Source organism: Rhinatrema bivittatum, chromosome 2, assembly GCF_901001135.1.
Source record: "Rhinatrema bivittatum chromosome 2, aRhiBiv1.1, whole genome shotgun sequence".
NCBI classification, from domain to species: Eukaryota; Metazoa; Chordata; class Amphibia; order Gymnophiona; family Rhinatrematidae; genus Rhinatrema; species Rhinatrema bivittatum.
Window position 1 is genome coordinate 647056126 of NC_042616.1, and position 1153433 is coordinate 648209558.

At 44.1% G+C, this 1153433-nt stretch overlaps 1 protein-coding gene and 1 long non-coding RNA gene across 9 annotated transcripts; one reads left to right on the forward strand and one right to left on the reverse strand.

The window, feature by feature from the left end:
• The first annotated feature begins 233559 nt into the window (after positions 1 to 233559).
• Positions 233560 to 743178, forward strand: CHD7 (chromodomain helicase DNA binding protein 7). 8 transcript variants are annotated; one of them, XM_029591355.1, is made up of 38 exons: positions 233560 to 233767; positions 338960 to 340775; positions 460055 to 460470; positions 507460 to 507604; positions 515433 to 515570; positions 560129 to 560194; positions 575066 to 575121; positions 576942 to 577056; positions 578392 to 578475; positions 579272 to 579409; positions 579507 to 579628; positions 579944 to 580187; positions 605026 to 605202; positions 609158 to 609301; positions 647285 to 647540; positions 649043 to 649253; positions 650533 to 650728; positions 651299 to 651466; positions 652581 to 652760; positions 661352 to 661462; positions 661562 to 661767; positions 662927 to 663126; positions 663925 to 664084; positions 665588 to 665677; positions 666283 to 666386; positions 669969 to 670098; positions 670307 to 670379; positions 670564 to 670621; positions 676663 to 676888; positions 677121 to 677329; positions 677453 to 678145; positions 679488 to 679645; positions 681849 to 682076; positions 714278 to 714721; positions 732649 to 732870; positions 738728 to 738868; positions 739417 to 739521; positions 741269 to 743178. In XM_029591355.1, the coding sequence occupies exons 2-38, from the start codon at positions 339141 to 339143 to the stop codon at positions 742178 to 742180; spliced, it is 8961 nt and encodes a 2986-aa protein (XP_029447215.1). In that variant the 5' UTR covers positions 233560 to 233767; positions 338960 to 339140; the 3' UTR covers positions 742181 to 743178. The 8 variants fall into 8 exon arrangements, with proteins under 8 accessions (XP_029447215.1, XP_029447223.1, XP_029447217.1 ...); XM_029591363.1 differs by having other exon boundaries at positions 507472 to 507604; XM_029591357.1 differs by having other exon boundaries at positions 233560 to 233763.
• On the reverse strand, positions 487993 to 491290 carry LOC115085390. Its single transcript, XR_003854820.1, has 3 exons — positions 490951 to 491290; positions 488476 to 488599; positions 487993 to 488386 (listed from the first exon to the last, which is right to left on the reverse strand). It is a non-coding gene; the product is annotated as an uncharacterized LOC115085390 (long non-coding RNA).
• Positions 743179 to 1153433: the final 410255 nt, after the last annotated feature.

A 1153433-nucleotide genomic window follows, 5' to 3' on the forward strand; every position in this document is an offset into this window, starting at 1 on the left:
GATGATTTCAATGATAGTTTACAAATTTTTACTAATAATTCTGAAATTTCATTTTTAGTTCTTTCAGAATCCTGGGGTGTATACCATCTGGACCAGGTGATTTACTACAATTCAGTTTGTCAATCCGGCCTACCACATCTTCCAGACTCACCTTGATTTGGTTCAGTTGATCAGAATCATCACCCATGAAAACCTTCTCCAGAACAGGTATCTCTCCCAACATCCTCTTCACTAAACACTGAAGCAAATAAATCATTTAATCTTTCCACAATCTTTAATCCCTTGATCATCCAGCGGTCCAACCAACTCCCTTCCAGGCTTTCTACTTCGGATATATTTTTTAAAGTTTTTATTGTGAGTTTTTGTCTCTATGGCCAACTTCTTTTCAAATTTTCTCTTGGCCTTGATTATCAATGTGTTACATTTAACTTGCCAATGCTTATGCTTTATCCTATTTTCTTCTGAAGGATCTTTCTTCCAATTTTTGAATGAAGATATTTTGGCTAAAATAGCCTCTTTCACCTCACCTTTTAACCATGCTGATAATCATTTTGCCTTCCATCCACCTTTCTTAATGCATGGAATTTATCTGGTCTGTGCTTCTAGGATGGTATTTTTAAACAATGTCCACACCTGTTGCACACTTTTTACCTTTGTAACTGCACCTTTCAGTATTTTTCTAACTATTTTTCTCATTTTATCAAAGTTTCCCTTTTGAAATTTTAGCACTAGAGCCTTGGATTTACATATTGTCCCCCTTCCAGTCATTAATTCGAATTTGATCATATTGGGGCAGATTTTTAAAAAGTACGCCCGTGCATACTTTTGTTTGTGCGACCAGTGCAAACAAGAGTACGCCGGATTTTAATAGATACGTGCGTAGCCGCGCATATCTTTTAAAATCCGGGGTCAGCGCGCGCAAGGCTGTGCAAAATTGGCAGCCTGCGCGAGCCGAGTCACGCAGCCTGCCTCCGTGACCGCTCCACCTTCCCCTGCACCTTCCCCTCCCTTCCCCTACCTAACCCACCCCGCAGCCCTATCTAAACCCCCGCACCTTTGTTTGAAAAGTTATGCCTGCCTGAGGCAGGAGTAACACATGCGCGCCGGCCAGCTCGCCAGCGCTTGATTCCCCGGCTCGGGAGCAGTTTCGGAGGCCTTGGCCATGCCCCTGAAATGCCCCCAGGCCGGAACCACACCTGTGGCCCTGCCCCCGGATGACGTGCCACTGTGACACGCCCCCCCAGGAAAGCCCCGGGACTTTCATGCGTCCCAGGGCTTGTGCGCGCCACCATGCCTATTCAACATAGGCTCGGCGCGTGCAGGGGAAGCTTGGGGCAGGTTTTTGGGGGATACGCGCGTATCCCTTTGAAAATCTGCCCCATTATGATCACTATTGCCAAGCGGCCCCACTACCATTACCTTTCTCACCAAATCCTGTGCTCCACTGAGAATTAGATCTAAAATTGTTCCCTCTCTAGTTGGTTCCTGAACCAAATGCTCCATAAAACTTTTATTTCATCCAGGAATTTTATCTCTCTAGCATGCCCTAATGTAGAACTAGGGGGTCACGATTTGAAACTCCAGGGAGGAAGACTCAGAACCAATGTCAGGAAGTATTTCTTCATGGACAGGGTGGTGGATGCCTGGAATGCTCTTCCGGAGGAAGTGGTGAAGACTAAAACTATGAAGGATTTCAAAGGGGCATGGGATAAACACTGTGGATCCATAAAGGCTAGAGGATGGGAATGAAGAGGAGAGCCATGGAGGTGGCTTGCTGGAATGGAGGCTACTATCTGGTGATTACTACACTTACTCAATAAGCCTTCACACAGTTAATGCAACTCCAACATTGCTCTCTGCTTAAATGGCAAGGGGAAATGTGGAAAAGAGGATTTATATTCAGACAACAACCAACAAGGACTGAAATACACAATCTGGGTAAACAAATAAGCATGGGGGTAGCTTACTTATTGTGGCAGTTACTACCCTAAACCAATTAAGCCTGATACACCACTTTGAATGTATATACAGTGTTGCTCTCTGCTTCAATGGCAGGGGGAAATGTGGAAAAGAGGATTTGCATTCAGACAACAACCAACAAAGACTGAACTACACAGTCTGCGTAAACAAATAAGCATGGGAGTAGCTTGCTTATTGTGGCGGTTACTACCCCAAAACAATTAAGCCTTATATTTCACTTTGAATGCATATACAGCGTTGTTCTCTGCTTCAATGGCAGGGAGAAATGTGGAAAAGAGGATTTACATTCAGACAACATCCAACAAGGCATTGATCTGTGCAGTCTGGGTAAACAAGCATCAGGGTAACTTGCTTGATGCAGCGGTTACTACCTTTAACCATTAAACCTTATGCTCACCTTTGATGCAACTCCAACATTACTCTCTAAATCAGAGCTTTCCAAACTTTTCATGTTGGTGACACACTTTTTAGACAAACAGAATTTCGGGACACAGTAATTCAGTCTACTAGCAAACAAGAGGTTAAAGGTTAAACGAACAAAATGTATTTCGACAATTTATGTATGTTTCCTTAAATATATACATAATAAAATGTTTCACAACACAACCTATCTAGTGAAAACCTTTCATTTATATTAAAAATATATAATATTCCAAGATTAATGTTATTGTTATAATTTATGAGTAACAATAATAAAACAGTTATTGTATTATTCAATTTACCTCTTTAATGAGATATATGAGCTTGATGGGATGAACACAGCTTTTGAATATTTGGTGTTAATAAGAAAGTCCAAAGGGTCTTCTGCATAATTTTAAAAAGCTGGCCAGTTTCACACTATATAATTACTTGATAGCCTCATTCAACTAATTCTATATGGCTATGAGAGTGAAGTCTGGAATTTATAGGAAGGGACAGAATGTCAAAATAAATCCTGCACCTCCAGTTCTGTAACTCTGTGCATCCACTGAAATTCCCCCAAACAATGGAGCTTGAATGTTTCCCTTACAGATCATCATACTAAAAGATATTTTCAAATTCTGGTGTCACCTCACAGTAACAGCAGCACAAACACCTTCCACTGCCAGGCACATTGTGAACGAAAATAAAACCTCGCAAAAAAAAAGACACTCAAAATCTATACTGCAATCCCATTGTAACATAACAGTAATAACACCAAGGACTCAAACAACAATAACCCTACCTGTGAAAAAGCAAGGGTAAATATTAAACTGGGTCCTAGAATACCAATACACCACCTACTGAGGAAACAAAACAAACCCGATTGCTATAGATCCCTATGCTAGCGAATTTCTCATCATGGTCACACACACAGAGCAGAGACAGACCCTCACCAAATTCAGAATACAAAATAAAGGAGCACAAATTAGACAAAAACTGAAATGGAAACCCCAAGAAGCCAGACTCTGTGTATCAATAATGGAAAAACAGAAGCACCATTCCTCATAAAACAAATAAAATCAAGAAACATAAAGCATCAGTTATAATAGTAAAACCATACTAATAAAAGAATATTTTAAAACTACTGATAAATAGAATTTCTATTCATTAAAATCATATACATTTTTTACAATTTCCCAAACACCAATAAAATATTTCAAAACAGCACATATATCAAATAACACCCAATAATTAAAACTAATAAGGATTTTAAAAAGCCCCTGCTGTCCATACGTGGGAGCTCTTGATTTCCAGTCACCCTGATATTGTCAAGGATTAGGAGGTTATCCTCTCTCTCTCACACACATACTCACATTTCCATTGTCTCTCACACATAGGTTCCCCAGTTCCTTACAAAACTGAATCCCTGTTCCTTGCACCATCATCTCATCCATGCATTGAGACTCCAGAGTTCTGCCTGCCTCTGAGGACCTGCGCGTGGAATAGGGAGCTTTTCAGAGAATGCTACCCTGGTGGGTCTGGATGTCAGCTTTCTACCTGAGCCTAAATTTGACTTCCAGAACCTCCCTCCCATATTTTTTTATGTCGTTGGTGCCCACATGTACCATGACAGCCGGCTCCTCCCAGCACTTTCTAGGTTAAGCTTGACTATTACCCACTTTTACCTCCCTCCTTATTTCCCTAAGCTGGATTCAAACTGGCAGTCCTTGGCACTCAGAGAGCCAACACCTCACTGCCCAAGCCACTGGTATACATGCCAGTGTTTATGCTGCTTCCTGTTTTCTTCATTTGAATCCCTTTTCCATTTTTTGAAATATGTTCTTTTGACTAGAATGGCCTCTCTCATCTCATCTTTTAACATTGCCTGCAGTCATTTGGCCTTCTTTCCACCTTTTTTAATATGGGGAATACATCTGCTCAAGGCTTCCAAGATGGTATAGTCCATACCCAATGTAAGTTCTTGACCTTTTCAGCTGATCCTTTAAGTTTTTCCTAACCATTTTTCACATTTTCTCCATAGTCTCCCTTTTCAAAGTTAAATGTTATCGCAGTAGATTTCCTTAGTGAACTCCCACTAGTTATCAAGTCAAATTTGATCATGTTATGATTACTATCCCACTGTCGCTCCCTGTGACCTTGGGCAAGTCACTTTACCCTCCATTGCCTCAGATACAAACTTAGGGGGTCATTTATCAAAATGCGCTAAGGCGTTTCCGCATACATTAAGGGCTTCTCGCATGCGATAGGCCCTTACTGCATGCAAAAACGTCTTTAATGCATGTGATAGCACCATATTGTATGGTGCGATGCAAATTTGAAAAAGAGGAGGAGCTAGGGGCTGCCAATTGCTATCGCACAGACTTAACTACACCTTTTTCAGTAGCGTTAAGCTGTGCGATAGCTTGTGTTATGGGGCAGTAAGGTTTTTGTGCAATGTCTCCTGAAAGGCCTGTTTTAGTAGATGTGAAGCTCCTGGAGAGAGAGAGAGAGAGAGTCTAGCCATAATGTCCTCTCCCTAGATAGGTATTTGTATCCCTATGGGTGGCCCACCTCGAGGTGAGGTTTAGGTATTAGTGTAGGGGGTTAGGGGCCACTTTGACATTCAACGTGAGAATTACGATCAGAACAATGGTCTCTTGTGAAGATTTGATGAACTACGGAGAGAGGAAACTATCCGTAGTTCTCTCCACCTAGCTTGATGTTCTCTCCACCTAGCTTGATGTTACCCAGGTAGAGAGTCCATCAAGCTAGGTTGAGAGAACCTTGCACAAATATCATCTTGGAGTGAATTTCCTCACTCCGAAGGTCATGAAATCTTCACAAGAGACCGTACGTCTCACATTAAATGTCAATGTGGTCCCTAACCCCCTACATTAATACCTAAACCTCATCTCCAGTTACTAAGTGGGCCACCCATAGGGATACAAATACCTATCTAAGGAGAGGACATTATGACTAGTCTCTCCCTCTCTCTGTCTCTCTCTCTCTCTCTCCCCCCACCTCCCCCCCAGGGACCATTGAATGCAGGAAATGCAACAGGTATGGCACCTATCACAAAGTCTGAAAATGTTGTCACAATTTATAAGAACATAAGAAATTGCCAAGCTGGGTCAGACCAAGGGTCCATCAAGCCCAGCATCCTGTTTCCAACAGAGGCCAAAACCAGGCCACAAGAACCTGGCAAGTACCCAGACACTAAGAAGATCCCATGCTACTGATGCAATTAATAGCAGTGGCTATTCCCTAAGTAAAATTGATTAATAGCCATTAATGGACTTCTCCTCCAAGAACTTATCCAAACCTTTTTTGAACCCAGCTACACTAACTGCACTAACCACATCCTCTGGCAACAAATTCCAGAGCTTTATTGTGATTTGAGTGAAAAAGAATTTTCTCCGATTAGTCTTAAATGTGTTACTTGCTAACTTCATGGAATGCCCCCTAGTCCTTCTATTATTCAAATGTGTAAATAACCGAGTCACATCTACTCGTTCAAGACCTCTCATGATCTTAAAGACCTCTATCATATCCGCCCTCAGCCGTCTCTTCTCCAAGCTGAACAGCCCTAACCTCTTCAGCCTTTCCTCATAGGGGAGCTGTTCCATCCCCTTTATCATTTTGGTTGCCCTTCTCTGTACCTTCTCCATCGCAACTATATCTTTTTTGAAATGCGGCGACCAGAATTGTACACAGTATTCAAGGTACGGTCTCACCATGGAGCGATATAGAGGCATTATGACATTTTCTGTTCTATTAACCATTCCCTTCCTAATAATTGTTAACATTCTATTTGCTTTTTTGACTGCTGCAGCACACTGAGCCGACGATTTTAAAGTATTATCCACTATGATGCCTAGATCTTTTTCCTGGGTGGTAGCTCCTAATATGGAACCTAACATTGTGTAACTACAGCAAGGGTTATTTTTCCCTATATGCAACACCTTGCACTTGTCCACATTAAATTTCATCTGCCATTTGGATGCCCAATCTTCCAGTCTTGCAAGGTCCTCCTGTAATTTATCACAGTCTGCTTGTGATTTAACTACTCTGAATAATTTTGTATCATCCGCAAATTTGATAACCTCACTCGTAGTATTCCTTTCCAGATCATTTATATATATATATTGAAAAGCACTGGTCCAAGTACAGATCCCTGAGGCACTCCACTGTTTACGCTTTTCCACTGAGAAAATTGACCATTTAATCCTACTCTCTGTTTCCTGTCTTTTAACCAGTTTGTAATCCACGAAAGGACATCGCCTCCTATCCCATGACTTTTTAGTTTTCGTAGAAGCCTCTCATGAACGACTTTGTCAAACTCCTTCTGAAAATCCAAATACACTACATCTACTGGTTCACTTTTATCCACATGTTTATTAACCCCTTCAAAAAATGAAGCAGATTTGTTAGGCAAGACTTCCCTTCGGTAAATCCATGTTGACTGTGTCCCATTAAATCATGTCTTTCTATATGCTCTACGATTTTGATCTTGAGAATAGTTTCCACTATTTTTCCTGGCACTGAAGTCAGGCTCACTGGTCTATAGTTACCCGGATCGCCCCTGGATCCTTTTTTAAATATTGGGGTTACATTGGCCACCCTCCAGTCTTCAGGTACAATGGATGATTTTAATGATAGGTTACACATTTTAACTAATAGATCAGAAATTTCATTTTTTAGTTCCTTCAGAACCCTAGGATGCATACCATCTGGTCCAGGTGATTTGCTACTCTTTAGTTTGTCAATCTGGCCTACTACATCTTCCAGATTCACAGTGATTTCGTTCAGTTCATCTGACTCATCACCCCTGAAAACCATCTCCGGAACTGGTATCTCCCCAACATCCTCATTAGTAAACATGGAGGCAAAGAATTCATTTAGTCTTTCTGCAATGGCCTTATCTTCCCTAAGAGCCCCTTTAACCCCTCTGTCATCTAATGGTTCAACCGACTCCCTCACAGGTTTCTTGCTTTGGATATATTTGAAAAAGTTTTTATTATGAGTTTTTGCCTCTATGTCCAACTTCATTTCAAATTCTCTCTTCGCCTGTCTTATCAATGTTTTACACTTACCTTGATAATGCTTATGTTTTATCCTATTTTCTTCAGATGGATCCTTCTTCCAATTTTTAAAGGATTTGTTTTGGCTAAATAGCATCTTTCACCTCACCTTTTAACCATGATGGTAATCGTTTTGCCTTCCTTCCACCTTTCTTAATGCATGGAATACATATGGACTGCGCCTCTAGGATTGTATTTTTAAACAATGTCCAAGCCTGTTGAACACTTTTAACCTTTGCAACTGCACCTTTCAGTTTTTTTCTAACTATTTTCCTCATTTTATCAAAGTTTCCCTTTTTAAAATTTAGTGTTAGAGCTGCAGATTTACTTATTGTCCCCCTTCCAGTTATTAGTTTAAATTTGATCATGTTATGATCACTGTTGCCAAGTGGCCCCACCACCGTTATTTCTCTCACCAAATCTTGCATTCCACTAAGAATTAAATCTAAAATAGCTCCCTCTCTTGTTGGTTCTTGAACCAATTGCTCCATGAAGCAATCATTTATTACATCCAGGAACTTTATGTCTCTAGCCAGTCCTAATGTTACATTTACCCAGTCAATATTGGGGTACCGTATTTTTCGGACTATAAGGCGCACATAAAAACCTACGATTTTCTCAGAAATCGGAAGTGCGCCTTATAATCCCGTGCGGCTTATATATGAATTTTTTTCTGCTGCCACTCCTTTTATATTGTCTTTTTTTCTGTTTCTTTTCTCTCCATCTTCTTCCCTCAAACACACAGGTTCTCATTCTCACATGCATTCTCTCCTCACACACACACACAGGCTCTCACTGTCCACATGCTGTGTCTCATACAATCATTCATACACTCAGTCTCTCACTCCAAATGCTGTCTTGCTCAAGCACAGGCTCTCACTCACCTCTAGGCCTCCTCTTCACGGGTCGCCGCAGGATGGCTCTGCAGTGGCCCTGCTACCGGGCCTCTTCTTCTTCTCGGGCCGCCTGCAACTTGAGATTCACAGCGGTCCATAAACGCAAGTGCTGCTCCACGTCTGCACGCGCTGATGCTTCCCCTCCTTCCTGCCCTCGCGGATCCGGCAACGTTTACTTCCGGGGACGCACAGACAGGAAGGAGGAGGAGCATCATCGCGTTTAAACGCAATTTTTTTCTTGGCGGCCGCCCACCCCTCGCTACACCACTGCTGCGCCTTATAATCTGGCGCGGCTTAGATATGAACCAGGACGCATTAGCAGGCGCTTATTGATAATGCGCCTTATAATCCGGTGCGCCTTATAGTCCGAAAAATACGGTAATTGAAATCTCCCATTATTATTGCACTGCCAACTTAGCTCTCCCATTATTATTGCACTGCTAACTTAGCTCTTTACATAGGTAATTAGCACAAATTGCAATAAACTGTATATTAGCATAAAACACACCCCTTTTACTATCGCATGTGATACTTATCGCATTTTGATAAATCCAGGCCTTAGATTGTAAGCCCTCTGGGGACAGGGAAATACCCTCAGTACCTGAATATAATCCACTTTGAAGCACTGAAAGTGCGAAAAGCGTAATATAAAAAAATCTAAATAAAAAAAATATATATATTGCCAAGTGCCCTTAATACCATTATCTCTTGCACCAAATCATGCATTCCACTAAGGATTAGGTCTAAAATAGTTCCCCTGCTTGTATGTTCTTGTACCAGTTGCTGTGTGAAGCAATCATTTATTTCATCTAGAACTTTTACCTTCTTAGTACATCCTGATGTGACTTTACCCAATCAATGCTGGGGTAATTGAAATCACCCATTATTACTGTTTTGCTAATTTTGTTAGCTTCACTAATTCAATCATTTTTTCATTCTGACCAGATGGACGGTGGTACACCCCTACTGTTCTATTCCCTTCCTCATATGAAATTTCTATCCATATAGATTCTACAGTGCATTTTGTTTCATATAGACCTTTTTTTCTGTTTGGCTCTATGCCATCTTTAACATGTTATGCCACATCTCCACTAATTTGATCCATCCTATTGTGATATAATTTGTACCCTGGTACCATAGTGTCCCATTGGTTATCCGAACAGGTCTCTGAGATGCTAATTATATCTATCTCTTCATTCAGTAGTATGCATTCTAACTCTCCCATCTTATCTTTTAGACTTCTAGCATTTGTATGCAGACATTTCAAAGAATGTTTTTTGTTTGTATTAACAACCCTCTTATCAGTTGATAGGGTTCATTTGGAATCTTTCTGCTATGTCTGCTCTTTACTTAAAGGCATCTGGACTACCCTAGCATTTATTGCAATATCTCTTTGGGGATACCTAAATTCCCTGTTTTGTAAATATCTTTCAAAGATACATCATTCTCACCCATACACTTCTAAAAGACTGTCGACTTTCCCTCATCATCTTTTTTAAATGCTGCTCTAATTCCTTTTTAAAGGTGAATGCCAACAGCCTGGTTCTCTCTTCCCCAGAACGTTCCCAGTTCCTAACAAATTAAAAACCCTCTTCCCTGCAGTATCGCCTCATCCACGTATTGAGACTCTGGAAATAAGCCTGCCTCTGGGGTACTGCATGTGGAATTGGAAGCATTTCGGAGAATGCAAACCTGGAGGTTCTGAATTTCAGTTTCCTACTAAGAGCCTAAATTTAGCCTCTAGAACTTCCCTCCTGCATCTTTCTATGTCATTGGTATCCACATGTGCCACAACAGTTGGTTCCCGCCCCCAGCACACTCTAAAATTTTATCTAGGTGGCACGTGAGGTCTGATATCTTTGCACCAGGCAGACAAGTTAACAATCCTCATGCTCACCAGCCACCTAGCTATCTACATTTCTAATGATTAAATCACCCACTATAATAGCCCTCCTAACCCTTCCCTCCTGGGCACATAGCCCTAAGAACATAAGAAATTACCATGCTGGGTCAAACCAAGGGTCCATCAAGCCCAGCATCCTGTTTCCAACAGAGGCCAAACCAGGCCACAAGAACCTGGCAATTACCCAAACACTAAGAAGATCCCATGGAGGCGGAATAGCCTAATGGTTAGAGCAATGGGCTTTGAACTAGGAGACCAGGGTTCGAGTCCCGCTGTTACTCCTTGTGACCTGGGGCAAGTCACTTTACTCTCCCCATTGCCTCAGGTACAAACTTTATCAAAATGCTGTAAGTATCGCAAGTGATAGCAAAAGGGGTGTGGTTTATGCAAATATTCATGTTATCGCAATTTGCGGTAGTTACCTATGCGGAGTGAGGGACTCTTTACCTGGGTAACATCAAGCTAGGTTGAGAGAACATTGTCCAAATCTCATCTTGGAGTGAGTTTCCTCACTCCGAGGGTCATCAAATCTTCACAAGAGACCACTGTTCTGTTTGTACATCTAACATTGAATGTCAAAGGGACCCCTAACCCCCTACACTGATACCTAACCTCACCTCGAGTTACTAGGTGGGCCTACCATAGGGATACAAATACCTTTCTAGGGAGATGACATTATGGCCAGTCTCTCTCTCTTTCCCCCTCCCCCCCCCCCCCCAAGGCTAGGTGGATACTCTGGGAGCTTCAATTCATGTAAATAAGCCTTGCGGGAGACATCATGCAATGGCATTACGGCTTGAAAGTGACTGTAAGAGATTTAAGAAAGGCTAAAGACATGGCTCTTTGAGCAATCCTATGTATCCAACACATAATTGTAGCTTTTAATTACTTTTATTGGTTTCTTAGAGTATTTATTATGATTGTATCTTTAGTTTATGATGTTTGAAATTACTGTGTCTTAGATACGATATTGCTGTGTTTTAGATATGATATTGCTGTTTTTTAGATACGATATTGTGAACCGTTGTGATGTAACTACGAACGACGGTATACAAAATCTTTTAAATAAATAAATAAATAAATAAGGCGATAAAACCTTACCGCCCGGTCACGGCAGCAATCGCACAGCCTGACACAATTCAAAAAGGTGTTAAAATCAGCGTTAAGTCTGTGTGATAGCTCTTCACAGCCAGGCAAACCCAGCCCACTCCCCACTCCTAACTCCTCCTATTTTCCATATTTGCATCGCACCATACGATATGGTGCTATCGCATGCGTTAAACACGTTTTCACATGCGGTAAGGGCCTATCGCATGCGTTATCGGGGCTTTTCGCATGCGCTAAGCCCTTAACGCATGCGAAAAAGCCTTAGCGCATTTTGATAAATGACTCCCTTAGACTGCAAGTCCTGTGGGGATAGGGAAATACCTACAGTACCTGAATGTAAACCGATGTGATATCTCAGATCAAATGTCGGTATATAAAAATAAATAAATCAGAGGAACCAATTTGGGAACTCAGTTTGATGGGGACACAATGGCTAAATGCTTTTGGTATAAGCCCTGCATCATTTTGGATGCCTTCCTCTGGACCGTCTATCTTTATTAAGGTTTAAACTAAAAGGTAATCCAATATTGACCTCAGCAAACATTTTCTTCCATGTGAACACAGAGATGAAAAATATCTTTCTAAGACTATTAAAAAATCTTACCAAGAGTCAGTATTTAAAGAGTTTGCATCAAGTAATTGCATAAACTATGTGAAGAAAATGTCTACCAATAAAGTGATTTTAAAAGAGCTTAAACAGCCAGAAAATTATAAATTAATTCCATAATGTGTGATTGTGATAGGCACTTCATTAGAGCAGAGTAAAATATTTCCATAACAAAATATATTCACAACCATACACTTTACTGAGTACAAAGATTCTGAAGAGCAGAAACTTTCATGGACATCTCTAATGCTAGGTTATGAAGCCAGAGCTCATGTCGAGACTCATGTAGGGCCAGATGTATTTAAGGGATTTTTTCCATTTTTAGCCTAATTCAAAAAGGTATTTTCCCATCAATACTGAATGCAAGAAAAGTCCTAAAGGTGAATTTTAAAGCCCGACACTCGCATTAATTAGGAGATGCGCGAATATGTTGACCTCGCATGCGCTGAACGGATTTTAAAAGCTGCCTAGATATGTGTGTAAATGCTGCAGTGCCCACATCTTGGAAGTTTTCAAAAAGGGGCGGGGAATGAAGCTGAGATGTAAGCATCAATACTTACACAATACAGCACTTACCCCCTGTCATATAACATTACTTCTGCTATGAATGCCATCTAAATTATAAATAAAGATAAATAGGCAGATCTGCAGGGTTTTAAGAGTTGAGAATAACTGGGGGGAGTGAAGGCTATTAAACTAGGGAGTTTGGAGGATCTCTCTCTTAAGTGGGAAAACTGAAGATGAACTGGTAAAATTGGAAATGATATTGGCATGGGATACCTTTTCAAATCCCCCAATTTATAAGGTAGAAGTAGCATTTGTGCACACTTGTGTGCACCCACTTACAATCTGACACACATATGTGTGTGGCCAGGCTATTATATAAATGTGCACAAGTTATAAAACAGCTGCATCGCCAAAACTGCCTGTCAGCACTCCTGACTGACTACCAGCTTGCCACCGGCTGAGAGGAGGTTTTCCTGCTGCTTTTCTTTCTTTTTTTTTTTTATTGCATTTTAAATTTATTACACAAATAAACCATTGTGATTGAAAAATTAGATGGTTTACATTGAAATTATTTCACAAGATAAATGATAAATTCAATAATAATACACCTTAAACCATTCAATTTATAAGAAATATGTAGAGAGTGGATACTAACAAATCTTAGGAGCGAACAAATCTTAGGCAAAATAGAAAAAAGAAAAGATGGTGGCCGAGTGAACTTGCCTACTACTACTTGCCTACTACATGCCATCTGTACTGTCTAAGTCACATTTTGGTGTGAGTCCAAAAAGAAGCAAAGTTGTGACGGCTCAAAAACGTATACTGAATCACAATATTTAACTACACATTTACATGGGTAGGGAAGAACAAATTTTAAACAGACAACTAGAGCTTCCGTTCTCATTTCTATAAATTTTCTTTCTCCTTTCCTGCGTTGACCGGTAATATCGGCAAATAGCTATACATTTTGGCCATAATACTTTTCAGATCTATTGCGAAAAAACATTCTCAATACGTTGTTTTTCTCAGTAATAAACGCGAAGGTCACAAATAAAACTCCTCTGTTAGAAATAGTATCCTCTATAAGATAACTCCAATAACTCGGATATATTCAGCTGAACTCGAGGTTCCAAATTCTCTTGGCCTTCTTCCCTTTTTTTTTTGTGGCAATTAACGGTAAAGCTTTCACTGAAATTTGGGTTATGACCAGAAAATTAAGAACCCTTATATTTAAACTGCAGCGTGAGTTCTCAATATTTTCTATTTTTTTATTTAACACTGTCTCATGTTGGATAGCATGTTGTTGGTATCCCTCCACCATTTTAATTTTCTTTTCCATTTCTTGCAGTTTCTTATCCTGAGTATCCATTCTTTTCACATTCTCAGTACTTCGTTTAATTGATTCCATGCATGTTTTTGATAAATTGATAACAGCTGCTTCAATTGCGGCCAATGATTCCCATATCGAATCCATAGTTATTACCACTGGTTTTACAAGAAAGGAGGTTAACTCTTGTACTGACTCACCCCCTCCTGTGGCTTCAGTAACAGTGTCCCATTCAGCATCAGAGTTGTAGAACTGGTGTCTCTCAGCATCGATGGTAAATATCCTCCCAGCTGAGGTATTCTGCCTAGTTTAGCCTCTTTCAGGCCTCCAGGCTCCATGGGGTTCTCCGAAGGACTTATTGGTGTTGTCTTCCATTTCTCTCTCTCATGCTGGAGTGGGAACAGAGTCTCTGGCACGTCGGGACTCAGCGAGATTTCCTCTGCCAAGGACTAAGACATTCGCTTCCTGTTGCTTTTCATTGCAGCAGCCTCATTGGAATTTCCCCGTGTCTCTGCTCAGCCTCACCTACCTGTGACATCTTCCAGCACTGAGCTTTGTCAACGAGACACGGGTGCCAGTGGCACTTATGCCATGGTGCACATACCTCTGTCGTACACACAAAGGAGCATGGCAAAGGAGCTTGCCCCTTTGTGCGCAGAAATGAACCTTCTCTTCTCATTTATTTAGATTTATATTCCGCTTTTCACACTTTTTTTCAGAGCTTCAAAGTGGATTACATTCAGGTACTGTAGGTATTTCCCTATTCCCGGAGGGTTTACGATTGCAGACCTTAGAAAATCCAGCAGTAACGGGGGGGTGGGGGGCGAAGTGGGGGGAGGGCCTGCAAAAGCTGGCAGCCATCGCACCAAGCGAAACTGGCGGCAATAAGAGTCCTTACCTTTCGCCACCAGCGATGTGTTCGCAGCGTCGGCCCAGGTGCCGCCCTGACTCCTCCTCTTCCGAGGCAGACTCTGCCCCCATTTAGTGATATCACACGCGAAAAGTTGTGAGATTTGCTGAAATAAATAAAAAACAGAACAATGAATTGCTTGTCTGTCCAGAGCACTTGTAGAACATGGAGAGTATGCTTATTTATTTTTTTTTATTTATTTGAGATATAGATAACCTGCTGTTCCATAAATCAAGTTCACAGCAGATAACAATATTATAAACATAAAAACTGTTAATTCTAGGATTTGTAGTTTGAGAGTCAAGGGGATTTATGCTTTCCTATGTGTCACGCTCTGTCAAGAACTACAAGTCCCAGAGTCTCTTGTGTATACAGAGAAGGGAGAGATATTGATTCCAGATTCTCAGGGACAGTGGAAACTACCAGTGTTGTGGTATAATTTACAGGCTCAAAAGCGAGTAATGAGTTAGGTCTAGTGGTGTACACATTGTACAGAGAAAAACAGAAACAGGAATAGGGAATGGTGCCTGAAAGAAAAGGACATTACTTCTCTCTATCGCACACACACACAAACACACACACATACTACTTACCTTTCAGGCTATAAATACTAGGGATGTGCAGAGCAAAATTTTATGTTCATATTTTTTATGTCCGAAAGGGGGTCCCACTTGCGGCCAATATGGACATAAAAAAAATCCAATGAGTTGGGTATATGTACATATGTGCAAAAAAAAAATTTAAACCCCCTCACCCTCCTTAATCCCCCCCCCAGACTTACCACAACTCCCTGGTGATCGAGCGAGGAGTGAGGACGTCATTTCTGCAATCCTTGGCGAGAAGCATGTGACGTCGGTGGCACGTCGAGTGACGCGGCGTCACGTGATTCCCGGCTCGTTCGCGCCGGACGGCTCGTTCGGCCCAAAAGAACTTTTGGCCAGCTTGGGGGGGCCTCCTGACCCCCTCAAGCTGGCCAAAAGTTCTTTTTGGGCCGAACGAGCCGTCCGGCGCGAACGAGCCGGGAATCACTTGACGCCGGCGTCACTCGACGTGCCGCCGACGTCACATGCTTCTCGCCAAGGATTGCAGAAATGGCGTCCTCACTCCTCGCTCCATCACCAGGGAGTTGTGGTAAGTCGGGGGGGGGGGATTAAGGAGGGTGAGGGGGTTTATATTTTTATTTTGGCTCAACAATCGCGATTTCCCACATATCGAACATATCTATGTTCGATATGTGGGAAATCCGATCGTTTATGTCGAATCAATTTTTTAAGTAAAAAAAAAATATGAGTTGCGTTTTACTAATGCGGTCAATCCGAATGCACACCCCTAATAAATACAAATCAGGCAAGTAAAAGGAAGGGAACTAAAAGAAGTTAAAGGATATCAATCAATCCTCCAGTTATTCAAAACAGACAAGGCCTTTCTGCATTCTGGCTTATACTCACTAGGGAAGTAAATGAGCACAAGCAAGATGAAAATGATTTTAATATGGAAACTCTGCAGTAATTGATGATGAAGGAAAGCTGCCAGATGCATCGCCTGCCTCCGATCTAATGCTTTCAAAATATCATCGGGTAATAACATCATTTGCACCCCTATGTTCAGCAGAAGGCTTGCAAAAGCACGAGACAGTTGTACCACACTATCTGATTCACGCTTTTTCCAAGCTCAAGGCTTGTGGCCTAAACTGATTTTATTCATCAAAAAGCTATTCTATCTGGTGTCCTGACATCTGAAGAAATGTGGAAGCCAAAAACGTCCGTTCCAAAAGGTACTTGTAAGCATACATTTCCTGAATGTCTTCTCAAAGGTAAGACTCCCAGTGGAGAACAGATACTAAGAGACTGGTGTGTTTGAAGTCCCATATCAATTATAAAGGGAGATAAAAACAGCGCAGTATACTAGCAAAAAAATGTGGAATATTCACCAAATGTGACAAAATGGCATGAGCTATATAATAAATTTCCTGAACATGAAAAGAGCATTGAAGTCTATATTCAAAAGGGTTTGTGAGGTTAAGTTTAAATGTAGGCAGACAAATTACCATTTTTAAATATCCCACAGTAACATTTACTTTTATTTATTTATTTAAATTATTTCTAGACTGCCTATAATGGCACATGCTAAGCAGATTACAAGCATAATAAAACAAAATATATTTTAAAAACATACAATTATGACATTATTACATTCTCTCCAAAACATACTCCTTACAAATTACATATTCAACTCATAGTAATCATAATAATTATGTCATTCCATTATAACAGAAAAAGCTTCCCCAAAGAGATCAGCTTTTAATTTTTTCCTAAAAGGTATTATATCTTTTATGGACCTGATTTCATCCGGAGGGTATTCCATAATTTTGGTCCAATACTAATGATGGCAGAAAAAGAACCAAATGGTCCATGCAGTCTGCCCAGCAAGCTTCTTATGGTAGTAACTGCCGCTCTGTGCAGGTTACCCCCAAGCCTTATGTTAAGGGTAATAATATTAGCAATCAAAACCAAGCAACTATCAAACCCGTAACCAAATTACTGCTAGCAACATTTTTACAGGGTGAGGAGCCTTCCTGATAATGCATACAGTGCTGCTGCTTGAACGTGCTCTGTCACAGAAGCAGTCCTGCACTTTTTCCCTAATGTCTGCATATCAGTACCCTAGACCAGAGATGGCGAACCCCAATCCTCGAGTGCCACAAACAGGCCAGGTTTTCAAGTTATCCACAATGAATATGCACTCGAGGATTGGAGTTCGCCATCACTGCCCTAGACCATAAAAGTCAGGGCCCAGTTGTTATGTTTTGGTATGGATGTGAACCCTAGGCCGGAGTGAGAGGTGTCACCGCCCACAGGGAGGAGCCCCGTGGGCCTCACTGCCAGTAGATATGGTCTCAGTAGCTAGGACATAGCTGTAGTATAGACTTTATTATGGAAGAAAGAGAGAGCATAACCCGTGGAGCGGGGAATGCGGTAAAGGTGCGGTATTGAGCAGAACCCGTGGAGCGGGCACTGCAAAGTACAGTTCTCAGCTGAGGGGCGAATCCAGGAAGGTACCTCAGATGAGACAATTCAGTAGTGGTCCGCAGCACTGGGTAAGCCAGACAGTCTTCCCAATAGAGTGGTAAATACCTCTTGAGTGCAGATCCGGTAGTGGCCCGCAGCACGGGGAACGCCGAGGATGACTATACGAGGCAGATGGTGTAGGGAAGGTCTGAGGTCCTGAAGCCCAGAAGTACTTGAAGAGGAAATGGCAATCTTCCTGCGGCGCAGGGTACATGTAGTAAAGCCTGCTGGAGAGAAGCAGTAGTGGCCCGAGGCTCGAGGTACACCGCAGAGGGAATTCCAGCAAGGCTTGGTAGAGATGAAGCGAGGTGAACTCACAAGGCTTGGTTCCAGCAGGACAAGGCAACGAAGGCCCTCCGAGGAGCGGATAGCCTAGGAACCCAGAAGAGTCATTAGGTTACTTCTCCCTTATGAGGTTCTCATAGCCCTCCACAATTTAAGTTCCCTGCTTTCGCCCAAGCCTTGTTTACCCATGATCCTATACCTGCTTTCACCCAAGTTATGTTATCCAGGTTTTTTTCTACCTTGTTCAATGTAAGACAAGACCTTGTCACTGTTGTTTTTTTGCTGGTTGTAATGTAAACCGAAGTGATAATTAATCCTGTTAATTGAACTTCAGTATATAAAAGTTATAAATAAATAAATAAATAAGAGTCCCCGAGGAGTGGGTACTCAGAGCGTTCCCCACAAGACAGGAACAGGAAGTCCAAGGAGAAGCAGATTCAGCAACGAGGAGAACTCTTTGCTAACTCATCTGAAAGTTGGGCCAGTTAGCTTAAATACAGCAAGGCAGTGACGTCATGCGGAGGTGACACCCCTGAGGTTCCCAGCATGACATGTACTAAAGATGGCCTGTGTGCACACACGCTCTAGGTGACTCCAGGAACAAGATGGCGGTCGGCATTGCCCTCGCCGTCCCGGGGATGCCAGGGAGGTTGCGCTCGCTGGCGGAGGCCGCCTTTCTTCCGAGGATTGACGAAGTAGCAAGAAAAGAGGTGAGCATGAGAGATCGCAGCCGTCTGCGACTGACGGGCACAACAGTACCCCCATTCTTAGGGTTTTGGTTTCCTAGGATGGGAAACGTGGAACTGCTGAATCAACTCCTTGTCTTGGATGTTACATGCAGGCTCCCAACTGTTTTCCTCCGGTCCAAATCCTTCCCAGGATATGAGGTACTCCCAGCGCCTTCCGTGTTTTTGAACATCCAGTATATTTTCTACCTGATAGGTGATGTCCTCTTCCGCAGTAAGAGGTTGTGGTTCGGGTGTCTTTTTTGAGAATTCTGAAAGGATGAGCAGTTTTAGAAGAGAGATGTGGAAGGCGTTGTGGATGCGCAATGAAGAAGGTAACTGTAGACTGTAGGTGACAGGACCCAGGCAGTGACGGCCAGCAAAGGGTCAGATGTATCTAGGTGCAAATCGAGCAGAGGGCAGTTTTAGGCGGATGAAGTGGGTACTGAGCCATACCTTTCTCCTGGTTGTAACTGTGGAGCTGCTCGATGGTGTGCATCATAGAATATTTTTGCCTTTCGTCCAGCTTTTTTGCAAAAGGTCCTTGGTGTGTTGCCAGAGTTGATGCAGTTCTTGCACTGACGTCTGGGCTGCTGGAGACGATACTGACAATGGCACCGGTTGAGGAGGTAGAGGCTGACGTCCATAGATGAGTTGAAAGGATGATGACCCTGTAGAAGCTGATGGATGAGAATTTAATACAAATTCAGCCCATGGAAGTAATTCGGCCCAATCGCTTTGCCTGGATTTCACATAGGCACGAAGGAATTGTTTTAGCGTGCGATTCGTTCTTTCAGTTTGTCCATTTGCCTGAGGGTGGTAAGCGCTGGTGAAATCCAAGGAGATGTCGAGTTTCTTGCATAACACTTTCCAAAACTTTGCGGTGAACTGAACCCCTCTGTTAGAAAGGATATGTCTGGGTAAGCCATGGAGGTGGAAGATATGCCGTATGAATAGCTTAGTCAGTTCTGGAGCTGAGGATAGCCCCGGTAGCACCATGAAATGGACCATTTTGGAAAAACAGTCGTGACCCAGATGGTGTTGTTGCCGTCGGACTTAGATAGGTTTATGATGAAGTCCGTCGCTATATGTGTCCATGGTTCACTTGGAGCGGATAGTGGCTGAAGAAGACCCCATGGATGGCCAGGTAGTGGTTTCTGTCTCGACAAGTGGGGCACGACTCCATGTAGGCCTAAACATATTTTTTCATGGAGGGCCACCAGTAGTACCTTTGTAGGGTAGCAAAGGTACGGGACTGCCCCAGATGACCTGCAAGCAGAAAGTCATGGGCCCACCGGAGTATCTTCTTCCAAAGGGTCTGTGGAACTACTGTTTTCCCAGCTGGAACCATGTGGGTAGCAGATAGAAGTACCCTAGCTGGGTCAATGATGTGGCGCAACGTGTCAGGGATATCTTCTGTGGAAAAAGAACAGGATAATGCATCTGCGTGGGTGTTCTTGTGCGCTGGGCGATACATCAGGAGGAAGTCAAAATGATTAAAAAATAATGACCAACGGGCCTGTCTGTGGTTCAGATGCTGTGCTTGACGCAAGTATTCGAGGTTTTTATGATCAGTGTAAAACGTGATTTGGTGTTGAGCACCTTCGAGCCAGGGGGCGCCATTCTTCAAACGCCAACTTAATTGCTAGTAGCTCCTTGTCCCCTATCCCGTAGTTTCGTTCGGCTGGAGAGAAATGCTGTGAGAAGAAGAAACATGGATATAAGATGTGGCTATCAGCATGTTGGCTAAAGACTGCTCCAACCCCGACGTCCGAGGCATCGACCTCGACAAAAGGTCATCAGGGATCTGGGTGGCATAGAAGAGGCTCCTGAAGGAACGCCTTCTTAAGTTGTTGGAAGGCACTCCCGGCTTCTGGTGACCATTGAGAAGAGTTAGCTCTTTTTCGCGTCATGGCTGTAAGAGGCATGGTCAAGGTGGAATAGTGATGAATGAATGATCTGTAGTAGTTGGTGAATCCAAGGAATCTCCTCAGAGCCTTAAGTCCAGTAGGTTGAGGCCAATCACAAATGCTCTTGGTCTTCTGTGGGTCCATCTGAAAACCCCAACTGGACACCACGTAACCCAAAAAGGGAATGGATTCTTGATGGAAGGAGCATTTCTCCAATTTGGCATATAAGTGATGGTCTCACAATCTCTGGAAAACCTTGATGACATCCAGTTGATGGTCTTGAAGGTTCTGGGAAAAGACTAGTATATCGTCAAGATAAACTACTACGCAGGTGTAAAGTAGGTCCCTGAAGATTTCATTCATCATGTTTTGAAACACAGCCGGGGCATTGCAAAGACCAAAGGGCATAACTAAATATTCAAAATGGCCATCGCGGGTATTAAACACAGTCTTCCATTCATCACCCCGGTGGATACGGACCAAATTGTATGCTCCTCTGAGGTCCAATTTTGTGAATATTTTGGCTCCTTGAAGCCGGGCGGTCCGCACGCGTAAGGGTGTGGCCAATGCCATGGAGGGAGCCGAACTCCGACGTGAGGCCTGGTGCACAGTAGAAGGCCCAGTGACCACCACCCGCAGGACACGGAGGCCTGGAAGAGCTTGCAGCTGCCACTAGGGAGGCCGAACCGGGACCTGCTGTGGAACCAGAGAGGTGAGCAGACCCGTGCGCGGGCCGGACGTGGACGGGGTGCATAACAACCGAGGAGGGCTTTAAACTAGAATCATCTGGGATGGGTGAACAAAACCCTAAGGTAAGTAAAATACATACTCATATAGAAGTCGGAAATATGGGAAAAAAGGCAATATTTGGAAAGCTATGTACACTAATAATCATAGTATGGGGAATAAAATCCCAGGCAGTCATGGAAGAAGCTGATTTAGATATAGTAGCTGTCATGGAGACCTGGTTTACAGAAAATCATGATTGGGATATAGTTATACAATCTATTCAGGAAGGACTGGGTTTGAAGGAAAGGAAGCGGCGTAGCATTCTTTATAAAGAACAGTATTAGGGAAACAGCATTGCTGGGTTTATGAGGTAAGGAGGAGGCATTATGGGTTAATCTGAAAAGAGGAAATGGAACATCTATTTATATTGGTGTAGTATGCAGACCTCCATCACAGACAGAGGAGATGGATAGACATTTAATGGAGGATTCACAGGATTGCTGTGAAAGGGGAGGTGCTGCTGCAAGGGGATTTTAATCTTCCAGATATTGATTGGGACATCCCAACTGCAGTATCTTCAAGAAGCAGGGAGATCCTGGATTGTTTGCAAGGAGAACTAGTCTGTCAATTGGAGATGAAATCCACATGGGAGGGGGTGATATTGGACCTGATGTTTACCAATGGGGACAGTATTTCTGATGTTATAGTGGATGATTATGTGGGAATGAGTGACCATCGGATGGTGTGGTTTAATATTAGGACACGGTGAAATTCTATTTTTTTTTCAAACTCTGTTTATTTGAGTCATATGGAACCATATAATGTTACATTGAAATATTCAGTGCAGTAGAATGATAAACATAACATCTCGGTTACATATGCTCAATTTAACAATTTTTTCCTTATCTCAGTTTATACCCCCAGATACACAGGACATTTAAAACCCATTACCACATCTACTCAACCCAGAGACTTGTAATCAGAAAAGTTTTACCCAATACAGGCTACTGATTACAACAATAACATAATGGTTCCCCACCTAGAATTACTACGCTTTATAAGCATTAAGCCACAAGTGGTAATATCCCTTCAGTTTCACAGCCTGATGACGGTTAGTGACATCTTTAATTTTCTGTATCTCATACAAAAGACGTCTGTTGCATCAATCCTTTCCAAGCTTCAAATCAAGGGAGCTCCACCCAAGATAATAGGATATTTTTCTTAGCTAGTGTGATAGAAATAGACAGAAATTTTAATTCTCCACTTGGCAATCACATATTTTTATCCAGTAAGCGTAAATATATAAGCATACCTGACCACTTAATATTACAGTCTAATATTCTTTCAAGCAAATTACACATTTTTTGCCAAAACCTCTGCAGTCTCATGCAAACAGTAAACATGTGGCATAGCGTGCCAATTTCAGTATTGCATAGAGGTGAAATTATTCTAAGCATAAAGGAGGAGCAGGATCTGGGGTTAATTGTATCTAATGATCTTAAGATGAGCAAGCAAGTGGATACAATGATGGTAAAAGCCAGAAAGATGCTTGGCTGCATAGAGAGAGGAATGGTCAGCAGAAAAAGGGAGATGATATTGCCGCTGTATAGGTCCCTGGTGAGACCTCACTTGGAATACTGTGTACAATTCTGGAGACTGCAGCTTCAAAAGGATATAAACAGGATGGAATAGGTCCAGAGGATGGCTACTAAAATAGTCACTGGTGTTCATTCTAAAGCACATGTGGATTGACGTAAAGATCTAAACATGTACACCCTAAAGGAAAAGTGAGATAGGGGAGATATGATAGCTTCATTCATATATCTCACAGGTTTCCATACACAGGAGGTGAGCCTTTTAAGAATGGAAAGGAGACTCTTGAATGAGGGCTCATGATACGAGGGTGAAAAGGATGAAAGGGGTAATCTTAGGGCTCATGAAAGGGGTAATCTTAGGGCTCATGAAATGATGGTGAAAGGGGTAATCTTAGGAAATGGTGGAGAGAAAACCAGTATCTGAATTCAAGAAAGCATGGGATAAATACAGGGGCTCTCTAAGGAAGTGATGGAAATTATAATGCTAAATTAATTGGATGGTTGAGCAGACTGGATGGGCCATATGGTCTTTTTCTGCCATCATGTTTCAATGTTTCTATGTTATGTTAACTTAGGGGAGGAGGGATGGGATCATCCCCACTCAGCCACAATTATTTAGAGATATCCAGGGAGAAGAAAGAGAGTTCCAGGGCTCAGCTGCAAAATGTCTGAAAGACATTTGGGGGGGGGGGGGGGGGGGGGGGGGGGGGGGAGAAGGGGGAGGCCCTTGATGCTCAGTTGCAATTTTTTGAGATATTCAGTAAGCTGGCGATCGGCTGAAGTTACACAAATAACTTTTCCCGGATAACTTTAGCCAAATATATTCAATGGGAAAATTTTTATCCTCACCAGCTTATTGAATAAAATATGAGTCTCCTAGACTACACCTACTGGATGTAATTACAGCAGTTCCTGCCCTGTGAACATAGAGGGAGTAATTTTCATAAGGATTTATGTGCACAGACCCTAGTTTTATGCACATAAATGGCTTTTAAAAGTTGCTTGGGGACTGTGCATGTATGTCAGCACTGGTTACACGCACACTTTCACATATTCAAAGTAGATTTATGCACATAAATCCACTTTGAAAATTCTGGCTAAAGTCTGCAGGTAAAAAATACCTGCAGAATTTAGCCTATGCTGGCTGTTTGATAATTACCTTCAGAATGGACAGCGAGGTTTAAAAATAAATGCTAACAGAAATGAAAAGGTGGAAGGAAATATTGGAAACATTGTTGGATTCTACCTTATAACTTAATTCATTTAACTTTATTTATATTCTGCTTTTTCAGGCACTTCAAAGCAGATTGCATCAAGATATTTAGTATTGCAAGAAGGCCATAATCTGACAGCTGACCCATATAATCACAACTTTCTTAGAACTCTTGAGTTAATCGCTCATTATGACATCATTCATGAAGCAAAGAGATGGCAAAATAATGCAAGGGCAAGTTCATTGCCTGTCATGGAAGAGTCAGAATATGTTTATTGAATTATTATGAGGTAAAGGTGTGCAGAAAGGTGTCCTGTCAGAGACAGAAAAGGGCATTTCTTATTCTATCATATGTGATGCTAATGCTCATGTCTCTCACCAAGAACAACAGTTGTTAATATTCAGATTTGCAGTTCACATCAAAGATACTGATACATTTAACATTAAAGATACGTTTCTATTTTGATTTCAAAAAGTAAAACATATAGCTTAAATGTTAATTACTAGCTTGATGTGTCATAACTTTCCTTTTGATAACTGTAGATTGGATGCAGCTCCATCACTGCTCTCTACATTAATGGTGGGGGTGAAAGGGAAATAGAACCAAAGGTTACTAAGAGCCAAGAGAAACAGATAAGTATGAGAAAAAAAGAAGTGTGAAGCTTGCTGGGCAGACTGGATGGGCCGATTGGTCTTCTTCTGCCGTCATTTCTATGTTTCTATATATGTTTCTATGTCAAGGTTTTGATAATGGCTCTAAAATGTCAGGGAAAATAAAAAATGTTAAGGCCTGCATTAGGTCAAAAAATGAACTTGCTGTGTATTCTCCTTGTGCTTCCTATTCATGGGGACGGTAACTTTTAAAAGGCCATGCAGGCGCACATGTACGTACGTATGCTGGCTCGTGCTAATGGATATGGCCATTTTATAAAAGACGCTCATATGTGCATGCATGGCATAAAATAGGCTGTACGCGCATTCATAATGCATACAATTTTATGTGACGCGTGCATTTGTCCACAAATGCTGCCTCTACCATGTAAAGTGGGGGGATTTTAAGAGACCTGCAAACCGACGCAATTACCACTTTCCCCAGTTTGTTCCCAGTTTGCCCAGGTAAAGGATAGGATTTCCTACCCCCATGGCTAAATAGCCTCCCTTTTACCCTGTTAGCTCCAACCGTCCAAACACCGCTGACTAACCTAGATTTTTTTTATTTTACTACTTACATGCCAACCATAGCAGAAGTAAAGTTACAAAGTAGGGGACCACAGTGTAGGTATTTCTGCGCAGATTTGATTAAAAAATCCTGGAACGCCCATGCCTCACCCAGACCACTCCCACGCTCTGCCCCTTTTATGAGAAAAAAATGTTTGTGTGTACTGGGAGATAACACGTGTACTTGCATGCCTTTTAAAATCCATGTAGCGCATTTCTCCTGGCTGTGGTGTGCATAGGGCTTTTAAAACTCAACTTTTAAGCTTGTAGGCGTTCAAGTTGCCACAGCAAGTCTTGAAACATTAATATTTTTTGGTTGTATGCAGCAACTTTTTGTGTCTTTCAGCATTATGCATATAAGATGGAAGATTAGAATATATATAAGATATACTAATCACTCCACTCTCAGTCAGACATACATTGCAGTGCATATGCTGATGTTGCCTGTACACATACAAAGCATCTTCCAGGTATTCTGGATTCATTGGAATGTGCTCTTGAATTGAACTTGGAACACAAAGCTCAATCACAGCTGGAAGCACTGAAAAGGTACTTCTGCTCATTTTCATGTCTTTTGTTGGCTAGTTGCTGGAACAAGGCTCTTTTAAATATTTTACAAGCCAAGGGAAATCTTTCTTGAATCATAGGCAGTTCTCAATTCTGATATTATTGAATAAGTAAAGCAACTTGGAAATAAGTTCTACAGAAAGCAAGTCTTGTAGCATAAAGCATGAACATTTTCCACAATTTTCCAAAGAGAGGTAAGAAGCAGAAAAGATTTCATGATAATATAGCTGAGGAATCATGTTCTACCATCTCTAAAAATGATCCAGAATCTTTATTCATAAGGAATGTTTTTGATGCAACTTTGTACAAAGTTATCTGTGAATTAGAGCACCCACAGATTCAAAGCAACCAATAACATTTGTTTTACATTCCCTGCAGTCCTAAAAGATATGACACTAGAGCCTGAGGAACTAGAGAAAGCTTCTAAATGTCTGCTTCAAAAGTATACTACAGATCTTGGCAACTAATTTTCTAGGCTAATCAACACCCCAAAAAGGTGTGTGTGGCGGGGGGGGGGGGGGGGAGTGTGTATGGGGTGAGGATGAGGGTATGGGCATGGGTGTGGGTGGGGTGTGGGTGTAATGTGACAGATTATCAGCCCAGGGGAGGTTATCTCCAATGATGTGGTCAGCTGGCCTGTCCTATTCTAATGACATAGCTATGCAAGAGCTTACATTTGCAGCTGCTGAATGATAATGGTTGCAGCAGAATTACATCCCCCCCCCCCCACCACCACCACCACCACACACACACACACACACACACACACACAGGTCTGATGCTGTGGGTAGTGTCACTCATGTTACCTGCTTCTTCCTACAGCCCTGTTCTTATGGACGTTTTGCACACTGCCAGTGACTGTAGCTGAAAATGAAAGAATTTTCAGCAGAAAACTGTACACATTATAATATGGAACAAGAATGATTAAGCCACTTTGCTATTTTGTCTATCAAGTGTGAATTAGCTAGAAAAACTAATTTTGGGAAGATAATTCATGATTTTCTAATGAAAAAAAGCAAGAAACATAGAAATATAGAAATGATGGCAGAAAAGGACCAAACAGTCCATCCAGTCTGTCCAGCAAGCTTATGGTAGCATCTGCTGCACCATACAAGTCACCCCCATAATTAGTTTTCCAAACCGTCAAAGTCAAGGCGTTTGACAGTTGCTGTCTAAGTCCAACTCCCTGCCACTTCCTGCCTTTGAAGCAGAGAGCAATGTTGGAGTTGCATCAACAGTATCCGACTTATCGGTTAAGGCTGCATCAGCTAGTTACCCCCATTCTTATTTGTTTCCCATACTATAAAATTCAATGTCCTTGTGGATTGCTTTCTGTATCTAATTCCCTTTTACACCAACAATATGAAAGCCCATTGGTTAAGGGTAATAATCACCACACCAGCAAGTTACCCCCATGCATTATTTTCTTCATTTCATTCTCTAGCCTATATGAAACCACAATGTTTATTCCATGCCCCTTTGAAATCTTTCACTGTTTTTGTCTTCACCACCTCCTCCGGAAGGGCAATCCAGGCATCTACCACCCTCTTTGTGAAGAAATATTTCCTGATGTTGGTTCTAAGTCATCCTCCCTGGAATCTCATTTCGTGACCCCTAGTTCTACTGATTTCTTTCCAACGGAGAAGGTTTGTTGATTGTGCATCATTAAAACCTTTCAGGTATCTGAAGGTCTGTATCATATCTCCCCTGTACCTTCTCTCCTCCAGGGTATACATATTTAGGTCCTTCAACCTCTCCTCATAAGTTATTTGATAGAGACCCCACACCATTTTTGTCACCCGTCTCTGGACCGCCTCCATCCTGTCTCTGACCCTTATGAGATGCGGCCTCCAGAACTAAACACAATACTCCAGGGGAGGCTTCACCAAGGATCTGTACAAGGGGATTATCACCTCCTTTTTCTTACTGGTTATTCCTCTTTCTATGCAGCCCAGCATTCTTCTAGCTTTAGCTATCGCATTGTCACATTGCTTTTCCATTTTCAGATCGCTAGACACTATCACCCCAAGGACCCTCTCTTGCTCTGTGCACAACAGCCCTTTACCCCCCATCATATGTAGCTCTTTTGGATTATCACACCCCCAGATGCATCACTCTGCATGTCTTGGCATTGAATCCTAGCTGCCATATCTTCGACCACCATTCAAGCTTCCTTAAATCATGTCTCATTCTCTCTACTCCTTCCAGCATGTTCACTCTGTTGCAGATCTCAGTATCATCCACAAATAGACAAACTTTACCTTCTATCCCTTCTGCAATGTGGCTCACAAATATATTGAGCAGAACCAATCCTTGTGGTACTCCACTTAACACTGTTCTCTCTTCAGAGTAAGTTCTATTTACTATTAAATGTTGTCTTCTGTCCGTCAACTAGTTTTTAATCCACGCCACTACCTTGGTGCTCATTCCCAAGCTTCTCATTTTATTCACAAGCCTCCTATGCGGAACCGTATCAAAAGCTTTGCTTAAATCCAAGTAAATCACATTGAGCATTCTTCCTTGATCCAATTCATTAGTAACCCAACCAAAAAAATCAATCAGATTTGTCTGACAGGACCTTCCCCTGGTGAATCCATGTTGCCTCGGGTCCAGCAATCCTCTTGACTGTAGATAGTTCACAATCCTTTCCTTCAACAGAGTCTCCATTAATTTTCTCACCAAAGAGAGTTTCTAGCCTCCTCTCTGCTCCCACTCTTGTGAAGCAGGACCACCACCGTTCTTCTTCAGTCACTCATATTTCCAGGGATCTGTTGAAGAGGTCATGCAGTGGATCTGCCAGCACATCTCTGAACTCCCTCAGTATCCTTGGATGAACCTCATCAGGCCCCACTGCTTTGTCCACTTTCAGTTTTCCTAGCTCTTCCCATACATTTTCTTCTGTAAAAAGAGTTTCGACTACTCCACTCCCATCCACAATCTTGTTAACTAGCGATGGTCCTTCTCCATGGTCTTCTTTAGTGAACACCGACCTGAAGTATTAGATTAATATTTCTACCATTTCTTCGTTTCTCTCCACACATTGATCCTTGTCACCTTTCAATTTCACTATACCACTTTGGACCTTTCTCCTTTCTCTTCTGTATCTGAAAAATGTTTTGTCACATTGCTTTACCTCTTTGGAAATAATTTCTTCCACTTGGCTTTTTGCTTCCTTGATTTCTTTCTTAGTCTCCCTCAGTTTCACCAGATATTCTTCCCTGTATTCCTCTTTTTGGGATCCTTTATATTTTATGAACGCTGTTCTTTTGGCTTTTATTTTAACAGCCACCTCTTTTGAGAACCAGATCGGTTTCTTATTTCTCTTACCTTTGTTTACTTTTCAAACATATAGATTTGTTGCCTTTGTAATTGCTCCTTTTAGTTTGGCCCACTGTTGTTCCACCTCTCTCCCAGACATCTGGTTGTACCTCTAGGTACATCTCCATTTCGACAAAGTCCTTATTTTTGAAATTCTAAACTCGGGTCTTTGTGTGACTTCTCCATATTCTATTTGCAATATCAAACCATACCATTTGATGATCACTGGTGCTGAGGTGGGCACCCATCTAGACATTAGAGTCATTATCCCCATTAGTGAGCACAGGGTCCAGTATAGCTCCCTCCCTTGTGGGTTTCATTACCATTTGTTTGAGCGGAGCCTCTTGCAGAGGATCCACTATCTCTCTACTTCTGGTAGATTCCACAGAAGGGATTCTCTAGAAAAATACAAGCTTTATAGTAAATTGTTATATTTATAAACAATTTACAGCCATGTTAGTCCATTAGAACAAAAAAGTCAAAACATATTTCATAACTCATGAGATTGTATGTATATGGGATGGTGTGTGAGAAGGCCACCTTACAAGTTTATACCAGACTGAAAGAAATGATGCTTGGGCCCTGGTTATCACAAGTCATTCTGGTGTAAATTCAAATTTTGCAAACAAAATTGTTTTCTATCTTTTTCCACAGTCAAGGAGGAGAAGACATGGAAACACACAGACACCAATATGCACACACATGTGATTTAAATCTCATATGTGGAAAAGGGATGCCTCCCATAGTAAAGCAATGGAGATTTTTTGAGAGGGTCCATTCTCCAAAAATACTGACCAGACATTGCTGGATTTCAAGCTAAGATGAAATATTCCCATTTTCTTTCAATAAACCAAATTTGGTGACTTTTTCTCCCCTTCTTAGAGAGTTGTTTTCCCCCAGATGAATGGGTGCATGGACAGATACGAAACACCTTATATATAATCCTAATATTCCATATATTAGAAAACATAAAGGGTATTATATTTTCAGACTAACACAGTTACAATAGTCTGCCGTGTACTACTCTCCAGGATTCTTTAATATTAAATGTACCGAATGGCTAATAGACACCTCCCACTCTCAGCCCACAAAATCTTCATTAGGAAAAGTTCTTTAAATAATTTTTATTCACTGACTAAATTGATTTTTATAAACATGCATGAAATATAATGAGGTAGACCTCACAGACAAAATTTTGAGCCCTAAGTCATAATTAAAATAGATTAACATTTCTATGGCACTCCATTTGATGCATGCACTCTGTGTCAAACGTGAAATGCCTGGATGCAACTGTTACATCAGGCATGTTCTACAGTCCTAAAATAACCCTTCCTGTAGTTCAAGATCTGATGGGTAAACAGCAAAGAAATAAACCATTCTACCCTGGAAATTATGGCTTTAATTAGCTGGAATGTTGTCAGAAAATCAACCTAATAGATACACAAATACACTACACCACAGATACATACAGCCAAGAAGAGCCTTCCTGAGTGTTGAATTATTATTAGATTAAATTAGCCTAGGAAGTGTCATAGGTTTCTGCATTGCAATTAACTCATTATTTAGTCTTGAGAGAGTGTTCTGTTTGTTTTGGTTTTGTTTTTATTTATTTACTGCAAATATTTTTGGCTAGCTTCCTTTGACTCCCAAGCAAAGACTGATCTACCTCTCATGTGCACCTAGGCTTAAGACCTACGGTACCTTCATCACAATAGCGGGAAGAAGAGGAGCGAGGATCATGCAGGGGGAGGCAGATGATTACACACAGCACCCTATGCAGTGCAGATGTCTTTAAGCATATGCCTACTAGACAAAATAATGACAGCAGAAAAGGATCAAATGGTCCATCCAGTCTGCCCAGCAAGCTTATTATGGGAGTACTATCTGCTGTGCCGAGCAGGTTACTCCCATATTCTCTTAAGGGTAGTAACTGCCCTTCCATGCAGTTATTCCCCAAGCTGTATGATAATCCATAAAAAATTTCTGTTAGCAACATTTTTAATGTGTGATGAGTCTTCTTGAAAATTCACACAGTGCTGCTTGACATGCTTTGTTTATGGACTTTACTATAGAAGCAGTCCTGTGTTTTTTTCTCTTATGTCTGCGTATCAGTACCCCAGATCATAAAAGTCAGAGCCTGTGTTGGTTTTAATCTGACTCTAATTCCCCTCCTTCCACCATTGAAGTGGAATTCAATGCTGAGGTTGAGTCAAAAGCATCAAGGCTTATTGGTTAAGTGTAATAATCCCATTCCTTCTGTTAAGGTTAATAACTGCAGCTCCATGCAGGTTACCCCCATGCTTATCAGTACCCCAGACCGTACATGTCAGGACCCTTATTTGTTGGTGTCTGAATCCAATTCCCCTTCCCCTGCCATCAAAACAGAGAGCAATGTTGCTGTTGCATCAAAAGCTTTAAGACTTATTAGTTAAGGGTACTGTTGTGTTTGGTGACTTGTGGCCTCCCATGAGCCACCACACTCACCTCCTAGTCCAGCCAGGCCCCAACGCTTCCAGACGCTGGGGCAGAACCCTAAAGCAGCATGACTCCGCTCCACACTCCACTGATGATGCAGGCTTAGTTCCTCTTTCTGCTGCATGGCAGGCTGCCATGTGTGCTCTTCTTCCAAGGGCGCAGCCTGCCATACTCCCTGCTTCTTAAAGCACGCACACACCAATGGCATGCCTTTTAAAGGGCTGATGGCGGGAACCCTATAGAGAAACCTCCTCATAACCTCACAGCTTCCTTCCTATTTAAGGCTTCCTTGGACGCTGTTCCAGTGCCTCAGCAATAGGTCCACTACCTTCTGGAAGTCTGACTTGCCTCCACTCCTAGTCCTGGTTCCTGATATGTTCCAGTGCCTTGCCTTCATGTTCCTGGTTTCTTCCTGTGTCTTTGGAGTTCCTGCATTCCATCTTGTGGTCCCTCGTCTGTCTTCAGTGTTCCATCCTACTGTTCCATCTGGCCTTGTCCCCTTGGTTTGACTTCCCTGCTTTGACCTCTGTTTGGATCCCTGGTTTGTCTTTGTTGGGTTCCTGGCTTGAGTTTGGACTGCTCCTCGATGACTTCTGCCTGCCTTGTGACCATTGCCTGTACACCGACTTTGATTGATCTTTGCTTGCCTCTGACCACTGCATGGATACAGACCTTGATTGATCTCCACCTGCCTCCAACCACTTGTTGCGTTGGAGGTGGACCCTTGGGCTGAGGTGGGGTTGACGCAACCCATAGGTGAGAACCTATGGGTCCCCACCATTGGCAGGTGGAGTAAGCTGAAGGTAGAGGCCACTGGAGCTTCACCTATACCAACCCTCGTTCCCCGCGGGCTGAGCCTTTGGGTGCTGGGGCCGGCAGATGGGCCTCAAGGTTGGTTTGCGAGAGCAGTTGGTTCAGCCCAGAGACAGCAGTCAATAGATGGTGTAGTCCTACCCTGGACTGGATACGGTATTGGAACTTGGACGCCAATGGAACGAAGAGTAGCTGAAGGTGCTCGAGCAAAGATAGGCCAAAGCCTGATAAGTCCACCTCAAGGGAGTAGACTAGGAGAGGCATCATTGACAGGCTTGGATCAGGGTCGACGGCAAGTGGAGGTCGTGGCAAGCAACGTAGAATTCTGAACATGGAGAAGTCTATAGCGTAGTCAATCAAGGCGATGGTCTGATCACGGAGATGTCAGGTGTGTTCAGGCATAGCAGAGGTCTGGGTCTGGAGATAGCTAATAGAGTAGTAAGGCGTAGCAGAGGTCTTGGTCCGGAGATAGGCAGTAGGGTAGTCAGGCATAGCAGAGGTCTGGGTCTGGAATTAGACTGTAGCATAGTCAGGCGTATCGGAGGTCTGGGTCTGGAAATAGGCTGTAGCATAGTCAAACAAAGCAAAGTCGATATCCGTAGAGTCAGTCCAACACATAGACAGGGCAGGAATGATGAAGACAGGAACTGGGAACAACGAACAAGGGAACAAGGAATAGAGAGGATTTTCTATCAGGAACGAGTACTCGGAGTACAAGGAGACCTGTTGCAAAGGCAACGCTATGAAGCGAGGCCTGAGCTTAAATACACTGGAGAGTCTGACGTCATCATTCGGGGCCGCAGCCAGGTTCCCGCCACGGGCCTTTCAAAAGGATTAGTGATGCGCGCGCGCACGCCTGGCGGCATCTCTCCGCAGACCATGCAGAGAGGCCCAACAAGCAATGGCATCTTGACTGGTAGCACTGGGGACCATGGCAGAGCCGGAGGCACCGGAGGCGGCCTGAGATCGGAGCCAGCAGCCCACTGCTGCCAGCAAGGAGGAGCCAGGAGCTGGAGTCCATGTAAGAAGGTGAGGGGGCCGTGCCGTGGGTCTGCTGCGGACGGCACATGTAACAGTACACCCCTTTACGCCCCCCTCTTGGAGTTCGAGGTTTGCCAGGATGGGCACGATGGTAATTCAGGAGGAGAGTTTTGTCCAGTATATTCTGAGCTGGTTCTCATGAATTCTCTTCAGGTACGTAACCCTCCCAGGAAAGGAGGTATTCCCACCGGCGGCCCCTATGGTGGACATCTAGGACTTCGTGGACCTTGTATGTCCTATCAGTTTCTGCCACCAATGGAGGTGGCTCAGGGGCTTTCTGGGCAGGCCAATATAAAACCACAGGTTTTAAGAGCAATACATGGAATGTGCTATGCATTCTCAGTATAGGAGGCAGCCGAAGCTGGGATGTAACAGGTCCAATGCATCGGGTAACAGAGAAGGGACTAATATATCTAGGAGAGAATCTCTGAGATGGAATTCAAAGTCGGATATACCGAGTACTTAACCAGACTTTCTGGCCAGGGAGGAATTCAGGAGCAGAGTGACGTCGACTGTCAGCAGTTCTCTTGGCCCAGGAAGTGGCCTGATGCAAGCAGAGATTTGTCTGTTCCCATAACGTCTTAAGGGCATCCGCAGTAGCCTGTGCCGCAGGGGACGGCACTGATAGAGGTATGGGCAAGGGTGGTCGTGGTTGTTTTCCATAGACAACTGAGAATGGTGATGTTCCAGTAGCAGTGGTGATGTGAGAGTTGTGAGAAAACTCTGCCCAGGATAGGAGATCTGACCAATTATCTTGTCGGTCATTGATGTAAGTGCGCAGGAAGACCTTCAAGGAGCGATTCATTCGTTCAGCTTGCCCATTGGCTTGGGGATGATAGGCAGTCGTTTAGCTGATGTTAATACCGAATTAATTTTTGGCAGAGGGAGCGCCAGTACCTGGCAACGAATTGAGGACCTCACTCTGAAACAATATCCTTGTGTAAGCCATGCAGTCTAAAAATATGGTGGAAGAATAAACGTGCTAGCTCTGGAGCAGATGGTAGGCCTGGTAGGGGGAAGAAATGGGCCATTTTTTTAAATCGGTCTATGGTGACCCATATTACGGTGTAACCCTTTGAAGGCTCCACAATGAAATCCATAGACAAGTGAGTCCACGGTTCTTCGGGTGCTGGAAGTGGTTGTAAAAGACCCCAAGGTCGACCGACCGGGGGTTTTTGCTGCGCACAGATGTTACAGGATTTGACGTATGTTTTCTCGTCAGAGACCATGGTGGGCCACCAGAAGAACTGCTGGAGCAGTGCCAAGGTTTGTGCTCGTCCTGGGTGACCTCTGAATTTGGAATCGTGTGCCCAGCAGAGAACTCTTTCTCTGAGTCGCCAGGGCAGGAATGTCTTTCCAGCAGGAACTGGATAAGTGGCAGATAAGCAAATACAGGCCGGATCTATTATATGAGTAGGTTCTTGCGGAGTGTCTTTGGGCTTGAAGGATCATGATAGGGCATCTGCCCGGAGATTTTTGGCGGCTGGGCGGTAGCGGAGTTCGAAATCGAATCTGGAGAAAAACAAGGCCCATCAAGCTTGCCGAGCATTGAGACGTTGTTCTTGACTGAAGTGTTCCAAATTCTTATGATCAGTGAATACAGCAAATTTGTGTTGGGCACCCTCTAGCCACGGGCGCCATTCTTCGAGAGCCAATTTTATGGCGAGCGGCTCACGATCCCCTATGCTGTAATTTTGCTCTGCAGATGAAAATTTACAATAAAAGGAACAGGGAACTGTGGTACCAGAGGTGGTGTGTTGACTCAGGACTGCCCCAGGCCCAATGGCAGAGGTGTCAACTTCAACCAGGAACGGGCGATTTGGGTCAGGATGATGCAGACAGGACCCTTTCTGGAAGGCTTCCTTCAGACGATGGAAGGTTGTGATGGCCTCAGGAGGCCAATTTCGTGTATCTTGACCTTTAAGATTCAAGGCTGTCAACGGGGCAGCTAGGGTAGAATAGTGTGGGATGAAATGACGATAATAGTTGAGGAATCCCAAGAAGCGCTGGAGCGCCTTAAGGCCCACTGTCTGTGGCCAATCCCAGATTCCCTTTAGTTTGGCTGGAGCCATGGAGAACTCTTGTCAAGAGATTATATAACCAAGAAAAGGTAGGCTGGATTTTTCGAACAGGCATTTGTCCAATTTTGCAAACAGATGGTTTTCACGAAGGAGCTGGAGAACGGTTCGAGCCTTAGCGCGATGAGTGTCAAGGTCTTTGGAAAAGACCAGGATATCGTCCAGGTAAGCCACGACTTTGGTATACAGTAGATCTCTGAAGATTTCATTCATCATTCGTTGGAATACTGTGGGCTTGTTACAGAGACCAAAGGGCATCACCAAGAATTCATAGTGCCCATCCCGGGTGTTAAAGGCAGTTTTCCAAATGTCATCAGGACGGATTCTTACCAGGTTATATGCCCCACGTAAGTCCAGTTTCGTAAATATGGAGGCACCCGGGAGGCAATCAAATAATTTGGAAATTAATGGCAAGGGATATTTATCCTTATGGGTGATGGCGTTTAGGCCACGGTAGTCAATACACGGTCTAAGTGACCCGTCTTTCTTGGTTACAAAAAAGAATCCTGCCCCAGCGGGAGATGTAGACGGGCGAATGAATCCCTTCGCAAGATTCTCCTGGATATATTCCATCATAGCCTTCTCGGGCAGAGACAGAGGGTAGGTGCATCATCGAGGAGGCGTGGTTCCTGGAAGGAGGTTTATTGGACAATCAAACCTTCGGTGAGGCGGAAGGAGGTCAGACTTTTGCTTGGAGAACACATCCTCAAAGGCTGCATACGGAGCAAGTATGCCAGAGGACGTAGTATCCAGAGGGACCACTGGTGGCAGTATCCCTTTCTGGAGACAGGACTGGTGGCAGGTGGGACCCCACTCCACCAGTTGCAACGAACCCCAGTTGAATTGGGGGGAATGCTTCTATAGCCAATGGAGTCCAAGAACTATGGGATGGATGGATTTCTTCAACACTAGTAACTTGAGTTCCATAACTGGAACAGGTTCCGTAGTCAAGGAAATTCAGCTGGGTAATGGCTCTCCATAGCTAGAAGCAATACATAGCGATGTTTCAAGCAAGCGGGTCTTTATGCCTAAAAGGTGAACAAGGTCCTTGAGAATGAAATTACCTCCTGCTCCGGAGTCAACCAGAGCAAGAACCAGAAAGGACCGGGAATCCCAGATCAGGGTAACTGGTACAGATAACTGAGGGGCCAGATAAATTGCACCCATGTTCAGGACCCCTACTGAACTCGAGCCAAGGAGTTTCCCGGATGGATAGGACAAGTCTGTAGATGGTGGCCAGGTGCTCCACAATACAGACACAGACCAGTTTGCCTCTGCCTGAGGCACTCTTCCGGTGTCAGCCACCCACGACACAATTGCATAGGCTCTTCCGTCTTAGCCACCCTAGTATCACTGCCGAGAGCAGGGTTGGTAAGAGGTGGTGAACGGGAACAAACCCGCGAAGGCTTCTTGAGCATCCGATTTTCCCGTTGATGCTCTTGGAGACGATGGTCAATTCGGCCTGCCAAATCTATAAGGTCCTCCAGAGAGGAAGGGAGCTCCCGTGCAGCCAGCTCATCTTTCAGCTGCGGGGAGAGTCCATCCAGGTAGATAGCTCGGAGGCAGTCTTCCTGCCAAGCAAACTCAGTAGCCAAAGTCTGAAACTCAATGGCATAGTCAAAAAGACTTCTTTGACCTTGAAGGAGAACTGGTAAGCTGGTGCTTGCCATGGCTAGTCGCCAAGGATCATCAAAGGTCTGTCTGAATACAGCCACAAACTGAGCTAATTCTTTCAACATGGAGTCCGAGCATTCCCACAGGGGGGAAGCCCAAGCCAGCGCCTTCCCTTCAAGGCGGGATAGAATGAAGGTGACTTTCATCAACTCAACCTGGAAGACAGAGGGCTGCAGAGTGAATTGCATATAACATTGGTTAATAAACTCTGCAGAGTCTGGAGTCTCCATTGAAGCATGGGAGCACTAGAAGTGCCAACAAGGCTTTAGGCATCGATGGAGGTGGCTGTGGATGAGGAGGAGCCGGAAGAGGAGCCGGATTATTGGTAAGGGCATCAAGCCGGGCATGAAGACGATCCATGAAGGAGGCCAGTGCCTAAAGAAACTGCTGTTGTTCTTGTACTTTTGAGGCCAGGCCTGGGATGGCCTGGAGGGCACGTGGCTCCACCGAGTCCATGGCCTTTGCAACCTGTTTTGTTGGATGTGAACCCTTGGGCCGAGGTGGGGTTGATGCAACCCATAGCTGAGAACCTATGGGTCCCCACCATCGGCAGGTGAAGTGGACTGAAGGTAGAGGTCGCTGGAGCTTCTTATGCCAACCCTCGTTCCCTGTGGGTTGAGCCTTTAGGTGCCAGGGCCGGCAGGACTTAGGTGGGCCTCGAGGTTGGTTTGCGAGAGCAGTTGGTTCAGCCCAGAGACAGCATTAGATAGATGGCGTAGTCCTACCCTGGACTGGGTACGGTACTGGAACTCGGATGCCAATGGAATGGAGAGTAGCTGATGGCACTCGAGCAAAGATAGGCCAAAGCCTGATAAGTCCACAACCAGGGAATAGGCTAGGAGAGGCGTCAATGACAGACTTGGATGAGGGCCAGCAGCAAGCGGAGGTCGTGGCAAGCAATGTAGAATTCTGAACACGGAGAAGTCTATAGCGTAGTCAATCAAGGCGATGGTCTGATCACCGAGATGTCAGGCGTGTTCAGGCATAGCAGAGGTCTAGATCTGGAGATAGGCAGTAGGGTAGTCAGGCGTAGCAGTGGTCTGGGTCTGGATATAGGCGGTAGAGTAGTCAGGCATAGCAGAAGTCTGGGTCTGGAGATAGGCAGTAGGGTAGTCAGGCGAAGCAGTGGTCTGGGTCTGGAGATAGACCGTAGTGTAGCCAGGCGTAGCAGAGATATGAGTCTGGAAATAGGCATAGTCAAACAAAGCAAGGTCGATATCCATAGAGTCAGTCCAACACATAGACAGGGCAGGAACGATGAAGACAGGAACTGGGAACAATGAAGGTCAGGAACAAGGAATAGAGAGGATTCTCTACCAGCAACGAGTTCTCGGAGTACAAGGAGACCTGTTGCAAAGGCAACGTTATGAAGCGAGGCCTGAGCTTAAATACACTGGAGAGTCTGATGTCATCATCCAGGGCCGCAGCCAGGTTTCCACCACGGGCCCTTCAAAAGGATTAGCGATGCACGCGCCTAGGAAGGGGCGCAGCAAAGGTGGCGGCATCTCTCCGCAGACCACGCGGAGAGGCCCGACGAGAAATGGCATCTTGACTGGCAACACTAGGGACCATGGCAGAGCCGAAGGCAGCGGAGGCGGCCCGAGGTCGGAGCCGGCGGCCCACCGCTGCCAGCAAGGAGGAACCAGGAGCTGGAGTCCATGTAAGAAGGTGAGGGGGCCACGCCACGGGTCTGCCGTGGACGGCACACATAACACCACTGCCTGGAGACCAACCTTGATTGATCTCCACCTGCCTCCAACTACGGCCTGAACTCTGGTCTCAATTGTCCTCAGCCTGAATCTGGCCTGGTTCCTTTCTGTTTCCTCGTTGCTTTGGCTTGTAACACTTTCCTCCTTCATGGATCTTCACCACCTTAGAGGCATAAGACCAGCCAGCCCTTGCACCCAAGGGCTCAGTCTAAGGGGAAAATGGGATGTAGTGGCGAAGCTCCAGTTGGGCCACTGCTCCTGCCAATGGTGGGGACCTGTGGGGCTCCTCCTCACAGGTAGCACCAATTCCTTCTCAGTCTAAGGGTCCACATCTTAAACAGGTAGTAATTTCCATGCCTTCTGTTAAGGAACTAACTGCCACACCAACAAGTTACCCCCATGCACCCTTTTCTTCAATTCTGTCACCTAGCTTTCAGGGATCAACAGTGTTTATCCCATGCCTCTTTGAATTCTTTGACTGTTTTCATCTTCACCACCATCTCCAGAAGAGCTTTTTAAAGGTATGTGCTTTTAATTGAAATGAAAACAGAAAAAAGCCACAGGTACCTGTTATATATTGCAAAAGACAAAGTACTCACAAGGGTTTAAAGTGAACCACATGTTTCAGCTGCAAGTTGCGTGCATCCCTTGCGTGCAGCGTGTGGCCTTGTGCACACCTCTGCGCGCGCCAAGCACTGGCTTGCGTATCTGCACGCACGCCTATGGAAATACGAAAGCGGGACTTCCTGTTCCTCTTCATTGCATGCGTGTAAGATGGTTGTGAGGGGGAGACAGCCAAATTTCACCACCAGGGACGTTGCTCTTCTCGCATCCCTGGTGGTGGCGGCAGATAAGCACAACCTGTTTCCCATTCATGGCAGAAGGACCCATTACCATGTCCTGCAGAAGGCCTGGTCCAAGCTATAGCAAAAATTCAAGGAACAAGCCTCCCACTGTCGTGGTGTAAGTTGAATGTCTTTACTGTTATATAAGCTACCACATATGGGTGCACTGGGGGCATGTGTGAATGACAGGTAATGCCAGTGGCCACCATAGATTTTTATATAATATGGTTATGTATGTATATGATATAGTTAACACCTAGGATTATTATAATGGATGATCATAGCTACAATGAGGTTATAATAGGTAACTAAGACAGCAGGCCACATTTACATGGAATGGTTGAAGTCTTACTGCTATAACTTTATAAATGCTGTAAGGAAGAGATGGTAGGTACTGTCTCATGGAATATAAAATGGTTTCCTGCTGTTATTAGGTATGTGAATCATTTTTTGACGATTTAAATTATCGTCCGATATTTTTAAAATTGTCATTAATCATTAAAGAGTACGAAACAATAGAAATTCCCCCGATTTATCGTAAAAAAATCGTTAATCGTCTTAGTGCGCACTAACGGGAGTTAGTGTGCGCTAACAGGAAGTTAGTGCGCACTACCCATTGTTAGTGCGCACTAACAGAAAAGGATACAATTTGACAATTTTCAGGTCAGTTAAGGTCAGTTAGGAATGAATATGTATTCCTATTGGCTGCCCTCTTATTTATTGATGTTACCAAGGTTCCCACTGAGGTGATGGTTTAATATATGGGGGATGGGAAATGGAAACGGTTGGTAGCTTGACAAAAAAAGTAATGTGATGATCATCACTCATGGGACTAGAACTTGTTTGTTTATTATTTTTGTTACCAGGCACTGGCACGTGAAATACCACTGCTGGTATATGGGAGAGAGAAGGGGAGGGAAGGGAAAGGGGGAGGTGAAGGGCCAAGCAGTCCCACTCCCTGATCTCTGAAGGACAGATCTCTTCAGAAAATCAGAGCCTCTGAATGCAGGGGCTGTCTCCCCCTTCACATCCCTCTCCCCCTCCCCCCACTGCTGGTATATGGGAGAGAGAAGGGGAACGGAAGGGAAAGGGGGAGGTGAAGGGCCAAGCAGTCCCACTCCCTGGTCTCTGAAGGACAGATCTCTTCAGAAAATCAGAGCTGCTGAATGCAGGGGCTGTCTCCCCCTTCACATCCCTCTCCCCCTCCCCCACTGCTGGTATATGGGAGAGAGAAGGGGAAGGGAAGGGAAAGGGGGAGGTGAAGGGCAAAGCAGTCCCACTCCCTGGTCTCTGGACAGATCTCTTCAGAAAATCAGAGCTGCTGAATGCAGGGGCTGTCTCCCCTTCACATCCCTCTCTCCCCCCCCCCCCCCCCCCACTGCTGGTATATGGGAGAGAGAAGGGAAAGGGGAGGGAAAGGGGGAGGTGAAGGGCCAAGCAGTCCCACTCTCTGGTCTTTGAAGGACAGATCTCTTCAGAAAATCAGAGCTGCTGAATGCAGGGGCTGTCTCCCCTTCACATCCCTCTCCTCCCCCCCCCCCCCCCCACTGCTGGTATATGGGAGAGGGAAGAGGAAGGGGAGGGAAAGGGGGAGGTGAAGGGCCAAGCAGTCCCACTCCCTGGTCTTTGAAAGACAGATCTCTTCAGAAAAGGTGGTGGCAGCCAATGGAGACGCAGAACGATACCTCTAGCTAACGAACATTTCCTCAAATGTTACTTTTAAACCATTAAGTAACAATTTTTGATAGTGCGCACTAACCTTCCGTTAGTGCGCACTATTCGGAAAAATGATTTTTTTACTAAAAAAATCATGCCGATCAGATTTTTTTCTCCCCAGACGAACCCGATCGTTAAAACGATCGGGCACACGATCACCTTCACCTCAGTGGGAACCTTGGTAACCTTCACCTCAGTGGGAACCTTGGTAACATCAATAAATAAGAGGGCAGCCAATAGGAATACACATTCATTCCTAACTGACCTTAACTGACCTGAAAATTGTCAAATTGTATCCTTTTCTGTTAGTAGCTATCTGTTATGTCCATCAATATGTTGTACCCCTAGGACTAGCTTGCACCAAGGTAGTCAGCTTTTCAGGGTAGGCACAATTACTGTGCATGAGACAGCCATGCCCAGCTGACTATATCCCTTACTCATTAGCATGCATGCTCCTAGATAATAACAAGAAAAACAGCATGCATTTGTGTTGGCCAGTGAGTGACTAGAGAAGCACGGACATTAGGAGAGCTATAATGCATAGGGAAGGCATAAATGAGGGGCAGTTGCAGGACTGATGTTAATGCAGCAGGATATCCCCACAGCTATATGACTATTGAAGCTGAGTATCATGGCTCTTCATGGAAGCGAAATATAGTTATAGCACTCATTGTCACATACCAGAATAGAGGTCCCATTAGTACCTACAGAGCACATTAATGGGAGTCTTCCCATTTCTTTCCTATAGATAGAGGACCTGAAGAAGAAGGCCCGGTAGCTGCGCCTCAAGAAAAGGAGGTGGCTAGAGCAGCTGCGTGCTGAGCGGGCTGGGCCTGGTAGTAAGTGTATCTTCCATGCTAATGGGCAATGTTCTTACGTAGATTACATGTTTTTCCACATTTATGTACTCTTCCTTCTGACCCCTGCTTTTGTTTTAACATGCTCCAGAACCTGAAGAAGATGAAGAAGAAACAGGCCCAGCTCCCACACTAGCAGCAACCGCCACGGGTGGGGAGCTGGATTCTTCCCCTCCCACAGCCATGGGACATCTTGAAATGAAGCCACCTCCAGCTGAAGAGGGGCACCCCGAGCCTCTTCCTATTCCCCCACAAGTAGGGCCTCCTTCCTGTTTTGCCCAGGGAGTTAGGAATGGGGGGGGACACAAATGGGCCAGCCTTTGTTGGCTGATAAAGGCATCCATGGCCCTCTCGTTCCTCTGCGCCCCCCCCCCCCCCTCACATGAGCAGCCCAGAGCCTCATCATCGGCAGCATGTTCTCCCGATGATGAGCCTCTTACTAGGCATGAATTTAGGACTTACATGAGAAGGGGCGAGAGGAGCTGAAGGCTGTGCATGCTTTCAGGAACATGGAGGTGATACTCAGGGCTGTACAGCTGCTGGGTGCTGCTGTAAGGGTCATGGGAAATCGTATGCCAAGGTTCTGAGCATCTTCCCTCATCCCTGCCTCCCTAACTCCCTGTTTTGTTTTGTGTGTGTGTAAATAGTTTTTATCCCTAGTACTCCCCTCCTCAACATTTTTTTTATATTATACATATTTTTTTATTAAGCAAAAAGTTTTACATTTCAAATGGTGTGTTTATTGTATATGTAGTGACAGAGGTGGAGGGGTGTGTGAAGAGGGGGTGAAGACAGGGTTTGGAAGAGGGGATGTGAAGGGGGTGAAGAGGGGATGAAGAGGGGGGTTGAAAGAGGGGTGTGTGAAGAGGGGGATTGAAAGAGGGATGTGTGAAGAGGGGGTGGAAGAGGGGAGGTGAAATGGGGGTTGGAAGGGGAGGTTGGAAGTTGGGGAGTACTTAGGAGAATTCCCCTGCATAAACAAAATGAGGGTGGCCATTTTACAATTGTAGTCATTTATTATGAGATCAGGTTTTTCTTTTTTTCCACCTTCACCAAATCTTCTAATGGTCAAGAAGGAACAACCATCTGCCAAGCCAAGGAGGGGTGGTGCCATCAGCAGCATCTTCACATACAGTTGTGATGTGCGACTTCATGGACATCCAACACATATAGAAACAATTACTAATATTTCCATTGCAATCTTCTTTTCATTATTTAGGGTTGCTAACTTTTTCACAGACCAGGACTGGACACTTGAGGTCCAAGGGGGAGGATGAAGGAAGTATCCCTCATTTGCATACATTTTAGATCCTGCCAGTGTACTGCCTAATAGGGGTGTGCATTCGGATTGACCGCATTAGTAAAACGCAACTCATATTTTTTTTTTACTTAAAAAATTGATTCGACATAAACGATCGGATTTCCCACATATCGAACATAGATATGTTCGATATGTGGGAAATCGCGATTGTTGAGCCAAAATAAAAATATAAACCCCCTCACCCTCCTTAATCCCCCCCCCCGACTTACCACAACTCCCTGGTGATGGAGCGAGGAGTGAGGACGCCATTTCTGCAATCCTTGGCGAGAAGCATGTGACGTCGGCGGCACGTCGAGTGACGCCGGCGTCACGTGATTCCCGGCTCGTTCGCAGCCGGACGGCTCGTTCGGCCCAAAAAGAACTTTTGGCCAGCTTGGGGGGGCCTCCTGACCCCCCCAAGCTGGCCAAAAGTTCTTTTTGGGCCGAACGAGCCGTCCGGCGCGAACGAGCCGGGAATCACGTGGCGCCGCGTCACTCAGACGCGACGTCACGTGATTCCCGGCAAGTTCGCGCCGGACGGCTCGTTCGGCGCGAACAAGCCGGGAATCACGTGACGCCGACGTCACGTGATTCCCGGCAAGTTCACGCCGGACGGCTCGTTCGGCCCAAAAAGAACTTTTGGCCAGCTTGGGGGGGCCTCCTGACCCCAGCTTGGGGGGTCAGGAGGCCCCCCCAAGCTGGCCAAAAGTTCTTTTTGGGCCGAACGAGCCGTCCGGCGCGAACGAGCCGGGAATCACGTGACGCCGCGTCACTCGACGTGCCACCGACGTCACATGCTTCTCGCCAAGGATTGCAGAAATGACGTCCTCACTCCTCGCTCGATCACCAGGGAGTTGTGGTAAGTCTGGGGGGGGGATTAAGGAGGGTGAGGGGGTTTAATTTTTTTTTTTGCACATATGTACATATACCCAACTCATTGGATTTTTTTTATGTCCATATTGGCCGCAAGTGGGACCCCCTTTCGGACATAAAAAATATGAACATAAAATTTTGCTCTGCACATCCCTACTGCCTAAACAGTGCATCCTTGTTTGCACTAAAGGGCAATAGTGAGCTGACAGGCTGCACGCAGGCAACAGTTTCTCTTCCAGCCTCTCAGGGGAAAGAGGGCCCCCTGCCATCCAGCTGCTTCCCATTTCTTATCTCGTGGATCATTAGGGGGTGGTGGTGAGTGGCACAAACCTTTTTCTGTGTTCTTCTGTCATAGACGTTCACATTCATTCTGTCACAAACAAACATACTCACTCATACATGCTCCCTCTCTCTTTCACACATGAGCTCAGAAGGATGCTGTGCAGGAAAGGGGGAAAAGATAGGGGAGCCAGGGCTATCAGAAGGGGCAGGCAACTGCCCAGGGGGCACTAATGCACTTCATCAAGGGGCTGGGGTACAGGCATGGGCAGAAAGGTGAGAAGGAGTCACTACTGTACACATGTTTTTAACACCAGATGCATTCCAAGTTGCTAAGGGACAAGGCATAGATCCAGAGTGAGACCTGAGAGAGGAAGGTACAGGCTACAGAGCAACTTCCCAGACAACTGGTGCTGTCAGCTGGACTGAGTGTGAGACCTTATTATCCATTCACTTCCTCCATGCCCCCCCCCCCCCCACTCTATGTCTCAACCTTTCCATGTTCCCCATCATCTGTCTGGTCTGTCCCCTATGTGTCTCTCTCCTTTCCCCACCCTGTACCTCCATCTTTCTGTTTCTCCACCTTCTCTGTACCTGTATCTGTCTTGGCAGGCTCACTGCAGCCGCTCTCGGGTCCTAGCCCAGCACATTGTGACAGAGGGAGTAGGACCAAGAGGTTGATTGCTACAGAGCTTGGTGGAGCCACTGGGAACTAAGGGCTAACTGTTCCACGCCTCCTCTCCTAATGCCATCCAATCACAGCATGGGAAAGGAGGCAGGGATAAAGCACAGCTCTCCTCCAATAGACTCTGACTCTGCCTTTCTCTTTCTTTAATTAAGAGACTGTGGGAAATAGGAGGAGCTACCTGCAAAACCAGACTTTTAGCATCCGGTTAGTACTTCTGACTGGATGTGGCACAGAATGCCTGAAAACCTGGCTGTCCAGTCCAAAACTGGACAGTTGGCAACCCTATCATTATTTCTGCATAGCTCAGGGACCCAGGGAGCCACTCAGGATTATGTACCAAACTTTTTCTTTTGTAACTCATGTTTACTCTAATATGGCTGTTATGATTTTGGGCTGTAGCCTGGTGTAGTGAACACCACCTGCAGAAGTAACACAGGACAGGAGAATGGGAGCAATAGCAGGTGATCTGATGAGGCTGAGTAGAGTCTCTGGAGCTGGGTGCAGGATAAGAATTCCTGGAGCTGGGTGTCAGTGGAGAAGACCCTCTGGAACTGGGTGCTGGCTGAGAATGGTCTCTGGTGATGGGTGCTGGGTGCTGGCTGAGAAGGGTCTCTGGAGCTGAGAGCGTGGTGGTAAGGGTGAACTTCAGGAATCACTGGATCAGCATGTGGATATGCGTGGATGTGAATGCAGGTAAGCATGAACTGTTACACTAGAACTGAGTGCAGGTATGGGTGAAATCAGAATAGCATGCAGGTAAGCGTGAGACTGGATGCAGGTAAGCGTGAGCTGGAGGAGGGGAACTAGGGCAAAGAAGACAGACAATGACAGGTCTAGACAAACCAGGATGAGGACTACACTGAACATGAAACCACAAAATAACCAAAGGCAGCAAGCCAAGGAAGTCCAAGGAAGAAGGGGGAAGCAGAAGAGCAATAGTACAGCTACAGAAAGGGATTCCGGGACAAGAAGGCAGGCAAGACTAGAATGCCTACAGAGCAAGATCAGCAAAGGCCCAAGGCCACAGAGCAAGGCAGGGAAGCAGGATACCCGAAGGCGCACAAGGCAAGGAACAGAAGATTAAAGCAGGGAGCCCAAAGGAACTTGATGCCGAAGCTCCATGTGCTAGGCGGGGTTAAATAGAGGGTTCTGGACATGGAGCAGGTAGGCAAGGAAGACCGGGCCAGCCAGGGGAGTGTGCTCATGGGGGGCCTCTGGTGGTAAGGAGGCTGCACAGCAGCCATAGTCCTAACAATGGCTAAGAGAAGAAAGATTAAAGACTCACAGGGGGGTAGGAGTATTGCACATAGGGATCATTATTAACACAGGGTGAAGGGGGAACTGAGTACACACATATATTTATGGCGGGTGGGTGCTAGGGATGATGGTTTTTCATCTGCACAACAAAAAGAAAGAGGGGTTTTGAGAGACAGAACGCCATTGTACTTACCAGCCCTATACCTTTTTCCACTGTTACACAGAATACCTAGTCTTCAGTACTCTTGTAGCTCATGCAGTATATACAGAAAGTGAAGAAATATATAGGGGGCAGGCTTAGGCAAAAATATATCTTTAGATCAGAGACTCTTCAAATGTCACAGCACATACATACTATATAATACAAAAAGATTAGTCATTGCTACCTACCAGTTTACCATTCTTTCACATCCATAACTTTAAGCTTGTACATCCATCTACATGCTCATATTTTTTGGACAGGAAAAGCCAAATAATTTTTCTAACATCATACTTTTTATAGAGCTTCAGGTAGCACCCAGCCTTGAAAATAGGCTCTGCTGTACCTGGTATGTAATACAGGTCTCCTCAACCTATCAAAAGGCGTCAGCATGCAAAGCTGTAGAATACAGTTTTACCAGAAGCTATTTTACAGGCAGAGATGCAGGTGATGTGGAAATTTACCCAGCTAGTTCACACTGATAGAGTATTGACCTCACAGAAAAGACCTATGTGAAATCTAACATCTGGCATGTATCCTTTCAGAGTAAAACTACACATAAAACAAAATAGGAGGTACAAACTCTCAATATAAATGTCCCAGAACTGATAAAGATAATAGACATGACCACCTAGGCTTTAATTTCCAACTCATAGTTACCAGAAAGTTTTAGTCCTGTTCCTATAGCAGCTGCATGCAAAACTCCAGTCCAGGTATTGGGCACATAATAACCCTTGTGAAAACTGCAGGATCTGGATTGCAAGGTCACAGAGAAGATCAACCCAATCATGGCCAGGTGATAATCAACCCACTCCCCCACACAGCAAGACAGTCAGGTGTTAATATTTTCCACAATCATAAAGCTTAAGCTTCAAAAGGCTACCTTGGATTACTTAAATGCCAACAGCCATTTCACACAGGATATCATTAGCACTTGAGCCAAGCTGTGTGATGATGAGTGGATGGAGAATCACCATTCTTAAGCCTTGTTCTAATTAACTCATGTAGTTATAATGAATATTCTTTTGATGTGCCGAAATCAAAGAGCATGCACATGTGTGGCATCAATCTTAATTGCAATGTACACAAATCAACAAGCATACATACGTTGGCCATCAAGTATGACTGCTATACGAACAAATTAGCTGGCGCACACATGATCCGCATCAATTTTAATGATCCATATACTTAACTCCTATGTGCGCAGATCGGACCCACCTGTGCGCATTATGTACATGGGGAGGGGCACAAATTATGCTGCCTTCAAAAGTATCTATTGCCCCATTCACTGTCCTACTTGCACCATGCCTCAGGTACATGAAGCGATGATTAGGAAGCCTAAATTCCTAGCAGCTGAGTTAGACACGCTTGTTGAGCATGTCATGCAGTACCAGAATCTGCTAAACAGCCTCGTCCAAGAAGATTGGTGCCTACAGGAAGGAGCAGATCTGGAAGAGGATCAGGAATGCAGTCAACTTAGTGTTCCACCACAACTGTAGCATTGGGGAGCTGATGCACAAGTGGCAGGACCTGAGGAGGCATATCAAGCAGAAGCAGGCCCAGAGGAATGCAGAGGGACAAGGCAGCCACATCAGCTGCACCCCCTCTGAGCAGCTGGTGCTGAGTGCCTTATCTAAAGCAGCTGTGGGTGGAGTTTGGAGCTAGACACCATGCAACGTGTATGGCAGGAAGGTGAACATTATATTTGGCATTCTAAACGTAGGCCATGTATACAGATGTCCATCAGGCACTTCTTTATAAGTGAGACAGTACACCTTATTAAACATAATGGCATAGTAAATTTGCTCATGTATGCTAGGTAAACCATTATTGGCTACATCTCTACCTATCTCTATGTACACAATATAGATCAAATCAGTTTCTGGTCAGCTCATTATTCACCACACAGGACACGTTTTTTCTAAAGTTCTAAAAACATTGCAGGAATACCTGATCTATACAAAAATCTAGACTTAAAGCATTCACCTATTGTCTGCTGCTGCTTTGTTGATTTCACTTATCATGTGAAAGGGTTCAGTGGTCTTTCTGGTGTGTACAAAGATATGCTGTCAGCTATAATACAATGGGGGGTTTTAATGGCAAAATAAAGTTCAGTGTTTAATGTGTTCTGTATATTAAAGAGCATAAGGGATGTTCTTTGTTGGGGCTATCTCCTCTGTCAGTCTCCCCATCAAAGTTCTCTAAGGGATAGCAAACAATTGTGGACACAAAAATAACCTTCTATACCAATGGCAGAGGTAACATCTATTGTGTGTTTTTACCGTGCTTTCCTACAGCTTAAGGGAAAAGGCACCCTTACAAAGGAGCCTGCAAAAACAGGATGTGTGTTTAAAGCATGAGTGTATAACATGTGTGTGCAGGTACAAGCAGGGCCCCAAGATTTAAACAAGTTAGGATGTAATGGTTTTCTATCTCCTAGCCATGTGTTCCTCAAGGCAGGGGCTGTGCAAATATTTAACCTCCATGGTGTGGAGTGGGATCAGCTAACAGTGAATGCATCCCTGACCATAGTAACTGTCCTACACAGTGACTCCAAAGGTCCATCCTAACTGTGTCTTGTGTCCCAGTAGTGGAAATTACATTAGGGGTCTCTTTCTGACTTTCTCTGCTTCTCTTCCCTTTCATTACTCTTCAAAAGACAGGTTCTTGTTTTTGTTTCAGTGGTAACCTGTGATCCAAATATGTAGAGCACACTTAAAATGCTCTGTCTCCTTAGAAATTCATAATGCCCAAGCGCTCTGCAGCCTGGATTAAGCCCTCCTTCTGCCTCAGGGACTGCCACCTGGAGTATAAATCAGGATAGGGGCAATATTGAATGCTATGGCCATTTATAGATCTGTACCAAAGGACCAGTAATTAGTAGGGATGTGAATTGTTTATCTGATGACTGAAAATATCGGACGATATTTTCAATCTCGTCAGATATTGGGGGGTCCCCGAACCCGATAGGAAAACCCCACAAATTTTTTGTGGGGTTTTCTTATCTTTTGGGGGGAGCGGGAGGAAAGGGCACTTAAAAATAAACCCCAAACCCACCCCGACCCTTTAAATTAAATTCTCTCATCCCCCACCCTCCCGACCCCCCCAAAATTTTTAAAGTACCTGGTGGTCCAGTGGGGGTCCCAGGAGCGATCTCCCACTCTCGGGCAGTCGGCTGCCACTAATCAAAATGGTGTCGATGGCCCTTTGCCCTTGCCATGTGACAGGAGCTATCAGTGCCATTGGCCGGCCCCTGTCACATGGTAGGAGCACTGGATGGCCCACGCCATTTTTAAAGATGGCGGGAGGAAAGGGCACTTAAAAATATACCCCAAACCCAGTCTCTAGGATCTGCGGAATAAGAGCCAGGCAAAGGAGATGCACAAATTCTCCATTAATGCAGCTTGCATCACCGCAGCCATCAGGTCAGGTGCTTTTCCTTTCTCTTAGAGATCAGTGCTCTTTCTTATTCAGCATTCTCATGACATACTAAAAACATGTCACACATTGATCAACACAGAGAAATCAAAGAATACACAATACATATAGAGATTTAAAAAAATATTCTAGAATGTAAATATTTAGTCCATACCTTTAAACAATCCTGATTAAAAATAGTAATTATGAAGCTTGTGAGGCTGAGTGGACTTCAAAGCACTAGATGACCTTTATACTTGGAAATAATTCTAATATTATTTATATTTCAACATGCTAAATCCCCTTTAGTCAAATAAAGACAAAGTTTTGAATTATTCACATTACTGAGAATGAAGAGCATACCACAGTCAAAATATGAGCCTGCATATTTAGTTCTGAATCCAAAGTTGTGCCTAAGGTTTGAGCTTCAGAGTCAATGGCAAAAAGTCTCCTTCAAAATTTATTGAAAAGAGGAGGTTGTTTATAGAAACTCTTTTTTTCCATAATACCTGGGATTTGTACAAATTAAACTTCAATTTATTAACATCCATCCACTCTTAAACAAATTTAAACACACATTTAATTTCTCTAGTTTCTATACAATTATTGCCCAACTCACAATAACTCTGTATGTCATTTGCCTCTCTCAGTAAATTTCCCAAAGAATGGACATAAATGTTAAATAATAGCAGGGACAATACTGATCTCTGCTGAACTCCATATTTTAGTCTCCAGGAAGGAGATAGCAAATCTCCAGGCTTTAATCTCTGTGTCCTATTTTCTAAGAAAGAAATGAACCATAATCTTATTTTATTTATTTATTTGTCTTTTTTTATACTGACATTCGATTTGGCATATCACATTGGTTTACAAAACTCATAGTATAATATGACAACGGTGTCATTATTATAATAATTACATTGTAACAGGGAAAAATTAGTTAATACATTGGAACTTAAGTTTGATATACATAGAAACTGTGTAAGTTAATTAATAAATGGAGTTAGATGAACAATCATGATATCAGGGTCCATTGTATCTTAGGTTGCTATTAAATCCAGAAGCATAATCACAGAATACACTTCCTTGTAAAGATTCCTACAAAGGTCGTGTGTCAAGGTTAAAGGTAAGATCTCTGTACTGTAGCTAGCACAGCAAGAAAATCAGATAGACATTGATCGAAATAGTTACATTCTTCTAATATATGTACCAACAGACATGACACTGCCCATTCAATCAGTTTACTTAAAAATGGTAAATTAGAGACTGATTGATAACTTTCTACCAGTAATGAATTTAACTGTGTTTTTTAATTAAAGGATGGATAATGGCTTCCTTTAGTTTTTTCAGGAGATCAATCTCTTGAAGAGAGGCATTAATAATATTTTGTAAAGGCTACATCAATTCTACACCACATTCCTTCACCAGCCATGCTGGGAAGGATCCAGAAAGTAGTTGCTAGGTTTAGCTTCTGCTAAAATGGATTTAACTTCTTCATGGGAGAGAAAAATCAAAGAATGCTGGCAGGGTCTGGTACAAATATCATGCAATAGTCACAAGGTCCTCCTGCAATTTATCACAATCTGCTTGAGATTTAACTACGCTGCATAATTTTGTGTCATCCACAAATTTAAGTACCTCACTCGTGCCCCTTTCCAGATCATTTATAAATATATTAAAAAGCACTGGTCCTAGTATGGATACATGAGGCACTCCTCTATTTATCTTTTTCCACTGTGAAAAAATACCATTTAATCCTATCCTCTGTTTCCTGTCTTTAAACCAGTTTGTAATTCAGAAAAGGGTATCGTCTCCAATCCATGACTCTTTAGTTTTCCTAGAAGTCTCTCAAGAGGGACTTTGTCGAACGCCTTCTGAAAATCCAAATACATCACATCTTTTGGTTCACATGTTTATTTACCCCTTCATAAAAATGCAGATTTATGAGGCAAGGTTTCCCTGGCTGTGTCCAGAATACTGGTAGTGTCCAGAATGTTAGGAATTATTAATAAATGGTTATGAAATGGTTAATAAAATGGAAAATGTCATAATGCCTATATATCGCTCCATGGTGAGACCGCACCTTGAATACTGTTGTGAGACGTTGCACTGGTCTGCAAGCGTCTGTTCCTGGAATCAAATCCCTGGTCGAGCGTCTCTGGATACTCCACAATTCCAAATAACAGTTTATTAGCATTTATCCGGTAAGTCCTCAGGTGGGATGTGCACCCTGTTCCACCTGGCTAGAAGGCAGCTGCCTTCTCTATTGAGCCACCGCTCAGTTCCTGAAGTTTGGTATAAAAGTTCAGCTTTCAAGTTCAGCTTTAACCAATATCCAGTGCAATATTCAATGTTCCAGAGTCTGGCCCTGTTGAGCCTAACTGCCACCACCCACCGTATCCTTCGGGTTAGGTATTTCTCTTCCCAAGGATACAACCACCCGCTAGCAGTTCTCGCAGCAAACGTGTCTATATTGTAAGTCCAGACCAACAAAGTCCCCTTGCTCACCTTCCTTGTGATGGGGTTGGTCGTCCTCCACACGGTCGGGTTGCCTGGTATCAAAGCGTCCTTACAGCAGCCTGATAGTCCGACCTTCCTCCCTCAGTCCCCGGCTGGAGACTGAGACTGCTCTCCTGGTGTGGCCTTTTATCCTCCCTAGACTCCTCCTCCACATGTAGCTGGTTGGCTCTGTACTGCCCCTCCTCGGTTGTCCCCTCCCCTGGGACCCAGGGATTGGTCTCAGCAGCTCCACCCTCCATCTCCCACACCTGCGGCTCCTCTGCACTTACAGCCTCTGGTGGGAGGAACCAAGGGACGTCTTCAGCTGGGAGTTGCCTTATTTTCCTTCCCCCTTTCTCCTGCATCTTTAGTTCCTGGGCTTTTAGATGCCGTTTCTGTTTAGGGATATAGACCCCATCACACACCTCCCCCCGTTTTCCAGGAGTCTGGCCGTCAGGCAAGACTCCTACTATTTCCCTCGACAAGAAGTCAGCGTTCAAGTGTTCTTTTCCCGCCTTGTGTACTACGGAAAAATCAAAGACTTGTAAAGCTAAATACCACCTCATAAGGCGAGCATTAGTGTTCCTCATCACATTCAGCCATTTGAGCGGGGCATGATCTGTAACCAGAGTAAAATGGCGACCTAGTAAATAATATTGTAGAGTGTCCATCGCCCATTTTACCGCCAAACACTCTTTTTCGATAGTCGCATAATTCTGTTCCGCTTTCGATAACTTTCTGCTAAGATACATTACAGGATGTTCATCTATCCCTTCTCCTTGACTTAAAACCGCCCCTATTCCCATTCCGGAAGCATCCGTTTGTAGAACAAATGGAGCTGAAAAATTCACGTTTCTAAGTATTGGGTGTTGACATAGGGCAGCTTTGAGGTTCAGAAAGGCAGACTCCTGTTCTCTCTCCCACACCACCTTGGTGGAACAGTTCTTTTGTAACCGCTCCGTCAAGGGACTAGCAAGATCAGCAAAATGAGGGATAAATCGACGATAGTATCCCACCAGCCCCAAAAATGCTCTAAGCTGTTTTTTTGTTCTAGATGCTGGACAATTTAACACTGCCTCTGCTTTGGAAGGGACAGGTTTCACTTGTCCATTTCCCACTATATGTCCGAGATACTGTACTTCCGCTTTGGCAAGCACACATTTCTTTGGGTTGGCTGTCAGCCCTGCCTGTCGCAATGCCCTACACACCGCATTCAAATGTAGTATGTGATCCCCCCAATTCTGGGAAAAAATCACCACATCGTCTAAATAAGCCGTGGCATACGCCTCATGTGGTTCTAGCACCTGATTGATAATTCTTTGGAATGTAGCAGGTGCCCCATGTAGTCCGAACGGGAGAACTGTAAACTGATATAGTCCCCTGGGAGTTACAAATGCCGTTTTCTTCCTGGATTCCTGGTCTAATGGAATCTGCCAGTACCCTTTAGTGAGATCCAGGGTAGACAGATATTTTGCACTCCCCAACTGTTCTATTATTTCATCAATTCTGGGCATGGGGTACGCATCAAACCGTGATACAGCATTCACTTGTCTAAAGTCAATACAAAATCGTGTCGACCCATCCGGTTTCGGAACCAACACTATGGGACTGGCCCACTCGCTCTGAGACTTTTCTATAACCCCCAACTTTAGCATTTCTTCTACCTCCTGGTTCACCACCTCTCGTTTGGCTTCGGGCAAACGATAGGGTTTTTGTCTGACTACTTTCCCTGCTTCTGTAACAATCCTATGATATCCCCTTCGGGTCCTCCCTGGGTATGCTGAAAATACGTCTGTGAATCGATGTAACAGACACCGAATGTCCTGGTACTGCTGAGGGGTTAACCCTTCTCCTACCTGAACTTCTCCTTGTGTCTTACATTCCTGAATATTAGGGCCCAACTCTTCGGTATCGGGTGTACTTTCTGCCATTAGTGCTTCTCGCTCCAACCATGGTCTCAGTAAATTTACATGGTATACCTGTGTCTTTCTTCCCCCCAACTTCACTTCATACATCATATCTCCTATCTTCCTTTTTACAGTATAGGGACCTCTCCACTTGGCCATTAATTTATTAGCGGAGGATGGAAGTAACACCAATACTTTCTCATTCTCTCGAAAAACTCTAAGTCTAGCATCTTTATCATAATACTCCTTTTGTTTCGTTTGAGCTAGTTTTAGATTTTCTCTGGCCACACTAGCGATTGTTCTCATCTTGTGCCCCAACTGTTGTACATACTCTATAACCGATGTAGTTTGATGCTTTGTTCCCATCCACGTCTCCTGTACCACTGTCAGCATATTCCTGGGTTGTCTCCCATACATCAATTCGAAGGGTGAAAACCCCAAGGATGCTTGTGGAACCTCTCTGACTGCGAATAACACAAGGGGAATGAACGTATCCCAATCCTTCATTCCTTCGCTAAGACACTTTTTAAGCATTGTCTTCAAGGTTTGGTTAAATCTTTCTACCAAGCCATCTGTTTGTGGGTGATATGCAGCTGTTTTTAAGTGTCGTACCCCTAACATCTGCCACAACTCCTTCATCAGGTTACTTGTAAAATTGGTCCCCCGGTCTGTCAAAACTTCTCTGGGAAACCCCACCCCACAGAACAAGTGTACCAGTTCCCTTGCAATCAACCGGGCTGTGGGTATTTTTAAAGGTACTGCCCAGGGAAATCGCGTTGCGTAATCTAAAATTACTAAAATATATTGGTTTCCCCTTGGGGTACGCTCCAATGGACCTACAATATCCATTGCGATTCTGCCCAAGGGCTGATCCACTATTGGTAGGGGAATTAAGGGCCCTTTCTGTGGCATTCGCTGTGGTACTATTTGACATTGGGGACAGGATCTACAGAAATCCCTAACATTCTGGTATACACCCGGCCAAAAGAAACCTCGAAGGAGTCTAGCCCCCGTGCTTGCCTCTCCCATGTATCCTGCTAATGGGTGTGCATGTGCTAGATTCAACAGAGCCTCCCTAAAAGGTTGGGGAATTATCAACTGCCATCTTTCTTCCCCTTCTCTTGGCTCTTCCCTCCGGTATAATAGCTGATCCTCTTTTATTATCACCCTGGTGCCCTGTTGTGTATTCCCCGGACCTTGGGACTTCGCCTGTTCCCATAAAGTACTTAGAGAGGGATCAGCTTGCTGCTCTTGTTTAAACTGTGGAAACTGTTTGATCACCTCCTTTCCTAGGGGTTCCACCAGTGGCGTAGCCAGAATTGATTTTTTGGGTGGGCACAAGGTTAACATGGGTGGGCTGTAGGCATGCAGGTCTACTAGTTGTTTTTTTACTGATAAATAATGCCAAATTATGCAGCATAGCATTCACATCTACGCCTAAGTATGAGGTTTACTTAATGATACAAACATAATTCACGGTGATTTGTGGTACTTTAGCCTTCTTATTATTACGATTTTATACACGGCTCCTACCTGTCCATAAATTTTGAGAGAGCGGTTGTGTTGCTTATATTTAAATTGCTAACATCTCAAAATATAGATATATATTTTTACCTTTGTTGTCTGATCTTTGTATTTTTCTAATCAGTTGGTCCTGGTCTCTTTTTCCCATTTTTTCCCTTATAGCTCATTTCCTAATTCCTTTTCAGTGTCTTTCTTCTATTACTGTCTTCTTCCCTTCCACACACACACACACACACACACGCACACGCTTTCTCTCACAGACTCCCTCTCACACACTCAAACTGTCACTCTCATATCCTCTCCCCCCCCCCCCAGCTCACATTCAAGTTCTCACTTTCTCACCCCTCCCCAGGCTTATATTCTTATGCACACACAGACGCACATCCAGGCACCCATTCTCACCCACACACATAAACCCAGACTCCCAGTCTCACCCACACATATTCAAGCTCCCATTCTCATCCATACATATACACATTTAAGGTACTATTCTCACCCACACATACACACATTCAAGCACCCATTCTTATCCACATATTCAAGCTTCCATTCTCACCCACCCACACAAACCCAGGCTCTCATTCTCACCCATATATACACACATTCAAGCTCCCATTCTCACCCACCCACAAACCCAGGCTCCCATTCTCAACCACACATACACACATTCGAGCTCCCATTCACCCACATATTCAAGCTTCCATTCTCACCCACATACACACCCAGGCTCCAGTTTTCACCCACACACACTCATTCAAGCACGTGCACAGCTTCCGCTTTCTCCCCCAGAGCAGGAAGATCAGCTGCCTCTCCTGCTGCCACCGGCCTCCTGCTATCTTCGGGCGTCGGGCCCTATGGCCCGCCGAACCTCCTGTCGGGGGGGGGGGGGGAGGGAAGCGGAAGCGCAGCGCACAACGTCCGCTTCCTCCCCCCCCCAAGCAGGAAGATCGGCGGGCAGTACGGCCCGACGCCCGAAGATAGCAGGAGTCCGGTGGCAGCAGGAGAGGCAGCTGATCTTCCTGCTTTGGGGGAGAAAGCGGAAGCTGTGTGCGGCGCTTCCGCTCCCCCAAACAGGAAGTTCGGCGGGCCGTTTGGTCCGAAGATAGCCGGAGAACGGGTGGCAGCAGGAGAGGCAGCTGATCTTCCTGCATTGGGGGGAGGAAGCGGAAGCTGCCCGCGGCGCTTCCGCTCCCCCCCCTCAACAGGAAGACCGGTTGGCCATACGGCCGCAGCAGCGCTGCCCCATGTGTGCGGTGATGGCGCGCGAGGCGTGGGTTCTCTTCTTCGCTGTCGCGGGGATGGGATCCCGCGACAGCCTTGCAGTTCCGGTGCCAGTTGGGTGGGCCTGGGTCTAAGTTGGGTGGGCACCTGCCCACCCAGGCCCACCCGTGGCTACGCCACTGGGTTCCACACTTTCCCCTCGAGGGAGGATTTCTTTCCATTTCTCAGCCCTCCGGGTGGCTTTACTTTTCCGGGTTTTCCCCGGTTTTTCTAGTTGGTCTTGGCCCGCAAAAGGAAAAAGATTCTCTAATTTCACCTCCTCCTCCTCATTATCCGAATAATTTTTAGCCCGGGTAGACACCCATGCATCCTTTCCTGGGGATCCCTGTAAAAATAACCAGTCTCTTCCCAAAATTAAGGGATAGGGTAGGGCTTCAATGACTGCAACTTTTAAGGCGTGAGTCTTCCCTTCAACAGTAATCGGTATCTAAAAGGTGAGCTGTTGTCTCGTGTCCCCGTGTACACACCGTACCTCCACCTGTCCGGCAAAATTACCCTTTAACTTGGTTATCTGGAGGGCTCTGGCCAGTACTCCGGCCATAAGGGTTTGGTTACTTCCTGTATCAACCATAGCAGTGAGTACTTTCCCCAAGATCCTGACAGCTTTCTTAATCGGGGCTTTTTCTCCGCTCTCTATTTCCTGCGGGGTGAATCCTGCCCCGCTGAAGTTACATTCCATCAGGGGACATTCTCTCTTAAAGTGTCCTGACTCCCCACACTTAAAACATCGGAGCTGAGTTCTGGACTCCTGAGTGGGTTCCTTCCTGTCCCAGTCAGGGTTTGTGGGGGTCCCTATTCCCCTTTTTAATCCACTTATAGACATTTCCCTCGGGGAGTCACTCCTCTTTCGGTCATCTCTCTTATTCCCTGTGAGTTCTTTCCCATACATAGGGATTTCACTCCTATCTCCCCACCCTTCCTCGGCCTCCATGTACCTTTCGGCTAGCGTAATGGCTTCGGCTAAGTTAGCTGGGCTCTGCCGGGCCATCCATCGTTTTCGGGATGGGGGTTGGATTTCTAGAAATTGTTCGAGTACTATCAACTTAACTATCTCGTTGGCGCTATGTTCAGAGGGTCGAAGCCATCGCGAGGCCCAATCACTTAGTTGTTGAGCAACGGCCCTAGGTCGGTTAGTTTTCCTAAATGTCGCTGACCGAAAACGACGTCGGTAGGCACCTGGTGAAAGTCCCAATCTATCTAGTACGGCGTCCCTTACTGTCCCATAGTCCAGAGCTTGTGTTGGCTCGAGGGCCCTGTAAGCAGCCTGCGCTTCTCCCGATAGATATGGTGCCAATCTAACCGCCCATTGGGTCTTTGGCCACCCTACCGCTTCGGCTACTCGCTCAAAAGTCACTAGAAAGGCCTCCGGATCGTCTTGGGGACCTAACTTTGTAAGACTCAGGCCATGCATATCCCCAATCCGTTTCTCCCCAACAGAGTCTTGCTTTCCTGCTGGACATCCTCCTTTTTCCCAAATATTCACTAACCGGGCAAACCCCTGAGTGAGTCCATCCACCATCTGTAACATCGTGTTCTGTTGTTGCACTTGTTGATCCAACGTGTGTTTCACCAGCTGGGCTGTTGCGGCCTGTTGTGACTGCATTTTCTCCATGGCCCACTTCATTACTTCCTCCGCTGCCATGGTGCCTTCCGGGGCCGCTGGGTCACACTTTGAGCTGGATCTTGGGTATCTGGTCTCCGGTTCGCAGTCACTCCCGTCACCTCTGGCTTTTAGTCTCGGCGCTTGTCAGTGATCCCACTGCTGCCACCACTTGTGAGACGTTGCACTGGTCTGCAAGCGTCTGTTCCTGGAATCAAATCCCTGGTCGAGCGTCTCTGGATACTCCACAATTCCAAATAACAGTTTATTAGCATTTATCCGGTAAGTCCTCAGGTGGGATGTGCACCCTGTTCCACCTGGCTAGAAGGCAGATGCCTTCTCTATTGAGCCACCGCTCAGTTCCTGAAGTTTGGTATAAAAGTTCAGCTTTCAAGTTCAGCTTTAACCAATATCCAGTGCAATATTCAATGTTCCAGAGTCTGGCCCTGTTGAGCCTAACTGCCACCACCCACCGTATCCTTCGGGTTAGGTATTTCTCTTCCCAAGGATACAACCACCCGCTGGCAGTTCTCGCAGCAAACGTGTCTATATTGTAAGTCCAGACCAACAAAGTCCCCTTGCTCACCTTCCTTGTGATGGGGTTGGTCGTCCTCCACACGGTCGGGTTGCCTGGTATCAAAGCGTCCTTACAGCAGCCTGGTAGTCCGACCTTCCTCCCTCAGTCCCCGGCTGGAGACTGAGACTGCTCTCCTGGTGTGGCCTTTTATCCTCCCTAGACTCCTCCTCCACATGTAGCTGGTTGGCTCTGTACTGCCCCTCCTCGGTTGTCCCCTCCCCTGGGACTCAGGGATTGGTCTCAGCAGCTCCACCCTCCATCTCCCACACCTGCGGCTCCTCTGCACTTACAGCCTCTGGTGGGAGGAACCAAGGGACGTCTTCAGCTGGGAGTTGCCTTATTTTCCTTCCCCCTTTCTCCTGCATTAGTTCCTGGGCTTTTAGATGCCGTTTCTGTTTAGGGATATAGACCCCATCACAACTGTGTACAATTCTGGTCACCGTATCTCAAAAAAGATATAGTTGCGAAGGAGAAAGTACAGAGAAGGGCAACCAAAATGATAAAGGGGATGGAACAGCTCCCCTATGAGGAAAGGCTGAAGAGGTTAGGGCTGTTCAGCTTGGAGAAGAGACGGCAGACGGGGGATATGATAGAGGTCTTTGAGATCATGAGAGGTCTTGAACGAGTAGATGTGACTCGGTTATTTACACTTTCGAATAATAGAAGGACTAGGGGGCATTCCATGAAATTAGCAAGAAGCACATTTAAGAGTAATCGGAGAAAATTCTTTCACTCAACGCACAATAAAGCTCGAATTTGTTGCCAGAGGATGTTGTTAGTGCAGTTAGTGTAGCTGGATTCAAAAAAGGTTTGGATAAGTTCTTGGAGGAGACGTCCATTAACGGCTATTAATCAAGTTTACTTAGGGAATAGCCACTGCTATTAATTGCATCAATAGCATGGGATCTTCTTAATGTTTGGGTAATTTCCAGGTTCTTGAGGCCTGGTTTGGCCTCTGTTGGAAACAGTATGCTGGGCTTGATGGACCCTTGGTCTGACCCAGCATGGCAATTTCTTATTTTCTTATTAACCTATGTCTTTCTAAATGTTCTGTGATTTTATTCTTTATAACAGTTTCCACGATTTTTCCCAGCACTGAAGCCAGGCTCATCAGTCTATAGTTTCCTGGATCTCTCCTGAAGCCCTTTTTAAAAATTGGGGTTACATTGCCCACCTTCCAGTCTTCATGTTCAATAGATGATTTTTATGATAGCTTAAAAAATGTTTACTAAATAGGTCTGAAATTTCATTTTTTAGTTCTTTCAGAACCCTGGGGCATATACTATCCGTCCAAGTGATTTACTACTCTTCAGTTTGTTAATGTGGTCTACTACATCTTCCAGGTTCATCATAACTTGGTTCACCCTTGAAAACCATCTCCGGAATGGGTATCTCCCCAACATTCTCTTCGGTAAACACTGAAGCAAAGAATTTGTTTAGTCTTTCTACAATGGCCTTATCTTCCCTAAGTGCCCCTTTAACCCCTCGATCATCTAACGGTCCAACTGACTCCCTCGCAGGCTTTCTGTTTCAGATATATTTTGAAAAGTTTTTATTGTGCGTTTTTGCCTCTACAGCAAACGTCTTTTCAAATTTTCTCTTAGCCTGTCTTATCAATGTCTTACATTTAACTTGCCAATGCTTATGTTTTATCCTATTTTCCTCTGTTGGATCCTTCTTCCAATTTTTGAATGAAGATCTTTTGGATAAAACAGCCTCTCTCATCTCACATTTTAACCAACCCGGCAATTGTTTGGCCTTCCTTTCACCTTTCTTAATGCGTGGAATACATCTGGATTGCACTTCTATTATGGAATTTTTAAAAAGTGTCCATACCTGTTGCATACTCTTTTTTTTTTTTCCAATATATTTATTGCTTTTTACATATTACAGTTATAGATGGGACATTGAACATAAACAGTAACATATAGATGAACTTAACTGAACAAAACTTAGCCTTGCTCCAAAACTGCAATTTCAGATCCCATCCTCCCTTCCCAATCAGTCACCCCTTAATTTGACTTAAATTGACTTAACCTTTGTAGCTGCACCTTTCAGGTTTGTTTGTTTTTTTAACTATTTTTCTCATTTTGTCAGTTTCCCTTTTGAAAATTTAGTGCTAGAGCCATAGATTTACTTACTGTCCCCTTTCCTTGTTGTGAACGCAGGGGTGAGGTCGCTTGCGCTAGAGGGATGTGAGCCCTTGGACCACAGTGTGGCTCAGGGAGGTGCCCCAAGGCACATACCGTGGGAGGTGAGAGTGTCCAAGCACAAGCTGGAACAAGGCTGGACTAGGATCGACGTGGAGTATCATAGGCACTGGAACAAAGCAGGCCCAGACCTCCACTGAATCTGCATGCACAGGTGAGACCCAGTAACGCAATGCTGGTCTCAAGAGTAGCCCTCCAGCCACTCGGTAGTCCTTCTGGACTGCCGCTTGGGAACAATGAGCGCATGAGGCTAGACGGAGGCTGAGGGCAGGAACATGATGAGAGATGGAAGACTCAGATGAGGACTCGAGGAACTTGGAAGACTCAGACGAGGATTCAGATTCAGGCACTAGTACAGGGTGAGTACTGCACCGCAGTGCGCCCTATACAGCCGCCTGTGGCTGGTCATGGACCACACCAGAAGCGAAGCAGATTCCAGATGAGAAGATGAAAATTTGAAGCTGGAAACATAATGAAGATTCAGGAGAGACCTGCACTGAGGCACGCTCTACACAGCCACCTGTAGCTAGTCGCAGATCATGCTGAAGTGGAGCAGGCTTTGGCTTAAGTCTTGGACATGGACGGAAGCAGGAACAAGGAACTCCGAAGACCGAGAACAAGATTCAAGACTCAGGATTCATGAACTCAGATTCGGAACAGACCTCAGCATTAAAAGCAAGGGCCTTCCAGAGATTTGCACTGCAGACAGGCCTTGAGCCACGAAGCACCCTACACAGCCCCCCATGAGCTGGTCACAGACCACAATGGTGGCATGCCAGGAAAGGTGGACGAGAAGGAAACCTGGAAGCAGGACGAAGAGCCGGAGACAGGAACATCAAGACCCGGACTGGAACAGCAAGAACATGGAACGCTGGAAACATGGAACATCAGGAACATGAAACATCAGGAACATGGAACATCAGGAACACAGGACAGGTGACAAGGGAACTCTGACAAAGAACAGGAACATCCACGGAAACCAGGAAATCTAACAAAGAACATCTGGACAAGAGCAGACCACGGAAGATCTTAACGGACAGAAGAAGCATGGACAAACATGAAGATACAATGTGAGGGCCCCAAGGAATGGAAGCTGAGCCCTTTTATAAGGATGGTAAAGGAACAGGCTGATGACATCATCTGATGGGGCTGCAGGGCTTTTCCCGCCACTGGCCCTTTAAATGAAGTACAGAAGTACGCGCCTATGCAGGATCCCAGGGACAGGAGAGGCAGCATCAGCAGCATCCCTGCCACAAGGAAAAATGTCGGTGGCACTCAGGCCACAAAGAGAAAGGAAACAGTGGTGGCTCTCCTGATGCATGAGAGAAGGGCCAGCATCCAGCCGCAAGCAGCAGCAACGGCGGCTCTTCTGCTGCGAAGATGGAGAAACTTGAGGGCGGCTCCAGCTGCTTAAGAAGCAGGAGCCTGCAGCGGGGTAGTCCTGCTGTGAAACACAGTGGCGGCAGCAGCACAGCAGTCCAGGCCACGCAGGAAGCAAGGTCTGGCGGCGACGGTGGCGGCTCCTCAGCCGCAGAGATAGGAGTGGCCTGAGGCAGCATCAGGCCAGGGTGAGTGAGGCTGCTCGCGGTTGGGGCCTGCGAGCAGCAGAGCACAACATTCCTGTCATTAATTCAAATTTGATCATGTTATGATCATTATTGCTAAGCAGCCCCACCACTGTTTCCTCTCTCACCAGATCCTGGTCTCTACTGAGAATTAGATCTAAAATTGCTCCCTCTCTTGTTGGTTCCTGACCCAATTACTCCATATAATTGTCTTTTATTCCATCCAGGAACTTTATCTCTCTAGCATGTCCTGATGTTACATTTACCCAGTCAAAATTGGGGTAACTGAAATCTCCCATTATTACCAATTTGGTTAGCTTCCCTAATTTCTCTTAGCATTTCACTGGTCCATCTCACCATTTTGGCCAGGTGGATGGTAGTATACTTCTATCGCTATATTCTTCCCCAACACAGAAGGGATTTCTACCCATAAAGATTCGATTGTGCATTTGGTTTCTTGCTGGATCATTATCTTGTTGGACTCTATGCCAACCCAAACATAAAGTGCCACCCCACTACCAAGTTGCTCCTCTCTATCATTGCGATATAATTTGTGCAATAGTATAGCATTATCCCATTGGTTATCCTCCTTCCACCATGTCTTTGAGATACCACTTAAGTCTATGTCATCATTCACTGCTATACACCCTAACTCTCCCAACTTTCTTCTTAAACTTCTGGCATTAGCAAACAAACATTTCAAAGTGTGTTTTTTATTTGTATTAACATTCTACTTTTCATTTGTCAGGGATAATTTGGAATCTTTTAGCTCAAGTGATTCTTTACTTATAGGCACATGGATTACTTTTCTTATTATTGTAATCTTTCTGTTGGGATGCCCTAACGCTGCGTTACACTAATGCTTCATTAGCTGGGCAATAGTGATCATAATATGATCAAATTTGAATTAATGACTGGAAGGGGGGCAGTAAGTAAATCCATGGCTCTAGCACTAAACTTTTAAAAGGGAATCTTTGATAAAATGAGAAAAACAGTTAAAAAAAACCAAAACTGAAAGGTGCAGCTTCAAAGGTAAAAAATGTGCAGCAGGTGTGGACATTGTTAAAAAATACCATCCTAGAAGTAGAGTCCAGATGTATTCCACGCATTAAGAAAGCTGGAAGGAAGGTCAAATTATTGCCAGCATGGCTAAAACGTGAGGTGAAAAACTTGAAGAAGGATCCATCAGAAGAAAATAGGATAAACATAAGCTCTGGCAAGTTAAATGTAAGACATTGATAAGACAGGCTAAGAGAGAATTTGAAAAGAAGTTGGCCGTAGAGGCAAAAACTCACAATAAAAACTTTTTGAAATATATCTGAAACTGAAAGCCTGCGAGGGAGTCAGTTGGACCATTAGATGATCGAGGGGTTAAAGGGGTGCTTAGGGAAGATAAGGGCATTGCGGAAAGATTAAATGATTTCTTTGCTTTGGTATTTACTGAAGAGGATGTTGGGGGGAATACCCATTCTGGAGATGGTTTTTAAGGGTGATGATTCAGATGAATCGAACCAAATCACAGTGAACCTGGAAGATGTGGTAGGTCAGATTGACAAACTGAAAAGTAGTAAATCACCTGGACCAGATGGTATACACTAAAAAATCACAGCAACCAACAGTAAAGGTGCAGAATAAATTCAATGTCCACACAAACTTCTTTATGGTATAATATCTTTCATTTCAGACGGCAACTCCACAGTGTATAAATTACAGCATTAAAGATGCAAAAGAGTCCCCCGACACGGACCTGTGTTTTGCTATGAGGCTGCGTCAGGAGGTACAGGCAGAAAAGTTTTGTTGTTCTTAATGCAATTCAAGCAATGGCATCACCGGGAGTGCAGTAGTGCTCCTATTTGCAATTTGGATACACTAAAAAATGAAATTTTAGACCTATTAGTAAAAATTCATAAACTATTATTTAAATCATCTATTGAACCTGAAGACTGGAAGGTGGCTTAGGGAAATGATCATAGTATTGCAAAGCCTTTCCTCTCAAGCCAGGACTGTTACCAGATGTAATGGCGCCCTAGCCAGCTAGTGCTGGGGCTCCCCTTCCAGTGACATGGCCAGTCTCTTGCTGAGATCAGCTGCACAGAACATATTTCCACCACTGGACTAATGCTAGTGGTGCAGTATCACCCTCCCCCTGACCTGATACTCTAGGTGAGAACTCATCTTGCTTGCCTCTTGCAACAGTACTGCCAGTATGTCACCAATTTAATTCCAAATCAATTTAATAGTGACTCAAAATGGAGGCCTATGTGAAATGAGTTGGTGATCTCATTCCAGTCACTGATTTGTGACAAGGACATAAGAATGGACAATTTATGGACCAGCAGACAAAATGGTCTTTTTCTGCTATCATGTTTCTATGACAGGCTGAGTGAGTCTTGATGTTACTTCATTACATCTCATGTGCTTGTAATCTTGCTGTGATAAAGAAATTTGAACTTCAAGTCCATAGATGCAATCAAGACTGGTTCAATTTGTCCTATAACAAAGTGGTTTTCAACCTAGTTCTCGGGGCACACCTAGCCAGTCTGGTTTTCAGGATATCCACAATGAATATATATGAGATAAATTTACACACAATGGAGCAGTGCATGTAAAGCTCTCATTCATATTCATTGTGGATGTCCTGAAAACCAGACTGCCTAAGAGTATCCCGAGGACTGGGTTAAGAACCACTGAAAAAACACATTTATTTATTTGTTTATTTGGTGCTTTTATATACCGACATTCATCAGTGATATCACATCGGTTCACAACAAACGAGTAACTGCGCCAGAAGGTGCGCTTGACAATTAACAAATAGCAGGGTGCGCTTGACAATTAACAAATAACAGGGTAACAGGGTAACATGGAGCTATCTAGCCACCTTACCCATAAGGAACTTTCTAGCCTAAAAATCAACAGCAAAGTAATATAGTCCTAATAAACTTTATCTATGAAATTGCTATGTACAATACATTAAAATCACAATTATTTGTAAACAGTGGGAATATGAAACCTCCAGTACTGAGGTAGCTGCTGCTGATCTTGAAGTGGAAGGCCTCCATTCTATAACAAAGCTAAATTCCCAATCATAGCCAAACAGAAACATAAAAGACATCAGAAGGATGTCTTTTATGTTTCTCAGCCTCTTTTATGTTTATCAGCCTTTTATGTTTATGTTTATCTTTTATGTTTATCTTTTATGTTTATCTTTTATGTTTATCAGCCTCTCCAGCATTCACCCCAGCCTCTCCAGCATTCAGTCAGCCTCTCCAGCATTCACCCAGCATTCAGTCCAGCATTCAGTCCAGCATTCAGTCAGCCTCACCAATACTAAGCGCAGCATCTTCAATATCGCAACATTGTTCCCAACCAACTGAACCACAACAATGCACCTCTGCACCATACCCAAAATCTGGCACAATCTCAGAAAGCACACAAAACCTGCAATTCATCACATCGCACGACAACAAAGGCTTTTACCAATAATGATATCACCTATAACACAAATCCTAGGACTCTCTTTATTTACCTTAACTCTATTCAACGCTCAGTCTCTTTCCAAAAAAATGGACATCCTCAGTGACTATCTCATAGAAGTCAACCCAGATATCTGTGCAATTACAGAGACATAGCTAAAACACACAGATACTGTACTTACAAATCAGCTGCCCATTCAATCTTATGACTTATTTTCTGTCCCCAGACCCAAAAAAAGAGGTGGGGGACTCCTCCTTGCAGCAAAAAAAGGACTTAATATAACCTTACAACTTACCAACGCCTCCACCAAACTAGAATTCTCCCTCTTTAAATCGGATCAAATCCAAATAGCCTTAGTCTACGCCCCACCAGGTACCTTAGAACTGGATCCCTCCCCACTGATCGAACTTATAGCCAAACACATAAACACTGACAAACCTGCTATAATCCTCGGAGACTTTAATTTACATGTAGACGCTACTCCACAATCCATCAACTGCCAAACTTTTCTTTCCTTACTCAACCACTTGGGCTTCGCTCAAATTATCAACAGTCCTACCCACAAGGCAGGCCACACTTTGGACCTCATCTTTATTAACGAACCCTTCAACATTCACACCAACCCCACTTGCTTACCAGTTCCATGGTCTGACCACAGAGTCATCCACACAACCCTTAGGATCAACAACCCACCACCTCAAATCACTACCAAATCCACCATCCAATTCAGGAAACCTTGCTCTCTAGACATACTCAGTGAAAAGATGTCCGAAGCTTTAAATCAACTTGACCTCACAGACGCAACAACTGCTACCACCTCTTGGATCAATATTAACAATAAAATTGCAGATAAAATCTGCCCAACTACAACCAAAACCATACAACCTACATTAGACAATAGAAAACCTTGGTTTACAGCCGAACTTAAATCCCTCAAACAATCTCTTAGAAAAAAAAGAACAAAGCTGGAGAAAAAACTCATCCACTTCGACACAAACCATCTACAAATCCCACCTCAACACCTACAGGAATACTATCCTTAGAACAAAGAAAGAATTCTATGCAAAAAAAATACACAACTTCATTTTCGACTCAAAGGCTCTTTTTTTCTTACATCTCCTCTTTAACCAAACCATCTCCTCCCACTATCCCAGACCACCAAGCGCTCAACAAAGCTAATGAACTAGCCAACTACTTCAAGACAAAAATCACTAACCTTACCCATTCAATTACATCCAATAGCCCCACCTTAACACACCATCTAACAAAAGTACCGCAACAAAACACAAGCTTGGACTCATTCGAGCTCACTTCTTCACTGGAGATTGAAAATACACTCAAAAAACTAAAACCATCCTCACACCCATCAGACCCATTACCAACAAATCTCCTCATTGCCATACCAAACACCATCTCAAAACCAATAGCAGAAATTATCAACACATCCCTGTCTCAAGGCTTAGTTCCTAACCAGTTAAAATTGGCAATCCTGAAACCGTTACTAAAGAAACCAAATGCTTCTCCATCAGACCCAGCTAACTTCCGACCTATTGCAAACTTACCACTCATCGCCAAACTGATGGAAAAAATTGTCAACAAGCAACTGTCAGAATATCTGGAAGATCATAACATTCTATCCCCAGCTCAATATGGCTTCCGAAAACGACTAAACACCGAATCTCTCTTATTATCGCTCACTGATACCATCCTCGTGAACCTGGAGAAAAAACAATCTTACCTGCTGGTTCTACTTGATCTTTCTGCGGCGTTTGATACGGTAAAACATACTACACTTATAGACCAACTAGCTAATATAGGGATCAAAGGCACAGCTCTCAAATGGTTTCACTCCTTCCTAAGCAACAGATTCTACAAAGTAAGGATAAACAACAAAGAATCGCATCCAATCCTTACAGAGCAAGGAGTCCCGCAAGGATCCTCACTTTCTCCCACCCTATTCAATATCTACCTCCTCCCTCTCTGCCACCTACTCTCAAACCTCAAGCTTACCCATTACCTCTATGCAGACGACATTCAAATCCTTCTCCCGATTACAGAATCCCTTCAAAAAACCATCACTTACTGGAACGAATGCCTACAGCCCATTAAGGAATTACTCTCAAGCCTCAACCTAGTATTGAATGCCAATAAAACCGAAATGCTCATTGTCTCTCAGGATCCCCTCACAATCTCTTCTAGCCTCTCTCTACCAAACGCTAATAACATGTTCTCACCAGACGTCAGAGACCTTGGAGCATGGCTTGACAATCATCTTAACCTAAAAAAGTTCGTAAACAATACCACGAAGGACTGCTTTTACAAACTGCAAGTCCTCAAAAAACTTAAACCCCTCCTTTACTTCTCCGACTTCAGGCTAGTACTTCAATCCATTATATTATCTAAGCTCGACTATTGCAACTCCCTGCTACTAGGTCTACCCAACAACACGATCAAACCATTACAGATGGTACAGAATTCTGCTGCCAGAATTCTAACAAGCACTAACAAAAAAGATCACATCACCCCAATCCTTAGTAACCTACATTGGCTTCCCATTAAACAAAGGATACTCTATAAGGTACTCACAATCATCCACAAAGCGACAAACAAAATAGCTCCCATCACGTTAAGCTTTCAACTCCAACCGCACACATCTTCTAGACCAATCAGAAGCGCTTACAAAGGAACACTGCATGCCCAACAAGTAAAATCATCTCTGAGCAAAAGAGCGCTATCCTTAGCAGGCCCCCACCAGTGGAACATGCTCCCCCCAAATCTAAGACTTGAACCCAATCATCAAGAGTTCAAAAAAAGACTAAAGACTCTTCTTTTCCAACAAGCCTTTCCAGACTCACAATCCTACCAAGACGGAAAGTCTTCCCAAATAAGAAGTATCCCCTAATTATGGTCACCATACCAAGTCCTACCTTCAGGTCTCTGCAACTGGACAACAATCTTTGAGTTCTAAAAATTAATCTTATTATTTATATTTTCCTCTGCAACTGGACTACAATTTCTAAGTTCAAAAATTCATTTTATCTTATTATTTATATTTGGCATGGTTAATATGTCACTATATGCAAGTTAAATAGTTAAATTATACAGAGTATATTACATAATTTTATTAATTACAATGTTAAACTATACTATATTATTTATCATCATTATGTTAAATTGTCATCCAGTTATATTGTTCCATATGTGCCACTGTTCTATGTAAAGCCCCTTATCTCTGTTGGGCAGTTTATCGTTATATGTAAACCGGAGTGATTTGTAGTCTCTATAAGAACCTCGGTATATAAAAATTAAAAATAAATAAATAAATAAATAAGAAGGACTAATTAGTACACCCAGTCTATCCATTTGTACGTGCCTAGTAAACTGTCACTGGTCTTATTGATCTGTGTGGATTTCTACCTCCTTCCACCACTAAGGTCCTTTTGGGGTTCATATTCAATTGCTATCCATTTGAACAAGTTAGCCAGATAAACTTATTTGACTAAGAGCCAGATTCATTAAAGGCCCGATTTTAAAAGCACTGCATTTGTAAATACGTGGGCTACGAGCGTGGCTGGGCCTTCCTCGCACCGTTAGCATTTTAGAATGGCCGAGCCACGCACGTAACCCCCGTTATGTGCAGAAGTGTAGGGCCCTGCAAAAGAGGTGGGCCAGGGGGGCATGGTAGGACAGGGGGCGGGCCTGGACAGCACCATTACCTGCTGTCCCGGAAAAGCGCACGCCGGCAGCTGACCAGTGCATAGAGGTTACTTCTACGCCAGAGGAGCAGTAAGTAACGAAACAAAAAAATGTAAGTAGCTAGGAAGGGGTTAGGGGTTGTGGAGGAGAGGAGAGGAGAGGAGAGGAGAGGGGAAATGATAGGGAGTATAGGTAGGGGTATAGGGAAATTCCCTCCCAGTCCGCTTCTTAATTGGAGCGGACTGGGAGGGAACTGGGGAAGTCCTACTCACGTCACCGCATTGCCTTTTAAAATCCCCCCCCCCCCTCACCTCCCGCACATGCGTGGACGGACATTAAAATCCGACACACATGTATGTGCGGGAAATTTATTTTATAACAGCGCGTGCATGTTATGAAATCGGCATGTCTGTGTGCCGTGGCTTTGAAAATCCAGCGTTTAGATTTTTCCCATTTTGTATCTATTGAAAAAATTCTTAGTGAAGAGGTAAGATATTCAACGGTGCAGCCACACCACTGAATATATTTGGCTAACTAATAGCCAAATAAGTTTATCTGGCTAACTTTAGTCCAGCTGAACAGCAGGTCTAACTTATCTGGCGAACACAGAAGAATAGATGCCTGATTCTTTTTCAAAACTTTTAATGATGCAGAGACGTGCCAATTAAAATTGCCGTTGCCACTGGGCTATCAGCACGTTCAAGCCCAGCGGGAATGGCAGCGGTGAAAAAAAAAAAAAAGCTGTGGCATCCGCGGCTGGCCTTTTCTTCTTCCCGCGCCTGCATTTCCCCCCCCCCGGACCCGGAACAGGAAGTGATACGTGGTGCGCGGGAAGAAGAAAGGCCGTGCCGTGTGATAAAGTAGCAGCGGCCGCTGCAGCATCGGCCCCCGAGCAACTGAAGCAGCCGGTAATCGAGAAAGGAGACAGCAGCAGGAGCCTCCCGCGGCCGATGGGATTCTTCTTTCTTGGCCTGCGGGGGCTGGAGGAGGAGGCTGCTGCAGCTACTATTTGTGCTTGGGGGGCGGGGGAGGGGAGAGGAAGTGAGTGAGAGAGAGAGAAGCAGCCAGCCAGCCAGCCTGTGTGTAAGTGAGAGAATGTATTTGATTGAGAGCATGTCTGTGATTGAGAGAAACTGGTCAGAGAGCTCATGTGTGTGTGTATATGTGAGAGACAATGAAAGTGACTGCTCAGAGAGATGACTGATGTGTATGTGAGTGAGAGAGAGAGAGAGAGAAAAAGCATGGAAGTGAGAAATCTGGGTATGTGAGAAAGCATGGGAGTAAGAAGCCTGATTATGTGAGAGAGCATGGGAGTGGGAGGGCTGTGTGTATGTGTGAATGCATGAGAGAGAGACTGGTTGGTAAGGTGACGGTGTGTGAGAGAAAGAGACTGGTGTGTGTGAATGTGAGAGAAAGAATGTGATTCAGGGAATGAGAAGCCTGTGCACGTGGAGAGTAAGCATGGAAATGAGAGAGACTGGTGTGTGTGTGTGTGTGTGTGAGACAGAGAAAGTGATTATGAGCGTGAGAAGCCTGTATATGTACAGTAAGCAGAACATGGGAGTGGGAAGCCTGTGTGTGTATGGCATGAGAGAAACTGTTCAGGAAGGTGTCTGGTGTGTGTGTCAAAGACTGTTTGGGAAATGATTGGTGTGTGAGAGACAGAAACTGGTCATGGGGACATGACTGGTATGGTGTGTGTGTGAGAGACATGGGCACTAAGGAAGAGGACCATGAGTATAGAGCTTAGCCACTACTGCTGCTTCTGGTGTGTTCTACAGCCTGCATGGAAGAGGAATAGGAGAGCTGCTGGAGGGGGTAAGGAAAGGTGGCTTTTTAAGTTTATTTTTCTTGATTGACTGCCATTTTAATTATTTAATATTATGTGATGTGTCTGCTTTTTTAAAATATTTTATTGGTGTTTGGAGAATGTTTAATAGTTTTTATGAGTTTTTAATTGTTGGATGTTATTCTGTTCATAGCTGTTTTGAAACATTTATTCTGCTTATTAGTATAGTTTTACAATTATTTCTGTGTGGGGATCTATAGCTGCTTGCTAGTTCTGTTTTCCTAATAAGAGATGTATTGGTTTTTAGGGCCTGATTTAATATTTGTAGTGTTGCCTTTTCATAGATAGGGTTGCTCCTGTTTGAGTGTAAAATTATTTTTTTTCTTAAAAATATGTATAAAAAAGGGGGGGGGGTCGTCTTATACGCCTAGTCGTCTTATACGCCGGAAAATACGGTATGTGCATTTCTTAGCATTCATACTTATATCTTCTTCTTTGTTTCCACAGCTCTCTGAAGCACCCAGTCCCAGTTGTGAAGCCCCAGCTACCAGTTGCCCCTTTCTCATGGATGCTGAGAAGCAGAGGAGAGAGGACGAGGAGCAGCAGCAGCTACTTATAGTTTATAGTTTATTACTTTTTATATACCAACATATCAGAATTCCATCATATCGGTTTACAATAAATAAACTTAAAACAGTAAAATCACAATCAATAAACACAGTAAAACTATTAAATAAGCAATGTATAGCTCTAAGACAATGCTAAAAATATCAGGACAATATAAGTATAACAATAACAATAATATGTACTAAAATTCATTACTTGCATTAATATGCACTAAAATCAGCATAAAATTAACATGTAACATGCTAACGGGGTTATTTTCTAAAGGCTTATCGCATGCGATACTGCCGTATCGCGTGCGATAGCATGCAAATTCGAGTCGGGGCAGAGTCAGGGCGGGGGGAGGGAGGAGTAGGCAGTGTCTTCGCTGCCGGCGATAACGTTACCAATGTTATCGTTGGCAGTAGCACTCCGAATAGCACCTCCTTTCACGGTGGTGCTATTCGGTGCAAAAGCCGGCAGCGAAGACACTACGGTGGTGCGAAGGCTGCGGGCTTTCGCAGGCCCACCCCCCCCTTCGCCCCCCACCCTCTGTTTTCACTGGATTCATCATTCTGCGATGAATGATGAATCCAGGCCTAAGTTAGAACATAGCATTAAAATATCTTAGCTACAATCGGAGTAAGCACAGTTAAAAAGCCAAGTTTTTAAATCCACTTTGAATTTTTTAATATCTGTTTGGAGTCTCAATTCTACTAGTAAAGAGTTCCAGAGTTTCGGGCCTGCAATCAATACTGCTCTCTTACCTCGGTCAAATGTGCGGATTTTATATTAGGAATTGTCAGCAGGCCCTTGTTTGCTGCTCTGAGATTTCTTTGAGGTACATGTAATCGAATAGTACTATTCAACCATTCTGTTTGTTCAGCATAAAGTATTTTATGCAGGATGCAGGTCGTCTTATATTGGGAGCGATATGTGATCAGCAACCAATGCAAAGAAATCAAGGTTGGTGTTATGTGATTGTGCTTTTTGTTACCTGTCAGGATTCTCACAGCTGCATTTTGTAATACCTGTAATGGTCGGGTTGTGGAAATTGGGAGTCCTAAGAGCAATGCGTTGCAATAATCTGCGTTGGATAAAATGAATGATTGTAAAACAGTTCTAAAATAGCTTTTTTTCAAGTAACAGTTTCAACTTATGTAATGTAATGAGATTGTAATATTCTTCTTTCAGTTTGGCAGCAATATGTTTTTTAAAGCTGAGCTCTGTTTCTAAAGTAATACCAAGGTCTCGGAGAAATGTGGTGGGTGTAATCTTTACATTATTTTCGAGAATTAAAGGGGGAACTGTATCATGTTTTAATTTCCGTTCTAATAACATTACTGCAACTTTTTGGATCACCCATACCCCTTGATACCAGCATCAACCTTTCCAGTCTAATGGAGGGATCTGCCCTGCCATGGGAAGAACATATCAGTAGCCAGCTACCTCCAGTACCCCATGTGTCCTGCAGGATTTTGACCAAGACACTGTGATGAAGTGCAGCCAGCTTTGAGGCAGGAAAACCCGGGTTGAATTAATGCTGGGAGAACCCGGAGCCAAGTTAGGCAGCAGAGGGCCTATTTTCAGACCATACGGAAATTTCCCGGGAGAGGGGCACCAGCCCACTCTCCCAATGAAATAAAAGGCGAACAACTGTGCCCTGCATCTCGCAGGACACACTATGTAGCGAACTCAACTGTGCCCCGCATCCCTTGGGGAACACAGAGAAAAATGGTAGGCAGCAGAGGGCGCCTGGGGCAGAAAAAGGACTACAACTCCCAGATTCACGGAGGCACAGCTGAGCCAATGGGCAAGGGAGGATGCTGATCAGGCCATTGAGCTGAGCTCCATTGACTCAGACACACCTGAACCAATGGTGGTAGAGGAAGAAGGCGTGCCAGAGTGGTTTGTATGGCCAGAAAAGCTGAGCTCCTCGGGGGAGGAGGAGGAGATGGACACCGATTCCCCAGCAGAGGAAGCCACAGACTCCAGCATGGAAACGGAGTGAGTGACACTGCTAAAGGGGTGAATTTTGTATGTTTTGGAATGTTTTTACTTTATTTTGCTGCACCATGTTTTTGTGTTAATGGCCGCACCCTGCTGCACAACTGAGGGGAGTTGGGGCGGGTTGTGCAACTCCCAGGCAGGGCGGTTGTTTGCTGGCTGGAGAAGCCAGACTGTGTTTGTCCTGTGCAGTGGGGAGTTCTGCTTGAACCCACGGGGAGTTTTTGTAGCCCACCTGTGGTCGTCGGTGGGAACTATAGAAAAGGAAAAGACTGATACATTGTGACTACAAACTGTTTTTGTGTTTATTTGCTGGGAGCTTGGCTGGACTGGTTGCCAGGCAGTTCCCCAGAACGAGTGCAGGCTCTGTAGAGGCCTAGAGGCCTACGTCGGGGTCTAGAAAAGAAAAGGGCAGCTGAGCCCAGCAGCGGAGATCCCTGTAGAGGGAGAGATTCGGGGACAGTGTGGCACTGGACTACCCTCCTGTGAGTGACATCATAAGTGACCCACAACAACATCCAGCCAGCTCAGCCCATGAGCCCAGCTATGTCAGCATTGCAGCTGCAGACACCATCTCCACAACCTCGAACCCCACAAGTCCACGACCAGAAGCACCAGCAGTGGATCAACTGTGCAGACCATACTAGACCGCATCGAGAGGAGGCATGTGCTGCAGCTGCACCATATACAGGTAAAGCTGGTCTGCTTGAGGAGGGGTCAGATCAACCACACCTGTGCAGCTTCAAACAGCACTAATATAGGACTTAACCATCATGTCAACTTTGATTAATTATTTGATTACTGCAGTACTACAAGTCATTCAACATTTGCCACAGTCTGCATCCATGCCATTCCCATCTTCACAGGAATCAACTCCGAGAAGCAGTCTCTGACCTTCAGGATGGCCAGAGGAAAAGGCCCATGAAGCAGATTGGTGCCAACCAACCCTTTGAAAATTCTCAAGATAACAGTCACAACCAAGCCAAGCCTATTCTCTGTACAGATGGAAGAAGACTGCTGGGCCCATCCTGTCTACAGAGTTCCTGTGCAGACTAGATGGAAGAAGACTGCTGGGCTTTTCCAGTCTAAGTGTTCCTGTGCCAGCTTGTTGTCTGCCAGTGTTGCCCTGCTGCTTACTTGTTAGGCCCTCCTCTGTGCTCTGCCTATAGTCCTATCTCCTTGATGTGGTCTCCAGTCATGGTCCTGCTTTGTCTTTTCTCATCATACCTCATCTCATCTTGCTGCTGCCTCCATGCTGCGGTCTCATCTCATTATTTATAAGGTCATGGAAGCAAGTATTGAAATAATGTATGCCAATAAGAGAAAGTAACAACATGTAGATCAGAATTTGCTAATAGCTATCTACAGAAGAATAATCATAGGCAGTGCAGGGATGGTAGGGAATATGAAGAAGTCCACCTGGTCCCAAGCAACAGCAGGCCTCATCACTTTCTGCTCTTAGGCAGTGTGGACACTCTATCCTCCACACCAACATGATTCCTCAGTTGTCCACAGCAGGCTACATGAGCTACATAGAAGCTGTTTTCTGGAATGACACTGTGTTCTAGTAGGCTGCTAGTACACTGAAGTCCATATTCATTCAGCTCTGTAGTGGACAAGTGAATTGGCTAAAGTTAGCAGCAGAACCTGTTCCCTATATTCAAAAAGATCAATGTGCCACCTAATCTATTCACCCTAAACTTATGTAGCTACATAAGGCCGGGTAGCAGTAGGTCTAACCGGCCAGCGTGTAAATATGGCAGAGTAAGCCTAAAATAATCTGGCCTCCTGTGGCTGTCTTCTTACTAGGAATTCTTCTACCGATGTGTGGGTAAGTAGTGCTCCATCTAGAAAAACATAACATCAAATAGAGGTTTTGACAGGCCTCCTGCCACCCTCCCTCCTCCAGGTATTATCAACCCACTGGTCAAGACTCTGTGAACATGAGAGTAGATGACACCACATCAGAACTTGTTCTTCCTTCCATCTCCAAAATAAGGAGCAGAGCTGAAAGCTATTGCTTGAATGTGACTTGTCAAACAAGACAAAACACCATTGCTTGGCAAATGGATGGAGAGCCTCAGACTTTGTTCCTAGTAGTTGCCAAATAGCCCTAGCTTCATTTGTGCAATGCAAGCATATAGTGTGGGAGTAGCATACCTGTACCTACAGCTTTCATGGTTGTGTAATGTAGCAGACCTGAAAACACGTCACATCTACTATTGTGTGTGGTATCCTGCTGCTGTGGAATACATTGAATGCATATGATTCTTGCCTGCATCAGAAACAGCTGTGTACATGATTTGTGGGTATACTATACACCACTTCTCTATTCTCCTACATTATATATCCTGAGGTCCATCACCAAAAGCCATTTAGATGGACAACTGTAAAGTTAGCAAGCTAAAAAGACTAATGTGCCATATTCAACCACTTATCTGGCTACATTCTAGCCACATAAGTAATTATATGCCTATAGTTAACATCTCCCTCCCCCCCCCAGCACCTGAGACTCTCCCATCCAGTATCTTTAGTGGGCCTATATGTAACAGTATTGGGTGGTTGGGTGGTTGAAAAGTCATAGGATGCTTGCAGACTCTCTTGGGAAGGTCCATTTACAAGGACAGGAATAAAATAGCCAATGTATGGCCTTGGCCTACGGAAGGTGTACCACAGTGTTTGCAGCTCAGTGCAGGGGTATATCTTCACTGTAGGAGTCCTCCACCACATCTAGGCCTATTAATGGACAGTGGGCCTAATTGAGTATATACTATATTTTTGTGGCTCAAGTCAAGGCATAGGAAACTATCATACCCCCTTCATTCACATTGAATAGTATTGGCTTCCTAATCAAGGAAAAGATATGTATGTATAACTGTTTACATATATACAGGATTGCAGCACATATATATGTTTTGGATATTAAGATCTGGATGTGTATGTCTCGCTCTCTGCCACTCAGGGTGTGTGGAAGTGTGTCTAAAACTGCTTGCTATCTGCATCTGTGGAAATGTGTATATGCTGTTGGACTGCTTTGGGCACCTTCATAATCATCAAAATGGGCCCTTACAGGCATTGTGCGGCTTAATTCTCAAAATGCCTCAGGAACATATGTGTTGTTTTTGGGCGTATCATTAATACATGTCAGCTAATTATAATGCAGCTAAATGGCAAGCCCTTAGGCTATATCTTCATCTTGCATACAGGATTCCATTGACACATACACATGGGCCTACAAGCTGCAAGTAATCACTCAAAAAACATATCCCCCCCCCCCCCCACACACACACACAGACTGATTCAAAAGAGAGGTATGGTGCCCCATCCCTAGCCTGGCTTCCAAGCCAGTGACCCCTCTTGCCCACCCCTTGTAAGGGCCCTGGACCTATCCAATATTCCCTCAACTTTTTGAAAGATTACATTCACAAAATTTTCTTTTTGTACAATTTTTTATAAGCCAAGGACAAATGTGTGCACTATGAGCAGCATAATGTAAATAATATTGCGATTTCTTTGGTGCACAATGTTTTCCTGCACATGCACAGCTTAGAGGGAATGGTGGATCTATCCCAAAGCCAGATCTGTGTAAGTGTATAAGGACAGTTCTACTTTCTGAACACCAAAACCAGTCTGGACTAAAAGAAGCCTGGGTTAAAAGCAATTTGTCAAAGCAGCGAAAGTATATGAAAATACTCCTTTTTTGAGTGCATGGAGCTATTATACAATAATATACACCCCCAGGGAAAAAAGAAGCAACAATGAAAAAACCCCAATAAAACAAAGTATTGTCTTTGCAATTTGAGGACAGTTCCAGGTGCTGAATCTCTGGCTGTGCTCTGATCCCCTATTGGGCTCTAAAGGGAATTACTCATTTAGCACAAGGCCTGATAAGGCCCAGCAGGGATGAGAATGCTGTCAGACAGGGAACAAATAGTATCTGGGGTGTTCAAGCAAAGAAATTACAGAAAAAATTATCAGGCAAGCAGCTCAACAAAACCAGCTCTCCAGGCAGCTGTTTTCAAATGCTGTTTTAACCAACTTGCTGAAATTGAATAATAAATAGTGATGACTGGATTGGACCAGGTTAAGGGTTAATTGTTCCAAATATTGTGTTCATATGACTGGAAAATAATACATTTATAAAGGAAGAAATCAAATGTGCTGGTATTGTAGTAAAATTGTCATATTTAAAATGTGTATATTAATCCAGAATATGAACATGTAATGACTGCATACAAGTTAGTGGACCCCTTTAAAGTTCAGGCAAAATAGCTGATAGTACTACTGCCCTCTTTCTTAAAGTTCCATAGGTATATTAGTAATGTTTTTATTCTGCCATAGCTGTGCTTGCATAAAAATTGGGATTTTATGAAAAAATACAGAAAGATGCAAAAGGAAAGTACAGGGTACTTGGGGGAAGACCTGGGTGAGCTAGGTGGATTTGAGATGGCTGAGTGCATGTCACTTTTGATTTGGATGGTGCATGCACTTTTGTGGCAAAGTTCATTGAAGTCCTGGGGAGGATGATGGGCATCTCTTGACCCATTTGACTATATATTGATCAGCTAGCTCAATTTTGTGTAAGTGCAGCTATCAAATTAGTTTTTGCCTTCAAGAACTCGGCAAAACAAGCCAACTTTAGCTTCAAAGATATTTCCACCCATTCTCCAGGGCTTCTTTTTCTGCAGATAATTAGTTCTATTTGCAGCATGATAAGAATACTTGCAACATGTTTGTTAAACCTTAATATAGCATTCCCACATACATGCAATAAGTTGAAATCTCTTAAACAGGCACTTTGTTGATTATAGGATTTCTCCCTCTGTTTAAGAAGGATTGATGAGGTGTCAGTCCAAAAATATTGTAACCAGGGGTTAAATTGCTAAAATAATAAAAGAAGTATAGGATTTCTGTTTTGCACTTTTGCATGGAAGAAGGGGATAGGGTACTGTACTTTTAAAGGAACACTGAAAGTTATAGCAGTCCCCTTGGTTGTAATTCAGCAGCTCTAGGGGTTTTCTCTACATGGTTGTAGGGGTATTACGGTAGCAGCAGCAAGCAGACCTCATAGTGAAATGGTTCCCTAGGGGAAACTGAAATTAAAGCAGCCATAAGGTTCTGAGGAAACTCTACAGCATGCAGTTTCCACTGGTAGATTATACGGAGACAAAATGGAAGCTAATATTTGTCAGATTAACATTATCAGCCTGAAACTAATGCATAGGGTATTGATGTGTATAGACAGAGACTGAGCACTAGAGACAGAGGCAAGAGCAGCCCATGTGAGGGCGTTGAGAGACAAGATTCTGGGACCCCCCTGAGAGAAAGGAACCATTTGAATGCAGAAGAAAATGGATAAAGGAATGCTGCAAATGCATGTGAGCAGGAGCTAAAGAAACACATGAGTGTGTGAAAAAGGTGTACATTTGCTGCAAACACATGCCCTGTGTCAGATCTGTAAATGACAAAAAGTCTGTGGGGATAAAGCAAGGTAAACAGACTGTGAAAGGACAGAATAAAAGTGAGACTGCCAAGCCTGGGGAGTATGGGACTTGTTCTTGAAGAGAGAAATTAGAGGGTGAAACAGTTTTAAAATTGTATCGGGAAGATCCTGTGAAGAGAAAGTGTTTCAGAGATGTAAATTTCAAAGACAGAGGAGCCTAAAGTAGGTCTAAAAGGAATAAAACCTTAGACCTATAAGTGTTAAGTGCTATGTGAAGTATTGCTCCTGTAAAGTAGGAAAACTGTGCAGTCAGATATTAAATCTTTTATGTGATATTCATAAGAGCAATTGCACTGTGGCCAACTACCTGAAATAAAAAAAAATTTGATTGCTATATGGAGAAACCAGATTTACCTAAAAGATTGGAAGTTCTGTGTGACTTAGTATTGTGTATGTGATAACAAATTACAAAGTTACATAAAAGTTTTGTGTATCAGTGAGACAGAAAGTGAGAGTGCAGTGCTTAACTGCTGCAGCAAATCACCACTAGGGGCCTGTGATTTTATTTTTAATTTTCTAATTTAAAGACTCAGTCACACATTATGGGCTGGATTTTCAAAGGTTTACTTGCGTAAATGGTCATACACGCACTGGGCTATTTTCAAAAGGCCCATCGATGCGCGTAAAGCCCCGGGATGCATGTAAGTCCTAGGGCTTGCAAAAAGGGTCAGGGAGGGGGCCAGAGGCCTCTGCATGGCTGCTGTGCCGGGGATCGCGCACCGGCAGTTGGCTGGCGCGTGCAACTTACTTCAGCCCCTGGGCTGAAGTAAGTTTTGTAACAAAAAAAAAGAAGATGAAAAAGGTAGGGGGGAAATGGCGGGGGAGGTAAGGGAAGGGAAGGTGGGGTGGGGGGTAGGGAAGATCCCTCTGAGGTTGCTCCGATTTTGGAGCGGCCTGGGAGGGAATGGGGGAAGGCAGTGCGGCTCGGTGCACGCAAGGTTCATCCCCTCTGAGTAATGTCACGACATCCTGGTATTTAGCCTGCCCTTCGTTTGCTAACAAACAGCCCGATACAGTAAAGTCCGTGGGAGAGCGGACGAACGCCCGCTCTCCCGGCGCGCGCACCGGCCCCTCGCCGGTGCGAGCGATCCAGTATTTAAATGAGGCGACGCGGTGCAAACGAGGAAAAGGAGGCGCTAGGGACACTAGCGCGTCCCTAGCGCCTCCTTTTTGTCAGGAGCGGCGGCTGTCAGCGGGTTTGACAGCCGACGCTCAATTTTGCCGGCGTCGGTTCTCGAGCCCGCTGACAGCCACGGGCTCGGAAACCGGACGCCGGCAAAATTGAGCGTCCGGTTTTCGGCCCGACAGCCGCGGGCCGAATTCAAAATTTTTTTTTTTTATTTTTTTATTTTTTTACTTTTTTTACTTTTGGGGACCTCCGACTTAATATCGCTATGATATTAAGTCGGAGGGTGCACAGAAAAGCAGTTTTTACTGCTTTTCTGTGCACTTCCCTGGCGCCGGAAGAAATTAGCGCCGACCTTTGGGCAGCGCTAATTTCTTAGAGTAAAATGTGCGGCTTGGTTGCACATTTTACTTACTGGATCGCTCGGGCATACCTAATAGGGCCATCAACATGCATTTGCATGTTGAGGGCGCTATTAGGTGCCGCGGGTGGGCCGCGTGTTTTCCTCCCCTTACTGAATAAGGGGTAAGGGAAAACACGCGTCCAGAGCAGGGTGACAGTGCGCTCCGAAGGAGCACACTTTACTGTATCGACCTGAAACTTAGGGGGGGTCATTTATCAAAATGCGATAAGGTGTTTTCGCATGCGTTAAGGGCTTATCACATGAGAAAAGCCCCGTTAACGCATGTGAAAATGTGTTTAACGCATGCGATCGCACCATATCGTATGGTGCGATGCAAATTCAGAAAATAGGAGGAGTTAGCCTGTCTGTGAAGAGCTATTGCACAGCTGTAATGCTGATTTTAACTACACCTCTTTGAATTGTGTTAGCTGCTGTTATGTAAGGTTTCATTGCCCTTTGTGATGTCTCCCGTAAGGCCTATTTCAGGTGAATTGAAGGGAAAGAGAGAGTGAGAGAGACTGGCCATAATATCATGGCCCATAGGTAGGTATTTGTATCCCTATGGTAGGCCCACCTAGTAACTCGAGGTGGGGTTTAGGTAAGAGTGTAGGGGGTTAGGGGCCACTTTGACATTCTACGTGACACCCACGAACAGAACAGTGGTCTCTTGTGAAGATTTGATGGCCTTCGGAGTGAGGAAACTCACTCCGAAGGCCATGATATTATGATATTAAAGATATTATGATATTATGATATTATGATATCATTATGATATCATGATATTATGATATTAAAGACTGGCCATGATATTATGGCCAGTCTCTCTCTCTCTCTCTCTCATATTAACAATGGTCCCCCAGTAGTTGAATGCAGGAAATACAACAGGTCAGCCCTTATCGCAGAATCTGAAAAGGGTATCGCAATTTGTGCTAACTTAGCTCTTCGCACAGGGAATTAGAGCAAATTGCAATAAATGCTTTATTAGCATAAAACACACCCCTTTTGCTATCGCATGCGGTACTTACTGCATTTTGATAAATCCAGGCCTAAGTTAGCAAGGATTGGAATGCCTCCTGTCTAAGCTGCCCTGCCGCTTCCCAGCTGCCACAGAAAGCTCTCTCTGCTCTTCAGAGTAATTCATCGCTAACCTGGGTACCCGCTCCTCGGGGGCCCTTTGCTCTCTTACAGGTACCTATCTGGGATATCGGGTACTCGCTCCTCAAGGGCCTGCTCTTCCTACTCTGGTACCTATTACTGATATACTTCTGCCTGCCAGGATCTTCATCAATCCAGCTATCTACTTCAGTGAGTAACTAACCCTGTCAGTCTGTCTCATCTTCAGCTTCAGTGCTCAGAGTCTGCATCCGGGACTTTCCTCTACTACCCTGTGCTGTCTACCATCTACTCGAGAGTGGGACTGGCCTCCTCTGCTGAGGACCCCTGGACTACTTCTCCTGGGTTACCTCACTGCTGTCCACTCCCTGGGCAGTACCATCAAGCTGTATAATAAATACCAATTCTCTGTGTCTGTGTGTATAGAGTCTAGCCTAGTACTGCAGTTCCTCATGGGGCTCCTCCCCGTGGGAGTGGCCATCCCTGCAGTACCCAAGAATCCACTCCAACACCTCAAAACCACATCAGCAGGTATCCCTGTCTTGTCCCTCTTGAAAATGTAAATACATTTGAATAGCCTCCATTGACTTTCACATAGGCTTGTGGGTTATCATATAATTTCTGAATCCAGGTAGTGACAAAAGGACCAAAATTAATTTCCCAACGTTTTAAGCAGACAAGCCCAATGTACCATAGCAAAACCTTTTCCCACATATACGGAGAGAAGCACAGTTGGAATGTTCTCTTTTTGCACTCACCAAATAAGATCAATAATCTTTAAACAATTATCAGCACCCATGCTATTGGGTATCAAACCAGCCTGATCCACATGTATCAGGCTAGCAATAACCCTATGCAATTTGTCCACCAACACCTTGGCCAAAATTTTAAGATCAATATTGAGAAGGGAAATAGGCCTGTAAGACCTAGCTTAGCAATGACTGATATCCCCACCAGGTTAAAGCCAGGTAACAGAGAGCCTGCAACTCTAAGATAATTAAACATCTTTATCAAGTGTGTAACTAAACAAGAAGCAAATGTCTTGTAAAATTTAGCAGTAAAACCATCCAAGCTTGGTATCTTATTTACTTTAAAATCTTAGATTATTTGGAGGATCTCAAGTGTTTGAATTTCTTGGTCTTTAAAAATGCCACGGGCCATCCAGTGCTCCTACCATGTGACAGGGGTCAGCCAATGGCATGGATACCCTGTCACATGGTAAGGGCAAAGGGCCATCGGCGCCATTTTGATTAGTGGCAGCCGACGGCCCGGTAGCGGGAGATCGCTCCCGGGACCCCCACTGGACCACCAGGTACCTGTAAAAAGTTTTTGGGGGGGGTCGGGAGGGTGGGGGAAGCTAAGGGATTAGTTTTAAAGGGTCGGGTGGGTTTAGGGGTTATTTTTGTGTGCCGTTTTTCCCACCCTCCCCCAAAATGATAAGAGAACCCCCACGAACAATATTGTGGGGTTTTCCTATCGTTTTGGGGGAGCCCCCGATTTCTGACGATTTTGAAAATATCATACGATATTTTCAATCGTCCGAAGCCCGATTCACATCCCTATAAAATAATATATGGAAAACAAACAAACTGGCTTACTCCATCCATTAAATTGCACGATCCAAAGAGAAACCTAAGATCAGCAAATAAAGGGCTATTAAAGATCCCACCTTCTCGATCCAAACAACTCACCTCAACTCAAAAGAGAGCAATTTCACTCGGAAGCCCCAAACTCTGGAACACCCTCCTAATAGTTCTCAGAACACAAGAAAACTTAAAAACTTTCAAAAAAGAGCTAAAAACATGGATGTTTACTAAAGCCTACCAACTCACCCAATGAATCAAAACTTCGCTCCCATCATATAACACTAAGAAGACAGATGGACCCAACAAACTATTATTATTTCTCAATTCTGTAATATTTGGTTTAGTATACGAACCTAGTTCATAAATGATATATTCTATGTTAACAACCATGTAAACCATTTTCTAGAAACACTGTTAAACACTTAAACATTATAACTTTGTAAACCATTGTGATGGCAAAACCGAATGACGGTATATAAAACTCATTAAATAAATAAATAAAGTTTATGAAGGAACTCTAGGGATTATATTCTATTTGTTGTTATCACTTGAGCTTTCTCTTTTTATTTCTATTGATAGAAAGCCCTGGAGATCAACTTCCCACAAACAATAGCTTTCAAAAAATCCCATGAAAGCATCAGAGAGATATTCTCTGCATCATTAATTTGAAGAAATTCAGAAATTTCTCCCTCTAACTGTGTGCAGTACTCCTCATCAGTCAATAAAGTATCATTTAATAGTGTTTTCCTTTGTCTAATTGAAGGAAAGAGAGATTAATCCAAACCAGAGTATGATCAGTCCAGATGATATTGAACCCATTATTTGGTTAACCAAAGTTTTCTCCACCCAAATGCAATCTATATGGGAATAAGAATTATAAGGTCTGGAGAAGAAAATATAGTTCCTAACTTTGAGATCTGCTACAGCAAATTCCCAGCCAATAAATTGGTTTCCAATCTGTAACCTTCAACTGAGAATCAGATTATTCTCTCTCATTAGCCCCATTCAATATCAATTCCCTGAATTCCCAACCCACTACCCCTCTCCCTCTTTTCCCTTCCCAATCCCCATGTGATCTGCTTTGCCCCCATATGGAGTTCTTTATCCTATGGAGGAGATTGTTTCCCATGAACCCCTCCCCTGCCCCCCAAGAAGCTATATTACTATATGAACCAATACAAGGCTTAAGCTTAATAAATATTATAAAAAATGGTTGCTACCCATGAATAGAGGTTCTAATGAGTACAACCTAAATAAAAAAAATTGCAGCATCACAGTAAATGCATAACTGAAAATGGAGACTTGAGTCCCAATTTTCTCACAACCTCAGGTCACCACATCATTGGAAATTGTTGGTACTCCCCAAGTTCTTCTGAAGTCTCCTTCCTCCCTTTTTAACTCGTTGTCACCTAGGGCAATCACACAGGACCGAGGAAGTGGAAAACGAGGGAGAATCATACTTTATGGGGAAATCTGCTTTTCTAATAGCCAATTCTGCCTCCGAAGCTGATTTTGCTTTTATAGTAGATCCATTGATGGAAGAGCCAACAATACTGTATGCCTTCTCTGCGGAGGTTCGCAGTAATCTCTCTAAGTTCTTGCCATTTACATAATGTTAATGGAGAGAGATCTGTAAAAACTGTAAGAGCATTCTGCTTCCACTGCTATGCATTTGTTCCTTCATGGTGAAGTTATGAAAGCAGACCACAATGTCTTAGTTTATTTCCAATTTGCTTTCCCATGGCTCTATGCACCCTCTCTATTTCAATTTGGGGTTCAGATGTGTGTTCCACTCAATCAGTGGATTCCAAAAGCACCTTATAAATATGCAATATAGTCACTCTGCAGACAGCATACTCTGGGGTCTCTAGCACCTCGCAAAATCTCAAATTATACCAACAGGTTAGATTTTCCAAGTCCTCTAATTTCTCTGAAAGTATAGTATATGCAGCTTGTAGCTCTTTGTGCCTATTGCCAAGAGAGTCAATCAGGCCTGCATGAGAGTCCAGACATTCATCATTTTATTCTCCACGCCTGCCAATATCTGCCATGTCTTCTCTCAGTTACGTATGGCTCCTGCTAATTAGATTTAATATCATCCTGCAATTCATAGAACCATTTGTGTAACTCCCCTCACAAGGAAATACTTCTCTCCATCTGGGATTGAGTTAAGGTAAGAGTTTTGTAACCCACTTCCTGTATAGAGCAGCCCACCATTTCTTTAGCATCTGCACCATCACTGATCACCTCATCCATTTTTACATAAGAGAACTGTTTTAAGTCCATGGTTTTTCTCTTCACAGCCATCCTAGACAATTCTCAAACCAAATCTTCTCAAAAGAGCATTAACAAGCCTTGGATGATCACGATATGCTGCAGATTGGGTTTCTCAAGAATGGGAGCAAGAACTCAGGTGTCTGTTAGGGACGAATATGACATTTCTTCCATGTAGGGGCAATTTGATGCTATTGGGGCTGATCATGGGAAGGATTGGTTTTATATTGTAAATTACTTAGTGAGAAATTGGATTAGGTATAGGTAGTATATTAGGATAACAAAATAAAACAGTATAAATTCAAATACTGTCCACACTATAGCTCCTGTGCAATAGAACTAGATGCTCCAGAATATTCTAGAGAAACCCGATTGATAAGGAGTCCTGTTTTAAAACAGGGCTTGAACCCCAGTGTTCTCTTTGCACTTACATAATAGTTTATAGGACCATTTAAATGTAACAGGCCCCTGCAGATTATGTTAGGGGACCCCCTAGAGGTTCAAGCCAAATAGCTACAGTGAGTCTGCAGAAGGAAGCTGAAAAGTGAACATCTCACATTAAAGCTCCTGAACCAGCTTGGAGAATTTCAGCTAAACAGCCCACTCCTAGTTAGGATTGCTTTCTTCCCCTAGGAGGTTTATTTTAGAACAACCAACAAGATCTCTTCCTTTCCAGGAGTCCTTTCTGGTGTCAGCTTCAAGAGATTATGAGTAGTGTCCTTTCCATTCTGGGAATTGAGAGTGGCAAGATCCCTTTATTTGGGATATCTTAACTATGCTGGGCCTCCAAGTTTACTGGGATGCCCTTGTAACTTGAACCAATTCTGTCAACTCATAGGAGTAGGGACAGTCAATGTTATTGTTATTCTTGAGACACCTATGAGTCTGAACTACTGGTTGGAATGTTCACCCTGAAAAGATTAAGAGTTTGGTTACTGTTTTACACAACTTTCTCAGAGCACCATCAGATGTCATGTACTGTGACATTTTCCTATGGCATGAACATTTATATTTTGTGGTGTTGTAGTGATGGAGACTCCCTCTTGGCCAGTTGGTGGCACTGTTTCTGCCTGCTTCTAAAACACAGGGGCTCTAGTTAAACTTCACTTGGCTGGGGGCTACCAGTAGAGGGAGTGTTGTGGAGCAGGGACTTGGCCTATTGCCTCATCTGTAGCTTCACCATGGCCCTTACAGTTTCCCACTCCAAATGCCTAATCCCGCAGATATGCCTAGGATAGAGTCTCTCATATAGAAAAGAAAGAAAACCAATGTGACAACCAAGCTGTGGTTTAATACAAGATTTTATATTTTCAGAAAGCAAGTTTCTAGGAGTCTAAACAATAACAAATGCACAACAAAACACTATTTGGCTTTGGTCCTAATAATTACTTCTTTCCCATCTTCAAACCAATGCTTACAATATAACCTTTTCCTTAGAGAGCTCTTCTCCCTTCTCACAGTATTTTTTTTTTAATTTAAAGTTTATTAAGATCAAACCAAAACAGAACATATATAATTCTGTATACAGATGCCATCTTAATAATATACAAAATATTGACCAAACTTTTCCATGAGATCTCCCCCCCCCGGTCATCCATCATCTTTTATAAAGTGATAATAAAGAAAGAAATGTCTCAAATATAAGAAAAGAAAAGTAGACAAGTGGTTGTCGGGTATACTTTCTGTAACAATCTGCTAGGATGTCATTTCATCGGTTTCATCACCCAGTCCTCGTAATGAATGCCATATTTTAAAATATTTGTCTCCATAGTATCCAGACATATCACCATCAGCTTAGTTAAATAATAGACAGTGGATAATTTCTGCAATATCTCTGATTTTCCCAGACAGTATTCCTGTTTCCAAGCAGCTGTGATGATGACCAAGCGAGTTGCCAGGATTATCTGAGTTGCAAATGTCTGTTGATGTTTATTAAGGTCCGGAAGAGGAAAAGTTATTAGGCAACATTTAAGATCTTTCGTATCTCTGATATTAACTGAAAGACAGAATCCCAGAGACTAGAGATGGCCAGACACAACCACCATATATGAAGCATTGTACTTTCATGACCACATTTTCTCCAACATAGATTAGAAACATTAGCATATATTTTATGCAATCTATAAGGTCTAAGGTACCATTGATATAGTAGCTTGCAATCATTTTCCATCAGTTCAGAAGATATGGAGCTACGTTTAATAAAAGCACAACACGTTTCCCATTCCTCTTCTTCTAATGTTTCCCCTATATCGGTTTCCCAAGCTCTGATATGAGACGGTGGAGGCTTCAAATTACCTAGTAAGTATAAATATATTTTAGATATTAATTTTTGGCGCTTAGTTAAAAAGGGACTTTTCTAATTGTAGTTGCTGTCTTATGGGAGGAGAGCTCACATAATGGGTTAGCTGTAAATAGGCATAAGTGTCTGTCGCTGCAATATGAAATCTCTCTTGAAGCTTACTAAAAGGTACCATATGATCTCGTTCCCACAACTGTCCCAATACTTGCAGCCCCAATCTGTGCCAGCGAGTGAATGTGCCTAGGGAAAGGGCTGGTATAAATCCCTTGTTATTGCAATTAGGTGTTCCCATTGAGATGGTTTTCACTCCTATAAGTGCCCGTTTACTTCTATCCCATTGTTTAATAGTGTGCCTTGGGGAAATGGTACTTTTGAGGGTTCTAAGATGTCGAGGGAGCCAAATCTGGGCTGCTATGAAATCATTATTTGCCAGGTTCTGCTCTATAACAACCCATTGTTTAACATCCTCTATCACATGCTACTCGACTATGGCATTGAATTGAGCAGCTAAGTAATACTTTTTAATATCTGGGACCCCCAGACCCCCCCTGTGCCTTAGATTGATACAATATCCTCCGTGTGATCCGCGGGGGTCTCCGTCTCCATATGAAGTCAAATATATTCTTTTGGCGCAATTTCAAGTACACATCAGATAGCTCTATAGGTAAAGCTTGGAAGAGGTACAATAACCTGGGAAGAACGTTCATTTTTGTAGTTGCTATCCTTCCCATCCAAGTCAAATTATAATTGGGCCATATATCTAAATCTAGAAAAAGTTTATTTGTTAAAGGTTTATAATTTAGGGAAAATAAATCTGCTCCATTTCCACTCAGGTTCACTCCCAAATATCGAATAGCCCTACTTGCTCATTTAAAAAGAAATTTTTTTTGTAGTTTTTTCTGGTTAGATTTGGAAAGCCATATTGGCATGATTTCGATCTTATCTATGTTTATTTTAAAGCCCAAGACCATACCATATAATCGTAATTCCTCGATTAACAAATGGAGGGTTTGCAGGGGTTCACTTAGGGTAAACAAAATGTCATCCACAAACATAGATATTTTATAAGAGGGCTGTCCCACTTTTATTCCTCTAATCTCCTGAATGTCTCGAATTCTTGTGGAAAATGGTTCCAACACTAGCGTGATTAATAAGGGGGAGAGGGGGCACCCCTGCCTTGTACCTCTCCCCACGGCAAAGGTTTGAGAGTAACCTCCATTTACTTTTATGGTTGCTTCCTGTTGGGTATAAAGTTGGTGTATCCAGCGATTAAAATTGGAACCTAACTGATATTTTTCCAGGACCTGAAACAAAAAAGCCCAGTGTACCCAGTCAAAAGCTTTCTCAGCATCTACAGACATAAGGATAGATGATATTTTATGTGTCCTAGCATGCTGTATTAAGTTGAGCACCTTATGTATGTTATCTGATGCCATGCAACCTAGTATGAAACCAGATTGGTCTACTGGACTAATTTGGGAAGTAGGATTCCCAAGAGTTTAGCTATAATGTTTGCTAACAATTTGAGATCTATATTTAAAAGGGATTTGGGGCGATACGACCCACATTGTGTGATATCATTACCTGGTTTTCGTAATACAGTAATACCTGCAATATTTGTGAGCGGAGCCAGTGAGGTCTTCCCCAAAAGGGCATTGAATGTTTTAGTTAAGGGAAGCAATCTGACTAGCAAATAATTTATAAAATTTGCCTGTAAATCCATCCAAACCTGGGGCCTTGCCCAGTTTCAGCTGCCTGTGGATGTGTCTGTGTGTATATATGTGTGTGTGTGTGCCTGTGGGAGCCTAAATGTCACATACAGGCTTTCACACACATAATGTCTCTGTGAGAGAGAAAGAGCCTGTGTATGTGAGAGAAAGGGAGAGTGTGTGTGAAAGCATATGCATGTATATGGGAGAGGGAGTATATGAGAGAATGAATATGTTACTGGTCTGTGCATGAGAGAAAGAAGATAAAGTTTGGGCTGTCCTACCTTCCCCATTCCACGACAATTTCAGGGTGACTAAAAATCAAAAGATACTAGGTATGGAGTGCAGGAAATTTTTAAATCTTTATTAGTTTTAATTATTTGACATTTCCGCAGTTTTGAAATATTGTATTTTTTTTGGCAAATATTAGAACATCTTTTAATTATTGGATTCTTTATTCATCAGATGTTTTGAAATATTTTATTTGTGCTTGGGAAATTTTGGATAGTCTATTCATTAACTGGTTTGAAATATTTATTCTTATTATGAATATGATTTTACTATTATGATTGATGTTTTATATTTCTTGATTTTATTATTTGTATTGTTAAAAATGGTAATGTTTCTGTTTTTCTATTGTTGCTCTGCATATTGAGGCTGGCCTTTTGTGGGTTCCAGTTTGGTTCTTCTCAGCACATTTCTATTTATACTTTGTGGTCTATTTTGTATTTGGTCAGGGTTTGTCTGTGTTCTGCATATGTGACTGAGGTGAGGTATTTTGCTGGTGTGTAATTTCTGTGTAGGGATCTATAGCAGCCTGGTCTGTTCTGTTTTACTAATAGGGGCTGTTTTGGTGTTCTAGGGTCTGGTGTAATATATACAGTGTTTCCTTTTCATAGATAAGGCTGTGATTGTTTGATTGCTGGCACTTAGGGTTGTTTTGATATGGAAGGTTTACTATTCATGACTTTCTAAAGGCCAAACCCACACCCAACACACATTACAAAAATTCTAATTCCATTGGAGTTCCAAGTGTCTTTCTTGCAGAGTTTTCTGGTTAGCACCACAGCAATGCAAGTAAATATTATATGGATGTTGTAAGTGATATTTTTGCCCCAGAAGACTATACATTTGAATCTGTTATAAAGGCATAATTTAATTGGGTGTATCTGTAAAGGATGTTGAAGTGTGTGTGTGTATGTGTGTGGGAGAGGGGGGTGGCATGTGTGCAAGTCTGTACGGTTTGCCTAGGGTACCTCATACCCTTCCCTTGACCATGGGTTCTATGGAGGGGGAAGGGTATAGCAGTCAAAAATGCAAATAGAATGTTAAGCATGATCTGAAAAGAAACTGAGAATAAAACAGAAAACATAATATTGCCTCTGTATCAATCTATATGATGTGACCACACTGTGAGTATTATGAATAGTTCTGGGCACTCCATCTCAAAAAAGACATAGTGAAACTAGAAAAGGATGACAAAAATGATAAAGGGAATGGAATGGCTCCCCTATGATGGCAAGATACACAAGTTAGGGTTCTACAACTTATAAAAGAAACAGCTGAGAAGGGATGGTATGCATCCCTGGGTTCTGAAGGAACTTAAAAATGAAATTTCAGATCTATTAGTTAAAATTTGTAACCTATCATTAAAATCATCCATTGAACCTGAAGACTGGAGGGTGGCCAATATAACCCCAATATTTAAAAAGGACTCCAGGAGTGATCCAGAAAACTATAGACCAGTGAGCCTGACTTCAGTGCCAGGAAAAATAGTGGAAACTATTGTAAAGATCAAAATCACAGAGCATATAGAAAGATATGGTTTAATGGAACACAGTCAACATGGATTTATCCAAGGGAAGTCTTGCTTCACAAATCTGCTTCATTTTATTGAAGGGGTTAATAAACATGTGGATAAAGGTGAACCGGTAGATGCAGTGTATTTGGATTTTCAGAAGGTGTTTAACAAAGTCTCTCATGAGAGGCTTCTAAGAAAACTAAAAGTGATGGGATAGGAGGTGATGTCCTTGTTGTAATTATGTCTGTTTGTGGATCCTTGGGTGCTGTGAAGGTGACCACACCCACAAGGAGGAGCCCCGTGAGGAGCCACAGCACTGGGCTAGACTCGTACTAAACAAACACAAGAGTTCTTTTATTAAACAGCTTGAAGAGAACCACCAGAGGTGGTAGTAATGAGGCAGCCTCGTAGTTGCTGTCTCAAGGACCTTGGCAGAGGGAGCCCTTCTCTCCTTGATGATGTCAGGAGGTTCCGCAGCTGGTCTTCCCACGAGGAGATACTGTGGATGAGATAGACTGAGAGTTAGAGTACTCACTAGGGGGTAGATTTTCAAAGGGTTACGTGCCTAACCCCCGAAAACCTATCCCAACCCCCCCCCCCCCCCTGCGCACGCAGAGCCTATCTTGCAAAGGCTGCCGACGCGCACAAACCCCGGGAAGCGCATAAGTCCCGGGGCTTTCCTGGGGGGGCGTGTCAGGGGCGGGTCGGGGGTGTGTCATGGCAGCGCGTCATCAGGAGCATGTCGGGGGCTTGTTGCGACTGGCGCATCATCGGGGGCGTTCCAGTGGCGTGGCCGCGGCCTCCGGACCAGCCCCCGGACCGGACCATGGCGCACTGGCAGCCAGCCCGGCGCGCGCAAGTTATGCCTTCCTCGGGCAGGCGTAACTTGTGCAACAAAGGTGGGGGGGGGGGGTTAGATAGGGCTGGGGGGTGGGTTAGGTAGGGAAAGGGAGGGGAAGGTGCGGGGGGTGGAAGGAAAGTTCCCTCCGAGCGGCCTCAGAGGGAACGGAGGCAGGCTGCATGGCTCGGTGCGCACAGGCTGCCGATTTTGGGCAGCCTTGCACGCGCCGACCCCGGATTTTAACAGATACGCGCAGCTACGCGCGTATCTATTGAAATCCGGCGTACTTTTGTTTGCACCTGGTGCGCGAACAAAAGTACGCGTGTGCGTAGTTTTATAAAATCTGCCCCTAGGTGTTTGTTGTTGATATACGATTCCACCAGGTCTTTTGTAGAAGGTAAGAACCTTGGGTCAAACCAAGGGTCCATCAAGCCCAGCTGTTTCCAACAGGGGCCAATCCAGGCCATAAGAACCTGGCAAGTACCCAAAACCTAAGTCTATTCCATGTTACCGTTGCTAGTAATAGCAGTGGCTATTTTCTAAGTCAATTTAATTAATAGCAGGTAATGGGCTTCTCCTCCAAGAACTTATCCAATCCTTTTTTAAACACAGCTATACTAACTGCACTAACCACATCCTCTGGCAACAAATTCCAGAGTTTAATTGTGCATTGAGTAAAAAAGAACTTTCTCCGATTAGTTTTAAATGTGCCCCATGCTAACTTCATGGAGTGCCCCCTAGTCTTTCTACTATCCGAAAGAGTAAATAACCGATTCACATCTACCCGTTCTAGACCTCTCATGATTTTAGACACCTCTATCATATCCCCCCTCAGCCGTCTCTTCTCCAAGCTGAAAAGTACTAACCTCTTTAGTCTTTCCTTATAGGGGAGCTATTCCATTCCCCTTATCATTTTGGTAGGCCTTCTCTGTACCTTCTCCATCACAATTATATCTTTTTTGAGATGCGGCAACCAGAATTGTATACAGTATTCAAGATGCGGTCTCACCATGGAGCGATACAGAGGCATTATGACATTTTCCGTTTTATTCACCATTCCCTTTCTAATAATTCCCAACATTCTGTTTGCTTTTTTGACTGCCGCAGCATACTAGGGATGTGCATCCGTTTTCCACAGATTTGTAATCCCCAACTTATTTTTTGCTATCTGTTAAATACGTGGGGAGGCGAAACGCATCGCGACTCCCCACGTATTAAACAGATTTCTGTTTTATTCGGCCTCCTAAATAAAAATTTAAAACCCCCACCCTCCTGACCCCCCCCAAGACTTACCAAAATTCCCTGGTGGTCCAGCGAGGAGTCCGGGAGCCATTCCTTGCACTCTCACACCCTCGGTGCTGGTTTCATCATGGCGCCGATAGCCTGTGTCACAGGGGCTACTGCTGCCATTGGTCAGCCCCTGTCACATGGTCACCGGCGCCATCTTGTGCTCCTACCATGTGACAGGGGCTGACCAATGGCACCAGTAGCCCCTGTGACATAGTATGGGCAAAGTCTATCGGCGCCATTTTGAGTCCTGGCGTCGGACGGCAGGTCGCTCCGGGACCCCCGTTGGACCCACAGGGACTTTTGGCCAGCTTGGGGGGGGGGCCTCCTGACCCCCACAAGACTTGCCAAAAGTCCAGCGGGGGTCCGGGAGCGACCTCCTTGCACACCGGCCATCCGATGCCAATACTCAAAATGGCCATCCGATGCCAATACTCAAAATGGCGCCGATCGCCGTCATAGTGAGGGCAAAGGCGATCGGCGCCATTTTGAGACTCAAAATCGCCGTCCGATGCCAATACTCAAAATGGCGCCGATCGCCTTTGCCCTCACTATGACGGCGATCGGCGCCATTTTGAGTATTGGCATCGGACGGCGATTTTGAGTCTCAAAATGGCGCCGATCGCCTTTGCCCTCACTATGTGTGTCATAGTGAGGGCAAAGGCGATCGGCGCCATTTTGAGTATTGGCATCGGACAGCCGGTGTGCAAGGAGGTCGCTCCCGGACCCCCGCTGGACTTTTGGCAAGTCTTGTGGGGGTCAGGAGGCCCCCCCCCCCAAGCTGGCCAAAAGTCCCTGTGGGTCCAACGGGGGTCCCGGAGCGACCTGCCATCCGACGCCAGGACTCAAAATGGCGCCGATAGCCTTTGCCCATACTATGTCACAGGGGCTACCGGTGCCATTGGTCAGCCCCTGTCACATGGTAGGAGCACAAGATGGCGCCGGTGACCATGTGACAGGGGCTGACCAATGGCAGCGGTAGCCCCTGTGACACAGGCTATCGGCGCCATGATGAAACCGGCAAACGAGTGCAGCGATGGCTTCCTGACTCCCCGCTGGACCACCAGGGAGTTTTGGTAAGTCTTGGGGGGGTCAGGAGGGTGGGGGGTTGTAGTTAATTTTAATTTTAGCTGGGACAATAATTTAACTCGCCGTAGTAACGTATTTATAGATCGACAACTTATGGAATTCTCCATACTTCCGCATGAAACGGAATTGACCCCCCCACGAATATGTATCACGTATGCAATGAAAACTTTTTCCCTGCACATCCCTACAGCATACTGAACCGACGATTACAATGTGTTATCCACTATGACGCCTAGATCTCTTTCTTGGGTTGTAGCACCTAATATGGAACCTAATATTGTGTAACTATAGCATGAGTTATTTTTCCTTCTACGCATCACCTTGCACTTATCCACATTAAATTTCATCTGCCATTTTGATGCCCAATTTTCCAGTCTCACAAGGTCTCCCTGCAATTTATCACAATCTGCTTGTGATTTAACTACTCTGAACAATTTTGTATCATCTGCAAATTTGATTATCTCACTCATCATATTTAGGACTGTTCATCTTGGAGAAGAGATGGCCGAGGGGGGATATGATAGAGTTCTTTAAAATCACGAGAATGGGTAAATGTGAATCAGTTCTGGAGACCGTATCTCCAAAGGGACAGAGACAGGGTGGAGGTGGTCCAGAGAAGGGCGACCAAAAAGGTACAGGCACTAAGGCAGGGAGAGCAGGCCCTCGAGAGGCGAGTACCTTTTCCCTGAAAGGCACCTGAAATAAAACAGAGGGCCCCCGAGGAGCGGGTAACCAGGTTAGCATATACCCCGAAGGGCAGCAGCACGGAAGTGGCAGAGTAGCATAGACAAGAACGGATTTGACTCCTTCCTAATTCGGGGAGCTAGCAAATGAGTGAAGGTAATATACCCGGATGGCGTGATGTCAGCATAAGGGAACGCCCTCGAAGTTCGCGCCAAGGATGGTACAAAGACGTGGGTTGTGCGTGCGCACACTAGTAGGTACCTGGGAGAAGCAATGGTGGGAGGCTTCACCATAGCCTTCTGGGGACGCCAGAGAGGTCGGCTTGTAGACGCGGCGGTAGCCATCTTGCCCAGGTAAGCGGGAGGAGCCGTGAATAAGGTAAGGCAAATGGGGTGAAGCCGTCGAGGACCAACGGACGCAACAGCCCTTTCATGGATTACAACTGTTTAAAAGACAGGAAACAAAGGGTAGGAATAAATGGTCAATTTGTTGCGGTCCTGGCCGCGAGCACCGAGGCCAGGCCCTTACCTCTTGATTCCTGGACCTGCTCCCGCCTCCGGAGTCCTGGCTTGTGGCCTGCTTGGCGGCGTCCCCACTGGGGCAGCGCCGCCGTGAAGGTTCCGGTGGACTCCCTGTTCCTAGGCGCGCGCACGCGCCATTTGGGCACCTTTGTAGCCCGTTTCCCGCCAGTACAGACTCCGCCCAATTCCTGACATCAGACGCCGCGGCCTTGATAAGCCGGCCGCGGCCATCCAGCCCTTGCCTTGCAATGGGTTAGCATTCTGGTTTCCTGTTGCATTGCGCCCCGGAGTGACCTGCTTGGCTACGTCACTCCGTGCCTGCTACAGTACCTGCTTGGTTCCTGCCTGCTTGCTACAGTACCTGCTTGGTTCCTGCCTGCCTGCTACAGTTCCTGCCTGGTCCCAGTACCTGAGTCCTGCTACAGTTCCTGCCTGGTTCCAGTACCTGAGTCCTGCTACAGTTCCAGCCTGGTTCCAGTACCCGAGTCTTGCTACAGTTCCTGTCTGGTTCCAGAACCCGTACCGTTACAGTATCACTACTGTCCTAGTCTGGTTCCAGTTACCTGTCCTGATCCACAACCCGCCTAAGTCCCAGTGGCCGAGCCCCTACGGGCTCCTCCCGGGGGGGCTTCGGCTTCCAAGGGTGAAGCCACCTAAGTCCCAGTGGTTGGGCTCCTAAGGGCTCCTCCCGGGGGGGAGCACCAGCTTCCAGGGTGAAGAGCATCTACGTCCCGCCTGAACATCTGCCTCCCGGCCCCATGTTCATCAGAGACATTGTCCATCTCTTCCTAGTTTCCAGCAGGTCGGCCCAAGGGTCCACTAAACTGAAACTCCCACAACACAATTATCTCAGTGGAAAAGGGTAAACAGTGGAGTGCCTCAGGGATCTGTACTTCGACCGGTGCTTTTCAATATTTTTATAAATGATTTGGAAAGGAATATGATGAGTGAGGTAATCAAATTTGCAGATGAGACAAAATTATTCAGAGCAGTTAAATCATAAGTGGATTGTGATAAATTGCAGGAGGACCTTGTAAGACTGGAAGATTAGCCATCCAAATGGCAGATGAAAGTTAATGTGGACAAGTGCAAGGTGTTGCATATAGGGAAAAATAAACCATGCTGTAGTTACATGATATTAGGTTCCATGTTAGGAGTACCACCCAGGAAAAAGATCTAGGCATCATAGTAGATAATACATTGAAATCGTTGGCTCAGTGTGCTGCAGCAGTCAAAAAAGCAAACGGAATGTTAGGAATTATTAGGAAGGGAATGGTGAATAAAACAGAAAATATCATAACGCCTCTGTATTGCTCCATGGTAAGACCGCATCTTGAGTACTGTGTACAATTCTGGTCACCGCATCTCAAAAAGATATAGTTTTATTGGAGAAGGTACTGAGAAGGGTGACCAAAATGATAAAGGGGATGGAACAGCTCCCCTATGAGGAAAGGCTAAAAAGGTTAGGGCTGTTCATCTTGGAGAAGAGATGGCCAAGGAGGGATATGATAGAGTTCTTTAAAATCACGAGAGGTCTAGAATGGGTAAATGTGAATCAGTTCTGGAGACCGTACCTCCAAAGAGACAGAGACAGTATGGAGGCAGTCCAGAGAAGGGTGACCAAAAAGGTGGATGGTCTTCATAAAATAATTGATAAGGATAGATTAAAGAACCTAAATATGTACACCCTGGAGGAGAAGAGGAGCAGAGGTGACATGATACAGACTTTCAGATACTTGAAAGGTTTGAATGATTCATGGTCAACAACAAACCTTTTACAATGGAAAAAATCAGTAGAACTAGGGGTCACGATTTGAAACTCCAGGGAGAAAGACTCAGAACCAATGTCAGGAAGTATTTCTTCACGGAAAGGGTAGTGGATGCCTGGAATGCCCTTCCGGAGGAAGTGGTGAAGACTAAAACTGTGAAAGATTTCAAAGCGGCATGGGATAAACACTGTGGATCCATAAAGGCTAGAGGATCCCATGGGGGTGGCTTGCTGGAATGTTAACTACTACCTGGTGATTATTACCCTTACTCAAAAAAATCCCTTGCACGGTTAATGCAACCCCAGCATTTCTCTCTGCTTCAACTTCAAAGGGAAATGTGGAAAAGAGGATATGCATTCAGACTACAACCAAAAAGGACTGAACTTCACAATCTGGGTAAACAAATAAGAATGGGGGTAGCTTGCTTATTACGGCGGTTACTACCCTAACCCAATTAAGCCTGATACATCACTTTGAATGCATATACAGTGCTGCTCTCTGCTTCTACAGCAGGGGAAAAAATGGAAAACAGGATTTACATTCAGGCAACAACCAACAAGGACTGAAATTCACAATCTGGGTAAACAAATAATCGTAGGGGTAGCTGCTTATTAAGGTGGTTAATACCCTAAACCAATTAAGCCTGATACATCACTTTGAAAGCATATACAGCGTTGCTATCTGCATCAACGGTAGGGGGAAGTCAGTCAGCCAGAGTGACTCACTGCTCTCTTGATTAACAAATGTTGGTACCTAATCAAACCAAATCACACTACCTCAACACTTTTCCAAGGTGAGTAACTGAACTGAACTTTTCAACCTTTTTACTTAGGTATACACTGCTCCTAGCTTATTTCTAGCTTCTGGCTACTTTTTTTTTTGTTTTTTTAGTATACAAACACTCTAACTTCTGCTTACTAGCTGCCTTACAGATTTTTAAAAATAAACACACTAACTACTGCTTACTAGCTGCCTTACTGACTGACTGACTGCTGACTGACTATTTAAAAATACAAACAGTCTAATCCTACTGAGGTTAGGATTGATGCAGTCCATAAATTTAAATGGTCTGATTATTCTTTAATTGTTTTTTGTATTGTTTTAACCACAACTACCTCACAGGCCGATACAGTAAGGAAGCGATAGAAAAAGTGCGGCAGTGCCGGGCGCCCGCTCGTTTGCCGCGCGCACAGTCCGGATCACATACCGCTCGATACAGTATTTAAATGGCATGCAAATACAATCCGCGTCCAAATCGTGTCCAAGAAGCGTCCATGAAGCTCAATCCATTTTACTGTATAGGCGCTATACAGCACCTATACTGTATCCTGGGTGCGCTGGAACCTGTCATTTCAAATGTCATTTCAAATGACACCTGTACGTCCAATATGGGCGCTCAAGGCAGCGTAGGTGCATGCACACACGCCGTGACCTGAGCGCCCGGCTGGACGTCGGAGGTCACGGCGTGCGCGTATTCACCTTCGCCGGCGGGGCTGCTGGAAGCCGCCTCGCATGGGAAGCGCCCGATCCGCCCCGGGCTGCTGAAGCCACTCTCTCTCGATGCCCTTCTACTGCTGCTGCTGGGGGCTTGCGTGGCCGCGGCCAGGGAAGGTGAGCGGGGGCTGGGGGAAAGTTTGCCCGGGACTGTGAAATTTCGTCTCTCTCTGCTGGGGCTTGGATTGGGTTGGTTTGGTTTGGATTGGTTTGGGACTGTGAAATTTCGTCTCTCTCTGCTGGGGCTTGGATTGGGTTGGTTTGGTTTGGGACTGTGAAATTTCGTCTCTCTCTGCTGGGGCTTGCCTGACGCTTGGATTGGGTTGGTTTGGTTTGGGACTGTGAAATTTCGTCTCTCTCTGCTGGGGCTTGCCTGACTCTTGGATTGGGTTGGTTTGGATAGGGACTGGGTGGCTAAATTCACCACACTAACGCCAGGGTCAGGGTAGGCGGTAAATTAGCAGGTAAAAGACGCAGCAAGATAGCAGGTTAAAAAGGAGATAGTCGGGGCGCATGTTACTGTATGGGAGGGAATAGCTAATCGGATCGTTTACATACATATACATGCCGCAGGCAGAAAGGGATATGCATCGAGTAAAAGAAGCGGTAAGGATTGGTAAAAACAGATAGTGAATCGCGGGTTAGACTTACGCGGCCAAATTGTGAGTACACAGCGGGTTAGAAATGGGGTAACTGTGGCCGCGCTTTACTGTATCGGCCGGTCAATTTGCAGTACTGCTACAACTAAGCAATGCTGCCCTGTGTTAGATTTAAATTGTTTTAGTCAAGAGTTGTGTCCAAAGGCAAGATTATATTTGTCTCATCCTTCAACAAGTACTTTATCAACACAATCCTTAGTTGAAGCCTGGAATGCTTCTTTATCAGATAGTTATAATGCTTTATGTCCAGTTAAAACTGTCCCTGTGTGATGCCCTTTTAAAGAAGCTGCTTGGTATTCTATCTAAAGCATTAGTATCTCAGAAAAGAAACCTGCAGGTCTTGGAGAGAAAATGGAGGCAAACAGAAGAGAGTTCCTCTGAGCAACTTTTAGGGAGCATTTGATGGATTATAAAAAGAATTGTCAAATAAAAAAATATGCATTTTATCCAAAAAAAAAAATTGAAAAATCATTGAATCATCCAAAATAACTTTTTCCTGATGTGAAACGTTTAATGATTCATCTGCTGTTATATCCAGACAGTGAGGTTTTGACCTGTTATTTCACAGATAAAATAAAAGAAAGAGCTCACCAGGCTCTACAATGTTTTCCAGCAGTGTCATCAGGAGATAATACAATGCAAGTTGTTAAGTAATAATAACTACTAACATACCCTCTCTTCCAGGGTATGTTAGTAGTTATTATTCACAAGTTGATCTATGATACGCATCACTGCATTACACGTGAAATAATATCAAATATTGTCCAAGTAAAAGGTTGCAATCTGCAGATTCTCCGCTATTTACTAATCCATCTTGGCGCAGTTCTCCTACATTGGGCCGTTATTGCGGAATGGTTTACCCCTAGAGGGAACACAAGATTTGGAGCCACTTGGCAATAGTGATCACAACATTATCTAATTTGACTTAATAACTGGAGGGCGTGCAAAAAAATAATATCTAACAGAACATCTTTCAAGAAACGGAAAATGGATCCAAATGAAGAAAACAGGAAAGAGCATAAGCATTAGCAAGTCAGATGCAAAGTATTGACAAGGAAGGCAAAGAGAGAATTTCAAAAAAGAAGCTTGCCGTGGAAGCAAAAACTCATAATAAAAACTTTTTCAGGTACATTTGAGGTAAAAACCTGCTGTTGAAGCAGGGAGCAATATTTCAGTTGCATTTAAAGCATCAAGGCTTACTGGTTAAGGGTAGTAATCTCCATGCTTTCTGCTAAAGATAGTAACAGCTGCACCAGCAAGTTATCTCCATGCACGCTTTCTTCGTTTCCTTTAGGACTTGGACTCAGAAGCAGTCCTGTGCTTTTTCCCTTATGTCTTTTTATCATATCCCAGACAGAAGTTGAGGCCTCAGTTGTTCTCTGAATCTTATTCCTCTTTATCCCCTGCCGTCTAAGTGGGGAGCATCTGTTAAGGATAATAACTGCTAAACCAGTAAGTTACCTCCCTGCAAGCTATTCTTCATTTCCGTGCTCTAGCCATCTAAACGGGAGCAATGTTGCAATTGCATTCAGCAAGGTCATTCCTTTGCCAACTTGCGCTGGACCATTCTTGAGCAGGTTTGAATCCCCCCTAGAGGGAAGGATTTAAATGCAATTTTAACCAGATGTGAGCAGTTTGGGATTTTTTTATTTTAATTCAGTAGCTCCAAATGGACTAAAGGAAAAAATTGAATGGCATTCTTTGTAATTCTGGTGATTTACCATTTGACTATGACTCATTTCGTATATATCCTATACTTTATCTTCCTCCTTGCTAAACGGACTTTGATTGACAAGATATTTCCCATGCATGTATCTTTAAAATGGTGCTTAACAGTGGCTGTTTAGCTTGTCAAAGAACTCCATAGGAGTGAGTGCTGTTCACTTGTGATTTAAACCATGTCTTGATTTTGTAGTAAGCTCTTAAATCTGTTCAAGGGTTTTTCACAGATTCATTTCTGTGAATGCACTTTTTTAATTATCAAGAATGCACAATATGTTAGAAGTGTTTTAGAAGTTTTCTCTGTCCATTTTTATACAGCAATGTTTGCCGATGTTCTTATCTTTTCCTCCAGGAAGTATTTTTTGAGCATATGTCTTCTGCCTATCCATCGGGTGCTAACCTTGACCCCTGAAGAAGATTTAAATTCGAAACGCCACAGCATTGGGTTTATGTTGAGTTAAGCAGATCATTCAAAAGACAGCGCTTAAGTATGATACCAGTGCACTGTAGAGGATAATCATCAAATTAATTTCCTTATTGGAGCTTTAAGATAAGTTCTTTTGTTACTTTGCATCTATATGTATTTTAATTGCATTATAAAACATCTCTAAAAAGTATATTTGGGACTCATCAGATTGGACTCTACTTGGGCCAATGATTATAAATACAATGTAGGCACCTGTTCAGCGTATAAGACATAGGACATCATTTCTAATGGTGCAGTCTCAGTGCCTTTTTCTATGAGGTCCAGTTAAGCAAAGTATTTCTATATTTATTTGCATTGCATATTAGGGTGCAATCACTTTTTTTGTATTTGTTTCTTTTTTCACTAAGTGGGTTGGCATTACAAGCATCGAGGCTTATTGATTAAAGGTAGTAATCTCCATGCTTTCTACTAAGGGTAGTAATGTTTTTAGTCCACAGAAATAAGCTATGGTGGAGATATTTTCTGTTGCGCAAAATGCATCGATAAAACAATGAAATGATAAAATAATTAGTTTTTCATCTAACAGCTTTTGAAAGACAGAGTTAAGAAAAAAAGCACAATATTTGGAGTTGAATCTTACCGGAAACCTATCTAGTGATAAAAAAAAAGATCAGAAATTGCATCTAGCAAAATTGATTCATACTGATTTAAAAAAAAAAAAAAAAGGTACAACATTTTCTAAAAAACAAGCCCCTGATGCAAACGCTGTGTGAAACTCGTCCAGAGTTGAGCTTTGTTTAAATATATGTGCCAATAAATATATTCAAGCTAAGGCAGCTGGTCTGTCTTCCTTCTGTTTGCCCTTTGAATTCTTTGACAATTTCCATTTTCATTACGTCCTCTGGAAGGGCATTCCAAGCATCCACCACTCATTCTGTGAAGAAATACTTCCTTACGTTGGTTCTGAATCGTCTCCCCCTGGAGTTTCATTTCGTGACCCCTAGTTCTATTGTTTTCTTTCCAATGGAAAAGGTTCAAAGTTCATGCATCATTAAAACTTTTCATGTATCTAAAGGTCTATATCATATCTCCCCTGCACCTCCTCTCTTCCAGGGTATACATATTCAGATCTTTCAGCCTCTCCTCATAGGTGTTGCGATACAGACCCCACACCATTTTAGTCACCCTCCTATGGACTGACTCCAAACTGTCTCTAACCATCTTGAAATATGGACTCCAGAACTGAACACAGTACTCCAGGTGAGACCTCACCAAGGACCTGTACAAGGGTATTATCACCTCCATTTTTTACTGGTTATTCCTCTCTCTATGCAGTTCAACATTCTTTTGGCTTTAGCTATATCCTTGTCACATTGTTTCGCCATCTTCAGATCACTCCATAATCCCTCTCTCTGTCCTTGCACATCAGTCTTTCACCTCCCTTCATATACAGTTCTTTTGGATTGCCTCACTCCAGATGCATGAATCTGCACTTCTTGGCATTGAATCCCAGCTGCCAAATCTTTGACCACTCTTCAAGCTTTCTTTATTCACTTTTCTCTACTCACATTGTCTTTACTCCTTGAGGAGTGTCCACTCTGTTGCAGATCTTAGTATCATCCACAAAAAGACAAAGTTTACCTTCTATCCCTTCCACAATATCACTCACAAAGATACTGAACAGAATCGGTCCCAACACGAATCCCTGTGGCACATCATTTAACACCGATCTTGCTTCAGAGTAGGTTCCATTTACCATTACACACTGTCTCCAATCACTCAACCAGTTTGTAATCCACGCCACCACCTTGGTGCTTATTCCCAAGCTTCTTATTTTATTCACAAGTCTCCTATGCAGGACTATATAAAAAGTTTTGCTGAAATCCAAGCAGATAAGAATATAAGAACATAAGAAATTGCCATGCTGGGTCAGACCAAGGGTCCATCAAGCCCAGCATCCTGTTTCCAACAGAGGCCAAAACCAGGCCACAAGAACCTGGCAATTACCCAAACACTAAGAAGAACCCATACTACTGATGCAATTAATAGTAGTGGCTATTCCCTAAGTATAATTGATTAAAAGCCATTAATGGACTTCTCCTCCAAGAACTTATCCAAACCTTTTTTGAACCCAGCTACACTAACTGCACTAACCACATCCTCTGGCAACAAATTCCAGAGCTTTATTGTGCGTTGAGTGAAAAAGAATTTTCTCCGATTAGTCTTAAATGTGTTACTTGCTAACTTCATGGAATGCCCCCTAGTCCTTCTATTATTCGAAAGTGTAAATAACCGAGTCACATCTACTCGTTCAAGACCTATCATGATCTTAAAGACCTCTATCATATCCCCCCTCAGCCATCTCTTCTCCAAGCTGAACAACGCTAACCTCTTCAGCCTTTCCTCATAGGGGAGCTGTTCCATCCCTTTTATCATTTTGGTTGCCCTTCTCTGTACCTTCTCCATCGCAACTATATCTTTTTTCAGAAGCGGCGACCAGAATTGTAAACAGTATTCAAGGTGCGATCTCACCATGGAGCGATACAGAGGCATTATGACATTTTCCGTTCTAATAACCATTCCCTTCCTAATAATTCCTAACATTCTATTTGCTTTTTTGACTGCTGCAGCACACTGAGCCGACGATTTTAAAGTATTATCCACTATGATGCCTAGATCTTTTTCCTGGGTGGTAGCTCCTAATAAGGAACCTAACATTGTCCACATTAAATTTCATCTGCTATTTGGATGCCCAATCTTCCAGTCTTGCAAGGTCCTCCTGTAACGTATCACAGTCTGCTTGTGATTTAACTACTCTGAATAATTTTGTATCATCCGCAAATCTGATAACCTCACTCGTCGTATTCCTTTCCAGATCATTTATATATATATTGAAAAGCACCAGTCCAAGTACAGATCCCTGAGGCACTCCACTGTTTACCCTTTTCCACTGAGAAAATTGACCGTTTAATCCTACTCTCTGTTTCCTGTCTTTTAACCAGTTTGTAATCCACGAAAGGACATCGCCTCCTATCCCATGACTTTTTAGTTTTTGTAGAAGCCTCTCATGAGGGACTTTGTCAAACGCCTTCTGAAAATCCAAATACACTACATCTACCGGTTCACCTTTATCCACATGTTTATTAACCCCTTCAAAAAAATGAAGCAGATTTGTTAGGCAAGACTTCCCTTGGATAAATCCATGTTGACTGTGTCCCATTAAATCATGTCTTTCTATATGCTCTACGATTTTGATCTTGAGAATAGTTTCCATTATTTTTCCCGGCACTGAAGTCAGGCTCACTGGTCTATAGTTACCCGGATCGCCCCTGGAGCCTTTTTTAAATATTGGGGTTACAATGGCCACCCTCCAGTCTTCAGGTACAATGGATGATTTTAATGATAGGTTACACATTTTAACTAATAGATCAGAAATTTCATTTTTTTTTTTTTTTAATTTGTAAAATTTTTATTAAAACGAAAGACCAGGTTTAACAGACCATATGGAACAGCAACAGAACAGCAAAACTCAGTCCTCTATGGTCATAAAAAAAAGAAAACAGACATACGTTGTCATACATTAGAAACTGCGCCAGAGAAACAAATCAATAGTCTATACAGCAAAGATAGAAACCTGAGACAATAACAATGCTATAGTTTAACATACCCACCCTCCCCCCCCCCCCCCCCCATGCCTCAATGATGCGCAATTTAGGAAAAGGTAGGGAGAATCACATCACAAAGGGACAGATAAATATGCTTAAACAGAAATGGGGTCACTACGGTCCCGGTAAAGCAGAGGTCATGGACGAATGCCACCGTTGGTAGGGGCGCCAGATCATATCAAATCGTGAAGTCTGATTGTGCTTAAATGCTGTGATTTTTGATAATAAAAAAATGGTATGCACCCTATGTTGTACGGCTGCTTTTGTGGGAACAGTGGGGGATCTCCACAGCCGCGCAATTTCACAACGGCTAGCAGTGAATACGAACTGAGCCAGCTTATTTTGGTCCGCAGAAAGCCCTTGGAGTTTAGCACCCAATAACGCCTGCGCAGCCGTGGGCATGGGCATCCCTGGCAGAATATCGCCCAGCCAGTGGAATATGGTGCGCCATAGCGTCTGTAATTTAGGACAATCCCACCACATATGATAATAACTACCCACAATGGAACATAACCGCCAACAGAGATCTGGGTACAAAGGCGTAAACCTATGTAATCGTACTGGAGTCATATACCACCGATACAGTACTTTATAAGAGTTCTCTATGAGCGAGGCGGCTATGTAGCCTTTACCCATGGTTTGAAAGAGAGTTTTCCAAATCTGTGGGGACCATGTTACCTGCAGGTCCCGTTCCCACAATAATTGGAACTTGTAGTTAGGTATGGATTGGGGCAACAGCATGTGGTAGATCTGAGACAGGGGCCGTGAACAAGTATTCGCCCTTTCACAGAGCTTTTCAAAGGCAGATTGTTCAGAGTTAAGATGCACCGCCAGCATATGAGTCTTCGCAAAATGGGTTAATTGAAAATATGAATATATTGCAGAATCAGGCAGGGAGTAAGCCTGCTGTAAGTCAGGGAAAGGACGTATAAAAGTGGAACCCCAAATGTGCCCCCAATGATGAATACCCCATCTCCGCCAAACGCTAAAAGCGGAACTCTCAAAACCAGGGCGAAAAGCCTTGTTAACGTATAAATTGGTACTGGAATGGTATTCCCTGTTACCCACCAAAGTAGAGCGATACCTATGCCATAATTGTAGTAACATGTAAGTGGTGGGGGGAAGGAGCCCAGCCGGGTCAATTAACCAAGTAGACTTAGGTTGCCAGAGAAAGCTTTGGATAGGGGTAGACCCTAACAATGCTTGAGCAAATAAAACCCATGATTTGGGGCGTCGGGTCATGTGCAAGTCCACTAACTTTTTGAACTGAGCTGCCCAAAAATAGCGGGAAAGGTCCGGCACACCAAGCCCCCCACTCAATTTGGAGCGCATAAGCACCTCTCTGGCAACCCTCGGTCTTCTGCCCGCCCATATGAAAGCCATGCATCTCGTTTGCCACTGCCGAAGCAAGGAAGGGGGGACCAGAACTGGGAGGGTCTGAAAGAAATAGAGAAGCTTTGGCAGAACATGCATTTTAAAAACTGCCATTCTGCCCAGCCAGGAGATGTGATATCTGCTCCATTCTTCCAGATCCTTGTCTAGCTGTTTCCATAAAGTTGCATAATTAATGACCAGTAGATCCTGAGTAACGCTCAACTGAATCCCCAAATATTTGATTTGGGAGGGAGCCCATTTAAAGGGAAACAAGTGCTGTAAATGCCGGACTAGCCTGGGGGAGAGGGAGAGGTTAAGAATCTCAGACTTGTCCCAATTAACCTTAAAGCCGGAGACGCCACTGAAACAATCCATGTCGCCCATAAGCCCCTCCAAGGAAGTTTCCGGATCTGTGAGTGTGAATAAGATGTCATCAGCATAAAGGGATACCTTAATAGAGGTAGCACCCAACTCGACGCCAGTGATACTGGGGTTGCGGCGGACATTAATGGCAAAGGGTTCAAGAAAAAGGGCAAAAAGTAGTGGGGATAAGGGACATCCTTGCCTAGTTCCCCTTTGGACAGGGAAAGGCGTGGAATAACCCCCATTAACCTTCAAACAGGCTCTGGGAGAATCATACAGTTGGTGGAGCCAGGTCAAAAAGAAAGCACCAAATCCCATGCCCTCTAGCGTTTGAAAAAGAAAAGGCCAATGTACCATATCGAACGCCTTCTCAGCGTCGATGGATAAGGCTAAGGCTGGGATGTGGTGCCTCTGTACGGCCCAGATGGCATCTAAAATTCTATGGACATTGTCCGCAGTGGTTCTTCCGGGAATGAACCCCGCCAGATCTACATGTACCAGTTGAGCAATAAAACAATTCAGGCGGTTAGCTAAGATTTTAGCTAGTAACTTAACATCGATATTTAAAAGGGAGATTGGTCTGTACGACCCACAAACTGTGGGGTCACGCCCGGGCTTCGCCAAGAGCGTGATCCCCGCTGTATTTGCTAAGGCGGATAAGGGAGCCCCTGCCCGTAAAGAGTTAAAATACCTTAGTAGTAGGGGCGACAACGCCGTGGCAAATTTCTTATAAAACCTCGGGGTATAGCCATCGAGCCCCGGAGATTTTCCCAGCTTAAGAGAATGAATAGCCTCCTCCAGCTCGAAGGCGGTGATATCCTTATCCAGAAACTGCCTTTGGGCAGACGTTAAAGTAGGAAGTGGAGTTTGGGATAGATAGGCTGCAATGGTACCCGCCTGTATAGTGGGATCACAACTATATAATTGAGAGTAGAACTGGTGAAAGCGCTGTCTAATGGAGGAGTCATCGGTAAGCATCTGCCCCGTGTGAGTTTTTAGTTTAGAGATAAAGGCCTGGGAGCGTTTGCGTTTAAGTGTTTGGGCAAGGTATCTACCGGCTTTATTTCCGCCTTCAAAAAATTTTTGTTTAGCAAGCTCCAACTGATGAGCGATTTTGGCCGAATCCAGAGCCATTATACGATCTTTAAGCTCCTGAATAGACCCTTTCAAGGTAGAGGAAGCTGTACCACGCATATGCGTCCGTTCTAGCTTCCGCAGGGTAGTCAGTAGCGTCTGGCGCTCCCCCTCCCTCTGTTTTTTAACATAAGTCGCTCTGGCTATTAGGGATCCCCTAAGAACACATTTCAGACATTCCCATAATGTCCCCGGGGTAACGTCCCCTACATCATTGAGCCTGGTATATTCCTGTATCTCGGACACCAATTGTTTGTGAAATGCACTATCTTCTAAAAGCGAGTCATTAAGACGCCAGTACTTATGACCGGGATCATGTTGTTGCAAACGCAACCTGAACCAAATAGGAGCATGGTCAGACCACACGATAGGTTCAATATCCACCTCCCGCACAGCCATGATTCTCGCTTTATCGATTATAAACATATCAATACGGGAGTAGGTGTTGTGTGGAGTTGAGTAATAAGAATAGCAGCGAGAATTGGGAAAGCGGGCACGCCAAATATCTACCCCCGCAATCAAGGTGAGAATGTGTTTAAGAGCTTTCCGAGACTGGGTGGAATCAGAGCTAGTTCCAGTAGAATTATCTGCCTGCGGGTTGAGTGTTAAATTGAAATCGCCCCCCAATATGACACTGCCCTCCGCTTTGTCTTGCAAAACTGAATATAGTGTGTCATAGAACTCCGCTTTGTGAGAGGTCGGGCCATATACAGAGCAAAAGGCAAAAGCTTCCCCCCCCTAGGAGCACGTTAAGCAGGAGATAACGACCTTGGGGATCCGAATATGAGCCACGAAGCTCAAAAGGTACCGAGCCACGTATGAGTATTCCCACCCCAGCATATTTGGAAGCGGGCGTTGCCGCGGCCCAATATTGGTTAGGGAAAGCAGTAGAGCGTAAAAGACCCTCATAGCGCTGCCTAAGATGAGTTTCTTGCAGGAAAATCACATCAGCTGATAACCTCCCCATCTCCTGGAACAGAAGCCGACGCTTGCGCCCCGAATTTAATCCTTTCACATTAAGTGAGGCAAATGTCACTGTAGTCATGGTTAGTGTAACCTACCACCCACCAGAACATATACCTAACCCCTACTAACCAGGGAGTGAGCCCCCAAAAAGATCCGCCCCCCCCCCACCAGACCTAATAGCAAGACACATATAATTGAGGCAAAACACCCCTCCCCCCTCCCCCATCATCCCCGAAGCCACCCAGGAAGGAATTACTCGTTCCTGGAAATAATGGGAGGAAGTCACCATACCGGGTGAAGGATCCTCCCCTCCCCAGAGCCTGAAAAAGAAAGTTAGAAACAAGTGCTAACATGGCTATAACAGAGATTACCCACGGAACAATATAACCAAGGAACCCGAGGAGCTAAAGTACTCCCGCATGTCCCTGCCAGAGTGCAAAAACAAAACTGGATCATCACTAAGAACAGCACAGTCCAGGAATTCAGGTAAGAGAGTCAGACCGCAGGTCTCCGCTGATGTTTCTGCGCAGTCTGTGGCCACCTTTAGCAACCCTTTGCCAACGAGGAGCTGCAGGCTTGGAGGTCGTGGCAACAGCAGTTTTTAAGCCAGAAAGGTCCACCGTTAGGCCTGCCTCTTTCAAGGCCTGTGCCGCGGCTTCCAGAGTGCGTACTTTAAAGGAACGGCCTTCAACTTGGAACCATAAGCTGAAAGGAAATAGCCACCGGTAACGAATGGATGCGCTGATAATGCTGAGGTGATGGGCCGGAACTCGAACCGCTTCCGTAAGGTGCTGGAGGCCAGGTCTGCATAGACAGAAATTTCATGATCATTCCAGGACCAGGTGCGGTGTTTTCTTGCTGCAGTAGCAATTTGTTCTTTATAGGTAAAGGAGTGAAAGCAAACAACGATATCCCGTGGCTGGTTGCCAGTCCGGGGTCCCAAGGTCCGATGAGCTCGGTCAATCCGGGAGTCCGGAGGAGAAGATCCGCCAGTACCGCCAGCTGCTCCAGCCTCGCCAAGAATCAGAGTACAAATTTGCTGTATAATCAGAGGACAGTCAGAGTATTCAGCAGTGTCAGGGATGCCCTTGAAGCGCAGATTGCACCTCCGGGACCTGTTTTCCAGGTCTTCCAGTTTATCCTCGAGCTCCCCCTGTGAGGATTTGAGAGCGGCCACCTCCTTATGCTGGTGAGTCCAACGCTCCTCATGGTCATCCAACCGGGTGTCCGCCTCGTCTATCCTGCGGCACAGGTCCGCATGGTCGTCCCTCATCTCTTGCAGGGTGACAGCAATTTCCTTTTTAAAAGATTTTATGTCGTGCCTTATTTCCATGAACCATGAGCGCATTTCGGAGCGAGATGGCAGCGATGAGTCCAGGGTGTCCGAGGGCCCCTCTTCACCCCCGGAGCTCGCCGAATCACGTGCGTCCGCCATTTTGGGATCCTGCGGTGCCGACACTTCTCCCCCTTTAGTATAGGAAAACTTCTGGAAGTCAATCGGTTTTTTTTTACCCGTCATGTGCCCGCTTGCTTCCACTGCCAGGATCGGGTAAAAACGCTCAGTTTCGCGTGGGCAATCGCGGCGAAAAGGGGCTAAATCGCTCCGGGGAACGGGAGCTCCGTTAAGAGGCAGCCGGCATGGGAAGTGACGTCACTTCCTCCCAGAAATTTCATTTTTTAGTTCCTTCAGAACCCTAGGATGCATACCATCCAGTCCAAGTGATTTGCTACTCTTTAGTTTGTCAATCTGGCCTACTACATCTTCCAGGTTCACAGTGATTTTGTTCAGTTCGTCTGACTCATCACCCCTGAAAACCATCTCCAGAACTGGTATCTCCCCAACATCCTCATTAGTAAACATGGAGGCAAAGAATTCATTTAGTCTTTCTGCAATGGCCTTATCTTCCCTAAGAGCCCCTTTAACCCCTCTGTCATCTAATGGTCCAACCGACTCCCTCACAGGTTTCTTGCTTTGGATATATTTTTAAAAGTTTTTATTATGAGTTTTTGCCTCTATGGCCAACTTCATTTCAAATTCTCTCTTCGCCTGTCTTATCAATGTTTTACACTTACCTTGACAATGCTTATGTTTTATCCTATTTTCTTCAGATGGATCCTTCTTCCAATTTTTGAAGGATTTTTTTTGGCTAAAATAGCCTCTTTCACCTCACCTTTTAACCATGACGGTAATCGTTTTGCCTTCCTTCCACCTTTCTTAATGCGCCTCTAGGATTGTATTTTTAAACAATGTCCAAGCCTGTTGAACACTTTTAACCTTTGCAGCTGCACCTTTCAGTTTTTTTCTAACTATTTTCCTCATTTTATCAAAGTTTCCCTTTTTAAAATTTAGTGTTAGAGCTGCAGATTTACTTATTGTCCCCCTTCCAGTTATTAGTTTAAATTTGATCATGTTATGATCACTGTTGCCAAGTGGCCCCACCACCATTACTTCTTTCACCAAATCTTGCTTTCCACTAAGAATTAAATCTAAAATAGCTCCCTCTCTTGTTGGTTCCTGAACCAATTGCTCCATGAAGCAATCATTTATTACATCCAGGAACTTTATGTCTCTAGCAAGTCTTGATGTTACATTTACCCAGTCAATATTGGGGTAATTGAAATCTCCCATTATTATTGCACTGCCAAATTGGTTTGCTTCCCTGATTTCTCTTAGCATTTCATCATCTGTCTGACCATTTTGTCCAGGTGGACGGTAGTATACTCCTATCACTATACTCTTACCCAACACACATGGGATTTCTACCCATATAGATTCTACTGAGCATTTACTCTCTTGTATGATCTTTATCCTGTTGGACTTTATACCCTCCCGGACATAAAGTGCCACACCCCCACCAAGTTGATCCTCCCTATCATTGCGATATAATTTGTACCCTGATATAGCACTGTCCTCCTTCCACCAAGTCTCTGTGATGCCAATTATGTCAATCTCATCATTTCCTGCTATACATTCTAACTCTCCCATCTTACTTCTTAAACCTCTGGCATTGGCATACAGACATTTCAAAGTGTGGTTTTTGCTTGTTTTAACAACCTGTTTTTCAGTTGTTTGGGATAATTCGGAAATCATTAGCTTTGGTGATTTTTTACATATAGGCATATGAACTATGTTTGCTTTTGATGGAACCTCTCTGTTCGGATGCCCTAACTCTCCTGTTTCATTAGTATCACATCACAGTGCTCTTCTTTGATCCAATTCTCTAGTCACCCAATCAAAAAAATAAATCGATTTGTCTGATAGGACCTTCCCCTAATGAATCCATGCTGCCTCAGATCCAGCAACCCACCGGATTGTAGATAGTTCACTATCCTTTCCTAAAGTAGAGTCTCCATTAATTTTCCCACCACCAAGGTGAGGCTAGTTTCCAGCCTCCTCTCTGCTACTACTCTTGTGGGTCCACCACCACTCTTCCCCAGTTCTGCAGCACCACTCCCGTTTCCAGGGATCTATTGAACAGGGCCTTCAGCGAACCCGCCAGCACATTAATGAGCTCCCTTAGTATCTGGGGTGTATCTCATCAGGCCCTATGGTCTTGTCCACTTTCAGTTTGCCTAACTCCTCCCATACAGTTTATTTTGTAAACAGAGTTTGTCTTTTCCATCCCCATCTACAGTCTTGTTAACCAGCAACGGTCCTTCTCCAGGGTCTTTTTTAGTGAATACTGAACTGAAGTATTTGCTTAATATTTCTGCCATTTCTTCATTACTCTCCACACATTATTCCTCATCACCTTTCAATTTCACTATACCACTTCAGCCTCCCTTCTTTCACTGATATATCTGAACAATGTTTTGTCTACTCGCTTTACTTCTTTGGCCATCCTTTCTTCTGTTTGACCTTTTGCTTTCCTTAATTCTTTCTTCGTCTCCCTCAGTTTTAACAGATATTCTTCCCTGTGTTCCTTGTTTTGGGATCCTTTATACTTCTTGAATGCTGTTCTTTTTGCCTTTATTTTTTCAGCCACCTCCTTAGAGAACCAGATCAGTTTCTTTTTCCTCTTACTTTTGTTTACTTTTCTAATATATAGATTTGTTGCCTTTGTAATAGATCCTTTTAACTTGGATTGCAAACTGGTTGACGGACAGAAGACAATGTGTGATGGTAAATGGAACTCTCTCTGAAGAGAGAGCGATTTTAAGCGGTGTACCGCAGGGATCGGTGTTGGGACCGGTCCTTTTCAATATCTTTGTGAGCGACATTGCGGAAGGGATAGAAGGTAAGGTATGTCTTTTTGCGGACGACACTAAGATCTGCAACAGAGTGGACACGCCGGAAGGAGTGGAGAGAATGAGACGGGATTTAAGGAAGCTGGAAGAGTGGTCGAAGATATGGCAGCTGAGATTCAATGCCAAGAAGTGCAGAGTCATGCATATGGGGAGTGGAAATCCGAATGAACTGTATTCGATGGGGGGAGAAAGGCTGATGTGCACGGAGCAGGAGAGAGACCTTGGGGTGATGGTGTCTAATGATCTGAAGTCGGCGAAACAATGTGACAAGGCGATAGCTAAAGCCAGAAGAATGCTGGGCTGCATAGAGAGAGGAATATCAAGTTAGAAAAGGGAAGTGATTATCCCCTTGTACAGGTCCTTGGTGAGACCTCACTTGGAGTATTGTGTTCAGTTCTGGAGACCGTATCTCCGAAGAGACAGAGACAAGATGGAGGCGGTCCAGAGAAGGGCGACCAAAAAGGTGGAAGGTCTTCATCAAATGACTTATGAGGAGAGATTGAAGAATCTAAATATGTACACCCTGGAGGAAAGGAGGAGCAGAGGTGATATGATACAGACTTTCAGATACTTGAAAGGTTTTAATGATCCAAAGACAACGACAAACCTTTTCCGTAGGAAAAAAATCAGCAGAACCAGGGGTCACGATTTGAAGCTCCAGGGAGGAAGTTTCAGAACCAATGTCAGGAAGTATTTCTTCACGGAGAGGGTGGTGGATGCCTGGAATGCCCTTCTGGAGGAAGTAGTGAAGATCAGAACTGTGAAGGAATTCAAAGGGGCGTGGGATAAACCCTGTGGATCCATAAAGTCAAGAGGCCGTCAATGAAGAGTGGGTGGCTCGCCAGAATGACGGCTACTGCCTGGAGATAATACCCTTATTCAATAAACATGCACATGGTTACTGTGACTCCAACATCGCTCTAAGCTTCAACAGCAAGAGAAAATGTGGAAAAAAGGATTTGCACTCACAAAGCGGGGAGTAGCTGGCTTGTTACAGCGGTTACTACCCCAAACCAAATAAGCCTGATACTTCACTTTCAATGCATATCCAGCATAGCTCTCTGCTTCAACGGCAGGGGAGAAGAAAAACCGATACTTCACGCATATCCAGCATAGCTCTCTGCTTAAACGGCAGGGGAGAAGAAAAACTGATACTTCACGCATATCCAGCATAGCTCTCTGCTTCAACGGCAGGGGAGAAGAAAAACTGATACTTCACGCATATCCAGCATAGCTCTCTGCTTCAACGGCAGGGGAGAAGAAAAACTGATACTTCACGCATATCCAGCATAGCTCTCTGCTTCAACGGCAGGGGAGAAGAAAAATTGATACTTCACGCATATCCAACATAGCTCTCTGCTTCAACGGCAGGGGAGAAGAAAAACTGATACTTCACGCATATCCAGAATAGCTCTCTGCTTCAACGGCAGGGGAGAAGAAAAACAACCAATAAGGGCTCAATAACATAGTCTGGGTAAAACAAATAAGCATGGGTGTAGCTTGCTTATTGCGGCGGTTACTACCCCTACTACCCCTAACTAATCAAGCTTGATATTTCACTCGGATGCAGCTCCATCACTGCTCTCTACATTAATGGCGGGGGTGGAAGGGAAATAGAACCAAAGAGCTAAGAGAAACAGATAAGTATGAGAAAAACATGTGTGAAGCTTGCTGGGCAGGCTGGATGGGCCGTTTGGTCTTCTTCTGCCGTCATTTCTATGTTTCTATGGCCCACTGTTGTTCCATCTCACCCATTTTCTCCCAATCTTCCAGTTCTTCCTTCAGGTACATTTGCATGTTGACAAAGTCTGTATTTTTTAAATTCAAAAGTCAGGTCTTTGTGTGACTTCTCTGTATCCTATTTGCAAAATTGAACCATACCATATGATGATCACTGGTGACCAGGTGAGCCCCTATCGAACATTAAAGACATTATCTCCATTAGTGCACACTAGATCGAGTATCATACCCTCTCTCATGGGTTCCATTACCATTTTCTTGAGCAGAGCCCCTTGAAGGGCATCCTCTATCTCTCTACTTCTTGTTATGCCCATCAGTCACAGATGGCTGTGACCACTAATGCTCACCTCATTTTTTGCTGCATTATCATCCTTTGGGAGAATGGCGACCTCCGCCAAACACCACCGACCAGCCTGGCATTCCTGGGATTTTGTGGGCGCAGCCGACTGCCATCTTGCTCCAGGAATTACTTAGGCGCGCGCGCATGGGCCACCTTTGTACACGTCATGGCGGGAACCTTGGGGGCGTCTCCTCCAGATGATGTCACCCATTCATTGTACTTAAGCTAGCTGGTCCTTCGCTTAGACGAGTTAGCAAAGATTTCCCCCTTGCTGAATTCCACTCCTTGGACTTCCGGTTCCAGATTCAACATTTGGCGTGAGACACTCTGGGTACCCGCTCCTCAGGGGTCCTCCTTCGTCTCTGGTCATCCGCTCCTCGGAGGACCTTCTGCCTTGGACTGCTTTCTGTCCCGCTCCCCGGGACCTCTCCTGGAACTACCTACTGTGAGTACCTATCCAAGGACTTCAACTTCCTAACCTCATTGTGGGATCCTCTATGGTGTATCCCATGCCTCGGTCCACTACCGCTTCATCCCAGAAGGAACCACTTCGGTATACCCTGCCTGCAAGTCATTACTGCACCACCGCTACAGGAACCTCATCGGGGTTCCTGCACCTCGGACCTTTTCACTACCATCACTGAGACACACCTCCGGCGTACCTCGCTCCACGGGCCACTACCGGATCTGCACGTCTGAGGTGTTACTCCACTACTGCAAGACTTCCTGGTGTACCCCGCTCCGCGGGCCACTACCGGATCTGCACGTCTGAGGTGTTACTCCACTACTGCAAGACTTCCCGGTGTACCCCGCTCCACGGGTCACTACTGGATCTTCACATCTGAGGTATCGCCTGTGGGTATACCCCTCTGACCAAGACTGCACTTTACTGTATTTCCCGCTCTGCGGGTTGTGCCTTTCTCTTCCTTCAATAAAGACTCTATTTACAGCTGTGTCTGATGTCGCTGAGGTTGCATCTACCAACTGTGAGACTCACAGGGCTCCTCCCTGAGGGCGGAGACACCTCTCACCTCGGCCCAGGGGTTCACACTTTACAAAACATAACACTTCTCATAGATTCCACAGAAGGGATACTCCATTTCAGATCTGGTAGATTAGAATCTCTGAGCAACTCTTCTCCATTCTTTCCCACCTTTTGGATGTTTTCGATGAGTTCTCTGTCCAGTTCTTGTGTTTGAGTCGGTGGCCTGTAGATCACACCTGCAGAAGAATCTTTTTTTTCTCTCTCTCTCTCATTTTTATTGGAGATTATCTTTCAACAGGTTCAAACATAACAACCCCACATTCAAAGTGGGAACAGAACTAGGCAAATACAATGAACATGAAAAATACACTAAGAATACACAGTACCTCTTGAATTACAACATGAAATGCAACATGAAATACAGTACGTGGTGGCTCCAGAAACCCACTTTAGCGGAAATGGTCCCGGCCATCGCTGTTGACAAGTACCACATACATCAAGCGCTTCTGACATTTCCCAGTTTATTTCAGGCCTGCAAAGTTACCAAATGTCTGTTGTAAATCCAATAGTAGAGGGAGGGATAGAAAGGTGCGGGTGAGAAAGATTAAAATATAGTTTGCGAAGGCCGCTACTTTAAAAGAATTGGGCTCTTGGGAAAAGCCAGTAATCGGCTCAACGAGTATTATCTTCCTTATCAAGGGGTCTATGGACAAGATATATAGTAGGGGAGATAGTGGGCAACCCTGCTGAATCCCACGCTTTATTACGACTGGGTGTGATTTATATCCGTATGCCACTTATAATCGAAAACAGAAATTTCTGTATGCAGTAGAGACAAATTAAACATTCATTTCCCATATTTTTGTTTTATATTTCTACCATCCTCCCCCCTTAAGTCCCTCCATACCCCCCCCTCAATCGTTAGTTAAAGCCTTTAATACATATTCTGGCATTCCTTATCTGTATATCATCATGAACTGGGTAATTAACCAGGGCCCAAAGCTCGATCTCCATAAGGAAAGATGGAATAGGGGCCACTCTCTCCACCGCACATAGAGGGAACTAATCCCTTCTGCTGGGATATCATCTAGAAGGGCTCAGTGAATTGAGGAGATGGAAGGTTTCTGGCCACCCTTGGATGAGTCTAAAATGATCCTCCGGAGGAGTTGCATCGAAGAAGTCTGCTGGATCACATCACTCCTTTGGTCAATAAAATGTCTTATCTGTAGGTAGGCATAGAAATGTTTAGGTATATTAAATGTTTCTTGAAGGTTCTGAAAACTTAGCAATTGATGGGTAGGAGGAGAAAACAATTGATAAAAATATATCAGCCCTTTCAATCTCCAGCTGTTAAAAACCGATCTTTCCATACCCAGGGGAAATAATGGGTTACTACTAATCTGCAGAAGCGGCTATATAGTGAAGAGCTGACCAACTTGTGTACATAAATAACACCACGTCTTTCTGCCGGCATCTATTAAAACCTGGGATTTTAAATTGACTGGGATATCTTGTGGTGGGGATTGGATGGTGTTGTTGAGGGAGACAGTTCCATATCAGTGTGTACGCTGGGTAAGGGGCAAGAAATCAGACGAGTCACTAATGAGGCCCCGTATCCAGCGCATCATGCAAGCCAAGTTATATTGTCTGATATTCGGGCACCCCAGGCCTCCTTGGGCCAGAGGCCTAACTAGTACCTGTAACAGAAATTGGGCCCGCTTACCTTTCCACAAAAATGCTCTAAGGAGTTTATCAAGGGCCATGAGGTTTTTTTTTTTAGATCCACAGTGGGACCATTTGGAGGACATAAAACCATTTGGGAATTATCATCATTTGATATAAGTAAATTTTCCCCCATAAAGATAATGGTAGGTGGCTCCACTTAGACAAAGTTTGTGCTGTGGTATTTATAAGAGGGGTGATGTTCATGGCATATAGACTATCCAAGGAAGTCGGTATACAGATTCCTAAATATTTCATGGCTCCAGAAACCCACTTTAGCGGAAATGGTCCCGGCCATCGCTGTTGACAAGTACCACATACATCAAGCGCTTCTGACGTTTCCCAGTTTATTTTCAGGCCTGCAAAGTTACCAAATGTCTGTTGTAAATCCAATAGTAGAGGGAGGGATAGAAAGGGGCGGGTGAGAAAGATTAAAATATAGTCTGCGAAGGCCACTACTTTAAAAGAATTGGGCTTTTGGGAAAAGCCAGTAATCGGCTCAACGAGTATTATCTTCCTTATCAAGGGGTCTATGGACAAGATATATAGTAGGGGAGATAGTGGGCAACCCTGCCGAACCCCATGCTTTATTACGACTGGGTGTGATTTATATCCGTTTGCTATAATATGAGAGAGTAGGTGCTGGTAGAGTAAAGCATTAAAGGACAGGATATTTCCCTGGAAATCAAATTGTCACAGGACTGAAAATAGATATTACCAAGAGACCCTGTCAAAGGCTTTTTCTGAGTCAAATCCTATCGCTATTGCAGGAATACGGTGTTTTTGACAGGACTGCGTAGCTGCAAGCAAGGAGATAATGTGGGAGCTTGCTGCCCTCCCTTTAACAAAACCTTTTTGCAGGCTAGATATAAGACCGTCTAGGATAGAACTCAGCCTATTAGCCAGGGCTTTAGCTATTATTTTACAATCACAATTAAGTAACGAGATGGGGTGGTATGATGCTGGGTTTTGGGGGTCCTTTCCGGGTTTAGCCAGAATGGTAATATGTGCGGTATTAAAACTTGCTGGGAAGGAACCCAAGGTTAGGGCACTAGTGAAAAAGTCTGTCAGAGGGACTGTAGCAAGGAATTTTATAATAATCATACGAGAACCTATCTGGTCCTGGAGACTTTCCCGGTTTGCTCTCAGAGATAACGTTCAGTATCTCAAACGTATGCAACAGGCGGTTCAAAAAAGCAATTGGTATCTGACATTGTTGGTAATGTCAAGTTTGTAAAAAACATCTTCCTCCCAGGCCCCACCTGCTGTATCGTCAGTATATAATGTGTCATAAAACTGTTTGAAGATGTCACAGATTTCTGCATAGGAGAATATGAGATTACCCGAGGGCAACTTCAAGCAATCAATAGTAGTTTTTCCCTCGTGCTACATATGTACTGCATTTGCAAGGAATTTCCCTGCCTTGTTACCATATTTTAAAAAATTATGTTCGGATACTTGTAGGGCGTATTGAGCTCTGTGGTGAAGGTAAGCATTAAGACCTTCCAATACCGATGTATATTTCTGCTTATTTTCTTGAGTAGGGGAGCAGATTAGATGGCACGTAAAGTGGATTCTAAATGGAGAATGGTTTTGTTAAGGCATTTTTTCCTCCTGCTTACAAAAGCAATGATTTCACCTCTCATCACCACTTTTCCAGTCTCCCATAATAACTGAGAACTGGAGGCATGCTGCTGGTTATGAAACATAAAGGTTTCCCATTAATCTTTCAAAAAGGTTTGAAATTCAGGGTCAGTGCTCAAATAGCTTGGAAATCTCCATGGATTGTAAGAACCGCCCCTAGGATCTTTGTGACTCAGCTCAATCCAGATAGGGGAATGATCAAAAATTATTTGTTGCCCAATTTCAGCACGTGAGATATTGGGGAAAATATATTGAAAACCCAGGATATACCGGTAGTCAATTCTGGATAACGAGGCATAGGCTCTAGAAACATGGGTGAAGTCCCGTTCATCTGGGTGGAGAACCCTCCACACATCAAGTAAACCTAACTGTTGGCTAAGAAAAATGGAACCTTTCTGCTTGAGGGTGTTCCCCCTCACTCTGGGTGGGCACTTGTCCATAGAGGGATCTGTCGGCCAATTGAAATCTCCCATCAAGAATAAATCCCCTTGGGTATTAGAAATTAAAAAATTAGAAAGCTGTGAGAAAAAGATATGGGAGTACTCATTGGGGGCATATATGTTGCAAATAGACAGCTCCTGTCCATTCAATAAACACTTAATGAAAATATAGCGGCCTTCTTGGTCAGGGGAAACCTGAACTATTTTAAAATTAATTTTTTTATGCACTAGAATAAGTGTTCCTCCCTTCTTGTCCTTGGCTGGCAAAAAGTGACAGGAGCCCACCCAGTCACAATGCAGTTTAGCACTTTCCACTGTTGAGAGGTGAGTCTCCTGGAGGCAGGCTATATATGTGTGCAAGATTTTTTTCCTTTTTATGGGAGTCCCCAACCCATTGACATTCCAGGAAAAAAAAACATATTTTATCCATATTCTATAACAAAAGGGGTCTGCAAGAGAACCAGTACCCTGTCTCTATGAAGCAATGGAGCCCCCAGCTGGCTCCACTGTGTACGCTGGCATAGAAACGTATATAAGGCCTTGAACCGAATTGTGGCACGTTGCATAATACACTGCCATATGGAGATCTTCCCTTTAACAGTCTGGTGGTAGATTGATATACATAAGGCAAATAACATATAGATTATTTACAGAATATGTAAAACCCTCAAAATTGCACCACCCTCCCCCAACCCCTCCCCCCCCATCCCAACAACTCTGCCAAACCATAGTGCCCCCAAAAATATATAGGGGAATGGAGTCGTGTGATTACTGTGGTCGGGTGCCACACCCCACCTGTATAAGTGTGGATGAATTATATTGTCGTTTACCCTCCCTCGGTCGTCAACAGGTAACCCTTACAGCGAACAGATCTTGTTGCCCACGAGGTTTTGTAAGACAGAAATTTGATACAGGCCTTTCCAGAACGCGACCACCGTTCCTACAGGTCGAGCTGTAAGGCGCATCTAGGCCTGCATGAAGCTCTGGCCCGAGTCTTTGGCCTTCCCATATATGATCAGCCCCCCCAAACGGCAAAAATCAACATTTCCATTATAGAATACAATAAAAATTATAGCAAAAACACTATCAGAGCCCATAGCTTTAAATACTTAAGTATCTCTTTGGGTTTGCGTCTCAAATCAGTTGAAGATGGGTGTCTCCAAAAGAAACAACTCTTTTGCCGCTGTGCCAGGGGATTCTCTTCAAGAATGGAAGTGTAATAGAAAAGAAGCCTGCTCGGGGTAGGCGACATAACATTGTAGTCCTGGTGGGAACCAGGTCAGCCGACTCATAAGGCATTGTCCTGTCTCAATCTCACATTCAAACGAAGATGAATCCATTCTCATTCCGAGGTTCCTCGCAAACTGCGGGGCTGAAAGGAGTGTCATGTCAGCTCAAGGTCCTTCTGCAGGCAGCGCATCTAAATAAGCCTGCGCGTCCCCTGGCTGCTCAAAAATTTTCGTTTGCTCCTCATGCCATATCTGCAATTTTGCAGGATAGGTGAGGGCAAATTTTATCTGTCACTTGAATAGGTGAGAGCATACTGGGGAGAATGTTTTCCTGAGTGCTTCTGTTTTTGCCGAATAATCTTGCATAATCCATATGCGGTGATTTTGATAAGCCAGGTCTGGGAATTTTGCCACTTGTGTAATTTTTGCTTTGTGGGCATAACTTAGAAGCTTCGCAATAACAATGCATGGTTTCATGTCTGTAGCTCGTTTCACACCGAGACGATGTGCCCGCTCAATATGCAGTTGGTTATGAAGCTCGGGAAGGTGAAGCGCTTCGGGAATCCAAGTTTCTAAAACTTCGCCCAATTTGTAATCCTCAATCGTTTCCGGAAAGCCGAGGAATCTTAAATTGGATCGCCTCAATCTATTCTCAAGGTCTTCTAGTTTCAATACTTGATCCTCCACTATTTTTTCAAGTGCCGCCATTTTCCTTGCGGCGTAAAGGAAATCATCTTCTGGCACCGACACACGGCCCTCCACCTGGTCTACTCGGGGTCTGACCTCATCTAGTGCGGATTTCACCTCAGCTAGTTGTGTAGCTATTCCCGCTAATTTCTCATCCAATGCTGATAATTTCCTTGATTTCAAGCAGCATGATTTCAGAGGGTGGCTGGTCTGTGACTCGTTCCTGTTGTGTTTGATGCACTGTGGACCCTTGGTCACAATGGAGATGACTCCGCCCATGGGGAGGAGCCCCGTGGGGAACCACTGTGATAGGCTGAACTCAGATAGCAGACACAGTATGGATAGAGGCTTTATGTACTGCTGTAGATAGATGGTAAAAGCAGGAAGGTAAGGCACTGATCCACGAAGTGCCAGTATGTTCAATAGGCTCAGATATATAGTCTTACCCAGATGTTCATGATAGGTGGGAGCCCACAGTGTGGGTAACGCTGCAGCTGGTGGGTGGAGCTGGAGCACTGGATCATAGAGGTACTCACAGGAATGAAGGCGTCTTCCTGATGGTAGAATGGTGGGACCTAAGGTCCGAGGTGCAGGATATAATGGCTGGTAGGCCCTCGAGGAGCGAGTACCCGATAGTCGATACCCTGAAATGTAGAGAAAGACCCCGAGGAGCGGTTGTCTTAGTTAGTGAGGACCCCAAAGGGTAGTTGGAAGTGAGAGACTCCCAAGGAGCGGGTGTCTAGAGCTTCTACTGGAGCGAGGCCCTTGGAGTGAAAGCGGCATCTAAGCGTGCAGCTTAGAGCGGTCAGAGTAGCTAAACCGAAGTCTTTGCTAACTCAAGGTGGTAGTGGAAGCAGAGGCTTGTTATACCCGGAGGTTATACATACTCGAAGTGGGATCATGCGGTGGGATCGCCCCCGAGGTTCCCGCCATGTCGTGTATTTGAGCGTAACAGATGTGCGTGCTCGTGCCCTAGGAGGCCATGGGAGTGAGCATGGCGGACTGGGATGCCCATGCTAGTTTGGAAACGCCGAGACCCTTGACACTCGGCACCAGAGGCAGCCATCTTGCCCAAGGAGAGTGAAAGAGAAGAAAAAGAGGTAAGGCACAGCGGTCGCAGCCATCTGCGACCGACGGACACAACAAGTGAGACGGTTTAGGAGGATGGAGTGATTAACGGTATCAAATGTGGAAGAGATATCAAGTAGAGCGAGTATGTATGATTGGCCTATATCTAATCCCTTGAGGAGAGTATCCATGAGAGAAATTAGGATGGTTTCTGTATTTAGGAATTTACGGAAACCAAATTGTGAGGGGTAAAGAATATTGTGTTTGTCGAGATACTCGGTGAGTTGGGTGTTGACTAATCTTTCCAGGAGTTTAGAAATAAACGGCAAGTTTGAAATAGGTCAGAAGTTAGATGGGTCCCCTGGGTCAAGATTAGGTTTCTTCAAGATGGGTTTAAGAATGGCCTGTTTCAGTACATTGGGGATTATTCCATGAGAGAGGGAGCAATTGATGATATTGGCCAGGGGTTTGGCGATTATCTTTGGTATGGTAAGGAGTAGTTTTGTAGGGATGGGGTCAGATGGGTGTGAGGATGGTTTCATATTCTTTAGGAGGGATTCGATTTCTAGGGAGGATGTGTATTCAAAAGAGTCGAGGATAGCTCTTGGGTTGAAGGGGGTGGTGTAAGGGGTTGAGGGGGTGATGTTGAATTGTGACAAGAGCTTGGAGATTTTTTTCTGGAAGAAGGTTGCAAGTTCTTCATATTTATTTAGGGCTTCGTTGTTGGGGATGGTAGGCATAGAAGTTTTTGTTAGTTCTGAAACATAAGAGAAGAGAGCCTTTGTGTCATATTGGAAGTTGTGAATTTTGAGGGCGTAGAAATCTCTTTTTGTTCGGAGGATCATTGTCCTGTAGTTGTGCAGGGATGATTTATAAGCATTCAAGAGGTTAGGGGAGGGATCTTTACGCCAGATCTTTTCTTTGTGTCTTAGCTCTTGTTTTAGTATTTTTAGTTCTGAGGAATACCAGGGTTTTTTGGTGTTGTGGGCAGGGTTGAGTTCTTTCACCAGTAGAGGGCATATTTTGTCGGCGATGATGTTGGTGATATTTAACCAGGAGGTTAGGGCCACGTCTGCATTAAAGAGGTCTAGATTTTGTAAGTCGTTGGAGAGGTGGGAACTAAGGTCTTCCATGGAGCATGCTTTTCTATAGTGAAACGTAGTCTTATGGGCGAGAGAGGGTGTCGATTTTTCTTGTACGGCAAGATTGGCGTTTATCATTGAGTGGTCTGACCAGGGAACCAGGGTACAGGTGGGGGGTATTGCATAGGTGATAAGGGAGTTTATAAAAATTAAATCGAGAGTGTGGCCTGCAGTTAGGGGATAAAGGTACTGTGTCAACATGGAGGTTGAAGTCCCCCAATATAATAGCTGGGATGTCGTTGTTTATGTGTTCCATAATAAATTCTATGAGGGGGAGGCATTGTTGTCCAGTAGGCCTGGTGGGGTGTAAACTACGCAGGCTTGTAGTTGGGTGGATTTAAAGAGGCCGATTTCAAATTTAGGGGAGGTCTTGACAGACTGAGGGATTGGTTTTAACTCTTTTTTGGCAGCTAGTAATAGACCACCACCTCTTTTTTTGTGTCTGGGTAGAGAGATGATATCATAAAGTTGAGTAGGGAGTTGGTCGATGAGAGCTATATCAGTAAGTTTAAACCAAGTTTCTGTTATAGCACAGATATCAGGTTGCTTGTCTAGAAGAAGGTCATTGAGGATCGAGGGGTTTTTTGACTAGTGATTGTGAATTAAAGAGAATGAGGGAGAGGGCAGAGAGGCTGAGGAATTGAGTGAGAGGGGAGATCATGATTGGCACTAGTGATCTTGTTTTGGGAGGGTGTATGGTTGTATATTGTTTTTTGGGGTGCTGGTAGCGGGGTTTGTCTTGGTATTTGAGGGTGGGAATAGGAAAGATTAGCATGTCTGAAGGGTGTGAGCTGGAATTGTAGTTGGAGGTGCTTGAGGATGTTTTGCCAGTGAGAGAAGAAGAGGGTGTAATGTCAGAGACCGTTAAATAAAGAGCAGCGTTACTAGAGTGGAGGAGGGGGAAAAGGCGGGGACAGGATTTAAATCGTGTTGGTGGAGTGGGATGTGAGAGAGGAGGAGGAAGGGATAGATGGCCAGTAATGGAAGGGGGTAAGGCGGGAGCGGGTGCAGGGGGGGATCAGGCCTGGCGCAAAATGGGAGCAATAAACTGAGACACTAGATAGACGGCTAAATAATAAAAGCGATATAAGATACACTCAGTGGTAGGTGGAGGGCCAAAATTGTAGAAGCAGTAAGATGATACAATGGTGGTAGGAAAAATTAAGAGTGCAATAAAAATGGAAGACTGGGTAGTCGGCAGCAGATATGCAAGTAATAAGGAAACACTAGATGGTAGGTAAAGTGGGAGGAGAGATTGCACAAAGAAGAGGAGTAGAGCTTTAAATAGCGGTTTGGTGGGAGGAGAGAGTACCAGGGGTGGTGGTGGGGGGGGGGGGGGGGGGAAGTATGGTAATGCTGTTAAGGGTCGGCGCTAAGGGGCGCACCAAGGGGCAAGCTCCTTGGTTGCGCTCCCTCATTGCACGAAGCCTGGCACGCAGCGCCTACGGCTAGACAGAGCGGCCTTTAAATGATCTGTCCCTCGGTGCTTCGCTGACGTGGAGGTAGGCGGAGTCCGGGGCAGGCTCGGGCCGGTCGGTGCGGTGGGGGTCCGTCGAGGTCATTAAGGCATCGGTCAGGTCAGCTCCTCATGGGCGCGGTGGGGAGCATGGGCCAAAAGGAGACCTCGGGGGCGCTCAGGTGTGCGTGGAGCAGGCCTGGTGCAAGAAGAGGAAGGAATCCGCTCACTAGGTTTCTTTAAACGATCTGTCCATCGGCGCTTCACTGACGTGGAGGTAGGCGGAGTCCGGGTCAGGCTCAGGCCGGTCAGCGCGGTGGGGGTCCATTGAGGTTGCTAAGGTGTCGGTCATGTCAGCTCCTCGTGGTCGCGGTGGGGAGCATGGGCAAAACGGAGACCTCGGGGGCGCTCGGGTGTGCGTGGAGCAGGCCTGGTGCAAGAAGAGGAAGGAATCCGTTCACTAGGGTCCTTTAAACGATCTGTCCCTTGGCGTTTCGCTGACGTTGAGGTAGGCGGAGTCCGGGGCAGGATCGAGCCGGTCGGTGCGGTGGGGGTCTGTCGAGGTCACTAAAGCGTCGGTCAGGTCAGCTCCTCATGGTCATGGTGGGGAGCATGGGCCATCGGAGTCCTCGGGGGCACTCGGGTGCGCGTGGAGAGGGCCTGGCGCAAGAAGAGGAAGGAATACGCTCACCAGGGTCCTTTAAACGATCTGTCCCTCGGAGCTTCTAGCAACAGTAGCATGAGATAGACTTAGTTTTTGGGTACTTGCCAGGTTCTTATGGCCTGGATTGGCCACTGTTGGAAACAGGATGCTGGTCTTGATGGACCCTTGGTCTGACCCAGTATGGCATGTTCTTATGTTCTTATCTGTCCTTTGGGTTTCTACCAGTTCGAGCGGATGATCCAAGGAGTTACAGGAGCTCTGAGTATATTCCAGTGACTTTCGGAAAAAAAATTGTAAGAGATATGAATCTCCTGAAAGTGCTGGTGTATCTTGATGACCTCATTGTCTTTGGAAAGACATTAATAGAGTATAATGCCGGGCTGATGAAGATCCTGGATTGACTGGAAGCTCAGGGGCTCAAATTGTCTCTGGGCAAGTGTCAATTCTGCCTGCCTCAGGTGAAATATGTGGAGCATATTGTGTTAGAGCAGGGAATCACTATTGGCCTGACAAGACTGCAGCAGTGGCTATGTGGTCGAGGCCTACTGATATGAAGGCCCTGAGATCCTTTTTAGGATGATGTGGTTACTACAGGAGATTCATTCAGAACTATTCCTCAATAATACAACCCTTGACAAATCTCATAAAGGGTTATCCCCAAGAAAAAAAAGATAAGACCAAGGACCGGGTCTTAGGCATGAAATATTTCAAGCCCTTTGAACTTTTCTGTGGATGGACGATGGACTGCAAAGAGGCTTTCAGACAAATCATTTATTGACTAACACACACCACTGTGTTGGCTTTTGCTGACAACCATCTGCCATATATCCTGCATACTGATGCTAGCCTGGAGGGGCTAGATGCAGTACTCTAATTGCAAGAGTACTCTAATTGCATGTGGCCTGTTGCTTTTGGTAGTAGGAAACTGACTGAATTTGAGAAAAAGTGCCCAGTGCATCAGCTTGAATTCTTAGCATTAAAATGGGCTACAATATACAAATCCCATGATTACCTATATGGTCCCAAGTTTACTCTGTGCACAGACAATAATTCATTCATCTATGTACTCACCACTGCTTACCTCAATGCAACAGGGAACAATCGATGCCTGCCTGCTTTAGCCACATATGACTTTGACTTAAAATATCAATAGACTAATATTGATGTTGATGCTCTGTCATGAAGGGCTACAGTAAGGAAGGCTCAGACCAATGGATAAAGGTGCCAGAGGATGGCGTAAAAGCCTTGTGTCAACCCCAGATGAGAGTTATACATGTAACTCCGAATTTTAGAAAATCTGACCATTCACGCCTCATTTGCTAGTTCTAAAGAGGAGCAAGTCTGGAGATCTCAAGTTTTAGGGATTTTCAAGACTGCTGAACTAGAAGAGAGAGAGAGCGTGCACACTGTAGGGGAAACAATATCACAGAGTCCAGGAACAGGCCAACAGTCAGGGTGGGCAGCAGGTAAAAACATAAACAAGGTTTACAACTAGGGTCATCACTAGGCGGTAAGCTGGAACAAAACTGTCCAAGGCTGAGGTCAGAACTGGATAGGTAGGACAAGACAGATAAGAGACAAAGGACAAGATAGGACTAAATAGATGTGGCAAGACAAGATTCTAAGGGCAAGGCCTTAAATACCCAGACACTGGATGTCATCAGGAGGCACTGGCCAGATGATTTCCTGCTGCGGGCCCCTTAAAGGCAGCACACCAGTGCTGCCTTTAAGGGGAAAGATTAAATGATTTCTTTGCTTGGGTATTTACTGAAGAGGATGTTGGGCAGGTACCCGTAATGGAGAAGGTTTTCATGGGCAATGATTCAGATGGACTGAATCAAATCACGGTGAACCTAGAAGATGTGGTAGGCCTGATTGACAAACTGAAGAGTAGCAAATCACCTGGACCGGATGGTATACACCCCAGAGTTCTGAAGGAACTAAAAAATGAAATTTCAGACCTATTAGTAAAAATTTGTAACTTATCATTAAAATCATCCATTGTACCTGAAGACTGGAGGATAGCAAATGTAACCCCAATATTTAAAAAGGGCTCCAGGGACGATTCGGGAAACTACAGACCAGTTAGCCTGACTTCAGTGCCAGGAAAAATGGTGGAAAGTGTTCTAAACATCAAAATCACAGAACATATAGAAAGTCATGGTTTAATGGAACAAAGTCAGCATGGCTTTACCCAGGGCAAGTCTTGCCTCACAAATCTGCTTCACTTTTTTGAAGGAGTTAATAAACATGTGGATAAAGGTGAACCAGTAGATACAGTATACTTGGATTTTCAGAAGGCGTTTGACAAAGTTCCTCATGAGAGGCTTCTAGGAAAAGTAAAAAGTCATGGGATAGGTGGCGATGTCCTTTCGTGGATTGCAAACTGGCTAAAAGACAGGAAACAGAGAGTAGGATTAAATGGGCAATTTTCTCAGTGGAAGGGAGTGGACAGTGGAGTGCCTCAGGGATCTGTATTGGGACCCTTACTTTTCAATATATTTATAAATGATCTGGAAAGAAATACGACGAGTGAGATAATCAAATTTGCAGATGACACAAAATTGTTCAGAGTACTTAAATCACAAGCAGATTGTGATAAATTGCAGGAAGACCTTGTGAGACTGGAAAATTGGGCATCCAAATGGCAGATGAAATTTAATGTGGATAAGTGCAAGGTGATGCATATAGGGAAAAATAACCCGTGCTATAATTACATAATGTTGGGTTCCATATTAGGTGCTACCACCCAAGAAAGAGATCTAGGTGTCATAGTGGATAACACATTGAAATCGTCGGTTCAGTGTGCTGCGGCAGTCAAAAAAGCAAACAGAATGTTGGGAATTATTAGAAAGGGAATGGTGAATAAAACAGAAAATTTCATAATGCCTCTGTATCGCTCCATGGTGAGACCGCACCTTGAATACTGTGTACAATTCTGGTCGCCACATCTCAAAAAAGATATAATTGCAATGGAGAAGGTACAGAGAAGGGCTACCAAAATGATAAGGGGAATGGAACAGCTCCCCTATGAGGAAAGACTAAAGAGGTTAGGACTTTTCAGCTTGGAGAAGAGACGACTAAGGGGGATATGATAGAGGTGTTTAAAATCATGAGAGGTCTAGAACGGGTAGATGTGAATCGGTTATTTACTCTTTCGGATAGTAGAAAGACTAGGGGGCACTCCATGAAGTTAGCATGGGGCACATTTAAAACTAATCGGAGAAAGTTCTTTTTTACTCAACGCACAATTAAACTCTGGAATTTGTTGCCAGAGGATGTGGTTAGTGCAGTTGGTATAGCTGTGTTTAAAAAGGGATTGGATAAGTTCTTGAAGGAGAAGTCCATTACCTGCTATTAAGTTCACTTAGGGGCGGATTTTCAGCGCCCTGCTCGCCTAAATCCGCCCAAAACCGGGCGGATTTAGGCGAGCAGGGCCCTGCGCGCCGGTAAGCCTATTTTACATAGGCCTACCGGCGCGCGCAGACCCCGGGACTCGCGTACGTCCCGGGGTTTTCGGAGGGGGGCGTGTCGGGGGCGTGTCGGGGAGCGGGCCCGGTCGACGCGGCGTTTCGGGGGCGTGTCGGCCGCGTTTTGGGGGCAGGTACGGGGCGTGGCTATGGCCCGGGGGCGTGGCCGCGCCCTCCGTACCCGCCCCCAGGTCGCGGCCCGGCGCGCAGCAGGCCCGCTGGCGCGCGGGGATTTACGTCTCCCTCCGGGAGGCGTAACTCCCCCGACAACGGTAAGGGGGGGGTGTAGACAGGGCCGGGTGGGTGGGTTAGGTAGGGGAAGGGAGGGTAAGGTGAGGGGAGGGCAAAGGAAAGTTCCCTCCGAGGCCGCTCCGATTTCGGAGCGGCCTTGGAGGGAACGGGGGGAGGTAGCGCGGCTCGGCGCGCGCAGGCTATACAAAATCGATAGCCTTGCGCGCGCCGATCCAGGATTTTAGTGGATACGCGCGGCTCCGCGCGTATCTACTAAAATCCAGCGTACTTTTGCTTGAGTCTGATGCGCAAGCAAAAGTAGGCTGTTCGCGCGCCTCTTAAAATCTACCCCTTAGAGAATAGCCACTGCCATTAGCAATGGTAACATGGAATAGACTTAGTTTTTGGGTAATTGCCGGGTTCTTATGGCCTGGATTGGCCACTGTTGGAGGCAGGATGCTGGGCTTGATGGACCCTTGGTCTGACCCAGTATGGCATTTTCTTATGTTCTTATGTTCTTATGCTCACCTAAGGGAAGGTCCACAGGATGCAGTGTTGGCAATATTCTGCCATTACAGAAGAGGTCTTGGCGACCTGGGGTGAATGAAGCCGGTTGCAGCAGCCCACCATGACTGAATGTAACAGTTTCCCCCTCCTTGGCCCAACCCCACCTTCGGCTTATGGGGAGAATATCGACTATATATCTTTACTATCTGGGCACCTGGGAGATTTGAGTGAGTTCCAGTGAGGGTTTCGGGAATTCTTTGATTTTAGGAGAGCATAAAAAAATACCCACGGGCTGATTTTCTTCTGCCGGAGAGAATCCTTTGGGGAGATTAGAGCATGACTCGTGGGTCCTTGGATCGTCATTTTGAATGAGGACAGCCTCTGTTGACTTGACAGACTTTTACCTCCATGATGAAGAACTTCATGGCATCTGAGCAATCAGCAGAATTGCAAGGCGACAAGGCTCTAGGTCAGTGATGGTGATCTCCAGTCCACAAGTACCACAAATAGGCCAGGTTTTCAGGATATCTACAGGATATTGTACCTTTTCTACCTTAAACGGTCTCCCAGCATTCCTTTGGCTTCCTCTTCTACTGGCAATGTAGTGCTATTCTCTGGGCAGGCTAAATAGTACAGCCCTTTTCCCAACTTGTTAACACTGTGAGTGCTGGATGCTGGTTCTAGCAGAACATTTGTCATTCACAGGAGAGAAAACACGGGTTTTTGTGATATATTTTTATATTCCTTCATCTTGGCTACAGTGGCTTGCAGTCTCTGCAGGGTTGCATACCTTTTCACAGATCCAAAACACATCACTCAGATCCAGACATAGCTCAATCCACATTGTAAGGCTCCAATACATATGCTCATGGCAGCAGGAACCTGGTTTATAGCAGTTTGCTACACTAGAAATAAAAACGGTTTCCCCAACCTTTTAAAAAGTCCACAGCCGTGGAACCCAAGAAGGCAAACAACCCAGAGAAAGAACAAATGACATAGAGGGGTGGATACAAAATCTGGATAAGAATGTCCTGGAAAGGAAAGGGGAAAATAATGGGGCAAGGAGGTAAAATAAAGCAGGGGAAAAGAAGAGGGATGATGGGGAAAGAAGACTGAACAACAGGTTAATGTGGAAGAAGTTTGTTGATCTGGTAGAGGGTCTTCCATTGACTCCATGCCATCAAATGATCAACTGACTGAAGTTAGGAAGGAGTAAATGTATTTATCCCAAAGGCACTTGATCTGGCCTGTATTTAGGCACAGGCAACATAGGCAACTGCCTCCAGCACCAAATTTTAATAGGTACCAGGCCAGAGGATTGTCTGCTTCCATGCCTCCATCTGGACCTGCATCTAAGCCATGACACCCCTCCTCTCCTGCTCCTGCAGTAGCAGCATTTCTTTACAAAGGAAATATTGCAAAGGGCCTCCAGCCTTGAATCACACTCTCAAGGCACTGCAATGCTCCACCCCCCTCTCATGGGTTTCTATAGTAACCGGAAGCCCATATGGATGAAAGGGTTGGGGCATCAATTGAGGAAACTCGTTCCTTTCAGTTCCCTTGTTATGGGGACTTTGCCACCCGCACCTGGCTTGATAACAGAAACTGTTCTCTAAGATAAAGTCCCCTTCTGAATGTCTTTATCTCTTTATTAGGCACATGACGAAGTCCTGGCCTGCAATTCCAACTCCAGACCTAGAACTGTGAGTCTGTATTCAGGTTGTAACTCCAAAATCAATTCCCAGCTTCGATGGGCTGCTATGCTTCTCTTCTGTTGCTGCACAGCTCTCTCTTGGCCACTAACTCCCCAGAAAAGCTAGGGCAGTAGAAAACAAAAACATTCTTTTTTTTTCTCTCTTTCATCATGATAGGTATAACAGCTCTCTCTATATCAGTGGTTCCCAAACCTATCCTAGAAGACCCCCAGCCACTTGGGTTTTCAGGATATCCACAATGAATATAAATTAGATACATTTGCATACACTGTCTCCATAGCATAATTTTTATCTCATGCATATTTATTGTAGATATCCTGAAAACCTGATTGGCTGGGGGGTCCCGCAAGACAGGTTTGAGAGAGCTATCATAGGCTCACCAATGTTAGGTGGTCTCTTTATGCTGTAAGTTGTCTGATTAACCATATTTATTTTTTTTTTTTTATTTATTTTTTTATATACCAACATTCATCTCAATTGAGATATCACACCGGTTTACATTCAGGTACTGTAGGTATTTCTCTATCCCCAGAGGGCTTACAATCTGTTTTTTTGTACCTGAGGCAATGGAGGGTAAAGTGACTTGCCCAAGGTCACAAGGAGTGATAGTGGGACTTGAACCTTGGTCTCCTGGTCCACAGTCCAGTGCTCTAACCACTAGGCTATTCCTCCTCCCTGCTGGTTCTACAGAGGCATAAGCTTCATGCAAAGGCAAGCAAGTCCTGTCTAACATAGAGACAGTTCTTTTGGCACTTCTCTTTTTGCAGCAAGGGACAGCTAGTGTGCTGGGCAGTGGTTAAAGTCCCTTTGGAAGGTCTGAGACATAGTTTTAGCAATTCAGTCTGAAATATTTTCCCAATGCAGGATGCCAATATAGTGTAAGCTCATGGAGAAAAGGACCCCATGTTGTGCATCCCGGCTGCGTCCACTCCACGGCTGGCCCTGCTCACCTCGCTATCCCGTCCACGAGCTCCGGGCACTCCTCCTCCTCCCCTGCTTCCCCGCTCGCAGTCTCCCGTGCAGGCCTCAAAGCGGAGCTCCCGTTGGGGCTCCGCGTCGTCGGCATCCTCGGCCCCGCCCCTAGGTGCACGTGCGGCCGACCTGAAGCCCTTTAAAGGGCCAACAGCGGGAAAACCCACAGGGGCACCTCCCGATGATGTCATGTAGGCCGAATACTTAAGGCGAGGTCCTGCTTCCTGTTCCTCGCCATGGCAATCGGGTCATACACTCCGGTGTAGTTTGTTTGCCTGTTCCAGTGTCTCCTGTTCCAGCGTCTCCTGTTCCAGCATCTCTCCATTCCTGGTAGTACCCTTCGGACTGATCTCACGTTACTGACCTTTGCTTGCTCCTGACCTCATCTGACTGCTGCCTGGAACCGACCTCTGCCTGTCCACTGACCATGTTTGACCGCTGCCTGGAACCGACCTCTGCTTGTCCACTGACCATATCTGATCGCCACCTGGAACCGACCTCTGCTTGTCTACCGACCACATCTGATCACTGCCTGGAACTTGACCTTTGCCTGACCTGACTACTCCCGGACTGACTACAGGTACTGACCCCTGCTTCAGCTGACCATTCTGGACTGATACTCTGGCCTTGATTCTCACTATCCACTCGGACACTATATTCTGGCCTCCAGCAACCTCTGGACATTCTTGCTTGCACATTGACCGCGCACCCTTGTTCGTGGTGGGCACTCCCCTGCACTTCCTCTCTAGGAGACCCTGAGAGGCCCACCTAAGACCAGACGGCCCGGATATCCAAGGGAACAACCTGTGGAAACCTCGAGTTGCTATTGGCGAAGGTCCAGCTAGCCTCTGTCTCCTCCTGTGCTCTGCCTCCTGGTGGCAGGCGCTCTCTGGGTCCGACCAGAGGGCCATACCAATCCTGCACCAGGTCAGGGGTCCACCTCCAACGCAACACCCTAATTATGAAACCTGCCACACAAAAGAAACACTTTTTCATAGATAGGGTGTTGGTGATATAGAACAGCCTCCCAGTGGAGATGGTGGAGACCAGAGCAGTGACAGAAGTTAAGAAAGCTGTGAAACTAGGAAGAATACTTAAATACAACAATGTGAGGATAAAGTCTGAGATCAGATAGACTCTGTCATGTTGCATGAGGAATGGGCAGATTAGACAGGCCTGTTGGTCCTTATTTTCTGTCAATTTTTGTGTTTGTATGATATGTATATAGGGGTCTTTCAAGAAGCCCCCCCTCTGTTATCCAAAACAAATATACCAGCAATATACTGCATACAAATAAAGGCAAATATCTTTTTTTTCTAGAATAAGAAAAAATTACAAGCAGTAAATATCTGCAGATACTCATTCATTTACAGAACTCCAGACTTTCCCAGACTGTTAGCGCCACCGGCACTAACTGTTACGAGCGCGCGCAGGCGCGGTCGTCTCGAGCTGGGGGTGAGCCCTTGGGCCATGGCGAAAGCTAGGGAGGAGCCCCAGCCACACCGTGGGAGGTGAGCTGGGCAGGCATGGTGAGCCAGGCGGGTACAGAAGCAGGCACAGAGTCTGACCCTCAGCCGGACCTGCACGCCCATGGTAGCCAACACTGGGAAGTTGACTGATGAACGGTCCTCCGACTGTTCCCGGCCCTTTCGGACCTGCCGCTGGGAACGGCAATGGGCAGCAGGCCGGACAGAGGCGAGGGCAGACAGAGTCCTTTACACAGAAGACGTCAGACGGGGGCTGAAGCAGACATCCAAGACAGGCTGAAGCAAGACGTTGGAGACATCAGGGCAAGGCTGAAGCGAGACATCGTAGCAGAGGGCAGGAAGGAAGACACGGGCACTGTCCATCAGGGCGCCCTACTCAGCCCACCCGTGGGACTGAGTCGCAGACCACCCCGTCCCAGATGCGCCCTACACAGCCCAGGAAGGCTGGTCGCGGACCACGCTGGGAACAGGAGAGCGTAGGAAAGGTCCAGGCAAGCAGGAACTCCGATGCTGGGATACTGACATCCGAAGCCCCTTCGGCTGGCAGGAACAGAAGCTCAAGAGCCCGGGGGACGAATCCCTCCTGTTGGCCACTCCAGGGCCCAACAGGACAGAAGGCTCAGGAACCAGACGAAGACACAGGGCAGAACAACCGGAACTGGAACAGGAACAGGATCAGGCAGCTTCAGGAACAGACATCAAAGCAAGGTCAGGAACAGACATCAAGGCAAGGTCAGGAACAGACATCAAGGCAAGGCAGACCACGGTAGACCTGGATCGGCAAGGTTACAGACAACTGTAGAGCCCGATCCGGAGGCCTGGACTGGAACAGACATCAAAACAGGACAAGGCACCATCAACACAGGCAAGACCACGGATGACCTGGATCGAGGAGAAGGTTACAGGCAACTGTAATGCTCAATCCGCAGGCCTGGACTGGAACAGACATCAAAACAGGACAAGGCACCATCAACACAGGCAAGACCATGGTAGACCTGGATCAGGAGAGGTTACAGGCAACTGTAGAGCCCGATCCGAAGGCCAGTTGCAAATGACAAGGAAGTCCTTATATACTGGAGGTAGAAGGCAACTCCCTAGGAGGAGCTTGCCAGGACCGCCCACCGCTGGCCCTATAAGTGGTGAGAGAGCTGCGGGCCGGCCCCTGGGAGAAGGGCGTCGCCAAACAGGAAGTCCAAACACAGAGGCATGCAAGCCACAGGCAGGCCACAGGAACAGCTAGGCTTCTCAGGCCCTGGAGCAAGTCCCGGATGGTGCACAGGAGAGGCCATGGCTTCGAAGCGGCCTCCGGGAGGAAGGTAAGAGACCACCTGTAGCACAGCAACAGGGGGGATTGCAACACTAACGGGCCGCAGGCCCAGTGACTCACCCGCGGTTCAGTCGCTTGGGCCTCTCCCATGCACCGCACCACGGCGGAAGACTGTTGCCGTCACTCCCCGGGCCTTCCTGAGTGCAGGAGGAGCAGGGACGCCACCGACCCCGATCTCCCCGAGCCCTCCCTAGCTCATGCGCATCGAGGCTCCGCCTCTTAAAGGAGCCATGGCAGGAAATCCTGGCCCGGCCCCCAGCTGACATCAGGCTTCACCGGATACTTAAGGAGGCTTCCCTGGACATCCTACGACTTGGCAACGAGTTTGCTTCACTTGTGGAGTCTTCTGAGCTGCGTGCCTTGTTCCTGCCTTCTGAGCCCTGTTCCTGCTTCAGCTCCCATCCTTAGTCCTGACGGACGGATCTTCTGGCTTCAACTTTGAACTGGCTTACAGTGATTCTTCTGGCTTCGACCTCGGACTGGCTTACGGTGATTCTTCTGGCTTCGACCTCAGACTGGCTATCAACAACTCGCTGGCTTCTGATCCTGGACTGACTTCAGACGACCCTTTCATCTGTGAATCCACCATCTTCGCAGGGGCCCAGCTAAGACCAGCCGGCCCTACTCACACAAAGGCTCAACCCGTGGGGAATGGGGCTGGTATTGGTGAAGCTCCAGCCTGCTCCTGCGTCAGCTCGGCCTCTCCTGCCGACGGTAGGGGCCTGCGGGGGTTCGCCCTCTCAGGTAGCGCCAACTCCTCCTCGGGCAAAGGGTCCACATTCTTGGCCATCAGCCTCAACACAGACTCAAGGCATTTCTAAAAATGAATCACAGAACCATAGAAAGCTAGGGCCAAAGGGTTATCCTTACCATCCTTTTTTTCAGATGGAATCTATCATACAGAAACTATCTATAACAACTTATTTCCAACATCCCCAGTTTTCTCATGGGTAGATTCTGCAGCAAGGTTAAAAAAATTATGTTGCATAGTTTGTTTGTTTATTCTGTGGCATATTTGTATTAATTAGTGTATCTTTTATATTGCTTAGTATGCACAAAAATATGACTGCTCCCTCTTCTTCTCAATGCCCTCTTTCTCCCCTCCTAGCTCCTCTATTCTCCTTTTCTGTCTTCCCCCTTTCTCCACTGTCCCTTCTTCTTTCCCCTCGCTCTTCCATACATCTTCTCCTCTCTTCCCCCACCCTCCATGCATATCGGTTCCTCCTCACTACTCTTTTCACCCTGCTGGTGCTGTGGGGCTCTGCATTGCATAATGCCAAGAGTATTTTCTGTACTGGGAAAAAAAAATTGTGTCAAACTGCACAGTGACAGTCAACTGAGCAGTGCTGCCAGAAGCTGGCAATGGGTAGCCGCAGCAGCAATGGGAATAGCGGCACAATCAGAGAACCCAGAATGGCAGCAAAGAAGGCACTGAGAGCAGCAGCTGGCAGCAGAGGAAAGGGCAAACAGCTGAAGGACCAGTTACTCTGATTTAGCAGTGAGGGGGAAATTCCCCAATTGTGCAGTTGCCATGGCTGCAGAATTGTGGGAATCCTGGGGGGCCTTACTTATTTATCTCTTTGCCAGCAGACACAAAGAACTAAAGGTCCACAAAAAAGTTGTAGGTGATGCCTTTTTATTGAACTAAGAATACTTTTCTGATTAGCTTCCAAAACCTACACTCCCTCCATTTAAAAAGCTCAGCAGAAATGTATTAAGTCGGTCCAAAAAAAAGATATCACCTACAGCTTTTCTGTTGACCTTTCTTTATATATATCCATGTGGACTAACACAGCAACCACACCACTTTATCACAATAGACAGAGGAAACTTCACAACATGTAGTTTAACAAAACAATTATTTGTTTAGTTACACTTTTCCTGCTGCCAGATCAGTCTGTCCCTGCTGCTTCTCTGACTGTGGGACAGGTTTATCTTCCCATAACCCTCTGACTGCACAGAAACTTCCTGTGTGACTAAGGATTAATTATAGCAACAGATCCACATAGATTTTGCAAATGCTAGAATAAACCAGGCAGATGCTTGTCTAATCTGCTCCTTAAAACCTCCAATGACAGAGACCCACAAACTCCTTGGTAGCTTGACCCAGTACTTAATACCATTATGAGTCCTTCCTAATGTCTACACTGAAAATCTAATGTAAGCTTCTTACTTCTTGTCCTATCTCTAGCTGAGAAAATCCAAAGGAGAAGCCTGTGTTTCCATAACTGTCCCTAGTTTGGAGACTTCCAAATTGTATTTGCTTGTTTTTCTTATCAGATTCACTTCTTAACCCTCTCAATTTCTGCTCATGGAAAAAAATGGATTCTTCAGTTCATGATCAGATTGACCTACTGATGTCATCTCAGGGCAGAGAGGGTGGGAGCTGGGACACCACTTAAATGGAAGAGCCCATATTCACTGAGCAGAAACTATTTGAGGGTAGAAAGAGCATCCTGTCTGGGAAACTGAGCAGATATGAGTGGAAGCCATGCAACATGGAACTCAAGTGTACCATTTTAAGAAGGTGAACAGCATAAAGATGTTTAAAAAAAACATAATTAGTGATAGAAAAGGAAGGATTTTTTTAAATCTAGAGTTAGATTTTGTAACAGCTCGCATGATTTTTTAAATCAAAGGTATGGATATTTTACACCAATTTCAAAGTGAATAAGCATGTGCGTGTTTCTTTTGTAAATTCTCCTATCAAAACCACCAGTGCAAAATTACACCTGCTAATTTGTACACAGATTTTTTTTTCAAGGAATATTTACATACTTTTGCATTTTCAAAATTATGTAAGCACATAATAAATACAAGCCCCTTCCCGAGAATGCTTCTGCTCAGTTTGGGACATGCACATTACTCCTGGGGGAATTCTGCGCAAAACAATTTAAAATTCTGCGCACATAAACTTAAAATTCTTCAAAATTCTGCAAACACAATTTACATGACAGTCTTTAAATAATTACATTTTAAATTAATACAGAAAAAAGTTATTACTTAAAGATGCAGAATTTTAAATATTTTGAGCAGAATTTCCCTAGAAATTCACTGTAAGAGTGTCCCTTCCACTCGCTCTCCCTACTCCCCTGGCCACTTTGCCCTCTCAGGCCCCTCCTCCACCTGCCAGTATCTCTTCCCTCCACCTCTAGGCTCAACCCCTTCCACTCAATCACCACTCCCAGAGTTTGACCCCGTTCTCAGGACTGCCCCTCACACAGGCTCCCTCTGTCCCTCCCTCTCTCACACACATGCTCCCTCTCTCTAGTACACACACACATCCCCTCATACAGGGCCCTCTCTCTTGATTACACACCCACACAAGCTCCCTTTCCCTCTCACACATACATCCTCACTCAGGCTACCTACGTCTCTCTCACGCACCCCTTCACACAGGTTCTGTCTCACACATACACAATCCCTTCACACAGGCTAGCACCCTCACATATACACGATCCCTTTTTCATGCACACGAGCTCCCAATTTCTCACACAAATACACACTCGTTCACAATCTCCTCATATAGGCTCCCTCTCTCTGAAACCCACACTCAAGCATCCCCCCCTTACCTCCCACACACCCTCTCTCTCTCCTCTCACACCCCTCTCCCTCTCCTCACACACACACACACACACACACACACACATACTCTCTCACCGGGGCCTTTATCTTCGCAGCGAGCACAGCACACTCCATTCGCGGCACAGGGGGCCTTCCATTTTCGCCACAAACGGCGCACCTGGGCCTTCATCTTCGCAGAGAGCAGAGTGCGTCCCGCAGCACACGCGGGCCTTCGTCTTAGCACGCTCCATTCGCGGCATGCTGGGGTCTTTCTGCTATTTTCTGCACAGAATTTGGCAATTCTATGCAGAAAATGGCAATTCTGCGCGGGGGTGGGGGGTAATTCTGCACAAATTCTCCGCTCCTCAGTAGCGCAAAATTACTCAGGACTAACATATACACGATCCCTTTTTCATACACACGAGTTCCAATCTCTCATACACATACACACTCCTTCACAATCTCCTCATATAGGCTCCCTCTCTCTGGCACCCACACTCAAGCACCCCCCCCCCCCCCACGCTTTCTCTCACCCTCCTGCTAAACCCCCGCTCTCACTCCACTGCTCTCTCTCACCCTCCCCTCCCTGCTCTCTCACCCTCCCCTCTCCTCCCTCCCCTCCCCCACACCCTGTCCACTCCCCCTCTCACACCCCCTCCCTTTCTCACACCCCTCTCCCTCTCCTCTAACAGACACACATTCACTGTCACCGGGGCCTTCATCTTCGCCGCGAGCGGAGCACACTCCGTTCGCGGCAAATGGGGGCCTTTCATCTTCGCCGCAAACGGCGCACCAGGGACTTCATCTTTGCCACGAGTGGAGCACATCCCGCAACACACGTGGTCCATCATCTTTGCGCGCTCCGTTCGCGGCATGCCAGGGTCTTTTCTGCCATTTTCTGCGTAGAAAATGGCAATTCTGCGCAGCAGGAGAATTCTGTGCTACTGCCGCCGGGGCGCACGACCCGGGAACAGCTGCTGGTCCTAGGTCAAGCCTTGTGAGGTGGCTGAGGCGCACGCTGTCCGCATCTGCTACCAGGGGCGGATTGACCTATCGGGGGATCGGGCTTCCCCCGGTGGGCCGGTCACTCCTGTCACGTGATTTTTTTTTTTTCTTAAATTATAGTTTCCAGCCAAAGTATTAGGGGGCGCCACGAGCAGTGGTATCCCGAGGGGAGCCAATGCCCCCGGGCGCAGGGAGGCTCATGCGGCCGCAGTGACACGCATGTAGCAGGCAGATCGGCAGGGCCGTGGTGGAGCTCACGTCACCACGGCCCGAAGAAAAAGATTGCGTTTAAACACGCTGATGCTCTCCTCCTTCCTGCCCGCGCGGTCCCGGAAGTAAACTTTGCTGGAGCCGCATGGGCAGGAAAGAGAAGCATCAGCGCGTGTAGAAAAGGAGCAGCACTTGCGCTTACGGGCCGGCACGAATCATCTCAGCGCCCGGAGAAGAGGAAGAGGCCCAGTAGCAGGGTCGCTGCGGCCCAAGAAGAGGAAGAGGCCCGGTAGCAGGGCCGCTGCGGCCCGAGAAGAGGAAGAGGCCCGGTAGCAGGGCTGCTGCGGCCTGAGAAGAGGAAGAGGCTCAGTAGCAGAGCTGCTGCGGCCCGAGAAGAGGAAGAGGCCCGGTAGCAGGGCCGCTGCGGCCCGAGAAGAGGAAGAGGCCCGGTAGCAGGGCTGCTGCGGCCTGAGAAGAGGAAGAGGCTCAGTAGCAGGGCTGCTGCGGCCAGAGAAGAGACAGAGGCCCAGTAGCAGGGCCACTGCAGAGCCCATCCTGCGGCGACCTGCGAAGAGGAGGCCCAGAGGTGAGAGAGAGGCTGAGGGTCTGTAGTGTGTATGTGTGCGTGATTGAGATAAGTTGAGAGACTGTGTGTGGGAGAGAGGACCTGAATGTTTGCAGAGACAGCATGTAAGAGCCTCTATGTTTGTGAGAGAGACAGCATGTGACAGGGAGAGCCTGTGCTTGAGCAAGACAGCATGTGGGAGTGAGAGAAAGCCTGTGTGTGTGTATGTGAGAGAGACAGCATGTGAGAGCCTCTGTGTGTGTGAGAGAGACAGCATGTGACAGTGAGAGCCTGTGTGTATGAATGATTGTATGAGAGAGAGCATGTGACAGTTAGAGCTTGTGCTTGAGCAAGACAGCATGTGGGAGTGAGAGACTGTGTGTATGAATGATTGTATGAGAGAGAGCATGTGACAGTGAGAGCTTGTGCTTGAGCAAGACAGCATGTGGGAGTGAGAGACTGTGTGTATGATGATTGTATGAGAGAGAGCATGTGACAGTGAGAGCCTGTGTGTGTGTGAGAGAAATACATGTGAGAATGAGAACCTGACTGTGTGTTTGAGGGAAGAAGATGGAGAGAAAAAAAGATAATATACAAGGAATTGGAAAAAAAATAAGAAAGGGAAGGTGGAAAAAAAAAGCCTGTGACCAACCGATTAGAAAACTAAGATCAGCCAGCAAAGGTAAAATAAAAAAATTAATTACTTTTTAGTGATTGGCACATGCAATCTTTGGAAATGTGCAAGAATAGCACTTTCTCTATGCGGATCTCACAATGTACGAGATCAGCATGGAGAAAGTGGAAGCCCACGGGCCCTGCACAGAGGAGGCAGCAGGATGGGCTTCAGTGTCAGTAGCAGCAATCGGCGCCTCCCCAATAGCCATGTGGCAGCAGTGACAGTGGCAGCAGAGGAATGAGAGAGGTTCTGAGGTTGCTGGCAAAAGAAAGAGAGGGGGATCTGCCTTTACTGTGTGCATGTGTATGAATGGGACTCTGCCTGGGAGTGTATGTGTGTGAATGCATGGGTGCCTGCCTGGGAGTCTGTGTGTGTGAGAATGAATGTGTGCATGCCTGGGGGATGGGGAGGGAGTGTGAGAAAATGAATGGGAGCCTGCCTGGGGGTGTGTGTGTGTTTGTGTGTGTGAGTCAGTGAGTGTGAGAGCATGAGTGTGTGTGAGAAAATCCAAGGGAGTAAGAGTTTGTGTGTGGGGGTGTGTGTGTGTGGAGGGGGAGAGAGTGTCTTAGAGCTTGTCAGTGAGAGTGAGAGGTTATGGTGGATATAAGAGCATGAATCTGTATGTATGTGACAGTGTATGTGTGAGAGAGAATGTACATGTGAGTATGTGTGTGAGAGAGGATAACCTCCTAATCCTTGACAATATCAGGGTGACTAGAAATCAAGAGCTCCCACAGAAGGGGACAGCAGGGGCTTTTTAAAATCCTTATTAGTTTTAATTATTGAATGTTATTTGATATATGTGCTGTTTTGAAATATTTTATTAGTGTTTGGGATATTGTAAAAAATGTATATGATTTTAATTAATAGAAATCCTATTTATCAGTAGTTTTAAAATATTATTTTATTATGGTTTTACTATTATAACCGATGCTTTGTTTCTTGATTTTATTTGTTTTATAAGGAATGGTGGTTCTATTTTTCTATTGTTAATACACGGAGTCTGGCTTCTTGGAGTTTCCATTTCAGTTTTTGTCATTTGTGCTCCTTCATTTTGTATTCTGTATTTGGTGAGAGTTTGTGTTCTGCATGCAAAGACTGAGAGGAAGCATTCTTTTAGCATGTGGTTTCTCTGTAGGGATCTGTGTAGTAGCTTGGCCTGTTCTGTTTTCCTGATAGGAGGTGTATTGATATTTTACATTCTGGTGTAATATTTGTGATATTCTTTTTCATAGGTGGGGTTGTTATTCTTTGAGTGTTGGCAAATAGTACTGTGTTGACACGGGAGGACCATGCCGAAATATAGGGGTGTGTACATATATATGTAAATTATATATGTAAATTATATTGTATATGTAATTGGGTACCCATGGGCCAGTATGGAGAAAAATCCCCTGGGCCACTATTTTCCCTCAATCCGCCCCTGTCTGCTACTGCTTCTCCCCTCCCTATATCAGGCCGATACAGTAAAGTGGGGCCGTGGTTACCCCGCTCCTAACCCGCTTTTTACTCACTTTCCGGCCACGTTAGCCCTTCCTGCGATACACTATCCCCTTTAACCTACTCTTACCGCCTCTTTAAGTCACCGGGTAACCCCTTCGCACGCGGCATGTATATTAGATGTAAACCATCGAATTAGCTATTCCCTCCCATACAGTAACGCGCGCCCCGACTATCACCTTTTTAACCTGGAGTTTAGCCGCACGTTTAACCTGCTCATTTACCGCCTACCCCTACCCCTGCGTTAGAGGCAGGGGTAAGGGTAGACAGCAAACTTTCCCTCAAAAAGAAACCTAAAAACCTAAAATCCCCTCGTCCCGAAGCTACTCGACATGTTATCAACTTACTTTTTGTTGCTTTCAGCCCCTTCAGCCTTCTCTGCTGTCCTCTGGAGGGGGCAGCCAGCGGCGAAAGCAGCTTGCAGCGGCCCCCTCGGTCCCGGTTCTCCTGGCTCTCGACGATGTTCCCGCAGGTACTCCAGCTCGACTTCTGGCTGACAGCTACCCCCCCAAAAAAAGACTGCTGAGTTACGGCCTTGGAAGCGAACTTTCATGGGCTTGAGCGTCCAAATTGACGGGCGCTCAAGCCAATGAAAGCACAGGGACGGCCGTGACGTCACGCCCGCCCGTCCCTGTGCTTTCATTGGCTTGAGCGCCCGTCAATTTGGACGCTCATGCCAATGAAAGCACAGGGTCGGGCGGGCGTGATGTCGTGACGTCATGCCCACCCGTTCCTGTGCTTTCATTGGCTTGAGCGCCCGTCAATTTGGACGCTCAAGCCAATGAAAGCACAGGGACGGGCGGGCGTGACGTCTTTTTTTTTCCCCTTGCCTGCACCCGCGCTTTTCTTTTAATTTCTTGGCCGCTGGTGACGTGAGCGCTGGAGGCAGCCCGCTGTCTCCTTTTATTTCCTGCTGCCGCCTATCTGGGGTTCAGTTGTGGGCCATGGTCTCCTTTCCCTTTCTTTGGCTGGCACCGGCCTGGGCTACGGAAGGAACCCGTAGTCTGTCACGTCACGGCCGTCCCTGTGCTTTCATTGGCTTGAGCGCCCGTCAAATTGGACGCTCAAGCCAATGAAAGCACAGGGACGGGCGGGCGTGGCGGCACTCAAGCCCAGGAAAGTATGCTTTGCTTCGGTTTCAAGGCCGTAACTCAGCAGTCTTGGGGGAGGGGGAGAGGGTAGCTGTCAGCCAGAGGTCGAGCTGGAGTACCTGCTAGAACATCATCGAGAGCCAGGAGAACCGGGACCGGGGGGAGGGCACCGCTGCAAGCCGATTTCGCCGCCGGCTGCCCCCCCTCCGGAGGACGGCAGAGAGGACGGCAGAGAAGGCTGAAAGGGCTGAAAAACAACAAAAGGTAAGTTGGCACATGTCGAGCCGTTTCGGGAGGAGGGGATTTTAGGTTTTTAGGTTTTCATGGGTTAAAGTTGGGATCCACTTCCTGGTGCCTGTCATTTCAAATGTCATTTGAAATGACAGGTACCAGCGCACCCAGGATACTGTATAGGCGCTGTATAAAGCGCCTATACAGTAAAATCGGTTGTGCGGGCCTAACGCTTCCCCTAACGCTTCGCAGACGCGGCTTGCATTTGCATGCCATTTCAATAGAGTATCGAGCGGTATGTGATCAGAACAGTGCGTGGGGCAAACGAGGGTGCGCCCGGCACTGCCGCACTCTTTCTAACGCGTCCTTACTGTATCGACCCGTATGTGAGTGGGTGGTTATAGCCGATGATGGGGGAGGGAGAGAGCGATGGTTCTGAGGAAGGTGCAGGTATGATCTGCAGGGAGGGGAGGGTGAGAGAGCAGGGAGAGGGTGTGAGAGAGGGAAGGGTGAGAGTACTAGAAGATATAGGTTTGCTTGTGTTTCAGTTGGACAATTTTGTAAAAGGCCTTTTCTGTGGGTAATACCTTTGAAATACCTTTGAAAATTACCTTCTTTTGAGTGAAATGTAACAACCCACATAAATTGGATGGCAAAAAATGCACATAAGTTACACCAATTTTCAAACTGAACTTATGTGTGCAAGTTTGCTTTGACAAGTATATGCCACAAAAAACAACTTACAATTACACTTGCTATTATTTGTGCTGAAAGTTTTCATAAAATTTCACATGCACACTCTTAAAAATATAATCCCTTCCCCAAATTCCACCACGGGAACACCTGTGCTCAGTGTGGGTAAACTTATCCTTGTATATCCTGTATGTGCATGTTTACCCATATATCAGGTGATCAATTTTATAGCAAGCCATTTTGTTGGTAAAGCACTGATTTACTTGCAGAAATGCCTTTGAAAATTCCCCTAAAAATATACTGTAATAACAGTGAAAATGTCCTGATTTTTTTTAATCAAATAATGGGGTGTTTTCCTCTAAAAGAGAGTGAGCAAAAAATTCTCTTCTGCACCTGGGGACTTGAATTGCAATTGGACCAGCATTTGGCTTCAGAACCCAAAGTACATGATCAGGATGACCAAAATGGTTATTCTCAAGAAACTATTGATTGTATAGAGAAAGGAATAATCATTTAAGACTGAGTGTGGAAACCTTATATCACTTATTAAAATACTTTGGCACTTGCTTTCTTTTAATTATTTTCTTCATTTTTAAAAACAAAGTACCATAATTTACTGGCAAATGTGTTTGATGAAATAAAATTAAGATTATTTGTATTACTCCAAAGTCCAGCAAACAAGTAATACTGTGTTAGATACTTGGGTTTATGAAATAACTGTACTTTCCCGCATGAGGCAATTCACCAGTGCCTTCTTTGGCAGCAGGGTCACTTAAATATGCATTTCAGAGTATTTTCTCCATGCTTCGCCTTTCTTAAATGCATTTACTGCTCCGTACGCACGACAGTAGAAAGGAGACGGATGAGCAAGCGCGCTGTCCCTTTAAGAAGTATGTTCTCCGGATTGATAATTAGCGGCTGCAGCAGAGATCTGGAGCGGGAAGAGAGGAGCAAAGTGACATCCAGGCACCCGGGGCGGCCCCGGCCCTGCAGAAGCAGGATTGGCTCTGCGCCCCCTCGGCGTCTATAAATCAGAACTGTCACTCCTAATAATTATACATTTCATTGGTCATCTGCAGGAGGAGTAATTACCGCCCCCTCCCTGCAGATCGTCCCTTCCTCAGAGCCATCGCTCTCCCCCTCCCCCATCATCGGGCTTTAACCTCCCACTCACATGTATAGGGAGCCGGAGGGGGAGGGGAGAAGCAGTAGCAGATGCGGACAGCGTGCGCCGCAACCACCTCACAAGCTCGGCCTAGGACCAGCAGCTGTTCCAGGGGCGTGCGCCCCCGGCGGCAGGAATGCAATAGCAACGGGGGACAGAGTCGTTAAAAGAAAGCAGAGGCGGGGCTTGGGGCTTGCGAGCTCTTTCAATTGGTGGAATGTCGGGCCAACCGGAGGTTGCGGGGAAGAACTTTAAAGTGGAACGAAGGTTCGTCTCTAGGGCTTAGAGCTTGTTGTGTGGCACGGCGTCGTGGATCCTGACAACGGGCGGGCTGCCTTCTTTCTTTAAGCAGTCGTTTTTTCCAAATTGTTCTCGGGCTAGCGACCCTGGTTGCCATTGTTCGTTTTATCAAATGTTAGAGGACGGTTTTTTCCAACTTCTGTTTTCACATACCCTCCGAAAAACGTAATAACAACGTTACCCTACGTTCCAACGAAACGTTATGCTGGTGTTGTATTAAAAATATCGTCTCATGATGTCTCAGTTTACAAAAAACAAACACACACACACGTGAATGAGCTATTTATTTTTAGTCTTTTTTTTTTTTAATGCACTTAAACAAATATGGGGAGCTAGATAGTTTGTTTTATAGCGTCTTAATTCGTTTTTGGAAGCTCGTCCTGTATACCGAACGTCTTGAAGCAGTGAGATTCATTTTCAGTCAATTACGGAAAAATCAACTGAACCGTTTGTATTACTTACGTGCTGATTTATATTAGTTAAAAGTACTTGCACGACTATAACTGTGAGTGTGATTTTCAATAAACTGTTTCCTGAGGGCCATAAATATGACGGACCTTGTGGTTCTAAGCATATGCATCTTTTTCCCAGGGTCAATATGACAAACATTCACTTTATGAAATCAGTAGAATAGTTAATGGTAGTTGTGTTCTGTAGAGTCTAAGCTGGAAAATATGTTGCATAAAATATGAAACATTTTTTCAAAATATACATTCTGCACAATTAGAAACTAGAACATTCTTAAATGTTATGGGATGGAGCCAGGGCCATATCTTGCAATTTTACACTAAATGCCTTGAAAATTAATTCAAGCACTATGGAACACAAAAATGGTATTAAAAAGTATTAAATTCCCAATTCTTTTTAGAACATTACTGTAGGGTCTTAAAGCAGCCATGTCTTGAGCAGTATTTTACAGTATATGAAATGATGACTCCTGTTGTAAATACTGTGACAAGTGTAATATCTGGCATATGCTAAGCATGAAAAAAGAAACTATCAACTCAAGGAGACAAATACAATATAATGAACATATTATCAGTAACTTATATATTCCTTACAAACAATTCATATGTATTTCAGTGCAAAATTTCTTTCCAGTATGTACCCGGATCAGTCCAGACAGTGGGTTGAGCCTCCTTTCCAGCAGGTGGAGACAGACTAAAACTTGAAGGGTGCCCTATATCAGGACAGAGCCTATCCTCTAACCCAGACCTGGGCAAGGGGCGGCCCGCGGGCTGAATCCGGCCCGCCTACGGTCTGTGACCGGCCCGCCCACTGCTGAGAGCAGACGGAGAATGAGGCACGCTGCCTTCCCTCTGCAAGGGAAGGCAGCGTGCCTCATTCTCCGCTCCCTCGCTCCCCGATTGGCCGGAGAATAAACTGTTTTTTTTACAGCGTTCGGTGGGGGGGGGGAGGGAGTGACTCGAGCGAAGACACGCTGCCCGATTGGCCGGTGCTGGGCAAGCCTTGCCCAGCACCGGCCAATCGGGCAGCGTGTCTTCGCTCGAGTTTCTTTCCTACCTACCTACCAGTTCCGCCTTTCGTGGTCTTTTTCAGGGGTCCCCAACCACCGGTCCGCGGGAGTTTTTTGCCGGTCCGCGGCGCGCGCTCCTGGTCTCTCCCGCTGTCGTTGCCGCTGGGCTGTCAGCACGTTCAAGCCCAGTGGGAACGGCAGCAGTGTTAGAAGCTGTGGTACCCGCGGCTGGCCTTTTCTTCTTCCCGCGCCTGCACCCCCCCTCCCGTGACCCGGAACAGGAAGTGATACACGGAGCGGTGCGCGGGAAGGAGAAAGAGCCGTGCCGCGTCGGCTGCAGTGTCGGTCCCCGAGCAATTGAAGCAGCCAGTAATCGAGAAAGGAGTCAGCAGCATGAGCCTCCCGCAGCCGATGGGATTCTTCTTTCTTGGCCTTCGGGGGCTGCTGCAGCTCCCATTTGTGCTCCGGTGGGGGGGAGAGGAAGTGAGAAAGAGAGAGAAGCAGCCAGCCAGCCTGTGTGTGATTGACTGGTCAGATAGCTGATGTGTGTGTGTGTATGTGAGAGACAATGAAAGTGATTGCTCAGGGAGATGACTGATGTGTATGTGAGAGTGTGAGACATTAGTCAGGGAGGTGACTGATGTGTGTGTGTGTGAGAGAGAAAAAGCATGGAAGTGAGAAGTCTGGGTATGTGGGAAAGCATGAGCGTAAGAAGCCTGGTGTTGTGGGAGTGAGAAACCTGGGTGAGTGTGCATGCATGAGAGAGAGAGACTGCTTGGTAAGGTGACGGTGTGTGTGATAGAAAAAGACTGGTGTGTGTGAATGTGAGAGAACGTGATTCAGGGAATGAGAAGCCTGTGCACGTGGAGAGTGAGCATGGAAATGAGAGAGACTGGTGTGTGTGTAACAGAGAGAAAGTGATTATGGGAATGAGAAGCCTGTGCATGTGAAGAGAGTGAGCATGAGAGTGAGAAACCTGGGTGTGTGTGAGACAGCATGGGAGTGGGAAGCCTGTGTGTGTGTGTGTGCATGCATGAGAGCGAGAGACTGGTTGGTAAGGTGACTGTGTGTGTGAGAGAAAGAGACTGGTGTGTGTGAATGTGAGAGAACGTGATTCAGGGAATGAGAAGCCTGTGCAGTGGAGAGCGAGCATGGAAATGAGAGAGAGACTGGTGTGTGTGTAACAGAGAGAAAGTGATTATGGGAATGAGAAGCCTGTGCATGTGAAGAGAGTGAGCATGAGAGTGAGAAACCTGGGTGTGTGTGAGACAGCATGGGAGGGAGAAGCCTGTATATCTGAAAGAGAACTTGGGAGTGGGAAGCCTGTGTGTGTGTGTGTATGCATGAGTGAGATCAGGTGACTGGTGTGTGTGTGTGAGAGAGAGAGAGAAATAAAGTGATTATGGGAATGAGAAGCCTGTGCATGTGAAGAGTGAGCATGGGAGTGAGAAACCTGGGTGTGTGTGAGACACATCATGGGAGGGAGAAGCCTGTATATCTGAAAGAGAACATGGGAGTGAGAGACTGGTGAGTGTGTGTGTGTGTGTGTGTGAGAGAGAAAGAAAGTGATTATGGGAATGAGAAGCCTGTGCATGTGGAGAGAACAAGCATGGGAGTGAGAGACTGGTGAGTGAGTGTGTGGGTGTGTGGGTGAGAGAGAGAGAGACAGAGAAAGTGATTATGAGAGTGAGAAGCCCATATATGTAAGAAGAACACGGGAGTGGGAAGCCTGTGTGTGTGTGTGTATGGCATGAGAGAAACTGTTCAGGAAGGTGACTGGTGTGTGTGCCAAAGACTGTTTGGGAGATGATTGGTGTGTGAGAGACAGAAACTGGTCATGGGGGCATGACTGGTATGGTGTGTGTGTGAGAGACATGGGTACTAAGTAAGAGGACCATAAGTATAGAGCTTAGCTTCTACTGCTGCTTCTGGTGTGTGCCACGGCCTGCAGGGAAGGGGAGTAGGAGAGCTGCTGGAGGGGGTAAGTAAAGATGGCTTTAAGTTTATTTTTCTTGACTGCCATTTTAATTGTGTGATGTCTGCTTTTTTGAAATATTTTATTGGTGTTTGGAGAATGTTTAATAGTTTTTATGAGTTTTTAATTGTTGGATGTTATTCTGTTCATAGCTGTTTTGAAACATTTATTCTGCTTATTAGTATAGTTTTACAATTATTTCTGTGTGGGGATCTATAGCTGCTTGCTATTCTGTTTCCTAATAAGAGGTGTATTGGTTTTTAGGGCCTGATTTAATATTTGTAGTGTTGCCTTTTCATAGATAGGGTTGCTCCTGTTTGAGTGTATTCCATAATACAGGTGTAACTGTGTGCGGATTAGTTTATGTGCATTACTACAGATCCTGGGAGTATGTTAGGTCGGTTCTGTGTCTGTTACCGAGATGAGATATTTTGCTAGCATGTAAGCGTTTGTATCGGTCTTATTTGTTGTGTTTTCTCAGAGGACATGCATTGGTGGTAAACTGCTGTCTTTTCATAAGTAGGGCTATTGAGAACTGAGTTAATTATATTAGTCCGGCCCTCTAAAACCATCCCAATTTCTCATGCGGCCCCATGGGAAAATTAATTGCCCACCCCTGCTCTAACCCTTCAGTATTCGTCTGTCTCCAGCAGGTGCAGCATCTCCCCTTCTGTTCTCTGCTGTAGGCTAGTCAGCCTTTTTCTTTTTTCTTTTGCTAGACTCAAGCAAGTATTTCTTGTCAAAAAAAAAATAGAAGGGAATTTTGCCTTCTTTTTAGTGATTTTTCCTGTTTCTGTGTGGGAGATGGTGCCGTCTCCCAGCTCTTGCCCGGCTCAGGGGGGCTTTGCCCCTTTTGCAGGAGGGGGTTCCCTGCATAGCCTGAGTCCGTGGACGCTTCCAGGTGTGGGGACCGACGCTCTCTGGGCCTCGTTCCCCACCCCATCTGGCTGCCGAGAGGGTTTTGAACCCGCTGCTGCGCTCAGTAAAAAAAACAAAAAAAAACCCATTAGTTTCAAACTTTAAATAAGTTGCAGGTACTCACCTACCTCTAACTTATTGGCAGCAGTTGACCAGCTTTTTTCCTTTTTTTCTGGTCAGAGTAGGCCTAGAACCGGCAGCCAGACAAGCAGAAGGCAGCAGGTTTCCCTCCTGCTCTCTCCTGCTGTGCAGGCTGTCAATCAGGCTTTTTTTCAGCTCTTTTTTCTTCAGCCGCGGCTTAGCTATGTCCCGGTAGGCAGCCTGCCTTTCTGGTGGGCTGCCTTCTTCGCGTTTTTCGCATCAGGGCCTCTGCAATGCTTGCCTGCCGGGTGGGGAAGGTCCCTCCTTGGCAGGACAAGCAAATTTAGCCCGAGGCTCCACTCCTCCCGGCATGGCCAGGCCTTTCCCGGGTCGGCAGAGCCCGGGAACGGCCGCCATCTTGGATTTTTCATCGGGGCCAATTTCAGTGCTCCCTGGGGCTGGGGGCCAGATGTTTTTTATTTTACCCCCGATTTGGCCCCCGCGGGTTCCCAGGAGGGGCGTCCTGATCTTCCCTCGCCCCCCTCCCCCCCGGCAAAATCCAGGGTCCCTTTTTCAGCGGATTTCGTCCTCCTCATGCACAAATCTTACTTAGCTAGCTTGCATAAGCAGGACGAAAGCCCCCCCCACCAAAAATCCCTCGCTCAGTGCCATTGACCGCTGGACAGGCTGCGGAGCCCCAGGGACCAGTTCGGGTGCGGGTGGTCCCGGGGGTGCCCCCCTCCTCCCCCCCGGTGTCTCCCGGGTCCTCGGACCCCGCTGCTTCCTCGGATTCAGCGGATGCCCCCCCCTTAGAGGGGGATGACCCCAGAGCCCTTCGTCTTTTTCGTAAGGAGGAATTAGAGCCCCTCCTTCCCTTTGTGTTGCAGGAGCTGGGTCTGGAAAGTCCATCCGTGGATAATCTCATGGCCTCGCTCCCTAAGGATATGAACCCGGTTTCTGGGGGGGCTCCGGGCTCTGGCCTCGGCCTTTCCCTTCCACCCCATGCTCAAGCTCCTTATCCTTCGGGAATGGGAGGCTCCTGAGGGTTCGCTCCGAGTGGGGCGTGCGATGGATAAGCTCTATCCCCTCCCGGAAGAGGGCTTGGAGCTGCTGCGATATCCCTCGGTAGATTCCTATGTCTCTGCAGTGGCCAAGCACACCACGATCCCGGTGGAAGGTTCCACAAGATCGTAAGTTGGAGGCTCACCTGAAGCACATCTTCGACGTTCTGGCCCTCGGGGTCCGAGCGTCTTGCTGTAGCAGCCTCATGATGCGGGCGGGCCTTCAGTGGGTTCAACAGTTACTCTGCGCCCGGGATCTTCCGCCAGGTGAGGCAGAACAAGCCGAACGTCTGGAGGCGGTAACCGCCTACGTATCGGACACCCTCTACGATCTGGTCCGTGTGCAGGCGAAGGCGATGGTTTCGGCAGTCGGAGGCTCCTTTGGCTACGCCACTGGTCGGTTGATCAGTCCTCGAAGACTCTGCTGGGCACGCTGCCCTTCAAAGGTAAGATGATCTTTGGCGAGGATCTCGAGAAGCTTATGGACTCCTTGGCTGACAACAAGGTCCATAAGCTTCCAGAGGACTGCCCTAAGTCTTCCCGATACTTCGCATCCTCCTGCTCTCGCTTCAGGGACCAGCGTCGCTTTGCTTCTCGGGGGCTGTTCTGCAAGGGGGTCTGCTCGTGCTCAGTCCTGGTCGCAGTCCTTTCGTGGCAGGCGGCCCTTTCGCGAGGGCCAGCCCATGCGTGCCACCACCAAACCTGCCACACAATGAAGTTCAGCTGACCCATTCCTCGGTCCTTTACCTCGGCGGCCGCCTCTCCCTGTTCTTCGAGGAATGGGTCAAGATCACGTCGGATCAGTAGGTCCTCGACATCATCAAAGATGGGTACACTTTCGAGCTCGTCAGGGAACTGCCTGATCTCTTTCTTTTTTCGCCTTGCGGACGGGCCAAGAGGGACGAGATGGTCCAGACTCTCCAAGCTTCTGGATCTGGGGGCGGTGGTCCCAGTCCCGGAGAGGGAGCGTGGCACCGGCCAGTATTCTATTTACTTCACCGTGCCCAAAAAGGACGGGTCCTTCCGCCCCATCCTGGACCTCAAGAGGGTCAACCGGGCCCTCAAGATCCCCCACTTCCGCATTGAAACCCTGCGGGCGGTCATTGCGGCGGTCCGTCCCGTAGAGTTCCTTGCTTCCCTCGATCTCGCAGAAGCATATTTTCATATTCCCATTCACCGCGACTACCAGAAGTATCTCCGGTTCCACATTCTCAACCAGGACTTCCAGTTTCGAGCTCTCCCCTTCGGCCTCACGACCGCTCCTCGCACCTTCACGAAGGTCATGGTAGTAGCCCTGCGCCGGGAGGGGATTCTCGTCCATCCCTATCTGGACGATTGGCTCATTCGGGCCAAGTCGGAGACCTCTTGCCAGTGGGCGGTGAATCGCGTCTTGGGGCTCCTGGCTTCCCTCGGGTGGATAGTGAACTTTTCCAAGAGCAAGCTTCAGCCCTCCCAGGAGTTGGAATTTCTGGGAGCTCACTTCGACACCCGAGTAGGCAAGGTTTTCTTGCCATGGGCGCGCGCCCTCAAGCTGATCGATCAGGTCCGGAATCTGATTGCGCTACCTTCTCCTACAGCCTGGGATTATCTCCAAGTCCTGGGATCCATGGCTTCTACCATCGACCTTGTCCCCTGGGCCTTTGCTCATATGCGTCCGTTGCAGAAAGCTTTGCTGTCCCGTTGGCAGCCAGTGTCGGAGCAGTTCCACGTGGTCCTTCCGTTCTTGGATTCTACTGCCGACGAATTACAGTGGTGGCTGTCTCTTCCTCATCTTCTGCAAGGGATGCCTCTTCAAGCTCCACAGTGGACGATAGTGACCATGGACGCCAGCCTGTTGGGCTGGGGTGCGGTCTGCCTTTCTCAGTCCACCAAGGGAACATGGTCGCAGACTCAGTCACGCTGGCACATCAGTCGACTGGAAACTTTGGCGGTCCGCCTTGCTCTTCAGGAGTTCTTTCCCCTGGTCCGCGGCAAGGCGGTACGAGTCCTGTCCGACAACTCCACCACAGTCGCCTACATCAATCGCCAAGGGGGCACTCGCAGTCCCCTTGTAGCCTTAGAAGCCAGCCGTCTCCTCGCTTGGGCGGAGCGTCACCTACAGTGCCTTGCGGCCTCTCACATCGCAGGCAAAGACAATGTTCAAGCCGACTTCCTCAGCCGGCAGTCGCTCAATTCGTGAGAGTGGGAACTCTCGGACGCGGCCATGGCTCTGATAGTGGACAGGTGGGGTCCCCCTCACCTCGATCTCATGGCGACTCTGCGCAATGCCAAGGCCAATCGGTTCTTCAGCCGCTGGAGGGAACACAGCGCAGAGGGCGTGGATGCTCTGGCTCTGCCTTGGCCAGTGGTCGTCCTTCTGTACGTGTTTCCCCCGTGGCCTCTGGTGGGGAAAATCCTCAGGAGAATCGAGCTCCACCGGGGTCCGGTGATTCTCGTCGCTCCCGAGTGGCCGCGAAGGCCATGGTTCGCGGATCTCATCAATCTAGCGGTGGACGAGCCCCTGCGCCTCGGTCATCTTCCTCGTCTCCTCCGGCAGGGTCCTGTATATTTCGACCAGGCCGATCGCTTCTGTCTAGTGGCCTGGATTTTGAATGGCGTCGCCTGAGGCGCAAAGGTTATAGGGAGGAGGTCATCTCTACTCTACTGTGAGCCCGGAAGCAGTCGACTTCTCTGGCCTATGTGCACACCTGGAAGGTTTTTGAGTCCGCGTGTACGGAGGTGGGTGTCCCGGCGCACTCCGCCTCGATCCCTTTGGTTCTTTCTTTTCTTCAGAAGGGTCTCTCTAAGGGCCTCTCCTTCAGTTCTCTACGCGTTCAAGTCTCTGCACTCTGCTCTCTCCTGAGTCGGGTGGACGGTCATGCCTTAGTGGCTCACCCGGATGTGATTTGTTTCTTGAGGGGCGTCAGACACCTCCGCCCCCCCTCTCGGGCCACGTGTCCGTCGTGGAGTCTCAACCTGGTCCTTCGTGCTCTCTGTGCGGCTCCCTTTGAGCCTCTTCGCCACGCTATGCTCAAGGATCTTACTCTCAAAGCTGTCTTTCTGGTCTCTATTTCCTCTGCTCGCCGCATTTCCGAGTTTCAGGCGCTGTCCTGTCGGGAGCCCTTCTTGCGTTTCTCGGATTCCGGGGTTTCTCTCAGGACGGTTCCTTCCTTCTTGCCTAAGGGTGTCTCCGCTTTTCATGTCAATCAGTTGGTCGAACTCCCAGCGTTCTCTCCGGAGGAGATTGCGGGTACGGCTGGTGGCGACCTCCGTCGGCTAGATGTAAAACGAGTCTTGCTTCGCTATCTCCAGGTCACCAATGACTTCCGGGTATCGGACCATCTCTTCGTTCTTTGGAGTGGTCCCAACCGGGGTAAACAGGCTTCTAAGACCACGATTGCGCGGTGGTTGAAGGAAGCCATTTCTCGGCGTATCTTCGTCAAGGACGTCCGCTTCCTGAGGGTCTGAAGGCCCATTCTCTGCATTCTCAGGCTACTTGGGCGGAGAGTCAATCTGTCTCCCCACAGGAGATTTGCAGGGCCGCCACTTGGACGTCTCTGCACACTTTTGCTCGGCACTACCGTCTGGATGTACACCCTCCGGTGTTCGGTTCCTTTGGGCGGCAAGTGCTTCGAGCGGGACTGTCTCGGTCCCACCCAGTTTAGGGAAGCTTTGGTACATCCCACTGTCTGGACTAATCTGGGTACGTACAGGAAAGGAAAATTAGTTCTTACCTGTTAATTTTCGTTCCTGTAGTACCACGGATCAGTCCAGACGCCCTTCCCTGTCTGTCTTCTGTCCTCTCAAAGCTTATTTTCTTGCAGGTCTGCAGATTTTCCTAGTTTTTCTTTGTGCAAGATTACTGAGCAATTACACCGGAAGCCTTGGTTGTTTTCTTATACCAAGTCGATGCAAGAGTGTATAGGTATACTATGTTTTTCAACATTATTCCATATTTGCTCCGTTGAACTTTATAGTTACTTGCTTGATCCTATTTTGGGTTTCTTGTTTTATGCTTTGACAAACGTTATACTGAAGGGTTAGAGGATAGGCTCTGTCCTGATATAGGGCATCCTTCAAGTTTTAGTCTGTCTCCACCTGCTGGAAAGGAGGCTCAACCCACTGTCTGGACTGATCCGTGATACTACAGGAACGAAAATTAACAGGTAAGAACTAATTTTCCTATGCTGCTGTATTTATATAGCTTTACAGATTTTCATTGTCACCTAGATAGGATTTTAGACAGTGCTGGGGAAGAGCTAGCTGTCACGGTACATGTGTCACCAAGGACATAGAAAAATGTGGGAGGGAGGTTCTGGAAGCCAAATTTTGGCTCTTAAGTTGCAAGCTTAAATTCAGAACCTCCAGCGTAGCATTCTCTGAAATGCTCCCTGTTCCACGTGCAGGTCCCCAGAGGCAGGCAGAGCTCCAGAATCTCAATGCGTGGATGAGACGATGGTGCAAGGAAGAGGGATTCAGTTTTGTAAGGAACTGGGGAACCTTTTGGGGAAGGGGAGTCTCTTCTGAAGGGATGGGCTCCAGCTTAACCAGGGTGGAACCAGACTGTTGGCGCTAACCTTTAAAAAGGAGATAGAGCAGCTTTTAAACTAGAACAAAGGGGAAAGCCGACAGTCGCTCAGCAGCACATGGTTTGGAGGGAGGTATCTTCAAAGGATACTAATGATGCATTAGAATTCAGGCATCCAGACAGTGAGGTTCCAATAATAAGAAAAGTAGTCCAAATGCCTGTAACTAAAAACTCACCTGAGCTAAAAAATTCTAACATCCCTATCAATTAAAAAGCAGAATGAAAAAAAACAAACTTTGAAATGTTGAGAATTAGAATGTATAGCAGTAAATGATGACATAGACTTAATTTTCATTTCAGAGACATGGAGGAAGGAGGATAACCAATGGGACAGTGCTATACCGGGGTACAAATTATATCGCAATGTCAGAGAGGAGCACCCGGGAGGCGGTGTGGCGCTTTATGTCCGGGATGGCATAGAGTCCAACAGGATAAACATCCTGCAAGAGGCTAAAGGCACAATCGAATCTTTATGGGTAGAAATAATTTCTGTGTTGGGGAAGACTATAGTGATAGGAGTATACTACCGTCCACCTGGTCAAGATGGTGAGACAGACAGTGAAATGCTAAGAGAAATTAGGGAAGCTAACCAAATTGTTAGGGCGGTAATAATGGGAGATTAGCCAGTTTGTAATCCATGAAAGGACATCACCACCTATCCCATGACTTTTTACTTTTCCTAGAAGCCTCTCGTGAGGAACTTTGTCAAACGCCTTCTGAAAATCCAAATATATTACATCTACCAGTTCACCTTTATCAATATGTTTATTAACTCCTTCAAAAAAAGTGAAGATTTGTGAGGCAAGACTTGCCTTGGGTAAGGCCATGCTGACTGTTCCATTAAACCATATCTTTCTATATGTTCTGTGATTCTGATATTTAGAACACTTTCCACTAGAAATGTGAATAGGTACCGGACTCGTTTCCGGTATCGGATTCATAGTATAACCGTGGGAAATCTACGTTCGCGGTTCTGAACGCTTTTTTTTCCGGCTGCCCGGAGCCGAAAAAAAAACCCAAAATAACCCCGAACCTTTAAATCTCATTATGTAGATCCCCCCGACCCCCCCCCCTCCAAAAAAAAACATTTCTAAAGTACCTGGTGGTCCAGCGGGGGTCCCGGGAGCCATCTCCTGCTCTCGGGCCATCGGCTACCACTAATCAAAGTGGCGCTGATGGCCCTTTGCCCTTACTATGTGACAAGGGCTATCGGTGCCATTGGCCGGTCCCTGTCACATGGTAGGAGCAATGGAGCCGATGGCCCCTGTCACATGGTAAGGGCAAAGGGCCATTGGCGCCAATTTGTTTACTGGCAGCCGACGGCCCGAGAGTGGAAGATCGCTCCCGGGACCCCCGCTGGACCACCAGGTACTTTAGAAAAGTTTTGGGGGGGTCGGGAGGGTGGGGGATTCTAATTAATGAGATTTAAAGGGTCGAGGTGGATTTGGGGGTTGTTTTTGTGTGCCCTTTCTTCCTGCCCCCCCCCCCCCAAATGATAAGAGAACCCCTCGAAAATTTCATGGGGTTTTCCTATCGCTTTCGGAGACCCCCCCCCCCCGATTCCTGACGGATGAGAAAATATCGTACGATATTCTCATCCGTCAGAAAAACGATTCACATCCCTACATCCCTACTTTCCACTATTTTTCCTGGCACTGAATTCAGGCTAACTGGTCTGTAGTTTCCCAGATCGCTCCTGGAGCCCTTTTTAAATATTGGGGTTACATTAGCCACCGTCCAATCTTCAGGTACAATGGATGATTTTAATGAAAGTTTACAAATTTTTACTAATAGGTCTGAAATTTCATTTTTTAGTTGCTTCAGAACCCTGGGGTGTATACCACACGGTCCAGGTGATTTACTACTCTTCAGTTTGTCAATCAGGCCTACCATATCTTCTAGGTTCACTGTGATTTGGTTCAGTCCATCTGAATCATTGCCCATGAAAACCTTCTCTGATACTGGTATCTCCCCAACATCCTCTTCAGTAAACACTGAAGCAAAAAAATCATTTAATCTTTCCGCGATGGCCTTATCTTCTCTATTTGCCCCTTTAACCCCTCAATCATCTAACGGTCCAACTGACTACCTCACAGGCTTTCTGTTTCGGATATATTTTATGGTAAATCTGTTTTTATTGTTTTATGTAGAAACTTGGACATCAACAAAGCATAACATATGGTACATAATGTGATCTGTTACATACCATACAGTCATAAGCTTCTAAGATCAGACTTTCCTCCCCCAGTGCCCCCTGTGGGCCATTCCCTCCCCCCCCCCCCTCCCCAGTGCACCTAAAGGGACCCATGCAAACATTCAATACATCAACAATGCAGAGTTACACAGTAACACCGTGAAATCTAAGTGTCAGACATCCATACGATTAAGAAAGAGACTTTTCGAGTTTTGTGGCAGGGTTTGAATGAACGGGCATTTCCGATATATTTTTTAAAGTTTTTACTTTGAGTTTTTGCCTCTATAGCCAACTTCTTTTCAAATTCTCTCTTAGCCTGTCTTATCAATGTCTTACATTTAACTTGCCAACGTTTATGCATTATCCTATTTTCTTCTGTTGGATCTTTCTTCCAATTTTTGAATGAAGAACTTTTGGCTAAAATAGCTTCTTTCACCTCCCCTTTAACCATGCTGGTGATCGTTTTGCCTTCTTTCCACCTTTCTTAATGTGTGGAATACATCTGGACTGTGCTTTTAGGATGATATTTTTTAGCAATGACCTCGCACACTTTTTATCTTTGTAGCTGCTCCTTTCAGTTTTTTTCAGTTTTTCTCATTTTATCAAAGTTTCCCTTTTGAAAGTTTAGCACAAGAGCCGTGGATTTGCTTACTGTCCCCCTTCCAGTCATTAATTCAAATTTGATCATATTATGATCACTATTGCCAAGAGGCAAATCCTGTGCTCCACTGAGAATTAGATCTAAAATTGCTCCCTCTCTTGTCGGTTCCTGAACCAATTGCTCCATAAAGCTGTCATTTATTCCATCCAGGAACATTATCTCTCTACATGTCCCGATGATAGATATACCCAGTCAATATTGGGATAATTGAAAAAAACAGGAAACAGAGAGTAGGATTAAATGGACAATTTTCTCAGTGGAAGGGAATGGGCACTGGAGTGCCTCAGGATCTGTATTGGGACCCTTACTTTTCAATATATTTATAAATGATCTGGAAAGAAATACAAGTGACGTAATCAAATTTGCAGATGATACAAAAATGTTCAGAGTAGTTAAATCACATGCAGATTGTGATAAATTGCAGGAAGACCTTTTGAGACTGGAAAATTGGGCATACAAATGGCAGTTCCCTGTACGTACCAGGATCAGTCCAGGACACCTGGGTTGTGACCCCGCACCAGTAGGTGGAGACAGAGCAAAACTTGTGGGCGGAGCCATATATATGCCCCTGTGCCAGTCACAGCCCCTCAGTCTTACTCTGTCTCCAGTAGGTGGTGCAGGTGCAGTCACAGCCTCTGCCTGCACTGATTTTGGTAGTTAGTCAGGTTTTTGGAATTTTTTTCTCTTTTGAATTTGATTTCTTTTAAATTTGGATTTTTTAAGTGAGTGGAGTCCTGTCCGCCCTGACTCCCAGGGGGGTTGCGAGGTTCTGAGGGGACCACCCCCCCCTGGTTGAGGCCGCTGCTAGGGTCGAGGACCCGGCTTACCAGTAGCAGCGCTAGGGGTAACACCGGGGAGCCCGGTTCACTCACCCCTCTTGCAACAGGGCTCCAGGACCATGGACAGCGACAAGCGGTAGGGGGAAAAAAAAAAAAAAAGGTTTTGAATTTTGTTTCTTGTGCCGGCTCTCTGCTACTTAGCGCTGCCGCTCCAGTTTCGTCGGGGGGGAGGCGCCGGTCGCAGGGGTAGTCGCGGTGCTATTTTACTTTTGGTTCTATTTTATTTTATTTTTCTGTCAGTCCGTTTCGCTTGTGTTTCCCGCGTTTTTCGCCGCTATGCCTCGCGGCTCTGCTTGCCGGGCCTGCGGCTCGGCGCGCGCGCGTCTTTCGAGGGAAGGCCTCTGTTCCTCGTGTATCCCGGGCGAAGAAGGCTTGTCGGGGGCGTCTCGGGGGGCCCGTTCTCAGACCGCGCGTTCGCCGCCGCGCGCCAGTGCTCTGACTGACAAACAGCAAGATCTTTTCCCGCTCAGCGCGGGAGTGGCGGCCATTTTGGCCACAGGCAGGGAAATCGCGCGGGAGCCAGCAGGGAACTCTGCCGTGCCTCCCGTGCTTTCCCCGCAGTCAGGACTTGCGGGGGGGGGGGGTCGCTCCGGTGGGGTCTTGGTCCCGGGAGGGCTCCGGACTCGATTCTTCGGATTCGGGTTCCTTTTCTGAAGACTTTGCGCTTCTCCTGCGCAAAGTTCTTAAGTGTAAGCGCAGGCGTAAAGGGGCCCCTGAGGGGGGCTCTGGCCAGCACGCCCCAAAGAAGAGGAAGACTAGGGAAGTCGACGGGTCCGCCCGACAGCCCCCGCGAGGGAAGCGGCCTCTGCGGGGCGTCCCTCAGGAGTCGGAGTCGGAGTTTTCGTCTGCGACAGACACGGATTCCGCTGAAGAGCCCCTGAAGGGGGCCGAGGAGACGGCGGCGGACGGCTCCTCTCAGCCCGGAGTGAGCAAAGGAGCTCAGGCCGTGGAGGGGGATGATCCCAAAGTGGTCCGCCTCTTTCGTAGAGAGGAGCTGACCCCTTTGATTCCAGCCATTCTTCAGGAGCTAGGAATTGAGGCTCCGCCAGTGGTGGTCCGTCAGGAGGTCAACATGGATCCGGTTCTGCTAGGTCTCACGGGACCGGCAGTGGCTTTTCCTTTTCATTTTTCGTCGACCGATATTTTATTTAGAGAATGGGATACGCCGGAGCTGGGACTGAAGGTTAGTAAGGCCATGGATAAACTGTATCCACTCCCTGAAGATGCGCTGGACCTGCTCAGACTTCCGAAAGTGGACTCAGCAGTCTCGGCGGTGACAAAGAGGTCTACCATCCCGGTTACGGGAGCGACGGCCCTCAGGGATATCCAGGACAGGAAGCTGGAAGTACAGCTTAAGAAGATTTTTGAGGTGTCCACCCTAGGGGTGCGGGCCGCCATCTGCACTAACTTCGCAATGCGGGCTAGCCTGCGCTGGGCCCAGGTACTTCAGGCGAATGCTGGTCTATCCCCGGAGGAGGCGTCTCAGGCTGATCGACTAGAGGCGGCAATAGCGTATGGTGCAGATGCTCTACATGATCTATTGCGAACCTCTGCCAGATCCATGGTGGCGTCGGTTTCGGCACGTCGCCTTTTGTGGTTACGGAACTGGGCAGCGGATGGTTCTTCTAAAGCCCACCTCGGGGCACTGCCATTCAAAGGCAAGTTGCTGTTCGGCAAAGAGTTGGATGACCTGATGGTATCCCTGGGAGAGAACAGGGCGTTTAAATTGCCCGAGGATAGGTACAGAGCGCGGTCCTCGTTCTCCTCCAGGTCACGGTTCCGTTGTTCCAGAAAGTCACGTCCACCACGTTCCTTGGGACCCTCGTATAGGTCTTCTTCCTCCCGGACCCCTCAGTGGCAGCAATCCTTTCGAGGAAAGCGGTTCGGCAAACAGGGAGGAACCTCGGCCGCGGGAGGTCACAAGGGGCTGCAATGAGATGCGGTTGGCCCAATCCTCGCCTCAGCCTCTGCACGTGATCCCAAATGTCGGGGCGCGGTTAACATTGTTTTTCGAGGATTGGGCCAGGGTCACGTCGGACCAGTGGGTCCTCGACGTGATAAGACACGGTTACGCATTAGATTTTGTTCGAATTCCAGTGGACAAGTTCCTAGTCTCTCCTTGCAAAGCTCTGGACAAGAAGGCGGCAGTGCTAGGCACCATCCGGTGCTTGGAAAGCTTGGGAGCTATCGTTCCAGTCCCGATCCATCAGCGCGGCGAAGGCCGTTACTCCATTTACTTCATAGTCCCAAAGAAAGACGGCACGTCAAGGCCGATCTTGGACCTCAAAGGCGTAAACAGATGTCTGCGCGTTCCTCACTTCAAGATGGAGACGATTCGTTCGGTGATTGCTTCGGTAAGGCCGGGCGAATTCTTGGCTTCTCTGGACCTCACGGAGGCGTACCTGCACGTGGGAATTCGGCCGGAATTCCAGAAATTCCTACGGTTCTGCATTCTGGGGCGGCATTTTCAGTTCCGGGCTCTACCGTTTGGTCTCACGACCGCTCCTCGCACGTTCACGAAAGTGATGGTGGTAGTAGTGGCGCAACTACGCCGGGAAGGTCTCCTGGTTCATCCTTACCTGGACGATTGGTTGATTCGCGCAAAGTCCAAGCCTCTGTGTCAGCAAGCAGTGGCCAGAGTCCTCCAGGTGTTACAGTCTCTAGGCTGGGTGGTCAATTTCAGCAAGAGTCAACTGGTACCGACTCAGACCCTAGAATACCTCGGAGCTCTATTCGACACGAGGCACGGCAAAGTGATCCTGTCCCAGGAACGCAGGGGCAAGCTACAGTCTCAGGTGCGGCGCTTGCTCTCTCTTCACAGTCCTCGAGTTTGCGATTATCTGACGGTCCTGGGTTCGATGGCTTCAACACTAGCCCTGGTTCCCTGGGCGTTCGCTCATCTGCGGCCGTTGCAGTCGTCCTTACTATCCCGATGGCGGCCGGTATCGGAGGAGTTTTTTCCTGCCTCTTCCACTCGAGGGCCAAGCGAGATCCAGCCTACACTGGTGGCTCGATTCCAAGCATCTGTCCTGTGGAGTGTCCCTGCTGGTACCCAAATGGACGGTAGTGACCACGGATGCCAGTCTCTCCAGCTGGGGAGCAGTTTGCCTAGGGAGGTCGGTCCAGGGGCTATGGACATCGTCTCAAGCCCAGTGGTCTATCAACCGACTAGAGACCAGAGCGGTCCGTCTAGCTCTCCAAGCCTTTTCCCCGTTAGTAAGGGGAAAGGCGGTCCGAGTACTATCGGACAACGCAACCACCGTAGCCTACATCAATCGGCAAGGAGGGACGCGGAGTCCACAGGTGGCTGCGGAGGCACAGCTCTTAATGACCTGGTCAGAACAAAATCTCAGCAACATTGCAGCCTCTCACATTGCCGGGGTCGACAATGTATAGGCGGATTTTCTAAGTCGTCATCACCTCGATCCCGGAGAGTGGGAGCTGGCGGACAAAGCTTTTCGGCTCATCTGCAGGACGTGGGGAGTTCCCCACATGGATCTGATGGCCACATGGGACAACGCGAAGGCTCCGCGATTCTTCAGTCGGCGTCGAGAACGGGGAGCAGAAGGCGTCAACGCTCTGGTACTTCCGTGGCCGACGGATGTACTTCTTTACGTGTTTCCCTCGTGGCCGATGATAGGCAAGATTCTTCGGCGCATAGAGTTGCACCCGTTCCATGTGATCATGGTAGCACCGGAGTGGCCACGTCGTCCGTGGTTCGCAGATCTCGTGCAGTTGTCGGTGACAACTCCCATTCATCTCCAGGGGTTCGCGGGGCTCCTACGTCAGGGCCCCGTTTGTTTGGAGGATGTGGATCACTTCTGTCTCGCGGCATGGCTTTTGAGAGGAATCGTCTGAAGAAAAAAGGTTACTCAGATGCGGTGATAGCCACGTTGCTGAGGTCCAGGAAACAGTCTACGTCTCTGGCTTATGTCCGGGTCTGGGCGGTTTTTGAGGATTGGTGCGTGCAGCGAAGGGTGGATCCCATTTCCGCTTCGATCTCAGATATTCTAATGTTTCTTCAAGCCGGTCTGGCCAAAGGCTTGGCGTGCAGTTCGCTACGGGTCCAGGTGGCGGCGCTTGGATGTTTGCGGGGTAAGGTCCGGGGAACCTCCCTGGCCCTTCATCCGGATATCTCCCGTTTTCTTCGGGGGGCTAAACATCTCCGTCCTCCATTGCGTTCCCCCTGTCCATCTTGGAACCTTAACTGGGTTCTTTCCGCCCTAGGCTCGGCTCCTTTTGAGCCATTGAAGCGTACAACTACTAAGGACCTTACTTTGAAGACGGTGTTTTTGGTGGCGATTGCCTCGGCTCGGCGTGTCTCGGAATTGCAGGCGCTGTCCTGTAGGGAACCGTTCTTGCGGATTTCCGATTCTGGAGTGTCCTTGCGGACGGTTCCTTCCTTCCTTCCTAAAGTGGTATCGTCTTTTCACGTCAGTCAGTCAGTGGAGTTACCGGCGTTCCGGTTCGGGGAGTCCACTGATCCCCAGTTCAGAGAACTGCGGAAGCTGGACGTGAGAAGGTGTCTTCTTCGTTATTTGGAGGTTACTAATCCGTTCCGGGTAACCGACCATCTGTTCGTTTTGTTCTCGGGGCCAAAGAAAGGGGCTGCTGCATCCCGCACAACGATCGCGCGTTGGCTTAAAGAGGCCATTGGTTCCGCGTACTTGGTAAAGGGTAAGCCGCTTCTGTTGGGTCTTCGGGCTCATTCGACTCGTTCCCAGGCCGCGTCCTGGGCGGAGGCTTCTCAGGTATCGCCTCAGGAGATTTGCAGGGCGGCTACCTGGAAGTCGATGCATACCTTTATCAGGCATTACCGGTTGGATGTCCGGGCTACCGATTCCGGGGGATTTGGAGAGAGGGTACTCCGAGCGGGCCTCTCTGCTTCCCACCCTCGGTAAGTTTTGCTCTGGTACATCCCAGGTGTCCTGGACTGATCCTGGTACGTACAAGGAAAGGAAAATTAGTTTCTTACCTGATAATTTTCGTTCCTGTAGTACCAAGGATCAGTCCAGGATCCCGCCCGCAGGGCTTCGCTACAGTAACGGAGAGTCCGCTCATAATTTTTTTCTTAAGTTCTGCTGTTCGCTTGTTTAGCTCTCCCGGTTGGGGAGTCCGGTTCAAGTAGGAGTTTGGTGTTAGTTTGTAGTTAGAAGTGAATTTTCTAGCCAGTTTTGTTGCTTGGTTGCATTGCTACTTTGACATTACGTATGACTGAGGGGCTGTGACTGGCACAGGGGCATATATATGGCTCCGCCCACAAGTTTTGCTCTGTCTCCATCTACTGGTGCGGGGTCACAACCCAGGTGTCCTGGACTGATCCTTGGTACTACAGGAACGAAAATTATCAGGTAAGAAACTAATTTTCCTATGAAATTTAGGGGCAGATTTTATAAATCTGCGCACACGCGTACTTTTGTTCGCAGGATTTCAATAGATACGCGCGTAGCCACTAAATTCCGGGGTCGGCGCGCAGCCTGCCTCCGTTCCCTCCGAGGCCGCTCCGATTTCGGAGCGGCCTTGGAGGGAACTTTCCTTCGCCCTCCCCCCACCTTCCCCTCCCATCCCCTACCTAACCCACCCCCCCCCCCCGGCCCTATCTAAACCTCCCCCCTACCTCTATCACGAAAGTTACGCCTGCTGGAAGCAGGCGTAACTTTGCGTGCGCCGGGCCGGCTGCCGCGCTCCATGTTCCGGTCCGGGGGCTGGTCCAGGGGCCGCTGTCATGCCCCCGGAACGCCCCCAGACACGCCCCCAAAATGCCGCATCACTCCTGGCACGCCCCCGACATGCAAGCCCTGGGACTTACGCGTGTCCCGGGGCTTGCGCGCGCCGCCGAGCCTATGCAAAATAGGCTCGGCTCATGCAGGTGGGGTAGGTTTTCGGGGGGTACACGCATATCCCTTTGAAAATCTACCCCTTAATGTGGTGATGCATATAGGGAAAAACAACCTATGCTATGGTTACACAATGTAGGTTCCATATTAGGAGCTACCATATTAGGAGCTACCGCACAGGTCGGGGCTCCGACCGCGAGGCTCCCCTCCTCCCTCATGGACCCGCTCGCTCGCACCGACCGACGCACGATTCCGGGACCAGCCCCCCACGTGGGCCCGCCCTCCCGGACAGCTTATCAGCGGCAGCCTTTGAAGGGCTTTAAATCTCTGCTCCTGCCCAGCGCTGTGCGCCGCGCACCAAAGGAGCGCGTCAAAGGGGCAGGCCCCTTTGTGCGCCCCTTCGTGCAACCCCGAAGGGCAACCCGAAAACTTATAATATTTCTCTCTCAAACCCTGGAACGTATACCTGCAAAAGAACTTAGACTCAACTAGTCTAGCATTTATCAAGCATTCATCTCGCAATCATCCTGCCATACAATCAGTCCCATCAACATCCCTCCAGCACCCACCTCCTCCAGAAATTCTTCCAAATTTAATAACAGATTCAACATGTTACAAGCATACCCCATCCCCATTATTTCTGTTCCATTCAGTTACAGACTCAATCGACCCATACTCAATTTTCAACGCTCAAAGAGATCACTGATCCCCATCATGATCTCCCCTTTAACTCAATTCCTGGGTCTCTCTTTAATCTCCCTAACTCTACTCAACTCCCAATCCCTATCAAAAAAATCACACTTGCTCAACGACCACCTCCTGGACTCCCAACCGGATATTTGTGCGTTAACCGAAACATGGCTACAAACAACAGATACAGCTTTAATTAACCAACTACCAATTCAACTCTACGACGTCTTCTCTCTACCTAGACTTAAGAAAAGAGGGGGAGGAATTTTGCTAGCCGCAAAAAAGGAACTCAGACTGCTACACCAAACCTTTAAATCGACGACCAAATTAGAGATTGGATTATTCAAATCCAAATCCAATCAGTTACAAATATGTCTATTATACGCCACACCCCCCCCCCCCCCCCCCCGGGCTCCTAGAAGCTGATCCTTCCACTCTCATAGAGATCATAGCCAAACACATCAACACAGACTCCCCAGCCATCATTTTAGGAGATTTCAACCTCCATGTGGATGCCCCTTCGCCCTCAAGCAACTGTGAAGCCCTCCTATCCTCTTTACACGCCATGGGATTTAAACAAATCATAAACAAATGCACACACAAAGCAGGTCACACTCTAGACCTCATATTCATAAATGAATCCATCTCACTCACCACCCCCCCCTACCTGTACCCCCATCCCTTGGTCTGATCATTCACTGATCTCCTCGGAATTAGCAATAAGAAAAAAACAGACTCCCTCCTCCCCTAAATCTATTATTCAGTTCAGAAAACCCTGTTCCATGGACGCCCTCTCCACCAGCCTCTCCAAAGACCTACCTAATCTGGACCTCTCCAATGCTGACTCTGCTATGAATTCATGGCTAAACATCACTCGCTCAGTAGCAAATAAAATCTGCCCCTTGGTATCGAAAGAAATCAACCCAGCCCGGCCCAACAAAAAACCTTGGTTCACCATAGAACTGAAAAAGCTTAAACAAGACCTGCAACATAAAGAATTACGCTGGCGCAAGGACCCCTCACCAGCAGCCCAGGCCACTTATAAAACCGCTATGAACCTCTATAGGAGCACCATTCTACGTACCAAAAGAGATTTCTATGCCAAAAAAATTCACAGCTATATGTACGACCCCAAAACTCTCTTTTCATATGTAGCATCCCTCACCACCCCGGTTCCTCCTATCATCCCAGAAGAAGCAGCCCAAAACAAAGCTACAGAATTGGCCTTATTCTTCGACAACAAAATCAAGAACCTACTCACAACCATGACCTCATCAAACACCCAGCCTCCACCTCTCCCTAACCAATCCCCAGATACCATTAAACCAACCTTAGATTCTCTCGAACACACTTCCTCCCTGGAGATCGAATCCATAATCAAGAAAATGAAGCCTTCATCACATCCATCAGACCAAATACCTACCAAACTTTTACTTACCATCCCCAACACCATAGCCAAACACCTGGCTGACATCATAAATTGCTCCCTCATGCAAGGATCGGTCCCGGACTCTTTAAAAACAGCCTCACTAAAACCCCTACTAAAAAAACCTAACTTGGATCCAGCCAACCCGGCCAACTTCCGCCCTATTGCCAATTTACCTTTTATCGCCAAGATAATGGAAAAACTTGTCAACAACCGACTCATAGATTACCTTGACTCACACAATATTCTTTACCCCTCTCAGTTCGGCTTCCGGAAGCACTTAAACACGGAATCACTCCTCCTCTCGTTAACTGACAAAATCTTGACAGGTCTTGACAAAGGCCAGTCCTACCTCCTGGCCCTTTTAGACATTTCGGCAGCGTTTGACACTGTCAATCATTCATTACTCATCAATCGTCTGGCAGAAATTGGCATCACAGGATCGGCGCTCATCTGGTTCAAATCATTCCTCAATAACAGACACTACAAAGTCAGGATAAATGATAAAGAATCCCACCCCGTCCAATCCAATCAAGGTGTTCCCCAGGGTTCCTCTTTATCTCCAACTCTGTTTAATATTTATCTGCGACCCCTATGCCAGCTACTAGAAAATCTCAACCTCACCCACTTTGTTTACGCTGACGATGTTCAGATATTAATCCCCATCAAGGACCCCTTCCACAACACCCTAAACTTTTGGAACAACTGCCTTCACTCCATCAACCTTCTACTCTCTAGTCTCAATCTAGTTCTTAATACTTCCAAAACGGAACTCCTTGTCATCTGTCCTAATGACAATAACCCCCTCGCCGGCAACCTATCCTTACCTACAACCAGTCAGGTGAGAGACCTTGGTGCTATTCTGGACAACAGAATGAACCTCAAAAAATTCATCAACAACACCACAAAAGAATGCTTTTATAAGCTACATGTTCTAAAACAGTTAAGACCGCTCCTCCACTTTCAGGACTTCTGCTCAGTCCTTCAAGCCATTCTGTTCTCAAAGATTGACTACTGCAATGCGCTACTGCTCGGCCTCCCTTCCTCCACAACTAAACCCCTACAGATGCTGCAAAACGCAGCAGCCAGGATCCTCACTAATTCACGTCGCAAGGACCATATCACACCAATACTAAAAAACCTACATTGGCTTCCTATCCATTATAGAATACTGTTCAAGACCCTGACCATTATCCACAAATCCATCTACAATCAATCCTCACTACAACTCACCATCCCACTCGAATTCCATAACTCCGATAAGATCTGCATACAAAGGAACTCTCCAGGCACCTCCACACAAATCCTTTATCCACAATTCCTTTCAAAAACGAACACTGTCATCCGGCGGACCACAGCTATGGAACACACTACCTCCAGATCTACACCAGGAACAATGTCTTCTGTCTTTCAGAAAGAAACTGAAAACTTGGCTGTTCTCTCAAGCCTTTCCAGTATGAGACTCTCCCCAACTAGCAATGACTTGCAAACAATTGTTTATAGTTGCCTGTTACGCATTTCCTTAAAAAGCGTTTTCTTAATCTAATTCCTTCTACTTTCAATTGTCCTGAATTATGCTCCCTGTTCATTGTAACTTTCATTTTCATAATTATGGTTTTCCCCTGGTTTGATGTAAACCGGTACGATAAGACATGGTCTTGAGCATCGGTATATTAAAAAGAATTAAATAAATAAATAAAATAAAATAAGAAAGAGATCTAGGCGTCATAGTGGATAACACATTGAAATCATCGGTTCAGTGTGCTGCGGCAGTCAAAAAAGCAAACAGAATATTGGGAATTATTAGAAAGGGAATGGTGAATAAAACAGAAAATGTCATAATGCCTCTGTATCGCTCCATGGTGAGACCACACCTTGAATACTGTGTACAGTTCTGGTCTCAAAAAAAGATATAGTTGCGATGGAGAAGGTACAGAGAAGGGCGACCAAAATGATAAAGGGAATAGAACAGCTCCTCTATGAGGAAAGATGGTTAGGACTTTTCAGCTTGGAGAAGACGGCTGAGGGGGGGGATATTATAGAGGTGTTTAAAATCATGAGAGGTCTAGAACAGGTTAATGTGAATCAGTTATTTACTCTTTCGGATAATAGAAAGACTAAGGGGCACTCTATGAAGTTAGCATGTGGCACATTTAAAACTAATCAGAGAAAGTTATTTTTCACTCAATACACAATTAAACTCTGGAATTTGTTGCCAGAGGATGTGGTTAGTGCAGTTAGTGTAGCTGTGTTTAAAAAAGGATTGGATAAGTTCTTGGAGGAGAAGTCCATTTCCTGCTATTAATTACGTTGACTTAGAAAATAGTCACTGCTATTACTAGCAACAGTAGCATGGAATAGACTTAGTTTTTGGGTACTTGCCAGGTTCTTATGGCCTGGATTGGCCACTGTTGGAAACAGGATGCTGGGCTTGATGGAACCTTGGTCTGACCGAGTATGGCATGTTCTTATGTTCATTTGAGATATTGCTGGTCTCTTCATGAACTTTTAAGTGTGACAGACTAACCTTGATTGCAGGATATGGCATCGTGGAGTATTCCTGTTAGTTGGTGAAGCATTTGAACTTCATTACTCCACACAAAGGCTTAAGAGAGAATACTTTTCACCAACATTTGCCAAAAACAGTTTCAGTATACTGTTTTCAGAATAAATGGTTGTTTCCTTTGTTTTATTTTTATTTTATTTTGTAGATTGAAAGTGGCATAAATCAGGGGAGATGAATGTTTGAATGAAACTTGGAGCAAGAGATACAAACTGCAGTGAAAATTTCAAGATACAATGAATATTGTACATGTATTTCTATAACCTATTGTATTTTTTATCCAGTTATAAATCATGTTCTTGTACATAACCTCTACTCTGTTCTCTTATCATGCATTTAAAATGTTTTCATTAAAATAACCCATTCTGTAACAGGGAAATTACACACTATAAGAAGGATTGAAAATAATGTGGAATTTAGGAAATGTTCATTGGATCAGCCTATTTAATACAAAAGGCTTTAATTTTTATTGGTCATGTTTGTTGGGATTTTGGCTATGACTGCATGGGATGTATTATGTAATTATTATTATTTTATATTTACCTCCAGTCTCAAAAAGGTTTCATATGCCTGAATGCCATAGTCTTTTTCTTTCTTTTTATTTTTTTAACAAAGAAACAGTCTGCCATTCATAACATACAACAATAGCAATTATTTGGCTCTGCAAGACGTTTTCCTTTCACATCTATTGTATAAGTGTAATTTTAGCATGGTCTTAGAGAGAGACTTTTGTTGTGTTGCTTCTGGCAGGCTAGTTGCTCACTCAAATTGGTGATGGTTTGATGTTTCCATCTTTCTTATGGATATACACTCATGTTCAACAAACAGGAGTGTAGTAACTCCTAGGAATACAAAGATTTAGCATGATGTAATAGTTACTTGTGTGAAGGTGTGGATTTACAGATGGGTGTGCAAAATAGTTTCTGAGTATACCAGTACATTTGGGCAGCTGGCTATCCCTATGAACCTGTGAGTCTGGACGATTTCCTAGCTCTGCAGGAGCATTTTGACTTTGAATTTCCCGTGGTCCCTGGCTAGAGGGGAGGAGCCGGAGGGCACTTACAAAATTGGCGTCCTTGCGGCGCGACGTTGCAGCTGGCTATCCCTACTAGCCTGTAAGTCTGGACGATTTCCTTGCTCCGCAGGAGCATTTTGACTTTGAATTTCCCGTGGTCCCTGGCTAGAGGGGAGGAGCCGGAGGGCACTTACAAAATTGGCGTCCTTGCGGCGCGATGTTGCAGCTGGCTACCCCTACGAGCCTGTAAGTCTGGATGATTTCCTCGCTCTGCAGGAGCATTTTGACTTTGAATTTCCCGCGATCCCTGGCTAGAGGGGAGGAGCCAGAGGGCACTTACAAAATTGGCGTCCTTGCGGCGTGACGCCTAAGCCGCACGCGCCCAAGGGGGCGCACGGCTTTGCCTGGCTTAGCCCGGAATTGCCTGGAAGTGACCAGAATTGATTGGGTAACCAGCTGCCAGGAGCCCATTGATGAACAACAACGATTGACAATTCTGCACAGTTGGATTGCAGACATAACTTCTCCATGAGTAATATTTAATAATTATAACCTGGTTTATTGCTTGTCAAGTTATATATTTCCTCTTTGGGATGCCATATACAAAGAGGAAAGCCAAAGTTAAGGCTTTTTCCTCTACACCAAAAGTGGATTCGCATCAATCACGGATAGAGGATTGTTTTGCTCTAACACCATCTTTAGCACCAGTTGGGGTCACAGAAGGAGTCAGCCAGGAGTAGGAGCCGAATCTTCAGACAAGTCTTGGCTTCAAGATCATATGCCACAATTTAATTGGGCCACATTGGAACTGTAGTGGGGACATGACTGCCATGGCCGGTGCCTCGCAGAAGTTTCACCGCTCATTTGCATGGCCACTACACCTTTACCTGGTTTACCTCCACAATACGCCTCCTTCCAGGATGTTTTCTCAAAACAAGCAGCTGATGTACTTCCACCGCTCAGAGTATTCGACTGCGCCATAAATCTGAAGCCTAATTCAGAACCTCCCAGAGGAAGAGTTTACCCTCTTTCAGTAGCTAAGACTCAAGCCATGTCCACCTACATACAAAGAACCTGCAGAAGGGTTTCATTAGACCCTCCAAATCTCCTGCTGGTGCAGGCTTCTTTTTCGTAGGGAAGAAAGATGGCACCTTACGCCTCTGCATTGATTACAGGGGCCTGAATGAGATTACCATCAAGGACAGGTACCCCCTGCCCTTAATTTCGGAACTGCTCGACAGGCTCCAAGGAGCCAAGATATTCTCCAAATTAGACCTTAAAGGAGCTTACAACTTGGTGTGTATTCGTGAAGGAGACGAATGGAAGACTGTTTTTAATACCCGCGATGGACACTTCGAATATCTCGTCATGCCCTTCGGTTTGAGTAACGCACCTGCAGTCTTGCAAAATATGATGAACGACATCTTACGGGACTTACTTTATCAATGCGTAGTATTATATCTCCATTATATATTGATCTTGTCCCAAGATCTGCAAACTCATCAGGAGGATGTCAAGAAAGTTTTAAGATGCCTGCGTTAGTACCTCCTATACGCAAAACTTGAAAAGTGCAAATTCCACAAGGAGTCTGTACCCTTCCTGGGTTACATTGTTTCTAAGAATGGGTTTCAAATGGACCCCAAGAAATTAGAAAGTATCCGGGACTAGCCCCAACCTACAGGCCTGAAAGCACTGCGCCGCTTCTTGGGCTTCACCAATTATTATCATTCCTTTATTAAAAACTACTCATCATTGACAATCCCTCTAACTGCTATGACCAAGAAGGGATATCCTGCCAATTGGTCTCCTGAAGTCATATCAGCCTTTCTGATGCTCAAAGAGGCTTTTCAAAAGAAGCCGTACCTCCGCCATCCTGACCCACATCGTCCATTCATCGTCGAGGTCTATGCATCAGACGTTGGTGTGGGAGCGGTTTTAAGCCAGTATAGCGAATCCAATGTGCTCCATCCTTGCTCCTTCTTCTCAAGGCGGTTCTCGCCTGCCGAAAGAAATTATGGAATCGGAGACAAAGAGTTACTTGCAATCAAGCTGGCTTTGAAGAGTGGCGTCCTTGGATGGAAGGTGCACAACACCAAATAGTAGTGTACACCGATCACAAAAATTTGGAGTACCTCAGACATGCTCAACGACTCAATCACCATCAAGCAAGATGGTCCCTGTTCTTTAACAGATTTGACTTCCTTCTGAAGTATCGTCCGGGAGAGAAGAAAACTCGGGCGGATGCTTTATCATGATCCTTCTCCCCGCAGGATGTGCCAGATGAACCCCGTCACATCATTGACCCCAGAAGAGTGGATCTTGCAGCCACTCATACGGTACCTGCCGGGAAGACGGTGGTGGCCAGAAATGTAAGGAAGAAGCTGTTGAAGTGAATGCACGATTCCCTTCTGGCCGGCCATCTGGGACAGAGTCGCACCCTAGCTATGTTACAGCGGTACTACTGGTGGCCAACCATGAAAAAGAACTTACAAGTTTATGTGGGTTCCTGCGCTGTCTATGCCAAGCAAAAACCACCAGCCAGATGTCCTTGGGGGTTTGTTACAACCTGTACCATCGCCGGATGAACCCTGGACACATATAGCAACCAATATTGTGGTAGACCTGCCATCATCCAATGTAAACAACATCATTTGGGTCACAGTTGACCGCTTCTCCAAAATGGCACATTTTGTAGCATTACCAGGATTACCCTCTGCTACGGAGTTAGCAAAACTCTTTATTAAACACATCTTCTGTCTTCATGCGATGCCTAAGAATATCCTATCCGACAGAGGAGTACAATTTACTGCAAAGCTTTGGAGAGCTTTATGTAAAAAATTTGACATCGCCTTGGACTTAACCTCTGCCTATCATCCTCAGTCTAACAGTCAGACTGAGAGAATGAATAGAATGCTGAAGCAATTTCTGCAATCCTATGTCAATGCAAGGCAGAACGATTGGGCTGAATTACTGCCTTAGGCAGAATTTGCTATCAACTCGCATCCTGCTACCTCTACGGGGTCTTCTCCCTTCCAGCTCATCTACAGATGACAACCACTGCCTCCTCTGCCTATTCCATTATCAGTGGCCTCTCCTGCCACACAGACTACTGCAGCAGAGCTATTTCAAAATTGGAAGCATACGAAGGAGCTACTCCTCAAAGCAGGACAGAAAGCTAAAAGAACCCACGATGCTCATCATCGCAAGGCACCACAGTTTCAGCCTGGAGATAGTCTGGTTAAGTACCTTCGCCTTAAACTTCCTTCAGCACATTTTGCACCTCGCTATGTGGGTCCCTTTGCTATTCTTCGGTGACTAGGAAATCTGATGTACAGTTTGAAACTACTTCCATCAATGAAGATAGACAATGCATTCCATGTTTCTCTGTTAAAACCCTTGATGCTCTCCAAATTCTCCAAAAAGACCCCAGAACCAACGAGTCTGGACATTGAAGATGACATCGAATATGCTGTGGATGACATCTTGGATGTCCGTAAGAGAGGCAAGACATGGGAGTATCTCATCACCTGGGAGAACTATGGATCAGAAGAGAACTCATAGGAACCGCTGGCCAACATCACAGATAAGGAGATGGTATGTCAATTCCACCTGGCACACCCACGAAAACCCAGACCACCTGGAAAAAGTCTTGGAAGGGGCCCTTTGAAGGGGGGTACTGTTGCGTCCATCAGTCATAGACTGCTGCGACCGCTCTACCTTACCTCTTTTCTACCCTTTTCCTCCTCCTTGGGCAAGATGGCTGCCTCCGGTGCCGAGTGCCGAAACCCTCACCATCTCCAATTCAGCATGGGCGTCCCAGTTCTCCATGCTCCTTCCTGTGGCCTCCTAGGGCGCACGTGCGCACACGCGTTGCCTACACCTATGTACACGTCATGGCGGGAACCCAGGGGCGTCCCCACCGACGTCATTACCTCCGGGTATTTAAGCCTCCACTACGCTACCTACTTTGAGTTAGCAAGAACTTCGGTTTAGCTCCTCTGACCACTCTAAGCTGCTCGCTTGGACGCCTCGCTACCCTCTGGGGAATCTCACTCCTGACAAAGCTCTAGGCACCCGTTCCTCAGGGGCCTCTTGCTTCCAACAACCCTTCAGGGTTTCTACTAACTTGACAACTGCTCCTCGGGGGTCTCTCTCTTTATTTCAGGACCTTCTGTACTATCAGATACTCGCTCCTCGAGGGCTTACTAGTTCAGTGTATCCTGCACCACGGACCTTTGGTCCCATCATATTCATTACCAGGAAGACGCTTGCACTATGCTCCAGTGAGTACTTCTATGATCCAGTTCTCCAACTTTCTTAACGTGCGCCCAACTACCACTTCTGGAAACCTGATATTACATAGAAACATAGAAATGACGGCAGAAGAAGACCAAACGGCCCATCCAGTCTGCCCAGCAAGCTTCACCCATTTTTTCTCTCATACTTATCTGTTTCTCTTAGCTCTTAGTTCTATTTCCCTTCCACCCCCACCATCAATGTAGAGAGCGGTGATGGAGCTGCATCCAAGTGAAATATCTAGCTTGATTAGCTAGGGGTAGTAGGGTTAGTAACCGCCGCAATAAGCAAGCTACACCCATGCTTATTTGTTTTTACCCAGACTATGTTATACAGCCCTTATTGGTTGTTTTTCTTCTCCCCTGCCGTTGAAGCAGAGAGCTATGCTGGATATGCATCGAAAGTGAAGTATCAGGCACATTTGGTTTGGGGTAGTAACCGCCGTAACAAGCCAGCTACTCCCCGCTTTGTGAGTGCAAATCCTTTTTTCTTCTCCCCTGCAGTTGAAGCTATGCTGGATATGCGTGAAGTATCAGTTTTTCTTTTCCCCTGCCGTTTAAGCAGAGAGCTATGCTGGAAATTTGTGATGTATCAGTCTTTCTCCCATGCCGTTGAAGCAGAGAGCCATGCTGGATATGCATCGAGAGTGAAGTATCAGGCACATTTGGTTTGGGGTAGTAACTGCCGTAACAAGCCAGCTACTCCCCGCTTTGTGAGTGCGAACCCTTTTTTCTTCTCCCCTGCCGTTGAAGCAGAGAGCTCTGCTGGATGTGTGAAGTAACAGTTTTTCTTCTCCCCTGCCGTTGAAGCAGAGAACTATGCTGGATATGCATTGAAAGTGAAGTATCAGGCTTATTTGGTTTGGGGTAGTAACCGCCGTAACAAGCCAGCTACTCCCGTCTTTGTGAGTGCAAATCCTTTTTTCCACATTTCCTCTTGCTGTTGAAGCTTAGAGTGATGTTGGAGTCACAGTAACCATGTGTATGTTTATTGAATAAGGGTATTGTCTCCTGGCAGTAGCCATCATTCTGGTGAGTCACCCACTCTTCATTAGCGGCCTCTTGACTTTATGGATCCACAGTGTTTATCCCACGCCCCTTTGAAGTCCTTCACAGTTCTGGTCTTCACCACTTCCTCCGGAAGGGCATTCCAGGCATCCACCACCCTCTCCGTGAAGAAATACTTCCTGACATTGGTTCTGAATCTTCCTCCCTGGAGCTTCAAATCGTGACCCCTGGTTCTGCTGATTTTTTTCTTATGGTAAAGGTTTGACGTTGCCTTTGGATCATTAAAACCTTTCAAGTATCTGAAAGTCTGTATCATATCACCTCTGCTCCTCCTTTCCTCCAGGGTGTACATATTTAGATTCTTCAATCTCTCCTCGTACGTCATCCGATGAAGATCCTCCACCTTCCTGGTCGCCCTTCTCTGTACCGCTTCCATCTTGTCTTTGTCTTTTTGTAGATACGGTCTCCAGAACTGAACACAGTACTCCAGGTGAGGCCTCACCAAGGACCTGTACAAGGGAATAATCACTTCCCTTTTCTTACTCGATATTCCTCTCTCTATGCAGCCCAGCATTCTTCTGGCTTTTGCTATCGCCTTGTCGCATTGTTTTGCAGACTTCATATCATTAGACACTATCACCCCAAGGTCCCTCTCCTGCTCGTGCACATCAGCCTTTCCCCCCCCATCGAATACAGTTCATTCAAATTTCCACTCCCCATATGCATGACTTTGCACTTCTTGGCATTGAATCTCAGCTGCCATATCTTCGACCACTCTTCCAGTTTCCTTAGATCCCGTCTCATTCTCTCCACTCCTTCCGGCATGTCCACTCTGTTGCAGATCTTAGTGTCATCCGCAAAAAGACAAACCTTACCTTCTATCCCGTCCGCAATGTCGCTCACAAAGATATTGAACAGGACCGGTCCCAACACCGATCCTTGCGGTACACCACTTAAAACCGCTCTCTCTTCAGAGAAGGTTCCATTTACCATCACACACTGTCTTCTGTCCGTCAACCAATTTGCAATCCAGGTCACCACCTCGGCATTCACTCCTAAGCTTCTCGTTTTATTCACCAGTCTCCTGTGCGGAACCGTATCAAAAGCTTTGCTGAAATCCAAGTATATGATATCGTGCGCTCTTCCTTGATCCAATTCCTTGGTTACCCAGTCAAAAAAGTCAATCAGATTTGTCTGACAGGATCTTCCCCTGGTGAATCCATGTTGCCTCTGGTCCATCAATTCTCCGGACTGTAGATAGTTCACTATTCTCTCTTTCAGCAGTGACTCCATTACTTTTCCCACCACCGAAGTGAGGCTAACCGGTCTGTAGTTGACAGCCTCCTCCCTGTTCCCACTCTTGTGAAGCGGGACCACCACCGCTCTTCTCCAATCACTCGGCACCACTCCCGTTTCTAGGGATCTATTGAACAGGTCACACAGCGGACCCGCCAGAACATCTCTGAGCTCCCTCAATATCCTTGGATGAATTCCATCAGGCCCCATGGCTTTGTCCACTTTCAGGTTCTTTAGCTCTTCCCACACATTTTCTACTGTAAAAGGATTTTCATCTATTCCACTTCCCTCCAGTTTCTTGTTGTGTAGAGATGGTCCTTCTCCAGGGTCTTCTTTAGTGAACACAGAGCTGAAGTATTCGTTTAATATTTCTGCCATTTCTTCGTCTCTCTCCACACATTGATCATTACCACCTTTCAATTTCACTGTACCACTTTGGACCTTTCTCTTTTCGCTGATGTATCTGAAAAATGTTTTGTCACCATTTTTTATCTCTTTGGCAATCCTCTCTTCTGCCGTGCTAAAAAGGACACATCCCTAGCGCCTGTGGTGCCTAGGAGACATGGCTGGGTGCCCATGTCTGACCTACCCAAAGCTCCCTCCCACCTAGGTCTGGCCTCCAATTGGTCCTTTATTTGGTCCTTTTCACTGACAGTGGAAAGGACCAATTGGGAACAGCCCTGGAAGTATAGATAAGCAGTATTTACTGCTTTTCTGTACACTTTTTTTGGCTGCTCAGAAGTTGACACCAGCTCTGTGCTGGCGTTAATTTCTGAGCATACAAATGTGCAAATTGGGTACACATTTTTTTTCTGCATTGAGGGGAATACACAATAGCGCTCATCAAATTCTGATGAGCACTGTTATCTATGCGGGCGGTTGGGTGCATGTTTTGGATGCACTAACCCCTGTTTTGCATTGGGGGTTATGGCGCTGTGTCCAACCTGGAACAAGAGTGTGTAAATGCAATTTTGAATATGGAAGAGTGTTTGAAAATTAGGAATTTGTTAAATCAGTTTTCACATGTTAAAGTAGCAATCCACGTTCTCTGTAAATTTTTACCACAGAGCTGTTCCCTTTGAGTATAATGGAAGGCAAATCAATTTGAAGAGTAGGAGATATTTTGTCTATTTTATGTAAACATTTATTTTTAAAGTCAAAAAAATGTTCTATACTTTGTGGAAAATAGTCTGGTGTTCATTGAAGAAATAATCTTTGATATCCTTCATGGTTCATTTTAGAAATTTACATCCAGTGATTTTTTTTTCCTGTGTGAAGGTAGGTATTTGAATCTGCAATAAAACTACAATATATTTTATTTCAATAAACGAGAATAAAGAGTAGTTCTATGGCCTTTCATACAATGATTATTATATTCTTATGTGGTTTGATTACCAATGGATCAGATTGCCTGGTGAAAGCATTATTTTTCTGAAAGTGTATTCATTTTAATGTCAAAACATGGGAAACATCAAATCAGGTAAATTGTTCCAGTGTTCCATATAAGGTAGATATATTTTTCCTTTTATCATTTATTTTCAGCTTGTCATTTTTAGACATGTATGTATTGCTGGTGATTTCATATGATATATTTCTGTAATATTTACTTTGATATGATATGATAGAGGTCTTTAAGATCATGAGAGGTCTTGAAAGAGTAGATGTGAATCAGTTATTTACACTTTCGAGTAATAGGACTAGGGGGCATTCCATGAAGTTAACAGAGGCTTCAAGGTCAAAATACACAATAAAGAATCCAAACGCTACCCTTCATCTCAAGGAGTCCCTCAAGGATCATCCCTCTCACCCACTCTAACATCTACCTCCTCCCTCTCTGCCAGCTCTTAACCAGCTTGAACCTAAAATACTACCTATACGCCGATGATGTCCAGATTGTGATACCCGTCAAAGAATCCATCAAAAAAACCCTAGATCTATGGGAATCATGCCTCCAAGAAATCAACTCCCTCCTCTCCAGTCTGAATTTAATCCTAAACTCAGCAAAAACTGAACTCCTTCTCTTATCCACTGAGAACAGCCTCACCCCAACAAATCCTTCAGTAAATTTACAAACAGCCCAAGTGAGAGATCTGGGAGCGATCATCGACAATCGGCTAAACCTAAAAGCTTTTATAAACCAAACCACCAAGGACTGCTTTCATAAACTGCATGTCCTAAAAAGAATAAAACCACTGTTCCACAACCAGGACTACAGGACCATCGTACAAGCAATAATCTTCTCCAAGTTAGACTATTGCAACTCCTTATTATTAGGTATCCCATCATCACATACTAAACCTCTTCAAATGGTTCAAAATACGGCAGCCAGAATTCTGACAAATACTCGGAAAAGAAATCACATCACCCCAATTCTCAAAGACCTACACTGGCTGCCGATTCATTATAGAATACTATATAAGTCCATCACCACAATATTCAAAGCCATCCAACAAATCGCTCCGCTCAATCTTCAAATCCCTTTCAAAAAACTCACATCCTCCAGACCCATAAGAGAGCACTATAAAGATTCTCTTCAGGTACCTCAGTCCAAAACCACCCATCACATAACGTTCAGAGACAGAGCATTCTCCACAGCAGGACCTCCTCTTTGGAGTTCTATCCCAACGGAGCTAAGGCAGGAACCTTGCCTCCCAACATTCAGGAAAAGACTCAAAACGTGGCTTTTCAAACAAGCCTTCCCAGACTCAGATTAAATTCATTACTCACCTAACAACCTACCTTCAAGCACTACCAATATCCAGAAAACCATTACTTCTGATCTCTACCCCTATGTAAAAAACTCTACCTTTCTATTTTCCACCATGTTTAAAACTGCAATTACCTCAAATAAACATGTCATTGCAAATCACAAAATGCTTTATTTTGTACCCCGTCATACTTCAGGTTAATACTCGATGTTTAAGTTCCTATTATTTTTTCTCGCTCCTAGTTTTACGCCTCCCTGTTTTATTGTAACTGTAACTTTATTATTGTGTTAGCACCGTTCACTGTTTTCCGTTTATCACCCCACTGTTTATTGTAAACCGGCATGATGTGATACCCTCACGAATGCCGGTATAGAAAAAACTAAAATAAATAAATAAATAAATAAAGTAGCACATTTAAGACTAATCGGAGAAAATTCTTTTTCACTCAACGCACAATAAAGCTCTGGAATTTGTTGCCAGAGGATATGGTTAGTGCAGTTAGTGTAGCTGGGTTCAAAAAAGGTTTGGATGGATTCTTGGAGGAGAAGTCCATTAATGGCTATTAATCAAGTTGACTTAGGGAATAGCCAATTGCATCAATAGCATGGGATCTTTTTAGTGTTTGGGTATTTGCCAGGTTCTTGTGGCCTGATTTGGCCTCTGTTGGAAACAGGATGCTGGGCTTGATGGACCCTTGGTCTGACCCAGCATGGCATGTTCCACCCACCAGGCTCGGCGTATCCCGTACTGCGGGTTCCTATCTACCTTGAACATCTGGGTGAGACTTCTACATCTGAGACTGTCAGAACTTATTGGCACCTTGCCGGACTCCAGTGCCTTTCCTTCCTGCCTCATACCATCTATCTACAGCAGTACAATATAGTTTTCCACCTACAAGTGTCCGCTCTCTGCATTTAGCCTATCGCTGTGGTTCCCCACGGAGCCCCTCCCCATGGGAGGAGTCATCTCCACTGTGACTAAGGGTCCACACAATGCCACAAATACAACAAACTCGGAGCAATAAAGAATGCTATTCACACATTTCATCATATATTACAAAAGAAAGTGTAATGATTCACACAGACAATCAAGCAGCCATGTTTTACAAAAACAATCAAGGAGAGTCCATTTCCTGGATCTTTTACAGAGAGGTGGTAAACATATTGGAATAGACAGAGACATACTCTATCACCCTTCACGTGACCTGCCTATCAGAAATAGCAAATATAGAAGCCGACAGACTCAGCAGAATCTTCCACCCTCATGAAAGGTCCCTCAGTTAACAAGTAGCAAACAACTTATTTCACCGCTGGGGCCTACTATGGATAGACCCGTTCACATCAGAACACAATAGGAAGATGAATAGATTCTGTGCCATTCACCTGACCCCATTCAGAGAATCTCAGGACACATTCCTCCTCTCCTGGTCTGTGGGCCTAGTCTATGCTTATCTTCCAATTCCACTGATTGTACGAACAGTCCAGAAGTTCATTCAAGACAAAGCAAGGATGATTCTATTCGCACCAGCATGGCTAAGACAACCTTAGTATGCCTATTTAGTACAACGTTCAATTTGGGCCCCAATATCCCTAGGGAACAATGCAGATCTCCGAACGCAAAAAGAATGAACTCTACTCCATCCATTACCTTCTTCCCTCCATCTGATGGCAAGGATGTTGAATGGACCTACCATTCTATTCAAAACATTATCATTTCTGCCAGAAAAGGATGTTGAATGGACCACATTCTATTCAAAACATCATTTCTGCCAGAAAACTTTCCATGCACTGAAACTATGTCTTCATTTGGCGCAGATATTCCACTTGGTGTATTGCTAATACCATCGACCCTTTCTCCTATATACCTAAAACATTATCATATCTGCATATGTTATCTGAGTTAGGTTTCTTGACTTCTTCACTAAGAGTGCACCTCAGTACTATTGCAGCATATCACACCAGTTGAGACGGACCTTCCATTTCCACTCACTCACTTATATCCCATTTCAAGAAGGGTCCCCTTCGAATTAAACCACTCATACTTAAACCTCCAATATTTTGGGACATTAATGTTGACTTAGAGAAACATCTGACTTCCCCTTTTGAATTGCTTCTACGGCCAAGTCCATAAGCAAAGCATATCAAGCAACACTGTCTGAATTTTCAATAAAGCTCATCACCCAGTAAAAAATGTTACTAGCTGAAATTTTTATAGATATGCAAGGGAGTATACAAAATACTCCCTCAGACTACTTTAAAACCCCGGCTAAAGCCATCTGCCCTGGTCCACCTTAAGGTGCAGAAGCGCAAAGTATTCTGGGTTCCAGGAAGTTAGTTCCCTGCCTAACACTATAAGGGATCAGGGTGCACAGGGGTTAGGAAGGCCCCAGGGAGCTGCTGTGAGCCCATGGTATGCCTATACTGAATATGTATGAACTGCCTGATGTTTAAAGCGAGGTGAGCTACTTTTGTTTTGCTATTTATTTTGACCTCTGTAAATAAATCCTTGCTCCTGACCAGAACAGCCAAGTCCTGCTGTATTCCTTGGCTGTTCTAGATGCATAGCCAATCCATACACTACACATGGTGGCAGCAGTGGGACCTGGTGGCCTAAAGAAGGAATCACAGGCTATAGCTAGAGTAAAAAAAACAAAAAACTTCAGTGGCTTTTTTTCCCCCATTTCCTGGGGCCTTCCTTGTTTCTCACTTAGTAGCATTACTACCAGGTTAAGGGGGTAGCCCACCTGGGATAGAGAAGGGTTCAAGAAGTGAGAAGTGAGGGAGGGCTGGAAAGGCCAGCAAGGATTTTTTTTTCTCTCCTCTTCCCTGGAGAAGTGTTTGCTGAGCCCCCCCAAAATGCAGGCAAATATAGAGCAAGTCATATAGATTCTGGCTACTGGGCAACAACAGCTGCAAAATGCTTTGCAGGTCCAGATAGACCAGCAACACGCATTGTGGGAGCAAGTGGCTCAACAGAACACCATATTGACTCAAGTGGCACATGTGCTGCAAATGGCAGTAACTAAACCACCTTCCTTGGCCACAATCATACTGAAGATGTCTCCTGGAGAGGACTCCAACAGCTTCTTAAAGAATTTTGATCGGACTGCTAGACTGACCAGCTGGCTAGAGAACAAGTGCGCAACCCTAGCTAGATAACTTACTTATCTAGGTAACAAGCTGGCACAGCCACATACCAGGAAGTTAAGACCACCATTCTTCTTAGAGCCAGGCTCATCCTAGAGACCTATCAACAGTGCTTCCATTCTGACTTCCTGCAGCCTAAGGAGAATCCAAGAAACCTTTTCCATAGACTTCGTGACATCGCCAGGAAGTGGCTGTATCTGGAGGGGAAAACTGGTGAGGTCACCAAGATAATTATCTTGAAGCAATTCCTAGATGACTTTGGAGGGCCCCTGCAGCAGTGGGTCTATGAACAACCGAATCTGACAATGGAAAGTGCCTTAGAAGTGGCCGAGGCCTACTACCAGGCTCACTCTATGCCAGAGATATTGCATTCCACTGAGAAAGTACAGGACAGACATAGAGGCCAACAAGATCCTAAGATTCAGAGGCTCTGGCTGCCAGAAGAACAAGCCTGAAGGCGAGTTGTAAAGTTGTCATTTTGCCCGGGACTGTCCCTACCATGAAGAAGAAGCTATGGACATTAATGCTGTGACTCCACATTATTGTCATTTTGTGAACATTCTCAGTCAAGAGACCGTGACTTTTGTAATCTCAGTCAAAGTAGATGGCATCCTGCGTTGGAGGATGGTTCGAACATGTGTATGGTGGGACTTCAGATCCTTGGAAAAGATCAGTATATTGTCTAGATATACCACCACAAATGAGTATAGTAGGTCCCGGAAGATCTCATTCATCAAGCGCTGAAAGACCGCAGGGGCGTTACAAAGTCCGAAAGGCATCATTACATACTCGTTGTGGCCGTCCCTTGTATTGAAAGCGGTCTTCCAGATATCCTCTGGCTGGATCTGTACAAGATTGTATGCCCCTCAGAGGTCTAGCTTAGTAAAGATCTGGGCACCTTGTAGGCGATCAAAGAGGTCGCTAATGAGTGGCAGAGGGTAGTAGTCCTTGCGAGTCATGGCGTTTAGCCCACGGTAGTCAATGCAAGGACTAAACTGCCATCTTTCTTCTTCATGAAGAAGAATCCGGCTCCTGCCGGGGAATCAGAGGGTCTTATGAATTCTTTTATTGCAACCATCGGTCTACAACGGCTTCGCCCCACCTACCTCACTCTTCTTGCGGCTCCTCCCGCTCACCTTGGACTCCTGGCTACCGCGACGTCTGTCTGCCGACCTCTCCGGCATCCCCGGACCAGCTTTGGTGCTGTTTCCCGCCATGCTCCTCCAAGGTACCATAGGGCACACGTGCTCACGCTGCCCTTATTTTTATTTCCTCATTGGCGCGAACCTCAGGGGCGTCCCCCTGAGTTGACGTCACGCTGCCCAGATATTTAAGCCTACAACTTTGGCTAGCTAATCGAGTTAGTAACCCGGAATTCTACGGATGGGATTCGCTCTCCGTACCGAAGCTACTCTGCCACTCCAGCGTTATCTGGAACTCTTATTGCTAATGTGGTACCCGCTCCTCAGGGGCCTCTTCTGCTTCTTTCAGGTGCTATCAGGAAACCGGTACTCGCTCCTCGAGGGCCCATGTTCCCTGAGTCGCTGCCTGCATCTACAAACCCTTTCTACTTGGAAGACTTCACTAGCAGTTTCCATCTATGAGTACAACTACCATCTATTTCACAGTACTGTTTCCCTGGAACCAGGTACTCGCTCACAGAGGGCCTGCCCTCTGTTCCAGTGCCAGACCTCTCGACTAGTGGAATCTCTGTGTGAGTACAATACCACCAAGTCTCCCTGCTCTAAGGGATCAGGTACTCGCTCCTCGAGGGCCTGCTCTCCCTGTCTCAGAGCTTCTCCTATTCTACCTGGGACTCTGTATGTTTCTCACTGTGTACTCATAACTCTCAGTCTCTTTCCACTACAGCACAGCCAAGCAGAGAATTCGCTGTTCCAGCGTCCTGTGGGATACTTGCCCAGCCGGGCTCAACATCTACTACTCACTACTGCCACCTCTTGTGGTTTTCCAAACTGTTTAAATAAAGATTCAGATCTGTGTTTGTGTGTCCAGAGTCTAGCCTGACCCCGTGGTCCCTCACGGGACTGCCCCCCGTGGGCATGGTCAGCTGCCACAGTGTCCAAGGATCCACCCAAACATCAATAACCATAACACCTTTATTCAGGTTCTCTTTAATATACTCGGACATAGCCTGAGTTTCTGGTAAGAGAGAGGGTAGGTTCTGCCCTTGGGAGGTGTGGTACCTGGTAGAAGTTCAATGGGGCAATTAATTAGTTTGGGGTTAGCTGGCACAACTAATAAACTGGGGCATAAAGACTGTTTTTTTAAAAAAAAGAATTGACCAAAAGGCAAAGACAACTGTCCAGTAGTGCCCTGCTTTACCCAGCTTGTCCCAGGCTAAACTGTTTGACTCCCTCCCACCCTACCCCTCTGCCCACCCACCCCTGGGGCTTGTTTCTAATAAAGACTGCCTAGATTACCATTGGCAGCAAGATAAATTAATACATTGGTTACAGTCAAGGAAATAAAGCCACAAATTACCAAGATGAGGACTATCCAATGTAACTGCTGTGGAGCCTTTATTCTGAGGGAAAGCATCTGGAAACTTAGAGCTTGCCCAATTTGTGCACAACTCTCATCCTTGAAAATGGAGCTGACTGTGATTAAAGATCAATTAGCTTCAATTAAAAGAATTACACCCACATTGCATTACTCAGAAAATAATTCCCCAATACCACAAACAAACCAGGAGTCAAGAAAAGGAGATCCATTAGGCTCAGGTAGGACCCACAGTCACCCATTCTTGACAGAAGAGCAGCCAACAGGTATACCGCCCCACTCAAACAGGTCATCAGGAAATTCTTTAAAAACCAGGAATACAGTTGGCTCTGGTAGAATTAGACCTGTGATGAGGAGACACACAATGTACCAAATGCAATGTACCAAATGCAATGTACCAAATTTCTCTAAAATAAAAACTGAAGAAGTTCTTGAGAAAAGCATTGCAGTATTACCAGAAAAGAGAGAGAAAACACAATGCATGCAGTATGTAAAGATCCATAAGCAAAAAAAAAATCTAATTGAGATGGAAAACTCTGTCAACAGTGGCACTACCGCAAAAAGAAATAGTGAAGTGAATAACAAATCTCAACAATTATCTCACAAGGAGTCCAGGAAATGCAATAACCGTAAAGAGAGTACCTGGAAGGCTATGACCACAAATGCTCATAGTTTGGGAAATAAAATCCCAGATCTGCAGGCCCTAATGGCTGAGGCAGAATTGGACATTGTTGCTATCACAGAAACATGGTTCACAGAATCTCATGAATGGGATACAACAATACCAGGCTACAACTTGTTAAGGAAGGACAGAGAGGATAGAAAAGGGGGAGGTGTGGCTCTTTATGTCAGAAACAACATCCAAGCAACTGAGCTACAAGGAAGTTGGGGTATTGAAGAAGCTCTATGGGTCGACCTAAAAAACGATGACGGAGCATCCATTTATATTGGAGTGGTTTACAGGCCTCCAAACCAAAAGGAAGAGCTGGACAGAGATCTGGTTAAAGACATCCATAAGATAGGTAAGAAGGGAGAAGTGGTGATCGTGGGTGACTTTAATATGCCAGATGTAGACTGGAAAATCCCATCTGCAGAAACTAAAAATAGTAGAGCGATAGTGGATGCCATGCAAGTATCTTTGTTCAAACAAATGGTGTTGGAACCCACGAGAGAAGGAGCTATACTCGACTTAGTGCTCACTAATGCAGATAATGTCTCAGATGTCCAGGTGGGCGCCCACCTCAGCAGCAGTGATCATCAAACGGTATGGTTTAATATCACTAAAATAATAGGGAAAAGAACCACAAAGACCCGAGTTTTACAGTTCAAAAACACAGACTTTGAGGAAATGGGGAACTACCTGGAGGAAGAACTTAAAGGATGGGAGAACGAGAGAGATGTGGATCAGCAGTGGACCAATCTAAAAGGAGCAATCACCAAGGCAACTGCTCTATATGTTAGAAATGTAAAGAAAAGCAAAAGAAAACTGAAACCTATCTGGTTCTCAATGGAGGTGGCTGACAAAATTAAAGCTAAAAGAACAGCATTCAAGAAATATAAAGGATCCCAAAGGGAGGAGCACAAAGAAGAATATTTGTATCAACTGAGGGAGACAAAGAAATTAATCAAGTTGGCAAAGAGTCAAGCGGAAGAGAGGATTGCCAAGGAGATAAAAAATGGTGACAAAACATTTTTCAGATACATCAGCGAAAAGAGAAAGGTCCAAAGTGGTATAGTGAAATTGAAAGGTGGTAATGATCAATGTGTAGAGAGAGACGAAGAAATGGCAGAAATATTAAACGAATACTTCAGCTCTGTGTTCACTAAAGAAGACCCTGGAGAAGGACCATCTCTAAACAACAAGAAACTGGAGGGAAGGGGAATAGATGAAAATCCTTTTACAGTAGAAAATGTGTGGGAAGAACTAAAGAACCTGAAAGTGGACAAAGCCATGGGGCCTGATGGGATTCATCCAAGGATATTGAGGGAGCTCAGAGATGTTCTGGCGGGTCCGCTGTGTGACCTGTTCAATAGATCCCTAGAAATGGGAGTGGTGCCGAGTGATTGGAGAAGAGCGGTGGTGGTCCCGCTTCACAAGAGTGGGAACAGGGAAGAGGCAGGCAACTACAGACCGGTTAGCCTCACTTCGGTGGTGGGAAAAGTAATGGAGTCACTGCTGAAAGAGAGAATAGTCAACTATCTACAGTCTGGAGAATTGATGGACCAGAGGCAGCATGGATTCACCAGGGGAAGATCCTGTCAGACAAATTTGATTGACTTTTTTGACTGGGTAACCAAGGAATTGGATCAAGGAAGAGCACTAGATGTCATCTACTTGGATTTCAGCAAAGCTTTTGATACGGTTCCGCACAGGAGACTGGTGAATAAAACGAGAAGCTTGGGAGTGAGTGCCGATGTGGTGACCTGGATTACAAATTGGTTGACGGACAGAAAACAATGTGTGATGGTAAATGGAGCCTTCTCTGAAGAGAGAGCGGTTTTAAGTGGTGTGCCGCAAGGATCGGTGTTGGGACCGGTCCTGTTCAATATCTTTGTGAGCGACATTGCAGACGGGATAGAAGGTAAGGTTTGTCTTTTTGCGGATGACACTAAGATCTGCAACAGAGTGGACACGCCGGAAGGAGTGGAGAGAATGAGACGGGATCTAAGGAAACTGGAAGAGTGGTCGAAGATATGGCAGCTGAGATTCAATGCCAAGAAGTGCAAAGTCATGCATATGGGGAGTGGAAATCCGAATGAACTGTACTCGATGGGGGGGGAAAGGCTGATGAGCACGGAGCAGGAGAGGGACCTTGGGGTGATAGTGTCTAATGATGTGAAGACAGCGAAACAATGCGACAAGGCGATAGCAAAAGCCAGAAGAATGCTGGGCTGCATAGAGAGAGGAATATCGAGTAAGAAAAGGGAAGTGATTATTCCCTTGTACAGGTCCTTGGTGAGGCCTCACCTGGAGTACTGTGTTCAGTTCTGGAGACCGTATCTACAAAAAGACAAAGACATGATGGAAGCGGTACAGAGAAGGGCGACCAGGAAGGTGGAGGATCTTCATAGGATGACGTACGAGGAGAGATTGAAGAATCTAAATATGTACACCCTGGAGGAGAGGAGGAGCAGAGGTGATATGATACAGACTTTCAGATACTTGAAAGGTTTTAATGATCCAAAAACAACGACAAACCTCTTCCGTAGGAAAATAATCAGCAGAACCAGGGGTCACGATTTGAGGCTCCAGGGAGGAAGATTCAGAACCAATGTCAGGAAGTATTTCTTCACGGAGAGGGTGGTGGATGCCTGGAATGCCCTTCCGGAGGAAGTGGTGAAGACCAGAACTGTGAAAGACTTCAAAGGGGCGTGGGATAAACACTGCGGATCCATAAAGTCAAGAGGCCACCAATGAAGAGTGGGTGACTCGCCAGAATGATGGCTATTGACACAATACCCTTACTAAATAAACATACACATGCTTACTGTGACTCCTACATCGCTCTAAGCTTCAACAGCAAGAGGTAATGGAAAAAAGGATTTGCACTCATAAAGAGGGGAGTAGCTGGCTTGTTACGGCGGTTACTACCCCAAACCAAATATGCCTGATACTTCACTTTCAATGCATATACAGCATAGCTCTCTGCTTCAATGACAGGGGAGAAGAATAACTGATACTTCACACATCCAGCAGAGCTCTCTGCTACAACGGCAAAGGAGAAGAAAAAGGGTTCGCACTCAAAACGCGGGGAGTAGCTGGCTTGTTACGGCAGTTACTACCCCAAACCAAATGTGCCTGATACTTCACTTTCCATGCATATCCAGCATGGTTCTCTCCTGCATCGGCATGGGAGAAAGACTGATACATCACGCATTTCCAGCATAGCTCTCTGCTTCAAGGGCAGGGGGGAAAAAAAAAAAAAAAAACCTGATGCTTCACGCATATCCTGCATAGCTTCAACGACAGGGGTGAAGAAAAAAAAGGATTCACAATCACAAAGCGAGGAGTAGCTGGCTTGTTACGGCGGTTACTACCCCAACCAAATGTGCCTGATACTTCACTTTCAATGCATATCCAGCATGGCTCTCTGCTTCTACAGCAGGGGAGAAGAAAAAAAAAAAAAAAAAAACCAACAAGAGCTGTACAACATAGTCTAGGTAAAACAAATAAGCATGGGTGTAGCTTGCTTATCGCGGCGGTTACTGCCCCTACTACCCCTAACTAATCAAGCTAGATATTTCACTTGCATGCAGCTCCATCACTGCTCTCTACATTAATGGTGGGGGTGGAAGGGGAAATAGAACAAGGAGCTAAGAGTAACAGATAAGATTGAGAGAAAAAATGTGTGAGGCTTGCTGGGCAGACTGGATGGGCCATTCGGTCTTCTTCTGCCGTCATTTCTATGTTTCTATGTTTCTATGTAATTATGTCTTTTAATTATGAATGTTTTATCGTAAACCGCTTAGATGGTCAGGCTACTGTCCTATTCGCAGTATATAAAAGCTTTTAAATACATAAATAGAATTTTGCAGTGGAGGTAGGATGTCCGCATTCTGTTTAGATAAGACATCCTTGAAGTCAGAATATGATCAGGTAACCCGGTAAGGGTTGTTGAGTTCAGAACAGTGATTGCTGGAGACACCGGGCACAGACAGCAGTTCTGGCATTGGGGATCCCACTGGATTAATTGCAGGGATTGCCAGACAAAGTGAGGTCTTTAAAATCATGAGAGATCTTGAACGAGTAGATGTGAATTGGTTAGTTACACTTTCGGATAATAGAAGAACTAGGGGGCACTCCATGAAGTTAGCAAGTAGCACATTTAAACTAATCAGAGAAAATTCTTTTTCACTCAATGCACAATTAAGCTCTGGAATTTGTTGCCAGAGGATGTGATTAGTGCAGTTAGTGTATCTGGGTTTAAAAAATGTTTGAATAAGTTCTTGGAGGAGAAGTCCTTTAACTGCTATTAATCTAGTTGACTTAAGGAATGGCCTCTGCTATTACTGGCATCAGTAGCATTAGATCTTCTTAATGTTTGGGTACTTGCTAGGTTCTTGTGGCCTGGTTTGGCTTCTTTTGGAGACAGGGTGCTGGGCTTGATGGACCCTTGGTCAGACCCAGCATGGCAATTTCTTATATTCTTATATTTGGAGCCAAGGAAGTCCTAGGATTACCGGGTGCATAGAATGCTTCAGGACGTATAGAGATATCTCTTCTTCATGGAGTGTTCCTACGGAGAGGCGGAAGGCTACTGTGCGATGGGTAATGCGTCCAAGAAGATGCTCTCCCTGGATTGATGCAATGCGGAGAGGTATTTCCAGAGGTTGAAGCAAGATCTGCAGTAGTGTGACAATATTGTCCAGAATGAAGTTGCCACTTGCCCCAGTGTCCACCAGTGCAGTGGTTGCAAAGGAGCATGATTCCCTGGAGAGGGACACAGAGAGTAATAATTGGGGGCCAGTAACAGTGGTGCCCAAGCTCGGGACCCCGCCGGGCTCAGGCTCTGCAGTTTCCTGGACGTACTGGGCAAGATTGCAGGAGATGTCCGGAGCCACCGCAGTACAAACAAAGGCCTTCCTTCTTACAGCGAAGGTGCTCTTCAGGAGACAGGCGCCCACGATTGATTTGCATCGGCTCCTCTGGTGATGGAGGAGGTGCCAGTAAGGCCTTCAACTGGGGACTTGTAGCACGGACTAGGCGTGCGGCTGAAGGCCGGGAGACCTTTACTTCCTGGTGTCGCTGACGTAGGCGGTGATCAGTCTTACCCACCAGGGAAATCAGGTCATCTAGAGATGTGGGAATCTCAAGAGCAGCCAGCTCGTCCTTGAGGGCAGGAGACAAGCCGTCTAAATAGATTGCCCATAGGCAGTCCTCTTGCCACCCCAATTCCGTGGCTAATGTCCTGAATTCCACTGTGAATTCGATGAGCGAATGCGAGCCTTGACGAAGGTGGAGAAGCTGGTGACCCGCAACCGCCTGTTGGCCGGGGTCCTCGAAGGTCTGCTTGAAGATGGAGATGAAGTGGGAGAGGTGATGGAGGATGTCATCAGAATGCTCCCAAAGTGGGGAAGTCCATGCCAGGGCTTTCCCCTCAAGGCATGAGAGGATGATCTTGGTGGTTTCATTCGGAAACAACGCAGGCTGTAGTGCAAATTGCATAAAATATTGGTTGAGGAAGCCTTGCCAGAGGCATGGATCCCCATTGAAATGGGGTTGAATTGGAAGAGCCAAGGATGCCTGTGGAGGCAGAATTTGAGCTCAACCCCCTGAGTTGGCCATAACCGAATCCTCGAATTGAGACCGTAGTCTCGCCACGGATGAAGTCAATGTTTCCAAGGCTTGTTGCTGTTCTCGGACATGAGCAGCTAGACCAGGGATAGCCTGCAAGGCGGGAGACTCCACCGAGTCTATGGCCTTGGCACCTGTTGCGCTGGAGGTGGATCCTTGGCCTGGTGCAAGATTGGTACGGCCCTCCGGTCGGACCCAGAGAGCGCCTGCCACCAGGAGGCGGAGCACAGGAGGAGACAAAGGCTAACTGGAGCTTCGCCAATAGCAACCCGGGGTTCCCTCAGGTTGAGCCCTTGGTTACCCGGGCCACCTGGTCTTAGGTGGGCCTCGCAGGGTCTCCTAGAGAGGAAGTGTAGAGGAGTCCCAACCACGAATAAGGGTGCACAGTCGCAGTCAGAGTAAGAATGTCCGGAGGTCGCAGGAGGCCAGAAGAGAGTGTCCGAGTGGATAGCGAGGATCAAGGCCAGAGTAACAGTTAAATGTGGTCAGCCGAAGCAGGGGTCAGTACCTGTAGTCAATCTGGAAGGCAGAGGTCAAGTTCCAGGCAGCGATCACGAGTAGTCAGTGGATAGACAGAGGTCAGGTCCAGGCAGCGATCAAGAGTAGTCGGTGAACAGGCAGAGGTCAGGTCCAGGCAGCAGTCAGGAGTAGTCAGAGAACAGGCAAAGGTCAGTACCATGAGATCAGTCCGAAGGGTACTACCAGGGATGGAGAGAAAAAGGAGCAGGAGATACAGGAGATGCTGGAACAGGAGACATTGGAGATGCTGGAACAGGAAACACTGGAACAAGAGACTCAGGAACAGGCAAACTAGAGACACCGGAGTGTACGACCCAATTGCCAAGGCACCGTTCAGGGGAACAAGCCTTGCTTTTTATACTACAGGGGCGTGATGTCATCAGAGAGTGTTGGGATCGAGTTTCCCGTGCTTGGCCTTTTAAATAGGGTGACCGGCCACATGCGTGCCTAGGGGCGGGGCCGAGGAGCAGGAAGACGCGGAGCTCCTGCAGGCGCTCCGCTGTGAGGCCAACATCAGAGACGGTGAGCAGGGGAGCCAGGGACGCTGCGAACTGACTGCGGCTGCGGCAGAAGGGTCCGATGCTGGTGGATGGGACAGAGAGGTGAGCAGGCCAATAGCGCATCCCTGGCGCCTCCTTAGCAGAGGAAACTACCTTCCCCCGCTGACGAACCAGTTAAGGGAGTTCAATTTTAAGAGCGTTGGTTTTCTGAACCCGCTGACAGCCATGGGTTAGGAAAATGGACACTGGTAAATTGAGCGACCGTTTTCCTAACCTGACTGGCCTGCACATTTTTTTTTTTTAAATCTTTTTGGTTCCTAGTGTTATTAAGTCAGAGGGTGAACAGAAAACCAGTATTTTCTGCTTTTCTGTACACTTTTTCAGGCAGGCGTTAATTTCTGAGCATAAAATATGCAGATTGGCTGCACATTTTTTTCATTATCCTGGGCGAATTCTTAATAGCCTCCAACATGTATTTGCATGTGATGAGCACTATTAGTGACGGGGGGGGGGGGGGGGGGGGGGGCAGGGTGTTGACATGTGTTTGACATGCTAAACCTCTTACTATATAAGGGGTAGTGGACTAGCATCAAAAACACTCGTGCAACTGTGGGTAAAACAGTGCTCTCAGCTGAGCGCACTTTACAGTATCGGTCTGTTTGTGTGCACAAATACATGTGTAACAGCTAATGTCTTGATTAATATTGTATTTGCATGGAGGAGCATTAATTTGTGCACACAGTTTTACTGGAGAAAAACTGTATGAATGAAATGTGTACACAGCCAAGTGTATCTTATTACTTCAGGGCCTCAGTGTGCAGGTGTCAAAGAAGCTTTCTCCTGATTTGTGCGGCTCTCATGCCTAACCTATATCTGTTGGCAGTCATTATGTAGCTTTATCCAGATTTGTGAACTGGGCTAGAAAACAGCATCAGAGCCAAATTACGGTTGGCAAAGTTTCTGGTTACATTAGGAGAGAGAAATGACCTTAGCTCAGACTATCTGAGCAGCTACAGATACTATCTGTTTAAAAGAATTATTCTGTTCCCTTGAGAAGATTCTTTGTATTTTCAGCAGTTCTGAAAATCATTTATGTAGGGATTGCAATAATAATTATCCTTATTTAATAAATAGTTAAAGTTAGATCTGATGTAAGAGGTCTCAGCTTCTACCTGACTTTGTCTCAAGCCTTCTACACTGGGTTGGGTTTTTTTCCTGAAGCAGTTTTTCTCCTCCTCCTCTGGGCTTCCAGCTCTGTTGGAACAGTCCTCCATTGGGCTATATGAACCTTTATTTGCAGCTACTCAAGGGGGTTTCCTCTGTTTTATAATCTCATATCTAGTGCAGCCATTGCCATAACAGGCCTTGATTGGAGGCCACAGACCACAACTTCTTCCAGAATCCGGCACACATATATCTTAGTTCAGTGGATGTCCTTGCTAAGCAAAGGGTGAGACCCCCCTCCCTCTCCCCCAGGGCTGTGAACATTCCCAAAGCATTCCCCCAGTTCCAACCAGCCTGGAGAATAGAAGCTTGTCTTGAAAAGTGACCCTATGTCTTCTGTATGGCAATGCTGATGAGCTGATGGGCCAGCCCGCATTGTGTGCATGAAACAGCAAGTAAGGGCAGTTTATGTATAGAAACAGTAAGATGCCTTTTTTTCTTCCAAGGTTCCACTGAAAGAATATCCAATTGTGTGAATCAAACAGGAAGCATTCTATAGTTGTGTTTGTTGTTTTAACGCAAGAAATCAGTATAAATAACATTGGTATATCAATGTTATTCTTAAACTGTGGCTCAAATAAAACATTGTTCATCAGTATAGGTTTCAGACACAAAACTGGGGCAGGGGAACTTACTTTCTCTTACATGGCTTATCTTAGGTATGGTAAACTTTCTTTTGTGGTCAGTATGAGCCAGAAATGGCATGAAAACATATATGCTCAAGTCCTGATAAATCCACACCTAGCAAGCTGGGGTAGTCTGGTATGACAGAAATACATTTAGCAAAACAGATATGGTACATCATTATTTTCTGTTTATCCTACCACATATTGCACTTTGTAACGGCAAATATTTAAACAATGAGACATAAAAATCACCCCAAACATTAAGCATGTGACAACAAACTGCAATCCTCATGGATTGTAAGCAGACCATCTACATCTGTGCATATGCCCTTTACTTCACACTAGACTGGCTAATAAAAAAAAAAAAAAGCAGTATAGTAATGCATCAGCCCACCACCTGTGCAGATTGCCTGCTGTTTTGAGAAAAACTGATGGGTAGCAGTTAGATGCAGGGATATGGCACATCACCCTTGCTAAAATATTCCTGTGCTTAGAAAGGTCTTCAGTTGTGATTTCTATGGCACGTGTTCCTGGATAGATTGTGACTTTAAATAAAATCCCAATTTCTAACTTTCCCAAGGAAAGATTAAATCATAAAATGGTATAGTCCTGCAGAGTGCAGGGAGAAGGCTATGCATTCCTTTCTGTGTCCAAAAGTAAAATGAAAAGAAATATACTGCTCTTGCAAAAGGGCGTGGGATCTCCTATCACAGTCCAACAATGTCTGTTGTGTCCATATCTATGATCTAGCTGTCGGCTTTTTTTTTTTTTTTTGCAGATGACTAAGCCTCAAGTAACACCGATAAAATTCACTACAGATTTCCACAATAACCTAATCATGAGACACCAGCCGCTATCAAGGAGGTTTCAGCAGTGCATGGAAACATCACAATATGCTGAGGTACAGAGATTCTACCAAAGCAGTTGAAAGCATGGCAAAAAGGTTTAAAGGATGAAATGTTGTTTCCCAGCATTTTTTTAAAAATACATTTTATGGCAATTACAGACTTGAAGATATGCAATAAAGCTATCATCAACAAATCAAAGACTGGCACTGAAAATGTCTTTAATTTTTGAAAGCCCAAGGCATGAAGGAACATGTTAAAGTTAATTTCTAAAGGGCTGAAGGTGCTTGGCTGTTGGTCTTGTAGTTCCCATCACAACTATGTTGTACTGAAATCCTTCCAAGTTGTATATTATTGTCTACTTTCTTAGCATTCAGACAGGTTAATCAACGCCAGTGGGTTATGCACCTCTACCAGCAGATGGAGATGGAGCAAAGCTGACATCATGATATATATTTTATTTATTTTGCATTTACATTATTTGCTTTTTATGCTTTTTATCAGTAATGTATTTTCATTATTATGGATGGCTTTTATGTAAACCGCTATGATATTGCTTTGAATGGCAGTATACAAAAGATTTTAAAATAAAAATTATATATATATAACCCTGCACTGACATCAGCCCATCATTATTCTCATCTCCAGCAGTTGATGGACGTGCATCTCCCTACTGGGCATTGCTTAAAAAAAAATTTGTGGAAAGAAATTAATTTTCCACACTCTCCTGTGGTGATACCTTATGGTCCCTCCCTCAATCAAGTTTTCCTGAGGTGATATCTGTGGATTCCTCCCTCAGATTGAGTGCCTCGGTCCGGTAGCTGGTTTTCTGGTGTGGACTTAGCTGTGTGTAGAGAGACAAATAGTTGAGAGGCTAGCAGGTGCAGGAAGCCAAGCACAGCGGTGAAGGCCTTTACCCTCTCCTTTAAAGCCGGAGACCGAGTCTGTAGTCGGCTGGGACAGGCTGAGCTCAGGTAAAGAGTAATAAAAAGAAAAGAAAGAGAGGAGTGAATTTTAGGGATTCCGTCCCCTGCTGGTCTCGGAGCTCGGTGTTCCAATCCAATGTCCGTTCCTGTCTCTGGGGGAGCTTGGGGAGTCATGGTAGCTTGGCAGGTTGAACAACCTTTTTGGCTAGGCCCCACTCTCAGGCTTGCTTAGTCGCGCATGATAGGTCATGGCGGCGTTCGCATGCTTTTCTGCACACAAGACTGCCGCAAAAGTGTCTGACATTGGTTCGTGCTTGTGCATCCAGGTGTTTGCTTTGGTGGGTGCTCGGGTGAGTGCCTACCTGAACTGTATATTGGGCACCTATATTTTGGGTGACCGTGGTAAGTGCTTACTGTGAGTGCAGCTGGGCGCATATTTAATCGGGCGCTTTTTGGAGCATACTGACAATGAGTGTTTATCCATGGCACCGGTAGCAAAGAAGCCTAAGCGCCTTACCCTTTGTGCTCCTCATCATATTTATTTATTTATTATTTATTTATTTGCAGATTTTTATATACCGGGGTACGTAAGTAACATCACCTCGGTTTACATTCAAACAATAATTCAGCATTTCGCTTTACAATGTAATATATAAACTGAACAAGTATAATACCATGTATAACTTTGTATTAATAGAATGTAAACAATATATGGTAGACTGAGGAAATAAGGAAAAAGAGTAGAGGATTCAGATCATTAATAGTAGGCTTTTTTAAATAGCCAGGTTTTAAGATTTTGTTTAAATTTTTTGTGACAAAGTTCCTGGCGTAATTCGGAGGGCATGGTGTTCCATATTGTTGAACCAGCAATGATAAATGATCGTTCTTTTGTGCTAGAAAGTTTGGTCAGATTGGGTGCTGGGATTTTTAGTTTGGCTAAATGCTGGAATCTCGTTGGGCGGGATGAAGTTTTGAATTGAAGATGATCGGTGAACCAGAGCATATCTCTGTTTTGAATGGCTTTATGTATCAGCGTCATAGATTTATATATTATCCTGGAAGCAACGGGTAGCCAGTGCAAAGACTGAAGAGCTGGAGTAATATGCTCGTGGTGGCTTGTGTCAGTGATAATGCGAGCAGCTGCATTTTGCAACATTTGCAAAGGTTGGATAGTAGCTTTAGGTAGACCCAGTAGCAGAGCATTGCAGTAATCAATCTTGGATAAAATAGTTGCTTGTAAGACTGTGCGGAAATCATATTGGTATAAAAGAGGTTTAATACGTTTAACCGTGTGTAGTTTAAAGAAACCATTTTTAACCGTATCCGCAATGAATTTTTTGAACGTGAGATTGCTGTCAATGATGATACCAAGGCTGCGTACTTGCTGTGACATAGTGGAGATGTCTTGTGTAGTACCAGAATTAATCAGTGTTGTATTTTTAGGAGGTGAAATTATAATAAGCTCAGTTTTATTGGTATTGATAGCCAATTGGTTGTCTGTGAGGATTGTTTTAATTTCTAATAAAGCTGTCTTCCAAGTGCTCAGGGCATTTGTGATAGTGCTGGTAATAGGAATGAGTATCTGAACATCATCTGCGTAGATGAAGTGTTGAAGACCCATTTTTGAAAGTAACCTGCATAATGGAGAAAGGTAGATATTAAATAGTGTGGAGGAGAGAGAGGATCCTTGGGGGACTCCTTGAGAGAGGATTCTTGGCTTGGATTCACTTCGTCCACATCTAACACTGTAAGATCTATTGCTTAGGAATGACTGAAACCATAATAGTGCCGATCCAGAGATACCTATTTCAGAGAGGCGGATAAAGAGGGTGTTGTGATTTACCGTGTCAAACGCAGCAGAAATATCAAGGAGGGCGATGAGATATGATTTACCAGCATCTAAAGTTTTTAGTAGCACCTCTGAAAGTGAAATCAAAAGCGTTTCCGTGCTGTGGTATTTTCTGAACCCAAATTGGGATGGGAAGAGTATTTGATGATCATCTAGATAGTTAGTTGTTGATGATTTTTTCCAAAATTTTTGAAAGGAAGGGTAGGTTTGATACTGGTCGAAAATTTGCTGGATCAGAAGAATCTAGGTTAGATTTTTTTAACATAGGAGTTATGATAGCATGTTTGAGTATGGAGGGAACTATGCCTGTGGTGATGGATTTGTTAAGAATCTTTGCAATAGGTTTTGCTATTGTAGAACGTATTGAGAGAAGAGTCTTAGTAGGCAAGATGTCTGAGGGGTGGAAAGCTGGTTTCATTTTCTTTAGAATTGACTCAACTTCAATACCAGTAGTGATCTCAAGATTAGATAGCTTTGTTTCAAATTTATCTTGAGTGGCCGATGTAGCTTGGTTGGAGTGTGCACAAGTGGGATATGACTTAAATCGCATAAGAATAGAATGTATTTTATTATAAAAGAACGTAGCTAGTTCCTCACATTTAGAATCATCATTGTTGTTTAGACTGTTATGAGCTGGAGTAGAAACAAGGCTTTTGACATATTGGAAGAGTGCTTGAGGGTTGAATTGATATTGGTGAATTCTGGCAGTATAGAAATCTTTTTTCGTTTTATCGGTAGTTTGGCGATATTTGTGTAGTAAAGATTTGAATTTTAATAATGTCGTAGAATTTTGGTTTCTGCGCCATTCTTTTTCTGTTTTACGTAGCTCCTTTTTCAAAGCTTTAAGATCAGGAGTATACCAAGGTTTATTTTTATTATATTTTTCAGAATTGATTTCTTTGGATTGAATGGGACAGAGATTCTTTGCTATGTTATTGGTGATTTTAAACCAAGAAGAGGTAGCTGTTTCTGCGTCTGTGAGATCTAAATTTTTTAGATCTTCTGATATCACATTATTAATTTCATCAGATTGACCTTGTTTTCGGAAGTAGATCGTTTTTTTGCTGTGAACAATAGTTGGTGATTGCTTTATTGTACAGCAGGTGTCAATCCGGAAGTGGTCAGACCAAGGAATAGGAGTGCAGAGGGGAAGTTTTGTATCAATAAGGGAGTTAGTAAAAATGACATCAAGGGTATGACCAGCTTTATGAGTCGGGTTGGTCACGGCTTGTTGAAAGCCTAAAGCATTAAGAGAAGACAATAATGCTTCGCAGGAAGGGGATAGTGGGATGCGATCAAAGTGTAAGTTCAAATCTCCAAGTATAATTGTTGGGAGGTGAGTATCAAAGTTTTTGATAATAAATTCTGTAAGTAGAGATGGGTTATTTTCAAGTATGCTGGGGGGGGGGGGGGGGAGGGAGTAGATCAGGCAAATTTGGAGATCCTTGGATTTGAAAAGGCCAGTCTCAATTTTGGAGGAGGAGAAAGTAGTTTGAACTTTTTTAAGGTTAAATTTCTTTTTGGCAGCCAGGAGAATACCTCCACCTTTCTTTTTGTTCCTTGGAATGGAGAAAACATTGTATGTGTCAGTGGGTAGTTGATTTATTATGGCTGAGTCGGTGTCTTTTAGCCATGATTCGGTGATCGCACATATGTCTGGCTGTTCGTCTGTGAGGATATCGTTTAGTAGGGTGATCTTTTTTAGTAAAGATTGTGTATTTAATAGAAAAATAGAGAAAGTTAATAGACCTAACATTTGAGTGATAGGTGTTACCATAATGGGTGTAAATGTTCTGGTTAATGGTGAGAGTTGGAAAAATCTAGTCGGTTTATGGTTCACGTTGAAATGTTTGATAGTGGGAATGTGGCGAGAAGACATATCCGATTGGTGCATAGTGACAGGCAATTCTGTAGAATTCTTGAATTTAGCAAAGAGGGAGGTTTCTTTTTTTTTTTTTTTTAATGGGACTGTATGAAAGGGCGAGACGCAGGGACACGCCCTTTTATTGCAGTGGGGTCCAGAATTTAAAAGTCTCTAGACTGGAAGGAAGATGTTATTTCTGGGTGGCACTTCCTGGTATTCAAGATTTTGTGAAATTGGGTTTTAAGCTTCTTTTCTTGCTAACTGTAGATTGAAATGGGTGAAAATTAAAGGATATGTGGTCCGTTGTATAATTGGAGTTGAAACAGACAGCAGATTGTACAGTAGGGCTAGATTTTTGTCGCAAGGTAGCACCAACCAGGAAGTCTTGGAAAGCAGTAGGGTCAGAGATGGAAGTCACTGAAGGAAGGAGATGAAAGAGTGGTCTCAAATTTAGCCAGGAAATGAGGAATTAGAGGAAAGACTGTATGAGGTAGGCGCACAAAGGGGCCAGCCCCTTTGTCGCGCTCCTTCGGCGCGCGACGCAGGCGCATGGCGCCTGAGTAGCAGGGAATTTAAAAGTCCCTCTCCGGTTCTGATAGGCCGAGATCAGGTAGGTAGGCGGGACTTAGGGCCGCGGTGATGGACGTCGCGTTTGGTGGATGAAGCAGTGTGATCGGTGGCTGGATTCGCCGGGGGGAAGGGTGAAATGGATTGCCTTACCCCGACGGGTCTGGGCGCCAATCGCGCAGGCCTCCCTCCTCCCGATCACAGCAGCAGCGGCAGCGGCAGCAGAGGAGGTCCAGAGGTGTTAGAAGCGGCGCCTGAGTAGCAGGGAATTTAAAAGTCCCTCTCCGGTTCTGATAGGCCGAGATCAGGTAGGTAGGCGGGACTTAGGGCCGCGGTGATGGACGTCGCGTTTGGTGGATGAAGCAGTGTGATCGGTGGCCGGATTCGCCGGGGGGGGAAGGGTGAAATGGATGGCCTTACCCCGACGGGTCTGGGCGCCGATCGCGCAGGCCTCTCTCCTCCCGATCACGGCAGCAGCGGCAGCAGCAGCAGAGGAGGTCCAGAGGTGTTAGAAGCGGCGCCTGAGTAGCAGGGAATTTAAAAGTCCCTCTCCGGTTCTGATAGGCCGAGATCAGGTAGGTAGGCGGGACTTAGGGCCGCGGTGATGGACGTCGCGTTTGGTGGATGAAGCAGTGTGATCGGTGGCTTATTCATATTCATGCATCACAGCCTAGCATTCCCTCTAACTTGTGTCGGTGCTGCTTGGAGGCTCAAGGACAATTGTCTCCAACTGATTTTGCTAAGACCAGTCCTTCCCAGCATGATACGGGAATGGAAAAGGAGGGGGACCTGCCAGAGGTTTTGCGTGGTTTTGGGGCTCCCTTAACTGGTTCATCAGCAGGGGAAGGTAGTTCAGTGGGCGCAGGCCAACACCCCCTGGTTTTGGTATGGATCCATCTGCTTTTTCTTGGGTGGAATATTTTCAAGGGCTGCAGTCCTTTCTTCAAGCGCAGTCGTTGGCCTTAGCCAAGCCTAACAGTTCAGGATCGCAGACTGTGAATTCACGCATACATGGTGCTGGGAGTAATCGTCGGAGTACGTCTAGACCTGCTTCGGGTCTGATAGGGACCCGGATGGCATAGATGATGAAGCCAATCCTTACTCCCTGGAGAATAGGGAAATTCCTTTCAGATTGGAGCCGTATAGGAGAATGTTGCGTTTCTTTCATGGAGATGAGTTGCTGGCTCTGATTTCCCAGACATTGAAGATCCTGGGGGTTCCGGGTGCTGATTTCATGTCTGAACCAAAGAAAAATCCCATTTTAATGTATTTGTGTAAAGCTTCCTGTTAGTGGAGGAGTAGCCTAGTTGTTAGAGCAGTGGGCTATGATCCAGGAAACCAGGGTTCAAATCCCGCTGTCTCTCCTTTACAAAATTAGATGGTAAGCCCTGTGATGATAGGGAAATACCTATAGTTTCTGAATGTAATTTGCTTTGATGTACACTGTGAAGTGCCAAAAGGCGGAATATACAAATCTAAAATAAATAAATAAATGTTTCTTCCCAATTATAGAGGCTATTCAAGGTTGCGGTCAGTAGAACTCCCACACACACACCTTTTTACTTAATTTGTGTGTTTCTCGTTTTTATTTTTTTATTCTTTCTTTTTTTTTTCTCTCAACAACAAAGAACTAGAGTTAAGTAGTACTTTATCTTATAGCTGAGACAGAGAAAACTGGACATGACCTACAACACCCACCAATTAATACTTATTATGAAACTATGTTATAGTATTTTGATGGCACCTGTTTAATTGTTATAATTTAAGACATTTCTATGTAGCATGTAGTTATGTGCCCTATTGTGAACCGTTGTGATGGCGTCTGCTTAACGACGGTATAGAAAAGATTTTAAAATAAAAAAATAAAATAAATCAAAATCTTGAATGGGGCACCCTGGAAGCTAATTTTAAAGGGGGATGAGCCTTGGAAGGGCTGTACCCCCTGGATCCAGCTGTGAGAGAACAATTGTGCTTTCTGAAAGTGGATGCACTTGTGTGTGCCATCACCAAGCAGACAACTATCCCTGTAGAAGGGGGAGCGGCACTGAAGGATAGGAGAATGGAGGCTATTCTTAAGCAGGCCTTTGAGGCGATGGCAATGAATTTGCAGATAGCCTCTTGTTGCTCCCTGGTGGCTCACTCTTTTTTACTTTTCTCTCAAGAAGTCAATGAATCTAGTGTTAATTCCAGGGCAGTGATGTAACCAGCAGCTGCCTTTTTGGCAGATGTGGGTTGTGATCTGGTCCGCACTTCTGCCAGAGGGGTGGCTTCGGTAATAGTGGCCAGGCATCAGCTATGGCTTAGGAATTGGTTGATAGATACCATTTCATAGTTTAATCTTATGAAATTTCCCTTTAAAGGAACACTCTTGTTTGGGAGTGAGCTGGAAAAAATGGCCAATAAGTGGTATGAATCCCAGGTTTCTCGGTTACCAGAGGATAAGAAGCAGGTGCCATGCTCCTTCGGCACGAGAGGTCATATTAGGGGTTTCAAATGCTTTTGATCCTACAGAGGAGCATCTTTGGGTAGGTCTCAGTCCTTTCATTCCAGGCAGCGGTGCAGGCTTGATTAGAGGTGCACCCCGAATCTCTTAATGAAGGTGTGCCGACCCAACCCTAGGAACAAGAGATAGGGGGTTGTCTCTCTATTTTTTTTTAATGGAGGTGGGTTGAGATCACCTCAGACCAGTGGGTTCTGGAGGTGATAAGAGATGACTATGCTCTGGAGTTTCTCAGTGTCCCTCGGGACGTTTTCATGGTGTCTCTCTGTAGCTCTCTGCAGAAGAGGCAGGTAGTGAAGTGTACATTGTCAAAACTCCTCAGCCTGCAGGCTGTAGTCCCAGTGCCCATGTCACAAGAAAATATGAGCCGATATTCCATTTATTTCATTGTGCCCAAGAAGGAGGGTTCCTTTCGCTCCATCCTAGATCTTAAGGTAGTGAACCGTCATTTGCAGGTGACTCATTTCTGCATGGAAACCTTGCGCTCAGTGATAGGGGAGTTTCTTATTTCTCTGGATTTGTCAGAGGCATACCTATATATTCTCATCCGGCTGCAGCATCAACAGTTTCTGTGTTTTGCTGTTTTGGGATGGCCAGCACGCCCAGACTCTTTCCCAATGTCATGGTGGTGGTAGCAGCAGTGTTGAGAATGGATGGCATTCTGGTCAACCTTTACTTAGATGATTGGCTTATTCGGGACAAGAGTAGGAAAGAGAGCCTTCTGGTCTCACGCACGGTGATCTCCTTGCTACAGGAATAGGGTGGGTGGTGAACTTTGCCAAGAGCAATCTACAGCCATCCCAGACACTGGAGTATCTTGGTGTTCATTTCGACATGAAGCAAGGCAGGAAATACACATTCAGAAGCTGATGGCACAGGTGCGACCATTGACAGAAACATTATGCCCGATGGTGTGGTCTTTTCTACGGATGTTCGGATTGATGGCAGCAACCCTAGAAGTGGTTCTGTTGGCAAGAAAACATATGTGTCCTCTTCAGTGCACACTGTTTGCTTGTTGTCCACAGGACTACTCGATACGGCTTCACTTACCGGTAGAAATCAACATCCAACTGCAATGATGGTTGCAAGCGGATCATCTAAGGAAGGAAGTTTGCTTGTTGTCCACAGGACTACTCGATACTGCTTCACTTACCGGTAGAGATCAGCATCCAACTGCAATGATGGTTGCAAGCAGATCATCTAAGGAAGGAACACATGACTGGCTAGACCTCATGATGGATGCGAGTCTCCAGGGTTGGGGGGGCTCAATGTCATGAGCTGATAGAGCAGGGGTGCTGGAGTACAGAAGAGTCTCTCTGGAGCATCAATCGGCTGGAATTCTGTGCCATTCGGTTTGCATGCTTGCGATTCATTGACCGCTTGCAGGGTTGAGTGGTTTGGATAATGTCAGACAGTGTGATGACAGTGGCTTACATCAATCGCTAGGGAGGAACCAGCAAGTGTTTCAGGAAATAGCCAAACTCATAGAATGAGTGGAAGTACATCTTCAGGAGATTTCAGCCTCACATATTGCAGGAAAAGACAATGTAAGAGTGGACTTTCTCAGCAGACAGAGTCTGGATCCAGGAGAATGGGAATTGCCAAACGAGGTGTTCCAGATCATAGTGGACAACTGGGGCATCACATTTCTAGACTTGCTGGTAATATCTCACAATGCGAAGTTTCCTCACTTCTTCAGTTGCAGGAGCGATCTAAAGTCCTTGGGCATCAATGCCCTCATGCAGGAGTGGCTGGAAGGAAAGCTTCTACATGCTTTTTCCCCATGGCCCACATTGGGCAGAATGATTTGGAGAATCAAGAGTTACACGGGGATGGTGCTTCTGGTGGCACCAGATTAGCCCAGGAGGCTGCAGTATGCAGATCTGTGAAGGCACCTGGTGGAATCTCCTATCCGATTACCAGTCCACAGGGATCTGCTATGACTGGGGCCTGTTCTTCATGAAGATCCAGCTCAATTTTCTCTTACGGTATGGCACTTGAGGGCTTGATTGCTGAAGCATGGATATTCCACTGCTGCTATTGCCACTTTGCTGCGAGCGAGAAAGATCTCCACTTCCTTAGCCTATGTTCGGGTTTGGCAAGTGTTTGAGGCTTGATGTGAGGATCAAAAGGTTCATCCTCATTGGGTTAAGATCCTGCTCATTTTGCAGGATGGATTGATAAAGGGGTTGGCCCTTAATTCATTGAAGGTACAGGTGGTGGCTCTTGCCTGTTTCTGAGGTCAGGTAGCTGGTGGACCCTTGTCGGCCCATTCGGATGTGGCCTGATTCTTAAAAGGGGTTAAGCAACTTCATCCTCCCTTGTGGAGTCTCAATCTGGTTTTGGACTTTTTTGGCGGGTCCCACCTTTCGACCACTGCATAGCCTCTATTTGAGGTTACTTACTTTGAAGACAGTGTTTCTTGTAGCAATTTGTTCTGCATGTACAGTCTCCAAACTACAGGCCTTGTCTTCCTGGGAACCATTTCTGCGAGTGACTCCGGGGGTGATACAGCTGCATACTGATCTATCTTTTTTGCCAAAGGTGGTCTTGGATTTTCACTTAAATCAATCAATTTCCCTGCTGACTCTGGACAGGGAGAGAGATAAGAATGAATATCGCCTCTTATGGACCTTGAATGTCAAAAGGCATATCTTAAGGTATTTGGAGATTTCTAAACTTCTCAGGAAGACAGACTGGCTGTTTATACTCTACGGTGGGAGTAAACAGGGTGAGTCTGCGTTGTGGGCTACACTAGCCTGCTGGATTAAGGAGGTAGTCATGGCCGCATATGTGGATGCTGAGCAGCTGTTGCCTAGTTGGGTTAGCGATCATTCCACTAGGACGCAGTCAGTGATGTGGGTGGAGATTAGATTGCTGTCTCCCATTGAGATTTGCCATGCTGTGACGTGGTCCTTCTTACACACCTTTTCCAAGCATTACCGCCTGGATGTGCAGGCCCTGGAGGACACAGCCTTCAGGCGTGCGGTATTGATCGAACTGAGGGCAGCCTCCTGCCCTGTTTGGGAGTAGCTGTGGTACATCCTACTGGTGTGGATTAACCTGTCTGAATGCTAAGAAAGGAGAAAGTACTACTTATCTGATAATTTCCTTTTCTTTAATGAGGACAGGTTAATCCACCTTGCCGTCCTTGGCTGCCAGATAGTGATGATATTGTCCTCCTGAGTGGCTGTGTTTCTGGGCATTAATGGTAATTTTCAGATCTAGTCCCTCATGAGAGGCTTCTAAGAAAACTAAAAAGTCATGGGATAGGAGGCCATGTCCTTTCGTGGATTACAAACTGGTTAAAAGATAGGAAACGGAGTAGGATTAAATGGTCAATTTTCTCAGGGAAAAGGGTAAACAGTGGAGTGCCTCAGGGATCTGTACTTGGACCGATGCTTTTCAATATATTTATAAATGATCTGGAAAGGAATACGACAAGTGAGGTTATCAAATTTGCAGATGATACAAAATAATTCAAAGTAGTTAAATCACAAGTGGATTGTGATACATTACAGAAGGGCCTTGCGAGACTGGGAGATTGGGCATCCAAATAGCAGACGAAATTTAATGTGGACAAGTGCAAGGTGATGCATATAGGGAAAAATAACCCTTGCTATAGTTAAATGATGTTTGGTTCCGTTTGGACCGTTAGATGATTGAGGAGTTAAAGCGGCACTTAGAGAAGATAAGGCCATCGCGGCAAGATTAAATGATTTCTTTGCTTCGGTGTTTATTTATTTATTTATTTTTAACTTTTATATACCGACATTCCTGTATAGCATACAAATCACACCGGATTACAATGAAATTAACATTGCATGGGAGCATTACATGGAATGAGAGGGAATACAAATAACTGGGATATAAGGACTTCAAAATTGCCCATTGAGATATAAACCTGGGAGACAAAACATAACTCAATAAATACTTAATAGACAAAATTGACAAATTTCTGAACCAGAGGACAAAAGTCAGTTCAAGTAGAAAAAGGGTGGAGTAAAAACTTCCAGTTAACAATGGATCTAAAAAGAAGTGCGAATCTGAAAGCGATCTTAGACAGAAGTCAAGATCAGAAGTCCAGCTCTGAACGCAGAGGCAGTGCATGCAAATGTGTCTCATGCATATTACAGATATTTTGAAAACCCAAGGGGCTGGAGGCCTTCCACCACAGGCTTTGGAACCACTGACCTAGATTTTGAATTAGCTTAGTTGTGAATAGTATGAAAAAGCACTAAACACAAAGTGTAAGACCACATATTGGCAGAAGTGGTTATATAATTTTTCCTCCCAATAAAAGCAGTTCATATTGGGTTATTGAAACCAGAACATATTTCACAACCATATTTATTTAGAAGCTTGGGGGCGGATTTTCAGAGCCCTGCTCGCGTAAATCCGCCCAAAACCGGGCGGATTTACGCGAGCAGGGCCCTGCGCGCCGGTAAGCCTATTTTACATAGGCCTACCGGCGCGCGCAGACCCCGGGACTCGCGTACGTCCCGGGGTTTTCGGAGGGGGGCGTGTCGGGGGCGTGTCGGGGGGGCGGGCCCGGTCGTCGCGGCGTTTCGGGGGCGGTGTCGGGAGCGTTTGGGGGGCGGGTACGGAGGCGTGGCTACGGCCCGGGGCGGTCCGGGGGCGTGGCCGCGCCCTCCGTACCCGCCCCCAGGTCGCGGCCCGGCGCGCAGGAGGCCCGCTGGTGCGCGGGGATTTACGTCTCCCTCCGGGAGGCGTAAATCCCCCGACAAAGGTAAGGGGGGGGGGTTTAGACAGGGCCGGGCGGGTGGGTTAGGTAGGGGAAGGGAGGGGAAGGTGAGGGGAGGGCAAAGGAAAGTTCCCTCCGAGGCCGCTCCGATTTCGGAGCGGCCTTGGAGGGAACGGGTTAGGCAGCGCGGCTCGGCGCGCGCCGGCTATACAAATCAATAGCCTTGCGCGCGCCGATCCAGGGATTTTAGTGGATACGCGCGGCTCCGCGCGTATCTACTAAAATCCAGCGTACTTTTGCTTGAGTCTGATGCGCAAGCAAAAGTAGGCTGATCGCGCTTCTTTTAAAATCTACCCCTTGGTTTATAATAATTTGCATATATGAAAGGTTTATTTTCAACACCACAAAAGAAAAACAAAAAACTACATGGCTGATCTTCTTATCCAAATTCAAGGATCTTCAGGGTACTGGAACACAGAGGTCTTGAACAGTGGCCATAGGTCAAAATCTAGACGTTGTCCTTTTTTGTTTTACTATTTTAACATTAGCTACAGCTGCTTTCTCAGCTTCCACTTTGAACTGAGGCTTCAGTTCAAAGTGTTTACTGAAGAGGATGTTGGGGAGGTACCCGTACTGGAGAAGGTTTTCATGGGTAATGATTCAGAGGGACTGAATCAAATCACGGTGAACCTAGAAGATGTGGTAGTCCTGATTGACAAACTTAGGAGTAGTAAATCACCTAGAGCGGATGGTATACACCTCAGAGTTCTGAAAGAACTAAAAAATGAAATTTCAGACCTATTAGTAAAAATATGTAAACTATCATTAAAATCATCCATTGTACCTGAAGACTGGAGGATAGCTAATGTAACCCCAATATTTAAAAAGGGCTCCAGGGGCGATCCGGGAAACTACAGACCGGTTGCCTGATTTCAGTGCCAGGAAAAATAGTGGAAAGTGTTCTAAACATGAAAATCATGGAACATATAGAAAGACATGGTTTAATGGAACAAAGTCAGCATGGCTTTACCCAAGGCAAGTCTTGCCTCACAAATCTGCTTCACTTTTTTGAAGGAGTTAAGAACATAAGAACATAAGAAATTGCCATGCTGAGTCAGACCAAGTGTCCATCAAGCCCAGCATCCTGTTTCCAACAGAGGCCAAACCAGGCCACAAGAACTTGGCAATTATCCAAATACTAAGAAGATCCCATGCTACTGATGCAATTAATAGCAGTGGCTATTCCCTAAGTAAATTTGATTAATAGCCATTAATGGACTTCTCCTCCAAGAACTTATCCAAACCTTTTTTGAACCCAGCTACACTAACTGCACTAACCACCTTCTCTGGCAACAAATTCCAGAGCTTTATTGTGCGTTGAGTGAAAAAGAATTTTCTCCGATTAGTCATAAATGTGCTACTTGCTAACTTCATGGAATGCCCCCTAGTCTTTCTATTATTCGAAAGTGTAAATAACTGAGTCACATCTACTCGTTCAAGACCTCTCATGATCTTAAAGACCTCTATCATATCACCCCTCAGCCGTCTCTTCTCCAAGCTGAACAGCCCTAACCTCTTCAGCCTTTCCTCATAGGAGAGCTGTTCCATCCCCTTTATCATTTTGGTTGCCCTTCTCTGTACCTTCTCCATCGCAACTATATCTTTTTTGAGATGTGGCGACCAGAATTGTACACAGTATTCAAGGTCTGGTCTCACCATGGAGCGATATAGAGGCATTATGACATTTTCCGTTTTATTAACCATTCCCTTCCTAATAATTCCTAACATTCTGTTTGCTTTTTTGACTGCTGCAGCACACTGAGCTGACGATTTTAAAGTATTATCCACTATGATGCCTAGATCTTTTTCCTGGATGGTAGCTCCTAATATAGAACCTAACATCGTGTAACTACAGCAAGGGTTATTTTTCCCTATATGCAACACCTTGCACTTGTCCACATTAAATTTCATCTGTCATTTGGATGCCCAATCTTCCAGTCTTGCAAGTTCCTCCTGTAATGTATCACAGTCTGCTTGTGATTTAACTACTCTGAATAATTTTGTATCATCTGCAAATTTGATAACCTCACTCATTGTATTCCTTTCCAGATCATTTATATACGAATCCCTGAGGCACTCCACTGTTTACCCTTTTACACTGAGAAAATTGACTATTTAATCCTACTCTCTGTTTCCTGTCTTTTAACCAGTTTGTAATCCAAGAAAGGACATCGCCTCCTATCCCATGACTTTTTAGTTTTCGTAGAAGCCTCTCATGAGGGACTTTGTCAAACGCCTTCAGAAAATATAAATACACTACATCTACCGGTTCACCTTTATCCACATGTTTATTAACTCCTTCAAAAAAATGAAGCAGATTTGTTAGGCATGACTTCCCTTGGGTAAATCCGTGTTGACTGTGTTCCATTAAATCATGAATATGCTCTTCCATTTTGATCTTGAGAATAGTTTCCACTATTTTTCCCGGCACTGAAGTTAGGCTCACTGGTCTATAGTTACCCGGATCGCCCCTGGAACCATGTGGATAAAGGTGAACCGGTAGATGTAGTATATTTGGATTTTCAGAAGGCATTTCACAAATTTCCTCATGAGAGGCTTCTAGGAAAAGTATAAAGTCATGGGATAGGTGGCGATATCCTTTCGTGGATTGCAAACTGGCTAAAAGACAGGAAACAGAGAGTAGGATTAAATGGACAATTTTCTCAGTGGAAGGGAGTGGGGCAGTGGAATGCCTCAGGGATCTGTATTGGGACCCTTACTTTTCAATATATTTATAAATGATCTGGAAAGAAATACAACGAGTGAGATAATCAAATTTGCAGATGACACAAAATTGTTCAGAGTAGTTAAATCACAAGCAGATTGTGATAAATTGCAGGAAGACCTTGTGAGACTGGAAAATTGGGCATCCAAATGGCAGATGAAATTTAATGTGGATAAGTGCAAGGTGATGCATATAGGGAAAAATAACCCATGCTATAATTACACAATGTTGGGTTCCATATTAGGTGCTACAACCCAAGAAAGAGATCTAGGCGTCATAGTGGATAACACGTTGAAATCGTCAGTTCAGTGTGCTGCGGCAGTCAAAAAAGCAAACAGAATGTTGGGAATTATTAGAAAGGGAATGTGAATAAAACGGAAAATGTCATAATGCCTCTGTATCGCTCCATGGTGAGACCGCACCTTGAATACTGTGTACAATTCTGGTTGCCCGCATCTCAAAAAAGGATATAAATTGCGATGGAGAAGGTACAGAGAAGGGCTACCAAAATGATAAGGGGAATGGAACAGCTCCCTATGAGGAAAGACTAAAGAGGTTAGTACTTTTCAGCTTGGAGAAGAGATGGCTGAGGGGGGATATGAATAGAGATGTTTAAAATTATGAAAAGGTCTAGAATGGGTAGATGTGAATCGGTTATTTACTCTTTCGGATAATAGAAAGACTAGGGGGCACTCCATGAAGTTAGAATGGAGCACATTTAAAACTAATCGGAGAAAGTTCTTTTTTACTCAACGCACAATTAAACTCTGGAATTTGTTGCCAGATGATGTGGTTAGTGCAGTTAGTATAGCTGTGTTTAAAAAAGGATTGGATAAGTTCTTGGAGGAGAAGTCCATTACCTGCTATTAAGTTCACTTAGAGAATAGCCACTGCCATTAGCAATGGTAACATGGAATAGACTTAGTTTTTGGGTACTTGTCAGGTTGTTATGGCCTGGATTGGCCACTGTTGGAAACAGGATGCTGGGCTTGATGGACCCTTGGTCTGACCCAGTATGGCATTTTCTTATGTTCTTATGCTCCTTGAGGGCCTACGTCCCTGAATGCTCAGAAGACTCCTTACTGCCTGGAAGCGATCGCAGACGTGAACACTGTGAGTTCTATTGCAGATAGGAATCGGTACTTGCTCCTCGAGGGTCTATGTTCCTAATCTCTGAAGACTCTCTTCTGTCTAAGATGTTATCGCAGGTACGGAGATTGTGAGTTCTTATTCCAGACTGCATATAGGGACCAGTACTCGCCTACAGCTCCTGTTCCTGAATATACTGAAGACTCTCTGTTGTATAGAAGCAATTACAGAGATCTACAATTGTGAGTGTATCATCTGCTACTGGTTATGTATCTTGCATACCCTGTCTACTCACTACCTATTAGAGATGTGAATCGTGTGATCGATCGTCTTAACGATCAATTTCGGCTGGGGGGGGAGGGAATCGGATAAAATATTTTTGTAAATATCGTGTAAATCGTAAATCGGGGGAGGGCGGGAAAACCGGCACACTAAAACATCCCTAAAACCCACCCCGACCCTTTAAAATAAATCCCCCACCCTCCCGAACCCCCCCAAAATGCCTTAAATTACCTGGGGTCCAGAGCGGGGGTCCCGGTGTGATCTTTTACTCTCGGGCCTGCGGTGCGTTGTAGAAATGGCGCCGGCGCCATTTTGTTTTTTGTCCCCCGACGTCAGGAGTGTAGGAGATCGCTCCCGGACCCCCGCTGGACTCCCAGGGAATTTTGGCCAGCTTGGGGGGGGGCCTCCTGACCCCCACAAGACTTGCCAAAAGTCCAGCGGGGGTCCGGGAGCGACCTCCTGCACTCGAATCGTTGTGCTGTACGGCCGGCGCCATTTTGCGCAAAATGGGCACCGGCCGTACGGCAACACGATTCAACTGGCAGGAGGTCATTCCCGGACCCCCAGGGACCCCAGGGACTTTTGGCCAGCTTGGGGGGGCCTCCTGACCCCCACAAGACTTGCCAAAAGTCCAGCGGGTGTCCGGAACGACCTCCTGCAGTCGAATCGTGTTGCCGTACGGCCGGCGCCATTTTGCAGGAAAATGGCGCCGGCCGTACGCAAAACGATTCGACTGCAGGAGGTCGTTCCCGGACCCCCGCTGGACTTTTGGCAAGTCTTGTGGGGGTCAGGAGGCCCCCCCAAGCTGGCCAAAAGTCCCTGGGGGTCCAGCGGGGGTCCGGGAGCGATCTCCTATGCTCCTGACGTCGTTTTGCCGTACAAAATGGTGCCGGCCATAAGCCGTATGGCCGGCGCCATTTTGTACGGCAAAACGATTCAACTGCAGGAGGTCACTCCCGGACCCCCGCTGGACTTTTGGCAAGTCTTGTGTGGGTCAGGAGGCCCCCCCAAGCTGGCCAAAAGTCCCTGGGGGTCCAGCGGGGGTCCGGGAGCGATCTCCTACGCTCCTGACGTCGGGGGACAAAAAACAAAATGGCGCCGGCGCTACCTTTGACCTGTCATATGACAGGGCAAAGGTAGCACCGGCGCCATTTCTACAACGCACCGCAGGCCAGAGAGTAAAAGATCACACCGGGACCCCCGCTCCGGACCCCAGGTAATTTAAGGCATTTTGGGGAGTTCAGGAGGGTGGGGGATTTATTTTATAGGGTCGGGGTGGGTTTTAGGGTTGTTTTAGTGTGCCGGTTTTTCCGCCCTCCCCCTTCCCCTCCCCCTTCCCCCGATTTACGATTTTTGACGATAAATCAGGGGAATTCCTATTGTATCGCGCTTCTAACGATTTTTGACGATTTAAAATATATCGGACGATATTTTAAATCGTCAAAAAACGATTCACATCCCTACTACCTACAGTCTCTCTCTACAGCTCAACATCCCAGAGATTGCAATTCCAGTATCTGAGGGATGTCAGCCCTGCCTTGCACATCAGTTCACTACTGCCACCTCTGGTGGTTCTACTTTCTGTCTAATAAAGAACTATCTGTGTTTGTCTCCATACTCCAGTCTAGCCGGTGATCCCTGTTGGGATATCCTCCTAGGGGCTCAGTCATCTGCCATCGGCCCAGGGATTCACCAATTTACATTAAGTGTTTATTCCTTACACTGCTGAGCGGTATCATACAAACTGCCACTCTGTGGGAGCCAACCCACAACAGATCATTAACTCCACCTATGGAGTATTACAAATTGCTAGCTCCTCCCCTTGGGGAGCAGCATTGAACAGATTGCTAACTCCTCCCCCTGGGGGAACAGCATTGAACATGAACCCATTCTAGGGAGCCCTTTCCTGCACAAAGGAAAGGGAACTCGCCCCGGGGCCAGCCTGTCTTGCCCCTATCAAAACCACAGAGACCTGACTACCTCTGCTCTGCCAGCCTGTCTTCCCCTATCAACTTTCTGCCACTCTGCCTTGCTGCCATACACCAGACAACTCACTCTACTCCTTGTGGTGTTCTTGCCACTATCATGGTTCCTCAGTGTGTTGGTACTAGTCTTTCTGCTGCTTTGTCCCTTTATCGGCACCTTGTGGTTTTTTCTGACACTCTTTCTGCTTGCTATGTTTCCCCCTTCATTGTGCTGTATGATGTTGATGCCACTTGTATTGCCACTTTGCTTGTCATGCTGCCTTTGAGGGTTCATGCAACTGTTATTGGTGCTCTCTTTTGAAGCTGTGGTGTGTTTTTGACACTCTCGCTGCTGCTTTTCACCACTCTTAAAACACTCTTGCCACTCCTGGTACCCCTTTTCCCCTTTACAGTGCCTTAGGCTATTCATGCCACTTTGGTGCCACTTTGCCACAGTCTAAGTACCTTGGAGCTCTTTTCTTGTTCTGATGATTGCTCCCCAGAAGTTTCATCAGAATTGATAAGAAAACCCCAATTCTGCAGCCAAAAATAGACTGCAAATACTTCCCCCACTGACTTTAAAGGGAAAACGGAAAACGAATAAAACTAATTAACGAATTGTTTTTCCCTCCTATGAAACTAATGCAACGAAATTGGTTCCCGGTGAAACGAAAAACAAATTGAAACAAAATTTTTCCTTCTGCACATCCCTAATTACTAACATCTAAAAAAAAGGACTTGTCCCCCTGTTTTACCATATTTGCTATTTTTTCTTCTATTTGAGTTATTGCATTCCTGACTACTTTCCCAGCTTCTCTTAATTTTTCCAGAGATTGTTGCCTGTCTTCCTCGTTCTGCAGTCTCTTGTAGTTTATGAATGCTAACCTTTTCAGCTACTATTTTAGAAAACCATAACGGTCTCTTTTTTTCTTCTTCTTCTTTACATTTCTAACAAAAAGATTAGTTGTCCTTATAATACAGTATTTCCTTTTAGTTTTATCCATTGCCCTTCTACTTCCCCTAGATTTTCCCATCCAGCTAATGACTTCTTCAGGTACTCCCCCATTTTGAGAAAGTTAGTTTTCCTGAAGTCTAGGACCCTCACCTTAGAATGAACCTTCATCTCTTGCATCCTAATATTGAACCACACCATTCAGTGATCACTGGTTCCCAGATCATCCACTACAACAATCAGAAATACTGTCCCATTGATAAAGCACTAGGTCCAGAATTGCCCCCTCCTGTGTGGATTCCGTTACCAGTTGACAGAACAGTTCTCCTTGCTCAGAATCCAGGATCTCCCTGCTTCTAGAAGATACTGGAAGATTAAAAGCGCCTAGCAGCAGCAGCATCTCTTCTTTCACAGCAAACCTGTAAATATCTTCCATTAAATCTCTATCCATATTCGCTGTCTGTAATGGAGGTCTTTATATTACGCCAATATAAATAGATGTTTCATTCCCTCTTTCCAGATTAACCCACAGTGTCTCCTTCTTACCTCGTAAACCCAGCAATGCTATTGCTTTTAATACTGTTCTTTACCTATAGTGCCATGCCGTCTCCTTTCCTTTCCTTCCTACCCAGTCCTTCCTGAATAGATTGTAGCTGGGTATATCTATATCCCAGTTATAATTTTTCATGTACCAGGACTCTGTGACAGCAACTATATCTAAATCAGCTTCTTCCATGACTTTCTCTAGATCTGGGACTTTATTCGCTATACTATGAGCATTAGTGCACATAGCTTTTCAAATGTTCCCTTTTTCCCCCTATTTCCCATTTTTATATGAGTATTTAATGTTTTACTTACCTTAGGGTTTTGTTCATCCATCCCCGATAATTCTAGTTTAAAGCCCTCCTCAGTCGGTTTGCCATTCTGTGTTGAAAGACGCTGTGTCCTTTCTTAAAGTGGATCCCCTGTCTGCTCAGCAATCCTTTAAGAACATAAGAAATTGCCATGCTGGGTCAGACCAAGGGTCCATCAAGCCCAGCATCCTGTTTCCAACAGAGGCCAAAACCAGGCCACAAGAACCTGGCAATTACCCAAACACTAAGAAGATCCCATGCTACTGATGCAATTAATAGCAGTGGCTATTCCCTAAGTAAAATTGATTAATAGCCATTAATGGACTTCTCCTCCAAGAACTTATCCAAACCTTTTTTGAACCCAGCTACACTAACTGCACTAACCACCTCCTCTGGCAACAAATTCCAGAGCTTTATTGTGCGTTGAGTGAAAAAAGAATTTTCTCCGATTAGTCTTAAATGTGTTACTTGCTAACTTCATGGAATGCCCCCTAGTCCTTCTATTATTCGAAAGTGTAAATAACTGAGTCACATCTACTCGTTCAAGACCTCTCATGATCTTAAAGACCTCTATCATATCCCCCCTCAGCCGTCTCTTCTCCAAGCTGAACAGCCCTAACCTCTTCAGCCTTTCCTCATAGGGGAGCTGTTCCATCCCCTTTATCATTTTGGTTGCCCTTCTCTGTACCTTCTCCATCGCAACTATATCTTTTTTGAGATGCGGCGACCAGAATTGTACACAGTATTCAAGGTGTGGTCTCACCATGGAGCGATACAGAGGCATTATGACATTTTCCGTTCTATTAACCATTCCCTTCCTAATAATTCCTAACATTCTATTTGCTTTTTTGACTGCTGCAGCATACTGAGCCGACGATTTTAAAGTATTATCCACTATGATGCCTAGATCTTTTTCCTGGGTGGTAGCTCCTAATATGGAACCTTACATCGTGTAACTACAGCAAGGATTATTTTTCCCTATATGCAACACATTGCACTTCTCCACATTAAATTTCATCTGCCATTTGGATGCCCAATCTTCCAGTCTTGCAAGGTCCTCCTGTAATGTATCACAGTCTGCTTGTGATTTAACTACTCTGAATAATTTTGTATCATCCGCAAATTTGATAACCTCACTCGTTGTATTCCTTTCCAGATCATTTATATATATATTGAAAAGCACAGGTCCAAGTACAGATCCCTGAGGCACTCCACTGTTTACCCTTTTCCACTGAGAAAATTGACCGTTTAATCCTACTCTCTGTTTCCTGTCTTTTAACCAGTTTGTAATCCACGAAAGGACATCGCCTCCTATCCCATGACTTTTTGGTTTTCGTAGAAGCCTCTCATGAGGGATTTTGTCAAACGCCTTCTGAAAATCCAAATACACTACATCTACCGGTTCACCTTTATCCACGTTTATTAACCCCTTCAAAAAAATGAAGCAGATTTGTTAGGCAAGACTTCCCTTGGGTAAATCCATGTTGACTGTGTCCCATTAAATCATGTCTTTCTATATGCTCTACGATTTTGATCTTGAGAATAGTTTCCACTATTTTTCCCGGCACTGAAGTCAGGCTCACTGGTCTATAGTTACCCGGATCGCCCCTGGAGCCTTTTTTAAATATTGGGGTTACATTGGCCACCCTCCAGGTACAATGGATGATTTTGATGATAGGTTACAAATTTTAACTAATAGATCAGAAATTTCATTTTTGAGTTCCTTCAGAACCCTAGGATGCATACCATCTGGTCCAGGTGATTTGCTACTCTTTAGTTTTTCAATCTGGCCTACTACATCTTCCAGGTTCACAGTGATTTCGTTCAGTTCGTCTGAGTCATCACCCTTGAAAACCATCTCTGGAACAGGTATCTCCACAACATCCTCATTAGTAAACACGGAGGCAAAGAATTCATTTAGTCTTTCTGCAATAGCCTTATCTTCCCTAAGAGCCCCTTTAACCCCTCTGTCATCTAATGGTCCAACCGACTCCCTCACAGGTTTCTTGCTTTGGATATATTTTAAAAAGTTTTTATTATGAGTTTTTGCCTCTATGGCCAACTTCATTTCAAATTCTCTCTTTGCCTGTCTTATCAATGTTTTACACACCTTGACAATGCTTATGTTTTATCCTATTTTCTTCAGATGGATCCTTCTTCCAATTTTTGAAGGATGTTTTTTTGGCTAAAATAGCCTCTTTCACCTCACCTTTTAACCATGACGGTAATCGTTTTGCCTTCCTTCCACCTTTCTTAATGCGCGGAATACATATGGACTGCGCCTCTAGGATTGTATTTTTAAACAATGTCCAAGCCTGTTGAATACTTTTAACCTTTGCAGCTGCACCTTTCAGTTTTTTTCTATTTTCCTCATTTTATCAAAGTTTCCCTTTTTAAAATTTAGTGTTAGAGCTGCAGATTTACTTATTGTCCCCCTTCCAGTTATTAGTTTAAATTTGATCATGTTATGATCACTGTTGCCAAGTGGCCCCACCACCATTACTTCTTTCACCAAATCTTGCGTTCCATTAAGAATTAAATCTAAAATAGCTCCCTCTCTTGTTGGTTCCTGAACCAATTGCTCCATGAAGCAATCATTTATTACATCCAGGAACTTTATGTCTCTAGCAAGTCCTGATGTTACATTTCCCCAGTCAATATTAGGGTAATTGAAATCTCCCATTATTATTGCACTGCCAAATTGGTTTGCTTCCCTGATTTCTCTTAGCATTTCATCATCTGACCATTTTGTCCAGGTGGACGGTAGTATACTCCTATCACTATACTCTTACCCAACACACATGGGATTTCTACCCATATAGATTCTACTGAGCATTTACTCTCTTGTATGATCTTTATCCTGTTGGACTCTATACCCTCCCGGACATAAAGTGCCATACCCCCACCAAGTTGATCCTCCCTATCATTGCGATATAATTTGTAACCTGATATAGCACTGTCCCATTGGTTATCCTCCTTCCACCAAGTCTCTGTGATGCCAATTATGTCAATCTCATCATTTGCTGCTATACACTCTAACTCTCCCATCTTACTTCTTAGACTTCTGGCATTGGCATACAGACATTTCAAAGTGTGGTTTTTGCTTGTTTTAACAACCTGCTTTTCATTTGTTTGGGATAATTCGGAAATCATTAGCTTTGGTGATTTTTTACATATAGGCATATGAACTATGTTTGCTTTTGATGGAACCTCTCTGTTGGGATGCCCTAACTCTCCTGTTTCATTAGTATCCTTCAAGGATACATTTCTCCGAACCATGCACTGCTGAGTGACTGTCGGCTTTCCCCCTTGTTCTAGTTTAAAAGCTGCTCTATCTCCTTTTTCAAAGTTAGTGCCAGCAGCTTGGTTCCATTCTGGTTAAGGTGGAGCCCGTCCTTTCGGAAAAGTATCCCTTTTCCCCAAAGGTTTCCCCAGTTCCTTCCAAAGCTGAATCCCTCTTCCCTGCACCATCGTCTCATCCACGCATTGAAACTCTGGAGCTCTGCCTGCCTCTGGGGACCTGCACGTGGAACAGGAAGCATTTCAGAGAATGCCACCCTGGAGGTTCTGGATTTCAGCTTTTTACCTAAAATCCTAAATTTGGCTTCCAGTACCTCTCTCCCACATTTTCCTATGTTGTTGGTGCCCACATGTACCACGACAGCCTGCTCCTCCCCAGCACTGTCTATAATCCTATCTAGGTGACACGTGAGGTCTGCCACCTTCGCACCAGGCAGGCAAGTTACCAGGCGGTCCTCAGCGTCCACCAGCCACCCTGCTATCTACATTTCTAATATTGAATCACCAACTATGATGGCCGGCCTAACCCTTCCCTCCTGGGCAGTAGCCCTGGGAGATTTGGTCCTCAAGTGCGGAGAGGACAATACATCACCTGGAGAGCAGGTCCTTGCTACAGGATCACTTCCTGCTACTCCAGGGTGATGTTCTCCTACTGGAGACCCTTTCTGATCCAAGGCAGTCACTGGGGCTGGCCAGATGGATTTGGGACTTGGCTACTATGTCCCTGAAGGTCTCGTCAATGTACCTCTCTGTCTCCCTCAGCTCCTCCAAGTCTGCTACTCTAGCCTCCAGAGGTCGGACTTGTTCCCTGAGAGCCAGGAGCTCTTTGCACCGAGTGCACACATACAATCTCTCACCGGCGGGTAAAAAATCATCTCATGATCCAGGAAGCCAAACCACTCACATTGACACCTTCTCTGCAGCCATTTATCTCTAGAATGCAAGCTTCCCTATCTGGGCCTTTTATCCTTAACTGGGAGGATTGAAGAGAATACCACTTGTACCCCTATATGCTTTACCCTTTCTCGCAGAGCCATGAAGTCACTTTTGATATGATCTGTGGTTTACCTTGCAGTATCATTTGTGCCAACATGGATAAGCAACATCAGATAGTGTTAGGTAGACTTGAGGATTCTTGGAAATCTCTCCATAATGTCTTGAATTTTGGCACCCAGCAGACAGCACACTTCTCAGGACAACATGTCTGGTTGGCAGATGGATGCCTCTGTGCCCCTTAGAAGTGAGTCACCAATAATCCTCCGCCTCCTAGGTGCAGTGGTTGCTGTGCCCTCAGCTTTTGGGTTTGCATGGCCTGGTTCTTCCCTATCATGGGATGACATCTCCTTCTCCTCTTCCAGGGTTACTAATCAGTTATTCAGTTCAAGGGAAATCAGAGCCATGGTATAGGGTCTAGTCACCATAGTAATCTTGATCCAGCTGTCATCTCATGGTGTCACCTTCCACTCTGCTTGAGTTCTCCATCTTAGATGTCGTGATAGGCATTTCAGCGATGTAGTCCTCTTTCTCCCAGATGCTTCTTAGTCTTGCTACCACCTCTTTGAGTTCTGTCACCTCTTTCCTGAAGGAGTTGATCTGCAGACATCTTTCACACTGAACTAGTTCCTCACTGTGGATCAGTCTGGACAGCAGTAGAATGGGTAACAGCAGCAACAGGTTTGACAATAAGATGTTTCCCGGCCATCCTTCAGTTGCTGGTAGCTTCTGGTACTTGTTGAAAGAAATGAGAAAGACCTTATTAACTTTTGTTTTGAATTAAATTCCTTCTGAATAAAACCTGCAGTAAATTTACAGTAAGGAGTTGTGCAGTGCCTGCGCCATTAGGCCTGCCCTTCCGGTCCTCTTCTACTGCAAGGGGTGCGGAGTCTCTGGAAGCTGGGGCTGTGAAGCCTAAAGCCTGGATTCACCTGTGATGATTTTTTGATACATCGGATATATCAAAAGGTTTTACTCAAAGTTCTCTTTTTCAGATGACAAACAAGGGCTTTTCTTAGGAAAAGTCCAGATAGCAGGGAATACAGCATCTCTCTCATAGCATCTTTTCAGGGTAGGAAGGGTGGCCACAAACTTCCTCTTCAGTAACTCAAAGTAGAAATCTTCACAAAAATGGAAAAATCTGGAATCCTCATACCCCTGATCTAACTCAAAGTTTGTGGGATGGAAAGCAGAGGAATATTCCCTACCTCCTGATCTAAGTTAGCTATTGGACTCGTCGAAATTCTCCAGCCAGGGGTACCAAGGCTGTTGCAGGAAGGTAACCTCAAAAGGATTCAAAAAAAATCTTTGTGCTAGGCCTCATGGCCTAGAACACCACCTAGAATGGAAAGGGGACTTATATCGTCTGGTTCCAGCAAGGGAGCAAAACTCTAACTCAGGAAAACACCTCTACTCCTCTGACCTCTAATTCAAATGTCAAATGTAGCTATGCTGCAGGCTGCTTTTATAAACCCAGGAGGATGGTCATTTCAACAACCTCAGTGGAGGAGCTGTTCCTAAATGGTGGCTACTCTGTAACTCAAAATGACTTAAAGCTAGGGTCCTGCACGTAATGAATCCCAAAAGGTCATTACATAAGAACATAAGAAATGTCAGTGAATCTCAATCTGAAATCCAGTCGACGAACCATTTGTAGTCCTCTTATCACTTCTCCAAGCATACGCCTCCTATAGACTTTGTTTTAAAAAATAGTATTATTTCACCATCCTCACACACACACACACACACCCATTAAGTACAGCCTCTATCATACATGGTTTTGCTGTGTATCAAACTAAACCTTCTCTAATATATATACACACACATACACACCCTCCTCCTTACACTCCCTGCCCAGGCACACAGCCTCCTCCTTACACACATTCTCAAACATACAGTAAATTAATAATGATGAAAGATAAAGACCAAAGGATCCATCCAGTCTGCCCAGCAATTTGCTTATGGTAGTAACTACCACTCCATACTGAGTTACCCCCATGCATTCTGTTAAGGGTAGTAACTGCCGCTCATGCAGGTTGCCCTCATACAGAAATGTTACACCACTCTTTTTCTTCATTTCCAACCTCTAGGGATCACCAGTATTTACCCATGCCCTTTTGAATTCATTTTCTGTTTTCATCTTCACCACCTGTTCTGGGAAGGCATTCTAAGCATCCACCGCCCTCTCTTTGAAGAAATATTTCCTAATATTTGTTCCAAGTTGTCCCCCCTTGGAGTTTCATATTGTGAATCCCTAGTTCTACTGTTTTCTTTCCAATAGAAAAGGTTGGAAGTTTGTGCATCATTAATATGTCAGATATCTAAAGGTCTATATCATATCTCCCCTGCACCTTCTCCATGATATATATATATTTAGATCCTTCAGCCTCTCCTTGTAGGTCTTCTGAAACAGACCCCACACCATTTTAGTTGCCTTCCTCTGGACAGTTTCCATCCTGTCTCTATTCTTTTTCAGATATGGTCTTCAGAACTGAACACAATACTCCAGGTGGGGTCTCACCAAGGGCATTATCACCTTCCTTTTCTGCTGGTTATAACTCTCCCTATGCAGCTAGGATCTTTCTGGCTTTAGCTATTGCCTTGTCATATTGCTTCGCTGCCTTCAGATCACCAGACACAATCACTCCAGGGTCCCTCTCCTGGTCCATGCACAATAGTCTTTCGCTCCCTATCACATACAGGTATATGCCTCTGCCCTTCTTGGCATTGACTCCAGTTGACCACTGTTTCTAGTTTTCTTGAATCCTTTTCATTCTCTCTACTCCTTCAGGCTTGTCCACTCTGTTGCATATTTTGGTATCATCCACAAAAAGGCAAACTTTTCCCTCTAACCCCTCTGCAATGTCGCTTACAAAGATATTGAACAGAACCAGTCCCAAAACAGATCCTTGAGGCACTCAACACCATTCTCTCATCAGAGCAGGTTCCATTTATCATTACACATTGTCTCCTGTCAGTCAACCAGTTTGTAAACCACTCCAGCACCTTGGGGCCAACACCCAAGCTTCTAATTTTATTCACAAGCCTCCTCTGCTGGATTGTATCAAAAGCTTTGCTGAAATCCAAGTAAATCACATTGAGCGCACTTCCTTGATCCAATCCTCTAGTCATCCAATCAAAAAAATCAGATTTGTCTGACAGGATCTTCCCTTGGTGAATCCATGCTGCTTTAAGTCCAAAAATCCACTTGATTGAACATAGTTCACTATCCTATCCTTCAGCAGAACTTTAATTAATTTTCCCAAAACTGAGGTGAGGCTAACCAGTCTGAAGTTTCCCACCTCCTCTATGCTACCATCCTTATGAAGTGGGACCACAACTGTGTTTCTCCAATTTTGTGGCACCACTCCCATTTCCGGGGATCTATCGAATAGCTCTTTCAGTGAATTTGCCAGCACATCTGAGTTCTCTTAGTATCCTGGGATATACCCCATCCGGCCCCATGGCCTTGCCTACTATCGGTTTTCCTGGCTCCTCCCATACAGTCTCTCTTCTGTAAATGAGATTGTGTCTATCCCACTCTCATCCATGCTCTTGTTAACCAGCAACGGTTCTTCTCCAGGGTCTTCTTTAGTGAACACTAAACTGAAGTATTTTTTTAAATTTCTGCTATTTCATCATCTTTCTCCACACATTGATCCTTGTCTCCTTTCAGTTTTACTATACCACCTTGGGTCTTTCTCCTTTCACTAATATATCTGAAAAATGTTTTGTCACCTCACTTTAACTCTTTAGCAATTCTTTCTTCCACTTGACTTTTTGCTTTGTTGATTGCATTCCTTGCTTCTCTCAGCTTCACCAGATATTCTTCCCTATGTTCCTCTTTTTGGAAACCTTGAATGCCATTTTTGTTGCCATTTTTATTTTTATTAGCCAACTCCTTTGAGAATAGAATCGGTTTATTTTTTCTCATACTCTTGTTTACTTTTCTTACATACGGGCCAATACAGTAAAGTGCACTCTGGCGGAGCGCACTGTTAGCCTGCGTTTGGCTGCACCTTTTTGACGTGCTATTTTTACCCCTTATACAGTAAGAGGTAATAGCGCGTCGAAAACGTGTGGCCAAACCCCCCCCCCGAAACTAATAGCGCCCGCAACATGCAAATGCATGTTGATGGGCCTATTAGTCATTCCCGCGCGATCCAGAAAGTAAAATGTGCAGCCAAGCCGTACATTTTAATTTCGGCCGGCACCAGGAAAGTGTACAGAAAAGCAGAAAAAACTGCTTTTCTGTACACCCTCCGACTTAATATCATAGCGATATTAAGTCGGAAGCCCCAAAAATAAAAAAAAAATTTAAATAATAAAAAAAAAAAGTAAAATCTGCCCGTGGCCCGCGGGTTGGAAGACGGGTGCTCAATTTAGTCGGTGTCCGTTTTCCGAACCCGTGGCTGTCAGCGGGTTTGAGAACCGACGCCGGTAAAATTGAACGTCAGCTGTCAAACCCGCTGACAGCCGCCGCTTCTGTCAAAAAGGAGGCGCTAGGGATGTGCTAGTGTCCCTAGCGCCTCCTTTTACCACAGGCCCTCATTTACATAAATTTATTTACTGGATCGCGTGCCCAGGAGAGGTTTGTAGTTCCTGCTCAAGGTACTTCCTCATTTTCTCAAAGTCTGTATTTTTTTAAATTCAAAACTTGGATCTTCATGTGACTTCTCTCCATCCTGGCTGCGATATCAAACCATACTGTCCACTGTTAGCTAAGGCTCAAGTGAGCACCTACTCTGATATTAGAGACATTTTTCCCGTTTGTGAACACTCCCTCCCTTGTGGGTTCTATCACAATTTGTTTTAGCAGACCATCATCAAGGGCATCCACTCTACTTCTTTTCAGCAGTAGGGATACTCCAATCTACATCCGGCAGATTAAAATCTCCAACAAGCAATTTCACCCTTCCTTTCCACACTTTGGATGTCTTTGGCCAGATCTCAGTCGAGGTCTTCAGTTTGAGTAGGCCTGTAGACCACATCATTGTAAGTGGAAGGACTATCTTATTTTTTTAAGATAGCCCATAATGCTTCTTCCCTACCCCACATCCCTTGCATTTCAGTTGCATTGATGTCCTCTCTGCCCTTCCTTAAAATGTTATAGCTCGGGATGGTCTTATTCCAGTCATGAGATCCTATGAAGCAATTACCTGTAATAGCAACAATGTCCAAGTCCACCTCCATTATTAGGGCCTGCAGATCTGGCATTTTGTTGCCCAGACTAGGAGCATCTGTGGCATAACTTTCCACCTTTCCTTCCTTGGTTTGTTGTGCTTCATAGTCAACTTTTCTGCTCTTTTGCTTAAGCGTAGAATGTTGAACTGATTGATTTTGTTATTATCTCCTCTCACTTCCTCTATTGCTTGTGGGTGACATTCCAATTTCATTTGCCACCTTCTGCCACCCCATCCTTTAGTTTAAATGCCTGATGATGATTTTCTTATTCCCATGTCCATGTTTCTCTTTCTCTCCCTTACACAGATTCTTCTCTCTATTTTCCCTGTCTTCCTCCACATCTCCCCTCCACAGATAGCCCAAGATTGGATTACAGGTTCAGGGAGATAGGAGAGAGAAGCAATGAGCATAACACTCCTCACTCCAAATAACAGGACATAAAGTTAAAAAGAATTGACCACCACCCATGCTAGGTGTCAGACATATAAATAGATGAGAGACTGGCCATAATATCATGGCCCATAGGTAGGTATTTGTATCCCTATGGTAGGCCCACCTAGTAACTCGAGGTGGGGATTAGGTAAGAGTGTAGGGGGTTAGGGGCCACTTTGACATTATACGTGATACCTACGAACAGAACAGTGGTCTTTTGTGAAGATTTGCTGGCCTTCTGAGTGAGGAAACTCACTCCAAGGTGAGATTTGGGCAATGTTCTCTCAACCTAGCTTGATGTTACCCAGGTAGAGAGTCCATCAAGCTAGGTTGAGAGAACATTGCCCAAATCTCACCTTGGAGTGAGTTTCCTCACTCCGAAGGCCAGAAAATCTTCACAAGAGACCACTGTTCTGTTCGTAGGTATCACTTAGAATGTCAAAGTGGCCCCTAACCCCCTACACTCTTACCTAATCCCCACCTCGAGTTACTAGGTGGGCCTACCATAGGGACACAAATACCTACCTATGGGCCATGATATTATGGTCGGTTGGTCAGTCGGTCAGTCGGTTGCTCTCTCTCTCTCTCACAGGTCTGGCACTTATCACAGAATCTGAAATGGTATTGCAATTTGCTCTTCACACAGGTAATTAGTGATAAATGCTATATTAGCATAAAACACACCCCTTTTGCTATCACATGTGGTACTTACCGCATTTTGATAAATCCACCCCTTAGTTAGCCGGTTATGTATAACTGGCTGACTTTAGGACAGCCTTTTATCCTGACCAGAGTTAGCCGGAGGTATAAATCAGCAGGCTAACTCTGAATATCGAGTTAACCGGTTAATTTATCTGGCCAATTCGATTCCTCCCCAATCCACCCATTTTTCACCCCTGTCTTAGCTGGCTAAGCCACTTATCTTGTTAAATGGCACCCACTGACCATAGCTGGATAGTTAATGGCACCACTTATAGAAACATAGAAATGACGGCAGAAGAAGACCAAATGGCCCATCCAGTCTGCCCATCAAGCTTCACACATTTTTTCTCTCATACTTATCTATTTCTCTTAGCTCTTGGTTCTATTTCCCTTCCTCCCCCACCATTAATGTAGAGAGCAGTGATGGAGCTGCATCCAAGTGAAATATCTAGCTTGATTAGTTAGGGGTAGTAGGGGTAGTAACCGCCGCAATAAGCAAGCTACACCCATGCTCATTTGTTTTTTCCCAGACTATGTTATACAGCCCTTATTGGTTGTTTTTCTTCTCCCCTGCCGTTGAAGCAGAGAGCTATACTGGATATGCATCGAAAGTGAAGTATCAGGCACATTTGGTTTGGGGTAGTAACCGCCGTAACAAGCCAGCTACTCCCTGCTTTGTGAGTGCGAACCCTTTTTTTTCTTCTCCCCTGCCGTTGAAGCGGAGAGCTCTGCTGGATATGCATTGAACGTGAAGTATCAGGCTTATTTGGTTTGGGGTAGTAACCGCCGTAACAAGCCAGCTACTCCCGTCTTTGTGAGTGCAAATCCTTTTTTCCACATTTCCTCTTGCTGTTGAAGCTTAGAGCGATGTTGGAGTCACAGTAACCATGTGTATGTTTATTGAATAAAGGTATTGTCTCCAGGCAGTAGCCATCATTCTGGCGAGTCACCCACACTTCATTGGCGGCCTCTTGACTTAGCCAGCTAAGTGCCATTTTCAATATTGGGCTCACAGAATATGTATATATATATAATTAATTTGAAAATAAAATTCTTACCTTTACATTTTTTCCAATATCATATTATTCTTGCTCCTCTACTTCCATCATCTGGCTTTCCTTGACTGCTTTCCCAGTTTTCCTGTTCATTTTACTTTTCTATGACTTTCCTCCTTTCTCCAGCTCCCCCCGCGACAGCTGACATTGATTCCCTTTCAGGCCACTTCTATCCATCTCTTTTTGTGACTTTCTTACATCCATCACTTCACATCTCATTCTATTGTATCTCATCTTTTTTTATTTAAATTCACTCCTGTATCTCCTATTTTATTCTCGTCCCTGCCCTCTTTAAGCTTGTTCTCCCTGCTTTCCTTTAATCCCTCCCGCATTTCATCTGTCTCCATTGTGCCCTCTGTCACTCAATATACCCCATCTTTCTCTCTCCTCTCCTTCTTCTATGTTGCCCTCCTGTCTCTAGCCTCAGTGCTCCCCATGTTCTCATCTTTCTATCCCTCCTCTTTCCCCTCCCATCACTCTTCCATCTCTCTCTCCCCAGTTCCCCCTCTTCTCTCTCCATTGTGCTTCTCTCTCTTCCTTACCTTCCATGCCCCCTGTGTTTTCCCCTTCCCCGTATGACTCCCCTCTTTCACTGTACACTTTTGTCTCTCTCTTCACTGTCACCTCATCTCTCTCCCCTTTTTGTCTTTTCCCCATATCCTCTCTATCCTTCCCTTCCACTATATCCTGTTGTCTCTCCTCACCATGTGCATCTTATGTCTGTCTCCCTTCCTCCACTGTATGCTTTTTTTTGTCTCTCCTCTCTCCCTATCCCCGTGCCTCCACCCTCTCTCTTCCCTTCATGCCCCCATTTGTGTCCTTCCCTTCCCTTCCCCTTTTCCCTCTTGTCTCCTCTGCTTAACCTGCACCCTTTTTGCCTGTCTCTCCTGTGGCCCAGCAGCACTATAGGCCCAGAAAAGTCAAGGAGTCAGCTGTTGGAAAACCGTGGTACTCATGAAGAACTATAACTAAGGGCACCACCTCCTGTCCCCATGACATCTAATCACAGCACAGGAAAGGAGGCAGGGACTGGGGACACAGCACATTTCTCTATGGAGAGGTGACAGCCCTTCCTCCCTCCCTGTAATCATGAAGCTGATGGGGAGAGATAGGGCCATCCTATCCACAAGCCTGATCCCCAACACTCCCACATTCTCTCTTCCCAAGCCTGATCCCAGCATTTCTCTTCATCCAATTCATTTATAAATATTTTACTCCCTGGCCAGCCTGGTGGTTCAGGTGGTAAGTGCAGTGCACTGCCATGTGGAAGGTCCCCTGCTCAAACCCTAAGTTGAGTCTTTCACTCAGCAGCTAGCCTAGGAATGCTGTGGTAGCAGCGTTCAGTTCCAAGTGGAAGAAAGGAGTCATGGTCATTGTTTATGGCTGACACCTAGTGTCCAGATTCAAGGCCCATGATTGCAGGCTCCTGGAAGGAGTCCTGATGCATGACCCCTTGGTCCAGGACTGTCACTACAATGATTGGACTAAACACAAGTTGGGAGAATGTAATTGTAATGTAATTGTGAATGAAGGCACCAGATCCCAGCCCTGGTTCCGCCTGAGCTGGAAGTACAAAAGAGCAGGAAGAAAACTGCAAGGTCTTAAAAAGAATCAGCTTCTCCAGTATTCAATCCTCTCATTGTCCCCAGCATTCAACTTCCTTCTCACCTCCCTAATATTTACCTCATCTTGCGCGCCCCCCCCCCCTGTATTTTCCTTTGCACCTTCCCCAGTATTCTCATACCACTCCCAGACATTCTCCTCCTACTTTTACCCTCCTTTCACCTTCCCTCTCTCCCCTGAAAATACTTATAGCAATCACAACTGTGGTTTGGGACTGCTACTGTTCCATTCCCCCCTCTTGAATGACAGGAGGGGTGGGTTATGGAACAGAGTGGTTCTGCTTTGCTCTCCAGGGTCTGCTCTGTCCTCACTCTCTCACACTGAGATAACTTTATTGGTATAACAATTTAAAATGTGTTTCCAAAGTAATGACAGCAGGGGAGGAGCTGGATTAGGGAGGGCGTGGCTTTTATTTTCTCTTCTCTCTATCTGTTCCAGGCTCTCCCCGCCTCTCCTGTTTCCCTGCACCCTGCCTGAGAGGGGAGGAGCTGGAGCAGGAAGCGGCGGACTGTTCTGGCTGCCTGAGCTGCACTGTCCAATAGAGTCCTGTCTGCCCTCCCCCACCCAGCCGCCCTGTACCAGGGTAACTTTCAGCTTCCCGATCAGTAAGCCTGCAACAGAGAATATTGGGGGTGCTCAAGCACCCGCAGCCCTGGTGCCTTTGAAAGTAGGTAAGCGAGTTGTGAGGGAGAGCAGGTTGGTGGGTGCTCGCTGGGGGGCGATGGGTGGATTGGAATACCACGCACAGTAGCCCGACGTTCAGGTTACAGCAGCGCCCAATACACGGAGGGACGGCTCCAGCCGCGCACATGGGTGTGCGACTCTGTACGTACCCAGGAAGCACAACTTGAGACGAGGTGCAGTTGGGAGATTGTTTTGTTTTTTTGCACTTTAACTTTCCAAGGTGTTCTCATTCCCCCTTCCCCTTTAGAGTGATCCTGACTTTCTAAAAAAGTCGCTCTGGGGCGAAGGATTTACCTTGGATATTGAGTTTATAATCTTGGGATTTTTTTTTTTTTTTTTGTTGCTTGTTTGAGAACTCTACTGTGTCTTTTGCTGTGGTTTTCTGTTACCGATGAGCACGAGTTCATAGTAAAAAGAGAGAGGAGGAAAAGAAAGAAACAGGAAAGATGATTTGAGAGTAAAAGAGAGAGAAACAAGTTTGGACTGGGGGAGATGGGGAGGGGGTTGACTCGCGATAGAGCTGGCCGAGAGTCGCGAGAGGGATCTTTCTCTATTCTCGCTGGCCATGCTGGGGCTGAGGATCGCTATAGCCACACAAAGTGCAGCGCTGCCTCCCCTTCCTCCTCGCTTTTTGTTTTCTGGTGCGTTTCTGGTACGAGGGGCTTTCTTGAGCGTGAGTTGTACATATACCTACTGGGTTTTCTGCTGGGGAGGGTCCAAGGGGGGGGAGGGTGGAGAGAGAGCAAATTGTATATTTCGATTTGCTGCCGGAGGAAGTGGGAGAAGTGTTTGTGTGTGCGCCGGGGGAAAGGAGGGGAGGGGGAGGAGGGTGGAAGCAAGAGAGAGAGACACGAGGTGCCTTGTCCTGAGGAGCTGGCTGGAAAGTGCAGAGGCAGCCGGAGGGCAGAGAAAGGTACCAGGGAGAGGAATGGGGGAGGGGGGGCACTAAGGGGCTGTTGGTGCTTGGCAGAGGTGGAAGAAAAAAAGGGGAGGGGGTGCACAGATACAGACATACACATATCAGGACATGGTGGTGGCTTCTGCATAATAGGAGCCTAACCCTATATCAACTCTCTCTGTCCTTTCATCCAGTTTTATATCGCTTAAGGGGAATGGGGGCTTTTTTTTTTAAATTTAGGAGGTGAGGGAGATGGGATCTGTAACACAGGTGGGTTTTAGTTTTCTTGCAATGTGGGCAATTTTGAGGGTGAAAGGAGAAGGTGGTTTGAGGCCAAGCGGTCAGTAGGAGAAAATGGGGGGTGGGAGAGAGGGGGCAGAGAAAGAAGGTTGTTTTTGTCCGATTGACCGTAGTCGAAAGGGTATCTCTGGTGTTTGTTTCCCTCTTATTCGGTGTTGAATCGTGCTGCTGATCTTTGCTGGGAAGCGGCGGGGGCCGATGTGTGTTTTGTGTGTGGTGGGAGCGGAGGGAGGCAGGAGGAGGTTGTTGGTGAGTCTCAGGGAGAAGGAGCCGCAGGCACCGAGCAGCCATCATTACATTGCATTCATTTATCCTGATAGCACTACACACAGGAGGACACCCTTGGTGTGGGAATACACCCCTCCGACGCCCCATCCAAACTCATTTCTGCGTCGTCCTTCAAAGTATTTTCGTTAAAACAGAGACTTTGGGAAAAAAATCGAGCAGACAAACGCTGGCGATCGGACTTGTTTTCCCGAGGTCACTTCTAAAGATCGCTCACGCCTTGCTTTAAACTAGTTTTTTTTCCCTTCTCCTAACAAACAATGGACAAAGGGAAAGTAGCAGTGCATGAGGGGTTTTTGAATTACAGAGACGATTAGATTCACTGTATAACTCTTGGCATACTTTTCATCTCCTTTCAACGTGAGTTATTAAGATGCACTTTTATATTTTAGTCTGTTTTTCTTATTTCGGGTGCATGCATATTAAAATAATTTTCATTGGTGGGGTGGGGGAGAGTTATTGTTGAAAAGTTATGGAAAGGGGCTTGCTGAAAATCTGATGTTGGCTTAAGACTTTTGTGTGTGTTTTTCTTTCCCATTTTATGGGGCGAGAAATGCTCTTGGTCGTGGAGAAACCCTCGGTCGTTTTTCTGTGCTGTTGTTCAGGAGCGGTCCATTGCAATGACAGCAAAAATCCGTAAGGACGGTGACCTTTCCAGTCGGGGAAGCTGATTTATCCTGGTCTGAAAACCCCTTAACTTGGGGGGGTGGGGGGATTATTTGTATTTATGTACAGAAATGGTTCCTTGCATTGTAGATAGGAAATTTTGGCATTTTTTTTTTTAATTTCTTCTTAGACCAGCGAGCATAGGGCATGGGAGAATTAAGGGTGTTTGTCTTGTTAAACAACAGAGGCTCTCCTGTCCTTAACCTAAAATGGCAGCTTTAATTTGACTGGGGCCCATTCATTGACAATGATAATAAAAAAGACTGGAAGCTAACTGTGGCTGGATGCTGGGAGCAGGCTGTAAAACTCTCTTGGTCAGGAAGAGCATCCCTTCCCCAAAGAAAGTTTTTTTTTTTTAATTTTCTTTTCTTTGCATTAAGTTTAACATAATCCTCTTGGACATAACGAAATAAACCAAAGTGAGCAAGTAGTCTGTGTTATGTTACGAAGTAGAAGGGGTATCCTGATGTGTTGCCTGTGGGTTTATGAAGTAATAACGTGTTATCAGGGAATCTAGTACATCACAGTGGATACAGTGTGGGGAAGGCGCCATTAACTTCCGAGGCTTGTAACAGGTGAACAGTGCTGGATTTTTAAACTGCTTTAACATACCAAGAAGACAATTTGCACTGGTTTTGTGGTGGTCTAGTAAAGTTTTAAATGTTGAATGTTAAAATCTTTGCTTATAATGCAACATTACTCTGTTTTGGATGCTGGTTTTTCGTTTTTAACAGTTTTTTTTTTTTTTTTAATCAAACTTGGGGCCTGATTCACTTAAGACATTTCTCCCATTCTGTGTCTGGGGAAAATGCCTGGCTGGATGCTGGGAGCAGGCTGGATGCTGGAAGCAGGCTGCTCTTGGCTAGTAGAGCTTAAGTTGTTGACTCCATGTTTTGACAAGATCTGCTTAGTTTGAATTCTGATTAGCATAAGTTTTTTGCTGCTTGGAAATGACAAGCTTTTCATTTGAAATTATTTATTTTTTAATATCTTGGATTTTTTGACAGTTATTTCTAGTAAAAGTGATGTAAAATGTTAGTTTTGCATCACAAACTGCTGCTGGAAGTTAATAACTGTAAAACTTTTTGGTGCTTATTCAAATTTTTAATATATATGAAAAAAATCTTGCACTGTTTTGTGTTTATATTTTTTAGCACACAGCCAGAAATAGGTGGCATAAAAGAGGTGGGTGTTTTTGTCATAACTTTTGGTGTGGACATAGAAAATTGTTCCTCTAATATTTTGCGGTTTTATAAAGCCACACTAAGAAGCGCTGTTGTACCGCAATAAAAATTTTCATGGAATTTAGTTAAATTTGGTACTTGAGTGCTTGGGGTCAGTCAGCACAGATTTTTTTTTTTTTTAAATTGTGCTGGCTGTGCAGAAGTGAGTTGGGTTTACTCCTGCTTCCACTAAACCACCAGGGTAAGTCTCTAGGGGGGGATTTGTTTGAGGGTGGTCGATGGGAGTGTAGAAGAACTTTCATTAAACTGGGGAAGGGCTTGAGCAGTAAGTGTGTGAGGTGAAACTACAGTAGGAGGGAGGGGGTAGTAGTCCTCTAAAAATGTAGGGCCTGACTAGGGAAGTGAGGGGATAACTTCTAGACCTCCACAGACTTTTGGCTTGGGGGGGGGGGGGGATCTTTTCATGGGGCATGCGGCCCTTTTAAATGCCTATCTCAGGAGAATCACCAGGCTTGTTAACTTTCTTCCAAGGGCATTGCTAGTTTATCTACACCTCCTTGAGGTGTAGGCAACTTTCCAAGTATAAATAACTTGTGAAGTTTAATGCAAGATGCTTTTATTTTGTTTGCGTGCCAGTGACACAGGTCATGTGCATACCCATAGTGCCCCGGGTTTAGGTACTAGGAAATAACACACAAAACTTGCAAATCCCATGTTTCCATTCTTTGCTGCTCTAACCTGTTTTACTGCACATTAAGTACCGATTACCTCATGCAAACATGTTGGCACAGCTTTGTTTAATTCTCGTTTTCAAATTGACACAACAAATAACTGGATTTTTTTTTTTTTTTGTTTAATATTTATTTGAATTTTGGAACATTCATATGTGCGTATCATAGGCACAACTCCTGGTGCTTGAGCACTTCCCCCTGTATTCTCTCCTGCACCCTAACTCTAAGCTACCCAACAGTGACCCTAGAGTTTGAGAGCAGATAGGCAGGACTCCATTGGATGATACCAAATGTCAGGCAGCAGAGAATAGTCCTTTGCTCCCTGGTCTAGCTCCTCTCCTCTCAGGCAGGTTGCAATGAACAGGCGGGAAGGGATGAGCCTGGAGCAAAGAAGAGAAGACGTGCCACTGCATTCTCTAATCTAGCTCATCCCCCTCCTGTCATCCTGGAATAGGAGGGGAGGGAAAAGAATGGAGCAGAAACAGTTCCAGACCACAGCAGTGACTCGTATAAATACTTTTGTGGGAAGGGAAAGGAGGGTAAGAGGAGGTGGTGTGAGCCTGGGTGTGCTGTGAGAAGGAGAAAATGTTGGGAGGTGAAAAGGGGAAAGAATACCTGGGAAGGATTGAGTGGGGTGGTGATGAGAAAGTGAGGTGGGATGAATTCTGTGGGGAGCAGAGACATTTTAGTTTGTTTTTGGACAGTACAGTTTTCCTCTTGCTCCTTTGTTGTTCCAGCTCGGTCAGAATCTGGGATGGAATCTGGCACCAGGAGCCTTTGTATTCACAACTACATAGGGATTATTTTTCTTTGTTTTATATCACCTCCCAATTTATATTTTGTAGTAAGAGTCCTCATTTGGGGATTATGCACCATGGCTCCATCCAGAGCCTTGCAATCATGGGCCCTGAATGAAGCCACTGGGAGTTGCCTTAAGCAATGTCCATTACTCTGCTTCACACCGCCTGCTTTCCTCTTGGGGGGGGGGGGTGGATGGACAACTGTGAATGCTGCCTCCACAGCACCCCCAGCCTAGCAGAATTCAATCAGGGACTTTTCACATGATAGAGCACTTCACTTGCCACCTGCAGTGGACTGACCCTTGTGTGGAATATTTAAATAAAGCTGGGTTGGATTGAATGAAGGAGAAAGTTAGTCAGGGTTGGGCCTCAGAAAGGGGGACAGAGGGAAGGGAAGAGTGCTGGGGTCAGGCTTAGGGAGAGAGAGGCAAAAGTGCTGGACTTGGTAAGAGTGCTGAGATCATCTCCCTGGAGGGGGGAGAGAGGAGGTCAGGGAGGGGAAAGAAAGAGATGAAATGTTTCCTTGTTCTTCCCCCCCCCCCCCTTCCCAGTCTAGTCCAGAGAAATCAATGGCTAGCCCTGGGATTTCTATCTATGGACTTTTGGGATCTTCTCAGGTACTTGTGACCTGAATTGGCCACTGTTGGAAACAGGATACTGGTCTCGATGGACCTTTGGTTTGGCCAAGTATGGCAAATCTTATATTCTTAATCTGTGTGACCAGAACTCAAGTTTCTAGCTATGTGTCTATCTCCTGTGGTCTTTTGATTAGCTAAGGAAATTCTGACCATTAGGTGGCAAGGGGAAGAGGGAGCAGCAGAAGCACAGGAAAAACAATTTCTGCCTAGAGAGGGGAAGAGCAGCAGATAGAGTGAGAAAGGGGGGGAAAAAGGACTGGAAATGGGTGAGAGAAGGTAAGAGGAGTTGTGAGGGGGAAGCTGGGAGGAAGGCAAGGGGAAGTGAAAGGGGTTACTGCATCAGAGGGAGAACATTGTGGGAGGAGCTTGAGAGGAATTAAAAGGGAACGAGGATGGGAAAGGGGGAGACTGCCTGAGTGATGGGGGGATGAGACTGGGAGTAGAGTTGAGTGGGGGCAGAGAAAGGGGATTAGTTACAGGATGAGAAGCTGCGGGGACATGTAAAAAGAGGACATGATCTAGGGGCGGGAAACAAGCTGTGGAAGGGGGAGAGGCTGAGCGATGAAGAGCACTAGGAGAGCATCCTTGTGAGAGGAGATTATGGTAGAAAAGTGTGAAGAGGAGGGAATGAAGAGGCGAAAGGGTAAGGAAGCAGTGGGAGGGAGACTAGAAAAGTAAAAAAGATAAATTGCAGAGAGGCAGACTATGGATTGAGAGAGACAAAGGAAGGAGAACAGAAAGGAGAGGAAAACAGAAAAAGCATTAGAGAATGGATGTGGAGACAAGACCAAGAACAAGCAAAAAAAGGAGAGAAATTGTTTAAGGTTGGTGAAAACTTCTGTGGTTGGGGTTGGGGATGCAGCTGGTATTCTGCCCATCACTCTGCATTCACCAGGGCAAGTAAGTTATTTTAAGGGACAGACATGGGGGAGGGTGGAGGGAGTTGTGGTAGTATATGATACTGAGCGCAGGCTGAAAATCTCTTAAATTTCTCCCTTTTAGCAACTCCAGTATTTAAAAAAAAAAAAAACAGCAAACAAACATCAAAAAACAAAAAGCTGGGGTCAGAGCTGGAATGGAGGGGAATCAAAAAATAATCATTCACTAATTATATCCTATGGGAGGCAGCATTTGGTCCCAAAGAAGTAGCTGGGCGGTACCTGGAAGAGATGGTTTGAGTTTGGGAGGGGGTCAAGAGGTATATTACCTCCAGGCTATAAGCCAGGGGTGGCCAATTCCAGTCCTCCAGAGCCACAAACAGCCAGGTTTTCAGGATATCCAAAATGAATATGCATGAGACAGATTTGCACATGCTGCCTCCATTCTATTCAAATCTTTCATGCATATTCATTGTGGATATCATGAAAACTAGGCCTGTTTTTTGTCTCTTGAGGACTGAAGTTGGCCACCCCTGCTATAAATGATTCTTTGTTAAGCTTCCCTCTTGGCTCAGCTTCCACGTCCTTGCTCCCTCTTTTCTTCCAGCACAACTCTGCAGCTTCCCGCTTGATTCCCGGCTCAGACTGCTTGGATAATGGATGGTTGTAGTTGTGAGTAATGTGTGTGTCCAGTGTATGTAGTCAGTTTGGGAATGAGTGATGTGTTTGCAAGTATGGTGAAGGTTCTCTTTTTGGTTTTAGAAATGTGGCATTGTAATTTTATGTTGAGATTGTAACTTGCCTAAAGTGCTACGGTACTAGATGTGCTATAAAATTAATAACTACTCTCTGGCCATTACAGCATTATCAGGTGGTCTGTAATGCAGTAGGTCAATATGAGTGCATTATTCTGTGTCCAGGATGCTGGTGTATTCCCATCTCTCCCACTCAGCACATTTCTGTGGTTTCCAGGCTGAGGGCAGGATGCACCATGGGCAAGTACAGCTCTAGGTCTGGGCAGCTGCTGACTGCTGAGCTGCCAAGGTTCAGGGTATGCAGGTGGTGAAGGGGCTCATCTGGACGCTGCTGGCTTGGGTCTGCCCCTGGTCTGGACTCTGAGTACCTAGAGAAGTGCTGTAGCGGATAGGGAGGCTGGAAAGGCCCTAGGGAACGTAGATGTGCCTGGGCTCTGAGGAGCTGGAGCTGGGGAAGTTCAAGCCTATGTGGGGGATGGGAGAATCAGAAATTAAGAGTTCAGCTGAGTCTGCTGAGGGGTGGGTGAGCTGAGCCTACAGGGTAGGGGAGCTGGCCAGGGAAGAGGGAAGCAAAATCCTAATAGGGAGAGAAACTGGGACGAGGGCAGGCTAGGTCAGGAGGAAGTAAGGAGCAGAGCAGGTTAAGATGGGGGAAGAGAGTAGGTAGGGGGAGCATTAAGCCCCTTGCTTCCAAATATGTCACTAACTGATATTCAAAGGACTTGTCTGTCTAATTTTGGGGGTTAGGACAATTCTTTCAGGTCCCAATTCTCCTTCTCTCTCACCCACCCCTGCTCCTGAACAGGTACATTTTTTGTGTGGGTGACTTATGCACACAAAGGGGCAGGGCTAGAGGCATTCCAGGGATGTGGTAAACTTTAGTCTGTGTGCATTTACCCAGGAGGCTAAAGTCATGGGTAAGTTTTGTCAGAAAAATACTTGTTTTAAAGTTATCAGGGTATATTCAGCAGCAGACGTAGCTGGGTATGTCCAGTTGGATATTCAGATAAAGTGATTTACTTTGCTTTGATTTTATTTTAGAAATGCAATTAATGTACAATGTTAACTGGAACATAAAACAAATAACAGATATAAACATAGATAATGATAAGCAAGACATACAAACTATGCATGTAAATATCTGAATTACTTACCCGATCACTGTAATTCTGAAAATTAACCTCACTGTGCCTGTACATAGGGAGAAAAATTGGATAAGGGATGAGAAAAAAGGAGTTTGAAAGGTGGGGGTGTGCTGAGGAGGGAAGAGAGACTGTTGAAGACCGGTTGGAAGTGTGGATGGGCTAGATCAGGCTGGAGGTGGGGGGAAGAGTGGAGTGTACAGGAGGGGGATGGGGTTACTAGTGGGATGATTTAGGATTGATGACAGAAGTGTCAGAAAAACTGATGGGACTTTCACTGCTTCTCTAACTCTTCTTTTTGAAGTGTCTGCACTACCTGATTCACTCTGTACATTTAAATACAAATTGGGACAATTGTTCCCTAGACCCTCCATGTGGTTGTGGGTTTTTTTTTTTGTTTTTTTTTTTTTTAATATATCCTTTTTTCGCCCATGGTAACTTGTGTTGAGGTGAACACCCTCAATCATTTTGAAAAGTTGGTTTCTATGTTTAGGGTAGGGGAGCAGTGAACCTCTGAGTGGCATTCTGCCCCAGGCCTCGTACATCCCTAAGAAGACATTAGTGCTTAAAGATTTTGAAAGCTCCACCTCCCTTCTTTGCAGACCTAAGTAAATCGGGGGGCTGCTGTGCTGTCCTCTCATCCAAACCCCAGGCAAATATCAAATTGATATGTAGGGTACCAAATATAGCAAACAGCTGAACAAATTACCCGGGAGATATGTTTTTAAGAATTGGGGGGGGGGGGGGGGGGGGGGGGAGCTTATTTTAATAAAAAGTGAACCTATTTTATAAAAAAAAAAAAAATCAAATATAAAATCTATTTGGATAAAATGAAAAGAAACTTTGCATACGATCAAAATCCATAATTTGAGTGAAGTAGCTAGGATGATTGTGTAATATATATATATTATAGTGCATTATAGCTTAAATAAGGAAAAATAGAATAATTAATAAATGGCATTAATTGAAAGTACACTAAAATAATACCTTTTTGAAGGGAGTGAAATTTTAGCAGGGCGTGTGCTAGAAGTACATGCTGTTTCCAGCCAGCCCCTGCATTGACAGACTTGTAATGTTAAATATAGATATTACAACGGGTTGAATCACAGGGGTGTCAGTTAAATGACAGAATCCCCAACTTTTGGTAAGCAGTAGGTGCGACTGTAAGTCTCATTTCTGAAGGGAGTGTTTAGCAGCGTTCCCTGATACAATTCTCGTAGAGTGGAGGAAGTTTATTTACTTTCAAGTAAAGAATCATAGCAATTCATGATGGACACTGAAGAATATAGAGCTGGCCCCCACTCTGAAAACGTGATTTGGCCATAAAACATTCATGCATATACTACTAATTTAAAAATACAGATGCAATATATTGAGCAAAAAAAAAAAAGTTGCAACCAGGAGGGAACTACATTTTCCAAGTGTCTCCCTCTTTCTTCATTGGAAAAGAAGAAAAAAAAAAGCGGAGCTTTCCTTTCTTCCCCTATAACTGCATGAATGAACTTGGCTCCTCCTACTTGCTGTCAGGGCCCGGATTCTTCAAAAAATGAGGTGGGGGCTCTTAGTGACGACAGAGAAGAGGAAGGAGGAAGATGGAGGAGGGAAGCAGAGCGGCGGGTGGGCAGGTGTCCGTGCGTCAGTCGGTAGATGTGCACGTGCTCCCTCTATGTCCGCCCTGCGCACGCGGAGTTTCGGAGGGGGAACGCTTGGACTGGGTCTTCTGCTGCTGGAGGTGGCCGGAAAAAGGGAGGGGGAGGGGGGGGGGGGGGGCCGTGTGGGTCTCTGCTGTATGCGGGCACACTCAGAACCTGTCAGATTATCATTGAAGCAGGCCAAATTACACAAAGAGCGAGTAAAGCGGACGGACGGGACGCGAGAGACGCACAGCAGGGGGTTAAGGGGGGAAAAAAATAAAAGTGAGAGGAGAGCCTGAATCTGCTGGAGAAACCCGCGGCAGCAGAATGAAGGATTGCCCAAGAAATCCTATGTGAGCTCTGCCTGCCCTTGCGCTTCCCCGGGCTTGACTTGTGTGTACTTTTTTGTCTGCTGTTTTTGGCTTTCATTCCATTTCGGCTCTGGCGAGGCAACCGGCCGACGGAACAAAGTAGGTAAGTGAGGTGGTGAGGGGGGTAGCAGTTGGTGGGTCCTGGGAGTGGGAAAGTGGCGCTCGTGTTAGAGTTGCATTGACACCCCCAAGGCAAGACTGCATCCGAAACACGAGTGTGTAATGTATGGGAAAGAAGCACTACTTCAGATGAAGTGCATTTGTTTTTTTTGTTTTGACTTTTTATTGCACTTTAACTTTTCAAGGTATTCTCATTCCCTCCCACCCACCCCCTCTACCTTTTATAGCCGTTCTGGCTTTTAAGAACTCCTGGGTGAAGGATTTGCCTTAAGTGCCGAGTTTATATTTTGGGGGGGGGGGGGGCGGTTGTTGCATGGTGAAAACAGACTTTTGCTGTGGGTTTTTCTTTCGTTTTTTCCCCACTGAAGAGTACCAGTGTAATGTATAGTGAAAAGATAGATGAAAACAATAAGAACTGGCGAGAAGTTTGGGCTGAGAGATGGGGGGTGTGCTGGTTTGCGATAGAGCTGGCCAGGAGTTGCGACACAGGATCTTTTTTTTTTTTTTTTTAATTATTCTCGCTGGCCACGCTGAGGCTTATGATCTCTGTAGCCACAGAAACTGCAGCACTGCCTCCCTTCCTCCTTGCATTGTTTTCTGTGCTCAGGGGGTTTCTTTAGTGCGAGTTGTCCATGTACTTAACGGGTTTTCTGCTGTAAAAGAAAGGGAGAGGGGTGGAGAATTGTATAATATTTCGACTTGCTGCTGGAGGAAGTGGGAGAAGTGTGTGTGTGTGTTTGTGTGCGCGCCGGGGAGTTCATAGCGAAAAAGAGAGACACGAAGTGCCTTGTCCTGAGAAGCTGGAAAGTGCACGGGCGAGGGGGCACTAAGGAACTGCTGTTGGAAGAAAAAGGTGGAGGGGGGCGTACACAGTTGTACACAGACACACACATCAGGACATGGTGATGGTTTCTGCATAATAGGAGCCTAACCCTATATCAACTCTGTCCTTTCATCCAGTTTTATTTACATCGACTAATGGGAAGTGGGGGCCTTTTTTAATTTAGGAGGTGGGGGAGATGGGATCTGTAACACAGGTGGGTTTTAGTTTTCTTGCAATGTGGGCAATTTTGAGGGTGAAAGGAGAAGGTGGTTTGAGGCCAAGCGGTCAGTAGGAGAAAATGGGGGGTGGGAGAGAGGGGGCAGAGAAAGAAGGTTGTTTTTGTCCGATTGACCGTAGTCGAAAGGGAATCTCTGGTGTTTGTTTCCCTCTTATTCGGTGTTGAATCGTGCTGCTGATCTTTGCTGGGAAGCGGCGGGGGCCGATGTGTGTTTTGTGTGTGGTGGGAGCGGAGGGAGGCAGGAGGAGGTTGTTGGTGAGTCTCGGGGAGAAGGAGCCGCAGGCACCGAGCAGCCATCATTACATTGCATTCATTTATCCTGATAGCACTACACACAGGAGGACACCCTTGGTGTGGGAATACACCCCTCTGACGCCCCATCCAAACTCATTTCTGCGTCGCCCTTCAAAGTATTTTCGTTAAAACAGAGACTTTGGGAAAAAAATCGAGCAGACAAACGCTGGCGATCGGACTTGTTTTCCCGAGGTCACTTCTAAAGATCGCTCACGCCTTGCTTTAAACTAGTTTTTTTTCCCCCTTCTCCTAACAAACAATGGACAAAGGGAAAGTAGCAGTGCATGAGGGGTTTTTGAATTACGGAGACGATTAGATTCACTGTATAACTCTTGGCATACTTTTCATCTCCTTTCAACGTGAATTAAGATAGAAGTCCATTTTCCTTATTTCGGGTGAATGCATATTAAAATGATTTTGTGTGTGTGGGTGGGGGGTGCGCAGTTATTGCTGAAAAGTTATGGCAAGGGGCTTGCTGAAAATCTGATGGCTTTCTTTCCCATTTTATGAGGTGAGAAATGCCCTTGCTCATGGAGACCCCCGTCCTGTTTCTGTGCTGTTCTTCAGGAGCGGTGCATTGCAATGACAGCAAAAAAACCGTAAGGACGGTGACCTTTCCAGTCAGGGGGAGCTGATTTATCCTGGTCAGAAAGCCCCTTAACCTGGGGGAAGAATCTTTGTGTGTGTGTGTGTGTGTGTACAGAAATGTTTCATTGCATTGTAGAAGTGAACTTTGGCAAATTTAATTTGCAAAATTGAATTCTCTTCTTAAACTAGCAAGCATAGGGCATGGGAGACTTAAAAGATGTTTTTGTCTTGCTGTTACACAACAGAGACTCTCCAGTCCTTAACCTAAAATGGCAGCTTTAATTTGACTGGGGCCCATTCATTGACAATGATATAAAAAAAAAAAAAAGACTGAAAGCTAACTGTGTGGCTGGGAGCCGGCTGTAAATCTGTCCTGGCCAGCAAGAGCATCCAAGCCTCTCCCTCCCCCTCCCAAAAAAAGTTTTAAATATTGAATTTGTTAAACTTTTAATGCAAAGAAAAAATGGATCTCTTGAACATAAAGAAAACTATGAGCAAGTTGTCTGTGTTTTTATTTTAGGAAGTAGAAGGGGTATCCTGATGAGTTGCTTGTGGGTTTATGAAGTAATAAGGTGTTATCAGGGAATCTAGTACATCACAGTGGATACAGTGTGGGGAAGGCGCCATTAACTTCCAAGGCTTGTAACAGGTGAACAGTGCTGGATTTTTAAACTGCTTTAACATACCTAGAAGAAAATTTGCACTGATTTTGTGGTTGTCTAGTACATTTTTCAATGATGATGAATGTTACAACCTTGGCTTGTAATGCAACATTTCTTGGTTTTGGATGATGTTTATATGTGTTTAACAATTAGATCTTACTTTTTTTATATCAAAACTGGTTTATAGTGCATACGTTGATTCCATGTTTGATCAAGATCTACTTAGTTTGGATTCTGTATAACAAGGCTTTGCTGCTTGGAAATGACCAGCTTTTCGTTTGAAAACTTTTTTTTTTTTTTTTTAAATACCATGTGAGTTTTTTGATAGTGATTTCTTATAAAGTGGTGTCAAATGTTTGGTTTCACATCACAAACTGCTGCTGAAAGTTAAATGTAAAATTTTTGATCTCTGGTGCTTTCTATTTGGATTTTAAGATACTTGGGGAAATATCTTGTTTAAGAAAAAACACAATTGGAATAAGTTAAGCATAATGAGAATAGTTTGGCATAAAATGATAAACTATATCTTTTTGGTGTAGACAAAATATAAAACATTAAGCTGGGTTTGATTCTAGTTTTCCCAGTATGCATCTAATACCTGGATGTTTTGGTTTAAAATAAGTTTAATTGAATATTGGAATGTTCCAGTAAACTAGTATTTTGCTGTGTATGGACTGCTTCATCTAAAGCAGTTCAGAGAATGGAAATGTTAGGGAAGACTCCTGATTAGTCACTTTTTTGAAAAGTTGCCTGGACACTTTAAGTACCATTTTCGTAGGTTGAGCAAGGACATTCTGGCTTTATGAGATGTCATTTGACCTCCTTCCATCAAACCTGTTACTCTTGCGTGTCATTTTATGTAGTGGCCTCAAATAATTAAAACTACTTAACATTATCGTGTTGCTGTAATTTTTAAAAACATTGTTCTGTTGCCTATGTATTTGCTACCATTCGGGCCGATTCAGTAAAGTCCGCGGGAGAGCTGGCGAACGCCCGCTCTCCCGGCGCGCACACAGGCCACTCGCCTGTGCGCGCGATTCTGTATTTAAATGAGGCCCGGCGGTAGAAACAGGCAAAAGGAGGTGCTAGGGACACTAGCGCATCCCTAGCGCCGCCTTTTGGCCTGGAGCGGCGGCTGTCAGCAGGATTGAGCATCCGGTTTTCGACCCGACAGCCGCGGGCCTACTTCAAATTTTTTTTTTCTTTTTACTTTTTTTTTACCCTTCGGGACCTCCGACTTAATATCGCCATGATATTAAGTCGGAGGGTGCACAGAAAAGCAGTAAAAACTGCTTTTCTGTGCACTTTCCCGGTACCTGAAGAAATTAGCGCCTACCTTTTGGGTAGGCGTTAATTTCCGAAAGCAAAATGTGCGGCTTGGCTGCACATTTTGCTGTGGGAATACCTAATAGGGCCATCAACATGCATTTGCATGTTGAGGGCGCTATTAGGTTCTGCGGGTTGGACGTGCGTTTTTGGCCCCTTACTGAATAAGGGGTAAGGGAAAACACGCGTCCAATGTACTGTATCTGCCCGATAGTGTGTTAGCTGGTAAAATCCTGTTGTCCACAACTGTATGTAGATATTTATTCTTATTTAAAGGAGGAAACATGAAGTTCTTTGTAATTGATCTTTGGTAATAAGCCAGGAACACATACTACCAAAATGCTTAAATGTCTATCAGATGGAAGACAGAATGATGGAGCAATGCTTGTGAACATAGACAAGCCTTAAAACTACCTGTTTAGACAGGAAATGGGGTAGGCCCCTTATTTAGTGCAGTTGAGGGAGACACAGGAAATGGCACTAATGCAACCATAGCTATGCCTAATACTAATTAGGGAAAGTTTGCTAAGGCATTGTTTATCTTTTCTGAAGTGGTGCACAGTCTTGTATTTTTGGTTATGCTTTTGTTAGTTGTGTACCTTGGTTTTGTCATTGGCTCTGAATGGATTTCCTTTTGGTGATGCAGCATTTTTCCAGATCTGCTTCCTCAGCTTGATGTTTCTGCCACCCATGTTGCTAGTTTGTGAATTTTGAAAGGGAAAAATATCCTACACAGAAGTAAATTTCAGAGACAGAGAGATGTCCTCTGAGTCAGCCTACACATCTCTTTTTTGCACCAGGAGAAAAGTTGATGGCTGAACAGCTTAGTGAGTGGCAGTGGTGAGAAAAAACTAACATTATTTACTTTTTTTTTTATTTTTATTTTCCATTCCTTCCAGAATTATTCCTATCATATCACATAATCTTTGTATGAATCCATGGTGCGACCGCACCTTGAGTATTGTATGCGGTTCTAGTCATACCATCTCAAAAATGATTTAGCAGAACTAGAAAAAGAATAGAGCAGGGTGACAAAAAATAGTGGATGGAGAGGCTAAACAAATCAGGACTCTTTTTGACTTGGTAAAGAGGCGACTGCGAGGGGAATTTGATAGTGGCTTATAAAATCTTGACTGGGGTGGAACAGGTAAATAGGAGGCTATCATTTACCCTTTCAAATAGTACTAGGACTTAGGGGAGTCTTTAAGCTAACTGTAGCAATTTAGAAACAAATTAGAGAACTTTTTCACTTAGGGTGCAATCAAGCTATGGAATCTGTTGCAGAGGATGTGGTCAAGACATCTAGCATAAGGTTTGAACTGCTTATCTTTGGGATTGATCAGCAAGAAATGGATCTTACTCTCTGGGATCTGCTGGGTGACTAGAGATATGAATCGGAACCAGAATCTGTTCGGATTTCAGTTCCGATTCACATCTCTGAATGACACAGCTTGACCAATGTTTGGAAGAGGATGCTGGCTTGATGGACCTTTTTGGTCTGATTCAGCATGGCATATCTAGTGTTCTGCATATCTGTTGTGTATGTACATATATGAAGTTCAGCAGAATTCAGACCTATTTATTTAGACTTGTAATGCATATCCAGAATGAAACCCCTACCTTTCACTTGTTTGCTAATCTGTACGAATTAAAACAGCAAAGCCCGTGTTGCATGCTTCTCACATGATTTTTTTTCCGTTTTTACCGTAAACCCCAAATTTTAAAGGGTTTTCTTTCAAATATATTTATTTATTTATTTTTTGTGGGCTTCAGCAGCTGTAAACAGCTTTGCTGTGACTTTTTTCAGAAGGTTGTGGAATGCTTTTCTTGTAGTCAGAATTTGGATTAGAATGAATAATGCATCTTTAGTGGTGAGGTGGACTGAAAGCAGGAAAGGGAAGACTGTTTTCTTATATAAGTTTGTATATTGGATATTTAGAGAGCTTAAAGCAGAAATGTAACACACGAAAAATGGGGGGAGGGGGCAGTGAAGTATTTTGCATGATTTAAGTTCTTAAGTGGTATAGGTAGATGTCATGTGGCCTCTGGACTAGATGCCAACTGGGCTTTGTGAGACTACAAATCTCTTAAAGATGCTCTTAAATCTTCAGAAGCTGATTAGCTTCTAACTGGAACATAGTGTGTTTTAAGCTGTTGAATCCTACCTAGAGCAGGCCAGGTAGGAGCTGGGAGTAGCTCATCCATACTACTGAATCTCTAGCAGTTTGTATTTGTGTTCATTTGAAACATTGCTATGCTTTTGGGCCATAATCAACACTTTTTTTTTTTTTTAAATATTGGAGTGTTTTTTTTAGAATTCTCTTATTCACTTTCAGTGGAATGTATGAATGTGTCCCCCATTTTAACCAAGATCTGTGTGTATGTGTATTATTAGCTTGTGTTTTTTTTTTCTTTAATTATTATTGACTCCTACCAAGCCACCTGTTAAGAGTGCATAGGAGATAACGCTTAAGATGAGAGCTATGAAATGGCCCTATAGATAAATACTTTACCCTCATTTATGAAGTCAGGTCAGGCAAACCTCAGAAGATTTATAAATTGGTGATGGATTCAAAGCTGTCTGGTATTGCCTTGATCATAATTAGGATGAAGGGGATGATGTAAATCTGTGTCTTGACTTATGTATGTGACCTGACTTTCTGTATTGAAATTTGTTCACTTTTTTTTTTTTTAAGCTTTTGTATGATAAAGCAGTGATTCCCTGATAGCATTTTGAGTAGCTGTAACAGTTTTGGATTCATTTAGATGTTTCATTTAAGAACACAGGAAATGCACAGCTTTGCTGGGTCAGACCAGTGGTCCACCAATCCCAGTATCCTGTCTCCAACAATGGCAAATGTGGGTCATGTGGAAACACCCAGCAGATCCCTGATCTAACTGAAGTGTGTGAGCTGTGCAGGGTTTGTCTGACCTTCTTTAGTTCTTGTGAAATATTTACCTCACCGAGAAGTTAATTGTTAGGTTTCTATAGTGTTATGAGTTCAAATTTTGGTAATGGTGACTTTTTTTTTTTTTAAACTAGTCTGTTAACACATTGTTACCTGAATCGTCTTTGGCAGTGGATTCCACTTTCAAGCACTTCTTTTAATAAGATGTTCTTTTCAAAGGTCCTGTATATGCCTTCAGATGGAGAAAATTCACATCAAATAGGGTTAACTAGACCTTGGATGGTGTTGCAAGATCAGTTCATTAAACCTGCAAATTTTGGGGTTATCTTTTTCATGCTTAAGGGTCTGTCTATTGCTTTAACAACTTTGAACATACAGGCCGGCATTTGGACGCACGTTATTGACGTGTTAGCTTTACCCCTTATTCAGTAAGGGGTAATAGCGCGTCAAACGCGCGTCCAACCCCCCCCCCCCTCCCGAGACTAATAGCGCCCGCAACATGCAAATGCATGTTGATGGCCCTATTAGTCATTCTCGCGCAATACAGTAAGTAAAATGTGCAGCCAAGCCGCACATTTTACTTTAAGAAATTAGCGCCTACCCAAAGGTGGGCGTTAATTTCTGCTGGCGCCGGGGAATTGCACAGAAAAGCGATTTTTACTGTATCGGCCTGATAGAGAGAGTCAGTACAGTTAGATCGCAAGTACCTACATGATTGTGTTTTGGTGAAGTACTATTGAACTCTGTAACTTTTTCAGAGTAACATAGTAGCTGCTTCAACCAAATTATTTGTAAGACCTTGTTCTAATCTAAATGATGGATATAGAGCTACAATTTTGGCAACATTGAAACGCTAAGCTAATGGTACGTGACTCGGAGAGAGAGGCTCTGGAAGTCCATTTCTCTAGTCATTGTTCCGGCATGCAGTGAACACATACAGGCTTTTATATATCCCTGAGTGAATGCAGATGACTTTCTACTGGGAAAAAGTTAAAGCAGGACTAGAATCTTTCATTCATTTATTCTGCAATTTATATTGGAAAAGTTTTGTAGGTGAATCTGTTTAAAACCAAGACTTTACATGCAGCCATTGGTGAATTGCCTTGTTCTTTAGCAATTTGACTGTGGTTAGAGGGAGGTAAAAAAAAAAAAAAAATATATTGCTGGCTGCATTTTTTTTTTTTTAGGGGAGGGGAGTAAGGTCATGGAGAGACTAATCTGGTGTCAGTGGATGAGATTCTTTCTTTTGTTACTTGCAAAACAAAAATATAACCATATGTTTTCATGATATATTTATATACTATAAGTACACGTAGAATGGTAACTCTGGCCTTGTTATAGCATTCATTTTTTATGCACAAAGTTGTCCATTTCTGTTTCTCTGGAGAGCAGTGAAAACACTGTGCCAACAATGTAAACAAAAACAACCAAGCAAACACCTTGCTTTAAGGATTAGTGGACAATGCCTCATTTGACCATTTTTCTTTATTTTATAAGTAATGGGCAAAACAATATTTAATTAAAACTGACAATATATGTCATACTTCTGACTTTTGGAAGGCGTGCCATGCATGATTCACAGAGTGCAGTGATGTCTTATGATTTTATTAAATTGGGCTCATCAAGAAGACAAAATTACCCTCTTTGTGCAAGTCCTGAACAAGACAGCAGTAGGAGGTTCTTGCTCCATAGCTCTCACAAACCTTCATGTGCTGGTAGTTTATGAAAGTATATAAGTGGTCAGTATAGCAATATTCAGAGTAGCTACTCTAAAGTGGATAGATGGGGTCGTCATGTTTTTCTACTGTTGGGGTTGCATGGAAGTAGAAATCTAGCACAGAAGAGATTTTCTTCAGACAGCATGGCGTGGCATCTCGAATGCTGTTGTCATAAATTAACATGCAATACATGTGTTTTAACCACATTATTTTCCATTTAGTTGGGGGAAAATTTAAGGGTAAGTACAGGTCTGGTTTTGTCAGACACACTAGGCCTGAGCCTGGGGCATCAGGCTGGCTGAAGAATTGCTGTCTTTCAGCTGTGCTAAATATCACTCAGCAGAGAACAGCCCTCTGTTTCCTGACCCAGGCCCTCCCCCCCTCCAGACAGCATGTAGGGAACAGGAGAGCCTGCAGCAGACAAAGCAAAGCGGGATTATTTTGGGGAGATTAGGAGAGGCTGAGTGGGAAGAGAGGTTGGGAGATGAGGGGGATTGGTTAGAGACTGTATGACTGTGTGAGATAAGGGAACAAGGGTAGGGGGCAGTGTTTATATGAGAGAGAGAATTGATGACAAGTTTGTGTATGTCATATTGAGTAGGATGTTAGACAAGGGATGCAAGGAGGAGCAGGTCTGGAGCATGGTAAGGACATCTCCCTCCTCTCCTCCCAACCCAATGCATTTCAAATTCTTTCTTCCTTGATCTTGAATTCTCTCTTGCAGATCCTAGAACCCACTCCCCAACTCTTCCTGCTTCCTCAAATCGAGAACCTATCTCTCCCTCTTCTGCATACAAGATTCCTAATTTCTCCCCAACCTCCTCATCCCTAATTTTCTCACCCCCCCCCCCCCCCCCCAATTAGTCTTGATGCTTGTGATGCAACTGCAATATCACTCTCTGCTTTGGCAGTGGAAATAGGGTAATTGGATTCAAATGATAGCCAAAATTGGGCCCCAGCTTTTACAGTCCAGTTTACTAATTTGCAGCCATTAAGGATAAAGCCCAGGACATTTTCCTTGGCCAAGTTCAAAAGCAACATTGTCTGAATTATCAAGAAGGCTGCTCACCCTGTAAAAATGTTGCTAGCAGTAATTTTGTTATGGGTTTGACAGTTGCCTGGTTTTGATTAACATTACTACACTTAACATAAGATGTGGGGGTAACTGGCACAGAGCTGCAGTTACTACTCTTAACAAACATGGAGTAACCTGCATGGAGCATCAGTTGCTGGGCAGACTGGATGAACCATTTGATCTTTTTCTGTTGTCATTATGTTAATTATAGTGTCAAACTATATTTTTATAATGTAATATAAAAGATGGAAATGCTTGCCAATTTGCTTCATAATTTTGTAATTTATGCCACAGGGTTTACCCTTGAGCAGCCACAGGAAACTAGGAGGACTGTGCCATAGACCTTGTATTCCCTGTTGTCCAACCTTGGGGGAAGGGAGGTGACAGCACCAACAGTGCTTAGGAGTGCCAGAATCCTAAATATGTCACTGGGTAAGGAGCAAATCATGAAAACCAGTCTCATTGTCAAATTATATTTTTCCCCAGACTGAGTGAGAAATGTGTGTTCCTCTAACTAGCTTTTGCCCTCTACAAATGAACAGTTACGAATTCCTAAATCTGATACCTAAGTAGTCATAGGAACATAAGTTGCCATACTGGGTCAGAGCAAGGGTCCATCAAGCCCAGCATCCTGTTTCAAGCAGTGACCAATGCTTATGCTTTTTCCTCTACAAATGAACAGTTACGAATTCCTAAATCTGATACCTAAGTAGTCATAGGAACATAAGTTGCCATACTGGGTCAGAGCAAGGGTCCATCAAGCCCAGCATCCTGTTTCAAGCAGTGACCAATGCTTATGCTTTTTCCTATTTTTCAGATGGATCCCTCTTCCAATTTTTGAAGAAAGTTCTTTTGGCTAAAATAACCTCTTTGAACCATTCTGACCTTCCTTCCACCTTTCTTAATGCATGGAATACATCTGGAGTACATGTCTAAGATTAGTATTTTTAAACAATATCCACACCTGTTGTACATTCTTAACCCTTTTGTAGCTGCACTTTTTTCATTTTTTTTCTATTTTCCTTACTTTATCAAAGTTTACCTTTTGAAACTTTAGTGCTAGAGCTGTAGATTTTACTTATTGTCCCCCTTCCAGTCATTAATTCAGATTTGATTATGATCACTATTGCCAAGTGGCCCAACCGCCATTAATTCTTTCATCAAATCCTGCATTTCACTAAGAATTAGATTTAAAATATCTCCCGCTCTTTTTGGTTCCTGAACCAATTGCTCCATGAAGCAGTTATTTATTTCATCCAGGAACTTTACTTCTCTAACAGGTCCTGCTGTTACATTTACCCAGTCAATATTGGGATAATTGAAATCTTCCATTATTACTGTGCTGCCAAATTGGTTAGCTTCCCTGATTTCTCTTCTTATTTCATCATTCATCTTATGTTGGCCAGGTGGATGGTAGATTAATCCTATCGCTATACTCTTATTCAACACACATAGGATTTTTACCCATAAAGATTCTACTATGCATTGAGGGGCAGATTTTAAAAGCCCTACGTGTGCCGAGCCTATTTTGCATAGGCCTGGCGACGCACACAAGCCCCGGGGCTTGAAAAAAGGGGCAGGCGGAGACGTGGCCAGATATTAAAATCTGGCCCTGAGTCTCTTGCAGGATCTTTATCCTGTTGGACTCTATGCCATCCTGAACCTAAATTGCCCCCCCCCCCCACCCAAATTGTGATACAATTAATACCCTGGTATAGCACTATCCCATTTGTTGTTTTCAGTTGATAGGGATAATTTGGATTCTTTTAACTCATGTGGTTCTTTACTTATAGGCACATAGACTCCTTTGGCTTTTATTGGAACATCTCTGTTGGGTTGCCCTAACTCTCCTGTTTTATTAGTATCTGAAGATTTCTCCCTCCGAACCATGCGCTGCTGAGTGGCTGTTGGCTTTCCCCCCTTTTCTATTTTAAAAGCTGCTCTGTCTCCGTTTTAAAAGTTGGCCCCATCAGCCTGGTTCCACCTTCCTTTTGGAAAAGTCTCTCCCCCCCCCCCCCCCCTTTCCCCTAAAGATTCCTCAGTTTCTTACAAAACTGAATGCCTCTTCTCTGCACCATCATGTCATCCATGCATTGAGTCTCCGGAGCTCTGTGGACCTGGGTGTGGAACAGGGAGTATTTCAGAGAATGCTGTTCTGGATTTAAGCTTTCTACCTAAGAGCCAAAACTTGACTTCCAGAATGCCCCTCTCGTATGTTCCTATGTCATTGGTGCCCACATGTATCACTACAGCTGGCTGTCCCCCCTGCACTGTCTAAAATCCTATGTAAGTGATGCATGAGGTCCACCACCTTCGCACAAGGCAGGCAAGTTACCAGTTGATCCTTATGTCTGCCAGCCACCCAACTGTGTACATTCCTAATAATCAAATCACCAGTTATGAAGGCCAGCCTAACTCTTTCCTCCTGGGCATTAGCCCTGGGAGACTTATCCTTTGTGGGAGAGGACAGTGCATCACCTGGAGAGCAGGTCCTTTTCTACAGGATCACTTCCTGCTACACCAGAGTGATGGTCTCCAACCAGGTGACTTTCTTCCTCCCAAGGCAGCACAAGGGTTGCTAGACTGGAGTTGGACCTTGGCTCCTATGTCCCTAAAGATCTCCTCTATAATCTATCTATCTCAGCTCCTCCAGGACTTCCACTCTAGCCTCCAGATATCGGACTCAGTGTCTGAGAGCTAGGAGGTCTTTGCACTGGGTGCACACATGCAACATCTCACCTAACGCTTCTTGGACGCTGCTTACATTTGCATGAGATTAGAGTACAGGATCGAGCGGTAGGTGAGCCGGACTGTGCGTGCGGCAACCGCAGGTGCGCCTGGCACTAACGCAGCTCTTCCTACCTGCCCTTACTGGATCGACCTGTTAGTTAGTTAGGGGTAGTAACCGCCGCAATAAGCAAGCTATACCCATGCTTATTTGTTTACCCAGACTATGGAATTCAGTCCTTGTTGGTTGTTGTCTATATATAGATCCACTTTTCTTCATTCCCCCTGCAGTTGAAGCAGAGAGCTATGCTGGATATGCATTGAAAGTGAAGTATCAGGCTTATTTGGTTTGGGGTAGTAACTGCCGTAACAAGCAAGCTCTATCCGCTTTTTTGTAAATGCAAATCCTTTTTTCCACATTTCCTCTTGCCGTTGAAGCTTAGAGCAATGTTGGAGTCACATTAACTGTGTATGTTTATTGAATAAGGATATTATCTCCAGGTAGTAGCCGTCATTCCCGCGAGCCACCCACTCTTCATTCACGTCCTCTAGACTTTATGGATCCACAGTGTTTATCCCACGCCCCTTTGAAGCCCTTCACAGTTCTGGTCTTCACCATTTCCTCCGGAAGGGCATTTCAGGCATCCATCACCCTCTTCGTGAAGAAATACTTCCTGACATTGGTTCTGAGTCTTCCTCCCTGGAGCTTCAAATCGTGACTTCTGGTTCTGTTGATTTTTATCCGGAAAAGGTTTGACGTTGTCTTTGGATCATTAAAACCTTTCAAGTATCTGAAAGTCTATCATATCACCTCTGCTCCTCCTTTCCTCCAGGGTGTACATATTTAGATTCTTCAATCTCTCCTCATAAGTCAATCTATGAAGACCCTCCACCTTTTTGGTCGCCCTTGTCTCTGTCCCTTTGGAGATATGGTCTCCAGAACTGAATACAGTACTCTAGGTGAGGCCTCACCAAGGACCTGTACAAAGGGGATCATTACTTCCTTTCTCTTACTCGATATTCCTCTCTCTATGCAGCTCAGCATTCTTCTGGCTTTAGCTATCGCCTTGTCACATTGTTTCGCCGACTTCAGATCATTAGACACTATCACCCCAAGGTCTCTCTCCTGCTCTGTGCACATCAGCCTTTCTCCCCCCATTGAATACAGTTCATTCGGATTTCCACTCCACATATGCATGATTTCTATCCTTCTGTATTCAAACAATGAATACTTGTTTCCATGTTTAATGCTGTGCCTTTGGATACAGTGCTTCCTGTTTCTTGTCTACAGATGCATTGTCTGCTATTTACACTATTGATACAACTAGAAAATTATAGTTGAGTTCACCTTAAAACAAAAACACCATAAAAGTGTACATTTTTATTTTACTTTTATGCATTTCAAAGCTCCTTTGTGGAGCTGCACCTTCTATGGCTATACATCCTTATTTTTTAAGGTATCCACACTAATTTTTACATTTAGTCTAAGAACCCAGTTTGCATATTTTGATTCTCCTGGATGTAGCCCTCAAGGACAGGTGCCCCCTCATATTGAGTAAAAAGCATCAGTAATCCTATTTTTAGCCAGGTTAGCCTACTTACTTTCTGGGAAAGACCCTTAAAAAAAATCAGTCATCTTGACTGTCTTCATCCCATTCCTTCCCCAAAATAACTTTTGAACTGCTCATCTAATTTCTTCCAGATTTCTGCCACAGATATTAAAGTACCCAGAATTTTCCTAGGAGAGGGTGAGGGCTGCTGCAGGAACTGACCGGGCAAGCCCACAGTCCTGTGTACTGCATGACGTTCTGCTGGTTGTAATTAGCAACCCCTTCACACTTTGTGAGCTGGGGAAGGAAGAAGCAGCAATGTAAATGGTATGATTGTGGAACTGTGAATTGGGTTTATCTTAATACTACATTAAAAAAAAAAAAAAAAAAAAAAGGTGATGAATCCTCTGTGCAAGACATTGGGAACTCATCTGGAGCATTATGTCCAGTTCTGGAGGTCGCACTCCTGAACAGATAATGGCAAAGTACAGTTGAGAGAGAGGTTGCCAAAATTATCCTGTATCTGAATAAAAAAAAAAAAAAGCCCTATGAAATGACTTAAGGACTTTAATATGTATATGCTAGGGGTGGGAGGGGGGTATATAAGATAGCCAAATACCGCCAAATTATTCTTGTGAAGGAAGCAAATGTATATTTTTAATAATAAGGACGCTCTAGAGCAAAAGATCATGATATGACACATGAAGAGTGTAGTCTCAGGAGTAACATGAAGAAATGTTTCTTCATGACCCGGTATGGCAAATTCTAATAAGAATCAACAGAGCAGGCAAGTCATTTGCATACAATAGTAATATGGAATGAACATCTTTAAAAGTACACTTGGAAGAAGGGTTTATAAAAAGGGAGAGTGGTCTGTGATGTAAATAGCATACATATTTTGGAAAGTGCAAAAAAATAGAAAGGAGATTGATTGAATGAGTCCAAATGAAGAGGCTGCAGAGCCAAGAGGTAGAAGCTAAATGTTTAGTTTTACTGCTTTAAGAAGTTTGATGCTGGTCCAGTTTCTTGGCACATCCCTCATAGGAGTGACTCCTAGAAGCCTAATTATAAGGGTGTTGCACTCTCACCGCAGGTTGATCTCAACCAGTGACATAAGTTTAACACCAAGAAGACTGAGATATGCAAGTCTGATGACTGGTTGAAAGGCTTGTACACATGCTGTGGGGATTCAGATCAAAGGTAATGGCCTCATAATGAGATTATCATGGCTGTATTTAAGGAAGATTCATAGTTAATGAACTTCTATATTGGGTATGATTAGATAATAGGGATGGTCCACTTTCTACCATTTGTTCCCATTAGCCAGGTTTTACTGTGATAGTTTTTAAATTTCAATGAAGGCTGGTGATAGCAACTGACAATTGACAGTTACTGAGTGAGATGGTATTTCTAAAACTGTGAACATGCACTAGATTGTTAAGCACAAGAAATAGAAGTTTCGTAGGTTAAACATCTCTTTTTAGAGAGCTATTCTTTCTTGTATTTGTATATACATTTTAATTTTAAAATGTTTGAATGTACAATCATTTCTTTTGTGTATCTGAAATAAAATAAAAACACCTGCTGAACCCAGACCTAAACATTTAAAGGCCCCTAGGCCAGCTGCTCCTTTCCCCAGATACCCCTTAATCCATTATTGGTCTTCAGAGTGCAAATAGAGCCAATACAATCCCCCAATCCCTCCTGCCCTTCTGAGTAAATATTTCAGAGCAGTGTCGGCCAGTTCTGAGGCCAGTCTCATTTTGTTGTACAGATGTACAACAAAATGGTGCTCGCCTCAGGGTCAGCCAGTGCAATTTTGAAACACCAACCTGGTGGAGCAGGAGTGGCTAGGGATCTCTTCTGCCCAGTTGGAGGTTGAAGATCAATGACAGAGAAGAGTCAAGTAGGGTGGGAGGGAGTTGAACAAGGCCCAAGGACTAGGGTGGTTTTTTTTTTTTTTACTTTTGTGGTGGAGCTAGGTACACTGGTTACTGTCTGATGTCTGTACTACTTTAAGGGAAGTGGAAACAGCAGTCCTTGCATGTTGGGTTATAACATAGTCAGTGATTTGGAAAATAAATTGAATTTTGGTTCTTTTGGTGCTCCTTTGCTGATTGATGAGGTATTACATGAAAAGGCAACTTAAAAGAAGTTTTTAAACATAATTCAGCCATTTGAGTAAATGCTTAAACTCCAAGAGAATGCAACCTAACTTAAAAAATCATAAAGTATATATAGAATTGAGTGAAGTTTGCTCAGTTGGGATATAAATGAGGGTGCAGCATTTTAAAGTGAATTTAGTAGAATTCTTTAATGTTCTCTACTGAGTAGTTATAGGAAGAGGGAAGGAGTAAGTGGTGGGTTTTTTTTTTTTTTTTATTTACTTTGGAGGCTAGCTCAGTGAGGAAAATGAAATGAAAAAATTTAGTTCAGATTTTTCAGACAAATTTCATTAACATTTCCTGTTTTTTATTTCAAATTAAAGCACCTCCCTGTACATTATTGCAATTTTGTTGACCTCTTGAAAGGAATTTATACATTTGGTTGGGAGATGTGTGATTGTTAGGGGCTCGTGGCCTCTTGTACTCTGGAAATCAGGATTTTGGTTTAGTGTGTTCTGATGCTTATCTTAATCTGCTGTCTTTTCAAGTATTATTATAAATTCATACAAATAAGTGTATGACGTTAACTTCCCTCAGCTCATTTTTACAAGAATCTACTACATACTAAATCCCTATCTTACCACTTGCTTTGCCTACCCTCACATTGCTGGCCATTTCTTCCCAACCTAACCACATTGGTGAATTTCTCAGTCTGCTACAGTGTGTGTGTGTTAAGTCATGCACTGGGAAGCCTTGAAGCCAGTGGTTTTCTATTAGCTTTTAACCTGAATGTGGTTAAAGAAGCCTATGTAACTCTGTACTTTTTGTATTTTAATTTTTTTTTCTCTGTGCAGCAGTGGTGAAGCCTTTCATGGCTGCAAGTTTTCAGGCTGTGTTGAAATATTGTCTGAGTATTCTGATGGGGGAAACCTTGTTTTATGCCTGTGTTGATGATCAAATGAATTGAGCCCTCATTATGCTGGAAGCCATGAAAACTTTTGGGTTCCTGTTGTGAGAAACTTTGAACGATAAAATGTGTTTTCTCAAGCAAAAATATCTAGAACAGAACAAATCAGTAAAGTGACTTCTAGGCACATATGTATGAACTGAAACATTACTGGAATGGGTATCTTTCCAGGGGAAAATCAAGGATTTGAAAAAGTGTTTATGGATCCCTAACTAGGAAGGAAGGGGTTATGTGTATATTTTATATCTATATATGAGGATATATTTTAAAATCTTCATGCCTTGTTTAATTGTACCATAACTTGAAAAGAAATCCCATTTTCTGCTCTATGAATGCCATAGAACACAATTCAGTGGACGTGCTTCATGAAGCTATTATACCCAGACTTCAACCCTACAAAATAATTCCCTCATTTTAACACTATCATTCGTGCACACAATATTATACATATTATGATGTCTTGATTATATTAGTTTCATGGAGCACGTCCATTGAATTGTGTTCTATGGGCATATGCAGTGCAGAAAACAGGATTTCCTAGCATGCAGCAGATGGACTCAGGACCAATGGGTATAGTGTGCTCCTGATAGCAGTTGGAGACAGTCAGATTTCAATCTGACATCAGCACCAGTACATATACCCGTGCAGGAAGCTCTGATCTTCAGTACTTTCTGTCTCCATAGCAGTTCAGGACTATACACGCTTGCACAGCAGAGTATTCAAACCAAAGAAAGAAAAATTCCAAACAAAGAAGAAATCTTACCTCTCCAGACGAGCCCCGCTCTCCTGTGGTGATAGCCAAGGGTCCCTCCCCCAGTTGAGAATTCCTGAGGTGATTTCCGAGATCCTCCAGAGGTAGTCCTCGGTCCGGTAGCCGATTCCTGGCATGGACTTAGCCCCAGGCAACGGGAGCGGCTGAGAGGCAGCGGGTGCAATACCAAGCGTGGCGGTGAAGGTACTTTTCCCTCTCCCCTCACAACCAGAGATGCCCAGAACGAGACCAGGAAACGCCGAGACAAGGTAAGGTAGAAAACTTTCTCTAGATCTCCGGTCTCCGAGGCTCGGATAGCCACACAGATCGCCAGCCGGGGTCTGTACCATTGGGTTGATCAGCCCAGTCCGGGCTAGACCCCAATCGGATTTGTGGGCCCTCCCACGTGGAGACCCTCCGGGGTGGTCGCCATCTTGCTCGCGAGGTCGCCAACGCCATTTCTCCTTGATCGCTGCTCTGTCCGCCTAACTGAACCATGCGCACAAATTACTTGTGCACACAGCGGCACGCGCATAGGTGCCGGGCGCACAAGTTAAGGCTATGCGCACAGCGGCGTGCGCATTTCAGTGAGCGCACATCCTGGCCTACACGCACATCTTTGGCGCACCCGGAGCGCATAACTAAGCCTCCCGGCACGCCCATTAAATGCACAGACCGAGGTTTCAATGACTTGCGCGCACAAAACCAAGACACAAGCCCTCTGCCCAGCCTGCCACATAAGAGCTGCGCAGGAGCTCTTAAGTGGCAGGCTGGGCAGGAGGAGGCCACGGCCCTGGGTCTACAGTGAGAGGAGACCCATGGAGAACCTGGACAAGGCCCTCCCCAGCCAGTACAAGAATCCGGATCCACCGATAGTACCCCGGACCTCGCTATCCCCAGCACGACCCTCCCTCAAACGGGATCCCTGGGGAATGCAGCGGTTTTCAATCTAGACCCAGGATCCATCTCCTGGGTAGAATTCTTTAAGGGTCTACACACCTTTGTCCACATGCAGCAGTCACAGATGTCACAGACACATCCTCCACCAGAGGACTCTAGGCCTCCCAGAGACATGCCTCCCCCTCCCCCCCCCCCCCCCCCCCCCCCCCCCCCCCCCCCCCCCCCCGGCCAAAAGCCTCACCATAGGGGACACGGACACTTTGGACGAGGATCAAGACTCCATGGAGGAAGGGGAAATACATCCCCAGGAACAGAACCTTACAGAACCATGAGGTGCTTCTCCAAAGACGAGCTACCAGATCTAGTCTCCATCTCAGGCACAAGTGCCACAGGGGAACCAAAGATGAACCCTCTCCTAGAAGGGCTCAGTTTCTCTTTGCTGCAAGCCATACAACAGCTGATCGACTTGGAATGGGATGCTCCGGAGGCCAGTTTCAAAGGGGGGGAGGTGGGCCCTGGAAGCCATATATCCACTGGAACCTTTAGCCAAAGATCTCCTGGTGTTCCCCAAAGTGGACGCTATGGTCTGCACGGTCACAAAGCGCACTACCATTCCAAGGGAGGAGTGGCACTCCAGGATGCCCAGGACAGACGTTGGGAACGCATCCTTAAACAGTCATTCGACATTTCAGCCATGTTGCTGCAGATTGTGGCCTGCTGTGCCGTGGTGATACGCGCCTGCTTATCAATGACCAGGAACGCTACTTCGCCCATCGAAGCACTGGAACTAGCAATATCCTTCCTCACAGACGCAACATCCGACCTGGTGCGCACCTCAGCCAGGGGCGTCTCATCCATAGTGGCAGCCAGAAGGCAACTCTGGCTCCGAAGCTGGTCAGGCGACGCAACTTCTAAGACGAAACTCACGAGAATTCCCTTTAAAGGAGCCCTCCTGTTTGGAAGCGAGCTAGAGAAGTTAGCTGACAAATGGGGCGAATCTCCAGTACCTAGGCTACCGGAGGACAAGAACAAAAGAAGCCAATGCCCCTCTCCCCGATTACCTAAGGGCAGAGGATCACAGCGTTTTAGACCCTACAAGAGTACATATCAAGCACCTCTCCCCGCAGGCAGGGGCCAATCCTTTTGGCACAAACACAAGAGGGGAGCCGATTCTGGCTCAGGCCCCAGCTATACCCCACAATGAGAATCAGCCGACCCATGCACATGAAGAAGCCATAGGGGCAGGCTTGCCCTATTCTTCCAAAGATGGGTCAAGTTAACGGAGAAGTGGGTCCTAACCATCATTCGAGAGGGATACTATCTGGACTTCCACAACATCCATCCGGACAAGTTCGTGAAATCGCCTTGCCATGCACCCTCCAAGAGGACGGCAGTGGAAACCACACTGGCCAAATTGCTTGCCCTAAAGGCCATAAACACCAGTGCCCATGCAACAACAAAATACTGGGCACTATTCCATCTATTTTATCATCCACAAGAAAGAGGGAACGTTCCGGCCCATACTGGACCTAGTCTGTCAACCGCTACCTGAGGGGTACCACAGTTCTGCATGGAAACCCTGTGCTCGGTCATAAGCCAGGAGAATTCCTTACATCCCTGGACCTGTCAGAAGCCTACCTGCACATCCTGGTTCATCACGAACATCAGCGCTTCCTAAGCTTCACAATCCTGGACCACCACTACCAGTTTCGGGCGCTATCCTTCAGGTTAGCCACAGTCCCTCCCCCCGACATTCACCAAAATCATGGTTGTAGTGGTGGCGACGCTGAGGAAAGAAGGAATCCTCATACATCCATATCTGGACGATTGGCTGATCAGGGCAAAATCTCTGGAGGAAAGTCATCAGGTGACCACCAGAGTCAAGGCTCTACTGGACAACCTTGGGTGGGTCGTCAACACAAACGAGCTGTCTGCAGCCCTCCCAATCTCTAGAATACCTGGGAGTCTGGTTTGACAACAAACAAGACAAGGTCATCCTTCCTCCTACAAAGAGAAGAAAACTACTGAACCAATTGCGAAATCTGCTAGGAAGTCTTCGCCAAAAATATGGGACTACCTCCAAGTCCTCGGCCTCATGACATCAACCCTGGAAGTGGTCCCATGGGCAAGAGCTCACATGCGACCGCTACAGTGCTCCCTTCTGTCACGATGGAACCTGATGTCTCAGGACTACTCTGTTCGCCTCTATCTCCCGGAGGAAGTGTGGAACCAGCTCCAATGGTGGCTTCAAGAAGACAATCTAAGCAAGGAAGTAAGGCTAACCCCACCGACCTGGATTTTGCTCACCATGGATGCGAGCCTAGGAGGTTGGGGAGCCCACTGCCAGGAACTGTCAGCCCAGGGGCAATGGGACAAGGAAGAGTCGGGGTGGAACGTCAACCAACTGGACGCCAGGGAGGTCAGACTAGCCTGCCTATGGTTCAGTCACAGTCTCTGGGGCAAATCTGTCAGTCGTGTCAGAAAATGCCACAACAGTTGCCTACATCAACTGCCAGGGAGGAACCAGAAGCCAACAGGTGTCCCTGGAAATAGATCCCCTAATGGCATGGGCAGAAGCAAACCTACAAGAGATCTCATCTTCCCACATCGTGGAAAAAGACAACGTCACTGCGGACTACCTCAGCAGAGAAAGTCTAGACCCAGGGGAATGGATGCTGTCGTCCACAGCCTTCCAATTGATAGTAAACCGCTGGGGAGCCCCAGCCATGGATCTCCTGGCAACCCGGTCCCAACACCCGAGTTACCAACTTCTTCAGTTGCAGACGAAAACCACAATCCCAAGGGATTGATGCCCTTGTCCAGACCTGGCCACAGGAAGACCTGCTATATGCCTCCCCCCACCCCCCGTGGCCACTACTGGGCGAGATCATCCGCAAGATAGAACACCACAGGGGGCTAGTACTTCTAGTGGCCCCGGACTGGAAAAGAAGGCAGTGGTCCGCAGACATGCGAAGACTCTTGACGAGGAGCCCTCTCCCCCTACCTCCACACAGGGATCTTATCTAGCAAGGCCTGATCCTCCACGAATACCCAACTCAATTCTATCTACCGGCTAGCCATTGAGAGGACATGCCTGAAGAAGAGCGGATACTCAAGGGCGGTGATTGACACCTTGCTCCAAGCACGCAAGTTCTCCACATCGCTAACCTACATACGAATATGGAGAAAATTTGAAGCCTGGTGCGAAGACCACGACGTCCTTCCGTGGACAGCCAGCATTCCCACGATCCTGGAATTCCTGCAGGACGGCTTACAGAAGGGGTTGTCCCTCAACTCCATCAAGGTTCAGGTGTCCACGTTAGCCTGTTTCAGAACCAAAGTGGAAGGCATTAGCCTAGCATCTCATCTGGATGTCTCCCGCTTCCTGAGAGGGGTCAAGCAGATCAGACCACCCTTAAAGTGGCCGGTACCCCTATGGAACCTCAATTTAGTACTAGACTTCCTAGCGGGAGCCTCCTTGAGACCTATCCGTGGTCTGTCCCTACGACTCCTAACCTTGAAGACTGCATTTCTAGAGGCAATATGTTCGGCCCGTCACATCTGTGAACTTCAAGCACTATCCTGTCGGGAACATTTTCTCAGATTCACACTGGGATCCATACAGCTACGCACTGTCCCCTCCTTCCTCCCAAAGGTGGTTTCTCACTTCCATCTAAACCAAACCATTTTGCTGCCATCTCCAGACGAGCATAAGGACTCTGAAGAACCTCACTGTCTTAGTCACCTTAACGTCGGCAGACTCCTAGTCCTCTACCTGGAAAGGTTGGAATCCGTACGAAAGATGGATCACCTATTCATCCTTCACAGCGGAAAGAAACAAGGGGAAGCGGCCTCGCGGGCAACCATAGCCCGTTGGATCAAAGAAGTAATCAAGGTGGCCTACATAGAGGCAGGCAAGCCTCCACCGCTACAAGTCAAGGCCCATTCCACTGGAGCCCAGGCAGTGTCCTGGGTGGAAACAAAGATGCTGTCACCCACCGAGATCTGTCATGTGGTGACATGTCTTCCATTTACACCTTCTCCAGGTTCTACCGCCTGGATGTTCAAGTTCGGGAGGACACAGCATTCGCAAGGGCAGTTAGTCCTTTGTCCATCTGCCACACTCTAGGAAATGGAGAAATTTACTTACCTGATAATTTCGTTTTCCTTGGTGTAGACAGATGGACTCAGTATCCCGCCCATGGCTGCCACAATACACAAAAACCTCGGGGACAATTCCCGAGAGCAAGACAAACACGGGTAAGCCACGCCTCCCCTCAGCTAGGTCACCCATAGTTATCTGGTGTCTACATTTCTCGGTTGAGGGCACTGGCCGTCTCCAGCTATGGTCCAAGTCAACCAGTTCAAGTTAATCACGTTTATCACGTTATTTAAGTTAAACAAAGTTAATCAAATTATCCAGACACACACATAATCCACAATTGCTTTTCAAGGAGAATACTGAAGAGCAGAGCTTCCAGCACGGGTATATGTACTGGTGCTGATGTCAGATTGAAATCTGACTCAGTCTCCAACTCCTATCAGGAGCACACTATACCCATTGGTCCTGAGTCCATCTGTCTACACTAAGGAAAAGAAAATTGTCAGGTAAGTAATTTCTCCATTTTTTTTTTTTGGGAGGAGTTATAGTACCATTAATTAGAGCACTATAAGAACAGGCTAAAGAACAATGTATATCTACTTTTGAGACTACCTTGGTGGTTTCTTTACATGAACATAAAATGCACAGGAAGAGGTCATCCTAATAGTTCTGGACTCCACCACAAAATAGTTACAAGCAGCTGGAGTTAGGTGTTCCAAGTATGTTTTATTCTCCCATGACTGAGCAAATCTTTTCACATGGAGTTGTGAAGCTAAAAAACTTCTGTGAGAAGATGATTTGAATGGTTCATATATTCAGGTATACATTTTAAGATAAACTAGTGACTTTCTGAACTATGTACTTCTCCCCATGGAAAGCACTGTAAGCTTTGTAAATAGCTGTATCATATAAGTAACAGGTAGTAGCTTTTAAGCCATATGTTTGTGGCAATCTGTGTTGTGAACCCTGTATTATTGTACCCATTTACCAATACTGACAACAAGGTATGTCAGATTATTCAGCAACGACACATCTCATATGAACGTGTGTGTGACTTGGTTTCAAAGGCCAGAATTGACAAGTTTTAGCCAGATGATCTGTATTCTGATCACATCGACTTGTAGCATGATGTTGCATGCAGTACATTTTCCCGGGGAAAAGTGAGAGTTCATGAAATGGGAAAACCCTAGTTGTGCATTTTAACTTCATGATGAAATATTTTGGACTCCACCACAAAATAGTTACAAGGAGCTGGAGTTAGGTGTTCCAAGCCAAAGATGAAGCTTTTTATCTTGGAGTATTCTCCCACTGGGCCTATTGCTTTTGGACACCAAATTCAAGTGTGATTACTTTTATTTATTTCAGTTGCCCCTTCAGCTGTATATTTCAGAGGTGGGTTTTTTTTTTTTTAAATATATAGACAAGTGTATAGTGCAGGCAAGATTTTTTTGCTTTTAGAAAAATTATATATTTGGTTGTTAGCAAATATATTTGTAGTTGATTTAAATAGTGAACTGCAAGTAAGCACAGTGATGTATGTAGACTGATGTTATGAGACATACCCATTTATTTTTAAAATGCTTTACTTGTGCCAAGAATCATTAAATGTGTTCACTTCAGTGGAAGTGGTGCCTTTTTTTTTTTTTTTTTTTTTTTCTCATGGCCATCCCTGAGTTCCCATGAGCACTGCTTCATGAGCCTCTTCTGTCTTTTTGGCTGCACAGCTGCATAGAAGTTTACCCTTTCTCTTCTTAATCTTTTTTTCTAATTTTGTGGGGTTTTTTTAATATATATTTTTTACCGTGTTCTCTGCCTCACTGCTCCTGCAGTTCCCACAACAGCACGTTTTAGTGCTACTCGTATTTAATTATTTTTTTTTAATTGATCCAAAGTCCAGGATGCCAAGGAAGGGCTCTGATTGTGGCCATATCATGTTCATCTCTGAAGAGCCTGCTGTCTGCTCTGCTGCCTAGTTTCTGACCATGACTCCACCAGTTGCTATCACTGTGGCAAGATGTTGATGAGGGCAAAGAACTGTGCATATAAAATGGATGTTGAACATCAGTACAGCTCTTCCTCCTGCTCTAGCAAGGAATCCTCCTTTCATTCTCCTTTGGGTTCCTCTGGGGCCTTGGAGTCAAGCAAATCAAAGAAGCATGGGGTGCTGGAGCACCCTAGTTCCTTTCCGCATTCCTAGGGCTTCCCAGGTCTCCCACAAGAAGCCCTAGGAACTTTCTCCTCTTCAGAGAAATTTGCCAAGCAAAAGCAATAGGGAGCATCCAGTGCTGTTACTTCATTTGATACCGTTGATGCATCTAGCGCACCCAGCGTTGTCCAGAGCAACACAACCGGCACTGTTAACACACTTGGTGAAAATGAGGCAATTGGCATCTTCAATACCATAAAAGCACTTGTTGCAGTCAGCGCCATCGACACAGTCAGCACGTCCAACCCCTTCCGCTTCACCCTTCTGCTCTCCAGATGGTTCTGGTGACCCAGGTTCTGGGCTAGGAAGTCCATTCAAGTGCCCTTATCCTTCCTGGCTAGGAAGATTCCAATGTCACCCTCTCATCTGTTCTTAGATTCCAGGTCTTCTAGGGCCCCAGAGGATCCTCTCAGCCTCCTGATGCCAGGCTTAATGCACCAGATCAGATTATGTTCCCTTTTTTCTTTCACATCCACCAGGTTGATAGTGACCTAATCTGCCTGGAGCTTCCTGAGAACATCTCAAGAAGATGAACAAATGTTGGTTTTGGAGGAATTTGTTTCCTTCTCAACACAGCCCAAAGATTGCAATATCCCATCGAGCAAATCACCGAGCTGTTGTGGAACTTCATTTCGCTGATGGTCAGTTCTAAGAAGGGCACCTTGCAGCTGCTCTTATCCCAGTTGTTGATACTACAGACAAAGTGAGTCAGAAGTCTTACCCGTGAAAGATACTTGGGCTAGATCTTATAGTACTTCCACTGTGGACACTTTGCTCTCTCCTTCTAGTGGAGGGGCCAGTCCTATTTTGGAAGACATCCAGGTGGATCCGTGATCACCTTTGTTGTTAGGGTGTACACTGATCCAGGACCCCATCTATGACTCTGAGGAGGAAGGCTAGACAGGAATACTAACTGACCCTCATCCGGATCACCTCTGAGCACTTCTTTTCAATCTCCCTCTCTTGCCATGTTTAAATCCCATCTAAGGACCCACCTTTTTTAAACCACTTTTAAAATGCCTGACTGTCTGCTTTTAGTCTTGTTAACTAACTTTCTTTTCTTTTTAACCATTGTCTTGCTTTATACCCCAAGTCTCTTGTCCTGTATGTTTGTCTTATTAGACTGTAAACTCTATAGGGCAGGGACTGCCTTTTTGTATATTTGTATAGTGTTGCATATGCCATGTAGCGCTATAGAAATGTTTAGTAGTAGCAGTAGTCAAAGACTTCACTTATGCTAAATTCCTTCTGAAAATGGGCAAAGCACTTGGGGGGGGGGGGGTCTCTGTCAGGACACAGACCCTGGGACAGACATCTTTGAAGATCCTGGAAATGCCCACGGAACTGGTGGCAATCCCTATCCACAACATCTGCAGGATCTTCAATGAAAGATGTGGGAGCCTTCCTTAACTTGTTTACCAGCCACCAGGATACTTCATCTCAAGTATAGTCTAACAGTCCCTGGGATTTAGTCATTCAACTCCTTCACTAATTGGTGATAGTTGAATCGGCCCTGAAGTGGGCCAAGAAGACCTGTCAGTATTCCATATTCTCCCAGGGTAAGGATCCCATTTGTTGAATATCTTTGAGAGGGTGTTCCACAGCTCTATGTTGCATGTTCAAATGGATGCTCAACAATTATACATGGTGCAATATTTTCCCGATTGTACAGAGAAACTGAGAACTCTAGTTTTCTCCCTGGAGGGGGAAGATGTGTTCTAGACATGAAGGAATATCCGTGCCACCTCATTCACTCTCTGACAAAGTCTGAGATAGTGGTGCAAACCCAGGAAAAACATCCCTGTAGGGATACCAGATCAGCCGACTGTGTCCTAATACTGCTTCTCATACAAGCACCTCTTTTACCCATGATGGCTGTTCCAACTCTGTCCATGATGCAGACCCCTGTCATTCTTCCTTTCCAACAGCTCACAATGAGGGGACACCGATGGGAATGTTGACAGCTGAATCAGCCATAGGGCCCCGCCCCCCCCCCCCCCCAAAAGCCTGGCAACCCCTGGGTCCAGATCCCTCTGTCAGAGGACCATCACCAGGGACCGTTGGGTCCTCAGAATTCTGGAGGGTGGAACCTTTTTCTCACACTCCATTCGTTCTTGTCCAGTCATCCAGTCTACAACCCAGACCCATGTCATGCAGTTCAACTACGCTAGGAAGTGGATTCACTCCTCCTCCTATGGTTGATAGAGCTGGTTCCACCCCAGAAATGTGGCCAGGCATTCTACTACTCATATTTCCTTACCTACAAGAGAGGGGGGGAGAGGTGTGGTGTGTTTTTTTTTTTTTTTTTTTTTTTTTTTTTATGGTGGGGTGGGGGGGGGAGGTATATCCTAGATTTACAGAATCTGAACAAGTGTGTTCTGTGGGAAAACCTCAAAATAAACATTATCATGCTCCATGCCATTCTCATCTTCATTCAGCAGAGGGATTGGATGTATACCCCAAACCTGAAGAACACTTCACACCTACATTCTTATCCATCAGACTTGCTGGAAATATCTTTGTTTTGTGATGAGTGAATTCCACTATCAGTACAAAATCCTTCCATATGCCCTCTCAGCCCAGAGGGTCTATGCAAAGTGTCTAGTGGTGAGGAATTTGTGTCTCCATACCTGGTTTCTAACGGGCTTGTCCAGAGAATTAGTTCTCCAAGCCTGGGACTGACCCATCCAACTTCCTGGGATTTCTCATCAACTTCTCCAAGTCTACTCTGCTTCTGAGTCAGTGAATCAAATTTATCTTTTGATAGACGCCCTGCTGGAGAGAGCAATCCTGCCAGTTGACAGGGCTCTCAGACTGCAATCGCTGGCCTCCAACTTGTCATTCCACTCGCATGCCATGGCTTATGCTATTTTCATTTTTCTTGGTCACATGGCCGCTGCAACACATGCATGCCTTGTGCATCTCCAGATGGAAGTGCCTGCAGTGGGGCTTTCACTGGCAGTGGGATCAGTTGTCTCAACCTCTATGGATCCCAGTCCAGATAACATAGTCGATGAGGTCCTTCCTCAGGTGATGGGTAAACCTGGAGGTTCTGAAGAGGGGAGCCCTGCAGCTGTGACGCTGCCATACTAAGGGAGTGCATATTGGCAGACTGTGCTGATATGGTCCATGTTGGAGTGTCAATTTTACATCAACTTACTGGAATTGAGGACCACTAGAAATGCCCTCAGGGTATTGTCTGCTCTACTTCAAGAGAAAGGGATTCTAACTTGGACAGATGGCCAATTGGCCATGTTCTACATTAACAAATAGGGGCACAGGTTCTTGGATCTTTTGTTGAGAAGCCCTATCAATTTGCAAGTGGGCAGTGGACCACATGGCTTCAATGCAAACAGCCTACATTGTCAGGGTTATGAACATATAAGCAGATCACTTCAGCTGGTTTTCTTAAGAACATGCCATACTGGGTCAGACCAAGGGTCCATCAAGCCCAGCATCCTGTCTCCAACAGTGGCCAATCCAGGCCATAAGAACCTGGCAAGTACCCAAAAACTGTCTATTCCATGTTTCTGTTGCTAGTAAAATCAGTGGCTATTTTCAACTTAATGGACTTCTCCTCCAAGAACTTATCCAATCCTTCTTTTTTTTAAACCCAGCTACACTAACTGCACTAACCACATCCCCTGGCAACAAATTCCAGAGTTTAATTGTGCATTGAGTGAAAAAGAACTTTTCTCAGGCTAGTTTTAAATGTGCCACATGCTAACTTCATGAGTGAGTGCCCCCCTAATCTTTCTATTATCTGAAAGAGTAAATAACCGATTTACATTTACCCATTCTAGACCTCATGATTTTAAAGACCTCTAGCATATCCCCCCTCGGCCGTCTCTTCTCCAAGCTGAAAAGTCCTAACCTCTTTAGTCTTTCCTCATAAGGGAGCTGTTCCATCTCCTTTATGATTTTGGTTGCCCTTCTCTATACCTTCTCCATCACTATATCTTTTTTGAGATGCGGTGACCAGAATTGTACACAGTATTCAAGATGCGGTCTCACCATGGAGCGATAGAGGCATTATGACATTTTCCGTTTTATTCACCATTCCCTTTCTAATTCCTAACATTGTTTACTTTTTTGACTGCTGCAGCACACTGAACAGACTAGTTCAATGTGTCATCCACTGTGACGCCTAGATCTTTCTTGGGTGGTAGCTCCTAATATGAAACCTAACATTGTGTAACTATATAGCATGGATTATTTTTCCCTATATGCAGCACTTGCACTTACCCACATTAAATTTCATCTGCCATTTGGATGCCCAATTTTCCAGTCTCACAAGATCTTCCTGCAATTTATCACAATCCGCTTGTGATTTAACTACGCTGAATAAATTTGTGTCATCTGCAAATTGATTACCTCACTCATCGTATTCCTTTCCAGATCATTTATAAATATATTGAAAAGTATGGGTCCCAATAAAGATCCCTGAGGCACTCAACTGCCCACTCCCTTCCACTGAGAAAATTGTCCATTTAATCCTACTCTCTGTTTCCTGTCTTTTAGCCAGTTTGTAATTCACGAAAGGACATCACCAACTATCCCATTACTTTTTAATTTTCCTAGAAACCTCTCATGAGGAACTTTGTCAAACGCCTTCTGAAAATCCAAACACACATCATCTACCGGTTCACCTTTATCTACATGTTTATTAACTCCTTCAAAAAAGTGAAGCAGATTTGTGAGGCAAGATTTGCCTTGAGAAAAGCCATGTTGACTGTTTCATTAAACTGTCTTTCTATATGTTCTGTGATTTTGAAGTTTAGAATACTTTCCACTATTTTTCCTGGCACTGAAGTCAGGCTAACTGGTCTGTAGTTTCCCAGACCACCCCTGGATCCCTTTTTAAATATTGGTTATATTAGCCACCCTCCAGTCTTCAGATATGATGGATCATTTTAATGATAGGTTACACATTTTTACTAAAAGATCTGATATTTCATTTTTTTTAGTTCTTTCAGAACCCTGGGGTGTATACCATCCAGTCCAGGTGATTTACTACTCTTCACTTTCAGTCAGCCCTACCACATCTTCTAGGTTTACCATGATTTGGTCAGTCCATCTAAATCATTAGCCATGAAAATCTTCTCAAATGGGTATTTCCCCAACATCCTTTTCAGTAAACACCAAAACAAAGAAATTGTTTAATCTTTCTGCGATGGCCTTATCTTTAAGTGCCCCTTTAACCCCTTGATCATCTAACTGTCCAACTGACTCCCTCACAGGCTTTCTGTTTCGGATATATTTAAAAAGGTGTTTACTGTGAGTGTTTGGGCCCAAAAAGCAAAGAGGAAGACGGTCTAAAAAAGCCGTGAGGAATCAAAACAAGGAATAGCCAACAGTCCTTTGAAAATCTGTTTATTAATTGCCCGACTCTAGGCCTGAGTTTCGCCCAACAAGGGGCTGCTTCAGGGGCTATAAAATAAATATAGTACAAAATAATAATTTACATTAAAAAATATTAAAAATATAATTAAAAACAGATGCAAAATCAGCTCAACAAACAATTAAGCATACAGAGAAATAGTAATATCTAATTTTTCAATTATTTTTTATATGTTCAAATTATGAATTAAAAGGTACAGACGTGCTAAAAATAGAGCCTTTATCTTGCTGTAATTTTGTTTCCCTCCTTTTCCTCTTCTTTGTTTCTTAGCACATGTCTGTACCTTTTAATTCATAATTTGAACATATATCTAATTTTTCAATTTTTTATGATTTATTTATTTTATTTAGAGGCATTTATATACCGTTTTATAAAATAAATTGTCAAAACTGTTTACAGAAAATAAAATAAAAATTAAAACAATCAAAATAAAATTAAATTTAAAATATACATAAAATAGTCAATAGCTAGATAGAATACTAGCATAAACAAATCATTTACTAAATAAAATAAAAATATTGTTGCCATGGGACTTACTATTCCTGGGGGAAAGAAGATAAGCGGAAATGGGAAAGGTGGGTATGAAAAGTGGGAGATTGTTGAAATGGCTGGAGGGGGAATGGAGGGAAAGGAAAAGGAGAATGTGATGAAGAAGAGTCAATTTACTGGAAGTGGTACTTGGAATGTAATACGTGGATGCTTATAAATAAATCGGTAAGTGTATGTTAGGTATTAAGTTTGGACTGATTGGGTGGAATATTAAATGCGAGTTGGAAAAGGTAGGTTTTAAGTGATTTTTTTTAAAGTGGGAAGGATTTGATATTAGTCGTAAAGGATTTGGTAGTGAATTCCAAAGTATTGGACTGGCTACCGAGAAAGCTCTCTTTCTGGAAATGTCTAATCTGGCTTGTTTGGGTGAGGGAATATCTAAGAGATTTTGAGTGAGTGATCTTAAGTGTCAAGCAGGTTTGTAGATCCGTAGTAATGAACAGAGCCAGGTAGATGTAGGATTATGAATTAGACCATGGATAATAGAATTTTATATTTTATCCTGAACTTTATGGGTAACCAATGTAACGATTGCAGGGTTGGAGTAATGTGATTGCGTAGAGAAGTTCTGGTTAGTATCCGAGCTGCGCTATTTTGAATCGGTTGAAGAGGGTAGAGTGAAGAGTCTGGTAATCCTAAGTAGAAAGCATTACAATAGTCTAGACCGGAGAAGATTAAAGATTGAAGAATGGTTCTGTAATCACGGTAAAAAAGTAATGGACAGAGATGTTTTAGAAGTCGTAATTTATAAAAGGATTTTTTTGTAAGTGAAGAAATATGCTGTTTCAGAGAGAGGTCTGAATTTATAATTACTCCTAGGTTTGTGGCATAACGTGTTATAGGAATGGTTGTATTATTAGTTATCAAATGTGATGGTGGACCTATTGAAGAATCTGAGATGGAAGATAAATGTATAATTTCAGTTTTTGATGGGCTCAGTTTTAACCGATTATGGGAAAGCCAGGATTTAATGGTGGATAGATAAAGGTTAAACCATGGATAGTGTGGCGGGCCAAGATGTTTTATATGGAACGAAAAATTGGATGATATCTGCGTAAATTTTGAATTGTAGATTAAGGGAAGATAGAATGTTACGTAAAGGAAGAAGATATATATTGAATAGTATGGGAGATAGTGATGAACCTTGAGGGACACCAGAATTGATGATATAAGGAGTGGAAGATTGCTGATTATAATTAACTTTTTGAGGACGGTCAGAAAAATGATGAAAACCAGTTCGTTCCTGTGCCTATAGTTTTAAGGCCTGAAATGAGAATCTGGTGATCAACTGTATCGAATGCTGCTGAGATATCTAAAAAGACTATGATGTAGTCTGTATAGGAATCAAATGCATGGAAAAATGTATCAAAAGAAGATAGAAGTGTTTCTGTGGAATGTCCCTTTCTGAATCCATGTTGGTTGATGTGAAGAATGTTATGTTCAGATATAAAGTCAGATAGTTGGCGCAGTACTACGGATTCTATTAATTTGGCCAAGGAAGTGAGAGTGGCGATCGGTCTGTAATTATTGAGGTCGGCTGTATCTTTTGCTTTTGATTTTAAAATTGGTAGAATGTAAGTCTTTTTCAAAGTATGAGGAAATTCTCCAGTTTCTAAGAACTGGTTAACTAGGAGACACAAGAGCAAGCTTCCTGCTTAAGCGCTTTGAAGAAAGTTCCAGAACATGGGTTGTAGGGAGAGTTAGAAGGTTTGTTTGTTTATAATAGTTAAAATGGAGCTTTCTGATAAAGAGGTAAATTCTGACCATGGGTGACTAGAGTCTTCCTTTCCCTGTGTGGGGTAGGGAAGATTTGAAAATTCTATGGAGATATTGAATACTTTTGTTTCAAAGTGTTTGCCAATTTTATTGCAAAAGTTAGTATCTGAATCAATGGGATTTTCATTTTGAGGAGTAGTTAGGGTTTTTACAATATTGAACAGTGTTGGGATTACCATTGGCTTTAGAGATTGTTTGCGTAGTAGAGTTTTTTTGCTTGACTTACTACTTTGTTATAGCGACGCAATGTACAACGATATGTGTTTTTTGATTCAGTGGTTCTATTACTACGCCATTTTCGCTCTAATTTTCTAAGGAGGGTTTTAAGAGTATGTAAGGATTTTGTATACCGGGGGCATTGTTTTTCTTTCTATTATTGTTACGTTGCATTTGTTTAAAAGGAGCAATAGCGTCTAATGTAGCTGTAATCGCAGAGTTCCAAGATGTTACTGTGTCATTTACATTAGATGATATGGTTGTGGGTAGATTGGGTGTAACTATCTCTACAAATGAGTCTGTTAATGAATTTCCTTTTATATACTGTCTGTTTCTTTGTAGATGTGTGTATACTGTTATTTATATTAAAGGGAGAGAAATTAATTCTATAGTGGTCTGACCAAGGGATGGGGACAGATACAATATTATTCCAATTTGAATGAAGAAGAGGATTAAAGAATACTAAGTCTAGTGTTTGACCTTTGATGTGAGTGGGGGTCTTGATGAGTTGTTCCCAGCCAAGGCCAGTCATGGAGTCAAGGAAGGAATTTGTGATTACGGAGGGACTGGCAATGTATAAATTAAAATCGCCAAGTAATATGGTTTTATTTAAGTCTATAGGAAGAGTAGCAATGGTTTCTAAAAAATTTGAGAGCTCTGAATTAAGACAGCCAGGAGGACATTAAATAATTCCTATGTTTAATATTGTAGTGGAGATCAAAAGTATTTCAAAAGAGCCAGAAAATATTAACTGTCTTTTTACTGGTTTCAGGGAGGATTTAATGATAGCTAATAGACCTCTACCCCTACGGTTTGCTCTAGGTTCTGATATGGTGGTATAGCCTGTAGGAGTTAAGTTGTTTACTATAACTATGTCTGAGGTAGTTAACCATGATTCTGTAATTAGGAAAAAATCGGGTTTGTTAGCGTGAATGAGGTCTCGTAGAATAGGGACTTTTTTTCGTACAGATTGGACATTGCATAAACCAGGAGAGCGTTCTCCATCGCTGGCCCCACCCTCTGGAACTCCCTCCCCACCCTCCTACGCCAAGAGACATCACTCCACAATTTCAAGAAAGGAGTCAAGACATGGCTCTTCCGACAGGCCTACCCTGACACAAACCAAACATAAATTCTTCCCTCCAGCCCCTCCCTGTCTCGACCATCCTCCGGCTGCTCCCCCCCTCCGTCAGACCCACCCCTACCCCTCTTCACTCCTAGTCACCTTCCAATCCTTTGTCTCCCAACCGCCCCCTTCCCCCTTCTACCCCCTACCCCCCGTACACCTTTCAATCTCCCTCAAATAACCTTTCTCCGAATGAACACCTTAGCCCAAGTAATACTGGTGGCTTTCAAGTCCTCATGAGTCCCTCCTTAAGTAAATGAAACCTGTACTTAAGTTACTGATACCTATACTCAAGTTAATGAGACCTGTGCACTCCGTCATCTGTACATAGTTTCCCTCTATTCCTATAGTTTTCATTCCTTTACTTCTCATCTCTCTATCTGCCTTTGTTCTCCTCTCTTCCCCATCCCCACATTGTTAATTGTTATTGCCAGTTATTTATTTACTATCATTATTATCGTTACACTGTATTTTCCACCTGAGTTCATTGTAAACCGGCATGATGTGCTGCACGAATGTCGGTAAATAAAAGTTAATAAATAAATAAATAAAATAAAACTGTCATTTATTCCATCCAGGAACTTTATCTCTCTAGCTTGTCCCAATAATACACTGAGGGCCGGATTTTAAAAGGGTTACACGCATAAGGTACGCGTGTAACCCTTCTAAAACGGCCCTGCGCGCACAGAGCCTATATTGCATAGGCTTCCGGCGCGCACGCGTAAGTCCCGGGGCTTTCTTGGGGTGGGCGTGTCGGGGTGTGTGACATGATTGGCACGTAAAGTCATCCGGGGGCGTGTCGGGGGGGCGTGACACGGTACCGCGGGCATGGGTTCACCCCGGGGGCGTTCCAGCAGCGTGGCCGTGGCCTCCGGACCAACCCCCGGACCAGAACATGGCGCCGGGCAGCCAGTTCGGCGTGCGCAAAGTTACGCCTGCTTCGAGCAGGTGTAACTTCTGCGACAAAGGTAGGGGGTAGATAGGGCCGGGGGGGTGGGGAAGGTGGGGGGAGGCGGAAGGAAAGTTCCTCCGAGGCCTCTCCGATTTCGGAGTGGCCTCGCAGGGAATGGGCAGTGCGCGCAAGCTGCTCAAATGTGCACCCCCTTGCACACACCGACCCCGGATTTTATAAGATAAATGCGGTTACGCGCGTATCTTATAAAATCCGGTGTACTTTTGTTCGCGCCTGGTGCGCGAACAAAAGCACACGCGCTATATTTTAATATGTACCCCTGACTCAGTCAATATTGGGGTAATTGAAATCTCCTATTACTGCACTACCAATTTGGTTAGCTTCCCTAATTTCTTTTAGCATTTCACTGACACTCTCACCATCTTGGCCAGGTGGACGGTAGTATATTCCTATCACTATAGTCTTCCCCAAAACACAAGGGATTTCTACCCATAAACATTTGATTGTGCATTTAGTCTCATGCAGGATGTTTATCCTGTTGGACTTTATGCCATTCTGGACATAAAGCGCCACACCGCCTCCTGGGTGCTCCTTTCTGTCATTGCGATATAATTTGTACCCCGGTAATGCACTGTGCCATTGGTTATCCTCCTTCCACCATGTCTCTCTTTCTTAAACTTCTGGCATTAGCATACAAGCATTTCAAAGTTTGTTTTTTGTTTGTATTTTCATTCTGCTTTTTAATTGATAGGGATAAGTTAGATTTTTTAGCTTGGGTGAATTTTTAGTTACATGCACTTGTTCTATTTGTACTACTTTTCTTATTATTGGAATCTCACTGGATGCCCCAATTTCAATGCGTCATTAGTATCCTTTGAAGATACCTCCCTCTGAACAATGCACTGCTGAGTGACTGCTTTCCCTTTGTTCTAGTTTAAAAAGGAGATACAGCAGCTTTTAAAGGTTAGTGCCAGCAATCTGGTTTCACCCTGGTTAAGGTGGAGCCCATCCCTTTGGAAGAGACTCCCCCTTCCCCAAAAGGTTCCCCAGTTCCTTACAAAACTGAATCCCTCTTCCTCGCACCATTGTCTCATCCAGTCATTGAGACTCCGGAGCTCTGCCTGCCTCTGGGGACCTGTGTGTGAAACAGGGAGCATTTCAGAGAATGCTACCCTGGAGATTCTGGACTTAAGCTTTCTACCTAAGAGCCTAAATTTGGCTTCCAGAACCTTTCTCCCACATTTTCCTATGTCGTTGGTGTCCACATGTTCCACAAGAGCTGGCTCCTGCCCTGCACTATCTCTAAAATCCTATCTAGGTGACGTGTGAGGTCTGCCACCTTTGCACCAGGTAGGCATGTTACCAGGCGATCCTCACGCCCACCAGCCACCCGGCTGTCTACATTCCTAATAATCGAATCACCAGCTATGACAGCCGACCTAACCCTTTCCTCCTGGGCAGTAGCACTTGGAGAGACATCCTTGGTGCAAAAAGACAAGTGGTTGCTGGAGCAGTCAATGGCAGACTATCTGTTCAACCTCTGGAGGAGCCCAGTGATGAATTTCTTTGCCACAGAAGAGAACAGGAAGGTCGAGGATGGATGGAACAGAACTCCAAAACATTTTTGCCTGGCCCCAGACATCTTCCTGGTTCTTTGGTGAGCACAGCTCCTTTATGCTTTTTCTGCCCTTCCCGTTGGAGGTGCTTGAGGACAGGGTTTGTCTCATCCTCATTGTTCCATCTTGGCTCAGACAACCATGGTTATCTTCTCATCAAACTCATTTCAGCCACCAATTCCTCTGGGAGCAGACCCATCATTGCTGATGCAGGAATGCAGACACCGTCACCTCACCCTACTCGCTCTCAATCTGACAGAATGGATGTTGAATGCACAGTATTATCGGGGGGGGTCCCCTCTTTCCAGAGATTGAGGATGTCCTAATTTCATCTAGGAAGCTGATTGCTGATTACTAGGAAAGCGTATGGTTTCATATGGAGGTGTGTTTCTCCCCCTGGTGCGAGATGTATTCACTAGATCCATTCACTTGCTTTCTCAGGGACTTGAACAGCTATGTGATGTACTTGTCGTCTTCTTGTCTCAGCATGTCATAAGGTTTCATCTCCGTGTATCACAGCATACCATATTCAAGTAGATTGCAGACCCATCTCAATTCATCCACTGGTATCCAGATTTTTGACAGCTTTGCTTCATCTAAACCATCCATTTCAAATCCTGCCATTCTATGGAATCTCAATATTATTCTGACATAGCTCATGCAGCCTTCATTCAAGTCTCTGTAGTTATTCCCCTTAAAGTTCCTTACATGGAAAGTGGTTTTCCTTGTGGCCATTACCTCGGCTTGGTGGCTTTGATTTCTTATTCTTCTTACCTTCAGTTTTTCAACAACAAAATGGTACTCTTCCTAAGTTCCTTCGCAAAGTTGTGTTTTTTTTTCTTTTCATATCAACCTGTCCATTGTTTAGTTCATAGTCTTCCCAATGCCCCATTCCCACAAGAGGGAAAAGATTTGTCACACTCTAGACTCAAAAGGGCATTAGTCTGTTACTTGAGAAGAACAAAGGCTCATCAAGCTTCTTAGCTGTTTTGATTTTTATGACCCAAATAGATTGGGCATAGCGGTTGCAAAACGCACCATTTTTAGCTGCCTAGCAGACTGTATAGCATACTGTTATTTGCTAACTGGCCTTCAGATAAGACTTCATCAGTATGAGCCAGATCAGAGCCATGGCTGTTTCAGTTGCTCATCTGGGGGCTGTTTTTATAGAAGACATCTGCACAGCTGCAACTTGGTCATCTCCTGAGTTGACAGTAGCTTTGGGCAAACAGTTTTTCATATCCTGTTTTCTGAATAGTCCACTCTTCATGGGGACCAGGTTGCTTTTCATTCAGTACTACATCCATGCATCCCTTACTTCGGACTTCCTTTGTGTCATGGCTAATTCAGCCCCGTTTGACTGAGAAAAGCATGTTTGCTTACCATAAATGGTGTTCTCCATAGCAGGATGAATTAGCCATGCTTAATACTTGCCCGCATCCATGGAGAGTCGTCGACCTAGCAGAAGATAAACTGAACAGACTGAAGAGGCTCATGTATTTATTTATTTAGAAGATTTATATACCGATGAACGTTGGGAACATCTCATCGGTTTACATTAAACAAAATTATATCTAACCGAGCTTTACATAGAAATTGGAACCAAAATGTAAAAAGGAACAGAATAGATAATAACAAGACAGAATCAACATCTTAACTTATGATATAGAAATAAAATAATAAGGAATTCAATTACAAATTGTAAAGTGCCAGGGGAGGGGTGCAGTTCTCGCGCGGGAACCTCTGTGCATGCTTAGGATCAGAGCTCTTCTGAGATAGAGAAGGGTCTGTTTGGCACTGTTGGGTGATGCCACATCATGTCATAGCTAATCCATCCTGCTGTCTATGGAGAACACAGTTTATCATAAACAAACATGCTTTTTCACTGAGTGAAATGGTGTTGCCAATTTTCTATTCTCGATCAATGCAGTTTGCTTCTTGCACATGGATGGCTCACCCACATCAGCAGCTCTCACATCTGTCTAGGCTAGTTTGAGCAACTGATTGATGGCCATGTGATACAGTGAATAGGGTAGGAAAGAATGAATGGTTGCTAGGCAAAACAGGAAACTGAATAACGCCTAAAATTGTTTAATGTGAATTTGAGGTTTCCTTGTTCCTCCTCTTTGGTAGTATTTTAAAGATTTTTATTTAGCATCTGTAGACGACTGTCTACTTTTACATGTCTTACTGTTCATTCCTTTCATGCAAAGTGCCCCTTTTTAGTTAGTCCTGTCTGAGATTAAAAAAACAAACAAACCCTTTAATTCCATATTTATTTTTAATGCAGCATAATCTTATACATTTCTTGGGCCTCTTTACATTTCAGTTGAAGGCAGATGTCCTCGCTGGTTTTGTGCAGGGCTATAACCCATTCAAATATGATAAGCCAAATAACTTTTACCACTTTGAGAACACAAGTAGCAGACTGAGTCAGACCATTGGTCCATTGAATCCAACATCCTGTCTTCGACAGTGGTTAATCTGGGTCTTTTGGAAGTACCTGGCCAATCTTAATGGGGAGGATCCATTCTCTGTTCATTCCTGAAAGCAAGGAATGTCAATCCCAGGTCTACTTGGCTAATTTGCGAATGGACCTTAACCCCTTAAAAACTTGGCCATACTTTTTTTTTATTTTTTAATTTAGCTATTCTATTGGCCTTGACTGTGTCCTTCAACAGCAAATTCCACAGTTTCGGGCCAATACAGTACAGTGAGCACTGTTAGCCCGGGTTTGGACGCGTGTTTTTGATGCGCTAGCTTTAACCCTTATACAGTAAGGGGTAATAGCGAGTCGAAAATGCGCGTCCAACACCCCCCCCCCCCCCCCCCCCGAAACTAATAGCGCCCGCAACATGCAAATGCATGTTGATGGCCCTATTAGTTATTCCCGCGTGATACAGAAAGTAAAATGTGCAGCCAAGCTGCACATTTTACTTTTAGAAATTAACGCCTGCCCAAAGACTGGCATTAATTTATGCCAGCACCGGGAAAAAAAAAAAAAAAATTTAAATCGGCCAGCAGGTCGGAAGATGGCGCTCAATTATGCCGGCGTCCATTTTCCGAACCCGTAGCTGTCAGCGGGTCCGAGAACAGACGCTGGCAAAATTGAACGTCGGCTGTCAAACCCACTGACAGCCACCACTCTTGTCAAAAAGGAGGTGCTAGGGACGCGCTAGTGTCCCTAGTGCCTCTTTTTACCATGGGCCATCATTAGCATATTCTCCCCCCCCCCCCCCCCGAATCGTGCACACAGGAGAGCGGGCGCTTGCCCGCTCTCCTGCGACTTTTACTGAATCGGCCTGTTTGTGAGGTGAAAAATACTTTTTAAAAAAATGTTTGTTTTTGAATTGGCTATCCATTGCATGGTCTCCCCTAGTTATAGTACTATTTGAAAAGATAGATAACCATTCTCTATTTACCTGTTCTACCCCACTCTTGATTTTATAAGTCTATATCCCTTTTCGGTCATCTCTTTTCTCCCAGCTGAAGAGCCTGAACCTGTTTAGCCTTTTCTCCTAGGACAAGCAGGATGGTAGTCCTCACAGGTGACATCAGATGGAGCTCTGCACAGAAACTTTGACTGGCACACTGAGCATGCCCAGCATGCCACTATCTGTGCGGCCACGCAGGGTCCCTCTTCAGTCTCTTTTTATTTTTTTCTGTGAAGCAGTTGCTTCGTGGTTCTCGGATCTCTCCCCTTAGTTTTTTCAAAAGATTCTTCATCTCAAGTCCCCACCCCCACTTCCGGTATCCTCCGTGCTGGATCCTTCTCCACTGTCTGTCTGTCCCCCACCCCCCACCCCGGTGACTTGGTAGGTGTTTCTTTCGTTTCTTGTGGTTGCATCCCAAGCACGTCTCCTTCCGGTGGCTGCTGGCCATTGACTTGTTCACCAGCTTGTTTTCATGGCATCTTCCGTTTTTTGTAAGTGGCCCCCAGTGCCCGTGGGTCATGTCTCTCTGGATACACATGAGATCTGTATCCTCTGCCTAGAGGCTTCCCACGATGTCCACGGGTGCCCTGACTGTGCCCAGATGACTTTCAAGGGCCGTCGTTCTGTCTGGACAAGATGGAGCAGCTTTTTGGTGCCACGAAGTTAGCTCCATCGACTCCAGCATTGGGGACTTTGACATTGAGGGGCCGTGGAGACCCCTCAGACTCAGTCACCTTCTACGTCCTGTCCGGTTTCTCCTCGTGATGAGAGGGGCTCGTTGACTGGCCCTCTCCATCATCAGACAGCTCCAATTCATCCGGATTATCAGCATCCTCTGTGCTAGAGGAGGACTGGGCACCAAGGGAAACATGGGCACCGGCAGTCGTTGCACGGCGCTGACTCCAGAGGAGCACTGGCCCATGCCGACCTCCTTCGAAGTATCTGGTTCATGCTACCTCCCGTTCTCACCCTCAGCACTTCTGTTGTGCACCTTGGCACGTGGTTAAGTGCTGTGGGTTCTGTTATTGCTGGAGGCAGCCTATAGCTTGGTATTCACCCATCTGTGAGGACTAACATCCTGCTTGTACTAGAAGAACACCTGTTACAGGTACGCATTCTGCTTTTTCAAAGGAAGCTGTTCCATCCCTTTTATCATTTTTGGTGCCCTTTTCTATATCTTTTAGTAGTTCAACTTATGTGTTTTGAAATGGGGTGACCACAACTGCACACAGTACTCAAGGAGTGATCACACTATGAAGAGGCTTATGTGTGTGTATGTACACACACTTACACTTACACTTCAAGGGCAAAAATATCTATGCTCCAGTATCTCCATTGTTCCCTGTATCTCCAAAACCCACCCCATGTTGGTCATAATAGGACAAATTATGTTTAACCATATAGGTTAAACTTTCTATCAGTACCATATCCGGTATTATTTGTTGCCAGAGAGTAATGGATGTTGAAGACTTCCATAGTGCAGCAATAGTAAGCTGACCACATGTATTTATTTTATTTAACTGTATTTTGTATCCCGCGGGTTACAAAGATACCTACATAATGAGAATAAAAAACCCCCAAAACAAGCCATTAACTAAAAATTATAATTTTGACATAACTTTAATGTATTACTTAAAATAGGATAGTGGAAAATTAAAAGAAATTAAACTTAGTAAAAACACTTGACTAAATTAAAGACGTACACAGGTCAGGGAATGCAAGTCAGAAAAGGTAGTCCTTGAGGGCTTTCTTGAAGGCTTTCTTGTTGGCAGTTAGTCGTAAATCTGGAGGAATAGTGTTCCACAAAATAGGACATGCTATGGAAAATGCTAGTTCCCCGGTTGAGACCAATCTAGTAGTTTTTGACGATGGAATTTGTAGGAGTTTGTTTTTTGACCTAAGGTTTTTGCAGGGTGTGTAAATATGTAGGGATGCTGTCATAATCTGCTTCGAGGTGGCCAGCTGTAGAGTCTTCCAGTACCTTAGTAGACAAAGTTGAGGAGTGGTGTCTCTCTGTTTCCAAATCAAGTAACATCTCTACCTTTTTACTTTTTTCCAAAATTATGCAAGGACAGGACTACCGCATATGTAGAAATGTGCCCTCTTGACCGCTTCTTCGCTAACATGACCTTGAAGCTCCAATTCAAAATTTACTGTAGAACAGCAAGTATCTGTAAACCGTGGTGTAAGAGCTTCCCCATCAATTCCTCTCTTACTACCCAATGATACTTAATGATGAGCCATTTTCCAAATACCCTTCCATTCTCTGACACTCGGGTTTAGATGACCTTCCTGATTCCAATTTGGTATGATAGGCCATAAAGGATCCGTTTCTTGTTCCACTGGCTATAGGGAACAGATCCGAGTAATAGTTACTAGTTACTGCACTACGGTAGGATGTGAGTAAAGGGCAGATACCATGCTCTAAACTGAGATGGAATACCAAATTTATTTAAAACCTGAAAGAGAAAAGACCATTGCAGACGATCAAAAGCCTATATATATTTTTGGATAAGACATTACTGTTGTATTTCAAAAATTTAAGTGCTGCATACCATCATGCGAAAGACTGATGTTCACTTCCAGGCCTGGCTGGGGCTGCTGCGGATAAAGCATTCTCGCTGCGAGGCAAAGAAGCAGGACATGCTTTTGAATTCCTGGCCATACACCTGAGCAAGGAGATTGAGAACAGTCTGCGCCTGCACCCCCCCCCCCCCCCAACCCAAAACAGAGGTGAGCCAGCTGATTCTGGCTTGAGGAGGAGACCTGTACTTTACTGGCTGAGGAGGGAGATGAGAATTGCAGACTTAGGGGCTTAAGGACCACTGAGGAATTTATGGGGAACTTGGGAATTGAGGATCAGGATCATAAGGCAGGGAAGGGGGTTGGAGGGAAAGAGCCCCATTCTCTGACTGCCTTCTCCTCTGTGATCCTACATCCCCCAAATCCTAAAGATCCTTTGCCCACTCATTGAGCATGTTAAGTATATGAAGAATGTGTCAGGGTATATGGGTGAGAGAGAATTCACACCCAGCTTTGATCCCACCCCTTTGCACAAGTCACACCTGGCCCTGGCCTCACCCATCTTAACTCTCTTCCATAGTTCCTCCTCCTTTTTGTCTACAAATTAAGCCCTGGGAGTAGCTATAAGTTGTGAGATATGTGAAAAATATTTATTCTCTGTATTCTCTAGCAGGGAGTACAAGTAGATTTCAGTTCTTACCAGTACTTTACTAATCCTAACCTTGTCTCCTGGGGGGACTGGATGGGCCAATTGGCTTTTACCTGCCACCAGTAGCTGTTACTGTAAACGAACACTTTTTATTTACATAGTGCCTGTCATTCAAATTGGATCGCTTAGGATTATCAGATCTATTTACAGTTGGATAATGTATTCAGAGTATATTCATAATAACCAAGCTACACAATTCCTGGAGGGCGTTTTAGGTCAGTCCTAGGTCAATCCTGGTTCTGACAACACCCCTCCTGATGCAGGGCTGATTTCAAATGGTAGAAGCAGGGACTACATTAACACAATGTTTTGAGATGCAAGTTCAAAATCCAGGACTGGTCTAAACTCCCTATAGGATCTGGCATCTCTGCATTTTTATTTTTTCAATTGCTGCTTTAGGTCTCCAACAGCCCGGTGAGCCTGACCTATTTTGACTCTGGTTTCTGAGTTTTGCACAGATTGCTTTGAAACAGGCCTTGAAAAACTAGGATTGGCTCAGCTATTTCTTAGAGCCTGAAGCCAGATGCTTACATACCATAGTTCCTTCCTCCTGGCATTTAAGTGCCTCCCCCTAGCCAAGAAGGTCTGAACTTATGCATTTTTAATTTGCACTTCAAAGCCCTTGAGCCTGAGCAGTGGGGGGAAAAAGTATGACAACTGTGACCACCTTGGACTTGCTGCAGGTAGATAAGATTTGGCTGTAATTTCTGCACTAAATATCTAATCGTACAATTCTCCAATTGCTTCTGTGCAAATGCATTTAAGCATGCAGTAATTCTGGTACTCGGCAACAAATAAAGCTCGGGTTACGTTATACAAGGTTGCAACAGGTAAATTTTACTGTAGCAGTACAGTGAAACTCTGTATAAATTTTAAACATCCATGAATTGGCAATAAATGTTTCTACACAATATAAATTAGAGGACTCTATTTGGATAGAATAATTTTATTAAACATGTAATGGTATGAAAGGACTCAGTTTCTTGAGAGATTTTCCAGTTCAGTATGAGTTATGCAATGTTAGGTTTTGGGTGGACCCTTGGATGCTGGGGCAGATGACCATGCCCACGGGGGGAAGTCCCGTGAGGGGCCACAGGTCAGGCTCAGCTTTAGGACACACAACACAGAATTATCTTTTATTAAACAGTTGAGAAGCCACCAGAGGTGGCAGTTGTGAGTAGAGATGGAGCCCGGCTGGGCTTGTAGTCCCTCAGGACACTGGAACAGCGATCCTTCAATAATTGTGACAGCGTTTTCCCCCGGAAGGTAACACAGAAGCTGGAAAAGAGGCAGGCCCTCGAGGAGAGAGTACCTGTTCCAGGGAAGAGCTCTGAGAGAATATAGATGGTAACTCACTGATGGTGTAGGCAGCGGTTTCTTCCAAAGTAAAGAAGTCTGCCTCCCACTGGGGGATCTAGCATCAGAGGTACGTCTTGCTGACCTGTCACCTCCCTCGCTTCCAGTCAAAAGCCCATAGTCAGGGCTGGCTGGGGCCTAGGTGCTCGCTGTTGACAGGAGCAGCCCCTGGAGCTGGCACAGGGTGTGCGAGTCCGGAGGCAGGGGGATAAAATTTCCAACTCGCAGAACATCTGCCGCTACAGCAATTTCCTGGAGCTTCGCCTGGAAGATTTCCTGACAGAAGACGAAGGGTCTGAAAAACCAGCGGAGAGTTGTTGAAGGGTTTTTGTGGTGCTCCTTCAACTAAGCTACTGCATCTCTGACCTTATCCCCAAACAGGTTTTCAGCTGTACATGGGAGGTCCGCCAACTTCTCCTGCACCTCCGGTTGAAGATCAGAAGCAGAGCCAGGCCATCCTATGGGCGCTGATGCCCACAGGGGCCACCTGGGCTGCTGTTTCAAAACATCATAGATGGATCTCACCTCGTGTTTTCCAGTTTCCGGACCCTGCTGGATAATGGCAGAGAACGACTCCTGTTACTGCTGCTGCAGGCATTCTGCGAGTTCTTGGACCTGTTTACACAGGTTTCGGTTGTACTGAGTCATGTACAACTGGCAGAAAGCGATTTGGGCGATGAGCATAGTGCCCTGAAAAACCTTTCTAACCAAAGCATCCAGTTCCCTATGCTCTCGCCCTGGAGGGGCAGAGGCATGGGTGCAGGAGCGTTTGACCTTTTTGAGGGTGGACTCCACAATTACAGACTGGTGAGGGAGATGATGCCACTCAAAACCTAAGGCGTGCTGTACTAAGTAGGTGGCATCTGCCTTCCTGTTCACTGGAGAGATGGAGATCAGGTGTTCCCACATCAGAAGGAGAAGATCCTTAAAGATGTCATGAATGGGAACATAATATTTATGGCACACATCCTCCTCCATGAGAAGCTGGAAGGGGATATATTCTGCTATGGCATCCTTCGTGTGCAGCAGTTGTAATGTAAGTGCCCCGCCTTCTGCTTCGCTTGTTGGGCCACATGGCAGCCTCAGTACATGTTACCCAGTTAGCCCTCCTTCACATGTGCAGGGTGCATCCCAGGGCCTCGAGACTCGTGTCTCCATCACACAGCCTCTTAGATCTCTCTGTCCTGGTGGGAGAATCTGTCCAATTTAGAGCAGGGGATTCCCTTTCAGGGTAACCTGCCTCAGGTGGTGCTTACCACAGATGCCTCTCTTCAGGGTTTGTCAAGGCCATGTGGACAGCTTCCACACACAAGGTCACTGGACTGCTCAGGAAGCTGTCTGCCAGATAAACTTCTTAGAGCTTCTGGCGATTCGTTATACTCTCTGGGCATTCTGGGACTGGTTGTCCCACAAGACAGGCCTGCTTCGGATTGACAACCAGGTTGCAATGTGGTATATCAACAAGTAAGGAGACACAGGATTGCTCCTCCTCTGTCAGGAAGCGGTACAAATCTGGTCCTGGGCCCTGTTGTAGGGGATATCACTGCGAGCGACGTGCTGGCGGACTGCCTAAGCTGCGCTTTTCAGCCGTACGAGTGGTCCCTGAATCCAGTGATGGAGGCCTGGATCTTTCACCGGTGGGGGAACCCCGGATGTGGATCTCTTCACCTCCCCATACAGCTGCAAGGTTAGCACTTCTTGTTCCCAGTTCGCGTAGGACGGCTGTCCAGCCTCCAACACCTTCTCCCTTCACTGGGGAAAGGTCTTCTGTATGCATAGCCACCTCTCCCGCACCTCTTGAAGACTCTCCTGAAACTTCAGCAGGACCAAGGGACCATGATCCTCGTGGTGCCGTACTAGCCCAGGTAGGTCTGGTTCCCTCTCCTTCGGGATTTGTCAATCAGGGGTCCCATTAGACTGGGGACTGCGCCTGATCTGATAAATCAGAACCAGGGCACCCTATGCCGGGCAGTGACGTGCAGTTCTCTGCACACGTTCGCTGCCCACTACTGTTTGGGTAAGGATGGTCGACAAGACAGTTCCTTCGGCCAATCTGTCCTACGCAATCTCTTCCAGGTATAAGACCCAACTCTTCCTGCCTAGGGCCTCTAACTGGAACCAGGCTGTTCCCCTACTGACCAACAGCACCGCAATTGTTGTACCCATTGGCACCTTGTTCAGTAACTGTTGGTATTGATTATTGCCGGGAGCAGCCTGGAGCTTGGTATTCACTCATCTGTGAGAACTGCCATCCTTTTTGTCCTAGCAGAAAGCGCAGTTGCTTACCTGTAACAGATGTTCTCCTAGGACAGCAGGATATTAGTCCTCAGCAACACTGCCTACCACCCCGTGGAGTTGGGTCATTCTGCATTTTATTGTATTTTTATCTTTGTTACGAGACTGATGTGGATGCGTGGATGGTGGCATGCTGGGCATGCTCAGTGTGCCAGTCAAAACTTCTAGTAACTTTGACAAAAGTTTTCTGTGCCGGGCTCCATCTGATGATGTCACCCATCTGTGAGGACTAACATCCTGTTGTCCTAGAAGAACACCTGTTACAGATAAGCAACTGCACTATCTGAGGAGAAGAGTGAGGCTGGAGAGCACACAACAAAGAACAATTACTCTGCTCCTTCACCAGCCCCCTTCCCTCCTGTTTCCTGCAGGAGGGCCCAACCCTGTCTATACCACTGATACCTGGCTCTACCAGCTTACTTGCAGCACTGCCCTTTATATTTATCTGCAGGGGTAGAAAATCACCTAATGCCAAGTTGCCTGGATGACTAAAAATTGTCCCCTAGTTCAGTAGAAGCCACTGCTGCAAAGCATAGAAGTGAATAGTGCTGTAGGCTAGGAATGGAAGAGAAGCTGGCTAGAAGAGAGCTGCCGCTATTTGCAGTGAGCCTGGCTGGAAGAGAGCCGCTGTGTGTGGTAGCTTGGACCAGTAGAGAACAGCTGCTAGGGCAATGGGTTTAGGCTGGATGAGAGCTGCTGTTGCCAGCAGCAACCCAGACCCCAAGAGTAGCTGCTGCCTGTAGTGGGCCTTGATTAGGAGGAGCCTCTCTGGGCTGCGGCTGCTTCCTGCTATGTAAGAAGAGATACTGGGGGCAGGTGAGAGGCTGTTGGTGATAGAGAAAAAATAAAAAAGCCAATGAGAGAGAGCACACTCCAAAAATGATGCAACAAACCAGCAAAAATGAAGAAACTTTAAAATATAGATGAAATTAGAAAGCAAAACCACAATTTCAAGGAAAAACACATTTTTCCCCTGGCTTCTCGAACTTTTTTTTACTGGTGTCCACGGTTTGTGTGTGTGTTTTTTTTTTCCTCTAAAGTTTACATCTCTATTTTTACCCCTGTTAGAGCAAATGTTTGACCTCTATGAAATGCATCTCCCTCCCCCATCTTATTTTACTTAATCTACTCACTCTTATTGGCGGTACATATTCTCATTTTATGACTTGCCCAAAAAGCAAGATTGGGGTATGGTTTGAGGATATAAATATTCTCCATTCCAAGACTTCTGAGATTTTGGTCTAGGTTCACTGAATCTTTTTATGTGTAGAGTTGCTTATCTGCTTTTTTTCTCTAGCTATACCTCCTGTGGCACCAGGCTTCCCCTCAGCCCTCATCCATCTTTGTCATCTGAAGTGATGCATCATAGGATAGTGCCTCACAGCCCTCAGGCTGCTTATGGGCTTACTATTCATAGCCCTTCCTCTAACCTTGTCTTTCTGTGGTCCTTTTTGTAACGTCTCATAAATGCAGTCCATATGTCTAGGAAATAAATTAGGTCTTAATTTTTAACCATGTAATGAAATGACCTTTTAAATCTGTATATTATATATTTGCCTTTGAAAAATTTGGGTGTCTTTTTTTTTTTTTTTCTTTTAAGCTTACATATTTACCAATCATTGTGAAAAATAAATAAATAAAACGAAAAATCTGGATGACATTGCTTATTTTGAGGGTGACTTTATCCAAGGTCCTTGAGAGTGGATGGAATTTATTCTTGTCTTTCTTTCTACCCTAACGCTATGTCCAGGTGAGACGAGTTTCCTCATAGGTCTGAAATGAAGACTTGTCCAAGATTTGCTGCAAGTGCTGCTTTTGAGTGGTGGAAATGCATGTAATAGCCATACTGTTTTTCTTCCCTCCCTCCCCAGACTCTGGCAGCCCTATTAAAAAGGAGGCTTTTGTGTGTTGTGGTGCTGCTGTCTGAGCCACAGGGCCTGCCTCAGAACTGGGTTCTGAATGGATAGTTGATTAGTTAAGGAGCTGTGGCAATTAAGAGGGATAAAGGCAATAAGATATTAGTGGTAATATTTTTTTTTTAATTGTAAAGGTCAAATGCATGATCTTGGAAAGTATATGGGTTCTGAACAATAGTAGTAACTGTAGAAATTCAGGTTGTTCATCATTAAGTACTTGATTTACAGTGAATAATTATGAACTCTCAATTTCTTAGAGGCTTCTACTTAGCAGATGGGTCTGCAACAGAAGTCAAGCTAAACCAGCACTTCTTAAATGTCTACAGACATTTCATTAACTTATTCCTTAGTCTATTTTTTCCTCCTTTTTGCAGCTGTAATTATAATGAAATCGTACCATTATGTTTCTTTATAGGAGGAGATGTTTACCTTTTAGTATAGTTAAGTGCAAAACATTGTCTACATAGCTTTAAATTCAGTGACATACCTCTGTAGTCTGTTTTGTGACTGTGTTCCTCTTTTGGTCCAATACAGTTATTCTTCCAGGACAAGCAGGATGGTAGTCCTCACATGTGGTTGACGTCACTGGACGGAGCCCTATCACAGGAAAACTTTTCTGTCAAAGTTTCTAGAACTTTTGACTGGCACACTGAGCATGCCCAGCATGCCATAATCCCTGTAGCCACAGGGGTCTCCCTTCAGTTTTTTTTTTTTTTTTCCACGCTGCAGTTTGCCTCGCGGTTAGGAGCTCTGAGAATGTTCTCACTACTTTTCCTCATGACAAAACTTGAAGTTTTCTTCTCAAAAAGTTCCCTCATAGAGGTCTTCCATCGCAACATCGTTTTCCTCAACGCTCGGTGAGTAAATGCCACCGTTTTTCGGTTGGTTCCGGCTAACTTTCCCTCTGTTTTTGCGGCCCTTTTTTCCAACATGGCTACGGGCTTTAGAAAATGCCCAGAGTGTCTGCGTACATTGTCGGTTACAGACTCGCATGATGTCTGTGTGTTGTGCCTTTGCTCAACACACAATGTTCGATGCCCAAGCTGTGCACAAATGACCCCGAAGGGCAGGCATACCTGACTGGACAAAATGGAGACCCTTTTCAAAATAAAGTTAACTCCATCGACATCCACCCAGTCATCACCGGCAGGAGCATCGACAAAGTCCATCGACAAACCTCACTGGGAGCAGCAAGGCAGCGGTGACTGTCCGTCACTGACTAAATCTAAGGCATCGGCACCTTCTTCCTCTGTGCTGGAGAAAGACCGGGCCGAGCACCAAGGGAAACACTGGCACCAGTGCCAGTAGTGCCTAGCCTGCCTCCCCCTGTAGCTGTTACCTATGCCAGCTTCCAGGGAGGAGCTGGACATGCTTGTCCAACAGGCGGTCCTCGATGTCCTCCGGAGCATTCAACCTCCATCGATGCCAACCCCCATACCGGCACAGACACTGGAGCCATCTATCTTCGCACAGATACTCAACCGCCTGGACACACTAATCAGTGCCCTTCCGACCCAGTCTGGGCCATCGGTACCGACACGACCTACTGAGTCTCAAAACCCCCGATACCCATTCCGGGGTCCTCGGAAGACAAAGGCATGGACTCCAGTCCTCTTCCAGTGCTGCTTCCACCGATGCCGGAACCGGTTCCTGGTCCATTGGGGCTCTCAGGATCGAGACGCCCACAATTCCCATTGATGCCGCTGAAATCTTCAACTGTGCCGCCGCATCTGCCATCGAGGGATCCATCGATGCCAACATGTCCAGGAGTTCCAGGTCTTTTTCCTCCCTCTGGCTCTCAGCCAGAGATCCCATATGACCCATGGGAGGATGTTGGCACAGACACTTCTATGAAGGATATTCTTTCAGAACCATCTCCTCCGGAAGAAAGGAGACTGTCTCCCCCAGAGGACCTCTTTGCTAATTTTATAAATGAAATGTCAGACAATCCCCTTTGACCTGGTCACTGAGGAAGACACACATCATAAGACATTGGAAGTCCTCCAATTTGTGGATGCCTCCAAAGAAATTATGGCTATTCCCGTCCACGAAGTACTCCTGGACCTCCAGCATCGCCTGTGGGAGCACCATTGCACTGTCCAACCAGTTAACAGAAAGACAGAGGCAACTTATTTAGTCCAACATGTTCCAGGGTTTCAGAAACAGCTACCCCACCAGTCAGTTGTGGTGGAATCTGCACAGAAGAAAGCCAATAGACTACATCCACAGTCTTCTGCACCCCCTGGAAAGGACCAAAAATTCTTGAACATTCTGGGTTGAAAAGTTTTTCAGGGCTCTATGCTAATGTCATGCATAGTGGCCTATCAATTATACATGACACAATACCAAAGGAACCTGTGGAAACAGGTCCAAGACATAGCTGACTCTCTGCCTCAACAACAAGAAGGTCTCAATACTATCCTTCAGAAAGGCCTTGAGGCAGGAAAGCATGAGTTACGGGCAGCTTATGATTCCTTTTGAGACTGCTTCTCGATTATCAGTGACAGGAATCAGCACCAGAAGATGGGACTGGCTTAAGGTATCTGACTTGCAAGCTGAAGTCCAAGACAAGCTTGCTGCTCTACCATGTACCGGAGAAAATCTATTCAGCGACAAAATACAGGACGCAGTAGCTCAACTGAAAGACCAGCATCAGCTATCCACAGTTACTATGGAGGCTCCCTCCTCTGCAAGAAGAACTGCGAGAAGGGACGCCAGAAGACTGTTTTATCGCTCACGCAAGTACTATCCACTTACATCTCGCGTGGGACCATCCAAGCCACCTCAGAGAGGACATCCACGACAACCCAAGCCATCCAGACCTCAACCAGCTCCACAAGCAGGCCAAGTCTCTGGATTTTGAAATCTATCCAGAGATCAGCAGCCAGTCCACAAATCCAAAACTAGACTTGCCGGTGGGAGGTCTACTTCACCACTTCATAATCAACTGGGTCAGCATTACCACAGACCAATGGGTCATATCCAGTATAACCCAAGGATACCATCTAAACTTACGGTACCCCGGATTCACCACCCAATCCGCTGTGGATCCAAAAAGATCACACACATCTTCTAGAGTCAGAACTCTCCACCCTTCTGAGCGCCAGGGCTGTGGAAGTGGTTCCCTAGGCACAGCAGGGCAGAGGATTCTACTCCCGCTATTTTCTCATTCCAAAGAAATCGGGTGGCCTCCACCCCATCCTAGACCTCCGCAATCTCAACAGATTTTTTCCAGAAAGAAAAATTCAGGATGGTGTACCTGGACACCATGCTTCCCCCCCCTTATGCAAAAAGGAGATTGGCTCTATTCTCTGGATATTCAGGACGCATATGCTCACATTCCAATATCCCCACATCACCGCAAATACCTGTGTTTATAGTGGGACATCAACATTTTCAGTACTGGGTTCTGCCTTTGTCTTGCCTCGGCACCCCATGTATTTACAAAGTGCCTAGCAGTGGCCGTGGCCCATCTATGAAAGAACAGCATACATGTGTTTCCTTACCTGGATGACTGGCTGATCAAAAGCCATTCCAAGCAAGGGGCTCTTGATGCTCTCAAGCTCACTATCAATCTGCTACACTCGTTGGGATTTCTCATCACATACCAAAAATCCCACCTGACTCCATCTCACCTCCTTACTTTCATCGGAGCAGATTTAGACACCACAGTCACATAGGCCTTCCTGCCCAACGACCGTGCAGTCACTCTCTCCAAACTAGCTTTGTCTCTGCGCACAAAAGAAACAGCCTCAGCCCATCAATTCCTAACGTTGCTGGGCCACATGGCTTCCACGGTCCACGTCACGCCTATGGCTAGACTGGCCATGAGAATAACTCAATGGACTTTGAAATTTCAGTGGCTCCAAGCCACTCAACCCCTTTCATCCCAGATTCATGTAACTCACCAGCTACGGTTATTGCTTCTCTGGTGGACCAACAAAGCCAACTTGCTAACAAGTCTACCCTTTCAGCAACCAGTTTCGCAAGTAACCTTAACCACAGACGCATCCAACTTGGGTTGGGGAGCTCATGTGAACAATCTTCAAACTCAAGGTACTTGGACACAGCTCGAAGCAACGTTTCAGATCAACTTCCTAGAGCTTCGAGCTATGTGTTATGCTCTATATGCATTCAAGGACTGCCTTTCACACAAGACTGTTCTCATACAAACAGACAACACAGTTGCAATGTGGTACTTGAACAAGCAAGGCGGCACAGGCTCTTATCTCCTCTGCCAGGAAGCTGCGCAGATCTGGGCTTGGGCCCTTGTACACTTTATGCATCTGCGGGCCACTTATCTGGCAGGCATACAAAACATAGTAGCAGATCGCCTCAGTTGACAGTTCCATCCCCATGAGTGATCTCTGGATCCTGTAGTAACGACCAGAATCTTCCAACACTGGGGTCAACCAACAATAGACCTCTTTGCATCCGAACTGAATCACAAAGTGGACAGATTCTGCTCCCTGTACAGTCAACAGAACACGTTGGCCATGGACGCATTTGCTTGCCTCTGGAACACAGGCCTCCTATATGCGTATCCCCCGATACCACTGATAGCCAAAACTCTCGTGAAGCTACAACAGGACAAAGGGTCAATGATACTCATAGCCCCGTATTGGCTTCGACAAGTATGGTTTCCCATGCTTCTCGACCTCTCGATCAGAGAACCCATTCGCCTGGGCACAGCGCCCACTCTCGTATCTCAGAACCAAGGCATGTTACGCCATCCGAACCTTCAAACCCTATCCCTAACAGCCTGGATGTTGAAAGCTTGATCCTCCAACCCCATAACCTTTCAACTGATGTCTGTCAAGTGCTTGTAGCCTCACGAAAGTCTTCCACACACACAAATCCTATTGTTCCAAGTGGAATAGATTTACCATATGGTGCACGCCAAAAGGTACTGACCCCTTTTCCTGCCCCACTCCATCTCTATTGGACTATCTCTGGCACCTTTCAGACTCTGGTCTCCAGACTTCTTCGGTGAGGGTACACTTGAGTGCCATCTTAACATACCAAAGGAAGTGGGGGATGCACCAATAACAGCGCAACCCCTTGTGAGTAGGTTTATGAGAGGTCTATTACAACAAGCCCCCTCTACGACCACCAGTCACTGAATGGGACCTAAATGTAGTACTTACAAGGCTCATGCGCTCCCCGTTTGAGCCTTTGCACTCCTGCGATGTTAAATTTCTTACATGGAAAGTTCTCTTCGTTGTAGCCATTACATCTGTTCAAAGGGTTAGTGAGTTACAAGCACTTGTCACATTCTCACCCTATACAAGGTTCCTACATGACCGAGTGGTCCTACGTGCTCACCCAAAATTTCTTCCCAAAGTGGTTACTGACTTCCACTTGAATCAGTCTATAGTCTTGCCCACATTTTTCCCAAGGCCTCACTCTCACCAAGGCGAGAGGGATTTACACACCTTAGACTGTAAACGTGCACTTGCATTTTACCTAGACTGCACTGCATTCCATAGGAAATCCACCCAACTCTTTGTTTCTTTCAATAAAAGCAAACTGGGAGTTGCAGTGGGCAAACAAACTCTCTCTCCAGTTGGCTAGCAGACTGTATTGAATTCTGCTATGAGAAAGCAGGCCTTCCTCTCCAGGGATGAGTGAAGGCGCACTCAGTGAGAGCCATGGCATCCTCAGTAGCACACTGTCGTTCAGTACTGATTGCTGAGATCTGTAAAGCTGCAACATGGAGCTCTCGTCACACATTTGCAGCACATTACTATCTGGACAAGGAAGGACGTCAAGACTCTGCCTTTGGCCAATCTGTCTTAAAGAACTTATTTCCAATATAACCCTCAACTCCTTCTACATCCATTGTGCTGTGATTTTCAGGCTGCCTCAATTTTCCCAACAGTACACCAGTTTGTTGTGCCTGTTGCACAAGTTGTATGCTGTTGGTCCAAGTTAAATATGAGTCGGTCTGTAGTTTGCTAATTGCCCACATGTGAGGACTACCATCCTGCTTGTCATGGGAGAAAGCAGAGTTGCTTACCTGTAACAAGTGTTCTCACAGGACAGCAGGATGTAGTCCTCACGAAACCCACCCCACGGAATTGGGTCCAAAATGTTTTATTTAATTTTTCCCCTCGCACCTTTTGCTACAAACGAGACTGAAGAAAGACCCCTGTGGCTACAGGGATTATGGCATGCTCAGTGTGCCAGTCAAATTTCTAGAAACTTTGACAAAGTTTTCCGTGATAGGGCTCCAGCCAGTGACTCACATGTCAGGACTACATCCTGCTGTCCTGGGAGAACACCTGTTACAGGTAAGCAACTCCTGCTTTTTCATAGAATTTCACATTTTAGGGCCTGATTTACTAAGTTTTTTTCCCTCAGAGACACAATGGGAGAAAGAAGGCCTTGGTTACATCAGGCCCTTTATTTAGAATGAAAAAAGGTTTACCCCATGCTGATTCAACTGTTCATAATTTTCTTATCATATACGCACTGGGTATGATTAAGTATAGGTTGGTGATGTAGAAACAGCAATTTATGTGGCACTTTACCTTTCAGTTTATTAATTTTGAAAACCTACATGCAGTGAATGGCCTAATCACACATTTCAAACACTAGAGCTTCATGAAAGCTTCTGAAGATGGAAAATTAGTTCTAAAGTAAGAAACTCTCCCTTTGCAAAAACATTCACATACTGCAATCATGATGCAAAACACAAGCTCAGTATTTGACCTATAGGAATCAGGATGAAGGTTGATAGAACTGGGGAAACCACCTATTTATTTATTAATTTATTTTTTAGACACCCATATTTTGCAGCAGTAAAGTGTTAAGCACCTTTTTTGTGAACTGTCATGAGATGCTTTAAATGTGAAAAAAAAAAAGCAAACTAAGGAAATATTGCCTGTATGTATTTTGAGCGCAGTAATAAGGAGTTCCATTGGCCTGTGTTTTGAGCTGGGATATGGCAGGCTCCAGCAGATACAGTTTTACAGCCTTAATGACTTATAATGAGGGGAAGATGCAATTAGAAATCCTCTCTGCCCTTAGTGAGCATTGAAGACTGTGGAGCAGAGGTTAATTCAAATAATTAATATCTGTCAGTACACATTGTTAATGAAATTCCATGCTTGTTTGGGGCCTGTGCTACTCCTTTTTTTTTTTTTTTTTTTTTTTGAGGGGGAGGGAGGTGTGGTTTGTGCAGAAGGATGAGAGGTAGAAGGTTTTGAAAATGGTGATATTCCACTTGTGATTTGTTCACTGCTTTTAAAGCTGAAAGTCCAATTTGATTATACTTGTGTCCCAACATGAAATTAGTATACCAGAGGGACTTCTGCTGTTAAACATGTGGATTTGCATTTTCAGCATTCAAACATTAATCCTTTGCTATCTTTGGACTTGAAAGTTGCATGTTGCTTTTTACTATGTATACAGTGGTTGTGGGGTGATTTGATACATAAAAAATGTGTATGTGTGTGTATGTATGTATATATATATATAACAGTGGATTATTTGTTGCCCAGGGATTTCCTAGCACACAGTTCAGTACTTTATTGTACCACATTTCCTCTTCATTTAAAAAAATGTAACTTTGGTGTGTAGATATCTGGCATGTTGAGGTCGTTCTTAACTTTAGGTGCACACATTTGGTTAGTGTTAGTCCTTGTTGGCTGGCTGTACTGTGGATGATGTTGGAGGGATAGCATTACTTAAGAAAAATGACTAATGGTGCCCCTTGGATGGGAGAGACTGTGTACTGTACTTTCACCATCTTTCAGGGTGGTAGTTTGCAAAGATGGCATGCTTTTTTTTTTTTCCTTTACTTTTTGTGTGTACTGTTTTGGTTCATTGAAGCATTGCTGAGACTGGTTCAAGGTCATGCACGTGAGACACATTCTGCAACACAAATTTGCAACCTTCAAGAGCTAGGAATTGGAGTCATTCCATCCCCTTAAGTGTCAGAGTGCCATGGTAGTTCTTCATTTTCTTTGTAGATGAGAAAATACGTCACAAAAGTAAAAAAGAATTGGTAAAACAAAATGAATTTTGGCAATGGCCCAAGGAGAAACACTGTGGCTTGGGCTGCCTCCTGCCACTGTTGTATTAAATTAGAGGAAGGGGAATGAATAGCAGTTGCAGGCTAGAGGGGAGGGAGAACAGCTAGTGGGAGGTGGATTAGTGGGAGTCAATACAAGGAAGAAGCTAGAAGGTTGCAAATAAGTGGAGAGAAAGTGTTAGATGGGCAGGAAGAAAAAGAAAAGCAGTGGCGAGGCAGGGAGGACAACAAAAATACAGCAAACACACAATCCTTCCTCCCCCTCACCCCAAAAGGGTTTTGTTTTTTTTGCTTTCATGAATTCCTAAATTTTTATCTATTTAGTAAAAAATAAATACATATATAATCAGGTGTGTAAGATGATTCTTTTACAAAGAACTTGGAACTGAAGTTGAGTGCTTCATGGAAGTGAAACATGGACATAGCAAAGAGCTTATAAAAAAAAAAAAAAAGTACATATGGAAAGTGGCATAGAATTCTGAAGCTGGAGGGAATTTGATTTCAAATAGGTGCAAGAGATGATAGGTGAGGAATTCTGGTAGAGGAACTTCTTAAAAAGAAAATGAGATTTTGGAGAGTTTAGAATCTTAAAGGTTGTCTAAGCCTGGAACTTCTAATTTCTTAGCGTGTAGCAGATGGACTCAGGACCAATGGGTATAGTGTAATCCTGATAGCAGTTGGGAGATGGAGTCAGATTCCAATCTGACATCATTCTACATATTCCTGCACGGGTATATGCAGTTTGGGACACTATACATGCTTGCACAGCGTTAGAAAAACCAAACCAAAAGAAGAAAAAAAATCTTACCTCTACAAGACGAGCCCCACTCTCCTGTGGTGATACCTAAGGGTCCCTCCCCCAGTCTAGAATTCCTGAGGTGATTTCTGAGATCCCTCAGAGGTAAGCCTCGGTCCGATAGCCAGTTCCTGGCATGGACTTAGCCCTCTGAGTGGCTGAGAGGCAGCGGGTGCAATACAGAGCGCGGCGGTGAAGGTATTCCCCTCTTCCCCCGCAGCCGGAGACCGCCTGGCACGAGATGGGGGAAATGGCGAGACAAGGTAAGGTAGAAAACTTTATTTAAGTCTCCGGTCTCTGAGGCTCGGTGAGCCGCACAGATTGACATCCGATCCAGTGCAAGGGTCCTTCCACGTGGAGATCATCTGGGGGTCACCATCTTGCCCGCATGGTCATCTGTGCCATTTCCCCCCCGATCGCCGTATTTTCTGCACATCTCCGCCGCATGCAGGCCTGCGCGCACAGAGTCTGCCAATGTGACTTCAAAGACGAAACTCACGAGAATGCCCTTTAAAGGAGCCCTCCTGTTCAGAAGCGAACTGGAGAAATTAGCCGACAAATGGGGCGAATCCCCAGTACCTCTGTTTCTTTTGTTCCTGTCCTCCGGTAACCAATGCCCCTGTCCCTGAAGATCCAAGGGCAGAGGATCCCAGCGTTCTAGACCATACAAAAACACATACCAAGCACCTCGTCCCGCAGGCAGGGGCCAGCCTTTTCGGAACAGACACAAGAGGGGAGCCGGCTCAGGTCCAGGCCCTAGTCACACCCCACAATGAGAATAAACAGACCCATCCATAGGAAGAAGCCCTAGGGGGCAGGCTTGCCCTAATCTACCAAAGATGGGTCGAGAGAACGTCGGACAAGTGGGTCCTAACCATCATTCGAGAGGGATACTACCTGGTCTTCCACAGTATCCCTCCAGACAAATTTGTGAAAACACCGTGCCACTCCCCCTCCAAGCGGACGGCAGTGGAAACCACACTGACAAAACTACTCGCCCTAAGGGCAATAACACCGGTGCCCACGCACCAACAAAATACTGGGCACTATTCCATCTATTTTATCATCCTCAAGAAAGAGGGAACGTTCCGGCCCATCCTGGACCTCAAGTCCATCAATCGCTACCTGAGGGGTATCACACTTACACATGGAAACCCTACGCTTGGTCATAAGGGCAGTAGAGCCGGGAGAATTTCAGATCTCTCTGGATCTGTCAGAAGCCTATCTCCACATCCCGGTCCATCACGACCATCAGTGCTTTCTGTGCTTTGCTATACTGGACCATCACTACCAGTTCCGGGCGCTACCCTTCGGACTAGCTACTGCCCCTTGGACGTTCACCAAAATCATGGTTGTAGTGGTGGCGACACTGAGGAAAGAAGGAATCCTCGTACATCCATATCTGGACAATTGGCTGATCAGGGCAAAATCTCCAGAGGAAAGTCACCTGGTGACCACCAGAGTCAAGAATCTACTGCAGAATCTTGGGTGGGTCGTCAACACAACCAAGAGCTGCCTGCAGCCCTCCCAATCGCTAGAATACCTGGGAGTCAGGTTCGATACCAAACAAGACAAGGAAGCTGATGGACTATTTGTGAAACCTGTTGACCTGTTTTCGCCCCAAGGTATGGGACTACCTCCAAGTCCTCTGCCTCATGACATCAACACTAGAAGTCGTCCCATGGGCAAGGGCCCCCATGCGACCACTACAACGTTCCCTATTGTCACGATGGAACTTGACGTCCCAGTTGAATCTACTCCGTTCGCCTCCAGCTACCGGCAGAGGTGTGGACCCAGCTCCAATGGTGGCTACAAGAAGACCATCTGAGCAGGGGAGTAAGGCTGTCCCCACTGACCTGGGTCTTGCTCACCACGGATGTGAGCCTACGAAGGTGGGGAGCCCACTGCCAGGAACTGACGGCCCAGGGGCAATGGGACAAGGAAGAGTCGGGATGGAACATCATCAGACTGGAAGCCCGGGCAGTCAGACTAGCCTGCCTTCGACTCAGTCACAGACTCCGGGACGAATCTGTCATGTCGGACAATGGCATGGGTGGAAGCAAACCCACAAGGGATCTCAGCCGCCCACATAGCAGGAAAAGAAAACTTCACTGCGGATTACCTCAGAGAGAGTCTAGACCCAGGGGAATGGATGCTGTTGACCACAGCCTTCCAGTTGATAGTAAACCACTGGGGAACACCAGCCATGGATCTTCTAGCAACCTGGTCCAATGCCCAAGTTTCCAAGTTCTTCAGGCACAGATGAGAACCACAATCCCAGGGAATAGACGCTCTCATCCAGACCTGGCCACAGGAAGACCTGCTGTGCGCTTTTCCCCCATGGCCACTACTGGACGGGATTATCCGCAAGAGAACACCACAGGGGGCTAGTACTTCTAGTGGCCCCGGACTGGCCAAGAAGGCTGTGGTACGCAGACATGCGAAGACTTCTGGCAGGGAACCCTCTGTGTCTAACCCCACACAGGGACATGCTCCAGCAAGGACCGATCCTCCACGAAGACCCAACTCGATTCTCTCTTACGGTCTGGCCATTGAGAGGACTCACCTGAAGAAGAACGGATACTCGAGGGCAGTGATTGACACCTTGCTCTGAGCACACACGTTTTCCACATCTCTAACTTACATCCGAATATGGAGAATATTCGAAGCCTGGTGTGTGAGGACTGACATCCTTCTGCGGACAGTCAAAATCCCCATGATCCTGGAATTTCTGCAGGACGGCTTGAAGAAGGAGTTGTCTCTCAACTCTAAGGTTGAGGTGGCCACACTGGCCTGCCCCAGAGCCAGAGTGGGCAGCATCAGTCTATCATCCCATCCAGACGTTTCCCGTTTCCTGAGAGGGGTCAAGCTAATCCGACCACCACTAAAGTGACCGGGTACCCCTATGGGATCTCAATCTAGTACTAGACTTCCTGGCGGGAGCTTCCTTCAGACTTAAACGTGGTCTGTCATTACGGCTCCTGACCTTTAAGATTGCATTCCTAGAGGCAATATCTTCAGCCCGTTACATCTCCGAACTTCAAGCACTATCCTGTCTGGAACCATTCCTTAGATTCACACAGGGATTCATACAACTTCGCACTATCCCCTCCTTCCTTCCAAAGGTGGTTTCTCATTTCCATCTAAACCAAACCATCTCGCTGCCATCTCCAGATGAGCATAAGAACTCTGAAGACTCACGCCATCTTAATGTCGGAAGACTCCTAGTCTGATGCCTGGAAAGATTGGAATTAGTACAAAAGTTGGACCACCTATTCATCCTTCACAGTGGGAAGAAACAAGGGGAAGCAGCCATAGCCCGCTGGATCAAAGAACTAATCAAGGCGGCCTACGTAGAGGCAGGAAAGCCTCCACCTCTACAAGTCAAGGCCCATTCCACAAGGGCCCAGGCAGTATCCTGGGCAGAAACCAAGATGCTGCCACCTGCGGAGATCTGTCGGGTGGCAAAGTGGTCCTCCATTCACACCTTCTTGAGGTTCTACCGCCTGGCTGTTCAGGCCCGGGAGGACTCGGCATTTGCAAGGGCAGTACTAAGTGGGCCATGGGCAGCCTCCCACCCGGTTCAGGAGTAGCTTTTGTACATCCCATTGGTCCTGAGTCCATCTGTCTATACTAAGGAAAATGAAATTATCAGGTAAGTAATCTCTCCATTAGGTGTTTGTAAGAAGTGAAAATATGAATAAATGTGGGTAAGAATCCTAGCAGACTTCTAGACTTAGTTTTGTTGACTCTTCAGATCTTAAGTCTCACATGATGTTATTGAAAGCTTTGGAAGTTTGTGTTTTGTGTTTTTTTTTTTTTTTGCCACCTTTTGTATTGCTGTTCAAGAAATGAGAGAGTGAAGATAAAAAGAACATATTTTGCTGGTCATGTAATTAGAGGTTCTGGTGGCAAACTAGCTCAATGTTATACATCCAAGTGCTGAAAGAACTGGGAAATGAAATTGCAGACCTACTATTAGTAATCTGTAAACTTGCCATTAAAATTTTGCTGTGATACTTGAAGACTGGAGGGTGGCCAATGTAACGCCAGTTTTTAAAAAGGGTTCTAGGAAAACTATAGGGTTCTAGGAAACTATAGACCAGTAAGCCCGACAGTGCTGGGGAAAAATGGTTGAAACTATTATAAAGAACAAATTGCTGAACATAGTTTTGACCTATTAAATTATGACTAACATGGATTTAGCCAAGGGAAGTCTTTCCTCACCAATCTGCTACTTTTTTTTTTTTTTTTTTTTGAAAGCGTGAATACACATGCGGATAAAAGTGAGCCAGTTGATGTAGTGTAGCTAGACTTTTAGTACCTCCATGAGACTCTTGAGGAAATTAAGTCATGGGATAGGAGACAATATTCTATTGTGGATTGAGAACTGATTAAAAGAAAACAGAGTAGGGCTAAATGGTCTATTTTCTCAGTGGAGAAAGGAGAATAATGGAGTGCCCCAGGGATCTGTTCTTGGACCACTGCTTTTTTAACATATTCATAAATGTATTAGAGATGGAAACGGTGAGTGAGGTGATCAGATTTGCTGAGGATGAAAAATGTAAAGTTGTTAAATCACAAGAGGATTGTGAGAAATTGCAAGAGGACATTGAGAGCCTGGTCCTCCAAATGGCAGGTGACATTTAATGTGGACAAGTACAAAGTGATGCATGTAGGGAAGAGCAACTCAAATTAAAGCTACACAATCAGGGTTCCACATTAGCAATCACTACCTAGGAAAGGGATCTAAGAGTCATGATGGATATATGTTGAAATCTGTTGCTCAGTGTGCTGCAGAAGCCAAGAAAGCAAATAGGATGCTAGGAATTATTAGGAAAAGAATGGAGAATAAAACAGAATATCGTAATGCTTCTGTATTGCACCACATCTTAAAAAAAAGAAAGAAAGCAAAATTAGAAAAGTTACAGAGAAGGGTGACCAAAATAAAGGGTTTGAAATGATTTTCCTATGAGGAAAGATGAAAAAGGTTAGGGCTTGACAGCTTGGAGAAAAGATGGCTGATGAGAGATGATAGAGGTCTATAAAATGAGCAGAATATAACAGGTAAATGTGAATATATTTTTACTCTTTCAAAGACTAGGGGTCATGCAATGAAGTTACTAGGTAGTACATTTAAGACAAATAGAAGAAAATATTTTTTACTCAACTCATAATTGAATGCTGGAATTTGTTGCCAGAGGATGTGATAAAAGCTGTTTAGTGTAGCAGGGTTTAGACAAGTTCCTGAAAGAAAAGTCCATAAAGCATTATTAAGGTAGACGTTGGGAAAACCTTATACTGCTTGGAATTTATCAACCTTTTGGAATCTTCCCAGGTATTTGTGACATGGATTGGCCACTGTTGGAAAAAGGATACTGGGCTTGTTAGATCTTTCGTCTGACCCAATATGGCAAATCTTATGTTTGCTTATTAAAATGCAGTACATGCTGATAGATTGCATTTTTGTCATAGGAAAAAGCTTTAACTTGTGTCCATATGGTTGCTATTAAAGGTTGTTTATAGAATTGAATGAAAGAACTTATAAAGGGCTACTTCCTTTTCTTCCTGCACGACTGGTCCTTACATATGGGATTTTCTCTTTGCACAGCTGATAGAGACAGAGGACACAACTTTTCTATGACCTAACTCTGAGCTACAAGCGAGGCGTGGTCTCGGGCAGTTGCTGGTAGTCTGTCTCTGGCAACTACTGACACGTGAGGACTGGTAGGACAGGCTCCCAGAGCCTAGGTTTGTTCCTGGCCTGGTGGAGCTTTCTTTTTGCTATTGGGTCAACATTCTTTTGGGACTGATTTTTCCCAGTGGAAACATGTCTCCCATGGTTTCCCGATTGAGTTCTGAAGGTGACCACAATATCCTGAGGGGGTCCCTGGGCTTTCCAGAGAAAGATTCCCTCATTTTACTAGGTGAACCAGAGATGCTATTTTGTTTCAATACTTAAGGGGGGTGGGGGGGGGGGGGGCTCTCAAAACCTTTCTCTTTCTTCTTTTCTTCCCCTTAATACACAGCCAGGAAAGGGAGACAAACAACAAAGTTTAAAAAAAAAAAAAAGGGGGGGGGGGGTGGGTGGGGGAGACAGCTACAAATGTGATAGAGGCAGTAGCAGTGCTGCCGTGGGAAGCAATACACATCACACTGAGGAGTGCACAACACTTCCGCAGCAGTGAGCAGTCCCTTTCAGTGCCATGCACAGAGGCGCAGGATATGTATAAGCTGTGGGACAAAACAAGTCCCAAGTGTTGGCAGAATCCTTTTGCCCTATTTGAGAGGGCGATTCAGAACCAGGCTCCCAGAAGGAGGATGGTCCATCAATGAATGAGCCAGCCCTTGAGTGGGCAAATTCCTTTTGGCCCTTCCCTTGGATAAGCATAAGCTATGGCCTATGCTTCCCCTCTGCTGCGGCAGAGGGGAAGCATAGGCTCTAAGACGCCTGCCGAGGATGGCCAACTCCTCAGGAAGTACAGCCTGGGCATACAGGACCCTGCAGAGACCGTTTTCCCCCATAATTTGTAGTACTAATAGATCAGGCATATTGTGCCATACAAAAGCCTGGCTCTGATATCAGAGACCCAGGGATGTATCTACCCCCAGAAGGGGCCTTTACCCACATGAACAAGGGAAGGACTTGACGCTCCCCCCTATTTTTGCATGTCTGCACAGGGTTCCAGGGAAGGATTATGGTGAGGAGAGGAGTCTAATCAGGATACTTCCTGTGGCTTTCAGGCAGAAGAAGAAGACTCAACAATCTGGTTTATTTTGGATAGAGGAGCTTTCAGTCTTCATTTCTAGTTTCCTGCCTGCCTTAAGGATAGTGGACCCCTCAGCAGACCCTATTCTTCAGGGGTTTGTATGGGGCCCTTAGAATGGGATAGCTCCCACGGGGGACTTAAACAGGGAGGGGGGTAGGTCTGAGTAGGATTTACCCCCAACCGTTGGAGGAGAGAAACAATCTCCTTACAATTCCTCAGGGAGATGCTTCGGTCTCAGCAGTGGTGAGTAAGACAATTCCCATAGAGAATTGATCGTCTGGATAAGACTGAATCCATTTTAAAGCAAGCCTTTTCTATAAATTCCATGGCTCTCCAGGCCTCCATTTGTGGAGGTTACATATCCCGAGCAGTCTCAAGCTGTCCTAGCAGATCTGAGAGCATGGAATCAGCCTGCTTAGCCAGCCATATCATTTTTAGCAGGTGCTAATGTTCATCTTGATAAGAATGTCCTCTTGGGCACTAGCCTTTGGAGTAGCAGCCAGGAGGTTCCTATCTATGACTGCAAACTGGGCAGCAAATTTGGCATCCAAATCTCACCTTTGCAAATTGCCCTTTAAAGGGAACCCATTTTTTGAGGAGGATTTAGAAAAATTGGTTAAATATCTGGGAGCTCGAAACCAAAAGATGAAAATCTGTCTGGGGGCACAATAACCTGGGATCTGTGCAGATAAGGCAGTCAGGCAATCCCCTTCATGCACAGCTTGGAGTAAGAGCCATTTCTTTCAAGGAGCCAGAAGAGCCCTTGCCAGCAGCAGATGGCAATGGCACTGCCCAGTGATATGCAGCAAGTCCCTCTGATACTAGTGGATAGCTGCCTGTTGTAGCACTATTTAGAGTGGGCCCAGATTACCAAAGGCTAGTGGTTCCTAGACGTTGTACAAAGGGGATGTGCCCCAGAATTACGAAGCCAGTCCCAAAGACCTTCATTTCCTTGTGCTCTTTACCATTCAAGAGAAGCTATAAAGAAGATTCTGCTAAAGCTACAGTATCTCCAGGCTATAATTCCAGTGCCTCCACAGGAAAAGGAGCAAGGTACTTACTCAATTTATTTTCTGGTGCCAAAAAAGGATGGTTCTTTCCATATGGTCTTGGATCTAAAAGAAGTCGTCAAATGCTCTCATATTCCCCACTGCCAAATGGAAATGCTATGTTTTATCATGGCAGAGGTAAGAAAAGGAGAGTTCTTGGCCTCCCTGGATCTAGCAGAAGAATATTTTCATATTCCTATTTGTCTCCCACCAGAGCATACTATGGTTCTGTATATTGGGCGAGTATTTTTAATTCCAGGTGCTACCTTTTGGACTAGCGACAGCTGCCAGGAACTCTGTCAAGGTCATGATGGTAGTAGCAGCATCCTTGTGCAAACAAGGTACAGTAGTGCATCCTTATCTGGACGATTGGCTCATAAGAACCAAATATGCCAAGGAGAGCTGTAGAAACAGTAGTCCACCTCCTGCAGCAAAGAGCAACCTGGAGTCATCTCGCTCTGGAATTTTTAGGTGCCTAGTTAGATACAGTGTCTCCAAAAGAGAGAAGCCTTTCGTAGGAAGATGTTTTCAGTTTGTGAGCCGGCACGTTGTAATTCAGCACCAATGGAAATCAGGTTGGAAAGAAATTATTTATCATTCAGAAAAAAAGTAAAGGCATGGCTTTATTAAACTGAGAAAGCAAAATGATTTTAATGAATGAGGAGTTTTTAAAATTTAGATCTTCTTTTTTATTTTATTTGATTGATTGTATATGGTTTTATGATGTTGTAAACCACTCTGACTAGTTCTTCTGTTGGGCGGCATAGAAAAGCTGTGAAATAAATAATTGATCAAGTGTTCCACACTGAGTTACTCACAAGAGCAGAAGACTATCTCCAGCTGCTGGGGCTCATGTTGTGTCATTGGACCTGGTTCCTTGGTCCAGAGCCCACATGTGACCATTACAGCAGTCCTTACTGTCACGTTGGTCTCCCTCCTCTCAGGTTTGCCAACTATGCTTCCAGGTGCCTTCGGTGGCAAGAAGGAACCTGGAATGGTACCTACGTCCATCCATACTACAGAAGGGAGTAACTCTGGAACTTCAGAGCTGGATCATTACTATGGATTCTCCTATGGAGCTGGAAGCACATTACAAGGGCCAATTAACCCAGCAGTACTGATCAAAGAAAGAAACATTGTGGTCAACAAATAGATTAGAGACAAGAGCCATCAGACTTGCTCTACGACATTTCCTCCTTTGGATAAAAGGGAAGACAGGCACAGAATTAGACAATTAGGCATTTTGTAAACGAGCAAAGAGGCATCTGCAGCCTCACATTGGCACAAGAAACAGCCCAGTTTTGCAAATAGATGGAAGAAAACATCTTCCTCTCAGCATCCTATGTAGCAGGAAAAGAGAATTTTCAGGCAGATTTCTTTTTCTCAGCAGAAATGGAAGTTGTCCAGATGTCTTCCAAAAGGTAGTGGATTTTTAGGGTCACTTGGGCACAGACTTAATGGTGACTCAGACGAATGCCAAGGTCACGGTGTGGAGGCAGGCTCCAAAAGAATAGATGCCGTCTGTGGTGGCCAAGACGCAGCCTGCTGTATGTCTTTCCACCGTTGCCCCTCATAGGCAGGGTGCTAAAGAGGATAGTAAACCACCTTTTTATGGTCATCCTGGTAGCATTATGGAGGCCTTGATGCACCTATCTAATAAGGTTACTAAACCTGTGCTTACTGTGGGAGCACAGCCTGCTCTGGCAAGGGCTGGTCCCAATGGAAAATCTTTCTCCATTCTCTCTCACCTGTATGGGAGAGGGTACTCTGCAGCAGTAATTTCAACTATGATAAAAGCACTCAAGACCCTTCTTTGGCATGTATCAGGATGTGGCAAGTATTCAAAGAGTTCTGCAGGGATCAAGGAAGTGATAGTTTCAGCTTACTTGCTGACTGGCAGACCAGGTGCTGGTTGCGCTCCGTGCATACTCCACACGGGCACAAGTGTCATCATGGACTTATTTTCAACCTCCCCGGAAGAAATCTGTAAGGTAGCCACTTGATGATCCTTACATTCCTTTGTAAAAATAAAATTACAGATTGAACGATTGGGCCAAGGCAAACTCTGCCTTTTGAAGTGGGAATTCTTAAGACCGCTCTCTTCCTCCTTCCCTGGTAAGGAGCGGCTTAAGTAACTCCCATATGTAAGGGACTGGGGAGGAAAAGGAAGGGGAAATGTATTCTTACCTGATACATTATTTTTCTTTTCTTCATTCCTGCTAGACCAGTCTAGGACCCACCCAGTAACACAGGGTCAGTAAGAAACTATGTCGCATACTAAAGGATATCCTCATTCTTTCTCTCACCTCTTCTCACACTCAGAATGTCTTGTGGACCCTATTACTTATCAGAATCTTTTGTCTATATGGTGGTTTTTCTTTGGTCACTGCTTTTAGGAGAAGATAACTGGCAACTGCCCGAGACCACCATGTGCCTCCCTTATAGCCCTGAATGATGTCACAGAAGAAATGTCCTCTCTGTCTCTGAGATGTGGAAAGGGAAAATCCCATACATAAGGACCAGTCTAGCAGGAATCTAGGAAAGAAACTTTATCAGGCTAGAATAAATTTCATCTTATTTGAAAATCTTTTCCTTGATGTGTATATACAATAAGTGTGTCACTGAAATCTGTTCCCTTGGATTTTGGAAACACGCATTGTAACATGCCTCACCTCCTTTAGTGATTGACAGCAAGGGGCAGGCATGGTTGAGAATTCAGAATGAATGTGGCAAAGGCACAAACCCTTGATGCATACAAAAGTTACATATGGGATGCTGCTGTGGCCAAATAAGTGAGAAAGAACACACCACCTCTTTATAATTTTTTGCTGCTATGCTAAAGAGATGGTGTGAGGAGGATGTGATATCCTGTAGTTGTATCAAGTTATGGGGCATTATTTTCCCAAGGGTTGGCTTCATCCTTTTGGATATGGGGAAAAAAAATGTTGTGATAATGAGGCCGTGTATGACACAGCACACTTAGCATAGGTGCAGAGATTCATGAATGTTACTTAGCTCCTGAAAGGAGAAGTTGGGTACGTTTTAAAAAAAACAGTGCGCGCGCGTACTTTTGTTCGCGCACCAGGCGCAAACAAAAGTACGCCAGATTTTATAAGATACGCGTGTAACCGCGCGTATCTTATAAAATCCGGGGTTGGCACGCGCAAGGGGGTGCACATTTGTGCAACTTGCGCGCGCCAAGCCCTGCGCGCGCTGCCCGCACACTGCCCGTTCCCTCCGCCTCACCCCGCCCCCCAGCCCTACCTAAACCCTCCTACTAATCTTTATCCGCGAAGTTACGCCTGCCTCTGGGCAGTTGCAACTATGCGCGCCGGCTGTCTGCTGCCACGGCAGGCCCCGACACAGGCCACTGTGTCAGGGCACTCGGCCACACCCCCAAGCCGACAGCACGCTCCCGAACACGCCCCGACCGCCCCTTTTTGCAAGCCCCGGGACTTACGTGTGTTCCGGGGCCTGCACGCGCCGCTGAGCCTATGCAAAATAGGCTTGGCGCGCGCAGGGTTTTTTTTTTTTAAGGGTTATGCACATAACTTATGCGCGTAACCCTTTTAAAATCCGGCCCAGTATATATTGGCTTCATGTGCTTTATACATTACCATTCCTTTTGGCTGATGGCTCTCGATGTCACACTTTTTTTTTTTTTGGCTTGAATTAAGTAAATGGCTTTGTCTTTGAACTCTGAAAACATGGAGTTCTTACTGCCCTGTCTTACAGTTTTAGAAGTTGATAGTGAGGTGGCTAGGGGAGAGGAAACTTTCCAGCTGTAGCAGAGGTTACAGTCTAAAGTGGAGTCCTCACTTCCTTTTTTTTTTTTTTCTTCTTTTCTTTACATCTTGTTTATAGGCCAGTGTTCAGTGAGTAAATGACATCCTCTAATACAGGGATCCCCCAAACCTTTCAAGGAAAAGGCCACATAACTTCAAAACAACAAGAGGGGCTGCCCCCCTTGAAGTTTCCTGAGATGTGGGGGAGGCAGCTTGGAGTTTGCCGAGTGAGGGGGTGGCAGGGGCATATCTGGCCCTTGGGATGGCTTGACGTATTGGGAGAGGGATCAAATAGAGCTCCTAGTGGTATGTCAGCTAACAAGCCAGTAGTAGTAGTAATAGATTTCCCAGAAGTTGGCAATCCTGCCACACCCCTGAGAACCCTGCTCCCTGGCTTCAGCTTCTCCTGCATCAGCTGGGGGGAGGGGGTCACTTCCCCTCTTTTTTTTTTTTTTTCTTTTTTCCTCCCCTTTAACTTCCTCACCCAATCCCTCACATCTTTTTTTTTTCTCTCACTTGCTCAACTCCTCTGTTCTCTCCCCTTGCCCAGCTCTCATCCTCCTCATGCCTTCTTTTCCCTCCCCTTTCTCACACCTTCCTTCACACCATTCTCATTCTACTTACCTCCTTTCTCTATCTCAGCCCCTCTCATTCACTCCCTTCCTTTACTTTCCCTCCTTGCCAGTAGCTTTGTTCAGTGCAGCGGGTCCCAGGGTATCTTTTTGTCGCTGGCGGGGTCTTGACACCCTGTCAATAATGTCAATTGATAGGTCCCAGTGCCTCTTTTCCTTACCAGCTGTGGATAAAAAAATAAAAAATTACGGACTTAATCTGGCCGTATGAAAGAAAAGCTTGGCAGACTGGCCAAATGAACTTTGTGATCTGGGTTCACTCTATGGGCCATAGTTTGGAGACACCTACATGGTTTTGAATGAATTTCAGTGCTTTACAACAGATTATATACTAGTGTGAGTCCCTGGCCCAAAGAGCTTTAATCTAAGTGGCTTGCGTGAAGCAGTAAGAAATATTGAGTTGCCCGAAGTTGCAAGAGATATTTGGTAGGAGGAGGAGAATCTGAGCCCTGCTGTCTTGAGTTGTCCTAGCCAATTATTCTAGCCACTAGCCCACATACTTGGAATTTGTTGCCAGTTAGTGTAGCTGGGTTCAAAAAAGGTTTGGATAAGTTCTCCTCTGAGAAGTCCATTAACTGCTATTAATCAAGTTTACTTAGGGAATAGGCACTGCTATTAATTGCATCAGTAGCATGGGATCCTTCTTAGTGTTTGGGTAATTGCCAGGTTCTTGTGGCCTGGTTTTGGCCTCTGTTGGAAACAGGATGCTGGGCTTGATGGACCCTTGGTCTGACCCGGCATGGCAACTTCTTATGTTTTTAACTTGAACCAGTGCATAAAGCCCAAAATCTGAACTACTGGGGAAAGTCATATTGTGAATATACAGGCAAAAAGATTTTTACCTAGGTTTGTAGTTTTATGCTGTATTTCTAAGGATTTTCCTTTTGATGATTAAAATGTGGTGCCCCCAAATTATACCTGTAGAAATATTGTGATCCCTCTCTCCTCCTCCCTACTGCCGCTCAAAGCACCCTTAGTTTAATTTGTGAAACCTGGCATTAATCTCTGAAATGTGAAACTGGACACAACTTGATTCAAAAACTTGTCTGTTGTTCAGTGGCTTAGAGGAGGAAGTGTTGGTGTAGCCTGTAGTATCTCAGTACCCCAATGCCAGCAGACTTGATAACCTGAGCTCATTTTAAAGTGACTTGTCATATTTGTACAAGTCTTGTATCTGGATGCGTTCAGTTCAGTAGCAGACTTGGTTTATGTAAAAGCAAATTGAGACTAAACACTCTCTTGTATTCTGTAAGCGTCAGTACTTCTAGCTACAATCTACAATTTTAGACATTTGTAATATGGTATGGTTTATAAATGTGTAACTTTTTTTCCCCCTCCCCCATTAAAGTAGCAGTATTAACTTAGATTGTTCAAAGTACCAACTAACCGGTTTCTTCCTTAAGACTTTCAAGGACTGAGTTGGATTTCATTTTATTTTGTCTAGATATATTTTAATAAGTTTGTATACTTTTTATCCTCTCTCCTCCCCCCCCCCAAAAAAAAAATACAACCCCAGAGTACTTTTAGACCACACAACCTTGTTTTTTTTTAATTCCTTCACTCTTCTTTTGCTTATGCTACATTCTTTGTTACAGTGGGGTGTCTGTAAGGATCCTTGCAGCTGGCCTCAGTTTACATTAATTTATAATGAGGGGGAAGAGCAACTAAGGAGGAGATTTTCAAAAGCTTTTAACACCAGTATCTGTTAAGAGGAAATACCAAATCGGAATGAAAGGGGGACTTTTTAATAAGTGAGTCAGGGGCTGGAAAATCAGCCCAGCCTCTTGCTCAGAATGCAGGGGTATGGCGAGAGATGCATGTTTCCCCATTAAAACAGACTGATGCTTTCATGAGAAACAAATGATGCCTAAAACTGCTTTAGAGGTGTGTAAACACTGAAAAATAAGCTTGAGCTAGTTTAAACTCATGGAGTGTTTGTGGTTTAGAATCCCTTCCTGCCACCCCAACAAAAAGGTTTGATGCGGGTCCCTCAACTTGGCAAATCTGCATCTGAGTTTCAGAAGGTTCACCCAATTTGCAGGGGGCAGATTCAGTTGGTATTCCTGTGAATCTGTGGCGAGTCGACATTAAATGTGCATGCATTTTCCCCAGATCTGGTGAAAGTGTGACAACATTCAGTCATACTTGGCCAGGCTGGTTTGTATTTAGCCTTAGATTGTCCACAAATCTCTAGCTTTTAAATTGAAAAGATCAAAGTTGAAAGAGGATATACAGTAAAATCACAAACAAGGCAAATTCTCAAGTTTAGCTATTTGTTGCCCCTATTGGTTTTGGGTGGGTTTTGAAATGGAGCTGCCCTGATGTCCGTGAGGAGCTTAAAATCTTGCAGTCCAAAACCTTCTGTTGCTACTCTTAGTTTGATACTGAGTTGGCACTGGAAAAAGTGACTGAATATTTTTGATAACTTTATTGAACCTGCCATTTAACTTGGTGTGTTTCCCTGCTCCTGTGTTCCCTAATCTCTCTGCTTTAGGATTAAAGTGACAACATGGTGTTTCATGCAGTTGGCAGGCTTTCCTCTTCTGTAAAGTCAATATTGCCTTCATCCTAGAGAGAACAGTTGTACCAGCAATTTGTTTATAAAGTGTAGGAGGTTAGAACTGGAGTTCCTGTCAGTTGCACAGAGTTAGTTATTTAATATTTTTGTGCTCTGTTTTTGAAAGTGCATGGCAGAAATTTACTTCAACTTCCCATTTAAGTGGCTTTTATTTCCTACTTTGAAAAAAAATATTCTTTAATCAGAGGTTTTCTTTCTGTCGTTCTCCCTGTCTTTTGATGTTTTTTTTTTTCTCTATACAGGGCTGCCTGTGGTCTTTTTTTTTTTAAATTGGTGTGGCTTATAAAGATGGTGTTTTCATTTTGGTTTGTTAGGTACTGGCATGGATTTGCTGAGTGGAAGACTGTAGGTCTAGCACTGCCCCAGTGCAAGGGGTGGGTTTGAGGGAGCGATCACATATTTCCGTCCTGTGTATCTGAGTGTTTTTGCATGCCAAGGGGGGGGGGGGGGGGAAAACTGGAGAAGGCAGACATGTATTAAGAGCCAGAGCCCCTGTGCAAACCCTCTAGCTTACTGCTGTGACCTCTGCCCTCTTGGATCCTGTGACACTTAGCTTGTCTTTGTGCTCTGACTTATTCATGACGGATACTCCCCACCCCCATCACATATGCTGTGCTCCTGCAAAGGGAACAGATAAATTATTTTCAGCTGTAGTAGTCTAAGGTTGAAGGAGTGAAAAAAAAAAAAAAAGGAAGGTTGTTGGTAGTGTGCATAAGAGGAGCCTGTTTGAACAGGGGCCCCCTCCTCCCCTTCCAAATAACATGGAGAGAACAGGGTGCAATCCTAAACTTCTCATAGAATATGAAAGGGAACTACTTTCAGCCTTTCAGATCCCTTTTTAAATGCAAAAGAACATAGGAAATTGCCAGATCAGTTAGTTAATCAGTGACAACTGTGGTAAGTGTACAAAAAGCACAGGCCTTAAGGAGAGTAATCAGTTGTGCGTGGTGTTTTTTCACTGCCTCAGCGTGGCGCCGCTGGGCCCCACCTCTTGAATCCTCCCATGGTTTAGTGTCGGCTTTGTACGTGAATGTATTGCTGGGAGATCATCGCTTGGAAGTGGATAGGAAGAATATAACTGTCTTCCTTTTTTCCTCTTTTCCTAACCTTAGTTTTTGTGTTTTGGTTTGGTATGACATTACTTAACTCTCTCTCTCTTAGCTTGCCAAATCGGTAGCTTGAAAGGGGCCCTGCAACTGTGTGTGTGTGTGTGTGTGTGTGTGTGTGTGTGTGTAGGAAGAGTCATGAGGGATTTTTTTTTCTTTCTAAATTTAGACTAATACAAATGCCTGTGTCTACTCTAGGCTTTCCCATAAAACATAACATAGTAATGACAGCAGAAAAAGACCAAATGGTCCATCCAGTCTGTCCGGCAAGATTCCCATATAGTAACTGCCACTCTGTGCAAGTTATCCCCAAGCCTTATGTTAAGAGTCCTAATATTTACTTTCAAAACTAAGCGACTGTCAAACTCATAACAAAATTACTGCTAGCAACATTTTTATGGGGTGAAGTAGTCAACTTGTTAATTCAGAAGGTGCTTCTTGAACATGCTTTGCTTTTGGACTTGGCCATAGGAGCAGTTGTGTGCTTTATCCCCAATGTCTGCATATCAGTACCCCAGACTGTAAAAGTTGGGGCCTAGCATTGACTGTCTTCTGAATCCAATCCCCCTTGTTCTCCCTGGAGACAACAATAGAACTGGCATGTTGCAGTGCTTGCAAGATCTGTTTTGTGTAACCGTATCCCTCAAATTATTTGTGGAAGATAAAAGATTTCCACCATTTTAGCAAATATCAAGACACATTTTTACAAGTGCTGTTACTCCTTTAAATGTATTTTTCAACCATCTTGTTTCTGAAATATGAAGAGCCTATGAAGAATTCAGCATGAACAGTAAAAATGTTTTAGGGCCAATGCTAATCAAAAGTGCTATGGAGTATGCCTAGAAGTAAATATATTTGAACATACTGGCAAGCCTTTCACTCAAGATGGAAGCCATTCAACAAAAGCACGGACACCATTCACTCAGGCCGTTGCTTCCCAATCTTGCCAAGCCTAAGGTACCCACATTAACAAAAAGGTGTTGTCGCACTCCAGCCTCTACAGAGGAGACTGTGCAGACACAGAGAGGACTCATAGCACTGACTGTCGTTGGTGTCTGCCATTAGGTGGCAGGGTTGAGAGGTGCAGTAGTGATGGTCTGGGGCTAGGAGGAGCTTCCAGGCTGTAAAAGGGAGGAAAAATATTGATGGGAAAAACAAAAAAATGTGATTTAATCCCTCCCTCAAGATTAAGAAAAAAAAAGTTAAAATAGCTATACAATTTTTTTTTCCTGGCTTTTAAGAATTGTGGCTGGCACCCAAATTTCTTAAATTTTTCCACCCATGCCACAGTGACAGCATACTTGGAGACAGTAATTTGAGGCACTCTTGTGCTGTAAGAACCTAGCATGACTGCCAGTGTCACATGGCTCTGGCATTGGATAACAACAGGCTGTTGAAGAGAGAAAGGGGAGGACTGGTGATTGGAATATTGGGATGGGAGAAAAGGATGGATGACAATGGTGGCAATTTTCTCTGTTTGCTAACTCAGAATATTCTTTTTTTTTTATCTTCTTTCCTTTTTTTTCCATTGCAGTTGGAGTGAAAGGTGGAGGCTGCCACTGGTCCAACCTGGTGGTACTTTACAGAAAAAAAAAAAAATTAGCTCTGGATAAGACTGGTGCAGTGGAAGAGTTGCATCTGGTCAGTGGGGAACAGAGACAAGATAAAAGGATGGGAGGGGAGTAAGAGGATCAAGGGGGGAAAAGAGAACAATTGGTGGATGGTAGGGGGAAGAAAGTGTGTGGAAACGGTTTCTGGAGGAGGAAGAATAGTTAATAGTGAGAGGAAAAAATATTGAAGGAAGGAGAGGAGGGGAAAATAAATGAAGATGCATGCCAGAGATTGACAGACGAGGAAGAGGGTGTGAAGGGAGATGCAGGTTTAGAGTTTGAGGAGAGGGATTAGGAGAAGGAGACAAGCCACTGGAAGAGAGATTTGGGAGGGGAAGAGCAGAGGATAAAACAGCTTATAGGCAGAAGGGTGAGAGAGGGAAAAGTGGGCTGGGTTGAAGTCTAAAAGATTAGTAGAAAACCAAAAGGGTGGGAGTAGAAAGGGGAAAGTACCACTTTTTTCCACTCAATTTGCAATATATGCAAATTAAACTAGTTCTAGATAGAATGTATGGAAACCTTGGTTCTCAGGATATTCCTAATCTTGATGACCAGATTTGAAAACTGCTGCCTTGAGTCAATGCTTGGCCAGGAATTGCCCTGTGGTTTCTGGTTTTCTATGTATCAGTTCTTTCTGAGGTAAAAGGGGAGCTTAATTGATGCATTCATATTGTCTAGGTCACTGTGCCTTCAGATATGATCAAGTGTGCCACCAAAGGTCACCACTGCCCAATGCTCAGATCCAGACCAGCACCTGGACTCTGCACTCGCAGCAACAAGAGACACCAGCAGTGACTCTTGAACATGTAGAAAATCCTTTTTGAGAACCTGTGTAATCATGGATTTTTCTTCTTCCTAGCTACAGCATGAGTCCTGGAGTATGGTAATCAATGAACAGCATGCAGGGCTCTACTTTGTGCAGCATGTGCATTGCACACAGCATCTCCTCATCTTCCCCCTCCTGAGCCTCCTCTTTGAGTCCTTCCATCCCCAGGCTGAGGGAGATGGGGGAAGCATGTACTGAGCACTGGATGTAATTCACTTGGAGTAGTGCTGGAAGCTAGGTTACAGCCAAGGTAACTAAACTGAGCCAACTGCCCACATCATACTAACTTCTCCCTTCTCCTGCACTTGTGTATAGATTAAGCTGGTTCATTGTGATAGGTTCGTATCTTCGCTCCCCTCACCTCCTTTGTTTTAAAATTTAGAAACAGACAGGTGGCGCTTTCTAACTGCTCTTTTGGCTATGAGTCGTCTGTCTGCACTGTCTCCTCTGTAGAGGCTGAAGTGTGACACCACTTTTGTTAATGTAGGTATACCTTGGGCTTGGAAAGATTGGGAAGCACTGGCCTAGGTGAATGGGGTCCGTGCTTTTGTTGAATGGCTTTCATATTGGATGAAATGCTTGCCAGTATGTTCAAATATATTTACTTCTAGGCATTCACTGTAGACACTTTTGATGAACATGGGGAGGTAGTGAAGAGCTGCAGAGTTAAGGCTTTTGTAGATGAGTAAAGAGTTTGAACTGTGTGTGGAAACAGATACGTAATGTGACTTGAAGGGGTTATATAGGTGCAGAGACTTTGGCAAAAGGAAGTTGAGTAGCCTAATTTTGGATAGATTGTAGTGGGGAAAGATGGCTCACTGAGAGACCTGTGAAGAACTGGTTGTGGTAGTCCCAAGTGGAAGGTGATGAGTGGATAAGGATTCTAGTAGTGTGTTCAGAAAGGAAAGGACAAATTTTGTTTATTTTATAGGGAAAGAAACCTGCTTTAACAGTGTTTGGGATATGTGGAGTCAACGATTTTGTGGTTACAGGCTGAGGTGACCGGGAGGAGGACAGTGTTATCCATACAAATAGAGGCAGGTAGAAGAGGGGTTTGGGGAAAATATAAGGAGTTATAGCTTGTCCATATTGCATTTTTAAGATGGCAGTGGAATATCCAGGCAGAAATGTCAAATAGGCTGAGATCTGGGACTGGGTTCCTGATTATACATTTCTGATGTAGAGAAATAGATCTGTGAATAATCTTCATAAGATAGTATTTAAAGCCATGGGAGGAGTCAGAACACCAAATGAATTAGAATAAAACGAGAATAGATGTGGGCTCAGGTCAGAGCCTTGAGGCAAACCACTTGATAGTGGGATGGTGTTAGATGAGTATCCACCAGAAGAGGTACGTGGGATAGAGGTAAGAAGAGAACAAAGACAGGATGGAGCCTCCAAATCTAAATGTGTGGAATATCAAGAAATAGGTGGTGATTAACAGTCAAAAGCAGCAGATAGGTCACAAGTTTTGAGTAAAGGCCTTTGGCTTTAGCTATAAACAAGTCATTGGAGACTTGGCAATGGCTGTTTCTGTGGAACATACAAGGTGAAAATTAAGACCGGAGTGGATCAAAGAATGGCTTGGGATAAGAGTCAAGACAGTGGAGTGAACCACACAGTAATAGTTTGGATGCAAAAGGGAGGAAGGAGAGAGAATAATAGTAAGGTTCCGTGAGGGGGGGGGGGGTGTGGTTGTGTGGTTTTTTTTTTGTTTAGTGGTGTCATCACAGCATATTTGAAGGCAGCAGAAACAATTGCAATGTAAAGTGATTAGATTGAGGATATATCCGCAGGGAGAATACAGCTGAGGAGCTGGGTAGGAATGGTGTCTCAGAGGAACAAGTAGTGAGTTTGGAGGAATGGAGAAGGTGGATGGCTTCCTCCACTGTGCTTTCAGAAAAGGAGGAAAGGATGGCAGCGGTCAGAGAAAACTGATAAGAATGAAGTGGAAGAGATGTGACCTGATTGAACACATGAGACTACTTTTTGTGACAAGGAGTAAGGTAGGGGTGGCCAATTCTAGTCCTCGAGATCCACAAACAGGCCAGGTTTTCAGGATATCCACAATGAATATACATGAGATTTGCATACAATGAGGTAGACATACAACTATCTCATGCATATTCATTGTAGAAAACCTGGCATGTTTGTGGCTCTCGAGGACCAGAGTTGATTACTCCTGGAGTAAGGGAAGATGAGATTTGACTCCAGGAGTCAGAAGATGAGATTTATCAGGTGGTTGATAAATGACAGCTAATGGGAGAGGCAGTGGGGTGAATAAGTGGACAGTGGTCTTCCCGGGAAGAAAAGGGTAGGACTGAGGTGTAAGAAGATGTTTGAAATCTATAAGAGAGGGAGAGCAGCATTCTGATGCCACCACTGTGAGTTAATGTGTGAACTATGGGAGCAAAGAGAACTTCCATGACAGAGAGAAGCAACTGAAGCAGAGTCCTTAAGGGAAAACCAAGTGTCAGTCCAGGCAAGAAGATGAAGAGTATATGAGAGAAGGAGACAAATGTGTGCAATCTTGTTAGAAATGGAGCAGGCATTCCACATGGAACATGGGAATGGAAGAGAAGGAGGGAGGAAAGGGTCAAGGATTCGATTGGAGGGGTGAAAGTTGCTTTGGAGGACCAGGATTGGAATTAATGTGCCCTGTTGAGAGGAGGAGCAGTAGCAGGAGAATACGGAAAAGGGAGATGAAGGTGTAACAGTGATGAGGATGAAATAAATGGCTGGGTGTGAGAGAAGAATGTAGTTGACTAGACAGAAGACCAAAATGCTGGTGAGATGAAGAATGTAAAGAACGGGGATAGTAGACTTGATAGGAATGATTTGCAGCAGGGAATAAAGTTGGGGAGGATTAGCATCATGAAGACTAAATGTAGTGAGGCCATAGGAAATAAAGAGGGGAAATATACTGACCTGAGGTAATGCTATAGCACACACCTCCTGGCCAGCTGGTGGAAGCCCAAGTGAACTCTGAAGCAGCTGGGAGAAGTATGCAGACATATTACAACCACCCCAGTACCTGGCTAGCTGTTCAAGGAGTGTGGGGTGATGGCAGCCCAGGCTTGAGGTAGTTTGTGGTAATTTCCAATTTTGACTACAGAGGAAGCTGGGAAAGGTATGCAGATGTATTGCTGCCTCCCCAGTACTTGTATTACAAACTATGAACATAGTTAAGTGTAGTTTTGGTTGTGCAATATCTTAATTCCAGCCTATACCAAATGGATATGTTAATGGCACATACTGGGATGAGACTCAAACTTTTTTTTTTTTTTTTTTTCTGGGAACATTTAATTCCTCTTCCTTCTCCCTAGGTTGGCATCGCATCTCTGCTGCACCAGTATTGCTACTGTGGAGAGGCATACATCTGTCCCTGTGCTCCTTTGGAGCACACATTTTTATAAGATCAAGCACGTTTGCCACTCTGCTGGTTCTTTTAGCTTGATACATTTCTGATTTTTGGGCATCAGTTGTGCAATTGTTTTCAACTTCAGCCATGGTCCAGTGTATCATGGTTGAGCAAGAGCAGCAGGCTGCTGGTTCTTCAGAAAAGTAGCTTTATTTATTTTTTGCTCCTGCTGCAGGTGTGTGCGCGCGCGAGCTCTCAGGAGTGACTGCCTACCTCAGACGGCTTCTGGGCGGTGTCTGATTTGGGCCACCTCAAGGGTCACTTGGCACTCAGGGCTGGTCTTTTCAGTGGGGGCCTCCTCTTCCTGTTTCCAAGCTTTTAGCCTTCCTGTTGAGTATCTTTAATCTAGGAGCTCCTTTTTCATGGCCAGGCTGTGCAGAAGCAGCAGTTGCCCACTTCATAACAGTGTAGTGAGTTGGGTTTGGAGGGTGAACCCTTCCATCCCTGCAAGTCTTTGGGAACCCAGTATGAGTCTCTGCTGTCAGTGTATGCCTAGCAGCTCTGAAAGTACATTGCAGATGGTAGACTGGTCAGACTCCAGCAGGGAAGATTTTGTTAGATCTGTCTCCCCTAACTCCCAGCAAGTTTTACACCTAGATAGGTGTATCTTCCCAGATGGTAAGTCTAGGCTTGGAAATGTTCTGGGGTTCCTCCCCCCACCCCCCCACCCCCCGGACTCTCACAGGAGTCCAAGAAGAAGAGAGCAGTTAAGGTCCTAGAATCCCTCTACTGTGGGCACTTTGTGAACAGTCAACTTTGGGGCTTTGAAAGCAACAGTATAGCATCTTGCGGCAAGAGGAGCAGTGGTCCTGGTATTACTATCAGCGATATAAGTGGGTGATATTCAAACTATGTCATAGAAATTAAGTCTGGGGAAAACTTTTATGGTACAAACATTTTTAGAATGCAGTCCCTGTCAAAGAAACCAAACATAAGGACTTTTGTGCATTCTAGATCTGTAGGCTGCATATTTCCACATTTCTATAAGTCTGTGCCACCTGAAGCACCTTCTCTTTGTGATAGATGGTTGTCATTGGCAGCAAAGAGCTCTTCTGTTTGGACTGCTTACAGATGCTGGTAATTTTAGCAACACTATGATAACAACAAGATCTTTATGTATTCCTGTCTGGGTGATCAACTGATAAGGGTCACATTTATATTCGTAATAGAGATGAGGCAGAGTTGTAAGATCTCTACAGAGCCATGGCTGGGTTGTCATTTGGGAGATGATGTGCTACCAGTTATCTCAGAATCTGTGCGAGAGATCTGCTACTCTGGTAAAAAAAAAAAAAAAAATGGTAAAACTTCTAGAAAATGAAGTAGTTTGGAATAGGCCAGCAGTATAAGTGTGCAGAAGGTGCTTATGACTCTTAGACATGAAGGGCATTGGCAGTAGGGATGGTGCCATGGTTCAGTATCTTAAATTCTTTGTAGCATCTGTTTCTAAAGCAGAGAGAGCTATATGAGTGGACTTGGCACAGAGTATTCAGTTGTCTCCAGTTCAGACAGTCTGCCTAAGTGAAACAGTCTATCAAGAATATTGCCAAGAAAAATTGAACTGCTCTGTTGGGACTTTCAGCTCAAGGAGTTTGGGCTCGGAAAGCAAAAAATTACATTGAGTACTCTGGAATGAAGAGTGGTGTGAAATGCCTTATTGGCCTTCCAGTACAGGATTGTGCAGAAAGATAACTTAAAATTGGACATTTTTGTAATGGTATTGAATTTGACCAAGTCAAAGAATTCAAGTAAGATGATTGACTCTGAAGACTCTTTTGTGGGTGAGAGAGGATCTCAATGGTCTATATGGCAGGAAAGCTGAACCCCTGAGCAGACACTGCCTGCATGCAGTCTTTTGGCATGAGCGCTCCACACTTTTTTTTTTTTCTGTCCATTTATAAAAGATGGGGTATTCCAGTAATTAACTCTTAATGTCTCATTTGAATGAGAAAATTCCCAGATTTGTCAGAATACAAGACTTGTGGGCAGTGACTATAGATACCAGAAGTGGGACTCTTATGTGCTGTATATATTTCTTTCATGGTCTGATGACAAAGGTGGTGATAGTCAAAAGTTTGTTTCATAAAGCATTTTGCTATATCCAGCATAGCGCTCTGCTTCAACGGCAGGGGAGAAAGTCTGCTACTTCACTTTCAATGCATATCCAGCATAACTCTCTGCTTCAATGGCAAGGGGAATGAAGAAAAGTGGATCTATATACAGACAACAACCAACAAGGACTGAATTACATAGTCTGGGTAAACAAATAAGCATGGGTGTAGCTTGCTTATTGCGGCAGTTACTACCCCTAACTAATTAAGCAAGATATTTCACTTAAGATGCAGTTCCAACACTGCTCTCTACATTAATGGTGGGGGTGGAAGGGAAATAGAACCAAAAGGTTACTAAGAGCCAAGAGAAACAGATAAGTATGAGAAAAGAAAAGTGTGAAGCTTGCTGGGCAGACTGGATGGGCCGTTTGGTCTTCTGCCGTCATTTCTATGTTTCTATGAAAGCTGTGATTTTATTTGGATGTGGCAGAAATTTCTGGTAGAACCTTTTAGGATTCCTTGGTCTGACCCAGCATGGCAATTTCTTATGTTCTTAAGACATAATCCGCCAAGGGCTAGTCCTTAATCCAAAACCAGAATTGCTGTATCTGGCTTGAAGGTTGAGAAGTTGATTTTAGGGGAAGGAGAGACATGGAGTAGCTATTCCCACAATGGAAAGTTTCATCAGAGATTGAGAGGCTTCTATGAATAGAGCTTTAGAAATAGTTTGCTTGCTGTAAATGTTACTGTTCCAAAGCTTCCATAAAGGCTATTTGGCATGCATTTTTAATGAGCTTGATAATGGTGTAAGAGTAGCTATATTTCCTTATCCTCCTGCTAGACCAGTCTTTACACTTAGGATTTCCCTAATCTCCAGCTGTCAGGGGGCACAACCCCTTCGTGACCTTGTTCTTGGCCCTAAAGGGGGAGTGGTCATGGGCCCTTTCTAGTAGTGTGTCTCCTGCAAGCTGCAGACAAGTATAGATGGACTGTACAAGTTCTCTGAGCCAGGGTGCAGCCTCAGCCTGGTACAGCCTTTTTAGCACCTGATGCAACACTCTTTTTGAGCTACCTCACAGGAAAGAGCATAACAGAAGGCATCCTAGGAGGTGAATCTCTGCTTCCCTAGGGATCTGAGGACTCCTCTTAGTGCGGACCCTGCTTCCTTGGAAGAGGTCCTAACCCTATAACATGGGTGGCCAACTCCAGTCCTAGAGAGAGACACAGGCCAAGTTTTCAGGATATCCATAGTGAAAATGCTTGAGATAGATTAGAACATAAGAACATAAGAAAATGCCATACTGGGTCAGACCAAGGGTCCATCAAGCCCAGCATCCTGTTTCCAACAGTGGCCAATCCAGGCCATAAGAACCTGGCAAGTACCCAAAAACTAAGTCTATTCCATGTAACCATTGCTAATGGCAGTGGCTATTCTCTAAGTGAACTTAATAGCAGGTAATGGACTTCTCCTCCAAGAACTTATCCAATCCTTTTTTAAACACAGCTATACTAACTGCACGAACCACATTCTCTGGCAACAAATTCCAGAGTTTAATTGTGCGTTGAGTAAAAAAGAACTTTCTCCGATTAGTTTTAAATGTGCCCCATGCTAACTTCATGGAGTGTCCCCTAGTCCTTCTACTATCCGAAAGAGTAAATAACCGATTCACATCTACCCGTTCTAGACCTCTCATGATTTTAAACACCTCTATCATATCCCCCCTCAGTCGTCTCTTCTCCAAGCTGAAAAGTCCTAACCTCTTTAGTCTTTCCTCATAGGGGAGTTGTTCCATTCCCCTTATCATTTTGGTAGCCCTTCTCTGTACCTTCTCCATCGCAATTATATCTTTTTTGAGATGCGGCGACCAGAATTGTACACAGTATTCAAGGTGCGGTCTCACCATGGAGCGATACAGAGGCATTATGACATTTTCCGTTTTATTCATCATTCCTTTTCTAATAATTCCCAACATTCTGTTTGCTTTTTTGACTGCCGCAGCACACTGAACCGACGATTTCAATGTGTTATCCACTATGACACCTAGATCTCTTTCTTGGGTTGTAGCACCTAATATGGAACCCAACATCGTGTAATTATAGCATGGGTTATTTTTCCCTATATGCATCACCTTGCACTTATCCACATTAAATTTCATCTGCCATTTGGATGCCCAATTTTCCAGTCTCACAAGGTCTTCCTGCAATTTATCACAATCTGCTTGTGATTTAACTACTCTGCACAATTTTGTGTCATCTGCAAATTTGATTATCTCACTCGTCGTATTTCTTTCCAGATCATTTATAAATATATTGAACAGTAAGGGTCCCAATACAGATCCCTGAGGCACTCCACTGTCCACTCCCTTCCACTGAGAAAATTGCCCATTTAATCCTACTCTCTGTTTCCTGTCTTTTAGCCAGTTTGCAATCCACGAAAGGACATCGCCACCTATCCCATGACTTTTTACTTTTCCTAGAAGCCTCTCATGAGGAACTTTGTCAAACGCCTTCTGAAAATCCAAGTATACTATATCTACCGGTTCACCTTTATCCACATGTTTATTAACTCCTTCAAAAAAGTGAAGCAGATTTGTGAGGCAAGACTTGCCCTGGGTAAAGCCATGCTGACTTTGTTCCATTAAACCATGTCTTTCTATATGTTCTGTGATTTTGATGTTTAGAACACTTTTCACTATTTTTCCTGGCACTGAAGTCAGGCTAACCGGTCTGTAGTTTCCCGGATCGCCCCTGGAGCCCTTTTTAAATATTGGGGTTACATTTGCTATCCTCCAGTCTTCAGGTACAATGGATGATTTTAATAAGTTACAAATTTTTACTAATAGGTCTGAAATTTCATTTTTTAGTTCCTTCAGAACTCTGGGGTGTATACCACACGGTCCAGGTGATTTACTACTCTTCAGTTTGTCAATCAGGCCTACCACATCTTCTAGGTTCACCGTGATTTGATTCAGTCCATCTGAATCATTACCTATGAAAACCTTCTCCATTACGGGTACCTCCCCAACATCCTCTTCAGTAAACACCGAAGCAAAGAAATCATTTAATCTTTCCGCAATGGCCTTATCTTCTCTAAGTGCCCCTTTAACCCCTCGATCATCTAACGGTCCAACTGACTCCCTCACAGGCTTTCTGCTTCGGATATATTTAAAAAAAGTTTTTACTGTGAGTTTTTGCCTCTACAGCCTCCATTGTATACAAAATCTATCATGTATATTCACTGTGGATATCCTGAAAACCTGGACTGTTTGTGGCTTTCAAGGCCTGGAGTTGGCCACCCTTGCCCTTTAACAAAAAAATTAAAAGGGGGGGGAGCCTCTTCTTGACTACCCATCCCCCCTCTCTCTCCATCTTACTCTTCTTCTGTTTTCCTCCTCTCGTTTTTTTTTTTCTGCAGAACCTTAGTGCTGCATGGCCACAAGTGCATGGCCGGTGGGTCGAGGAATTTCCCCAGCGTGGCTGGGTAATTTTTCCTGACGTGATGGGGGCTCTCCAGTTAGGCCTTGAGGATATTCCTTGTGTAGGGGAAGGGCCGTGGGCCTAACCCTGGAACTAACTCTCCTCTACCCACTCTGGGTGAGGAAGAGCTGCTGTCTCCAGGCCAGCTAGGTCCAGTAGCATCCCTGATGCAATGGAGCTCCAGGGAAGGTATCAGATTAGTACTTCAGGCCTTTCTAACAGAGCTAAAGAGGAAGGCAGGCAGAGTTTTCTTGGATAGTGCCACGACAATATTTATTTATTTGAAATTCTTATATTCCACCTATATTGATAACTATCATGCTAAGCAGATTATCAACATCAAAATACAATACAGCATCATACAAAAAATACAATAAAGTATGCATGAACAAGCAAGGGAGACTTGCAGCCCTGGGCTTGTGGAAGGAATGAAAAGAATATTGAATTGGGCAGAGAGGAGCCTGACCCAGTTGTCAGCACCTTACATTACAGGAAAGGAAAACATCTAAGAAGTCTTCCTCCTCAGAAACAGGCTGGACCCAGGAGAGTGGGAACTCAGCCAGCAGACTTTCCAGATGATGATGGAAGGATGGAGATATCCAGCTGTTGACTTAATGGCAACTTGAGCCAATACCAAAGCCAGTTGGTACAAGGAATCAGGATCCAGTTTGATGGATGCCTTTATCCGACCCTGGCCAAAAGGCAGGCTCCTGTATGTATCTCCATCTTGGCCCATGGTAGGCAGAGAATTACCCATCAGCGGTGATACTGGTAGCCCTGAATTGGCAGAGGAGGCCTTGGTATGCAGACCTAATAAGACTCCTAGTGGGAACTACCTGCAATTTTCCAGAGAAGGGATTGCTATGATAGGGTGCAGTATCTGTGGAAGATCCATTTCCATTTTCTTACAACCTGGACCATAGGTCATTCCCAGGTAGTCATGATGACCATGCTGAAAGCCCATAAAAGTTCAACCTTGTTAGCTTTATACTGCTGGGAGTATAAAACTTCCCCATTGAAATCTGATACCTCACGAATCCTAATCTTCTTGCAGAAGGGCCTGTATAAAGGTTTAGCTCTCACTGAGGATGCAAGTGGCAGCCAAATCTTGCTATAGGGGTGCATCACATACCCAGACATTTCTTTTAAAAGGGAAGAAGCACATATGACCACCCTTCAGACTGATTTTTTTTCCTCAGTGGGTTCTTAACCTGGTACTTAGAGCACTAATAGGAGCACCCTTCAAACCCTCGAAGCAAGGTTCAATTAAGGATCTGTCATTAAAAGCTACCTTTTTTGGCAGAAATTACTGCCATAAATATTTCAGAATTCAGGGCACTCTCATGTAGAGAACTTTACTTCTTTTCTCCTCATTCTATTACCTTCTGACCAGTGCCCTCATTCCTTCCAAAGGTGGTACCTTTCTTCCACCTGAATCAGGCGGTGTCTCTGACAACTTTTAGAAGAAAGGACAAAAGACTGCCAGCTTCCTCCCTCCCTCCACAGCAATGAGACTCTACAGCAGAGCTTTCCAAACTTTTCATGTTGGTGACACACTTTTTAGACAAACATAATTTTGTGACACAGTAATTCAGTCTACCAGCAAACCAGAAGTTAAAGGTTAAACGAACAAAATGTATTTCAACAATTTATGTATGTTTCCTTAAATATATACATAAATAAAATGTTTCACAACACAACCTATCTCATAAATATTTGCAGGCTTCCACTTCCTCCATGCTGATCTCGTACATTGTGAGATCGGCATAGAGAAAGTACTACTCTTGCACATTCCCAAAGATTACATGTGCCAATCACTAAAAAGTAATTTTTTTTTTTACCTTTGCTGTCTGATCTTAGTTTTCTAATCGGTTGGTCACAGGCTTTTTTTTCCAGCTTTCCTTTCTTGTTGTTTTGCCAATTCCTTTTACAGGGTCTTTTTTTCTATTTCTTTTCTCTCCATCTGTCTTCCCTCAAACACATAATCAGGTTCTCATTCTCACACATTCTCACACACACAGGCTCTCACTCACATGCAATCTCACACATCCACAGCTCTCACTCTCACATGCCTCTCTCTCATATATACATACATACTGTCTCTCTCGTGCACATGCTGTCTCACTCTCACACACACAGGCTCTCTCACTCCTACATGCTCTCTTGCTCAAGCACAGGCTCTCACTGGCACATGCTGTCCCTCTGCATGGGTTGCCGAAGGATGGGCTCTTCAGAGGCCCTGATCTTCCCTGGCCGTGACATGGGATCTGCAGCGGCCCTGCTATCGGGTTTCCTCCTCTTCTCGGGCTGCTGCGACGTGGGATCCGCAGCGGCCCTGCTATTGGGTTTCCTCCTCTTCTCGGGCCGTCGCGACGTGGGATCCGCAACGGCCCATTAATGCTGCTCTTCTTCTGTATGCAGCAGATGCTCCTCCTCCTTCCTGCCCACGCGGCTCCGGCAACGTTTTTCTTCCAGGGCTGCACAGGCAGGAAGGAGGAGGAGTGAACATGACCCTTTTCTTCGGGCCGTGGTGATGTAAGCTCCACCACTGCCCGCCGATCTTCCTGCTATAGTTCCCTGCTTCCGCTGGCCCTGTGGACCGGGCGAGACACCTCCACACTACAGGCGACACACTAATGTGTCCCGACACACACTTTGGAAAGCTCTGCTCTACAGCATAGTCATTTTTTTTTTCTTTCCTTGATTGGGCAGCCAGTGTGCCCTCCTTCTGGATTGTTCAAGTCCCCCTGGGGGGGGGGTTTCCCCACAGTTTGCTCACTCCTGGTATAATGGGCCCGAATCCAGAGATTAGGAGGGTGTGGAGGTGTCCTTAGCTGGATAGAGCTCTTGCCCTCTGTGACCTTATCTGACAGCTGTATTCTTTCTGCTTCCAACCATGCCCCCCAGTAAGGGAAAAATTGGATTCACTCCAAAACATATTCCAACAAACAGAACTTTGTATGTTTTATTTTTTGGTAATATCAGATTATAGTAATAGAAATTCACTGATTAAATCAGGACACATAGGCCTGGTGGTGTCCCTGTGCCTAACTCTCTAGGATAAGATGTACTGCAGATAGTGTGTTGCAAATATCCCTAAGTCTCCAGGATAAGGTATTCCTGCAGGTAGTTCATGTGATTTATTTATTATTTTTTGTTTAAGTTACTTTACTTTTATGTGAATTTAATATTGTGTTAATGGTATAAGATTGTTTTAAGCTTATTTTATTGTTGACTTTTTATGTTTGTTCTTTTACTGTTGTACACCATGCTGATGAGGTTCACTGAGATTGCAGTGTATAAAAAAAATTGGAAATAAATATACTGCTAGGCTGAGGTAACTTCAGTAGATACCAGGAAAATACTCCTATGTATATTGATTCTCCTAACTAAGGGACACATTTCCAAACATTTCCTCCCTTCTCCATCCATCCAGCAGCTCAAAGCACTAAAAGCAAATAAAATTATCATGACTAATATGTGAGTATTCCTCCTCCTTGCTCAGACTATGGATATTGCAATTACAAGATTTTTTCAGTACTCACTGCTTGTTAAAGTATCTCTTCTCCAAGGATCAGGAAACTCTGTTCATTCTTTCTCCCAGCTCCCATCCAGGCAATAGTCATGAACTTCCCCAGAGTCCTGGCTTCATCCTTCTGAGGTTCTCCACTCCACTTCCTAATAGCAGCAGACTTCTCCACTCCATCTCCTGTGACTCAGATCAGATCCCTTCATGGTTTCTCCTTGAAGGAGAGACCATTCTGGCCTCCCCTCTTGAGGGGGAAAACCTCCACTCCTCAGATGGAGTCTCTCCACAGACTTCCTGCCAAACTCCTAGGTCACCCCTTTTATACTGAAGGACAACTTCTACAGTAACTGGGTCCTCAACCTTCCACAGAGAACAGCAACCACTTCCTAATTTATCAGACGGCATGCCATTCAGTGGTCATTTTGTATATTGTACAACAAAGGCGGTGAAAGGGATTCCCATGAAAACAAGAGGGTGGTCAAAGAATGTCAAAGTCAATCTCAGTCCAAAGTCCATAAAAGCATTCAAATTGCAAAGAACAAGATTTATTCACAGCTTTAGAATGGCACTGCAGGTTAAATGAAGAGTATAACCTGGTCCCCCAACACGGAACCAGGTTTCGACAAGCTGCATCAGGAGGAACCTTTAAACTACAGAGGAAAACAAATTTAAATTACAAAGTGGACCCGATAAGCCTGTGACTTCTCTCTATCAATTCAATCATTCACCAATAGCCCTACTCGCATCTCCTATCCCCTCTGTTCTCATCAGATCATTCCATGCAAGGCATTGTATATGCGGTTCTTTGCCCATGCCCTCTGGTATATGTAGGCAAGACCACACGTTCTATACACATTTGTATTTATGAACATTGCTCTTTCATTCGTGCTTTCCTGTCGCCTCATTGATCTGAACAACCTCACTCCCTGGCTCAACTCGGTTGCTCAGCCATCACGGGGTGGTGACTTTTCCCACCTATTTATCCCAACATGAACAAAGGTGGACATATCTTCTCAACACTGTCCCCCCTTGGTCTAAATATCTCCATTGAATGGTCTACCTTTTTTTTTTTTTTCTTTTTTTGAAAAAAATTTGTTTTTTTAATACCTTTTTTAGAAAAATGTTTTTCCCGTATTCTTCATTTGCATTTTTTACATTTTTGATTTCCTTCAGATTCTTTGGCTTTTTTTCACACCCCTTTTTCAAGAGATGTATCCCCATTTTTTCATTTTCAGTCCTTTTTCTCATATTTTTTTTAAATTTCCTTTTTTCATTGGTTTCATTTTTTTTGGATAGACTTATATGCATTTTCTTTTTGTATTTGTACTCAAGTATTTCTCCATATGTGCATTTTTTGTTTCCCTGTCTTTGCAAATCTTTTGTTTTTTGTACAAACTGTTTTTCTGCTTACTATTTCTTTTTTGTTTTCGACATGGTTTTTGATATTTATAGTTTTGATAGTTTGCTCTGGTTGAAATTAAGCATCTGTTTTGGTATTGTATTTTGTTTACATCTATATTGGCGTGCATTTTGCCGATTCAATCCCCGATGCTGAAACTTCTGCTTTGATGTGCCATTCGATATTCTTGAAACCGCTACTGTTTCAAGTGAGTGTGCTGTATCAGGTTATTTGTTTGCTTGCTATTGTTTGTCATTTTTGCCTTATCAGGTCCACTTGTAACTTAAATGTGTTTTCCTCTGTAATTTAAAGGTCCCTCCTGATGCAGCTTGTCAAGACACGGTTCTGTGCTGGGGGACCTTGTAAAACTCTTCATTTAACCTGCAGTGCCATGCTAAAGCTGTTGAATAAATCTTGATTTTTGCAATTTGAATGCTTTTGTGGGCTTTGACATTCTTTGATCACTCCCATTCTGTACATTGCCACATAAATTCAGTTAACATGAAGAAGCAAGGTTTGTTTTTCTGAAGGCAAATCATACACACTATAGAAGCATCCTGGGCAGTCTCCCACAACCAAAATGGCTTCAGGATCTTTTTTTGGTGATTATGGCTCCCTTTATGGGAGACCAGTCACTTTTATGTTTCTAGTATTGCTGGGGAAGTGCTTGGCCTATTGCAACAGTAGAGTGGGTCCTAAGATGGTGTCATGAGAGCGCTTTCCTAAAAATTGGTGTTTTAAGTCAGGTGGTGCAATCTCTTCCATGGTTCAAACTGGCTAAAAGAGTATTAGCAAATAAGAGAGATTCCTGTCTGGGCTAGCACTCTGAAGCATGTTATCAGAGAGAGTGATTCTTTTTTTTAAATTAAATTTGGCAGTAGGCAGCTTTCTTGGGCTCCATGAAAATGTAGAAATGGAAGGATAGTGAAGGATAGGATAATGTGGGAAAACAGTAACTGGAGTAAAGCCAATAAACGGGCCGGTTCATATTTTGGGAAGGAGAGGACTTTTGGCGTGTGCGTTACTCTGTTATATGAAAAGGGTGTTTGAAAAAGACTTGACAATTAGTTTTTTACCATTTCATATATTTTAATGGAGTTTGGGGCACATTGGGCAATTTTACCCACCCCTGAACTGAGATGAACCTTGAGAACTTGTTCCAAGACCATGTGTGCCGACTTCAGGAGAAACAGCTTTGTGTCTCTTCACTATTGTCATCTCTTTTCTAGAAGTTGCAAATAAAATTACACAGTTTCAGCCGTTTTCTGAAAAATCCAGTCCATAATACTGAGACTTCTTGTTTTAAAGAGCAGCAATTCATCTTGGTCTTCATTTAGTTATGCTGCCATCTTTACAGTTAGTTCATCTGCTCCATGATATTGGAGGGAAATTGGAAATGAAAAACTTTAAAAAGCAAAGTAGGGTAGGAATGGGGCACACAAGTGCCCAGAAAAAGCAGTAAGAAAATTCCCATATGAGGCCTTGCACTGTGGTAAGTGCAGCGTTTTCAAAAGCAGCCCTCTGTTTTAAAGCTATTGTTAAGCTGTTTTTTTTGTTGCTCTGCAGCCACAATAGGCAGGATTTGCAATGCCTTGGTGTGTGGGGAGTTTAGTCCTACAAGTATCACTTTGTGCCCTTCTGTAGTTGTCACATTCAGTGGTGGTGGCGGCAGCAGTTCGGCTTGTGGTGCTCCCAACTTTGATGCCCGCCGTTGCTGCTGATTGGATAGTGGCTCATGGGTCATTGGGTCATGTAGATGTTGAGTGACCGAAGGCAGGAGGGCTTTGGGAGCAGAATCAGCAATTTCTAGTGCACACTAATCTTCACAGGCAATAACTTTTATTTAAACTTTATATTTTTGTCTTTTATGGCTGTGAACAATATCTAGTGACAGAGTGCATGGTTAGAGCATTGGACTCTGATTCAGGAGTTATCCTGGGGCACAGGCTCAAGGCTCCCTTTTGTAGGATTGACAACCCCTCTGTCTCATAAATCATGACTCTTTAATCAAAGAGCTTTGGTAAATAAATCATGAACTGCTATTTTTTTTTCTAAGATTCTCTCATCCTCTCTGGGACCCTCTCACCGCCCCCCCCCCCCCCCCCAAAAGAAAAAAAAACCCAACCACTTTTTAATAAGCTGCTGGAACTGGTCCTGGGCCCAAAGGTGGTAGGACAAAGGGCTAAGCCAGTCCCCCTCAACTTCCCTGTTGCCCTGGGACCCAGTATAAAACAAGACGTTTGTCTTAATCTGGCTTTCCCAGTCAGCAAATAATAATAAAAAAAAACCCCAAACCCAGCAGTACTCCCAACAGCGTTTCAACATAACCTACCTGTCTGGTTAACCATGCTGAAATGCTTCTTTTATGTTGCTGTTCAAACATGGTGTCATTTGCTTTAAAAGAAACTCTTGACTGCTGTGTATTGTACCGTAGTTCACGAGGTTTGATGGGCATGGAGTGCTTGTCAGGGCTGGTTGAAAGGGAATGGCTATATGTAGTGCTACAGCAGCAAATGGGCACCAAAGGAAGCAACAGCCCTGGGCTGCTGCTCCTGAGAAGTGACCTACAGAACGGAGCTATCCTGCCGCCCCAGTTTGCAGGATAGCCGCATCACGCAGGACAGTGGAAGTGGAACAAGAGGGTGAAGCAGAGGCAGGAACATGCACAAGAATGTAAATGGAGCTTAAGTTTGGTTTTTTTGTGGGTTTTTTTTTGCCATGACTAGCTCCCTTTTGAAAGCAATTGTATTTGTTTTCCCCTCTGCATTTAAGCAGAGATGCAGTCTGCAGCAGCCGGTTCCACTGAATTCTGCTGAGCCTCCCATTAATCTTTTAAGGCCAGATTTAAGTTTCAGGCAATGGTAAGACAAAAATGAGTTCAGAAACCTGCCGGTCAGTTTACTCGTACTTGAGATGGCATCTCCCTCGCTCTCTCTCTAAGTTGTGGGAAATAAAATCTTTAAGAGGAGGAAAAAAGCCACAAATTAAGCCATGCAAGAACTTGGGAGTGTTGTGGGATTTTTCCCCTCAAAAGGTCTATTTTAAGAATTGGCTAAGATTTTTTCCCAGTGCTCATTTTGCTTAACTTTAAAAAAATTTTTTTTGCAAAAATGTGTGTGTGGCCCCCTTCTGTCTGGATACTGCAGGCAATAAAGTGCTTAGGAAAAAAATATGCCCCATTTCAAAATTGCGCAAGCAAATTGACTTGTAGGTTTTTTTTTTTCCCCCCTATCTTATTTATTTTCCAACTCTGAAATGTAAATCTGGCTCTGAAATTGTAAGTAAACAGTAATTGCACTGAGGTCCACTGGAGATCTCGCTCTTATGAATTTACATCAAACACCATGGAAATCAGAGCAAGGCATTACTAAAACATTAGACAAAAAGTAGAATACTATTGTCCTTTCTCAGAATTCCTTTTGCCATTATACCGACTCTGCTGGTGCCTCTTGAAAAACCGTGAAGGATTTGGGTGGGGGAAGGGACGGTGGTGCCCCCTGCACACACACACACACTTGGAGACTTCTAAGTGCATATGGACTTGTCAGGAAAGGGCTAAATGTAAATTCCAAGGATGTTTGGGATTCCTCCAGCTCTTTCTTGTTAAATGCATTGTTTGTTGGTTCTTCAGCAGGATGGTGAGCTGCTCAGGACTCTTGTGAAAGGCTGGGACATTTGAGTCTGAGGAGACATTAAGCCTCCCAGAAACGCTTCCTTGTTAACCTGGCCATGATCTGCCGGAGAAGCTATGGGCTGCATAAGCGCATTTTAGTGGAGGGAGACTGGTTTTGCTCTTGATATTTCTCCTGCCCTCCCCTCCTGTTATGTTGGGAGTGCATTTATAGGAAGAGTTCTGCACAGCCTCCTCCCGCCCCTCCCCCCCCTCCTTTTTCCGGGAGGAGGGTAGTATATAGTCACAAATGGATCCCGCTACGTCACTGGCCACCACTGTGCCTGAGGGTGAATGATGAACCCGGTGATTGAACTTCCTCTGCCTGCCATCGGCACAGAGAAATACTGGCATGGATTGAGTGTGTTAGCAGACATGGAGCCATGTCGGTGTGAACACACTGGGGTGGCTGTTGCTGTTCTGTGGTGGTTACATTATTTTTGGGTTGTAATTTGAGTTATTTATTTTTAACTTAATTGGACAGTGGGAAGAGAAATAGGTCAAGTCTAATGCTCTCCAGCTTTAATATTTCTCAAATGGAAGTTTAAAATCTAGACTAGCCTCCTTGTTTTGGTAGTATACAGTAATTGTTTTTTAAATTTTCTATTTAATTCAGTCCCAACTCTTTGCTAGTTGAATTTAGTGGCTGTTTAATTTTAATTTTTTTTTTTTCAATGAAAGTGGCATGTGTATTCCTTTCTGATGATTGCACAGTCCTGTAGTCCATTTTAGCTAACTTCAGCTTATCACAACCCCGATGCTGCTGCTGCTGCTTGCTCATCTGATTACACTGCTCAGGGGAATAAGGTTAAGGACAGGCTGTTGGTAACTGGAGCATTTTCAGGGCTTTAGTTCAGCAGATGGGCTGCCTGGCTATATTCATACATCTGTCTGCCTGCTGTGGCAGCTGATGCCTTAGCTGCCTATTGCGTTCTTTTGTTCTGTTCCATCCAAGAATGGAAAGCTTGCAAGGGTAGTGAATGGATTAATATGAGGTTAAGGTTCGTGTTTTGCTCGCCTTCTAAGCAACCTATCATAATAAAGCTTCTGATACAAGGTATAATGAGCCTTTTTATTTAAAGAGAAACTGGGTTTACAGAGAGAACCTAATTTGGAGAAGGGTAGGAGATGAAAAAGATTAGCAGTGTACCTGAAGCAACGTCGTTCAGATTCTTTTTAAATAGTATCTATATCTTATTTCTTGTTACTGTAATAATTTTGCTCCATCCTTAACATTCTTTTTTTTTGTTGTTGTTGTTGTTTCTTTTATAGGACCTGCACCCAGGCTTTCACCTGACACTGCATGGTCCAAAAGAATTAAGAAAAACTGGAATGACATGGAGGAGATTAGCTGAGGATTAAAATCTTTTGAGGACAGACACCTCAGTGAGGTGCAGCACGGACTAAGCTTGTTCTGCTCGCGGCTCTGAAGAGCCGGATGCTGTAGGAAGATATGGCAGATCCAGGAATGATGAGCCTCTTTGGTGAGGATGGGAATATTTTCAGCGAGGGGCTTGAAGGGCTTGGAGAATGTGGTTACCCTGAAAATGCGGTAAATCCCATGGCACAGCAAATGCCCATGGATCAAGGATTTGGTTCTTTACAGTCGCCTCTTCACCACACCCCAACTAATCAAAACCAAGCAAAGCTGACCCACTTTGATCACTATAACCAGTATGAGCCACAGAAGATGCATCTGATGGATCAGCCTAGCAGAATGATGCCGAATGCCCCTGGGAATGGCATAGCGTCTCCGCACTCTCAGTACCACAGCCCGTCCGTTCCCCATGGTGGGGGTCAGATGGGAGTATACCCTGGCTTGCAGAATGAAAGGCATGGGCAACCCTTTGTGGACAGTGGCTCGTTGTGGGGGTCGAGGGCTGTGCAGGTTCCAGACCAGGTGAGGGCACCTTACCAGCAGCAGCCACCGCAGCAGCCACCAGCACCCTCGGGACCTCCGGGTCAGGGCCACCCACAGCATATTCAGCAGATGGGAAGCTACATGGCTCGCGGAGACTTTTCAATGCAGCATGGCCAACCGCAGCAGCAGAGGATGAACCAATTTTCTCAAGGCCAAGAGAGCCTTAATCAGGGAAATCCTTTTCTTGGCACCTCAGGAGCAGGCCACTTGTCTCATGTGCCCCAGCAAAATCCTAGCATGGGACCTTCTTTGCGGCATTCTGTCCAGCAATTTCATCACCACCCCTCCACTGCTCTGCACGGGGAATCTGTTGCCCACAGCCCCAGATTTTCCCCAAATCCTCCTCAGCAGGGTGCTGTTAGGCCACAGACCCTTAATTTTAATTCTCGGACCCAGGCGGTACCCTCACCTACTATGAATAACTCAGGGCAGTATTCTCGGTATCCTTACAGTAACCTGAATCAGGGATTAGTTAACAATACAGGGATGAATCAGAATTTAGGCCTTACTAATAACACTCCAATGAACCCGTCAGTACCTAGATACCCAAATGCTGTAGGGTTTCCATCAAACAGCGGTCAAGGACTAATTCACCAGCAGCCCATGCATCCCAGTGGCTCACTTAACCAAATGAACACACAAACTATGCATCCTTCACAGCCTCAGGGAACTTACGCCTCCCCGCCTCCCATGTCACCCTTGAAAGCAATTAATAATCCAGCAGGCACCCCTCCTCCACAGGTTAGGCCTGGTAGTGCTGGAATACCACTAGAGGTTGGAAATTATCCAAATATACCCCATCCCCCGCCTCCACACCAGCCCCCTGGTAACATGGGAATTGGACAGAGGAATATGGGCCCTAGAAACATGCAGCAGTCTCAGCCTTTTTTAGGCATGTCTTCAACACCAAGGGAGATGGGTGGGCACATGAGACCAAATGGTTGTCCTGGGGTTGGCCATGCAGATCCACAGGCAATCCAAGAGCGACTTCTCCCAGGCCAGCAGCAGCAATCTTTTCAGCAGCAGCTGGCAGCGTGTCCTTCAATGCAGCCTCACCCAGCAATACATCATCAGTCTTCACCGCCACCGCCACATCCCCATCATCAACCATGGACACAGCTTCACCAGTCCCCCCAAAATACGCCTCAGAAAGTGCCTGTCCATCAGGTAAGTTCCTCCAGCTGAAAATGGCACTACATGAATGGCATGTTGAAATGTGGGTATCTTGGCCCTGTGCTTCTCTGACTGTACACGGTCTTTTTTGTTTTCTGTAGTTGTGGCTTTTCTGTCACCCAGTAGCAGCAACTTTCTCAAGAAGCAAACTGTCTGAACTTCCTGCTGTGCACACATAACAGTGATTTTGTAAGATAGACGCTACAGCATATTAAACAGGAAGTTGCATCAGTAGTATGTCTGCAGCATCTGGTGTATGATTCTTGTGGTGAGTTTTGTATATTGGAGTCAGTCTGGTGAGGAAGAAAGGGTAGCTCAACCCAAAACCTCTAAGCAAGTTACTTGGTGCGCACTTGGAAAGCCAATCCATGTCATTTTTAAAGCAAGCCTGAGCAGAAAGTCTTAGTAGAGGAGATTTGGCTTGGAGCATGGTATGGTTACTATGAATTGTTTAATGCTTAAAAAAAAAAAACCAGAAAAGCTACTAAAACTTTTTTGCTTTTTTACTTCATGTTAATAAAATTGAATATTTCTGCAGTAGTTTTATCTCTGAGGTTCATAGCTACAAAACTGCAAGTGACGGATAACTTTCAGGAACCTCATTTTCCATCCCTTATGTATGAAGGGAATGGGTTGTGATGGCAGACACTTACCGCAGTGTAAAAAAACAAAAAACAGGTTGCCAAAGTATTTTCCACGTTTCATATTTAGGCAAATTGGTACATGCAAAGGGTTTTGATCTTGGAAGAAGTATGTTCTTTTTTTATTCCCATATTGTAGCGATTAACACATTTGAATAAATGTGTGAGAACACAAACACATTTATTTTCTTCACCTAAAAGAGAAATATGTAAGATTTTTAAGATGTGTATATCTTCTATATGAAAGTTAGCAAAAGTTAAATACACCTTGACTCAGAGTTGCAGCTCTCTTTTGCTGGTATGTCACATCTGCTCTGTATCCATATCTCAATGTTTCTGAATCTTTTCTTTTCTCTCAATGGCCGCTGTGCTTTAGGAGCCCCTCTTCATTTTGGAAAATTGTGTGTGTGTACAAAATATTGAATAGGAGTAAAAATACCATTAAAAAAATTGGGCTTTGGTTTTAATTTTTTGGATGAAGTTTTATAACAAAAATCCTGTAAATGTGCCCACTTTACAGTTGGTTTTCTCAGTTTTGCAATGTTCAAAACAAAACTTACTAACTTGAGGTCCTCTGAGTAGAAAAATCTATGCTAATAAAAAAAAAAAAAATTCCACTCAACAAATGGCTGGCTATATCAGCAGTAAATTAATATATAAATGACCATCTGATTGAAAAATGCTAACCGCACATATATCTTGTCTAAAGTCATTCCATGCATTTTAAAGTTATAATCATGAGTCAATCAATCTAAGCACATGTATCTCTTCAATTTACTGGGAGATATAGCCAGCCTTTGGAGTGGAATATTTTTTGATTATCAAAATAAAACTTATCTGGTCTTTGCTACGAAGTAGTGATGACAAAAAAGTGAATGTATCTGTTTGCCATTCTGGAGAAAATGACAGTCTGGAAAGCTGTACTAATAAGCAACCTTTTATAGTTTTAGTAATAAACTTTTTTTTCTTTATATGACAGTCTGGATCATTTGCTGTTTCCTGCTCTTTAACACATCTTGTGTGGAAGCTGGGCTTACAAGAGACAGTACTTTGCTTGTGCTATTACTTTAGGACTGTTTCTGCAATCTTGTATATAGGCTGTGGTTATTCAATTTAAAAATTTGAATGTTGTAAAGCATTTTTTTGTTTAAAATATACCTTGGAAACCTGATTTTGTTATCTGGTGGCAGAAGCTTTTCCAAGAGGAGGTTGGTGACTGTCTATAAGCAAAGGTGGGGGGGGGGGGGGTGTGGTATTTTTCAGCCTGGTATCAGACTGAGCCTTACTTAATAATTCTGATTTTGGAGCTATTCACGGGAGATGTGCTTGAGTGAGGTACGAGTAAACTGGTTAATCCCTGTTGAGCAAGGCTCCATGTTGGGGAAACACAGGTCCAGTTAATGGTGAGAAATATGGGATAAATCGCCTATACCTCATCTAAATTGTGGATAGACTGTTGCAGTATTGGTGGGGCTTGAATTAATGCACCTTATCTTTTTTTTTCTTTGCAGGAAATGAAAAAAGATTGGAGGTGTCCATTAGAAAAGCTTAATGCAGAAACACATGTGCATTAGACTGAGGGACAGTTTGTGGTAGTTGCATGCATCCCAGCTGATTTCCCCCAAATATTGGGCGGAGGGGGAAACCATAGGCAGAAGCTGTTCTGCAAAGTTTATAGATGTCGGATTTTTATTGTCCTCTGAACAGTGCCTGAGAGATGTCAGAACAAACGTATGGGGGAAAAAACCCAGTAATCTGTGTGAAGGGAATGGAGAGGGAAATAAAAAAAAAAAAAAAAAAAAAAGTAGCATAAAAAAATTGGACCATGGGAAAGTGGGAAATGAGAGAGAAGAAGCTGAGTGAGTAGGATGGACCAGGAATACAAGACATGTCCAAACCACTTTTTTGTAATGATTTACAATGCAGTTTAAATATTATAACAAGAGCCTGGAACTTTCTGCATGGTAGATTCTGAGGCAGGGTGTGCAGTATCCTCTTCCTCAAATTATAATTGCTGGCAGATTGGCAGCGTGGCTTTAGTGAAAAATCATGGTTTACTATAATTATACATAGTTTTGTAAAGGAAATGCATTTTCTATCCCTGCTGTGGGGGGATAAGGTTATTTAAGATAAATACAAATTCTTAAAAAGAGCAGACTGTGTTGACGTGCACACATTCATTCACTTAAAGGTTAAATACGCTTCCATATTGGGGTCAATTCACTGATTCTTGAAATATTTTTGGCAAAAATGTATCTGTCTTCTGCATCTCAGCAACCCCAATTAAACCAACTTTACATGGGGTTTTACAACTTTCTCCTGTCTCCGCCCTCCCATTCTCTGGTGTGTACCACATTATTGACCTTTATTACAAACAGGCATAAAGTTCACTCTTTTTTTTTCTGAATATGTAAAGTCACTGTCCTGATGCCAGCAACATGTGGAACTGGTCAGAGGGATGTACAAGACGAATGCTTAGAGCATGATGTCAGCATGATGTAATGTGTGGTGGACCAACCATTGTTTGGCCTCCATTAAAATATCCTCTGAAACACTTACTTGGCCTGATTCCATAGGAAATAATGGAAGAGAGATGAACAATAGCAGTACACCTACAACCTGTTTTATTAGAATTAAAAACAAATTAAAAATAAAAGCAAAAAACCCAATAGTTTAAGCTGTACTGCATTATAAGCTGCAGCTTGAAAGAAAAATGCATCCAGCCTCCTAAAACAATCTTTCCATGTATGCTTTTTTTTTTACCTCCTTAATTAAGTACGGTAAGTTTTCTCTTAAAGGTTTAGCACTGGCTCTCGGATGGAAAAGTAGTAATTTGTTACCCACAACCATCAGTAATCAGCCCCTGCAATTATTTCATGGCCTGAGTGCACAATCATATTCAACACACAGTGACATAATCGATGGCTGCAGTTTTAAAGGGAATGGTTTGCTAAGACTTTTCTCCATTCTATGTCTTTGGGGGGTGGAGGCTGGAAGGGAAGCTTAGTAAATCAGGAATAGATAGGGAAGGTCTGTGGGACATGAAACCTTTTCCTCCCCCACCTAATGGCTCTGTAGCACCTAGTCACAGGAGCTCTTATAAGGCATGTCCAACACACTCATACATGGGCTTTGCCACCATAGGTGCTGCTTGTGCTAGTATCCAGGGAACTATCCAAACAATCACCCACAATGGGAACATGAGCCATAGAAGAATTCTCTTCTTGCCATGTGCTTTTTCAAATCTGTAGCACAGTGTTTCCTAACCTTTTCAAGAGCAAATCACACCTACATTAACAAAAAAAAAAAAGTCTCCACAAAGCAGTGTGGCCATGGAGAGGACTCTTATGACCAAAAGGAGAGCTTGGAAAGCACTGAACGTCCCATTAGGCTCTCTTCCAACTTTTAATAGTTGTTAAAGATGCACATGACCCCAGTATGAAGGGACACTCTCTCTATGTATATATGTAGGAGAAGGGAGAAGTTGGTATGGTGAGGACAGCCAGCTCATTCAGTTACCATGCCTGCCAGAGCTCCTTCACTGTTGCTGCTCCCAACACCGTCATTCACGGCCAGTGCTCATTGCTTGTTGTCCCGTTTTACTCAGCCCAACAGCAAAACGGGCTGGAAGGACTCGTCTATGGGGGAAGATAAGGAGGTACCATGCATTGTGTATGCTGCACAAAGTGGATCCCATTTATCCATGCCCTGCATTTGGCCATTAATTGCCATACTCAGGGGCTCATGCTGTAGGCTAGGAAGAAGCGGCATGCATGATTACACATGTTCACAGGAAAGAGTTGCAAGACTGAGCCATTGCTGGGTGTCCCTTGTTGCTGTGAGGTTTTGAGAGCAGAGCCCAAGACCTAGCCTGGATATGAGTATCTGGCAGTGGTGATTGTTTTCCCATAGCACACCAGTATACCATGACACACTGGCTGGGAAAATGCTTCTGTAGAGGGATTCTACATTTTGTCATATTGCAGAAATGGTGGATACGTCTGGAGCCAGAAGAGAAAAGTACAGTCATTCTTCTTGCCTCTTTATAAAGGCTGCTGGTCATTGTGAGAAATAAAACACAGGAAGCTTTTCAGCCCAAGTCAAAACAGATATGGGCCCTTCTTAAATAGCTCTGCTGTGCGCCTAGGCAGTGGCCCAGCACAGTGGAGACCTGTTCATTACCTGTCCACTGCCACTGGACTTGCCTACTGCCTTCCAGTTGATTTACACAGACTAGTGCAGGGGACCATTGTGCCTGTTCCTGACAGGTCCTTCTACCATGTGTTTTACAATATAATTGTTTGCAAAGGTTTGGGCTCTTGCACATTGTTGATAAGTCAAACGTTTGGTGAGAGAGAATACGACCAGTTATAGTGGATATGTATTTTTCTGTAACCTTCTATGGGCTGTGATTTTTATTTAGTGTTTTTTGAACTGACATGGACCCCCATCATCACCCTTTGAGTATAGGGATGGACTGGACTATCTTTAACAAGGAAACAGAATCTGATGGCAAATTAGGAGCCTGAAGCCCACCTAATCTTCCCACTTTTTTCCCCCCTCATACAAAGTGCTAGACACCAGATTATCACTGTTGCTTGGTCATTCCCTTCACATCTTCACCAACTAGAGATCTCCCTCCCTGTTCCCCTGCTTTCTTGAATTCAGTTACTGTTTGTCTCCTCCATTTATTTCTATGTCTTTATCGCATGTTATTCCTGAGTTTACCCCCTCTTGGAGCCTCTTACTTTGATTTCTTATTGTAGAACTTCCTCAAATAACAAAGGTTTGCTACTTTTACGTTATTTATACCTTTCAAGTATTTGAATACCCCCACCCCCCTTCCTTCTATTCTTCTCCTCTAAAGTATTCCTATTTAGGTCCTTATATGATGGGGCTTTTGCTGCAGTCCCTGCACCATTTTTATGGGCTCTTCTAGACTGCCGCCTCATCTTTTTGGAGGTACAGCTTCCAGAACTGGACACACTGTCTTGTATAGATGCATTATCACCACATTCTTTTCTACTGGTTATGCCTCTTCCTAAGCCCAGTGATCATTCCTCCGGCTCTGGCTATTACTTTAGCACTGTGTTAACCTTGATACCTGATGATCTCACCTTGAGGTCTTTTACTTCTTGGTATATACCATTGTATACTGCTCGTAGAGTCATTTTTCCTCAAATTCATGAGTGTGCACTTCTTTGCATTGAAACTTTAATTGCCAAGCCCTCAATATCCAAGCTTCTTAAATTGTTCCTTTTTTTTCTGCCTACTTCCTCCGGGGAGTCACTCTGTTGGAGATCCTAGTGTCAGCAAAAACAAACTTTTTTTTTCCTACTAACCCTTCAGTAATGCTGACAAAAATACTGGACAAAACTAGCCCCCAGGACTGTTCCCTGAGGCACTTGCTAATCTCTGTCCAATCAGTGAATTTATTTTCTACTGTCCTTTGTTAGTCAACTAGTTGCTAATCTATGGGATCCCCCCCCCCCCCCAGGTTAGCAACTGTGGGGATGGTTGTGCAGTTTATTTATGAACCTCCTACGTGAAACACTATTCTGAAATCCAAGTATACTGTATCCAACACTTGTCCCTGGTCTAATTCTTTGGTCACACAAAGAATGAGATCAGATTTATTTGACACAATTTACCTCTGGTAAAACCATACTGTCTAGGATCCTGCAACCTGCTTGTCCTGGTAACCTTATAACCAATTAAGTTTTCAGGATATCCACAATGAATATGCATGAGGTCAATTTTGCGTATGCACATTCATTGTGGATATCCTGTAAAACCTAACTGATTGTAGAGTCACCAGGACAGGTTTGGGAAGCTTTGATAATAGACTATTAGCATTTGTGCTCATAGCTTTCCAGACACTTTTCTTCTTTCTTCTATCATAAGAACATAAGAAATTGCCATGCTGGGTCAGACCAAGGGTCCATCAAGCCCAGCATCCTGTTTCCAACAGAGGCCAAACCATGCCACAAGAACCTGGCAGGGACCCATATTTTCTGTTTACAGGAAGCCTTATGTGTTACACATTTCATTCTTTTTTTTTTTTTCATTATCTTCAACAGTTTGGGGCTGATAGTCTGATTCAGTAGGCTTCCTCAGCCCCCTCTACTCCCAATTTTAAATTATCTGTTGGTGTATATTCTTTGGATACGAGTTCCACTCTGAGGCAGATGCAGGCCATCTTTCTTGTGTAGTTTTTTAAATTCTGCACTCTGATAGGAATACATGGTTCCTTTTTTTTTTTTTTTTTTTTGGATCCATGCATATGCATGGACTCGGGGCTGGCGCTTTTATTAGGCTAACTAGGTGATTGCCTAGAGCACTGCATCTTGGGGGTGGGGGTGCAGTAGAATTGTGGGAAGAAGCCCGGGGCTGCTGGCAGAGCCCATCCTGCAGTCAGACAAAAAGAGCACAGGAGGAGGCCTGGAGCCACTGCCGGGAGGGAGGGAGGGGGTGCAAGGCCAAAGGTTACCTAGGGTGGCTATAATACCCTTGCATTGGTCCTGTATTCACTGGTATATCCTGAAAATTGGGCTGCTTTAGATCTGGATGAATGTTGGCAAACCCCACATTTTCTGAGGCTTGACCTCTGGCAATCAAAAAGACCAGAAATGAATTGCCTTGTACTGAATACACATAACATTTATATTTGTACATGCTTCATTTACTTTTTCTTTCAGGCTTTAAGTTATTGTCTATTTTTTTTTTTCATGGATATTTCACATCGCCTCATCAGAATGATTAGGATTATTTTGTCGGGATCATATATTTACATACTAAACCTGCCTGTGACATATTTAATGCTTGCTGAATTAGTTTTTGCAAGAAACAATTTGTGAAATGTTCTGTCCTATGGCTTTTCACTTGGTTATTAATGTAAAAGTAGTGTTTATTTTCAGTGAAATATTAAAATAAAAATAAAAATTCTGCAGCAGGAAGCAGCCTCCTGCACCAGGGAGTACAGTGCTTATCCACAGAATTACAGAAAATGCAGAAAATATTTAGCTTATTTTTCAATTAATGTGCTTCCTGACCCCTCCCCTAAAACAAACTGGATACCCATCTTTAATACATTTCAAACATTCCGCATGTAGAAATACAAAAAGGGCTTTAGAAAACATAAGCCATCAAGGAGCCTGTTCTTTTAAGTGATGCCTAGATCATTATTTTTTTTTTCTCTTTGGAAAAGCTGGACCATTGAGCTATCAAATGTTACACAGTGCACCCTTTTGGACTGTAGTATGCATAGTGTAGAGACTACGGGACCAGCTCCTCTCCGATCATGCAGCCTTTTCATTTCTTGCATCTGTGCGCCCACCTTTTCCTAGAATACACTTCTACATTTTGTCTCCCTAGGATACGCTTTTTTTCTCACACAAGGAAATTCCCATCGCCTTCCATTCTCCCCCCCCCCAAAAAAAAAAAAAAAAGCCCTGATAGGGGGCAAAGACCACTCAAGTGGCCCTTCCTCTGTTGACTGTACTCGCCTGATTCTCTGTGTGTTTTTGCGAAGATAATAAAGCTTTCCTCTGGCCTTAGAAAGACCACTTGTTTTTGTGTCTGATTTTACTCCATGCAGCTTGCAAGCTTCATCAGTCTATCCTGTGAAGACTGAGTACTGTTTGGGGTTATTGAGTCTCTCCAAGTACTTGTTTTATACACAGACCACCAGACTGATAGTCAAAATGGTAGATGAGACCCAAGTCTCCAAGTGATTTTCAGCAATTACTTTAAGCGGGGTTTGTTTTTTTTTTGTCTAGTGTGTGTAGTGGAAAAGTGTTGGGGGCCAAATCTGAAATACAGCCGATAATGTTTCTTCTCGATAATACCACTTCAGTTACAAACGCAGATCTGTTAGGTACGACAGCTTTAAATCCAAAGATTATTTCTTGGTTAACTAGAAGGTTTTTGGAGCAATTTAATTTTTATCAACTGCTCGATCTGAATTTGAATCTAGCATATATAAGAGCAACTCCAACTGAATCAATCCTCCTCTGAATCAATAGAATTAGAAAATACTGATTGGTCTCCTTATGTACTAGAATAGTCAGATACACTGAATAATGCGCACATTGCTTCAGTACTACATTTGGAAGCAAAAACCCCACACATGAAGTGTGTTGCTGAATCCTTTTTAGGTGTATTTCTTAATGAAGGAAACACACTTAGTCTTTGCTGTTCCAGGTCATGCATATGTATCATGTGCACGTGCCCAAATAGACAGAGACAGGCTCCGGAGGATTATACCTCATGCTGCTATCAGCAGGAAATTGGACATTCTAATTGTGCTGTGCAGCCCAGGGTCCACTTGCCAACTCGTTTGAGTCTTCTCATTAAGGATAGTGTTACATTTTTGGTGGTCCACAGGTCTCCCCTACGAACCACCAAAGATCCCCAGGACAAAGGTGTGGCAGGTTGCCGCATTCCAAACAGGCCCGACGCGACATGAGGGGGATGAGCCACTGGCTTCTCTCATGGCCGTCCCTAGGCACGTGCACTCAACACAGATTTAAAGGGCCTGGGGTGGGAATTTCCCTGTGGTGCCCTCAAATGACATGTTTCTCCCTATAAAAGGCCCTTTCTCCTTGCAAGCCTCGCCTTGGCAACAGATCTCTTTACAGCCTGTGAAGTGCGAGTTATCTCAGTGTTCCCAAGTTCCTGCGTCTTATCTTCAGTTCCTGGTCTTTGTTTGGTTTCCAGCTTCAATGGTGGTGTTTTCATCTCCAATGTCAATGGTTTTGTCTTTGTCTTCAGTTCCTCTTCAGTTCTTGTGGTCAGTTCTTCGGTTATCCTGTGTTCCACATTTTCTCGTCTGCCCACCCGTGCTGCTCCTCACCTCCTTGTCTGTCGTTCTGGCCCACCTTTCCTTGAATGGGTATTGACCTCAGTGTGCTTATTTGGACCTTCCTTGAATGCCTCCTACTGACCACAGTTTGCCTACTGGACCTTCCTTGCATGCCACATGCCTTTGACCTGAGCTTGCCTTCGACTTTGCACTCCCTAGTCTCCTTTACGGATATTCTGACCATCAGCAGAGGACCCCCATCTGCCGGCCTCTGTACCCAAAGGCTGGTTATAGGCGGAGCTCCAGCTGGGCCTCTGCCTCATCTGACTCTGCCAGCTGATGATGGGGACCTGCAGGGCTCCACCCTGCAGGTTGTCTAAACTCCACCTTGGTAGTACAGGTAAGTGGTACCATATAGATAAGGTATTGGAAATAGTTCTTGCTTTTACCATACATTGATGCTTCCAAAAGAGGTAATCAATATAAAATTGTCTGTGTGATTTTTTTATTCTATATCCTGTTTATTTAAATATACTTTTCTTTTTGGAAACCTTGTCTAATTCTAAACATTGTATCAGTCAATAAAGATATGTACCATAAAGTATATGGACTTAGTGGAGCCATCCTACAAAGTAGAGATTTTTTTTTGCTTGTTTGGCAAGATGCATTAGGGACAAGCTGTTGATTCAGACTCCAGATGCCCATATGATTGCTGCCTGTGCTCCGGCAGGCGCTATTTTATAAAAATCAAAAGTATGCGCATACTTTTATTTTATTTTTTACACACCAACAAAAAGACAGTATAGTATATTTACCTCACATCTTTTCATTGTAGTTCGGGGTGAATTATATTCAAGTGCAGTAGGCATTCTGGGGTACGGCCAGCAATTTAATGTGTAAGTTGGTATTTTAAGATAGGTGTGTACGTTTATATGTCTTAATTATCTTGTGTAATTGACATCAGATTTGTTTATTATTGGCTGGGTGGGAGGTCTGGGTGAACTTTGGGGGGGGGGGGGGGGGGGTCAGGCCAAAGAACTAGTAGGGTCTCATTGACCAGGAGGAGGACTGGGCAAACGGGTGGCATAATTGATAAACTGGTTAATTTCAGTTACATGCGCGTGTTTTAAAATATGCTGAATTGCGCATGAAAAACTGGTTTTATGTAAGTCCTGGTTTATTTTCGTATGTAAAATATACACGTGTATATTTTTAAAATAGGAAAAGTACGTGCTTTCAATGCATTGAAATATTCAGTTCATTACATGCATTCACAAATATGTTTCGGGGTAAAGGTACACATTTTATAATACACGCAGCTGATAAAATATTGTAGATCTAAGTACAGCCATATATGCTTGTAATTGTTTGAAAGTTATTATGTCCATGTCAGCTAAGGTAGTATTCCTCAGTGTTCGGGCAGGTTAATCCCAACAAGTGGGTTATGCACCGCCAGCAAAAGGAGACAGCGCAAAAGCTGTTGTCTTGGCTATATAGTCTTGCCCTGACATCAGCCCACCAGTATTCTCCATCTCTAGCAGATGGTGGACATGCATTTCCCTTTCTGGGGATTGCCTGTGAGTTTAAAAATAAATAAATAAATTTGGAAAAGAGATATCTGAAAGACGAGATGTCTATGGCGCCGCTTGCCTCCTGAGGTGATATCTTGTGCCTTCAGTCCAGTAACCTTGACCTGAGTGGACCTAAATTCAAATTGGTGGTTGCAGGCCAAGGGAGGCTTGGTGATGAAGGCTTTAGCTCGCTCCCCCTTTAGCCAGGACCCGTTCCTGCTCTCAGCCATGGAGGGCTGAGCTCAGGTAAAGGTTTTTTACTTAAAAAAAAAAAAAAAACAAAAAAGCCCCCCAAAAACCAGCAAAAAGGAAGAAGGCAGTAGAAGGGTCTGTTTCCTTTGAGTTCAGCTGACCCGCTCACGTCTCTGGGGAGTTCTGTGAGGAGATAGTGCAGGCACAGCGGTTTGAGCGGCTGTTTGGCTACGCCTCACTTCCAGGCTTCTCTCAATTTGGTGCATGGGAGGCTGTGGGGTAGTTTTGCATGTTTTTTGCTGCAGGTCATCGGCGAGCGCCTACGCATCCATGTGTGCATCTGTTCCGTCTGTGCATCCAGTTTGGGTGCTTATGCATCAGTACTGGGAGTCCAATTTGGACATCCAGTTGGACAAGCAGCCTAGACTAGACGCGTTTGCTTGGATGCATGTTTTTGGGTGCAATTTATTCACATGGATATTCTAGGTGCAAGCCTTTAGCGGTCTGCACACTTACAGCATGCACCTGTGGTGAAGAAATCTAAGCGCCTATCTATTTGTGCTGCATCAGGGCCATTCAGCCGGAGCTTTCTTTAAGCCTGTGTCTGCACTGCCTGGATGCTTGGGGAGATTTACCTTCTGATTTTGCCAGTGATGGTCCATCTCCTTGATCTGAGGGGAATGGACAGAGGGAGACATTGAAGGGGTGTCCCATACCTTGATTGATCCACGGGTTGAGTCCTCCGGGGACACTAGATCTTAGGTCTTCACATTCGGGCCTGTGAGGCCTGGAATGGACCTGTCCCTTTCCTGGGTAGAATTCTTCAAGGGATTGCAGACATTTCTATAAGGCCGATCTTCTGAATCGGCAGTTCCTACTAAGGAAGTTCCGTGTGCTCAGAGTGCTGTCTCCACGGTCAAGTGCTGCGGCGAAGTGTGGTCTGGCAGAGCTCGAATGCAGGTGAATCATGATGATACCGATGATGGGGGTGGCCCTTGTGGTGAGGAAGGGGACATTGCTCCAGATTTGGAGCCATATAGAACAGAGAGATGAGTTGCTGGGTTTGATCTCTCAGACTTTGAAGACCCTCGAAGTGACTTTTTGTGGACACTGAAGAAGGATTCTATTTTGGTCATCCTACACAAGGCTGCTTGTTTCTTTCCCCTCCTGGATGCAATCCAGGAGTTGATTGATCTGGAATGAAGTGCTCCAGAGGTGCCTATTAAAGAGGGTCAGTTCTTTGCAGGCTTATACCCCTTAGATCTGCAGGTCAGAGAGCAGTCGTGTTTTCTAGGGTGGATGCCTTGGTTTATTCTATCACGAAACATACCACCATCCCGGTAGAGGGAGGTGTGGCACTGAAGGATGCTCAGGGTAGGATGATTGAGGCTATCCTAAATCAAGTCTCTGAGGCAATGACAATGAACTTAATTGCTTTTTGTTGCATCTTGGTAGCTTGGGCTATCTTGCGTTTTTGACAAGAATCTGGTGGCGCTGGTCTGATCTCGGACCTATGATAGAACCGGGAGCTGCCGCCTTGACTGATGAGGGTTGTGACTTGGTACGCACAGCTGCTAAAGAAGCTGCTGCTTGTTGCGGCCACGCGGCAGCTGTCTGTGCAGCTGGTCTGCGAATACTATTTCAAAATCAAATCTTAAGCTGCCCTTCAAAGGCTCACTTTTGTTTGGCAGTGAATTGGATAAACTGACAAGTAAATGGGGAGAGACCCAGGACCCTCAATTGGCCAGAGGACACGAAACCTGTTCAGTCTTTTTGGGCGACTGGCTGCTCTGCTCTTGAGACTACCGATGTTTTTGGCCTTACAGGGGAGGTTCTTCCCAGAGAGCCCGTCTCTTCTGCAAGTCTCAGTCCTTTTGCCCCCAAGGACTTTGAAAGGATGCAGGCTCTGGAGTTGGAACTCAGTCTTCCCAATGAAGGTTTGTGGGCTCACATGCTGGTGCAGGAGATAGGTGGTCTATCCAGTTTTTGTCACAGGTGGATTCAGATTACTTTGGATCAATGGATTCTTGAAGTGATTTAGGACTGGTATGCTCTAGAATTTTTTCGCATTCCTCCGGATGCTTGCATGGTAGAAGTGGAAGCAACATTTCAGCGGCTGTTGAATGTGATTCCTGCTCCTGAATAGCAGTGAAATACGGGCTGTTATTCCATTTATTTTGTCATTCCCAAGAAGGAAGTGTGGTTTCAGCCCATTCTGGAACTCAAGGGTGTCAACCAACATCTACGAGTCACGCATTTCAGGGTGGAAACTACGGTCTGTCATAATGGCTGTTCAAGCAGGGGAGTACCTTACACCTCAGTCAGATCCAGAGACTATCTGCATATTCCCATCCGGCAGGAATATCAATGGTTCTTACAATTTGCTATCCTGTGTTGCCATTACCGGTTTCAGGCTTTGCCTTTCTAACTAACCATGGCACCCAGGACCTTTTCCAAGGTCATGGTGGTGGTGGCAGCGGCCCTTCACAAGGAGGGCATTTTAATTCACCCTTATCTGGATGATTGGTTTATTTAAGCCAAGACAGTGGAAGAGAGTCTTAGCGCTTCCCGTAGGGTGGTGAATCTGGCCAAGAGCATTTTATAGCCGTCTTAGACCCGGGAATATCTGAGTTTGATTCAGTACAAAGCAGGGCAGAGTATTTCTGTTGGAGTCTCAGATCCACATGTTGATGCTGCAAGTTCAATTTCTGTGGAACTCTGTTCGTCCAAACATGTGGTCTTATCTATGGGTCCTGGGGTTGATGGCCACTTTTGAAGTGGTTCCTGGGTGAGGGCACATATGTCTTCTTCAGTATGTTACTCTCCCGATGCAGTCTGCAGTTGCAGAACTATGTAGTGAGGCTACTCCTTCCATTAGAGGTGAGATCCCAGTTGAACTGGTGGTTGCATGCGGATCATCTCAAGAAGGGAAAGTGAGTCCCCCCACGCCTCTGGGGTGGGGGGACTCACTTTCAGGAGTTGGTGGTGCAAGGGGTACTGGAAGGCAGCAGAGCAGCAGTGGAACATCAACAGTCTGGAGGCATGAGCGGTTTGGTTGGTGTGCCTGCAGTTTCTGAATAATGTCGACGACAGTGGCTTACATCAATCATCAGGGTGGAACTAAGAGTCAACAGGTGTCTGAAGAGATAGAAGTGCTCATGGTATGGGAGGAGCCGTATCTCCTAAGCATATCCGCCTCTTACATTTCTGGAAAGGACAATATCCGAGCCGATTTCCTCAGCAGGAGAAACTTGGACCAGGAGAATGGGAGCTGGTGGACAAGGCCTTTAAGCCCCTGGTGAACCGCTGGGACCTACCGGATCTAGACATCTTGATGACCTTCAACACAAAAGTTCTACATTTCATCAGCTGCAGGTGGGACCCAAAAGCAATGGGCATAGATGCTCTTGTTCAAGGGTGGCCACATGGTGCTCTTTTGTATGTGTTTCCACCCTGGCCTCTGTTAGGCAGCCTGGTCCAGGAGATTGCAAGTCAAACCAACACAGTCTTTTTAGTGGTTCTGGATTGGGCTCAAAGGCTGTGGTATGCCAATCTCCAAAGACCTCTGGTGCGCTGTCCCCTCAGGCTACCGTCTCAGATGGATCTGTTACATTGGGGTCCATTCTGCACGAGGATCTGGGTTGATTCTGGCTTAACGGTTTGGCCATTGAAAGGGCTCAGTTGTTGAAGCAGGATTTTTCACCTGCGGTAATTTCCACTCTTCTTCGGATTTGGAGATTTTTCTACTTTTTTAGCCTGTTAGTTTGGAGAGTCTTTGAAGCCTGGTGTTCTGAGCGAGGTGGATATTCCTTTGATTTTTGGAATTTTTACAAGAGGCTTTCTTAAGAGTTTGGTCCTTAACACCTTGAAGGTTCAAGTTGCAGCCCTGGTTTGTTTTAGAGGGAGAGTCAATGGAGGACCTTTGTTTTCCCATCCAGACATGTCCTGTTTCTTGCAGGGAGTTAAGCATCTTCGTCCCCCGTTGTGGGTTCTGGTGCTTTTGTGGGACCTTAATTTGGTCCTCTAGTTTTTGGCCAGTCCAACTTTTTGACCGATGCTTAGTCTTTCCTTGCGGCTGCTTACCTTGCAGTTTTTCTGGTAACAATCTGTTTGGCATGTTGAGCATCTGAGCTGCAGACAGTTTGCTGCTGTGAGCCTTTTTGCGGTATTACTCCAGGTGCGGTTCAACTTCAGACTGTGCCCTCGTTTTTGCCTAAAGTGGTTTAGGATTTTCATTTGAATCAGTCCATTTCTCTGCCTTCCTTGGACAGGGACAGAGATGAAGCTGAGTAATGCCTTTTTGCATTGTTTAGACGTCAAGCATCATTTACTTCGGTACTTGGAGGTGACCAAGGCTGTACAGAAGTCTGATCGAATGTTTGTGCTCCATGGTAGAGGTAAGCAGGGAGCACCAGCGACGACGGGCTGCTGAGGTTGCCTAACCGAAACAGACCACAACTCACGAGGCTCAGGTGGCATCGTGGGTGGACTTTGGTTGTCACCTGCTGAAATTTGCTGAGCGGTGACACGGTCATCTTTGCACACTTTTTCCAAACATTGCCACTTGGATGTTAGGGCTAGAGAGAACACCAGATTTGCACGTGCGGTATTGACTGGACTGCTGGCAGCCTCCTGCGCTTTTCAAGATTAGCTTTGATACATCCCACTCATGATTGACCTGCCCCAAACGCTAAGGAAGGAGAAATTACTACTTACCTGATAATTTCCTTTCCTCCAAGGGCAGGTCAATCCTAGACCCACCCTCTGCAGAGATTTAAATTTGTGGTTAGCCTTTCTTCGGGCGAGCTTTGCAGAGAATGATTCCTGCTCTTCATTGAAACCAGTAAGTGGCTTCTCTAGCCCTTAGTTTGCTAGATATGTTTCTTCTTTTGGCTGAGCTCAATGTTCCTGTTGATTGAGAAAAATGAATGGTTGGCTGTTGATAATTTTCAAGTATAATTGGTTTTGTCCACAGTTTGGCTTTTCCAGAGTATACTGGCAGGTTGATGTCGGGGCAGGACTATATAGCCGTGACGTTGGCTTTTGCTCCGTCTCCATCTGTTGACAGAGGTGCATAACCCACTCATTGGTATTGACTTGCCTTTACTAGATGAAAGGAAATTATCAGGTAAGAAGTAATTTTTCCATATGTGAGACCATTAACAGAACCGTATAGATAAAGCAATAGTCAGAAGATTTTTCTTTAATGCCTTTTTATTGACAAGAACATCAAACCATGTAAGTTACATGAATGAAGCATGAAACCTGTTTACACAAGGCAGTAAACAGAATTACCAATATTAAATTCTGATGATTCAATTTTCCTACATTTTGATCTTAATTCCCTAATTCTCACACACACATTCATACTGCTTCACCCTCCTTCACCTACATACTTTCCTATATTAAGTGTATTTAACTTGTTTCATATTATAAAAGAGGTGCATGGAGATTTCTAATATGTGCTCAGGGATGCTTAATTTTGGCAAAAGACACATCAAAGGTTTTTTGAATATCCATTGGAAGGTCTTTGATGAAAGGTTCCCAGGTTTTTATTTATTTATTTTTTATATAAAGGCAGCATTTAAAGAGTATCTAGCATTGGCTTTTTTTTCAAAAAACTTAAATCTGAAAGATCCCAGCAGATTTTTCTTACATTGTCCATTTATTAGACATATCTTTTTGAATGATAACTTAAATAGTAATGTAACATAGTAAATGACAGCAGATGAAGACCAAAAGATCCATCTAATCTTCCCAGCAGTGATTTTATGTGTATTTACCCAAAGTAGATGAAATTCCCACATGGTGCTCAGCCCCCAGTTGCATTGTGCCTCTTTTAGATTTGCCACTGTTCTATGCAGATTTCCCCGTGTCATCCAGGAAGCACAATTTGGCCATATCACAGCTACCCTGGGCTGCAACTGTCACTCAGTGAAGGCTATTCAGTTCCCTCGTTACCATTCTCTTGCATAAATTACAAGAAGTGTCACCAAGAAATAATGAAGCCAAATTCCTTGGACATCAAAATGTATACATGGATCCAGAAAAAATCCATCCCTATCTGAATCCTCATGTCCTCCTGCCTTATTCTGAAAATATGGTGTGGATAGGGCATTAAACACACAGGTCAGTAGGGACATACACAGATCACTTATGAAGCCGCCTTTGGAAAATAGGCTACAAAGGGTTTATTAACCCAAAATAACCCACTATATCACTCTTAACTTACAAGATATGAATGCAAGATACTTCATAAAAGAATAGTTTTCATCCATTTGGCAGAAACTTCAATGCTAACAGATCTATTCAAAGATTGGATGCTAAGCAAAACCTTTTTTTCCCTAGAGGCAAATTGAATAGACAGTGAAACACCCCAAAGGCATCTGATTTCATAAATTGAAGATATGGGTGGAAGATTTTTTATTTCATTAAATATGAAAAAATATATGGGTTCTAGATACCTTAATTTCAGTATGTTTGAGAGCATTTCAGACCTTTACAGTTTATAATCTTTAGATTGCCAAAGAATAAACTTGATCAACTTTGGTCCAAACACTAGTCAGTTCCCCTGATTTGGAGATTCCAAGGGATTTATTCCAGCTGAGGAAAATTTGTTCCATCATAGATCTCAAGAAATAGAATGTAATCTCTATTCATCATTCAGATTACAATTAGAAAATGTTGATATGTGTGTGGGGGGAGGGCCGGTTCTGCCTAAGGCAGCCATCCTCAGACTTCCCAAGTGAGGGGTGACATATGATATTTCAAATCACTGAAGGGTTAGGCAGGGGGGGGCTCCCTTTTTTTGTTTTTTTGAGTGGAGGGTAGGATTGGAGTTTGGCCCTTTTGGTGATTTGAAATGCTGAGGAGTGGGTAATATTCCCAGAGATATGGCAGATGATATTACTAATACTATTTGTAGATATCATGGACAGTGGAAACCTATCACACCCCTGGGAATTGTATCTTCTGCCTTTTCCTCACAGTCCCTACTCTGCTTCCCTAGTATCTTACCTCCTGGGGGCATTGGAAGGTAGCAGATGGAGGGGTGGTCTTTGTATTGTGCATTCTTTCACTTACACCTCCCCACCAAATAAACGATTGGTCCCTTTGCCTTCTTTCTCACACGCACTCCCTTCAGTCTTCTCTCCTCCTGCCCTCTCACCTTGCATACCTTCCTCTTTTGCCAGCGGGGCTTGGAAACTCCACTGGCAATGCAACATTTGCAACCACAGTTTGGATCCGCTTCCTCTTCTGTTGGTGGGGGTTGGGTATGCCATTAGTACTGCTGCATTCACTGTACCTGCCCTGACTACACACGGGCAAAGAGTAAATCTTATTAATGGGCAGATCTGACTGCAGGCAGAGAAAATTTGGCAGACCTGAAAGACTTGTTCCATAGGCTACAGTTTGGGGATCCCTCATTTTCAACATTAAATAATCCCATTTGATCTTTTGATGACTCCAGTATTTTCAGAGTTTTTTTTTCCTAACAGCTGTCATTATCTGAATATTTGTATTTCTATGTCTGGCTGTCCTTTCTAATAAAAGCCTTCATCCTTCATTAAACCATTTATGCCAAAAATCTAGTCATCACAATACTAAAGGATAGATGGAGTCTGAATTGGTAAAAGAATTGTCCCCTAAATGTCATCTAGAAGAATTAGCATATTAAGTAAGGATTTAGTAAAATTTATCTCAATACGAGATCTATGAGCAAGTTTTGTCAATTCTAGGAGTCAATTTTCTAATCAAAATGGAGATCAGCAAAATAATTTATGCATCTTTTGGACTATTTCAGTATCCGAGATGGTATCAAGAACCCTGCCTTGACATAAGTGTTCTGTAAAATTAGTTTATTGTTCTTAATTGATAAGACCTAGGAGTTCAAATTTACCTTAGAAATGAAAATTTACTTTCAGTGGTGTCGCAATCTGAAGAGTCTACAAAGGCAAGTTACTACAAAATGTCTCTTGATATCCTGTCACCAAAAGTGCCAATCAGAGGATATGAGGAGGTTGAGGGGTACAAGAGTGGATACTATGAACTGTATATGATAAGTCAAGATGAAATCCCTCATGGATGTGCTAGTCATTAGTCATATTTAATATCAATATTATTGTGGTGAGATTTATTTATTTAAAATTTATAACCCTGACTACTTTGGGGCAGGTTACAGTTTCACATACAGATTTCACTCAGTTTGTGACCATTATAAACAGGAGGTACTCGGGGTGCTGCATTTTTCTTAGAAGTTTAATTTTCACTTGGGTAGAACAATGTTGTAACATCTAGCAATTCCCATTATAGACAAAATGTATGCTAACTAGCTAAGCAGATTGCATGTATCCCCAGAGCAGTGGTGCTCAACTGATTCCTTGGGGCACACCTAGCCAGTAAGGTTTTCAGGATATCCACAATGAATATGCATGGCAGAGATTTGCATTCAATGGAAGCAGTGCATGCCGATCTATCTCATACATATTCTTTGTGGATATCCTGAAAACTCTGCCTGGTTAAGTGTTCCTCGAACTAAGTTGAGAACACTGCCCAGGAAAATGAAGTATTCAATTGTATGCATATTTATTTATTTAGAGCTTTTCTATACCGACGTTCATGAAACACATCACATCGGTTTACATAGCACTCGGGTTACTTAACGCAGAAGCAGAAAGCACCGTTACAATAAATCTGGGAGGTGGAAGGGAACAGAGAGGTAGAGATAAGAGGGGTACCAGATAGGATTAGAGGGTGAAAAGGGTCTGGTGGTTTCAAAGTACATAGGTTTCATAATACAGAGGAATTTATACAGTGTATAGTACATAGGTTTCATAATATACAGTAGTTTTATAACAAACAGGGTTATATACAAGGTTGAAGCACCAGGCTAAAATGCCAAGGATTATGTACAAGGGAAAATATAAATATAAACAGAGGTTATGTAGCAGAGGGTGCAAACACACAAGGTCATCTACATTTCGGAGGGGAGGGGGAAAAGAAAAGGGGGCAGGGAGAAGGGGGATTAAAATGCGAGGAATGGGGGGTACAAGAGGAAGGCGGGGGAGGGCGAGCGGGTAACTGAAAAAGGGGGGGAATACTGTGGTGCGAGTAAGGAGGAGAAGTCCTCCAAAGGGCTGTGGCTAAGCAGAGGTTAAGAGAAGGCTTGTTTAAACAGCCGTTCTTAGTTTTTTTTGTTTTTTTTTTAAAGGTTTGAGTAAAGTGTTATAGGCGCAGATCTGGGGGCATGGAGTTCCATAACTTGGGGCCTGCTAATGAGAAGGCCCGTTCCTTAGTAGAAGTGAGGTGGAATAGCTTGGGAGATGGGAGTGTGGATGGATCCCTTGTAGGCGGACCTGGTGGGTCTGTTGGATGTACTGTAATGTAAAGAGCCATTTAGCCAGTGAGTGTGTTGATTGTGCAGAGACTTGTGGATGATGGTGAGGCTCTTGTGGATTATTTTGAAGCGGATAGGGAGCCAGTGTAGGTCCTTGAGGATGGGAGTAATGTGCTCCTTTTTGCGGGTATTGGTGAGAATTCTGGCTGCTGAGTTTTGGAGCATTTGGAGGGGTTTAATGGTGTTCTTTGGGAGGCCAAGAAGGAGGGTGTTGCAGTAATTGATTTTAGAGAACAGTGTGGATTGGAGGACGGTCCGAAAGTTGTTGAAGTGGAGGAGGGGTTTTAATTTCTTTAGGACCTGAAGTTTAAAGAAGCCATCTTTTATGGTGGGAGGCATGGCTAATTCATCCTGCTATCTAATGAAAACAGTTTATGGTAAGCAAACTTGCCTTTTTCCTGCAGATAGGCTGAATTAGCCATGCTGTCTGGGAGTCCTCAGATGAAGTTGAGAGCGCAGTCAGAAGAAGTTCTTGCAGGGAGCTGGATGATTTAAGGAAGGCTAAGTCTGGACTGCGCTCAATCTCGTCCACGGCAGTAGACAGTCTCTCTTTGTGGTTACCATGGCTTGCTGATCCAGGCAGTAATAAGCCATGAACGTATGCCGAGAGGACCTCATGGCTGCCTTGCAAATGTCCTGGATCGGAACCTCATGTAGATGGGCTACTGATGCTGCCAATGCTCTGACTTGATGTGCCTTTGATGACTTGATCTTTTGGCATAACAGTATTGAATGCATTTTGAAATCCAAGTGAAGAGGGTCTTCATGGAAACTGCTGACCTGGAGCATTTGGGTTGAAGGACATGAACAGTTGAGGCTCTAGTTTGGGACTGTGTTCTCCGCTTATAGTATGCTAAAGCTCGCTTGCAGTCCAGTGTATGTAACTGCGCCTCCCCCTCATTCTTATGTGGTTTCGGGAAGAAGGTTGGCAGGGTGATGGTCTGGTTTATGTGGAAAGCCTAAGACCACCTTGGGCAGGAAGGAAGGGTGAGTCCGTAAAGTCACCTTGTTATGAAGGACTTCCAGGTACGGTGAATAGTGGACAATCGCCTGTAGTTCACTGACTCATCTTGCGGAGGTTAGGGCAACTAAGAATAGCACATCCAGGAGAGGTTTTCTAGGTTGAGCTGATTCCAGGTGTTCAAAGGGCAGTAGCATCAGCTACTCCAGAATGAGATTGAGATCCCACAGGACCGGTGGTTGGAGGAGTAGAATGCCCTTCATGAAGCGAGAGACCAGGGGATGGTTGAAAATTGGCAGCCCCTGGTGGGGGTGGTGATAAGCTGTAATTGTGCTGACATGAACCCTCAACAACACTGTCGCCATAGGGAGTGGATGTATTCCAAGAGCTGCTCTGGGGAGCACGAGAAGGGATCTGTTCCCTTGGTGTTACACCAAGTTGAGTATCTCAGCCATTTTCCCTGATAGTTGCACCTGGTGGAGCACTTTCGAGATATTAGGACATCCTGGACTTCTGAGGGCAGCTGTAGGTGAGTTAATATTGTCCTTTCAATCTCCACGCTGTGGGGTGAAGCAGTGTTCTCTCGTTCTGTAACAGCAGTGTCTCACTGTGGCCCAGTGGACTGGGCAGCTCTGTGGAGAGACATACAAGATAAGTGTACCTCAGTTGTCTGGGTCACACTGGAGCAATCAGGATGAGTTCCGCCAAGTCTGCTATATATTTCTGTACAGTCCTCAAAATGAGCGTTATCGGGGGGGGGGGGGGGGGGGTATGCGTAAAGAAGTCCTCCTGACCATGATATGAAGAATGTGTCTGGTGCCATGCGAGTTCAGCTTGGGTACACAATGCTTGCACCTTCCTGTTGCCTTCAGTCACAAAGAGATCTATGCTTGGGAGGCCCCAGATCTGGGAGAGGGACTCTGCCATGTCTTGGCGAAGTTCCCGCTTGTGCACATGGGAAGATTCTGCTTAACTTATCCGCAGTGGAGTTCTCCACCCCAAGAAGGTAGGTCGCTTGTAGGAGGATTGAGCATTCCTCTCTCCACTCTAGTATGCACAATGCTTCCCTGCACAGCCTCCAGGAATCTGACCCCCTCCTTTGTTTATGTAGAACATTGTAACCTGATTTGCCGTGTGGACCATGATGACTCCCTCGCAGGAATCCCTTGAATGTGCGTATTGCGTTGCCAATGGCTCGGAGCTCCAGAAGGTTTATCTTCTGAGTCCTCTCCCAGCAAGACCAGAGACCCTGCATACGGACGTGATCTAAGTGGGCCCCCCCAACCCATGTTCAAGGTGTCTGTGGTGAGGATCAGCTGATGAACTGGGGGCCACAGTGATTCTCCCATCGAGAGGGTCATGGGGCGTAGCCACCAGTTCAGGTCATATTTCATGCTGGGGTAAGTCAACCCTGGCATGACGGCGGCTGGGAGAGCTGTGTCCAGTGAGACTTAAGGCCCCATTGCAGCCAACGAATGTGCAAATGGGTGTGGGGCACAACGTAGATGGCTTCTGCCATGTGACCGGGCAAGGTCAAGAGCTGTCGGGCCGATATGTGAACAGAGTCCCTCATCTGTAGAGCTAGGGTGCACAGTGCATGGGCCCTGTCTGCTGGTAGGAATACCCGACCTTGAGCAGTGCTTATATGGGCGCCAAAGAACTGGAGGTTCTGTGTTGGTTGAAAACTGGATTTCTTGTAGTTGATTATTAATTCTAGGCCTTCCAGGCATTGAATCGTGAGTAGGTTGTCTTGCAAGGTGTTGGGTTTGGGTGCCACCAGCAACCGTCGAGGCAAGGGAAAAACTGTATTCCCTGTTTCATGAAGTGGGCCAATGCTACCGCTAGACATTTGGTGAAGACTCTCGGAGCAGATGAGAGGCCAAAGGGGAGAACTTTGTATTTGTATTGGTGACTGACCTGAAAGCACAGGTACCGCCACAAGGAAGGGTACATGGGGATATGCAAGTAAACATCCTTGAGGTCCAGCATGCACATCCAATCGGGTTGAAGAAAGGGCAGAATGGACTTGAGAGATCTCATCTTGAATTTCTTGTTGACAAGAAACCTGTTGAATGCTCTGAGGTCCAAGATGGTGCGCAGTCCTCCCAACTTTTTGGGGATGAGGAAGTATTGGGAGTAGAATCCCCGACCCAGCTGTGATTTGGGAATATGTCAGATAGTGTTGCTGGAGCAGCATAGAGACCTCCTCCTGCAAGCAGCTCCGATTCCCTAAGGTGGATTGGTGCTGACTTGTTGGGGAAGAATGGGTGCCATCTTGAAATGGAGTAGCCCTCCTTGACTATGGTAAGGACCCAATGGTTGGAGGTGATGGCTTCCCTCGATGCGTAGAAGTGGGAAATCCTCCCCTGTGTTTAACTGTGGAAGTGGCCCCTGTGTTTCTCAAAACCCTGCTGGGGCTTTATACTGTTGTTGGTCGGCAGCAGTTGATGACCTCGGGGCTGTGGTGGTTGCTGTGGCCTTGCCGGGGGGGGGCGGTAGGGCAGAATACAGCCGAAAGGGGCAATGTTGAAAGTAGATTTTCCTTTAAGTTGAGTAGTATTTCTTTGATGCCGACTGGTCCGTCGGGGAAGCTAGAGACAGCCCTGCAATATTCTGCTCCTTCAGCTGTGCCACCATCTCACAGAGCTTGTCCCTGAAAAGGTTATCTGGGAGACAAGGGAGGTCCACCAGTTTCTCATGGACATAGTAATGAATGGCGCTAGCTCTGAGCTAGGCCATTCTCCAAGCGGCAATGCCTCCCACCGTGATGCAAGCTGATGTCTGAAATGCATCTTATATCGTACACAGGAGATGTCGCAGACCACCTTCTAGGTCATGGAACTGTTGCATTATTGCATCTAGTTGTGAGACACTGGTGACAAAGGGCTTGAGAGACTGCAGACACACATATAGGTATTGAATAATGTAAAATTGATGTTGGATTTTAGCATTTAGCATCCCTGCCTGGAACGCCCATCTGCCGAAATTGTCGAGGTATTTGGAATCACGCTCTGAATGGGTATTTGAATGGAGGTGAGATTTCTTGGCTTTCTTCATAACCCACTCAACTACCATGAGTGCATGGGGCAATTGAACCATGCTATAAAAAGGAGATTGCCTTATTCAGAATTTGTGGTCCATCTTCCTTGAGGTCACCAGCTCCGAGAAAGGGGCACTCCCACGTCTTTGTCATAACCATGTCTAAAACCGTGTGCGATGGCAAAGCTGTAGGTTCGGCTGATGTCTCAAAGATCTTCAATATTCCTGAGCCTCCGCACGGGGATCCGGGACCTTCTGTGTATCTGTTTAACCTGGCTCCCACCTTCTCCACAAACTTGGAGTACGATAGATCTTCCAGGGGAAAGGTTGTCTCTGGCTGCCCTTCTTGCTGGCTGGATGGGTACTCTGTTAAAGAACCTGGAGACGAAGGCGGAGAGGAAGAGTGAGCTGGGATTGGACTGTTGGATTGACTGTCTAGGCTGACATTCCCACATGGAGATGAAGAGAATTCCCTTTGGGGAGAGTCCTCCTTTGGTAGTGGGCAACACATGGCATTGTTTTAGTCCTCTACTGAGGAGAGGAACTTGGATTGAGATCTGGGACATTGCTTGGGAGGCTACTTTCCCATGTCCTTCCCCCAGAGGCCGTCTGGGTGGTACTGCCACCAGAAGAATGTCCGAATCGGGTCCTCGTGGCTGGGCTGGCACGCGCTCTTCCGAAGAGGCCGGCTTGTGTCATTTTCGGAGCGATTCCTGTAGGCGCAGTGCCTCTCTTCTATGTTAGAAACTGATGATAGATTTGAGACGACTTGGCCGGAGAAGTGAGAGGAGCTGGTGGAACTTATGACCATCACGTGCTCTTTATCTGAAAACACTAAACCCAAGTCTGGGAGGATGCCCCCTTGCAGTTCCATTGGCAGGGCCAACTCCTTGGAGTAGCCATCCTGGTGATGAGCTGGGGTGTCCTGAGTCAAGCTGCACCGTACCTGCATTGGTGCCCCTGTTGATGTGTCGAGTCAATGTATCCTTATTTGATTTGATGCGTTGAGTGCAGATTTTTTTTTTCCTACGCTTCGGCTCCACACGCATGGCGTGCCATTTGCGCTTAGTCCCAGGCAACGCATCAGCCGAATGTGTCTGTTGTCCCATGCTGGACGAGCTTCGTAGCTGTTCTGGGGGTCCCTCCGAAGAGGCTCTGTTGGACTGCTTTGGTCAATCCTGCCTGGGCCCTGGCGAGGGGAGGGCCAACAGGTACTCTGAGAGGGGGGCATAGATTCCGGAGCCCTCTTTAAGCCTCATTATCTTGGTGGCGCGCTGCTGCTGGGCCCGGGGGGGGGGACACATGCGGCCGCAGTCGTGCCCATTTGTGGCTGACATTGTTTTGCCGCACTGGCAAAATTTGAATCCCAACATCCTCAGAAGCATAGTTGGGATCCAAAAATGAATTTTCTCGCCAAAGAAACACCGAAAAAAATAGTGATGAGGAGTGAAGAAGCTCCACATGCAGCCTGCAGCGCGGAAAAGGAAACACAGCCTCACACAGAGCAAAGCTCTGTCAGCTTAGTTAAGCTCCACCCGGCCATCCTGGAACATCCCAGACAGCATGGCTAATTCAGCCTGCTTATCTACGGGAAAATGAGAGAGAGAAAGAAAGAAATCAGGAAAGCAGAAGAAAGGATTGCCAAAGAGGTGCAGAGAGGTGATCAAACATTTTTTAGATTTTAATAAATTTGTCACAAGCTAAATGATAGTCTTATCAGATATCAATTCTAATCAAATTAAACACCCCATTCTGCATGAGGTGAGGGACCTAGTTGTCATACTTGACAGTGAACTAAATCTAAAAAAATTCACAAGTACAACCATAAGATCGCAACTATAAATTACATGTATTAAAAAAAAATTAAGACCTCTCCTCCATCTGAATGATTTTAAAACCATTCTTCAGGCAATAATCTTTTTGAAAGTTGATTATTGTAACACTTTACTATTAGGTCTCCCAGCGTCTACAATTAGACCTCTTCAACTGTTACAGAATGCTACTGCCAGAGTGCTTACCAACACTTGAAGAAATGACCACATTACCCCAATATTGAAAGATCTTCACTGGCTCCCGATATCGCACAGAATAATCTTTAAGAGTTTAACACTGATCCATAAAACATTATATAATGAAAATGTAGAATGGCTCAATGCCTCCTTCATTTCCAGACCCCATAATCACCCTTTCTGCCAACAATGGAACCTTACCAATATCTTCACCAAAATTAGCACACCTCACTTCCGTTAGAGATCGAGCACTATCTCTAGCAGGTCCTCACATATGGAACGCCATACCACAAGAATTGAGACTTGAGCCTAACTCATGTACTTTAAAAAAAACAAAACCCAAAAAACCCCCCTAAATTCCTGGCTGTTCCAGCAAGCCCACTTATAAAGTTCACTAGTGCAACACTCAGATTCCTACATTGACATTTGAGCTATAAAGCAGTCTTTCTTATATATTCAAGTTTTAATCTATTTATGATTAATTTTTGTGTTAGCATTTTGTTTACCTTTCACTTTTATGCTTATTTTTATTGTATGTTAATTAACTGCTTTTTAATATTTTAGATGTAACTTTTTCAACCCATTTTTTATAAATGTACTTCATATATTTTATTGTAAACTGAAGTGATGTTCCAATGAACGTCTCTATAGAAAAGCAAATAAATAAAATATCAGAGAGAGAAGGAAGGCCCAAAGTGGTATAGTGAAATTGAAAGGTGACAAGGAGCAAGGCGTAGAGATAAAGAAATGGCAAAAATATTAAACAAATACTTCAGTTCTGTTTTCACATAAGACCCTGAAGAAGGATGATTGCTGGATGAGAGGGACCGTAGATGGGAAGAGCTAGGAAAACTGAAAGTGGACAAGGCCATGGGGCTGGATGAGGTGTATCCCAGGATATTACGGGAGCTCAGAGATGTCTTGGTGGGTCCACTGAAAGACTTGTTCAATACATCCCTGGAAATGGGAATGGTGCCGCAAGATCGGAGAAGAGCAGTTGTGGTCCTGCTTCACAAGAGTGGTGGCAATGAGGATGAAAGCTATAGGTCGACTAGCCTCACCTCAGTGGTGGGAAAATTAATTGAGACTCTGCTGAAAAAAGAATAGTGAACTATCTACAACCCAGTAAGTTTCTGGATCCAAGGCAGCATGGATTCACCAGGGGAAAGTCCTATCAGAAATTGAAATTGGCTCAGTGTGCTGCAGCAGTCAGAAAAGCAAACAGAATGTTAGGAATTATTAGGAAGGGAATGGTAAATAAAATGGAAAATGTAATGCCTCTGTATCGCTCCATGGTGAGACCGCACCTTTACTGTGTACAATTCTGGTCGCTGCATCTCAAAAAAGATATAGTTGCGATGGAGAAGGTACAGAGAAGGGCAACCAAAATGATAAAGAGGATGGAATGGCTCCCCTATGAGGAAAGGGTAAAGAGGTTAGAACTGTTCAGCTTGGAGAAGAGACGGCTGAAGGGGGCTATATCATCATGAGGTCTAGAACGGGTAAATGTGAATTGATTATTTACTCTTTTGGATAATAGGACTAGGGGCACTCTATGAAGTTAGCAAGTAGCACAGTTAAAACTAATCACATTTTTTTCACTCAATGCACAATTAAGCTCTGGAATTTGTTGCCAGAGGATGTGGTTAGTGCAGTTAGTGTAGCTGGGTTTAAAAAAGGTTTGGATAAGTTCTTGGAGGAGAAGTCCATTAACTGTTATTAATTAAGTTAACTTAGGGAATAGCCACTGCTATTGCTGACATCAGTAGCATGGGATCTACTTAGTTTTTGGGTACTTGTTGCCTGGATTGGCCACTGTTGGTAACAGGATGGTGGGCTTGATGGACCCTTGGTCTGACCTAGTATGGCAATTTCCTATGTTCTTATATTCTTAAATCAGATTGCTTTTCTTGATTGGGTGACTAGAGAATTGGATCAAGGAAGTGATTTACTTGGTTTTCAGCAGAGGTTTTGATAGGGTTCTGCATAGAAGGCTTGTGACTATAATGAGAAGCTTGGGAGTCTGTGCCAAGGTGGTGGAGTGGATTACAAACTGGTTGACTGACAGGAGACAGCAGGTAATGGTAACTGGAATCTGCTCTGAAGAGAAAACGGTACTAAGTGGAGTGCCACACAGATTGGTATTGGGACCTGCTCTTTTCAGTATCTTTTGTTAGCGACATTGCGGAAGGGATAGAAGGTAAAGTTAGTCTATTTGTGGATGATACTAAGGTCTGCAACTGAATGGACATGCCTGAAGGAATAGAGAGAATGAGAAAGAAAAGTGATTTAAGAAAGCTTGGTTGAAAATTTGGCAGCTGGGATTCAGTGCAAAGAAGTGCAGTCATACATCTGGGATGTGGTAATCCAAAAGAGCTGTATGTGATGGGCGGTGAAAGACTATGTATGTATCAAGAGAGGGATCTTGGGATGATAGTGTCTGGTAATCTGAAGACAGAAAATCAACTATGACAAGGTGATGGCTAAAGCCAGAAGAATGCAGGGCTGCAAAGAAAGAGGAATAACCTGCAAAACAAAGAAGGTGATAATGCTCTTGTACAGGTCCTTGGAGAGGCCTCACCTGGAGTATTGTGTTCAGTTCTGGAGACCGTATCTCTAAAAGGAAAAAGACAGGATGGAGGCGGTCCAGAGAAGGGTGACCAAAATGGTGAGGGGTCAGTATCGGAAGACTTATGAGGAGAGGCTGAAAGATCTAAATAGGTATACCCTGGAAGAGAAAAGGTACATGGGAGATGTGGTACAGGCATTCAGATACCAAAATATTTTTATTTTCAAACTCTTGAGTCACAAAATGTATAAATTGCATGGAGTAGCAATTACTACCCTTAACTGAAGGCAAGGGATTACTACCCTTTGCCAAAAATCCATGATGCATTTAATGCAACTACAACATCACTCTCTGCTTTGATGGTGGTGGGGGGTGTGGGTGGGATTGGATTCGGACGATGACCAACATGGGCCCTGACTTCTATGGCCTGGGGTACTGATATGCAGACTTAAGTGAAAAAGCACAGGACTGCGTCTAAGGTCGAGTTCATAAGCAAAACACACCAGCTAGTGGTACATTTTTTATGGGTTATCATAAGGCTTGGGAATAATTATATAGTGTGGCAGTTGCTACCCTTAAGAGAAACATGGAGGTAACCTGACCATTTGGTCTACTTTTCTGCCATCATTACTATGTTACTATGCTACCTGCAGTAGTCGCTTAATGTTTTTCATAGTTACTGTATACTTCTCTCTCTATACCCTAGTATCCCTCTAGCTCTGGCCACCCCCTTTGTCATACCTTGTTTGGCTATCTTAAAATCATGAGATATGATTGCTTCAAGATCCTTCTTGCTCTATGGCTGTATTTCCTTTCTCCTCCCTTCATCCCCCTCGTCATGCTGCTCCGATTATATTTCTGTACCCAAAATGCATAATTCTGCATTTCGTTTTTAGTATTTTATCTCTGTTGCCAGTCAACTACTTTTTGAGTTTCTTTGAGCACGTCTGTCTTTTCTGTAAAAAGATACTTTTTTTGCTCTGTAATCTCTCCATGATATTGCTCACAAAAATATTGAACAAAATTGGCCCCAGGAGGTGTTCTGCTCATCACCTTTCTTCATAGAATACTTCATTTACCACCTTGCTCTGTTCTCTCTCAACCAATTTCCAATCAGGTCCACCACAAGTCCTATTGAAAAGCTATTTTACTTTTTATTTAAAAAAATATATATAGTTTGCAGAATCCCAAGTTCTGCATGAGAAACAAGGAAACATACCTTATGTAATCACATAAAAACAAGATCCTAAAATAACTAACAAACCAAGAAAAAAATTTGCCTCAAATTTGTCATAAAATCAGATACTCCTCTGGAGACTGATAATACTCTTATTCTCTTAGCTTATCCATTGTAGGATAGGTTTTTAAATTCTGTACTACTTCCCCAATGCATTGGAAAGGGATCAGAATAGAAAGTTTTGCCTCATTGCATCCCAGGTTGGTACAGGAAAAGATAAGCAAAGAAATTAGCATGGGCCAGAGTGAATGTGCATAAGGATATAGCACTCCTCCAATTTTATGCAAATATATCTCATGTGTTTTGATTGCGGTTGTGCTGAAAACCAGACTTGGCTGGCTTGTCCTTGAGGACTGATATGAGAACCACTGACCTACGCCATATGAGCATATATATTCCTAGACTTCCAGCTGTCTCACCGTCCTTTGTTTGCACGCCATCGAGCCGATGTAATAAGATGTGCGTTAAAGCAGACACCCCTATTGAGCACCCAATTTCCTAATGTGAACACAGTCATGTCTCCTGGGTGCCCGGTGCAATATTTTAATAAGCTGCTGCATCAAAAAGGATGTACTAGGGAGAAATTATGCATCCCTGGTGCTCAAATGCATCGGGCTCCAGAAGACATGGCTCTGCGCCCACAGTTGCGGGCGCTCAGTAGGCTTGAATAGATGCATGGTTCCTTTTTTTTTTCCCCCACCTTTTGCAGCCCCTTCCCTAAACCTGCTCTGACATGGTCTTGTGATGCTTGTGATTTTACTGAAAAATACAAAACCCCATCCCCATGAATTTCTGACGGGAGGAAATGTTCAGGAAACTATAGGGACAGCCCAACTCCCCCCCCCCCCCCCCCCCAACAGCTGGTGCTTACATTCTTAAACCAACTAAAGTACCAAAGGTATTTGCTACATCTTAGATATGAATTGCTTGCACACCATTTTTTTTTTTTTAGGTAAAGTCCTATTTCCTTACAGCTAAGCAGAAAAGCAAGTGACGTGTACTCCCTTTGCGTGTCTAAAAACGACAAAACTAATTTTTGTGAACATAATTGAAAAATATGATTTTTTTTTCTTAAGACAAATAATTCGAGTCGGTTGATGGTTTAAACTATATGCATAGCAGAGAGGAGGATAAAACATGTGAGTGGTAAGAAGAAGAACATGAAAAGTCCTCAAAACTCTACTTTTAAGTGCCAATTTTATTTAAGCTGCAGCATGACTTCCACTTACTGAAAACCATCGGCCCTTCTTGTTCTCATTTCCTAATGTCTTTCGCTTTTGAAGTATACTTGGTATTATTTAAGGAGTAAAAGGTGAAGTTTGGCTGCGCAATATAGAACAGCTATTGCCATCACCCCTTGCCTCGAGGAATGACTTAATGCCAGTTCTGGGGCTGGAATTTAATTTGCCATGTTAAAAAGTGTGCGTTAGGCACCCAAATATTTTTCTTTTAATTCCCAAACACCAATAAAAATATTTCAAAACAGCAGACAAATAATGCTGAAATAAAAGTAAAAAGGATAAAAAAAAAAAAAAATTCCCGCTCTTCATTCCTGGGAACTTTTGATTTCTAGGCACACTGAGATTGTCATGGATTAGTAGGAGTGAGCAATACTGACTTTGTCTTCTCTTTCTTAACATATATATACTTTTTCCCCAGGTATTATTTGTCTGCTGTTTTGAAAATATTTTATTGGTGTTTGGGAAATTAAAAGAAAAATTGTTTGGTTTTTTAATTATTTGATCTTCTATTCATCTACAGTTTTTGAAATATTTTTATTAGTGAGTTTTTACTATTGTGATTTATTATATTGATTTTATTCTGTATGTTTCTATTTATACTTTGATTGCTCTATTCTGTATTTGGTGAGGGTCTATTTTTGCATTCTGCATGTGCGACTGAAGTTAGGTATTCTCCAAACAGGAAGTGTGTGTGTGTATCTACACACACACATGTATGCTCACACACAACATGTTCCCTCCACACACACACCCGGGGGTCTCCAACTCTTCCTTGGTTGGGATCTGCCAATAACCTTGGGCCCTCCACTTCGATTACAGGCAGGTTGGGATCCACCAACAGCAGTATTCTCACACATGGCCTCCCCAGCAGGCTCCCATGTACAAACACATGCCCGTGCTCTCTTATCCCCTCATGCAGGCTCCCATGCTTTCATACCCCCATACCCCCCCCCCCCCCCCCCCCCCCCCGAGCAGGCTCAGGCTCCCATGCTCTCTCTCACACACAACTCAGGCAGGTTCCCTCCTTTTTCCAGCAGCTCCACCAGTGCTTGCCTTAGTCCTCTGCTGCTGCTGCACTAGTGCTTCCTTGATGAAAATACAGGAGCAGTTCAGCTGCTGCTCCTCCTTTCCTGTGCTGGACCCGCAGAATTTTAAACTTGCACAGCTAGCACTTTCTCTGTACTGGTCTTGTTAGCCCTGCAATTTTTTTAATATTCCGGGGCTGGCACAGGAGGAGGAACAGCAGAATGGGCTCCCGGTCAAATCTTGGCAGACCGCTTCTGTTTTTTTCGCCATTAATGGGATAGGGTCTACTAGCAGTCTGACAGTCCTCTGCTTTTCTTTGCTCCCGGTAGAATGGATTGTACTAGCTGCCACATGGGACTTTTATTTTTCTTTGGTGCCCGTGGGATGGGGGCTTCACAGGCCTCTTCTTTCTTCTTTTCTTGAGTCCCTTCTTCACTTTCACCACTGTCACTACCCCGCCCCTCCCCAGTTGTTCCGCCCTGTAAAAATGGACAGTTTGTACACCGCTAGTGCAGGCCTGCCTGTTACCATGGGTAGCCTTATTGAGATCATCATTGTGTGTTTTTCTTCTCTCTTCTTCATTTGTTTGCTGGGTATGACAGCCTGAAATTAAGTATATGTCTAAGTAGGAATTGAAATGACAGTTGAGGGACCATTGTGCTTCACAGGTAAATCAAGTCATCAGTGTACTCTGAGCCACCTTCCCTGTACCACTTTTCAGCCAAAAATTATAGCCCTTTCTAAGCAGTGTGCACGTCTAAGAGAGTCAGATTTGCTTTCCTGTCCAGCATCCCACCAATTCCTTAAACTGCTTTTGAATGTTTACTGGCTATTTGGTAATTCATTTGTACCTAGGAGCACAACAATATCCAATTCACATGATTTTCACTTTTCTCTAGCTATCCTCTGAAATTTCTGCCCTAGCCTGTAAGCTAAAGGGCCTAGAAAGCAATTGACTTGCCTTGCCCTACATCAGAGATGCTCAGCGTGGTCTAAGAACATGCCATACTGAGTCAGACCAAGGGTCCATCAAGCCCAGCATCCTGTTTCTAACAGTGGCCAATCCAGGCCATAAGAACCTGGCAAGTACCCAAAAATTGTTTCTCATGCTACTGATGCTAGTAATAGCACTGGCTATTTTCTAAGTCAACTTAATTAATAGCAGGTAATGGACTTCTCCACCAAGAACTTATCCATTCCTTTTTTAAACCCAGCTACACTAACTGCACTAACCACATCCCCTGGCAACAAATTCCAGAGTTTAATTATGTATCGAGTAAAAAAAAAACTTCCTCCGATTAGTTTTAAATGTGCCACATGCTAACTTCATGGAGTGCCCCCTAGTCCTTCTATTATCCAAAAGAGTAAATAATGGATTCACATTTACCCATTCTAGACCTCTCATGATTTTAAACACCTCTATCATATTCCCCTCTCTGCTGTCTCTTCTCCAAACTGAACAGTCCTAACCTCTTTAGTCTTTCCTCATAGAGGAGCTGTTTCATCCCCTTTATCATTCCTCATAGAGGAGCTGTTTCATCCCCTTTATCATTCCTCATAGAGGAGCTGTTTCATCCCCTTTATCATTTTGGTCGCCCTTCTCTGTACCTTCTCCATTGCAATTATATCTTTTTTGAGAAGCGGCGACCAGAATTGTACACAGTATTCAAGGTGCAGTCTCACCATGAAGCGATACAGAGGCATTATAACATTTTCCGTTTTATTCACCATTCCCTTTCTAATAATTCCCAACATTGTTTGCTTTTTTTGACTGCCGCAGCACATCGAACCGACAATTTCAATGTGTTATCCACTATGATGCCTCCATCTTTCTTGGGTGGTAGCTCCTAATATGGAACCTAACATTGTGTAACTACAGATGGGTTATTTGTCCCTATTTGCATCACCTTGCACTTATCCACATTAAATTTTATCTGCCATTTGGATACCCAATTTTCCAGTCTCACAAGGTCTTTCTGCAATTTATCACAGTCCGCTTGTGATTTAACTACTCTGAATAATTTTGTATCATCTGCAAATTTGATTACCTCACTCGTCATATTCCTTTCCAGATCATTTATAAATATATTGGAAAGCACAGGTCCCAGTACCATTCCTTGAGGTGCACTCCACTGCCCGCTCCTCTCCACTGTCCATTTAATCCTACTCTGTTTCCTGTCTTTTGGCCAGTTTGTAATCCACGAAAGGACATTGCCACCTATCCCATCACTCTTTACTTTTCCTAGAAGGCTCTCATGAGGAAATTTGTCAAATGCTTTCTGAAAATCCAAATATACTACATCTACTGGTTCACCTTTATTTACATGTTTATTAACCCCTTCAAAAAAGTGAAGCAGATTTGAGGCAAGACTTGCCTTGGGTAAAGCCATGCTGACTTTGTTCCATTAAACCATGTCTTTCTATATGTTCTGTGATTTTTGATATTTAGAACACTTTCCACTATTTTTCCTGACACTGAAGTTAGGATAACTGGTCTGTAGTTTCCTGGATCGCCCCTGGAGCCCTTTTTAAATATTGGGGTTACATTAGCCACCCTCCAGTCTTCAGGTATAATGGACGATTTTAATGATAGGTTACAAATTTTTACTAATAGATCTGAAATTTCATTTTTGAGTTTTTTCAGAACCCTGGGATATATACCATCTGGTCCAGGTGATTTACTACTCTTCAGTTTGTTAATCGGGCCTACCACATCTTCTAGGTTTACCGTGATTTGGTTCAGTCCATCTGAATCATTACCCATGAAAACCTTCTCTGGAACGGGTATCTTCCCAACATCCTCTTCAATAAACACTGAAGCAGAGAAATGTTTAATCTTTCCGTGATGGCCTTATTTTCTCCCCTATAAGCCCTCAATCATCCAACAGCCCAACTGACTCCCTCACAGGCTTTCTGCTTCGGATATATTTTTAAAAGGTTTTACTGTGAGTTTTTTTGCCTCTACGGCCAACTTCTTTTCAAATTCTCTCTTAGCCTGTCTTATCAATGTCTTTCATTTAAATGGCCAACCCTTACGCTTTATCCTATTTTCTTCTGTTGTATCCTTCCAATTCTTGAATGAAGATCTTTTGGCTAAAATAGCCTTTTTCACCTCACCTTTTAACCATGCCGGTAATCGTTTTGCCTTCTTTCCACCTTTCTTAATGTGTGGAATACATCTGGACTGTGCTTCTATGCCTGTCCTGAAGCTTGAGATTGACCACCTCAGTAAGTGAGATTTTTCTGATGTATTAGGGAATAAATCTGGAAAACATTTAAGTATTGCTTTGCAGTTTAAAAGGAGCAGTACAAAATATTTAATGTTCTTTGGTTTTATTTCAATTGCAATTCCTTAATCCCACACTGTGGAGCAGGGGAGTACACCTTTCCAAAGGTGTTCTTACTGTATATGTCTGTGCATGTGTATTTAATACCTATGCACCAATCTCCCTCCTTCCCCCCCCCCCCCCCCAGCCTCTGTCGTGTGCTCTACCGCCATACCTGTCTCATTTTTACCTCCCTAACCATGCACCTTTGGTCATGGCTCCTCTAATCTGACTGGCAGGGTTTGGGTTAATGCCCCCTTCCCCGTTGTGCTGCTCTGGTCCCAGGAACTCCTCTTCCATGATTAATGAGGCCTGTGGATCCTTGCTAGCTGTGCTGCTCCATTCCCAGGGCCTGGAAAACACCACCAGTCACTCTGCTCCTTTGTTTCCCTGCCAAGCAGGGTCAGATTTAAGACTGTAGCACTCCTAGGCAGAGGTCTGGTGGAGGGACTCCCACCTCGAGGAGCAGGGAGGGGGGGGGGGGACCTACTTCAAAGATCAGAGTGGAGGGTAAGGAATCAAAGGGAAGGGGCTACTTCCCAGTTTTGGGTGCCTTAAAAATGTGGTGCCCTAGGCATGTGCCTATGTTGCCTAGGCCTAAATCGGGCTCTGCAGCATTTCAAGAGGGCTTGCTGTGTGTCAGTGAGACTTATCTATTTGTTCTCTTCCAGTTCTGTACCCCTCACTATGCACTCCCCTATCAGAAATTTTGTTTTTCCTTTGGGTAACTCGGCCTTCTCTTATAAGAGGCCTACTACAGCAGACTCCTCAGATGCTCCTTGAGGTTCCTGCTGTACCACAAGGGTATGTTTGACTTTATAAGAGCAGTAAACACAGGCATCTATAATCTTGAACCTGCAGTGAGATGGACTTACCTCCTTTTTGGAGACCTCTGTGTCTGGCATCTGATAGAGTAGTTTATGGGTTGTTCTTTTAATGAATTGTAGCTCAGCCCTTAGTCTAGTAATTTCCCTCCACAAGTTAGACAGTTGAGCACAGATGGGGGCAACATTGACATTTCCACAAGATTTGTCTGAGTTCTGCAGACTTGCAGATAGTGCATTATACCATTCTTCTCATTCTCTGCTTGTGTGTCAGTCATAGTTATTTGTTTGGCCAGCATCCTTCTGTGAGCATTTTTGTGCAGCTCTGGTACCGAGGCAGGCAGCAAGTAGAGCAACAAACAAGGGCTCACCGAATGGAGTAGAGTTGGTCTCTCCCTGAGTACCTGTACTATATATCCTATCGATCACGAGTGTATCTATTAATGGAAAATCTATTAATGGAAAATCTATTACATAGTCCAAATCATAAACAAATATGAAATACTTCGAGTCTTTTTTTTTCTGTGGCAGAAGCAGCAGTATGAGGATTTGAACAAAAGAAGAAAACCCAACCTATTCTAAATGAACCTTAATCCATTTTAACAACCTGGAACATTTCTTAAATGAATTCAGAGCATTCATATTGGTCCAGAAAACAATGTGATGATTTGTATGTTTTGAAATAGGTTTGGTTCTTTTTTGTTTTTGTTTTGTGTCATGGACAATAAGATGTTTTTATATTAAAACTTTATGAATCGCCTGGTGCACAATGCCCTAGGCGATTTACAAGCATACATACAATATTACACCAAAACTTCATTGACAAATAATTCTCGTAATATAAGTAACATAAAAACATTCAAAGGCAACAGCCAAATATAACACATCCTGCTAAAATCAACAATCCACCCAAATAGTGATGCATACTGTGATGTAACTAAATGCTAATCTGAAGAAATAGGTTTTCAACTCTAAGTTAAACTGTTTGGTTCATGTCTCAAGCCCGTAAATTGATGGGCAAAGTGTTCCATAGTTCCAGAGCAGCAACAGAGAATCTCTTATCTCATGTAGTTGAGCCAGTTCATAAGAAAAAATATCAAGCAGCCCCCTGTGAAGAGAGCACAGATTATGAGAAGGAAGGTAGATCCTCAGTAATGCATTAGCTCATGGAAAGGAATCGACTTGCAGATGGTTATGCACCATTACTGCGATCTTAGTGAATTCTCTATTGAACAAGGAACTTATGTAGCTTATACAAAACTGGAGTGATGAGCTCCCTTATGAGTGCCATTAATAAGGCGAGATGTATTTTGTATAGGCTGTAATGCCTTTAATGAATAGACAGGAAGGCCTAGATACACAATATTACAGTATTCAAGGAAAGGAAAAACAAGAGCCTGAACTACTGATCGAAACTGACTGGCTGAGAAAGGGTTTTAACCCTTGAAGAATTTGCAGCTTAAAAAATCCCTGATGTAACAGTTTCCTTAATTTGTTGTTGAAAGAAAGCATGGAGTCCATCCAGATACCAAGACTTGACTTGAGAAGAAATAGGCAAATCAATGTTAATCAATTTGTAAGGAAGTAGGCACCATACTATGAGAAGGATGTTGTAAACCAAGATTTTTTTTTTTAGATTAAATGATAACTTATTTATGTTTTATATTCTGGGAATCCATTTTGTGAAAGCCAGGTTCTGATGATGATGAACAAAGATAATACAGCAAATGTGTCAGACCAAGAAGCCACTGAAATAACTTGAGTTGCTTCTAAATGGAACAGACTGCGATCCCAGGGAAAAGTGGTACACTCATTATTTGAATTTTTATTTTACTTTGTTTTGGAGAAAAATGACAGTATTAATGGGACAATATAATATTACAAAAAAAAAAAGAGGAAAATTGCCCTTTAGCCATTGTATAAAAATGTTACAAATATGAGTCCAACATGAAGAAAAGTTTAAACAATGAAACCTAGTAACCAAACAAAATAGAAAAGGCTTCCCTTAGATAACATTAATTATAATATTACACAGTGGAGAAAAAAATGAGGTGATTAATGCACTAGGGAGATTAACATTAAATGGCCAGCAAAGAAACAGGTGAACAGCTGGAAATAGCCTCATTGCCATCTTGCCGTTTATTAAGCAAAAAAGTATTTGGTCCAGATCAGAAAAGGTATGATTAATCTTTGTAGTTTAATCTACATTTAGCGGGGTATCTTAAAGCAAGTTGGATACAAATACCTATTAATTGTATTGCATATTAATAAACATTCTCCATTTAGCTTGGGTGACCCTTGAGATATCTGGAAATACATTTGTTTTAGTAATATAGTAAACGACAGCAGTTGGCCCATCCAGTCTGCCTAATTGTTCTCCCCTCTGCTTTTTTACCATTTTGGGTAGATGAATATTTACCCTATTTAATCCATCAACCTCACCTCATCCCCATGTCCCTTATTTTTTTATCTGACCTCTCAATCCTTTTTTCACTGCTGCCCCCTATATCTGGCCCAGCCATGCTTGTTTGTTAGGGTTATAACTATGATTGCTTCATGCAATTAATCTTAGCCATCTTGGAAGCCTGATATCACTGTACCATTACTGTTAGACTTGTAATTATGGCTGCTTTGTACCAGTTATGTAGCCTTCTTGGAAACTTAATGCATTTGTTCACCACACTGCCTTTTGGCTTATATTTTCCCCTCATTAGTCCTCTAAAGTTTTATGTGTGAACAGACACTCGAACATTCTCCATTTTTTCTGTCTGTTTCCCTCTGCCTGCCCTCAAGCATGTTTATGTTTTGTTGTGGTTTTGGTTGCTGCCATCTGCCAATAGGCTAGTCCAGGCATCTATGACCCTCACAGTACAGATGTATTTTCCCATGTTTCCTTTGTACCTTACTCTGTTTCTTTAATCATCTACCTTGAGCTTTGGATTTCCTTTTGAGTACATTTTGAGCCTTAGATTATAGAGTTTGTGTTGTAGGCCCTGTATAATAATAAGCCCAGTGGCATACCAGTGACCACTTTCGCAGAGTGAGCTTCATTTATAGTCACACTGTATCCTGCCGCTCATCCATTCCTAGTCCAGTTTATAGCTTTCTGGCCTACTCCTATACCATCTTGCCTGCTTACTAGTAGTCTTTTGATTGGGTGACTAGAGAATTGGATTTCAGCAAAGCTTTTGATACCATCCCACATAGGAGGCTTATGAACAAAATGAGAACCACCTTGGTGAGCGCCAAGGTGATGGCATGGATTACAAACTGGTTGACTGATGGGAGACATCATGTAATAGCAAATGGAACCTACTCTGAAGAGAGAGCAGTGTTAAGTGCCACAAGGATTGGTATTGGGATTGATTCTGTTCAGTATCTTTGTGAACGGCATAGCAGAAGGGATAGAAAGTAAAGTTTGTCTATTTGCGGATGATACCAAGATCTGCAGCAGAGTGGACATGCCCGAAAGAGTAGAGAGATTGAAAAGTAATTTACGAAAGCTTGAAGAATGGGCGAAGGTTTGGCAGCTAGGATTCAATGCCAAGAAGTGCAGAATCATGCATCTGGGATGTGGTAATCCAAAAGAACTTTAAGTAGGAGGGAAAGGCTGAAGTGCACAGACCAAGCGCAGGATTTTGGGGTGATAGTCTCTGGTGATCTGAAGATGGCGAAGCAATGTGATAAGGTGATAGCTAAAGCCAGATGAATGCTGGGCTGCACAGAGAAAGGAATAATCAGTAAGAAAATGGAGGTGGTGAGGCCTCACCTGGAATACTATGTTCAGTTCTGAAGCCCTTATCTCAAAAGGGATAGTCACAGGATGGAGACAGTCCAGAGAAGGGCTCCCAAAATGGTGAGGGGTCAATATAAAAACCCTATGAGGAGAGACTGAAGGATATGAATATGTATACCCTGGAAGAGAAGAGGTTCAGGGGTGATATGATATAGACCTTGAGAATACCTGAAAGGTTTTAATGACGTACAAATGTCAAACTTTTTCCGTTGGAAAAAAAATCAGAACTAGGAGTCATGAAATGAAACTCCAGGGAGGATGTCTCAGAACCAACGTCAGAAAATATTTTTCATGGAGAGAGTGGTGGATGCTTGGAATGCCCTTTCAGAGGGGGTGGTGAATACCAGTACGTTGAAAGAATTCAAAAGGTCATGAGATAAATACTGTGGATCCCTAAAGGCAAAAAGAGTGCATGGAGAAACTTGCTGGTTCAGTGGTTACTGCCCTTAACCAATAAGCCTTGATACTGTTGATACAACTCCATCATTTCTCTCTGCTTCAATGGCAAAGCATAACGTGGAATTGGAGTCAGTTGGCAACCAATAAGGGCCCTGACCTTTACACTGTGGGAAACTGATAAGCATGGGTTAACCTACACTGTGTAGCAGATACTGCCATAGGCTTGCTGGGCAGCCTGGATGGGCCATTTGGTCCTTTTCTGCCGTCATTTCTATGTTTTCTAAGTCTAGATAGGCAGCTTTTACCATATCATCATGATCCAACACTTTTATATCTGTTAAAGAGCTCAGGTAATTTTCTCTGAAATGATCTTGCCTTTGTGAAACTGATATCCTTGTTTCAAGAGGGTATACTGTGTTTTTCTGTAGTATTTCCATAATTTTGCCCACTATTGAACTTAGACTGTGTCTGTAGTTGCCCATCTCCTCATTGTTCCAGTTTTGTGTAGTAGGACTATATCTCCAGTCTTCAGACAAATTGAACAGAATAACAAGGAGCACAGTCAGCATATTCTTGATCTCCATTATCAGGGGGTGTATATAATCAGGTCACATCATTTTATTTGTGACATGCTTTACCACCAGGAGAGTTCAAAGTGAGTTAGGCTAAAGTCAGATACAGTGGGTCATTTAAGAGAGGTATTGGTACAGTTTGGACAGTTAGATGACTACAAATAGGCTTAATTGGGAGTTTGGAATTAGTGGGTAGGACTGAAAGCTGACTGAAACAACCAGGTTTTTCACAAATTTCTAAAGGTCATGATCAAGCCTGATATAAGTGGGAAGGGAGTTTTATAGGACTGGGAAATAGCCTGCAAAAGTTCTCTTTTAGGTGATGGCTCACAAGGTGGGCTGAGATCATGACTTGAGTGAGTGTGAACAATATAAGGGGTGAAGGAGGTGCTGAATTAGGTTAGATTCAAGTCTTTGAAGGATTTATAGCTTAAATCTTTAATTTGATTTTATATCGTGTTGGCAACCAATGCAATCTTTGGAAAGACTGGGTTTGTTCAGTAAAATTGATGTACCCTCATTTATCATGTGGGCTGTGGCATTCTGTGATCCAGGGTACTGGGGATTCCTGCATAAGAATGAGTTACAGTTCAAGCAAGAGATGACTATGGCTTGAATAGCTATAATGAAAATCAGGTTGTCAAGTATTAGGTAGAGTTGTCGGAATTGATGGAGGTAGAAAAATCCCATTTTGGTTACAGCGTGGACTTGAGCTTTGGTGGTAAGTAGAGAATCAAGCCTACGATTGAGTTCTATTCTCAAATCGCTCCTCCAGGTCTATGCCATATAATACCTCTTGCTCGACATCTAAACAATTAATTTTCCAATCCCTCCTATCTATTTTGCAGATACCTTATTCATAATTGATTTTAATCGCCTGTATATAACATTTCTATTACTACTGTTGTTTTTAATGTTATTTGTTATTAGTATTTATTCAATTTTCTCCAAGTTCATGTTCCTGTTCCATGTAAGACACACATGTTAAGTCACCCCAATGTTATATGTAAACCGAAATGATTAGCAACATTGTTGCTAGAACTTCGGTATATAAAAATGTTAAATAAATAAATAAATAATATGAAGCTGGACTTGAGCTGAGGGTGAGTGTAGCTTTCCCCAACAGTTGCTTTTGGGAATGGATGACTAGGACCTTTTTTTCCCAATCTACGACATCTCTGCCTTTTGGTGGTTAAGACCTTGCTTGATGTAACCAGCTATAGCATTTTTCTCTAAGAATATGTTGAGGTAACTTGATCCTGGTTTGTGTTGATTGGGACTAAGAGTTGAATGTCAACTGTATAGAAATAGTGGTTGATGTGGCAGTTTCTGATGAGTTCACACAAGGGTGTTAGGATGGAATCTTGGGGTACTCAACAGGAAAACAATTGGAATTTGGGGAAAGCTGCTTCTAAGGAGACAGTTTGTGTGGGGTCTTGTAGAAAAGATGAGAACCAGGTGAGCGCTGGGTCAGTCAGTCCTGTGTTGTGCAGTCAGGTGAGGAGGAGATTATGGTTGACTCAGTTGAATGCTACTGAGAGGTCTACTAGGATGAGTAGGGCTGACTTCCCCAATCAAGACAGAGCCTGAGTTTATCTACCAGGCTTTAGTGGTATATAATGTGGATCAAAGCCTGATTGGAAGGGGTTGAGGGCATATATCTTGGGCAAGTAGTTGGCAGCTGTGATAGTAAAGACATAGAAAAAGCTGTTCTAAGGAAGGGAAGATTCAAGATTGTATGGATTCAGATTGGCTGCCTTCCATGTAGTTCTCCCAATTGCTCTTTTTAAGCCAACGGGTAGGTGGGTTTTATGTTAACGAGGTGTTGGTTATGGCCTGGATGTGGTGGAGCAGATCGTGTTTAGCTTGGTTAATGAGCCACGAGGAGCTAGGATACTCCCAGGAAGTGATTGGTCTTAGTGCTGAGCAGGGAGTCACTGTCTTCTTCTGAGAGTGGATGGAAGGTACATAGGAAGTGTGGTGGTGGAGTCTGTTTTACCTGTGATGGATTGTCAACTGGTGTATTATCCAGTTCAGTTCGGATGCATGTGATTTTCACAGTGAAAAAGTTGTCTAGCTTATTGCATTGGATTGCAATAGCAAGGGAGTATAAGAGAGCTAGTTTACAGTTTGGAATAGATCATTTGGAGAATTTTCTGATTAGTTGGTGTATTTTATTTTTGCTTCATTTACCTGGCAGTAGGTTTGCTGGTGTTTTCTGCAGTGGTTCCTATCAGATGGCAATTTTGATTGCTGCTATTTCTGTTCGAGTCTTCTTCCAGTTCTTTTCAAATAGATCAAGAGTAAACTAGGGGGTTGATTTGGAGTTTCTGGGGTAGATGATCTTCCAAGGTGTGATTTTTGTCTATGGATCCTTTAATTTTGGGTAATTGCCAGGTTCTTGTGGCCTGGTTTGTTGGAAACAGGATGCTGGGCTTGATGGACCCTTGGTCTGACCCAGCACGGCAATTTCTTATGTTCTTAAGATGAGTTTACCAGCTGTTAACCATGTTAGTGATGGACGAGGCACTCTACTTTTGTGTGAAATAAAGCAAGTAGGAAGGAATCTGGATCTAGGTGCTTTGTTTGTAAATTAAGTGGGTGCATGTCAGAGTACCATGTAATGGTCAGTCTAGGAGACAGGTTGTGTATATATTCTTTGATGAAAAAATCATGCAGCAGATGTAATGGTGCTATCAGAACAAGGACTTATTTTTTCTCATTAGTATAAGTACTTAAAGCACTTTCTGTGAAATTTGCTTTGCAATAATTTCCCATATATGAATGTGTTTTCTGATGCACTGCTTTCCCCTTCTGTAAATACCAAGTTAAAAAAAAACCCAAAAACTTAAGATTCTGCTTTTCACCAATCCTCCTCTTTACAAATTCCATTTTTCTGTTTTATCTTTTTTTCTTAGTGTGGCTTTTGGTTTTTTTTTTCTTTTTTGCCTCACCCTTTCTATATGTAGAGAGGTAATTATCTCCTTTTATTGATTGGACAGTTTTCTCTACTGTTTGGGCCTTTGCACTTTTAACTGCCATCCCTGCCTCTCATTGTTCCTGATATTTCTGTCTATCCTTTCCACCTATGGCTTTATTTTATTTTTTGCATGATCACCTCTTTTGCTTTTAATGTTTATTTCCATGTAAAAAGAGAAACATATTTTCTATGTGTAAACCTGCCTTATGCAGTGGTTGGTTGTCTTCTTAATACTTTCTTTTATTGCTGACCATAGTTCTTTAGCCTTCAGCTCTTGGAATCACAATAGGGTCTCCGTAACATCATCACTCATTCTCTCAGACTTTCCCTTCTGAAGTCCAAGACCATAGTCTTAGTATGGTATATTATTTGGACAGTTTTTTCTCTTCTGTTTGGGCCTTTACTCTTTTTTTTTTAATTGCCCTCTCTGCCTCTCATTGTTCAGGTCACCGTTTAATATTGAACCACACAGTACAGTTACCCCTAGACTCTAAATTTTCCCTTACCATGAGATATTAACGTGATTTGTCAATACCAGAAACCGTGTAGCTTCCCCTCAGTTTGGCTCTTTCCTCATTGCCTGAGGAATGCCCCTTGTAGTGCATCCAGGACTTCTGTAATCATAGTTGATACTGCTTACAAGTAGAGTCCAGTCACATCCAGTGGCTTGAAGTCACCTACAAGCAGGATCACTTTTGCATACAACTCTTACTATATCTGAATCCACCTCCATCTCTTGTGCTGCTTGTCTATAAAATTCTACCATATACATAGAATTTCTCAATTTTTTCCAGGGCAATGTACATTAATTCAACTTCTGTTTATTTCCATGGAGTACTAGCCTAGTGGTTAGACCAGCGGGCTGTGAACCAGGGAAGCCAGAGTTCAAATCCTACTGCTGCTCCTTGTGACCTTGGGCAAGTCATTTCACTCTCCATTGCCTTAGGTACAAACTCAGATTGCGAGCCCTTTGGGGACAGGGAAATAACCATAGTACCTGATTGTAATCCACTTTTGAAGTGACTGAAAAGCAGAAACAGAGAGTAGGATTAAATGGACAATTTTCTCAGTGGAGAGAAGTGGACAGTGGAGTGCCTCAGGGATCTGTATTGGGACCCTTACTTTTCAATATATTTATAAATGATCTGGAAAGAAATACGACGAGTGAGGTAATCAAATTTGCAGATGATACAAAATTGTTCAGAGTAGTTAAATCACAAGCAGATTGTGATAAATTGCAGGAAGACCTTGTGAGACTGGAAAATTGGGCATCAAAATGGCAGATGAAATTTAATGTGGACAAGTGCAAGGTGATGCATATAGGGTAAAAATAACCCATGCTATAGTTGCACAATGTTAGGTTCCATATTAGGTGCTACTACTCAAGAAAGAGATCTAGGCGTCATAGTGGATAACACATTGAAATCGTCAGTTCAGTGTGCTGTGGCAGTCAAAAAAGCAAACAGAATGTTGGGAATTATTAGAAAGGGAATGGTGAATAAAACGGAAAATGTCATAATGCCTCTGTATCGCTCCATGTTGAGATCGCACCTTGAATACTGTGTACAATTCTGGTCGCCGCAATTCAAAAAAGATATAATTGCGATGGAGAAGGTACAGAGAAGGGCGACCAAAATGATGATAAAGGGAATGGAACAGCTCCCCTATGTGGAAAGACTAGAGGTTAGGACTTTTCAGCTTGGAGAAGAGACGGCTGAGGGGGGATATGATAGAGGTGTTTAAAATCATGAGAGGTCTAGAACAGGTAGATGTGAATCAGTTTTTTACTCTTTCGCATAATAGACTAGGGGGCGCTCCATGAAGTTAGCATGTGGCGCATTTAAAACTAATCAGAGAAAGTTCTTTTTCACTCAATGCACAATTAAACTCTGGAATTTGTTGCCAGAAGATGTGGATAGTGCAGTTAGTATAGCTGTGTTTAAAAAAGGATTGGATAAGTTCTTGGAGGAGAAGTCCATTACCTGCTATTAATGAAGATGACTTAGGTAATAACCACCGCTATTACTAGCAACGGTAACATGGAATAGACTTAGTTTTTGGGTACTTGCCAGGTTCTTATGGCCTGGATTGGCCACTGTTGGAAACAGGATGCTGGGCTTGATGGACCCTTGGTCTGACCCAGTATGGCATGTTCTTACTATCCCACAGTTCTTTTTTTTTTTTTTCTATCTCTTCTGAAGAGATCAAAACCTGGAATGATCACCTTTCAATCCTGGTTTCCATTACACCAAGACTCAGTGATAGCAACTTCATCCAAGTGTTTCTACCATGATAGCATCCAGGTATATGGATGATTTCGAGCATTCACGTATATGATTGTCCAAGATGATGCTTGGCTTTCCTCTTCTTATTTCTTTCTATTTTCCTTCAGCTACATTGAAAGGAGCTAGCTGTCTTCTGCTTTAAAGAGACATCTTGCTCATGAACAAAAGGTAAATTATTGGTATGCATGTTGACATATTAAGATGATATTAACTGACATCGACTGAGTGACGCTTCATTTACCAATTAATAAAAAAAAGCTTTTGGACAGTAGTAGAAGCCCAAGGAAAATGCTGGTTTAGTGTTTGGGGGAATTTTGTTCCGACTTTTATAATTTACATTTTCAAATTCAGTGTTGTAGTGGCAGTATTGCAAGAATAATGTTAGATGTTCATGTTTAGTTTGGGATACCTAGATATTAATGCTGGCTGTTGACTTGCAATAAGACCTTGCTGTGGGCATGATCGCTTAAGTAATAGTGATTCTTTCCTCTTGGGCTATTTGTTGGGAGTTCAGGCCAGAAACTCAAGTTGTACTAAAATCCTTTACTCCTACATTTATTCTGCCACTTAAAATGAAAACAATGTGCATACTTCTACAGTAAATAGAATAAAATATATTGCAGTGTAATTTCACTTATTGAAACTCCCACGTTCTGTCCATTAATGGATCAGCATTATCTTGAGCTATATTTCTAAAAAAAAAAAACCAACCAAGTGCTGGGAAGTAATAGCAAACCATTTTTTTTGGTTCCATTTGTGGAAATGCTTAAGTGCTAAACTTAAACTGCTCTAATTAATAAGTTCTCGTTATCAGTGTTAAACACATTCCAGGTAGAATTGATGTTAAAATGCAACAGTCTTCCACAGGAAATCATTTTATATTAAGCCAAAATCCCAAATTAGATGTTTTGCTTCCTCCTGTTTCATTAATTTAATGATATCTGTGGAATAGATACATTAACCATTTTAAACCTGGTAATATTGCTAATTGAATCCCCTTCTTTTACCACCCAGCACAGATGTGTTTGCCGTAACACCATTGCATTTCCTCACTTTTTTTTTTTTTTTTTGAAGAAAGGTTCTCACATCAAATATCTGCTAAAATAAAGCTGGAAGAGTCAGTGTTCCCTCTTTCCCTCTCGCCCTCAAAAAGGCATTAGAGTTTCTGTGATTTTTCTATTTTGCTGATGCATTGAGCATGATTAAACCTGTGATCTGCGTGTTGCCCTCCAGGAACTGAGTGCTTGTGTGAACGTTCAGATTTTCTTAATTGAAGTTGGAGGAAGCAATTTCAGCTTGATGTTGCGCCGACCTCTGGTTTTTGCATTTCATCTTGCCTCCTTAGAACGGAATTGATTTTAAGGTTTGTCTTCTCCAGAAACGCAAAGATTTAATCCTTTTGGCACATGTTCTTGAGACTGTGTAAAAACAGATTTTGTGTTGTAAGGTCGAGAAATATGAGTGAGGGATTTTTTTTTTTGCCTTTGCTTTTCCTCATCCCTTTCTAAGTCCACTGGGAATTTAAATCCTTCTCTTCTTCCAACACGTCTCCAAAATATGTGTGCCGATAGCTATGTATGTGTTTTTCTGTTTAAATGATTGTAAGGCTGTTTATGCCCTTGAAAGAAAAGGACGGAGGCAGCCCAAGGAGTCTTGGTGGGGAAGCCTGTTAGGTGCATTGTGTACCACTTCAGGTGCTCTGGGATGACTGAAACAACGGCTCGTGTGCACCATTCATTACCCAATCCCCAGGCTGCTTAAAAGCCAGCTTGCAGGGTTAGCATAAAATACAAGCGGGCAACAGCCTGCAGATTTGGAAGGCTCCAGAATCAGTTGACCTGCTGACCAAAGGTTAATGTATTGAATTGTGGATAGTCTGCGAAACCTGGACTATTTTTTTTTTTTTTTGCGGGGTAATAAAGCAAGGAATCTTTTAGCGTATTTCTTTTTGAATGTACGCTATTTTGTTCCCATTCCTTTCTGGCCATTTTAAAGAAAGCGAAATGGTTTTCTGTACCTGCTGAAACAGGAACGTCCTTCTTAGGTTTATCAACCAGAACTAACATGCACTTTGAAAAAGAGGATATCATTTTTTTCTTTCTGCAGCATGCTGCATTTCCTCTGCAGTAGGCCCTTTTTGGTGATGAGGATTGAGTGGGTCAGGATAGGAAGAGAAGTCATTTTTTTTTATCTTAAGGAGAAATGGCACACTTTAACTTTCAGAACAAAGTATTAGTATCCGTGCTGTTGCCCAGCACACTCCCCCCTCCCTCTAGATTTCCCCACCTCACCAGACAGTATGCCCATATGCAGCTCTGGGCCCCCTCACTGCCCCAGGAGCTGATGCACACCCTCCATGCCACTGATGAGTCTTCAGGAGTTGCCACAATAGCAATTGTCTTCCTGCCCTACACCCCCCAGCTCTGAGCACTCCACCTCCATGGCGTGCCCAAAGCCAACCAGCGAACAAAAAAGCCAACCTGGATCCTCCACAGTACTGCAGCCTGAGTTAGGAGGCCTGTTCCAGTTAGATAATATAGTTACAACCATGCTAACTTTCCTCAGCCTCATTTTGCACTCCTACGAAAGATTTCAGTTATGAGAGAGATGTAAATTCAGTTTGTATGTGGACAGAATTACACTTGCATCCTATTAAGCTGTTCAGGATTGTTTCTAGGTTTCTTCACTCAAAATGTTGTTGGTCCATGGGGATAGGTAAAGTAAATGCAGCTGTGTAACTCTTGAAAGCTAGCTGAAGATGTACTGAGTCCCATAAAAAAGGTATCACTTGTTTGATCTTGATTTCTAATTATTCCACTTGGAAGCCATATCACGTGGTGCATTCAGTTTACTATTTTTCTTTGCTTCTTACTGAATTCTCTATACTCTGGTAGCATTTAAAAAAATGTATGAGGGATAACTTAGTGGTCTGTGGTGCCATGCAGGTAATCTGATGTTTGCGGATTGGTCATTTTTCTCCTTGGGCTACCGATGGTTTCAGAGGCCCTGATGAGTCCGCCTGGGATGAGGGAGACTCAGTCCATGCTCAGCAGTGACACCTACTGGCCTTGCTTCTGAGACATGATTGTCACACAGACCAGACTTGAGGTTCATGCAGCTGCTTTTCCGCCTCTTCCTCCCCAAACGGAAGGTAGTAATGCTTGCAGTACATAAACTATTTTTTTAAGCTGTCATTTTTTTATTTTCTTTAGTTTACTCTTTTGAAAGGCCCCCTGAATCTTTAGGAAACATCCTATTTGGAATGGTTACTTAAATTACCTTGTGCTACGGATGTGTTAGTTTGTGCTGGCTCGGATGCTATGAATGGCACGCCGAGTTGATCCAGCTAGATGGATTGCAGGAGAGCAGCAAAATATATTAAGAGTGACTTGAGTATCGTTGTTTGCTGTGTTCTTTTTGAACTTTCAAGTTCGGAGGTTGCAGGTTCTCTCCCCCACCCCCCCCCCCCCTGCACCAGCTGCTTTTTTAAGCTGCCTTGAACCAGCAAGGTTGTCCTTTTCTAGCCTTGGTCGGTCACTGCTTGCATCAGTAGTTAGGGAAATGGACTTGAATGACACTTCCTGCATCCTGCTCCTCCCCCAGCTTTTTCCATGATGACTGAAATTCTCTGTGCATCATCCACAGCTTTCAGCCTAATGTGGCTGCTCTCCTTTGACACACTGTTCCTGTTTGCTTTTCTCCCTTCTGCCCATGCAAGGGATAAAGCAGTATCATGGCAAAATGATTTCTTGTATGGCTGCTTTAATTCGGCAGTGTGCATTAAATAAATCCGTCGCTGTGCACCTACTCTGTGTGCTGCTCTGCTCCCATGCAGCCACTGATCTGTGCTGAGCCGAATGAGCACATACTGAAGTTCGGCTCATTGGTCATTGACCGTTTAGACACTTGATGGTTATGACAAATTTTGTACATGTGTTGCCAAAACAATGGATAGTGGCAAAAGGAAAGACTGTAGAAGAGAAGTGAAAATAATTAGTATTACTTTTGGTAACCTGTTTGTCATATCCTGCTTTCATTTTATTACTCTTCCTCCTCCTCCCCCCCCCCTCCCACTGCGGATTATGAGGGCTTTCCTACTCTTTCTTTAATGGGAAGTCTCTTATTTTCTGTCAGTTTTGGGAAATGTTTCTCTTGCTATTTTGCTTGGTATAAGAGGAACTGCATTTCTTTTTCCCCAATATTGCGCTGTATGCAACGTCTGGCTGCTTAGTTTCCATTTCACTTTGTCTGTGTTTTGTGCTTTGTGGTCACTTACTTGGTGAAGATCTTCATGTTTTGCATGTGACCCCCACAATAACAATAGGGAAATTCCTACAGTACCTGAATATAATCCACTTTGAAGTGCTGAAAAAAAGTGCAAAAAGCGGAATATTAAAATCTAAAGGTATTCTGTCAGCATGTAATTTCTTTGTAGGATTCAATAACAGTTTTTTATTTTTAATCTGCACCTCCCAATAGCAGGCGCATTAGTGTTTTGGGACTTGAAAATACTTACAATGCTGCCTTTTCATAGGTTCGATTGTTACTGTTTCAATCCTGGGAGTTAGTGCTGTAATAGTATAGATGGTTTGTTATATAAATGATTTGTTTTTCCCTCCTAGATTGTTTCATCACAAAGTGCCTGGTGGCAAAGGGAGCTCTTTATGCTGCTGTTGTGGTCACATCAGCCCTTGAAAATTTGTTTGTATGGTGAATTGTAAGGGGAACTACCCTAGTTCTGCTCTGCACCTGTTGGGGGAATTTCTATGGATATGAAAAGTTTGTTGAGAATTAGGTTTCTGGTGGGGTTTTGTCCCATTCTGTATGCATGGGTTCTCCTTGCCAATAGCAAAGTTTCAACACAACTTTCCTTGTCTCCTAATCACAAGTCCTTGTTTAAATTTTAAAGGCAGAGGTTTTTTTTCTAATGCTGCAAGAAAGCCTGTTGAAGTTCAGTACCTTAAATAATTTGTTTTTGTTGAAATGTTTCATTATCAGTAGAGGCCATTTAATTGGGCCCGCTGCAGGTGAGCAGGAGAGGATGCTAGACTTGTATAGAGACTGAGGGATCCAGTTGTGGAGCCCTGGCATGAGGACCTGATGATCTGGGGCAGTTTCCAGCTGTTCCTGGCCCTCTGCTGTGAGACTCCACTTCCTCTCTGCCCCTTTGGGAGTTACCGGGAGAGAGTTGGGGGTATGGGTGTGTATCTGTCGAATTTTGGGGGGGTAGGCCTTTGATTGGGAATGATATTTGGATATTAGTTGTCAAAACCCTTGTGAGAGGGAGGGGTTGGAGGGGGGGTCTAGTCATTGCTTTTTGATGTTTGTTTTGTATTTATACTATTGTACTTGTATTTGTTACTGTATTGATGTATTTTGTTGGTGCTGTTATGAACTGCCCACTGATCCTTTTTGGACATGGGTGAAATGCAGTGTAATTAATTTTTCCCACATCGCCCCCAACAACATGCTGGAAAGGCAATTCACATTAAATAAAATGTCATATTCATTAAAAAAAAATCCTTGATCCAGAATTTAAACTGTTAATTGCTCTTCATACTGATTTAAATCTCTTTAAGAAAGTTGATCCAGTGCGAAGTAGCTCATGCTCCTACACTAAGGAAAATGTTTTTCGGTAGGGGTTTAAGGGTTATTTCAAAACAATCTTGCAGTTCATCAAAACTGCTTTCCAGTGACCTGGATTAGGTGCACCACCTTTCTTATATGGCTCAGGTTCTGCCAGCTCTTAATTGCCGAGTCCATTTACAATTCAGCTAAAGGGATGTGATGACACTCTAAACTGGTGTTGGAGATGGTTTATAAAGCTGGCAGTATAGTGAGGATAGGGACTGAAGATCAAGGTATCTCCTTCAGCTAGCTCATTATCTGCTGTTTTCAAGCCCAGTGGCTGACCTCAGCTGTTCCTTCGTTTAAAAATCTACTAATGAGGAATTTTACTAATAGTTTCTGAAATGACAGTAGTAAGTCTTGAAATAGGCAGAATAATAAACACTTTTGAATGAATCAGGAAATAAATGAAGGTTAATCTTAGATTGTCGGTCTAACTTGAAGGGTGGAATTGTGGGGATTGACCATGTCCAGTGCATTCTGTTGCTCTCATTTCTCAAGTTAGGTATTTAGAGGTGAGTACTTTTTATGAGGTGCTTGCCTCTCCTGCATTCTTGTCCTTCGATTTCCACCGTAAACCGATTTTCATTGACACTGTTGCTCAGTGAAAATGAATTGTTAATATCAAACTTTCTTCTCACTTTGTTATTGCTGTAGGCAACAAGGGGGCACAGTTGGAACGATTCATTTTCACGTTGGTCAGCAATAGGGTATAAAAATGTGTTTAACTCACAAACTAATCATGACTGCATGACCTGGTCACGTAGAGCTACTTTTGAAAGATCTTTTTCTCATAGCCTCTGGAACTAGTTTTTGTTTTGCCCTGCGTTGGTCTTTTGACCATATCGGAAACGCATGCAGTGAATATTTTGAGACATATGTCGTCTAACACAGTGTGGTGATCTCGGAAAGGGAGTGGCACCAGTTATACCCTGAATATAATGTCCTTGGTCTTAAATTTCTAGTGACTTGCGTTTCCCTTTTTTTTTTTTTTTTGCCAGATTACTCCGATATACTCTTCAGTGGAATTCTGCCTTGCAGTTTTCTCTTTGTTTCCAAATGTTCTGTGCTCTTTACCATCAATTAGCAAACACCTTAATTTGGTTTTATAAAAATTAACAAAAACTGGCAGGTAATATACACACTTAGTATTGAATCTGGAGAATTTCAGTTGCAGACCAGTGTCTGCTTTCGAGCATTTTTAGCTCAGCATCAATCTGCCCATACACCTTATCTTTAAAATAATACAAGAATTTTGCTAAACATGTTTCAGTTTTGTGGGCAGTAGAAACTGAGCAGCATGCTTGTATGTGATTGCCTGCCTGTGCTGAAAATATACTATTCTTGCATGGTAAGCACATTTTTCATGCGTGAAGTGTATCTATATCTGGAGGAAAGCAAATTGTAGGGTCTTGAGGCCACTTGCATGATGTCTGAAGTCTGCAATTCCCTCTGATTGCTATTCATTATTTTGGTGAGCTCTGATTAAACTTGAGAGATGTCCAGTCAGACCATTTATTATTCTATTGAAAACCAATGTATTAAATAGAGCCAACTTTAAAAAAAAAAACAAAACAAAAAAACAACAAAAACCTGCTTTTCAAGGTGTTGGCAATGCCCATCTGTTTGCATGCGCTTTCAAAGCAGCTGGTTAGTAAACTGGAATTCAAAGCCGTTATCTGTGAGCATTACACATACAGTAAAATAGCACTCCATTTAAATCGTAAATGAAAGTTAGTTTCCAACATGAAAGGCGACAGTGTCTATCTGGCTTCCTTTCTAGATTAGGGGTGCTCAAACCTGTACTCAGGGACCCCCCAGCTAGTCAAGTTTTCAGGATATCTCTAATGAATATGCATGAGAAATTTGAATACATAGGTAGTGCATGCAAATAAATATCATGCATATTCATTAGAGAGATCCTGCTTTGAGCACCCATGATAATTTTATTTTTATTTTATTTAGATTTTTATATTCTGCTTTTCGGCACATCAGAGCAGATTACATTCAGGTACTATAGGTATTTCCCTACAATCTAATTTTGTACCTGAGGCAACAGAAGGTAAAGTGACTTGCCCAGGGTCACAAGGAGCGACAGTGGGATTTGAACCACTAGGCTAATCCTAGTGGTTACTCCTCCACTCCATGGCTTAAGGAATGGGAAGGAAATAACCTTGCTTTTCATTGGTTTGTGTGCAATGTCTCTGTCCTGTCAAGCACTGGAGTGTGAAGTTCATTGAATAAGAGAGAGGTACTACTCTATACCCACTTTTTGGAGGAGGGCTTCAGAAAGGAGGTAATAAGCAGAAGGAGCCATGCAGAAAGAACTGTAAGATGTGGGGTGTACAGGTTGTATAATTTTTTTGTCTTCTAGGAAAAAACTTGTTTTCTTTTTGTCCAGAAGACGTAATCTTAAAAGCATCATTGCCTTAGTCTTGTTGCAGGAGGCAGTTTCCCTTCATTTATTTATTTAAAAAATGAATGTCGCTTCATCCATGGTCCTGAGCGGCTTCCAAGTGAGCATTCTTAAAATCAGAAAACAGATACAACAAAACTTAGAAACATGGTGACCAGCCAGTATATATCAAAAGCAGCATCATACTCTTAAAAATAAGCCTGTGTGCATAGGTGTGTCTTTAGCTGCTACTTAGATTTTTCAACAGGCCTATTTATATACAGACAAAGGCAGCTTGATCTATGTTGCTTCTTTGTAACGAAATTTTATTCTTGATCAATGACCAATTTCTTTTGGATTTTGCTCCACTGTCTTAGCTATATTTAAAGCAACTTCTCTTCTAAAATAAGTTTTCGGGAGGGCAAGAGACAGCCATGCACGTTGCAGACAAACTTTTTGAGACAACCTTTGATCTTTTTTATTTTTTTTTGGCCTGGTAAATTCCTCCTTTTTCCTTTTTTCCTTCCAGCTTAATGAGAACCAATGCTGGGATCCTGGCATCATGAGCCTTCATTCACAAATACCTAGGCATTTCTTCTACTATTTAATATATCTTCCCTCCCTCCGAACTGTTTTTAGTCTGGTCATTGTAGCAATGGTCCTGAGGCCGGGAGCCATGCATAAGAGCTCCTTCAGGAGCCCTGTATCATGAGCTCCAAATCCAGTCACCAGGTGTTGCCTTTGACCCTGACTCCCTTTCCACTACCCCATCACACGCCGCCCCCTGTCCCCCAGCTGAGCCAGCATGCAGAAGACCTGATCCAGGTATTGAACCGGAGACCTTGCACATGTCGGTGTGCAGCACTGCTGCTGAGCCAGCCGGCCTGTCCAACCTCTGTTCTTATTCACCTATTACGCATGTATAATGTTCAGTTTGCAGGTGACAGTGATTATGGGATAGCAAACATTGTATAGCCATGATGGAGTTGTGATTGAGACTGATTTTTGGGGGTTGCCACCGGAAGTTAGTCTATGTGGTGAAACATGTCTTATAAGAAATCATATGTTTCTTTATTTTAAAAGATTTTTAACCTATGCACTTCTACCATTTGTGGCAGCATACAAAAGTAATATACAAATAAAAACATTAACAAACATAACATAATAAAAACTTAAATACATAAAGTATCATAAAAACACAAGAACTCAAAATGTGCAATAGAATTAGTTAAGAATTAGAAAACCCCCAAATAAAGCACAAACATAAAAAGTTTGTAACACTGTGCCATTATTCTTAGCATTAAATACTAAGCCCCTTAATTCACAAGGCAAAAACTTGAATTTTGTTTTGGTATGTGTTTAATAGGCAGCAGAAAATATTTCACACATGCAGAAATATACACATCTTTTTTAGTACTAGGCTCTGAAAGGATGTTTTAATCTTAATTGTACTATGTAGATGGTGAATTGGAAACATATTTTAGTGAATTCTCATATTGCAAAGTCTGTGCTGGATACATTTTCATCAGACGGGCTCTGGTACCATCTCTGACACACTGCAGCAGATAGGGAGAACACAGTACTGTAGCAGGTTTATCCTTTGGGTCATCTATGAAATTTTCCAAGTGTCTTTGTTTCTGAGGTTATGCAGGTACTAGCAGAAAGAATGATGGAATGGACTAGGGTGCACACCATGAAGTTAGCATCTGGCACATTTAAAACTAATCGGAGAAAATTCTTTTTCACTCAACGCACAATTAAACTCTGGAATTTGTTGCCAGAGGATGTGGTTAGTGCAGTTAGTGTAGCTGGGTTCAAAAAAGGTTTGGATAAGTTCTTGGAGAAGAAGTCCATTACCTGCTATTAATCAAGTTTACTTACAGGCCAATTCAGTAAAAGTCGCGGGACAGCGGGCGAGCGCCCAGGCCACTTTACCTGTGCGCGCGATTCAGTATTTAAATGAGGGCCCGCAGTAAAAAGAGGCGTTAGGGACACTAGCGCGTCCCTAGCACTTCTTTTTTTTTTTTTTTTTGACAGGAGCGGCGGCTGTCATCGAGTTTGACAGCCGACGCTCAATTTTGCCGGCATCGGTTCTCAAACCCGCTGACAGCCATGGGTTCGGAAACCAGACGCCGGCAAAATTGAGCGTCCAGTTTTCAAGCCACAGGCCGATTTTTTTTTTTTTTTTTTTTTTTTTTTTTTTAATATTTTTATTTTGGGACCTCCGACTTAATATCACCATGATATTAAGTCGGAAGGTCTACAGAAAAGCAGTTTTTACTGCTTTTCTGTACACTTTCCTGGTGCCGGCAGAAATTAATGCCCACCTTTGGGTAGGCGCTAATTTCTGAAAGTAAAATGTGTGGCTTGGCTGCACACTTTACCTAGTGAATCGCGCGTGAATAACTAATAGGGCCATCAACATGCATTTGCATGTTGCGGGCACTATTAGTTTCGGGGGGGGGGGGGGGGGGTTGGATGCGTGTTTTCGACGCACTATTACCCCTTACTGAATAAGGGGTAAAGCTAGCGCGTCAAACGCGGGTTAAGTGTGCTCCGCCGGAGCGCACTGTACTGTATCAGCCTGTTAGGGAATAGCTACAGCTATTAATTGCATCAGTAACAAGGGATCTTCTTGGTGTTTGGGTACTTGCCAGGTTCTTGTGGCCTAGTTTTGGCCTCTGTTGGAAACAGGATGCTGGGCTTGATGGACCCTTGGTCTGACCCAGCATGGCGATTTCTTATGTCCTTATAAATGACTTGGAGACCATGTGGGAGGTGGACTCTAAGGTGCATGGTGTGGGGTAGGGAAGAAGACAGCAGTTAAGGCAGAAAAGTAGGAAGCTTCTGTGGGATGCAGCAGATATTGATGCACATAGGTGCCTCTGGGGTGAGGTATAGAATGGTAATTCAGCAGCTTGCGTTTCCTGAAACTGTGCTGCTGGTCTTCTTTTGAAACCATGATTGATAGAGCTTTGTTGCTAAAACCGAATGAGGTGTCTCAGCTGTCTTCTCATGCCTCTTGTTGGAATGGCAGGTGGCAGTGCCATCAGAAAGATGGCTTCCAACACCTACTGCTGCATGGTAGTTTGCCTCTGGAGGGACACTGAGAATTCGGCTTTAAACTTTTGCCTTTTGGCAAAATGACCTACACCTGACTTCCTCCACAGACACATCAGTTGAAGCAAGGGGCTTTCAGGAACAGTGCTGAAATCATGAGGCAAAGCAGAGAGGTTTGAGTGGATTTGTGATAAATGAAGTAGGCATAATCATAGAGCAGGATTTTTAGTTTCTGTAAAGTTCTGAATTCTTTGAACTAAATCTGTTTGCAGTGCTGAAAATCAGTTAGGTTTTAAGATGAAACAGAGTTGTAATTATGGCCCATATTGCTGAGATGCTTTGTAGAGAACGCTCAAGTTTGGGTTTTACATCTTCCTATGGGCAGAAGAGCATTTTTTAAAAAACACATTCATATATTTTTTATTCACAAAGATATCTTTCTCAGAAGTGAGTGCTTTAGGCTGCTGCAATGGTTGAATACTTTCATTACCAGTCATGAGATCTGGGCTTCATCTGGGGCTGTTTCTGCTTCTCAGGATGGAAGTGCTGATGTAGTGTTACCAGATTCCCTGAGGCTAAGGATGTTAAGGGAAAAACATTTTTTTTTTCTTTTCTCACTAGTTAGTTTGTGTCTGGCCTTGGTTCTGGCTCACTAATTAACCTGACTTTTAGCTTGTCTAGTTTCTCCAGGTTGCTTGAAAAAGCAGGACAAAAGCAGTTCTGAGCCGTCTTGGGTCATGGTGTATGGCACAGCTCGCAGGGATCATGGTTTTTTTGCCCTCGGGGGTGTTTGTTTGGGTTGCCCTCCCACATAGTACCACTGTAGGTATGGTAGACTGTTTCTGAAGCTAAGGACGACTGCATAATCTGGACATGGTCCACCTATTTTCCATACTTCAACTGTTCCCAAATGGGGGGGGTCCCAAAATCAGTGGATGGGGTGGTGAGAAACAGGTACTCTGCACTCTGGCCTGTTTCTCCTCCACACTCTCTCTCCCCTCTCATTTCAAACCATTTGATATTTTATGTGTTTTTCTTTTAGATATTGCAGTATTTCAAGCAAAGTATTGAATTGTTTTCATGTCGGCATATTACTTGAAAGGATGACTTTTAAAATTATATAGCACAATATATTCAGAATTGTATGAAACAAACATTGTGCTTGAATCCTTTTTTTTTTTTTCCCTGTGTCCCAACCAGGTATTTGGGGCACTAAGAAAACATTTTCTTTTATTTCTGTTTCCAGATTTTAATGTTTTTTTTTTTCCTCTAGATTTAGTTTGCAGATTTCCTTTTGGACATTTTTTCTCTTTTCTTACCTCTCCCTGCCACTTCCCCTCCATCTCCCTCCCGTCTGCTGTCTCGGCAGGGACTTAGAGTGGTCTGTTCCCCTCCACAGCTTAGCCGGGGATGTGCAGGCCTGGCGCAAGGAATCCAATTTTAGTTGCCCAAGTAATTAGACTTTTGGGATTTTTTCACCCTTGCACTCTGCGGGATTTTCTTCTACTGCAGTGTGAATCCTGGAAAAATTGGAGAGAGCATTGCATTTTTTGTTCAACCAGAAAGCATTTGGAATGCATTAAAGTTTACACCTGGAGGGTAAATACTATGCCCCTGTTTACTTGGCACAAAATAAGACTAGCGAGGCAGTTGTCAAAACAGAAGGACTTCAGTCATATGCAGCTCTTCATGAACATTGATTCCCTCTACCACCACTGAGGAATTGGGAGACTACTGGTTTGTTTTTTTTCGATAGTTTGAGACATTGACTTTAAAGCAGCAGTACTAGACAACATGTCAGATGAAGTACTTAACATAGGCCCTCTTACAAAAAAAAAAAACAAAAAACCCCATTAGTATACAAAGGTGCCGATGCAGTAAATCAGCGTGGAAAATGGACGCTCAGTGTTGAGCGCCTGCTTTCCTTTAAATGAGGGGTTGCGCTGCCAAGGAGGCACTAGGGACAAGTATGCGCCCCTAGCGCTGCCTTGGCAGTGGGCGCCCAGGCGAGGTGGCTGTCAGCGGGTTAGGAAAGTGGATGCTCAATTTTAAGAGCATCCCTTTTCCTAACCTGTGCACAGCCATGGGTTAGAAAAATGGTTTCTCATCAATTGAGCGTCCCTTTTCCTAATCTGACTGCCAGCACTTTTTTTTTTTAAATATAAACCTTTTGGTTCCTCCAACTTAATATCGCCACAATATTAAGTCTGAGGATAAACAGAAAAGCAGTATTTTCTGCTTTTCTGTACACTTTTTTTTTTTTTTGGCTACTCAGAAGTGAATGCCTGCTCTGTGCATTTGCATGTGATGAGCGCTGTTAGTTTCACGGGTGGGTTGGACGAGCGTTTTGGACTTGCTTATCCTCTCATAGCATAAAGAGTTGCAGATGCACGTCCAAAATGTGCGTCCAACCACAGGTTAAACAGTGCGCTCGTCCCCAATATGCGCTGAAATTCAATGCACATTTTGTTCGTGCATTAAAAAGTTAACTCCGGATGCAGTAAGCTAATGCACGGGGAATATAGGATAAATGTATAAAAAAATTAGATTTTTGCGCACACACCATATTTTGTGCACAGATTGTTTTATGCACAAAAATTTTGAGTATAGGACTCCTGCACCAGGAACTCCAGGTTCAGCCTAATAGTTACACTGGTCCCAGAAACTTTGCTGTCGAGGTGTTAATGTTTCCAATGGGAGGAAAACATAGGTCAAGCCTACACACATCTCTGCTTTGGGGAGTAATGGTAACTGCCCTGCTTTTATATGGGATTTGCATGGATTGCTAATTTGTGCACACAGTTTTACTCATGTTTGTGTGCTATGCTCCTTAAGTCTGGACTGAAGTTGTGTGCACGCAACTGAGAACACTAATGGGTACATTTTAAAAAAGAGCGCGCGCTTACTTTTGTTCGTGCACCAGGCGCGAAAAAAAGTATGCCGGATTTTATAAGATACGCACGTAGCCTATAAAATCCGGGGTCGGCGCGCGCAAGGGGGTGCACATTTGTGCAACTTGCGCGCGCCAAGCCCATCGCGCGCTGCCCGTTCCCTTCGAGGTGGAGTGGCCTCGGAGGGAACTTTCCTTCCGCCTCCCCCCCTACCTCTGTCGCACAAGTTACGCCTGCTCGAGGCAGGCGTAACTTTGCCGGGCCGGCTGCTGCGCGCCATGTTCCGGTCCGGAGGCCGTGGCCACGCCCCTGGAATGCCCCCGAGTCGAAACCACGTCTGCGGCACCGCCCCCAGATGACGCGCCGACCGCGTCACGCCCCCCCCCCCCCCCCAAGAAAGCCCCGGGACTTACGCGCGTGCTGGAAGCCTATCCAAAATAGGCTTGGCGCGCGCGCAGGGGCGTTTTAAAAGGGTTACGCGCGTACCTTATGCGCGTAACCCTTTTAAAATCCGGCCCTTTATTTGTATACTGCCAATGCCATGGTCCTAGGTGGTGAACATTAATAATTCGGTAAATATAATATTGGGGCCACCATCAGTGGGGGGTTTTTTTTGTTGTTTTTTTTTTTTTAATTATCATGACTTTCATACCTCTGAATAGAGTGGAGAATAATTTGTAAATTTCTTGCTACTTGCCATTTGTTACAAGCTTAAATTGTGGTGCTGCTGTGCTGATCATTATCTGTGCCACAGACAGGCATCATACTGATGCAGATATAGCGGTTAGTGTAACTGGGTTTAAAAAAAAAAGGTTTGGATAAGTTCCTAGGGCAGAAGTCCATAAATTACTATTAATAAGGATTAGTAGCTTGGGATCTATTCATTTAATGTTTTTGGGTGCTTGTGACTTGATTGGACACAGGATACTGGGCTTGATGGACCTTCCCTTGGGTCTGACCCAGTATGACGTATCTTATGTTCGTATCTACCATGAACAACTGAAGATAACAGGAGGAAGGAAAAGGGTTTTTTTTAAAATTGGCTATGGCTAACATGTATATATAATAGCCATATCCTGTAGTGCTGATAATGATCAGCACAGCAGCACCACAATTGAAGCTAGGAACAATGGAAATGGCAAGTATCAAGAAATTTACAAATTAACCTCCATCCTGGTCATATTTATATATTATATAAAATCTCCATCCCTTCCCTTCCCTCTCCATTTAAAAAGGTGTAAAAATGTAACACAAGCAGTAGAAAAGAACAGAGACCTAGGTACTATGACACTGAAGCAATGGAGCCCGGAAATCGCCAAGTAGATTATTTCGAACGGTTGAGAATCTGTATTTGTTTCACTTTCCTTCCATATAAGTGTGAGAACTGATTTGCCAGAACAGGTTTTACATAACATAACTGTCTTATTGCTGCTACTGCAACCACCCACCCACTCTCTCGCTTCCTGGACTATGTGATGTAAGCCTAGCAAGGAATTGCCTAATTGAACTGCCACACCTGTAGTCCAGTCTGATAAAACTACAGCTCTTTTAATCAGTAGTATGTTCATATGTGATTTTTTTTTTTTTTTGGGGGGGGGGGGGGGATATCCAGGCAGATTTAAACTGGCCCTTGATTATTCTGTGGTTACCACAATTTGAGAACCTTTCCTGGGTATTCAGAACTTGCTGCAGGCATGTGGCTTCACCTTCCCCCGCAGTATACACACATGCACGCTATTCTAAGTGTAGCAAATGTTTTTGAACCTCTGACAAGTGAGGAAGGAAATAGTTGGTAAAATAGTTTTTTGCAAATATCTTGTGTCTTCCTTATTTTGAAGAGTGATGCATTCACTACGGTTACTCAGTTGTCTCTTCAAGGCCTTCATCCTTTCCCACTATATTCTCAAGAGGAGGCCATTATATGTAGCCTTGAGCAACTATTTTCTGTTTCACTCCCCAGCAGTTAAAACTTGTGTGGAGAGTGCAAGGGATTTTTTTTTTTTATCCAAACCAAACATGGTCATTGAGGCCATCCTTGGGGAGAGAAGGGGCCCATGCCCGCATAGCTGAAGTGGATGATGTGATTGGCTCGCATAGGTCAGAAGGTGCAGTATTGGGAAGCACTGAGCAGTTGGAAGGGGGAGGTGAGTGCTGAGTGGGTTTAGCAGATGGAGGGGTGGAGGGAAGGAATGTACTGGAGATTGGGAGAGGAGGTTCTCTGAACGTCAAACTCGGGGTAGTGCCGGACATCCCCCCCCCCCCCCCCCCCAACACACACACACAGGGACCTACTCTGGCTGATTAACCCTGGATCCGCATCCCCTAGGGCAGTGGTTCCTAACCTTTTTTTTTTTTTGTTTGTTTCGTGGCCCACCTGGCACAAGGCTCACTTCATTGTGGCACACCAACCACTTCCCCATCATCACTTTCTTTTTTTTCCTCCCTCTTCTCCATCCCAGTGGCATCATCATCACCTTCCCTCTCTCCCCCTACCCCTTGCTACCATCACATTTCTCTTCCCTTTTCTCTTCCTCCAGCCCACTGGTTATCACCTTCTTCCTTTTCTCTTCCCCCCACCCCCTAGTATCATTTTCCCTTCCCTCTCCCCAACCCATGGTATCATCCTCCCTCTTCCACCATCTGTTCCCTCCCCCATCATTATCACCTTCCCTCTCTCCCCCACACCTTGGCATCATCACCTTCTCACTCCAACCACCTCTTCCTCGATGCTTCATCACTATCTTCCCCTCTTCACTCCTGGTAACATCACTGTCGCCACCTTCCCTTTCTACCCCTCTCCCTCACTTCTTGGCATCATCACCCCCTCTCTCCCTCCATCTCTTATCTTTACTCCAGCATCCTCTTCCCTTTCCCTTTACCCCCTGGCATCATCATAAACTTCCCTCTGCCTCCACCCATTGGCATCACCTTCCCTCTCCCTCTCCACCCCTGGCGGCATCCTTTTCTCTCCACCCCTGGCGGCATCCTTTTCTCTTTCCTCCCTCTCCACCCCCATGCCAATCACCTTCACTTCCCTTCTACACCTTGGCATCTGCCCCCTCCCTCACCCCCCCCCCACCGGCATCAGTCTTCCCTCTCCCTCCACTCCCTGGTATCAACTTCCCTCAACCTCAGTTCCTAGCATCCTTCTCAACTTCCCTTTCTCTCCACCTCTCCTTCCCATTCCCATGAAGCCATCATCACCTTCTCTTCAATCTCCCCCCAACCCAAATCCTTGTACAGAAGAAGTATGTGAGCAGGCTTAACGAGTGCTGCTCTTCTTCCTTTCCAGCTTTCCTCTGCAGTCTTAACTGCACAGAGCCAGTAGGTTTCTGTTGCAGAGGAGAGCCAGCAGCAAGGAAAGCAGGAGTAACTCGCTGCCAATAAGTGCTGCTCTCTGATGCCCCCTGCTGGTAGAAGGACATCCTGTAGGCCAGGAGGGAATCGGGAAATGAGACTGCAGCAGCAGCACACTTGCCCGCCTGCCACGGCATACCAGTGTGCCATGGCGCACCAGTTTGGAAATGCTGTCCTAGGGTCTATCCTGGCTATCGTGGGTCACGTGACACCCCCCCTTCCCCCCCCCCCCCCAATTCTGCCTTCCATGTCCCCTTTCTTTGCAGTCTTCTGCTCCACTCTTCTGTTCTTTGATGGGATGACAGCAGCTTCTGCAATGTTGACTCAACTTGACAGAAAAATAGCAAGTTGCATACCCAATGGAATTTTGCAGCAAAAAAAATCAAAATTGTGCAAAACTAATTTGTCATGTTTTACTATTCAATATATTTGAATAGTATTTGAATATTCTTAGAAACACATACAGGGACTCAACCCATTATATTAATGTAATAATGCTTATCATTACAATAAACAGTACTGTTGGGACTAAACCTCTCAGACCTCTTGCACCCTGTTCATCTCTCATATGCGCACTCAACAATGCGCATACGGCTACTGTGGAAATTTTGCATCCAACATGGTGTTGCGATACACTGTCTCTGCAACAGAATAATAAAATAATGTTGTGTTGCAGTGAATAAAAACGTTGTAAATTCATTTTAAGTAGCATGGAATAAGCAATTTGTGTAAACTGTTTCCTCGCTCTGCTTCCTCTGCATACTATGTTTCTCTTCCTTCCCTCCACTACGCTGCCAGCCTAAGAGCCTGATCTGCTGCTTTCTCCTCAGGCCTTTCCTCTATCTCCCCTCCTCCATCAGGCACCTTCCCTATCACTGACTCTGTGGCAGGATGCCCAGGTGTTCCCAGCCACACTCACCAAGTTCCCCTCTTCCCCCCCCCTACCTGCATAGCTGACCAGCTCCATTGGTGCTGCTCCCCAGGAGAGGTCTCCCTCCTTCAGCCCCTGAATTCACTCAGACTGCATGGGCTGCCTGATTCCTCTTGCTGACCTCCATAATCTGGAGTTACAAGCTGGCTACTGACAGCATATGTCTTTTTGGCAGAGGCAAGTCCATATGGGGATACTTGATTGACCCTCTCTGGACTGCCAATCACTTAATAATTGCTCCTAGCCTGGTGCCTTTGTCCGTGCCTCATGCCTTCTCCTTTCCGCAGTTGCTTCTTTCTCCAGTAGTCCAGCCCTGGGTCCTTTATGCTTTTTCTGGGTCACTTTGCTTGGAGGTGGTTTGGTGCCAGATGACTCTAGGAAGTTCATCAGATTGTCCTCACAGTTGCCTGTTTCTCTACCAGTCCAGCTCCTGCACTTGGGGGAATTTTGCAAGTTAGCATGATTATTTATACACAAATAAAAAAAACAAAAATGCATAAGAATTCTACCACATGAATAATTACATAATTCCCCAGGGTATAAAGTGGAGTTTGCAGTCTAGTGAGCTGAGGTTTGGTAGGCACTGCTTTCTTGAGCCCAACTATACAACCAGGTTCTCAGTTGAATGGGAGAGTGTATTTTCAGCATTGCCTCAGTTGTATGCAAATCTATCTCATGCATATATAATAGGTCCTTGGAGACAGGAGTGTTCCCATGGGACTGAGAGAGGTGGATATTATCCTCTTCATAAAAGTGGCAACAGGTGCCATGTTCCTTGCAATATGTGTACATGCATACAAGAAGTGGAGATGAGATTTTTTTTGATCCACAGCTCACAAAAAATTAAAGGAAACATTGGGTGAGTTTGGGAACTACAGACCAGTTAGTCTTCCCTTGGTGGTTGATTTAGAAAATAGCCACTGCTATTACTGGCAACAGTAACATGAAATAGACTTAGTTTTTGGGTACTTGCCAGGTTCTTATGGCCTGGATTGGCCACTGTTGGAAACAGGATTCTGGGCTTGATGGACCCTTGGTCTGACCCAGTATGGCATGTTCTTAATTAGTGAACATACTACTGAAGAAAGTGAAATACCTAGTATCCAGTGGATTTGCAGGATCACCACCAACATGTTACCAAAGGGAGAATGTATCAATGAGGCGGATCGACGACTTTGGGGAAATAAAAGAATTTGATCAAGGGCAAGCACTGGATGTGTTATACTTGAATTTCAACAAAGCATTTAATACTTCTAGACAGAGGCTTGGTCAAGTGTTTGGCAGATTGAGAGTGGGGTGATTTGTGTCTGATGTCAAGCTAGCAAAATAGTGTGATAAGGTGGTCAAAGCCAGAGGGAAACGAGGGCATACAGAAAGTTATAACCAGCAGAAAAAAAGGTGATGTCTCTGTACAATGGCTGTGAGACCTTATCTTGAATATTATATTGAATTCAGGAATCTGAAGGGATATGGATAGGCTGGAGGAGGTTCAGAGAACACTACCAAAATAGTGCTGAGTCTGCACAAAAAATATATATGGGGCCTGATTTAATAACACTTCTTTCCCAGTCTGTATCCATGGGAGAAAAGCTTGGTAAATCAGTCCCTATGGTATAAGAGAGACGGGAGATATGGTAGGCATTCGGATACCTCGAAGGTATAAATCACATGCAAGAAGCAAACCTCTTTCAGAGGAAAGAAGGATCTAAAACTGGCACAGTGTGATGTTCCATTGGGCAGTGTAGACTCGGAAGCAGCATAAAAAAATATTATTGGATGCCTGATTGAGAAGGCCAGCAGTGACCTTTTCAAGGTCTCAAGTGTTTTGACTTGTTGACACCCGTTACATATTGACATATCTATGGTGGGTTTAACAATGGTGGTTATGTAGCTCTTAGTACATGCAAATATTTCATTTGAACTAGGTTGGTACACTTTTTTTCTTGGTCTGGTGTCATGACAAATGTAACAGAATTTAGAAAAATAAAAATAAATAAAAAAGGGATAAGCCCAGAGGATCCCTAATGGTGAAAGTGAGAGGAAAGTCCAAGATTCACTAGGACATTTGCTGTTGCACTAGGAGTGAGGGTATGCACATTTTGTCATATTTTATGGCAGTGACAGGAACAGGTTTGGGAGGTTGCAATACTAAAACAACCCGCCCTTCTATCCTTTAAAATAGGAAACGAGAGAGGCTGAGGAGGACTATTACACTGAGTAATAACAAACCCTCAGACCACTTTTAATTTGATACCTATCTTGTGGAAGTACAAGATAGGCCTTAACAGGTGGCAGCTGACTCGCCTGGAGTCAGATCTTCTGCCTGGTAAACCACCTCCCCTTGGGCTGTGCACATGGGTTCTGGCAGCTGGCAGAAGTGACAGGCCAAGTTGAGGTCTTGGCACAGGAGGGCAAAGCAGATTCAAGGTCCAATCTGAGGTAAGGGCAACAGAGTCAAAGCAGGGACAGAGACAACACAGGACGGAGAGCACCGAGAATGGAATAGGAACAAGCTGCAATGAAAGAAAATGAGCAGGAACTCAGGAAGGCTGGAATTAGCAAACAGCACTGCAGTGAGGACTAGTCGAGAACACTGGTTTATAAATCCCCTGGTGGGTGACATTATCAGAAGGTGCCAGCAGAGCTTTCTACAATGGGGCCTATGAAGCTCGTGACAGTGTTGCATGCCTAGGGCAGTGGTAGCATCTGAGGAAGACAACATGGCTGGACTCTGTGTTGGGATGAGTGCAGCCGGCCATGGTTGCTACTTCAGTTGGCAAAACGTAACCAGGACAAAGCAGTGGAAAAACAGCAAATCTGTCTTAGCAATACTGCAGGCCATGGGGTAGCCAAGTGTAATACCATCCGGCTACAACTTCCTTGAAACCAACCGCGTTGGGTGCTGGCAGGTTGATGATGGCTGGATATTACCCAACAAAGTCATGGGAACCCAGGAGGCTGGATGTTTGGACAACAGCCTCGCTAGTTTTGGTAGCTGTTTGGATTTGTAAGTTTGGAGAGTGGGGTTCTTGAGTGTTGGATTTAGGGGATCTTGGATGGTAATCATAAAAACAAAGTCTTGACTGAAAGGCAGATGCTCACAGGTGGTTTTTTGATGGGCTCCGCTGAGAATTTAGGAGACCAGATGTTCGGGCATCAGCCGCATTAGGCTGGAATGATATAGTTAAACTAGCAGCTGGGTCTTTCTGGCAGGCTGCAAGTGAAGTAAAAACTAGAAGCTGTAGTGGAAATGCAGTTGCTCACGTAGCCAAGTCTGTCTGACAGCTTATGCAGGAGATCTAGGAGACCAGATGTTTGGGAAATGACTACTCTACTATTGCTTGCTATTTAGAACATTACAAAACTTTGTGGAAAGACATGGGAAGGGAGGGGGGAGCTGGGTGTGTGTTTAGTGGGAAAATGATATGCTTATTTGCCTAGGACAATAAGAATACGAATAAACAAAATGTCCTGGCGAAATCTTACAAGCTGTCATGCTCTGACTGGCAGCATGGCTATAACCTTAGCGGTGTGGACAGGCAGAGCTGAAATATCATTAAGGATATCCTGAAGACCAGGTTGGTTTGTGGTCCTCAAGGATTGCTTTTGGACACCCCCCCCCCCCCCCCCATCCTTTCAGATGTTTCCCTTTGATCTGATGTCAGAGGATGTCAGTACTTGCATTTCTTTTGGGATTCTCCTGAGGGATCAGATTAATTTGCTTTTCCTTTCTTGCAAAATAATGAAATGTCATGAATGTTGTATGAATTACTTGAGGTAGTAAGTGGCAGCAGCTCCATTTGGATACTGTGGATTTGGGAGTCGGCATATACAGCCCTTGGGGAGAACCACCTAGCACAAGGGGTAACACTTAGTGATTGGGTTCAAGAGTCATGATCGCAGGCTTCTGGAAGTATCCTATGCTTGGCCCCTGGCACAGGATGGTCATTGCAATGGCCAGACTAGATAAAATTGGGGGGAGTAGAGAGATTTCCAGGTAGTTGACAATGAAAGCTCATGGTGCCAGTATCTCAAAATCCCAGCCCTGGATATGATGGAGCTGGAGGAGATGGTCAAAAAAAAAAAAAAAAGAGGAAGAGAGAGATTCTGGGCTAGTGTAGCACTCTTGGTTCCCTTGCAGCCCACGGCTACCGGCCCTGTTTCTCAGGGTTAGTTAATGCTGCAGTAGACAAAGTGGAAGATGATAGCATTATGGCCACGTCCAGTTTAACTTGGCCATTATAAACCTGCAGTGTTCTTCCTCTTATTTTTACACTGGGCATTTGATGTGCCATATCTACAGGTAAAGCGGTAATGAGAATTGATATCTTTGAATGTCCCCATTTAAAAAAAAACAAAAAAAAAACTACAATGAAGGAAGTAATGAAGTTAACTGTAGACACAAAAAAATCTTGCAAGGAGAAATTAATTGGTCATTTCATCTTATTGATTAAATAATCCACTAGGAAGCTCAAATTTGATTATCAATAAAAAAAAAAAGTGAACGTTTATTTAGTTAGAGGTTTTATGATAAAAATAACACAGCCAACCATTAGCTTCAAAGCTTAAACTACAGAATGGCCAGGAGATTATTGGATCAATAAAATTGGAATTGGGAGATGTTTTTTTATTTTGACTCATCAAATATTGGTGATTTATGTTCAGATTTTTACAGTGAATTATACAGTTCATAATTTCTTGGCACTTGGGGAATGAGTGATTTTCTTTAAAATATTGCTCTGACATAGGATGCAAGAATGCTAGCAGATGGGGAAATGTCAAGAGTGAAGGAATGATTTATTTGCTTTAAGTTTGGGCAAGAGTGTGGGGAAATAGGGTTTTCCCATTTAGTTTATATAAATCATTCTCTTATGAAATGGTGATGGAAGTGAACATCTGTCATTCTGAAACCAGAAAAAGATCTGATGGAATGCAGCTCATATTGCCCTCATCTCACCTTTGAGTAGTGGCTGTAAAACTTTAGCAAGTGTGAGGAACATAGAGCAGCAGTTGCATAAATTGACTGAGTGATTAAACAGGCTTGTTCCTAGAACAGACAGACAGATAAGATCAGATAATATTGTACATTGCTTTGAGCCTTTGAAGAAGTGGGTAAAAATCTAAATAAATTAGGAGACTGGTACATATTATTTATAAAGCTAAAGATTCTCACCTGAAATGTCTGCTATTATCTATTGATGCCGAAAAGGTTTTCGGACAGGGTGGTGTGGCTTTTTTCCATTTTCTGTTAAAAGCATTCAGATTTGGTTCAAACTGTAGATGTAACATAGTAACTAACTGCAGATAAAGACCAAAATGGTCCATCCAATCTGGCAAGTAAAGATTTAACCTCTTTTGGTAAACGTGCATATAAAATTCCCAAATGCAAAATTAAAGTCAACTCTCTTGGGTCTTATACCCAATATCTCAACCCTCTTCTCATATCTGCCCAACCATGGCCAAAGTCCATCACAGTGTTGGTCTCCCCATCCATCTTGAAGCCACTGCTGTGTTGGATTGTAATTGCCACTCTGTATAGGATATTCCAGTGTACTTCATTTCAGTCCTCTTGCCACATTGGATCCTCTGTGCTTGTCCCACACATTTTTTAAATTCCGCTACAGTTTCTGTCTTCACTTTCTCTAGAAGGGGCATTCCAAGCATCCATCTCCCTTTCTGTGAAAAAAAAAAATTCCCTATATTTTTTTCTGAGTCTTCCCCATGGAGCTTTTACATCACGAGTCCTGGTTTTGGAACTTCCCTTCTGTTGAAAAAGGGCTGCCTCTTATGCACCATTAATATCTTTCAGGTATTTAAATGCATGTATTGTATTCCCCCCTCCTCAGTCTTTAGGTCCTTCAGTCTCATCTTATATGGCCTTTTGGTGTACAGTCCCTGCACCATTTTGGTTGCTCTGTAAAACCTCCCTAGCTTCTCTCTATCCTATTTGAGATACAGCCTCCAGAACTGAACACAGTATTCCAGGTGATGCCTTACCAATGACCTGTACAGAGGTATTATCGCCTCCTTTTTCTGCTGATGATACCTTTTTGTCATGCATCCGAGCATCCTCCGAGCATCCTCCTGGCTGTGGGCACTGCTACTTAATGCTATTTCACTGCCTTGAGATCAGCTGACACTAACATCCTAAGGTCTTGCTTCTGGTCAGGGCACATAAGCTCTTCACCTCCCAACATGTATCACTCCCTCAGCTTTCTGTACCCCAAATGTATGGCTATGCACCTTTTTGCATTGAACATTTGGCCAAGCATTTGACCACTCCCCATGCTTTTTTTTTTTAGATTACTTCTCGTTCTGACTACTTGTTCAAGGGTGTCCGCTGCAAAAAAGCAAACGTTTCCTTCTAGCCCTGCCACAGTGATCCTTACAGAGATACTGAACAGTGTATTGCAATTCGAGATTAGGCAGAAACAAATGGACTTCTCTTGGATCCACTTAACATCTGCTGATGGGAAATAATTGATTTCTGCAGAAATAAGGCTCAAAAGACAAAACTGTAGGCACAATCTTTACTAGACTAATGCAGTTCATATGTGACTAGCTTTGGAGCACTATGCTACCTTAATCAGGTCTTTATTTCTACTTAGTCCATCTGGATTTCCAGAAAGCATTTGACAAAGTCCCTCATGACAGACTTCTGTGGAAATTAAAAAGTCATGAGATAGGAGGCAATGTCCTGTTGTGGATTGGGAAGTAGTTAAAAGATAGAAAACAGAGAGAGGCTAAATGGTCAGTTTTCTCAATGGAGAAAGGTAAATAGTAGAGTCCCCAGGGATCTGTTCTGGGACCACTGATTTTCAACACATTTATAAATGACCTGTAAATGGAAAGAATGAGTGAAATGATTACATTTGCAGATGAAACAAAATTATTCAAAGTTGTTAAATCACAAGAGAATTGTGAGAAATTGCAAGAGGATCTTGCAAGACTGGGAGACTAGGCCTGCAGATGACAGATGGGCATTTAATGTAGACAAGTGCAAAGTGATGCACTTAGGGAAGCGCAATCTAAATTATAGCTACACAATGGAAGGTTGGGAATCGCCACTCAGGAGAAGGCTCTAGGCATCATCTTGGAGTAATACGTTGAAATCTTCTGCTCAGTGTTCAGCAGCAGCCAAGAAAGCAAATAGAATACTAGGAATTATTAGGAAAGGAATGGAGAATAAAACAAGTATCATAATGCCTCTGTATTTCTCCATGGTGTGACCACACCTTGACTACTATCTGTGGTTCTGGTTAATGTATCTAAAAAAAAAATCTAACGGAATTAAAAAAAGCTATAGAGAAGAGTGACCAAAAAGATAAAAGGGATGGAACAATTCCCCTATAAGGAAAGGTTAAAGTGGTTCGGGGTTAGCTTGGAGATGAGACTGCTGAAGGGGAGATGTGATAAGACTACAGTATATTAAAAAAAAATGAGCAGAATAGAACAGGTAAATGAAAAATTGGTTACTCTTTCAATATGTACAAAGACTAGGGGACATGCAATGAAGTTTCTAAGTCGTACATTTAAAACAAATAAGAGAAAACATTTGCCACAGGATGTGGTGAAAGCTGTTTGGACAAGTTCCTGGTGGAAAAGTACTTAAACCAAACAACAAAGAGCAAGCAAGCCAATGCGGTTCTTTCTATACCTACAAGGTACTGACGGCGATTGCCTAGATTGAATTTTTCTTTGATTTGGAAAAGTACTTAAACCATTATTAGTGGATTTGGGGAAATCCACTGCTTATCCCTGGGATAAGCAGCATGGAATCTATCAACCTTTAGGGATCCTGCCAGGTACTTGTGTGATCTAGATTGGTCACTTTTGGAAACAGGACACTGGACTTGTTGAACATTTGGTCTGACCCGGTAAGGCAAATCTTATGTTATTTCTGAAAATCACCTGGTCTATATATAAATCTGAGAGTGAGGGTAAAGGTCAGCAGGGTTCTTTTTATGAATTTCAGCTGAGAAGAGGGACTAGGCAAGGGTGTCACTTGTCACCTCTACTGTGCCTTAGTGATAGAACTGCTAACCAAAATGATTAGAAACCATGTACAAATTAGGGCATTACAAAAAGATAGGTAGGAATGTGTGCTCTCTTTTTTTTTTTTTTTTTTGGCAATATTTTACTTCTCAGCCAGCAAACAGTTTCCCCTAAACGTTCTGGGAGAATTTCCATACAAATTTAGTGTGGTCTTACTATAATAAAAGTTTAAAACTTAAGTCTGAAATATCACCTAATATCTGCCCAGTGGTGGAATGAATTAAAGAATACCTGTACAAATGATGTGAGAATGCTCACTAATTCTAATGAGATCTTCAAACATGGCTTCCATTTCACATATCTTGGGTAAAATAGCTCTCATCAAAATGAACATCCTCCTCCTGCTTAACTTTCTTCTCTGGACCAGGAAAGTTATTTAAAGAACTTGATGAGTGTATATTTAGTTTTAGTTGAAGCCTAAGATAGCTACGCAGCTCTTATTAAAAATAGGCAAGGATTCTAGGTGTGCCAGATTTAAAGGTTGATTTGTGGCCACCCCTTGGTTAAAGCGAGGGCATTAACAAATGGGTATGTCTCCTTCTGGTGATCTTGAGCTTACTTTGGATGCATAACAGATTCATCACTATTTGTGGTATCAGATCACCAGTTTTAGGCCTCCTCTTCAGTTGTGGCAGTATGTTGTAGAGAGATGACAACTGACATTTCCCCTCCCCACTTGCATCCCTTTGAAGCAATACAGAGCTAGCCTGAGTCTTCATTAGTAGGACTTTTTGATCTATAGAGTAAGGTAGGCCACTCAAAAGCCAGCTTTTCTGGAATGGAGTTTTTCTAAATATTCACGATATTCAGGAAATAATTGGGTTGGAGACTATCCCAGTATTTAAATATCTCTAGCTTAAAGGCTTGCATGCTAAGGTACCTGCCCCCCCCCCCCTTAAAAAAAAAAAAAAATTACCGTACAGCAGAGTTCACGGAATTTGAAAATCTATCTTCATGTGATGGCACATTTCAAGGTTTAATATCAAAAAACTATTTCTAGTGAAAAAGCGAAGATAATTTCAAAAGAACTTAGAAAAGGACACTGATTTTAGTTTTAGACTTTTATTGGGCAGGAGTCTTTAAAAAGTTGATGAGCAATTCTGTTAATATTAATGCACAGCAGAGTGGCTATAAAGTGTTCCACAGATGGTCCTATATGCCAGAGAGCGTGAAAAGAATGGGTGTCGAGCCATTTGATATCTGTTAAAATGTGCCTATCATGCTTGGTGGTTGTGCCTTGTAACTAAAATATCTAGTCCAAGGTCATATCCTGGATCCATGAGAGAACTGACTCTGCTTCCAGATGATTCCCCCAAGATATTCTTTTAGGTACAGTAAATAGAACTTAATTATGCTTGAAGTTGATTCCATTGATCAGTCGCCTTTACAGTAGCTGCCAGATGTGTTGTGGTGAGATGCTCAGTCAGTCCTGATAAGCCTCCTGTTGAGGAGAAATGAATACAACTACTGGCAAACCTACTCTTTGGAGAAATTAACTTCTGGAATTAAGGGAGGCTTATCCAAAGGTATCAGAGACATGGAAACCCTTGCTTAAATGGGAATCTGAAACACTTGCTGATTAGAGAGACTGAGAATAGAGGTTGGTTACAAAATTTGTTTCAGTTCACTAAACTGCGTGTGTAAATGTGTATATGTTTTTAAAAATTTTTTTCTGTTGATCAGAGAATGTTTGAATCAAGTACAGTGGGACAGGGGGGAAAAGAACAGGTTATTTTATTTTTTATGTAAAAAAATCATTTGTGGTATCCATGATTGTGTGTTCTGTTGGCTCATAAACTGAGTAGGAATGCCCAATTTTTTATAAAGGATGAAAAATGTTATCACTTGTAAGTTGTAGCTGATTATATTTTAACATGGTAGAAGATTTTAAACACATTTAAGAAATCTTTTTTTCATTTATTGCACAGTTAAGCTGTGGAGCTTTGTTAGAAAATGTGGTTAAGACTAGTAGTATAAAAAGTTTTGGACAGATCCATAAATAATAATTAGCCAGATTAGACTCTTGTTTCTCTACCTCTTAATTCTTGGGGCACACAATACGAAACAGATTTTTTTTTTATATTAGAGTGGCCCCCATCCCATTCTGGTCTTGGGCACATAGGGAGGGCCACGGACCCCATAAGACCCTATGTTCTCCCAGGGTTCCCCCACAGGGGCTGAAAAGCAAGTCTTTTCAAGGCCCTTAAGATTTTGTTCACAGGGTATCTTCCTGCTCACCCATCAAGCATGCCATCAGCGCTTACCCTCAGGGTGTGGGTGATATGCCCATCTCTGTACAACCCATTGTGGGGCGGTTCTGCGGGACTTGCTTCAGCTGAAGCCTTCCCTTAGGCCTCCTGTTAAGTCCTGGGACCTCAACGTAGTGTTAGTGAGGCTCATGCGTGACCCTTTTGAGCCTTTGTGCTCCTGCGATCTTAAGTTCCTGACCAGGAAGGTTCTCTTTCTGGTGGCGGTCACTTCGGCACGCAGGGTTAGTGAGCTTCAGGCATTGGTAACATATCCGCCCTACACTAAATTCTTTCATGATAGGGTAGTCCTGCGTATACATCCTAAGTTCCTGCCTAAGGTGGTGACTGATTTTCATCTTAATCAGCTCACCTTTTTTCTGAGGCCGCATTCTCACCAGGGCGAACGGGGTCTGCACAGTTTGGACTGCAAGAGGACTTTAGCTTTCTATCTTGGACGCACAGCAGGCCACAGGCAATCCTCACAACTCTTTTTATCCTTTGACAGGAACAGGCTGGGCGATGTGGTGGGCAAGAAAACTCTATCCAACTGGTTGGCGGATTGTATCTCCTCCTGCTATGAGCAGGCGGACCTTCAGCTTGGAAGCCGCATAAAAGCGCACTTTGTGAGCACATAAAAGCGCACTTTGTGAGCACTTTGTGAGCGCCAGTTGCCCACTTGCGAGCGGTTCCCGTTGCCGAAATCTGCAAGGCCACAAATTGGCGTTCCCTTCACATGTTCGCTGCCCACTACTGCTTGGACAAGGATGGTCAACATGACAGTAGCTTCACCAACCTCTTCCATGCTTAAACCCAACTCTCCCTACCTAGGGCCCTTTGTTTGGGTTCAGGCTGTCTCTCTGTGTTACCAACAGCACCGCAGTTATTTTTGTGCCCATTGGCACCCGGTTTGGTGCCTGTTTGTTCATGGTTGTTGCAGGGAGCTGCCTGTAGCTTAGCATTCACCCATCTGTGATGACTACCATCCTGCTTGTCCTAGGAGAAAACAGTTGCTTTAACCAGGTGTTCTCCTATGACAGTTCTCAGGAAACCTGCCCGCCACCCCGCGGAGTTGGGTTGAATTTTTTTTTTTTGTTGCTCATGAATTCTGTTACAAGACTGAAGAGGGACCCCGCGTGGATGTGCGGATAGTGACATGCTGGGCATGCTCGGTGTGCCAGTCAAAGTTCTAGAAACTTTGACAAAGTTTTCTGTGCTGGGCTCCATCTGATTTCACCCATCTGTGAGGACTAACATCCTTCTGTCCTAGGAGAACACCTGTTACAGGTAAGCAGTTCTGCTTTACCTCTCTTGGACAGAATGTAAAAGATTTTCCTGAAGATTGACGAAAAATATTAGATACTCTTTTGAACATTTGAGAGCTCACGCAAGACTGTGTCCCTAAAACTATTAGTCCTCACTGAGTGACTCAAAGAATTGCCATGGTAGGTGTATTGTATGTTTGAATATTATCTGACTTCTGGTTGGAAGAAGATAACAGTCTGCAGGGTACAGCCAGGTATATTAGGCTCAATGTAGAAAAAAAACCCTTTCTTTATACCTGATGAAGGTTTTTCCTTATAGGGGAAGGTCAACAGATCACACAGCAGTCACTTTTTAAACCATTTGGACTGAAATCTTCAGTATAAAGATTATATTCCCTTGACTTCTCATTCAGGAGGCATCTCTGATGAATAGCTGTTGGATCTAGCAGGTGGGCCTTTACCCACACTTAAGATTCTTCATGATTGCTACATCGTGCACAACACTTCCATTTTAGAGAGGAGTTTTGCCCCAAATCCTTACTTGCTTCCCCTTCAAAAACTGCTGTGAAATAGCAGTGTGAACACTCTTCTCCAAAATGTGTAACAAACCGTCAACCACACGCACTTGCCTCGCAATCCAGGTCTCACTGCTGAAACCTGCAGCCTGTTGAGGTCTTCCAGCATGGATGGCAGCATCTGACTTTTGCTTTATATCCCACTCTATCTGGGGCGCACTATTACTCCCGGGCTTTACAGGCCTGACTTCTGTGGCACTTGCTGATGTCCGTACTACTCGTGTGTGTACCATTCCACTCATCGGATGCCTTAGCAATAGGTCTTGCTTCCTGATTCTGAGTTTCTTTGCTGTTCCTGCTCTGATTTCTCCTTGTGATCCAGCCTTGTACTGTTCACTACTTGCCCTGACCCTGGTTTGACTATCACTTGTCTATGAACGCTGCCTTTCCCGACCGCAGCTTGCCTGACCACGTCTCTGCATTTTCTACAACATGGGACCTCAGGTCCTATCCATTACCTGAAAGGACCTACCTAATTCTGTTGGAGGTCATCTTGTGACCTGGATCTTCACTGCAGTTCTAGGCCCCCTTCCAGGTATGTGATAGCGGTGACAGAATGTTGATTATAGTGATGAGATTCCACTTCCATTTGGGAACTATGAAAGCTGTTCAAACATGTTTCTTGTTGACTGTCGGACTTGTATTGTTAAGATGCAGACGTGAGGTCCAGATATTCGCATGGGAACAGTTACTGGTTAAAGTCTGGCAAAGACAGTCCAAGCTGGCAAACCTGAGGTATGTGCATATAAGCATTTGTCAGGTTGTTTGATGCCAGAAAATTGATTGCCCTGGTTTGCTTTAAAGTTAGAAGTTTTTCATTTGGAAGTTTTTGGCAGGGCTTGAAACAAACCTGTGTGCCTAAAAGTCCTTCTGGAAGGGGGAGCTAGAGGAGTGGTGGCAGCCGGTGGTTGGAAAAGACATAAGCCACTGGGATGGGGATCAAGCAGTGGTGGCCTAGGGCAGAGTCAGAAAACTCATGAGCTACAGGCCAGAAAGAACAGCCATGACTTCTGGCCGGAGCGGTGGCTGGCTCGGATTAGTGAAACATTGCCTACTTGGGAAAGGGGATGGGGCAGCAGTAGCCTGGGGCTAATATAAGCATAATCTGCTGGGGGTGGGGGTGGAAAAGGGAATGAGGCCAAAAGCAGAAATGGGGACTTGAAAGAAATACTGGAGGGGAAGGGAAGAGCAAAGGAGAGTGAGAGAAATAAGTCAAAGTTGTGACGATTTCTCTCCCTCCAGCAACTAAGAATTATGGCTAGCTTCAGTGTAGAGAGTCTGGAGGAAGATAAGAAGAAAGAGAGGGCAGAGGCTGGATGGGAAAAGAAGAAAGAAAAGAGGAGACTAGATTAGGGAAGCAAAAGGGGGATGGGCTTCCTTTTTAAGCAAAACATATTTTCCCTGGTTTGTAAAAGTTTTGGCCAGTCCCTAACTTATATATATGTATATATATATCTATGCAGCCCTGCAAGCAGTCGCCTGCTAGCTTTATTTCTTAAGAGCTAATGACAGGGCAGAATTGAAGAGTTTGTCCTTCCCTTTCCCTTGGGTTTTTTTTTCTTTTTTTTTTTTTGGAACTTGGAAACATGATACAAAGGGACAAAAAAATAAAGTGAGAGAAAATCATTCAGAAGCCCTCTTTTTTTTTTTGTTTTTTTCTCCCACCCCCACACTTGGTCTTTAGTTCAGTACTGTTTGGCGTTATGGTCTTAGTAACAATTCCAGGGAGTGCTCCCAAAGTTTGTAGTGGAGTTGCTTCTCTATCTCTGGGGGCCTGAGCTACTCAAAGATGGTTTTTTTTCCCTCAGTTTGTGTGTCTGGCTTTATCAGCAGAAAAGTAGTTATTTGTATGGTTTGCTTTCATAGGGAACTTCAGAACTCCCCAAATCACTCTCGGGGAATTGACTTGTATCCTTTGATCATCTCAAGGACTCATTTGTGTGAAACAGTTTATTCTTGTGCTTCCCCCTACAAAGTTGTGGTCTTCCCATTAGCAGAAGCTTGCTTGCCTATTTGGAGAGGCTATGGTGGTGGAAATATTAAACCAGTGGTTGCCACACCTGTTCTCTTGACCTCAGAGCCAGTCCACAATGAATATGCATAGTATAAATGTGCCTATGCTGGGTTGGATGCACATATCTTGTGTGTATTTGTGTGCAACCTAAAACCTTGATTTCCCCCCCCCCCCCCCCCCTTGTGTTGTTTTTTTTTAAACCGGGTCCCCTAGGACCCATTGTGTTCCCAGCATACGACTTGTTGAATGATTTATGTCTTGAGTTCTAAAGCTGCTATTGGGAAAACTTACAAAAATGGTTGAATCTGACAATTGTGTCAGCAGTCATTGCTTTCTCTACTTAATCGGTATTTCTGTTTGTCTTGTGGTAGTTTTTAAAGGTGTCCCTAAATTGGCAGTTCTGTACTTGCAAAGATTTTAAAGTAAAGCCAACATAGAATGATAAAAAAGCAGATTACCTTTGTTTTTCATTTTTAAACAGGGTGTTTCTTAAAAAAAAAAAAAAGAGACAATTCTTGCTGTTTGCAAAGTAAGAAAGCTCAAAGTGCCAGGCTGAGAAGCTTGGCACTTTGAGCTTTCTTACTCTCTGTAACTCTCTCCTGATGGCAGATGAGATAGCAAGGATCGGACTATATGAAAGATGCTCATCTGTCTTCCAGAGTTGCAGGAGCTACTGAATTTTTTTTTTTGTAGGGGGATGGGAGCAGTCGGGGTGGAAACATCCCAGGGGCCTGGTCTCCCAGGCAACCACGTTTTCATGGCTTGTGTCTGCCTGCTTGTGTTTATTGCTGGCCCTGGGGAGCAAAACCATGTGGTCTGGAGTGGCTGCACCGGGAGCATTGACCACACAAAGGTGTAGATACGGGTCAGGAGCCCAGAGCTCAGCTACCAGGAGTAGTAGATGGCAGATCTGGAACACTTGCTGGGAAGAGCAGATGTGCTGCTCTCTTAAGCCTGCTGCAAGGCCTCGAAGTATCCATGGGGAGGGGGCTTCACTGGAGAGAGCCTGTAGAAAGAAGGGGAGGAGGCAGAAACTGGAGAGGAAGTACAAGAACAAGCTTGGTGAGGGATGTGAACAAAGTGGGGGGCGGGAAAAAATCCTCTCCATCCCCCCCTTTCCGAAAAGAATGGAAACAATTTTAAAAATGAATAACCTCCCCCCAGTAGTATAACAAAAAGAAAAGGCAAAAATACCAAGTAAATAATATTTTGGCTGGTGCCTAACTTTTCTGAATATTTCTTCACTCCTGGGATCAGTCACCTGCTAGCTTGCTAGTTAAACGCTGATGCAAAGTAAAATTGAGTTCTTCCCTCTTTTTTTTTTTTTTTATGATAAAAATCATAATACAAAAGGCATCAAACAGAAATTTGAAAATAAAATCATTCACTACAAGCTTTTCTCTTGTGGTTTTTAATAAACGTTTGCACTGTTAGCCTTAAAATTGAAACTTATTTGCTGACACTGATGCTTTAGCCACTGTTACGCAAATGCTGTCCAAACAGAGGCAGATAAACTCTGAAAAGCTTCCCCTCCCCCTCCCCGTGTGCTGTAACCTTGGTTGACATTCCTGTACAGCAGTAGGCTGGACATGCCAAGTGCTTGTGTACTATGTGAGGAAACTTTTGAAGCGTTGTGGGAATGCAGTGAATCCTCCTTCAATTGTTGAATCCAACACAAGCAACTTTGAAGAATGATATAGTCTATGATTGTTGTTTTGTTTAAATCATGCATTTACTTTTCCATAAAAATGAAGAGCCCAGAAATAGCAGCACTGTCAACACATAAGGGCAGAATGGTTTCCTACACAGTTTTGGGGGTTGCCAGACTTTTGGTATCGAGCTTTCATGGTTTGGATCGGATGTTTTAGTAATCAGAAGTGTAGTTGTCTGAGACAGCAAATGAAAAGTATTCCTATTTAGATGGGTTTTACTTAGTTACATACCCCTGGTAGAATTTGTAAGTTGTGTAACATTTTAAGAAAACATGAGCGATCAGATAAACGTCTATTATTTTTAATGTTTCAAATTAAAATTTATGCATCACACAATAACACAGTCATTAAACCAACCATAGCAATAAGGGAAATAATAAAATGGTCCTGTTCAAAAGTTTACATACTCTTAAGCCCTGGTTGTAAAAGGGCTACGGATGTAAGTTTCGGGGTTTATGCACGTGGCTGGGCCCTGCAAGTAAACCCTGATACGTGCAGAAGTGCCTGCTAAGGGAAAAGGGGCGGGGCTGGCTGGGACAGTGGCCATTAGGTCCTGTCCCAGGGAAGCTCGCGCCAGCAGCTGGCTGGAGCGTGGGACTACGTTTGCTTGTTAGAGCACGTAAATAAAAACACAAAAATATTTAGAAAAGTTAGGGAGGGTTTAGGGGTCGGGGAGAAGAAAGGGGAAAGGTAGGAAGGTCAGGTAGGGGTATCGAGAAGTTCCCTTCCAGTCTGCTCTTTTATTGGGGTGCATGATAGAGTTGGGAGGAAACTGGGAAAAACGCAAATTGTGTTGCCGCTCGCAATTTTAAAAATCCCTTCCCGCACATGCCCGCGCAGATATTTATTTTCGTTTTTTTTTTTTTATATACCGTTGTTTGGAACTGGCCTTCACAATGGTTTACAGCAGAACCAACAATACATATAACGTTATGCAGGTGAACCAGTAATACATAGGAACATTTAACAATAATACATAGGAACATTTAACAAGAGAAGAAACCATATAACATTTAACAATTGTAAAGTATAAAAGTGTAATTGATTGTAGTATGTGATCCCTGTAGTGGGTTATAATTAGGAGGTAAAGGAAGATTATAAAGGGTGGGGTTGGTAGTAGGTTCATAAATTGGTCATGGGTTGAATGAAATTCGTTGATGTGCTAAGAGAGGTTTTTGCGTGATGTTCCAAATTGGTGGGTGATAGCTGTGTTCATGTTTTTCTTATCCAGTGCCCTCTCTGTAGGCTTGTTGGAATAGCCATGTTTTGAGGTGTTTTCCGAAGGCTTTTGTGTTGCTCAGTAGTCGTATGTTTTCTGGGAGTTTATTCCAGAGGGTAGGGGCTGCTATTGAGAATGCTCTGTCACGGGTTGTAGTGAGTTTGGCTGCTGTGACTGAGGGAATTTCTAGCAATGCTTTGTTTATAGATCTTGTGTTTCGTTGTGGAATGTATGGGTGTATTATGTTTAGCCATTTGATTTCTTTCACACATGGTTTTATGTAGCATGGTTAGTGCTTTGAATTCAATCCTTTTTGTCTATGGGGAGCCAGTGCAGAGATTTTAGGACAGGGTTGATGTGGTCGTGTGGTTGCTTTGGGTAGGCCTAACATCAGGGAGTTACAATAGTCCAGGCTTGTCAGGATTAGGGATTGTAGTGTGGTTCTGAAATCGTTATGATTTAGTAGTGGTTTTAGTCATTTTAGTATTAGTAGTTTGCAGAAGCCTTCTTTGATCCCTGCAGATATGTTTTTTTAAGGTTTATTTCTGAGTCTATCCAGATTCCAAGGTCCTTTACTTTGTCGCTGAGTTTGATGTTCATGTTTTCAATTTGGATGGTGTTGTGTGTGTTAGTCATTGTAGTTTTTCTTTGTTTTGTTCATGTTGAGGCATAGTTTCAGTTGGTTTAGGAGGTTTTCTATGTTTAGATGTGAGGCTGCAAGGTTGAGTGTGTGCTCGATTGTGTCTGTTATTGGTATGATGAGTTGAATGTCATCGGCATATATGAAGTAAGTGATGCTGAGGCTAGATAGGAGTTGGCATAATGGGAGAAGGTAGATGTTGAATAGTATTGCTGATAGAGAGGAGCCTTGTGGCACTCTGGTTTCTAGTGGTGTTAATTCTGATTTGGTGGTGTTAATTTTGACTTGGAATGCTCGGTTGTGGAGGAAAGATCTGAACCAGTTTAGGGTTGAGTCAGCTAGTCCAATTTCTGCGAGTCGTATCAGGCATTAGTGATCGACTGTGTCGAAGGCCGCTGATAGGTCGAGTAGTATGAGTAAGTAGCTCTGTCCATTTTCGAAGCCTCTTATGACTGTATCGGTAAGATTGAGAAGTAATGACTCTGTGCTATGGTGCTTCCTGAATCTGTATTGGGCTGGGTAAAGTATGTTGTTCAGTTCAAGATGTTTGTTGAATTGTGTTAGTACTGCTTTTTTGATTAGTTTGGCGATGAGGGGTAGATTGGATGTAGGCCTGTAGTTATGATCTGTAGGTAAGTTCTTTTTCTTTAGGATGGGTTTTATTATAGTGATTTTCAGGCTGTCTGGGAGAGATCCTTCTTCTAATGACTTGTTTATGATGTTTCTTAATTACTGGTGTGATGCTATGGGATATTTCTTTGAGGGAGTTTGGTATTTTGTCTAGGTCATGGTTTGCAGGGTTTAGGGATTTAATCAATTTTTCTGTTTCTGTGGTTGATACAAAGTCGAAGGTAGTCCATGGGGTTATGTTTTTCATGTCTACGGTAGTGTTTTGTGGTGGAATTTTGTTCATGGTGTCTGTTATTTTCTGGATTTTGTTTTTGAAGAATATGGCTAAATTTGACTTAGATTCACATTTGTGTAGGTGGATGTTGGGTTCATGTCAGCAATGAGGTTGCTTACAGTGTTGAGGATCTTTGGGTTTTGAGTGCAGTTTTGAATTTTTTTGCTGTAATATTCTTTTTTGGTTGTGTTGATCAGGTTTTTGTAGTAAGCTAAATAGTTGTGGTAGGTATTAAGTTTGGTGTGGATTTGTTTTTGTGCCAAGCCTTTTCTTTTTTTTCTGAGGGTTGTTTCGGTTTCTCTGTTTGTACCATGGATTGGCGGTTTTTATTTTTGATTTGTTAGTAATTTTAGATCTTTCGAGGTTGATGGTGTTAGCAATTTGTTCTGTAACTTGTAGCCAAGATTGGGTCATGGTGTTGATATTGTTGAGGTTTGTTTAATTGTTGTGAGTTCATGTTATAGCGGTTCGAGAAGGAATGGTGGTCTAAAGATGAAGCTGGTTTTGATGGTGTCGTTTGAGTTGGATCTTGATTGTAGGGCTGTCTGCCCTTGTAATAGGTAGTGGTCGGACCAGGGAATTGGGAGGCAGGATACGGAACAATTGTTCGGGAATTTTTCATTGGTGAAGATCAGGTCTAAGGTGTGGCCTGCTTTATGGATATTAAAATTCAGTGCACATGTGCACACGGGAACTGGATTTTATAATATCCGTGCACATGTTATAAAATCAGTGCATCCATGTGTACGTGGGTCTTAAAATCGACCCCTTAGTTCTTAATTATTTATTGACCCCTTTTGCATCAATGACAGCTTGCAGTCTTTTGTGATAGTTGTAAATGAGGCTTTTTATTTCCTCATGTTGTAAAGTTGCCCATTCCTCTTGGCAAAAGCCTCTAGATCAGTGATTCACAACCCTGTCCTGGGGACCCCCTAGCCAGTTGTGTTTTCAGGATATCCACATTGAATATGCATGAGAGAAACATTGCATGCACTACCTCCATAACATGCAAATGTTCTCTCATGCATATTCATTGTGGATAACCTGGAAACCCGACTTGCTTGGGGGTCCCGAGGATATGGTTGGGAACCACTGCTCTAGAATCCTGTAAATTCTTTGGTTGTTTAGCATGAACTGCATGTTCTCCCCAAAGTGGCTCAATGATCTCGAGGTCAGGAGACTGTGATGCCCATTCCAGAACTTCACTTTCTTCTGCTGCAGCCACTGAATGGTCAACTTGACCTTATGTTTCAGATCCTTGTGATCTTGGAAAGTCCAAGTGCGCCCCATGAACAGCTTCCTGGTTGATGAATGCAAATTCTCCAATATTTTCTGATGCTGCAATCATCCTGCCATCAATTATGACTAAATCCCTGTGTTGCTGTAGCTCACACCATCCCAAAATAGCAGAAATCCACAACTGTGCTTCACAGTAGGGATGGTGTGCTTCTCATCATAGCGTTTAAGGTTGTGACGACAAAGTTCAATTTTGATCTCCTCACCAATTATTTTGTACCAGAATTTTTAAGGCTTCTCTAGGTGCTGTTTGGCGTACTGTAAGCGGTCTGTTTTGTGGTGTTGATGCAGCAGTGGCTTTTTTTTTCTGGCAACTCTACCATGCACCCTATTGTTGTTCAAGTATCTCCTTATTGTGTATGCTGAAATACCCATACCACTGTGTTTCAGAGAAGCCTGTATTTCAGCAGAAGTTGCTTGTGGCTTTTTCTTTGCATCCCAACAAATTTTCCTGGTGGTTGTACCTGAATCTTTCTTGGCCTAACTTGGTATTAACAGAACCCATAATTTTCCACTTCTTGATCAGAGTTTGAACAGTACTGATTGGCATTTTTAAATCTTTGGATATCTATTTATGACCTTTTCCTGATATATAAAGTTGAACTACTTTTGCTCACAGATCCTTTGACAATTCTTTTGCTTTCCCCATGCTTCAGTCCAAAGTCAGTGCAGCCCTGGATGAAATGCTCAAGGGTTCCTCAAGAGCTAAGAAACTCATTGACTATTTATACACAGACAATAATTACAATCAGACAAGGCACAGGTATGGATACCTTCCCTTCATTGCCATGTCAACATGAGTGTATATTATCAGCCCAAACATACAAGGGTATGTAAACTTTTGAACCGGACTATTTTATTATTTCCCATATTGCTATGGTTTGTTTAATGATTGTGTTATTCTGCGATGCATAATAGTTTTAATTTGAAACACATTAAAAAAAACAGATGTGTTTTGTCTGATCACTCATATTTTATAAAAATGCTGCACATCTTACAAATTCTTCCAGGGGTATGTAAACTTATGAGCACAACTGTATGTGAGCATGTTTTTAATGTTAGCATAGTAGTCATTTTATCTTGTTTGCATATTAAAATCTTAAAAGAATGGGGCATTCACATTTCATTGCATAGTTGGACTGCAGTGCATTAAACAGTGTACACAGTTGGAGTAAATATCGGTACTTAAAAGCAGTCCACTTTAAGAACATAAGAAGCTGCCATACTGGGTCAGACCAAGGGTCCATCAAGCCCAGCATCCTGTTTCCAACAGTGGCCAATCCAGGCCATAAGAACCTGGCAAGTACCCAAAAACTAAGTCTATTCCATGTAACCATTGCTAATGGCAGTGGCTATTCTCTTAAGTGAACTTAATAGCAGGTAATGGACTTCTCCTCCAAGAACCTGTCCAATCCTTTTTAAACACAGCTATACTAACTGCACGAACCACATTCTCTGGCAACAAATTCCAGAGTTTAATTGTGCGTTGAGTAAAAAAGAACTTTCTCCGATTAGTTTTAAATGTGCCCCATGCTAACTTCATGGAGTGTCCCCTAGTCTTTCTACTATCCGAAAGAGTAAATAACCGTTTCACATCTACCCGTTCTAGACCTCTCATGATTTTAAACACCTCTATCATATCCCCCCTCAGTCGTCTCTTCTCCAAGCTGAAAAGTCCTAACCTCTTTAGTCTTTCCTCATAGGGGAGTTGTTCCATTCCCCTTATCATTTTGGTAGCCCTTCTCTGTACCTTCTCCATCGCAATTATATCTTTTTTGAGATGCGGCGACCAGAATTGTACACAGTATTCAAGGTGCGGTCTCACCATGGAGCGATACAGAGGCATTATGACATTTTCCGTTTTCATCATTCCTTTTCTAATAATTCCCAACATTCTGTTTGCTTTTTTGACTGCCGCAGCACACTGAACCGACGATTTCAATGTGTTATCCACTATGACACCTAGATCTCTTTCTTGGGTTGTAGCACCTAATATGGAACCCAACATCGTGTAATTATAGCATGGGTTATTTTTCCCTATATGCATCACCTTGCACTTATCCACATTAAATTTCATCTGCCATTTGGATGCCCAATTTTCCAGTCTCACAAGGTCTTCCTGCAATTTATCACAATCTGCTTGTGATTTAACTACTCTGAACAATTTTGTGTCATCTGCAAATTTGATTATCTCACTCGTCGTATTTCTTTCCAGATCCTTTATAAATATATTGAACAGTAAGGGTCCCAATACAGATCCCTGAGGCACTCCACTGTCCACTCCCTTCCACTGAGAAAAATTGCCCATTTAATCCTACTCTCTGTTTCCTGTCTTTTAGCCAGTTTGCAATCCACGAAAGGACATCGCCACCTATCCCATGACTTTTTACTTTTCCTAGAAGCCTCTCATGAGGAACTTTGTCAAACGCCTTCTGAAAATCCAAGTATACTATATCTACCGGTTCACCTTTATCCACATGTTTATTAACTCCTTCAAAAAAGTGAAGCAGATTTGTGAGGCAAGACTTGCCCTGGGTAAAGCCATGCTGACTTTGTTCCATTAAACCATGTCTTTCTATATGTTCTGTGATTTTGATGTTTAGAACACTTTCCACTATTTTTCCTGGCACTGAAGTCAGGCTAACCGGTCTGTAGTTTCCCGGATCGCCCCTGGAGCCCTTTTTAAATATTGGGGTTACATTTGCTATCCTCCAGTCTTCAGGTACAATGGATGATTTTAATGATAAGTTACACATTTTTACTAATAGGTCTGAAATTTCATTTTTTAGTTCCTTCAGAACTCTGGGGTGTATACCATCCGGTCCAGGTGATTTACTACTCTTCAGTTTGTCAATCAGGCCTACCACATCTTCTAGGTTCACCGTGATTTGATTCAGTCCATCTGAATCATTACCCATGAAAACCTTCTCCATTACGGGTACCTCCCCAACATCCTCTTCAGTAAACACCGAAGCAAAGAAATCATTTAATCTTTCCGTGATGGCCTTATCTTCTCTAAGTGCCCCTTTAACTCCTCGATCATCTAACGGTCCAACTGACTCCCTCACAGGCTTTCTGCTTCGGATATATTTAAAAAAGTTTTTACTGTGAGTTTTTGCCTCTACAGCCAACTTCTTTTCAAATTCTCTCTTAGCCTGTCTTATCAATGTCTTTCATTTAACTTGCCAATGTTTATGCTTTATCCTATTTTCTTCTGTTGGATCCTTCTTCCAATTTTTGAATGAAGATCTTTTGGCTAAAATAGCTTCTTTCACCTCCCCTTTTAACCATGCCGGTAATCGTTTTGCCTTCTTTCCACCTTTCTTAATGTGTGGAATACATCTGGACTGTGCTTCTAGAATGGTATTTTTTAACAATGACCACGCCTCTTGGACATTTTTTACTTTTGTAGCTGCTCCTTTCAGTTTTTTTCTAACAATTTTTCTCATTTTATCAAAGTTTCCCTTTTGAAAGTTTAGCACGAGAGCCTTGGATTTGCACACTGTTCCTTTTCCAGTCATTAAATCAAATTTGATCATATTATGATCACTATTGCCAAGCGGCCCCACCACCGTTACCGCTCTCACCAAGTCCTGTGCTCCACTGAGAATTAGATCTAAAATTGCTCCCTCTCTCGTCTGTTCCTGAACCAATTGCTCCATAAAGCTATCATTTATTCCATCCAGGAACGTTCTCTCTAGCGTGACCCGATGATACATTTACCCAGTCTATATTGGGGTAATTGAAGTCTCCCATTATTACTGCACTACCAATTTGGTTAGCTTCCCTAATTTCTCTTAGCATTTCAGTGTCCATCTCACCATCTTGACCAGGTGGATGGTAGTATACCCCTATCATTGTAGTCTTCCCTGATACACAAGGGATTTCTACCCATAAAGATTCAATTTTGTATTTAGTCTCATGCAGGATGTTTATCCTGTTGGACTCTATGCCATCCCGGACATAATGCGCCACACCTCCTCCCGACTGCTCCTCTCTGTCATTGCGATATAATTTGTACCCCGGTATAGCACTGTCCCATTGGTTATCCTCTTTCCACCATGTCTCTGAGATGCCAATTAAGTCTATGTCATCATTCACTGCTATACATTCTAATTCTCCCATCTTACTTCTTAGACTTCTGGCATTAGCATACAAACATTTCAAAGTTTGTTTTTTGTTTGTATTTTTATTCTGCTTTTTAATTGATAGGGATAAGTTAGAATTTTTTAGCTCAGGTGAGTTTTTAGTTACAGGCACTTGGACTACTTTTCTAATTATTGGAACCTCACTGTCGGGATGCCCTAATTCTAATGCATCATTAGTATCCTTTAAAGATACATCTCTCCGAACCATGCGCTGCTGAGCGACTGTCGGCTTTCCCCTTTGTTCTAGTTTAAAAGCTGCTCTATCTCCTTTTTAAAGGTTAGCGCCAGCAGTCTGGTTCCACCCTGGTTAAGGTGGACAGAACTGTCATCTTTGAAATTAAATAAAAGATACTTTAAAAAAGTTTTCTCTTTATCTCTGTAAGGAATTAGTGGAGTCTGGCATTGATGAAGTTTGTCCCTTCCTGAAATGCTAACAGTTACAGGAACCTGACACCCCTGAATGGTTGAAACCACCATTTAGTGAAAACCCCTGTGCCATCCCTCTTCCCCATTTGCAAAAGAAAGAAAAGATGGCAGGGTACTTTACTTTAAACTTAGCATGGTGGAGTTTAGGGACTATGGGATGAGTAAGCACATGAATCCTGAAAGCAGCCCCATTTCTCTACTTAATTTTTGGGTACTTGCCAGGTTCTTATGGCCTGGATTGGCCACTGTTGGAAACAGGATGCTGGGCTTGATGGACCCTTGGTCTGACCCAGTATGGCAATTTCTTATGTTCTTACTTCTGTGGTTTTGATGGTTATGTTTGGAAACTCCTCCTGAGCCTAAGTTAAGCACACACAGAAGGTTACCACTCTGTGGTCTGGAGACTAGGTTAGCATTCAGACCATTAGGACAGCAGTTGAAAGAACAGATTTTGTACTATAGAAGAGATCTGACGTAGCCTCCAGTGTGAGCACTGCCCTGATGGGGGAGAGAGGATCCAAATTCTGCACATCTGACTGAAATTCAGATATTGAAATCTATAGCCATAGAAAAAGCCCCCAGTTTGAACACGTAAGACTAAAATTATACTCTTAGTAACTGGGCCTGATCTGAGTGTGATTTGTGTTTAAGATAAAAAAAAAATCTCTTTACAACTGTCGAATTCCCTCCCCACCTGTCCCCTAAGTGAAATTCGTATCTGTAATGGAATCCATTACAGGTAAAAGGTCTGCGACTTGGGCCATTTAGCCACTGAAGGGATCTATTTCTTAATTGCTATCATTAAAGCTTTAGTATTTTATAGGGATGTACTGGCCAAAAAGTGTCATGTATTGTTTGAGGTTTGATTTTCGTTAATGTTTTTTTGGCTTTTTTTTTTTTTTTTTTTACATTTCTGAATAGTGCGTGCCCTTTCTGAATAGAACGCACTAAAATGACAGAAATAAACCACAAAATTTAGTTTTTCTCCTATCATTTCATATTTTATTTTCTCTTATTTCATTGATGTCATTGCAAATGAATGCACATCCCTAGTATCTTATCTCATAAAATAGGCATGTTTTTTTTATAAATTGTATCTACTAAAAATAAACTTGTATTTCTGCTCTAAAATATGTATAGTGTCTGATTAACTACTTTGTGTTGAAGGTAGAGTAGATGAAATACAATATAAATGTAAGCCTGCCGAATAAAAATCGACCCATGGTGTGGTATTTGACTCTCTTTTCATAGTCAGGTTGTGGATATTTGACCTCTTTCCCCTTCTCAAAAGCTTTCTTTTTGGAATCTCTAAAGAGCACTGAATTCCTGTCTGTTGTGCTAACACCAATGGTGGGGAACCTCTGGTCCTTCAGGGCCGCAAGTCAATTTCATTTTCAGGCTATCTCTAATGAATATGCATATGAAAGAGAGCTGCATGCACACTACTAAATGGCTAGAAATGTGCCACTCTAACCGCGGTGCAGGATGCAGTATGTGAATGCGGACATTGCATGCTTATTGCCTGACTATTAAAAAAAATAAAAATAAATAAAGCCAGTATTTCCCCAGCGAAACCCAGCTTCCCTGCAGCCACAGGCCTACGGCTTGTCGTCTTGGGTCAATACTGCGATGAGAAGTACTACTGCTGCTGGGAAGTAGTTCTTCCAACTCTGGTAAGTCTGACACATCTTATTCTGTTAACCTTCTGTGTGAGAAAAGTATGATCTGCACACCTTGTTGATAGGTTCATTGTGTACTTATAAACTGTCTCTTCTCTAATGAGTCATCTTGTTTTTCAGATTGCCTTCAGAACCTGTGAGCTGACTGCAACTGGTTCACGAGTTGGCGTGGAACACCAAGCTTCCTGGGTACCAGGAGACTGAAGGAGAGGTGGCAAGTGTGTCCTGGTTGATGGAAAACCCTTAGGGCTGAAGCACTGAATACTTTTGTGCTTTGGGTGTGGTCCTCTGTTTAATGCAGTGGAAAGCCATATGCTGTTTCTGTGTTCTCCAAGTAGTATTTTTCATGTTGCTTGTCTATCTTTCTTGGTTCCATTGTATATCTTTCCTCTCTTGTACATTCTGCCTGTGCATTCTTTGTTCATGCATGTTAGTGTAACTTGTGTATTAGCATAGTAGACAGATAAAAGACCAGTTGGCCCATTCCCTCTAATAATTTGAATTTTAGCCTGTCTTTCCAAGTAATGCACAAGGTGGCTGACAGCAATTTTAGAATTCAGTTCCAATAAGCCTCCTCCCGAAATAGCTTCAATCTAAATGGTTACCTGAGGCAGTAGGAGATTAGTAGTAAAATGACTCGCGCAGTGAGCTTTGAACTCTAGTTTCCTGGTTCTCAGTCTGTTGCTCTAAACATTAAGTCACTCCTCCTTCAGTCTGCCCAGTTATTCTGGTTTACTAAGGATGTATCCCGACTGCTACCTGTAGAGGTTTGACTGCTTGTATGACATTGCTTGTTATCCGGGTCATATTTTGTCTTGTTTCATTCTGTGCTATCCTGGGTAGTGGCACAAGTTGCTGCCTGGGCCCTGCATATGACTTGACAATTCTCTGGAAATCACACGCCTCCGAGCCAGCTGCTTGCAGTATTCCATGCATTAGGGTTCACTTCATATTTATAGCTTTCAGTTCCTTTCTTGAGATGCCAGCAGGATCCACTCTAATAGGATACTTTGGTAGTCATTCACAGGTCAGCCCAATTCCCCAGGGCTGCATAAAACCTGCTTCCCAATTTAGCTTTGCAGATTTAAAATCCCCTAACCGAAGGCTATGGGCATTTCTGGTTCTGGGTGAGACCCCTCTCCTGGCTCCCAACCTATATCTGCGCCTCTGCCTGAAAGGCAGTGCTTTTTCCCATAAGAGAGATGCCGATTCTTTGCCGAAGCCTTCTGTAATTAGCCTCAGCTGTGTCTCCCAATTATTATCACACTGTTTTGTAGCTACTACCTTTATCCTAACTGGTTCTATGCCAGAGATCTCCAAACTACGTTTCCCAGCAGACCTGTACTTCCTGTTCCTTCAGACCCCTAGCAAACTCGTATTTACTTTTTTACAGCCTTATGGCACTTTTTTCCAATATAATTCTCTGTAGAGATCCCTCTCTCTTCTGGATAATCTTACTGTCCAGTCACTTCAGACTGCTTCTGCTGTTTTATCACAGTAGATTAGCAAATAAATTATCATACTTAATCCAACAGCCCTGCTCCATGTTTTAACACCAGGTTTTGTAATCTAAATAGCTATTTATTTATTTAAAATATTAATACTATGCTTATAGTGAACCAGTCATGCTAAGCGAATTCTGTTTAAAACAGAGAGAAAGCATAGAATGAAATAAATATACCATGCAAAACAACATAAAATAAAATTGAACAATATAATATTTCTCTTATCACTGTAGGCACAAAGCACTTAACAGCCAGCAGTAGAAGTGGGCATAAATGCCTCTTGAAACAAGAGAGCGTAGCTGTTTGTGTAAAATAACAATATTCTCTTAAAGTCCGCAGAGTCAGGCAAGGCATTCCACAATGTGGGGCCTATAATAGAAAAGGATCAACGCCATATCTCTCACTGATCATTTGTCACAGATGGGGTTACTATCAAAGCTAGGGACTAATGCCTGAACATCTAACTTTGTAGGTCCCTTTGGCCTTGCTGGACAGTACTGGCCATAATCAGTCTGCTGGCTTTGACTCAGTTGGTTTCTGGGGAGTTGTAGCCTGCTGGTTCCAACCCAACTAATTAAAACATCCAAAAGTTGGTAGTTGTACTTTTGGTGTTACCAGCATAATTTTAGAGAGAGTCAAAAGCTGCTGTTAAACTTGGGTGGTATTTTAACTCAGCCAAGAGACTAGAAACAAATTAATGAAAACTAAACATTTGGCAGTAAAATTAATATGAAGATTAATCGCCTGATTATTTTTAAAATCTCAGTTTACCAATATAGTGTTGCTTTAATAAAAGCTGTGAGCTTAGCTGTGGTTGTCATTTCTAACTTCCAAATCCTGCTTTAGTGCACTGTACGGTAATGTTAGGAAGCCTTGGGTCTGGGTTTGTTCCTACTTCTTTTTTCCTTTTCTTCTATTCCAACCATGTAACAGCCAGGATGCATACATATATTTCCTGGAGTTTGCTGTAGAGAGAAAGTGATGCCCCCTGTTGGAGATGTGGATGTGTGTGCTTCTGCGTTTCCTGCTTTGACTTTTTTTTTTTTTTTTTTTTAGGAAGCATCGTGAGTGACTGTCCTTTTTTTGTTTTTCAGCCTCAGCCAGATTTATTTTAACCTCAGGAGCATCAAGAGGAAGAGAGTGACGACTGTAACACCACCCAGGAGCTTTGGAAGCCCGATACCTTCATTCATACCCCCCTACCAGGAAGAAGAAGGATGTATTCTGCTACATTTTTGTACAGTCTCCTAGTGGTTCGAGCAATGGGCTGAAAATTAGAGAAACCAGGGTTCAAATCCCACTTCTGATAACTGAAAGGCCTTGTGACTTCAGGCAAGTCACTTTGTCCTGTTGCCTCCGGTAGATTGTAAGCTCTTTGGGGCAGGGAATTATCATACTGGAATATTTAACACCATTTTACAGTGCTGTGTATGACCAGTAGCTCTATAAATAGCAGTAGTAGTAGTAAATAAATGTTTTCTTTTTGGTTGGTATTGGTATCCATTAAGGTTTTTCATAGAATTAGTGGGATGTCAAGGCCACTTTCAGCAGACAAGTACTGCAATATACTGTAGCCCTTACAGCGGTGAGAAGCTGCTGCAGATGAGATTTTTTGTTGGTTTTTCTTGACTTTTTCCTTTCTCTGTCGGCCAGTAGAGCTGAAGTAGCAATGATACATGGCTGATATCCTTTGATGGCACTGAACAGACCATTCTTTCCTAGCTCATAGAACATTTGTTCTGCTGAGCATGCATGGAAGTTCCCGCGCAGGTGATGTCTCAGGAGCTCCTTGGTCATTTTCATCCAAGATGCTGTATGGACATGTGCCCTTTCTCTCTAACTTAATTTTTCTACTTATTTTGCCTTGTTCTATTCTCAGCAGATTGCCGAGGTTGCCTCACTTCTTTGGTAACCCCTCAATAGCACTTTTAAGTGCTATTAGCCAAAAGAAAGTTGTCATCACCAGCTTTTAAGAAGGTCACACTCAGTGGCTTTAAGGATTATGTATGTGGTAGAAAGATATCTATTACCAATGTGACTGCCATTTTGCCATGATTCACCTGTTATCACTGTGACTGAATGTCTCTGCAAATTCAGAGATCAAGAGCCTGGAAAGTTGCACAAGTGGATGAAGAGCCAAAGTCAGTCCTCTTCCTGGAGTGGAGCCTCCTTGAGCTGATCAACTCAAGTGCTGAGTTGATCAGGGCCCTCCTTCCAGTGTTACAGGCCTCTGAGCCTGCCAGCTCAAGGGGATGAGCAAAGCATGGATGCACTGGACATGAGAGTTCATGAGCCCTTCTTGGGTCCACAGTGGCACACAAAAAGAAGCAGTACCATCTGTTGAGCTAGCAGCTCATTCTTTGCTGTCTAAGCAGAGATCAGCATACTTGGTGCCAGTGATGCACCTGGTGCCATCAATGCACTTAGAGCCCTTGATGTACCAGCCCTTGGCACATGACCCTCAACACTGTTGATTCAATGGGCCTTGGTTCAGCCAACGCAGCTGTTCATCAGTTTTGTCTCCTCACTCTCCAGCTCCCTTCACTTACCTTCCCCATCTTCAGGGCAGTATTTCCTTTGAGGTTTGTAGAGCAATGGCTTCTCTTAGCGATGCCCAGATGCAGTGTATTCTGTGGTGCCACTGATCTCCATGTATCTAATTGCTCCAGGAAGTAGTTGTATCGCAGAGTCCAGAGGGAGTTTCCCAGCAAGATGAGCCTATACTGGTCTCAGAAGATGTCTCTCCCCCAACTCCTGGTCAAAGGACATAGCAACCCAGGTAGCAGAGTTGGTGAAGACTTTCTTTGCTTCACTGGCAGCATGGGACAAAGAGGGAACTTTACAAACTCTCCTATCCAGAGTTGGATTTGCCATGTTTGCCTCCATACCGAGGGAGGGCCCATCAGAGATCCTAGGAATGGAGACTAGTCCCCACTATTCTCTTGGTGCAGTGTTCAGTCAATCAGAGGACATACTGAAGGAATATTTCCTTCTGACCTGCCCCGGTCACCTGCCTTATCATTGGGGTCCTGGATTAGTGTTTCCTCACTTCTTGAATCTGTAGAGAGAGATCGATAGAGATTTTCTCTGACTCCCTATCTGAGCCTCTGGAGCATTAGAACATAAGAAATTGCCATACCGATCAGACCAAGAAAAGCCATGCACGATAAGTTGGCAGAGGTTCCATGTTCTGGGGGAAAACCTCTTTGGAGACCAGCTCAGAGAAATGGTTGTGCAAACCAAGGAGTAGCATGTTGCTGTCCAGTCTCTCTTGATGGTCATGTAGTAACCGTCCTCATTGAGACATCCTTTGTTTGTTTTTGTTTTATGCGTTCCTAGTTCCAGAAATGCCCTTTCTGCCAATTCTAACGGTATCGGGTACTACCTGTGCCTCCCTAGCAACAATTTCTGGTTTGCAGATGTCAACATGAGATATCAGCCGAAGACATCAAAACAAACCAGCCCAAACTTGGACCTAGTTTTTGATCAGTCTCTACTCAGAGTTTGTCTTCTCCCATAGGTGGGAGGATCCATACTTACCTTGTGGACTGGTGGAAGATCACCAAGGAGTTTTGGGTTGTCAAGTCTGGTTGACGTTAGCTTTTCTTCCGCCTTCCAGTGCTACTCCATTGCTCAGCCTTCACTCAAGATCCATCTTACTCGACTTGGCTCACCTTGAGGTGGAGTCCAAGTCTCATTCAGTGGACAACAGAACCTATCCCTCCTGATCATTATGGCCAGAGGTTCTAAATCTATTTTCTTATCGCCAAGTAATTGGGTGGGATTGAGGCCTGTTTTGGATTTACAAAATCCAAATAAGGGCTTGTTTCATGAGAAATTAAAAATGAATTCTTTCCACACCATCCTGCCCTTCATTCAAGTGGGAGACTGAATGTGTTCCTTGGATCTGAAAGATGCATATGCCTACATAACCATCCATAATTCCCACAGAAAAATACCTGTATTTTGTGGTGGTTTCCTCACTGCCAATAGAGTACTCCCTTTCGGGCTGTCAGACTGAGGGTCTTCACCAAATGCCTCTGATAATAGCAGCACATCTTAATCAGGGCATCTCTGTTTTCCCCTACCTGGAGAACTGGCTATTTATTTATTTATTTATTTATTTTGACTTCTTATATGCCGACATTCCTGTAAAGTATACAGATCATACCGGTTTACAGTGTAACATAACTGTCGCAAGTGGCGATTACATAGAACATAAGGTGTTAGAACAGCAAACATTTTTTACATAAAATATTAGAGCATCAGAAGAAAGGGAATATTGGGAGAATGCAAGAAACAAATGAAATCATATAAACTGAATGTGAGGTAACTATTAATGCCATAATATTGTGAAAGGCTGAGGCCTTGAAGCTAGGATTCAGGGGAGTAAGGGGGAAGTAAAAGGGAGGTAGAATTGCAGGGCGGGGTAGGTTGGGCGGAAAGGGTCAAAAAGTGGGATTGAGCGGGAGGAAGAAACAGAGGAAAACAGAGGCTAGTGACAGGATCTTCCCAAGCAGGGATATTGCATTCCCTGCAGAAAAGGATCCAACTTCAGTCACTGGGATTCATTGTGACCTTCACAAAATCGAACCTTGTCCTGACTGAAAGGATCACGTTCATAGGGGGTGTGAACTAGAGATGTGAATCGTGTGATCGATCGTCTTAACGATCGATTTCGGCTGGGAGGGGGAGGGAATCGGATCGTCGCAGTTTGGGTTTTTTAAATATCGTGTAAATCGTGTAAATCGAAAACCGGCACACTAAAACATCCCTAAAACCCACCCCGACCCTTTAAAATAAATCCCCCACCCTCCCGAACCCCCCCAAAATGCCTTAAATTACCTGGGGTCCAGAGGAAGGGTCCCGGTGTGATCTTTTACTCTTGGACCTCCTGTGCATTGTAGAAATGGCGCCGGCGCTACCTTTGACCTGTCATATGACAGGGCAAAGGTAGCGCCGGCGCCATTTTGTTTTTTTTGTCCCCCGATGGCAGGAGTGTAGGAGATAGCTCCCGGACCCCCGCTGGACCCCCAGGGACCTTTGGCCAGCTTGGGGGGGCCTCCTGACCCCCACAAGACTTGCCAAAAGTCCAACGGGGGTCCGGGAACGACTTCCTGCACGCGAATCGTTTTTCCGTACGGAAAATGGCGCCGGCCATACGGCAACACGATTCGACTGCAGGAGGTCATTCCGGACCCCTGCTGGACTTTTGGCAAGTCTTGTGGGGGTCAGGAGGCCCCCCCCCAAGCTGGCCAAGTCCCTGGGGCTCCAGCGGGGGTCCGGGAGCGATCTCCTGCCGCGAATCGTTTTTCCATACGGAAAATGGCGCCGGCCATATGGCGTATGGCCGGCGCCATTTTCCGTACGGAAAAACAATTCGCGTGCAGGAAGTCGTTCCTGGACCCCCGCTGGACTTTTGGCAAGTCTTCGTGGAGAAAAACCCGCCCAAAAAACCCCACCCCAACCCTTCAAATTTAATTAACTACAACCCCCCACCCCCCCACCCTCCTGACCTCCCCCCCAAGGCTTGCCAAAATTGCTCCTACCATGTGACAGGGGCCGACCAATGGCACCGGTAGCCCCTCTCACATAGTAAGGGCAAAGGGCCACGGCGCCATTTTGATTACTGGCAGCCAACAGCCCAAGAGCAGGAGATTGCTCCCGGGACCCCCGCTGGACCACCAGAGACTTTTGGCAAGTCTTTGGGGGGGGTGGGGGGGGTGGTCAGGAAGGTGGAGGGGTTGTAGTTAGCTTTTTGTTTTTGGTTTTTTTTATATTCACTCCATAAGACACACAGACATTTTCCCCCCACTTTTGGGGGGAAAAAAGTGCATCTTATGGAGCGAAAAATACGGTATCCGTTTAGTTCTGTCATGATTTTATAGACCTGTATCATATCCCCTCAGCTGTCTTTTCTCCAAGCTGAACAGCCCTAACCTCTTTAGCCTTTCTTCATAGAGGAGCCGTTCCATGCCCTTTATCATTTTGATAGCCCTTCTCTATATCTTCTCCAGTGCAGTTATATCTTTTTTGAGATGCGGTGACCAGAATTGCACACAGCACTCAAGTTGTGGTCTCACCATGGAGCAAAGCAGAGGCTTTATTGCATTGTCTATTTTATTCACCATTCCCTTCCTAATAATTCCTAACATTGCTTGCTTTTTGACTGCTGCAGCACACTGATTTCAAAGTCTTATCCACTATGTCGCCTAGATCTTTTTCCTGGATGGTAGCTCCTAATATGGAACCTAACGTCGCATAACTACAGCATGGGTTATCTTTTTCTGTATGCATTACCTTGCACTTGTTCACATTAAATTTCATCTTCTAGTCTCGCAAGGTCCTCTGGTAATTTATCACAGTTCGCTTGTGATTTAAATTTTATATCATATGTAAATTTGATCGCCTCAATTGTACCCCTTTCCAGATCATTTATAAATACTTTTCAAAAGCACCAGTCCAAATATAGATTCCAGAAGCACTCAACTGTTTACCTTTTTCCACTGAGAAAACTATTTAATCCTACTCTCTATTTCCTGCCTTTTAACTGAAAGGACATCTTCTATCCCATGATATTTTAGTTTTCTTAGAAGCCTCTCATGAGGGACTTTGTCAAATGCCTTCTGAAAATCCAAATACACCACATCTACTGGTTCACCTTTATTCACATGTTTATTAACCCCTTTAAAAAAAGAAGCAGATTTGTTAGGCAAGACTTCCCTTGGGAAAATCCATGCTGGCTATCTATGTTCTGTCTATCTGGATGTTCTGTGATTTTATTCTTTATAATAGTTTCCACGATATTTCCCATCACTGAAGTCAGGCTCTCCGGTCTATAGTTTCCCCGATCACATATGGAACCCTTTTTAAATATTGGGGTTTCATCGGTCACCTTCCAGTCTTCAGGTACAACAGATGATTTTAATGATAGCTTACAAATTACTTTTTTTCATTTGAGTTCTTTCAGAACCCTGGGATGTATACCATCCAGTCCAGGTGATTTGCTACTCTTCAGTTTGTCGATCTGGCCTACTACATTTTGCAGGTACACCATGATTTGGTTCATTTCATCCTAATCATCACCCTTGAAAACCATCTCTGGAGCAAGTATCTCCCCAACATCCTCATTAGTAAACCACAGAAGCAAAGAATTCATTTAGGCTTTCCATGATGGCTTTAACTCCCCCAAAATGCCCCATTTAACCTCTGTCATCTAATGGTCTAACCAGCTCCCTTGCAGACTTCCTGATTCAGATATATTTTTAAAAAATTTTATTATAAGATTTTGCCTCTATGGCCAACTTCTTTACAATTTCTCTCTTAGCCTGTCTTATCCATATTTTACATTGAACTTGCCAATACTTATGCTTTTTCCTATTTTCTTCAAATGGATCCTTCTAATTTTTGAAGGCACTTCTTTTGGTTAAAATAGCTTTTCACCTCACCTTTTAACCATGCTGGCAATCGTTTGGCCTTCCTTCCACCTTTCTAATGCATGTAATACATTTGTACTCCGCTTCTAAGATGGAATTTTTAAATAATGTCCACATCTGTTGTGTAACTTATAGTTTTTTCTATTTTCCTCATTTTATCAAATTTTCCCTTTTGAAAGTTTAGTGCTAGAGCTGTAGATTTACTTGTTGTTTCCCTTACAATCGTTAATTCAAATTTGATCATGTTATGATCACTATTGCCAAGTGGCCCCACCACCATTACCTCTCTCACCAAATTGTGTGCTCCACTAAGAATCAGATCTGATATAGCTCACTTTCTCATTGGTTCCTGAAACAGTTGCTCCATGAATTGTTCCATCCAGGAACTTTATCTGGCTAACATGTCCTGATATTAATTTAATCCAGTCAACATTGGGGTAATTGAAATCTCCCATTATTACTCCACTGCCAAATTTGTTAGCTTCCCTAATTTCTCTTAGCACTTCATCCGTCTTATTTTGACCACATGGATGGCAGTATATTCCTATTGCTATACTCTTCCCCCAACACACACCAGATTTCTACACACAAAGATTCTACTGTGCGTTTAGTCTCTTGCAGGATCTCTATCCTTCTGGACTCTAAGCTATCCCAGACAAGAAGTGCCAGCTTCCTCCACCAATTTGATCCTCCTTATCATTGCGATTTAATTTGTTCCCTGGAATAGCACTGTCCCATTGATTATCTTCTTTCTACCTGGTCTTCCAGATGCCAATTACATCTATCTCATCATTCACTGCTATAAACTAACTTTCCCATCTTACTACTTTGAGTTTTGGCATTGGCATTCAGACATTTCAAAGAGTGTTTTTTGTTTGTATTAACAACTTGTTTTTTAGCGGACAGATAATTTGGAATCTGTTAGCTTGAGTGATTTCTTATAGGCGCATGGACTACTTTTGCTTAAATTGAAAATTCTGGTGGGATGCCCTAACTCCCCTGTTTCATTAGTACCCTTCGAAGATACCTCCTTCCGAACCATGCACTGCTGAGCGATTGTCTGCTTTCCCCCTTGTTCTAGTTTAAAAGCTGTTCTTCTCATACGTCTTCCAATATAGATTCCACACCATTTTGGCTGTTTTTCTCTGGTCTGCCTCCATCCTGACTCTATCCTTTTTGAGAAGAGTCTCCAGAACTGAGCACAGTACTCTTGGTGAGGTCTCACCAGTGACCTGTACAAGGGCATTATTACCTCCTTCTGGCTTTAGCTATCACCTTGCTTTGCTGCCTACAGATCATGAGACACAATTTCGCTAAGGTCCTTCTTCTGGTCCTTGCACATTAATCTTTCTCATCCCTATTAAATACAGCTCTTTTGAATTACTTCGCCCTAAATGCATGATAGAGTAATTCTTGGCATTGAATCCCAGCTGCCAAATCTTCAAGCTTTCATAAATCACTTTTCATTGTCTACTCCTTCAGGAGTGTTTACTCTATTGCAGATCTTAGTATCATCTGCAAATAAACAAACTTTACCTTCTCTCTCTTCTTTAATATCATTCACGAAGGTGAACCGTACCAGTCCCAAAAGCAATACCTGTGGAACTCTACTTAACACTGTTCTCTCTTCAGAGTAGGTCCCATTTACCATTACACACTGTCTCCTGTCAGTTAACCAGTTTTCAATCCACACCACCATCTTGGTGCCCACTCCCAAGGTTCTCATTTTATTCATGAGCATCCTATGTGGGACCTTATCAAAAGCTTTGCTGAAATCCAAGTAAATCACATCAAGTGCTTTTCCTAGACCCAGTTCTCTAGTCACCAAATCAAAAAAATTAATCCAATTTGTCTTGACAGGACTTTCTCTTGGTGAATCCATGCTGGCTCAGGTCCAGAAACCCACCAGATTGTAGATAGTTCACTGTTCTTTCCTTTAGGTGAGACTGACCGGCCTATAGTTTCCAGCCACCTCTCTGCTACCACTCTTGCGATGCGGGACCACAACCGCTCTTCTCCAGTCTTGCTGCACCACTTCTGTATCCAGGGATCTATTAAACAGTTCTTTCAGCAGACTTGCCAACACATCTCTGAGCCCCCCTCAATTCTCCCCACCCATACCACTTAAGAGCATAAGAACTGCCATTCTAGGTCAGACCAAAATCTGAGCCAGTCTCAGACAACAGCCAGTCCAGATCACAAGTAGCTGGCAGATCTCAAATAGTAGATCTGTTTCCTGTTACTTACTCCAAGGGATAGCAATGGCTTTCTCCAGCCCACCTGGCTGCTAATGTTTTATGGGCTTTTAGCAACAGATTCCGTAGCTTGACTGCGTGCTGAGTAAAAAGTATTCTCTGCTGGTTGTTAGTTTCATGGCGTGTCCCCTATTTTTAGTAATATGAAAGGATAAATTAAACATCCTTTATTTACCTGTTCTATTCCACTCATGATTTTATAAAATTCTATCATGTCCCCCCACCCCCTCATCCATCTCTTTCCCAAGCAAAAGAGCCCTATATAAACTTCTCTTCATAGAAGACCTTTTCCATTCCCTTTGTTAGTTGCCCTTATCTGCAACTTTTCTAGTTCCCACTATTTCTCTTTTGAGATGGAGTGAGCAGAACTGCACACACAACTCATGATGTGATTAAGCCACGGATCAGTTCTTGCAGCCACACTTTCCCCATGCCAAAGCTCCTGCCTTCTGATTAAACTTTTGCTGTGCTGGCCTTGTGGCAAATCTATTTTCGTAGCTTCCTGTGAGCAAAAAAATAATTGCTGGCAATATTCAACTACAGGATCAACATTTGGGAGCAATTTAAGTGCCTAAGCCACAAAGGGGTGTATATGGTGCTTCAGCTGGATGGAAATGTGCACATCTGAACCACCTTGGGAAGGACGGCATGGTGGCTGGCATGCTTGAGCCAGACGGAGTGATGGTGATGTATGGAATCCAATCACTGTTGGGGTTGGGCTGAGAGAGGTAGGGGTGCAAAAAAGGCTCATCCTCACCAACTAATTCAGTTTAACAATCCCCACCACTCCCTCAGAAATCCCCTGTGTCTATCAAATGCTTTTTTGAATTCAGACACTGTTTTTGTCTCCACCACTTCCATGGGGAGGCTGTTCCATGCATCCACTATCTCTCTGTAAATAAATATTTCCTTAAATTACTCCTGAGTCTACCCTTACTACCCTTATCCCATGACCCTTTGTTCTAGAGCCTCCTTTACATTGAAAGAAGTTCACCTCTTGAGCATGGAAAGCTTGGAGGTATTTAAACATCTCTATCTTATCTTGCCTTTCCTCTAGGCTATACGTATTAAAATATTTGTCTATCCTCATATGCTTAAATTGATCAGGGATCTTCATTCTTAATAACCACCCTCTGGACAGTCTCCAACTGGTTTATATGTTTTTGAAGGTGCATTCTCCGGAATTGTACAGAATATTCCAAATGAGGTCTAACCAGGGATCTCCCTTTTTCTGCTGACCATTCCTTTCCCTATGCCCTCAAGCATCTTTCTGGCTTTCCACCTATTTGGCCACCTTAAGATCATCAGATACGATCACTCCCAGATCTTGCTTTTCTTCTTTCATACTTAGAAGAATTTCACCCCCTATACCGTACCTCCCCCTTGATTTTTTTTTTATTTTTTTAATTTTCTTTGCATACTAAATGCATAACTCTTAATTTTTTTTTTTTTAGCATTAAATCTCATCTACCAGGCCCTAGACTAGTGTTTCCCAACCCTCTCCTGAAGGCACACCTAGCTAGTTGGGTTTTAAAGATTGCCACAATTAATTGCATTAGAGAGATCTGCATATACTGAGTTTCCAATGTATGCAAATCTGTCTCATGCATATTCATTTTGGATATCCTGAAAACCAGCTGGATGTGTGCCTCCAGGCGAGGGTTGGTAAACACTGCACTAGACCATTCCTCAAGCTTCACTAGATTCCTCCTAATGTATTCTACACCTTCCTGGCTGTCTACCCTGTTGCAGATTTTATCATCAGCAAAATGACAAACGCTTTTCAACAATCCTTCCGCAATGTTGCTCAAGACTGTTGAAAAGGATCAATCCCTGCAGCACATGACTAGTAATAGTCCCCCATCTTTGGTGTGAACTCCAATTCTCCACTAACTTTTGTCGCCTTCCACGTAACTTGTTACCAAGGGTGTTCAAAATTGTTTTTAAAGTCACGTATGCGGAACTGTATCAGAAGCCTTACTGAAATCTAAGCAAGGCTTAGTGCTCTCCCCTGATGAAACACACTGGTCATCCAATCAATGAAATTGATTAGATTCGTCTGACAATTCCACTGCTGAATCATTTGATATTGGGATTGAAAAAAAGTGACATTTAATTGAATTTAAACATTAAATGTGGTCTTTGGAGCTCTCATCAGTGTGATGGAAAGTAAAAACAAAAAATTTGTACAAAAAAATATAAAGTAAATTGGACCTAAAACCATATAAAAGTCTGGTAAAATACCTTGACCCCATGAGTAATGGTCCTACAAAATTACAAAAATTACATAATCTTGTTGTGAGATAATAGCTATTATCAAATATTTAAAGAAGAAACCAGGTGTACCAGTATTTTTTGTGATATTGTTTACAATTGGGTGCCCGGAATACACAAGGTGTGTGCAAGCCGTTAAGTGTGTGAGACCAAAATCAAAGCCATGAAGTTCAAGGAATTCTCTGTAGACTTCCAGGACTGGATTGTTTTGAGGCACAGATCTGGGGAAGGGTACAAAAAATTGCTGCAGCATTGAAGGTCCTGAAGAACACTGTGGTCTCCATCATTCTTACATGGAAGAAGTTCAGAACCACCAGGATTCTTCCTAGAGTTAGCCACCCACTCAAATTGAAAAGGGCCTTGGTCAGGGAAGTGACCAAGAACCCAATGGTCACTCTGACAGAATTCCAGAGTTCCTCTGTGGAGATGGTAGAACTCTCCATAAGGACAACTATCTCTACAGCATTCCACCAATTGGGCCTTTATGGTAGAATGGCCAGACAGAATCTACTCCTAAATAAAAGGCACATTTCAGTCTGGTTGGAGTTTGCCAAAAGGCACTTTAAGGACACTCAGAGCATGAGAAACAAGATTCTCTGGTCTGATAAAACCAAGACTGAACTCTTTGTCCTGAATGCCAAGTCTCATGTCTGGGGGAAACCAGGTCTACGGTGAAGCATGGTGGTGGCAGCATCATGCTGTTTGGATGTTTTTCAGCTACAGGAACTGAGACTAGTCAAGATTGAGGGAAAAATGAACAGAGCAGAGAGATGCTTGGTGAAAACCTGTTCCAGAGCGCACTGGACCTCAGTCTGGGGTGGCGATTCAACTTCCAAAAGGACAATGACCCTAAGCACACAGCCAAGACAATGCAGGAGTGGCTTCAGCACAAGTCTGTGAAAGTCCTTGAGTGGCCCAGCCAGTGCCCAGACTTGAACCCGATGGAACATCTCTGGAGAGACTTGAAAATAGCTGTGCATCAATGTTCCCCCGTCCAACCTGACAGAGCTTGAGAGGATCTTCCGAAAATCCCCAAATCCAAGTGGGCCAAGGTTGTAGCGTCATACCCCAGAAGACCTGAGGCTGTAATTGCTGCAAAAGGTGCCTCAACAATGTACTGAATACTTGTGATATTTCAGTATTTTTTTTAATTTGCACACATTTCTACAAACTTGATTTAGCTTTGTCATAATGGGGGTATTGTGTGTAGGTTGGGGAGGGAAAGAATGCATATTATCCATTTTTTGAATAAGGCTGTAACATAACAAAATGTGGAAAAAAAGTGAAGGGGCTGAATACTTTCTGAGTGCACTGTAAAGAGCTGCTGCTTCTCCCTTTTTTTTTGCCATGTCTAGCCTTCCTAAATAGATTATAGTCCGGTAGGTCCATATCCAATTCATGGGACTTACTGAGCCATATCCCTTGACAGCAGCAACACATAGCTCTGCCTCAGTCACTAGGGCTTGCAAATCTGAAATGTTATTGCTTAGACCAGGGGTCTCCAAACCTGGTCCTCTTGGGCGGCAATAGATCTCATGCATACAATAGATCTCATGCATACTCACTGCAGCAAACCATTCTGGTTTGCTGCAGTGAGTATGCATGAGATCTATTTTGCACATACTGCCTCCATCGTATGCAAATATATCATTCATATTCATTATGGAAATCCTAAAAATCTGTCTGGATTGCTACCCTCAAGGAATGGATTTAATGATGAGCACAAATGCAGCAGGTTTGAGCCATTTATTGAAGTTAGTGATATGATAACAGCCTTTCTCTTTTACCCACCCACTTAATCATGAACATGTAGGACCTTAAAAAATGCTGTGGTCTTACCTAGTTGCCCAGATTCCTTCCCGAAATTCTTGAACTTTCTCTGCACTACACCAGCTCTTTCTAGTCAGGACATTTGTCCCCAAGTGGACTGTGGCATTCACTTGAAAATACCTTCTTCTTCTAAAAAAAAACAAAAAACTAAGAATCTGGTTTACATTCATGCTAGCCAAGGATTCGGGTAGACTTTTTTGACTATTTAGTTGTTCTCCAAATATGCCTTAAGTCTCCCAGCAATAGGCATGCTGGGAGACTTTGAAGTTTTGTGTATAATGGGATTCTTTCTTCGACTCTGTTACTACTCCAGAAAAGCATCCTGAGTGTTATCTGTATCCACTGTAAGGCATTTTTTGAGTATCATGTGATGGCAAGGTGCAAGGGCGTCTGTATGACAGGTTATATTCTGCCAGAATTCACTTTAAACCATGTATTCCTGCTTCTTTGGATCCCTTGAGAGCGAAGGCAGGCTTTGTGGTGGAAAGCCACTCTAACTTTAGTTAACTCCTCTTTAAACTTTGTCAGCTCCTTTTGCGCTGTAGAGAGTTGGCGCAAATGCTAAATAATCAGATGGTCTCCCTAAGGACTAGAGCCCTACAGTTATTCTGAATAATTGTCAGATCTTTTCTTTCTGTGTGGAATACCTGAAATTTGATAAAACTGAAGATTTCAGAAAGATCAGACCTCTGCCCTTAGACTATATAAGAAAATCAGAAATTATGGTGGGCAGGTCTTTAAGTGGAAAACCGCTTTTATAAAGAGACTAACCACAAACACAACCCCAGTCCTACAGTCACTCCACTGGTGTGTGATACATTGGCATCTAACATATAAGAGTTGTTATACTTCAGAACCATAGACTGCCTATGGCCAATATGGCCACAGCCATAGGCACCATAGCACTGCCATGTGCCAGCGAGAGTAGTGTGGGCAGTGGGTCCTCAACAAGAGAAAAAGCACAGCCCTGTTGAAATCTGACAGTGTGGTTAGCACGGTCTTCATAAGCGGAAAAGCATCATGACCCTGCTGTCCACACTGCTGATTCTGGCGGGACCACACTGCTGCTTCACTTACTAAGACCTCGCTTACCATTTCATTTATTTCAGTGAGGCTGCACTGCTTTGAAGGAGGAGGAGTAAATCCTCCCCTGTCGGAGAGAGCACGTGTGTGTGTTAGAGGAAGAATATGTGTGCACAGCTATCCCATTTACTTTCTGCTTGCTAGTTCATGACAATTTCAGGGCATCTGGAAATCAAAAGTTCCAAGATATGGATAATGGGGGATTTTTAAAAATCTTTATTTTTATTGTTAGAGGTTCTTTGTGTCTGTTTTGAAATATTTTATTGGTGTTTGGAAAAACATTTAGAGTTTTTAATTATTGAATATTCTAGTCAATTGTTTTTATTCTTTTTATTGGATGGTTTTACTAATTCAGTTTTGAGGAATGCTAATCTTTGTGTTTTCCATTGTTGAAATGCATACAGAATTTGGTTTGTTGCCGTTTTCAGTTTTTGTCTGTACATTTCTGTTTATACTGTATGGTTTCTTCTGTGTTTGAGGGTCTATCTATGTGTTGCATGTGTGACTGAAGTGAGGTATTCCATCAGTGTGTAGTTTCTATAATACCATATAGGTTCCAAGTGTGTCTTGCTTTTTTGCAGGGTTTTCTGGTTGGCACCACAGCAGTGCATGTAAATATAATGTACATATTGTAGGTGATATTTTTACCTCATAAGACTGTGCTTTGAATGTCCTTTTTCATGAAAAATCAATTATAAATGCATAATATTTAATTGTGTGTGAGGAGGGTGTGATGGGGTGGGGGAGGGGGTGCAAGGCTGTAACATTTTCCTGGGGCACCTAATACCCTTGTACTGGCCATGGGTATTGCTGTATAAACATTTAACAGTTTCTCCCAACTCGTGGTGTCATGGGTGAGGGCACAGTTTTTCACTTGGCCATAGGCGCTAAATTGCCTGGCTGTGGCTCTGTTGCACAGAATTTACTAATGAATGTAAATGCACCATGGATCAGCGCAACCCTCAGAATCTATACTCCTACTTGGTCCATCTGCTCTGCTAATCAAAATCTATTGGATATTCCTTACCAAGGGAAGCTCATTTAGTGGAGGCACGTGACAGGGCATTTTCCATCTCTAGCCCGAGAATATGGAATGCTCTCCCCTTTCAGATTCGGGACATCCGGGATATAAAGTCTTTTAAAAAGGCAGCACTCTTCTCTTTAAGGAAGCCTTTGTACATTCTGATTAGCTGATTCACAGCACTGATGGGCCTTCAAGAAGGCCAAACATTGTTTTCTTCTGGCATGTGTTGCATTGTCCGAATATTCTTGGACTGTTTTTTAGATTGTATTGTATTGTTTTTAAATTATGTATGTCTTGATGCAACCTGCCCTGAACATTAGAGGGTGCAGGTAAAAATAAATAAAAATCTTTAAATAAAAATGCACTAATAAAATTGTTTCACAAGGAAATGGCCAACAGGAAGAAATTAGTAGAAATAGCTTGCAGATTGGAAGCAAGAAAACCAATAACCATGATAGAGAAATATTAGCAAAAGCCACTTCTAAACAAGATAATTTCCCTTTTAAGGCATTTATCTTTGCAGCTAGAAAATTCAAGTCAATACTAGTTGAGCAGTTAATACAGAAGGGTGTAAAAATATTTTAAACAAAACTTGGGAACCAACCAAAACTTTTTTAGAAACCAGGAAAACTTTTGCCCTTTCCCATTTCTTTGACTGTTTTGCACTTTTTTTCTGTCTATTTTTTTGCTTTTTTTTCGCTCTTTCTTTTCCTCCTCCTCTCCCTTTCCCTGATTCCCGGGGCAGCATCAGGGCTTCAGCGTGAACACACAGGGCTCTGTTACTCTCTTGGCTAGTGACTGAATGTTAGGCAGCACAGAGCAGCCCTCTGCTTCCTGTTCCAGCCCCTCCCTGCTCAGGCATTGTTCAGGGAACAGGATGGGGGAGAGAGGGTGGTAAGGCTAGTGGACAGCACAGAAGGAGGAAGAGCTACTCCCTCTCCTTTCCTGTTGGGAACAAGAGAGGATGGGTCAGGGGGGGTGAGGGGGTGAGGTTGGAATAGTCAAGAATTCAGTTTTTGTCTGCATATGTCTATTTACGGTATGTGATCTTATTCATTATTTGGGGAGGGTTCTGGGACCATGAGGTATTCGTCTGAATAATGAGTAGTATCTGTGTAGTCCTAATAGGAGTTGTATTACTAATAAGAAGTTTGGAATTGTATCTCGCCTTTCTGTATAATGCCCAAGGAAACTTACAGAATGTTTAGAATTCAGGTGAAATAAGTCCCTGCCCCAAAGGAGGATGTTGCTGTTTGAGTTCTGGAAGTTAGTGCTATTTTTGTATGGCAGATCTGCTATATAGGTTCTGAGTAACATTTGTGTTCACAGTGGGACTGGTGTAATGTAAGGGGAGTGTGTGTATGTTATGTGAGAACAGAACTTGAAATTTTTTTGTGTGATGGCTAGTAAGGGGAAACCTCCTGGGTCAGCCATTTCAGGGATTACCTTTTGACAATGCAGTATTTATAAATGTATGTATTGCTGATATTTTGCAATCTATCCCCCAAAATCACATTTGATATACTCCTCATACTGTGACTTTTTGAAAAATATTTGCATTCCTTTTCATATATGTGTACCCATGAAACAATTAGGGGTTTTGAAAATTGTCTTCCTTCTGTTCAGTTAGGTGTTTTATATAATTGTTCTGGGAATGGAGGTGGTGGAGACGTCATGATGAGTTTAATTATCAACATCTTGGGGTGGAGGGAGGGTAAGGGATTGAAGGCTAATTTTGGGGATGGGGGTGATATTGCTAGGCTGAAGGTTTGCCTAGAGTGCCTAATAATCCCACCAGTGGCTCTGCTTTCCCTTCTCAACCCCCTTCATTTCCAAGCATGTTTCCCCTTGGTCTGGCAATAGGCCCCTGCCTACTCCAGCAGCTGCCATTCCAATGCTCCACAGGCCAGGCCCCAGATTTTAATTGCATAGGCTGGTAGTGTTGAAAACAGCAGTGTGCTTCGCTATTGGGCAGAATCTTATGTTGCAGCAAGATACACTTTTAACTGTGAGAAGAATCAATAATACAATGTACAGTATAACTAAACCACATTCATTGTTTGAATACTTAGTTAAGATAGAACAGGTGAGGAGGCATTTAGTAATAAAAGCATAAACTTTTTTTTAATTTTGTGTATTTTACAGTCTCTGCACAGGTATTGAACTTTTCATACTTTTTAATTTAAAAAATAACTTGTGCTGCTTGTTCCAGTTATCTGTCATTGGTTTTAATGCAAATGATCAAATTGTGAACATTCTGATTACCAGATGTTTGTGTTCACACTGTGTACCACAGAGTTGTTTAAATCAGGTTGATTTAAATTGGTTTTAATTGCCAAGTAGCTATGATTTAAATCATTTTTCTTTTTGAGCTTTTGAAAAAAAAAATTGCTTTTGGATGTTTAGCCTGATCTTCCAAATAATGGTCAAGGTGCCTTGTAACATTATTCGTTCTCAGTACAGGATACAATTTAAATGGGTATAGGGGATAAAGTGAACTTGCTCAGGGTCACAAGAAGGGAGAGAAATGGGATTTGAAACTTGTTTTCCCTGGTTCTCAGCCATTGCTGTAACTACTAGGTCTCTCTTTCCTTTTGGGTTGATAACCATTAAAGCTTGTTTACAAGTAGTCAGTGTCTTTTAGACTTCATTTCTAGACTTGTACATTAATGCTTGCATCATCCTTTCTTTGGTACTTAGAAGATTCTCTGCAACTCAGTGCAAACTATAGATCTGATTTTCAGGATACCCCTAATGACTATGTGCGAGATTTGCATACAGTTGAGTAGATGCATGCAAATATCTCACGCATATTCATTAAAGGGTATCTTGAAAACCAGACTGGCTTGCAGCCCTTGAGATTCGATACCCTTGCTTTAATTCAGCTATGTAATGTTGTCCTCAAGGGCTGCAAACAGGTCTGGAATAAAGGATATTCACAGTAATCCATGAGATTATCAGACATTTAGATTTAAAAATAGATTACCTGGAATATTTTGGTTTCCCTGAAAACCAGACCTCAAAGATGGGAGTTGCACACTTGCTTTGAGTAAACATTTTAATTAAACCATTATGTAGCTTTATATCATTAAGGTCAATAGTTAAGTTTAAAATTTTAGAATATATTTACTGGATAAAAAGCTTTTGATTGCCTGAGGTGTTATCTGAAATTTAATTGACTGTGCAGTTGCATTTTAAAATCATTTTTCACTAAACACATTTTTAAGGCAGTTTTCTATTGAAGTACACATGCAAGAAGACCAAACAAGATTGGGCAGGCTATCCATGTACTGGGACTGATAGTTACTGAACAAATTAGTGTTTTTCTATGGGCAGCAATATAGTTTGCAGTATTTGTAATTTTGATGCCAATCTTAAACCCCACATCTAATTTATACCTAAAAATAAAATATTCAAGTATTTTAAAATTTGTTTTAAAATTCTAGAGATTTGGCCACCTTGGTGAGTAATGCTGTTTGGTAAGTTGCTAAAGGGCACCTTTGTAAATAGCATTTGCTTTAAGGGGAATCTAAAACCTCTGAACTTTTCATTTTAACAATTTAGAAAACCACCTTTCCATAGTATCAGATTGTTTGTTGCATTTTAATCTGTATGTTTTCAGCTTTTTTTTTTTTTTTGTAATCTGAAGAGATTTTAGTGGGTTTGGATAGCAGCATACAGTAGTTCCTCCTGGTTTGTGATGTCATATTGTCTCTGTTTTGTATAAATAGTTAAAAACAAAAAACAGATTTCTTTATTCTTCCACCCCTAAATGTTTGTTAAAAAAAAAAAAAGCCTATTTGATTATTTAAACCCTAAAAATTTGATAACATTATGTTGGATGTATCAATCATTAGAATGTGCAAATCTATTTTATGCTCATTTGACTGCATGGAGGCTATGTAGGGAATCCTGCTAAGTGTGATCACAGAAATACAGTGGTGGTGATGGTTACTGAGACCTCAGTTGGTACTACCCAGCCCTGTTGGGAGGGGGGGGGGGGGGAGGAAATAAGATATAAAGCTTCATTAAAAAGTTAAAGGGGAGGGATTACAACATAACTCCATAATGGGATTTTTTGGAAGACCGCTATTCTAAATGCATAAAGTTAATCCTAAAGGTTAGATTCCAATTAAGTTTCCAATTTTCACAGTCTGCTTTTCTTGCTGGAATTAAGGGGATTCATTCATTATCCACTAAAGACTTCAGTCTCTGGTACCAGGTGGGCAGTGCCAGGAGAGCTGGTAGTAAGCAGGGACTGTTTCTAAAAGTAGTTTAAATAATATAGGGGGTTTTTTTTTTTGTTCAAATACAAAATATCAGTAGGTAGTTGGTGCCAAAAAGAACTCTGACTAAAATTTGACTCATGCAAACAAATTACAAAAGCATTATAGAACAATGATGTCTGACACTTCAAATAAATTAAAATGGACATATGCAACTGTGTGAAAATAGGATCTGCAGAAGGATCATGTGAGATGGAGACTGGGTATCTAAGTGGAAATGTAATGTAACGTGGACAAGTGCAAACACTATAGTATTATAAAAAATGCTGAATTTATAGGACCTTCTTTTCACACTGGGCTATGTGTTGTTTGCTGCTGCTGAATGCATCATATTCACATCGGTGCATTCAGCAGCAGAGAAGAGCATGTAATCCAATTTGATATGAAGGTCCTATAAATTCAGTGCTTTTGATAAAAAAAAAATTGAAGTGCGGGGAATCGTGTTGATAAGATATTTATTCCCCATTATTTGAGGTAATTCATTAAAAATGCAAAGTAATGTGTGTAGAGAAAAATCTCAACTATGGGTACTTGATGCTGAGTTCTGTGTTGTCGCCACCCAGAAAAAGGACAATACCTTGAAATCTTTGGTTTAGTGTGCAGTCATCAAAAAGGCAAATAGAATCTTTTTTACAATCTTTATTAGTATTTATATACTGCTTCCTGCCGTGGCTTGTAGCAATTTACATAAAAAAAAAATACATAATCTTGTAATCACATAAAACAACCTGAAAAGACTATTAGGAATTATTTGGAAAGGAATAAAGAACAAAACCGAGAATATCATAATGCCTTTGCATAGATGCATGGTATGACCGCACCTTGAATATTGTGTGCAGTCCTGGTCACCCCATCTCAAAAAAGACATAGGGGACATAGAAAAGTTCCAAGGTGACAAAAATGATAAAGGGGATGGAAGAACTCCCTTATGGAGAGAGGCTAAACAGATTAGGGTTCTCTAGGCTGGAGAAGAGACTGAGAGGATATTATGTAGATTTGTAAAATCATGAATGGCATGGAACAAGTAAATAGGAAATGGTTATTTACCTTTCAAGCAACACTAGAACGAAGGGAAACTAACAACCAGCAGATTTAAAATAAATTGTATAAAATATTTCCACTCGGTGAACAATCAAGCTATGGAATCTATTGCCAGAGGATGTGATCAAGGTAACTAACATACAGGCCAGTACAGAATGGTGCTCTCGGCCAAGCGTTTCCCACCTGTGTCTGTTACCCCTTATATTTGGAAGGGTAATAGCACCTGGAAAACACGGGGCCAACCTCCCTTAAACTAATATTGCTCATCACATGCAAATGCATGTTGATGAGCCTATTAGTTGCCCAGAATACAGAAAGTAAAATGTGCGGCCAAGCCTGGACTGGCCACTGTCGGAGACAGGATGCTTGGCTCAATGGACCTTGGTCTGACTCAGCATGGCACCACTTCTGTTCTTATGTTAGCAAAGTAACATAGCAGATAATGGCAAACAAAGACTAATTGGCTCATCCAGTCTGCCCAGTTGTTCTGATTATATACTAAGAACATAATCCCAACTTCCAGTCATAGAAGCCTGACCACTTTTAGGATATTGCTTATCCAAGACTGGTTTTTTTTTTGGGGTTTTTTTTTTTGTTGTCTCCGACAGTGGCCAGTCCAGGCTTGGCCGCACATTTTACTTTCTGTATTCTGGGCAACTAACTAATAGGCTCATCAACATGCATTTGCATGTGATGAGCAATATTAGTTTAAGGGAGGTTGGCCCCGTAGAAGACAAGTTCCCATGCTTTAAACGCCAATCTACTAAGATGCAAAAATTTCTGAAAATGGGAGGTCTACTTAAAATGCCCCGAATATGCAGGGATGCCAGCATTTTGGAGTTTATACTGGGTTGTACCTGCATAGGGCCTGTTTGCAAAAACATTTATGAAATGGCCCTATCACGCATAGTAAACTTATGCATGTTGTCAACTAAAATTCTGAGTTAATGAGCCGCAGCAATGCAATATCATACAAAGCAGCTCATTAATTCAGAATTAGGGAAAAAGCAGTGTGCAAAGAAGTCTTTGTGGGCCGGTGTTTGCAAAAAGGTTTCTATGCCTCGATGAGGTGTGCTTATCTTTTTGCAAAGTAGTCCATGAGAAAATTACGGGCATAACTTTTTTCTACCAGGGCTCATTTGCATATGATTCCTGGTAGAAGTTATGTGTGTCCAAACCAGAGTTTATCAAAAATCTTAGCATCTCACATCTGTCTGTGTATCCAACATTAAGCCTCCTCACCCCTCCATGTGTTACCACCAAGCTTTCAATTGTCTAAACAGCTATCAAAACTAGACTATTTTCCAAACATCTGGCCATCTGTGTCCCCCGTGGCCTTGCTGGATGGTACCTGGCCACCACCACCCTACCAGCATCCAACCTGGCTGGTTTCCACCTGGGTAACCCCATAGCTATGGTGTCGCATAGTGAAGATAGAAGTGTGCTCACTAGAAAGACCAGGTGTCTGCAGGATATGTACGGTTGTGTGTGCAGCTGATATTGCTGGACTGGTCTCAAACTTCTGCAAGATGTGCATGTAGCATTATCTAGTGTTTTGAAAATATTTTTGTGTGGGAGGCGGGCAAATGAAGATAATTTTTTTAAAATCTAATAAAAAAAACAAAAAACAAGATGGCTGAATCATTATACACTTCAGCCTAGTAAAAGAAGCAGAAAAGAAACAAATAGATGCTTTCCTATTTATTTACTGTTGTCCTGTTTTCACACTGACCTACTTCCATAGCAGGTTTCTGTTACTAATGCTGTTCATGCATTGCTTTGCATGATTTCTTTGTTTGCTGTTATATAGTGGTCAGCCTGCATGTTCACAGCTTCTGCTGTGTCCAGTGCAACTGACTTAAAGGTGAACTTCTGACTGAAGCAGAGGTGCCTGAGAGCTTTCTTGCCTCATGGTTTTCGCTCGTCTCCGCTTAATGCTGGTCAGGCCTATGTGAATCAGCAGCTAACCTGGCCAACCCTGCATAATTATTTTCATTTTACTTGTCTTTACTTCTGTGACCCAGACCACGCTGGCAGCTGTTAATTTCAGTTTATGAACAGGGAGACTCTTGTTTGTTTTGACTGTTTTAATAAGGTTTGGAGTTGAAGAAGCGGCCTCCTCTGTCCAGGAGTTAAGGACAGAGTTGAGCTATCTGTTGAATCTGTGCATATGAAACGAAAGGCGGAGACAGAATAAATGAACTCAGAAAGTTTGCCCAGCATTAAGGGGCTTCTCGGCTGTTGTCAGTACTCAAGTATGGGTCATATTGGTTCAGTCCCTGTTCAAGCAGCAGAGGCTTTCCCCTGCTTCCCCCAAAACGCGGCCAGTGGATTAGCTTCCACATTCTGTCCATCCTCTTCTTTTACATAACAGGCTCGTTTTATAATAGATGGCTTGGCAAACAAATTTTAAGGCTCTCAAATGTTTGATGTGAAGATGTCAAGTCTTTGGTTTGTTTTTTTTTTTTATAGTCTGCTCCATGAAATATTATTTGCATTAAGTGACCATCTATATGTGTGTAAAAACAAACAAAAAAAAAAGTCCCTAGAAAAATAAAATTCATGTCTTTGGGGAAGTTTGCAGGTTAGTCCTTAACTGCATCAGTTGCATGCACAACCCTTCAAATTTTTTTTTTTTTTTCTAGTGAGCTCATTTCTGTATATTTATTTTCAAGACTTTGAAAGTTACCAAAAGAATATTTTTATGGCTTTTTTTAAAAAACTTTTTACTCTTGAATTCCTTGGAAAGGTTCGACGAGGAACGCCGTCACATGAAACTGTGTAGAGGTGCAGCGGTATGGGCTGCTCTGTAAGATCGCATATTAACGGTATTGATTAATTGTCGGGCACGTAGGCCCCCCCAACGAACAAATATCCACTGTAAAATGAAACAGAATTGCTTTGAAGGCTTGTTGGCGAGGTGACACGACCCAAGTAGGCTGTTGGCAGTGGGAGGGAGAAGTAGGAGCTTTCCAGTTTGTGTGTGTTGCATTTATTTATTTATTTCTCTTTAATTTTCACATGATTAAGAGAGGACCCCATCTGTTCTTCATTAAATGTTTGCCAAAACAAGCTTTTCTCTGCAAGATATGAGGATCTGTGTGGGTCTGGTAAACATGGTAATATTTTCAAGCACCCTTCTCACCTTGTTTCAGAGGCTGACAAAATATGTTTCTGCTGAATATCAAAGAGGATTAATAATACCCCCTTTGTGTTTAATCTTCACTGGTTTCTTCCTCCCTGCCGACCCCCCCCCCCCCTCCCCCAGAAGATTTAATTCTGTGTGAAGATGCTAAATTCTGACCTCATTTATTACTGAGATGGCAGCACCGATGTGCGAGCTAAACTTAAGTTGTGGATTTCTCAATCTTTGTCAGTCTCCAGCCGGTGTGTGTGTGTGTTGTTCCGATTTGCAAAAAGGGAAGCTAGGGCTGTTTCCTCAGGAAGGAAAACCAAAGAACATGAAATCATGAAAGGGGATACCTTAGGATCTTTGTGCAGTCAGAGAGCTTGTCACCATGGTACAAATCAAACATCCACATGAAGATTTCCCCCCCCCCCTTGTTTTTAAGTGTGTGATTTTTTTTTATTTTTTTTTTTTTTTTGTGCAGTTAGCCTTGAAGCTCGCTTAATCAATTTTTACTTTTTTTTAAATTTAAAATCTCTTGGCCAGAATTAGTGACAATATTTAATACAAGGCTGACTCAGTCTTTCTGTAGGTTAGAGAGGGGAAACTTTTTCCGGAAAAGGAGGATCCGAGGAAGGTATTGCCATTTTAAGTGATAGGGTTTATTCCCTTATGGCTGGATCAGGTGTCCAGAGGTCACTGAAGGGGGTAGACATCTAAAGCAGCTAAGGGGATGTGCTTCAGGGAGAGGGAAAAGACAGCTGTCCTTCTGCTCCAAGTAGGAGAGGGATAGTCCCGTCCCCCCCTCTCCTGTTGCAGTTTGGGAAGGTTCTGACCCCCCTCAGGTCTTGGGAATTATTCTAATTGCATCCAAAACACGGGGTATTTAAGATGTCCTTCTGAATGGAAGAAACAGGCTTGTTTCCAGAAGAGTCTAGTGCCCTGTAACCCTTCTACTCCACCTGCTTAAGATGCTGATCTTTCTTTTGCTGAAGTGTTTCTTTGCATTTTGGTACTACTGGATTTATTTTTTTTCTTCAGTAAGCTTTACGTTTTTGTTTCTGAATACGCTTGGCATATGGTCCGCTTGTGTGAATGGATCCCCTTGGGCCTTTACAGCTTTGCTGTTTCGCGTGCAAGAGTCCTGATTCGGAGTTGCAGACAGGTTTTCGTCTACCCCTGCAGCATCCGAAGGTGGCTCCTGGTTTATTTCTGGGAGTGTCTGGGAAAAGGTGTGTGGGGGGGGGGGTTACATTAATGTTTGTGCGTACGGTGACACTTGGTTTGATAAATTTGTAAGTAAATGTAATATTTTGAGCTGTTTGTCTGTGGTGCAGCAGTTCAGCACAGCCTCTCTGCAGTTTTGAAATCTGAATGTATTAGAATAGAAACAGAGATGATGATGATGATGATGGATAGACCACACGGCCTAACAGTTATGCCCATTTTTTTATTTCCTGCTGCAGTACCATGGACTCTCTTTTTTTAATCTCTGCCTTTACCTTTGCTTCTCTGCAACTAAGGATCCTCTGTGCTTCTCTCATGCTTTTTGTGCAGTCTGATCCGGTTTGTCTCTACCAGCTTCATTAAGAGACTGTTTTATACATCCAACACCCTTTCAATAAAGAAATGCCTGTGCTACCATGACTCCTTGTTTTAGAACTTAAAATTTTCACTGAGAAATGCTGTTCTGAAAGTTAAATCCGTCTTAAACTGACACTTTAAAATATAGTTTTCTAGCTCTGCTGTATGCTTTTAAAAAGGCGTATGTTGGATAAAAGCCAAGGGTCGAGCCCCCCACAGTCTCAGAGGGCATAGTACTAAAGTTAGCCCAACAAAAATCCAGTACGATTGAACTTTATCCTCTCCCTTTGCTGCTGACTGTCCCAGAAAGTGTTTTAGTTTGCAGGTACAGAGACGCAGCTGTAAAGGCTTTACTGTGCACTCTTAGATGGCTCCTTTACTCCTTTCTCTGTCGCCAGCATATGTGGAGATTGGAGCATCAGGGGTTTTTTGTTGTTGGTTTTTTTTTTTTTTTTTTAAATCTCACTCGTGTCTTACAATTTTCTCTTTTTTTTCCCCCCCTCTTTTTGTGTATTTCAGCATTCTCCGTCGGAACCCTTTCTAGACAAACCAGTTCCAGATCTGAGCAGGGTTAGTGGACCGAATACTCCGCTGTTGAAAAGCGAGGATTACCTGCTCTCGGTGGACAAACAGACTCCTCAGAAGAAAAAGAAGAAGAAAAACAATCACATTGCTGTGGAGGGTACCAGCAAAGGGTTTGGTCAGGAGGGCCTTCTCCCTGGCGGCCTGGACAGCCAGGAATTCTCCGGCAACTTGTTGGATTGTACCCAGGAAGGGAAAAAGAAAAAAAAGAAACCCAAGACAAAAAAAGAGCCCAGGGAGCTGAAAGAGCCCAAGGAGAAGAAGATCCCCAAAGCCCCCAAGGTCCCCAAAGAGCCGAAGGAAAAGAAAACAAAGCCCACGACGCCAAAACCCAAGAGCAGCAAAAAGAGCAGGTAGGTGTGTTTTTTTTTTTATGCAGCTGTATCGCTGAAGAATGCGGCTACGCCTTTTACAAGAAGCTTCAAGCGTCGAACGTTGCCTCGTATGCTAGAGCCTTTGGTCCTCCAGGACCACAGACAGGTCTGCTTCTCGGAGTAACTGCAATAAGCAAATTAGCTCTTTTTTTCCCCCCCCTTTTTCTTAGATCCTATCTACTCTGACATCTAACAAATAGTCATTGTAAATATCTTGAGAAACAGATCTGTTTGCAGCCCTCGTTGAGGAAGCCCCTGCTCTAAAGGTTGCCCGAGCGTGAATCTGTGTGTGGTTTTTTTTTTTTTTCCCTTTTAATTTTCCTTTTCCAAACAAATCAGAAGCACACGAGAGACTGTGAGCTCTTTCCTCATTCACATTAACTTGTCCTATACCTGTCGTATTGGATGTGGAATTGGGACGGTTATAAATTCACAAAACTTGTAGTGTTGCAGTTTCAGTATAGAGCCCCTCCATTTGCTTCAAAATCTGCACCTTGTGTACAGTATAGTGTGTGTGTATATATTTATTTATTGAGAGAGAGTGAGTCGGCTGCTGGCTGGCTAAGAAAGTTAACCAGATCCAACTTCTCTGGCTAACTCGACCAGTATATTCAGCAGCGCGGGGGGGGGCCACTGATCATTGCCAGTTATCTTAACGTTAGCCTGATAACTTTTAGGACAGCCAAAGAGCAGGTAGTTATCCGGCTACCTTAGTCAAATAATGCTAAAAATTGGGGCTATCCAACTAATTTAGCCAGATAACAGTGATCCACCCAACATACTGGGATAGGATTTTAGCCAGCGGTATCAGGGGCGGTCAGTCCAGTGGGATTTCTAAATGTAAGCATTTGTAAGAGCAAGTGCCAAACGGCCAGACAAATGCAATGACTGGATCTTATGTATACGGGTTTATCGAGCTGAGAGAGAGCCATGCCAGTGTAAGGGAGCTAGGGGGTAGCGTAGCTTTTCTGCAGTGCAACATCTGGGCACTGCACAGTGTTGATTTTAGCAGGGCAAGGCTGGGCTTTCTGGCACTCCCGCAAACTGAACTAAAGTAAAAAGGCAGACCTGAAGTGGACTGCGGCATTTCTCTAAGTCTCCCGGTCCGCAGTTGCCAGCAGTGCGATCGGGGAAAAGCCACCACTGCTGGCAGGGTTCAAACGCTGGTCGACAGGTGTGGCGGAGAGATCAAGTTGCTGCTAGCTATTTCCATATTGTACGTGCCCTCCCACATAAATGCAATTCTTGAGGTTCTTAAAGCCGACAGCCCTTCGAGTACATCATTTTGTATAAACACTCAAAATGTAGTTGAGCACTAGAGGTGGGGGGAGGTGGTAAGACACTGAAAGCTAATTTTTCCATTTGTACGTAAAATTTCCAACAACTGTTTTGAATCGTATCCAAACATCTGAATCTGTTTTTCAAGCTGTGGCCAGTGTTTAGGAAGTATATAACTTCCAGATGGGGCCAAGTCAGAGCTAGTTAATCCAAACCAGCTTGAAAAGGAACAAACTTGTATTTTTATTAGGATTAAAAATATACTTCAGATTAACAAATCAAGTTAACAGTCTGCAAGACTGTTTACTGTACTGCCAAAATGTGTGCTTTTAACCAGACACAGGTGATCCAGGATTGACTTAAACTTCAAGCAGGGTAAGGCCTCAGAAGCTTTGAAACATTAAGCATTGTTACAGAATTAGTCTTTTTTTTTTTTAATGAAAAGTTGTCTCTTTGCCTTTATCTAAGACTTGTAAAACTCTTAAGTCAATTGGGTTGATACCTGCCATAATTAAATAGCCCTGTATTCTGGCAAAATTTTTAATTTTGCTTCAAATGGAGGGCGGGGCCTAAATATAATTCTTTGCTGATTTTTAAAGTCCAGAACGGTGCCTTTAATTGGCAAATAAACCAGATGCCACTTTATCTTCTCCTCTGCATTTCTCATGTGCCAAGCCATTGGTAATGTGACTTGTGAGCAAAGTAGAAGGTTTGCTGAGAAGGGATAGAGTCGAGCTGCAGCCCTACCAGCCAGAATTTTGTTGGAGCCTGGTTAGTTTTAATGGATGTGACTCTGAAATATGTCTGTCATTTCCCTTCTTCCCTCACCAAAGCATTTTTTTTTTTTTGGTGTTTTAAATGTTCTAAGGAAAATACAACAAAGCAAAGAGCAATTCTTGCGAACCTATCAAAAAAAAAATTTTGTGGTCAATACAAAAGGTATCGCCAACTAACTTATATCCTGTTGTCTACCATTTGCTAACCAGTACGTTCATCAATTCAATATCGTAATGTCTTAAACAAATCAAAAAATGTGTTAAGAAACAGGACTGCATCAGCAAGCCAAAGTCAACGTGCTCAGGAAAACCTCACTGAGCCGTCCGGTCTTTTCAATCATCTGCAGCCTGTGTGTAAGAAACACATACCATCCGGTGTTAGATAACATATCAATTTTTATGTGTGTTTTTTCTTTCTTGTTTCTATTTTTCTTATTTTATAGTTTTTATAATTCCCTTTTGTTTCAAATAGGGTAATGATCATGAATCGCTATTTTTCTAAACGACTCATAGGATCAGTGTCCTTCTTTTTACCGGTCAAGATATCCTTCTTTTTACTGTAGCCCAATTTCAATTTCTATGATGTCAAACAATGACAGCGGCTGTGTTTCGCAGCCAACGGCTGCTTCTTCAGGAGTCAGAGGGTTCCGAAATTACACTCTCTTTGAAACGGGACGCGAAGTCTCCAAATGTTCCTCTGTACAGTGCCGGGCTGATTTGTTTAAGACACTACGATATTGAATTGAAGAACATACTGGTTGGCAAATGGTAGACAACAGGATATAAGTTAGTTGGCGATACCTTTTGTATTGACCACTAAGGAAAATACAGCCATTTGTCATCTTTCCACATTCACCTCCTCGTTGAAGCAAAATGAAATGAACTGTCTGTCACTCTGTTAGGTTCTTAAACCAGCATGGTCAGGACTGAGGCAGTTGTGAGTAATGGGGGTTTCCTAATAAAAAAAAATTTCAAATAATGGGGAAGTTTTCTGGATAACAAATCACGAGGCCAACCAATTTTTGGATAATAGTTTTTCCCCCGATAATGGATCAGGGCCCAGAATTTTTGTTCTTGTTAATGGATAAATGGCGCTGTACCGTTCTAGCTAGATTCGTCAGTGCAGCTAGTTAGTTGGCTCGCTCGTCACCTGCCTATAGTGGCAAGACTGCTGCTGAAGGCTTATTTCCTTTTTAGATTGTTAGAATCTGGAACAGGCATAAAAGGTTGAATTAGAACAAGTTTGAAACTTGTATACCGTGGCATCAGTTCAGCCCTAGCTACTCTCCATTCATGCATCTTTCATATATATTCATAATTGCATTACCTTAACATACAAAAACAACTTATCAAAACTGAGTAAATATATTGCATTCACTCACCTCGTGTTTAGATCAGGAAAGACTGAACATTCTGTTACCAAACTCTTTAAGATAGCTCGTTAATAAATGTAAATACTAATTTGGACTTAATACAGAAGACTTCCAAAACACCTCAAGAACTTTCTAATGTTGTTAAATGGACCTTCTATTTATTTGGGGACGATCATATCGCCAACCAATGGCAACTCTAGCGAAGCCAAAGGTTAAATTGTTTAAATTAGTTTGATTAAAACAATGTAACCTTTGACTTTACTAAAATTGGCTTTGCTGGTGATATAATGGTCCCCAAATAAATAAGAAGGTCCATTTAATAACATTATTAGAAAGTTCTTGAGGTGTGTTGGGAGTCTTTTGTATTAACTTTTATAGGTTTCTTCCTAACATCTTGGACTATTGTTATTGGTATAACACTAATTTGGAAACAGGTTTGCAGGGCTGATGTCATTTAAGTAGAATGGGGACAGAGGGAGAAGCACATCCTTTTTGGAAAAGGTAGGGGACTGAGCTGGTGAGTGAGGCTATAACCACAAAAATATAGGAAGAATCTGCAGTGTTTCTCATCCTCTTCCTATTTAAATTTCAAAACTTGTCAATTCCTTTTAGGCTTTCCAATTTTCTAGAATTTGGAATAAATTTGCATTTTAGATTTAATTATTCACTTTTTCCAAATCAAGGCAGGTTATAAAAAGGTATAGTAAGAAGATAAGCTGGGTCAGACTGAAGATCCATTAAGCCTAGCATCCTATTTTCAACAATGGCCAATCTAGGTTTCCTTCTCGACCTGCTATGCTAGTCCAGACAAGTGGGTTGTTCCTCCCTATCGAATAGATGGAGGTAGAAAGCACAGTCGTCCCAGTTACTGACCTGTGGGGCAGTCCAGAAAATTCCTCCGTATTCTCTATCTCCAGCGGATGGTAGGATGTGTTGGTGGTGCAGCAAGATTTTTTTCTGACAAGGCTGCCTAGCCCTTGAAGTTGGAGTAACGCAGCAGTATTCTGGTGTCTTGGGCAGACCAGGTTCCTAGTTTTCTAATACCAAGGTAGTGTGCCCGTTCAGATGGTCCCAGTCCCAGTGGGCTTTGGTTGAGCCTGAAGTGTTTGAGTTGACAGATTAAAAAAAACAACCAATGGAGTATCTTTTGAGCTTGCCACCACCTCCTTCCTCTTTTCTCCTTCTTCTGGCTTCTCTACATTTAAAGATTTAAGAAAAAAAGAAAAGGAAACAGGAGAGCAACTCTGGAATAACTAGAAGCTCTTTTTGTGCAACCAGTATTGTCAAATTGAGAGTAAGTTCCTTTGAGTTTAGGGAGTGATCTCCTTCAGTAACACTCTGATTTGACTGTCCATGCTCCTGATGGAGAAGGAAAAGGGTCGGTGCTCAGCTTCCGGCTACAAGTGTGCTGCTTCCGCTTCGAGAATTTTTGTGTGTGGGTTGCCTCAAAACCGGAGGAGTGCCTGGGAAGAGTTCTAAGGCCTTCGTTTCTATATCAGCAGGGCTGGCCCTAAAAATTTCAGAAGACAAACCAGAAGCTCCTGAATGGAATCCTGTTAAGATCTGTGTAAGTCCCCTAAGACTTTTCCCCTTCACTCAGGTGGAAAAAAATAGTGATGGAGGAATGGGAATCTCCAGATTCTGGGCTCAAACTTTTTAATAAGTTGTATCTGCTGCTACAGAAGCCATCTCAGTGCTTGTTCTTGATGCCCAGAGTGGATGTGCTGGTTTCAGCGGTTACAAGGAGAACTATTCCTTTAGAAGGTGGCACTTCTCTTAAGGGTCTTCAGGAGGCTTGAGATTCCTCTTAAATACATGTTTACTACTTCTGCATTGTCAATACAATTAGCAAATTATGGTGGATCCAGCTCTTCTCACTGGGTCCAACAATTTCCTGAAGGGGACAAGGCTGTTTGCCTGGAGTCAGCTGCAGCCTTCATTGTGATGCCTTCTATGATCTTATAAGGATTTTATCTTGCTCAATTGCCTCATTGGTTTCTGCTAGGAGACTCTTGTGGCTAAGGCATTGGGTAGTGGTTTTATGGATGAAGACCATCTGTGTAAATTTCCTTTCAAGAGGACCTAGCTCAGTTGGTGAAAGATTTCGGAGATCCTAAATCTAATAGGCTCCTGGAAGATAGGGTTATACTTTTTGTTAGGCCAACGGAGACCGGCCTCAGTATCTTGATATCAGGAGGCAGATTAGGCAGCCAGTCAGTTTCTCAGCCCTTTTGATATAGGGGCAGGAACCAATCCTTTCTTGGCCCAAGGAAGTCTAGGCCAGACTCTACAGCCTTCTCTGCAGCCAGCAGAGCCTCCCAATGAAGTCAGGCATGTTCACACTCTGGTGTTGCCTGTAGGTATCTGCCTGCAGCAGTTCTACCAGGAGTGGACCCACATAACTGTAGAACAGTGGATCTTGAAATTTATTCAGCACAACTATGCTCTAGAGTAAGTAGCTCCAGTATTCAATACCTTTATGGTTTCTCCTTAAACCTCAGCTGTCAAAAAGGATAGCAGTACAGACCACACGCCAGAGATTACAGCTGTTAAGGGCAGTGGTTCCAATTCCGCTACAAGCTCAAAGTCTAGTACACTATTCTACCATTTTGCAGTTCCAAGAAGGATGGCTTTCACAGACTGATTCTCAATCTGAAGGGGTAAACACCAGCCTTCAAGTCTCCCGTTTCAGTATGGAGACTCTTCACTCAGTTCTTGTGGTACGGAAAGGCAAATTTCTCGCTTCTTTGGATTTGTCAGAGGTGTATTTACACATCTCGATAAGGGAGGACCATCCTTTGGGTTAGTAACAGTTCCAAGAACTTTTACCAAGGTAATTTTGGTGGTAGCTGCTTGTCTGAAGAAAGAAGGGATTATAGTTCACCCTTATCTGGACAATTGGCTCATAACTTCTTGAAAAGATTTGGATTTATCAGAGCCTCCAACAGTTGTCCAGCTGCTAAAAAAAAAAAATGAGGGCTCTGGGTGCTCAATCTTACAAACAGCAACCGTGCACTTCTCAATATCTGGAATATCTAGGGGCTCAATTTGATATGAAAAAATGTTGTGCTTACTTGATCCATAAGAGATTTACTAAGATTATAGAGTCAACGGCAGAGCTTCTCCCTTCTCAGTACTCCCAGAGTTTGAGATTACCTGCAGTTACTCAGGTCAATGGCTGCTGCCTTGCATCTCATTCCCTGGGCCAGAGCTCACATGTGTTTTCTACAGACTATGCCACTCTCCCATTGGTCACCCCAGTCTCAAGATTTTGAGCTCTGTCTTTCTCTCACTACTATGGTGAAAGACACTGTTGCCTAAGAATTTGTTAGAGTGTGGCTCTGGGACCTCCCTCATAGATAGGTTCACATATGTGATGAGAAATATCAGGGTGGAGAGCAATTTATCTGGATCAGGTAGCTCGGGGACTCTGGTCTTAGGAGGAAACCTCCTGGTCTATCAAACGTTTGCAAACCAGCATAAGCCTAACTCTGTTGCAGTTTCTTCCCTTAGTTCAGGGAAAAGGGATAAGTGTTCTCTGACAATGCAACTGCAGTCATGTGTGTGTGAACAAACAAGGAAGCATTTGGAGTCTGAGAGTTTCAGAAGAAACAACTCTTCTCGCTGGGTAGAAGAGAACTTCACTCAATTTTCAGCAGCACAAATTGCAGGCCAGGAGAATGTTCAGGTGAATTTTATGAGCAGGAACATTTTGGGTCCAGGAGAATGGGAACTCAGTCATACTGTATTTCAGATGATTATGGGCCATTTGGGTCTTCCACAAGTAGATCTCATGGTGACACACAGGATAACCAAGGCCCTCAGATTATTCGTTGACACAGGGAAGTTGGATCTGAAGGCATAGATGCTCTAGTCCATATTTGGCCAAGAGGGTTTTGCTGTATGTATTTCCTCTGTGGCCTTTAACAGGGAAAAGGTTGAGAAGGTTAGAGAGAGAACCAGTCCAAATGTTCTGGACTGGCCGAACAGACCCTGGTTTGCAGATCTAGTATGACTGTAAGAACATGCCATACTGGATCAGACCAAGGGTCCATCAAGCCCAGCATCCTGTTTCCAACAGTGGCCAATCCAGGCCAAAAGAACCTGGCAAGTACCCAAAAACTAAGTCTATCCCATGCTACTGTTGCTAGTAATAGCAGTGGCTATTTTCTAAGTCAACTTAATTAATAGCAGGTAATGGACTTCTCCTCCAAGAACGTATCCAATCCTTTTTTAAACACAGCTACACTAACTGCACTAACCACAACCTCTGGCAACAAATTCCAGAGTTTAATTGTGCATTGAGTGAAAGAACTTTCTCAGATTAGTTTTAAATGTGCCCCATGCGAACTTCATGGAGTGCCCCCTAGTCTTTCTATTATCCGAAAGAGTAAATAACTGATTCACATTTACTTGTTCTAGACCTCTTATGATTTTAAAGACCTCTATCCTATCCCCCCCTTAGCTGTCTCTTCTCCAAGCTGAACAGCCCTAACCTCTTTAACCTTTTCTCATAGGGAGCTGTTCCACCCTCTTTATCATTTTGTTCGCCCTTCTCTGTACCTTCTCCATCGCAACTATATCTTTTTTGAGATGCGGCAACCAGAATTGTACACAGTACTCAATGTGCGGCCTCACCAGGGAGCGATAGAGGCATTATGACATTTTCCGTTTTATTCACCAATCCTTTCCTAATAATTCCTAACATTCTGTTTGCTTTTTTGACTGCTGCAGCACACTGAGCTGACTATTTCAAAGTATTATCCACTATGATGCCTAGATCTTTTTCCTGGGTGGTAGCTCCTAATATGGACCCTAACATTGTGTAACTACAGCAAGGGTTATTTTTCCCTATATGCAACACCTTGCACTTATCCACATTAAATTTCATCTGCCATTTGGATGCCCAATCTTCCAGTCTCGCAAGGTCTTTCTGCAATTTATCACAATCCGCTTGTGATTTAACTACTCTGAATAATTTTGTATCATCTGCAAATCTGATTACCTCACTCGCATTTTCCTTTCCAGATCATTTATAAATATATTGAAAAGTACCAGTCCAAGTACAGATCCCTGAGGCACTCAGATTTGCTGCTGAGGTTTTCTTCTCCCTTTTTGCTTACTATTTGGCTCTTGAGAGGTTGCAAATTGCGACAGACTATTCCTCTTCCATAATTTGTATGCTGTTGAGAGCTTATAAGAGGTCTACTTCTGTGGCCTATATCAGTCTGGATTATTGAGGCATTTTGCAATGTGTTCAGTTTCTCATGGCAGACTGTTTGTCATTTTTACCTTTCTCCAGCAGGGTTTGGATAAAAGTGTTTGCTTTGAATTCACTGCAGGTTGCACTTATTTTCTGTTATAGAGGTCCTGACAGCAGTGGCTTCTTTTCAGTGGGTGGGTGGGGGATTAAGAGACTACGAACTTTCTTAAGACCAGTGATTTCTTCATGGGACCTTAATTTGGTTCTCATTTACTAAGCATTTTTCTCATAGACAAAAAATGAGAGAAAAGCCTTAGTAAATCAGGCCCTAAGTTTGTACTTAAGGAATCAGGAGACAGTGACTTGCTCAAGGTCACAAGAAGAATTGGTGGGAGAAGTGGGATTTGAACTCTGGCTTTCCTGGTTCTCAGTCTGCTGCTCAAATCTCTACATTATTCCTTTCCTAGATGTAACCCGATTTTGTCCACTGTTGCACCTGATCCTGAGATTTTTGTAAGGCTTACTTGCAGTTGTTAAGAACATAAGGTATGCCATACTGAGTCAGACCAAGGGTCCATCAGTGGCCAGTCCAAGTCACAAGTACCTGGCAAGTACCCAAACATTAAATAAATCTCAAGCTACTATTGCTTATTAATTAATAGCAGTTTATGGACTTCTTCTCTAGGAACTTGTCCAAACCTTTTTCAAACCCATTTACAATAACTACTGTAACCACATCCTCTGGCAATGAATTCCAGAGCTTAACTATGCACTGAGTGTGAATTTTCTTCGATTCATTTTTAGTGAGCTGTGTGTTAACTTCATGGAGTGCCCCCTAGTCCTTCTATTATCTGAGAGAGTAAATAACCAATTTACATTAACTTGTTCAAGGCCTTTCATGACTTTGTAGACCTCAATCATATCCCCTCTTAGTTTCTTTTCCAAACTGAAAAGCCCTAACTTCCTTAGCCTTTCCTCTTAGGGCAGCTGTTTCATTCATTTATTTATTTATTTGTTATCACGCCGGTTTACAGAGCGACCGAGGAGTCTATTGGTGTAGACTTCTTGTTTTACATTAGTACATTTTGACATTTAGGATTGGACCAACACATTTTACGTTGAACTTTGTAACATTTTGTACTGAACGTGAGGGCATATTACATTGAACTTTGTAGTCTTATGTAGTGAGACTTTGACGTTGTGCATTGAAAGTTTATAGTGTAACAGTTGGTCAGCGGGAGGTTATTCTAGAGGTATGGAAGACTGTTTATGAATTTGCATCGGGAGTGGTATGAGGGTTTGGTTTTTGGGGGTTGATCCTAATGTGTGGTTATGCAGATCTGATGTGGGTGATTGGGGGGGGGGAGTGGGAGGTGAATTGGGGGGGGGGGGAAGCAAGTGTTCATGTGTTGGGTGGTGGGTAATGGGTGGTTGTTGGATATGCTTTTTTGAAGAGCCATGTTTCAAGGTTGGTTGCTTTTTTGAAGAGCCATGTTTCAAGGTTGGAATTGGTGTATTTACAAAATACACAAATTCCAATTCAACCCTAAAGTGCTATACGATTACGTTACCTCACTCACCAAGTCTGCAGCTCCTGACATACCAGACGACGTAGCCAAATCCAAATGTGAAGAACTTGCCACATTCTTCCAAACCAAAACAGACAAGCTGCTATCCAAATTCACTTCCGCTCCTACTCCCCTCAATCACTTTGAACTTGACCGCAACCAAACAAAGATTAGCAATAACACTAAAATTCTCTCCTCTCTAGACTGCACCTCAACACTAGAAATAGAAACCCTTATCAAGAAAGCCAAACCCTCCACCCACCCATCTGACACAATACCCACTAAACATCTACTCACTATACCGAACCTTATCGCCAAACCCTTAACAAATATCATTAACCTGTCCATCAACTCTGGACAAGTACCTGTTCCCCTTAAACAGGCAATTGTCAAACCTATTCTTAAGAAGCCCAAACTCGACCCCTCTGATCTAGCTAATTATCGCCCCATTTCCAATTTGCCTTTCATTTCTAAACTCCTGGAAAAAACCGTCAACAAACAACTCACAGAATACCTCGCCTCCGCGCAGTACGGGTTCCGGAAATCCCACAGTACTGAGACCCTCTTACTCTCCCTTTCAGACCACATTCTTAAAGGATTTGAGAAAAGGCAAGAATATAAGATTGCCCTTCTCGACATCTCTTCTGCATTTGACACCATCAGTCATCCCATTCTCCTACAGCGGTTAACAGAAATTGGCATTACAGGTGTTGCCCACAACTGGTTCAGTTCCTACCTCAGTAACAGAAATTTCAAAATCCAACTAGGAAATCACGCTTCCAAAGCCATCCCCCTCAATCAAGGTGTCCCACAAGGTTCGTCCCTTTCCTCAACCCTCTTCAATATCTACATCTTACCCCTCTGTTACCTCCTGTCTAGCCTCAATCTCCCCCACTATGTGTACGCTGATGATGTTCAGTTACTCATACCCATCACTGACTCTCTATCGAAAACCATGGATATCTGGAATGACACCCTCCAATCTATAAACACTCTCCTATCTTCCATCCACTTAGCTCTTAACACAACTAAAACTGAAATCATGTTCATCTCACCCCAAAATCATCCGAACCCCCCCCCCTTCTTTCTCATATCCCATTTGCTCAACAAGTCCGTGATCTGGGAATCATCCTCGATGGTCACTTCATGCTGAAGAAATTTATCAGTAACATACTAAAAGACGGCTTCTTTAAACTTCACACTCTGAAAAAACTTAAACCCTTACTACATCCCCCCGATTTCCGTACAGTACTCCAAACTACCATCTTCGCCAAAACAGACTACTGCAATTCCCTCCTCCTCGGCCTACCGTACAACGCCATCCATCCCATTCAAATACTGCAAAACACAACAGCCCGGATTTTGACTAATTCACGCAAACATGACCATATTACACCTGTATTAAAAGATCTGCATTGGCTTCCAATAGCATCCCGTATACAATATAAGGCTCTCTCTCTTGTCCACAAGGCCTTATACAATCCTGAAATGAACTGGTTTAATGAATCCTTCCGCCTCCACCAAACTAACAAGCCCACTAGACACCCACATCTTGCCACCATGCCCACCGCTTCTCCCAAACTCTACAAACTAACCTCCACGAGAGCCCGTGCGCTATCGATCGCTGGTCCGACTCTCTGGAACACAATGCCAGTCGACCTACGGCAAGAAGAATGCCTAAAAACTTTCAAGCGGAAACTTAAGACCTGGCTTTTCACTAAAGCATACACCTAACTCCCCCTATCTCTCTCCACTGTGCTACCCTCCCCTCCTTTCCTTCCCCACCCCTCCCTCCCTTCTCCCCCTTCTCTCTCCGTAGTCTGCCCAAATTTATATTTTATTTTATCTCCCATTAATGTACATATTGTATATACTTGCAAATCTTGTTTATAATACTAATGCTATACTCCCTTTATCTCCCCCCCCATTACTCACTTGTTCTCTTGTTAATATGTTATATTTGTTTGATGTAAAGCGCCACCCCAGGCGTCTGTTTGCGTTTCACTGTGAACCGATGTGATATCTTTGATGAATGTCGGTATATAAAAATTTTAAATAAATAAATAAATAAATAAGGTTCTTTTTGAATGATTGGGTTGTGGGGTTGAGCCTAAGTTGAGGTGGTAGGCTGTTCAAGAGTGTTGGGCCTACCACAGTTATGGATCGTTCCCTTGCTGAGGTTAAGTGGGCCATTTTTGGTGATGGTGTAGGGATGAGTCCAGTGTTAGTGGATCGGAGTGCTCTCTGGGTGGCTTGAAAATGAAGGGCTGGGCTTAGCCAGTTGAATTTTTCAGTGTATAGTGCTTTGTGTATGAGTGTTAGAACTTTATATTGAATTCTTTGTTTTATGGGTAGCCAGGTTTTTGAGGATTGGTGAGATGTGTTCAGACCTTTTGGTGTTTGAGAGTGTTCTTGCTGCTGCATTTTGGAGCAGTTGTAGTGGCCTGAGAGAATTGGATGGTAGGTCCAGGAGTAGGGTATTACAATAGTTGAGTTTAGAGAATAGCAGGGCTTGGAGTACTGTTCTGTAATCTTGGGTGTAGAGAAGTGGTTTGATTTTTTTTGAGGATTTGCAGTTTGAAGAAACCATCCTTTATTATTGAGCTGATGTGGTTTTTCATGTTGAGTTCATTATCCACATATCAATTGGGTTGCCCTTCTCTGCACTTTCTCCAGTGCAAGTTTATCTTTTTTGAGATGTGGCGACCAGAATTGCACACTGTTCAAGATGTGGTCTCACCAGGTAGCTATACAGAGGCATTAATACATCCATCATTTTATTTGCCATTCCCTTCTTAATAATTCCTAACATTCTGTTAGCTTTTTTGATTGCCTCAGCACACTGAGCCGATCATTTCAATGTATTAGCCATTATGACACTGTTATGGTTATTGATGTTTGGGTGGATCCTTGGACACTGTGGAGGCTGACCATGCCCATGGGGGGCAGTCCCGTGAGGGACCACGGTGTCAGGCTAGACTCTGGACACACAAACACAGATTTGAATCTTTATTTAAACAGTTTGGGAAACCACCAGAGGTGGCAGTAGTGAGTAGTAGATGTTGAGCCTGACTGGGCGAGTATCCCACAGGACGCTGGAACAGCAAATCCTCTGCTTGACTGTGCTGTAGTGGAAAGAGACTGAGAGTTATGAGTACACAGTGAGAAACATACAGAATCCCACGTAGAATAGGAGAAGCTCCGAGACAGGGAGAGCAGACCCTCGAGGAGCGAGTACCTGATCCCTTAGAGTATAGAGACTCGGTGGTATTGTACTCACATTGCGATTCCACTAGACTAGAGGTCTGGCACTGGAACAGAGGGTAGGCCCTCGAGGAGCGAGTACCTGGTTCCAGGGAAGCAGTACTGTGGAATAGATGGTGGTTGTACTCATAGATGGAAACTGTTAGTGGTCTTCCAAGTAGAAAGGGTTGTAGATGCAGGCAGCGACTCAGGGAACATGGGCCCTCGAGGAGCAAGTACCGGTTTCCTGATAGCACCTGAAAGAAGCAGAAGAGGCCCCCGAGGAGTGGGTACCCTGTTAGCAATAAGAGTTCCAGATAACGTTGGAGTGGCAGAGTAGCTTCGATACGGAGAGCGAATCCCATCCGTAGTGTTCCAGGGAGTTGCTAACTCGATTAGCTAGCAAAAGTAGTAGGCTTAAACATCTGGGCAGCGTGATGTCATCTCAGGGGGACGCCCCTGAGGTTTGCACCAAAGAGGAAATAAAGATGAGGGCGGCGTGCGCGCGCGCCCTATGGTACCTTGGAAGAGCATGGCAGGAAGCAGCACCAAAGCCGGTCCGGGGACGCTGGAGAGGTCGGCAGACAGACACCGCGGCAGCCAGTAGTCCGAGGTGAACGGGAGGAGCCGCAAGAGTGAGGTAGGTGGGGCGTAGCCGCCGCAGACTGGTCGCAACAGACGCCTAGATCTCTTTCCTGGGAGGTAACTCCTAAGTTAGAACCTAACATCGTGTAACTACAGAAAGGGTTATTTTTTCCTATATGCATCACTTTGCACTTGTCCACGTTAAATTTCATCTGCCATTTGAAGCCCAGTCTTCAAGTCTTACAAGATCCTCCTGCAATTTATCACAATCTGCTTGAGATTTAACTACTCTGCATGATGATTTTGAGTCATCCATAAATTTGATCACCTCACTTGTCATACCCCTTTCCAGATCATTTATAAATATATTAAAAAGTACCAGTCCTGAGGCACTCCACTGTGAAAACAGACCATTTAATCCTACTCTGTTTCCTGTCTTTTAACCAGCTTGCAATCCACAAAAGGACATCGCCTCATATCCCATAACCTTTTAGTTTTCTTGGAAGTCTCTTATGAGGGACTTTTGTTGAACGCCTTCTGAAAATCCAAATACACCACATCTACTGATTCACCTTTGTCCATGTTTATTCACCCCTTCAAAAAATGTAGGAGATTTGTGAGGTAAGACTTCCCTTGAGTAAATCCATGCTGGCTGTGTCCCCCATTAAACTATGTGATTCTAAATGTTTTGTGATTTTATTCTTTATAACAGTTTCCACGATTTTTCCCGGCACTGAGATCAGGCTCATCGGTCTATAGTATCCCGAATCACACCTGAAGCCCTTTTTAAATATCAGGGTTACATTGGCCATATTCCAATCTTCAGGTACAATGGATAATTTTAATGATATTACAAATTAATTGAAGTAAGTCTGAAATTTCATTTTTTAGTTCTTTACCCTGGGGTGTATGCCATCCGGCACAAGTGATTTACTACTCTTCAGTTTGTCTATCTGGCCTACCACATCTTCCAGGTTCACCGTGATTTGGTTCAGTTCATCTGAATTGTCACCCTTGAAAACCATCTCAGGAATGGGTATCTCCCCAACATCCTCTTCAGTAAACACCAAAGAAAAGAAATTGTTTAATCTTTTTGCGATGTCCTTATCCTTCCCTAAGTGCCCCTTTAATCCCTCGATCATCTAATGAGCCAACAAACTCCCTCGCAGACTTTCTGCTTCGGATATATTTAAAAAAGATTTGTGTGAGTGTTTGCCTCTACGGCCAACTTCTTTTCAAATTCTCTCTTAGCCTATTTATCAATGTCTTACATTTAACTTGCCAATGCTTATGCATTATCCTATTTTCTTCTGATAGATCCTTTTTCCAATTTTTGAATGAAGATCTTTTGGATAAAATAGCCTCTTTCACCTTATGTTTTAACAATGCTGGCAATCGTGTGACCTTCCTTCCACCTTTCTTAATGCGTAGGATACATATGGATTGTGCTGCTAGGATGGTATTTTTTAACAATGTCCACATCTATTGCACACTATTGTATTTACATTCTGCTTTTCAGTTGACAGGGATAAATTGGAATCTTTTAGCTTAAGTGAGTTTTTAAATATAGGCACTTGGACTACTTTTCTTATTATTGGACCCTGTCTGTTGGGATGCCCTAACTCAAATACTTCATTAGCATCCTTTGAAGGTACCTCCCTCTGAACCATGCACTGCTGAGCGATTGTAGGCTTTCCCCTTTGATTTAGTTTAAAAGCTGCTGTCTGCTGTATCTCCATTTTAAAAGTTAATGCCAGCAGCCTGGTTCCACCCTGGTGAAGGTGGAGTCCATTCATTCGGAAAAGACTCCCCTTTCCCCACCGGTTCCCCAGTTCCTTAAGAAATTGAATTCCTTTTCCTTGCACTATTGTCTCATCTGCACATTGAGACTCCGGAGCTCTGCCTGCCTCTGGGAACCTGAGTGTAGAACAGGGAGCATTTCAAAGAATGCTACCCTGGAGGTTCTAGATTTCAGCTTTCTACCTAAGAGCCTAAATTTGTCCTCCCACATTTTCCTATATCGTTGGTGCCCACATGTACCACTACAGCTGGCTGCTCCCCAGCAATGTCTAAAATCCTTTTCTAGGTGACACGTGAGGTCTGCCACCTTCGCATCAGGTAGGCATGTTACCAGGCGATCCTCACACCTACCAGCCACCCAGCTGTGTACATTCCTAATAATCGAATCACCAACTATAACGGCTGACCTAACCCTTCCCTCCTGGGGGAGACATCCTTGGTGCGAGAGGACAATGCAATACCTGAAGAGAAGAGGGTCTCTGCTAAAGGATCATTTCCTGCTGTACCAGGTTGATGCTCTCCAATCATGAGACCTTCCTCCTTCAAGGCAGCATCAGGGATGCCAGAGTGGAGTTGAGACTTGGCTACTGGGTCCCTGAAGGTCTCATTTATAATACCCTCTGTCTGCCTCAGCTCCTCCAGGTCTGCCCTTCCAGCCTCCAGAGATTGGACTCGTTCTGTGAGAGACAGGAGCTCTTTGCATTGGATGCAAATGTACAATTTCTCGCCAGTGGGTAAAAAAACATACATGTGACACGCGATGCAAAAGACCGGGAGGCCCCCTCTTGCTGCTGGACTGCTGCCTTCATCTTAAATTTGTTTAGTTCCTAGTTAAGTTTTAGGTTGCTTTGGGAGTAGGACTGCGTACAATTAGGGTCCTTTAAATGTATTAGCGTATTCACTTTATATCTCTGATAGTGACCTACACAGGAATGATTAAACCCTTGATAAGGTGTGGGAATTTCTGAATTTAAGTTAAAAGGCTGATCGATTTATTTATTTTTGTGTGAAAGTGTCACCTGCCTATAAATTAAAGGATGAGCGAGAGAGGGGTGGGAGGTTTGGAAATACAAAACAGACTTCTGTTTTTTTGCCTGCCCTTCTGACTAGCTATTCAATACAGACACACAAACACACTAAATAATATATGCCAATAGTTTACTTCTCCCCAATTAAGTTTTAAAAATTTCCCCAAACAGAATTTAGTAATTCTTTCCAGCCACCAGCAAGCTGATCCTCTCCTCTCCATGCTAAAGAGGTTAGGACTCTTCACTTTGGAGAAGATATGGCTATGGGTGGGATATATGATGAGATATGTTAGAGCTCTATAAAATGAGTGAAATGGAACAGGTAAATGTGAATCAGTTGTTTACTCTTTCAAAATGTACAAAGACCAGGGGACATTTAATGAAGTTACTGGGTGATAGATTTAAGACAAATAGGAGAAAATATTTTTTTAATCAATGCATAATTAAACACTGAAATTCATTGTTGAATGTGGTGAAAGCTGTTAGTGTCACTGGGTTTGAAAAAGATTTAGACAAGTTCCTGGAAGAAAAATCCATAAATCATTAAGGTGGACTTGAAGAAATCCACTGCTTATCCCTGGTTAAGCATTCATTTTTATTTCCTGCGACGTACTTGTGACCCAGCTTGACCTTGATGGACCTTTTGGTCTCACTTTCGCACTCTCCCTCGCTCTCTCAGCGAAAACCTATGGTACCTGAATGTAATACGTTTTGAAGTGGCTGACCAGTCACGAAAGGTAGAGTGTAAAAAAAAAAAAAAGTCTCTGCATGAGGCACAGATCTTCCATGTTTCATTAAAAGCTGATGGCATTACCTTTTGATCTTCCTTGACCTTAGTGCAAACCTTTCTGCCGTCTTCATTACTATATTGTGGACCATTTTATTCTTTTACGAAGGCTGTGGGGGATTGGTCTGATATGTTTAGTTGCAGAATGGTTTGTCTCTTTCTGAATCACAGAGGAATGGGTAAGTTTCTTCATAATGCAGTTTGGATCCACAGGGATCTCCAGCACTTAATGTGTATGTATGTTCATTGATATCTGTCCATTTGGTTTTAAGGTACTTTTTATTTTTTTGCTGATATACAGTTCTTTTGCACTCTTGGTACAAATTGGTTGGAAACAGTTATAGCCGTTAATGTGCCTCTACAGATTTTCTTGTTGGATGACTGGGAACAAATTCAAACTCAACCCAGATAAAACAGAGTTTCTCTGAATGAGCAAAATAGATAGGGGGTTGGTTAATTTTCAGATTAATTTGGATGGGGAACCTCTTCCTCTGAGATCAGAAGTAAGGAGTATGAATGATAACCTGGATTGTATTTGGAGCATGGAGAAAAATGTATGGTGTTGCTAGGATTTTTTTTTTTCTAACTGCAAATGATATGCCAACTTGAGTCTTTTCTTTAACAGTCTGAATTTAAAATAGTCTATCATTCATTGGTATGGGATTACTACAGTGCTCTGTATTGGTTTACCAATAAGAAGCGTTTGCAGGACACTGGTGCAAAATTGCTGCTGCACACCTGATTAATTGCCTTCTTAGGGACTTGGCTATTTGGGCTGAGTTCAGAGTTTTATGTTTGGCACGTAGAGTATTAAGTAACCGTAGTTTGGAATATTTAAAGAGCTATGTACCAAGGCGAGTGCTAAGGTCTTCTCAGGAGGCTTTGACTGTTCCATTTGTTGAAGGAGGTTAGGTTAGTTAGAATACAGGACAAGTGTCCTGTGTACTGCTCCTAGATTATGGAATGTGATTCCATGAGAGGCTAGGGTAAAAATGAATTATATTCTTTTTAGATATTTGGAGATTTTTTAAATTTTTTTAGTGATTCTACAGAGGCTTGATAGACTTCTTTTAAGTTTTTTGGTGTTTTGTTTCAACTTTTGTTTTTCATAGATAATGTAGCATGCTATTATTTTAATTGATTTTAGATTTGACTGTATTTATTTTTTTTTAATATGTTTTACACATGCAAACAAGTGTACAGCACTTTCACATGGATTCAAATAAGTTTAATATCTTTAATCTGCCCATATCCATTTGGAGATGCATCCTCCGGAATTGGGAATAATACTCCAAATAAGGTCTTGCCAATTGCTTGTATAGCGGCATTATCACCACTTCCTTTTTTTTTCTGTTGGTAATACTCTTTCCCTGTGCTCTCACTAATTTCTTGATCTTTAGCTACCCTGAAAGCATTGGATAGAAGTGCCTTACAATCTTTCCTGTTTGCACATCAGTACAGTTCTCCTTCATCATGTACTGCTGATTTGGATTTTTGTACCCAAATGTATAATACTTTTTTGCATTAATGCTTAGATGCCAATCGCTTGACCACGCCCCCACTTCATGTCCATCCCATTAGAGGTCTTTGTAGCATGTGGCTGTAGATCAAGAGAAAGCAAACATTTTGGCATGAGGATCTCATTGGAATATAATGCTCTGGTGCTATTCCTAGGGGTTGAGTTAAGAAGCAGTGGGATATGATGTAAGTAGCTGCAGAGCTTTGAACCCCTTGCTTTGTGTGATGTGGGTCTGCAGCTATGCTAGCTTATGAGGAATTGGGGGAAACAAGGATTTAGTAGCATCCCAGGTATTGTGGGCAGAGCTAAGCCCAGTCAGATTCCTATTAGCTGTGGGTAAATCACCCCAATTACACAGCTGTGCTTAAATAGAAGCCTGCAAGGAAGTGGCACAACATCTCCTGAGGATTTTGAGTTAATGTAGCACTAGAAGGACTGCTGGCTGTTCCAGTTCTTGTTCCCTCTACCTCCAGGTAAGGGTACCTGTACCTTGTCTATTTTGGTTATTCCCTCGTGCAGCCATAAGTCAGGAAATGTTTGGTTTGTTTTTTCTTTGGTTTCCTGCATTAAAGAATCCGTGCAAGAGCAGTTACTGTGTTCTTTTTTTTTTTTTTTTTCCCTGACAGATTGTGTTAGCTCCTTTTTGAGAGAGCCACAGCGTTAGAGTTGTGGAGTTTTTTTGTTTGTTTTTGTTTTTAGATACCAGCTGTTCAGGGAAAAATTGTTCAGTTAGAGCTTGGTGGAGCTAGGGTTTCTTTTGCCATTTTTTTTGCCTTTGTGGTTGTGAGCAGCCAGTCTGCAGGTGGAAATAGGGCCCACACCCTGTTACAGCTCTGGGAATTGCAGCACATATAGGGCTCAAGTAAAAGATTTTGTAGAAGTGGTGTAGGAAAAATCAGCCTTTCCCATTCTTCATTGTCCTGATTATGGTTACACTAGACTAGAAGATACAATTAAAGAACAGCACAGACAATTAGTTTTTAACCCAACAAATACAGGCACTCCAAGAGTGGTGTTCAGAGCTTACCAAAACATTGGTGCAAAGGTATCAGCAGTTGGAAACAACTCACATTTTATTGAAAGCTGCTCTAGTAAAACATCTAAACCCAGAGCTTGCTACCTCCCAAGTGCTTTGAAGGGAAAAGGGGATGTATTCGGGGGGGGAGCATGCATTAATGTAATTTACACTTCCAACTTTATTCAGATTTCTTTGAGGATGACTCAAGGAAGCTTTGTTTGGGTAGTTATGCTACTGACTGGAGACGCCCTGAAATGGGCTACTGCATTGACGGAATGGGACCCAAACATCACATGGGAGACTTTCCTCCAAGAATTCAAAAAGATGTTTTTTGATCTTCACCAAAAATATAAAATAGAAAGGGGCTACTGCAATTACAGCAGGGAATTGGCTCTGTTTTGTTTTGTACCGTTTTCGTCAACTTCAGGCAGATGTGGGATGGGGCAAAGAGCCATTGTGGCACCAGTTTTGATTAGGATTTAAAGAAGGAAATTAAAGATGAACTGGCCCAGATTGAGGCCCCTTCTATCTTGGAGGAGTTAATGAATACCAGTATATCTGTCGACATCTGCTTGGGAGGAGCAGCAAGGGAAAAGGCGAGGGATCTTGAGCTGGTCTCGCCTCCCCCCCCCCCCCCCCCGAAGAATTCTTCTGTAGAAGCCAATGGACGAGATGCACCACGGCCTATGCAAGTCTGTACTGTTCCCTCCTTTGATCCGATCGCAGATGGCAAGACTACGGCCACAACTGTGGCCCTGCTCCCACTCCCTTGGCTGTGGAAATGGCTCATTTTGTGGCACGATGACCCTATTGGGAAACCTTTCCAAAAAATAATCTGACCGCCTGAAGAAAGAGTCCTCTAACATCTGGTGACCTACAGGACAGGACCTATTCCTGAAACACTGGAGGCAGAGATTGGGTGGAAAGGATCACTGTGGCCCAAATCTGATGAGAGCGCTTTAACAGATGGAGCAAATTTGAAAAGCCTGAATTCAGGAAGTAGGGGAAATAGTGGAGTTGAAGTCAGAGAAAGAATTATCAGATTCCATTTCCCTAGGGTCAACTGTGCTAGACAGACAGCGGGGCCACCGTTACACCCATGTAGAGTGCCTTCGGAAAATGAATGAGACTTTGCGATCTTGACTTTCTTCTTTCCCTTCTTTTTCTAAATATTCAGTTTATAAATATTTCATTCTCCTGGGCAGGGAGGGGTTAAAGAAGTACTGGCTACAGGGGCAAAGTGAGGGTAGCCTGTAAAAGGGTGCCAGGAAGACCCCTCAGGGGAGGAATTCTGTAGGAAACTGTAAGATTTTGAACCCCTGGCTTTGTGTGATGTGGGTCTGGAGCCCTGCTGGCTCATGAGGAATTGGGGAAACGAGTGTTTAGTAGTATCCAAGGTGCTGGGTATCTCATTGGCTGCGAGTAATCCCACCCCAGTTACACAGCTGTGGTTAAATAGTAGCCTGCAAGTGCCATTGTTGGCACGTCTCCAGAGGATTTGCAGTGGACTTTAATATAGCACTAGAAGGACTGCTGGCTGTTCCAGTTCTCTCCCTCTGGGTTAGGGAATCTATACATTTTATTCCCTCGTGCCAGAAAATATTTGTTTTGTTTTTCCTTTGGTTTCCTGCATTAAAGAATCAGTGCAAATGCTGCTAGTGCATGGACCTTTTTTTTCATGACATATGGCCACCCAGAATCTGAAGAAAACTGGGCGATGGAGGGAAGTCATCTGTTCAGCTGTAGTCACTCCTGAATCTGGTTTGAAAAATAGAAATATTGGTGGGGGCGAGTTGGGATATTTAATATGTAATCATAAGTGAAATACAGAAATAAACACAGCATTGTGCTATTTTCTGCCCCAGTTGAGCTACTGGAGCAGGATCACAGTGACAAAGTGAAAACTGAGGATTGTGTAGGGTGTGAGGACCAGTGAACCAGTAGAACTAAGGAAGCGATCTGGGGCCAAAGGCTGGATAAAAGCTCCTGTGGGCTAGAAGTGGCCTGCTGTAGTGTCTTGTTAATGCAATTTTTCCCCCTGATGATTTATAATTTTTTATTTGTAAGTATTTGATATTCTGCCTTTACCAAGTCTATCGCAAAATGGATTGCAATCAAATTATCAGTAAATTGCAATTACAATAGTTTCACAATTTACAAACCTCATAGGGAAAACAAGAAAGAGGAGACAATAAGATGGAGGGATGACTGGATTGAGCAAGTAAGAAGAATGAGAGTACAGGTGCCTTGTAAATGGAGGTTTGGTATAGAGGGAGGCACCTAGTGGAGGGGAAAGACAAGGGATCAGGCTCGAGTCGCCAGTGATGGAGGGGGATCAGAGTTCAGTATTTTGTCTTAGTCTTAGATGTGGAACCAGGGGAAAAGCTTGCCTGAATATTCAATCTTGGCTTTATGCTTAAGTGGTAAGGTAGCATGTTTCCAGGCATAAGGACAGTGGTATATTGTTCCGAAGTGTTGGGGCCAAACAGTTGAATGTGTGGAGTCTTTTATGGGTTAACCTGGCAGAAGCTAGCAGAGAAGATTGAGGTCCATTTGAGAAGATAAAATTTCTCTTGTTGCAGTGCAAGAGAATAGAAAGTGGGAAAGAGTCCAGGACCCGAATATTCACACATTTGGAGATGAAACAGTTTTGAACTAATTAGGCCCCACCTTTTTCTCCTTAAACCATCTGGGCAGGAACAGTTCTTTGAACTCTCTCCAGAGACTACAGCCTCCATTTGGAAGCTGTCCCTGCACCAGTGCCTCCTCTTTTAGGTGTCGCTGATGTTCACCTGCTATTGTGAGTAGTGCTTTTGTAGCATCCTCAGGCCCTACTGTCTTGAAGAGCAGAAATCTGATCTGGAACCCAAGTCTTCTGCGTGACACTGCACACACTGCAGGCCATCAGGATGGCCTTTTGTAGTTTATTTTAAAAAGTGAAAAAAAAAACAAAAACCCTCAGGAGTTGTGATTGGTTTGTACTGTTGTTAAAATAGGTGCTTTCAAACATTTGTTTTTATTTGAAAGAATTTCTAGATCATTGGAATGTTCAAAACAGTGAACAGCAAAAATACATCAATGCAAAACATAAACACTAACAAATAAAACCCAACATATCAATCCTAATGGAAATGAAAATACAACTGTAGCCCAGTAAACCTCCACTCCAGTTTAGTAAACAGACATCATGATGGGAAGAAAATGTTTTTTGAACCTTTTTGTGAAATACAAGATGACTTGACTCCTGGCTCACCTCTTGTGGTAGACCGTTCCAAAGAATTGGGGCCACTACAATTTCACTGTGGATTTTCTATAATCTGATAATAGCAGGCATCACTTGTCAGACATGCTGCCTCCTAAGGATCCTGAACAACTTTTGCAATCCTGGAGTCCTAATGGAGAACTATGTGGCATGGAAGAGCTGCCACACACTGACCATATAAATGCATGCTCCCACTGGCATCCATTTTGGACTCTGGCCACCTGCCATTGGATGGTGTACACACAATCTCTGAAAAAAATATTTTATGTTTTTAACATATTGTTTATTTTTTTTAAGGTTTCATTTCCTTCCTTGTTGTTTTGGTGGATGAGTAAGAATTTAATCCTAAAGATGATACTGGATTCTGGAATAAATTAGTCACATTTGTTTAAATACTGAAAACTTGAAAAATGCCTACTGTGTTTTGTCTTGCCAAACTGAACTGATGGTGTAATGTAGTGAATGGCTTAATTTTTCAAATGCATAACGTTTACACCTAGGCAGCAGACTGAACAGCTTTTCCACTGCACTCCTTTTGAACCCAGCATGTCACATCAGCTAACTGAAGAGGGGAATTGCTTGCATGTAAGGTTTGCGTCGGCATATGTGGCAGACATTTTTTTAAAAACGCAAACCTTACTTGATGGGGATGATATCATAATCCTTGAAGAGGTCAGAAATCTTTATACAGTCCTCCTAGGAAAATGTCTGCCTGTGTTCTCATATGAAGATTCATTCCCTTTTTGTGTCAGGTTTCCTAAACTTTAGCAGTGGTGCATTATGGTCAGCAACCAGTCCTCTGGAAAATCACTCTGCCTTTGCTAGCTACTGTCACAAGCAAAACTGCCTAACCAACAGCATGTTTCAAATATATCATCAGCTTAAACAATAAACTCCTTACACTGGATTTATGGACTTAAGGTATAGAGGGCAGAAGGGATACAGCTATTTTATGTATCTACATTGGTTTTTATTTGGCACTTTAAACCAGGTCCTTGCACAACAAATATATACGTACAGTGAAGCCCTACCTCCCAAAAAGCTTGTAATCTCAGTGGGCATCTGAGGGGAAATAAAGGGAATTATTCAAGGTCACAGTGAGTGCTAGAATTTAAGCAAAACTTTCTCAGGTCTGCCTCTTCCTTGGTCATTACTCAAGCCAGGTCTTCCCAAATTCAGGCCTGGTTTTCAGGATATGCAACTTTGTTTTATTATTATTATCATCTTATATTCTGCAATTCCTTCAAATCATTGTGGATATGACTTGTGAGGATATCCTGAAAATCCAGCCAGGTTGAGGTCCTGAGAACCAAGTTTGAGGAATCCTGAGAACCATGCCTGCTTAAATAACAAAGATCTTGTTCCCAAACGTGTCTTCATTTTCACCTTTTCCTCCTTTCCCTGAAGCAACATTTTTTTTCTTTACCCTCCTTTACCTCTTCCCCTGTTTGTGCCCCCATAAGTTCACTTGAAAACCTTATGGGAACAAAAGGGGTTAGAGGTAAAGCAGAGTAAAGGAAGAAAAGGTAACTAAACAGCACACTTCATTTTGTTGCGTCATGCATCATCACCAGGGTTAAGTCTGCATTGCAAAGTATTAGTGATGGCTTTGCTGCTTTCTTTCCTCTGGTTAGAGGAATGTATTTCCTGTTGATCTTCTCTTTTTTTTTCTTAGGAAGGAGAACAAGAATAACAAACTGTTCCACATTAAGCTAACTAAAATTAGCAACTTAGTGTTAGTCTTGAACAGTTAGGCAAGTAGCGCCATAAGAGAAACAGAGGGCGTGGTTTGGGCATGTTGTCACTTGCATTATGTCCTTAGTTGTCTTCATAGTGTTGAACTGTAGGGTATGTACATTGCAGAATGCTGTGCAGCACCACTTATATTCAACTGAGGGAAGATAATTGCGTGATTGTTTTTATATGAAGATCATTTATTACTTTGACCAACAGCAGTTGGAGAAAGAAATGAACAGCAAAAATAAGTACAGACTCCCATTTAACTTACACATGTAGGAGTGGCATTATACTTCTACCATCACCTCAGTGCAGTTGTCTGTCTCCTCGGACCTGCTCTCTGTGCCAATGCTCGTGTGTTTGTTGTGCTGCTCTGTCTATAGCCTGCTCTTTTTCATACTGCCATCTCCTGGTGGCGTTTTTTTCCCTCCAGCATTGTTACGTTGGCAGTGTCATTTTCCTGGTACTGACCTCTGTACTTGCCCATCTCCCACAGTTGTGCCTTTCCAACCATCCTGCACTGAATGTCAACCAGCATATTTCAAACGTAAGGATGTACCATTCAACAACTAGTGCTCTTGAATGCTGTCATCCAGGTCGGGCAGGGATATTAGGTGCCAGATAGATGAATAGACAAGATGGTGACATAGGGCATTCTTTGGTATTTTGTAGAACATCTGAAAATCGAACTTTTGTATGAAACATGACATGTTGAAGATGCAATGTTGCTTTTAAATGAGTGTAATTTGAATGCTGGCAACTCAGATCAAAAAAGTGAGGAGTGGTCTGGTATTTAGAACACTGAACTATGATTTAAGAGAAATTGTGGGACATTTTTTTTTAAGGCTCCTCTTTGCCACTGACACACCTATCTAGAAAACAAACTGAGGATTTTTCACTTTCTGGTGACCTGTCTTTATCATAGACGTGCACAAAAATATTCACTGGAAATGAATAGTTGATTATGGTTTTATTTCCTTAGCGATGAGGGACATTGGGTTTTTTGGTGGTTTTTTTTGTTTTTTAAATTTTGGAAAGATGCTTTGAGGGTCCTTTTGACATACACTGCTGGAAATAGGCTCCACATTTGTTTGCACAGGAGATTTATGTATTTATGGTGCTATTGATTGGCATCTTTTCCATAGGCAGAAATGGAGCATTACTTTTTTTTTTTTTTTTTTAAATCATACTTTACCCAAGTTCTGGTTTGGGATAATTTGAACACATGGAGATAGTCACACCTGAATAAAAACCATGTTTCCCATCTTGGCAGGCAGCTAGCTAGTGATTTTCTGAACTTCTTTCTTGATGCTAAACGCACAGAAGGATCATCTCTGTGCAGGGCTCAGATGAGGCTGCATAAGGGAGTGTGTACAGCTTGCAGCCTCCTTAGTAAATGAAGAGGTTGATTCACCACTTATCTTTTTGGGAGGGCAGTAAATTTTGAGTTTTGACAAATAGCAACTTGTGTAAAAGGGTCTTTTCTGGAGATATGCTTCAACCATCTTAATTTGCAATAGTTTACTCTCTTAACCAAATCCTTCCCCCCCCTTCCCCTCCACAACCGACCTGCAGAGGCAGTAAGTTCAAATGTGCCTGTATATTGCTAATGTATGTAAGATCATATGAAGGAGGTGGTAAGACTGAAAGGAAAGGAGCACATGGGGAGGCGAGCTTTAGGCTGGTGGTTGAGGATACAGGGAAGGATTTCCCCAGTCTACCCTAGTGACCCCCTCATAGCCAGTCAAGTCTTTCAGATATCCAAATGAATATGTATGAAAATCTTGCTTCACCTTTCTTCAGCTATCTTCATTTGCAATAGTTTGCTATCTGTACTGAATAGAAATGAAGCTAGAGGGACTCTTTTTTCTTTCAATTGAACATTTCAAAGCCTCAGTTTTTTTAATGCTGGTTAAACAAAAAGAAAAAAGTTCCTCTACAGTTTCATTTCTGCTCAGTATATCTTTGTAAAATAGTGGCTGGGGGGCGTGGGTGGAGAATCGCCTCCCCTCTTTTTGGCCCCGCACTAAAATAAATAAATTATAATTTGCCCACTCCTTATTTAGGCTGAAAAAAAAACATGCAGAACGACTGGCAAGGAGAAGGGAAGACCATACAAGATAGAAACTGTTACACACATGCTTGACTGAAAAAGGAAAACTAGGATTCTCAAAAGAGAAAAAGGCAGAGTAACAAGACAGGGTAAAATGTAGCCACAGCAGGAACAGCCTTACTCTGCACAAAGCAATTGCTTGTCTTTTGCATGAAACTGCACCCAACATGCAGAAAAGGAATGCACAGTGTGCACACACATTGGACAGATGTGTTTGCAACAGGCATGTAGTTTATAAAAGCTAGAAACGTGGCGCATACAAAGAGAACCTCACACATAACGCCTGACACCCTAGCATACTAAATGCCCCCTAAAAGCAAACTCTGGGCCTGATTTACTAAGGCTTTTCTCCTATTCTCTATGGGAAAAATGCTTAGTAAAGGAGGCTGTCTGAGCAAGGTCTCCATACTGGATAGCAACAGATATAAAACAAAATATAGGCAGATTGTCCGAGAACCAGTTAGTCCTTGTAATCCCCCAGGTGTCCATGAGTCCTTGGGATTACCTGCTAGTTCATAAACCTTCCCCTTCCTGAAAGCCATGAGAAAGGGTATACTGCTCCAAGCCCTGAACTTGGACAGAGGATGTTAAGGGTCTAAGTCAGTCTGGAATACAAAAGAGGGAAGCACATTTAGCTCCTGGCCAAGATAAGGTCACAGTTGACTACAAAGCCACAATTACTAGTCACACTCACCTTTTATAGCATGCATTGGACCTGTTGCTATGAAAGAGCCACCAGGTATGGTATTCAGCAGGGCCACTTGGCTACAGCCAGTAGTTTACATGGGCCTAGTGATTGTTAGATCTGGCATGATCCTCTACATATGAAAAAAATAAAGCCATAAAAAGTAAAATGGGTAAAATCTCTTTGCTAGTGTTGGGCGGTCGAACATCAGAGCTACAATGTAGGAACAGTATGTCGACCTTCTAGTCCCTGCAGCTGCTCTTCCTGTCTCTTGCTTTTCCTGTCTACAAGTGCTAGGAAAGGGGGAGTAGGCCCAGGGCCCTAAGCGACTCTATCCTCATGCTGCTCCAGCCTAGGCAGGAGAACAGCTCTAGGCCTCAGTAAGTAGGTAAGAAGGAATGAAAGGAAGATGTTGGAGCGGAGCGAGTCGCATCTGCGCCCCCCACCCCCTCCATCCTTGTTTTGATCTATTTGGGCCCTGCAGTTTTCATTTTTTAAATGTGAGGGCCTGCTCTCCCCATGCTATTCAGTGCTGCCAATCTTCCAATTTTCAAGATAAATGAATACCAGAGCTGGCAGATTGCACGGACTTCGAATAGTCAGTCCTTGCTGGAGCCACTGCCTTCTCTTCCCCACTGTGCCAAAATTCAAGAGTATATATAGTGAGACCTGGTTAGTCCTGGGCCAGAAACTTTGTTCTTGGCCCTAATCTGTAAGGTCCAAGTTGTGGTTTGAGTGACTGGCTAGGTGAAGGCTGACTGTTGGGAAATGGCAAGTGCAGAGGTACTGGGCATGACAGGTCACACTTGGGCAGCAGCAGCACAGTCTGTGTGCAGTAGAGCTATTTATAGAGACTATATCTGTGCTTGCTTGTTATGGCTAAAACATCTTGTACTTCTTTTCACAATGAATATCAGCCTTTTTAAAAGGGGCAGAAAGCATGAATGGCAGCACGCTTTAAGCTGCACAAAGTTGCTTGGTGGTAATTGCCTTTTTGTCCAGGTTATCCCCTTCCCCAGGTAACCACCCTCTCCCATGCCTTCTGTTAAGGGTAGTACTGTTGCTCCATGCAGGTTACTGCTACTTTGAAACTAATGTGACCATTTGTTTGTGAATCTCATCTGAATGATGTGTAGTATCCTTGTGGAAAGCTGAAAAAGTGGGAGATGAGGGCAGCTTTCCATCACACAGTTTGCTTTTCTAATATGGGCGATGTCATCTGAAGTTCCTTGAGTCCTGTCACATAGGGCATATATGAAGGCAGATACCGGCTTGAGAACAGGTGGTGCTGGCTGTGCCCTCTGCAGAGTCCTGAAGGATAGCTGTGGCAGAGATGGCCTCCCTGCCCTTACCCTTTCTGTCCTGTGTTGCGAGTGGTAATGTTGTGAATCCTCAAGCCATGAGAGCAGTGCAAAAATTGACATTGGTAGGCTGAGTAAGAGTTTTGCCTTGTTTTACACCCTTATGGTCAGGGCAGATGTTCATGAACAAAAGAGAAGACTCTGCAGATATGGAAACACTAGGGTTGGTTTTTTTGTTGTTATTTTTTTTTGGGGGGGGGGGGGGGAGAGGAGTGGGGGTAGAGAGAAATGGAAACTGGATATATGATTGCCTAATGCATAAAACCCACTTTACACAAGGATTTTGGCCTGCCCTTACTTCACTGCAATAAGGAGTCTCTCTTGCTTTTTATACATGAAAAGGAACTCGGCTGACGTCAGCAACATCTGTAACTGAGCACACTACGTGGAGCATGCTCATGGTGTGACAGCATGGGAAAAAAGCCAAAAATGCTTGCCCACATATCAGTTGGCTCACTTCCTTATTTAAATATCCTCTCAGATACTTATGCACTGTTGGGGGGGCAGGGAGAGAGAGAGCAGAAAGATACATAGAAAACTGCTTTATAGTATGACATTTAAAACAGTATGAAATAATTAAAGTAGTAAAATTTGGCAATGGTTTAGGTAAGGTAGAAAACACGCATTGCTGTTTTTCATGTTGTAGGGCTTCTGTAGTTTTTTTCCAAAATGTAGGAGATGGTTGTTTTTATCTGACGAAGCTGGCAAACTTTTCTCCATCCGTGGAAGTTTTTCCAAGCTCCAAACGGGACCTAAACTGATCTCCATTGTAAAATGATTTTGGTTGTTTTCCTCATGTTCCCTCTCTGCAATCAGGCAGAGACATTTCAATAACTTTGTATTATATTTCCATTACATATCTCTGATTCCTCATTACGTGTTCTCACCTAAATTCCTTCCTTTAGGACTATGCTATATGATGCATCTACTGCGCGATGCATCAGGAAATGTGGGGTAGCAGGATGGCCGGGCATTCAGCTGCGTTATCTTCCTAATTGGTGGAGTGCATAGACCACTTGGATTTCTTGCCTTAGAATGGAACAAATTATTTCCCTGCTTTTGGTTGCCAGGAATGTTCTTGCCTGGCGGAGTGGCAAGAAGAAAAGTACGACCATCCACTTACAATTTGTGAAGCGGCGGGAAGACTCCTGGCTTTGAGCTGTGTGGTACGGGGACGTAGAAGAATCTAAGGCCCAAACCTTTTCTTCTCAGCTGTCTCCCAGTGTATCGAGTAACCCGTTCATATTAATAGCGTATGTGTGTAATCAGCTGCCTGGTTTCTCGGGGTGGGTTGGGTGTGTGTGTGTGTGTGGTGACGAAGAGGGTGTGCGCGCGCGCCTAGGCCGTAGACGTGGAAAATGTGTGGCTCTCTTCAACTCCGAGCAGGCTGGGGGTGATCTTCACGCGCCTCGGAAAAGAGCTCTCTCTAGCCACCTCAGCCAGCCATTTGCAGTTCTTTTTTTTTTTAACCTCTCGTTTCCCCGCGCGATGAGCAATGTGAGACGCCATGCACCTTGGGCAGTGAGAACGGCAGCCTCCGGAAGGAAGCGGGGAGGGGGAGAGAAGAGAGAATCATTAGCACAGGAGCACCGCCTGCCTCTCTTGTTAGTCAGCCTGGGCTGTGAAGCCCGCTGCTGACCTTGTTGTGCCAGCGCACTCAAGCGGGGGAGAAGAGGAGGGGGGGAGGGGGGGCACTGAATTGAAGCGCACGCATGCGTATTTTGCTCTGAGTTTCACAGAGGTCACTGGTTGACGGTGTACCCTGTCAACTTGCCACACCTGGCAGCCGTTCAAGTTCCCTTGGCAGGAGCCAAGCTTCAATTTAAACAAATTTTGTGGGATATTTAAAAGTTGGGATTTTTTTTTTTTTTTTTTTTGCTGGAAGGTTTTTTTTTTTTTCCCCCCTCTTTGCACTGATTTGATAAAAGAAACCACAGAACGCAGTAGCGCAGGTGTTGCGAGTGTTTGAAAGCTGATTGAGGGAAGCAGATGGCTTTAGTCAGTGGCATCCAGCCAAAAGAGCAGGTGCTGGTCATGTGACCGCTGGTTACCACGGTAATGTGATTGCTCTTGGCGTGCAGATGAAAGGAAAGGGGCCCAGTGTTCAGCTGGAGTATTGTATAATTTGTGGCAGTTAGAGCGGAAATAAATGCTGGAAATGGAGCCTCATGGTAGGGGAGACTTCTGGGCATGTGTAGTATAAACACCAGGACAGTTGGGAAGAGAGCCCTTGTGTGGAGTGTTGGGGGGGGCTGTTCTCGCAAAAAAAAAAAAGTGTATTTCTTTTTCTGACTGCTGCTGACCATTCTAAAATTTCAGCTTGAAAATTATTTCGAAAGCTTTTGGTTTAGATTTTTTTTTTTTTTAATTCTTGCAGATCAGAAATGTCATGTACAATGTTTTGAATCTTCTTTAAAATCATTTGTCGAAAATACAGATTTTTCTTTTTGGCAGCCTTATTCCCCCTTTTTCAGTAATTTTTTTTTTTTTTTTGAGCCATAGTCCCCTCTGCATTGCTTCTGCCGAACCCAGGAATATTTTTAACCAGCATAATTGCATATTGTGCTTGATTTCAGAGTCCTGCTGGAATGCTGCAATCAGAGGAGTATATTTTGTGTAAACTGCAATTGAGCATGTACTTAACCTTTGACTGCAGCTGGGAGTTGCAAACTGTAGTTTGGTAGATGTACATGAAGAATTAACATTTCTCATAATACAGGTATAAAGTGATTGTGCATAACTTTGCATATATAGCAAATATAAAAATTAGTTTTCGTAATACTCATACAGAATGCTGTAGGTCTCACAATGTATCTGTTCATTCCTTTTTTAAATGTAAAGGAAGTTCACAGGTCTCTAGTTGAAAAGGAGAAGCCACCCCCTCCCCCTCTCCTCCGGGATACGCAAAATACTTTGTCCCATGCTTCCTTGCTTTTTAAATGCATGGATTGCCAGGTTCACAATCACTTTTGGCTTCTTTTCCATAACTAAATTCTCTTCATTTTCTGTCATACTGTCTTGTAAGATATTCTAAGGTTAGGAATACAGTGTTACTGCCCTGACGTTACTGGCTTTCATTGCTTTCCCCTACTACTTTTTCTCAATGTGAATTTAAATTGGTGTGCTTCTTCTCTACACCTTTAACCAACCCCTGAAATTCTTATTTCTCCATCTTTGTATACAGTCTGATAATGCTGTTTGCTTCACTTTCATCCTTGCACTACTTTGACATCTATCGCCTCCTCCCCCCTACTTTGTTTTTATTTAGATGCCCCACTCCCACCCTGATTCCAGGGCCTGACACGTTCTTCAAAACAATTTGCTTTGCCACAGATGGAAAGAACAGGTTTACAACGGTATATTAAGGCAGCAATAATGGCTAGATTCTTAAAAATACTACTTGTCTGTTTCTTAACAACTTAGCTTCCTTTCTTGTTTCTTATTTTTAGATATCCTTGTTCAAATGTATTATGTTTTACACTTCTTTTCCCAGAGTAAATGATTTGCCTCTTTCATTGTGGCCATACCCCCTTGTTTTTATAAAAATATTTTGCCTCAGGTCTACTCTTGGGTGTTCAGCTTCTGTTTGTTCCGTATACTGCACTAGAAAGCCTGTGAAGGGCTCTGATGAGAGAAACAGCAGCAGTGGAAGCATCATTTATGTTCTAGCAGTGGGAGTGTCTGTGTAAGTGGAGCTTTCTGAAACTTTACCATGGCCTCAAATTTCATTCAAAGCAAAGGCACACTTACGAGCAGCAACAGCATCACAATTTTTTTCCCTAATACTACTGCTTTAAATTCACAAAGTTTCTATATAGGTGCAGACTCTTTGGAAGTCATTGTTTAAAAAAAATAAAATGCCCTATGGCTGGACACTGTATCCTTGCAGTCTGACTTCCAGAGCCAACAATTCATAATAACAAAAAAATGTACACATCCTTAGTTGAAAGCTTTTTCCGTACGGGAAGAAGAAATAATGAGCCATACAACTAAAAGTAGTATTTTGTGATCTCTAGTAACACTGATTATTTTTGGTTGGCCATGGAAATATGTAAACTCTTTTTAACTTTCAGCTGCATATGATAACCAAGTCACCCTGTTAATCATCCACAGTATAAATGTGGAGGTAGTTGTGTTGTATTTATATATCTTGTGGGGTTGGCACGTGTCCTTTAAACTGGAGAAAAAAAAAAACTAGTAACTCAAAGAACAAAGACTTTGTACTGTAGGATGATGCTGCCAGTCTGTGCCTTCCACTGTGTAATCCCTTTCTGAAGATTTTCTTTATGGTTTATTCCAATATCTTCCATTTCTACCACCCACTAGTCTGACTGTGGTTTTCTTTTGAGACCATGAATTTAGCTTCCCAGGTCCCCACTCAATCCCTTTTGTCCTTGCCAAGAGCAAAAGTGAAATTAAAATAAATTCTTAATGTTTGGTTTCATTTGAGAAAGAGGCCCATTTTAAGACTGAATCATGGGGAAAGCTGGTCTAGTTTAGCTGTTACCTAATTTTCTGTTTTGGCCTTTTCAGCAAGGATCTGATTACAGTGACTTGACAGTTTACGTGATTTAAATGTGACAACAGGTTTGTGTGCGCTCAGAAAATAATATAGTTAATGGTATATGGAATCCTTACAGGAAATGGAGATCAGAGTTTGCAGTGCATCCAGATAAGTGGCACATTTCTGTGGGCAACTCTACCCAGTGGTGGAGATTTTTATGGGCAACTGTTGATTAGCTCCTAGAAAAACTTTTTAGCAGTATATCTGCTTCTGTGAAAGGCATTTTTTTCTATTCTTGTAAAGTAGCTTCCTCATGATACTGGCTCATAGCTTAGTTTGAAAGTTGCCGGCCATCAGTTAAATTTACCCGAATTAGTTGCTCCTCATCCTGGATTGATCCTGATTGTTTATAGCCCTTCTGTTAGGGCTTGAATGTAAGGATTACATTTTGCCTGATTTTTCACATTTAAAGTCTTGCTTGTGACTTGGATGAGATCTAGCAAAGCAATGCTCTTATTGTTTGAGATATCCACTTATTATGTATTCACCTTGATGTGAATGGCTTGAAATTGAGTAATATGATTCTGTCTGTATCTGCAAGGTGCTTTGAACAAAGATGTTTTATGAGAACTGTAATATTATTGTGTAAGATTACCAGCTCAGGTGTGCCCCCTCCTTCATGAGAGCACATATGCATATCATAGGATTTTTAAGCTTCTCCCATAGGTTTGTAAGGGTAATGTTATCACTTCTAAAGTCCAAATCGCTTTCATGCCATTTGACTAATCAGTCCCTTAGGGTCCCTGTAAACAAATTAAAAGTATTATGGAGAGAGGTTAGGATTGGTAGCTTTAGATATGTTAGATTAGTCGCTAGGCAGTTGACATGGAAATAGAATATAAAACTGCTTGTAAAGTAGTCTTGGTATTTTAAAGGTTTCAGGTTGCTGAAGTGATACTGCTATGTAAGGTCTGTTTTGATTCTGCCTGGTATCTTTAGACTGTGATACCTACTTTTACGAGTTCTTTAACTGTTTACACACAAAATGTGTCAGACTTATAATCTGTGGAAAATTTGACTGCCAAAATTGCTTCTGAAGAATGGAACATATGGTTTATCAAGCATAATTATAGCACAGACTTCAAAGATAAAGCAGACTTAAGGTTTGGTTGACTTGTTGATAAACATATAATTCTCAGTTTTCTTCCCTTCCCTAGAAAAGGCAAAGGCTTCTAGGCCTTACATATGAGTAAAGAAAATTGTATTGGTTTTCTTTCTGTAACATGTTTCTCTAGGGTAAATTGTCCCAAAACGCTAGACGAGTGCCCCCCCTGTAGGATGGAAATGCTAGTACAGTGCATTAGTTGGGTAAATGGGAGAGAAGGATGATGAGTACAGGCAAAATAACCTTGGAAGGGTGGGTGAATTTAAACCAGTGAAACCTTGATTTATTTAGTTTCATACTTCATCCTTGAATTATATATATAGGCTGTTTGTCCAGATAAATGTATGAAATTCCTTTCCTGCTCCATTCAAATCTTCATTGGTTGCTTTGAAAACCTTTTTAAGCTTCTGTGCTAAAACCAGTTTTATTACGCAGGATAACCTTGTTAAGCCTATCAGAATATCCTTTGTCATTTGAGGGCTGGGACCACATTTCCTTGCTCTCTGGACCAACTTGGACTCACTGCTATAAGTAACCAGACAATGTCTTGAAAGCAACAATACTAACAAAAAGAAATCACTGTAGAAATCATTTAGGTTATTTTCTGAGACAATATGGAGATCTAGCATTTGTGAAGGTCACTCCTTTATGAATATTAGCATATCAGAGCATTGCTGTACAGATCTGTACCAAAATCCCATACATACACCATTCTTTCTTAGGTCAAGTAAGAATAGTGTGACCTGAGATCAGGAAAGGAAACTGTTTAAAAACAAAGGGTGTGGCCATGATAAATTGTACACTTTTTTATTTACAAAAACATAAAAGGCATTAAGGCAAATGATTAAGGATTGGGAAGCCAAAGGCCATAAGCTTATAGCTAAGATACAAGCAAACTGATACTATGCAAAATCTAGCCCATAGTGTTCTGCTTGTCATTAAACAGTAATTTCTCTCTGCTGTGTGAAATTGCTGTCCTACTACAGTATTTATTCTCATAAGCGTTTCAGAACATACAATCTAGGTAGAAGTGAAAAGTACCTGTAAAGAAATGTAAATTCCCTGTATGTGCCCAGATCAGTCCAGACTTCTGGGTTTTGCCTCCCTTCCAGCAGATGGAGACAGTTTTGCTGACACTGGCATATAACTTGGTGTGCCACCTGCAGTCCTGCAGTATTTCTCCAACTCCAGCAGATGGTGGAGGTGCAAAAATTGCAGTCTGAAACTAGGTTTAGGGGAAGAAAATGTTTAGTAGCCTTTTCGAGATTGCTTCCCAGGAGGTTGGTAGTTCCTGGTGGGGCCATCTCTGCTGGTTCTGAGGCAGACTAGCTGGGGGTTGGGGACCCTTATATTGTCAGTCCCTCACTGCCAGAGGTAGAAAGCTGGTGGAGCCAGTTCCCTGTCACTTAGGAGGACATGCAGAGCCTGCTGCCACTCTTTATTTGCAGGAAGTGCTTGTAAACTTAAAAAAAAAAAAAAAAGTTTCTTTATTTGCATTCCTGATCGAACAGCATGGTGGGTGAGTGGTACTCAAGCCTTGGGGATCTAGGCTGAGGTGGCTCTTGCTTTTGGCACTCCTCAGGCGGCTGACTACCTTGCGATCTGGGAGGCCTGTCAGCATGCCGTGCAGCTCCAGATGCACAGTGTGTGGTGATGCACATGCCACTTTCTCAGGCTGGACTTTGTTCCGCCTCTCTGAGGGAAAGGACAGTTCGGGGACGACTGCGGTGGCATCAGAAAAGCAACATGGGCCTGGGAGGCTCTCTGGCGCATCAGAGGAAGCAGCAGGCCCCTTCCCGATTAGCGAGGGAACGGTGGCCATTTTGCCTACCTTCACAGCTGCTTCAGAGTTGGGGGAGGGGTGGCGGGTGTCCCCAGCTGATATGAGCCCTTTAGAGCAGCGATCCTCAACACCAATGTCGCCCAGCACCAGCTGGTGTGTCTCGGCTCCCGGTGTCCCACAGCCCCAGTTATACTTCCCTTTACCTTTTTCATGCCCCCGTGGGCCAATGGGAAACCTCCTCCCTTCTTCCTGCTTCTGTGGGCCAATTAGAAGCCTCCTCTGTTCTTCCCCCATGGGCCAATGGGAAGCCTCCTCCCTTCTTCCTGCCAGTGGGAGGAGGAAGCCTCTGGCCGGTGGGGCAGGAAGAAGGGGGGCATCTCATAGCGTGGGGTGGGGGTGGGAGGAGTGCAAGTGTCCAGGCCCGTGGCGGCGAAGAAGCCCGACACTGTGGCCACCACGGGCTGGAAGTGCTGAAATTAAACCCAGCAGCGAACCACAAAGAAAAGAGGCCAGCAGTGCCAGGATTTCCCACTTCCAAAGCGGCAGGGAACCGTGATAGAGTAGGGATTCCCCAAAGCGGCAGTGAGATGCAAACACGAAGAGGCTGGTTGCTGTGGGGATTCCCCCCTCCCGATCCAACAGTGAGCCGCGAATAAAGTAAAAGTGGTACTCAGCCATGCTGATTACAGATGGGGCAATTGGTGCTCCCAGCGGCCGTAAAAGCAGGCAGATGGGGGGGCCGCGGGAGCCTAGGGATTTCCCGACAGCCAGAAGGAAAGGCTTGAGTGCTGTGGCATATTTTTCTAAAATAAATGTTTGTTGCTTCAGTGCGGCGCTGAAATGGCAGCGGCAGCACTGGGAAATATGCCACTGCGAAATTAAAGGGGAACACAGCATTTGGGCTATAAGCAAAGTGTGTGTGAGAGACAGAGCCTTGGCAGGAAGGTGACTGGGTTGTGGGTGTGAGAGAGAGAGACTGGGCAGGGAGGTGACTGGGTTGTGGGTGTGAGAGAGAGAGACTGGGCAGGGAGGTGACGGGTTTGTGTGAGAGAGAGAGAGAGAGACTGGTCGTAGGGTTTAATTTGTGTGTGTGTGTGTGAGTGACTGTTGGGCCCTAAAGAAGAGGACCGTGAGGACAGAGCTTCAGCAGTCGCTGCTGCTCCTGGTATGTGCTTTCAAGGGAAAGAAGTAGAAGTCCATTACCTGCTATTAAGTTCACGTAGAGAATAGCCACTGCCATTAGCAATGGTTACATGGAATAGACTTAGTTTTTGGGTACTTGCCAGGTTCTTATGGCCTGGATTGGCCACTGTTGGAAACAGGATGCTGGGCTTGATGGACCCTTGGTCTGACCCAGTATGGCATTTTCTTATGTTCTTATGGTGGAGAGGGTAAGTAAAGGAGGCATTTTAAGTTTTTCTTGATTGACTGCCATTTTAATTATTGAGTATTATGTGATGTCTGCTGTTTTGAAATATTTTATTGATATTTGGACAATTTTTAATTTTTATGAGTTTTAATTGTTTGACGATATTCTGTTCATCAGCTGTTTTGAAACATTTATTAATATAGTTTTACAATTATTTCTGTGTGGGGATCTATAGTAGCTTGGCTTGTTCTGTTTTCCTACTAGGAGGTGTATTAGTGTTTAGGACCTGATTTAATATTTGTAGTGTTGCCTTTTCATAGATAGGGTTGTTATGTGTTCCATAATTTTAGGTGTAACTTTCTGCAGATTAGTTTTGTGCATTATTGCAGATCCTGGGACTGTTAGGTGCTATATTTCTCTTTCCATTTCTCCAGGTTTGCACTGCATGCAGAGTGGCTTTTTTTGGTTTTCCATTCCAGTTTGTCTCCATGTTTATAATGTGTGGTCTTTCTGTACTTGGTGAAGGTTGGTTCTATGTGTGTGACCGAGGTGAGGTATTTTACTAGCAAGTAGGCAATTGTATCAATCTTATTTGTTGTGTTTTCTCAATAGGATATGCATTAGTGGTAAATTATTGCCTTTTCATAAGGAGGGCTATTGTGCCTGATAGTAAAGGGGGTTTGTTTTGCTTTTACTGGTTTTCAGAACCAGAATGCAGAGTGTATGTTTACACACAGCCCTGTGACGGTCACATTTTCAGTGTGTCACATATGTGAGAACCATCTGTCAGGTGTGTCCCGACTAAAGAAAGGTTGAGAACCACTGCTTTAGAGGACCAGGGGCTCAGGGATTTCAGTCAGGGGAGGGCAATGACCTCCTGGGGAGACTTCTGATGATTCTATAACCTTTTCCTCTGATTTTTGTTCAGTTGCACAGGGCTTACTTGGCCAGGAAGGCCAAGCGGGGGGCAACAGTTGGCCCGCAGCCTGGGAAGAGGACCAGGGCATCGTGAGCTACTGGGGCTATGAGGGTTTGGCAAGACCTTGGGATGCCTGCACTGGTGATCACAATGGATGAATTCTCTGAGGATTCAGAGGATGAAGATCCGCCTGGACAGGACTCTCCTGATGCAGATTTGGCTCTGGTGGAACAGGATCTGGAAGAGGGGCTGGAGAAAGCTCTGGCTGTGAAGGGGGATGACCCAAAGGTGGTTTGTCTTTTCTGCAGAGAGAAGTTGGGTCCCCTGAATCCCCCATGTCCTTGCGAAGTTAGGGGTAAAGGTTCTGTGAGAGGAGTCCGATCAGGAAGACATGGATCCGGTCATGGACAGCTTAAAAGGTCCAGCGAAGGCTTTTCCTTTCCATAAGTCAATCAAAAGGTTGATGATCAGGGAGTGGGATACTCCTGACTGGCTTGAAAATTGGAAGAGCGATAGATAAATTATATCCTTTGCATGAGGACATACTTGAGCTCCTGAGGGTTCCAAAGGTGGATGCCTCAGTGTCGGCTGTTACTAAGAAGAGCATTCCGGTGGCCGGTTCTGCAGCGCTGAAGGATCTACAGGATAGGAAGCTCGAAGTTCACGTCAAGAAGTTTTTTGATGTCTGACCTAGGCATACATGCGGCAGTGTGTAGCAGTTTTATGCTGAGGGCTGGACTGTGATGGGTTCAGCAGTTGTAGGCAGACAAATCCATGTCTGCATCAGAGGTGAAGCAGGCAGAATGGCTAGAAGCTATGGTTGCCTATGGAACCAATGCACTATATGACCTCATTAGGACTTCTTCCAGAACAGTGATGTCTGCTGTATCGGCCAGGAGGCTTCTCAGGTTGAGAAACTGGTCGGCAGATGTTTCCTCCAAGTCTCAATTGGGAGCGTTAGCTTTCAAAGGAAAGCTGCTCTTTGGACAGGACTTGAAGGAGCTGATAAAACATCTGGGAGAGAATAAAGGTCATAAATTGCCTGAGGATAAGCGGATAGGGGCCTTTCCTTCATGTTCTCGGTTCAGAGGAAATAGGCATTTTCGGCAGAATAAGGCTTCAGGAGGCATCGAGAGGCAGCACTTGGGGCCAGTCCTTTCACAGTTTGAAAGCCGAACAGAGATGGCTCTGGCCAGGGGGGGGGGGGGTGGAGCCAAATCTACCCAATGAAGTGAGGCAAGCCTGTTCCTCAGTTCTGGTCATATGGGGTCAGTTGACACTTTTTTTTTTTTTTAACGAGGAGTGGGCCAAAATCATGTCAGACCAGTGGGTCTTAAGCATCATAAGGCAAGGTTATGCTTTAGATTCTGCTAAGGGACTTGTTCATGGTCTTCCCATGTGCTTACGAGGGAAAAAGGCGGGTGGTGCAGCAAACCCTAAGCCGCCTGCAGATGCTTGGCGTCATTGTTCCCGTCCCCCTAGAAAAACAGGGGACAGGGCGCTATTCCATTTATTTCATTGTGCCAAAGAAGGAGGGAATGTTCTGCCCAGTTTTGGACTTAGAGTAAACAGGGCTCTCAAGATTCATCATTTTTGGATGGAGACCTTGCGCTCTGTAATTGCGATGGTGTGCAAGGGGGGGGAGTTCTTGGCTTTCCTGGATTTGACCGAGGTGTACTTGCACATAGGGATCCAGCCCGACCATCAGAGATATCTCCGATTCATGGTCCTAGGGACACATTTTCTTTTTTGTGCCCTCTCGTTTTGGTCTGGCAATGGCTCTGAGGACCTTCACCAAGGTGATGGTCTTGGTGGCGGTGACTCCGGAAGGAAGGTGTCTTCGTTCACCCATATATGGATGACTGGCTTATTCAGGCAAAATCAGAGGTCCTTTGCAAGGCAGGCAGTGGACTTGGCTACAGCGCTTGAGATAGGGGAAAGATGACTCTTGGACAGATTTACTTTCTCAAGTCTTGGAATTTCTGGGGGTTCAATTCGATACCAAGGTGAGGAGGTTTTTCTCAGAGGTTCGCATTGGAAAATTGCAGGCGCAAGTTCACAGATTGGAGAAACAGGTGCCCAGAATCTGGGATTACTTGCAGGTTCTCAGTTCCATGGCGTCCACTTTGGAGCTGGTTCCTTGGGTGTTTGCTCATATATGGCCTCCTCAGTCTGCGTTGCTTTCCCGTTGGAACCTGTTTTCAGAACAATTTCAACTTCTGCACCTCTTACAGAGCTAGCCAGGTCCAGTCTTTGTGGTGGCTTGGTGGGACTAGTTGAGGCCCTGGGTGGACTTGGAGGTTCCAGACTAGGTGGTTGTTACCACCGATGCCAGTCTCTCCGGGTGGGAAGCAGTATGCCAACCAGTCTGTGTAGGGCCAGTGGTTGGTGGAGGAAGCATTGTGGTCTATCAATCGCTTAGACGAGAGCAATGTAGCTGGTGCTGCGTACATTCCTGCCGCTTTTGTGCAGAAAGCCAGCGAGGATCTTGTCGGACAATGCGTCAACGGTGGCTTACATCAATCGATGGGTTAGTTCCAAGAGTCATGTGGTGACTCAGGAAGCCCAGGAATTAATCCATTTGGCAGAGTAGCATCTGGCACTATTAGCGGCTTCTCACATCACTGGCACAAGCGATGTACAAGCAGATTTTCTCATTAAGCAACAGCTGGATCACAGAGTAAGAGTTGTCAGAAAGCAATGTGCCTCATACGTCGTAGATGGGGCAGGCCTCACATGGATTTAATGGCAACTCACTGAAATGCCAGGGCTCCACAATTCAGTCGCAGAAGGGAGCGTGGAGCAGAAGGAGTTGATACCTTGGTTCTTCCTTGGCCGAAGGGCATCCTTTTGTACATGTTTCCGCCGTGGCCGTTGGTGAGCAAAATATTACGGCATATAGAGATCCATCCGGGAAAAGTAATTCTAGTAGCGGGCTTGCTCATCTACCAAAGCTTTTGCTCCAAGGTCACATATTTTCTGATCAGGCAGCTTCTGTCTCGCGGCTTGGCTTTTGAGAGGAAACGATTAAGGGAGACAGGATATTCTGATGTCTTTTCTGTTCTCTTGCAAGCTAGAAAGACTTCCACCTCCTTGCCATATGTGAGGGTCTGGAGAGTTTTTGAGACTTGATGTGCGGAGCAGTGGTTTGATCCTACTCGGGCATCTGTAGCAAATATTCTGGCCTTCTTGCAGCGAGGATTGGTGAAGGGCTTGGCATTTAACTCCCTCAGAGTTCAGGTGGTTTCATTGGGTTGTCTTTGAGGCAAGTTGCAGGGACTTGCCCTAGCTGTACATCTGGATGTGGTATGTTTTTTGCAGGGCGTAAAGAATGTGATTCAGAAGTTGTATCTCTCTTGGAACCTTAACTTGGTCCTTAGGGGTATGTGTGTGGCTCCATTTGAGCCTCTTAGAAAGTCTACTATGAAGGATCTCACTTTAAAGGTAGTTTTCTTGGTGGCAATTTGTTCTGCTAGAAGGATCTCTGAACTTCAGGCCTTGTCCTGCAGGGATCCATTTTTGAGAATTATGGATTTGGGAGTCTTGTTGAGGACAGTTTCTTCCGTCCTTCCTTCCTTCCTTCCTTCTGAAGGTGGTGTCGTTCCATTTAAGTCAATTGGTCGAGCTCCCGGCCTTTCCAAATTAGGATGCTTCAGCACCTCATGAGACTCCTGGATGTAAAGCAGGTATTGTTCCGATATTTTAAGGTCACTAATAGCTTCCAATTGTTGGACCATCTTTTTGTGCTATGGAATGGTGCAAAGAAGGGTCATAAGGCATCCAAATCCATGATTGCACATTGGTTGAAGAAAGCTATAGGTTTGACATACATCTGTCAGGGTCATCCTGTCCCGGAGAGGTTAAGGGCTCACTCTACTTGTTCTCAGTAGGCCTCCTGGGTCGAATGTCAACACGTATCACCTCATGAAATTTGTTGTGCGGCTAATTGGAAGTCCTTGCAAACGTTCACCGGGCATTATCACTTGATTATCCAGGCCTCAGAGGCCAGGGGTTTGGCGAAAGTGTGTTGCGAGCAAGACTCACAGTCCCACCCCATTTAGGGAAGCTTGGGAATATTCCTGGAGTCTGATCTGGGTACATACAGGGAAAGGAAAATTAGTTCTTACCTGCTAATTTTTGGTCCTGTAGTACCACAGGTCAGTCCAGAGTCCTGCCCAGTTGTTGTGGGGAGATTTGGAGAGTCCGCTCGATCAGTTATTGTAAATAGTCTGAAGTGACACAGGTTTTTTAGTTCCTCAGGTTTAAATGTTCCAAAGATTTATTATAAATATCCACTTCTGCTCGTTCAGGGGGATATTGATGTATGGTTGGTATTGGGGTAAGTTGGTATCTTGGCTTGGGTAATTCTCAATACTGAGGGACTGCAGGTGGACACCAGGTTATATGGCAGTGTCAGCGAAACTTTCTCTATCTCCATCTGCTGGAAGGAAGGCAAAACCCAGGAGTCTGGACTGATCTGTTGTACTATAGGAATGAAAATTAGCAGATAAACTATTTTCCTATACTGCTTAATGGTTTCATTGACAGGAAATTGTTACAGGTGAACATAGTCATACATGTGATAGAAAAGCAACTTTGGGCAATAAGCATTAGAGCAAACAAGCAATTAAAATCTTTTCTTAACCTGAGGAGTGGATTTCTGAAATTTCCCCCCATTGCCTAGTACACACACCTCTTTTTGAATTTCGGGGCATCCATGGGTGGATGATATGCCCATGCTTCATTCCTTTCCTTCTGGCAGTGGGCGAGCAGTAGTGCTTCTTTACCTGTGTCTGCGTCCTTCTCTGTAGGTTTGTCTGAAGTCCGAACTGTTCAGGGCCCTGTGCATTCAGACTTCAGATTGAAGCCAGCAGAGGAGGAGGCAGATGCATGTAAAAAGTACTACTCTCCTCTTGCCAGTGGGAGGGAAGGGGGAGGGTGCAGATTTTAAAGGAGCATCTTGGAGAGGGAGATGAGTGTTTGCAAAGGTTAATTTTATCTCAGGTCCACCCTCTGTTGGTCAGCCCTGACTGGGACTGCCACAATTTTCTCAGTATAAAGTCATCTGCTTTTATTCCTAGAGTCTCTTCTCCACCTTGGGGTTTTTTCCCCTCAGTTTGGATTGGATTTCATATTCTATAATACTGAAGAAGAGAGAGTAAAAAAAAAAAAAAAAAAAGTTTGAGAAGCTCGTTGAGCAGCCATGTTTTAAATGGAGAAAATCTTAAAGGTATTATTGAGAAATATGTAACTACTGCAACTCCCTCCTCCTCGGCCTACCAGAAATCCACATCAAACCCCTCCAAGTTCTACAGAACGCTGCCGCCAGAATCATCTCTAACAACAAAAAATCCTCCCACATCACACCCACTCTCAAAGAACTCCACTGGCTACCCATTACACAAAGAATCCAATATAAAACCCTCACCCTCATGCACAAAAAAATAAACAACAATATGAACTGGCTAAACAACGGAATACATCCTTACCCCACACAAAGAACTCTCAGATCCACCAACACTGGCCTCCTAGCTGTCCCCAATCTCAAATCTGCACACCTCAACGTCACCCGCAAACGAGCCATAACAATAGCGGGCCCCACCTTATGGAACTCCCTCCCCACCTGTCTCAGAAATGAACCTTCATTGCAAGTCTTAAAAAAACACCTCAAAACATGGCTGTTCTTAAAAGCTTTCCCACCTGACACGTAACCTGCCCAAATGCAACACACCACGCCCCCTACACAAGTATCTCGCGTCACCATCTTCCCTCCCTTGCACTACCTTCCTCCCCCTATCCCCCCCTCCTCCCCCCTTTCAACCCTCCCTGCTATCCTTAACCATAAATTATCCTCATCAACAAGTCATTTATGTACATATGTTATATACTATAATCAAATGTTCCATGTAATCCTGTTATTTCTGTTATAATTCGTTATATTTATTACAATGTTATAATTTATTATATTTATTACAATGTTATAATGTAAAATAGGGCTGTTACTACCCTATTCTTTTAGTTATCTGGAAACCGATGTGATATCTCGATCGAACGTCGGTATATAAAATATATAAATAAATAAATAATTGGTTGGATTACTTTGCCAGAAGAATGGATTTGATCAGAATTGAGCAAGTTGAAGACAAGAGTGTGGCTAGAGTTCGCCCATGGCTATTAATAGAACTCAAGGGTGTGTGTATATTTATTTGTGTGTATTCTCTGGATACTGGAATGGTATTAGGTTTAGGGTCTGGTCAGGTCTTAAGCCACACAACTTCCAGAGTGTTATTAAAAATGGACATATTCAGGCCAGGCCAGCCCTAATGGTTTGGTGTCCATGCTGCTGCTTGTCATGTGACAGAGCTGAGTTCAGTTGTTGAGCCTGACTGCTGATTCTTGGGCTGTGGAAGCAGTGTTCACAGCCTACGGGATGGGGGAAGGAGGAATTAGTCCTAGCCATCGTAACATTGACACCCAGTGGCCAGAATCAGGATACATGCATTCCAGGGAGCTGCAATCTGTCACTTGAGGGTAAAATTATTTGGGGATGGGATGGCAGAAGTGGGAGAGGAATCCTTTTCACTTTAAAAGTGATTTTGGAGATGTGGCCCCAGTAGAGGCTGGTTTTGATTTAACTGAAAACTCAAAGGAGCAGAAAGAAGCTGTTGGCACAGAAAGGTGTAGTCTTGGAGGCATGTACATCTCTTTACTATCTGAACTCTCAGTAGGCTGACCATGATGGACAAATGTTTTTATTTAATTTAAAATCTATACAACTATCGCATTTTCCCTTGATGGCTTCCTTATTCTAGTATAACTCGGTTTATGGGAATCATGAGATCATCGGTTCTTCTCATTTTCATGCTAAATGTTAAGCATTTCTTGTAATGTTTATAAGGGGCATAAGCAGGGCTGTCTGTATCTTATTTATTTATTTGCAGATTTTATATACCGACATTTGTTTAGTAACTTCACATCAGTTCACAGAGAACGTAAAATTGCAACTGTGCTAAAGAACATAGGGTTAGCAACGGAGCATTACAATTGACACATTAACATTAACGGAGCAATACATTTAACACATTAACTAAGGGGAGAAGGGCAGGGGAAGAAGAGAGCATAAATATATGAAAATAACTGAGCGTAAACAGGTTTAAATAAGATAAACAAAAGGGATACAAATTAGGTTACAATGTGTTGCAACTTAATTAAATAATGCAACAACATGGATCTTAAATACAAATTTGAAAATGGTTGCTAGAACAAATGGACAGTAGCTGTAACTTATGATGTGGACCTTGGTTGTGGGATGGCAGCAAATGTTTGCAGAAGGATGACTGGTTGAAACGGGCATCAAGGAACAAGATCCTCAGGCTGCTGTCACTCAAGGATTAATTGTATCCTGGACACTGTTTAATTAACCCACATTTAATGTATGAGCTCCAATTCAAAAACTGAGCAGTCAGATTGTTTGTGCCATTTTATGATTCTAATTTTCACTGTATGGTCTGTGTTGCAGTACAGTAATATATCTAGCTGCCTCCAACCATGCTTCCCAAATGTTTCTGAGCAGTTAGACCACAGAACTCGCTCTTCTCCCACTGCTTAAGTTGCATTGCGAATTGTTCCATGCAGATTTCTATGCAAGTTTTCAAATCTTATTGCTTTTTTTTTTTTAATGCTTCATGTGCTCACGCTGTGCAAATTGGCAAGTGTAGTAATTTTCATAATTTGACCAAAATTGCCAGTTGTGTGTACATTTCTAATCCCACAGAACACAAACAAAATGAGTTGCTGAGTGTACAGAGTAAGAATGAAAACTCACCATGCCAGCTTTTACCAGAGTGCACTTTGAGCAATGGTTTAATATGAATCTAAAATACTCATAGCAGTTTACATTTCAGTAACAAGCCTGATTTGGAAACAAGTGCTTCGAAGAAAAAGGTCAGCAAAGGGAAAGCAGAAGGTTCTGAACATTCAGATTTAGAGAAAACCCCACCAGCTTCTCCTGAAGAAGAAGATGACCTGGGAATTCAGGTAAAGATGTCTTTTTCCCTGATATCCAAGATCTGTCCATTAAGAATATAGTAACATAAGATTTTGCAGAAAACAGAGATGGTATTTTCTTAAATATTTCCATTGCTGGTTAAAATCAATCAAATGGAAAATAAAAATTCAGAAGAGGCAAGTCAGAATATATTTTTAACTCCTGCCTCTAATTGTTTTTTTCCATTTACTATGCTACTTTGTAGTTTCTTACCTTGTACTTAAGATGTCTTGGTCAAAGCACTATATAGAAACCAAAACAATATATGCTGCTAAAGAGGAATGTAAACTGCACACAGTAGTCCTTATTTGACTCGTTTTTTAGTACTGGCTTCTTGCTTTGGAAACAATTGCCCACTACAGATTCTCCTCAGTTAGTCCAGTATTAGGTTTAGTGGTGTGTTACTGAGCAAAATTCTCCTGACTCTGGTGTTTTACTAACCTTCTTGGTACCAGGTCCAGGTTCTAGATCTGCAACCTGGAGGTCATTCTGAGATGTTGCGTGTGTTTCTGTGTTTTTCTTCTGTTTGATCATATGGATACAGAAAAAAATTATTTTTCTTTATTTCAGACTGATATTTAACAATAAACTCTTCCCTTTTGCTACACACCAAAAATATAAGTGGCTTGTAGTTAAATTGAGTAGCAGATGAAGGAATTACTCTCACTGGTCATGTTATTAATATTTTCCCGTTGATAGCAGGGCTGAATTAGCCATGCTGTCTTGGGAGTATGCACGCGACCAGAGTAGATGGAGTTTTCTTAGTTAGTGACAGAGTTTTAACTCTTTGCGGCTGCGCGGTCGTCTTCCCGCGCGATTCCATTTTCTCCTCAGTCTCTTTTTCCGCGAGCTGATCGCACGCGGGGTTTTTCTCTCCACCTAGTCTCACATTTTTTTCGAATCTTTTTTGGCACCGTGATGGCTCCTAAACCATCAGGTTTTAAGTACTGCCAATGTGGCAAAATTATGTCCATAACAGATGGACATAGTTATTGTTACATATGCCTGGGGCCAGACCACGACCAAGCCTCATGCCGAGACTGTGGTTGTATGTCCCCCTGGGCCCAAAGGCATCGCACGGAAAAAATGGAACATTTGAGAGCACAATCAACCCAATGTTTGCCAGGACCGGCGAAGAAAGTTAAGAAGACGTCGTCAAAGACACTCTTCTTTGGAGCCGGGAGATCATCTTAGCGCCGACCCAGGCACTGTGGCCAGGTTTGAAATACCGTCAGCCGGGGAAAAGAGTTGAGGCCTAGACGCATCTTCCTATAAGACCCCCCCCCCCCCATGAGCCGATTGGGACTCAGGGACCTGTTCCCGTTCAGCCACACTCCTCGGCCTCGAAGCCCTCAAAGCCCTCGGAGCATGCAAAACCGAAGCGTCCAAAACTATCAATGCATTGAAGCATACGGAGCGCCAGAAGATTACGGCGCATTCGAAGCATGGCGCATCATCGACGCACAGGAAGCATATGAAACACTCAATGCCTGTGTAGGACACTGCGCATTCCGCACACCAGTCTCAAACCCCGGCACACACAACGCTTCTTTTGACTCAGTTGTGCTTCAGGGACAGAAACACCTCAAGGAAACAGAAAAGACTAAAACACATACATAAAGCTCCTTCTACAAACTCAGGGTTGTCTGGTCATTCTATCTCATCAAAACGACCAAGTACAAACTCCAACGTGGAAATAGAGCTCCTCTCCGATCAGGATTATGACTCCTTTTCACTTAGTAGGGATTCTATTTCGGGATGGTCATCAGCATCCCTTAGTAAACAACATTCCCCTCAACTTAAGGTACCTCTTCATAAACGGCACAAATCGCCGACGCCTCAAGACTTTCTTTTGACAGCGCTATCTCCCAGATAAATTCCGCTGGGTTCCTCACAGCCACAACCGAAACATCTAGCGTCCAAAGCCATGCTACGAATTTCACAAGCGCTGAATACGATTTTTCAGGATCTGGAGTCGACACACCCCCAGCCTCTGAGGACATTTCCTCAACCTTCACCACCGGTATCACAGAGTCCTGCACCACCAACTCAGCCACCCGTACCATCTCCAATTCCAACTTGTCCAGGTAGCCCAGATTCTCAGTGGACATCGTCTTTGCCAAGCTCCTCCATGGGCATGCCTTCCAACCCAGCTGAAGGTCTGCTGAAACCTTATTCCCCACCGGAAGATCTGTCCTACACAAAATTCATAGAAAAGGTGGGAACCCTCCTAAACGTAGAGACAGGAAAGGTTCCAGATCCCAGGTCTGAGATTCTTGGTATACTAAAAATTTTCGACATGCCACCAGAACAGACAACTCTACCACCTCATTCGGTTTTGGATGCAGTACTTCACAAAATGTGGGAAAAACCTTTTTCCACTATAACCGCATCTAGAAAAACAGATCTTAAGTACAGAATGCGAAATTCAACAATCTATGATTCTGCCAATTTGCCTCACAACTCTATTGTGTAGTCTGTACTGTCAAAAGCAAAGTGATCAAAGCATTATGCTAATTCATCTCCAGGAAAGGGCCATAAGTCTATGGACGACTTCGGCCATAAAGTATACCATTCCTCTATCTTGACAACCAAAATACATCATCACCAATGTTACATGATCCAGTACTTGTTTGAAAGTCTTCAAAAATTGTGCCCCGTTTGTCTAGCCGCTGATAACACCTTACCACAGCCCTTTACAGACATGGAAGAAGGTCTTCGTCACTTGCTCAGGTCTGTTTGAGTCCTTCGAGTCTTTCGCAAGATCTTCTGCGACAGCTATAGCGGCCCGATGCATGGCTTGGTTAAGAGCAAGCGCTATTTGGAAAGACGTACACGACAAATTGGCAGATATCCCTTGCAAGGGGGATAACTTGTTTGGGGATAAATTTGGAGAAACTGTAACTCATTTAAAAGAACGAAGTACAGTTGTACTATCCCTCACATCTCCAGCCAATCTTCATACCTCCTCCAGAAAATTTTACCCTTATAGGAGGAAATTCTATCCAAGAGCATCTTTCAAACCTTACAATACTTTCCGCTCACAGCACTATAGTCAACAAAGATTTTCATCTCAACATCACCAATCACGTGGATGCTCTCGCCAACAGCGACCACAAAAACAAGGAACTACTACTCCACAAAAGCAAGCACCAACTTTTTGAGCTACCTCACACCACTTCCACCACCTTTTCATAGGTGGTCACCAATTGGGAGGCGATCACCTCAGATCGTTGGGTGCTAGACATCATCAGAGAAGGTTATCACCTAAATTTTATGAGTCTTCCCTTCCTCATGTACCTCCTCTCAGAAGTACATCGACCCATTCACCATATCTCCAGGAAGAAATAAGGAATCTACAAATTCAAAGATCCATTCAAAGAATTCCACTACCACTACAGAATCAGGGATTCTACTCCCATTATTTTCTCATTCCAAAAAAATCCGGGGGCCTTCGTCCCGTATTAGATTTATGGAACCTCAACAAGCACATCCAAAAGGAAAAGTTCAAGATGACCTCTCTCAAGAGCATCCTACCCCTCCTACAACCCAATGACTGGCTATGTTCTATAGACCTGAAGGATACATACTCCCGTATACCCATGCACCCTTCTTCGTGGCGCTACCTTTGTTTCCGAGCTCAGAACAGGCACTATCAATACAAAGGTCTACCCTTTGGCCTGTCTTCAGCCCCGAAAGTATTCACGAAATGTTTAGCGGTGGTGGTGGCTCATCTCAGACAACTATCGATCCAGATTTTTCCTTATCTGGATGACTGGCTATTAGTGGCCTCGGATCAGACCACTCTACGAGCACATATGGTGGGCACAATCAACTGTCTTCAGACATTGGGCTGCTTAATAAATTACAAAAAATCAAATCTGCAACCAACCCAAACACTGCAGTTCATAGGAGCTCTCATCAACACAGTGCAGGAGAGAGCCTACCTTCCACAAGACAGGATTCAAACTCTCTCCTACCCAGCACAAAGACTATGCAATCAATCTCATGCATGGGCACGTCAAGTCCTCCAACTGCTGGGTCACATGGCGGCTATCCATGTGGTCCCCCACACGAGATTACACATGCGCAGTTTACAATGGGGCCTAAAAACTCAATGGTCACAGTTTCTGCAACCCCTCTCCTCCAGGATAAGACTTACCACACCCATGTGCACAGACATTCGATGGTGGCTTTCTTCCACCAACCTGTCCTCAGGAGCTCCCTTTCAGGTGCATCCTCATCTACTGTCACACAACTGCTGGAATATCTCCATACCCTCTACCAAGCTGGTCTAGCGACCAGTTCGAGTACATATAAGTGCTATTGCAGCTTTTCATCACTCTCATAATGGCCTTCCCATTTCTAACCACCCCTTGGTTTCCAGATTCATGCGGGGCATGCTATATCTATGGCCACCGGTGACAAAACCACTTGTACCATGGGATCTAAACGCCGTGGTATCTCCCTTCGAACCTTTAGATTCATGCCACATAAAATACCTAATCTGGAAGACTGTATTCCTGGTGGCCGTCACATCAGCAAGGAGAGTGAGTGAACTACAAGCCTTGGTTCACTATTCCCCTTACTTGGAATTTTACCACAATAAGGTCAGTCTTCGACCTCATCCTGCCTTCCTTCCTAAGGTGGTCTCTGCTTTTCATATTAATCAAACCATCACTCTACCAATCTTCAAACGTAAGCCTCATCACGATGAGCGAGACAAACTTCTACACTTGCTAGACCATAAAAGAGCATTAGCTTATTATAAACTGAGAACTCATTCTCCCTCCAGACCTTCTCAACTATTCCTTTCCTTCAATCCAAATAACCCTGGTGAACCATAGCGGCTTAGTTATCCCAATGCATTCAGTTCTGTTATAACAAAAGTTCCATTAAACTAAGCAACAAACCTAAAGCGCACCAGATACGCACCACAGCAGCATCTGTTGCCCACTTACGGAAAGTTCCGCTACTGGACATACGCAAAGCGGCAACTTGGTCGTCCCTTCATACCTTTACATCACACTATTATATTGAAAAACAAGCATCTTCAGATGCAGCACTGGGTTCAGCAGTCTTGTCAACCCTTAATAATCCAAGAGACTGTCTACTCTGCCTAAGGGTTGGTGTCCTGAACTTTAACAGCCATTACCACATGGACACAACCCGGGAGCTTGGGACTCCCAGACAGCATGGCTAATTCAGCCCTGCTATCGACCGGAAAAAGCAAATTTGCTTACTGTAAACTGTTTCCGTAGATAGCAGGATGAATTAGCCATGCGATCCCTCCCACCTCCCTAGACAGTCTAAGACTAAACTCCTTTTACCATACACCTTGCTTGGCTATAAAAAGACTGAGAAGAAAACGGAATCGCGCAGGAAGACGACCACGCAGCTGCACAGAGTTAAATCTCTGTCACTAACTAAGAAAAATACGCCTACTCTGGCATGGCTAATTCATCCTGCTATCTACGGAAACACAGTTTACGGTAAGCAAACTTGCTTATATATATAGCAGGGAGAAGAAAAAAACATTCCTGAAACGTTGATCAAGTGTGAATGATAGCAAGATATTTTTTTTTTATTCATTTATATTGGTCATTTGTCCTCAGTGTTATTAAGCACATTCAAGTATTTTTCATGGGAAGATAATGTACTTCATTTACACAAATCCATCACAAAGCATGGAAGAGGCTATGCAAATGCAGGTATCTCAAGACAGAAACAGGCCCAATTTGACCACAAAAAAAAATGTGAATATACCATGACTAGTGAGAGTAATTCCTTCATCTGCTACTCAATTTTAGCTATAAGCCACTTATATTTTTGGTGTGTAGTAAACACAGCATTATGGGTACACGTCCCACACAGAAACTTTCGATCAGCAAATAAAGCACTCTTAACCATTCCATCAATAAAAACAGCAAGACTAACCCAAGTGATAGAAAGGGCCTTATCATTGGAGGAGAAGTTCATTAACTGCTATTAATCAATTATACTTAGGGAATAGCCACTGCTATTAATTGCATCAGTAGCATGGGTTCTTCTTAGTGTTTGGGTAATTGCCAGGTTCTTGTGGCCTGGTTTTGGCCTCTAATGGAAACAGGATGCTGGGCTTGATGGACCCTTGGTCTGACCCAGCATGGCAATTTCTTATGTTCTTATTAGCAGAACCCATAATTTGGAACACAATGCCTCCAGAGATCAGATTACAAAGTGATCTCAAAGCATTTAAGAAAAGTTTAAAAACATGGCTTTTTAAACAAGCATTTTACAAAGAGACGGGAGAGTAGGAATTATTCAGGAATAGGCAGAAGAACACCGACACACAGTAAAGACTGTACAGTACAGTAATCTATGAACTCCACTTCACAATAAGCATAATTATCCTACCTAATAAACAAAGGATGACCGACGTGCCGCAAATGCGCAGTAGAGACCAGCTCTACCGCGCATGTGCGGGCGAGCACGTCGGTCTGAGCCAGAAAAAAAGAAAAAAAATGGCGGCGTCCAGTGGCAGCGGCGTCCAGTGGCAGCGACGGCGTTGAGTGGCGGCGGATGGCAGCAGCGGTGGTAGTGGCGGGTGGCGGCGGCGGTGTCGGATGGCAGCGGCGGGTGGCGGTGGCGGCGGCGGCGGCAGCGAGGGAGGGACTGAGTGAGAGGGGAGGAGAGAGAGGGAGTGGGACTGAGTGAGAGGGAGGGAGGGAGTGGGACTGAGTAAGAGGGGGGACTGAGTGAGGGGGAGAGAGAGTGAGAGAGGGAGGGAGTGGGACTGAGGGAGAGTGAGTGGGAGGGAGAGAGGGGGGAGTGAGTGAGAGGGGAGGGAGGGAGTGGGGAGGGAGGGAGTGGGGAGGGAGTGAGTGAGAGGGGAGGAGAGAGGGAGTGGGACTGAGTGAGAGGAGAGAGAGGGAGTGGGACTGAGTGAGAGGGGGGGAGGGAGTGAGGGGGGGAGGGAGTGAGGGGGGGAGGGAGTGAGGGGGGGAGAGAGTGAGGGGGGAGAGAGTGAGTGAGTGGGACGGGGAGGGAGAGGGAGGGACTGAGTGGGAGGGAGGGACTGAGTGGGAGGAGAGGGAGGAGTGGGTGAGAGGGAGGGAGGTAGGGGGTGGTGAAGAGTGAGGGGTGAGAGACAGAGGGATGTAGCCCGTTTTAACGGGCTTAACGGCTTGTAACACTATATATGATAAATTTACCCGTGAAAGTACCTTGGTACACTCGGTCATGACCTATTACTCTAAAATGATTGTCTAATGATACATTGTAACCAAACCTTTGACGGCACCTGATTAGAATGTACTATAATACACTTTTACCTACATTAAATATGTGCCTACATGTAAACCGTTGCGATGGTATAGAAAATATTTTAAATAAATAAATAAATTGTTAAATATCGGTCTGAAATAAAGAAAAATAATTTTTCTGTATCCATATGATCAAACAGAAGAAAAACACAAACACATGCAACATCTCAGAATGACCTCCAGGTTGCAGATCTCGAACCTGGACCTGGTACCAACAAGGTTTGTAAAACACCAGAGTCAGGAGAAATCTGCTCAGCAACACACCACTAAACCTAATACTGGACTGACTGAGAGGAATCTGTAGTGGGCAATTGTAGCTAATACAAAAAAAAATACCCCCACAACCTTGCTGCATTTCTGGAAAGCTTTGAAAACCAAAATATAAGATAATTCAGGGTGGTGGTGGTATGTGTCAAGAATGTATTGTGAAGTTTGTTCCGCACGCCCCTGTGCCTTGATGTATTGTGCAGCTGAGCTTTAATTCTTATAAGGAATGTTGATTTGAAACTTCCAGAAGAGACGCTCCAGCAGACAGGTTAAGAGAAAGCGCTACACCGAAGACTTGGAGTTCAAGATTTCTGATGAGGAAGGAGATGATGCAGATGCCACGGGAAGAGACTCTCCTTCAAATATGTCACAGTCTGAGCAGCAGGTCAGTTTGTTCTAGAAATTTGATTGAACTTGATTTTGGTTCAAATCTTCCCTCTTTGCTCTCCTCCTCCGATCACACACAAAATAACAAAATGCTTAGTTGGTAAAGTGCCCAACTTCTGTCTGGGGGGACACCCAAAATAACACGATGCATTAAAAAATTATTTTTTTCTCCCAAACCTACCATGCACGGTTTGACTTCTTTCTGTGGAGCAAACAGATTTTGAACAAGATATTCCATGATCTGGATGACAAGAAAGCCAAATTGCTCCCAAGAATTAAGTCGTCTGGCTTTAATAAACCACTTAAACTTCTTTCCTGCTGTTTAGTGCTGTAAGAACCCCTGTATGAAATTACTACCCTATAATACACAGCAGGGTACACTTTTTATTCTTTATGCAAAGTAAATGATAAAATACAGTTTCTGCAAAAATTGTATGTACTAATGTAAGAATGATTAGTTATGCCCTGTTTTCTGTGCTATCTGTGGAGTAGTTTCTAACTAGTAACCTGTTATCAAATATATAATTGCACTTTTTTAAAAACTTGGATCTGGCAATTTGCACTGTGTTAAGCTTGGTTATATAATCTCTTGTATGATTCCCTATGGCTAAATGGTTCTGTGCATAAAACAGAAATAATGGGTATGTTTACCTGTGGCTCTGATTAAAAAGTTCTTACTGGTTAGCAGCTGTGCTGCACACGGTCTTTGTTTAGCATAAGTGGCTAGCTGTCTGCGGTTTGCTGGCAGGTCCTGGCATTGGTGACAATGCGGAGGGAAAGGTGCTGTGTTTCGTTGAGAGGCCAGTCATCTACAGAAGGCTGTTGCCCTTGAGCCCTGATGTATGTGATCCCCAGATGGGCTGTCGGCCTATTGAAAAGCACCATGTGATATTAGCAGATAGAAGCTTGAAGTTTTGACTGAACATTTCCTGCATTGTGTGTTGTGGTGTGTTCCATACTGCTATGGCATATTATGGTGCCTTTATTTAAACCACTTTTATTTTTCCCAAAACAAATTAATGTAACACAGACATATAATAATTTCTTGGTGATTTTAAACTAATGCAGAAGAAGCTTTGTACATTATAAGTACTTTGTAGAGCAGGTCTTCCTGTCAGATTTTCAGAGCCAGTTTTCCATTGTGAGCCATTTGTTATACAGCGCACACGCCATCAATGTGGCTTTGCCTTTATCCCCCCCCCCCCTTCCTTGTGACTTAATAGCTATTAATTTGTATGTAAATGCATGTTAAAAGTCCTTTGTAGCTACTCTTGCACCAAACCAAAACAAAATCTATGTTTACAGGCAAATTCCCTGAACTTCTGTGATAGAGGGAAGGGTGAGAATTGGTGGAGGAGAAGAATACGAGATATGGAACAGGTGGGGTATGGGGCATGTGTGGCTGGTGCTGTAAGAGAGGGAAATAGTGTTAGTGAGGGGGGCATCGTGAAAGGGGATTGGCATCAGGTGGGGAGGGGAAATGTAAGGGGTATCATTCCTCTTGTCCTCCCCTCCCTTTCTTGATCCTGGATCCATCCATTCCTGATTATCCTACCTTTTCCTCCTCCCATCTCCAGTTCTCCCTCTCCTTAGATCCTTTCCTTCCATTCCTGCACAATCATGAGCATCCTTTCCCCAGCCAAAAAAGTGTTTAAAAATTATTCAGACTTTTGAAAAAAAGAAAATAACTATTTGTATATAAAAATGCAAATGGCATTTAACTTTACATTTATGCAAATATACCAGAGTTTTCTAACTCTTGCTGCACAAGGCTTGGGGGTAACCTGCACGGAGTGGCATAAGAAGCTTTCTGGGCAGACAGGATGGACCATTTGGTCTTTTTCTGCCGTCATTATATATTACTATGTTACCCCTAAACTGCTGCAGGAAACTGGAGGTATGTATATAGGTGGGTGTTTCACTTTGTGTCCTTTTCAATGGATGCAACACTGGGAAGTGTGTGTTTCTTTAAGCTGGCTACTACAGAGCACAACCAATTATACAAAGCTGTACTCTGATATGGTAAAGTGAACAGTGTGTGATGGATAAATGGTGCATGGGGCTCGGCTGTCTTGTCGAAGTCATGACCCACTGAGGCATTTTGTGCTGCTGCTTTCCTGTTTCTCTTTGGTGCCGAGAGCACTGTCCCAATAGGTAAACTGGAAGCTGGCACAGAATGCATGAAGCAGAAACAACCAGCAGTCTCGGCTACTAATTGTTGTAGGTATTTGTGAACGTGTCACCATCACCAATTTTTAATTATAGGTCCCAGTTCTTGAACATGTCGTTTTTTTTTATTTTTTATATTGAAAAATAGGCTAATTTTCAGTGATATGCATGACTTGGCCCATAAACACATAAGTAAATGCACCTAAAGTTACACCTGTATCTTATAAACTGAGCAGCTGGAGTCCAGCATCGCCGCTCCAAAAATACATACCTATGTTGAAGTATATGCACTTTTTTTAAATGTCAGGATCCACAGTTTATACAACTAGTTTATAAAAGTACATACATATTTTACTTGTTAAATAATGTGCTTGTAATAACCCTCAGTTTGAGCCAGAAGCAGGTATTTTATAAATTTGGCTGATGTATGCGTGTATCTCATTTATTGTGTACGCATACTTCCAAGCATCACTTCACTGAAACCTACACTCGTTGACCCAGACTCCAATAGTTCTCCCATACCCTCTACAACTTGCCACAGATTCCCCACTGAAACACTACAGACGAGTCAGATTTAATATCTGCAACTTGATTAGCAAGTGTAAAAAGCTCTGGTTTGAATGTTAATCGCCTGTATATAACATGTCTATTACTACTGTTGTTGTTTTAATGTTATTTGTTATTAGTATTTATTCAATTGTCTCCAAGTTCATTTTCCTGTTCCATGTAAGACTCGCATGTTAAGTCACTCCAATGTTATATGTAAACCGAAATGATTAGCAACATTGTTGCTAGAATTTCGGTATATAAAAAATGTTAAATAAATAAATAAATGTGCATGCTCCCTTTTTAAAATACACACATGTGCATACCCTGCCCTGGAACACCTTCAAAATGCCCTCTTTGTACAGGCATACTTTTCTGCATGGCAGTAGTAGAATGTGTATGTTCTTGCTCCTCTGGAAATGTGCTTACTGTGCACAGAGGCTAGTTGTGTGCATGAGTATGCCGGTTTTATACACACAGTCCCTATCTGAGTCTTTGAAGATTCATCCCAGAATCTTCCAAGAGCTAGTTCACACATCAGCCCAAGCTCTAGAGAATTCAGTCATAGGATTAGTCCAGAAACTTACTTCACAAAATATCCTGTGTGAATGTTTATCAACTAATATACTTCACAATGATGCTGACATATCCACAATGTCAATGAAACTAGTTGAATCTTCAGCCGACATATGCTGTGTTTATGTGATCTGCATCAGGGGTATTAAATGATATTAAGCAAAACTAACTTCAAAATACTTTCATCTTGTCCATGCCTCTTAGCAGTTTTTAAACACAATGGCTGAAAAATCACAGAAGAAATTTTGAAATCTATAGAAGGCGGTCTGGTTTTGGTGGTACTTCATGTAAAGATGTTACCAACATCTTATTGACTTCACATTTTCCACAGACTCTGGTAGAGAGAGTGGGTGTGTAGTGATATGTTTGACACTCCTCAATGGGAGGAGTCTATTTGAAGAGATTGGCTAGTGGACCCAAGGGTCAGGTTCCAAAGCCCTGTGGATAATGGAGATTTGTCTTAGGGTCCAAGAATGAACTTCTGAGATTTTCCAGGAAACCAGATAGATCTCAAAGAAATGTAGGAGAAGAGGGAATTGTGTTGGAAACGAGATTCATGTGATTGCGCTGGATTGTATTGAGTTAGCTAGTACTGAACTGATTTGAGCTAGTAGAGTTTCCATACTACTATATATGTGTAGTTATTTGCTTTTTGTTTCTGTGGGAGTTGAGTTGCTGGCTGCTTACAGTTTCATTTTACATTGTTAATAAAAGCAGTGATTTTTTATTGCTCTTGCAAATAGGAAACCTCCCTGACTTGCTTGGTTTTTCATTAGAAGACATTCTCCTATCTAAAACTCTGTGCTGTAGATCTCTACCAAAAAATGGGTTATGCAATGCAAAAAGAGTCAGAGTAGATAAAGAGATCCCACAGCTGAAGCAATGTGAATAAGCTACCAAACAACCCCCCCCCCCCCCAAAAAAAAAGCAAAAAAACAGAGAGGCCAGGTAAACAAGTTGCGGAGGGAATTTGCTAAACAGCAAGCTGCATTGAAAAGATTTTCTGTGAAAAAATTGAAAGCAAAAATAACTCAATGCTGAATTCCAGGGCACCTGTTCCATCTGACTGGTGTGGAGTGCTGTCTTGTTTCTGCCCGCCCACAGTTCCACCAAGCACTGAGTTGGGCACCAAGGGTCCTGAGGTGGCCATTTGTGGATTTAAGTGGCCAGACTGCAGCAGAGGGGACCTATTCCATCTGATGGGTGTCCTTTTTCGCCTCCTTCCTGTGATTCCACTAGTCTTGAAGTGGCCTTTGGGGATTTAAATGGCCAGCCTGTACCGCGCCAAAGCCGTTCACACAGTTTCCCCTTCTAGAAAAGGAAGGGGAAACTGAATGTAACCCCTTCGGCCTCAACACTAACAATGGTCCCGATGGATCAATATCTGATCAGGTTTACAGCACAACTGGAGGAGCTGGGAGAAATAGGTGAGTTTTCTCGAGTGAGCCCTGACCTGCAATTGAGGGAGAAACGTCATCTTTAAGAATAATCTCCAATATTGGTCCTGGGTCATCTGAGTTAGTTCAGGGAGGCTACAGCTTTCTGACTCTTATACTCCCTGTTTACAACGGGAGCAGCCATGTGAGGTGGGTGTATTGTTGCAGGGCCCGATTCCATCGGCAGTGAGTTGAGCTGCTAACCGGAGAAGCTCAATAATGGGGACTATTGAGGAGCCGGTAAATATAACTGTGAGACCTTTGGAAAGTGATCTCTAGGACTGAGTCTTCACTTTCTCAGTCATTCTCTCAACTGTGTGCTTTGTCAGTAGGTGCTTCCAGTAAGTTTTTGGACCTTGAACATAGGTTAGCTGCTATGGAAGGGCAACTGCTGGTTACTGGTAACTCAGTTAAGAATATCCAATCCTTGTCATCTAATGATTGTTTATTTTTGTATAATAGAATTGAGCTATTAGATTATAGAATAAGGTATAAAAATTTGCAAATACTGCATTTTCCAAAATCAAGATTTTTTTTCAGTAGCTGAATTGTTTAAAAGTATAGCTCTGTTCTACAGATAGCTTTATCTCTTTATCCTGTGCAATCTAATTGTTATCTTCCAGAACTTAGAAGGGAGATTAGACCTGAAGAGTTTAGATCTATTTGTACCTATTGATAGTTCTATTTTATCTGAATTTCTTCAAGATTCCCAGGGTATTATATCAATTAGGGCAATATTAGTTACTTTTATTTTGGATATGGATAAAAAAATAGTATTTAAGCAATACTTTAAATTTAAGGTTACAAATTTTTGTGGACAGAAAGTGCAAGACTTCCCAGATGTATACTGTGGAACTCAACAATGCAGGAAGCTATTTTTAGCACTTAAGCAGCGTACTGTTCATCTTGGGGCCACATTTTCTTGGTTTCCCTATAAGTGTATAGTGACCTATCAGCTATGTATTTTCAAATCCATCCCATCTGGAGGCATTCCTTAATGATAAAGCATGCTATGACTGATTTGTTTTTTTTTCTTTTTATATTTCTTAATATCCCTCTTGATGTGAACTTGAATTTGGTTAAACTGGATATTTCTCTTGAATTATTTTCTTGGTTTGGGTTATGGTTAACTTATATATTGCCACCTTATATTCTGTTGTAGGATGGATATAATTAACACACAATTTTATTAAAAAAAAAAAAAAATGCTGAATTCCAATAATTCTCTAACCTGGAGATTTAAGATGATCCTTTAAAAACTAAGGAACTTTGGACAGTCATAGAATCTGATACCGGAAAGAAAAATGATCAGAATGCCATGAGCATAACTGTCCAAATATTAAGCACATCACAAACAAGTTTTGTTCTCTTACCAGTTTCATTGTAAAGCCCCGTTGGCCATTTTTTGTTACATGGAAACCGATGTGATGTTTTCTTAATGAATGTCGGTATACAAACATTTTAAATAAATAAATACATGTTGTTATCCAGACTACAGCAATAGCATCTGGCAACATTGGGAACAAACAGAGGAGTATCCTTGGGAAGAAAAAAACCTGAATATTAAAAATGAGGTATTGTCAAATAAGGGAAAAAAGAAATCTGTTTCTACATACATGTGGTATGTGGAATCATTAGCTGAACAATTCCTAACCATATGAGGACCAACTGAGGAGGAAGAAATTGCATCACAAGCAATTCAAGGACTCCCATGAACATACTGTGGAATGGCCAGAAGTTTTGATTATATGCTTATCTGAGCTGGTTTCAAGAAAATTCCATAATGCATTTCTACAAGAAGAATAACACCAAAAAAAGATTCTTCAAATCTAAATTATCATATAGTGGATTCCAGAGTTTGGAAACAAAAATTCAGAGAAAATGACAGAGAATAAAATGCTATCACTGCAAGAAATTTGGACCTTTTTGTAAGGGAAATACAAATCCTCGAAGTGAACAAGGGACTAAATATTTATTCAAATAATGAAAGGGATGAATGAGAAAAGAATCAGCAAAATTAGCCAGTTATCTAATAACAAGAACTCCATTGGCTTCACCATGAAGCAATATGTGTTCCATGTAAAAATAGCAACCCCCCCCCCCGGGCCCCATAAATATGCAGGTAGAAACAAAGAACCATTTTTATTTTATTCTGGTGTTTCAAGTTATTTAATGTGACACTGTTAATTACTCTCTAACTGTTCTGCAGTACAGGGCAGATCTGTAACAATGGCAGTAGGCGTTAAAAAGTGCTTAGAGAGATATAAAGTCTAATAGCTGAAGACCTACTATACACCTGAATTAGCTAGCACACTTAAATCTGTTTCCAAATTAACAGATGCTGAATTGAAAGTGATTTTTGACACAGTTACAAAGTCAAAAATGGCAATGAACTTTTTTTCACTGCATTAAGACTGTGGAATTTATCAGCTGAGTGCCAAAGCTATACCAAGATCATACAAATATTTCACAAGCAGTTTTGCACCCAAGGGAATCAATGCCAAGTTGTGGCGAAAATGTCTTGCATGTTTGCACTATGACATGCTAAAATCTATGAGCCAAAGTGGGAAAATCAAAGGTGTTCACTTGAAGATGTGAAGACTGCATCAAAGGGTAAACATTCAAAAAACTCCACTACACAACAAAGAGCCAGCATGTAAGCCTCTCACTCAATGGGATACTAAACAAAAAAGTGTGAGGGCAATTAGATATTAAAAAAAAACTCTCTCACTATATCAACTTTTTGACATCATAGAAAGTGTGCTATAAGTTACAAAGCCAGTGACATTTACACTATAGTTGTGGTTGGTTCCCACCAAGACCACTTAAAGCACTAGTGTTAATCATTTACTATAACAAAGTGGATACCTATATGATAACTTTTCCTGGTGTAACTTCTTTTGTGCATTCATAATTTTGTTTTTTATGTTACATATACAAATGCCTAATCCAACTGAATACATATAGCTTTATAGGGTGTGTTTTCTACATTTATTTAACTGTACATTGTGTGCAATTCTCCTTACTGCATCAGTAGTAAAGTTTGCATATAAGAAAAATATGCTAAGTGCTCCTTATTTCATCAGCCTGCAAGTTTCTAACTGAAGCAATGGTGGGTGAAGTGACTTGCACAAGGTTACAAGGAGCAAGCAGCAGCAGGCTTCCCTATTTCTGAGCCCACTGCTCTAACTACTAGTGCTTTCTGGCACTGTCGACATGCTGCAATTTATGACACCCCCAAGGCAAGGGTAATTCTAGCACAGTACCCCAGTTGCAAGCCTATTCTGGTGTCCTAGGCATGCTGGGCGCAATGACAATTGTAACTCCGCCAGCACAAGGCCTCTTCCTGTTGCCATCGGCACAAGGTAAATTCCGGCTCCACCGATGCAGTGCATCTGATGTGGCATCACAAACATTCATCTCCTCCGGAGCCGCCCACGCACAACAGCCTTGGTGAAACACTACTTCACATGCTTAGTTGGTGGATCAGGAGCTGTAAAAACAAACAGGATTCTGGGCTTGATGGAACCTCAATCTGACCCAGTATGGCATTTTCTTATGTTCTTGAACTACACCATCTGGGATCTGAGTGCTCTACAATCCAGCCCTGATCTCAGACCGGATTGGATTGTGTGGATGGTCAGGGACAGTACCTGGAGCTGGCCCTCTGAAACTGACCCACAAAGATGTACTATTTTGTAGTCTCAGAAGGTGTATATTCTTCAATACCTGACCACAGGCCATTATAGTCCATTCGTGTGCTTGTGGATTCCACCGGAAGTGTGTTCACCATTCCGGTGTAGTCCCTTTCGCTTCCCCAAACACTTCCAGAAGCACGGACCAACCTAACCTCCTTTAATCAAGACAAAATGGTGGGAATGAGATCTCCTTTTGATCCCGAGTCCTGCTGAATATTTCAAATGGGATCTACGAGAACCCCAACTGTCCTTCCACCTGATCCACTTTTGCAAATCTTACACAAGTCTTTGGTCTTCTCCAAATGGGAAGCACAATAGTAGAGCCAACTATTATGCCAATCCAGAGTGTCAGCATAAAGTCGGAAATAAAAATGTGGAAAAGCCCCATGACCTGTGCCCCAGTTCCAAGGAAACTGGATCTGAATACACTCTCGTCTTTGTCCAATATGTTGTGGTACAGCCAGCTCTTAGAAGAGTAAAGAAATCAATTTACTGTCATACTATATCAATGAAGGAACCTCTGTTACTGGACAACTTAAATTAAAAAAATAAACATAATAAATAAAAGCTCCAGAGCTCTCTTCTCAAAGGGAGGAGGAGTGGCGTACTGGTTCGAGCAATAGGCTAAGAACTAGAGAAGTCAAGCTCAAATCCAGTGTCTCCCTTTATCTCCCAATGCCTCAGGCACCCACTTAGATTTGAAGTTTTTTTTCTTCAACCAACTAAATATGAAAATTATTATCCTCAACTGCTTCTAGATGTGGAAGAGTGCATATGATGACATCTTCACTCAGTCTATGAATCATTTGCCATTTTGTGTACCTAGACTACCTCAATCAGAGCTTAACGCATTACCTGGTTAAGAGCTACCAGCATTTACAACAGTGTTTATGAAAAGTTGGTCAATGTGCCTTGTCTGTGGGAGCTCTTTTTTAGAACAAAGCTCAGTCACTCAAATAAAAATAGCATAATTTGGTCACCCAATCACTCTCAATGGGGCCTGAGCAGCCCTGTTCTTTGAGACATTTATTCTACTCTTACAAGAAGAGATACTTTCAGAAACATCTATTTCGACCTTTTCAAAGGTATCTGCTCCCGCCTCTTCCAGCTCAGCATCATCAACAGCTTCCAGCTAGAACTCATCAATGTGAATGCTGTCAACCTAAGGCAGCACAGCAGGTCCAATCAAAACCTGGACCTAGTTTTGATCCTTACAACAATATACAACAATCACACTCTCCAGTGGGAGGCAGAATCCAGACCCTCGTGGAGAAGTGGCAGCAGATAATCAAGGCCCAATGATTGCTCAAGATTGTGGAGCTTGGACACCATTTAGTCTCGCTCAGCTACTATCTCTTCCTTATTGTTTGACTCCAGTGTAGATCTGTTTCACTTAATGCAACTCCATCTGAAAGTGGACTTCTTTCTTCACAAACAAGTGATAGGGCCACTCCCAGTGCTCCCAACATGGATAGGAATTCTACTCCCTGTATTTTCTCATCCCCAAAAACTTGTGGAGGTTAAGACCCATTTTGAATTTAAGAGGACTGAACCAGCATCTGCACCAAAAGAAATTTGATATGAATTCCCTCAGCACAATTCTTCCCCACATCCAACTGGGGAATGGAATTGTGTTTTCAATCTGAAGGATGCTTATGCTCACACATCCATCCAACCCACAGGCTACTATCTTTGTTTCAAGGTGGATTCTTCTCATCAGTACAGAATACTTCCCTTCAGCCTGTCAGCTGCTCCAAGAGTCTTCACCAGTGCCTGGCTGTAGTAGCAGCACACCTACAATCTCAATGAGTCCGTTTTCCCATACCTGGACTGTCTCACAGCCTGCTCCCAAGAGTACATGTTGAGTGAATTTTGAGAAGTTGAATCCAATGTCAACCCAGAAAATAAAATTGATCAGAGCACGGATAGATTCACAACAGGAGAGAGCTTTTCTACCATCCAAACAAATGAGCGCTATGAGATTGCTCATTCACAAGTTACTGACCTCACAGTTCTCGACAGCCAGAGCAATTTTTATGTTTAGGTCATATGACAGTGTTCACTTTTATATAGTTCTACTAACCCGCCTCCATATGCATCTCCTGCAGTATGATCTTAGCTTTCAATGGGACAAACTATCTCAACCATTGACAACCATAATGCAGGTATCTAGAGATGTGAAATGGGAGTTATGCTTGTGGTTGATCTCCCACATACCACTTCGTAACTTTCCCCCATAAAGTACCCTTAGCATCTAATCTTTCCAAACAGTTACAGATCAATTTGCTTGAATTTAGATCAATTGGTTATGCTTTGATAACTCACGCATTTTCTCCAAGGAAAGAGCATTTTCATTCAAACTGAAAACCAAGTAACCATGTTTCATGTCAATAAACAGGGAGGTACTCTTTGCCTGGAAGAGCCACAGATCTGACAGTGGGTAAACAGGAATCAAGCTATTTACAAGCCACCTATCTTCCATGAATCTCCAACTAGCAGATCGTCTTAGTAAAGTTTTCCATCCACACAAGTGGTCTTTGCATCAGTGAACAGCCCTATTTGACTAATGGAATCTACCTACTGACATCTGAACAAAATGGAAAGCTGGAGAAAGTTTGCCCCATTCTACTCAGCAAACTTGAATTAGCTCAGAATACTTTCCTGTGCAATTGGAATGCAAGTCTCATGTACGCTTTTCCACCAATACTGTTGATCACCAGAAAGGTTCAGAAAGTGCCATGCTTCAAGCTTGTCTAATCTTTATAGACCCAATGTTACCTAGATAGATGTAGTTTGCATATTTAGTACAGCTTTTCAGCAGTCCTTCAATCTTTCTAGAGATAGACCCTGCCTTACTAACTCAAGATGAAAGAACTCTATTACATCCAAACCTCCCATCCTTCAACATGATGGCTTGGATCTGGAATGCTCAGTAGTTGCTGATCTTTTTTCATCCAGAAAGCCATAAACTAGGAAATCCTAAGGCTTTAAATGGAAAAGACCATAGCAAAAGGGTATAGCGCTATAAAGGTTCATGGATCCAATTTCAAAAGATTCAGTAATCAGACTTAGTCAACACATTCTTCATTTATTAAGTAATACTTTTGCAGAGAGGTCTTTAGGTCCCCCGACACGGACCGTGTTTCACTACAAGGGCTGCGTCAGGAGGGACAGAGCCCAATGGTAAAGCTAGAAGGAAATAATTAAAACAATGCTCTAATCAGGAACCATAGAAATATCAAGGACACCAACAGTACAAATAATTGATTGACGACATAAGACATACATATAAATGTGGATGACAACATGAAAAATGGGTGACTAACATAAGTAAATAATAATGGAAAAGACCATATGAGGTCGTCAAAATGATTTGGACCCGTTTTTTTCTTGCAAGCCCAAATAGTTACTAACCTACTTGCTCTTCCTTCCTGAATCAGTCCTCACTACATCTGTAAAAGTTCATCTCAGTGCCATGTTTATTATCGTTGACAACAAACCCATCTCAACTGTGTCAAGGTTTATGAAAGGCTTATGGCATGTAAAACCTCTCGGTACCATGGGACATGAATGTTGTTCTCTCTCAATTGATCAAGCTGCCCTTTGAACCATTAACATCCGTTTCTCTTAAGTTTTTTGTCATACAAAGAAGTTTTTTCTTATAAAGTAACATTAGCCAGAAATGTCTGTGAACTCCAGGCACTGGTTCACTATCCACCGTAAATGCAATTCTTTCATAATAGGGTGGTGCTCCGCACTCATCAAAAGTTTCTCCCAAAAGTTGTATCTGCTTTCCAAATCAGTTAGTCCGCATATGCATAAGGAGAAAAAAAACCCTTCATTCTTTGGATTGCAAAAGAAACTTAGCCTACTACAAGGCAAGAATTCAGCCGCATTGTCAAGCTTCACAGCTCTTTGTATCTTATGATCCTAATATGCTCGGCATAACAGTAACCAAATGCACATTGTCTAACTGAATAGTGGACAGCATTCAGCACTGCTACACATTAGCAGGCCTACAAATTACAAACTCTGTCAAAGCTCATCAGGGATAGAGTGTGGCCTCTTCCATTGCTCATCTCCAAGAAGCACTGCTTGAAGATATCTGCAAAGCTGCAACATGGTCATCAGTACACATTTTTACATCTCACTATTATCTGGGCAGTCTCTCGAAAAATGACAGCAAATTGGATCAGCAGTTTTGGGTATTGGTGGGGTCCGGGGTGCTTACTCAGTAAACGTACTACTGCAACACTCAGGTCGGGAGTCCCCACGTCTTAGCTGATTCAACCTGCTTATCGATGGAAACCACAAGTTTTGATTACTGTAAATGTTTTCTTCCTTGGAGAGTCAGCCACTCAGCTAGGATTAGCTCTGATACCGACTGAAACTCATGAGATAGTGCCCGTGTGGAATTCCCACACATGCTCAGTAGAGCTAAGTGCTCTACTAGCTAAGAAAGGGGTCCGTTCAGTGCCGCCAGATGTCATCACCCATGTATTATATCTAATTCCTCTTTCTATCTATAGAAAATGTAATGTTATACCTGGAAAACATGATTTGTCCACATGAAATGTTTGCTGTGCATAAATCAAGTTTTGCTGTATACTAAGCCTTTTCTTTATGTATATTTTTTAACGCCTGATGCAATACCATACTATTAACTTACTGCATCAGAAATTTAAAAAAAATAAAATTAGTTTGTGCATTAAGAAACAATGTTCTGAATTTTGGAACACAGTTTTAACACTCAACTTTTTGCATCAACCCTTAGATTGTAAGGCCTTGGGGACATCTGAATGTAACTTGTTTTGTGCTAGCAATGAAAAGTTTTGAGAGAATTCCAAAATTAATTTTAAAAAGTTTAGTGTATTGGAGAATTTTATTTTTTATTTTTTTTGTTTTTGTTTTTTTGTGGCAAATAAGAGAACTCCCTTGCCAGGGAGAAGATCCTATAGAACTGTTGCGTAAAGAATAGAATCAGCAGATACTTATCTGAAGTATGTCAGGAAGAGTCTCCAGTTTACTTCTGGAAAGGATTCTGCATTTAGTTTGCAGTTATCACTGGGGAGATGCCCAGTTAAGGCCTCTTGTGAAGAATACCTACTGCCAGGAAGGGAAAACGGAATTGCCAGCAACTACATTTGTGATTTTCTTCTGTATTGAAATACATTTTTCAACAGTGTAGCCTTTGTGATTTTTCATCTGCTGTCAAGTATTCAGTAAAATAATTTATTTTTGAATAACAGCTGATTTGGGCAGTGTGCTTCTTTTAGTAAAAGACCTCAACAGGAAGCCTGAGGGCCTAGAAAAACTTTACCTTTCCCACTTTTTGGGAAAGAACCTTGGAGCATGGGTCAGAATAATGTCAGTAATGACATGAGCCTGCCAACTGCTGTGTTTCTTAAAAGGGGCACTTTAAGTACACCTTTTTAATGTACAAATATTGACAGGATTGTATTATGAAAAGTATATCTGACAGTTGGCAACATGGCTGACAGGAATATACTGCTAAACGTTTGAGGGCATTGTGCCGTGGAGGTCATTTTTTCTCACTGAGGAGTAATTTTTCACTGCGATCTGATAAAGACCATGCAGACTCTGTTTGGTTAACACTGAATGAACTAGACAAAAGTTGATATAAATTCTTGCATGACGCACAGTAATGTTATTTACACTGTGTGCTGTGGCAGCCAGGTACAAAGCAAGAAAGCCTACAGCAGCCAGACAGCAAGGAGAAACAGGGACAGCAGAGAAGAGAAATGTCGAGAGAGGAAAAATTAGAGGCTAGAAATTGAATTGCAAATTTGAGATGTCTGTATCAGCTAGAGCAGGGATGAGCAAACTGAGCTGCATTCCCTCTTACATACAGTTGAAGTTGATTGGGACCCCCCATTCCTACACTAGTACATACATACGTGATCACTACTCTCATAAGTTCCTAGCCTGATATCAAATTCTCTTGCCAGCTAATCAGCTCTTGAGCCAGTTGCCAAGCCACCAAGGAGCAGTAGGCGTTTTGACAAAGTCCCTCATGAGAGGCTTCTAAGAAAATTAAAAAGTCATGAGATAGGCGATGTCCTTTCGTGGATTACAAACTGGTTAAAAGACAGGAAACAGAGTAGGATTAAATGGTCAATTTTCTCAGTGGAAAAGGGTAAACAGTGGAGTGCCTCAGAGATCTGTACTTGGACCGGTGCTTTTCTATAAATATATATATATATGATCTGGAAAGGAATACGACGAGTGAGATTATTAAATTTGCGGACGATACAAAATTATTCAGAGTAGTTAAATCACAAACGGATTGTGATACATTACAGGAGGACCTTACAAGGCTGGAAGATTAGTCATCCAAATGGCAGATGAAATTTAATGTGGACAAGTGCAAGGTGTTGCACATAGTGAAAAATAACCCTTGCTGTAGTTACACGATGTTAGGTTCCATATTAGGAACTACCACCCAGGAAAAAGATCTAGGCATCATAGTGGATAATACTTTAAAATTGCCGGCTCAGTGTGCTGCAGCAGTCAAAAAAGCAAACAATGTTAGGAATTATTAGGAAGGGAATGGTTAATAAAACGGAAAATATCATAATGCCTCTATTGCTCTATGGTGAGACCGCACCTTGAATACTGTGTACAATTCTGGTCGCCGCATCTCAAAAAAGATATAGTTGCAATGTACAGAGAAGGGCAACCAAAATGATAAAGGGGATGGAACAGCTCCCCTATGAGGAAAGGCTGAAGAGGTTAGGGCTGTTCAGCTTGGAGAAGAGACAGCTGAGGGGGGATATGATAGACGTCTTTAAGATCATGAGAGATCTTGAACGAGTAGATGTGAATCGGTTATTTACACTTTCAAATGCACAATTAGTTTTGAATAATAGGACTAGGGGGCATTCCATGAAGTTAGCAAGTAGCACATTTAAGACTAATCGGAGAAAATTCTTTTTCACTCAATGCACAATAAAGCTCTGGAATTTGTTGCCAGAGAATGTGGTTAGTGCAGTTAGTGTAGCTGGGTTCAAAAAAGGTTTGGATAAGTTCTTGGAGGAGAAGTCCATTAATGGCTATTAATCAAGTTTGCTTAGGGAATAGCCACTGCTATTAATTGTATCAGTAGCATAGGATCTTCTTAGTGATTGGGTACTTGCCAGGTTCTTGTGGCCTGGTTTGGCCTCTGTTGGAAACAGGATGCTGGACTTGATGGATCCTTGGTCTGACCCAGCATGGCAATTTATGTTCTTATTTCAGAGCCTGTCTTATTTCTCTTCAAGTTGCTGAAATGAGCAAGCACACACAGGTACAACCACAGAGAAGCAGGTGCCCCACAACCAAATTGAAACCGACAGAAACAGATACTTCATACGCAGACACAGAGAGAGGAAACACAACCAGACACATAGGCAGAGACACCACAGATACAGAACACAGCACCCCAGATAAGCACATACAGGGCAAATGAGCACCCCCCCCCTTTCTGAGCCATGGCAAGATGGGTTCTACTTTGGGATGGATGATGCTGGCAGTGCCCAAGGCACCCCCAGCTCACAGCATCCTGAGCAACCGCCTACGTCAAAATCAAGCCCTGAACACATGCACCTCAGACCCAGAGAGACATGCGCCACATACCCATGGACAAATGATAATGGAATTTTTTCAAAAAACTTAGACGCTATATAAAATTTTTAGGAGCTGGGAATAATTTGGTCCTACCTTACCCAATATTTTTTAAAATGCTTTTTTTTTTTCCATTTTCACTGTTTATTTTTCTCTTTATTTTTGTATTTTTTCTTAGTTTGCGCATATTTTATTTTTTGTCATGCTTAACTTTTTTTTTTTGCCTTTATTCTCTCTTTCTAACTCATAAGATGACAAACACCATGCTTGACCAGACCAAGGTCAATTGAGCCTAGCATCTTGTCTCTGACAGTGGCTAGACCAGGTCACTAGGTACCTGGCAGATCCCATAAAATATATTTCCTGATGCGTATGTTCAGGGATAGCAATAACTTTCTTTAGTATACCTGTCTAATGTTTTATGGATTTTCTCTCCAGGAACTTATTCCTTTTTTAATCACACTATGCTAGTCTCCGTGACCATGTTCTCTGGCAACAGATTCTATAACCTGATTATGTGCCAAGTGAAAAAGTACTTTCTACAATTTGTTTTCAATCTCTTGGAATTAATTTGTTAGTATTATTCGAAAGGGTAAATAATAGTCCTTTATTTACCATTCCACCCCACTCAAAATTTTATAAACTTTTATATTCACTCTCAGCCATCTCTTTTCCAAGCTTGAAGAGCCCTAGCCTGTGTAGCTCTCATCATAAGAGAGCCATTCCATACTCTTTATCATTTTTGTTGCCCTCTGCTATGTCTTTTGAGATGGGGTGACCAGAACTGCATACAATACTCGAGGTATGGTCGTACCTTGGCTCGATACAGAAGCAAAATTTCCATTTTTTTTTCTCCATTCCCTTTCATATCTTTCCTAACTTTTTTTTTTTTTTTTTGCTTTTTTGACCACCACCGCACATTGTGCTGATGATTTCAGTATATTGACCACAAGGATTCCAAGGTCCTTTTCCACTGTGGTGATGCTCAATTCAGAACCCAGGATTGTGTATCTGTAGCTGGGATTATTTTTTGCTATTTGCAACACTTTACACTTTTCCACATTAAATTTCATCTGCCTTTCAGTTGATCAGTCTCCTGATCTCACAAAATCCCTCTACAGTACATCACAATCTGCTGCTGTTTTAACAATGCTGAATTATTTTGTCATTTGTAGATTTCATCTTATTTGTCGTTCCCTTTTCCAGATCATTTATGAATGTTAAATAGCACATGTCCCAACACTGATCTCTGTGGTACCCCACTAATGACCTGGAGTGGGATGCCCCAAAAGCCAGTTTTAATGGAGGTCGGGCCTTGGAGGCCTTGTACTCTCTGGACCCGGCGGCTAAAGAATGCCTGTGGTTTCCCGAAAGTGGACACCCTGGACTGCACCATCACAAAGCGAACAGCGGAGGGAGGGAGCGGCCTTGAAGGCTGCACACAATAGGCGGTTGGAGTCCATCCTTAAGCAAACCTTTGACACAATAGCAATGACATTGCAGATTGCTACCTGTTATGCCCTGGTGGCTCATTTGTGTCTGTTTCTCTCAAGAGAGGCAGATAACTCAGGGGTGCATTCCAGAGGGGTGATAGAGCCCACTGCAGCCTTCCTAGTGGATGCAAGCTCTGACCTAGTGTGTACCTTGGCCAGAGGAGTAGTCTCAGTGATGGCAGCTAGAAGACAGCTATGGCTGCGAAATTGGTCAGCAGACGCTACCTCTAAGGCAAACCTTACTAAGATGCACTTTAAGGGATCCCTCCTATTCAGAAGCGAATTGGAAGAGCTAGCTAGTAAGTGGGAGTGAATCTCCAGTGCCTCGGCTACCGGAAGATAAGAAAATGAGGTTGCAGCACCCCTCGCCCATGAGGGGTCAGGTCAGGGGCTCCCAGCGCTTCTGGCCCTACAGAAATTCGTCATTTCAGACATCTCAACCATCGGGAAGGTCTCAGTCCTTTCAGAGCCAACAACCAAAAAGAGGAACTAGTTCGGGCTCAGGTATGACCCGAACTTCCCAATGAAGTATGGCCGATCCACCCACGGGACGAGGAGATAGAAGAGGGATAGTCAGCCTCCTATCAGTGGTGGGTCGAGATCACGTTGGACAAATGGACATCATATGAGAAGGTTACGCTCTGGAATTTTGCAGCATCACTCTAGACATGTTCATGATGTCACCTTGCCACTCCCAGCACAAAAAACTGGCAGTGGATTCCACGTTGATATGGCTCCTCAGTTTGAAGGCTATAACCCTGGTATCTACACCCCAGGAAAATATGGGGCGTTATTCCAACTATTTCATCGTACCCAAGAAGGTAGAGTTCATTCCAACCCATCCTGAATCTCAAGAGCGTCAGTCATTTGCGGATAATTCACTTCCACATGGAAACTTCTCTCCGTCATAATGGCCATACAACCGGGAGAGTTCTTAACCTCCCTGGACCTTTCGAAGGCCAACCTTCATATCCCAATCCATCAAGACCACCAGCATTTCCTACGCTTTGCGGTAGTGGGCCGCCATTATCAGTTCCAGGCGTTGCCCTTCGGCCTGGCAACCGCCCCAGAATATTCTCCAAAATTATGGTGGTCGTGACGGCAGTGCTGAGGAAAGAAGGGATCCTGGTGCACCCTTATTTAGACAACTGGCTGATCCAGACGAAGTTGTTGGAAGAAAACCTTCAGGTGACCAGCAGGGTCAGGTCCCTGCTTCAGGAACTCTGTTAGATCGTGAACATGGACAGGAGCAGCCTCAAGCCCTCCCAGTCCTTAGAGTACCTGGGCATCCAGTTCGTCACCAAGCAGGACAAAGTATTTCTCCCTCCCACGAGGATAAGGAAAATGATGTGCCAAGTGCATTGGTTGACAAACACAATGCGCCCCAGGGTGTGGAGCTATCTTCAGGTCCTCGGCCTGATGGCGTCAACTCTGGAAGTAGTACCATGGGCGAGGGCACACATCCGGCCTCTCCAGCACTCCATGCTGTCACGTTGGAACCCACTCTCTCAAGACTACTCTATTCGTCTCCACCTACCAATGGAAATATGTTCTCTGCTCCAGTGGTGGCTATAGGAAGTTCACCTAAGCAAGGGTGTAAGCCTGTCCCCACCGAACTGGCTAGTCCTCATGATGAACACGAGCCTCTGACAGCGGGGAGCTCACTGTCAGGAATTGACAACCCGGGGGTGATGGACCAAGGAAGAGGCACACTGGAACATAAGCCGCCTGGAAGCATGAGCTGTCAGATTAGCATGTCTGCAATTCAGCCACAGGCTCCAGGGACAGGCAGTCTGTGTGATGTCGGACAATGCAACAACGGTAGCCTACATCAACCGCCAGGGAGGAACCAAAAGCCACCAAGTGTCTCTGGAGATTGACCACCCTTATGGAATGGGCGGAGTTAAATCTAGAAGGGATCTCAGCCTTTCACATTGCGGGAAAAGACATCAGAGCAGACTTTCTCAGCAGGGAGAGTCTGGATCCAGGGGAATGGGCGCTGTCGACAAGAGCATTTCAGCTCCTAGTAGATCACTGGGGCCTCTCCCATCCATCGACCTGCTGGTCACATCTCACAATGCAAAGGTCCCCCGATTCTTCAGTTGCAGAGGAGATCAGTGCTCCCAAGGGATCAATGTCCTTGTCCAGACCTGACCAGAAGAGGACTTACTGTGCGCCTTCCCTCTGTGGCCTCTGCTGGGCAGGTTCATTCACAAAATCGAACGCCACAGTCCTTCTGGTGGCCCCAGATTGGCCCAGATGCTTGTAGTATGCAGACATGTGAAGACTTCTGTGGAGAGCCCCCTGTGCCTTCCCCCGCACAGGAACCATATCCAACTAGGTCTGATCCTTCATGAGGACCCAACTCTGACCACCATGCACAAAACCCTACACAACTTAGCACCTATTGAGCTCACCTTCCAGCTTCACCCTAACAACTCCTCCAGACCGATTAGAAGTGCATACCAAGGCACTCTTTCCGTTCCTCAAGCTAAAACATCTCTAAGGAACAGAGCCCTATCCACAGCAGGTCCTAAGCAATGGAACACTCTCCCACCTGACCTCCGACAGGACCCCTGCCAAATTTGTTTCAAGAAAAAACTCAAAACTTGGTTATTCAAACTAGCGTTTCCAGATCCCGCATATTAACCAATCATATTCTCACCTTATTTCTCACCCAGCCCATTCTCCCTAACAGTTTGACAACACTATGCGCTCTCAAACTCGCTCTTCCTCACCCTAATCCCACGTTTCCCATTTGAGATCCACAGACTCCCTCTGTCCTTTGCAAGCCCTTGGTACCACATCCTCTTCCTCTCTCCCTTTTATTCAACCTAGCCCTAGTACTTGAATTGACCGCTTGTATAAATGTTTTGCTATGTGATTTCAATCTGTTTAAATTATTATTTAAGTTTTAAATTGTTACCTAAGTTGCACACTATGTTACTTAAAGTTTTGCTTAGTTGTATCTTGTTCTTTGTAAAGCCCACCGGCAAGTTCTTACTGTTCATTGTAAACCGGTTTGATTTGTAGCCATTGCAAGAAGATCGGTATATAAAAGCTAAAAAAAATAAAAATAAATAAACTCTGTTTTGTCTTAGTCTGGCCCTTGAGAGGGCTCACCTGATGAAATGTGGATATTTGGCAGCTGTAATTGCCACCTTGCTCCGCACGTGAAAGTTCTCGATGTTCCCAGCATTCGGGCGGATCTGGAGAATATTTGAGGCCTGGTTGAGGAACGTGGGGTACCCCCTCGGATGACCAAGATCCCCATGATTCTGGAATTTTTACAGGAAGGCCTGAATAAATAGTTGGCCCTCAACTCCTTGAAGGTCCGGATGGTGGCTGTCCCCTGTTTCAGGGGCGAGGTGAATGGAACCCACCTGTCAACGCATCCGACCACCCTTAAAGTGGCCGGTCCCCCTATGGGAACCTCAGTCTTGTATTGGACTTTTTAGCAGGGCCTTCCTTTCGGCCTCTGCACAGTCTCTCCATGCCTGTTAATGTTGAAGACTGTATTCTTGGTGACAATATGCTCGGCTCGTCGCATCTCTGAACAGGTGCTGTCATGTCGGGGGCTGTTCCTCCAGTTTACTCCAGGAACATTACAGCTTCACACTGTTCCTTCCTTCTTACCAAAGGTAGTCTCGGAGTTTCACCTGAACCAGTCCATTTCCTTACCATCCCTTGATAGACGCAGGGACACGGAAGACTACCGCCTCCTATGCTTTTAGTACAGTATCTGGAGCGTTCAGAACCAGTTTGCATGACTGGACTGCTTGTTTGTTCTTCATGGTGGAAGGAAACGAGGCGAAGCAGCTTCGTGAGCTACCATAGCTTGCTTGATCAAAGAAGTGATCATGGGAGCTTATGTAGAGGCAGGTAAGCCTTTACCCCTTCAGGTTAAAGCTCGTTCCACTAGGGCCCAGGCAGTATCCTGGGCAGAAGCTAAGCTTCTGTCTCCCGTTGTCATCTGCCGAGCAGCAATGTGGTCCTCCTTACAAACCTTCTCCAGGTTCTATCACCTGGTCATCCAAGCTTGAGAGGATGCAGCCTTTGTGAGGGCGGTGCTAATTGGACCGCAGGCAGCCTCCTGCTCCATTCGGGAGTAGCTTTTGTACATTCCATTGGTCCTGAGCCCGTCTGGCTACACGCTACGAAATGGAGAAATTACTTGCCTGATAATTTCGTTTTCCTTAGTGTAGACAGATGGACTCAGCATCCCGCCCACAGCTGCCCATGAATGGTACCAAGGAATCGCCCCTGAGGTGAATATTGACTCCAAGAGTTTACGGGTAAGCCATCGCCTTATCCCTAGATCAGGGCATCTATAATATTGCTGGGATTCAGCGCTTATGTTTGGTTGAGTACAGTTACGGTTAATCAAGTTTTTAATAGTTATTAAGTTGTATCCAAATTTTATTCATTTTTCAATAGTATGCCCATAATGGCTTTTGAAGAGAATACTGAATAGCTAAGGTATATCTAAGGTGATGTCAGCTTTGAAACCTAACTCTGTCTCCATCTGCTAGCAGTGGAGCACATAACCCATTGGTCCTGAGTCCATCTGTCTACACTAAGGAAAACAAAATTATCAGGTAAGTAATTTTTCCATTTTTCTCTCTTCAATCTATGCACAATACCCCATAATGACAAAGCAAAATCAGATTTGTAGAAATTTGTGCAAATTAATTAAAATATTTACATAAGTATTCAGACACTTTACTCAGTATTTTGTTGAGGCACCTTTTGCAGCGATTAGCCTCAAGTCGTCTTGGGTGTGACGCTACAATCTTGGCCCACCTGGATTTGGGGTTTTTCTCCTATTCTTCTCTGTAGATCTTCTCAAGCTCTGTTAGGTTGGATGAGAAGTGTCAATGTACAGCTATTTTCAGATCTATACAGTGATGTTTGATCGGGTTCAAATCTGGGTGCTAGGTGGGCCACTCAGGGACTTTCACAGACTTGTGCTGAAGCCACTCCTGCATTGTCTTGGCTATGTGCTTAGGGGCACTGTCCTGTTGGAAAACAAATCGTTGCCCCAGGTCCAGAGTGCTCTGGAGCAAGTTTTCAACAAGGATCTCTCTGTACTTTTGTCTGTTTGTCTTTTCCTCTATCCTGACTAGTCTCCCAGTTCCTGCAGCTGAAAAACATCGCCACAGCATGATGCTGCCACCCTCATGTTTCACTGTAAAGTTGGTATTTCCTAGGTGACAAGCAGTGCTTGGTTTCCTCCAGATATGATGCTTGGTATCACTGGGCAACAATGAAAGTGTTACTGACCTAAAAAGGTCCTACTCTGTAGTATCTTGATGTGCTGAACACGAATATGACCATGAAAAGTTTTTATTGGCTCTTGTTGTGAAGATATTTAATATAGTTCACTTTCTATGTTTAGTCATGTAAATTTATCCAGTAGGACTGTAAATAAGCCTAGAATGATGTAATATTGCATCATATTGCATAATACCATCATGCACACACCATCCAGAGTTTATTACATCATTTTCTGATGCAATGCAGTTCTATTGCCATGCTGCTGCTGAGTAAGCTGACATCAGCAGTGTACTATATGAAGCCCAGTCAGAAAAGGTGAGCATTTGAAATATTCATGCTGGCTGACTACTGCTGGACACTCCGCAGAGATGCTACCGAACAGGTGTACAAGAGACAAGCAAAGAAATCCAAGACGTAGTCTATGACTTCATTTTTCAAATGGTATTAACCGTAGGTCTCCTACTATTGGCATACAATTCAAGATGTAATTATATTATTGCATATTACAAAAAAACTAGAGCCAATTTTGCATTTTCACAGTCACATTCATGTTTAGCACTTGGAAATTTATAAGAATTGACTAATTTCATTTCCGTAACATGACTTTTGTGAAAATTTGTTGCCCAGTATTCAGCCAAAGAGTTCAATCTTGGTTTCATCAGTCCAGAGAATCATTTTTTTTTTTTTCTTGTGCCTGAGAGTCCTTTAAGTGCTTTTTGACAAACTCCAAGCTGGCTGTCATGTGACTCCTCCGTAAAAAGCACATCTGTCTGGCCACTATGCCATAAAGGCCTGATTGGAGTGTTATAGAAATGGTTGTCCTTTTAGAAGGTTCTCCCATCTCCACAGCGGAACTCTGGAGCACTATCAGTGACCGTTGGGTTCTTGTTCATCTCCTTGACCAAGGCCCTTCTCCTAGAGTTGGCCACCTGCCCAAACTGAACATACTTGGACAAGATCATAAAAGATGTGGCTGAGTAAAAAGAGATAGACCAGTCATCTTAGTTGCAGGGGTTATTTTATTATGAAAAACAAAAAGTTGCACAACTCATAGTATAAAGGGTCCAAATCATCCAATAGTTGCACAACTCAAAATATAAAATGTCCAAATCGCCTGACTCTGGCCGAGTTTCGCCTAATATGATGGCTGCATCAGGGGCTTTTGGTGATATTAGATTGTGATATGACTACAATCTTTTCCCCTGGCACGTGCAGCTCATAGCTCCCCCTCCCACCCGTGGTTAGTCTACACCAAATCAGCTAGATTAATGCCACTTGTTTTGAATACATATATACTTTGCAGTGAGTGCAGAGCCGATGAACTAAGTTATTTACATATCTAAGGGAAAGATCATAGTTGTCATATCACAATCTAATATCACCAAAAGCCCCTGATGCAGCCTTCATATTAGGCGAAACTCGGCCAGTTTGGATATTTTATATTTTGAGTTGTGCAACTATTGGACGATTTGGACCCTTTGCACTATGAGTTGTGCAACTTTTTGTTTTTCATAATAAAATAGACCCGTCTTAGTTGCAGGGGTTATCTTTGTTTAACCTGCTTCCTGGCTTTACTAGACAGTCTACCGCATTGCTTTTTGAGTAAAAAGAGATCCCTGTTTTCTGTTTTTGGCTGATACACTAATAAAAACTGCCAATTTTTTGTGACAGAGGCGAGAGCAAGCATTTCAAATTGCTGTAGGGTCATCTTTTGGGAAAAGTCATGTCCACAGTTTCTCAGGACTGTTGTCATCTAGGAGTCAAGTTTATCATGCGGAACAAGATGGTAATGCTGCTAGAGGACAAGATGGAGGCCAGACACGCAATCTCTCAAAGGACAGGGATGACAGCAGTGCCTTCATCTACTAGACTTCATAGTGTTGATAATAGAGATGGTATAATGGGTCGGCTTCCAAATAAAATCATTACAGCATCTGTTGCTAAAGCAATGGAAGCAAGAGGGGATACAAGACTGATTTCAGCTATTTCAATAATCGAGCCTTTGTGGATCTGGAGAGGTAATTAGGAAAGAGAGAGATTCTTGTTTAAAAAGTTGTATATTCATTTTGATGGATGTAAATTTGTTCAGATGATAAACACTATTTTGCCTACTAAACTCAAGGACTTTGTTCTCAGAGAGAAAAATGCTTCCCCCCCCCCCCTTTTTCATATTGAACATCCTCCCCCTCCCTTCCCCCTCTCTCTATTCCAAAAGTCTACCTCTAGTTATAGTTCAATCTTGCTTCTAATCTCACTACCTTGTTCCTCTCAACCCTTTTGCGTCCTCTTATATTCCCAACTTGTTCCTTTGACCCCTATGTTAATTGTAACTTTATAATTTCTATTTCTTATCTTTGGTTTATCCCTGTTCTGTAAACCGATATGATATGCATATGAATGTCGGTATATAAAAGTTTTAAATAAATAATCTGAAAAGGATTGTGTAGAAGAGTGATTGTATAAAATTGACCCACTTTATAATAGTAATATACTTAAACAAGGGAGAGCAAGGAGTCCCAGTGTGATGATAGAGATCATTAAGGTTCTCTTTTTTGCAGTTTTCCTTCTGCTGTTTTGAGCTTTCCAGTTCAATTGGAACCAGCCTCTGTTGGGGTGCAGCAACATGAGCCTTCATTCACAAATACCCAGGAATTTGTCCCCTGTTTTTATATATCCTCCCAACTCAATATTGTAGCAAAAGTCTTTGGGCAGGGGCCATACACCTTGACTCCTTCGGTAACTCTGCAATCATGAGATCTGAATTAATCTCCTTGGTGTCACCATTGCATAAAGGCTACCACTCAAGGCCCCTCCCTCACTAGTACTTTGTGATGTTGCTTCCTTTCATTGATATACAATGCCTGATTCAGAGCTGCAATGTAATTTCCTTCCTCTTCAGAGAATGTAAGGGAAAAGTCTTGGATGAAATTCCTCCTCACTTTAAATCCAAATCCAATTTCTTGAAATGGTGCTACTTTTCACTTGCTTGCTCATTTGCAGCAGACCCATTTCAAATAGCCACAAGATGCTGTGGAAATCACATACAGCAAATCCAGTCTGGCATCACTCAGAACCAATCCCAGAAGCCTATCCAGTGACACTACTTAGTTTTTCAAGCAATGAGCTTTAAATATGAAAAGGACCAATTTGAAGACATGGCCAGAATCTCTCAGCATACAAGCCTATTCAATTTCCTACTGTCCTATTCTGACAGCTAATCGTGGCTTCTGTATTATAGGGAGCTTAGGCACGAGTCCTCAGAAAATAGGCAAGAAATATGATCAAACATCATCCTTTATAGCCATATTGTACTGAAGAAAATCCCAAATGCCCAGAGGAAAAAGGGGCAGGTAAAAAGGAAATTTCCTAATAAAAATAATATTAATCAATATTACAATTCAAACCAGAATTTGTTAAATCGGTCAAAATAAAATCACAGGTTATCTAAACAGTCAGGAGTAACTCCAGAGTCTCCTTTCTGTTTAAAAAGGCCCACCTCCTATGCATTGATACCATGGAGGTAGTTAAATGTCTTTTCCATATCCCACCTTTTCTTCTAGGGTATATATGTTTAGATCTTTAAGTCCATCCCCACATGCTTTACAATGAAAACCACTGAACATTTTAGTAACCACCCTCTGGACCTACTCCATCGGGTTTTTATCCTTTTGAAGTGAACTCTCCAAAACTGTACACAGTAAGTTAAATGAGGTCTCACCAGGGACTTACATAGGATTTCTTGTTTTATTTTAGAATATTTCTGTAATTTATCTTTTAGAACACAATGTAAATATAAAGTTGAAAAAGGCCAGTGGACATATAGCCAGCAATTGGGAGAGTTGTGTAGCCAGCAATTGGGAGAGTTGTGTACATTCAGATAACTGTATTGGCATGATAATTTTACATGTGTTGCCAACACATGTAGCTGGTTAACATTTTCGCTGTAGTGCGTTTTACTATCCTTTTGTGACTGCCTCACTATTTTATCATTGAATCTGGTATGCCTGGAATCAGGTTGGAAGAGTGTGGGAATGGTTTTATTTTGTCTGTGAATATTTTAGCAGTTGCCTATGTTTCTGTTCCAGCACTTACTGATATAGATTCGTGGTTTCCTATACAAAAACTATTTTGTGTGAAAAAGATAGCAGCAAGCAGAACAGAGTATGGCTTCTTTGAGACACTAATGGAAGTTAGTTTTGGTCTTGTGATCAGGTTTGCCCATCACATCAGATATTAACTTTCTAGTAAATTGGAGGATAGATCTGTCTGGACTGGCAGCACAGCCTTAGTGGGTAGATTAAGACCTCAAAACTGGAAGATGACTTCCCTTGTTTTCTAATCTGACTTTAAAGTCCTTAAACATAGGCCCATATTTTCAAAGCCCTGCACGCGCTGGGCCTATTTTAGAAAAGCCTGGCAACGCGCGTATGTCCCGGGGGTTCGAAAAAGGGGCGGGGCCAGAGGCATCCGGCACAGCGACCATTTGCCGCTGTGTCGGTGTATCGCATGCTGGCGCAAGAGGTAAAATAAAGGTCGGGAGGGTTAGGGAAAGGGAGGTTAGGTAGTTAGGAAGTTTCCTCTGAGACTGCTCTGCAATCGGAGCAGCCTGAGAGGGAACGGGGAAGGCTGCAGGCATCGGTGCATGCAAGATGCACTAGTGTGCACCCCCTTGCACGCGCGCCGACCCCCAATTTTATAACATGCATGCACCTGCGCGCACATGTTATAAAATCGGGCGTCCATGTGCACGCGCCGGGTAGCGCACACACATGGACGCCCACGCATAGGTATTAAAATCTACCCCTTAGTGTGTTCATACTTAAATCATGAGCTCGGTGGTAGTGACTTGACTTAAGATGAAACATCTTATATGCTCTATCACGCTGATGCAAAATTGGCACGAGGAAAACGGGAGCTCATGATTGAGTGCCCGCTCTAACTCAGGTCGATCGACCTCTTCAGGGTGCATAAATTAATATTTAAATCAGCTGCCATGGTAAACAGGAGGCGCATGGGGAAATTGTGTGCCACCAGCGCCCCCTCGGCACCAGGCACCCAGGAGAGGTGGCTGTCAGTGGTTAAGAAAACACACAATTTTACGAGAGTCCGTTTTCCTAAATCTGTGCACAACCACAGGACAGGAAAATGGAAACTCGTTAATTGAGCGTCCCTTTTCCTAACCTGACAGCTGGCACCTTTTTTTTTTTCTTTTACATTTTTTTCTAAAGGTTCTCCTTTTTGTTCCTCTGACTTAATATCACCATGATATTAAGTCAGAGGAAGTACAAAAAAGCAGAATTTTCTGCTTCTCTGTACACTTTTTGGGCTGCTCAAAATAATGCTTGCTCCAGGCGGGCGTTAATTTCTGAGGGTAAAAATGTGCGCATCAGGTGCACTTTTTTCTTTTTCTTTTTTTTTTTTTTTGAATTGGGGGGGAATAGCTAATAGCTTCATCAACATGCATTTGCATGCAATGAGCACTATTAGCTTCACCGGGGGTTGGACACATGTCTTGGATGCACTTATCCCATTATAGCTGTGGATGCATGTCCAAAACTCACGTTCAACCACGAGTTTACCAATGCGCTCGGCTGAGTGCACTGTATTGCATCGGCCTGCATATGCATTTATATGATATAATCACATTAATGTGTTTTGCAATCAGGTATTTTATTAGTTGTTCTGCTCTCTAACAAGACATTTCATATTTTCAAGATTATTTTGGGGGAGGGGGTGGAGGAATCATTTTCTAATAATATCCTATGAATTTATAGACAAGCCAATAAGATGCCTGATATGTAAACTTTATTCCAATTTTCTTGTTTAAAAATGATTTTTGGTGAGTTAAAATGGTTATAGATTTTGACTGGTTGAAGTTTGTGTGGTAAAGTGTGCTGTCCATTCTTGGAGAAGTTGCTCTATGGTTCTCTATCTAGTGTGCCATGGTATAATGGTATACCTTTAGGCCTGATCAGGCATGCTATAAAAAAAAAGTCACCACTGCCTGATGCTCTGCTCTCAGCACTTTGCAGCAACAAGAGAGAGCTGTGGTGGTTCTTAAATGTGTAGGAACTTTTTTCCCCACAGATAAGCAGGCTGAATTAGCCATGCTGTCTGGAGATGTCCCTCCGGGGTGGCTAGGTGGAGCTTCTTAAAGATGACAGAGCTTTGTTCTGTTGTGGCTGCACGTCGTTTCCAGTGTGGCTCCATTTTCTCCTTAGTCTGTTCTTTCCGTGTTGCAGGCTGCGCGTGGAGCTTTTTTCTCTCCTCAGAACACTAATTTTTTTTTTCCATCAAAATGAAGCCAGGCAGTCTTGGAGACAAGTTCTGCCAGTGTGAGAAGATTGTCAGTCACAGACGGGCATAATCACTGTTACTTATGCCTGGGCCCGGACCACAACCAAGCTTCCTGCAGGGACTGTGGCCGCATGTCGTCCCCCCCCCCCCCCCCCCCCGGGCCCAGTGCCAGCAAGCTGCCAAGATCGCCCAGCTATGAGAAGGCAACTTTAGGTCTTGTGCCCCCAGCTCGGAACAACTAGCAGTCCACTTGTCTCCAGGGCTGTGCTTGGACCGTCCTAAAAATTTAAAAGGGCCGCCTCTCTGGGACTGCTAGACAAGCGGCAGGGACATGTAGGCCAGCCCCCTCCGTGCCTCCGCTCCCCAAGCTACCCAGGTGTGTGGAGCGTCTGGAGACGCTCCACACACGCCAGATCAACTGCCGAGGGCATCGGCGTGATCTGGCGTTGAAGCTTCGATGCAGCCAGCTAGAGTGCTGTGCCACACCAACACGTCACAGACCGTGAAACACCACGCACGAGATGCGCTGTCGACACATGCTTTGAAGCAGGAGGAGGGAGGAGTTGCTACTTGGCACGTCGACGCATCATCGCCGGACATCTTCGAGATTGATGCGAGAGAGCCCTTCGATGCAGAAGTAGGGGCATGTCACATCAAACACCTTGATGCAGAAGGCATCCAAAAGTCATCGGGAACCAGCTGCCTTCAGTCCAAAAGCTAGGAAGTCCTCCCAGAATCCTCTTCTGGCTGTGGACCTGCAGGTGGTCTTCATCCCTGATGGATTGATGGAACTCTGATTCTCTGATGTGGTGCCGGCATCTGAATATGCGTGCACGGGCTCAGACGGGTCCTTGGAGTGCATCTACTCTGATTTGTTTTCAGTATCCAGACAGAGGTCTTCACAGCAATTACAGGAACCCCTCAGAAAATGGCATAAGAGTTCTTCTGCAGCGGAACGGACACAAGTCTGGCCCAGAGGTCCCGAATCTGACATCCTGCTGGCAGCACTGCCACTAAGAAGTTCCTCGGCAGATGGCTCATCTCGTCCTGGCCGCAGGGACTTGGCCTCACAGGTGGTGTCACAAATTTCTAGGATCTTCTCAGTTCCTTTCCTCAGAGGTCAGGGAGGTTGCAAGACTTGCCCTATCCCACACGAGGCCTCCCCCCCCCCCCCCCCCCCACAGCAGACCTCTTTTGCCTCTGCAAGGGGACAATAGTCTGGAGCCTCAGCTCAGCAGCCCGGCCCCTCAGCAATCTCCACAACCTGATGTCTCCCCGCAGCTCTCACCACCTATGTCGCCAGGTTCCTCGACAGGGTATCCATCTGACTCACCAGAGGAGCAGCCTGAACTGGCCTCCCCACCGGAGTAAGTCTCCTGTTCAAAATTTGTGGAGAAGGTGGGCACTCAGCTTAACATTGAAACACGAAAGGTGCCAGACCCTCATGCTGAGGTGCTGGGGATCCTGAAGATCTTTGAAGTGCTGGCCGAGCCTACCGCTATGCCATCCCATGCAGTGCTAGACTCGGTCATGACAAAAGCTTGGGAGTCCCCCTGTTTCGGTCAAGTGACCTCACGGAAGACAGATCTCAAATTCTGGATTGGTCAGTCTCTGTCCTACAGCGTGGTCCAACTGCCACACGCCTCTGTGGTGGTCGAGTTGGCCATGAAGAGAGCCAAAAAATCACGCCTCCATTCGAATATTTCTCCAGGGCGCGACTGTAAGTACCTGACGACTTTGGCAGAAGAGCATTCCAAGCAGGTATGCTGAATGCAAAGATCCAGCAGCACCAATTCCACATTACGCAGTACCTGTATAAGTGCCTGCAGTCGCTAAAGCCCCATTTTGCCACCGCTTCGCCGGATGAGACCCCACCACAACAGTTTCACGATCTATAGGAGGGGCTAAGACATTTGTTGCGGACAATATATGAAGCCTTCGCGAAGTCCGCACATACTACAGCAGACGCCATAACTGTTCGGAGGATGGCATGGCTTCGGGCCAGTGCCATTCGGGAGGACATTCATGAAAAATTGGCTGACCTCCCCTGTCTCCTGGTCAACATCTTTGGAGATAAGCTGCACAAAAATGTAGTCCATTTTATAGGAGCAGAAAAAAAAAGCGGTTTTGTTCCTGGCATCTCCCACCGACCAGCAGTCCTCAGGCAAGAAGTATTACCTGGCTGTTTGAAAAAGCTTACTCAGACAACCTAGAGAAAGGATAACAACATTGAGAGCTAAGGACTACTATTAATTTCTGGTTTTGTTTTTTAGAATGAAGTAACTGTTTATTGAATGTGTGTTGTAAAACTCTAATATACACTCTGTTTTTATATTTCTATTTGTGAACCATTGTGATGTATTTCGAACGACGGTATACAAAACTTTTAAAATACCCATCCTACAGGAAGTCCTATTACCAGCGGTGGCCGTACAGGCCATATTCATCCTACCGTCTGCCTCCTTATCCGCCACAGTTACCACAACAAGGTCGCAGCAGGCAGCGGAACCAGAGACAACAATGTCCGCCCCCGAATAACAACACAAAAACTCAGGGTTTTTAGAGGTATCTGGGCCACTCTTACCACTAAAAGTAGGAGGGAGAGTTTCCCTTTTCTACCATTCTTGGGAAGTGATCACCTCCGACTGTTGGGTGCTAAACATTATCAGAGAAGGGGGTACCCTTTTGAACTTCAGGAAAATACTAGCTCTCCCCATCAAGTATGGCTACATCGGCCCACCTCAGAGTCCCAACGCTGGCTGCAAGAGGAAGTTGTCAAATTGCTCCAACAAATGCTCCTAGCAGTCGGCTGAACCAAGGATTCTATTCCCAATACTTCCTCATCCCCAAAAAATCGGGAGGGCTCCGCCCGATCCTGGACTTATGAGTTCTTAACAAAAAGAAGTTCAAGATGACATCTCTTAAGACCATCCTTCCCTTTCTAAAGCCCAACGATTGGTTGTGTTTGCTAGACCTCAAAGATGCATACTCTCACATCCCTATGCACCGTTCCTCCTGGTGGAACCTGTGTTTCCAGGTCAACAACTGCCTACTGGTCTCTCGTCCGCCCCGAGAGTATTCACCAAGCGTTTAGTGGTAGCGGTGGCCCACCATTAGGAAGCAAGGAATCCAGTTGTTTCCTTACCTCGATGACTGGTTGATAAAAATGAAACATAGAAATGATGGCAGAAGAAGACCAGATAGTGGCACCACAACCTGCAACTCTTCAGTTGCAGGTTGCGGTGGAAGCTACAATCCATTGCCTGGAGGGGCTCGGGTTGGTTATCAATTATGAGAAGTTCAGTCTACAGTCAACACAAAACCTACAGTTCATTGTAGTCCAAATAAGTATCGAGCTGGGCAAGAGCATTCCTTCTGGCAGACAGGGCCCTCACGCGCACCCTGGCCATCCAACTGAAAGACTGTACTTGTGCCTCGGCCCACCAGATCTTGACCCTGCTGGGCCACATGGCAGCGGCCATCTGTGATGCGTACCCACTTACACATACGGTGCCTGCAATGGGGACTGAAGACACAATGGACACAGTTCTCACATCCACTGTCCCAGCGAGTCTGACCCGGAGCATGAAAGTGGACTAGGGCTGGTGGTTGCCCTCCACAGTTCTTTCAGGCGGGGCACCACTTCGCCCCACCCCCCCCCTGGACTCAGATAATCCTCACCACAGACTCCTCAAGCCAAAGGGTGGAGAGCCCACTTGCACCAGGTACGGACACAAGGGCTCTGATCTGGCTGGGAGAGAGTCCAACAGATAAACCTCCTAGAACTCTGAGTGATTGGGAATGCCATATGCAAATTCAAGAGGTTCCTGCGGGGGAAAACCATCATAGTCCACACGGACAATCAGGTCACGATGTTCTATATAGACAAGGAAGGAGGGTCCGGTTCCTGGATGTTGTGCAGGGAAGCTGTGCACAACATCCAGGAACCAGATGTTGTGCAGGGAAGAAGAGCACCCCATCATTTTCAGGCGACCTATCTGCCCGGGGTGGAGAACACCAAAGTTGACAGGCTAAACAGGATCTTCCAGCCACACAAATGGGAGTTTTGCCAGAACATGGCGGACGGCCCCTTCAAAACATGGGGCCTTCCATGCATGGACTTCTTTACCGTGGAACGCAACAGGGAAGTAGAGACGTTCTGCTCCATGTACCCCAGCAGGGAACGACTCGCGCAGGATGCATTTCTCGTGTCATGGATGAGAGGGCTTCTCTATGCTTACCCTCCAATCCCACTCATCTCAAGAACAATACAGAAGTGTATAGAGGACGCAAGACAATGGCACCCTGCTTCACCCCCATGCACTCCTTGCTACATCTCACTGAGTGGAGGTTGAAAGGACAGTATTAAGTCACCTACACTTGCCATCAGTCCAAGAGGTCCTGGTGTCATCCAGACAATCTTCTACCAGAATGATCTATCAGGGCAAGTGCCTCAGATACTCGGTCTGGTGGAACAACAAGGGCATAGACCTCCTGCTCCTGCTCACTGGAACTCCTTCTAGAGTATCTCCATTCCCTTTACCAAGTGGGACTGGAGACTGCTTCCATGAGGGTCCTCGTCCATGCCATTGCAGCCTATCATCCCTGCAATGGCCTGCCGGTGTCCAACCACCTGCTAGTTTCCTGGTTCACGAAGGGCATTCCACGGCTGTGACCACTGGTGCAGAAGCCACCTGTACTATGAGACCTCAATCTGGTACTGGAACAGCTTATGCTTCCCCACTTGGAGCCTCTGGAAAGTAGTCATATGAGCTCTCTCATGGAAAGTTTTTGGTCACCCTGACTATCGCAAGAAGAATCAGCAAGTTGCAGGCTCTGGTTCACTATTCTCCATACTTTGAATTCATCATGACAGTGTGAACATTCTTACAAAAGGTGATTTTGGCTTTCCACATTAATCAAACCATCACCCTGCCGACCTTCTTTCCGAAGACGCACAGATGAGGGTTAGCAGCGGCTTCACCTGCTGGACTGAAAGTGAACCTTGGCTTACTAAAGTGTAGAAGCATTCTGAATCCTGAGCCTCACAGCTATTAGTTTCCTTTAACCCGAATGCCCCAGGACTACTGGTCTTCAAGAGAACTCTTTCGACTTGGACGTAAAGAGTGTGTGCTACACCGTACCAGGTTGGGCACAACATGTTATACTCAGCCTCAGGAACTGCACTGTGTTCCCACAGGGAGTCTTCAGACTGCGCTCACAACTTTTAGCTGGGGACTCCCAGACAAAATGGCTATTTCGGCCTGCTTATCTGTGGGGTGGGGTGGGGGGAAGCAAGGATGAATTAGCCCCACCCACTTCACGCTTCACAAACATGCTTTGAGGAGAAAATGGAGCCATGAGGGAAAGGACGCACAGCCACACACAAAACAAAGCTCTGTCACCTTTAAGAAGCTCCGCCTAGCCACCCCGGAGGGACATCCCCAGACAGCATGGTTAATTCATCCTGCTGTCTGTGGAAAGCACCGCTTACGGTAAGCAAACTTGCTTTTCTGAGAACATGTGTAATTATGCATGCCGCTTCTTCCTAGTTACAGCATGAGCCCTAGAGAGTGGTAACTAATGAGCAACATGAAGGGCATAGCTTTTGCTGCTCACACAGTGCACAGCACCACCTCCTCTTCCCCATCTTTGAGCCCTTCAGGTCTCTGTCTTATCCCCAGCATACCTGGAACCTCTCCTGATTTTGCCCGGAGACCCCGGAATTCTAAAGGAATTGCCAGGTCTCTGGGCCAGCATCAGAAAACCCCGGGCAGTGGCGTACTGGAGGGGGGCTTTATTTTCCCATCCACCCAGCAGCCAAACTGAATAAGACACATGGCCGCCGGCAGTGTTCCCTAAGTTGCGCTCATGTACTGCCTCGCACGCTTGTCCCCCTCCCCACGCTCCTGGGCGCAATAAGATCAGTGAGGCCGCGGTGGAGCTCATCCCATTGTGGTCGAAGGAGAGAAGAGGGTCATGGCTGCTGGGGGATCCCATCCCACCAGGCAGCCGAAATGGAGGAGGCCCTGTAGCTGCTGGGGCATCATGTCCAGCCTGGAAGGCAAAATAGAGGGCACCTCAGCTGCCGAGGGATCATGTCCTGCCCAGCGGCCCAACTAAAGGAGGTCCCCTGTTGGCAGGGGATCAGTCTTGCATGCCTGCTAGAGAGAGAGAGAGTGTGTGTGTGTGTGTGTGTCTGTGTAAGCATGCGTGCCTGAGAGAGAAGCGTGTGTATCTGTGTAAGCATGCGTGTGTCTGTGTAAGCATGCGTGCCTAAGAGAGAGGAAGCACATGTTTGTGTAAGCATGCGTGCCTGAGAGAGAGAGGAAGTGTGTGTCTGTGTCTAAGCATGCGTGCCTGAGAGAGAGAGGAAGCACATGTTTGTGTCTGTGTAATCATGCGTGCCTGAGAGAGAGAGGAAGCATGTGTTTGTGTAAGCATGCGTGCCTGAGAGAGAGAGGAAGCACATGTTTGGGCTGTGTAAGCATGCGTGCCTGAGAGAGAGGAAGCGTGTGTCTGTGTAAGCATGCGTGCCTGAGAGGAAGTACATGTTTGTGTGCTTGACAGGGAGGGAGCCAGTATGTATGTGCCAGAGTGAGAGGGAGCTAGCACTCTGGCACATACATACTGGATCCCTCCCTGTCAAGTACACAAACATGTACTTCCTGTCAGGCACGCATGCTTACACAGACACACGCTTCCTGTGTGTTTGCCTGAGAGAGAGGGAGGGAGCCAGCATGTCTGTCTGCCTGACAGAGGGAGCTAATGTGTGTCTGTGTGAGCATGTGTGAGTTCTGAAAGAATGTTTGTGTTTATCTGTGTGAGCATGAGGATGAATGTGTATGTATGTTAGAGAGAAGAAAGTTTGTGTACCTTCCTTCCCTGCCCACTAATCTACAACACTCTGACTGGAATTTAAAAGTTCCCAGGCATGGTGAATAAATATTTTTTTTTATTCTTACTGATTTTAATTAATTGGGTATTTGATCTGTATGATGTTTTGAAATATTTTATTGGTGTTTGGGAAATTTAAAAACAATGAGTTTTTAATTGTTTGATGTTCTGTTCATCAGCTGTTTTGAAATATTAATTATTATTAGTATGGTTTTACTATTATGATTGATACTTTGTATTTCTTGATTTTATTGTTCGATGTTTTCTGAGGAATTGTGATGTTCTTCTGTCAGTGCACTACATACAGAGTCTGGCTTGTTGCAGTTTCTAGTTCAGTTTTTGTCTATATTTTTCCATTTAAACTTTATAGTCCCTTCATTTTGTATTTGTTGAGGGTCTGTCTTTGTTTTGCACAATGGAGAGTTCAGCTGTTGAATACCAAGCTTTCTAAAACTTCATATGGCTTTATAAGTTGTTTTGTGGCTGCTGTCTGCACAGTAGTAACTTATTTTAAAAAAACCTTTTTCTTGTTATGTTTGTCTAAAGAGCACTTAAACATGAGAACTAATGATATGACAGATATAGTTTTCTTTTTTTTTTTAATTTTAAACTTTTTATTGAGTGCAATCGTAAGTTTATAATGCAGGAAAGAACATGAAATAAAGACAAAATGAGCAGGAGTCTACATAGACAACACAATTGTAAACAGGCTGGTGGTAAAACATAAGATTATACTATGTCGAAACATGCCACAAACCATCAAACTTGGTCGTCTGCAGCTTTCACACTCAAATTTTTTACCTTTTGTCCCCGGAGAGTACAACTCTTATTCCCCTCCCCCAACCCTGCTTCTACGCCCGCATGGAAGGCATCTGAGATAGCATCTTTCACCTACAGTTATGGTTAGTGATGGGAATCGCTGTACTCACTGCATGACAGAATTCTGCTTATTAGGTAGTCTGCAGGCCGTTTCCCCATTGACAGGCGTCTGAGTGGGTGCCTTGTGCTTTCCAGGATTCATAAGCCTGCCAGTTTATATGAAACTTAAAAAGTGTGTCATGTTTATGTGCTGATATCTGTGTTAATAAATAAATGGACTCCACCCTGTGTTGTATTTCTTTGAGACTCTGATTGCTCTGCGCCTTCTACTTTTTCGCTATTTCACATCTTGTAGCAGTACACACACATTTAACCAGCACATTAGCGCAGCTTGGCAATCCTGGTATTGACAGACCCAATGATGCCTGTTTAGGTGTCAGTTGACCTCGTGCAATCCCCAACTCTAGGAGCCAGCCGTCAATGGCACCCCAAAGTTTACGAATCTCTGGGCAATCCCACGACATGTGTAAGAATGATCCTACTGCCATACAATTCCTCCAACATAGTGGGCTAAGAGTCTTTGCCATGATATGCAGCTTTTTAGGGTGCAAATACCTATGATAATGAAGCTTAAAGGCATTTTCCATTAATTTGCGGCAATGAAACCCTTACCCATAGAATGGTATATCCTTTTCCACTTCCTGGAGGTCATCTCTTGGCCAAGATCTGACTCCCAAGCTTTGATGTGAGCAGCCTTAGGCTGATCACGAGGACACAGCCTGGAATATAACAGTGAGACCACCTTTGTGGCCCGGTCAGCCCTGGAACATAATTTTTTGAAATCTGATTTCCCAGCTGAAGGTGACCTCCAAGGAAGGCCTTAGAAGAGAAATGATTAATTTAGCTATAGGGGAATAGTGACACCCTAGGTAGTTCATTTCCAATTGCAAACTCTGAAAAGTCTTAATCTTGCCTGGTCCCCATAGTTGCCCCAAGTCTGAATCCCTTTAGCTCGCCAGTCCTGGAAAGCCGGATTGTTGAACCCAGGCGTGACCATTTTGTTAGCATACAGATATGTACTATGATGGTATTCTTTGCCTTCCCTAAGGCGTTCACCTTTCTGTATCCATAAATCTAAAATGTGGTTTATAGGGGGTGGTAGTACTGCTTGGGGATTTATAAGCCAGGTTTTCTTGGGCTGCCAAACTAGACTAGTGAGAGGTACTTTCCCCAAATGTTCTTGACTAAATAGTGCCCAAAGTTTTGGTGATTGTTGTCTATGCCAATCTACTATCTTTTTGAATTGAGCCGCCAAGTAGTACCATTCAAGCTCAGGAACACTTAGACCTCCCTGTTCTCTAGGGAGATATTTCACTTGTCCGGCCACCCTTGGTCGTTTACCTCCCCATATATATCTCATAACTTTTTTCTGCCAGATCGCTAACTGTTTGGTTGGTACCCTAATGGGAAGAGTTTGAAAAAGATACATTAATTTAGGCAGAACTGTCATCTTCACTGCAGCCATACGTCCCCACCAAGAGATTTGATAGCCACTCCATTCCTTAAGCTCTTTCGAGATCTTTTGCCAAAGTGTATCATAGTTTAGAGACTAAATGTCTTGGTTGGCACTGAGAAACACACCCAAATACTTAATTTTACTGCTGGCCCATTTGAATTGAAAGTCAGTTCGAATCTTCCCCTCTTCTGAGGTAGTGGCGCTGAGATTCAAGATTTGATTTATCCCAGTTTATCCGAAATCCTGACACGCTACTGAGTCTCCATCTCTCCAGTTAGTCTGTAGGGATGCATGAGGTTTTGTCAGCAATATCAGGATATCATCAGCAAAAAGGGATAACTTGGTTATGAAGCGCCCCATATTGATCCCCTGGATGGCTACATTCTGGCGAACCCGAATTGTGAAGGGTTCTAAGAATAATGCGAAGAGCAGCGGGGATAGCGGGCATCCCTGGTGTTTACCCCTCTCTACATTAAACGGTAAATATACACCATTGACCTTGATGCACGCTCTCTGAGAATTGTATAGCTGTCCCAGCCATTGCAAGAAGTGAGCCCCAAAACTCATGTGCTCCAGGATCTGGAACAAATAAGGCCAGTGCACCATGTCAAACGCTTTTTCAGCGTCTACTGACAGGACAAGAGCTGGGATGTTATGTTTACTTACGAACCACATGGCATCTAAAATTTTATGCTAATTAGCAGCTGCCATACGGCCGGGGATAAATCCCACTTGGTCAGAGTGAACAAGTTGCGCTATAAAACAATTGTCTATTAGCTAATATTTTTGCTAAAAGTTTAATATCGATATTTAGCAGTGAAGTAGGTCGGTAGGATCCGCAGAGTGCCGGCTCTCTTCCCGGTTTCGCTATGATTGTGACACCTGCAGTGTTTGCTTGCGGAGAGAGTACTGCCCCTGTCGTCAGGGAATTAAAATACCTACCCAATAGGGGGGTAATTTGTGGGGCAAATGTATAGAATCTCGAAGTGTAGTCATCTAATCCAGGTGATTTGCCTAACTTTAGAGATTTGTTGGCCCCCTCTATTTCCCCCGCTGTAATATCCTTGTCCATAAACGCCCGTTTAGATGCAGTTAACCCTGGTAGAGGCGTCCCCTGCAGATACGCAGTTATTTGCTGTGCTTGGATGTGTGGGTCTGAGCTATACAATTGGGAATAAAATTGATTAAATTTTTGTCTTATGGTTTTGTTATCTGCAAGTATCTCCCCATCCTGATTTTTGATTTTCACAATGGTGGACTGCACTGGCTTTTTTTTCAGGTCACGGGCCAAGAGGCATCCAGCTTTGTTGCTCCCTTCAGAAAATTGGTGCCAGGCTAATTCCTTTTGGTGTGCAATTACCAAGTCTAAAGCTATTATGTGACTGTGAATCTCCTGTAGTTGACATTTAATGTGTGGTGTCTGGTCCCCAGCTTTATGCTGTTCCAGCTGTTTAAGGGTGGCTAGCAGTACATTTCTCTCTCCCTCTCTCTTTTTTTTTAATGTAAGACGCTCGGGCTATAAATGTGCCCCTTAACACTGCTTTGAGACAATCCCATAGAATCCCTGCCTTGATGTCTCATACATCACTCCTCTGCAGATACTCTCTAATCTCCACCTGTATTTGTTTCACAAAGTCCTTGTCACCTAATAGGGAGTCATTGAGCCTCCAATATTTTTGCCCTTGATCGTAGTCCTGGCATTTCAATTTAAACCAGATAGGGGCATGGTCCAACCATATTATGGGTTCAATGTCTACGGCACTTACTGCCTGGATGAGTGGCTTGCTATCAGGAGCATGTCTATCCTAGAGTGACAATCGTGTGGGTGAGAGAAGAAAGTATAATTTCTCAATCTGGGATAGCGAGATCTCCATATATCAACTAACACGTCTTGAGTCATAAAATTCCTTAAGGCTGCCCTTGCGCTCTTAGTGTCTGCACTATGGCCAGAAGAAGTGTCAATAGTCGGATTCAGGGTAATATTAAAGTCCCCTCCCCCCCTACTACCATATTGCCAAATTCCTGGTCTGTGGATAGTAAGCTTACAGATTTGAAAAAAATCGTCTTTATGGGATGTGGGGCCATATAGATTAAGGAGAGTCAACTCCCCTCCCCTCCCCCCCCCCCCCCCCCATTTGCACTGACACCCTGATATATTGCCTTTGAGCATCAGCTTTCACTTGCACTAATTCATAATGGAAATTTTTGTGAATCTGAATCCCCCCTCCAGCGTATCTAGCCGATACTGTCGCCGCCGCCGCCCAGAATTGGTGGGGATATTTCAGATCTCATCAGGCTTTCATACCTTTTCCTTAGGTGAGTTTCTTGCAGATAGACCACATCTGCTTGCAGACGGTGAAGTTCTTTAAAAAGAAGCCGTCGCTTGCGAGGGGAGTTTAGACCTTTCACATTTAAGGATATAAATTTGAACTCTGCCATAGTGAACATCTGGTAAATATACCCTGCTATGTTTTCGTATCAACAAAACCATACCTCGGACCTTTCCCATGCCTTTTTCCCATCCCGCTAAATGCATTGCACCCCCTGCCCTCCCCATCTTTATACCACGTTCCTTCCGCCCAAGTACACTATCCCCGCTTCTCCTAAGCAAGATAAGAATTCCAGCCGTAGTGTCCTCTGTGATTCTCCCCCCCCCCCCCCAGACCCACCCATTCCCCCTAGCCTGGGAAAATACCCCATCTTCCAGTTGATGTGGGAGGAACTTACCATGCCAGCAAACCAGCAGCTCCCCCACTCCGGCCCACATACTAATCAAACAATATAGAACTTGAAAACATTGGAACTGTAATAACCAAACCACAGTCTTATCAGTGAAAACATTGTCCCTTCAGGGCAAAGACCCATAATGAAGGCAATCATCCTGCCATTGTTCTGTACATAAACCACTTGTCTTAGGTGCCCATAATCCTTCAAGTAGGGGATGGATCCTTAGCCAGCAGTTCTTGTGTCTGTTGGAGTCTCCTCCCTCCCTTCTTGACTCTTTGCCAGCGTGTCGGGTCCTCCCGTGCAGGTGACGAGGCCTTTCTGGCTTGGGCGCAGATAAGCCAGCTGCTTGCAATATTCCAGAAGGTTCCTCAACGGTGCGAACCCTGTGCAAGACTCTTTTTAGCGTGAAACCCAGGCCGAAGGGAAACAACCACCTATATCGGACTTCTTCCATGTTCCAGGGTGCTGGTGATCGTTTTAAAATGTAGGCACTTCTGTAGAGTTATAGCAGACAGATCCGCGTACATAAAGATATCATTGCATTCCCAATTCCATAGGCATTATTTTCTTGCCGCTAGTGCCAGTTTCTCTTTATATGTATATGAGTGGAAAGAGACCACTATGTCTCGTGGTCTGTTCCAGATTTGGGGCCCAAAGCTCTATGAGCCCTTTCAATACCAGAGCACAGTAGTGAGCCGGGGATCTTCTCATTACATGCTTCAAGAATATGTGCACATATCTTTCCAATAATGCTAGCATTGTCACTATTCCTCCATATCTGGAATCCCTCTAAAGCGGAGGTTGCACCTCCGGCTCCGGTTTTCCAGATCCTCCAATTTATCATCCAGTCTAGCCTGATTGACCAGCAGTTCTGTAGTGGTGGCTTTCATCTGCTTCCAGTTTTCTTCACGTGCCTCAAGTTTTATATCCGCCTCATCTGTCCTGCGTCCGAGTTCATTAATGTCGTCTCGCAGCTCCGCACATATAGCGGTGACCTCAGCTTTGTAGTTCCTTACATCTTGCCTGAGCTCTACAAACCATTCCCTGAGCTCAGATCTCATCGGCCAATCTGTCCCCCCAGGCAGTAGCGTGCTTCCCGCGGTCTCTCCGTCCTCCTTTTCACCATCTGACGCCATCTTGTCTCCCTCAGTCTCTCCTGAATCGCCCCCCTTCTCGTAGGAGTATTTTTTTAAAGTTCACGGCTTTGAGTTTCGGCGCCATGCAATGCAGAAGGACTCACTGCGGTTGTACGAACTCGGATCGCGCTCGTGGTCGGATTCGGAAGGCGAAATATCTGCTTTTTATGCCGGCGTGGAGGGGAGCTCCGGGCTTATGCTGCCGACATGGGAAGTGACGTCACTTCCTCTGACAGGTATAGTTTTCTAAAGCAATGTCGACCACCAGTCTGTGAACCGGCACCAGTCCTTGGCACCACATTTCTGCCTGTCCACAAAGCAGCGGTGATTGCAAGAGGATGAAGAAGCGAGAACTACTCTGCAGCTGCACACGCTATACTGCATCATATCCAGAAGAGACTTTTCCTAACTCCCTCTCCTGCCCTGCAGACCTTTGTTTTCCCCAGTTGGGACCAGTCCTGGGGCCTCATCTCTGGGAGGAGAGCAGCTGCAACTAAATATTAATGACCTGGTGTCTGGCCCCACTTCCTGTATATGAGGGGACACAAGAGTGGAGCAAATGCTGACTAAGTCTGCATTTGCTTCTCTCCCAGAGATCAGGCCTTGGGATCAGTCCCCAACTGGAAATAAAAGTTCATGGGGTAGGGTATTAATTGTAGTAGTGTTGGCTGCTGGCAGGGGAGAGAGAGAGAAGGATATTTTTTTTTATTTATGATGAGCTGGTGGCTGACTAGGGTTGAAGGGAGGGAAAAGATTTTTTTTTTAAATGACCAATGTGGCTGATTGGATGGAGGAGGGAAAAAGAGGGAGGGATTTATTTTTCCTGAAAATTCTGTTGCCTAGAGGGGGAGGGAGAAAGAGGGCCTTTTTTATATAAATAAGACCAGCTTTTTTTTTTTTTAAGAAAACAAGTTAGCTTCTAAAAATGATCAGATCAGCTTCAGGGTTGTCTCATGATATTAAAGAGGGAGGAGAAGGGACTACATTCTCATTCCTCCCCCCCGCCCCCCCATTTTTTAAATTTTGTAGGGGCTCCCTCACCCCTCCCCACCGCACTCATCAGCACCTCAACCAATCAATATAATTTATGGAATGTAGCTAGCCGGCCCTTGTTTTAGAGAAATACACTTATAGTAACACAAAAGTCTGCCATAGAAATGAGTTCATTCTCAGTTACAAAGGCCAGAGCAGCACGTGCTGACTGCAACAACAGAACATCTGTATTGATATCGCTACAGGCCTTTTTGGTTATGTGAAGAGAATTTATATTTGCAGCACCAGGTAATGGCTTTAAAGGAATATGCAACTTTGAGTATGTCAGGACAAAATATAATCTGCTCAGCTGTGAAGATGAAAATGGTGCTCTAGAGCAGGAGGCTTTGCAAGGAAACAGATAAAAAGACTTTAAAAGGTCATTCATGAATTTTAAATGACAGGAGAAGCCTGGCAGGAAAAAGGATGCTGTTCTGAGCTCCTACTGTCAGGCTGGGAGTGAGCCTTGGCAGGATAAAGGGCCTGGCAAATAAGTAGGGAGAAGGAGCTTGTACAGTGAACAGCTTATTTTATGGACAAGCCAATGTGAGCTCAATTTGAGTTGAAGATTCCACACTTTTCAGATGTCTCAGGCTAGGCTGAAATCTCACTGGGGCAGCTATGCTTAGATTGTGACTTGTACAAGGGTTGCCAATACTGCTACTGATATTTTTTTTAAATTAATTTTGTTCTTTGTATTAAGTACAGGATATTTTTTTTTTTTGGGGGGGGTTCTTACGCCTGGATAATAGAGGTGTGCAGCAGATAATTTTGGTTCATTTTTTTTAGTTTGACATTTTTGGCACAAATTTTGTTTCGGGGTTTTTCTTTTGGTTATTGTTTGACACACTATGTAAGTAGGACATACTATTTTCCAAAAGAAATAAAATTTTTCTTGATTTTTGGGGCCATTTCCGATTCATTGTGGACTTGACAATATGAAACATCTTACTGGATTATCAGATAAACTTCATTGTCCATTTCCCACAGACCACTTTGAAATAGCTGCTTTTTCTCCACTTAGCTTCTATAGGTTCGAAGAGCGCTCCAACGGCAGCATACAGCATGGAGAAAAACAGCAATTTCAAAGCAAAGAGAAATATTGTAAGGCGAGGTGTGAAGCACCAAAAGAGTAAGAGCACAAGAACAAATGTACATGTTTCAAAATCATGGCAAAAATATGTACTTAACTGGAGTTCATTGTATAACGGAATATTGTTGGAAGGAGACACTAAAATGAATCTAAAAAGGAAGCTGATGGGAGTAAAAGGAACATAACCGTTCTTCCTCTTTGATCTTTGATTATATTTGCAGGAAGCGATTGATGCTGAAGGACCTGTTGTCGAGAAAATCATTAGTTGCCGTTTGACTAAAAAACAGGTACTTGTCTAAATGAAAAGACCTTTCAAACCCCTTGAAGGTTCTGTCATTTTTGTGATTCTGTGTTTTAATTTGAACTTAGATGAAATCTCTTAATTTCTGAGGAAAGGTAAATCCTCAAGGAGCCCCCACCCCCCCAAGAGTAGCCTTCGGATGATATGTTGAATGTTATTCCTAACAATTTATCTATACTAAATGAATCATCTGCGAGCCAATTAAAAATGTTAGTAGGAAAGAAAGTTCATTGAACTTGTGAAGTCTGCCCTGCATCTGCTTTAGCGTGCTGTGCTATAGATATCTATTCCTTGAGAGAACTTGTTCATCTCCCACAAGGGTTCTTGTATGGAAAGTATTCCTCCCTCTTCAGTTTCACTGCCATCACTTCATCTCCAGCATATATGTTGCAAGAAGAAGCACTTCTCTGGGCTTTGCTCCTTGCCACTCCATGACAAGTGAGGAGAGGATCTCAGGAGTGGTGCAGGCCCCTCTTTAGTCTGGAATGTCTCATGATGCTGCTGTCCAGGGCATTCTAATTCCTTATCCATGTCTGTAAAAGTAAAGTGGCACATTGAAAAGCTATAAGTATTTCTTACCTGTTTTCTGGACCCTAATTCCTTTGTTTTGTTGTTTTTCTTTTTGGATTTTGTTGAAACTTTTAAAATGTATTTGATCAATGGAACTTGTACCAGCACAATAAGGTAACTTATTCCCTCATTTAGCTGTCCTTATAAAAAAGAAATGGTGCTTGAATTGGCTTCCTGTAGCCTTCATTTTTTTGATTACATGGTATCTGAATGATTTTCTTCTAGCTCTTCATTCTAAATTTATTTAAAAAATCTAAGCCTTGTGGTAGCCATGTGCTGTCATATTTCTATCTAGTCTGCCATTCCTGATGCACCATCATAGATGCAACCTAATACCTATCATTATTCTGTTATCGTTTTTTGCTGTTTCATCTAACCCCAATCTTTCTTGTGAAGAAATTACCTTATGTTACGCCTGAATCTATCTCTCATGAAATTCATTCCAGAAATAAGGGTTGGATGATTTTTTTTTTTTTTTTTTTTTTTTTTTACAAAGTACCAAAAAACACCAAGAAACTTCCTTGGCATGCAGCCTGTACAGTCCATTGCTTCCTCTTAAATGTTGGCATCCACATTTACAAAACTTGCAGGCCAACTTTGCAGAGGGCGTGGGGTGTTGGAATGAAGGTCTTTGTGCTGGGGATTGCCAACCTTCTATTCTAAAATTTCCTATATATTAGAAAATTCATGTTTGTAGTGCATTGTTTATACTTTTAATATATGTGAGTAACACTCATTCTATTTCCTCTCCTCTAGAATATACATACACAGTACCTAAATGTTAATCACCGTGAGCTAAATAAAAAGAAAAAAAGAATATTTAGGTTCTCAATACTCATTTTATAGAGCTTATATTGTAGATTTTGCACCATTTTAATAGCACTTCCTTGGGTAATCTCTAATCTTTATATATCTTTTTGGATGTGTGGCCTACAGAATTGGACAGTATCTGGTAAAATTTGAAATTATCGCCTCCTTTTCCTATGTAGCCTAGCATCCTTCGGCTCTTACCATAATCGTGTGTCTGTTTTGATAATTGAGGTCATCCAATATCTGCACATCAGTGCATTGCTGCCCATCAACTACTGGGCTGAATTCTGTGCCCCAAATGCATGATTTCTTTTTCGCATTCCACTTTTATTTATAAATAGCCCACTTAAACCAGAGGCCCTAAGCGGCATACAAAACAAGAACATACATAAAATCAGAAAAAAACAAAAAATACAAAATCAGCATAACATCCAAAATCACACATTCATATCATGCCTGAATGAAACAAAAAAACACTGTCAAGTAAACAAAATGCCTGCTGAAATAGAAATATCTTCAACATGCTTTTGAATGTTTGTGTACAGTATCACTCGCAGCTCAGAAGGTAAGGAGTTCCAAAGTGATGGTGCTGCCACCGAAAAGGCACGCGCTCTGGTGTTTACAAGACAAGAATTCTGAATGGCAGGTATATCTGGTAATCCCAGTTGTGAGGACTGCAGGGACCTGAAAGGTTGTAGACACAGAGCAAAGTATTAGCTTTAGTTATCAAACTCTTTACCATGCCTCACGTTTGCTCACATCGCATCTCATTTTTCCTACATCATCATTAGTGTCTACCCTTTTGCAGATATTTCTGTCATCTGAAAAAGATAAACTTTTCCTACTAATCCCTGTATACCATTACTTCCAAAAATTGAATAGATCTGAGCCCAGGACTAATCCTTGAGACACTGCTGATATGCTTCTCGTTCTTGGAGTAAAGTCCATTTTCAGTATTCTTCGTTTTTGTATCACTCAGCCAGTTCACAAGCCAGTTTACCACCTTTAAACCCATCCCTAGGCAGATCAACTTATTTATGAGCCTTCTGTGTAGAACAGTGTCAAACACCTAGTGGAAATCTATACTGCATTCAGGCTTGCTTTGATCTGATTGTTTAAGCACCTAATCAAAGAAACTGATCAGATTTATTTTGATGATATCTTCCTCTAGTAAAACCATTCTCTGAGGACAAGCAGGATGGATGGTAGTCCTCACATATGGGTGACAACATCAGATGGAGCCCAAATGTGTCAAACTTATGTCAAAGATTCTAGAACTTTTGACTAGGCACACTGAGCATGCCCTAAGGCATGTGTCCATGTGGGGTCCCTCTTCAGTCTCTTCTTTTCCGCGGAGCTGTAAGTCTCATGGTGTGATTGAGCTCACTTTGGCTGATTTTAGTCTTGTGGAAAACAATTTTTTATTTTTCAATTTATTTTCAAAATTTTTGAAAACTTCCCAATAATACACTCTTGTACAGTAAAGCTGGTGTTTACAAAAAGAAATATATAGAAGAAATATAACAGTAGTCTTATCAAAAATTATGCAAACATTAATAAAAATTATAAGAATTATTGAGGAGGCGGAACTAAGAACACATGCATTCAAAGTAATTTTAAAGTAAATTATGTACGTAAAGTGATGCCACTACCACTATTTCACATAATTAAGCCAAGTCTGGTATGGAAGCCTCTTGGGTACGCGCATCTATGAAAGCTCTAAGTTGCACGGGCTCAAAGAAAATATACTTTACATTTAAATGCCTCACACAGCATTTACAAGGATATTTGAGAATAAAGCTGGCTCCTAGTTGATGGACTGCAGAACGCATCGTAAGGAAGTCCCTATGTCGGGTTTGTGTCGCTTTAATAACATCAGGATACATCCAGATCGGGCGTCCATAAACATTTAATTGTCTATTCCTGAAGAAAAGTTTCATAATATAATTACAATCTGATAAAAAGGCAAATGATATCAGTAAAGGTTTCCTTTGCGTTATCACAGTATCTAAAGTTATTTCCAGTATATTAGATACATCCAAAGTTGGTGTTTGATTACCTCCAAGTTCCATTTCTTCAGCTTGGGCCCACTGTTGAAAATAGAAAGCTTTAGTAATTACCGGTAGGATATTATCTGGAATTTTCAGGATTTGTTTCATGTTATTTCTGAAAAGTTCTAGAGGGGGAGAGCATGCTGTACACTGGGAAATTTAGCACCCTTAAATTGTGTGCTCTGAGAGCGTTTTCCACACTCTAGCCTTCTCTTGGTAGTCTTTTCAGATATAATTAACTTTTGTTGAATATTTTCAACAGTAGAGATCTTTTTTCCAGTTCTTCTACGTTTTTTTCCAAAATTTAAAATAAGATTATTATTTAATACTGATTGATTCTTTGTTTCTATTGTAACTTGGGACAGTATATTAATAGAATGTTCAATCAACTTTAAAACTGCCCAAATCCCCTCTAGCATTATTTTCTCTGGTGGTGTTATAACAAAACCCGCAGTTAAAGCCCTCATGTAGCTGTCTCCCGCTTCCATACCGTCGCTCACGCTCCTTGCATTACCTTGTGGTATTTCTGCTGTCACCTTCCTCTTAGCTGCCAGCAAGGGATCTGGAGTTAAGCTCTCTATTTCTCTTCTTGGGCTTATACTCCTTATTTCTCCCTGCCCACAGGTCTCTCGCCAGCTCACCTCCCAGTCGACAGTCTCCCTCATTCCAGTCAAACGCCGAAGGGCTCCTCGCTGCTTCAGGGGGTACCAGAAGGTATTGCGATGATTCCCAGGTGCGCGGGTCTGCTCGGCTCTTCGGGGCTGAGGGTGGTGTCACAGGTCAAGGGGATCAGCGCGCGCTCCAGCGCTACTCCCCCAGCGACCAAGCACTCCGGCGAGGATGTAGTGGCTCCCGAAAAAAAAACCCTCGATTCGAGGCTGTCGGAGGTCAATAGAGGGCGAATCTTCTTTCACCTGTCTAAGCCTCCCTTTTCTCTTAGTATGAGGCATATTCGTGGAAATTCAATGAAAAAGGTAAGAGCCTCTCCACAGGCGTTCACCACAGTTTCACTTGGCGGCCATCTTGCCTCCCCTGTGGAAAACATTTTCGCTCTTCATGTTTTCGTGGGTTTTTTTTTCCTTCAGTTCCGTTTCAGGGTCCCTCTCTGTGCTTTCCCATATAGTGTCTCTAGTAAGGGTTTTCGGCGTTTCAGGTAAGTTTCCTTTCATGGTCGATTTCTCCCCCCCCCCCCCCACCCGCCGTGGTGGTGGTGCTTCAGTGCCCACCAGCCATTGACGCCTGCCATCGCTTTCGACTTTGCAGCCCTTTTGTTTCATCACATCTGGTTTTCGCCGATGCCCTTAGTGCCTGAGGACCAAAACTATCACTGATCCTCATGACGTGTGTGTATCCTCTGCATGGAGGCATCACATGATATCCAGGGTTGCTGCTTATGCGCCCAGATGACCCCAAAAGAATGTCTGCTTTGACTCGACAAGATGGATCAGCTCTTTGGGTTGAGGAAATCCGAGCCATCTGCATTGGCAGCATCGAGGGACCTTGGAGCTGCACTGATAGACACTACAGCATCGACATCAGTTCCATTAATGCTGCTGGTGAAAAGGGGTGCCAGAGATCCACCATTGTTTAGCTCCTCCAGGCCAAGGACGCCAGGTTCGTCATCTTTGACCTTGGAATGGGGAAACCTAAGAAGCATTGGCACAGGTCCCCGTCTATGCATGGTGCTAGGCATGGGGATGCACTAGCTTTTGCCATGATGCCCCCGAAGCGACACCCCCCCCCCCCCATAGCGAGGAGAGCACATCCTCTTATCTGTGTTGGTGGCCGACTGTCTCCACTGGTCTTGGTGCCAGTCATTGATCCCCCTCACAGGTCCGAAGAAGATCTGGCCACCCCTGCGTCCTCCTAGTTGGTGTTGGCATCGGCAATGTTTGAGGAGGAGCTGGAGCGCCGTCCAGCTGGTGGACCAGGTGCTGCAGAGCTTTGGTCCTGTGGCATAGACAGCACCAGACCTGGTGCTGTCTGATCTTGTACCGCTTCGGAAGAAGCTCAACGTGCTCATCGGTGCATTTCCGACCCAGCTGGCACTGGTTCTCAGGATAGCATTTGGGCACCAAGGACTTCCCCTATTGATACAGTGATCATTGCCAGTTCCTCCAAAGTGGAAGTTGCACAGAGGCCAGCAGAGTTGCCAAGGCCTGTAGCTTCCCCATCCAGTTCTATCGATGCCTACACCTCTGGACGAAGACTGAGCATCTAGGACCCCATTCACTGTAGCATGCAGTGAGGATGAGGATCCCTACAGCTCCTGGGGGGATGATCTGACTGAGTCGTCCTCCTCGGACTCTGATAATCTCCCTTCAGACTCTTCTCCTCCAGGTGAATGAAGGAAGTTCCTGCATGAGGACTTAACCTTCGCAGGGTGATAGCGGAGGCCATTCCATTTCAACTTTTGACAGAGGAGTATGCCACGCACAAAATGCTTGAGATCCTTCAGTTAATGGAGCCTCCTAAGGAGATTGTGGTGGTCCCAGTATATCAGATCCTTAAGGAGTTGCTGCTGAGGATATGGCAACACCCCTTCACAGTGCCTCCCATTAACAAGAAGGTGGATGGGGTCTACGTTGTCCAAAAGGCTGCCGGATTCGATAAGCATCAGCTGCCTCACCAGTCGATGGTGGTTAAATTCGCTCTCGAGGGCCAAGCACTCTCTGACCATTCTTCGGCACCTCCAGGGAAGGCCCACAGAGCAATGGACATTCTTGGGAGGAAGGTGTTCCAAGGCGCCATGCTTATTGCCCGCATCGCTGCCTACCAGCTCTACATGAGCCAGTACTCGCGGGACATCTGGAAACAGGTACAGGAGGTGGCTGAGCAGCTGCTCAACAGCAGCAAAACACTCATGTTGCTGGTGCAAAAGGGTCTGGTGTTTGGAAAACACAAGGTCCATGCGACCTACGATGTCTTAGAAATGGCATCAAGAGTTTCTCCGAGGACAAGCAGGATGGTAGTCCTCACACATGGGTGACATCATCAGATGGAGCCCGGCATAGAACTTTGACATGAAAGAATCTCTAGAATTTTCAAGCATGCCCTACTGAGCATGTGCAGATGTAGTCATCACCCTGCCCCCTAGGCAGAGTCCCTCAGTCTTTCTTTTTCTGCAGAGCTGTATGATCATGGCAGCCATGTGCTCACGGTATTCAGCTTTGCGCTCTCCCTCAGTTTCTGTAAGTGGTTTTTTTCCAGAACTGCAGTTGTTTTCTTTCCTTTACCTTATGGTAGTTTTCTTTCCTTTCTCTTTTTCTTCTCCTGTCTGCTATTCGCATGGCGGGTCTTAGACTCTGCCAGTCTGCACAGTGACTATTTCTTCCTTTAAAAAAAAAAAAAGTGGGTTTCCAGCACCCCTATATAAAATATATTCTGCACCTGCAGCTTAGTATATGTGCTTGCTCTGTCTGTTTTTGTACCTTTTGCCTGGTACTGGCAGGACTACTGAGTACAGTCCGTGGGTGATCTACATAGGTCGCTGAGACTGGGGACTCGCCTGCATGCTACCCGGGCAGGAGTTCCATGTCATTTCACTGATCCAGTCGGCATTGATGGAGGTCAGACAGTGAAGAGATCGAGGACCATACCATTCTTGTGGGGGGGAACTAGTCTTCACGGGCAGGAGCCCTGGATGATGTAGCCTCCCCTCCTGCTTGCCGGTGATGACAGTGCAGTCTCCCTGGGAGAGAGTGACCTGGAGCCTAAGCAAGCAGCTTGCTGCTGCGCCTTCGGTGCCATGCCCATTAGCTGTTACCTATGCACTTCTGTGACCAGCGTACAGTTAATCTGATGCATCGATGTCAGGATTGCATTGGGGACCAGGACTGCCGTAGAGCGCCATGTCACCCTTGATGCTGTTGAGGGGCTGGTGTTCTCTCAATGCCATTGGGGTGTGTGACTGCCCTCTATGCCATAAAGGTCTTCCGTGCCGTAGGCAATTGTGGACTTGAGGCACCAGATTCATCGAGTGCCTGGAGCTTTGAGGTGGTGGACCCATCCATTACATGGATGCCTCTGTTACATTCCATGCCATGGATGCCTTGGCAATATGGGCGTGGCCTCAATGCTGGGGCCGTCAAGGTGCATGGCCTCATTGCCATCGTGGTGCGGAACTGCCCTGATACTATAGATGCCCTTGGTGCCATTGGGCCCTGGTTGTCCTGGGACCGTCGACCACCAGGGCTCTTGGGAGCCCTCAAGCAGCAGGGACTTCAGCCTTGAATGGATAAAACACCAGGATTGCCCTTTACTCAAGGCACCCTAGTATGCTGAGGCATACTGGTGTAGTGGTGTCCCGATGGAGCACTGAGGGGCATTGTGCTGTCTTATCATTGGCCTATTGCTGTCGGGCACCATGGATGCCGATGATCTCGGGGGGGGCCCTGAGCAACTGGGGTTGGGAGGCATCAGAAGCCCTGTATTCATGCACCATTGGTGTTAATGATCACTAGCAAGGCTGTTGTCAGCCATAGTCGCTTGCAAGAGACGCCATTGAGCTCGAAGCATCAGTGTTCTCAGATGGATAGGTAAGACGAGGAGAACAGTTGATGGCACTGGCAGATGAGGCATGGTTCATGCAACTATTTTTCCACTACTGGACCGCGTGCTTCCTTGGGGGAAGTATTTGCAATTATGGCTGGTGTATTAATACCTAAGCCAGGTGCTTGGCCATCTGTTCCAAGATCGCCTTGGCCCTATCCTCGTACCATTAGGGTTTCCGGGCTGGTGAAGAAATCCTGTTCAGGGTTTGCACTTGCAGTAACCCGGCTTCCTGTCTTTTAGTAGTATTTCTGAATTTCTTTCCTAGGGAATTCACTCTGTTTCAGCTGTTCCAAACAGGCTGAGAGCTCTATCTCAGTGGGTTACTCCCTACGAGAATTGGCAATGGGTTATTCACTTGAGGTTTGGATATACCACCTAACACCTTGTGCTTACCCCAGCAGTCCAGCGGTCTGCCTCCTTGTGTTCTCGCTCCCCTCAGGGGGAGGGGAGGAAAAGCTAAGGAGTTCGTGGTATATCTTAGTAAATACCTGCAGGGAAAGATAGACCATGTTTTCCCTATATTTTTACCAGGCTCTGGCCAATATTGCCTTTAGCGTTTCTCTCTTCACTAGGTTGCCCAAAGTGCCTTCCCATTCACCTGACCGATCCTGTAGATAGAATGGCCCTGCCCTTGACAGAGTGCAGTGTGGGTGAGCTTCAGGCCTAACTTCTCTCCATGCTCTGGAGTTGGGTTAGTAGTCTATTCAGGGGTTGCAATTTATCCTCTGAAACTCTTGACACAGTCCTGCATTATCAGCTAGGTCTGATGCTTTGGCACATAGGGTCTGTCTCAGGCCCTGCCATTTTTGCTGATTTATTCTCCAAGCATTGCTTGGGCTTTTCTGCCCATTATGCCTATTAGTCACACATGGGCACACTTTTGCAGAGATATTTTGTCCTTTGGATGTTAGTGACCGCAGTTTCTTTCTGGGGAGTACTCTGGCCCCAATTGGGTTTTTGGTTGACTTCTAACATCAAAAGAAACTGGGTCTTCATACAAGAGACCTTATTTTGTTTACATCTCTGGGCTTTTCCCTGTATCCAGGAGGTTCTAGGCCTATTTTGTCAGTTACTGATTTGAAACCCTGCTTGCAATGTTTTCCGTGATGCAGAGTATGCTTCTGCTCACACTCGCATCACTCCTCTGCCTTAGGCGCCCCTGCTACACATGAGGGTTTTGTTTGTCATTTCTATGATTTTTCTTTGTAGAACCCAAACTGTTCTCCAACTGGACCCCTTGTGAGTCAGCTACCTCACAGGCAAAAGACAGGTGGGTAGTGATTCTGCACTGTACAGTTTCCCGCTTTGTCCTGCTCGGACAGTCTATAGCTAGGGTTCACCCATGCATGAGGACTACCATCCTGCTTGTCCTCTGAGAAAATAGAGTTGCTTACGTGTAACAGGTATTCTCCAAGGACAGCAGGATCATAGTCCTCATGAAACGCACGCGCCTCCCCTGGGAGTTGGTTTCTCCATGTATTAGCTATATTATAGATTGAGTGACTCTGCCTAGTTGGGAAGGGTGATGACTAGAGCTGCACCTTCTAAGTAGGGCATGTTTGAAAGTTCTTGATTCTTTGAGATCAAAGTTCTGTGCTGGGCTCCATCTGATGTCACCCATGTGTGAGGACTAACATCCTGCTGTCCTCTGAACACCTGTTACAGGTAAGCAACTCTGCTTTCTACAGTGGGAATCTTCACCTGCAGAATGGCATGGCTGTGGATCTTGGATCTCCGACTGGAGGTACAGGAATGACTCGCTGACATGCTGTGTACAGGAGAGAATCTCTTCGGAGATAGGGTGAGGGATGCTGTGGCGCAACTTTGGGACCACCATGAGACCCTCCAACAACTCTCTGCCAGTACTCCGGACCAGTCCTCCTCATCCAGGTGGCCATCGAGGCTGGGGCATAGGAAATCTTTCTACCTCTTCGCACCTTTCAACACCATCAGGGCTCCTGCAACAGTTTCAGGCAGCAGAGAGCCTCCAAACCCCAGTCAGCTCATTAGTCAACTGTGAGGATAGGGTTTTGACTGGGGCTGTAGGGGAGCATAAGCCAGTTGCCTGTACCCAGGATGATGGATCCTCTGGTCGGGGGCAGGCTGTGGTATTTTGTGAACAAGTGGCCCAGTATGACTCTAGACCAGTGTGTTCTGTCCATCGTCCAAAAGGGTACCAATTGAATCTATTGGGTGTCCTGCCAAATTGCCCTCTGTGCCCACATTGAGGGCTGGTAGCGCATCAGGTGGTATTACAAGCAGTGTTCTCCTCCCTCTTAATGACCAGAGCGGTCGAGCCCATACCACCAAGACAAAGAGGGCAGGGATTACTCCAGGTACTTCCTGATTCCTAAGAGAACTGGACTCCGTCCCATGCTAGACCTAAGGGTTGGCTGCAACCATCCATGTTACTCTCTTGGTAAGTTTACACGTGCACAGATCCCAATGGACTCTGAGGTCTCAGTGGTGCCAGGCCACTCAGAGCCTCCAGGATTGTATCAGAGTCATCTTTCTGGGATTCATTGTCCTGGTGGTGGATACTTTCCAATCTGGAACAGGGGATCTCATTTTGGTGTCCCCCCCCTTTCAAATTTTCCTAACCATGGATGCATCTCCCCTGGGATAGGGAGTTCATGTAAATGGGCTTGGCACCCAGGGTCTTTGGTCCGCTCATCAACGTTCTTGTCAAATCAACTTCCTGGAGCTTTGGGCAATCAGGTACCCAATATGGGCTTTCAGAGATCAGCTGTCCAACAAAGTTGTCCTGATCCAGTCCGACAACCAGGTAGCCATGTGGTATGTCAACAAACAGGGATGCACAGGATTATACCTACTGTATCAGGAAGTGGTTGTGGGCCCTGTCCCATTGGTTGGTGCTCTGGGCCATGTACCTGGCTGGGATGGAGAACGTGGTAGCAGACAGGCTGAGTCGAGCCTTCAGACCCCACGAGTGGTCCCTGGACCAAGGGTAGCAAATCAGATATTCTGCCTCTGGGGGAGCCCAGACGTAGATCTGTTCATGTCCTCATGCAACAGGAACGTGACTTGGTTCTGCTCCCTGTACAGGTCAGGCAGCAAACCAGCCTTGGACACCCTTGCTAGTCATTGGGCAAGGGTCTTCTGTATATGTATCCTCCGATTACTTTAGTGGTGAATACTTTTGTGAGGACAGAGGGACTGTAATCCTCAAGGCCCCTCATTGGCTGAGACAAGTCTGGTTTCCACTTCCACGGGAGCTGTCCATCAGGAAACCGATCAGTCTGGGGACTTCCCCAGATCTCATGAGGCAAGATCAGGGCAGGCTGTGGCATCCCAACTTCCAGGCCCTCTCTCTCACAGCTTGGATGTTGAGAGGTTGATTCTGCAGCCACTTGATCTTTCAGAAGAGGTCTTGGGTCCTGGTGGCTTCTAGAAAGCCTTCCACTAGAAAGTCCTACGGACTGAAGTGGAAGGTTTTCCGTGTGGTGTGAGCAGAAGTCCCTAGATATGTTCTCCTGCCCCACACAAAAACTGTTTAATTACTTTCTACACCTATCAGAAGTTGGCTTGAAAACCACCTCTGTTACAGTTCATCTGATGGCAATTAATATGCCAGTCTCTGTACAGCCTATAGTTGTACGTTTCTTGTAGGACCTGCATCAGTTAAAGCCTCCCTTAGGGACCACAACATGGTATTAGCTCAGCTGATGAAAGCTCCTTTTGAGCTGCTGCACACCTGTGACCTGAAGTACCTGGCCTGGAAGGTCAAAATGTTGGTGGTGGTCATAGCCACGTCAGCGTGCAGGGTCAGTGAGTTCCAGGCCTTAGTGAATTATCCACCTTATACTAAATTTTATCATGACAGGGTGGTATTGCGTATACCCCCTAAGTTCCTGCCTAAGGTGGTGATGGATTTCCATCTTAACCAGTCAATCATCTTGCTAATATTCTTTCCCAGGCTCCATTCGCACCAAGGCGAAATAGCACTGCACAATTTGGACTGCAAGCAAGCCTTAGCCTTCTATCGAGCAGACAGAAGCCCATAGACAGCCCCCACAGAACTTTGTTTCTTTAGATAAGAATAGGTTGGGCGTTGCCATTGCCAAATAGACAATATCCAATTGGCTAGCAGATTGTATCTCCTTCTGTTATCCCCAGGCTTGACTGCATCTTGGGGGTCATATCATGGCTCATTCTGTCAGAGCCATGGCAGCATCAGTGGTCCACTTGCAATCAGCTCTTTTGGAGGAGATCTGCAAGGCTGAGACATGGAGTTCTCTCCCCACATTCACATCACATTACTGTCTGGATAGGGATGGCTGACGCAACAATAGGTTCAGCCAGTCTGTCCTTCGGAACCTATTTGAGAACCCAACTCTCTCAACCCTAGGACCCATTGTTTGGTCGTCGTCCTCTGTTACAGCACTGGTGTTGTGCCCATTGGTACCTGGTTAGTTCTCTATTGCTCCTCTTTTTTATTGGGGAGCAACATTCATGGATGTGTGAGAACTAACATCCTGCTTGCCCTTGGAGAAAGCAGAGTTGTTTACCTGTAACAGCTGTTCTCTAAGGCCAACAGGATGTTAGTCTTTACGAAACCTGCCTGCCACTCATACGGCTGGGTTTCTCCTATTTTTTATTTTTAATCATCATTCCATGTTACGAGACTGAAGACAGATCCTGCATGGATGCATGGTATAGGGCATGCTCATTGTGCCTAGTCAAAATTCTAAAGGTTTTGACCCAAGTTTTCCTTATCGGGGCTCCATCTGATGATGTCACCCATGTGTGAGGGCTAACATCCTGCTGTCCTCGGAGAATATCTGTTACAGGTAGATAACTCTGCTTATTGCACTGTATCCTGTAATCTGTTGAATTGAAGATATTCCCCAGTCCTTTCCTTTCAGTGGTGACTCCATTAATTTACCCACCATAGAGGTCATACTGATTGGCTTGAAGTTACCAGTCTCTGCTCTGCTTCTCTTTGAAGAGGGACCGCATTTGCCTCTTCCCAGTCCTCTAGAGCCAATCCTGTCTCCAAAGAACTGCTAGATCAGACTGTATCCTCTAAGCTCCTCTAATATGTCTTGTCTGATCCCATTGACTTGTTCATTTTCAGGATTGCCAGTTCTATGCTAACATCTGGAAGTGGCAGCATATAAAGAACAGATAGACAAACATTCTCACAGTTCTAAAAATGAATTTTATTCTGAAATATTAAAATCCTATGTATAAAACTTTGTGGTACTTTGTATGGGCCGACTTTAGCCCCAGTCATGATGTTTTTGGCTAATATATTCTTTGGAGAGAGAGAGGTGTGTCCCAAATGCACTTGCTTGGTGTCAGTCTCAGGTTGTGCCTACCTGATTCAGAAAACATTTTATCAACTACTTTTTTACTTATTACAAAAGAAAATCCAAGTGGTGGCATTATATATACTTGGGTGCTAATCTTTTGACTGAATCATGGGGGAAATTTTTTTTGAAAGCTTCATTTTTAAACTTGTACCTCCCAAACATTTATTTTTCAAACTTTTATCTAGTACTGAGAAAACAAATATTACAGGAATGTTAGCTACATTGACTCACTGATGATTAAAAGTAGTCCTCGCTCACAAAACAAAGCAGCTTGTAAGTCAGATGAACATACACAGCTGAAAATGTCAGATAATATGGACTAGAGATTTCGACTAAGCCTCATAGGAAAATGAACACGATCTGGCACGTCTGAAGGGGAAGCCCTTGGTAGTATGTGTCAAGGGTTTTCCTAGAAAGGCAGAGGGCGGGGTTTGTACTACTGGGGCTACTGTGGTTGGGTGGATTTTAAATTGCAGGCATCTTGCAAAGTTCGACTTTGTAAATGGCACACTACAAAAATAAGAAAATTGGTTGGTCTCTCTTTTTTTTTTTTTTCGGGTCTAATTACAGATTTAGATGCCCTGCAGTTTGACATGCATAATTTTTGAACTGTCAGCATCTATATTGGTCTTTTCAAGTTTTATGAATAGCATGCTACTAAAGTTACAAATGTACATCCCCCCCCTGCATGTGGGACACACTGCATTTTAAATGTGCTCTTGTGGTGGGCCAGGTGCTACCCTCGTCTGACAGAAATGGCATAAAATATATTAATGCAGATACATGCCTTGTTTATTTCTTAAGTCTGCATTTCCACATTCACTAATGATAAATGTGCTGCTATTTCATGAAATAGTTGATCATTTTAATTGGAATTTTTTGTTGTAAGAGGATGTTAAAATCCCAAACCACCATAGCTATGTGCAGATTTATCTTTCAAACCTGACCTGTGCTGTACAAGTGGCATTTCACTTTTTTGGTTTGATTGCATGGCGTATGTCTGAAGCCTCAGATGACAGTGGTGCACTAAAATCCTGCCACAAGTTTGTGTTTATATGGTTTACGTGTATGTATATATGCTAACTGTATGAAGGCATAAACCCCTCTTAAATTCCCATAATATAAAATTGTCAAGAGCCAGCCAACAGTAATGCATATGGCATTCGGGGAGTGCCTTTACTAATTGGCTGTTGCCTGAGAAAAGGGTACGCTTGGCATCTACTTAACACTGTGGGTTTGGCAGGAAGCCAGCCTTGGGGTCAGGTTGTTGTGAATGAAGCTGCATGTGGTTAAGGAGGAGTTAAAATGATTCATGTCCTTGATGATATAGTAAGCAGAGCCTTCCAACAGGAAAGCTGATGTGGTAGGCTCCCTGTCCCTTTCCCCCTCCTCTCCCCCCACCATTCCTCCATTTTTTTCTTTTTAATCCCTGCCACCTTTAGTGAACATTGTTTTTAATGGGAGGGAATATTCAGTTTTATATCCTGATGAATACCTTTTAAACAGCTTGCACCACCTAATGTGATTTTGTTACAGATGGAGTCTGGAGAGGAGGTGGAAGTAGAGGAGTTCTATGTAAAATACAAAAACTTGTAAGTGAATTGTAATGTATTGACACCAGTTCTTTTCAGATTTGTCCCAATAGGGAATAATTGTAGGCCAGATTTATTAAACAGTTTCTTGTATTTTGATGTTGGTGTAGCGAGGGAGGGGAGTGATCCCTTAGTAAATTTGACCTTGCGCCACATCAGACTTGTGCTTTGGAGCTGACAATTTGTTGATCTGTGTTTGACTGGACTGATGACTGTACGAGTGGCAGTTTCTCAATGAAATGAATACTGGTACTGTAAATCAGCTTGCCTTACATGTTTCCAAGACAAAAGAATAAAAACCAAGTTGAATATTGATACATTTTTTTTCTAGCAAAAACTTGGAATATATATTTATTTTTGTGTGTGTATTATATTCTTTCAGCTTATAAAAAGATAAGACTACCTGATTATTTGAATTAGTATGAATTAAAAACAGTTATTTGGTACATTAAGACACTTTTGTCTGTGGATGAACTTAAATATTTGAACACACCCCTCTTCAGTGGATTTATATATATATATATATATATATATATATATATATTAGACCATCTTTCACAAGAGAGAGACTATCAGTTCAAGCTGCAGATGCTTGATTTTATTAATTGTTTTCCAGCTCTTCCCACGAGTGTATCAGATCCATATACAGTCTACCATTATTTAGCTGCGTGTTGCTTCAAGAAACAGAAATTGAAAGGTTAATTTAAAAAGAGAGAACATTGTGTTCTGGCACTGTGCACCTATCCGGTTGCAGCAGCCCTCTTGTACGTACTTCCTATACCCCTGCTGCAGACCAGGCCCCTATTCAGTGCTGACTGACATCAACCTAAAGGCTTTTGTATGTTTTTTTTATTAAAATTCTGGTTTAATATCCACTTCTGAGGAGCAACTGTCATCTGAATCTGGATAAACATGGACTATTTTGGCTTTTACAAGCAAATATAAAAAGGTTGGGTATGATATGAAGTGCCTCTTTAAAGGGGAGGGGGGTAGTGGGGGGTGTTCAAACCTGATCATAGAGGAAAAAATAAAATGACTGTTTAGCACCCTGTTTAGTCCTTTTTTTCTTTTTTTAATTATTAAAATCAGTTATATGAAATGTGCCATTAGGTAAGCCCTGCTCTTTGTTTATGGGAATCATACCGTTTAGCCTTTTTTAGGGGTTGTAAGGCATTATTCTCCATGAAACAGGCACTGTTGTGTTTAGCCTCATTTTAGATCCTGTTAGAATTCATTCTTCCAAAACATCGTCATGATAACATAGCAGACAATATAACTTCATAGCTGGGAGAAGGTTAAGTAATAGGCAAGGAGAAGGTAGGGGATGCCTCATTTGCTTAGTCAACATTGTAGTTGAGAGTCCCTTAGTTTGCTGATTGTGTTGTGAGTTCAAATCCCTTAATATCCAGTTTGAAAAATTGGGTTATGGTGCTGTGGAGCACTAGGTAGTGTGTTGGCCTCCCACTGTCATTCCCCATTCTACCTGATCCCAGTAAGGTGACCTTTAGCACACTGTCACTGAGAAAACTGCACATCCCAGTTTTGGGGAATGTGGGGTTTTGTTTTTTTTTTCTTTAATTTTTTGGCAAAGGAGAGGAGGAAAAACAGAGCTAAGGATTTCTTGCCATCATCAAATCCCCCTTTGACTAGTGCTGATAATGTCCACAAAGTAACTGTTTATTATATCAACTGCCTCTTTACAGGAGCTGATGGTTGGTGTTCTCAGAGATAGAGGAATACACAGTACAAAGGTTTTAATTATTGTGCCTTTTTAATGATATTTTGGTTTGTTTGTTTTTTGTTTTTTTTTAATTCTAAAGCTCTTTTCTTCATTGCCAATGGGCAACTGTAGAAGAGTTGGGGAAGGACAAGAGAATCCATCAAAAGATTAAACGGTTCAAAGCAAAGCAGGGTCAGAGCAAATTCTTTTCAGAGGTATGGTATTTATTATAGGTTGTGTGATGGACTTTCAGAGTCCCATGTAAAACTGTTTCAGATTTCTACTTCCAGGAACTTTCTGGAGCATTTAAGCTGTTTGTGGCTCATTTCTTACATGCAGCAAATGGTAAATTGCTAAAACAGTGTGTAAACAGGAAGTTTCTCAGCCTTCCTGTTACTTACTCTTTTATAAATCATTTGGCATGTATATTGGAGTAAAATAGAAAAGCGTAGAGGTTTTGGTACTGCCAGAACACAAGTTTTCTGTACGCACTACCCACTTATAGCCACAGATAACTTCTGAGTCTCTTTGGTTGGAATAGCTGAAGATGTTTTAAGATTAAAAAAAAAAAAAAGCAGTGATATTACAAAGCTGTTTGGCAAATTGCATTTATACCATTTTGAAATTTCAACAGAAGTCCTTATTACGTATGCAAATATATTTATTTACCTTTAAGATCTGTGAACACTTTTCAAGGAAAAAGTTAGAAGGTGCCCTCACTTTTTCATGTAATTGAGGCTACCCCATTTTGTGTCTTCATGATTGTTGATTTTTTTTTTTTTTTGTGGGGTGTTCAAGTGATCTGTCTCCTACCTTCAGTTTAAGAAACCTTTAGTTTTGGGGGGTTTTTTCGTTTTGTTTTTTTTATTGCTGAACACCTATAGTTTCCCTATTTTAAAACATTTAATGAGTGGTCCTTGCTTTCTTATTTACTTCTCCATTATTATGTGAAGCAGTATGATGGCATTAAAGTATAGGGAGGGAACAGTAGCACCTCCCCCCCCCTGCAAACTTACACCCAAGTTTCAGAACACATTAAACCAGTCTTCAGTTTTCCAAGAAATATGCACTTTCCATTTACAAAACTGGCAGCCCTTTGATTCTTGCTTAAAAAGCAAACGGCTGTTTGATAATCTAAAACAGCACTTAATGTACACTGCTCTAATTTCTTTATTGCAAGCTGTAGTTCTCAAGAATGCTAAATGCGTGGCATGCCATAAGCCGTTTTCGATTGCTCATTAGTGAATTGTAATTTCACACTTCATTTAAAATATTCTTAAACATTCTCTTGCAGTAAAAGGTTTCACACAGTAATTAAGAGGCCCAGTTAACTAAGTCTGAGGAGCCCACTTCCCTCACGGGGAGCGATCCTGCTGAATTGTAGCATTTCAATTAATGTGCTTAAGTTTGCTGAATAGAATTTTGATGTCACTATGATCCAAAATACTAATGCCTATTGAATAAAAATATATATTTTCCCTTCCAGGAAAGAGGGAATGAAAGATTAGGTGTTTCGTAGCTCTGTTTATTTTTCATTCTTCCCCCAACAGATTGAAGATGAGCTCTTTAATCCTGACTATGTGGAAATTGATCGAATTTTGGATGTTGCTCCCAGCACTGATGATAATGGTGAGGTAAGGAAAAAGCGTGTGTGTGTGTGTGTGTGTGTGTGTGTGAGATAGATATATATATATATATATATCTATCTATCTATCTCACTCACACACACACACAAATGAGGCACCCTTCAAGTGACAACATAGATATATATATATATATCTATGTTGTCACTTGAAGAGTGCCTCATTTAAATATTCATGATTCCAGTCAGACATGATGCAAACAACTGGGTAAAGATGCTCAAAATGATGAAATGAGGATAAGGGTGATATTTCCAAGAAGGATTAGTGGTGTTTGCATGAGCATAGATTGAGGAAAAAGTCACTGTAAATATTGGCCAAATAATGAGTTAACCTCATTCTGTATATAGCGAGATACTAAAAACATTAATCTATTATTTCTAGTAACCTGAGCTCATTTATAATCCTTTTCCAGTTTTGTGGGCTTAGTATTTAACAGTTTTTAAATATTTTTTGTCTTTCAATCTCTCATGTACCTTCTTTAAATGCTGGGTAGTACTGATGTTCAAGCAAGCTAGCTTCATAGCCTAGTGAGTTTTTTGTGGCATGAAGTGCTCTTAGCAAGCATATCAACCCTTGCACTGAAAATGCAAACACTATTTCTCTTGTGATAACCATTTTCAACTGCGATACTTACATGATGCAAAAACACCTGCTGGCATATTCATTTAAAAATAAATATTTTTAGAATATTCTATTTCAAAGTTACATGTGTGCGTCTTGCAGTGCAGCCCAATTCTGGACATTACTTTGCTCTTTTCTGAAATTAATTTTTCTTTGCTAAATATAGCCTATGACTCATTATTTGGTGAAGTGGTGCTCGCTTCCCTATGAAGACAGCACTTGGGAACTGAAGCAAGACATAGATCAAGCTAAGATTGAAGAATTTGAGAAACTGAAGTCTAGGGAGCCAGCAACAGAGCATGTGGTAAGAATTGGCAACTGTACACAGGATTTCATTTGAAAATAGCAAAGTAATGTGGTGTTTCGGAAACCACTAATGGGATTTACTGTATTTGAAACAGGAGCGACCTCCTGCTGACGAGTGGAAGAAATCTGAGACTTCCAGGGAGTATAAAAACAATAACAAACTCAGGGAATACCAGTTAGAGGGAGTGAACTGGCTTCTGTTCAACTGGTATAACACGTATGTAGACATTTTAACTTTTGGCACTGATGGAAACTTTTATAGGTTTACTACATAACCTAGTTTAATTGTCAGGACCAAGATTAACACTGTAAAATAGTAAATCACATTTTTTTTCATTACTTGGGAATTATTATCTGGCTTGGTGTACAACTGATGTGGTTTGCTGTAGAACGGGAAGTTTTCCTGCTGCATCGCACAATACGTTTGCTGCCCCTGTGAACTGTTGAAGACATCTCTCTGGAAATTGTACATTTGAAAGAATGCATTTGTCATGTATGCTTTGGTAACAGTTTATTATCTCTCTGATTTCAGACGAAACTGCATTTTAGCAGATGAAATGGGGTTAGGAAAAACTATCCAGTCCATTACATTTCTCTATGAGATATATATGAAGGGAATCCATGGTCCTTTTTTGGTTATTGCCCCTCTGTCCACAATCCCAAACTGGGAAAGAGAGTTTCGCACCTGGACCGAGTTGAATGTGGTTGTGTATCATGGGAGTCAAGCTAGCCGTCGGACCATTCAAATGTATGAAATGTACTTCAAAGATCCGCAGGTAAGAGTAATGCAATACACTACTATCAGTGCTTGGGATTAGATGGACATAAGAGTTGGAAAGAGCTCTTCTCACAACTTGCTAAGATGTAGAAGCCATGTGTACTCTGTAGCCCTTATTAGTTTCAGCCTTTGTGGAGCCATGCAATGGGTCATAAAAGAATTTAATGAATTCTAAACACACACAACTCTCATGCTCTGCCGATGCCATTTTAAGCAAACAGAATTGCTTCATAGAAGAATACTTAGAAAATGATGCCTGCTCATGCATTTCGTACATATATTTTCTGGCCGAGAGAGGTGGTGGTGGTAATTCTACTGGGTCTGTAGTGTTACTCTTCTGCTAAGTAGGTGGGGATTCTTGAATGTGACATGATTATACCCAAGATCACCTGCATTCACAAGCAGCTTAAATTTCCATTCTCCTCCCCCCCCCCCCCCCCCCCAAACCATCCAGCTTTTTTCTGCTTCTGAAACAAGTTTTCACAGCCACCTCTATTCACCATGGTATATTGATAGCTCCTAACCAATAGATTCTCCTCCTATATCGTAACATTTAGTTGGTAGATACAACTACCAAGCAAGCTAGAACAGATATGGTGGCATCTCATCACTCATAAGGCAGATGATGCTGTGAAAGATGACCTAAGGATAAAAACAGAAAACCTTATTTTCCTGGTCCATATCTCTCTAGCATCCTGGTTTTGGGTTTTGTTTTGTTTTTTTGGCATTTTTTAAATTGCTTTAGAAGCATAGCATTCAAATTGAAATGTATGTAAAGTTTTGGGTTTTTTTGGGTTTTTTTTATATGCATGTTCAATGAAATGCTGCAGAACTACATTTTGAAAGTAAATATTTAAACTGGTCCTTTTCTCATAACTTGAAAATGGAAGGTTTATGAAAGTAATTTTAATTTGTTTACCTTGCTCCCTGAATTATATGGATTGAGGCAGTGTGATTTACTGATTCGTATCTTGTGTGTTCTTTTAATGTTAGAACACATCCCCATCTACTTGCCTCTAAATAATTAATTTTTAATATGTTTGAGACTCACTATGTGTGGGGATTAAGTATTTTATAACTGCATATTTATCCCATGTGGAAGCATATGGAAAGTTGAACTTCCTCTTCATCCAGGCAAGCCAGGATGAAGTTGTGCACGCCAACCAGCAGGTAGAGATGGAGAACAGAGACTCGCTGACATCGCCCTCATATAGCTCTGCTCAGGCACCAGCCAGCCAGTTTTTCTCTAGTAGATGGTGGAAATGCATCCGTGCTTGTGGATCTTGGCCTGCCTGGATTGAACGGGCCAGTTTGACCTCCTGTGGTGAAAGCAGTAGCTCCCTCAGTTGAGTGTCTGAGATCCAATCTCAGGAGACAAGCAAAAATAAAAAAGGACAGTAGTGAGGTGAAGGCTGCAGCCCTAGCCCTCCTCTGGGCAGCAGAAGAGATCCAGTAGGGTAAGGAGGCATTGGGCTCAGCCCTGCTGCTTAGTTATTTTCTCTATCTGGTCCTGCTTTCTTCCTCTGCTATCTCCCTGCCTTTTTTATTTTGCTGGTTTTGTCTGTGAAAAGTTTATTGAAAAAAAAATAAAAGCATGCGCGTCGAGCAGTGCTGGGAGTGGGTGTCAGCATGATGTTTTGCAGGCCAGGCAGTAGACAGCTGTGATCACAGCTGCACCAAGCCACATAATTCAGGAGGGCTGTGGGGCAAATTTTCAATGGCAAAGCCACACGTGGCAGGCACCATTTTCATTGGTAGGAACTGCTGAGGCATGTGGTGGGACACTTTTTTGCTCAGCTTTTAGAGGAAGAGTGAGTGTGACATGGCATTGGGGCAGCAGCATGGGAAGAAGCGTCTCATGTGCTCGGCATTCCATATGAGGGTCCTTAATCCTAGGAGGTCCTTTAGTGTGCATCAAAAGTGTGTGAAGGCCCAGGGGGATGTCTGTACAGGGGAGTTTATTCCTGCTGGAACCTCAGAGGTCCCCATTTTACAGGCAGAGGTTGTGGCAATAACTCCTACCAGAACGGTTGAGGAGTCTTCCCCATCCCCTCTCCTGCCAAACCCCTCGGGAGTGGGCTCAGAGGGTTTTGCTTACCCTGGATCTTTCTGCCATTTCATAGGTGGAATTTTTTAAGGGTCTCCAGGCCTTCTGTCATGGGAAAGGAGTTCCCTGGGAAGAGACTAGGGATTGCCAGTTTCAGAAGTTTCCATCCTTAGGACATAGTATTCCAGGGAGTCCTTGTCTCCTTTCAGGAGGAGGGAGAAGAAAAGGACAGGGATCCTTCAGTAGACTCAGATTGGGAGTTGGTATCCTCGGAGCAGATCCCAACAATCCATTATTGGAAAAGGGGGGGAAATTGCCCCAGATGCTGAGCCTCATAGAATTATGATACGGCTTTTCACAGGGAAAAGATGCACAGTTTAATTTTACAGACCTTGAAAGCCCTTGGGTGTGAGGAGATCTTGCCAGCAGTGGCCAAAGATCTGAAGCGGAACCTTGTAATGATCAGCTTGCGTAAGGCATCCTTATTTTTTTTCCTCTGCATGAAGGCTGTCCAGGAGTTGATTAGAATGGAGCACACCTGAGACTTATTTTCAAGGAGGTCGCTCGTTAGTGGGATTGTATCCTATGGACCCTACAGCGCAGGAGAAATTCCGGTTTCCTAAGGTAGATGCATTAGTCTGTGCTGTGATAAAGTGGACCACCATTCTCATGGAAGGAGGTGCAGCTTTAAAAGATGCTCAAGATCAGAAGATTGAGGTTATTTTGAAGTAGACCTTTGAAGTCTTGCCCATGAATCTCCAAATCTCCGCTTGCTGTTGTATGGTGGCCAGGGCCGGGTTACAGTTAGTTTAGGAGGCCTAGGAAGCTCTGGGAGAGAGTGGCTCATTCCTGGAACCGGGAGCTGCCTTCCTGGCATATGCTGGATATGATTTGGCATGCATGGCGGCTCGAGGGGTGGCTTTGGTGATTACAGCCCAAAGGCTCCTCTGGCTACACAACTGGTCTGCTGATACAATTTCAAAATCAAACCTTACAAAGTTATCTTTTAAGGGGCGCTGCTTGTTTGCGGAGGAGATAAAGATAGTGGATTGATGGAGAAAGTCGAAATTTCCTCAGTTACCAGAGGATAAGAAATCGACTCTCCGGTTTTCTCAAGCCAAGGGACGATTTTGGAGTTCTTGGCATTTTTGCACCTTCAGAGGTTCGAGTAGTCAGAGGTCTTGGACATTGGGAGATCTCTGTCCTTTTGGCCAAGGAAGCCAGGCAAAGACAGCACCTCCAGGTCTGGAATGCTGCGTTCCTCCCAATGAAGTTTTGGAGGTCCATCTTCTGGTGCTGGAGATAGGCGATCGCCTGCCTCAATTTTATCAGAGGTGGTCTCAACATCACTTCTGACCAGTGGGTTTTCGAAGTGATGCGTGACAGATATGCTTTGGAACTCATCCCTCCTCTCTGTCACTTTTACGATTTCCCCCTCAACTCCATAGAAAAGAAGTCAGCAGTCCAGTGCACCTTGCAAGGGTTGCTCGCCCTAAAGGCAGTGGTTCCAGTTCCAAATGATCAGGAGTGAATAGGGCCCTATTCCATTTACTTCATGGTTCCCAAAAAAGGGTTTGTTTTGACCTATTCTGGATCTCAAGGGGGTCAAGTGGGCCCTCTGGTTACCCATTTTCAGATGGAAATGTTAAGATCAGTGATCATGGTGATGAAGAAAGGAGAATTTCTCACTTTTCTGGACCTATCGGAAGCTTACCTTCATATTCCAATTCGCAAGCAGCATCAGCGATATTTGCTCTATGCAAGGTTAGGTCAGCACTACCAGTTCCAAGCATTACCCTTTGGTTTGGCCACGGCACCCAGGAATTTTTCCAAGGTGATGGTAGTTTTGGTCACAGCGCTCAGAAAGGGAAGGCATTATGGTTCATCCGTACTTTGATGATTAGTTAATCAGAGCAGAGTCAATGGAAGAGAGCAGAGTGGTGACCACCAGGGTGGTTCAGTTATTGCAGCACTTGGGGTGTATAGTGAACTTAGCCAAGAGCAACCTGCAGTCATCTCAGGTCCTGGAGAATATAGATGTTCAGTTTGACATGGCGCAAGGCAAGGTATTTCTCCCAGAGTCTTCATTCAGAAGATCTGGGTTCAGGTCTAAGTCCAGGCCCTGCTTGTGGCGATCAGCCTGTCAGCCTTCCATATCTGCAAATGTTGGGATCCATGGCCGTGAAGATAGAGGTTGTACCTTGGGCACATGCTCATGTGCGTCCTCTGCAGCAGTGTCTCCTTTCTTGATGGAAACCCCAGTTTCAGGAATACAATGTGACTCTGGCCTTGCCACCGGAGGTGAGACAGAAGCTTCTCTGGTGGTTGAGAAGGGAGCATCTAGAAAAAGGTATGGATTTGGAGACTCCTGACTAGTTGGTGGTTACCATGGATGCGAGTCTCCATGGCTTGGGAAGCACACAGTCAGGAGTTGGTGGTGAAAGGGCTGTGGACTCCCGAAGAGGCAACTTGGTCCATCAATCGACTGGAGGCATGGGCAAATTGACTAGTGTTCCTTCAGTTCATGAACTGGTTAGAAGTAAGGCTATGAAAGTTATGACAGACAACGCAACTGCGGTGGCGTATATAAATCACCAAGGAGGGACTCCTTGGTGACAAGTCTCTCTAGAAATGGATGTCGTCCTGCCATGGGCGGAACTTCATTTACAGGCACTGTCAGCCTCCCATATAACAGGAGTAGACAACATACAGGCGGATGATCATCAGGGGCCGATGGTTTAAAGGGCTTGCAGTGTCAGTGCGCGACTTTTGTGTGCCCTTCGTGCACTCCTCAGCGTTTCAGTATATTTACATATACTTACTTTATATCCTTTCAGCTAATCTCTCCTTTGTACCTTTTCTGACACAATACCTATAAAACTTGCTACATGTCTTACTACCTTTGTGAGAAATGGCAATCCCCTCTGTAACCTACTCCGTAAACATAAATCAAGTACGTATAGATTCTGGTCTCCCATGGTTCCAACTCTCACCTCTTCTATGGCTGTGCTTTCTTCCTTCTCTCTTCTAATTTGTAACGTTCAGTCAATTAGAAAAAAAAAGCAGCAGTTATTCACCACCTTTTAATGGAATACAGTCCTGACTGCTTTCTACTTTCTGAAACCCGGCTAACTGACTCTGACAATGTCACAATTAACTCCTTATGTCCTCCTGACTATACACCATTCTCTGAACCCAGGCCTCTCACCATGGTGGGGGCCTTCTGGCCTTAGTTAAATCCTCTTTAAAACCTTCTTAAAAAAAACAAACCAAACAACCCATACCCCTGATTCACCCATACGAACTATTTCTCATCACTACAACTATTGCTAACTTCGTAATCATTCATTGTCCACCAAGCCTTATACATCACAACTCAACCCCTCCACTAGATGCCATTTCATCTCTTCCAGTCGATCTCACTAGAGCCATAATTACTGGAGATTTCAATATCTATCTCGATTCACTCTCTGTACCCTTCCGCATCTTCTTTTCTAGATGCCATGGAAGGTCTTGGCTAGATTCAAAGTGTTGATACCCCCACTTATAAACTGGGCTGTAATCTTGACCTGGTATTCTGTAACCCTATTTTCCTCACTATTCCTCCAAACACACTCTCCATAATCCCTGTACTCTGGTCTGACCATTCACTTATCCATCTGTCCACAAACATCAAGGATAAACTCTCAAACCTCAAAAATAATCATGCAAAGTCTTGCTTTAGAAGGAAGTATACTAGAGAAATATTTATCGAAGCATTTCTCCCTAATATGCCTCTATCAATAAATTCCGACATGAATAGTACAGTTTGTGCCTGGAATTCAGCAATCAGTAGCTCCACTAGTTCCTGCAGCCATCAAAGCAAAACCCCATGCCCCCTGGTACTCTAAATCTCTACAAACTTTGAAATCTGTGCTTGGAAGCCATGAAAGTTCCTGGTGTAAATATCGTACCTCTGCCGCAAAAAACTCAAATTTAACCTGCTTAGGAAAATATAAAACAAAGAAAGACTTTGCCAAGAAAACTTATTTCCAAAGAATAACTGCTGCTAACAGAAACCGTTCTGTTCAACATCATAAAATCCCTAACAAATACCTCTCATTTGGAGCCCTCTGAAGTCAATAGCTCCCTCTGCAACTGTATAGCAACCCATTTTCAAGAGAAAATATCCAAAATTACTAATAGCTTCACTGATCTGCCCATATCTCTCATCCCTTCCGCCCCAGTATGCAATTGGACTGTTTTCACATACACAAGTCCTTCAACCATCACACACATTACAAAGAGTAAAAATATCAACATCTCCCTTTAACCCCTGCTCTGGTCATCTTCAAAAAGAGCTAAGTGAATTTGCCAACACCTTCTTAAGACAACTTGTAAAACAATCTTTAGACTCTGGCATATTCCCAGATACATTAAAACAAACATCCATCCACCCTATCCCCAAGAAAAAAACCCGGAGAACCTTACTAATATTACCAATTTTCATCCCATTTCATCGTTCACCTCCCTAGTCAAACTAATTGAACCCATAGTATTACATCAACTCTCTGAATATCTATCTGAGAACTCTCTTCATCCAAATCAACACATTTTCCGTAAGGGCCACAGTACAGAAACACTTACTTTCCTCCTTTGACACCTTACTTCGAGGATTCTTCATTAATACCGATTAGTACTCCTTGACCTCTCAGCCACCTTTGACATACTCGATCACAAAATTCTCCTTCACCAGCTTCAATCCATAGGCATCTCTGACACAGTATTAAACTGGTTCAACTCCTATGTTACCGATCGCCCACATCAGATTATCATTGGTCATTATTCATCTGACTGGTAAACCCCTTCTTCTGGTGTACCTCAAGGCTCCTCTCTATCTGCCATCTTGTTCAATATGTATCTAATACCTCTCTATCATCTACTCACCAATCTCAATATCCAATTCAAAATTTATGCAGATATCATTAGTTCTTCGTACCATATTCCATATCCTGGTCAAACACTCTCTTGCAACTGTATGTCTCTACATCAAAACAATTCATGGTTATCCCACCACTGTCTTAAATTAAACACTGTCAAAACTGAAATCCTGCACTTATCAACCATCCCTCACTTATCAAATCTCTCACTCACTGAAATCCTGCACTTATCAACCATCCCTCACTTATCAACCATCCCTCACTTATAAACTGGGCTGTAATCTTGACCTGGTATTCTGTAACCCTATTTTCCTCACTATTCCTCCAAACACACTCTCCATAATCCCTGTACTCTGGTCTGACCATTCACTTATCCATCTGTCCACAAACATCAAGGATAAAGTCCTCCCCATGGAATCTTGGAGTACTTCTCGATTCATTATTATCCATGTCCCATCAAATCTCTGCAACAGTAAGAAACTTTTTATAAAGTCACATGTTAAGACATCTCCATCCTTTGCTATTTCCCGACGACTTCCATACTGTTCTCCAATATCTCATTCTCACAGGTATTGATTATTGCAGCGCCCTCTATCTTGGTCTCCCTGACACTGCATTATGCCCATTATGCTAATTCAAAACACAGCTGCACGCATCCTGACAGGCACCTCTAGGAAAGAACACTTATCCCCAGTTCTACACTCGCTTCACCGGCTTCCTGTCAAATATAGAATACAATACAAAATCCTGTCTGTTATGCATAACCTAATCTATAATGATTTCTCAACATGGCTATGCACGTTTTTTCGTATTTATCAACCTAGCAGACAACTATGTTCTTTGCACAAAAATCTCCTTTAAGTACCATCCATCTGCCTTGCCAGACTAGACATCTCACAAAGATGTTTGGAATTCACTACCCAACCAGTTAAGGCAAATAGTATCACTTGGAGATTTAAAAAAACAAAAAAACAAAAAAAAACTTAGTCCTTCTTATTCTCCACAGCCTTCAGCTCCCTCCCTACTTCTCAATAGATCCCATCTCAACGATATTTGCTAACACCGATCCTCCTCCTCCGTCCCCCTCCTCAGCTTTTTTCAGTTTATATAGTTTATTATCTTTTTCTTAAGACTTTTATTGTTAGAGGGCAAGATGGCATCCTGAGCAGAGACGTGCAGCGGTGTTGCTCTAACCATTGATCAAGGAATATCATGCCGCCGAAACGTAAAGGGAAAGTGAAGGTCTTTCCCTCAATCTCGACCCAACTCACTGAACAATCCTTGATAACGAGCTTCATGTCAGCTGGAGCTGCAGATTTCGGGGGGGGGGGGGGGTGTTCTCTGCTGCGACAGCATCTGGAGGAGAGCCGCAGTCACCTGGGGTGGAGGTTTCCTCAGCCCCCCCGATACGAGACCGCCATCGGTAAGAGCAGAGTTGCCCACGAGTACACTGCAGCCGTTGCAGACCGATGAGGTGCAGGTGGGGCAGGAAGGAGACTCTTTGGAGTTGGAACATCGAGGAAAGTGGTGAGGTTCAATGGGGGAGAGCGTTGGGTCCCCGAATGGACAGGTAATTATAACAACTTTGGAAACAGACCTTGCTATATTGGGTGAGCAGCTGTTACTCCCGACAAAGCCTGCAGTTGTAACGTTGGAGAATCTATGGGAACGTGGCAGGTCTCTCAACTGCAGTAAAAGCATGTAATAGGAAAATGGATAATTTAACTGTTTCAGTTAATACTAAAATGCAAGATCAGGAGAATACCTTGGAAACAGTGAAGGTGTCTGTAGCCAAAGTAGAAACTGATATACAACAAATTAAGAATTTCAATATGGCTACATTTAAAGACGGTTGGAAATTCTTGAAAACTGGAACAGACGGTTAAATTTGAGATTGATTAATTTTCCTAGAATTATGGGAGAATTACTGGAAATAACTTAAGAGATACTTTCGTGAAATTCTTTTTTATTTTATTTTTTCATTTATGCAGTTTTAGAATAAGAAATCAAGAATTTACAGATATTGTAAATACAAAGGTATATTCTCAGAATAAGTATTACATTGATTATCTGTTTCTAAGAGAGAAATTATTAATAAGGTAATTCTCGAGAAGTAAGGAAAAGAAACAAGAAGCGATTATAGGTAAACATGGACTATCCAATCAACAATTGAAAAAGTGAAATTCTTTTAATACCAGATTCTGAGTTTCCATTGATAAATAAAGTTTACTTTATTCCTAGAGTTTCAGATGAGAGACGTACTATTATGGAACCCGCAGGTTTACCTTTAGATATGCAAAATTTAACTCCTTTTTCTTGAATCGTTGGGTATTGAAATTATAGATCATCCTACTCTGTTGGTTTCCTTAATAGTGGAACAGGACTGATGTCCTGCTATTTCCACCATTTAAATTCCCAATTTCATGGTGCAACTGTAAGAATGTTTCCTGATATATTTAAAGTCACTAAAGAAAGACGTAAAGGGTTTCTTTTAATGAGAAATGAAACAATTTCAAAGGGAGCATCTTTTCTATAGTAAATGTCTTGTAAAAAAAAAAAAAAAAGATGGTGTTTCTTATATATTTTTTGCTCCAGAGCAATTGAGAGCTTTTCTTGATTCTTATAATTTATAAAAAAGAATCCCACAGACTCCAATAAATGTTAAATATGCACCTTTATCAGGACTATACCTATTCTTGAAATGATTTACTTAATATTCTTCAGTTATATAGACCTCTATACATCATTGTAATGTGATTAAGTAATAAGCCTAAACTATATATTATTTCTCTATTTTGTTTTTCTTTCTGTAAACATGAGTTGTTAGGCTTATCGTGTTGCATGAAGACATAATACTTTTATGTATTAGAAAATTTGATAAATATAAAAATTAAAAAAATTAAAAATTTTTTTGTTTCAGTTTTAAACTATGTATATTTTTACATATAAACTGTTTTGACCGACCAATCTAGTTGTAAAAACTGTATATAAACCCTTTTAAATACATAATTAAAATTATCTCATTAGTTACGAGTTGGATCGAGAGAATGGGAACTGGCTCCCAATGTGTTCGTCTTATCATGGTGACTCACAAGAATGTAAAAGTGGAGAGATTTTACAATTGGACAAGGAATGTACAAGCTCTCGGAGTGGATGTCCTAGTCCAGGCATGGCTGCAAGAGAAGTTACTCTATGCATTTCTGCTGTGGCCCATGATGATCAGTTGTTTGTTGCAGAAGATAGCACAACATCCAGGCACGGTGCTTCTGGTAGCCCTGGATTGGCTGCACAGGCCGTGGAACACAGATCTGTGTCTTCTGATGGGGGATCCTTGGCAACTCCCTCTTCTCGGGGGTTGTTACAGCAGGGACCAATTTTTCACGACTAACTGAGATGATTTGGCCCTTGAGAGGTCTAGGGTCTTAAAGCAAGGTTACTCAGGAGCAGTGATGGAAATGCTTTTGAGAGCGCACAAGTTTTCCATCTCCTTGACATATATTCGTGTTTGGTGGGTGGTTTGAGCATTGGTGTTGGAATCATGCTTCTTTGCCCGCTTTGGCGCCTGTTCCCTTAATCTTGAAATTTGTACAACAAGGTCTTGAATATGCTGAAGGTGCAGGTGACTGCTATAGTGTTATTGGGGTCACATGCAGGCAGATATTGTCTTCTCACCCAGACAATATCTAGGTTCTTGAGAGAAGTATTTCACCTTAGACCTCCATTGCATTTCCCAGTACCCTTGTGGGATTTGAATTTGGTTTTCTCCTTTCTGGTAAGTCCAACCTTTCGTCCTCTCCGGGATATTTCCTTGTGGTTACTGACTCTGAAGACAGTGTTTTTGGTCGCTGTTTGTTCTGCAAGGCAGATTTCTGAATTGCAAGCCTTGTCGTGCAGAGACTGTTTTCTGATTATCATTCTGGATAAAGGTGCAGATTCGGATGGTATCTGCCTTTCATCTGAAGGTGGTTTTGGAGTTTCACTTAAACCAGTTGGTTGTGTTACAATCTTCGGATATAGGATATGGATGGTCAGCAATACAAGAAATGGCATCTGTTGGACTTGCGGTGGCGCTGATTGTGTTATCTGGAGGTTACGAACGAGTTTCAGAAATCAGATGGGCTTTATGTTCACTGGGGGGGGGGGTGAAGAAGGGGGGGAGGCAGCATCTCTGGGCACAGTGGCTCATTGGATTAAGGAAGTTGTGTCAGCGACCTATGTGGATTGCGGGAAGCCTCTTCCAAGACAAGTCTGCATTCGTCCCGGGCTCAAGCTGTTTCCTGGACAGAATTGCATTTGCTTTCTCTGGCAGAGATTTGTAGAGTAGCGATGTGGTGGTCTTGCATACTTTTGCTGGGTATTATCGACTGGATGTGATGGTTCAAGAGGATTCTGCCTTTGCTAGGGCAGTGCTGCTTGGGCCTCAGGTAGCCCCCCACCTTTTGGGGGAGTAGCTTTGGTACATCCCACTGGTGTGGACTGGCTTGCCTGGATGAAGAGGAAGGTGAAATTACTTCTTACCTGATAATTTCCTTTCCTCGAAGTAAAGCAAGCCACTCCACCTTCCCACCCCGGGGCTGCCTTGAGGTGGTCTACTTTCTTCTGTGTTGCTAGAACCTTGTCCAGAAACAAATGAGGTTCCAGGATCTTTCATGCAGCTGGACTCCCACAAATTGGTTAAGTGAGTTCAGTTCTTCTAAGTTACTCTGATTGTCCTAAGGGACTATTGTTAGCGGAGCTGAATCCAGTGTTTGTTTAAAAAAGAAATTAAAAGAAAAGAATCCACAAGGTTAAGGTGAATAGTGTTTGTAGAATGCGATGATATTGTTAATGTTTAGTGGTTAGTGTCCACAGTTTGCTTTTGGAGAAATACTATTTGGCGCATGAACAGAGCTATATGAGGGACGACGTCAGCGAGTCTTTGTTCTCCGTCTTCACCTGCTGGTTGGAGTATACAACCCACTAGTGTGGACTGGCTTGCCTTACTTTGAGGAAAGGAAATTATCAGGTAAGAAGTAATTTCATCTTACAAATAATTCTGTGTACTGATGTCTTTCATTATGTTGCCTCTTACACTGTAAAATCCTCTCTCATACACTTAAGCTATCAAAGGTTAATTAGGGTAAGATGAGAACCTAAAAGTAGATGAACAAAGTGCCATGTTGGGTCAAACCAAATTCTCATCAAGCCCAGAATCCTGTCTCCAGCAGTGGCCAGTCCAGGTTGCTTGAAAGTACCCGGCAGATCGTAATGGGGTGATCATTCCCTGTTGCTCATGGAAGAAGGAAAAAGAGACAATCTCCAAGCCTACCTGGTAGGAATTGCTGATAGACCTGTTCCCCAGAAAATTTTCCTAACCTTTTATAAACCCAAATTCCATAGCTTAATTGTGCATTAACTGAAAGAATAGTTTCTAAAATTTGTTTTAAATCTGCTGTCAATGTTGGATAGTGTATCCTAGTCCTAATACTCAGGCCGATACAGTACAGTGCGCTCCGGTGGCGCGCACTGTTAACCCGCATTTGGACACACGTTTTCGACACGCTAGCTTTACCCGCTAGCACGCGGATACTATGGGTATAGTATCCGCGTGCTAGCAGTTGGAGACGGATCTGACGTCAGCACGGGGTATATATACCCCCACAGGAAGCGTAGCAACTTAGTAATTTCCGTCTCCAAAGCAGTTTGGAGAGCCTGCACGCTCGCTGAGCGTGTTTTCCAAATCTACTTTCTATTTTTCTTCTTTCTGCTTTCTTTCAACTACAACATCGAGCCCCGCACTCCTGCGGTGATACCCTAAGGTCCCTCCCCCAGTAGAGTTTCCCGGGGTGATTTCCGTGATCCCCCGGAGATCTAAGTCCTCGGTCCGGTGGCCGAATCGCGGCAGGGACATAGCCCCCGGGCGAGGTTCGGGTGAGGCATACGAGGCGCCTCGGTCCCAGCGTGGACGAGGCGCCTCGGTCCCAGCGTGGACGAGGCAGCGGGTGCATATCCTCAAACGCGGCAGTGAAGGTACTTGCCCTCTCCCCCCGCAGCCGGAGACCGCCCGGGTTCCACCGGGAAGCGCCAAGGATCAGGTAAGGCGTACATCTCTTTCTGGTCTCCGAGGAACAGAGGATCGGCGGTGTGGCACGCCGGGGAGGGCGCCATTTTGTGGGCCTTGTTCAGGTATTGAGTGCCCGTAATAGGCGCGGCTCTATTCCTCCTTGTGCGTATATTGCCTTATTGCTGAGAGCATATTGAATGCCACTGAAAGTGTATTGCTAACCGCCTATTGCTGAGAGCCTATTGAAGGCCATTGAGCGTGTATTGCTAACAGCATATTGCTGAGCGCCTATTGAATGCCATTGAGCGTGTATTGCTAACTGCATATTGCTGAGAGCATATTGCATACAATTGAGCTGCTTTTATGGCCGCCTATTGCTGAGAACATATGGCATATTATTATGGTTAAGCGCCTGTTGTATTAAGCGCATATTGCTGCCGCATATTATTATTATTATTGTGCGCCTGTTGTATTAAGCGCATATTGCTGCCGCATCCTATTACTGTGCGCCTGTTGTATTAAGTGCATCTTGCCGCCGCATATTATTATTATTGTGCACCTGTTGTATTAAGCGCATATTGCTGCCGCATATTATTATTATTGTGCGCCTGTTGTATTAAGCATATATTATTGCCGCTTCTCATTCAGTGCATACTTTTCCATGGAACAGAACGCCGCGGCGGCGCCGCCTACCTCAGGCATTAAAGCCCTTGGCCTCTGCTCTGCATGCCAGCTTAGAGCCACGCACAGTGAAGAGCCAGACTCCCTATGTGCCCAATGTGAGGAGGCCGTGGGACCCTCGGGCCAGGACCAGTCTCAGCCACGATTTGCGGACAGTTCCCCAGGGGCTACCCCGGATTTAGCGGGCAGTCTCGACCAATCGGGAATCCCGGGGGCTCTTGTACCCCGGCGATTAGAGGCTGCTTCCATTTCCTGGGTGGATCTCTTTAAGGGGATTCATGCCTTTGTACAGATGCAAACAGCTTCTTGTCCAGGCCCTGCGGTTCCTGCTGTTCCTGCGATTGCTGCGGTTCCTGCGGTGGCTGCGACTGCGGCGGCTGCTGCCGCTGCGGTGGCGGCTCCTGCGGATCCTGTTCCTGGACCCTCACGCCCTTATCGTGAGCAGGTCCTCCCGCCGCTGGACAGTCCAAATCAGTCAGACGAGGAGGTTTCACTGGATGAGTCCGAACTCCCGGACGAGGGGGAACTTCCCCCAGGGATTGAGCCATATAGAACCATGAGGCGGTTCTTCCCTAAGGAGGATCTCTCCGACCTGGTGTCTCAGTGTCTGGCGGAGTTGGATATTACAGGTCCCAGCGCTACGGTACCCTCTGCGCAGAACCCCCTGCTGGAAGGTCTTCGTCCTACAGCCCGCCATTTTCCATTCTTGCAAGCAGCACAACAACTGATAGATTTAGAATGGGCGGCACCAGCGGCTTCCTTCAAAGGGGGCCGGGCCCTGATGGGCATGTACCCATTGGCACCGGCTATACAGGACCTGCTGGCGTGCCCTCAGGTGGACGCCTTGATTAGCGCTGTGGTCAAGCGCACTACCATTCCAGTCGAGGGGGGACGGCCCTCAAGGAGCCTCATGACCGGCGACTGGACGCCATTCTGAAGCAGACCTTTGAGGTGGCAGCTCTATCTTTGCGGATTGCGACCTGCTGCACAGTGGTGACGCGTGCCTGTTTGTCACAGGTTAGGAACAACGCTCCTGCAGCTGACATGGAGTCAGCTCTTTCGTTCCTCATGGATGCTGCATCAGACCTAGTCCGGACAACAGCTAAAGGGATCTCATCCTCCGTAGCCGCCAGGAGGCAGCTCTGGATCCGGAGATGGTCGGCTGATGCGCCTTCAAAGACACGCCTCACCAGATTGCCCTTTAAGGGCTCTTTCCTATTTGGCAGCGACCTTGATAAACTGGCCAGTACATGGGGTGCCTCTCCAGTGCCTAGACTGCCGGAAGATCAGTTCAGAAGGGGCCAGCGCGCCTTTCCAAGGCCCTCCAGGGGCAGGAGTTTACAGCGCTTTGTTCCTTACAGGAGTCGCTACCAGGCACCACGTCCTCAGGCCAGGAATCAGTCCTTTCGGACCAAGCAGCGCAAGAGGGGAGCAGGCCCGGGCTCAGGTCCCAGCCGCGCCTCCCAATGAGAATCCGCCGATTCATCTGGGGGACGGAGCCATAGGGGGCAGGTTAACCCTCTTCTACCCCAGATGGGTCGAGATCACGTCGGACCAGTGGGTCCTCGCCATTATCCGAGAGGGATATTATCTGGACTTTCATCATCCCCCTCCGGACAAGTTTGTGGAATCGTCATGTCCCATACACAAGAAGGCAGCATTGGAAGCTACCTTGGCGAGGCTCCTGTCCTTGAAAGCCATCATCCCAGTACCTGCCTGGGAGGTGAATTCTGGACACTATTCCATTTATTTCATGGTACCCAAGAAAGGGGGCACCTTTCGCATGGAGACTCTGCGCTCCGTCAAGGCCGCAGTATAGCCAGGAGAATTCCTCACAGCATTAGACCTGTCAGAGGCATACCTGCACATCCTGATCCATCCGGATCATCAGCGCTACCTACGCTTCAAGGTTCTGGGTCACCACTTCCAATTACGGGCTCTGCCCTTCGGATTGGCCACGTCACCGCGGACCTTCACCAAGGTGGTTGTCGTGGTAGCAGCGGCCCTCAGGCGGGAAGGAATTCTGGTCCATCCCTACCTAGACGATTGGCTGATCAGGGCGAAATCACGAGAGGAGAGTCATCGGACAACCGACAGAGTGATCACCCTTCTGGAACGCTTGGGCTGGGTAATCAACCTCAGCAAGAGTTGCCTGCAGCCTTCCCAGTCACTGGAATACCTGGGAGTACAGTTAGACACGCAGGCAGACACAGTCAGTCTCACTGCCAAGAGAAGGTTGAAACTTCAGACGCGTATCCAGTACTTGATGGGAGCCAGTCGGCCCATAGCTTGGGATTATCTGCAGGTTCTTGGTCTCATGGCATCCACCCTGGAAGTGGTACCTTGGGCAAGGGCCCATATGAGACCTCTACAACACTCCCTGCTCTCTCGCTGGAGCCCTCGTCTACGGAACTATTCCACGCACCTACCTCTGCCTGCCAGAGTCCGGACACAGTTACGGTGGTGGCTGCAGTCCGACCACATGAGCAAGGGGTCAAGGATGTCCTCTCCCACGTGGACTCTGCTCACCACAGATGCCAGCCTGAGCGGCTGGGGAGCACACTGCGAAGGACTCACCGCACAAGGGCGGTGGCGCGGAGAAGAGTCAGCGTGGAACATCAACCGTAGAGGCTCGGGCAGTCCGATTAGCATGCCTTCAATTTGCTCACAAACTGAAGAACAGAGCAGTCAGAGTGATGTCAGACAACGCCACCACGGTGGCATACATCAACCGTCAGGGCGGAACCAGAAGCCGACAAGTATCTCTGGAGATCGCCCCACTGATGGTTTGGGCAGAGGTGAATCTTCAGGACATCTCCGCCGTCCACATTGCCGGGAAGGACAACACCACAGCAGACTTCCTCAGCAGAGAACGTCTAAATCCGGGAGAGTGGCAGCTGTCACCCACAGCCTTCCAGATGATTGTGGATCACTGGGGGATTCCGGACATGGATTTACTGGCGGACAAGTCCAATGCTCAAGTACCCAGATACTTCAGCCGCAAGCGCGATCCGTTCTCCCACGGAATCGATGCCCTGGTTCAGCCGTGGCCTCCAGGGACTCTGCTATACACCTTTCCTCCGTGGCCTCTGCTGGGCGCCATCATCCACAAGATTCAGAAACACCGGGGCCTAGTTCTTCTAGTGGCACCAGACTGGCCAAGAAGACCCTGGTACGCGGACATGAGAAGACTACTGGCAGGGGAGCCCCTTCCCCTGCCTCCTCTCCGGGACCTTCTACGTCAAGGTCCCATCCTCCACTAGGATCCAGCTCAATTCTCTCTTACGGTCTGGCCATTGAGAGGGCTAGACTGAAGAAAAGAGGTTACTCGGAGCCCGTGATAGATACACTCCTCCGAGCTCGCAAGTTTTCCACATCCCTCACCTATGTAAGGATCTGGAGAGTATTTGAAGCATGGTGCGACACTCATGGCACCAATCCACATGTGACCACAATCCCTATTGTGTTGGATTTCCTGCAAGATGGGCTTCAGAAGGGTCTCTCCCTCAGCTCCATCAAGGTTCAGGTGGCTGCGCTGTCTTGCTATGGCCCCAGGAGGGATGGCAAGACCAATCGCCAAGCACCCAGATGTTTCTCGCTTCCTGCAAGGAGTCAAGCATATTCGTCCGCCACTGAAGTGGCCGGTGCCCTTATGGAACCTCAACCTTGTTTTGGATTTTCTCGCGGGATCCACCTTCAGACCCCTTCGGGGACTTGTCTCTCCGTTCTCTAACCTTGAAGATGGTGTTTTTGCTGGCTGTATGTTCAGCACGCCGCATATCAGAGCTACAGGCACTGTCCTGTCGGGATCCGTTTCTCCGAATCCTGAGGCTATCCATCTTCGCACGGTTCCCTCCTTTCTACCGAAAGTGGTTTCACAGTTTCATCTTAACCAAACCATATCCTTGCCTACCACGGCGGGTTTGAAGAAATCTGAAGAAGGGCGTTTATTGCGCCATCTCGACATTGGCAGATTACTGCCCAGATATCAGGAAGTGACACAAGAACTACGAAAGACGGACCATCTGTTCGTCCTGCACAGCGGGAAGAAGCAAGGTGAAGCGGCCTCGCGGCCCACCATCGCTCACTGGATTAAAGAAGTTATCAGAGCAGCTTATGTGGAGGCTGGGAAGTCTCCGCCTCTACAAGTCAAGGCTCATTCTACCAGAGAACAAGCGGCATCCTGTGCGGAATCCAGGATGCGGTCGCCTGCAGAAATATGTAAAGCGGCGACATGGTCCTCCCTCCATACCTTCTCCAGGTTCTACCGTCTGGATGTCCAGGCTAGGGAGGACTCAGCATTTGCGAGGGCGGTACTACATGGTCCTCAGGCAGCCTCCCACCCAGGCTGGGAGTAAAGCTTTTGTACATCCCATTCGTTCTGAGTCCATCTGGCTACACGCCAGGAAATGTTGAGATTACTTACCTGATAATCTCCTTTTCCTTAGTGTAGACAGATGGACTCAGCATCCCGCCCAGCTGCCTGTGTACATGGGTTTCACCGAGTCCAGGTAAGCCATGTCATCTATTTCCATAAGAGCATACACTTTACCAGGTGTCAACGCCTTCCGGTTGGGAATGCTGGCGGTCTCCAGCTTCTATCAATTGGTCAGGGGAATCCTGTTTCATTTTTCACTGAGCGTCAGTACACACATCCATAACAGCTTTTGCAAGGAAGATTACTAAGTTGCTACGCATCCTGTGGGGGTATATATACCCCGTGCTGACGTCAGATCCGTCTCCAACTGCTAGCACGCGGATACTATACCCATTCGTTCTGAGTCCGTCTGTCTACACTAAGGAAAAGGAGATTATCAGGTAAGTAATCTCAACATTTCTGTACACCCTCCGACTTAATATCATGGCGATATTAAGTTGGAGGTCCCAAACATTAAAAATTAAAAAAAAAAAAATTTTTAAATCGGCTCGCGGGTTGAAAACCGAGCACTCAACTTTGCCAGCGTTCAGTTTCCGAACCCGTGGCTGTCAGCGGGTTTGAGAACCGACACCGGCAAAATTGAGCGTCGGCTCTCAAACCCGCTGACAGCCGCCGCTCCTGTCCAAAAAGAGGCACTAGGGGACGCTCTAGTGTCCCTAGCGCCTCTTTTTATCGTGGGCCCTAATTTGAATAAATTGTTTTTCTGAATCGCGAGCACAGGAGAGTGGCCTGTGCGAGCGCCGGGAGAGCACAGGCCGCAATTTTTACTGTATCGGCCTATTTGAAAGGTTAAATACCATTCTCTGTTAACTTGTTCAACACCATTTATGATTTTATAAACCTCTTTCACATCCTATCTGTATTTTTTTGTCTCATAGCAGAAGAACCCCATCTAGTTTAACCTTTTTTTTATAAGGGAGCTGTTCAATTCCCTTCATTTTTGTTTCCCTTCTCCTTCCGTTTTCTATTTTTCCTAGATCTTTTAAGGGATGGAACACCTAGGATTGCACACAGTTCTCAAGAAATGGCCCTACCATGGATCCATACAGAGTTGTCATGTTGTTTCCAGTTTTTTTCTATTCCTTTCCAAATATTCTCAACATTTTATTTTCCTTTTTAGCCGTGGTTGCACTTTGAGCTAAGAATTTGTGTGTTGTCCACAATGATGCCAAGTTCCTTTTCTGGAGTGGTAACTTCTAATGTAGAATCCAGTTTTCTAGGTTATTTATCCATATATGCTTCAGTTTGCACTTATCCACATTCAGTTTCATCTGACATTTATAAAACCATTTCCCCAGTCTTGCAAAGTCCCCCTGTAGTTTCTTAATCTGCTTGTATTTAACTGCTTCAAATAATTTTGTGTCATCTGAATACTTAATCACCTCACCCGTTGCTCCCTTTTCCAGATTATTAATGAATATTAACCACTGGTCCTAATACAGATCCCTAGGGCATTCCACTTTTCACCTTTCTCCATTGGGAAAACTGGCCATTTTCAGTTTCACACTAATTTGTTTCTCTGAACCATCACCTACAAAATATGTTTCCAGTGTTGGTATTATCCCCATATCCTCTGCAGTGAAGACTGAAGCAGAGAATTCATATAGTTTTTCTATTATGGCCTTATTCTCTATCGGGCCAATGCAGTAAAGTGCGTTCAGGCTGAGCGCACTGTTTGCCCCCGTTTGGCCGTGCGTTTTTGACGCGCTATTTTTACCCCTAATACAGTAAGGGGTAATAGCGCGTGGAAATCGCGCGGCCAACCCCCCCAGAAATTAATAGCGGCCTCAACATGCAAATGCATGTTGATGGGCCTATTAGTCATTCCGAGCAATACAGAAAGTAAAATGTGCACCCAAGCCGCACATTTTACTTTCAGAAATTAACTCCTGCCTTTGGCAGGAGTTAATTTCTGTCAGATGCTCCATTTTGCTGGCGTCCGTTTTCCGAACCCGCGGCCGTCAGCAGGTTCGAGAACCGATGCCAGTAAAATTTAGCGTCGGCTGTCAAACCCGCTGACAGCCGCTGCCTCCTTTTACCGGGGCACTAATTTACATATGGGCCGACACTGAATCGCGCGCCCAGGACACTGACCCTGTGCGTGTGTCAGGAGAGCCACGACTTTTACTGTATCGACCCGTATGAGAGGCCCTTTTACTCTCTAGTCGTCTAAATGGTACATTCCTCAGCCTGGAAGAATTTTAGACATAAAACTGAAGGATCTAATAACACCAAGGAAGCTAGTGTGCATGTATAAAATTATTTATTCACTGTTGAACTAAATGTTTTTTTCTGCCAAGTTTTATCCATCAGCTTTGTTGGATATTTGTACCACTAGTGTTCTGATACTAGCAGTGGCTGCAAAGTGTGACCTTCCTACATCTGCTGTGGTATTCTGCAATTTGACCTTTCTCTTGTAATCTATATTCATCTTCTCAGTTTCTTGTTGCTGTGTGATACTGTAAAGCTGATATTTGCTTGAATAATAATTTGTTCCTATTAGGAGGGTTGTAGTTTGCTGTGCAAAATAAACGTGGCATTCCCTGTACGTATCTGGATCAGTCCAGACTGCTGGGTTTTTCCTCCCTTCCAGCAGATGGAGACAAAAACTTTGAGGCACCCCTTCTTAACCAGGTGTGCCACCTCCAGTTCCTCACTATTTCTCTGTCTCCAGCAGATGGCGGTGGTGCAAAACCTGCAGTTCTGAACCTTTCTTCGAGGGTTCACTAATTAAAAAAAAAAAAAAAAGAATTGTTTGAAAAGGCTGTCAAGGTAGGTCAGGAAGCTTCAGCAGTCCTCCCAGAGTTGGCAGGTCCTAGGGGGAACATCCTCCCTGGTCCGTAGGCCAGGGAGCTTGGGTTGGTGACCCAGTTAGCGCCCTTATTCTAGTGCCGAGGGAGATAGCCGGTGGTCCAGCTCCCTCCCCTCTCCCTACAGGGACCTGGTGCCATCTTGCCCTCCTTGCCGGAGCTCTTGCTCATAAAAAAAAACCAAAAAAAAAGTGAACTTGGTGTTCTAGCAGCAGGGTTGAGTAACGGCGGCAGATTGTACAGCGGTGTTCCTTCAGTTGGGCCGCATTCCCGTCTGTTTGGCAGTAGTTGCTCCTGGGTCCCGCTCCTTTTTGAGCTGAGGGTCAGCAGGCCTGAGATGAGTGCAGCAACTTCTGAGTACCAGGGACCTTCCTCCTCAGGAGTCAGCCCAGGCAGAACGTTTAGAGGTGGCGGTGGCTGTGGCCTATGTGGTAGATGCTTTATACGACTACCTTCGGACCTTCTCTAGAACTATGGTGTCTGCTATTTCTGCCAGAAGATTTTTATGGTTGCGCAATTGATTGGCTGACGTTTCCTCCAAGGCTCAGCTTAGTGCACTTCCTTTCAAAGGAAAGCTCCTCTTTGGTGAAGATTTGGAACAACTAATCAAGTCTTTGGGTGACAATAAGGTGCACAAATTGCCAGAAGATAAGCCGAAGGGTCCTAGAGGATTTCCCCAGACTCAGTCTCATTTTCGGAGTCAGCAGCGTTTTCGTCCAAATAGAGCATCAGGTGTGGGCCAGCGACAAACTCTGACGTCTCATTCCTAGTCTCAGCCCTTTCAGGGATGTCGAGCAGGCCACAATGGTTCCGGTCAGGGATCCCTCGCCACTAAGTCTTCTCAATGAGATACGGCCAGCCCATTCCTCAGTGCCGGTCATTGGGGGGCGGCTGTCCCTTTTCTTTGAGGAATGGGTCAAGATAACGTCAGACCAGTGAGTACTTAAGGGCTACACTTTAGAATTTGCTCGGCCACTCTGATACCTCTTTCTAATCTCTCCATGTGGATCGCTGGCGAAGAGGCGAATAGTCCGGCAGACCATCCACAGGCTGGAATCTGGGGGCCGTTGTGCCCATTCCTACAGAGGAATGGGGTATGGGATGTTACTTCATTTACTTTGTGGTACCAAAGAAGGAAAGTTCCTTCCGTCCCATTTTGGATCTCAAGAAGGTGAACAGGGCTCTCAAGGTACCACATTTCCAGATGGAGACGCTGTGTTCAGGCATTACGTCAGTGCGCAAGGGAATGTTCTTGGCTTCTCTAGATCTGACAGAGGTGTGTCTACACATGGGTATTCGCAGCGATCATCAACTGTTTCTCTGGTTGATGGTCCTTGGCATGCATTTTCAAATTTAGTGCTCATATGAGACCCTTACAGAGAGCATTGTGTCCCGTTGGGATCAAATGTCGGAGGAGTTCCAGGTTCTCTTACCGCTTTTGGACTCCTCCAGGGACAGCCTCAGCTGGTGGTTGGTGCCAGGTCACTTGAAGCAAGACGTGGATCTCGAGGTGCCTCAGTGGGTGATAGTGACCACGGACGCCAGTCTCACCGGTTGGGGAGCAGTATGCCAGTCTCACTCGGTCCAGGGCCAATGGTCGCAGAAGGAGCCGTCATGGTCCATCAGTTGGCTCGAGATGAGCGGTGAGGTTGGCATTGCAGAGTTTTCTCCCACTCTTGACCAACGGGGCGGTGCGAGTCCTCTCTGACAATGCAACAGAAGTGGCCTATATCAACTGGCAAGGCAGGACCAAAAGTTGCCCGGTAGCCTTAGAAGCCAATCGGCTGCTGACCTGGGCGGAGCATCATTTGTCCATGCTGGCTGCATCACACATAGCGGGAGCCGACAACACACAAGTGGATTTTCTGAGCCATCAGAGATTGGACCCCGGAGAGTGGGAGCTCTCAGACAAAGCAATGGATCTCATATCACACAGATGGGGTCTCCCCCATCTGGACCTGATGGCAACTCAAAGGAATGCCAAGGCCCCACGCTTCTTTAGTCACCAAAGAGAACACAGAGCAGAAGGGGGTCGATGCCCTGATATTCCCGAGGCCGAGCACAGTTTTGCTATATGTGTTTCCTCCGTGATAGGCAAGGTCCTTCGAAGAATAGAAGTTCATCCCGGTCAGGGGATCTTAGTGGCTCTGAAATGGCCATGGAGGCCTTGGTTTGCAGACCTAGTCAATCTGGCAATGGACGGTCGTCTGTGCCTGAGTCATCTTCAGAACATTCTTCAGCAAGGCCCTATTTTTTTAACCAGGCAGATTGCTTTTGTCTAGTGGCCTGGCTTTTGAAAGGAGGCAATTGTGGAAGAAAGGATACCAGGAGGATGTCATTGCCACCCTGCTTCGAGCTCACAAGACTTCTACAGCGTTAACTTACATCAGGGTTTGGAAGGTTTTTGAATCCTGGTGTGGTGAGCAGAGAGTCTTCCTGCATCAATCATCAGTGGCTCAAATTCTGGCCTTTTTGCAGAGAGGCTTCAGTAAGGGTTTGAAATGTAACTCCCGGGTACAGGTGGTGGCCTTGGGCTGCCTCAGAGGCAAAGTTCAGGGGATGTCTCTCGTGGCACATCCTGACATGGTTCATTTTCTTTGCGGAGCAAAGCACTTGAATCCTCCAGTTTGTCCTGTGTGTCCATCCTGGAGTCTCAACTTAGTCCTTAATGTCTTGTGTGATGCTCCGTTTGAGCCTCTTAAGGTCTCTTTAAAAGACTTAACTCTGAAAATGGTGTGTTTGGTGGCAGTTTGCTCTGCTAGGAGAGTATCAAAGTTGCAAGCTCTTTCTTGCCGGGAACCTTTTTTGCGGATTTCCAATTCTGGAGTCTCCCTCCGGACGGTTCCTTCCTTTATTCCAAAGGTGATTTCAGCTTTCCATTTGAATAAATCTGTGGAATTACCAGCTTTCCCAATGCTGAGGCAGAACCTCGCGCGCGGGAATTGAGGCGCTTGGATGTCGGGAGAGCCCTTTTGTGTTATCTTGAAGTTACTAACGCCTTTCATCTCTCTGATCATCTTTTTGTTCTATGGAGCGGCCCTAACAGTGGCCAAAAAGTGTCCAAAGCATCTATTGCCCGCTGGTTGAAAGAAGCTATTACTTCCACATACATTTGTCATGGTAACCTGGTGCCGAAGGGTTTGAAAGCACATTCCACTTGATCAAAGGCAGCTTCCTGGGCGGAAAGTCGGTTGGTGTATTTGCATATTTTTTCCACTGTTTGGACATCCAGGCTTTGGACGTCACCAATTTCAGCGATAGTGTCATTCGAGCTGGACTCTCAGGATCCCACCCCAGATAGGGCAGCTTGGGTACATCCCAGCAGTCTGGACTGATCCCGGTACATATAGGGAAAGGAAAATTGGCTCTTACCTGCTAATTTTCGTTCCTGTAGTCTAGACCCCCGCGCTTTGAGGATTTTCAGTTCCATGAGAGTCCACTAGCACTGTCATTCTAGTTTTCCTTCATTGTCTGGTTATCTTTTTCATCGGAAGGAGGGTACAGATTTATCCTTATCCTATGCAGAAAGCTCACTTGTTTATAGTTATAGCTACTTAGTTCTTCCTTGTCCGTTACTTTATATGCCTGTTCAATAGTACTATACAAATGCTTGGGTACTGTTTATACTGAGGAACTTCAGGTGGCACACCAGGTTAAGAGGGAATGCCCTCAAAGTTTTTCTCTGTCTCCGTCTGCTGGAAGGGAGGCAAAACCCAGCAGTCTGGACTGATCCGTGGTACTACAGGAACGAAAATTAGCAGGTAAGAACCAATTTTCCTGTGGATTCAAATAAAACCTCAGCAATAAAAAGGTGTAATTTAATTTTTCAGCTAGTCATGGATAATACGGAAGTATATAGAGAGAGTTTGAGTTTTAATGGGTTTTTTTCTTTATAAAGGGTCGTGCGATAAAGGGGTCCTACAGGTTTCATGCCATCATCACCACGTTTGAAATGATTTTGACAGACTGTCCTGAGCTGCGCAACATTCCATGGCGCTGTGTGGTGATCGATGAGGCCCACAGACTGAAGAACCGCAACTGCAAGCTGCTGGAGGGGCTCAAAATGATGGGCTTGGTCAGTGTCTACCTTTTCTGCAACTGGATTCCAAAGGGAAACATGTTTGTTTTTTAATTGTTTCAAATTTTGCCCCAGTATAAGGTTGCCAAAATATTTCTAGGTTACAGACAGAGCTGGGTCATCGCTTGAATCTGTAGGGGGTACCAGAATTCTCACTGCCTACCCCATTCCCCTCCCCTCAATTGCATTGGGGGGGGGGGGGGGAAGACACTTCATCAGTCAAGGCCCTCCATGTCTTTTCAGCCATAGAGTCCCAAGATAGGTTGATTCTGATTATACAATGGTTCCAGCTGTCTGCTAACTCAGTTGTAATCATAGCATTCACATATTTGTTTTCTAAAAAAAAAAAAAAGTTTACAGTGAAGTACAATATTGTCAATTGAAAGTAATTATCTAGTTCAAATCATACCATTACCTAGTTCCTCTTTAGTCCTAATGTACTCTTCAGTCTTCATGCTCTTTCAACTATTCACAGTTTAGGAATGCAATGGAAATTTCTTCATATATGACTGATTTGAGTGTGGTGTATAAACCCATGAAAACAGGCCTTTTGATAATCCCTTCATACTTCCACCGACTGCAGTTCTTGCCTCTGTCTCTAGTAACACAGCCAGGCCTCTGTCTCTAGTAACACAGCCAGGCCGTTTCCCTTCAGAAAGTACCTTCATGCAGGAGTTTGGTGATTTGAAAACTGAAGAACAGGTGAACTTTATAACTTATCCAAGCATATCTGAGGTCATAAATATTAAAGGTTGGCAATGACTATGAACCCCTTACGAGTGTGAAAACAGATATGAGGAGATGATGTTGATAGAAGATTCAGGCTAGTAAATACCATATATAGTCGTGTATAAGCCTATCTTATGTATAAGTCAATAGATGATTTTGAGTCCAAATGCTGGTAGAACAAATTTTGTTTTATAGGCAGTAAAACAATGCAGTATATAAACAAACAAATTTGAGAGGGATTTCTGAATGACAGCTTTACTGAAGTTACCAGAATCTTTTTTTAATTGTGTATTGTAGGTATACGTTGGTCCCATTCCGGTTACTCAAGGTCTAGTGCTCCCAACATAGTTTCTGTAGAAGCAGTGAAATGTGGCTTGAATAAGAAAGGAGATATGGGGAAGTCTGTTTTCATGTCCCCATTTTCTCTTATCCTTCCCTTTCATTTATCCATCAGGCTAACCCAGCAGCCGCTTCCTGGTAGTTAATACTTCCAGCTCATTTAGAACTGGCTTCTACTGAGACACTGCTTTTTATTCACATCTGTCTGTGGTGGTTCTTAATTTTTAACCTTTTCTCATGACTCTTGTAGCCCAGCCGTTGCCGTGGCAGCCCTCAGCTAGAAGTCCTGGTTGGGACAACCTAACCTCCCCCTCTCCCTGCTAATGGATGTGAATGCAGCTTCTGCAATATCTCCAGCCCATGATTGACCTAAGTAACAGAAATTATGCTCAGCAATCAAACCTGGGTATCAATACTCAGTGATACACAACATTGCAGCCGAGGCATCAAGCCAGTCCATTCCTTAAACTGATCAATATGTAGGGTTTTTCCTTTAGGCTTGGGTATTTGTGGCAGCATAGAACTTTCAGGTGCTCAACTACCCAAAAAAAAGGCTGCAGTTCCAGCAGTCTGTATCAAGCACAAAAGGGGTACCCTTTTTTCCCCCCCCAAATCCTGAAAAGCACAGTACTCTACTAATATGCTAGGTGAATGCTTGCTTTGACATGGCTCTTACACTGCTGCTCTGCTGAGTCAGCATTCTAGACCGAGTTTCCCTTTTGTGATCAATAGTTGCAGCTTCAGCCTGTGCTGATTGAGTGGAAAATGTGCACAAAACTGCTGCTAAAGAATTCAAACAAATTTTCAGAAACTAGCCTGCTGCTGTTGCACAGTAGCAGATGAAATTTGGCTGTATGCCAGAAAATTTTATATTGTACCAAGGATGGCCTGTGATCAGTGCATCATTTATTTAGTTATTTGAAAGCCCAGCATGACGCGCGCAGCTTCTTTCTGTAGAGGTGGGTAGAGCTATCGCACATTTAGCCATTGTTTCATCTGTGTTCACTATTGAAGACATTTTTTTCATAATGCTGTATAGGGATCATCTGAAAAAGGTACCAATGTAGAAGATTATGTTGCAAGTCAAGTTATATAGACTAAGATGCCATGTCTGATTTGCACTGTTTTGTGATCTCCCGGAGAGCTACACTAAATATATTACAGCTGTTTTCAGGGCCACATCATGGCATTTGGTAGGCTCTGGGCCAGGTATAAACTAGTGGGCCACTCTTGCTTTTAAGAAAATACCATACAATTTGATAAACAAAATCTTATTAGTGATTTAAAAAATAAGTAAAATAAAAGGATTGCATTTAAAAACCTTGGTTTTGGTTTTGTTTTTTTAATTAGAATCTGTGATAATGATGAAATCAATCAGTGAATCCTGTTTGCCCATTGGATAACATAGCCCTGGCTGTTATATTCCATTGATGCCAGGTGTCAGTGTCTGATCAACCACTATGAAAGCACCTCTCTAGCTATTGACTACAGCATTGGACACTGATAAATTTTAGGGTAGTATTTGAAAGCAGCATTACCAGCAAAATTAAAAAAAAAAAAAATGTTGAAAATATGAAATCATTGAGTTGCTGCTTTTCATTCCCATTTTGTTTCTAAAATATATCCTCTGGTGTAGCCATTCCCACTATTGTGAATCTCCATTTTAAGAAAGTGTACAAATAGTGTCTCCTGCATTCTTCTCCTAACCACCACACATGGGAGTCTTCTTGCATGATGGGGACAAAGTGTCAGTTTCCTCTGTTATCCATCTCTGATACCTTGTACACTTTCCCTCAACTCAAGAGATTGACTGACTGTTCTACAACTCATTAGGAGTAATAAGTGCCATTAGTTCAAAAGTATATTCTGGCCGAATATACTTAGACTCCTAAAGACTGGCAACATGCCACATTTATGACTTGGCCCTTTGTCATTACCTAGACTGTCCTATCTGGTAATGGAGATGGTGGTCCTGCCAGTGCTTTTTCATGCAATGCTAAGCAGGCTTGGGTGGCTTTGCATTACCTTGGTGAGAGTAGCTAGGCAAATGAAAACTGCAAGGCACACAGCTGAAATTAACTAAAAAAAAACAAAAAACCTACAAGTAAATTGAACAGCTGTGGAAACCTGTAGTTCTTTGAGCTGGAACTCTGAGTCATTTGGAAGACCTTGTAGTTGCATTGGCATACAATCTATAGAGACAGATTTGTTGCAGCAGTGACTCGGGGGGGGGGGGGGGGAGGGCATGTAGGAGCCAAAGCTCCCTGAATAGCTGCATAGAGTGTCTATTCTACTGCAGGTGTGCTGTTATTATGGCCTTAACCCTATAACAGAGTGGAAAGGAGGTGCTAGAGGCAGCTGCTGTCTCAGCAGGCAGGCAGAGGTAGAATCTGCTTTGTTCATTAGTGAAATTAGTTCATCCCAAGCTGTTAGACTTGGAATATTTTGTTCCATTAAGAACACCCAGCATTGGGAAAGCCTATATTCAGCTGTTGGCTGGCTAGGAAAGTTAGCTGGATAAACTTATCTTCCTAACTTAGCTGGGATATTGAGTAGTGTGTGTGCACTGCTGAATATACCCGCCATCTTAAAGATAATCAGGAAAGTTTATTTAGCTAACTTTAGGACTGCTCTTTGGCTGTCCTAAAGTTATCTGGCTGTCTTTGCCGGATAATGGTGTTCTGCCCTGGAATGCCTCGAAACGGCCAGGTAAGTTATACAGCTATGTCAGGGACAGTCAGGTCTGTTGGATTTTGAAGTTGTGGCATTTGCCCAGAATGCCAAACCTAGCCAGACAAATGCATTGAATATGGACTCCTAATGTTTTTTGTACCCATGTATATGGCATATCTTAAAGTGTATAAATGCAAATTCTTTCTTTCAGGAACACAAAGTGCTGCTGACTGGTACCCCTTTACAGAATACTGTGGAAGAGCTTTTTAGTTTGCTTAATTTCTTGGAGCCAGGCCGTTTCCCTTCAGAAAGTACCTTCATGCAGGAGTTTGGTGATTTGAAAACTGAAGAACAGGTGAACTTTATAACTTATCCAAGCATATCTGAGGTCATAAATATTAAAGGTTGGCAATGACTATGAACCCCTTACGAGTGTGAAAACAGATATGAGGAGATGATGTTGATAGAAGATTCAGGCTAGTAAATACCATATATAGTCGTGTATAAGCCTATCTTATGTATAAGTCAATAGATGATTTTGAGTCCAAAGTCCATTGAAATGCACTGACCTGTGTATAGTCAAGGTTTAAAATGAGCGATCTATCAGGAAGATAATTCAAGAAAAGCCATGTCTGTATTAAAAAAAAAAAAAAAAAAGTCATGTGGCATGCTAACTTTAGGACAGGTCAGTTGGCCGCATAAGTTAAGCCGCTGTTTTGGCTTACATTATAAAATACTTCACAGAATTTGTACGCATAGAACCGTTGTATACAAGATAAGGCTCAAAATTAAGCCAATCAAACGCTTCCTTATTTATTATCATAGGTGCTGTGAATTTTGTTTTCCTTTTTTGTATTGCGTTAAAAATATCCAATAAATTGCTCTGTGAGGTGAATACTACACCTCAATTAGGGAAAATAATATAAATGTTCTTATCTACTTATCTTCATCCTTACAGTTGCATTTGCAAAAATATTGCCTGAAAAAGCTAACAATGTCCTGACACTGGCCAAGTGTTTTGAACTAGAGTTTTTCATCAGGGTCTTGGAAAATTCAATCACAAACATTTTCTGAAAATGAAGATAGCATAGCCACATAACAAAAATTCAGCATTGCACATTCCAGTTATTTTGTATAGGTAACAGTACTTTATAGGATTAAAACAAAGAAAAAAATTTAAATTTTTTTGTGCATGACTCTGTGTATATTGTCAGTTAACCCACATAAGTTAATTCTTTTGTGCACGGCTTTCAGGAATTCTAGATGTAAAACCATTTTTCCCTGTATGTACCCGGATCAGCCCAGACTCCTGGGTTTTACCTCCCCTCCAGCAGGCGGAGACAGAGAAGTTTTTGTGGACTCTGTCGTATAACACTGAGGTGCCACCTAGAGTCTGTCAGTATTCTTCTGTCTCCAGCAGTTGGAAGAGGTCCTGTCCTGGAGTCTGGTGTTTGGTTGTACCTTTTATTGTGATTATTGTTAGGCAAAGGTCAGGTTTAGTTTCCCCTTTCTAGCCTCCCAGGGGGTTGCTAGGTCCTGGTGGGGCCATCCCCCCTGGTAATAGAGGCTTTGGAGCAGAGGGTTAAGGACCCTATAACTGCCCACTGCAGGTGATCCCGGGGGTCTTGGGCTCTCACCTTCAGTCTAACCTTATCCAGATTTAAAAAAAAAAAAAGGGGGGGGGGGGGTTGTGTCTTTAAATTCTCCTGCTCTGCTGGCCTAGCTTCTCTCCATGGGTGTTTAGTTCAGACCGCGGACAGCTCCCGATCGGGGTTTTTCTTTGATTTTGCCACTTCTTTCTCCTGCCGGGCTAAATTTAGGCCGCTGCTCATGCCGCGTGCAGCAGCACGCGTGCGCGTCTCTCCCGGGCCGGCATTTGCACCTAGCGTTTGTGGGGGGGAGAGGGGTCCTCTGGGGTCGCTGCCCCGGTGAAATTGAAGGGCAGTGACCCGCGATTGCGTCGGGGGGCTGGGATCCCAGTTTCATCGTGGCAGGCCCCGGATCCGTTCCAGCTCAGTGCGGGAACGGAGGCCATTTTAAGGACATTCAGAGAGCAGGAGAGAGCAGCTTTGGGAGAAGGGCTCCCCCCACCGTTGTTTCCGCGGCCTAGTGCGCCTGGGTGAGCCGGATTGGATGGGGCTGCGGAGGATTTGGCAGTAGACAAAGACGCGGTTGACTCGGACGGTCTTCTTCATCGTTCACCTCTGTGGTTTTAATGCACAAGGCTTTCAAGGCTCGCAAACCTGGGAAGTCGCAGGGGCCTAGGGCGGGCCCGCATCCGCTTTAACTGGACCATGGGATGGGTCCTCCACACCGAAAGCGGGTTCAGGAGCCAAAGGCCAGCGGAGCGCTGAAGGAGAAGCGTTCACTTCGGGCCGTGATCTGCCCGGTGGACAGCGATTCTTCGGATGAAGGGGAGTCTCCGCCACAGGCTCCGGATCAGGATCCGGACAGGGATCCGGATGCCCAACCCCCACCGACCAAGCACATGGGCTTGCCTCCAGTTGAGGGTGACTACCCTAAGGTGGTACGCTTGTTCCGAAAGGATGAGTTAGGGCCCCTTATCCCGGTCATCCTGAAGGAGCTGGGAGTTGAGGTTCCTCAGGACGATTCCCGGTTTGGCACTAATATGGATCCGGTGATGCTGGGACTCGGAGGTCCGGCTCGGTCTTTCCCGTTCCACTTATCTGTGTCTGACCTTTTGTTTAAGGAGTGGGACACTCCTGACCTGGGTCTGAAGGTAAGTCGGGCTATGGATAAATTGTATCCGCTCCCTGAGGACACGCTGGATCTGCTGAGAGTGCCGAAGGTGGACCCGGCCATCTCGGCTGTGACAAAGAAATCGACTATCCCCGTGACGGGAGCCACAGCCTTAAAGGACTTGCAGGACCGCAAGTTGGAGGTCCAGCTCAAGAAGATTTTTGAGGTGTCCGCTCTCTGGATCCGGGCCGCTATCGGCAGTAGCTTTGCACAGTGGGCCAGTCTCCACTGGGTCCGGGATTTGCAGGCATTCGTGTCCCTTTTGGACGCCCAGGCTTAGCAGGCCAGATGGTTGGAGGCCGCGGTGGCTTAGTGCAGACACACTTTATGATCTTTTGTGAACCTCTATCCCTGTTTTATTGTAACTGCTACTTTATTCTTCTATCACATGTTAATGTTCTAAGTTTTTTAAGTATTTATCCTCTTATCACACCCTGTTATTTGTAAACCGGCATGATGCGACTCCCATCGCGAATGCCGGTATATAAGAAATTCAAATAAATAAAATAAATAAAATGATGGTATCAGCGGTCTCTGCACGATGCCTCCTATGGTTGCTGAATTGGTCTGCGGATGTTTCCTCCAAAGCGCACTTGTTCTCTACCCTTCAAGGGGAGGCTGCTGTTCGGACAGCAGTTGAAAGATATGATTAAGTTGCTGGGGGGAGAATAAGATCCATAAGTTGCGAGAGGCTCTTTTCCTTAGCGGGCGAGATTTCGGGGGAATCGATGGTTCCGCTCCTCCCAGCCCACTGGTCCCTCTTTCCGCCAGGGCCAAAACCACCAAAATATGTGGAACCAGTCCTTTCAGGGCCTGCGGCCCGCCAGGGACCGGAGTTCCCCAGTCCCATGGGGGTCACAAGTCCTCTCAATGACCGGTTCACTCCTCCGTTCCAAGAATAGGAAGCAGGCTGTCCTTATTCCTGGAGGAGTGGACCTCTGTAACATCGGATCAATGACTATTTAGAAATTTTCATCAGGCATAGCCCTTTGTTTCTATTTTATTTTATTTTTATGTCATTTTATTTATTCTTTATTAACCTTGTTATATTATTATTATTGTAACCCATTTTTACCTTCATTTCATTTATGATATTATTTTACTATATCATAATGTATTGCTAATGTCCCACATGTTCAGTGTTTTCCGCATGTTCATTGTACCACTTGTTTCACTGTATCCGCCCCTCGGCGACAGTTCAGTTTCATGTAAACCGGTGCGATATGTATCCTATACAGGAACATCGGTATATAAAAGTTAAAAATAAATAAATAAATCAATGGGTTCTAAGTATAATCAAACACAGCTACGCTTTAGATTTTGCACGTCCGATCCATGACCGCTTCATGGTATCACCATGCACGTACTGTCAAAAGTGTCAAGCAGTACAAGACACCCTGCAGAGCTTACAGGATCTGGGTGCCATAATTCCGGTTCCGGCCAGAGAGCTAAGGCACGGGCGTTACTCAATCTATTTTATTGTGCCGAAAAAGGAAGGCACGTTTCGTCCCATTCTCGATTTGAAGAAGGTCAATCAGAAGCTGAAGGTACCTCGTTTTCGCATGGAAATTCGGCGTTCGGTGATAGCATCTGTACACAAGGGAGAGTTCCTAGCATCATTGGACCTGACGGAGGCTTATCTGCACAAACCTATCCATCCAGATTATCAGAAATACCTGCGGTTCATGATCCTCTGACAACATTTCCAATTTTGTGCTCTGCCGTTTGGTCTAGTGACGGCACTCCGGGTTTTCACCAAAGTGATGGTGGTAGTGGCGGAGGCCCTGCGACGAGAGGGCATATTGGTGCATCCCTATCTGGACGACTGGCTGATTCACGCAAAATCGGAAACCCTATGCAGGACTGCGGTCCAGAGAGTGCTGCAGAGATTGACCTCCTTAGGTTGGGTGGTCAATCCCGACAAGAGCCATCTAGTTCCTTCCCAGTCCTTGGAGTTTCTGGGGGCCAGGTTCGATACGGTCTTGGGCAAGGTTTTTCTTACAGAAGAGAGGATTTCCAAATTGGTTACCCAGGTGGAATTCTTCAGGTTCATGCTTCGGCCCAGGGCCTGGGATTACTTGCAGGTTCTGGGATCGATGGCGTCCACGCTCCAGCTGGTACCGCGGGCCTTTGCTCATATGTGCCCGCTTCAATCAGCGTTGCTCTCTCGCTGGAGTCCATTGTCCCAGCAGTTTCAACTTCGCTTACCGCTGACGGACTCTGTGCATTCCAGACTACATTGGTGGCTTTGCCTAGCCCATTTGCGTCAGGGCGTGGACTTGGAAATTCCCACTTGGATCGTGGTCACCACGGACTCCAGCCTCTCGGGATGGGGAGCAGTGTGTCTGGGTTCAGCGGTGCAAGGACAATGGACAAAGACGGAATCCTCTTGGTCGATCAATCGTTTGGAGACCAGAGTGGTTCGGTTGGCTTTACAAGCCCTTGTTCCCCCTAGTGGAGGGACGGTCGGTGAGAGTTCTCTGACAATGCCACAGCGGTGGCCTACATCAATCGTCAGGGAGGAACCAGGAGCCGTCTGGTGGCAGCAGAAGCACGGCTGTTGATTACCTGGGCGGAGCAACACCTTTACAAGATAGCAGCCTCTCACATCGTCGGGGTAGACAACATGCAGGCCGATTTTCTCAGTCGACACCAGTTGGATCCAGGGGAGTGGGAACTCTCCAAGGCTTTTCGTCTTCTGTGGACCATGCCTTCCATGGATCTCATGGCGACATACTGCAATGCAAAGTCTCCTCGATTCTTCAGTCGGCGCTGGGAAAGGGGAGCAGAGGGAGTAGATGCTCTGGTCCTACTCTGGCCAAGGGATGTTCTATTGTACGTCTTTCCACCAAGGCCGTTAGTCGGAAAGGTGCTGCGCCGTATCGAAGTTCATCCGGGCAAAGTGATTCTGGTAGCTCCGGAGTGGCCACAGCGCCTGTTGTTTGCAGATCTCTTGAATATAGCAGTCGACTGTCTGCTGAGGTTTCGTCCGTCTCCGGCTCTTCTGCACCAGGACCCCGTCTGTTTCGGTGAGGTAGATTGCTTCTGTCTAGCAGCATGGCTTTTGAAACGCAGAGGTTGGCAATGAGGGGTTATTCCCCTGCGGTTATTGCCACGCTTTTGCACTCCCGTAAGACTTCCACTTCCAGAGCTTATGTGCGAGTTTGGGGAGTGTTTGAATCCTGGTGTTTAGAGCGTAACTTCGTCTGTCCAGGGCCTCAATTCCGGAGGTTCTGGAATTTCTGCAGGCCGGATTGTCCAAGGGTTTGGCTTTTAATTCCCTGCGAGTTCAGGTGGTGGCGTTAGGCTGTTTTCGTGGTAAGGTACAGGGGGTTACTCTAGCCTCTCATTCAGATGTGGTTCGGTTTTTTGAAGTGGGGTTAAGCACTTGTGCCCTCCGGTCCGGAATCCCTGTCCTTCGTGGAAACTTAATTTGGTTCTCCGTGCCCTTTGTGATGCCCTCTTTGAACCATTGAAATGGGCGACACTAAAGGAACTTACATTAAAGGTAGTGTTTCTAATAGCTATTTCGTCGGTGAGGCGTATTTCACAGCTTCAGGCCTTATCTTGCAGAGAACCTTTCTTACGGATTTCTGATGCAGGAGTATCCTTGAGAACGGTTCCCTCTTTTTTTTCTCCCGAAAGTGGTTTCTGCTTTTCATTTGAATCAGTCAATGGAGCTGCCTTCCTTTGCGAGGCTGGATTCCTCTACACCAAAGGCCATTACGGAAGCTGGATGTAAAGAGTGTTGTTGCACTACCTGAAGGTTATCAACAGTTTTTGTCTCTCGGACCATTTGTTTGTCTTATGAAGTGGATCCAGGAGAGGTCATAAAGCTTCCAAGGCCACTATCGCACGTTGGCTGAAGGAGGCTGTTGTTTCGACATACCTTGTACGGGGCCATCCAATTCTGGTCGGACTTAAGACTCACTCAACGTGCTCACAATTGACTTCGTGGGCTGAATGCCAACAGGTGGCGCCTCAAGAGATTTGTAGGGCGGCTACCTGGAAATCTGCACATACTTTCACTAGACATTACAGGCTTGATGTCCGGGCACCAGAGCCCGGCTCCTTCGGAGCTAGTGTTCTCCAAGCAGGTCTCTCTCAGTCCCACCCTGGTTAGGGAAGCTTTGGTACATCCCAGGAGTCTGGGCTGATCCGGATACGTATAGGGAAAGGAAAATTGGTTCTTACCTGCTAATTTCTGTTCCTGTAGTACCATGGATCAGCCCAGAGTCCCACCCAGGGAGAGTCCGCTCGGCCGGTGGTAGGTGAATCATTTTGCTGTAAGTTAATTAATGCCCCCCTTTTCAGGGTAAGGATTTTGGGCATACTTGGGTTTTGTCAGTTACATATTTTTCATTACCTCTGCTCTTTGGTGGAGGTTGTTCAGGTAAAGTTTTGACAGTTTATTATCGTTCTGCTTGGGTACAGTGGAATACTGACAGACTCTAGGTGGCACCTCAGGGTTATACGACAGAGTCCACAAAAACTTCTCTGTCTCCGCCTGCTGGAGGGGAGGTAAAACCCAGGAATCTGGGCTGATCCGTGGTACTACAGGAACGAAAATTAGCAGATAAGAACCAATTTTCCTATCCAATCAGCTTCACCCTCTTCTTACTCGTGATTTAAAAAACCACCAAGCAAACAAAAAAACACCCCAAATATGTCATTATACTATACCATTCTACTTTTTTTTTTACATTACATTTGGTTCAGCAGTATTTAATGTGTATATCCGAAATTGTGCGCAATCATTTATCCTAAATGCAAGATCCTCAACTTGGCAGTCAATATTAATCTGTTCAAGCACAACTAGCCCAGTGGTTAGAGCAGTGGGCTGCAAACCAGGGAAGACAGGGTTCAAATCCCATTGTCACTCCTTTTGACCATGGACAAGTCACTTCACTTACTTTGTGAGCCCTCTGGGGTCAGAGAAATAACTACAGTATCTGAATGAAATGTGCTTTGAAGTGCCTGAAAACAGAATATAAATAAATACATTTAATTTTAATAGTCAAAGAAATGTGCAAAAGTTGTACAGTGCCTCATAAGTGGTGCTTCCATCTTACAAGTGTTGCTACAGCTGTGATGCTCCATTATCCATCTTTTAATCTTTTAGTTCTCCTTACATATACCTCTGGGTAGCTGCACTGAATGAGATATATATATATATATAACATTTGTCTATCTATATCTATAGTCCGTTTTACTTCTAAACTTGCTTGTATGTCAGTATATAAGATTTTGCCATATGTTCCCCACCGTTGCAGTCGGGGACATGCTGCATGGATTACATTGGACAGGAAAATGGACATTCTAAATGGAACGATTGTTCGCATGATTGAACATCCACATTTCTAATGTTTTTTTCTTCTGTCTTAAGCAATGGGTCTTGAAATACAGAATACAATGTACCAATGTTTGTAAATAGTTGAAACTATATAAATGAAACCAAAATGGTGCCTAATTTACAAAAAACATTTTAAGTAATTCAAAACATAGTAAAAGGTATTCAAACTTCCAACTGTAACCTAACATTGGCCAATATTGCTAAAGGAACGCCATGTGTTTTTTTGAAAAAAACGCATGCATGGTGTTTTTCAATGGGTTTGAGTAATGTTGTTTTACTTGGAATAAAGAAGTTTTGGAGTAAGTGTGAGTTTTTAAGATACAGAAGTTTTTTGGCTTGGGTGTTTTGTTCAAATATAAGAATGTTAATATTTATGTTGTAATTCACCTTTAATTTACTTAAGATTGTCATCAGAAGTGGCGAATACAGGTGCGACATTCCTTTAGCAATATTGGCTAATGGTAGGTTCATGGATAGAAGTTTGAATACTTTTGGGATAATATGTAAGTATGCGGGATAAATTTCGGTTAGCTATTTTGGAATAACCTAATAATGTTAGTCTTTTCTTGTTCGATTAAAGGCTCTGAAATTACTTTTAAAATTGAAAAATGACACTGGAGTTCAAAACTCTTAAAATTATGTAGGGTGAGTGTATGTTCAAGACAATTTATTAAAAGAATTTTAATATTGTATTGGAGATTATTGTTAATCTTTATTTTTTTTTTCTGAGTGTTTAACTGAATTCAGGGTTGGAACAAGCAAGATAGTGTTGTGCATTTGGGACTGTTCCCAAATGTAACATATAGTATTGGTAGATATGCCTATATTTTTCTAATATATATTAAATTCTACTAATTAACTAAAAAAGTGAGAAGATGAAACATATTCTCACTTTTTTAGTTAATTAGTAGAATTTAATATATATTAGAAAAATATAGGCATATCTACCAATACTATATGTTACATTTGGGAACAGTCCCAAATGCACAACACTATCTTGCTTGTTCCAACCCTGAATTCAGTTAAACACTCAGAAAAAAAAAATAAAGATTAACAATAATCTCCAATACAATATTAAAATTCTTTTAATAAATTGTCTTGAACATACACTCACCCTACATAATTTTAAGAGTTTTGAACTCCAGTGTCATTTTTCAATTTTAAAAGTAATTTCAGAGCCTTTAATCGAAAAAGAAATTTTTGAAAAATTATTTCTTTAGACAAAAATTGTATGATGTATGTGATAATTTGATGTTATGTTGTCTTTGACTTAATGTTTTGATATTTTAATGGGTGGGTTTCCATTGAGGAAGACAACACAGGTCGTTGAAACTAGGGTCCTAGTAGGGACGGGGCAGTTGGTACTGTGATAATTGGGAGGGTTTTTAGATTGATAGGTATGAATAGGCATTTTATCATGATGTGATATGTGGTTTTTGTATAAATATTTGGTGTTTTGAATTATTTAATACATTTTTGTAAATTAGACACCATTTTGGTTTCATTTATATGGCTTGATATGCAGTATGGTGCTGTAGTATTACCTTCACAATTTATATTACTGTAGTGGTTTCCTTTTGTAAATAGTTGAAGCAACCTTCACAGCTTGTGTTGTGTATCTTAAAACATATACTGTAGGTTTGTTTGACATATTAATGGCTGTAATCAAAGGTCACATTCGCATATAAACATGTCAAAACTCCTTTGAGGATAACCTCTATCAATCGAAAAATCTAATTGCCATCCCCCTAACCTGCAACTTAAATTCTTGTATATCAATGCAAATGCAGTAAATCCTGAGAAACTGGCTAATAGGAAAGCCCATTTTTGCAGGGGCGACTGCACAACAGATTTTTACCATGGGCCACAAAAATTGTGAAGGTGTGCATTGTGGCTTAGATTGTTCCGAAAATTACTCAACTAGCTGTATTGCTACTTCCTAACCCTAGAAACAATGGCAGAAAAGGACCAAATGTTTCATCTAGTCTGCTCAGCAAGTTTAAGGTAGTAATTGCCACTCTTGCAGGTTACTCCCATATTTCTCTTAAGGGTAGTAACTGTTGCTCTGTGCAGTTATCCCCAAACCTTGAGAATACCCATAAAAATTTCAGCTAGTATCCCTTATGTCTGTGTATCAGTATCTCAGATTGTAGAAGTCAGGGCCATCTTGGTTATTGTCTGAATCCAATTCCCCTTTTCCCCCTGCTGTTGAAGCAGGGAGCAGTGTTTCAATTGCATAAAATTATTTATATTTATTTTATTATATGATTGATTGGATCTGAATGTGTTTGCTTTTTACATGATATTCTTGTATATTTATCAACTGCAATAAATATACAGTAAATTAATACAGATAAGGAATTTTTAATGTTGGTAACTGCTTGAAATAATTGAGTTAAAATATTTTAATAAGCTTCACTCGTGATACATAATGGTTGTTGCAGACTACCTAGAAACCCATTGTAGGATGCATGCTGGCACTATTTATTGATAAGAGTACTACTAGTAGGGCTCAGACCTATATGCCTACGACCCACCCATGTTAACCTTGAACCCACCCAAAAAATCAGTTCTGGCTATGCCACTGATAGACTATCTTGCCATATATTCCCCACTATTGCAGTCAGACACACATCACACTTAGAATATTTCATTTTCCTTTCCAATATAAGTCATTCACATCCACTGGTAAAAGAGCCAATCGAATAATTCGTGTCTGTTTTTGTCTCCAGCATTAACAATGCATGATAATCTTGAAATTGTCATCTTCCTAGCCTATACCTTATATTCTTGCTTATCTGTGCAAAAGCGGCAAAATCTGAGAAACTGGCTAACAGGAGGGCCCATTTTCTGTCTTTGGGTATGACCACCCTCAGTGTCACTGTACAGAAATGGTTAGACAGAGGGTTGTAAACCAGGGAAACCAACATTCAAATCCCACTACCACTCCTTGTGACTTTGGGCAAATCACTTCACCCTCCATTGCCTCAGGCACAAATTAGATCCTAACCCTTAGGGAACAGAAAAATACCACAGTACCAGAATGTAATCCACTTTAAAGTAGCTGAAAAAGTAGAACCTCAATGTATTCCTTTCATGAATCCTCTTTCCAGAAAGGCAGAGATCATAACTACAATAAAATAGCAATAACCATAAGAACATATGAAGAGCAGAACATTGCAACCCAATATGAAAAAAAGTATTCAAATTCTGATGTCACTTCAGCCAAAACAATCCCTCCATGCTAATCATTTTGTAAGTAACACAAACCCCTGCAAAAAAAAAAAGTATAAAATCTTAGCACGCGCTCTTAGAGGTCAAATAACAGCATGAAAGAGCAGCAATGCAAACACTACACCAGGTCCTAGAACATTAATATACCACCTACTGGAGAATCAGAGCAAGTCAGACTACTACAAATCCCTACAGAGAAACTGCACGCTAGCAGAAATACTGCACCTCTATCACACACAGGCAAAAACACAGACCAATCCTTACCTAATACAGAAATAAGGGTAACTACAAATTAGAAACAAAAAATATGCAGACAAACTGAAATAGCCTGAGAAACCAGACTCTGAACAGTGGAACTCTAAAGAGCAAAATTCAAAAATATAAGAAATGCACATTCCCAAATATGGCATATTCCAAGTTGTTAAAAGGTTAAAAAATATATACTTTGAGTTTTTAACTTTGTTTCTGAGCTGTCTATTTTTCTAATCTTTTTTTTCCTCAATCACAGGTTGGGGAAAACTAGTGAAGAAATTCATTAATGTTACCTGTTTGGTTTCCTTGGCATCTCGTTGGTCTAATATGATAGGAATACAAATTACACCATCTTATTTGAAATATTGCTTTAAGACATTGTACATGTCTCTACCTGATTTAGGATTACGGGAAGTCCAATTTAAAATACTTCACTGTTTTTATTACGATGATATACGAAGAAATAAAATGAAGTTGACTTCTACTTCTTTGTGTAGTAAGTGTGGAACAATGGTTGGTACATTATATCATCGATTGTTTACTTGTCCAAAATTAACTACCTTTTGGGATTCTGTTTTTCATACGATTGCCAAATGTACAGATGTGCTTATACCTGTTACTGGGCAAATATTATTAGATAGCTCTCACTTATCAGACTCACCAGGCAACATTTCAAAACAGAAATTTGAGCGCATGGCTATTATGCTAGCATGTAGGACCATTTTGGCAGGTTGGACTGACCCAATGGCTATACCTACCCTAGCAGCGTGGACAAATAGAATGATATTACTTCTACAAATGGAATCTATGGACTTCCTTAGCGGTACACGTAAACCTGATAAATTGTATTGTGCTTGTTGGCAAGCCTATTACGCGATACTCCCTAAGGATTTACAAGCTGGCTTGATTGATTCTGGTTATAAACATTACTGGTCTTAAATGGAGGTTTATGTAATGGGTGGAAAGAAATGTATGAAAGTTGTGTGATTGGGGATATTTGATTGATACTATGGTTTATATATTGGGATATTTGTTTGATATGGTTTTTGTATTGTGTTTTTGATTTTTGTAAGTTGTCCTTTATTTTTGTATTTATTTAAAATTACAATAAAAATTATTTTGAGAAAAAATCTTTTTTTCCCTTGTTGGTTTTTTCCTAATTCCTTTTCAAGGGTCTCTTTCTGTTACTTTTCTCTCTTATCTTCCTTTTCTTGCTGACTTTGTCACACATGCACCCAGGCTGCCAGTCTCTGTCTTACACAGACACCCTCAACACCATACCCCTTCCACCACCATGGGATTAGATCCTACAGTGATCTTGCATCGTCGGGCCCTCTCCTTCGCTGTGTAGATGGACTTGCATGGTGGCCTTGCTTCAGGAGGGCTGGGATCCCACGGTGGCCCTCTCCTCCTTTCCTGCTGCAGGGAAGGGATCAACGTCGGACAAACTTTAGGTCTCTTCTGGTATCAGGCAGTCCTGATTGGGTGAGCCTGAGCCCAAAGTGGGAGGGCCACACCAACTGTCCTTTATATGGACCTACAATCTAGCTTGGAAGTACAATGGACTATAGATCAGTGATTGTTGTGTATGTCATTCAGTAACACCTGCCTGCTGCAGGAATATGTAAGAAGAAATGTAGAGTAATTAAAACATGGATAGTTGGAGCACTGCAGCTGTATCAACACTTGTAAGATGGAAGCATCACTTGTGTGGCACAGGGCATTCCTCTGAAGATTTACATTGCATTGTGCTTGAACAGATTAATATTGACTGGCAAGGTGGGGGATCCTGCATTAGAATAAATTATCATGAAGATGATTCCAAATATTGAAGATTCAAAACCCCTAATGAAGAACTCTTTTCAAAAACCCTTGGCCAGTGTTCCTAGGCATGGTTACTGTTTTCCAGGCAGTATTTTTGCAGATGGAGCAATAAGGATGAAGAGAAGTACATTTACATTATTGTCATTAAATGAGTTCTTTGAGCTATTCATTGAACATTTTTAATTCAATACAAAAAAATGTATAGCACCTATGATTATAAAAGAGGAGGCTTTTGTATTGATTTAATTATAAGCGTTATCTGTGGTATATGATGGTCTTATGTGTACAAATTCTCTGAAGAAATATTTTCTGGTTTTAAGACAGCAGATATTTAACATTATGGTACTTAGCTAATCTGTCATTGAAAGAGATTAGGATGATTTAAAATTAAGTACTGAAATGTCAATGGAATATTCAATTATACCATAAAATATAAAAACTGCTTTCATAATAGTTTGTTCCTAGAACAAGAGACTGAATTGTTTGCATGAATAACCTATATCTCCATCTGGTCATTGTAAAACTTTCATAATAATTCCAAGATAGAAGTAATAGTTTAGGGGAGAGGGAAGGGAGGTGGTGGGGATTCAGCATTAGAAGAAGTGTAGAAGGGGAGCTATTAAATTTCCACACACCATAACATACCAATTCATTCTGTATACAAGTCGCCATTGTCAACCATGTTCTAAAAATTGTTGCGTGGCCTCAGTTTACCACTATGTACATGAAAGCATTTTTGTTGTATGAGAATCATTGTTGACTGCAGGGAAGGTGTATAGCTTTATTTACTTCAAAATGTATATTTCCTGATTGCTTCACTTATGAGTTTACACTACATAAGAGCTTTAATGACTATGACAAAATTAACCTTATTTTGCATTGAAAGAGAATATTGTAAAAAGTTGAAGACTTGAAGAGAAACTTGACGGGCAGTCAAACTTGCAGTTGACAAACTAAAGGTCCATATTGAAAAGCATTTAGCCGAATATCTTATAATTTATCCAGAAGATTTGGGAACTTATCCATCTAAATTCTAGCTGAATAATATGTTAGCCGACTAGAAATTAATCAGATAAGTAAGGGGCATTATGGGGGAGGAGTTACCTAATTAAATTATCCGGCTAACTCCGATATTCAGAGTTAGCTGGCTTATTTATCTGGCTAACTCTGGTCAGCCCGAAGACCTCTCCTAAAATGAACTGGATAAACTTTTCCAGCTACCTTTAAGGTAGCTGGATATATTCAGTGGAGCAGCTGTGCCACTGAGCATATGGGGTGAGTTAGCCAGATAAGTTTATCCAGCTAACTAGCTGACCACACAGCTGCTGAATATGGACCTCTTAGTGTTTGTTTTTAGTAATAAGACTTCCTAGCATGTATCCAGATGGTCTCAGGACCAATGGGTTATGTTCCCCTGCCAGCAGGCGGACACGAATCAGATTTCAAAGCTGACTTCACCCTAGATACACCCCTGCAGTGAGGTCAGCCCTTATTATTTCTCTGTCTCCAGCAGATGGTGGAGATACCTCTCCCTATGGGGACTGCTCTACTTTTTGAAAGAATTTCTACATTTAAATTTGAGAGAAAATTGTGCCCCGCTCTCCTGCAGCGATACCTAAAGGTCCCCCAGTTGAGAATTCCTGAGGCGAATTCAGACATCCCTCAGAGGTGTGCCTTGGTCCGGTAGCCGGTTTCCGGCGTATACTCTGCTACTTAAGCAGCTGAAAGGCAGCAGGTACAGGAAGCTAAGCACAGTGGTGACGGCCAAAGCCCTCTCCCCCCACAGCTGGAGACCATCTCTGTATTCAGCCAGTAAGCGCGGAGCCTAGGTAAGTTTAAAAAAAAAAAAAAAAGCAAGAGAGAGAAGATTTCCCTCCCGATTCAGACATTTGGAAGGGTTTCGGTAAGATTTCCTCTGGTCTCCTTGCTCAGCACGCCATACCGATGATATTTCCATCCCATTGGGGTAAGGAGACGTAGGCTTCTGAGTGGTTTGAATGGCCTCCCCAGTGGGCTAGGCCCCGCCTTAGGCTTGGTCAGTACACCGTGTGGTAGGTTGCGACTGTGCCATCTTGCGCGCATCTTTGTGCATGCTATATTGCCCTCCATAGAATATCTGTATGCGCAGTGTGGTCGGCTCTGCACATATGCTGTGTGCATAATGTTGCATGCATACATACACACTCAATGCAGCATATAGGTAAAGTTGGGCACATGGGCTTGTGCGTACGCCTCACCAGGTCCCACTTAGGCGCACAAAATCTATGCACGTGAAATTTTAAGTGTAAGCCCACAGAACTCACAGTTACTGCCGCCACTGGCTCCAGCAGCCACAAAACATGTGCCTTTCTTTCTGTGCTGCTTGTCATATTAGGGCTTCACAATCTGACCTGGATGTCAGCACTGTGAGGAAGCCCAGGGAGTGTTGGCCTCCCAAGACTTTGCTACGCCCGACTCCTTCCATTCAGAGGATGGATTAGCCACTACCATAACTGGAAGTACCCCAGATTTGAGTACCCCCAGGACTGGGTCATCCATGGGAGAGGGAAATTCAGCAGCACCTACCCCAGTACCTCCTGGGCTAGGCATGGACCCTGCTGCCTTCTTGTTGGTGGAATTTTTCCAGGGCCTTCAAGTCTTCATACAGGCGCAGTCTATCTCACTTGCCCCTGTCCGGATGGAACCTCAGCTGGTAAACCCTCCCTCTCCTAGTCCTATCAGACCTCGAGGCCTGCCTCGCCTCACCAAGGGTATCCATGGCAGGGATGCAGATGGCATAGACAAAGAGAAGGATACAGATTCTTTGGAAGATGAGGAAATTCCCCCTGGTTTAGAACCATATCAGATCATGTTAGTTTTTCCGTAGAGATGAATTGCCAGCCCTGGTTTCCCAGACCCTGAAGATGCTGGGAGTTCCTGCGGCAGACTCTGATGGAACCAAAGAAGAACCCCACTCTGATTTCCCTACAGAAAGCCCTTTGCTACTTTCCAGTACTGGAAGCCATCCACGAGTTGATTGACCTGGAATGGGATGCCCCAGAAGCAAGTTTTAAAGGGGGACGAAGGTTAGAAGCGCTATACCCACTGGATCTGGCAGTGAGTGTGGTTGCGTTTCCCTAAAGTGGATGCACTGGTCTGTGCCTCACAATGCGAAGGTTCCTATCCCAATGGAGGAAGACGTGTACTTAAAGGATGTGCACGATAGACTGATTGAGTCCATCCTTAAACAGGCCTTTAACACTGGAGCAATGACCTTACAGATTGCTTCTTGTGTCCTGGTAGCTCGTTCGTGCCTACTTCTCTCTCAGGAGGTAGATGACTCTGGTTTATTCCAGAGCGGTTATGGAACTCACCACCGACTTTTTAGCAGACATGGACTTGGATCTAGTCCGTACTTCAGCCAGAGGAGTGGCCTCAGTGGTAACGGCCAGAAGACAACTATGGCTGTGGAATTTGGTCAGCAGATGCAACCTCAAAGGCAAATCTTACAAAGATGCCCTTTAAAGATCACTTCTTTTCGAAAGCGAATTGGAAAAGCTGGCCAGTAAATGGAGCAAATTTCCAGCTCCCCGGCTACCAGAAGATAAGAGAAAGCAGGTACAGTGCCCCTCGCCTATTAGGGATTGATCTAGGGGCTCCCAACGCTTTTGTCCCTATAGAAACTAGACATTTCAGAAGTCTCGGCCCTTTGGAAAGTCTGTCCTTTCATAGTCGATAGCCCAAGAGAGGGGTAGGTTTGGTTCAGGTTTGTCCTGAAGCACCAATGAAAATTTGCCAACTCACCCTCGGAACGAGGAGATAGGGGGTCGACTATCCCTCTTCTACCAGAGGTGGGTCGAGATCACTTCAGACAAATGGGTACTGGAGGTCATATGAGAAAGATATGCGCTGGAATTTCACAGCACTCCTCGGGACATATTCATGATGTGTCCTTGCCATGCCCAGCACAAGAACCAGGCAATGGAGACTACTTTTTTAAGGCTCCTCAGGATAAGGGCTATGATACCAGTACCTGCGCCCCAGGAAAATATGGGGCTATTCCTTCTATGTCATCGTTCCCAAGAAGGAAGGTTCATTTCGCCCCATCCTGGACCTCAAGAGCGTCAACTGACATCTACAAGTGAATCTGTTTTGCATGGAAACCTTAATCTTCATGATGATGGCTGTACAATCGGGAGAGATCTTAAACTCCCTGGACCTATCCAAGGCCTACCTACATATTCCAATCCAACAAGAACACCAATGTTTCCTATGCTTTGAGGTACTGGGTCACCATTATCAGTTCTGGGACCTGCCCTTTGGCCTAGCCACCACCCCCAGAACATTTTCCAAGATTTTGATGGTCGTAGCAGCAGCATTGAGAAAACAGGGAATCCTGGTGCACCCATACTTGGATGACTGGTTGATGTGGGCCAAGTCCATGGAAGAGAGCCTCTGGGTGACCAACAGAGTGACCACCTTGCTTCAGGAACTTGGTTGGCTCATAAACCTGGACAAATGCAGTCTCAAGCCCTCCCAGTCCTTGGAATATCTGGGAGTCCGGGTCAACACCAAGCAAGGCAAGGTCTTCCTTCCGACCAAGCAGATAAGGAAGTTGATGTCCCAAGTGCGTCAGTTGATGAGCATGATATGCCCAATGGTGTGGAACTTTCTCCAAATTCTCGGTTTGATGGTGGCAACCCTGGAGGTAGTGCTATGGGAAGGGCACACATGTGACCACTTTAACCCTCATTACTGTCACGTTGGAACCTGCAATCTCAAGACTATTCAGTTCATCTCCACTTACGGATGGGAGTATACTATCTGCTCCAGTGGTGGCTACAGGAAGCTCATCGGAGCAGGGGTGTACCCCTGTCCTCCCAGAACTGGCTGGTCCTCACAACAGACGCGAGCCTCCAGGGCTGGGGAGCTCATTGTCAGGAACTGATGGTCCAGGGACATTGGACCAAGGAAGAAGCCCTGTGGAACATCAACATCAGATTGGTGTGTCTACAATTCAGCCACAGATTCCAGGGTCAAGCGGTCAGTGTAATGTTGGACATCGCAACAATAGCAGCCTACATCAACCATTAGGGTGGAACCAAGAGCCAGCAAGTATCACAGGAGATAGATCTCCTTATGGAATGGGTGGAAATACATCTACGGATGATCTCAGCCTCTCACATTTCAAGAGAAAACATCTGAGCAGACTTTCTAAGCAGGTAGAGTCTGGATCCAGGAGAGTGGCGTTGTCAGCCAAAGCCTTTCAGCTGATAGATCGCTGGGTTCTCCCTTCCATCGACCTGCTGGCCGCATCTCACAATGCGAAGGTTCCTCGATTCATCAGTCACAGAACATGTCAGTGGTTCCTGGGGATCGACGCTCTCGTTTAGACCTGGCCGGAAGAAGAGTTGCTATATGCCTTCCCTCCATGGCCCCTGCTAGGTAGGGTCATTCACAGAATCGAGCACCACAGGGGATTAGTCTTACTAGTAGCTCAAGACTGGCCCAGGCGTCCATGGTACGCGGACATGTGCATACCATGCCCCCCCCCCCCTCGTGCCTCCCACCATACAGGGACCTGCTACAGCAGGGACCGGTCCTTCATGAGGATCTGACTCTTTTCTGTCTTACAGTCTGGCCCTTGAGAGGGCTTGCCTGATGAAGCGAGTATATTCTGTGGCAGTAATTGCCACCTTACTCTAGGCTCATAAGTTCTCGATGTCCCTAGTATATGTGCGGATCAGGCGGTCAAAATCCCACTAATTCTGGAATTTTTGCAGGGTAGTTTGAATAAAGGTTTGACCGTTAACTCCTTGAAGGTCCAGGTAGCTGCTCTCTCCTGTTTCAGGGGCGAGGTGAATGGAACCTGCCTTTTTCTTTTTCACACAACGCACAATAAAGCTCTGGAATTTGTTGCCAGAGGATGTGGTTAGTGCAGTTAGTGTAGCTGGGTTCAAAAAAGGTTTGGATAAGTTCTTGGAGGAGAAGTCCATTAACGGCTATTAATCAAATTTACTTAGGGAATAGCCACTGCTATTAATTGCATCAGTGGCATGGGATCTTCTTAGTGTTTGGGTAATTGCCAGGTGCTTGTGGCCTGGTTTGGCCTCTGTTGGAAACAGGATGCTGGGCTTGATGGACCCTTGGTCTGACCCATCATGGCAATTTCTTATGTTCTTATGTGGGCTTATCCAGACATGGCCCATTTTCTGAAAGGGGTGAAGCACCTATGGTGGCAGGTTCCCTTATGGAATCTTAATCTAGTATTAGAATTTTTGACAGGGCCCTCCTTTCAGCCACTGTACAGTCTTTCCTTGCGTTTATTAACCTTGAAAATGATGTTCCTGGTGGCTATATGCTTGGCACATCGCATTTCTGAACTATAGACATTGTGTCAGGAACCATTCCTCCAGATGACTCCAGGAGTGTTACAGTTTCATACCGTTCAATCCTTCTTGCTCAAAGTAGTCTCTGAGTTTCATTTGAATCAATGCATTTTGTTGCCATCCCTAGATGAGCACAAGGAAGCGGAAGAATATCGCCTCCTCCATCATTTGAATGTCAGTAGACTTTTGGTGCGGTATCTGAAAGTTTCAGAATCTGTCCAAAAGATGGCCCCACCTGTTTGTCCTTCACGGTGAAAGGAAGCGGAGCGAACCAGCTTCATGGGCTATCATAGCTTGCTGGATTAAGAAGATGGTTACGGGAGCCTTTGTAGAGGCAGGAAAGCCATTACCTTCAGGTTAAAGCTCATTCCACTAGGGCTCAGGCAGTCTCATGGGTGGAAGCTAGACTGCTGCCTCCGATTGATATCTGCCGAACGGCGACGTGATCCTCCTTGCACACCTTCCCCAGGTTCTGTCACCTAGACGTACAGGCCCAAGAGGATGCAGCCTTTGTAAGAGTGGTGTTAAGCAGACTGAGGGCAGCCTTCCACCCCGATCGGGAATAACGTTTGTACATCCTATTTATCCTGAGTCCATCTCGTTACACGCTAGGAAATAGAGAAATTACTTATCTGATAATTTTGTTTGCCTTAGTGTAGACAGATGGACTCAGCATCCCACACATGGCTGCCCAAGAACGGTGCCAAGGTTTCGCCCGTGGAGTGGATATCCATTCCAAGAGATTACAGATAAGCAATCATCCAATCCCTAGATCAGGGCATCTGTATTCTTACTGGGGTTCAATGTTTGGTTGAGTACAGTTTTGGTTGTCTGTTTTTAATAATATTTTAAATCAATTTTTTTCAATAGTAATTCCACAATGGCTTTTATTTATGTATATTTTTTTTATATTCTGCTTTTCGCACTTTTTTTTTCAGCACTTCAAAGTGGATTACATTCAGTACTGTAGGTATTCTTTTGAAGAGAATACTGAAAGGCTGAGGTCACTGCAGGGGTGTATCTAGGGTGATGTCTGCTTTGAAATCTGACTGTCTCCATATGCTGGCAGGGGAGCATAACCATTGGTGCTGAGTCCATTTGTCTACACTACTGTAAAGCTTGTTGCTGATTTATTGTTTATTGTAAACCGAGGTGATGTTATTAACGTGCTGCGGTATATAAAAAATCACGAAATAAATAAAATATACCGAGGAAAACAAAATTATCAGGTAAGTAATTTCTCTATTTCCTAAAACAGGGGTGGCCAACTCCAGTCCTTGAGAGCCACAAACAGGCCAGGTTTTTCAGAATAGCTACAATGAATATGCATGAAATAGATTTGCATGCACTAGATAGTTATCTAGTTGGATAAGTTAAAAGAAGACCAAGAAGTCCTTAGAGTAAACCCACCTTCTGGCTTTGTAACAGCGTGCTGTGCATGATGACTCAGTGGAGGTTGATAAAGCACTATTCTCCTGTACATACCCAGATCAGTCCAGACTCCCTGCCAGCAGATGGAAGCAGAGAATGTTTCTCTGATACTGTACATAACCCAGTGTGCCACCTGCAGTCCCTCGGTAATTCTCTGTCTCCAGCAGATGGTAGATGTTGTTAAAAAAGTGCACTCCTGAGTATATAAAAAAAGAAAAAGCCCCTCTCAGGGGGTTGTTAGTTCCTGGTGGAGCCATCCCCCCTGTTTTGAGGTGATGAGTAGGGGGATTAGTGACCCTTGATGGCTGCTCGCTACAAGATTCCGTGGGGTGTATGTCTGGTGATCCGGATGCCCATTGCCCCATGAGGCAGCATTGGTTCTGCTGGCATCCCTGCATTTCTGGTCCTGTCTGAGCAGGGAAGTATTGAATTTCTGTTCCGGGGCTAGTTACAGCAAGAGCAACCGGGAAGGCAGTGGAATCATTGTCGGTTACTCAGGTCCTTGATTGCTGCTTCAGAACTAACTGGTCACCTGTGGGTTTCCTCTGGTTCAGGTAAAAAGAGTGGTGATAGCGGTGCGCTGCTCGGGCCACATGGCAATGATGTGAGGCAGACAGTGCCATTCATGTGTAGACTCACAGTCGCACCTAAATTCAGGACGGCTTGTATTCTGTGTGCATCCCTGGTGGGGAAGGTACTTTAGGGGAGCCCTGTCGGCGTGGGAATGGCGTCCATTTTCGATTCTCTAGCATTGTCAGCATCAGTGGGAATCCCCTCCTCAACTATTGCCAGCGGTTCTCTATCCCATGGAGGTGCAGAGAGGCACTTGTACCAAGTAGGAGTCTCTGGTTCTGGAAGATGTCTTCTGGTTTTAATTTGCTCATGCACAAAGCTTGTTTAGTGGAACAGGCAGTGGGGGATGCTGGCGACCCCAGTTTCCAGGGATTCTCGGCTGGTCTTTTTCTTTTTTTTTTTATTTTTTTATACTCCAGACTGCAGGTCTTCACACCATCTGCTGGAGACAAAGAATTACTGAGGGGACTGCAGGTAGCACACTGGGTTATGTACAGTATCAGTGAAACTGTCTCTATCTGCTGGCAGGGAGGCAAGAGGCCTAAGCTGTTGAGAAGTATTTAAAGCCTTTGGTGATTTTCAGTGCCAGATATTGAACAGATCCAGGCTTAAACACATTGAAGGTGCAAGAAGGCTTTGCTTATTAGGGACTTGAGGGCAAGTATTTGCACAGGTAGTTGAGCGCATAAGACTGCAACCTAGACTGCTGCACATATTTACGCAAGTACTCTTGTGCGTATGACTGCGACCTAGTCTTGAGCGCATATTGAAGGGATGTCCACATAAACTCAGGTGGAATTGGTATGCGTGTAGGGGGCCACCTAGAGCCAAAGTTCAGGAGAGCTAGGTGCCATGGATGAACAAGTCCAAGTACCTTGTTATCTACGAGGCTTGCTGTCTGAGAGCAGTTCAATCCTCATTTTCTCTCCGTTTGTGTCAGTGCTGTTTAAATGCTCAGTGATTTGACTACTACAGCTTTTGCTCATGTTGCATCTCCTCTGTCTATTGTGTCTTTGGAGGGGAGTGGAATGGGAGGTGAGGCAATAGTCCATTCTCCTCCTCCCCTTGTTCCCGATGGCAGAAACTTCCACAAGAGAGAGGTTGGAGAGAGCAAGATTGGGTTTATGAGCTCCAGTATAGATCCATCCTCCTCCTGGGTGGAATGTTTCCAGGGCCTGCAGACCTTTCTGCAGGGATGCCCAGTGAAGGTGATGCAACCTACTATGTAGGGATTGTGTGCGTGAGCCTCCTGTTTCAGTCACGGCAGGCAAACGCTGTAGGGAGGCTGTCCCTGGTAATGTTCAAGGGGATGTGGATCAAGAGACATCAGAGGATTCCGATGAGGATTTGGCTTTCTCACGTCTAGAAGAGAGAGAAATTACATCTGATTGAGAGCTGCATCAGACTCTGCTCAGAATTTTTTTTCTTTTTTCACAGAGATGTCTTGCTTACTTTGTCGGCTCAGACCTTGAACCCGGTCAGTGTGGCCTGAATTGTTGGCTCAGATCCTGAACTTGCTCAGTGTGCCTGGAGGTCAATTTAAGTTAAGCATCCTATTTCTTCCCCCTCGTATCCAATTCAAAAGTTAATTGGCCTTCAGTGGAATGCCCCAGAGGCAAGTTTTAAAAGGGGGGGAGAGCCAATTTTCCTATGTTCTATCTATTTCATAGTTCCAAAAAAAAAAAAAAAGGAAGGGAAGTTTTGGACAATATTGGATTTAAAGAAGTTAAATGCGGCTCTTAAGGTTCCATGTTTCTGTATGGAGATTCCAAAGTCCAACTCTGCGGTCCATCATTTATTAATTAATTTATTTATTTTAGTGCTTTTCTATACAGACATTCATGATACAGATCATATCATATTGGTTTACATGGAACAAGGAGAAATAACGTTAACATAACCAAGAAGATAGCGAAAGTTACAATAAAACAGGGGTAGTTAGACTGGGAATAAGAGGAGCCAGTGGCAGAGGAAACTCTTTATATCATAGTGGCGGTTCGCAAGGAAGAGTTCTTGGCATCTCTCGACTTGACAGAGGCATATCTGCACATAGCTATCAGGCCAGAGCACCAGAGATTCCTGAGGTTCATGGTCCTAAGGGAACATTTTTTGTTTCGATCCCTTCCCTTCGTCTAGCGACGGCTCTGCGTACCTTCAACCTAGGTCATGGTGGTGGTGGTGGCAGTATTGCAAAAGGGAGGTTGTGTTGGTGCACCCATGTCTGTACGACTGGCTCATTTGTGCAAAATCAGAGGACCTCTGACAATCTGTATAAAAGGTACCGATGTGCTTGAAGTCTCTAGGATGGGTGGTGAACCTAGCCATTTAGTCCTCTCAAACTCTGGAGTATCTGGGGGCTCAGTTCAACACGCTGCCGGAGTGTTTTTCACAGAGAGAGATTGCTGTAATTGCAGAGTCAGATTCGGCATCTGCTAGAGCTTTTGGTGCCCAGGGTCTGGGACTATTTACAGATCCTGGGTTCTATGGCATCGACATTAGAATTAATACATTGGGCATTTATGCATATACAGCCTCTGCAACTGGTATCTGTTATTGGAAGAGTCATTGTCTTCTTCCATTAGAGGGGGGAAGTCAGGGGACAGTCTTTCGTGGTGGCTTACTCTCACTAATCTCGAGCGTGGTGCGGAATTGGAAGTTCCAGATTGGCTAAGTCATCACTGATGCAAGCGTCTCCGGATGGAAGGCAGTGTGTCAAGATCAGACGGCGCAGGGCCAGTGGTTGATACAGGAGGCCTCATGGTCTATTAATTGGAGACAACAGAGGTGCATTTCTCATTGCTTGCCTGTCTGCCATGGTTATGCGGTCATCCAGTACAGATTCTAAAGGACAATGTGATGCCATGGCCTACATCAACCGTCAAGGCAGAACCAAGAATCAGGTGGTGGCTTGAGAGGCCTGGGAGTTGATTCTCTGGGCAGAGCAGCACTTGGAGTGGCTTAGGTGCCGGAATGGATGCTTAGGTAGATTTTCTCAGTTGTGGAAAGTTAGACTCCAGGGAATGGGAGCTGTCTGAGGCAGCGATGTGTCTCATTCACGGAAGATGGGGGTATCCCCTTATGAACTTAATTGAAACCAAAGAGAACACCAAAGCATCACAATTTTACAGCCGCCGAAGAGAACACCGTATGGAAGGAATCAATGCTCTGGTGCTTCCATGGACTCAAGGGATTCTTCTTTGTCTTCCCTCTGTGGCCTCTGGTGACAAATAGAGAAACGTCTGGGCAATGTCATCCTGGTAGCTTTGGAGTAGCCATGTCAACCATGGTTTCCAGATCTATTCAACATGGCCATAGATGGGCTGCTAAGGTTCAGACATCTATAAACTCTTCGGGTCAGGCAGCTCACTTATGTCTCACACTTCATTTCTGAGAGGAGACAACTGAGATGGAGGGGATATTCTGAAGCAGTTATTTCCACCTTATTGCAGGCTGGGTAGCCACCTACATCCTTTGACATATGTGTGAATTTGGAGGGTCCTCGAGTCCTGATCTGCTCTTGACTGAGTGCAGCCTCAGCCTGTTCAGGCTACGGTGTCATATTTCGGCTTTTCTACAGGAAGGTTCTGGTCAAGGGACTGACCTTGGAATTAAAGAGTTGTTTCCAGGATAAGGTGTAAGCTTATCCTCTGTTTGCATATCTGGATGTTATATGGTTCCTTCAGGTTACTAAAAACTTGTGTCCTCAAATGCGGAGCATTTGTCCTTCTTGGAATCTGAATCTAGTCCTAGGAGGATTGTGTGAAGCTCACTTTGAACCACCAAAGAGGGCTACGGTTAAGGACTTCACTCTTAAAGTGTTCTTTATGATGGCTATTTGTTCAGCCAGGAGAATTTTGGAGCTCCACAATCCCTTCCTATAGATGTCTGATTTGGGGGTATCTTTATGCATGGTGCCTTCTTTTCTGCCTAATATGTGGTCATTTTGTTCTATCAGTCAGACAGACTGATAGAACAAAATGACCCGTCGGGGTAAGGCCTGTTAAATTTTCCCTTCCCCCCGACGAGCCTGATCGCCGACCTCACAGAGCAGCAGCCCCACGGCGTGAAGTCCCGCCCACCAGCCCGTTCCGGCCAATCAGACAGCAGCAGAGGGAAGTTTAAAAATCCTCTCCCTCCGGCGCTGCGTCTGTCTGCCTGCCAGCCGCCCTTTCATACAAACCTGAAGCTGACACCTGCTTTCTTCGGAGGAGGGAGGCCTGCGCGATCGGCGCCCAGACCCGTCGGGGTAAGGCCTGTTAAATTTTCCCTTCCCCCCGACGAGCCTGATCGCCGACCTCACAGAGCAGCAGCCCCACGGCGCGAAGTCCCGCCCACCAGCCCGTTCCGGCCAATCAGACAGCAGCAGAGGGAAGTTTAAAAATCCTCTCCCTACGGCGCCGCGCGCCAGCGTCGCGCACCAAAGGAGCGCAACAAAGGGGCCTGCCCCTTTGTTTCGCCCCTTCGTACAGCCCCGAGGAAGCCCCGACCATTATACACAGAAGTATCTAAAGTGATATCCCTTAAGTATTGCTGACCGTAAGGTACAGTGATATAGGAGTCTACTGTCTGAAACATAAATATCCTTCAATCATCCTCACATACAGCCTTTCCAGCATTCACTCTTACCTCATCACCGTCCGTCAAGTCTTTTCCTCATCCACCCAAACTGGAGACAGAGCCGCGCATCCGGTTCTGTGACCCATCGGGGTAAGGCTTTCAGTCTTGCCATACCTCCAGCAGCCCTCCGCTAGTCACGAGGCCTTATAAGCAATTCACCTACTGGTGCCGGTCTAGGTCTACCCATATACATCAGCACCACCGATGACTTCGGAATTGCCGCGCCTAAAAGGGCAATTTAAATCACAGCTCGTACATAATCATCACGTGCCTGGCGTCGCACGCAATAGGAACCTACCCATTCGTGCTCCCATTCTCTTCACACTCCCAATGTCTCCCACCCAAAACGTCTCCGCTTCCACCTTCTATCTCTCCAGACCCCTCCATGACGCCTCTTACCAACGCTATCTAGCTACCCCACCATACATTCATCAATCCTATGAAGACAATAACCTCGTCTCTCATTCAAGATCTCAATTCAAACACCCACAAACTACGACAACAAGCATTCAAAACAGGAAGCCTAACACACCACCAAGCAACTCAAACATGAACCATATGCAACGAAAATCCAACCATCTCATCAACATCCCCCTAAAGAACAACCTCAGAAACCTAACCTATTTGACCTTCTTCTTAATAAACGCTCAATCCCTAACCAAAAAATATATCCTAATAAATGACCTAATTCAAGACAATAATCCAGACTTCATAGCTATTACAGAAACCTGGTTCAAATCCACCGACCAAGTTCTCGTAAACCAACTACTTAACAACAACTACGACCTGTTCTCCTTTCCTCGTAAAGCCCGAAGAGGAGGTGGCCTCTTACTAATAATAAAAAAAGTGCTCGCAATCAAACAAATCTCCAACAACCTACCAAAGAAATACGAAATCGCCCTCTTTGACTCAGAACACCTTCAAATATGCCTAGTCTATTGCCCTCCAAACCTTTAGAAGATGACCCATCCCCCCTTCTGGAATACCTATCTTCAAACATCAGCACAAAAAAACCTACCATTATACTGGGCGACTTCAACCTCCACACAGACCTCAACAAAAAAACTCATAGCTGCCAAACCCTTCTGGACATGCTATCTAGTTTCAACATGACTCAACAAGTGAACACCCATACTCATAAAGCGGGTCATACTCTTGACCTAATTTTCACTAGCCACCACTTCTTAAATACTTACACCTCAGCCAACCCAGTCCCCTGGTCTGATCACTTCCTCATCCACTGTAAATCTCAACTACAACCCAGTATCTCAACTAATGCAAACATCTCCTCTTCCTTCAAATTCAGACCACAGTTTCATCCAGACAAACTACAAAAAGAACTAGGAAAACAAATCTCTAACCTCGACCTCTCCAGCTCCAAGAGAGCAACTCAGTCTTGGCACCATCTAACCAAACTAACAGCCAACAATATAAACCCAGTGAAAACTAGACAGCGAAAACTAAAAAACGACAAAAAACCCGTGGTTTGACTCCAACCTAAGATCAATGAAATCTAACCTCAGAAAATTGGAAAAAGAATGGAGAAAATCGATGTCCCCAACTAACCAACAAAGATACCGCACTCACCTTGCCATCTATAAAAGCACGATTTCAAACACGAAAAGATACTACTACAGCCAAAAGATTAAAAACTCTTCTAACAACTCAAATGCCTTATTCAACATCGTAAAAAACCTCACAGAGGACAAAAACTCTACTACCCACTCAACATTGATACCAACTTATCTCAAAACCTCGCCACGTTCTTCAATGACAAAATCAACAGATTAATAAGCTCTCTCAACAATTCTACTACCACAGAAGACTGGTTAGAATCTAAGAATATACCCCAGTGGTCACATTTCAACCCTGTCTCCATCACTGAAGCCGAAAAAATGCTAAATAAAATAAATCCTGGCGTCATGAACTGGACTCAATCCCGACGCGGAACCTCAAAGATTGGCACATATCATCGCCCCCACCTTAGCCGCCATCTTAACAAATCACTAGAAGAAGGCGAACTCCCAACCGAACTAAAATCTGCAACCATCACTCCCATTCTAAAAAAGAAGAACCTAGATCCGTCAGACCCAAATAACTACCGCCCCATATCCAATCTACCCCTACTAGCCAAATTGACAGAAAAAGCTGTTTTATCCCAACTAAACGAACATCTTGATTCATACAACATACTTCACACGAATCAACACGGATTTAGAAAAAATCACAGCACGGAAACACTTCTCTCGCCAACCTATCTAATGAAATTCTAAGAAGTGCCGACATCAAGATTAACCACCTCCTAATACTCCTAGACCTCTCCGCGGCATTCGATACTGTAGATCACAAAATCCTTCTATCTAGCCTTTCAAACATCGGCCTCTCCGGCTTCACCCTCAAATGGTTCACCTCCTTCCTAAATAACAGATCCTTCAAGGTCACTATGAACAACATCTCATCAAAACCCCTCCCTCTAGACACCGGTGTACCACAAGGTTCTGCCCTTTCGGCCACCCTCTTTAACATCTATCTAATTCCTCTCTGCCACCTCATCTCCAGTCTTGGAATAACTTTCTTTCTGTACGCCGACGACATTCAGTTCATCATACCTGTCACCAACTCAATAGAAGACGCTCTTCGCACAGCTGCCAAACACCTAACCACAATTAGAAACATGCTCAACAAGTTAAAATTATGCCTAAACATGAATAAAACTGAATGTATCCTCATTGGAAGAAACGTCTCAGACCAAACCATTGCCCACAACTCTCTTCTAATCAACAACATATCCATACCTCTAAAAAGCTCAACAAAGGACCTCGGCGTATGGATCGATAAAGATTTCAACCTAAAAACACACATAGCAGCCAAAACCAAGGAAGGTTTCTATAAACTTCATGTACTAAAACACCTAAAGCCGCTCCTCCACCATCAGGAATTCCGAACAGTTCTACAATCCCTGATCTTCAGCAGCTTAGACTACTGCAACTCAATGTTATTAGGTCTCCCCAAATCCACCTTAAAACCGCTGCAGTTACTGCAGAATGCCGCTGCAAGAGTACTGACCGGAAATAAAAAATCGGATCACATCACCCCAATACTAAAAAGCCTACACTGGCTACCAATCATTCAGAGAATTGAATACAAAACCCTGACGATCATCCATGACGCTTTACACAATTCAGTTAACTCCGCAGTCAGTAAAATGTTCCACCCCCACAAACCTCAACGGAACACCAGAACTTCTGAAAAACGTCTACTCGAAATACCCACATATCCCATGGCTAAGCTTACTAACACCAGAAATAGAGCTCTCTCCATAGCGGGGCCTAAACTCTGGAACGCCCTACATGCTACCTCACCACTATCATCGAAATAAATCATTCAAAAAAGAACTGAAAACCTGGATCTTCAGCCAGACTTTCAATGATTTAAGCAATCCACAATTGTGATGCCTTAAGCTTCCCATCCTTCTCCCCTCTTCTCTTCTCCGCATACCTACCCCTTCCTCCTTCCATTACCTACCCCATCCCCCCCTCATTTCCTTCTTTTCCCATTCAGACTTTCTTGTATTCAGAGCACGAGTTTGTATATACCTTCCTCGTTTTTCGTTTCTATTTTCTTTTTCGTTATTTTAATTAAATTATTTTTTAGTTATTTCCTGTTACTTCCTTCTCCATATGCTAGTTGCATATACTTTTGTTTCTCAAATTATTCTATGTATCATTGTTTCGTTCCAATGTAAACCGGGGTGAAGGCATGTGCTAAACCTCGGTATATAAAAGCTTCAAATAAATAAATAAATAAACTTCCAGCTTTTCCGGATTTGGATTCCCCTATGCCTCACGTGGGGGAGCTTTAGGCTCTTAGATGGGAGGCGTGCATTGTTGAGGTATCTAAAAGTCACTATTTATTTCCATAGATCAGATCACCTCTTTGTAGATTGTATCACCTCTTTGTTCTGTGGAGTGGTTCAAGGAAGGGAGGTAAGGCCACAATTGTGCGGTGGCTGAAAGAAGCGATCGAATCAACTTATGCTTTTAAAGGGTGCTAGAAAGGTTAGGGGCACACACTTCTCAGGTGACCTCCTGGGCTGAGCCACAACAGGTGTCTCCGCATTATTTTCAGGGCAGCTACTGGGAAGTTGTTGCATACTTTTGGTAGGCATTATCGCCTGGATATTGGGGCTCTGGCTTCCATGTGCTTTGGTGAGTGTTCTACAAGCGGAACTCTCCAGGCCCCACCCGAGTTAAGGGGAGCTAAGGTACATTCCAGGAGTTTGGACTGATCTGGGTACGTACAGGGAAAGGAAAATTGATTCTTACCAACTAATTTTCGTTCTTGTAGTACCACAGATCAGTCCAGAGATCCGCTCAATTACTGGGGGGGGAACGTCCGCCACTCATACTGTTGCTTTGTGTATAGTGCGGAGTCGGAGGTTTCCAATGCTGATCGCTTATGTTAAATTTGAGAAACAAGTTCTCCATTGTTTTTTTCAGTAACTTCACCTTCCTCTGGCTCGTTGGAGGGGAGGGAGTTTGCTTAGAAGTTTATGGTGATTGTTGTCATCTTGGCTTGTGTACAGGTCAATACTGAGGGACTGCAGGTGGTTCACTGGGTTATGTACAGTGTCAGTGAAACTTTCTCTTGTTTCCATCTGCTGGTAGGGAGGCAAAATCCAAGAGCCTGGACTGATCTGTGATGATACAGGAATGAAAATTAGCAGGTAAGAACTAATATTCCTTTTCTGAAGCCATTTCTGCAGCCGCAAAAGTAATTCCTTCCAGACCCAAATTTGGTGATCTCTAAATCACTTAGGCCTTTTCCTTAATGTAGCCCTATCTGTATACCAACCAATACTTTTTTTCTTTTGGAAACTTGTTCAGTTTTTACTTTTCAAAATAATTTTATTGTAGCCATAGCTTCTTATGCTTGTAAAATGTTCCATTAATTTCACTACTTTTGAGAAAAAAGAAAAGTCCCATCCTTTTGAACATGGTGGCAGTTCTCTAGCCCCTTTATTATTAATCATCTTTGTGTTGTAGCACTACCAGGTGGGATACAGTGCTGTATAGAGATACATAAAGAGAGTCCCTGGTCCTTGGAGCTTATAGTTTAGTTAGATACAAGATACAGACAAAAAACAAATAGAGGCTTGAATTAACATTGAGCCATGACTAGGAAAATGTAAACCCAGGTGGATTTTAGATGGGTTCAATGTTGATCAGCCAATTGATTATTCAGTAGAGCCAGTGGTAAGATTTAAAGCAATCTTAAAAGGTGGGTTTATAGATCTCTATTCCAGCTAGTTTAAAGCTGCAGGAATCTGGCCTATGTCCCACTATATAAGAAAAGCAGGAAATTGCAGAGGGAGGCAGACCTGGAAACTCACCCTCAGGTCTTCTCTTTTAAGAGGTATATAAATTCTAACCCAAAGATGATGTTCCAGAGAGTAGAGACCACCTGTAAAAGGTTATGTCCCCATCTTGCCTTATTTACAGGCTTTCAGTATCAAAACAGGGGAACCTTAGAGAGTGTTCATTGCCGTTTTTGCAAAAAAGATGATATAACCTTGTAGGAACCTCTGGTACATTTTGTATAGCATAAATGTGTTCTCACAGGACAAGCAGGATGGTTGTCCTCACAAATGGGTGACATCGAGGATGGAGCCCACCACCGGAAAACTTCTGGTCAAGTTTAACAGAACTTTGACTGGCCCTACTGGGCATGCCCAGCAAGCACTGACCCTGCAGCAGCAGGGTCTCCCCTCAGTCTTCTTTTTTCCTCGCGCAAGCAGTTGCCACGCGGTGAAAGGAGCTCGCTACCACGTTCCTGACAGGAATTCGGTTTTTCTTCCGAAGAAATTTTGCCCCTCAGGGTCTCCCTTCGACAACTTTTTCTCACCTTCGCGGAAACCGGTAAGGTTTTTTGCCGTTTTTTTCATCGACTGCCGTCGATTTTGGCCCTTGAGGCCTATTGGCACTTACCGATCCCGCGGCTAAATTTGGCCTTAGGCCATGGCGACGGGGTTCCGTCGTTGTCCGGACTGTACCCGGACTATGTCAATCACAGACCCCCATAGGGTTTGTGTATTGTGTTTGGGTAGTGAGCATGATGTCCTGACTTGCACCAAATGTGCCTTAATGACACCTAAGGGTCGCAAAGCCAGGATGGAGAAGATGGGGCTCCTCTTCCATGCACCCACCCCAACGTCATCGATAGCATCGACGTCATCGGAACCGGCACCGTCGAAGTTGCACCACCATCGTCAACCCTCCGGTGACCGTCCACCATCGATGACTTCTCGGCCGTCGACTGTTCCCTCCCCGGATGGCGAGGAGATCGAAAGGACAAGCATCGCCATCGACGGCACAAGTCTCGGCCCGTCGAGGATCCACAGTCATCGACCTCTGAACTGGCCGAGCCACCGACTAAGAGGCCTCGATCAGACTTGGCACCGTCCACGTCTCGTTCGCAAGGCATCGAGGAAACCCTCACCCTCTCGGGTGTGGGAGCCGTGATCCCACCGGTTTACGGTGGTCCCTTCCGGCTCTTCCTCAGCCTCCCTCTCCCGTCGAGCCGGGTATTGTTACCCCTGGTCTCCGGGCAGAACTGGGACCGGCTGGTCCAGGAGGCCATCGAGAAAGCGATGCAAAGGTTCCAACCTCCACCGGCACCGACCCCGGCACCGACTCCGCCACCGAGGAGGGAACCGGGCCACCGAGCCTCTGGTGGAAGCGCTGGCACCGATACTTACACCTATGGAAGCACTTGTACAAGCCCTTCCATCGATGATCCAAGTAGCACCGATAACTCCACCGTCTCCGACAGGATTCTCATCGGCAGGAGAAACACCGTTTCGTGATTCCCCCCTTCCGGGGTGGTCCCAATCGGTGCCTTCTCGCATATCTCCACCGATTTATCCTTCGGCTCCATCGATTCCGAAACCGGCACCGATTCCATCGGCAACCCCGAAACCCTCGATGCCATTCCCAGTACCGATTGCAGCACCGGTTCCTTCAAGGTTTCATTCGATGCCTTCGGATCCTCAACCAGGTCCTTCAGGGCTTCAACCCCCACATGATCCCTACGATACCTGGGGTGATGATACATCTTCTGACACAGATCTACCTTCTCCACCATCTCCTACAGAGAGTAGAAAAAGATCTCCTCCAGAGGATCTCTCCTTTATAAATTTTGAAAGGAGATGTCAGAACTTGTACCCTTTCAGCTGCAATCTGAGACCGATGACAGACACCAGATGATGGAACTGCTTCAATTTTTGGATGCTCCAAAAATCATCGCTTCCATCCCCATTCACCAGGTCTTTCTGGATCTTTTAAAGAAAAACTGGGAGTCTCATTCATCTGTCTCACCAGTGAACAAGAAAGCTGACTCCACATACCTCGTCCAGTCAGCACCAGGCTTTCAAAAGCCTCAACTGGATCATCGCTCTGTTGTGGTTGAGTCCGCACAAAGAAAGGCCAAGCGTCTAAAGCCACACTCTTCCACCCCACCTGTCAAGGACAATAAATTCCTGGATAGTGTGGGCCGGAAAGTGTACCATGGAGCTATGTTGATTTCACGCATAGCTTCATATCAACTTTACATGACTCAATACAACAGAACCATCCTTAAACAGATGCAAGACTACGCTGATACATTACCTGACCAATACCAGCCACAGCTTCAGGCCCTTCTTAACAAAGGGTTGGAAGCTGGGAAGCACGAGATCAGAACAGCTTACGACATCTTCGATGCTTCCACAAAAGTTTCAGCTACTGCTATCTCGGCCAGACGTTGGGCTTGGTTAAAGTCATCCAACCTTCGCCCAGAGGTCCAGGATCGTTTAGCGGATTTACCCTGCTTAGGGGACAATTTGTTTGGAGAACAAATTCAGCAAATTGTAGCTGAGTTAAAAGATCACCACGAGACGCTGAAACAACTTTCTTCTGTTCCGTCTGAGGTTTCCTCCAAACAACCACTTAAGAAAGACTCTAAAAAGTCGTTCTTTCGGCCACGTCGCTACTATCCTCCATCGGCCAGGCCTCGTCCAGCTCGATCCTCTACCAGACCTCAGCCACGTCAGCCTAGGAAACAAAGGCCTACTGTAGCCCCTCCTCCTGGGCCTGCGGCTGGCCTTTGACTCCCCTGTAGGGAGCACATGCCAAACCCCTCTTCCAGACATCCCTGTAGGAGGTCGACTGTACCATTTTTTACAAGCTTGGCTGCAGATCACCTCAGATCAGTGGGTGCTAGCAATTATCGCACAGGGTTACCACCTCAACTTCATAACTCTTCCGGCAGACTCCCCGCCTCTTCAAGCGTGGAGTCTAACCACCCATTTGGCTCAATTACAACAGGAAGTATCTCTTCTTCTACAATCAAATGCTATAGAACCCGTCCCTCCCTCTCAGCGAGGGAAGGGATTCTATTCCAGATACTTCCTACTACCAAAGAAATCAGGGGGACTACGTCCCATTTTGGACCTTCGAGCCCTCAACAAATACCTTCAAAAAGAAAAATTCAAGATGGTAACCCTGGGCGCACTGCTCCCTCTGCTACAAAAGGGGGATTGGCTGTGCTCTCTCGACCTAAAGGACGCTTATACTCACATAGCGATCGCACAATCCCATCGCAAGTATCTGCGATTTCTGGTAGGCCGCGACCATTATCAATACCGGGTATTGCCTTTCGGTCTGGCATCTGCTCCACGAGTCTTTACCAAATGTCTCGTAGTGGTAGCAGCATTCCTACGGAAGGAAGGTGTCCACGTCTACCCCTACCTGGACGATTGGCTAATCAGGGCCTCCACCCAACAGATTGCTCAATCCTCCCTCAAATTGACAATTCAAACACTCCTTTCCTTAGGGTTTCTTGTCAATTACGAGAAATCTTGCTTAGTCCCATCTCAAACCTTATCCTTCATTGGGGCAGACTTGGACACCTTACAGGCAAAGGCTTACCTTCCTCATCAGAGGGTTCATACCCTAATATCCCTGGCTCGCCAGCTCCAGTCTCAACACACTGCCACTGCTCGCGAATTCCTCATTCTCCTAGGACACATGGCATCCTCGGTTCAAGTCACTCCCATGACCCGACTAGCCATGAGAGTAACACAATGGACTCTACGACACCAATGGATTCAAGCTTTTCAGCCTCTGTCCTCCATAGTCACTGTTACACAAGCGCTGCGCCGGTCTTTAACCTGGTGGACGACTCAGGTCAACCTCCTTCAGGGCTTACCTTTTCTCCCACCGGATCCGCAAGTAATCCTAACCACCGATGCTTCTCACATCGGTTGGGGAGCCCATGTGGACAACTTCCAAACCCAAGGGTTATGGTCAAAAGAGGAAGCCGAACACCAGATAAATTTCCTGGAACTTCGAGCAATCCGCTATGCGCTCCGAACTTTCAAAGATCATCTATTCCATCAGATAATCTTAATCCAGACGGACAACCAAGTGGCCATGTGGTACATAAACAAGCAGGGAGGCACAGGATCCTTCCTTCTGTGTCAGGAGGCTGCGCAGATTTGGGCGGAAGCCCTCTCCCACTCTATGTACCTCAGGGCCACTTACCTGCCGGGAGTAGACAATGTATTGGCAGACCAGCTGAGCCGTGTCTTCCAACCACACGAGTGGTCACTCAACCCTCTCGTAGCGACCTCTCTTTCGAAAGTGGGGTTTTCCCCGCATAGACCTCTTTGCGTCCCCTCAGAACCACAAAGTGGACAATTATTGCTCTCTCATTCGGAGCCAGCACTCTCAGCCGAGAGATGCATTCTCCCTCAAGTGGACGACCGGTCTGCTCTATGCATTCCCTCCACTTCCTCTTGTGTCAAAGACTCTCGTGAAGCTACGCCAGGACGGAGGAACCATGATCCTGATAGTACCTTACTGGCCACGCCAAGTATGGTTTCCCATACTCCAGGATCTCTCCATCCGCAGGCACATTCCTCTGGGAAAGGACCCGCATCTGCTCACTCAAAACGACGGATGCCTCCTCCATCCCAACCTCCAAGCCTTGTCCCTGACGGCATGGATGTTGAAAGGTTAGTTCTTCAACCATTTAACCTTTCAGATTCCGTTTCTCGTGTCCTGATAGCTTCACGAAAGCCTTCCACAAGAAGATCTTACTCATACAAATGGAAAAGGTACACATCATGGTGCACTTCTCAGTCCCTTGATCCCCTTTCCTGTCCAATCTCTAAATTCTTGGACTATTTATGGCATCTCTCTGAATCAGGTCTTAAAACCTCTTCTATAAGAATGCATGTCAGTGCGGTAGCCGCCTTCCATAAAGGTATTGGGGGTAGTCCTATTTCAGTACAACCCCTGGTCACACATTTCCTTAAGGGCTTGCTCCATCTCAAGCCACCCTTGCGTCCTCCGGCCCCATCCTGGGACCTTAACCTGGTTCTTGGTCGTCTCATGAAACCACCTTTCGAACCTCTGCACTCCTGTGACTTGAAATATCTCACTTGGAAAGTGTTATTCCTTTTGGCTGTTACTTCAGCTCGCAGGGTTAGTGAATTACAGGCCCTAGTTACCTATCCGCCTTACACTAAGCTCCTGCAGGACCGGGCGGTACTCCGCACTCACCCTAAATTTTTGCCTAAGGTAGTTTCGGAGTTTCATATCAATCAATCTATCGTACTACCTATCTTTTTTCCTAGGCCCCACTCCAACTCTGGAGAACAGACTCTGCATACCCTGGACTGTAAACGGGCTCTAGCTTTTTACCTAGACCGTACAGTTTCTCACAGGAAGAGCACTCAATTATTCATCTCTTTCCATCCTAACAAGTTAGGACAACCTGTGGGTAAGCAGGCTCTTTCCTCCTGGTTGGCGGACTGCATCTCTTTCTGCTATCAGCAAGCTGGCATTCCCTTTCAAGACCGTGTTAAAGCACACTCTGTGAGGGCCATGGCGACGTCAGTGGCACACCTTCGATCGGTGCCGCTTCCGGACATCTGCAAAGCTGCAACCTGGAGTTCTCTCCATACCTTTGCAGCCCACTATTGTTTGGACAAAGCTGGAAGACAGGACTCCATCTTCGGCCAATCTGTCTTGCGTAACCTTTTTCCAACCTGACGTACCAACACCCTTCCACCTGCCCGGTAGGGTGCGGATGCCCTTTCCCAAATTACACCCCAGTTGTTGTGCCTGTTGCACGCCGTTGGGTACATTTGGTGCAAGTCAGGTCATCCTCAGCTCGGTACTCACCCATTTGTGAGGACAACCATCCTGCTTGTCCTGTGAGAAAGCAAATGTTGCTTACCTGATGTAACAGGTGTTCTCACAGGACAGCAGGATGTTAGTCCTCACGAAACCCGCCCGCCACCCCGCGGTGTTGGGTTCGTTTTATTTTTACTTTTTAGGCACTGCCTGTAGCTTTGAAAATCAGACTGAGGGGAGACCCCTGCTGGCTGCAGGGTCAGTGCCTTGCTGGGCATGCCCAGTAGGGGCCAGTCAAAGTTCTGTTAAACTTTGACAGAAGTTTTCCGTGGTGGGCTCCATCCTCGATGTCACCCATTTGTGAGGACTAACATCCTGCTGTCCTGTGAGAACACCTGTTACATCAGGTAAGCAACATTTGCTTTCTCTTAACTTTTGTTTGTAAAGTAAATAACCCTAGTCTGAATAGGCCATTGACACATGAGCTTGTGGTCCTTCTTTGTACATTTTCAGTGTTTGGGTAGCCTTATTGAAGATGGGTACTCAAAACAGAGCCCAGTATTCCAGAAGTGGATTGATAAGTGCCTAATGTATTGATGAGTTAATATCTTCATTATAATAGTTTGTTCAGCAATAGTGCATAAGTGTATTTTGTGTAGAAAAGGTTTTTTTCTTTCTCTTTTTTTTTTGTGCTGAAGTTTTTGTGTGGTTACTATCAATTTATTTACTGAAGATCTGCTTTCAAGGTTCAAAAACTCCAAGGTATTCTAAAGCCAATGATGCTGAGACGCCTGAAGGAAGATGTAGAGAAAAATCTGGCCCCAAAAGAAGAAACCATCATTGAAGTGGAGCTCACAAACATTCAGAAGAAATACTATCGTGCAATCCTGGAGAAGAACTTTGCATTCCTCTCCAAAGGTGGTGGTCAAGCTAACGTACCTAACCTTTTGAACACTATGATGGAGCTAAGAAAATGCTGCAATCATCCATATCTGATAAATGGTAGGTCCTGTCTCCTGGTCCTTAAACTAAGGCCAAGTATGTCTTTAGTTTTAGAGTGATTATAGGGTTCTTACTTTGTTCCTCACACAAAGATAGCTAGTATGTAGTTGTGTAGCAAGTCAACATTGGACAGTGGTGACTACAAAGAAAGTGAAAGCTGTTTTCCCGTTCATTTCAAGAATAACACTGGTCCCTGTTGAGTAACTAAATTGGTTTGTTTGGAAAATTATAGAGGAGTAGGTGAGAGAGAGAGAGGAATAAACTGGGGTTAATCCTGTGCTCGCTCTGAGCATTATTGGATTTTGTACAGTTAAACTCTGGAAAGGATGGGGGGAGCTGCGTTCAACCAGAGTTTGTGTGTTAAGATGAGCAGCATTTCATGTATAGCTTTTAAAGAGGATCATCAAGTTTTGAAATGGAATGAAAGTGAGCTTTAGGGGGAGCAATGCTAAGCTGGGCAGTCAAGGAGCTGAGACACTCTGTTTTTCACATCTCTAGGCTTCCCATCTATTTTTCTCTCTCCAATGTTACTTTTTCATCCTTTCTACCAATAAACCATAGCATGGATCCATGGCTGCTACTGCGTAGATGTTGCTTTCATCTGTAACTGTACTGTAGCTTTCAAGATGCTTAACCCTTTGCCAGTCAGAGAGCAGCATTTCTTCAGCTTAAAGTAGCTTTTTTTGGACAGCACAGAAAAGAAATCAGCTTTAACCTGCTTTACTTTTTTTTATACTTGAATTAAGTGAGTGTACAAAGGTAAGCTCACCTGTTGCATATTTTACTACTTTTTAAATTTTGTTAAACTTTAGTGGGAAAAAATGTAAAAAGCTCAAAGCAGCGAGCACAGAGAAAAGACATACATCACATAACATGTTGATGTAAATCTACATTCTGCTAGCGATTCACTTTACTGTTGCTCCATTGCCCTGGAAAGATCCTTCCTGTCTCCATTTGTGTTTAATATAAAGTGAACATTTTATGTGTTGTGCCCCACAGTATTATATGGCATTGTTGAACAAAACATGGCTTACAATCTACATTTAATTTATTTTTTGAATTGCCCATATACCAAGGAGGAAATACATTCTGTACCTGGCTCTATATCTGATGCTTGCCATGTAAAGAATTCAGATTATCGTGATTTTTCCAGGCCCTATAAACTCTTGAACCAACACATGTTTACCAAAACTGTTTTTATTTCTTATATGCTTTTTTCAATATGTTGATGAATGTTCATTACTAATGGAGGATTTTCATGTACTTTGAAGAGAGCTCAGGGCTTTGCCTTTTTCCATGGTCATGAGCCCTGATCCTTTATATACATTTTGTACCATTTATGGACAGTTGCTGGCAGGAAAGCATCAGCACAATGCTTAACAGTTTTGTGCACCATAATATTCTACAGCTTGTCTGGGCCTCAAAAACCATTCCATTGTGTTGTGTAAAAAAAAAAAAAAAAAATTTTCTGTGCTCGCCTGAAGCCTGTCCAATCTCTGCAGGTGCTGAAGAGAAAATTTTGGAAGAGTTCAAAGAAACACACAACGCAGATCCTCCAGACTTTCAGCTTCAGGCGATGATCCAGGCTGCTGGCAAGCTCGTGCTGATTGACAAGCTGCTGCCCAAACTGAAGGCTGGTGGCCACAGGGTGCTTATCTTCTCCCAGATGGTGCGGTGTTTGGATATATTGGAAGACTACCTCATTCAAAGAAGGTGAGGAAAACAATATACTGAAACAATGAGAAAATGCCAGCTTGGGGTTTTAAATCCTAATGATGCGCTTTTGCTGTTTGCAGTGTTTAACTTGTAATTGATGTTTGTCATGAATTGAGGTTTCTCATCTTTACATATTAGACTAATGCAATAAGAGGAAACATTTTTATTTGTTATGAAAGGATGCCATTTAGGCCTCTTAATCTATATGTAAGAGAAGGGAAAGGAAGCATGTATTAAACAGTGTTTTCTGGGAATATGATGTGCCAGAAGTTTTTATGTACAGGTAGATGTCACAGAGGTGAAGGAAACAGGACAAGAATCCTCCTTTCTGTGATGCCTACCTGTGTGCAAATGTTTTCTGGCATATCGTTTGCACTTCCTGCTTTCCCTCCCAATCACTAAATTCCTCTTCCTTCCCATGTAGCTTCTTACCTACCTCAGTCTTCTAGTGCTCCTTTTCCCGTTTATGCTCTCCATAATGGCACAGAATCCCAGATCCATGTCCCCAATTCTACTCGCATGAATATTTTTTTCCCCTTCATCCCTTTGCTTTGTCTCTTGCATGCTCACTTCTTTCTCACCTTTGAACAGACACACACTGCCTTTTTCTGCCCCTCTGTTTCTTTGCTTTTACACTGCAGCTGACTGCCGAGCCAAAATCATAGCAGGAATGGGCTGCAGGACAGAGAGGAAGGAAACATGTCCCACTGCGGCTCCTACCTTCTCCCATGGTCTTATTTGGTTGTGAGCGCTCTGCTGATGACCAGTAGGCAGAGGGAGCAAGCAAAAGCAGTAGCATTTGAGGAAATGCAGCCTACCAACAAGTCATTTGCCAAAATGAAATTTGTCACAGTTGGCAAGCTGGCAATTGGAAATTTCACACCTTGAAGGAGGGAGAAGCACAGTATATGTGTGTGTATTTGTTTTCCTGGTGGAAGGTAGCATGCCGGAATGGAGGACTGTCCAGAACAGGAATACTGTCTCTGCAATTTTTTCCCAGCTAATCTTTATTAAAAAAACAAAAAACGGGGAGGCTAATTTCCATATGAAGGTAAAAGGAATTCAGCTCTGCGGAGTGTGCAAATGACAGATTCAAGACCAGGCACTGATGTTTTGCAGTTGCTTATGTTGTGCTGATGTGCCACTGGATGATCCCAGTCTGCTAAGGCATGCTTTTGGAAAGAGTAAAATAATTGGTAGGAAACTTGTGAAATGGTGAGTGACATTTATCTTGCAAGGTGATGGTCATGTCTGTTGTCATGGTCATTCATTCTAGGTACCCATATGAACGAATTGATGGCAGAGTAAGAGGCAATCTTCGTCAGGCAGCTATTGACAGGTTCTCCAGACCGGATTCCGATAGATTTGTCTTCCTGCTGTGTACAAGGGCAGGAGGCTTGGGCATTAATCTCACTGCTGCTGATACCTGCATTATCTTTGATTCAGACTGGAACCCCCAAAATGACCTTCAGGTAAACCTTTCCAGCAGGCCTTTCTGACTCTTTTTTTTGTTTTTTTTTTCTCTTCCTTCATTAGCTGCTGTTATGCTAAACTATTGTTCTGAGAATATTTGAGAACAACTTTTTGTTTCAGTTGCACTGTTCCATCATCCTAAATACTAGGACTTGACTTACTGATAGATAATTTTGAAAAGTATCTTTGTGGCTGATGTTGCTGTATGTTTTATTAATGTGACCATAATGGATTGTGAATTAATACTGCAGGCTAAAACGCCACTTCATTTCCCAGCTGCAGGAGTTAAGTTACTTTATTCCCTTGTTTTATTGTAACTGCATTCCTTAGCCTTCGCTTGTTTTATGTTTTTTACTACTATTATTATTATTATTTATTACTAAATGTTATTTTTTGATTTTGTTCCCTATCCACTTGTTAATTGTAAACCGACATGATGCGATATTTATCGCGAATGCCGGTATAGAAAAACTTAAAATAAATAAATAAAAATAAGATAGATTTTCTACCCGGGTGACTTTTTTGTGTATTATTTTTTACAGTTAAGATATCTGTTTTGTTTGATCTAGGCTCAAGCTCGATGTCATAGAATAGGACAGAGCAAAGCCGTTAAAATCTACAGGTTAATAACCAGGAATTCTTATGAAAGGGAAATGTTCGACAAGGCCAGTCTGAAGCTTGGACTGGATAAAGCTGTGCTGCAGTCCATGAGCGGAAGAGAGAATGCTACAAATGGGGTGAGACTAGAAAAGTACATGCTGTGTTTTTCTTAAACTTCTGCCTGCCCTGTAACATCAGGTTTCCCCGAGACATAACTATTGCTGTAGGAAAAAAAAAATCCAGCTGCCTCCACCACTCCCCCCCCCCCCCCTTAATTCTGGATGGACTAAAGATGTATCAAGTAGTTTTAGCACTGTAGGTTCTGTGATCCATAAAAAAGAAATGACTTGGGGGGTTTAAGCTTCATTTGAAGCTAAGTTACTTGAATCTTGCAGAAGTCTCAGTGAGTTTGAGTGGGTGATTTTCTTGATGTGACTCCATGAAGCCCAATGCAAACATTTTATACAGTTGGTTCTGAAAATTCCTGATGCAGTCACTCTTGGCCAGCTCATTCACTTTTTTTTTTTTGTGCTAAACATTGTTTTGCTGTATGGCCATATATACATTTTGTATTTGAGCAGATGAATTTTAAGATGGTAGGTTTCTTTGTTTTTAGTTAAAGCTTTTTATGATTTAAAGTAGTTTATAACATGACTTGTTTCATTTTTGTATTAGAAAAGCATATCGAAAGAATATCTGATTGTGGTCTAAGTAAGCTATATGTGATAGCTCTGTTCAAGTATGTTCCTGCAGTACTTACAGAAAACAATGGTTATAGAGAAAATCCGTCCCCCAGAATGTTTAGTATGACAATTATTCTTTCTCAGCAGTACACTGTTAGTTGATACTTCAGTTAGGTAGGTATAAATACATTTGAAAAAAAAAAAAAAAGGTATGGTCTATCAGCTGGTTTGTCCTTTAGCTACAAAGTCAGGAAAAGTAGCAATAGGTTTGGACTGTGACAATTTGTTGCAAAACCATGATTACTGAAAGGAAAGCATAATAGTCTGAAAAACTTGTTCAAAATAAATGCAACTAATTCCTCCTTTTTATCCCCCATGCTTCCCCCCCCTCCCCCAAAAAAAACCAACCCCCCCCCCTTCCACAAAACCAGTATTGTCCTTTCTCCAATTTATATTTTGGCTATTAAAATAGTGTTTGGTTGACATTAGTTAATCCCCACAATTGATATCTTTAATAGCTGATAATTTTATATCTTTTTCCTTCTCCTCTTTCTCCTTCATTTTATAGGTACAGCAACTTTCCAAGAAAGAAATAGAAGATCTTCTACGAAAAGGAGCCTATGGTGCTCTTATGGATGAAGAAGATGAAGGGTCTAAATTCTGTGAGGAGGATATAGATCAAATTCTTCTAAGGCGTACTCACACAATTACCATAGAGTCTGAAGGGAAAGGCTCAACTTTTGCTAAGGTGACCACCAATTTGTATTTCTGTCGAGCACATCATAAAGCAGTTGAATGTTAGCATAACCTCTTGCACGTTTGATTGCAATCTGTGTTCCCTGTACGTACCAGGATCAGTCCAGACTCCTGGGTTTGACCCCCCCCCCCAGCAGATGGAGACAGAGCAGTTACCAACAACGCTCCGCCTATAAATAGAATGGTGCCACCTACAGTCCGGCAGTATTACTCTGTCTCCAGCAGATGGTTCAGGGGCAAAACCTACAGTCTGGTCTGTGTGGTGAAGTTTAAAAAAAAAAAAAAAAATCTTTAACTTTCCTGTCAGCTTTCGACGACTGCTCGCTCTCTCTCTCCTTCCTGTTTCGGCATGTTTTTGGTGTGGGGGTGTCTGAATTTGCTATTCTTGTTTTTTTCTGTATAGTTTTTCTTCTCTCCAGATGCCGTGGTCTCCTTTGGGTCGTGCGTGTGGCTCAGCTCATGCGCATCTATCCTGGGATGGCCTCTGCTCAGCGTGTCTACTGGGGGGGGGGAGCCTCTGGTGCCGTGAAAGTGCAGAAAATCACTAAAACTAAGTCTGCCCAAGTTCCTTCACGATCATCTGTTTCTGGTCAGGCTCGGGCTGATCCAATAACGCTCAGCACGGGAACAGTGGCCATTTTTGCAGACATTTAGATCTGCTTCTCAGGCTGCTATGGGGGAGGGGTTTTTACCGCCTCCTCTTTCTCCTCAGCCAAGGTTTCCAGGAAAAAGGGAACATTTCCAGCCTAATTCTCCTGCGACGGAGGATGGCCCTGAGGGGGCTACTGACTCCTCCCCTTCCTCCTTTTCTTCAGAGTTTGTATTGTTACTCCATAAGCCTTTTAAGGCAAGGAAGTCTGGAAAGCTACAAGCTGGAGGAAAATTAGCCTCGCTGCAGTCCAAACCTCGTGCTAAGAAGCAATCTGGGTCTAAGGGTGGTTCGGCACCATCCAAACCTAAGCGCCCTCTCCGTACTGGGCTGCCTCAGTCGGATACTGATACTTCTGGGCAGAATACAGACCCAGTGGATCCGGACATTCAGGGGGTGGATGTGGACCCAGATTTACAGCAGCAAGGCTCAGCGAGGGGTTCGCATGTTGCGGATGGAGATGACCCTAATGTGGCCCGCCTCTTTAGGAAAGAGGTGTTGGGGCCTCTTATTCCTTCTATTCTAGCTGAGCTGGGCATTGAGGGTCCACCAGAAGAATCCAAACTGGGGGCTATGGATCCTGTCTTGTGGGTCTGAGGGGCCCTGCAACCGCATTTCCTTTTCATTTCTCGGCTACAGACTTACTGTTCCAGGAATGGGATACCCCAGATCTTGACTTGAAGGTGAGTAAGGCCATGGAGAAGCTCTGTCCTCTGCCGGAGAACGCTTTGGACCTGCTACGAATGCCCAAGGTGGACGCAGCGGTGTCCGCAATCACCAAGAAGACCACGATCCCGGTTACTGGGGCGGCAGCACTCAAAGACCTGCAGGACAGGAAATTGAAGCAGCTTAAGAGGATATTTGAGGTTTCAGCATTGGGAGTTAGGGCTGCTATCTGCAGCAACTTTGCATTATGGGCGGGCCTCCGCTGGGTTCAGCAGTTACAAGCAAACACTGGTTTCTCAGATGAGGAAGCTGCCCAGGCTGGCCGTTTGGAGGCGTCCATGGCATACTGCGCTGATGCCTTTCACGATCAGCTGCGGACGTCTGCGAGATCCATGGTATTGGCAGTCTCAACCCGTAGACTCCTATGGTTAAGAAACTGGTCGGTGGATGTATCCTCCAAGGCGCAGCTGGGATCCCTTCCTTTTAAAGGAAAGTTGCTTTTTGGCAAGGACCAATTTATTTATTTATTTATTTATTTATTTATTTATTAGCTTTTTAATATACCGACGGTCGTAAGACACATCACGCCGGTTTACAATTAACTCTGAGAAGGAGGAATTGAAATGAACAGGGAGACAGGGGGGCTGGAGCAGGCGAGAACAGGAGAGTCGATCGACACAGGGAGGGGGAAGGAGAAAGAAGGGCGGAAAAGAGAGAATAGAGTGAAAAACAACTATAACAGTAGAAAAACGGCAGATTGAAAAGCTTATTTACAGTATTTCATTATATTGCATCATATTACATCAAAAAAGGGTAGAATCAGGGAAAGAGGAGTACAGCTATATGTACTAGGCATGTTTCTGGGTGGCTAGGATGGTGGGGGGAGTAGCTAGGTATGGTTTGCATCAGGGTAGGCCTGTCTGAACAGCCAGGTCTTGATGCCTTTTTTGAAGGTGAGAAAGCAGGGCTCAAGACGTAGATGGGTGGGAAGTGAATTCCAAAGGGTAGGGCCCGCAATGGTGAAAGCCCTTTCTCTGGTGGAGGTAAGGTGAGCAATTTTAAGAGGGGGGGGGGGGGGTGCAAGGTACCTGCAAGGGAGGATCTGGAAGGACGATTGGTGGTGCAGAAGTGGGGCATTTCCTTGAGCCAAGAGGAGTTTTTATAAAGCACATTATGAAGGATGGTGAGGATATGATCCAGTCTCTAGGGGAGAACAAGGTTCATCTGTTACCGGGTTCATCTGTTTCCAAAAAAAAAAAAAAAGAGAGGAATTAGTCTTAGGGACTTTGTCCTTTGCATTTATTCTTTGTTTTTACAAAAAAAAAAAGAAAGATAAAAGTAAGAGCACCAGAGATCCGATGCAGAGTTCTTCAGCCTCCCAGGGGGGTGTGAGGTCCTGAGGGGACCATCCCCCCTGGTGTGTGAGGCAGCTGCAACCCACGGTCGAGGACCCTATTACAACCTCCTAGCAGCTCTGTGGTGATACCAGGGAGCCCAGCTTACTCCCCCAGTTGGAGCAGGATCTCTGGACGGCTGATGGGCAAGTTTTGTTTTGAGAGAGAGAAAAACAAATGAAAAGTCGGGGATTTTTGGCGAACGCTGTTTGTTTTTTCCTGTTGTCAAGGCTGTGTCTTTTGCCGTCATTTTCGCCGCTGTTTTGAGTCGCTCTCTGAATGACTTTGCCTGCTTGCCCGATGCCAAAAAGCTCGGCGGGTCGCACATCACGTCTGTAAGGGGTCGGCCTCTGCTTTTCGTGCCTCCCCAGGGGGGAGGGATCCTCCGCTGGGCAGAAGAATGTTCGGTGGGGCGCTTGCAAGGTTCAGACAGGGGCTGGGGCATCACGGCCTTCCTCTCTCGCTACGTTCCCGCTGAGCATGGGACCGGGTGCCATTTTGAGCTCTTTTAGAGCTGCCGCAAGAGACACGCTGAGGAAGATATTTTCCTGCCGGCCTGAGGGGTCCTACTACTCCTTTTTTCCTATTCATTTTTGTGGCCATCACGGACTTGCTGTTCAGAGAGGAGATCATCCTTGATTTGGGATGAAAGTTTACTAATACTATGAATGAGCTATATCCTCTACCAGAGGACACTTTGAACCTTCTTCGAGTCCCTGAGGTGTCCGCGGCGGTGTCCGCAGTCAAAAAAAAAAAAAAAAAAAAAAAAAAAAAAGTTTTTTTGGTGTCTCCGCACTCTGCTGTACGTCTTCATGCCTTGGCCATTGATCAGCAAAGTGCTCTGGCGAATAAAGATCCGTCCTACGGAGGTCATCCTGGTAGCCCCAGAGTGGCCGAGGTGTCCATGGTTTGTGGACCGCTGCGGTTTCTAGATCTTCCAGACCTACTGAATCAAGGGCCCATTTGTTTGGTAGGAGTCGTTCGCTTCTGTCTAGTGGCATGGCTTTTGAAAGGCAACGGTTAAGTTGCAAAGTAATGGCTACGCTCCTGTGATTGCGTAAGACATCCACCAACCTAGTGTATGTTAGTGTATGGAGGATTTTTTTGAGTCTTGGTGTCTGGACTGAGAGGTAGCTCCTAGCCAGGCCTTTGTGTCGGATATTCTATGTTTTCTTCAAGCGAATCTGTTCAAGGGCTTGTCTTGCAGTTCCCTCAGAGTTCAGGTGGTGGCTCTTGGTTGTTTGCGTGGCTCTGTACAAGGCGTAGCGTTAGAGGCACATCCGGATATGGCACATTTTCCTACGGAGAGCAAAGCACTTGCGTTCTCCTCTGAGACATCCTTATCCATCTTAGAGTCTGAATTTAGTCCTTACAGCTCTATGCTCTGCACCCTCTGAGCCTTTGAAATGGTCAACTCTGAAAGATCTTACCTTGAAGGTAATCTTTCTGGTGGCCATCACATCGGCTCGTAGTGTCGGAACTCCAGGCTCTTTCCTGTAGAGAACCTTTTTTGCGAATTTCGGAGTCGGGGGTTTCATTACAGACTGAATTCTTTTCTATCGAAAGTGGTTTCTTCTTTTCATATCAACCAATCAGTGGAGCAGCCGGCTTTCGCGGAGTTAGTTCGTTCGGATCCCTTATCTAGAGACTTGCGGAAACTGGATGTTCGCACAGCATTGCTCCATTATCTGGAGGTTACGAATGAGTTTCGGATGACGGACCATCTTTTTGTGCTGTGGAGTGGCTCCAAGCATGGTCATATGGCCTCCAAGACTCATAGCTCGCTGGCTGAAGGAGGCTATTAGCTCGGCCTATCTGCTTCGTGGTAGATCTCTTCCTGTTGGTCTAAGGGCTCACTCTACTCGTTCGCATGCGGTGTCTTGGGCGGAGTGCCAGATGGTTCTCCACAGGAGATTTGCAGGGCAGCTACGTGGAAATCCTTGCATACGTTTGCGAGGCATTACAGACTAGATGTCCAAGCACCAGGTTCCGGTGGTTTTGGAGAAGGTGTGCTTTGAGCGGGCCTCACCGGATCCCATCCCAGGTAAGGTAGCTCTGGTACATCCCAGGAATCTGGACTGATCCGGGTACGTGCAGGGAAAGGAAAATTAGTTTCTTACCTGATGATTTTCGTTCCTGTAGTACCACGGATCAGTCCAGGGTTCCGCCCGTCAGAGGCATGGAAGTAAGGGAGAGTCCGCTCTGTTATTATGTAATTTATTTTTAGGTCTGAAGAAATTGCGATTGACGGTCCTCAAGTGGTTCTACAGGTTCTGTTCTCAGGAGGGTTAAGTGGACCAATTATTTCTTTTTCTTGTTAAAGGGTTTTTGTACATAGTTCAAGAGGTTTTGATGAGATATTCTGCTTTGACATTAATACTGCCGGACTGTAGGTGGTACCATTCTGTTTATAGGCGGAGCATTATGGTAACTGCTCTGTCTCCATCCGCTAGAGGGGGGGTCAAACACAGGAGTCTGGACTGATCCGTGATACTACAGGAACGAAAATTATCCGGTAAGAAACTAATTTTCCTTTGGCACAATATGGTATGAAGTACTCAGAAACATAATGCAGCATAATGGGAAGCAGATTTAAACATTTAACACAAAGCAACTTAGAGCATGGAGTTAAAATAGACAATATTTTATTTCCTTCATTAAATTCTTGAGATTGATGCATCTTTTGTTTCTATAGGAATTTTGTTCATGGTTGCCAATTTCATGTTTTTGTATGTTTGTTTTTAGTGTCTGAATGGTATATTTTAAAGAACTGCAGTGTTATAAGTTGCATCCCCTTTGTAAAGAGAAGTATCAAAGGCATGGACATGCAAGCACAGGCCACAAAATACTTTCTTTTAAAGCATTGTTTAAATGTTTGTAACTGGTTTCCTTTAAGCTGTGTTTCCTGTTTCCTGCATTAGATTGTGGATAACATTAAATACATTCTGCAGTGTAATAATAACCAAAAGAGAAATGTTACATAATTACAGCAAGTCATCAAAAAGGTCAAAAAGGACCATCAAGTTTGACCAGCAAAGTGTTTAGGGATGTAACTGCTATTCCATGCAGGTTACCTCCAGGCAGAAATGTTTTCTTTATTTCCATTACTTGTAGGCATAGGGATCTCCTGCATTTACCCATGCCCATTTGAATTCTATTACCGTTTTTGTCTTCTTCACGTCTTCCGAGGTGGAGGAACTCCAGGTATCCACCATATTTTGAGAAAAAATATTTCCTGACATTGTTCCTGAGTCTGCCCCCTTGGAGCTTCATATCATGATTTCTAGTTCTACAGGTTCCTTTCATGGAACCTGTAGAACTAGAAACAGGTTTGATTCCTGTGCATTATTAGTACCTTTCAGACATTTAAAAGTCTGTATCATATTCCCCCCATCTCTATTCTCTCCTCTAGCATATATATATTTAGGTCCTCCAGTTTTACATGTCTTTTGGTGCAGACCCCACAACATTTTGGTTTCATGTCTGTGGACCAATTCTAACCTATTATCTTTTTTGAGATATAGCCTCCAGAAATGAACACAGTACTCTAGATGAGGCCTCACTAGTGACCTGTATAGGAGAATTATCACCACCTTTTTCCTGCTGGTTATGCCTCTGTGCAGCCTAGCATCCCTCTGGTCCTAAACACTGCTTTGTCCCATTGTTTTGCTTCACTGCCTTTAGATCATCGGACACCATCTCCCTGAGGCCTCGGTGCTTGTCAGTCTTTCGCTTACTCCCCCCTCCCCCATATCACGTATAGCTCCTTTGGATTTCTGTACCCCAGATGCATAACTCTGTATTTCTTCACATTGAATCCTAGCTGCTAGACCTTCAGTCACTCCTCATGCTTTCTTAGATCACTTTTTATTCTCTCTATTCGTTTAGGGATGTCCACTGATACAGATCTTTGTGTCCTCAAAAATAAACTTTTCCTTCTAAACCCCCCACTCAATATCGTTCATAAAGATATTGCACAGAACCTGGCTCAAAACTGATCCCTGAGGCAATCCTCTAATCACCCTTCTGTCCTCAGAGTGAGTTCCGTTTACTACTATCCTCTGTCAGTCAACCAGTTTTTAATCCATTCCACCACCTTGAGACCCACTCCCAGGCTGCTCTTTTTATTCATGAGCCTTCTATGCAGGACCATATCAGAAGTTGTGCTGAAATCAGAGTGAACCACATCAAGGATCCACTCTTGATCTAATTCTCTAATCAACAAATTAAAAAAAAATCAAATTAGTTTATGACCTTCCTTTGGTAAAACCATGTTATCTCGGATCTTATAACTTGCTAGATTGTAGATAGTTCACACCTTTCCTTCAGCAGACTCTCCATTAATTTTCCCACCACCACCATTTTTATGAACCGGGACCACAAATACTCTTCTCTAATCCTCCAGCACCTCTCCCATCTCAAGGGATCTATTGAATTCATCCTTCAGCAGAATTGCCAGCACCTCTCTGAGCTCCTTTTATATTCTGGGATGTATCTCATCTGACCTCATGTCCATTTTCAGTTTTGCTAGTTCCCCCAAACACTGTCTTCTGTATATGGAATGGTATCTCCAAAGAGACAGAGACAAGATGGAGGCGGTCCAGAGAAGGGCGACCAAAAAGGTGGAGGGTCTTCATCGAATGACTTATGAGGAGAGACTGAAGAATCTAAATATGTACACCCTGGAGGAAAGGAGGAGCAGAGGTGATATGATACAGACTTTCAGATACTTGAAAGGTTTTAATGATCCAAAGACAACGACAAACCTTTTCCGTTGGGAAAAAAATCAGCAGAACCAGGGGTCACGATTTGAAGCTCCAGGGAGGAAGACTCAGAACCAATGTCAGGAAGTATTTCTTCACAGAGAAGGTGGTGGATGCCTGGAATGCCCTTCCGGAGGAAGTGGTGAAGACCAGAACTGTGAAGGACTTCAAAGGGGCGTGGGATAAACACTGTGGATCCATAAAGTCTAGAGGACATGAATGAAGAGTGGGTGGCTCGCGGGACTGACTGCCACTACCTGGAGATAATGCCCTTATTCAATAAACATACACACAGTTAATGTGACTCCAACATTGCTCTAAGCTTCAACGGCAAGAGGAAATGTGGAAAAAAGGATTTGCATTCACAAAAAAGTGGGGAGTAGCTTGCTTGTTACGGCGGTTACTACCCCAAACCAAATAAACCTGATACTTCACTTTCAATGCATATCCAGCATAGCTCTCTGCTTCAACGGCAGGGGGAATGAAGAAAAGTGGATCTATATACAGACAACAACTAACAAGGACTGAATTACATAGTCTGGGTAAACAAATAAGCATGGGTGTAGCTTGCTTATTGCTGCGGTTACTACCCCTAACTAATTAAGCTAGATATTTCACTTAGATGCATTTCCAACACTGCTCTCTACATTAATAGTGGGGGTGGAAGGGAAATAGAACCAAAAGGTTACTAAGAGCCAAGAGTAACAGATAAGTATGAGGGGAAAAAAAAAGTGTGAAACTTGCTGGGCAGACTGGATGGGCCGTTTGGTCGTCTTCTGCCGTCATTTCTATGTTTCTCTGTTTCTATCTACCCCACACCTGTTCACACTTGCCAATCAACAGCAATCCCCTAAGGTCATCTTTAGTGAACATTGAACTGAAGTATTTGTTTAATATTTGTTTTTTTCCTTGTCCCTCTCCACACATTTCTCCCTGCCGCATTTCAATCTTATTGCCACCTCTGAACTTCCTCCTTTCTCTGTTATGCCTATTTTATTGTCATATGTGTATATGTATACTTTGAAAACAAAGGATGAGTATCTATATCATAATGGCATATAGTAGAGAGAGAAAAATATGAATGGCTGTTTTGTATTTTCCTGTTTACCAGGCCAGCTTTGTTTCTTCTGGGAACAGAACTGACATTTCCCTGGATGACCCCAATTTCTGGCAAAAGTGGGCTAAGAAAGCAGAGCTGGATATTGATGCTTTAAATGGAAGGGTAAGGACAGTGTTAAAAGGCCCTTATTTTCATAGAGTAGGTGGGTGGCATGTATTTTACCCACAGCAGAGCTTTGAATCATTTCATTATCTTACTCAGAATAACCTGGTTATTGACACGCCACGGGTAAGAAAGCAAACCAGGCTCTACAGTGCTGTGAAAGAGGATGAGCTAATGGAGTTTTCTGACTTGGAAAGCGACTCTGAGGAAAAACCAAGTATCAAGCCACGTCGCCCACAGGATAAATCACAGGGCTATGCAAGGAGCGAGTGCTTTAGAGTTGAAAAAAACCTGTTGGTTTATGGGTGAGTAGAGAAATTCCATTTTTGATATGAGTGTTTTTTAATGACTTTTTTGTAGATCACTTGCTGTAAGAAGGATCTGGTAGTGGATATTATAGACACTTTGTTTAAGCAGGACTGATGTATTCAGACAATTGGCATCAGATGGTGGGGATTCTAAGAGGACTTACTACATGTATGTAATATGGTAATACGAGATTTATGGATGTCTGTCCCTTCAGAGCTAACTAGGTCTCTGGGCATAGAATTTTGGCCATGCCTGGGTTTGGATGCTACATCCTAATGTATTATGTTTATAGTTCTGCATTTTATTCCATTTGAAATTGGCACTACATGTACTAAAATTCATAAGGAAGGAGTGTCAATATGCCAAAACTAGTGCAGTGTCTCCCTGAAGAGCAGAGGCATCCAATTTGGTAGTTTTGGTAACTGTTTAGATTGTTACTAAGCTTGGTGGTAAGACATTTGGAGAGGGATGGGGAGCTGGGTAATTGGATTAAGGTAGGGATCTTAATCTTAAACTCCCGGGCCATTGGACGCACGTTCTCCCTTACCCCTTATTCAGTAAGGGGCCGAAAACGCGTGTCCAACCCGCCGAACCTAATAGAGCCCTCAACATGCAAATGCATGTTGACGGCCCTATTAGGTATTCCCGCACGATTCAGAAAACAAAATGTGCAGCCAAGCCGCACATTTTGCTTTCAGAAATTAGTGGGCATCGAAGTAAAATACTGCTTTTCTGTGCACCCTCCGACCTTAATATCATGGCGATATTAAGTTGGAGGTCCCGAAGGATAAAAAAATTTTTTTTTTTTAAAAATTGAAGTCGGGCCGCGGCTGTCAGGTTAAAAACCGGACGCTCAATTTTGCCGGCGTCTGGTTTCCGAGTCCGTGGCTGTCAGCAGGCTCGAGAACCGACACCGCAAAATTGAGCGTCGGCTGTCAAACCCGCTGACAGCCGCTGCTCCAGGCCAAAAGGAGGCGCTAGGGACGCGCTAGTGCCCTAGTGCCTCCCTTTGCCTGTTTCTACCACCGGGCCTCATTTAAATACTGAATCGCGCCATAAGCTTGGTGGTAAGACATTTGGAGAGGGATGGGGAGCTGGGTAATTGGATTAAGGTAGGGATCTTATCTTAAACTCCATTAATGCTTGTCTTGTCAGCTGGGGTCGCTGGACAGACATCCTGTCACATGGGCGCTTCAAACGGCAACTGACAGAACAGGATGTGGAAACCATCTGCCGTACCATCTTGGTCTATTGTCTGAACCATTACAAAGGGGATGAGAATATCAAACGCTTCATCTGGGATCTCATCACACCGACTGAAGATGGGCAGACACGGGCCTTGCTTAACCACTCAGGTAGAGCTAGTCACACGCATAGCAGTACAGAGTAGCCAGTGGGAGCTGAAGAGAATCTACTCCAGTTGTAGTGGTGCATATGCCACTTACTGTGCTGAAACATATGCATTCTACTCTCCAAAACTGAGGATCACGAAGACTGAAAAACACAAAAACAGGCCCGCAGTACACACAATACCATGATCCATAGTCCACATATTTGGGCCTGTGTGGTAGGCATGAGGAACAGAATTCAGATCTACTGTTATAGGAGATAAAAGTTAGTCAAGAGCATGGGAGGAAAGGAAAGGTTTTAAAAGGAACTTGAAAAGGGAGAGGAGGATCAGCAGTTTAAAAAGGGCTAGGATGTGGGAAAGAGGAGGTGGTTTTTGCTAACAAAAGGAAGTTGGGTGATAGGATGAAAGCAATGAGAAGCATGAGAGGAAGTAGGGGAAAGCCATTGAGAATTCTGGTTGGGAGATGATCATTGTTCTGAATCTCAAATATATAAGGCTTCCATGACACTGTTTTAAAACAGTAATAATGTTGTGATTTTTGCATGGAGGCTTTGTGCACCTTATTTTATAGAAAAAGAGAATAATTACAATTCTACATGACTAACAGGTGAAATATTGAGCTTGACCATGTGATCACCCAGATATTACAGACAGATGTCATGGACAGCAGAACTGTTCACTAGTATCAAGGCAAATGTAGTGTGAGGAAGAAAGATGCATGCAGCATGAAAGTCAGATTTATCCTGTAGCACATGGGTTCTGAAAATGATTTTTTAAAACTTTTGCCTTTCTGTGCTGGCAGGTCTTTCTGCTCCAGTGCCCCGGGGAAGGAAAGGAAAGAAAGTGAAAACCCAGAGTGCCCAGCCTATGCTGCAGCATGCAGACTGGCTAACGAGCTGTAATCCAGACACTTTGCTCCAGGAGGACAGCTACAAGAAGCACCTCAAACATCACTGTAACAAGTAAGTGCTTTGCATATTCAGGGGCTAACGGATTATTTGTTGTCCTGTTGCCCTGATTGTGTTGGTTTGAGCAATTTTGTACATTGGAAATGGAATGCTACCACAGTGTCTGAAGTGATACATGCCAAGAAGCATTTTAATTGGGATTAAGAAAATACTCCAGGTGGTATACTTAGAATTAGAAACATTAATACTTTTTTTGTGAGATGTAATGATTCCAGTTCTCCTTTTGCCCCCCTAGTAGCCCCACCCCTTTCAAAGAGAATCAGAAGGGATTCCCAACTTACTATTGTTAGTAACTTTGTATTTATGATCAGAAACTTCAGCACTTACATCACCTGTAATCGTTGCTCCAAAGCCTGTGTCTTCTCTCTCATTTGGCATAACAGCAAGTATACTATAGCGTCTTTTCAGCCCCAGCAGGATTGCAGGCCCAAAGTGGCCACTGTTTGAGTAAGGACAGAGGGGCAAAGCTGCAAGGGATGCACAAAAGGCAGCTCTCACTGTATGGTACAGGGTAGCAAGCGTACATTGTAGAAGAGTCTTGGGAGTGCCATTTCGCTGTGTAACCTCAAGCCATTCGCCCTGTCGCTAGGAATTTGGAGGGGTATTGTTCTCACTGTGATATGAATATTCCTGGATCACAGTCTGTCCAGAATGCTCTCCCTGTACGTCAGACATTGGTGGTGTTTATTAGTTGCCTCTTCTGGATGTGAAATAGTCCAAGGAGCATCTGGAATCATGCAGGGTACCTAAGATTGACATGGTGAATATTCTTCCTATTGTCTTTTGAAAACTCTAATTTGCTTGCTGCTTAAAACAAATACATATTCACAGTTGGTGTCAGTCGGGGAGCAAATAAGTACAAGTCCCTTAGGAAGAGAAGGACTTGGGGTTTTCTTCTTGGAAGCAAAAAAGTTTTGTGTAATCTGGGGCAAAAGAACCCCCCCCCCCCACTCTGGACATTCCGTATTGAGGGTTTATTGCGAGGTAGTAAAACCAGGTTTTATATCTCGTTTATTCTTACAACTTCTGATGTGCTTCCAAAAATGGTATTAAGGCAGCAGCTGAGGAAATTTTATGAGATAATGAAGCAGAACAGTTACTGAAAGCCATCTGCTCAGTTGTTTACAAACTTGCTTCAATACTTCAGAGGCAGTGGTGTGGTACGTGTCTGAACTTCACAAGCTGCGCTAGGTAGGACTAAATGAAACACGCTGGGGCTGGGCTGAGCCTGGGTTCTCTCTGTGCAGTGGAAGCGGTTGCCAGGCAGGCCTGTTGGAAGCCAGCAGAAAGCACCACACAGAGGTGATTATGTGCCACCATCTGTCACGCTTCAAGCCTACCATACAGCATGGCTAATCAGCCTTGGCAGGATGATGGATGAACAGCAGCAGCTGCCAAAAGCCACTGTTGGCAAACAGTCCTGAAGTTAAGAACTTCTTTTTTCACCCTCTTTTTTTTTTTTTTTTTCCCCTCCCACCCCTGGTCTTACCTCTTCAGGGTCCTGCTGCGTGTCCGCATGCTGTATTACCTAAGACAAGAAGTCATAGGGGACCAGGCAGACAAAATCTTAGATGGTGCTGACTTGAGGTTAGTGAAAATGTGGGATTCTCTCCCTAATCATTGGGAGCGCTGTAACCTGCAGCCCTTAAAAGAATGTTACAATCTTTCAGTTCCTCTCTTGCTCTTCTGTGAACTGGTTTGCGAGTAGAGGTATGGTTGACAGTGTGTTTAGTGTAAGATTAGTCGTCAGAATTGGTGGTGTCAAATTGTTCTTTTCTCTTTCGTGTGCATGTTTCTTTTTCAAATGTTAGTATTTGCTAAATTGGCCAATAACATTTTAAGAACTTATTTTGAAAGATGTAAGTGCAACTCGGTGTACATAGACGTGATCAGTATTTCTGCTGGTGAAAAAATGTTTTCAGATATAATGCCACTGTTTTCCGCATTTTGATTTAGAAATTTAAGGCATCGTTATAGTGATAATTTATAAAAGAAAGAGTGCTTAAACATACAGAACATACAATTTCCTGCCCCTACTCCCCTCTATGTCCCCCAAAACATTGTTTTCCCTTTTCCTTCCCTTTCTATGTCCCAGAAATGTAAAGGAGACACTGGGGGTAGGTTGCCTGCATACTGTGCCTGTGGGCTTTTTTTTTTTTTTTTATATGGCTCTAACACATTTGTCTCCACAGTGAGGTGGATATATGGATACCTGAGCCTTTCCATGCAGAGGTTCCTACAGACTGGTGGGACAGGAAAGCTGATAAATCCCTTTTAATTGGCATCTTCAAACATGGTATGTGACATCTCAGTGTGAGAACAGATCTGTTGTGTGACTTTGTGCTTGGATCTGGGTGCCTGGTTATATACTGAGATGGCAGAAGGAACTATTGGCGTTAGCTTCGCTGTGCTAGAGTGAACATGAGCTGTGAATATCAGATGCTGTTTTTACATGTTTGCTGAACATTTGGGAAGAAAATATTTTTTTTCCATGGCTGTAAATAAAACACAACCATATTTTGTTTTAATAATAGCCAAGTAGCACTATAGATCTCCATAAACTTTGCTTCCAGTGCTGCTTCACTTGCTAACTCTCTGCCAACCAGTGTCAAAGTGGATGGTGGGCTTAACCTCTGCTATTAATCTGTACAAGTGCCTCCTGGGCTTTGTTCCAAGCAATATTTCACAAATGTCAGCCCTGAGAACTCTCGGCTCCCTTGAGTGGGATGCAGCCTTGTTAACTTTGAAAGGCTGGGGATGCAGAGCTGGCATGATATATACAGTGAGCGATTCCTGATTATAATCCCAATTCTCCGGAGGTCGCAGAGGTATTCTCAGTAGCCCGGCCTGACTAAAGGGGAGAATGATGGCTTATAAAACCTTTCATGATTACAGTTTGGCTTGAGGCTCTACAGCGGTTAGGAGCAGTGTGTTGTAGTACAAATCCTAATTGAATTGTGCTGTTCTGCCTATGTACAGGCAGTTCTGCTTTACATGGGCTCAGTTGAGTTGTGCCTGATCTAGAAAAAAAAAAATCATTTTCCTGCAATGCACTGTTGGGATCTGCCATTTTCTATCTAGTCACCTTGGGCAGTAAAAAAGCAAACAGCAGTTTGAAAACCATAGGGGGGAAATGGTGTCATCTTACTGACATGCATCATCCTAAATATAATAAGACAAGTTTGATGGCCTTGTATATAACTCATATATATTAGTGGGGTAGGGGGTTTAACAGGCACTGGGCAGGGTTGATGTTTGATAAAAAGTGCTGAAGTGGGCGGTGGGGGCTGGATGCAGAGAAACATTAGAGGTCATAAAGGAGATCATTAAGAGGCTGACTTTAATTCTTCCATGTGGCAATTAAAGCTGAGGCTATTCTGGAAATCTCTGGTAATTATCTCTAGTGGATTGTGAAAGGGATGATGGTACTTTTTGCCGTTTTTAAATTGACTTTTTCTAGTAAGACTGAAAGTTGGTCATGATTTTCTTGTCAAACTATTTGCTAGGTTTGTCTATAGGTTAGTACTACTTAACATTTCTACAATGCTACCATGCATACTGTATTTAGAGGAGTCCTTATGAGTAATTAGTGTCAGGTCTCCATATGGCTATGCTGAACTTTTGAAGAGGGGTTTCTGCAGTTTTGCTTTTGGAGAAGGCACCTTCATAATAATGAGCCACTTACATTTTGTGTTTTGTATGTGAAGAAATACAGTGCAATCCCAGAACATGGTAAACTTTGTATCCAAGCACTCCAGGTGTTGGATAAGCAGAATGCTAATGTTGCATCATTGCTGCATGGCATTTTTGCAAGTGAGCGGCTAGGGCAGAAGTGTGCAGTGTTGGTTCTCGAGAACCACAAACCACTTTGGTTTTCAGACATAGGTGTCGCTTGAGGCTTAACTGTGGGAAGACTATTGGCACATTGACTATTCCAACTGTGTGCCCTGCTGGTTGACTGCTCTAAAATGCCAGCAGGTTGCCACAGGCATATTCAGAACTTGCAAGCCAGCTGCGCTAATCTCACAATGCACACGATCAGCACAGTATATCCTTGAATTTTAAATATACTCATATGGTGCCACATGCCAGCCAGTACAGATACATTTGCCTGAATTGCTGGCACCCGGGATGAGTCTGTCCTCTGTCACCAAGTTTCAGTTCTGACCACCTCTGTCAACTCCCCCCCCCTCCCCAAGTTCTTGGCCGCTTCTCCCTTTTCAGAGACTGACAAGAAAAGGGTCCTCCAGGCCTGTATCTCCTGTTATGATAACTCCTCAAGTATTTCTAAAATTAGTGGAGAAGCTTTCCTGGCTCTACTGATTCTGCAATGCACGAGATCAGTATAGCTAGCCTGCAAGGTTTTAAAAATACTCCTGCAGTGTTGTGTGCAGCTAGCTCGGAGGCACATGAGATGAGCTTGGATAGCATCCATTTGCTGTGTTCAGGACCTAACTTTCCTCTTTTCAGCAGTTGGTGGGATAGTTGACCATAACTGCTCCATCTGTCTTATCTGCTGCTTATGTTTTCAGGATATCTACTATGAATATTTATTGGATAAATTTGCATACTTGTCTAAGAAACCACTTTTGCATATGTGTTTAATCCTGAAAACCAGACCCATCTGTTGCCCTCAAGGATCTGGATTAGGGAATTCTTCCCATAGCTTCTGGTGTAGGCTACAAAACAGCTTCAGTTGGGTTATGAAAGAATTTATTAAAATTAAATAATCCACTGCAGCAGTGGCTGTCAACCTGGTCCTTGAAATCTGTCCAAGCAGTCTGGCTTTCAGTATATTCATAATGAGGTCCATATTAAGAGGCCTTTAGACAGATAACTCAGAGGTTATACAGTTAAATGCATATTTGGGTCCTTATCTGGCTAAATGTTAGCCGGATATCTTATTATCCAGCTAAAATTTAGCCAGATAACTGAAGGGCATTTCAGGGAGGAGTTATGTTAGCCAGATAAGTTATCTGGCTAGCTTTAAGATAACTGGCTATATTTAGTAGTGCAATTACACTATTGAATATATCTCCAAAGTTAGCCAACTAAGGCCTGGATTTATCAAAATGCACTAAATATCGCATGTGATAGGAAAAGGGGCGTGTTTTATGGTAATAGACAGTTTATCGCAATTTGCGCTAATACCTATGCGAAGCGCTAAGCGCAAATTGCGATAACTTTTTCGCACTTTGCGATAAGTGCCAGAATTGTATTTCCTACATACAACCACTGGGGGGAAGCTCCTGGAGAGCCAGCCTAGCTGTCAGGGCCCTTCTACAACCACGGGGGTGTAGTTGAAATCCGCGTTAAAGCCGTACAATTATGGCTTCGCAGAACTGTGAGCCCAGCCCACTTGGCCACAAATCCCGCCCCAAACTCCTCCTATTTCTCTCATTTGCATCGCACCATGCGTTATGGTGCTTTCGCATGTGTTATGGTGCTTAACATATGCAAAAACGCCATATAGCACTTTGATAAATGACCCCCTAAGTTTGCTATCTGAACAGTGACTGAATATGGACCTCCATGACTGCACTGCCTCCCTCCAACGTATGCAGATATTTCATGCATTGACATTGTGGAAAGCGACTGGCCAGGCAAGGACTGGGTTGAGAACCAATACATTACAGAAAACAAAAATTTAATAATACATCTACTTTAGGGAAAACCTGCCAAGATAACATGAGAGCAAAATATTTCAGGCATGTTAAGCCTTTAAATCTGAGGTTTCTCATTGTTTGTCTGATGTGTTTGAAGAAGAGAGTTTTCCTATCCCTGTTGAAAATGTAGTATATCCTTTTCTGCAATATGTATATCTTGTATATACACCATCTGTTCATAACTGGGGTGTGCTTTTTATTTCTTTTTTCAGGTTATGAAAAATACAATTCTATCAGAGCTGACCCTACCTTGTGCTTTCTAGAGAGGGTTGGTATGCCTGATGCTAAGGCTATAGCAGCTGAGCAGAGGGGAACAGATATGTTAGCAGATGGTGGTGATGGGTAAGATATTGGGTATATTTATTTGAATATTTTTATTATGCTTATGGCACATGCTAAGCGGCGAACACTACATATATTAAAACATGTTAACATTGTAAAATTACACATTAAAATAGAAAATATCTTTTAAAAAAAGTCATTTCATTATTTGTGTGTGATTCTAGCATGGTTGGCTTTATGATTAATTTTTGTAACTGCAATTTCATAGGGGAGAATTTGACCGGGAAGATGAGGATCCAGAATATAAACCAACCAGAATCCCATTTAAAGATGAAATTGATGTAAGGTGTTTTTTGTGGTTTACAGCATATGTGCATTGTTTTGTGAATGACAGCTACTCAGCATATTTCAAGAAATTTTGAAATATGTAGACCTGTACCTGAGTTAGTTTGTGACTTTGCTTGCAAGCTTCACAATAATTTTGCTTTAAGATAAAACATAATGCTAAAATGTTTTTCTCTGAAGGAATTTGCAAACTCACCACTAGAAGATAAAGAAGAAGCAATGGAAGTGGACATCTCAGGTAAGGTTTTTGGGAGGTGGAGAGAGGTGAGGCTAGGGAGGTTGGCTTTGCTTTGTGAGCATTGAGGTACATGGGGGGTATTGTGTGAGTTAGCTACAGTTCTTCTTGAACGACATAATAAGCTGGGTGTGAATAATGAAGTTCTGGGTAACAGATGGGGGTGCAAGCATCACTCAAAGGATGAGGGTGGGGTTTGTGCAATGTTGATGCATTCCCTATTGATTATTTGGGGCAGTGCTGTGATGATTGCTTGTGTTGACAGTGGTACATAAGACTCTGCTCTTTCTTGATGCAACAGTTTTAAACTTTGAGTATAATCCAGAAAAAGATGCAGTAGTACTAGAGACATTCAGTATTTCATCATGTTTGCATAATGCCATTAGCAATGCATTGATCAATTGCATGTATTGTTGCTTCTTTTAAGTATATTTTAAAATACTAATGCAATATAACCGCATACATGTTTTTGCTTAAAAATGTTGTATAGTGAGTTATCTGGTTATACCTTGAAAGCAATAGTCCTGGCTACATTGTGTCTTCTTTTGGTCCCAATATGTATTTTTGAATTATTTTTTTCTTTATCTGGAGTGAAATAAGCACACTTTTTTATTAATGCCCACAATTCTATGGCTTTTTTTTTTTTTTTTTAGTGACATCCCTCTCTCCTTTCAAATGGCATGTGATGTCTTTACGCTTTACATGTATTTGATATCTGCATGCTGTTAAGATGAGGATCAGTAGTGCCCTGAATTTATACCCATTCATAACCATGGGAAAAGGCTAAGGAGGTGGAGCTTTTGAAACTTAAAACAAACGATCTCTTCAAGAATTAAACAAATCAAAAGGGCAAGTCTGAGTTATTTTTAACAGCCATTTGTATCCTCTAACAAAAAGCATTGTTTTGGTAAGGCTGTTCCTTGAACTGACTGGCCAAGGGGGGTGCAGTCCCTACAGAAGCAAGGATAGATCCAGCAATTTAAAAATAAATTAGTGCAACATAAGCATGTGTTATTAGTATCAGTGGTCCATGATGAGCAGAACATATGGGCCGATACAGTAAAAAAGCGGGAGAGCTCTCCTGTGCGCCCGATTCTGATTTAAATGAAGCCCAGCAGTAAAAACAGGCAAAAGGAGGCGCTAGGGACAGTAGCACGTCCCTAGCGCCTCCTTTTGGACCGGAGCGGTGGCTGTCAGCGGGTTTGACAGCCGATGCTCAATTTTGCTGGCGTCCGTTCTCGAGCCCGCTGACAGCCACGGGCTTGGAAACCGGACGCCGGCAAAATTGAGCATCCAGTTTTCGACCCGACAGCCGTGGGCCGACTTCAAATTTTTTTTTTTTTTTACTTTTTTTACCCTTCAGGACCTCCGACTTTATATCGCCATGATATTAAGTCGGAGGGTGCACAGAAAAACAGTTTTTACTTTCCCGGTGCCCACATTTTGTTTTCTGATTCGCGTGGGAATACCTAATAGGGCCAACAACATGCATTTGCATGTTGAGGGCGCTATTAGGTTCGGGGGATTGGACACGCGTTTTCGGCCCCTTACTGAATAAGGGGTAACGCTAGCGCATTGAAAATGCTCGTCCAATGGCGGGTTAACAGTGCGCTCCATCGGAGCGCACTGTACTGTATCGGCCCGATAGGAAGGGTAATTTTCAAATAGTCCGCATGAGGAAGCTGGCAAAAAGTTCCTAAATTACACCAGTTTTCAAAGCAAGCCTACATGCATAAATCTGCTTTTAAAAATTAACCAAAATGACATATACAGATGTGTGTGCACAAAGTTACACCTGCTCTTTGCAGGACATAACTTGTGTGTGTTAATTTACGCTCATATTTTTTTAAAACAAACTATTAACACACACAAACCAATGTTCTCCATTGATAAGTATCTATAAATTAACCATTACACACGGGTGACCATCTAACGGCTCCAACGTGGCTCTCAGAACACAGTAAAGACTACTGAGCATGCACAGAAGTTCCTGTGTGTGGGGTGCCTAGCGAGCTCTTCAGTCTTTCTTAGTCTGAGCTGTTGCAAGAATGTGTCCCAGTCTCTTATCTCAGATTTTTTTTTCAACTTTTGGCCTTGTGCCACCCTTTACTCATAGATTCTCTAAGTTTTTGCGCCTATCTCAGAAGCCCCTCAAGCAGAACATAAGTTCTCTCTAAAAGGAAGGGAAAAATGAGTATGGAAAAGGCTAAGGCCAAGAATCTTGTGGTCAGTAGCTTCAAGGTCTAAATTCAAAGGCACAGGTGTCCATCATGAGGTCTGTTGCAGCCTGGGCCCGGACCATGACACTTTCAACTGTTATAGCTGTAGTTTGATGTCACCCCAGCCCGCTCCCAAACTGGGCGCACAACATCACATACGGAAGATGGTGGCATTAAGGAAGGCAATAGCAAAGAAGAGTCCAAAGCTGGGCAGCAAAGCCACTCCTCATCAAGGAGCAAGATGTCATCGGAATCTTAGTATAAGAAGTTGAAGTGGCATTATCAGTCATCAAACAGAGCTGAATTAGCCATGATATGTGGGTGAAGTCAACGGATGGCACCAAATGGACTCATCTCTCTAGCTCAGAAAGTTTTACTATTGAGGAATCTAGCCAACATTCAGTGGATGAAGTGCGGGGCATGACCTACATGAATCTTTCCCAAGAGTTTTTCCTTCTAAGATGGCAGAGGATCTGCCTTGATAGCCATCTTCTTCATCGAGGACTTGGATTAGTGTTGTGCCAACTTTCAGCTTGGAGGTATCTATGGGAATTCATTCTGACCCATTACCTGAACTGCTGGAGCATTCTTCCCCACCAGAAGATCTCTTCTACTCCAGATTTCTCGACAAGCTGGGTAAGGCCATGAGGGGTTATCATTCAGTGGGACACATAGACCCACTCATAGAGGTTTTCAGCCTATTTTATATTCCGGAAAACCCATCTGAACCAGCAGCTGTTTCAGTACATCATAATCTGTGGGACCTGCAAATGAGAATATGGGATAATCGAGCCACCTGTCCTCCAGTAGCCAGAAAGCTCGATCTCAAGTATTGGTTTCAGTAGGTGCCCAGTTTTGGAGTGGTACAACTGCTTTACCAGTCATTGATGGTGGAATCTGCTCTAAAGCAGGCCTTGAAGATCTGAATTTTCTCCAATAAAGCCTAGGGTAAAGACCCCAGGTTGCTGGATAATTTTGGGAAGGAAAGCCTTCCAAAGCTCATTGCAGCACATTGGTTTTGCATGGTTCAGTACTGACTTGATTGCATGTGGTAAGCTGGACACCCCCCCCCCCTCGTGCAGTCCCTGGTTCTGGAGCAGGAGGATTATCACCAGGTTCTGTTGGATGCCAAAGTATGCAAGAGGCATCTTATCCGGTCTGTTTGAGTCGTTAGACATTGCAACTAGATCTTTGGCAATGACCATTGGGGTTCGCCAGATGGCCTGGCTTGAGAGCAAGCAACCTGCAAGATGTTCATAAAATATTGGCTGACATCCCCTGTTCCAGTGACATTTTTGGGGATAAAGAGAAACAAGTCACCCAAATTAAGGAGAACATGCAGCCATTCAGATCCTATCGGAGGGCACTTGCCAATCTCTTGGCTACAGGCATCCATGTTTCTCTTATAATGGCCTTCTTTCAGACACACCCCTTCCCCATCTGAGCAGCTTCAGATTAGCTCCCAACACTGTTGTGCTATACTGGTGAATACATCTACTTTATGCATACCTGCTAATTATCTAATTGCCAGGACAGTCCAGAAGGTCGTTTAGGACAAGCAAGGATCATTCTTGTATACTAGTCTGGCCACAACAAGCATGGGTCCCATGTCTCCTCTGTCAATTCAATCAGAATTTCCTTTGGATGCATCCTACTTTTATCACACAGGAGGGAGGCATATGAACTTTTATCACACAGGAGGGAGGAATATGAACCTGCCATCACAGCTTGGATGTAGAACATCTACCTTCACCTCTTTTGCTTCTTCCAAGAGAGGTGGAGGATATTCTGATTTCAGAAAGAAAACCTTCAATCATGCATAAGTTTCATGGTATGTTGTTTGTTTTTCCCTTTATTCCGTTCATTTAAGGAGAAGACACTTCTATTTGCCTTAATTAAGTCCTATAAAAGCCAGGAAATATTGTTTTTCAAATAAATAATGTTTTTTCAGGTTAAAAAAAAAAAAAAAAGAAAACCTTCAATCAGAAGATCCTAGAGGTTCAAATAGAAGAAGCTTTCTTCTTGGTATAGGTCCAGTCAACTGGATCCCTTCTCCTGTGGCCCAAAAGACTTGTTTCAGTACATATGCTACCTCTTATCCTCCCGCCTGAACACTTCTTTCTTAAAATTTCATCTCCATGCTATTTTGGCGTATCACCACCAAGTGAAAGAGGCTCCTGTTTTCCTCCATTAGTATTGAAATTCATGAAAGGTCTGTGGCAGCCCAAACCTCTGGTCAGTAGACCTCAGTGTGGTTCTAGCTCAACTCATGAAACCTCCTTTCAATTTGGTGGACTTGAAGTTCCTGCCAAAAGTGATGTCTGTGTTCTATGTTAAGCTATTGTGCTAGCTACATTTTTTTCCAAGACCTCAAGTACAAAAAGGAGAATGGGTTTATCATTCCTTGAACTGCAAGAGAACCCTGGTGTGTTACCTAGCAAGGACTCAACCTCACGGTCAAATTTCTCAACTGTTCATGATCTTTCATCCCAATGAATCAGGAATAGAAGTTGCCACACTGTCCAGTTGGCTAACACAGGGGTGGCCAACTTTGATCCTCAAGATTCAAACAGGCCTGGTTTCAGAATATTCACATGAGTATGCATAAGATTTGAATGCACTGCTTCCAATGTATTCAAATCTATCTCATGCATATTCAGGATGGATATCCTAAAAATCAGGCCTGTTTGTGGCTCTTGAGGACCAGAATTAACCACACTCTGGGCTAGAGGGACTGTATTGTGCACGGTTATGTGCTAACTGGCTTACAGATTAAAGACTCTGTCAAAGCAAATGAGAGCCATGGTTCATCTCAGGGCCATTTCTATTGAAGATATTTGCAAAGCTTGCTACTTGGTCATATGGTCACAACTTTACTTCCCACTACTGTCTAGACAACATGTCCTGTGGAGATAGTAACTTTGGGCAAACAGTTCTGCAGTCTGTCCACGCTCCACCAGGTGATGTCACATTGTCTAAGTGCTTTGGTAGTGCAACCCTCAACTTGGAACTCCCCACACATAATAGTTCATCTTTGATTGTTGACAGAAAAAGTAAATTTATTTATCTGTAAACAGTTATCTGTAAAAAGTAGGATGCTTAAGCTGTTGAAGAGACTGAAGGGCTTATGAGGCAGCATGCACATGAGGAAACCCTCGCACATGCTCAGTAAAGGCTTTACTGAATTGGGCCTCGTCTTCTCCATCAGATGTCACCCATGCACAATGGCTAATTCATCCTGCTGTCTACAAAGCATCCTGTATACATATAAGAAAACTTGCTTTTTATATTCATAAATGGCTTTGAAAATTACCCCCATAAGCCCAAATGCATAACATTACTATCAAAGATGATGCATCTTTTCATCGTCTGCAGCATAATTAGTTTTTATTGTAACAGCATCTTTCATATAGATGCATAGTTTTACAGTCACATGCAAATAATTAAATCTAATTAATATCCTCTAAAGACTTTCAGCTGGGAATTTGTCATATGATTGCAGAGAGAAAGTAAGCATGCTTTAGTATAAAATTGAAAATACCTAATTTTTTACCTGATAAATATTGTACTTCTTTCACTTAAGGTTTTTTTTATATTAAGCTAAAACCATGAATCATGTAGAAATATAAATGAATGGTTATTCTTCTGTGAAGGGCAGAGTTTACTGCTGTCTCACTCTATTGCTACTGTGTAATGAGAGAATAAGATTGTAATCCCCATTTCAGGGCTAAAATGTACCAAGCACTTCAAGGATGACATTGCCAGTGTCCTTTGGATTATTATATGTATATTTATCCTCCCATCCCCTCTTTTATGCTTTTTCAGGCAAGCACAGTGATGGTGCCGAGTTAGGGCAGCTCTACTGGCCTAACACTTCGACACTTACCACTCGTCTACGCCGCCTTATTACTGCCTATCAGCGTAGCTACAAGAGACAGCAGATGAGACAGGAAGCCTTAATGAAAACTGACCGGAGGAGAAGGCGACCTCGAGAGGAAGTTAGAGCACTGGAGGCAGAAAGAGAAGCCATTATAACTGAGAAGCGCCAAAAGTGAGTTTGAACTAGTTACCTGTTTCTGCCTCCATTCTCCCCTCCACCAAAATTGCTCTCAATTTGATAGTTTAAAAAAAACCAAAAACATTTTGTATGTTTCACGATTAGTGTATTTTTAATATTAATACAATGTAGATATTCTAGAAACACTGAGGTGCCATTATGGCTTTTTAAATTTAATACTAGTCACTTTACCTAATTTTTTTTGTCTCATTTTTGCTCTTTTCAGATGGACAAGGAGAGAAGAAGCAGATTTTTATCGTGTAGTATCCACATTTGGGGTTATTGTTGACCCAATTAAGCAGCATTTTGACTGGAACCAGTTTAGAGCTTTCGCTAGACTTGATAAGAAATCTGATGAGAGTTTGGAGAAGTACTTCAACAGTTTTGTTGCCATGTGCAAGCGAGTGTGTCGCATGTCAACTAAACCAGATGAAGGTATATTTTGTGACTAGAAAAACCACGCTAAAATTAAGTGGATAAGGGCTGTAACTGTTTTCAGTGCCTGTTTGAATAAAGATCAGTACCATTATTTTAAACACTACTTTTTATCCCTTGCAGAATTCTCAGATCTTTCCACCATGATTGAGCCAATCACTGAAGAACGTGCCTCTAGAACCCTGTACCGCATAGAACTATTAAGGAAGATCCGCGAGCAGGTTCTGCGGCACCCTCAACTAGCTGAGAGATTAAAACTCTGCCAGCCAAGCTTGGATCTGCCTGAGTGGTGGGAGAGTGGCAAACATGATAGGGACCTGCTGATTGGTGCTGCTAAACATGGAGTCAGTAGGACTGATTACCACATCCTTAATGATCCTGACCTCTGCTTTCTGGATGCGCATAAAAATTTTGCTCAGAACCGTGGTGCAGGCCAGCATGGCAATGTGTCTTTGCTGAATCCACCAGGCCCGTCCTGCAGTCCAACTCCGCCTCCCATGGTTCCATCAGCACCAATTCAGGAAGAAAAAACTGTAGAACATGAAGAATCTACAGCTAAGAAGTCTGAGGATATGGATGTTAAAGCGAAATTTGATATCAAAGATGAAGAGGAAGATGAAGGAAGTGAGAGAAATGCTGTAGAAAAAAATAAGCAAAAAAACGAACTTGAGACCATTCCCTTCAGAAGTGAAATGCAGGATGTGGAAATGACTCCAGATGTAGGTCCAAAATCCCTTTCTGAAAAGGGCTCAGAGGAGGAGGATGAAGAGAAACTTGATGATGACGATAAATCGGAAGAGTCATCACAACTTGAAGGTAGAGTTAGCACATAAATATTGTGGATAATGCTATCTTGACTGTTATGTACATACAGGAGCAACTGTGATCTCATCTCCTATGTAATATCCTTTAGAAAAAATTACTCCTTTAAAAAGGTGACTGATCTCCTTTGGGCTAGTAAAATAAATGTCATTGGCTAAATAGGATAAATCCTTGAATGATTGATCAAAGTCTGTTAGGTTCGGTTTTACTTGGTTTATTTCTGCCTTCTCCATTTTCCAGTTTTATGCTTGTTTGTGAATTTTTGTTTCATAATTTAGTAAGGAAAGCAAAACTGTTTGTACAATCCCAGTTGATACATATCCAAGGCCAGACCAAAAAGGGAATCATTTTTTCAGGTTAAGCCAAGCCATTTTGACTGGAAAGGACAATGTATGGGATTGAATGTACCTCTCTAGCAACACTGACAGGCCATAGCATAGCTGGGGAAGACATTTGAAAGTTTTAAGAAAGCAGAGGTTTAAGTATATGCCAGGACTTCCTGATCGTGAGCCCACAACTTCGTCTACTGCAGCTTCATTTATTTTTACTACCTTGGCTCAATGTGCCCACCTTATTACAGTATATATGTATTTGTATATTCTTGCTATCCATTTCACCCACAGAGCTTTTTGTTATCTACTATATGTTATGTTTTAACTTAGATGACTTCTTGCAATCTACCTCTTCTCTTGAGCCATACCTGTATACTATACGCTCTAACCTTATGTTTAGTTTTGATTTGATTGATTGCAATTTGGATTGTCATCCACCTTGAGACTAATTTAGGAAGGCAGAATATCAAATGTTTTTAAATACTGCTGGAAAATGACAGGATTTAAACTTTGATGTTGTTCTCCTTTACCTTAGCTGCTGTCAACAAAACGCATTCTTTTTAGGTCTAGCCTGTTTGGTTTCCATCTTAAGATCAGCAGTTTTGTGTAATACAAGAGTTCAAAATATGTATAAGGTTATTCCACCTGTCCTGTTTTCAGCTGCCTGCAGTCTGCTCTGAAAGTGATCACGGTGACTTCTACACTGTTGAGATCCAGAGTCCACTTTTGGCGAAATGGATGCGCTTTTGTGTTGCAAAGACTGGAGAAGTTTTGCATTATCTATAGCCCATACAAAGTACCACACTCTGAAGGAGACATAGCATCGATACATGCTAAGACCCCTGATGCAGCCCTACTGAAAGAGGGCGAAACTCGGCTGGAGTCGGGCTCTATTGCGTATATTTGCACACAATAAACCTCTACAAGATCGGACATTTGGTTGCTTATTGTGTACTGTTGCTCTCACCACTTGTACTAATGCCTAGTCATCTTTTCTTTGGCAGGGGCTGCTTCTCAGGGCAAGAACTTTGATGAAGAAAGCAACGCCTCCTTGAGCACTGCACGGGATGAAACCCGTGATGGATTTTACTTGGAGGATGGGGACCAGTCACTGGCTCAAATGCTCCATGAAAGGACTTTTGCCTTTTCATTTTGGCCCAAGGTTTGTGTGGCCTTGAGTATCTGCCTTTCTTAACCTTGGTCAACATTTGTGGAGGGCAGCTAATTTTGTTAGGTAGTACACAACTTAATAGGGAAAATTGCAAATGTTTCCTAATGTTACATGCGCATATTTTCAGAAATTTAAATCTTGAAAAAAAAATCAGATTTTCCTTCTTTTCAGTTTTTCAAAATTTGATTTCCCTCTTTATTATTGCAGTTTTTTAGCTACATGTTTGCTTTTATGTCAGCCAAGCTTATTTCATGTGGTTAAGAAAATGGCCAGTATCACCTGTTATGATCCTTTAACCAAGGATTTCTAAAATAGTCATATTCAAGAACCTGGGAAGACATAGCTTAGATTGGTCAATTATGCACAGAGCCTAGGCATTCTAGAATATTTTGTAAAAACTGGATCCAAAAAATGTGTTCGACTTTAAATAGAATAGCTGGATAAAGTTTCTGAAGGAAAGGTCCATTAACAATTAGGCAGGTCGTGATCTCTTTCCTCAGGGAATGGATCTCCCCTTGGGATCTGCCGCATACGTCCAAGTGACCCAGACTAGCCACCATCGAAGCAGCATATTGGGCTCAGTGGGCCATTGGTCTCGCTCAGTTTTGTACATAATGTTGTTTGTTGTATTTATATATTCTACACCAGGGTACTTTACAACAAATTATTTACAGATACATCTCTTCCCAAATTAGTTTACAATCTAGATGGCTACTTGAGGCAAGTGAGAAGAGCAGGATTTTGTCTGGTTCTCAACCCATTACTCTAACCACTAGGCTGGGCCTAATCCACTTGTTTTACTTTGGTGAATTCTCTTGCCCTTGCTCCCTCCACCCCCCAAAAAAAAAACTAACCAGGAACTTTAGTAAAATGTGATTTTTAAAGATCCTAACACAGTTGTTTTGCTTGCTTCCTTCTATGAGGAGCATCTGTTAAGCCCCAAGTTCATGTAATTTGGGTTATATAAGCAGCTTAAAAAAAAAAATCTAAGAAGGGATTCTAGAATGCATGCAGTCTGTAAATATTTCTGTGGAAAATTACTGGGGTTGGTAAATATGTTTATCATGGATTTAATCTTATGATATGGAAAGCAGGGTATATGAGAACGATCAGTTTGCATCCAAAGAGTTGTTAGATGTGGTTGCTTTGTTCCACATCTTAATCCTATGTTTGGCTGTGTACAGAAATATTGCTAGAAAATGCAAGAAATCTATGTATACTTTGGATCTGTGTTTCACAATTTAAAAACGTAGTAGCCTTTTTAGTTTAATAATCACCTTAGCGGGGCCATTTGTTTAAGACCAGGCAGCCCCTCCCAATAGAGTTATAGCAGAGAAAAGGAGCAGTTTGTGGCAGCTGCTGAGATTTGACTTGTGGCTTTTGGGCAGTGTTCTGTGTAGCTGGCTAAAGGCAGGTTTCACCACCATTAGCAGTGGACATTCTCCATACATCACAAAATAGGGTGTATACACAAACCAAAAGAATAAATGATTAAAATTATCAAGTAGGAATGATTTAATAATTTCACAAATAAGATTGAAAGGATTCACCATTAGTGGTGCGGATAAGGAGTCTGTTGTCCAAGTGCTTTAATTAGTGTGGAGAAGGAGGGTGTTTGTGTGCACGCTTCATTGCAATCTGAAGTGATAATGGGTGTGGAATGAAAATTGACATTCATTAGATGTCCCTAGGTTTCATAATGCTGAATTTTTATTAACAGTGACGCTAATGAGGAACCACTTCCTGGGACAATTTCAGACCCAGCCTGCTTGATCTGAAAGCACCAAAGCTTTGAGGCTAAAAAATGGATGTTTCCATTCCCATGTTCTGTCTGATGATCCTGTTTTTGAATTTAACAATACATTGCAGTGTGAATACTCTCGCACAGAATGATGAGGTTTTTTTTCTTTTTTTGTGCTGAATGTTTTGAAAGTTTTCTTATATCTATATGTATATCCTTTGTAATTTACTATTTTGCATGTAAACAAGTTAGAATGGCACCCTGCCCCTCCCTTGTCCCCTCTTCCCCAGCTTATTATACACTTATTGTAGTTTGAAGTTGTGCCAGCACTAGGCTGCTGTAAACATTCATCAGTGGTACTGAAACCTGTTAATTGAAATAATTACCTCCAGGTTTAAAAAAAAAAAAAAAAAAAACAACCCAAACTTCATTATGTGCCTTTTCTTTTGACAGGACCGAGTAATGATCAACCGGCTAGACAACATCTGCGAAACTGTGTTGAAAGGAAAGTGGCCAGTAAATAGGCGCCAGATGTTTGATTTCCAGGGGCTCATCCCTGGATACACGCCAACTACTGTGGACAGTCCCCTACAAAAAAGAAGCTTTGCAGAGCTCTCAATGGTTGGTCAAGGCAACTTCAGCGGCAGTGAGGACATCACTGCATCCCCTCAGTTAGCAAAGGCATGATAGTTTATAACTTTGGCGTGTGTGTGAGAACTGAAGTGTGGCGTGAGGTAGAGTTTAATCCAATGTTTCTCAACCACGGGTCTAAGGACCAGCACGGTTCCCTTGCAGCATTTTTGCTGGACCGCAGAGCAACAGTAATAGCAGAAGGGTGAGGAGATAAGGCCTGCCCTGCAGCATAGAATGTTCTCCCAGACAAGCAGGATGGTAGTCCTCACATGTGGGTGACGTCACTGGATGGAGCCCTACCACGGAAAACTTTTTTCTGTCAAAGTTTCTAGAACTTTTGACTGGCATACTGAGCATGCCCAGCATGCCATAATCCCTGTAGCCATAGGGGTCTCCCTTCAGTCTCTTTTTTTCTGCTCTGCAGTTTGCCTCGCGGTTAGGAGCTCTGTGAGAATTCTCTCTCAAAATTTTCCTCACGGAAATAACTTGAAGATTACTTCATTAAAAAGTTCCCTCATAGGGGTCTCCCATCGTGATATTGTTTTTCATTGCTCGGTGAGTAAAGTTCACGGTCTTCGGTCGGTTCCTGCCCCTACCTTTTTCGGTGTCCGCAAGCCATCGACCGTTTTTGGGCTTCAACCGCTGCCATCATGTCCGGAATGCCCCCATACCATGTCGGTTACCGACCCACATGATGTCTGTGTGCTGTGCCTTGGCTCATCACACAACGTTTCTCACTGCCCAAGTTGGGCCTAGATGACTCCAAAGGGTAGGCGGGCTCGCCTCGACAAGATGGAGACCCTGTTTAAAATCAAGCTGACTCCATCGGCATCCACCCAATCGTCACTGGCAGGAGCATCGAAGAAATTAGTCATCAAACCTCGCCGGGAGCACCAAGGCAGCAGTGACAGTTTGTCACCAACTCCGTCTGTATCATCTGTATCATCTTCCTCTGTGCTGGAGAAAGACCGGACTGAGCACCGAGGGAGTCTACTCCCGGTGCCAGCACCGACACCGCATCGGCCTCTATGGCTATCAAGCCGCTTGCAAAGAGGACACGGGTAGAGGAGCCTTTAACACCCTCTCCACCCGGCAGTGTACTGAGCCCCCACTGCTGGGTACTGAGCCCCCACAATTCCCTGTGGAGGTGCCAGTAGCACCTAGCCTGCCTCCCCCCCTGTAGCTGTGATATCTACACCAGCTTTCAGAGAGGAACTGAATGGTTTCATCCGCCAGGCGGTGCTCGATGCTCTCACTTACAGCCATCGATGCCGGCCCCCATACAGACACCGGAGCCATCGATATTTACAACGTTGCTAACCAGACTGGATGCACTCATCTGTGCCCTTCCGACACAGCCCGGGCCACTGATGCCAAAGCAACCCGCAAAGTCTCTGAAAGTCCTGATTCCCATTCCGGAATCCTCAGAGGACAAAGGCACGGACTCCAGTCCCCTTTCAACACAGATTTCACCGATGCCGGAACCGATGCCTGGTCCATCAGAACTCTTGGGACCAGGAGGCCCACGTTTCCCCTCGATGCCTTTGGTGCCACCGAAAACCACATCAATGCCACCACATCTTCCATCGAGGCCATCGAAGGATCCATCAGTGCCAACACATCCAATAGTACCAACCTTCTTTCCTCCCTCAGGATCTCAACTAGAGACCTTTTCTGACACATGGGAAGATGTTGACACCGACACATCCACGGAGGACATCTTATCAGAACCATCTCCTCCAGAAGACAGGAGAAAATCTCCCCCAAAAGATCTCTCCTTTGCTAATTTTGTAAGGGAGATGTCAGAGACAATCCCCTTTGCCTGATTACAGAGGAGGACACGCCACAAAATATTGGAAGTTCTCCAATTTGTTGATGCTCCAAAAGAAGTTATGGCTATCCCTGTCCACGAAGTGCTGGTGGATCTCCAGCATCATCACTGGGAGCATCCTTGTACTGTCCAGCCAGTGAATAAGAGGACAGATGCAACTTTTCTGGTCCAATATATTCCTGGGTTCCAAAAGCCACAACTACCCCATCAATCAGTGGTGGTTGAGACTGCACAGATGAAGGCCAGAAGACTGCGACCTTCACTTCAATACCTCCTGGCAAAGACCAAACATTCCTTGATATTTTGTATCGCAAGATGTTTCAGGGCTCTATGCTAGTATCACGCATAGCTGCATACCAACTTTACATGACACAGTATCAAAGGAATCTTTGGAAGCAAGTTCAGGGAATAGTCGACTCTCTTCCCCAACAACAGCAAGATAGTCTCAATACCATACTACAGAAAGGCCTTGAGGCTGGGAAACATGAAGTTTGTGCTGCTTACGACTCCTTTGAAACAGCTTCTTGCTTGTCAGCAACTGGAATTAGCGGCAGGAGGTGGGCCTGGCTGAAAGCATCTGACTTGAGACCTGAAGTCCAAGACAAACTTGATGATTTGCCATGTACCAGTGAAAACCTATTCGGAGACAAGATACAAGACGCAGTGGCTCAACTAAAAGACCACAATGAGACCCTGCAGCAATTATCTACAGTTACTACAGAGGCCCCTTCCTCTGCAAGGAGATCCACCAGAAGGGACCCTAGAAAACCATTTTATCGCCCACGCAGATACTACCCACCTACATCTTGCATGAGGCCAACCAGGCCGTCTCAGAGAGCACATCCTCGACAGCCCAAGACATCCAGGCCTCAGCCACCACGCAAACAGTCCAAGCCTCTGGATTTTGAGATCTATCCAGAGAGCAGCCGCGCCACAAATCCAGATTTGCCAGTAGGTCGAATTCACACTTCATAACCAACTGGTTCAAATTACCACAGACCAATGGGTTATATCCATCATAACCCAGGGATACCATCTAAACTTCCTCATGGTACCCCCCGGACTCACCACCCAATCCTCTATGGATGCAAAAAGATCACACAAGTCTTCTAGAGTCAGAACTGTCCATCCTTCTGGGCACCAGGGCTGTGGAACCTGTTCCCTGGGCACAGCAGGGCAGAGGGTTCTACTCCCGCTATTTCCTCATTCCAAAGAAATCAGGGGGCCTCCGCCCCATCTTAGACCTCCTCAATCCTAACAAATTTCTACAAAAAAAAAATTCAGAATGGTGTCCTTGGGCACCATGCTTCCCCCTTCTGCAAAAAGGAGATTGGCTCTGTTCTCTGGATCTTCAAGACGCTTACGCTCACATTCCAATATTCCCACATCACCGCAAGTACCTGCATTTCCTAGTGGGACATCAACAAGTCCTGCCTTTCGGACTTGCCTCGGCACCCGGTGTATTTACAAAGTGGCTGCGGCCCATCTATGCAAGAAAAGCATACACGTCTTTCCTTACCTGGACGACTGGCTCATCAAGAGCCAATCCAAGCAAGGAGCTCTCGATGCTCTCCAGCTCACTATCAATCTGCTGCACTCTTTGGGATTTCTCAACTACCAAAAATCCCACCTGACTCCATCTCACTTCCTTACTTTCATTGGAGCAGATTTGCACACCACAGTCACAAAGGCTTTCCTGCCCAATGACTGCGCAGTCACACTCCCCAACCTAGCTTCGTCTCTGCGCACAAAAGTAACAGCCTCAGCCCATCAATTCCTAACATTGCTGGGCCACATGGCTTCCACGGTCCATGTCACTCCTATGGCCTTGGTTGGCCATGAGAATAACTCAATGGACTTTGAAATCTCAGTGACTCCAAGCCAGTCAACCACTTTCCTCCCAGATTCAAGTAACCCACCAGTTACGTTTATCGCTTCTCTGATGGACAAACAAAGCCAACTTGCTAACAGGTCTACCCTTTTAGCAACCAGTTCCGCAAATAACTTTAACCACAGACGCATCCAACTTGGGTTAGGGAGCTCATGTGAACAATCTTCAAACTCAAGGTACTTGGACACAACTTGAAGCAACTTTTCAGATCAACTTCCTAGAGCTTTGAGCTATACGTTATGCTCTATATGCGTTCAAGAACTGCCTTTCACACAAGAATGTTCTCATACAAACAGATAACACAGTTGCAATGTGGTACTTGAACAAACAGGGAGGCACAGGCTCTTTTCTCCTCTGCCAAGAAGCCGTGCAGATCTGGGCCTGGGCCCTAGCACACTCCATGTATCTCTGGGCCACTTGTCTGCCAGGTATACAGAACACAGTAGCAGATCACCTCAGCCGACAGTTCCATCCCCACGAGTGGTCTCTGGATCCTGTGGTAACGACCAGAATCTTCCAGCGCTGGGGTTAACCAACAGTAGACCTCTTTACATCTGAACTGAATCACAAAGTGGACAGATTCTGCTCCCTGCACAGGCAAAAAAACAAGTTAGCCATGGACGCCTTCGCTCGCCCCTGGAACACAGGCCGCCTATACGCGTATCCCCCCAATACCGCTGATAGCCAAAACTCTCGTGAAGCTTCAACAGGACAAAAGGTCAATGATACTCATAGCCCCGTATTGGCCTCAACAAGTATGGTTTCCCATGCTTCGCGACCTCTCGATTAGAGAATCAATTCGCCTGGGCGCGGAGCCCACTCTCATAATTCAGAACCAAGGCATCGTACGCATCCAAACCTTCAGACCCTGTCCCTCATAGCCTGGATGTTGAAAGCTTGATTCTGCAACTGCTCAACCTTTCAACTGATATCTCTCAAGTGCTTGTAGCCTCACAAAAACCTTCCACACGAAAATCCTATTGTTCTAAGTGGAATAGATTTACCATATGGTGCATGCAAAAAAGGTATCAACCCTTTTTCCTGCCCTACTCCATCTATCTCTGGCACCTCTCAGATTCTGGTCTCCAGACTTCTTCGGTGAGTGTGCTAGGGCCCAGCGTACCACAAAGGAGTTGGGGATGCCCCAGTACAACACAACCCCTTGTGAGTAGGTTCATGAGGGGCCTATTACAACTTAAACCCCCTCTACGCCCACCAGTCACTGAATGGGACCTAAATGTAGTACTTACAAGGCTCATGCACTCCCCGTTTGTGCCTTTGCACTCTTGCGATGTTAAATTTCTTACATGGAAAGTTCTCTTCCTAGTAGCCATTACATCTGCTCGAAGAGTTAGTGAGTTACAAGCATTTGTCATATACTCACCCTATACAAGGTTCCTTCATGACTGAGTGGTCCTTTGTACTCACCCTAAATTCCTTCCCATGGTGGTTACTGACTTCCACTTGAATCAATCTATAGTCTTGCCCACATTTTTCCCAAGGCCCCACTCTCACCAGGGCAAGAGGGTTTTACACACCTTGGACTGTAAACGTGCACTTGCATTTTACCTAGACCACACTGCATTCCATAGGAAATCCACCCAACTCTTTGTTTCTTTTGATAAAAACAAACCAGGAATTGCAGTGGGCAAACAAACTCTCCAATTGGCTAGCAGACTGTATTGAATTCTGCTGTGAGAAAGCAGGCCTTCCTCTCCAGGGACGAGTGAAGGCGCACTCAGTAAGAGCCATGGCAACATCAGTAGCACACTGTCGTTCAGTACAGATTGCTGACATCTGTAAAGCTACAACATGGAGCTCTCTCCACACATGAGCAGCACGTTACTGCTTGGACAAGGAAGGACGTCAGGACTCTGCCTTTGGCCAATCCGTCTTGAAGAATTTATTTCTAGTATAATCCCAACTCCTTCCACATCCATCTGCTGTGATTTTCAGGCTGCCTCATTTTTCTTAACAGTACACCAGTTGTTATGCCTGATGCACAAGTTGTACGCTATTGGTCCAAATTAAATATGAGTCAGCCTGTAGCTTGCTAATCACCTACATGTGAGGACTACCATCCTGCTTGTCCTGGGAGAAAGCAGAGTTGCTTACCTGTAACAGGTGTTCTCCCAGGGCAGCAGGATGATGTCCTCACGAAACCCACCCACCACCCCGTGGAGTTGGTCCGAAATGTTTTGGTTTTTTTTTTTGCTCGCACCTTTTGCTACAAACGAGACAGAAGGGAGACCCCTGTGGCTACAGGGATTATGGCATATTGGGCATGCTCAGTGTGCCAGTCAAAAGTTCTAGAAACTTTGACAGAAAAGTTTTCCGTGACGGGGTTCCATCCAGTGAAGTCACCCACATGTGAGGACTACAACCTGCTGTCCAAGGAGAACACCTGTTACAGGTAAGCAACTGCTTTCCCTTGGGGGAAGGCAAAGAGGAAAGGAGAGTATTTTTCAATGATCAACTAACTGGTGGCTGGCTAGGCGAGGGAAGAGAACAGAGATAAAGTTAAGCTTTTTTTTTTTTTTTTTTTTTTTTTTAACAAGACCAACTTATTTAAAAAAAATTTTTTTTTAAACTGGCTAACTATCTTCTTAAAATAACACTGACCAGCTGCAGGGCTGACCCATAAGATTGAAGACTAATAAGCAGGACATATATCCTCTTTCCCTTCCCTACTCTTTACTTTTATGGGGAACCCTCCCTTCCTCACTCATCGGCATTGCAACCAGTCCATGTAATTTATGGAAGGAAGCTAACTGGTCCCTGGCATAAAAAAGGTTGAGAAACACTGGTTTAATCTATATATATTCCAGTTTTCTCAGTTGAAAATTTACATTTTGGGGAGAGGAGAAGAAATGCTCATGTAAAATGTTGGGGTCTTTTTTTTTTGTGTTTTGTTTTAAGCTTGTAACTAAAATGCCAGACTTCATGGAATTGAGGCCTTTTCCATTCATATTGCTAATATTAAAATCTTTGGTTATGGTTTATTAGAATATATATACCATAACATAAATTTTGTAGCATTTAACAATATAATATACATAATCATACAAAAGAGACAAATCAAACATTTAAAACAAAATCAAATAAAAAAAAAAATGAAACAAATCAGTATAAGCTTTCTTAAATAAAGTTTTTAAAGACCTCTTAAAGGACTTACTATAAGGCTCTAACAACCTTATCCAGGAGCAAATCCCTATTACTTGTGATGTTAAAATATGCAAGCTTTACTATTGGAACCTTGAGGAGGCATGTGGCAGCCTGTAAATTTTTAAAATAGAGCTCACCCAGCCAGGTAAGTTGATCAGAGTGGAGAAGCCTAAAGCGTAACTATCTTAAGAACATAAGAACATAAGAAAATGCCATACTGGGTCAGACCAAGGGTCCATCAAGCCCAGCATCCTGTTTCCAACAGTGGCCAATCCAGGCCATAAGAACCTGGCAAGTACCCAAAAACTAAGTCTATTCCATGTAACCATTGCCAATGGCAGTGGCTATTCTCTAAGTGAACTTAATAGCAGGTAATGGACTTCTCCTCCAAGAACTTATCCAATCCTTTTTTAAACACAGCTATACTAACTGCACGAACCACATTCTCTGGCAACAAATTCCAGAGTTTAATTGTGCGTTGAGTAAAAAAGAACTTTCTCCGATTAGTTTTAAATGTGCCCCATGGTAACTTCATGGAGTGCCCCCTAGTCTTTCTACTATCCGAAAGAGTAAATAACCGATTCACATCTACCCGTTCTAGACCTCTCATGATTTTAAACACCTCTATCATATCCCCCCTCAGTCGTCTCTTCTCCAAGCTAAAAAGTCCTAACCTCTTTAGTCTTTCCTCATAGGGGAGTTGTTCCATTCCCCTTATCATTTTGGTAGCCCTTTTCTGTACCTTCTCCATCGCAATTATATCTTTTTTGAGATGCGGCGACCAGAATTGTACACAGTATTCAAGGTGCGGTCTCACCATGGAGCGATACAGAGGCATTATGACATTTTCCGTTTTATTCATCATTCCTTTTCTAATAATTCCCAACATTCTGTTTGCTTTTTTGACTGCCGCAGCACACTGAACCGACGATTTCAATGTGTTATCCACTATGACACCTAGATCTCTTTCTTGGGTTGTAGCACCTAATATGGAACCCAACATCGTGTAATTATAGCATGGGTTATTTTTCCCTATATGCATCACCTTGCACTTATCCACATTAAATTTCATCTGCCATTTGGATGCCCAATTTTCCAGTCTCACAAGGTCTTCCTGCAATTTATCACAATCTGCTTGTGATTTAACTACTCTGAACAATTTTGTGTCATCTGCAAATTTGATTATCTCACTCGTCGTATTTCTTTCCAGATCATTTATAAATATATTGAACAGTAAGGGTCCCAATACAGATCCCTGAGGCAATCCACTGTCCACTCCCTTCCACTGAGAAAATTGCCCATTTAATCCTACTCTCTGTTTCCTGTCTTTTAGCCAGTTTGCAATCCACGAAAGGACATCTCCACCTATCCCATGACTTTTTACTTTTCCTAGAAGCCTCTCATGAGGAACTTTGTCAAACGCCTTCTGAAAATCCAAGTATACTATATCTACCGGTTCACCTTTATCCACATCTTATACATAATCCTCCATTTAATAGGGAGTCAGAGCAAGTTAGCCATAATTGAAGATATGTGGTCGTGGAACTTGGCACCAGACAAGACTTGGGTAGCAGCATTCTGAACTAAGTGTAATGATCTCGAACAATATTTGGGAGACCAGCCGATGAAACATTACAGTAGTTGAAATTACTAAGAACAAGTGCCTAAAGTACCATACGAAAATTGTTGGGAGCAAGCAGAGGGCGAAACTTCCTTACAAGATGTAATTTGTAAAAGGAATTTTTTACAATTGAATTAATATGGGACAAGCAGGATGAATCCAGCCACACAAATGGGTGACGTCAGTGGCACTGACACATAACATACACCACCTATGTCAGGGTACAGCTGTCAGTTGTGGTAACCTCTGGATTTAGCATGGGCTGGAACAACTGGCTTACACAGGAACAGAGCTGGTCAAGCATCAGGTTCTTCTGCCTAAACCGATCATCTCCCCCCTCTGTTGAGCTCTCATGTCCTGGTGGCCGGCAGCTGGCCTGGATTTAGGCATCCAACAAACTACTTATAGGGAAGGCTTAATGAATGTGTGTTTGTGTGGTAGCACTTGACCTTGTGATGACCACTGTCAGGTTTATCACTTCGATGGTGTGTACCGTATTTTTTTATGTTTATTATTATTTCTTCCAGTCACTCTTTTTTCTTTTTCATTTTACTATTTTCCTTAAAATCGACAATGTATTCTATTGGCTTACCTATGTGTTATGTTGACTCTTCTCTGTGGTGATCTTATATTATTTTCTTTGATTTTCTTCTTTTGGTGCTGTTGTGACTGAGGACTGCAGTCCTTTCTATTTCTTAAATCTTATTTCGGGGGTCTGGACCGACTGCCCAATAGAATACATTGCCGATTTTAAGGAAAATAGTAAATGGAAAAAGAAAAAAAGAGAGACTAGAAGTAATACCCCTTTTCATTTGCATCCAAGTTTTACTTCCTTGTTTAATGTAATGCAATTCCTTTGCAATGGTTATGGTTATTATGTAAACCGAGGTGATTTGTAACATGTTACATGAATATCGGTATATAAAAATTGCTAAATAAATAAATAATAAATACATTTCATTTAAAAAAAATGGTACACACCACTGAAGTGATAAACCTGACAGTGGTCATCACAAGGTCAAGTGCTACCGCACAAAAACACATTAATTAAGCATTCCTTATAAGTAGTTCATTGTGTGTTGTGCAAGCAGTGGGAATTGTAATTGGTCAGGTGGTACGGTAGTATATACCTGGATTTAGGCATAGCAATTGCCTAGGGCAGCGCTTCTCAACCGGTGTGTACACACCACTGAAGTGATAAACCTGACAGTGTGTCGCCAAACACCGGCAGGTGTCTCTAGTCTCCCGGTGTCCCACGGCCCCGTTGTACTTTCCCTTCTCCCTTTTTCCAGCCCCCACGAGCTAATTGGAAGCCTCCTTTCTTCCTACCCCCACTGCCCAATGGGAAGCCTCCTTCATTCTTCCTGCCCCCGTGCAGCCCAATCAGAAGCCTCCTCCATTCTACCTGCCAGTGGAAGTAGGAAGAAGGGAGGAAACCTTTGGCCAGTGAGGCAGGCATTGCATAGCCCGGGGGTGGGGTGGGAGGAATGGCAGTGTCGAACTCCGACAAAGCAAGGCTGCCACGGGAGTTCATCCTCGTGGCGGCGAAGAGGAAATCCCGACCAAGCAAGGTGGCCACGGGAGCCCATCCCTGTGGTGGGGAAGAGGAAACTTGACCCCGACCAAGCAAGGCTGCCAAGGAAGCCCATCCCTGTGGCGGCGAAAAAAGAAGACCCGCCTGAGTAAAGCCACAGCGGAACTGGAGCCCATCCCTGCAGTGAAGGAAGAAGGTTTTGGTGAGAGTTTGTGTGTCTGTGGATGTGAATGGGTGCCTGGGTGAGAGCTTTGTCTGTGGGTGTGAATGGATGCATGGGTGAGAGCTTGTGTGTGGGGGTGTGAATGGGTGAGAGCTTGGGGGTGGGGGTGTGAATAGGTGAGAGCTTGGGGGTGGGGGTGTGAATGGGTGAGAGCTTGGGGGTGGGGGTGTGAGAGCATTTGTGTGATTGAGAGAGAGAGACTGGTCAGGGAGGTAATGTGTTTCTGTGTGAGAGAGAAGACTGGTCAGGAAGATGACTGGTATGAAAGAGATCGAGACTGGTCGTGGGGTCTAATTTGGGGGTGTGTGTGTATGAGTGACTGGATGTGGGTGCTAAGGAAGAGGACTGTGAGGTCAGAGCTTCAGCAGCTTCTGGTAAGTGTTATTAGCCTGGAAGGGAAAGGAGTAGGAGAGTTGCTGGAGAGGGTAAGTAAAGGTGGCTTTTTAAATTTATTTTTCTTGATTGATTGCCATTTTAATTATTGGGTATTATGTGATGTCTGTTGTTTTGAAATATTTTATTGATATTTGGACATGTTTTAATAATTTTTATGAGTTTTTAATTGTTGGATGTTATTCTGTTCAGCATCTGTTTTGTAACATTTTTAGTATAGCTCTGTAGCAGCTTGGCTTATTCTGTTTTCCCAATAGGAAATGTATTAGTGTTTAGGGCCTGGTTTAATAGTTGTATTTCTTAGATAGGGTTGTTACTGTTTGAGTGTGTTCCATAATACAGGTGTAACTTTGTGCAGGTTAGTCTGTGTGCATTATTACAAATCCTGAGAGTCTGTTAGGTGCTATATTTCTCTTTCCATTTCTCCAGGTTCGCACTGTGTGCAAAGTGGCTTTTTTTGGTTTTCCATTCCAGATTCTGTCTCCATATTTATAATTTGTGGTTTTTCTGTGTCAGTTCTGGGTTTGTGACTGAGGTGTGAGGTATTTTACTAGCATGTAGACATTTGTATCAATCTTATTTGTTGTGTTTTCTCAATAGGATATGCATTAGTGGTAAATTACTACCTTTTTATAAGGAAGGCTATTATGCCTGGTAGTAAAGGGAGTTTGCTTTTCTTTTACTGAGATGTCGTCAGAACCAGAATATCTTTTTTTGTATGGTGAGTTGTACAGAGTAATGCCCTAGATCTGCTCTGCACTCATTGCTGGGGGTTGAGGGGATTCCTGTGGATGCAGAGTGCATGTTTACATTTAACCCCATGTTGGTCACATGTTCAGTGTGTCACGCATGTGAGAACCATCTGTCAGATGAGTCCCGGCCAAAAAAAGGTTGAGAACCATTGGCCTAGGGCATCAAATATGCAGGCCAAAGAGAAGTCAGCTTCTCCTTGCTGTAGTGCCATGGGCCATCACAGCTTCAAAGGGGCAGCCATTACCATGACATTGCAGAATGGTGCCACAATCTTAAATCTAGCCCTGGCCAGCAGGACTTGGCAGGAGGTGCACTTGAGAACAGAAGCAAGGAACATCCACCAAGGCAGAACTTGGCTGTAGAAAGCAAGCAGGGAACAGAAAGGTGCCCACACACACAAGACAGGGAGTGCACCAAAAATACAACATAAACACATGACTAGACAAACAGCAAAGAAAAGGCTACAGAATGGGGCCAGACAAACCATACACAAAAAAGAACTAGGAAGACGACAATACTAGGTTCAAAATACAAAGCTGAGCAGAACAAAACACAGTTCCCTGTACGTACCTGGATCAGTCCAGATTGCTGGGTTTTGCCTCCCTTCCAGCAGATGGAGACAGAGAAAAACTTGAAGGGCACCCCCTGCAAGTACGGTGCACCACCTGCAGCCTCCTTCAGTATCTCTCTGTCTCCAGCAGATGAAGGTGGCAGAACATGCGGTCCTGGTACTTAGGTGTTTAAAAAAAAAAAAAAAAAAAAACAGCAGGAATCTATATTCAGTCAGGCTAAATCAGAGCTATTTCTTTAAAAAAAAAAAAAAAAGCACTTTGCCTCCCAAGGGGAAGTTTCTTCTGAGCTCCCCTCCTTGGTTGTACGCTTGGCAGGGGTTAGCTTCTAGCAACCCTCATTCCTGGAGCTATTCAAAACCGGTGAGTAACTGGGGGGATTTACCGGTAGGCCAGTCCCTCCCCCCTTGAGCCACAGAAAATTATTCCTCTGGTGAGGCCTCAGTTTCTAGCTAATTGCCGTGTTTATATAAAAAAAAAAAAGGTTTTCAGCGGCGCATATGGTCTCCCGGGCTTCGGAGGTTATTTTTAGGCTTCTGTCCTCTGCACAAAGACAATGCCATGTGCCTCGTGTTGTGGTGCCTGCCGGGAGCCGGCAACGCGGCTCTCCCGCAAAAACCTCTGCTCCCGCTGCATCCCTGGGGTAGAGAGGGCCTGTCGGCAGCAGCGGCTGGCGGGAGGGGGAAGCCTTCAGCACGGTCCTGTGGTGCAGGTAAACCGCTGCTGTCTCTTGGAGCTAGGCCTGCGCCGTTCCCGCCGAATGCAGGAACGGCGGCCATTTTGTGTTCTTTCAATGCTGCTGCATATTTCTTTGCAGGGGGAGGGGATCTCCCTCCACAGATGTCTCCACATGATTGGAACCCTGGGTCTCCCCAGGACTCATTGCCAGCCTCCCCTGAGTCTCTAGGACCCCCCCCCCCCCGGTGGGGAAATTTAAAGGGCCAGTCCCCCTTTTCGGCAGACTTTGTCTTGTTAATGCATAAGGCTTATTTAGCTAGCCTTATGCCATCAGGGGATCTGGATCCTAATTCGGGTCAACCAGTGACTGGACTCCCCCCCCCCCCCCAAATGAAGGTTTCTAGGGCGGATCCTCTAGAGGTGTCTCTCATTCGGGCGGTCCGGGGAGTGGGGTCCAGGTGACCACTCAGCCATAGGAAATCCCTCTCCAGTGGATCCACTTCCGGCTGATGCGGATGAGTATTCAGAGCAAGTGGCGCCTGTGGAGGGTATGATCCTCGGGACCTTCGGTTGTTTCGTCTGGATGAATTAGAGCTGATCTCGCAGGTCCTTGCAGAGCTGGGGATTCAGGTCCCACAAGTGCCGCAGGGACAGGACACGGTGGATCTGGTCCTTTCTGGTCTTCACCCACCGACTAGAACTTTTCCTTTTCATCCCATGTTACTCCAGCTTATGTTCTGTGAGTGGGATACTCCAGAAGCTAGCCTTCATGTGGGGCGGGCTATGGATAAGTTGTATCCGCTGCTGAAGGATTCTCTGGGCCTCCTCAGGGTTCCTAAGGTGGATGCAGCCATGTCGGCGGTCACGAAGAGTACAACTATTCCGGTTGTTGGGGCGGCGGCCCTTAAGGATCCCCAGGATTGTAAACTTGAAGTTCTTCTCAAGAGAATCATTGAGGTGTCTGCCTTTGGTGTTAGGGCAGCAGTTTAAGCGCCATGCCATTTTTTATCATGCTTATGGCCAGGGAGACAAGAGCACTTAGATTTTCAGTGAAAAACATAATCTTTTATTGAACAATATAAGTATTCTCGGGAGATGCTGATGCCATGCCTCTGACAACCTGTCCACCAGCATCTCATCAGATACAGGAAGTGATCCTTCTTTTATAGATAACATACAATATTGTGGAAGCTTCTAGACTTGCGTGACTGCCCAAAGAATCATTTTACATAGGTTGTCATGTCAACAACATGATGTGACTATCTCTGAACTGCCCTGATTAGTTTTCCCAGGCGTGGCCCATTTGCCCTCACTCTCGAGATAGTCCTTTGTTCTGTTAAAATCTTACTGATCAAGATAATTAACACATCTGTGGCTGTGTTGATAAAAACTCCTGAGAATAGTGCCTGAAACTCCCGCCTTTGGTTTCTTCTTTGTGACCCAATGAATAGGCCTCACCTTTCTGGTGCCAGCTTGCCTGCCTGACCAGCTGAAGTTTGCAAGTCATTCTCAGCAAGTCATGTAGAGTTCATTCAGCCAAAGCAGGCTAAGAAAACCTGAGGATTCTGGGGTTTTTTCTTTCTCCATGTTGGTTTTCTGTTCGGGCCCACTCATCAGGTTTGCAGTAGTTTGATGCAACGCGTGATCCTCAGGTGGGTACAACAGCTCCTGAGTGCCAGGGTGCTTTCCCCTGAGGAGGCGGAGCAGGTGGATCGTTTGGAGGTGGTAGTGGTGTATGGCGCCAATGCTTTGTGTGATCTCCTTCGTACTTCTTCCTGCATGATTGCTTCCACAGTGCCGGCCTGCAGATTTTTATGGCTTCGTAATTGGTCAGCCAATGCTTCATCCAAGTCGCAGTTGGGAGTGCTTCCCTTTAGAGGGAAATTCCTTTTTGGAGACTATTTGGAGCAACTCATTAAATCCTTGGGGGAATAATAAGGTATTCAAGCTCCCTGAGGATAGTCCTAAAGCATCCAGGGGTTTCGGTTCTTCCCGTTCTTGTTTTAGGGGTCAGTACCAGTTTCGTTAGTTTAGACCACCCACCTCTGGCCAGAGGCAGCCATCAGGAAGGCTCCAGTCATGGGCTCATTCCTTTTGAGGCCGTAGACCTGCCCGTGACAGGGTCGCTCCGGGTTCAGCGGGAGCTAAGTCCTCAAAATGAAATAGCGCCGACCCATTCCTCCGTTCCAAGCATAGGGGGGCGGCTATCCCTATTTTGCAAGGAGTGGGTCAAAATAACATCAGACCACTGGGTTCTAAACATCATAGAACACTGTTTCGCGTTAGATTTTGCTCATCCGTTGCGTGACCTGTTTCTGGTGTCTCCCTGCGGGTCCTTGGAGAAATGACGCCATGTCACTCAGACGCTTCGTCGGTTAGTAGACCTAGGAGCTGTGATCCCGGTTCCTCCAGACGAGCAAAGGACCGGAAGATATTAGATTTATTTCGTGGTTCCCAAGAAGGAGGGGTCTTTCTGCCCGATTTTAGACCTAAAGAAAGTCAACAGAGCCCTTTGAGTGCCCCGTTTTCGTATGGAGACTCTACAGTCCATCATTGCCTCCGTCAGAGGAGGAGAGTTTTTAGCTTCCCTCGATTTGACAGAGGCATACCTACATATAGGGATTCGCAAGGACCATCAGAGGTATCTGTTTCATGGTCCTCGGCAGGCATTATCAGTTTCAAGCCCTCCTGTTCGGGTAGGCCACCGCTCCTTGTACCTTTTACCAAGCTGATGGTGGTGGTGGCGGCGGCTCTCCAACGGGAAGGGATTCTGGTTCATCCATACTTGGACGATTGGCTTATTCGAGCGAAGTCAGAGGGCCTATGCAGGAAGGTGTTTGGCAAAGTGGTGCAGAACCTTCACTATCTTGGGTGGATCATCAATCCCGCGAAGAGTCATTTGTGTCCTGCACAAATCCTGAACTTTTGGGAGCACGGTTCGATACTCTGATTGGGAAAATCTTATTTATGCAGGAGCAGATTAGACAAGCTGACGTCTCAGGCTCTTCGTCTCTTGTCCCTGCCAGTTCCCAGGGTCTGGGATTACTTGCAGGTGCTTGGTTCTATGGCGTCTATGCTGGAGTTGGTTCCTTGGGCCTTCGCTCACATGAGACCGTTGCAGAGGGCTTTGCTCTCACATTGGGATCCCAGATTAGAGGAGTTCAGATTCCCTTGCTGCTCCAGGAACCCACTGTTCCTGGAGCAGCAAGGGAATCTGTTAAAAGTTAAAATTCAATTTCTTCTTTGATATTGTTTATACTGAAGGGGGCCACAGGGGGTGCCCTTCAAGCTTTTCTCTGTCTCCATCTGCTGGAAGGGAGGCAAAACCCAGCAGTCTGGACTGATCCGTGGGACTACAGGAATGAAAATTAGCAAGTAAGAACAAATTTTCCCATCAGAAGATCTCAATATTAGGGCCAGTCACAAGACCAGAGTAATGGAGGGCCACAATGAGAAGCACAGCTGACTCCAAACTGAGGCGAGTTACTGAGAGTGAGGTGTGCAGGGAACATGGCCATCAGCAGGACCTCCAAACCATAGGGCTCGGTGGATTGAGCAGCAGGGAATTTGGCCCACTGTGAGCTCCTGTTAGTGGTAGGTGAGCACTGCACACAGGTCCTCACATTCCAGAGCTCAGAAAGATTTTAAAACTTTGAGCATGCTTGAGAGTTCTTGCGCAGTTGCTGCCACATGAGCCGCCTCAATCTATTTTCTTCCTCCATAGCGAAAGAATGTATTCTGATCTCTTTTCAGCTGCTGCTGCCTCTTATTTTCAGGTTATTCTTGGATGAATTAGTCGTGTACATTTTTTTCAGTTTTAGTTCAATTTTTTTTTTCTTTTTTGTGCTTGCTTAAAAAGATTTTCTTTTCATTTCAAATTTTATCATATTTCACAAAGGATTCCAGATCAAGTAAAACCCGTTGTAAATTATGCTTTCATTGCAGTCATACAAGTTCAATTCTAGAACTTCACACTGAATGTCTCTGCTGCCTTGGCTTCACTCCCTGGAGTGTGGCAGAATGTCTCCAAGAGCTCAAAAAAATAAGAAACTTTAACATGAAGTACTTATTTCATCATCTTCAGATAGAAAATCTAAACGTTTTTTAGATAGACCAGTACCTAAAGCTACTAGTTCCAGAATTTCTGGAAAACGAGGCTAAGATTAGGCTAGTTCTTGTAAAGAGCATTAGATGGTAAGATGTTCTCTACCAGCACCATCATCTGCAGAAAAAGACTGCATCAACACTATCTGTGGCGCCATTGACATCTCTCCATTAGCATCATCCATATGCTGGTCAAGGTTCAATTAGCACAGAAGTCTATGGTGGCATCAACTTCTGTCCCTGTTGGCACCAAAAATTCTTGATTCTACATAAGCACAGTCAACATTTAGTGCCAAAACATCTCTTCAGCATGGAAAATTCTTCAGTATCCTCGCTACCAGTTCTACTCCTGGAAAATGATGCTGCTTCTGTGGCATATCAGGCAACTTTGGAATATCAACCTTTGTGCAAAAAGTGTGCCTAGATTGTGTCCACATTTACATGAAGCACTTTCCAGCTAATCCTCCTCAATCTCTAGCACAGCCTGTTTTAGAGAAGTTGGCTTCTGATAGGAAGGTATTGAAAACTGAGATTGTATATCAGAAACTTTATTGCAAGAGAAGAAACTTCTTGATGAATCACCAAAGCAGAAACAGTCTTTTAAAGAAGTGTCTGTCCTTATCTCATAACTTGCCATAACTACCGTAAATAAGCCTCCATATATATACTCCATACAATCCATATTTCCTTCATTATCCGCTGTAACTTTGTGACAATGTTGATCCCTCATTTATTGCCTCTCATGTAAATAATGTTACGTTCCTTTTAATTTCTCAGCTGCTATCTTCTTCCTCCTTTACTTTCCCCCCTCTCCCCCCCCTTTTTCTCAAACCTGCTCCATCTCCCACTCCCTTGTTTTTTGTAATTTCCTCCTTTCGCAAGTTTATTGTAAACCGGCGTGATGTGCTCGCACGAACACCGGTATATTAAAAGCTGTTAAATAAATAAAATAAATAAAAATCTCAAATTCTGAAGAGGATACACAATCATCTTTTGAAACTGTCATTCCATTCTATTGCAAGTTCCTTTGATCTGCCATCAACCACATCTCCAGAACCAGCCAGAAGTACAAGTCCACCAATTGATTTGTCATACCCTGTTTTATTCAAAATTGGCTGCTGCCATACCATTTGATCTCAAAAATGAAAATCTAACAATGAAGATTTTCCTGGTGTATTTAAATTTAGCCACCTAAGCAATCAGTTCATGTAAAGCTTAAAGAGCTTCAATTAAAAGTGTAGCAAGAATATCTTAAAATTTCTCCAGTAGATAAAAAGGTTGACTTAAGATATAAAGTCTAACAGTGTCTGGGACATAGATTCAGTTTCTTCATAAATCAGTAGTAGTGGGAGCAGCCTCGAAGAAAGCAAAGAAGTCCAAATCTTTAAACAGCATATCTCCTGGGATAGATGTGAAGCAATTGGACATGGCAGGAAAGAAAGTCAGTGGTCTATTCTGCTGTCAAGAATGTTGTATAATCAATTCCAGATGGTCCAATTTCTGTATAATAGAGAAAATTAAGGATGCCTCTATATTTCTGTTTCTGGAAATACGAACGACAGAAGAATGTTATAAGCATTTCTTAAAATCTATATATGGTGCCTTTTATGTCTCTTCTAGGATCTCTGTAATTACTATAGAGTCTAGAAGACTTATGTGGCTTAAAGTTTCAGGCCTCAGGTAAAGATGTACATGATAAATTGGCTAATGCACTATGTACAAGGGAAAACATTTGTTTCCAAAATCGTCAAGCAGTAGATATAATAAAAAATCATTGCACCATGCATTAATATCAGCAAATGAGAAACAGTCATCACAGAAAAAATACCAAGAGTTTCCTTTTAAAAGGCATTATTCTTTCTAGGAGAAGATATCACTTATTCCTACTTCAAGCAATGTCCACGGCCACCACAATCTTCTTTTCAACAATAGCATACATGATCTCATGCTAGAGATAAGATGCAACAGAGAACTCCTCAAAAATCTTTACAGAAATCAGGTACTCATTTTTGAGTACCTAAATTTTGGATCATCCTATCCTTTCCAATTGCTTCCATGGTGGGGAAAGACACTGACATTGCCAAGATCAATGGCTCCTTATCACAACAGACAGCTGGGTTCTGAGGATCATTTGAGAAAGGTAATCATTTGAATTTCTAGAACTACCACCAATCTGTTCCCCGCACCATTAATCATTGTCCCCTGAATCAGTGCCTAATCCTGAAGGAACACAAACAACTTCCCCATTGGAAGCTATATGGCTATAGAATTAGTTCCAATGTCAGAGGGGAGAAGAGATTCTACTTTCAAATACTTCCTGATTCTAAAGCAGGAAATTTTTGCCCAATTCTGGATCTTCAGAACTTAAATTCCTTAAATAAGGATAGTTCAAATGAACTTACTTGGCACAATTCTCCCTCAGGTAGATGTGAGTAATTGGCTTACCACTTTGGATTTACAGGATTTTTATATGCATATAGCCATTTACAAACATCACAGGAAAGATCTGTTGTATAGTAGATTAAGATCATTGTCAATATTAAGACCTGCCATTTGGTCTGTCAGCACTGACAGTTTTCACCAAATGGCTTGCACAAGTAGCAGCACACATCAAGAGAAACAATATCCTTATATTTCCATACATGGACAACTGGCATATCAGCCACACCTCTGATACAAGCAACTCCATCAACAAACTGTATTCCTTTAACTAGGATTCCTGATCAATTATGAGAAATCCGTTAACACCAAGAAATCAATTAGAATTCATAGGAGCTTGCCTGATCATCAAGAAAGGCAAAGCATTTCTTCCCTTGCAAGGAATGAACAACTTGCCATTCATAGATCACAAAATAAACAATCAAACCAGAATAACAGCCAAAAACTACATGAGAATTTTGGGCCACGTGATAGCCATGATTCCATTTGCTCACAGTAACATGCGACAAGTCTGGTGGTATGTAAGACATTGCTAGAGTCAACATACCCATCCAGTGTCTTTCATAGTAAAAAGAATTACCAAACCAGTCATTCAGTCTCTACAGTAATGGACCCAGCCATCCACTCTATTATATGGACAAATCTTTCGTTGTCCTCAAACGACCAATGCTTCAGCACAAGGATGGAGAGCCTACCTCAATGCCTTATGCTTACAGAGAACTTGGAGAAAGCTTTCATGGGCAATGATTCAGATGGACTGAACCAAATCACGGTGAACCTAGAAGATGTGGTAGGCCTGATTGACAAACTGAAGAGTAGTAAATCACCTGGACCGGATGGTATACACCTCAGAGTTCTGAAAGAACTAAAAAATGAAATTTCAGACCTATTAGTAAAACTTTGTAACCTATCATTAAAATCATCCATTGTACCTGAAGAGTGGAAGATAGCTAATGTAACCCCAATATTTAAAAAGGGCTCCAGGGGCGATCCGGGAAACTACAGACCGGTTAGCCTGACTTCAGTGCCAGGAAAAATAGTGGAAAGTGTTCTAAACATCAAAATCACAGAACATATAGACATGGTTTAATGGAACACGCCAGCATGGCTTACCCAAAGCAGTCTTGCCTCACAAATCTGCTTCACTTTTTTGAAGGAGTTAATAAACATGTGGGTAAAGGTGAACCGGTAGATGTAGTGTACTTGGATTTTCAGAAGGCATTTGTCAAAGTTCCTCATGAGAGGCTTCTAGGAAAAGTAAAAAGTCATGGGATAAGTGGTGATGTCCCTTTCATGGATTACAAACTGGCTAAAAGACAGGAAACAGAGAGTAGGATTAAATGGACAATTTTCTCAGTGGAAGGGAGTGGGCAGTGGAGTGCCTCAGGGATCTGTATTGGGACCCTTACTTTCCAATATATTTATAAATGATCTGGAAAGAAGTACGACGAGTGAAGTAATCAAATTTGCAGATGATACAAAATAGTTCAGAGTAGTTAAATCACAAGCAGATTGTGATAAATTGCAGGAAGACCTTGTGAGACTGGAAAATTGGGCATCAAAATGGCAGATGAAATTTAATGTGGATAAGTGCAAGGTTGATGCATTCAAGGAAAAATAACCCATGCTATTGTTACACAATGTTAGGTTCCATTTTAGGTGCTACCACCCAAGAAAGAGATCTAGGCGTCATAGTGGATAACACATTGAAATCTTCGGTTCAGTGTGCTGCGGCAGTCAAAAAAGCAAACAGAATGTTGGGACTTATTAGAAAGGGTATGGTGAATAAAAAGGAAAATGTCATAATGCCTCTGCATCACTGTATGGTGAGACCGCACCTTGAATACTGTGTACAATTCTGGTCGCCGCATCTCAAAAAAGATATAATTGTGATGGAGAAGGTACAGAGAAGGGCGACCAAAATAAGGGGAATGGAACAGCTCCCCTATGAGGAAAGGCTAAAGAGGTTAGAACTTTTCAGCTTGGAGAAGAGACGGCTGAGGGGGGATATGATAGAGGTGTTTAAAATCATGAGAGGTCTAGAACGGGTAGATGTGAATCGGTTATTTACTCTTTCGGATAGTAGAAAGACTAGGGGGCACTCCATGAAGTTAGCATGTGGCACATTTAAAACTAATCGGAGAAAGTTCTTTTTCACTCAACGCACAATTAAACTCTGGAATTTGTTGCCAGAGGATGTGGTTAGAGCAGTTAGTACAGCTGTGTTTAAAAAAGGATTGGATAAGTTCTTGGAGGAGAAGTCCATTACCTGCTATTAATTAAGTTGACTTAAAAAAATAGCCACTGCTAATACTAGCAACAGTAACATGGAATAGATTTAGTTTTTGGGTTCTTGCCAGATTCTTATGGCCTGGATTGGCCACTGTTGGAAACAGGATGCTGGGCTTGATGGACCCTTGGTCTGACCAGTATGGCATGTTCTTATGTTCAAGAGATGTGTTGTCACATCACATCAGTCTTTAGGAACTAAAAACCATATTTAAAGCTCTCCTAGTTTTCAAGAAATGGCGGAAGGGAACAGTAGTTCAAATTCAGATGGACAATCAAGTAGCCATATACTACAGAAACAAGAAGGTATGGGTTTTGTGACTCTTTGCAAATAAGCATGCAAATTATGGACTTGGGCTGCAGCAAGAAAATTGCATTTGAATGCCATATATCAAGGGTGGCCAATTCCAGTCCTCGAGAGCCACAAGCAGGCCAGGTTTTCAGGATATCTACAACAAATATGCATATGAGAGATTTGCATGCACTGTCTCCTGGTCTGTTTGTAGCTCTCTGGGACCAGAGTTGGCCATCCCTGCCATATATCTTCCAGAGAAGTCGAGTGTTCTAGCGGATTCCTTGAGTCGTCAGCTTCAACCTGAGTGGTGTCTTCAAACATAGTGAATTATCTTTTTCACCTTTGGGGATACTGCAGATAGATCTCTTTGCAGTTCCATCAAATAGCAGTCTTCTGCTCTGCTGCTCAGAAAGGCCTCTCCAAATACTTTAGCAACTGATGCCTTTGCTATTCCTTAGAATACACACACCTATATACTCTTCCCCCTTTTTCCTCTCATATCAAACACTATATTTTGAAGTTAAGGAAGGACAAAAGAGCAATGATTCTAATCACACCTTTCTAGCCCTGCCAAGTCTGGTTTCTGTGGCTGCAGAAATTAGCAATAGCTCTCCCCATATGTTCCCATATGTTTCCAACATTGCTATCGCAGAATAATGGGTTACTTCTTCATCCAAATCTTCCATTACTAGCCATGACGGCATGGTTGCTGAAAGCAATCTAGTTCAAGCTATGCCTTTTTTCCGCAAAAATAAGAAGTCATCTTAACAGCAAGAAAACAGTATACTAGACTTATAATTTCAAATGGAAATCATTTGGTGTTCTGATCAAGGATTAGACCCATTTAGTTCCACAAATGTGCTACTTAATTATCTACTTTACCTCTCCAATTCAGGTTTGAAATCAAACTGACTGCATTTACAGTAAATGCTTATCACCACCATTGTGGTCAACCAATTTCTCAATATCCTGTTGTCAAATTTATTAAGGCCTCTCTAATCTTTGTCCTCTATTTAAAGTTCCTCCTACACAATGGGATCTCGGTATAGTTCTGGCAGCATTGATGTATTCACCATTTCAACCTCTTGCTACAACAGATATCAAGTTTTTATCCTGGAAAATTTAATTCCTAATAGCAATAACTTTACTGTACAGAATAAGCGAACGTCAAGATTTAGTAATTCAAGAACCTTTCATTCAAATTTTCAAGAACAGAATAGTATTCACAATACTTTTTTGTCAAGTTATATTTCAGTTTCATTTAGATAAATCCGTTGTTCTACCAACTTGCTTTCCAAAACCTCATGCAAGCAAGGCTGAACAAACTCTTCATAAACTCAAATGTAGGAGGGCATTATTGTTAGCACTAAATCTTTCAGGAAATCTACCCAATTCTCTCTCATAGTCAAACCAGAAAAGGTTTGTCAGTGAAGAAACAAACCTGGCTGTATTTCCTTATACAAACCAGGGAACATCTTCCTACCAAAGTCAAAGCCCATCATGTTAGGACAGAGCTTATTTTTGTTCTGCTTCCATTCAAGACATTTGTAAAGCAGCTTTTTAGTCCTCCATGCATTCTTTCACAAAACACTGTCTAGATGAAGACAGACACAGAGATGATTAGTTTTAGCTAAGCAATACTGAGAAATCTAATTAATTAAATCCTTCTACTCTCTCTCTCCATCCTATTATTGGGGTTGCATTAAATCTCCATTTGGCAAAAATACAAATAAGTACTGCAGCCTTCAGATTGGGAATCACCATTTGTGTGGCTGGATTTGTCTTTCTTGTCCATAGAGAGAGAAAACAACAGGTGTCCGTAGACATAGGACAAACTGGCCACATAATCCCAACCTCCTATCCTGGAGTTGAAGTTTGCTAGATATTAGACACTTGAGGCAAGAGCTGTGTGGGAACTACCATCCATGCTGCTTTCTGGGCTCATTAATTACGAATATTCTATTAGCCTTTTTGACTGCCACTGTATATTGGATCAATATTTTTAGAGAACAATCCAGAAGGAGCTTCCAAGATTACTGAAAGGCAGAAATTGTATTATCCTCTGCCACGAGCATTAATTTGCATTCAATGCTGAAATACATCATCTACTTTATTGCCCACTCAGTTTTTTGTGATCGCTTTATAGCTGCAGCAAAGGAATGGAACACAGAAATTCAAGCAAGCAGTAGAACTGACACTTAATATAGGAGTGAGTAAGATTAGTAAGCAATAAAGTCTGGAAGAGAAGGCAAATAGTAGTAAAGGACAGGAGAGAGCATATCTAACAGGCTGAGAAGACAGAAGCAGCAGAAAGCAAAGATGTTTACTTGTACAGGTGTATGTATAAACAGTAGAACAAACCAGCTACACGAGGGCGTGACATAGATGGCACAGACACAGAATGTACTCTCTCCACACATTGTTCCTTGTCACCTTCAGAGCTTAATTTGTAGAAAGAAAAGAAGTAGAACTGTGGAGGGGAAGGGCTGAAACAGAATACCTCTGCTGCGCTACCTCTTAAGCTTGAAAAGAAATGCCCTGAACTGCATTCACCCCATTCCCCCACAAATTAAGCCCTGGTCACCTTTCAATTTCACTATATCACTTGAGGCCTCCCTTCTTTCTCTGATATCTGAAAAATGTTTTGTCATCTTGCTTTACCACTTTGGCAATCCTTTCTTCCACTTGACCTTTTGCTAGATAATAGACTGATGATGCCCTTGAGGTGGACTATAATAGGGCTATCCTTGATTCGGTGCATCCCTTAACCACGGCTGTTGAAAACTGGATGAGTATGACGAAGAGGTGGTTCATTCTACGCATACCACATTTCCATATGCCTGCTGCCTGCCACTGTTAGATGGACCTGTGATCTGATCCAAGTTTGGTAGTGCTTATGTTCTTACTCCTCTGCCTTTTGTAATTTCTGAAGTGTCTTATATATTTATAGTTTTTATCTGTCACACCATCATTTTTGTCAGGTTCTTTCCAAACTTCAAAACATTTATTCATTAATACACTATGTTCCCTTTGCTGAGCTTTTTAGAAATGTTCTCTCTCTCTCCACTGCCTGGATTCAAGTCTTTTTCAGTGTCTAGTTCTGACCTTATTTTGAAACAAGCATCCATTTTCCACTCTCTCAGCCTCTTCCATTTCAGTCTTTGATTTCTTCGATCCTGCTTGTTCTCCTTTGACAAGCAAAACACAAATGATTAGCCACATAAGTTGAGGGCATCATCTAATGGTGCTGAATTGGGGTGATCTTGTCAGGATGACTGCTCCTGGGTAGAATCACTATAATCAACTTTTTTCATTTTCTAGACTAATCTGTCTGACATGGATATGAGTGGAGATCCAAACATTTACAAATAGTCTTGTAACTCTGTCCAGACACATGAGCATTAACTACTTTTTTGTAGGTCCTCTGAAATTTCATTTCATTGTGGCATGAGTTCCCACTAACCTTTCTGGTAAAGACCAAACTCAGAATCTTTTGGACTTTTGTATAGGACATGCAGATTTACTCTGTGGTGTGGTTTACTTGTTATCCAATTATTTAAGCACCTGATTTTAAACTAGCCACATGCTAATTCTTAATTAGTCTTATTCTTCCTATTTTGTACATTAAGCAGTTTCATGATTCTTGAGAAATAATTTATAAATTTTTTATTGCATAAGAAAAGACTGGTTTTAATTAAACAAGGGTATCATGGTATGGATTTGTAAGGTCCAAACTTGATTGGTTTGGGGGACGGATGGGTCATGTTGGTGAGAACTCAAAGTCTTTGGGAGAACTTTAACTATGTGTCTAATGTTGAAACTTGAAATATAATATTGAAACTTAGGTCGTTGTCTTCTCCATTAGACAAAAGCCCTTTTTGGAGTTTGAGGGAAACATTTACTGATATATTGGGAAACAGATAATTTTCTTTTTTTGAGTTGTTTGTTCACGTCTATAAAAAGGGCTACGATTTGTCCAATTTTGAAAAAGGGAGACTTAGCTGATAACCCTGCCAACTACAAATAGATCTTGCACCTGTGTTCCATCGCTAAGGTCATAGAACTGGCAGTACTGACACAGAATTTGTTTCTGGAACATTCAGTTCTACATTAATTTCCATGCAGTTTCTGTGCTGGAAATAGCATGGGAACTCTGACATTGAATGATACATTTTTTCAGGAATTGGATGGAAGTAGGGCAAGAATTGATTCTTTTACACCTTACATCATACCATTTTGCTTGATAGTTTGAGGAAACGTCTGGCAATGGTTCTGTTCTTCCTTTGGCAATGACAGTGCAAGTAAAAACATTTAATGGTCAATGATAATGGGATGACCTACAGGTGAGAGTCCTCAAGTTTGTCTTGTCCCTCACATTATTTAATGTATATCTGCAGCCTTTGTGTGAAATCATGGACAAATTTGGGTTAGATTTTAAACTTTATGCTGATCATATTCAACTTAGTTTCCCAACTCGAGGCAGATAGGAAATATCTTTTCTTTTCTTTCCTGATCATTAGAGGTAAATTTCTTATGGCTGGTAGCAAATAGGTTTTTAAATCTGGGGAAATCTGAGGCCCTTTGCCAGCTGATCATCTAGAGTTAAGTATTGCAGGGGTTTCAGCTGTATTTTCTAAGTCAGTCGGGATTTCAAGTTTTTCAATGTGGACTCTGATCTTTCATATATACCCCAGCTTTTGGGGGGGGGGGGGGGCTCTTGAAGACCAATTTCTTTAAACTAAGGTTATTATGATGACTAAAAAATATAATTGCAGGGGAAGGCTTTCAGATGGTAAATCAGGCTTTTGTCTTGTCCACAATAGACTATTGTAATTCTTTATATATGTGTTTGTGAAGCTGTCATCTAGAAGCACTTCAGTTGTTTCAAATTAAAGCAGCTTGCTTAGTTTTAGGAGAATATATTCAAGATCCCATATTGAACAATTTATATTGGCTACCTGTCAAATATAGGATACAGGTTAAAGTTCTTTGTTTGGTATTCTAGGCCTTGGTACTATGTAGTCTGTTGTACCTGGCTGACTTGCTTAGCTGGTATTCACCTCCAGAAAAGTTGCGTACCTCATGTAAAAAATAACTTGCAGTGCCCTCACTGAAGTATGCCTGATTGCAGACAACATGCTCTTGTGTGTTCTCTGCCATTAGCCTGGTGAAATGAAATGAGTTGCCTGATAATATCCATGGGTGCATAGATTATCTACATTTTAGGAAATGCTCAAAACATTTTTATTTTGGCAATCTTATTTATGCTGTTTTGTGTAATAATATTTGGGATAGACAGAATTTCATTTGCTGCATTTGTTTTAAATTATTTTAGGTATTACTGTAATCTGTGTAGCACAGGTGTGTGTTATATGTGGAATATAAATATTTAAAATAAATATACCTGAGGTTCACAAACTTTTATCAACATTGAACAAATTGTCATTTGACCATCATATAGCACAAGATCAATTTCAAATTTGGGGCATGCCGCAGATATCGTTTTTTTCACTGCCATTGAGCAAGTTCCCATCTACTGCTCCAGGAGACCAGCAAGGAACAATTTAGCAGCAAATGCCTTTATTCAATCCCATGGAATTGGGGGCTGCTTTATGCATTTCCTCTGAATCTACTTATAACTAAAATGTTTCAAAAATAAAGAAGGGTTCTAATGATTTGAACTAGCCCCTTTTTGACCATGTCAAATTTGGTTTCCATGGCTTCAACACCTAGTTATTCAAAAGCCAATAAAAAAAGTACAGGTATTTGCAGCTGTGTTAATGCAATAAAACAGGTTTATCTTAACCTTCATTCGCTAGATCTGAAGGCATGGATGTTGAAAGTAATCTAGTCTCTATTTCACTTTCTTACTGAAGTAAATAGTTTTTCTAATAGCAGGAAAACAAGCTGCTAGAAGATCATACAGCTTTAAATTGAAGCGATTTTCTGTCTGGTGTTCACAGCTAAATTAGGAGCTAAGTGTCCTGACGTCAGTACCTTTTAAAATTATCTGTCTCAGGTGTTAAAACTAATTCACTCAAAATGTACCTTAGTACTATGAGTGTACCACTAGAACTGGGAAGAAATCTCTTTCCCAGCATCCTCAGTAGCCAGATTCTTGAATGGCTTAAACCATCTTAAACCTCCACTTAAAGATCCTCTATTGCTTGGGATATAAATATAGTGTTCGCTCGGCTCATGAAATCACTTTTAAGCCTGTAGCAACAACACAATTAAAATGTATTTCTTTTGTTGATACTAGCTTCTGCTCCAAGAGTATTTATTTGATTTATTTAAAACATTTTTATACCGGTATTCTGTATTCAATCAAGTTGCAAGCACTAGTTTCATAGTCTGTATATAACCCACATTTTACGTGTATTTATTTTATTTGTGAACTTTTAATATACCAACATTCATAGAACAGATCACGCAGGTTTACAATTAACTCAAAGAAAGGAAAATTACATTGAACGGGGAGAGGGGATCAGGGAAGAAGAAATGGGCCGGGAGCGAGAGAGACTAAGGGAGAGATAAAGGAACAAAGTTAAGAGGAAAGGGCGGAGAGTAACCATAATAACTATAATAGCTTACTAAAATCATAAAATGGGAGGAGTACATAATATAATTAGATTAGCCGTACACATATATATAATGCAAGGCGAGTTCTGAGGGGGGGGGGGGCACTGTCTAGGTTTGGTTAGCATCCGGGTAGGCTTGCTTGAAGAGCCATGTCTTGATACCTTTTTTTGAAATTGCGTAAGGACGGTTCAAGACGGAGATCAGTGGGAAGGGAGTTCCAGAGAGTATGTATTTATTTATTTATTTAACAGCTTTTAATATACCGGTGTTCGTGCGAGCACATCACGCCGATTTAAAATAAAACTTGAGAAAGGAGGAAATTACAAAAAACAGGGGGTGGGAGATGGAGCAGGAGCGAAAAGAGGGGGGGAGAGAGGGGGAGAAGGTAAAGGAGGAAAGATAGCTGAGAAGGTAAAAGGAACGTAGTAGTATTTACATGAGAGTAATTAGGGTTAAACATTGTCGCTAAATTATAGCGGTTAATGAAGGATATATAGATTATATAGAGGATATATATGGTAGCTTATTTACAGCAGTTAAGGCAGGTTATAAAAGATATCTTAACATTTAAAAAACAGATATATATAATAGCTTATTTACAGCAGTTATGGCAGGTAATAAAATAACTAATTTTAACTTTTAACACACAGGTTGTACAGGTTGTACGGTAACTAAGGTGCGATGAAGGTGTATGGTGGGTGGGGGGGGTGTATAGGGTGGGTGTAGGGTGGGGGGGAGGGGGGTAAAGGGTGGGTAGATGGGTTGCAGGGGGGTGTGACTGGGGGGGTTTCAGGGGGGTTGACTATGAGGGGTTGGTTTCGGGGTAGGCCTGTCTGAAGAACCAGGTCTTAATGCCTTTTTTGAAATTGGGTAGTGAGGGTTCAAGACGGAGGTGTGTGGGGAGGGAGTTCCAGAGGGCGGGGCCTGCGATGGTGAAGGCTCTTTCTCTGGTGGTGGAGAGGCGGGCTGTTTTGAGGGGGGGTGTGTGAAGGGTGCCTGTAGAGGTGGATCTTGTCTGGCGGGTTGAGAGGTGGAAGTGGGGCATTTCCTTAAGCCAGGGGGAGTTGTTTTTGTAGAGCGTGTTGTGAAGAATAGTTAGGGTCTTATATTGGGAGCGGAACTGGATGGGCAGCCAGTGTAGGTCTACTAGGATGGGTGTAATATGCTCTCTTTTACGTGTGTTTAAGGATTCGTGCCATGGCGTTCTGAAGGGTTTGAAGTGGTTTGATGGTGGAGTATGGAAGGCCTAGTAGCAGGGCGTTGCAGTAGTCCACTTTGGAGAAAATGGACTGTAGGACTAATCTGAAGTCTTGAGTATGGAGTAAAGGCTTGAGCTTTTTAAGGATCTGGAGTTTGTAGAAGCCTGCTTTAAGAAGGGACTTAATGTGTGGCTTGAAGTTCAGGTGTTGGTCAAGTGTGACTCCCAGGTCTCTTACGGAGGGTGGTAGTGTGGGAGAGATGCTGGGGGGCGGTGGTGTGGTGGAGGAGTCGTGTTCAGGTTGCTTGGATATAAAGAGTAGTTCGGTTTTGGTTGCATTAAGAGCAAGGTGAAGGTCGGTTAGTAGGGAGTTGATGGTGACTAGGCAAGATTCCCAGAAAAGGATGGTTTCATTGAGTGTTTTCTGAATGGGTATGAGTATTTGTACATCATCAGCGTATAAGAAGAAGTCCAGGCCTAGGTTTGAGAGTAAGTTGCAGAGGGGGAGAAGGTATATATTGAAGAGGAGGGTCTTGGAGGGGTTTGGAGGATAGGGAAGATAGGGTCTTGGAGGATAGGGAAGATCCCTGGGGGACGCCTTGTCTGAGGGGAACGTGACAGGATTCACAGTTATTGAGTTTTATAAGGTATTCTCTGTTCGTAAGGTAAGAGGTGAGCCAGTCTAGTGCTGTGTCGGCAACGCCTATCTCTGTCAAGCGTGTGATAAGGATTTGATGATTAACAGTGTCGAAGGCTGCTGATATATCTAGTAGGGCCAGTAGGAAAGATTTTCCTTGGTCTAGTCCAATGAGTATGGTATCAGTAATGGCTAAGAGGAGATTCTCGGTATTTCGGCCTTTCCGAAATCCAAATTGTGAAGGGTGCAGGAGGTTGTGGTCCTCGAGGTAGTCGGTGACCTGGGAATTGACTACTTTCTCGAGGACTTTCGCAAGGAAGGGAAGGTTGGAGATGGGCCGATAGCTTGCAGGGTCAGAAGGGTCAAGGGAGGTTTTTTTTAGGAGGGGTTTCACAACGGTATGTTTGAGGGGATCTGGAACTTTACCGAAGGTGAGGGAGCAGTTAATGATGTTAGCTAGGGGTTTGGCGATGGTGGTGGGAATAGAGAGGAGGGTCTTGGAGGGGTTTGCGTCTGAGAAGTGTGTGGCCGGTTTCATTTTTTTGAGGATGGCCTCAAAAAAATGAGTAGGGCCAGCAATGGAGAAGGCTCTTTTTCTGGTGAGGGGATGGGGTGTGAAGGGTGCCCGCAAGGGAGGTTCTGGTGGGGCGGTTAGAGGAACGGAAACGTGGCATTTCCTCGAGCCAGGAGAGATTCTTTGTAAAGCATGTTGTGTAGGATGGTAAGGATTTTGTATTGAATGCGAAAGGGGATGGGTAGCCATAACAAAATAGTTTTGAAAACCCAACCTAAGTGGATTTTTGTTTTGTTTTGTTTCTATCAAACGTGGTCTTACAATCCATTGTATTGTCAGTTTTCCCCAAAACCATACACTAACCAGGGCAAGAAGACTCTTCATACCCTAGCCTGCAGAAGAGCCTTGCTGTTTTTATTTTGAAAAGAAGCGAGTCCTTCAGAAAGTCTTTACAGCTATTCACATCCTTCAACCCAGTCAAACAGGGATTTTCATTTACAAAAAGAACTCTTTCCTCATGGATTTCGGATTGCATTTTATTGTTATGCTCAATTACGACAGCAACTACACAGTAAGTTAAAAGCCCACCAAGTTAGGGCTACCACAGCTTGCTTGGCACATCTTTGCTCTGCTTCTATAGAAGATATCTGCAAAGCTGCCACCTAGTCTTCTATCCATATCTTCACAGATTATTCTTGGAATAAGCAGCTTGGAATCTCTCTACACCTTGGGATCCTGCCAGATACTTATGACTTGGATTGGCCACTGTTGAAAACAGGGCCAATTGACCTTTGGTCAAGGGCATGATTGACCTTTGGTCTGGCCCAGTATGGCATGTTTTATGTTCTTATTTTTGACTAGCGAACTCTTCATGGCAAGCAGCAGTTTTGGATAGGTAGTTCTAAAATGCTTATTTAATTAATTCCTTCAACACTTCCTCTAATCTCTTACAAAAATATAGATTACATGTTCTACTTCTTATGTAAGAACATAGCAAAAATTTACATGCAACCTTCAACTTGAATCCCCACTTATGTGACTGAAAACTGTCCTGCTTGTCCATGAAGAAAATACCTATAACAGGTGTTCTTCATAGATAGCAGACCAATCAGCTATGTCGACTTTCAACCTCCCCTTAGATTTGAAGGTCAGCTTGCTAGAAAGACTGTGCGGAAAGATCCATACATGCTTGAAAAGACATTCTTGGTGGTTCTGAGAGAGCTGTTTCTGTCTCTGTGCCATCAGAAGACGTCATCCACTTGTGTGGCTGATTTCTCCTTATGGAGAGCACATAAACAACTTTGCTTTCTCTTCTGCCTGTCTTCCATGACTTTGCTGCTCCTTCCTCTTTTGGAATTCCTGGATTTGACCTTGGCATATGCTTTGTTTTGGAAATATCTTATGATTGTAAATACTTTAGCTTTACACACAGCTTTGCAACCATAAATGAAATATATTTAAAAAATTGAATTGAAAAGATTAAGTCTTAATTTATATATTCCTATGAATAACCATAAACACCTTTTTCACCAGGAAAATGCGCTCACTTTATCAGTCCCACGGCAACGGAGAAGGAGGAGAAGAAAGATTGAAATTGAGGCCGAAAGAGCTGCTAAGAGGAGAAATCTTATGGAGATGGTTGCTCAGCTGCGAGAGTCTCAGGTGGTCTCAGAAAATGGACCAGAAAAAGTTGTGGATTTATCAAAAGCCTCCAGAGAGGCAACAAGTTCTACCTCAAATTTTATATCTGTTACTCCGAAGTTTATCTTGCCTAATGTTTCTACACCAGTGTCTGATGCCTTTAAAACACAAATGGAACTGCTCCAAGCAGGTCTGTCTCGCACACCCACAAGGCATCTGCTGAATGGTTCTTTATTGGATGGAGAACCTCCTATGAAGAGGAGAAGAGGAAGAAGGAAAAATGTAGAAGGACTTGATCTGTTGTTCATGAGCAACAGACGAGCATCACTGAGTACAGTAAGTTGAATTATCTTTTTGGCTTGAAGAATTGGCAACTTTTTAAAACTTTTTTACATTCTTTCAGTAACATCTCTTCTAAAAACTTTAGAAAGTACTGTTTTCTAGAATCCATTTGTGGAAATTGTATTCTTCTACAGATCTTGGCAGCCTTCTAACATTATGCCTTGTCCAGAGGTGTTTATAATATAGTAATTTTGTTTCTCTGGCATCAGCAGTGTACACTGCAGAAGATGTCACCTGAAGACAGTATCTGTACTATGGAGAACTTACAGTCCTTAAGTTTGAGCATAGGCAGGTTAGGTGACCAAATCAAGGCTACACAGTAAGTGGTGAATATGGGAGTTAAAAATGAATTTTCCTACTGTAAATGTTTGGTCTGCTTGATTATATGGTAAGCCCATGCCTGCCTGCTCAAAATGATTTCTGGGAAAGTCATCTTCCCAGAAACGTTTGGATAGTTTCTTTAGAGAAGAATGTTTTCTTTTACATGGAAGTTTGTCATTCTTACTCTCAATCAAATGAAGGTATAAAAAATGTCAATGCATCTAAAGTACATATATAGTGGTCATGTACGCTCCCTGACAGTTTGAGATACACCATCTGCCAATGTGTTGTAAGTACTGTTTTCAAGCACTCCTCTTCTAATGAAGGGAGAAGCATTTTTCAAAATGGTTGTTCATTTTCCACATCACCACAACCCATATAGTTGAGGATGGACCTCCCGGGGTGGGGGGTGTACACAAATGCTAGGTTATCTGAAGTGGTTGAGTACTTCGGTCCTGTAAAAGACCTGCACCCCAGCCATACCAATTTTGCTTTATTTCTCCCTTCAGAGAATCATTCTGTTCATAGTAAGAGTCTGCTTTTTATGTGCTAGAGCAGAGCTGGCCAACTCCAGTCATCAGGAGCCACACAGGCCTGGTAATTAGGATATCCGCAATGAATATGCATGAGAGATTTGTATGCACTGCCTCCGTTGTATGCAAATGTATCTCATGAATATTTGTTGTGGTCATTTTGAAAATCAGGCTTGTTTGTGGCTCTTGAGGACCAGAGTTGGCCAGCCCTGTGCTAGATACAAGTCTGCCATGCCTCTTGACTCATATTTAGCTATGCAGAAAGAACTAGGAAAGAACAATTTTAAATCCAGTCTATTTCTCTCTGGCTCACAGCCGTGTTCCCTCTTCTAGATCTGTTAGCAATATAAAATGTGCCCAGAAAAGTTTTGTGTTTCTTAATGTGTTTTTCTTTTGTTTGATGGTTTGATTTATTTAACTGAAGCAAAAAAAAATTAAAAAAGGAAAGAGAAGTGCCAGGTTCCCACCAAATCCTGTATTTTTGCACCTACCTCATTTCAGATGGGGTTAGATACAGAGAGTGGAGGTCTGAGCAAGGCTCGTGGGAAGGAGAGAGTACTTTTTATTATGGCGATGCTGGGTGGGTGATGCTTTGGCACTGCCAGAGTAATGTTGGATGAGACCACCTGATTTTACCCGAGATTTAGAATTAAGCCTGCTTTTCTCTTCTCTTGTCAAAATTGCACACCTTCCTTTTTTAATCATATCCATATGGGCTTCCTTTTAACCCTACCACTGCTATAGTAGAGTTTCCTTTGGTCTGCTTTTACTAAGAATATTACAGGCTTCAGGTTCAGTGAAACTGGATATAAAGAAGGAAATTAAAACAAATTAGTTGGAAACAAGTGAAAATTGTTTAGACTTATTTTTGCTTTTTAAAAAAAATGCAAAATTCTCTAGAAATGGTAAAATTGATATTCATCATCTTTAAAAGAAATGTTCTCAGAAAATAGTTTCATCTAAGTGTATATGAACCCCCATAACTGCTTTTCTAATACAGGGTGTTAAATGTCCCTCCTGGTCCTATCCTACTCCTTATCCTTGTCACTGTATCATATCATATATATCTGCTCTTGCTTCCATTTGAGTTAGGGAGCAATCTTTCCCTTCTAAGTACCGATTTGGTGGGGGCTTTTAACATTTAAAGTTGAAGCATTAAAATCTCTGATACCAGATTTATTTCTCTTCGATATTAAAGAGGGGGAAGGATTTTCAATTGCTCTTTTTTCCCTCAATGTAACAAAAATACCTGAGATAGAACCCATCCTCTGTTTCTCAAAATCCTATTTAGAGTAAAAGTTTCCCCTTATTGTTTCAAAGAATTGTGAATGGGATTTTCAAATAAATTGGATAGCTCCAGAACTGTTCCCACTTGTCTCATCCAAGTTTTAAGAATTCCATGCAGAAGTTCCTTGGTGATATTTGGTGCTGTAAGTGGATTCCTGTTGTATAATTATCGAGACTCGTTCCACAGATTTTTGCTAAATGTTGCTGTTATCTCTTTATACCTCAAGATCTAGAATATCTGCAAGTCCTGTTTCTTGTATGTGATATACAGTTATTAAAGAAAACATTTTGTTCATAGAGACATGTATGTGCAAGTCAACTAGATCAGTCAGAACTCCTAAACCAGCAAGATTTAATGGCATTTTGTTTAAACATTGTTCCCTGGGTAAGAGTCTACTTGAATTTTCTCCAAAGCCAAATTCTCAGGAATTGGCCTCTTCACTCTCCTAAATATATTAAGAGACAACTTTCAAGCTGGTTTGATGGAAGATAGGTCCTTCAGGAAAGACCACCGCTCTTTCTACCGTAGGACTGAATTACGGTATCCACATATGCAGGCTATATTGAATGAATTGCATAAGTCTTTTCCAGGTCATAGAAACTATTGTCAGGAGGATTTCTTCAAAGCAGTTAACATCTTGGAACTGGAGGTTTATCAGGCAAGCACTTGCATGTATTTTTCCTTCTAAATTCAGGACTGCGTATTCCAAATGAATTGAAACTACAGAGTAGTGGCATACTCAAAGTTCCAAAGGGGCTATCAGATGCTCAGTCCCATCTCCATATATGGAGATGTTTAAAAAAAATTGTATGAGAAGAGACCATTTTTTTACATAATTGTAATAGATTCTTCAGAAGTTGCATCACTGGAAATGGTGTCTCCTTTCATAAAAGTTCAAATCAGTTCTGTCCTGGTGCTTTATTCTGGATAGGACTCGTATTAGAAAAGACTAACAAGATCAGTTTGTTTTGTCAGAAAGAAAACAGCACAAACATTGGAAACTGAGGCTTTTCAGTAAACTGAAATCACTCTGTATTGTATACATTTCCTCTGAATCTTTTACCACCTAAGGTCCTAAGGAAGATTGTTGAGGACAAGGTGCATATAATTAAATATCCCAGGACAAGCAGGATGCTAGTCCTCACATATGGGTGACGTCAGTAACGGAGCCCTAGTGCGGGAAAACTTCAGTCAAAGTTTCTAGAAACAGCGATACTTATTAGTTACAGTTCTTCTCATTCTCCCGTAAGGGGTCTCATTTTTCTCAATTTACCGGCTGGTGAAATATTTTAGCGTTTAAAAAAAAAACGCTATTAATTTTTCTGTCATCAACGGCCGTCGATATCAAAATGTCGTCGGGGTTCAAAAAATGCCCGACTTGCAACCGCACAATGTCGGTTACCGATCCGCACGCAGAGTGCGTTAGATGTCTCAGCGAAAAACATGACATTTCCTCTTGCGAGAAATGTCAAATGACACCAAAAGGCCGTAAGCTCCGCCAGGAAAAGATTCAACAGCTTTTCAGTTTACAACTGACTCCTTCGGCCACTTCTTCGAAGTCTTCACCAACAGGAGTTTCATAAAAGGTATTAAAAAAGCGCCGTCCCGACAGTTCCGGAGATAAATCCTCCCCTACTCAGTCGACATCGGCGATACGCTCGGCGGCAGACATAAGACCTAGGCATAAACATCGGCACAGGCACGCCTCGGCTTCACCGTTGGGATCTGTCCGAGGAGAACCGTTAGAGAAACGGCCTAAATTTACCACAGCCTCGATGCCTGAAGGGCCGACTCCATCAACTCTTCCGCAGCAGACGAAGTCATCGACACCTCCACCGGTGACACTCTCTACATCAATACCGCAAGCCTTCACAGCCTATATAAAAGAGGCAGTCTTACAGGCGATCAAAGAACACTTGCCGGTGCCTCCACCGATGCCAGCGACATCGCTGATGCCGGTGACATCCACCTCAACATCGACATCATCGATGCCGGTACAATCGGTACCGATGTCTGTTCCATCGACGATGACACCGATTCCGGGACCTCTCCCGATGCCGGGCACTCACCCGATGCCGGCCACTGTTTCGATGCCGCTCACTGCCATGTCTACAGCCACAATAGCAGTGCAAAGCCCCGTCCAGCTCCTGGGTTCCTTCTTGACTCCAGAATCCTTCCCGAGACCACAGGACACATCTATTCATCGGGTGTCAATATTAACCACGATACCCTCATCGATGCCCTCATTTTCATCAGGTACATCATCAATGTTTTCTACGCCTTTTCATCCAGCATCGACGTACATACCTGGTACTGCTACTGAACAGTCATCAATGGGAAAGACACTGATATCATCAATGACAAAAACAAAATCTATGATGCCACTCCCTGCTGGAGTTGATGTATCCTCTGAAGCAAGATTATACTCGGTGCTTCAGAAAAAATATTAAGATCTGCTGGAGTCCTTATATTCAGACCCGGTGGAAGAGGAGTCTTCTTCCCAAGAACCCGTCCCAGGGCCCTCTGGTGTACCTTCTCCACATCCAACTGGAAAACCAGGTCCACATACTCCAGATTATGACTCATGGAGTCACACACAGTCTGACACCTCAGAAACTTTTATGTCTGACCCGTCTCCTCCACATCGAAGAAAACAGTCCCCACCAGAAGACCTTACTTTTTCCTCTCTTATTCAAAAGATGGCCGACTCTATCCCATTTAAGTTAGTCTGAGCAGGATCTACGCCACCAAACCCTTGAGGTACTACAATTTGTCAATTCCCCCCCCCCCCCCCCCAAACAAATTATGGCAATACCTAAGAACATAAGAAAATGCCATACTGGGTCAGACCAAGGGTCCATCAAGCCCAGCATCCTGTTTCCAACAGTGGCCAATCCAGGCCATAAGAACCTGGCAAGTACCCAAAAACTAAGTCTATCCATGATATTCTTCTCCAACTTCAGCAAAGAATGTGGAACATCCTTGTTCTGTTCTTCCCATAAATAAAAGAATGGACTCCACCTATTTAGTCAAATCTCCACCGGGTTTCCAAAAATCTCAACTTCCACATTCTTCTGTAGTTGTAGAGTCAGCACAGAAGAAAGCAAAAAGATCAAGAGTGCATTCCTCTAATCCTCCAGGGAAAGATAATAGGTTCCTGGACACTTTTGGGCATAAGGTATTTCAAGGTGCAATCCTCAACTCTAGAATTGCAGCTTATCAATTGTACATCACACAGTACCAAAGGAACCTATGGAAACAGATGGAGGAGTTTATCCCATCTTTACCCCAGGAATTCAGAGAACCAGCACAAAATCTAATTCATAAAGCTTTTGAGGCGGGGAAGCATGAAGTGACAGCTGCCTATGACTCGTTTGAGACAGCCTCAAGGGTGGCAGCTTCTGGTATAAGCGCCAGGAGGTGGGCCTGGCTAAAGGCATCAGACCTCAGGACAGAGGTCCAAGAGAAATTAGTAGACCTACCCTGCGCAGGAGACAACTTATTTGGAACAAAAGTTCAGGAAGCAGTCTCTCAACTAAAGGAACATACTGAGACCTTAAGGCAGCTATCCTCCATGCCTCATGATACCACTGCCCACGCTGCACGTCGGAACCAGCGAAGGGATATTCACAGGCCCTATTACCGTCCTAAAAGATATTATTCTCCTGCAACTAGGCCTCGCCAGGCAAGATCCCAGCACAGGACACAACCTCACCAACAAAGAACAACCAGACATGCACCTGCCACTCACAGGTCCCACGGCTGGTTTTTAAAAACATCTCCAGAGAACTAAGCCAATCCCTGAATCCTCAACCAGAGCTCCCTGTGGGAGGAAGATTATCCAACTTTTACAACACATGGAAAACTATAACAACGGATCAATGGGTTCTGTCCATCATATCTCACGGTTACAAGCTCAATTTCCTAGCAGTACCTACAGAACTTCAAGCACCTCGGATTCCTCCCAACAGAAATCACATTATTCAACTTCAAATAGAATTATCCACCCTTCTGAAATCCAGGGCCATAGAACTAGTGCCCCAGTCTCAGCAGGGTAGAGGATTCTACTCTCGATATTTCTTCATTCCAAAGAAAACAGGAGGCCTTAGGCCTATCCTAGACCTCAGAAATCTGAACAAATTTCTGAAAAAGGAAAAGTTCAGAATGGTCTCTCTAGTCACCATGCTTCCACTTCTCCAAAAAGATTGGCTTTGTTCTCTGGACCTTCAAGACGCATATGCTCACATTCCAATATTCCCTCCTCACCGCAAGTACCTGCGCTTCATGGTGGGTCATCAACATTTCCAATACAGAGTACTGCCATTCGGACTCGCCTCTGCTCCCAGAGTATTCACAAAATGTCTGGCAGTAATAGCAGCACACTTGCACAAGCAAGGTGTCCATGTCTTCCCATATCTAGACGACTGGCTCATCAGGAGTCAATCTCAACAAGGAGCAATAACTTCTGTCAACCAGACAATTGCTCTACTTCACTCCATGGGATTTCTCATCAATTATCAAAAGTCCCATCTCACACCATCTCACCTGCTCCAATTCATAGGAGCAGAACTGAACACCGTCCTTGCAAAGGCCTTTCTACCCGAGGATCGAGCAGAAACATTGTCCTTGCTAGCAAACTCTATTCTCTCAAAGACGCAAGCAACAGCTCATCAGTTTCTAACCTTACTAGGCCACATGGCCTCCACAGTTCATGTCACTCCTGTGGCAAGACTAGCCATGAGAGTAACCCAATGGACTGTAAGATCACAATGGATCCAAGCCATTCAACCACTGATTCTCCAATTCAAGTAACCCACCAACTACGTTCTTCTCTCCTTTGGTGGGCAAACAACGACAATTTGCGCAAGGGCCTACCTTTCCAACAACCAGTCCCACAGATTACTCTAACTACAGATGCATCCACCTTGGGTTGGGGAGCTCACATAGACAATCTCCAAACTCAAGGAACTTGGACAAAACTCGAAGCAACATTTCAAATCAATTTTCTGGAACTATACGTTATGTGCTGCATGCGTTCAAGGACTGCCTTTCACACAAGACTGTTCTCATCCAAACGGACAACACAGTAGCCATGTGGTACATCAACAAACAAGGAGGTACGGGCTCGTATCTCCTTTGTCAAGAAGCTGCACAGATTTGGGGATGGGCCCTGAACCACTCAGTGTTCCTCCGGGCCACTTATCTGGCAGGCATACACAATGTAGTAGCAGATCGACTCAGTCATCAGTTCCAACCACACGAGTGGTCCCTGGACCCCTCAGTAGTGACCAAGATATTCCAACGTTGGGGACATCCAACAATAGACCTCTTTGCATCACATCTGAATCACAAAGTGGACAAGTTCTGTTCTCTACACAAACAGAAGAGTCAGCCAACCAAGGACGCCTTCGCTCGCCCTTGGAACTCAGGCCTACTATACGCGTATCCTCCAATACCGCTCATAACCAAAACTCTAGTGAAGCCACAACAGGACAAGGGGTCCATGATACTCATAGCCCCATATTGGCCTAGTCAAGTATGGTTTCCCACACTTCTAGATCTCTCGATCAGGGATCCCATTCGCCCAGGAATAGCTCCCACTCTCATAACTCATGATCAGGGTCAGTTGCGCCATCCCAACCTTCAATCCCTATCCCTGACAGCATGGATGTTGAAAGCTTAATCTTACAACCACTCAATCTTTCAACTCATATCTCCCAAGTGCTTATAGCTTCACGTAAACCTTCCACTCGAAAGAATTACACTTCCAAATGGAAAAGATTCACCTTGTGGTGCAAGCAAAACATTGATCCCTTCACTTGCACCATTACCTCGCTGCTAGACTATTTATACCATCTTTCAGACTCTGGTCTTCAGACTTCATCTGTAAGAGTCCATTTAAGTGCAATCTCTGCTTACCATAACAAGGTGGGAGATGCACCAATTTCCACACAACCTCTCGTCAGCAGATTTATGAGAGGCTTAACTCAACTCAAACCACCAATTCGACCTCCAGTCACAGAATGGGACTTGAATCTGGTATTAACAAGACTTATGCGTTCTCCTTTCGAACCCATAGACTCCTGTGATCTTAAATTTCTCACATGAAAGACTATCTTCCTCATAGCCATTACTTCAGCTAGAAGAGTTAGTGAATTACAAGCACTGGTCACGTACGCATCCTACACAAAGTTCCTACATGACAGAGTGGTCCTCCGTATGCATCCAAAATTCCTTCCCAAAGTAGTCACAGAATTCCACTTGAATCAATCCATAGTTTTACCCACATTCTTTCCAAGACCTCACTCACATCAAGGAGAATCAGCCTTACATACCTTGGACTGTAAACGTGCGCTATCCTTTTACTTAAACCGCACTGCAACACACAGAAAATCAAATCAGCTTTTTGTTTCTTATGATCCAAACAAACCGGGTAAAGCAGTGGGTGAACATACTCTATCCAATTGGCTAGCAGATTGCATACAGTTTTGCTATGAAAAAGCAGGCCTTCCTCTCCAAGGACGAGTAAAGGCACACGCCGTAAGAGCAATGTAAACCTCAGTAGCACACTTCCGTTCAGTGCCAATCCTTGACATATGTAAAGCAGCAACATGGACTTCTCTTCACACTTTTGCAGCTCACTACTGCTTGGACAAGCAAGGAAAACAAGATTCGGCCTATGGACAATCTGTCTTACAGAACTTGTTTCCAGTATAATCCCAACTCCTTCTACAACCAATCTGCTGTGATCTTCAGCTGACTCATTTCCACAGCATCACTGTTGCCTTCATATTAAATTACAGCCTCTAGCTTGCTAATCACCCATATGTGAGGACTAGCATCCTGCATGTCCTGGGATAAAGCAAAATTGCTTACCTTGTAATAGGTATTATCCCAGGACAGCAGGATGTAGTCCTCATGAAACCCACCCGCCACCCCGCGGAGTTGGGCCTTCTTATTTTTCTAAATTTATTTTGCTAACGCTTATTGCTACATACGAGACTGAAGTGAGACCCCTGTGGCACAGAATATCATGGCATGCTGGGCATGCTCAGTAGCTTCAAGCTGCCAGTCAAAAGTTTCTAGAAACTTTGACAGAAGTTTTCCCGCACTAGGGCTCTGTTACTGACGTCACCCATATGTGAGGACTACATCCTGCTGTCCTGGGATAACACCTATTACAAGGTAAGCAATTTTGCTTTGTCCTACATGGTCAATAAGGAACAGATGTTCTCATAATATACTTTTCTATATTACTAAAACATTAATCCATTATGTCCCAGTGTCCTATTTAGAGGACAGCTTCTTAAAAAAATTGGAACATAATGGATTAACAGTAATGCTTCATTTTGCTTGAAATCTTGCTCAGTGCTTTTTCTAAATCCAGCCTCCTTATTCCTGACAACATGGAGACTGAAAGAGATGAGTTAAAATATTGGGCTATACTTCACAAGTGACTGATTTCTTCCAAGGACTCATAAGGCAGAGTTTGGAGAATTGTGGTGCAGTGGCAAATGTAGGTCAACAGATGTTCAATATATAGTTTTTCAAAAACTCTTGGATACTTTAAAAAAGAGGTCTAGAGGTCAGTTCTCCAAGTTCATCGTCCTACAGTCTCTACCTTCATAATCTTACACCACCTCTTCCCATATATTTTGTGGGCTGACCTGATGACTTGGAGCATATTGTGTATTGCTATGCAGAAGATCCAGGTTCAATTCCTGGACCAGGTTTCTGTATCTAGACTAACTGGGAATGCTGTAGAAGCAGCATTCTCTGCCTCGTGGTTGGGAAGGGAGTTTTAGCCATTGGCCACAGTAATGCCCACTGACTGGACCCTAGGGTGCACTGGATTCCAATGATTGGTTAATGTGCTGATTGGTCTATTTGGGGAAAAATTGAGTAGTTGAAATAAGTGTTCATGGTGCTATAGCCTAATAAAGTGTGGTTCCGGTTAAGCTGGAAGACCAGAAGAGCAGGGAGGACACTGCTAGGCCAAAAAAAAAACTTCCAGGGAAGAAGATACTTCAACCTTCATAGGATCTATTTACCATTTTCTAAGTTATACACATGATTATTTTTTGTGCCTATAAAATTTGTTTATCCAGAAAGAGTGCTGTTCCTCTTTCAGCTGAAGAATTTATGAATTTAGTTTCCTGTCTTCTTTATGCATGTTAAAGAAGACCATTTTTTTTTTTTTTTTTTTTGCTTAATGCCAACTTTTCTTCTCAGTGATCTCCATCTTCCATATCATTCAGGAAATCTCCCAGCTATTCTCTCTCTCTCCAGTAGAAAATTAAAAAAAAAATGGAGCATCATTTTTATTCTTGGTTGTGATATATGATCAAGATTTACATTCATGGATCTCAAGAATTTAGAGCCCTACTTGTTGTCTGTTTTGGCACTCATACATGAATGCTTCACAACCTTATCTTTCAAGATGGAAAAGCATGTGATAAATGAAGATTACAAATCCTGTAATTGTACTGTACCTGCCTTCATTTGAGCCAGAATTACAAGAGGGAGGGCAGAAACTTCATTGTCTAGAGTGTCTGATATTTCACACACTTTCATTAAATATTACAGGATAGCTAGCACTTTTTTCATCTAAAAGGTATACTTTTAGGAGTAGAATGTATCACTGTATTTCTTACATATTTTGTTACAAGAATTTGTTTTCTTTGTATCCCTTCCTATATTTTTGATTTGCTTTGGCATATTTTTCTCTCTATAGTTATTATTATTATTATTTATTTCTTTTATATACCGGCATTCAATCGAGATATCACATCGGTTTCCAGATAACTAAGAGAATAGGGTGATATCAGCCCTATTTTACATTATAACATGGTAACAAATATAACAATTATAACATATTATAACAGAAATACATGGAACAATAGGTTATAGAATATAACATATGTACATAAATGACTTGTTGATAAAAATAATTTAGGGTTAAGGGTAGAAGGGAGGGGTGAGGGGAGGGTTGGGTGGGAGGAAGGTAGTGTCAGGGAGGGATGCATGGGGGGCGAGAAGTCTGTGTAGGGGGTGTGGTGTGTTGCGTTCGGGCAGGTTAAGGGTCAGGTGGGAAGGCTTTTAAAAACAGCCATGTTTTGAGGTGTTTTTTGAAGACTTGCAATGAAGGTTCATTTCTGAGACAGGTGGGGAGTTCCATAGGGTAGGGCCCGCTATTGTTATGGCTCAATTGCGGGTTGCGTTGAGGTGTGCAGATTTGAGATTGGGGACGGCTAGAAGGCCAGTGTTGGTGGATCTGAGAGTTCTTTGTGTGGGGTATGGATGTATTGTGTTGTTTAGCCAGTTCATTTTGTTGTTGTTTATTTTTTTGTGCATGAGGGTGAGGGTTTTATAATGGATTCTTTGTGTGATGGGTAGCCAGTGGAGTTCTTTGAGAGTTGGTGTGATGTGGGAGGATTTTTTGTTGTTAGTGATGATTCTGGCGGCGGCATTTTGTAGAACTTGGAGGGGTTTGATGTGGATTTCTGGTAGGCCGATGAGAAGGGAGTTGCAGTAGTCGAGTTTTGAGAGGATAATTGATTGAAGGACTGTTCGGAAATCGTGCGCTTGGAGAAGGGGTTTGAGTTCCAAGTTAGTCTTGGAGAGGCATGAAGAATAAGTCTTTACAGTAATTTAGTTCTTCTCTTCATTTCTAAACCATCCTCTCCTGTGACAATATTAAGAACTGAATTAATATGGTGAAAAGGGTCCTTTATAAAACAGTGGTTTTGCTGAGCAACTTCAGATGTATAGCTTTGTCTGTATAGGCTATAGTTGTGGATAGAGATACCTGTCAAACAAATGCAGCTGATGAGTAATGATTAGGTGCTAAATACTTAAGATTATTTGACTGGTTATAATGCAATACTAAACCAGTTCACCTCTGTGTTCTTTGCAGGTCATGTTAACTTCATTGGACCAATGTAAGAATTGTCTAATGTTGAGCTTTTGACACCACATAGGTTCCTTCTTCAGTCATCTAGAGGCCTGTTTCGGGCTCATTTGCATCATTCTCTTGGGAGATAACATATATTAGTTTAGTAAAATAAATTACAGCCCATGGGCACCAACTCTTTGGATGCTTGAGCACCCCCAATGTCAGACAGCTGTCTGATTGCCTCCTGCATTACCTCTTCAATCTCCTGGACTTATGGCACATTTCAGGTTCAAGAACTGAAGAGAGGGGAGTGCTTAGCTTCTCTGTTCCTCTTCCTCCCCACCTGGTCCTGCATGCTTCCTGTTGTCTTGAGGGTAAAGAGGTATGACCTGAAGCAGAGATGACAGCTTTTTGTACTTTCCTGAGGACTCAGCATTGCTGGTATAGAAGATGACTGAATAATCACAAATCAAATGAAAGGTAGTGAATGTGTAGGAGGAGAAGATGAATGCTGTGGGGAGGGGGGGGGTTAAGGTGAAGAAGGGGCAAATGCTGTAAAGGAGGGAGGCAAGGAATGGTAGAATGCTGTGAAGAAAGGAGGAGTAGTAGTAGTGAATGCTGGAGTGAGGAGAGAGAGAGAGGGGCAAATGCCTTCTGAAGACTCCACCACCTTCATTTCTCTGAAATAAGCAATGCAGATTTGGTGTCTGCGATATTGAGGCTCAATCCTTGACCAACTTATCCTTGGTTCTTATCGCATCCCACCCTCACCAGTAATCTGCAAGAGGAGAGCAATTCTTTAGTGAGTGTAAGTCTTCCCATTGACTACCAGCCAATTCTAGCAGCCTTATGGTTTGAATTGAATTGTGGGGATTTGTAGATCACAGTTCCATGCAGTTCAGTTTAAACTGAACTGCTGCTGGAATCAGCAATCCAGTGAGAAGTCTACAATGTGCCAAATGGCCACTTCTTCTGGCTGCCAGCTAGGGTGAGGGTACAATTGAGGACCTGGGATCAGTGGTAGGGAGGAGTGCTTTGACTGATGTGTCTCAAGATGGAGGGGAATAAGAACTGGTGGGGGTAAATGAAATTAGGGGAGAAAGAGTCACAGATGGAAATGGAAGAGGACAGTGCATGAGGAGAGGAGGGAGTGATTGGAACAAGTGATGGCGAAGAAAGTGTGAAAAACTGTATGTATGTGACTGTCGGGATGTAGATGTATGCAAGTAAATAAGGCATATACATATTCTTACAGGTTATTGTCTCCAAATGGGTTTGTTTTGTGCACATCATAATAAGAATGAACCTCACCCATAAGCCAAGGTATATTGAATGAAATCTGTCTCAAATTTATGGCTAGTGCTCACTTCCAATACTTGCGCCAAAAAGAGCTTCCTTCTGAAGTTCGTAAGATATGTTTATGGTGCACTTGGAAGTTCCTTTTTATCAGGCTAGTGGAATAGGAATGTCCCAGGTGATCAGAATTTCTTCATTATCCACAAATCTTTCAAGGGAGTAATCCCAGTGCTTTTATGGTACAGTGATGTGTTAGTGCTTTCAGTTTCAAGTGAATGAGCTGTGCTACCTTATTCCTTTTTGTATACAAACCTGCTTCTATGTGAAGAAAGTGGTATTTGAATATTTTAAGTGTAACTCTGAGTGAAGGGAGGCTGTGTCTGTGTGGTTTGAAGTTGTGCTTGTGTGAAGCTGAGGAAGGATGTGTCTGTGACCAAGTTTGGCAGTATAAACTTACTGCCTGTAAGAGTGAAAATTAAAATGTAAAGAAGATGGAAAATGGTAACAGAAAAGTACAACATATTAAAAGGCAGAAATTTGAAGACAGAATTAGAAAAATAGGAGGAAAGCCACTGCAGTATAATGGAAAATGAGCTTAAATATGAGAGGCTCAAAAACATATTTATAAAATGCTTTTGTAGCTGTTCTATTAACTGTGAGGGGTAAATATTCAGAAACTTGCTGAGTGGGTAAGATAACCAAATAAATTTACTCAGTTATTTTAGCCATATATTTAGCCACATTTGGGCAACTAAAAGTGTGACTGAATATCTAGCTAAATCTGGCCAATCAGATTAGATTGAGTAAACTGAGCTAGTTAGCATGAAACTTGGCTATACCTGAGATGAGGCAAACAACCCTGTGATTCCCACCCCACACAAACACACACTCCAAGCCACTTAAAGATAGAAAAACCAGCAGTGGAGGGCAAATAACTCTCATGATCCCTTCTTGACCAAAAACAAATGGGTGAGTGGGGCACGCTGATATGCCCCCCTTCTTGTGATTTCCCCCCCCCCCCCCCCCCCCCGCATGAAAAAAAAATAGTTCTGACTAGTTTCCCTTCTTCCAAAACTCCCACCCCTGCAAAACCCCTTTCTACCCCAAATAAGGACTAGAGCCATCAAGCCGAGAGGACAGTCTTACAGTCCTGCCAGCAGATTCCACCATCAGAGGAATGCTGGACATTACCAAGAAGTTCTGTAAGCCTGTATCCTCATGGCTCAATAGCTCCAGTATTTTCTGGAGGGGCAGGGGTGGGGTTGGGAAGGTAAACTTGGGGGTTATGATGGCGATGGAACACAATTGAACCCTTTGTCATGGCACGTGGGAGGCAGGATAGCAGGAGGTGTTACTGGGGCCCCCTGTCAATTTATTCCATTGAGTGGGAGGGGAATCATGGAGGGATAGGGATATACTGTCATCCCTGCAGACTTCTTTAGTGTGGGAGGTGAGGAGAATCTGGCTGGCCAGATTTGTTGCCTACTTTCTCCCTTTGACCTAATCCTGGGCCTGCTCAGAATTTGACTGGCTAAACTTAGTTACCTAGTGAAACTGAGGATGGTTAAATTTAACCCATTAGCCTGGTCAATTTTTAAAGGCTTTGATCTAGCTGGCTAGATATATATAGAAACATATATAGAAATGACGGCAGAAGAAGACCAAATGGCCCATCCAGTCTGCCCAGCAAGCTTCCCTCATTTTTTCTCTCATACTTATCTGTTTCTCTTAGCTCTTGGTTCTAATTCCCTTCCACCCCCGCCATTAATGTAGAGAGCGGTGATGGAGCTGCATCCAAGTGAAATATCTAGCTTGATTAGTTAGAGGTAGTAGGGGTAGTAACCGCCGCAATAAGCAAGCTACACCCATGCTTATTTGTTTTTACCCAGATTATGTTATACAGCCCTTATTGGTTGTTTATCTTCTCCCCTGCCGTTGAAGCAGGGAGCTATGCTGGATATGCGTGAGGTATCAGTTTTTTTTCTTCTCCCCTGCCGTTGAAGCAGAGAGCTATGCTGGATATGCATTGAAAGTGAAGTATAAGAATGGAGTGATCAAGCTAGTTGAAAGGCATCAGGAATAGAGGAAGGTGGAGGTAGTAATTTGGATATTTGGTTTGGGGTAGTAACCGCCGTAACAAGCCAGCTACTCCCCGCTTTGTGAGTGTGAATCCTTTTTTCTTCTCCCCTGCCGTTGAAGTTATGCTGGATATGCGTGAAGTATCAGTTTTTCTTTTCCCCTGCCGTTGAAGCAGAGAGCTATGCTGGAAATTCGTGATGTATCAGTCTTTCTCCCATGCCGTTGAAGCAGAGAGCCATGCTGGATATGCGTCGAGAGTGAAGTATCAGGTACATTTGGTTTGGGGTAGTAACCAAATGTGAGTGCAAATCCTTTTTTCCACATTTCCACATTTCCTCTTGCTGTTGAAGCTTAGAGTGATGTTGGAGTCACAGTAACCATGTGTATGTTTATTGAATAAGGGTATTGTCTCCAGGCAGTAGCCATCATTCTGGCGAGTCACCTACTCTTCATTGGCGGCCTCTTGACTTTATGGATCCACAGTGTTTATCCCACGCCCCTTTGAAGTCCTTCACAGTTCTGGTCTTCACCACTTCCTCCGGAAGGGCATTCCAGGCATCCACCACCCTCTCCGTGAAGAAATACTTCCTGACATTGGTTCTGAATCTTCCTCCCTGGAGCTTCAAATCGTGACCCCTGGTTCTGCTGATTTTCTTCTTATGGTAAAGGTTTGTTGTTGCCTTTGGATCATTAAAACCTTTCAAGTATCTGAAAGTCTGTATCATATCACCTCTGCTCCTCCTTTCCTCCAGGCTGTACATATTTAGATTCTTCAATCTCTCCTCGTACGTCATGCGATGAAGATCCTCCACCTTCCTGGTTGCCCTTCTCTGTACCGCTTCCATCTTGTCTTGTCTTTTTGTAGATACGGTCTCCAGAACTGAACACAGTACTCCAGGTGAGGCCTCACCAAGGACCTGTACAGGGGAATAATCACTTCCCTTTTCTTACTCGATATTCCTCTCTCTATGCAGCCCAGCATTCTTCTGGCTTTTGCTATCGCCTTGTCGCATTGTTTCGCAGACTTCATATCATTAGATACTATCACCCCAAGGTCCCTCTCCTGCTCCGTGCACATCAGCCTTCCCCCCCCATCGAATACATTTCATTCGGATTTCCACTCCCCATATGCATGACTTTGCATTTCTTTGCATTGAATCTCAGCTGCCATGTCTTCGACCACTCTTCCAGTTTCCTTAGATCCCGTCTCATTCTCTCCACTCCTTCCGGCGTGTCCACTCTGTTGCAGATCTTAGTGTCATCCGCAAAGAGACAAACCTTACCTTCAATCCCGTCCGCAATGTCGCTCACAAAGATATTGAACAGGACCGGTCCCAACACCGATCCTTGCGGTACACCACTTATAACCGCTCTCTCCTCAGAGAAGGTTCCATTTACCATCACACATTGTCTTCTGTCCGTCAACCAATTTGCAATCCAGGTCACCACATCAGCACTCACTCCCAAGCTTCTCGTTTTATTCACCAGTCTCCTGTGCGGAACCGTATCAAAAGCTTTGCTGAAATCCAAGTATATGATATCGAGTGCTCTTCCTTGATCCAATTCCTTGGTTACCCAGTCAAAAAAGTCAATCAGATTTGTCTGACAGGATCCTCCCCTGGTGAATCCATGTTGCCTCTGGTCCATTGATTCTCCGGACTGTAGATTGTTCACTATTCTCTCTTTCAGCAGTGACTCCATTACTTTTCCCACCACTGAAGTGAGGCTAACTGGTCTGTAGTTTCCAGCCTCCTCTCTGTTGCCACTCTTGTGAAGCGGGACCACCACCGCTCTTCTCCAATCACTCGGCACCACTCCCGTTTCTAGGGATCTATTGAACAGGTCACTTGTTTTGTGTCATTTATATAGACCTTCATTTAGGATTTAGTTGGAAGCCTGAATTTGTTTTGGAAAATAAAACATTTTAAGAATAAATGTATTTCTAGAATTAGGTCATGGTATGAATCTTGAAGTGGGCAAACTCAGGAGTAATTGAAAATAATTCTTCACAGAAAGAATCATGGATGCATGGAACAGCCTCCTAGCAGAAATAAGAGGCAAAAATAGTAACAAAATTCAGGAAGACATGGGATATCTCCTTGACAGAATTTCTTTTTGGGGGGTAGGGGGGAAGGAGGGTGTCAGCTCCAGTTTAGTATCCCCAGTCATTTTGAAAAGTTCTCCTGGACCAGCCTGCAAAGAATGTAGTTTTGTTTTATTTAACTGGATCAGTATGAATGCTAGTGCTTTGCACTACAGTTTACCATTGTTAAACATATTGCCAAGCAAATTTTGCCATAAAAAGAATAACCATGTTTATATATTCTTCAGATAAGAAAGACTTTAAAAATGCTTTTTGAATCTTATACTTTGCCCATAAGACCCACTAAAATATTAGTACCATGCTGACACATTTTCCACTACTGTCATCTTGAACAATCCCATCTCCCAATGTCAAGTGAGAATGATTATGCTTTCCCTTCAAATGAGAACTGATTAATTTTTATAGGAGGATGCAGACGTGACCAAAGCTTTTGGAGAAGATCTAGAGACCCCACCAACAAGAAACATTCCATCTCCTGGACAGCTGGACCCAGATACCCACATCCCAGTAATTAATTTAGAAGATAGGACCAGGCTGGTGGGAGAGGAGGCTCCTAAAAACAAGGATTTAGTGGAATGGCTTAAATTACATCCTACTTACACTGTTGATATGCCAAGTTATGTACCAGTAAGTACTGTACTAAAGTTTTTACATGGACCTAAAATTGACAGCAGGTCATATGCATGGATATATTTTGTACTCTAATGTTGCTTTGAGCATTAATTTGTAATGAAAGGGTAATCTTAAATAATAATTGGTGATAAATGAATAGGCAAGCAAGACAAGGATCAACCGCACAAGTGGCTTATGGCACCAAGATGGAAAAGCTCTCTGAGTTCAAAAAAACCCAGAAGGTTTTTCTGAACCTGTATAGGCATTCCCATGTTACTGCTGCTGTGTGAGTCTTTTCAAACCTTGCTAATGTGAAAGGACAGCTTTTTTTACTATCTTCAAGCTGCCTTTCTTTTTCCCTATGATTTTTTTTTATACTTTTTTTCTGGTTAATTTCTTTATTTTTTCATTTGTGAGTCTCCTCAAAAGTTTAAAAAAAATTAGGAAGTTGAATTTTTTTCATCAAAATTGAGTTTGATTTCACATCAGTCTTCAAAATGGCAGACAGCAAGCCAGAGTTCAAGAGATGGCCCCGTTGGCTCTTTCAAGATGACTGTCAGATCAACATGATGGATGTTTCCACTGCCTCTGGCCTTCCCATTATGTGCCTAATTGCATTGCCTACATCACATGTCCCCAAGGGCCAGAAGGTCAAGAAGTTACACCTTGAACTACTGAGTTCTCTTCAGGCTTCTACCTCAGTAGTTAAGGTAAAGCATTCTTTGAGACAGAGACTGTCGCCCAAAACAAAAAGGCACAGTCCTCTCATGATCAGCACTATGGCTGAGAAGTCTTGGTGCAGGTGTCATTTACCCTCCCAGGACAGTAACAAATAAATGCAGTGCCTTGGTGCTGACAGGATCTTCCTCTGTGCAGAAATGTTCCCCTTTGGTGGAATCTCTCTTTGGCCTTGAAACATTGGCACCATTGACAAGCAAAATCATGGCATTGTCATCTGCTTAGATGCCTTCCCGGAGTAGAGACCCCAATTTTGGCACAGACAAATGAAAACAGGATGAAAAATCCCCAGTACTGATTTTGGTTCCTGAACCACAGGCCATTCACTGTGCTTCTGCAACTGACCATCATCCCATGTGATTAGAATTTGTGGAAAAAAAATTATTTTACTGATATTCTGCCTATCATTAGGGCAGATGTATCCCATTTTGGCATTAATAACGCAAGGAGATCTATGGTCCCTGCTTATCAGGCTAGACAAAAATATTACATCCTATGATTTACTGTCATCTGGGAGAGGACAATTTCTTGAGGAGCCACCTATAGTGCTTTGTGAGTGCTAAAAAGAATCTTATGTTTGTCCATAATTTCATTCTGAGAATTAAGATATTCCTGGTCTTCCATCTGATTCCTCTCCTCAACCTCCTAGGGGAGCATCTCCCCAGGAGAGAACATGCCATATCCAGCTTTTGCCCAAAAGATGGCCAAGGAGATTACTTCCCCTTATTCCAAGAAGCAGAACCTAGAGGTGAGAGATTTGCCTTGTTAAATTTTATTGAACCTCCAAAGCAAGTTATGGCTATACGAATGCATAAATTGCAATAAGTGAATGATGTGAATGTGACGGACGCCTCTATCAATGTTACCAATATCGAGAAAATGGGACATCAAATATAAAGTTCAGATGTGTCCAGATCATCAAGACAGTCCAGCTACCTACCAATCAGTGGTTGTAGAATTAGCTAAAAAAAAATGCAAAAAGATATTACTCATTTGAATAATCCTCTGGGCAAGGATCCTGGATAGCACAGCAAACAAAGTATCCCAATCTGCTATGTTAAGGTCCAGAATAGCTATCCATCCTTTATACGTGGTACGGTATATGTATTCTTGCCTACAAAAATTTCATGATATGATTTACCTTCTATCATGGTACAAGCAACATTTCTTGCCAACTCACTATGAAGCTGAAGAATGTAGTAAGCACCTCATCAGACCAACCTATGAGGCATATGTCACAATTTCTAGGAGATCAGTATTAGCCATTGGAGCAAGAAGATTAGCTTGGCTTTGAGCTTCAGGGCTTCATGAAGATGTACATGAAAAAGCTGATGTCCCATGTATAGGGGATAATCTCTTTGGAGAAAAGGTGAAAAAAACAGTAGACCTTTTTAAAGATCATTATTAGTGGCAACCATGGAACATTCTTCTATGTCTAGAAAGCCCCCCATACTTAGTACTTCAAAAGGCAGTATTTCTAATCGGGAAAGAGATATCAACCTTACCCTTATCAGCGACCCCTTTCTCAGCAGCAGCCCAGGCAGTGTGTTGGAGAAAGTGTGAAAGCCATATTTTATTCCTGCATGGTCTTTGATAACAGTAGATTGTTGGGAAAGATCATACAGCAGGATTACCATTTCAATTTCTAATCTTTCCTTCCAAATAATCCTCCAAGGGAGGCACTTCTAGTTGCAGATCAAATCACTTTTTTGCAGTAGAATCTTATCAACCCTCCTTCGACCAATGAAGAGAAAATGGGTTTCTATGCCAAGTACTTCCTAATTCCAAAAAGGCAGGAGGACTTTCTCCTATCTTGTAGATTGAAGAGGGTCAACCGTAAAATCAACTGAATTGAGAGAGTTTCTGGTATCCTTATAAGAGACAAAAGCAAACAAAGCAATTCGACCTGATTGGGTACAACACAAAATATTGAAAGAGCCCAAGGAGATATTGACTGTACCCCTTACAGCTCTGTTCATCATCCTACCACTGGAAATATGGGAGGTTTGCTCTATAGGAGTCAGAACAGAGGATGCGGCAACTACTAGTTTGATATCAGTAGTGGAGAAAATGATAGAAACATTTCCAAAGAATAGAAGCCTGTAGTTTTTAGGATCCTATACTACGTGGATTTACCAAGGAAAGATCTTGTCAAAAAGGCTTGATTGAAATCTTTGAGGTTATACAGTAGTGCACCAGAAAATCTGTCTGGATTTATGCAAGGCTTTTGATCTTCCACATAGAAGACTGGTGAGCAATCTTAGCCATTCTTAAAGTTGGAAAACAAATTTATACACTCTGTGAGAATTTGGTTAACAGCAATACGAAGTGTTGGTCAATGGGGTCCACTCATTTGAAGGAAAAAGTGACCAACATTGTACCATAAGGATAATTATTAAGCTCAGCATTCTTCAATATCTTTATAGATGATATTGTGGAAGAGTTGTAAGGATATCTTGCTTTCTTGTGAATGATATGAAAATCACTCAGAGTATTGGAATAAAAATCAAAAGTCTGGCAACTTCACTGTAATCCAAAAATATGCTAAATGTATTTGGGGTGCAGAAATCCAAGGGCCATACACCATTTCAGAGAGGAGGAATTACCAATCCCCAACTCTGGGTTTCTCTGAATTCAAGGAGGTCAATGTGATAAGGCAGCTGGGGAAGCTAATAAAGCAGTTAAGTGAATGAAAAGATGTATCACTAGTAAGTGGAGCAAAGAAATATTACCTCTGCACAGATCTCTGATAACGCCCAACCTTGAGTTCTGTGTGAGATTCTGGAAAACACATCTAGAAAAAGACTTTGATAAGGTGGAGGCAAGTCAAAGGAGGGCTACCAAAATGGCACATGGTCTGAAGTACAAGTCATACATAGTTGCTTAAAGAGCTAAAGAAACAGAGCCAATGGATGTGTTGTGTCTGGGTAAAGTTACATAGCTAACTTTACTCATTTATGCAGTGGAATTCAGCCAGTTATGCATTCTGCTGAATATATTTGAGTAAAGTCATAGTTATCCAGATAAAGATCCGAATAAATTTAGGACTTCTCTCTGGCAAAAAGACTTACCCAGAAAACACTGACAGGCTGATGCAGAAAGGTGCATTCAGTCAAACGTGCCTTTCTGCCTGCACTTGATCGCACGTTTTCTGGGTGCAAAACTTACTTCAATGCAGCAAGGAATTCTGTGTGCAGAAAATGAGTGTTCCTTAACAGGAGTACCTCTTAGCACCCTTGCATGGAATTCCCATGCAAATGAGGACATTAAGCAGTATTCCCTGATGCAGAGAGACCGCACCCTGATAGCGCACCACCTTTAATGCTGGAAACTTAACTCCTTTGTTAGGGCTGGAGTTAAGTTTCCAGGGCTATGAAAAAAAATAGTAAAAAAAAAGTTAAAAATTAAAAAAAAAAAAAAAAGATTTGGAACTCTGGATACGTTTCGGCAGCCGCCACCACCACTTAACTGGGTGACTGACTGACTTATCTGGGTAAGTGACAGCAGCCTCCGCTGACACTTATCCAGATAAATAGGGATTTATCAGTCTGTCTGGCAGTGGAAAGCAACTGCCAAATAGCCAGAATAGTACTGACTTATCCGGCTATCTGGCAGCTGCTTCCCAATGCTAGATAGACTAATAAATCGGTATTTATCTGGCTAAGTGGTGGCGGCAGCTGTCACCACCACTTATGCAATGGCCTACAGGTACACCCCCCTCCTGAGTTAAAATGTGTGTTTGGCCTGTGCCAAATGCCCATTTTAAAATTTTAGTGCATATAATTCCTGATACATTAGCATAGCATTAGCTTACTGCATCAGGAATTAAAAAAAAAAAAAATCTGGGCGTTAATGTGTGCTGAAATCCTGCACACATTTTCTTAGTGCCTACATTATTGCATCAGCCTGTGAATATCAGCAATATCTGGCTGACTTATCCAGTTAAGTTAGCCCCACCTGGGAACACCTCCAGTTCATCTGGATAAGTTTTAGCCACCTAAAAATTTACCTGGATAAATCAGAGGCAGTAGACGTGACAAATTTCAACCCCGCACTTCTGTCCTTAACCCCTGATTATTCCGCTCACATCCTTATTACTTTTAATGTTTCTTCATGAATGAAATTTCCAAAGTCTCTTTTACCCTGTCTTTATTCCCAGAGTCTCCTTTGCCTTGTATGTTTGTCTTGATTGGATTGTAAGCTGTGCTGAGCAAGAGCGCTCTCTCATGTGTTTTTGTACAGCATTGCATATGTTGAATGGCACTATAGTAGTGATACATAGTTGTGGTAGTAGTGTCCAGCTAAGTCCCAAACTAAGCCAGTCAAACTTGTCTCAGGGAAAGGAGGCAATATGATATAAACATTCAAATATGTAGCAGGCTCCAATAAGTGGCCAGTAGGTGGTAGTTTCTATAGAATGGGAAACTCAAGAACAAGGGGATATATAAAGGTCATGTACGAATGCTTTCACTGAGGTGGTGGGTGCCTGGTTCAGACTTTCAGCAGAAGTGATGGGAGCAAAAACAATAATAGAATTTCAAGCATGCCGAATTTTGAGCAGGGCAAGAAAGGGGAGACCACTGCTTGAGTAGGATCTATGGTAATATAGATAGGCAAAAATAGGCTGAATGGGTGGACAAGGGTTTCTTGTCTGCAAATATTTTCTGTTTTTAGAAGTATTGGACTACTTACCAACTTAACCTTTTATCTTTCAAATCCACTAATAGACCGAAAACATTTAATAGAAATAGAAATGTTTTAATTTGAATCAGATTGCACATGGCATGTACATACCAACAAGCACTCTGCAATGGTTGACAAATTATATACTGAAAAATAACACTAATGAGCAGCTGTAATAGTTTAGTTTATTTACTTAATCGCCTTTCTAATTTAAAAATCAAGGTAATATAAAAATTAGAAAATCAATAACAAAACTCAAAGTAATACAGTAGTCATGTTATGAGCAGTTTGAGCTGCTCTGAATTATTTAAACTGAGAACCACAACATCAGAAGACAGTTGACTTGGGTTTGGCAGTAGTCCAACTGATCACTAGTCTGCATATCTTGGTGTGCAATACTGTCTTAGTTTAATGGTTGACAAATGATATCCTGCTTTCCTTTTTTTTATAGAAGAGTGCGGATGTGCTGTTCTCCCCATTTCAGAAGCCGAAGCAGAAACGACACAGATGTCGAAATCCTAATAAACTGGATATTAACACCTTGACTGGCGAGGAGAGGGTGCCAGTTGTAAATAAAAGAAATGGAAAGAAGGTAGAGCTCGTTTTCATCACTTCAGCTTTCAACTGTAAACAATATTCGGTTACACTATCACCTCTCAGAAGGAAGCCTAACCTATAGTTAGTGTTCTGTACCTGTGGAAAAAAATTTACGTTTTTAAACGTATAGAAGTTGATGATTCATTGGGCAGGAGAGTAACAGTAGCCGGATATTCAGCAGTAGTTAGCTAAAAAAAAGTGTGCCAATGAATATAACAAGCTAAAGTTACCTGGGTAACAATTATCTTTCTGACCAAATTTACCCAGCTAGATTTAGGGTGTTATTTAGCACTAAATATCAGCAAACATAGGATAAAATGTAGACATTCCTCCATCATCACCTCTTTTTTTTATTCCACTAAATTGTTTTGTTACCTGGACAAAATTTAGCTGGTCAGTGGAGGGGGGATTTTGAAATCTGTTTTTGTCCAAATAACTCAAGAAGTTATTCAGGCTCATCCTTTTGAATATCAGCCTCATTTCTAATTGGCAATATTGCTGTTTTAGCTTTGTGAGCTGTGTTTATTATTTGTTTTTCATTAGATGGGGGGAGCTATGGCCCCTCCAATGAAGGACCTTCCAAGGTGGCTGGAAGAAAATCCTGAATTTGCTGTTGCTCCAGATTGGACCGATATTGTGAAGCAATCTGTAAGTGCGAATACTTTTAAGACTTGCTAGGGAAAATATATACCAGAACTTTCAGAGCATTTTTACCTTCATAAGTGGCCAGCCGTAAACATTGGGAATCGCTTCCTGGCACAAAATCAATAGCAGTTAAGAGAAGTTTCATCATCTGTCAGCCTTGGGAGGTTTAACCTGACTTGCTAATACTTTACAGAGCTGTCTGGGGACCTGGTGCAGTGTTTGACACAGCTCTCTTGGCAGGGCAGCATGTTCAATTGCAAGGTTGGTTTTTGCTTTCCTGAGCACCTGAGGCCGGGAATGTCGCTCAAGCAGAAGTATGCTTACTGTCCTGAGGAGCAAAACACTGTTCTTTGAGGCAATCTGCTGCCCAAGCAAAATGACCACGAAGTGGTTCATATCTTGTATCCAGGAGCTGGTTTCTCGGTACTGCATAATGTATGGAAGGTTACCTAATACAGGGCTATGCATGATTGATCCCTGCCTGAGAGTAGGGAAAAGCAAATTTAAAAAAAAAAAAAAATGAATACACTTTTCTCTCAAAACCTAGTTCAAATTTTGACCAGACTTGTGATCAAATGGAAGCTCATTTATAGGAATAATTGGGCAAAATCTGCACAAATGCCCCATAAATAAACATGTATTTAAATAAATTGGTGTTCATTCAAAAAATAAAATTTGGCAGACTAAAAAATAAATGAGTCATGAGTAGCCAAACAGATAAAACAAAAAACATAAAAATTGCTGCAATATTAAAGAAACTATTTTTGCAGCAGAATGATCAGAGTTTGATAGTACATCATCCACCCATCAGCAAGTTTGTAAAGCTACTTGTTTGCAGAAGCTGACAAATATTAAACATCTTGTTTTGGCCTAGCAATTTCCTCCTCCTTTGGGCTTCCAGTTCAGTCTAAACCAACCTTTATGGGGCTTTTGCACCATGAGCTTTTATTCACAACTACTCGGGGGGTTTTTTTCCATTTATATCCCCCTCCCTATGCCCTTAACCCAGTAATTGTAGTGACAATCCTCAGCAATAGCTGAGTGTGCCAGGGCTCCCAAAAGTTGTGGGCCCTAAGTCCCCAACTACTAGGTGATACCATTGTGCAATGACTGAGATTCTTATCCTTCATCCACCCCCTCTCCTTTTCTCCAGGATGCTCTGAACATTTTGCTTGAAAGTGTTCCCAGCCAGCCTAATAAGCAGAAGCATGACATGGGATTCAAAACCAAGTCCTCTGCCTGGCAATGCACAGCATTTACCAGTGAGCTGACTCTTAACAGCATTTAAAAAAAAAAAAAAATCTTTTAAAGCACTTAGGAGACCCACCTTCCTCCCCTTCTTGCAAGGAAAATAGGCACCAGTGGCTTGTGAACTGTCTATTAATTGATGCTAGTGGGGTAATTGGACCAGTGTTGTTGTTCAGTGAGTTGTCTTTTCCTTCCTGCCGGATTGACATGTCGTCTTTCCCACAAATTATACTGATGAAGAAAAATTTGCTCCCTGGATGAGAAGCAGCAACTGAGCTTTGCTTTACTATCCCAATTCTACTTTCCAGCTGTATTGATTAATGTAATAGTTTTGCTAAGAATGGGTCAGGATAAATGGGCTGTGTGTTAAGCTTTTCAGCAAAAACAAATAGTTCTACAGGATTTTTGCATCCTTGCATTTCGACGCTGTAATGTAATATAGAAAATGCTTGGCAATGAAATGCTGGACATAGTGTAGTAAACCTTATTTCCTCATGAACAGGGTTTTGTTCCTGAGTCCATGTTTGACCGCCTTCTCACAGGACCGGTTGTGAGAGAGGAAGGTGCGAGCAGAAGGGGAAGAAGGCCAAAAAGTGAAATTGCCAAAGCAGCTGCAGCAGCTGCTGCTGCAGCCTCCACTTCGGGAATCAATCCACTGCTGATGAACAGCTTATTTGCTGGAATGGATCTTGCAAGCCTTCAGAATCTTCAAAACCTGCAATCTCTCCAGCTCGCAGGTCTCATGGGCTTCCCTCCTGGACTTACAGCTGCTGCTGGAGGCGATTCTAAAAATCCAACTGCCATGCTGCCTCTCATGCTGCCAAGTATGGCAGGCTTGCCCAACATGTTTGGACTAGGCAGTTTGTTGAATAACCCATTGACAGCTGCTGCTGGAAATACCACTACAGCTTCCAGCCAAGGGGAAACCGAAGATGGCACTTCGAAATCGGAAGAGAAGAGAAATGAGAACGAAGAAGAGACTAAAGACTCTGAGCAAAGCACAGACACTGTTACTGCTACTGACTCTGCAAATGGATCTGTTAGTGCTGCTACTGCTGCCACTGGATTGCCCACAAACCCCCTGGCCTTCAGTCCTTTCCTCCTGTCCACCATGGCTCCAGGCCTATTCTACCCGTCCATGTTTCTACCTCCAGGACTAGGAGGATTGACACTGCCCGGTTTCCCAGCACTAGCAGGACTTCAGCATGCAATGGGCTCCGGTGAAGAGAAGGTTGCTGAGAAAGCTGAAGGATCCTCCCTCAAGGAGGAAGAGACCATGGAAGGCAGTGACGCAGAGGAGAGCCTTGATAAAACGGCGGATTCATCCATTTTAGAAGATGAAATAGCACAGGGTGAGGAATTAGACTCTCTCGATGGGGGTGATGAAATAGATAACAATGAAAATGATGAATAACCAGTACCAGTTCCAGTTGAAGTGTTTTAAACTTTTGACAAGTGGTAGTCCTACTGTTTACATTCTCACAGTAAATGTCCATACCTAGTTTTTATAAGCTGTTCTGTAACATAGTGTAGCAAAAAAAAAAAAAAAAAAAGTCCAAGTCATGTTATACAGATGTGTCAAAAGGTATCTTGGTCATTAAGTATTGTGCAGTGCATTATTTATTATCCCTAGGAGAGATGAAATCTGGGAGCTGATCATGTCTTTTTAAGGAAATTTACATAATGCGCTGCTTTTTTTTTCCTTTGGTACCATTGGTATTATAATAAAAGCAGCAATTCATAATCAAGTGGCACAAAATAGAAGGAAAGTGCTGCTGAAACGAAGTATGAAGTTATATATTTAATTTTTTTTTTTTGTTTTGCTGTGAAGGTCAAGATGAAATTTTACAATACATATCACATGCACTCGGGGATTTTTTTTTTGACTGTACACACCCACACACACACATGCACGCGTGCGTGCCCACACCCACACACTCTGACAATCTCTCCATGATAGTGTGACTGTCTCGATCCTGAGACTCAGCAATAATAAGGCAGCTGTTGAATGTGAAGAGTACTTTTTTTTTGTTTGTTTTTGGAAATTAATCCACGGCTAAGTTTGTTGTTACAGGATAAAAAAAAAAAAAAAACCCTACAGTTTCATTGTCTCATGATCTTGTAATGCACTGGTAGAAACAAAAATAATAAATAAATAAAAATAAATCAGGTACCTTTTTTTAAATTAAAGGACTTTGTTACTTTAGCCACAAAGCTAAACAGCATTACCTCAACTCTAAACTAACCTTGAAGTTTACAGACATGACTTTGTAAATGTAATTTTTTTTTTTGTGATGTCTCTTTATTTTTTTTTCTTCTTCTTGGAAACTGCTATCATGTAAGATAAGATGTAAATTGCTGACAACTGTAGTAATGATGCTTTTAATAAAAGTGACCCATGATATGCAGTGATGTAATTAGAGAAATGTAGATGTGTCTAGGGAGACCAAATTCACGACTGGTGTTCACTCCTTTATATTTTGTATTCACAATAGAAGCAAATACAGTATTATGGCTTTTGTATGTTTTCTTGATCATATCCTCTTCTATGGGGTTAGTTGATCTTTTTTGTTTTGTGTTTTTACAGCTGTTCTATTGAACAACTTTGCAGTCACAAAGAAGAAACATTAATTTATAATGCTTTTCCTTTTTATTCCACTCTGGCTTACTGTTTTTCAAAAGTTAATTCTTATCACAAACAAAGGGACACTTTCAGGCCGATGGAATATGTGCATAAAAGAATGTGCGTCCAAAGTGGAGCGCATTTCCATCTCTCCTGGGTGCTTGATGCAATATGCAAATGAACTGCGCGCTAAAAGGGAAACTCCATGGATAATTTGTGCGTCCCTAGCACTCTGCATTGGGTGCCCAGGAGAAGTGGCTGTGTCCTCAGCCTGGCTAGAGCTGCCTTCGCACCTCCCCCTCTCCCCCACAAGGCTGTTCCCGATTGGTCCTTTTCACTGACATGAGTGAATGGACCAATCGGCAGTAAGTGTGCAGGTTACCAAAACGGATGCTTGATTTATGAGCGTAAGTTTTATCCCGCAACAGCTAATTTACTGGCACGATATGCACGCACAATATACACTGCCCTGAGCATGTATATTGTGAGCCCTGAAATTTTTTTTTATGTCGACTTTTTTTTGCATGTTGCTGCTTTCTGTGGTTCTTCCTATTTAGTATTGCGAGTGTACTAAGGAGGAACAGCAGTTTTTTGGCTTTTAAGTTGACTCCTTGATGTGTGGAAGACTTTACACCTGTTCCAGGCAGGCATAAAATTTGATGGGTTAAAATGTGTGCCTTTGGCACACAGGGATTTTTTGCATTGTGGGGTAATAGCTAATAGCCTCATCTACATGGAATTTACATGTGATGAACGTTATTAGCTACGTGCAAGTTTGGACATGCATTTTGACACGCTGATCCCCTTATTGCTTGGGGGGGTTATGGACACACGTCCAAAACACGCATCCAAGCACTTGTTAACCTGTGCGCTAGGCTCTGTGCATGATATTGATCGGCCTGTTTAAGAATAAATGGTGCACTTTAAGTTCATGGTATGCGAGATAAAGAGCAAAATCAAAACATGTTTTACTAGGCACAAAATTTAAGTCTTGTATCTATGGTTTAATGGGTAAAACAAAATGTACAGAATAACACAATGTCAGTCACAGCCTGCACACACACTGTGGTGTCCCATAAACCAGAGCTTGTGCTTCCAGCCAGCATTTTGCCAAAAAGCCTTCATAAAATGAAAGTGCCTGGCCTTGTGGATCCAAAAGCTCTTTCACAAAAGCTATTGATTTTGTACTCTTTTGTGAGTGGTATTTTGATATTTGAGAAAATGCAGCAACAGAGGATCACTGTTTTCAGTATGTTATATTACACCAGGACAAAAAGAAAGACTGCCCTAGCCAAAATTGGATTTGTGCAAAGGGGTAAGTCTGTTTAAATGCAGAAAGTTTACAAGTTTGAACATCCATGGGGAGAGGGGGTTGTCTCTGAGGACACGCAGTATGTAAAGTCCTTGCATGTGTGATGTCGTGTGATGGAATCCAGTGGGAAGGATTCCATAAGGAAATCTTCTGGAGTTGAAATGGATGTGGTTTGACTTCCAGGTAAGGGAAAGGCACTAAATCCTTTTTACTGTTTCTCTCAAAAACTGCTTGAATACTTTCTAAACATCTTTCAGAGTCTGGTCTGAAGAATAACTTTGTTGCTGTTCATTTTGATGCAGTTGATGCTTATCACAACTGGATAGTGGGTAAACTCCCCTTTGTGCAGCCATTAGTTGGGTTAATGCAGAGCTTGCTTCTGTTGAAGCCTCCCATTAAACCTTCCATCGTGTCATGGGACTTGACTCCTGGGAGCTAAAGTACCAGACCTAGAACATCCTATTTTTGTGTTGGTGACTTTGGCATGCAGAGTCGGTGAGCTCCAGACTGTAGTGTTTTATCCACCATATATAAAAGTTAACAAGATTGTTCTATGCACATATCCTAAGTTAATGCCTAAGAGAGAGTGGGACGCAACCTTAACCAATCAAATATCTTTCCAACATTTTTGCCTTGGCCACGTTTCCACAAAGGTGAACATGCACGGTTTGGATTACAAAAGAGACTTAGCCTTCTGGCTGGAGCAGATTGAATTCCTACGATAGGCCACCCAGATTTTTTGTTTCTTTTGGTGCTGGTAAACCTGGAACTGCTTGTTCTTTCTAATTGAATAGTAGATTGCATCTCCTGTTATGCCCAGGCAGGCCTAAATCTGGAAAGGCATGTCAAGACTCATAGTGTTAGAGTAAGGCTTAACAAACAGCCAATATGATCCCATTTTAACACTTGAAAATGTATGTGATCCTCAGTTGATGACCAAAAGAGTAAAGGGGGGGGGGGTGTAGTCCTCCTCCATCAATGTCCTCTCTCACCCCTTCCCCATTCTCTTCTCACTGTAATCTTCTTCCCCCCCCCTCCCCCAGCCTTTCTCTTACATTCCCCAATCTTCTGTCAGAATATTCTCTCTCACCCTCTGTAACCAATCCTATCCTCACTGCCAGCTAACCCAACCCTCATATCCCTCCTGCATATGATCCATCCCTTCAAACAGCTCCTCCTCCAAACATCCCCTGACATTTTCCTTTGGGTCTTGGGCCAGATATGAATGACAACTGGTAGGAAGAGGGCAGGCTGATGACAGGGGCAACATTTTTCTCTTGGGTACTTTCAGTGGTGGTTGAGCATAGAGAGCAGTGGCAATCTCTACCAGCTTGTTTGCACTCAGCCCAACATGGCTGCTTCTGAATCCGTGATCTGCCAGTGTAGCGGCGTTTGTAATGAAAGTCATCATGGGCCCTATGAGCCAATACAAGCTCACAAGCCCTGATACCTCTTTGCATAAGGCTTCCTGTTACCACAGTAACTAATGAAAGGGTGGGGCTACAACAGAACCTGCAGATGCATGCCTGCTCACAGACCCCATGTTAACTGCCATTGCTACTGATGCTGGTATCTAAAGAGTGCAGCATTTGAGGCAATCATGACCCCCAACTGAAGATTTTATGACCCCTTTTAGGGTCTTGACCCACAGTGTTAGTCATGGCAACGTCAGTGGGCTCCTTGAGATTGGCCTCTTTGGAAGAGATTTGCAAAGCTGTGACTTTGAATTCAGTCCATGCATTCACATCTTATTATTGTTTAGATAGGGACACCTGATGCAGCATTAAATGTAGTCAATCTGTCTTGTGAAATCTATTTGAAGTTTTGAATCCAGTTCCATCTTCCTGGGACCCATTATAAATTCTTTTCCAGGCTATCCCTTTAAAAAAAAAAAAAAAAAAGGAAAAAGGAAAGAAAATCGCTAGTTGCATAAAAAATTGTTATGCCTGTTGGCAGTATTTTTCTGTTTGTATGCTCCCTTTTTTGTCTGGGGTAGGCTGTGGCTAGGGTTTCCCCAACTGAGGACTTCACATCCTGCTTGACCTCTGACAAAGCTAAAGTTGCTTACCTGTAACAGGTGTTCTTTGATAACAGCAGGATGTATGTCTTCATAGAACACACCTCCCCCTGGAGTTTGTTCTTAATGTTTTATGCATGAATAGCTATGTTTAGAACCAAGGTTGTGATGCAGAGACATGGGTCATGCCACATGTTGAGCATGCCAGAAGCTTCTAGAAGCTTTTGTGTAATCTTCCTACACCTGGATCACCCCACGTGTGCGCACTTACATCCTTCTGTCCTCTAAGAACACATTAAAGATAAACAACTTTTTCTCTTGCTGAATGAATTGAAAAAAAAGCCAGGGGGGGGGGGCTTTGCTCCCCAGCAGTGCCATTGATTGTAATAAATAAAAAGGCATTCCAAAAGAGCATCTCAAGAGCAATAAAAGTGGCAAGTTTCGAAGGAAATGCAACTTGGAAAATAAGCAAACTTCTTGTAGTTTTCATTCTACTCAGTGTGCATGAATGAAGAGTCAAAGCTTAACTATTGCAGTCAGTGCTTTACTAATTGTGGCTACTGATCTTTGTAGAAAACTTAATGTCAGCAACAGTGCAACACTTTGGGGTAGATTTTCAAAACTTACGTGCCAATTAGAGAGTGGATTGGGAGGGAACTTCCCAACCCTCTAGCCTAACCTCCCTTCCCCTATCCTGCCCCTCCCCCTATCCCTATCCTAACTACCCCTAATTTTTCTATTTAACCTTTTGCTCCTGCCAAGGAACAGGAACAAGTTGCGCGCGTGCCAGCACAGCAGCAAATGGCTACTGTGCCGGGGGCCTCTGGCCCCCGCCCTAGGAGCAGAGGGATGCTATGCTAGGTTACATAGAAAAGAGACATAAATAGCATGAAAAATGAGGTGATAATGTTCCTGTACGGATCACTAGTAAGGCGTCCCATTTTGTACTCTGTTCACTTGTGGAGACTGTATCTTAAAGACAGATACAGGATAAGTCCAAAAAGAGGCAGCCAAAAGTGCGGGGTCTGCACCAAAAGACTTGTGAGAGGTACAGTTGCTTGTAAAAGTATTCAACACCCTAAAAAGTCAGCAAATTTGTGTGGAGTACAAATGACACACAGATTGTTCCAGACAGTATTAAAAGTACATTTTCAAAGTTAAAGTTCATTATTTCTCCGCATTTTTTGTAAAATAAAATTAAAAACTGAAAAATGCTGCTTACATATCAGTAAGTATTCAACTCCTTCAGGCTAGTACTTGGTAGAACCAGCTTTTGCTGCAATAACAGCTTTAAGTCTGTTGGGGTAAGTTTCTACCAGTTTTGCACACTGTTTGGGAGTGTTTTTTGCCCATTCTTCCTGGCAGATTTGCTCCAGGTTTGAAATTTTCAAATAGTGCACAAATTCTCAATAGAATTGTGATTTGAACTTTATCTTGGCCATTGTAGAACATTTGTCTTTTTGAGTTCAACTATTCCTGTGTTGTTTTGGCATCGTTGTCCTGCTGAAAGGTGAACTTTTTAGCAGTCTGAGGCACATTGTCTTGCAGTATCTCCCTGTATGTTGCACCATCCATCCTTCAAGTTTAACAAGATGCCCAGTCCCCACTGAGGAAAAGCATCTCCATAACATGATGTTGCTACCCCTATACTTTGCTATTGGGATGGTGTTTGGTTAAAAAAAAAAACCAAAAAAAAAAAAACCTCCATTTTTGCCTCATCTGACCACAAAACCTTATCCCATAATTGTGGGGGCTCTCTGATACTTCCTGGCAAACTCCAGATATGCTTTGTTGTGGTTTTTCTTCAGTAATGGCTTCTTTCTAGCCACTCTCCCATGCAGGCCAGTTGTATGCAGAGCTCTTGATATGGTTGACTGGTGCACCTCCAGTCTCAGCCACTGAACTCTGTAACTCCTTCAGTGATTGTTGGCCTCTTTTTGGCTTCTCTCATGTCTCCTTTTTTCTCTGATGCTGAATTTTGAGGGATGGCCTTGTGTAGGCAGTGTCTGGGTGGTATGATGCAGCTTTCATTTCCTCACGATTGATCCATCAATGCTCACTGGGATATCCAAGCACTTGGATATTATTTTGTAACCTTTTCCTATATTGTGTATCTTTAATTTCCTTAGAAATGTTTATAGCTTTCCTTCAGATTCACAGTCTGACCAATGGTACTGGAATTAGGGGGCCTTTTATCCAGAAAAGCTGACTTTTTTAATGACTCATAGGTAGGGGTCAATTGTAAGCCAATTGTTAGGGCAGTATGTGTAAACCTGGAGCTTCTATAGCCTAGGGTTGACATGCAAGCAGCATTTTTCAGTTTTTAATTTTATTTTGCAAAACATGCAGAGCAATAATGAATTGGATTTTGAAAATTTACTTTGAGCATACTGGTTGGCAATAAATATACTGTCTTGAACAGTCTGTGTAAGTGCCATTGTAATCCCCACAAATCTGATTTTTTTTAGAGGGTCAAATACTTTTGCAAGCCACTGTATATCCTACAGAAAAAGTATTAAAAGTGCACAAGAAACAAAACTTTTCTAAAGTTTAAAAAAAAAAGGTCATAAGAGGTCATGACATTAAATACTGGGGTAGACTCAGGAGCAATATCAGGAAATATTTTTTCACAGGGTGGTGGATATCTGGAATTCTCTCCCTAAGGAGGTGAAGACAAAAACATGACTAAATTCAGAAATGTCTGGGATAAAAACAAAAGATCCCCTAGTAGCAAGAAGATAAAAATGAATTGTGTGGGTAGCCTGCACAGGCATGACAGTTAAAATGCTGAACACATTGCTGGGCAGACTGGATAATCACTGGGTCTTTATCTGCTGTCATTTACTATATTTAAAAAAAGTGCCTAACTGTAGAAGCAGGGATGAACAAAAGCCATGTACTGACTTTTTTGCTTAAGAATTTCTACATTGCAAAAGCCAGTTGTCATATAATTTTCAATGCAAATGTTATGAACATGTAAATCTGGCTTCCTCTGTCACTACTAGACCAGTTCAGAGAAGCAATTTAGTCCCCCTTCCAGCAGATGGAGACATTTTTGTGCTGCCTGTAACCTCTTCTACAGGCTGCAGCAGTCTAGATTTCTGTCGCCAGCAGATGGTGCAAGTACTTTGTAGGAGCAGCATCAGATGAATTTAGGCTTTTGTAGGGTCTTTCTTGCTGGGTAGATAGCCAAAATCTACAGGGGCTTTGAGGCAATGGTCAATGAGGTTGTTCTCCCTCTTCCCCCACCCACCTCCAAGGAGCCAGCTCAGAAAGAGGTTAGGTCCTTTTTTTCCCCCCAGAAGTCCAATAGACTAGAGCAGTGGTCCCCAAACCTGTCCTGGAGGGCCACCAGCCAGTCGGGTTTTTGGGATCTCCTCAATGAATATGCATGAGAGAAAATTTGCATGCACTGCCTCCATAACATGCAAATTTTCTCTCATGCATATTCATTGTGGAGATCCCAAAAACCCGACTGGCTGGTGGCCCTCCAGGCAGGTTTGGGGACCACTGGACTAGAGGGACAAGGTTGGAGGGGTTTTTTTTAAATTTGTTTTTTAAGCAAGCAGCAACATTTTCTGGCACTGAAGTCCTCCAGAGCCACGGTGGTGGGGCCCTTGGGTGGAGGTGAGCTTAGATTGGTCCTCTTCAAGGATGCTGAGTGCTGCCAGGGGCATGGAACAGCCTTTCAGCGAGGGTTCCATGTCCAGCAGTGCTGGGGGGGAGGGGGATTCTCTGGACTGCCATTTGTGGCCATTTTGAAATTGTGCCAAAATGGCAGGTGCTGGTTAGTTTATTGCTTTATGCAGCAGTTGGGTAGTTCTCATCTCACCCATTATGCTGATTCTTCTGCAGAGGGGAGACCTGTAGATGAAGATCCTTTCCCAAAAATGCCTAGGTCAAGGAGGGGAGTGCTCACCTGATTTTGTTTTTCTCAGAGGTTTGTGTTTGCGGGTTGGTTATCCAGAAGAGAAGATCAAGGTGATCCCAATGAGTCTAGATCTAAGGATTTACAGGAATGGGAGCAACTTCCATTTGAGGAAGATGAGTCAGCAGTGGTTAAACTTCCATAAGGAAGAACTGAATTTGCTGATTGAAAGGTGACTGGGATCCTGGGCATCTGTGATGGTCAAGTTATAAGAGAAATTCATGGAACATCCCATTTTAATTGGGATCAGAAAACCCTCTAAAGCCTTTCAACTTCCCCAGGCCATTAGGGAAATAGTTGCAGCAGAGTGAAAAGTCCCAGATTTACATATTAAGGTGACTGTCTATGACCAATCTTTATCACTTATCCATGGAGGTTTTGGAAGGGATCTTCTGTCTTCCCAAGGGAAATGCCTTAGTCTTAGCTGTTACCTAAAAGACCATGATTCCTGTGGAAGGTGACATGGCCCTTAGTGAGACTTGGGATCAGAATTGCTTTTGAAGTAGACCTTTGAATTCTTCGGTTCGGCCCTGCAGGCTGCTGTTTTGGGGGGTAGGGGGCTTCATATCTAGGGCTATGGTCCACTGGGTGGTTAGAATGTGGTTAGTGCAGTTAGTGTAGCTCGGTTCAAAAAAGGTTTGGATAAGTTCTTAGAGAAGTCCATTAATGGCTGTTGGTCAAGTTTGCTTAGGGAATAGCCATTGCTATTAATTGCATAAGTAGCATGGGATCTTCTTAGTGTTTGGGTAATTGCCTGGTTCTTGTGGCCTGGTTCTTGTGGCCTGGTTTGTTAGAAACAGGATGCTGGGCTTGATGGACCCTTGGTCTGACCCAGCATGGCAATTTATTATGTTCTTATGCTCTTATGGGTGCAATAGCTTACAGATCAGTCAGAGGCAGGTAGCTTACTCTCTTGATGCAGGATTCTTGGAGTGGATTTTGTAGCAGTCTGGCAAGCAGGTTACTCTGGCTGCGTCACTGGGCAGCAGATTCTGCTTCCAAGCTATGCCTGTGCAAGTTGCCCTTAAGGGAAAATTCTTTGGAGATAATTTTTAGAAATTGGTGAAGGATCTGAGATTGCCAGATGGAGTTAATGGTTCCTCCAAAGTCTTTTCTTATAGAAGCTGCTTCATAGATGCAAAGGAAGTCCTTTCTTCCTCAGAAGACCATAGGCATCAATAGGGGACTTTCCTTTCTAGGAAGTTTCAGGACAGATTCTGTACTACTATAGGTGTTGGATCTTCCAAATGAAGGTCAGAGAGTTCACTTCAGGGTACTGATGGTAGGCATTCATTTCAGCAGTTCTTCCAGGATTGGACCCACATCACCTCAGACTTCTGGATTCTAGAAGTGTTCCAGTATGCTTATATGCTGGAGTTCAGTGGAAAGGTTTCAGATGCCTTTATTGTATCCTCTTATTGCTTACTCTATGTTGGTTGGTCTTGATAGAAGCAGTGGTTCTCATCCTAGAAGCAGATAGAGGTTGTAGCTGGGACTCCCATCTACTTCATGGTACAAAAGAAAGAAAGAGACATTTAGACAGATTTTCCGTCTCAAGGAGGTTAAAAGCTTTCTCAATGTCCTATGTTTCCATATGGAACCTCTTTATTCTGTCATCATTGAGGTCATTAGAAGAGGTTTTATCTCAGTTTTACAGAGACATACCTTCATTTTCCAATTAGGGAAGCTCACTGGAAATTTCTTGGGTTCATAGTATAGGCAAACATTTTCAGTTTCAATCCCTTCTGTTCCATTTCACCATAGCTCCCAGACCATTCTTCAATTCATGATAGTGGTGATAGCTTTTTTCCCTCCATGTTGGTATACTAATTCACCCTTATCTGGATCCTTATTTCACTCCATGTACAAATAAGATCTGGAATTCATTACTGGAGGATGTGGTAAATGCAGTTTAACATAGCTGGGTATAAAAAAAGTTTGGACAAGTTCCTAGAGGAAAAGTCCATAAACAGTTACTTACCAGGTAGACATGAGGAAAGCCACTGCTTATTGCTGAGTGAAAGCAACATGGAATCTATTTGTGATCTTGCCAAGTATTTATGACCTGATTTGGCCACTGTCAAAAGCAGGATACTGGGCTTGATGGACCTGTCATCTAATCCAGTATAGCAGTTCTTATGATGATTAGCTAATAAGAGCCAAATTTGAGCAGGAGAGCCAAACAGCCATAAGCAGAGTGATTCACATTTTGGAATTCTTGGGTTGGATAATAAGCTTTTCCAAAAACCAATTGATTCCTTCTCAAAACTTAGTGTACCAAGGTTCACTATTCAATACCCAGAGTGGGAAAGTATTTCTGATGGTGACCCAAGTGAACAAATTGCACTTACTGATCAGACATCTCTTGCAGGTAAAGTGAGCATATCTACAGGTGAAAAAGGTCCATGGCAGCCACTTTGGAAGCGGTACTATGGTCCTGAGTGCATGAGAGACCTCTTCGGGAGGCAATCCTTTCCAGGCCACTGCTTCATTTTCAGGATTTCCGTGTCCACTCCCATTAACAAGTGTAGCAAGAGAGAGCTTTAGGTGGTGATTCTTCAAGGATTATCTGCATAGATGAAGATTTGGAGCTTCGCACCTAGATTCTTGGGTCTGCTGGGAGGGAGCATATTGTCTGCATAAGGTAGAACAAGGACTGGTCTCCAACAGATTTAGTCTGGTTAAATTGTTTAGAAACCAGGGTCATTCCATTTGGGTCTGTATCAGTTCCTACCTGCAGTTCAAGAGAAGATGTTAAGGATATTGTTGGACACCACAAACCGAGAGCTACAAGTAGTCCTCAGGTAATGGAGACAGCTCTGCTCATGACTTGGCAGAAGTCTTATCTATCAAACATTTTGGCAGCTTACATTGCAGGAAGAGACAATGTTCATAGGGATTGTCTCATCAGTCACTGTCTAGATCCAGGAGAATGAGAGCTGTTACAAACTGCCTTCAGTCACATACCAGTGGATCTAACAACCCAGAAGAAAACCAAATTCCAGTGTTCAGAAGAGGGCAAGAGGCAGAAGCAGAGGGATTAGATACCTAGTTCAACCTTGACTATCTCATGGTCGTCTGTTTTCCCTCTGGGACCTCTAATAAGAAGAACCATCCAGAGAATCATGAATCATCTGAACCTTGTCATTCTGGAGGCTCTGGATTGGCCAAGACTACCTTGGTATGATGTGAATAAGAGTGGGGAACCCATTGCTGTTACCTTAAAGCAGAGGATTACTGCATTTGGGTCCAGTCATCATGGAGGATCCTTCTTGGCTTGGGCCTTTGAGAGGACGAGTTTGAAAAAGAAAGGGGATGCCACCTCAGTGGTAGTAGCTTTTCTGAAAGCTTGTAAATTTCCCACTTCCTTAGCCTCTATCAGGGTGTGAAAAATTTTTGAGAAGGGAATAGGTAAGGTTTTAACCCTTAATTCTAACAAGGTGCAAGTGACAGCTATTGCTTGTTTGAGGGTAAGAGTCCAAGGTTCTTCTCTGACTTTGCATCTGGATATTTCTCATTTTTTCAAAAGGGTCAAACACATTAGGCCTCCCTTCCATCTTAATTTGGTTTTGAGGGCCTTAGTAGTGGCTACTTTTGAAATGTTAAGGTCAGTCCCTCTCAAGCATTTGATACTGAAAACAGTATCTACTCAGTGAGATAAACACCTGCAGCTCAGAAATTTATCAGGATCGGTTTCTGAATTTTTTTTTTTTCCCAAAGGAAAAGGTGACCATCAGAGTGGTTCCCTCAGGGCAGTTTCTCCAAATGGGTTTGTTTTGCACATACCTTAACAGGAATGACCCTCATTTATAAGCCTGGGTATGTTGGGAATAACCTCAATCTCTCCAGTTTTCTGCTAATGCCCTTCTTAGTACTTGCATTGTGCCAAAAAGAGCCTCTTTCTAGAGTTCTTAGGCAACACACCAAGGAGTGCTTGTAAATTCTTCTTAATTGGGCCAGTGGCACCTAATATAATTGGGACTATTTCTTTTTTTTAATTATTTTATATTTATTGAATTTTCATAATTTCAAATACATTGAAACCACAATTTCACAGAAAACAGGAAGAAAAATAAGCACAATTTTTTACATTGTTTTCCAGGAAAATAGTCAATATAATGTAACTTTTTTCCATATTATAAGTAAATATTGGGGAGACCCTAAAGTATAGGCGGTACATTAAGAAAAATAATAATTCTCAAAGAACAAAAAACTGGCACACACTGTTATGCAGATTAACATTTAAATTAGCCTTCACTTCCAGATCTATCTGGAGTGAGAGTCCAGGTATAGACGTAGTTTCTCTATTTCTGTAAATACATACTTATCATCATGGTAAACCAGAATTCAACGGCAAGGATATCTCAAATAAAATTTTGGCTCCTCTGGCCACAATTTCATTTCTCATAGACAGGAAGGCTTTTCTTTTCTCTTGAATTCTTTTAGTAATATCCGGAAAAACTCCAATTTGAAAGCCATAGAATGAATCAGATTTTTTTTAAACTATCTCTTTAAGACTTCATCCCTATCGGATATTTGCAGAAAAGTCACTAGGACTGTTGCCCTTTCTTCAATTTTTGCTTCAAACGATTTCTCTAAGAAATCTGTTAAATTATCTGTGGAGGGATTTTTATCCAACAACTCTTCTTGCTGCACTTTCTCTTTTCTTGGTCTTTCAGGTATATAATAAAATCTCGACATTATTTGTATTGTTATTTCTGTATAGGTCAAAATATTTATGAAATAACTTTTGATTAAATCTTTTAATGACATCCATTTTGTTTTTGGAAAGTTCAAAATTCTTAAGTTATTTTTTCGTAGCTGATTTTCCAGAAAATCAATCTTCCCATTAGCATAGGATTCGGATCTTATAAGATTAACTTGTACCTCTTTTATATTTTTAATTTCTTTGTCCATGTTTGTAAAGATTTTTCAATCGTTTGGACTTTAATCTCCAAGGAATTAGATTTTTTCCATATTCTGCTTCACTACATTTGTTAAATCGATTATAGCCATGTTCATTGTGGTCAGGGCCTTCCAAATCTCTTCAGACGTTATTTTCTCAGGTACTCTTAATGGGTAATTCAGTACTACGTGTATTCCTTTTTTCTCACCTCCTTTATCTGGAAGGCCTTCCTTGCCCAGCTCATCTAGCCGTATTCCAGCCTCTACCCCCCTGGAGCCTGAATTTTCAAGGCTCTCCAAAGTAGGCACAGGTTCCATACCTCTTCTCTGGGGGTCCATCGATTTTCCTGGAAGCTGGCTCGGCGATTCCTCTAGCTGCTGTTCCGTCCCCCCTTCCATCGGGGGTTTGTAGGGGAAGGAAGGAGTTGTCGGCTCACCGGGGCTTAAAGATATTTCATCGGCCAAGGCATGTGGCGTCCGTTCTCCGCCATCTGCGCCAGCTGCCCCACTCTCCGGCACAATCTGCACACCACGAAACACTTCATCGATCCGCGTTTGGCGATAAAGCATTTCAGGTGTTGAGGTCGAAAACCTCCCGGATCCTTGCCTTTCGTTTGGTGTGCGGCATGAAAAATAGGAAAAAAATTCTAGAAGAGAATTTAGGCAAGTTTCAGCAGAAAGAAAGGCGGAGCTCAGTCACTTCCGTGCTCACAGTGTGGCAGCCATCTTGGGTCTCCTAAGTGGGACTATTTCTGTATCATTTTGCTACAATTTCTTGGTCTCTGCATCTCTTCATACTTAAGGATCTTAGCTTTCTCCATAAGATTCACAGATTAGTCTTTGGGTACTGACACCTCTATCAGCAATGCTATTCTTATATTTTTCTCATTCACCACAATATCTGGTTTTCTAGAGTCTTATCTTCCTATCAGTGAGAATAGGAATGTCCCAGGAGTACACAACTTCTTCATTCTCTTCTATTCTATGAGGATTGTGTGCCCAGTGTTTGTTTGGTATGTCTGTTTTTCATGTGAAACTGTATAAATATAAGCTGTGCCTCCTTCATGTGCCTTTCTGTATACATGTCTTCAGAACATCACATCCAGCAACAAGATGTGGAACTGTTTCCGGTTGTGTTCCACAGAATGTGCATGCGTCTTGTTTTACCAGTCTTTTCTGTGCTGGCTATGAATCATCTTGTCCATAGTCCATTATCCTGTACTGCAATTATCAATCTTTCATTTATAGATTTAAGTTCACCTTTCCTTACCCACTGCTCTGCTGTGATCTACGTGAGGTCTCTGGAGTAGCTCTCCATACTTCCCACTGTATTTGTGCTTCTGCCAAATATCCTTCCTTGTTTGTTGAGTTGATTCTTTAAAATATTTTTTGTCTGTTTTGCTAGTTCTGTAGTTTCTTTCCCTTCATGTGCTGGTGGATTTTCAGTCATTCCCTCTGTTTGCTGGAATAAGTGTCCAAGCTTAATGATAAAGACTGATGATGCTTGTTCACTTTTGTACTTCAGCACTATTTGGGCATTTGGTTCCAATGATGCCATTAAGAATGCCTGAAGGGTCTATTTTGGTAGCTCTATATGTATAATGTTTTAATGTTCAAAGAAAATTCTGTTTATGGTGGAACTCTTGTTTTAATCTTTTAAGTTATTTTCTGACTGGTTCTTTTGCTTTTTTTGCTAGTTTCAGCATAGTTAATCTAAATAATTTGAGGAGATATATTTAGAATTAGGGTTTAAATTATAAATTGTATTTTTCGCCAACTTTTTATTATGTTTATTTCTATATGATTTTTATTTTATTTTAGTTCTCATTTTAATTATTTTTTAGTTATCATCTCCTATTTTTTCTTTGGTAATTTGTAAACCGTTTTGGTCAATTCCTGTTGTGAAAGATGGTATATAAATGTTTTTAAATAAAATAAATAATTTCCAAAAGACCCATACTGCCTTCAGCTCAAAGAATGTATAATCTCAGCATACACTGGTTCTTATAGATTGCCTGATAGACATGAAGGAGATTTCTTGTTTTTACATCCAATTCTAGATATTTATGGGGCCGGTCTACTATTCCAAAGCTGTACAATAGTGCAGGAATTGCAAGCTGATTAATAGCTTGTATCTTATTTCATGCTGTTAAGGCAGTCTTCAAGATCAGCTTCACTCTCTTATTATGTTCTTTACTGATCTCTTCTCTCAGTACTTTATAGAAATTTTTCCACCTTCCTCAACTCCTAAATATTTATATATACCTTCCTGCTCCAGTTCCTTTATATTAAAATCTTCAGTCAGGGAGATGTGTTCAGTTTTGCTTAATTTTCCTTTAAGGAAAGTTGCCTTAGCATATTTGTCCAGGTCAAATGTCATCCTGATGTCATCTGAGAAACTCTTCACTACCCGAAGTTCTGCTTAATGAACATCAAAGGAACTGTAGAGTTTCAAATCGACTACAAATAGTAAATGAGATCATTGTTAAGGGACTGGTCGCTCTACGATTAAGGCTATTTCCATAACCCAAGAAGTTAGAGTACTCTGTGGATTTAATGCCAGACAAACAAATGCAGTGAGGGAATCTCCCTGAAATATTCCTCACTGGATCTTAATGTTAGAGATGACATATTGTCCATCCTCATAATTCAAATGCAGTATGGTCTTCCACATTTTCATGGTGAACTGGAAGTACTCTCATCAGCACAGGTTCACTTTGTATATTTTGAGGCAATTTATTATCCAGGAGTGTGGGATGTTACTAAAGGCTTTCTTATAGTGAATCCATGCTATACTGAGGTTTTGGCTATTTATACAGCTGCCCATTGCTTCCATATGCTCCTGATTTGTTACCCTTCTGTTGCCAAGAATTGTTTTAGACTCAATGTGATAATATATTCTACCTGTATCTATATTTGCAGTGAACAGCTTATAGATTGTAGACAAACAGGTTATTGGTTGATAGTTTTTGGCTCTCCCTTTGAGAGGAGGAGTGTTTTTCCTGTTAGCCGCTGTGGAGTTAATTCTGGCTATCTAATCACTTGGTTTTTGCAAGTTGGGTCTTGAGCCAAACGTTGGGCACTCCGTCAGGGTGTGGGCACTTTGGGGCTCATTTTAACCAGGCTTCAGCTCAGTTATTTTAACTTTAGGTGTTCCCAAGTTTTGATATTTTGCTTTTTCTATATTCCCCTGTATGCTTCTCTGTTACGCTTAGGGCCCTTCATTTTCAGTTTAAATCAATTTTCACCCTAATTTGGCATAGACGTCAGAAGTGGGGAGGGCTATGTCAACAGAAAAGCCTCATTGGCCTGGCGTTACCCTCTTTCCCCCGATGGTGCTGCCACCGTTCCCCCTGCCCTGATCCTGGTCATTCCCCCCTCTGTGCTCTTAAAATTAAAAAGGAGGGTCCTGGCCTTGCAGCGCCTCAGTCCTTCTTTCTCCTCTTTGGCTGTCGGCACCTGAATGATGTCATCAGGCGCCGAAAACCACAGAGCAGGAAGAGGCCGGAGACCCTGCAAGGCTGTGATTCATGGAGGTGGATGAGTGAAAGCATTGTGGCACTTCCGGGGGAGGGGAGTGTGAGTGGGAGAGAAGGAGGTGGGTGGGTGGATTGTCGGGGGAGGGAGTGAAAGGATTGTGGGAAGTATGAGTGAGGAGATTGGGGGAAGTAAAAGGATTGTGGGGGTCAGGTGTGGGGGGGTCAGTGAAGGAATAGGGATTGTGGGGCAGGGTGTGAATGAGGGTAAGTGAGGTATTAGGGGAAAGAGAAGTGGGGCAAGGGGTAAGAGCAAGGTTGTGGAGAGGATGGGGACAAAAGCAAGCGGGGTAGTTCTAGGGGGAGAGGAGGGGCTGAAGGAGAAGAGGGAGCAGGGGAGAAAAGTGGGATGCTGGAAGAAGAAAGAGGAGGGGGGCTGAGAAGAGGCCTGTTCATTCTTCTTTCCCTTCTGCCTCCCACCTCCTTTCCTCTCCATCCATTCTCTCCTCTTGCTCTTTCTTCTCCCTCTTGCTATGCCCTCCTATCCATGCCCTCTACCACTACCCTCCACAAGAAAAACATCAAAGGCTGAGTAAGCCCAACATAGAACTGTAAATTGTTAGGCTGCAAAACCTTTATGCTCTTCTTGGAGATAGTTCTCTCTTCCTGGCTCCCAGACTGCTCCTCTTTTTTTTTTTTTTTTTTCCTGCCTCCTCTTCAGACCCCTTCTCTTTCTCTTCATGCTACCTCTATTCCCCTTCTCTTTAAGAATCCCACTTGTCTCCCTATCCCCACTCCTTGCTCTCTCCACTCCCTCTTACTCTCGCCCCTTGTTCCATCCCCCTCCTCTCCCTTTGGCTTCTCTTTATTCTTCTCCCTGCTCCCACTCCCCTTCCCTTCTATTGCTGTCCTATCCCTGCTTCCACTCCTCTTCCTGATGCTACCTCTCCTTGCTGCCCCTACCTCTGCGCCTCCCACAAGAAAAACAGCAAAGGCTCAGTGGCTCTGACTTTCTCTAAAAACCTAAATCGTAACAAAGAATAAACTAGCACAATTCTTAAAACTTAAATTGTTTAGAAAGGGACAATCTTATATGGAAAAACTGATTGTTCCTCTTCTAAACATATGTAAGTTTTAAGAATTGTAGTGCTTCATATTTTTTCCCTGTTCTCACTTCTATCCACCAAACTAAACTCCAATATTCAACCAGAAAAATGCCCAGTAATTTTTTTCCACTGACTTTCTCCCATTTTTATTCTTGTGAAAATAATAAACCCTAATAAATTTCTGGGGAAAATGAAAACAAAAAATGAAGTTCCCTAGTTATGCTGTACAGGATCTCCATACAAATTTCTCCAAAACTATTCTGTTTCTTCTTTTTGCTGGTGGTGTTTTAACTGCACTAATGCTCTTTCTGAATTCCCTGGAGAATCACTTTGGGATCTCTCTTATTGTTTTATTTTGGTGCCTTTCCTTTCTGTTTTCTTCATATCTATGCAGCTTTTGTGCTTCTGCTGTTATTTTCAGTTTATTATTAAAATATGAGTTCCCTGTACGTATCCGGATCAGTCCAGACTGTGGGTTGAACCTCCTTTCCAGCAGGTGGAGACAGACTAAAACGGAAAGGATATCCTATATGAGGACAGAGCCTATCCTGACTCCAGCAGGTGCAGCACATCTCCCTTCAGTCTCCTGATCTAGGCTAGTCAGCCTTCTTTCTCTTCCTTCCTTCTGGGATCAAGCAAGTACGTATTCCTTAGGGATTTTGTAGTTTTCTTCCTGTTAAAATAAAGTTAAAAGGTTAGTCAGGAAGTTGTGGATTTTTTCTTCAGGAGACTGTTCCATCTCCTGGCTCTTGCCAGACTCAGGGGGGCTTTGCCCCTTGTGCAGTGTATAGCCTGTGTCCGTTACTGCTTCCAGGTGTGGGGACAGAGTCTGTCCAGGGCTAGTCTTCCCCCCCCCCCCCCCCCCCACCTCTGGCTGCCGAAGGGTCTTAATGTTACGCTGCTGTGCTCAGTCTTTTAATAAAAAAAAAAAAAAAAAGTGACACAGAAACAGGCTCAAGTTTAAAAGTGCTCCCAGTGCTTTTAATACTTACCTACAGCAGCAGACCAATATTCTGTGTCTTTGTCCCCCACCTGGGCTTGAACCGGCAGACAGACAGGCAGGAGTCAGCAGGTTTCCCCCCTGCTTCACTCCGGGCCTACAGGCTGTCAATCAAACTTTTCTCTGCAGCCTTTTTTCTTCAGAGCGGCTCTCTCTTTGCCGCGGCAGGCAGCCTGCCTCTTCTCTGCCAGCCCCTTCGTGTTTTTTTTGCGAGGGGGCCTCTTCTCTGCCTCCCTGCCGGGTGGGGTAGGTCCCTCCTCAGCAGGGCTGGCAAATTTAGCCCGGGGATCGACTCCGCAGAGCATGGCCAGGCCGTTCCCAGGTCAGGAAAACCCGGGAACGATGGCCATTTTGGATTTTGTCGGCTCTGTTTTCGGAGCTCCCTGGGGTTGGGTGGGGGGGGGCCGATTTTTTTTGCAGCTACCCCCGATTTCAGCCCCCTGGCCCCCCAGGATGGGTTTTCTGTCACCTTCTCGCTTCCCCCTCCCCCACCCGGGACTTCCAGGGCTTGTTTTGTATCTAATTTTGCCCCCCTCCTGCGTAGATTTTATTAGCTAGCCTGCAGGAGGAGGAGGAGGAAGGTTCCCCCCTTGCCCCCCCCCCGGCAAAAAAAAAAAAATGTACCCGCTCTGCACCGTTGATGGTTAGACCAGCTGCAGAGCCCCTGGGGTCCCTTGAGGCGCGGGTGGTCCCGAGGTGCCCCTCCCCCAACCTCCCGGTGGATCTGGACCCCCCCCCCCAGATCCTGCTGCCAATCTGGATGTGGAGGATACCCTTCCACCCCTGGAGGGGATGAACCCAGGGTTTTCGGACTCCCTTACGGCCTCTTTGCCCAAGAATATGGACCTGGTCCTGGTGGGAATCAGGGATCCAGCAATCGCCTTCCCCTCTCATACCACGCACAAGTTGTAGCGCCTGCGGGAATGGAATGCTCCAGAGATGGGACTCTGGGCGGGCCATGCACTAGACAAGCTCCCCCTCCCGGAGGTATGCTTATATTTAAAAAACAAACAAACAAACAAAGACAATAATCCCTCTGTGGACTACTTATGCGATCACGATACAGGAGGGTTTCCCGGCTTTTAAAGCCGCCCAGGTCAGAATGCTCAAGGCTCATGTAATGCGCATTTTTTATGTCCTGGCGCTGGGGGTGCGTGCGCCTATTTGCAGCAGTCTCATGCTGCGGGCAGGTCTCAGGTGGGTTCAAAGTTGCTCTGCACCCGGGGCCCCCGTGGGCAGAGGCTGCGCATACGACCTTCTCCACGTCCAGGCAAAAGCGATGGCTTCGGCGAGGTCTGCCAAATGGCTCCTCTGGCTGCGCCATTGGTCGGCCGATCCGTCCGTTGCTGTTCAAAGGTAAGCTGCTCCTTGGCAAGGACCTTGAGAAACTCTGGATTCCTTGGGGGAAAGTAAGGTCCATAGGCTTCCGGAGGACCGTCCAAAACATCCCGTTCCTGTACACCCTCTCGTCCATGTTATCTGGGCCAGAGACGGTATACCCCACGTGGGCAGGGTGACTCCTCAGGGGGTTTTCCGTCTTGGTCGCAGCCTCCCCGTGGGCGCCGTCCCTTTCACGAGGGCCAGCCCACGCGCTCCATCCTTACGCCTGCCACACAATGAAGTTCACTTGACTCATTCCTCGGTCCCCTTCCTAGGCGGTCGACTCTCCCTGTTTTTCGTGGCATGGGTCAAATTCATGTCGGACCAGTGGGTCCTCGACGTCCTCAGAGACGGATATGCCTTCGCTTTGCTCGAGATTCTCGAGATCCTTTTTCTATTTCCCCGTGTGGTTGGTCCCAGTGGCAAGCGGTGGAGCAAACCCCCGCCTGGCCCTTGTGTCTGGGTGTGGTGGTCCCGGTTCCAGACAGCAAACTTGCCGCAGGCCAGTATTCTATTTACTTCATTGTTCCCTAACAGGACGGGTTTTCATCCGATCTTAGACCTCACAAGAGTCAACCGGGCTCTCAAGATCCCGCTTTCCGCATGAAAACTCTGCGAGTGGTCCTCGTGCCGTTTCACCCCAGAGAGTTCCTCGCCTCACTTGCTTAGACAGAAGCATATTTCCATATTCCGATTCATCGTGGCTACCGTAGTCTCTTCGCGTTCATATCCTCCACCGGGACTTCCAGTTCAGGGCGCTTCCCTTTGGTCTCGTGACTGCACCTCGCGCCTTCACCAAAGTCATGGTGGTGGTGGCAGCAGCTCTCCGCTGGAAAGGGATCCTTGTTCACCTCTACCTAGACATCTGGCTCGTCAGGGCTAAGGCAGAGGCTCTTGCCGGCAGGCAGTAGATCGCGTGTTAGCTCTCCTCGCGTCTCTCGGGTGCATACTGAATTTCTCCAAGTGCTACCTTCAGCCCTCCCAGGAGTTAGGGTTCCTGGGAGCCCACTTCGACAACCGGGTGGGCAAGGTCTTCTTGCCTCACGCACGGGCTCTCAAGTTGATCGGCCGGTTTCAGAGTCTGATCTTGCTGCCTTCTCCGGCCTGTGTCTGCCTGCGGGTCTCGGGCCCCTTGGCTACTGCCATCGACCTTGTCCCTTGGGCTTTTGCTCATATGCGACCGTTCCAGAAAGCTTTGCTGTCCCGTTGGCAGACAGTGTCGGAACAGTTTCACACAGTCCTCCCGTTTTTTGGGCCTTACCGTCGCCGACTTGCAGTGGTGACTTTCCCTTCCTCATTTGCTACAGGGAAAGCCTCTCCAAGTCCCTCAGTGGATGATAGTAACCACGGATGCCAGTCTCTCGAGCTGGGGTGAGGTCTGCCTCTCCCAGTATGCCCAGGGGATCTGACTGGCAGCTCAGTCTTGCTGGCACATCATTCGGTTGGAGGCTCGGGCGATGTTCCTAGCTCTTCTGGAGTTTCTCCCCCTCATCTGCGGCAAGGCGATACGGGTCTTGTCCAACAGCTCCTCCACTGTGGCTTATCAATCACCAAAGAGGCGCCCGCAGTCCGCTGATGGCCCTGGAAACCAGCCGTCTCTTTGCCTGGGCAGAGCGACATCTACAGTGCCCGGCGGCCTCCCACATTGTGGGCAAGGGGAATGTTCAGGCCGATATTCTCAGTCGTCAGTCACTCGATCCTGGGGAGTTGGAACTCTCTGACGCAGCCATGAATCTCATCATCGACAGGTGGTCCCCCAACACCTGGGCCTCATGGCGACCCTTTGCAATGCCAAGGCAAATTGGTTCTTCCGCTGCTGGAGGGAACATGGCTCGGAGGCCGTAGATGCTTGGCTCTCCCTTGGCCGGTGGACGTCCTTCTGTACATGTTCCCCCGCCCCCCCCCCCCCGTGGCCCCTGGTCGGGAAAGTTCTCAGAAGAATGGAACTCCACCGGGGTCCCGTGGTTCTGGTAGCACCAGAGTGGCTGCGCAGGCTGTGGTTCGCGGATTTTCTCAACCAAGCGCCGGACGGACCTCTGCGGCTACGCCATCTTCCTCGGCTCCTTCGTCAAGGACCTGTATTAGCGGCCTAGTTTTTGAAAGATGATGCCTAAGGCGCAAGGGCTAATAGGAGGAGGTCTTCGCCACCTTGCTGCGGGCCCGGAAACAGTCAACTTCCCTGGTGTACGCGCGTATCTGGAATGTGTTTGAAGCTGGCTATGCGGAGTCGTGTATCTCAGCACTCTCCGCCCCGATCTCATTAGTCCTCTCTTCCCCAAGAAGATCTTCTCCCCTCTCAGCTTTCTCCTGGGTTGGGTAGAATGTCATCACTGAGCAGGCCACCCGGATGTGATTGGTGCTTGAATGGCATCATGCATCTATGTCCACCTTCTCGGCCGCTTGCCCGTCGGGGAGTTTTAATCTGATCTTCGGGCCCTCTGTGCGGCTCTGTTCGAACCTCTCTGTCGTGCTACTGTGAAAGCTCTTATGCTTAAGACTGTCTTTCTGGTCTCTATCTCTGCTGCTCGTCAGATCTCTGTGATCCACGTGCTGTCCTGTCGGGAACCTTTTGTTTTGCAATTTTCCGATTCCGGGGTATCCCTCGTGACGGGCCATTCCTTCTTAGTGAAGGTTCTTCTAACCTCCATGTCAACCTGTCGGCAGAACTCCCTGCTTTTTCCCCTGCGACTGGGGATGATTTCCGTAAACTTGATACCATACGAGTTCTACTTCGCTATCTCCAGGTTACCCATGGCTTTCGGGTCTCGGTTCATCTTTTGTCCTCTGGAGTGGGCCCATTTGGTGTAAGCCAGCTTCTAAGACCACTATCGCGCGGTGGTTGAAAGAAGCGATCTCCTCGGCCTATCTTTGTCAAGGTCGGGCACTTCCCGAGGGCCTTATGGCTCATTCACTGCGTTCTCAAGCTACTTCTGGGCGGACAGTCAATCAGTCTCTCCGCAGGAGATTTGCAGTGCCGCCACATGGAGGTCCTTGCATACTTTTGCTCGACACTACCGCCTGGAGGTGCAAGCTCCACTTCTTGGTTCTTTTGGGCTACAAGTGCTTTGAGTGGGACTGTCTCTGTCCCACCTGGTTTAGGGAAGCTTTGGTACATCCCACAGTCTGGACTGATCCAGGTACATACAGGGAAAAGAAAATTAGTTCTTACCTGTTAATTTTCATTCCTGTAGAATCACGGATCAGTCCAGACGCCCTTCCCTGTTTGTCTTTTTTTTTTCGAAGCTTGTTTCTCTTGCAGATTTGTAGATTTCCACACATCTTTTTTATGCATGAATACTGAGCAAATACACCAGAAGCCTTGGTTGCCCAGCAAGAGCGGTTAGTCATACCATATCTATTACGTTGTTCTACATCTGCTCCATTTAGCTTTCTGGTTACTTGCTTGATCCTATTCTGGTTTTGATGTTTTCTGCTTTGACAATGGGTTATACTGAAGGGTTACAGGATAGGCTCTGTCCTCATATAGGATATCCTTTCAGTTTTAGTCTGTCTCCACCTGCTGGAAAGGAGGCTCAACCCACAGTCTGGACTGATCCATGGTACTACAGGAACGAAAATTAACAGATAAGAACTAATTTTCCTTTTAAGGTTTTCTTATGTTAGTGCAGCATATCTTTGCGTATTGGACTTTTCTCATTACTTTTGGTGTCCCCTATCCTTTGAGGTATGTGTCTACCAATGACACTTCTGCACACTGATTTAATTTTCTGTATTTCTTTTCCAAGGAGGAGGAGTTATATTTCTCTGGTTCTTCTGGCCTTGTTGATAAGATTTTCTCAGTAATAACTTTATGCTGCACCGTATTATATCTGATTTAATATCTGAGATATCAATAGAAAGCTCCTTTAATACAGCGCTTGGCCTTGTTCATGTCACTTATCATACATTTAACTTTGGGTGTCAAATTTCCTTCGGCAGTCTTTCCCTCTCTAAGATCTCGGCATTCCTATCCCTCGCCATGTAAACCAGGAGATCAACTGCCCGTTCTGTTTCCCAGTCTGTCTAACCATACTCCCCATCTCCTGCAATGCACCCTTATCTTTCTCCTGGTGACTTGAGGCCTTTCTGGTACCTTTAATGTGGTGCTCTTCAGCCACTGAGACAACTCTCCCCTGGCATTCCTTTCTGCATTTCGCTTTCAGCATCATCCTTCAACTGTTATAAGACGTCATCACTAAAGTATTTACATTCTTTGAGCGGTCCCTATAAAGATCTTAAGTTTTTATCAGTGCCCTTTCATAACTTTTCTTTTGATATTATTGCTCTCTCACTTTTTGGTGGGCTGTCTTTGTGTATCTCAGATACTTAAATATGGGGTTTTCTGGCTTAAAAATTGCAGTACCTCATCTCCTTTTTATAACCAAGGGTTGACCTAATAGTTCATAATCCTCTTAATTTTTTCATTAGCTTCTGTGGTTTGTTGGTCACTGTAGAGGGTCCATGAACAACTTCATCATGGCCTGTAGCTGCACCAGAGACTTTATCTTAACTTGAAGATTCAGCATTACCACTACCATCTTCAGTAGCCTTAGTTCTTAGGGTGGGCAACTTTTTATCCTGGGTGACATGAGACCAGTATGAAATTTTCTCTTTGTTTCCTATCATACTTTATATTTAGTCCAGATATGCAACAGGGTTACTGCTTGAAAGGTATTCAGCAATGAGTACCTTCATGAGAAATTTATTCCAACTGATTATTCACTCACCCCTTGACCTCCTCCTTTATGATGGTGGTGCCTCAGTTCCATCTGAAGCAGGCCATTGCCTTCCCACTACTTCAGAAAAATTGTAGGGATATAGGAGGTTCTCTCTATTCTCAGAAGGTTTTCTCTTTTCCCTGGATGTTCAGCAAGAGTTAACTGAAGTACCTGAATATCACTGACTCCTTCTCTAAGTCTGATAGATTTGTTGTTCTGTCCAATGGAGCAGCCTCAAAACCTATGATTTAAAAAAGACGCAACAAGGTGTTTGCTGCAGTTGTTATCAGCACAGGATGGACAGATTTGGAAGGAATCTGTGCTGATTCTGCATGCACGCCTCCTGCGCAGAGCTGTGTCCCCAGGTTACGTTTGTGAGGGACCTGCATGGTCATTTCTTCATTCATTTTCCAGACATTATAGACTAGATGTACAGATCACGAATGAGGGTGCCTTCAGTATGGAAACCCTGAAAGCCACCTGAACTTCTCACCTGATACATTAGAACTTGGGTATGTCCCACTTGACTGGACTTGACAAGAAGGTAAAATTTATACTTACTGTTAACTTCCTTTCTTTATATCATATCAGACCAATCGTAAGACCTGCCCTGGAAGTCTGTGGTTCTAGAGTAGGATGGCTTGTAAGGCAGAATGAATGATGATGAAGATGTTTGTCTACTGTCAGGAGCATTAGATGCAGGTGGTCTTAGAGTTCTCTAGTGTTTAAAAAAAAAATTCTTTTGGGGTTCTCGTCATGTAAGAAATCCTGATTAGGTTTGATTTAGGTAAGACTTAGGGCCATGCATACTGACTGTATTCTCAGCTGTTCCAGTTTTTAGGAGGAATTACAGGCAGCACAAAAGTTTCCTCTATCTCTATCTGTTGGTTGGAGGACTAAACCTGCTTGTCTGGACTGGTCTGATATGATAGGACTAGAAGAAAGGACTTAAGGAAAGTATAAATGCCATATTACTACTGTTTTTCAACAGTATATATTTTTAAATAAAACTAGAATAATTAACTATGTCTTTTAGTGGGGCATGCTGCCAGCAATTGAGAATAAATTCCAAGAATCATCTATTATAACATTTGGATTTAATTACTTAATTTTTCCAAACCCATGCTCAAGGTGAATTACAGATCAGGTATAGTAAGTAGATCTCTTCCCTGGGGGTTTGCAATGTAAATTGGTACCTGAACCAATGAAGGGTAAAGTAACTAGCCCAAGGTCACAAAAATGATCTCAAGTCACAGTTCTAACTACACATCCTGAATTGCAGGTGTTAACTTTTTAGGCTCAAATTGTGGTAGCTGCCTTTTTTTTTTTTTTTTAAAGGAAACACTTCGCTTGTGCAGATGTTCAAGCTTATTAGAGGAAAAAAGAATTAATGAAAGTTTTATAATTTTTCTCTCTGCAAGGAAAAATAAAATTTTTCATATACTCTAAAATGTAAGATGTTACCTGACACTTCTAGGAAGAATCTCATTCTCAGCAGTTGAGGTAGATTTTCTAACACCTTTTAAATTATTTATTTGTATGCAAATTTGATTAATCACCTAATCCTTAGGCTCAAGATGATGTGCATGAATAAAATACAAACTATTTGGGAGCTGATTTACTAAGCACTAAAAAATCAAATGCTATAATGTGCATTAATGGCCAATTTTATCTCGGCTTACATTACAGTGAGTGGGGCCTGTTCAGTTTGTTATAGTGCAAGTTAGTAAATGAGCCCCTTAATTATCTATAAAGGTCTCATATATTGAATGTATTGGAAAAGGATTTTAATTTATACTTGAATGGTTTACTTACATTTTTCTAATGATTTTGTATCCATCTTAATGGTTCAGAAGTATGATCTGTTTTCCCTAGCCATTATACACTGTCTCAAGATGTGCCTTCTTGCAGAAAATCCCATTGAATGCAATTGAATAAGTGAAATCTATGCTGCTAGGTTATCTGTATGCTATTTCTGCCTTAAGGAGTGATAACTGGCATGTTACTGGTAGCTGGTCCCTTTTGGATTTTTTAAATTTTAACTTGGGGTTTTTTTGCAGTACCAAAATACAAATGGCATAGTGGAGTGGAGGAGTAGTCTAGTGGTTAGAGCAGCAGGCTACAATCCAGGGAGACTAGCATTCAAGTCCCCCTGTCACTCCTTGTGACCTCATGCAAGTCACTTTATCCTCCATTGCCTCAGGTACAAATTTACAAGGTCATTTATCAAATTGTATCAGGGTCTTATCGTGGGCGTTAGGGCCCTAATGCCTGCAATAAAGAATGCATCACAAGATGCATATGCACATTTTTAAACTTTTCCCGAATGGGAGGAGTTTGGGAGGAGTTAGGGTGGAGTAAATTAAACTGAGGGATGCTTAGCGTTGCGTGCGATAGCGTAATGCTGCACATTATTGCGGGTTTTAACGCCAGCAATAATTACACCTTTTTTCCTGGTGTTATGATGTGCGATATGCTCGAAATGGGATTTGCGCTAAAAATCACAAAGCCCGTTTCAGGCAGGAGAGGGGGAGAAGAGAAGAAAGTGCCTCTGGGGAGGTACACAGATTAGTCCACTTTTTATATCACTGTAAGAGGGGCAACCAGTAACTTGATGTGATTTGGAGTGAGGAAAGGTACACACAGATGAGATTTGTACTCTCAACCTAGTTTGCGCACTCTACCTAGCTGCTATCAAGCAAGCTACATGGCTGCTGGCTTAAGATGTTGAAGTACTTGTATTGTCCTCAATATACTGAAGAAGTAAATAGAGGGGATACTTTTAAGATTTTTGGAAGGTGAACTCTAATACAAGAGAGAAAGTTGGGGATTGCTATCTAAGGTTGAACTGGAGTACATGAAAAAATGTTAGTTTAAGAACATACTGTTATTGATGTTCTCCTGCCTTTTCAACATAGTTCCATATACATCTGAAATCTAGCATTGAAAAATCTTAATTATTTTAATAGGTATACACACATACAAAGAATCTTGAGTGTCTTGGATGTTTTTGATATGAAAATGTGTAATTTGCTGGCATATTTTTCTATGCCATTTTCTTATTGCACTAAAAAAAAATAATTCCTCATTTGTTCACATTTCACTGAAGGTTACTTTTAAAAGCATACAATAGGCAATCCCAAAAATTCTCTTTAGAATTGATAAGCATCAATATTACCAATTATTAAAAATGTATATAATTTCTCATCAAAACCATTGCTTTTGTTTATATTTCATTTTTGAGAACATATTAGCATAGGGTACTTGCCAGGTTCTTATGGCCTGGGTTGGCCACTGTTGGAAACAGGATGCTGGGCTTGATGGACCCTTGGTCTGACCCAGTATGACATTTTCTTATGTTCTTATAGGATTTTCCCAAAGCTGTCCTGATGCCTCCATAGCCAGTTGGATTTTCAGGATATGCATTATGAATATTTATGAGATAAATTTGCATACCAAGTATGTGCAAATTTATCTCATGCTTGTTAATTGTGGATATTCTGTAAACCCCACTGGTTGTGGGATCATCAGGACAGGCTTGGAGGCCCTGTGTTAATATTTAAAAAATTTTAGGGAGCCACTTGTCCTTGGCCAATTCAACCATTATAAATCCAAGTTTTTCAGGATGTTCTGGTCTGATTTTTGAAAGAATACTAAACTGCCATCACAGTGGTACATATAAAAACTTAAACACAGCATGAGTAAATAAGTGGACGCAGAAAGAAAGGGAGTTTTTGAAATTAATTTTTAAACTGACTGTAATAGGGTGCACATGCCCTTTATTTAAGAATAAATAAAATCAAAGTGGGCACAAAATTCCTTAGGAGTAAGAAAATAGTCAAGAACCTACCCAGTCATTGTTTTATGGACTGTTAACTATGCTGCTACTCTAAATTATCCTGATGAGCTGCCAGTTATTAGAACCTTTTCTACTTTACCAATTTTTAAAAGGATTCCATTATGACAAAGTCATTGGATGAACTGCTCTCATCCTTTTCACCGTATTTTTGTGCATTGGACCCTTTTGGTAGATTTCTGTGGTCATATGTCAGCTGGTGAAAAATATAGCTTTAGGGCTCCATACTCTGGATTGGCTTTTTTTTTTTTTTTTTTTTTAACTCCAAGGTGCTATTTATTTAGGTTGCTGCAAGATCAAAATGGGTGGTGGTAGACTGGTCCTATGAAAATAGATTGTGATACTTTTCTGAATTGATTCTTTCATTGCGCTAACTTAAACCTTAAATGCATCCACCTGAGTAATGTGCAGAAATAGTGATAAGTTTCTGACAAATCTTATAAAATGGAATGATTATTTTTCAGTGTCTTTTGGTGGCAGCTGGTATGTGTGACTACTCTAAGGCCACCAAACTATCTGTCCTCCTTAAAAGAAAGGCCTAGCTCCCTGCAAGCCTCTGTCTTGGCTTTCCTTGTTGAAGTGATGAGTGCTCTGAGCTTGGGTGCAGTTGCCAGGGACAGAAGTCTCTTATCCGACATCAGCCTACCTCTAACTGCAACCTCAGCTGGGAGCATCTCTGTTGCTGTATGCACAGCTGACTGGAGCAAAGGCTACCATGGAGAGTAAAGAGCCTTTATCCTAATAGCAGCCTCCCTTTAATCAGATCCTCAGGTGTGACGTGCTCAATTGCTGCTGTTTAAACATTTTTTCTGTGAAGGCAGGAGCCACGCTGCATTTCAGAAGGGATTGGAGCTGGAGACTGATCTGCTAGAAACTGGAAGGAATTGAATTCTGTATTCAATATATATTCCGCCTTTCAGGCACTTCAAAAGCAGATTGTATTCAGGTACTGGAGGTATTTCCCTGTCTCCAGAGGGCTCAAAATCAAATGGGTAATTTTAAGAGGAGTTAAAACGCATAAATGTAACTTGCTAGCATAGGAATTTTAAAAAGCCATTTACATGCATAAACCACTTATACGTGCATATCCTATGGGACAATTCAATGGCATATATTGTAGCAATTTTCAAAAGCCCGTTTACCCATGTAAAACTCATTCTTAAGCATGTAAATGTTTTTGAAAATCAGGCCCTAAGATTGTACCTCAGGTAATGGAGGGCAAAATGACTTGCCCAAGCTCAGAAGGAGCAGCAGTGGGATCCGAACCTTTATTTCCCTGCTTTGTAGCGTGCTGCTCTAACCAGTAGGTTACTCCTCCATTCTAACTCGTGCTGCTACTGCTGGAAAAAAGAATAGGTTGGAGGCTGGAGCTTCTACTTCCACCGAGTCAGAGATGCACATTTTGCTGAGAACTGCCACTCCAAGAGACAGAAAATAGACATGGGAACAGCTGGAAGATACCTCCTCAGTTCCCCCGCTGCTTATTTTCTAGGCTATGAGCCACCACAGGTGTCTTTGTGGAACTGATGGTATGTGTATGGTTGTTTGGGGGTTTTTTTGCTACAGCAGAACTGATTTTTTTTTTTTTTTTTAATGGTATGTCACTTCCTTATCATGGATAGTCCAATTGATTTTAATAATAATGACTATAAATAACAGGCACTGCTAAACAACTGATAAAGATGAAATGAAATAGCTTTGAGGAGACCTTGATTATAGGAACGCGAGGCATCAGAACCAAACCATGTGCTAACTGGTAAAGATTTACAGTTTGCAAGTGCAGTTTCTACATTTTTCGAAAAGCTGTTTTAAGAGCACATATTGTTCCCTTACTGGAAACATATGATGGCAAATAAGTATGATAATTCCCATTGTCTTGTATGTCATGGAGCGCTATAGAAATGTTTTACTTAATAGAGATGTGGTTCGTTTTTCGCCCGAAATAGGAAATTACCCGAAATTTCCTACTTCGTTTTTGTTTCGGAGGCCCCGAAACCCCCCCAAGGCTTGCCAATAATCCCTGGGGGTCCAGCGGGGGTCCGGGAGCGATTTCGTTGTCTGCTGCCAGTAATCAAAATGGCGCCAATAGCCTTTGCCCATACTATGTCACAGAGGCTTTCGGCGCCATTGGTCAGCTCCAGTCACATGACAGGAGCACAAGATGGCGCCGATGGCCATGTGACAGGGGCTGACCAATGGCGCCGGTAGCCCCTGTGACATGGTAGTTCAGAGGCTATGCGGCACCATTTTAAAGAGCACGGCTTGCAGTAGCACGGGCACGGAGGGCAAATGGAACCCGGGACCCCGCTGGACCACCAGGGATGTACTTCGTAAGTCTTGGGGAGGGATGGGGGGGGGGGTAGTGTATGTATGTAAAAAAATGATTTTAAATGCTTGGGGTGGGTTTTTTTTAAGCTTCCTTTGCCGTTTCGTTTTTTGGCCCGGTTTCGGGTTTCCTCGTTTCGTTTTTCAAAAAAACGAAACGAGGAAACCCGAAATTTACCACGAAGTATCCGAGTCAAAAAACGACCCGGCAGAAAAAAACGAAGCACATCTCTAGCCCCAGTTCATCTTTCCTCTCCACACCTTCCTAACTAAGGATCCTCTGTGCTTATCCCATGCCTTTTTAAATTGGTTTTCTTTCTCCCCCTCCATTGGAAGACAATGATATGAATTAATATATTATATTGTTATTTCTGAGCCTACTCACTTTCAGCTTCATATTTTGACCACTTGGTCTAGAATTTTCACTGCAAAGGTTTTGCTTTGTGTGCATTATTTATACCTTTCAGCTATTTCAATGTCCGTATGTCTATTTCCTATTGCCCCAAGTCTCTCATGCTTTAACATATACTGATTTAGGTCCTTAAATCTGTCTTATAAAAATTTAGGTACAGACCTTATACCATTTCAGTAGCCTTTTTCTAAATCACCTCCCCCTCTGTCTATATCCTTTCTGAGGTACATCCAGGGTGTACCTAAAGCATTTGGTACCCAGGGTAGATACTTCCTTTGGCACCCCCCCAATGATCTCTGGTTCCCCTCTCCCTCACACAGGCTCCCTATCTCTCTTACATACACTCTCACATAACCCTGCAAACAGGCTCCCTCTATTCTCTCTCCCTCACACATATACACCCCTTCACACAGGCTCCCTCTCTCACACATAAACATGCTCCCTCACTCCATACACACATGGAATTTGTTGCCAGAGGATGTGGTTAGTGCAATTAGTATAGCTGTGTTTAAAAAAAGGATTGGATAAGTTCTTGGAGGAGAAGTCCATTACCTGCTATTAATTAAGTTGACTTAGAAAATAGCCACTGCTATCACTAGCAACGGTAACATGAAATAGACTTAGTTTTTGGGTACTTGCCAGGTTCTTATGGCCTGGATTGGCCACTGTTGGAAACAGGATGCTGGGCTTGATGGACCCTTGGTCTGACCCAGTATGACATGTTCTTATGTACATTCCAAGCCTCTTTCTTACATCCCCACACACACACTTTCCCTGTCTCTTACTTACATAAACACCCGCACTCCCATACACACATGCAAGTGCTCAGCTCTTACTCCCATACATACACACCCCTTCCTCTCTCAATCACATAGGCTCATGTGTGGTCATTCTGGGCCTCTCCCTCTTCAGCTGCATGCAAGATGGACTCTTCCTTGGGCTATCCAGCCACTGCGAGCAGAATGGGCTCTGCTTGCCATTGTTCTTCTGCCATGAGTGGCATGGATGCCGCTCGGTGGTCTCACTCCTCTGCTGCAAGTGGGATGGGTTCTGCTTGTGGCCACTGCCCTTCCTCTTGATGACACCCGGAGTAACCCCCCCCCCCCCCCCCCCCACCACCACCACCACCATCTTTGTATGCCACTAGGTATAGCCTCCAAAACTGGACACACTATTTCAGGTGAAGACTCACCAATGACCTCTACAGAGGCATAATCTCATCCTTTTTCTCCTACTGGTTACCCCTCTACGTGTGCACCCTTTCAATCTGGTTTTGGCCATCACCATGTTACACAGTTTCACTACTTTCAAATTGTCAGAAATTATCACTCCAAGGTTTCTTTTCTATATATCAGTATTTCTCCTCATCACAGGATTCTGCACTTTTTTTGCATTAAAAATTAGTTGTCCTTGACCACTCCTTAGACTTTCATTCTGTCTACTCCTCAGAGATGTCCTTACTCAGTGTCATCTGAAAAAGTAAAAATAACAAACTTTTCCTTGTGCAGTATTGCTCATGAAGACAGCACACAGGACCCCAGGTCCAGAAGTGAACCCCGAGGCACTCCACAACTCCCCTTTCTGTTCTTAGAGTGAGTGCCATTTCCCACTTCCTTATCTAGCAATTCGGCTGCTAATCTAGTGAACACCCTTGGGACCTAGCCTCAGGCTGCTGAGTTTATTTTTGAACCTCTGAAGCAGGACAGTATCAAAAGCTTTGCTAAAATCCAAGCATATTACTTCTAGCATCTGTTCCTCCTCCCCAATCTAGTTCTCTAGTTGTGCCATGAAAGAAATCCATAAGATTTCTTTGACACAATCTCCCTCTGGCAAAACCCGTTGCTGCTTCACATTCTGTAACCAGATGGGTTTAAGGAGTTTTGCTGTTGCTTTCCAGCAGCTGAATCGCCATTAATTTTTCACACACCAGAGTGAATCTAACCTGCCAGTAATATCCAACCTTTTCCCTTTTGCTAGTCCTGACATGTAAAGCTACTAAAAGGTTCTGCCCATGAGTAAGGTTAAAAAAAAGTCTTTACCCTTGAATTTGCTCTGTCGGCTTCAGCCAGCTGAGGTAGGAAATACTTGTTAATATGTTAGTCCACCAGATTAATGGTTGCCATAAAGCAAATGCCTAGTTCAGCTATAAGTAAATATTGAAAAGTAATCAGTTTCAATAGGTTTGTTTTTTTTCCAATATTCTTTGTGAAATAAGGTATTAGGTAGCTTTTATTTTCCCAGTGTGGGAATAAAAACTTTAGTCCTAGTTTATGCTGTCAAACATGCAAAAGGGACACTGATTAGAGTAGATTTTGCTTGCAAATTATTTTTAAAAAGTAATAAGCTATAAGTGACCGAGACAGGCAAGAAGAGGCCATGTCAGTGATGAAAGGCTAATTTTACACAAAGGGTATATAAATACAACTCTCTATAATCTTGTCATGAGATACACAAACTGTAGAGAGCCAAAATCTGTATACAAATCATACAAAGTTTATTGCGAACCCCACCCATATATACCTACATAGACATTAAAACTAAGCTAGCACACTCATACATTCACATCCACAAATTAAAAAATATGTATTTTTTTGAGATACAAAAACAGTACAAATATACATTGCATTGTTATTACATATAGATTTTACAAATGCCCATAATATATCATATTTAATCAATTGCCTATATTATATATTGCCAACATTAAGTAGAGTCATTTGTTCAATATGTCCTGTGTCCGACAAAAGAAGATCCAAGATCTCTTCGTTTCACCCCTGACCTTCGGGGCTTCCTCAGGGACCGATTTTGTTCAATGCCTTTTAAATATGCTTTCGCACTAAAAAACACACATACAACCCATTATTACAAACTTACACTGAACCATACTCCCCATTCCACAATTACTCTAATTCTAACCATATTGCCTTAAACCCGTTATCACATCCGTTGTTTGATTGTAGCACCAGTGGCGTGGTGTACGCTATTGTTTGTCCCTGTAATTTAATTTATATAGGGCAAACATCCCGCTCTATTCGCTGCCGTATTATCGAGCATCGGAGTCGCATTAAAGCTCTACGTGAGCATGCACCCCTCGTTAATCATTGGGTTGAAAGTAATCATACTGTGGAAGAGATCCGTTTTTTTGTGATCAAGCAAGTCATTTTACAACATGGGGGAGACCTGTCATTAACATTAAGAAAAATTGAACAACGGTTCATTTATAGTTGGAATACAATTGCTCCGGCAGGTCTAAATGGCCCCATAGAGTGGAATGCCTTTTATTAATTAACGGTTCTCTGTTTCTACTTTGGGTATACGTTGGGGTTCCATAAAAAGTTTTAAATGTTGGGAAGATATGACGAGGTTTCTTTAAAAGTATTAACCTTGGGCATATGCTGGGAATATACGATGGGGTTCCTTTAAAAGTTAATTTAAAAGTTAATTGAATTGACTGCTTAAATGATCAATGGTTTCTCTATATAAAGTTATTTCATACATCAGCATTCCACGTTCCAGCGGGTAGTGACGTGTGTTCGTCACTTCCGGTTAGATGTGAGTATTGGATATTCTTGTAGTTGGTAAAGGGAGGAACTTGGCGACTAACGGTATGTTCTGCTATTTTTTAATGAGATTTCTGAGGTTTCCTCTTTGCTTGCTTTTTAGAATATGTTTCTTTGAGATTGTATGTTGGCGGGTTCCTTAACATATTCGTAAAGAAGCGGGAGTTGAAATATATCTCAATGGTTAAGTGGAACGCCGTGTAAGATGGACGCTTGAAAGATGGATTTTGTACCTAGAAATGAACGCTGTGTGGCATGAGCTTGGAAAGAAGCTTGAAGGTGATATATATGATAGGATTGTATAAGTTTAGGTGGGTATGGCTCTGATTAGTTTTACCTGAGTTTTGACTCAGGAGTTCAGTATGGGGTAAGAATAAAAATGGCGTGGTGATTTAATTAGTTTGATTTAAATTTATGGGAAAATGAAGTAGTATAATCGACAGGTGATGTCTTTACATGTGATAACGGGTTTAAGGCAATATGGTTAGAATTAGAGTAATTGTGGAATGGGGAGTATGGTTCAGTGTAAGTTTGTAATAATGGGTTGTATGTGTGTTTTTTAGTGCGAAAGCATATTTAAAAGGCATTGAACAAAATCGGTCCCTGAGGAAGCCCCGAAGGTCAGGGGTGAAACGAAGAGATCTTGGATCTTCTTTTGTCGGACACAGGACATATTGAACAAATGACTCTACTTAATGTTGGCAATATATAATATAGGCAATTGATTAAATATGATATATTATGGGCATTTGTAAAATCTATATGTAATAACAATGCAATGTATATTTGTACTGTTTTTGTATCTCAAAAAAATACATATTTTTTAATTTGTGGATGTGAATGTATGAGTGTGCTAGCTTAGTTTTAATGTCTATGTAGGTATATATGGGTGGGGTTCGCAATAAACTTTGTATGATTTGTATACAGATTTTGGCTCTCTACAGTGATGAAAGGCTAGCCAGTGCTGCATGCAAAGGCATTCATCAGGAGAGAGCAATTGTTCTTGCCTGCTCATGCCCTGCTGCTGACAAAATTCTCAGATGCCCAGAATTTCTCCAGTGAGCAGTGGCAATTCCATGTGGGATGGAGGAGAGTCAGTCCCAGAAGTCGAAACAGAGTTCTGGAAAGGAGATAGTGATTTCTTCAACCTTCGGCTGAAAAAAGGAAGCCCCTCCCTGGCTCCCAACACGTCAACAGATGCATCATCCGTTCCTGGCCACAGCCCTTCCCTGGCATAGCTCTCGGGCATGCTGGACCAGCTCCGTGGCCATGTTTTGGCTTCATGGCTGTGTAATGCCCGTCGGTCACAGACGGCTGCAACCTCTCATGCTCACCTCTTTTCTTGCTACTTCATCTATCCTTGGAAGAATGGCGGCCTCCGCCAGCGAACACCGACCTCCCTGGCAGCCCTGGGACGGCGTAGGCGATGACGACTGCCATCTTGTTCCTTGAGTCACCTAGCGCGCGCACGGACCGTCTTTAATACACGTCATGGCGGGAACCTCGGGGGCATCCCCTCCGCATGACGTCACCGCCTTGTTGTATTTAAGCTGACTGGCCCGACTCCCAGATGAGTTACAAAGAGTTCTCCTCATTGCTGAATTTTCTTCTCCTTGGACTTCCTGTTCCTGTCTCTGTGGGGAATGCTCTGAGTACCCGCTCCTCGGGGGCTCTTCCACGTTCCTAGGCTATCTGCTCCTCGGAAGGCCTTCCCACCTTGCTCTGCTGGAACCAAGCCTTGTGAATTCTTCTCACTTCATCTTTACTAACCTTGCTGGAATTCTTGCTGCGGTGTACCCCGAGCTTCGAGTCACTACCGCATTCTCACCAGCAGGATTCGCTACATCTACCCTGCGTTGCAGGGGAACTACTATCTGCACTTCAAGTACTTCTTAGCTTCAGGACCTCATACCTTCTCTACACCATTTGCCTCGTATAGCCATCCTCTGCGTACCCCGCGCTGCGGGCCTCTACCGGACTGTCTCATCTGAGGTACTTTCCTGGATTCATCCCTCAGCTAAGAACTGTACTTTTATCTCAGTTCCCGCTCCACGGGCTGTGCTCCAGAACTGCACCTTTACCGCATTACCCGCTCCCCAGGTTATGCTTTCTCTTTTTCCATAATAAAGTCTGTAGTACAGCTGTGTCCTAGCTTCTGAGACCACGCCTATTGGCAGTGAGGCCCACGGGTCTCCCCCCTGTGGGCAGTGACACCTCTCACTCCGGCCCAGGGTTCACATCCATACCAAAACATAACAGATTGCTAACTCCATAGACCCAGGTCAGGTCTCAGCCCTCCAGGCCATTCCTGGCCTGGCCTAGCGACTCTCCGAGCAACAAAGGACACTAGAGACTTTGGCCAACGCTTTTAACCAGGTAAGTTCTCGGCTGGACTCTGCCTCGATGTCTGACAAACTCTGTCACTTCACAGGCATTGCCTATATGGCACTCTGTACCTCTGCCAGCACCTACACGTTTCACAGGCTATCCCCTATTATGTAAGGGCTTTTTGAATCAATGCTGTATGCACTTTTCATTGCAACCTACCTACTTCCTTGACATGGTGTCCAAAACCATGTACATACTGTCTCTGTTAGACAGGAAGGCCCTGACCTGGGCATTACCTCTTTGGGAGTGTAATGATCCAATATTTAAAGAATTAACTGGCTTTCTTGCTGTCTTTCTTTCTGTATTTGACGACCTCACTCGCAAGACTATCACCAGATCTGCACTCCATCTTCAACAAGGTAATAAACCTTTGACCGATTACGTCATTGAATTCAAAACTCTCTTCTCTGAACTGCAATGGGACCTGGGTTGTCTACGGGTTATTTTCCTGGAAGGCCTTAACTTTTGTATTAAAAATGAGTTAGCTGCACGTGAACTTCCTGATCACCTGGACTCTCTCATTGACCTAGCTGGACGAATTGAGCGCCGTCTACATGAACAGTCACAAGAGCTTAAAAGTCCTAAGAAGATACCATCGGGAGTTTCCCGCTCTCATCCACCACCAGTTACCCAGACTACGCCAGCACCCTGAATAGAGGAAGAGGAACCTATGCACTTGGGTTGCAGTCACCTCTCAGCTAAGGAAAGACGTCACCGGAGAAGACTAGGCCTCTGCATGCACTGTGGTCAACCGGGTCACGCGGTGCCTACCTGTCCTATCTGTCTGGAAAACTTGCAGACCTAGGATCTGCCAGAGGATTCCTCCTAGGTCTAACATATCCATCTCCTCCACTGACCCTTCCAGTCTCTATCACCTCAGACACCCTTGAGTTCCACACACTAGCCTTAGTGGATTCCGGTGCGGGTGGAAACTTTATTCTTAAACAACTTGTGGAGCACCTATGAATTCCCACTGTTTGGATACCCACACTGCTGCTGTTGCCTTCCATCCATGGTGAACCATTACCTGGTGAGGTCTCGCTTTCCACTCAGCCTATTCATCTCTGCACGGGTTCCCTCCACACGGAGACCATCACGTTTTTAGTCTTAGATAAAGCAATACACCTGGAGGTACTTGGATTACCATGGATACAGTTGCATACGCCTCAATTTGACTGGAGCACCCTTCACTTATCCCAATGGGGAGAATCTTGCCATGGGAGATGTCTCGAAGTTGTGACTTCTATGCCATGCATGACCACTACCATCTCACTGCCAGGCCTACCTCCGCAGTACTCCGCTTATTGAGATGTATTCTCCAAGAAAGCAGCTGACACCTTACCACCTCACTGATCCTTTTCTGCGCCATCAATCTACTACCTGATGCCGAGCCTCCTAGAGGAAGGGTGTATCCACTGTCTCTCTCGGAGACCAAAGCAATGTCCTCCTGCATCCAAGAGAACTTGGCGAAGGGTTTTATTCACCCGTCTAAGTCTCCTGCTGGGGCCGGGTTCTTTTTCGTGGGTAAGAAGGATGGCTCCCTTTGCCCATGTATAGACTACCATGGTCTGAACGAAATCACAATAAAGGACCACTACCCATTACCATTGTTCTCTGAACTATTTGTTAGGCTTCAAGGAGCCAATATATCCACAAAATTGGACCTCAGAGAAGCATACAATTTCATCCGTATCCGCCGGGGCGATGAATGGAAGACTGTGTTTAAAACCCATGACGGCCATTTTGAATATTTAGTTATGCCCTTTGGTCTTTGCAATGCCCCGACTGTGTTTCAGGGATCTACTTTACACCTGCGTAGTAGTTTATCTTGACGATATACTGTTTTTTTTCCCAGAACCTCCACAGCCATCAACTGGACGTCATCAAGGTCATCCAGACATTAAGGGACCATTAATTATGTGCCAAATTGGAGAAATACTCCTTCCATCAAGAATCCATTCCCTTTTTGGGCTACATAGTATCCAGCTGGGGTTTTCAGATGGACCCACAGAAGACCAAGAGCATTCATGATTGGCCCCAATCTTCTGGACTCTGAGGAGATTCCTTGGATTCACCAACTACTACCGATCATTCATTCATCACTATTCCACCATGTCTTACAGCCATGACGTGAAAAGGAGCTAACCCTTCTCAGTGGTCACCAGAAGCCATGAGTGCCTTCCAACAACTTAAGAAGGGGTTCCTTCAAGAGCCTCTTCTATGCTACTCAGACCCCCGATGACATTTGTTGTTGAGGTCGATGCCTCGGACGTTGGGGTTGGAGCAGTCCTTAGCCAACACGCTGATAGCCACACCTTATATCCCTGTTCCTTTTTCTCACGGCACTTCTCTCCAGCTGAACAAACTATGGGATAGGAGACAAGGAGCTACTGGCAATTAAGTTGTCATTTGAAGAATGGTGCCCCTGGCTCGAAGATGCTCAACACCAAATCATGGTTTACACCGATCATAAAAACCTCGAATCCTTGCATCAAGCACAGCGTCGTTTCAATTTTCTCCTGCAGTATCGCCCAGTGGACAAGAACACCCGCACAGATGCACTATCCCGTTATTTTTACACCGAAGATGTCCCTGACACACCATGCCACATCATTGACCCAGCTAGGGTTCTCCTCTCAGTTACCCATATGGTTCCAGCCGGGAAGACTGGTTCTACAGTCCTTCTGGAAGAAGATACTCCGGTGGGCCCATGACTCTCTGCTCGCAGGTCATACTGGGCAGTCCCATACTTTTGCTACCCTGCAAAGCAACTACTGGTGGCCCTCAATGAAAAAAGATGTGCAGGCCTACGTGGAGTCATTTCCCACTTATGCGAGACAAAAACCACCACCTGGTCATCCATGGGGCCTTCTTCAGCCACTACCCATGTGAACCATGGACACATATAGCGACGGACTTCATCGTCAACCTACCTAAGTCTGACGGCAACAACACCAGCTGGGTCACAGTTGACCGTTTTTCCCAAATGACCTATTTCGTGGTGCTACCCGGGCTACCCTCTGCTCCACAACTGGCTAAACTATTCATACGGCATAACTTCCACCTCCACTGCTTACCCAGACATATCCTCTCCGACAGAGGGGTTCAGTTCACCGCAAAGTTTTGGAAAGCAAGAAACTTGACCTCTTTAGATTTCACCAGCGCTTACTATCCTCAGGCAAATGGGCAGACTGAAAGAACGAATTGCACACTAAAACAATTCCTTCGTGCCTATGTTAACTCTAGGCAAAGCGATTGGGCCGAATTACTCCCATGGGCTGAATTTGCATTCAATTCTCATCCATCAGCTTCTACAGGGTCATCACCCTTTCAACTCGTCTATGGACGTCAATGTCTACCTCCACTACTGATGCCATTGTCAGTATCATCTCCAGTCACCCAGGCATCAGCACAAGAGCTACACCAACTCTGGCAACACACCAAGGACCTTTAGCAAAAAGCTGGACAAAAGGCAAAAAAATTCTATGATGCACACCATCGAGCAGCTCCTCAGTTACAACCAGGAGATAAGGTATGGCTCAGTACCCGCATCATCCGCCTAAAACTGCCCTCTGCTCAATTTGCACATAGATACATCGGACCCTTTGCTGTCCGTCGCCGCCTGGGTCCTGACACCTACAGTCCACATTTACCTTCTTCATTATGCATCCACAATGCCTTCCACATTTCTCTTCTGAAACTGCTCATCCTTTCAGAATTCTCTAAAAAAAAAACAAACAAAAAAACACCAAAAAAAAAAACCCACCTGAACCACACCCTCTTACCGCTGAAGAGGGCATCATCTATCAGGTAGAGGATATTTTGGATGTTCAAAATCATGAAAGGTGCTGGGAGTACCTCTTATCCTGGGAAGGATTTGGACCAGAGGAAAACAGTTGGGAACCTGCATGTAACATCCTTGACAAGGAATTGATTTGGCATTTCCACGTTTCCCATCCTAGGAAACCAAAACCCCCGGGGAGGGGCCCTGTTGCGCCCGTCAGTCACAGACGGCTGCGACCTCTCATGCTCACCTCTTTTCTTGCTACTTCGTCTATCCTTGGAAGAATGGTGGCCTCCGCCAGCGAACGCTGACCTCCCTGACAACCCCGGGACAGGGTGGGTGATGCCGATCGGCATCTTGTTCCTGGAGTCACCTAGCGCATGCACGGACCATCTTTAATACACATCATGGCGGGAACCTCGGGGGCGTCCCCTCACATGACATCACCACCTTTTTGTATTTAAGCTGACTGGCCCGACTCCCAGATGAGTTAAATTCTCCTCATTGCTGAATCCGCTTCTCCTTGGACTTCCTGTTCCTGTCTCATTGGGGAACGCTCTGAGTACCCACTCCTCGGGGGCTCTTCCACGTTCCTAGGCTATCCGCTTCTCAGAGGGCCTTCCCGCCTTGCTCTGCTGGAACCAAGCCTTCTCTCTTCATCTTTACTAACCTTGCTGGAATTCTCGCTGCGGTGTACCCTGAGCTTTGGGCCACTACCGCATTCTCACCAGCAGGATTCACTACATCTACCCTGTGTTACAGGGGAACTACTATCTGTATTTCAAGTACTTCTTGGCTCCAGAACCTCAGACCTTCTCTACACCATCTGCCTCGTGTAGCCATCCTCGGCATACCCCGCACTGCGGGCCACTACCGGATCTACACTCGAGGTATTTATCATTCTGTTGGAAAGACTATCTGGCATACCCCCGTGCTGCGGACCACACCGGATTGTCTCATCTGAGGTACTTTCCTGGATTCATCCCTCAGCTAAGAACTGTATTTTTATCTCAGTACCCGCTCCACGTGTTCTGCTCCAGAACTGCACCGTTACCGCATTACCCGCTCCCCGGGTTATGCTTTCTCTTTTTCCATAATAAAATCTGTAGTACAGCTGTGTCCTAGCTTCTGAGACCACGCCTACTGCCAGTGAGGCCCACGGGTCTCCCCACTGTGGGCGGTGACACCTCTCACTCCGGCCCAGGGTTCACATCCATACCAAAACATAACAGGCTGAGCCCAGTGAGGTACCTGCCTCAACCGAAGTGGGTTTCTCTGCTATTGAAGGACGTTATGGGAATCTTTCTATCTGTAGTACTGCAGTTGATGTTCTGAGGTCCTGCAATGCAACTCCATAGGATCTTATTTACTACTAACCCTTAAAAATAAAGATAGAGAGAGAAAGAAAAAGGAATTGGCCTTGTCTGTCTTCAGAGTCATCGTTCTTCCTAAACCAAAGCTGGCATATTTCTCTGCACCCTGGCTGAATAGCATAGAGTGTTTCCCAAGGCCATTGAAATGTTTCGCCATTCATCTCTTATATATTTTCTTATCCTAAAAGCATTTGGTTATCACTAAAATGTGTTTTGCATATTGTTAAATACTTTTCTTTTTTTGAAATCTTAATGTTTGCTGAAAGGATAAATGAAAAGTGGTCCCTCCTTTAGAACAAATTGCTAGATCCGGTTTGCTATTTGTCAGAATACTTTTATTCCCCAAAGTAACTGTGATTCATTAATGCCCAACAAGCGTATAAATGGAGGGAATATGGTGAGTACGTATAATCAGTGTGTGGATAACCACATCCTGTGAATGGATAGCCATTTATCCTAACGGCTGAATAAGTCCAAAACTAAGTAGAAAGACAATTCAGACAGGGTGATGCTATGCTAGGAGTGCTAGAGCCTGGGGAAGAAAAGAATGTGGTCTGCATTTATCTCTTCTCCCTTTTAACATGCACGCCTGTACCTCTCTCTCTCTCATTCACTCGGCCCATGAGTCACTTTAATAGAGTAAATGATGGCAGATTAAAAACCTGTTTGGAATGGCTTTCACAGGAAAAATAGGTACCATCTGGTGATACTCAAGTAAAATAATCACATTCATTCTTCTTTCCTCATGGAGACTCACCTAGGCAAAGCAGACTTTGCAAAACTTTTAGAATTTTAACAAACTCTTGGTTTTTACTTTTATGACCTTAAACTTTAGTGCGCAACCAAATCACCTTTTATCTGCATGAGCATCATTATCAGGTCACTCTGCAAATTATTGCATTAAAAATATTAAAGTGATAGTTGTTTGTTTGTTTTTTACCTTGGTAATGCATGACAAGTTCAATAGACACAGCTCAGTAAGCCACAACCAGCTTTTGATGGCCCTTGGAGAAAATGGAGAATTGAAACTGAGCCCTGAAGTGCAACTGAGCAGGGTTAACTAAGCCAGGCCTAAAGACCCCTTCACCTTAGAGATGCCTGATTTAGAGAACATACTATTTTCCCTAGTCCTGTCCTCATTAGGTGCTGTTCAGGCAAAAAGGGGGGGGGGGGGGCGCGGGGTTTGTGTGTGTGTGAGACTTTTCAAACAAGCTGCATTGTTGCAAACTAAAAGATGAATTTTAAAAGACATTTGCGTGCCAAAAAATGCAAATGTGCGTGCACCTAGAAGCACATGCGCTCTATAACACGTGTATACTTTTAGCCACATGCGAGGAACACAATTTTTGCTCAGACCTCTCAGAATAGTTAATCACCTTTTCGTGTTGTGGTGTTGTAGGAATGAATGTGGGGTCTGCATCAGGCCCAGATAAAGGCACGGGCAACTGCCTCCGGCATCAACATCATATAGGCACAGGAGTGTCGATACAGTCCTGAAATCTGAGCCTGTTTGTGCAGGACCCCTTTGCTTCCTTTAGTAGAGCAAGCTCCAGGTTACAGCAGCAACTGCTGCTTAAGAAAATTCAGTACAGGGCCTTCAGCAGCCCTCGTGAGCTGATGGGCTGCATGGTCTCCTGCCCTTCTCATGGTGATAACAGGAAGCGTATGTGGGCGAAGGGAGTGGATCCATCAGCATGTGAGAATCACTAAAGGTTCCCCCCACACTGGATTTTTTTAAATCTGCAGTTGTTGCTACAACCTGAAGCCAGGAGTGCTGTGCTTGGAGGTGAGGAAGGAGGGTCTGCCCCTCCTTCTAGAGGGAGGAAAGGGAAGATAACTCTTCCTTTCCCATTGCCTATGGGCGCACCCCACCTTAATCCAGCCCTGGTGTGCGCCAAAAGCCTTATGAGATGAGGCTTGAGGACCTTCATATGTATATCCTAGAGCAAAGGAGAGACAAAGGTGATATGCCATGTTCCCTCCAAGGAGCTACTAGGTGTGTGCAAGTTTTTTCTTGTGAGCAACAATTTTTGACTGCCAGTAATGTTGCATTTCTGTACATAGCCCCAAAAAAATAAACATGTGAACGACCTTATAAAACCTGTGAGCGATGCTCTGAAATGTGTGAGCGATCACTCAAGTGCTTAACTTAGAGGGTATTATGGTGATATGATAGAGGTTTTTAAATATCTGAAAGGTATTAAAAATGCACAAGAGACAAAACTTTTTCAATGGAAAGGAAGATGTACAACTAGGGATCATTACATGAAACATAAGAACAGCAGGAAATATTTTTTCACAGAAAGGGTGGTGGTAAATACAAAAATGATGACTGAATTCAAAAGGGCGTGGGGTAAGCGCAGAGGATCCCTAGTGGCAAGAGGATAGAAATGAAGCACTGGTGTATCCTGCACAGAGCAACAGTTATAACCATAAACAAAAAGGTAAGGGGTAACCTGAAAGGGAGCAGCAGTTACAACTATGAACACCTTGCTGGGCAGACTGGATGGGCCATGTGATCTTTATCTGCTGCCATTTACAAGGTTGCTATTCTTTAGTTTAGTTTATCTAAAAAAAAAAAAAAGGGGGGGGGGGGGCCTCCTGAGAACTTAAGGATCTCAAAGTTGGGCCTAAATGAAGGGATATAGAATTAGATAATTTATTTGGAAAGCTCAGTGGCCCCTCATAGATTTAAAGGATCTCTTATTGGGATCACTACATTATCCAAGTGCAGTTAAGGCTTCCACTTGGTGGGATAAGAACTCTGCAACTTTTGCTGCTTTGAAGAATATGGACCTGAGATTATTTCTTACATAGTAACATAGCAATGACGGCAGAAAAGGACCAGATGGCCCATCCAGTTTGCCCAACAATCTTCTCATGGCAGCACCTGCTGCTCTGTGCAGGACACCCCCATGTTTCTCTCAAGGGTGGTAACCACTGCTTCATGATAGTTACAGCCAATCAAACTCATACATTGCTGCTAGTGATATTTTTACTGGGTGAAGAGCTTTCTTGCTAATTCAGACAATGTCGCTTGAAGGTCTTAGCTTTGGGACAACCATAGAAGCTATCCTGTGTTTTTCCCTTATGTATTCTTGATAATTCAGACAACTTCTTGCAGCAGAAGTGTTTTCCCTACAGCCAAAAAATAGAACAATAAGTTCTGGACCCTGTCTTTTTATAGTGGCACAACCTATTGAGCTCTGCCCCATAAGTGGATTGGGAGTGAAAATTGTCAAGTAATGTGGATCAATTGGGAGCCAAAGCACTATTTAAACCGGTTGTCAAACTGGCCTGACTTAATGTGTTAGAGGTAGTAGTAGTCTTTTAAGAACTAGGATGTCCATATTCAGACATAGTCCATATAATAAAGTTAGCCGGATAAACTTATCCGGTTAACTTTGGAGGTATATTCCTTAGTGCACCCACACTATTGAATATAGCTATCTTAAATAAAGCTGGCTAAATATAATTGTTTAATTTTCAGACAACTCTATGCCCCAACTAGCTTGAAGTTAGCTGGTTAAGATAATTGGCTAACTCAACTCCTCCCAGTTACGCCCTTGGAACACCCTTAACTTAGCCAGCTGGGCCGCAAGGAGGAGTTAAGATGGCCGCACGTATTGAGCCTTAAATCGGAGCTCTCTCGAAAGTTTTGCTATTTCCTTCGGAATAATGCCAGCAAAGAGGAAGGGGAAAGTTCAGACTTACCCGTCCGTGACGACCCCCTCTACAAGTTCTCAACCAGAGATAACCGGCTTTATGCATCCAACAGTTCATCAGAGAACCGAGAAAACTGATGTGCGTGACGGCATGGGAGGTGTCTCTAAGCCCTGAGCAGAGGCAACCGCCTGTTCAGAGGGCAGATGAAGAAACGCGGAGTGTGGAACCGGCGGTGTTTCAAGCCGGTCCTAGTCCGGAGAGCCCCTCACGGACTCCTGATGGCACAGCACCGGGACCCTCTACATCGAGTCTGGTGGAAGGGCAAAGGACTGCGGGACCAACAGAACCCAGTGAAAGGCTAGAAGGAGGTATGATCACAGTAAGTGCCAATAGAAAGGAGTTAATCGCCATTCCAACGCGACCTGCACAGGTGACTTTATTTATTTATTTATTTATTTAAAAGTATTTCTATACCGTCTTTACAAACAATGTTTAATCAAAACGGTTTACAAATATCAAATAAAAATAGAACTAAAAATAAATTAAGGATTAATTAGGAGTAAAATAGCTTATGGAGAATATAAAATTACAAAAATTTCGTTAATATAAAATAAAAAATTGTTTAAAATAAAAATAGGTAACATAAAACAAGTCAGTCAAGCAGAGAGGAATCGGGTGCCAAACTGAATATGTATGTATTCTGGGAGTGTGATGTAATTATTTGGTGGGTGGTATATGAAACGCAATTCGAAATAAATGAGTTTTTAAGGATTTTTTGAATTGTTTGGAATTAGATATGGTTCTGATGGAGTCTGGTAGTGAATTCCACAGAATGGGGCCTATGACTGAGAAAGCTCTTTTTCTAGTAATATCGAGGCGGGCTTGTCGAGGTGAAGGAATGTCGAGAAGATTTTTGTCCAGTGACCTTAAATGTCTAGTTGGTTTGTAAATTCGGAGAGTGGAGCACAGTGTGACTCTCTATGGGATTTTATGGCTGGGATGGCTACTGCTATAAATTCTTTGAATGACAAAATGGAACACTCTAATGCACAATGTTTCCAAAAATCTGCTGATATACAAAACCATGTCGATTTCCTAAAAGGGAAAGTTAATGGTTTGGAAGAGAAAGGCAATGGGATTCAGCAGTATAAGATAGCTGCGATTAAAGATCATGAGGTGTTGTCCAGACGTATGGAATTTCTTGAAAAAAATCAAGGCATTTAAATTTACGTTTGACAAATTTCCCTAGAGTAGTGGGGGAAATTCCCTACACTACTCTAAAGAAATTTCTTCTGGAAAAGCTGGAAATAAGTGAAGGGAACTTTCCATCTAACAACTCCTGCTTTTTTTCTTCCTTCATCAAGAAGACTGGGAAATGCCAGTAATGTTCCTTTTTCAGGAAACCTGACAGGTTTTTTAGAAGATTAAACCTTAGAAGTAATCAATAGAGGAACACTTCTGGTATTGTTTATCACAACTAAGGATATCGGCATGGTGATGAAATCATATTTCAGGAAATATCCGATTAATTTTCATGAAGCAGCTGTGAAAATATTCCCTGATTTGGCTCCAGCTACGCAGGCCAGGCGTCAGGGGTTTTTTTAAACCTCAGACAAGAGGCTGTCAGGCTGGGCTATACTGTTAAAATATTGTTTCCTTGTAAATGTTTCCTAACTAAGGGAGTTGAATGTTTTGTTTTTTTCACATCTGACCAACTAAAAGAGTTTATAGACGCCAGGAAAATTAACCCAGTGAGAATAGATATGGAACTGTTGTTACGTGCACCTTGTCTTTAGATTATTATGGTTAATCCTTTTCGAACTTCCTTAAAAGATCTCATATCTCCTCCTCACTAAATATTCTGCTAGGAGTGGGACTTAATAATTGAAAATGTGATATAGATATTGTTTATTACTCCAACTAAGCTAATATTACTATTTAAGTTGATAAACAGATTTTTCATAAATATTTTTGTATGGCGTTGGGGGTTAAGAAATATGATGATTAAGAACCCACAGTATTTCTTTACAAGCAAATGTGATTTTTGTTTATGTAATTGAAAAATGAATAAAGAATTAAAAAAAAAAAACCCCCAAAAAACTTAGCCAGCTAACTTATTAGCTGGAGCGCATTCAGTCAGGTAATTGTCCAAATATTCATTTAGCCAGCTAACTTCCGATTTAGCCAACTAAGTACTTCTGAATATGGACCTCAACCTTTTCAAAACAGATTTCAGAAATATAATCCAAACATGAATATGCCTGCTGATTTTGCAAGAGTGGAACAATTGCCCACTAAGAATGCAGAGTAATAGTATTAGTAGCACATGAACTGGGACAAAGCCATCAGGTTCCCCTCTCTTACAGTGTGTTATTTCTAGTAGGCCAATTTTTCAACTCTATTTCTATCGGGGCTTCGAGCATGTCCCGGTGGATTGGTCCACCCAATCACATGGTTGGTGAGGGTTGCAGTGGCTTCAAGCCTGTGCAGCTGCTGCGACCAACATCATGTCCCTAGTGCTTCTCACACAGTAGGAGTCTCCTGTTACCTATATTTATATTTGGCCTGTTCTGCTGCATTTGCAGTGGATGCCATGGCTTCCCGTAGGCGGCGGGAAATGTGATTATAGCGGGATGAGCGGCATTTAAGTCCCCTTCCACTGTCTGCGTGTTTTTCGCGCAGTTCCCTATTCTCTCGTGGCTTTTTTAGATCCTCTCCCCCCACCTTCAGCCGCCTCTCCTCCGCAGCTCTACCTCTCGGCAGGAAGTGGTAGTGAGGCAGAGCCATGGAGGAGAGGCGGCTGAAAGTGGGGGAGAGGATCCAAGAGAGACATGAGAGGATAGGGAACTGCACCTCATGTCTCCTCTGCCAACTCAACCTCTACTGCAGGCCCCAGCAAAACAAAACACTAAACTACCGTAAATAGAGTACTGAGGCTTGCAGCCTGCGATCCCCACAGCAAGAGGCACAATTTCCCATAGCAACAGGCAGCCCACAGAGTCACCATTATCCCAGGGCTTTGCCTGGACCCCCTAACCACCAATAAGTGAGTATAAAGTTTTTTTGATTATTCAAGCAGCTGCTGCAGCTTTTAAACTATGGAGACGAGAGAGTGCATAAATGACTGGGCAATTGTGTCAGAGAGTTTGTGTAAGTGTGTATGTATGATTGATCATTTGTGTGTGTCAATAAGCATGTGAGAGTGTTGTGTGACTGATCGTGTGTGTCAGCATTAGATGTCATAGTGTATGTGTGACTAATCACATGTGTGTTAGCATGTGAGAGTACATGTGTGATCGTGTGTATGGCAGCATCTGATTGTATGTGTGACTGATCGTGTGAGTGTCAGCGTGTGTGAATCTTTGTGATTTATTGTCTGTGTGTCAGCAAGTGAGTGTATGTATGACTGTGTATGTCAGGAAGCAGGTGAGTATGTGGGTTAGAGAATGCGTGTATATGAAAGCAAAAAGAGTCTGTTCACACCCTCAACAATCTCAAGGTGTTTGGAATCAAATATTCGTAGGAGAGAGCAGGGGATTTTTAAGCTTATTGGTTTTAATTATTAGGTGTTTGATGTGTCTGCTGTTTGGAAATATTTTATTCTAGTTTGGAAAATTAAAAAAAAAAGTTTGTTTTTAATTATTGGATATTTTATTCAGTTGTATTGAAATATATATTTTTTTATTCATTCATGTTGTTTGAGAAATGGTGGCTATTCTGTTTTTCCACTGATGCACTGCATACACAGAGCTTGTTGAGGTTTCCAGTTTAGTTTTGGTCTCTACATTTCTATTTATACATTATGGTGTCTTAATTCTGTGTTTGGTGAGGGTCTTTCTATGTTCTGCACATGTGACTGATATGAGGTATTCTTCTAGGATGTAGTTTCTGTGTTGATTGCTATAGATCCCTTTCTTCTGTTTTCCTAATAGGAGAAGTATTAGTATTTTAGGGCTGGTGTAATACTTGCAGTGTTGCCTTTTCAAAGGTTGGGTTGTTACTGTTTGAGTGCTAGCAGTTAGTGCTATTTTGGTATGGGATGTTTGCTAATTTGTTATTGTAATTTACTCAAGGCTTTCAGAGGGCCAAGCCCACACCCAACATACATAACAATAGCCTAATAACCATAAGAGTTTCAAGTTTTGTTTTTCTTTGCAAGGTTTTCTGATTGGCACCACTACAGTTCATGTAAATATAATATACATGTTGCTGTAAATTATATTTTTGCCTCAGAAGACTCTACTTTGAATATCTTTTTCATGTAGAATCTGCTAAACATAATCTATAATTGTGTGTGTGGGGAGGGTGCAAGGCTGTAAGGTTCACCTAGGATGCCTTATACTAATGCACCAGCCCTGGCCTCACTGGCTTTGTGTGGGAAAGCAGGATTCCATCTCAAACTGTGCTGCTTTGGGTCAGTGGATATCCCTGTCTTAGCTGCAGCAGTCTCAGCCATGGCCAAATTTTCTTTTATTAACCCCAGAAGAAGCCAGCAGCATGGATTACTTCTGGTCATCACTCTCCTAAAGTAGGTAGGCAGAGCAAAGCCTGGAGAACCATAACTGTAAAAGCAGCAGACTCTGTAACAGATGGTCAATGATAATGCACTGTTGAGGGGACCAGAAAAGTGGAGGCAAGCTACAGTCACTGAAAGGGAAGGGGTGAGCCAGGCAGAAATGCCTTGCATTATCACAGGCCGATACAGTAAGGATGCGGTAGAAAGAGTGCGGTAGTGTGGGGCGCACCATCGTTTGCCGCGCGCACAATTCGGCTCACATACCGCTCGATACAATATTTAAATGGCATGCAATTGCAAGCTGCGTCCAAAGTGCGTCCAAGAAGCGTCCATGAAGCGCAATCCATTTTACTGTATAGAGCGCTATACAGCGCCTATACAGTAAAATGGGTGCACTGGTACCTGTCATTTCATATGACATTTGAAATGACAGGTACCAGGAAGTGGATGGTTCTCCTATGCTCGGGGATTGCCAGTCCTCTCCCCCCCCCCCCCTCCCGAAGCAAGGTGCAGGGCGAAAATCGACTCGACATGTTATTAAGAAAATAGAAATTGTAACTAAAGCAAACTTACTGCATGCTTCCAGCAACCCCAGTCTTCTCTCCCCTCCTCCCGAGGTGCCCACCGGGGCTCCCCTGCCTCCCGGGGGCAGCCGGCGGTGAAAGTGGCTTCCAGCAGACCTGCCGGCGAAGGTGCATGAACGCACGTCCAATTTGGGCGCTCAAGGCACCTTCGCTGGCTTGAGCGCCCAAATGGGACGTACAGGCGGTGCGAGCTCATCATGCCAAAAAAATTGCACCGGCAGGGAACTGGAAGATTGTCAGAGCGGCAGAGCCAGGGCCGGGAGGGGGCGGGGCGGCGGCTCCCCTACCTTTCCTGCATGTGGGGGCAGCTCCGGCTCGCCTGCCTCCCTCCGTTCTGCCGCTCACTGCCTCCCCAGCGCCATCGGAGCGCACTGTACTGTATCGGCCTGTTGCTGCTTTAGGATTCTAATGCCACTTTTTGTACCAGTTTACCACATGAGATGCCATCAGACGTTCATGGCACTGTTACTGGTGCCTTCTTTTGGAGCTTTGGGATGTTCGTCCCATTTTTTCAGCTTCTTTGCTCCTTCTAAAGTGATTTGGTGAAATCCTGCCAATTCTGCTGCCCTTTGCCCCTTTACGGAGTCATAGGTTATTCATGCCACTTTTTGTGCCACTTTGCAGTCTCCTCAGACTTTCTAGGTACTTCCCCCCTTCTGTTGATTTCTTCCAATGTTTTAAGACAATTAAAAAAAAAAAAAAAAAAAAAAAAAAGCAACCTATTCTGGAGCCCAATATAGGCTGAAAATTACCTGTACTGCTTCCCCATTGTCTTTAATGGCAAAACCCCCCCCCCCCCCTAACCAAATGAAAAAAAAAAGTATTTTCATTTTGAAACTAAAGAAACAAATTAGAGTCCCCATGAAATGAATTTTAAAATGAAACAAGTTTTGTTCCTGCTGCACATACCTATGGTCCGTATCCACTGGCAGAAACAGAGCTTTTGATGCAATATAAGCTGAACCTGCTACTTTCCAAGATGATCATGCTATGAAATAATTGAAAATACAATTCATAGTGTCCCTCATGCAGTCCAGGAATTGAGCAGAGCACAGACTGATTTTAATTTAATGCTCTTTTTCTACAGCTGTACCTTGATGAATAAGTTCCATGTAGAGAGCCATTCAATCCAAGTAAAATGTAACTTGGCCTACGAAGCAGACATACAACCGATACAGGGACAATCCTGCTAGAGAGACGTTAAATTAATAGATAATGGTTTATCTCAGCTGGAAATAGTTTTATTATGTTTACTGATTACTAGTAAAACAATATTTGTGCTAGAATGTATTTTAAAATAATACACTGCATTATTTAGAAGTTCATGTAGTGAATTTAATTTTTGCAGTTAAGTCCACATACTCCAGTGCCTTGGAAAAAGAAAAATTATACAAGTGGTATAAATTAAAAGGATTTTTTTTTTTTCTGTTTTATGGAAGATGGTTCACAGAAAACAGCTTTATTGCAAGTTCAGCTCTTTCCTCTGAAAATGATTCCTTTTTATGGGAGGATTGAAGTTTTATCATTAAAATTAAACCTGGATTATAATTAGGGCTTCTGATTCTAGGGGCTTATAAAATGCAAAATTAGGGGCTTAGTTTTCAAGTAATTAGGGATTTTTGGTGGCTATCAAAAATAGGTGTTTGAGGTTTTCATGGCACTAATTAAAAGTTTTGGTGCATTTTTAGGTGGATTGAATTTAATAAGGCATAAACTGATTTATCTTAAAAATTCTGAATGCTCTGTTGTTCAGTGTGTGTATGTGGCTGCAGTGGGATGGAGGTAAGGATGGCAGCTGGTAGAGAGTGGCAGGGTGTGTGTGTGTGTGGCTGGAAGGGATGGCAGAGTATGTGTGGGTGGCTGAAAGTTGTGGCAGGGTGTGTAAGTGTGGTTATGTGTATATCTAAATGTGTCCCTCTCCATTGCACCTCATTTCTCCCCCCATCACACTACCTTTCACTCCCCTATCCCCTCCCCTCCCAATTGCTCTTCTCAATCCGTACCCTGGGTGTTCTTCAGGCTGGCAGGGCTTGGGCTCTCTGTAGCCCAATGCTCCCATGTGCCATCTTCCTGTGTTGGTAGGGCTTGCACTCTCTGCCAGTCCGATGCTTTTGCTTCTTGGGCCAGCTGGGCTTAGGTTATCTGCTGGCCCGATGCTTGCGTGCACTGTCTTCTTGCGCTGGCAGGGATTGGGCTCCCTACCCGCCCGATGCTCTCATGGTGCTGTTTTCTTGCACCAGCAGGGATTGGGGTTCCTGCCAGCCCCCTCAGATGACATTGGGCTGCTAGATGACATCATCAGAGTACTTCGAGGTAGGCATATTTGGGTTTTTTTTTCTTAAAATACCTCAATGGAGACATTGGGTTTATTGGTTTTATTGGAGTTTTTCAGTTTGTTTGGTTTTTTAAATAACCTTTTACTAGAGAAATGCATAGACATCCAAATAACAGTTTAGATACAATATCAGACATAGACTATATCTCAAAGTATCAATACAGGAAAAAGTCATTCTACAAAGTGACAAGGAAGAAGTAAAAATAGTTACAGAAATAGTACGTTAAATAACTAAAATACAGAAATGAAAATTCAAAAAAACATAATAGACTAATTTTTCTTTTATGGTTAACAAGTACGCTGCCTCCAATTCCAGTACAACCCCCAAACAATCATAAAAGGCGAGTTTGCTTTGGGATAAATAAGTCATTTTTTCCATCACTGCTATCTCTGCTAAGGTGTTGTGCCAGTGAGTAATCTGAGGGCTTCCTTTCCAAAATGAAAGCAAGGGTGAGTTGGGCTGTATGTAAACAGAACCCCACCATGTTTTGTGTATGACTGCCAACATCAGATTCTCTCTAGGCTCCCAAGAGACATAATTGCAGAGTCAGTTCAAAGGAGAGCCCAATAATATCCTGAATAACCCCATGTACCGCCCGCCAAAAAAAGTTACACTATACCACCATCCCACTACATATGCAGGTAAGTACCAAGGAAAATCAGAAGCCCTAATGATAATTATCACAAAATGGGGTGATTGGTTTTATGTGTCTGTTAATTGTAATTATATGACCCTATCTTAGTGTACAGTACATGAAATACAATATACAGTGCTGAGAAAACATTTATGAATGCCAAGTTTGATACTGAGAATTACAAGTTCTTCACAACAGAAAAACACTTAAAACACTAAAAAGTTTTAGGTGCAAATTAAATCACTGCAAGGAGCAAGACTTCTGTGCGGGTGGTTTCCTCCTATGCTGCCCTCACTCTAGAAATGCCGGCGATATTCGTAGGTTTTCAAAGATGGCTGACGGGAAACACCCTTCAGACATCATTAGAGAGTCACTTCCAAAGTCATTAGGAACGCCCCTGGCATTAATAGAGAAGCTTTTCCAATGTGATAGAAAACATTAACTGAAAGAAGAAAAAGCTTAATTGCAGGAAAACCACCCATTCTATTTCCTTTTTGAATCCATGAGGAACCACCGTGTTCAAGTTAAAAATCCAACTTTGTTCTTTTCTGGCCAGATTGAGAAACCACTTGCCCCAAAGTCTTGCTCCTTGCAGTGGTTTAATTCGCACCTAGGAATTAAGTCTACACTTTTTCAACAGTGCGCTTAAGAATGTTTATTACCTGTGGCTCAAATTAACCAATGAAAAGTTGACCCATGTTTAAGTTTCTTTCAAATATAACATGTTGTATTTTACAGAGAGCACAAATGTTTGTAGCGATCTAAGTCACACTCAAGACGAGTACCAATCAATTTTGCCTTTAGGATAACACCCACACATTTTGAATATCAGTTCCTAAGCTACGCCATTCTTCAACTTATATCGAGGCCCATGAAGCAGGTTTTCCGAAACAAGGTGCCATGTCAGGCATTTTTGAACACAAGTGAGTACTACACTTTCTGGACTATTGAGCTCTATCCTATTTTGAGCCCAAGCAAGAACCTTTTTCTTTGGATTAATTGAAAAGAAAAAAAAAATCTGATTGGAGAACTTGTCTTTTTCAACGCACATTTAACAAGCATAAATAAGTAAAACAAAGACTCTTGGACCTATGATTTACATGACCCTTCTTGCAGAGAAAGGTTTTCACTAAACTAACCATGCCGGTGTTATGAAGGGCCTTAAACCAATCCGCTGATTGTATCCAGTTTTGTGCTCTGTTAAATTTTTAAAAATGTTTAGTGTTTTGAGTGTTTCTGTTGTGATTTAATTTTTACTCTCACCTATTCAGATCTTTTTGTGAAGATTTTGTAATTATAAGTTCTTAACATGATACCCTTGTTTAATTGAAACCTGTCTTTTCTCATGCAATAAAAAGATTATGGTGGAAGCATATGTGCTCTTTGCCTGTTCCTATATGTTAGCTTGCATTCAGCCGTTAGGGCTTGATTTTAAAAAGCATTTTCAGGCGTAAAACTGCATTTTACTCGAGTAAGTGCACTTTACTCAAGTAAATGCCTTTTATTTATTTATTTTATTTATTTAGAAACTTTTATGTACCGGTATTAGTGGGGACATCATACCAGTTTACATTCGAACAAAAGGCTGGAAAGTACATGTTAACAGGGAAATGGAGCTAGGAGAGGGGTTAACCAAGGGTAGCATGGAAAATAAGATTGAACGGAACAAGCATAGGTTAACAAGTAGATTAAACAAAACAAGTATAGTTACCCAACATAAGGGTGATCACCATGGGGTAGTGCATGGGAGATACGATGGAGGATGATCTATTCTGGATAAACTTGTTTGAACAGTAGTGTTTTTAGCCTTTTGAAATTGTTACAATAGTATGTTATATTTACACAAGTAACTCCTTTAAAAATTACCTCCTTAGTATTTATTTCCCTTAAAATTTTATCTGATGGTACAATGTAAGGGGAAAGCCAGCTCCCCAATAGTCATCAGTACAGGAAGCAGGTAGGAGTCCAGATTCCAATCTGGAGATTTTCCGTTGGAATTGCCATGGAAACATTGTTGAGCCCTGAGCAACAGGCCACTCCAATAAAGCCGGTAGCTCAAGTCTTTGCATTAGGGACCTCTACAACAGTGCCTGTGGATGATGTAGGTGCAGTCAGTGTAAGAGGGAGTGAGAGCACTGCAGGAAATCAAACACAGAGCCTCTTGACAGATGCAGTGAATGATGTTACCTGAGGGCCGGAACTTCAGTTTCAGACGGGTTGGCTCAAGATGCCTAACCTGGGATGGAAAAGTTGAAGATACCAGCATCAGGTTTGAGTTTAGAAATGGTCTCTTATTTAGGTTTTCCTTTCCTGCAACATCCAAAGTAATTTAAACTTGAGACAATTTGGGAAGCAGTCACTGGTATAGGCAACTCTTTCTGAACAAATACAAAATATTTATTAAGAAATGGAGGAGGTATTAACCAACGTCAGGGAACATGAGACTGAGATAAAAACTATTAAGAATAGATTATAGCAATGTGATGATATGTTACAGGAAGCTAACAAAATGTTCCTTCCATATTTTCAAAAAATAAAGTGGAATCTGGAAAAAATGATAATGTCTGTAGTTTGCGCCTAGTTAATTTTCTTAAGTTCAGATCTGTTTCCCCTAAGGATATGTTTTAAAGATATCTTTCAGAATGTTCAAAGATATACTTTAGACTGGTGGAATATTTTTATCTGGTATTCAAGAGAAAACCAGTGAGAGGATAGCAATCGAATAAATTTGTTAAATTTGACTGGCTTTTTAGAGGAATTGGATGTTGACTCTGTGAAACCCTCCAACTGGTTGGTTTCTCTTACATTAGATTAGGAGAATAGCCACATTGGATCTTTTTTAAATGCAAAGATGAGTCTTTCCTCAACTGCAAAGTGAGAATGTTTTCTGACCTTGCTAGAAATCATAAAAGAACAGAAGACAATTTCTTTGGTTGGGGCCAGCAGTGTTACAGATTGGAGTCATTTTTTCCCTAAAATTCCCATGCAAGTTTATAGTTAATTGGCATTCTAATAAATATATATTTTTTGAACCTTCCCAGCTTACAGCGTTCTTGAGTGCTAAAGAAGAGTGGAGATCTCCCCTAGCTGAATCATTGGCAGATGATACAAGACCAGTAATTGAGGTGGTACCCCTACAGGTTGGCCACTAGATGTCCATAGTAGAGCATGACTCATCTACAAAGAATACCACTTTTCTGCTTCTCCTCTAGGCAGCCTGAGTGGGTGGACCTTGTTAATAACTAGGGGTTGAGAGGATATTTAGTGTGGTTTTTGGTTTAGCTCTTGAAGAGGAAGGAGCTCTATTTACATTTACCCTTTATTAGATGTGCTTTTTGTTAAGGGAATTCCCTGCCAGGCACTCCCTGTCAGTGTGGGGCAACCCTGAGAACTATAATTAAAGATTTTTGAGACTGGAAGTAAGAACCTGGAGTTTCCTGGGAAAAGGTCCTTCTCTCTCCCCTGGATCCAGGAACCTGAGAACTGAAGACCTGAAGTCTCATAGTCTGAAGATAAAAAGGGCTAAGGTGACAGTGATCACTCCAGAGAAGACTTTTTGCTGTTAAGTAATTTTCATCCAGATTTTGACTTGAGGAGGTGCTGTTTGCCACTCTTCCTCTTTTGGGACTGGAGCTGTACTCACACAGTCCTGAAGTTCCATCTCAGACCTCTTCCACTGAGGGAGGTCACATAAAGGAGACAGGAGAAAGGAATAATCTTGAAGACCCTCCACAGGATCTTCCACCAGTAATACATGCGCAGGCTGGGTAGCTGTTTAGAGCCTATTACAATTCAGGTAGGACTGTGTCAACCTCTTAAGGGATCTCCCTCATGTTATAGGATTTTCCCAAGAGTCTAGGACACTGATACTTTCATTTCAGGAGAGTTAGGAGCTCCCCAGGAATCTGAATTTTTAGAATATACACAGAGTGTGTTACCCTTCGGCAGCAGCAGGTCCAGGGAGCCCTTCAGCGGCGTGGCAGTGTCTGGCGGCTCCGCCCATCTCAGAACGCGTCATCGGCTACCCGGAAGTCGGGAGACCCTGACTACTTAAACTCTTGAGCCCAGCACAGCATTGCCTCAGCTACAGGCTTGCTTGTGCTGGTGCTCCCCTACCTTCTGTGACTTCTGGTGCCTGTTGTGATTTTGGACTGCCTCTGGACCGTCTCTGCTTGCTGCGTGCCTTGATTCGGACTGTCCTTGGACTCTGCTCTGCTCGCTGCCTGCCTTGATTCCCAGACTGCCTCTGAACCCTGCCTGCCTGCTGCCTGCCCTGACCCTGGATTGCCTTTTTACCTTTCTCTGCTTGCTGTCTGCCCTGATTTGGACTACCACAGATTTGCCTGCCTTCTGCCTGCTCTGACCCCGGATTGCCTTTGGACCCTTCTTTGCTTGCTGCCTGCCCTGACCCCGGATTGCTGTTGGACTTCTCTCTGATTGCCGCCTGCCCCGAATTGGACTGTGCTCTGGACTTTTTGTCTGCTGCCTGCCATTTACCCGGACAGGAGTAGAAGTCTTCCTACATTGTGCTGATCCCTTACCACGGTTCAAGGTAAGACTGTCATCTACGTGGGGATTCACTAACTATCCATAACAGAGAGAATGGGACACTCAACTGTAACATTTATTTCACCTAGACATTGATTATCGTTTTTGAAGAAATCAGTAAACGTTTATTATTTGAACACCCAGACCTATGTCCTGCATCATCTGTCCCTGCCAAACATCAGCACCACATTAACCAACTACACACTGACAAAGGGATCCACATCACTGCCTGGGCCACAACCAATAGCTTTCCCCCACGATAGGGCTCATCCCTGGGGTACCAGCACCAGGAGGGGACACGTGGCAAGAGAGACAGCCACTAAAGAAGACATTCTTTTGTGAGGCCTGAAAGATAAAATCCCTTCAAGGCAAGGGTTACACTTGGTTTGAGCCATCAGTTTTTCCTTGTTATAAATATTTCCTGTATTTATTGGTCATATCCCCAGGGTAGTGGGCTTGGATAGCTGTGTTATTTGTACAATTGTTTCATTTGGTGTGGACTGAATTTTGGGGATATGTTGTTTTTATACCTCAATCTACTTATTTCTGTTTCAAGTTGTATATGCTTGCATTGTTTTTTTTAATTATAAATAAAACAATTCCATATTTCTGCAGACACAATGTATAAAGTTAGGAACAATAAAACGAATTCAGATTCAATATGAGTGAAATAGCAAGTGAACCCTAGTTTTCTTAACACAATCAATTGGCTAATTTACTCTGCAGAGTACATCTACACAATTCAGTTTCTGCATCCTGCCCTATATAAAGGTCCAAAAGGTTTTGATTTTGGTCTTTACCCATAAATGTTAGTGAGAGCTCATCGTGTCACGATAAAAAGAAATTTCAGCGGTCCTACAGATAGTCTACAAATTGAAATAGTTGAAGAGTACAGGGAGACTACCAAGAAGCTGCCAAGGTCAACCTAAGAACAATCCAGAAAATAATCCACAAAATCAGAAAGAATCCCAGGCTAACAGCTAAAGATCTGCAGACCTTTCTCACTGTAGCTGTTGTGAGGGTTCATGATATGTACCAACCATCTAGAAAAAATAGAAGAGGTAGAGTGTTCATATGAGGATAGCCAAGAAGAAATCACTGCTTTCAAAAAAGTACTTGCTGCCTGCCTTGGGTTTGCCAAAGAGCATCTGAATAACATGCAGTCTTCTGGAATAATATGCTCTGGACAAATGAGTCAAAAATTGAACTTTTTGGTCACAATAAAAAAAAGTTTGATTTGGTGAAAATCAAACACTGTCTTCCAAAGTAAGAACCTCTGGCTGACTGCCAAGCATGGTGGTGGAAGTATCATGGTGTGGGGCTGTTATGCTGCATGGCTAACCATCATTAATGGAACCATGAATTCTCTTTTATATCAGAAAATTCTAGAGGAGAATGTTAGCTCATCCATACATCCATGAGCTGAATCTGATCCAAAAGTGAGGCATGACATTCAAATACATTTACTATAGAATGGATGAAGAAGAGAGCTCATGTTTTGAATTGGCCAAATCAGAGATCAGACTTAAACACTATTTAAACGTTGTGGCAAGACCTGAAGCCAGTAGTTCATGCATGGAAGCCTCAAATGTAACCATTCGGTATGGAAGAATGGGCCAAAATGTCTAAAACACAATGTGGGATCAACAATTACAGGAAATGTATAGCTGAGGTTTTGTTAAGGAGGTGCCACCAGTTACTGAAGGAAGGGTTCACATATTTTTTCGCTAATTGTTGATCTTCTCTGTTGAATAATTAACATATATACTTTTTGACTGAGTTATTTATTTAATCGCATTATCAGGGTTTAGATTATGATCTCATTATGTTCAGAATATCAAATGTGTTAAAATATAAGCCATCCTAGGGGGGGAGGGGTCACAAACTTTCTCAGCACCATATGCTAGTTTTTACTCGTGTACTGTATATACAAATGGGGTAGCATTCCTCCAAACTCAGTCCTTCCATTCTCACAATACCCTACCCAAGCTTCTGGATCAAGCTGTAGTTATGTTTTTGTATGTATTAAACAAATCCTTCTGTCTCTACTGTAACCAGGGGCAGTGAGTTTATTCGCCATATGGGAAGGCAGCTTCTGTCAGCATTCTGTGATCAGACTTCAAGGTTAAGATAAGAAACCAATACCCTGGCAGAAAAAACAAAAACTGAAATAAATATCTGGAAACATTCCATTAATACAGCAGCTATCAGGCTCATTCATTAAACTGCACCACTATGTTACTATACAATACTGTACATTATTAGTGAATAGGCCCCATTAGCAAATCAGCCTGTAAATGCATTATTTACCACCACTTCCTTAAGTCATTGTGGCTCTCTTATATACCACTCATAAAGTAAGAGGTCAGAAGCCATAGATCCCTGCAGAAGATATAATGTAATCACAAGATTAGCAATAAAGAAAAGCTATTGTATGTCTTCCTCCAAGTGGGATTTCATTGTCTGAAACCCACTCATGGTTCTTTACATTTAGAACAGTGGATCTCAACCTAGGGTGGCTTGACTCTCCCCAGGGGAGGGGAAGGTGCCCAAGACAGCTAGTATGCCCTGGTTCCAGCAATGTAAATGTTTACATAGACTACTCAGATGTCTTTCATGACTTCCATTTTCCTAGTGACCTGTATTTCTGTTTGCAGCAGACTGTCATTGTAAAAACAAATTAGAAAGGACAAAAGTGTATACTCATTGGCTAGCCATGGTCAATTTCATCTTTCCGATTATTTGTAAGGTAGTGGAAAAGCTTTGATTGGAGACTTTTGTACTATAAAGACACCCCCTCCCCCCCCCCCCCTATTTCCACCTTGCTAGTCATCCTTGAATGTAATATACCATAAAAATTTAGTGCATGTCAGCTGCAGCTACGTCTTAAGTTGTTAGCCATACAACCTTGACTACCTACACTGCTTTTTTTCTGGTCACCATGCTGTCTTGTATTTACCACTACTCACCACATGAAGGATATTCCCCAGACCTGAATGCCTACCGAATATCTGTCCTTTTTCTTTTTGATCTTAGCTGGCATGTATTGCCAAATCAGCTTGCTACCCATGCTAGGCACATTACCTTTTTTCCCCTGCATTATACCAGAGAGTATTCCAAGGTCCATCTACCACTCCCTGCTGACTGACCATGGCCCTTCTCCCTGGGAGCACGATGCTCTCAGGGTCATCTGCCTTTCTGACCCTCTATCATTTGGAGTAGATGAGTATTATAAGTTTCTACCCTTTGCTAATTGCTTATAAACTCCCATACTACTGGCTGTTTGTTTATGGCTGTGTGCTGACCCATCTTTATTACAGTTGTAAATGTGGGTATTATTTTTAATTAGGACATGGTAAGGCTGATTAGGCAGTGGTTCATTACAAAATCTAGTGTTATATTCAGCAAAAAAAAAAAAAAAACCCAAACAACCTACTTGAGCAGCTAGCCATACTGTAAAATTGGCATTATACATGTGCCTAAGTAGCCTCTGTGTGTGGTAAGTGAATTTTCAGAAGGGTGGAAGTACACGTGTACTGTGCCAAAAAATGTGCCCTATTCAAAGAAAGTGCTTTGAGGGCATTCTGGGGTGGGGTTTGGAAGTACATGCACGTTTACATATTTTATAAACAGAATGGGATAAATTTTCAAAGAATTTTGTGGATAGAAATGAGCAGATCTTAACATAAGAAGCTTGTGCTCATGTAATATTGAAATACTCACATTGCATGCATTCCATGTGTCATGTAAAAGTAGATATATGTGTATTTAATCATATGCACCTATCTAATATGTCCGGGTTATAAAATACTATCTGAGATCTCCGTATGGCCATATACTTGCATATATACAGCCGACGGGAGATGTTTGAAAGATTTCCTCAGTATGCACATACATTATCAAATGCATGCATGCTTTACATGTGCTAATCAAGTTGGGGATATTAAATCTGAATTCTCTTGGCTGCAGTTGTTGGGTGGGGGATTGTCTGGAGCAGGTGCTGGACAATATAGGTCAACTGGCAGAGATCAGAGTAAACTGGTGTTTGGAAGTAAGTATTTTCATATGTGAAATATGCACACATCAGCCAGCTTTATAAAGCCCCTGCCTCTGCATAAACAGGGTTATTATGCACACATATTACCAATATTTATTTCATATATAAAATACATGCATTTAATTATATAAAATAGATATACAAAGTATGCCCACCCTTGCATCAAAAGAATGTGTATGTATTGAAATATATGCACATATTTTTTGCAGTATTTATAAACTACGCATCTCCTGCATGCAACTCTAGGTACAGCTGCTTTTGGGTGAATTTGCTAAATAATACACGCTATTGAAAATTACTGACCCCATATTGAAAGAAAAATAACAGTAGGTAGATTCAATACCCAGGACTGGTGTACGTTGCAGGAAAGGCACACAGAGAAGAAAGAAGGTGACTCTTTGCCCTGTGCAGAAGAGAACAAGCTGCTTGCAGTGGTCAGAAGTGGCCCAATCATGTTCATTTTCACAATATTACAAGTAAGCAGCAAAACTAAACTTGGTTTAATATCACAAGTAAGATACGAGTGGGGTTTGTGGGCTGCCTCTGCAGAGTAGTTGTGTTGTTAAGGTATATGGCGCACAGTATACGCAGGGAATGCAATTATTCTATTAACGTACACCTGACCTCCTTTGTGTCTTGCTCATTAGGTATTGACAGTGCATATGTGCAAATTAGTGGATAAATGCCAACACAAAGTCTGGCATTTTCAGAAGGAAGTGACACAAAATAAAATATCTATACAAACCCTTTCCCCTCTTTTGTTTCATGATTCAATGGTAAAGTCACTGCCAACAGTCACTACCATGTAAAAAAAAACTATTTTCGAAGGTGTTTACTTGTATTTTTGGAAGTATTTTAGCTGAAGCCTTGCATCTTAGTATAGGAAACATTTCAAAAGTCACCCATGACTTTATCCTATTATCTTCAACACATCAACACTGATGTGGTTAAGGTTTTTTTTTTCCCTAATGTGTTAAATAAAATTAATTTGTGACAATGTTCTGAAATGGTGTAGGAACAACAAGACTACTTTGTTGGTTCTACCAAAAGCTGCAATGGTGTTTCAGTTACAAAGAGGTCAAGATGAGGCACACTATGGGGTAAATTTTTAAAAGCCCTGCGCCGGTGCGCGCAAAACCCCGGGACGCGCGTAAGTCCCAGGGCTTTGCTTGAGGGGCGTGTTGGGGGCATGTAGGGGGGCTTGTCAGGGGTGGCACAACATTTGGGGGCGTTCCGGCAGCGGGGCCATGGGGGTGGTGCTGGCCCGGGGCGTTCCGTGGCCGAGGCCTCCGAAGCAGCCCCCGGGCCGGGGAATGGCGAGCCGGCAGCCGGTCAGCGTGCGCAAGTTACGCCTGCCTCGGGCAGTACGCGCATGTTATAAAATCGGGCGAGGATGTGTTTTTGCCAGGTTGCACGAACAAATCTACACCCGCGCATATGTTTTAAGATCTGCCCCTAAGCGGGCAATTTTCAGATAGTCCGCTTTGGGACAGAGGCTCTCTGGTTACTTTTTAGCCAGGGACTTTGCAAGTGCACTTTCAGTTTTGAAACTTACCACGGGTACAAAAGTAAGTACGGACATTTGCGCCTGCTTTTTTTATGGTTCTTTTCTCAGAGACAATAAAGCGCATAGGCTTGAAGATGCAATCTGTGTGTGATAATTTTCATCCCTGATCTATACATGCCCCTCCCACCAGGAAGGTCTCCTCTAAATGTTTCTATAAGTACATTTGCCATGGAAGGATAACGTGCATCCTTTACCTGCCTGGAGGGAAGGACATTTTCAGGCAGCCAATTTAGGTGTGCAAATTACTATTTACCTCTATAAATAACTTTGAATATTTTCCTCTAAATCAGTGGTTCTCAACCTTTTTTCGGCTGGGTCACACCTGACAGATGGTTCTCAGATGTGTGACACACTGAACATGTGACCGTCAGGGGACTAAATGTAAATATACATTCTGCATCCATGGGAACCCCCTCGACCCCCAACAATGGGTACAGAGCAGAACTAGGGCATTATCCATACAACTCACCATACAAAAAAAGATATTCTGATGACATCTCAGTAAAAGCAAAACAAACTCTACTGGCAGGCACAATACCCTTCCTTATGAAAAGTCAGTAATTTACCACTAATGCATGTCCTATTGAGAAAACACAACAAATAAGATTGATACAAATGCCTTGAGGCTAGTAAAATACCTCACCTCGGTCACACACACAGAACCAACCTTCACCAAGTACAGAAAGACCACACATTATAAATATGGTGACAGAAACTGGAATGGAGAACCAAATCAGCCACTCTGCATGCAGTGCAAACTTGGCGAAATGGAAAGAGAAATATAGCACGTAACATAATAATGCACACAAACTAACCCACACAAAGTTACACCTGTATTACGGAACATACTCAAACAGTAACAACCCTATCTATGAAAAGGCAACACTACAAATATTAAACCAGGCCCTAAACACTAATACACCTCCTATTAGAAAAACAGAGTAAGCCAAACTGCTATAGATCCCTACTCAGAAATAACTGTAAAACTATACTAATAAATGTTACAAAACAGCTGCTGAACAGAATAACATCCAACAATTAAAAACTCATAAAAATGATTAAAAATTGTCCAAATATCAATAAAATATTTCAAAACAGCAGGCGCATCACATAATACCCAATAATTAAAATGGCAGTCAATCAGGAAAATTAAACTTAAAATGTCACCTTTACTTACCCTCTCCAGCAACTCTCCTACTCCTTTCCCTTGCAGGCCAATGGCACTTACCAGAAGCAGCAGTGGCTGCTGAAGCCCTGTCCTCAAAGTCCTCTTCCTTAGGGCCCACAACCAGTCACTCACACACAGTCTCTGTCTCACACAGACTAGTAACATCCCTAACTTTAAGAACAAAAGAACATGCCATACTGGGTCAGACCAAGGGTCCATCAAGCCCAGCATCCTGTTTCCAACAGTGGCCAATCCAGGCCATAAGAACCTGGCAAGTACCCCAAAACTAAGTCTATTCCATGTTACCATTGCTAGTAATAGCAGTGGCTATTTTCCAAGTCAACTTGATTAATAGCAGGTAATGGACTTCTCCTCCAAGAACTTATCCAATCCTTTTTTAAACACAGCTATACTAACTGCACTAACCACATCCTCTGGCAACAAATTCCAGAGTTTAATTGTGCGTTGAGTAAAAAAGAACTTTCTACGATTAGTTTTAAATGTGCCACATGCTAACTTCATGGAGTGCCCCCTAGTCTTTCTATTATCCGAAAGATAAATAACTGATTCACATCTAGCCATTCTAGACCTCTCATGATTTTAAACACCTCTATCATATCCCCCCTCAGCTGTCTCTTCTCCAAGCTGAAAAGTCCTAACCTTTTTAGTCTATCCTCATAGGGGAGCTGTTTCATTCCCCTTATCATTTTGGTAGTCCTTCCCTGTACCTTCTCCATTGCAATTATATCTTTTTTGAGATGCGGTGACCAGAATTGTACACAGTATTCAAGGTGCGGTCTCACCATGGAGCGATACAGAGGCATTATGACATTTTCTGTTTTATTCACCATTCCCTTTCTAATAATTCCCAACATTCTGTTTGCTTTTTTGACTGCCGCAGCACACTGAACCGATGATTTCAATATGTTATCCACTGTGACGCCTAGGTCTCTTTCTTGGGTTGTAGTACCTAATATGGAACCTAACATTGTGTAACTATAGCATGGGTTATTTTTCCCTATATGCATCACCTTGCACTTATCCACATTACATTTCATCTGCCATTTTGATGCCCAATTTTCCAGTCTCACAAGGTCTTCCTGCAATTTATCACAATCTGCTTGTGATTTAACTACTCTGAACAATTTTGTATCATCTGCAAATTTGATTATCTCACTCGTCGTATTTCTTTCCAGATCATTTATAAATATATTGAAAAGTAAGGGTCCCAATATAGATCCCTGAGGCACTCCACTGCCTACTCCCTTCCACTGAGAAAATTATCCATTTAATCCTACTCTCTGTTTCCTGTCTTTTAGCCAGTTTGCAATCCACGAAACGACATTGCCACCTATCCCATGACTTTTTACTTTTCCTAGAAGCCTCTCAAGAGGAACTTTGTCAAATGCCTTCTGAAAATCCAAGTATACTACATCTACCGGTTCACCTTTATCCACATGTTTGTTGAAGGAGTTAATAAAGTGAAGCAGATTTGTGAGGCAAGACTTGCTTTGGGTAAAGCCATGCTGACTTTGTTCCATTAAACCATGTCTTTCTATATATTCTGTGATTTTGATGTTTAGAACACTTTCCACTATTTTTCCTAGCACTGAAGTCAGGCTAACTGGTCTGTAGTTTCCTGGATCGCCCCTGGAGCCCTTTTTAAATATTGGGGTTACATTTGCTATCCTCCAGTCTTCGGGTACAATGGATGATTTTAATGATAGGTTACAAATTTTTACTAATAGGTCTGAAATTTCATTTTTTAGTTCCTTCAGAACTCTGGGGTGTATACCATCCGGTCCAGGTGATTTACTACTCTTCAGTTTGTCAATCAGGTCTACCACATCTTCTAGGTTCACCTTGATTTGATTCAGTCCATCTGAATCATTACCCATGAAAACCTTCTCCAGTACGGGTACCTCCCCAACATCCTCTTCAGTAAACACCGAAGCAAAGAAATAATTTAATCTTTCCGCGATGGCCTTAACTTCCCTAAGTGCCCCTTTAACCCCTCGATCATCTAACGGTCCAACTGACTTCCTCACAGACTTTCTGCTTCGGATATATTTTTAGAAGTTTTTACTGTGAGTTTTTGCCTCTACGGCCAACTTCTTTTCAAATTCTCTCTTAGCCTGTCTTATCAATGTCTTACATTTAACTTGCCAACGTTTATGCATTATCCTATTTTCTTCTGTTGGATCCTTCTTCCAATTTTTGAATGAAGATCTTTTGGCAAAAATAGCTTCTTTTACTTCCCCTTTTAACCATACCAGTAATCGTTTTGCCTTCATTCCACCTTTCTTAATGTGTGGAATACATCTGGACTGTGCTTCTAGAATGGTATTTTTTAACAATGACCACACCTCTTGCACACTTTTTACTTTTGTAGCTTTTCCTTTCAGTTTTTTGCTAACAACTTTTCTCATTTTATCAAAGTTTCCCTTTTTAAAGTTTAGCACGAGAGCTATGGATTTGCATACTGTTCCTCTTCCAGTCATTAATTCAAATTTGATCATATTATGATCACTATTGCCAAGCGGCCTCACCACCGTTACCTCTCTCACCAAATCCTGTGCTCCACTGAGAATTAGATCTAAAATTGCTCCCTCTCTCGTCGGTTCCTGAACCAATTGCTCCATAAAGCTATCATTTATTCCATCCAGGAGATCTGTGGAAAAGTCACTTGTTTACCCAAATGTTTTTGGGTACACGATGCTGGGACTCCCAGATCAGGTATGCCCCGCTAGTGCTCTGTCGACCTTCAGTTAACTGTGCTCATATCGGTATCCTGTCTGCAGTGCTTCAGCTCTTACAGCCATGATGTCAACCACAGTTTGTCTTCACTATCGCAGGAGTTTGAGGGTTCAATGGAAGCTGTGAGATTAGCCTTTTGGGACAATCCTATTCAGTGTGTCATGTCTGATAGAAGTGTATCTCTGGAGGACATACTTGCTGAACAGCTAGGGACATGGTAATCATTCCATGAAGTTGATGTTTTTCTGCAGTGACATGTGTGCAGCTGTGATGTACAGCTTCAGTGTTATAGAGTGCTAGAAGTGGGTAGAGATTACTTGCTTGTGAGTGACATTTTCTACAAAACCCAGATGCAGGTTTCTATTCATGATCTGACATAGCATAACAATGTGCTATAGCATACATATAGTGTTCCCTTAAAAGGTGGCATAGGCATTTTTAGGCATTTTTATTATTAACCACGATATAAAATATAGACTCAAAATCTCCAATAATAGTCTAAATTTAAATAATCAAGTTTTCCTTCCCATGGAGACTGGGGGATAAGAAATTGAATTAGTTGTTTATTTAAAAAGTGTACCTTTATTGCAGACCATTCTTTAATTTCTTGAGGGAAGTTAGAACAAAGCCGTACGCCCCTTAGGCGACGCGCGCCGTAAACAGTCCACTTTTAAGGCTCTCTTTAGGCGTCACTGGATGACGACATCACAAAGTAGGCAATCCCGGAACACCTCCGTCGGGGCCTGGTATGGCGTCCAGCACCCCCGGTAAGGCTTCAGGGCTCTCTCAGATAATGTCTTTTCCTCTGAGTCTCATTTCAAAATCCAGTTAGTCCACTTTTAAGGCTCTCTTTAGGCGTCGCCAGATGATGATGTCACAAAGTAGGTGAACCCGGAACACCTCCGTCAGGGCCTGGTATGGCGTCCAGCACCCCCGGTAAGGTTTCAGGGCTCTCTCAGATAATGTCTTTTCCTCCTCACTGAAAGTTAGAGCTTCGTTTCTAGTGTCTTATCGTATGCTGTGGGTTGGCAGCAAGATAACTAAATCATGGGGGTGTGAATGATTCTGCTGTTCTCCTTTGGCACAGGAGATTCTGGCTATGGTTGCAGGACCTGGCTGCTCACATCCATTACTCTTCTGAAAATGCCAGCAGAGACGAGGTATAATGAGAACTTATGTTCCACCCGCTGTGAATAGAATGCACCTTCTGAGTTCTCAAAAGTAGATTTTGCTGTTTGGACAAAATGGGGGAAGCTTTAATGTATACCCCATCCAGAGTTGCTGAGATAGTGCTGCTCTGCTGTGCATACCATAATCTGGCTCTATGGTGTGGCATCCCAGGACACATCATTCCATATCTACCTGAGGATCACCTGGGGAGACCACACAGAAGAGTAAAGCAATACACAATGCCTATTAATCATTATCTAGTCCTTCTACTTCCATGGAAGAGAGCCTAGCAGAGTGGTTCAAGATGGTCTCATCTCTATCTTTCTTTTACTCACAGGTCCTCTGTCAGGTCAGTGTGTAACAGAAATCACTTCGGCCTAGTTAGGCAACATCATGATAATGGAGCAAAAGTGCAATAGACAGCAGTAGGCAATGTAGACACAAAATAAATCTAACACTAAACAGATGTGGCTGTCCTAATGTATTCAGATTGATTGCAGTACAAAAGAGTCATGTCTCACCATGTAGGACTGCCAAAACAGTATACATAGCTTGTGCCTTCTTGCTTGCCTTGGCGACGCCTTTGACCCTGTCCTAGCCCTCACATGTTGGCAAGATATTTTCATAGGTATGATGAAACTCCACCAGGGCCAAGTGTATTATAATTCACAGACATCACAAGTAGCCTAGCTGCTTAAAGGAACAGCCTGAAGCTACGAGTTGAAAGTTACAATTATCAATCACAGACTCAACATGTTACAGCCAGATTCCCTAGCTGACATCTGTGTGCATCTGAATATATCCACATGTACATCAGATGCAGAGTGTCACATTGCCTGTAAAGACACAGGTGTCAATACTGCCTCAGCTGTTTCTGAAATAAATCAAAGGCAACATATAGCTGCTCTATCGCTGCCAAACTCTGTTTTACTGTATATCATTTAAAGACCCTCTTTGTGTAAATTCAAAAATTGCTTAATTAACCTACACTATGTGGAACCAAATTTAAGTAACTTTAGCAAAAAATATTTGAAAAAATATTTAAAAAAATTTTTAAAAATTAAAAAAAAAAGTTTTTGTTCTATTGGAGGTGGTAGTGGTTGATGATTATAACCAATTACACATTGGTGCGGAGTCACCTACACTATATATGAAACTTCCACCCTCTCCATAAAAATATTTTTTCAAATATTTTTTCAAATGTTTTTTTGGTAAAGTTACTTAAATTTGGTTCCACATAGTGTAGGTTAATTAAGCAATTTTTGAATTTACACAAAGAGGGTCTTTAAATGATACACAGTAAACCAGAGTTTGGCAGCGATAGAGCAGCTATATGTTGCCTTTGATTTATTTTTTATTGTATTGCATCACTGTAACACGGTGATTTGCGTAGATTTATCTAGGTTTGTCTCAGCTGTTTCTGAGGCAGTGCTGACATCGGAGTACCCACATAGCAAGCCTGTACTTACAGCCTTTTGGGAAGCTCATGTCAAATAAAATGGCAGGCCCAAAATTCTCACAGGTCATTGTAATCTAGCATATCTCATAGGGGTTGCACATGACCATGCATAGCTGGGACCTGCTACAAGGTGTTCAGCAGTCGACTCTCATGTACAGATGGTGAGGGCCTTGGCCCTTGGGCTGTTATGTTAGCTGCTCGGGGAGGCTATGCAAGGATGCTCGTATGACTATATGAAGGCTGGATTGGGAATAGAATGCTTTCATGCCTTCACATGTTGTTGAAAGTCACCTCGGAAATGAATAGGTCAGAGTTTATTTAGTGATGACTATAATAGCATCCACCTGTCACATAACAAAAGGTTCATGTCACTGAACCCAAGGCAAAGCTGTATTAGAAGCTATTAACCTAGCCTGAATTGTCACAGGTAGCCATTGGGGAATATTGAGAAATCAGAGCACAGCAAGGATCTTTGCTTGTCCAACTCAGGGCGAATCATATCGTCCTGCTTTATGTAGGTATATAGAAAATCTGCAGAGTAGTTTGTTCTGATGACCAGTGGCGTAGCCAGAATTGATTTTTTGGGTGGGCACAAGGTTAACATGGTTAACATGGTTAACATAGCATGCAGGTCTACTAGTTGTTTTTTTACTGATAAATAATGCCAAATTATGCAGCATAGCATTCACATCTACGCCTAAGTATGAGGTTTACTTAATGATACAAACATAATTCACGGTGATTTGTGGTACTTTAGCCTTCTTATTATTACGATTTTATACACGGCTCCTACCTGTCCATAAATTTTGAGAGAGCGGTTGTGTTGCTTATATTTAAATTGCTAACATCTCAAAATATAGATATATATTTTTACCTTTGTTGTCTGATCTTTGTATTTTTCTAATCAGTTGGTCCTGGTCTCTTTTTCCCATTTTTTTCCCTTATAGCTCATTTCCTAATTCCTTTTCAGTGTCTTTCTTCTATTACTGTCTTCTTCCCTTCCACACACACACACACACACACACACACACACACACACACACACACACACACACATACACGCTTTCTCTCACAGACTCCCTCTCACACACTCAAGCTCTCACTCTCATATGCTCTCCCCCCCCCCCCCCCCACACAAGCTCACATTCAAATTCTCACTTTCTCACCCCTCCCCAGGCTTATATTCTTATGCACACACAGACGCACATCCAGGCACCCATTCTCACCCACACACATAAACCCAGACTCCCATTCTCACCCACAAACCCATGCTCCCAGTCTCACCCACACATATTCAAGCTCCCATTCTCATCCATACATATACACATTTAAGGTACTATTCTCACCCACACATTCAAGCACCCATTCTTATCCACATATTCAAGCTTCCATTCTCACCCACCCACACAAACCCAGGCTCTCATTCTCACCCATATATACACACATTCAAGCTCCCATTTTCACCCACCCACAAACCCAGGCTCCCATTCTCAACCACACATACACACATTCGAGCTCCCATTCACCCACATATTCAAGCTTCCATTCTCACCCACATACACACCCAGGCTCCAGTTTTCACCCACACACACTCCCATTCTCATCCACACATACACATTCAAGCACGTGCACAGCTTCCGCTTTCTCCCCCAGAGCAGGAAGATCAGCTGCCTCTCCTGCTGCCACCGGACTCCTGCTATCTTTGGGCGTCCGAACTTCCTGTCGGGGGGGGGGGGGGGGGGCGGAAGCGCAGCGCACAACGTCTGCTTCCTCCCTCCCCAAGCAGGAAGATCGGCGGGCAGTACGGCCCGACGCCCGAAGATAGCAGGAGGCCGGTGGCAGCAGGAGAGGCAGCTGATCTTCCTGCTTTGGGGGAGAAAGCGGAAGCTGTGCGCGGCACTTCCGCTCCCCCACCCCCAAACAGGAAGTTCGGCAGGCCGTTTGGTCCGAAGATAGCAGGAGAACGGGTGGCAGAGAGGCAGCTGATCTTCCTGCATTGGGGGGAGGAAGCGGAAGCTGCGCGCGGCGCTTCCGCTCTCCCCCCCCCCCCCGAACAGGAAGACCGGTTGGCCATACGGCCGCAGCAGCGCGCGAGGCGTGGGTTCTCTTGTTCGCTGTCGCGGGGATGGGATCCCGCGACAGCCTTGCAGTTCCGGTGCCAGTTGGGTGGGCCTGGGTCTAAGTTGGGTGGGCACCTGCCCACCCAGGCCCACCCGTGGCTACGCCACTGCTGATGACTAGTAGCAGTTTCAGTCCTTATAATATCTGTGGCCACCCTTAAAGCACATAGGCTGAGGCCTCCAGGGGAAACAAGCTAGCAGAATGGTGATTTTCCAAGCAGAGTCATGACCTTTCAGGTCTTTTCAGGTTTTGAGACCTTTGCTTATCCACATGGCTGCCATGACTGGGGGGCCACATTACAGAGTTACTGTCCTATAGGATAGGTATTTTGTGATGTTTGAATGTTTTAGACTTTGAGGATACCAAGAACAAGGCAGGTGTACTGATAGCATCTGTGCTGCTGGAACTCACTGCTGCCTTACCATCGGCAGTCCCTTGCCGCAGGACTGCTCCCCGCCCAACCTCTGAAGTCACCAAAGAGGTGCTGGTTTAAGGGACTAGCGCGTAACCGGAGCGACACGAAATATCTTCTGCCTCAGCCCTTCGGACTGCTCCTGTGCTGACATCGAGGAAACCCTGCCTTGCCTGCCTCTGTGCCACTAGAACTCATTACTGCCTGTACCATCGGCAGCCCCTTGCCATGTGGGTCTGCTCCCACCACGCCTCTGATGTCATCAAAGAGGCACTGGTTTAAGGGGCCAGCACGTTACTGGAGGCGCCACACGCCGAAGGAGCGTGACAAAAGGGCACGCCCCTTTGTGAGCCCTTTCATGCAACCCTTTACAGCCTCTTCTGTTTTTTTTCTGGACTACTCACCATCGCATTCTTTTTCAGGTTAATTTCTTTTATTATTCAAGTCTGCTTACTCTGACATTATGGAAATCAATACCATTACTGGAAATGGCTGCTATGGTCAATTGAATGCATGTGTTTGCAAGCCTCTTCTACACCATAGATCACTTCTAACTCCGATCTTACCATCCCCTAAAACAACTGCATTAATATTTGCTTCACTCTCAATCCTAGTTTTCAATGCACAATTTATCAGAAAAAAAGTGCCAATTATTCATGACCTAATTATTCATCACACTCCCAATGTTGTCATCATCACAGAAACCTGGCTCTGTGATTATAACAATATAATTTTAAATAACATATGTCCTAATGACTACACTTGGAGGAGACTTGCTCATGATTGTCAAAACCTCCTTGCATCCCAGAAAGAAAGCTTTGACATTTAATAATCCTCTTGAAATAATGCTGATTTCTACTTCAATTTCATATTTCTGTGCTATTGCCCACCTGGCTTACTTAATCACGACCTATCTTCCTTGCTAGAAACTCTGACTACTCTACTTGTTGATTTAACAAACACTATCATAACTGGTGACTTTAATTTGCACTTTAATAATAAATCATGCCCCTCAGTAGAATTACATCTTGCTGATGCCCTAGCAGGGCTAGGATGGTCACAATTGATCAACGAACCCACTCACAGATTAGGACAAACCCTTGATTTATTATTTTATAACACAGACAGTACAACCCTAACAGTTACTATGCAGATTGTTCTCTGTTCAGATCACTTTGTAATCCATGTAACTGGTAAAATCAAATTTAAAGATCCTAATGCTGAGAAAATTTACAAAAGAAAAAAAGTATATCCAGAATCATTTGCTGATCTTCTACTTCCCCAAATTTCCACAGTCTTTACAACTGATATTATCACAGATATTGATTCTATAGTCAAGATATAGAACCGCACAATCTCTAGTTCCTTAGACACTATAGCCTTATAAAGCTCAGATCAGATCAGATCAAATGCCCCGTGGTTCTCCCCCTTATTACATAATCTGAAGCATAAATTACATCACCTGGAATGACGCTGACAAAATAACTCAGTCCCCTAAAGGATAACTGCCTTTTACTCTCATTTACCCAAATAAAAAAAAGAAATCGACCATGCCAAAAAACTATTTTATGTAAAGAAAATACAAGCAGCCAACGGCAATTATAATATTTTATTCAACATTGTAAAATTATTAAGCACTATTAAAAATGAATTCTCGGCTCATAACTCTGATTCCTTTTGTAATAACATTGCTTCACACTTTAAAGACAAGATCACCAATCTCTCCTTGGAATTTAAGCATTTATCCATTCCTATTGTTAACCTTCCCCCTGCCATCAGTTCTTGGTCTGAATTCTCCACAATTGACTCCTCTACCATAGCCCACATTCTTACAAAAATGAAGGTATCTAATAGTTCATACAATCCGTGTCCAGGACCCTTGTTAAAAGAGTTTCGAGAATTCATCTCTCCTTCACTAGTCCAATTAGTCAACTTATTTCTAACCAGGTATTTTTCCAAATACCCTAAAACAAACTTCATTTCTTCCCATTCCCAAAAAGAAAATAACAGACCCAATGGAACTTTCAAATTACTATCCAATTGCTTCTTTAATTACTCTTGCCAAAATGATTGAATCCGTTGTCCTTCATCAGTCAAATGAATACATAGATGATAACAATATCCTTCACCCAAATCAACATGGTTTTCATAAAGAGCATAACACACAACAGCAACATTGACTTCCAATTCGCCAACATATTCAATACAAAGTATTATCCATTATTCACAACTTAAAACACAATCTGTCTACAGTTTGCTTATGTTCGTCTTTATGGCCATATCAACCTCCATGCCATTTATGATAAATGGACAAAATTATTTGCAGGTTCCAAACATCAGGACAGATAGGCTAGATTTAACAAGAAAACATGCCTTCTCACTCGATCTGGCTTATAACAAACACAAAGGAATTAAAAAAGGGGATAAAAACGTATTCATGTTCATCCGTATTCACTAACCAACAGGCTTGAAGGCTCTCTTTTCCTGTAAATGTATATGTACTTTCTTTAGTATGTTATCTTAAATTTATTTTCTTTTGTTTTATATTTAATTTAAATGACTCATTTTAAACATGATTATGTATTTAATATTTGTGAACCGCCTAGACCTACTAAAATTGTATAGAAAAATTGTAAATAAATAAATATATGCTTCTGACATATGTCTGTCAGGCTGCCATGTATAGACAATCTTCTATGATAGCTGATGATGAACAGGCCAAGAACAGCAAATTTGGGCCTTTATATGTCAACATGACATATAACGTATTATGATCTTATCCTTTTGCAAAATCATGATTACTGCAAAGAACCTAGAAAGTGGAAATGGTAACCCAATAGCTACAGTACAGCTCTAATGTTAGAGTTGATGCCAGCACAACTATGTGATGGAAACCAAAGGGCCAGATAGTCCATGTTTAAAGAGTGTATTCAAAAGGAAAAACCTAATGATCTTGGCAGCAAAGTTCAAGAGACGGCCCAGATAGTTCATGTTGAAAGAGTACACTCAAAAGGGGACAGCAAGATCAGGACTGGACAGTACAGCATGGAGGCAACAGGACCAGGACTGGAGAATGCAGCATAGTAGCCCCAGGAGATGACATACCAGCATGGAGACAGGAGCAGGATGAGATGAGAAGATACACCAGCATGGAGTCAGAAGCAGGATGAGATGAGAAGAGACACCAGCATGGAGCCATCAGTAGATTGAGATAAGACCGTGACTGGAGACCATATCAAGGAGGCAGGATTACAGGCAAGCAAAGAGGAGGATATACCAAGTAAGCAGTAGGACAACACAGGCAGACCGTAGACCACCACATCAGCAAGCTGGCACAGGAACTCTGTAGTTAGCACGGGCCCAGCAGTCTTCTTCCATCTAGCTGGCACAGGAACTCTATAGTTAGGACAGGCCCAGCAGGTGTCTTCCATCTAACTGGCATAGGAACTCTGTAGACATGACGAGCCCAGCAGTCTTCTTCCATTTAGTTGACACAGGAAATCTGCACAGAGTACCAGCCTGGCTTGTTTGGACAAGTCATCTTTGAGTGAAATGTTTGACCCTTTACAACCCGGTGCTTCATGGGCCTTTTCCTTGCCTGGGCTTTTGGCTGGCTGGGGGTCTGACCCCTGGGCCATCCTGAAAGCCAGGGACTGCTACACAGAATGGACTCCTGGGAGGATAGGGATGGCATGGGCGCAGGCTCTTGTAATTGTTGAATTAGTTAGGTTACGCTGACATCAAATTGTTGATGGAGGTGGACATGGTGGTTAGGCCCTGTGTAAAAATTGCTATCTGCACCTTCATGGTCTAGGTGTGGCTGATCTGAGCACTCCTCAAATGCACCATCTCTGCCCATATATGATGCAGGTGGAGCCCATTTCTCCTCTCTATGCGGTCGAGTATTTCTTAGAATGTACATGCCAGTGCTGCTGTTGCTGCAGGCACTGTGGTTGGTGGAGATTGAGGTACTATCTGTGGCTCCAATTCTGGCATGTCAGGGCTGGTGAGCTGAGCTGGCTGGGAGTCTGGTGCATCCTTCTGGTGATGTGGCATGCTGGAGGCAGGTGGGAACTGGCCAGCTTCATCCCATGCATCAAAATGGAGAGGTTTAGGCTGGTGTCGAGGTTTAGTGGTGAGCCAAGGGGTTGCAGTAGCTGGTGCTGTTCTGGGTGGCTGATGCTGCTTCTCCACCTCTTCCTCACTTCCTTGAGTCTGAGCATCCATTTGAAAAGCTGCTCTGAGAGCTGGAGCTGCGCTGAGAGCTGAGGCTACGCTGCTGATCCCTGGGGCTTCAATGGATTTCTTGGGTGAGAGCTGTGGAAACAAAGAAGAAGACATAAGTATGAATGCTAAGAAGTTCACATGCACTGTTTGGCATAAGAAGTGCACTTTACATCAATCAATGTGAGCATGTTATGCCAATAAATGTGGATACCTGTAGCATACTTGACATTTGCAGGTGACATAAACTTACCCGGCCCCGACTTGTGTCATGTCCAAGGCCTCATCTATCTCCTCGAACATGTCCGATCTCAGCCGTTGAATCAGGAGCTCCTCCATGGGACCAAGGACTATCGGGCAAGGGGCTCATCCTCCTGTCTGGCACAGATATTTCGTGCAATCACCACATTGTTTTTCAGCTGGGCCTTTACGTCCCGGTAGAGGTGGGCCACCTGCTCTTTGGTACATTTATTTGGCTACACCAGGATATGGTCTCTGCGATGGTGCACCATATCTGGCCCTTTGCTGTCCTAGATGTCTTTACTGTCCAGTTTCCAAACAGCTGGTTGTAATTCTCGAGGACCCTGGTGATGAGCATCTCTATGTCCTCGGCGCTGAACTTGTATGCACAAAGATGAGGCCGACCTGCTGCCTGGCTGCTGGATGATCAGGATGCCACTTCCACTTCCAGAGAGGAGTCACTTTCTTTGCTCTTAATCCCAATCCTCACTTCCCTCCCTTCTTTCCCCCTTCCTGCACCTGCCCTGCCAACTCTCCTTCCTTCTACCCTCTCTGTCTAGCCCTACTTGGCCTTCCTCCTCCTGTCATACTCACCTGCCTAACCCCTTCCCCTTCCACCTCCTGCCTCCTCCAATCCCTTCTCTCCTCCCTATCTCTCCTCCTGTTCCTACTCCTCCTACCATTTCTTACCTCCTCCTCCCTCCTGCCCACCTCCTTACTCCTCTCCTCACTCCTTTCCTCTACATTATTGCTAAACCATTAGCTGACATTATTAATCTTTCTCTTAACCAAGGTATTTTTCCTGACAATCCAAAATGTGCAATTATCAAACCAATAAACCCCCCCCCCAACTTAAATTCATCAGATCCATCTAATTTTAGACCCATTTCCAACTTGCCATTTTTATCCAAAATCATTGAGAAAGTAGTTAATCAGCAACTTTCAGAACATCTGGAGAAGCACAACATTCTTTATCCCTCCCAATTCGGTTTCCGAAAATTCTTCAGCACAGAAACTTTGCTAGTTTCCCTCATGGACACTGTCCTGCGAGGCCTAGATAACAGACAATAATAATAGTTGTCCTATTACGTTCCATTACCAGTTCGATGTAACAATTTGTTCTACTGTAAACTGGGGTGAAGGCTATTGCTAAACCTCGGTATATAAAAGCTCATAAATAAATAAATAAATAAGACAATCATATCTCCTTGTAATGTTAGATATATCCGCAGCTTTTTTTTTTAAATTTGACAATTTTTATTTCTTTTACAACACATAGTGCAGATTACAAAGTGGTTGTGAAGACTATGTAGATTGTGCTAACAGTAAACAAGTCGAAAAATAAACAGTTCCCTTCAATAGCCCCTATTCATCCCCCCCAGCCTCCCTCCCTTCCCCCAACCCCCATGAGAGAGTCTCCTTCCAAACAAATAAGTCCATCTGTCTGAGGCATCGAGCTGTAAAGAAAAGGGTTAAATACAATGAAGTACTACATCAGATAATAATTACCAAGGATGAGCATGTATCCAAATTGGTAGAAAAGAATACAAGGGTCCCAAGTCACATAGTGCCATATATTAATGCTATAAAAACCTCCAAATCCAATAGAGAAATGTGGGGAATGCCCAGGCCCTGAGCATCATTCCGGCCAGTTAGGAGCTGCCTAAAGAGTTAATGAAGGGTTTATTTATTTATTTATTTATAACTTTTCTATACTGAAGTTCAAATAACAGAGTTAATTATCACTCCAGTTTACATTGCAACCATAAAAAACAGTGACAAAGTTGTCTTACATAGAACAGGGGGAGAGAAAAACTTGGAGACAGCTTAAGCATGGGGAGTAACGTGTCAAAACTGGTAAGAACTGATAAGAGTTGGCTTTTTGGGGTAACAAGGTTTCCATGCCGCTGTAAAAGAAGGAAGGTATTGATATTTAACGGCTGTCAGTGAAGCTAGCCTATAATAGGTATGTCATTTCGCCTTAATCTCTGGTAATGTTGGTACACGCTCAGATTTCCAATGGGAGGTGATAAGGCTGTGCGTTGCAATAAACAATTGGGCACAAAAACGCTGGTGCATTTTAGTTATGGAGTCGGGGAAGATATTTAACAATGCCACCGCTGCCGATGGAGGGAGATCTATTGCTAGGAGGTTACCCAACCAAGCAAAAATTGCCTGCCAGAGATCTGTTAGTTTTGGGAAGTCCCACTAGATGTGCATCTACGTGCCTGTCGAACCACAGTTACGCCAACATTTATCGTCAAGGTGGGGGTAAAACTTATGCAGTTTATCAGGGGTGTGATACCAGCGGTATATCATATTAAAACAATTTTCCTGGAGTTTGGCGGAGATCGAGCAACGTCCGGCAGCCGTCAACACATCGCTCCACCCTCGCTCACCTAGCTGAATCTGTAAATCGGACTCCCATTGTGAGACAAATGTGCACTTGTCTATTCCCTGCTGAAAAAACAATTGATACAGTTTAGAGATGACACCCTTAAGTAAGTCACTATAGGAAAAATAAGATTCTATCAGAGAACGACCAGGGCGTATCAAGTTGGCTCCTTGCAAGGCCCGGATGAAATGAACAATCTGGGCATACACCAAAAAGTTGGGAGATTGGAGGTTATGCTTAATTAACAACTGCTCCATTGAAAGAAAACTTGCTTGAGATAAGACTAAGACTAAAGAGATAAGATAAGACTAAAGAGGTTAGGACTTTTCAGCTTGGAGAAGAGACGACTGAGGGGGGATATGATAGAGGTGTTTAAAATCATGAGAGGTCTAGAACGGGTAGATGTGAATCGGTTATTTACTCTTTCGGATAGTAGAAAGACTAGGGGCACTCCATGAATTTAGCATGAGGCACATTTAAAACTAATCGGAGAAAGTTCTTTTTTACTCAATGCACAATTAAACTCTGGAATTTGTTGCCAGAGGATGTGGTTAGTGCAGTTAGTATAGCTGTGTTTAAAAAAGGATTGGATAAGTTCTTGGGAGGAGAAGTCCATTACCTGCTATTAAGTTCACTTAGAGAATAGCCACTGCCATTAGCAATGGTAACATGGAATAGACTTAGTTTTTGGGTACTTGCCAGGTTCTTATGGCCTGGATTGGCCACTGTTGGAAACAGGATGCTGGGCTTGATGGACCCTTGGTCTGACCCAGTATGGCATTTTCTTATGTTCTTAAGAGATCCTATAGTGATTATGCCTTTCTCCTCCCAATATTTAAAATGTGGAGAAGAATGACCCGGAGCAAAATGCTCTTTATAAGCTAACGAGGATTGATAGAAATAGGTATAATTCCCTGCCAGTTGTGTACGTGTTTGCCCCCAAATTCGCAGCGTGGTCTCCAAGGCCCAAGGGATGCAGTGTATTGGCCTCCAAGTAGACCGTGGTTGCCAGGCATGGCTGTTAGGGCCATATTACCCACCATAGCCTGTTCGAGAACCACCCATTGCTTGGGGAAGCGGGAGCGATTGAGGTCTATGAGCGCTCTGTTGAGCAGCGTGGAAATACCAAAGAATATTAGGTACTCCCATACCTCCCTGTGTTTTGGGTAAGTAAAGAATAGCTCTGGAAAGTCTGGGAGGTCGCCGGCGCCATACAAAATCAAAGATTCTCTTTTGCCAATTGCGGAGGAGAGGAGACGGGAGACACACAGGAAGTGAGGAAAACAGGTAAAGGAGTTTTGGTAGGATATTCATTTTGACAATGGCAATTCTGCCCAGCCAGGAGAACATACCCTTATTCCAGCAGCTCAAGTCTGTAGAGATCTTATCGATCAGTGGCTGATAGTTCAGGTGAAATAAATCAGAGAGCTGGGATGATATCTGAACACCTAAATACTTGATGTGAGTTTTGGCCCATTTGAAAGGGAATTGCTCTTTTAATGACCATACTACTTCTGAGCTCAGATTGATATTAAGCAGTTCTGATTTATCAAAGTTGACCTTCAGGCCTGAAACAGCGCTATACAGGTCCAATTCCCGCATGACCCCTTTGAGTGACGTCCTGGGGTCAGTCAGCATTAGCAGCACATCGTCTGCAAACAGTGATAGTTTGTACTGGACTGCTCCCAGCTCAACTCCCTTCCCTTTATCTCTGTGGATTCACGGATTTTAGTGGCAAGGGGCTCTAGATATAATGCGAACAATAGTATATCCGCAGCTTTTGATACAGTTAACCACAACATTTTATTGGACAGATTAAGAGAAATAGGTTTAACGGTGTCAACAACACCACAAAAGAATGTTTCTACAAACTACAAATCCTAAAAAAGTTGAGACCCCTCTTACATGACTTCCGGACAGTGCTCCAAGCCACCATATTCTCTAAAATGGATTACTGCAACTCCCTCCTCCTCGGCCTCCCCATAAACACCACTAAACCTTTACAGATGCTTCAGAACACCTCCCCAAGGATCTTGACCAATACCAGCAGAGGAGAGCATATTACGCCCACTCTTAAGTTGCTATACTGGCTCCCCATTAAATTCAGAATCCTCCACAAAGTCCTCACCATGATACACAAGACCATTCACAACCAGTCCTCTCTACAGCTCACTATCCCCCTATGCCTCCATACCTCCTCTAGACCAATCAGAACAGCTTAACGTGCCTTCTCCTCAGCGGGTCCCTCCCAATGGAACGCCCTTCCGTCAGATCTCCGCCAGGAACCTTGCCCACGGACCTTCAGGAAAAAGCTAAAGACGTGGTTATTCAAACAAGCGTTCCCCTAAAGAACAGACACCCTCTCGTGGACCCTATTTCTTTGCCCATTCTCAGCACGTTCTGGTTCTTAAGTATTTTGCCTTTTGACTCTAAACTTCATGTTCTAATCGATCTTCAGCATGGTTCTACCCTCTTTAACACTCCCATTTTAAACCCCTTCAGTATCAGGCCATTAGGTGCCTCTGGTCTATATATATTTACTGACTGGGTAACTAACTGACCTGCATACTTTCTTTCTTTGCTATCAGCCGTTATTAGTTCTCACAGTTATGCATGTATTGATGGATGCGAACTTCGTACTCTACTGTTGCTAATCATAATCTTACAGTTATGCTTTTAATGATGGATGCCAACCTTACACTCTAGTGTTCCAGCATATCCCTTGTTTGATGTTATCCTTGTTTGATGTAATACTAATATGTTTAACCTTGGTTCGATGTAAACCGATGTGATATGTCTATGCATGAATGTCGGTATAGAAAAGTGCTAAATAAATAAATAAATCACTTATCATTGGTTTGAATTGTACTTAAGAAACAGATAATATACAGTTAAAATGAATGTCTTTGAATCAGAAAAAATAAACATCATTCACAGTGTTCCACAAGGATCTTCATTGTCATCAACACTTTTTAATTTATATATGCTTCCACTATGCAAGTTTTTAACAGGACTTAGACTAACTCATTTTATGTATGCTGATGACGTTCAAATCCTAATTCCAATCACAGGCACCATTGAATCTGCATTAAAACTTTGGGAAATTTATCTTTCCTCTATAAATTGACTTTTAGTCCAAATGAGCTTATCGTTAAATCCAGCCAAAACAGAGCTTCTTATACTATGCCACAAACTATGCCACAAACTAAACAATTCAACTGTTTTAAAAAACATCGGCAAGTAAATACTCTATCTCTCATGAAGCTAAATACCTTGGAATCACGCTTGATAGTGAATTAAACTTTAAAAATTGGATAAATAATTTAATTAAGGATGGCTATTTTAATTTACATGTCTTGAAAAAATGAAAACCGCTTCTCTATAATCATGACTTCAGAACAGTTCTCCAAGCACTCATTTGCTCAAAAATTGACTATTGCAATGCTTTATTTTTAGGCCTTCCTGCCTCCACCATCAGACCCCTGCAACTTCTACAAAATTCAGCTGCTAGAATATTAACAAATACCAAAAAAACTGAACACATAACTCCAATTTTAAAGGAACTACACTGGCTCCCAATCATATATTGTACGCAGTTTAAAACCTTATCATTAATTCACAAAACACTGTACAACAACAAAGTAGAATGGCTCACTGCTGCATTTCACTTTCATACACTACAGAGAATTACAAGATTAGCAAGTAATGGGACTCTACCTATCCCTTTCCCCAAATCAGCACACCTAAATGCCGTAAGACAAAGAGTTATATCATAATTGCAGGACCACAGTTATGGAACTCATTACCGCAAGAGTTAAGACTGGAACCAAATATTAGAACATTTAAGAAGGGCATAAAAACCTGGCTCTTTCAACAAGCATTCACATAATATTTGACGATATACATAACTCCTCACACTCCATGTCTTTATTTTAGTTAACTATTTTATTGGACTATTAAGACTTTTATATAGATTTTAATTGTACTCTTATGATATTTTGAACATATTATTGTATTTTATGTTTACTGTTATAGCTTTTTGAATTGTATATTTTCATATTTATTGTAAACCAATGTGATGTATCCTGCGAACGTCAGTATATAAAAACAAACAAATAAATAAATAAAATACTTGCTCCCTATGCCTTCCATGCTTCATCTTCTCACTCCTCCTCCACTCCTCATTCCTCCGCAACCACACAAATACAAACTTACAAACAAGACAAACTAACAAAATCTTCCACACACAGAAAAAGACAAGAGACAAAGGTACAGGAAAATAGATGAGAACACAAAACAGAACTCACTCAGAAGTTGCTAAGAATCTCCACTAAATTCCAAGCAACTAAGAATTAATTTCCTTTCCTCTCTCTCCCATGCATGACATACTCTCAAAGAGGCAGCTGCAGCCGGCATATATAAACAAAGAAAGTTACGTGGCAGATGTAAATTGATGTGCGACGTGTAAAATGATGCAATAATGTCACACAAGGCAATATCGCATTATGCAATGCGATAAAGTATCATTAGTTGTGAAATTTACACACGTGATGCGGTATATCAGTAAATTCCCTAATTATGCCTGTTTTTTTAATTGCTGACTCTGTGTCATATTTCTACTTTATTTTGTTGAATCTAGGCTTTAGTTAGGTGGATAGCCTTTCAATATCAACCCCTTAGAGAAACTAGTTATTTAAGAAATATTTTAAAAAGCATGTGGTCCTATCTATACCCAATCCACATACCCAAATGGTGTATTTTTATTGTTATTAGAGAAGGTATTAAAGTATCAATAAGTCTTTAGATGCAGGCCCCTAGACAACTTAGATTTTAATGTCTTTGAGTTTAAAATTCTGACTTCTGTTTTAAATCAGAAGGCTCTTCTCTGATCCTGAGAATTTTTTGTAACTGAATTTCACATTTTTATGGCTCCTCTCCTTAGAAAATCTCAATCCATATATAACCTGCAGTTCTTCCCTATAGCATGCACAGAAGCAATTCACGTGAACATTTCCGGGCCACTCTGTATAGGTTTTAAAACTGTTGACAGTAAACTTTCAGATTTCTAATTCACTGAGGTCCGTTAAACTTTATTTTCCTCTCAGCCTCTGTTCAATCACTCTCTTCTAAGGTAGGCAGTTACTATTACCCTGCATTTCTGTCAATTGTTAAAATAACTATGTTTTCTTTTAAATCCATTCATATTTTTTCTTACCATCACTACTAAGACAATTCCCTTTTTCTGTTCAGGAACATACATAATATATATTTCTTTTTAGTAATGAGAAATAAAGTATACCAAATTACATTCATGCACACACTCTCAGTTTCAACCAATTTTTCTGGATCTCAGACTATTTCCTGAGGTTTTTAGACTGGGTGCTTCTAATTGGCTTACATTTCTGACATTGTCTCTTGGTCTCCTAGAGAAAATAAAAAATTTCATTGGAGCCCACAGTAACTGCACCATGTAGTTTTCTCTCACCCCATGTCCCAACCATCAACCACTGTCATTTTCAATTGACAGCTGTTTTTTTGGGGGGGGCTTTTTTGTTCTGTACATTTCTTTGGCAAATGTTTTTGGCTTCTTGTCCTGATTTTTTGTTGATGTTACACTCTGAGCATGCAATTTTTCATATCCAAAAAAGGATAATGAACCAAATACATGATAGGGTAGATATTCAAAGCTGGTTGTGTAAGTAACTTAGCAGGTTATAACTTATCCATCTAAGTTACAAAATCATTGAATATACGCGTATATATACTCACTTAAGTCTACCCAGCTAAGTTTAGACCTGCTTTATGGGGATCTAAACTTACATGTATACTTATATGGCTAGCTCTGAATATCAGTAGTTAGCTGTACACGTTATATGGCTAACTCGCTCTGCCCCCGATCCGCCTACTTTTTGTGTGTGTAAGGTTTAGCCGCATAAGGGACTTATATAGCTAAGTGGCAACCGCAGAACGTAAGCACATATTCAGTTGCTGCTACTTAGCGACATAGGTCCCACTTATCCAGCTAAATAGCGCTGAATGAGCTTTAAATATTGAGAAATTACTACTTACCTGATAATTTCCTTTTCTCTAATGAAGACAGGTAACTCCACACCAGTAAGTTATGCACCTCTACCAGCAGATGGAGATGGAGCAAAACTGACATCACGGTATATATACCAGTGTTCTGACATCAGCCTGTCAGTATTCTCTGCAAAAGCTAACTGTGGACAAACTAATAGTACTTCATTATAACCATTAACAGACCACTAAAGCACTCAGCAACAGGAACACTGAGCTGTGCTAAAGAGTGTAACATCACTAATCTAGGGACAAAATGACACTTACCAGTTACACCCAGAACACAGCCACTCAGGAGGACAATAGAACCACACACCAGCAGCCAAGGACGGGAAGGTGGATTAACCTGTCTTCATTAGAGAAAAGGAAATTATCAGGTAAGTAGAAAGTTCTCATTTCTCAGCATTTAGATAGATTAATCCACACCAGTGGGATGTACCCAAGCTACTCCGAAAAGGGTGGGAGGCTGCCCACAGTCCAACACTACACACGCAAAGGCTGCACCTTCCCGGGCCTGCACATCCAGATGGAAGTACCTGGAAAAAGTGTGAAAAGAGGAACATATTACTGCTCAAAAATTGAAGCTCTGTTCAAGACACTGCCTGAGCCCTTAGCTATTGCCTAAGCCCTAAACTGCTTAGGTAATAGCTGCTCAGCATCCACATACACGGCCATGAGAACTTCCTTAATCCAGAGAGCTATTGTAGCCCATGATGCTGGCTCACCCCGTTTACTCCCACTGTGGCGCACAAACAGCCGATCAGTCTTCCAAAGAGATCGAGAAACCTCCAAATACCTCAAGAGATGTCGCTTGACATCCAAGGTCCACAACAGATGATATTCTTTCACATCTCTTTCCCTATCCAGCTTTGGCAGGGAAATTGACTTTCAGTGAAAGTCTGAAACAACTCTTGGTAAAAAAGACAGAACAGTTCATAGCTGGTCCACCCCCAGAGACACTCTCAAGAATGGTTCCTGGCAACAAAGAGCCTGCAGTTCAGAAAATCTATGTGTAGAACAAATTGTCACCAGAAAAAAACGTCTTCAAGGTAAGTAACCTCAAAGAAAGGGTACTCAGTGGCTGAAAGTTGGGACCCGCCAGAAAATCCAGAACCAGATTAAAGTTCCACAAGGGCATTGTCAACCATAAGGGAGATGGAACATATTTCACCACCTTCAAAAACCGGGCCACATCCGGATGGGTCGACAAGGATCCACCATTCACTTGGCCCTGGATATAGGCAATAGCCACCACCAGTACATTCAAGGAATTAAGGGGCAAGCCCTTAATCAACCCATTCTGCAAGAAGTCCAAAATGAGTGGGATCTTATCCCAACAAAGGTGTACCCCTCATTCCTCACACCAAGCCTCAAACTCTCACCAAACCCGAACATAGGCTAAGGAGGTTGAGAACTTCCGAGCTCGAAGTAAAGTGGAAATCACAGCAGTGGCATATCCTTGCTTCAGCAACCAAGCCCTTTCAAAGGCCATACTGTAAGACAAAATTGTTGGATCCTCATGAAGAATAGGCACCTGTTGCAACAGATCTTTTTGGAGCCAAACTCATAAAGGAGAACCGAAGGAGAGTCTCCACAGATCGGAACACCATAGCCTTCTGGGCCAGTTAGGAGCCACCAGGAGCACCAGCTCCATGTGCCTCTTGATCCTTCGAACCAACCTGCCCAGCAAGGGCCATGGGGGGAAGGCATACAGAAGACTTTGGCTCTCACCTGCAACTGAAGAAATGAGGAACCTTCACATTGTAAGTCGTCGCTAGCAAGTCTAGATATGGTAGGCTCCAGCGGCCCACTATGAGTTGGAACACTTCATCTCACAATTTCTATTTTCCTGTATCCAGCCTCTGTCTGCTGACAAAATCGACTCTCACATTGTCTTTACCTGCAATGTGGGAGGCAGAGATCTCCTGGCGAAATGCCTCCACCCATACCATGAGTTTTCTATTTCCTGTACCATTTTTTGACTCTTGGTGTATCCTTAGTGATTGATGTAACCCACTGTCATCACACTGTGTGACATCACTCATACTGCATAACCCTGCAAGCGGTCAGCGAACCGCAAGCATGCCAACTGAATGGCACGTGCTTCCAGATGATTGATGCTCCAGAGCAACTCCTCTGCACTCCAGTGACCCTGTGCCATCAACTCCTGACAGTGAGCCCCCCCTCCCAAACCTTGGAGGCTTGCATCTATCATGAGCCCAGCCAGTCCAGAGCCTTCCTTAGATAGTCCTCTTGCAACCATTATTTCAGTTGATTGCTGATCTCCACCGGTAACTGAAGCTGTATCAAGAGGCCCTGAGACTGTGGACTCCAATGGGCAAGCACAGTAGGCTGAAGAGGATGCATATGTGCCCTTGCCTATGGAACCATCTATAGGGTGGCTGCCATCAAACCGATCACCTGCAGGTAAGACCATAGCATTAGGCAAACTGCTATCAATAGCCACACTGGAGTCATCAGCTTCTGAATGTGGGATACTCCAGCATCTGGGACAACTGTAAATTGCTCTTGTCCAAGTTCACAACCCAACCTAGCTCCTGCAGCAAGGAGATTACCTTGCGTTTTGCCTGAAGACTCTCTTCTAAGCTTTTGGCCAGAATTAGCCAGTCATCTAGGTTCGGGTGGACCAGAATGCCATGCTTTTGCAAAGCTGCTGCTAATACCATCATGACCTTGGAGAAGGTTCTAGGATAAGTGGCCAAACCAATGGGAAGTGCTCAAAACTGATAATGTCGCCCCAAAATGGCAAACCGCAGAAATCGTTCATGCTCTACATGAATGGGAATATGTAGGTATGCTTCTGATAAATACAGAGCTGTATGAAATGCCCCCGACTATTCTGCCAGTATCACCAAGTGTACTGTTTCCATGCGGAGCCGAGTCACTCACAAATGGCAATTAACTCCCTTCAAATCCAGGATGGGCCAAAAAGAACCCTCCTTGGGCACAATTAAATAAATAGAACAATAGCCCACATTTTCTTGTGATTTCGGCACTGGAATCATGGCCCACAAGCTCAGAAACCTCAACAATATAGTCTCCACTGCCTGCTGCTTTTGCGGGAAGCTGCAGGGAGACTCCATGAAGATGTCCCGAGGAATGTGAAATTCTAGAGCATAGCTGTCCCTTATCACTTCCAGAACCCAGTGGTCTGAGCCACCTTTGATAAAACAGAGATATATGGCCCCCTATCTCTTGCTCCGGGAGGTGGGTCTGTACAACTTCATTGAGAGGTTTGGGAGGCCTCACCACCTGAGCCTGCTCTCTGTCTGGGCTGCCTGGGCTGAAAGGACTGAGACCAATACAAAGGTCTAGCCTTTTGCGAAGCTGCTCCTCTGTAGTGTCGAAAACGTCTGAAACCCCTAGTATGGCATCTCTCTCCGAATGGGTGCAGCGCCTGTTTCTTATCTTCTGGCAACCGAAGAACCTGGGACTTGCCCCATTTAGCCATTTTTTCCAACTCACTCTCAAATAAGGGTGAATCTTTACAAGGCAATTTTGTAAGATTAGACTTTGAAATTGTATCGGCCGACCAATTCCGCAACCATAACTGACGACTGGCTGCTACCACCGAAGCCATCCCTCTGGCAGACGTGCTGACCAGGTCTTAGCCCACATCTGCCAAAAAGGCAGCTGCAGGTTCCATCACTGCCCTTGCATTCAAGCCATTCTCATTGACTTCCTGAAACAGAAGCAAACAGGCACAAGCCAAAAGGGAGCAGCAAGAAGCTATTTGCAAATTCATTGCCACTGCCTCAAAGGCCTGCTTAAGGATAGAATCAATTCTCCTATCCCGAGCATCCTTCAATGCTGCTCCTCCTTCTACCAGAAAGGTCATCCATTTGGTGCTGGAACACACCAGTGCATCCACTTTAGGAAAATGCAACTGCTCTCTCACCACTAGATCCAGGGGGTACAGACCTTCCAAGGCTCATCCCCTTTTAAAGTTAGCTTCAGAAGCACCCCATTCACGATCAGTCGTGACAGGGAAGAAACAAGATGCTTTTCCAAAGTAACCAAAATAGGATTTTTCTTTGGCTCAGACTTGGGATCAGTACTTGGTACTCCCAGCATCTTCAGTGTCTGAGAAATTAGCTCCAGCAACTAATCTCTGTGAAAGAAGCGCAACATTGTTCTAAAAGGTTCTAACCATGGAGGAATTTCCCTATCCTCCATGGAGTAAGGATCTCCTTCCTCATCCGTGCCATCAGAGTCCCCATCAGTGTGATCCGCAACAGCCCAAGATACCTTCCAACATTTATCTGCAGCACCAGCTAAGCAGGATTCTGCATTCTGGGATCCTGAACGTTCAGGATTGGCCAGCTCTGCCAAACATGCCTGCAGAAAGGACTGCAGTCACTGAACAAATTCCACCCAAGAGAAGGCGGAAGGTTCCAAACCAAAACCAGGGGTCATTGATCCTGAGCCCACTGAGTTGCCCTCTCCTGTTGACAACTAGTTAGGGGAGTCTCAAAAGGTTCTGACAGGTTCTCCTCAGGTTCCCTTCCTGCAACCTCCTGGTAAGAGCTGGACTCAGCAAAATTAGTTGAAGACAACTTGCCCTGAGCCTCCAAGCAGTGCTGACAATGATTAGAGGGATCCCCCAGCTGTGATGCCCGAATATGGTAAGCCGTGCAAATAGCAAGGTGCTTAGGTTTCTTTGCTACCGGTGCCATGGAAAAAGGATGTCCAGAAGCAGCATGCTCAACAACAGTGCATCAGTACCAGCAAGCCCGGATAGGCTGCCCAAAAAATGGACACGCAAAACTTGGACGTCCAACCACGCGGTCCAGACGTACACTCAGCCTGGACGCACAGGCGCGAACTGACGTCAGGCACTCCTTTCGCAGGCGACTTGCACAGAAAAGTGGGCGAATGTTGTTGTGGCCTACCATGCGGCGTCTGAGAGAAGCCTGAGAGCGTGGCCTAGCTCAAAGGGCCGCTCAACCTGCCAAACTACTGCAACTCCCCAAGTCCCTCACGGAGATGGGGACGCATGTCGGATTGGTGCGCTGATGCTCAGAGACCAGAAACAGAAGAGGGGTCCCTAAAACTCTCTTCATGCTTCTTTTTTTTAAATTTAAAATCTTTTACCTGAGCTCAGCCCGTCCCAGCCATGTACAGAGTTGGTCTCCAGCAAGGGCGGGGGGGGGGGGGGGGGTAAGGGCTAATGCCTTCACTACCCTGCTTGGCTTCCTGCACCCGCTAGCCTCTCAGCTGAAACTCTCCTGATGGCAACTGGCTACCAAACCGAGGTACTCAACTGAGGGAGGGATCACCAGATATCACCTCAGGAGAACTCAACTGAGGGAGGACCTTAATATATTACCTCAGGAGATACTTTAAGCTCCTTTCTCTTTTATTCTAAACAAGCAATCCCCAGTAGGGAGATGCACGTCCACCATCTGCTAGAGACGAAGAATATTGGTGGGCTGATTTCAGAACAGGGGTATATATACCGTGACATCAGCTTTGCTCCAACTCCATCTGCTTGTAGAAGTACATAACCCGCTGGTATGGATTAACCTGTCTGAATGCTGAGAAATGGGCCCCTTATAATAAAGCAGATAATGCATTATGCACTAGAGAATTTGAGCCAGCCTAAGACTTCAAATAGAGGGGCTTTGGCTTTTCTACTAGTACAGGGCCATTCTCCAGCCTTTTACAGACAAAGGATATGATTACATTTATTTGCCAGTGAATAGAAAATAGCTGGAAAGTCCTAAGCTGGGTTGAATTGAACCCAGGAAAAGAAATCCTGCCTCTCAGATCCTAATTAGTATTGTCCAGTCTCTATAGGAAAAAAAAAAAGACTTTCTGAGATTGCAGAATTCAAATTGCCGCTTTAGGAATGTAAGGAAACTGACCACAGTGAACGTGGTTAAGAAGCATCATGCCTGGCTTTAAGATAAAATGGCTGTGCGATAGGTAAGGCAATTCAAGAAGATATAAATGGCTACATTGTAATAAGCAGACACCTGTTTTAAGCATGATCTATGTTTCTGTGAAAATTCATTACAATATGTCCTACAATACGAGGCTCTTCAATGAATTTTTCATGTCTGCATACCAAGATATATATATAAAACGATCGTAATCATACACCTTTGGGGCAATGCTGAACGCCAGCTGTTTCACTGATGATTTATAGGTTGCCTTGCTCAAGGTTAATAATCAGGAGAAACAGGTTACAGTGTGCAATATATTTCTGTCAGGTTAGGAGTTCAGTCTTGGACCTAATGCACATTCTTACACCTGTTTTAATTACTAGCTGCATCTCAGCATTTTGCAACAAAATTATAGGAAACTGAAAAACAACCCCCCCTCCCTCACCAGTTACAGCTCATTGCAGAAATATTAGGAATTGTATACGGTCAGCACTTTTCAGAGGAAGATAGAAGGATATGTTTAAGGTTCGTAAAATAGGACATGCCTGAAAGACAAAGCTGGCTATCACAGAGTTATCTGCTGCCATCTATGTAATTATGTCACTTATTGGCTTTTATGATATGGAAGCGGCAGCTCGACAAGAACTGGTTCATATTGAACAGGCCAATTCTATGGTGTCAATAAATAAATCTTGGTTGCAGCATCACAGGTACTAACAAATGTCAGGCTGAGTGTCACTATTTTTCCAGTGCTGGCAAAGTCCCTTTAAATATCTTCATCTCTTATTTTTCTCCCAAAGAACAAATCCCAGGCTGAGTATATTAATACATTTTTTCATGTATTGTCTGAGCAATATTCTTCAATGTTAGGCCGTTAGCCTATAGTTCATATTCTGACAGAAGATTTTGACTTGGGACTCTTGCCTGGATGGAACATTTAATAACACTCAATTCCCTAACCTTTAATGAGCATAAACTAAAACTTATTTTTTTTTATTCCCAGGTAAAACTTATTCGTTCTTTCTATGGTACTCAAATTTGTATCGGGCACCACAGTGATAATACATTTCAGAGATGCCTGTGGTTATGTTAAATATTCTGGATTTATAACCATGCAAGCAGGCATTGGTTTAGGTAAGAGCATGGGGGTAGAAATCAGATTTTTCTCGCTCCCAACCTGATTTTTAGAGCTAGCTACTAAAAGAGCAGCATTAAACTGTTTATGGAAATGTATTTAACTCATTAAAAGATCTGTGTCTGCCAGCATAACAAAGACAACATCTGTGCAATCAATAATTTCAATCATATTTGGAAAACCATCATTATAATAATATTTTTGATTGTACTAATTGTCACACAGGGCTTGCTTCACCCAATTTGAGGCCAGAAAAGAGGGACTGGCCAATAGTCACAAATAACAAAAAAATGCTATTCAGAGGAGAGGCCGCACAGGAGGCTGAATATTGGTGAACTGAGTGATAGTGAGTTTATAATGAGTCATTTGGAATCTGCCCACTTCCAAGCTGCAGAACGCATTATCAGCCTCTCCCTTTTCTGATCTGGCTATAGTTTTCTGTAGTAAAAAGCAGGGAAACTATTTTGAGCATGCACAGGCCATGATGTCAATATGAACAAAAGCACATTTAAATCTCCATATGTCCTTATTTTCATACTCTTTGAAACACTTATTCACACTGGCTCCATAGGAATCATTAGGGAAAATATTTGCACTAATACATACACTTACAAAACTGAATATTATAGGTCAAACATTACCATCAGTGGCTTGGAAGATGTAAGGCATCATCTGCTGCATTCTCTACAAAGAAAGATGTATGCAAACCCCCGTCTCTGCCATCACTGTAAATTGATAAATAGCTATCCTGGTTGTAAAGGGAAAGCACAATTTTCTTCTAGTGGCTAAAAACACCAAATATTTAAAGGAAGCACCACTCCATTTTCCCAATGCTAGGGTAACCTCAGAGTTCAGATATGATTAAACCAGGATGAAGTAGCATTTGGAAAGTAAAAGTAAGGTAAAAAGTTGCCCTATCTCCCTAGTTGTTATTAGTCAGATCATGAACAAGTGTAGCTCTAGGCAACCTGCTCTCTGAGGCGCAAGGCATGAAATGGCACATTCCCCCAAAGCACAGAACAGGTCAGATCTCGTGGGAAGGCTAGGGATGTCCCCCTTGAAGTCTGGCCCTTTCAGTGATTTTAAATGCTGGGTAAGGGGGGGGGGGGGCAGAGGTCAATTATATAATAACACAGAAACATACTTAATGACTTCAGATAAAGACCAAAATTATCCATCCAACCTGTCCAGCAAATTGCTTAAGGTAGTAACTGCTGCTGCATGCAGATGATTCCAGGCAATAATGTTAACTTTGGATGTAACAGAGATTACCCAATTTCATTTCCATTCTCTGGCCACTAGGGATCATCTGTGTTTGTCCCATGCCCTTTTGTGTTCAATATGTTTTTATTGAGCGTAACAAATTCCACAATACAATCAAGAAGACAGTCTGGTATCCACACAGAATCTCCATGACAGAATGCGCAAACAATGAACCAGGCTTAGAACTGAACAAACACTCAAACAGTTTCCAAACCTTGAATGATCCCCCCACCCCGCCTCCCCCCGTGAACCCTCTTGAGACCTATCACCATAGTGAAATATGTCCGGGTAGTGGCACAACTCGCAATTAGCCATTCAGCACCAAGCTGCGAGCCTTATGGGGTAAATGTTGCAAATATGGGTCCCAAGTTTGTAAAAAAATACGACGTTGCCTCGGAGAGGATTGTGATGCCAAGTTATCAAATTGCATAAGACGATGCAGATGAAGCCGCCATGTCCAAAAGGAGGGTCCCTTCGGATCACGCCAAAGGATTAAAATGACTTTTTTCCCCACGAGGCCGGATTTCTTTAAAAGTGTGCGGGGACCAGCGCTGGAGAACAGATGATGGGTTACACAATGAAAGAGCCACAGGTAGGGAGAATAAGGGAGACGAACTCCAAGTAAAGACTCCAAATAAACTTGTATTTGGCGCCAATATCGTTGTACTAGTGGACACCCCCAAAACACATGTGCCAAGGTCCCCTTAGCCGTCCCGCAGCGTAAACACCTATCAGTCTGACTGAGCCCCGCTTTATGAGCAATCTGTGGTGATATAAATGCCCGACGTAGGAACTTTAAATGCATCTCCCGAAAGTACATGTTGCTGGTAATAGGCAGGACCCCTCTAACGCTGCAAGAAAAGATACGGGGTGTTAACTGAAAATCCCCATCCCTGTTCCAGCGTTCGACCGAGAGAGTGTAAGGTTCCCTCGGCACGGCTTTAGCAAGTTGTTTGTAAAATCGGGACAAGGAAGGCTCCCTGGTAGCATCCAAGTGCAAAAAGCCATCAATCTTTGTGAAATTTGCCACATTCACATCCGGTCTCCCAAGAGATTTGATGTAATGGCCTAATTGGCAATAACCAAAATGGTGTGTCCCAGGTAATGCATACAGTTCCTGTAGGCGAGCATAGGGAATATACCCCCCTTCTGCATCAAGCACGTGACCTAGATAGGTCACCCCCTTAGCCCCCCAAGTGGCAAAGTAGGTGGTGGTAGAGCCCGGTGAAAAATCTGGATTGCCTCTTAAAGGGGTCAAGTAGGTGCACTGCTGGGGGAGCCCCAACAGACGGGTAAGGTATACCCAAGTCGTCCGCAGGGGCCGCACCATTGGATGTTGCGCCAAAGCCTGGGGCACTCTATCGCCACTTGCCATAAGCACATAACCCAATGCAAGGGGACTAGTAAAAGTGGCCTCCGCCAAGATATTAACAAAAGGGGATTTCCCCAAGAACCAACCCCTAATCAAACGCAAATTCGCTGCCCAACCGTATCGATTAAGATGTGGAATCCCCATACCCCCTTCAGACCAGGACTGCTTTAACCAGCGCAGGGGAATTCTGGCCTTTTTCCCTTTCCAAATAAAACGGCGTATAAGCGAGTCTATTCGATTGAGATCACCTAGCTGCAGTATCACCGGATAGTTTTGCAAAACATACAGCCATTTGGGTAGCAACACCATCTTAAATAATGCTATACGTCCTGCCACAGCAAGTAGCAGGCTCCGCCAGGAGGTCAGCTTTTCCCGTGTTTGTCGTAGTAGGGGATGGATATTTAGGGAATAGAGTTTAGACAAATCAGTCGCCAGATGTACACCTAGATATTTAAGTGAATCCCCAGCCCACTTCAGGGGGAACACTCCCTCCCAGCCGCCCCGCAATGAGTCCGGAAAGGCCAGAGCCTCCGACTTATCCCAATTGATACGCATACCGGACAGGGCGGAGTAATGATCGTAAATGCCTAGCAGAGTTTCCAACGATCTGCGGGGAGACGTTAAGAACAATAAAACATCATCGGCAAATGCCGTGTACTTGAATATTTCCCGTTGCCTCCCATCATTAAATTGGATGCCCCGGATACGGACATTAGATTGTATCGCTAACAAAAAGGGCTCCAAGGTAAGTATAAAAAGCAGGGGAGAGAGCGGGCATCCCTGTCTCGTACCCCGTTCAATTGTTAGGGGCTCCGTCAACCCTCCATTGACTAGAATGCAGGCCTCTGGGGTGTGATATAACAGTTCCACTGCCTGATAAAAGAACCCACTAATCCCAACAAGGCGTAGAATATGGAACAGAAACCCCCATTCCACCCTGTCGAACGCTTTTTCAGCATCCAGACTAACAACCAGGTAGGGATCCTGCACCCGATTACAAAGAGCCATTGCCGTTAGAACCTGCCGAATATTTCTAAGGGAGTAACGCTGTTTAACGAAGCCCACCTGGCCAGCTTGAATAAGCGATGGCAAAACATTCCCCAGACGGTCCGCCAATACCTTGGCTAAAATCTTATGATCCACATTCAACAGGGAGATGGGACGATAAGATTCCAGCCGCAAAGGGTCCCTACCAGGTTTAGGGATCAAAGTAACAAATGCTTGGTTCCCCCGGGCCGGGAACTCACCCTGAGCTATAAGGGAGTTATAAACAGCGGGCAAAATCCCTGAGAGCGGGTCAGCTAGGCACTTATAGAACTCTGCGCTGTAACCATCGGGGCCCGGTGCTTTGAGGCGGGGCATATTCTTTATCACCCGAGAGACCTCCTCCTCCGATATGGGGTCATTAAGGTATCTACTATACTCCAAAGTCAATGAGGGAAGGTTAATTAATTCCCCGAAATCCTCCCACTTGGTAGCATCCCATCCGTCTGACCGATACAGCGAAGAGTAATACCCATGAAAGGCCCTTTTGACACTCTCCGTATCAGTTACCACCCCTCCCGTGGTTTGAATGGCCGGAATGTGGCGGGATCCCCTGGCGGACTTTACTAAATTGGCCAGCATCTTGCCTGATTTCTGGCCAAACTGGAATAATTTATATTGATAATAAAGAAAGCTCTTTTTGGCCCGCTGGTGGAGAATAGTATTTATGGCTGTTTGCAGGGCAAGATACTGCTCGCGGCATTCCCGGGAGGGTCGCCGCACTAAATCCCGTTTGGCCCGTTGTAAGTTTAGGGTTAGCCAGAGGAGCTGCTGGTCTAGCGATTTCTTCCTATGGGCCACGTAGGAGATTATGTCCCCACGAAGTACCACTTTAGCCGTGTTCCAAAATAATATGGGGTTATCTTTATGCTGCACATTAGAAACGGTAAACTCCGCCCATTTTTTCTGCAAATAAGTATGAAAAGAGGTATCCTCTGCCAAAAAGTATGGATATCTCCAGCATAAGGCCCTGAGATCCCCAGAAGCATTTGTGAGTGCTAACCAGGTTGGGGCATGATCCGAAATGATTACATCATCAATCCCAGCGTCGATCACCTTTGAAAAGCTCTTGCCGCTCATTAGAAAATAATCAAGACGGGCATGCGAGCCATGGGCCCGTGAGATGTGCGTAAAATCTCTCTCGAAGGGATGGAGAGTCCGCCACACATCAATAAGATGCAGTGAGTCTTCCAAAAATTGAATCCCCTTACTGGCTCCGCCCGGGCCCTTAGCCGTAGTCTCCCTGTCCAGTGCAGGGTCTTTGACTGCATTAAAGTCCCCACCCAAAATTATCATCTCATCCAGATAGGGCAGTAAACGGACCTGGAGGTCATGAAAAAAGGAGGCCCGATACACGTTAGGCGCATAAACATTGCATAAAATAATTGGAGCTTGATTATACACCCCTTCCAATATCAGGAATCGACCCTCCGGATCCCTAAACTCCTTTACTATCGTAATAGGGGAGGATTTCCGTAGCAGAACCGCCACCCCTGCGGAGTGGGAGGTCCCCGATGCATAGCGCACCTCCCCCACCCAGCGCTGCCGCAGCTTGTCGTGTTCCAAGTCAGAGAGATGCGTTTCTTGTAAAAAAACAATATCTGCTGACTTTCTATTCAAAGCCTGCAAAATTTTGGACCGCTTAATGGGCGAATTTATGCCCCCCACATTCCAGGAATAGAAGGTGCACTTAGGAATGGAGGATCAAACGTCAGGATATGCACAGAAAACACAATATACAATTGCAGAGGGATGTGCCTCCCAGCTGGACACACCCCCCGGGCACCAGTTGTGCAACGCATAAACACCCCGGCAGTTACCAAACCAACAAGAACTATAATAGGCAATAGGTACTCAACCCCACCCCCCCGGTCCCCCCAATCATCCCCCCCCCCACTCCCCCCTCCCAACCAAGCTCCCTCCCTCGGCCTCCCCGAGAACCCCCAAGCAACCCCCCTCTGCCTGCCCACCATCAAGTGGCGAGCAGAGATCACGCTGACACAGCGCCCACTCCCCCCCCCCCCCCATCCATACAAACTACACATACCACCACCGGAGTGATGTAAATTGGCAACTTCAAGAACAGAATGCAACCAGGACAATAGACATAGATAACAGAGGGACATAGCAATAATCGCCCCCCAAAAAGACACCAAGTAATCAACCCGAGGGCCACACAGAAAGGGCCCAATCCGGTATCTGTCCCTAGGAGTCCAGACCAGGCGTCTCAATCTCCTCACAGGTTTGTGGGTGTCTCTCCAAGTGCGAGACCCCCGCAGGGTCATAGGCTTCGCCCCAAAAAGGAGAAAAAAAACAACAAAAAAACCAGACACCAACCACCAACATGAACCACAAGGTTAAACTACTGTGAACAGCATAACATAGTCCCAATCCTCCAGGCGAAGCATCAGGCCACGTGTGCCCCACAAAAATGCTGAGGCCTCATGGAGCAGCGCCATCTGAGTCATCTCCAAGGTCCGCCGAAACCACCTCCCTGAGGCCCTCACGCGTCATCCGCCGCCGGTCCCGGTAACGTTTGAAGGAAGGCCTTCACGGAGTCCACTTCATTAAACCATTGGACCCCCTGGGCGGTGGGCACACGCAGCCTAGCCGGGAACACGAGCGCCGCTCGAATACCTCGTTTGTAGAGCTGTGAGCAATATGGCGCTAGGGCCCGACGTTGCTGAGAAACAGTCTGTGAAAAATCTTGAAAGATGAGAATCGGGGTGTTCTCATACACCGGCTTTGCCCCCTGCTGCACCGCTCTAATGATCGCCGCTTTGTGCGAGTAGTTGAGGAGCTTCGCGATTACCACCCGCGGCTTAGCTTGGTCATCACGCTTAGGGCCCAGCCGATGCGCCCGCTCCACCCGGAGCGTCCCAGACAACCCCGAGAGATTTAAAGCGGTGGGCAACCAACCTTCCAGAAAGGTGGGGAGTTGAAAATCTGTGAGACGCTCCGGGAAGCCCACCAGCCGCAGGTTAGCCCGTCTCGAGCGGTTTTCTAAATCGTCGATTTTAGACGCTTGCTTTTCCAGAGCCCTCTTGAGAGTAGCAATGTCCGCTTGGGCCGCACTGAGGCCATCTTGATTGGAGGAGACCCGCGATTCCAATTCCTCAAATCGCCGATCTATGGCTGTCAAGCCCGTGGAGAGATCCTGCAGCTTCTCCGAAATCTTTTTAAGCTCCGGATTGATGGCAGCCTGAATTGCCGCTGTTAATTCCGCCGCAGTGGTTAGGGGCAGCAGACCCGATTCCGGCGGGGAGGCGGGCTCTTCCACAATCGAGTCGGGCGTTCGGGCCTTCTCCCTCTCTTTGCCCTGTTCCTTGTCCTTCCGGCCCGTGCGCGTCGCCATCGTCCCCAGAGAGTCCGCGGGCGGTACAGCTGAGATTAAACAATGGGTGGACTCCCCGGCAGCGATTTTCTCCCGTGGATGTGGGGGGATTCCGAGGGCCTAGGCGCGGAGACAAGAGCCTACATCCGCTCTCGCCAAGGTGTCACGTGATCTCTCCCATGCCCTTTTGAATTCCATTACCATTCTTGTCTTCACCACCTCTTCTGAGAGAGTATTCCATGAAGAAGAAAGAATTCCTGACATTGTTTCTTGCAGTTTGATATCATGACCCCTAGTTTTACAACTTAATTTCCACTGGAAAATGTTTGATTTGTTATGCATCAATAATTCCTTTCAGTTATTCAAAAGCCTGTATCACATCTCCCCTGTCTCCTTCAGGGTATATATATTTAGGTCCTTCAGTACCTAAGAACATAAGAACATAAGAAAATGCCATACTGGGTCAGACCAAGGGTCCATCAAGCCCAGCATCCTGTTTCCAACAGTGGCCAATCCAGGCCATAAGAACCTGGCAAGTACCCAAAAACTAAGTCTATTCCATGTAACCATTGCTAATGGCAGTGGCTATTCTCTAAGTGAACCTAATAGCAGGTAATGGACTTCTCCTCCAAGAACTTATCCAATCCTTTTTTAAACACAGCTATACTACCTGCACGAACCACATTCTCTGGCAACAAATTCCAGAGTTTAATTGTGCGTTGAGTAAAAAAGAACTTTCTCCGATTAGTTTTAAATGTGCCCCATGCTAACTTCATGGAGTGTCCCCTAGTCCTTCTACTATCTGAAAGAGTAAATAACCGATTCACATCTACCCGTTCTAGACCTCTCATGATTTTAAACACCTCTATCATATCCCCCCTCAGTCGTCTCTTCTCCAAGCTGAAAAGTCCTAATCTCTTTAGTCTTTCCTCATAGGGGAGTTGTTCCATTCCCCTTATCATTTTGGTAGCCCTTCTCTGTACCTTCTCCATCGCAATTATATCTTTTTTGAGATGCGGCGACCAGAATTGTACACAGTATTCAAGGTGCGGTCTCACCATGGAGCGATACAGAGGCATTATGACATTTTCCGTTTTATTCATCATTCCTTTTCTAATAATTCCCAACATTCTGTTTGCTTTTTTGACTGCTGCAGCACACTGAACCGACGATTTCAATGTGTTATCATAAATCTTTTGATGGAGAGCCCACAGGTTCCCAGAGAAGTATAAGTTATAATATTTATAGGGAGCTGGCAACCCTGCCACATTCCCAGGAGCCTGCCTCTTATCCAACCCCAGCAACTGCCTGCAAGGGTCAGTGCAAGGGTCCTAGGTACCCTAAGGAAACCTTACAGTCTTGCGCCTCCTTCCAGCCCTCCCCCCACACAATTAAGACATTTTAAAATAAATGCATAATGTTTATCAACCACTTCCCTGACTGAAAAATCACTTATAGTAACATATTTATTATATTTACATGTATTGCTGTGGTTCCAACCAGAAAACCCTGCTAAAAGGAATTAGGCCTCTTGTAAAGCATGTTGGGTGAAGGTTTGGTCCTCAGAAAACCATGATTAAATGGAATTACAATACAATACAGCAAATCTCCCATTCCAAAACAGCACTAACTGCCCACACTTAAACAGTAACATTCCTACCTATGAAAAGGCAACACTGCACATATTATACGAGGACATAAAACACCAATACACCTCCTATTAGGAAACCAGAACAAACCAGGCTGCTATATATCTCTACACACAAAGTACACTCTAACAGAGTACCTCACCTCGGTCACAAATGCAGAACAAAGATAGACCTTCACCAAATACTGAATAAAGAGACCATAAAATATAAATCGAATGTGCAGACAAAAACTGAACAGGAAACTAGATTCTGTATGCAGTGCAATCATGAAAAAATAGAATCACCATTCCTCATAAAACAATAAAATCAAGAAATTAAAATATCAATTATAATAGTAAACCATATCAATATTTTAAAACAGCTGGCAAATAGAATAAAATCTAACTAAAACTAAGAGGAATAAAAAAACTTTGAATTAAACTTTAAAAATTTCCCAAAATCTAATATACTTCAAAAGAGCAAATATATTAAATAACACCCAATATTTAAAACTAATAAGGATACAAATATTTTCTGCTCTCCATACCTGGAAAGTTTTCCTTTCCAGTCATCCTGAGATTGTCATGGATTAGTAGGGGTGGGGAAGGACACACATTCAAGCTTTCTCCTCTCTCTCTCTCTCTCTCTCGTATACAGACATATGTTCATTTGGTAAAACACACACACACACACACACATTCTCTCTCTCATGCACACACATGCTCACATATTCACTCTTCTTCTCCTCTGGCTTGCACAAGAAGCAGAAGCCTCCACCTTCAGCCTATACAGCTGAATAGACTGCTCCTCTTTTCTCCCTAGGCACAGGCTGATGCTGCTCCTGCATGTTTCTTCCAATGACATAGGTCAATGCTCTTCCTGCTCTTGCTCCTTCTGACTGCAGCAATTGTATCACCTCCTTCCCATTCATACAGGCCCAAACAACTTGACTTTGTTTTCTTGGCTTGCATGGGCAGGAAGAACAAGGAGGAACAACTGCTAGAGTCCTACCACTGCTGTGCCACCCCCATAACTGCTGTGCAGCTGCCTAGTCTTCCTAGTGCTTCCACTGGTTCTTCACTCTTCCACTCACACCCCTCAGTCTTGCTCCCTCTCTATTTCTCACCCTCTTTCCCTCACTCACACCACCTTTCCCTGTCCTATCCTTTCCTCCCCTCTCATTCACACCCTCCTTTCTTCCCTCTTAGTCATACTGTTGGAAATAGTATGCTGGGCTTGATGGACCCTGGGGTACATACCATCCAGTCCAGGTGATTTGCTACTCTTTAGTTTGTCAATCTGGCCTACTACATCTTCCAGACTCCTAGTGATTTGGTTCAGTTTATCTGACTCATCACTCATCACCCTGGAACCGGTATCTCCCTAACATTCTCATTAGTAAACACAGAAGGAAAGAATTCATTTAGTATTTCTGCAATGGCCTTATCTTCCCTAAGAGCCCTTTTAACCACTCGGTCGTCTAACGGTCCAACCAACTTCCTCGCAGGTTTCCTGCTTTGGATATATTTGAAAAATCTCTTTGATTGAGTGACTTAAAGAAATGGATCGTGGTCAGCACTAAATGTGGTTTATTGAGATTTCAATACATTTTTTGACAGTGTCCCACATATGAGACTCAAATAAACTGAGCAGCCTGGAGGTAGGTCTTACAGTGATAAACTGGTTAAGAGATAAGCAACAAAGGGAGGATTAATAGTGGAGTGCCTTAAAGATCAGTCCTAGATGCAGTTCTGTTCAATATTTATGAATAATATTGTAGAGAGGTTAGTAGAAAAGGTTTGTCTTTTTGTAGATGATACAAATATCTGCAACAGTATGGGCAAACCAGGAGGAGGAGAAAAACATAAGGAGTATTCTAAGAAAGCTCAAGGAGCAGTCAAGTGATTGCTAATTAAGATTTAATGAAAAAAGTCTTGCATTTGGTGAACAGAAATCCAAGTCTCAGGGTGATCAGATTTGATGAAGTAGCAAAACAGACAGGACAGTAGTGAGAGCTAAGGAATGCTAGGCTGAATAGAAAAAGGTATCACCAGTAGAACAAAGGAGGTGATAATGTCTCTGTGTGGGTGATTTTAGAGTCCTCTATGGATTATTGTGCCCACTTCTGGTGGTCATGCATCAGAAAAGATATAGACAGTGTAGAGGATACTAATATGTTGCAAAAAGGAATACCAAAATGCTGCAAAGTCTGCACCATAAGTCTTATAAAATAAGATTTAAGGCTTCGACTTAGACAATTAAGAAGACTTTGAACTTTCTTAGAGTTTTCGATTTTCAGATTGGTGGACCAGGCATTGGTTTGTTCAGTTCTAGATTATTGCAATGTGGTATTGGTGGGTCTTCCTAAAAAGAGTTTACAATGTTTACAGGTGGTACAGAATATTGCAACTCATTTGATTTTTGGCCCAAGTAGGATGAGTGCTACACCTCTGTTAAGACGTCTTCATTGATTACCGATTTGAAAAGCGAGCTAATTTTAAACTTATGACCTTGATGTATAAGGCATTGAACGGAGGGGGATGCAGGTTATCTTCAGGACACGATTAAGGGTTATGTTCCCACTCGTAATCTTTGCTCAAAATCAGCAGCGCTGGTGTTAGTCCCCTCAAGACAGGATATACATAAAGTCTCAATTAGGAAACAGATGTTCTAGTTAGTGGCCCAGAGTTGTGGAACTCATCTCCACTGGAGGTGAGATTGGAGCAGAATTTTCTTAACTTTAGAAAAAAGGTTAAGACATGGTTCTTTCCATCTTAGCCTAGGTTGGATACAATTTGTGAACAGCATAGATATCTGGGGTTAAAGTATTTTTTTTTAATTTTGAGTATTATGTATTTTATTTATTTTTGTTTTTATTTGTTTTAGAACGGGTATATATTGTTTGTATTTTTTTGTAAAACGCTCTGGCTAGATCTGGTATCTGTTGAGTGGAATATAAGAAATGAAAAATAAATAAATAAATAAATACATAAGGCAAATATGATAGAGATATTTAAACACTATAAAGATATAAATGAAAAAATATATGCAATTTTTCAGTGGAGAAGTAGTTCTAGGTCAATAGTATTCCCGTCCAATCCTCAAGTGTCTCAAATAGGTCAGGTTTTCAGGATATCCCTAATGAATATTCAGATCTTTCTCATGTATATTCCGTAGGGATATCCTGAAAACCTGACCCATTTATGGCCCTCGAGGATGGAACTGAATACCACTGTTCTAGGTCAATATGATACAATATGAGGCCTAAAGAGGGCAGACTCCAGAGTAATATTAGGAAATATTTATACACAGAAAGAGTGGTGGACACATGCAACAGCATACTAATTGAGGTGGTGGAGGCCAAAACAGTATAAGAATCCAAGAAAGCACGAGACATCTTAGATGTGATGGTAAAGCCTGAGAGTGGGTAGACTCTGAGGAATGGCATCAGGAATGGGCAGACTAGATGAGCTTTGCTGTCCTTGTCCACCCCTATCACAAGTGGCCACATTTCAGAGACTGCAGAGTGCTCCTCAACTCATTGCAAAGTCTGGAAACTGGATTCTGCTGAGGGGGACAAGAGATCACACTCAGTCACGCCAAAAAAGACAGTCTACAGAAGGAGGAGTGTTCCATGGCAAAAAGTAAAGTATTTACTGAAGGAAAGTCAAATGTTCAGCAGTACGAAAGTGTAAAAAACATGAACAACAGTTTTTCTGATAGTAGCAAACGCAAAAATAGATCAGACACAGTCCTTAGTCCACAAGCTCAAAATACAATCCTTGTGTTATAAACTTCTGTCTGTGACCCACCCTATAGAAGATGGACCCTTACTATCACTCAGACTAATAACTTCACCCCGTGAACCTCCCATTGCTGGAAAGTTCCTGTTTCTCTATGGGAAGGCCTAGCCAGCTCTTCTAGACAAACTAATTATGCCTTAAGTATATTTTATTTTTGTGGTATTCACTTAAAATTAAACATGCAAAAATATGCCATGAAAAAGCTGAGGCATGTTTAAAGAGACTTATTATGCTTAATAGGTTTTTTTTTGTATTCTATTTCAGGCTGTGTAAAATTTGTAACATTGAAGACCTATCAACTTAATTGTTTAAGTCTTTTTTTTTTTTTTTTTTTTCTCCTTTATCTTTTGGTCATCAATGTTACAACGTTATTGTTAAATTTTGAACTTATGTACACTGTTCCAAGTTTCATAACCTTGTTCTATGTAATGCCTTTTGGCAATTTTCATGTTCTGTTTCAATGTAAACCGATGTGATCTTTATTTCATATAGGAACACCGGTATATAAAAATCTAAAAATAATAATAATAATATAGATGTTTGTAATGGTATGTACATAGATGATTTCTTGTATTTTTTTCCTGAGTATGGTCACAAAATAGTTAGGCTTATTTAAATAAACTCTCTCTCTCTCTCTGTGTATATATATATATATATATATATATATATATATATATATATGGGGTTTTTTTTTTTTAAGTAAAGGATTGTAATCTGGCAACAGACAACAAGTCCATATAATTCCCATCTAAAAAAGGACAATCTAGGCCTTTTTTTCCATGACCCTGAAGGAGATGAAAACATTTAAGACAAAATCAGTGATAATTTATCACGCTTGGCTATATTATTGGTTTGTAAATACTATTTGAATGCTTAGTTTCACAAAAAATACTGGATTTGTGCTCTGGATGTCTCTTCCCTCCAACATTCTGCCCTCAGATGAGTCCCAAGTCCTAAGATTGCAGAAAGCTACAGACTGAGCTGGTCTGTTCTAGTCTCTTCCTTCCTGTTATTTATTTACTTATATTCCGCTTTTCAGGCACTTTCAAAGCGGATTACATTCAGGTACTGTAGGTATTTCCCTATCCACAGAGGGCTCACAATCTAACTGGGAGATGCATCAAGCAGTGGTAGTGCTCTAATGCGCACCAAACAGCGCGTAACGCGCAATAGAGCACTCTTATAGCGATATTGCATGATAGACACAATATTTTGCATCTCCCCGCCCAGGTCATTACAATGACCTTCTTTGTATGCAATTTGCATGCATCAATAATGAAAATGCATGCAAAGAAGGTCATTAATAGGCAATTTGATGCAAATATATTGCGGCCAACCGTGAAGATGGTCAGCCACGATTAAATACCTACACCTAATTGAAAAGTGGTAACGTAGCTCCCGAGGCTCCCGCCTCACATTTAAAGTGCCAACAAAAATAAAAAGTTGCACACCAAAATGGGGAGGTTGAGCGAGAGTCAGTGCTGACCTCCAGCTCAACGCGAGGCATCCAGTCAAGGTGGCCTGACTCCCCAAAAGAAAAAAAAATAGAAAATTGAGTTCCACAGCAACAGCCCTAGCTCCCCCACTCCCTGAAAAGTCTGAATCAATTAAATAGGGTCTCATGCCCTGACACCCCCCCCCCCCCCCCCCCGAAAGGTCCAAATCAATAAAATAGGGTCCAGGCTTCCCCACCTCCCAAAGTCCAACAATAAATTAGGCATCCCAACTTCCCCACCCCCAAAAGCCAACATTAAATTACTCCCCTTCTTCCCAAAGGTGTCATAAATTAAAATAAAGTCCCGGGCCCCTACCACCCTACAAGGTTAAAAAGAACAAAAAAAATAAGAGGATCCCAGACCCTGATCCCCCCCTTCTTGCAACTTAACCCCACTTCCTGACCCCCCTCCCACACTCCTTGAACCTCTAAATAAAGTAGAGGTCCCGCGTCAGGGCCAGGGCACTCCCTTGCACCTGGCCCATGTGATTGAGACAAGATCCAGGGCTCTCCTTCAAACGACTTATGAAGAGAGGTTAAAGGACCTGAATATGTATATCCTGGAGGAGAGGAGGTGCAGGGGAGATATGATGCAGACCTTCAGATACTTGAAAGGCTTTAATGATGCACAATTGACAAACCTTTTCTGTTGGAAAGAAATAAATAGAACTAAGGGTCACGTAATGAAACTCCAGGGAGGATGACTCAGAACCAATGTTAGGAAATATTTCTTCATGAAGAGAGTGATGGATGCCTGGAATACCCTTCCGGAGGAGGTAGTGAAGACAAAAATGGTGAAAATTTCAAAGGGACATGGGATAAACACTGTGGATCCTTAAAGGCCAGAGGATGGGAATGAAGAAATGAGTGTATGGGGGTAACTTGCTGGTGTGGTGGTTACTACCCTAAACTAATAAGCCTTCATACTGTTGATGCATCTCCATTATTGCTCTCTGTTTTAATGGAGGGGGAAAAGAGGAAAAGGGGAATTAGATTCAGACAGCAACCATCAAGGAGATTGAATTTTACAGTCTGGGAAAACAAGTAACTTGCTGATGCAGCTGTTACTACCCTTGACCAATAAGCCTGATACTTTTGATGCAACTCTAACATTGGTCTCTGCTTCAATGGCAAGAGGTAATGGGGAATTGGACTCAGACAGCAACCAACAAGAGCCCTAACTGACGGTTTGGGAAACTAAGTATGGAGGTGATCTGCATGGCATAGCAGATGCTAACACAGGCTTGCTGGGCAGACTGGATGGACCATTTGGTCCTTTTCTGCCATCATATTCTATGTTTTTATGCGTTAAATGGGCACTAGGTGCGTTCTTTTGCTCCATGATGTTTGGCCGCAAAACAAACAAACGCACCATAGAGGTGTGATTTCTTGGGGGAGAGTCCCACTAACATGATGACACACCCTGCAAAAGTGGGACCCCTCCAAAGAACAAACATTGCAGCCTAGTGGCTCTAGACCTAAGTTTTGTTCCTGAGACAATGGAGAGTAAAGTGACTTGCTCAAGGTCACAAGGAGAAGCAGTGGGATTTGAATCCTGGTTCGCAGCCCACTGCTCTAACCAACAGGCTACTCCTCCATTCCTGCTCCTCCCCACATGCTGTTTGTTAACACTGGAGGGAAGGGGGCAGAAGCTGGCATGGTCACATTAGAGAAGAAAACAATTACTTTGCTCCCTTTTCAGCCCTCCCCTCCTGTTTTTGCTCACATGCTGCCTGCATTGTCAGCTTCAGCCTTAAACCCTCCCCTCTTGTAGATACAGATGAGGAGGCAGTAGTGTTATAGGGATGTGAATCGTTTTTTGACGATTTAAAATATCGTCCGATATATTTTTAAAAAGTCCAGCCATATGGCCGGCGCCATTTTGCAATACGGCCCGAGTGCAGGAGGTCGCTCCCGGACCCCCGCTGGACTTTTGGCAAGTCTTGTGGGGGTCAGGAGGCCCCCCCAAGCTAGCCAAAAGTCCCTGGGGGTCCAGCGGGGGTCCGGGAGCGATCTCCTGCGCCGTGGCCCGAGAGTGGAAGATCACACCGGGACCCCCCCACTGGACCCCAGGTAATTTAAAACATTTTGGGGGGGGTTCGGGAGGGTGGGAGATTTATTTTAAAGGGTCGGGGTGGGTTTTAGGGTTGTTTTAGTGTGCCGGTTTTCCCGCCCTCCCCCTTCCCCTCCCCCCCCCCTGATTTACGATTTTTGACAATAAATCGGGGGAATTCCTATTGTATCGCGCCTCTAACGATTTTTGACAATTTAAAATATATCGGACGATATTTTAAATCGTCAAAAAACGATTCACATCCCTATCCAACACTACTGCCTCCTCATCTATATCTACAGGAGGGGAGGGTTTAAGGCTGAAGCTGACAATGCAGGCAGCATGTGAGCAAAAACAGGAGGGGAGGGCTGAAAAGGGAGCAAAGTAATTGTTTTCTGCTCTAATGTGACCATGCCAGCTTCAGCCCCCTTCCCTCCAGTGCAGGAGGTTGCTCCCGGACCCCCGCTGGACTTTTGGCAAGTCTTGTGGGGGTCAGGAGGCCCCCCCAAGCTAGCCAAAAGACCCTGGGGGTCCAGCGGGGGTCCGGGAGCGATCTCCTGCGCTCGTGATGTTGGGGGACAGGAACCAAAATGGTGCCGGCGCTACCTTTGCCCTGTCATATGACAGGGCAAAGGTAGCGCCGGCGCCATTTCTATTAACGCAGCCGTGGCCCGAGAGTGGAAGATCACACCGGGACCCCCCCACTGGACCCCAGGTAATTTAAAACATTTTGGGGGGGTTCGGGAGGGTGGGGGATTTATTTTAAAGGGTTGGGGTGGGTTTTAGGGTTGTTTTAGTGTGCCGGTTTTCCTGCCCTCCCCCGATTTATGATTTCAACGATTTAAAAAAAAACAAAACAAAACCGCGACGATCAGATTCCCTCTCCCCCCAGCCAAAATCGATCGTTAAGACGATCGATCACACGATTCACATCTCTAGTGTTGGATACAGATACTGCAGAACAGAAAATAATAACTTTGCTTCCTTCTATAGCCCCTCCCCTCCGATACCTGCAGGCTGGAGCAGTAAATGGTGATGTCTTTCCAGAGATTTCTATCTCTGGGTGAAAGCAGAGAGTTCATAGATATAGGGATTGGATGGTGCCTTCAAAATCTGGAGCCAGAGGCAACTGTCTAATTACCTATGTGTAAATATGGGCCCAGGTAAAGAGTCTGAAGCAACTACTCCAGTAGAAGGTAGCTCATCAAACCAAGACTAGAGGAAGAAGGCCAAACTCTAGCCAGTTTAGTTGCATGGAGGAAAGGCTGAAAGACATTTTGCAACCTGAACGAGTCAAAGACCTCTTGAGCAACCAAGACATGGTCATATCACTGGCTACAGAGAAAGCAGGTGAAAACACTCACTCTTTCTACATGCTACCATTTCCTTGGTATAGAGGGCCTTCTAAGTTATTCTAAGGGGTGGCTGCATAGATATCAGCCATCTCAAGGGCCATGGGGCCAAGTCTTCATACAAAACACCAATACATAGCTAATGAGGGAAATTAAGAAACAATGCAGGATCCTATCTCAGGGACAATGGATTTGGAGGAATAGCAAGAGTTGCTTACCTGTAACAGGTGTTCTCACAGGACAGCAGGATGTTAGTCCTGCTGTCCTGTGAGACAGGGTGACATCACAGGATGGAGCCCAATCACGGAACACTTTCTAGAACTTTGACTGGCACCTACTGGGCATGCCCAGGATGGCACTAACCCTGCAACCAGCAGGGGTCCCCCTTCAGTCTTATTCAAAAGCTAAAGTAAGTGCCAAAAAATAAATTAAGAAGCGTAACGAACCCAACACCGTGGGGTGGTGAGCGGGTTTCGTGAGGACTAACATCCTGCTGTCCTGTGAGAACACCTGTTACAGGTAAGCAACACTTGCTTTCTCACAGGTCAAGTAGGATGGTAGTCCTCACATATGGGTGAGTACCGAGCTGAGGATGTCCGAATATGCACCAAATGTACCCAAAGATGTGCAACAGGCACAACAACTGGGGTGGAATTTGGTAGAGGGCATCCTGAACCCTAATGGGTAGGAGGAAGGATGTTGGTACATCAAGTTGCAAAAAGGTTGCGCAAGACAGATTGGCCGAAGATAGAATCTTGTCTTCCAGCCTTGTCTAGACAATAATGGGCTGTAAAGGTATGGAGAGAACTCCAGGTAGCAGCCCTACAAATATCAGGAAGCGGCACCGAGCGAAGGTGTGCTACAGAAGTTGCCATGGCCCTGACCGAGTGTGCTTTTACACGGTCTTGAAGTGGAATGCCTGCTTGCTGATAGCAAAAGGAGGAGAGAGTCTGCTTACCCACAGGTTGACCCAATCTGATGGAAGCAAAGGAAACAAACAATTGAGTACTTTGCCTGTGGGCAGCTGTACGGTCTAGGTAGAATGCTAGAGCCCATTTGCAGTCGAGGGTATGCAGAGCCTGTTCTCCTGGATTGGAATGGGGCATGGGAAAGAAGGTGGGTAGTATAATGGATTGATTAATGTGAAACTACGATACTACCTTAGGCAAGAATTTTGGGTGAGTGCGTACTGCCCGGTCGTGCAGAAGTTTTGTGTAAAGCGGGTAGGTAACTAGGGGCTGTAACTCACTAACTCTGCGAGCTGATGTGATCGCTAAAAGAAAAATCACTTTCCATGTGAGATAGCGAAGATCACAGGATTGGAGAGGCTCGAATGGTAGTTTCATGAGCCGACCCAAAACCAGGTTGAGGTCCCAAGAAAGGGGACGGAGGGCACAGTGGAGGTTTGAGGTGGAGCAAGCCCTTTAGAAAACGTGTTACAAGGGGTTGTATTAAAAAGGGAACATCCCCGACACCTTTATGGAAGGCAGCTATTGCACTGACATGCTTTCTGATGGAAGAAGTTTTCAGACCTGACTCTGACAAGTACCAGAGATAGTCTAAAAACTTTGTGGTAGAACAGGTAAAAGGATCTAGGGACAGTGAGGAACACCATGATTTAAACCTGTTCCATTTGTAAAGATAAGACTTTCTCATGGAAGGTTTCCGTGAAGCAATCAGGACATGGGAAACTGGCTCCGAAAGGTTGAGAGGCTGCAGGATTAACCTTTCAACATCCAGGCAGTCAGGGACAAGGCCTGAAGATTGGGGTGGCGTAGGCACCCGTTGTTCTGCGTGATCAGAAGCGGGTCCATCCCCAGGGGAATGTGCCTGCAAATGGAGAGGTCCTGAAGAATCGGAAACCACACTTGACGTGGCCAGTGAGGTGCTATCAGGATCATGCTTCCCCTGTCCTGACGTAGCTTCACAAGAGTCTTCGAGAGAAGTGGAAGTGGAGGGAATGCATATAGGAGATCGGTTTCCCATGAGAAGGAAAACGCATCTCTTGGCTGTGAGTGTTGGCTGCGAGTGAAAGAGCAATAGTTCTCTACTTTGCGGTTTTGAGGTGACGCAAAGAGGTCTATATGAGGGTAACCCCAACGTTGGAATATCGAGTCCGCTACTGTGGGGTTGAGAGACCACTCGTGCGGTCGAAAGGTGCGACTCAGCTTGTCTACCAACACATTGTCCACTCCCGGCAAGTAGGTGGCCTTGAGGTACATCGAGTGGGAGAGGGCCTCCGCCCATATCTGTGCAGCTTCCTGACACAGGAGGTGGGAACCTGTTCCTCCTTGTTTGTTGATGTACCACATGGCCACCTGGTTGTCCGTTTGAATCAGGATGACCTGGTTGGAGAGGCGATCCTGAAATACTCTGAGAGCATATCTGATTGCTCGTAGCTCCAGGAAATTGATCTGGTGTTTGGCTTCCTCTGGAGACCAGGACCCTTGAGTTTGTAAATTGACAACGTGTGCTCCCCAGCCGATGTTGGAGGCATCTGTTGTAAGGGTTATTTGAGGGTCTGGAGCTTGGAAAGGAAGGCCTTGGAGGAGATTGGCCTGATTCTTCCACCAAGCTAGAGATAGACGAAGTGGGTTGTTATGTGGACACCAGCTGATAGTGGTTGAGATGACTGAATCCACTGTGACCTTAGAGTCCACTGTAGGATTCTCATGGCGAGACGAGCCATGGGAGTGACGTGTATTGAGGATGCCATGTGTCCTAGCAGGACTAGAAAGTGACGTGTAGTGGAGCGTTGTCGAGACTGCAGCTGATGGGCAAGAGAGGAGATGATGAGAGCTCATTCTCAAGGAAGAAATGCCTGTGCTTTGAAGGTGTCCAAGTCTGCTCCTATGAACGACAGGGTTTGCGATAGGACCAAGATGGACTTTGGATAATTGATGAGAAACCCTAGAGAGATCAGGGTGTGCAAGGTGAGATGTAGGGACGTCAGAACAGCTTGCTGTGTGGGAGCCCTGATCAACCAATCGTCGAGGTAGGGGTAGACGTGAACACCTTGAGTTCTGAGGAATGCTGCTACTACTATGAGGCACTTGGTGAAGACTCATGGAGCAGAGGCTAGGCTGAACAGTAGCACTCGATATTGGTAGTGCTTTGGGCCTACGAGGAATCGCAGAAATTTGCGATGAGACGGAGTTATTGCGATGTGTGTGTAAGCGTCCTGGAAGTCTAGAGAGCAGAGCCAGTCTCCCCTTTGTAGAAGGGGGAGGAGGGAACCCAAGGTCACCATCTTGAACTTTTCTCTTTGTAGAAACTTGTTTAAGGCCCGAAGATCTAGTATCGGGCGAACACCACCTGACTTTTTTGGGATTAGAAAATACCGAGAGTAGAATCTGAGGCCCTGTTGGGAGTAGGGCACTGGTTCTATTGCTCTGGCTTGGAGGAGGAGGGAAACCTCCTGTTCCAGGAGGGGTGAATGGTCAAATGTTCCCCATGTCAGCCGAGGTGGGGAGTCTGATGGAATAGCAAGAAAGTTGAGATGATAACCTTGAGTTATGGCGAGAACCCACTGGTCTGTGGTGACTGAGTGCCAGATGTGGCTGAAGTGGCACTGATACATGCCTTAGTGGAGTCTGAATGCTGCTCTCTAGAAAAGAGTCAAAAACCAGATGCTGGACCTGGTTGAGGAGTTGTTTGCGGCTTTTGCCTGCGAGGTTGCCTGGACTGGCCTTTCTGGTAAGGTTTAGTACAGGGACCTTTGGACGGAGGAGGATAAGATTTCCTTTGGCGGTAAAAGGATTTCTTGGGCTCCTTTCTGAATGTCTGCTTAGCAGAATATTCAGAAGGTATCAAGGAGAGTTGGTGAAGAGTCTCATGGTGATCCTTGAGTTGTGCCACTGCCTTTTGTATTTGCTCTCCAAACAATTTATCTGCAGTGTGGCAAATCAGATAATCTATCCTGGACTTCAGGCCGTAGGTCCAACGACTTTAGCCAGGCCCACCGCCTTGCAGAAATGGCTGTTGCTGAAACCCTGGAAGCGGTGTCAAAAATGTCATAGGCAGATCTTATCTCATGTTTGCCCGCTTCTAAACCCTTTTGAGCTAGGGCGTGTAATTGGTCTTGAGACTGTTGAGGTAGGGACTCAGCAAAGTCCTGTATTTGTTTAAAGAGGACCCTGTTGTACTGGGTCATATAAAGCTGATAAGAGGTGATGCAGGATATAAGCATTGCCCCTTGAAAGATACGGCGACCTATAGCATCCAGGAAAAGCATGGGGGCTGGTTGAAGATTCAACAGCATGAGGAAATGTGGAAAAAAGGATTTGCACTCACAATGACGGGAGTAGCTGGCTTGTTACGGCGGTTACTACCCCAAACCAAATATCCAGATTACTACCTCCACCTTCCTCTATTCCTGATGCCTTTCAACTAGCTTGATCACTCCATTCTTATACTTCACTTTCAATGCATATCCAGCATAGTTCTCTGCTTCAACAGCAGGGGAAAAGAAAAACTGTTACTTCACACATCCAGCAGAGCTCTCTGCTTAAACGGCAGGGGAGAAGAAAAAAGGGTTCGCACTCACAAAGCGGGGAGTAGCTGGCTTGTTACGGCGGTTACTACCCCAAACCAAATGTACCTGATACTTCACTCTCGACGCATATCCAGCATGGCTCTCTACTTCAACGGCATCGGAGAAAGACTGATACATCACGAATTTCCAGCATAGCTCTCTGCTTCAACGGCAGGGGAAAAGAAAAACTGATACTTCACGCATATCCAGCATAACTTCAACGGCAGGGGAGAAGAAAAAAGGATTCACACTCACAAAGCGGGGAGTAGCTGGCTTGTCACGGCGGTTACTACCCCAAACCAAATGTGCCTGATACTTCACTTTCGATGCATATCCAGCATAGCTCTCTGCTTCAACAGCAGGGGAGAAGATAAACAACCAATAAGGGCTGTATAACATAATCTGGGTAAAAACAAATAAGCATGGGTGTAGCTTGCTTATTGCGGCGGGTACTACTCCTACTACCTCTAACTAATCAAGCTAGATATTTCACTTGGATGCAGCTCCTCCACCGCTCTCTACATTAATGGCGGGGGTGGAAGGGAATTAGAACCAAGAGCTAAGAGAAACAGATAAGTATGGGAGAAGAAATGAGGGAAGCTTGCTGGGCAGACTGGATGGGCCATTTGGTCTTCTTCTGCCGTCATTTCTATGTTTCTATGTTTCTATGTTTCTATGAATGAATACTATGGGCCTAGTCCCAGCCATAATTTGGGACCCTTGTTTTAGAGAATATAATGAAGGAGGACATAAAGACACTGCACATGTTGGAGTCCTCTTCTGTCCCCTCAATCAAGTCTACATACACCCTTTACTCACCAAGAACTAGCCTAAGATGCCATGGGCCCTAAACCAGCAGTGGAAAGAGTGAATCTGCAATGCTAAGAAAAGAGAAAAGGACATAGCTCTGTGGAAACACTTAGTGCTGAGTTCACTGCTGTCACTTGCCATGGATCTCTGTTGTGATCCCTATCTCTAACAGTCATCATGCCATGTGTTTCCATGTCCATTCTTTGAGACATATGTGCCTTTTTTTTGTAGTAGTAGTGCCCTAAATGATTGCATATCAATTGTTTGTGCCTTGTACATGTTTTTCAACAACTTATTTGTAGTGCCTAATGTAAATTTCATTTATATGACCTTTCCCACTATTTTGCGTCTGTTGCACAATAAAAGATGTCATATGGCCGATTGTTCTGTGAGTTTGGGGTGGAGAGCCCCAAAATGAATAGGCATCCCTCCTCAGTCGTACAAAGAGGGTTTGCAAATGTCATGGATTGGCTTCTTAATCCAAAGCAATGACTTCTCCCAAAACACATCAACCGATACACTCAGAAAAAAGTCCAGGGCATACAAATCCAGGCTCTGCCATGCCTGCATAATCTCCTCTGCAGTGCTGCATGCTGAGGCTTCTTGTCCTGTCTTTCTGGCTTTTCCTAGGCTACTTCCTTTCTTTCTTTCTTTTCTCCCTTTGCCTCTGCTGCTGCACCCAGAGCACAATAGGAGGCTCCATGTTAATGAAACAAGTCAATCTTTCGGGTATAAGATTCTCTACCTCCTGAAATCTGCATTTAATGTCACCTTCTATGTGGTGTTTTTTTTTTCTCACATAAAAATCATGCAGTAAGTACTGCACTACTTATCACACTTTGTACAAACTTGCAGAATTCCTAATTAGCTTATTATTCTTCATTTGCATGCCCATTACATAGGTAACCATGTTACATGTTATCATGGCCATGATAACCTCATTTGCCACGTATTAAGAGACATGATAATTGGTTTGTACCTAAGCCAAGATGATTATTGTGCAGAAAAATGGCTTTGCCATGTGATAAACACTGCATTGTGCTTTGGTACATCTGCCCCTTAGTGTGGTAACCCTGAAAAACAGAGGTCTTTGAGATCAATGCACTAAGAAGTGAAGTTTGTCTGTAAACATTTTTTCCCCACAAAAATTGTGGAAAACCCCTATAAATATGGAAAAACACATAAATGTAGGTGTTTTGCACAATTTTTTGTATGAAAATCCCTTTTGTGAACAATTTTTGCAAACGTGGCTTTTGTAGTTAGCTACATTCAAAACTTTACTCAAATTCTCCAGTAATGAGAATTTGCAAAATCATGCAAAGAGCAGCTCATTAATGGGCAATTTGTGAAAAAAGGCTTTTCAGGCCCGTTTCCGTCCAAAAAATAAATACACCTCAATGAGTGTATTTATTTTCTAGGCCGGGACCAGGAAGCAGTGTGGTTCATGTGAACAGTTAAAGGGGACTTGCACCCCATGTGATCACCCCACTAAGAGTAAGCCAAAGTTCCTGGTGGTCTTAGTGGGCACCTCCAAGCCCCTAGTTGGGTGTAAATGTAAAGGAACTCCTGAGGTCAACTGGCATCATTTTGAGACTGGGCACTGCTTGGCAGGAGTGAGGATTGCTCCTGCTCCTCGAAGACAACCCCTTTTGAGGACATGGAGAGGGGGGGAAACGGGACAATTTGAAATGGGGACTTTCTTCAATGTTGGGAGACGAGAGGGGCAGGATTTCCCTATGGGGTGTTACTTTTATATTTACAACCCGTGAGGGGCAATGGGATCAGAGTGGGGGAGGGTTACACTGGAGGGGTGGGACCCCCCCCCCCCTTGACCTGCCAATGGAGAGCTATGGATCCTGGAAAAGGTCATGCATTGCCATGGTCAGGAAGGTGCAAAGTTCCTCACCACAGAAATGTGCAAAAGTTTTGCATGCAATTTTGCCACACATGCTAATGAGCTTAGACCTAATTAGCATGTGTAGCAAAATTCCATGCAAAACTGCTAGACCATAGAAAATACTGCAAGTTGGTACATCAATCTCTTTATAGTTCTTAAAAGCTTAAGTTGCCTAACCCTATCTTAGAAAACATATTTAAAAATTCAGTTAGGAGTAGTTTTCAAACTGTCTGCATTAAGACAAAGGCCATGCATATTTTTTAACCTGTGGGCTGCACCAGTTCTCTTGCTCCCTGCTCTTCCTGTCAGTCAGATGTAAGAGGAAGGGATCTTGATGGAACTCCTGCTACTTCTAGGCTGCACTGCACTAAGTGCCAGACTCACTGGCCTGGGCACATTGTCAGGCCGATGCAACACCGTGTGCTGGTTACAGCACATGGCTCAACCCGCAACTGGATGTGCATTTTGGACGCGTGATTCATAACCTCCAATTCAAAACGGGGGTTAGTGTGTCCAATCGCACGTGTAGGTAATAGCACTCATCACATGCAAATGTATGTTGATAAGGCTATTATCTATTCCCCCCGATGCAAAAATATATATATGTACACCCAACGTGTACATTTTTACTTGTCAGGCGTTAATTTTGGAGGAGCCCAAAAAGTGTACAGCAAAACAAAAACAAAAAAAAGACTGCTTTTCTGTACTTCCTCCAACTTAATATAAGAACATAAGGAATTGCCATACTGGGTCAGACCAAGGGTCCATCAAGCCCAGCATCCTGTTTCCAACAGAGGCCAAACCAGGCCACAAGAACCTGGCAATTACCCAAAACTAAAAAATTAGAATGTCCCAAAGAAAAAAAAATAATAAAAGAAAAAGATGCCGGTGATCAGGTTAGGAAAAGGGACGCTCACTTAAATGAGCATCCTTTTTCCTAACCTGTGGCTGAGCCACCTCTCCTGGGCGCCTGCTGCTGAGGAGGCGCTGGGAGCGTGCAATTTCCCCTAGCGCCTCCTTTTTACCGCGGCAGCCCATTTGCATTTTGCACTGGGTGCCCTGGAGAGGTGGATTGGCGTGCGTTAGGGGAACGGGCGCTCAATCATGAGCATCCGTTTAACGCGTGTCGACATTACATCAGCCTGTGTGATCTTTTTATCGCATGTTGCTGTGCCACTGGCTATCAGTTGTCACAGTATTTATAACTAATGAGTTATTCAAAGCCACCTGTGAGGCTACTGGCTTCCAAAAAATACCTGATTAAAAATGTGTAGAGCCGCTAAGGGAGTGCCCATATAGTTTTAATCTGCTTGAATATTATGATTCCTTGATTCTTTTTTGATAATTATAATAGAATTTATGTAACAATTCTCTGGGGCAAAGGACAGCATTCAAGATGAATCTGAAATGAATGACTTTTCTATAGTGCCATATGCTGGCTAGTTAGCAGGTTCTCAAGAAACTCTAGAGCATAATAGAACTGGGGAAGGAAATGGCAGCCATTCAAGCGTTGGAAACATTTCTGAATAGATATATTTGACAATTATTATTATTATTTTTTTATAGTTTTCTAAAAGATCTGGCCATCAGGAAGCAAACACAGACTTTTGCCATGTTAGTGCTCTGCTCAAAGAGAGAGGGACCTTGGCAAGAAAAGACCTATAATGATAATATCTTTGCCATTTCTGCAGTGATGCGCTGAAAGGTGGCTCCTAGGAGTCCTTGGTTAAACTATATTATGAAAAACAAAGGGGCCGATGCAATAAAGTGGGCCCAGCCCAGCACACAGGTTTATTGCAGTTGGACGCGCTAGACTATACCCGATACAATAAGGGGATTAGCGCGTCCAAAACGTACACCCAAACAATTGCTTGCGCTCATTACATGTAAATTCCATGTAGATGATGCTATTCGCTATTACCTCCTGATGCATATAATCCTCCGGCGCCCAATGCATACTTCTTAACGCAGCAAACTTAACTCCAGCCCTGGAGCTGCCATTCAGACATTCTGCAAGTAAATAATAAGACCAAGTTTACTGTAAAAGCAAAAGGAAATGAGAAAGAACAACTCCCCTATGAGGAAAGACTAAAGAGGTTAGGACTTTTCAGCTTGGAGAAGAGACGACTGAGGGGGGATATGATAGAGGTGTTTAAAATCATGAGAGGTCTAGAATGGGTAGATGTGAATCGGTTATTTACTCTTTCGGATAGTAGAAAGACTAGGGGACACTCCATGAAGTTAGCATGGGGCACATTTAAAACTAATCGGAGAAAGTTCTTTTTTACTCAACGCACAATTAAACTCTGGAATTTGTTGCCAGAGAATATGGTTCGTGCAGTTAGTATAGCTGTGTTTAAAAAAGGATTGGATAAGTTCTTGGAGGAGAAATCCATTACCTGCTATTAAGTTCACTTAGAGAATAGCCACTGCCATTAGCAATGGTTACATGGAATAGACTTAGTTTTTGGGTACTTGCCAGGTTCTTATGGCCTGGATTGGCCACTGTTGGAAACAGGATGCTGGGCTTGATGGACCCTTGGTCTGACCCAGTATGGCATTTTCTTATGTTCTTAAAGATAAGGGCCGATGATTTTGGCAAGTGGAAATTGTGCTAAGCTTAAATAAAATCGGCACTTCAAAGTTGCATCTCGAAGACTTTTCACGATGCACTTCTTATATACCTCTCCTCCACCTCTTATATCTCCCACATCTCTCATATCTTTTCCACCTCCTATAGCTCCCGAATCTCCAGCATATCTCCCTCATCAACCATTTCTTTCCATGTGGTGTACAGTGATCATCTGATTTCTGACTCCCCCTCTCCCTTGCCAGTGGCTGAGTGCATGAGTGTGTGAGAGAACAGCAGTCAGCCCATGTCTGTGCACTTTTGCCTTCAGCTCATGTACGCCTGTGTATAACCTGCTTCGTCTGTCCATACACGGAGGGGGACCTTCATTGAAAGATTAGAATTTGTATGAAAATGTTGGCTTTATATTGAATTTGGAAGTATTTGCTGATCATTGTACATCCTGCTGGGATTACTTTTTACAATGCACAACCACATCTCCTGAGCGCCCGATGCATTTTGAGTGCTAGAGTGCACAATTTTTTCCTAGTGCATCCTTTGTAATGCAACAACTCATTTTAATATTGCATCGGGCGCTCAGAAGAGGTGGCTGTGCATGCATTAGGAAAGTGGGCGCTCAATATGAGCTTTTTATTGCATCGGCCTGAAAGAGTGTATCACTGACTTATGGGCCGATACAGTACAGTGCGCTCCGATGGACTGTTACCCAGCATTTGGATGCGTGTTTTGGACGCGCTAGCTTTACCCCTTATTCAGTACGGGGTAATAGCGCGTCCAAAACGTGTGTCCAACCCTCCCGAACCTAATAGCGCCCGCAATACGCAAATGCATGTTGATGGCCCTATTAGGTATTCCCGCGCGATTCAGAAAGCAAAATGTACAGCCAAAGCCGCACATTTTGCTTTCAGAAATTAGCGCCTACCCAAAGGTAGGTGCTAATTTCTCTGGGCACCGGGAAAGTGCACAGAAAAGCAGTAAAAACTGTTTTTCTGTGCACCCTCCAACTTAATATCATGGCGATATTAAGTCGAAGGTCCTGAAAGTTTAAAAAAGTAAAAATTTAAAAAAATAAATAAAATGGGCCCGCGGCTGTCGGGTCGAAAACCGGACGCTCAATTTTGCTGGCATCTGGTTTCCGAGCCCGTGGCTGTCAGTGGGCTCGAGAACTGACGCCGGCAAAATTGAGCGTCGGCTGTCAAATCTGCTGATAGCCGCCGCTTCCAACAAAAAAGAGGCGCTAGGGACGCGCTAGTGCCTAGCGCCTCTTTTTACCGCCGGGCCTAATTTAAATAAATTAAGATACTGTATCGCGCGCGCAGGACTCCTGCGTTTTTACTGTATCAGCCCATTAGTGGAGAAATTGCTATCCCTACATTTTAGTTACTCTGTAACTTTGTGGGTCAGAAAGCAGCTAGGATGGAAACATAACACAGAAACATGGCTCTATTTGGAGTTATGTTAAAAAAACAAAAAAACAAAAAAACAACAGAAAAATTTACGACCAGATTTACAAATCTGATAAATGTAGGACCAAAAACATGCAAAAACACCCTGCAAACTGATTTGCTTATGCAATTTGGAAATAGTGCAGCCTTTGCCCAAGGATGTAATTTCCTGCTACTTCAGAAAGGAAAAAAAATTCACAGAAAAAATATTATGTAAGAAAAAACTACAACAAAGTAGTCAGACTTACTGAAAAGTGTGGCATTTATGAATTGTGCAAAAATCCCACTGGGCTTTTTACATAAATATTTTTCTGTTGCATTTTTTTCTCTTCCTGAAGTTGAAGAAAACACATGGTATTTCAAAACTGCACATTCATTATGGCTTACACTTATTTAGGAAGTTTAATTCTCCTATTTTGGCAATAGCTGTATGACTGTAACATAATCATAGCCCCACTGTTCAGGAGGTGGGGGGAGGAAGGAGGGGCACGCAAAACCTGCTAATGCCCTCCTCCCATATTGTACAGGTTCTTAGTCTAAGCCAAAAAACGAACAGGGCCATTCTCAGATCATAACTTAGATTCTACTTATGGATCATAAGAACATAAGAAATCGTCATACTGGGTCGGACCATCAAGCCCAGCATCCTGTTTCCAACAGTAGCCACAAACGAATTTTTTTTTTTTTTTTTTACATTTTTTGCTTTAGTTTTTCCTGGTTCTTCAATCGATGCTAGTGTAAAACTCTTTAAAACACTGTTTTATTTTTATGTTGTTGATTAAACTTCCCCCCCCCCCCCCCCCCCATCATCTCACACTCCGTTAACGTAGGTACTGTCACTTTAAAATCTGGACAAGAATAAGAGAGGGCACAGTATGTCTGCTTTGAAAGCAAGATTAGATGCCAAAAGAACGTTTTTCCTTCTGTTATCCCTCTAGTGCTGCCGAGTGTAAGCCGCTCCAGCACGTAGGCTGTGGTGAATGAAGAGAGGGGACAATTTCATCCTCTTTTGTCTTTCCAGCCAGTGTGCACAGACTGGAACAAAAGCCAGCCTTGTTCTCCTGGAGAGTGTCTGTTCCTGCCACTGCAGTGAAAGCCACCGCTGGTACCGAACGCCGCCTGAAACCCCCCATTCTCCTTCAGGTCCCCATCCCCCCCCCCCCTCCTCTTCTGACAAGCGCTCCTCTATTCACTGGGGCCACTATCAGTTACATGAAACATTTTGGTTTCCAAAGGAGCATTTGTACTGGAAGGCACCGCTCTGTGCGGGCAGAGATCCCGAGCAGCGGTGTTCAGCCCTGCCTCGGTGTAGACGATGAGAGCTTCCACCTCCCCCCCCCCCCCCCACGCCGCCCTGTGAAGAGCACAATGGGGACAGATCGAGCACATGACAGGCTAGGAGGCAGCTGCCGGGGATCCATAATTTATGATGGTTTCCCCCTACCAATTAGGTTTTGGGTTACAGGGGCCTGTTGGCTTCCTTCCCACGTGCTGCTGCTGCTGCTTCTTTCCTTCCTTCTCAGAAAGCAATCAGTGAAAACTCTGAAGAAAAAAAAGAAAAATTAAAATGACGGTAATTGTGCTTTGAGTGCGACTCCCTATAATACCAGAGACTGAGGTCCTGAGAGAAAATAATCTCTTAAGAAAACGTGTGCGCTCCCGCCCTGCTTACGCAAAGCTCTGTGGGCCGCTCAGCTTCTCCAGCTGACTCTTAGCTGAGGGAAAAGTGAACGGGCAGTCATAAAATGCATCTCAAACTCTGCATTAACTCTCCTACATTTTGAATTGATTTCTATCTTTTTCGCCTGTGACTTACCGGCTCAACATTTAGCTGTCCTCAACCAAAAAAACAAAAATTAAGACATTAAATTCCATGTTCCTTGTTTAAATGGTGCTAAGGACATGCGCGGTTGTCAAATAGCGCTAAAGCCACATATTTTTCTTTTTTTTTGTGCGGATAGCAAAATCAGACTTTCTGTTCAGTTGCATGACGGGATCCTGTGAACATCTGTCTCAGGAAGGTAATGATAAAAAAAACAAAACTCGGAGAAAACACTTTATTGCTCTGGACGAGCCTTTAACTGTCCTTGGACATTGTGCAAGGATGTGCCATAGAGGAACTGGTTTGTGGTATACAATGTGTGTACAGGCTCAGAGACAATCCTAGTTCCCTCAGACACTCTAGAGCTCAGATGCAGACTGCAGACGACTGGGGGCACCGATGTGGTTTACGAATGGACATTTAAGATTAAACCACAGTCGCAGTGGTTGCAGACAGCTGTGATTAGTCACACGGGGCGAGATCCATTTATAGCAAAAGCCCTCATTCCATGTGTTTAAAATGGCAGTACCCAGAGCTTTTGGACAAGTTGATTTGTAAACATATTTCAAAAGCTAAAGGAAACAAAGCAGAAATTTAAAAAAAAAGTCCAGCAATGCTTACTTCCTTAAGGTGTCTCTTTGAAAACCTGCTTTAAAGAAATCAGGCTCAGTGTTAGCAAAGGCAGGAGTTCAAAGGGGCCTGTCTTGTCATTGCTCAGAGTGAATTAGGTGAGGTATGATAACGTGGCTTTATTCAGTAGCTGATAGTCTACACATGTTGGTCACATGGAGTCGGAAAGTTGCTGCAGTAAATGCAAAAACCTAACAGATGTATGCTTTTTCAAATTTTCTGTTTACACTTTTACTCCACCCTTTCAATCTGCAAGCACTGCCCAGAAAAACTTAAAACATTAAAAATACAGTACATAATATGTATGTAACCCCTGCCAGGGGTACATAAAATAAAAAAACAGCTGCTAAGTGCACCAGCCTGTGGGTTCATAAACAGTGATTGAGCAGATGGGGTCATGGACTGGGCTCAGAGATATTTTTCAGTGAACCTTTAAAAATCCTTTCCCCTCTGTGGCTTGAACAAATGTCCCTTTATACTTACTGGGTACATAAGATTTGCCATACTGGGTCAGACTAAAGGTCCATCAAGCCCAGTATCCTGTTTCCAACAGTGGCCAATCCATGTCATAAGTACCTGGCAGGATCCCAAGGAGTAGATAGATCCATACTGCTTATCCCAGGGATAAAAAATGGATTTTTGCAAATCCACCATAAAAGTGGTGTATGGACTTTTCTTTCCAGGAACTTGTCAAAACCTTTTTTAAACACAGCTACATTAATATCTTTCACCACATCCTCTGGCAATGAATTCCAGAACTTCTGCATTGAGTAAAAATGTTTCTCTTATTAGTTTTAAATGTATTACCTAGCAACTTCGTTGTGTCTCCTAGTCTTTGTACTCTTTGAAAGAGTAAAAAACTGCTTGTTTACTCGTTCCATTCCACTCATTGTTTTATAAACCTCTATCATATATCCCCTCAGCTGTTTCTTCTCCAGGCTGAAGAGTCCTAACCTCTTTAGCTTTTCCTCTTAGGGGAATCTTTCCATCTCCTTTATCATTTTGGTTGCCTTTCTTTGTACCTTTTCAAATTCTGCTATATCATTTTTTGAGATTGACCAGAACTGCAAACAATATTCAAGATGAGGATACACCATGGAGTGATACAGAGGCTTTATGATGTTTTCTGTTTTATTCTACATTCCTTTCCTAATAATTCCTACATTCTATTTGCTTTCTTGGCTGCTGCTGCTGCACACTGGGCATGAAATGACAATGTATTATCAACGATGAAACTTTGATACTTTTCCTGAATGGTGACTCTTAATGTGGAATTTTATAGCTTCTCCTTGTAATGCTAAGGATCAAGACAGAAAGGGTCCCCACATGAATATGTGGTATAGTGGCATGCTGCACACGCACAGTGAGACACAGTCAAAGTTCTAGAAACTATGACATAAAGGTTCCAGGTTGGGCTCCATCAGATTATATCACCCACATGTGAGGACTGACATCCTACTGCCTCAGAACATCTCTTTCATGTAAGCAATTCTGCTTTATTTTGCTACTGGTCATTTGAATTCTCTACTGTAAAAGCCTGTGGAACTACTTGGATTCCCTTGTTTTGTGTTTAATAAACTTTGCATTATTGGAACCACCAATCCATAGTGTGCACCAAATCCTTTTCCCCAGGGTTGGGTTCAACTGAGGTGGAAGATGCCTGTGAGGGAGATGAGTTTGAAGACGTCACCATCACAACATTATCAATTTTGACTTAATAAATGGAGGGAGGACACTAAAGAAATCTACTGCAACAGCAGAAAAGGGAGCAGCTGCAAAGTTAAGAGTTTATATCAAGCATGGGCATTGTTTAAAAATGGAAGCCCAGATCAGATGTATTCCATGCATTAGAAAAGGTGGAAGGAAGGCTAAAAGACTACCACAATGGTTAAAGGGTGAAATGAGAGAGGCTAAAAGAACATCTTTCAAGAAATGGAAAAGGGATCTGAATGAAGAAAACAGGAAACACATAAGCACTGGCAAGTTAGATGCAAAGATTGATAAGGAAGTACATTCAAAGTAAAAAGCCTGTGAGGGAATCCGTTGGACCATTAGATGATCAAGGGGTTGAAAAAGGCACTTAGGAATGAAAAAACTATAGCAGAGATTAAATGAATTCTTTGCTTCAGTCTTCACTGAGGAAAATGTAAGAGATACCCATGCCCAAAATGATATTCAAAGGTGATGATTCATCAGAATTGAAACAAATCTCAGTGTACCTGGAAGATGTAATAAGGCAAATTGCCAAACTAAAGAGTAGCATATCATCTGGATCAGATGGTATACATCCTAGAGTGCTGAAAGAACTGAAAAATGAAATTGCAGACCTGCTATTAGTAATTTGTAAATTATCATTAAAATTGTCTATGGCAACTGAAGACTGGAGGGTTGCCAATGTAACACCAATTTTTTAAAAGGGATCAAGGGGTGATCCAGGACATATAGGGGGTCATTTATCAAAGTGCTATATGGCATTTTCGCATGCATTAAGGCGTTTTCACATGCGAAAAGCACCTTTATCGCATGCGAAAACACCATAATGCATTGTGCGATGCAAATTAGGAAAAGGGGAGGAGTTTGGGGCAGATTTCTGGTCAAGTGGGCCGGTTTCACAATTTGCGAAGCCATATCGCACAGCTTTAATTACACCTTTTTCATTTGTGTTAAGCAGTGCGATATGGCTTTATTGCAATTTGTGATTTCGCAAATAGTGTTTTCAGTATTTTAAGCTGCTAGGGGAGAGAACCTAGCCTAGGGCCACAGGAGGGAGAGCCAGAGAGAGAGAGAGAACCTAGCTATAAGGCTCTCATACTCATATGAGGCCCACCTAGCTGCTCAAGGTGAGGTTTAGGTACAAGGTTCTCCTGTTTGTCCTGTCATCTGCCCCATGAGTTTTCATAAAATGCCTTGCTGTAGCTGTGGCTCTTCTCTGGAAAAGGGGAATAAGGATTTTTTCCTACCTGGACGACTGACTAAATAGGGTCCCCGCATTCAGAAACATTGCAAGGACATCTAATGGACACAATTCTCTGTCTAGAAAATCTCATAAATTAGGAAAAATCGAACCTCTACCCTACATAGATCCTACAGTTCATAGGAGCGAGGATAAGCACTGTAGTATGCAAAGCCTTTCTTCTAGAAGACAGAGTTGGGTTCCCTACATTCAGTAGCACTTCACTTATACCAGCAATCCCATGCCTCTGCATGGGAAGTTCTTACATTGTTGGAGCACATGACTGCAGCAATTTACATTGCACCTCATACTCACCTTCATTGGTCCCAGTTCTGACAACCAATCTTCATGAAGATAGCATTAATGAAGGCCATGAAACTGGACATAGCCTGGTGGATAATTATATCATCCCTAACAGTGGGGGCACCATTTTGACTCCCAGTGCACCAACTTGTGCTAACAATGGATGCATCAAAGAAAGGGTGGGGAGCGCATTTGAATGGACTGAAAACCCAGGATTTATGGTTTTAAGTCGGACAGCAAATGTCAAATCAGCTTTCTAGAATTAAGAGCTATAAGAGATGCTGTTCACATCTTTACCACTCAGCTCCAGGGACAGTGATACACACAGATAACCAGGTAGCAATGTTCTACATAAACAAGGAAGAAGGGTCAAGTTCCAGAATCCTCTGCAAGGAGGCAGTCCAGATTCCTTGCATTATCACATTGAGAGCGACCTACCTGCCGGGAATTGCGAACACAGAAGCTGACAGACTCAATAGGACATTCCATCCCCACGAATAGGCCCTGCACCAGTCCGTAGTAGACAACCTCTTCACCATGTGGGGAAGCCCATGGATAGATCTGTTTGCAATAGAGCACAATGCGAAAATACACTGTTTTTTGCTGAGAGCTCCAGAAGGTATTTGCAAGATGCATTCTTCATTCCCTGGATGGGGGCCCTTTTTTATGCATACCATCTGATACCTTTAATATCTCGGACAATACAGACGTGAATAGTGAACAACACAGATCTCATACTAATTGCTCCAGCTTGGCCAAGAGATGCGTGGTATGCTTATCTTGTTCGACTTTCCATTCTTCCTCTGATTCTCTTGGGGAATAATGCAGACTCCCTCACACAGGAGGACGGTACCTTGTTAAATTCGATGCAATCCTCCCTCCATCTGACTGCATGGAGGTTGAAAAGAAGGCATTAGACCATCTCCACTTTCCGCTAGACATTAGAAACATCCTGATCTCGGCAAGAAAACCATCGATGAGAAAGAACTACACTCAGAAATAGCATAGATACCACAGTTGGTGCAGCCCTAAATTCTTCTTACGCTATTTGCATACATTATTTATATCTGGACTGGCAACTTCCTCCATCAGAATTCATTTGAGCGCAATAGTGGCTTACCAAACTTCTGAAAATGGGCTTGCCATTTCAACTCATCCGTTGATCTCTAAGTTCATGAGGGGGCTGATTTCAGAAGAAAATAAGATAAAGCACAAGCATTGACAAATTAAATGTAAGACATTGATAAGATGGGCTAAAAGAGAATTTGAAAAGAAGTTGGCTGTAGAGATAAAAACTTGTAATAAAAACTCTAAAATATATATCCGAAGCAGAAAACCTGCATGGAAGTCAGTTGGGCCGTTAGATGATTGAGGGGTTAAAGGGGCACTTAAGGAAGATAAGGCCATTGCAGAAAGACTAAACTAATTCTATGCTTCTGTGTTTACTGAAGAGGATGTTGGGGAGATACCGGTTCTGGAGATGTTTTCAAGGGTGACGATTCAGATGAACTGAATCAAATCACAGTGAGCTTGGAAGATGTAGTGGGCTGGATTGAAAAACTGAAGAGTAGTAAATCTAGAAATTTTGACAAAAAAGTTACAGGGCGGGTTCCATCAGATGATGTCACCCACATATGATGACTGACATTCTGCTTGTCCTAGAAGAAAAAAAGTTGAAAGCACAACAAACTCCTCAGCATACGGAATTAATTTCTGACAAGAGTCCAGTACCTCTCATCTGAGAAAATCAGTCTTACTCAGTTCTGAGGCAGAGATAAATGAGTAGACTTTAAAGACAAGCTGCTTTCTTTGTTGGTTTGTCCATAATTCCTCCTAGAAGCTCTTCCAAAAGAAGATAGACCATAAATCTAGGGGTAAAGTATACAAATTACTCCCTCAATGGAAATATGTGCCTCTCTGTGTTTTTGTAACAGGGAATACAAAATACAGCAAACAGGCTGGGCCAATGTGCGGAGCCATAAAAAAATAAAGGCAAAGACCCTCCAAACAGTGTTGCCAACTCCAACTTAAAGAAAATCAACAGATCCATTGTGAAAAGTCTCCAAATTGGTTAAAAAGTTGCTAAAACCGCAGTAAGAGTACTGAACGTGGGATCGAGGGGTTTTAAAGTGATTCAACGTTCATTACCTTTAAAATCTTAAAAATCTTTAATTCACTCTCCTTTTCTTTTCCCCAACACTATCAAAAGAAAAGGAAAATTAGGCCCACTGCTGCCCTGAACAATCCCAGCAAATATTACCATTTTCCGGTCCAGGAATTCTAGCTACTAAAGCAGGAGCTGTTTTCTTAACTCGGGTTGTTTATTTTTTCCTGTGGTCCCATGCCACACAAATGCTGGCAGAATGCTGCCGAAAATAGTGACACTTGTTCAGAGCCTGACATGCACTGAACTCACGCGGTCAGTACTAGATTCCTGCCCCTCTCTCCTCGTGATGTGAACAGCACTTATGACAGGTTCAGCCAGCAAAATGCAAGTGCAGGCTGGTGGTGTTGCTGCTTCTCATTGCTCTACTATGACTTAGAATCACTTCTACGAAGTGGAGGCAGAGGGGTGGCACCCATCATTCCTCCCACCCTGCAGCGCTTTCCTAATGGCTCTGTTAGCCTGTGTCCTAACACTCTACTCCTGGTCCTCATATATTAGTGGTTGCTGGAAATAGAACAGGATACAGTTTGAAACATTGCAAAGTACAAGTCTACAAACTTGTCTCGTGTCTACATTCCCTCAAACATTTCTGCTGCTGCGGGGGTGGGAGGCCGTACTCACTAAAATACCAGCATTAAAAATACTATGATTGTTACAGCAGTGACAGCAATAATAATAATAATAATAATGGCAATAAGATTTCACAGACAGAAATGTAAGCAGCTGCTTCACTATAAGTGGCTCAGGATCCCATGTTCCAAATTCCCATTGTTCCAATTTCCCAAGTCAGTCTGGTCCTGGCCCCTCAATGCTTCTGGTGCAAGAAGAGAGACTGAACAAGCAGCCCCGACCTGGGCCCGGAGCCAACCTGCTTGTGTGGAGGAGGAGTCAGGTGCTGGGGTGGATGGGGGTGGAACCAGCTATCCTGTGTCTGCTTGTGAGGAGGAGGAGGAATCTAGTGCTGGGGTGGATGGGGGTGGAACCAGCTATCCTGTGTCTGCTTGTGAGGAGGAGGAGGAATCTAGTGCTGGGGTGGATGGGGGTGGAACCTGTCAGCCCATGCCTGCCTGTGTGGAGGACGCATCAAGTCCTGGATGGGGGTGGAACCTGCCAGTCCGCGCCTGTCTGTGTGGAGGAGGAGTCAGGTGCTGGGATAGGTGCGTGGATGGGCCAGCCTGACACTCTAGCCAAAAAAGAAGTCGGTACTTTTCTGCAGCACACTCTCTTCCAGACATACTCAGTAAGTGGGGAATCGGATGCAGATTTCAGAATGGTGAGAAAATTGCTAGATTTGTTCCTAACTTGTTAAAAAAAAAAATCGCTAAGTTAGTTCCCTGTTGCATTTGCAGTTCAAAAGTCACCATTGGGTTAAAAAAGTCACTAGATCTAGTGACAAAATCACTAAATTGTCTCGAACTTTATATTAATAGATATCACTCTATGACATCTCCCAGGCTTAAAGGTACAACTACTATTTTACACCATCTACCATTAAAAACAATGCAGTCTGTTACATCCTAAATAAAAGTATAGGTTATGTACAGGTTTGAGGGTGATAATATTAGTGGCATATGGACCAGAACTGGGAAGTGAGCCACAAGCAAAATATAATGTAACTCATAGAATCCAGTACATACAATACAATCATAAACAAATATTAAAATACTGTTAAAGAAAAAAACAGGACTGATATAGTGTTAAATGTGGCATCTCTACATATCCATCTTCATTCATGGTGCCAAATATATTTTTGACCATCTAAGATGTGTCCCAAATATTACTTTTTATGAAAGTTATTTAGCAAATCCTGAAGGTTTTTTTTGACATTCTTCTGAGCAGCAGAATCAGCATAATACCTATAACATTTGAAAATGATTGGGGGGGTGCTGAACTGAACACAAATTACAGCGGCTCCCCCCGCCCCCCTGACACAAAAAAGAAAAAACAGAATACAGCGGGACAAGAGTGTGACTGACCAGGCTTTATTTAAATGTCCAGAGAGAAGCAGGTATAGTGGACATGGGGAAGATTCATGTGACTAAAACAAAACTTAGAGAAGCACTCAAGTCCCACGTTACAAGTCATTGTTCTTCCCATCCCCTGCTCATCCTGTCTCCTCCCTCCTGCTGCGTTCCCCCTCCCAACCCTCACCTGTCCTCACCACTTTCTCTCAACCCCTCTTTTTCTCTCAATCACTTAATCTTCCTCACCTCCCTTCCTTCCTCCCTATGCACTCTTAATTCTCCACCTCCTGCATGGACATACTTTGATTTTAAATTTTGGGGAGGGGATGTAATGCCCCTCTTCCAGCTGTATTCCCTATATTCCCATAGCCTGTTCTGTTCCCCATTTCCCACTAACCTGTCCTTCTCTATTCCCCTCCCAGTTCCTCTTCCCATCACTCCCCAGCAAGTTACTTCTCACCCCTCTTTATGCATCTGTCCTCCTCTGCAGGCTTGATTCATCCATCCCTTTACTGATGTCCACTCCTCATCAGCAATTCAGCTTCCCTTCATTGGCAAGCATAGCTCACCTTTCGATTTGTAATTCCTCCTCCACAGGCTTAGATCTGCACTCCCTGAGCTCAGGCACTTTTCTTTTTTTCTGGATCTCTTCCTTCTTCCTCACACCCCGGCACCCACAGATTCCAGGCCGAAGCCAGTCCCATGCCTGCAGAATCCACAAAAGACATTCCACCACCTAAGCCCTGATAGCTAAGCAATCAGCACCTTCCCAGCTCCATGTGAGGCTAAAAGACAGGAAACAGAGAGTAGGATTAAATGGAAAATTTTCTCAGTGGAAGGGAGTGGACAGTGGAGTGCCTCAGGGATCTGTATTGGGACCCTTACTTTTCAATATATTTATAAATGATCTGGAAAGAAATACGATGAGTGAGATAATCAAATTTGCAGATGAAACAAAATTGTTCAGAGTAGTTAAATCACAAGCAGATTGTGATAAATTGCAAGAAGACCTTCTGAGACTGGAAAATTGGGCTCTAAATGGCAGATGAAATTTAAAGTGGATAAGTGTAAGGTGATGCATATAGGGAAAAATAACCCATGCTATAGTTACAAAATGTTAGGTTCCATATTAGGAGCTACCACCCAAGAAAGAGATCTAGGTATCATAGTGGATAACACATTGAAATCGTCGGTTCAGTGTGCTGCGGCAGTCAAAAAAGCAAACAGAATGTTGGGAATTATTAGAAAGGGAATGGTGAATAAAACGTAAAATGTCATAATGCCTCTGTATCGCTCCATGGTGAAGACCACACCTTGAATACTGTGTACAATTCTGGTCACCACATCTCAAAAAAAAAATATGGTTGTGATGGAGAAGCTACAGAGAAGGGTGACCAAAATGATAAAGGGAATGGAACAGCTCCCCTTTGAGGAAAGACTAAAGAGGTTAGGACTTTTCAGCTTGGAGAAGAGACGGCTGAGGGGGGATATGATAGAGATGTTTAAAATTATGAGAGGTCTAGAACAGGTAGATGTGAATCGGTTATTTACTCTTTCGGATAATAGAAAGACTAGGGGGCACTCCATGAAGTTAGCATGGGGCACATTTAAAACTAATCGGAGAAAGTTCTTTTTTACTCAACGCACAATTAAACTCTGGAATTTGTTGCCAGAGGATGTGGTTAGTGCAGTTACTATAGCTGTGTTTAAAAAGGATTAGATAAGTTCTTGGAGGAGAAGTCCATTACCTGCTATTAAGTTCACTTAGAGAATAGCCACTGCCATTAGCAATGGTAACATGGAATAGACTTAGTTTTTGGGTACTTGCCAGGTACTTATGGCCTGGATTGGCCACTGTTGAAAACAGGATGATGGGCTTGATGGACCCTTGGTCTGACCCAGTATGGCATTTTCTTATGTTCCTGAGGACTCAACTCACGGATCAAACAGAGGATGAGACGCCCCTGCAGTTTCTCCCTCAGACCAAGGAGATGGATCACCATCGGCAAAATCCATGTAGTGCTGACACGGGCTTAAAAAAGGCTCCAGGTGAATGGTTCTAATGTGGCAGGCAGCACAGATAGATAGGCGCTTAGGCTTCTTCGCCACAGATGCCATGCCATAAGCGCACAATCCAACGAAGGCTCGCACCTAGCTTTCCCTCGCGTACAAGCGTACCCAATATGTACACACAAAAAATGTGTGCACAAGCTCACGCACCTAGGCTGCTCATCCTACTAGACACCCAAACTGAACGCCTACGACCGATGCCTAAACTGGGTGCACAAGATGCGCGTGCAGAAGGAAGAATGCCTGGATGTGCAAGCAAGTACCTACAGTCTGAAACAAAAAAAGTGTGCAAAACTTACCCTGCAGCCTACCACACACCAAAAATGGAAGAAGCCTGGAAGCGAAGTGTAACCAAACAGCTGCTCAACTAGCCACTCCTGCATTCTCTCCTCAGAATTCCCCAGAGATGTGAGCAGAACAACCAAACGTCGAGGATCAGACCCTTCTGTTGTCTTCCTATCGATGACTTTTTTGTTGTTGTTGTTAAAATCCAAAAACTTTCACCTCAGCTCAGCCCTCCCTGGCTGAGAGCAGAAATAAGTCCTGGCTGTGGAGGAAGAGAGCTAAAGCCTTCACTGCTGAGCCTCTCTTGGCCTTCAAACACTAATTGGAATTTAAGTCCAAGCCAGACAAGGCTATGAGACTGAGGCACTTAACTGAGGGAGGGGACTGCATGGTATCGCCTCCAGAGGCAAGCAGTGCTCATAGAATCTCCTTTCCAACTTCTTTCTTTTTATCTCTTTTTTTTAAATAATCATAGGCAATCCCCCGAAGGGAAATGCATGTCCACCATCTGCTGGAGATGGAGAATACAGGCAGGCTGATGTCAGGGTGTGACTATATAGCCATGACATCAGCTTTTGCTCCGTCTCCATCTGCTGGCAGAGGTGCATAACCCACTCGTTGGAATTGACCTACCCGAATGCTTAGGAAATAAGCTTTAAAAGAAAAAGGAATGAAGAGACAGAGAGGAAACTAAGAGAAAGCCAAGTACAAGAACAGGGGATAGATTCAAACCATAGAAAAAACAAATTTTAAATTATTTATTCAAAATTTGGTGATTTTTGTACTAGCTGGAATGGTTCGAAGGTGGATATCTGCCCTTTTCTTCCGGCCCAGCAGTCACCAGGGTAAATGAGATATTTTACTGGAAGGATGGGGAAGGAGAGGAGGTGGTTGTTATGGAAAATGATATAATTGGTTCAAAATTTCTCTCTTAAAAACTGGCATCACAAGCAAGATGGCTGCATGACTGAGACACTGAATTCTGCTTTTCCTGTCCCGGTAGCTACTTTTGCTGGTTTTTTTCCTTTCTAATGGCTACAAATAGAATGTGAGGTTCTACCCCGTGAGACCTCTTTCCTTGAAGGACAGCAGCATTTTTCACATCTTCTGCTCCTGGTTTGGATGGTAGAGATTCCAATGTGAGAGTCAACGAAGGAGCGTTGACTTCTCCTAGGGAAGAGGTTTCCCTCAGCTGTCGCCCACAAACTTCACTGCCGGCTCCTGGATATGACTCTCTTCTGATGAGAGAGAGGTGCAGAAAGACGATGATCTGTTGCCTGCTTGGGAGGGGTACGTCAAAGGCTTCATGTCCGGTGTTCTATCTGGAGAAGGGCAAGATATGTTTTTTTGACTGCTGGCTATTTCCTTGGCTATTGTTTCTTTGGAGACTAAGGGCAGCAAAGTTATTTGCAGCCCCAGATCCTGATTTTTCTTATGCTCCAGCCATCGAGTGAGCACTTTCCACCTTCTAAGAAGCCTGCAGAGGTAACTTTGGATTCCCTGTGGGAACTGATGATTCAATTTGGCCAGGCCCTGGCTTTGTCAACTAGTAAGTTGGATTCCTTTGTGGAAAAAGTGGACCCATTGGTTAGTTTACATGGTTAAATTGAGTAACCATGAGAATAAGCATACTTCAATACAGCAAGATTTGGCTAAGATGACTACTATCCAGGCCAAATTAATTCAAGACCGGAATATTATCTCTGAAGGGTTCAGTTTCTGGAAAATTCTTCAGTTAGTCAGTCAGCCAGAGTGACTCACTGCTCTCTTGATTAACAAATGTTGGTACCTATTCAAACCAAATCACAATACCTCAACACCTTTCCAAGGTGAGTAACTAAGCTGAACTTTTCAACCTTTTTACTTAGGTATACGCTGCTCCTAGCTTATTTCTAGCTTCTGGCTAATTTTGGGGGGGGTTTTTGTGTTTTTGTTTTTATTTTTTAAGTACGAACACTCAGTTCTGCTTACTAGCTGCCTTACAGACTTTTAAAAATAAACACACTACCTACTGCTTACTAGCTGCCTTATTGACTGACTATTTAAAAATGCAAACAGTCTAACTTGTTTATTCACTGCCTTACTGACTATTAAAAACACAAACACACTAAATAATATTCCCAAATAGTTAACTTTGCCCCAATACTTTTAAAAAAGACAATGTCCCAAGCAAAAACTTACTGATTCCTTTCAGCCACCAGCAAGGTGATCCTCTCTCTCAGTGCTCTGTCTTTTTTGCCAAAAGTGGTTTCAGGCTTTCACGTGAATCAATCGATTTCTCTGCCGATGCTGGACAGGGAGAGAGATGTGGATGAATATCGTCTGTTGCGGGCCTTGAATGTTAAGCGACATCTCTTGAGGATTTGGAGTTTTCTAGATCTCTTAGGAAGACTGACTGGCTGTTTGTGCTCCACAGTGGGGGTAAACAGGGTGAGCTAGCTTTGCAAGCTACAATAGCCCTTTGGATTAAGGAGATTATCATGGCCGTGAATGTGGATGCTGAGCAGCCATTACCTAAACAAGTTGGGGCTCATTCCACTAGGGCTCAGGCAGTGTCATGGGTGGGGTTTCGATTGTTGTCTCCCATCGAAATTTGTCACGCGGCAGTGTGATCTTCCTTAACACGCTTTTTCCAGGTATTACTGTCTGGATGTGCATGCCTGAGAGGACGCAGCCTTCATGCATGCGGTGTTGGTCAGACTGCGGTCAGCCTCCCGCCCTCTTCGGGAGTAGCTTGCGTACATCCCACTGGTCGTGGCTTAACCTGTCTGAATGCTGAGAAATGAGAAATTATTACTTACCTGATAGTTTCCTTTTCTCTAGTGAAGGCAGGTTAATCCACCTTCCCGCCCTTGGATGCCAGTTTGTGGTTCGATTGTCCTCCTGAGTGGCTGCGATTCCGGGGACAACTGCTGTGTGAATTTCAGTCCCTAGATTAGTGATGTTACACTCTTTGTCTGAGCTCAGTGTTTCCTGTTGGCTGAGTGATTGAGTGGTTGTCTGTTAATGGTTATAATCTGAGGAAAGACTTGGCAAAGAGGCATGCATACATTTTTGAAGAGGTGGCTCAGTGGAAGTCATGTTCACTAGGTTTGCTTCCCTGCTTTATTCTTCTGCTCCCTGGGTCAGGCAGGACTGGTGATGCTGCAGAGGCAGTATTCACAGTCTCTGGGGTGGAAGGAGTCATAATAAGATATGCCATACTGGGTCCATCAAGCTCAGTATCCTGTTTCCAGCAATGGCCAATTCAATTTAACTCTCCCCCTCCCCCAAGAGGCTATGAATGCTATCTCTACAACATCTCCAGTTACGGTCTACTTAGGCAAAAAAACATAAACCAGGAATTAAAACCGGGTCCCTTTATATGGCAATATGCAGCACTGTGACTGTGTGCCATTGGATTGGTCTAAACAGAGCCACTTTTGAATATATCTGTTTAAGTAGCTAGAGGCTGGACTTCAGGCCCGCTCTAAAGAAATCCTAAAGTTATCTGGGTAACAGCTGGTTATATTTAAAAATTGGCTAAGTTAACTGGATAAATTAACTCTTCCCCCAAAACGCTACCTTTTTTTAATTTGTATTTTTTAATCCAGCTAAATTTTAGACGAATAATGAATTGTCCAGCTAAAGTCTAGCTGGATAAGGGGCTCAATATTAAAAATAAACAACATGCAATTTAGATGGATAACGTGTGAGCTATATATAAATAGTTTTGAATATTGAATTGAATGTTGTCAGCAGATTATTCATTTACAAATATAATTCCTAGCTCACAAATTCAGCACAAAGTTTTAAATATTTTTCATCTTAAATTTACTCCATCTTCTACTCTGTCTCCTAGCCTCTCGTTGTCCTTTCTCCAAGAGGGAGACATTAGGCTTTGTTCTGTTTTTCAGTGTGGCAACTAAAATAGCCTGAAGTCAGTTGTTCCCTCAGCAATTGACAGATAACCTTGATTAGGGATAAACTTAAAGTTGACCTGACAGCTCAGTGGTGGTGCTCTCGCCTGCCATGTGTGATGCTCAGGTTTGATTCCCATGTCCAGCTTTTACTTATCAGGCGAGTCAAGGATGGGGATGCTGCAGAGGCAGTGTCCACTGTCCCCAGAACATGTTCATCCCAGCCATCATGCAACAGTGACATCTATTGGCTGGCAGGTTCCAGAGGAAAGAAATTGAAAGCATGGATATTTGATCTAGCATTTAATCATTAGTACAGGGAATGAGTGATACTGGGTCAGTTGCCTGCTAAACCAAAGAACAGAGCAGCCAGGGCAGTTACCACACCATGGTCCAATTCAGCAGTTTGCAGGGGGCAGGAGAGAGGTGGGTAGAAGGAAAACTGCTCCCACCTGACTGATTGCCACACTGACGGGGAATCCTGCTGCTGAGTTCTAGGACCAAGTCTGTGTCACACCCAACATTTTTCACCATGAAGCTGCTGCTTTTCCTCCTGCTCATGCTGGACCACAGAAAGAAGACTGCTCCCCGCTGTCTGCTTCTCACACTGATGGGAGACTCTGCTACTGAACTCTGGAATGGAGTTTGTGCCGCAGCCAACTTTTTTTTTGTGCCCAACTGCTGCTTTTCCTCCTGTTCATAGTGGGCTGCTGCTGGCCACAAGCTTCCCTGCTGATGTCATCCAAGGGGGCCTGTTTAGGCAACCCCTACTGTAGGGGTGGGTCACTCCCAAAGGTTTGACCTAAGGGATCTCCGCTTTGGGAGCTGCTTGGGATGCAACCGGGTAGTCTGGGATGGGAGATGTTTGGGGCTTTTGTAGTTATATGGGATATTGTGTGGGTTTCAGATTGTATGAGGGTGTATTACGGTGGATGGCTAAATTTATTAGACTAGGATAATGTTTAGGGACCCTGACTTTATTCGTCCCCAGTGAGAGTAGGCCATAGTTCCAGATTGCTGCATTTTCTGTATTTACCAATTTTTAAGATTTAAATATTACGCATTGTGCATTATTGATGGCTTTTTTGTGATGTGTTTGATTATTGCATTTAACTATCTGATAAAAACGTCTGAGTCAAACTTCTTTTGAAGAAGGTGGAATATGACTATAATACAGAATTTATAATTGTAGGGCTTTTGTTCTTTGCATTCTTGTGATAATTTTATGCTATTCATGCTGTACAGTATTACATTTTAATATTGATTTAAATTGTAACTCTCCCTGACGTTAGTTTGAAAAGGTGAGACAATATAAAGAAACAGAAGTGGTCTATGCCTGGTGCTGCCATGACTGGGCTAGATGGAAGGTTCCTTTATTTAATTTATATTCTGCCTTTCATGGCTGGTCCGTCACTTCACTGCAGATTATATTTAGGCTCTTCCCTGTCCGCAGAGGGTTTACAATATAATGGCCTCATTTACAAATCATTTTTCTCATTGACACAGAATGGGGGCAAAGCCTTAGTAAATCAGGCCCTGTGGCAGTAGAGGGTGAAGTGACTTGCTGAAAATCACAAGGAGTGGCAGTGGGATTTGAACTCTGACTTTCCCTGGTTTGTAGCCTGCTGCTCTGACCACTAGATTACTCCTCCATGCCATGGTGCTGTATCCCCAGCTGAAGGTGGTTTGGAAGCTCAGAGATCCAGGAGGAATCTTCTAAAACAAACATAAAGGAAAAGAAACCTGGATATTTCCAATCTGTGGAGTACTGCTGTTAACTTTTTTGTGGGGTGAGCAGCCCTCAGCCCAACATATTAAAACTGATTTTGTGCAGTTTGTATATAAAATATATTAATTAGGATATTTTTTAATGTTTATAACAAAGTGCACAAGATCATGAGAAACTCTGTGTATCCAAAGTTCTGTAATATTGTTCAGATTGATTAAGTCGAAAATATTGTAGAAAGCTACTATAAACCAGGTTCCTGCCCCCACTAATTTATCATGTGTTGAAGCCTTATGATGTGGACTGAGCTGTGCCTGGATCTGAATAATGTGTTTTGGACCTGTCAAAAAGGGTTTTCAAGCCTGCAGCGACTGCAAGCCGCCACAGCGAAGGTGAAGAAATATAAAAAATACATCAAAAACCCCTGTGTGCTCTCCTGTGAATGCAAATTTTCTGCAAGAACCAGCATCCAGCACTCATGGTTGGGAAAAGGGCTGTACTGCTGGCTATTAAGGGGTAGATTTTCAGAGCCCTGCTCGCCTAAATCCGCCCAAAACCGGGCGGATTTAGGCGAGCAGGGCCCTGCGCGCCGGGAAGCCTATTTTACATAGGCCTCCCGGCGCGCGCAGAGCCCCGGGACTCGCGTAAGTCCCGGGGTTCTCAGAGGGGGGCGTGTCGGGGGGCGGGCCCGGTCGTCGCGGCGTTCCGGGGGCGTGTCGGCAGCGTTTTGGGGGCGGGTACGGGGCGTGGCTACGGCCCCGGGGCGTGGCTGCGCCCTCCGTACCCGCCCCCAGGTCGCGGCCCGGCGCGCAGCAGGCCCGCTGGCGCGCGGGGATTTACGTCTCCCTCCGGGAGGCGTAAATCCCCCGACAAAGGTAAGGGGGGGGTGAAGACAGGGCCGGGCGGGTGGGTTAGGTAGGGGAAGGGAGGGGAAGGTGAGGGGAGGGCAAAGGAAAGTTCCCTCCAAGGCCGCTCCGATTTCGGAGCGGCCTTGGAGGGAACGGGGGGAGGCAGCGCGGCTCGGCGCGCGCAGGCTATACAAAATCGATAGCCTTGCGCGCGCCGATCCAGGATTTTAGTGGATACGCGCGGCTCCGCGCGTATCTACTAAAATCCAGCGTACTTTTGCTTGAGTCTGATGCGCAAGCAAAAGTAGGCTGATCGCGCTTCTTTTAAAATCTACCCCATAGTGCCCAGAGAACAGCACTACACAGCTAGCAGAGGAGGAAACTAAAGGAATGCTGGGAGACCACTTAAGGAAGAAAAGGCACAAATTGGCTGGCTCTGTCTGTGTGTGAGGGGTGGGGACGGCCAGGATTTGGAGTCAGGAAAAGAGGAATGCATCTGGAAACCCTGCAATCAGTTCTTCTCCTGAATAGCTAATCATCGAGTGGGAGAGACAGCTATTCTTGCTTCATATCTGAGCTACATGTAAAATCCCAACAAGGACAGAGGAGCCAGGGTACTGTGTTAAGTAATCTAAACTTTGCACAGAGAGTATCTTAGCAGAGGTAGGAGAAGGTTTATTTCCTTGCCTTTTGTCACAAATTCAGTATCTCATCTTAACTGCTTCAGCCTTTCAGCAGAAATCAAGCATAAACCCTTGCTGGAAGGTACAGCCACATGAAATAGCACTGGGAAAGAAAGGCTGATGGACCATGGTCTTTCTGGAAGAGGCTGAAACCAGACCAGCTTTCTGTTTAGTAACAAGTAAACCATTTGGGGAAGCTCCCAAGAAGAGTAAGACCTTTCACACAATGCAGTGCTCATCTATTTGTTTTGTCAACTGCCAGCTCCACCATCAAGAGGAACTTCTTCATTTTCTTGCTTGGTTTTTTTTATATACAGTTTTGTGTTTGGGACAGGGTGTACCCTTTGAAAACTGGTGTCAGTGGGGTGGATCTGTTTTCTCCACCCCCTTGGTTGCAATGTGATGGAAGAGAGCGCTAGGGGATGCTCCCTATTGTGGGATGAGATGTGTGCCCTTGCGATGAGATGGATCCTCATCTGGGAAAAGAGTGAAGATGAAGCCCCTGCCGATCTGCAAACCTAGGTGAGACCAACCACGCAAGGTTGGCCTCTGAGTAGTCCTCTGACTACTCCAAGCCCTTTCGGATCTGCCACAGGGTAATGGCAAAGGCTGCAGGCCGGACAGGAGGCAAGGGAGGACAGGAACCAAAGTTGAAGACTCTGATGCTGATGAAGGTGGACTCAGACGAAGATAAGACTCAGATGAAGTGAGGATGAGACAAGTTAAAATCAGGATAAAACTCAGGATGGAGAATACTCCGGATAAGACTCTAACACCCACAGCTGGGGAGGAGGCTGCAGTGGCCAGACCGGCCCTCAGGCTATCCACTGGAGCACTGCCCGCCGGAGGCTAGGCGTAGCCGGAGTCCAGAGCATCGGCGGAATGATGAAGAGATGAGCCTCCAAGGCGAAGATCCAGGACATCCAGGACGATTCCCTGGACACACAGTGAAGGGCAGCCAGGTCAGATGAAGCGGAACATCCAGAAGACTCCAGAACCAGGAGGAGACAGGAAGGAACATGGAGATCCTCAGCTCCGAAGATGGAGAAGAACCACCAGCGCCCTACACACCCCAACGGGGGTGGTCGCAGACCACTGGGCCACAGGGCGTCCTACCAACCCAGACGGGCTGGTCGCGGACCACGCTAGGATGGATCAAGTGAAGCCTTGGGTATCAGGACATCAAGACTGGACCAAGGAACATCAGGACTGGGACAATGTAGACAACAGGACAGACAAGACATCAGCAGAGACCAGGACAAACGATGATGAGGGATCCTATGAAGATACAGGAAGCCAAGCAGGAGCAGAAGACGAGGAGTCCTAGAAAGGAACTGGCTCCTTGCGAAGGCAAAGCATGACTGACTGCAGGGCCTTTTTATAGGGCTGAAGAGGAAGTTCCGGCGGTGAGGTCATCAGGTGGAGCCAGGAAGGCCTCTCCCTCACTGGCCCTTTAAATCACTGAAGGAGGTGTGGCCCCGCGTCTAAGGAGGAAGCAGGAAGAGGAAGTGCAGGACCATGGACAGCGGCCCTGCTGCAGACGTCGAGAGGAGGAGCCGGAGCAGGCCGAGACCAGGCCCGACGTGGGAGGTGGCGTCCGAGCCATGAAGAGGAAGGCTGAGGAGCAGCTCCATGGTGCAGGAGAGCCTGAGGACTGCGGCCTGCAGGCCGCAGCAGAGAAGACTTCAGCGGCTCCATGCCGCAGGAAGAACTGGCAGTGATGGCGGCCTCCTGCCGCGTTGGGAACCCCGGTACGGCTCCTGCTGTGCCAGCAAGATGGCGGCCTCTGGCTGCAGAGTAGAACCCCAGTCCGGCTCCTGCCGCGCCGGCACGACGGCAGCCTCCAAGCCATGGAAGTATGTTGGTGGCCTCCCGGCCGCAGGGCCAAATCCTGGCAGCTCCTGCCGTGAAGGTAAGAGACTGCCCGTAGCTCTGGCTGCAGGCAGTACCGCAACACCCTTTTTGAGTACTCAGGGCTAAAGACAATTTTTTAAAGCTGCTTTACTGCTTTTCCCCACAACCTTTCTCTATTAGCGTTATTTTTGCTATCCATATGAGTTTGTTGGTTGCCCTGGCTAACAGGCCATACCCAGTGTTATTTTTGCATTGCTTAATTTAAAATAAGAAAACTGCAAGTTTATATTATACTTCACTACTGTACTTTTCCCATTTAATGTTCTGGTTGGATTTACTGCCTATTTCCACAAATACTAGTGAAAAGGTTAATACTGCTTTATGCTAGTGTAATGATTTTATGTGGTTTGTCGTGCCACAAGTAAGAGGTTGTTTGGGAAAGGCAGAGAACTGTGATATTGGGGTGACTGAGACCCTTTCTCATCCCTCACTCAGGCTATGAACCCAAAGATAAATCATATTAGTAAATATAATTTCTCATGTGGTGTTCCCTACTCCAAGTATAGGGGTAATTCATAGTCCAGACCAAGGGGCGGCCACACTATATTTTGCATGTCTGCTCAGCCTTAATAAGAGAGAGTCATTTTTTTTCTGTCAGCTGTATGTCTTGCAGCATTTTAGTATTTGGAAGCTCATTGCTTTATATCATGCAATCCTACAGCACATCACAGAATTTTGAAAAAAAAAGATAAAGGCAGGTTTCACTAGATTTCCTAGCATTCTGGAGTTTAGAGTCAATACCTCCATGCACCCCATCAAAAGCTGCATGCAACTGTCCTGAACAACTCTCCGGAACATACATTTTACTTTAACTGGTGTTCCCCCTTCCCCTCCCCTTCCCCTCCCCTTTGCACCCCTCTTCCACCTCCTCTTGCATCACATGCACATACTCTCTCTGTGTGACTCTAGTCTGAGACTGTTGGCATTCCTGGCTCTGATACGGAGACAAGGTAATCTGTTGCACGAATGTGGAGTGTATAGTTCTGACTGCATGATTTGTCGGGAAGTATAAATAATTAGCCAGAGTTTTGTTACATTCTGTCAGTCCGTGTGAAACCTTCTTGGCCTTCCAGTAGCTGTCTCACAGATTGTATGGTGCAAAGCGCTTTCTGCAATGAACAATAAAAAGCTTAAGAGAGTTCTTATCTTTTAGCAGTTAAAATGAATGTTGTTGCTGTCATAGACTATTTGGAAATGTAGAAATAAAAGTCAAACAATTGCAAGTGATACCTTTTTGCTGGAGTAACAAATGCATTAATTTAATCCAATAAAATAATATCTCCTACATGTTGTCTGTTGACCTTCCTTTTTACAGATAAAGGAAAAATGTATACCCTGTTCTTTACCTGCTAACTACAGCTCACTTGCAGGGTTAATAGTGTAGAGGGACAGGAAGTCTCAGTAAAGGTCATGGATTCCATTTAGTGCACTTTCACGCCTTACGAATGAGACCCCAAGAAGATGTGCCCGGGTAGATGCAGTAATGGCGTTGGGCAGCACATCCCTACTATGGCTTCCTTTGGCCCCTTCTAATATGAACCCCAGGGCAAGCAGCAGGAGGTGGATGTGGGGAGTGGGGGAAGGAATAGGATTGGCGATAAAGGGTAGGACTCAGGAGGACCTTGCCAGAGAATAAGAGGAAGGGGCAAATGGGTGTTTACAGTTCTACCTATGCATTTGAATAAAATTTCCACCTACCCTCACATTAGAAGTAACTAGGAGTGGGGGAGAGCTTTTTTTTTGTGGATATTGTCTGTATGTTGCAGCTTGTGGGTGGGGTGCCTGAGCCAACAATGTGGTAGATGCTGTGGACTTCACCTTTGCTCAGGGAAGGGATGGGGAATAAGGGGGTTTAACTTCTTATGTACTGGTGGCATGGGTCAAGGTGAATGTCAGTGTATGGTGGTGGTGGAGAGATATGCTTTTGTTCTCAATAGCTGGTTCAGCCGACTGATGGCAGTGTGGCAGGATGACCCTTCCCCCTCCCCCCCTCCCCCCAGAAGGCCACCAGGAGGAGCAAAGTGGCCAAGTGAGCTGGGCCTGATATAGATGGCCCAGCTGGTCCCATGGTATGCAGGAAGGAGATGGTACCAAACACTTTGTTTGCTTGGGTGCACTTGAGGGTTTATTTGTAAACCATTTTAATAAAGCTATGACTCAGATTTATACACAAAAAAAATGTTTGTCTGTGGTGACTGTATGGCACTCAATATGTTGCATGATTTGGGGTCAGGGGCAAGACTTGAGGGAGGGGACATGGCAGGACTGCCTGTGTTAATAGTTTCTCTATGTCTTCTGAAGCTTCCAGCCACTGAAATTACTGTCTGATTCCCAAGTGTTGATGATAACTGGCAGATGAATGTCAGTCATCTGCTAGTTATCATCAACAAGTCATACCTCGAGGTTTACATATTAAAAAAGCACCACTGATGTTCACAGACAGACCCGAGTTCCTCTCTAAATGGGCATCGATTTTAAACAAATGCTCACTCCATCATAGAATACACAAAAATAGTCACGGAAGAGACTCAAGCCGAGATCGTGGTCACAGAAGATGAGTATAGAACCAACACAGACACTGAGACTGCCCAACATGCTATGGAAAAATTACAACAAACAATTGATAAGTTTAAACCTGATATTAAATGCAATAAGATTGCTAAATTCAATAAATATAAGAATGATTATGCCAATGGTAGCATATATACATGGCTTAATAAGAAAGAAGATAATGCATCTATTCCGAAGAAAGTGGCATTTGCGACGTCTGATGATTCATCAAGTGGATCCGATGAACATCAGGGATCTCGCCCGCAGCGGTCGTCTGCTTTTTTAGAGAAACGCCGATATCCTTCCTGCCCACCTCGATCTTACGGAAAAAAGACTCATCAGCCACAAACAGACAACGAAGAATCACAATGGCACAAACCGTTCACCCAGTCTCAGAATACCAACAGTCGTCGATAATCAATTTGTCCGGATACATTCTTACCAAAGAAGAAGAACGGGTTTTGAATCGAGGGCTTTCTTTTGTTCCTACTAATAAACATGATCCATTCTCTTGTCGCATATCATTGCACAGGTTTTTTAGATCATTAATGATCAAACACTTTTTTTCCAAATGTCCGGAGGTCACATCAGACCCAATTGTAAAAAAGAAATCCTGTTGGATCCCTCCAGGAGCAATAGACGAGCAGATTAAAGCATTTCAGACTTTAGTTCTTCAGGATATCACTGAAATAGAGACAAGACCGCATCACAAGTTCTTCAATCTGTCTTCAGCAGAAAATAGTGCATTAAAATCATTAGCAACCAACATGGACATTGTCATTAAGCCCGCCGACAAAGGTGGAGTGACCATTGTCATGGACTCTAAGGATTACCATACTGAAATGATGTGACAACTTGGTGACCAGAAGTATTATCAATTATTAGACACTGACCCCACCAAGGTACTAAACACCAAAATCCAAGAATTATTACAAGAAGCTCAGGCACAAGGCTTCTTAACTATCAAAGAATTCAATTTCTTGAATATTTCCACTCCACAAATTCCGGTAATTTATGGAGTTCCTAAAATTCCTAAAACTTTGAGTCCTCCCTGCCGTCCCATTGTATCCGCGAATGGCTCTATACTAGAACCATTAGCTAAATTTGTAGACTTATTTCTACAACCAGTTGTCAAAAAAGCCATTTCATATGCTCAATAAGCTTTCCACCTTAAAAGACATCCATACACATCATTTCTTGGTCAGCCTTGACATCGAGGCCTTATACACAAATGTTCCACAGACTGATGCTCTTCAACTGGTTTCAGCAACCATTCAAGGCAGAGTAAGACCACAACGGATTCCATCAGAGTTTCTTATTAATCTCACAGAGCTCATACTTTCCCATAATTTTTTTGCTTTTTAAGAAAATGTCTTTTATTATAGACAGCTTTAATAAAATTGCGGTTGGGCTTTTCTTAGGCCAACATAAGCTGCTGCACTGCCAGTGTCTGAAAGTGGTACTGAGCTATGGCACCTTGCAAGAAGCACTTAGTTTCTTGACACAGCACACTTTTCACCCATCAACACATATACATGGCAATGTTCTTCTTTCCAGCAGGAGGGCTTGGATAAGTGAGGAAGTATCTTTCTTTCTTATGCAGCTTATTGGTGAATCAAATGTCGTTCACAGTTTCTATCTCATCCAGCATTCATTCAAAACATCTAACTTCAAAAGTTGACAGTTACTGTACCACAGTTCAGCTATAAATAAATTAAGCCTAAGCTAAATCTTACCTGCTTTCAGGTTTTCCTTCCCTTGAAGCAACTCACATTCTTACACACAAACACTATTTTGTGTTTTTATTATTGCTCTCTTTTCATAATTCATTTTTGTTTTAAAGAGCCTCAGAAAGGAGACAACTAACAACCGTCCCTCTCTGTTCAGTTTCCACTTTGCTGCTCTCTGTATTCTAAAACTGTCACACATTCGCTAGTGTACAAGAGATCCTTGAGCTAGTGAAGATGCGTACAAAGAAAATTCCTATCTTGACTGAGACAATACACAAGGAATTCAAGATCAGCTTTCTTTCACTTTAGCTATGACTGTATTAACAGTAAAAGAATTTTTAAAAAACTAGTCAAAAGATTGCTCTGTGTAGTCCTTGTCCTGGTTTGTCCTGTCTTGTCCTAGCCTGTCTTGCCCGAGTCTGTTCCTGTTGTCCCAGTGCACTCCTGCCTGCATTCAGTTCCACTCTTAACCTGCACACTGTTCCTGTATTTCAGTTCCACCCTTACTAGCACTCAGCTCCAGTATTCCAGTTCCACGCTTACCTGCAACCAGCTCCACGCTTACCTTCATTCGGTTCCTGTGTTCCAGTTCCACCCTTACCGGTACGCAGTTCCAGTGTTTTGAGCTCCAGTTCAGCCTGCACCTCGCTCCAGAGCTCCATTCCAGCCTGCATCTCGTCTTTGAGCTCCAGCACAGTCTGCGCTTGTTCCTGTTCCAGCCTCACCAGACCACCCACGCTTAGCCTCAGCCTTGCCCGCCTGTGTCACTCCTGGAGGTGGTGTTCACCACACCCTTGCTACAGCCCAAACCCTCAACAGTATCCTGTTGCGGATTTATAACTGGCTAAAGGATAGGAAAGCGAGGGTAGGACTGAATGGTCATTTCTCTCACTGGAGAAAGCTAAATAGAGGCGTGCCCTAGGGATCTTGGTGGGACCAGTGCTTTTTAATATATTTATAAACGGTCTGGAAAAGGGAGTGAAGAGTGAGTTGATCAGATTTGTCAATGATACAAAATTATTCAAAGTTCTTAGATCATAAGTCAGTTGTAAGGAGTTGCAAGAGGACCTTGCAAGACTGAGGAATTGGACATCTAAATGGCAGATGAAATTTAATGTGGACAATTGAAATATGTTGCATACAGGGAAATGTAATCCAAACTATAGTTACACAATACTGGGTTTTATATTAGCCATCACCACTCAGGTAAAGGATCTTGGAGTCACTGTGTACAATACTTTGAACTCCTCGATTCAGAGCATGGTGGTGGGTAGAAAAACAAACAGAATGTAAGGCATTATTAGGAAAGGAATGTAAAGTAAAATTTAGATATCATAATTCCTCTGTATTGATCCGTGGTGTGACTGCATCTTGATTATTGTGTGCAGTTTTGGTAGTCCCTTCTCAAAAAAGATATAGCGGAACTAGAAAAAGTACAGAAAATAGCAACCAAAATGATAAAGGGGATGGAACATCTCCCATATGAGGAAAGGATAAACAGGATAGGTCACTTCAGCCTAGGGAAGAGACGTCTGAGAGGGAATATGATAGAAGTCTATAAGAAGTTGAGTGGAATGGAACGGGGAAATGGGGAACTGTTATTTCCCTTTTCCAATAGGATTAGGAGGAATTCAATGAAGCTAATAGGTAGCACTTTTAAAACAAATCAGAGAAAGTAATTTTTCACTCAGTGCACAATTAAACTGTGGAATTTGTTTCCAAAAGATGTGGTGAAAGCAGTTAGTGTAGCTGGGTTTAAGCAAGTTCATAGAGGAAATAAACCACTGTTTGCCACCACGTATCCCTGGCTATGATTCAGAAAGGTTAGATCTATTTTTTGGGATCATGCCAGGAACCTGGATTAGCCACTGTTGGAGACAGGATGCTGGGCTTAATGGATCTTTAGCATGACCCAGTATGAAACTTTTTATGTTCTTGTGCGTTTGTGTGTGTGTGTATACTTGTACATGTGTTTTGGTAGCTCTGCCAGTTTGTTACGTGTTTTTCTGCTTTTTCTCTGTATTCAAGGTGGTGTCCTTCTGAAAGATCACCCTGGGCGCCATGTGTAGGACAAATTAGCCTGCATTTCCCTCTCTCCTATTCTTCCTGAGCTGGGTTGCTCTGTATATTGTTGTTAGCAGTCGAGGCACTCAAGCATTTGAGGGGGTTGAGTGCTGATTCTTTCATGTATTATGAAGGTGTCCCTTTCCATCTGAGCAGTCACTGTTTTTCCTTAATGAGCAAGGCAGCTGTTAAGCAATTAAGGGTAAGGTAGAATGGATACTTGGGAATACTTCTGTTTTTCCCTTTTTTATGCATGTTAGCCTTCCATTACTGCAGATCATCATGCCGAGTAAGTCCCTGAGCCATAGAAGTTCCGTAACTTGATCCATGAATATTTAAATAAGCTGGTCTGTTCTTTTCCAGAGGCACATGGGGATGGGAAAGCTTTCACAGTAAATGGATGCTTCATGAAAACATAGGCCTTGGTGTACGGATGCTGTGCGTGTGATTAGATGCTGTAAGGTTCCATAATTTGATTGGAAGAGGGATGGGGCAACAGTGGGAGGATAGGAGGCAAGAGAGTGAATCAGCTTATCAGAGAGGGTGCAGGAGGAGGAGGGAAAGTGAGTGAAGGGATTCAGAGCAAGAGAGTGAGTGAGGGGATTGGAGGTACTATAGAATTTGAGTGAGTGAATCAGAATGGAGGCAGGCAGGCTAAGAGTGAGGGACTGGAGTGTGAGTGAGGGGATTGGAGGTACTATAGAATGTGAGTGAATCAGAATGGAGGCAGGCAAGCTAAGAGTGAGGGACTGGAGTGTGAGTGAGGGGATTGGAGGTACTATAGAATGTGAGTGAATCAGAATGGAGGCAGGCAGGCTAAGAGTGAGGGACTCTGGAGTGTGAGTGAGGGGACTGGAGGAGGGGGTACGGAGAAAGAGCGAGGTGATTGAAGGAGAGTGTGGAAAGAGTGAACGAGGAGATCGAAGGGGCTTTGGGGTGTGAGGGGATCAGAGGAGGGGGTACAGAGAGATAGCAAGGGGATTGGAGGGGATGTGAATGAAAGGAATGGAGGCATGTGAAAGAAGGGATCAGTGTTGCGAGGAGGAATGTGAGTGAATCATCCATTCCTTTCCTGATCCTGGATCAATTTCCCTAATCCAAGATCCCTTCTATCTCCTCCCCCCTTGATTCCCCTCTTATCTCTCCTCCAATCTTCCCTTTTCTTCTTTCTGATTCCCTCTAGCCTCCCCTCCTTCTGCACCTCTATCCTCTCTCTATCCTCTGTTCCTCTACCCCTCCTGCTTAAGATTCCTTTTCCATTGTCCTTCTTTGATATCCCCCCACTCTCCCCATTCCTGAGACCCCTTCCCCTTTTTTCTGAACCCCTCCTCTTTTCTCAGTACCATCACTAAGATCCCTATTCCCTCCCCCTAAAAAAAGAACCAAAATTAACTGAAAATACAAGAAATAATTTATTTTTATAAAGTAACAAAGCATTTTCAACATGCAAACATATTTATTTATTTGCTTGCATTTATATACCATCTATCCAATGAATGGCTCCAAGCAGGTAACAATAGATGCAACAAATAATATAATATATATAAACACAATACAGAAATAGGTGTGCAATAAATAAATAAAAGACAATATCCAGATTAAAATCAAGTCTCAGTTCACATAGAACATTTGTCCATCAAGCTCAGCATCCTGTTTCAAACAGTGACCAATCCAGGGTACAAGTACATGACAAATACCCAAACAGTAAATAAATCCCATACTATTAATGCCAGTAATAAACAGTGCTATTCCGTAAGTCAGTTTGATTAATAGTAGTTTATGGACGTCTCCACCAGGAACTTATCCAAACCTTTTTTTTCTCTGATATGTTTTAAATGTGCTACTTGCTAACTTCATGGAGTGCCCCCTAGTCATTATATTATCTGAAAGAGTAATAACCGATTCACATTTACCAGTTCTAGCCCTCTCATTATTTTATAGACTTCTGTCATATCCCCTCTCAGCCATCTTTTCTCCAAGCTGAACAGTCATAACCTCTTTAGGTTTTCCTCATAGGGGAGCTGTTGTTGCACGCCCTGTCCGCATCCGGCCTGCACACGGGCCTGCTCATCTCTCTGGCTCCTCTGCAGGTCCCAGGTTGGCCTCCCAAGCGGCAGCCACGAGCTCTACCAGGCCTCGGTGTTCCACAGCGGCGGTCGCCGGGTCTTCTACTGTGCACCAGGCCTCATGCCAGAGTTCGGTGTCCTCCGTGGCATTGGCCGCGCGGACCGCCCGGCCTCTTGTAGGGCCAGGGGAAGGTCCTAGTTCCACGGCATGCCTTGATTGAAGGAACTACTTAAGGAAGTCACTGCCTGCACTTCCTTGCCTTGGCAATCGGGTCGGCATTGTATTGTATGCTAGATTGTCTCTGCGTTCTAAGTCTTGTTCCAGCCTTGTTCCAGGATCCTACTGTTCCAGCCTTGTTCCTGCATCCTAACGTTCCAGCGTCCCTTTGTTCCTGCGTCTGTCCATCCATCTCCCAAACAGTACCCTCAGACTGTCTCTCTGGTACTGACCTCGACCTGTTCCTTGACCTCTCTGCCTGCTGCCTGCCTCCTGACCTTGTCTGACCTCCGGAACCTGACCTCTGCCTTGTTGACTACTCCTCGTACTGAGCCCCGGATTCTGACCTCTGCCTGATTGACCATGCCTCCTGATTCTGGCTCTGTCCCTTGCCTTGTCATCGCCTACGCTGTTCTGGTTTTCCTTGCTCCATCAAACCTACAACCTCAAGTCCGACGGTGTTCCCCTGCTGTCCGTAGGTATGCTTGTCTACTACCTCTCCAGGAGACTCTGTGAGGCCCACCTAAGTCCAAGCAGCCTTGGTCCCTACGGGCTCCTCCCAGGGGGACCTTGGGCTTCCAGTGGTGAAGCTCATCCTAGCCTCTGTCTCCTCCAGTGCTCCGCCCCTTGGGGCAGGTGCTTCCTGGTCCCTACAAGGGAGCTGTTCTCCACTGCTCCAGAACAAGGGTCCCCCCCCAGTGCAACAGCTGTTCCACCCCTTTATCATTTTGGTCACCCTTCTCTGAACTTTTTCCAGTGCAACTCAGTGGCGTAGCCAGGGGTGGGCCTGGGTGGGCAGCTGCCCACCCAACTGGCACCGGAACTGCGAGGCTGTCGCGGATCCCATCCCTGCGACAGCGAACAAGAGAACCCACGCCTCGCGCCCATCACTGCACACATGGGGAAGCGCTGCTGTGGCCGTATGGCCAACCGATCTTCCTGTTTGGGGGGGGGGGGGGAGTGGAAGCGCCGTGCACAGCTTCTGCTTCCTCCCCCCAAAGCAGGAAGATCAGCTGGCCTCTCCTGCTGCTACCAGCCTCCTGCTATCTTCGGGCCATATGGCCCGCCGAACTTCATGTTTGGGGGGAGGGGGAGAGGAAGCGCAGTGCACAACTTCCGCTTCCTCAGCCTCCCTCCCCCCCCCAAGCAGGAAGATTGACGGGCTGTACGGCCCGACCCCGAAAATAGCAGGAGGCCGGTGGCAGCAGGAGAAGCCAGCCGATCTTTCTGCTTTGGGGAGAGGAAGTGGAAGCTGTGCACGTGCTTGAATGAGCATGTGTGGATGAGAATGGGGGTCTGGGGGTGTGTGTGGGTGAGAATGGAAGCTTGAATATGTGGGTGAATGGGAGCTTGAATGTGTGTGTGTAAGTGTGGGTGAGAATAGGAGCATGGGTTTATGTGTGTGGGTGAGAATGGGTGCCTGGATGTGCGTCTGTGTGTGCATAAGAATATAAGCCTGGGGAGGGGTGAGAAAGTGAGAGCGTGTATGTGTGTCTGCAGAGAATGTGAGCTTGTGTGTGTGTGGGGGGGAGAGCATATGAGTGAGAGCGTGAGTGTGTGAGGGGGAGTCTGTGAGAGAAAGCGTGTATGTGTGTGTGTGGAAGGGAAGAAGACTAATAGAAGAAAGACAATGAAAAGGAATTAGGAAATGAGCGACAAGGGAAAAAATAGGAAAAAGAGACTAGGACCAACTGATTAGAAAAATACAAAGATCAGACAACAAAGGTAAAAAAAAAATATTTTGAGATGTTAGCAAGTTAAATATAAGCAACACAACCGCTCTCTCAAAATTTATGGACAGGTAGTAGCCATTTATAAAATCGTAATAATAAGAAGGCTAAAGTACCACAAATCACCGTGAATTATGTTTGTATCATTAAGTAGACCTCATACTTAGGCGTAGATGTGAATGCTATTCTGCATAACATTTTACACCAGTAGTATAATCATGGGTCAGAAAAGAATTTTATATGCTTAGTGAGTCCAAAGTGAAAAGAATTCAAAGTTGATGTAGCATGACATTTCCCATTGTATTCATTGTTGCAGAATTTCTTAACTCATCATAGTATTGACAACATTCAATTTCTTAAGATAATGTAGCTACTTAGCTTTTTTTGCATGTGAAGAAACTCCTGAGAGTTAAAGATGTTACAAGGCTCAAGGTGTACTAGCCCGACACGGACTGTGTTTCGGTGTCTGCCTTCAAGGAGCCAAATGTATGTGAGATGATTTTCGTGGCATTTTCACCAACATGGAAGTAATGCGTTTCCTCACATTCCTACATTATCTTAAGAAATTGAATGTTGTCATTACTATAATGCATTAAGAAATTCTGCAACAATGAATACAATGAGAAATGTCATGTTGAATCAACTTTGAATTCTTTTCACTTTGGACTCACTAAGCACATAAAATTCATTTCTGACCCATGATTATACTACTGGTGTAAAACGTTATGCAGAATAACATTCACATCTACGCCTATGTATGAGGTCTACTTAATTATACAAAAAAACGTAATTCACTGTGATTTGTTTTGTTGATAATCTGTTGTACTTTAGCCTTATTATTACGAGCAATTTAAATATGTCATCTTTGGGAATGTGTGTTTCTTATATTTTTGTATTTTGCTCTTTCTTTCTTAAGTATTCCACTGTTCAGAAATTTTAGTTTCTCAGGCTTTCTATTTTTGTTTTATCTGCATGTTTCTGTTTCTAATTTATAGTCTCTTATTTCTATATTAGGTAAGGGTCGGTCTCAGTTTTGCCTGTGTGTGACAGAAATGCAGTATTTCTGCTAGTGTGTAGTTTCTCTGTAGTAGTAGTCCAGCTTGTTCTGTTATTCCCGTAGGTGATGTATAAATGTTCTAGGGCCTGGTGTAGTATTTGCATTGCTGCTTTTTCATAAGGTTGCTGTTATTTGAATCCTGAGAGTCAGTGCTGTGACTGTATGGCAAGGTTCTAGATGCCTCTTTCTTTGCAAGAGTTTGCGATACTTCACAAAATAGAAGTGGAGGGTTATTTTTTGCTGCGGTGACACCAGAATTTTTTTTTCATGTTAGTTGTAATGTGAATTGCCCTAGCTCTGTGCTGCACCTGTTCTGATGATTAATTATATTTTATTGTATTTATGAAGATTTCTGGTTTTCTGCAAAGATGGTTCATGAAAGAATACATTAATTTTTGTTTTATTACATGATTGGTTCTGATTGTTTTCTATACTTGTGCATTTATAAACTGCAATAAATATAAAATTAAATTCTGACTAATAAGGAACTTTTAAAGCTGGTAAGTGCTAGAAATAATTGAAGTAAATTATTTTAAAGTTTCATACATGATGCATAATGGCTGTTGCAAATTACTTAGAAAGCCATTCTAGGGTGCAGTATATGGCATTATTTATCAGTAAAAAAACAACTAGTAGACCTGCATGCCTACAGCCCACCCATGTTAACCTTGTGCCCACCCAAAAAATCAATTCTGGCTACGCCACTGGTGCAACTATATCTTTTTTGAGATACGTTACCCGAATTGCACACAGTAAAGAAAAATTCTGCCGTGCGCATGTTATAAAATCCAGGGTCAGCGCGCGCAAGAGGGTGCACACTTGTGCACCTTGCACGCGCCGAGGCCAAGGGGAGCCTTGATGCCTTTCCCTGTTCCCTCCAAGGCCGCTCCGAAATCGGAGCGGCCTTGGAGGGAACTTTTTTTTTGGATCCCCCCCACCTTTCCCTCCCTTCCCCTATCTAACCCACCTCCCCCACCCTACCTAAATCCTCCCCTACCTTTTTCAATTGAGTTACGACTGCCTCTGCCTCTGGCAGGCGTAACTTGCGCGCACTGACTGGCCAGGCCCCGACACAGGCTGCTGTGTCAGGGCACTTGGCCCCACCCCCAGACCGCCCATTTTTCGAAGCCCCGGGACATATGCGCGTCCCAGGGCTTGCGCGAGCCGCCGAGCCTATGCAAAATAGGCTTGGCACGCGCAGGGGTAGGTTTTCGGGGGTTACGCGCGTATCTTATGCGTGTAACCCTTTGAAAATCTACCCCTATGTGTCTAGAATAGAATTTAGGTGGATATGTCTTTTAATATGCTGATTTAGCCATATCTAGATACGTTTATCTGGTTATCTAGCCGAGCCACTCAGCTGCTGAATATTGCCCCCACAGTGTTTCTGTATATGCAAAATTATGCTAATTTTCCGTTTCCCAGGTCAGATTTTTCTGACCTGGGAAACGGAGGACATTAAATGACATGACGGTTTTAATTATCTAGGAGGCAATTTTAAAATCACCTATGTACTTGCAAAGTATGTGGGCACTTTCAGCTTGTGTATTTTATGCTAATTTTCAGAGAAAAACTGCTATTTTGTATGGGAGCCGAGGAGGTTAAGATAATGTGTGCAGGTTATAAAATGGCAAATAGGTGTGCTGTTTCCCTTCCCCTACACAAATGTGCCTTTAGGAACGCCTTCTCACAATCTGGTTAAAAGTCCATGTACTGTGAAAGTCTGGGCCTACTTCCAGCTGAGCAGAGGAGGGAATTTACGAGATAGGGCATTGCAGGTGCTTTAATCCATATTAACCATAAGATTGCTTTGAAAATTGACCTTAAAATGCATGAAGGTTTCAAAGAGTTTTTTTAGCTTTGAAATTCTTGTCAGGGTGATTTGGTTTTAAGTTGTGATTTACTTGTCTCTATTTTAATTTGCTTATTATTTTCAACATGTATCATATCATTAGCATATTATGTTAGGTGGACATCATACTATTTGGTGATGTATTGTGTAGACGTACCATTAGAAAGACCTGTTGTAAAAAAGACTACTACAGAAATGTACACACGTAACACACATGTACACAAATGTACCTTGGCTGTCTTTTATCTTGTACTGCTGCACCATAAGGCATTGTAGGAAAGCAAATACTGTAAAAGCTGAAGTTGTTTCTGTGGTCTTTTCTTGAAATATTACTTTCTGGCTAGATAATACACCACTTGAACATTTCTCAACTTTAGAACCCTTTTTTGAAAATGGATGTGTTGTGTTTGGCTGATTGTGGTTCTGACCCGCGACTGGCTGCTCTTACCTCTTGCCCTGACTTGGAGAGGGGCTGCCGAGACCGCGGCAGGCTCCCGAACGGAAACATGGTAGGCCACCCATCACACTGCCCTGACACGCTGTGCTACGGATGCCACTCAGTCGAGTGGGGCGTCCCTAGGTACACGCGTGGCTCAGCCCCGTTTAAAGGGCCCATGGCGGGAAAACCACCATGGTGCCTGCAGATGACATCACAAGCGCTCCACTATTTAAGGCATATTCAGACTGGCCTCAAACACCTTGGCAATAGCTGAATAGCTGATTGCCTCATTGTTTCTTGTTTCTGATCGTGCTTCTTTTCTAGTGCCTTATCTTCATGTTCCAGGTTCGTTCCTGTATCTTCAGAATTTCTGCATTCCTGTCTTGTCCATCCTCAGTGTTTTCCTACTGTTCTGTCTTGCCTCCTTCCTCCTGGATTGACTTCTCGACTTGACCTCTGTTTGGATCCCCGGTTTGTCTTGTTTGGATTCCTGGCTTGACCTCAGACTGCTTCTCAACCACGTTGCATTCTACCTGCCTTGTGACCTCTGCTTGCTCCTCGTCTTGCTGTTCTCCACCTGCCCTTGACCATGGTCTGCTCTTGTCTCTGCTGATTGCTGCCTGCCCCAACCTCTGCTTGCACTGACTTTGTTTTCTTCCTGCTGGCCACAACCTCTTCTGCGACGGATTCTTCTCTTCACAGAGGCCTGCGCCTAAGTCCAGCTGGCCCCGGCACCCGAGGGTTCAACCTTAGGGGAATGAGGGCTGGTATTGGTGAAGTTCCTGTTGGGCCTCTGCTCCAGCCAGCACCACCTGCCAACAGTGAGGCCCTACAGGGCTCATCTCTGTGGGTAGCATCAACCTCACCTCGGTCAAAGGGTCCACTTCCACAACAGAATGACAGTATTTGTCATTCATTTTTGTGCTGTTCTTAATATCAACTATAGGCCCATCTCAAACACTTTCCCACTAGCAAAAATCATTGAAATGCTGGTCTTTCACCAGCTGCAGACACTACTAGAGGAAAAGCACTTCCTGGACAATTTCTAGTCAGGCTTAAAGAAGGGTCAAAGCACTGAAACAGTCCTCCTGTCTTTACTTGACACCTTTCTGAGTGCTTCTGACAGTAGAAAGATCTCTATCTTAATCCTTGATTTCTCAGCGGCCTTTAACATCATTGACCATGAAATCCTAATAGACAGAATGGCTGACACCAGCATCAGTGGCCCGGCCCTAACTCTTTCCAATCTTTCCTAACAGGAAGAACACAAGTTGTCGTGGGTGACACCTCCTCATCTGCCAAATACTTGCCATATGGCAACCCGTAGGGATAAATCCTGTCCCCAACCCTTTTCAATATTTACCTCATATCCCTGGTTGATGAAATTGGAAAAACTGAACTACGATGCTCTCTATATGCTAATGATCTTCAGGTTTTTCTATTGCTGGATTCCAACAGAGAGACTGTGGTACATAAAACAAAAAGCTGCCACTCAGAAATCTGGAAATAGACCATCTCCAACAAACTCAAACTAAACACCTGCAAAACAGAGATCTAGTCCTAGACAGCTCCCCTACCTCACCAGCCGATCTCAAACTGCTTACCCGGTGCCACCCCATCACAATACAAGCCGAAGCATAGAATCTGGGCGTTAGCCTAGACTCCAACTACACCTTGATTCACATATATTCATAGTTGCTAAGAGCTCCCTCTACCACTTCAGGCAACTGAAGCATATATATTTATATCTAGAAAAATATCATGCAAGGTGTGTGGGCCTCCCACAGAAAATCCTTTTCACCCTATGTCACGTCCCTTCACCAATTTCCACTCTATTCTTTCTCTACCATATGAATTTAAACCTCTTGATAACCCTGAGTAGTATAGTAGGGGAGCGAGTATAAAACCTTGTAAGTAAAATAAATATAAGCAGAACTTCTTAGCACCTCAATCTGTCAAACTTAATTATGTTTGAAAGGCTCCAAATAAGCAAAGGATGGAGAGCTGCTACAATTTATTACCTTTAACTCTGATGAAGATGTAAATGGACCATTGTGTCTCTTTTGCAAAGAACATTTTATGGGCCGATGCAATACAGTATGTTCAGCCTAGTGCACAGCTTGATGCATGGTTGGACATGTGTTTTGGACACACTAGGATAACTCCTGATGCAATAATGGGATTAGCGCATCCAAAACATGATTCCAAAACATGCCTCCAAACCTGCACTTAGCTTAATTTTGTTGCGATACTAAGTAGAAGGAAACACAAAAAGCAGCAATATGAAAAAAAAAGTCTTGATGGTGGTCAGGTTAGGAAAACAGATGCTCAATTTACCAGCATCTGTTTTCCTAACCCATGGCTGTGTGCAGTTTGGAAAATGGATGCTCATTAATTGAGTGTCCTATGGCTAACCTATGGCTGTGCGCACAGCCTCGTCTCCTGGGTGTCACTGTCAAGGCCATGCTAGAGACGCATAATTTCCCCAGAGCATCCTTTTAATGCAGCTGTTCATTTGTATTTTGCATCATGTGCCCAGGAGAGGTGGATGAGTGCATGTTAGGAAAATGGGCACCCAGTTTAAGTACCTGTTTTTAACGCGCCCATATTGCATTGGCCCCCATATTGCATTGGCCTACATAGCCAGCAGAGGAGGAAGCCAAAGGAATGCTGGGGATCCATTTTAAGGTAGAAAAGGCGCAATTTGGCTGGCTCTGTCTGTGTGTGTGTGCGGGGCAAGGATGGCCAGGAGTTGGAGCCAGGAGCCAAGAAGAGAGGTATGCATCTGGTAGCCCTGCCATGTTCTTCTCCTGAAGAGCTAATTATTGAGAGGGAGAGTCAGAAATCTGCACTTTGAGGAAAGAGAGACAGACTTGATATTCTTGCTTTATAGTTACATGTAAAATCCCAACATGAGGAGCCAAGAGCTGAGAGATTGAGAGACTTTCTTTCCAGAGATATCCAGTCCCAGTAGCACAAGGCTGGATCACCCTCCTAAGAGACTGAATTAAATAATCTAAACTTTGCACAGAGAATATCTTAGCAGAGGAGAGAGGTTTATTTCCTTGCCTTTCGTCATCTAGCCAGCTTCACCATCAAGAGGGACTTCTTCATTTTCTTGATTGTTTTTTTCACACAATTTTTTGTTTGGGACAGGGTACACCCTTTACAAACTGGTTAGATTGGGGTGTGTCTGTTTCCCTGCCCCCCTTTTTGAGTACTCGGGGTAAAGACAATTTTTGAAAGCATCCATATTGCATATTTTCCCCCAACCTGTTGCGCTCGGGGGTGAACCCTTGTCCTGGAGCAGTGGAGAATGGCTCCCTGGTAGGGACCAGGAAGCAACTGCCCTCAGGGGGTGGAGAACTGGAGGAGACAGAGGCTAGGATGAGCTTCACTACTGGAAGCCCGAGGTCCCCCAGGGAGGAGCCCGTAGGGACCCGGGCTGCTTGGACTTAGGTGGGCCTCGCAAGGTCTCCTGGAGAGGTGGAAGTCAGGTGTGCCCACAGACAGGAGAGGAGCGTGGTCAGGTTCGAGACTGGAGGTCCGATGGAGCAAGGAGGACCAGAACAGTGTAGGTGATGACAAGGCTAGGAACAGAGCCAGAATCTGGAGACGTGGTCAAGCAGGCAGAGGTCAGAATTCGAGGGTCAGTCCGAGGAGTGGTCAGCAAAGCAGGGGTGAGGTTCTGGAGGTCAGAAGAGGTCACAGGCAGGCCGAGGTCAGAAGGCAGGCAACAGGCAGATGGGTCTAGGAGCAGGCTGAGGTCAGAAGGCAGGCAGCAGGCAAGCAGGTCTAGGAGCAGGCTGAGGTCAGAAGGCAGGCAGCAGGCAGGCAGGTCAAGGAGCAAGCCGAGGTCAGTACCAGTAAGACTGTCCAGAGGTACTATCTGGGGAGATGGATAGACGAACAGGAACAGAAGGGCGCTAGAAAACTAGAATGCAGGAACAAGGCAGGACCAAGACTGGAATGGAAGGGTCCTGGAACAAGACTGGAACAAGGTTCAGATGCAGTGACAATCTAACAAGGAACAAACCCGATTGCCAAGGCAAGGAAGTACAGGCAGGAACTTCCTTATATCAGGGAATCAATCAGGGCACACTGCAGAGCTAGGACCCGCCCCTGACCCTACAAGAGGCTGGGCGGTCCGCGTGCGCATGCGTAGGGGCGTGGCCAACACCACCGAGGATGCCGAGCTTCGGCTTGAGGCCTGGTGCATAGTGGAAGGCCCCGTGACCGCCACTGCGGGATGACAAGAGCTGGAAGAGCTCGCAGCTACTGCTAGGGAGGCCGACCCGGGACCTGCTGTGGAACCAGAGAGGTGAGCAGGCCAGGCGCAGACAGGGTGCGTAACAAAACCTTTCTCTATTAGCTTTCCTTATTTTTTTTTTTACTATCCATATGAGTGTTTAATTTGAAACACATTAAAAATAATAGACATGTTTTGTCTAATCACTCATGTTTTCTTAAATGCCACACATCTTCAAATTCTGCCAGGGGTAAGTAAACTTATGAGCACAATTGTATGTATAAAATGGCCTATGGTGCCTTCACTAGGTCTATGCTCCTCCCAGTGAACGTCATTTTGTGAATTTCAGAGTGTTATGGTTTAGAGGTGTTGAGTGGATTCTTGGGTGCTGTGGAGATGACCACGCCCATAGGGAGGAACCCTGTGGGGAGCCACAGCACTAGGCTAATCTCGTGACACACACAACACAGAGATTTGTTTTATATTATACAGCTGATGTGTTCCACCAGAGATGGCAGTAGTGAGATGATCCGGAGATAGCAGTCCTGGGACCCTCAGCAGAGGGGACCCATCTTTCAGAGATAGTATAGGGAAATCTGGTAGCAGGTTCCCAGTGCAGCAAGAGCTGTAGATGAGACAGACTGACAATGTTAGATTACTCTCTGAGTTGGTAGCTGTAAGGTGGCGATTCCAGCAGGCAGAAGTAGTTGAGTACAGGCACCGAGCCAGGGAGAGCAGGCCCTCGAGGAGCGAGTACCTGTTCACAGATAGACACCCAAAAGAAAGTAAAGAGCCCCCGAGGAGCGGGTACCCAAGTTAGAGAAATACCCCGAAGGGCAGAGAGAGCTTCCAGCAGTAGCAAGGAAGCGGCAGAGTAGCTCAGACCGGAGGCTTTCCATCCATTCACGATCCTTCACTATCCTTGCTAGCAAACAAGGGCAGGCTAAATACCCGGATGGCGTGACGTCACTCGAGGAGGACGCCCCCGAGGTTCCCGCCATGACGTGAATAAAGACGTGGGTGACGTGCGCGCGCGCACCCTAGGAGGATCTTAGGAGAAACGTGGTGTGAGGCTTTGCCATAGCTGTTCCGGGGACGCTGGAGAGAGTGGCTTGTAGACGCGACGGTGGCCATCTTCCCATGGCTATCGGGGAGAGCAGAGAAAAGGGTGTGAGGCACCGAGGTTGAAGCCATCTGAGACCGACAGACGCAACACAGAGTAATGTGGACTAAACCATTTGCTAGGCCACTTCCCTCAGGAGTGGCAAAAGTGATATAATCCAATGTTGGATTAGAGCATACCAAGAACTTTCTGTTCAGAAAGATGGAGAAGGGGAGTGAGAAAAGTTCAGTCTCGCATCTCTCTGTTACATAGTGGAGCTTGAGCAGGTCTAACCTATTTATTTATTTAAAATAATTTATTACCCACGCCCCCCGATGTTTGGGGCGGGTTACAAATAAAAACAGTCATATTCAAGTCAAGGTAAAATAATAAAAACGTGATATGAACATTTATTTATTTATTTATTTTAAGTTTTTCTATACTGGCATTCGCGATAAGTATCGCATCATGTCGGTTTACAATTAACAAGTGGATAGGGAACAAAAAGGTAAAAAATATTGATCCTAATAATAATAATAATAATAATAAAAATAATAATAATAATGATAGTAGTAATAAAACATTAAACAAGAGAAGGTTAAGGAATGCAGTTACAATAAAACAAGGGAGTAATACAATTTGGAGCATAGAAAAGAAGCAAGGGTTTAAATAGAGAGAACATATATGCCAGTCAATGTGCTTAAAGCATTAATGAATTGCCCTTATGAGGTAAGGATATTAATAACCATGATTAAGGCAAAGTCTGAGCGATTAGTTAATAATGGAATAGGTTCAGTTTAGATCAGGAAAGGCTTTCATGAATAGCCACGTTTTGAGTCTTTTCCTAAATGTGGGAAGGCAGGGTTCCTGTCGCAAATCTGGTGGGATGGAATTCCACAGTGTTGGTCCTGCAGTGGAGAAAGCCCTGTCTCTGGCGGTTATGTGCCTCATGGATTTGGAGAGTGGTACTTGTAGGGTTTCTCTATAGGACTCTCTGATTGGTCTGTTGGACGTAAATTTTTTGAGAGGAATTTGAAGGTTGAGCTGAGAGTGTTGATGTATAGCTTTGAAAATAGTGGTTATGGACTTATATATGATTCTGTAGTGAATTGGCAGCCAGTGCAGGTCTTTGAGGATTGGTGATATGTTGTCTCTTCTCCGTGTGTTAGTTAATATTCTTGCAGCCATGTTTTGAACCATCTGCAGGGGTTTAGTGTGAGATGAAGGAAGACCTAATAGTAAAGCGTTGCAGTAATCTAGTTTAGCAAATATTATTGATTGCAGAATAGTTCTGTAGTCATGAAAGTGGAAGAGTGGTCTTGTTCTTTTTAAGACTTGGAGTTTATAGAAGCAGTCCTTAGTAGTTTGATTTATGAATGCTTTTAGGTTTAACCTGTTATCAATAAAACATGAAGACATAAATATAAAACTAAGCAGAGAAAGGGAAGGAGGGAGGCCTAGGGGTAAAAACATGATTAAAGAAGTAGGAAAGAAACAAGCAAGGGATAAAATAAAGGCCTAGAGGTTAGGATTTGCAAAGATCTTTAAATGCTTGCCTGAATAGATAATGTTTTAGAGCTTTTTTTGAATTCCTTCTTATTGGATTATAATCTCATTGATGGAGGAATGGCCCTCCATATAATGGGGCCTGCAATAGAAAAGGCCCATTCTCGAGTCACTGCAAGCCTAGTAGCTTTGGGAGATGGGATCTGTAAAAGGGATTGGTTTTTTGATCTAAGATTTCGTGATAGAACATATAAATGTAGAATATCAGAAAGCCATGGACTTTTATTGTTGTGAATGCGATTATGTAGCGTTTATAATATTTTATATTGGATTCTCCAATGTACAGATAGCCAGGTAAGCTAAATAGAACAGGGGAAATGTGTTCATGCAATTCCTTATTGGATATTAAACTAGCAGCCACATTTTGTACCAGCTGAAGGGGTCTGATAGACAAATTAGGTAATCCAATATAAAGGGAGTTGCAGTAATCAATTCCGGTAAGTATTAATGATTGGAGCACAGTTCTAAAAGAAATCAGGTCAACTAAAGGCTTAATATGTTTGAGGAGATATAGTTTGTAAAATGAAGATTTGACTATGGATTCGATATGGTTTATATGTCTAATTTAGTATCAAGAGTAATACCAAGATTTCAGACATGTTTTGATATAGTGATGACTGTATTGTCAAATGAGTTGGTTTTAGAAATGTTATCAAAGGAGGGGTTTCCAAAAATCATTATTTTGGGGTTTTTTTTGGTAAGTTTAGGCAAAGCTTGTTATGAAACACCCAGGTTTTGACTGAGGATAGACATAGAGAGATAAAATGAGAAGTAGATTGCTAGTTATGCCATGTTGGAAAATATAACTGGATGTCATCAGCGTAAAGGTGTTAGGAAACACCTAAAGCTGAGAACAGTTGACAAATGGGGGAAAGATATATATTGAATAAAGCAGCAGAGAGAGAAGAACCTTGTGGAACTCTAGTCTTTAGAGAAAACCATGAAGAAGTAGTGGAATCCATATGTATCTGATGGGTACGGTTTAATAGGTAAGAGCTGAACCAGGAGAAGACTGTACCAGAAAGACCAATATTGGAGAAAAGGGACAGTAGTATTTCGAGATTGATGATATCAAAAACAGCAGAAAGATCTAAGAAAATAGAAGCATAGGAGGTGCCAGAATCAAATCCTCTATGAATAATATCTGTACTGGACACTAAGAGTATTTATGTACTGTGATGGGACTTCAATCCAAACCAATTCTGATTGAGTAGAGAATGTTCATCTAAATAGCTAGTGAGTTGTTTTAACACTACATATTCTATAATTTTAGATAAGAAAGGAAGAGAAGAAATGGGGCAAAAGTTGCTGTAATCAGAATTACCAGCAATAGGATTCTTTTGTATAGGTATGACAGCGGAAGTTTTTAAGGAAGCAGGGAGTATACCTGTAGACAAGGAGGAATTGACTTAACCGAACAAGTTTAAATTTTGTTACTTATCTAGCTAAATTAACCAGATAAGTAGCTCCTCCCCAGAATGCTCATTTCCCACTCACTATTTAGCCAGAAAAGTATTTATCTGGCTAAGTACCATCGTTGAATGTAGCCAGATATTTAGCAGTTGCCACTTAGACGGATAAGTCACCACTTATCCGGCTAAGAGGCACTGAATATCAGCCTCAATGTGTTTTCATTAAGAAACATAGAAACATGATGGAAGAAAAAGATTGTCCTTCTGAAGATGCCATCTGCAGAATTGTAGACAGTATTCCAGGTGAGGTCTCACCAGGGACCTATACAGGGGCAATATCAACTCCCTTTTTCTGATGATCATTCCTTTCTTTGAGAAAAACCACTAGTAACAATATCCTCCTCAGAGAAAACTCCATTTACCACCACACTTTTTTGCTTCCCTCTGAGCCAGTTTCTAAGCCACTCAGTTACTCTAGGATCCTTAACAAGGGCACACAATTTATTTATAAGTCTTCTGTGTGGAACCATGTCAAGGACCTTGCTGAAATCCAAGTATATTACGTCTAGCACTCTCCCTTGATCCAACTCTCTGATCATCCAATCAAAGAAATTGAGCATATTCGTCTGACAAGATTTACCTCTGGTAAAACCATGCTGCCTCAGATCTTTTAATCCATTGGATTCTAAAAATTGTACTATCCTCTGTTTTAGCAGCGAAACCATTAGTTTTCTCACCACAGAGGTCAGACTAACTGGCTTGTAGTTCCCAGCCTCCTCCTTACTTCCACTTTTATGAATAGGAGCCACATCCGTCCTTTTCCAGTCCTCCAGAAGTACTCCAGATAAGGTCAGCCAGGGGAGCTACAAGGACATCTCTGTTCCCTTAGTACTCTCAGATAGGGATGTGAATCGTTATCTGACGATTGAAAATATCGTCCGATATGTTCAATATCGTCAGATATCGGGGGGTCCCCTATAGCGATAGGAAACCCCACGATTGATTTAGTGGGTTTTCTTATCACTATTGGGGGGGGGGGGGGGTGGCAGGAAGAAAGGACACAACCTAAAAACACAACCTGACCCTTTAAAATGAGTTTGTTAGTATCCCCCCACCTTCCGGACCCCCCCCCAAAAGTTTTTAAATACCTGGTGGTCCAGCGGGAGTCCCGGGAGCATTCTCGCTCGCTCAGGCTGTCGGCTGCCACTAATCAAAATGGCACCGATGGCCCTTTGCTCTTACCATGTGACAGGGGCTATTGGTGCCATTGGTCGGCCCCTGTCACATGGTAGGTGCACTGGATGGCCCGCACCATTTTTAAAGATGGCGCCGGCCATCCATTGCTCCTATCATGTGACAGGGACCGGCCAATGGCACGGATACCCTGTCACATGCTAAGGGCAACGGGCCATCGGCGCCATTTTGTTTACTGGCAGCCGATGGCCCGAGCACGGGAGAATGCTCCTGGGACCCCCGCTGGTCCACCAGGTATTTAAAAATTTTTTGGGGGGGTCCGGAGGGTGGGGGGAATACTAACAAACTCATTTTAAAGAGTTGGCTGTATTTTTTGGTTATCGGCTCGGGCGCAGCCGATAAAAAAAACAACCCGATCGGACTGCAAGATAAAAATTTCACGATGTGAATCGGAACCGGAATCCGAACCGATACTGGTTCCGATTCACATCTCTACTCTCTGAGATAATCCCATCTGGCCCCATCACCTTACCTACATTAAGTTTAGTTAGCTCCTCCTGAACAAACTATTCTGAAAATTGATTGAGATTTACCTCACTTCCAATCTTTCTTTTATGTGGTCCTGCTCCAGTGAACATGAAACAGAAATATTTGTTAAGCAATTTTGCTTTTTCCTCATCAGCCTCTACATATCCCTCCTGTTCTCCTTTTAGTCTCACAATGTCACTTTTGCATGTCTTTCTATCACTAGCATATCTAAAAAAAAAACCTTCCCCCCCTTTTTTTTTACCATATTTGCTATTTTTCTTCTATTTGAATTTTCACATTCCTGATTACTTTCCCAGCTTCTCTTAGCTTTTCCAGATAGTGTTGCCTGTCTTCCTCTTTTTGTGATCTCTTGTAGTTTATGAATGCTAATCTTTTCTTCCTTACCTTTTCAGCTACTTCTTTAGAAAACATAACGGTCTCTTTTCCCTCTTGAAAGAAGCCTTGGAAGCAAGCATGTTGTGAACACCGAAACACAGCTGTATCAGTTTTGAATATCAAGCAGGACCGGTGCAAGGGTATTAGGTGCCCTAGGTGAACCTTGTGCCCCTCCCCCAGTCCCAGCCCTGACCTCCCCTCCCCTTGGCCTAAATACACAAGTCAAAATTATACATTTATAAAAATAAATTTTACATGAAAAAGAACATTCAAAGTATAGTTTTCTGAGATAAAAGGATCACTTACAGCAGTGCATGTAACATAATATACATATTGTATGTCAATCAGACAACCCTGCTAAAAGGCAAAAAACCACTTGGAACTTATATTGTATTAGACCTATAATAATGCATGTTGGGTGTAGGCTTGGTACTCAAAGCCATGAGTAAAGTGACTTACAGTTACAATATAGTAAACCTCCCAAACCATAATGTTACGTCCGTCGCTGCTTGACGCCCTCACTCCGCACTCTTTACCTCTGTGGCGATTCCCTCTGGGTCTGATGGACGGTTAGCTACTGCGGTGTCTTCTTGCTGTCTCTCTCTCCGGCGTCCCTGGACCGGCACGACGCTGTGGATCCACCATGTTCCTGATGAAGTAGGGTGCGCGAGTGTGCGCGCTCCGATTGATATACCAGCAAGGGTCCGAACCTCGGGGGCATCCCCCTGAGATGACGTCATCCGCTTCCAATATATAAGGTCTCAGAATTTTCTAACACATTGAGTTAGCAAGGGTTACTCTACCTAAGTAACTCTGCCTCCTTAGACTTACCAAGGGTACCCACTCCTCGGGGGCCTCGCTCTCTTTTCTTTATTTCATATTGCCGATAGGAACCGGTACTCGCTCCTCGAAGGCCCATGTTCCTGAACACTCTGAAGATTCTCTTCTGCCTGGAAGCTATCGCAGATACAGACATTTGTGAGTTACCACCGCTCTCTCAGAGCGTTCCCTGGAATCAGGTACTCGCTCCTCAAGGGCCTAACCCTTTCCAGCTACTGAGCTTCCTAAAGACATTATGTGAGTTTTGTCATCTAGTTCTGGCTATGAACACAGCTTACCCTGTCTACTCACTATCTATAGTTTCTCTATAGCTCAGCAACCCTGGGATCACTGTTCCAGTACCTGAGGGACTTCAGCCCTGCTGGGCATATCAGCTCACTACTGCCACTTCTGGTGGTTCTACTAACCTGTCTAATAAAAGAATTGTCTGTGTCTGTCTCCGTACCCAAGCCTGTGGTCCCTCTCAGGATATCCTCCTGGGGGCGCAGTCATCTGCCAACGGCCCAAGGATCCACCTATCTACATTTCTCTGCGAGTGCCCTCTCCAAGCACTCCACTGGTAACAGATTGCTACTCCCTCTCCATCAGGAGTCTTCAGCAACAGACTCATAATAGATTGCTACTCCGCAGTCTAAACCCTAACAGATTGTTCATTACTCCATCTACAGGAACTGAGCATATCAGATTTCTAACTCCTTCTTCCACAGGAGCAGATTCCTTACAGATTGCTAACTCCTCCCTTCTTGAGGAGTAGATCATAACAGATTGCTAACTCCTCCCTTCCTCAGGAGTCGAACCATAACAGATTGCTAACTCCTCCCTTTGTAGGAGCTAGTTCATAACAGATTGCTAACTCCTCCTCCTGTAGGAGTCCGCTCATAACAGATTGCTAACTCCCTAGCAGGTTCTTAACAGATTGCTAACTCCAGTGGATCTGGCTTTAAATTGGAGAAGCAGTACTCCTGGGAATCCAGCTTAAGGTATGGGATGTCAGTAACCCCATGGACCCGGCACAGCTCTCCGCCTTGCAGGCTATACCGGGCCTGGCTCAAAGCATCTCAGAACAGCAAGAAACCTTGGAGAAATTCCAAGCATTCCATCAGCTTCACACATAGAAGATACAAGGTACAGCTTCTACCCAAGAAGGTCAGTTACAGGAGGTAACTTTAAAGACTGCTGTTCCACTGGCTGCTCTTATTCGCTTCTCCGGAGAACTCCAGAAGACTCGGGGCTTTTTGAACCAGTGCAGCTTGCATTTCACCTTACAGACTTCATTGTTTCCCACGGACCTCTCTAAGACCACCTATATCCTGTCATACTTGGATGGGAGAGCCTTGTTGCGGGCACCTATCTTGTGGGAATGCAAGGACTCTATTTTGCAGGACATAGAAGGATTTATGGACTTGTTTAAATCCATTTTTGATGACCCTGCTCGTATGTCTGTTGGCGGGTTCGCTTTAGTGGACTTTGAAGCAAGGCAACAGATCATTGGCTGAATTTGCCATAGAATTCAAGACTCTTGCAACAGAACTTCGCTGGGACCCCAGATGTCTCAAGACTCTCTTCTGCAGAGGCCTGGTTACCCACTTGAAAGACGACCTGGCTGCTCGCCAGTCACCTGACTTGTTGGAAGAATTGATAGCCTTAGCTACTTGGATTGATTGTCGGCTCCGAAACAAGGTGAAGGAACTCCGGCCTAAGGTGTTAACTGGGTTGAAACAGGCCAGTACCCCTGCACCTCGGATGGGTCCAACAATTCCTGCTGTTGATACAGATGCACCGATGCAACTTGGTCATGGTCACTTGACCTCAAAGGAGAGAAGATTCCGAAAGAAACGCGGCCTGTGCATGTACTGTGGTCAGCCCGGCCATGATGTCTCCACATGCTCCATTCGTCTAGGAAACGGACGGGCCTAAGTTCCCCGGGAGGACTGTTCTTGGGCCATACTGCGTTATCTCCTCCACTCTCTCATTCAGTCTCTGTGACCTCTGAACCAGCAATGGTTCGGACCCTTGCCCTGGTAGACTCAGAGGCAGGAGGCAACCTTATTCTCAGACGTCTTGTGGAAGACCTGAGGAGTCCCTTTGTCAAATTAGAAGATCCATTATTGCATCACAACTTGAAGTGGGCTTTGGATGTTCCTTTACATCGCCACTTCTCTTGAGGATCTTAATGACGTCCACAGCAGTTTTACTCCTGGCTGCTGATATTCACAGCGGTTGCTATGTTCGCCATGGCTAGATGGCGCTCTACATCTTTACCATCTTCACGGATTATAACTTAGAGGTATCTGCTACGATTGTTTCACTCGGAAGTCGTGTCTGAAGCACTACAGCACTATTAGATCCGAGGAAGATATCTCTAGCTACCAGCCTGTTTGATTTGCTGGTGCTGCCACCATCTCTCTTCCAGCTTTTTCTACGGAAGAGTTATCCAGAAGTGGGTTTTGGACGTACCCCAACATTGCCACTTCTGTTGAAGTTTCTGTGACATCCATAGCAGTTAGATTGCTGCTGAATTCTACACTTCATCCAGTTTCCTTCCTGAAGAAGTTACCCTTAGAAGTGAGGTTGGACATACCCCAACATCGCCACTTCCACTGAAGGTTCTGTGACATCCATAGCAGCTAAGCTATTGCTGCTGAATTCAAATCTTGTTCCATTACTTACTGAATAGTTACCTTTAGAAGTGGGGTTGGACATACCCCAACATCGCCACTTCCGTTGAAGTCTCGGGAGCATCCATAGCAGTTAGCTATTGCTGCTGAAGTCAACACCGCATCCAGTTATATTACTGAAGAATTACCTTTAGAAGTGGGGTTGGACGTACCCGAACATCGCTACTTTCGTTGAAGTCTCAGTGGCGTCCATAGCATTTAGCTATTGCTGCTAAATACTACCATCTCTCATCCAGCATGATCTACTGGAGAGTCATCTTTAGAAGTGGATTTTGGACATTCTTCGACATCACCACTTCCACTGAATTCCTCAGTGACGTTCAAAGCAGCTCTACCCATTGCTGCTGATATCATCAATAACACTCTGAAAGATTCTTCCATATCTCAAGATCCATCTGTCACCATTGCAGAAGATGAATTAGAAATCAAGATCAAAGAGATTTTGGATGTTCGCAACAGAGGCAAGACTTTTGAATACCTTCTGATTTGGGAAGGCTTCACCCCCGATTTGATTTCTTGGGAGCCTCAGACCAATATCTTGGACAAAGAAATGCTTCATCAGTTTCACCTCGCGCATCCTTTGAAACCTAAACCTGGTACCCAAAGAGGAGATTGCCCTTTGAAGGGGGGTACTGTTGCATCTGTCGCTGCTTGACGCCCTCACTCCGCCCTCTTTACCTCTGTGGTGACTCCCTCCGGGTCTGATGGACGGTTAGCTGCTGCGGTGTCTTCTTGATGGTGTCTCTCTCCGGCATCCCCGGACCGGCACGACGCTGTGCATCCGCCATGTTCCTGATGATGTAGGGCGCGTGCACGTTCTGATTGATGTACCAGCAAGGGCGCGAACCTCGGGAGCGTCCCTCTAAGATGACGACATCTGCTTCCAATATATAAGGTCTCAGAATTTGCTAACACATTGAGTTAGCAAGGGTTACTCTACCTAAGCAACTCTGCATCCTCGGACTTACCAGGGGTACCCACTCCTTCGGGACCTCGCTCTCTTTTCTTTATTTCAGATTGCCGATAGGAACCAGTACTCGCTCCTCAAGGGCCCATGTTCCTGAACACTCTGAAGATTCTCTACTGCCTGGAAGCTATCGCAGATACAGACATTTGTGAGTTACCACCGTTCTCTCAGAGCATTCCCTGGAACCAGGTACTCGCTCCTCGAGGGCCTAACCCTTTCCAGCTACTGAGCTTCCTAAAGACATTATGTGAGTTTTGTCATCTAGTTCTAGCTATGAACACAGCATACCCTGTCTACTCACTATCTATAGTTTCTCTACAGCTCAGCAACCCTGGGATTGCTGTTCCAGTACCTGAGGGACTTCAGCCCTGCCGGGCATATCAGCTCACTACTGCCACCTCTGGTGGTTCTTCTAACCTGTCTAATAAAAGAATTATCTGTGTCTGTCTCCGTACTCAAGCCTAGCCAGTGGTCCCTCTCAGGATATCCTCCTGGGGGCGCAGTCATCTGCCATCGGCCCAAGGATCCACCTATCTACATTCCTCTACAGCTGAGTGCCCTCTCCAAGCACTCCGCTGGTAACAGATTCCTACTCCCTCTCCATCAGGAGTCTTCAGCAACAGACTCATAATAGATTGCTACTCCGCAGTCTAAACCCTAACAGATTGTTCACTACTCTATCTACAGGAGCTGAGCATATCAGATTTCTAACTCCTTCTTCCACAGGAGCAGATTCCTTACAGATTGCTAACTCCTCCCTTCTTGAGGAGTAGATCATAACAGATTGCTAACTCCTCCCTTACTCAGGAGTCGAAGCATAACAGATTGCTAACTCCTCCCTCCGTAGGAGTTAGTTCATAACAGATTGCTAACTCCTCCTCCCGTAGAAGTCCACTCATAACAGATTGCTAACTCCCTAGCAGGTTCATAACACATAACAGCACTAAGTACCAGCACTCAAATAGTAAGAACCCTATGAAAAGGCAATGCTGTATATATTACACCAGGCTCTAAAACACCAATACACCTCCTATAAGAAAACAGAACAAGCCCAGCTGCTATAGAACCCTAACCAGAAACTACATACTAGCATAATATGTCAAGTTTAATCACACATGCAGAACACAGACAAAACCTCACCAAATACGAATAAAGAGACTTTAAGGTAACAATTAAAAATGTGCAGACAAAAACAGAACTGGAAACCATGACACTAGATTCTGGATGCAGCATAACAATGGGAAAACAGAAGCACTGACATTCTTCTTTAAATATCTAACAGGTTCCCTCTCTCATACACCGCCTCATACCGTACAGACCCTGTCGCTTGCGCGCACACACAGACACACACACACCTTCACACAGGTTTCCTTTCTTTCTCACGCACACAAACACATATGCCCTCTCACTCCCTCACAAAGGTTCTGTCTCTCTATCTCACATACATACACAAACAGAGGAACTCTCACATACACACACACAATCTTTCTCTGGCTCACAGGCTTTCTTCGTCTTTCCTTTTTCTTTATGAAGGCATATGGGCTCTGCCCCCAGCTATCCCCAACCTATCTCTTTTAGGGGTGTGAATTCATTCCCTACGAATTGGTAATCTGCAACGTATAGGGCCATATTCGTTGTATTCATGGGGAAGTGAAACGTATCGCGATTCCCCACGAATACAACAAATCTTTGCCAATTTGGCTGTCTAAAGGAGCCAATTTAAACAAACCCCCCACCCTCCTGACCCCCCCCCCAAGACTTACCAAAACTCCCTGGTGGTCCAGCGGGGGGTCCGGAAGCCATCTCCTGCACTCAAACCCTCAGCTGCCGGTATTCAAAATGGTGCCGATAGCCTTTCACCTACTAAGTCACAGGGGCTACCGTCGGCCCCTGTGACATATTGAGGGCAAAGGCTATCGGCGCCATTTTGAATACTGGCAGCCGACGGCCTGAGTTCAGGAGGTCACGCCTGGACCCCCGCTGCACTTTTGGCAAGTCTTGTGGGGGTCAGGAGGGTCCCCCAAGACTTGCCAAAAGTCCCTGGTGGTCCAGCGGGGGTCCAGGAGCGATCTCCTGCACTTGGGCGTCGGCTGCCAGTAATCAAAATGGCGCCGATAGCCTTTGCCCTTACTATGTCACAGGGGCTACCGGTGCCAATGCTCAGCCCCTGTGACACAAGATGGCGCCTGCCATCCATTGCTCCTTCCATGTGACAAGGGCTGACCAATGGCACCGGTAGCCCCTGTGACACAGTAGGTCAAAGGCTATAGGCGCCATTTTGAATACCGGCAGCCGAGGGTGTGAGTGTAGGAGATGGCTCCCGGACCCCCCTCTGGACCACCAGAGAGTTTTGGTAAGTCTTGGGGGGGTCAGGAGGGTGGGGGGTTGTAGTTAATTTAATTTAAGCCGGAAAACGAATAAGAATTAACGTATAAACGTATCGGGGGCCCCCTTGCTGAATGTAACGTATCTGCCCCCCGACGAATACGAATCCCGAATGCAATGTATGGCATCCCTCTGCACATCCCTAATCTCTTCTGTCTTCGGCCATTCCCAGGCCCCTCTCTTTCTCCTGCCATGAGCAGCTCATTGAGTCTCTTCTCTTGGCCACAAGTAGGATGGGTTCCGCAGACGGCCCACTCAGTCTCTGATCCTTTCTGCTGCTAGCGGGATGGGCTCTGCTTGCAGCCAGGTGCTGAGTCGCTGATCCTCTTGGCCGTCTGTGGGATGGGCTCCGCTCACGGCCTGTTGCAAAGTCACTGATACTTTTGGCTGTGAGTGGGATGGGCTGTATTTGTGGCCCAGTGCTTAGTCGCTGATCCTCAGCCATGAGCAGGATGGGCTCTGCTCGTGGCCCCACATGGCTGTTCTTTGCTGCCCCCTAATAGTTGATGCCTTAGGTGACTGCCTAGTTCGCCTAGTGGACACACCCTGACATCAAGTTTTTGATTTATATGGATGTGTTGGAAGTTTATTTTACATAATATAGATATGCATCCATTTCATACACTTACATATAACATGCTTGATTTTTTTGTCTCATTGATTAAAAGGAGATCTGCAAAATACTATTGGCTTCACTGTTTTATGTTTGCAACTGAGAAGATTGTACATGAGTTTGAAAAAATTGACTTTGCACAAAAAAGTTTGGTTAAAAATTTTTCACACTTGCTGCTGTAACACAAGTATTTTCTGGCCAAAATATACAGCAGGGATACTCACAGACAGTCAGAAATGTGTGCACACAGTGAGACACCAGAAAGTAAGACTGAGAAAGACATAGGGTCTGATTTTAAAAAGCATTTACATGCGTAAATCTGGGTTTTACGCATGTAAATGCACTTTACTCGAGTAAGTGGGCTTTTGAAAATTGCTACAATATATGCCATTGAATCGTCCATAGGATTTATTCGCATAAGTGCACTTTACGTGAGTAAATGGCTTTTGAAAATTGTTACAATAGTAGTTACATTTATGCGCGTAACTCCTTTGAAAATTACCCCCATAGTGTTCTTATCTATTGAATAATTTAATGTTATACTTATCTGTGTGATTTCTGAGAATGTGAAATCTGCAAGACAAATAAGAGAATATTTTGAGAAAAGAATCATATTTCTGGTTTTAAGTAAATTGTGATAAGCATTTCTATTTATTAGTAATGTGATACTTATCTGATATTTTGCATTGGAATATTCTTGTATTTGCCAGACAAGAGAATTAGAAAAGCTAATATTTGAAGTTCTTTGAAAAACCTGGAAAAGGAAGAGAAATTGGTTATCAAAAAAGTTAAAGGAAATATACTTGCCAATTGAGTATTTCACTCAAAGTATTATTAAAGGTATTTATTTATTTATTTTTAATTTTTATATACCGATGTTCTTGTATAGCATACATATCGCACCGGTTTACAGAGTTTACAGGTTTATTCTTAGAAACTATGTAAAAAAAAATACTACTAGTTTATGATAGTTTTGTCATTTTGTGTTTTTTAAAAATAACTTCTATTGTATTTCAGAATTTGAGTCTAAGTAATTATTATCGTTAAGTTAATATCTAATTGTTTGAACTAAATCTTATATTTGATTATTTTTCAAAAGCAATCTTTTGGCGCTTACTTCTCTCCCCTAATTCCTGGCAAACCACTTTTATTTTTAATAGCTATGATATAGAGAAGAGGTGTTCTTTTTGTTTGACGTCCATTTGAAGAAACACAAGGAAGAGATACCATCTAGTTTAGCCCGGGACAATCTCTTGTTATGCTTTTGCAGATTACACTATGCCTATGAAAATATGCTTATTGAGTAAGGCCGATAGCTAACTACCTACATTGCCTAACTACAAGAATAGGAAGGCATTCTCTACCATGGATGGATGCTTTAGTCATAGTACCATATTTTTAGATATATTCTACATCCATATCTCCATAGAACTCCTGATTTACTAAATAGCAGTGGCATTGGTTGCTTTATTGCAACATATTTCAATGTCACTAAAAAGGCTGAGGTGACAATAGCAATATGTCTAGTTCTTTCAAAAAATTATGAAGATTTGTCATTTTTATCCTAAAATATTTTTATATTCTTAATCTATTTCTCTTACAACAAATAACATCCACATTTGCCAACAGAGCTAAACGAATCATTCCTCCCATATCAACCACCAAGCCTGCGCTTCAGAGTGTTGATGGAGAAGGACACAGAGCCATGATGACATGTTAACAAATGAACAGTCACAGGAATTCATAAAGCATTTGCTCTTTTCTGCATGCTTACATAAAATAACTCATGCTCGTTATTTTGTGTCACAAACCTACTTCGGCAATCATCTTGTCAAGCACATGTACTCACACATGTGATGAGTTAGACTTTGCTGTGTTCAGTTTGCGCTTTCTAAAAATAGCAGCCCAATAACAGCATGGCTTGCTGAAGCCATGTAATTTTAAAGCTAGCTTGGAGCTGCATATCCTATGAGTGCTGCTACTCACACTTAATAATTTTGGCCTCAGAAAGGCTGTAATCACAACCCCTGAGAGCTAGATGCTTGGTAGAGATACTGTACACAAACATGCTATCTAAAGACTGTTTACACGGTAGTTTTGCAAGGTATTCTGCTCTGCTGACAGGTTACTAGCATGCACCAAAAGCCTTACCAAGACTATAGAGACAAATCTATAGCTGCCTAGGGTAGTGTTAACAATGGATTGGACAACTTCAGGTCTATGTCTCCTTAACTTTCATCCAAGGTCCAGAAAAAATTACTGCTTTTGATGTTATGGGGTAGTTTTGTAACCCATAAAACCATGTTCTTGCTACTATGGATTAATTTTGTATCCCACCCACACACAGAATCAGAAATCAATTGTAATTCTCTTTATTGGAAAAATGCTATTTTTTAAACATTCACATTATTGGTTATATAAAAATGCATGTCAACAAGTAAATTGTAGGTGATATCTTTTTACTGAATTAACTCACATATGTGACTAGTTTTAGAGAACTAGTACAGAATCAGCTAGGTTGCCTGCACATGTTAGGAAGATATAGGCTGTAATTAAAGCTTAGTAAGTGGTTGAGACAGAGGCATTTTATGATTTCAGGTAGCTTATGTCTGATAGAGAGAGACTATTTATAAGGCCTTCATAGTAGTCAACTATTTATATCTCTATAGGATGGCCAGCTAATAGCTTCAGGTGAGGTGTTGGGGGTCTTTAGGGCCAGTTTGAGAGAGAGAGGGCACCTCTGGGGAGGCTGTTACAGTAGGGGTGTGTATTCGTTTGCAACGTATTGGCAATCCGCAACGTATATGCCATATTCGTTGTATTCGTGGGGGTCATGAAACGTATGGCGACCCCCCCCGAATATAACGTATCACCAACGAATAAACCCCCACCCTCCTGACCCCCCCCCAAGACTTGCCAAAAGTCCCTGGTGGTCCAGCGGGGGTCCTGCAGCTGTCGGCTGCCAGTATTCAAAATGGTGCCGAAAGCCTTTGCCCTTACTATGTCACAGGGGCTATCGGTGCCAATGGTCAGCCCCTGTCACATGGTAAGAGTACAAGATGGCAAAGGCTATCGGCGCCATTTTGAATACCGGCGGCCAACGGTCCGAGTGCAGGAGATCGCTCCAGGAGCCCCGCTGGACTTTTGGCAAGTCTTGGGTGGGTCAGGAGGGTGGGGGGGGGGGGGGGGTTGTAGTTAATTAAATTTAAAGGGTTGGCATGGGGTTTTGTTTGGGAAATGAATACATATGTAACTAACGAACGGATCAGGGTCCCCCGAGAATGACTGCAACGGATTTGGGTCCCGACGAATACCGAATGGGACGAATCCGTCCCTGCTGCACATCCCTATGTTACAGTATTCAACAATTTATTTCATAATAGAAGGGCCAGCTAATAGCTCGAGGTGAGGTGTTGCTGGTGGTTTAGAGTTTAGGGGCCAGTTTCACATGCAGAGTGAGATGTACAAACACGAACAGCACAGTACACCGAGGTGAAGATTTGCCGTCATTTGATGTGAGGAAAATCTCACTATGATCCCTCGCCCTAGCTTGATGGACTCTATAACAGGGTACCATTAAGCTAGGGCGAGAGAACACAGTAGAAATCTCATCTTTGTGAGACTTTCCTCACTCCAAATGATGTCAAATCTTCACCTTGGTGTACTGTGATGTTGGTACGTCTCACTCTGCATGTAAAACTGGCCCCTAAACTCTAAATCACCACCAACACCTCACCTCAAGCTATTAGCTGGCCCTTCTATTGTGATATAGATAGTTGAATACTGTGACAGCCTCCCCAGAGGCTCTCTCTCACTCTCTCTCTACTACCCTCCTCTCTCCCCTCCCGTCCAGAATTGGCCAAAATGCAATTTGCAAAATTTATCACAATTTGCATTATTGCCATTTCAGACATATTGCACATCTCAACACCAGGAAAAAAAGATGTAGTTATTTCCAGCATTAAAACCATGCAGTAGCATGCATTATGCTATCACCCAAACCCCTCTCCAATCTCGCCTCTTCTAAAAATTTGCATTTGCGCCATGCGGTAACACAATTATCACATGTGTTATAGCGTTAATGCCTTATCACGTGCATTAACTCCATAACAGATTTTGACGAAAGACCCTGTAAGTTAGCTGAATAACTATAGCCCATTAAAAAATGCCCCCAGAATGCCTTTCCCCCCAAACGGTTAAATATTACCCAGGCAAAATTTATCTGCTTAGAGAAGTGGGAATTTAAAACCTCCAGGTTTGTTTGGTTAACTTGAAAGTTATCCAGACAAAGTCATCTGAATATCAATTTCTTTCTGGTTCCCCCCCCCCCCCCAAAGTATTTGATCATCTTAATTTTAAATGTTTTGTATTCTTGTGTAATCTGAAATTCCCTTTACCTGATTGTAAAGTCACCGGGTAGGCAATTATCAGAAGCTGTCTGAAAACCACCCACTCTCCCTGTATGCAGGTAACAGAGTGCACAGAGATCGACATGCAAACTCAGACACCCAAAAAAATAGATGGCATGAGAGAAGGGGGGTCAGGTCGGGGGAGGCAGCAAAGCAATGTCTGTGCTTCTTCAGGGAAAACGTTTCTGCAGGAAAAGCAGGTGCAAGTCTCTGTCGAAACGTTCCCCTGGGCAATTTTAAAAGGAAAAGGATGCACTTACCTTCCTTTTGAGAACTGGTGCAAAATCCGTGAGGAAAGGTTACCCACAGACTTTGCAACAGCCTATATAGTTCTGAAAACTGCCCCAGAAGGGAGTTTTCTTCCCTTGAGAAATGTTCTCTCACTCAGGGGTCACTTTGTCTTTCTCTGTAATTTATTGTTTTCTGTCTGTGAATGTTGATTCTTGTCCTTATTTTTTTGGTTCATTTCCCCGATTCATGGAGGAGCCTGAGCGTGAACCCTTTTGTGCTGAATGCCTTTCCCATGTGAGGGTCCTGGGATATGTGCTGGCACAGCTTGCAGCACAACGTCTTGCAGGGTTTTGTGCCATCGCCGGTCAGAAGAGTATTCATGATGCCGTGAGCTCAAAGTGATACAAGGCAACAGTCCTGAAAAAAAAAACTGAACTGTTTTTCAAAAATGTCAAAACCTGAGTTTGCTAAGTCTGGAATTCAAAGTCTTTCCAAATTAGTAGTTTTTACAAAAACATGTTGTTAGCTTTTTTCACTTAATGCATTCCTCACCCAAAAGCATTGAGGTTTTGTGCAATCCACACAAAAATTTAAAATGAAAACCGTCACACATTTTGCAGATTTTCCACACTGCTCACCTTGGGCAAAAAGCATAACATCCACAAGTGCCTGCAGCATTTTCTACTGTGGTGGATTGTGGTATTTGGTGAGTCAGGGAAAGGATAGCTGATTTGATGCACTTGTTGACTGAACCTCTTAGTTTAATTTCTGTTGATTCCTGTGTACCCAAATATGGAGTTTGTTTGGAAATTCTGGTTCTGAAGAACCTTTCAGAAGCCATTTTTTGTAAACTCAGCATATTGATCCTGTATTGTGTGTCCCTGCCAATGCAGCCCCATCAGCGAAACACGGCCGTGTTGGGGGACTGTTCAGTCTATGACGATTGTTTAAATCTACCCTTATGGAAATGGAATCCTTCAGAAACTGGTTATCTCCTCTTTAACTTAAGAACAGATTTACTCAGTTTCACACTCCTTTATTTGTAGGGTGGCCAACTTTTCCATGGACCATAACTGGACATCCCATTAAACTTCATGCTTTGGAGGGGGGAAAGTTACCGACTACTGTCAGTTGTCGATCTACTCACTACTTGGCTTTCAATTACACCCCCAATGTACTTTGTTTTATAAAATGTTATTTCAACTATCCTCATAAACACATCAGCCTATCTCATGCAGTTTTGCTCTCTATCACAACTAAAGCCTTTCTAATACTCATTCACCTCCATACTTCCCCATAAATACACTGTCTCCTATCTTATACACACACACACATATTTCCAAATACACAGCCTCCTCTCTCATACACATAATCTTCTGATTCACACATTCACATACACAGAGCCTCCTCTCTCATACACACATGCACACTCCCAAATATATAGCCTCCTTTCTCAGACACAGGTGGTTTGCTCTCTCTTTCCTTTAAACCTTCCCAGCAGGGGCGGTTCTATAATGAGGCGGCCGCTTCAGGTGGCAAAATTTTGGAGTGGCAAAAAGTGCCTGAGAGCATGCATATGTATGAGAGGGCATGTGTTGTGTGTGTGTGTGTGTGTGGAAGAGCAAGTGTGAGAGTGTGTGTGTGTGTGTGTGTGTGTGTGTGTGTGGAAGAGCAAGTGTGAGGGCAGGTATGTGGATAAGAGCATATGAATGTAAGAGAGAGCATCTATGTGTGTGTGAGCGCATGTATGAGCATGAAAGAACTTGTGAGAGAGAGGAAGGAGAAATTTCCCTCACTCTCCCCTGCTCCCCCCTCCCACACACACACACACACACACACACACACACACACACACACTAATCCACAGAAATCTGTCTGTGAATGTCTGTGATAAATTGCAGGAAGACCTTGTGAAACTGGAAAATTGGGCATCCAAATGGCAGATGAAATTTAATGTGGATAAGTGCAAGGTGATGCATATAGGGAAAAATAACCCATGCTATAATTACACGATGTTGGGTTCCATATTAGGTGCTACAACCCAAGAAAGAGATCTAGGTGTCATAGTGGATAACACATTGAAATCGTCGGTTCAGTGTGCTGCGGCAGTCAAAAAAGCAAACAGAATGTTGGGAATTATTAGAAAAGGAATGATGAATAAAACGGAAAATGTCATAATGCCTCTGTATCACTCCATGGTGAGACCGCACCTTGAATACTGTGTACAATTCTGGTCGCCGCATCTCAAAAAAGATATAATTGCGATGGAGAAGGTACAGAGAAGGGCTACCAAAATGATAAGGGGAATGGAACAACTCCCCTATGAGGAAAGACTAAAGAGGTTAGGACTTTTCAGCTTGGAGAAGAGACGACTGAGGGGGGATATGATAGAGGTGTTTAAAATCATGAGAGGTCTAGAACGGGTAGATGTGAATCGGTTATTTACTCTTTCAGATAGTAGAAGGACTAGGGGACACTCCATGAAGTTAGCATGGGGCACATTTAAAACTAATCGGAGAAAGTTCTTTTTTACTCAACGCACAATTAAACTCTGGAATTTGTTGCCAGAGAATGTGGTTCGTGCAGTTAGTATAGCTGTGTTTAAAAAAGGATTGGATAAGTTCTTGGAGGAGAAGTCCATTACCTGCTATTAAGTTCACTTAGAGAATAGCCACTGCCATTAGCAATGGTTACATGGAATAGACTTAGTTTTTGGGTACTTGCCAGGTTCTTATGGCCTGGATTGGCCACTGTTGGAAACAGGATGCTGGGCTTGATGGACCCTTGGTCTGACCCAGTATGGCATTTTCTTATGTTCTTATGTTCTTAAATCTCAGGGTGACCAGAAATCAAAAGTTCCCAGGTATGGAAAGCAGGAATTTTTTTATTTTTACTAGTTTTAATTATTGCTAGTTTGAAATATTTTATTGGTGTTTGGGAATTTTTTTAAATAATTTGTATATGAGATTTAAGTACTGGATGTTCTATTCATCAGCTATTTTGAAACATGTATTCTTTTTATTAATATGGTTTTAGTATTATGAGTGTTTTATATTTTTTGATTTTTTTGTTTGATGTTTTATGAGTAATGGTATTTCTATTTTGCTATTGTTGCACTGCATATAGTCTGGCTTGTGCATTCCAGTTCAGTTTTTGTCTACATATTTGTTTATGCTTTATGATCTCTTTATTCTGTATTGGGAGAGGGTCTGACTATGTTCTGCATGTTTGTAGTACATTCATTGCAGATTTATTGTGGGTTTCTATGCTGCTTTACCTATTGTTTGGAATCTGCTTTTGTAATTTTTTGTAACATTTAATTTGTTTGTGTTCTGTACTTTTAGATATTTTGTTGATTGTTTTGCATTTTGCAGATTTTATTATGCACGTTTATTGTTATCCACTAAGATTTTAGGATTAGTTGACTATAACGTTTCTAAGTAAATAAATAGACAAATAAATAAATGTGTGACTGAGGTGAGATAGCCTACTAGTGTGAAGTTTCTTAGGGATCTGTAGTAGCCTGGCTTGTTCTGTTTTCTTAATAGGAAGTGTATTGGTGTTTAGGGCCTGCTGTAATATTTGCAGTGTTTCCTTTTCATAGATAAGATTTTTACTTTTTGAATTAATGTTGTTTTTTTACTATGGAAGGCTTACTATATATAACTGTAATTCAGTTTACTCATGGCTTTATGAGGACAAAACCCACCCCCAACATGCATTACAATAGCCTAATACCATATGCATTCCAAGCGTGTTTTTTGCTTTTTTTGCAGGGTTTTCAGGTTGGCACACAGCAATGCATGTAAAAATAATATATATGTTGTTGTGATATCTTTATTTTGAATGTCCTTTTTTATAAAAAATTATTATAAATGCAGAATTTGTAATTGTGGGTGGTGAGGGCAGAGGGGTGTGGGCACAAGGCTGTACAGGGCCTAGTCTGCCTTATGCCCTTGCAACGGCTCGGAGATAGTGCGCCACACACAGACCACCACCATTCACCCATCTCCCACTTCTCCAGGGGAAAAATGCTGGGGAAAGGTGGGGAGGCAGGTCTTAGGTTTCCTGGGAGTAAGGCGGGTTTGCCAGCTTCCTGGAAACATTATCACTCTGCCCCTCCTTTGGGAACTCTGACCCCTTCTTTCCCCACAACATTTCTGACCCTTCTTTCTTCCACAACATTTCAAATCACTAACAGGGCCAGATTGCAGAGACTTCACTCTTGATGATTTGACCTGTGCCATTCCCTGACGGTGTGAGGTGAGGTGGGGTGGGGTGGGGCTGGGGGAGCGCCATCTCATCCCTCGCCTCAGGCAGCAGATTCTCTTGAGCCACCCCTGCTTCCCAGCCTTTCATCTATCTCCCTTGTGCCACCTATCTCTCAATATGCCTTCCCCCCTTCTCTGTGCACTCCTCTCTTGTGCTGCCCTCTGGGCTCTAGTCCCCTCCCTTCCCATACTCTTGCTTTCTCTCCCTCCTTCTTTCCTTCTGTCTCCCTCTTCTCCCTAGTGCCTTCCTCTTTCTCTATCTCCTTTCCTCCCATGTGCCCCTGTCTCCATTGTGCCTCTCCCCTCCCCTTCCCTGGGACCTTCCTTCCTTCCATACTCCCTCTGTGTCTCTTTCCTCCCTTGCTCCCCATGTGTCTATCTTCCTTTCCCTCCCATTTTCTCTGTGTCCCCTCTGTCTCTCCTCTTTCCTCACCCTGTGACTCTGTCTTTCTCCACCTTCTCCTCCTGTGTTCCTGTATCCCTCGGTTGGCTCGCTGCAGCCCCTCTCTCCAGTCCTGGCCCAGCACTCAGTGAGGGAGGGAAAGGGACCCAGAGGGCATTGCTGCAGAGATCTGTGGAGCCACTGGGAACTGAGCATTGTGCTGTGCCCCGCCTCCTCTCCCCATCCCATCCAATCAAAACCCAGGAAAGGAGGCAAGCAGGCAGGAACACAGCTCAGCTTTCTGCTGTCTTTCCCTATAACCAAGAAGCTTTGGGAAAGAGAGCAACCTCTTGCAAAAACCGGATTTTCAGTGGCTGGTCAGAATGACCGGACACTGTACACCAAAGCTGAAAACCTGGCTATTTGGTCTGAAACCACAGTTGACAACCCTATTTATTTGTTCTTGATGTTTCATGTGTGATTGTATCACTCCACGCTCTCTGCAAGATGGATAGCAACATTACTGCTTTTGATTTTAGCAACAGATAGGAAACCAAGGTGAGTTCCTGATCAAAAACAAAACTGGAAGAGAATTTCTCTTTTCTGGGATTTCATTGCATTTCTTTGGGAATGTCAGTCTTGCATTTCCTAATGGCACCCATGCGTGTCCAGTCTTGATTTAGCAGCTTTTCTATTAGGCCTATACTGGTAAAAGAGAATATTGTCACCCACTACATTGCTTCCAGACTCTAGGGACAATATGGCTAACTAGCTGAATTTGTCATAGTACTTCAGGTTGCTTGCTCAGGTAGATATCTCCATTCAAGAGATATGATGTTTCTGTACCATAGCATCATAACATTTTCAATCCATATTCTGCATGCTTGCAAAGCATTAAAGGAATATTTTCAGTTATTTATCTGGATAAAAAGTTATCTACCTGGGTAAACTGGCTGTCTGAAAAATCTTCTCACTCAGTTTGACTACAATTTTGTGTAGGTTACATAGTGCAGACTGAGGTGACAAGTTCCCAGGGCATGTGTAGTAATGTGTTGGAAAACTGCCCATGGAGATGGACTTTTTCCCAGCCAAAATCTGTCTTCAGGTGCAAAGTCTATAGGTCCTTTGTACCAATGGGCCATTTTCAAAGGGAAAGCAGGAGTGTATGTTTCCCATGAAAATTATGTACAGTATCCATGCCTCTTTGAAAAGTACCCCATGCTGGCCGAAGGGACAGTGACCCCCACCAAAAGCAACAAGTTGATCATCTACAGTTAGGTGTAGCCCAAGAACACACCCTTTCTGCAGCTTCTCCACAAATAATGTCCAAAATCACAAAAGGATTTCAGGTTGTCCATAACCTTCCATTACATATATGTGACATTGTTGTCAAATCTCATGTGTAGTGTTTGATAAAATCTCTCCAGAGCCATGATTCTACTGATCCCACAACTTCTCCAGTATTTCCTGATTTGGATGGAACAAGCCACTCAAATAGGAGATTAATGTATTCTTTCAAGCTGCTTCTATTCCTTGGTGTTGTCATGATAGCTCTTATTCCGCTGCCTATATTTGCATTCTGCTCCCTATGTTGGTAACTTTCATACCAGTGCGCATGTTCGTTGGTCCATGCCCAGGGACGTGGCTATTTTATAACATACACGCATATGTTGCGCTCGGAGGTGGACCCTTGTCCTGGGGCAGTGGAGAGACACCTCCTGATAGAGAACAGAAGGCAACTGCCCCCAGGGGGCGGAGCACTGGAGGAGACAGAGGCTCGGATGAGCTTCATCACTGGAAGCCCGAGGTCCCCCCAGGAGGAGCTCATAGGGACCCGGGCCGCTTGGACTTAGGTGGGCCTCACAGGGTCTTGGGCGAGTAGAAGTCCAGCATGACCACAGAGTGTGTGATCAGGTTCGAGACTAGAGGTCTGATGGAGCAAGGTGGACCGGAACAGTGTAGGTGATGACAAGGCAAGGAACAGTGCCAGAATCTAGAGACGAAGTCAGGCGAGCAAAGGTCAGAGTCCAGAGGTCAGTCTGTGGGATGGTCAACAAGGCAGAGGTCAGATACCGGAGGTCAGACGATGTCACAGGCAGGCCGAAGTCAGAAGGCAGGCAGCAGGCAGGCAGGTCAAGGGACGAGCTGTGGTCTTGAGGCAGGCGCAGGCAAGCAGGCAGGTCAAGGAACAAGCTGAGGCAGGCAGACAGGCAGGTCAAGGAACAAGCTGAGGTCTTGAGGCAGGCAGGCAGGTCAAGGAACAAGCTGAGGTCAGTACCAGTTAGACAGTCCGGAGGTACTACCTGGGGAAACATACAGACGAACACAGGAACAAGACGAGCAGGAACTAGGATACAGGACCAAGGCAGGAACAGGACTGGAACAGAAGGATCCTGGAATGAGGCTTGGAACAAGACAAGAGCAGGAACAAACGCAGAGGCAATCTAGCATACAAGCCAACCCGATTGCCAAGGCAAGGAAGCACAGACAGGAACTTCCTTATATCGGGAGATCAATCAGGGTGGCCGCGGAGCTAAGGCCCACCCTTGGCCCTACAAGAGGCCAGGCGGTGCATGCGCGCGCGTGCATAGGGGCGTGGCCAACATAGCTGAGGACACCGAACCTTGGCATGAGGCTTGGCGCGCAGTGGAAGGTCCGGCGACTGCTGCCGCAGGAAGCTGGGGCCTAGAGGAGCTGGCAACTACTGCTAGGGAGGCTGATCTGAGACCTGCCATGGGACCGTGAAGGTGAGCAGGCCCGTGCGCGGGACAGCCTCGGACGGGGTGCGTAACAGCGTATATGCATGCATGTTATAAAATAGCCTGACCGTGTGTGCATGTGTGCTTAATTTTAAGTGGGCGCATGCCTGTGTGTACAAATCTGGCTTCTGCCGCATAAATGGAAGGATTTTAATAGGGTTGCGCGCCAATGCCTTTGCCAGTTTTTCCAATTCATTCCAAGTTCGCCCAGTTAAGGAATAGCTCTTCTAACCCCTCCCCCTAATTTATTAGCCTTCCTTTCCCCCTGTTAGTCCCAACCTTTAAAACCCCGTGGATCTGCCAAGATTTTTTTGTTTTATTACTTATACATCATCCATAGCAGAAATAAAGTTACGCAGTAGGGGACCCCAGTGTGCGCCTGATTGCATAAGTTTTTACATGCAAATTTCAGGTTAAAATCTTGGAACACCCTTAATTTGTGCGCACAGTGGGAGATATCTGCGTATCCGGGTGGCTTTTAAAATCCGCTTGGTGCACACCAGCTCAACTTATTCGCACATCCCCTGATTGATGTGTGTATTGTTTTTTTTTAAATTCACCTTTATGTGTATCTGATGATAGAATATTGTCTGAGTAAAATAAGCTGGAAGTTTATTATATCATGCATTGGCTTAGCATATTCAAGATCAATGTCTTAGTTACTTCATATTCATATTCATACTTCATATTCATATTCAAGATCAATGTCTTAATTACTTCAAATTCATTTTTGTATATTAAACATTCTACTAATTGTTGGTTAATGGTCTGCACAGCCTGTATTCCGTCAGTCCTGTTATTTGTAATTAATACTAATTAATACTAATTAATACTGTTATTTGTAAAGCCTGTTGCTAAGTTATTGTTAATTGTAAACCGCGGTGATGTATATTCTTACGTACTGCGGTATATAAAAATCTCTAAATAAATAAATGTCTTTTGAAAGTTTTATTATGATGAATTAGCTATGGATTTTTTTTTTTTTTTTGCCATACTCTACCATTCACACAAATCTTCGCCGTGCGCATGTTATAAAATCTGGGGTCGGCGCGTGCAAGGGGGTACACCCTAGTGCACCTTGTGCACGCCGAGCCCTAGGGGAGCCCCGATGGCTTTCCCTGTTCCCTCCGAAGCTGCTCCAAAATCAGAGCGGCCTCGGAGGGAACTTTCCTTCAGCCCCCCCACCTTCCCCTCCCTTCCCCTATCTAACCCGCCCCCCCAGCCCTACCTAAATCCCCCCCTATCTTTATTTTATAAGTTGCGCCTGCCTCTGGGCAGGCGTAGGTTGCGCACGCCGGCCGCCGGCCAGCCCGCGATCCTGGGCACAGCCGCAAATGGCCGCTGTGCCTGGAGGCTCCTTCCCCGGGACATACGTGCATCCCGGGGCTTTATGTGCGCCGCTGGGCTTTTTGAAAATAGGCCCGGCGAGCGTAAACGCCCCCCCCCCCAAGTGCGTAAATCCGCTTGGATTTACGTACGTACGCTTTGAAAATAACAGTTTAAGGACGTCTCCTCCAGGAACTTGGCCAAACCTTTTTTAAATCCAGGTACATAACTGCCTTAACTGCCTTCCAGCAATGAATTCCAGAGCTTAATTGTGCAATGAGTTAAAATGATTTTTCTATGATTTGTTTTGAATGTGCTACTTACTTATTTCATGGAGTGTCCCCTAGTCTTTGTATTTTTTTGAAAGATTAAATAATCAATTTACATTTACCCATTCTATCCCTCTCAGATGTCTTTTCTCCAAACTGAACAACCCTAACCTCTTTAGCCTTTCCTCATAGGAGAGCCGCTCCATCCTGTTTATCATTTTGGTCACCCTTCTCTCTACCTTTTCCAATACAACTATATATTTTTTAAGATGTGGCAACCAAAACTGCACACAGTACTCTAAGTGCAGCCTTACCATAGAGCGATACAGAGGCATTATGACATTCTCTGCTTTATTCACCATTCCTTTCCTAATAATTCCTGTTTGCTTTTTTTCACCACTGCTGCAGACTGAGCTGAGGAATTCAAGATCTTGTCCACTATGACGCCCAGATCCTTTCCCTGGGTGGTAACTCCTTATATGGAATCTAATATCATATTAACTACAGTGTGCATTACTTTTCCCCATGTGCATTATTTTGCACTTGTCCACATAAAATTTAACCTGCCATTTGAATGCCCAGTTTTCCAGTCTCACAAGGTCCTCCTACAATTTTTCACAATCTGCTTGTGATTTAACATCTCAGAATAATTTTGTCATCTGCAAATTTGATCACCTCAGTCATTCCCTTTTCCAATTCATTTATAAATATATTAAAAAGTGCCAGTCCCAGTATAAATTCGAGGCACTTCACTGTTAACTCTTCTCCACTGAGCAAACTGTCCATTTAGTCCTATTCTCTGTTTTCTATGTTTTAACCAGTTTGTACACCACAACAGGACATTGTATCCTGTTCTGTGACTTTTATATTTTCTCAGGAATTTCTCATGGGGAACTTTGTCAAATGCCTTCTGAAAATCCAATTACACTATGTTCACTGGCTCACCATTATCCATATGTTTATTAACCCCTTCAAAAAATGTAGCTGATTGGTAAGGCAAGATTTTGCTTGTGTAAATCCATGCTGGCTGTGTGCCATTAAACCATGTCTTTCTATATGTTCTGTGAATTTGTTCTTTAGAATGGTTTCCATGATTTTTCCCAGCACTAAAGTCAGACTCACTGGTCTATAGTTTCCCAGATCACCCCTAGAGCCCTTTTAAAGAGCGAGGTAACATTGACCACCCTCTAATCTTCAGGTTCAATGGATGATTGTAATGATAGGTTACAAATTACTAGTAATAGATCTGCTTGAACTACTGGCATCTCTTCTACTATTGCCACCAACTCTTCATTTGATCTGGATGAACGTTCCTGAGAAAGATGGTCTTCAGTTTCAAAATAACTTCTCTTGCTTAGAAGAAAATCACCATCCTCACTGCTTTTGGATATTTGTCATCACTAGATGTGTCACTGTTATCTTGGATTAGGAGTATGAGACTGGTTTCAGACAGTAAACATCATCTACCCTTATTGGCCGAAAAACTAGCATAAGAAATGTTATACTGGGTTAATTCAAAGGTTCATCAAGCCCAGTATCCTGTCTCCATCAGTGGCCACTCGAGGTTACAAGTACCTGATAAGATCCAAAGAATAGGTCCAATCCTTCCTGCTTATAACCAGGGATAAGTAATGCATGCAGATTTATCACATGCATATTCACGATGAATATCCTGAAAACCTGAGTAGCTGTGAGCTTCCCGGGACAGATTTGGGAAGCCCTGTTCTAAGGGCACTTCAATTTTTATCTCTTATACAGTGATGGTTTTAGAATTGGAAGAAAATTGTAGTCTCTGTGAGGAAGCCAATGGGGTCCCTACATAAAGAAATGTATACATATTCAAATTCCCTTATCTAGGCTTTTCTTTGTGTTAGGTAGGAATAGTTACTCTATGAGCTTTGAATTTCTAGTGGCCTTGAATTCTATTAGATCTGAGGGGGATCATATGTAAATGTATCCAGAAGGGACAGATTGTTGGAAATATGAACTATGAATCACAAGGGTGGCAGAATTGTTTCTGGTTCCAGATTGCTGATGTAATACAAGATTGATATTTTTTATGAACTTTGATTATGTGAAATTTGGAGATATGCAATGTAATTATGCATAGAGTAAAATTATGTGGGACAGAACAGAACATCCCACGAGTTGGCCCAAACAGCCTTTTTTCAGTTTGAGGAGAAAAATACCATGATCCAATATCTCCAAATGAATATTATACAGCCCCCAGGTTTCTGTGATGGCTCAGGGGTAGATTCTGTGGTAAGGTTTAGAAAATTCTGTGACAAAGTATCTGAAATTCTGCAGCACATTTGCATATGTTTGTATTTTTTTGCATATTAAATAATGTAAATTGTATTTTACATTATGTACATTAAAATATTTTTTCAACCTTACTTGTGTGTGTGTAACTTATTTTGTTTTTTTGGGGGGAGGGAATGGGGACAAAGGATATCATATCAGTATGAGGATTAGCATAAGAAGGCAATCTCAGGGATGGGGGAGGAGAGGAAGAAGGGATCTTAGGGAAGGAAAAAAGGGAAAGGGGATCTAAGGGATGAGAATGAGAGAGGGAGATAGGACCAAAGATAGGAAGAGAAGAGGGAAGGATTGGGAATAAGGCAAGAGCATCTGATGGGGGTGGGGGAGAGGTTCTTAGAGAGGGGAATAGGATGAAGAAGGGTGGTTCCAGGATTTGGGGATGTGGGAGGGACTTTGCAGGATCAAGGGATGGGGAAGCATGAATGGGGAAGAGGGAAGAAAATGGGACAAGGGGAAGCAAAGAAATTGAGAAGCAAAGATTGGATTGAGAAGCAAAGAAATATCCCTCCCCCAGCTCCAGTCCAGCTCTTCCTTGCATCCCCAGCCCTTCTATTCAAATCTCTTGGTTACCCTTCTTAGCCCCATTCCAGGTCCCCTCTCATATGCTAATCTTGCATGCTTGCATTCACACACATGATCCCATCTCTGATTCCTTCTAACATATATACAAAAACACACAAACACACACACACACATACGGTATATATCACCCTCTCTCACCTCCAACCAGTTCTCTCTCTTCCATTCCTCAATGCCTCCTAATGGCCCAGTTGTTCCCCTCTATCACATCCCTCAGTTCATTCCTATTCTTCCAGCCAATTCCCCCTCATAGCCCCAGTCACTTATTACCCACTCCTTTTCCTCCTGACTCGTCTTGCTGAAACCTTCTTTCACATCTTCCTAATCACTTCTCACACCACTCTCCTCATTCCTTCTCTCATCTTCTTCCCCTGCTGATTGCCACCCCCTGTTATTTTACCCTCAGCACCTAGGAAATCAGCTCTGGATCCACCGCTGCTGGTGAGTGGGCCTGTGCTCTATTAGTGATGTCATCACTGTGCGACTTGCTTGCCTGCACAAAGGAGGGGCCTTTAGGAGAGCCGTATCCTGTTGGGCTGCCATTGAAGGGTCCTCCCAAGGGCCTGCCCCTCAGTGAGCTATTTAGTGCCTGAGATACCGTTGGTTTATTTATCCATATTATTTTATAAATTGTTAATGAATATAAAGTACAATCTGACAAGTGTCCTTTTTAGATTTATAAATCAAGATTATTATCAGCTTTAATTGTGATCTGAGGTTGGATTCCCAGTAGGTTAATGGCTATGCCTATTCCATTGGTTATTGGATAAGGTAAATATCCTGGGTTATGAAAGCTTACAGTGACTATTTCATGTGTGCAACCCTATACCCATTAATAAATATGTTTTAAAAATTGTTTCTGATAATTCCTGTTTGAGATAAAAATTTCAGGTAGGGTACATGATGTTTGTTCTGCAAGGAATAAAAAGCATAATGTTGTCATCCTTAAGCAGATTTATCCTGAGGGGTATACTTATTTCCATCATGCTCGTGCCATAGAAGAGGTGGGAGAGTCTTAATAATTTATCAAGACACCATGGTTGTAGCAAAGGTGAAAAGTAATGAATCCACCCCAGGTAGAAGCTGTAACTATTAAGGTTTCATCCTGGATAAATAATTAGTTTATTTTATTGGCCCCTGGATTTACCATTTCTGATGTATCCTCTGTGGCTGAGCACTTAGTAAATTTGCAATTATTTGATGATCAGTTATTGGTAATCAGCAATTTTAATATACATGTTAAAGATTTAACATCATGTTATGTATTTTTTTGAAGGGAAGAATAAACGTGGACAAATGTGAACAGATAGATGTGCTGTATTTGGATTTTCAGAAGGCATTCAACAAAGTCCCTCATGAGAGGCTTCTAAGAAAACTGAAAAGTCATGGAATTGGAGGTGGTGGCCTTATGTGGATTGCAAACTGGTTAAAAGACAGGATACGGAAAGTAGGATTAAATGGTCTCTTGTCACAGTTGAAAAAGGTAAACAGTGGAGTGCCTCAGGGATCTCTACTTGGACTGGTGCTTTTAAATATATTTAGAAATGATCTGGAAAGGAATACAACAAGTGAGTTTATCAAATTTGCAGATGATACAAAATTATTCAGAGTAGTTAAATCATAAGCGGAATGTGATAAAATACAGGAGGACCTTGCGAGACTGGAAGATTGGGCATCTGTATGACAGATGAAATATAATGTGGACAAGTGCAAGATGATGCATATAGGGAAAAATAACCCACATTGTAGTTACACGATGTTAGGTTCCATTTTAGGAGTTACCATCCAGGAAAAAGATCTGGCTGTCATAGTTGATATTACATTGAAATCATCGGCTCAGTGTGCTGTAGCGGTCAAAAAAGCAAACAGAATGATAAGAATTATTAGGAAGGGAATGGCAAATAAAACAGTTGATATCATAATGCCTCTGTATCGCTCCATGGTAAAACTGCTCCTTGAGTACTGTTGCAGTTCTGGTCACCACATCTAAAAAAAGATATAGTTGCTCTTAGAGAAAGTACAGAGAAGGACAACCAAAATGATAAAGGTCATCTCTATGAGGAAAGGCTAAAGAGGTTAGGGCTGTTCAGTTTGGAGGGGGGATATGATAGAGGTCTACAAAATCCTGAAAGGACTTCAATGGGTAAATGTGAATCAGTTATTTATTTTTTCAGATAATAGAAGGACTAGGGGGCAATCCAAGAAGTTAGTAAGTAGCACATTTAAAACAGATCTGAGAAATATCTTTTTCATTCATTTCACAAGCTCTGAAATTCATTGGCAGATGATGTGGTTAAGACAGGTAATATAGCTAGATTTAATAAAAGGTTTGGATAAGTTCCTGGAGGAGAAATCCATAAACTTTGGTTAATCAATAGGGAATAGCCACTGCTTGTTGCTGACATTAGTAATATGGGATCTATTTAATGTTTGGGTACTTGCCAGGTTCTTATGGCCTGGATTGGCTATTGTTGGAAACAGGATACTGGGCTTGATGGATCCTTGGTCTGACCTGGTTTGGATATCTTATGTTCTTAAGAGGTAGAGCAACAGGGGTATACTGCTCCAGCCCCTCATTATCAGAAGTTTCTCTACCTGTATTGTTGAAGGAAGCAGTGGTTAGAATGGGCTTTCCAAACCTGTCCTGGGGACCCTACAGCCAATCAGGTTGTCAGGATATCCGCAGTGAATATGCATGAGATAAATTTGCATATCATGGAAACTCAGTATATGCACATTTATCTCATGCATATTCATTGCAGATATCCTGAAAACATGACAGGTTGTGGGATCACCAGGATATGTTTGGGAAGCACCAGTGTTTTTCTAATATAGAAACAGGTCTCTAATTATAGCTCTGTAGAGAGAAGAGTTAAGATTTTTTACCCCTCCTCCCCTTTATGTACCTCCTTATTTTCCAGGTACCTATCCTGTTTTTCTGCTTAGAGAAATCATCAAACTGTTAGTCTGAGTAATGCTTTATTTCTCAGCTACACAGAGCTAGACCTAATGCTTCATCAGGAAACATACAATTAGATTTGTACTGCTTTTTTATCATCTGGTTTACCAGATTACAGAATAAATGCTAGCATCAACTCCCCTAGCTGAGACTTACATAAAAGAGTTAAACAAAAACCTGTCTTTTTTAGCATACAGACAGGTGGATCCAAAACCAGAGGATTATGTACCTCTATCAGCAGATGGAGATGGAGCAAAGCTGACATCACAGTATATACTCCCCTGTAGTGACATCAGCATGCCAGTATTCTCCGTCTCCAGCAGTTGGTGGACGTGCATCTCCCTGCTGGGGATTGCTTAAAAAAATATTCAAAGGAGAACAGAAGAAGGAGATTTATTTGGTCCATTCTCCTGTGGTGATACCTTATGATCTCTCCCTCAATTGAGACTTCCTGAGGTGATATCTTTGAATCCCTTCCTCAGATGAGTACCTTGGTCAAGAAGCTGGTTTTTCAGCCAGAGTGGTCTTTAAAAAAAAAATAAAAAAAACAAAAAATAAAATCTAGCTGAAAGGCAGTTGAGTGCAGGAAGCAAAGGGTGGCGGTGAAGGTCTTTGCCCTTTCCCCCTGCAGCCGGAAACCAACCTTGTACTCAGCTGGGACAGGCTGAGCTCACGTAAAGAGTTTAAAAAAGAGAGAGAGAGAGAGAAGAAGGGGAGTTTGGTAGGGATTCCTCTTCCCTCCGGTCTCTGTTCTTGGTGCACCAATCTGACATTCGTTCCTACCTCTGGGCAAGCTTAGAGAACGTGGGTAGCTTGGTGGGTTGAGCAGCCTTTTGGCTAGTCTTTTCTTCAGGTGCAGTCCTTGGCCCCAGTCAATCTTAACAGGTCAAGATCACAGGTTTCCGAACTGCAGGCCTCCCCTTGCCAGGAGCCCTTTCTTCTGGTGACTCTGGGGGTGATACAGTTGTGTACTTTTCCTTCCTTTTTGCCAAAAGTGGTCTTGGATTTTCACTTGAATCAATTTCCCTGCCATCTCTGGACAAGGAAAGAGATGCAGAGGAATAATGCCTGTTACAGAGGTATATCTTGAGGTATTTGGAGTTTCTAAACCTCTCAGGAAGATGGATCACCTGTTTGTTCTCTATGGCGGAGCAAACAGGGTGAGCCGGCATCGAGGGCTATAATAGCACGCTGGATTAAGGAGGTAGTCACAGTCATGTATGTGGATGCTGAACAGCCCTTGCCTAGTCAGATTAGGGTTCATCCCACTAGGGCTCAGGCAGTGTCATGGGCGGAGGTTAGATTGTTGTCTCTTGTCGACATTTGCCGAGCTATGACATGGTCCTTCTTACACACCTTTTCCAGGCATTTCCACCTAGATATGCAGGCACGGGAGGACATTTATTTATTTTTATTTATTTATTTAAAGATTTTTTATATACCGGGGCACGTTAGGAAAAAACATCACCCCGGTTCACATTGTAACATAACATAGCAACAAGCTTTACAATAGTTTAATGTCAAACAAACAGGAGGTAAACTAGGTCAACTATAGAAAGAGGTTAAATATTAACTCTTTAAAATGAGAGAAGAAGGATGATTATTAAATCATCAACATGATGAGAGGGATATAAGCGGTGAACGCTTGGGAGAGGGATGTCAGCAGGGATGAAGTGGGAGGAGGTAGGGGGGAGGGAGGGAGGAGGGGGGACAGGGATGTAGGAGGAGGAGAGGATGAGGGGGGGTCTGGGGTGGGTTAAGTTCGATAAAGGTGTGTCAGTCAGGTAGGGCGTAAGGGATCGGGTGTATATCTTAGGGAATAGTCGGTCAGGGTATGTTAGTTTGAAGAGCCAGTCAGACATAACATTTGTGTGTGCAGTGTTGCTGCCCAACCACTTTGCGACTCCCCCAATTTCAAGAAATGGACAACTTGCTCGCTGCCTGACCACCTAGCACACCCCTCATGAACCGACCAATGGCTGCCGGATCACCTTGCCCTCGATCCCCAACAGATCACTTGCTACCCGACTACCTCATGCCGCTCCTATCCAAGAAACAGACCACTCGCTGCCCGACCACCTTGTCCAATCCCCCTGCCCCCCCTCCCCCCCCACATGAACCAGATCACTCACTGCCTAAACGCCTTGCCGCCACTCCCACTCCTGCAATTGGGACCACTTGCTGCGCAACTGCATCACTACCATTTCTGCCACAATCCAGACTACTCACTGCCAGACTGCCTTGCCGCCCTCTATTCCTATGATCAGAACCACTCCCTCGGTCCCTGGGCATCTGGACCACGTGACTATCTGACTGACTCGCTGCCCCTTTTCCCCACATGATTTGGACTACTCGCTGCCTGATCGCTTTGCCACAACCTTTCCCATTTCCAAAATTCAGACCACTGTGCTGCCCCCTCTTTTTCATGATGCAGTCTACTCGCTGTCTGACCACCCCCTGCCCCCCTAATCCAGATCACTCTCTACCCGATTGGCCTCACCACTCCCTTCCCCCATAAATTTGTATGCAATGCAGGAATTTGTATACAATCCTGCGTAATAATAATTGTTATTTGCAACTTTTGAGTTTTGGGCTAGATTTGGTGATTGATTGGGCTCTAAAAATTTTTGATATCTGGCAACCCTGGAACTACACTTCATGCATCTGGCAAAATGGACTCCGACCTCAAAAACCCTTGCCACAATAAACTGATTAATCTATAAGGTGCAGCCTGCTACTTGTCATTTTTATTTATTGTATGATTTTAAATGCTTCATATTTTGTTGAATTTTATTCTTGTTTGTTTTTAAATGATATTTACCTAATTTGAATGTTGTTTCTCTTGTAATCCAACTTAGTAACGCTTTAGGAATGAGTATAATAAAACTTGATGCAAACAAATAAATAAATAATTTGCCTGTTCTGGGTCAGCCGGTAATAGTAAGTGGGGAGCAATTCTTCTATCACAGCAGCTGCTGTTGTGCTTTGAATAGTATTGCACAGTTCAAAGCACAACTCTGGCCCCAGTGGCAGAGAAGAAGGATGTGACTTGAGGTACCTGTTGCGTTATGGACCCTTGGGCCAATGCAGGGTTGATGCTACCTACAGGGGGTGGAGCCCACTGTAGGTCCCCACCATTGGCAGGCAGCCCGGGGTGAAGCGGAGGCCCTACCGGAACTTCACCACTACCATCCCTCATTCCCCCCCCCCCCCCCCCGGGTTGAGCCATTGGATGCCGGGGGCCAGCTGGACTTAGGCATGGGTCTCCATGCGAAGGTTCCATGCGAACATTGGATGAAAGCAGAGTCAGACGGTTCAGAGTAAGGGCAGGCAGTGAGCAGAGGAATCCAGGAGACTAGTCAAGGTCGGGGCTGGCAGCAAGCAGGGGAATCCAGGAGACCAACCGAAGTCAGGTCAGGAAGCAGACAGGAGAATCCAGGAGACAAGCCAAAGTCAAGCCAGAGGAGGAGTCCGAGGAGCAGAAGGGGAGCTGGAGCAGGAGCTGGATCTAGAACTGAAGCGGGAGCAGAAACAGGAACTGAAGCGGAGTTGAAGCAGGAACTGAAGCGGAACCGGGTCAGAAACAGGAGCAACACACTACCCACACAGAGCTGAGCCATTGCTGAGGCGATTCTGGGAGGGCTGAGCTGCTCTTATATAGGGTCTTCTGTTGATGTCCTCAGATGGGGCAGCAGGTGTGTTTCCTGCCTTGGCCTCTTTAAAGGTTGGGGCGAGCCACGCGTGTGCATCTAAGGGATCCCGTGGGGGAAGGCGCGTCGGCGTTGGATTGCTGTGGAAGAGGGCGGTGGTGACTGCCTCCTCGGACTGCGTCTGTGGGGCGAGTACATGGCCTTGGCGGAGGGTGAGTAGGGCTGGCTGCGGAGCATGGCGGCCAGCCGGCGCAACAATATCTTTGTTCTCCTCCTAATGCTGGCTGGCTCAGTGGAGCAAGAATGATGGTGTTGGGTTGAGGGAAAAGAGGTTCAGTGGAGAAAGAAGGAGTGAAAGTGGGGAAAGATTTGTTGGAGTAGGACTGAGGTGATAAAGGAAAGAGATGCGTGTTTGCCTGTCCAGGGTATATTACAGTTTGATAAGATAACATAGTTAGGGTACAAAGCAAGTGCTAGGGGATGGATTAGGCAAACACAAGGCAGAAGAGATATTGAAACTTAAAGAGTGATACACAGGAAGTACTTTGTAGATTAAAAAGGAGGTAATTTCATAGGAATGGGGCAAGGAGGGGAAAATAGTTGAAAGCAGAAGGAAGCTTGTTTCATACATGGCTGAATCCTAATAAACAGGTGCGTTAAACAAAGATCTAGACATAACTGCTGCAAGCCTCTGATAAAGCACCACAGCTGGTATGATTCTGAAAGTGAAATTCAAGTGGCCAATCAGTGTTTGCATCTAGTTTAATGTGGCCTTGTTTGCTGCCAGCATGTCACTACTAATTTCCATAATGAAATTTCTTTTACTTTTGGCAGACAGATTTTCATTTTCTAGACTGAGACTTAAGAAAGCATTGCACATTAATGAGCTTTCTCTTCTATCCTCTGCCAGTAAACACCACCCTCAAACACTAGTTGGAAACAGATCATTAACTCCAAGCAAGAATCTCCTTCAAACAGGCTGATGCCAAAATCAAGTAATTAGGGTTTCCAACTGGCTCCATGTAATAAGAACAGACTGCCCCAGTCCTGATTTTATCATATTGCATGGAGGTGTAGATCTGATTTTCCCATTGATTTCCCTAAGAAAATCAAATGTGGAGATCTACAATCCATATATGCATTGGGGTTGATTCAGATGATTTGGCGGAATAGGTGGGTGGGCGTCTCCTTCCTTCCTCATTGCTACATGCTTGTCCATCAAAGTTATATGAGTACCTGCACTCCCCTATTAGAACCATCAAAACACCACAAAAGGGGCAAAGAATCACAAACAGTGCCCTAAAGCCAGAGAAAATTCTGGAGGAAGTCTGTAATGATCATAATGTGTGAATCAGTCCTCAGAACTGGGTACAGGACAAAAGACTAATCAAACCATCTAGAAGCAAAAAATTGGTGAAGCCAGAGGAAATTTCTGAAGGAGGTCTGATGAGCAAATCAGACACTCACCTATGATTAGGGCATGTGACTAATTGAATCATCTAGAAGCTGGAAGATGATGATGAATTGAGTATCCCTGGATAAAGAGATCCTAGAGGAAGTCTCTGCAGGAGGTCTGTAGTGGTCTTCATTTAATTTCCCTATCACATCAATGAGGGAACAGGTCTGGAGAAAGATTTCTCTTTTGCTATGCCTGTGCTAAGGTGAAAACACTCCAGTGCAACAAGACAGCCTAGCACCAATTTCCCTTCCTTATGGTGGGTAGAGGAAATGTAGCATAGAGAAGACTGCCTCTTTGATGCCACATGAGTGCCCAAGTCCTTTGTTAGGAAGGTAGTGGCCTACGGCTCACAGGTATCAGGGCTTCTAATAGTTGGTTTGCTTGGGAAAGCAGCCTAAAATAGATGGTATAATCCATCAAAGGATGGATTATACCATTATACCAGACAAGACCAATAGTATTATACCATTATACCAGACAAGACCAATAGTAAGTTCTATAGAGGAATTTGAAAAGAAGTTTGAAGAAACAGAGGGCATGAAATCATTAGAGGTAAATGCATAAGGTCTGTACAATAAGCCCAGAGGATTCAGGCTGATGGTACAGTTGGTCAGCTTGGAATGGCAGATGGGGCCGTGTCATGGATAATCATTCCTGACATCCACGAAATCGAGGAAAAGGCAAGTCAGTAGGGGTGGAGACAAAAACATTGCAAGGCACCAAAAGAAGGGAAAAGCAGAAGGATCGCTGGTGATGAGATACCAAAGCACAGGGACAAAGAATGGCATCAGCACCCCAAGGCACCAAAAGAGGGGCTTAAGCAGTACCAACAGTGGCAAGAACACCCCAATGTACCATGAGAGGAGCAGCAAGTATATAAAGCATCAACATGACAAGACCAATAGGCAGTAAGTACTGAAAGGGAATTTGAAAAGAACTTTGAAGACAGCAGGAGCAGAGTCAAAGAGCACCCAAAGGCACCAAAAGATGCTCAGAGCAGTGGGAGCACTGGTGTTAAAACCCCAAACCAGAGGTGCAGAGCAACGCAGCAAGAAGAGTGTCATTAACACCCCAAGACTTACAGTGAGGGGTAGGACATCAAGCTGGAGGTCTATAGTGTCACAATGTACCCAGTAGCATGACACACACACATAGGGTAACAACATCTCCAGACACTGAGAAAGGAGTAAGGCAGGAAGAAGACTGGCAACAAAACCCCTAAGCATCAAAAGAGGGGCAAGGCAGTACCAGCAGTGGCATAAATACTCCAAGAGATGCAGCAAATGCATAAAGCATAGGATTAGCATGGAAAAACCAATAGTCAGCAAGTACCAAAAGGGAATTTGAAAAGAAGAGAGCAGGAGCAGAGGCAAAAACATCCAAACATACCAAGCCAGGCTCAAAGCAGCAACCAAAGGTGCAGAGAAACCCAGCAAGCAGGGCTGGATTTAGGGCAAATGGCACCCTGAACAAAAAGTGCACCCCCCCCCCCCACCTCCCGACAACTGACAATGCTCCCTTCCCCCCTCCCCCCATTCTCCTCTTCAGCCATGTCGGGGTGAGATCCACCATGGTTAGGCTGTTCCTGTCTTCGGCCACGGTGGGATGGGGTCTGCAATGGCCAAGCTGGGCCTTTCTTTCATTGCTGTGGTGCTCAGGGCACCCCCTCAGCTGATGGTGCCTGGGCAACCACCTGGCTCATCCACACCAAAAACTGGCCCTGATAGCAAAAAAAGTGGCATCAATGTCCCCAAGGCACTGTGAGGAGGCAAAGCAGCCCAAACAGAGGCACCAAAAGAGGGAAGGAGCACAAACAGTGGTTTGATGAACCTAAGGAGCAAATGTTACCAGCAACAGTGGTATGAACATCCAAAGGCACCTAGAATGGGGCAAAGGGTACTACCAACAGTGGTAAGGATACCCCAAGGCACAAAAAGAGGGACAATGCAGTATCAATAGTGGCATGAACATCCCAAAGCATGCCACAACAGTGAGGCGTGCAAAGCAGACAAACATAAGCATGAATACGCCAAGGCATATGAGAGGGACAAAAAGCATTAACAGTGGCACGAACACACCAAAGCTTAGCACGAAGGGTATGGCAACAAGTTACAACATTTTAGTATTACAAAACATCCAGTAATGTGGATTCATTCACACACACAGAGCAGACACTTACTTGGGTTAGAAAAAAAACACACACAGTGGAATCAACAACTTTGAAACTGAGAGAGAAGTAAGGCAGGAAGCACAGTGATCAGCACCCCAAGGTATAGAGTGAGGGTTTTGGCAGCAAGCACAGTGGCCTGAATCCCCCCAAAGCATGGAGTGGGTGGGACAGCAAGTACAGTGGTATAAACACCCCAAAGCATAAAGTAAGGAGTAAGGCAGAGAGCACAGTGGTATAAAAACCACAAGGCATAGAAAGGCATAGAAAGAAGGGTAAAGCAACAAGCAAAGTGGCATTAAAACTCCAAAACATGGAGTGGCCTACTACAAACCTGAGGTATTTTCGATGAGGAGGTTATATGGCAATGTGGGCATAAGCCTCCTGAAGATCTAGAGAGCAGTAGAGGGAGCATGGTGCCCAAGGTTACCATTCTGAACTTTTCTCTGCGGCAATGTTTGTTTAGGGCACGTAGGTCCAAAATAGGATGAATTCTGCCTGATTTTTTTGGAATTAGAAAATACTGAGAGTAGAACCCTTGATCCCACTGCAGCCGAGGTACCGGTTCGACGGCATTGGACCTCAGGAGAGTCAAGAGCTCTGTCTCGAGAAGTGAAGAGTGTTTGGTTAGACCCTATGCTGAACATGGTGAAAGGTTCGGTGGTAGCGTGAGGAAGTTCAGATGGTAACAGTGGGTGACCACAGATATGACCCATTGGTCTGTTGTAATAGTGTGCCATATGTTGTCAAAGTGGCACAAGCGGCCTCCTACTGGAATCGGTGTGGTAGGCGAGGGTTGATTTCTGCCCTCTAGTAAGAAGTCAAAACCCCAATGCTGGACCAGTCTGCGGGGCTGTTTGTGCTTTTGGGGCCTTGGGTTGTCGAGGCTGGCCTCTTTGGGAAGGTCTACGTTGTCGAATATGGGATGCAGGTGGGTAATACCTACGTGGCTTGTAGGATAGCTTGGATCTGGAATCTGGATCTGGAATCTGGATCTGGAATTCATTGCCAGATGATGTGGTTAAGGCAGTTAGTGTAGCTGGGTTTAAAAAAGGTTTGGATAAGTTCCTTGAGAAGTCAATAAATTGCTATTAATCAATAGGGAATAGCCACTGCTTGTTGCCAGCATTAGTAGCATGGAATCTATTTAATACTTGCCAGGTACTTGTGACTTGGATTGGCCACTGTTAGAAACAGGATACTGGGCTTGATGGACCCTTGGTCTTACTCAGTATGGCATATATTACGATTACGAATGGCATAAACACCCTAATGTAATGGGTGGTAGGGTGTGAGCCCTTGTTGCTGTGGTGTGGTTGACGCAGCCTCATAGGCAAACCTAAAGGCCTATGCCGACAGCTGGCGAACATGCCCTGAGGCGGAACAGGCTGGAGCTTCACTTATAGTAGCTAACTCCCCCGCAGGTCGAGCTCTTGAGTTCTAGCAGCCGGCAGTACTTAGGTGGATCCCTAGGGCAATCAGGTAAGCAAGAGTCCGAGGGCACGCCTGGGTCAGGGCAGGCCAAGGTTGGGGCATGCTGCAGTAAGACATGGTCAGGAGCAAGCAAACAGTCAGGTCCAGGCAAGAGGTCAAGATCCGGAAGTCAGGCCACGGACAGACGAAGACACAGAAGACACTGGATGAGACAGACAGAATACGGCAAGACTGGACAAGGAAGGTTGCACATGGAAGGCTGGATGAGGCATGCTGGAAGAGGCTGGATGAGGAAGGCTGGATGAGGCTGGACGTGGAGAGAACTAACAGGAACCAAGAACACAGCCAGGAATCAAGAACGAGCAGGAACCGAGACACAGGAGAAACACACACTGCAGATGCAGGAGACCCATTGCTGAGGCAAAGTTCCAATGCGCAGCTGGGTCCTATATACCCAGCCGCATGACATCAGTGGCACCAGCAGCCTGGGTTCCTGCCACGGGCTTTTTAAATGGCAGTACGATGCGCGCGTGCCTAAGAGAGCTCACTGAGGAGGAGGAGGATGTCATGTTGGTGCCATTCTTCCATGAACGAGGAGTGCAGTGGCCTCCAGGCCATCCCGGAAGCCAGGGCATCATAGTTGTTAGTGATGCCAGATGCGGGCAGGTCCCGCGACTGGAGAATATACAAACCCAAGGCATAGAGTAAAGGATAAGGCAGCAAACACAGTGGTATAAATCCCTCAAAGCACTGTGAGAGGGGCAAAGAGCCACCACCAACAGTGGAATGAGCAGCCTAAGGCACAAAGCCTTGGCCTGAATACCCCAAGGCACCATGAGAAAGGATGGAGCAAGAGGAGACACAGAAGGAAAACACCCATCAACCCCCCTCATCCCAATGTCATTACCAACAAGCTTTGTCATAATCTAAACAGCTAACAAAACTAGCAAGACTGTTGCCCAAACTTCTAGTCATCTATATTCCCTCAGACTTGCTGGAAGGTACCCAGCCACTACCAAGCTATTGGCATTGACCCAGTTTGGTTTCTGGGAAGTGGCAGCCTTCTGGTTTCAACTTGGCTACCGCATGGCTACAGTCTCACTAAATTGTGTTAGTGTCACTAAATTGTGGTTTTTTTTAATAAGTGTTTTCTTTTCTCATTATCATTTCTCCCCTTGTCTCTACTCTTGCGGGAGTGCAAGGTAGGTTGTTTGCAATATTGCAATCTCCCAACCCTGTTCATACCACTATGCCTGAATTTTGTTTTTCTATGGAAAATTTCATCTTCTTATAATTTATTGAAGCCTATTAAATATTTGAATGGGGTAAATATTCAGCTGCTAAGCAGCTTGTTAAATTAGTTGGATATACATATGTCTAACTTATCCAGAATATCCCGGTTAAGTTAGAGTTAGGTAACTTTAGATCTGCCTTATGGCGTGTCTGTCGGAGTTAACTGGTTAACTTAACTGGCTAACTCTGCTCCTCCCTGGAACGCTTACCTCCGCCCCAGAAATGCCCCCAGCTGGCTAGAATTTAGCTGGATAAGCCTTTTAAATATGCAGCCAAGCCATTTAGACGGATAACTTTTCTGTTATCTGTCTAAATTGCTTTTGAATATCTACCCCGAATATTTCTATCATATCATCCCTTTCCTTTCTTCTAGCAAGTATATTTTGAGCGTATTAATTCCTTCTTTGTAGAGTTTGTGTTCCAAGCCCTGTACCATTTTAATAGCTCTTTTCTGAATTGTTTCTAGTTTCCCAATGTCCATAGAGGCATACTGATAGTATTTATTATATGGCTTGTTTATCTTGATGCCTATCTGAACTGGTGAAATCGATTTCAATGTATACAGTATATATTCGTGATGAATATTGAAAATCCCCGCAACTCTATTGTATTACCTTAGGCGACACACACCTTACTTGACCTTCATAATAGGCATCATTGTGCGGCAACACGTACCATTTATCACTCTGCCTTATTTTTAATCATTGGTCAGTCCCCTTTTTTTTATCAATTTTATATAGTGCAAATCATAAAGTGCTCCGTGCTTTAAAACCCGTTTCATTCCACGTGTATTTTTTTTCACATTTCTTAAAATTCAGTGAGAGAATATTATAGTCACTTAGCTTATAAATCCAATATTTTGCATGTAGTTGCCCAAATTTCTTCGCATCCGATACTCTATAGCAATGTGACTCTGCTTCACACCGCTATACTGTGTCCGTGCCCGACACTGTACAATGTTTCGGACGTAGTTGTCCTTCCTCAAGGGCGATTTTCTGCGCCATGAACAAAACAAGCATTACAATCCAATTACCCATATTTCACAAGATTAAATTGTCCTAACGTGCATAACTACTTACTCAGTTTTCCTCCATTATGGCTCTCAGCGTTTTTTTTTAACCTTCTCTTCCGGTTTACTATTTCCCGCCTCCATTTTTAAACCCCCTGTCTTATGTGACGTGGAACCCACGTCACTTCTGATCACTTCTGATTTATAGAGAATACCACTCAATCATATTATTCAAGCCCATTGGACTCACAGTGTGCATCCAGAAAATCCATTGTTGCTCCTTCAAATTCAACAAGACATTAGGATCGCCGCCACGTTTGTGCATAGTGACTACCTCTAAAACTCGCCATCTTAGCTGTTGAAAATCATGATGTTTTTCCTGGCAATGAGCTACCATTGGAGCCATAGTTTTACCAGTAGTTATGCAACTGCGATGTTCTATTAGTCGCACTCGTATCTGTCGTAAGTAGTTATGCACATTAGGACAATTTAATCTTGTGAAATATGGGTAATTGGATTGTAATGCTTGTTTTGTTCATGGCGCAGAAAATCGCCCTTGAGGAAGGACAACTACGTCCGAAACATTGTACAGTGTCGGGCACGGACACAGTATAGCGGTGTGAAGCAGAGTCACATTGCTATAGAGTATCGGATGCGAAGAAATTTGGGCAACTACATGCAAAATATTGGATTTATAAGCTAAGTGACTATAATATTCTCTCACTGAATTTTAAGAAATGTGAAAAAAAATACACGTGGAATGAAACGGGTTTTAAAGCACGGAGCACTTTATGATTTGCACTATATAAAATTGATAAAAAAAAGGGGACTGACCAATGATTAAAAATAAGGCAGAGTGATAAATGGTACGTGTTGCCGCACAATGATGCCTATTATGAAGGTCAAGTAAGGTGTGTGTCGCCTAAGGTAATACAATAGTGTGGCGGGGATTTTCAATATTCATCACTAGTGTAGACTGATCCCCATCTCAATCGCAAATTAAGTGTCAACTATAGGGTTTCTACTGTTCGTACAGTATATATTCAACATACAGTATACATTTATTTGTATTTACATTTACTTCATGCAATTTTATTGAAAGAAGTCTGAATATAATATTTATATAAATATGGCCTCCAGGACTGAAGATGGGATCTCCTTTTTCCTGCTAATGAAACCTCTACTTACGTAACCAAGTACATTATTACTATATATTACATTGACTGGTTACCTTCAGGTGACCCGAAATGATTACTTCTAGATCTCTTTATTCTTTACCATTCTTGTCCTTCTCAATGATATGTAATTAAATAAACCTTGTACCCAAAATACAGGATTTTATACTTTTTAACTCTGAAGTTATTTTCTAAACTCTGGATCATTCTTCTACTTTTTCATATCTTTTTCCATTTTTTGTCACCTCTTCAAGTGTGTCTTCTTTGTTATGGATTTTTATATCACCTGCAGGCAATCATGTTTTCCCCTCAAGTCTTATCAGCATTGTTGCTAATGAAGGACTGAAAATGAGTCCAACCTGTCCTAGCACCATGTCCTTGGATCCCCCTCCGGTCACTTTACTTTCATAGAGTGGATGTGTCTTTGACTATCACCTCTGCATCTTCTTGCTTAACTAGTTCCTCACCCAATTTACAACTTTTTATCCCACTCTAATAATGAAGTCCATATAGGTAACATCTGCTGCACCTCCCTGATCCACTACTTTTGTCACTTCATTAAAGAACCCAATAAAGCTTGTCTGACTGGATCTTCCCTTTCTGAAAGTATATTGTCTGGGGTGCTGTAACCTACTCGTTTTAAGGTGCTTCTCTATCTATCTATCTTTTTTTTTTTTTTTTTAAATAGTGTTTCCATAGTTTTACTCACTACTGAAATTAAACTAAATGGTCTGAGGTTGCTTGCCTCCCCCTTTTGTGTAGCAGGATTACTTCATCTGCTCTCTTCCAGTCCTTTGGAACCTCCCCTGGCTTTTTATGCAGGAGCTGAACAGAATGGTGAGGGGTGTGATCAGCACATTCTTGAGCTCTTTTAGTATTGTGTAACGCCAACACCTACTAACTAGCTCAGGGTTGGCCAACTCCAGTCTTCAAGACCCACAAACAGGTCTAGTTTTCAGAAAATCCACAATGAATATGCATGAGAGATTTACATGCATTGCCTTCATTGTGATTACTTTGTGATTAAATTGATGAAATTGAAATTTCAATAAAAAATACATAAAATCTTTATTAAAATACATTCTACAATACAAAAGATAAGCATAACAGCAATAGAAGATATTAGCCCCCCCAAAAAATCTAAAGCAAATAAAACTAAATACTGCCCCGCCTCCTGGCCAACATACCCCTCTCTCTTTCTCTAGTATCCCTCTCCCTTCCCACATCAATCCCTGGCCAGCTTTACTCCTCTCTCCCCCTTCCCACCCCACTCCACCCCACAGACAGCATTCCATCTCCATCTCCACCCAACCCTTGCCCAGCATCCACCTCTTTCCTCTTTCCTCCTACCTCCTATCCACTATCTTCCTTTCTCTCTCTCCCCATCCTCCCTATCCCTATGCCTCACTCTCTTTCTCCCCCTCCCTCCTCACCAACATAACTCTTTCTCCCTTCTCTTTTTCCCTAATCCCCAGCAGTCTTCCTCTCTCTTCACCTAACCCTTACCTTGTATCTGCCTCTTTCTCTCTCCTTCTGTTCCTATCCAGTATTTTTTCAACTGCTCTCTCTCATCCCTCTGCCAGTTGCCTATCCTCCTCAACACCTGCAACATGGACTCCTGAGTCCTACTCATGTTTTCAGTACCTTGATCCCTAAGTCTCCAGGTCCTTTCTACCAGCATTACATTGGCCTCGAGTCCTCCTCCTTGGGCCATGAAGTCACTACAGTGCCACAAGATCTCTGGGGTTCCAGTGGCAGCATGCAGCTCTGTTCGCATGCTGTTGGGATTCCGTGCTCTGATGGAGAGTGAATGATAAATCAGCTGTTTGCAGACAAGTCTTCTGCCCTGCATGGTGGGAACGCTCTAGCCCCGACATCAAGGGGAGAAAGAGCAAGGATCCATTATTGAATTCTCCTTCAGCCTGTGGGTAGCGCTGTGAACTGCTTGGACTATCTAGTCCTCCCAGCCCTGTGCCCCTTGCTTCCCCTCTTGGTGACCATCTTGTTTCCCTATAGACTTGTATTTATACTGAGACTGTTTCATTAGTCCATTGCCAGAGCTTGGTCCTATCTTCTTGTCCTCATACTTTGGCTTCTTTTTCTGCATTCAGAAAACTTCTTTGTCTCCATATTCAACATTCAGTACTCCTGCCTGCTCTCCTTCCTGGTTTCCTGGTGTGCTCCAGTACTTTGCTCTGATTCCAGGCTTTATACTCCTTTCTGGTATCTGAGTTTTCTCCCATTTCTCATGCCATGCTGGCCACCAGAACCTGAGGGCTTAACCTGATGGGAAGGTGGTTGGCATAGCCGGAAGATGCTCCGTTTTCCTGCTTTCTCTATCATCAGCCTAGATTAGCCTCTCCAGATATTATGCCGCTCGTTCGTGGGGCAACCCACAGACGACCACCATCACAGGAAGAGGGTGGAGATTGGAGCAGCAATGGCACTAGATCAGGACAAGGAGGGGAGGCAGTGCTGTAATGATCAAAATTCTTTTTGGCCTTGTGGGCCGCCCTCGCATGAAAGTGGCTTGATGACACCTTTTGCAGTGTGACACCTGGGGAGCCACCCCATTCTCCTCCCTTTCTCTCTCTACCTCCACATCCAGCACTGAATGAATGCATATCTGTTGTTTGTACATTTTTGGCCAATTTTAAGTATCCCATAGCCAGACAGACTTTAAAATGTGTATATAAAACCAAATCAATAGCAATTATTTGAAAATAGTCCAAAAAAAAAAAAAGAAAGCCCATGATGGATTCAGCTACTTCTTAAAGTATTAATGGATCTGTGCCTTCATAGGAAGAGCAAAAATAAGCAAAGCAGACATATCTAACACCCTCCAGAGAGGGTATTACTCAGGATTATGGGCTGGTAATAGAAAGCCTAAGGGGTCTCATTGTTTTATTAGAAAGGCAAGGCAAGGCTTAAACAGCAGCATACAATGCATGTAGTACCGCTTTTGTCAGCTCCATTATCTGCATTCATGATTACTGGGCACACTGGTGGGTGTAAATCTGACAAGTGCTCAGTGATCTGGTCCCTTTAAAAGACCAGACAGGCTGTGTTAGCCCTGTTCAACTCCCTCTGGTCCTTCTCCTCTACTAGTCCAAGTGGGAAGCACAACAACAGAAGCCCAGCTGTCTGTCAGAGTCCTAGGGGAATAGCCTCTGTGTTTATGTGAATGATCACATGGTAACCTCTTCTAGCTCCTGGGCTGGGCCTGATTTACTGATGCTTTTTCCCCATTCTGTGTCTATAGGGAAAAAAAAGCTTGGTAAATCAGGCCCTGGGTTACCTCATCTGCAAGCACATTACCTCATCCATGTGAAATGTGGCAAGTGCAAGGCTGGAGCAGAGCAGAGTGCTCTCTAGGGCGGGGCTTCCTCATTAGGAGAATGTGGAGAAGTGCTCTTCAGGCAGATTACTGGTGAAATATAATTGTAACCTGTTCATTTGATAATTATTTCTTCTCTCAATAAAACAATGCTGCTTATAGATCAGCTGGGAAGGTGATGGGAGGGGTGGTGCTCCAGTCAGCCCAGTTAGTATAGTATCTTAATAGCGCCACGATAGGAGACAATAACAGAGCCGAGGCTGACCCTATGATATTCACTTCCTACGCTCAAAAATGTACCAGAGTAATATGGTACAGAATGTATCACTCAGGCGGCAGAGGATGTGTTTTACCTCTGTGTTTTGGGACTGAAAGATTTGCTGTTTACCCTTTCAATAAATTGCCTTTGTCTTGAACTGGATCACAATATAACCTGCAAATATTGTATATGATAACTGGGAATACAAAATGAATTAATTTTGCCATAGATGGATGGGTTTATTGACCTCTGATATTCGCAGTACAAAGTGCATGCTGGTCTACATTGATCTCTGTCTTTCAATGAGTGCTAAAACTGTAACAGAAGGAGCAAGTCAAGCTTTTAACCCCTTAGGTTCACCTTTCAGATGTATTGTTTTAATGTAATTGGTTTAGATAATGATAGCAACAACAGCTACAGTCATAATTTGAATGAATATAACATAGTAACATAGTAAATGTTGGCAGATAAAGACCCAAATGGTCCATCCAGTCTGCCCAGCCAGTTAATTGAGTAGTAACTGCTGCTTTGTGCAGGCTACCCCCATGTATTCTGTTAAGGGTAGTAACTGCTGTTCCATGTAAGTTACCTCCCATGCCTTCTATTAAGGGTAGTAACTGCCGCTCCATATAGGTTACCTCCCATGCATTCTGTTAAGGGTAATAACTGCTGCTCCATATAGGTTATCTCCCATACTGTTAGGATTAGTTAGTATGTGGACTCTGGGCCGACGTGAGAGATGGTACTGCCCACAGGGAGGAGCCGTGTAAGCCTCACTGTCGGGAGGCGAGGTCTCAGTGACATCAGACACAGTATAAGCCTAGAGTCTTTATTAAAGAGATAGAGTCACTACCTGCGGAGCGAGAGGTGCCAGAGAGGAGGTCTCACAGATCCAGAGACACAAGGGCGGTGGAATGGGGAATACCTCCATAGAGTTGGTAATGGTCCGCAGAGCGAGGTACATCGATGAGTTCTTCTGTAGAGATGGTAGTGTCCTGTGGAGCGGAGTATATCGAAGGGGTCTTGGGTAGAGTTGGTAGTGGCCCGCGGAGTAGGGTACACCGAAGAAGGTCCTCAGTAGAGACGGTAGTGGTCCACAGAGCAGAGTACGCCGATGAGGTCCTTAGTAGAGATGGTAATGGTCTGCGGAGCGGAGTACACCTGAGAGTGTCCTCAGTAAAGATGATAGCGGTCTGCAGAGCGGGGTACGCTGATGAGGTCCTTAGTAGTGATGGTAATGACCCACAGAGTGGGGTACACGGTGAGGGTACTCAGTAGAGATGATAGCAGTCCACAGAGTGTGGAACCCTAATGAGGTCCGCAGTAGATTTGGTAAAGTCCGCAGAGCGGGGTACGTCTGAGGGAGTCCTCCGTAGAGATGGTAATGGTCCGTGGAGCAGTCGTTCTGCCGGGAGTTCATGTACGCCCGAAGAAACTACTTCAGGGTATGGTTTGTCCTTGGCCTGTGGGTGATAGGCCGATGTGAGGTCCAGAGCAATGTCAAATATTTTAAAAAGCAATTTCCAGAACTTGGCCGTGAATTGGACACCCCTATACAAGAGGATGTGCCTCGGGAGTCCATGAAGACAGAAGATGTGATGAATGAATAGTTTGGCTAGCTCCAGAGCTGAAGGAAGACCGGGTAGCACCACGAAGTGAGCAATCTCACTCTGTGAGATGCCATCAGCGGTCCACAGAGACCCAAATGGTGTTATTGCCACTGGAAAGGGGTAGGTCCACAATAAAGTCTGTGGATATGTGTGACCATGGCTCACTAGGTGCAGGAAGAGGTTGTAGGAGAACATAAGAACATAAGAAATTGCCATGCTGGGTCAGACCAAGGGTCCATCAAGCCCAGCATCCTGTTTCCAACAGAGGCCAAAACCAGGCCACAAGAACCTGGCAATTACCCAAACCCCAGGGATGACCCGCCAGTGACTTTTGATGGGCGCAAGTGGGACTTGATTCCACATATGCTTAAGCGTCCTGCTTCATGGTTGGCCACCAATAGAACCTCTGGAGTGTTGCAAGTGTTCTAGCTTGTCCGGGATGATCAGCGAGTAAGTAATCATGTGCCCAGCGGAGGATCTTCTACGAAGAGATTGGGGAACCACCTTCTTCCTGGATGGCACCATGTGTGTGGCGGAGAGGAGTACTTTGGTCGGGTCGATGATGTACCCGGGAACATCTGGGACATCATCAGTGGTGAACGAATGAGAGAGGACATCTGCTCGGACGTTCTTATTAGCTGGTCACTATCGAAGTAAGAAGTTAAATTGTGTAAAAAAAAAAAGAGACCAGTGGGCCTGCCTGTGATTAAGGCGTTGAGCGTGGTATAGGTACTGGAAATTCTTGTGATTGATATACACTGTTATTTGGTGTTGTGCTCCCTCAATCCAGGGGCGCCACTCTTCAAAGGCTAATTTGATCACCAGCAATTCTTTGTCCCCAATTCCGTAATTATGCTCAACTGGAGAGAAGCGTCGGGAGAAGAACAAGCATGGGTGCAAGGTGTGATTAATAGAATGCTGGCTGAGTACTGCACCAACTCCTACGTCAGAAGCATCTACTTCGACGATGAAGGGTCGTCGGGGGTCAGGATGACACAGGCATGGCTCCTGCAGGAATGCCTCCTTAAGCTCCCGGAAGGCGGACACGGCTTCGGGTGACCACTGGGATTGATTGGCTCCCTTACGTGTCATAGCTGTAAGTGGGGCAGTTAGTGTCGAATAGTAATTGATGAACGACATGTAGTAATTAGTAAAGCCTAGAAATCTTCGGAGTGCCTTAAGGCCCATTGGTTGGGGCCAGCCCCGGATACTCTTAGTCTTCTGTGGATCCATCTGAAACCCCTGGCTAGAGACCACATAGCCCAGGAAAGGAACAGACTCCTTGTGAAAAGAGCATTTTTCCATCTTGGCGTACAGCTGGTTATCCCTTAAGCGTTGCAGGATGTTGGTGACATCCCGGCGATGGCTCTGGAGGTCTTGTGAGAATACCAGAATATCTTCCAAATAGACCACTACACAACTGTAGAGCATGTCTCTGAGGATTTCGTTCATCATATTCTGCAACACCGCTGGAACATTGCAGAGGCCAAAGGGCATGACCAGATATTCAAAATGGCCATCGCGGGTGTTAAATGTGGTTTTCCATTCATCGCCCTGGCGTATCCTGATCAAATTGTAAGCTCCTCTAAGGTCCAATTTAGTAAATATCTTGGCCCCCTGGAGCCTGTCAAACAGTTCGGAGATTAATGGCAGGGGATAGCGATCCTTCTGTGTAATTTCAATTAAGCCACGGTAATCTATGCAAGGCCGGAGGGAGCCGTCCTTTTTCCCTCAAAAAAGAACCATGCTCCAGTGGGAGACTTGGAAGGCTGAATGAAGCCTTTAGCTACATTATCCTGTATATTTTCAGACATGGCTTTTGTCTCAGTCAGAGAAAGTGGGTAGACTCTTCCTCGAGGAGGCTCAGTGTTGGGCAACAGATTTATAGCACAATCAAAAGAGCGATGCAGAGGTAAGACGTCTGCAGCTTTCTTTGAGAACACATCCTGGAAGGAGGAATACTGCAGTGGAAGCCCCGGGATGGATGGCTGTATGGTTAGGCAGGGTATCAGGATACGATCTCCAAACATTTTTTATTGCAGTAGTCACCTCAATGAGACAGTTGGAAAGTACCCCAATCAAATTGTGGAGTGTGTATTTTCAGCCATGGCAATCCTAGGACCACTGGATGTATAGCCTTGTCCAAATTCAGAAAAGAAATAGTCTGTATGCAGGGATCCTGTGCGAAGTCGAATGGGATCGTGGAGAAGGCAACTGCGCCAGGTAATGGTTCGCCATGGATAGAAGAGAGTAACAATGGCGTCGGCATACGGACAGTGGGAATCCGCAGATGTTCAACAAGTTGCCGGAGGATAACGTTTCCTCCAGTTCCGGAGTCTACTAATGCCAGGTTGTGAAACTCCTGGGTGTCCAAGTTAATGGTGACAAGTAGTGTTAACGGAGGAGAGGGTGCGGTCAGGCCTACTGAGGACCTTCATCCCTCCGGCAGATCCTAGGCCTGGGAGTTTCCCAGACGGAGTGGGCAGGAGGGTACCGCATGACCCGATTGGCTGCAATACATACAAAGACCGGCCTTCTGGCAACAGTGTTTCTCCTTTGAGGATAGATGAATACGACCCATTTGTATCGGTTCCTTATCCTCGGTGCTTGGTGTAGGGATGACCTGAGTAGATGACTTTGGGCGAGTGTGTGGGGCACTAGAAGCCGTTCTCTTGGGAACGTTCACGTAAACGATGGTCTATGCGACCAACGAGGTCTATAAGGGAGTCCAAGGCCTCAAGGAGTTCTCGTGCTGTCAACTCGTCCTTGATACATGGACTCAGGTCCTCAAGGGATACGGCACGCAGACAGACCAGGTCCCAGTGCAATTCAAATGAGAGAATTCTAAACTCGATGACGTAATCAGTCAGTGATCTGGAACCTTGTTGCAGATGTAAGAGCATAGATCCGGAGATGGCCTTTCAATCTGGGTCGTCAAACATGGTGCAGAAGAGGGCAAGGAAGCCCGGTAGGTCATTAAGGATTGGATCTGTACGTTCCCAAAGAGGCGATGCCCAGGCTAATGCTTTTACTTCCAGAAGGGATAAGATATATGTAGTTTTGGAAACTACATCAGGAAAATATGCAGGATGTAAGGAAAAGTGCATGTTGCACTGGTTCAGGAAGCCACTGCATAACAAGGGGTCACCTGCAAAATGAGGAGGTGCCAGCAAGGGCACTGGAGGCTGGAAGGGTGGCGCATGCGTAGCTGAGGTAGGCTTGGCAGGCCTTGGAACGGAGTCCAGTCGATTATTCAGTTGATTGATGATGGTAGACAAAGTCTCTAGGATCTTCTGCTGTTCTGTGATTCACTGGACCAGGCCAGGGATGGCCCGAATTGCTGAAACTTGTGCCAGGTCCATGGACGGCAATCTGTTAGGATTAGTTAGTATGTGGGCCCTGGGCCGAGGTGAGAGATGGTACTGCCCACAGGGAGGAGCCGTGTAAGCCTCACTGTCGGGAGGCGAGGTCTCAGTGACATCAGACACAGTATAAATCTAGAGTCTTTATTAAAGAGATAGAGACACTACCCGCGGAGCGGGAGGTGCCAGAGAGAAGGTCTCACAGACCCAGAGACACAGGGTCGGTGGGAATACCCAGAGGGAATATCTCCGTAGTGTTGGTAATGGTCCGCAGAGCGGGGTACACCAATGAGGTCTTCTATAGAGATGGTAGTGTCCTGTGGAGCGGGGTACACCAAAGAAGGTCCTCAGTAGAGATGATAGCGGTCTGCAGGGCGGGATACGTTGATGAGGTCCTTAGTAGTGATGGTAATGACCCGCAGAGCGGGGTACACCGGTGAGGGTCCTCAGTAGAGGTGATAGCAGTCCACAGAGTGGGGAACCCCAATGAGGTCTGCAGTAGAGTTGGTAAAGGTCCACGGAACGGGGTACGTCCAAGGAGTCCTCCATAGAGATGGTAATGGTCCGTGGAGCGGGGTACGCCAGGGAGGTCCTCGGTAGAACAGGAAGTAGTCAGCAGAGCAGGGTACTCACGAAGAGAGTAGCGATGGTTTCAGGGAAGCCCCAGGGAATTGGGCAGGAAGAGTTCCAGGCGTCAGGCCCTCTGAGGAGTGAATAGTCGAAGACAAGGAGAGATCCCCTGAACAGCGGGTACCCGAGACGTCTACGCCAGGTAACAGGAACTGGAACAGGGAGCAGGTCCTCTGAGAGTGAGGCAGATTTAGCAAGGATGGATCTCTTTGCCAAGTCGTTGGTGAGCAGGGCCAGCTACTTTAAATATCCTGGAGGGGTGATGTCATCCAGAGGGGGCGCCCCGGAGGTTCCCGCCATGACGTGTTTAAGACTGGCCCGTGCGCATGCGTGCGCGCCTAAAGGATCCCGATGGCAAGATGGTGGTCGGCGTCCGTGCTGTCCTGGGAAGCCTGGAGCGGTAGGCAGGCCGTCGGCAGCTGGCGGAGGCTGCCAGTCTACCCCATAGAGTCAGGGAAGTGAAAAAAGAGGTGAGTAACAGTGGTCGCAGCCGTCTGCAACCGACGGGCATAACACATACTTTCTATTAAGGGTAGTAACTGCTGCTCTATGTAGGTTACCCCAAACACCTTTGTTAAACGTAGTAACTGATAACCATGTTCATCTCCAAAATAGGGCCTTTTCCTCTGCAATACCAACATTATGGAACGATCTTCCATTAAAACTGAGGGAGGAAAGAGACCTACTGAAATTTCATAAGTAATTAAAGACCTGGCTAATGGGTGATATTGTCGAATACTGATTTTATTCTGAGGAGGTAGATTGCATTGTATTTTTATTATTTTATTGTATGGAAAGCTATAATATGCTGTACATTGCTTAGAGATATTTTATCAGTTAATCGATCAACAAATGATTTTAAATAAATAATTAAACTGCTGCTCAGCGTAGGTTATTCCCCATGCCGTCTGTTAATGGTAGTAAATGCTACTCTGTGCAGATTACTTTTATTCAGAAAAGTTACATCTAAAGTTAGAAATAGGTAATCATTCTTCTTTATTTCCATCCTCTAACCATTAGGAAGCCTCTGTGTTTATCCCATACTCTTTGAATTCTATTGCCATTCTTATCTTCACCACCTGTTCCAGGAGGGAATTCCATGCATCCCCCATCCTTTCTGTGAAGAAATATTTCCTGACATTGTTTCTAAATCTTCCCCCTTGGAGATTCAGATCATAACCCCTTGTTCTATAGCTTCCTTTCCATCAGAAAAGTTTGTGTTATAACTTGTAAGAGTGTGAACCCTGGGCCGAGGTGAGAGGTGTCTCCGCCCACAGGGAGGAGCCCTGTGTGCCTCACCGACGGTAGGCACGATCTCGGTGATGTCAGACACAGCTGTGGAATAGAGCCTTTATTAAAAAAAGAAGAAAGGCATGGCCCGTGGAACGGGGGTGCAGTATAAGGATAATTCTGAGCAGAGGGGTATACCTCTGATGTGAAGATCCGGTAGTGGCCCGCAGAGCGGGGTATGCCAAAGACTGTAGTAATGAGATGGTAGTCTGAGGTGCAGGAAACCCCAATGAGGTTCCTGTAGCAATGGTGCGGTAATGACCTGCAGTGCAGGGTATACCGGAGTGGTTCCTACTGGGGTGAAGCGGTAGTGGCCCATGGCATGGGGTACACCGAAGAAGATCCCACAGTGAGGCTTGATTCCGTTGCGACCGTCGCTGCCCGACATCTCCATTCTGCCCACCTTACCGCATTGGCGACTCCCTCTGGGGTTGATGGAAGGCTGGCTGCTGCGGCGTCTTTCGGTCGTCCTCATCCGGCGGCCCTGGACTGGCCCGACGCTGCAATCCGCCATGTTGACCTGATGCCTAAGGGTGCGCGCGCGGCCCCGCCTCAAGTACCAGAAGTGGCGTGAACCTCAGGGGCATCCCCCTGAGATGACGTCATCCCCTTCAGATATTTAAAGGGCTCTGAATTGCTAACAACTCTAGTTAGCAAGGATAAGGAATGGCAACAGACTCGCTACGTCTTTCCAAGCTACTCTGCCTCCTCGGACTTACCAGAGGTACCCGCTCCTCGGGGGCCTCGCTCTCTCTCTTACCTTGCAGTCTGGAACCGGTAATCGCTCCTCGAGGGCCCTCGTTCCTGGACTTCTTCGGAATTCACTTCTGCCTGGAAGTCATCGCTGCCTACTACATCTGTGAGTTACCATCGCACTCTCAGAGCTTTCCCTGGAACCAGGTACTCGCTCCTCGAGGGCCTACTTCATTCCAGCTCCTGGGCTTCTATGAGGCATTGTGTGAGTGTTACCATCAGGTTCTGTCCATGAACTCTGCATATTCTGCCTACTCACTATATATCAGTTTCTCTACAGCTCAGCCTCCAGGGATCGCTGTTCCAGCATTTGAGGGACTGCAGCCCAGCCAGGCATTCCAGCTCACTACTGCCACCTCCGGTGGTTCAGTATACTGTCTAATTAAAAACTAATGTGTGTCTGTCTCCTAACTCTGAGCCTGACCAGTGGTCCCTTTCGGGATCTTCCCCCGGGAGCGTGGTCATCTGCCACTGGCCCAAGGATCCACCCACAACCCTCCTAAATAATAACAGATTGCTAACTCCATGGATCCGGCACAACTCAATGCCTTGCAGGCCATACCGGGCCTGGCCTGGTGCATTGTGGAGCAGCAAGACGCCTTGGAGGAACTTACTTCAGAGTTTCGTCGGCTACAAATACAGAAGGTTCAAGGCACCGCTTCCAGCCATGAAGGTCACTTACAGGAGGTAAATTTAAAGACTGTTGTACCACTGGCTGCTCCAATCTGCTTTTCTGGAGAAATCCAGAAGACCCGGGGCTTTTTGAACCAGTGCTGCATGCACTTTGCCTTACAGCCGTCTCTATTTCCTACAGCTCTCTCCAAGACTACCTACATCCTTTCATACCTGGATGGTAGGGCCCTGTCTTGGGCATTCACCTTGTGGGAATGCAAGGACTCTAATTTGCAAGACATAGAAGGATTTATGGACTTGTTTAAATCCATTTTTGATGACCCTGCTTGAACCTCTGTAGCCGGCTCTGCTTTAGTGGATTTGAATCAAGGCAACAGATCATTGGCTGAATTCGCCATAGAGCTCAAAACTCTTGTGGCAGAACTTCGCTGGGACTCCAAATGTCTCAAGACTCTCTTTTGCAGAGGCCTGGATAACTGTTTAAAGGATGAGCTGGCTGCTCGCCAAACACCTGACTCACTGGACGAATTAGTAACCTTGGCCACTCGGATTGATCACCGGCTCCGGGACAAGGTGAAGGAACTCCGACCTAGGGTGTTATCCGGGTTGAAACAGGCCAGTGCTGTCTCTACACCTTGGATGGTTCAAGTAATCCCTGCTGCTGCTACAGATGAACCTATGCAACTTGGTCATGAAAGCTTGACTTCAAAGAAGAGAAGATTTTGGAAGAAGCGCAGCCTTTGCATGTACTGTGATCAACCTGGCCATGATGTTTCTACATGCTCCATTCATCCAGGAAACGGACGGGCCTAAGTCCTGCAGGAGGACTGTTCTTAGGCCATCCAGCGACATCTCCTCCGCTCACTCTCCCAGTCTCCTTGACCTACGGACCAATCACGGTTCAGACTCCTGCCCTGGTGGACTCAGGGGCAGGAGGCAACTTCATTCTCATTAGAAGATCCACTATTCTCATTAGAAGATCCACTATTGTGTTACAACTTGAAGTGGGCTTTGGACGTTCCCCAACTTCACCACTTCCACTGAAGATCCCAGTGACGTCCCCAGCAGCATCCATTGCTGCTGACATCTACTCATACTCAGCGAATTTTCTTCTACCTGTTATCAATACAAAAGACGACTTAGAATACAAAGTCGAAGAGATTCTGGATGTTCGTAAAAGAGACAAGATTTTTGAATACCTTCTAAAGTGGGAAGGTTTCGGCCCTGAAGAAAATTCTTGGGAGCCTCAGACCAATATCTCGGACAAAGAGAAGCTTCGTCAGTTCCATCTTGCGTATCCTTCAAAACCTAAACCTGGTACCCGAAGAGGAGATCGCCCTTTGAAGGGGGGTACTGTTGCGACCATCGCTGCCCAACGTCTCCACTCTGCCCACCTTACCGCATTGGCGACTCCCTCCAGGGTTGATGGAAGGCTGGCTGCTGCGGTGTCTTTTGGCCGTCCTCATCCGGCGTCCCTGGACCGGCCTGACGCTGTAATCCACCATGATGACCTGATGCCTAGGGGCGCGCACGCAGCATGGCCCCGCCTCGAGTACCAGAAGTGGTGTGAACCTCAGGGGCGTCCCCTTGAGATGATGTCATCCCCTTCAGATATTTAAAGGTCTCTGAATTGCTAACAACTCTAGTTAGCAAGGATAAGGAATGGCAACTGACTCGCTACATCTTTCCAAGCTACTCTGCCTCCTCGGACTTACCAGGGGTACCCGCTCCTCGGGGGCCTCGCTCTCTCTCTTACCATCTAGGTTGCAGTCTGGAACAGGTACTAGCCCCTCGAGGGCCCTAGTTCCCGGACTTCTTCGGAATTCACTTCTGCCTGGAAGTCATCACTGCCTACTACATCTGTGAGTTACCATCACACTCTCAGAGCTTTCCCTGGAACCAGGTACTCGCACCTCGAGGGCCTACATTCCAGCTCCTGGGCTTCTATGAGACATTGTGTGAGTGTTACCATCAGGTTCTGTCCATGAACTCTGCATACCCTGCCTACTCACTTTATTTCAGTTTCTCTACAGCTCAGCCTCCAGGGATCGCTGTTCCAGCATCTGAGGGACTGCAACCCAGCCGGGCATTCCAGCTCACTACTGCCACCTCTGATGGTTCAGTATACTGTCTAATAAAAGAACTAGTGTCTGTCTCCTAACTCTGAGCCTGACCAGTGGTCCCTCTTGGGATCTTCCCCCGGAGGCGTGGTCATCTGCCACCGGCCCAAGGATCCACCCACAACTCTCCTAAATAATAACAGTATCATTGAAGTTTATAGCAAAAATGTACTCACAGGAGATACTTCCAGGAGATGTCCCGGGGAGCAGGACAGATAGTCCAAGGCAGGAAGGCCCTCCAAGGAGCGGATAGCCAGAGACGAGGAAGGGCTCCTGAGGAACAGGTACCCAGAGTGTCTCACTCCAAGGGTGAATTCTGGAACTGGAAGTCCAAAGATGGAGCAGAATTCAGCAACGTGGGAACTCCTTGCTAACTCGTCAAACCATAGGGCCAGCCAGCTTAAGTACAAGAGGTGGATGGATGATGTCATCTGGAGGGGACGCCCCCGAGGTTCCGTCATGATGTGTACAAAAGTGGCCCACGTGCGCGACTAGGAAACTCCTGAAACATGGTGGCAGTCAGCAGCACCCACACCGTCCCGGGAACGCCAAGCAGGTCGGCGGTGGTTGGCGGAGGCCGCCATTCTTCCGAGGGATGACAAAGCAGCAAAGAAAGAGGTGAGCATTAGTGGTCACAGCCATCTGCTACCGACGGGCATAACAGTACTCCCCTTCTTAGGGCCCCTCCCCGGGGGATTTGGTTTCCTAGGATGAGAAATGTGGAATTGTCTGATTAACTCCTTGTCGAGGATGTTGCTTGCAGGCTCCCAACTATTCTCCTCGGGACTAAATCCTTCCCATGAGATGAGATACTCCCAGTGCCTTCCGCGTTTTCTTACATCCAGTATATTCTCAACCTGATAAGTGATGTCCTCTTATGCAGTAAGAGGTTGAGGTTCAGGTGTTTTCTTTGAGAATTCTGATAGGATGAGTGGTTTTAAAAGGGAGATGTGGAAGGTGGCGTGGATTCTAAGTGAAGAGGGTAACTGAAGGCTGTAAGTGACTGGACCCAGGTGGTGAAGTACTGCAAAGGGTCCAATGTATCTGGGTGCAAATCGAGCGGAGGGCAGCTTTAAGCGGGTGAAGCGGGTGCTGAGCCACACCTTGTCTCCAGGATGCAACTGCAGAGCTGCTTGGTGATGAGCATCATAGAATTTTTTGTCTTTTGCCCAGCCTTTTAGAGTTGTTTGGAATGCTCCCAGAGTTGGTGTAATTCTTGTGCCAAAGCCTGTGCTGTGGGAGATGACACTGGCACTGGAAGAGGAGGCAGAAGTTGATGTCCGTAGATGATTTGGAAAGTTGAAGATCCGGATGAAGCAGACTGGTGTGAATTTAATGCAAATTCGGCCCAGGGAAGCAACTCGGACCAGTCACTCTGTCTGGAGTTAATGTATGCACGGAGAAACTGTTTTAGCATGCGATTTGTCCTCTCTGCCCATAGGCCTGCGGATGGTAGGCGGATGTGAGATCCAGGGAGATGTCAAATTTTTTGCATAGGGATCTCCAGAATTTTGCTGTAAATTGGACCCCTCGATCAGAGAGGATGGCAGGCCATGGAGGAGAAAGACGTGGTGGATGAATAGTTTCACTAATTCTGGAGCTGAAGGTAACCCGGGTAGTGGCACAAAATGAGCCATCTTTGAAAAATGGTCCACAGTGACCCAGATGGTATTGTTGCCACTGGATACGGGTAAGTCAATGATGAAATCCGTGGCTATATGCATCCATGGTTCACTAGGTGCAGAGAGTGGCTGGAGAAGTCCCTAGGGATGACTGACCGGAGGTTTTTGTCGAGCGCATGTAGAGCAAGACTCTACATGTCTAGATATATTTCTTCATGGTGGGCCACCAGTAGAACCTTTGCAGAGTGGAAAGTGTTCTCGCTTGACCAGGGTGACCTGCAAGCAGAGAGTCATGCGCCCATTTGAGGATCTTTTTTCTGAGTGCTTGGGGAACCACCGTCTTCCCAGCTGGAACTTGTGGGTAGCAGAGAGGAGTACTCTTGTAGGGTCAATGATGTGACACAGAATATCAGGTACATCTTCCGTGGAAAAGGAATGGGAGAGTGCGTCAGTGCGCGTATTCTTATCTGCGGGATGGTACCACAAAAGGAAGTTGAAGCGATTAAAAAATAGAGACCAGCAGGCCTGCCTGTGATTCAGGCGTTGTTCATGACATAAGTATTCAAGGTTTTTATGGTCGGTGTAAACCATTTTTGGTGTTGTGCACTCTCGAGCCAAGGATGCCATTCCTCAAATGCCAATTTAATCGCCAATAACTCCTTGTCTCCAATCCCGTAGTTTTGCTCGGCAGGGGAGAAGCATCGAGAGAAAAATGAGCAGGGATGTAAGGTGTGGTTGTTAGTATGTTGGCTAAGGATGGCACCAACCCTGACATCAGTGGCATCTACCTCCACGATAAAGAGTCGTCGGGGATCTGGGTGGCGTAAGCACAGCTCTTGCAGAAACGTCTCTTTAAGTTCTTGAAAGGCGATCACAGCTTCTGAGGACCAATGAGAGAGATTGGCTCTCTTTCGAGCCTTGGCAGTAAGAGGCGCGGTCAACGTAGAATAATGGTGAATGGATGATCTGTAGTAGTTAGTGAACCCTAGGAATCTTTGCAGAGCCTTAAGACCAGTGGGTTGTGGCTAGTCCCGAATACTCTTGGTTTTTTGCGCATCCATCTGGAACCCCTGGCTGGATACCACGTAGCCTATAAAGGGGACAGACTCCTGGTGAAAGGAGCATTTTTCCAATTTGGCATATAAATGTTGTCTCTTAATCTCTGCAGAACGTTAATGACATCCTGTTGATGGCTCTGGAGGTCTTGAGAGAAGACCAGTATGTTGTCTAGGTATACTACTACACAGGTGTAAAGCATGTTCCTGAAGATTTCATTCATCATGTTTTGAAAAACAGCTGGGGCGTTGCAAAGGCCAAAGGGCATGACTAAATATTCAAAATGGCCATCGCAGGTATTAAATGCGGTCTTCCATTCGTCGCCCTGGCATATCCGAACCAAGTTGTATGCCCCTCTGAGGTCCAGTTTAGTGAATATTTTGACCCCTTGGAGCCTATCAAAGAGTTCTGAGATCAATGGAAATGGGTAGCGGTCCTTCATAGTGATCTCATTTAAGCCGCGGTAGTCTATGCACGGGCGAAGGGATCCATCCTTCTTTCCCACAAAAAAGAACCCAGCACCTGCAGGAGACTTAGAAGGCCAAATGAAGCCCTTTGCCAAGTTCTCTTGAATATAATCGGACATTGCCTTGGTCTTTGTCAGAGAAAGTGGGTACACCCTTCCTCTGGGAGTTCGGTGTTGGGTAACAAGTTTATGGTGCAGTCAAAAGATCGGTGAGATGGTAAAGTGTCCGCCACTTTCTTAGCAAATACATCTCGATAAGAGGAGTACTGCAGAGGTAGACCTGGAAGGGATGTGGTGGTGGTAAGGCAAGGCCTTGGAGTCACAGCCTCTAGGCACTTTCCATTGCAGGAATTGCCCCATAGGGACACTTACAGGGTGTTCCAATCAAATTGGGGCGTGTGTATTTGTAACCATGGCAGTCCAAGTACCACAGGGTATATCGCCTTATCTAAGACCAAGAAGGAAATGGTCTCTGTGTGCAGAGATCCAGTGCGGAGTCAGATAGATTGAGTGGAATAGGAGACTTCGCCAGGTAATGGCTCGCCATGAATTGATGATAATAGCAGTGGTGTAGGTGTTCAAATGATGTGGATTCATATGTGCTCCATGCGTTGTCTGAGTATAAAGTTCCTACTGGCACCGGAATCCACCAGGGCTAACGTGGAATTCAAGGGTATCTGAGTTAATGGAGACTGGGAGTGTCAATGGAGGAGATGGAGAAGTGAGACTTAGGAGGAGTCCTCCGGCGGATCCTAGGTCTGAAAGTTTCCCAGACAGATAGGACAGTGTGCCCTGGCTGACTGCAGTACATGCAGAGGCCTAATCTTTGCCGGTGACATCTCTCTTTAGTAGAAAGATGACTGCGGCCCAATTGCATGGGTTTTTCTTCCTCGATACTGGGTATGGGAGTAGTCTGGGTGACCGGTGTTGGACGAGAGCGCGGGACCCCTGATGACATCTTCTTGGGCCCCTTATCCTGGGATCTCTCATGCAGGCGACGGTCCTCGCGACCAGCGAAGTCGATGAGAGAGTCCAGAGTGTTGGGGAGCTCATGTGCCGCTAATTCATCTTTAATGCATGAATTGATGCCTTCCAGGAATATAGCTGTGATGTAGTGCAGCGCTGCCGGAGGCAGGAATGGATAAGATACCATATGGCGGCTAGTAATACTAGAGCCAGCCAGCAGGAGGAGCAGGTGAAGGCGAGAACTACAAATCCCAGGTTCCTAGAACCACCACCTGACCTGTAGGGAGAGCCTGGAGGTGAGCAGGTGTCAGACTCTGACACTAATGAGTCACACAGGTGAGCCTGGGGAGCTAGAGGAAGAGGGCGTGCCTAGGTAGCGGCAGTGGCCAGAAAAAGCCAGTGCCAGGAAGCAAGAGGGGAGAAGGAAATGGAGGTAGGTTCCAGGGGAGAGGAATCCTCCAGCTGTCTCAGGGGCACAGCCTAGCCTGAAACGGGAAACAGAGAACCTGTACCCTAAGGGAAGTTACGGCAGGTGTGTTTGCGGGTGAACTGGAGAGCCGGGGGGCTCAAACAGTACCTTTAATCCAGCACATGTGTAAAGGGGGTTTGCTGGTGAACTGGAGAGCCGGGGGGCTCAAACAGTGCCTTTGCTCCAGCACCTGTGTTAAGGGGTTAGACTGCTGGAGAGCGGGAGCAGGGGCATTTGTTCAGCTCCTGAGGGGACGGAGCCAATGTAACAGATTTAGCTACTCTGCTTTATAAAAATGCTTTGAGGAACCTCTCTCTCTCTCTGTGTTATCTTTGGGGGTTGGGGGACTGCTTCAACCCCACGCCATACAAAGAGAACCCAGAAGCCCAGCAAAACCAGGGCCGGCGGAGACCTGAACCAAGGGAGTCCTGTGCGACTGAGGGACTCCAGGGATATCCAGGACTCGCGAGGGGCCTGAGCTGGAGGCAGCGGAGCGGCACCCAGGTCAGCACGGGCGGTGAGCCTTCACAATAGCACATAGATCCCAATGTAATTCCGAGGGACTTACGCACGTCCCGGGGCTTTACGCGCGCCGGCGGTCTATGCAAAATAGGCGCGCCGGCGCGCGAGGCCCTGCGCGCGTAAATCCGGAAGGATTTAAGCGTGCGGGCTTTTTAAAATCCGCCCCTAAGTGAACTTAATAGCAGGTAATGGACTTCTCTTCCAAGAACTTATCCAATCCTTTTTTTAAACACAGCTATACTAACTGCACTAACCACATCCTCTGGCAACAAATTCCAGAGTTTAATTGTGCGTTGAGTAAAAAAGAACTTTCTCCGATTAGTTTTAAATGTGCCCCATGCTAACTTCATGGAGTGCCCCCTAGTCTTTCTACTATCCGAAAGAGTAAATAACCGATTCACATCTACCCGTTCTAGACCTCTCATGATTTTAAACACCTCTATCATATCCCCCCTCAGTCGTCTCTTCTCCAAGCTGAAAAGTCCTAACCTCTTTAGTCTTTCCTCATAGGGAAGTTGTTCCATTCCCTTTATCATTTTGGTAGCCCTTCTCTGTACCTTCTCCATCGCAATTATATCTTTTTTGAGATGCGGTGACCAGAATTGTACACAGTATTCAAGGTGCGGTCTCACCATGGAGCGATACAGAGGCATTATGACATTTTCCGTTTTATTCACCATTCCATTTCTAATAATTCCCAACATTCTGTTTGCTTTTTTGACTGCCGCAGCACACTGAACCGACGATTTCAATGTGTTATCTACTATGACACCTAGATCTCTTTCTTGGGTTGTAGCACCTAATATGGAACCCAACATTGGGGGTCATTTTCCAAGGAGTTACCGCGGGAGATAATTCCGCAAATCGCGCTAACAGCCGTTAACGCGATTTGTGAATTTTTAATTTTGTATTCAGGGGGCGGAGTAAATGTAAAGTAGGGAGGATTTATCATGTGCCGCGAAACAGCCGCAGTGTTAGCTCGGCCAATTACACCTCTTTCATTTGCGTTACGTTGTGCGCTAGAGGCCGGTAAAGGTTTATCGCGGTTCACGATGTTTCTGGACAGCCTGTTTGAGAGAGAGAGAGAGAGAGAGAGAGAGAGAGAGAGAGAGAGACTTGCTATAGTGTCTCCTCCCTAGACAGGTATTTGTATCCCTATGGGAGACTCACCTAGTAACTCGAGGTGGGGATTAGGTATGAGTGTAGGGGGTTGGGGGCCACTTTCACATTCAACATGAGACGTACGAACAGAACAGTGGTCTCTTGTGAAGATTTGATGGCCTTCCAAATCTCATCTTGGAGTGAGTTTCCTCACTCCGAAGGCCATCAAATCTTCACAAGAGACCACTGTTCTGTTCGTACGTCTCATGTTGAATGTGAAAGTGGCCCCCAACCCCCTACACTCATACCTAATCCCCACCTTGAGTTACTAGGTGGGCCTCCCATAGGGATACAAATACCTGTCTAGGGAGGAGACACTATGGCAAGGCACTCTCTCTCTCTCTCTCTCTCTCTCTCTCTCTCTCTCTCTCTCTCTCTCTCTCTCAACATCGTGAACCGCAATATATCCTGGCAATGTAGCCCAAATTGGGTTAAGAGCATGTTGCACAGCTGTTATTGCAATACACATGCTTATTAGCATAAGGTAACACCCCTTTTTGGTATCCCATGCGATATTGGAAAATGAGGCCCATTGTGTAATTATAGCATGGGTTATTTTTCCTTATATGCATCACCTTGCACTTATCCACCAGTCAATCAAATATCAATACCACACTGATTATAAGGATCCTTTTCTTAAACCTTCTTGAAATTGCTGGGTAAATTCCCATTCAGCATCCGAGAACACTTTTCTGTCCTTCAAGCTGTAAATGTCATGGTGTGCTTGCAAATAAGCAAAAAATTGTTTATTAGGAATGGGAAATTTGGTATTAACCACTTGAAATGAAAGTACATAAGAGCCTCTCTTGTCAATTAAATGTATTATACATCTAAGGCCATTGTTATGCCATGCTAGAAAAATTGAATTATCAATTCCCACCTGAAAGTCTGGATTACCTGCCAATGATAAAAAAAAAATCTGAGGTATTCAGCTGCCATTTTTTTCCTTAAATACATCCAAGCTATCTTAACTGGCCTAAACAACATATCAGGAAGTATACTGTTTGGAACATGATTTACTGGTAAAAATGGCTTCAAAATGCCAAGTTCAATATCCAGAGCAGCAAAATGACAATGCTGATTATATCAGTCTGCTAAAACCCTAAGCTGATGCAGCATTGTACATCAGAATTTCAGGTACTTAAACCCCACCCCTAATTTTGTAGTTTAAAATAACTTGTTTAAGGAAATGTAAGATTTTATTGTTTTTCTACCAAAAATTATTGACGTTTTTTATTCAGTACGCTGTCTATTCTTAAAATTTACATAATGTAAAACAGTTTAGAAAAAAGTACCATCTTATATATATAGGGTACATTTATCTATTAATGATAGACTGGGGTGGACACAGATTAATTTGCCAATTCATAAACTTGGGCATACCCTTGATCTAGTAATTATTTGTAAAGAGATGCTGTCTGCAGGTATTTGTAATGTTTTGTGTTCTGAGGTGCCCTGTTCTGACCATTTTCTAGTATCATGTATAATTAAACATGCTTCTAGTTCTTTTCATAATGCTGTGTCCCCTTGTAAAATTCTACGACGCCCTCTAGTTGGTACAGAGAAGTTGTGTTCTCATTGGGTCCCTGCTCTTACTCACCATTCTTTGCCAAGTTGAAAGTTTGACTAATCACTGGCAGACAACTGTTCACTCTTCCTTGAATGTGCTAGGCCTAATGAGAGTTCTCTCTGTCTAAAGGTGAAAGTCCGCCCCTTGATATTCCTCTTCTTTGAGAAGTACAAAATGTGAACTCTGTATTGCTGAACGTTTGTTGACGGAAAAATAAGTCAGATGCACATCTTGCCTCTTTCTGGGCTAAACTTAACTTATAGCCTAAAAGGATAGTATGGACTCAGCTAAACATTCATGGCTTTCCACATTGATCTTGGTGGCTGTTTCACAATTGTGAACTATTCAGATTAGTTCATTCTCTGGTTACTCCACCAACAAGTAATTCTATAGGAACATCCCAATCATTATGTGAAACATTTGCATTATTTTTATCCATGAAGATTGCTCAAATTGACTCATTTTCAAACCCCTTAAAATTACTATCTTCCACTTGTGGCTCTTTTAATCCTTGTGACACTCTTTTTCTCCATATCGCACATTGAAGCCACTGCAGTTTTGGGACATATGAAGAACAATGTCTATTTGTTTAATTCATGTTCTACTGCACTAAGTAAAGTTTTGCATTCTGAGGTTTGTTCATTCCTTACTAATATCATCAATGCCTCTCTATCTGAGGGTGTTTTACCTAATTTTCTTAAGGCTGCCCATTATTGAAGATGGTCAATTATGCCCCTCAGAGCCTTCCAATTATCATCTTATTTCTACCTTAACATTACTTTAAAAAAATATTGAAAAGGTGGTCATAGCTTCAAGAATTTTTGGAGGATAACATCCTTCTTAACAATTCACAATTTGGATTCTGACCACGTCATAGTGCTGAATCGTTATTGCTTTCTAGCTTTGATCTGATTCATCAAGGTTTTGACTCTGGTACAAAATACTTTCTCATTTTATTAGATATATTGTCAGCTTTTGACACTCTCAATCATGGGATATTGATTAATCATTTGGAAGCACTGGACATTTTGTCTAAAGTTCTCTCCTGGTTTTCCTTTCTTTCTCAGCAGCAATATCAGGTGACTAAGGGGGATACTTCCTCCATGTTGCATCCTCTCATCATAGGTGTACCTAGGGCTCGTCTCTTTCTTAAATCCTTTTTAACATTTATCTTGCCCAACTCTTGCTGTTCTTGCTGATTTATGCAGACGATATAAATTTCTTTTTTCCAATTTCTTCTTTCACTTTGGCACTGGAAAAACTATCAACTTGTTTCACAAAGATTAAGGAATGGATAGATAAGACTATTCCTTAATGTGAAAATAAAACAGAAATTGTGCTGTTATCTTGGAGTCAGCTGGAGGAATTTCCTTCATATTTTAGTTTTATGGACATACCATTCCAATTCAACTGAGTGCACATAACTTGAGAGTTGTCATTGACTCTTCTTTGTTAATTTGCCTTGCGCCCCCACAATGATGAGTTAGTGCAGTCATCCTATTATAAACTTAGTTTATTATGTTGTTTAAAGCCATTACTCAGTTATTCTGATTTCCGTACATTTACAAATCTCTTGTGTTGTCATAACTGGATTATTGTAACATTCTGTTCTTGGGCCTTCCCACCTCTTATTTACAGATGCTCCAGGTTGTAGAAAGTTCCAAGACGCGATTCATTGACAATACCCCATTGCGCAACCATATCTCCTCAGTCCTGGCTAGATTGCACTGGCAACTTATTGGCTGGCCTATATAATTCAAAATGCTGATGTGGATTTTCAAAGCTCTGCATATGTTCCTCCTCGTTTGGCTTCAACTATTCGGCAATATCAACCGACTCATTGACTCTGCTCTTTGTTGTAACACTTACTTGAGATTCAATCTTTTTTTCAGATACGACTTACTGAATTTAGGAAGCAAATTTTTGGCATAGCAGGTCTTACTTTATGGAATAGCCTCCCCGAGGAGCTGAGATTTGAAAGAGATCTGCTTTACTTCAGGAAGCTTTTTAAATATTATTTCTTCTCATCTGTTTTGCTGACTGACTTTTATAGTTTTTGCCTAGGTCTTTTCTTTCTTTCCTGGGATGCTGTCAATAAGTAAAGGGTATATTTCCTAGCGTGTAGCAGATGGACTCAAAAAAAGTGGGTATAGTGTGCTCGTGCTAGCAGTTGGAGACGGATCTGACATCAGCACGGGTACATATACCCCCGCAGGAAGTGCAGCAATTCAGTAATTTCCGTCTCCAAAGCAGTTTGGAGCTACCCACGCTAGCTGAGCGTTTTTCCAAATTCTAAGGACTAAATTCTTAGAAGAAACTAGGATGCTGTCGCCTGCAGAAATATGTAGAGCGGCGACGTGGTCCTCCCTCCATACCTTCTCCAGATTCTATCGTCTGGACATCCAGGCCAGGGAGGACACAGCATTTGCGAGGGCAATCCTGAACGGACCTCGGGCAGCCTCCCGCCCAGTCCGGGAGTAGCTTTTGTACATCCCACTTGTTTTGAGTCCATCTGCTACACGCTAGGAAATGTAGAGATTACTTACCTGATAATCTCGTTTTCCTTAGTGTATGCAGATGGACTCAGCATCCCGCCCGGCTGCCGGCATACATGGGGATTCACCGACTCACGGTGAGCCATGTTTTTTTCTTATAATAGGCCATCCACCCTGGCGGGTGTCGACGCCTTCCGGTTGAGAACACTGGTGGTCTCCAGCTACTATCAATCGGTCAGGGTAATCCTGTTCATTTAATCGATCGGTCAGTTACACATATATCCATAAAGCTTTTGCAAGGAAGATTACTGAATTGCTGCACTTCCTGCGGGGGTATATGTAGTGCTGACGTCAGATCCGTCTCCAACTGCTAGCACGAGGACACTATACCCACTTGTTTTGAGTCCATCTGCATACACTAAGGAAAACGAGATTATCAGGTAAGTAATCTCTACAGTAATTGTTATAATTCATAGTTATTTTAGTGGATTGTGTTATTGTTGAATATATATTTCGTTGTAATCTGATGAGACCAGAGGATCAGCCATATATAAATATTTGAAATAAATAAATAAATAATGGCAGAGGACCCCAAGCTTCTTTTTGTTGGATTATCCCACCCAGTGTTCATGTAACATTGTATTTGTAAAGTTTAGATACTGTACATGCCATCATCATTCTCAAGTATACGGTTTTAACCTCCATCCATTTAAAAGGAAAATCTCTTAATTGTACTTTATTTAATCTTTTTCCTAATGGAAGAGTTTCAGATTTATTATAATTAAAGACCTTTATTTTCCGTTCTCATTTCATTTTGCCTGGGAATTTCAATGCGATAAATACAAATTCAATGGAAAAAATTGGATTGGATACTTGTAGAATGGTTACAAATAGTAATATGCTATCTGTAAATAAGATAATATTCAATTTCACATTATCAAGCCTTATTCCATTAATTATCCATTAATGGTCTCCCTTATCATTATCATCAATGGTTCCAGGGATAAAACAAAAATGAGAGGATAGCCTTGTCTTGTCCCTCTGGAAAGCAAAAAAGCATCAGCAAGTTCTCCATTTGTAAGAATTTGCACTTTTGGACTATTGTATAATAATTTAATATAATTTATAAGCAGTCTTGAGAAGCCAAATTCATGTAAAACCAAAAACAAATAATCCCAAGCTACTTTATTGAAATCTTTCTCAGCATCAATACCAATTAGTGAAACTCTTCCCTCAGTAAAGGCCATAATTGCCTCTAGCCTAAGCTTTAAATTAGGATTTAGGAAGAGAGAGTAGTTTGCAGGCCATCTCTGAAGACACCTCCACAGAGGCTTGCCTGGATTGGTCAGCAGTTTTATCTTAAAAGCAGGCAGTTCATGTGGACAACTGTGACTTTGGGCATTTTTTGGTTAGAACTCAAGGAGGCTGGAGTGTTTCAGAATGCTCTCCATTTTTGGGCCCCTCAACCTGATACAGGGGAAGTGGTATTTTTTTTTCTGGAGTTTTTAGAGAAGTTGGTGGGTTTTGTCCTATTTTAGGTCCCCTAGCCTGATACAAGGGAAGGAACTCTGCCCTAGCCAGTACCCCCCAGGTCTGTTAGGGATTGTTTTGGTGAGAACGGGAAGAGGAGTGCAGAAAGCTGTTTATTAGTGTAAAGAGTTTCTTTTTATTGAGAGCCTGCATCTGCCTAAGGAGGATTTTCACCCTTGCCTGTGGAAGTCAGGAAGAAACGCTCAGCTAAGGAGAAGAAGAAAGAAGTATTTTGTAGAATTGTGTTCTTGTTGTTTTAAGAGGAATACTTTTGCCTCCAGTTCTGCCCACTGAGAAGGAGGAGAGTTTTTGGACATTTTGGGCAACTTTTCTACCAATATAAGTCCCAGTATTCCATCAGAGAGAGAGAGGGGGGGGGGGGGGGCGTGGTGGGGGAGATCCCAGACCCACTGGGACACTACCTCAGCTTTTAGAACTGAGAAAAAGGTACCTTTGGACTGTTTATTTTTGTGAGTAGGTAAATTGGAGAATTTTGTTCTGATTTGGACTTCAAGTATTTTTTGTTGCAGAACATTTTTATTGAACAACCCACCAGAGGGTATAGCTTCTTCAGTGAGAATTAGTGGTGCCCTAAAGCAAGGACAGAAATGAAAAGTAGATAGGCATTTTGCAGTTTGGGAGGTTTCAGGAAAAAAAACGTAATTACACAAAATGGCTGCTGCTCCTGCTTTGGGATGGCTTGGCTGGAGAAAATGCCAAAAGAGCTAGAAGAAAATATTTGTGTGCATGATGTCAAACAGCTCATCATCAGCGTTCAGCCATTTATTTGTATTTTATTAAAATTTTTTGATCGCTTATGCCAAGCCCCTATGCATAATAAAACAAGAAATCAAACTTAAAACAAAGTGAACAACATAAATAATCACCACTCTTAAGCAATATGACAATCACAAAGATTATAATCGACTAAACTGCAAGCCAGGAAATGTTATGTTTGTAAAAAATCATGCAAAAGCCAGACCTAGAAGAAAAGATTTGAGGAATATTTTGAAATTTTTTGTACATTCCATGAGTATTATATTCCAGAAAATAAGTGTAGCCATGGAAAATGCATGGTCTCTTGTTATAGCCAATTGTGCTACTCATTGAGGTTACCCCAAGGAGGCCTCTTTGTTGGGATCTCAGAATCAGTGGTGTTTGATAGATGTGGAGCAAAAAGATTATCCATGGGAGAGAGTTGACACTATGCAGTTTGTAAATAATAGGTTATAAAGCAGGATCAGCAATGGGTACTGCTAGCTTTGCATGAGGAGAATGAGAACAAGAGCACACACCATTCGAGAGTGAAGGAGAAGTGTATTCGAATTTGTAAATAGAAGCCTATAGCATCACACTGAGTTATGCCAGCACCCAGGGGAGTTCCAGCATGACCAGCCAGTTGTAGTTGGGAGGGAAGACTGCAGCCTGCCGTTGCACTCCAGGAAGGATCTTTAGCTAGTTTGGCTAGCATGGCATCAGCGACCACCAATCCTTTTCCATTCATCAAGGTGGGATCCTTGTTTGGACTTTCAGATATCCCCAAGTATTTCTACCTGAGGGGTTGACGTCCTCTCACTCTCATGATGGAGACCACAGAATGCATAGACTGCCATGCTGCATGCCATGCAGCCTGTGGCCCTGCAATGATTCAGATACTGCTCCAGCTTATTCCTAGAAGTGAATGCGGGTCCTGGCCCCACTAACCCATAGTGATCTGCTTTTGGAGACAAAGGGCCTGGGAGTGAGAAGGGGACCCTCTTCCCCAGTGGAGTTGGAGGGGAGTGGAGGAAGTAGCGGTAGCCACAGCCAGGGACAGGACAAGACTGCTGCCCCAAGCATAGTGTTCGGACCCCAGTTGACCCCCAACCTGGGAGTGAGACGTTTGTGATACCACCACATTTCACCTGATTTCTTCACCACAAAGTTATCCATAAACTAATGCAATTCAGTCCTTAAGAGTCACCTTCACTGAACTGAAAAAATGTCTTTGACAATGAAGGAGGAAAGGTTGGAGCTCCTCCTGCCTAAGTCCATTTCCCACTAGCTCATCCTGTACCCTCCTGTACATGTTAGTTTTAACGCATGCTAAAAATGTAGTGCACACTTAAAGATTAGTGCGCACTAAATAAAGCAAAACAAACTTTGGACAGCCCCACTGAAAGCATATCCTTTGATTATTTCTACATTATTGCATTACACCCCCAGATCTACCTCCCGTAACCATTTCTGAGTGAAAACTAAAGTAAAGAGGTTTTGTTTTTCATTTTCTGTTTAATATGCTATACTCAAAACATTTTCACATGGGTTTCTTCTATTCAACATTTTGCCTTTCTGCAACCCTCTCTCTCTCTGCTGTTCTCCACTCACCGACATTAGTTTTGTACGTGCTCATCTCAGAGATCGGTTTCTCTTTTCCCTTCATTGAATCTGCTCAAGACAATCCTGCCCCGCCCCTAGTTTCATTTCCTCTTTTTATCCTTCTTGCCCCTCTTGACATTCCCTTCCTCATCAATTGTTGGTCCCATTCCCAAAGATAATCTACTCTGACCCTTATTGGCTAATCATCTCTAGTTCTGTTTCCCCCTCTTTCAAAAGGAGTAGAAAAACGTCAGCTCCCAGCTCTGCTCATTTTTTTTATCTCGAGTTCTCTACGACTATGTGACCCTCTGAAGACCCACATCTGACACATGCGTTCATCTGAACCTGCTTTACTGCGTGGCTGCAAACCTCTCCACTGATCCTCTCTGTTCTTTCTGATTGGGTTCCTTGTTCCTCCTGGCTTTGTACAAATCATGCCTCTTCTTTACTTATTCCTTGGCAGTAGTATAGTACTGTTCTTTGATTCCTCATTGCCATTTTGTACCATTTTGGAATATCCCTCATGGAACTGGCCTTGTTTACTTCTCATTTCACTTCATGCCCACTCCTTAGCTATCAACTTTTCTTAGGTCAGAGTGTTAGACTTATGGAAATATCATGCAAATATTTGTGTTTCTTTTCCTTTCCTTCTTTTTCTGAAATCTTACATAAAAATGTCTTCCTGATTAAGCTATATGAGCAATGAAAATTCAGTTATGAACTTGACCAAATTTCTCCTTTTTCCTTAAATCTGTCTTTCATGTTCTCTTCTCTCATCTCTCTTTATCTGTCAAACTATTTAATTTGGTATTTCTTCTTGTTTTGCTCACAAACTTAGCAAGCCACTTACAGGGTCATTCATGAGAATGCATTATGGCATTAACGCATGCAATAATAGCACTAGCACATGGCACAAATGCAAATTTTGGGAAGGGGTGGGATTAGGGAGGAGTTTATGAAATGAGGGGCACTATTGCAGGGTTTTAACACCAGAAATAACTACACCTTTTTTCCTAGTGTTAAGCTGTGCGATATGACCGAAACAGCTGTAATGCAATTCATGATAAACTTTTGAGTGAGAGAGAGAGAGAGAGAGAACCTATCTATAAGGCCTTCATAGTAGTCAAGTATTTATCTCTATAGGTGGGCCAGTGAATAGCTCGAGGTGAGGTGTTGGTGGTGGTTTAGGAGCCAGTTTTACATGCAGAGTGAGATGTATGAACAGCACAAGTCACCTCGGTGAAGATTTGATGTCATTTGGAGTGAGGAAAGTCTCACAAAGATGACATTTTGTACTATGTTATCTCACCCTAGCTTTATGGTACCTTGTTATAGAGTCCATCAAGCTAGGGTGAGAGAACATAGTAGACATGTCATCTTTGTGAGACTTTCCTCACTCCAAATGATGTCAAGTCTTCACTGAGGTACACCACTAACACCTCACCTCGAGCTATTATCTGACCCTCCTCTAGAGATATAAATACTTGACTACTATGAAGGCTTGATAGATAGGCTCTCTCTCCCTCTCCCCTCAGGGTGCAAAAAGCTTACTGCACTACACAATACTACCTATCCAAAGTGCTATGTTATTCCTTTTTCTTATCACAGGCATTAGCCTTGCAATATTACAGCATTTTGGTTAATCTACGGGTTAGTTTTGCACTTTGATACTACCAGTCTCACAATTCATTAGTAACAAAATCCTGCTGATTCCATCTTTTCACTGCATTTTGTATTCATCCTTTTCTTTTCTTTAACTCTGCCTCACTTCGGACAAATGTTTTCATTCTATCCCAAGCTGAGCACTGCAATGGCCTCTTACCAAGTGTTCCTCTCTCCAACAATTCTCCTTCTGTCAGTCTTTCTCACTAACATTGCCCAGCTCATTTATTTGTGTCTCTAAAGTCTTCTTTCATCTCTGCTTGCTTCTCCACTCTTTGCTGGCTTCCCATTCACCTCTTTCCTCAGTTCTGACTGTTTCATTCTTCGAGGCTCAGTTCCTTCTTTCTCTGATTCCAGACTGTGCTCTGTCCTTTCTCCATTCCATTTCTTAACAGATGTTGTGTATCCACTTCTCCCTTGAACTTAGTCTCATTTGTGAACTCTACTTTTTTTTTTCATGAGCCTGTACCATGGGTCAAAATATCCCCTCAGAATCTGAGCTGTAGAGAACTTCCAAGGCTTCAAAATTGTCTCTTTCGTCGTCATTTGACTTATTCCACTTTCATGTTGTTTTGGTTTGCTGCTTAGTGCCTTTTCTGCTTGCCTGCTTTTACCTACAATTGTACCATTGCTGTGATCAGATTTGCCTTTTAGAATGCCTTCATAGGCCTTGGCATAAAGGGTGCCCAAATTCCATTCAATTCAGTCAAGTGAAAACAGGGAAAATCTTTTGAAAAACAGAATCTTATGTTTGATTTGCCCTATAAAAAAAATGAAAGACAGACTGTTATTTCTTGTTTTTGTGACTTGACATGCTCTCAGTTTGTGAATAAACTGAGATTTGAAAGCAGTGCCTTAGTGCATGGGGGGATGGTGGAAGCTTATAACTGTGTTGGGCAGCCTTCTGGAGGCAGGTGCTTTATTCCCAAAAGCGTAAGTCAGGCAGGGAACGGTAGCCACGGTATCCATGGTGAGTTTCCCTATCTCACTGTGCCAGGTGTGCATGCGTATTATTTCTTGGAATAGCCTGTCCTCAGGGGAAGGAAAAAAAAATAGGAGAGAGAGGTAATTAAGAGCTGCAGTTCCTTGCACAACAGAGCCCGCTCCTGCTTCTGAACCCACGGTTGGGTATTGGAAGGGCAGGTGATGTGCTGATGCATCACGGCTTGTAATTCTCGGTGCTCGTTTCTATGGGTGCTGAAAAGGGAGGGAGAAACAGAAGAGCTGTATATAAGGAAGACACAACAGAACAATAAACCCCCTTCCCCAAGGTATATTTGTTAAAAAAAACAAAACAAAAACGTTAGAGCATTACGTCGACAATGAATGATTTTATCTCTGCCCATCTACTGGGTGGCTTTCTTTTAGCAAAGTGTATTTTTGGTGGGCTCATATGGTATTCCTTTTCTGCCCCTTATATTGACTGCTTCTTTTCCTTTCAGTGCTTATACCGTATATGAGATCAGACCTGTCCTGGAAGTAACAGAGGTTTGTGCAGTGGAAAATGAGCTCACAGTTGTTTCTTCCCCATCTCAGTGTGGCACCGAATTGCTGGGATTTGTCTGCACACTGCAAACAAAAGGGCATTTATTCCAATGTACTCTTTCCCACTGAGCTCTGTACACACACATACAGTCTCATACACGGTGACACTCTAGTGTGGCGGGAGCACTGAGGGATTCAGCTTGTGCCTATGATCTGCAAAAAGCTGCAGAGAAACGTTTTGTAAAAAAAAAAAAGGAAAAAATACCCAATAAGTAAGTTCAAAATGCTAGATTACGATCGGGCGAACGCCCGCTCTCCCTCAGACTTTACAGGCCACTCTCCTGTGCGTGCGATTCACTATTCGAATTAGGCCTGGCAGTAAAAACAGGCAAAAGGAGGTGCTAGGGACACTAGCGCATCCCTAGCGCCTCCTTTTGGGCCGGAGCGGCGGCTGTCAGTGGGTTTGACAGCCGACGCTCAATTTTGCCGGCGTCGGTTCTCGAGCCCACTGACAGCCACGGCTTGGAAACCGGACACCGGCAAAATTGAGCGTCTGGTTTTCGACCCGACAGCCACGGGCTGACTTAAAATTTTTTTTTTTTTTTTTTACTTTTGGAAACTTTCGGGATCTCCGACTTAATATCGCCATGATATTAAGTCGGAGAGTGCACAGAAAAGCAGTTTTTACTGCTTTTCTGTGCACTTTCCCGGTGCCCGAAGAAATTAGCGCCTACCTTTGGGTAGGCGCTAATTTCTGAAAGCAAAATGTGCGGCTTGGCTGCACATTTTGTTTTCTGAATCACGCGGGAATACCTAATAGGGCCATCAACATGCATTTGCATGTTGCGGGCGCTATTAGGTTCGGGGGGTTGGACGCGCGTTTTCAGCCCCTTACTGAATAAGGGGTAACGCTAGCGCGTCGAAAACGCGCGTCCAATAGAGGGTTAACAGTGCGCTCCGTCGGCGTGCACTGTATTGTACCGGCCCGTATGTGAAGTTGTTCCCTGAAACAGTATAGAAGGGCTAATGTACATTAAGCTCCAGACTAAATGTTAATTTTAAAAAGTCAGATTTTTAGTCTAAAAGAATTTCCAATAATCCTTGAATAGTTTAGCTGTTCAGCATCTTTATTAGAGTGAATATTGATGGGTTAAATTAACACTCCATCCATAAGATGCAGTCAGCTCAGATGTGCCTAAATCAACAGGGCTGCTGATTCCCGGTAACATTTACATTTGCTGCTAGTAGAAGGGTAACCTTGGCTGTAGTACTGGAACTGCATTTGTAAAAAGCAGGTTCAGTTTTTGCAAAACAAAAGGCTGTTAACTTGTTTTGATTGAGAAATAATAAACTTCCTCCTTTCCTTTTCTCCATGCCCTTGACCATTCATTGGGTGCCACTGGAACGGCAGTTACTGGGTGGCTAGGACCATGGCGATCAACAGAGGAGATAAAGGAAGACCAAGACCCAGCCAGCCATTTTGTCAGCTCCTAGTTAAATAATATTCATTGTTTTTGGTAATGTGACCACATTTCTCCTTTTTGCATTTCTTCTTTTTGAATAGCATCACTTGTGCCTTAAGTACAGGTACATAGTTTCATTCTAACTACAACAAACACTCAAAGAGATTGAATCAGCACAAGTTTGAAACTACTGTTTATTCACGGATCTCTTACAAGCGTTCATAATTCGTTTACTCAAAAAGTAAAGAAAAAAATCTATCAGTAGTAAAATTAAATATTTTGTTCAATCACCTCATGAGTGGATCAAGAAGAAAAGTTGGGTTTACTGGTTATGAGCTCCTAGAGGAGCCTTCATCCATTGGCATATCCATTGGCATATTCATAGCTTAGTTAGAAGAAGTTAGAAGGGATCCATTATTTGAGTTAAAGTTCCTTTCAATTACGTTTGGTTGAGTATTGCTCATGCTCAAATTGATGCATCATGCGTTTGTGCAAGTTCACAGTATGTATGTTTTAGTAAATTGATTGAACTGTAATCAGGTAAGATAAGGACTCATTCATTTACAACAAATGATATTGTTAGGGGTATCAAGTGGCAACATCTTCCACTTTAACTTGAACAATCAGTTTATCTTCAGACAGCTTCAGATATGACTGAATTTATGTTTTTTGGAAAATTACAGATATATTTTCTATTAAATTGGATCTATGCAAATATTCATTGATTCCAGGTATTTGTGGGGCAATTTTCAATGTAAGTATGAACATAAGAACATAAGAAAATAAGAAATTGCCATGCTGGGTCAGCCCAAGGGTCCATCAAGCCCAGCATCCTGTTTTCAACAGTGGCCAAACCAGGCCACAAGAACCTTTCAATTACCCAAATGTATGGTTGAGCAGTGTTTGGGTGGATCCTTGGATACTGTGGCAGATGACCACGCCCACGGGGAGGAGCCCCGTGAGGAGCCACAGTACTAGGCTAGACTCAGAACGCACATAGTTAGTTCTTTATTGTACAGCTTGAAGAGTACCACCAGAGGTGGCAGTAGTGAGGCAATCTGGTAGTTGCAGTCTCAGGGACCTCGGCAGAGGGAGCTCTTCTCACCCCGTTGGTCTTGGGAGGTTCCGAAGCAGGTTTCCCAGCAAGGAAGTACTGTGGATGAGATAGACTGAGAATTAGAGTACTCACTAGGGGGCGGATTTTAAGAGCCCTGCTTGCGTAAATCCGCCCGGATTTACACGAGCAGGGCCCTGCCCGCCGGTGCGCCTATTTTACATAGGCCTACCGGCGCGCGCAGAGCCCCGGGACTCGCGTAAGTCCCGGGGTTTTCCGAGGGGGGCGTGTTGGGGGCGGGCCCGATCCGCGCGACGTTTTCGGGGCGGGACGTAGCGTTTCGGGGGCTATGTCCGGGGGCGTGGTTACGGCCCGGGGCGGTCGGGGGTGTGGCCATGCCCTCCGGACCTGCCCCCAGGTCACGTCCCAGCGCGCTAGCGGCCCGCTGGCGTGCGGGGATTTACGTCTCCCTCCGGGAGGCGTAAATCCCCCGACAAAGGTAAGGGGGGGGTTTAGACAGGGCCGGAGGGATGGGTTAGGTAGGGGAAGGGAGGGGAAGGTGAGGGGAGGGCAAAAGAAAGTTCCCTCCGAGGCCGCTCCGACGTTTTCGGGGCGGGTCGTAGCGTTTCGGGGGCTACGTCCGGGGGCGTGGTTACGGCCCGGGGCGGTCCGGGGGCATGGCCACACCCTCCGGACCCGCCCCCAGGTCACGTCCCGGCACGCTAGCGGCCCGCTGGCGTGCGGGGATTTACGTCTCCCTCCGGGAGGCGTAAATTCCCCTGACAAAGGTAAGGGGGGGGGGGGTTTAGACAGGGCCGGAGGGGTGGGTTAGGTAGGGGAAGGGAGGGGAAGGTGAGGGGAGGGCAAAAGAAAGTTCCCTCCGAGGCCGCTCCGATTTCGGAGCGGCCTCGGAGGGAATGGAGGTAGGCTGTGCGGCTCGGCACGCGCCGGCTATACGGAATCGGTAGCCTTGCGCGCGCCGATCCAGGATTTTAGCGGATACGCGCGGCTACGCACGTATCTACTAAAATCCAGCATACTTTTGTTGGCGCCTGATGCGCCAACAAAAGTACGCCAAATCGCGCTTTTTGAAAATCTACCCCTAGGTGTTTGCTGTAGATGTGCGATTCCACCAGGTTGTAGAAGGAAGTGCAGGCACCGAGGCAGGGAGAGCAGGCCCTCGAGGAGCGAGTACCTGTTCCCTGTAAGGCACCTGAAATAAAGCAGAGGCCCCCGAGGAGCGGGTACCCAGGGTAGCAGTTACCCCGAAGGGCAGAGAGAGACCTTCCAGCGGCAGCACAGAAGCGGCAGAGTAGCATTGACAGGAACGGATTCGAGTCCTTGCTAACTCAACAAGCTAGCAAATTAGAATAGGTTAAATACCTGGATGGCGTGACTTCAGCAAGGAGGAATGCCCCCGAGGTTCATGCCAAGGTTTGAATAAAGACGTGGGTGGCGCACGCGCACCCTAGTAGATATCTGGGAGGAGCATGGTGGGAAGGCTGCACCATAACCGTTCCGGGAACGCTGGAGAGGTCGGCTAGTAGACGCAGTGGTGGCCATCTTTCCTAGGTAAGTGAGAGGAGACATGAATAAGGTGAGGCAAACGGGGCGAAGCCGTCTAGCACCACGGACGCAACACCAAACACCAAGAAGATCCCATGAACATTTGGACATACTTTTCTGAGCTGGGTCAAAAATATCCAAGTCAAGCACATTTGAAGATTTGAGTCAAGTTGTGAATATTTTGAATGTATTTCAGTCAAACTGCTATCTTGAATTCTGCCTGAATCAATCTGAAGCCTTTTCCACTTTGGCTTGGATCTTTTGAGCACCTTTGAATGGGGTTCCTCTGATCCTTTTATCCAAATAAGAATGGTCTCACTGGCCTTCTTTAATATCTAGACCAATCAGGATTGTGATTCTCATTTTGAAAATGTGCACACAAAGCAACTTTAATATTGAGTATGAGGATCTCACAGACTTCTATAAAGCTACATATTAAGACCCAAAACATTTACTATTTAATGAAGAACTAAAATATGGTCATCTAACAAAGGGATGTGTGAACATCTCATGATGCCTAGCTTAGAAATTGCCATAGAAATTGCGTGCTGGGTCAGACCAAGGGTCTATCAAGCCCAGCATCCTGTTTACAACAGAGGCCAAATCAGGCCACAAGAACCTGGCAATTACCCAAACACTAAGAAGATTACATGCTTCTGAAATTGCATCAGAAGCATGTAATCTTCTTAGTGTTTGGGTAATTGCCAGGTTCTTGTGGCCTGATTTGGCCTCTGATGTAAACAGGATGCTGGGCTTGATAGACTCTTGGTCTGACCCAGCACGGCAATTTCTATGGCAATTTCTAAGCTAGGCATCATGAGATGTTCACACATCCCTTTGTTAGATGACCATATTTTAGTTCTTCATTAAATAGTAATAGCAGTGGCTATTCCCTAAGTAAACTTGATTAATAGAAGTTAATGGACTTCTCCTCCAAGAATTTATCCAAACCTTTTTTGAACCCAGCTATACTAACTGCACTAACCACATCCTCTGGCAACAAATTCCAGAGCTTTATTGTGCATTGAGTGAAAAAGAATTTTCTCCGATTAGTCTTAAATGTGCTACTTGCTAACTTCATGGAATGCCCCCTAATCCTTCTATTATTCAAAAGTGTAAATAACCGATTCACATCTACTCTTTCAAGACCTCTCGTGATCTTAACGACCTCTATCATATCCCCCCTCAGTCGTCTCTTCTCCAAGCTGAACAGTCCTAACCTCTTCAGCCTTTCCTCATAGGGGAGCTGTTCCATCCCCTTTATCAATTTGGTTGCCCTTCTCTGTACCTTCTCCATCGCAACTATATCTTTTTTGAGCTGTGGTGACCAGAATTGTGTACAGAATTTAAGCTGCGGTCTCACCATGGCGCGATTATTGAGGCATTATGACCTTTTCCGTTTTATTAACTATTCCCTTCCTAATAATTTCTAACATTCTGTTTACTTTTTTGACTGTTGCAGCACACTGAGCCAAAGATTTTAAAGTATTATCCACTATGATGCCTAGATCTTTTTCCTGGGCGGTAGCTCCTAATATGGAACCTAACATTGTGAAACTACAGCAAGGGTTATTTTTCCCTATATGCAACACCTTGCACTTGTCCACATTAAATTTCATCTGCCATTTGGATGCCCAATCTTCCAGTCTTGCAAGGTCCTCCTGTAATGTATTACAATCCGTTTGTGATTTAACTACTCTGAATAATTTTGTATCGTCCGCAAACTCATCGTATTACTTTCCAGATCATTTATATATATATTGAAAAACACCGGTCCAAGAACAGATCCCTGAGGCACTCCACTATTTACCCTTTTCCACTGAGAAAATTGACCATTTAATCCTACTCTCAGTTTCCTGTCTTTTAACCAGTTTGTTATCCACGAAATGACATCGCCTCCGATCCCAAGACTTTTTAGTTTTCTTAGAAGCCTCTCATGAGGGACTTTGTCAAATGCCTTCTGAAAATCCAAATACACTGCATGTACCCGTTCACCTTTATCTACATGTTTATTAACTCCTTCAAAAAATGAAGCAGATTTGTGAGGCAAGACTTGCCTTGGGTAAATCCATCTGGACTGTGTTCCATTAAACCATGTCTTTCTATATGCGCTATGATTTTGATCTTGAGAATAGTTTCCACTATTTTTCCTGGCACTGAAGTGAGGCTCACTGGTCTATAGTTATCCAGATCGCCCCTGGAGCCTTTTTTAAATATTGGGGTTACATTGGCCACTCTCCAGTCTTTAGGTACAGTCTTCAGCTTCCTTCTTTCTTACAGAAATTTGCATATGGTTATGACTACTAACCAATGGCAGGGCCGCTTTCAGGGGCAGTATGGGCGTGTGAGTGGATATATGCTGGAATTTTTAAATCATGCACTCAGTTGTGGACATAAAATTTAAAATATGCCTACTGCACAAATGTGTGCTCCTAAGCCATTACTTGAGTAAACATATTTTGCCTATCTTCATTAAGTCTTTGTTGGCTTTAACACACGCAGGTAAGTGGATTTTAAAAATGCTTGCATGAACGCCATTCACAGCTTTACCAATTAGTCCACTAATTTGCTCAGTCTATCTTGAGATCAGCCAGACACCTCTTGTTCTTCAGCCTGCACACTTCCCAACTTACCCGGACCCTTCACCCTGTTGTGTTAGGCCTAACAAGCAATTTCTGTAGACTCAGGGCCGGTGCAAGGGGATTAGGCGCCCTTGGCGAGCATTCTCCCATGCGCCCACCCCCCCCCCCCGGTCTCGGCCCCCACTCCTACATCGTTCTCGATCACGCCCACGTGCTGTGTGGTTTTCTGGGTCACGAGTAGGTTGGGCACTGCTCGCGGCCCACCAAATCTCCTCTTTGCCGCCGCTTGCGGCCCCATATGGTTCACACCCAGTGGCGCACCAAGGGTCTCCGGCGCCGGGGGCCAATGCATTTGTGTGCCTCTCCAGCATCCCCCCATTAATCCTTCTTGTACCAATGCTTAAGGTCACAGAAAATCAGTGGCATCTCTAGACAGAAGAAATTTTTTTTGTGGGGGGGGGGGGGGGGGAGAGCCAAAATGACATTTCTTCATCACACCCACCTCTATAGCATGGATCCTGCTTTAAAACTGGTTAAAAAAAGTGTTAATACTTTTGCGTAATTTTAAAAAGCTGGCCACTTTTTAAAAAGCTAGCCAGTTTCACACTTCTAATAAAACTACTATAAAATGATTTGATAGCCTCATTCAACTAATTCTAAATGGCTATGAGAGTGAAGTCTGGAATATATAGGAAGGAATAGAATGTTAATATAAATCCTGCACCTCCAGTTCTGTAACTGTGCATTCACTGAAATTCCCCCAAACAACGGAGCTTGGATGTTTCCCTTACAGCTCATCATAGTAAAAAGATATTTTCAAACTCTGGTCACCTCACAGTAACAGCATCACAAACAGCTTCCACTGCCAGGCACATTGTGAACTAACACAAAATCCCACAAAAAAAAAGACACTCAAAATCTATACTGCAATCCCATCGTAACATAACAGTAATAACACCAAGGACTCAAACAACAATAACCCTATCTGTGAAAAAGCAAGGGTAAATATTACACTGGGTCCTAGAATACCTACTGAGGAAACAAAACAAACCCGATTGCTATAGATCCCTATAGAGACACTACATGCTAACAGAATCTCTCATTACGGTCATACACACAGAGCAGAGACAGACTCTCACCAAATACAAGAATAAAAAATGAAGGATCACAAATTAGACAAAAACTGAAATGGAAACTCCGTGTATTAACAATAGAAAAATAGAACCACCATTCCTCATAAAACAAATAAAATCAAGAAACATAAAGCATCAGTTATAATAGTAAAACCATAATGAAAGAATATTTTAAAACTACTGATAAATAGAATTTCTATTAATTAAAATCATATACATTTTTTATAATTTCCCAAACACTAATAAAATATTTCAAAACAGCACATATATCAAATAACATTCAATAATTAAAACTCATAAGGATTTTAAAAAGCCCCTGCTGTCCCCTTCTGTGGGAGTTCTTGATTTCTAGTCACCCTGATATTGTCGAGGATTAGGAGGTTATCCTCTCTCACACACATACTCACATGTACATTCTCTCTCACACATACACTGTCACATACATACACATTCATGCTCTTATATCCACCATAACCTCTCGCTCTCACTAACACTGACAGGTTCTAAGACACTCTCTCCCCCTCCATACACCCCCCACCACACCCCCCCTCCACACACACACACACACACACACACACACACACACACACACACAAACTCTTACTTCCTTGGAGTTTCTCATACACCCTCATGCTCTCACACTCACTGGCTCCCTCACATGCACACAAACACACACACCCAGGCAAGTTCCCAGTCATTCTCACACACACACACACACACACACACACACACACAAACTGATCCCCAGGCAGGCTCCCATTCATTTTCACACCACTCCCTCTCCATCCCCCAGGCATGCACACATTCATTCTCACACACACAGACCCCCAGGCATGCACCCATGCATTCACACACATACACCCCCAGGCAGAGTCCCATTCATTCTCATGCACACACTAAAGGCAGACCCCCCTCTCTTTTGCCAGCAATCTCGGAACCTCACTCATTCCTCTGCTGCCACTGTCACTGCTGCCACATGGCTATTGGGGAGGTGCCGATTGCTGCTACTGACACTGAAGCCCATTCTGCTGCCTCCTCTGTGCAGGCCACATGGGCTTCCACTTTCTCCATGCTGATCTCCTACATTGTGAGATCTGCATAGAGAAAGTGCTACTCTTGCATATTCCCAAAGATTACATGTGCCAATCACTAAAAAGTAATTTTTTTTTTTACCTTTGCTGTCTGATTTTAGTTTTCTAATCGGTTGGTCACAGTCTTTTTTTTTTCCACCTTCCCTTTCTTATTTTTTTCCACCTTCCCTTTCTTAGTTTTTTGCCAATTCCTTTTCTATTGTCTTTTTTTCTATTTCTTTTCTCTCCATCTTCTTCCTTCAAACACACAGACAGGTTCTCATTCTCACATGCATTTCTCTCTCACACACACTCAGGCTCTCACTGTCACATGCTCTCTCTCTCATACAATCATTCATACACACAGTCTCTCACTGGCACATGCTGTCTGACTCTCACACACACAGGCTCTCTCTCACTCCCACATGCTGTCTTGCTCAAGCACAGGCTCTCACTGTTACATGCTCTCTCTCATACAATCATTCATACACACAGAGGCTCTCACATGCTGTCTCTCTCACACACACAGAGGCTCTCACATGCTATCTCTGCAAATATTCAGGTTCTCACTCCCACACACAGTCTCTCAACTCATCTCATACACGCACACATACACACTCTACAGACCCTCAGCCTCTCTCTCACCTCTGGGCCTCCTCTTCACGCGTCGCCGCAGGATAGGCTCTGCAGCGGCCCTGATCTTCTTGGGCCACAGCGGCCCTGCTACCGGGCCTCTTCCTCTTCTCGGGCCACTGCGACTTGGGATTTGGGGCGGCCCGAAAGCGCTGCTCCTCTTCTGCACGCGCTGATACTCCTCCTCTTTCCTGCCTGTGCGGCTCCGGCAACGTTTACTTCCGGGGCCGCGCAGGCAGGAAGGAGGAGGAGCATCAGCGCATTTAAACGCAACCTTTTTCTTCGGGCCGTGATGACGTGAGCTGCACCACGGCCCTGCTGATCTGCCTGCTATATGCGTGTCACTGCTCAGCCGCCAGTGGGATGAGGTCCACTGGCGGTCGCATGAGCCTCCCTGCGCCCGGGGGCATAGGCTCCCCTCAGGATAACACTGCTCACAGCGCCCCCTAATACTTGGCACCCTAGGCCCAGGCCTAGTTCGCCTAGTGCTTCCACCGGCCCTGTGTAGACTTAAACCTCATCAGGATCAGCAGTAAATATACGCGGCTAACATGCCACCGCACACTGTGGCTGCTGGATTTAAAATACGGATTTACGCGTGTAACTGTTGGACCTGCCCTGAAACTCCCCCAACACGCTCTAGCTTTTACTCACGCCTGCATATTTATTTCCGTGTAATTTGCTGCTTTTAAATTACGCTTTGCTTGCACATGGCCCAGATACTCGCATATATGGGCCTTTTAATGTGAGCAACACTTTTAAAATTCACCCCAAAATGTTTCATAACAACACATTGTGATCTGACCTACCTGAGGTTTCAACTGAACTGAACTGAGGATGCCTGCATAGTATGAGCGAGAGCCATAGGATGCTTTCCTATCAAAGGAATTGGAATGATGGTTCAAAGGTTATATTTTATTGTGAGGGAAAGGATGCATACTTACAAGTAGTGAGAGACACACAGAAATGAACTTATAAGGCCACATTTCCTGTGGGAAACTAGGCTTAAAACAAACAGCTCGTCTAAGGGGTCACATTACAAATGTAAGCCTGCCATCATCACTGAGGCTCTACTGTCTTTGGCAGATATGGGAATGAAATGATGAATACTTCAAAAGTTATTAGTAGACAGAAACATAGATACTTTGATTCTGTAAGGTCAGTTTCCCTGGAGGACAAGAACAGAGCAGCTTTAAAAAAGCTCAGTAACATCACAATGTGTTCTGACCTTCCTGAGCTGGCAAGTGAACTGATGACCCGGTCTGTTTCCCTATAGGAAATTAAGGTAACAAGAAATTTTAAGTGGGGGCAGGAGATCGGGAACGTATGAAAAGTGTGAGCTGGGAGTAAATGGATTCTCTAATATCTGCGGCAGAAACCTGAATGAAATCAAAGGACTGGCTCAAAAGTTATGAGGAAGGGAAAAATGTAAGGAAGTGGGGAGACGCACAGAAAAGCAAACACATAGTATTGGTGATTTTATAAAGCCAGTTTCCCTGTAGAAAGCAAGACTAATCATAAATCTCAGACCACTGAGCGAGCTAAAAAATGCTATGCCAGTTTCCTCTATGCACTCAATGGACTTTCAGTTGGCTTTCCTCATACTGCAAAAATGACTGCCCCATATTCCCTTCCCCAGCAAAGCCTGCTGTCTTACTTCTTAATGCTCCAGTCCTCAAATATGCCTTTTGAAGTAACATGAAACATTAATCTATCAAACCCATGAAATAAATATTTAGGGTTCTAGATCATGGACATGGCTGCACTGGAGACATTAAAAATCTGTTTTTCACATAAATGTTTTGCAGGTTGTGGCAAGGGAGTTTTCTCTGATTAAGAAAACAAAATAGCTACCAAGACTATCCAGATGTTACAGAGCTAACGTTTTCCCTTGATGTCTTTTTTTTTTTTTTTCGCTGAGCCTGGGGAGCCTGTAAACTAAGGAAATACTGTAGGCTTGGTGGGATGGCCCTCTAGTGCGATAATCTATTTACAGTCACAGGTTCACAAGCTCTCCTTGTGATAAAGCATGAAGAAAATTGGAGAGGGTGTCAAACTAGCTTTGAAATATGATGAATTAGCAGCAGAGGCTGATGGTGCCCTGCTTACAAATATTTCATTTAGAAGAGATCACATCCCTAGATGCATGCAATAATTTGCAGCATGATACAAAATTGTGATAAATAGGAAATGACATTCTGTGAAACTGAAATAGTAACTCAATAGGGTAGTATTTCAGCAGTATCCCAGGATGAACATGGACACTGCTCTGATGCTAGAGATGCTGTTGTCATGAAAGTAACAAACCTACATATAATCTTGTCACCGTTTATATGGATGTCTAAATTTGTCTTATATCTAGCTACTGTATAGCCAATCTCCTATGTAATATTAACTGGTGATCTGAAGCAGATTTTATTTAATATGCTTTACATTCTCAGATCAGTTGTTTGAACCATGCAGTGCTCCGCTTGCCTCGTTCAGATTGAATCATGGAGAGGGGGTCAGATCAAGCTGTGAAGAGGAGGGGGGTTAGATGAATACATGGGATGTGGAGGAAGGAATCATGCTGTGAGGAGGAGCTGAGTTATATCTCTGTGCAGTGCCATATTTAGGAAAACAGAAGTTTTTTCTGGATAATGGCAATGGCCTAGGGACGGTGATATTTTACTGAATTCTGGGAGTTTTCACATAATGGGTCTGAATAAAAGATGCTCTGCTGTATTTCTAGTCTCTTCTTGTCTTCATTGGATTCCTATTCTCTATACTAAATCTGAGATAGTGTGTATGCAGGACCCAAGATTTGTCCATCTCTGTGTCTTGACAAGTTCAGGATGGCCTCTCATAGTTTTAAATACCAAAGAATATGTAAATGTATTTTAATGCTTTTGTATTTGCATTTTGTTTTTTGCACTGTACATTAATTGTATTTTGCCTGTGTAAACTGCTTTGGGTTGTCTTTGAAGACTTGTAAGGAAGGGTATAAATGTAAAATAGAAAATAGAAAAATGGATACAATTTGATTACAAACTGATATTGTAGTTATGCACAATATTCAGCAAGTGTGATGATCCCTTGGTATATGTTCTTGGCAGATGGGGGGAAGTTTAGTTTAATTCAAGTCACACAATATTAATCCACTAGATCTCCAGTGTATGAGAGAGTGTGGGTCTCTCTTGGGACCCTGATGTTGGTGTGTAAGATTATTCTCTGGGGCAATGTCTCCAGATGGGCTTGTTTTGTGCATACCTTGACAGAAATGAACCTTATTCTTAACCCAGAGTATGTTGGGAATCAGCTCAGTCTTTCAAATGTACTGCAAATGCCCTTCTTAATACTTGCATTGTGCCAAAGAAAGCTTCCTTCTGGAGGCAACATATCAAGGTGCATCTGGAAGTTCTTTTTAATCAGGCCTGTTGGAGCCCAATACAATTTGGATTATTTCTGTATCTTTCTGCCACATTAGAATGTTCTGCATTTGTAAACTGTTTTTGTGAACAAGTTTCCTTATGGTGGTTTTGAAAATTTAAAAGGACAAAGGCCTTGTTTTCAACAGTATCTAGCTATGTAAATAATTATTAAGATGGCTAGATTTCAATATTTGAAAATTGCTTCCCCTTCAATGTAACCAAAAGTACGCGCATTGTGAAACAATGTGCATACTTTTGGCCACATCAAAAACGGACAGGACCTAATGATTGGGGCTATGGCGGCAACAGAAAGTACACGTTGGGATTTCATTTTCCCATGTATACTTTGCAGTTGAAGGAAAACAGGTACCTTTGTACCCACAGATTTTGGTTAAGCTGAATTTTCAAAGGGAAACTCCTTTGAAAAGGAATTTCCTTTTGAAGATGAGCTTGCGAGTTCACGGATAAAAGTGTTTGTGGATATGTAAACTACTCGCAATTTTTCAAAATTGCCCCATTAAAAGTAAAACAGTAGAAAAATATATATCATTTTAGTTGCATAAATGTAAATACAAAATCTTTACAAATATGTTTTGCTGTTCAATTTTCATCAAGATCTTGAGTCACACCTGCATGGAACTGAAAAGCTTTTTCCTGATAACCACTAAGGGGATATACCTGATAACCTGATAACCACTAAGGGGATAGATTTTGAAAGCCCTAAGTGCGCCAAATCAGGGAGATATGCATGTCTCTCGGGCTGGCGTGCGGCACGCGTATTTAAGAAGCATCCATGGATGTGCATATCTCCCAGTATGTGCACAAATGAAAAGCCCCAAAAAAGGACGGGGCATTAGCGTAGTCTAGATGGGGCATAGGCATTCTTGGAATTTAAATGGAAACCAGCGCATAAGTATTTACACGCACAAGTGCGCGCCGGGGTCCCCTACCATGTAACTTTACTTCTGCTATAGATGGCTAAGTTATAAAATAAAAAATTAGGCTAGTCAGTGGGATCAAGAGTTGGAGCAGGTAGTGTAAAAGATAGATTAGTTAGCTGGGGTGGGGGTGGGGTTAGGAAGTCCTTTCTTGTAACTGGGCAAAGTGGGAATGAACTGATTTATCTAGTACTTCAGCGCACGTGTATATTAAAATCCCCCCACTTACACGGTAGAAGCAGCACATGTGTACATCCATATAAAATGGCGTGCACATTTATGTGTGACCAGCCGATTTTATAAGATGCACGCATATACGCGGGCATATTATAAAATAGCTGCAACTATGGGCGTGAGCCGGCATACGCGTGTTCATGTAAGCCCACGCGGCTGTTTTAAAATTACCATCTTAGGGTGTGCTTAGAAAAAGCATTTTTTTTCAGTTTGTTCATTTCTTTCATAGGGCACCTCCATTTGGTTCATTAGTTTAAAATGAAAAAAATAAATTTTGTTTATTTCTTTTATTTGTTAATTTGTTTAAGAACATAAGAAATTGCCATGTTGGGTCAGACCAAGGGTCCATCAAGCCCAGCATCCTGTTTCCAACAGAGGCCAAACCAGGCCACAAGAAACTGGCAAGTACCTAGACACCAAGAAGATACCATGCTACTGATGCAATTAATAGCAGAGGCTATTCCCTAAGTCAACTTGATTAATAACAGTTAATTGACTTCTCCTCCAAGAACTTATCCAAACCTTTTTTAAACCCAGCTTCACTAACTGCACTAACCACATCCTCTGGCTACAAATTTCAGAGCTTAATTGTGCTTTGAGTGAAAAATAATTTTCTCCAATTAGTCTTAAATGTGATGCTAACTTCATGGAGTGCCCCCCAGTCCTTCTATTATTTGAAAGTGTAAATAACCGATTCACATCTATTCGTTCAAGACCTCTTGTGATTTTAAAGACCTTTATCATATCCCTCGTCTCTTCTCCAAGCTGAACAGCCCATACCTCTTCAGCCTTTCCTCATAGGGGAGCTATTCCATCCCCTTTATCATTTTGGTTTCCCTTCTCTGTACCTTCTCTGTACCTTCTCTATCGCAACTATATCTTTTTTGAGATGCAGCGACCAGAATTGTACATTAAAGTTTATGGGGAAAGAACTGCCACCTATTTTGGGCTCCAAAATAGGGGTTCTCTCATCAATTCTAATAAAGCTGGTGGAAAGACATCATCAGAAGGGTGAAGACATGGCAACGCATTAACACTATGTCAACATGTCACCAAAAGTGGCATGAATAGCCTAATGCACCATAAAGAGACAAAGGGGTACTAGTAGTGGCAGGAGCTCACCAAGGCTCCTTCAGAGGAGCAAAGCAGCAGCAGGAGGGGGAAAGTACACCCCAAGGTTCTTCAAAGGAGCACTCTAGCAATGGTGGCATGAACTCTCAAAGGCAGCATGAGAGGCAAAGATGTACCAATCTCAAGCCAATGATAAAGGGACAAAACAGAAGAAAGTGTGGCATCAAAACACTAAGGCACAATGAGAAGTGTAAAGCAGCCTCCCCAGTGCCAAGAACACCCCGAAGTGTAGAGTCTGAGGTATAGCAGAAAAAGAGAGTGGCAGAAAGAATCCCAAGGTATAGTATGAGGGGTATAGCAGCAATGCAGGGTGGCATCATAGATAACTGTCTTCTTGTTGAAGCGTTTGCCACTTGTGCCTTTTAGTATTTATTATTTATTTATTTTATTTTAAAATATTTGTTACCTGTCTTACTAGAGTTCAGGGTGGGGTACAGAATAACATACATACAGCTCGATACTCTAAGGCCGCAGTAGAAACAGTGCGGCAGTGTCAGGCGCACCCTTCCTCCCCGCACGCACAGTTCTCTTCACTTAGCGCCCGATACTCTCTTCTAATTGCATGCAAATGCATGCCGCGGCTGCGAAGCCTTAGGCAAGCGTTAGGACCGCGCAACCCATTTTACTGTATAGAGCGCCTATACAGTATCCTGGGTTCGCGGGCCTAACGCTTCATGGCCGCGCTAGTATCTGTTATTTCAAATGTCATTTCAAATGACATTTGAAATGACAGGTACCAGATGTTCCCCGATGCTCAGCAAACTTTCCCCCAGCCCCCGCTTACCTGCCCTGGCCCCGTCCTGTCTCCGGTCCAGCCCATCCGGTCTCCGGTGCAGCCCGTCCGGTCTCCTGCAGCCCCGTCCGGTCCCCTCCTCCCGAAGCAAAAAAAAACAAACAAAAAACCGAAAAAGTATCAAGGCTCGGGCCTGCTACGGTAGTCCCTTCTCCCTTCTCCTCTCCATGTGATTCTCCTCCGTGCGATCCTCCCCTCCCCTCCTCTCCGTGCGATCCTCCCCTCCTCTCCGTGCGATTCTCCTTTCCGTGCGATTCTCCCCTCCGTCCCTTCTCCCCTCTCCTCTCCGTGCGATTTCAGCGCTCAAGGCAGTCACATGCCGTGACTGCCTTGAGCTACTGTCACGTGACTACCGAAATCGCACGGGCATTCATTCCGGCGGGGGCCGTGCATTCAACCAGGCAGAGGCTCCCTCTGCCTGGATGAATGGCCGTGCGATTTCAGCGCTCAAGGCAGTCACGGCATGTGACTGCCTTGAGCGCTGAAATCGCACGGCCATTCCTTCACTGCCGTGCATTCATCCAGGCAGAGGGAGCCGGAGGCCGTTTTCGCCGCTGGCTCCCTCTGCCCGGATCCCGCCGCCCGTCTGAGACTATCGCGCGTCCACCCGCCCCCGCCGCCGCCTGAAACAGAAAGAAATAAGAATGAGGGTCGCGCGGTGCATGTGCCCTAAGGTACCTGGAGAGCATGGCGGGAGGCAGCGCCCAAGCCGGTCCGGGGACGCCGGAGAGGACGGCAGATGGACGCCGCGGCAGCCAGGCATCCATGAAGAGCAGGAAGAGTCACAGAAAAGGAAAGGTAGGCGGAGTGAAACCATTGGGCAGTGACGGTCGCAACACTTTCATGATATTGTAGACCTCAGCCATCTCTTCTCCAAGCTTAACAGCCCTAACCTCTTTTGCCTTTCCTCATAGGGGAGCCTTGCATTGCCCTTTATCATTCTGGTCGTCCTTCTCTGTACTTTCTCCCGTGCAACTATATCTTTTTTGTTGTGCCTGCATTTATTCCCCACAACTGAGTTTTTTTGGAGCTAACGCACCCCAGTATAACCAAGAGTGAGAGAAATAGGCTGGTATCCTAGAGATGCACAATAAATCAGTGAGGTAGAGGGTCAGAAAAGAGATGGGGGTGGGAGGAGAGACTTGTTTTTTTTTCTTTTTTCACATTTATTATTTTGAGACAAAAACCCCAATATAACTAACAAAGAAACAGGGTGGAAGAACTAGTCTGGATTTGTAGAAAGGTGCAACCAAAGAACTAGAAAAGAGGTGGGGTAGGAGAAGAAACATGATTTTTTTTTTTTTTAAATTTTTTTCTGGGAGTTGAACACTCCACTATAACCAACCAACCAACAAACAGGGTGAAAGAACTAGGCTGAGATCCAAATAGCAAACAACCCTGAGGTACCAAATTTCTCATGCTGATACATAATAGGCCTGGCAGGTAAGCAGAACAGTACCAGCAATACCTCTAAAGTGGTGCATCTGGGGAATGACAGGTAGGCGTGTGGCAGTAAGACTTTTAAGGTGGTACATAAGGGGCAGGGCAGGTAGTCATGTGGTAGCGAGTCCTTATGCTTTCAGTCATCTTACCACTCACCCAGAAATTCTGGAAACCCAAGCAAAGGCAGATTGATTTTCAAAAAGATCAGCTTTTCCATCAATTCTGGCACCAGCCTTGAGAGATGAGGGTGCACAATGTCCGCTGTTATTGAGAAAACATGTAGTTTACTCTTTCCTTCAGCAGAGTCTCCATTATTTTTCCCACCACCGAGGTGAGGCTAACAGGCCTGTAGCTTCCAGCCCCCTCTCTGTTCCCACTCTTGTGAAGCGGGACCACCACCGCTCTTCTCCGAACCCATGGCACCACTTCCGTTTGTAGGGATCTATTGAACAGGTTCTTCAGCGGACCCGCCAGCACATCTCTGAGCTCTCTCAGTATCCTGAGGTATATCTCATCCAGCTTCATGGCCTAACCGTTTTCAGTTTGGCTAGCTCCTCCCAGACATTCTCTTCTGTAAATGGAGTTTTGTCTACTCCATCTCCATCTACGGTTTTGTTAACCAGCAACAATCCTTCTCTAGGATCTTCTTTAATGAATACCAAACTGAAGTATTTGTTTAATATTTCCACCATTTCATTGTTACTCTCTACACATTGCTCCTTCTCACCTTTCATTTCCACTATACCACTTCTAACCTTCCTTCTTTCACTGATATCTGAAAAATTTTTTGTCTCCTCGCTTTATCTCTTTGCCATCCTTTCTTCCACCTGAACTTTTGCTTTCCTTATTTCTTCTTTGTCTCCCTCAGTTTTAACAGATATTCTTCCGTGTGATCTTTTTTTTGGGATCCTTTATATTTCTTGAAAGCTATTCTTTTTGCCTTTATTTTTTTCAGTCACCTCCTTAGAGAAACCTCTTACTCTTGGTTACTTTTCTAACATATAGATTTTTTGCCTTTGTAATAGCTCATTTTAACATGGCCCACTGTTGTTCCACCTCTCCCATTTTCTCCCAGTCTTCCAGATCTTCCTCCAGGTATGTCCCCATTTTGACAAAGTCTGTATTTCATAACTTGGGTGTTCGTCTGACTTGTCTGTATCCTATTCACAAAATCGAACCACACTGTCTGATGACCACTGGTGCTCAGGTGAACCCCTACCCGAACATTATCACCATTAGTGAGCACCAGATCAAGTATCACACCCTCCCTCATGAGTTCCATTACCATTTGTTTGAGCAAAGCCCCTTGAAGAGCATCCACTATCTTTCTACGTCTTGTAGACTCCGCAGAGGGAGTACTCCAGTCTACATCTGGCAGATTAAAATCTCCAACAAGCAACATTTTACCCTTCTTTCTCACCTTTTGGATTTTTTTAATGAAGTCTCTGTCTAGTTCTTCTGTTTGTGCCAGTGGCCTGTAGACCACTCCTGTAAAAATGGAAGCACCATCTTCTTCTTTTAGGACAGTCCACAATGCTTCTTCTCTACCCCACATCCCTTGCAATTCAGTTACTTGGATATTGTTTTTGACATAGCTATTCCTCCCCTGTTTCTGTCCTTTCTTATCAAGTTGTAGCCTGATATGGCTGTATCTCAATCGTGGGAATTAGTGAACCAGGTTTCCATAAAAGCAACAATATCCAAGTCTGCTTTATTGAACTGATTGATTTTGTTACTTTCATTTCCTCTTTCTGTTTTGCTTGGGGGTGACATGCTCAATTCACAGGCTACCTCCTGCCACCCCCAAACCCTAGTTTAAATGCCTGATAACAAACATTTTTCTTTACTGTGGGAGCTATATACTTACTGGTGTCATTGCTAATTCACGTTAAAGCAGCTGTTGCACATCCTAGCCGCGTTAGGCCCGCACCCAGGCCTGCTTACCTCGCTTGTGCTCCAGCGGGGCCTGGTCCAACCTCTCCTGCTGCCGCAGCCATCTCCCTGCATCCGTGGTGCCTCGTGGCGGCATTCCCAGGCCCTTCCAGGCCTTCAACCTCCCAGTGCTCCTCCCGGCATGGTTCGGTGTCCTCCTCAGCGTTGGGCCCGCCCCTAGGCGCATGTGCGCGGACCAACGAGCCCTTTAAAGGGCCCAGGGTGGGAAACCACTCCGCGGCACGCCAAGATGACATCACATAATCCTAGTATTTAAGCAAGGGCCCGCTCCTCAGTCCCTCAGCTTGGCAATCGGGTCATCACCTCTGTGTGAGCTAGTTTGCCATCCTCGATCCTGTGCTTGTTCCAGTGTTCCTGCTTTCCTTGTTCCTGTGTTTGTTTCAGTGTTCCTGCATTCCTTGATCCTGTGATTGTTCCAGTGTTCCTGCCTTGCTCCTGTGTTCCTTCCTGTGTTCCAGCATCTGTTCCTGAGTTCCTGCCTGAGTCCTGTTCCTCATCTTGCTACCCAGGTAGTACCTTTTTGGACTGATACCCAGTACTGACCTCGGCTTGTCTTGACCATGCTCGGACTGATCCTTGGAACTGACCTCTGCTTGCCTTTGACTATGCTCGGACTGATACCTGGAACTGACCCTTGCTTTGGCTGACCATTCTCAGATGGATACCCTGGCTCTGACCCTAGCGCTCCATTCAGACACTCTCTTCGCTCCTCCTGTGATCACCAGGCCTGCCTGCCTCGACACCACCCGCGGCCTTCTTTGAGCTGGACCACTAGGTGCTGCCTATCCTACCCGGAGGACCTTCAGTTCCTGTCTTGTTCCAGTGGTCTCCAGTACTCTTGGTTCCGGTCTAGTTCGCCTGTTTCCTGACAGCTGCTCACCTCTCCTCTTGGGCATGCACACCTCTCAATCATCTCTCTGGGAACCCCTAGAGGCTCACCTAAGCCCTGGAGCAGGCGTTAATAGCTGAGCACATTTTTTAAAAATGCTTTTCTGTACTTGTTTTAAATGTTTAAAGAAATTTTATTTTAAAAAAAGCAAGTTTAAAAAACCCCCACTTAAGTCGGCTGCAGGAAATGTACGCTCAACTTACGGCCGAGTTAGGAAAACCGATTGGGGATGCGTTAGAAAGGAGGCGCTAGGGGCATGGTGCCCCACTTGGGGACCATTAAGACAGCGGGCGCTGACTGTTCAGAGCCCGCTTTCTACTCAAATTTACTGCATCGGCCCCTTCATTAGCAAAAGCCAAACGGCTGATGTTTCATGATGTCCTTCCTCAGGAGCTACAGAGTAGTAAATATGGATTAAAGTAGACCATTGTCATAATCTTCAATGGACAAGAAGTTTCAGAGCGTTTTAGTAGCTTGCTCCACCTAATTCTACATCCATTTTCTGGTGATAAAGCTGGGATCCTGATGCTGTTGATGTGCACAGCAGCAGAAGTATGCAGTTCTTGATTGGTGAGTACAACACAATCAGCCAACACTCAAAGGGCAGGGCCATTCTTATTAATCAAAGCAACACATTCACCTGCAGTTATGACCACTGTTGGTCACATTCAAGAATCTATTGTGGGACAGTCCAGTGCCTTAGACAAAGTAATTCTATTTGGAAGCAAATAAGACTGAAATCTCTGAACAGAAATGGGCTGTTCTCTTGACTGTGTATAGGAAAAATATATTTGATTGATTTATATTCCACTTTTCAGGCACTTCAAAGAAGATTACAAGGAGGTATTGCCCTGCCTCCAGAGGGCTCATAATCTAAGCTCTTTGTACTTGAGGCAATGGAGAGTGAAGTAACTTGCCCAAGGTCACAAGAAATAGCAGTGGGATTTGAACACTTGTTTTACTGGGTCCTAGCCCATTATACTAACCACTAGGCTACTCTTCCACTTTAAAAGAGACATCTGCCATCATACATTTGCTGTTCTTTGCTAAAGGCCAATTTGTCACATATGCTGTCCATCATAATGTAAAGGATTCAATTCGACAAGCAAAATCAAGACTGTAATGAGAGCATTATCACCTATATGGCTAAGCTCCTCAGAATCACGGAAAACTGCAAATTCTTAAATGACATGCCTCAAGCTCCAGAATGAGATACTCAGACCTAAGCTTGTGATCTGAGAAGATTAATTTTTAATTTGTTAGTCATAATATAGACTGATTTCTTGCTGACATTATTGTATTATCTGCTATATTTCCATAGTTGCCGCTTGATTTTTAATCTATATCTAACTAGTGTTTTTAGATATTTGGCTAGTGTGCATAGAAATAACTGTGTTTATAATGAATAGGGATGGTATCTGTAGGAGCTGTTTCTAATGCATTTATTAAAGCTGCTTTAACGTGAATTAGCAATGACACCAATAAGTATATAGCTTCCACAGTAAAGAAAAAGGTTTGTTAATCTAGAGTTCCAATATTCCCCCACATGTAAAAAAGTTGTAATAGGGTGCTTTATAAGTTGTCTAAGAGTCCTTGATCAGTACACTGTGTTTTTGATAGCAGTTAGTGCCTTGTGCAGGCTTAATTCTGTGGTACTGAAGGACAGGAATGCTAGGTGAATGATAAAATTCCCCACTCACGAGAAACTTGATTTCCTACTTGGAGAAACCCTGCAAAATGTTGCCTTTTTTTTGTATTGAACTTGGAATGTGATTTGAAGGAAGATGAGACGCAAACAGATTGATGGAGGAAGGATAAATGCTCTCCAAGGCCCTTTCTTACTAGATACCAGCGTCTGTTCCAAACTCTAGACGGCTCAGTAGCATGCATTCTTTCAACAGAGCTATGCGAACAACTCAAATTCCTTTGCATGAATGAAGACACTAATAAGACAGAGAAATAAAGGGCACAGTTCAGTTTTACATTATATCATCTGAGTGCCAGACTACCAAAGAGCAGTATATACAATCCCTTCCATCAGTGACTGCTTTTGCACTCGGGTGCGACTGCGCAGCAGTGCTTACAAAGCAGCTTGCTAACAAAAAGGTTATTCAGAGAGCTCCTTGAATAAACCCAAAGGTAGCAAATATCATCTGAGCAGATGTCATGAGGCTGAGCTGCACTCTGGAAAGCAGCTGAGAGATTTTTTTTTTCTGATAGCACTTTATTATTAACCTAAGTAGAATGCTTAAAAACTCCTTGAAAATAAAACTTTCCAGATGCCACCTGCATCTTAAATGCTAATAAGACGAATGCCAATATGCCCTGTGATAACAGAAGGGCTCTTAGGAACCAGCTACCACTGATTGTGCTGGGACACACAAATAAAAAAAGAATCTATTCCTACAGCTGTAGCCAGCAAAAGCAGTGCTAATTCACAGTTGCCTCTTTCTTGGCATTTATGTGTAATTAAGATTTATTGGCCCACTGGCTACCAGGTCAGGTAGCATTGAGGTATGAAAAGGTTTATGCTTCCTAGCAAAATGTTTGATCAAAGGACTTCTTAGACCTTCCAACTGGAGTGTGATACCAATAAATATAGCCAGTCTTTATTTTCCTTCTAGATGAGTTCTCGGCTTTTAACATATGATGCTAGGTTCCATATAAGGAGCTACCACTAAGGAAAAAGACCTAGCCGTCATAGTGGATGTTCTTTCCCCAGCAGTGAGTACATGTTTGTTTCTGTATACATATTCGGGTGGATTTTAAATGCCCTGCTCGCGTAAATCCGGCTGGATTTACGCGAGCAGGGCCCTCGCGCTCCGGCGCACCTATTTTGCATAGGCCGCCGGCGCGCACAGAGCCCCGGGACGTGCGTAAGTCCCGGGGCTTTTTTAAGGGGGCGTGTCGGGGGCATCGCCATATTACGCGGTGTTTCGGGGGTGTGGCGCGGCGTTTGGGGGGCGGGCCCAGGGGCGTGGTTTTGGCCCGGGGGCATTCCGGGGGTGTGGCCGCGCCCTCCGGAACAGCCCCCGGGTCGGGTCTTGGCGCGCCAGCAGCCCACTGGCGCGCGCAGATTTACGTCTGCCTCCGGCAGGCGTAAATCCATGGATAAAGGTAGTGCTGGTTTAGATAGGGCTGGGGGGGTGGGTTAGGTAGGGGTAGGGAGGGGAAAGTGAGGGGAGGGCGAAAGAAAGTTCCCTCCGAGGCTGCTCCGATTTCGGAGCGGCCTCGGAGGGAACGGAGGCAGGCTGCGCGGCTCGGCGCGTGCAGGCTGCCCAAGATCGGCAGCCTTGCGTGCGCCGATGCCGGATTTTATAAGATACGCGCGGCTACGTGCGTATCTTATAAAATCCAGCGTACTTTTGTTGGCGCCTGGTGCGCCAACAAAAGTATGCGATCGCGCTATTTTTTAAAATCTACCCCATTGTAGTTTAACTGTGCTTAGTGCTGAAACACTTTTTGTAACCCATGATAAAGGTCTGTGAGCCTTGCCTTTAAGAGGAGCCTTGCCCTTAAGAGAAGCTCCCTCCCCCCATAAACTACATCAAAATTTCAAAACAAATTTATGTGCATATGCAGTCATTCACCTGCATGGAACAGTGATTCAACCCCAAACCATATTCAAATAATTATTATTCAAATATTGTAAAGTTTTTGCTTCTTCTGCACTGGTTAAAAGAACAAAGTTTTTCACACCCCTGTTATTTGTAAACCGGCATGATATGATTGTATCATGAATGCCGGTATAGAAAAGCCATAAATAAATAAATAAACACACAATTAATTAATTAATTAATTATATTGTGCTTCCAAGAAATACATGTGGGTCTCCTGCCTGAAGTAGCAGTTTCAATGCTCAGCAGAAGGCATGGGGAGAGTATCCTGCATGAAGCAGCAGTTACACCCCTAAACACCAGGTTGGGCAAACTGGATGAGCCATTTCGATGTTTTCCTGCCATCATTTACTATGTTTACACAGTCATGAATGACCTCTTGTTTTACTCGTGAAAAAATGAACTTTTAAAAGTTATAGGACTGGAATTAGCAAAGATTTTTAACAAAATTCTATTTTAAGTTTTCCTTACAAGGCAATAATTTTAAATAAAAAATGTAGCAATTTATAAGTAAAAGTAATGAATGATGTACCATTCCTTGCCTTAGATACAATTTTTAAATGCTTTTTATGTTTCAAAAAATATATTTTATGGAATTAAATTTGTGGGGGCAGTGATGGATTTAGGGTTTTGCCACCCCTAAGAGCACTATCGGTTCTGTCAACCCCCAATTTCCCTATAAGGTCATAGAGCAGGGAGTAGAAGATCTAAAGCCCGGACTCAGTTTCTTCTGACAGCTCAGGGGAAGATTCTGTTTTATTGGTTGAGTGAAGGAGATTTCAAGCATCAGTAGAGACAGGAGATCTCAAGGATGAGGAAAGGGGGAGTGAGAGGATCTGGGATAGGGAAAGCAGGAAGGAGGACCAGGAATAGGATGAGGGGAAGGTAAGAGGACTGAGTATAGAGGAAAGAAAAGGAGAGAAGGCAGTAGATGGGGAGGATGGGAGGATGGCGCTAACCTTTAAAAAGGAGATAGAGCAGCTTTGAAACTAGAACAAAGGGGAAAGCCGACAGTCGCTCAGCAGCGCATGGTTCGGAGAGAGGTATCTTTAAAGGATACTAATGATGCATTAGAATTAGGGCATCCCGACAGTGAGGTTCCAATAATAAGAAAAGTAGTCCAAGTGCCTGTAACTAAAAACTCACCTGAGCTAAACAATTCTAACTTATCCCTATCAATTAAAAAGCAGAATGAAAATACAAACAAAAGACAAACTTTGAAATGTTTGTATGCTAATGCCAGAAGTCTAAGAAGTAAGATGGGAGAATTAGAATGTATAGCAGTAAATGATGACATAGACTTAATTGGCATTTCAGAGACATGGTGGAAGGAGGAAAACCAATGGGACAGTGCTATACTGGGCTACAAATTATATCGCAGTGACAGAGAGGAGCACCTGGGACACGGTGTGGCGCTTTATGTCCGGGATGGCATACAGTCCAACAGGATAAAAATCCTGCATGAGACTAAATGCACAATTGAATCTTTATGAGTAGAAATCCCTTGTGTATCGGGGAAGACTATAGTGATAGGGGTGTACTACCGTCCACCTGGTCAAGATGGTGAGACTGACAGTGAAATGTTAAGAGAAATTAGGGATATATAAAGTTCCTGGATGGAATAAATGACATTTTTATGGAGCAATTGGTTCAGGAACCGACAAGACAGGGAGCAATTTTAGATCTAATTCTCAGTGAAGCACAGGATTTGGTGAGAGAGGTAATGGTGGTGGGGCCGCTTGGCAATAGTGATCATAATATGACCAAATTTGAATGACTGGAAGGGGGACAGTAAGCAAATCCACAGCTCTCATGCTAAACTTTCAAAAGGTAAATTTTGATAAAATGAGAAAAATTGTTAGAAAAAAACTGAAAGGAGCAGCTACAAAGGTAAAAAGTATGCAAGAGGCGTGGTCATTGTTAAAAAATACCATCCTAGAAGCACAGTCCAGATGTATTCCACACAATAAAAAAGGTAGAAAGAAGGCAAAACGATTACCGGCATGGTTAAAAGGGGAGGTGAAAGAAGCTATTTTAGCTAAAAGATCTTCATTCAAAAATTGGAAGAAGGATCCATCAGAAGAAAATAGGATAATGCAACAGGCTTTCTGCTTCGGATATATTTAAAAAAGGTTTTACTGTGAGTTTTTGCCTCTACGGCCAACGCACTCAACGCACAATTAAACTCTGGAATTTGTTGCCAGAGGATGTGGTTAGTGCAGTTAGTATAGCTGTGTTTAAAAAAGGATTGGATAAGTTCTTGGACGAGAAGTCCATCACCTGCTATTAAGTTGACTTAGATAATAACCACCGCTATTACTAGCAACGGCAACATGGAATAGACTTAGTTTTTGGGTACTTGCCAGGTTCTTATGGCCTGGATTGGCCACTGTTGGAAACAGGATGCTGGGCTTGATGGACCCTTGGTCTGACCCAGTATGGCATGTTCTTATGCATAAGCATTGGCAAGTTAAATGTAAGATTGAAAAGATAGGCTAAGAGAGAATTTGAAAAGAAGTTGGCTGTAGAGGCAAAAGCTCACAGTAAAAACTTTTTAAAATATATCCGAAGCAGAAAGCCTGTGAGGGAGTCGGTTGGACCATTAGATGATCGAGGGGTTAAAGGGGCACTTAGAGAAGATAAGGCCATCACGGAAAAATTAAATGATTTCTTTGCTTCAGTGTTTACTGAAGAGGATGTTGGGGAGGTACCCGTACCGGAGAAGGTTTTCATGGGTAATGATTCAGATGGACTGAACCAAATCACGGTGAACCTAGAAGATGTGGTAGGCCTGATTGACAAACTGAAGAGTAGTAAATCACCTGGACCAGATTGTATATACCCCAGGGTTCTGAAGGAACTAAAAAATGAAATTTCAGACCTATTAGTAAAAATTTGTAACCTATCATTAAAATCATCCATTGTACCTGAAGACTGGAGGATAGCAAATGTAACCCCAATATTTAAAAAGGGCTCCAGGGGCGATCCGGGAAACTACAGACTGGTTAGCCTGACTTCAGTGCCAGGAAAAATAGTGGAACGTGTTCTAAACATCAAAATCACAGAACATATAGAAAGACATGCTTTAATGGAACAAAGTCAGCATGGCTTTACCCAAGGCAAGTCTTGCCTCACAAATCTGCTTCACTTTTTTGAAGGAGTTAATAAACATGTGGATAAAGGTGAACCAGCAGATGTAGTGTACTTGGATTTTCAGAAGGCATTTGACAAAGTTCCTCATGAGAGGCTTCTAGGAAAAGTAAAAAGTCATGGGATAGGTGGCGATGTCCTTTCGTGGATTACAAACTGGCTAAAAGACAGGAAACAGAGAGTAGGATTAAATGGACAATTTTCTCAGTGGAAGGGAGTGGGCAGTGGAGTGCCTCAGGGATCTGTATTGGGACCCTTACTTTTCAATATATTTATAAATGATCTGGAAAGAAATACGATGAGTGAGATAATCAAATTTGCAGATGATACAAAATTGTTCAGAGTAGTTAAATCACAAGAAGATTGTGATAAATTGCAGGAAGACCTTGTGAAACTGGAAAATTGGGAATCGAAATGGCAGATGAAATTTAATGTGGATAAGTGCAAGGTGATACATATAGGGAAAAATAACCCATGCTATAGTTACACATATTAGGTGCTACCGTCCAAGAAAGAGATCTAGGCGTCATAGTGGATAACACATTGAAATCGTCGGTTCAATGTGCTGCGGCAGTCAAAAAAGCAAACAGAATGTTGGGAATTATTAGAAAGGGAATGGTGAATAAAACGGAAAATGTCATAATGCCTCTGTATCACTCCATAGTGAGACCGCACCTTGAATACTGTATACAATTCTGGTCACCGCATCTCAAAAAAGATGCGGTGCGGGGCTGGTGCCATGCTGGGCATGCCCAGTGGCGGCCGGTCGGAGTTCTGGAGGCTTTGGCGGAGGTGTTCCGTGGTTGGGCTCCATCCTGTGGTGTCACCCATGTGTGAGGACTAACATCCTGCTGTCCTGTGAGAACACATGTTACAGGTAAGCAACATTTGCTATCCCGAAAATACAATAAAGATTGTTGTAAAAGGACACTCTTTGGGGATGTGACTTGGAAGATATTCAACCAAGCTTTCCCATAACATCAACCTGCGAAATATCCCTGCCAATATCCCCTCAGTGGTAACACGCTAGAGAACTATATAGATCTTCTCTAGAAATCACATGATCTTTGGCAGTCTATTATCTTTGGCAGACTATTATCTTTGGCAGTCTATCATTAAAACCCAGCCTCTAGCCTATATTAGGCACCGCTCATGTTAATTATGTTATTACCCCCATATATCTTAATCCAAGTTAATTCGACCTGTTCATTGTAAGACATTTACTTGTCATTGTTGTTATTGTTTAAAATGTAAACCGAATTGATCAATAATTTTGTTATTGGAAAGTCGGTATAGAAAAATGCTAAATAAATAAATAAATAAATAATTGCGATGGAGGTACAGAGAAGGGCGACCAAAATGATAAGGGGAATGGAACAGCTCCCCTATGAGGAAAGACTAAAGAGGTTAGGACTGTTCAGCTTGGAGAAGAGACGGCTGAGGGGGGATATGTTAGAGATGTTTAAAATCATGAGAGGTCTAGAATGGGTAAATGTGAATAGGTTAGTGCAGTTAGTGTAGCTGTTTTTAAAAAAGGATTAGATAAGTTCTTGGAGAAGTCCATTACCTGCTATTAATTAAGTTGACTTAGAAAATAGCCACTGCTATTACTAGCAACAGTAATATGGAATAAACTTAATTTTGGGGTACTTGCCAGGTTCCTATGGCCTGGATTGGCCACTGTTGGAAACAGGATGCTGGGCTTGATGGATGCTGACCCAGTATGGCATGTTCTTATGAAGATCAGGAATATGGGATAAGAGAAGGGAGATTCTGGGATTGAGGAAGGGTTGGGGGTGTGGGTTCCAGGATCCAGAGAAGGGGGATCTGGGGAAAAGAATCCAAAGTCAAGGGAAATAGGATATGAATTGCATTGGTGGGCGTAGGGAAAGAGGCAGATGCCCCTACTGTGCATTGGTCCTGATCCCTCTTGTATCCTCTCTCTAACCTTGCACCCAATCTGGCATGCACACACACACACACACATAGATGCACAAAGCTGGTACCTTTCCCTTCTCTCTCTCATACACAGTCATGTCCCCTAGACTGTCTCCTCATGCTCTATTGTTCCTCACTCAGCCCTTCTAACTTCCTCTAAATGATCCCCTTGTCTGCCCCAGGCTCATCCATCTCCTCCTGTTCCTTGCACATTGCTTAAGAGGAAAGGGGCTGGAACAGGAAGCAGAGGGCTGTTCCCTGCTCACTGAGATTCGGCACAGCTGGAAGGCAGCACATCTTCAGCCAGCCTGCTGTCTCCAGGTTTTTGCCACCATAAGCACAGACCTAGTGTGCCTATTGACAAATGTAGGCCTGAGATGGGGGTGAGATGAAAACATGAGAACATGATAAAATGTTATATGCATGCATATACGACAGGGAAATTTAGTTTCAGAATTAATATTTTGATTTAAGATTAGATTTTTCTATTGTGGTCTATTGAAGAATAAATTTAATACATGCTTTGCAACTTAAGAATTTTAACCAGCTAATCAGCTGTTGTATTGGTTTCATGCTTTCTAACACTTTGAGACAGCTGGGACTTGTGACAGGATCTGTGCAGACCTGTCAGTGTCAGGCACAGGAACTTTGAAAAGCAATGGATGACATAGACAAACACTAGAAAATATAGACAAGATAAATATAGGTAGTTAGCAGTTAAAAGAATTATGAAGCAGTGAAAATCTGTAGCAATAAGCACTGTAGTCCCATCTGTGAGCAGTGACTGTGCGTGTGGGTGTGTGAGCAGTGGCTGTGCATGTGCATGAGTGTGAGTGCGCTTTATGCTTCTGCGTGAGCGCCCATCTTCCTTTGTGAAGCATGGGGGCAGCTATTGAGGAAGGTGTTGCTGTGGTTATCAGTGAGTTCCATGTACATTAGAGATCCTGTGCCATTCTTTACGAGTTCCACTGTCAGCTAGGCACAGCAGGGGATTTTCATTTGTCATTCTGAATCTGATTTTCTCGCTTTCTGAGTTCTTCCCAAGTGTAGGGCTGCATGCACTAGGAGTAAAACACAGAACCAGCTTAGTCTGTCCCTGGTGTCCTGGAGTCATCTGGTAACCCTATCTGAGTGTTCAGTGAATTATTTATATCATGGAGTGCCAATGCCAGGCAGCTTTAGTTGAAGATTGGTGCTGTGATTTTCCGTTAATTGCCTGGGTTTCTGGATCTCCTTATGTAGCCCTCCTTCTATGTCCTCACTTAGAAGACGGTCTACTAGATGCAGGTCCATTACCAAGAAGGGGAGGGCAGGTAGAAGAGGATATACATCTAGGCAAGTACTTCTCAACCCAGGGCACAACTAGTCAGTCAGGTTTTCTGGATATCCACAATGAATACGCATGAGATAGATTTGCATACAAGGAAGTAGTACATGCAGATCTATCCCATGCATGTTCATTAGGGATCTCCTGTAAACCTGACTGGCTAGATGTGCCCCAAGGACTGGTCTGAGAAACACTGTTCTAGGTCCTTGGAGGGTTCCCTAGTAGGACAATCTTCTCTCTTCTTCTTAGGTTGTGTACTGAATAGGTACAAACTCTTCTCCTTTTTCTTTACTGCACCTGGTTGGTGCTGATGCCTTTTCCCCTAAATTGTGTAGCACCTTTCCGGCTGTGGGTCACACTGATTTGCATGCTGACTGCGCAAACTCCTTCTCCATAACAAATTCGCTTTAGTTCAAAAATAGGAATCTTTCCTTCCATGAGGAAGTTCCTATGAGTGCCAGCTGTCCTCTGCTACACTGGCAAACTTACTCTCCTTCTCCAGTCCACATTCTTAACACCTATGAGAATAAAACATAGAATGGAAAGCTTCACATTTGCTTTCCCTTCCTTAGCTTCCTACAAGCCCCTGCTTTTGGACCTGTAAATATTCCACTTGCACACAACAGCTCCGGTGTTGTCTGTCTGCCTCCTGCAGCTCCCTGCAAGAGAACTGAGAACACTCCTAACAAGCCCGTCCCTGCTAGAACCTCTAGGGGTCTCTATGCCTTCTCACAGGCACAGTCTGCTCTGGCCACTTCCCAAAAGGGGTGCCCTTATGAATGGAGCACATTACCAGCTCTCTTTAATATACAGAACATGCCCTATTTAAAAGGGACACATTAATTAGTGGGGAATCGAAGGGGTCCCCTTCACTTATGTACTCTGGCATTGCTCAAGGTCAGGAGTAATGAGCTGTTATACCTTAGTGGTAGTTTAGTTGAAAGAAAGTTGATGTATATTAGTAGCGGTATGTCAGGGATTGAAGGTAATAAATACGTTAGTTAAGGTTAGGAAGAAAAGAAAGAAGTGCTTGAAAATGACATGGTCAGTAGCTGAATCAATGCTTCCTATACAGTCCTTTCTCACCTCATACAATTAATCAGTTTTCCAGGGACATGTGAGTTCCCAATATTTAAAATCAATGCTCTGAACTGCACATCCCGTAGAAGGATAGCTGTAAATATTTACATTTGGTTTTACCCAGAAGTTCCTCTTTTCTCCATTTTCTTTCATCTCAAATGAAACCAGTGCTAGGAATCTAGTGCCATGCTTTATTGGCATCTATTCATAGATTCCCCGCCCTTATTTTAACAGATCCTCCATCTCATTGTTCCTAGTCTGGTCATTGAAACAATGGTCCTGAATCCAGAAGTCAATATACCAGGGCTACTTCCAGAACTCTGTATCATGGGCTCCAAATCTGACTACCAGGTCTCACCCTTATTGAGATCCACAGCTCCCCCTCATCGCCAGAAGCTCTGAATATTGCCTTTGCGGCATTCCTAGTTCCCAGTCGACTCAGAGTGCCAAAGTCTGGACTCAGGAATTGAATCAGGGACCCTCCTCATGGCAGCACCCATTGCTGCAACCGAGCTGCTGGACTGGCCCCATATTTCCTTTTAAAAGAGGGTTCAGGCACACATTTGCATGATCATTGAGGACATTTGTGTTTTCTTTTAGGAGCTTTGTGATAAGGTGAATGATAACTCAAAGACAAGAAAACAGCTGAACAGTATACCAGAGGTTTAAGAAAATAAATTCAGTTCACAAGCTGAAATAGTGGTGATAGTGGTGAGACTTGCCTTTGTAAGCTTCATATTTGTGTAATCTACTTGCTTCCTCAGGCATGCTATCATTTTACTCTTTCTGCAATAAACTCCTGGGGGAATTCTGCACACAAAAATTTAAAAATCTGGCACAAAAATTTAAATTTCTGCATACTTTATATTGGTCAAAATAACACAATATACTCACAGTCTTTAAGTAATTAATTTATAATGTAATACAGAAAAGCTCTTACTTAAAGATGCAGTTTTAAATATTTTGAACAGAATTTCCCTAGAAGTATACTGTAAGAGTGTCCCTCCATCTCTCCCTACTCCCCTGGCCAGACCCCTTTCACTTTATCCTCTCAGGCCCCAACTCCTCCACCTTCCACTATATCTCGCCTCCCCCTCTAGGCTCAACCCTTTCTACTCTCAGAGTTTGATCCCTCTCTCAATACTGCCCCTCACTCAGATTCCCTCTGTCTCTCTGTCACACACACACAGCCATCACACAGGCTGCTTCTCTGCTGTGCATCTACACACCCCTTCATAAAGGCTTCCTCTCTCTCTTTCATGACACATTCTCTTACACAGGTTCCCTCTTTCTCTTGCATACTTACACCTTCACAAAGACTCACACTCTGTCTCACACATACACATACAATCCCTTTTTCACACACACCAGTTTCCAATTTCTCACACATACACACTCTCTCAACAATCTCCTCACATAGGCTCCCTCTCTCTCTTTCTGGCACACACTGCAATGCACCCTCACACAGACTTTCTTTCACACATACATACATACCCACCCCTTGCATACAGGCTCCCCTCTCTCATACACCCCCCCCCCCCCACACACACACAAACACACAGAGTCTCGCTCTCTCACACACACATCTCTACACAGAGGCTTCCTCTCACTCCCACTGGGCCTGTTCCATTCTTCACCATGAGAGGGATGGGGTCCACTCAGGGCACATGTCGCATCTCTCCATATTCTGTGCAAAAATTAAAAAATTTGCACAGGAGGGGAAATAGTGCAGAATTCCCCCAGGAGTAATCATCGTATGGCCCTCTCTATGCTTGGGGTGAGGAGTACCACATGAGAAATTATATTTACTAATATGATTTATTTTCGGGTTCATAGCCTGAAAGGGGGAAGAGATAGGGTCCCAGTCACCTCAAAACCACAGTTTTGTGCCCTTCCCAAACAACCTCTCACTTATGGCACCACAGGCCAGATAAATCATCACACCAGAATAAAACAGCAATTTACCCTTTTACTAGTATTGTGTAAGTAGACAATAAATTCGACCTGTTACACGCCCCGCCCGTGGCCATCCCCGCTGACCTGCATAGTTCCTCCGCGGGTCCCAGGACGACCTCCCTCGCAGTAGTTGCTAGCCCAGCTAGGCCCCGGCATCCCACGGCAGCTGTTGCCGGGCCTTCCACTGCGCACCAGGACTCACGCCGAGATTCGGCGTCTTCCTCCATGCTAGCCATGCCCATACGCGCGTGCGCACAGCCTGCCCCGATACTTGTAGGGCCACGGCCGGGCCTGGGTTCCGCGGCGTGCCCTATTGATCTACAATATAAGGAAGTTCCTGACTCGTCTGTCGGGTAGGCTTGTATGCTAGATTGCCTCCGCGCTTGTTCCTGTTTGTTCCTAGTCTCATTCCAGGATCCTTCTGTTCCAGTTCCGTTCCTGACTTGTTCCTGCATCCTCGTTCCTGCCTGTTCCTGTGTTCGTCTATCTGCCTTCCCAGGTAGTACCCTCGGACTGATTTCTGGTACTGACCTGCCTGCCTGTGCCTGCCTGTCTGCCGCCTATCTACGACCCCAGCTAGTTCCTGATTCGTCTGTCTGTCTGCCGCCTGCCTCAATGACCCCAGCTAGTTCCTGACCCGTCTGTCTGTCTGCCGCCTGCCTCAAAGACCCCTGCTTGTTCCACATCTGCTCATCTGTCTGCCGCCTGCCTCAAGACCTCAGCCTGTTTCAGACCTGTTTGCCTGTCTGCTGCCTGCCTCAAGGACCTCAGCCTGTTTCAGACCTGCTCGCCTGTCTGCCACCTGCCTCTAGACCTCTGCTTGCTTCTGACTACATCTGACCTCTGGTATCTGACCCTTGCTTCGGTGACCACTCCTCAGACTGACTTATGGACATTGACCTTTCTCCTGCCTGACCTCGCCTCCAGATTCTGGCTCTGTTCCTCGCCTTGTCATCACCAACTCTGTTCTAGTTCTCCCTGCTCCAGCTCAAACCTGACTGAGCTCCTTCTGTGTCTGTGGGCACGCCGGACTTCCATTCTCCCAGGAGACCCTGCGAGGCCCACCTAAGTCCAAGCGGCCCGGGTCCCTATGGGCTCCTCCTGGGGGGACCTCGGGCTTCCAGTGGTGAAGCTCTACCTAGCCTCTGTCTCTTTCAGTGCTCTGCCCCCTGGGGCCAGTTATCTCCTGTTCCCTTTCAGGAGCCATTCCATCCTTTCCCCAGGACAAGGGTCCACCCCCGAGTGCAACACAACCAGAACATTAAATGGGAAATGTACAGTAGTGAAGTATAATATAAACTTGCAGTTTTCTTATTTGAAATCAAGCAATGCAAAAATAAACTCTGGGTATGGCCATACTCATTTGGATAGTAAAAAAAAAAAAAAAAAAAAAAAAAATTCTAATAGAGAGAGAGAGTTTGGGGGGAAAAGCAGTGAAGTACACAGCTTTCAAAAATTGTCTTTTCCCCTGAGTATTCAAAAAGGTGGGGGGAAGGGGAACAGATCCACTCCAATATCACCAGTTTGTAAAGGGTGCGCCCTGCCCAAAACACAATTTTTTTTTACACACAATCAAGAAAATGAAGACGTCCCTCTTGATTGTGAAGCTGGATAGATGACAATGCAAATAGATGAGCACTATAGTATGTCAAAGCTCTCTCCTGGGTAGTTTCCAGAAAATGGTTTACTTGGTACTAAACAGAAAGATGGCCTGGTTTCAGTCTCTTACAGAAATACCACAGTCTATCAGTGTTTCTTTCCTAGCAAGGGTTTATGCTTGACTTCAGCTAAAAGGCTGAAGCAGTTAAGATGAGATACTGAATTTGTGACAAAAGGCAAGGAAATAAGCCTTTTCCTTCCTCTGCTAAGATATACCCTGTGCAAAGTTTTGATTTTTTTTTAACTAAGTCTCTTAGGAGGGTGATCCAGCCATGTGATTCTGGGCCTGGATATGTCTGGAAAGGAGGTCTCTTAGCTCCTGGCTCCTCTGCCAATTGTTGGGATTTTACATGTAGCTCAGCTATTTCTTTAGAGCACAGGCTTTTGTTTTTCCCTCTCAATGATTAGCTCTTCCAGAGATGAACTGATTGCAGGGTTTCCAAAGCACCCCTCTCTTCTTGACTCCAACTCCTGGCCATCCCCACCCCTCACACACAGACAGAGCTAGCCAATTTGCACCTTTTCTTCCTTAAGGAGTCACCCAGCATTCTTTGGCTTCCTCCTCTGCTGGCTATGTAGTACTTTTTCTGGGCAGGCTATATAGTACAGCCCTTTTCCCAACTTGTTAACACTGTGAGTGCTGGATGCTGGTTATTGCAGAGCATTTGTCATTCACAGGAGAGCACACAGGGGATTTGCCATATTTTTATATTTCTTCACCTTGGCTGTGGCGGCTTGCAGTCTCTGCAGGGTTGAAAACTCCTTTTTTGACAGGTTCAAAACACATCATTCAGGTAGCTCAGTCCACATTGTAAGACTCCAACATATGATAAGCTGAACCTGATTTATAGTAGCTTTAAATTAGTATTTGTTTAAGACTTTTCTAAAGTTACTTGGTTCTAGTTTAATTTACTTTTCTCTTTCTTTATTTTATGGAAGGTGCAACTGGGGTACCTTCAGTTCCAACCCCCAACAAACAGGCCGATACAGTAAGGGTGCATAAGAAAAAGTGCGGCAGTGCCGGGCGCCCGCTTGTTTGCCGCGCGCACAGTTCGGATCACACACCGCTCGATACAGTATTTAAATTAGACGCAAATGCAAGCCGCGTCCAAAGCGCGTCCATGAAGCGGTAGGCGTGCGCAATCCATTTTACTGTATAGAGCACTATACAGCGCCTATACAGTATCCTGGGTGCGCTAGTACCTGTCATTTCAAATGTCATTTCAAATGACATTTGAAATGACAGGTTCCAGGAAGTGGATGGTTCTCCTACGCTCGGGCATCAGGGATTGCCAATCCTCTCTGCCCCCCTCCCGAAGCAAGGCGCAGGGCGAAAATCGACTCAACATGTTATTAAAACAAATAGAAATTGTAACAAAAGTAAACTTACTGCATGCTTCCAGCAGATCCAGTCCTCTCTCCCCTCCTCCCGAGGCGTGCACTGCGGCTCCCCTGCCTCCCGGGGGCAGCCGGCGGTGAAAGCGGCTCCCAGCAGCCCCGCCGGCGAAGGTGCATGAACGCACGTCCAATTTGGGCGCTCAAGGCAGTGAAGGCGCATGAGCGCACGCCGTGACCTGAGCGCCCGGCTGGACGTCCGAGGTCACGGCGTGCGCTCATGCACTTTTGCTGCCTGCCTTGAGCGCCCAAATTGGACGTGCGTTCATGCACCTTCGCCGGCGGGGCTGCTGGAAGCCGCTTTCGCCGCCGGTTGCCCCCGGGAGGCAGGGGAGCCACAGGGTCACAGGAGCTGACCACAAAGGGAGGGGAGCAGAAAAAGAAATAGGTGCAGACCAGGCTGATGGGTGTGAAGGCCATGCATAGGGAAATTTGGATGCACATGGATGAGTTCAATAGGAGGAGTGGTGGAAAGAGGAAGTATAGAGGTGGTTAGAGTCTGTCTTTTGCGTAGGGTGAGCAGGGTGATCGCCCAGGGCACTGGGTGACGAGGGACACTGCTGGTCCAGGCTCACTACCAACATTGTCCCCTGTGGTGCGCTCCATGTGCGGCTGAGCAGGTGTTCCTTAAGCAGCAATGCACGCTGCACTTTAGGCCGTGCAGGCCCAGACCTAGCTCTTGATCCCAGTGGGAGATCTGGAGGAACAGCAGGAGCTGAGCCACTGCTCCTTTCCATCTGTATCAACACTGTCAGCATGTTCAAATCTCATGTGCCAGCACTTCTCATGCACTGTGGGATCATCATACAGGAAGTGCCCACTTGTGAGCTTGCAAAGCCAGTGCAGATGGGGGAGAAGTGTTAGTATCAACTCTGCTGATAAATATATATTTTGCCTGGGGAGGAGGCAGGGGGAATGAACAGATGTGGTGACTGCAGTGGGAAAGGGTGTGCAGGCAGATTCTGCAGCAGAGATGATACCTGAGATGGGAATAAGTCGGGGAAGAGGATGCTGAGGGATGCTGGGGATGCTGGGGATGGAGGGCAGGCAGCGAAAGTGCATGAGCACACACCGTGACCTCGGACGTCCATCTGGGCACTCAGGTCACGGCGTGCGCTAATGCGCCTTTGCTGCCTTGAGCGCCCAAATTGGATGTGCGTTCATGCACCTTCGCCAGCGGGGCTGCTGGAAGCCGCTTTCGTGGCCGGCTGGCCCCGGGAAGCAGGGGAGCCGCGGTGCGCGCCTCAGGAGGAGGGGAGAGAGGACTGGGGCTGCTGGAAGCATGCAGTAAGTTTACTTTAGTTACAATTTCTATTTGCTTTAATAACATGTCGAGTTGATTTTCGCCCTGCGCCTTGCTTCAGGAGGGGGGGAGAGAGGACTGGCAATCCCCGATGCCCGAGCGTAGGAGAACCAGGCCACACCATCTTACTCGCTTGCTCCAACCCACCCACTTATTTGACCGGAGCCTGCCTATTGCTGTCACATCCCTCTAACGCCAGGGTCAGGGTAGGCGGTAAATTAGCGGGTTAAAGACGCGGCAAAACAGTTGGTTAAAAAGGCAATAATCAGGCCGCAGGTTACTGTATGGGAGGGAATAGCTAATCCAATCATTTACATATCATAGTCATGCCGCGGGCGGAAAGGGATACGCGTCGATTTAAAGAAGCGGTAAAGATTTGTAAAAACGGATAGTGAATCGCGGGTTAGACTTACACGGCCAAATTGTGGGTACAAAGCGGGTTAGAAACAGGGTAACCGCAGCCGCGCTTTACTGTATCGGCCTGAGAGTAAATTATGTCACCAGACTCTGTTAAGTATTTAAAATAGTGGCACGGAACAATGCAGTGAGAAATGGTTACTCTTTTCTTTCAAACTGCTGACTCTGGCTTACATTAATGATCCCTTCTGTTACCCACCTTTTTGAAAAGTTACCAGTCCTTGGACCTCTGGGGAGGCCTTGGGCCTGAGATTACAACACTGAATGCTCAGGGGACAAAAGTGAAGCCAAATATGAGTTGTTTAGTTTGATATTTGTGTTTTGCTTAACTGTTTTCCTGCCCAAACCATTAATACATCTTTCCCCTATTTTGAATAGATTTTAAGGTTTTATTTGTCTGAGCAATGTATCCAAACCTCATTAATTTCCTGGAGTCACATACTGGTGTACCCCAAATTGTGCAAGCACCATGAGAATTCAACACCTTTTCAGTAAGGAAAATCTCAACCACTTGTTCAAGAAACTGAGAGGCAAACTAATTAAAAAATGAAAAGAACATTTTGCAGGCTAGGAAGAGAGAGATCTGGTACGATGCCACATGCCACAATATGCCTAATATACAAATCTCTTAGTATATCTGCATTATTTCTTGAATTAAGAACATAAGAAGAGATGTGCCGTGCTGGATCAGACCATCGAGCCCAGCATCCTGTTTCGACAGTGGCCAGTCAATCACAAGTATTTGGCAGGAGTCCAAAGATTAGATTCTTTTCTTTTTGCATGATCTCAGGGATAAGCAGTGGATATCCCAAGTCTAACTGGCTAATAATTGTTTATGAACTTTTCTTGACCAGACCCCCAGCTATGTTACTGTAGAGGCTTTGACCACATCCTTCGAATACATATACATAGAAACACAGAAATGATGGCAGAAAAGGACCAAATGGTCCATCCAGACTGCCCAGTAAGCTTATGGTTTACAGGCCTCCAAACCAAAAGGAAGAACTGGACAGAGATCTGATTGAAGACATCCAAAAGATAGGAAAGAAGGGAGAACTGGTGATCATTGGAGACTTTAATATGCCAGATGTAGACTGGAGAATCCCATCTGCAGAATCTAATAATAGTAAAGAAATAGTGGATGCCCTGCAAGTAGCTTTGTTCAAACAAATGGTAATGGAACCCACAAGAGAAGGAGCTATATTCGACTTAGTGCTCACTAATGGAGATAATGTCTCTGATGTCCAGGTGGGCGCCCACCTCAGCAGCAGTGATCATCAAACGGTATGATTTAATATCACAAAAAGGATATGGAAAAGAAGCACAAAGACCCGAGTTTTGCAGTTCAAAAACACGGACTTTGATGAAATGGGGAAGTACCTGGAGGAAGAACTAAAAGGCTGGGAGAACAAGAGAGATGTGGATCAACAGTGGACCAATCTAAAAGGAGCAATTATCAAGGCAACTAATCTATATGTTAGAAAAGTAAAGAAAAGCAAAAGAAAATTGAAACCTATCTGGTTCTCAAAGGAGGTGGCTGACAAAATAAAGGCTAAAAGAACAGCGTTCAAGATATATAAAAGATCCTAAAGGGAGGAGCACAAGGAAGAATATCTGGTAGAACTGAGGGAGACGAAGAAAGTAATCAAGATGGCAAAAAGTCAAGCAGAACAAAGGATTGCCAAAGAGGTAAAGAGAGGTGACAAAACATTTTTCAGATACATCAGTGAAAAGAGAAAAGTCCAAAGTGGTATAATGAAATTGAAAGATGAAAAGAATCAATGTGTGGAGAGAGACGAAGAAATGGCAGAAATATTAAACAAATATTTCAGTTTGGTGTTCACTAAAGAGGACCCTGGAGAAGGACCATCACTAGTTAACAAGAAACCTGAGGGGAATGGAGTAGATGTAACTTCATTTACAGTAGAGAATGTATGGGAAAAGCTGGGGAAACTGAAAGTGGACAAAGCCATGGGGCCTGATGAGGTTCATCCCAGGATACTGAGGGAGCTTAGAGATGTGCTGGCGGGTCCGCTGTGTGACCTGTTCAATAGATCCCTAGAAACGGGAGTGGTGCCAAGTGATTGGAGAAGAGCGGTGGTGGTCCCGCTTCACAAGAGTGGGAACAGAGAAGAGGCTAGTAACTACAGACCGGTCAGCCTCACCTCGGTGGTGGGAAAAGTAATGGAATCACTGTTGAAAGAAAGAATAGTGAACTATCTACAGTCGCAAGAATTGCTGGACCAGAGGCAGCATGGATTCACCAGGGGAAGATCCTGTCAGACAAATCTGATTGACTTTTTTGACTGGGTAACTAAGGAATTGGATAAAGGAAGAGCGCTCGATGTCATCTACTTAGATTTCAGCAAGGCTTTTGATACGGTCCCGCACAGGAGACTGGTGAATAAAATAAGAAGCTTAGGAGTGAGTGCCGAGGTGGTGACCTGGATTGCAAACTGGTTGATGGACAGAAAACAATGTGTGATGGTAAATGGAACTCTCTCTGAAGAGAGAGCGATGTTGAGCGGAGAGCCGCAGGGATCGGTGTTGGGACCGGTCCTGTTCAATATCTTTGTGAGCGACATTGTGGATGGGGTAGAAGGTAAGGTTTGTCTTTTTACGGATGACACTAAGATCTGCAACAGAGTGGACACGCCGGAAGGAGTGGAGAGAATGAGACGGGATTTAAGGAAGCTGGAAGAATGGTCGAAGATATGGCAGCTGAGATTCAATGCCAAGAAGTGCAGAGTCATGCACATGGAGTGTGGAAATCCAAAAGAACTGTATTCGATGGGGGGAGTAGGGCTGATATGTACGGAGCAGGAGAGAGACCTTGGGGTGATGGTCTCTAATGATCTGAAGTCGGCAAAACAATGTGACAAGGCAATAGCTAAAGCCAGAAGAATGCTGGGCTGCATAGAGAGAGGAATATCGAGTAAGAAAAGGGAAGTGATAATCCCCTTGTACAGGTCCTTGGTGAGGCCTCACCTGGAGTACTGTGTTCAGTTCTGGAGACTGTATCTCCGAAGGGACAGAGACAGGATGGAGGCGGTCCAGAGAAGGACGACCAAAAAGGTGGAAGGTCTTCATAGAATGACTTATGAGGAGAGATTGAAGAATCTAAATATGTACACCTTGGAAGAAATGAGGAGCAGTGGTGATATGATTCAAACTTTCAGATACTTGAAAGGTTTTAATGACCCAAAGACAATGACAAACCTTTTCCATTGCAAAAAAAATCAGCAGAACCAGGGGTCACGATTTAAAACTCCAGGGAGGAAGACTCAGAACCAATATCAGGAAGTATTTCTTCACGGAGAGGGTGGTGGATGCCTGGAATGCCCTTCCGGAGGAAGTGGTGAAGACCAAAACTGTGAAGGATTTCAAAGGGGCGTGGGATAAACACTGTGGATCCATAAAGTCTAGAGGATGTGAATGAAGAGAAGAGGCAAGGGGTGGTTTGCTTGCGGGAATGATGGCTACTACCTGGAGATTAATATCCTTATTCAATAAACATATACACATTTAATGCGACTCCAATATTGCTCTATGCTTCAACGGCAAGAGGAAATGTGGAAAAAAGGATTTGCATCCACAAAAAAGCAGGGGAGTAGCTTGCTTGTTACGGCGGTTACTACCCCAAATCAAATAAGCCTGATACTTCACTTTCAATGCACATCCAGCATAGCTCTCTCCTTCAACGGCAGGGAAAATGAAGAAAAGATGATTTATATTCAGCATCAACCAACAAGGAATGAATTACATAGTCTGAGGAAACAAATAAGCATGGGAGTAGCTGGCTTGTTACGGCGGTTACTACCCCAAATCAATTAAGCCTGATACTTCACTTTCAATGCACATCCAGCATAGCTCTCTGATTCAACGGCAGAGAGAATGAAGAAAAGAAGATTTATATCAGCATCAACCAAGAAGGAATGAATTACATAGTCTGGGTAAACAAATAAGCATGGGTGTAGCTTGCTTGTTACGGTGGCTACTACCCCGAATCAATTAAGCATGATACTTGACTTGGAATAAGTATCCAGCGCAGCTCACTGCTTCAGCAACAGAGGGAATTAAGTAAAGAGGATTTTTATTCATACAACCAACAATGGCTGAATTTCACATGCAGGGTAAACAAACGGGAGTAGCTTGCTTAATACGGCGGTTACTACCCCAAACCAATTAGCTAGATACTTCACTTAGATGCAGCTCCAGCACTGCTGTCTGCATCGATGGTGGGGGTGGAAGGGAATTGGAACCAAAAAGTTACCAATAAGGGCCCTGACCTCAGCGGTCAGAGAAACAAATAGGTGTGAAAGCTTGCTGGGCAGACTGGATGGGCCGTTTGGTCTTCTTCTGCCGTCACTTCTATGTTTCTATGTTTCTATGGTAGTATCTGCTGTGCCGTGTAGGTTACCCCATGCATCTCTGTTTCCCAGACCATAAAAGTCAGGGCCCTCGTTGGTTTCTGTTTGAATCCAATTCCCCATTACCTCCGTGCTTATCAGTTTCCCACACCAGCCCTTATTGATTGCTGTTGAATTCCACAGTTTCATTGTGCGTTGGGTGAAAAAATATTTTCTCTGATTTGTTTTAAATCTCTTGCCTTTTAATTTTATGGAGTGTCCACTAGTTTTGCTACTATTTGCATGAGTAAATAGCTATTCTTTATTTACCTATTCTACCGCAATCATGATTTTACACACCTCTATTATATCTTCTTTCAGTCGTTTTGTCTCGAAGCTGAAGAGTCTTAATCTGTTTTGCCTTTCTTCTTAAAGGAGCCATCCCATAACTTTTGTTACCCTTCTCTATAGCTTTTCTAGTTCTGCCATACCTTTTTTGAATTATGGCGACCAGAACTGCATATAATACTTAAGGTATGGTTGCACCATTTATTTATTTAAAATCATTTATCAACCACCACTCCAATGATCGTGATTGATCTAGAGGTATTATGATATTCTCTGTGTTATTCTCCATTCTTTTCTGAATAATTCCTAATATTCTATTTGCTTTTTGACTGCTGCTACAGGCTGAGATGAGAATTTCCATGTATTGTCCACAGTGGCTTCAAGGTCCTTTTCCTAATTGGTGACTCCCTAATACAGAACCCAGCACTAAGTACTAAAAATGAGCATTCGTTTCAAATGAATGCTGAAAAATCAACAAATGAGGCCATTTTTAAAGGGAGGGCAGGAGTGAGTGGGCATTGCTTCTGTCCACTCTATTGCTGTCACAGATGCTAGACCTCAGAAAGGGGTAAGTGGGCTCAAGGGAGATCCCCGGCCCTGGTGATGTTTCAAGATGGCAGGAAGGGGACAAAGGGCTGGGTAATCCCAACCAGGTAGATCGGGCCCCACTCAGTTTTGCTAGTGGGGAGGACCTGGCTGGCAGGAGGTATGGTTCAAATTTATTTGGGGTTTTTTTGAGGTTTAACTTTATTTATCATATGGTAAATGAACCTATCTGAAAACAAAACATTAAATTAATCAACCCCCTCCCCCCCCACACACAGAAAATAAACAACCAACTACAACAAAAATCCTTTGACTGCATATCCCGAGTACCTATATTTAGGATTATTTTTCCCTAAATCTAGTGGTTTTCACTTCCAATCCTCAAGGGCCACAAACAGGTCAGATTTTCAGGATTCTTATCCCTAATGAAAATTCATGAGATAGATTTGCATGCATACTGCCTCATACTATCTCAGGCATATTCATTAGGGATCTGTTGAAAACCTTGCGGCCCTCAAGGACCAGAAATGTCAGATTTCATTTCATTTAGTTTTTTGCTTTGTTCGTTTTTGTTTTTTTTTTGGTTGCATTTATTTAAAACAAAAAACAAAAACAACAAATGTAATTTAAAACAAAAAATAATACAATAATATAGAAAATGGCACCAGCCGAGGCAGAGATGAACATGCTGATGCCAAAGCACCTGACAGAAGCAGCCAGAGACCAATTGGCTGATCCCTTGCCCTTAACTGACCAGAAGTCTGTCCAGATAGCTAAAGAGAGAGGTTGACAGAGGAGGGCTTCTGTTCTGGGGCTTATCCTAGCTGGTGTACTAGCTGATTTTTCTGACTGCTCGGTCCAGTACGCATGGATTGCAGGTCAGTGACATTTTGTATAGCAGAAATAGGCAAAGGCACTGGCCCTGGGCTTCCAGCACCATTTGCAACTGACTTGTTGGAGGAACTGAAGCTAACATTGAATCCTCCTGCCATATGAATACAATTTTAAGCAAGAAAGAGGGAACTAGGAGGGGAAGGGAAGATTAGAGGAGGATCGAAGGTGATTTTTTTTTCCTGTGGTGGTGGCCTTATTTTTTTAAAAATGAAATGAATGAAAGTGAGCACAATTTTTTAATTTTTCTTTCATTTTGTTTTGATAATGATTTGAAATGAATCAGGAAATTATGTTAAAATTCCCTATTTCATTTCCATTATCTCCATTAAATTTTATCTGCTTTATCTGCTCAGTCCCTAATTTCATAAGATCCTCCTGCAACTTTTCACAGTCTGCTCATGTTTTAACAACTTTGAATAATTTTGCTCCCTTTTCCAGATAAACAGCACACTGATCTCAGTATTTATCCCTGGAGCTCTCCACTACTTATCTGTTACCACAGGGAAAATAAAACCATTTAGTTCAATTCTCTAAGCCCAAATTTCAAAGCTCTCTGTGGTAAAGCATTTGCACCTGGAGTTTAATGTTAGTTTTTTATAAACTGTGCAGCAGTAGCTATACAATTTATAAAATACCATATATCTTTGCTCTGAAAGTACATGCTTATGTTTCAGTACAAATGTATATTTCCAATGCAAGAAAATGCATATTTTCTCTACCCATTTTATAAACACGTGCATGTATATTTTACGTGTGAAATAATTCTGACATAGTGCTACTAAACCCTCAGAATTAAATGCAGAAGCAGGTATTTTATAAAATATGAACACATATTTGGACTCATAAGTTCAACATTACTTCCACCAGTTCACCCAGTTTTTTTTCCAGTTCACCTAGACCCTCCACATGTCACCCTGAATCCACATTGGCTCACGCCATCCTCTGACTCAAAAACTATAGACAACAGACAAGTCCATTGTCACTTGTGCCAGTATGGTAACAGGTGTGAAAGTATGTGAACAAGTTCAGTAAGGTATACATGTATATGTCTCTTACAAAATAGCAACTACCATGCATACTTCCAAACTCTGCCTCGGAACATCCCTGGATTGCTCTCTTTCCTTCCATAAAATGTATGCACAAAACCAAAAATATATGCACACTCTCAGTTTTTATAAAATAGCATTTATGCATGTATATGATACTTACCGTATGTGTGCATATCCTATACTTATGCACAGAATCCTTTTGAAAATTACTTCCTCTGTTTCTTCTCTTTTAACTAGTTATAAATCAACAATTGGACATTGCCTACTATTCCATAACTTTTTAATTTCCCTAATGTCTCTCATGAGGGATTTGGTCAAATGCCTTCTGAGAATCCAGATACACCATGTCAACTGATTCAACCTTATCTACATGTTTATTAACACTTTCAAAAACATCTACTAGCTTGCTAAGATAAGTTCCCTGTACGTACCTGGATCAGTCCAGACCGTGGGTTATGTCCCCATTCCAGCAGATGGAGTCAGCAAAAACCTCGAGGGGGCGTCACCATAAGTACTACTACCCCCTCTGCAGGAGTTCAGTATCTTCTGACTCCAGCAGATGCGAGTAGGGTACTTGGGTTTCTCCCAACTTGGTCTAGGTTTTTGACTTTTACCTCTGCTTCTTTCCCTTGGGCTTCTGCCTATTTCTTTTGAATCAAGTTTTCTTGTTTAAAAAAAAAAAAAAAAAGTTAATTAATAGGGTTCAATTTTGGGGAGGCGTGGCTTACCCTTTGTCCTGTGTGTCCTTTCCTTTGCTGTGCTTCGGACCGTACGGGGTAAGTGGTAGTGTTGGTATCGTCTTTTGTATTCTTTTCTTGCAGCTCCCCAAACTGCTCCTGCCTCGCGGATGCTGGTGGTGCCGGCCTCTCCGCGCGGGCTAGCCTGAAAGCGGCCATTTTGCAGCTCCTCGTGGGCTGCTGGTGCAGGCAGGCAGGCTTTTCTCGGCGGGCCGTGCGGCCGGGAGGGCCCCCCCGCGACTCTTGTCTTCTTCTCCGCCGGTGGGCAGTGCAGGCCATTGGGCCCCCCCCGCGGCGGCGGCGCGCTTGCTCGCGGAACCCCGAGGCTCGATTTTTTTTTTTTTTTTACTTTATTTTTCGTGGGTTTTCTCCGCGACACTGATGCTGCGACTGACGCGTTGCGCGGCCTGCGGCGAACCGGGGTCCCGCATCTCCCGGGAGGGCATCTGTGCACGGTGCCTTCCCGGGGGGGAAGGCACCTCACAGCCCGCCGCTGATTTTTCGTTTCTTGTGCCTTTGCCTGGACGCCGTCGGCCGGCCCCTCCCCCATTCCTGGCGGGAACGGCGGCCATTTTGAGCACTCAGCGTCCGGAGGGATTTCAGGAAACGCCGGATGACAGGGATTCGGCAGCGGCTTCGCCCCCGACCTTGCAACCGGAGCAAGGCCCGCAGGGGCAAGCCAGCACGGAGCCACCACCTGCCGGAGCCCCCCCGGCCAGACCAGGGTTTTCCCCGGAGTTTATACTCCTTATGCACACGGCTTACCTGCAGGGACTGGATGAACCGGTGGGACCCCCCCCTGCCAAGCTGTGCCGGACCTCGCCCGCGGCTCCGGCCCCCCCCGTCTCGGTGGGAGTGGGGGCCCCCCGTCCTCCCTCCCGCGTCCGGATGGTTCCAGGACCGGTGGGAGCGGTGCCAGACCCAGGGGCCCTTGATCCCGATTTCCCAGACTTGGGCCAAGGGGACCCCACGCCGGAAGGAGACGATCCGCGTACGCTGCGGCTCTTCCAGAGGGAAGAACTGGAGGAGCTCATCCCACGAATCATTCAGGAACTGGATCTGGACCCGCCGCCAGACCCGCCCGCTCCAGTAGCGCCTGCGGTTGTCACATCCTCGAAGAAGGGGGATCCGGTCCTGGCTGCCCTGCGGCCGAGGGCCCGGGCATTTCCCATTCACGAATTGTTCCTGCAGCTTCTCACGAGGGAATGGGATACCCCTGAGGCTTCCCTAAAGGTAGGCCGCGCCATGGAAAGGCTGTATCCACTACCACAGGATTTCCTGGATCTCATCAAGGTACCGAGAGTTGACTCCGCAGTTTCAGCGGTCACAAAGAGGACGACAATACCGGTGACGGGAGGAGCGGCCTTGCGGGATACGCAAGATCGCAAATTGGAGATTTTCCTGAAGAGAGTCTTCGAGGTTTCCGCACTGGGGATGAGGGCAGCGATGTGCAGTTCCCTCGCCCAGCGGGCGAGCCTCCTGTGGGTACAGCAACTCCTCACCTCCCAGGATCTGCCTGCTGCGGAGGCCGCCCAGGCGGATAGGTTAGAAGCTGCGGTGGCATACGGGGCGGATGCCTCGTATGACCTGTTCCGAGTCCTGGCTAGGTCCATGGTTTCGGTGGTGGCGGCCAGACGCCTGCTTTGGCTCCGCAACTGGGCGGCGGATACGTCCTCCAAGTCAAGTCTGGGCTCCCTGCCTTTCAGGGGTAAGTTCCTCTTTGGAGAAGATCTGGACCAGCTCATCAAGTCCCTGGGGGAAAACGCGGTTCACCGCCTTCCGGAGGATAGATATCGTCCTTCTCGTGCGTTTGCTTCTTCCCGGACTAGGGCCAGGGCGCAGCGGCGTTACCGTTGCTACAGGCTGGGGGGTTCCCGGCCCGCCGCGCCCAGGTCTCAGCCCTGGGCGCGTTCCTTTCGCGGACGCAGGCCCGCCCGCACCTCTCCAGGGGCAGGTAATCCCTCACCCAAGTCCTCGCAATGATGCCAGGCTCGCCCACTCCGCCGTACCCAAGATTGGGGGGCGGCTGACGTTCTTCTACAAGGAGTGGGCGCGGATTACCTCAGACCAGTGGGTTCTGGACACCGTAAAGCACGGCTACGCATTGGAATTTGTCCGCCCACCAAAGGGTCGTTTCATCTTCTCCCCTTGTGGCTCGGCTCTCAAGAGACGAGCGGTGCAGTCAACGCTGGACAGGCTTCAGGAGATAGGTGCTATTGCGCCCGTGCCCTTCGGAGAGGTGGGCTTGGGCCACTATTCCATCTACTTCGTAGTGCCAAAGAAGGACGGTTCGTCTCGGCCCATCCTGGACCTCAAGGAAGTCAACAAGTCCCTCCGAGTGGTCCGCTTTCGCATGGAAACGCTGCGGTCGGTGATTGCGGCGGTACATCCGGGGGAGTTCCTCGCCTCCCTGGACCTCACGGAGGCTTACTTACATATCCCCATCCGTTCGGACCATCATCGTCTTCTCCAGTTCAAGATTCTGGACCAGCACTTCCAGTTCGTCGCTCTCCCGTTTGGGCTGGCGACGGCACCGCGCACCTTCACCAAGATCATGGTAGTCGTGGCTGCGGCCCTTCGGAAGGAGGGTATTCTGGTCCATCCCTATCTCGACGATTGGCTCATATGGGCGAAGTCCTTCACCCACGGCCAAGCAGCGGTGTCCCGGGTGCTACAGTTCCTGCATTCCCTGGGATGGGTAGTGAATTTTTCCAAAAGCTCCCTCGTGCCCTCTCAGCGCTTGGATTTCTTGGGGGTGACCTTCGATACCCGGCTGGGCAAGGTCTTCCTGCGACAGGACAAGGCGCACTCTTTGCGGGATCACATACTGCGATTCTCTGCGTTGCCAGATCCCACTTCCTGGGACTACCTGCAACTTCTGGGGGTGATGGGATCCACAATCGACATGGTCCCTTGGGCATTTGCGCACCTCCGGCCCTTACAGTGGGCGCTCCTCTCCCGTTGGAAGCCACTCTCGCAGGACTAACAGGTGGTCCTCCCGCTCCCTCAGAAGGCCAGGGACAGTCTGGGCTGGTGGCTGGAGCCGTCCAACCTAGCTCGAGGGGTGTTCCTCGCCGTACCAGATTGGGTGGTGGTCACTACCGATGCCAGTCTGGTGGGCTGGGGCGCGGTCTGCGATCGCAGCGCCACGCAAGGGACGTGGTCCGCGGTGGAGGCGACATGGTCCATCAGTCGTCTGGAGACCAGAGCGGTCAGGCTCGCTCTGCGACATTTTCTCCCGCTTCTTCGGAACCGGGAGGTCAGGATACTTTCGGACAACGCTACCACCGTGGCCTACATCAATCGCCAAGGGGGCACGCGCAGTCCACAGGTCGCTCTAGAGGCGGCGCTGCTCATGCAATGGGCGGAGCGCCATCTCGTTCGGCTAGCGGTGTCTCACATAGCCGGAGTGGACAATGTGCAGGCGGACTTCCTCAGTCGTCAACTGCTGGACCCCGGAGAGTGGTCTCTGTCCGAAGAGGCAATGCAGCTCCTCGTCCATCGGTGGGGGGCTCCCCACCTAGATCTGATGGCATCCGCGCTCAATGCCAAGGCCCCCCGCTTCTTCAGTCGGCGAAGAGAACGCGGTGCGGAAGGGGTGGACGCGCTGGCGCTCCCATGGCCGACCCATCTTCTGCTCTACGCGTTTCCCCCGTGGCCTCTCGTAGGCAGGATGATCCGCAGAATAGAAGGACATCAGGGGACGGTGATTTTCGTCGCCCCGGAATGGCCACGACGACCTTGGTTTGCGGACCTGCTACAGCTGGTAGTCGACGGACCGGTCCGGCTGGGACACCTCCCCCTCCTCTTGCATCAGGGTCCAGTATTTTTCGAGCAGGCAGAACTCTTCTGTCTTGCGGCCTGGCTTTTGAGAGGCGCCGCCTCCGGCGCCGAGGGTACCCGGAGGCGGTAGTGTCCACGTTGCTGCGGGCGCGTAAGACGTCCACGTCGGTGGCCTACGTCCGAGTCTGGAAGGTGTTCGAGCTGTGGTGTACCAGTCAGGACACGAGTCCTACTACGGCCTCGATTTCTCAGATTCTCCAGTTCTTACAAGCCGGGGTGGACAAGGGGCTAGCCTATAACTCTCTGAGGGTTCAGGTGTCCGCCCTTGGGTCGCTGTTGCGGGCAGAGGGCTCCCTCCTACAACATCCGGACATTGCTCGTTTCCTCAAGGGTGTCAAGCATCTGCGACCTCCGCTACGGGATCCTTGTCCATCCTGGAGTCTCAACCTGGTGCTTCGCGCCCTATCGGGGCCTCCGTTTGAGCCACTGCGCAGTTCAACACTTAAGGACCTTACCCTCAAGACGGTATTTTTGGTGGCCATCTGTTCCGCTCGTCGCATTTCGGAGCTGCAGGCCTGTCGTGCAGGGAACCCTACCTTCGGTTTTCCGATTCTGGAGTTTCGATCCGCACCGTACCTTCCTTCCTCCCGAAGGTGGTCTCTGCGTTTCATATGAATCAGACGGTGGAGTTGCCGTCCTTCTCCTCCTCTGAGCCGAGGGCTCTCCGACTCTTGGACGTTCAACGCACGCTGCGCATCTATCTGGAGGCTACAAACGAGTTCCGGACGTCTGACCATCTGTTTGTCCTTTGGTCCGGACCCAAGAAGGGTTCCCAGGCCTCCAAGACTACCATTGCTAGGTGGTTGAAAGCGGGGATTGCCGCTTCCTACGTTGGGGCGGGGCGGACTCCCCCGCCCGGCATTGTAGCGCATTCCACACGCTCTCAGGCGGCTTCCTGGGGGGAGGTTCGTTCGGTCTCTTCTCAAGAGATCTGCAGAGCGGCTACCTGGAAGTCGTTACACACATTCGCGAGGCACTATCGTTTGCATCTCGCCTCTCCCGTCTCGGGACATTTTGGTGAGCAGGTTCTCCGAGCAGGCCTCGCAGGACCCCACCCGATTTAGGGACGCTTGGGTACATCCCACGGTCTGGACTGATCCAGGTACGTACAGGGAAAAGAAAATTATTACTTACCTGCTAATTTTCGTTCCTGTAGTACCATGGATCAGTCCAGACACCCACCACATCTGGGTGCTCAGCCTGCTCCGATTCCCGCGACGGGACTGTACTGGTATCTGTCCTTCACCATTGTCACTGTTCACTGTGTTCACAGCTTTACCATTTTCAGTGTTCCCTGTGTTCACAGCTCCTCACAAGTTGACTTACTGTTTGTGCAGCCTCCTACACGTTGCTAGGACGCTCCAGTTTTTAGTTGCTATGGTTGACGACTATTGTTGGCCGGTTTGTATAAACTTGATTCAATACGGGGGTTCTGTTTGTCTACTCGGGCTTTGATATACTCGATACTGAACTCCTGCAGAGGGGGTAGTAGTACTTATGGTGACGCCCCCTCGAGGTTTTTGCTGACTCCATCTGCTGGAATGGGGACATAACCCACGGTCTGGACTGATCCATGGTACTACAGGAACGAAAATTAGCAGGTAAGTAATAATTTTCTTACTTCATTTTGCAAAAAGTAAAATCTAGAACAAAAAAAAAATCTAAAAATCTAAATCAATGTTGTCTCTAATAATAATAATAATTTTAAAAATTACCTTTATACTAAATGTCCAGGCCTGGCTTTCCTTTCCACCCTAGTTTGAACTTTTAGAAGATGCAGGCATATGCTGCCTCCAGAAGAACAAGCAGCCAGGAACCAATCGGAAAATCCCTTGCCCTCATCTAACCAGATATCTGCCCAGATACCAATGAGGAAGGTTGACAGGGCATGTTGATTTTTCTGATTGCTGCAGTGTGAGTGTGTTGCTTGGGCTATGTAAGTCAGAACCTGCAAAGTTGCAATAGCAGCGTGGGGATCCAGTGTAGCTAGGAACTCTGGGTGGAAGAAGGGAGCCACAAGCATCTTAAGCAACAGCAGCAGCAGTGAAAAAGCACAGAATTTTATGTCACAAGTGGTTTCCTTTTAGGTCTTAAAAGAAACTCTGGACATTTATTTCTTGGCATTTTTCTTGCAATTTAAAGCAGTTGGCAGGTTGATTAGCAGAGCTTCTAGAGGATAAAGGGGCAGTATATCAGACATAGCATTCCTGGAAAAGGAAGTTCAACTGGCAAGATAACCAGCAAAACAAAGTGTTATCCACAATTTGGGAATGCAAACACTCTTTCAAAAGTGTGTGAAGATAATGATACTTCTGGGCTGTTATTTTTCCAGTTAAGATATAAAGAAATTTCTGGTTTAAAGCAGGGGACCGGGGTGATTATTTAATCTTGGATCCAGGAAATAGATGCTTACTCAGTTTACTTGTATGTTCTTTAGTCAGTTTATTGCTTCTGATTTTTATATGTTTGGAATAGAAGCGTAGAAATGTGAGGACAGAAAAAGACTAAATGGCCTATCTAGTCTGCCCATCCGCCAAACTAATTTAGTTCCACAGTTTTCTCTATATTTATCTCATGCTTTCTTGAATTCAGATACGTTTTTTTGTCTCCACCACTTCCAGTGGGAGGCTATTTCACACATCTACCACCCTCTCTGTAAAGAAATATTTCCTAAGATTACTCCTGAATCTACCCCTTTCACCCTCATCTCATGACCCCTCGCTTTAGAGTTTTCTTTCCATTGAAAGAGGCTCACCTACTATGCATGGAAACCTTTGAGATATTTAAATGTCTTTGTCATATCTCCTCTATCATTGCCTTTCCTCTAGGGTGTGCAGGTTTAGATCATTAAGTCTATCCCCATATGCTTTAAAACATGAACCAATGATCATTTTAGTAGCCACCCTCTGGACCTATGCTAAACAGTTTATATCCTTATTTATTTATTTATTTATTTATTCGGTTTCATATACCGATGTATAGTTTTTCAACCATCACAACGGTTTACAATGTAAAAATTTAAAAAAGAACAGACATGATATTTCAATCAAATTACACAAATTAAAATACAATTTGATCAGGGCAAGAGTTTGAAACTCAGACAGTCCGCAGATCAAGGAGACTAAGAGAGAGGGCGTAGTAAGGCCTAAGAACAGTCTTCCTGCAGGACTTAAGGCCCATCCGTTTCCCGGAAGAATTTGGAAGGTGCATTCTCCAGAATTTTACACAGTATTCCAAATGAGATCTCACAAGGGACCTGTACTGGGGCAATGGTGCTGTAAGTAACATCACTTTTCTAAGCTGAACTCTGTGCCTGTTGTTCTCTTGTTTGCTGTCTGGGTTTAATAAATACAATAATTGTGACATACCCTAGGTGGCTGTCTCCCACTGTTTCGTTATATTATTTTACACATAAGTAAGAAATAACTGAATTAAAGTAGTGGGAAGAGCATGTGATTGTGGAATAATTTTGCAAGATGATCATAACAGAACAGGATGTCTTAGAACGGATGACATTGTGGTTTGTCTTCTGTGCTTGTTCTCAAATATTCAAGCACACAATGAAACCATCAGTATGCTATAGTGTGTTCCTTTGGGAGAGGGGACTGGGGGTTTATTAGCTCTCAAATAAAAATTAGATTTTACAACTGCACGAGTGCATGTTAAAAAATGAAGTATGGGGTTTAGAAGCAAGCCTCAGAGTTCTCCTTTCAAGCTGGGAGTCCTGGGCTAATCTGCCCAAGATTACAATGCAAGTGGAATGAGATTTACAGTCTTCGTCTATTCTCTTGTGCATATTTGTCTGTATTGCAGAAGCAGCACACATTGTTTTTCTAAGATCTGTAACAGCAAGGCTCTTTAGATCCAAAATGAGATGAATGGCTGGATCCTGGTTGGCAAAAGAAGAACAGTGCTGGCTTGCTTGCTTACTCTCGTCAGATCAATTAGTCCCATCCTTTCTGAGGCACTGAGATATTCACAATCAGCCACTGGCCAGCTAAGAAAGTTAGTGGGATAAATTTATCTGACTGGCTTGGCCGGGATATTCAGTGATATGGGCACACCACTGAACACTCCCCAGCCATCTTAAAGTTAGCCTGATATGTTTAGCCATCTAACTTTAGAACTGGTTATCAGCTGTCTTAAAGTTAAGCTGGCTTTGTTAGTCAGATAATGCTGAAAATTAGTGTTTATCCAGCTAACTTACCCCTAGATTCATCAAAATGCAATCATAAGGCATGGATAACGCCTGCGCTAAGAAAAGGGGTGTGTTCATGGATATTTTAGAATTACTGCACCACATGATAATATACCATTTCACATTGGTGGTATGGTAAACCTTTTGTGTCCTGTAATAATTCCTATTTTGTATCAGGGGTAAAGAGAGGGAGACTGAGAGACATGGATTACCTATAAGGCCCTCATAGTAGGCAAGTATTTATTTCTCTATAGAAGGGTCATCTAATAACTCAAAGTAAGTTGTTGGTGGTGGTTTAGGGGTTAGTTTTCCATGCAGAGTGAGACATACGAAACAGCACAGTACACCCTGATAAAGATTTGACATCATTTGGAGTGAGGAAAGTCTCACAAAGATGACATTTCTAGTATGTTCTCTCACCCTAGCTTGATGGACTCTATAACAGGGCATCATCAATACAAAAGTTTTGTCATTTTCTATACCACTATGGGGGTTATTTACTAAAGGTTTATCGCACGCGAAAAGGGACTTATTGGTGCGATAGGATGCAAATTAGTTGGAGGGGAGGAGTCGGGGTGGGGAGGGGGAGGAGTCGGCCGCGGAACCGCTGCCAGCGATAATGTGAGGAACATTATCGCCGGCAGTAGTGCGGCGAATAACACCTTTTACAGTGTCGCTATTTGTGCGAAAGGCTGCATCTGGCCCCACCCTGGCCGGCGAAATCGCGGTGCGAACGGCTGTGGCCTTTCGCAGCCCACCCCCCCTTTGCCCCCCGCCCCCTTTTTCACGGGATTCATCATTCTGCGAAGAATGATGAATCCAGCCCTGTGTTTGCTTTTCTAGCATTAAGCTTTTTATTAATTGGTTTGGGAATGAATGATTATATTCTATGATTTGTGCAAGTATAAGAAATTGGCATTGGAAGGTGGGGAATCAGAGTTGGGGGCAGAGTTTGGTTTATTCTGTTGGCTACCCGCCCCCAACAGAAAGGTGTTCTGCTTCCCCTGGTATATCCACTGCTTGAGGTACCTCTGAAATGCCCACACAAGCTGAGACTACCTGAAAGACATTCAGTGTAACATAGAAACATGGAAATGACACTACATGATCTCTGGTATTACCTTCACTTTCTCACTTTTAATGATCCTCTCTGTTTATCCCAAACTGTCTTTGTGCCTGCCATGTCCACTGAAAAGCTGTTCTATGTAACCACCTTTTTTTTTGTTTGTTTAAAATTTTTATTTATGCATTTCAATTATAATCCAAGACATTAAATCTTGAAAAGAAAAAACAAGAATTGAACAAAGAAACAGAGCTCACAAATCTGAATTAATAGGAAATGAAACATGCTCAAGTCTTCATCAAGTCCTCAAAATTAAGGAAGGGGGAGGGGGTTTTCAATTACACTACCCAAGGAAATTATTCCAAATAAAGAAAATACATACAGCAATGTGACCTATCTCCAGAAAAGAATGCTAATAACTAAACCGAGCTTATTAATTAAGCTTAAACAGGCAGAGGAGAGGAAGAGAAATCTGACTGTATTACCTTACCACTGAATAAATGGGACAGCTTGCTAGGTTCGAAAAATATATATGAAACATCAATATACAGTATTTATATATAGCCATCGCTGGACTCCGCTGGGGCCATAAAAGAATTTATACTCCTTTTGGGGCTGTATCACTCCGGCTAGCTCTTGCCCACAGTCTCTTTCAGGGCCCAGGGTGACACACGCTTTTTTGTCCCACTGTGTGTCTGTAGTGCCAATACTGGAGGCTTTTGGTTTAATATCCAAAAATAAATACTTTGCTGTTGGGAATCAGATGATATATGGCACACAGGCACAGCAGAATACAGTTCCCAGCACTACAGATGATCTTTAGTCCTCTTACAGTCTTTTCCCTCTATCTGTGCATGAGTCTCAGCTACCAGGGCCGAGAAAACATCCATCCTCCAGAGCTTAGGTAAGTGGAGCTCCCAGCTGGGCAGGGTACCCTAGGTGTAACATTTGGCTGGTTGCAGGGACTTCCCACGACCTGCCGCACTCACCCCAGGATGCTGTCAGCCGGCCCCGATGCAGAGATTCCTACAGTGCATCAGGGGCACTGATGCTCGCTGCTTCCTCCCTCCTGTCAGTGTCACCTCTAGGCCACGCGGTGGGAAAAGCCACAAGAGTGCCTCCTGATGTTGTCAGCAGCTTCTCCCTCCTTAAGGGTCAGCCCGGTACTTCATCGATGCCTTTGCAACAGGTCCTCCTGCATGTTGCAGTGTGTGTTGCTATTTTCCTGTGCCTTGTCTTCCTGTTCGTTCCTTGCCTTGTTGTCCAGCCTGTCTTGCCGTGTTCCTGTTGTTGCTCTGCCTCTGTTGCCTTGTCTTGCCCATCCTGCCCTATCCTGGTCTTGTCTCCTCCCCATCCTGTCTGTCTTGGCCTGATTCTTGATTTTCTCGCTGCCTTGGACCCTGGACTACTCTCTTGCCTGCCGCCTACCACTGATCATTGCTTTAGACTTGGACTGTTCTCGTGCCTGTTGCCTGCCAATGATCTCTGCTTTGCACTTGGACTACGCTTTACTTGCTACGCTTTACTTGGACTATGCTTTACTACGCTTTACTTGCCTGACCCTCAGCCTGTACCCAGTGATTCTTTGACCACTGCCTGCCTTGACCTCAGCTTTGCCCCAGACTCTCTCTTTGTCTTTGCCCCATCACCTGAGTCCTGCCAGCCTGCGGGAAACTGAGCTGGTACAGGTGAAGCCCCGACTCTGTGCCAGCCCAAGGAGTCTGCCTGCTGTCAGCATGGGCCTAGTGGAATTACCTACCAGCCTGTGCCAACCGCACCACAGCACAAGAGTCCATTTCACTTGGTTTGGCAAGATAACCCCTTTCAAAAACTGGTAAAGGTTTCTCTGCACAGAGAGTCAGAATCCTTTCTCTCCTCCAGGTGTGTCTCCTCAATGGCTTCAAAGTGCTTCTAACTCATAGTTGGTCTTCCTTATTACCTTCTCTATTAGATGAATCCCTGATGGGAGGGATCCCCCCTGGACAAGCAGCTCCAGTTGCTCCTTGGTAGAGTCGGAAGGGGGGGAGCCAAACCTTCCTCCCTGATCTTTTCAATACAATTCTTCTTCCCCAAACTGAGGCAAAACATCAGAAAGTCACCACCAGCCCTCTATCCTTACTGAGATAGCCAAGAGATAGATCTTCCCTAACCCAGGACTCCCGAAGAGAGGGCTCCCCCGGTCCTCCTTTTAGGCAGTGTCCAGGGGTCTCACCGTGCTTCTTACAAATTAAAGACTCTGAAAATCCCAGAAAAAATGATCCAGAATACCGTCCTTATGCACCAGGGGTGGCTGGGCAGGGCAGATCCCTGACCTGTCTCACAAACTCCAAGCAGGGTTTGCCTGAGTCCTAATGAGGAGGCCTCCAAAATCCAGCTCAGGAGAAACTCCACCACTTCCTAAAAACTCCAAAAATCAACTACACTGCCCCCATAGCTCTCAGGGAAGAGCTGCTTAGAAAAATCCACAAGGGGAGACCGCCATCCCAGCATCCTCAAAGGGAAGGGCTGTGTCGAATGGCAACTCCCGTGTTCCTAGCCAAAATGAATTAACCCAGGGCATTACTGGTAATGAGCCCGGAGGAACCCATTACATCCACTACAACATTTGCAAGGAAATTTGAGAAGAAAAAAAAAAGTTCTCCTTTAGCTGCAGTACCCTCGGCCTCATAAGGAGAAACTGCCCGAGCTTCTTTTTGAGTCTGATTTGCGACATTTAGAAACTCCTTAACCTTGCGCTGCAGAAAGGTATCAGTCCAGTGCCTGAAATAAAATCTCAAAAGCTAGTCTTTATCTGACTCAAGGGCCAGGGACACGATCAAAGTAGATGATTTTACCAGGGCACTATCAGTAGTCTCAAGAATAGTAGCTAAATCAAGATTATCTCCATTTGCAGAAATGGAAGTTAATTCATGTTGGCCTCCCACTAACTCTTCTTCTTTCCTTTTAATGGGAGGGAGATAATAAATCTTGGATACTAGCGGCAGAGACTGTTCAGGCACTTTTAATACCTGTACTAAGTATCTTTTAAACATTTCCCTAAGGGGTACTCATGACAATTTAGGAAAATTAATAAACCTTAAATTCCTACTTTTAATCATATTTTCAAGGTTCTCCATTCTTACTGACAAGAAAATGTTCCCTTTAATGACGGTTTCTTGGCAACAAATTAACTTGTTCCATCTTAGTATGAAACTCCAAAATCTGTTGGCCAGTATTCACTGTGAAACTTTCCAAAGATTAGATATTTTTTTTCAGTGTGTTAAAACCCTTCTCCACCAAAAGGGTTAACTGAGGTGCTGTGGCGTTTCCTAGTTTCTTTACAGCGCGCCACATACAGCTTCAAGAATAAAATGTGTAGGCCTTACCGGCATGAAATGTCTCTGAGCAGCATGCAACAAAGACAAAGAGGTCTGAGAAGTAGCAGATCGAACTTCATCCACACCACCTCCGATGAAAGGGCTGGAGTCCACCCATGATCCCCAGCGACAGCATGGCCACTTGACACTGCCACAATCCGTCTGCTCTTGCTCCCTGACCTCAAAGCCATCTCAGAGACCTCATCGATTGAGCTGCACCAGGAGCAGACATGGAGCAAACAGCAGGACCTGATGGGGGTGTTCTAGCCGCTGGGCTCAACGACGCTAACAAGTCAAAGAGAGATGGGAGCTCTGCTTCCCCTTCAGACCTCCTTTTTGTAAAGAAATAATTTCCCTTTCAGGTTTGCTCTCTAGAACTTCTTTTCACTAAAAAAAAAAAATGACTGCTTCTTGTGCATTATTTACACCTTTCAGGTATGTCACATATCACTATCTATCATATCCCGTTTTCTCTTCTAGAATATCTATATAAATGTAGGTCCTTAGTCTCATGTCAAAGAGCCTGTGGTGCTGACTCTGCACAATTTTAGCAGCTGTCCTCTGCATTGTCTCTACTCTGTCTATATCCTTCTAGAAATGTTGGTTCAAGAATCAGACACAATACTCCAATGATTTTTCACAGGCATTATTATTACCTTCTCTTTTAGTCTTGCTTTACCTTTCCCTGTGTATGCTAGCATTGCTCTGGCTTATACCACAAGTTATTGTACCTTTTAGGTTCATCAGACACGGTTACCCTCAGATCCATCTCCTGCTTGGTGAATATCAGCATCTCGCACCCATCATGTACTGCTTTTTTGGATTTCGGCACCCCAAATTAATTGCTCTACACTATTTTGTATTAAATCTAAGTTGAAAGATACCTGACCACTGGTTTCACCATGGGGGTGCAAGAGGTAGCAAGTGCCCCCCCCCTATAAAATGGTTTGCCATCCTATTTCTGTCCCCATTTCCCTTGCAGCAGTTTCAGGACTAGAATGGGCAAACGGTGCACTTGCACAACTGTGCTGCAGCCAAAGAAGCAACAAGAAAAAGAAAGTAAGCATAGGACGCTTAGACTCTGCAGTGACCGTGCCCCTCATATGAGTTTCTTAATGTAACCCCCGCCTTCATGGGCTGCAGCAAATTTAGAGGGTTGCTAATTTCCCTAGACTGCTGTTCTACATCCTGGACCTCTCCTTTTCTCATCCATGCCTTGCAAGAGCTCCTGGAAGCACCAGGGTACATCCGGTGAAAGGGGAGGATCAATCTCCTGGATCCCTGATGCGGTTCTGGATACAGTCATGAAAATCACACTCGCCCCACTCTTCCGGATCTCTGGTCAGTGGGATTCTCAGGTACGGAAATACATCCACTGGGGTTTCAGGTAGCAAATAACCACAGAGTCCAAGAATGGTGTTGAAAGAAAATGTATTTAAAGTTTGAAAATAAGATTCCAGGCCAGTATGGAAAAAAATTAGGAACAGCATCAAAAAAATTGTATTTATAGGATTTTTTTTTTATACCACAATCTTACCTTACTTGTGTTCAATGTCGTTTACAACATCTATTATGCATACATAAACAATCAAATCAGCAATAGTCTCTTTGTCCATAGTAAATCCTCTAGTTCTTCTCCCAACTGAAGTAGTATCCAACTCTAGAATTTCTTCCCCTTGGAGGGTAGGATAACCTCTCTCAACTTCCAGCATGAAACAAGGCCTGATAAGCTGAGAAAACTCCTTGTTCAAAAATAGATCTTCCAAAATAGATAACTCCAAAAAGTCCCTTCCAAAATCTCAGGGGTCCATGTTCAACGGCTCAATCCCTTGAAAGTTCAGGAATACCTGGGCTGTGGAAGAAAATTTACACAGAGGTCATGTTCAAAAGCATTTATCCAGCTAACTCAGAAGTTAGCCGAATAAATTAATATTTGGGCACTTATCCAGTTACATTTTAGCTGGTTAATAAGATAGCTGACTAAGACTTAGATTTATCATTTTGCAAGAATAATGCCCATGATAAAAAAATGGAAGGGAGAGAGAGAGAGAGACTCTTTTAAGATGTTCCTATAAGTAAACTATTTATATCACTGTAGGAGGGGCAACCAGTAACTCAGGGTGAGGTTTTGGTGGTGGCCTAGGTTTTCAGGGGCAGTTTTACATGCACAGTCAGAGGTACGAACAGCACAGTACACATCGGTGATGATTTGATGTGAGGAAAGGGAAACAAAGATGAGATTTGTCCATTGTACTCTCGACCTAGCTTGCTAGTAGCTAGGTAGAGAGTGCATCAAAGTTGTGTGAGTGCCCTTGGTGGAGAGGAAGCTCCTCTCAAGCCCAGGCTCTGCAGGCATCCTCTCTGCCTTGGCCAAGCATGCAGAGCAGAGAGAGAGAGATGGGGAGGAGAAGGAGGAGGCAAAGGCAGCTCACATGGTAGTGGCTAGAGGGCAAACGCCGCATCCTTCCATCTGGGGGGGGGGGGGGGGGGGGAGCCTGCTGAGTCCAGGCCCCCAGGCCGAAGAACAGCCACAACACTGCTCCACCACCCAGGGATCTGGGCCACTCAAGAAACGTTTGGTGGGTGGGAAAGCAGGGAGGCGGTTGTGGCGGGGGCTTGATCTTGATGCTGCTGGATACTGGAGTGACTGCAGCTTGCATGGCAGCGGCTGGGTCCCAAGGCCAGGAAGGGATTGGAGGCTGCTTCTCCCTCAGCTCAGTGCAAGGATAAACAGGGTGGCACAAACGATTAAATCAGAGGGTGGAAGAAACTACCTGTTACTGCTGCTTCCCCTACCCCAAAGGTCATCCAAGTTTTAGGATCTGGGCAACTTGAAGAGGCATTTTTACAATTCCTCCCAGAGACACGGAGACTAATCTCTCTCATTCTGATTCCCATACTGACGTTTAGCCCTGTGCACCCTTGATGGACAGATGTCTACTGCTGGTTCCCTCCCTTCTCCCCCCCCCCCCCCCCCCCACCACACACTATGTGCGGTTCACGAACACATTCATGGTCTGGTTCCATGTCCAGATGGATAAGATTAGCAATGTGACTGAGCTGATAAACCCACAATGCCTGTTTTTAATTCCCTTTTTTAAGGCATGGATTTGCTGTTTAATGGCCTGCAAATGGCTCGTGAATAAAAACAGTTTGATTTTTCCATTTAGCGTGATTTATTTTTTTTTTTTTATTCATAAGACCTGCCATACTGGGTCAGACCAAGGGTCCATCAAACCCAGTATTCTGTTTCCAACAGTGGCGAATCAAGTCACAAGTACCTGGCAAGTACTCAAATATTAAATAAATCTCAAGCTACTATTGCTTAATAATTAATAGGAGTTTATGGATTTTTCCTCTAGGAACTTATCCAAAACTTTTTTAAACCCAGCTACACTAACTGTTGTAACCACATCCTCTGATGTGGTTACAACAACAATTCCAGAGCTTAACTATGCGCTAAGTGAAAAAGAATATTCTTCGATTTGTTTTAAATGAGCTACTTACGAACTTCATGGACTGCCAACTAGTCCTTATCTCAGAGAGTAAATAATCGATTTACATTAACTTGTTCAAGTCCTTTTATGATTTTGTAGATCTCTATCATATCCCCCCTCAGTTGTCTCTTCTTCAAACTGAACAGCCCTAACTTCGTTAGCCTTACCTCATAGGGCAGCCATTCCAAGCCACTTATCATTTTGGTTGCCCTTCTCTGTACTTTCTGCAGTGCAACTATATCTTTTCTGAGATGCAGTCACAAGAATTGCACACAGTATTCAAGATGATGTCTCACCATGGAGCGATACAGAGGCATTATGACATCCATTGTTTTATTTGCCATTCCCTTCTTAATAATTCCTAACATTCTGTTTGCTTTTTTGATCGCCACAGCACACTGAGCCGATGATTTCAATGTATTATCCACTGTGATGCCTAGATCTCTTTCCTGGGTGGTAACTCCTAAGATAGAACCTAACATTGTGTAACTATAGCAAGGGTTATTTTTCCCTATATGCAACACATTGCACTTGTCCACATTAAATTTCATCTGCCATTTGGAAGCCCAACCTTCCAATCTCGCAAAGTGCTCCTGCAATTCATCACAATCCGCTTGAGATTTAACCCCTCTGCATAATTTTGTGTCATCTGCAAATCTGATCACCTCACTCGTCGTACCACTTTCCAGATCATTTATAAATATATTAAAAAGCACCTGTCCAAGTACAGAACCTTGAGGCACTCCACTGTTTACCTTTATCCACTGTGAAAACAGACCATTTAATCCTACTCTCTGTTTCCTGTCTTTTAACCAGTTTGTAATCCACAAAAGGACATCGCCTCCTATCCCATGACTTTTTAATGTTCTTGGAAGCCTCTCGTGGACGATTTGCATGCCATTAGCTTACTGCATCCCATGGTTCTTCCAATTTCTGGCACTTCAGTAAAACAAAAGCCAAGCTAAAATATAGTCCACATTTTAGCATGAGTTTTGTTACTTTGGCTCCACTGACAAGCTGTGTTTACACTACACTTGGTGGCAAGCCAAACAGATCTTCACCAAATGTTTTTCTATAGAAGATCTCGTGCCTGCACAACTTTTGAAAACAAACCAATTTAATAATTCCCTTACAATTGCAGCATAGAGCCATTTTTATTCACAGCATCCTCCTCTTTCAGGGACTCTACGTCTCCTGTCTTGGTTGTGAATGAGAAATAAATCAAGAAAAGTGCTTGCAAAATTATGAAGGCGCTTCCCCGGAAGCGTGGCTGTCCCGGTGTTTTCCACAAGAATGAAGGAAAGCCAAAATGCGCCTATGCTGCAAGTGAAGCCAAATAAAGTTAAACGACACTTGGAAACTGTTCCTAAGGAATGCATCGAGAAACCAGGGTCGTTTTTCCAGCCCATAAAATTGCAGCTTTCGCGAAAGCCAGCGTAAGATGGCCTTAGCCATCTCTGATCAAACTCAAAGAGCGTCTTTTGAAGTGAACTACCAGATTGCCCTGGCAAGGAAGCCTTATATGATTACAGAATCTTTAATTTTACCTGCTGCAATCAATACGGTTAAAAAAAAAATGTGGGGTGAAACAGAGGCAAATACATTTAATACTGTAATCCTCTCAGACAATAATGTGAAACAAAAGACTGAGGCGATAACAGTTGATCAGGAAGCTATGTTAATGGAGCGGCTGAAAAAAGCACCTTTGCTTAGGCTCTTCCAGTTGATGTCAGCACAGAGAGCTGTGATGTATATTATATGTTGGCTTTTGTGAGCCACGGATGTGAGAATACGATTCTAAAAAACATTCTCTGTTGCCTTCTAGTTCTTTAACATGAAATGGCGCAGGGAATATTCAATGTGATACAAGGCTACGTGGAGGACAAAGGTATTCTGTGTGATCGCACGGTTAGTTTTTGTACAGATGGTGCTCCATCCATGGCAGGCCACAGAGCAGGCCTGGGCACCCTGGTGTAGAAAGTTGCACCATCTGTTGTCTGGACTCACTGCATGATTTATAGGGAACAACTGGCAACTAAACAACTGAGCCCAAAACTGAGTGAAATATCACAGCAAGTCACATCATTATGCCTCACACACTTAGACATTCTCTATTCGCAAAATTGTGCAAAGACATGGGGTTTGATCATGGTGTGCTTTTGTTTCGCACTGACAGGATGATGCAATAATCCGAGTGTTAAGAAACTGCGCTGATTTTCAGCACACAGATTTAATGCTCAGATGAAAATTTGTCTGTTCTTGATGCAGTAAGCTAATGCTATACAAATACATCGGGAGTTAAAAACCGCGCTAAATGCAAAATGTGTATTTGGCACAGGCCAAATGTGCATTTTAACTCGGAAAGGGGGGGGGGGTGCATCCCTGACAAGACGTGGAAATCATGGCAGCTAACTGCGGCCAAGGTTAGCTGCGGACCACAGCCACTTAGCCGGATATGTCCACACCTGACGTTAAGTTTCCAGTGCTAAAAAAATATGGGCTGGGCCAATGCACCTCTCTGCATCAGGGAATACCATTTAATGCCCTCATTTGCATAGGATTTACATGCGAGGGTATTAAACAGTACTTCCATTTTGGAATGTATATTTTCTATGCGCAAAACTCCTTGCTGCATCAGCTGTAAGTCTTGCCCGCAGAAAATGTATGTTGAAATGCAGACAGAAAGATACATTTGGCTTATAAATGGTGGTTCCATTTGCAACCACATACTTGTGTGAAGCAGGATTTAGGGGACTTTTGCATCAAATCTTAGTATTGATTTACCCTGGATAGTACATCAGAAGTAAAATGTGCACTTTCAATCATCAGCCAGGTTTTGAGAAGCGAGCCCATGCATCTTATTTTGTATGGTAAAGACATTACTGGATAATACATATTTGGGAAATCCAATTAACTGAATTGCAAGGAAAGAGAACAACAGCATTCATGAAAATTGCTTCCTGAAAGAATAGGTTGAGTTGAACTGTGTTTCCTTTCTTCAACTTTATAAATGTCCTGCTCAGCTGCCAGCATGATTTTCTTCCCCAATTTAGACCTGAGTCAGTTTATTGGGTTCATATCCGTTTCATTGCCAGCCCGAAGGCCTGGATTTGCTAGTTCAATTGAACTGCCCAATGAAATTTCATGAGATCAACTTTTCCAAACTGCATCAAGTCTTGGTATCAATCCACTCTGGACGACATGTTATGGAGATCAGATGTGTTAATAACAACTATACTACCTGAGTTTGAAAAGCTATGCTACATCTTGCAAGTACATGTGTCTCATTAGGCATGTGCTATGTTTGGCAGCTTGTGGGTCGCCCCTGTAAGCCGCTGTACTTACTTCCGAAGCCAACAGACTCTGCCCAAGGCAGGAACAGTGCTCTCCGCCATCAAAGCCGTGCCATATGGCTTAAACCCGGTGTGGCAACCAGGCTCTGATGTTCTCCTCCTCCAGTGGATGCTCCCTCTAATTGCACACACACACAGTGCGCAACACTTCTTAAAGAAGCTATGGTGGAAGTTTGGGTCCAGGCACCCTCTGATGATGTCAGTTAACACTGTTATTTAAGCTGGCCTCAGTCACCCTACCAGGGCCTCAGCAATGGGTCTCCTACATAGCCTGTGTAGTGTGTGTTGCTGCTCCTTCGTTCCTGGTTCCTTCGTTCCTCCTGATCCTTGCCTTGTCTTTCCAGCCCAGCCTTGACTCGTTTCTCCAGTCCAGTTCCCCATAGCAGCAAGGGTTTACTGATCTTACAGATTGCTGAGGCCATGGACTTGGCAGTCCTGACCTTGCCCCAGGCTATACCAGGCCTGGTCCAATGCATCCAAGAACAACAAGGGGTTCTTAACCAGGTGACTGCCCTACTTGAAAGACTCACACACCATATGGATGTCTTGATGCTGGCACCGACTCCTCTTCCAGCAGCTCTGCCTCCTCCTTGCCCTTTGTCTCCACACAGACCAGTTTCTCAGCTGCGCACACCACCATGCTATCATGGGGATCCCAAAGAATGCCACAGTTTCATCAATCAATACCACATGCATTTTGAGCTACAGTCCGCTCTCTTCCTCACTTATTGGTCCAAGGTGACCTACATCATCTCAGTGCTAGGTGGCACTATGTTGGCTGGGCCTCTCCCAAATGGGAATATGATGATCTTCAGAATTTCCAAGATTTCCTCAGTTTCAGCTAATTTTCGAAGAACCAGGTTGGATGTCTCCTTGGCAACTGACCTGCTCTGGATTCAGCAGGGCTCACAATCTCTCGGAGAATATGCTATAGAGTTCTGCACCCTGATATCAAAACTGCACTGGGGAGAAGACAGTCTCGCTGCCATCTTCTGACAAGGCCTTTCAGCAGAATCAAAGATGAATTGGCTGGCCAAGATGTTCCTAGATTGTTGGATGCTTTGATTTCTTTGGCTGGTTGCATTGATCGTCACTTCCAAGAAAGGGCTCAGGAGAATAAGGCAACCCAGCACCTGGTAGTCTTGGCTCCCCGATTCCAGTCTCTTCCAATCTCCAGTATACAAAGTTCCTGAAGAGCCCATGCAGCTGGGCTGAGCTAAACTCTCCCATGAGGAGATGCTCTAGAGAAAGCTGTTGGACTTGTGCCTATGTTGTACTGGCCATGGACATCTGGCATCACAATGCCCTGAGAAATCAGGAAACTCCCATGAAAAAGAGTTAAGTAGGGCTCACAATTCTCATCTGGCAGGGCATCTTGGAGTAGCCTGTACCCTTGAACTCCTCAGTGTCACTACAGATGGCCATAGTTAAAATGGATGTGGAGTGCTATGTGGAATCTTGCTCTGTCTGTGAGCAGCATAGATCTGCTCATACCAGCTCCCAAGAAATCCTGGACCCATCTATCAACTGATTTAATCCTGTATCTCCCTCTCGCTCATGGCTACACCATGATATGGATCATAATGGATAGATTTTCCAAGATGGCACATTTTACTCCCCTCCTAGGCTTGCCTTCTGCTTCCAAGTTGGTTTGACTATTCATCTAGCATGTCTTCCAATTTCATGGATTACCCTCTCACATTCTCCGACAGGCATTCAGTTCACGGCCCGCTTTGCAAAAAGTTTGTCATGCCCCTGGATCTCACCACTGCCTACTATCCTCAAGGAAATGGCCAGATAGGAAACAGCCAGACAGAAAGAATTTACCAGGTCCTCAAGACTTTCCTCTGCCTGTATGTCAATGAAAGACTAGATGATTGGGCGGTTCTCCTACCTCGGCTGAGTTTTCACACAACAATCATATAAGTAGTGCTACTGGCTCTTCAAGCTTGTTTATGGCATGCACCCACAGATTCCTCTACTACTCTCTCTGTGACTTGCCTGGTGGCCCATCTCACAGCTCAAGAGCTTCAGGGTCTTTGGTTACAAACCATCCACTTGATTTCCAAGCCAGCAGCTCCGGCAAAGAAATACGTAGACAAGAGATGTAGATCAGCTCCGCAACTCCAGACTTGCAACCTAGTATGTTTAAGCACACAGAATCTGTGTCTCCAAGTCCCTTCTGTTTGTTTGACAAAAAGATTTATAGGTCCTTTCCTGGTCCTGCATTGAATGGGGCCTATGACTTATCAACTTAAACTTCCAGCCACATTAAGAACATAAGAACATGCCATACTGGGTCAGACCAAGGGTCCATCAAGCCCAGCATCCTGTTTCCAACAGTGGCCAATCCAGGCCATAAGAACCTGGCAAGTACCCAAAAACTAAGTCTATTCCATGTTACCATTGCTAGTAATAGCAGTGGTTATTATCTAAGTCAATTTAATTAATAGCAGGTAATGGACTTCTTCTCCAAGAAGGATACATAATGTGTTCCATGTTTCCTTGTTGAAGCCGCTGGTTATTTCCTGGCCCTCTTGATAGCCTCCCAAACCTGCAGAGATCTCTTCAGAAAAGGATTCCCACTACGAGGTACAGGAAATTTTAGACTTTGGCAGATGAGGCAATAAATTGGAATTCCTATTGCATGTAAAGACTATGGTCCAGAAAAGAACTCTTGGGAGCCTGCAGTCAATCTTCACGCATCTTTGTTAGTAAAAGGACTTCCACCGCGTCATTTCCCTCAGACGCCTAAGCCCAGGACCTTGAAGAGGGGACTTAAAAGTTGGGAAGTACTGTATGTTTGGTGGCTTGTGGGATGCCCCTGTAAGCTGCTGCACTTACTCCTGAGGCTGACAGACTCTGCTTGTGGCAGGAATGCCACTCCCCGCCATCAAAGCCACATGTGAGGCTTACATGCTTGTGGGGAACCCAGACCCCTCTGTTCTCCTCCTCCAGTGGATGCTCCCTCTAGGCACAAGTGCATCTTAAAGGCGCTGTGGCAGGAGTTCGGGTACAGACACCCTCTGATGACATCAGCCACCACTGATATTTAAGCCAGCCTCAGATGCCCTACCACTACCTTAGCAAAGGGTCTTCTACATTCCCTGTGTAGTGTGTGTTGCTGCTTCTTCATTCCTTGTTTCTGCACTCCTGATTCCTGCCTCGTCTCTCCAGCCAAGTCCTGCCTCATCTCTCCAGTCCAGCTCTACCTCATCTCCTCACCTTCCCCTGGACTGACTTCTGGATCTCACCATTGCCTGGACATTGACTATTCTTAGTTGTTGCCTGCCTCTGACTCTTGCCTGGTCCTGGATCGATGCTTAAGTCATTGCCACCGAGACTCTTCCCTGCTGGCCCAAGAAACCCAAGGGCTCAACCCTAGGGGAAAGGGGTTGGTATAGGTGAAGCTTCTAGTCAGTCTCTCTCCTGTGTAGGTGCACCAGTTGTTGATGGGGGCCTAAGGGGTGTTCCTCATAGGTTGAGCCAATCTTACCACAGCAGCAAGGGTCCACCGATTGTACAGCATGGTATGTAATAAGATAATAAGTACTACAAAGAAAACATAGATTTAATAGCCTGCAAACTTTAAGAAACTGAATGAATATACTGCTTATTTGTTCTTTAAGTAATAATTTGCTTTGTTTGCTAAGGGTCACATGACTTTTCAACTGCTAAAATGGAGTCACATTGGAAAATGTTTAGGAAGCACTGCTATAGGCAGAAACCTCTATTCCACGGTATAAAGGGTAAAGGTGCTTTTTGATACTGTTTCATTGCATTACGATGACTCTATAAAACAGCTGCCAATTTAATTTAAAATTTATATTACGCTTTTCCAGGGAAAAATCCATGTTCAAGGAGAATAAAAGGCAAAATTTAAAAAGCCACCCACAGGTTTTCAGATCAAGTGCCACAAGTCATAATAATCTTGTAAGCCTTTGTCAGGGGTTTGTTCAGCTTGGAGAAGAGACGGCTGAGGGGGGATATGATAGAGGTGTTTAAAATCATGAGAGGTCTAGAACGGGTAGATGTGAATCGGTTATTTACTCTTTCAGATAATAGAAAGTCTAGGGGGCATTCCATGAAGATAGCAAGTAGCACATTTAAAACTAATTGGAGAAAATTCTTTTTCACTCAATGCACAATTAAGCTCTGGAATTTGTTGCCAGAGGATGTGGTTAGTGCAGTTAGTGTAGCTGGGTTTAAAAAAGGTTTGGAAAAGTTCTTGGAGGAGAAGTCCATTAACTGCTATTAGTCAAGTTTGCATGGGAAGTGGCCACTGCTATTGATTGCATCAGTAGCATGGGATCTTCTTGGTGTTTGGGTAATTGCCAGGTTCTTGTGGCCTGGTTTGGCCTCTGTTGGAAACAGGATGCTGGGCTTGATGGACCCTTGGTCTGATTCAGCATGACAATTTCTTATGTTCTTATGTTTCCTTTCCCAGGAGGTGAGCCTTTTTCAATGGAAAGGAGGCTCAAGAACAAGGGGGTCATGGGATGAGGCTGAAAGGGGTAGACTCAGGAGTAATTTTAAGAAATATTTATTTACAGAGAGAGTGGTGGATGTGTTGAACAGCCTCCCAGTGGAAGAGGTAGAGACAAAAACAATATCTGAATTCAAGAAAGCATTGGATAAATACAGGGATCTCTAAGGAATTGATGAGAATTATAATGCTAAATTAATTGGATGAATGGGCAGGCTGCATGGGCCATATGGTCTTTTTCTGCTGTCGTGTTTCTATGTTTCTATGAGTATGCGAGCTTTGTGCGTGTGCAAGCCTATGTGCACATTTATAAGCTTGTGCACACTTACAGGAGCATGTGTGTTTCTATGTGCTTGCTTGTGTTTCTGCACGTTAATGCAAGCTTGCCTGCACACTTTGATAACTTGTGTGAGCGTGCATGCGCATTTTTGTGAGCTTGTGTCCGCTCTTGCAAGCTTGCATGAACACATGTGAGCTTGTATGTGCTGTGAGTTAGCTCAAGCTTACATGTACACTTATGTGAACTTGTGCAAGCTTGCATGCATGCTTGTTGAGCTTGTGCATGCTTGCGTGCACCTATGTTTGTGCACCTATGCCTGCCTGTCCCTGTGTAAGGGAGTATGAGAGATAGGGCTTAGCAGCGTCACTGACACAACTGACCAACTGACACGAGCTTTTTATATATATAGATAGATAACATGCCAGTACAAATTGCATTCCAAAAAAACAAAACAGAATAAGAAAAATGTGTAAAAAAAAATATAAGTAAGCTGGACTGATACTTGGATGCAGGCATAGCCCAAGCATGGCCCAGGGATCAGAATATCTCAGTTCCTTTAACCAAAGCACTCTGGCAATACTTATCCTACCCAGGCTTGGATTTGTCAACAGGCACACTAGATCTGTGTCTTGGGCGGCCAAAATCTGAGGTGCAGCAGGCTGGCTGATGATATAACGCTTTCCAACTTTGCTGAATCTCACTTAGCAAAGAACAGCCCTCTGCTTCCTGAACCAGTCCCTCCCTTTTCATGCAGGATGCAAGGAACAGGAGGAGAGGGGAGTCAGCCTGGAGCACACAGAGCAAAGACAGAGGTTAGGAGAGGCTGAATGGGGTTCGGGGAGAAGCTGGGGGATGAGAGTGGATCACTGGGAGAGAAAGGGGCAGAATTTGTGTGCGTGTGAGAGAGAAGGGATTGATGCTGGTGTGTATGCGCTAGACTGAGAGGTTAGAGAAGGGAAACAAGGAGGGGAGAAGGACCAGAGCACAGTAAGGACACTTGCCTCCTCTCCCTTCCCGTCCCCGCCCACTGCAATTCAGGTTCTCTCTCGGATTCTATCTCACAGATCCTAGAACCTACCTTCCTTCCTTCCTCTCCCCCTTCTTTCCAGAACCTAGAACCCATTCCCTAACATATCCTTCTCCCTCCTCCCCTTTCTCAATTCCAGAGCCTCCCTCCCTCCTTTTAAGAACATAAGAATATAAGAACATAAGAAATTGCCATGCTGGGTCAGACCAAGAGTCCATCAAGCCCAACAACCTGTTTCCAACAGAGGCCAAACCAGGCCACAAGAACCTGGCAATTACCCAAACACTAAGAAGATCCCATGCTACTGATGCAATCAATAGCAGTGGCTATTCCCTAAGTAAACTTGATTAATATCAGTTAATGGACTTCTCCTCCAAGAACTTATCCAAACTTTTTTTGAACCCAGCTACACTAACTGCACTAACCACATCCTCTGGCAACAAATTCCAGAGCTTTATTGTGTGTTGAGTGAAAAATAATTTTCTCCGATTAGTCTTAAATGTGCTACTTGCTAACTTCATGGAATGCCCCCTAGACTTTCTATTATCTGAAAGAGTAAATCACCAATTCACATCTACCCATTCTAGACCTCTCATGATTTTAAACACCTCTATCATATCCCCCCTCAGCTGTCTCTTCTCCAAGCTGAACAAACCTAACCTCTTCAGCCTTTCCTCATAGGGGAGCTGTTCCATCCCCTTTATCATTTTGGTTGCCCTTCACTGTACCTTCTCATCCCAGATACCTGATTTTCCCCCTTTCCTTGATCTTCCCCATCTCCCATCCTCTCCATCCCCAGTCATTTTTACCTCTTTTCTCACCATCCCCAGTCCTCTTTCCTTCTCATACTCCTCCCTCCTATCCCCAGCCCTTTCATCTTCTCTGCACTTCATTCCTAGTCCTTCTCCTTTCCTCTTCCCATCCCTGGCCCTCTCACCCTCTCCTTGTCTTCTTCCCATCCCTGAGATATCATCTCTGTATTGGGACTTAAGACCTCTTTTTCTTACCCAATAAAAAAAATAAATTGTACAAGCAAGGTTGGAAAATTAAGTAATTTTTATAACACTAATCCAAAAGATGGAAATATTTTCCAAAGTGCTTCAGAATTTTCAGATTTTGACCAAAGAATCTACCCTGAGCTGTAGCAGCAACCTGTGGGGCTGTACCTTAGACCTCCTACTCCCTGTTCTCTGACCTTATCAGGGGTGGCAAGGGGAGGAGGAGGAGGTTTGGAAGGGCGGTACAGCAACAGCAATGCCTAGGGGTAACAAAACCCAAACTCTGTCTCTGACCCTACCTGAATGTAACCTGCTTTGAAATATCTGAAAGGCGGAACATAAATCAAATAAATAAATCTGAAAAATGGAGGTCGTCCTTTCACTCTCTTCATTAACTGAGTTAAAACGAGTCTTCTTCCCCCTCCAAAGAGATCACAGCCAGTTGGTCCTTTCGGTATTTACTCCTTTAAATGAGGGATTGTCCTTTGGGTCCAGGGGGTGGGGGGAAGATTGCCTTCTCCAAAAGGGTTCAAGGTTTAAACAACGATCCTACTCTCAAAAACAGGATATGTCCTAGCCATCCGAAATCTCATGCTGGGTAGTGCTGTCACTGGTGCTTGCCTCCTCTAGGGAGAAGAGGGATGGCTTGGAACCTAGGTCTTCACACCCTGGTCCCAGGATTGGGTTTGCCTCTCTTCAAGGAAGCCAAAGTTTTCTCTGGAATGCAAATCCAAAACGGAATACGGCAAAAATCGATCTCTTGTCCAAAAATGAGGCAGGACCTCTCAGACAGGGAGGGGCGGATTTTCAGAGCCCTGCTCGCCTAAATCCGCCCAAAACCGGGCGGATTTAGGCGAGCAGGGCCCTGCGCGCCGGTGAGCCTATTTTACATAGGCCTACCGGCACGCGCAGAGCCCCGAGACTCGCGTAAGTCTCAGGGTTTTCGGAGGGGGGCGTGTCGGGGGCGGGACCGAGCGCAGCGGCGTTTTCGGGGTGTGTCGGGAGCGTTCCGGGGGCGGGCTCGGGGGCGTGGCTACGGCCCGGGGCGGTTCGGGGGCGTGGCTACGGCCCGGGGCGGTCCGGGGGCGTGGCCGCACCCTCCGGACTCACCCCCAGGTTGCGTCCCGGCGCGCAACAGGCCCGCTGGCGCGCGGGGATTTACTTCTCCCTCCGGGAGGCGTAAATCCCCGGAGAAAGGTAAGGGGGGGGTGTAGACAGGGCCGGGCGGGTGGGTTAGGTAGAGGAAGGGAGGGGAAGGTGAGGGGAGGGCGTTAGAGGATTCCCTCTGAGGCCGCTCCGATTTCGGATTTCCGATCCCAGATTTTAGCGGATACGCGCGGCTCCGCGCGTATCTACTAAAATCCAGCGTACTTTTGTTGGCGCCTGGAGCGCCAACAAAAGTACGCCTATTCGCGGTATTTGAAAATCTACCCCAGAGTGAATTGAGGGCTACCAAGGGCTAACTAAAAATGACCACACCAAACTCCTATAAATCGATCATAAAAAGCATTCCAGTGATAGGATGATGGGGAAGGGGTGAGGGGGTTTGAAGGGTGATCAGGTGATGAACAGGACAACTTTATGATACATAATGTGATGAGAAATCAAGGTCTGAGTCCCTTCCAAAGTGTCTGATCATTTTAACTTCAAAGGTTTTGCATTCCTGAATTGTTTTAAATGTTCCTTATCTTTATCGTAAGGTCATTGATGTAGTGGTCTAGTTCTGAAAAGAGTTCCTCCACATCACTGTTGGCCTGATCTTTCCTGTGGTGTTTGATATTTTATGTCTGTTTAAATTGACTCTTGCCTTTAAGACTCTTGCCTGCCTCACCTATCTCTGACCTGAAGAAGAGAGAATATTAGCTCACGAAAGCTAGTCAAGAAATCTAGTAAGTTAGTCCAATAAAGAGGTATCACCCTACATATATTTTTGTTTTTATTTGTTAAAAATGTTATTTCTGTGTATTCAAGTGGACTAAACATGGCAGCCAAATTACTTCATTTTATTAAAGGCAGCAACAACCCAGACTACAATAAAAATAGGTTTCCAATTCCGTGGTCTTTTTTGGCTGGTGTGGTATCTTCTTTATTCTACCTTCCATTGGTGAGGATGAGACGCAGCTTCAGCAGACCATCCTACTTATTGCTGCTATTAGGTTGGCTTTACACTTTCATTCAGTTGTGCTGCAATGTATTCTCGGCACTATTAATATTTAATACTCTAGCAATATTTAGCAGTGTTTATTGCACCAAATAAATAATCTTGGATCTTAAGTAAAATTATGAACCAATCCCCAAGTCATGGCAGAATTCTGCTGGTAGGCCTTTCCTCCATCTTTTCTTTGGCTGTTTTACTGATTATCTCACTAAGGGCTCGATTCACTAAAGCTTTTCTCCCACTCTGTGTCTATGGGAAAATACCTTGATGAATCAGGCCCTGAGTCAAGCAATCACAGCCCTCCAGGTTGGGAGGGGCTGAAAAGGACTAGAAGTCTTACTAAGCTGTGTTTCTTGATAAAGGATCCAGGGCCATCTGGTAGTGGACCAGGGGGGTCTGCCATATAGGTACGTTTGCAGAAAGTTTATCCCTGGGCATAAGCAGCATAGAGTCTATCTACTGTTTGGGATCTTGACAGGTAATTGTGACCTGGATCGGCCACTGTTGAAAACAGGATACTGGACTTGATGGACCCTTGGTCTGACCCGCTATGGCGGTTCTTATGTTCTTATGATTTAAATTATCTTTCAGATGCAATAATTTTGCATATCTAATTCTTAGTACAGAACATGAAAATGTGATAGATATTTGCTGTGCTAAGGTTGATCAAATATTTTGGATATTTGACCAACTTTATCATGGTTTAATAAACCCATCCTAAAGCTGATTTACACTTACCCTTTTAAACTGACTTGAAATGTGTATAAAATTAAATTTATTGCATTCCACGTTGATGTTTCAGTTCAAGGTGGGGGCGTACATAACAAAACTTTATAGATGAAAAGCATAAATTTCTCACACAATGTATTTATTACTCATAAGTCCCTTAAGGAACTGTGCAGTGGTTGGTAGATTCTGATGATAATCCAGGTGAAGGGGGCTTATATGCAACACCATGAATAAGATAGCTGAGTCATATATCCAGGGTGATTCATTGTTAAGAATTTTCCTCAAGGAAAATTGTGAGGGTGCAATAAACTTTATGAAGATAAATTGGGCCCAGCAACCTCCCTTTTCCCTGTGGAAATAGTATCTGAGCAATAAAGAATCCAGCAACACGTTATGCTTTCTGAAATTAGACCAAATTCTGCATCTAGGGATGTATCACATACAATGCATATGTCCTATGTTCAGTAGGTCATGCAGTCTAGTTTCAGAAAATGTAATTTGGATCTTTCATTATTTAGCTGCTGTTTTCACAAGAGAAAAAGAAAGTAGGTCCCAGATGACTCTTAAATGTCATTGGGCCTATCTTTTTTTCCCCCCATTAAAACAGCATCTGCACAGTAAGGCATCCAGTCAAAAGATACTGTATATTTGCTGAAACTACACAAGGTGTGGTTTTTAGGAATGGGTGACATGTCCTGCAAACATGTTTTTTCCACAGCTGCCTCGAACTGGAGCATTACTAAGAAACACCATCATTATTCCACTCTGCTCCAGATCAAGAGTGGGTTATGGGTAATAAAGCTTTATGGGAGAAAAATATTTCATCCATTCCTAACAATGTCTCTCTTTCTCTCTTTTTATTTTAGGTTGAAGGTAGATAGGTGGTGCTAGGATACCTAACTGCTCAGGAAGGGGGAAAAGAGAGAGAGAGAGAGGTTTGCAGACTGAGATGTACTCATCACTGCTTATTTATCCAAAAGAAAAGTGTAAGGCGTGCTGACAGAAGGTGGATTTTCTGAAAGTAGACTTAAGGACCTGATTTGCTAAGGCTATTTTTCCATTCTGCGTATACGGGAGAAAAGGCGTAGTAAATCGAGCCCTAAATGATGATTTCACGGGTGGGTGAAAGTTCTTTCCCTTGTCAAGCACTTGCAGCCAGAATCGCCATACAGTGGAGCATTACTACTGACTGGTGGCAAAGTTCCAGACATTTGTTCCAGTTCAAAAGAAATTATAGGAGAAACAATTTTGGGAAGGAAAATATCTCACCATGTCCTGAAATCTTTATTTGGTGTAAGTTCAACAACAAAAAAAAAAGTATATATAACTTGTGGCAGGATGTTGAATTGTTCAGACAACTTTTATGGGGGTGTGAGCTGGGGAGAGGGGGCAGGGAAGAAAGGACACATTTCAAACAGCCAGCAGTGGTTTACAGACTTTTCGAGAAACAGCTACTGGATCCAACCCTTAATTTCTTCATGAAAACAATATCTGTACAATTAGACACCCTGCAATGTTATATTTCCTGAAACTAGACAAAATGAATGTTTGAGGAATTCATTGCAATTCTTCCTGCTGTGAAGCATAGTTGTTCTCCAAAACCTGTAGCTCCACATTTTTGTTCAGGTTCAGGATTGAATTTGGGAAGGAATTGATGACAAGTGCATATATATTAGGGATGTGAATTGGGCTTTGGACGATTGAAAATATTGTCGATATTTTCAAAATCGTCAGAAATCGGGGGCTCCCCCAAAACAATAGGAAAACCCCACAATATTGATCATGGGGGTTCTCTTATCATTTTGGGGGAGGGTGGGAAAAACGGCACACAAAAATAACCCCTAAACCCACCCCGACCCTTTAAAACTAATCCCTTTGCTTCCCCACCCTCCCGACCCCCCCAAAAACATTTTACAGGTACCTGGTGGTCCAGTGGGGGTCCCGGGAGTGATCTCCCGCTCCCGGGCAGTCGGCTGCTACTAATAAAAATGGCGCCGATAGCCATTTGCCCTTACCATGTGACAGGGTATCCGTGCCATTGGCCGGCCCCTGTCACATGGTAGGAGCACTGGATGGCCCGTGCCATTTTTAAAGATGATGCCGGCCATCCAGTGCTCCCTCCATGTGACAGGGGCCGGCCAATGGCATGGATACCCTGTCACATGGTAAGGGCAAAGGCCATCGGCGCCATTTTGATTAGTGGCAGCCGATGGCCCGAGAGCGGGAGATCGCTCCCGGGACCCCCACTGGACCACCAGGTACCTGTAATATGTTTTTGGGGGGGTCGGGAGGGTGGGGGAAACAAAGGGATTAGTTTTAAAGGGTCGGGGTGGGTTTTTTGTTTATCGGCTCGGGCACAGCCGATAAACAAAACCGTGATCGGGCCCGATGAAAAAAAAGCCCACATGTGAATTGGAACCAGAATCCGAACTGATTCTGGTTCCGATTCACATCTCTAATATATATATATGTAGATAGGATTTACTTATTTATTTAATGTCTTTATCACGCTACCAGCCTTTTTCCTGCTCAATGCAATGTACGACAATTGTAAACAATAACATTATTTTAAATAAAATTGCAAAATCAATACAAAATTTAAAAGATCAAAGTAAAACTGACACAGATTCTGCTCAGAATTATCAGCTTTGCAGCTGCTCAGAGACCACTCAAGTTTACCAGCTCTACCCTTGCACAGTAGAGTAGGGATGTGCATCGTTTTTTTGACGGATGAAAATATCGTACAATATTTTCTAATCTATCATGTATCTGGGGTCCCTGAAAATGATAGGAAAACCCCACAACATTTTCATGTGGTTTTCTTATTGTATTGGGGGGGGGGGGGGGGGGGAGAAAGGGCACACAGAAAAAAACCCCAAATCCACCCGACCCTTTAGATCTAATTATTTACAATCCCCCATCCTCCCGACCCCCCAAAAACTTGCCTATAGTCCCTGGTGGTCCAGCGGGGGTCCCGGAAGTGATCTCCCGCTCTCGAGCCAACGGCTGCCACTAATCAAAATGGCGCCGATGGCACTTTGCCCTTATCATGTGACAGGGGCTATCAGTACCATTGGCCATTGGCCAGCCCCTGTCACATGGTAGGAGCAATGGATGGCCCATGCCATTTTGTTTACTGGCAGCTGACAGCCCAAGAGCGGGAGATCGCTCCCGGGACCCCCGCTGGACCACCAGGGACTAAAAGCAAGTTTTTGGGGGGTCGGGAGGGTGGGGGATTTTAAATAATTAGATCTAAAGGGTCGGGGTAGGGGGGTTTTTTTCGGCTTGGGACAGCCAAAAAAAAAAAACGTCCGGACTGTGGGAAACTAAATTTCCCACGGGTCCACGATACCAAAACTGGAACTGATTCCGGCACCCGATTCACATCTCTACAGTAGAGTATGCATTGATAGCATTAGCACAAATTGCAGAGTCATAACTAAACTATCCAAGACTGGATAGAATTTTAAAAATGACTACTTCTGATTGTCTCAGCGGTCACCTAGAGCAACAGCAAGTATTCCCCAACCCAGGTTAATAGAATTCCCCATCGTTTCCACCCTCTCCAGGAAATGCTTTCTAAAAGAGCCAGGTTTTGGCTGTTCATCTGAATTCCCTGAGATTTCCACATTGGTGGGCTTCAGAAGATAGTGCGTTCCAGAGCTGGGGTGCTATTAGAGAAAAGGTTCTGTTTTTAGTGGCTATGAGCCTTGCCTCCAAAAAGGGTGGGACTACTTTCTGGGAAAGATATATAACCCTTGGGTTAATAACCTCCCTAATGAATGCCAGGGTACCCTTATTTTCAACATGCTTCGCACACAGTTCTAAGTCCCCTTTCTGAGTTCCAAGATTCCATGTTGGGAAGAAAAGACTTCTCTCCAAGGCCCTGAGCATTGTTAAGACAGTCTTCGAATACAGCACTAATAATCATGCTGCAGCCTGACTGTGGTTTGCAGTTTAACTTTACTGACAGTTCATGATGGAATAGTGAAAATGACTATTTACAACTCCTCAAGCAATCCAATCCATTTACAGGTATAGCTGTTCAATAAATCCATGAGATTTTAATGCTTAATGCATTGTTGATCCATTCCTGATCCTGGGCCAATTGTAAAGTTCATTTAGAAGCTCCCTCCCGATTAATATGTCATCCCGCAAGATGCCATTCATCATATTTTGGAATATGGCGGGCGCATTGCACAACCTGAACGGCATTACAAGATACTCAAAGTGGCCGTCTCACGTATTGAAGGCCGTTTTCCACTCATCGCCACTCCGTATGCGAATAAGGTTGTAGGCCCCCTTCAGGTCAAGTTTTGAAAATATCTTGGCCCCTTGCAGCCTGTCAAACAGCTCCGAGATTAACGGCAAGGGGTAACGGTCTTTGATCGTGATCTCATTTAGACCTCGGTAATCGATACATGGGCGTAGGGTACCATCCTTCTTCCCCACAAAGAAAAAGCCTGCGCTGGCTGGTGACTTAGATGGTCGGATAAAACCCTTCTGGAGATTTTCTTCAATATATTCCGACATTGCTTTATTCTCAAGAACTGAGAGATGATACACCCATCCTTTCGGTGGCTCAGTATTGGGCTTCAGTCTTATGGCATAGTCATAGGGCCTATGTGGAGGAAGAATATCAGCCGCTTCTTTGGAGAACTCATCCCTGAAGAATGCGTATTGGGGCGGCAGTCCTGGCATCACTGGAGTCGTAGGCATGCATATGATAGGCGAGATTTCCTTAAGGCACCTCCCATGACATTCTGGGCCCCATCGTGAGAGATCCAGGGATGCCCAGTCAAACTGGGGTTGGTGCATTTGCAGCCAGGTTAACCCCAGGACGATAGGGTGCATAGCCTTTTCCAGTACAAAGAAAGAGATTGTTTCCATATGGAGCGCTCCGGTGCGAAGCGTAACTGGTACGGTTTCACAAGTTACGTTGCCCGGTAAGGGCTCCCTGTGAATGGAGGATAACAGTAGTGGATCTTTTAATTTGATGAGAGGGATCCTCAAGTATTCCACTAAACATTTGAGAATGAAGTTGTCTCCTGCCCCTGAGTCCACCAGGGCAGGAGTCTAAACCGTGACCGGTCCATAGGTCAAGGAGACTGGGAGAGAGAGAAGAGGAGAGGACGCGGTAAGGCCTAAGAACAGTCCTCCTGCAGGACTTAAGTCCATCCGTTTCCCGGACAAAATGGGACATGTAGAGACATCATGGCCGGGCTGACCACAATATATGCACAGGCCGCGTTTCTTCCGAAATCTTCTCTCCTTGGAGGTCAAGTGTCCTTGACCAAGTTGCATCAGTTCATCTTTATCAGCAGCAGAAATTACTGGAACCATCCGAGGTGCAGTGGTAGTACTAGCCTGTTTCAACCCAAGTAACACCTTAGGCTGGAGTTCCTTCACCTTGTCTCGGAGCCGGTGATCAATCCGAGTGGCCAAGGCTATTAATTCGTCCAGCGAATCAGGTGTCTGGTGAGCGGCTAGCTCATCCTTTAAGCGGGTATCCAGGCCTCTGCAGAAGAGGGTCTTGAGACACTTGGGGTCCCAGCGAAGTTCCGCTGCAAGAGTCTTGAATTCTATGGCAAATTCAGCCAGTGATCTGTTGCCTTGCTTCAAGTCCACCAAAGCAAACCCGGCAACAGAAATACGAGCAGGGTCATGAAAGACGGATTTAAACAAGTCCATAAATCCTTCTATGTCCTGCAAAATAGGGTCCTTGCGTTCACACAAGTTAGATGCCCATGACAGGGCTCTTCCATCCAAGTATGACAGGATGTAGGTGGTCTTCGAAAGAGCCGTGGGAAATAAAGTTGGCTGTAAGGTGAAGTGCATGCAGCACTGGTTCAGAAAGCTCCGGGTCTTCTGGATTTCTCCGGAAAAGCGGATAGGAGCCGCCAGTGGTACAGCAGTCTTTAAAGTTATCTCCTGTAACTGACCTTCTTGGTTAGAAGCTGTGCCTTATCTTCTGTGTGTGTAGCTGATGAAATGCTGCAGTAAGTTTCTCCAAAGTTCTTGCTGCCCGGTATAGCCTGCAAGGCAGAGAGATGTGCCGGATCCATGGAGTTAACAACATCCCAAAGTATAAGCCAGATCCATTGGAGTTAACAACATCCCAAGTAAAGCCGGATCCGCTGGAGTTAACAACATCCCATAATTTAAGCTGGATCCACTGGAGTTAGCAATCTGTTAGTATCTGCTTAGCTGACAAGCTAGGAGTTAGCAATCTGTTAGGAGTTAGACTGTGGAGTTAGCAATCTGATGTAGATCTGATGCCTGATGGGCGGAGCAATCAGATAGTAGTTAGCAATCTGTTATAATGGCTCCTAAAGGAGGAGGAGTCAGCAATCTTGTAGTGTCTCAGATATCGTCTTGCTAAGGAGTAGCAATCTGTAATGAATCTGATATGGTAATGGGTGGATCCCTGGGCCAGTGGCAGATGACTACGCCTCCGGGAGGATATCCCGAGAGGGACCACCAGCTAGGCTTGAGCATGGAGACAGACACACATTAGTTATTTTATTAAACAGGGTTTAGAAACCACCAGAGGTGGCAGTAGTGAGCTGATATGCCCGGCAGGGCTGTAGTCCCTCAGGTACTGGAACAGCGATCCAGGATGGCTGAGCTGTTGAGAAACTGTAGAAAGTGAGTAGGCAGAGTAGGCAGAGTTCATGAACAGAACTAGATGACAAAACTCACATAAGGTCTCAAGGAAGCTCAGGAGCTGGAAAGGTTTAGGCCCTTGAGAAGCGAGTACCTGGTTCCGGGGAAAGCTCTGAGAGAGCGATGGTAACTCACAATTGTTTGTAGCAGCGATAGCTTCCAGGCAGTAGAGATTCTTCAGAGTGTCCAGGAACATGGGCCCTCGAGGAGCGAGTACCGGTTCCTATTTGTAATCTGAAAGTAAAGAAAAAGAGCGAGGCCCCCTCTGGTAAGACCGAGGAGGCAGAGTAGCTTGGGAGGTGTAGCTGAAGCAATCCCCTTACTAACTCAGTTAGATAGTGAAATAGAGACCTTTAAATATTGGAAGTGGATGACGTCATCTCAGGGGGACGCCCCCAAGGTTCGCGCCCTTGCTGGTACTTCAATCAGAGCATGCGTGCGTGTGCGCCCTAGGTCTTCAGGTAACATGGCGGATCTGCAATATCGAGCCGGTCCGGGGGCGCCGGAGGGAGACGGCATGGAGACGCTGCGGCAGCCAGCCGCCCATCAGACCCGGAGGAAGTCGCCACAGAGGTAAAGAAGGCGAAGTGAGGACGTCGAGCAGCGACAGTCACAACAGAATGACCTCCTGGAAAAAGTAGTAAGACAGTGAAATTCAAAAGGTCATGGGATAAACACAGAGGGTCCCTAATGGCTAAAGGATATAAATGAAAAAAAGGAATAACATGTTAATTGGGATAACCTGCATGGAGTGGGAGTTACTACCCTAGACTACGTGCTGGAAATATTGGATGAACCACTTGGGTCTTTTTCTGCCTTCTCTTACTATGTTACAATGTTGGGTTTCCAAGAATGCTGGGGTGACCTGCATGGATGAACCATGATTATTTATTTATTTATTTTTGGTTTTTATATACCGATCTTCCTACATTAGATGCAAATCAAACCGGTTTACATAGAACAAGAAGAAACTTGCTAAAAGGCATTACATAAAACAATGAACAATTATGCAACATTAAATAACATTGTCAAATATTAAAATATTAAAAGATTAAACACCAAATTTCAATGGGATTGGGAAGGCTGTATTTTTTTTTTTTTTAAAACAGGCTCACTAATCTGGGTGGCTTTGGAGATTATAATAAAACTTGATGTACAGACACTAGATTTCTGTTACCACTAAGCCAAGGGTGAATCCTGTCCATCAAAGAGCAGTGCAGGTTAGTGTGAAGGGGAATTCTTTGCAGCCCCTCCCTTTGAGGGTGCTGGAATGGCCATCTCCTTTGGGAGACTATAGCTTGTGTGGGCATATAGCTTAGTTGGACTAGAGCTTAGTTTCAGCATTAGGAGAAGGTGGTATGAAGAAATGATGCGATTCTGGCCTGTTCGTGGCATTCCCCGGCGCTTCAATTGCTGTTGGAAGCAGCAGTGGCTTCCTCTGAGAGGAGCATGGAATGAGACACACTCAGTTTTGGCCCCTCCCTGCTGCCATGTTGAATGCCCCTGCTGGAAGTTCCTGTGGAAGATGTCAGAGGCAACCAGCAGTTAAGCAGCTTCTTCCCTTCAGCTCTTCACCTCGGCAACAGGCTTGGTGAGTAGGTTTGCTGTTTCTCCTGGATTGTGCTGATTGTTCTTCTCCTTGTTTTCTCCTTGCTTCCTGGTCCTGCCCTATGAGTCCTATTGTATGTAAGTTCTGTTATTGGTCTCCTCCTTCGCTGCCTTGACCTTCTGCCTGGTTTTGGACTTGGATTGATCATTGCCTGACCCAATTTTCTGCTGGATTCTGGATTTGGATTGCTTGCTGCCTGCCTCAACCTTCTGCTGAATTCTGGATGGATTGCTCGCTGCCTGCCCTGACCCTCTGATGGATTCTGGTCTTGGATTGCTTGCTGTCTGCCCCGACCTGCTGGATTCTGGACTTGGTATGCTTGCTGCCTGCCCTGACATTATGCCTGACACTGAATTTGGACTGTCTGTCGCTTGCCCTGGTCATGTGCCTGATTCTGGTCATTGACCACCTGCCGAAGGTCTTCACTCCCTCCGGTCCAAGGTAAGACTGTTAGTCTCTCCTGTTGGATCCACAAATCGTAACAGTTTGCTGAAGCTATGGATCTAGTAGATATAACAACCTTACAAGCCATTCCTGGCCTGGTGACTCTGGTCCAGCAACAGAAAGGAGTTCTGGATCAAGTGACAGGGTTCTTAAAAGACTTGTGGCATGAATAGATGCACTTGCCATATTCTCGCCAACACCAGCTCCTCCCAGTCCATCCACAAGTCCAGTCCTTCGATTGCCACCTCCTCCTCATTTCAATGGTGATCCTCGCCAAAGCAGAGGTTTTATTAATCAATGCAAAATGCACTTTTCACTATTTCCTACTGACAAAACAAAGTTTACCTTCATTCTTTCTCTGCTGGAAGGCTCAGCATTATCTTGGGCATCTCCACTTTAGGAACGAGACGATCCCTTATTGGAGAATCTGGACCATTTTCTTTTTCGTTTGGTTTTCAATAAACGAGGACACTCAGCCTCTGCAGCCTCTGACATATTACAAGTTCGTCAGGGCTCCCGCTCCATTGAAGAGTATATAGTTCAGTTTTGGACGTTGGCTGCTGAACTACAGGGGGAGAGGATAGTATTACAGCCATCTTCCACCAAGGAGTATCTGAATCCATAAAGGATGAATTGGCTGGACGAGAACCGCCAGATTCATTAGAAGAATTGTTTCGATGGCAATACGCCTGGACCTTCGGTTTCAAGAAAGATCTCGGGAGAGAGTCTCTCTTCGTCATCCAGTATGATTAGCACCTATGTTCTAACGTTCGGTTCTTCCCACCAACCCTCATTAATCTTGACTTTCCTCTGAGAAACCCATGCAAGTAGAGTGGGGCAGGATCTTGCCTGAAGAACGACAGCGACGACAGCAACATACACTATGTCTATATTGTGCTGCGCACATGTTATAAAATCCGGGGTCAGCGTGCACAAGGGGGTGTACACCTGTGCACCTTACGCGTGCCGAGCTCTAGGGGAGCCCCAATGGCTTTTCCTGATTCCCTCTGAGGCAGCTCTGAAATCGGAGCAGCCGCAGATGGAACTTCCCTTCTGCCTCCACCCCCCTTCCCCTCCCTTCCCCTACCTAAACCACCCCCCAGCCCTACCTAAAACCCCCCGATCTTTATTTTAGAAGTTGCGCCTGCCTCTGGGGAGGCATAGGTTTCGTGCGCCAGCCAAGTGCCGGCGAACGATCCCCCAGCATAACAACCCTACGAAGGCCTCTGGCCTCGCCCCCGCCCCAGACCGCCCACACCCACCCATTTTTTCAAGCCCCGGGACATACGCGTGTCCTGGGGCTTGTGCGCATCGCCGGGCCTATGCAAAATAGGCTTGGCGCGCTTAAATCCAGCTGGATTTACACGCATAGGGCTTTTAAAATCTGCCCCAATATGTGGAATCAAAGCTGTCTGATACCCATGGCCTATCTCTCTTATGAAATCCATACCTGAACCAGCTCAATGCCAGGTCAACCAGTGCCCTGGACAGTCCCAGGAGAAAGTGGAGAGGGTCCCAATTCAAGTTCTCAGAAGAGTATCTATTACTGCTGAAGCAGCAGCATGGAGTGCTGGTGTGCCATCCCCTGAAGTGCATTGGCGCCCTACTCCCACCTCCGCCAGGCCTGACACTCTGGGCAGTTGCCTGTCTAATCCATCCCTTCTGATAAAACATAAGAAATTGCCATGCTGGGTCAGACCAAGGGTCCATCAAGCCCAGCATCCTGTTTCCAACAGAGGCCAAACCAGGCCACAAGAACCTGGCAATTACCCAGACACCAAGAATATCCCTTGCTACTGATGCAATTAATAGCAGTAGCTATTACCTAAGTCAACTTAATTAATAGCAGTTAATGGACTGCTCCTCCAAGAATGTATCCAAACCTTTTTTGAACCCAGCTACACTAATTGCTCTAACCATATCCTCTGGCAACAAATTCCAGAGCTTAATTGTACGTTGAGTGAAAAAGAATTTTCTCCGATTAGTCTGAAATGTGCTACTTGCTAACTTCATGAAATGCGCCATAGTTCTTCTATTATCCGAAAGTGTAAATAACCGATTCACATCTACTTGCTCAAGACCTCTCATGATCTTAAAGACCTCTATCATATCCCCCCTCAACCATCTCTTCTCCAAACTGAACAGCCCTAACCTCTTCAGCCTTTCCTTATAGGGGAGCTGTTCCATCCCCTTTATCATTTTGGTTGCTCTTCTCTCTACCTTCTCCATCGCAACTATATCTTTTTTGAGATGCAGAGCCAGAATTGTACACAGTATTCAAGGTGCGGTCTCACCATGGAGCGATACAGAGGCATTATGATATTTTCTGTTTTATTAACCATTCCCTTCTTAATAATTCCTAACATTCTGTTTGCTTTTTTGATTGCTGCAGCATACTGAGCGATGATTTCAAGGTATTATTCACTATGATGCCTAGATCTTTTTCCTGGGTGGTGGCTCTTAATATGGAACCTAACATTGTGTAACTACAGCAAGGGTTATTTCTCTCTATATGCATCACCTTGCACTTGTCCACATTAAATTTCATCTGCCATTTCATCTTGCAAGGTCTTCTTGTAACGTATTACAATCCACTTGTGATTTAACTACTCTGAATAATTGTGTATCATCTTTTTTCTTAGAAGCCTCTCATGAGGGACTATGTCAAACACCTCCTGAAAATCCAAATACACTACATCTACTGGTTCACTTTCATCCACCCCTTTATTAACCCTTTAAAAAAAATGAACCAGATTTGTTAGGCAAGATGTCCCTTGGGTAAATCCATGTTGACTGTGTTCCATTAAACCATGTCTTTCTATATGCTTTTCGATTTTGATCTTTAGAATAGATTCCACTATTTTTCCTGGCACTGAAGTCAGGCTCACTGGTCTATAGTTTCCCGGATCGCTCCTAGAGCTCTTTTTAAATATCGGGGTTACATTGGCCAGTCTTCAGGTACAATGTAAGATTTTAATGATAGGTTATAAATTTAACTAATAGATCAAAAATTTCATTTTTGAGTTCCTTCAGTACCCTAGGATGCATACCATCTGGTCCAGGTGATTTGCTACTCTAGTTTGTCAATCTGGCCTACTACATCTTCCAAGTTCACAGTGATTTGGTTCAGTTTGTCTGAATGATCACCCTTGAAAACCATCTCCCGAACTGTATCTCCCCAACATCCTCATTAGCAAATACAGAAGCAAAGAATTCATTTAGTCTTTCTGCAATGCCCGTATCTTCCCTAAGAGCCCCTTTAATCCCTCGGTCATCTAAAGGTTCAACCAACTCCCTCACAGGTTTCTTGCTTCAGATATATTTTTAAAAGTTTTTATTATGAGTTTTAACCTCTATGGCCAACTTCATTTCAAATTCTCTCTTCACCTGTCTTATCAATGTTTTACACTTAACTTGACAATGCTTATGCTTCATCCTATTTTCTTCAGATGGATCCTTCTTCCAATTTTTGAAGGATTTTTTTGGCTAAAATAGCCTCTTTCACCTCACCTTTTAACTATGCCGGTAATCTTTTTTGCCTTCCTTCCACCTTTCTTAATGCGTGGAATACATCTGGACTGCGCATCTGTAATTGTATTTTTAAACAATGTCCATGCCTGTTGAACACTTTTAACTTTTGCAGCTGCACCTTTCAGTTTTTTTCTAACTACTGGTATTTTCCTCATTTCATCAAAGTTTCCCTTTTGAAAATTTAGTATTAGAGCTGTAGATTTACTTATTGTCCCCCTTCCAGTTATTATTTTAAATTTGATCATGTTATGATCACTATTGCCAAGAGGCCCCACCACTGTTACCTCTCACCAAATCCTGCTTTCCACTAAGGATTAAATCTAAAATTGTTCCCTCTCTTGGGTCCTGAACCAATTCTCCATGAAGCAGTTATTTATTACATCCAAGAACGTTGGGGATTATTTTCTAAAGCTAGCGCATGCGAAAATGGACTTTTTCCTTTTTGCGTGCGCCAGCTAGATTGGGGAGGAGTAACCACTAGAAGGGGAGGAGTCGGGCGGCACCGAGGCAGACGCCGCGAAGACAGCATAGACAGCGAAAAGGTAAGGAGCCTTTTCGCTTCCAATTTCGCGCCCAGTAGCACCACCTTTTACGATTATGCTATTGGGTGCGAAAGCTGACAGCGATCGCACCGCAGAGGTGCAATCGCTGCCGGCTATTGCAGGCCCGTCCTCTGCTTCACCCCCCCTGCCCCCTTGTACCGTGTGATTCACGACGCCGCGGTAGGTAAGAAAATCTAGGCCTTTATGTTTCTAGCAAGTCCTGATCTGAACAATAAGATATCCTGATCTGAACAATAAAGTATCCTGCCATAAATTATATTTTGCAAAATTAGACAAATTGAGAAGGCTAAGAATATGTTTCGCCTGAAATATTCTTCCCATAATCTCATTCACTTTTTATCTAGACTTTTATTGATGAAATCACACTATAGTTTTATATATTGGCTTCATATTACAGAGGATTATGGGTAAATGTGACATCAAAAGAAAACCAGTGTCTTGAATAAAAATATATATATATGGCTTGCCTGAGTATACATTTAATTATTTTATTTATTTAAACAATTCTAATACTGCTTTTCCAAGAAAGCTGTACAAAGCAGTGCACAAGAATAAGATAAATTCAATTTCAGTATAAACTGTTGCGGTCCTGGCCGCAAGCACCGTGGCCAGGCCCTTACCTATTGATTCCCGGACCTGCTCCCGCCTGCTGCCAATTTGGCGGCGCCCCCGCTGGGGCAGCGCTGCCAGGAAGGTTCCGGTGGACGCCCTGTCCCTAGGCACTCGTACGCGCCACTTGGGCGCCTTTGTAGCCCGTTTTCCGCCAGTACAGACTCTGTCCAAATCCTGACGTCAGACGCCGCGGCCTTGATAAGCCGGGCAAGGCCATGCAGCCCTTGCCTTGCAACGGGTTAGCATCCTGGTTTCCTATTGCCTTGTGCCCCGGAGTGACCCGCTTGGCTACGTCGCTCCATTCCTGCTTCAGTACCTGCTTGGCTCCTGCCTGCTTGCTACAGTACCTGCTTGGTTCCTGCCTGCCTGCTACAGTTCCAGCCTGGTTCCGGTACCCGAGTCTTGCTACAGTTCCTGCCTGGTTCCAGAACCTGTACCCAGTTACAGTGTCACTACTGTCCTAGTCTGGTTCCAGTTACCTGTCCTGATCCACAACCTGCCTAAGTCCCAGTGGTTGGGCTCCTACGGGCTCCTCCCGGGGGAGCACCAGCTTCCAGGGTGAAGAGCATCTACGACCTGCCTGAACATCTGCCTTCCAGCCCGCTGTTCATCAGAGACATTGTCCATCTCTTCCTAGTCTCCAGCAGGTCGGCCCAAGGGTCCACTAAACTGAGACTTCCACAACAGATTGCAAGGCCATGGACTCGGCGGATGTGCCTGTTCCCTTGGACCTGCCAGGGTTGGCCCAGCAGCTGCAGTATCAGCAACAATACCTCGAGGCCCTCACTGGTTTGGTAGGGGAGTTGTCGGCCCGACTGGATGCTCGGGCCTCTTCTGCCCCAGAACCAGCACCCGACGGCCAAGATTCGTCGGTGACTCAGCTGCCAGCACCCTCCCGCTACGCTGGTGATTTAAGGACCTGCCGCGGCTTCCTGAACCAATGTTTTGTACGGTTCTCCTTGTTGCTTCGGCAGTTTCCCTCAGATGCGGTGAAAGTGGCATACATCCTGACCCTGCTCGATAGGAAAGCCTTGATATGGGCTTCTCCTCTTTGGGAAAACATCGATTCTTCACTAGCGGATTTACAATTGTTCATCACAAACTTTCGCCAGGCCTTTGATGAGCCCACCCGAGTAGCCACGGCTACGTCTGATCTGCTGCAACTTCGTCAGGGGGCTTGCTCCTTGGCAGACTATGCAATGGACTTTCGGACTTTAGCCCAGGAAGTAGGTTGGCAGGATGGTAGTCTTAAGGCCATCTTCCTGGAAGGCCTTTCCGGTTGCATTAAGGATGAGATTGCGGCTCGAGACTTGCCGGAAGACCTCAATGCCTTGACTGAGATGGCTGCTCGCATAGACCGCCGCCTACAACAGCGGGCCAAGGAGCAGCACTCTTCTCGCCATAGTCCAGCTCGTGGGCCAAGACCTGTGCCCTCTCCTAAGAGCTCTCGTCCAGACGTCCCCACCAGCGAACCCATGCAGCTGGGTTGGGCCCCGCTTTCTCTTGAAGAAAGACAACGTCGCCGTTCATTGAAGTTGTGTTTATATTGTGGCCAGAAGGGCCACTTCTTGGCACGCTGCCAGGAGCGTGCGGAAAATACCAACGCCTAGGAGGTCAGGAGGAGCTCCTCCTAGGCTGTGCTACAGCTCCTCAATGCACTGTTCCTATTACTCTGGAATACCCTGGAGGTTCCTTTGAGACGATGGCGTTTCTGGGCTCTGGAGTCGGAGGTAATTTCATCTTGCATGACTTAGTCTCCCAGTTGTGAATCCCTACGCATAGACGGGAGGTCCCATTGCGAATTACCTCGATCCAGGGGACTCTCCTCCCTGGTCCTGTCCAGCTGTCCACGGCACCCATTACGGTCCGCACCGGGGCGATCCATTTGGAGGAGATAGCCTTCCTAGTGTTGGATAAGGCTTTCCACCCTGTGGTGCTAGGGTTGCCGTGGTTACAGAAACACTCGCCCATGATTCAGTGGGATACGCTACAGATTGTTAAATGGAGTCCCTTCTGCCTAGCTAATTGTTTGAAGGTGCCTAGGACCCCCCTCACTTCCGTTGATGCACTCGGCTGTGGGTCCCCCTGCACCTTATGAAGACTTCACCGATGTATTCTCCATGACCAAGGCGGAGATCCTTCCGCAGCATCGTCCGCATGACTGTGCTATTGACTTGCTACCTGGTACCATGCCCCCTCAAGGAAGGGTTTATCACTTATCCATACCTGAGACCCGGGCCATGTCCGAGTACATTGCAGAGAATTTGGCCAAGGGGTTTATCCGCCCGTCCAAGTCACCTGCAGGGGCGGGCTTCTTTTTTGTCAGCAAGAAAGATGGCTCACTGAGGCCATGTATAGACTATCGAGGCCTAAATTTGATTACCAAGCGAGACCGCTACCCGCTCCCGATAATCCCAGAGCTCCTTAATCGGCTTCAAGGAGCAAAGATTTTTACAAAGTTGGACTTACGAGGAGCCTATAATTTGGTCAGAATCCGTCCCGGAGATGAGTGGAAAACCGCGTTCAATACCCGAGACGGGCATTACGAGTACCTCGTGATGCCTTTTGGCTTATGTAACACCCCGACGGTTTTCCAGCACCTGATGAATGAGGTGTTGCGGGACCTTCTGAACACCTGTGTAATTGTTTATCTCGATGACGTGTTAGTCTACTCCCAGAACCTGCCGTCACATCGTCAACATGTCCGCCAAGTGCTCCAGATACTTAGGGAGCATGGCCTATATGCGAAGCTGGAAAAGTGCAGTTTTGAGAAGACCTCCCTGCCGTTCCTAGGCTACATAGTCTCTGCAGCAGGCTTTCTAATGGATTCTGAGAAAGTGCCGGCTATAAAGAATTGGCCCCAGCCCAGGGGTCTTAAAGCATTGCAACGCTTCCTTGGCTTTTCTAATTTCTACCGTCACTTTATCCCCAACTACTCCTGTATTGTGGCTCCGTTAACTGCCCTCATCCGAAAGGGGGCTATCGCGGTGGATTGGCCTCCCTCTGCCTGCCAAGCTCTTGAGGCCCTCAAGGAAGCCTTCTTACTAGATACCACCTTCATCATCTGGATCCCAGCTGGCCCTTCGTGGTGGAGGTTGATGCCTCCAATGTGGCCGTGGGGGCCGTACTGAGCCAGTACTCTGATTCTGGACAGCTGTTACCTTGTTCATATTTCTCAAGGAAATTCTCCCCGGCTGAGAGCAACTACTGTGTAGGTGACAAAGAGTTGCTAGCCGTGAAACTTGCCCTGGAAGAATGGAGACAGTGGTTGGAGGGAGCCAACCACCCGGTCACGATTTATACCGATCACAAAAACCTAGCATTCTTGAAGCAAGCCCAACGCCTGAATCCAAGACAAGCCCGATGGTCGCTGTTTTTTGATCGGTTTGACTTTACCTTATGCTACCGACCTGGCTCTAAGAATGTTCAAGCTGATGCTCTCTCACACTCTTCTGAGGTCGAAGAGACCCCGGATACACCTCAGTATATCTTGGACCCTGGAAAAGTCAGCCTTGCTGCAACCTTGGTGTCCTCCCAAGGGAAGACCGTTGTTCCGCTTCACTCCAGGAGAGCAGTCCTCGCTTGGGCCCATGACTCCGTCACTGGGGGCCATGCTGGTTGGAAAGGGACGTTAGATTTGTTAAACCGTTTCTACTGGTGGCCAACGGTGAGACAAGACGTCCAAGCTTTTGTGGGCTCATGCCCTACTTGTGCGGTTCAAAAACCGCTCCTCGGGAAGCCTAGGGGCTTGTTGCAACCATTGCCCATCCTGGTGGAGCCTTGGACACATATCTCCACTGATTTCGTCGTGGATCTTCCTGTCTCAGGAGGTAATTTGGTCATCTGGGTAACCGTGGACCGATTTTCCAAGATGGCGCACTTTGTTCCCTTGCCAAAACTTCCTTCTGCCCCTGACCTAGCAGGTCTGTTCCCTCACCATATCTTTAGACTTCACGGCCTTCCGCAGGATATCGTCTCCGATCGAGGACCACAGTTTACAGCCCGCTATTGGAAAGCCCTATGTAAGTGCTTTAATGTGCAACTTAGTCTTTCATCTGCATTCCATCCTCAGAGCAATGGGCAAACAGAACGAACCAATCGAACCCTGAAGGCGTTTCTCCGTGCCTTTGTGAACGAACGACAAGATAATTGGGCCAAGCTACTCCCTTGGGCGGAGTTCTCATATAATAATCACACTCATGCTGCTCCGGGAAGCTCCCCGTTCCTCATTGTTTATGGGAAGCAACTTCGTCTGCCCCTACCTTCGCCTGAACCTAGTGCACTCCCGGCAGTGCAACTCTCAGCTCGCCCGCTCCATGCTTTGTGGAAATCTACCCAGGAAAAGATCCGAAAAGCTGCCCTGTCAGCCAAGAAATGGACGGATAGGCATCTTCAACCAGCACCTATCTTCCTCCCAAGAGACCGTGTTTGGCTTAGCACCAGAAATCTACAGATACGTATTCCCTCTCGACTAGCCCCGAAATTCTGTGGGCCTTTCCGAATCGCCGAACGAGTGGGAGCGGTCTCATACCGTCTACGCCTACCCTCCTCCATGCGCATACATGATGTGTTCCACGTGTCATTGTTGAAGCCTCTTGTGTTGTCCAGATACCACTCCAGGGCTCCTGAACCCTAGGACCCTTCAGTAGCGGACGAGGTTATATATCAAGTATGTGAAGTTTTGGATGTCCGGTTCCATCAACGCCATTGGGAATACTTGCTTGCCTGGGAGGGTTGCGGACCCAAGGACAACTCTTGGGAGCCAGCCCGTAATATCCTTGACAAGGACTTATTACAGCAGTTTCATTTGGACCACCCCAGTAAACCCGGACCGGCTAAGAGGGGGCATAAGAGGGGAGGTACTGTTGCGGTCCTGGCCGCGAGCACCACGGCCAAGCCCTTACCTCTTGATTCTCGGACCTGCTCCCACCTCCGGAGTCCTGGCCTGCGGCCTGTTTGGCGGCGCCCCCGCTGGGGCAGCGCCGCTGGGAAGGTTCCGGTGGACGCCCTGTCCCTAGGCGCATGCGCGCTCCACTTGGGCGCCTTTGTAGCCCATTTTCCGCCAGTACAGACTCCGCCCAAATCCTGACGTCAGACGCCGCGGCCTTAATAAGCTGGCCGCGGCCATCCAGCCCTTGCCTTGCAACGGGTTAGCATCCTGGTTTCCTGTTGCCTTGCACCTCGGAGTGACCCACTTGGCTACGGCGCTCAGTTCCTGCTTCAGTACCTGCTTGGTTCCTGCCTGCCTGCTACAGTTCCTGCCTGGTTCCGGTACCCGAGTCCTGCTACAGTTCCAGCCTGGTTCCAGAACCCAGTTACAGTATCACTACCCAGTTACCTGTCCTGCTTCACAACCCGCCTAAGTCCCAGCGGCCGGGCCCCTACGGGCTCCTCCCAGGGGGGCTTCGGCTTCCAAAGGGTGAAGCCACCTAAGTCCCAGTGGTTGGACTCCTACGGGCTCCTCCCGGGGGAGCACCAGCTTCCAGGGTGAAGAGCATCTACGTCCCGCCTGAACATCTGCCTCCCGGCCCGCTGTTCATCAGAGACATTGTCCATCTCTTCCTAGTCTCCAGCAGGTCGGCCCAAGGGTCCACTAAACTGAGACTCCCACAACATAAACTACATTAAATAACAGATGGACTTAAAAATATCTATCCGAATGTACATTTTTACAAAAATCATAATAAAAAACGTTTAAAAGATTCTGAGCCCATGTTCACAAGAACAATTGTGATCACCCACACCTTGGCCACCCAAATTAAAACTACCAGCCACCAGCCCTAAATGTAATCCAATGTATTAATACAGACCCCCATCCCCCATGAAAGATCATCCAGACAAGAACAAAGGAAGGGATAATATGTTATTGTGGTTTAAATATTTCATTGTAAAAACAAAATACAAAATTCCTCTGCCCATAGAAGTGACAAAAACCTTGGCAGTGAAAGAACTGAAAAAAAAACACCTCTCTGGATTGTACAAATGATGGTTCTGCAATATGAAGGAACTCCCCTGGTTTGCATGTTGCTGCACATCTCACTCAGAGAGGAGAAAGGCTCCAGAGATATTTATTTTAAGTTGTGTTCTCAGGATTGCAGCATCACTCCCCCCCCCCCCCCCCCCCCCCGCCAAAAACAAAACAAAAAACCCACCCAGGGGGGCCCAGCAGCCAAGAAGGCCAGATATTGCCACCCTTGCACCTCCAACTCAAAACAGTGGGGCTGCCTGGAACATTTCTCTGTACCAGGGGTCTGGCCACAGCTTCAGCTCTGCCAGGATGTGCTGCCTCAGACAGGCCTGGCTTCCAGCCTCCCTTCCCCCTTCCTCCTTTCAGGCAACTGCTGACCCTTCTCCAGCAGGAAGACAGAACAATCAAAGGTCACCCTTCCCCCGCCCAGGCAGTGTTACTGATGGCTGACTTTCTCCATTCAATCCTATTCTACTGGCTGCCTTTTTTTTTTTTCTGGCGGTGGTGGGGGATTGTTTTGCTAGCATGTTGTTGTTTTGCAATGAAAGCTGTCATTTATCGTGAGAAGGAGAGCAGTGATGTGTTGATTTTTCTGAATTCTTTTTGGATAGGTTCCCAGTGCTGCTGAAGGCAGTGGAGTCAGTGACTGAGTGTGTGTGTGTGTGTGTTTGTGGATGCTAGTGCATGTTTGCATGCATGGGAGGAGCCCAGGAAAGCACTAAAAAGTATGATCCCATCCCCTACATCTTCTTTCAGGAGGTCTTCTGCATCAGTGCTCTTAGAGGAGGGGTAGCTGACTTTCTGTGTGCTCTTTCTGGTCTGGTTGAGCTTAGGATAAGGATAATTACTGTTACAAAAATAAAAATGCAAATGAAGTGATGGTGGCAGTGGCCATCTCTCTGTGTTTCAGGGAGGTGCAGGTTCTTTTCAGTGAATGACCTGAAAAAAATGATCTTGATCTAGTTTCACGGATACCAATTTGCAAACCACTGGTAATTACAAAGAGATTTTTTTCTGAGCCTATGAAATATATATTCTTATGAGGAGATGCATTTCTGAGTTGCTCTCCGGTGCTCTTTCACCTACAATGATATGCTATTCAGCATATTATCTCACATTTTCATGTGTATTTGGGATTTTGTGGCAGTTTTTAATAAAGCATGTAATTATCCTGTCTTGTTATCTTTGTATTTCTTATGCTTGAAGGTGAAGGAAGGTTTTTAATCTTCCTTGTCCATCCAATAGCGAAATCATTTGATACAAATAGCTTAGGAGTTTTATAAATTTCTGGAACTTCCATGTATCTAATCCAACGAAGTATTAATGCAAACTTGAACAGAATAAATGAAACAGTAGAAACATAGTTGCTGGCACATATCTCCCATTATTTCCCACTGATTCTGGTGGAGCAAATCATATACTTTTTTTATTATTTGTTCTCGGTTGGCAAATAACATATTTTTTCAGACATCAAATTGTGCTTTCTGGTAGTTTAATTAGGCTTCCTGTTGCACCTTTTACAGGCAGAGTTTGTAGCTTTGTGCGCCATCTAATGGTTCTCTTTGGAATAATCAGCAAAGAAATCCTAAAAGTATTTACAGAGTCTGTGTGAGAATTTCAAGTCTTTGATCCAAAAAGGGATGCACAGTAGCCACTTGTGGATTTTAAGGTGTAACCCCATCTTGGTATAGAGGTTCCTAATACAGGGATCCCAGCAGAAGTCCTTGGGGTCACTATCTCCTGGATTACTCTTTTTTTCTCGCACCATCCACAGCACTGCAGTAAACCACCAAAGAGGCCAGGGTCCTAAGCTTCTGGGGGGAAAAGAACCTTGTACAGTCTCTCGCAGTCTCTCTCCAACTTGTACTCACTTAGGCAGATTTTCAGTTCAATAGGCAAGGGGCAAAAAACATGCAGAGATTTGGAGTGGTGTTGAACAAAAAAATAGTTTACTGCAACTTATGAAATTGGATTCTAGGGAAAAAGGTGAGATCATGAAATGGAAAAAAACCAGATGATAGCTCCAAGCACCAAGGTCTCTCCCTCCAGGCTGAGTCTGTCCAAATCTCCAAAGCTTCTTCCCAATGATGGGAAAGAAATCTCTCTTCTCAAAATTATGGGCAGGGAGATGGTGGTGGAAAAACAAACTCCCTCCTTCAAACAAGATGACACAAAATTTACAAAAAAAACTCAGTTCTTACTTCTTTGTCTAGGTCACTACAGTCCTAACTTTTACTGGACACAGGGCAGAGTAGCACCCCGGGCAACTGTACATCCCACCTTTACTGGCAGTAGGGCAAAGGGCATTCAATCTTGTCTCCTTAGGAAGGGAGGTTCCCTCCTGAACTAGGAGTAGGTCTAAAAAGCAAAACAGCTCTCTCAAAAGTAAAAATCCACTTCTCAGATCTCTCCTTGTTTATCCCACTGGTGCAGACGGGGAGGGGGGGGGGGGGCTACTGGGATCAGGGCCAGAATAAGGGGTAGGCCAACTGTGCAATCGCCCAGCGTGCCAGCCAATAGGGCACTGGTTACCTCCCTCCTGCTTCCTGTTCCTCTATTATGGAAGAGCCAGTTGGGGAAGATCAGAGGAGGTTGCAGGGCTGTTGGCAGAGCCCAACCCGCTAGTGGCTGAAGATAGAAAGATGCTGAAGGTGGAACCTAACCTACCAGCAACTGAAATTGGGAGGAGGCTGCAGGACCATCTGGTGGGGCCCATCTGCTGGCAGCTGAAGTTAGGAGGTCGCAGGGCTGACGGTAGATCCCAACCCGCCGGTGGCTCAAGAGGTGAGGAGGTTGCAGGGTAACCTGGTGGAGCCTAACCCGCTATGCAGCCAAAGTGAAGAGAATCAAAGATGATCTGGAAAGGCCAGGAGGTGTGTGTGTGAGAGAGAGGAAGCATATAAAGGAGAGCATTTGAAAGCTTGTGTGTGTGTGTGTGAGAGAAACCTTGTTAGAGCTTGAGTGTGTGGGAGAGCATGTGAGAGTTTGTATGTGTGGGAGAGCATGTGAAAGTGTGTGTGTGTATGGGAAAGCATGCAGGTGAGAGTTTGTGCATGTTTATGGGACAGAATGTGAGAGAGCTTGTGTATGGGTTAGCATTTGAGAGCTTGTGTATGTCTGTGGGAGAGAATATGAGAGTGCAAGCTTGTGTGTGTGGGATAGGATGTGAGAGCTGGTGTGTGTTTGGGACAACATGTGAGATTGAGAACTTTGTGTGGAAGAGCATGTGAATGAGAGCTTATGAGTCCATATTCAAAAGCATTTAGTCAGCCAACTCAGAAATTAGCCAGCTAAATTAATATTTGGGTGCATATTTAGCTAAATTCTAGCAGCTGGAATTTAGCCAGATAAGTTAGGGATGTTCAGGAGTGAAACTGTGAGGAGTTGAGTTAGTCAGCTATGTTAACTGGTTAATTCTAATATTCAGAGTTAGCCAGGTGACTTAACCGGCTAAGTCTGATCAGGCCAAGAGCTGTCCTATAGTTTGCCAGTTAACTTTAAGATAGCCGGCTCTATTCAATAGTGCAGCTGTACTATTGAATATATTTCCAAAGTTAGCTGGATGAGTTTATCCAGCTAATTTTGCTATCTGGACTGTGTCTGAATATGGACCTCTATATTTTTTGTATTTTGCTCCTTCTTTAGTATTCCACTGTTTAGAGTCTAGTTACAGAGGATGAAGTGACTTGCTCAAGGTGTAGTAGGGGAGAAAGCAGCATTTGAACCCTGCCTTCCCCGCTGCTCTAACCACTAGGCCACTCGTCCATGCTTTAAAAGTTGCCTTGACTTGGACCTAATTGCCCTTTATGACCCTGCTCATCCAACCAGGACATTGGATTCTCTCTGAGCTAGACCCGAGGTTCTCCTGTTGCTGTTAAAAGACACAGATATTATACAACAGATCTTTATTGCCCACTTCATTTTTAGCAAGCAAGGAGAAACTGAGCTGATGCACTTCAACAACTCAAACTGGTCATCATTAAACTACGAAACAATTTCCTTAAAAAGCATAGACAGAGGCTAACGGGATTCATCTGATGTGCCTGTAAATATACTCCAATAACGATTTCATCCAAAATCTGAAAAATAAAGTCCTAGCCCACGCTAACCCTTCCGAGCCAGGCTCTGCGTTGAGTCACACCCAGTTTGTCCATCCCTAGACACAACTGGTAGTTTCTTCTGAGTAGAAGCCCATGGCTGAGCTGATATTGAGTATAAACTGTCTCCGACCAGTTAAAAGAATGGTCTTTCTATGCTGGGGCTTGGGGGAAGCTTGCAGAAGCTTTTTTTGTGGGCGTTCAAGGACTTTAAATTTCAACTCTGCTAAAGTATTGTGGCTGGTGTGTTAATCCACGACTATGTAGAACTAAGGGCGAAAAAACAAACTGTAGGCGACACAGCATGTCTGTTTTGCGCGTTAATTCTACACTTTGCTAAAAGATGACAGAAATCCGCAGTTTCCCATGACTGAGGGCACATTTCTGCTGCAGGGTCGCTGGTTTCAGCCGAGCCGATTGTTCGTCTCGATGGCTGATGGTGGCATATCCCTAAGCTGCTGGAGACTTCCATGTTTGCAAGTGTCTGGCATGAATCATAAGGTGGCTTCCTGGCTTATTGGCATGGGAACAGGTGAGTCAGTCCCGTTTCTCCAGCTCCTACTTCAGTGCACGTCTGGCAGTTTTCCCAATATGAACAAATTTGGAATAGGAGTTGACAAACCAGGACTGTACATATTTCTCATTCCCTGGAGACAGGTTTGCACCCCAGGGCTCAAGTTTTTATGAACAGAAATACCGATAAGTTAAAAAACCTGTGCAAAACCTTTGCAGTGCAAGCCTAATGCATAGATTAAGTTTAGTTTAGTTTATCGACTCGTTCAGTCACTTTCCTATACCAAATCAAAGTGATGTACAATATAAAATCACATACATGATATTAGTAAACACGACAAGTCAGAGCTCCAAAGCAATGGAAAACAAGAGGACATCTTAATCTCCCATTGAGCTTCTTCAGAATAAAAGCATTTTAAGATAGAGAAAGAGGAAAAATGGTATAGTTGACACAGTTCGCAAATTAAAGGAAACTTTATTTCCCTTAACACAGGCAGTCCTAATGTCCAGCCATGCAGCAGTGTCGCTGAGAATACAAAGTAAAGAAAACCAAACCCTTGTCTTCCACTATTAGGGCTTCAGAAGCGGGCCACTCAGCTGCCTATGTGCATCCACCTCCCGGCTGTCCTGTCGAGGGAGAGAAGCTCATCCATCTTTTTTAGTGGAATGGGGGAAGGGATGTCAGCCTCTGCTACTGGGCAGAAGATAGATGCTCGTTCAGGCATGGCCTGATTTGGAAGCTGACTTACTGGCCAACGGATTTGCTTTGTTTGTGATTAGCATGCAGTCAGGAAGGCGCTGTAGCCCAGCTGCAGACTAGGACAAGAAGTGGGCAAGCCAGAGAATCTGAGTGGATTTCTGAGCCCCTGACAGCTGAGGAGTCTGGCTTGACCCCCTGGCCCAAGTTTAAGCATAGGCAATATAGACAACTGCCTCTGATGCAAAATTTTGGGGCTTGTGCGCTCAAACTGTGCTGAAACTCAGCTTCTTAACACATAGGTTAACATTGTTCTTAATTCCCGATGCAGTAAGCTAATGGCATGCTAATGTGCCAGGAGTTTAAAAAGTGCACTGACTGGAAAATGTGCGCACAAACTCAAGTTAAATGGTGCGCTCAGCACAGAATGATACATTTTAAACTCAGGAAACGGGTGTCTCTCATAAGTGATTGATTTATGCACACAAAACCTCATCTTTTGTGCACATAAAAGACTTTTATGCGCACAGAACATGGATTTGTGCACATAAAATATGATTTATGTATACAAAAAATGCTTTCAGTACAGAAAGCATTTTTTTGTGTGCGCAAAGCATTGTTTTTTCACGTATAAAGGTCCTGGTGTGGTACTCCTGCTTCTGCCCATAGACTGACACTAGCGCTGGAAACTTTACCCCACCTCTGAGCAGAGGAAAAGTTTTCAATGCTAATGTAACCTTATCCCCGGGGGTGCAGACTGCAGCCCGCAGGGGCCATAAAAGAGTTTATTGTCTCTCTTTCCTCTTTCTAAACCAGGTCTAGGGAAACGTCTACCCTCCAGAGTTCCCAGGTGGGCAGGGTATCCTTTAGCACGGCACAAAACCCCTTCCAATATTTGCAAAAATGTTAAACACAGTCTTTTCAACAGAGACTTCAGACTTCTCTCTCCCCAGGGTATGACAACTCGTGTTTAGTGTCTTCAGTGACCTTACTTGATTCTTTACTCTCAGGTAGTTGCCCTTCTGGTTTCCTTTTTAGTTCTCATATGAATCCCTGATGGGAGGGACCCAAGATGGAGCAAGATATCCTTCTGGGGCACCAAAACCTCCTCCAAGATCTTTCCCCCCCAAAAATGATACAAACACAGAAGTTTCTCTTTGCATCTGGTCACCACCTCTAAAGGGCAGGTCTTCTCTATCCCTGGGTGCCCCAAGCACAGGGTTCCCTGTGCCCTGCGCCCAGGTGAGACCCAGTCGTCTCACAAGGTTCCTACAAATGAAAGTCTTTCAAAAAGCCCAAATTATCCGGGGATACTGACCCTTACCCACCAGGGAATGCAGTGCATAGGCAGGGCAGGTTCCTGACCTAACTCGCAGATTTCCAGCAGGGCTTACGGGAGTTCTGAAAGCAGTCCCCCCCAAAAAAAATCCAAACTTAGGCAAAGGCTCCAAACATCCTTCATGAACTTCAAAATCACCTCGCACTGCCCCAAAGCTCTCAGGAGGGAGCTGCTTAAACAACCTCCCAAGGGGGGTGGCTGCTCCAGCACCCTCAAAGAGCATGGCCTCTCCCCTTATTCTCTAACCTGTACTGTTCTAACCTAGAGAGCACCCAGGACTTAATGGTAACACAAGTGGAGTCTCAGGAGAAAACCTGAGTTAAGTCAGCGCAGCTCTCTGCATTGGGGGTAATCTTTAATGCCTTCATTTGCATGGGATTTCCATGCAATGGCACTAAGCAGGACACACAGTTTTCCATGCACATTTTTTTTATGTGCAAAACTGCTTGCTGCATTGGGATTAAGATTCACAGACTAAACATGTGCATATAACTGAGGGCAAAACTGTGCACTCTACTGAATGTGTCTTATTACTTCTGCCCCTTTGATAGGTGCCACAGCACTGCCGACACTGTCACCATCTAGTCTTGTCGAAACTCTCCCCTTCATCCGAGCTGCACAGCAACAGCAGGAACCTCAGCTAGAATCAGCGTACAGACCTGCGCCCTGCTCCTGGGAAACCCTTGCAAGGGTCTTCCAACATGCCTGCCGGCTCTGTGTTGAGTTCAGCAAAAGTTCCTGGTATAGCCGTGTGGCCCGGATGAAAAGGAACGAGTTGGTAGGTTCAGAAGTAAAGAAGATGTGATGTGGGAAGCCAAGGGGAGAGGGGGAAATCCAGGTAAGGGCCCTGCATCCTCAATTTCTGGAGGGAAGGGGGTCTCCCCCTGATGAGCTCTGGGGAGAGGGAAAGAGGACACTCCACCTCCACATCAGTGCCTATGGGTGTCTAAGCTTTAAATACGACCCTGGTTGACTCAAAGGGGCTTATGCAATAAAGATATTTTTCCCAACGTTACGGACTAGGGAAAAACTCCTTTTGGAGTAAGGCCCCCAAGTGTGACGCAGGAGCCAAGCTGAATTAATTAGCACAGGATAAAAACCCCAGCAGGCAATAATAACCAAAAGGAAAAAAATTCAGGCACTCTGATCTAACAGAGTGCAAAAAGTGCATAAAAGAATTTTAATTTTAATTTATTTATTTAAGTAATTTATGTTCCACTGATCCACAAATCTCAGCAGATTACAAGTAACACACTAAAATATATTTAACAACAGCAATACTACATTATGAAACACCAATTGATTACAAACCAAGTAGTGAAAAACAATCAGTCATGAAAAGAGAGACAAATATTAATTAACCAGTGAATCTAAGTTATGTCAGGAAACGCTAAAGAGAAAAAGTACCTTTTTAGCTGTTTTCCAAACTGTAACAGATCCTAAGCTTTAGACTGAATAGGAATGATGTGCCCCTCAAATAAAAATTGCTCAGGATCATTTTTATCTTCTATGTTTCACAGAAATACTATTTCTGTTTTTGTTTTTTTTTTTATATTAAGAACAAACATATTGCTCTTTAGTCAATCCTTTAGTGCAGAGGCAAACATAGAAGAAACAGGGAAAGAAAATGTTCCGCGCCCGGCCCGTGCACGGGCCTGCTCACCTCGCTAGCTCCTCTGCAGGTCACGGGTCGGCCTTCCCAGCGGCAGTCACAAACTCCTCCAGGCCGTGGCGTCCCGTGGCGGCGGTCACCGGGCCTTCCACTGCGCACCAGGCCTCATGCCGGAGTTCAGCGTCGTCAGTTGCGTTGACCACGCCCCTACACGCTCGCGCGCGGACCGCCTGGCCTCTTGTAGGGTCAGGGGTGGGTCCTAGCTCCACGGCGCGCCCTGCTTGAACGTACGATATAAGGAAGTTCCTGCCTGCACTTCCTTGCCTCGGCAATCGGGTCGGCACTGTAAGTGTACTACTTTGCCTCTGCGTTCACAATAAATAAATAAATAAATAAATAAATAGATGGGTCCCAGAAATGGGACCGACCTTTATGCTGCCGCTCCACAGCACTTGTCGCCACCAGTCTGCCGACATTCCTGCACTGCTATCTGGCAGCAGGGAGCCACCCAGGTGCTGCTCTTGCGGCCAGGAGGCCGCCGACCGCAAATCCATGCGGCCTGAAGGCCGCAGACGTTACCCTGTCCCCTCCAAGGGGAGGGGCCTTCATCCTCGGCCTTGCCTGTGGCTGAGAGCCACCCTCAGCTGCTTCTCCGCGGCAGGAAGCCGCCTCCAACGTCGGGGCCCAGCTCTTCCTGCTTCGCTCTGCAGCATGGCCACTCTCCAGGGTCCTGCTTTCCATCTCCTTAGGCGTGGGGCCACGCCTCCTCTCTATTCTTAAAGGGCTAGCATGGGAGTGGTCCTCCTGTGATGTCATCATGGGAGCCTCCTCTTCAGCCCTATAAGAAGGGCCTGTCTTCATTGCTTCGTTGCCTTCGCAAGGAGCCAGTCCTCCTTAGGACTTCTCTTCAACCTGTTTCTCGTTGGCACTCTGTTCCATGTTGGAATGCCATGTCTTCGTCAAGGTCTCTCATTGGATCCTGTGTCTTGTCCATCCAGATCCTGATGTTCTTGATGTTTTGTCCTTCAGAGCCCCTGAAGTCCTGATGTCCTACTCTATGGATCTCTTCATGTCCTGATCTTCTTTTATTCAGATGTCCTTTGCCTCAGCAGCGTAAGCTTCCAGAGGATTCCGGCTTTTAACTCTCCGAATTTCAGGTTCCATACTCCGAGTTCGCTCGAGCTCTGTGCCAAGCCTTTTACTCTGAGTCCCTGGGATTCGGAGGTCCTTCTCCTTCTCCTGAATCCTGTTCGGGTCTTCGGAGTCCCTTGCATTTGCCTTGTCCATATGAATGAACTCTGAATAACATGTACCGTATCAGAGTGGTCCATGCCTTGCCTTGACTGGCTATGGAGGGTGCGCCTCGGTGCAGGCCTCGTCAGAGTCTTCATCATGGAACCTCCAAGTAACCTGAGTTGGGAACACCAGCGTGGTCCATGACCTGCCTTGATTGGCTTTGTAGGGCTCATGGTGTGGCAGTACCTATTCAGAACTTTATTTATTTATTTATTTATTTAACACTTTTTTATACCGGCATTCGTAGGACACATCATGTCGGTTTACAAGTAACTGAGAAGGGAAATTACAATGAACAAGGGAGGGGCTAACTGGGTAATATGCAAAATACAAAGGAAGAGAGTCAACAGCAGAATTACAACTTTTTTGCATTCAAGTTAGGGTTAAATATGCAAAAGAACTTATAAACAAATTAAACGAGGCATGTACACTTGAGAAATTAGCATATGAGGGCTTATTTACAGAACTTTATTTACAGAACTTATTTACAGAACTTATTTACAGAACTCTTGACTTGTGACTCTGTCGGAGTCCTTCCTTTCAAGTAACCTGAGTCTGTCTCAGTTCTTCAAGCAACCTGGGTCTGTCTCAGTTCTTCAAGTAACCTGAGTCCGTCTCAGTCCTTCAAGTCCGTCTCAACCTTCAAGTAGCCTGACTCTTCGTTTGTATCCCTCACGAATCCAGAGCCCTTCAGCCTCTGTCTGTCCTATCGCATTTGCTGTTCCATACGGCAGGTCCGAAAGGGCTATCGAGTGGCCGGAGGGCTACACCAGAGACCAACATTACGTTGCTGGGTCTCTTTGATGTGATCAGGTTCGGCAGAGGCCAGGGTTCTGCATCTTCAGCCTGTGCTTGGACACTCCTCGCCTGTCTCAGTGTTTCCCGAAGCTCCTCTGCAGTTGCGTCGTGGCCGAAGGATACACAATCTCCCAGAAATGGGACCGCCTCCAGTGTTCCCATAACAGTCACCAAACTGGAACCATTTATTTATTTATTTATTTATTTATTTATTTATTTAACATCTTTTATATACCGGTATTAGTAGGGACATCATACCGGTTCACAGATAAACAGCAGAGCTGAAATTACATGATAACAGGGTAGCGTAACTGGGAGGGGGGATAACTTGAGAACAGCATGGAAGGAATAGTTAAAACAACAAGAGGTAACTCAGTAGAGACTTAAATAGAGACTTAATGTACAGTATCTCGGGGCAGCAGTCTAGGGGGAGGCGGGTAAACAAGGTTCTATTCTGGGTAGGCACGTCTGAATAACCAGGTTTTCAGTTTCTTCTTAAATTTGATGGAGCATGGTTCAAGGCACAGGATGGGGGGAAGAGCATTCCATAGAGACGGGCCAGCAATTGATAGGGCTTGGTCCCGTGTGGAAGAGAGGCGGGCAGTATTGAGTGGGGGTACAATAAGCGTGCCTTTATTGGATGTTCTGATGGGCCTTGAAGATTGGTATGGGGTGAAAGGCAGGTCGAGCCAGTTTGAGTTATAGACATGGAGGGATTTGCGTACAATGGTCAGTGTTTTGTAGTGGATGCGGGAGAGGATCGGGAGCCAGTGCAGCTCTTTGAAAATGGGGGTGATGTGATCACCCTTGCAGGTATTCGTGAGTAATCGCGCTGTTGAGTTTTGCAGCATCTGTAATGGCTTTATTGTAGCGTATGGGAGCCCAAGGAAGAGTGCGTTACAGTAGTCTAGTTTGGTGGGAATAGTAGCTTGTATCACTGTGCGGAAATCTTGTGGGTGTAGTAAGGGTTTCAGTTTCTTTAAGACATTAAGTTTGAAAAAGTCGTCTTTGAGAATGGAGCTAACATATCTTTTCATGTTTAACTGTTGATCGAGGATGACACTGAGATCTCTAACGGATGATTGGGAAGTGGCAATGCCGAGCTTTGTGTCGTTTGAAAGTGGGTGGGGGAAAGGACAGTGGGAGGAGATAAGCAAGAGTTCGGTTTTATTGGTATTGAGTGCCAGATGGAGGTTGGTTAGCAGGGTGTTGATGGAGGCCAAGCAGCTTTCCCAATGGTTTAGGGCAGCTTTCCCAATGGTTTTAAACTTGCTTCCTTTCCCCCATTGCAACTGGAGTGGAAGATGGGCGGCAGCTCTTGGCTTCGACCTTGTACCATATTTTTTTTAAGAAAATCACTACTGGCAGCATGGATTGCATGTGCTGTAATGTGAGATGGCGGAGAGCGATGAGACAATGGAAGAACAGAGCAGACCTTGGGCTGAAGCTGGAGAAAGCAAGGAGACAGCAGGAAATAGAGGATGATGACACTAGCTTGGCCTGTTTTTGGTTCTTCTTCTGTGAGGACAATGATCCAAGTCAGATTCATGCCGAACTCAAGCCTTTGAAGGCTCACGCAGCTCTTGCTAGAACTGCCTGTTGTGAGGACATGAATGTTGCCCTTTTGACTGCCTCATTCTAAGGCCCTCCTCCTATTATTATAACTTACCCAAAAAGCATTCAGTTTAAGTGGAATGCAGACCAGTTGAGTCTCCAGAATTTGTCAGGAGACCCCCACTTTGGGGATCATGTGCCACACTCCCACTGGGGCAGCCTGCACTCCTACCCAGTGACAAAGACAAGTGCCCACCTACATTCGCCATTTCTGTGCATGCCTTTAAAGTGGCCTGCCGCAGCTGGTGCAGTGTGTGATTTTGGTGCTCTGTTGTACAAAGCAACAAGCCATGGTGAAGATAAAGTCGACCCAAAAAACAACATATCCAGAGCTGCCAGGATGACTGGGCCAAACAAGGAAACAAAAATGCTGGAGAAGAAGACTACAGCGAAGTACATTTGTATTCAAGGAAGCCAGCATTTTCAGAGGTGCCCCAGAGGCCGGGACTGTTGCAGCCCTGTAGAGCCCAGCAGTCTTGTCTAAACTGCTAGGGCCATGCACAGAAATGGTCCAAGTATAGAGACCCTGCCTCCTACAGCCTCTTCTGCTCCTGGTCCTGGTATACCTTAAACCAACAACCAGGGCTGGATTTAGGCAGAGGTAATATAAGCACATACCCAGGGCTCCAAATTCTGAAGGCAGCCAAAACCTAGGATTCCTTCTATTGCTTTCTGACTTCTGAGAGCAAAACCTTCTATCCCTTTTCTTCTGCGTGTGGGCAACATAATCTTAAATCCAGTCCTACCAATAACTACATGCACACAAGGTTCTTTATTCGGGGAAAGCTTTTCTCCCCATAAACAGCCTGTAATCAGAGAGAGAGCATTGCCTATGTGAATTATCCCAGAGGGGAGGGACAGTACAACAAGAGATGAGGAGTGAATTGTTTCAGCTGGGGTGAGGGCTGAATTGCTGGTGGGGATGAAAGAGAGATGAATTGCTCTGGGCAGAGGAGCAAGTTGCTTGTGTGGAGGGGTTTGAGGAAAGAACTGCTGGTGGAGGGTTGTGGTGGATGAGGGATGAATTGCTCCGAGAGAAGAATGGGGTTGTAGTGGGTGGAAGGATGAGGGGTGTTTGCCTAACAGCCTGGATCACCCATACCCACTAAGAAATTAATGACACCTGATTGTAGCTTACATGAAAATAGAAAAGCTATATTTTTGTGTACAATAATTGCAGAAACAAAATTGTGCTTCTAAGAATGTCTGTGACAATAACAAACAAAACAGGTTATACAAGCACAAATGAGCAAAGTTAATATCTTCCCCACTAGCAGGAAAATATAAATGTATGCATCGTACATGCATATAAGCAGTACTGTGTTTCCGTTATCTTTTCCGGCAGAATATTCAGAACTTTCCAAGCAAGCTACGTGCTGATCTTGTACTATAATAATGGCGTATAAGTAAGTTGTTCTTTCCTCTCTAACATCATTTACCATTTTACAACATACTTCACCATTTTGTCAGTATTAACTTCTGATCATACTAAATGGGGCCTACCTATTAGGGATGTGCAGACAAAAAGTTTATGTTCATAAGTCCATAAGTCGAAAAGGGGGGTCAATTTCGGTCAATATGGACATATGGAGAATTCCATAAGTTGAGTCTATGTCCATACGTGCACCGGTTCCCTAAATAAAAATTTAAACCCCTCACCCTCCTTAATCCCCCCCCAAGACTTACCAAAATTCCCTGGTGGTCCAGCGGGGAGTCAGGAAGCCATTCCTCTATTCCTTTGCGAGGAGCATGTGACGTCCACGTCACAAGTGACGCGGCCGTCACGTGGTCCACCGCGGTTCCGCTCCCGGACCCCTCGTTGGACACAAACGGAACTTTTGGCCAGCTTGGGGAGGTCAGAAGGCCCCCCCAAGCTGGCCAAAAGTCCCCCCAAGCTGGCCAAAAGTTCACTCCGTCGTGACGCGGACGTCACGTGCTCCTCGCAAAGGAATAGAGGAATGGCTTCCTGACTCCCCGCTGGACCACCAGGGAGTTTTGGTAAGTCTTGGGGGGGATTAAGGAGGGTGAGGGGTTTAAATTTTTATTTAGGATCAACGATCGCGATTTCCAACGTATTCAACATAGCTATGTTGAATAAGTTGGAAATCCGATCGTTTTCGCCTCATCACTTTTTTAAGTTAAAAAAAAAAAAGTAGCGTTTTACATATAAGTTCAAAACGAATGCACACCCCTACTACCTATCCCTATTGCATACATCTAGATAACTGCATAGGGAAGCCTGCCTAACACATGTAAGTTTTACATGCATCTGCAGCCTTTGACTGGGAATCAACATAACTGTATTTCTGTCTCATTAGGAGCTAAATTAACCCTTTGCATGATACATCAAAGTGTCTTCTGCAGACTAGCCCTTACTGCTAAAGTACGGGTGAGGAATGAATTGTTTCAGTGTGGGTGTTGAAGGGTGAACTGCTCTGGGGAGGAGTGTGAGTCAGAGAAACTACTGGCATAAAATGACCATACAGCCTATCTAATCTGCATAGCTACATCAACTAATTCAGTTATTTCAGGGAGGTGGGGGGTGTTGTGTGCATGTGAATGAGGTAGTAAGGGATAATTTTGAAGAAGTCATTTTGCTGGAGCACATGAAGAGTTAGTTTGGTCCTTTATGAGAGAGAAAAATCAGTTATGATTTGTTTATAATGAGTTACAATTAAAGCATGCGGCTTTGGGATTTGTGCTTAAGTTCACTGAGAAACATATTGTGTTACAGCTCTCGCTTCATGGCCCCCTCCCCTTGCCCCCCCCCCACCAGTATGATCAAAGGTTGGTACTGACAAGATGGTGCAGGTGAAGTAATGAAGAAGGAGGATATTAGAGAGAGAAAAAAAGGTCAGCATATAGCTTGATTTGAAAGTAACATTTCTGCAAGAAAAGATAATGGAAAGCATACTGTAAAGAAATGACAGGATTCTAGGCTATCACACAAACAGAAGCAAACACCTCTCGTATCAATCACTTGACAAGCACAGAAAGAGAGGGAAAAAGGATATAATCCAATTCTACCAATATTTATTACCCAGCAAGCGACAATATCATAAGCACATGCTCCAGTAGTTCTAATCTGCAGCCCATTGCGTGGCGAGAGACAGCAGATTAGAACTGCTGGAGCATGTGCTTATGATATTGTCGCTTGCTGGGTAAGAAATATTGGTAGAATTGGATTGGATTATATCCTTTTTCCCTCTCTTCCAGGATTCTAGGCTATTACATGACCCCATTCTCTTCAAAGCCCTCCCTTCACAGATTCACCCACAGCCTCCCTTCCCTTCACCGCCCATGGCCCCCTGTGTAGTCTTCATCTTCTCCTATAGCCCCTTTTCACAACTGTCCCCCTTTCTCTCCCTTCTCCTAATCTAGTAGCCTGAACACTTCAAAGTCACACACACAGAGATACAGAGTATAAGATGGAGACAAGACCTTAGTCCTAAGATAATAATACTAACTATTTAGTGCCTGCTGGCAGTTAGGGAGTTAAGAGTTTTGTGTCCAGTGGAGCATAGCACCAAGCAGCTCTGCTTGTGCTGAGAATTGGAAAATACCTAGCCTATGCCCAGATTAGTTTATGGTAAAACGTCTTTATTGAGTAATGGAGTATAGACAAAGTATAATCTGGACATAAGTTTTATAAACCTTATGGATACAAGTGCACAGTAGTTACACTTGTTACACTGATGATACTTCTGATTATTTTTGGTGTCCAACAGAATGTGATTTATTTAGAAGTACAAAGATAGTGGTCACACACATGTGAGAGAGATCTGTACAAAGTGGTGATTGGAAATAGTGAATAAATCACAAAGCACCCACCATTTCAAAGATGTCTCGACACAAATAATAGTTTTCCTTATCAATTAGCATAGCAATATTTCAGGAGAGTTAGGACACAAAGAAAACTGTATAGTAGATATAGGGTTAAGACTTTAGCATCCAGTGAGATGGGCAGATTCTCTGCAGAGAGCTGAAGAGATCACTTCAGCAAGACCAATCTCTGCAAATGAAAAAAGAATCTCCGATACCATTTTCAATCCTCCTCCGAGATAATACTTCGAACCATTGACTGGAGAAATAAGAGGGCACTCTTCCAGGAAATTGGTAGTTTTTACTAGGCCTTTGTATATAAATATTTCCCTAATAGTTGGGAATGCTATTTTATCTTTGCTTTTTGTGCTTTTGTGCTTTTTCTGTGTCCCAGACATTCTTATAAGCATCTTTTTGTGCATATATTATACAGAAAATGTATCTTTTCATATTTTCATAATAGTCAGCCATAGTCAATTGCATTATTTTCGTAGAGACCGAAAAAAGACCGATGCGTGCATCAATCAGGGCACACGTCAAGCGGATTTTTAAAGCATATCTCCCACTGCGCCACAAATGAAACGTTTTCAAAAAGGGGCGGGGCATGGTCTGGGTGTAACATGGGTGTTCCGGGATTTTAACATGAAATTTGCACTTAAATACTTGTGCCCGCTGGGGACCCTTTCTGCATAACTTTATTTCTGCTATGGATGATGTATAAGTGATAAAATAAAAAAATCTAGGCAAACTAGCGGGGTTTTAAAGGTTGGGGTTAACAGGGGGGAAGGAAGGTTATTAAACTTAGGAAAGACTTATCCCTTAACCAGGCGAACTGGGAATGAACTGGTTTTAGTGGCAATGACATCAGGGCATATCCCTTTTAAAATCCTTCACTTACATGGTAGAAGTGGGATTTGTACACACAGGCATGTGCCCTCTTAAAATTTAGTAAACATTAGGGGTGTGCATTCGTTCCCTACGAATTGGCAATCCGCAACGTATAGGGCCATATTCGTTGTATTCATAGGGAAGTGAAATGTATCGCGATTCCCCACGAAAACAAAATATGAACTAAAAACAGCCTGGTTCAGCTGTTAGAGTCTCTGAAAGCTCAGTAATCATACAAAGATATGCTCCTACCATGTGACAGGGGCTGACCAATGGCATCGGTAGCCCCTGTGACATAGTAGGTCAAAGGCTATTGGCGCCATTTTGAATACCAGCAGCTGAGGGTGTCAGTGCAGTAGATGGGTCCCGAACCCCCCGCTGGACCACCAGGGAGTTTTAGTAAGTCTTGGGGGGGGGGGTCAGGAGGGTGGGGGGTTTGTTTAAATTGGCTCCTTTAGACGTCCAAATAATTTGGCTACTGATGCCATTGGTCAGTCCCTGTCACATGGTAGGAGCATATGTTTGTATGATTACTGAGCTTTCAGAGACTCTAACAGCTGAACCAGGCTGCTGTCTGTTTTTAGTTCATATTTTGTTTTGCCTGGAAATTTCAAAGTTAAAGCAAAAAGGAAATGAGTAGAAAATGACTTTTCCAATGATTTTTCTCTAGTGTGTTATAGCAGTCATTTTTCCACTGACATCTTTTGTTGTAGCATTGACATTCCGAAGCAAAATAAAATAAAACTTGAAAATGAAGATCTCTAAGGATATCTTGTCACGGTGAGTGCTGAACTATTTCTTCTTTCTAAGAAATGTTGTTTGGCATTCAAGAACTGATTTCTCTGATATTTAGAAGTTGGGAAAAAGGTTTAACTGACTGTTTAGCAATTCAAGCAAAGGCAGGCAATTTGTGAGAACAGTACAATATGTTAGTTATTCCAGGGTAAATGCTTGTGTGCACATGTATGTGAGTTGCTGGGAGGGCGGGGGGGGGGGGGGGGTTCTTGGTAGAGAAATCTGGTTTGACTCAGAGCCTCAGGGATTTCAGTCTCCAGATGCTGATCCTTCCCCTTCTGTTCCTTATAGTCTGCCACTATGTGTATGTGTGTGTGTGTGTTGGTTGTGGGAGGGGGGGGGGAAGAAAATGTCTAAAACTGCTTCCTACACCTTCCAAAACGTAAACAGGTAGGCCCCGTCTCTATTTCTTTCTGTATATTTGCTCTTCTGCTCTCATGAATTCCCGCCTCATCTGCAGCTCCCCTCAAAGCATCTTCTGATCAGTCAGAATTTACCAAACAAATAAAACTGAGAGCAGGGTAATAACCCAGCCATGCCTCTTTTATGTGGGTAAATTTTCAAGTAAAGTTTCAAAGGCCCGCGCGTGCATATATTGGGGTTTACGCACGTGGGAAGCTGAATTTTGAACCAGTTGATTTGGACAAGTTATACATGAAGGTAATTCCAAGTATAGGGAATTTCAGTAATCAAAACTATTTAACATTAGAGCTTGTAATACCATGCAGAAATCACAAGTATTTAATAATGGCTTTAAAGTTTAAGTGGATGCATTTTATAGAAAGAAGATTTTACTGTAGCTGATATAGGATGTTGCACTGATAGATTAGAATCTAGAATTATTCTTAAATACACTCACAAAATGCTGCATTAGCAGTGGGGTTTACACCCACAAAATGTTTGTTTGGCTGAACGTACCTTTCTGCATCGGCTTGATAATGCTGGCATAGGTAAGCTGGAGAAAGATGAGCCGAGAAATGACTGTGCTAATACAATGCATACAACACAGAGCCTCCCATTCCTTTACCTCTTATTGTAGGTACATCTGAGCTTATAAAGATGGCTGTAGGTAACTAAGCAGATAAGTACTTCTCAGTCCCTAGCACCGGTAGTTAAGTGTAGTCAGTGCATATGGTGTGTTTTTACCTCCATGGAAAGGTTACAGTAAGCTCTCCCCAGCTCTATGATGTGGAGGTGCAGAGGATGGCAACAGAGGCCTGCACGATGACAGCCTGCAGCAGCCATGCTTCCATATTAACTCTTCCAAACCCAATTTCATCACAACGCCGCTTGCATGGCTTTACCAGAACTGCTGCTTTGTGCCTTCTAGTTACCAGCTCTGTGCACACTAGGGAGACTGTGCAAGGAAAGAAAATTAGCCCAGATGAAGTGCCTTCTTTTTTTTTTTTTATCTTATGATCTTCCCTAAATTTCGTTGTCTACGATAAAAATTGTTGGAAAGAAGGTTTGCTCTGCTCGTGTGACAGCCACCTAGAAAGAGGCTCTGGTTCAGGGTTAATTGCCATCTGTTGTTTCAGCTGTGTGGCTGGTTGTTATGACTTTTCCTTTCACGTTTAATTTATCATTTTATGTATTAAAAAATCACAGAAAAAAATGACTACAAAGCTTGTTAATTTATTTTTAAGTCGTTTAATACAATGTTTAAAAATAATAATATTGTTTTACACAGAATTTTACCTCAGAAATATGTGACAGGGTACCTGGAAGGGCACCTGTGTTTCAGGTTTGCAAGGGGGTGGTGTCTTATACATTTCCTTATGCCAATACATTTGATTTAATAAACTACCTTTTAACTTCGAAATAGTTTTATGTTGCTCACCTTTAACACTTTGCAGTATTTCCTATTTGCGTTACTAGATCATAGGATCTCTGTCGCAGCCGGAACCTGAGAGATGGGGCGCAGGATTGAAGATTATCATCATCATCTCTTCAGGATTAGGAAAGAGCATAATGCCTACTTTCTACAGTCTTTCTGTCCCTTTCGGTGCTTCCATGTGCGTAATTCCTGGATGAGGCTGGAAACTCCAATTCTTTTCTTCCCGTCTCCCATAAAGGCTGAATGAAAGAGCATAATACACAGTGATCTTCGCTCCTCTCACACGATAAAGCTAAAACTAGAAATAGGGCTCCTGTCCCTTTTAGAATCCTGAAGGTTACTAATGGATATAGGTCATGCTGACAGCCTTAAATAAACCTTTAGCGATAAACAAATCATTTCAGATTTTCATAACATTACCATCAGTCTGTGGCTGCTCCAGCAGGGCCAGGATGCGTGAAGGAAATGAGTGTGATAGATCATATATATCATACTGTCATACACCAAGAAGAGGACAAAAAAAAGCTCCTCAAGAAGGTTTGCACTATATCCCTGATAAAAGTCACTGAGAGTGTGCATTAATATTAATCCTGTGTATTACAATAAACTGTTCACTGCCCAGATAAAAATTGCTATATTGCGTTAGGGAAAAATAAGAATCCTGGAATCAAAGGATTCTCAGCAGGCCATAGACACCCTATTTCCAAGATTTGGAAGGGCCGCGGCTGGGCTGGGAGGGGAGGGGAATGGGGGAGGGTGGGCAGTGAGGTGGGCAGCTGTTAACCCCACGGGGCAACATCAGCAGGGCTCTTTTACCTACGGGCAGAAGCATACAAGGATCAGCCCCGAAGACTCTCCTCTCCCAAGGAACAAGATGGTGGAGATGAGCCTGGAGCAGAGAGAGCATAGGGCAAAGTACAAAAGAGCCATTTGCTCCCCAATTCAGCACCTCCTCTTCTCTTGTCCCCCCCCCCCCCTCCTCCTGTCTGAGGGGAACAAGAATAGCAGGGAAGGGAAGGAGTTAAGCTGGAGTGGATGGCAGATCACAGAAGAATTAGTTTTTGTCTGTATATTTCCATTTCTAACTTGTGATCCCTTATTCTGTGTTTGGTGAAGGTCTGTGTTCTGTATGTGTGACAGTGATGAAATATTCTGCTAGCGTGTAGGTTCTGTGTAGGGATTGGTTTTCCCACTAGAATATGTATTGGGGTTTGAGGGCCAGGTGGAATATTTGCAGTGTTGCCTTTTCATACAGGGTTGTTGCTGTTTGAGCTCTGGGAGATTATGCTGTTTTGGTATGGCAGGTTTGCTATATAGGTTCTGAGTGACTTTTTATAAGGTTTTGTGTTACTTGACAAAGTGCCTGGTAATAGAGGGATTTCTGCCACTGTTAATGAGTGACCATATCATTTAAATGTTTTTCCTATGGTAAGTAACAAGGGGAGAAAATTCCAGTTAAGTCTAACCAGTCATTTCAGAGATTAACTTCAATCAATGTAGTAGGAATGTTCTTTAACTGATAATAGTAGGCATTTCTTGGGATTTTTTTTTTTTTTGTGGTCTTTCTTCCAAAATCACAGATGACATATTCATCAGAAATTGTGATAAGATTTCTGAAACTTATTTGTGTGTGATATATATATATTTATATAAACCAAAAATCCGGCAATATATACACCTAACTAGTGCTTGTTATAGATCACAAAAAAACCTCCAAAAAAAGGGGGAAAGGAAAAAAGCACCTTGAGTAATTCTATGTTTTTCAAGACACAATTTTTTTTTAATTTATATATATATATATATATATATATAAATATTTATTCATACATACATTATAGCTCTCTCTATATACAATATATATAGATAAAAACACACATATTTGTATATACTTTTAAACTAAATTAAGTTTAATATTTAAAAGTATGATGCCCAATTATGTGATTTTACAGAATTGTTCTAAGAAGGGCTGCGGTGGGAACATAATGATTGAGTTTAATTATCAAAATTTCAAGGGGGCCTAGGGGCCTCAAAACTTAATTGGGGAGAGGGCACAATATCTCAATCCAATGTTGGTATATAAAAATAATAAATAATAATAATAATAATGTTAAAGGCTGAGAACATAGGGAAGAGGTTCCCAAACCTGTCCTGGGGTCTCCCAGCCAGACAGGTTTTCAGGATGCTGTAATGAAAAAGCTTAAGTGAGAGGAGGGTCAGGGCTGCCTCAGGGTCTGTTGGTGTGTGATGGCTCACAGTTCCTGAGCTGATTTTAAGTTTCTGAAGCTATTGCTTCAGAAACTTGGATACATTAGAAACCACATATTTGTGCCTAACTGTAAACCATTGTGATGGTGCTCTACTATACGACGGTATAGAAAAGGTTTTAAATTAAATTAAATTAAATTAAATTGCTGCTGCCTCCACTCAAAGGTCCACAACATTGCTGCCCGAGGAGCATGGGAGAGAGAAGAGAGAAAGAAGAGGGGAGAGGGTTATTGCTGGGCAGGGGGTTGGGAGAGAGGGGCTTCTGGGCAGGGGGTGGGGGAGAGGGGGCCGCTGCTGGGCAGGGGTTAAGGAGGAGAAAGGAGGATGCTGCTAGGCAAGAGATGGGTGTTGTTGGGCAAGGGCTGGGTGGGAGAAAGAGAAGGGGAGCTAGAAAAGGAGTGGAGAAAAAGATGAAGATGGAGGGCAAGGCATAAGTGGGGGAGAAAGAGGAGAATGCATGTGAAGGAATAGGTGGGGGGGGGGGAAGATAAGGGATGCTGGACGAGGGGTGGGGGAAGAGAGAGAGTGGGATGCTGGGTAGGAGGGGAGAGAGAGGGTGTGCTTTGTTGGAACTGCTGCCTCCCGAGGGAGAGCTGTTCCTTTGCCAACAAAGGACATGGAGCCGTTCCAGAAAAGCCACTGATAAGTCAAGGAGGAGAGGACTAATTCTGAATATTTGCCCCAAGCTCAGAAAAAGCTAATCCAAGCACTGTTTGGAAAGCAAATGCACTCAGTCAGTTATTGAATGTATTACCAAGATTACTATAAGCAGTGCTTACCTTTGGGTAGGCTGAGCTGGGTGGGCAATTGAGGCACCATGAGACGAGGGCTACCCAGGAACTACCAGCGTCACCCATTGGGCTGGTCTGGGGCACTAGAAAAAATGAAGAGCTGGCAGGTAACTCCGTGCCCTGCAGGCTGATAAGGAGCCTGACCCTGGAGAAAATGAAGAGGTGGCTTGGTGGGGAACACACGGGGAGGAGAACAAGGAGGTTTAGTTCGGTGGGGGGAGAGCGAGTGGGACACTGTGGGAGGGGGAAGGAGAGCAGGTGGGGGACAAGTGAATGGGAGAGTATAGAAATGGAGTGGAGGTGGGAAATGTGGGGTGGGGAAAGGAGATGGCTGAAGGAGATGGTGGGGCAGTGTGGGAGAGGCTGGGGGGAGAGATTATTTTCTATTTATAATCATATAGTGTCCCCTTTCCCCAAACAGGAATACAAAGTGATCCTCAATATAACACATGTGACGGACCCTCCGGTTGAGCCCTTTGTATAACTAGAGAGAGAGAGAGAGAGAGAGAATAGGTAAGAGTGAAGGGAGGATCCATTCAAATGCAGCCCTTTCTTCTGCAGGGTCTGGAATGGCCAGCCCACATAACACAGTATCTAGCCGTGCCCTTGCTACAGCTTGGGAGGCAGTCCTTGGAGTTTAGAACAGAGGTAGAGAGAGTTAAGCTTTTTGTTGTTTTACAGGCCCAGCTAAGCAAGTCCTGTTTGATGGTCCTGGTCAGGGTTGGGAGGGATTTCCTCTTCCAGTGCACAACCTGTCTGGTTGACTTCCCTTTGGGTCTAAGTTTAGGGATTTTTGAGATTTTATTTAGGAGTTTCCCTGGACATCTGGCCCTGTCTTACACCTAGGAATTGGGGAATCCTGCATGTGAGCCACCCCTGAAGTGGTGGTGACCTGCTGTGAGGAGGGGACTCTGCTGTTAGTTTCTGTTCCTTTTTGTGGAAGAACGCTTTTGTTGGAACCAGGAGGAAGGTTTTTGGCTACCCATTCCTTCCTGATAGAAGCAAGCGAACTGCTCGTTCTAAGGAGGGTCCTTTCCATCGAGGATCCAGCGAGGGTACTAAAAGTTAATGTGTGAGATCAAGGAGATCCTGAAGATCTGCTAACCATGAGTAAGGGAAACATCACTGGGGACATCCATCCACCACCACTCTGGGGAGAGAAAAAGAGGGTTTACTCTCTGTGCCATAGACTTTGCTATTTTTATCGGCTTGGAAGGGGTTTTGACCTTCTTAAATACCCTGCCCCTCTGGGAGCTCCACTTCACTTTAAATCAAGAGAATGGATTGTTTTCCTGCCCTGATATAAGTGAATCCTGTACAGACAGAATGAAGAGACTGTAAAGGAAGCGAAGAGAGATTTCTGTGGTGCTGCAGTTTGAGTTATGTGACATTCGCCATCAGTGAAGCCTTTTATTTTGGACACTACCCAAGTGGCTTCAGAGTTTTTGTTTCTGCACTCACTGCACCCACTCCAGAGGACAACCATCCTCCCCAGGAGAAACACACGGGAATGTGCAAACAATTCACATCGGGCGTGGAGAGCTGCAGGGAGACATCATGAAAACATCCCGAAGAAAGGTAAGTAATTCCAGAGCATAGCCATCACCTCCATAACCCACTGATCTAACGTGATCTCAACCCACCTCCAATACAAAAGAGAGGTAGGTGAATGATAAGAAACTGCTTGTTTAAGGAGGGTGCTTTCCATCGAGGATCCAGAGAGAGTACTAAAAAAAAACTGTGTGTAAGATCAAGGAGATCCTAACCATGAATAAAGGAAAATAACATCACCAGGGACACCACACTGGAGAGAGAAACCCAATCCTGCACAGACAGAGGGAAGAGACTGTACAGGAAATGAAGAGAGGTTTCGGTGGAGCTGCAGTTTGAGTTTTGTGCCATTAATCATCATTATTAGCAGTAAAGACTTATTTTACACTTACCAAAATGACTACAGAGTATTTATTTTGCCCTCACTGTACCCATGTAAAGGATCAGACATCCTCCGCAGGGGAATCACACAGGAATGTGTCAAGAAATCTCCCCTGTCACATTAGGACCTGAAAGGACTCCTTTCTTCCCCCAGTCAAAAGAATCCATCCCTTGGGAAGTAAGGGAGAAAGAGCTAACCAGGGTCCCTGTCCCAAACAGTATAAATAACTTTATGGCCTTACCCATGCTGGACCTGCACACCAGGCTGGGTTACAGCTGGATTTCCCTTTTGTGAAAAATTGGGATGCTGGGGCTTACAATGTTCCCATTTTGATGTAGGAATTGCTCACGTCTTCCTTTCTTGATTGCTGTTTCCAGCTTCTACCCTAATCAGCTTTCTCTTCTTCTCTGCAGGTGTCTTAGTGAAAAAGGCTCGCTGCTAGAAGGGATTGTAGGAGGGGGTCAAGTACTTGTTAGCTTAGGCTGTGTCTGTTCTTGTTCAGCCACACAAGGCCTTGATCCTGCTAAGGCTGAGGAAGGAGATTTAGCCCCACTGGTCCCAAGAAATGGCCCAGTCTTGGCCCACCATACAACCATTCAGCAAAGCAGCCATGCTTAAATGTTTACATTTTTCTTTAATCCTGCAAAAAAGTAATAATGGTTATACCTGTTCTTTTTTTTATATATATGTGCTGTTAATTTTGTGTATGAGCTATGTGGGGTAGTGCTAGGTATGGTAAAAGGGGAGTTAAGTGATGATGAGCTGTAAGTGGAGGTGTGTGTGTGTGTGGTGAGGAATGGGTAGTGTGAAAGAAACAGGAGTTCATAACTGTGCGTGATAAAGCTGTGGCAGTGTGTAGTACTGAGGGTGACTGAGACTTACATTGTCATGCAGCAGAGCTATACACAGCAGAGGCATACTGAGGGTTTTTGGCGCCTGGGGCGAGCCAAGCAAACTGTGCCCCGGATAATCACCAGATAAAATTAATGTTCATTTACAGAGAAATCATTAATTGAACAAAAAAAAGAAAGTAAATTAACTGCTTTCTCCAAATACAGAATAAAGTGACCATGAACTATAAATAGAAACATGCAGACAAAAACGGAACTGGAAACAGCAACAATTCAATAATTAATAAAAAAAACCAAACCCCTCCAATACCTATTCATACCCTGACCTAATCCATAAACCAACGCTCTTCACTTCCTACCAATTCATGAGTCCCTTCTTCCCCCTTCCATCCCCAAGTCCCCACACGATCCTCCAGTCCCACTCATACCACTAATCTAGTCCCTGAGTTTCTGCAACTCCTCTCCCACCACTCCCTGAGATCCTGCTCTCCTGATTTTCTATTCATTCTCCATTCTTGAGCCTCTGCTGTCCCAAGCCCCGCTCTATTCCTCTGACCCGATCCTTAACATTCTTATTCACTGTTCCCAGTTTAAAAGCTGCTTTTCCTGCCTCCTGCTGTCTCCCTCCCCACGGCATGGACCGGCACATTTAACCCGCTCCTGCTGCTCCTCCCCCATCTGGGAAGGCATATTGGCTATTTTACCAGCACAGGGTGAGAGGGGCTGGCACTTGGTTTAGAAATGTCAAAGTCACAGTCTGCTGCCACGTGGTTTAGAAATGTCAAAGCCACAGTCTGTTGCCACGTGGCTCGCTCTCTTCTTCCATCTTGAGCCCCCTTTCTTCCTGTGTTTCTCCTCCTCTTTCCCATAGGTCCCTTCTGGTTTTCTATCGCTCTCCTTCCTTTCTTTCTCAACCTTCCCTCGCCTCTCTCCTTCCTGTGTAGTCAGTAACACAGGCTGCGGGCACTCTGGTCAAGCACAATACAGCAGATCTCTCCAGCCCTGCCCCCCTCCTCCTAGCTGCTCGCTTCCTCATTGAAACAGGAAGCGCATGCACAGAAGGATGCGGTGGGGATCAACTACTGTGCGTGTCCTGAGTCCATGGCCCGCTGTCTGCTCCTGCTCCCACCCCCTCGGTTGCTAGCACCCATTGGTCGGTTGTAATTGATTGCCACATGCCGTGGCACAATCGACCTCCCACTGGTAGGAAGCCTCCTAATTCCTCCTCCTACCCACCCTTTAAAAAAGCATGTGGTCAGGTTTGGGCACCATCGCCTCTCACTCCATCTGCGGACCTAAAAGTGACTCCAGGCCTCTAGCTACCCATCCTCCAACCCCTTCGGAAGCTTCCGCTCCCCACACCAAGCTGGCAGCAGGACTCCCCTTAACCGCTTTCAGTTCAGTATCCAATCTTGATCTATCAACATAGCTTTGAGTAGCACCGGGCCGGGCCAGATGCTGAGCTGGAAGTAGGTAAGGAGTCTTACTGCCACCTTGACATAGGGAATTTCGGTCACGGGTGGGGGGGTAACAGCAGGATTTGGAGGGGCTAGAGAGGGGATTGGGGTTTCGACGTCGGTATAAAAAAAGTTAAAAATAAATAATTAAATATTGGCTCCAGGCTCACACAGCGTTCGAGAGCAGGAGGAGGAGAAGCAGAAACAGTGCTGCCCCTGCCCCCATCCCAGCTCATGGTCAGAAGTAGGAAAGGAGCGGGGCTCCTAGAAGCAGGAGGAGAAGCAAGACCTTATGTGCAGGAAGTAAAGCAGCATCAGCTCCTTCTGCCTGAAGAAAGATGAGGAGTCCCATCTCCTGGCGGAGCTGCAGGAGGAGGCTGCTCCTGGTCTTGTGCTTCTGAGGGAGATGGGGGGAGTAAGAAAGAGCATGTCTATATGTGTGAGAGCATATCTGTGTCTGTCTATGTGACAGCATATCTGTGTGTGCGTGTGAGAGAGAGAGCAAGCATATGTGTTAGAGCACGTCTCTGTGTTTATGTCTGTAAGAGTGTGTCTGTATCTATGTATTTAAGTATTGGGTATGGGTGGTGTTTGGGTCTGCTCTTTTGAAATTATTGGATGTTATTCGATTCGGCAGCTACTTTGAAATAATTATTCTTTTTATTAGTATGGTTTTATTTCTATTGATGATTTATATTTCCTGATTTTGTTTGATGTTTTATGAGGAATTGTAATGTTTTTGTCTGGATGCTTGTATTACCAGTTTATAGTCATTTTATTCTAAATTTGGTGAAGGTCTGTTAATATTTTGCATGTGTGAGCAAGTTGATTTATTCTTCTAGCGTTCTGTGCTGGGATTTATAGCAGTTTGACTGTTCCTGTTTTCATAATAGTAGGTGTATTGATGTTTTAGGACCTGGTGTAATAATTGCAGGTTTATTGCTGTTTGAATCTGGCAGTTATTGTTGTTTTGGTATGGGAGATTTACTATATTGAAACTGTATTTCAGTTTACTCTTGGCTTTCTGAGGGTCAAGCCCATACCCAATACACATTACAATAGGCCTAATACCAAGAAAAGATAAAAACATAAAAGGGTTGGGTTTTTTTCACCTTTTTGCAGGGCTTTCTGGTTGATGTCATAACAGTGCATGCAAAATATAATATATATGTTGTAAGTGATATTTTTACCTCAGAAGACTGTACTTTACATGTAAAATCGATTATAAATGCATGATTTTTAATTCTGTATGGAAAAAGTCTGACTGGGAGGGGAGGGGGAAGGCTGTAAGTTTTGCCAATGGCGCTTAATACCTTTGCACCGGCCATGACTACAGCTCCTTCCCTGTTTGGCCCTCACTCTGCTTCAGTCTCCTTTCCCCTCCCTAAACTCCATCAGATCACAACAAGATGAAAGTGAAGCACTGCAGTGGCACAAAAGAAAGAGGCATGTTTTTTTTTCTGATGGTACTTAGTACTGGTACCTTTATTTTTCACTCTGTATTTGCCCCTGGGAAATGATAGGGGGAGGGGCTGGATTAGGGAGCAGAGCAGCTCTTTTCTGCTGTATTCTGTCTGCTCCAGACTCACCCCTCCTCTCCTGATCTCTAGGCTGCTGCCTGGGAGGGGAAGGGCTAGATGGAGCAGGAAGCAGATGGCTTTTCTCTACAGGACACTGACTAATAGAGTTGATGGTACCAGCCCTGTATGTTGTGACTAAGAACAATACAGAATAACAGTACCAGAGTCTGGTAATTATCCATACTGTTAATCAGAGCCCCATTTCTTGCAGCAGAATTTTCAAGAGTTAGCAAATTCTTTGCCATTTTTCAAAATCCTATGGCAATTCTGTGGCAAATCTGTATAATTTTGCTTAAAGATTCACACCTGATTATACAAAAAAGTCAATTTTTATAATTGAAAACCATTCACATTGATTGTAAACAATATTTAAGCTATATAGAAATATAAAATTTACAATGCACAAAAATCAAGTATGTTTTTGTTATAAACTTTTAACTGTGAAATGTCACTTTTATTTTTAAATGAAACAGTGCAATGATCCTTTTTATATTTTCTTGAGAAAGTCCTTGCCTTTCTGCGCATAATGCCCTCTGCGTCTTTGTGCTGCTAGATAGCCAGATAACCTTTCATCCAGCTTTATATATTCAGATAGATTCAGTTCTTAACTTCCAAACCTTTTATTAGAACAATGAATGAACATAACATTCACTGCAATGAAATGACGTCAAAGTTAGCTACACAAATTCTCTGGAATTTGTCACAGGTATAATGAGTTCTCTCTGAATAATTTAGTTGAATGTAACTGGTAAGAAGCAAGGGTTTTGTAGTAGAGACTAACAGAAGATGCTGCTGGTTTAGCTGAGATCCTTTTTCAAACTGAGGAAATCCCTCCAAAGGAACAAACTGTCCCTGACCGCCTTGGGTCTAAGGAACCAACTGGGAAGGGAGAAAGACTCTGAGGAAGAAAATGCAAAACAGCCAGGTACTGACCACTCAGAGAGATAAGAACAATCACTTTGCAACTCTAATGACGTATCAGAGCAAAGGTTATATGCCTTGCAGAGAAACTAAGATAAACAATACAATAATAAAGCCAACATGGGATATTTCCTCACCAATCTGCTACATTTTTTTGAGGGCATAAATAAACATGTGGATAAAGGTGAACCTGTTCATATAGTGAACCTGGATTTCCAGAAAGCATTTGCAAAAGCCCTTTATGAGAGACTTCTTAGGAAATTAAAAAGTCATGGGATATAAGGGGCAGTATTCTATTGTGGATTACAAACTGATTAAAACAGAGAAAACAAAGAGAGAGAGGCTAAATGATACATTTTCCAATGTGGTGAATAGTGGAGTGTCCCAAGGATCTGTTCTGGGACCACTGCTTTTTAATATATTTATAATGGGGACAACAAGTGAGGTGATCAAATTTGCGGATGACACTAAATGTTAAATCACAAGAGGATTGTGAAAAATTGCAAGAGGACCTTGCAAAACTGGGAGACTGGGCATGGAAATGGCAAATTAAATTTAATGTGGACAAGCGCAAAGTGTTGCAGTTAGGGAAGAGAATCTCAAATTATAGCTACACAATGGAAAGTTCCACATTAGGAGTCACCATTTAGGAAAAGGATCTAGGCATCATCTTTGATAATACATTGAAATCTTCTTAGTGTAAAATACATTGAAATCTTCTCAGTGTGCAGCAGCAGCCAAGAAAGCAAATAGAATGCTAGGGATTATTAGGAAAGGAATGGAGAATAAAACAGAGAATATCATAAAGCTTCTTTATCACTCCATGGTTTGATCGCATCTTAAGTATTGTGTGCAGTTCTGGCTACCGCATCTCAAAAAAGATATAGCAGAATTAGACAAGGTACAGAGAAGGGCAACCAAAATGATAAAGGGGATGGAATGATTCCCTATGAAAAAAGGCTAAAGAGGTTAGGACTCCAGCTTAGAAAAGAGACGGTGGGGAGATATGATAGATTCTATAAAATAAGGAGTGGAGTAGAATGATAAAAATTTAATCATAAGAACATAAGAAATTCCGTGCTGGGTCAGACCAAGGGTCCATCAAGCCCAGCATCCTGTTTCCAACAGAGGCCAAATCAGGCCACAAGAACCTGGCAATTACCCAAACACTAAGAAGATCCCATGCTACTGATGCAATTAAAAGCAGTGGTTATTCCCTAAGTAAACTTGATTAATAGCAGTTAATGGACTTCTCCAAGAACTTATCCAAACCTTTTTTGAACCCAGCCACACTAACTGCACTAACCACATCCTCTGGCAACAAATTCCAGAGCTTTATTGTGCGTTGAGTGAAAAATAATTTTTTCCGATTAGTCTTAAATGTGCCTCTTGCTAACTTCTTGGAATACCCCCTAGTCCTTCCTTTATCCGAAAGTGTAAATAACCGATTCACATCTATTCATTCAAGACCTCTCATGATCTTAAAGACCTCTATCATATCCCCCCTCAGCCATCTCTTGTCCAAGCTGAACAGCCCTAATCTCTTCAGCCTTTCCTCATAGGGGAGCTGTTCCATCCCCTTTATCATTTTGGTTGCCCTTCTCTGTACCTTCTCCATCACAACTATATCTTTTTGGAGATGCAGCGACCAGAAATGTCGCCGCATCTCAAGCATCTCAGTATTCAAGGTGCGGTCTCACCATGGAGCGATACAGAGGCATTATGACATTTTCTGTTTTATTAACCATTCCCTTTCTAATAATTCCTAACATTCTGTTTGCTTTTTTGACTGCTGCAGCACACTGAGCCGACAATTTTAAAGTATTATCCACTATGATGCCTAGATCTTTTTCCTGGGTGGTAGCTCCTAATATGGAACCCAACATTGTGTAACTACAGCCAGGGTTATTTTTCCCTATATGCAACACCTTTCACTTGTCCACATTAAATTTCATCTGCCATTTATATGCCCAATCTTCCAGTCTTGCAAGGTCCTCCTGTAATGTATCACAATCCGCTTGTAATTTAACTACTCTAAATAATTTTGTATCATCCGCAAATTTGATAATCTCACTCCAAAAGTGTAAATAACCGATTCACATCTATTCGTTCCTTTCGTATTCCTTTCCAGATCATTTATATATATATTGAAAAGCACCGGTCCAAGTACAGATCCCTGAGGCACTCCACTATTTACCCTTTTCCACTGAGAAAATTGACCATTTAATCCTACTCTCTGTTTTCTGTCTTTTAACCAGTTTGTAATCCACGAAAGGACATCGCCTCCTATCCCATGACTTTTTAGTTTTCTTAGAAGCCTCTCATGAGGGACTTTGTCAAATGCCTTCTGAAAATCCAAATACACTACATCTACCGGCTCACCTTTATCCACATGTTTATTAACCCCTTCAAAAGAATGAAGCAGATTTGTTAGGCAAGACGTCCCTTGGGTAAATCCATGTTGACTGTGTTCCATTAAACCATGTCTTTCTATATGCTCTACGATTTTGATCTTTAGAATATTTTCCACTATTTTTCCTGGCACTGAAGTCAGGTTCACTGGTCTATCAATTGTTTACTTTTTCAAAGAGTACAAAGACCAGGGGACAAATAATGAATTTACTAGATGATATTTTTAAAACAAATAAGAAAACATAATTTTTTTTACTCAATGCATAATTAAGCTCTGGAATTGCCAGAGGATATGGTGAAAGCTATTACTGTAGCTGCATTTAAAAAAGGTTTGGACAAGTTTCTGGAGGAAAAGGCCATAAACAACTATTAAGGAGAACTTGGGGAGATCCAATGCATATCCCTGGGATAAGCAGCATGAATCTATCTACCCCTTTGGGATCATGCCAGGTACTTGTGATCTGGACTGGCCACTGTTGGAAACAGGATACTGGGCTTAATCGACCTTTGGTCTGACCCAGTTATAGCAAATCTTATGTTCTTATATAACAGGACACAGGGTGGCAGTGCAATAAAAAACCATATAGACTATGAACACAGATCAGTCATGCTGTTAATTACTCAAAAGAAAATTGTAGTGAACATATATTGGGCACATGGTTAATTAACACATGGTTGAATTAACACATGTTTGAAACTTGTCAGCAGTAGTGACAGTCATCAAGGCTTCTATGAATTGAGACTAATGCCCTCTCTACCAGCTGCAGGATACCAGCAGTTGCAGGCTTCCAAAACTCACATACAGGTCTTTATAGCTGGTTTATCTACAAACCAGCTTTTTTCTGTCCACTCCAACTTCAGCCCTCCCCTCCTGTTCACTTCAGGACAGGAGGAAGGGGATGGGAACAACAGAGAAAAGGGTTCCCTTCAGGCTGGAGGGGCTGGAGCAGGAGCAGAGAGAAAGCTGAGACTAAAGGTAGGCAGGCACCCTGTAGCTTTCTTCAAAAGATTGCATTAGAAACTGGGAAAGCTTCAGGAATGTTGATTATGTGACTGGTTGTCAGTAATGTTGCAACAAGCCAATTATGTAGTTTCTTCCATGGTAGTGCAATAGCAGGAGCCTAGGGGCACTGCTATTAACCATTCTGTATCCTTTAATTTTAATTACTATTATTATCACTATTATATATTCTTTGTTTTCTCCTTTTAATCACTTTATATATAACTTTGGCAATACATGCAAATGTTGTCATGACAATAAAGTTTCCTGAATCTAAATCTGAGTAAAGCACCAGTGGGGGAGGGAAAAGAAAAAGAGAGAGAAAATTACCAGTGGGGAAGGAGAGGAAAAAGAGAGAAAAACATGGGGAGGGAAAAGAGAAAGAGAGCGAAAAGCACCAATGGGAGATGGAAAAGAGCGAGAGACATTGGCATCAGGGGATGGAAAACGGCAAAAAGCAGTGGTGGGGGAGGGGATGGGAAGGAAGGGTTAGGGAAAAGCACCAATGGTGCCTCTCTCTCTTTTAAGTTCCTTCCACCATTAGTGTTTTTCCTATGCAATGAAGGTGGCAGAGAAGGAACCAGCAAATAAAAGCTTCTTACTGGCAGGAGAATACAAAGAGGGTAGTATCATGTTGTGTCTGAATTCTACAGTCAGTTGCAGAGAATGGGGTGTTTGCCCCAATTTTCCCGGTCACCTCCTCTCATCCCCATTCCCAACAAACACCCAAGGATTGTCTTTCTTCTAAATACCAGCACCTTTCTGTCTAGAAAAATAGCACTAGAAAGAGGATTACCTAGAAGAAGAGTAAAGCCATATGTAGGTGCCTGAATCAAGAGAAGGGCAAGCCAAAGGAGGTCCCATAGCAGCAGGACAGGAATAAGCAGAACATGTTTCCTGCCTGGCAGCTAACACCCATTTCCTTCTGCTGCTTGTACTCCCACCCTTCTGTAGTTCACAGAGCTGGCACGGCACCCTTCTTCTTTCAGGCCGTTGCCTGCCTGTTCTCCTGCCCTGTAGAACAATTGCCATCTCTGGTTTCTTCTTCCAGCACTCCATAAGGTGATCACTGCTATTGTCGCCAGCAGTTCCAGGAAAGGCCTGACCTGAATTGTGTTGGTTTTGTAAGGCACTGGAACAGTGTTCTGGTTTTTCTGTCCCAATTCTGATCCCTGGGGATTTCTGAAACTGCTATATAAACATTCTTGCACACCACACTATTTCAGGCACTGTCACGTGGGTAGCCAGGCAGTAAGGCTATTGGGGTTTCCACTTTAAAAGATGTTATGGAAATAGTTTTAACACCCAGAGTATCTTCACCAGAAAATAAATCAAAATCGAAAAATGTTCTCGGAGGCACTTCTATAATCTAATTAAATAATTTCATTTGCTGGCAAATGGCTAGTTTTACAGGTTCTTCACTTCTTGAAACAAGTGTGATTATTGTACAAAACAAACCTTTCAATAATGTCAATATTTTCAATAAGAAATAATTCACTTCTGATACACAAATCACTTTTGTATATGTGACTCTCACTCTAATTCTTAAACACAGTGTTTGAATAGAAACCAATTCCTGTACAAGGATTACTTCTCAGCAAGATACTATCAGTTAAGTATTTCTCTTATTCAGTACTTTCTAATGAGAACAAATGTTGAATTTCAGCTCTAATGCAAGAAGATCTGATTCTTTGTGTTAAACTTTTATCATTACAGGCTCTTCAGGATATTCTGGTCAAGTAAGTATTAACAGCTTTCATCTCTAATCTGGCTTAACTCCATGATTAATTATGATTTGTCTGTCCATATCTTTTTTTTTTCTCACTTGTGCAATTTACCAAAATTGTGACTCAATTTGTTGGTGTCCCAAGAATGATGTGAAGCATAGAGGAAAAAACCTTTGAAATAATTTGGAATATAGAAGTCCTACAACTTGTTACTGTCTTTATTGGCAAATAAGTGTGGAAAGTGAGAGTGATTAAATATTTTTCCTACTTTGTGAGTTCTCTCAAAGCCAGAATCCTTAGACAGGGCTGAAATAATTATCTTTTGATTTCTATTAGCAAGAACTCCAGTCTCATTTAGATACACACGCTAGCAACAGTAAGAGATTGCAGAAGATTGGCGGTATAAGGAAGTCAGTCTTTATTATGGATTTGGGTTTGCATTAGTGTAGTAGGTGAACCACTATATCCTGAGCCTTTGCGATCCAGAATAGCTTGCACTGCTTGACGGTGCAGACTGGACCTGGACTACCACTCTTGATAACGAACCTGTCAGCCTGCTCATTACTTCAGCGGCAGCATTCCCCAGTGCTGCCGCTGCCTTCTGACCCTAATCACACTGAGCAGCACACGCTTATTTAAAAAAAAAAAAAAAAATGCTTCAGCACTTTGAGCTTGCTTCTGGCTGTCGGGAGCTTCCTAGACTCCTGCGGCCCAGAATTGCCTCACTCGTGGCCGCTGGGAGCTCCCCAGGCTCCTGCAGCCCATTTTACCTGCAGTCGCAGCTGTCTGCTGTGTTAACTTCCATATCGTGGCTGCATCTATAGCGAGGGGGGGGGGGGAGGGGGAAATCCTGGAGTGGTTGGGCCTCTTTTCTATCACTGACAAGTGCCGCATTTACTTTTTTTTACACTTGCGGCTCCGTGCTGCCATGGGGGGGGAATCCCCACTCTATCACGACTCCCTGGTGGGTGCCGCCAGCAGCAGGAGGCTGCCTCTTCCTCTGGGCCCCCTGAAACATTAAAAAAAAACCAAAACAAAACATCGGGGCACTTTTCAATGGGCCCTCCCAGGCCTTAGAACATCAATGGCCATCACTTTTGGGCTTCCAAGACCCATAAAGAGGCAAGTATTTATTTAATTCATATTTAGTTGTTTTTTTTTCCCTTATCTGCAGCTACATGGAAATCTGTTCACCATCTTCTGACTGTGAAGAAAATGCCTGCTTACATTGCGATACATGTTTCTTTAGTGAAGTGATGGGGACAGTTTTGCACAGATAGCATAGTTGCAAAGAATGCAGGTACTTTACTGCAACAAATCGTAACTAATTTTCAAAGGCAAACTACACAGGTAGTTTCCCTCTATAAATTAGTGCAAAGTTCATACATCAAAGTGCCCATGGGTTTTGCCTTGGCTATTTGTACAGTCAGAGAACTGGAGAGAGGCAAAGGAGTGTGGGTACTTTTAATAATGCCAAGTATATGCATTGTTATACTGTCTCGACCTAAACATGTCCAAATGAACACCGTTTGTTCATGTGGCTGAACGTATACACGTTGTCAACCCTGCACATAATGTTTAGCCATCCTGAGGGCAGTTTACAGATAAGTCCATTTTGTTGTGCCAGGAGTTGGACCCTTGGCCTAGTGCAGTATTGGTAGGCTCCCTGGTCGAACCCAGAGAGCGCCTGCCACGAGGAAGCGGAGCACAGGAGGAGACAGAGGCTAGCTGGAGCTTCGCCACTAGCAACCTTATGTACCCCCGGATTGAGCCTTTGGGTACCCGGGCCGCCTGGTCTTAGGTGGGCCTCGCAGGATCTCCTTGATAGGAAGTTCAGGAGTGTGCCCACCACGATCAAGGGTGCGTAAGCAATAGTTAGGCCGGAAGTCCTGAGTGCCTGAGAAGGCCAGAAGAGAGTCTCTGAATGTATAGCAAGGATCAAGGCCAGATTCAAGGAAGCGTGGTCAGCCAATGCAAGGGTCAGAGCCAGTAATCAGTCCGTGGATAGTCAGGCAAAGCATAGGTCAGTTACCAGTAATCAGTCCGTGGGTAGTCAGCCAAAGCAGAGATCAAGTTCCAGGAGGTAATCAGAAGTGGTCGTGTTCAGGCAGAGGTCATTTTCAGGCAGCGTGCAGATGTGGTCAGTAATCAGGCAGAGGTCAGTTCCAGGCAGCGTGCAGACATGGTCTAGAAGCAGGCAGAAGGTCAGAGGCAGGCAGTGAGCAGATGTGGTCATAGAAGCAGGCAGAAGGTCAGAGGCAAGCAGCGATCAAACATAGTCAAGGTCAGTAGTCGAGGTCAGTACCGAGAAGACAGTCCAAGAGGTACTACCTGGGGAGACGAGGAGACAGAAGGACGGTGGAACAGAAGGATGCTAGAACAGGACTGGAATGAGACTGGAACAGGACTTGAACGAGACTGCAACACAGACTGGAACGCAGAGGCAAACTAGAAATCACAAGGATCGACCTGATTGCCAAGGCAAGGAAGTCAGGGCAGGAGCTTCCTGATATAGATCTCTCAATCAGGGCGCGCCGCAGAGCTGGGACCTGCCCTTGGCCTTATAAGGTGCTGGGCGGTCTGCGTGCATGTGGCTAGGGGCGGGGACGACGCCACAGAGGACGCCAAGCCCCACCGTGAGGCCTGGCTGGAGGATGAAGGCCCAGCGACCGCCTCTGTGGGACGCCGAGGCCTAGCCGTGCTTGCCACCACTGCAGGGGAGGATGACCCGGGACCCCCGGAGTGGCTGGTGAGGTGAGCAGGCCTTTGTGCAGGCCGAGTGCGGACGGGGCGCCCAACAAATTTACCCAGTTAAATCAATATCTACCCCCATAAATAGCTTTTAAAATTGTCCTCTTTGGCTTTCTGATATAGTTTCTGCCCACTGAAATACAAGCTAAGAACATTCAGGTATTGATTGCTAGGAATATTTATTTCTCAAAATCGGAAAAAACTGGCATCAAATGTGACAAAATGATATCAATAAGAATAAGGGTCACATTACTCTCATGGTTTTTAATTTAAGGAATACCCTCATACCAGGGCCAGTGCACACTTCCGCCTACCGGCGTCTTTTACCTTTATGTACCACTGCCACTTTGGCTGCCCAATATCAAATAATCATAGGGTAACCTCTATTTTATTTAAAACCATGATGTACTGCCGCACACTTTTTAGCAGTTCAATTCATTTTTCATGTTTTTTTTAATTTTTATATATATTTTTTTCTTTTTTCAGAATATCTTGTTAACTCATTTACTTTTCAATGACGCTACAAGTCCAAATATTTTTTTTCTTTTTTTCAGAATATCTTGTTAACTCATTTACTTTTCAATGACGCTACAAGTCCAAATATTTTTTTTCTTTTTTTCAGAATATCTTGTTAACTCATTTACTTTTCAATGACGCTAAAAGTCCAAGAATCTCATTTGCTTGGACTTTTAGCGTCATTGAAAAGTAAATGAGTTAACAAGATATTCTGAAAAAAAGAAAAAAAATATTTGGACTTGTAGCGTCATTGAAAAGTAAATGAGTTAACAAGATATTCTGAAAAAAGAAAAAAATATATATAAAAATAAAAAAAACATGAAAAATGAATTGAACTGCTAAAAAGTGTTCGGCAGTACATCATGGTTTTAAATAAAATAGAGGTTACCCTATGATTATTTGATATTGGGCAGCCAAAGTGGCAGTGGTACATAAAGGTAAAAGACGCCGGTAGGCGGAAGTGTGCACTGGCCCTGGTATGAGGGTATTCCTTAAATTAAAAACCATGAGAGTAATGTGACCCTTATTCTTATTTATAGGAATATTTATTTGGCAATGTCACAAGCGTATATGTATCAGGATAAAGTATGCAGGGAAATGAAAATAATCATGTTAGATTATTTTATGTCACACCACCCACAAGTAGGAACTGTCAAGCATTTAAGCATCTTCCTAATATGAATTGATTGTTAAAATTCACTTTAAAGATGGATTAATTAACACAAACTGCATTGAGATATGAATCCTTAATTCCCATGTAAGTATATGAGGAATCAGCATTAATACCTAATTAATTCATCATAATCAAGAAAACTGCAATACAGTAATTTTCATTCATTACATATAAATAATGTTAAGAGCAAATTTACTGCCGATTAATGTGGGGGTCACGTGTATTCCAGTAAGGTCCACTTGCCTCATTATCAAGGTCATTTAAAGGTGTTAATAACACGTCTTTTTTTTCCCATCAAAATCCAAGTGAACAAAAGTAGATAATTCCTGGTTTTCTGGTTTTCCCGGAGAAAGAGGAAGCAACATATCCCAGCCGCTCCTGGATTGCTGCATTTATTGGTGATCTGTCAAAATACCTGGAAGTAATTGTAAGCAATCTGCAAATAGTGGACACTCCAGGAATCTCACTAGTGCCTATGGGCCTGCTGGCTTTGCACTTGATTGCATGCCATTTATCTGAATTGATTACAGGGTACCTATCTAGTCACAAGTCCATGGGTGTTTCATATTAAATTACAGGAATTAAGTCTCCCTGCTGCATCTTCAGCTGTGAAAAAACACAAAGAACAACTACAGTTCTAACGGGGACACACAATACTATATTTGAAGAATAAATATATGCATACATTTAGTTTTTAAAATATCTCAAACACATGTTTTATAGTAGAGTTTAGCAAATTGTTAAACAAACTATAATTTTAGTTACTGTAATTGGAAACCATGGATTCTTACCCTTTTCTGATTATGCCCCATTTAAAATGTATGAAGGTTTAGCCTCTTTCCTACTCGGTTTCATAAATTAGGTTCAGCTTATCTCTTTTTGATGATGGGGGGAGGGGGAGAGAGGAGGTGAGGAGGATGGGGCTGGCAGCTTCCTCCTGTGCCTTTGGATTTCTAGTTCTTAATAACATAGTAAATGATGGCAGAAAAAAAATCAAATTGACCCATCTAGTCTCCCCAGTTATGATTCTTCCACTTTGGATAGATGAGCTTATAAATTTATATACTCAACCCACCACCAATCACAACCTTTAAAAGCAGTTACTACCCTAAACAGCACTATTATAATTGCATCAAATCTCAAATGGGGTAGCCCATTTTGGGCTTGCTTCGGAAAGATATGAGAGGGGGTTGAGAGACTAGGGGCCTCATTTTCCAAGCACTGTACTGCGTGCGATAAATTCGCAAATCGTGTGCGGCGAAACAGCCGCAGTGTTAGCGCAGCTGCTATCGCGGCTAATAACTACAACTCCAACCTCGCGTTATAGGCCTGAAAAGGATTACCGCCATCCACGATATTCCCAGAGAGAGAGAGAGAGAGCGAGAGAGAGAACGCCTTACTATAGTGCCTATGCCCTACATAGGTATTTTAACCCCTATGGGAGGGCCACCTACTAACTCGGGGTGGGGATTAGGTATGAGCGTCGGGGGTTGGGGGCCACTTTCGCATTCCACATGAGACCTACGGACTGAACAGTGGTCTCTAGTGCAGATTTGCTGGCCGTCGGAGTGAGGACGCTCACTCCAAGCGGAGATTTGGCCAACATTCTCTCCACCTAGCATGTTGTTGCCCAGGTAGAGTGTCCATCAAGCTAGGTAGAGAGAACGTTGCCCAAACCACTTCTTGGAGTGAGCGTCCTCACTCCGACAGCCAGCAAATCTGCACTAGAGACCACTGTTCTGTCCGTAGGTCTCATGTGGAATGCGAAAGTGGCCCCCAACCCCCGACGCTCATACCTAATCCCCACCCCGAGTTAGTAGGTGGCCCTCCCATAGGGGTTAAAATACCTATGTAGGGCATAGGCACTATAGTAAGGTTCTCTCTCTCTCTCTCTCTCTCTCTCTCTCTCTCTCTCTCTCTCTCTCTCTCTCTCTCTCTCTCTCTCTCTCTCTCTCTCTCTCTCTCTCTCTCCAGGAGCCTGAAACAGGCTGTCTGGGACTATCAAAATATCATGCACTGCAATAAAAGAAACCGGCAATTATCGTGCACCGCGATAAAAGACTAAAAGAATCATCGTGCAGTGGGAAAACATCATGTGCGGCGCTAATGTTTTCGTGAATGGCGAAAACATCGCCGCACACGATGTTTCCCCACTGCACGAAAGAAGCCTCATTTGCATTGGTAACGCCCCCTAATGCGTTACCAATGCGATATTGGAAAATAAGGCCCTAGGTGGACAGTTGGTGTTGGATTGCATTTGTGAATTTTATATGTGCATCTACCAAAAGATGACGAATCTCAACTGTGCAGACTTGATGGACTAGTTTAGTCTTTATCTGCCATTATTTACATTCTTACTATGTTATTATTGACGTTTTTCAACCAGGGTCACTTCATGGAGGCTATCCTAGATACTCTTAGAAGCCCAATGCAGCCATACCACTGCTATTAGGCTTGTTACAGCCGCTTTATGCTGGTTACTTTAGTGCCAGGGGCAGAATGGCCTATCGGGGCTTCAGGCAAGCATGCCCTAGTGGGCTGGGCTGGCCAATCACATTGGTTGGGTGTAGCTATGGGTGGGCTTGGGTGAGTCCTAGCCTACCTGTTTTGGGTTCAGGCTCACCCAATCGTAATATCTTCAATTAGACCACCCAAGATCCCATCCCATGATGATAAAGAAGAGCCCTGGGCTGCCATGGGCCCTATCTCATGGTAGCCAAAGAAGGGACCTGGGCTACCGCAGACCCCATCCTCAGTAGTGAAGAAGAGCCTGACTGCTGCAGACCTTATCTTACAGTGGTTGAAGAAGAGGACTGGACCACCATGGACTGCATCCTGTGGCAGCCGAAAAGGAGGCCCTGAGAGAATGTGTGTGTATGTAGGAGTAAGAGTGTATGTGTAAGCCTGTGTGTGTAGGAGCAAGAACCTGCATGTGTGTGTATGTAGGTAGGTGGGTGAGGGTTGAAGCTTGTGTGTGGGAATGGGAGCATATGGATGTGCATAGGAGTGACAGCCTGTGTGTGTGTGTGTGTGTATATATGGGAATGAGAGCCTGTGTGTGTATGTGAGCCTGTGAGCAAAAGTGAGTGAGAGCACTTGTGTATGAGGGAGCCTGTGAGAGTGAGAGCCTTTGTGTGTGTGAGGGAGCATGTGAGAGCGAGATCCTGCATGTTTGTGAGCCAGAGCCTCTTGGTGTGTGGGAGCCTGTGAGGGAAAGCATGTGACAATGAGGGTGAAATCCTGTGTATGAAAGGACGTAGTGTCTATAGCGCACAGTTATGCATGGGTACCACCAACTTTATTCCTGGGGGAATTCTGCACTACTGCAGAATGCAGAATTTGTGCAGAATTCCTCTACTATGCAGTATTGGGAGATGCTGGATGGGCTGTGAGCGAAGCCCATCCTGCTTGTGACTGAGAGGATGGAGGCCCTGGTGGCCATGAGCAGATCCCATCGCGCTTGCAGCTGAACATAATGAGGCCCCAGTAGACTGCGATGGAATGGGCTCCACTTGCGGCTACTGGGGACTCCATTGTCTTCAGCCGTGAGTGGTATGGGCTCCATATGTGACCAACCCAGCATCTCCAAATGCTGCATATCCCATTCATGACTGAAAACGGAGGAGTCGAACCCATGAGCCGCAAATGGAGGCCATCCCACTCATCGGCTGAAGATAATTGAGGCCCCAGTGGACTGCGAGCGGAATCCATCCTGCTCATGGCTGAAGACAATAGAGGGCCAGAGGCCTCCAGCGAACCTTATTCTGCTCATGGCTGAAGTCAAGAGAGGTCCCAATGGGCTGTGAGTGGAGCCCATCCCTTTCAGCTGAAGATGATGGATGCCCTATGTGTGTATGTTTGTGATTTGGAGCCTAAGGAATTATGTGAGAGAGGGACTTTGTGAGAGTGTGTGTTTGTGTGAGAAAAAGGGAACCCATGTGAAGGGTTGTGTGTTAGAGAGAAAGTCTATGTGTAGAGGTGTGTGAGTATGCAAGAGAAAGAAGGAGCCTGTGTGAATATGTTTTTGAGAGAGAGATGGAGCTTGTGTGAAGATATGTGGGTGTGTGTGCGAGAGAGAGATGGAGTCTGTGTGAGTGTTTATGTGTGTATGCTTGAGACAGCAGAAGCCAGTGTGTGTATGCATGTCTGAGAGAGGGAGCCAGCATATGTGTGAGTGTGTGTGTGTGTGTGTGTGTGCAAGTGTGCCTGCCTGAGAGAGAGGGAGCCTGTGTGTGAGCCTGAGTGAGAGGGAGTCAGCATGTATGCATGTGCCTGAGAAAAAGGGAGGGAACCAGTGTGTGTCTGTGTATGCCTGAGAGAGAGGGAGCCAGCATGTATGCGTCTGCCTGAGAAAGAGAGAGGGAGACAGTGTATGTCTGCATGTGTCTGTGAGAGGGAGCCAGCACATCTGCGTACCTAAGAGAGAAGGAGCCAGCGTGTGTGTGTGTGTGTGTGTGTGTGTGTGTGTGTGTGTGTGTGTATACCTGAGAGGGAAGGATCCAGTATGTATGTGAGAAAGAGAGGGAGCCAGCTTGTGTATGTGTGTGTGTATATATATATGCCAGAGAAGGAAGGAGCAAGTGTGTATGTGTGTGTCTGTGAGCATGTGTGAGTTTTGAAGGAACTTTTGTGTATATCTGTGTGAGCATAAGAATGATCGTGTGTGTATATGAGAGAGGAGAAAGTTTGTGGACCTCCCTTCCCCTCCCCCCAATCCATGACAATCTCAAGGTGACTGGAAGTCAAACATTGCTATGTATGGAAAGTGAATAATTTTTTATTCTTATTCATTTTAATTAACCAGGTATTTGATCTGTATGATGATTTTAAATATTTTATTGGTATTTGGGAAATTAAAAACAAAAATATGAATTTTTAATTATAGAATATTATTCCGTTCATCAGCTGTTTTGAAATATTAATTCTTTTTATGAATATGGATTTACTATAATGATCGATGCTTTATATTTCTTGATTTTATTGCTTGATGTTTTCTGAGGAATAGTGATATTTTTGTTTTTCCATTGGTGCATTACATAAGGATCTGACTAGTTGTGGTTTCCAGTTCAGTTTTTGTATGTACTTTTCCATTTATACTTTATGGTCACTTTATTCTGTATTTGGTGAGGTTCTGTCTAGAGATGTGAATCGTGTCCTCGATCGTCTTAACGATCGATTTCGGCTGGGAGGGGGAGGGAATCGTATTGTTGCCGTTTGGGTGTTTAAAGTATCGTGAAAATCGTGAAAATCGTGAGCCGGCACACTAAAACCCCCTAACACCCACCCCGACCCTTTAAATTAAATCCCCCACCCTCCCGAACCCCCCCCAAATGCCTTAAATTACCTGGGGATCCAGCGGCGGTCCGGAACTGCAGCGGTCCGGAATGGCCTCCTGCAATTGAATCGTGTTGTCTTCAGCCGGCGCCATTTTTCAAAATGGCGGCGCAAAATGGCGGCGGCCATAGACCAACACGATTCGACTGCAGGAGGTCGTTCCGGACCCCCGCTGGACTTTTGGCAAGTCTTGTGGGGGTCAGGAGGCCCCCCCAAGCTGGCCAAAAGTCCCTGGGGGTCCAGCGGGGGTCCGGAAAACGATCTCCTGCCGCGAATCGTTTTCTGTACGGAAAATGGCGCCGGCAGGAGATCGACTGCAGGAGGTCATTCAGCGGGGGTTCAGCGGGGGTTCCGGACCCCGGCTGAATGACCTCCTGCAGTCAATCTCTTGCCGGCGCCATTTTCCGCACGGAAAACGATTCGCGGCAGGAGATCGTTTTCTGGACCCCCGCTGGACCCCCAGGGACTTTTGGCCAGCTTGGGGGGGCCTCCTGACCCCCACAAGACTTGCCAAAAGTCCAGCGGGGGTCCGGAACGACCTCCTGCAGTCGAATCGTGTTGGTCTATGGCCGCCGCCATTTTGCGCCGCCATTTTGAAAAATGGCGCCGGCTGAAGACAACACGATTCAATTGCAGGAGGCCATTCCGGACCGCTGCAGTTCCGGACCGCCGCTGGATCCCCAGGTAATTTAAGGCATTTGGGGGGGGTTCGGGAGGGTGGGGGATTTAATTTAAAGGGTCGGGGTGGGTGTTAGGGGGTTTTAGTGTGCCGGTTTTCCTGCCCTCCCCCTTCCCCCGATTTACGATTTTTTGACGATAAATCGGGGGAATTGGTATTGTATCGTGGCCCTAAAGATTTTTGACGATTTAAAATATATCGGACGATATTTTAAATCATCAAAAAACGATTCACATCCCTAGTTCTGTCTGTGTTCCACATAGTGAGGTTAAGTATTCTGCTAACATTTCGTTTCTATAGAGTGATCTATAGCAGCTTGGCTTGTTTGTTTTCCTAGTAGGAGGTGTATTGATGTTTTAGGGCCTGCTGTAATATTTATAGTGCTGCCTTTTCATACGTAGGGTTGTAACTGAGTGCTGGCAGTTAGTGCTGTTTCGGAATGGGATATTTATTATGTTATAATTGTAATTTAGTTTGCTCATGGCTTTATGAGGACCAAGCCCACACCTAACATACATTACAATAGTTCTAATACCATATGTGTTCCAAGAGTCTTTTTGAATTTTATGCAGGGTTTTCTGGTTGACACCACAGCAGTGCATGTATATATATATGCTGTTATATTTTTACTTCAAAGAGTACTTTGAGTGTCCTTTTTCATATAAGATCGTAAATTATAAATGCATAATTATAAATTGTGTATGGAGAGGACCAACACAAAGCTGTAAGATTCACTTAGGGTGCCTAATACCCTTGTACTGGTGCTGATTGAAAAATAATACAAATTAAACGTTTAAAAAAAACAGAATGACAAAGGGCTAGCACAGTAATTATTCACACAGGGCACCAAAAAAAGCTAGCACTGGCCCTTAGCAGCAGTCCCCTGTGGTGATGGGCTAGAGGGGTACCCATCCCTTCCCAGTAAGAAGAAACCCCATGTGGTTGTGAGGTAGGGAATAAGTGAATGAGAAGGAAGGGAAGGGGAGGGGTGAGTGACTGAGAGGGAAGGGAAGAGGGGCTGAGTGAGTGCGAGGAAAGGAGGAATGAATAAGTGGGAGTAAGAAGAAAAGAGAGTAGAAGGATTCTGTGTATGTGAGAGAGGAGAAAATGTGTATGTTCCTTGCTTCCCTCCACCATATGGTTTAGTTATAGTATCAATAAATAAGTTCATTTGTAAGATCCAAAACAACAGTGCACTTCAGGAAAAGAGAGAGGGGGGGATGTTGTCAGAGTTGGTGATGGTAGCGAAATTGGTGCAAAGGCAGTCCAGCATAATAGCAGTGATAAAAAAGGAAGTCCTGCTCCAAAATTAGAGATACTTTTTTATCTGCAGAGTGGTAGGAATGGAAGGTAGCTCAAGATAGATGAAATTGAAATTTAGTGATCATGTCCCACCTAAACCTGTTCTTCTTCTTTTTGTTTTGGAGCAGAGGGAAAATATGGGAGTGTCATCCAAGACTGGCAGTAGTAAGGATGAGCATGGATGGAGGCAGAAAAAGTACAACAGTCAAAGCCACCTGCATGTTCCTCCACAGCTCTAATGGGGATGGAGCATTAGGATGCAAGTGGGCTTTGCTGCATACCTAGTTGATACATAGTCCCCTTAACTTTTGTAACATTCTATCAGCTTTAAAAAAAAAATATGCTAGAGGGATGGCAGATAGAGAGATAGGAGTCTTCAGGCAGGATTCTGATGGACAGTAGTGAAAAAATGGTAAAGGCAATAGAAGATGGGGGCTTTCAGGTTATCCTTTGCTTTACCCACTGGCTGCATTTGGCAAAGGGATGCCCTGGAGCTGGGGCACAAGGATGATGGGAATCTACTGCTTCTGAGGCAATGGAGGCAGTAGTTTCAACAGCTGATACTGAGGAAGAATCGTATCTGGGATTCCCTGAATCAGAACTTGAAGAGCTAGTAGCTGAAGAAAATTTAGAATTATAGTAGAATCTTATCCCCCAGTTCAGTGATGAGGGAGATACTGACGGTGATGAGAGCAAATCCCAGAAAAAGCAAGCAGCTCAGGTAGAGAGTATGAGGGATGCCCCTGGCAGTTTTCCTCATGGCCAGCCCTCAACCTCAACTCCAGTGCCAGCAATAGACCCCAATGATGTACAGAATGCAAAAGACATCCCTGATCTGGAGGCACATGTTTTGCTCAGTGTATTCACTAAAGCAAGCATATCAGCTGAGGAAAGAAAGTAGGGCATTTGATAAATGCTGATATGCAGCATCACTTGCACAAGCAGCAAGAACTAGCATTGGCATCAGGAGAGGGTGGTATTAGTATCCTGAGGACTCCTGCAACTTAAATTAAAACCAGAGGAAAGGGGTTATAAAAGAGAAGACTTTTCCCCAAGCTGATCTCACTGTCCTTTCCACCAGTCAGGAGGCAGGCCAGCAGTCACCAGCCATACATATGAAGTGGCAACCAACCATAGAGGAAATGGGATAGTGTTCCCTAGCACTGTCCAGGGCAATAGGAATGCAGCATTTAAAGTATGCATTGGGGAAGACTGCCCTTGATGACCAACCTCTATTGATAATGGAGAATATAGGTTGCAAGTGTCTGCTGCATGTGTTAGTCCTAAATTACAAAGTGCCCCAGAACTACATTTAGTCAGAAGGTCACCCCTACCCTGTACAATCAGTGCTGTAGTCACATGCAGGTGCAGCACTCTAAGGCAGAGGGGAGTAGCGTTCATTTCACCAACAATATTTGGACCAGCCCAAATGGCTACACACACTTATCTCTCATTGATGGCACATTGATGGGATCTGGCTGAGGAGCTGGCAGCAGCTGTAATGGGGATGGAGCATTAAGATGCAGGTGGACTTTGCTGCATACTTAGTTGATGCATAGTCCCCTTGTTTAACATTCTATCAGCTATAAAAATGATGCTAGAGGGTTAGCAGATAAATCAGAGAGACAGGAGTCTTCTGGCAAGTTTCTGACAGACAGTTGTGCAAATATGATAAAGATGGGTTCTTTCAGGGTATCCTTTGCTTTGCACACTGGCTGCATTTGGCAGTGAGGGATGCCCTGGGACTGGGGCACAAGGATGATGGGAATCTATTCCTGAATGACCTGATAGAGCAGTGCAGGAAAATAGCAGGTCATTTCCAACAAAATGTAAAGGCAGAGCAGCTTCTCCTTGAGAAACAAGATGAATTCAGGATACTTCACAAGCATCTGATTGAAAATGTTGGCACCTCCTGGAATTTCCCCTATATGATGCTGCAGAGGTTAGTGGAGTGGCAGACACCCCTTCATAATCTGTCTCTGGAAACAGAGATGGGTATGGATCACCCCCCCCCCCCCCCCGGGGGGCATCATGATTAGGTAGTGATGAGGCAGCTATTATAGATCCTGAAGCCCTTCAAGCATGCCATGGAGGATTGGCGTTCCAGAAGTGCCACCTTGGGTGGGCTCATCCCTATAGTAAATATTCTGGAGGAAACGTTGGAAGGCTTCCGTGAGCAAGAGGTGTTTCAGTTTGTGGACTCCTTGCAGCAGCAAGTGAAAGACTGAAACCTCTGAGAGAAAACAATACATATTGTACCTGCTTGCTACACTTTGGGGCAGATTTTAAATGCCCTGCGCGCGTAAATCCGGCCAGATTTACGCGCACAGGGCCCTCACGCGCCGGTGTGCCTATTTTGCATAGGCCGCTGGCACGCGCAGAGCCCCGGGACGTGCGTAAGTCCCGGGGCTTCGTAAAAGGGGCGGGGAGGGAGCGTGTTGGGGGCGTTCCCGAAACAATGCGGCGTTCCGGGGGCGGGCCCGGGGGCGTGGTGCCGGCTCGGGGGCGTGGTCGAGCCCTCCGGACTAGCCCCCGGGTCGGGTGATGGCACGCCAGCAGCCCGCTGGCGCGCACAGATTTACGTCTGCTTTTAGCAGGCGTAAATCTGCCAACAAAGGTAAGGGGGGGGGGGGGTTTAGCTAGGGCCGGGGGGGTGGGTTAGGTAGGGGAAGGGAGGGGAAAGTGGGGGGAGGGCGAAGGAAAGTTCCCTCTGAGGCCGCTCCGAAATCGGAGCGGCCTCGGAGGGAACAGGCAGCGCGCGCTGGGCTCGGCGCGCGCAGGTTGCACAAATGTGCACCCCCTTGTGCGCGCCGACCCCGGATTTTATAAGATATGCGGCTACGCGCGTATCTTATAAAATCCAGCGTACTTTTGTTCGCGCCTGGTGCACAAACAAAAGTACGCGATCGCGCAAATTTTTAAAATCTACCCCTTTGTGATCCATGGGTGAAAGGGAGTCTTGTCCTCCAGTCCCAGAATCTCACATCTGACAGTGGCCACCTCAGAGTAATGTTAGCTACCACTTCCTTCCCCACTTAAATACGCAAAAACCACACTGTCCGCAAAGAACCATCTCTCCTGTCACAAGCCATAGCTTAAGCAGCTGGAAAGAGAAACCCTCAGCTTACCCCAGGAAAGGAGACTGCAGCAGAAATTTCGGTAAAATGCTGTCTTGCAGAACCCGAGGAAATGAACACAGTTGCACTGGCATATTCATTGGGCACACAAGCCAGCAGTTTGGTCAGACCTGGCCAAGGTAGCTCGCATTAACTATCCTGCTCTCCAACGAGCATACCCAGTGAATGTGTCTTCTAAAAGGCAGGGGATATCGTGAGCCCTCATCACTCAAGGTTGGTGACAGGATTGATGAAAAAGCTGATCTTTTTGAAAATCAATCTTTCTTTGTTTGGGTTTCCAGAATTTCCATGTGTGTGGCAAGATGACTGAAAGCACCTTAAAGGCCTTGCTACCACTCTGCTTGCCTGCCATGGCCCAGATGTATCACCATAGGAGCCTGCTACTACCACTCTGCCTTCCTGCCTACCTGACATGCCCCAGATATTCTACTCCTATTACTATTTAACACTTCTATAGCTTTACTTGATGTATGCAGCAAAGAACAAAAAAAACAGATAACAGATAATCCTTGCTCAGTACAGTTACAAAGAAAACATACAGGGCAAAGGAGAGTTTGGTAATTTCATTTATTAAGATACTGGTTAAAAATGTATGAGACTGTAAGCAAGCCAAAAAGGTAGGATTTTAGATTGGATTTAAATAAGGCAAAAGACGGGTGGGTTCTTAGATAAGGCTGCACTAACTCATGAAGTCTAGTATAAGCATATGGTGCAACCGGGTGGAAAGCATGGGGTCAGGACTTGACGGTAGAGGAGACGTGCATAGACAGTAGTCAGTGCTAGTGGAAGGGTGTCCAGCCACTCTAGGTGGCGATGTCATCATGTGATCTTTCTCTCTCTCCTGAATCGCACACAACAAATGGCCCCAGGTCCTCAAAGAAATACATACCCAAAAACAGAAAATATCCTCCAGGTCTGTGCCTCACCCGCACCTCTTCTCATCTCATCCGTCCTTTCAAAACTGCTGCCCTTACTGGCTACTCTGCCACCTTATCCACTTTCAGCACCCTAGGCCACCGCCTACTCCTCTAATGCTGCTGCTGCTGTCCTTGACAGTAGCAACTTGTCTGATGAGTGGAGTGCGCAAGGAGGGGTGTAGAGAGAAATAAGTGAGGAGAGATAGTAAGGAACTGTAGAGAGAAGGATCTTGTAGATGAGTAAGAGGAACTTGAACTTTATGCAGGAAAGGGTAGGGAGCCAATATAATGATTTGAGAAGAGAGGTTATATAGGTGTAGCAACTTTGGTGAAGGATAAGTTGCGCAGCTGAATTTTGGATAGATTGTAATGGAGACATATGGCTCCCTGGGAGACCTGTGAGGAGTAGATTACAACAGTTTAAGTGAGAGGTGATGAGAGAGTGGATAAGGGCTCTGGTGGTATGTTCTGAAAGTAAGAAATGGATTCTGCTGATTTTCTAGAGCAAGAAGCAACATATTTTAGCAGAGTTTTGGATACATATAGAGAAGGAGAAACAGTCCTCAATGATGATCCCAAGGGTACGAGCTGAGGGGATTGGGAGGATTATGGTGTTATCCTCAGAAATAGAGAAAGGAGAAAGAGGGGATGTGGGCTTGAGGGAAAAGATAAGGACCACTGTTTTGGCCAAGTTGAGTTTAAAGTGGTGGTGGTACATCCAGGTAGCAATGTCAAGTAAGCAGGCTGAGATCTGGGACTGGATTCCTGATGAAATTTCTGGCATAGAGAGATAATTATGAGAATAATCAGCATAAAGATGGTATTGAAAGCCATGAAAGGAAATCAGAGCACCAATCAAAGAGAAGTGAAGGTGGACCAGGACAAAACCCTAAGGCACACCAATTGTTAGTGGGATAGCAGTAGAAGAGGATCTGCCAGAGGAAGCACTAAAAGTGCAATGGGAGAGGTAAGAAGGGAACAGAAACAAGATAGAATCCTGAAATCAAAGTGAGGACAGAGTATCGAGTAGATGTGATCAACAGTATCAAAAGCAGCAGATAAGTCAAGGAGGATAAGTACTGCGTAAAAGCTGTTGGTTTTAGCTATAAATAGGTCATTGGATACTTTAGCAAGGGCTGTTTCTGAGGAATGTGGAGGGCAAAAACCAGACTGGAATGGATGAAGAATGGCTTGAGATAAAATATAGTTAAGACAGTGGCAGCGAACAGCATGTTCAAATAGTTTGGAAGTAAAAGGGAGGAGGAAGATGGGACAATAGTTGGCAAAGTAGGTAGGGTTCAGTGAAGATTTTGTGAGGCATGGTGTGATCACAGCATGTTTCAAGGCAGTAGGAACAGTAGCTGTGGAAAGTGATAAATTGAGGATGTCACTTATGGAAAGAATGAATACAGTGGAGATAGAGCTGAGGAACTGGGTGGGAATGGCATCAGAGGAAAATGTAGTGAGTTTGGAGGAGGAGAGAAGATAGTAGGGATGTGAATCGTTTTTCAACGATTAAAATTATCGTCCGATAATGTTTATATCGTTTTAAATTGTTATAGAACACGATACAATAGAAATTCTAACGATTTATCGTTAAAAATCGTTAAATCGTGTTAGTGCGCACTAACTCGAGTTAGTGCGCACTAACGGGGAGTTAGTGCGCACTAACTCGAGTTAGTGCGCACTAACTGAAAATGATACAAATAAACACTTTCCAGGTCACTGAAGGTCAGTTAGGAATGAATATGTGTTCCTATTGGCTGGCTGCCCTCTTATCTATTGATATTACCAAGGTTACCACTGAGGTGATGGTTGGGGGGATGGGAAATGGAACTGGAAACTAACGAACACCAACAGAAAATGAAACAAAGTGTTCACACTTCCCAGGTCAGTAAAGGTCACTTAGGAATGAATATGTATGTATGTATTCCTATTGGCTGGCTGTGCTCTTATCTATTGATGTTACCAATATGGTTGGGGGGATGTGAAATGGAAACAGTTGGAAGCTTGACAAAAAAAGTAATGTAATGATCAGCACTCACGTGACTAGAACTTGTTTGTTTATTATTTTTGTTAGCAGGCACCTGAAATGCTAGTGCATGTTGAATTTGCCAATCACTGTGCATTTTAGAAAGGTGGTCCTGGCTGGAACTGTACACAGTTCAAATATATGTAATTGATTGTTGGTAAGTGTATTTTTTAAGTAGCCACACTGGCACCAGTATGTTTACTTTTCCTCCTACTTAACTCACTAGCTCAGCTTTGTAAGAAGGGCTTCTCTGCTTGTGTGTTGTTTTTGTTTGGTGTGAGGAGAGCAGAAACATCAGATCTTTATTCAATCTACTACAGTCATCTCTTACAGTGCCCTATCCCTATTAATACCAGGAGTGTTGTGATCTTCCTGCACACAGTGCCCTAACCCTGATACCAGTCTGAGACAGCTCCCTCCCTGCATTACTAGTGAGAGGCTGGCTTCACAGACAGGGGGGAGCTGCCTGACCCTCACTCCTGACTTCCCCATGTCCCAGCTAGTGAATGGTGTGTGGGTGAGGGGGGGGGGGAGGATGGTGAAGTCTGAGACAGCTCCCTCCCTGCATTACTAGTGAGAGGCTGGCTTCACAGACAGGGGGGAGCTGCCTGACCCTCACTCCTGACTTCCCCCATGTCCCAGCTAGTGAATGGTGTGTGGGTGAGGGGGGGGGGGGGAGGATGGTGAAGTCTGAGACAGCTCCCTCCCTGCATTACTAGTGAGAGGCTGGCTTCACAGACAGGGGGGAGCTGCCTGACCCTCACTCCTCCGGGGTATTGTGATCTTCCTGCACACAGTGCCCTATCCCTGATACCAGGGGTGTTGTGATCTTCCTGCATGCAGTGCCCTATCCCTATTAATACCAGTAGTGTTGTGATCTTCCTGCATGCAGTGCCCTATCCCTATTAATACCAGGAGTGTTGTGATCTTCCTGCATGCAGTGCCCTATCCCTGATATCGGGATGTGTGCAAGAAGATCACAACACCCCCGGTATCAGGAATAGGGCACTGTGTGCAGGAAGATCACAACACCCCCAGTATCAGGAATAGGGCACTGTGTGCAGGAAGATCACAACACCCCTGGTATTAGGGATAGGGCACTGTGTGCAGGAAGATCACAACACTCCTGGTATTAATAGGGATAGGGCACTGTGTGCAGGAAGATCACAATACCCCTGGTATCAGGGTTAGGGCACAAGTTCTAGTCACATTGACTGATCACATTACTTGTTTTGTCAAGCTACCAACTGTTTCCATTTCCCATCCCCCATATACTGTCAGTAGGAAACTTGGTAACATGAATAAATAAGAGGGCAGCCAATAGGAATACATATTCATTCCTAAACTGAGCTTAACTGACCTGAAAAGTGTCAAATTGTATCATTTTCAGTTAGTGCGCACTAACTCCCAGTTAGTGCGCACTAACTCCCGTTAGTGCGCACTAATCGGAAAAAACGATTTTTAACGATTTTTTAACTAAAAAATCGTGCCTAAGACGATTTTCTTGCCCTGCCACACGATTTCTATCGTTAAGACGATATGGAAAACGATTCACATCCCTAGAAGATAGGCAGTTTCCTCCACTGTGGCTTCATAAAAGTAGTTGAGAGTGGCAGAGACCAGGGGAAGTGTAGAGAAAAGAAGTGGAGGAGAGGGAGATAGAGGTGACCTGGTTAAAGACTCAAGACTACTTTTGTGAATCTTGTCATAGAAGTACTCAGCCATAGTCTGGGCGAGAGAAAAAGAAGGAGGGAAGCAAAGGAAGTTAGAGGAGAGAACTGCACAAAAAAATAAACAACAACAAAATGAACTGGCTAAACAACGCAATACATCCATACCCCACTCAAAGAATTCTCAGGTCCACCAACACTGGCCTTCTTTCCGTCCCCAATCTCAAAACTGCACACCTCAATGCAACCCACAAACGAGCCATAACAATAGCGGGCCCTACCCTATGGAACTCCCTCCCCACCCATCTCAGAAATGAACCCTCATTGCAAGTCTTTAAAAAACATCTCACAACATGGCTGTTTTTAAAAGCCTTCCCACCTGACCCTTAACCTGCCTGAACGCATCACATCACACCCCCCTACGCATGCATCTCTACCTCCTTTCTTCCCTCCCCTGACACTCCCACCCTCTCTTCTCCCCCCTCCCACCCTTCTCTTACCTCCCTCCAATCAACCCTGATACCTAAATTATTTTATCAACAAGTCATAATGTATATATGTTATATGCTATAATTTTATTTTTCCATGTATTTCTGTTACAATTGTTACCATGTTATAATTGTTATCATGTTATAATGTAAAATAGGGCAGAATTCGCCCTATTCTCTTAGTTACCTGGAAACCGATGTGATATCTCGATTGAATGTCGGTATATAAAATAAATAAATAAATAAATAAATAAACTGAGTGTGGCAAAGAGATGGCAAGGGTTGGATGCAAGAGGGTTTGTCAGATGGACGTATTGCTTGGCAAATGCAATAGCAGGCTGTTAGGAGGTCAGCATGAATTTGAAATATATGAAATCTACATTGGCATAGAATTTTAGCCAGCAACATTCTGAAGAGTGGGCACAGGCACATAGAAACTGAACTCCAGGGATGAACCAAGGCTGATGTTTTGTGCGCCTTACAAGATGGGTAAAGTTAGGGGCAAGACTGTCTAAAGTAGAAGAGAGTATAGGGTTGTAAGGAGAAACTTCTTCATCAACTGACTCAGAAAATGTAGTGAGAAAAGGAGAGATGAAATAGTAATGGATAAAATTCAAAGATTGATAGCTTGGAAATCTTGATCCTTTTGTTGGTGACTGGACAAGGCACTGGGAGGGTGATTTAATGTGAATGTTAACAGATGATAGTCTGAGATAGGAAAAACTGAGGTGGACAAGTCTGACAAACAGCAGTTGGAGTAAAGGTCTAGATCAAGGTAGTAGTCATGCTTGTGAGTAGGGGCAGTTGGAGATCAAATGAGGAGGTTAAGGAAGGAGATTTTAAGAGTCAGAGGGGTCATCAACATGGAGGTTAAAGTTCCCAAGAACAAGGGACAGGGAAGATGGGTCAAGGAAAAAAGAAAGGCAGGTATCAAAGTCAGTGAAAAAGGAGAAGGGGGATTTATCAGAGGGTCAATAAATGACAGTTACCAGAAGAGGTAATGGGGTGAATAGGTGGAAGGAGTGGATCTCAAAGGAAGAAAAAGAGTAGGATTCAGGTGGAAGAAAGGGTTTAAAGTACCTTCTGTGGCCTACTGTGTGAGATGTATGGGAGAAAAGATAACCTCTATAACGGAGAGCAGGAACTGAAGCAGAGTTCTTAGGGGAAAGCCTGGTCTGAGTCAAGGCAAGGAGATGAAGAATAGAACAAATAAATAGATTATGAATATAGGAAAGCATGTTGGAAATAGAGAGGGCATTCCACATGAGAAAGGAAGAGGGCGGGACAAAGGGAATAGTGATGATTGGAGGAGTAATGGTTTGATATGTACCGACAGGTGAAAGTTATCTTGGAAGGCCAGGATTGGGATTGATAACCAAGCCCAGAATAGGAGGAGGAGCAGGAGAAAACGTAGCAGATAGAGGTGTGACGATAGCAACAAGGATGAGAAGCTATCAGGGAGAGTAGAGATGGTTGGATGAGAGGAAGAACATTTTAAAGTTCAAGATCAGTGGACAGTGCTGATGACAGAATGGCAGGTGAAATAAAGTGTGTAGGGAATGGAAAATTGTGGATTTGGTGTTAGTAATGGTTTGCAGCAGGGAATAAGACTGGGGAGGATTAGAATCAGAAAGAGTAAAAGTAGAAGAGCCAAAGGAAATGGAGAGACCTGCAACCTCCCTAATACCTGGGCCAGCTTCTTGAGACAAGCAGGGTGGCAGCAGTTCAGGCCCAAAGTGGGTTGTGGTGACTTCCAGAATCAACCACTGAGGCAACTAGGAAAAGTATGCAGATTAGCTGCAATCTCCCCAGTACCTGGGAAGATGCTCAGGAAGCATGGGGTTGGAGCATGAGTGTGGCTATGGTATTTTCACTTCAACATTTTTTTCCTTGAGACTTTTTTCCTCTACTATTATGTCTCCAAAAAGGAAAGGACAGCTTTGTGCTTATCCCTCAGAGTCATCATCTCTGTTACTTGGACAACTTTGCTTGGATGGCTTCACTAGCTGTGTCTCTGGGATTGATGGGAGAGGGGCCTTGGGCCCCTTGTTTGTATCCTCTGAAGGTGCAAAGGACCTGCAGGGTGATGTTTCACTTGGACCCCGGACCTAGTACCGCTGGCAAGACCTGAGGTGGCTGCAGGTTTGAGGCAGGAAGCAGCACATACTGATGATGTCAGTGCCTTGTTCCCTACAGGAGGGGCTGGTTCACAGAGTGAGAGGCCTTGCAACATTACAACAGAGGAGAAGAAACAAGACAACAAGAGATTTTAGAGCAAAGTCAGGTTGGAAAGGAGATTGTGAAAGAGAACAACCTGGGCTCTGGAATCTGGCCTTAAGTTGGTGAGTATTCCTCCACCTCACTTGGTCAAACTAGTTGTGTTTAAATTAGATGCCATCTGGTCAGCTTATGTGAAAGTGGATTCATGGGTAGCTTCATGTGCTTCTGATATGAACATATGAGTTAAATTTGTGACTTTGGTACAAGCCCAAGAAGCTTGGACTGTGGAGTACAAAGGAGAAATTACTCTTACCTGATAATATCCTTTCCTTTAGTGAAGGGTAGGTCCTATCCTTCAGATGCAGATGGAGCAAATGCTGACATCATGGCTATATAGTCTTGCCCCAACATCAGCCCACCACTATTCTCTGGGAAAGCCAAACTGTGGACGAACCTGATTATTATTAGCAACAAGCAACCATTTGTGTTTCTCAACCAACTAGAACACTGAGCTCAGCCAAAAGAAGGAACATATCTAGCAATCTAAGAGCTATAGAAGCCACTTGCCAGTTAACAATGAGCAGGCATCATACTCTACATCTCTTGCCACAAAATTCAAATCCGGCAGCCGAGGGCAGTTCTGGGAAAGGAAATTATCAGGTAAGTAGTAATTTCTCCTTCTTTAGCATTTGGGTAGGTCAATCCCAATGAGTGAGATGTACAAAAGCTAATCCCAAAAAGGGCAGGAGACTGCCAGTGGCCAAGTCAAAACCACTTGCGCAAAAGCAGCAACCTCCCTAGCCCTAGCAACCAAGCGGTGACACTTGGAGAAGGTGTGCAAAGATGACTATATCGCCACTCGGCAAATTTCAGCAGGTGACAACAAATGAAGCTCCGCTCACGATACCGCCTGAGCTCTCATGGAATGCGGTCTAATGTAAGGCAATCTCAGCAGCCACATAGGCTGCTGTAATGACCTCTTAACTCAGTGAGCAATCATTGCCCGGATCGCTTCTGCTCCCTGCTTAACTCTACCATAGAGCACAAGCAGGTGATCAGACTTCCGAACAATCTTAGTCACCTCCAAATGGCACAGAAAATGATGCTTGATGTCCAGGGAATGCAAAATGTGGTACTCATCTTCATCACTGTCCCTGCCCAAGGCAGGCAAAGAAATGGACTGATTCATATGAAAGTCCAAAACTACTTTGGGAAAAAAAGAAGCTGAACCGCACCCTGAGTCACACAGAGAAAAGACTCACAGCAAGAAAAAGCCTGCAGCTCAGAGACCTGACGAGCTGAACATATTGCTACAGAAAAACTGTCTTCAATGTAAGCTGCCACAAGGAAAGAGTATGCAGTGGTTGAAAAGTCAGACCTACCAAGAATACAAGGATCAAGTTAAGATCCCACAAAATTATTTATCTCCCCACAAGAAATGGTACACATCTGGATGGGAAGACAAAGGCCCTCTATTGACTCGTGCCCTGTAACAAGCCAGTGCCGCAACTTTAACCTTCAAGGTATTAAGGGCCAAATCCTTAAGCAAGCCATCCTGTAAAAATTCCAAAATCAAAGAAATATTCTCCTTGAGTGGTTGAGTACCTCGCTCAGAACACTAGCCTCAAAGACCCTCTAAACTCTAACATAAGCTAGAGAAGTAGAAAATTTCCTGGTTCGAAGAAGAGTGGAAATTACAGAAGGTGAATAACCACACTTCAACTGCCAAGCCCTTTCAATGGCAAAACCATAAGACAGAACTAACCCAGATCCTCGTGTAGAATGGATTCCTGACATAATAGATCCATCTGAGCCAGTAGCCCGAGAGTACTGCCCACCAGAAGTCTCTAGAGATCTGCATACCATGGTCTTTGACTCCAGTCCGGAGCTACTAAAAGGATGATGGTTTGTCTTGCAATCTTCTATACCAGCCTGCCTATCACAGGCCAAGGTGGGAACGCATACAGCAGGGTGCCATGTAGCCAATCCTGAACGAGAGACTCTAAGCCCATTGCTTTTGGAACCCACCTACGACTGAAGAAGTGTGGAACTTTCACATTGTTGAAGTTCTCCAATAGGTCTAGGCCCCAGTGAGGTGAAAGGCCTTGTCTGCCAGCTCCCATTCTCCTGGCTCCAAGCTTCTCCTGCTGAGGAAATCAGCTCTGATATTGTCCTTTTTGGCAATGTGAGAGGCGGATATTATTAGGAGATGCTGCTCCGCCCATACCATGAGCGTATCTATCTCCTCCGACACCTGTTGACTCTTGGTTCCACCCTGATTATTGATGCAAGCCACCGTTATCACTTTGTCAGACATTATCCGGACTGCCTGAGCCTCTAGCCACTCAGTAAACCGCAAGCACACCAACCGAACAACCTCCAGCCTGTTGATGTTCCACTGCATTCCAGCACCCTTGCTCCAACTCCTGACAGTGATCCCCCAGCCCCAGAGTGTCATATCTGTCATGAGTACCAACCAATCCAGCGTCATCAGAGAAATTCTCTTCCTGAGATGGTCCTGAGATGGTCCCAGTCCAAGTGGGATTTCACCTCTAAAGGAAGAAGCAGCCTCACTGCATAATTCTATGACTGCGGACTCTATCTGAAGAGAAAGGCACGCTGAAAAGGTGCCCTCACCCAGGGAACCACTTCTAATATGGCAACCATTAACCCCAGGACCTGTAGATAAGACCACACGGTTGGACGAACAGAGTTCTGCAGGGATCGGACTAGCAGTATCAACGAGTGGATCTGAGACTGGCAGAAACACTCTGCCCTGCCTTGTATCAAATCGAACCATGAGATACTCCAGGGTTTGAGATGGCTGTAAATTGCACTTGGCCAGGTTCACCACCCAGCCTAGTTTCTGTATTAAGGAAGCTACCCTGTGGGAGATGCGAAGGCCCTCTTCCAATGTCTTGGCTCGAATCAACCAGTCGTCCAGATTTATTGTGAAGGACTGCCACTACCACTACCATGACCTTGGAAAAGGTCCTGGGTGCTGTGGCTATTTCAAAAGGCAAGGCCTGAAACTGGTAATGATGATCCAGGATGGCAAATCAGAGGAAACGCTGATGTTCCTGCCAGATGGCAATATGCAGATATGCCTCCATCTGATCCAGACATGAGGTACTTCCTTGCTTGAACTGCCATTATGACAAAGCACACCATTTCCATCCTGAAATGCCTGACAGGTAGATGTAGGTTGATGCCCTTGAGATCCAGCGTGGACCGAAATGACTCTTCCTTCTTCAGCATGACAAAATAAATGGAATATCGGTCCGTATTTCAGTCCGTATTTCATTGAGATTTGGGAACAGGGATCACCACTTTCAGAATCAACAGTCATTGTAATGTCACTTCCACTTCTACCCTCTTCTGAGGGAAGTTGCATGGAGAGACAATGAAGGCATCCACCGGAATGTGAAGAAATTCTAGAGTATAGCCATTCTCAACCACTTTGAGAACCCATTGATCCAAAGTAATCTGGGCCCACCTGTGATAAAACTGGGATAGATGACCATCTATCTCCTGCACCACAGATGAACCCGTAAACTTTCATTGGGAAGACAAAGGGACTCCGCCTCCGGAATCCGAATCCTTTCAAGGACCTCGGGGGCAAAAGGACTGAGCTCTGTGGAAGGTACTTGATCTCTAGGAAGAACCTCCCTTGTAAGGCTGAAAACACTGGTAGTCTTGAGAGCCGCCACTCACCTGAGAAGACCGGGAAACTGTGAACCTTTGAGTAAGCTGCCTTTCAAAGTGAACCTTTGAAAGGTAGCTTAGTCAAATTTGACTTTGGAAAAGTATCTGCGGACCAGTTGCGGAGCCATAGCTGTCACCTGGGTGCAATAACTGAAGCAATTTTTCTGGCGGCTGTGCATACCAGGTCACAGCCCACATCAGCCAAGAACGTCCCTGGTTCTACCATAGGCCCTAGATCAGACCCAGTGCCACCAGAATCTTGACAAAGCCACAAGGTAGCCTGAGCCAGCAAGGTGCAACAAGAAGCAATTTGCAAGTTCATTGTCACTGCCTCAAAGGCTTGCTTCCTTAAGGATAGCCTTAATCCTCCTATCCTGAGCATCCTTCAGAGCCGCATCTTCATCTACTGGGATGGTGGTATGTTTTGTGGTGGAACCCACCAAGGCATCCACCTTAGTGAAATGCCACTGCTCTCTGGCTTGTGGATACAAAGGATATAAACCCACTAAGACGTGTCCTCTTTTAAAGAATAATTCTGGCACATTCCATTCCAACTCATGGATCGCATCCAATAGGGGAAAGAAACAAGAAGCCTTGCACAGGGTGACCAAAATAGGATCCTTTTTCTGTGAACTCAAGGATTCAGGCCCAGCCAATCTGAAGGTCTTCAGGGTCTGAGATATCAGATCCGGCAACTCATCTCTCTGAAAGAAATTGGAAGAGTTCTATATGGTTCCAAATGAGGGGAAATATCCCCTTCCTCACCAGGAGAGGCCCCATCACCATCATCGTTATCATTCTGATCCACCTGCATTCAAGCTCTGTCGGGCTGCACTACGCTATGGCACTTGACTGAAGAGACAGGTGGAGGAGAAAGGTGGAGGAGCACTCGGTGCAATTGGCCCTACCTTAGTAGGAACTGCTGCTTCAGCAGACTGGCCCTGTAAAAAATGTCTGCAATCCCTGGAAGAATTCCACTCAGGACCTATCCAAACAGCTAAGGAAGGGAAGTTAAAGCAAAAGAAAAGGAGGTTCGGGGTTAAAATCTAAAGATGCATCCTTGAATCAAGATAAGATGTTGTTGCACAGGAAATGGGACAGGGGGAGAACTATGTGAGACATCTCAACGTTCACTTCTTAAAGTACCAGGTATGAATGTGAGAGAAGCCATCCATAAATATCTACCAAAGGCTATGGATTGGACATTGCTCCTGCGGCCTTTCCACCAGTTAACAAAATAAGTTTTCTTCCTGGGAAAGGGAGTGGAGGAAGTTGGAATTAGTGTCTCTCCTATTTCATTGGAGAGTAGAAGTCTCAGCTTTGTTGAAGAAGTTGAGCAAGGAGAAAAAAGATAGAGCTACCATATTGGTGTCTTTTTTTCTCTGTACAAGATCATAATATGATCAAGCACATTTACTTTTGTATACTTTTATCCAAATATTTCTAGATCTACTCAGGAGAAAAGAACATTATATCTGGCTATAAGTCAGGAGCCTAAAGCTCTTGGTGTGGTACTTTTATTAAGATATTCCTGCAAGTGTATTATTAAATATGCTGTAGTTAACTTTACCATCGGGACTGCATTTGTTTTACCCCTGAACAATTGCGTTTTTTTTTTGGACTCCAAGAAAATTACGGTAGCTCTCTCTGTGACTGAGAAGTAACGAGGCAAGATATAGAGGTTCTGGATGTTTTCATGTCTAATGCCTTTTCCTTTTATTTCTTTTTTCTTTAGTAATCTGTTTTTATTCTGACTCCCTTCCCCCAACTTATTGGGGTCTAATGTAGATATTGGTTTGGTATTATTACTTTTATAAAATTGAATGATTATAATATTTTTTTTCTTTTTCTTGGCCATATATCTAATGTTTTCTGAAGCAAAAATTTTTTTTGTGATAGTGTTTTGGAATAGTATAAATATAAAGAAATGAATCTGAAGTCAGCCATAAAAATCTTGATGCAGTCCTGATGGTAAATTTATCATGAATCATTGTGTGAGTTCTTTGTTTTGCGCATTCAAAAATAGTGCAACAATCTTCCTTCACACATACACACACACACACGCACGCACACACACACGCGCGCACACACACACACAGACCCTCTTCTTTTAGTAGCCATTACTTAGTTACCAGTTTTCTTGATAGCAAAGTGTGCCTAATGGCATATGTAAATGAACAGGCTGACAAGCTGGGAACATTTTGAAAAATCTTGAGTGCCCCATTCTAATTGTGAATGAGACAGTGAGAAGTGCTTAATACTGCCTGCCTCTGAAGAAAAGGTAACTAACAGCTTGAGGCTATGGCTGAAATGGAGAACAGAAAGAAGCTCTGGCAGCATTCCTGATGATCCTGGATGAGAAGTTTGCATTGTTAGTGATTCACTAGCATGAGGACAGTGAAAAATGAAAAACTGCGGGCTACATAAAAGAAGGGAATTGCACGTCTCCTTGCTACCAGCAGCAATATCCCTACATTATTTATTGTAATTAAAAGCACTCTTATGCTATAAGCACAATGACTAATTGCTTCATTGGTTGTGCACACTTAAAAGATAATAAAGGATCCCCAGATACTGGGAAAAAAAACCTGTTAGTGAAAAATAAAGCACAGAATTTTGTTTCTTTTCATTTGTTTCTACTGAGGGTATCTGTTTTAACAGATTTTTTGTCCCGTTACAGTACATTACAGACCCTTTTCTTCACCCTGAAGAACCATTGTTTTTATTTCTGTAATTATGAAAATTATTTAATCACCATGAAGTCAATATTCAAGCACATCCAGTTAATTAAATTAGCTGGATAATATTTATCTGGCTAACTTAAATGGGATATTAAGCAGCACGGTTATGCTGCTGAATATCCCAGTATTTGCTGCTACTTAACTGGATAAGTCTCATTCAGCAGAAGTTTAGAGCAGAAGTTTAGAGCAGGTCTAACTTATCCAGTTAACTGGATAAGTTAGACCTGCTTGGACCAGAATCTCTTGCAAGGCTGTTTCTTAAGGAGGACTGGGCCAGATAGCTGTGGCTGGTCCTTTAACATGTTCTAAAGAAGTTTTCTGTATACTCCCTCACATACCTTCCCCCTCAGCCCTGCCTTGATAAGGTGAACAAACGCCTTTACTAGGGATACTTCTCTAGACAAGCAGTCCACATTGGCATTTTCTTCCCCCACTCTATGCCTGACCATATAGTTGAAAGGTTGGAGGGCCAGGAACCATCTCATGATTCTAGCGTTGGATTCCTAATTCCATTTCATCCAGATGAGAGGCTGATGATCCATCATGAGCATGATCTGCTGCCCTAGCAAGTAATATTGAAAAGCATTCAAGACCCATTTGGCTGCTAGGACTTTCTTTTTGATTGTTGAGTATTGCCTTTCATTGGGCATTAATTTCTGGTTGATGCCCCTGAGCTGAAAGCTGAGGCATCTGTCTGTATTGTAAAGGATTTGGCAAAATCTGGACTTTTCAGAACAGGTTCTGAACAGATGGCCTCCTTTAAACCCTGCAAGCCTCTTTGGCACCTGCGGACCACTGGACCTTCTTTGGGGCTTTTTTCTGCAGAAGTCATGTGAGAGGTTCAGCCTTCTCTGAGAAGTTGGGTATGAATAATCTATAATACCCGATGAGATCTAGGAAGGCCCTCATCTTTGTTTGTTCATGGAACCAGCACCCGGGTGATCGCCTCAATCTTCCAGGCCTGAGGGTGGAACTTTCCTTTCCCCAAAGCATAGCCAAGGTAATGAACGTCTTACTCCCTAGCAGGCACTTTTTGGGATTAGCTGTCAGTCCCACTTTCTGTAAACTTGTAAGTATTGCCTGGAGTTGGCTTAGATATGTCTTCCAACTTGGGCCAAGGTAGGCGGTCACGAAGCCTTGGAGTTGTCATAACAGGCAGTCGACTAAGCGCTGGAACATTGCTGGAGCCCCATATAGTCCAAAAGGCAGCATAATGAGCTGGAAAAGACCATTTGGTGTAGAGAATGCTCTTTTCTTTCACAGCTTGGGTGACGGGAACTTGCCAGTACCCTTTTATGAGGTCTATCTGGGCTGACCCCAGACAATCAAGGAGTTTGTTTACTCATGGCATCAAGTAAGTATTGTTTTTTTGATACCTCATTGACTTTTCTGTAGTCTATACAAAACCAGATGCTCCTGTCTGGCTTTGGCACTAGGTGAGAACCAGTCGCTGTTAGATTCCTATATTATTCCTAGTCGAAGAATCCCCTTTATTTAGGCCTTGATCACATAGTGCCTGGCCTCAGGAATCTGGTATGGCTGCTGCTAGGGTAAGACTCTGAGAAGTGTAGAAATGTGTTGTGCAAGGTGGGTCTATTCCAGTAGGTTAAAAAAGACATCCTTGTTTTGGTCCGTGAACTGTTCATACTGAATAGTATGGTGGAGAGCTAATCCCTGGAAGAAACAGAGTAATTCTGAGCCAAGCTCCTGTTTCTGAACAAGCCCACATGCCAGTGTAACCCATTTCTTGAGGAGGTTTATGTGGGAAATCTGAGTCTCTTTTATCTGGTTGGGCTACTTTATTTTATTTATTTATTTATTTAAAAGTATTTATTACACAACTTGAAAAGACAACAATAAAAGACAAAATAACAAATATCTTCATGCTACCAAAATACTGCAGAAAACAATTACTTTGTAGTCTATGGATCCTGTTTTCTCTATCACTTTGTAGAGGCCTTGCTAATGAGATAAGAGTTTGCTCCCAGAAGATAGGAGAAAGACAAGGACCTGGTCGCCTAGCTTAAATAAGATTGATGGTGGAGCGGTTGTACTCTCAGGCTTGGATTACCTGGGCCTTCTCCAGGCATAAGCTCACAGCCTCTCCAGTTTTCTGCAGCTGTTCCTGTGTCTGTACATGACATGACTAGGAATCTTTTTCTCGGAATATGTCTTATGCCCACCGATTTTGTACTTTGACTCGGCTACTTATGTCCTTAGATAGTGTATAAAGTTTTGATTTTGCTATATCTATTTATTGATTTCACGGACGTTGCCCGGCATAGTCAGCCCTATACCCCATCCCTGTTTTAGCCTCCTTGTTCTCAGTTACATGTAAGGGCACTGCCCAAAAGTTAACCTGTTTTTCAATGTTATATGTAAGGGTTCTGCCCAATTGTTCCTGTTTAACTGTAAACCGATGCGATGTGTAAACGGTTATCGGTATAAAAGAAACTTTAAATAAATAAATAAATAAATAAATAAATAAATAATATACCAGGTTCTACCTGGAAGTTGACTCCTCTTCCCAAGTCTCCCAAGCTATATCAAGGATCCCCCTTGGTCTTCTTCTATACAGTAATACAAAAGAGGAAAACCCCTTTGAGCTCTGGGGTACCACACAAATAACAAACAGCACATAGGGTAATCATGAGTCCCAGTTCTTACTATCTTCAGCAATACATTTTCTCAACATTTGCTTGAGGGTTTATTGAAGCACTCAATAAAACCCTTAGTTTGAGGATGATAAACTGAATTCCGTACAGTTTTTACTTATTGAAGCACTCAATAAGGCCCTTAGTTTGAAGGTGATAAACTGAGGTCTGCACAGTTTTTACTCTGAGCAGCATGCAGAGTTGTTTCTTAGGTTAGTTGACAGGAGAGGCAGGATTGGCAATAAAGCTGGACCTATCTGTACAGTCTAGGGCATTAACATTTGTCCAAGAGTTTTTGGGGAGATTTTTTCTTCCCAAGGAGGCCCCCTAGTGTTAGTAGAATAGTTGTATTTTTCCCGTTGCTGTTGCCTGCAGGACTTAGTACCTTAGCATCTGTAACATGTAGGTCTGGATCTTCTAAGGGGAAGATTTCTGGAAATGTCAGTTTACCATTGTTGGGATTAGGGGAAACAGACTTAAGGTGGCTCTACAGGGCTCCAAAATCCAGGTCATTTCACCCTATTACCACCAGGTATGGGACTGGATTATTAACTAGCAATGACCCCAGAGAAGGACTGTTGCTGGTTAATAAGACCATAGATGGGGATGGAGTAGAAGGAACTCCATTTACAAAAGAGAATGTATGGGAGGAACTAGGTAAACTGAAAGTGGACAAGGCCATGGGGGCAGAATGAGATACACCCCAGGATACTGAGAGATCTCAGAGATGTGCTGGTGGATCTGCTGAAGAACCTGTTTAATAGATCCCTAGAAATGGGAGTGGTGCCATGGGATTGGAAAAAACCAGTAGTGGTCCCACTTCACTGGAGTAGTAGCAGGGATGAGGATGGAAACTACAGACTGGTTGGTCTCACCTTGGTGGTGGCAAAATTAATGGAAACTCTGCTGAAGGAAAGGATAGTGAACTATCTACAATCTGGTGAGTTGCTGGACCCAAGGCAGCATGGATTCACTTGGGGAAGGTCCTGCCAGACAAATCTGATTGATTTTTTTGATTGGGTGACTAAAGAATTGGATTGAGGAAGAGCACTTGATGTGATCTACTTGGATTTCAGCAAAGCTTTTGATATGGTCCTGCATAGGAGACTTGTGAATAAAATGAGAAGCTTAGGAGTGAGTGCCAAGGTGGTGGCATGGATTAAAAACTGGTTTACTGACAGAGTTTACTGTCATAGAACCTACTCTGAAGAGAAAACTTTAAGTGGAGTGCCACAGGGTTCTGTTTTGGGACCGATTCTGTTCAATATCTTTGTCAGCGTCCTTGCGGAAGGGATAGAAGGTAAAATTTGTCTACTTGCGGATGATACAAAGATCTGCAATAGAGTGGACATGCCTGAAGGAGTAGAGAGAATGAAAAGAGATTTAAGAAAGCTGGAGGAGTAGTCAAGGATTTGGCAGCTGGGATTCAATGCCAAGAAGTGCGGAGTCATACATCTGGGGTGCGGTAATCCAAAAGAGCTGTATGTGATGGGAGATGAAAAATTGATTTGTGCAGACTAAGAGAGAGCTCTTGGGGTAATAGTGTCTGGAGATATGAAGATGGAAATACATCGTGACAAGGTGATAGCTAAAGCCAGAATACTGGGCTGCATAGAGAGAGGAGTAACCAATAAGAAAAAGGATGTGATAATGTGTTATGACTGTCGCTGCCCGATGTCTCTACTCCGCCCACCTTACCTTTTTTGCGACTCCTCCCGTGGTTGATGGACATCTGGCTGCCGCGGTGTCTGCCTGCCGTCCTCTCCGGCTTCCCTGGTCCAGCTTGGGCGCTGCGTCCCGCCATGTTGTCCAGGTACCATAGGGCGCACCCGCCGCGTGGCCCTGCTTCTTATTCTCTCTTTGGCGCGAACCTCAGGAGCGTCCCCCTGTGATGACATCACGCATCCTGGATACAAAAGCCTACACTTTTTGCTAGCTAATCGAGTTAGCAAGAGACTCCTTACGGATGGGATTCGCTCTCCGTACCTAGCTACTCTGCCTCTCCAACTTTTAGACTTTATCCTAACGGGGTACCCGCTCCTCGGGGTCCTCTCTCTTTTCTTTCAAGTCGCTATCAGGAACCGGTACTCGCTCCTCAAAGGCCCATGTTCCCTGACCGCTGCCTGAACTTATCGCTTCTGCTTGGAAGAAAGCGCTGCCTACATCATCTGTGAGTTACCAACTTTATTTCCTCAGAGCTGTTTCCTGGAACCAGGTACTCGCTCCTCGAGGGCCTGCCTCTATTCCAGCTTCTGTGTTACCTTCCGGGAGAAACCACTGTCAGGTCATCAATGAGGCTCTATACCAGAACTCTGTGTATGCTCACTATTTCAGTTTTCTCCACTACAGCATAGCCATAGAGGGATTCACTGTTCCAGGATCCTGAGGAACCCTAAGCCTAGCCGGGCTTCATCTCTACTCACTACTGCCACTAGTGGCTTCTCAACTCTGTCTAATAAAAGATATAACTCTGTGTTGTGTGTCCCAAAGCTGAGCCTGACCTGTGTCCCCCTACGGGACTTCCCCCTGTGGGCATGGCCAGCTGCCACAGTGTGCAAGGGTCCACCCAAATCCTTACAAACAATAACATAATGCCCTTGTACAGGTCCTTGGTGAGGCCTCACTTAGTGTACTGTGTTCAGTTCTGGAGTCCATATCTCCAAAGGGACAAAATCAGGATAGAAGCGGTCCAGAGAAGAGCAACCAGAATGGTGTGGTGTCTGTATGAGAACATCTATGAGGAGAAGCTGAAGGATCTGAATATGTATTTATTTATTTATTTATTTAGGGTTTTTATATACCGACATTCTCGATATACATATCAAATCAAGTCGGTTTCCATATAACAAAACTGTTGCCGGTAAGGCGTTACATGTATACCCTGGAAGAGAAGAGATGCAGGGGAGACATGATACAGACCTTCAGATACCTGAAAGGTTTTAATGATGCACATTCAACAAACCTTTTCCAAGGCTGAAAAGGAATCTTGGTGGTATATCTCACCTAGGGGGAGCCCAGTGGTGGCTGCAAAAAGTTCCAAAACGCAGAAAACGCAAAAGAGAGATCCCAGGGGAAAGCGGGATATGCTAGTTTCCAAAAGCTCCAAACAAGTGGGTTTCAATAAAAGAGAAACCGGGATTACACCGGGAACCCAAAAAGGCAGGGAAAGAGTGCCCCGAGAAAAGGTGAACAGACCCCACCCAGGCTTTATTCCCCAATGGGAATGAGAAAAGAGAACAAGAATGAGAGGTTCCCAATTAGCTCTAGCAGGAGCAGTTTGAGCTGCAGAGGAAAGTATTTGGTAGAGTGTGCCAAAGAAACCCTCAGAGCACCTTAAAGGATCAGTCCCAGAGGTCTGGTTAGGGAGACCAACTGCCCAGTTTTTGACTGGACAGCCCAGTTTTGCAGGTAATTCTACAGAGTCCGGTTACAAGGTAACCGGACACTGTAAAACCCAGTCAGTAAGGCCTGGGGCCAATCAGCAGAGGGGCTGTGCCTGACGACAGAGAGAGAGAGGCCTGCCTGCCACCAGCAGAACCCAGCCTGCTACAGAGAGGCTGAAATGCACTGAGCGAGGTAGAAAGAGTAATAGGCTCCGGTGCCAAAAAGCAGCCCCAGCAAACAGGCTTAGAGTCTCCCATCCCCGCTCCCCAAGTCCGAGTCGCTACAAACCCAGTGAGGCTGGCTGATGGAAAATAAGCCTTGGGGCTGGCTGACTCATCTCCCCAGAGATGCCATCTGAAATTTAAAAAAAAAATTTTCAGCACATGGACCCCCTGCATTCCTGTGACCTTTTGGGTATGCCGATAAATAGCCCCAGGTCTCTGTGCACTGCAATGGCCCTGAGGTAACCCAGAGTGTACAATCTGCTGCTGCTACTGCAGGCAGGGACCCTAGGGAGCACGAGCGAATAATACAAGTTCCCTCTTCCCTTCCTGCTAAATAATTCTCCTTGGCTGATTTGCCTCACACGATGGCCTGTCTGCGCAATGCTGATGCACTCCTGAGATATGTTTTCAAGGGGCATGCATTGCTGAAGATCTTTGAGATAAAAGGGAGCTTCCTGAGTCACCAGCACAAGCATTTATGTGTGTGTCAGTGAGGCCATATGTGAACTTGTGAGTGTGTGTGTGTGTGTGTGTGACCATGTGTGTGTCAGTAAGAGCATGCATGTGTGTCAGAGTATATGTGAATGACAGCATGTGTGTGTGCCAAAGCATAATGGTGCAAGCATGTGTGTCAGTGAATGAAAATATGAGCATGTCTGTATGCTAGTGAAAGCATATGTGTGAGAGCATATGTGTCAGTGACTGTGTGTGTGTGTCAGTGAATGTATATGTGTGTACATATGTCAGTGAGAATGTATGTGAGATGAAGTGTGTGTGGTGAATGAGAGAGCATGTTATAGCACATGTGAGAGGGAGCATGTGAAAAAGCGTGTCTGTTAGTGTGAGAGAGAATGAACCTGTGTGTATAACAGTGGAGTAAGTTTATGTGGTCCCTTCACCTTCCCTCCCTTCTGTTCCATAATAATCCACAGTTACAGGGTGACTAGAAATTAAAAATTCTCAGGTAGAATAAAAAGGAGATTTTTTAATCCTTACTTATAATAATTGGGTATTATTTGATGACTGCTGTTTTGAAATATTTTATTGGTGTTTGTGAAATTTATAAAACAAATTTTATATGAATTTTTAATGTTCAATTCATCAACTGTTTTGAACTGTATTCTTTTTACTATTATGATGTTTTATATTTAATTTTTTTGTTTGATGTTTTATAAGGCATGGTGATGTTTTATTTTTCCATTGTTACACTGCATACTGTATGGCTTGCTGCAGTTTCCAGTTCAATTTCTGTCTGCATGTTTCTGTTTATACTTTATGATTTCTTTATTCTGTATTTGGTAAGGGTCTATCTGCATTCTGCATGTGTGGCCGAAGTGAGATATTCTACCAGTGTGTAGTTTCTGTATAGGGTTCAATAGTAGCCTGACCTGTTCTGTTTTACTAATATGAGGTGTATTTGTGTTTTAGGGACTGGTGTAATATTTGCAGTGTTGCCTTTTTTCAAAGGTAGGATTATTGTTTGAATGCAAACTTTTAGTGCAGTTTTGATATGGGAGGTTTGCTATACTGTAATTATAATTCAGTATACTCATTGCTTTCTTAGGTCCAAGTCCATAACCAACATGTGTTATAGTGTAGGCCTAACCCCAAATGGGTTCCAAGTGGCAGAATCTGAAATATATGCAAATGTATACAAATAAAGTGGAAACACCCCACCCCATCCCTGGTCCTCAAGTGCCCAGTCCTGGTCTGTGGAAAAGTTGGCAACCCTAGGTCTGGTCCTGGCCGGTGTACTTCAAGGCAAGGCATTCTGGGAACAGGGCGGCTCCTCTGAGCAGGAATATAGCTCAGGCTCAGAAGAGAGCAAGAGATGCCCTGGGAGGATGAGGGGAAAGGAACTCCAGATAAATACTGCTCTGCTGGTATTGTTTTGTGAAATACTAAAAGGTACAGTTTGGGATTTATGCTAAATGCTGTGAAGAATAACGTTTTGTGTAAAGAAGAGCCAAAGTCCTGCATGTATTTGGCTTCTGGCAAGCTATAAACCACTCGTGCGATACCACAGACCCTAAATCCCTTTGAACATTGTCCTCTTAGTGTTAAGACTCAAGCGGGTTTTGAGCTCATGTACTTTGAAGAAGGTACCCTGATGCTGTTGGAAGAATCCAGTTTAAGTAGTAGGAGCAGTGATGCCAGTGTGACTTCCCGAGTGTGGGAGCTGGAGGACACACTGATATTGCTGATGGATCTCAGCTGCTATTGGTATGGAACTGATGCTTCCAACAGCAGCAGCAAACGTAAAGAAGCTCTTAACCTACTTAGGTCAAAAACATATTGCTCGGTCAGGTGAACGCTTCCATGTGAGAGGATAACAGGCAGCTTTGGATTTTAAGCACGAGGGTTTTCAATTAAATGAATTGCATTAGACTTTAACCTACACGGCATATAAGTGTAGAACCCTAACTGGAATGCTTTCATCTCCCCTTAAAAGTTAAAATCCTTTGTCCCCCAGGCAACTTTCTGACACCTGATTCTCTCGCTACCTTCTCTCAGTATATAGCATATGGTAAACTGAACATATTCAAGCTAAAATAATTTGCGTCGGGGGTGGGGATGTAATGTTGCTGTCCAGATGCTGCATCAAGTCGTTGAGAGCAGCACCCACACATGGCAGCAGCACGTGCTCTGGCGACCTTGTAAAATGGAATAATACAATGGGAGCTTTTTAAGGAAACTCGTATGACTCACCTTACCACAAATGCATGCTCCTATGTACAAAGCTCTGGCCAGCAGCATGAAAGCATTGCAGATAGGATTACACATCAATTACTCTGCTTCTGACACTGGGACGGTGTGGGAGTATACTGCAGTAATTAGGGTAGGACATCTTGCCTCTCTCCCATCTTCATTTCTTCTTTGAAATTGGAGATTATTATCTGCATGACACAGTTAGGCTTACCATACAGTAAGCCTAACTGTGTCATGCAGTTACACCACAGTGTAAGAGAACACAAATGATCACAGTCTCTTTTCTCCTCTGCAGGTCAATTTCCTGAGTAGTTTGCAGGCAACTCGAAAGATGCTTTACTGCCCTTCCTGCTGGATCAAAAGCCACAGGAAGAATTGCTCCTGTTCTGTCGCTATTATAAGTCAAGAAAGAATTATTGTTTAGTCAAAGAGATTATGCCATCCTTGTAAATTAGCCACACTCTTATTAGCCATTTACTGCTATGGAGATGATAAGGATGCAGCATACATGACCTCAGTGGGACTACAAGGACAGCTTATAATATGGCATCATGCCAGCTGTTTGAGTGGTAGACATCACAGATGGCATGAATCACCAGTATCTCAGACAGTTGTTCCACTCTTGATATTGGCTTTTGTAGTTTATTTTAGAAACCTAGTTTGTTTGTTTTTTTTTGGGGGGGGGGGAGGGAGTGAAAGGTTAGCTTCTCCCAGCATGGCAGCAATTGTGGATTTCCCCATGTATCATCATTAATCTCCTCTGTGTTTTATTTAAGTATTAGAGAGAGGTGGTACTTTAGAAAAAAACTGTAGCAAAATTTCATCCATCCTATTTTTGCTCCTTATAGATGATGTTTTTCACCTTTTTATTTAATGGTATGCATTATGATACCCATAATACCTTTTGGAATGCCAGCAGTTAAAAAATAACCATTGAAATTTACACATATATTTTATGATTCTTTTTTTTATCAGCCTTTATTATATCATATATTTTATTTATTTATTTTCAAGCTTTTTTTTATTCTGCCTTACAGGCCAAAAATAGACCACCCAAAGTGGAGTTCAACAATTGTTAACAAGTGGGTACTGCAATCAAAGTACAGTTTTTAGCTGAGGGGTTAACCCAGGAAGGTACCTCAGATGAGACAATTCAGTAGTGGTTCGCAGCGCGCAGTACACCAGACAGTCTTCCCAATAGAGTAGTAAATACCTCTGGTGTGCAGATCCGGTAGTGGACCAAAGCGCAGGGTACGCCGAGGATGACTGTTCGAGGCAGATGGTGTAGAGGAGATCTGAGGTCCTGGAGCCCAGAAGTACTTGAAGAAGAAATAGCAATCCTCCTGCAGCGCAGGGTAGGTGTAGCAAATCCTGCTGGTGAGAATGCGGTAGTGTCCTGAGGTGCGGGGTACACCGCAGAGAGAATCCCAGCAAGACTTGGCAGAGATGAAGCGAGATCAACTCACAAGGCTTGGTTCCAGAAGACTAGTCAGGAAGGCCTTCTGAGGAGCGGATAGCCTAGGAACGCAGAAGAGCCCCCGAGGAGCGGGTACTCAGAGTGTTCCCCACCGAGACAGGAACAGGAAGTCCAAGGAGAAGCAGATTCAGCAACAAGGAGAACTCTTTGCTAACTCATCCAGTCAGCTTAAAAACAGTGAGTTGGTGATGTCATGCAGAGGGGACGCTCCCGAGGTTCCCGCCATGACGTGTATTAAAGATGGCCTGTGCTCACAAGCGCGCTAGGTGACTCCAGGAACAAGATGGTGGTCAGCATCGCCCACCCCGTCCCAGGGAAGCCAGGGAGGTCAGTGTTCGCTGGTGGAAGCCACCACTCTTCCGAGAATTGATGAAGTAGCAAGAAAAGAGGTGAGAATGAGAGGTTGCAGCCATCTGCGACCGACAGGTGCAACAGGGCCCCTCCCCGGGGGTTTTGGTTTCCTAGGATGGGAAACGTGGAATTGCTGGATCAACTCCTTGTCGAGGATGTTGCATGCAGGCTCCCAACTATTTTCCTCCAGCCCAAATCCTCCCAGTGCCTTCCGTGTTTTCGGACATCCAGTATATCCTCTACCTTATAGGTGATGTCCTCTTCAGCAGAAAGAGGTTGTGGTTCAGGTGTCTTCTTTGAGAATTCTGAAAGGATGAGCGGTTTTAGAAGAGAGATGTGGAAGGTGTGGTGGATGCGCAATGAAGAAGGTAACTGTAGACTGTAGGTGCCAGGACCCAGGCGGCAATGCACAGCAAAAGGTCCGATTTATCTAGGTGCAAATCGAGCAGAGGATAGTTTTAGGCGGATGAAGCAGATACTGAGCCATACCTTGTCTCCAGGTTGTAACTGTGGGGCTGCTCGATGGTGTTCCTCATAGAAATTTTTTGCCTTTTGTCCAGCTTTTTGCACGAGGTCCTTGGTGTGTTGCCAGAGTTGATTCAGTTCTTGCACTGACGCCTGGACTGCTGGAGATGATACTGACAATGGCACCAGTAGAGGATATAGAGGTTGATGTCCATAGACAAGTTGAAAGGGTGATGACCCTGTAGAAGCTGATGGATGAGAATTCAATGCAAATTCAGCCCATGGAAGTAATTCGGCCCAATCGTTTTGCCTGGAGTTAACATAGACATGAAGGAATTGTTTTAGTGTGCGATTCATTCTTTCAGTTTGCCCATTTGCCTGAGGATGGTAAGCGCTGGTGATATCCAAAGAGATGTCCAGTTTCTTGCATAACGCTTTCCAAAACTTTGCGGTGAACTGAACCCCTCTATCGGAGAGGTAAATCATGGAGGTGAAAGATATGCCGTATGGATAGCTTTGTAAGTTCTGGAGCTGAGGGTAGCCCGGGGTAGCGCCATGAAATGGGCCATTTTAGAAAAACAGTCAACTGTGACCCAGATGGTATTGTTGCCGTCAGACAGGTAGGTCGACGATGAAGTCCGTCGTTATGTGTGTCCATGGTTGCTTGGAGTGGGGAGTGGCTGAAGAAGACCCCATGGACGACCAGGCAGTGGTTTCTGTTTCGCACAAGTGGGACACAACTCCACGTAGGCCCAAACATCTTTTTTCATGGAGGGCCACCAGTAGTACCTTTGTAGGTAGCAAAGGTATGGATTGTCCAGGGTGACCTGCGAGCAGAGAGTCGTGGACCCACTGGAGTATCTTCTTCCGGAGGGTCTGTGGAATTACTGTCTTCCCAGCTGGGACCATGTGGGTAGCAGAGAGAAGTACCCTAGCTGGATCAATGATGTGGCACAGCGTGCCAGGGACATCTTCTGTAGAAAAAGAACGGGATAGCGCATCTGCATGAGTGTTCTTGTCCGCTGGACGATACTTCAGTAGGAAATCAAAACGATTAAAAAATAATGACCACCGGGCCTGTCTGTGGTTCAGATGCTGTGCTTGACGCAAGTATTTGAGATTTTATGATCGGTGTAAACTGTGATTTGGTGTTGAGCACCTTCAAGCCAGGGGCACCATTCTAAAAACTTCAATTTAATTGCGAGTAGCTCCTTGTCTCCTATCCCGTACTTTCGTTTGCCTGGAGAGAAAGGCCATAAGAACAGGGATATAGGGTGTGGCTATCAGCATGTTGGCTAAGGACTGCTCCAACCCCAACGTCCCAGGCAATAACCTTGACAATGAAAGTTCATCGGGGGTCTGGTTGGCGTAGAAGAGGCTCTTGAAGGAACACCTTCTTAAGTTGTTGGAAGGCACTCATGGCTTCTGGTGACCACTGAGAAGGGTTAGCTCTTTTTCATATCATGGCTGTAAGAGGCACAGTCAAGGTGGAATAGTGATGAATGAATGATCTGTAGTAGTTGGTGAATCTGAGGAATTTCCTCAGAGCCTTAAGTCCAGTAGGTAGGGGCCAATCACGAATGCTCTTGGTCTTTTGTGGGTTCATCTGAAAACCCTGACTGGACACCATGTAGCCCAGAAAGGGAACGGATTCTTGATGAAAGGAGCATTTCTCCAATTTGGCATATAAGTGGTGGTCTCTCAATCTCTGGAGAACCTTGATGACATCCAATTGATGGTTCTGGAAGTTCTGGGAAAAGACCAGTATGTCGTCAAGATAAACTACTATGCAGGTGTAAAGTAGGTCCCTGAGGATTTCATTCATCATGTTTTGAAACACGGCCGGGGTGTTGCAAAGACCAAAGGGCATAACTAAATATTCAAAATGGCCGTTGCAGGTGTTAAATGCTGTCTTCCATTCATCACCCCAGTGGATGCGGACCAAATTGTATGACCCTCTGGGGTCCAATTTTGTGAATATTTTGGCTCCTTGAAGCCTATCAAATAGTTTGGAGATCAATGGTACTAGGTAGCGGTCCTTTATAGTGATCTCGTTCAGACCACAATAGTCTATACATGGGAGAAGGGAGCCATCCTTCTTACCCACAAAAAAGAACCCAGCCCCAGCAGGAGACTTAGATGGGCGAATAAAACCCTTTGCCAAATTCTCTTGGATGTAGAGCTTTGGTCTCCGAGAGAGACAGTGGGTTCACCCTTCCTCTGGGAGGCTCGGCATCAGGTAGTAGATTGATGGCGCAGTCAAACGATCGGTGAGGTGGTAAGATGTCTGCCGCTTTCTTGGAGAATACGTCTTAATAAGGAGAATACTGCGGAGGTAGGCCCGGCAGCGAGGTGGTAGTGGTCATGCATGGCATAGGAGTCACAACCTCGAGACATCTCCCATGGCAAGAGTCTCCCTATTGGAATAGTTATAGGGTGCTCCAGTCAAATTGAGGTGTATGCAACTGTAGCCATGGTAATCCAAGTACCACTGGGTATATTGCTTTATCTAGGACTAAAAACGAGATGGTCTCCATGTGGAGGCCACCCATGCGGAGACGGATAGGTTGAGTGGAAAGCGAGACCTCACTAGGAAATGGTTCACTATGGATAGAAGACAAAAGCAGCGGTGTAGGTGTCCAAACAGTGGGAATTTGTATGTGCTCCATGAGTTGTTTGAGAATAAAGTTCCCACCTGCACCGGAATTCACTAAGGCTAATGTGTGGAACTCAAGGGTGTCTGAGGTGATAGAGCCTGGAAGGGTCAGTAGAGGAGATGGAGATGTTAGTCTTAGGAGGAGTTCCCCGTCTGATCCTAGGTCTGCGAGTTTCCCGGACAGATAGGACAGGTTGGCACAGCGTGGCCCGATTGACCACAGAACATGCAGAGGCCTAGTCTTCTCCAGTGATGTCTTTCTTTAGTTGAAAGGTGACTGCGGCACAACTGCATAGGTTCCTCTTCCTCTATGCAGGGTGCTGACGTAGTCTGGATAACTGGAAGTGAATGAGAGCGAGAAACCCCCGATGGTATCTTCTTGGGACTTTTAAGCTCCTGTGATCGTTCACATAGACGACGATCGATTCATCCAGCTAGGTCAATGAGAGAGTCCAGGTGATCGGGAAGTTCACGTGCTGCTAACTCATCTTTAATACGAAAGTTAAGGCCTTTCAGGAAGATAGCGGGTAGACAACCCAGGTCCCAATGTAGTTCTGAGGACAGGATTTTAAATTCGATGATATAATCAGTCAAAGGTTTATTACCTTGTTGGAGATGCAGGAGTGCAGATCTGGCAACAGTCTTGTGAGCGGGATCATCAAATACAGAATGAAAGAGAGCAAGGAAGCCAGTTAAGTCTTTCAAAATTGGATCATTACGCTCCCAAAGAGGTGATGCCCAGGCCAGGGCTTTCCCATCTAAAAGGGACAGTATGTATGTAGTTTTGGATACTACGTCTGGGAAGTAGGTAGGTTGCAGTGAAAAGCACTGATTCAGAAAGCCTCTACATAACAGGGGATCACCTGTAAAATGTGTAGGTGCAGGCAGAGGTACGGAGTGCCATATAGGCAACGCCTGAGAAGTGGTGGACTGTTTGTCAGGTGTTGAGGCAGAGTCCAGCTGAGAAATTAGCTGGTTAAAAGCATTGGTCAAAGTCTCTAGTGTCCTTTGTTGCTTAGACAGTCGCTGGGCCAGGCCAGGGATGGCCTGGAGGGCTGAGACCTGAGCCGGGAGTTAGCAATCTGTTATGTTTTGGTATGGATGTGAACCCTGGGCCAGAGTGATAGGTGTTACCGCCCACAGGGAGGAACCCTGCTGGTAGGTATGGTCTCAGTAGCTAGGACACAGCTGTAGTATAGACTTTATTACAGAGTACTAAAGTCTCTTTGATTGCAGTACCCATGGAGTGGGTACTGCAATCAAAGTACAGTTCTTAGCTGAGGGGTAAACCCAGGAAGGTACCTCAGATGAGACAATCTGGTAGTGGTCCGCAGCGTGGGGTATGCCAGTCTTCCCAATAAATACCTCTGGTGTGCAGATCAGGTAGTGGCCCATAGCGCTGGGTACGCTGAGGATGACTGTATGAGGCAGATGGTGTAGAAGAGATCTGAAGTCCTGGAGCCCAGAAGTGCTTGAAAAAGAAATAGCAATCCTCCTGCAGCGCAGGGTAGGTGTAGCGAATCCTGCTGGTGAGAATGCAGTAGTGGCCCAAGGCTCGGGGTACACCACAGAGAGAATCCCAGCAAGGCTTGGCAGACATGAAGTGAGATCAACTCACAAGGCTTGGTTCCAGAAGACTAGGCAGGAAGGCCCTCCGAGGAGCGGATAGCCCAGGAACACGGAAGAGCCCCAGAGGAGCGGGTACTCAGAGCATTCCCCACCAAGACAGTAACAGGAAGCCCAAGGAGAAGCGGATTCAGCAATGAAGAGAATTCTTTGTTAACTCCTCTGAGTGTAGGGCCAGTCAGCTTAAATACAGTGAGGTGGTGACATCATGCGGAAGGGACGCCCCTGAGGTTCCCACCATGACGTGTATTAAAGATGGCCCGTGTGCACGCACACGCTAGGTGACTCCAGGAACAAGATGGTGGTCTGCATCGCCCATGCCATCCCAGGGACGCCAGGGAGGTTGGTGTTCACTGGTGGAAGCCGCTACTCTTCCGAGAATTGATGAAATAGCAAGAAAAGAGGTGAGCATGAGAGACGGGCGCAACAACTTTTTGATTTGGGGATTAGATGTGGATGGGGGAAAGCAAGGACTCGGGGATTAGATGGGAAAACAGAAGAGCATGGAGTTGGCTTGGATAAGGACTGAATGGGAAAAATTGGGATTGGGTAGAAGAGTGAGTGG

Bases quoted from the DNA above. Each gene is read 5' to 3' on its own strand.
- CHD7 (XM_029591355.1), top strand. From the start codon at position 339,141: ATGGCAGATCCAGGAATGATGAGCCTCTTTGGTGAGGATGGGAATATT. The intron at 679,646-681,848 runs GTTTGTGTGGCC...TTCTTTTGACAG, and splicing joins CCTTTTCATTTTGGCCCAAG to GACCGAGTAATGATCAACCG. The intron at 738,869-739,416 runs GTAGAGCTCGTT...GTTTTTCATTAG, and splicing joins ATAAAAGAAATGGAAAGAAG to ATGGGGGGAGCTATGGCCCC.